General features: G+C 36.8%; 3 protein-coding genes, 4 long non-coding RNA genes and 2 pseudogenes across 54 annotated transcripts; 6 read left to right on the top strand and 3 right to left on the bottom strand.

Annotated features, from left to right (window-relative positions):
• Positions 1–49,351: 49,351 nt before the first annotated feature.
• LOC101013757 lies at positions 49,352–52,009 on the bottom strand (annotated as a pseudogene).
• Positions 52,010–53,653: 1,644 nt separating this feature from the next.
• ZNF80 (zinc finger protein 80) lies at positions 53,654–58,134 on the bottom strand. The gene is given in 4 exon segments (XM_021934073.2): positions 53,654–55,551; positions 55,553–55,598; positions 55,600–56,087; positions 56,089–58,134. Coding segments are annotated over 4 exon segments (879 nt in total). The 5' UTR covers positions 56,173–58,134; the 3' UTR covers positions 53,654–55,290.
• A 45,774-nt stretch (positions 58,135–103,908) lies between these two features.
• Positions 103,909–119,310, top strand: TIGIT (T cell immunoreceptor with Ig and ITIM domains). Of its 4 annotated transcripts, XM_009200019.4 has the most exons (5): positions 103,909–104,113; positions 106,765–106,913; positions 108,344–108,676; positions 110,446–110,552; positions 118,932–119,310. In XM_009200019.4, exons 2-5 carry the CDS (start codon positions 106,853–106,855, stop codon positions 119,166–119,168), a joined length of 738 nt encoding a protein of 245 aa, XP_009198283.1. In that variant the 5' UTR covers positions 103,909–104,113; positions 106,765–106,852; the 3' UTR covers positions 119,169–119,310. The 4 variants fall into 4 exon arrangements, with proteins under 4 accessions (XP_009198283.1, XP_009198282.2, XP_009198281.1 ...); XM_009200018.4 differs by lacking the exon at positions 103,909–104,113 and having other exon boundaries at positions 105,901–106,913; positions 118,917–119,030; XM_009200017.4 differs by lacking the exon at positions 103,909–104,113 and having other exon boundaries at positions 105,909–106,913; positions 118,935–119,310.
• Positions 119,311–143,641: 24,331 nt separating this feature from the next.
• Positions 143,642–960,397, bottom strand: ZBTB20 (zinc finger and BTB domain containing 20). 41 transcript variants are annotated; one of them, XM_021932932.2, is made up of 13 exons: positions 957,856–959,920; positions 789,077–789,127; positions 745,328–745,387; positions 710,931–710,972; positions 691,281–691,371; positions 613,209–613,282; positions 511,193–511,240; positions 316,795–316,834; positions 202,995–203,095; positions 194,753–194,916; positions 194,191–194,378; positions 161,823–163,427; positions 143,642–151,016 (listed from the first exon to the last, which is right to left on the bottom strand). In XM_021932932.2, the coding sequence occupies exons 10-13, from the start codon at positions 194,761–194,763 to the stop codon at positions 150,595–150,597; spliced, it is 2,226 nt and encodes a 741-aa protein (XP_021788624.1). In that variant the 5' UTR covers positions 194,764–194,916; positions 202,995–203,095; positions 316,795–316,834; positions 511,193–511,240; positions 613,209–613,282; positions 691,281–691,371; positions 710,931–710,972; positions 745,328–745,387; positions 789,077–789,127; positions 957,856–959,920; the 3' UTR covers positions 143,642–150,594. The 41 variants fall into 41 exon arrangements, with proteins under 41 accessions (XP_021788624.1, XP_021788607.1, XP_021788579.1 ...); XM_021932915.2 differs by lacking the exons at positions 691,281–691,371; positions 957,856–959,920 and adding an exon at positions 960,237–960,397; XM_021932887.2 differs by lacking the exons at positions 691,281–691,371; positions 745,328–745,387; positions 957,856–959,920 and adding exons at positions 889,654–889,785; positions 960,237–960,397.
• On the top strand, positions 224,408–236,861 carry LOC116273155. Its single transcript, XR_004181622.1, has 5 exons — positions 224,408–224,445; positions 230,897–230,948; positions 231,436–231,515; positions 235,450–235,611; positions 236,360–236,861. It is a non-coding gene; the product is annotated as an uncharacterized LOC116273155 (long non-coding RNA).
• LOC103881845 lies at positions 316,822–368,638 on the top strand. 2 transcript variants are annotated; one of them, XR_004181616.1, is made up of 3 exons: positions 316,822–317,323; positions 360,294–360,402; positions 363,348–364,801. It is a non-coding gene; the product is annotated as an uncharacterized LOC103881845 (long non-coding RNA). The 2 variants fall into 2 exon arrangements; XR_004181619.1 differs by lacking the exon at positions 316,822–317,323 and adding an exon at positions 368,524–368,638 and having other exon boundaries at positions 360,130–360,402; positions 363,348–363,528.
• On the top strand, positions 607,220–611,677 carry LOC116273147. The gene is made up of 2 exons (XR_004181615.1): positions 607,220–607,309; positions 610,231–611,677. It is a non-coding gene; the product is annotated as an uncharacterized LOC116273147 (long non-coding RNA).
• Positions 667,255–747,516, top strand: LOC108583999 (annotated as a pseudogene).
• A 10,017-nt stretch (positions 960,398–970,414) lies between the features above and the next one.
• LOC110742522 lies at positions 970,415–1,084,450 on the top strand. 4 transcript variants are annotated; one of them, XR_002520285.2, is made up of 11 exons: positions 970,415–971,262; positions 971,805–973,044; positions 1,020,646–1,020,722; positions 1,031,629–1,031,758; positions 1,035,842–1,036,029; positions 1,059,209–1,059,654; positions 1,059,978–1,060,045; positions 1,063,362–1,063,462; positions 1,068,154–1,068,283; positions 1,069,214–1,069,268; positions 1,079,855–1,084,450. It is a non-coding gene; the product is annotated as an uncharacterized LOC110742522 (long non-coding RNA). The 4 variants fall into 4 exon arrangements; XR_002520282.2 differs by lacking the exon at positions 1,063,362–1,063,462 and having other exon boundaries at positions 970,415–973,044; XR_002520283.2 differs by lacking the exons at positions 1,059,209–1,059,654; positions 1,063,362–1,063,462 and having other exon boundaries at positions 970,415–973,044.
• The last annotated feature ends 12 nt before the right edge of the window (positions 1,084,451–1,084,462 follow it).

The following is a 1,084,462-nucleotide window of genomic DNA, read 5'->3' on the forward strand; positions in this document are numbered from 1 at the left end:
ATGTAGGAACAAGAGACAGGAAAATTAACTGACATGCCTAAAATCACACATCTAGGCAGTCAACTCTGTTCTGACTTAACTCTCTGTGGTAGATTCCTTGACCCCCACGGTGAATGGGGAGGGATTGGTGTGGAAATAGAAGAGAAGCAGGGTAAATGAGGCAATTCTTTCTCTCTGGACTTCACTATAGGTGAAGATTAGCAGTTGCTCCTTTTATCCGGCACTTTCCATTCATACAACACCAAACAGTTTTATACTTTTAAGTAAATGGAACCCTTATTCATGATTGGCATCGAGATGTGCCGTCTGGGAAGATCTCCAGGACGCCCACAGAACAGATATGGCTGGGCAGAAATCAAGAAAAAGATAATTTTCTTCATCTTCCTTCCAGAAAATCAATCTCAATAGCATGGCTGGAACATTCTCATGTACTAGCCAACAGCCCTTCATCAGGGAAAGTCTTTATGTTTTGAACTTGAAGTGGGAAGTTTACAGCAAAAGAAGAGAGATAGTGGGCTTCTCATACACACAGTTACTCAGTGATTTTGTTTGAAAGGAAATTGATGTGAAGTGTGCGGTGGGAATATTCTCTTCTTGTCTTTGAAATGCTGCTCCAGGGAAAGATACAAGAAACCCTGCCTTGAGTGCCGACCATTGAGTACAACATGAGTTTCTCACACCACTTTAAATGCCCCCTGAGTTTCCACTCATCAGGACAGTATGGAGACTAAATGAAGCAGTATGGCGAGCCAATTTGCAGGACCTATATGAATAGAGGAATATTTTGTCTCCACGTCTTATTATAACTAGCATTCCTTACTGTAAACTAGAAGATTTGATTATCATGATGACCTTAAACTGCATGGATACTGACCTGCTCTGAAGAAGAGCCTCTCAGTCTGTGTTTCACTAGAATCAGACCTCAGGTTGTAAAAGTGTAAATGAAAGTTGGCAAATGCAGTCAGTGGTCCAGTAGTATGGCTATTTCTTCTTAACCTTAGCCCTCATTCCTCTCCAATGAGATCTGGTGATGGATGAGAACCATCTGAGAAAGTCTTAGGTTTTATGTTTGAATTCATTCTGCTGCTGTAATGCAGTTCTTGAAAGAAAAATAGTTCAACTCATTTATTATTGTCTAATACTGAGCACCACCTTCTTCCTTTCTACCAGAGAATGGCAGAAATGACAGAAGGAGGCTTCTCAATCAATCAGATTTGTACCCAATCACTCATTATAGGTAGCAGAGTAATAGTAGGGAAGGAAATAAATAAATGGTATTTGTTTTTATATCTGCATCTACCCTTCTGTGTGCTTGCATTTTACCTCCCTTTTCTACTTCTATCTTAACTTTTCAACCTATTTTCCTTCTGTTTTTTCCTACCCTCCATCATTGTCTAATTGTTTTTTTTTTTTTTTTTTTTTTGAGACAGAGTCTGGCTCTGTTGCCCAGGCTGGAGTGCAGTGGTGTGATCTCAGCTCACTGCAACCTCTCCCTCCCAGGTTCAAGCGATTCCCTGCTTCAGCCTCACGAGTAGCTGGGACTACAGGCATGTGCCACCACGCCTGGCTAAATTTTTTTCGTATTTTTAGTAGAGACGGGGTTTCACCATGTTAGCCAGGATGGTCTCGATCTCCTGATCTCGTGATCCGTCCGCCTCAGTCTCTCAAAGTGCTGGGACCACAGGCATGAGCCACTGCTCCCTAATTTTTTTTTAAAGAGGGTCTCACCCTGTCACCCACGCTGGAGTATAGTGGTATAATCACGCCTCACTGCAGCCTCGACCTCCTGGGCTTAGGCAATCCTCCCCATCTCCACCTCACGAGTAGCTGGGACTATAGACATGCGCCACCACACCTACCTTACTTGATTTTTTTTTTTTTTTTTTGAGACGGAGTCTCGCTCTGTCACCCAAGCTGGAGTGTAGTGGCGCGATCTCGCCTCACTGCAAGCTCCGCCTCCCGGGTTCACGCCATTCTCCGGCCTCAGCCTGCCAAGTAGCTGGGACTACAGGCGCTCGCCACCACGCCCGGCTTGATTTTTTATTCCTCTAACTTTTCCTCAATTTCTTCCAATCTCTTCTATATTTCTTTTCTTTTCCAAAATACATATAACTAGAAGCGATGATCGGTTAGAATTAGAGAGTTCTGAATTTTAATTAATTTATCATTTGTTCAAAAAGGATGTGGGGTTGATAGATTTGGCAGATTGTATTTCCCAAAGATGATGATGATGATATGCCCCATTCCTCATGTTCTTCTAGAACCTTGCCATTCCATCCTCAAGAGGTGGAGCCTTAATTATGTCTCTCTTCTTGAGTCTGGTAGGCCTTCATAACTGTGTCTACCAACAGAGTGTGGTAGAAGTGATGCTAGGTGACTTTTGAGGCCAGCTCATAAAAATGCCATATATTTCTACTTTGTTCTCTTGAGACACTTGCTCTTGGAGCTCGGTCATCATGTTATGAGAAAGCTCAGGCAGCCCATGGAGAAGCCATGTGGAGAAGAACTGAGACCATTGTGCTGACTGAGCTCACTGCTAAAAGCTAGTATTAGCTAGCCAGCCATGAGTGAGTCATTTTGAAAGCAGCTCCTCCAGTGCCCCATTGAGCTGTCCTAGTTGTGCCACATGTGGAACAGAGACAAGCTACCTCTGTAAAGATTTGCCCAAATTTCAGATTCATGGGCAAAATAAATGTTTGATGTTGTCTTAAACCAATAATTTTGTTATGTAGCAATAGATAATAGATAATCTGAGACTCATTTTCTCTAAAACATGGCACATTTAGTATTCAGAAGGAGCACATCTCAAATCCTATTGAGTCCCATCTCATTTTGAGGAAATCACTATTCAATTATTTGGTGTGTTTGTTTGAATCTAGATGCTGTCTATTTCACCTTTACAAATTTTACAAATTTTTTTACTTTTTTCCTCAAAATATGGGCCAAGGACCAGGACCAGCAACATCAACTTCACTTTGGAAATTGTTAGAAATGGAGAATCTTGGCCACCACCCTAGACTTAACTGAATCCAGGATTTTCATCTTAAGGTGCACCACTGTTTATTAAAGATGCAGCAACAAATGGTGTGAAGAACAAGCCTGTAAAACAGATGCATCTCTAGACACTAGACCAATAATTTATTATTTTCCACTTTCTTATATTTTTCAATTTTTTATTGTTTTAAATACACATAACATGAAATCTATAATCTTATGGATTTTAGGTATACATTTCAGTAGTACCAAATGCATTTATAATGTTGTACAACCGTTACCACTGTTCATATTCATGATTCTTTTCATCTTGCAAAACTGAAATTCTTTACCTATTTAACAGTAACTCCCCATTTTCCCCAAACCCTGGCAACCATTATTCTACTGTCTTTTTTTATGATTTTGACAACTCTAAGTACCTCATATAAGTGGAATCCTACTATATTTGTCTTTTTCAGACTGGCTTATTATACTTAGCATAATGTTCTCAAAGGTCATTGATATCGAAGTATATGTCAGAATTTTCTTTCTTTCAAGGCTGAATAATATTCAATTGTACCACATTTTGCTTATCTGTTCATCTATGGATGACGCTTGAATTACTTTCACATTTTAGCTATTGTGCATAACACTGCTATGAACATAGGTGTTCAGATATCTCTTTGAGATCCTGTTTTCAGCTCTTTGGATATATATCCAGAAATGGAATTGCTGGTTCATATGGTAATTCTATTTCTGATTTTTTTGGCTACTACCATACTGTTTTCTACAGCAGTTGTTTCATTTTACATTCCCATCACTAGTGCATGAGTGTTCCAATTTCTCCACATCCTCATGAGCATTATATCTCCATTGTAATTTATTCTTTGATCCACTGGTTGTTTAAAAGTGTGTTGTTTAATTTCTACAAATTTGTGAATTTTCCAGTTTTACTCTGTTATTCATTTCTAATTTCCTCCCATTGTGATCAGGGAAGACTTTGTATGATATCTGTCTTTTAAAATCTATTGAGACACAATTTGTGGCCTAACATATGGTCCATCCTGGAAAATGCCCCATGTGCACTTGAAAAGAATGTGTATATTATTGTCATTTTGGTAGAGTGTTCTGTATATGTCTTTTAGGTCTAGTTGGTTTATTCTGTTGTTTATATCCTCTATTTTCTTACTTATTTTCTGTCTGGTGGTTCTAACCATGATTGAAGGTGGACTGTTAAAGTTTCCAACTATTAATGTAGAATTGTATTTTTCTCCCTTTAATTCTATCAGTTTTTGCTTCGTGTATTTTGATTGTCTGTTATGAGGCATGTTAATGTTTAAAATTGCTCTATTTTCTTGTTGTATTAAATATTTTATTAATATATAATACCCTTTTTTATTTCATAATTTTTTGACTTAAATTCATTTTTGTCTGATATTTGTCTAGCCATTCCTGCTCTCTTTTGGTTACTATTTGCATGGAATATCCTTTTCCATCTTTTCACTTTCAACCTACTTGTATCTTTGTTTTCTTTTTTCTTTTTTTTCTTTTTATTTTTTTGTGTGTGTGTCTTTGGATCTAAAGCTAGTTTCTTGTAGACAGTATATCCAGCAACCATGTGTTTTTTATCCATTCTGCTGATCTCTGTTTTTTGACTGGGTAGTTTAATCCATTTACATTGAAAGAAATTACTGATAAAGAATGACTGACTTCTGTTGTTTGCTATTTGTTTTCTATATGCCTTATAGCTTTCCCACATTTCATTCTGCATGACTCTTTTTTGTGTGTGTTTAGTTGATGTTTTGTGGTGAAATGTTTAAGCTCCTTTTTATTTCCTTTTGTTTATATTCTTTAACTCTTTCTTTTTGGCTACCATGGAGATTACATTTAACATCCTAAAGTTATAATACTCTAATTGGAGTTTATACCAGTCTAACTTCAATAACATATAAAATATCTGGTCCTCTACTATTCTTTCTTCACTCTTTTTGGTTGTTGATGTCATAAAATTATACCTTTATATATTGTGTGACCCCAAACATAAACTAATAATTATTTTAAATGCATTAGTCTCTTAAATAATATAAAAAACAAAACATGGAGCCACAAACCAAATTTATAACAATGTTAGCTTTTAGACTAATGATTGTTTTCTTTTAAATGTATTAGTCTCTTAAATTATGTAGATAGCAAAAAGTAGAGTTACAAACTATTGTGATAATACTACTAGCTTTTATAATGGTTCTTGCATTTATTGAGCTCTTTGTTTCTTCATACAGCTTCAAGTTACTGTCTAATGTCCTTTCATTTCACCTTGTAGGACTCCGTTGAATATTTCTTGCAGGGAAGGTCTAGTGGTAATGTAGTAATGAGCTCCTCAGCTTTTGTTTATCTGGCAATGTTCTCCTTCTTTTCCTGCTTCAGCCCTGCAAGTAGCTGGGACTACAGGGGCATGCCACCATATCTGGTTAATTTTTTGCATTTTTAGTAAAGACAGGGTTTTGCCATGTTGGCCAGGCTGGTCTCAAACTCCTGATTCAAGTGATCTGCCCACCCTGGCCTCCCAAAATGTTGGAATTATAGGTGTGAGCCACTGCACCTGATCTCCTTCACTTTTGAAAGACAATTGTACTGATATAAAATTCTTGGTTGACAGGTATTTTTTTCTTTTGCATTTTGAATACATTGTCCCACTACCTGATGGGCCAAAGTTTCTCATGAGAAATTTGTTAATATTCTTACCAAAGATCCCTTGTATATGATGAATCACTTCTTTTTTGCTGCTTTCAAAACTCTCTCTCTTTGTCCTTGTATTTCAGAAGTTTGATTATAATGTGTCTTGCTGTGGGTTCACCTTGAAGTTCATTGTGCTTCTTGGATGTTTATATTTATGTCTTTCATCAGATTTAGAAACTTTTCAGCCATTATTTCTTCAAATATTCTCCTCACCCTTTATCTAGCCCTTCTCTTTCTGGTACTGTCACAGTGCGTTAGTTGGTTCACTTGATGGTGTCCCATATGTCTTTTAGGCTCTGTTCACTTTTCTTCAATCATTTTTCTTTTTGTTCCTCAGACCGATAATTTTCATTGTATCTGCAAGTTTGCTGATTCTTTCTTGCCTGCTCAAATCTGCCTTTGTATTTCTCTAGTGAAGTTTAAAATTTTAGTTATTACATTTTCAGCTTCAGAATTTCTTTTTAGTGTTTCTGTCTCTTTACTAATATTTCCATTTTATTCATAGGTTGTTTTCTTGACTTTTTCCAAATCTTCTTTTAGTTATTTGAGACTTTAAGTTAGGTGTTTTAAAGTCTTTGTCTAGTAGATCTGCCACTGGGTCTCTTTCAGGAATAGTTTTGGTTGATTAATTTAAAAAATTTTGAATGTGCCATACTTTTTTGTTTCTTCATGTGCCTTGTAATTTTTTTTTTCTTTTAAAGACAAGGGCTTGGTCTGTCACCCAGGCTAGCGTGCAGTGACATGATCATAGCTCACTGTAACCTCAAACTCCTAGGCTCAAGCAATCTTCCCCCCTCAGCCTCCTGAGTAGCTAGGACTACAGGCCTACCATGCCTGGAAAATATTATTTTATTTGTTTATTTATAGAGGTGGAGTCTCACAATGTTGCCCAGGCTGGTGTCTTATAATTTTTTTGTTGAAAAACAGGCATTCGAAGTTAATAATATGGTAACTCTGTAAATCAGATTCTCCCTCTTCCCCAGGGCTTGCACATTTTTTTGTTAGTGTTTTGTTTACTACTTTAAAAAAATGTTATGTATTGTTTCTGTGTCAAGGATTAGCCTGATGTGCAAATTTAAGGTTTCTTTTCTAAACCTGCACCTTTCCCTAGGTAAGTGCAGTCACTTTCTAATTTTCCCTTTATGTGCATTGTTTTTTAATGTCCTAGTCTTTAATGTCTGACTTCTAAAAGGGGGAAATAGAAAAATAAAGGTAGATTTTTAAAAAATGGAAGTGATTCGCCTGCCTCAGCTTCCCAAGTAGCTGGGATTACAGGCATGTGCCACCACGTCTGGTTAATTTTGTATTTTTAGTAGAGACAGGGTTTCTCCATGTTGGTGAGGCTGGTCTTGAACTCCTGACTTCAGTTGATCCACCCACCTTGGCCTCCCAAAGTGTTGGGATTACAGGCATGAGCCACCGCATCTGGTTTTAAATCTTCTTGAAGTTACTATGGCCAGACAGGGAGGGGCTTATAAGAGTGGGGGAGGTGCAACAACTGTGGTAGCATGCTCCTTTGTCTGAGTCTCTGTGATCAGAAGGAGCAATCAATAATCAGACCATAGTTCCCCTCTATTTGGAGGACAAGGTTCTTTTTGCCCACTCTGGCTCCTGCAAGCTGCTCTAAGAATTCAGACACAGCTGTATGCCTCATTGCTGGGAGTGGGGAATGGGTAGTTGCTATTATGCTAAGAGCTGACATGACCAAAATAAACTTAATTTACCATCCAAGCCTTCTCCTGGAAGTTGCCAGCTTTCAATAGATTCCAGAGTTCCAAAATAATTACATCAGGCAGACTCTGGCAGTGCAATTGTTGTCTAGGTGGGGAAACAGATTCCTGGTGCTTCCTACTCCACCATATTTTTGAAAACATCCCCCTTTTCCCATTAGCTTTTATTGCTCCCCCTGGAAATCAGAGAGCTGTGTGTATAGGAGATGGAAAATAAGAGAGATGTGGGAGTGTTATTATGATGGAAGTAGAAACGTCTGAGAAAGTGAAGATCTAGAGGCTCAAAAGTTGCCTGGAGACTCTAGACTGGGTGAGACATGTTTCAACTGTTTTATTCTAGGCATTTAGGGACATGTATCACAGGGAATAAGATGGAGGAGTAGTAGAGGCACTTTAACTTTTTCATAGTTGACAACATTCCATCAAATAACAGGTTGCGTGTTTTCTTTCTTTTCTTTTTTTGCAAATGTCTAAAAAATGTTCTCTAAGATTAGAAACTATCATTATTTTTGTCATAAGTTGGGGTTTGTGTGTTCACACACTCTGCTGCTCTTGGGTAAGTGCCTTTATAATGGTTTGATCTCTGCCCTAAAGCACAAAGGAGCTGCTTTATCTTCATATCTTGTGTTTCAAGATACTCAGCATGTATAAAGTATATCTGCAATCCATTTTCTGTGGGTTACATTGTTTAATCCTCAAAAGTTCAGTTCTCCCCAGCAGATAGGGCTTGTAGAACTTTGTATGTTAATGAAAATAATCTTGAATTCAATGAAGCTTTTGTTGCTTCCACAGCTCCTTTGCAATCTTGTCATTGATGTTCAGATATCCTACTGCATTGCCATGATTGAAATATGGTCATTCCCAGAGTAAAGCAAAATGGCAGACTATTACAAAGTAGTTGGTTTGAAAAGGGACAAATATTACTATCCAAAAAGGGCATTTGGTATCACTAGAACTCTTGGGAGTTCAAAAACTCAGTTTCATTGGAATGGCTTCACTAACCCTGGAAACGCCCATTTTCTCCTCTTGTCTATCTTATTTTCCCTATGTCTCTCTCAAACTGGCTCCAATTGTTACTTATGTTTTAAAGATGCCATATAAAAGTGCTGATGTTCATAACGTTCTAGTCATATTAGGGTATTTAATAGAAACATAGCAGGAAACTCAGGCAAATGGATTGTGCCTCATATTCATTATGACCAAACTTGTGAAATGAGACACTAGATAATTCGACATAATCATGCTCCCTATGCCCTAGGAAGAGCAAAAGAGAAGCAAATATCTGAGCATCTCTCCTCTCTATATAGGTATCCAAGTGCACTTGGAGAATCAAGTTTATTATTTTGGCTAGGGGTTTGGCAAATAACAGAAAACTCCTTCTCAATTGAATGAAATGATAAAGAGTTGATTATCTCACATAAAAAGTCCAGAGGTAGATGGCTTCACACGAATTCATTAGGGATCATTTCAACATTTCTTTTTTTCCTTTTTTTTTTTTTGAGATGGAGTCTCTCTCTGTCATCCATGCTGGAGTGCAATGGTGAGATCTCAGTTCACTGCAACCTCTACCCTGGTTCAAACGATTCTCATGCCTCAGTCCCCCGAGTGGCTGGGACTACAAGCATGTGCCAACACACCCAGCTAATTTTTGTATTTTTAGTAGAGATGGGGTTTCACTATGTTGCCTAGGCTGGCCTCAAACTCCTGACCTCAAGTAATCTGCCCTCCTCAGACCCCTAAAGTGCTGATATTACAGGTGTGAGCCACCGCACCCAGCCTCATTTCAACACTTCAACTTTTATAGATCTTAACCCGGAGCTGACTTGCCTCATGTTCACAACATGGCTGCACCAGCTACATGTATTCATATTCTCAATGCAACATCCTGAGGTGGAGAATGAGAACTGTTTTTAACATTAAGGGAGCTCTTTCCAGAAGTCCCTTGGCAAATTCTCTTTATGTTTCATTTGCCAGATTTACATCACATGTCCATACTTGAATCAATTAGCAGCAAAGGAAATAGGAGCACTGCTGCTGACAGATTTATTAGGACATTCTGGAATCACAAAGGAAAAGAGGGGACACCTGAATAAAACGTGGAATTTTTGCTAGCAAGGAAGAGTGTAGGAAGTGACAAACGTCTACCCTTAAGATTAAAATGAACCCTAAGTAATGTTGTCAAAGGGAATTACCTGAAATACTCCAAAGAATAATATAGCAGCATTACAATGATTTAAAAAAAAAATTAACAACATAATCATGCCAGTTTCATTTTGCAAATTTTATTCTAGTCTTTGTCCACTTGTACATATGTTTTACATAGTTGAAATCTTAATTTTGTAGTCTATCTTTACTGTGTAATTATAAATAATATTTGTACACATTTTATATTATGGTTATCATCTTTCATGACTAAGTTCTCTTTTATTCAGTTGATTTAACATTTTAATCCAGCCTGTATCATTTGATCCTTTTATTACTATTAAAATCAGTGCAATATATCTTTAAAGGGGTTATTTATATTAAGTACACATCAAGAGTAAGGTTATTACCAACACATTAGGGAAAGCAATGGCAAGTAGCTGAAAGATCATCAGACTTGGAGTTGAAGACTAGAGTTTTGTCTCAACTCTGCTATATCCTTGTTGCATTTGCTTTGGCTGGTTTATCAGCCTTTTGAGCCTCAGTTCCCTTATTTGGAAAAGATGAAATTGGAATAAATAAATTCTATAATCATTTCCAGCTCCAATTGTCCATGATTTTATGAATTCTAAGATCCTTTGAAAAGCTTAATTTTTGGGCCGCAGACTAGGAAACTGACTTAATAAAGGCATAGAGATGGAAAATTGGTGGCCACATTATGCCTGTAGAAAACTCATGTTTAGCCAGCCCATTTTTATGTAAAGTGAATGCAAATACTTTTTAGATAGAGCATGCACCATTCAGTTTGGTCACAGTTTTCTCCACTCCCTGTTGTTTGACACTAGGAGGCTTCATACCTTTATAGTACCTGTCTTGCCCCTAAGGGCTTTGAGTTTGCAACCCCTGGAAGAAGGTGACACTGTGGCAATTGAATGACTCCCCAACCTGAACTCCTGAACCTAGCACCTAGGTTTCCATGGAAGTCTTCCTTCAAAGTATTGTTGAAAGGCAGCCTTATTTGTTCGCAAGATCTAGTGATGGTTTCCATGTTATGCACATAAACACCTTGTCAGGCATCAGAGACAGGTTGGAAAGGATGATTGATGGGAGTGGGCTTGTGAAATCACACCTGCTGTCACAGCAGATGGGGAAAAAAGCCGGAGTAACCTGTGGAATTGCTGATTCTTTTTGGAAATTCACTCATAAAAACATAATTTTAGCTCTTTTACATACTTTAGATAGAGCCAGTATCACAAACCAAACTCTAGGGGAGCAACTAATATATGAGTTTGCAGGAGTATAATTTCAATAAAATAGCAAGAAGCCTTCACCAACCAGGTGAACTGGTATTTGAGCACTGGGGTGGTGAAGCAGCTCTTTCATTGCCAAGCAAAAATATGTCATTCAAGCTGCAATTGCTGGCTGGCTGCCCACTGGGCCTATAAGCATGTCCTCAGTGAATGTTATCCCAATCCATGCATAACTATTGCCTTTGGAGCACAGAATGCATCGTAGAGAGGAAAAAGGAGATAAAATAATTTTTATTTTTATTTTTATTTTATTTATTTATTTTTTTACAGAGCAAACCAATAAACAGAAAATGGGAAACATGGGCTTGCCCCAACAGGGAATCCATGTGGACCTGAGGAAGTGCTCTGAGATCTCCTTTGACTTTATTCTGTTGTTGGCTTTGCCCTGAACAGCTTAGCAATAGTTATACTAATTTTACCTGATATGCATTTAAAATTTTATTCAACAATTAGTTAATGAGTTTCCACTATGTTCATGGTACTGTTGTATAGGAAGTACAAAGCAATGTGTTTGGAAGGGTAGAACATGCACATCTGCCTAAGTTAAGAAAAAAGGAAAGAATTCAACAGGACTAGACGAGAGACCCCAAAGTAGGATATGATAAAATCCAAATGAATTTTTTGAACAGTCAGAACTGTGTGTGTGGAAAAGGAAAAGGCAGATCAGCTGAGTAGAAAAGGAGGACTCTCCAGAGAAGCCAAGGATTGATTTGGGCCTCACAGTTTATGGGAGTTAGGGTCAAGCTAGGACATGATAAAGGAGAATAGTTTTACCTACCAGAGTCCAAAGTCTCTGGCAGTTCAATGAGTCATTTATTCATGCACTCCTTTGTTCATTTTTTCAACAAATACTTATTGAGAATTGATTCTATGACAGGTCTGTTTTGGGCCTAGAGAATACAGTGAATAAACATGACCGATAGATCTCTGCTCTGGTAGAGGGAGGTGGAGAATAAAACCAAGGAAAAAGAGAAAGTCTCAGATAATGGTTAACATTATGCAGAGAGGTAGAATTGGGTGACAGTGAATGGGTGACTATGGTAGACCTGGTGCTTTCTTTGCTTCTCTGAAGAGGTGATGGATAAGCTCATATCTGAAAGACAAGGGGCAGCCAACCATTCAAAGGTCAGTGGGAAGAGTATTCCCAGCAGAAGGAACAGCTGTGCAGAGACTCTGAGATGGCAACACGATTAGCAAATTTGAAAAGGCCAGTGTTGCTGGGTGTAGTGGATGACAAGAGAGGTGGAACAAGGTGAGGCTGGGGAGAGAAGATGCCAGATGGCATAGGAGTCTGCATTTTATTCTAAGTGGGATGGAAGCCCTTTGAAGGTTTAAGCAGAGAAATGATGTATTTGATATGCAGGTCCCTCTTTCTTCTGTGTGAGAGTGGATTACAGCAGGAGCAAGCCAGGGTGTGGGGAGGCTGTTATGCTAATTCAGAAGCAAGTTGGCAGCTCCCTGGACTCCAGTGGTAGTACTAGAGATGGGGAACAGTGAATACATTGGGTTATATATGAGGACTTTCAATGGATGGATTGTGGGGCATGAGGGAAAGGGAGCTGCCAAAACAGTGATTGAATTGGATCTAGTTATTAGGAGTGTGCTGGTTTCTCTGAAATGCTTAAGGAAGTTCTATAAGAGCATTGAGGATCAATCAATCAGAGGAAGCATGCTGTAGAAATAAATGAAGACCAACCAAATAAGACAGCGAAGGCTATTTATTTGGAGTTTTGCTATAGTAAGGGAGTTAGCTATCATCACTTGTGTTTTGGCAAAGTCTCAATGGCAGACAGAGGAGGGGGAAGTTTTATAATGGAAAAAAAGGGAAGGCTTCAGGTGTGCCCTGATTGGAGGCTGGTGGCATGGGGAAACTGTGGGTTAACTATTATAGAAGCAGAATATCCTCTGTGATTGGTTAGGGGTACATATTTTGCTTTCTCTGACTGGTCCTAAGTTGGAAGTGAGGACAAAAATTAGGGAAGCTGTCAGTTATTAATCAAGTCTTGGCCATTTGGGACGGATTGCTATGAATAATTATTGTTTTGCTTCTTGGATTGTCACTGAAGATAGCAATCTGGCTCCCTGCAAATCTGATTTATAGCAGGCTGGCTTCCTGGTTGCTTATTATAGATAAGGGGTTGGTTTCCTGGGCAGGTTGCTGTAGGTAGTGGGCCAAAGTTCTGTTTTTATGTATGATCTGGCTAGGGTCTGTATAGTTAATTTCTCAATGCCTTGATAACACTTGTTTTTATTTGTGACGTAGGTCATACATTTTGATACATTTTTTTTTCTCTATGCTCTTCCAAATTCATTTCTCTTCATCTCATTGTTGTCTGTCTTTTTCTTTGCTTCAACCTCAGTTCCACTGGTGATTACACTTGCCTTCAATAGCTCATACAACACTTACCTCTCTCCAAGATGACTATTTTATGACAGATATTCATCGAGCTTCCAATCCTAAAGCTTGAGGTTGACTAATGACATTTTATGTCTACTTCTTCCAAGTCTCCAGAGATCAAAGTGTGGTTTATCAATTGATGCTGTTAAGCAAACTTTGCTATTGGGTCTGAGATAAGGTAGGTACAGAAATTGAGAGTAAGTGTCAGAAACACTTATAGCAATTTGACAAAATACTTTTATTTCTGTGGAACTTAATATTTAAATTTTAGGCTTATACACCCCCTTTTTTCCCACTTCATCTTTCCTATAGGTAGATTGGAAATTTTAAAAAAAACAACAACAGAACTTTCATAACATATAGTTTGAAAAATACTGTGCTAGATTCCTTACAGTTGCCAGCTCTACAACAACTGGAATGAGATGAGAAATGGAGGCAAGCCAACAGTTTAGTGCTTATACATGAGGTCAGAGACAGTGGCTGACCTGACCAAATAAGGGCTGCTCTTCCAGCCTGAAAGGCTCCCTCTCCCTGCTTCTCAGAGCAGTTCCTGAGTCAACTGGGGCTATTAAGCTTTCTGTCCCCAACATCTCTAAGATGTGTTGAGCATGCCAACTTTTCTGATCTCACAAAAATGTGGTACATTCTGTCATTAGTTTTTCATGTGATGAACTTGGACTTGCTACCCCGCCTTTTTCTGTTACTCTGAAGGCAAATGTTCTGTCTTGTCTTGCATCCCTTCCTACCGTTGCTTCCTTCCATGGGAAAGACTGACATGGTCTTGGGCATCTTGCAAAGACTTTTTATTTTTTTCTTTTTTTTGAAACCACTTAAGTAAAACAAAGTCTCTTGCTGTCAAGTCATTTGCCACTAATGTTCAGAGAAAATTCTGCTTTTCTTAGTCATCAACAGTGAAGGAGAAACAACTTTCTCCAGACTTAAGGGAACCTTGTCTGCTCTCAATTCATAGGAAATTCCCCCAGGCAGATATCTCCAATCAGCTCTAATCTACTCATCGGTGATTTTTCTTTCAAAAGGAACCACTTGAGGCTGAGCCAGAGGCTTGTCAAGTACTTTAGGCCTTGTGGGGAACAGGGCGGAATAGAATAAAGGTGGATGAAGAGGGGAGCCATGGAGGAGCTTATAAATCTGCTACTAAATACCAGTAAAACATTTTCTTGAGGTAGAGTACCTGAATTCTAAGGAGGAGAGTGTGATTTCCTGTAAGTTATTTTTGTTTAGTTTTTGTCTTATTTTCAACAACTGGGAGATACTTAAAAAAATCTCCATAAAATGAAGGCTAGGTACATTCAGCCCTAGTGTACGTAAGGGGTGTCTAGCTCACATTGTACTGATTCACTATGCATAGCCAAGGATGACTGACAAACCCTGGCAAAAGCATGAGTATCAAAATGAGAAAATGTTAAAAGTCTGAAATCACATAGTAAAATGTATAAAATTATGAAAATATTTCCATTATTCCCAATTTAGCTAAGCAAAGCAACTAAATCCCATAGCACTCTTTATTATTTATGTAATAACAGAAGATGGCAAATAGAGACAATAAGATATAAATTGACTTTTAAACGTTTTTGGCCTTGTGATTGAACATCTACATAGTTTTATTTTCAGATTTAAATTTCATTCAAAGTGGGGAGGGGTAGCCATGTATTGCCATCTTGAATAGTACAATTAGGATTCCAAAGGGTTAAATATAAAGTATTTATATTTATAATATTATAAGACACTTTAAAATTATAAAGTATCTTATTCACATATAAAACATCCATTTACATAGAAGAAGTTGGGGAGATCCGGCTTGACAACACTGTGGGACTAAGACTTGGGCAGAGAATGGTTGATTGGATCACAAGCTTAAAACCAGCAATCTGGTTAAAATAAAGGAGACATCCACAAAACTTCAAAGCTGTGCAACTTTAGGCTGTAAAAACAGAAGTATATAAAAAACTAGGGAAGGAATATCCCTGTTGTACTCTAGGCTGTCTAGGTAACCTTCGGAATGTCTTTGTGCAACAAGAGCACATTTTGAGCAGGATGGCCATGTTGGCAGAGGGATTGCTAAACATGACATAGGTACTCTGTTTTGTTGTTCACTTGACCTAGTTATTTCCTATTCATGTTGTTTGTATCAATAGCCACTTCTTTTTAAGGCTACGTAGTATCCCATTATTTATCAATTTCCAGTATTTGATTATTACAAATAAAGCAGCTATGAACATACATACACAAATCTTTGCATGAATTTATGCTTCTTTTTATTTTACTTTATTTCTACTTTTTCATTTTTTTTTTTTTTTTTAGAGACAGAGTCTCACTCTGTCACCCAGGCTGGAGTGCAATGGCATGATCATAGCTCACTGAAGCCTTCAGTTCCTGGGCTCAAACAATCCTCCTGCCTCAGCCTCCCTAGGAGCTGGGACCACAGGCTCACATCAACATGCCTGATTGGACATATGCTTCTTTTCTTGTGAATAAATACTGAGGCATGGAATGACTGGGTGCTGTTACAGGTATAAACCAGTATCACACAGTTTTCTAAAGTGGCTGTACTACTTTACATTTCCACCAACAATGCATAAAAGTTCCAGCTCTGCATCCTTGCTGAACCTTGTATGGTTGACAGCTGTATGGCCAGTCTTTTAAATTTTAGTCATACTAATAGATATGACCTGATGTCTTGTGGTTTTAACTTGTGTTTCTCTAATGAATAACAATGCTGGGCATCTTTTCTTGTGCTTGTTTACCATCTCCATGTCTTTGCGTTAGTGTAGTATCTATTCAAATCCTTTCCCCATTTTATATTGGATGTTTGTTTTCTTATTATTGAGTTTTGAGAGTCCATTATACATTCTAAATACAAGTCTTTTATCTAATATATGCTTTGTAAATATATTTTTTCCAGTCTATGTCTGTCTTTTTATGCACTAATAGTCTTTTATTTACTTTTTATTTTTTTCTAAAGTCAAGGTTTGCTCTGTTGTCCAGGTGGAGTGCAGTGGTGTGATCATAACTCACTGTAACTTCAAACTCCTTGGTTTCAGCAATCCTCTGGCCTAAGCACCCTGAGTGGCTAGGACTATAGGTGCACTTGGCTAATTAAAATTTTTTTTTTTTGTAGAGAAGAGGTCTCACCTTGTTGCCCAGGCTGGCCTTGAATTCCTGGCCTCAAGCAATCTCCCCACCTCAGATTCCCGAAATGCTGGGATTATAGGCACAAGCCACCGCATCTGGCCTATAATGTCTGTTAAAGGGCATAAGTATTAAATTTTGATAAAGTACAATTTACTAATACTTTCCTTTTGATGGATTGTGTTTTGGTGTCTCAGATAAGAAATCTTTGTCTAACCCAAGGTCACAAAGATTTTCTTCTAAAAGTTTAGTATTATCAGGTTTTACGCTTAAAACTATTATTTCTTTTGAGTTTGTTTTTGTTTATGGGTACAAGACGTGTATTGAAGTTCATATTTTTGTATGATGACTTTCATGTTTTCTGCCACCTTTTGTTGACAAAGTTATTCTTTCATCATTGAATTGTCTTTGCAACTTCGTGGAAAATGAGTGTCCATATGTATCTAGGTATATTTCTGGACCCCTCTTTTGTTCCATCAATATATTTGTCTATCTTGACACCGATACCAAACAGTCTTGTTTACCTTGGCTATATACATCTTCAAGTCAGGTGATGTTAGACCTCTCTAACTTTGTTCTTGTTTTTCAAAGTTGTTAGGCTATTCTAGGTCCTTAATATTTCCATATGAACTTTAAAACCAGCTATTTTCTACCAAAAAGTCTGCAGAGATTTTGATTGGGATTGCATTTATTCTATAGATCAAGTTATATAGATCTTCTATAGAAATCAGTATTGACTCTTTTAACACATAAACAAAAGTATATCTATTTATTTAGGTCTTAGTTTTTCTCAGCAATATTTTTTAGGTTTTAGGGTACAGATCTTTTATATCTTTTGTCAGATGTATCTTTAAGAAAATCTCATATTCTTAATGCTATTACAAATAATACTGTTTCATAATTTCTGTTTTCTTTCTCCTTTTCTTGGAGATGGAGTCTCACTCTGTCACCCAGGCTGGAGTGCAGTGGTGCAATCATGGGTCACTGTAGCCTCAGCCTCCTGGGTTCAAGTGATCCTCCTGCCTCAGCTTTCCAAGTAGCTGGGACTACAGGCATGTGTCACCATGCCCAGCTAACTTTTCCACTTTTTGTAAAGACGGTGTTTCACCATTGTTGCCCAGGCTGGTCTCGAAGTCCTGAGGTCAAGCTATCTGCCCACCTCAGCCTCCCAAAGTGCTGGGATTACAGGTGTAAGCCACTACACTCAGCCTGGTTTATAATTTCAATTTCCAATTGCTTGTTGCTATATATAGAAATACAATTGCTTTTTATAGATTGATCTTGTATTCTGCACCTTACTTATTTAGTTCTAGTAGGATTTTTTTGCTGTAGATTTTATATATAGATTACCATGTCATCTGAAAATTATGACAGTTTTATTTCTTTCTAGTTGGCTAGCTTTTATTTCTCAATCTCTCTATAGCTATAGATAGATAGATATCTATAGAAAGAGAAATAAATATGCACACACATCTACACTTAATTTATAAAACATATAAATATGTTTTTGTTTTTTTAGAGGCAAGATCTTGCTCTGTTGCTCAGGTTGGAATATAGTGGCACGATCATACCTCATTGCAGCCTTGAACTCCTGGGCTCAAGCGATCCTCCCACCTCAGCCTCTTAAGTAGCTAGGACTATACAGGTGCATACCACCATGCCAAGTTAATTTAAATAAATAAATATATATATAAATATTTTTTTTTTGTAAAGACAGTGTCTCATTGTATTGCCTAAGCTGGCTTGAGCTCCTGGTCTCAAGCGATACTTTCACTTCAACCTCCCAAAGCACTGGGATTATGGGTGTGACCCACCATGCCCAGCAAAAAATTATACCTGTTATATAGAATTTAAAAACTCTTACTGTTTCATTTTTGATAGTTTTTGTTTTCAGGTGAAATTCACTAATCTTTTCTTCCATGATGTCTAACCTGCCATTAATTCCATCCAACAACATTTTCATCTCCCGTATTGTCTTGGTCCATTCTGTGCTGCTATGACAGAATACCTGAGACTGTATAATTTATAATGAACAGAAACATATTTGGCTCTCAGTTCTGGAGTCTGGGAAGTCCAAGAGTGTGGCACAAACATCTGGCAAAGACCTTTGTGCTGTGTCATCTCATGGTGGAAGGTGGAAGGGCAAGAGAGGGCGAAAGCAAGAGGAGGTTGAACTTGCTTTAATAATGAAGCCACTTTCAAGATAGCTAACCCACTCTGGTGATAGAAACATTAATCCATTCATGAGGACAGAGCCCTCATGACCTAATCAGCCCTTAAAAGTCCCACCTCTCAACATCGTTGCACTGGGGATTAAATTTCCAACACACAAACTTTGGGGGACACAGTCACACCATAGCATATACCATGATTTTCATGTCTAAAAATTCAATGTCTTTTTTTTCTTTTGCATGCCTCTATATAACTTTTTAAATATAAAGAATACAGTAACAATAATGATGTCAATGTCCTTACCTGCCTATTTAATATCTGTGTCAGTTCTAAGTCAGTTTTGACTGACTTATTCTTTCCCTCATTATGAGAGTTAATAACTATTGGAACTAATCTCTGAATCAGGTAAAAAGAAATTCTACTGTAACAATTGATTAGAAGGCCTAAAATTAAACAGTTCAGATTATAACATAAAACAAGAAAAGTCATGAAAATTGTCTTCAGAGAGAAGGCAGATAGATGTATTATGAATTGTTAAGAACCTGCAAGTACAAGGTATACTATTGGTGAGAGGAAGGTTAAAACAACAACAACAAATCTCTATAAATGAAAAATATCACCCCTCAGCAACAACAAAGAAATACAATTAGAAACTCAGAGAAAAATGAAAGTGCATATAAGAAATTTATGTTATGAAAATAAAGTAAATTACACTGCATGATATGAGCAATTGATGGAAATGAAAAAGCAGTATTTTCTGAAATAATAAAGCAAAAATTCAGATAACTCAGAAAGATGAAGAGGAACAACTAATGCTTTGTATTCGTGTATACTTTCTTTAGGCTTGTCATAATTACTAAATGTAATTATATTCCTGTGATGTATTTAGTTTTCCCCTTTGAAACTAATGTGTCTTTTTTTATAGGTTATTTTCTTTTTCATAGGAGCTTGTCCCTATTTATCTCCTCCATGGGTTCACACTTAGTGCTTTTTAAAACTAAAAACTTTTCTGTTGTTGTTTAGGCTCAGTAGTATCTTCAGATGCTTAAAGACAGCCGATTAAGTGCTGCCTTTTAGAAACGTAAACTTATGCCCATTAAGCACATGTTGAAAGACTCTTCACACAATCACTTAAACCCCTTCGTGTTTTTTCTTTTTCTTTCTTTTCCTTCTTTTTTTTTTTTTTTTGAAACTCAGTTTCGCTCTTGTCTCCCAGGCTCACCGCAAGCTCCGCCTCCCGGGTTCAAGCGATTCTATCTCAACCTCCCGAGTAGCTGGGATTACAGGCGCCCACCACCACGCCTGGCTAATTTTTTGTATTTTTAGTAGAGTCGTGGTTTCTCCATGTTGGTCAAGGTGGTCTTGAAGTCCCGACCTCAGGTGATCCGCACGCCTCAGCCTCCCAAAGTGCTGGGATTACGGGCGTGAGCCACCTCGCCCCGCCCATGTTTTTTTTTAAATTGTTTTCCTTAACTTCCAAGACAAATTTTTGATGAAACTGTTTTTTTTTTTTTTAAATAAACAATTTTCTGAAGTTCAGTGACACCCAAAGTTTCCTTTTAGTTTAACCGTCAGATTAAAATAAGATTATATTTCATAGCTTTACTTAGAAAGAAATATGTATTCACTGTCTCCGTGTTGGATGAGAAATTTATCCTTCATTTACTTCCTTCATATTTCCTCTCCCAAGTTCTGGATTTCATTAATAAAATCTGAGATTTTATAGACAGATTACTTTTGCTATTACCATTCAGATTATTTGCCATCTTTCTGACTAAACAGTTACCTGCGACATTACTTTTACTTTTAAAAGAGGTGAATAGCAATTATTTTTTATTTTAAGGTATTGTAGGTAGTACTCCCTGTGAAGCAGACAGTGAGATGCATCCATCATAGCTCAATTTGTTCCTCTGCTCAATCCTGCTTTCCAGGATCCTTGTTATTTCTAGGTTAGATTTCTCAGGTTTGTCCTCTTGTACTGTCCCCAGTCCCCTGCAAATGTCACTGCCCTTTCTGTTCTCTCTAATGTCAGTGTTTTTCAGGTTTTTTGTTTTTGTCTTTTTCTGCAGCATTTAATCTGTTGTTATTTGTTTTATGACTTTTTAATTATCACAATAATGATTTGTTTCTTTTAATTCCTCCTGAAGTCTTCTTTTATATTGCTTTCTCTGTATTATTGGTTTTAATTTCAGAGATACAATGCTCTTCCTTGAAAATTACAAAATAAACTAGAACATTTTGGGGAAATTTCTCCTTCAAAGAGGACAATTTTTTCTCTATTAGACTGGTCTCTTTAGTGGATGCTATAGGGTTTATAATATACATCTGTAATTTTTCATTGTCTATTTAGAATTAATATTTTCACATGAAATGTAGAGCTCTTTCAACTATGTAGGTTCGTTTATTCCATCTCTATCCCTTACGTTTTATTTATTATATGTATTACATCTATATACATTATAAACCCTAACAAAATATTATTGTTGTTTTTGCTTTAAGCAGTTATATGTAGTCTAAAGAAATTAAGAGGAATACATAGTCCTATATATTTATCAGATATTTGCCATTTCTGATGTGCTCCGTTCCTTCCTTAAGATTTTGCTTCACAAATCAACAAGCAAAAAACAACCCCATTGAAAAATGGGCAAAGGACATGAACAGACACTTCTCAAAAGAAGACATACAAGTGGCCAAAAAGCGTATGAAAAAATGCTCAATATCACTAATCACTAGGGAAATGCAAATCAGAACCACAGTGAGATACCATCTCATGCCAGTCAGAATGGCTATTACTAAAAGGTCAAAAAGTAACAGATGCTAGAGAGGTTGCAGAGAAAAGAGAATGCTTATATACTGCTGGTGGAAATGTAAATTAGTTCAGTAATCTTATTACTGGGTATATAACCAAAGGAATAGAAATTACTGTACTGTAAAGACATATGTATGAGTATGTTAATTGCAGCACTATTCACAATAGCAAAGACATGGAATCCATCTAGATGCCCATCAGCTGTGGACTGGATAAAGGAAATGTGGTATGTATACACCATGGAATGATATGCAGCCATAAAAAAGAATGAGATTATGTTCTTTGCAGAAACGTGGATGGAGCTGGAGGCCATTATCCTAAGTGAATTAATGCAGGAACAGAAAACCAAATGCTGTATGTTCCTACTTATAAGTGGGAGATAATCATTGACTACACATGGACACAAAGAAGGAAACAATAGACACCAGGACCTACTTAAGGGTGGAGGGCAGGAGGAGGGTGAGGATGAAAAAAATTACCTATTGGATATTATGCTAATTACCGAAGTGACAATTATCTGTACATCAAACTCCTGTGACATACAATTTACCTATGTAACATACCTGCACATGTTCCAACCTAAAATAAAAGTTGGAAAAAAATGAGTTTCTTACGGCTAAAAAAAAAAAAAAAAGATTTGCTTTCATTTTCCTTCAACAGGAAGAACTCCCTTTACACTTTCTTATAGTGCACATCTGATGGCAATGAATTATTTTAATTTTCTTTCTTTTTCTTTCTTTCTTGAAGGATATTTTTGCTGAATATAGAATTCTGAGTTTATGTTTTTCTTTTGGAACTTTAAAATGATTCTCTGTTCATCTTTGGTATTCAGCAGTTTGACTATGATGCTGCTAGGTATGGCTTTGTTTGTATTTATTCTGCTTATAACTGAATTGCCTAAGGTGGAATCTGTGAATTTATTTTTTTCACCAAATTTGGGAAAATTTTGGCCATACTTTTTCAAAATTTTAATGCCTCATTTTCACACTTTTCTCCTTTAAAGATTTCAGTTGCATATATGTTAGGCCATTTGATACTGTCCCATGGGTTTCTGAAAATCTATTCATTTTTTTCAATTTTTATTTGCTTATTTTTATTTTTTCAGATTGGAAAATTTCTATTAACGTATCTCAAGTTAGAGGATTGTTTTATTTGTCATCTCAATTCCATTACATCGAAGGAGTAAATTTTTTAAATGCTTACTTTTTTAGTTCTTGAGTTTACACTTGGTTTTTAAAATATAGTTTCTACTTCTCTGTTGAGATTTATTTTATTCATTGCAATTGTTTTTCTTTACCTCATCAAGTATAGTTATAACAGTTGCTAATCCAACATTTGGGTCATCCTGGAGTTGGTCTCCATTGATTTCTTTTTCTCTTGAGAACAAGTCAACTTTTCTCATTCTTTGTATGTTGAGTAATTTTGCATTTTATTCTGGACATTGTGAATGGTAGGTGTGGATTCTGCCTTATTCTTCTAAAGATTTATTTCACTGGCATTGTTTTATTAGGCAATTGACCTGATTGCACCCTCAAGATGCAAACTTTGCTTTTTACGTAGCAACTCAAATCTCAGTTCATTTCTTTTGTCTTTAGTTGGAATTTGCTCCACAGAGATATGGTTCAGGAGTCAACCAGAGATTTAGGCAGAATATATACACAGCATATAGAGCTTCCCCTTTCTGACTGCTTTTCTGAGATTCATTCCTTAATTTTCAGTGGCTGTGGTTTCCCCAGGACTGTCCTCTCATTCTTCAGACCAGGTGGATTATGATTTTCTAGTAGTTTTAGCTGCTTTGAGCAGCTGCTGACTGCAGCTTGCCTTCAGTTGCTGACTGCAGCTTGCTCAACACCATTTGAAAAATGGGAAATTCATCATGTGCCTATTCCTTTTTTACAAGTTTTAACACTCCTCCAGAATCTACCTGCTCTTGTTCACTCTCCAAGGCTTTCAGATAGTTTACTTCTTATATTTTGTGCAAAGTTTATAGCTGTTATCTGTAGGAGAATCAGTCTGGTTGGACCTTGCTTTGGCATACCAAAATTGGAAGCAAATTCCTTTCTTTTTAATTGCAGAAATTGTATAAAGTTCCAATAATTTTTCTCTGCTTACTCATCTTTAGGTTGTCAACATATGCTTGACAATTATTAGCTTACTGTAAAATATGAGTTGGAATGGGTTCTTTAAGAGACTGTGGTTGTCCCTTTCTCAATACTTCAGTCCAAAACAAAGAAGTATAAACTGTTATGTTTAGTTATATTGGAAATCCATGTTACTAGTGTAGAGATGCTGAAGTCTCAAGGGAGTGGAAAGGCAGCTGGAGCCAGGAGAGAACTGTAGAGAATTGTGCCTCTGTGCCAAAGTATGTCTCTTCTATATATGAATTGGGATAACCTTGGCAATGTCTCTGATTTTTGCCCGACAAGGCAACCTATGCCAGATGTTATATTAGAACTAAGCTTCTTCTATACTCAGCTCAGTGAAGTTACTAGAAATAAGTTGGTAATAAAACCTGTCAATACTGAATTTGAATTCTCATAAATAGTGAGTTGCCTATTACTGGAATCATTCAAGTGGGAGCTTGACGATCATTCCTCCTTTCCTCCTTTATTATTATTACCTCTATACTTATTAAAGAGGGGTGGCAGGAGAATATATCACTGTTTTCTCCTTGGCACTCAATAGCTGTAGGTTGCATAAACAAATAGTTATTGAATTCATTGCATGAATGAATTAGAAGAGAGTTTTCTCTATAGTATGAGAAAGTATATTTTGCATTCTGAGGAGAAGAAAAAAAGTTAGGGTGAATATTGTCAAATGTCTTTAATTCAGAATATTTTGGTGGGAGGAATCATGGATAGTGTGCTAGAATATTTTAAAAGAAAAGCAATGATTTGATTACAATCAGTTAACATGAAACAATAAGCACATGAAACTGGCTACCACAATAGCTGTTTTAGAATAATTTCAAATTATCCCTGTAGGAGAAATTTAAACTAAGATGGAAAGGCTCATGGCAGGGCCTCAGAACCTAGGTGAGTTCATATGTTCATCTTTGCAAATTTCTTTTGCTATTTCTTTATAATCTTAAAGAAAAGGCTACCTGTTGATTTGTCACAAAATTTGAACAGGTATTCCTTTGCCTTCTAGTCTAGCTATCCTAAACAGCACAAACAGATTGTTCTAAACAGCACACAAATGAGTCTTATTTCCTACCCAGGAGTGATTGAACAGTCTTGGTCTTCGTAAGTCTCTAGTCATGACTATGCTTCTTTATTTATTCTCAGGAACCAGTGTGCTCTATTTAAAGATATTGGCACAGTCATATTGGCTTTTCAAAACTATTTGTAATGTAAGGTGAACTGGACACTAGAATGAATCTGGAAAATTTTAATTGCTCTAGGAATTTCATCTAGTTCTCACAGTGACTTCAATCATGGCTATTATCCAGTTCACACCTCCCAATCCTGCCCTCACTTTATCACACGAATGAAGCAAGACTGCATAAGTAGAATGGCATTCACACAGGAAGCATTCATTAAGTGTTTGAATGAAGAAATGGAAAATTATCTATTTTATTCATCAGATACTTGGAAACTAAAGTTAAGTAATTCTTCCCTCATTTAAAGTTTCACAGACAGATATTTATAATCTTCGGCAAGTGACTGATAGTGCTCTGAAATCATATTAGCGGCCATTTATTGCTCACTTTGATATGTACCAGGCCACTTCTAAATCCTTTATATGCATTATTTCATTTATACCTTACAATATCATATGAGCCAGGCATTGTTATCTTTCTCTTACAGAGAAGAAATGGAAGTATAAAGAGGTTGGTTAACCAGCTCATGATCACTCTCTCAGGAAGCTTCAGAGCTGAGATCCAAGCTCCAGGGTACTTGCCTTCAAGTCCAGAGCCACTGGTCTAGAGTGCCATGGGAAACTAGCCATTACAGAACAGCTGAGCATTTTAAAAACACATTGTGAAATCACATCAAAGCTTGAGGGGAGCTAAGGTGAAAAGGAGATGATCTAAAAAGGCAAAATTTGCTTTTGTGTAAGTTTTACCTGAAACTATGAGCATATATCCCCCAAACTATCACAGGAAATATAGTAATCTCTCCCCTGTTCCTTCTCAGATTAGAGCTAGGAATTTATGGAAAATGTGGTATCCTAGAAATGTCAACCAAGGAAGAACCTATTGGTGGAAGAAAATTTGACCTTCCTCATCATCTCCACAATCTCTTTAACATCTCGTATCTGGCAAGGCCACAGAGTTCAAGGCATTCAAACTATTGCCTTCGTGGGTTTCTGCTGATGGTATGATTGTTTGTCGAGCACCTGCTATATTTGTTATTCTTTAAAAATTGTAGTAAAACATATACAATTTAAAATTTGCCATTTTCATCATTTTAAAGTGTACAATTCAATGGCATTAATTACATTCACCATCTTATATAACCATCACAATTTCCAAAATCAGTTCATTGTCTCAAAGAGAAATTCTGTGTCCATTAGGAAATAACTCCTCATTATTCCTCTCTCCCAGTCCATGGTAACCTCTAATATACTTTCAATCTCTGTGAATTTGTCTATTCTAGATATTTCATATAATTGAAATCATGCAAAGTTTGTCCTTTTGTATCTGATTTATTTCACTTAGAGAGGGAAAGGGGTCTTAATTCTTTTTTCAGTAACCCACTCTCTAGATAATTCACTCTGCAAAACAGCATTAATTCATTCATAAAGTCCGAGCCCCATGACCTAATCATCTCTTAAAGATCCCATCTCTCAACATTGTTGCACTGGGGATTATGGACTTTGGGGGACACATTCAAACCATAGCCCCACCTTTGGCTGTTGTGCATAATGCTGCTATCAGCATTGGCTTATAAGTATCTGTGCAGTTGCTGGGTTATAAGGTAATTCTATGTTTAACGTTTTGAGGAACAGACAAATTGTTTTCCACAGGGCTATACAATTTATATCCTCACCAGCAATGCACGAATTTCCATTTTTTCCACATCCTCACAAACATTTGTTATTCCTTATTATTTCCTTTTTAAAAAAATAGTCATCCTAATAGTTATGAAGTGGTATCTCATTGTGGCTTTGATGTGCATTTCCCTAATGACTAATGATGTTGAGCATCTTTTCATGTGCTTATTGGCCATTTGTGTATCTTCTCTGGAGAAATGCTTATTCAAGTGCTTTGACCATTTTTAAATTGAGTTGTCATCTTTTTGTTGTTGAGTTGTAGGAGTTATATTTATTATCTTTAATTTTCATCACAACTCTGCAAATTAGGCATTATTGCTTTACCTTCACAGAGGAGAAAATCAAGGCTGAGAGGCTGTTACTTGTCTGAGGTCCTACAGTAAGTGGCAGAGCCAGGATTTGAATCCACATATGATCGGCCCTCTCTAAGAGGGTGCCCTATAATTCTCCCCTCCTGATACTCACGCCCTCGAGTAATCCCTTCCCGTGGGATGTGAGGTGAATGTTAGTGACTCATTTCTAATGGATATATTATATCAAAAGAGATGGGATGCTGCTTCTGAGATTAGGCAATGAAAGACTGTGACTTGCATCTTGCTTGCTCTTTTTCATTCTCTTGCTTGTTAGCTCTGAGGGCAGCTAGTTGCCACGTTGTGAGCAACATGATAGAGAGACCCATGTGGCGATCAACTGAAGGAGTCCTCTGGCCAGCCAACAGTGAAGAGGTGAGGTGTTCAGTCCAGAAGGCTGTGAGGCACTGAATTTTACCAACTATGTGAGGAGCTTAGAAATGAATCCTCCCTTAGTTAAACCATCACATCAGCACACAGCTCTGGTCAGCACCTTGGTTATAGCCTTGTGAGAGACCTTGGGGTACAGGCATCTGGCTAAGCCATGCCCAGATTCTTGAACTACAAAAATGATAATTAAATAATTAATGTTTGTTGTTTTAAGCTGCTAAGTTTTGAGGTAATTTGTTGTGCAGCAATAGGTAACTAACACTTCATGTCTACTGCTTTTTAAGTAAGAACATTAAATTGGTTTAGATGCCAAGCAAAGACATTTTAACAGGAGATAATGGGGCAAGTACTCTCTCTGGGCCTGTTTGGGCACAGCAGACGTGGGCCAACCTAAAGAAAGAATTAAATTTGGGATGGGAATAGTCAACCTGACTGTGGTTATGAGAAGTTTATTGAAAATAATTTTGTATATTGACCTTTTGGATTGTTCTTGTGAGTCATGGGGTTCAGCCTATACTGTAGTCTCCCTTAGGAGCACAGAAGAGCTATTTTGAGATATGCTTACCTCTTCTCTGAAATCCCTAAGTTCTTCCATTGGACAGAAAGGTACTAGGGAGAGGGACAAATAGGTTATGACTTCTTCCTACTTCAGAATTTTTCTGGATTAAAACCACAATGTTCATTTATCAGGCTTTGGGCACCCATTCACACAAGAAAGCCTATCTATCATCATCAACATCAGTAACAAGTAACAAGTATTGATGGCACATTGTGTTCTGAACCTGTAGTTCTTGAATGGACTATATGGGGCTCAAAGAAGCCTTTGCAATTATAGGCACAGTGAGGTATGTTTGTGCAAATGTGTGCATTTGTCCTGCAGAGAGGGGCCATAACTTTCACAGACTCCCAAAGGGGTATGGAATCTAAAACAGTTAAAGACCATTGCTTGGATTTCTTATTAGCATGCTTACTCCTGGCTATAACTGTACCCTTATTTTGAATCTCAGATCAGGGATGGGCCTTTTCTGCTTGTCCAGAGTCTCCTGTTGTTGTTCTTTAGATCACCAGATTGGACCCTTTCGATACTGACAGCAGCTCAACTTGGGCCCAGGTAACCACAGCCTCTTAAGATACTGTGCCTGAGTTGGCCAGGCAACCTCCCAGTGGGACACTGGTCCATCCACAACAGTCTAACTCCTGTCTGCTGGCTCACTGTGAGGCTTCTCTGTGCTTTTGTTTTTCTATCTCAGGGCAATTTACTCTTATACATACGTGATAATGCCAAGAAGAGACTTTTTGGCTAATAAATCTCTTCTTTAGTGTCAAAATGATAAACAATTAGCACTGAAGGTAAAAGAACTCTAGTCCAAACTATATTATCTTATCACAGTCTTCTTGAAGCTCTCCAGTGTTGAAGAACTTCTATCATCCTGGCAAAGAACCCATTCCATTGCTTGGCAGCCATTCCAATGATTGAAAACAGCTCTCAATTCAAGTTACTTTAAGAGTTGTTTGGCTGGCTGTGGCGGCTCATGTCTGTAATCCCAGCACTTTGGGAGGCCAAGGCAGGTGGATCACCTGAGTTCAGGAGTTTGAGACCAGCCTAGCCAACATGGTAAAACCCCATCTATACTAAAAATACAAAAATTAGCAGGGCTTGGTGGCAGACACCTGTAATCCCAGCTACTCGGGAGACTGAAGCATGAGAATCACTTGAACCCAGGCGGCCCAGGTTGCAGTCAGCGAAGATGGCGTCACTGAACTCCAGCCTGGGCAATAAGAGCAAGACTCCATCTGAGAAAAAAAAAAAACGAGTTGTTCATGTCATGTTTTTGAGCCCCCTCATCTTGCTCAACTTGAGAGCATCTGTTTGTCTACAATAATGGAGAGGGTTTTTCTCCTCCCTCACAAGGTTCTTGAAAGTAGTCCCATGCATTAAGTCTACCTCTCCCCATCAGTTGTACTGTAATCTATAGGTTGGGGGTTCTAGATCTGAAGGAGATGTTGCTAATGTTATGCTTACACATTATGTTTATGTATGTATGTGTATATGTTTTGTATATGTTATGTTTACACCCACACACCCATACATGTCTTTCCCATTCACTGTCTTTACTCTACCATCCTCATCACAGGGATGGTGGTGAGAAGAATAATGAATGTGTATTTTCTAGTCCTGCAGAGCATAATTAATCTGAGAGTATCAGATGGCAATGTCTATGCTTGAAATTGATTGGGAGACCCTCAAACTGATTGAATATGAACTGTTTCCCTTTCAGGCCAATGGAGGCTTAGAATAGATCATATGATTTTTCCAATTCTGTGAAGAAAGTCAGTGGTAGCTTGATGGGGATAGCATTGAATGGAAGACAGTGTGGCAATGCCTCAAGGCTCTAGAACTAGAAATATCATTTGACCCAGCAATCCCATTACTGGTTACGTACCCAAAGGATTATAAATCATTCTACCGTAAAGACACATGCACATGTATGTTTATTGCAGCACTATTCACAATGGTAAGGATTTGGAACCAACTCAAATGCCCATCAATTATAGACTGGGTAAACAAAATGTGGCACATATACACCATGGAATACTATGCAGCCATAAAAAGGATGAGTTCATGTCCTTTGCAGGGACGTGGATGAAACTGGAAACCATCATTCTCAGCAAAGTAACACAAGAAGAGAAAACCAAACACCGCATGTTCTCACTCATAAGTGGGAGTTGAACAATGAGAACACATGGACACAGGGAGGGGAACATCACACACTGGGGCCTGTTGAGGAGTGGAGGGCTGGTGGAGGGATAGCATTAGGAGAAATACCTGATGTAAATGACGAGTTGATGGCTGCAGCAAACCAGCATGGCACATGTACACCTATGCAACAAACCCACACGTTGTGCATATGTACCCCAAAGTATAATAATAATAATAAGAATAGATCATATGATTAAAGAAATAAAGATATATAACATTATTTCACACCTGGGTGCTATGGAGTAAAATTCATACCACTGCTTATAATTATTTAGTAATATCTTGTTTATGGAGGTTATCATAGCAAATTTTCCAATTGCAATTTTAACACCACACCAAGGAACTTGTCAGTTTCAGGTATGTGTCTAAACAGAGATGATCTTTGTGAGAAGGTGTACAAGCTGTATTCCTGCAGCTCTTCCCTGTTTATAAAAACATTATTATTTTTTGTTTCCTGCAGTGGTCTTTTAGGGTAGGCAAGGATCATTACCCTCCATTTTACAGAGGCTCAGAGAGATCTAGGAACTTTCTGAGAGTCAGAGGCTTGGTGGGCCTCAGGCAGGGCTTCAGATGCAGACATTTGGATTCTGAGTTCTGGGTGTGATCAGCCACTGCACACACAGCCAGGAATGGAACTTCCGGGCTGCCCCTTTTCACTTGGTACCAGAAACGTAGGTTGGAGGTGAGGGGGGTCAGAATTGCCCTTCTCTTGGCCTCCTGTATGAGAAATAGAATAGCTTTTTTATAATGAAAGTGTAATTGGCCTACAGTAAAATGCACAGCCACGAAGTGCACAGGCTGATCAGTTTTGATAAATGCAGACATTCATACAACCTACATCTGAACAACATGTAGAACATTTCCACTCTGGAAACATTTCCATCACTTCATATCCCTTCTCAATCACCTACCCCTCCCTCTCTGTTCTGCCAGCAACCTCTGTTCTGATTTCTGTCCATAGATTTGGAGAACTTATTTAAGAGAGTTCTGTTTCGGTCACCTTCGGGAAGAGCCAAGCGAACAGCAGTGACTTTGTCATTCCTTTTGGTTGCCATGGTCAGGCGGGAGCCAGTCTACATGTGAGCCAGTTGGATGGGTCTGCCAACTGTCACTGAACAGAGGCAGAGTCTCTGTGACAACAGCACCCTTCTGCATTCTAACAGGTAGTGAGTGTCATTTAAGCAGCTTTGAGATCTTGCCTGAGGTTCTCGTTCACTTGCACATAGCATACTAATGGAATCAAGTTAATGTTGACATAAAAAAGACGTCAGCTCCATCCCATTCTACCTCTGTGAAGAGCAGGTATAAGCCCATAAACATCTATTCTGGGGGCTCCCCTTAGGAGAGAGACCCTCCCCTGCACACAGGCTTGGGAAGACTGAGTCATGCTTTAGAGCCCATTAGCCAACATCTTCTTCAATAGCAATCACCACTACTCCCTTTTATTAGCAATTACTCTATGGTAACTACGTTGAGATGATGTGCATGTGGGGGCCACTGTCCTTTGTGGAAGGAATTAGGTTTGAGGAATTGGACTATTGATAGAAGGTGGCTGGGCAAGTGATGAGTCAGAGTCAGGAGATGGTTCTGAGGAGAGAGACCTGGCTGCCCAGTACTGTGCCCCATATCTGAGCCCCATTTCTAGTCAGGAAAGGTCTTTCATGGGGTGGGGACAGCCAGGATGGTCCACCCCACTTGTCTCCTCCCCCAACTGGCATTCTGGGCAATTCCTTGAAAGGACATTCCTAGTCTTCTTCTCACACGGCTTGAGTGAGTACACTTTGTGCTTTGGAGCAAGATCCAGCCCATTCCAGGCTGAGATCCCTTTCTATCCTGGTTAGGAACAGGTGCCAAGAGAGGCTGCCATGGGAAACACACGGCTCAGCCTGAGATGAGCACTCTCAGCAGACTCTTACTTCCATTACAAGCAGCAGTAGTAGGAAGCAATGTCTTTGGAGAGCGTCCACTGCACTCTCCTTGGTCTTGCCGGTGAAGGGCAGGGGCGGGGACCAGCTCACCTTCACATTCCTGGCCATGAAGGTGTGAATGGATCCAGACAATAACATGTTTCCATTTGTGGTTGCTTATCTTTTGTCTCCAACTGGCAAGCTACAATGATGTTGGCACCATGAGACAACAGCAGGGAGTCACAGCCTTTTCGTAAATGCGTGGTGAAATGAGGCATCAGCAGGTACAGGTTACAGTGACTCAGGTGGGGCACAGGAATTTCATGATTTTAAAAAAGCATTCCAGATTCTTCTCCTTGCCAATGGATAGTTAATTTTCCCAGTTGCTTCTCTACTGCCCTCATCTTATTCAAAACTGCACAAATTCAAATGACCCCACTTCATCTAGACAAAATCGTAAAAAGAAAAGACAGGCAATCAAGATTCTGCTTGATTAACATCTTGGGAGAAGGCTAACATGAGTCTTCAGGGATGAAAATAAATGGCTCTGAGCCTGGGCTGTGGTCCTAAACATGACCTTGTCACTGCCTAAGCAAGGAAAGCAATGGAGGGAATTAGAGCTCTCGTTCCAGTGTGATTACAATTGTACCCCTAACAGGACATGGCAATGTTTTTTGGCATTCAATTATGTTTTGCTACGCGTGCATGCATAGACTCACATACTCAAACACGCAGAGCTAGAATTGAAATCATCTCAAGTGAGAATTCTTGTGATGCATTTAAGGGGCCTGCATTTGACAGGTTGCTACCTAGTTATGGACTAAAATCTCACCAGGCACCCCCATAGCTTATCGCCTGTCATTTCAAAACAAAGACATCCTGCTTCCCCTTTCTGTGTCACATCTCATCGACTCATTCTCAGCAGACTCTTACTTTCATTGCAAGCTCGGTGCCACCTCCCTGACTTTCATCAGATGAAAACTTGAAAAAAAAAAAAAGAAAAAAGAAAAAAAAAACCCATTCCATGTTTTGACTTGGACTCTAGGTGTTGTTATTCTCTCAGTCCAGCTCGGAAAAAAAAAAAAAAAAAAAGCCTACCCCACGAGGTGGCAGGCCTGCGTTCCTGTCTCCTGCCACCACACAGTCTCTGAAGTGTGTGAAGAAGAGAGGAAGAGACAATTAACACTCAGCACCAATCTGCATTTCCTTTTTAGCTGCCATTTACACGCTGCTCAGGTTTTGAAAACCAGCATTTCATGCTACTCCCTAGAGAGCCAGCACCAGCTTCAGCAGGATCCATCTGCACAGCAGTCACATTGCTGAAATCTTCAGCCAACCCAGAATTCATTTATTTATTTTTTGGAAAAAAAAAAATGAGAGAGAGGAAGTGAGAGAGTGCGAGTGAGTGAGCAAGCGTGCAGGTGAAAATAACAGATTAGAATCTGGTAATATTTAATGCACACGCTTGACCAGTTCCTGCACTGGTCCAGGCAGGGGTGAGTCAGTGGAGTTTTTCTTTGATCATCTTCGAGATTAGTGTGAGCAGTGAGCGAATGAGCAAGAGCTTGTGACAACAGAGGATGACAGGCTGTGAGGTTCGAGGCAGGAAGGACACACTCCATAAGTCTCAGCACTGCTCATCAGCCCGTGTGTCAGCACGCTCTTGCTGATGGGGAGCAGCGGGGAGAAATGCCATACTGGGAAGTCACTGCTGGTGTGGGACAAGTTACAAGATGCTTCTGGGGGAGGAAAATGTGTATCATCAAATCCTCAGGTCTGGCCAACTTGCTTTATTTCCTTTAGCCCCCAAAGGGTGGAGCACTGAAGCATAATCGCTTCAATAAGCTTTGTTATTTTATCATTATTATTTTTTAAACTGAATTCACCACCACAGGAGGTCACAGAGTCAATGGTCACAGCTGGCTTTTAAAAAAGGGTTGAGTCATTTTGTGATTGATAAAACAGACTCAGCCTGAGATGAGGGCAATCAGGTTTCCTGCTTGAAGGCATCAGTTGATCACTACAGGGGTCAGAAAGAAGTGTTTTTCTCATGCAAGTTCTGGCATAATAGTCTAGGTGAATGCAAAAAAAAAAAAAAAGTCTTTTGATTTGTTTGTTTTTGTTTCTAAGAGAGAGCAGAGCTGAAAAGCCCATCCTTACTTTAGTAGACCAACAGTGGTCTGATTCCATCTGGCTCTGCCTGCTCAGATGGCAGTTGTGATGCCAGTGGTGCTGCAGACACATTTACCAACTAAGCAGTGCAAGACAGTACTCTGCATGGGCCCAGACTGACCTGTGAACAAGCACAGGTGTGCTCAGATAAGGAAAATACCTTAGGGCAGGAGGTGGGGTGAGCACATGGTTGTTAAAACAGAATTTAGTGAGTTAAAAAAAAACAACAACAAACCAACACAAGACTCGTAAGTACCCTATAGTATCTGCGGACGCAGTTACATGCCAAGATAAGCCACACCTTCTCAGGATACAGGGATGTTTTGCAGCTCTCACATTAACACAGACATACAACATGGGCTTCTCAGCCTATCAGAGATGGAGCAAGATAGGGTTATAATAAACAGCTTTTGTTTTTTTTGGCTCTGCCTTTACTAGGGGAGACTTCCAACCTTACCGATTCTCAAATAGTTCTTGGAGTCCCTGGTGAGAAGGATGCCCCTCTTCCGCCATTCTGACTTAATGACACTGCAGCCACACTGCATGGGTTCAAATCCCAAACTCATTCCTCCTCTCAAAGTGTATTTAAGGGAGTGCCTACTGTGAAACTGACATTGTTCTAGATGCTGAGGAAAGAGCCATTCCAAGTTCTCCTGTAATTTTGGTTCTAGGGAAGATGTAGAAATGCAAATAAATAAAAAAGTAAATGTATAATATTCCAGATAGAATATTAGAGAGATGCTGTGGAGGGAACAAAAGTCTACTTGAGATGTCTTCAAGAGAAAACAAGAAGAATGAGAGAGAGAGTAAGAACAACCATCTTAAGAAGTTTGCTGCAAGGGGGAAAGAAGTGGAGTAGTTTGACTTAGAAGTGGAATCCAAGGAAATTTGTTGTTGCTGTTGTTGTTTCTGGTTTTGATTGGAGAAATAGCATCACGTTATTCTGATGTTATTCTGATTCATGTTATTAATTATTCTCACATTATTCTAGTTACGATTCAGTAGAGAAGGAAAATAGATGATGCTAAAGCAATGTACTTGGGTGGCATGAGGGGTTGGGATCTGGTGCAAAGTGGAGGTGTTGGCTTTAGGTAGAAAATATACAGTTCATCCAGAGCAGCAGGAGTGAAGGTAAATACATGGACATAGTGTAGAGAGATGTGAGGGTAGAAACTTACGTGAGTTCTTTTTCTAAATGCTCCGGTTTTCTCAGTGAAGTAGGAAGCAAAGTTATCAGCTGAGAGTATGGAGGAAAAGAATGTGTTGGAGATTTGAAGAGAGAGAGGAATATGTGAAATAGTCCTAGAAAAGTGAGTTGACTAGAGAAATACAGTAGGCTGCCAGGCTACACTAATGGCTCACTTGTGGTTTGTGATGATAACTTTAAAGTGAGACCAGTCAGCGTGGTTGTTTTCTTTGGGCATGTTTGGCTGCTTAGGTACAGGCATGGAGAAGTGGAGAGCTGGCCAAGGGTTTTGTCAGCTGAGTGTGACAAAGGAAGAGAGGGTTGAGACAGTTGAAGGTGTGTGCCGTGAATAACACAACATGGTCCATGAAATCTAAACTAGGTGGGAAGAGAAGTAGGAAATGAAGGGAGTGAAGACAATAAAAAGGCTCCAGGAACAATGATTTGTAGGTCTCTGAGTGGTCCACGAGTTGTTGGAGTTGGCAGACTAGAGAAGGTGAGCTGGTAAGAGGAGGTGGAGGTCCGAGAGGGAGATGGTGAAACATGGTGCAGCTGCAGTTGTAGTTGTTGATGATGACTAGGCAGGGGCATGAACTTGGGATGCTAGTGAAGGGAGAGTAGAACCAGCATCACTGGGGGAGAGGAGGTGAGATAGTTGGGGGCCAGCACTCTGGGAGGAGCATCTCCCTGCAGGTCCGGTACATCTCTGGGAGCAGTTTTCTTGTTATATTTTATGTGAGTAATGCCCTGCTGAAGCCCAGCTCCATGAAGTCTAAAAGGATGCTGAAAGCACAAAGCATTACAATATAAGTAGCTTTGGAAGGGGTTCAGCCAAACTGACGTCTTCAAGCAATGGGTCAGAGGAAAGTGAGGTCAGGAGATGACTGCACTAAGGACCCAGGAGGGACAATGGCTTAAAAGTGGTGATGAACAGAAAGGAAGACACTCAACTTACCTCCCAACCTAGGGCTCCAAAGAAAAGAGGAGAAGACATTTGAATGGTTGCAGAGACTCCATTTGTTAATTATGTGACTCAGAAAATTATTTAACCTCTCTATGCCTCAGTTTTCCCAAATGTAAAATGGAGATAATAATTGTATCTCCCTCACAGGGTTGTTCTGAGGATTCAATGAGGCAATGTCTGAAATGCACTTATCACAGTACCCGGTGCAGAGTGAGGATGGATAGATTTGTAATTGAAGCAGTTGATTAGCTATCTAGGTCACCAGAGCCCCAGTATTTCTGAAGGGACAGAATGAGCTCTTGGCAGGTGCTGAGGAGCTTCTCAAGGAGGGTGAGCACAGATGCTGATTTAGCCATGAGAGGCGCAGTTCAGAGAGGAGGGTAAGGAAAACAGGCCCACAGCCAGGACAGAACAATTAAACATGTAGGGAGTTGAGAGGCTTGACAGAAGAAGTGGAAGTAAAACATGTTTCTAATCAGAGCTATGCGGAGGGTTGCCTGGAGGCTCTATTGGTAATTGATGTGCCTCTGACGATAATTAGAAACAATTTCTGGGGACTTATAGGATACAATCACCTAGTGATATTATTTACCACAGAGAGTAGTGTCTGAGGTGAAAATGGATGTTATTGTTTCCTGAGAGCACATTACAAAGTGACTTCATGGTGAATAGACTTTCCAAGATATTTGACATTCACTGACTTTCTATTTAGCTCCTCTTAGTCACAGAGGCCCTTACTGTAATGACAATACCTGGATTTATCTCTGTTAATGGCAGAAGACATGTGAAAGAGAAATCCTCCCTGTGTGGGCCTCCACATCATGAATGCGACAGCTTTGCCTTCCCAAGCCTCTTAGATACCCGAGGGATTCTGAGAGTGTGGAAGGCCCAGGGCACAGCCTCACCCCAGTTCAAGAGATCCTCAACCACAAATGCCAAGGGACAGCACTAGCGCAAATGGTCTTGTCTTTTTCTAATGTGAGCTTTATTTTATGTCACTTGGGAGTAAGTAACATAGTGTATATAAAATAGCACAGAGTCTGGCTCATAGTGAGCACTCAGAAAGTGTTGACTCATGAATTATTATTTTCTTGGGTTCCTCTGATAAGACCTAGGGGGCCTCCCATATTTGGCATACTCCAAGCCCTGGGGATGGGATCAGGGTTGGGGGAGAATCAGTGGCATTTGGGCAATGGTGCTGGTGAGCTGTATTCCCTTGAGGAATCCCAAGGTTCAGTGGCTTGGGTTTTTCCTTGAGTTGGCTTCTCTTTTTGTATAAGCCTGGAGGCAAGATGCCAAATCGCAGCTCCCCTTCAAGGGTATTACGTAGGGGTTTGAAGTCAAAGCTTTATAGATTGAACAGTATCTATTTGCCTTCCACTCCCTCTGCACTGGAAGTCAAATGGGAACGGAGATAGGGTCCAGGGAAGGAGGCAGGAGGGGGCATCTGTGATTGTAACCTAGCCTCCAAGCTAAGGGACGAAAGGAGTCCCAACAGCTTATCCCATGCTCTAGCCCAGCTCGCCAAGATGGGAAGCAATACTTAAGGCTTGTTGAAGTCTAAGCCCTACAGATGGTTTCCCAAAAGAGCGTTTTGGCATTTTGGGAGGAACAATTCTTTACTAGGTGGGACTGCCCCAGGCAGTGCAGGGTTATAGAACACCTGTTGCCTCTGCCCATTACATGTTGATAGAGTCTCCCATACACAGGCACTGTGATAACCAAAACTCTCTACACATTTCATAACTTGCCCAGGTTGAAAAGCTTAGTATGAGTGACAACACACCTGGCATGTCCTCGGTGCAAATAGACCTCTCTGCAAAGGTGACTGCACACCGGCTGGCTGACCAGCTACCTGGCCTCATCTGAGTCACTCCCTCGTCCCAGTCTGAGAATGGGGAAGGCTGGCAGAGCAGTCTCCCGAGACCGAACAAGTATTTAAAGATTGTAGATCCTGGCTGTCCCCTTCACGGAGATGCGACCCTCTGCGCAAGGGCTGTATTAGTCACACTACCTCCAGTCATGCATAAGTGTCCCAGTTCATCACATACCACCTGCAGGGGGCGTGTTTACTCTGAAGCTAATGAAGCTTTAAGATTCGGAGCCTCTTTCAAGGCTCAAGTATGAAAGAAACTTGATAGAATTCCCAAATTTGAAACAATCCTAAAATTTTACATGACATTACCAATAACGCCTCATCTGAGAAATTTGGCTGTGGAATGATATTAATATTAGCTACAAAGTGTTACAAGTCTGCGTGTGTCAGACAGTATATACCAGGTGCTTTCAACCTTCCTGTGAGTTCACTTTTTTATTATCCCTATTTAATAATTGAGGAAATTGAAGAAGAGATAGGTCAGATGCCTTGCCTAAGATCACACAGCCAACAGGGCTAAGCGTCAGGATTTGAATTTCAAACTTTCTGATTCCAAAGCCCCATATGCTCTGCATTAGGTTACACTGCCTCTCAGGCAGGGGTAATCATTAATGCACAGAGATGCTGGTTCAAGGTGTGAAGAGTGGGGCTCCTGGGCTCATCTGACCACAGTGGGTGAAGGACAAGTGCAGGGTCCCTGAGGAGATGTGTGTCTGGCTGACAGGGCAGGGAGTGTGCTAGCAGGCTAACGCGGAAATCCCTCTGGGAGGGATGGCAGTCAGACGCAGGTGGAAAGTTGAAGACTTTGACCAGGAAGAATCAAGTGGTCTGTTTTGAATCTCAGCTCAATCTGGAATGTTCTGCTCCTGAAAAAAGGAGTGACGCTCCCCTCTTCTTTGCTGACTACATAACACAGAGCCCTCAGATTTGCAAGTTAGAGAGCAGAGGTGCAGGGTCAGGCAAGCGAACAGAAAAATCAGCAGCAGCTATTTCCCTGATGGACGGTGCTGGAGGGAGCAGCCATCTGAGGAGAGTTGTTGGTAAGGATTTGGCATTTGAAGTATTTTTGAACAAGTGCAGGTGCTGAGAATGTACATTTTCAAAAAAATAGTAAATAAAATAAAGTCACCTATACAAGAAAGAGACAATGTGAACGAATGCGGGCAAGAACGGCACCCATCTGGCAGAGAGAAAAAGGATGTCACAGTAGGAGAACTCCAGAAGGGCCAGAAGGAGACACATTTTCTTATCCACAACATTTTCTTATCCGCAATAAGCAAAAGTGTTTCTCCAGTTTCTCAGTGAGGAACGGTTCGAAATGTACATGAGAAACCCCTTTTATATCACTGATTCAGTCTTGTGTGCAATAATGCTTAAATAAACTATGTGTAGTATTCATCACAATATAGATTTGTATTATCAACGACTCTCTCTTTTTTTGCCATCATAAAGAGTTTAAGATTCCCTGTGTAATTTGACAATCAGCAAAATGAAAATGCACATCTTACCAGTCACTTGTTGGAATGTATCTTACAGAACTGCCAGCATGGGTATATAAAGATATAGGGACAAATCTATTTATTAGGGCACTTGTTGAATAAATTATAGTTTGGCAGCAGTGGTTTACTACCAATCATTTCACAAGGTTTGAATAGATGTGTTATATTAAGTGAAAAAAGGAATGTGCAAAAATTCTTGTTGTACGGTGTGCAGTCTTATTAAGAAACACTCTACATGTGTGCATACGCCTGTAGGTAATCGTATAAACAGAGGAAAACAGTCTGAGAGGACAGTGGATACTTTTGAGAGCTGAAGTCAGAAATAAGAAAGGATTTTCACTCTTTAATTTATACCCTTCCCAAAAGGTAGAAGAGGTGGGATTGTGGGTGATTTTTACTTATTTATTTTTTGTGCCTTCTTCATGTTTTCCCAAATTTCCTATAGAGAACCTGTGTTCTCTAAATGAAGCTTGTATGATTAAACTTCATTTCTACCTGGGAAGCAGTGCGGTGTAGAGGCTAAGCCTATGGGTTCTGAAGTCAGAATACCTGGTTTCACATTCCAGCTCTACATCTATGCAGGGGATGGTAATTGTGGATGAATGACTTTGCCTCTGTGCGCCATAGTTTCCTCATCTGTAACATAGAGGTACTAACAGTATTCCAGTCCACGAGACTGTTGGGAGTATTGCATGAGACCCTTTGGGTAAAGGGTGTGGTCAGGGTGTGGTCAGGGCCATTATTAGTGGATGTGGAAAGATCAAGCTCAGGGGCACAGGTAGACAGGTTGATGTGAGCAAAGGGCTATGCTTTCCTTGTCTTCCTCTGAGATTGCAGAGAAAGAGCCCAACTGGAGGCAGAAACAAGCTGACGCAGAGGAGAGCAGAGGCCGGACTTGCTCAGGTTGCTTTTCTTCTCTCAATAGAGAGCAGGAGAGAGACCCACAGTGGGAAGGCCTGGAATGACCTTTTGTTTCGGTGACTGCCCACATTTCTCATGGTCCAGCAGCCCTTTCCTCTCTTCTGCAGGCCTTACTCCTGCCCAATTCTCTGGGAATGGAGACTGAGTGTTGTGCAGAGGGCCCATCCTCACCCCTTTCCACTGAGAGGCAGGGACAAGGGATTCCACTTTTCCTTCCAAGTTTTGAAATCCTCTTAGCAAATCCTGTCCAGGCTGAACCCATCACAGTATTTAATCAGCTTCCCCCATTCTGAGGCTTGGACAAATGATTAGACACCAAGAGCTGGGTTCTGCCCACAGCGGAAACTGGTTTCTCAGAATTTACTGTTTGACTCTAAAGCCTCGGTTGCTAAAAATGACTCATGGCTCCATTTGTGATTCCTTTTCAGATAAATCACAGGCCAGACAATCCAGTATGTTTGAAAGCCACAGTGGCTGATTCAGGGTCTCAGCATGTTTAGGCCCTATGACTTGACTGGTTAATGTACCAGAAAAGGCCTGAAGTACGTAAAAAGGGTCACCTGTTGGTCATATAAAGACAACTATACACTGAAAAACAACTGAGCATTATGGGAACTTCGTGTCTGAGAACAGCCCTCCCTCATGTTAGCTTAGATGGCAGCTATGCCAATTTGCTCTTGAGATCAATCACCGCTCTAAGAATTCAGGTACAGACACACATGCATTGTCATTATCCAAGATGCTTCAGAGCATCTTGGCCACATCCAAGGTGCTGTGGCCTCAATCATGACAGATAGCTTCACCTCCCACATATTTCTGTTCCCCTCACCTTTGCCCTCTGCTCCCCGTGTTTGCTTCTCCAAGCCAGGGCCTGCTCTCCCATGGATGGTGCTTTTATATTGCTTTTCTGATTGACTAAATACAAAACATTCTGCATGACCCAATTCAACTGTAATATGCTCTGTAATGTCTTTCTAGAGCCTTCTATGCAGAATTGATTACCTTTACCTTGGTCCTTCCTAACACTGTTCATACTTATCTCTCTTATTTTCTTTTCCCATTTACTTATTATCTATACTCATTTCTCTTATTGTGGTTTGCTATATAGGTGACTAGTAGTCCTCAAACTTTTGTGGGCATACAAAAATTAAAAGCAGCAGAATCAATAAGAATCTGTTAAACACCTATGATGTGCAGGCCGAGGATTGAGAAAATAGTGGACTACTATTCCACCTAGGATTGGGAAAATAGTGGACTACAGTTCCACCTAGAATTGGAAAAATAGTGGGCTACTGTTCCACCTAGGATTGGGAAAATAGTGGGCTACTAACTAGACTGGGTCTCAGCATCTTATGTTATTGTGTCTCCTCCCCAAGATGAGACCTCTGATCTGGTATCTCTACCACGGAGGCTGGGAATCTTCATGAATTATTAATAATAACCCTGCATGATTCTGATTCAGCTGGTTACAGACACATTCTTTGGGTAACAGTGTAGTAGATTCACAGCTTGTATTAATATAATAAATATCATTTATAAAATGCTGTGGCATAAATTTGAATCCAAGTGCTTTGAGCCTAGTATATGAGAACCAGTCAGCTGGCTAGTGAGTTAAGCTAATTAATCACCTAGGATCCTCATTTCAATAATAGTTGTGGCTCTGTATCAATCTTTGAATAAATGGTGTGGCAATTCCTAAACCAGTATGCGGGGCAACTCAATGCGACAGTATATTAATAGGTGAGCCATAGAAAACGTTAAAACTAAATATGTTTTCTTAATGTAGCATTTATCAGAGCTTACAAAGAGCTATGCACATTGTGACTTTCCATGAGGAACCTATTATAGTCACTTCCTGTTCCGTGAAGTGTGTGTGACGCATATAGGCTCTGAACCAAAAGGCCTGAGCTCAGACTGACTTTGGTATTTGTTAGCTACCTACTCAGACCAGGATTTCCCTTTCTGAGTTTCAGGTTTCTATTCCTCATTTCTTATTAATACTGGTTCTAAGTCATAGGACTGCAATGAGAATAAGATGACTTAAATATATGTAATAAATGCTTTATAAATTGTAGAGTTCTGAGCAGACATTAGTTTTGCAATGCATGGGAAAATGTGCTAGGTGCCATAATTGCGGAATAAAGAAAGTACTACTGGGAAATAGAGGAGGGGGAAATAAATTAATTTTGACTATGATAATTAATTTATAGCTAGCAGTTGAATGAAATGCCAAAAGCAAACAAACATACACAGGTGTTCAGGATTGTTTTTCTGACACCATTTGCTATTCATTTGTGTGTTGCTAACTGTGAGCAGGAGCATGGGTGTAACTGGAGATCTGTGAATGTCAATCTTCGAGAGAAGGAACTGCCAAGGAGGACTTTGATATGGTCAAAGAATTTTATTTTGGATTTCAAATATCTCATTATAATTATACCTTAATATACAGTATTGAGATATATTCAATTCTAAGCCCAAGAAAATCATAATATGGGGAAAGAGCTTCATAGAGTTATACAATAACTTTGTAGAATTTTAACATTCCCCAGAGGCAGCACGACATTATGCAATTTTTTATGTGAGTTACCAATTCCAGAATAGTCTATTTGTTCAATTGCTAGTCTTCTGGCAATCCTCTTTCTCTCTGTAGTAGTGTTTTGTTGATTAGTTAGAGGAGTTAGAAAAAGTCTCTGAAATTTTGCAAGAAATACCACATTTATATCATACATTTGTGTATTCATTAAAAAACTCTAGAACTATTTGTTGAGTACCTACTGCATGCAAAGCATAGTACTGAGCACTAGGAAGTCAATACTCCATAAAATAGACCCTGACCTGACCCTCATGTAGACATAGTCTAGTGGAAGCAAGCACATCATGATAATATAATGTGACAAGCTTTACATTTGAGTGTATACAGAGTGCAACAGAGCATATAGAGGGGTAACTATTTATATTTGAAGTGATTGGTAAAAGAAGCCTACAACTTTGGTTCATAGCCCTACAAGTAGGAATGAGGAGTCCCTTGGAAGTCCATTTGCTGACTCACGGACAAATAAGAAAGGAAGTGCAAAGCCAGTAAATAAGGAAAGCAAGAGGCAATTAGAGGCAACAACATAGGGACTGGTTCCTGGGTGAATTGACTCACTCTTCCTGGGAATGATCCTTTAACCTGGTGTTGCTAAAAGCTGGACATCAGTTTGCTGACTTGTGATATCTTAAAGGTGCTGCCAAGGGTCTAATTGTCACAGATGAGAAATGACCTGGCCCTGGGGCAAGATCTCCAAAAAGACTGAGCAAGTCTATGTCTAGTGTCCCAAAGGCCTACAGGTCACTCTTTGGGGCTTGTACTGATGGATTCAACTTCATACAACAGAAATCACTCTAGCTAATTTAAGCAGAACAGGATTTATTAGCAAACATTAAGTGGCTACAAAATTATTTGGGGGGTTGGAAGAGCTGGCTCTAGGATGAGCATCCAGGAACTCCCAACTTTGAGAGATATACAGCCTCATCCATAATCAGAAAAGTTACATTTCTGCTGCAGGAGATCACTGAATTAGAAGGTGCTGACTGCAGAACATGCTGCTTCTGCCTCAGTTCATGCCAGATATGGGCTCTGTGTTCCCTTTCTATTCATTCAGTTTTGAATTCAAATCTCCTTTGAGCATACTGGAGAGTCTTTCTGGAATCCTAGCTGCAAGGGAGTCTGGGAAACATAGTTTTGGGCTTCCTGGCCTCTTCAGCACAGGAAAACATGAGAATGAGGTTATAATAAATTTGAAGCAAGTTGATCATAGTATCTGCCACAGGACCATATCCTTTTTAGATTCTAACCAGATTTGAAGCCCAAAAAACATACTTAACTGCCACTCTTTTAGTTAATATGATGAGAGGCTTGGGGATGGAATATTGGATACTGCTGGCCCCCTGAGGGTTGGTGACTTAGGGGAACTTGGGTATTTATTCAAAGGTTGTGGGAGCTGGAGAAGGACAGCCATGGTGTGCATGAGGATGTGATGGGAAGGGTCAGGCAGAGAGTATGAGGAGTACAGTGGGAGATGTGAGAAGTGTAATGGGCATACAGAGTTCAGACAAGCAGCTGAGTTTCAGTGTCCAGAGAAAGTAATTGACCTTTCAAGAGCAGGAACTCAGGAATGGCCACCTGGTTGTTCCAATTAATTCTGCTAGAAGTCATGATGTTGGCCTGCTGCTGCATTAATCAGGAGGACACTGCACATCACCCACTGTCTTCCTGGCTTCCTGGTCACTTGTTGATTTTAACTGAGACACAGATCACTCCATTTGATTATCTCATTGAACAGCTTTCCTTCTGAGTAGGCCTGGCTTTTGTCTTCCCTGATAGGATTGGGTCATGAGGCCCACCTGCAGGCCCAGGTTGGACCTATATCCAGAGCCAATCATGGCAGAGGCCAAAAGTGAAAGAATTCCAGCCTCATCATTCAGGAGGATATAATATTAAAACTAGGTGCCCACAGACCTGATATGTGGACTACCAGAAATTCATTCCTTTATTCGTTCACTTAACCACATCTACTGAGCCCCTGTCATGCAGCAGGCACATGGGTGCTCTGTGTAGGCAAGGTCATGGTAAGCAGCCTGGAAGACAGGAATGACTCCCTTAGGTGGAGAAGCGATGGCAGAGCTGGTCAGGCAGAGACAACAGGAAGCACACAAGCCCTGGGGCTGAAGTAGAAGTAACAAGGGGCAGAAGCCATGTGGCCGGAAACAAGGGGCAGAGGCCATGTGGCTGGAGGCTTGAGGCAGGGCCTGGACAGGAAAGGCCTTGTTGGCCCTGTTAAGGACTTTCGCTTTTCTCCTGAATGTAAAAGAAAGCAATTGAAAAAGGTGTTAGGCCGGAGGATGGCCATAATGAGGGCTGTGTTTAAAAACTGCTCTGGTGATTTTTAAAACATCCTATGCTTGCTTGCTTTCTTGAAGTATTGATAGGATGGGGTGGCAGGTGTGGGGGGCAGTGGAGGTGGGTGAAAGTGGGTGGAGGCAGATCAGTTAGGAAGCCTTTGCAGTAGTAGTGAAGGTAAGAAATGATATTATATCAGACAGGGGTGATGGTGGTAAAGAGGCAGGACTGAGGTATAGAGAGGAGGAAGAAGACAATTGAAGGAGGAAGAGCAGTGTTGTTCTTTTCACTCTAGTCACTTCAAACTCTACTTTTGCTTTTAGACTTGGTTTTCTTTTTTCATATTTATTTTTTCAACTTATATCCCAGTATAAGAAAATCAAAAGGAATGAGATTTATTTAAGAAAATTCACATCACAATATGAATATGCTTACATACAACCCATGCCAAAGACTTGGAAGTGCTATAAAATCTGTATTTTATATAGTGCCATAGTTAAGAGCATGGATTTTGCAGAGAATCAGCTTTGTGACCTTGGACAAACTATTTCACCTTTCTATGCCACAGATTCACCATCTAGAAAATGGGGATGAAAATAGTAACTACCTTGGGTTTCACTAAGAATGAAGTGAGATAATACATATACAACAGGCATAGAGCCTGGCACAATGAAAATGCTCAGAGAATGTTAATTAGTCTTGTTATTCATAGCTCGTAGCTGACCATCCTCTATACAGTTGATTGATGCTCCCGAAGGTCTTCAGAGCCACCAGTGAGCACCGTACAAGCAGTTACAGCATGACAGACTTGTGCACAGATTGCAAGGACCCTGAAAAGATGGTTCTGCATATTGAATTTAATTCTGCCTGTTTTCTCCCAAAGCCAGGTTCTGCCTCTGGGACTGTGCAGAACTTGTTGGAGAAGAATTGCATGGCGGGGGAAATTGGGAGGTGGGGAGAAGAGGGTTGAAGAGGGTGAAGATTGTGAAGTGGAACACAGGGTTCCCACTCCTGTTGGGTAATTTTGATAGCAGTTTTATTGTGACTCATTTTGTTCTAGGGCTCTGATTTATTTTCTTATTCCTTATTCATCTATGGAACATTTAAATGTGCCAAGCACTGTAATAGGTACTGAGAACTCAGCTATGAACAAAGTTCCAGCTTCCATGGAGTTTAAATTTTGGTGAGGTTATCTCTCTTGCCAGCAAAATTTATTCTCCCAGAGTTCTTAGCTGGCCAAAGTTTGTTCCTCCATGGTAGGAAAGACAGGAACCAGTTGGGCACATTGCCTGTTCTAGAGTCATATCGAAAAGAAAGCCCCACTGTAAATGGTTTGGAGCTTATTCCTTTTGGGGGAAATTTAGTTTGTATTCTATCAAGGAGGGGAATAATAGAGAAGTTATTAACCCCAATGAACTTTCCTATTAGTCCTCAAAATATCCATATGGGTAATGTATTGCTATCCCAGATGAAGAAACTGAGGGTAAGAGGTTGGATGAATTTCCCAAATAGAGGTGAGATTCAGGATTTCGACTTTACCTCCCATGCTTTCTTTCTTTCTTTTGTAAATTGGAAGTTATTTGTTCAATTGCAAGCAAGTAAATGTAATGGCATTAGCTCATCTGGCCGTTGGCTTGATGGTAGTGGTTGGAATCTCTAGTTAATAGAGCCTATAGTGAGTATACGATCAGATAGACTGACCTTCATGGCATGTGACATAGCTCAGTGGTTCCCAAATGCCAGTTCCTGGACCAATGATAGTCTATGACAAAGTTGTCACCAATCTTAGCATTTGGAATAAAGTAAATTTAAATTAAAGGCTACTTCTCTTGTGTCTTCTCAACATTCCATTATGGAATGATGGTAAAAGTAGGAGGGTTTTTTTTTTTTTTTTTTTTTTTTGCTTTTTTTCGCGTTATTGTTATTTTATGAAATAAAAAGTTGGCAAACCTCTCTGTCAATCCTTTCCTGTTAAAGTTTCGCATTTGGTTTAATTCAAAAGGCTAGGGAAACTTGATATAGCTAACTAAATGAAAAATAGAAGTTCTGTTTCTGGCAATATGAATACTAGATATTAAAAAAATCCTTCTGGTGCAAAGCACCTAAAAAAGAAAGTGAAGTTGGAAAAAATTATATATTTTAAAAAATGCATAGTTTTATTGGCAAGAAAGGAAAATTTTTAGAGGCCAAAAATGACAAGAAAGCACAAATACAGAGAAAGCCATATTGGGGACAGAGTAGACAAATCTCAGGTTCTAAGCAAAGTGGAAATAGGATTAAAGATTCGAAGAAAGCTGGCTCTCCTAAAAGGTGACATCTTCTGTGAAAAAAGGAAATAGAGACTAAAGTGCTCCTCAAGAGGAGTCCAGCAAATACAATTACCCTTGGGATGCTGGGAAGGATAAATTTCTCCTGAAAGATTCATAACAGTGAGTCACTCCCACTGGATTTAAGTCTAGAATCCCCATTGCTTATATGAGCTGAGAAATCCTAAGCTGATAATTCAAAATATTCTGGGTTACATTGTGTCTCCAGGTGCCCGGTAAGGGCAAACACAAACTCTTCTGAAGGCATGCACCTTGATTCCAAGTCTCAAAAAAATTCCTAAGATATAATTTCAGTTAACATTTGCTCAAAAATAAAAATCACAAAACAAAGGAGGAAACAAGATGTCATGGGGTGGGGGGATCAAAAGAAACATCAAGAATCAGGCCTGTAGAAACTTCAGGTATTAGTGATGTTTAGTATAAAATATAAAAGAGGTATTGAAAGTATAAGAAACTATCAAGCAGATTTTTTAAAAAGAACCAATTAGAACCTGTAGAAATAAAAAATACAACCACTGGCATTAAAAAATTTCAGTTACACAGGTGAAAAGAGAGCTAATGAACTAGAAGGTAGATATGAAGTAATTACTCTGAATGCATAGAGGAACAAAGAGATTGAAAACATGGAAGGTAAGAGAAAGGGAAGATAAAGTGAGAGGGTATAATACACATCTATAGAGAGTAATAACAGAGATAATGGGAGAGACTCATATTCAAAATTATCAGGTATGAAAAGTTTTCAGAATTGGAGAAATAAAGAAATCTTGAGATTCAGAAATCCTTATGAACACCAAGCAGGATAAATTAGAAAATCACACTTAGACACATCATATTGAAATTCTAGAATATGAAAGATAAATAGATTGTAAAAGAAGCTAGAGAATTACCTATAAAGAAATAACAATAAACTGATAGCTTACTTCTCAACATCATTAATGAAAATTAAAGGAGAGATATACATTCAAAATCCTTCATTGGAAAATATTTAGCAAGCCAAATGTCACAGCTAAAGAATTACATGCCCCAAATGCCTATGTTTTATTAGCTTTAGGAAAACACCTTTTCACCTGCAACTGGAATGAATTGCCCCACAAACTTGGAATTTAAATATGGACATTTTCCCTATTTTTCCAGTTAACTACATAAGAGCTCTCCTATGCCTCCTTATCCTGAAGCTCAGCATCTTCTTATGAGAGTTCCCATGCCCTTTAATTGAATTGTCCAAGAACACTGAACACTTGCTCCAAAGCAGGTTGGTCTCCTTCCAATGTGAGATGTAGAGGGAGATGAAATTTAGTCAGTTTATACCACGCAGTGCAGTTACTTTTTCACTGCCATGTGTATTGCAGTTGCATTCTACCTTGAAAAATTCCATGGATATTTGTTTACTACAAGGGCACTCTAACAAATCCAGATCATTGCATAATCACAGTGAGATCCCACTGGGGGTCTCTTAATTCATAACTTTCTTGAGTGACAATTATAACCTCCTAGGAAGCAGTGGGTCACATCAACTACCTCCACTACCCTCAGATGCAGAAGTACTGTCCCAATGTCTTAGTAGAGGCAGGTTTTCTTTTTTTTTCTTTGATCCCGCCACCCCATGACATCTTGTTTCCTCCTTTGTTTTGTGATTTTTATTTTTGAGCAAATGTTAACTGAAAAATGTTAACTGAAAACTTTCTCAAGTTTCCAAGCAATAATTTAATCTTTCTTTTAAAATCTTTTTTTTTTTTTTTTTCTAAAAAAAAGTACCAGGTAAAATATTTTCCTGTTTTTTTGAGTTTCAACAAATGCTTGTTCCCCTCAGGCCAGCCCCAGGAGTCAGGACTGAGGCTGGGTCAGAGTCTGGAGTGGGGAATGGGACAGTTGGAAACCACATGACTGAGTTTGAGAGTTGCCACTTACCCCAGATGAGGTAGGTGGGTCAGAGTCTGGCCAGGTGAGAGAAGGCACCCCAGTGCTTGGACTTGACTCTGCTCCCTGGACACCTTCCTCAGTCACACCCCAAAGCAAGGAGACACAGGTAGGAGGAAAGGGACAACTGGAGTCTGGAACCATAGGTGAGGGGTGGTTAACCTGTGTGTGTGTGCATACATGCACTCTCTCTCTCTCACACATACCACACAAAGACAAGCTTGTGGACACATGCATATGTATAATTTGACTTTCAGAGCTAGATCAGAGTGTAGGGGAAGTGAAGGGACTAGGGGAAGGACAGGGCAAGCTGAGGCTTTGGCTACTGACTCAGTCCCTCTAGAATAAGCCCTCTTCCCTCAGCTGAGGGAGAGCAGTTCTCCTACTCCCCCCACATAAGCCTCTTCCACTCCTGAGGTTGGAGCAATATCTGAGAGTGGGAAAGGAGGGGGGTGATGCCAATGATCAGGTGTGGGAGGTACTAAGTCAATCCAATTTGAATAAACTATAAATTAAAAATAAATAAAATAATAAGTGGTCCTGTTTCAGGACAGGGAGGCAACACTGGCATGACTTGCCTGGGACCTTGGGATAACCTCAGGGTGGCTCCGGTTCCTCCCTACTACCTAACCTGGCCTGGGAGACCCAAGGGAGGGGACAGGCACATGGAGGACCTGAGGTAGGGCAGGGTGTAGTAAGGATCAGAAGCTTCAAACACCCAAATAATCAATCTGGACATGAGCATGGTGAGGGCTTTAACTCGAGCCTGAAGGGTCTCTTGCCATCTCTTCATCTATGGGATGGGCAAGATGGGCAGAGTTGAACCCACATTGGTTCAGAGTGCTGGCAATCAGGGTAAAGGTGAATAACGTGAGTTAAGAGGGGTCTCAGTCACAGCCTGAAGTTCGTAGCTCCAGGCGCCCGCAGGAAAAAGGCAGGCAGAGATCTCCATTCTGGCTTAAGAGGCCTGAGCGGGAGCTACAGAACCAAAGGTGCAGCAAGCAGCAGAGGAGGCAGTAGGTGGGGTTAGCATTTTTCTGCTCATCCACAGGCACCAAAAAGAGGCAATGGCACAAGAAGGGCATGTGGCAGCAGGCATGTCCAAGAAGTCCAAGGTCACCGAACATCTTCACCATAGTCTGGTTGGGGTTAAATGTTACTTGCATAGTGCCCACTTTGGGCACGCTGTAACTCTTCCTCCCTGGGGAGTTCAGATCCATGAAGCCCAGGAAGGGGGTGGGGACATTTTGCTCAGAAACCTCAAAGAAGGTGACAGTGACAGGCAGTGTGACATGGTGGTGGCAGTAGGACCCACTAGCTCCAGTCTCTGCTTTGAAGCCCTCAATGTGGCCAGATGGTGCAAAGTGTCCTTGCAGCAATGATTCCTCAAAGTTGACCAGCAGGGTACAGCTGACAACAGGGGTGGGAACAGGGGAGGCACTAGGGGGGCCCAGCAGGCCTGGCCCCTTCCAGTGGCTTCAAAGTGGGCTCAGCTTCGGGTGATGGGCACCTCTCAGCCTCCGCTCCATGGGACTGCAGTCTGTTGGGTCCAAAACAGGCTCGTTGGGCCCAGGCAGCAGGTGGCTCCAGAAGGGTGTGGTTTGAGCATCAGAACTGTTGGCAGCAGTGGGGTGGCCCAGGGTTCCCTGGCACCTCCAAAGGGCTGGCCCCTCTTCCTTGAAACTGACATTTGGGGCTTCTCCAGCAGGAAGCAGCCTTTGCTTGGTGGGGCAGGGGCCTGGAGGTCCAGGACTGGGAGTGTGTGTTTGGGACTGTGCCCACTGTCAATGCCAGGGACTCCCTAGGCCAGAGGCTCCCCCCATTGCCCACCCCAGCCACTGGGCTCTTACCCCTTATTTGTGCAAGACTGCAAATCAGTGTCGAGTGTGTGCAGCTGGCCCAGAGTGCTGGCCCTGGGGACTCCCCCGGGGATCCCTGTCCCCCTGAATCTGGGGAAGCTGTCTCTGGTGTGCAAAGCATTTCAGGAAGCATATGATTGGGGCCAGGGGGGACTCCAGTCCCCTGAAGTCCAATAACAGGTAGCACTACTTCCCTGTTCCACAACACAGAGGTCACAGTGGGAGAAATGGTGGCTGGCCACACCTGCTCCCAGCCCCAGTGCCCCTGGGCCCAAGAGCCCCACAGGAGATGGTTCTTCAAGGGGTAATCCCTCTCTGGCCCCCAGCCCAGGGCCTCTCTCCAGTACCTGGGGACCCTCAGTGGGAGAGGCTGATCGCTTCTGGGCCCTATGAGGCTCAGAGGCACCAGCTGGAGGGATACCTGGTAGACCCTGGGGGATGTTGCTGCTCCCCGCCCTCCACTTACTGGGCTGTAGCCCATGAACAGGCCACCCCGGAGGGCTCCCTGCCTGACTGGAGGCTGTGAAGGGCCAGCCTCTGGCTGTGAGGATGGAGACAGCTTTGCCTACATGTAGCACATGAAGCCCCCCTTGGGTCAGGGGGGTCACTCCCACATGGCCTTTATGCTTGGCCTGTGCTGGGGGGTCTGGGGACATCCGGATGAAGAGGGCTCAAGTCTAGCCATGCATCCCCTCTTCCCAACTGATGCCTTGTTCCTCCCCCTAGCTTGCAGTCTGATACATGCCCACTGCACTGTCAAGGTGACTGCCACCATTCCATGCAGCTCCTGGGCTCAGCAGGGCCCTGTAGTTCTGTGGGTCCCATTGCACTTGAGGAGGTGGTAGTAGAGGCAGAGTTTTCAAACCACAGCAAACAACAAAGGTCTTGCATTCACCTCTCCCAGGGCAGTGAAGCCTGCTCAGTCTAGACTCACACTAGAGACTACTCAATGACTCTCACAGAAAAGAGATCTTCCCAAGGAGACATTTTCTCCTCCTAAGCCAATAAGGTCATCTCACTCACAGTCCACTTCCAGGAACTGACCCCAGATGGACAGAATCTACTTATATCATGACACAGCTGCCAACTTCTCTTGCTAAAGAAGAGAATAACGCTCACAAAATTGCCCCAGATGGTGGTGCAACTGTTTTGGGCCAAGTACTACAACTGAAAAGCATGAACGGGGTTTTACCAGTGGGTTACAGGTTAGTTCATATGAAAATTGCACTCCCTGTTTATTCCTAATAGGGAAAATATTTCTGATGGTATATGATTCCTAAATGAAATGATGCTAACAAATGTTCACAAATTTTGTGAGGGAGAACACAGCAAGTTGTAAGATATGATCTGCAGATATCAAACTCATTTTCTTTACTGGAAAACAGGTCTGACTGCCAGGCACGATTATGTTGGGAAAAAAATGCAGCTATAGTTCTCTTCATTTGGAATACGAACGTATATCACAAAGCTAACCAGATCACATTCATTCAGTAGCAAACACAAATCAGCTGTGGCTAGCCAATGTGTGTGCAAAATACATTGACATCAACATCAGTCTGGTGCTTTCTTGTGATCAAATCCAGGGAAATAGAAACTGGCCATCTAAAACCTAACCACATGCAAAAGAGCATTTATGTTACCAGCAATTTAAAGGAAATGAATGTTCACTGAGGAGTAGCCTATGCTGAACTCTCATTTTTACATGTATTCAACTACATATATGCTGGCTCATCATTTTAAAACTATTAACGGCTGGGTGCAGTGACTCACGCCTGTAATCCCAGCACTTTGGGAGGCCAAGGCGTGCGGATCACGAGGTCAGGAGACTGAGACCATCTGGCTAACATGGTGAAACCCCGTCTCTACTAAAACTACAAAAAATTTAGCTGGGCATGGTGGCACCTGCCTGTAGTCCCAGCCACTTGCGAGGCAGAGGTAAGAGAATCACTTGAACTCAGAGGCAGAGGTTGCAGTGAGCCAAGATGCGCTACTGCACTCCAGCCTGGGTGACAGAGTGAGACTCCATCTCAAAAAAAAAAAAAAAAAAAAAAACCCAAAAAACAAAACTATATTATGATTTATTAAATGTGATTAGGTATCTATGGATCCTTGGTCTGTTATTTTTTAAACGCATAATAAGACCAGGACTTTAAAAAAAAAAAAAAAAAACACCCTGTAAAATGTATGTTTTTTAAGAAATAATAGAAGTCACTTTCATTCCAAAAAAATACTATCTTTATAGAAATACTGTAAACATTTGTTGCAAAAACAATAAATGTTTTTTATTTTTCAAATGTAAACAATACTTAAGTATAAAAGTAAAAACTGAACATTGCATATAACCCCGGTCCATTCCATTTCCTGCAGAAAACCACTATTAACAGTTTTAGGCTTATACTTCTAGACGTAGTTTTATTTCCTGAAAGTTTCTCTTTTACTAAATACTGTATCTTAGAGATGTTTTGATATTAGTACAGATAAAGATACCTTATTGCTTCATAGTATTTCATAGAACAGATGTACCATAACTTACTTCCTACTGATAAACATTTAGATTGTTCTCGTTTCACACATAAAAACAAAACTGCAGCGATTAGTCTTCGCAATTAGTCTTCGCACGCACATCTCTGCATAATATAAGAATATTTCTGAAGATTTCTAGAATTGAATTAACATGTTGAAGGAGCTACATATTTTATATTTTAATACATTGTATTCATCAAAACATTTTTTTCTGGGTTTCTCATTAGATTAGATAAGCTATGTTTTGTTTTGTTTGTCTTAGCTCTTGTTTAACCTCTAGAAAACTAGTGGCATGCTCTTGGAGAAGCCCTTCTTACAGAAGGCCAAAGAAGCTGAGAAAGCACAGAGGAAATAATCAAGGCTCACCTGGGAAAGCAACACAGCTTCACCATCATTCTCTTGTCCCTGAGAAAATAAATCAAAACAAACAAGTATATCGAGTGCTGGGTGTTCAAAACCACATGAAGAATTTTTTTTTTAACTTAAAATCTTAAATAGTCTTAAATGATGCAGCAAAATATGCCAATTCAATGTGGATACTTATCTCCTTAGATATGAAATGATTTTATATGGCAGTATTTTTATATTCTACGTTCTTACAAGTTTCACATATTCCATTACTTAAGCATTCATATTTCTCACAAAGACTTACGTTCCTCAGGAGTACAATGTTTTAGAACAAAGAATGCATTCAATAAATCTTTACAGAGTCAGTCTTTACAGAGGACAATTCTCCTGTAGACAGGAGTGAATACATATAAAGGACAAATAATGAGGCAAGGCCCTTGTACCTTTCAGGCATCTGCAAAATGAAGAACTGAATTCAAATTTTGATAGGCATGGCTTTCAGAGAAGTCTGACAGAAGCTGTGCATGAATTTCTTTTTTTCTCTTTTACAGTTCCCTTCTTACTTAAAAGAAAAAAAATTCCTGAGGTGGCTTAGGGATACAAACTATGGAGAGAGATGTGGGTGGTTCTTTCAAGTGCACAAAAACCAATAGTCTCCCTCCTGGAAAAATTCTCAGATGCTGAGGAAGATATTTCCTGTGGCCAAAAGATTTTCTTCACTAGTTTTTGTCACAATGTCTTTTCCCTGTTTAAGTTCTCTGACGTTGACTGATGTGGGCCCACTTGCAAAAGTCCTTCCCACATATCTTATAGAGTTTATCTCTGGAATGAATTCTTCAATGCCAAGTGAGGAAGAGCTGCAGGTCACAGCTTTCCTACTGTCACTGAATTCAGAGTGCTTCTCTTCAGTGTGGCTCCTTACGTATCAAAAAGAAAGAAAGAAAAAAAAAAGAAAGAAAGAAAACCCACAAATTCCCACATCATTTGCACTCAAAGGCTTTTTTCTCCCGAGTGGATCTTACTAAGTCGGGCAAAAGCAGAGTGGTAGCCAAAGGCCTTTGTACGTTCAAGGCACTCGTAAGGTTTCTCTCCATTGTGGCTCCTTGTGTGTAGAGTGAGGGAATAGCCATAGTAAAAACCTTTCCCACGTTCTTTACACTCATAGGGCTTTCCTGCAGGGCGGGCCATACTATGTCGGAAGAAAACAGAGTGGTAGGTGAAAGTCTTCCCGCACTCACTGCACTTTGCAGGGCTTCTCTCCAGTGTGAATCTTCATGTGCCGGGTTAAGGAAGAGTTGCAGAAAAGGTTTCCCCACATTCTTTGCACCGAAGAGTTTTTCTCCAGTGTGGGTCATACGATGCTGGATGAAGACAGAGTGATAGCTGAAGGTCTTTCCACACTCGCTGCACTCATAGGGCTTCTCTCCAGTGTGAATCTGGTGGTGGCACAGGAGGTGCGACCTGCGGTTGAAGACCTTCCCGCACTCCACGCACTTACAGGGCTTCTCCCCTGTGTGAATCCTCATGTGTCGAAAGAAGTCCATCTTTTCACGAAAGGCTTTTCCACACTCCTGGCATTCATAAGGCTTCACCCCAGCATGAATCTGATGATGTCGAACAAGGAGGCTGTTCTTGTTAAACACTTTCCCACATTCCTTGCATTTGTAGGTCTTCCCCTCACGAACCAAAGTGTCTTTACTTGTTCCCTGGGAGTCACATTCACGGGGATTGTCTCCTGTGGAGACCGGCTCCTGTAAAACCCATGAGTGCAGACCATCACCTGTCCCCCAGACCATCGCGTTTAGGACTCACCTTCCTCCAGAAAGTCTCCGTGTGGGAGACGGTAGCCAGACTCAAGCGCCCCTTCTGCATTTCCAACCACTCTTTCCCACACTCACCTCAACCTGGAGGAACTTCTGGCTCCCTGAGTTAGTCTTTCCAGGGACAAGGCTGGCTGGCCTTGGTTTTTACTTTGTCACCTGGACAGTAGTTTTGGCAAAGGTGTCTTCTGCTCTTTTATCGCTGCTTCAGCTGGTAGGTCAACTCCGGTTTGCACGCCCCAGTGACGAGGGGTCTGCAGGTCTCTGGTGTCACCTCCTACTACAGGGTCCTCTGGGGTGGGTCCAGCTGCTCCCACTTCTTACAGGTTAAGATCATGGACATGTCCTGCATCACTGCCTCAGATGTTGCTGCAAGGTAGCAAGACAAAAGGTTCACGTGACAGCCGTATCCGCATGCGCAGAGAGTACTTCCGACTACAGATAGAGAGCTGCGTGCGGCCTCCGCCAGCCGAACTACAAGTCTCAGCGGCTTCAGTTTCATTTTTTAATTCCTGGGAATTTAACCCTCAATTCTTCTAAATTGAAGTTGATGCCGGTTGTGTCAGGGAGGACCTGCGACCTTGCACACAAACATGCACATGAGAACATGCATGTAAGGAACTTGTTCATGCAGGGTGTGGAGAGAGCGTGTCCTACTTATCACTTAGTTTTACCCGCTGACCCGATGATAAACTGTACCGAGGGGCTGGGCATTAAAGTCAATCCAGTCCAAACAGTGTGGAGAAGACATGGAAATTCAGGGTCTCTTTTATGTTGTGGAGGGTTCTGTAATTAGTAAAATCACTTTGGAAAAGTTTGGTCCTATCTCCTAAAGGTCTTTCCAAAACAAAGCTTTCCAAGATGTACCAGGAAATGTGTTCCAGAATGCTCACATTAGCGAACACCTGGAGAGAGTTCAGGAAAGAGGATGGCCACTACACAGAATACAACACTGTTCAGCCGCCTGGGACTGCTGCCGTCCAGTACTGCTCCCCGGGGAGCCAGGGAAGCATCACAGTTTATGTTGCAGAATCCTCAGAAATGAAGGGCACAGCAGTACTAAATCGCTCTGGAGCTGGTAAGGAGTGGAAGCCATCATATGGAGATTGGTGGCAGTGACTTGAGCTTTGAGCAAGACCCTGATCCACGCCCTCCCCTTCCCAAAATGCAGCTGGTTTTTAAAGTGAAGAGAGGATCGTGGAACCAGGGAATGAGAGGCAAATTGGAAGGTTCTGGCCAGTACTGAAGAAGAGAACTGATGGTCACTGACATCTGGACCCCTCACTCCATCACTCTTTGCTCTTCCTAGCAGCTGTTTGGAATGCTCCTCTCTCAGAATCTAATCAGCTCAAGAGGAGAGACCCAAAGACACTGATATTGCAGTTCTCCCAGTGAGGTGGCTTGACAGGTTGACTTTTAGCGAATACTTATACTTTGTTTTATTTTTCTTTCTTCTGTGCTGGCCAGAAACTCTATGTACTATATTGAAAAGAAGAGGTGCTATCAAATGCCATTTTCATTTTGCTGATTAAAAAAAATTCTAATGTTTCATAACTAAGAATGTGTGTAGTGTGAAATTTTGCTGGTATCACCAACTTGATTACTTTTATAAGATGTAAATATTGGGACCAGAGAAATAAAAGAGCAGGCAGATATGCTAACTGGAAAATCCAACAGAGTTTTCTCACCCAAAGTATTTGGAACAAGTCAGTACAGTCACAATACAAGGCAGAAGGCTCAGCTGTGTTGTCCAGACAGCAAGACTCTCCCCAAGATGGGAGGCAATAGTGGATGGCAATAACTTAGGCAGCTATGCATGAGCTCTTCTGAATAGGTTCTTAACTATCTTACCAGGGACAATGTCCCCATCAGTCTCAGGACGCTGCACATTTGATGGTGAAGTTCTCTCCAGCAATGATTCTCAAAGTGTCATTCCTGGTCTCTGTTTTGTTCATTTTTAAGAGTTAAAGAGCTGGGCCTGGTGGCTCACACCTGTAATTCCAGCACTTTGGGAGGCCAAGGCTGGCGGATCACAAGATCAGGAGTTTGAGACCAGCCTGGCCAACATGGTGAAACCCAGTATCTACTAAAAATACAAAAATTGGCTGGGCGTGGTGGTGCGTGCCTGTAATCCCAGCTATTCAGGAGGCTGAGGCAGGAGAATTGCTTGAATTGGGGAGGCAGAGGTTGCAGTGAGCCAAGATGGGGCCACCGCACTCCAGCCTGGGCAACAGAGCAAGACTCTGTCTTGAGAAAAAAAAAAAGAGTTAAAGAAAGGCTGATCACTAAATACATGCGATCTAACCATGATCATGTGGAAGGTTACAAAATGAGTTAGTTTTGTTTCTTGGAAATGTCTATTTTTTTTCTTTAATGAATTTGTCTTTCAGCATATGGTTTTAATGATATAAAACGGCTCCTAAAAATGATAAAAAATTTCTCTCATTTGAGCTGTCAGTAGCAAAGCTTGCAAGTAATGTGAATATCTCAGCAAAAAGTTGGTACAAATTAGATCATATCAATAACAATGCCCAGAGTGTGCTTTCTGGAAATTCTCAGGGGGTTTCTCACAAGGGCTCCTGTGGATGACTTAACCAATGTGACTATAGACTATCACCTGCAATTTTTGATCCTTGGATACATCTATGGACCTCCCCTTCATCACTGTAATCCAGGCATGAACATAATCTCTCTAGCGTTAGACCAAACTGTGGCTTTAACAAGACTTTTCCTAGGACTGGGGATCTCAGAGGGACTTTCACATAAAGAATAACAACTGGCTACTAGATAGGGCTGTTCTTGGAGTCCTCAGTTCCCAGTCCATTCACCTGGCCTCCATACAGCTGCCTTCTACTCAGAGCCCATTCTCTTCACCACCATTTTAGGAAGAGGCCAGGTTTTCTCTAACACCCAGAAACACCTCACACATGCCTCAATTCCACAGTGTCTAGGCCCAAGTCAAAGTCCAAATAGAGGAACTAACCCCAATCCAGGCCTATATTCCCCATTTTCTGTTTCCATCTTTTAGAAAGATGCCTAATCAGTGTATTATCTTCTTCCTTCAGTGGAGAATCCACCTTCATTCACACAATTGTGGCCTTACCCTATGACTCCAATAGTATATCCCTTTAGAACATAGTGTCACATTTCTACAAGATATAGATACTTACCTTTTTGGGTTGAATTGATCCCCCCAAAAAGATGAAATCCTAACCTGCAGTACATAAGCATGTGACCTTATTTGGAAACAGAATCTTTGCCGATGATCATTAAAATGAGGTCATTAGGATAGGCCCAACTAAAATGTCCTTGCCTCTAAAAACATGGATTCTCCTTGATTCTTTTTTTTTTTGAGATGAAGTCTCTCTCTGTCACCCAGGTTGTAGTGCAGTGGTGTGATCTCGGTTCACTGCAACCTCTGCCTCTTGGGTTCAAGTGATTCTCCTCTCTCAGCCTCCTGAGTAGCTGGGACTACAGGTACATGCCACCACGCCCGGCTAGTTTTTGTATTTTTAGTAGAGACGGGGTTTCACCATGTTGGTCAGGCTGGTCTTGAACTCCTGACCTCAGGTGATCTACCTGCCTTGGCCTCCCAAAGTGCTGGGATTACAGGCATGAGCCACCGTGCCTGGCCGTGATTCTTTATGTTAGAAATATATTCTCCCTTGTATCTCCCTAGTCCTTTATCTTTTACTTCATGCCATCACTTTCTTCCTGGTGATACAGCTATTTGTGCGGCCTGACTCTCTCATCAAACTATAAGTTCTCAAGAGCAGAATTCCCATTGAACTCATCTTTATATCTCTCAGAGCAAGAAATAATGTGCCTTGCATGTGGCCAATGAGCAAATCCATGTTTTGCCTAATTTGATTCCTTTTATAACCCTCAGAAAAAGGTGTTTTATACCCTTCAACCAATGAAGAGGAGTGTGGCCAAAGATGAGAATGACCTGTTCACATAGAATTCTTTCACCATTGCTTATTGCTTCAAACAGTATTAAGTCCAAGAAACAACAATCAAAACACAAAACCCAGCACAGCTCATTTATTAATTATCTATTTTGTGAACCAACTCTTTCTTTGTGTGAGACAGCTCTGTTTCTGCCTGGTAAGGGAGCAGTCCACTTCAAATGCGAAAGCAAATTGTTACTGCAGCCTCAGTTTTAGGACCTGTTTCTCCTCCTTTCTGCTTGTGTGAGATGCCCTAGGGTCCTAGAGCCACTGTAGATAAGCTCAACAGCTGCCTCTTGGATGCCCAGGTGGATTCTGAAGTTCTCTCCCCATGGTGGTTGCTGTGGGGAAGAATGAGTTTCTGTTTTGCTCAGAAAATACTCTTTATGACTGGAGGTTTCCCATGTGCGTCTCGTCTGTTCTACTTGTTTACCATTTGCTGAGAAGTTGCTGAGTTCTCAATTATATGTGTGTGTGTGTGTGTGTGTGTGTATATATATTCATTAGCATGTTTTCCATTACCAGACTAATAGCAAATCCTTCAAATGTTATGAAATGTCACCATCTCACGCTGTAATATCCCACTAAAAAGCTTCAGAAATAGGAAACAGAAATATTTATTGTTTCTTAATCTAGAAGGGCTGGTAAATTCAAGGTGGAGAAGCTTAGGCTTAAGATGGGACTTACTTGTTGAATAACCTTGGGAAAATTACTTCACCTTTGAAGGGACAAGTAATGGAAAATAAGGGATAAGACCAGATTCTCCACATCTAGGAATTTTCCCCTTGCCACGTTTAGGTCTCAATTAGTCTGCAGTAAGACTATAGGAGAGAGGCTGTGTAGGCCCAGGTATGATAAATTAATAAATCTCAGGGTAGACGAGGAGTAGTAAAGAGAACATGTTGTCAGAAGCAGAATTTGTGAATTCACAGAGCCGTTATATTTATAACTTCAATTTGAGATTTAAAGGGCAAATTTCAGATGAACCAACATGTTCCGTTTTAATTCAATATATCTTAGGATTCTCTACCTCAAAACTCGTAGGTCCTTTGCTAAAAAGTCAGGTCCAGTCTTATCAGTCTTTGATTATCTAGAAATGGATGATCATGCTGTCTTTAAGAGCTCATTAACTAACTCCTCTAATTTCCATCCTTCCTAATAAGCCACTCCAGCAATAGAGCATGGATTAAGATGTGGAATACGGAACAATAAATACAGTCCACATGAAAGTCTAAGTAGGGGATTTCCCAAGTCACGCCTTCCCATTCTGGGTGTCCTAGCCCTTTCCATAGCTTCTTCTTGTTTTCTTATCTAATTAACGTGTCCTCCATGTTGCTGTTCAGAGTGGTCAATTTGAAGATTCTTCTATTAATGTCTAGACAGGTGTGGCTGTTATTATTTGAGAACTTCAGCTGTCCCTCTGAAGACTTTTTGGCCTTTTTTCCACAAGGGGAATAAACAGAGCTCATCTGGGGGATACCCTAGTATCTTTTCATCTCGGGTAGAGTTAAGACTGATTACTGTGGTGCTGCTTTCTGGAATTTGCCTTATATAAGACAGCTTGATTTATCCCAGCTGATATGGTTTGGATTTGTGTCCCTACTCAAATCTCATGTTCATTTGTAATATCCAGTGTTGGAGATGGGGCCCAGTAGGAGGTGATTTGATCATGGGGGTAGATTCTGCATGAATGGCCTAGCACTATCCTTTTGGTGCTGTTCTCCTGATAGAGTTCTCATGAGATCTACTTGTTTAGAAGTTTGTGGCACCTCCCTTCTCATTCTTTCTTTTCCCCTGCTCTGGCCACGTGAAGTTGTCTGCTCCAGCTTTGCCTTCCACCATGAGTAAAAGCTCCCTGATACCTCCCCCAGAAGCAGATGCTGCTGTGCTTCCTGTACAGCCTGTGGAACCGTAAGCCAATTTAACCTCTTTTGTTTATAAATTACCCAGTCTCAGGCATTTCTGTATAGCAAGATAAGAACGGACTGAGATAGAAAATTGGTATTGAGGTGTGGGGCATTGCTATAAAGATATCTGGAAATTTGGAAGCGACTTTGGATCTGGGTAATGGGCAGAGGTTGGAAGAGTGTGGAGGGCTCAGAAGAAGACAGAAAGATGAGAAAAAATTTGGAACTCTCTAGAGACTTGTTAAGTTGTTGTGACCAAAATGCTGATAGTGATATGGACAATGATATCCAGGCTGAGAAAGTCTCAGATGGAAATGAGGAACTTATTGGGAATTTGAACAAAAGTCACATTTGTTATGCATTAGCAAGGAACCTGGCAGCATTGTGCCCCTGTTCTAGGGATCTGTGGAACTTTGAACTTGAGATTGATGATTTAGGGTATTTAACAGAAAAAAATTCTATGCAGCAAAGTGTTCAGTAAATAACCTGGTTGCTTCTAACAGCTTAAACTCATATGCATAAGCAAAGAAATGACTTATATTTAAAAGGGATGCAGAGCATAAAAGTTTGGAAAATTTACAGCCTGGCCATGTGGTACAAAAGAAAAACCCATTTTCTGGGGAGGAATTCAAGCTGGCTGCAGAAATTTGCATAGGTAAAGAAGAGCAAAATGTTAATGGCCAAGACAATGGGAAAAAGGCCTCCAAGGCATTACAGAGACCTTTGAGGCAGCCTCTCCCATCATAGGCCCAGAGGCATAGGAGGGAAAAATGGTTTCATGAGCCAGGCCCAGGGCCCTGCTTCCCTGTGCAGCCTTGAGACACTGCTCCTTGCATCCCAGCTACTCTAGCTCTAGCTGTGACTCAAAGGAGCCCAGGTACAGCTTGGGCTGCTGCTTCAGAGGGCACAAGCCACAAGCCTTCGTGGCTTCCACATAGTGTTAAGCTTGCAGGTGCACAGAGTGCAAGAGTTGAGGCTTGGGATCTTCTGTCTAGATTTCAGAGGAAGTATGGAAAAGCTGTCCAGGCAGAAACCTGTTGCAGGGGTGGAGCCCTCATGGAGAACCTCTACTAGGGCAATGTGAAGAGGAAATGTGGAGTTGGAGCCTCCACACAGAATCCACACTGGGGACTGCCTAATGTACGTATGAGAAGAGCGCCACTGTCCTCCAGACCCTGGAATGGTAGATACAATGACAGCTTGCACTGTGTGCCTAGAAAAGCTGCAGGGACTCAACACCAGCCCATGAAAGCAGCCAGGGTGCTGTATCCTGCAAAGCCTAAGGGGCAGAGTTGTCCAAGTCCTTGGGAACCCACGTTTGCATCAGTGGGCCCTGGAAGTGAGACATGGAGTCAATGGAGATTATTTTGGAGCTTTAAGACTTAATGACTGTCCTGCTGGGTTTCAGACTTGTGTGGAAATTATATGCCCTTTCTTTCGACCAATTTCTCCCTTTTGTAATGAGAGTACTTACCCAATGCTTGTATCTTGGAAGTAACTAACTTGTTTTTAATTCTACAAGCTCATAGGCAGAAGGGACTAGCCTTGTCTCAGATAAGACTTTGGACTTTTACGTTAATGCTGAAATGAGTTAAGACTTTGTAGACTGTTGAGAAAGGATGATTGTATTTTACAATGTGAGGACGTAAGATTGGGAGGAACCAGGGGCAGAATGATATGGTTTGGATTTGTGCACCCATATCTCATGTTCATTTGTAATGTCCAGTGTTGGAGGAGGGGTCTGGGGGAGGTGATTGGATCATGGGAGTAGATCCTTCATGGATGGTTTAGCACCATCCGTTTGGTGCTATTCTCATGATAGAGTTTTCACAAAATCTGGTTGTTTAAAAGTGTGTGGCACCTCCCTTCTCACTCTCTGTTTCTCCTGTTTTGGTCACGTGAAGATGCCTGCTGCAGCTTTGCCTTCTGACATGAGTAAATGCTCCCTGATACCTCCCCAGAGGCAGATGCTGCCATGCTTCCTGTACAACTTGTGGAAACGTGAGCCAATCAAACCTCTTTTAAAAATAAATTACCCATGGCCAGGTTTAGTGACTCATGTCTGTAATCTCAGCACTTTGGGAGGCTAAGGCAGATCACTTGAGGTCAGGAGTTTGAGACCAGCCAGGCCACCATGGTGAAACCCTGTCTCTACTAAAAATACTAAAAAAACTTAAAAAATTAGCTGGGCATGGAGATGCATATTTGTAATTCTAGCTACTTGGGAGGCTGAGGTGGGAGGATTGCTTGAACCCAGGAGGTGGAGTTTTCAGTGAGCCGAGATCACACCACTACACTCCAACCTGGATAGCAGAGTGTAACTCACCTCAAAATAAATAAATAAATAAAATAATAACTTACCCAGTCTCAGGAATTTCTTTATAGAAGTGCAAGAATGGACTAATATACCAGCCCACTGTCTCTCCACAGACTCTTCATAAAACTGTCCAATTCTATAGGTTTTTGTGTTTCACAATTTGAAACTCCTTCTCCAGAGGTGATAGAGAATAACTCTTCATCACTCTGACATTCAGAGTCTATCCTGTAACTCCAGAGCAGAGCTTCCCTAAGAAACTCACTCTTTAAGGTTCTCTGTAACAGGAGTATACATTCTTCAAAACTACCCAACTGGTCTGGTCCTGTATTTCTCAAACAGCTCTTTTATTTATTAATTAAAGCTTAATTGATATATTCCAGTTCTGGCCAAGATCAAGTAGCCCCATTTCTTACTACTTCTACCTCTTACAAATAAAAAATTCCAGACATAACACAGTAAACACAGGAAGACTGTCAGAGGCAGATGGAAAAAATGTGAACTGCCCTAGAACCTCAGGGCTTGAGGAACAACACAGTGGAGAGCTCCCTAGGTTTTCTTTTGGCCTCTAATCTTTCCTGAACTGCAGGGTGTTAGAGAAACCTGTAACCTGGAATCACCAATAGGCAGAGACAAAAGCAGCTCCAAGAAAATTATATATTTAGCCAAGGACTGGGAAAACAGCAACTTAATAGAACAGAAAATTTTTGGTAACACCTGGCTTGCTTTAACCAAATACCAAAAGAAAAAAATGGCCAATTTGTGGTGACAGATGTATAAAGTGCAAGAGTGAATGAAAAGAGATGAGACTGAAGATATGGATAGAGCCTATGTGTATGCAGGTCCTTGAGTACTAGATAGAGCACCAAGACTATTTGGACTCTACATTGTGGATTTAGGGAAACTACAGACATGGCTTAAGTGACTAACAACAGGTTCAGATTTGATTTTTAGGTGGATCACCCCAAGTGTTATAGGGAGGCAATTGCAGTTCTGAGATATTGTGAAATCTTCCATTTGGCCTAGAACATTGGACTTGTGGGGGAAAGGAAAGATTCCAATTTAAGGCCTTGGTAACTGGATGTTGGAGATAGTGGTGGAGATAAAACAATGTGTTCAGAATGACTTGTGCAGCCAAGTGAGTGAGGAAGAACCCACAATGACAAAGTAGGAGTGTTTGGACCACTAGGAAAGAATCTGAAGGATTTATGAGGTCAGACTGCAGTTGAAGCCTGAAAATGACCATTTGATTCTTATAAACGTGAGCCACTTCCACCAGCCCTCAAGAAGCAGAGAGGAACACAGAGGTTTGAGAACAAGTGTAGTGTTCATTGAGGTCTTTTCATCTGGGTTGAGTTGACTGAGTGGCAGGAAAATCATGGATGATATGGCTAAACTGTAAACAGCTGTGTCAATCTAAAATATGACTGAAAAGTTTTTGAGACTCCTTCTGTTGAGAGGTGTGGTCCATGTTTCCTCACCTTGAATCTGAGAAGATCTGTGACTACCTGGAACAATCAAGCATGGTGCTATGTGAAGTGGTGCTATGTGATTTCTGAGGTTAGGTCATAAAAGGTCATGCCCAGTTTTCTTGGGACATTAACTGCTGTGTAAACTATCTGACTACTTTGAGATGCCCAGGATAGAGAGGCCATGCAAAGACTCTCTAGTCAACAGCTGCAGCTGAGTTCAGGCTTCCAGCCATCCCCACCAAGGTACAGATGTGACTGAAGCCATTTTGGACCCTCCAGACTAGCCCATCTGCCAACTGAGTCCCACTGAATGGCATCAGTGGATGCCACAAGGAGCAAAAATCTCACTGTTATGAGCCAAACTGTATCCTTCCCAAAATTGATATGTTGAAATCCTAGCCCCTAGCACTTCAGAATGTGACTATTTGGAGACAGAGCTTTAAAGATGTCATTAAGGTAAAATTAGGTCATATGGGTGGGCCCAAATTCAATATGACTGGTGTACTTGTAAGAAGAGGAGGTTAGCACACAGACACACACAGAGGGCATGTGGAGACACATGGAAAAGTGGCCACCCACAAGCCAAGGAGAGAGGCCTCAGAAGAAATCAACCCTGCTGCCAACTTGGTCTTGGACTTCTGGCCTCCAGAACTATAAGAAAAAAATATTTCTGTTGTTTATGTTACTTTACTTTGTAACCTGTAATACTTTGTTACACAGCCCTAGCAAACTAATGCACTCACCCAGCTAAGAACTTGTCACTCACAGGAATTCTGAAAGATAATAAAGAATAAAACGGTTACTGTTTTAAGTTACTACATTTTTGGGTAGTTTGTTCCACAGAGATAGGAGTGGGAATGAGTTTGAAACTCTGAAGTTTCTCTTGCTCTGTGGATCTGGTTTTCCATCACCTTGTTGGTTTAGAATGGACTGCAGTGGGCAAACTCAAATAATTGATACCACTCAACAGAGAATGTGGGGTGAAAGACCAGAGCCCACACTTAGGGTTTTTGTGGTACTTGAGAACCAGAATTTTTAAAACAAGTTTAAAAATCTTTTCTCATTAGTTTGAAAAAGAATACTGGAAAAAAACTGCATATAATGCATTTTATATAGCTATTTTGTGAATGTGCCATTTGGTCAGGGGGGATTCCTTGGGAGAGAGAATTGCAGTACCAGATTGCAAGCCGAGGGCCCTGTCTGACCTAGATTCTGATTTTCTAGAAGAGTGATTATAGCTCTGGAGGCAGGGGTTAGGTCTCATGGCCTTCACTAGGAAGCACTTTTCTTAGCCGTGGGGGATATTACATTACAGCTAATTACAGGCTCTCTGCTAAGATTTTCTAATTACTTCATTTGCATTAGTCTTGTTTTCCTAAGGAGCTGTAAGGTTTCTGGAAGCATCTTGAGGACAGGGACATGCTTCTCTGGGGTTTTCTACTCCAGACGGAGCCCACCTCGGTACCAGACATCCTGAAGACATCAGATAGTAGAGACAGGCAGTAGAACATGAGACGTGAGGAACCTAGAGTCAGCCTAGGTGGGTTCAAATCCAAATTTTGCCTCTCACTAGCTCTGTCACCTAGAGTAAGTTGTCTAACCTTTCCAAACCAATTTCGTCATCTGCAAAATTGGAATGTTCATAGCATGCACTTTACAAAGCACTCGGAACTGTGCCTGTTACCTAGCAATTGCTCAATTCACATTAGTGGGTCATGTTAACTAATGTTTTTTTAGATTGACTTAGCTCTAAAAGTTAAAGGGCTCCTACATACTCACTACTGTCAGGTTTGGGATTTGCATGTGGGGAGGGGGTCAGGGAGGTGGGTAGGCAGATGCTGCTGGAGTTAAGAACCTGGGCTTTGGAGGGACCTAAATCCCAGCTCTGCTTTGTATAGGTTTGGTGCATTTGCATTAACCCCTGCCATTGACACAGGGCCAGATGATGAGGATTTTCAAGGTATTGCTGTCACTGCTTCTCTCTCCATCTCTCTCCTCTCCCCTGACAGGTGGACAAACCCCAGGTGAACATCTGGCTCCCAAACCTGGCCAGCTGTCCTGTCAGACCTGGAGATCCCTGCTGAAGCCAGAGAGACTAAGGATCCACCCCACCATAGCAGGGACTTTGAGAAATTAAGAAAGAGCAAGTTAATTAGCAAATAGTTAATTAGAAAACCAGTTCCCTAGAAAAAAGGAAATTAACTGAAAAATAGGCCTTAATCAAGAAAGTGTGGGCACAAGAATCCAGTGCTGGAACTGGCTTGCGCTGGCATGTGAGAGACGGTCATGCACATCTCTTCCTAAGTTCAGCAGCATCAGGTGGGCAGCTTGAAAGCAGCCACAGTGGGAGTGTTTACACCACCAACATTCACTAATGTTTCAAGCCAGGAATTTTTCTCAGTGATTTGGTCATTAAATATTTATTTGGACACCTAGTCAGAGGACCCCTGTATCTCTGGTGCTGGCAGTGTAGTAGGTCTAGAAACTTGTAGTGGAAACTTGACCCTGCAATTTCTTTTCTTTTCTTCTTTTTTTTTTTTTTTTTTTAAGACAGAATTTCACTCTTGTTGCCCAGGCTGGAGTGCAATGGCGTGGTCTCAGCTCACTGCAACCTCTGCTGCCCGGGTTCAAGTGATTCTGCTGCCGCAGCCTCCCAAGTAGCTGGGATTACAGGCACTTGCCACCATGCCCGGCTAATTTTTGTATTTTTAGGAGAGGGGTTTCACCATGTTGGCCAGACTGGTCTTAAACTCCTGACCTCAGGTGCTCTACCCGCCTCGGCCTCCTAAAGTGCTGGGATTATAGGCGTTAGCTACTGCACCTGGCCTGATCCTGCAATTTCTTGATTCCTTCAAAGCTAATGCCCCCGAAGTTATTTGCACGATATGAATCATTGGGATGCATAATGATTCCTCATTTTTTATTTAACAATTTTTTTAACAAATATTTTATTTTTTCTATTCTTAGTTTTTGTTTTAGAATATATAGAGTATATTATTACAGCCATATATGTACATACTTCATATAAATATACATATTTGACAAGTCTCTGTTTAATTTTTTTTAACTTATGAAATGTGAACTAAAAAAAAGATACGGAGATCATTGTTTTAGGGTAAAAGAAAAGAGAATTAGTTCTGAGGAATTCAGACTGGATAATTCAGGGGTTATGTGTGTGTGTGTGTGAGAGAGAGAGAGAGAGAGAGAGAAGGGGGTGGGTATTAGAAGTGAGAGGTGAAGATAAAAGGCAGAAAAGGTGGTTGTTTTGCTATTTTAGGATGGGTTATTTTATTATTTTTTATCGGGGGGTATTTTACTTGCTATCCAAGAAGGGAGGTGGTCACTGTAGTGATCAAGGCAGGAGCATAGGCTGCTCCTTGAAGGTCTTGGAAGGAGAATCCTTGCAGATGCCGTTCGTCAACTAATGAATCTCCTGGAGGGCTTGTTTCAATGTTGATCACTGGGCCCCTCTTCACAGAGATTCACGTTCAGTAGGTTGGAGATGGGGCCTGAGAATTTGTCCTCCTTTTTTTTTTTCAGGCTTCATTAAAAATTATTATTGTATTAATAAGATTTAAAGTCACAGTCAATTTGCTATGTGTTGCTAAACCTTTATTTTCAATTTCCGTACTTGTCTTCCTGTAGACTAGTAACAGATAGTTTGGGTACTGGCACTGGTTCATGACTCCATTTGGAGTAGAAATGGTGTAAAATTCACAGATGACAATGACGTGGTGTTCCTTAGATAAGTAATCACTCACTTCTCTGAATGACTCTACGATTTTTTTTTTTCTATATTGTTTTTTATTCCTAAACAAATTGACATAAAATAACTCCAGATGGTAGTGAAGGGAGAGGTAATAAATTCTCAAATGATGTGATGCTGTTGATCCCAGCCCACACTTTGAAAACCAGTGATTCAAAGAAAAGTTTAAAGATAAAAGAGACTTTGCTGATTGCAAGCCTTGAGACTCAAAGGGCGAAATAGAGAGATTTTGGAGTAGTAGAGAGCTGGGAGGGTGGGAAATTGGGTCAGATTAGAGCCATAAAGGAAGAGGGGTCTAGGTGTTGAGCATTGACCTAGGGAGCTTGTACTTCTGGTGCTGGTTCACATAAACAAAGAAATAGAGGCTAAGCTGGGCTTCGCCCTGCAGACTGTAGTGGTGAGGCAGGAGGTGGTTTGGGTTAGTAGAAGAGAGCGGGTAATGTCTTAATAAGAGTCAAACAGAGCCCTGGAGGTCACATCTGTATTTTGACTCCTCTTTCTGCCTTCTAGAATTCTACATGCTCTTAGTTATTCATACCTCACATCATGCCTCACTTTCCTTTCTGAAGACTTTTCTCAGATTCTCTGGAAGGGTAACTTCAATTCTGTAAGGCAAAGATTCTGTTTTCAGACAGGGTAATTGTGGAATCAGAGCCTGACACTTCCCTTTGCCCTCTAGCCAACCCATGAGAGGAGTCATGGTCTCCTTAACCACCTTAATAGGAGGATCAAATATTTGTGCTTACCACTTGTCTCTGCCTGACCAAGATGGTAAGCTATGGACATGATCTCCTTCTTGACTAGGGAGAAAGTTACAAGTCTTACTGAGATTTTAGCATGGCTTCCCTTGGGCCACAACACAATTTACATCCATCTTTTTTTTTTTTTTTTGTAATGCATTTTCAAACATTCAGTTTAGGCATGCCTGAATGTCCCATCACGTTTCTGAGGTGTCATCTAGGAGCACGCGAGTCTGAATATGTGGATTAGCACTGCCATCACGACTCTGCACAGGGATTGGCTGCATGCCAATGGTTGTTACTACCTCGACATTTACTTTTATATTGTTTAGACATATCTGGTTGCTCTGAGATTAGACATCCTTGCTTCATCCATAAAACTACCTGTTTCTCTGTTTACCTGACACAAATGACAATCCCATAAATATGTCTTTGCTTGTCTGTACCTGTTATTCACTCTTACAGCTTTCTTTCTGTTTTATATTATTTTTGTTTAAGTATATAACATCTAGCCAGATCGTAAACTCCGTAAGTCAACTTTCTTCTTTATATCAACCATAATGCCTAGCATAGCCATTTTGCAAAGGCAGTTCTCAGTGTTTGTTGATTGATTGACATGAAGAAATGTGTTAGGGCTGTTAAATTTGTTATGACAGAGAATCAAGCAGACTTAGCTCAGACTAGTAACTGCCTATCCAGTATAAGGAATTTGGCTAAATACTGAAAAGCTCCTTTAATTATTATGACATTTTAAATTAATTATATATTTCCAGGTGTATTTTCCAGTTGTGTGCATATTGTTATGCTAAACAGTATTTATACTTAAATGTTTAGTAGTTTATGTAAGTGACTGAAATTAGTCACTAAAAAATTAGTGTTTTACAGCCAAACCAAATTCATCGTTAATCGTTGTGTTCTCACAACCTTACCATTGGTAGTTCCTTTGATGCAATGTGTGGTTTAATTATAATCACCCTATATCATGTGAGATGCATTAAATGGCAGAGGCCTTGAATTTAACCCTGAAACAGGCAGGAATTTCCTTTTCAGGGGCTCTTCCTCCTGAGCCCTGAGTCCTTGTGCTCTATCACCATGGCTGTGCATCCCACCTGGTGTTCTCTCCCCCTTTTTTTAATTTTTAATTTTTATGGGTACATAGTGGGTATATATATTTACAGGGTACATGAGATATTTTGATACAGGCATACAATGTATAATAATCACATCAGGGTAAATGAGGTGTCCATCACCTTGCGTATTTATCCTTTCTTTGTGTTACAAACAATTCAATTATACTCTTCGTTATTTTTAAATGTACAATAAATTGTTGACTGTAGTCACTCTGTTGTGCTATCACATATTAGATCTTATTCATTCTATCTAATTATATTTTTGTACCCATCAACCATCCCCATTTCCTCCCCCTACCTGCAGCTACCCTTCCCAGCCTCTGGTAACCATTGTTCTACTCTCTGTCTTCATAAATTCAATTGTTTTAATTTTTAGCTCCCACAAATAAGTGAGAATATGCAAAATTTGTTTTTCTGTGCCTGGCTTGTTTCATTTAACATAATGACTTTCAGTTCCATCCATGTTGTTGCAAATGACAGAATCTCATTTACTTTTAAATGGCTGAATTGTACCCCATTATATATATATACACTACATTTTCTTTTCCTTTTTTTTTTTTTTTGACAGGGTCTTTCTCTCTCCCCCAGGCTAGAGTGCAGTGGTGTGATAAAGGACTACTGCAGTCTTGACCTCCTGGGCTCAGGTGTTCCTCCCTCCTCAGCCTCTTGAGTAGATGGGACTAGAGGTGCATACTACTATGGCTGGCTAATTTTTTCAATTTTTTTTTTTTTGTAGTGGCAAGGTTGTGCTATGTTTCCAGGGCTAGTCTTGAACTCCTGGGCTCAAGTGATCCCCTAGCCTTAGCCCCACATTTGCTTTATCCATCTGTCTGTTGATAGACACTAAGGTTGCTTCCAAATCTTGGCTATTGTGAATAGTGCTGCAATAAACATGGGAGTGCAGATATCTCTTTGATATCCTGATATCCTTTCTGTTGAGTATAACCTAGCAGTGGGATTGCTGGATCGTATGAAAGTTCTATTTTCAGTTTTTTAAAATATCAAAACCATTCTCCCTAGTGGTTATACTAATTAAAAAAGTTTTTAAAATATTGTGGGTACATAGTAGGTGTATGTATTTGTGGGTTACATAAGATATTTGATACAGGCATGCAATGCATGATAATTACATCAGGGTAAATGGGATATCCATCACTTCAAGAATCATTTTTTGTGTTACCAACAATCCAATTATATTATTTTGGCTATTTAAAAATGTACAATTAAATTATTTTTGACTATAGCTACCCTGTTGTGCTAGCAAATACTAGGTCTTACTCATTCTTTCTAGCTATTTTTTTGGTACCCATTAACCATTCCCACTTCCCTCTCACCCGCTCACTACTCTTCCCAGCCTCTGGTAACTATCTTTGTACTGTTTCCATAAGTTCAATTGTTTTAATTTTTAGCTCTCACAAATAAGTCAGAACATGCGATCTTTGTCTTTCTGTGCCTGGCTTATTTCACTTAGCATAATGATCCATACATGTTGTTCCATCCATGTTCTTGCAAATGACAAGATCTCATTCTTTTTTGTGGCTGAATATTATTCCATTGTGTATATGTACCATATTTTACTTATCCACTCATCTGTTGATGGACGCTTAGGTTACTTCTAAATCTTGGCTATGGTGAATAGTGCTGCAAAAAACATGGAGGTGCAGATATCTTTTTGATACACTAATTTCCTTTCCTGGGGGGTATGTAACTAACAGTGGGATTGCTGGATTTTATGGTAGCTCTGGTTTTAGTTTTTCGAGGAACCGCCAAACTGTTCTTCATAGTGGCTGTACTAATTTACATTCCTGCCGACAGTGTATGAGGGTTTCCTTTTCTCCACATCCTCCTCGGGATTTGTTATTGTCTAACTTTTGGATAAAATCCATTTTAACTGGGATGAGATGATATCTCATTGCAGTTTTGAATTGCATTTCTTTGATGCTCAGTGAAGTTGAGCACCTTTTCATATACCTGTTTGCCATTTGTACGTCTTATTTTGAGAAATGTCTATTCAGAACTCTTGCCCTGAGATTACTAGATTTTTTATAAAATCGAATTTTTAAATTAGATTATTAGACTTTTCCCCTATAGAGTTGTTTGAGCTCCTTATGAATTCTGGTTATTAATCCTTTGTCAGATGGATAGTTTGCAAATATTTTCTCTTGTTTGTGGATTGTCTCTTCACTTTGTTGCTTGTTTCTGTTTCTGTGCAGAAGCTTTTTAACTTGATGTGATCCCATTTGTCCATTTTTGTGTGGGTTGCCTGTGCTTGTGGGTTATTACTCAAGAAATCTTTGGCCACACCAATTTCCTGGAGAGTTTCTCCAATGTCTTCTCCGGTCTCTCTCTCTCTCTCTCTCTCTCTTTTTGACCAGCTAGTGCACAGACCACTCTAACCCTGACTCATGGCTGCTGGCCTCCCCAGTGTTTTCTTTTAGTAGTTTCATAGTTTTAGGTCTTAGGTTTAAGTCTTTCATTCATTTTGATTTTATTTTTGTATATGGCAAGAGATAGGGGTCTAGATTAATTCTTTTGCATATGGATATCCAGTTTTCCCATCCTATTTATTGAAGAGACTGTTCTTTCCCCAATATATGCTCTTGGCACCTTTGTTGAAAATGACTTCATTCGCTTTTACACTGTTGGTGGGACTGTAAACTAGTTCAACCATTGTGGAAGACAGTGTGGCGATTCCTCAGGGATCTAGAACTAGCAATACCATTTGACCCAGACATTCCATTACTGGGCATATACCCAAAGGATTATAAATCATGCTGCTATAAAGATACGTGCACACGTATGTTTATTGCAGCACTATTCACAATAGCAAAGACTTGGAACCAACCCAAACATCCATCAATGATAGACTGGATTAAGAAAATGTGGCACATATATACCACAGAATACTATGCAGCCATAAAAAAGATGAGTTCATGTCCTTTGTAGGGACATGGATGCAGCTGGAAACCATCATTCTCAGCAAACTATGGCAAGGATAGAAAGCCAAACACCACATGCTCTCACTCATAGATGGGAATTGAACAATGAGAACACTTGGACACAGGGTGGGGAACATCACCCACTGGGGCATGTCATGGGGCAGGGGGAGGGGGGAGGGATAGCATTGGGAGATCTACTTAATGTAAATGACGAGTTGACAGGTGCAGCACACCACCATGGCACATGTATACATATGTAACAAACCTGCACATTGTGCACCTGTACCCTAGAACTTGAAGTACAATAATTTTTAAAAAATGAATTCATTGTAGGTGTGTGGATTTGTTTCTGGGTTATCTTTTCTCTTCCATTGGTTTATGTGTCTGTTTTTGTGCCATTGCCATGCTGTTTTGGTTACTATAGCTCTGTAGTATAATTTGATGTCAGGTAATGAGATTCCTCCAGCTTTGTTCCTTTTTCTCAGGATGGCTCTGGTTATTCTGGGTCTTTTGTGGTTCCATATAAATTTTATGATTTTTTTTCAATTCCTGCAAAGAATGTCATTGGTATTTTGATGGAAATTGGTATTTTGAATCTGTAGATTGCTTTGGATAGTATGAATATTTTAACAATATTGATTCTTCCATTCCAAGAACATAGAATATATTTCCTTTCTTTGTGTCCTCTTCAATTTTTTTCATCAATGTTTTGTAGCATTCATTGTAGAGATCTTTCACTTATTTGATAAAGTTAATTCCTGGGTATTTCATTTTATTTGTAGCTGTTGTAAATGGGATGACTTTCCTGATTTCTTTTTCATATTGTTTGTTGTTGGGATATAGAAATGCTACTGATTTTTCTTTTCTTTCTTTCTTTTTTTTTTGAGACAGTCTCACTCTGTCACCCAGGCTGGAGTACAGTGGTGTGATCTTGGCTTACTGCAACCTCCACATCCTAGGTTCAAGTGATTCTTCTGCCTCAGGAAGATGGAGTTGCTCTGGTTCAAATGTCTCTTACATTTCCCTCCTCCCCCATATAAGAGAATTGTAATCCTAAGGGTTGTAGGTAGTTGAAGATCCATCTTCTGTAACTTCTTCAGGCTGATTAGGGGTGATGATATTCCTGCCTAACTATTGGGTATCTTGCATTCAGGGTTCAGAGTAGCTCTGTCAGAAAGTGTTGATATGGCAAGGGCCATTCGTAACTCTTGAGTTCCAATAAAATGTGATATCTGAAAGATTAATAAGTATTTAAGAAAATGTTGAGTAAACTTATTCTGCACGCCTACACAAAGAGTACAACAGCAATATATTCCACAACTCTAAAGCAAAATTATTTCAAGTAAACTAAATAAGAAAGTTTTCCATGAACTGGGCAACTGTTGGAACCAAGGTGATATGGGGTTGCTAGCTGATTCTAACATGTGCCCAGAATTAGAATATTGATCCAGAGTTTTTACATTACCCATTCCTCTTGTTTCTTCTGAGCAGCAGCCAGAGATCACTGGCTGGTTCATAGAAATAAGCAGGGTTAGTATAAATTGCAGAAAAAAACCTTAAAAACAACTAATGAGACTAGAATCTAATAACAAGTGTAGTGTTTGAAATATATTTTTGTCTCTCCAGTTGCCTGTTTGTACTAAAGACAAATCATAATAGGACCGATTTGTTTGTAAAAATAAGTTTTAGTCTTATACTTGGCCTGATTATTTGTATAAAGTGCATCAAGAATAATTATTTTTTATTTTATTTATGTATTTTTTTAATGTATTTTATTTTATATTTATTTAGTTTTTATTTATATAGGCTTTTAAGTTGGCTTTGACAGAACTTTGTTCCATACAAAGGAATCTTAGATAAGACTATTTTTTAGCGCTGAGCCCCAATCAGGGTTTGTGCCATCAAATAAATATGAGTTGGGTAAATTACTCTCCTCTTGAGGTACCAATATAACTTGGGGCTCCTGGGCTGTCAGAAAGTGACATTCTTTACTTACCACAGGCCAGGAACCCTGTACAGGGACTGTGTAGACAAGGTATGAGGCCAGTTTTCCCAAGGGGCTTTTACTGGCTCTATAAGTCAAGTTTGATTTGTTAAAGGAAAGCACATCATTCCAGTCAAAGCCTTGGTAAAATAACCAGTTTCTTCAATTGTGTCCTGTTATAAATCAAAACAGATTCTTATTGCACTTACGCAATACTCACAAATAGTCTCCAAATTCTGGAGAAATCAGGTAGAGAGAAACAAATATGCTCCAAATTTTGTCCATGACAGTATACTCTACCCAGTTGTTAAAAGCTGTAAATAGCTGAAATGCTTCCTTGACTCTGAAAAACAAAGGATCAGCAACATTTTGAGCAAAAAGTAAAAAAAAAAAATTACTTCAGTTTTTTATTAGTTCAGTCCATGCAGTTAACTCCTGTTCTGCTTGATATTTATTAACATTCCAGCTCTCTATGAGAGTTTTGAGTTTTTCCTCTATTCTAATATCATAATCTCCAAAGTTATCAGAAATCTGCATTCAAGAGCACCTGTCAAAGTCCTATAGCTTATTAAAAGCCACCTTTAAAAGAGGATTCAAACAAGACAACAATTGTCTGTGGATGACAAAAAGTTTTAGTTAGGACAGCCACTATTAAAGCCACAATTGACTAGGAAATTTTGGTTCCTTCTGTGGCATACAACAATTTTGCATAACAATTATAATTGTTAGTAATATACACTAAGTCATATCAGAATTATAGGAGTTTCCCATAATTTTGGAACACATACCAATAACATATTTATATGAATACAGCCCAAAGAAAGTAAAACAGTATTTTATATTTGACAATGCTTTCTGTATGATTTTTATACCAAATAAGCCAAATTTCATCTTTACATTAGTGTATCATTACTGTTAAACCCAATCCATAATAAAACTTTGTACACAAATCTATCCAATCTTTATCAGTTTGACCATAAGGTAAGATTCTTATAAACATTTTATACCCCTTTACAAATTTTTGTTAAAGAGCAGATCAGTGTTCTAAGAAAAACCTGCTGTGCTTTTATTCCAATGTTCAATTTACAGAAAAACTGTATATTACCCCTTTAACTTTAGCCAATATGTTCACACACAGAATTTCTTTTACAATTAATTTTTTAAATAAACCTTCCACAACTTGTTCAAACCTTTAGATTTTCCCTATCTCACTTAAAACAATCCTTTAACCCTTTAATCTAGGCAAAAATGTCCACACTCCTATGGCTTTTTGTAAGATTTCACCCAAAACATATTTCATTTTTATTACACACTTTGCATGAAAAAGTAGTTTTATTTCCCAAAGATTATTTAAGACATGTGAACTAAAAGGCATTTCACTTTTTACTTTTCTGACAAAATATTTGATTTAAGCTCTTATTATTTTTAAACCAATTAATCAAAGCTCTTTCATATCACATACATAACACATATAAATACACAGACAGATAAAGGACTCATTCCCTAAGTCAGGAACTGAACCCTGAACCCAGGCTGCCATTGGATGGTGGAGACCAAGAGAAAGTACTGCCAGATGGTTACAGGGTCAAGCTCCCAAGGACATGAAATAAGATGAGAGGAAAACTTTATCCAGTTTTTTTTTTTTTTTTTTCTTTTTTGAGAACCCGCAGCAAAGTTTATAACTGAACAGTTTGCTGGGCCATCTTGAACAGCAGGCTTATGGGGTCCTAAGCCTGTGTTCTATCCTAAGGCACCCCTGTCCATTATAGAACACAGAAAGATGCACAAAGCGCACCAAATTGGCTACAACTTAAGACTATCCTCATGAATTCTTGTCCCCATTGATTAAAACTTTGCAAAATATAGTGATGTTTACCATTTCCACAACTAGTTTGCATACACACACACACACACACACATACAGAGAGAGAGAGAGAGAGAGAGAGAGAGAGAGAAGCATTGCCTGAGGCAGGATGGGGGAGGTGAAGAACTCAGGGAGGCCAGTGAAAGACCCACCCATTGCTGGGACATTGTATTAAAAGTTCGGGCAGTCACTTGTTGGTTGCGAATGGATCTTTTCTAGCAGTCTCATCAGCTCTCAAGTTTTCCCCTTTAGGGAGGAGGAAGCTCCCCATGTCCCTCAGTGCTGTACATGCCTAATGCTGTCACCCATAGCTGTCAGCAAAGAATACAAGGCAGATTAATCCAAAGAGAATAACAGTTAACATCCTGTAGTGCCAAACCCATTCTTAGCTGAGAGGGACTTTACTGAGAGAGGCCTCTAACCCCCTAAATCTTAGGAAGGACTCTAACCTTTCTAAGTTGGTCTTTGAACGCTAGTTTAATCAAGTGTTCTTACCTTTTATTAAGGACCTTTAATCCTCTCTGTCTTAGGAGAGACTTTAAGTATCCTAACTTGGGCCCCTAACCCAATCCCATCCTTTACCTGGGTGAATGCCCCCACTTACTCAAAGTCAGCCAATCAGTGCTGCAGTCTATTACTTTTGGGTCAGAAGTCTCCTCAGTATCATCTCTTTGGGGTTCAACAAAAAGATGTTACTGGAAAGGGGTCCTGTCCAGACCCCAAGAGAAGGTTCTTGGATCTTGTGCAAGAAAGAATTCAGGACGAGTCCACAGAGTAAAGTGAGAGCAAGTTTATGACGAAAGTAAAGGGACTGGGCACAGTGGCTTACACCTGTAATCCCAGCACTTTGGGAGGCCAAGGTGGGTGGATCACTTGAGGCCAGGAGTTTGAGACCAGCCTGGCCAACATAGTGAAACCCTGTCTATATTAAAAACACAAAAATTAGCTAGGCATGGTGGCACACACCTGTAATCCCACTAATTGGGAAGCTGAGGCAGGAGAATCACTTGAACCTGAGAGGTGGAGGTTGCAGTGAGCAGAGATGGTGCCACTGTACCTCTAGCCTGGGCCACAGAGGCAGACTCCGTCTCAAAAAAAGAATGAAAGAATGGCTACTCCATAGTCAGAGAAGCCTGATCTTTATTATTTCTTTTCTTCTACTAATTTTGGGTTTGGCTTACTTTGAAGTTTTTCTGCTTTTTCAGTGTAGGCACTTATTGCTATAAACTTTGCTCTTAGTACTGCTTTTGCTATGTCTAACAGGTTTTGGTGTGTTGTATTTCCATTTTCATTTGTTTCAAGAAATTTTCCAATTTTCTTCTTAATTTCTTCATTGACCCACTTGTCATTCAAGAACATATTGTTTAATTTCCATGTGTTTGTATAGTTTCCAAAAGTTCTTTTGTTATTGATTTCTACTTTTATTACACTGTGGTCAGAGAAGATGCTTGATATTATTTCAATGTTTTTGAAATTTTTAAGACTTGTTTTGTGGTCCAATAAGTGGTCTTTCCTTGAGAATGATCCATGTGCTGAGAAGAAGAATGTGTACTCTGCAGCCATTGGATGAAGCATTCTGTGGATAATTATTAGTCCATTTGGTCTACACTTCAGATTAAGTTATCTGTTTATTTGCTAATTTTCTGTCTGGATAATCTGTCCAATTCTAAAATTGCATCAGAGAAATGCAAATCAAAACCTCAATGAGATACCATCTCACACCGTTTAGAATGGCAATCATTAAAAAATCAGAAAACAACAGGTGCTGGAGAGGATGTGGAGAAATAGGAACACTTTTACACTGTTGGTGGGACTGTAAACTAGTTCAACCATTGTGGAAAACAGTGTGACGATTCCTCAAGGATCTAGAACTAGAAATACCATTTGACCCAGCCATCCCATCACTGGGTATATACCCAAAGGATTATAAATCATGCTGCTATAAAGAAACATAAACACATATGTTTATTGCGGCACTATTCACAATAGCAAAGACTTGGAATCAACCCAAACGTCCATCAGTGACAGACTGGATTAAGAAAATGTGGCACATGTACACCATGGAATACTATGCAGCCATAAAAAGGATGAGTTCGTGTCCTTTGTAGGGACATGGATGCAGCTGGACACCATCATTCTCAGCAAACTATCGCAAGAACAGAAAACCAAACACCACATGTTCTCACTCATAGGTGGGAATTGAACAATGAGATCACTTGGACACAGGAAGGGGAACATTACACACCAGGGCCTATTGTGGGGAGTGGGAAGAGGGGAGGGATAGCATTAGGAGATATACCTAATGTAGATGACGAGTTAATGTGTGCAGCACACCAACATGGCACATGTATACATATGTAACAAACCTGCACATTGTGCACATGTACCCTAGAACTTAAAGTATAATAATAAAAATAAATAAATAAATAAATCTCCAGTCATTCTTTTTTTTTTTTTTTGAGATGGAGTTTTGCTCTTGTCGCCCAGGCTGGACTGTAATGGCGCAATCTTGGTTCACTGCAACCTCTGCCTCCTAGTTTCAAGCAATTCTCTTGCCTCAGCTTCCTGAGTAGCTGGGATTACAGGTGTGTGCCACCACACCCAGCTAATTTTTTTGTATTTTTAGTAGAGATGGGGTTTCATCATGTTGGCCAGTCTGGTCTCAAACTCCTGGCCTCAGGTGACCTACCTGCCTCTGCCTCCCAAAGTGCTGGGATTATAAGCAAGAGACACCACATCCAGCTAGCTCTTCTTTTTATTGGGGTTTATCTCTCTTTTTAGCTCTAAAAGTATTTGCTTTACATATCTGGGTGCTCCAGATGTTGGGTGCATATATGTTTACAATTGTTATCCTCTTGCTGAATTGACTCCTTTATTATTATTTAATGACTTTCTTTGTCCCCTTTCATAGTTTTTGTCTTGAAATCTATTTTGTCTGATATAAGTATAGGTACTCCAGCTCTTTTTTTAGTTTCCATTAACATGGAATATCTTCCCATCCCTTTATTTTCAGTCTATGTGTATCTTTATAGGTGAAGTGCATTTCTTGTAGGCAACAGATTGTTGGGTCTTTTTTTTTTTTTTTTTTTAAATCTGTTTAGCCACTCTGTGTCTTTTGATTGGAGAGTTTAATCCATTTATATTCAATGTTATTATTGATAAGTAAGAACTTACTCCTGCCATTTCTTTATTTGTTTTATGGTCTTCTCATCCCTTTTGTTCTTCCTTCCTGTCTTCCTCTTAGTGAAAATGATTTTACCTGGTTGTATGTTTTCATTTTTTTCCTTTGTATTTTTTGTGTAGGTGTTGTATGATTTTTTGATTTGGGGTTACCATGAGGCTTGCAAATAATATCTTATGACTCATTATATAATTTTTTTATTTCAATAGTTTTTGGGGAACAGGTGGTGTCTGGTTACACTGATGAGTTCTTTAGTGGTGATTGCTGAGATTTTGGTGCACCCATCAGCTGAGTAGTGTACACTGCACCCAATGTGTAGCCTTTTATCCCTCATCCTCTCCCACCTGGATTCCTCCCAAGTCCCCAAAGTTCATTGTATCATTCTTATGCCTTTGTGTCCTCATAGCTTAGCTCCCACTTATAAGTGAGAACATAAGATGTTTGTTTTTCAATTCCTGAGTTACTTCACTTAGAATAATGATCTCCAACTCCATATCCAGGTTGCTGCAAATGTCATTGTTTTATTCCCTTTTATGGATGAGTAGTATTTTATAACCTACTACTCATTACCTGCGGGGCATTTGGGTTGGTTCCATATTTTCACAATTGTGAATTATGCCACTATAAACACATGTGTGCAAGTGTCTTTTTTGTGTAATGGCTTCTTTTCCTCTGGGTAGATACCCAGGAGTGGGATTGCTGAATCAAATGGTAGATCTACTTGTAGTTCTTTAAGGAATCTCCATATCATTTTCCATAGTGGTTGTACTAGTTTATATTCCCACTAGCAGTGTAAACATGTTCTCTTTTCACCACATCCATGCCAACATTGATTATCTTTTGATTTTTTAAAATTATGGCCATTCTTGCAGGAGTAAGGAGTATCACACTGTGGTTTCGATTTGAATTTCCCTGTTAATTAGTGATGTGGAGCATATGTTTGTCGGCCATTTGTATATCTTCTTTTGAGAATTGTCTATTCATGTCCTTAGCTCACTTTTTGATAGGATTATTTGTTTTTTTCTTGCTGATTTCTTAGAGCTCCTTGTAGACTCTGGATATTTGTCCTTTGTTGGATGCATAATTTGCAAATATTTTCTCCCACTCTGTGGTTGTCTGTTTGCTCTGCTGATTATTTCTTTTGTGGTGCAGAAGCTTTTTAGTTTAATTAAGTCACATTTATTTATCTTCGTTTTTGTTGCATTTGCTTTTGGGTTCTTGGTCATGAACTCTTTGCCTAAACCAATGTCTAGAAGAGCTTTTCTGATGTTATCTTCTATAATTTTTATAATTTCAGGTCTTAAATTTAAGTCTTTGATCCATCTTGAATTGATTGTTGTATAAAGTGAGAGATAGGGATCCAGTTTCATTCTTCTACATGTGGCTTACCAATTATCCTAGCACCATTTGCTGAATAGGATGTTCTTTCCTCACTTTATGTTTTTGTTTGCTTTGTTGAAGATCAGCTGCTGTAAGCATTTGGCTATGTTTCTGGATTCTCTCTTTTGTTCTCTTGGTCTATGTGCCTATTTTTATACCAGTACCACACTATTTTGGTGATTATAGCCTTGTAGTATAGTTTGAAGTCAGCTAACGTAATGCCTCCAGATTTGTTCTTTTTGCGTAGTCTTGCTTTGGCTATGTGGACCCTTTTTTGGCTCTGTATAAATTTTAGGATGTTTTTCTAGTTCTGTGAAGAATGATAGTGGTATTTTGATGAGAATTGCATTGATTTTGCAGATTGCTTTTGGCAGTATGGTCATTTTCACAATATCTATTCCACCCATTTATGAGCATGGGATGTGTTTCCATTTGTTTGTGTTTTCTATGATATCTTTGAGCAATGTTTTGTAGTTTTCCTTGTAGAGGTCTTTCAACTCCTTGGTTAGGTATATTCCTAAGTATTTAATTTTTTCTGGCAGCTATTGTAAAAGGGGTTGAGTTCTTGATTTGATTCTTAGCTTGGTCGCTGTTGGTGTATAGCAGTGCCACTGATTTGCATACATTGATTTTATATTGTGAAACTTTATTGAATTCATTTATCAGATCTAGGAACTTTATGGATACATCTTTAGGATTTTCTCGGTATATGATTACATCATTGGCAAACAGCAACAGTTTGACTTACCCTTTACCAATCTGGATGCCCTTTATTTCTTTGTCTTTTCTGATTGCTCTGGTTAGGACTTCCAGTATTATTTGGATAGAAGTGGTGAAAGTGGGCATCCTTGTTTTGTTCCAGTTCTTGGGAGTAATGCTTTCAAGTTTTCCCTGATCAGTATAATGCTGGTTTTGCATTTGTCATAGATGGCTTTTATTATTTTAAGGTATGTCCCTTTTATGCCAATTTTGCTGAAGGTTATAATCAAAGGAATGCTGGATTTTGGCAATTGGTTTTTCTGCATCAATTGAGATGATCATATAATTTTTGTTTTTAATTCTGTTTATGTGGTGTATCACATTTATTGACTTGCATATGTTAAACAATCCCTGCATCCCTTGTATGAAATCAACTTCATCATGGTGGATTTTCTTTTTGATATGCTGTTGGATTTAGTTAGCTAGTATTTTGTTGAGGATTTTTGCATCTATGTTAATCAGGGATATGTTTCTGTAGTTTTCTTTTTTTGTTATGTCCCTAATCTATGATTAAATCATAGAATGATTTAGGGAGGATTCCCTCTTTATCTTTTGGAATTGTTCCAGTAGGATTGGTACCAGTTCTTTTTTGAAAGTCTGATAGTATTCAGCTGTGAATCTATCCTTTCTCAGACTTTTTTTGGTGGGAATTTTTAAATTACCATTTCAATCTTGCTGCTCGTTATTAGTCTGTTTGGAGTTTCTATTTTTTTCCTGGTTTAATCTAAGAGGATTGTATATTTCCAGCAATTTATCCATCTCCTCTAGGTTTTCTAGTTTGCACACATAAATGTGTTCATGGTAGCCTTGAATGATGTCTGGATTCCTTTTTTTTTCTTTTTTTGAGATGGAGCCTCGCTCTGTCGCCCAGGCTGGAGTGCGGTGGTGCGATCTCGGCTCACTGCAAGCTCCGCCTCCTGGGTTCACGCCATTCTCCTGTCTCAGCCTTCCGGGTAGCTGGGACTACAGGCGGCCGACACCACGCCCGGCTAATTTTTTTGTATTTTTTAGTAGAGACGAGGTTTCACCGTGTTAGCCAGAATGGTCTCAATCTCCTGACCTTGTGATCTGCCTGCCTGGGCCTCCCAAAGTGCTGGGATTACAGGCGTGAGCCACCTTGCCTGGCCATGATCTTTGGATTTCTGTGGTATGAGTTGTAATATCTCCCGTTTCATTTCTAATTGAGCTTATTTAGATCTTCTATTTTCTTTTCTTGGTTAATCTCACTAATGATCTATACATTTTGTTAATCTTTTCAAAGAACCAACTTTTTGTTTCATTTATCTTTTGTATTTCTGTTGTTGTTTCAATTTCATTTAGTTCCACTCTGATCTTCATTATTTCTTTTCTTCTGATGGGTTTGGGTTTGGTTTGCTCTTGTTTCTCTAGATCCTTGAGGTGTGGCTGCAGGTTGTCTATTTGTGTTCTTTCCGACTTTTCAATGTGGGCATTTAATGCTATAAACTTTCCTCTTAGCACTGCATTTGCTGTATCCCAGAAGTTTTGATAGGATGCATCACTATTATCATTCATTTCAAAGAATTTTTTAGTTTTCATCTTGATTTCATTGTTGACCCAGAGATCATTCAGGAGCAGTTTATTTAATTTCCATGTATTTGCATGGTCTTGAGGGTTCCTTTTGGAGTCAATTTCTAATTTCAGTCCACTGTGGTCTGAGAGCATACTTAATATCATTTCATTTTTTAAAAATTCACTGAGACTTGTTTTGTGGTCTATCATATGGTCTATTTTGGAGAATGTTCCATGTGATGATAAATAGAATGTATATTCTGCAGTTGTTGTGTAGAATGTTCTGTAAGTATCTGTTAAGTCCATTTGTTCTAGGGTATAGTTTAAGTCCATTGTTTCTTTGTTGACTTTCTATCTTGATGACCTGTCTAGTGCTGTCAGTGGAGTACTGAAGTCCTCCACTATTATTATGTTGCCATCTTTCTCATTTCTCAGGTCTAGTAGTAATTGTTTTATAAATTTGGGAGCTCCAGTGTTAGGTGCATATATATTTAGGATTGTGATATTTTCCTGTTGGACTAGTCCTTTTATCATTATATAATATAATAATATATAATATAATAATAATGCCTTTTTAAACTGTTGTTGCCTTCAAGTCTGTTTTGTCTAATATAAGAATAGGTAACTCCTGCTCAGTTTGGTGTCCATTTGCATGGAATATCTTTTTCCAACCCTTTACCTTAAGTTTATGTGAGTCCTTATGTGTTAGGTGAGTCTCTTAAAGACAGTAGATACTTAGTTGGTGAATTCTTATCCATTCTGCAATTCTGTATCTTTTAAGTGGAGCATTTAGGCCATTTGCATTCAACATTAGTATTGACATGTGAGGTATTAATGCTATTCTATTCATCGTGCTAGTTGTTGTCTGAATATCTTGGGTTTTTTAAATTGTATTATTGTGTTATAGGCCCTATAACATTTATGTTTTAAAGAGGTTCTATTTTGGTGTATTTTGAGGTTTTCTTTCAAGATTTAGAACTCCTTTTAGCAGTTCTTATAGTGCTGGCATAGTAGTGGTGAACTCTGTCAGCATTTGTTAGTCTGAAAAAGACTATCTTTCCTTCATTTATAGAGCTTAGTTTTGCTGGATACAAAATTCTTGGCTGATAGTTAGTTTGCTTAAGGAGGCTAAAGATAGGACCCCAATCCCTAACAGCTTGTAGGGTTTCTACTGAGAAATCTGCTGTTAATCTGATAGGTTTTCCTTTATAAGTTACCTGATGTTTTTGCCTTACAGCTCTTAAGATTCTTTCCTTTGACTTGACTTTAGATAACCTGATGGCTATCTGCCTAGGTGATTATCTTTTTGCAATGCGTTTCCCAGGTGTTCTTTGAGCTTCTAGTATTTGGATGTCTAGATCTCTAGCAAGGCCAGGGAAGTTTTCTTTGATTATTCCCTCAAACAAGTTTTCCAAACTTTTAGATTTATCTTCTTCCTCAGGAACAGTAATTATTCCTAGGTTTGGTCATTTAACATACTCCCAAACTTCTTGGAAGCATTGTTTATTTATTTATTTATTTATTTGGTCTTTGTCAGATTGGGTTAATTTGAAAGCTTCATTTTCAAGCTCCGAATTTCTTTCTTCTACTTGTTCAATTCTATTGTTGAAACTTTCCAGTGTATTTTTCGTTTCTCTAAGTGTGTCTTTCCTTTCCAGAAGTTGTGATTGCTTTTTATGATAATATCTATTCATCTGGAGATTTTCTTCACCCACATCCTGCATTTTTTAAAAAAATGTCTTGAAATTGTTTTTCATGTTTGTTTGGTGCCTCCTTGAGTAGCTTAATAATCAACCTTCTGAATTTTTTTTTCTGGCAATTCAGAGATGTTTTCGTGGTTTGAATCCATTGCTGGTGAGCTAGTGTGATCTTCTGGCAGTGTTCTAGATCCTTGTTTTGTCATATTACCAGAAGTGTTTTTTCTGGTTTCTTCTCAGTTGGGCAGACTATATCACAGGGAAGATCTGGGACTCAAAGGTTGCTGTTCGGATTCTTTTTTTCCCATGGTGTGATCCCTTGATGTGGTATTCTCCCCCTTGCCCTAGGGATAGGGCTTCCTGAGAGCTTTACTGCCGTGATTGTCATTGCTTTTCTGGGTCTAGCCATCCAGTGGAGCTACCAGGCTCTAGGTTGGTAGTGGGGAGTGCCTGTAAAGAGTCCTGTGATGTTATCCATCTTCAGGTCTCTCAGCCATGGATACCAGTACCTGCTTTGGTGGAGGTAGCTGGGGAGTGAAGTGGACTCTGTGAGAGTCCTTGGCTGTAGCGTTGTTTAGTGCACTTGTTTTCTCAAGTGTCGATTACACTAGCAATGAAGTTGTCATGTGGACAGACTCAGGACCTCTGATTAGTCAGGATATTAAACATAGTGGAATTAGCTGTTGTTTTCTCCTTCCTTGGAACAGGATTGTTCTGTTATGAGTTGCTGTAATGGCTTAAGTTGGTTGACCTCCAACCAGGAGGTAACATTTTCAAGACAGCATCAGCTGCAGTAGTATAGTAGTAGTAGTATACAAGTAATATAGTAGTAGTATACAAGATTGCCCTAAGGTCACCTAGATAAGTATTCAGATTTCTCAGGCAATGGGTTGGACCATAGAGCTCCTATAAGCTTATGTCTTTTGTCTTTGGCTACCAGGGCGGGTAGAGAAAAACCATCAGGTTGGGGCAGGGTTACACATATCTGAGCTCAGGCTTTTCTTGGGTGGCGATTGCTGTGGGCACTGTGTGGGATATGGGAGAAGTTCTCAGGCCAATGGAGCTATGATCCTAGGGTGATTATGGCTGCCTCTCCTGCTTCATACACATTGCCAGGGAAATCAGGGAAAGCCAGCAGTGACAGGTGATATGGTTTGGCTCTGTGTCTCCACCCATATCTCATCCTGAATTGTACTCCCATAATTCATGCATGTTGTGTGAGGGACCCAGTGGGAGATAATTAGGGTCATGGGAGTAGTTCCCCCATAATGTTCTCATGGTAGTGAATAAGTCTCATGTGATCTGACAGTTTATCAGGGGTTTCCGCTTTTGCATCGTCTTCATTTTTTCCTCTTGCTGCCACCATATAAGAAGTGCCTTTTGCCTCCCACCATGATGCTGAGGCCTCCCCAGCCATGTGGAACTGTAAGTCTAATTAAACCTCTTTTTCTTCCCAGTGTTGGGTGTATCTTTATCAGCAGTGTGAAAACAGACTAACACAACAGGCCTCACCCAGCTCCCATGCAGCCAGCAATGTCAGTCTGACTCCCACCGGCTCTCCCAACAGCCAAGAGAGCTGAATTTATATCCAGGCTTCTGGTGCATAGGGTTGAGGTCCTGCCTCAGTCTACAAGCCTCCCCATTGAGAAAGCAAGCAGGACTTTCAGCTCTTGCCCCTCCCTGCCTGCTGCAGCTTCTGTGCTTATATCTGTACTTCTTGTTCACCCTCTTAACCCAACATTTTTGCCCAGGAAAATTCATGCTCAGTCAAAACTATTACAAAGTTCCTTTGGAAGCCTCCTTTTCCCTGTGATCCTTCCCCAATTCCACTGGCTGCCCTGCCCAAGGACCCCTATGAGATAAAATCAGAAATGGCTTCCCTGAGGACTGGGAGTGCCTACAGGGCTCTTCCTGCTGCTACTTCTACTTTTATATTTTGCTTGGCTCTCTACATTTATTTAAGCTTTAGGTAAGGATAAATCCTTCTCCTATGATCTCGATTTTCAGGTTCCCCAGTGAGGATGTGTGTTCAGAGGCAGGCTTTCCCCCTTCACACTTTTGGAACTGACAGATTTTTGGCTGTCTCATGGAGTTTGCAGTGGAAAGCCACTTCTTTCAAAGGGTCTGTGAATCCTTTTGTTTTTCTTGGTATGTTCCTGCAGTGGTTCTTGGAGCAAAAGTTCACAGCGTGAGTTTTCATGTGCTGTTCTGTCCATCTGAGTGGGAGCTGCAAGTTAGTCCTGCCTCCTATCTGCCATTTTTTTTCTGAGAGCTTTCAGTTTTACTGCTGTAACCTATTATTTTAAACTGATGATAACACTTTGTTTATGTTTATTTATGACATTGCATGAACAAACAAGAAAAAAGAAAACTAATAAAAAATCTACACTTTAACTTCTTCCTCTCATTCTTAAATTTTTTTGTTTCTATTTGTATCTTAATGTGCTATGTCTTAAAAAGTTGTAGTTATTATTTTTGATTGACTTATCTTTTCATTTTTCTACTCAAGATATGAGTAATTTACATACCACAATTACAGTGTTATAATATTGTGCATTTTTCTGTGTATTTACTATTAGCAGTGAGTTTTGTATCTTCAGATGATTTCTTTTTCCTCATTAACATCCTTTTCTTTCAGATTGAAGAACTCTCTTTAGCATTTCTTATAGAACAGGTCTAGTGTTAATAAAATTTCTCAGCTTTTGCTTGTCTAGGAAAGTATTTCTCCTTCAGATTTGAAGAATATTTTTGCTGGATATACTATTCTAGGACATTATAGGATATAAGTTGTTTTCCTTCAGCACTTTAAATATGTCATGCTAGTCTCTTCTGGCCTGTAGGGTTTCCACTGAGAAGTCTGCTTACAAATGTATTTTGTTTCTTTTGTCTTACTGCTTTTAGGATTCTGCTTTTGTTTTTTACCTTTGAGAGTTTGATTATTAAATGTCTTGAGGTCATCTTGCTTTGTGTATTAGTCTGTTTTCATGCTGCTGATAAAGACATACCTGAGACTGGGAAGAAAAACAGATTTAAGGACTTATAGTTTCACGTGGCTGGGGAGGCCTCACAATCATGACAGAAGGTGAAAGGCACTTCTTACATGGTGGCAGCAAGAGAGAATGAGAGCTTGTGCAGGGAAACTCCCCTTTTTAAAACAATCAGATTTCATGAGGCTTATTCACTGTCATGAGAACAACACAGGAAAGACTTGACCCCATGATTCAATTACCTCCCACCAAGTCCCTCCCATAATACATGGGAATTCCAGATGAGATTTGGGTGGGAACACAGCTAAACCATATCGTTCCACCCCTGGCCTCTCCCAAATGTCCCGTCCTCACATTTCCCGTCCTCACAAAACCAATCATGCCTTCCCAACAGTCCCTTAAAGTCTTAACTGATTTCAGCATTAACTCAAATGTCCACATTCCAAAGTCTCATCTGAGACAAGGCAAGTCCCTTCTGCGTATGAGCCTGTAAAATCAAAAGCAAGTTAGTTACTTCCTAGATACAATGGGAGCACAGGCATTGGGTAAATATAGCCATTCCAAATGGGATAAATTGGCCAAAACAAATGGGCTATAGGCCCCACACAAGTCCAAAAATCTAGAAGGACAGTCAAATCTTAGAGCTCCAAAATTATCTCTTTTGACTCCATGTCTTGCATCAATGTCATTCTGATGAAGAAGTGGGTTCCCATGGTCTTGGCAGGTCTGCCTCTGTGGCTTTGCAAGGGACAGCCTCTCTTCAAGCTGCTTTCACAGGCTGGCATTGAATGCCTATGGCATTTCCAGGTGCACAGTGCAAGCTCTCGGTGGATTTGCCATTCTGGGGTCTAGATGGCTGTGGCCCTTTTTCTCATAGCTTCACTAGGTGGTGTTCCAGAAGGGACTCTGTTTGAGGGCTCCCACCCTACATTTCCCTTTCACACTGCCTTAGCAGAAGTTCTCCATAAGGGCCCCACCCCTGCAGCAAACTTCTGCCTGGGCATCCAGGCATTTCCATACATCTTCTGAAATCTAGGCAGAGGTTCCCAAACTTCAATTCTTGACTTCCGTGCCCTTGCAGGCTCAACACCACATGGAAGTTGCCAAGGCTTGGGGCTTGCAGCCTCTGAAGCCATGACTTGAGCTTTATGTTGGTCCCTTTCAGCCATGGCTGGAGCAGCTGGGACTCAGGGCACCAAATCCCTAACCCCACACAGCATGGGGAACCCTGGACCCAGCCCATGAAACCACATTTTCCTCCTAGGTCTCTGGGCCTGTGATGGGAGGGGCAGCTGTGAAGACCTCTGACATGTCCTGGAGACATTTTCCCCATTTTCATGGGGATTAACATTTAGCTCCTCATTACTTATGCAAATTTCTGCAGCCAGCTTGGATTTCTCCTCAGAAAATGGGATTTTCTTTTCTATCGCATCGTCAGGCTGCAAATTTTTCAAACTTTAATGCTCTGTTTCCCTTTTAAAACTGAATGCCTTTAACAGCACCCAAGTCATATCTTGAAGGCTTTGCTGCTTAGAAATTTATTCTGCCAGACACCCTAAATCATCTCTCTTAAGTTCAAAGTTCCACAAATCTCTAGGGAAGAAGCAAAATGTTACCAGTCTGTTTGCTAAAACATAACAAGAATCACCTTTGCTCTAGTTTCCAACAAGTTCATCATCTTCATCTGAGACTACCTCAGCCTGGATTTCATTGTCTATACAATTATCAGCATTTTTGAAAAAGCCATTCAACAAGTCTCTAGGGAGTTCCAAAGTTTCCCACATTTCCCTGTCTTCTTCTGAGCCCTCCAGACTGTTCCAACCTCTGCCTGTTATGCAGTTCCAAAGTCGTTTCCACATTTTTTAGTATATTTTCAACAGCACCCCACTCTACTGATACCAACTTACTGTATTGCTTCGTTTTTATGCTGCTGATAAAGACATACACAAGGCTGCGAAGAAAAATATGTTTAGTGGACTCACAGTTCCACGTGGCTGGGGAGGCCTCACAATCATGGCTGAAGGTGAAAGGCACTTCTCACATGGTGGCAGCAAGACAGAATGAGAGCTTGTGCAGGGAAACTCCCCTTTTTAAAGCCGGGAAACTCCCCTTTTTAAAGCCATCAGATCTTGTGAGACTTATTCACTATCATGAGAACAGCACAAGAAAGAAAATGCCTCACGATTCAATTACCTCCTACTGGGTCCCTCTCACAATACATGGGAATTCAAGATGAGATTTGGGTGGGGACACAGCCAAACCATATATTTGGGTTAAATCTGCTTGGTGTTCTAGAACCTTTTTGTACTTTAATATTGATATCTTTCTCTAGGTTTGGGAAGTTCTCTCTTATTATCCTTTTGAATAAACTTTCTATCCCTGTCTCTCTCTCTCTCTCTCTACCTACTCTTTAAGGCCAATAACTCTTAGATTTGCCCTCTGAGGCTATTTTCTAGATCTTATAGGCATGCTTCATCTTTTTTTATTCTTTCTTCTTTCATCTCCTCTGTGTATTTTCAAATAGCCTGTCTCTAAGCTCACTAATTCTTTCTTCTGCTTGATTCATTCTGTTCATAAGAGACTCGGATGCATTCTTGAGTATGTCAATTGCATTTTTCAACTTCAGAATTGCTGTTTGATTCTTTTTAATTATTTCAATCTCTTTGTTAAATTTCTCTGATAGGATTCTGCATTCTTTCTCCGTGTTATCTTGAATTTCATTGAGTTTCTTCAAAACAGCTATTTTAAGTTCTCTGTGACATATCTCTGCCTCTCCATAATTGGTCACCGGTGTCTTCTTTAGTTCATTTGGTGAGGTCATTTTCCTGGATGGTCTTGATGCTTGTGGATGTTCAGTAGTGCCTGGGCATTGAAAGTTAGGTATTTATTGTTGTCTTTGCAGTCTAGATTTGTTTGCACCTTTCTTTCTTGGGAAGGCTTTCCAGATATTCAAAGGGACTTGGGTATTGTGATCTACATTTTGGTCGCTGCAGCTGTATCTGCATTAGGAGGCACCCCAAGCCCAGTAATGCTGTGGCTCTTGCAGACTCAGAGGTACTGTCTTGGTGGTCTTGGATAAGATCCAGAAGAATTATCTGGATTATCAGGCAGAGACTCTTGTTCTCTTCCCTTACTTTCTCCTGAAAAAATGAAATCTCTCTCTCTCTGTGCTGAGCTTCCTGGAGCTGGGGGTGGGGACACACAAGTGCCCCTCTGGACACTACCACTGGTACTTGCTCTGTGTCAGACCTGAAGCCAGCACAGCACTGCATCTTGCCCAAGGCCTATGTTAACTACTGTCTGGCTACTGCCTGTGTTCACTCTGGCTACTGCCTATGTTCACTCAAGGCTCTACAATCAGCAGGTAGTGAATCCAACTAGGCTTGTGTTTGTCCTTTCAAAGTAGCATGTTTCTCCTGGTCCCAGGTTCAGAGATGCTGTTTGGGAGCCAGGCCCTGGAGTCAGAAACCTTAGGAATCTATCTAGCACTCTACTGCAGCTGAGCTGGCATCCAAGCTGCAAGTCAAATTCCTTCCCATTCTTCCCTCCCCTTTCCACAGGCAGAGGAGTCTTTTCCCATGGCCCCCATGGCCCTAGGCCCTCAGCAAGTACTACCACTGATGTTCATTCAAGGCCCAAGGGTCCTTCAGTCAGTTTGTGGTGAATGTTGCCAGCCCTGAGAGTCTCCCTTTGGGGCAGTGGGCTCCCTTCTGGCTTAAGCCTGGTCTAGAAATGCTTTCCAAGAGCCAAGGCCTGGAATTGGGGACCCTAAGAGCCTGCTTGTTGCTCTACCCGTACACTGTGGCTGAGCTGGTACCTAAGCTGCAAGACAAAGTCCCTTTTACTCTTTCCTCTTCTTTTCTCAAGCAGAAAGATTCTCTTCCCATAGGCACCACAGTTGCAAATGTGCTGGGTCACACCTGAAGCCAGCATGACTCAGAGTCTCACCCAAGGCCCACAGTGAGTACTGCCTGGGTACTGCTACTGATTATTCAGGGCCCAAGGGCTCTTTAGTTAGCAGGTGATGAATCTTGCCAGGACTGGGCCCTTCCCTTCAAGGCAGCAGGTTCTCTTCTGGCACAAGATGTGTCTAGAAATGTCATCCAGAAGCTAGGGCCTGGAAGCACAGTGCCCTATATCCTACTGTGGTTGAGTTGGTGTCCAAGTTGCAAGTCAAAGTCCCCTTTACTCTTCCCTCTCCTGTCCACAAGCAGAGGGACAGAAGTCTCTACTGGAGCAGTGAGCCATGCTGCCTGGGGTTGGGGGAGGAAAGGCACAAGCACTCCCTTAGCCACCTCAGCTGGTATTTTACTAGGTCATGTGCCCCCCAAGTCCACTGGCTCTGAGCCCAGCACAGCACAAAGAGCTGCTCAGGAATTTTAGTACTTGTGGCCTAGACTGCCTTTCAAGTTCATTTAAGACCCTAGAGGACTTTTGCCCACAGTGACAAGGCATGCCAGAACTCAGTTTCAAACCACTGGGATAGACGATTCCCCTCTGGCTAGAACTGGTCTAAATGCTCCCTCCATGGGCACCAGCTGAGTTTTCCCCAGAGTTGCTTTCCACTGTGACAGGCAGCACTGAATTGCAATACAAAGTCTCACAATCTCTGTACTCCTTCCACAAAACACCGAGATTCTCTTTGCACCATGCTATCGCTGTTGGGGGATGGTGAAGGGGTGCCATTGGCAATTCAAGACTTCTTTCCTATCCTCTTTAGTGCCTCTTTCAGAAGTATGAAGTTAAAACAAGGTATTTCCACTGCTTACCTGATTTTTGGTTCTTATGAAGGTGGCGTTTGTGTGGATAGTTGTTGAATTTGGTGTTCCTGTGGGAAGGACACTGGGGGAGCCTTCTGTTCAGCCATCTTGCTCTGTCCCCTCCTCCTGGTGCTCTTTCTCTTTCAGCTGCACTTGAGCATCTCCTTTATTTTCATTTTGACTTTTTACTACGAGTTTTGAAAAGTAGAAGAAAGAGAATTATACCCATGTTACTATCACCTAAACTTAACAATTAACTTTTTTGCCATATTTTCTCCATTTTTAAGGGTTTAAAAATTACAGACATTTCACACCAAAACATTTCAGTAGAAATCTCTTTAAAAATTATCCTACATGGCTGGGCGTGGTGGCTCACGCCTGTAATCCTAGCACTTTGGGAGGCTGAGATGGGCGAATCACGAGGTCAGGAGATCGAGACCATCCTGGTTAACTCAGTGAAACCCCGTCTCTACTAGAAATGCAAAAAACTAGCCCGGTGTGGCGGTGGGTGCCTGTAGTCCCCGCTACTCGGGAGGCTGAGGCAGGAGAATGGCGTGAACCCAGGAGACGGAGCTTGCAGTGAGCCGAGATCCAGTCAGGGCACTCCAGCCTGGGCGACAGAGAGAGACTCTGTCTAAAAAAAAAAAAAAAAAAAAAAAAAATTATCCTACATAACCACCACAATAACAATATTATTATCACACTGTATTAGTTTGCTAGGGGTTGCCACAACAAAATACCACAGACTGGGGGGCTTAAACAACAAAAATTTATTTTCTCACAGCTCTGGAGACAGGAAGTTCAAGGTCAAGGTGTTGGCAGGTTTGGTTTCTTCAAGGAGGCCTTTCTCTTTGGCTTCAGAGGATCAACTTTTTGCTTTGTCCTTATATGGTTTCCCTTCCATCTTTGTGTCTCTGTGTCCAAGTTTTCTCTACCATAAAGACTCTAGTCAGTGTGGTTTAGGACTCATCCTAAAGACTTCCTTTTACTGTAATCACCTTCTTGAAGGCTCTATCTTGAAATATAGTCACATTCTGATGTACCGGGAGTTAAGATTTCAACATTTGAATTTTGGAGAGATAAAACTCAGTCCATAACACACACACTTAACAAAACTAACAGTAGTTTACTAATATAATTTAATTCCGAATCTCTAGTTGCTTTTTTACAATTGTCCACCAAATCTGTTTGTTCAAACTAAGAGCCAAACAAGAACCATAAATTGCATTTGGCCGTCATGTCTTCTAAATTTATTTAAATATGAAATAATCCCCCCTCCCTTCTTTCTTCTCATGAATTGTCTTATTAAAGTGATTGCTCTACATTTTGCATTTTTCTTTTTGCTTAATGGGTGGTAATTCAACTTGATTTATCTGCTGTACTGAGTTTTCTATAAACTAGAAGTTATGCCTAAAGGCCTGATTAGATTCTGGTTAAACATTTTTAGGCAAGAATGTTTCATAGATAATACTGTACATTTCCCATTGGGTCCCATTTGATGGCATAGTGTGTCTAGTTGTCCCCATTTAAGTGTTTAGATTGGTCCTTGGTATAAAGTGGTGACAGCTTGATTTGCCCTTGAGCAATTCCATTTTTCCCTCTTGTGACCAGCAGGCAATCTGTGGGGGCTGCTTTAGCCCTTGGAACATCTGCTTTGCCATCAGGTTTTACCTAATGGTTTATGATCCTTAACTAAATCAACTATCTCATTAGGGTTTACAAATTTATTTTACATTTATTATCTGAAATTATTCTGCAGAGAAGCACTTTCCCTCATCAACTGGGCTATTTAGTTACCCTTAAATAGAATTCCAACTGGAAAGACAGGATAAATTATTTTTACCTTCAATTACCAATTTTCAGAAAAAAAGTTGGCAAAGTATCACTTCCAATGTTGACACATGAAATTTGTTTTGTTTGTAGTTTCTATTTTTGTGTGTCATTTAGATATTTATGGCCTTTAATATATTCTTATTGCCATTTTTTTCATACTCACATTGGCCCAATGTTGGCCAGTTGTGATCCCTTCAGATTGATTGGTCTTTTCAACATGATCCCATTGATCTTTACAAGTTCTCTTATTTTCTACAAGAGTGAGATATTCCAGACTGGCTTTGTATATTCTTTGCCCCACACCTGGGGCGAGTTATTTCTCTAAGAAGACTTGGTTTCTTAAATGTGGAATGATATTTAGAAACCATAATCTGGCTCTAGGGATACCCATTGCTACTTGAATATTACTTTTTTTTTTTTGTCTCTTTCAATGGGCAGAGTTAGACAATACAGGCATACCTTGGAGATACTGCAAGTGTGGTTCCAGAACACTGCAATAAAGTGAATATTGTAATAAAGGGAGTTATACAATTTTTTTGTTTCCTAGTGTATATAAAAGTTATGTTTACACTATACTGTAGTGTATTAAGTGTGCAATAGCATTATTTCTATAAAAAAATAAACATACCTTAATTGAAAATACTTCATTGCTAAAAAATACTAATGATTATCTGAGCCTTCAGCGAGTAGTTATCTTTTTGCTGTTGGAGAGTTTTGCCTCCATGTTTATAGTTGCTAACTGATTAGAGTGGTAGTTGCTGAAGTTTGGGGTGGCTATGGCAATTTCTTAAAATAAGATAGCAATGAAGTTTGCCATATCAATTGACTCCTCTGTTCACAAAAGACTTCTCTGTAGCATGTGATGCTATTTGATAGCATTTTATTCACAGTACTACTTCTTTAAAAATTGGAGTCAATCCTCTTGAATCCTGCTGCTGCTTTATCAAGTTTATGTAAGGTTCTAAATCTTTGTTGTCATTTCAACAATGTTCACAGGATCTTCACCAGGAGTAGATGCCATCCTTGCTCATTCATATGAAGCAACTCTTCATCCATTCAAGTTTGATCATGAGATTGCCAAAAATTAGTCACACCTGTAGAGTCCACTTCTAATTCTAGTTCTCTTCTTATTTTCACCATATCTTCAGTTACTTCCTCCACTGAAGGCTTGTACTCCTTAAAGTCATCAATGAGGGTGAAATCAACTTCTTCCAAAATCCTGTTAATGTCGATATTTTGATCTCCTCTTATAAATCATGAATGTTCCTAATGACAATAAAGGGAGTTATACAATTTCCTATTGTATACAATTGCCATTAGGAACATACAACATTCCTAATGGCAATAAAAGGAGTTATATAATTTTTTGGTTTCCTAGTGTACATAAGAGTTACGTTTACACTATACTGTAATGTATTAAGTGTGCAATAGCATTATGTCTAAAAAAATGATGAATCCTATCCATAAGGTTTTCAATTTACTTTGTCCAGGTCTATGAGAGGAATCACGATCTATGGTAGCTATAGCCTTATGAAATATATTTCCTAAATAATAAGACTTGAAAATTGCTCCTTGATCTAGGGCTGCAGAATGGATGGTGTGTTAGCGGGCATGAAAACAACATTAATCTCCTTGTATATCTCCATTAGTTCTTTTGAGTGAACAGGTGCATTGTTAATGAACAATAACAATTAATGAACAATAATTTTGAAAGGAATCTCTTTTTCTGAGCAGTAGATCTCAACATTGAGTTTAAAATATTCAGTAAACCACGCTGTAAATAGATGTGCTGTCATCCAAGCTTTGTTGTTCCATTTATAGAACTCAGGAAGAGTAGATTTAGCATAATTCTTAAGGGCCCTAGGATTTTCAGAATGGTAAATGAGCATTAGCTTCCACTTAAAGTCACCAGCTGCATTAGCCCCTAATAAGAGAATCAGCCTGTCTTCTGAAGTTGAAGCCAAGTATTGACTTCTCCTCTTTAGCTCTGAAAGTCCTAGATGGCACCTTCCTCCAGAAAATCTGTTATTCTGTGTACCCACCTTCATCAATGGTCTTAGCTAAACCTTTTGGATAACTTGCTGCAGCTTCTACATCAGCACTTGCTGCTTCACCTTATACTTTTATGTTATGGTACAGCTTTTTTCCTTAAACCTCATGAACCAATCTTTGCTGGCTTCAAACATTTCTTCTGAAGTTTCCTCACCTCTCTCAGCCTTGATAGAACTGAAGAGAGTGAGCACCTTGGTCTAGATTAGGCTTTAGCTTAAGGGAGCGTTGTGGCTTGTTGGATCAGCTAGCTATTCAGACCACTAAAACTTTCTCCGTAGTAACAATAAGACTGTTTCACTTTCTTATCATTTGTATGTTAAATCACTAGAATAACACTTTTAATTTCCTTCAAGAAATTTTCCTTTGCATTCACAACTTGGCTAACTGGTACAAGAGGCCAGGCTTTCAGCTTATCTTAACTTTCAATGTGCCTTCTTCACTCAGCTTAATCATATCTAACTTTCGATTTAACGTGAGAGATGCGTGGCTCTTCTTTTCACCTGAACATTTAGAGGCCACTGTAGGGTTATTAATTGACCTAATCTCAATATTGTTGTGCCTCAGGGAATAGGGAGGCTTGAGGAGAGGGAGAGAGATGGGGAAATGTCCAGCTGGTGAAGCAGTTGGAACACACACTTTTATTAAGTTTGCTGTCTTATATGGACCTGGTTTGTGGCACCCCAAAACAATCAGAATAGCAATGTCAAAGATCACTAATTACAGATAACCTTAACAGATACAATAATAATGAAAAAGTTTGAAATATTGTGAAAATTACCAAAATTTGACACAGAGACATGAAGTGAGCACACGCGGTTGGAAAAATGGTGCTGATTAACTTCCTCTATGCAGGGCAGCCACAAACTCACAAACTTTCCATTTGTGAAAAACACAATATCCACAAAGTGCAATAAAGTGAAGAGCAACAAAATGAGACATGCTTGTCTATGTATTCTTTAAAATCATGACTTTGTAATGATAGTTCAAATTCAAATTTAGCATTACAGAGAGTTTTACTTAATTATTTGAGTTATTTTTGTATTATTATTTTGTATTGTTTGAGTTATTTTGTATTGTTATTTCAAAATAACAATACAACTGAATGAATTGATTATATATATTTTTATTTTTTAATCCCAGATTATAGCCCACCAAAGAAATACATAGTGCTAAGTTTCAAACTCAGTTGACATAATTATTTTTTACTGTATGATTGTTATTAATTTTATATATGATTAGAGGAATTGCTTTTTTCCTTTAATTTTAGGAATGGCTTTTCTTTTCCTTTTTTATACTACACATACACACATATATCTCAGTCCATTCTGACTGCTGTAACAAAATATCTTAGATTGGGTAATTTATAAACAACAGAATTATATTGCTCATGGTTCTGGAGGTTGACAAGTGCAAGATCAAGCCACCAGCAGATTCAGTGCCTGATGGGGGCTGGTTCCTCATGGATTGTGTCTTTTAGCTGTGTTTTCACATGGTGGAAGGGGCTAACAAGATCCTTGAGGTTTCTTTAATAAGGGCACTAATTCTATTCATGAGGGCTCTACCCTCATTACTAAATTATTTTCCCAAAGGCCACAACTCTTAATATCGGAACATTGGGAATTAGATTTCAACATGTGCATGTTAGAGGAACACATTCAGACCATACCAATATGTATTTTTTGAAATATGTAAAGGCATCACATGTTTTAGAAGTTAAAAGTTATAATTAAGAAATTCCTCTTCCTTCCCAGTCACCTCTCTCCTCATCTGCTTGTCTTTTAGCTAAATGGAACGAATTATTAAAATTAATTTCTTGTTAATTCTTACAGTTATTCTTATTACAAATATAAGTAAATTTGTAGTCACAGTCTTACACCCCTTCACTCTTTCCCACAAAGGTAGCATACAATACACACTTTTCAGCATCTTGCTATTTCACTTAACAATATCTTCTAGGGATCATTTCATACAAATGCATTGAGATGATCCTCATTATTTTTACGGATACCTAATTCTCCATCATGTGGTGGTACCACAGTTTATTGAACCATTCCTCTATTGGAGAACATTTGAGCTGTTTCCTTTTTTTTTTTCCTAGTACAAATATGCCTCATGAATAACTTTGTGCATGTGTCATGTTGCATTGGTGCAGTTATATCCTTAGATTTCTAGAAGTGGGATTTCTGGGCCAGAGAATAAACACAGCTGTGATCTTGATAGATATTGACATACTCTTCTCCGAGGGAGTTGTATCATTTTGCATTCCTAACAACAATATATGGCAGTACTTGTTTATCTGCAGCCTTACCAATAGAATATATTGTCAAAATTTTGATTTTTGCCTATTTGGTGGGGAGGTATCACGGTGTAGTCTTGATGCTCATCTCTCTATGACTGAAGTTGAGGAGCTTTCCATTTGTTTAAGGAACATTTTTATTTCGTTTTCTATGAACTCTCAGTTCAGGTCGTTGGATATGTTCAGAATTGTTGGTCTTTTTGTTCTTGATTTCTAGGCACTATTTATGTTAAAAAGCTTAATCATTTGGCTGTGAAATAAGTCCCAAAGAATTTTTTCTAGTTTGTCACTTGTATTTTGACTTTTATAACGTTATATGAATGCAAAAGCCTTTGAAAAAAACTTCATGTAATCAAATCAACACAAAATCCTAAGTATTGATTCAAGATTTTGAGTGACAGTTAAAAGACCCTCTACTTCCAGATTTTAAAGGAATTCACTTATGTCATGTTTTCTTTTAGTATTTGTAGAATTTCATTTAAATACATAAAGGACAGCTGATTCATTCAAATTTTCTTCTTATGGCTTTTGTGCATTTCCTATTAAACTTATTCCTAAGTATTCTGTCTATTTTTTGCGTGATTATAGATGGAGGCTGTCTTTCAAAACACTTTCAGATTAATTATTGCTGTGACTATAGAAAGACTGTTCATGTGTATGAATTTTATATCTTGCTAATTTTCAGAGTTCTTTTATTGTTTATGATATTTTCCCCATTGATTCCTTTGGGTTTTCCACACATATATAATAATCTATAACTAGAAATAGTTTTATCTCTTTATTTATAATTCTTATACCTCTAAATGCTTCTCTTAATTAAATTGGTTAATATTTCCAGTAAGTTGTTAACCAGTCCCATTAATAATGGATACCCTTGTCTTATTCCTGACTTTAGTAGAAATACCTCTAGCATTTCTCCATCAAAAGAGATGCTAGTTAGGGGCTAATTTTACGTGTGTGTGTACAATTGTGTGAAAAAATAATTTACAGATTCTTCTTTTACTGAATTAAAAAAAAATCGGTCAGGCTGGGTGCTGTGGTTCATTCCTGTAATCCCAGCACTTTGGGAGGCCAAGGTGGATGGATCACTTGAGGTCAGGAGTTTCTCTGAGGTCATTCCTGTAATCCCAGCACTTTGGGAGGCCAAGGTGGATGGATCACTTGAGGTCCGCAGTTTGAGACCAGCCTGACCAATATGGTGAAACCCCGGCTCTACTAAATACAAAAAATTAGCCTGGCGTGGTGGTGCATGCCTATAATCCCAGCTACTTGGGAGGGCGAGGCAGGAGAATTGCTTGAACTCGGGAGATGGAGGTTGCAGTGAGCCGAGACGGTGCCATTGCACTCCAGCCCGGGCAACAAGAAAATCTGTCTCAAAAAAAAAAAAAAAAAAGATCATGGGGATTGATTTTGTCAGACTGCTTATCAGAATCAAAGGAAATGATTATAGGCTTTGAAAATATAGACCTTATATTTATTAATTAATGAATTTTGCAGCATTGAATCATTCTTGCTACCCTGGAATAAATCCTATCTGATAATTATGTATTTTGCTTAATATATTATTGGACTCTGTGTAACAAAATTTTATTTAGAATTTTTTCCTCAATATTTGGAAGTGAGATTCAAATCTGGCGTTCTTTAATTGTGTGCAATCTTAATCACTTTTATATAAAGTTTGAATTCATATCACAAAACTAATTAAGAAATCTTTGTGTTCTGTGTCTGTATATTTTAAGTAACATTGAAATTATCTGCTCTTCAGAAGTTTGTTATAGTCTCTGTGAAATCTTTTAGGTATGGCATTCATTTGTTGGGGGCAGGAGGAGCTCTTGATGCTTGAGGGAGTCTTGGAATGATATCTTCATGTGTACTTCTATCCCAGTTCTAGTTGTCTTGGATGACTGAGGGCTCTAGGTAGGAGAAAGAAGGAAGGAAGTGTTCAGGGGTAGAGGCTACCTTTCCCAAGGCAAAAAACTGGGGTGGATTGATAGCATAAAGGATTGAGAGTGACAATGATTCTTTGCTTGACCAATCTTTGTCAGGCTCCTGAACATTTTCCTAGGCCCATCCATGCACTTCCTTGTAAAATCCATTTTTAGCCAAGAACAAGGATAAGTCAGTTTCTCAAGAATCCCTGTCCCCCTATATCTGATCACCCTTGATATCTTACCAGGTTTCTCATCCTCCACCATTTCTCAGGTTATGTCTGATCTACCCTGGCCTGTCTTTAGCAAGAATCCCATTAGGTCAGTTTAGTCAGAATCTTCTTTACCCGTGATGTTTCCTCTTAGCACTTTTCCATCCACTGACCTCCACCCTGATTCTTGGTGATAAATTCCCATTGCCCATGCTGTACTCAGAATTGAGCCCAGTCTCTACCCCACTGCAAAATCCCATTGCCTTGGTCTCTATACCTACTGTGATGGTACTGAATAAAGGCTGCCTTACCTTTAACAAGTGTCATTGCTTAACAAGTGTCAAGAATGCTTAACAAGTATCATTGCTTTAACAAGTTTTCTAATTATACAATAGTTTAATTCCATCTAGGATGGAGGAGGAGAAAGAGGGAAGCAATGTGGGTGGGTAGGAGGGCTGTGAAGAGAGGCGGCAGGAGAGGCCTAAGCTGAGAGGATCAGCTGCCTCTTTCCAAAGATTTTTCTTCTGACTCTGCATTCCAACCTATCCTAGGGGACTCTGTCCTATTTTCACAGCTGGGAAGAAGAAATTTCCTATAGTCGGTTGAACTTCTTGGCAGCCTTGGAGGATGGAGGAGATAGATCCTCAGAGTCACCCCACGGGAGGGAGCTTTGACAAACAGAAGTCAGCGGTCCCACCCCAAGTTCTCCTCATTTGTATTTTCCAGTGTCAGCCAAGTCCCACGGCTTAATAAGCCTCAGATCATGGGCAGTCCTTTCGAGTGGAGTCTGATTTTCTGAGGCAGCTCTCTCCACAAGTGGCTTTGGAACTCCATTACTCAGACCGCCCCACTGTGAGGAAGCTTGGCTAAGGCTGCAAGGCAGTTCGGGGTGATGGGACACAGGACGAGCCCTTCCTGGTGCCCCGGGCGGCCAGGTCCCCTTGTCTCCCCTGTGTCAGGGCTCCCGTGCTTCCTCGCCCTTCTCTTCTTACATCTACAGCAGGAGGCAGGGCCTTCTCGCCCCCCGCCATAATACAACCTGCCACCAGGAGACGCTGCTCTACAGAGCGGAGAGTGGGGAGCTTGGAGGAGAGAGCGCGACCCCCTCCTGCTGCAGGATGTTGCCCTTGTTCGAGGCAGAGACAGGAGGCCTCAGACAGCTGTGACAGCCCTGGAGCTCTCCTACCACATCTGAGCCAGAGGGAAGACTTTGGAGAAGCAGAAGCCCAAAGACACTGCCGGGAGATTGGTCTGTGCTCTGGGAGAACCCTAGGTTGTGTTTCCCGTGTACAAGTCACGGATCTTCCGGAAGGTACCACCGCTCCCAGCCCCGCTTGGCTGAGGGCTGAGGGCCACAGGTTTTCAGGACTGTGCCTGTGGTTGGAGGCTGTGGACTCAAGTGCGTCTGGCCCGGGACTTTCACAGGGCTCAGGGCGGGCTGGGGGAAGGCCCAGCTGTGAACTATTATAAGGGGGTTTCACAGTCTAGGCCAGCACTTCTTCCTTTCACAGGCAAACGTGACATTCCTTTTCAGCACCTATACTCACCCAGTTCCATCAAGGCGGACCACACTTGTCCAACTTACAGCCCCAAAAGTCAGGGGAGAATAAAGCACAGTGGCTGATTTTAGCATTTTTAAAATGGAAATGTGAGTCAGCACCTGACGGACCTCACAGATCCCTGCGACTAGCCCTGAAGGCTCAGGGTGGCCCCGGGCGCTCTCAGAGCAGGCCTGCTTCTCACAGCTGAGCCGCTCAGTGCTGGGGGCTGGTGTTGAGTGGGTGGGAACCAGCCAGGTTCCCTGTGGAGTCTCTGCAGGAGGCTCTGGGGGGTCTGGGGTAGATTCCCAGGAAAGAGACTTCTGTCATTTGCTTTCCTCCAAGGCAGCCTCAGAGTCTAGCTGGCAAGTGGTCACTTTCCTGCAGAAACATCCTGTCCTCCTGTTCTATCCGATAAGGAGGGCAGAATGAAGAGGTTGGGTGGAACCCTGGCCTTGGAGTCTGGAGACAAGGATTTTACTCTTGGCAAAGCACATTATATAGATAGGGATATTGTCCTCCGATTTTCCTTTCATTTCCTTAATTAATATGGTTATCAATACTATTATTGATGTATTGAACCCCTGCCATGTTCCAGGCACTGTGCTGAACACTTCACCGAACACTAGTTCATTAAATCCTCACAACCCTATGAAAGAGGTACTCTTATTCCTATATGCAGATGGGGAAACTGAGGCTTCAGGAGGTTGAGAAAGTTTTCCAAGGTCACCAAAAAGGATGATTTTGGACCCAGTCTGTTAATTATTCCCCTGGAGAGCACCATTGATCAAAATGGACCTGACCATGTTCCTCTTTGGACTGGTTACTTAGCAACAAACAGAAAAATTATTTAGCAATTGTTTAAAACCAATTCTAAGTTTCTTTAGATAGCTCATAAGACAGGTCTCACCTCTTTGGCTCCCACCCACCCCCACTATGGAAACACACGTTGTAAATTTTTATAACCCAAATACTAGTGTCCGCCACTTTCTGTGCTCTAGTCCCACTAGCTGCTCTTGGCCCTGCCACTCCTGGCTCCCTGGCCTTAGTGAGTTTGGGAAGCATCCCTCCAGTTCAACCTCAGCACCTTCCCTTGTACACACATTAGGTATGATTGCTCCTTCAGTTGAAGACATGGTAGCTATTGAGAGGCAAGGCATCTCTTGATGTGAGCCTTGAAGGACAGGTTGAATTGGGTAGGCAGAGAGAAGCTGGTAAGGCATATATTGTCTAAGGGTCTGAAGGTGGGGTATAAGGGGTATACAAGTCATAGAGTTGGGAATAGGCAGAACCCAGAGAGGGGAGAAGACTGGCCTGAGATAGAAAACCTTGCAAGGGAGGAGGGCAGGAGCCTGGATGGTGTGAAATGCTAGAGATGCATGGCTGGAATGGAGGGGGCAGGGCACCAGGCTTCAGATGCTTCTGGATGCAGATGCAGATTTTCAGGATGTACAACATGGAGCATCACCAAGGTAACTGTATTGAGAGCCTGCGAGGCAGGTGAACGTGGATCCTCTACCCCCTCTCCTGACTGAGTTCACCAGGGAACAAGCTTTGTAAACTCTTTGAGGGTAGGGGCTGTGATTATTTACTCTCATATCTTCAGAGCCTGGTGTTGAGGTTGGTGCTTTGTAGGCACTCAGGGACTTTCAAATGAATGAAGGGAGGGAGGGAGGAAAGAAGGATGGGTCCATGGTAGGATCTGATGATGGGATGGGAGCTCCAGGCAAAGGTCAACCAATCCCTCTCCTGGGTCAGCCCCCAGGGGCTCACCCTTCTTTGCATTTCTAGCTCTCATGAGGTCAGTGTGCACAGGAAAGCTCACTCCTCTAATCTCCTCTGATCCTACTGCACCAGAGAAACTAAGCCAGAATTCAACGAAGTCTCAGTCTAGATAAACAAGACAAAAGAAATAAGATTCGAGGGGAAGATCTCAAAGAAAAAGTTGCTGTGTTTGTCCAAGACCTTTGTCCCATCCATGTATCATCCCTCAAGTAAATGCTTCTTGTTCACTTGTTCATTAGATTTCAAGTGCAGTCCCTGGCCTATAAGTCCCTACAATTATAAGTTTCTCTTATCATTGCACATTCTTCATCAGGAGGATGCCGGAGGAGCTCAGCCAACAGTTCCTCATCAGTAGCAGATTATTCAGAACTTGGGCACTACACAGATGCCCTTGAGCTCTTTGAATACAGGTTGATTTTTAGAAAATACATTAAGACAGAACTTAAAAACAATAGATTGACTAATTATAGTCCAAAGACGAGTGTACCTCTAACCACAATTTTCATTTATTTTTAAATGTTTCCTTCATGGCCTTTCTTGTGGCTCCCCCTATGCAGTTTGTGTATTTGTTGAAAACTTTATGTGTTTTTAACATGGTTTTTGCCAAACTTGGTTTTTCTGAGACTGTCTTTTCTCATAGGCTCAGTTTTACCGTCCTATCTGCAGTCGGCTACTTTCGGTGGCAGAAGAGGCCACATCTGCTTCCTGTAGGCCCTCTGGGCAGAAGCATGCGGTGGTGTCTCTTCCTGATCTGGGCCCAGGGGCTGAGGCAGGCTCCCCTCGCCTCAGGTAAGGCCTGAAACCCAGCAGAGCAGCGGGGAGGAAAAACAAGGCTAAACTTGGTGTGGAGACTTGGGTGCTTGTGTAGGGAAGACGCCAAGAGCATGCCACAGCTGGTTGAGAGAAAGAAATTGCAGCTTTTAGGGTCCTGTGTACTCTCATGTAAGAAAGGACAATCTCTGAGAATGAGGTGCGGTTCTGTTTTTGGTGGCAGATGAAGGACTCTGTAGACTCTCGGGGTTGGGGGAGCCTGACTGGCCAGTACAAGGAGCAGGAGAAGAAGGAGGGCTGGGCAGGAGGCATTGCCAGTTTGCTTTCAGAAGCTCATTCCTGCTCCGGCTTCTTTTCTGTTGCCTTTGAGGAACTTTCCAGGAAAACATTATAAGTTCTCTGTGAATTGAAAATGTCTTTTTCACAGATTCCAGAGATTCTACCACTAGAGACCGATTTTTTGTTAAATTCATTTCTTCTATATTAAAAATCGGAGTCAACTATTTCTGAGGGAGGGGAACACAAACATTTAAAAACCATGGTATAAAGTAGTTTTTATGTTGCTTTCTGAACTATCTGAGGATGGAGGTGTGCCCAGGGGTGCTGGGGAGAGGTTAAGTGCTGAGAGGGTGGTTGTGCCTGGGAGAAGCAGGGTTTCCTGCTAAGCTTCCTTTTCTAGTGGATTTCTTGGCTTACCTGAAGGTTTTTTCAGGCACTGCAAATGACAATCAGCCAAACAGCAAGGTTTTATGTTTTATTTCAAAGGATAATGCATCCAGCACAGAACTAGGCTGCGGCAAGAAACATAAAAACAAAACAAAATAAAACAAAAACAGAAGAGGTGGTGTCGGCTGACAAGGGCTTATATTCTAAGTGGGTAGACAAAATAGGCCTATGAAAATAACAAGCTAGCCATGAAGCTACACAGCAGAATATGCTGAGGGGGCAACGGCTAAGTTGTGTAGTCATAAGCCAGGCATTTAGTAAGGTGCTAATTGTACAATACAGGCAGTGAATGTGAAAGGAAAAGGGAGATTGAGATGGGCTGGGGTCTTCTAGGAGGCGGGGAGGGAGTTCAGCTTTGACAAGCCTTCCTGTGGGTGGGGCGTAAAGTGGGGCAGAAGTCGGCTCTGGAATCATAGGGCAGTGGGTGGGGAGGAGAGGGACTGGGCTGGGCTGGAGTAGAGATGTGTGGAGAAGGATGAGAAGACTGGAAAGACAACCTGAGGGGGACTGGGAGCCTTCAATAACAGGCATGGAGAGGAGCATCTGTTGAAATGCAAGAAACAGGAAATAATTACAGCCTCTATTGGGGAGCAACAGGATGGACTGGAGAAATTATCATTCCAAAACCCAGTTGTGGCCTCAAAGCCCCTTAGAGTTTTTCTAGGAAGGTTGAAGGCCAGCTGCTGACCCAGGACTCACATGTGCTTTGTCCTCTTCCCTAGGAATGATGACAGGCACAATAGAAACAACGGGGAACATTTCTGCAAAGAAAGGTGGCTCTGTTATCTTACAATGTCACCTCTCCTCCACCATGGCACAAGTGACCCAGGTCAACTGGGAGCAGCATGACCATTCGCTTCTGGCCATTCGTAATGCTGACTTGGGGTGGCACATCTCCCCAGCCTTCAAGGATCGAGTGGCCCCGGGTCCTGGCCTGGGCCTCACCCTCCAGTCGCTGACCATGAATGATACAGGGGAGTACTTCTGCACCTATCACACCTACCCTGATGGGACTTACACAGGGAGAATCTTCCTGGAGGTCCTAGAAAGCTCAGGTATTCCTGCTGGAGCAAGTTGGCGGATAAACCTCTCCCTCTAGCATAGAAAATGCAATCCCGAATCACTGCACAGCAAGACTTCTCAATTCGGGATCACATTTGAATCACCTGAGGTGATTTTAAATCCTACTGATGCCGAGGCCCCACCCAGACCAATTCAGTCAGAATCCCTAATAGCAGAGCTAAACAGGGGTAGGCTCTAAAAGCATTTCCAGGTGATTCTAACAGACAGCCAATACTGAGAGCCACTGTTCTTACATAAGAAGCACATCTTACCTATATTTCCTAGGAAGACCAGTTGATGAGGTCATATGCAAAAGTTCTCATTTACTGATTTAGTATCAACTGTGCAAATTAGAATTAACCCCTAAGTATATAAAGATTAGAGCTGGTTAAAAACAAAGCACAGCCTGTGCTAAGTTTAATTGTACAATAATTTACATTTGTGTGGTACTTCCAAGTTTCCAAAATGCCCTCATATTCATTATCCACCTGCACATTTAAACCAATTCCCAGAGGTTAGAAAAGGATTCTTATCTGAGAGACAGTATAGCACCGTGGTTAAAAGCTCAGACTCTGACCCCAGACAGTCTGGGTGCAAATCCTGGCTCTGCTGTTGCCCTCAGACAGGATTTCTTAGCTTCTCTGTGTATCAGTTTTCTCATCTGTGAAAGGAGGATGAATATAAGACCTTATGCGATGCTAATGTCAGATTAAATTCCCTACCACCCCTTTGCTTTCCATCTGCCCTCTTTCCTCCAGTGCTAACTGTATGGCTGTGGCTAACCAGGAGCTGTCCTGGCCCACTGTGACTGAGTCCCTCAAGGCAGGAGGAACATGTTCTGGGGAATTTGAATTCTGCAGGCACCACCCTTCTCTTATTATGGCTTGGATTCCTAAGCCACCTTTTAGCAACCCAAACCCTTAGTTAGAGGGACGAGATGTCAGGCTTCTGCCACACCCTACTCCTTTGAAGACTCCCCTGGATACCTGAGTGCTGCCTGAGCTCCTGGGGCAGCCTGGAAACCCACCTTCAGCACGGCGTGCATGGGGGTGATGGTGTTCTTTTTCTCACGCTCTTCTGGGATCAGATCTTATTCATCTCTTCAAAACTCCCCTCCTGCATCTTCTTGCTTCCACTTACATGTTATCTCTCAATGAAATTCACTAGTTCTTGATTTCACTTATGCCACAAATATTTACTGAGTGTTCACTATGTGTCAGATGCTCAGAAAACAGCAAAGGATAAGACTCCAGAGCCTCATGTCATCCAGGGTTTCAAGCCTAGCTGGAAATAAGTGTATCTGGAAATAAGTGTTATAGGCTTAAGGGAAAAGGTTACATGCTTTTTTTCATTTTTGTAATTTAATGTTAACTTTAATTTTGAATTAAATATTTTTATTGATGGGATTTCATATTTGAAGTTCAATAAAAGCAAATATTCACTTTCTGAGTTTTTTTCTGGAACTACTATTTGTTTCATTTCATGATTACCAAAAATGATTTTGTCAAATAGAGGAAAGGAGTGTTAAAATGACCTGCTCTGGTGTCAAATATACAAGGTACACCACTGCTCAAAAGATCAGTCATTGATTTCATGATGGGCCAGATGGATACTCTGCTGTTGGGCTTAAAGGCTCTAGTCCCATGGTTACACAAAGGGCCTGATCAAAACTTACCTCTCTGCCGTGAAGCTCAGGCTGCCCTGGGGAAATCAGCTTCACTTCCAGCTTCTGCCACTCATCTCTGTTTTGTCCTCCCTCTAGTGGCTGAGCACAGTGCCAGGTTCCAGATTCCATTGCTTGGAGCCATGGCCATGATGCTGGTGGTCATCTGCATAGCAGTCATCGTGGTGGTCGTGTTGGCTAGAAAGGTAATGGCTCTGGCTGCACATCTCAGTCATGGGCACCCCTACAGCTGCCACCCTGGTCCTTCAGGTTGTCTTTCCACCCAGAGAGAGACCCAGATGTGATCTTCCCCAGTGCTCTTTGTGCCTTTTTTTCCCTAGCACTTGTTCTGCCTATTAGTGCAGTTATTTATGCTCTTCCCTTGTCCCTCTTGTAGGGAGGGACCTCCTGGACAGCTGGACCTGTTTCCTACCCATCTTGCTGTCATCTGTAACTCCTGGTTTCTGCTTATCCCTTCAGCCACTGCTCTGAGAGTTTAATTTATCTACTATGATTTTGATGCATTCTGGGCATCTATATGTGCTAGAGTTTTCTGCACATTTGCTCTTTTGATGTTTACAACTCTCTGGTAGTACTAGGCTACCCAGCATGTCTGTAGAATGAGAAATAAACACTCCAAAAATGTAGGGCTAGGCCAGGAGCTGTGGCTCACACCTGTAATTCCACCCCCTTGGAGACTGTGGCGGGAGAATCACTTAACTTCAGGAGTTTAAGGCTGCAGTAAGCTACGACTGCACTCCAGCGTGGGCAACAGAGCAAGACTCCATCTCTAAAAAAAAAAAAAAAAAAAATTGGTGGTAAAGTGGGCATGGCAAGATCAGCAGGTTGTAAATCCTCTGTGTAGCTTAAGAGTGTATGTGGCTGAGAGTAATGAATGGGGAATTGAAAGATCTAGTTTCTAGTTTTGGCACTGAGTGTATGCTTTTAGAAAGTTACTTAATCTTCCAAGGTCTTCATTTCCTTATATATAAAATGGGGATTTGTCTTAGTCTATTTTCTGCTGCTGTAACAGAATACAATATATTGGGAAATTTATAAAGAAAAAAAGTTTATTTGGCTCGTGGTTCTGGAGGCTGGGAAGTCCAGGAGCATGGTGCATTTGGCAGGGTTCATCCCATGGCAGAAGGCATCATGTAATGAATGAGTGCATATGAGAGAGAGAGAGAAATGAGGCCAAGCTCATCCTTTTAATTAGGAACTTACTCCCATGATACCTAACCCACTCCTGAGATAATGGCGTTAATCCCTTCATGAGGGCAGATCCTTCATGGCCTAATCACCTCTTAAAAGCATTACCACTTAATACTATTACAATGGTAATTAAGTTTCCAGCACATGGACTTTTGGGGGACACATTGAAACCATAGCCGTATTATAATTCGGCTTGCTCTGTATCATAGAGTTGTGATCAATAAGTGGCATATTTCATGTAAAATCTTTATAAAAAATGAAGAATTATATCAGTGAAATTTGTGTCATCAGCTGCCGGTATTGATTGGGAGGAGTGAAAGAATTTCCGCTCCTTGTTTTGTCTGATCTCTTGGGTCATTTAAGTCAGCTCAGCCCAGGTCACCTTAATTCAAGTCATCACATAAATATTTTGGGAAACACAAGTATGTAATTTCTACCTTTACCCTAGACCCACCTCCTGAGATCCTAACCCACTTTTCCTCCAACTCTAATTCCATTCAATTAACAACTCAATTCTGCAGCCTGGTTGAACTGCAGTGGTTGAGATATATGGCTGGTGCTATTGGGAAGGTCAATGATCTATAATATTTTCATTTATGTGTAGGCTATCACAGTAGACATAATGAGGAAATGAACCCTCTAGGGGAAGGTGAGGACAAGAGAAATGATTAAATGGAGGGAGGAGGTGAAGAAGATGAAAGTTGATCTCTTAGCTGGGAATGGAGCTGCTATGGTGGTTGGTGAACAGGTTCTCTGCTGTTAGCAGTGTCCTGATAGTCTGGAATAAAAGAATCAAAGGCCCTTTAGAAGGAGCTGAACAACTTTTTCTGTTGAAGATTCAAGACTGGTTAATTTTCATTCTGGGCACCTGGACTAACTTTGGTCATCTGGAGGGTGGAGAAAGAGAAAAAGGTGAAGAGATCTATTAAGTCCTGTTGCCCCCCTTCTACAGTGTTTGATTTCCCAGCCCTCTCTAACATTTCCACTGCTTACTGTGTAGTACAGGTCCTCTCTGCATCTTTCCTGTACTTTGGCTATAGTTGCCAGTCTTCTCTCTGTCTCTCCTTGCTCAAAGCATTTTATACTTGCATTATTCAGGGTTCCAGCAGGGAACACGTAGTACTCTCAAACTGGGTTGTTTGAAGACAGTTTAATAATAGAATTTCCAGAAGTCTACTAGGATGTAAGGACACCACAAGGAGGAGTAGCAAGGTGTTGTGACCATTCCTAGTTCTTCAAAGGGGACGAAGTGGGAGGGGCTAATTATTGGAGCCTGGAAGAAGAGAGTTATGTGGAGGGGTCTCCTTCAGAAGTGCCGTAGTCTTTGCTGGAGGGTCACAACCAGTCCAAGGTCACCCTTCTGAGAGAACAAAGGGAACAACATACCCTCATCTCGTTCCTCTCTCCATTCCCCTACTGTTGCTCTGCATTGGCTGACCTCAAACTTAGGTTGGAGGACAAGGGGACTCATTGATATAGTACATTTAGTACAGTCTTCATAGGGCACAGAATAGGGTGGAGAAGGTTAGAGAGTAGAGCCAAGAGGCAAATGGATGGTATCCATACCAGCAGTGCTCATAGACATGAAAGCTGGACAAAGGATCTTGACTTTCCATGGGATTGGCTGGCTTCAGCCTTCTCTCTTGTAGTCTTGATCTCTTTTGATTATGTATGTAAGCAATACCCTTCTTGGCTGCCCAGCTGTATATCTCCTGGGCACACCGTGCTCTATTAACCATTTTAATATCCCCACGGATCAGGCTTTCTTGGCTCCCATTGCAGTAATTACATCCATTTTGTTTCTTAAGTGCTGCTACCTGTCCTATACTATTTTGGGATCTCCTCATCCTCATTGCTACTAGGGATCCAGTTCTGTAAAAGCATCTCCTACTTTAGCCCTAGCCTGTAAAGGAGAGATACCACCAAACTTCTCAATGATGCTGGAGCTCCCCTAGCACATGCTTTTACAGCTTAGTAAAAGGGACATTCTTTTTCTTTTTCCTTTTCCTTTTCCCCCTTATTGTTGTTATTATCTTAAGGGATGTTCTCTGGATCTTCCCTAGAAGAGCCAACATAATCAGCTACTGGATTTTGGAAATTATTCAGTACAGGGATTGGCAAAGTGTCTCTGTAAAGGGACAGATAGTATATCTTTTTGGGTCTGTAGGTCATATGGTCTCTGTTGCAACAATTCAACTCTGCCATTGTAGTGTGAAAGTGCGATAGATTATATATAAATGAATGAATATGGCTTTGTTTCAACAAACCTTTATTTATAAACACTAAAAAGTTAATTTCATATAATTTTATGTGTAACAAAATATTAGTTTGTCATTCTATAAATTTTTATTTTTAAATTTTTTTATTTCAATAGGTTTTTTGGGGAATAAATCCTTTAGTGGTGATTTCTGAGATTTTGGTGCACCCATCACCCGAACAGTGTACACTGTATCCAGTGTGTAGTCCTTTATCCCTCACCCCTCTCCCACTCTTTCCCCTGAGTCCCCGAAGTCCATTAGTCCATTGTATCATTCTTTTTTTTTTTTCTTTTTTTGAGACGGAGTCTCGCTCTGTTGCCCAGGCTGGAGTGCAGTGGCCAGATCTCAGCTCACTGCAAGCTCCGCCTCCCAGGTTCACACCATTCTCCTGCCTCAGCCTCCCGAGCAGCTGGGACTACAGGCGCCCGCCACCTCGCCCAGCTAGTTTTTTTGTATTTTTTAGTAGAGATGGGGTTTCACCGGGTTAGCCAGGATGGTCTCGATCTCCTGACCTCGTGATCCGCCTGCCTCAGCCTCCCAAAGTGCTGGGATTACAGGCTTGAGCCACCGCGCCCGGCCATTGTATCATTCTTATGCCTTTGCGTCCTCATAGTTTAGCTCCCACTTATGAGTGAGAACATATGATGTTTGGTTTTTCATTCCTGAGTTACTTCACTTATAGCAGTGGTTTCTAATTCCATCCAGGCTTCTGCAAATGCCATTATTTTGTTCCTTTTATGGCTGAGTAGTATTCCATGGGGTGTGTGTGTGTGTGTGTGTGTATGTGTGTATGTGTGTATATATGAATATATATACATATATATTCATACACACACACACACACGCACACACTACAATTTATCCACTCGTTGATTGATGAGCATTTGGGCTGGTTCCATATTTTTGCAATTGCAAATTGTGCTGCTTTTTGTATAATGACTTCTTTTCCTCTGGGTAGGTACCCAGTAGTGGCATTACTGGATTCAATGGTAGTTCTACTTCTAGTTCTTTAAAGAATCTCCACACTGTTTTCCATAGTCGTTGTACTAGTTTACATTCCCACAAGCAGTGTAAAAGTGTTCCCCTTTCACCACATCCATGCCAACATCTGTTATTTTTTAATTTTTTGATTGAGGCCATTCTTACAAGAGTAAGGTGGTATTGCGTTTTGATTTGCATTTCCCTGATAATTAGTGATGTTGAACATTTTTGCATATGTTTATTGGCCATTTATATATCCTTTTCTGAGAAATGTCTGTTTATGTCCTTAGCTCACTTTTTGATGGGATTTTTTTTAGTTGATTTGTTTGAGTTCCCTGTAGATTCTGGATATCAGTCCTTTGTTGGATATATAGTTTACAAATATTTTCTCCCACTCTGTGGGCTGTCTGTTTACTCTGCTGATTATTTCTTTTGCTGTGCAGAAGATATTACTTTTAAAAACTTTTTTTGCTTTAAAAAAACACTTAAAATATAAAAGCCATCTTTGTTCAAGGGCTGTACAAAAACCATCAGTGGGCCATATTTGACCCACAAAACTGAGTTTGCCAATTTCTGATTTATTAGGTTTATTCTAGCATTCTTGCTTCTCTGAGCCTTTTGTTTCCCTTTTCCATAGTTTGCCAAAGCAGTATCGTCATCTCTATTGACAGCAGTATGTCAGAATCATCTCCTGGGCCCTTGTGAGGGTGTTAAATATTGAGTGTTCCAATATTGATACATTATCCCTCATCCAGTCTTATGTTCTATCTTACACCACAATCCATCACCTTCAGAATTCATGCCTAGGCATCTTCTCCCAGTCCCTGCCAGCATATGTTAGCCAGGTCCTTTAGTATATAACCTTTCTCTTTTCTTAGCAGACCCAGCACTTCCTCCACTAGCGTGGGCTGAGATTTTACCCTAATTACAGGTCTGATGGCCAGTAGGGGAGGTAGAGGCAGGGCCCAGCAGGGATTTTCTTCCATCAAGGGGAAGTGGGCCACTTTTGCAGCCCAGATGGTATAAGAGAAGCAGGTGGTTCATGGCTCTCAAATGCATCTTTCCAGAGATCCTCATTCCAAGTTTCAGGAGACTTCTCCTCTACTATCAAGATGCTAGCTTTGGCACAGAAAATTTACCTCGGCTTAGAATCCAGCCGTCTTTAAAGTCCTGCCCTTCTTACAATTAGCTTACGTACCATACCTGGTCTTCAGCTGTGGAGAGATGAGTGTCTCTTAAATGCTGCCAAGGAGGAGCTTTAACTCTCACACTTTGAGTTGCTGATAGGTCTAAGGCTGTCATTTTCTCACTTTAGTCCATCAGTGCAATTTAGCAAAAGTCAATTTTGAGTCCTAATAGTAACTATTTACCCTATACTGTTTACCCAATTCCAGAGTTCTAACAGTAACTATTTACCCTATGCATCTCAAATATTAGAGTCATTGTACCAGCTCATAGTTCCCATCCATCTGTGTCCCTCTCATTTCATCACCAGTCATGGGGTTTGTGTTGCCATCTAGCAGGCGAGTGATCCCATTCCGCAATCCTGTTCTTACAGGCTGCCTCCTAGGACTGTTCCCAGCAGCAACTGTTTTAGATCAGGTCCCTGGAAATAGAGCCTGACATGCAAATTCTGGTGAGAGTGACTTATTGGGACAGCTCTGAGATGAAAGGAAGTGAAGGAAGCAGTATAGGGAGGGCTAAGGGAAGAAAGCTCAGCATGGATATGGTCTCAGCTGGAGACTTGGCTGAAGCAAGAATTGTACACAGAGTTGGTTGAACCTTTAGGCAGAGAGCTGGCCTTTTCAAAATCCACCTAGGTCAGTCATTACCTCTGGCTGCTCACCAGGGAGGGCCCAAGAACAATTCTGTAGAGAAGGAGCTGCTGTGAGCTCACAGCCTATAGTCCAAGCATCTGGAAAATGGGAGTGCTGGTCAGGTAAAGAGATCTGAGCAGGAACTGTACATTAGTTATGGATCTCCGGAGGGGCAGAACCAATAGGAGAGATGGATGGATGGATGGATAGATTAGATAGATAGATAGACAGACAGACAGACAGACAGACAGACAGACAGACAGATAGATAGATAGATAGATAGATAGATAGATAGATGAGGAGGGATTTATTAGGAGAATTTGTTCGTGTGATTGTAAAGGCTGAGAAGTCTCACCACAGGCTGTCTGCAAGCTGGAGACCTTGGGATGCTGGTAGCATGGCTCAGTTCAAGTCCAACAGCCTCAGAACCACCAAGGCTATTGGTGTAATTCTCAGTCCACGGCTAAAGACCTGAAAACACAGGGTCAGGGGCACTGTTTTAAGTCCTGGAGTCCAAAAGCCAGGCAGCCTGGGGTCCTGATGTCCAAGGACAGGAGGAGAAGAGTGTGTCCCAACTCCAAAGAGAGAAAGACCACTTTTGCCTCTCTTCTGTTTTGGGAGAGGCAGGCCCCCAGGTGACTGGATAGTGCCTGGCTACATTTAGGGTGGCTCTTACCCACGCACTTCACTCAGACTGACATGCCAATCTCCTTTGGAAACACCCTCACAGACACACCCTAAATGGGCTTTACCAGCTCTCTCAGGTCCCTTAATCCGGTTAAGCTGATACCTCAAATTACCTATGACAGGCACAACAGCATTTGCTGCAGACCTTGAGAGCCCGTAGACTGTGTTATTTAGGAGCATGGTCTTTGGAATCAGGCAGTCTTAGGTTTGAGTCCTGACTCAACCTCTTGAGTAGCTATACTACCTAACTTTGATGAAGCTCAGTTTTCTCATCTGTAAAATGCTGATAATTATGGCATTACCTTCATAAGGTCATGAGAAAACTTCAGTCAAATAATAATGTAAGGCATTTAGCATCTTTCCTAGCATGTAAGCTGGAAAGTGAGTGGGACCATCATAAGGGATGTTTTTGGGATCATCACAAGGGATGTTTTGGAGATCGTCACAGTTTCTTGTGGGGTGTGTAGTGGAATTATGGATTTTCTTCTCGGAAGAATGTCCTTTTAGGCAAAATTTTCTATCCAATTTACAAATCTCCTGAAATCCAGCTGTGCATCTCAGGTTAAGCACCCTCCTATACACAGTGGGAGCCATTGAAGAGTTTTAGGCAGAAATATGGACTAACCCAACTGTTGGTTTTGAGAATCACTCCGCTGGTGACCATGCGGAGTTGGACTAGAAGTAAGAGGGAGTCCAGAGACAGTGAGGAGGAAGCCCAGGTGAGAGAGAAGACATGGATATAGAGATGGAAAAGAGGGAGTAGATTTCAGAACTGCCTGGGATTAAAATTGGATAAGGTTTTGTAGATAAATCGAGTTGAACATTAGCCTCCATATTTCTGATCAGCTGGTGCCATAAACCAGGGCAGTGAATATAGGAGCAGGAGTGGTTTGTTGGGGCAGGAATGTGATGGTTTCTTTTGAGACAAGTTGAGTCTGAGCTTGCTGTGGGTCATGAGGTGATGATGCCCAGTGAACAGGTGGACACCTGCGTCTGGAGCTCAGGGCAGAAGCCTGGGCCAGTTTAGATAGAGATTTGGGCATCTTCAGAGGACAGATGGTGGTTGTAGATATAAGAAAGTAGATACTCATGAAGTAACTCAGAGAGCATGTTTAGTGTGAGAGAAAGCAGAGAGCAGAACCCTAGGGGAACCCCATGGTTTCGGGAGCTGATGTGCAAAGAGAAAAGGGGCAGGCCTGGCTGAAGACGAAGGTGGGGGTTTAAAGGAGGAGAAGAGAATCAGGAGAGAGTGATGCCATAGGAGCCAGAGAAAGAAAGCATTTCAGAAAGGAAGAGGTCAACAGAGTCAAGTGCAGTAAAGAGCAAAAGAAAATAGAGAACGGAAAGCTGCTTCACTAAGCTTAGTGAACAGGAAGTAACAAGGTGTGTGGCACGTGGTATATGTAGTAAGTGCAGTTTCCATGGACTAGTTAGCATTGAAATCTAGCTGTAATGCGGTTGAGAAATTAAGGGTTAAGGAACTGGTGTTGGTAAGAACACAAGTTTGCCAGTGTGCATGTGTGTAAGAAAGGATGAGAGAGATCACATTAACTCTCAATATATGTCATACTGGGGAGTAACTTTTGAATAACATCGCCACATACTCACTTTGTAGTTTGTATGATTTTAGAAGAAATCCCTCAGAATCCATTCTGTGGAAAGTGGCCTCCGGAGAAAATCAACTGGACAGGAAGAACAGATTCCCAGTGCTCCCTCACCCCCAGGAAGCTGTGTCCAGGCAGAAGCTGCACCTGCTGGGCTCTGTGGAGAGCAGCAGGGAGATGACTGTGCCGAGCTGCATGACTACTTCAATGTCCTGAGTTACAGAAGCCTGGGGAGCTGCAGCTTCTTCACAGAGACTGGTTAGCAAACAGAGGCATGTTCTGGAAGATACACTTTTGTCTTGACTATTATAGATGTCTTGACTAATATATAAACAGCTGTATTCGCCATCAGTGTGCGCGCGCGTGTGTGTTCAGTTGAGTGAATAAATGTCATCCTCTTCTCTATCTTCATTTCCTTGGCCTTTTTGTTCTATTCCATTATGCATTATGGCAGGCCTAGGGTGAGTAACATGGATCTTGATAATAAATGCAAAATTGAAAAAATATCTTGACCTGATTTTAAATCTGGCAGTTTGAGCAGATCCTATGTCTCTGAGAGACACATTCCTCTTAATGGCATTGGCCAGCATTTTGGGCTACAAGGTTTTGTGGTTGATGATGAGGATGGCATGACTGCAGAGCCATCCTCATCTCATTTTTTTCACTGTCATTTTCAGTAACATTTGCTCATTCAAAGGCATGTCATAAATAAGTCCTGTTATCAGCCTCTATGGGGAGATTTGAGAGTGACTAAATCTTGGTATCTGCCCTCAAGAACCCACAGTTAAACGGGGAGACAACATTGTCATGAAAAGGTATTATAGTAAGGAGAGAAGGAGACATACACAGGCCTTCAGGAAGAGATGACAGTTTGGGGTGAGGTAGTTGGCATAGGCTTTTCTGTGCTGAAGTGGCCTGGGAGCACCAAGGGGATGTGGAGGCTGGTCTGGGAGGAGCAGGAGTTTTGTCTAGGGAACTTGTAGGAACTTCTTGGAGCTGAAAGTCCCACAAAGAAGGCCCTGGCACCAAGGGAGTCAGCAAACTTCAGATTTTATTCTCTGGGCAGGCATTTCAAGTTTCCTTTCGCTGTGATGTACTCATGCATTAGACGGCCTGATACAGAGCACGCTAGGCTCTTCCGGCCATGCGTGCTGGGGAAGCCCCAGGAAACGCACATCCCCACACAGGGAACCAAGTCTTAGCATTTGGGCCTTGATCTACCTTTTCTGCATCAATACACCCTTGAGCCTTTGAAAAAGGAATGTTTCCCACTAAAAAGAAAATGCGGATTTTTAAAATAGAGACTCTTCCTAGAGGAGAAACGGGGGCTGGGGTGATAGAGGGTTTAAAAAATAAATACCCTCAAACTAACTTATTCGAACCCTTTTATTCACACCCTGATGTCTTTGTGCTGGGGTTGGGGTAACTGAACTGCTTATTTCTGTTTAACTGCATTCAGGCTGGATCTTAGAAGACTTTTATCCTTCCACCATCTCTCTCAGAGGAATGAGCAAGGAGATTGGATTTACTGGTGACTGATTTTCTTTCATGAGCCCAGGAACTGAAAGAGAATGTGAAGCAAGGCTGTGTTTTGCCCATGGTTAAAAATAAAGCATTGCCCTGCTTCCTAAGACTTAGACTGGGGTTGACAATTGTCTTAGCAACAAGACAATTCAACTCCTATTTCTCCTTGGATTTTTTTAATTATTATTTTTTCACTTTTCTACCAAATGGGTTACGTAGTTAGGAAGAATGAACTGAAATCTGTCCAGAGCTCCAAGTCCTTTGGAAGAAAGATAGATGAATGTAAAAATGTTGTTTGTTTGCTGTGGCAGTTTACAGCATTTTTCTTGCAAAATTAGTGCAAATCTGTTGGAAATAGAACACAATTCACAAATTGGAAGTGAACTAAAATGTAATCACGAAAAGGGAGTAGTATTTTGATTTGGAGGAGGTGTATATTCGTCAGAGGTTGGACTGAGAGTTAGGTGTTATTTAACATAATTATGGTAATTGGGAAACATTTATAAATACCATTAGGATGGTGATAAAATACAAAAGGGCCTATAGATGTTAGAAATGGGCCAGGTTACTAAAATGGGATTCAATTTGAAAAAAATTTTTTTAAAATAGAACTCACTGAACTAGATTCTCCTCTGAGGACCAGAGAAGACCATCTCATAGCTGGATTCCTGGAGACATGCGCTGTCCACACGTAGCCACTTTCCACGTGTGGCCATCAACCACTTAAGATGGGGTTAGTTTAAATCAAGATGTGCTTTGTAATTGGTATAAGTATAAAATCACACTAGATTTTGTAGATTTAATATGAATAATAAGAATACCATTTCAGTAATTTTGGTATATTGTGTGTCAAAAATGATATTGGAATGTATCAGGTGAAATAAAATATTAACATTAATTTCATGTTTCGTTTTATCTTTTTAACGTGGCTACTGGAAAGTCTAAAATTGCATATGTGGCTCTCACATTTCTATGGGACTGTGCCACTCTAGTAGCTAAACCCAAGCCAAGCTGATACCCAGGGAGGGTGTCTATCTATGTCTATTGGTTTCCATTTCTTTTTCTTTCATTCAAAATAGTGTTTGAGGAAGATTTTCCTGCTTATGATGTCTTTTGGGAAATATGTAGGGAAGCATCACAGAGAAGATTGAGGAAGGGGAACACTCAGTGCTGACAGGAAGCGATGCCAGGCTTTTCCGGCTCCCCTCGTGGATTCCCTAACAGGAGGAGCGAATAGACAAATCTATGAATGAGCATTCAAGGAGGAATACATTACTGATTCCCTGACCACATTCTGAGCCTGGGCATACAAGTCTGATCCGTAATCCTGAGAATTATACTAAAAAAATGTGAGAAACTTTGAGTCATGGAGCTTTGAGACAGATGGTCTTCATGAGTGAACAGGACTTCACTATGCAGTTTTTGTCGTGCCTTTTCCCTTCTCACCCCTGTGAGCCCTGGAAGTGAGTCGTCATACACTCAGGTTCATTCAGATTCCATCAGTGCTGAGCTGGACAGGCAGGAAGGCTGGGTGTGCTGTCCGCCAATGACAGCATTCTGGTGGGCACACCATACCCCACAGAGAGGGGGCAATGGGCAGTGTGGTTGTGGCTGTTATCTGTGGGGTGTGAGTTTTGTTTAGTCTCTTCTTTCAGGTGCTGCTTCATGGCTGTAACTGGTAGTTTCCCACACCTACTCCAAGTCACACCTGTCAAGAGGTACAGGGGGGCTTTTTGTGTGAAAAGAACCTGAGCTTTCTGGAAGTCACAACGGTATACTCAATGTTTGAGATAATTTATTTGCATAAGGTAGCGTAGGACAATGCTATCCAATAGAACTTTCCGCAATTATGGAAATGCTCTCTGTCTGTCCCATCCAGTGTGGTAGTCACTAGCTGCATGCGGCTGTTGAGCACTTGAAATTTGGCTAATGTGACAAAGAAACTGAATTTTAAATTGTATTTTAATTAACAAATTTAAATGTAAATAGCAACATGTGACTGGTAGCTAGTATATTGGACATCACAATTCTAGTAACTGCCTTGCATATAGAGAAAACACAGAGAGCTGTGTTTATAGGCCATTGGATGGCTCTCCAGTTGTTATGCATTTGAAATGGCTACCACCAGGAAGAAACTTGAAGGTTCTCCTCTATTCTCCTGTATCTATCCTCTGATCAAGACAAACCATGAGGTCAAAGCAGGCTATACATTTATTTATTTCAGGTTTTTTTCCATTAAAAAAATCGGAGGTGGTCGGGCTCAGTGGCTCACGCCTGTAACCCCAGCACTTTGGGAGGCCGAGGCGGGCAGATCACGAGGTCAGAAGATCGAGACCATCCCGGCTAACACAGTGAAACCCGTCTCTACTAAGAACACAAAAAATTAGCCGGGCGTGGTGGCGGGCACCTGTAGTCCCAGCTACTCGGGAGGCTGAGGCAGGAGAATGGCGTGAATCCGGGAGGCAGAGCTTGCAGTGAGCCGAGATTGCACCACTGCACTGCACTGCAGTCTGGGTGACAGAGACTCCGTCTCAAAAAAAAAAAAACAAAACTCGGAGGTAGCTAAGTGGCCCTAAGTGGCCCAGTTCACTTAAATAGGGCCAAAACTGTCAAGAAGTTTACGACTCATAGGGATTATGTAGAAATAGATTTTCATCACAGGACTTACCTTGGACTATATTCATTCTGACTTTGTTTAGGCTGTGAAGAGCACCTTCTCTGGGACTAAAACTCTGATGGACTTCACAGAGATTTAAAAAAAAAAAGTAATTATGGAGTGTAGTGGACTGGGAATTGAGAAACTTGGTCCAAGTGCTGAGCTCTGCAATTAGTTTCATGACTTTGGATAAGCCACTTAACCTAGCAAAGACTCACAAATATTTCCTCATTTGTAAAATGGTAACATACTATCTTTCTAAGATTCTTAAGAAGATGAGGCAGGAATGTGGCTGACTGCTTTGTGAGCTGCAAGATGCTGGGTTAATATTATTGTGTTCTGCCCCAGGAGCATGTGCACCAGGCAGTGCTAATGATGCCACAGAAGTTTTCATGGAGGCAACAAAACTGGCTGGGAGCAACCGAGGTATCTGAAATTATCTATCAATGTTCTTAAAAACTGAGATACGAGGAAAGCTGAGAGTAGCAGATACAGCCTTGGGGTCCACAAGTTCTCTGTAAGCATTTAAACATTGTGTGTTTTAAGTGAAATGATAATCTTTAAAGAAGTCAAATATATCTGGATATTGATAGCCTTCTTATAACAGAGTGTTGTCATTGGTTTTAGCCTCTATGTTTGTGTTTATAATCAAGTTTATTTAAAGGCACAGAAGCTTAATTTATAAATGATTCATTTACTCCCAGATGGGTGGAGCAGTGGAAGACTTTGCAGTAGTTGAACTAATAGGAAAGTGAAGTGATAATTTACTTTGCACACTGTAGTGTAGGCATGTTGTATTCAGAAGGATGTGTGCAGTACACTTAACTCTGTGAGCCACGACTTAGATTCAGCAAAGCATCATCCTATGCACTCATTGTTATTGTAGACATTATTAATTCTATAGTTTTACTTGTATTTAATTAGTAACTTTTAGTTTTATAATTCTACAAGGGGTATAAGCATAGTGAGTTCACCTGTCATTGTGTTTGAGCCTATTTAAGAATGTCTATAATAAAATAATTTTGCATATTTTAAATTTATTACTAGATATGAAGAATACTCACAGACTCTCTCCCATTGAAGAGGTCTGTGAAAGTATTTTTTTCCTTCATATCGGCATATACATTACTCAAGTTTGAAAATACTGGTATGGTATAAATATTATTGGATTTCAGAAAACCTGACCTCAGGCACTAGTTTATTGTTTTTTATTGGAAAAACACATATTTCTGAACCTCTGTTTTTATAAATTAGTGCAATCATAGCTACATCATAGTATTCACAGTGTAACTGTGAAGATGAAGGATATTAAGGAGAAACTTCGTAAACTGTGAAGTACCATATGAGAAGCATATGTGTCATTTACAATTATTACAGACTGTATATAAATTGCACCACCATGTTTTTAACAGGTACAGAAGAAAACTCAAGAGTGTATGGATGGTGCAAAGAGAGATCCAAGACTTTGGGTGAAGCTGGCTGGCATTGTTAAGATGTTGGTTCACAGAAATCTTATAGGGACAAATTGTGTATCATGAAAATATTTTCTTCCTCTTTATACTTCTAGAATATCAATCAGGTTAACTTAGAAGTTCAGTGATTGAGTTGCAAGAAATATTTAAATTCATAGAGGTAATATTGAAATCTCAGGAATTTATTGACATCCTTTCAGTCTAGAGGTCTCTTGAAGACTCTCCCCATCCAAAGCTCAGACCTGGATATTTTTGTGCTCCTCACACTGGTGGAAATGTCTATCCACACTCAGCTTCTCCAACTCAAAGCTTAGTGTTCCTGTGAGTCCCCGAACTAGACTGCTTATTCTTTGGACCCTTTCTTGACTCACGCTAGCCATTATCAACTTCCTGTTAGTTTAGAAACTCCCTTGGCGTTGAGAGTCTGAATGGCACAATCTAGCTCTTGATTTTATACAAACCTCTCTTCATGTCTAGTTGTTAGATTTTAAGCCTTCTCATGGCTGAAATAATTTCCTGTTTTTTATTCATACGTTGCACAGTGCTGAATGAAACACAGAAGACATTGTGAATTTAATTGGTGTTGACTTCACCAAGGACAAACAAAATATAAGTTTTCTTCACCATATTAGCAATTTCTGTAAGAATGATGAGATCAGAGAGCTCTTATGGCCAGGGTCACTATAAGAAATAATCTATGGGTCAAATAGGAGTCCTTTATGAGTCTCCAAAGTCATTAAAGAGGGGCATGTTTTGTGCCATGAATTTCCTTTTTTGCACATAGAGCTAAGAAACCCAAGAGTTAAAAAGAAGACTCAGTGATCGATTCATGGATAACAGAGTGGGCAGAAACAAGAATAGGTGGGCATAGTGTTATAACATGGGATTATTTCCACAGCAGGCAGGCAGTGATTTGCATGTGGAAAAGGAAAAAATGTGTATCAATTTGTAGAGCTGTAAGTAAGCCTTGTCATTTTTGAGGTTTGAACATGTATAGGATAATACACCAATTTGCTTTATATTTCCTCAAAGTGACTTCAACATCACCAATCCTGTCTGTCGTTCCTCCTTCTTGTATTGAGAGGACTAATATACTCAGAATATTTCTGGCCTTGTAGGTAGAGTCCTCAGTTTGGATAAATAATCTCAGATTAGACATAGAATACAATGTGCGAAAGAACGTGGAGAACTGCCTAAAACCGAAACTACAATATAAAGAAGACACAATAGGAAACCAAGAGAAGAGTTTTTTTTTTTTTTAATTATTCCTTCATATTCAAACTTCACAAACAGTGTGAACTTGTACAATACCTCGGAAAGTGAAACTTACAAAAAAAGTGCTGGTAACATTTAAAAAAAAAACAACAAAAACCCCAAAAAACAAACATCATTCTTAGCAACATCAATTACTCTTCCACACAAAACAGAAACCTTGTAAAATTTATTTTCGTATTTTTAAGGCGTAATACTTCCGTATAAAGTATATGCAAGAGATAAAACTTCACAGTATTCCAAAATGTCACAATAATAATAATAATAATATAATAGTATAATGAAGCGCTACAGTTAATTTTTCTTTTTTTGAATGTTTTTTTCCTGTTTAAATAACAAATACAAGTCACAGGTAAATATACGTGAGAAAAATACGAGGCTAATATTAAATGGCAGGTAAGGATACTGTCACTGTAAGAAAAAACTGGCAGGATGTGTGTATTTAGTCTATATTTTAAAGCACTTGATAGAAAAGGCGTATGCAAGGTTTTTCCAAACAATTTTTCTGTTTGTTTGTTTGATAACTGACAACAATTTAAGAGTATAATGAGAAAAAAAAAAGGAACAAACTCCTTCTCAAAACTATTGACCTGCTCATCCCAAACCATGTATATGTTGACGGATGGATGTGTGTATTTGTGGATATACGGATTTATATCATGCAGAGAGTGATACAAGCAGTGTTCCATGCCCACCTACAAAGATTGGAGGGTATAGCACTGTAGTCATTCAGCTCAGGTTCCTCTTGGGACATTAATCTTTCAATTTAAAGCTCTCTTTCCTTGCCTCTCCCTCTTTCCAAACTCTTCCTCAATTTCCAGGCCTTTGTTCTGAAAGGACAATCTGGTTAGAAAAGTTGCCCTCCACTCATAATTCACTGGGAAATGGAAACTGCATCAACAGTGACACAGAGACACTGGAAATACCACTTGAATGAATGAATGAATGAATGGGTATGTATGTGTGTGTATTTTCGATCTAAATATACTCTGTGTGTGTGTGTGTGTGTGTGTGTGTGTGTGTACACAGTAGCAATTGCAAAAAAGGGACCATATTCCTTTCCATACTAAGATACAATGTGATAAGAAACATTTCTGTGCAGGGAAAAAGGTTTCTTCGAATCTTATCACAACACTGTGGCGGGAAAATCAGGAAATGGGTTCACCTTTCAGCAGTCACCACAGTAAACTTCATTGAGAACATACATGCCCAGATATCTCTTCTGTGCACATGTATGTGTTAACAGCTAGCCATTCAGCCAACAGGTAACAGAAAGACAGCAGATAGCAAACACATCAATAAGGTGCTCAAAGAAAAAAGTGGCACCCACTTCTCAAATGGATGGCCACGTTAAGGTGCTTCAAAAAAGTTTTTTTTTTTTGTTTTTTTTTTTGTTTTTTTTAGTTTTTATTTCAAACATTAAGAGAGTACTGATTTTCACATGGTAGTTCTGAGTCAGGCCAAGGGTTCTGAGGTTTCTGACATCGTTCACTGAAAAGGGCTTTCACTGTAGTAGTTTTGTTCAGTTTGTTGTGGGCCACTTGAGTTTAAAAGTGTTTTTAATAGCCAGAAACTGAAATCAAATCAACATGACTAAAAGAAATAACTGATAAAATGGTATAGAACATTACTGCATTCGCATTGGATCAAGATGGTTTCGCCCATTTTTCCTCTTTCACTAACACTGTTCCTTTTTTTCCTTGTTACAATCCATTCTTTATGAACATACAGAAATGACCAAAGTCACTGCAAGTAGCTGTTTTTATTTTTTGTGATCTGTTGCAAGAGTCCAACCTTGTTTCCTCTGCTGCTGTTTGTGTAGCATCTGGTTTTGTAATGAGCATCTGGATTTGTAATGAGCATCTGATTTTGTTATGTGCATGTGTGTATATATGCACATATACACACCTATACATGTATAATATATACACTATATATATGTGGATACATATAGGAAGTGTGTATACATTTATACATAATATAGTGTATATTGTTTCAACTGGAGATAAACTGAACTGGGTTCAGACACTAGCACATGCTTAACTTTCCCCTGCTCCCTCTGTATATTTTAAACAGTCTGGAGCTTTAATATTTTTTAAAGTGCATTTTCAATGCAGAAAAACTGTAATCCACTGATTCCTTGGAAAACATTTTTGATGAGAGAAATCTGACAGTTCTCAGCCCCAAGCAAGAGAAACCTGGGTTTTGTCATGCGGGGGGCTGACGTGGCAGTGCCAGGCTTGTGCCTGAGTGATTACTGAACATTCTGGACTCCGGGCACCTTAGCAGCAGCAGCAGCACCTTTATGAGAAGGTGGAAATAGAAAAGGAAGAAGGAAGGAAAGCTCAGATGAGGAAGAATGAAGTATTGTGTTTACGTATCAAAATTGCTAACTTTGACTATAATGGATTTGTGCAGTCCCTGTTGGCCTTGGCTAAGAGATGCCATCTAGCCCCTTCCCCACCAACTGACATCAAACTCCCCATGGCCCCTGCATGCTCAAACATCACCCATATGTCCCCACGCCTAAGGCTGATTTCTGTGTCAGCTTCCTGTGGGTATGTGAGTGCCAGCATCAAGTAGGAATAAGGCACCAGAGAAATCAAAATGTTACAAAAAGATGCAAACCCCATTTCAAAGAGCCTCTCCCATTGCTCCATTAAAATATTGCATGTGATACCATTCGTTTCTGTGTACCTAAAGTGTGTCAAATACAGTCTCTGAAAGGAACTCGAGGCCCTTCAGCACCAGAGATCTTTAGGAATGCACCTTTTTTCTAAACACACCCACACCCCCCCAACCCCCCATGCCCACCCCACACCACAAGCAAAAGCACCAAATTGGGAGAACAAGGCTGCTTGCCATTGCTCACCTCATTTTTGATAAGATCAAAGAAGTCTATGAAATAGAATGTTCAGGAAATGCTCTGAAATCGAATGGATTTAGGCTGTCATGTACATGGTTACTCAATGCTTTAAATGTCCAAAGAGTGCCATGAAGGGGTTGAAATGTTTGTGTTGAATGTTTAGGGAGAATGTGCTAAACAGAAGTTACTTCTCAAACGATGCCCAAATCTTCCACTAACACATCAACCTCCCCTATCATTTTTTAAAAAAAATTGTAAAGAGGAAGAGGTTCATCTAACTATAAAAGGAAAAGATGAAGGCACGTGATATTATTCGGTCCCACAATCCTTAAGAAAAATGGTATTTTGCAAGTTTGTGTGTGTGCTCGCATACATGAAATGGGAGTCCAAGGGGCCATTGGGGCGGTAGTCCAAGGGAAGCTGGAAAAGCGGAACAAGAGAGAGTTTTTAGACAGAAGAAAGGAGAAAGGAAGAAATAGAGGCCTCTCTTCAGCTTTCTGTCATTGACAGTCTCAATATTCGGCTGCTTTAGAGTCCAGAAAGGAATTTGTTTGTCTTGGTCTAGAAAGTGCCCCAGTTAAATATCTCCAGTTCATCATGGTACAGCTTTTGGTGTTTCCCTTTTCCCTTCCCTCCAGCCAAATGATTTTTTTTTTTAAATCACAGTTTTAAAAAATTATTTTTTCAATGTTGAAAAAATATGGAAAAGCTATTGAACAGCCTTAGGGCACTGCCTCTCCATCTTCACAGTGAGCAGATGGATGGACAATCCACAGAGTCAAAGAGGAGGCGGGCAAGATCCCTTGTGCTCAGTGGTCCCTTGCCCCACCTTCCTGAGGGCTGGGGGGCCTTCACACCACCCACAGCCATTTCCCTCCTTTGGGTCCCTGCCCCCCCCACCGCTCCCATCCATGGAATGTGGGCTGCTGAGAAAGGCAGAGCCATGCTAGAGAACGATGATAAGAGTCATAGGAGGGTCTCAGAAGCAGAGGGTGAAGGCGACGGGGAGGTGTGCTCTCCTCAGGCAGTGTTAGCAGTGCGCTCTCTTGGCAGCCTCATCTCGGGATGGGAAAGCGTGGTTGCCTACTGAGAGGATGAAGTCCCACTCACATTCTACTTCATGAGACCTCAACTCTCAGGCTCACCACCTTTATGCCTCTCTTTGCATCAGGTTGGCCCCCAGACCCTAAGAAGGCAATGATCTGAGATAAAGAGGCAGAGCCCGGCTGTGTCATACAAAAAAAGGGCAACGCACAGCAGGATTTCAGAAACAAATTTAACTTTGGTTTTTCCAACTTTTTCAAACCATAAAAATTAAAGCAGGGTTTCGGTGGCTTCGGCCATCTGACAGCTGTTATATTTTTCTCATTTGGCAAGGCTAAGGCGGGGGGTCGGGGGAAGAGAAAAGGGGTTTCCCATAATTGGTTGAAGACACAGGGTGGTAAAATGCTTCCACACTTAAACTCACAGTCCAGTGTTTTTGACATTTCATAAATAGCTTTTTTTTCTCTAAAAAAAGAATAAAACAAGAACAATCCCTTTACTTACTCATCTGAAACAAAATAAACAGCAGTGGGTACAAACTTCTTCTTGTAACAATTACAAAAAACAACAATATAATCCCAACTTTTAACACGCATCTTGAATCAGTTATTTTTTTTTAACCTCAAAACTGCAGCATATCCTTAAGGGCAAACTTTTCGATTAGTTTTTTTCTTTTTTTTTTTTTAAATAATGTCTTCACCAAAAAAACAGTCTTGTACCAATAAAATGCATTCAAAAATAGAAAATATTACACAACAAAAATATGTATCCTTCCTTTCCAAAAAAGATTCTTCACAAAAAAATGTAGAAAAAATTCCAACAATTTTTTTTTCCTCTCCTAAACATTAACTTTCAGTCTAGGGCACAATTATTTATTGATTTAAATGTCTGTTTTTGCATAAAACATGGAAGATGCAAAACATTTACTGTATTAGGATTGTGAAGTTACATCCACTCCCACCCCTGCTCTAAAACAAAACAAAACCAGAAAAAAACCAGCAAACATTAAACAAATGATAGAGTCAGTTGGCTAGGAAAAATATCGCTGTTCTTCCCTTTACTGTGCATTTGTATGGGTAAACAGGCCAGTTCCGTATTGGGGAATGCTGAAGAAGGGAGATCAGGTTTCAAGATTGCATTCAAGAGCTTCTTTAGCATATGCTGATACCAATGAGTCACTGACAGTCCCCAGGTTGTACGACTATCCATTGCAAATCCTCATGAGAAGAGAAACACTTGAGGTAGCACATGGGAAGTCAGAGGACTGAAGTGTGTCCATGTGTGTACTGTACACATATATCTTGACAAACCACTTTCTCAAGCATATATATATATATACACACACATACACACACACACATTTGTTACATAGCAAATTTGTTTTTAAATATTTTTTCTCAAAATGGAGCTCAAGCATAGGTTAAAAGGTAATGTGGAAATCCAGTGGTATGAGGAAGGCTGGGGTTATTTCCTCCATACTGTCTTCCACATTTAACCTGTTTGGGCATTAATTGCAATAATGACAAGATCTCTGATCTCAGAGGAATGCTCTGTTTTCTCTACCCCCATTGAACTACCAGGTTCCTTTTACATTTTCAGCGTTGTTGTTTAAACTATGTATTTTTCTTACTTGATGATATTAATCTTTCATTTGGGGTGTAGTTTGTATGTGTTTTCAGTACAAATATATTTTTTTCATAGCTTCTTTCCCCTGTTGCTTATTTGCTGGTTTTTTCCCTCATGGTTTTTGCTTTGTTTTGTTTCTGATTTTTTAAACAGTGAAATGTGTCCAATTTTATTTCCAGTGCATTAAACAAATTTTAAATTAAAAGAAGAAATAAACGTTTCCCCCCATCTTTCTAAAGGAAATGACTAACAAAAGTACAATATAATAGAATCAGGCATTGCCAAAAATAGCATGATGTGCAACCTTAATTACATCAAAGAAAACAAACAAACAAACAAGAATTATAGAACATAAGCATGAAGGAGCCAAGATTACATAATCCCAACTATGGTATGATTGGCAAGCACTGGTTAAAAAACAGGTAAGGCTACTCTTAGATTTCTAACTCGACATAGTTAACCACTGCTCTTCTGTCTTTTCCTTCAATTTTTAATCTTTTACTCCCTAGTTCTTTATATCTTTAAAATGAACAAATTTGTTTTTATATTTTTGGTCTACAGTAGAATTACATATTAATAATATAATAAAAAGATATTTCATTAATAGGTTGGTACTGCATCCATGTGGGGACAATAGAAAAAAAGTACTCAAATAGACATAGCAAATGGACTCTATTCTTATAAAAATAACCACAAATATAAAGAAATTATAATCAGGGGAACAGATTAAAATGAAAAGGGGTGTAGAAAGATATATTTTAGATAATATAAACTCCTGACAAGCTATGCCCTAGAATTGCAGCCTCCAAACCTTGCCCATGATTTCCACCTTTCCATAGCCTCACTTCAAGTTCAAATGGAAATGGAAACAAAATAAAGTGAACAGGTGGTTGAGCCAGCCAAAGCCTCCAAGTTATATTAGGTGGACAGTAAGACCAGGTGGACAGCATTTGAGAAACTGGCTGGACACGGGGGAGCTGCTAATGGTATTCGTATTTAATTTAGAGGAATTTCCAGCCCACTGATAAAGAGAGAAACCAAGGAACCAAATGACTTTTCTAGTAACATATAATATATGAGATGAAATATAATTCTGTAAGAGAGGACATGGTGGCGAGGTTGGAAAGAAAAGAGAAACAGGCAGACTTCGGGCACCATTTCCCTTTGTTTTCTACAATGCATTGGTTTCCTTCTGTTGTGGAGCATTCTTTAGGATTAACTACAGACCCCAATGTCCTCTGAGTAAATATATGTCAGCTCAGCTCCTGACATGATATCCATGCTTATTGGCCTCCTGGAAGGCTGTGTGGCTCTGGAGGGTCCCTCCCCTGCTACCACTGGCCCTTGCCTTCAATAAAGCAGAGAAGGTGTGCAAAGTTTCAATGGCAGGGGCTCTTTACATTAACTATATCTAACTGATGACTAATTCACACAGATGGTTCCATATGGAAACAAAAAATAAAGAAAAAGAACTGGTAAGAGTTGAACTCGGTAGCCAACAAGTGTGAAGTTTTCTTCCAGGAAAAAAAAAAAAAAACAAAAAGAAGAAGAAAAAGAAATGGTATCTGTCAGAAAATACTGCTTTTGGTTTCTTTTCACTTTGAGCTGTCCTTGGTTTTTCTCTCAGTCAGTTGCTCCAGTTTAAAGGAGAGTTTAGAATCTAGTGCAAATATCATCAAATCACAGCATTCCAGAGCAATATCCTGTCCCTTCATCCTAAGTGGATACTATCCCTTCAAACCTCCTCAGAAGACTGGAGGCAATGGTCCAGAAAAGTGTAACTGAATAAATTATTAATCTAGTACTCACTACGACAAGAAAGGCACTATCACAACAGATCAGCCTCCAAGCATTTTCCTTGCCATGGGCATGGGCGTTTCAACCACTCCAGCAATCATAACAAAATCCAGACTGTGACTTTTTCAATACTTGAATTCATTGGCCAGTTGTCTGACTCTCCCACCAGTCACTGTTGTTGGCTCTGGCCACACAGAACGCTGATCTGCACTGTGTACATGCTGCCCTATGTTTCACCAGTGACCTTTGTTTGGTTCTAAATGGTTTAGCTCACTCTCTTCCATGGAAGTTTCTTTCTCTCCATCAGTCTCCAGGTCATGACTCTATTAGATAATTTACAGTGTCAAGTAGTGTTGCTTATTTTTTTTTTTTTTTGTATTTTTTAAACCTCTGATCAAATCCAAAGTCATAAAGATAGTTCAGTACATCCTCTGATGACAAGGTCTCCTGTAAATACCATTGTGAACAGAAGGAAAACCAAAGGGTAATCCCTTGACCACCAAAGCATATCCCTTGCGCCTGTTGTAGTACTTTTGTCTGGGAGAGAGGAAATTGGGCTCTGAAGATTAAAATCTTTGGTGACAGAACTGGAGTGGATATGCACATTTCAAGGAAGAAGTTTCCCAAAGCCTCATGAGAAGTATCCTAGGACAGTTTATGTGAATATATTTTAAAAAGTCAATCATTTCTTTCTATAGCTTTGGTTTGGTGCAGTCAATGTCCTCTTAGTGATTACCCAATACTCATTTCTAAGTACCTGTTAAACGCTCTGGATTTAGTTTCTTATTTAAAACAGAGATAATGCTTTGAGGGCTTAAGGAATTTCTTATGCTAGTTTGGATGGCTCTAAATGGAGTTTTTCTAACTAACAAGGCTGACAACTTTCTGAACAATGTTTAAACTTGGAATAGTAGACTTGGACGGAGAGTAAAGAGAGAGAAAAAGGTTATCAATGTGGTAATCTTAGGAAAGAGGCCTCAACTGAGAGTTTTTCAAATTGATGCCCCACATGTGATAGTGTTCAGAGAAATTCAACATTAGCCATTTATATGGGTTGTGATCCTTTCCTACTGTGCCAGAACCTTCAAAACTGTCACTTTGGATTCTGAAAGAGTCCTTCAGCATCTTTACTCTTGTGTTATTATTTCCCACACAATCCATTGCTTATCCTGTGATGCAATATTCTTTTATTAACAGTTACTAAAGAGCTGTCAAACTCTGATTACTTCTAAGATTAAAAAAGATAATAAAAATAAATTTAACAAAGAAAAGTTAGGGAAAAAACCAATTTCAAAATTAAACTTTTAGGCACTATTAAGGTCTTCTGCTTAGTAAGGACAGTCTATGATGGAGCAGCTAGCATGGTCTAATCCATCATCCAATCCTTCCTCCAATGTACAAGTTGGCCTAGCTTGTTTCAAAATAAACCTTTCACTTCACTGGTTTTCAGTGTTTATTGCACTGTTCCCTATCTGTCATCTTAAAGGACTTCACCACATGCATGGCCTTCCTCTTTGGTTAGCCTGATCTAGTTTTCACCCAGGGATGGAGAAGCATACTCAGGCTGAAAGGGTAATTCCAATATGGACAAGGCTATGTGTTTTTGAAAGGAGCACATCCTACTGCCCTCTGCCACAGCAAATTGTGCACCAGCAAGGGGCTCTGTGGAGTAGGCCAAGGCAAAGACTTCTACATCATACCACTCAGCTTCTTCACTATTAAAACTCTTACTGAGAGCTCAGTCGGAAACAAGACTGGGTAAACTTTTTCTTAAATGTTCTTAATTTGCTGTACTAACTCAGCTTCTTTACAATAAGAAAACAGATCCTATCAGCATGGCGGTTCCTAGGCCTGATGAAGAGTTGACAGAAATTCCACAGATTCTCACCAACCCTGCTAAGATCAAGCATGATGAAAATAACTCTGCATTTTAGTGATGCTCCTACTTTCATAACTTGCCTTTTTCTTTCCCGTACATAACACACTCTCTCCGAGCACAAGTAAATACATTTCAGTAGTGCAATGCAGTGCAGTCATATTTAGTGCAAAAAAAGCCCTATTATAGACCCAAAGCTCAACTCTAAACAGCTCTTACAAAGGTTACCAGTGCTACACAAGTGGGAAATTCAGTCTCTCTCACACTTATGTGAGTCATCTTTTGTTGCTCGTGTTTGTTTCAGCTCCAAGTAGAGAAACTAGCATGCACCTATGTATTTTTCTGTAAAACATTAAGCCAATAGGCAGAAAATAAAAGGAAGTAGTCTAGTTAAAATCAAGGGTATTATTTAGAAGAGGAAAACAGCTAGTTAATGTAAAGGTCAGTAGTGGTTTTTACTTAATAGTTTTTATCATGTCAGATGGCTCTGATGCTAAGGGGAATGGGTACAGAAAAAGATAAAGCTTTCCTGTTTCTTGAAACACAGTCCTAAATTTAACAGTGCTGGGCTTTTATTTCTGAGTAGTGCAATCAGCTATTCCTCAAGGGCTACAGGCAGCAGCCACCTTACATAACATAAATAGGTACACTAGGAGCACTCACTTTTCTACATTGATCACTTTTTCCCTCACCTCATTAGTCTCCTATTCTCTCTTTTTTTTTTTTCCTGACTACACATAAATACAGATATACATACACATACACAGAAATTCTCAAGGCCCCTCTCAGAATATCAGTTGAAAATTGGTACAAATAGCTCAGTGACACACTCACACAGAAGTACAATTATTAAATACAAAAGTGAGAGTCTGCATTGTACCTCTTGTGTTATTCCGTAAGAAGAAAAAACATTCATAGTAGGATTTCTTAAGGAGCTTGCTTCTTTCTTAAGATTAGTCTAGAATTAGTTTGGGATGTGGCAATATTGAGTGATTCTGCAAAAATGATTTGTATTTGATCATCCTCAGGAATCTGTCTCTTCAGTTTGTCTGGGTCTTCACCCTCCAAAGTAAGTCTGCTTGTCTGCTCATACCCACACACGCATGCTGTAAGTCTCAAGAGAATCAAAGTGTAGTTTAAAATAGATTGTGGGAACAAAGGAATTAAGCATAGTGGGGTCAGCACACTCAAATTATCCTAAAATATCAAGTTACCATAGATTTTCTCTATCACATCAGCTTCTCACCTTTGTTTGCCATGATGAAGATTACTAAGACACCTTGCTTTCATCTACTCTGAAAACCGTAATTCTTTCAACAGTAGTGCAGGAACAATTTTAATTAGATATATGCAAATCACCCTTAATTTATATCTCAATAGGCTCCTCAAGAAAACTGAGGTTCGAATCAATGGGCCCAAGGAAGAAGTTTAGCGGCTGAAAATACCTTTGAGAATTTTCTCCTACAAATCTACAGCTGGTTCCAAATTAAAGTTTGTCCCAAGGAGAGCAAGAGCAGAGTAACTAGCCTTTGTTTCCAAAGATTCCCCTAGCTGTGAACATGCATAAAGCACTTTGAACTACAGGAAAATATTATCTGAAATCTGAACTATTATTTTACTTTCAGTGATCTCTCTGTACACTCCTCTTGTGCCCGGAGAGCACAATAGGTATAGAAGTCAGGAGTTTCTACAATTTCTCTAGATGTGTTTGGCAGCAGGAAGAGAAATCTTTAATTACAAAGAAGTATAGTTACCTCACTAATTCTTTGAATTGTAATGATGAGAGACAGGCAAGAACGACAAGGGGTGCGTAGTGCTAACTTTCTCTGGTAACCATGACAATTGGCTTTAGGAATCCAGACCTGTATGAAATTTGGTCCCATCACATTGTCCTGTTCCCTCTTTGTTTTTCTCTGTTCACTTAATTGAAATTGCAATTATTTTAAAGATTGAGCCAAGAATGTCAATTACAGCACAAAAGACAGGTTACAAAAACGTTGTCAGGCTATCTGTTAATTGAGTTGAGTTGAAAACAGTATGCTTTCAAATGAAGTACTACAATTTCCTTTTTTTTTCTTTTAAAAGTTTCTAATTTGTTTTTTCCTTCTTTTGTGATGGAGGGGTATAGATGGGTGAAGTACTGGCAATGCAGTGCCAATCTCCCTCTGTTACTGTTCCCTCTAGTGCCTGGGGTCAGGGCAGGTGCAGGGGTGTGGGGAAGGAGAGAGAAGCAATGGGGAAACAGATGTTTCTCTACTTAAGACTTCATGAACACAGACAGTCTTGAAATGGTTAGAAAAGCAACAACTACAATGATAAAAATCAACAGATCAATTGATTTTGGCATTTTAGCAGCACCCCTTCTTTTTCTTTCCTGGGTATCTTGCAGTAGATATTAACTAGAAATACCCCAAAAATTTAATTAAACTAATTTATTCCCAGTCTTATTCCAAAAAGGATTTGAGGAGGCAATACGGATTGTAGTACAAAAATGCATGGTCTTCATCTGCAATCAATTAAAAATCTATTCTTTGGCCCCAGACATGTTAGTTTAGGTAAATAGGGTTTCTTTCTCAAGGAACAGGTTTTTGTTTTAACTATTCTATCCTCAAAGTAAAGAGAGAATTTCTCTCTTAAAAGCTCATGAGTGCTATTTGAAACGGAAGATAAAATTTTTGTGGAGGAAAAACTCCTTCATGGTAGGATGGAAGGATTTTCTAAGGGGAAAATAATACAGTAAGGGTGAGCAGTTATTTGACTGTCCATGGACAGTATCAAATTAAGAAATAAAAATCCTTCACTATCTTGAGAAGACAGACAGAAAGGGAAACAAATAAATCAACAAACAAACTTTACTAAAATACACATTCCTCCAGTTTCAGATTTCTAAAAATAACAATTATGCTTAAATCAAGGTTTACAGATAGCAAACAACTGTTTCAATGTGTGAAAGTATTATCCCTTTGCTTTACCATGTTTCACTTTCTTTGAAGGAATTGCATCTATGCACACTTATCCTGAAGTCCAGTGCAGAAAATAAACTTGTTTGCTACCAGCCTCAATCTCAGAACATTTCCTAAGCTATATTTGTAAATTCTAGAGCTACATATCTGTAAAATAAGATGCAGATGTTCCAAAATGCATTGTGTGTGTGTGCGCGCGCGCGCGCGTTGGGGAGGGAGGGGGGAGCGAAGCAAGCTTTTTATGAAGAAGAAAAAAAAATCTCTTCCTATCCTCACAAATATATACTATAGTGTTTCTGTCTATTATTTTGATGCATTAGTTACTGTTAAGGCTATTGATGCTCCTGACAGGTGTCAGCTGGGAAAGACAGGAGGCTCATAAGCAATAATAAATTCACACCCTGGAGTCTCTAGAATATCAAACAGGATTTAGATATTAATCTGAGACTAACACAGAGGTTGTGATGAGAAATTCTGGGTCTTGGGGTTGGAATACTTCTTGGGGAACTAGAAAGAATAGCGTCAAGAAGGCATCCCAGATTAAGAGGACCAAGTAAGATCGATCAGAACCAGAGCCTCTCCTCCTCCATATTATACTTTAAATGATAGCATTTTAGTATTTAAAAGTCTTTCTTCCTTTGTAAGCCAGTGCCTAAGGAGAGGAGTACTTTAGATAAAGAGTACTTTAAGAAAAAAAAAATACCAGGAGTTAGAATGGACAAAGAAAAAGAAGGATATAGGATTGATTGGGAGAACATTCCAAGTGAAGATCACAGTCCTAAGCAATGTAAATATTGCCTTTAAGAGATGTTGTTTTCCTACTAGACGCATGCCTCATGAAGGCTTTCAAAGCTGCTATTTATTTCACTGTTCTCTATGGTGTGAGTTGATGTTATAAACTGGTTTGATTAAGATAAAAGCTGGGTCAAGTCTCAAGTCAAATAAAAATACATTTCTGATATTAAATGTTGATTCTTTTTGTCAAAGGGTAAAGCAAGAACTGAAAGCATCCCGCCTATGCACTCAAAACCACATAGTACTCTAAATGTCATAGGACTTGTCTTCATTAAAGCTGAGAGGCGATGTGATATCATGGCAAGAACATTGGACCAGAAGTCAGGAAAGACTATGCTACAAAGTTGTTGTGAATGTGACATTATAAGCATCCTGAAAGGGATATACCCAGAATGGCATCAGTCAGTCTTTTGGGCAATGCTCTGGTGACCAGACAGTTGTAATCCATTGCAGTGAGATCTAGCATGACAACCAAATTATACGGTGAGTATTTAGGTGCTGGGGAGTGCATTGCATGGCTCTTTAGGTATCCCTTTAGCCCTGTTATTATTTTGTTTAAGCATATATTGTTTATATTTAGGCAATCTCTGGTTGCAAAAACAGACACTTTAAAAACCTTATGGATCTTTTCATCCATTAGTAAGTTACTGCTCAAAGTTATAAACCAAACAATGATTTTTTTTCCAAAAGGTATTAAATAAAAAAATTCTTCCTAATTTTTCCTACAATGTGTTCAAGTGGATGTGGCTTTTCTTGTTTGAGAAGAGCTCACTAAGGCTTGAACAGTTATCAAAATTGCTTTGAAATGTTACTCTTTTCTTTAGATTCCTATAATCTAAAGTCTGGTAAGTAATTTGACTAGTGGAAACAGTCAACATTCATGATTTTTTTTTTCTCCATCATAAGTGGTTTACTCATATCAAGAACTTGAACACTGTGGTATTTAAAAAAAAACCAGAAAATATTTTTCTCTTCATCTTTGGCCAAATGTGAAGGTAAGGGGAATTAATGACCTCAGCTAGTACAGTTGACATTTAAAACTGTGACTCAGGTCCTCCTACTCTCAAAAGAATATTGATAACTTTTAAACTCTGAAGCAAAAATGAAGACATGCTTCACTCTGCCTACGAGTCTCAAGTTTATGAACTCACTCACTTTAGTGTTCTTTCATTAAATAAAGCTTAAAGAAGGATGTTCAGAATGGGATGGACAAAGGAAGAGAAATGAACAGTTAGGGGTCATTATTATTAGAGTTTTGGGGGCAGTGATGAAGACGAATAGGTAATTTGAAATAGTCTTCAAGAGAAAGAAGAAATAAAGGGAAAGGGCTAGGAAAAGTAAAGAGGGAAATAATGAAGCTGATATAATTTGGATATTATGTGATCATTAGAGAAGAAACAGCCTCACTAACAGTCAATTCACAATTATGTTCGTCTAGTAGAAATATATTTGCTTGAACACTTTGGAGAACAGATTGGTGATTTTGCCATTATACTAGACATTAGCCCTTTCAAAGCAGACTGAGAGTACATAGTTCCTTAGTGAATACAAAGGCTTCACAACTGGAAAGTACTGCAGGGAGCCTGGCTAAGGTGAAAAGGGACTTGCTGGAGAGGCACAGCAGAATGGGATGGGATTAGAAAACAACAGTCTATTAGGAAAGATGAAAGGAAGGAATTCCCCAGTGTTCACACTGAGAAGCCTTCATATTGGACCAGTGTGAGAAGGTCTTTTATACTGAGGTTTTAAAAAACTGACTTCCTTTTGTCCTGAATGTAGAAGTAAAGAAGGACATTAGTTTCAGGCACCCCGGATTGGTGGAAAGTTTATTCAACTGAGGCTTTCCATACGTTGGTGTGAATAGTTGAGGGAAGCTGAAGAAACTCTTTTATCTGAAAATATGATCTGAAAATATTTATTGTATAGGAAGACAGGATGCCTGATTTCTGAAGTTTCCTTGATGGCCCAACTAAAGAAGAAAGGCACCAAGTCCTCACTTTAACAGGTAAATGGAGATCCTGAGGGCTGGATACCCAAGAACTACCATTTTATGGATTCTTCAGATTTAAAAATGTCTCAGATAGGTATTTCCAAGTTCTATTTTTTTTTTTTTTTTTTTCTGAGACGGAGTCTGGCTCTGTCGCCCAGGCTGGAGTGCAGTGGCCGGATCTCAACTCACTGCAAGCTCCGCCTCCCGGGTTTACGCCATTCTCCTGCCTCAGCCTCCCGAGTAGCTGGGACTACAGGCGCCCGCCACCTCGCCCGGCTAGTGTTTTGTATTTTTTAGTCGAGACTGGGTTTCACCGTGTTAGCCAGGATGGTCTCAATCTCCTGACCTCGTGATCCACCCGTCTCGGCCTCCCAAAGTGCTGGGATTACAGGCTTGAGCCACCGCGCCCGGCTTCCAAGTTCTGTTTCTATTAGCCTCTGCGGATAAAGAGTTCCTGAAACTCTGGTTTTAGTTTTTTTGGAAAAACAACAACAACAACAACAACAACAAAAAAAACTCCCAGGAAAATGAACACTATATTTCCAAGCTGCCGCCAGGGAAAGGTTGCAGACTAGTTAAAATAATTCTAAGCGTATTGAAAAAAGAAAGTAGTAAAGAACCAGTATTAAAATGAACGTTTGAGAATACAGTGGGGACAACTAGGTAATTCACTGTCTTATGCTTTTCAGAAGACTGGCCCTTTGAAACGCAGCCTGTTATTTTTGGTCAGATCATGTGGCACTTAAGTAGCCCCTTGGTCATACTTTTAAAAGCAAATATAGACAGTGACAGTCCTACAGGGGAAAATCAGATACATTCATATGCACCTCTTTTGTTCTTCAGATATTGAGTGGGTCAGCTAAACAAGATCACTTTGAATGTGAACCTCTTTGTATTAGTCACACCAACAAAAAAGTTTCAAAAACAGTTTTCACTTTCCTACATTTGCTAAGTCTGAGCTTTAACAAATTCTAAAATCCTCTAAAGACAATACTGAAGCTGATAATATAAAAAGCAAATTAGAGCAGTAATGATTATTATTAAATGTACCAGATTAACTGCAGCAGGTTGGTGATGGGTGATATATGCAAAGACATAATATTTCAATCAACTCATGATCATAGGCAGATTCAAAAGTTAAAATGAATATAATGTAATATATATTTCAATATAGAGTTGTTATATATAATGTGTATGTCCTAGGTTTCAGAAATACTGCAATGTAGTGTATTGTACTTAAGTAAGCATACCTAAATAGTAACTCATATTCTTTCAAAGTCACTAGTACTGTTAATTAAAAGAAAAAAAACCAAAACAACGATTTTTTTTTCCAGTAAAAAGAAATACCTATGGTTACAGTCACAGACTTCTTTTGGATATAGAAAGACAATATACATTTTAAAAAGTAATAACGACAAAAAAGTGGCAACTGTAAGTAGCCTTACTTAACAGAGGGAGGGGAAAAGTCACCAGAATAGAAGAGGAAAGAAAATGTCCTCTGACTTCTGTAAAGCAGAAATAATCTACAAGTCATAAAAAATAACAAACCATCTAGTAAAAGAAGGGCATGGAAGTGAGAAAACTGAATCCTGAATTCCAGGCCACCAAGCCTTCAGAGTCCATTCATTCAGTACATTATACTAGAGTGGCATTCTGCTTCAGTGTTTGAGATGGGCAAGAGCTATCAATTCCTAGAGATTAACAAAAAATATTCCGTCCAGTAGTCTATCGGTTTGCTAGACATGGTAAATAACCCACTCCTGGAAAGACTTTGGCAAAGGCCACATTGGTTTCAGGAGACACAGTTTGTGAACTATGATGATATCCTGTGAGTACAGGCAGAATTAGGAAGCTTTAGTTTGAAAACAAAATATATGTGTGTGTGTGTGTGTGTCCGCGCGCGTGCACGCACACTGGGTTGCATAGAGGAAAGGAATGAAGACCTTTGAGCTATGGGATGGCTCAGGCCAAAGTTTGTGTGGGCTTTGCCTGCCTGGCACTGGTGCCCCCAACCCCCCTCCTCCTCCAGGAGACCTGGGGAGATGCCCTGGACTGCTGCTCCTTTTTGTCTGCTCACCAGTTGAAGACTTCTGTTATACCTTATTATGGAGGAAAACAGCCTGTCCCTGTGGGTTTGCTGTGGATTCAACAAGCTGCATTTGTTTCTCCCAATTCTGAAACATTACAAAAAGCAACAGAGTGGGCAGGTGACTGCTTCCTGGGAAGGGAGCCACAAGTCTTAAGCACAATGTTGGGAAGAGGCAACTGTATCTATGCACAAGGACCTCTGCCTATGTGTGCTTCATTTGGGGGACACACACACTTCCAGATGACAATAAGTATATACACAAACACACACGTGCACACACGTCAATAAATCCAATAGAACTGTAGAGTTTGTTAAATGCACTGTACTCCACATAAGCATATTCAAGTTTCTCATGAAAGGGATACATAGAAATTACTGATGGTTGGGCTCCTTCAGAATGCCCTAAAGTCTCATCACAGATACTGATGCACTCAACTAAGGCAACAAAGCAGAAGCAGGTATGTGAGATATGTCAGACCTTTGACTCCTAACCAGAAGTTCAAAAATGTATCTTGTCGTCACTGGACAACATGAATGTGAAAGTTTTATGCTGAGGGAAGCTCACACTGTGTGTGCACATGTATAAATAATGTATACTCATTTATAGACATTTTGGACAGCAGTGGTGACATACTGGATGGGTTAAGACTGTTTCATTACTTGAATCTACATATAAACTGCAATGATTTTGCTGGGTAATAACAACCATTGCAACACTAGTAGAAACAGATGCCCCCAAGGTTTTGTCTTTTTTTTTTTTTTTTTTTCTCTCTCTTGGAGGTATCAAAATCTCATTGAGGCATTCTAAACCAAAGAAACCTCTGAATTTGAAAGAGGATTAGTAGGGACTTTTATACCCTCATTGGGCATCCCAGAAGCTGGGACTCTCAGGACTGTGGCTAGATTTTTGCCTATGATCTGTAGATTATGCTCTTGCACCGAAGACATGAAAGTTATGTGTTTGCATTTAAACAAAGAACCACCAGATAAAAGAGATGCTCTCTAAAACTGAGGGAAAAAAAAGTTGAGATACATGCTATAGATAAAGAAAGCTTTTTGCTGGGATTGTTCTCCTTGTTAAGGAAATGTTTAAACCTAGTACTCCCAGGCACCTGTGATTGCATTTTCTAGGATTCTATTTAGTAGTATGATGTCCATTTTACATTCAGCCCCAACCTATGTCACTGAAATAGAATAGGAAATAGCAGCCACTATCTAAGAGTAGTCAGTTCTAGAGAAGTTTGGTGCCTCCCCAAGAAGTCACTATTTCCATAGTCCTCAATCACGAATAGGGCTTATTTTTGTGATAATGTAACTATTAAACAGCAAGAAATGCCTATAACTTCAGAGCCTTCTCATTTCTATATCTTTTGTTCTCTTCCCAGGGTTTTCTGATTTAAGGCAATAATGCTATACTGTAAGTAGCCTCTTGTGAAAATACCTTAATTGAGGTCACTTAAGATTAGATTTCAGTCTGAAAGTCTACAGTTTATGGAGCAAAAGGTGGAGCCTGAAGAAACCACTGGAATGGCAGGTGTTTTAGTCAGTGGTATAGAAAGATGATGTTTCTTGTTTCAACCCATGGCATTTTTACCCCTCATGCAGTGAGGAGAAAATATATAGTTCTGAAAAAGAACCCACACTACATAGCCCTAATTTTCTACCTCTTCACTCTAAAAAGGATGGAAACAAGCTCTACTATTCTAAAACAATTCCTGGGGATCTGCTAAGGTACACTGCTGACTGCTATAGACTCAGTGTTAAAGGACAAAAAAAAGTCTTCAGAGACTTAGAAAAGTCTTTGGAATATTTTGGTCAGGCTAGATCATCTTGATACTCAGTGCTAGAAACGATGCTTTGGATTAGTAATTTCCACATTCTGAGTTTACAGGAACACTGAGTCACCACAGCCTTTTCTCTTATAAAGGTTTAAGTGACATCAGAAATAGCAACTCTACACAGAAAGCCCTTGGGAATATGAAAATATTCTCTCTCAAGAGCAAGGGCTCTTCCATGCCCCTTTTCTGCCTCTATATGTAGCCTGAGTACCAAGGTACAGATTGCTTCTGAAAGTTCGCCCCATGTAATCTATTTCCTGGGTACCTAAGAGAACAGCCATTTTCTTCATGAAAACACAAAGAGGGGAAAGAGGCTGCTGCTGTTCCAGTAGGAAGTTATGTCTAGCCTCCAAAGCCTGGTGGCTGGGTCAGCTCAAGCACTCTCTTCATGCACTGCAGGCTCAGGAGGCATTGGGTTGCTTTGCTTTTTCTATGGAATTAGGGAGCCTATTGAAATTCTAGTGCACCCTTCCTTTTGTTTGTCACCAAGTCACATGGTTCTGTCTTCAGTGTCCTATTTTTCTTTTTTTTTTTTAAATTTCTTTTTCTGAGGAACAAAATTGGCCATTTAAATAAAGTTCTTTTCCAGTGAGTAAAGAGGTTTCTCAGAGCCAGAAATCACTCAAAAGAGAGTCTGTCGACCCTACCCATGGAAAAGCCCAGAGATTTCTCTAACCACTTCTTGCCAAACTTCCTAGTTTTGTGATTGGATGTTTCTTGGTTTAGCATTGTTTGGTGCTGAATACATTTTGCAATTCTTTTGTTCTCTGTCCTACAGCTTCCATTACCCTGGACTTCAACTCATTACCAAATTAAAGAATTCTTTTAGAAGATTTCTTTTAAGAGTCAGGTCACAAAAGAAAGGGCACCCTCCTGTTCTCCTAAATCTCAAGGGCATCTCGGGTTGTGTCTGCTCTTAGTTGCACCTTCCTTTTGTTCCCTTTTGATGTACCAGCACACTGGCTATAGCAGAGGCAGACCTGATTTGATTATCTGATACCTTTTCCGCAGAAACATATACCCCTGCTCCCAGCCCCAACTAACCAAATAACATCTTCTAGAACAACAGAGGAAAGCTCCAGAATGGGTGTATATCCTGTGACTCCTGGCCAGATCTACCTTGCTCCCTGTTTTCCTAGGGGTCACAAGTGTTGGGAGCATTATGGAGGAGCCCCAACAAGGAAGTGACATAAGCTTTTACTATGTTTTCTCAGGAATCGTAGGGGTTTTATAAGGGGCATACGGCATTTCTGATTTCTGTGCTGAGAGAAAACATTGAGTTTTGGGCACGGGCAGAGCACAGACAGCTGGTGTGCTTGTGTGAGGGAAGTACATATAGCTCAAGGCTTTAGGATTGAATATGAAACAAACATACCTGGAGGAAAATTTTTTCTTTTCATTTTCAGAATTCACAAATTCTTACTGTTCATGGGTTGAAAAAGAGTATTTTTGGACCTTATAGTATATTTTGGTGATGCAAAATAAAACTCTTATGACTTTTAAATACAGCAAACCCAAGTCTTTCTAAGGCCAAGAGCTACTGTGACCTCTAAGATGACTAGGAATGAACTGAGGCTAGAATATGGGCAGGAAACTATCCAGCACACTTAATCATGGCACAAAGATTCAAAGCATTAGGAATTTGGGAAGAGAACAGTCTATAAGACTGTTATTAGGAGCTAAAGTTTACCACTCAATTAAAATATACAGGAAACCATTTTGATACAGAGATTTTCATTTCAGATTTTTTTTTTTTTTTGCTTAGCTTGTTTCTCAGTTTTTCCCCCTGTGTAGAGTTCTATCAGATCCATGTATTCCAATTATTTTCTTTTTCAGGATTATATTTCACACAGTTGGGGGCCTTTTTTGTACAAATGTTGGCATTTAATAAGGAAAAATTGCCCATGATGCTGAGATAATACCAATGTTTTTAGTGCTAGAAAATATTATTTTTTATAACCATATCTAAATATCTTGAGATAAAAATTCCCCTTTGACTTTTTTTCCTTTCCCTTGTTTGGCAAATTCCATTATAAAATTATAAATTGCTAAAAAGTGTCCTTTCCATACTAGTTCTTCTTCCTTGTACTCATCCTAAGAAGTCTTAAATCTGGAACATTTGCTTTTATCTTATCTGTTTCCTTGCTACTAGAAAGAAATTTTTTTTTTTAGCACTGATATCACCCTACCATGAAGTTCCAAATGTAAGATGACTGTAGGACTTGAAACAAAAAAAATTAAAAATATCCACACTCATTCTCTCATTTTGAAGCAAATGTCTTTCCCTATTTCTAAAGATATTTGTGATTGTTTAACTTAAAAGTGAGAACTGACAATCTAAAAGCATCTCCATCCTTTTGAAACAGGTCCAGATTGGTTTATTTCCTAAAATGTCACTTTGGAAAGTGGCCATTTGATGGGCCAGGAACATAGCAATAAACAACTACCTCTTTGCTCCTCCAGATTAGATCTCCCAATCCAATCCAGCTTCTTCCTCTTTCCACAAAATAATTTGTCAACTATTTTACAATGTGACATGTTTGGGAAGGATAAACATACAGTAGGAATATGTCTACTGCTATGCAAACCTGGCTGGTCCATTTTGTCATGGACTACAATGATTATATCACCTCATTAAGAATTCTTTAGGAATCCTCCACCCCCTCTCCCCCCCCACTTTTTTAAAAGAGACACTTCCTTTACAGGGAAAGCATGATAGTCTCCTCAGGGTTTCAAGTCACCTGCAGCTTTTTCTCTACATGTTCTACCAAAAGAAAAGGTGGATTCTAACCCAATTGCTTAGCATTTTACATGGCAAATCAGCATTAAGGCAAATGGGTCTATCTCAGATTTGAGAAACAGAAAGCTACATGTGGCCCATAATGGCACCTAAGATCAACTTTTCAGGAGGTATTAGTGAAAATTCTTCCTAGTTGCTAAATTTTAACAAAGACACTTTCAAGTCTACTACTGTTAAACAGTTAAACATATTTTAAAGTGGCTTTTGGCCTTCTTTCATTTGTAACATGTATTGAGTGATTTCATGTCATTATCTTCTAGCTTTGAGTTTTTTTTCTTAAGGTCAATCTTCTCTTTTTATTTTATGGGTGGAATCACTTGTTTTCCAAAATATCAAAACAATTCCATGACATAGTTAATTAACTAATGCTCCCTCTATTGGTGGTAAGTGGAAATATTAGTTTTACAACACTGATATTTTAAAAAGCAAAATTAGCAATAGAAAAATGAACTTACTTTATTTTGGAAGCTGTTCCTTACTAACTGTTAAAACAGGTCAGTTTTGGACACACAGTTCTTGGTAGGACTCCTCTTAGAAATCACAATAGGTTATACTCAATAGTCAGTTAACCACCCAAGTGCACATTAAAACTTCTAGCAAAATATCCACTGAATTAAGCACTGTGGGACCAAATCAAACTCACAAACACTTCAGTTACACTAACCTTACTAAGCGTCACAAAGAACTTATGAAAAAGATCCAAGTTAACCAAATGTCTGAAATATATGAATAAAACCAATTTAGTCATTACAGAGTTGTTTGTGTTGGAAGATTTTCCCTCGTTTGCTGCACAGTTTTTGTAAATAAAATGCTGACAGGAAAATTAGAAGGAAAATTAAATTAAAATGTAATGTAATTTTGAAACTAAAATACTCTCTCCTTTCTTCTTTTTAAAACTGTAGTTTGGTGTTTTGCTTTGTTTAAAGATTTGCTTTCCCCTAAGTGTGTTAAAATATGCCCAGCAATGAAATCACTTTGGGAGTTTTAGCTAGGTTTAAGAAATCCTAAATTTGAGCTGGAATCCCTTCAGGACACTGTCTATAATGAAAATATCTCTATTATAATACCTTGATCAGGACCGAGGAGAGAAATCCCAACTAGGAAGAGAGAGTGGCATCTGGTATGATGCAATAGATTGGTGGTCTTTTGAGTGGTGGATGTTGGCATCTGGGAATTTTTAAATTTCCCTAAACCCTCTCTAAGAAGCAAGGGTTAATTAGTCATCTGAAGAATGATCATCTTATTTAGCCCTCTTAACCATGGTGGAAATAGTCAGAAGGTGATATTTGAAAGGAAAAAAGTAATTTTGGCATCAATGCATCTTGATCTGTAACAGGCTTCTCATAATGATGCTCTTTGCAGTTGGGAAGGGTGAGGAGCTATGGCAGAGTTTTGTGAACTCCTCTTCCTGGCTGATCACAAAAGAAAAGACCCCATTTATCAAGACTTCTAGACCACTAGTGTTTCACCAAGAAAAAAAGTAAAGTCAATAGAAATTCTAGAATTGTAAGATCTCAATGAAATTTTGGAGAAGCAAGCAATCTCTGAAAGATAAAGTCTCTTCCATGAAAAAGAACAGAATTCTAGATGGATCAGTTGAAAAAAATTATTCAGTGGGGCAACTTAAGCTTGCTAAAGTCAAAGAACTACATATCAAAATACAAAGCAGCAATTCAAATTACAGCAGGGATGGGCTGGCCACAGAGGCCCTCATCAACCCAGGCAATACTTAAAATAATAAAAATTAAGAAAAATTAAAAAAAATATGAAGAAAATATCCTTCCTCTCTTTCAAATATAACTATAGTTGCCTTTTATTCTTTCTATCTGGAAGCAGTATCGCTAACCTTAACAGTCTTGACTTACCAAAAAATATATATATGTGTGTGAAATAAAATAAAAGAGAAGGAATTGGTGGCAGTGTATGCAAAACCAAAATGAAAAAAAATTACTTTTAACAATTTCACTTTTTTTGTTTTTTTTTTTACACAAATACTGTTGTAAATATATTAAAAAAATCAGCATTCTATCTGGTAAACGTCACTTTTGCCCCTCTATAAAATTTTGAATTAAAAAAGCCTCAAGAACTTTTTATTGTTCCCCCCCACCCTCCATTTCTCTTTCTTCTTCTCTTCCACAAGAATATATCCTGACACTTTTTTTTTTTTTTTTGCAAAGATTGTTGGAAATAATCCTTCTCTTGTACCTAGAAACATAGGTGCACATTTCTGATATCTTTGTTTTATCCGCATTCCTGCCTTTCATGAAAGTCCCTCTTGATTGTGCTGAGGCTGTGGCTCAGCGAAGACACTGAATAAATACGATAGCCACTGTTGCTTGTTGCTTGTTGCTTGTCCAAGTCTTCCTGGCTTCTGCTGCAAGAGGGGGATATGGAGAAGGTGGGCCAGGGTGTGTGGACCCGGGCAGAATCTGGGGGAGAAGCCTGCCATTCGTCTTTCTTTCCCACACCACCGAACCCACTGCCCTTCCCACCCCCACAGCCCTTTTATGAAATCAGACAACGTGGTAGGTGGAAAACAGCAGGGCCTTTCCTCTGGGTTTTCAACCAGAAGTGATATTCCACAGTTTTAACTGGTTACTGTGAAGTCCAAGCGGCCAGAATTGTGAAAATGTCCACTGAAACACTGCAAGCGGTGTACTTAAAGACAGTAGGCCTTTTAGATTTTGTTATATATTTTTTGTAGTGCTCTTCACAAGTGGAAATTTTTTTTTTTTTTTTTTTTACTTTTTTTTTAAAAGATTTTTTTGTAAAGAAGGGTTGTATTTAGAGGCCAGTAGCTAGAGATCCAACCAGTGGACCTCTTGAAGCACTACCAGGCCTTAAGGCCACCATCCGAGGGAGACTGGGAAAACTATTATTCACCCAAGCCTCCGGAAATGTAATGTACCAGCAGGCAAAAAACAGTTCTTCATGTAGTACAAAAGGAAACGAAACAAAAACAAAAACAGAAAGTAAAAATGAAACCAAAACATTTCTTAAATTCTAGTGCCATAGCTTTTTTGTTTGTTTGTTTTTTGTTGTTGTTTTGTTTTGTTCATAAGAAAGAGAGAAAGATACTACTTATCCGTCAGACACATGCATCCTCATGTGGTCGTTGAACTGCTCGATTTGGTCAAACTTTGCTGGGCAGACGGAGCAGACGTAAGTGGTCCCCTCCGTGCAGGCCACCACGCCTGGGGGGCCAGCGCGGGCACCTGGGGGTGTGCCTGCAGGGGGGGTCCCATTGCTGGCACTGTGCAGGGCCACGTGTCGCTCCAGGAGGGTCTTGTGAGAGAACTTCTTTTTGCAGATGTAGCACTCGTAGGACTTCTCTCCCCGGTGGAGGCGCATGTGCACGTTGAGGGAGCTCTTCTGGGTGAAGCGCTTGTTGCAGATACTACACTGGTATGCCCTCACTCCTGTGTGTGTCACCATGTGCTTGATAAGGTAATCCTTTAAGGAGAAGGAGCGCCAACAGATGCTGCATTGGTGGGGCTTCTCACCTGTTGATGTAGGAAGAGACAGCAAGCAGGACAGAGCGAGATATAGCAAGGGATGGAGAACGAAGGAGAGAAAAACAAGACAACAAAAAAGAAAAACAAAACAATTAAAAAATAAAATCTGATTGCTTAATGGATCATCCTTGATTGAAAAGTCCAGGCCCTCCTAGCCTCTCATGTGCACAGGAATTTTGCTTTATGGGGATGCCGGGACAGTTTTGCTTTCCATTTCCCTATGCCATAAAACAGCTTTCTTGGAAAGCTACCAGATATTCCCCACTAAAAGTCTTCAAAGTCACTCTGTGGAAAAGGGAGGGCTACTTTTCAAGGGGGTCACTTTCAGGGTCCTGATTAGGGGATTTAGTGTTTCCCATTAACATTATCAAACAATATAAGAAATAAGAGAGAAGAAAGATCTCTGGAGACATGGGGTGCTCTAGAATCCTTGAGAACTAAGGATATTGGTCACTATAGCTTGGTTCCTTGGGGAAAATCCCCACTTCTAGTAGTCTGTCTTATAAATACATCTATGTGTTGATTGTGAGTTTTGAAAATATTTGCCAACATAGGAACAAGTCATTTTGAAGAGTTATACTTTCAGGTTTATCTACTTTAGACAGAAATCTTCCTAACATGTAACTTAAGGGTTAATTGCCTGTTCTCTATTGACTGTACTGAGCTGCAGACTGGCCTCATCGGGTGTAGAGGCTGAGTAGGCAGTGGGCAACATGATGATATCAGACTCAAATGGTCCTATTCAAATCTGGGCACCAACACACTACACACTACTCTGACAAATCACCAAATGCCTCTGAGGTATATAGCCCTACTTACCTCATTGTGCTGGTGTTGACATAAAATACATATGAAATCACTTTGCAGACCACCAAGAGCAGTGTGGGAATACATGCATGGTATTCTTATTACAAGGATACCTCCCACCCCCATTAAATGCTTCCATATGCATTTTGAACTCTTGGGTCAATTTTTAAAATAGTTTTCCTGCATCCTCCTTTGCTCTCAGCCTGTTGGCAGAAACCCTTGTTTCTCCTCAGTTTACTGCTTTGGTTTGGCTTAGAAACCAAATGATCAAGTTTGTTACAAACAGTAAGGTAAGTAATAATACTCAGTCACTTAATGACCACAGGAGGTATTCTTAAAGTCCATGGGCCTGTGGCATCTCTTTAAGATAATTACTTAAAGACTTATTTTCTTTGTGCTGTTTGGTCTGAGCTCTGCTCCTGACAGGTGAGATGAACTGCGTATTTGGTCGATCTCTCACTTCATTCCTGATTGCCCAGTATAGGCCCTTGCCTCAGAGAAAAAAGTCCTTCTTCCATATATTCTTTCATGATCGAAACTAAAACCCAAAGCCTCTGAAACTCCTTAGGATAACACTGCAACATTTGAACTATGCATCAAGGTAAGAAATCTTTTAAAATTTGAGCTAACTTCCATTTAAAATATATGCCTTGGCTGTTTTTCCTTTTTTCCCCATTAAGAAACAGAAGAGCTTTGATGTGTCATGGTAATAGCAGCAATGAAAACAATCGCCATGTATTGAGTGCTGACTATGTAGCAGGGTTGGTATTAAGTGCTGTATGTTCATGATCCATTTTACTAAACTTTTTTTCATCAGGAATTTTTTTTGTTGTTGTGTTTTCAAACATAAACAGATATGTTTTGAAGCACACTGACCAGACAGTATGATGCATAAGATCACAGGATTAGAAGAGAATTCTACTTTTAGATTAGAACAGGAAAGTTTAGGGAAGCCTCATTGCTAATAATCTCAATTTGCTGAAGACTTCAGTCTATGCACAGTGTTTACATTGGTACTTTTTTTTTTTTTTTTTGAAGTAAGACATTCCCTAAGAGAGACAGTCATGCATGTTTTTAGCCGAAACATTTCTGTCAGCTGTAAACATGCTTGGAAGTCAACTGGTCTTTGCTATCCTCCTGCTTTCAGACAATTTATAGAGGCTATGATGGGCTGGTCAACTATCATTTAAAATGTGTCCACCTGTCACCTTTTATGGGAAACATGCCTTAAACTGCAGATGGTATTTTGGCTGCTAGGAAGTTGAAACTTCATCTATGTTAAAATGCTCTGCTGTTTGAAACTTTCACCTTCTGTGTGTTTTTCCTCGAGGCAAGGTCACTGATGAAGCCTTTTTATTTTCACACTCTTCTAATGTGTCTATAAATTGATTCTTCACAGTTGACATGTTTCTCTCCATAGCATATATAGGTATGTTGTTTGTGTGCATGTAGTATTGGCTCTACCATTAATTACCCATGTGATCCGGGGCTTTTTAAGTGTTTTCATCTCTCTGGGTTTGTTTCATTTTCCATATGTGAGGAGTTGGACCAGGCACTTGCCACATGGTCCTTTGTGGATTTAGCGGTCCTCAGTCCATGGTGGACCACAAACCCTGAGAACTCTAGTCCTGGCCTTGTCAGTGAATGACCCGAGGGCAACCTGCTTAGTCACTGAATGCATTACCAGTCCTACATTTTAAATAAGACAAAGTATCCTGTTCCCTTCCCTGCCACAGAACAATGGTATGTTATTTAATAAACAGAAATGTTTGCAAAGCACTTGGGAGCTCCTTAGAGGAAGGTGCTGTCTATAATTATTGAGGTGCTGTGATGGTGGAGTGTAGGTATTTCAGAAACTGTTTTACTAAATGGGGTATATTTTCAGATTAGTGAGGTGCTCACAAGCTTCACTTCTGTATGAATTTGAAACGCAGTCACTCAGCAGGAATGAATGATTGTGTTTTAAGAAAAAATTTTTCCCATGATTTTCTTGTGTATTACTTACAGCAATCCCAAAATGGTTTTAGATATTATACAAAAAATGGATGAGTTCTGTTGATTGTTGCTCTCCAGGTAAAGAAACAAAAAGTGAAGATAAATGGTCAGAGATGGCTTTCCAGGTTTAAGCCTACGGTTAGGAATGAGAAGTCTGATTTGTCAGAAGGGGACACAAAGCAAAAAGTGGATACTTGAATTATAACATCAAGGGGAAGGTCATATAAGTTCCTTCACTTTAAAATGATCCATTTGGGCCTATACAGATGTAAGAGTCAGATATGAATTCCATTTCCTTGGCTGAGTGACTTGGGCCTGTCATTTAACCTCTATAAGCCTCAGTTTCCTTATCTATAACCTGAGAATAATCTAGTAAGTACCTGTTTTGTGAAGGTGTTTTGAAAATGGAAGAGATAAAGCACTTAGTACAGAGCACGTGGTCATTTTAAGAAAAATTAAACTGTTCCATTTATCACAAAGGAACCAAGGATAAATGAAACCAACTGCGAAATGACTTGCATGGCATATGGAAGTCAATCCTGAATTTTTAAAACATTATTTCAGATAATCAATAAAACAAGTGATTATATTGCAGCTATGTAATTCGGAGTTGGGGTATAGTCGACTCTCTCAATTACATATGTGAATGGCAAGAAGTGGCCTATGGATACAATGTCAGCACAGAGCACAGAGGATTTCCTAGGAAAGCCGCAACGGAGCACTGGAGGCACAGAAACCAAACAGCAAGGGAGAAAACTGAGGGGGAGGCAGTGCCCTTTACTGCCTTGCCAATGGTGTTGGGCATGGTAAAAATATACATTTTTCTCAATTTTTCAATGCCTGCTCATCACCTTCTTCTCATGAACCAGCTCTGACACTTAATCTACTATGACTGAAAAGTGAAAAAAAAAGAGGAAGAACAATACTGCTTAGGTTAGAAGATGCAGAACGTTCTGCCTGAAGCTCAGAAAGTTCAGGTAAAAGCCATCCTAATGGGTAAAGACACCCAACTTTGAATAGGAACCTCTTGCACTGGGGGCTCAACAAGAACCCACTTATTCTACTGATTTTTTCCCCCTCATTTTAACCAAGGCTTCTCCTGAGCTGTGAAAAGGACAATGAAGGCTGTTATCAGGAGATTTTTCAGAAGCACTGTTCCTACCTGACTCTCCTGTTCTCTCTGCCTCCCCATCATTTGCCCTAGTACAATGCCTTCCTCTTTCGTGAGTATAGTGACGGGTCAAAAAACCAAGACAGGGTGCTTGATGAGACAGCAGGCAGCAGGAAGGAGAAGAAAGAGGAGAAGGTGGGTAGTGGAAGATGGCCACTGGTGAGGAGAGCAGAAGGAATAATTGAAAGTGCAGGTCCTCTGAATGGGGAACATCGAGACTGGACCAGAAAATGGGGTACGTTCCAGATTAACAATGGAAGTACATTCAGATGGAATCATATGGAGCTTTTACTGGTTGCAGAGTGTAGTCTGCACCAAGAGACGTCTGTTTAAAAGAGGACCCACACAGTCGGGTGCCGTGGCTCACGCCTGTAATCCCTGTACTTTGGGAGGCTGAGGCAGGTGGATCATCTGAGGTCAGGAGGCTGAGACCAGCCTGACCAACATGGTGAAACCCCATCTCTACTAAAAATACAAAAAAAATTAGCTGGGTGTGGTGGTGGGTGCCTGTAATCCCTCCCAGCTACTCAGGAGGCTGAGGCAGGAGAATCACTTGAATCCGGGAGGTGGAGGTTTCAGCGAGCAGAGATGGCACCACCGCACTCCAGCCTGGGGGACAGAGTGAGACTCTGTCTCAAAAAATGGGGGGCCCACACACCTGAGATATCAGTGGTGTGATTGCCTGCCAGCCTTTCTGTTCATTCCCTGGGATGTGATCCTGTTGCCAGCTTGGACTGTGAGGCTAAGAGGGACTGCCCATTGGGAATATGCTGCATTCACAAAATATCTGTGGCTTCAGTGACAACTAAGATATTTTAGTTTTAAGCAGAACTTTGGAGCGTTTCATACATGTTACTTGACTTTTCTTACAATTTTGTGAATAGAATGGATATTAACATCCCCAGAAAATAGCATCTCCAATTAGAGAGTTGTACTAACATCTTGAAGGTCACCTAAGAAGTCAGTAACACCTGAGAGTATAAAATACTAGCCCAACCAGATTATCTTCCTCTCCCCTGTTAACAATTCTTTGTTCTCTGGATTATGCTGCAAAATGTATGATGCTACTATAACACATATTAATGGCTTTGACAGTTTTACAGCATTCATAATTAAGTGTTTTCACATAAATTATGTTATTCAATTCACAGAGCAATCACGTAAAGTACTACAGATCTGAAAAACTGAGGCTCAGCTTGGTTATAGAACTTACCCAAAGTCACTCAGTCAGAAAGTGGTAATATCATGGCTTTCTCACTCCAAACCTTATACTTGTTCCTTTACACCCACTGGCTTGATATAATTAATAGTTCAAGCTCCATATGGGGATTAACACATTATCTTCGTATGACTATTATGGCCCAATCGCCAACATTGTTATGCTACTATTGTTACTATGTCTATTTACATTGAATTCATGGCTGAAATAGCTGATCTTCTCAAAGCAATAAGCAAAATTACCATATGTGCAGAGGATACCAATGGGCTAAAAACAGTCATCAATGAATGGGCTGTTGATAACATGATTCAGAAAACGCCAAAACACTTATCTTTTATGGGTAAAAAACCCCACAAAAGTGTGAAGACAGATATATGTACAATGTATTCTCTAGCAAATAAAAAAAGAGAAAAAACAAATTTAAAAGTCTTGCTATGAAAAGAATGTATCTGTGTATAAGTCCCTTGAATTAAATTCTCCTGGAAAGCATGTTCACATTTTAAAATTTTCTTTTATTTATTTTATTTCAATGGTTTTTGGAGACCAGGTGGTTTTTGGTGAATGTGCAAATTCCCCAAATGAATGGGCATATGAAAGTGTGATATACATGTGTATATACATGTGTGAAATGTATGTCTCTGTGTGTGTGTTTCTGCTGTCACAGAGCTTACATTCTAAGGGGAAAGTGTTAAGCTAATACATGAAGATATAAATAATACAAGTCAGTACTGCTAAATACCAGAAGGGATACATTTGCCCTGTGACCTATGTAATTTGGAAAACTCAACTTATCTCTTACATGTGATTAGTTTCTGTGATATAATTTATCCACTACAAAATCAAGCTTTGATCCACAATTTTGATTTACTTTTTCTAAACAGATTCTTAGTAGTAGAATTTTTAAAAATAATGTTATGTAACAAAAGCAACCTGATGCCATCCTTCTAATTACCCAGGCTCACCTCTCTAGGGGATTGATTCTCAACTTCAGCATGAACCAGGGCTTGTTACAGATTGCTGGGCTCCATCGCCTGAGTTTCTGATTCAGGATGTCTGGGGCGGGGGTGAAGGGTGGGGGAACATAATCTGCATGCTGCTAGTATGGGGATCATGCTGCTCCAGGGTTATCTTTGAATCTTCCCTATTGCTTGCCTTCCATATCCACGTTGACACTAAGGCTTATCCTTCTTATATTCTCTGTCTTTCCCTTTCATTTCCATTCCTTTATTTGACTTCTGCTTTTCTCTCTTGATGGAAGGGGGTAGAGGTGAGCACTGCTTTGTTCCCTGACAGGATGGTTTGTGTTATCTTTGTTTTTTTTTCTCTAATTCTGTTGCTTTCAAACATGCCCTTAACTCTTAGTTTCCTTTCTCACAACTTTTATGCAGCTGCAGTAGGTGAATGAAAGAAACTCCTAGAGACAAGGAAGTCCTCTGTGGTTTTTTTTAGCAGTGGATAAAGACTGGTTAGGTGAGGAATTTTCATTTTTACTGTTATAAAAATTGTTAAGGAATAAGAAAATTCTTTTATGAAGAACATTCAAGAGCAATCTAAGGAGTATAAAGTAGTTCCAGTGTTTACATTCCAAAGAGGAAGGACACATGTCAAGCGTGTATTATTCAGAGACAGGAAACAGAGCAAAGCAACTCAGTGTCTCCTGGGTACTAGGGGCGAAAACTAATAATTGATGAGGATTTTTAATTTTTCTAATTAAGTAACACTTTGCCTCTTCTGAAAAGCTCTCATATGCATCATACATCAGAAGGCAGGAAAAAATCATTTTTATTTTAAAGTCAAAGAAACAGAGGGTTGTGAAATTAACTGACTTGTTGAAGGACACACAGCCATTTAGAGGAAACAAAACTGGATCCAAATCATCTAATTCCAGTACAATCGTCTTTCATTTGTGCCTCTACTTTAAATTTTTGTGTTATAATCACTATGAAATATACTTTACAACTAAAGCTTCCTTGATTCTTAAAGGTAGAGCTTAGCTCCAAAATCAATATGACGGACTACTTCTTTGTCTCAAACACATTTTTTTTTTTTGTTTGAGACAGAGTCCTGCTATGTTGCCCGGGGTGGAGTGCAGTGGTGTGATCTCCGCTCACTGCAACCTCTGCCTCCTGCGCTCAAGTGATCTTTCCACTTCAGCCTCCCAAGTAGCTGGAACTATAGGTATGCAGCACCATGCCTGGCTAATTTTTAAAGATTTTGTAGAGCTGGAGTCTTTCCAAGTTGTCCAGGCTGGTCTCAAACTCCTGGGCTCAAGTGATCCTCCCACCTTTACCTCCCAAAGTGCTGGAATTACAGGCGTGAGCCACCATGCCTGGCCCCAAACACTCTTTCATGAATGTGGATCATTAACATAGAGCAGTACAAGATTTTAACTGAACTCTGAATCTTAGAATTGATTCTCTTCAGTTTTTTTTTTTTTTTTTTAAAGAGATGGGTACCAGGTTGGCCTCGAAACTCCTGGGCTCAAGCAATCTTCCCGCCTCAGCCTCCTGAGTATCTGGGACTATTGGTGTGTACCATCACACACAATTTATCTCTGCAGTTGTGGAAAGCAACTACCATCTATATTAAACTTTGGAGTTACTGAATTGCTAAGACAGTTACTCTGCAGGTCTATTGGTTTGCATAGTAGCTGTGATGGAGGGAACCCAAATGTCTTTCTTTTTAACTTTGTCAAGCTATTCTTTCTTTTTAGGATTCTTTTTAGTTAGAGTATGGGTGGGAACACAGAGTCCAACCCTACTCTTACGAGTATCCCCATGCTCCCTAGAACCTTTTTATATTAACATTTGGACTTTTTGCTTTGAATTTTTATCACTTCCACTGGGCTCTTGTAAAGTTTTGAGGTTCCATTTTTTTATGTTTTCCCCAGAAATTGAAAAGCTCACATTTGGAAATGTGAGCTACAACGAACCCAGGTCTTGAATTATTTCCACATGTTCCGGCTGTCTTGCTTTTTGAAAATCTAGACCAATTGTTCTAAAACTTTGTTAGGTTAGGGGATCCTTCAATTAGACAAAAGTCTTGAAAGACCGATAGGATTTCCAAACTGCCACTGCCAAATAATTCTAGAATGACAGAGAAGAGCATTACTTCTTTTAAATTAGGGGCCTGATTGATATATGCACAGTATTATTTTCAGGTGGGGCTATATTATACATACCATTACAATAACATTCATAATTTACTGAGGATGTTCATAATTTACTAGAAAACTGAAGTTCACACTTTAAGCATAACTCAGATTTATAAAATGACTCTACCTATAGCTTTTGCATCTATAATGTCTGAGTGCACAAATCCTTTGTTGGTTTTCTCATGTCCAAATCTAGTTATCTCAGCTAACCACAGAATCTCTGGTGAATCCATTGGAGAAATGTATTTATACATCAAGAAGATATTTTTTGGTAGTACACTGAAAATTTTATGTTGCAAATTTAAAGACTCACCTTAGTATGTGATCTAACGGGATGTGTGAACTTTGTATCTGATAGGTCTACTTGAAGAGCCATACAGAGGGGAGAGTAGATATGTTTATGGATCCAAGACCAGCAAAGTCAAGTTTGGCTAAGGAGATACTTTCAAATGGTCCTTCCTATACCCCTCCCCCCAAGTTCCTTAATTTAATGGCTTATAAATCAGCTATCCGGGGGAGGAAAGGATATAAACTATGTGATAACACTCTATAAATAATAAGTTGCTACAAAATAAAAACATTACTATTTGATTACTTCACCTAATAATGGTGATACCTAAACCATATGGAAAATTTATTGTGATTGACCTCAGGTCATTAGCACATTCACATTTATCCCTATAAATACACATAGCGACTTACCACTACCCAAATTTCTTCCTAAATTCAGTAGTGAGTCACTTTGTTTATTTGGAAGTGTGAATACTGTGATCTTTAAAAACTGATTCTCATAAAAGTACGCACATTAATTTACATAATGTCCTGACTTACACTGCAAAGAAGGCAAAGTTTGTCTTAAGTAATGTTCTATTTGAGTTGTACAATTCCATGTTAGATGCCTTGTCTCCATCTCTGTTGCTTTCTTTCCCTTCAGTCCCCAATCTAAACTTTGCTGTTTTATGTCCTGTCTCTTGGATTCCTACTAGTTGACCTGAGAAACAAGTTGTTTTGAGAAACTAATTTGTTTTCATGTATCAGAATTCGAGTATGTAACTTTTCCCTGGTAAATTATGTGTCATTTAATAAGGGTATTCTGAGGTCAGGCACAGTGGCTCGTGCCTGTAATCTCAGAACTTTCGGAGGCTGAGGCAGGCAGATGGCTTGAGCTCAGGAGTTTGAGACCAGCTTGGGCAACATGGTGAAACCCTGTCTACAAAAAATAAAAAAGTTAAACGGCCGTGGTGACATGTGCTTGTAGACTCAGCTACTTGGGAAGCTGAAGTGGGAGGACTGCTTCAGTCTAGGAGGTTGAGGCTGCAGTGATCCGAGATCATGCTACTGCACTCCAGCCTAGGTGACAGAGTGAAACCTTGTCTCACCAAAAAAAAAAAAAAAAAAAGAAAGAATTTCAAATATAATGATCATCAATGTTGCAGGTATTCTTAGGTCCAAGAGAATCTAGGTGAAATCAAAATTGTTTAGGTACTCACTTATATGGAGGCACATCCATGGAATGCCCAATTCTATGGGAATTCCATATCTCTGTCCCATTATGGAGCTAAGAAAAAGGACTGGCTGAGAGATCAGGAGATCTTAGCTCTGGAATCACAGAATCCAGGGATGAAACACAATCTTGCCCATCTTGATGACTGAAACCTGTGTACAAAATCCCTAAAAATGTTCATCCATTTTCTCCTTGAATGCCTCTAATTACAGAAACTCACTCCATATAAAGGCAGTCTATCTGATATTAGAACAGGTCTGATTGTTAACAAAATTTTTCTTTTGTTTTGTGGAAAGAATCTCCTGATAGCATCTAATCACTGGTCTAGTTCCACCTTTTGGAGCCAAACTATACAAACTGGACATCTGCTCCTCTTAACCATCTTAATAATAGCTACCACTTATAGAGCACTTATTATGTGCTAGGAACTACCCTAAAGACTTCACATGTAGTAATTTATTCTCAAAACAGCACTATAAGGAAGGTGTATGACGCTTATTCTTATTTTATATGCAAGGAAACGGAAGCACAGAAAAGTTAAGTAATTTTTCCAAGGTGACAAGGTTTAGTAGTGGCTAAGGCCAAATTTAAAGCCAGACCATTTGGCTCTGGAGCTCCAGCTCTTCCTGACTACAATATGCTGCCTCTGAAACAGAAATACTTGAATATGGCTTATATGATGCCCGGAGTCTTCTCTTCTGCCGTCTGGACATCCCTAGGACATCCCTTCTCCATAAAGGATTTCTGTGATGGTGTCTCTTGGTGGCAGGGTGCTTTGTTCTTATGATGGGAGGAACACAGTTGGGGCTTCTAGAAGAGGCTTGTGGTGGGGTCAGTTTAAAATCTGAAAGATGATCCCAGACCTTCCCTTCTACCTGCCCACTTTGCCTTCCCACAGCCCCCTCAGCCCCTGCTGCCAGGCCTCCAGGTGGGGTGGCACTCACCTGTGTGTACGAACATGTGCTTGACGTAGTTCTGTTTGGCGGTGAAAGTCTTGTTGCAGAGAGTGCACTCATAAGGCTTTTTTTCGCCTTGCCCACTGGCTGTGCTGTGGCCTGCGGATGAGGCCAGGGGCTGTGGCGCTGGCAGCTGTGCAGTAAAGGTCGACAGGCCGGGCTGGGACACTGTCACAAACTGGGTCTGCTGGCCTGCCAGGGGCTGTGGCAGGCTGAAGAGGAAAGGCTTGGGGCCACTGCCCGCGGGCTGGGTAGTGAAGAGGGCTGGCAGGTAGGTGTTGCCAGCTGTGCCAATGACCTGTGTGTTGCTGGTCAAGGTCAGAGGCATCCTCAGGTTGCTGGTGAGGGTTTCTGTCTGGCGTAAGTAGAGCTGGGTACTTGGCAATGGCTGCCCGATGGACGTGTTGACCGAAGGCTGTTGCAGGACGCTCTTGTCGGAGCTGTTGCTGACAGTGATAACAGTGTTGTCCATCTCCACTTCATTGCTTCTCTCCGGAGAGGAAGCACCTGTTTCTAGCTGGTTTGGCTGCGGGCCACCCTCGGCAGGAGCTTCTGCAGCCTGCTCAGGTTGGGCGGGTTCAGCCTGGCCGTCCCGCGCCGCCCCAGGCCCAAACTGCTGCTCCACCGAGTCAGGCTCGGTGCCTATGGAGGAGCTGACGCCCGAGTCGAAGCTTTCACCTTTGGGCTCACTCTCGGTGCCCTCGGCCTGGTCTGTGTCTTCCGTGCACTCCTCGGATTCGTTGCGCTCCAGGATCTGCACCCTTTGCTGCCCGTAGTAGTCGTAATCGTCCTCCATCTCCTGCTTGATGTGGATGTTGCCCACTAGGGTCTGGATGCGCACAGGCCGGGGCTGCTTGCGGCAGTGCGTGGTCTCGGGGGTGGTGGACAGGTAGCGCTCCATCTGCTGCGAGCGCTCATGGATGCGTGTGATCCAGCTGGGGTCTTCCATGTGGTGGTCGCGGGGCAGGCCGAGTGCAGTCTCGTGGTGGCTGACCACTGCACCGCTGTAAAAAGAGCGCTCCCCGCTGCCATTCTGCATGGAGCACGCGTAGAGTGCCGAGTAGATCCTGTCCACGCTGTGCTGTGGGTGGCTCTGCAGGTAGCCCGACTCCGTGTCGCTGCTTTGCCCTGACGTGCCTGACTCGGGAGTGCCCCGCGGCGTGTCCTGGCCCGAGTCTTGGATCCCCGGGAACACATCGCCCACGTTCTGTGACACGATGCGCGTGCACTCGTCGATGACTGTTTTGATCTGCAGGATGCTGGCGGCCGTGAGGATCTGCAGAGCTTCCGACTGCGAGACCCGTAGCACGCCGCTGTACATGAAGTCAATGAGCTTTTGCACTGACTGCACTGACACCACCGACGGGATCTCGATGTCGCTGTAGCCAAGCAGCAGTTTGTCCTGGAAGAAAGGGCTGCCGGCTGCCAGCACGCAGCGGTGTGCGCGCAGCATGCTCCCGTGGATGCGCACCGTTACGTCACAGAAGTGGCCACGGTTGCGCTGCTCGTTGAGGGTCTCGAGCACGGAATTGCTGAAGTTGTGAAGGTTGATGCTGTGAATGCGCTCGGTCATCCCCTTGCAACTGATGTCACCTGCAGCATGTCAACGCAGACACAAAACAGGCATGGGTCAGATCTAGCTGGCTGCATTCCTAGCACCTAGGTTTCAGGTGAGTAATGCTCATGGCTCCTAGAAGCACTGCCCTTACATACGCAAGCGGGGAGATGGGCAGGCTGCGGCATACAAGCTGTAGGTACGATGGCCTGAGGGAAAAGGACCTTGAATTTTGCTCCAATTCCGGCCTTAGCGCCGCAGCCATTTTGGGTATCCATGTTAATTGCCCAGAGCTTCGGCTGAGTTAGAGTGGCCTAATAACCAGATGGTTTGCTTGCCTGCTATGCCTATAGCTTCAGCAAAAAACTGAAAGGCAAATGGAAGACTTGTTCTTATGGCACACTATACCTCCACTTTATTTTTATTTATGCATTTATTTACTTGCCTTCACTTTAGACAGGCCTAAGCCCAGATTCTTTGGGAGAGTTTACATTTCCCTCAACTTATCCAAGTCCCTTATTTTATTCATACACAGTGACCATATTCATAGTTAACAAATAAACCTCCTTCCTATTAAGTCACATGGCATATTATCAAAACCCACACCATGTATGCAAAAATTCGTGAAATTCAACCCAGACTAAGACGTCTACCAAACAGTCATGACCATGCTTTCCGGATGATGGATGGGCTACAGAAAGCAATCTGCTTGCTAAAGGGGCACTCCATGGCTGCTTTCTGTATCTACTCATTCTTCTTGTCATCTCTGACAACCTGTCTGAGCACTTTCTAGGGTGGTTGCATGTGATATGGAAGGTTTTCTGAATTTTCTGAGGCTTAATGAAGAAGGAATGTTAAAAAGGTCAGAGATGGCAGTTCTGACCCAGGAGACTAGAGTACATTGGCGATCATATTTATTATTCAAGTGGGGCACTTTCAAGAGTGAAAGGGAGCATTGTTAATAATTAGGCCAGGATAGCAGGACTAAACCAGAAGTGGGATATATGATCTCCTTGGGTAATAGGGTGCTTTATGTACTTGCCACAGCGAAGTATTAAACAGCTCCCAGGAGGCAGGCAACAGCTATGTGGAGGCTGCGGATAGCCTGACCCAGTGCCACCCCTATAACATAGGCTGTATGACAAGGGATAATATTGATAAGATTTGGATTCAGAATGAGAAAGAAAACAGGTGGCCACAGCAGATCTTAGGGCTTTTCTATTTTTCTAGCTCACCTCTCAAATGGCTCTAGAGAATTCCCCTGCAAATAATTCTTCAATCAGATTCCCCACTCTGGCCTTTACAACTGAACAATCAGCTTGAGAAAGTGAAGTAAGTGGGCTTTCAAAACCAAATGGCCCAAGCACTGACTGTGGGCTTGTGACCCAAATCTCTCCATCTTGTGAGAAGCCACCTGAGAGGTAACAGCCTGCAGATAGGAAGAAGGCCTACCTCCTCGAACTCTGACAGAAGACTTGTTCAGGAAACTCAGTTCAATGAGCTTTTCTACCTTGCTTCACTCAATCACCCTCACATGGTATGAGCTTAACTTAATAAATGTTCAATAATACAATTTGCACTAATTTGTGTAAGAGCATTCTTTCTTGTTTTGACTCCATCAGGTCTGCTATGTGCCTAAAATACTGTATTAGGCTACAGATCCCATCGTTTTTAACTTATATAAGACAAGTTCTCTTTGCCAGATTACAGAATTAAGGTGAATCCCCCGTAACCATGTTAATACAAAATACGGCCCCAAAGAAGGGCACAAATAACCCAGGAAGGTCTGTTCAGGAACTCAATCAGCAGACGACCAAATTTCAAGTTCTTGCTGAGTTCAATCTACATGCATACCACGATAGTAATCACAAGAGAACATTTTTTAGGGGTTACGGTTCTAACTGCTTTATGTATATGATTTCATTTAATCTTATAGCAACCATGGGGAGTAGATGATATTATTCCCATTTTACAGATGAGGAAACTGAGGCCAGAGAAACTAAGAAACTTGCTCAAGTACGCACAGGCAATTGCTGGTAGACTGGCATTTAAACCCAGGCTGTCTGGCTCTAGAGTTCACCCTCTTCACTGCTTCATTATATTGCATAGTTTGCCCCGGACTGAGGTCTGGCCCTTAGGGATCCATGGCTCTGTTGTAAAGCTGTATGAAAGGCTTTGTCCACCACTACCTCCAGCTGCTTTTATACCTATCCGTGATTTACTATGGCTTTCATGTTTCTAGGCTGTCATGCTTCGATATAGCCTCAGTTGTCTAACTTAAATAACTTATTTTTTTAGACGTCACAGTGCAAGAAGACAGACAACGAACTAACTGGCACTATGGTGTAGAATTTTCGATATACAATTTTACTATAACCAAGGTCTCTTTCATTTAAGAAAAACAATAGGCAGTAAAACTGGTTGTGTCTGTGATCATCTCTGTGTAGGATGGATTTATTACATTTTTTCTATACAAGTGAAAACACTCTTTAAACACACATTTGCTGATAGCATTGGTTACAACAATAACACTAGAGATGTCATATATGACAGAGTTTTCTTTCAGATAATTCTGGGAAGTAGCTCTATCACAATTATCACAATAATTTGTATCCACGTAGTATCTGACAGTGTATACAACTCTTTTACACGTAACATCTCATTTACCCCTTATAGCAAGCCTATATGTGTTCCGGACATCTTTTTTTTTTTTTTTTTGACAGAGTCTTGCTCTGTTGCCCAGGCTGGAGTGCAGTGGCACAATCTCAGCTCACTGTAACCTTCAACACCCGGGTTTAAGCCATTCTTGTGCCTCAGCCTCTCGAGTAGCTGGGATTACAGGCGTGTGCCACCACAACACCCAGCTAATTTTTGTATTTTTAGTAGATGGGTTTTCACCATGTTGGCCAGGCTGGTCTCGAACTCCTGACCTCAGGTGATCTGCCTGCCTCGGCCTCCCAAAGTGCTGGGATTACAGGCATGAGCCACTGTGCCCAGCCCTTCAGGACAAGTCTTATTATTACTATTTCATATAAGAGAAAGTTGAGGCTCTCAAAATGTCTAAAAGACTTGCCCCAAAGTTTTACACAGTAGCACATGGCAGTGTTGGGATTAGATCCTATGCCTCTTAATGCTTTTTCCACTGCATAACAGTGGATCACTGAGGAATGAAACTTGAAGTGCCCAAAGATCGAGAGTTACCTTAATTCTCAGCAGAAAAAAAAAAGACTCAAAGTAATGATGAAGGTTGCCTTCAGAGATGAGAAATGAACACACATAATCACACACACACACAATTTCATGAGAAAAATGCAAACTGACCAGACTGGATTGCAAATTTAGTTCATTTAAACAATCAAGTTATCTACTAAATAGTCTGAGTTAAGACTTCTGTAATAATATTGCCACCAACTTCATTAAAAACCACAGAGACAAACCTAAACCTGCACACGTACACAACCTGACCTGACATGCCTGGTTGAATTTTATAGACACAATTCTTAAATATCTCCCTGAGTACACTGGCCCCACACTGCAGTGAACAGTCATGAAAAGCTGAATCGTTTTTGCTGATATGAGTACAGATGCGAAGGGGGACCCTGCCTCCCCATTCAAGCGCTCCTCATTCCTCCAGCACACAATGCTGAGGCAATTCCTTTCCCAGGCTTTCTTTTATTTTTAACACTAATACAGTGGGAAAAAGTTTCTGCCACAGCAAGGCAAAGTCCAGGCTTTTGTGAGCATGTCCTTTTCATCCAGTGGACATTAATGTATAGATTCCAATGGAATAAATCTGAAATACTCTACTGTAGAAGATTTGTCCCCCATTGAAAACAAATCTTGATTAGATGGTTATTCAGGGAGTGTATAGGAAGGAATGGTGTGAAAATGCTAACTCTATTCTTTCTTAGATTGGCACTGAATAGGCATTTGGGCTATTCAAAAAAAAAAAAAAAAAAAAAACACCACCACCCAAACCCCAACCCTATCAACTGTACAAAACCACAAAACTTTACATAGATTATGTGATTATGTGTATTTGGGGATTCTTCCCCACCCGAAATAAAAAATGCACAGTGTTATGAACACAAAACTGATGGCAAAATGAAAAAGTGATAAAAATAGTTCTCTGTTTTAAAATAAGAACTCACCTCCTTTTCACTAGAGTAAAAATATAGAGTCAGCCTGTGATGGCATTCCCTAGAAACATGGAAGGAATTGCAGTAATGAACGTCATCATGTATTCTAAGTGACTGTTCTGCAAGAGCACAACACAGACGGGGCTAAAGCAGGGGTGAGTACCGAAGGGAAAATCTGCCTGTGGGGAATTGGGGATAGAGGGCCTGACTCTCTGTTTTGCAGGAACCTTGCTCCTGCCTGTCCCTTAAGCTGCAGGGGTCCAGGGATAGGACTTAGCATGAGAATAAAAAGCTGCCTGCTCACAAGAGAAAATGAGCAAGAAAGGAAACAGCAGGCAATACAATCTCTTTTAATTAGGTGTGAAATCCAGTCCTTTCTCAATCAGGAGAGCAAAAGGATATATAAAATGAGACTAGTGCGAGGGTAAGATGCTATAGAGGGGGATGGGGATTTGAAATCTCTGGACTTGGAAGGAAACACCATCTCTCAAATGAAAACCAATATAAATTTCGGTCCAGTTAATAAGCCTAAGTCAAGTGGCAGGGCCAGAAAGCCTTTGAGCTTTCAATTTGGGGCGCCAGATGAGGTTAGTGGGTCTGCACATGAAACAGGGTGCAGCTTGCCAAGTTAGTCACACTAGGAAAGAGTTAGTCATCTCTGGAGAAAGGGGGGATGTATTTTGGTGACTGAGCTCCCTTATTCTCCAAACCCCCTGCCTGGGGTAAGACCTCAGTTACATCTACTTTACCTCTTCATATATGCCAAGGGAGTCCTGCTGAATCCCTGCACTAGAGGAGGTATCATAGTTTCTCGCTCACAGGTTCCATCCAGAGCAAATGACTCTGAACCACCCTGCTCTCTCTTTCTATCTCACTAGTATCATCACAGTCTTGGGACGGTGGCTGGGAGCACTGGAGAAATCACACGCACATGGAAGGTGGCAAGCAGACAAGATACTGTCTGTTATCCACATACCTGGCATATCCCAGCTGTTATTACCTCAGTAGTGAGACTAGGGAGGGTCATCAGCCTAGGGGAGGGAGAGCTGTACAGTTTTACTTACCCATTCTTGGGTGAAAAGGGGGATGTTTTGGGACATCTCCCAATGAGGGTTCTCCTCTATCTTCCAGATTGTCTAAGCCCAGTCTGGAGGACCCATCAGGGATTTCAGCACATTTTTTAGCCATTGGTAACAGAATTCTTCACATAAAACATACATCAGTTGTTGAAGTTAGAAGAAATTTGACCTTACACTTGCAGAAATTTGACTTTCAAACATATTTGCAGGAATGGCTACCTATGAAAGTTGGGGACTAGCTGGATGTGCTTTTTTAGTCACTACTTATTATTTTATCTAGACAAAGACATTAAAAATTGCTAACTTGTTTACAGTATTTACAACAACACTCTATTTATGATCCCAATACTGTAATTGGGTATGTCTTTAATATTACCTGAATTTTTATTCATTCATAGAACATTTCTAGAGAATACTTACAAGTATTTAAAGGTCCTTGGTTTTATGTTTGGGTTTTAGGGGGTATGTATAGTTTTCATGAATGGACATGTTTATACTTTTATAGGAATAAGACCAGTGGCTTTCATCAAAATCTCAAAGGGGTCTGTGTTTTCCCCAAATTAAGAGCTGTGGATTGAGATTCAGGCATCCCTCTTGAAAATACTTGTAACTACTTTCCATAGTCAAAGCTTCTAAAACTGATACAAACTTTGTGATTGCATTACTCTCTGATGCATAAGGTCTGTTGAACTAATCTTTTCCATTTACTTAAGTTGAGCTGATGCTATTTTGTGTAAGAAAGCAAACAATCTTAGCCACAACGAGAAAAGTTACTTTTCAGAAGAGAAAGATTTTTTAAAAAGATTGAAAGGGAAGACAGAAATATAGATAACTACTAATACTAGTAGAAATCTGGATTAAGGCAGCCATATCGTTTACAACTGTTGAAGCTAACTATTATTTAGCAAACTTTGTCTTACTCAGAGTAAATACCTTTTGACGGTTAAGACAAATCCACAGAAGAATTAGAAAACACCCTTTAACATTTTTTGACTGTTAAAAATTAGATATTGTGGTATAATATGAATAAAAAATAAATATAAACTCAATATACACATCTAATCAGCCAAAAAAATAGTTTACTTGCAAGACTTTTTTCCTCCTTCCCTTTCTTCCTTTTTGCTGTTAAACCACTAAGTTTTACTAAGCCTGAAGTATGGGGAACAAGGAGGCAAAATTGAGAACTACAAAAACATTTGCCCTGTGATTTTCAGGCCCATCCCCAAATCTTGACTTATCTCCCATTCCTGACTTCTTTTTCCTCTCTTCACTCCACCACAAAATAAGAGCTTTGTACTTTATCTAAGGCTGAGAACAGATTTACATTACTAGTGGGATTTTACAGGTCCAAAGGAGAAAGTAATTCCAGAAAAGTCTTTTTATTTGGCCTTAGAGGTCTCACAGTTTCCCTTGGTTAGCCCAGGTCTTCGGCTTGCCTTTTTATGTTAATTCTGCTGTTAATCTCTAAGAAAGGATGAGGGCATGCCTGCCCATACTGTAAAACTGTAAATACAACTGACTTATGAATGAAGTTGCTTTTGGGGTTACTTGAATTTTCACCAATTCATTAGTGAAACATTTACTGAGAATACTCCACTGTAAATGGAACCATAAGGATACAAATGATCTGAAATCTAAATCAATGAAAGAAATTTATCCATAAGGATCTTTGATGTTGGAAACATACATTAATCAATCAACTTCTCCCAGACCTCAGTGCTCACGAAAAGCTGTGTTTTGCTTTTCTTTGTGGAGCCTGTGAATATCATAACTGATCATGTTTCCCTCTTGGCTCTGTTTACTAGGGAGCTCAGAATAAAAATTTAGGCCCCCTTTTAGCAACTATGTAGGACCTCATGGTACGCTTTTCTATATAAAATTTTCACCACCCTCATTATATTATCAATTATTTATTTTACCTCTACTCTGATTTCTTTTTTTTGTAGTTATATAGAAATATATTTCCTACATATTTATTAACAGTTGAATATTATTTTAAGCCACCTTAAATCCCTTACTTATGAGGTGAGGGCATAATCAATCAATCAACAAGTAATTGAGCATCCACTTTATGGAAACCAATTCCATCCATAACTTAAAACTTCAGTCTTGAGTATTATCAGGCTATATGCTTTATGAATTTTTATACTTTGAGCATCCGATTCCAATGATTGTAATGAGGTAAACTGTTGAAGTTTACATTACAGTACAGTTTGTGAAAATTAAGTTTTACTCTGTGAATAAAGGAATTGGATAATTTCAGACAACATTCTGAAAGACACTTATGCCCTCATTCCAAAGTTGAAATGAAATGCGGGGGAGAAGACCTGCTGGGACTAAGGAGAAAAGTCAATGAAATCTGAGGTTGATGCCTTTAAATCCTCTTATATTGTAAACCTTTTGAGATACCTTTTAGGAGTTTCATTTTTTCTATCTCTAAAGTGCTTTTTTTTAACAAATTTAGCTACTGCCCTATTGTAACCTTTTCCTTTGTTCACTAAATCTGGGGAACAAAAATACAGAGATGCTACATCCGTGGGTGGGATACAAAAATGAACCAAGGGATCTACTCACATTCACAAAGTTGTGCTGTTTGAACTTGGCTTTGAATAGACCTTAAAGAAGGATCTGTATATTCAATTGTACAGTTAATAAGTTAGGTCTTTTGCTTAAAAAGAAATCATAAATTTAAAAATTGAATATATGAAAACCAGCATCTTCTTACTTAATAATCTGTTCTTGTGGTCTCTACATCATCATATACTTATTTTATAGAAAAAACCAGATTTATAAATTCAGTGAGTTCAAAGATTCAGTATAACTCCCAGGTATGGCATTTCTTTAAAGAATATCATCACACACTGATGAATTATAGTTAGGTAAGAAACTAATTTTTTGACTTTGGGAAAACTTTCGTCTAGACTTAAATGAGTTACAAAACAGAACTCAATAGTGTCATTTAAAAAAAAGTGTTCTGACAAAAAATATCATCAAGTTCCCAATTCATAGAACTTCCTTTAGTCCTCTGTTGCTGTGGCATTCTGAAACTACTTTTGAAGCAGGTCCTCAAATTCATGCTCAAATGTTCTCCCTGCTTGGGTCTTTCTGAAAAATAAAAAAAGTTGCTTCCAATGAGACCACTGTTTTTCAAAAGTATCTCTGTTTGTTGGTAGGAGGGGAATGCAAGATTTCTCTCTCTCTCTTTTTTTTTTTTTTTTTTGAGACAGAGTCTTCCTCTGTCCCCTAGGCTGGAGTGCAGTGGCACAATCTCAGCTCAATGCAATCTCTGCCTCCCAAGTTCAAGCGATTCTCCTGCTTCAGCCTCTTGAGTAGCTGGGATTACAGGTGCACGCTACCACGCCTGGCCTTTTTTTTTTTTTTTTTTTTTTTAAGTAGAGATGGGGTTTCATTATTTTGGTCAGGCTGGTCTCAAACTCCTTATCTTGTGATCCGCCTGCTCTGGCCTCCCAAAGTGCTGGGATTACAGGCATGAGTCACTGCACCCGGCCGATTTCTCTATGGACTTGAGCCATGATAGATAATTTTACTGAGGAGTAAAGACCTTCTACCCCAAAGCAACAGGGAAAAGCCAAGGAAAAAGGTAAATCTGTTTTGTTGGATGACTGGTTAAAATGGAAGCACTGAAGTGATGTCTGTGGGCTAGGTTCAGAGAGTAGCTGAAATTCATCTGCATACCTCGGGTGATCCATTATAGAACCAGGCACAGGAAATCCTTAAAAAGAAAGAATAGGACATAAGTTCCTTTTTAGCTTATACTGAGATGAAGAATAAGTGGTGTTAGATAGAACTCAAAACCTTGGGTGGTTCTGGTAAATAAGTAAAGTAGAAGGCACACTTTGTAATTATTTTAATCACAAGTAGGCATTTTATTTTTATGGTATCTTTATATATTCTTTTGTATAATATTTATATTATTTACATATTATCAAAAAAGTCATTGAGCTATAGAAGTCACCTATAGCTATATCTAACGTTCAAATTATCTGATCTCACCTCACTGATTTGGTTGGATTTGATTTTCTCTAAAATAAAATCTCTATGCTAATCCAAAAGGTTGGCCATTTTGCTTTCCTTTGTGTGGATTACATTCATTTTTACTTCTCTTCTGCTTCTTCTTCTTCACAGTTCTTCAGTTATTGTGGTTTCTCTCCTCACCAAGTCTTATCATTTCCATGAACCTTATTCAAACTTCTTCCTTCTCTGTGAAGCCTTCTGTGATTACTAGAGTTCATCCTGAATTCTCTTTTCTTGGTTTCCACTGGTTGGTGAGGTAATAAACTGAGACATTAATTTTTGGCTTGTTCTCACCGAACAAGAAAAGTTTCCTAATGAGAAGGTAGCTCCCCCTTCCTCCACCTGTAGGAAAGAACGCCAGGTTTTTGTATACTTTATAGGGTCCTTTGCCTGAGGGAGTTGTGGTTTCAGAGCCCATTAAGCCCTAAAGAAGAAACCTTAAAACAAAGAGTTTTCTTTACTAATCTCTGTTCTCTAAAATGAATTATTAACCTGGGCCCCTTCTGGAGTAAGGAGAGTGAGGTTGATTGATGCTTTGGAGTTTGAGAATTGGATAGCACTACTGGAGAGAAAAACAATCAACTTTCCCTCAAATGGGGAAGGTAGCAAGGTCTCTACTTGCATACAGCTCCAGTTGGGGTAACTGCTTGGCACACTTCTGGAGGCTGGACATAAAAAGGCACTGCTTTGAGAGGAGCAGTGATCATCTGAGGGCTGGGCCAATGGTCAACAGCAAGGACCACTGTGGAGGGCATCTGTAAACCCAGCTAGTGCAGTAGTGCTGGCAGTCAGAAGGACCAGGCTCAATGGCATCTTTGTGGGGTAGTCAAGCAATGTCAATGATGCAGACCATCATGGACTAAGGAATTAGATTTCATTGAGTCTTGTACCAATCTAGGGATGAGAAGGGAGCCCCCAAACTTGGCTGTATTTCTTGCTAATTTGGTGTCAGGGGCCTCAGGTTTAATTTTCTTTAGAAAAATAAGGGAGTTTTTTGTACCTGAATGTTGAGGAGTGTTGGGGAAGTTCACCTGAACTTCCTATACATGTAGTACCTAAGTTACTTCTTACCAATGTATTATTGTCTCTTCTCTTTCTTTTTTCATTTGTGTCTGTCTTATCTCTCTAAGACTCCAAGCCTCCCAAAGGCTAGTATCTTGTCTTGTTGTAACCACAACTACAATGACAACTACAAATATATAACTGGATCGCTCGTTGTGCCCAGCATGTTTCTGTATAATGTGTGGGTTCTATGTGACTGCTTGTTTGGTCAACTCTTTACTACACTTCATAAACATATTGACGATAAGTGGGAATCTCAGGCTGCAGATTTACTCTGAGATATGTCTATGTGATATGGTCCCGAGAGGGCTTTCCCACCCCTGAAGTTCTGTGTAATGCTCTATCTTCTTGTCCTTTATTTCCCTACCTACCCACAGTTCTATTTTCATTATGAATTTAAAGTCCAAGCAATTGTTTTATGTGTTCACTCAGTTGCCCACAAACTCTGCTCATTCATTTATGATTTCTGACACATGCCATGCTGTCTCTATCTCCTTGATTCCATTTCCCCAGAGAGACAGCTCACTGGGTCCCCGTGTCAACAGAGGATTCAGAACCCAAAGCTAAGCCATACTTTGTAACAAAAAATAAGAAGAGATAACCAATCTATGATGTGATAGAAAAATGATCGGGCCAAACTCCGATCACTTTTGCCTAAGTTAGGGAAGCTACCCTGCTTGGTAACAGATGTTACAGAAATACCTATCAATCAGCATTGATAACAGGGTATTTATATGTACGTTAACAGTAGTGTCAAGGATTGTTTAGAATATTTTCTCTTGGTGGCCACTGGGTGTCCTCATTTACAAAGTAAATATGCAATATTTAGTGAAGGTCACTGGAGAGAATAAAAGACACCAGTTTTCTCTTTGGCCCTTCACATACTGGGGATAAATTTATTGCTGAACTCACAACCAGGTTATATATTAGTACAGTTTAAAAACCTTCAGGTCAAACTGTTAAAGTTTATAACCAAGAGTAACTTATTCAGGGTCCAGACATGAATTTAAAAGGCTGTTTCCTCAACAGAGGGGACTGTGATCAGCTATTAGAATGAGCCCTTATTCATTTGAAAATTGGCATGGGATTTTGACTATCTGCCGAGAGAGCCAGCAGAGAGGAGCAAAGAAGGTCTTAATTTATTCTTGAAAGAAAAGAGAACACCAAATATCTCCATGGGATATTTGTTAGATTCTGTTTTTATCTCACCTTTTCTGAAAACTAATTAAAAATAATAATGAGAAAGATAAAATATGTCCTTCGCCTAGGAAACCTGAAATAATGTGAAAAACATTACAATGAGCTGGGTCAGTATACTGATTATCAAACATTTCACATTTGAAGACAAAGAATTAAATTATTCCTTTGTGAACCTGTTATCCCACCTGTAAAGTGAAGGTGTGTATGCTTCACAGGGATGTTGTAGGGACAAACAGAGTATGAGGCACATAAGGTTTCTAGGAAGAGAAACTGTACATGAGATAGATTTAGAGCATTACTAATATCCTAAGTGTGGCTGAGTCACCGTTGTGTATGACTGGTTCCTGCTGGAAGACAGGAGTCAAGGCCAGAGCTCACACAGCCAACAAATATGTACTGATTTGCTGCTCGCAGGCACTGAGTGTGACACACTGCTCAGCAATCACTTAGAGCTCCCTAAAGTGGTATTTTGCATTTCTAGGATTGTCATTGTCTCTTAAATTTATACTTATATACATCATTGATGAGGTTCTTCCCTTGCATGGCAAAAAGAATTTCTGCCTTCCTCCAATTCAAGATACAGGCCTACTATTGAATATATAACAATACAAGGCCTTCAAATGTCATACCTAGCCAATTAGCTAATCCTTTCCCAAAATAAACTTCACTGTAATATTTTTTTCACTAGCATACATCCCCAGCTTAATTATTATTCTCTGGCATGTTATTTCAGTACATAAATTATCAATATGATTTTCTGTTAAAACCAACAATTTGACCAGGCATGGTGGCTCACACCTGTAATCCCAGCACTTTGGGAGGCTGAGGTAGATGAATCACTTAAGTATAGGAGCTTGAGACCAGCCTAGCCAACATGGTGAAACCTCGTCTCTTCTAAAATACAAAATTAGCTGGGCATGGTGGCGCATGCCTGTAATTTGAGCTAGTCAGGAGGCTGAGGCAGGACAATCACTTGAACCCTGGAGGTGAAGGTTGCAGTGAGCTGAGATCACGTCACTGCACTCCAGCCTAGGCAACAGAGTGAGATTCTGTCTCAAACAAACAAAAAACTCCCAACAATTTATACAAACAATACCAGGGAAGCTAGGAAGCTCTATGAGTTATCGCTGCCTTTCAGAGATGTTTGATTGTCTTACTAGCCGAGCTTAACAGCCTTTTCTGTTTTTAAAGGACCACCATGCATGCCTCTAGTACGGCAATCTCTAACACTTAATCAACAGTTAAATCTACAGCAATACACAATAGCCAGGTCACTTTCACCCTGAGATTATACTAAAGGCTCACAATATACTCAGAGTGTATGGAAAAGTGTCTCATTTCTTCTAAAGATCCTTAAATTCCTTGCCTTTATAGTATTATCCAACTCATTAATTAGTAGACTCATTTTTCAATGACTGTAACCCCACAGATACGCATCTGCAGAGCCCTCCTGATTGTATTTTTACCCTTGGCCTTTTCTCCTTTTAGTTTCCTCAGTGTGCACCTGCAATTTCACTTTTAGAACTTCTCCAGGCTCGGTGGCTGAACACCACACAGCACAGGCTTTATCTGATGTGCTGGCGCCTGGTGTGGTCTAAGACACACTGGTGTTTTGTTCTTGAAGTACAGGACTGATGTTCTGAAACCTAGACTCTAACACAAAGGAGATCATTAGCTCATTTTAAGTGTCTCTTTTCTTCCCTCCCAGCCTCCTCCTACCCACCCCAAAACTTCCTTAGTCCTAAGTACTGGGAGCAGATGGCAACCATATTCCAAAGCTGAGTATACACAAAATAGTGCCATGGAGAACAGAGTGGCTTCAAAGTTAGCCTTTCTATTCAAGTGGGATGGCGGGGACTTCTGGAGGAGTGAACTCATCTCTCATTCATTTAATCCTCTATTCATTCAGCCAGGAATTTGTTTTCCTACACATCCTTCTACTGTCCAGCCAGTTGAGGGAGGGTGGGCATGAAGCAACTCTCTTGAGGGCCCTTCCAGCAGGAGGGCACTAAGATTCCTATGCCAAGCTCTTGTTTCCCTGGGCCAGCTCTGCCTGCTGCTGATCAAATCATGCCATTCCCGTAAGAGGAGCTTGGGAACACAGTGTGTGGGGGGTGGATTTCTCAAGAACTGTCTCCTTGCTAGACTGACAGTCACATGCTGTATTCCCTAGACAAAGATGAGACCCAGGAAAAGGATGAAACAAGGAGGAGGATGTGGGGTTGCAGAAAACTGTGCAGGATGTTACAGCAACGGGAGGTGGGAGTGGGAAAACCTTTCCTTTTTGTTGTTTCAAGGTTTGCTAGAGCTTTTGCCTAATCATCTGTTTGAGCATCTTGAAAATAAGTATCTATTTCCATGATATCTATCAAAAACAGGCACCAGATTATACCACAAAGTTGACCTGCCATATTGCTATTAGAATTAAAACATGTAGCAGCCTACATTCAAAAGAAAGCTTTTCTGTTTCTCCAGCATAAAAAGCAGAGGGTATTTGTGATACACTGTTTTGTAGGTCTGCTGAATGAAAAAAAAATCATTCAGTAAAAAATTAGTACCTGTATTTTCACAAACGGGCAGAATGCTTCCAAATGCACTACACCATTCTTTTCGCTTCATTCTCTCTACCACATTCATGTATTCATTCAACAAACATTTGCTAAGCACCTACCCCTACTCTGTGTAAGCACTTTGCTGGGTGCTAGGGATTCAGCAGCGGACAAGGTAAACAAGATTCTGCCCTCCTGAATTCTGTCACCTGGCCAAAACATTTAACAAGTACACTGCTAGAATGTGATTTGAGGAAAAGGAATAATTCATCTTACCTAGTATTTCTTCTGCATCTTTCTTAAACATATTTCTTGAAGGTCCAGACTCCTTTAACTAAGAAGTTCTATCTTAAATCTTTCTCTTTCCATTGTTATATTCATTCCTTTCTTGGCTACAATGTTGAGAGTTCAGATTGCAACTGCTATCATTTCTGGGGGGAATGGGGGTGGGACTGTAACCCTGAGAATCCTTGCTTTTCAAACTACACATATATTTTCTCTGTAAATATTGTACCATCTAATTTGCGTCTTTGGATTTTGTTGATTAGCCATCAACATGTGATTTAAGGAATACTGCATATGAGATGCAGAAATCATGACTCAGTAAGTTATTATTTTAAAGCTCTATTTTGGGATTTATACAGACTTGTGTACAGTCTAGTTTGGCTTTCAATCTAATCTGCAACTATTACTAGGAGGCTTGTAGATCAAGTTCCATACCCATGTGTCTCTGGAATTCTACAGTGAAGCAGAAGTGCTCAGGAGTTAAGAGAAGCAAACGTCCGAAATTATCTCCACGCATTACCAAAAACGGTGGGCACCACGGGACGGGGAAAACTTATCAGGTATAATGAGCCAGTGACTGTTACTGAATTTCTTAAGATTATACTTTTCCCAACTACTGCAGACTGCGTCAGAATAGAAGAAGGTAAGTAAGCAGGGTGATTACAAGCAATCCTCCTCGGAAGTGAAACTCATTTACTCTTCTAAGTTTACCTCTATTTTAAATTATTTCAGACAACTCTCAAGCCATCAAGCCGACCGACTTTCAAAAAAATAAAAGATGCATTTCTTTACTTATAAGTATTTGTCTTTGCAAAGGGCTCTCTGATACGGTAGCACAGAAGTTTGCACATTCTAAGGATCTGATGTTTTGCCCTCTTTGGGCATCCCGGCTGGAAAGAGCCACGGTGAAAGGGCACCTAAGGTGAATGGACAGATTGTAGATGGGTGCAGACAGGAAAATGTGCAGATCCTATAATGTATTCTGAGGTAAGACAGCACACAAATCCATTCCCTCTAATTTGAAAATCTCTCTTCTCTTTTTATTTTTTTTGAGACAAGGTCTCACTCTGTCACCCAGAGTGGAATGCAGTGGGATGATCATGGCTCACTGTAGCCTTGACTTCCTGGGCTCAGGTGATTCTCCCACCTCAACCTACGAAGTAGCTGGACTACAAGTGTACACCAATATGCCCCGCTAATTGTTTTGTAGAGACGGGGTTTCACTATGTTGCTGAGGCTGGTCTTGAACTCCTGGGCTCAAGCAATAAATCCACATTGGCCTCCCAAAGTGTTGGGATTACAGGTGTGATCCAACATGCACAGCCTGAAAATCTCTCATTGACTACAATGCACTTGAAGACAAGAAGGAACTTAATAGGTTAACAGTAGAATGTAATGCTATAATGTTAATAATACTCTAACCCTTCCCTATACCAAGAGGACAACATTCAGAGAGATTTGACACTTCTTTCAGCCCCAGTTTCCTTGTCTGTAAATGGGGTGTTTTGTAAGAATAAGATTATGCATATTAGTCCTCTTTCATTTTTAGAAAAAATAAATACAAATGGGGGAATAAAAGAAGGCAAAAAGATAATGGAGAAGCGTTCCAGTCTACTCAGGCCTGAATCCAAGAAGGGATAAGAAAAGAGGCACTGGCTTTTCTTGAAGTGAAGGAGGTAACTGTTCTACACACAATCTCCTCCCACAGATCTAGGGCTTTTCAGCCTCAGTCACTCTCAGGGGGAAAGGATAGGGACCTGCAACAACTCTCACTTAGGCTGCATCAATTTTAGTTCATATTACTATTTTCAAACACTTAAAACTGCAGCTGACACCCAAATTCCTGGAGTGCTGGCTGTTTTTCTGGTGCTGCTTTAAGGGCTTTACATATAGTTTTCCATCGAATCCTTCTAATAATCCTATGAGATGGATACTATTTTTATTCTCATTATGCAATTATGCACATGAGGAAATGGAAACATAGGGAGGTTAATTAAAGGCACATAAAATGTATTCATAGGCTGAAGTTCATGTTAAAAAGAGCAAATAACTAGACCATGGGGGTGAGAAAATATTTTCTGAATATTGGAAAATAACACATAGCCCCAGTCTTAGTCCATTATCAACATGTTCAAGAAATAGCTTTAGTTCTGTTCTCATACCTGCCCCTGCCCTGAAGGCATGTCGGAGGCCATCAGGAGCCACTCTGCATTGGGTTGTTCACAGGGACCTCTCCTCCTTGCTTCTTAGTTCACTCTGGGGGGCCAGGTTTGAGGATGCGGATTCTGATTAGTATACATTCTGAGGAAGTGGCTTTTTCCTCCTTTTAGTTCTCTGACCCCAGTGTAACAAAATCTTTAAACCTGTGTCCCAGAACAACACACAGGAAAGAATATGAAGCTCTAAAAGAAAGGCCTAGTCATGGTACCAGTGGAGTCCAAGACCTTCACGTCAAGAACTCCTGCTCTGGAGCAGGGCTGGGAGTGGGGGCACGCTTTGCCCATATCACTGCCCAGTGAAACCAGGCCTGCTTTGCGGTGCCTGTTAGCACGTCAACCCAGGATTACTTAGGCCACTTTAGGAATCCCAGGATCTAGTCACCCATCTGGGACCTTTAGGTCAGGAATAAAATGGAATGGGCTAGATTTCTGAGCGTTTTCTAAAAACTGGAAAAATTCCATTCAGGCCTACATGTAAAGACCTATAGTATTTCCCTGAGAAAATGATGTATCCTTTCCCCTGGGGTTAACTTCTAAAAGTTTTAGTTCAGAATTTGCATGTGTCTTCTATTAGACACAGAGTTATCTTTTGTAGTTCAAACTTATATGCACTTTTCTTTCATTATCTCCTTTACATCTAAATATCTGGTTAAGATATGAGGCAAAGAGATAATCAGTGATTATATAGGAAAGAAAGTGATTACAGCAAAAAATTTAATGACAAAGTTAATTCAATTATTGCTTCTTGAAATTCTTTGTGTAGTATTCTACATGCCACACTCAGCTTTCTTAAAAATTCTGTACTCTTTGGTCTAATATCTTTGCATAAAACTGATAACCTAACCAAGCTAAAACCAGTGAGAATAAATAAGTAGGAGGAAACTCATTTTTAGAACTGGAGAGGAAAGGAAAAAACTCCTCAAGGTTGATTTTGACATCAACTATAAATTCATTTGGCCTTGTGAAATTATAAAGACTCATGTGCAAAATTCTTCCATGTGATTGTTTATATAATTTTCAGTAGTGACAAAATAATCTCCTTATTTAGTTTTACAGGTAATTTAATAGTAGAACAAAGTATCATTTGATTCAGTTGGTTCCAGATCACCATTCTAAAGTAAAAGTGTATCAGATACTTTGTGAACAGGTGGGATTGGTCTTTGGAATGTCTTGGACCATCACAGAAAGCAGCATACTTTAAGTAAACAAATTGAAACCTACCCTCCCACCTACAAATAATGAATTTGAGGATGTCTCATGACAATGAAGGAGGACTTGAGAACAACACATAGGTTTGTTATTAGTAATTACAGAGTTATCGGAATTGGGCATATCATGAAAGTAGTACACAGAACATGGCTTTTAAAGAATTACGCTTTGTCACTTTAAAAACCATTGTTTTAAAAAATTATTTTAGGATTCAGCAACACATCAAAAAGCTTATCCACCATGATCAAGTGGGCTTCATCCCTGGGATGCAAGGCTGGTTCAACATTCGCAAATCAATAAACATAATCCAGCATATAAACAGAACCAAAGACAAGAACCACATGATTATCTCAATAGATGCAGAAAAGGCTTTTGACAAAATTCAACAGCCCTTCATGCTTAAAACGCTCAATAAATTCGGTATTGATGGAACGTACCTCAAAATAATAAGAGCTATTTATGACAAACCCACAGCCAATATCATACTGAATGGGCAAAAACTGGAAAAATTCTCTTTGAAAACTGGCACAAGACAGGGATGCCCTCTCTCACCACTCTGATTCAACATAGTGTTGGAAGTTCTGGCTACGGCAATCAGGCAAGAGAAAGAAATCAAGGGTATTCAGTTAGGAAAAGAAGAAATCAAATTGTCCCTCTTTGCAGATGACATGATTGTATATTTAGAAAACCCCATTGTCTCAGCCCAAAATCTCCTTAAGCTGATAAGCAACTTCAGCAAAGTCTCAGGATACAAAATTAATGTGCAAAAATCACAAGCATTCTTATACACCAGTAACAGACAAACAGAGAGCCAAATCAGGAATGAACTTCCATTCACAATTGCTTCAAAGAGAATCAAATACCTAGGAATCCAACTTACAAGGGATGTAAAGGACCTCTTCAAGGAGAACTACAAACCACTGCTCAGTGAAATAAAAGAGGACACAAACAAATGGAAGAACATACCATGCTCATGGATAGGAAGAATTAATATCGTGAAAATGGCCATACTGCCCAAGGTAATTTATAGATTCAATGCCATCCCCATCAAGCTACCAATGAGTTTCTTCACAGAATTGGAAAAAACTGCTTTAAAGTTCATATGGAACCAAAAAAGAGCCCGCATCTCCAAGACAATCCTAAGTCAAAAGAACAAAGCTGGAGGCATCACGCTACCTGACTTCAAACTATACTACAAGGCTACAGTAACCAAAACAGCATGGTACTGGTACCAAAACAGAGATATAGACCAATGGAACAGAACAGAGTCCTCAGAAATAATACCACACATCTACAGCCATCTGATCTTTGACAAACCTGAGAGAAAAAAGAAATGGGGAAAGGATTCCCTGTTTAATAAATGGTGCTGGGAAAATTGGCTAGCCATAAGTAGAAAGCTGAAACTGGATCCTTTCCTTACTCCTTATACGAAAATTAATTCAAGATGGATTAGAGACTTAAATGTTAGACCTAATACCATAAAAACCCTAGAGGAAAACCTAGGTAGTACCATTCAGGACATAGGCATGGGCAAAGACTTCATGTCTAAAACACCAAAAGCAACAGCAGAAAAAGCCAAAATTGACAAATGGGATCTCATTAAACTAAAGAGCTTCTGCACAGCAAAAGAAACTACCATCAGAGTGAACAGGCAACCTACAGAATGGGAGAAAATTTTTGCAATCTACTCATCAGACAAAGGGCTAATATCCAGAACCTACAAAGAACTCCAACAAATTTACAAGAAAAAAACAAACAACCCCATCAAAAAGTGGGCAAAGGATATGAACAGACATTTCTCAAAAGAGGACATTCATACAGCCAACAGACATATGAAAAAATGCTCATCATCACTGGCCATCAGAGAAATGCAAATCAAAACCACAATGAGATACCATCTCACACCAGTTAGAATGGCGATCATTAAAAAGTCAGGAAACAACAGGTGCTGGAGAGGATGTGGAGAAATAGGAACACTTTTACACTGTTGGTGGGATTGTAAACTAGTTCAACCATTATGGAAAACAGTATGGCGATTCCTCAAGGATCTAGAACTAGATGTACCATATGACCCAGCCATCCCATTACTGGGGATATACCCAAAGGATTATAAATTATGCTGCTATAAAGACACATGCACACGTATGTTTATTGCAGCACTATTCACAATAGCAAAGACTTGGAATCAACCCAAATGTCCATCAGTGACAGATTGGATTAAGAAAATGTGGCACATATACACCATGGAATACTATGCAGCCATAAAAAAGGATGAGTTTGTGTCCTTTGTAGGGACATGGATGCAGCTGGAAACCATCATTCTTAGCAAACTATCACAAGAACAGAAAACCAAACACCGCATGTTCTCACTCATAGGTGGGAACTGAACAATGAGATCACTTGGACTCAGGAAGGGGAACATCACACACTGGGGCCTATCATGGGGAGGGGGGAGCGGGGAGGGATTGCATTGGGAGTTATACCTGATGTAAATGACGAGTTGATGGGTGCAGCACACCAACATGGCACAAATATACATATGTAACAAACCTGCACGTTATGCACATGTACCCTACAACTTAAAGTATAATAATAATAAATAAATAAATAAATAAATAAATAAATAAATAAAAATAAGAAAAAATTATTTTAAAAATTGCTAGGATAATTTAAATGTTCAAAGTATATGACATCTATCCTCTGCTTAGTGTTCAGAGATTACTGAGGGTATGGAACTGAGTGAATATTTGTGAAGTAGTAATTCTTGCAAAACATTGTTTCTCAATAAAAAGAAGAGAAAGCAATGTTGAGAAGTAGAGAAAGAACCAGTATAATATAATTACTGCTTCACTGGGCTTGGGTAGTGCCTTCAAATTCCTTTCGCATATATTTACCATTCCAATTGCCCTGTGAAATGGAAGATCTAATTCCCTCTCACTCTGCCTATTTAATTGCAGAGTCTCCCTTAACACTGGGTTTTCTCAGTCTATAATGGGCTAGGAATTCTTGTATCATAAAAATATTCGTTACTCCACTTTTGAGTTACTTATCCATTATTTCTTTTTAAAACATTAAAACTTTTTTAAAAAGTACTTTGTAATAGTTGCTTTCCCATTTATCCTATGTTTGCTCTTGAACCCCTCTTTATGGTATTTTTTGTGACACATCTGATTCTGCTTTCTTGACAACAATCAGGAGGCTAGTAATCCCAAAACCCAAGGTAATCTTTTCCTAGGTCTCTCCTCCTCGCTGGTGTCTGTGCCACCTGATACTGACCGCTGACCCTTCCTCTCTCTGATGGTCTCTCTGCACTATCCTGGTTTTTCTCCCATCTCTTAGACCCCTCTTTTCTTTTCCTCTATTTATGCATTCTTCATTCTCTTGCTTATCACTCATGTAAATATTTCCCAAGGTTTTGCTTTCCCTTTTTCTCTCAACAAAGACCTTTTGATGTTTACTCCCATATCTATGGCTTATAGTGTGGCCTTTTGGCCAAAGGGTTTGCTAGTCCTAATCTCAAGCATTCCTGCTGTGCCCCAGGACCCTGTTTGTAACTCAGTGTTAGTTGTCTCCACTGGGAACACCTATGGTAGCTCATACTCAGCACTATATAAAATGGAACTCTATTTGATTCCTTTAAATGCTTTTCATCTTTCCTTGATATCTTGGAGTTATCTTTGATAACTGCCTTTGTTGTAACTAACACTCAGCTCCCAGAGCTGTCTACCCTCATCCACAAAATGTGTTGCACCTGGATCCTCCCCATTCCTCCTGTTACCGCCCCCTTCAGGTCACCAATAGTATGAAACACTGACAGTGCTGTCTGGACCCTCTCCTTCCTCCAGTTGCTCCTTCTCACAACCAGGCTGCCAAATTAGATCTTCCCAAAGTCTTGCTCATGGCAGGCCCCACTTAATACCCTTCCACAGCTCTGCAGCAGAGTGCAAACCCCTCATACCTAGTCCTAATGCTTCATTTCCAGTCTTTCAAAAGAATTCAAAAGGAGCCATCTCTAATAAACCTAACTAGATATTATTGTTACCTGGATTAAAATATACTTTACAAACTTTCTAAATTCTCAAATGCTCGTGATGTGAGGACATGTATTGTTTTAAGATTCTTGGTGGCGGTGTGTGTTTTTCTCCACCTTTGTGTCCTCACAGAACTCACTGTAGTGACAGGCACAAAAGATATATTCTATACATACTCACTGAGTGAGGGAATCAATGCTCTGGTGGGTCTGTGTGTATGGGGACATATCTTTAACCATTCTGCATGGAAGTTGTTTGTGAATGTTATTTGATCTTCTCTACAAGACTCTAAGTCTCTGAGCCTAGGACTCCAGTTTATAAAACTGCATCCTGCACAATACTTAGCCTGTGGTCCTCCACATTGAAAGCATCCACTATATTGATGGATGAATAGTGCTGACTCTCTTCTGTTCAGAAAACATAAGTTTTTCCAGAAGCAGACTTAGTAACAGGCAGCATAAATGGTGGGAGAAAGAGCAGGGTTCTGTTTCTGACTCTGTCACTCATTATGCTGGGAAACTTTTGTTATGACACTTGCATTATTTGGGCCTCAGTTTTCTCATGTGTACAATAGTGGGTATAGACCAGGTAACCTTTAATCTTGCAGCGCTGATAAAAAGTTACAACTGGTACACATTCCTCAGAGAGAACAAATGATTCAGAGGCAGAAGAAAAGCAAAAAAGAAACTGCCCCCCCCACAAAAAAAAAATTAAAGCATTCTGCTGATGAAGTAATAAGGTACGTGATTATGGTACCTAGTGTGAGGTGACTGGTGGAAAGATCCGACTTGAAATTTCCTTAAAGCAAGAAGTCCTTAAAGAATCCTCACGCCTGCTCTCAATCAATCGTAAATATTCCAACTCGAAGGGCAGTAGTGCATGTGGCCTCTTTTATTGTAACTAAGGATGTGAGAAGTCTTCACAGAGATGGAGAAGCACTAATTTTATATAATGAAATTTGCCCTGAGCAGAGGAAGCACACACGAAACTGTCACTAGCAGCTGTAGACAAGAATTAAAGATGTATTCCTGCATGGGATGAGATGGCAAGATGAAGAACAGAACCCTGAAAATCAGCAGCGGGTCCTAACAATTACATGCAGACAATCATATCTATGCACTGTTTGGGAGAGCAATATGACACAGTGTAACTTGAGCCAATGGGCATTGAGACCAGACCTGCCAAGGGACCTGGGAGGATTTCATAAGAGGATAGACTGTTAGAGTCTGGAGGGGCCACAAGTCGATGACACAGTTCCAGCATGACACCTGTAGGTGACTCTGGCTCCATGAATGAACTTCTCTCAATAATTAGTTATTCTGAGCCAGGTGTGGTGGCTCATGCCTATAATCCCAGCACTTTGGCAGGCCGAGGCAGATGGATCGCTTGAGCTCAGGATTCCAGAGCAACCTGGGCAACATGATAAAACCTCATCTCTACAAAACAAACAAACAAACAAACAAACAAACAAACCCCAAAAAACTAGCTGGATGTGGTGGCGCGCATCTGTGTTCCTAGCTACTCAGGAGGCTGGGTGGGAGGACTGCTTGAGCCCGGGAGGCAGAAGTGGCAGTGAGCTGAGATTGCACCACTGTACTCCAGCCTGGGCAACAGAGCTAGACCTTGTTTAAACAAAAAAGAAAAAGAAAAAGAAAATTTATTTTGTGATTTACAAAATGTGATCAAAATCATCATTAGGACCTTCAGAATACTTTTTTTTTTTCCTTGAGACTGAGTCTTGCTCTGTCACCAGGCTAGAGTGCAGTGGCACGATCTCAGCTCACTGCAACCTCCACCTCCCGGGTTCAAGCAATTCTACCTTAGCCTCCCAAGTAGCTGGGATTAGAGGCATGTGCCACCACACCAAACTAATTTTTCTACTGTTAGTAGAGACAGGGTTTCACCTTTTGGTCAGGATGGTCTCGATCTCTTGACCTCATGATCTGCCCACCTTGGTCTCTCAAAGCGCAGGGATTACAGGTGTGAGCCACCACGCCCGGCCCCCTCGGAATACTTTCTTACTTCGACTGGCTATGTGGAACGAAGGGTGCGCTTTTGCCTATTAGAAAATAAGTAAGTGTCTTGCTTTATTATATATTTGGAAAGCAAATGTCTCTAAAATGGACATAGGATTTAGCTGAGCTGAATTATAACAACAGACAATGTTACCCAAAAACAAATTTTCCCATGATTAATATGAGGCAAAGAATAAGAAGGCCTCAGTGTCATAACTGAACTGTTCTGTTTTCTGAAAACTCTGCGTTCTCTTTATGCCTCTATGGTTTTGCTTCTTTCTGTTCCTTCTGCCTGGAATGCCATTACTTCTGCCTTCTACTTTACAAATGCCCACTCCTTTATGATCCAGTTTAATGTCATTTTTGGTGTGGAGCTCTTTCCACTGCAACAGGCTCTTTCCTCGGGGGCTCTGTAGCATTTTGTGCATACTGGAACACTTTAATTCTGCATTTGTATTTACCCCATTATGTTCCAAAGTGTGGGGATGGGGTCTTATTCCTATCTTCATCCCTAATCTTAGCTGAGGACTTGGTGCAGAAGGAGGATCTGATAATGTTTGATCAATGACTGAATTAATGACTAAAGGAATGAAGGAATGAATGAATGACTACCAGAAATTACTGCATTAAGTGACTATGGGAGAAATCCAATTAAATTGGTATTGTAGGGAAATGACAAGTTTTGTAAAAAGAGGGCCAATTTTAAAGATAGAGGTAGATTTAGATACAAAGTTTGAAGACCTGTGCTTTTAAAAAATAAGTGTGTCCCCAAATATACAAAGTGGAAACTCTGGGAAGTTAGAGCAAATAAAAAAAAAGAACTGGCCTTCCAATGTGTAAGTGCTGAACTAAGCACTAAAATCTCTAAATAAAGGGTATAAAAGGTAACGAAAAAATTCTGAAGAGATTATATATCAATGAACTAAGAGGCAGAAAGGTGACTTTTTAAAAAGGGAAAGACTATCTTTGTATGACATGAAATCCACATTTGACAGATTACTTGGCAATGAAATGGCAGAAAAACAGTTTAAATGAAAAGATAAATCTATAGTTCCTTACAGGACATAGAATAAAGCAGAATGCAGGACACTCTGGGGGCAACGAGAGCACTTAGTTATACCAAAGATGCTCTATTACTGCTTAACTGATACGGAATTTATTAGAAAATTAATAACAAGCCATTGGATAGTGACTGTCTGTGGTTGTTATTCCATTCCATTTTGGCTATATTTTCTCTGCAAATTAGTGTGACCCTAAAATGTTTTCAGGATTGTCCAACTTGTCCTAAATTCCATAAATAAACTCTTTCAGAGGATGCTGTTTTTTGCCATGTCTCTATTACGGTTCTTCACAGATGGACCATTTTTGTCCTTCCAAAGTCTAAGAATAACTCTTTCAGTTATCAAGACATACCAAAATCCAGTTCAGCTGCTCCTGTGGGATTCCAGTTAGTTTAGACACATCTGCTGAGATACATGCATCTGAATCCAAATGAAGCTTTTGTTTGATTATACATTTTGAACATTTATGGAGGTTTTCTAGGGCCAAAATGTTTTTCATTTTTTGGCACACCAAACAGAGATCTTCAGTTATAAACACTGCCTTCTGAGCACCTCCAACAGAAATCCAATCTTTTCATGTGAACAGGTGCCTCAGGAAGTTTTTGGAAGGTTTTACACTGAATCAGCTTTCCGATTGGAAACTTTCTGAACATGCAGTCAAATTTGCCAGAGACCTTCAAACTTGCTTGAGCAGTTTTCACTCATACATACATTCACACATAGAGACAGCCCAAGTAAAAGCAAATCAGAGCCCTGTAAAACTGAAGTATGTTTCTAAAAGGTTAAATATCATAGGCAACCAAACTGAACAAAAAGAAATACACAGCAGGTGACAGAATGAACAGATAGCAAGAGGTTCTTCATTGAGCGTGTCTCCCTTAAAGCCTTACCTAGAGTTTAAGCTATACATCCTTTTAGAAAACTTTTTTATCTCATTTGGTTTCAAATATATACTCAAGCATTTGCATTTTTAAACACGGCACCATAGAGTATTGCTACTAACTCCTTTCACTCACAAACCCGTTCAAACAGTTATTTTGAAACACTTCCTTCTCTAACACAAATGGGTAAACCAGATTTAAACATAAAGGAAGAAACAAAATTACTCTTTAAGTCAGAGGTTCTTTAGCAAAGTCCTCATCTTACCTGATTTCCTATAACTTTTACTTTCCAGTTTGAATACAGCATAGACTAAAAAGTTGTTATAGAGTAAAACAACTTTTTAAGCCTTATGCCTATAAGTTTTTACAGAGTAAAATCACTCCCCCAGTGGGCATGCCTGGAATTCAAGAGGAAATCTGCTTTCAAGTTGTTCTTATGGCCCTGAACCAGATGCTGTAAGGTGGCCAGAAACCTTTGTCTACACCCACTTAGCAGATTTCTGGCTCGTTATCAGGGACTAAAAGGTTTATTCGCAGAAATGAATAATTTCCTTCAAAATATCCCTTACCCTATTTACATGCTCGCATATTCCTTCCATTTTGTTTTCCCCCTACAGCTTTACTAAGGGAATTAATTATCTGGAAGAACGGGAACATACAGTAAGTACATCTGAGTTACAGGATGAGACACAGTATGTCATCTATTAGGCCTGGCTAAGACCAGCAGCTGATGCTAAATGGGAAGGAACATGCACCAAATGTTTTTTAATCACAAAGTTAGTAATTAATTGCTCTTTAAAATACATTTTATGCTTCTTTCTGTCTGTGTACATGAAATGCACATTTATTACATGCCAAAAATTACAACATTATGGTTTAAATGTGACTGGCACGGAAGTCCGGAAATCAGAGCTAATGTTCCCACAGCAACTTTAATTCTGTCCGTGTGCACATGTAGAGCTATAATAGTCTTCCGTTTCAGGATAATACGTATAGATGGTTTTGGGAGGGAAGCTAAAGACCCATATCCTCAACTGTAGTTACAGGAAAAAATCAAAGGATAAAAGCTGTGCTCCTTTCCACATACGTGGATAAAAACAATGTCCCCACACCCAGTGTTGTGTAATCAGGGAATGAAAGAATCTGCTGTGATGCCAGCACTCAAGGGGACAGTTTCTGTTGCTGTGGGAACCTGAACTTTGCATTTCCTGACTTTGGGGTAATTAAAATGTCAGCCTTAATGTGGCATTAATGGAGTTTGCCATAAAAATCCTCTGTTTTGTTCTCTAAAAAATTGCTTAAAAGTTCAAAATGAGCCAAATGTACTAAAAATTTTAATCACAGAGACTGGGGTGGGTGAAGCAAATGGTTGGGAGGGGGAGGCCAAGGAAGGCGGATGGCAAGAGTTGGAAAAGGAAGAGCCCACTGGCCTCTGTGAGTGTCCAGCCCCAGCAGAGTGATGCTACAGAGCTAAAGTTAAACCCACCCACACAACAGTTTGGAAATGTGTAAAGGTTCAATGAAAAATAAATAAAAACTGTTCAAGCGTAAGTGCATCTTGGCAAGGACACAAAAAATGAGACAGTCTGATGAGGCCGGTGTAAAACATGGGAAGGTGAGTCACCACGGATATCAGCTCGCAACAAAAGAAAGACATCAGAATAGGTGGATCTACAGCAGAAGTAGGGAGGACGGCCACAGGGAGGAAAATCACTTCTTTCAATGGGAGCCTTATTTGGGGGAAAACAAAATGGAAGAAATATGCAAGTAAAAGTTCTGGTCGCGTCTATCACATGTATATGACTGTGATGTGCTACAGCTTGATAGCTGTCAAGAAAGGTTTTTCATATGGAGAGCTTCGTCTGCTTTACTGACTTGGTTTAGTTCTGCTTAAGCATTTAAAGGGAGCACTTGGCTCAGCTCATACTCAGCCTGTTTAGTGGGGAACTGCTCTATCAAACACCTAGGGTGTTTTTTACCCTTCAGATTCCATAACTCATCTTAATGCCTTCCATTATCACCATGTGAATTTGCTTACCATTAGATTTTTAGCAATGGTGAAGAGATGATAAGCTAGGGGGTAATGGGGCAATACTGTTAAAAGGAAATTGTGTGAGTAGGTGCACTGCAAAGCAACATACATTTTAGCAGCAATATTAACCTCATCATCTCACAACAGAAAGCATATCTCAACTATATTTCTTCTTGTTTTGAATACTACTGGGATCTTTTGCAAAATTTGAAGAGGCTCAGGAAGTCAAATAGCCAACTGAGAATTTAGGGGGTCAGACTTGTCATCTTTGCTGGAAAACACAGCCCGTGTCCTTCATATGCAAAAAAGATGGTGGGTTACCCAACCATGTCAGTTCACATGCAGAGCTGACTTTTCTTTTGTGGGGATGCTTTATCCATCATGTTTTACAACCCAGTCACCAATATGAGTAGTTGCACATTTTCAAGATGCCTGTTCAGAGCCAGGAATGCCATCTTTGGGCTCAGAACAGAGAATTCCAATAAGAAATGCTCTCACAATGAGAGTAAATCCATAAACACCCCTCAGTACCCAAATGAGTTTAACCACAAGCGAGTCTTTCCTCTACCTGGGTGTCAATTTTCTCAGTTTTCTCATCTGTAAATTGGGAAGGATCATACTGATAGGAAATGGGCATTAAAACATGACTAAGAATAATTTTGCTAAACACATGACAAATAAAAAGGTGCTATAAAAATTCAGGCACTTGTGAAAGCTTGGAACACTACACACTGGTGGAATGTTTCTGAAGTTAAAGAGACTAACAAGTCAAGGGCACTATTTTTAAATGCCCCAAATCTGTTAGTTCTAAATAGGAACTGAATATTTTACCTTAAAGAAATTAGGCTTTTAAATTAATCTATGGTAAGAATGACATTTGAAAGTAAAAAAAAAAAAAAAATCCTCTTGAATGCAAGAAGAGCATCCAAAAATTTTAACAGCTTAAAATAAACCTTTTTCCTGTCTTCTCTCAAGCAATCTCCAAATGGACAGATTTCTGTGAATCTTTCCTAAAAACAATTTTCTTCTAAGTGTAGGCTCAAATCAGGACAAACTACAATCCAAATATATTTGGAGGAAAGTATAATCAATTTAAACAACAGGTTGGAACAGAGAAGACTTACACATCTTAATGGCAAAATCAAACTGTCTAAAAACAGCTGGAGATCAAGTTTCTCCTCCTGGTTTGTTCTTCCAACTGAGCTCACATCCATTGGCTTCCCCAGGGCCACCAAGTAGATGTATGGTGACACCACACTTGCGCTGTTCCTTAAACTTAGTTCATGCCAATGCTAAGGCCTGGCCAGAGGATGCTTATGATAAAGCACAGTGAGTGAAGCCCAGTGCTTTTTCTATTCAGCAAAACATTCATTTTTGCTGCAACAGAAGATTTCTGGGCTAAGGCAATTCTATGTAATCCACACCCATAAGGTGCGGCAGAAAGCCAGGTAATGAAGACTTGCGTGTAGAAACTCCAGGCCCTTCACTACAGGAACAGGCGATTTTCCTGGTGGGAAGGGACAGTGTGCACATGCCTATTGGGCACTGTGCCAGGGTACTTTCCAATTCTTTCTGTCATTACTATTACACTGGAGATTGCCAGGCAAGAAGGTCCAAGGATGTGACGATTAGGACGGTCCTCAGGACACAGTCCCTGCTTCTGCCCCCTGGTTTCTCTACAGAAGCCGCAACTTCGACTGTTCAAATCACATAGGCCACAGAGATTTGGCTCATGTTACTTCCCTTTTCATTTTCTAGTGACAGTTAGAATATGGTCTTAGCCCAACCTTAAGTAGAACAAGCTCTCTTCACCCCAACACTGCCCCCAGGTCATTTCCCTCTCTTTGGAGATTATCATGATGAAGCAAGTGGAGAATGGAATCTCCTGGACCAATCTGTCTCTTGCCTTCTTTGCAGAATGTTATATTTGTTCTGTCAGAAAAATAACAATAAAAGATTTAGAATCTCATTTCCTAATAATTTTTGTCTTTGTGGACAAAATTTTATTTTTGAAATAAACTCTGTGGGTCTTATGTTACTCATTTTAAAGAAGAATATGCCAGTTACTTGCATGTTACCAGACATCCTTTATGGAGATCAGTTCAGAAGAGTTGTTGGGCATCTTAACACTAAAAGGAATATTCTTTTGGATTCGACTCCAAAGTTATTTCATTCCTTTCCATTGTCAACACACATGTTTCTTTTTCTCTGAAGTATTGGGTTACATTTCAGAAAAAGAAAAAAATCTCCTAAACGTGATTTATCAACTTGCTTAAAATAGAACTAGAAGAAGTGACTCCCAGATTAGTGGGAAGATGGCAAAAATAAACAGCAAAGAAGTGATTTCAATAGCGACGATCTCATTAAGCTGCCCATTTCCAAATTTAGCCCTTAGGCAGTTTTTTTAATTAAAAAATATTTTTAACCTGGATTCTCATTGGCTGTGTGAAGTCTGGGTGGCTTCTGAATTCTTGGAAGCCATTCTCTTTTCTTCTGTAAATTTATGCTATCCTTTAACCACTTCAAAATAAATTAAAAACTGGAAAGACAGAAATTCAGCCAAGCTACATGAGACTCCAATAACTAATGCAAATCTGACTTGTGTTATGTAATTTCAAAATGGATGTTTCCTTGTGTCTAACTGGCCTTCTGAGGTCCATGTTTGGCTGTTCAATTTAGTAATTATGGAAGTGCCATTATCCAGATCAAGAATAAATGAATACCAGCAACAAAACTTCTTTTTCTAAGTTAGTGCTATGAAAAGAACGTGGTTTATGTAATTAATTAGCCTTTTAAGGCCAAATGGCATGTCACCTGGCTTTTAAATATACTCTAGCTTTGAAAACATAGAGATGTTGGCTGAATGAAAATGGTGGCACGTTACTTTTGGCTGCCTGAGAAGACCAAATGCAAACGGCTTGCTCTGAAAGTAAAAAAGCCAGAACCCAGGGGAGAAGCACTACTCCGCACTGCGAAGACACCATCACCTTAGTGGTGTACTCACAATCAGATGACCCGGTGTGAGCGTGAGAGTTTGTCAGTGAATGTGTTGAGTGGATGAGGGCTGGGTCTGGAGACAAAACAGCTTCAAAGTTCAGGCAGGGAAGGCCCGGCTTGGCGCTGGATCCACCCGGCTGAGTAATCTCATTCTCCTCAGATGCCTTCTGGTTTTCAGCTGTCTTGGGTTTCTTCCTGAAAATAAACAAAGGGCCCTTTGAAGGAACTGACTGCATATTTGGGAAAAGGCATTTTTAGAATCTGTTAAAGATAACTTGATTTTTTTTTTTCTGAAGGGGGATGGGAGGGAGTCCAGTATGTCCCTTGTTTTAAAACAAGCTGATTCTTGTTTTTTTTTCCCTCCAGTAATGGCCTAACTGGGAACACATGAAAGCATATGGGCCAAGCAAACAGCACCACATTTGGACTCTGTTGGCTGCATAAAAAGACCCTGTCCCAGAACTTTAGACAGCTTGAGCTACGTATGGCTGACATTATCCAAGAAAGCATCCCTCTTCCCCCCTTAGGAGTTTTAACATGGTCTGGAAAAATACTAGTGGAAGTTTTACCGTTCTAGCATTTGTCAGGAAGCTTAGAGACAGGACTCGTGGAGTAATGGGAGGAGCACTGGACTGGGAGTCAGGAGACTTGAGCTACGGTACTAGCTGTGCCTCTAACTTGCTGTGTGGCCTTGGGCACCTCACTTCACCTCTCTGGGCTTCAGTTTCCTCATCTGTAAAATAAAGGGCTTGGATTAGAAGGCCTTAAAGGTTCCTTCCAACTTTAAATTTCTACTCATGGAATACATTATGGAACATTCAACTTTCTTGCTCTTACTTAGATTTTATCTTAAATAAATTTCAAATCACAATTTAAATTTGCAGCCTGTACAGACGAGAGGGTAGTGATGGGAGGTTTCTGTTACAGTAGCAAGTGAAAAGTGAAAAGAAGAGCTTAGATTCTAGTAGCTGAAGAGGGGAAGGTGTCATGCAGAGATTTTTCTACTCCAACTCTTTATTCATCCTACGTCTAAGATTTTTGATTTGGTGCATCGTCCTGGAGTTTAGGGTATGACTGTGTGTTTGGGACACGAGGAAGAGAAGGGTGAAGGGAATTAGAAAGTAATTGTTACTAATTGTTATATGGGGTCAGGAATAGGAAGTAAAACAGCACAGCTATCAGTCAGCTCAGGTCTGCTCTCCCCAGGACAATGCAACTGATATGAAATTAACAAATACTTAGCTTATACTGCTCGTACCCTAGACTACAGCCAAACTGGATTATTATTAATAGTTTCTGAACATTTCTCCAATTCCCTTGGATTTGTGTCTTTTTCTATCATTATGTGGACAGTGACCAGAAAAAGCATTTCTTTTATTTGTAGAAGACTATGTGTGGTACAGAATTTGTTGTAAGTAGATTTGTTTCCATGTTTCCCTTGTTTCTATGAGCATGGTAATGGACTTGTTATGCAGAATATTTTGTATTTAAATTTGTTGTGCTGGGTAGTTAAATCTGCCCTCGCAGAATATGGTGTTATGATTAGTATGCTGTGTTTTCAGTCCAACAGGTTGTGAAATAAAATCTGTTTCTTCAGAGGGCAGGAGGCAGAGATGGCATGATAAAGATTAGAATAGAAGAGAGGCTTTCAGACATCTTTTTCAGTATGGAGGAAGCCAATAGAAGAGAAGCAACAAATTATAAGACCTTATCAATTGTTTTTTGAATGGTGACTATGGGAGTAACCCCCTAATCTTGAGTGTCTACATGGACCCTGAAGGAGCTGGTATTCTGGTTTTCAGTCTAAAGATGTAGCCAAGATCGAAGTTGCTAAAGCCCAACTCCTTTACTATAACCAATGCTTTCTCTGAGGTCCACATCTCTATCACTGTTGTCTACCACCAGGTTGGAAACCTCAGCATCACTATACACCTTCCTCTGCCTTAAAGTCAATTCATCAATAAGTTCTTATAGTTCTGCTTCCTTCGTATTTTTTTTCACATCTGTGTTTCCATTCCAATTTCAATGCAATCACCTTACTGCTTTTTATCTAGTCGATTGTTTACTAACTGGCTCTCCATCCTCCTTCACTCCTCTAGTCCTGTTTCTTTGCATTCACTAAATCTAAGATGACTACATTAGCCTGACACTCAAGGTTGGTTCCGTATCTCCTCTAACTTTTCTCATGTGTCCTATATATTGGCCATACTGGACCCTCAGATTTCTTGAATATCCTCCATAATATCCTGGGAGTCTACATTCTGGGGTCTACATCTTTGCTCAAGTTTTCTCTTGCTTTGAATATCCCGTATTTCATCGCTGCCCTGTTGAAATCATACTTATTATCCTTCATACTTATTAAATGGTGTCTTCATCTTGTAACTGTCTTGATTCCTCTCTGCCAGATAGGACTTCATTCCAAACACTGAATTCCTCCCTAGGTCTTTCTCTGAAACGCCTATGCTCTTTTTTTTTTTCTTAATCTTATTTCACTCACTCAATTTTATTTCAATAATGGCTATTTATGTGCATATCCCTCTTGTGAGACTGTAAGCTCTCTGAAGGTAATCAAATGTCTTAGTTATTTTTGTATTCCTTGTGTTCATCTATTCTTTCCTTCTTCCTTCTCTCCTGTCATGCATTCATTTACATATTCATTTTACAAATATTTATGATCTCCCCATGATGTGCCAACATGGGCTAAAGAATAAAACAGGCTTGGATCCTTCCCTCCCAGAGTTTACTGCCTTGTCTATACTATTAAGCAGTGTAGCTTAGACAAAGCTGTCATTCAATAATTGACTGTGGACAGAATGAAAGGAAGCTGAAATTAAAGTGTATTTTAAGAATAGTCATAGTCTGAATCCCAATGAAGTTTCCTACTTTTTATGCAGCAAGGTAGCAAAACTACCTGACTGGCTGCTTTTGCTTTAAGTCTACGAGGGGCATTTAATAAGAGCAGGACTATTTTGCTCAGTAAGGCTAGGCTGGCCCTCACGATTCATTTAAATATAGCGACAAAACAGTAATGACATATGTCACCTAGCAGAAAAAAATGTTTATTTTTGATATTCGTAGATAGGGCCTAGGATACTTTCAGATGTGTACTTCAGAAAATTAAGAAAGCTTTCTTTCAAACATAAAGACATAGCAAAACCACCAATATATTACTCTTTTATTTTTAACACTGCAAAAATTATATTGTTCTTCATATCAATGCCCTTGTTTCTCTCCCTAGATTCGCTCTTGCTTCCTGACTGACATCTTGTACCATATCCTCCTGTTGCCTCAATGATCACTTTGGGAGAATATTCATAGCACAGAGGCATTGGAGCTACCTCTATAAACAGGAAATGTTTAAAACTCAACCTTTTTGGCTTACCCCCTTATTTGTCTTATGTCACTTTACTTGCCTTTATACCACTGGGCTGTTTCCCAACTGTCCAGATAACAGAGAACTGCTCACCATCCTCAGAGGCAATGCATGTCCTATCTCACCCTTTCTAATGGTTCTCTGGACTCCTTTTTCTGGAGCTGAGAAACCCTAAAATATAGCACTCGTTTATGCCTAGACATGCACAGGTGCTGTGAATTGACCCCATTTTTGCAGTTCATAGTTTATTAAGGAGGAAAGAATAAGTCCTGTCATAATTAGTTGAAAATACATTTTGAGGCTCTGTAAAAAGAATTATAAACATGGCACATCTGAGGGCAAGTCTTTTCAAGCCTCTGTGGCGATGCACTATTCCCTGGAGCCTTTAGAGGGCAGCAGCACACTGGCTGACTCCAGCGGATTTCAGAGAGGCAAACTCCCGACCAGAACCTTCCTCCTGGTCACCATGCCAAAGGTTGATTTGCCAGGCTCTAGCCTCTCAGTCTCTCTTTTCAGTTCTCGTTCTCATTCTCCTCTCTCTCTCTCTTCTCTCTCTCTCCCCTCCCACCCCTTTCCTCCTCTCTCTCTCTATTAAAATTATACACTCTGATGAAGTCGCTCCTCAACCGGAAAATGAAAGCTCCAATGAAAAAGTTAGACAAGCCAACAACAACAAAGAAAGAAACCAGGGAAAAAGGGAAAGGGGGCTGGTGGCAGGGAAGGACTTAAGAATAAGAAAAGGGCAGATGTTTCGTAAATATATGCAAAGTAAAACTGGGTGTACCCTGAACACTTCCACAGAGAAACAGACCAATCATTGTGCACTTCCTCCCGCCACACTGGTGGAGCTCTGCATTCAAAAAAAGAAAAAAAAAAAAAAAAAAAAAAGCGTGGCCGCAGGCACCCGCCTTTCAACGGTCAGTTTTGACATTGTGACTGAACATCTCTCAATTGTCCAAAGAGAACAAAAACATTTTCATCTCCTCACTGCAAACATTTCTGTTATGAGAAAAGGCTGCTTCAAGAACTGGGAGTGTGTTCTAAGGAGAGTGGCGGCTGAGTTAGCCAGCAGAGCCTTCTGGTTTTTAACTCTCATTGTGCTGGCCCCAGTAAGAAGTTTTAGGCTGAAACATAGCAGTGAGTAAGGCTGTGGAGGATGTTGGCTCTTTCCTAACTAGACCATATTGTATGTGGAAAGAAATATGCATTAAAACATATTGATGATATGGTAGGTATTAAGCATGTTAAATGCATGGAAATTAACCAGATCGGCGGCATTTGATGTATATATTTCACACTCTTTTGCACATATTGCACACATACAGTGATGGCAATGCTTTCTGCAACATATGGAAAAATAAATATTTTATCTGTGTGAGCTCTTAGCAGTCTCCAGGGTGTTGAGAGGAGAGCGCTCTCTTCTTTCACCCTATCCCAATTTTCTCTCTTCACTGGGCTTCCACCCTTTCCTGCACGTTAATGTGTCTTTTACTTACCAGCTTGGTCTTTTCCTATCTGATAAGTAATATGTCTGTTACTTATCAGATAGGAAAAAATTAGTTGGAACCTCCTATTGGCTCATGATAATTTAGACCAGTGATGCCTCCCCCAGTCTTGCTGGAGTCGTAACCATTTCCCTACTCTTTTCCCCAGCAATGCATTAAATAGGCTTAGTATCTGGGCAGGAGGGAAAGGGTAGGTGGCAACAAACCACCCCAACAAGGGTGGTAGCGGAACTGTGCTCCACTACCTATTAGCTCTATGCCCTAGGCAGATTACTCCGCATCTCTGAGCCTCATTTTCCTCATCTGTAAGATGGGAATAACAATACCTACCACTTAGGGTTATTGTGAGGAACAAATGAGATAAGCCATGTAAAGTGATTTGCCTTGTGCTGGCACATGGTAAGGGCTCAATAATGGTAGTTCCTCTCATAGGGATTGTTAGTTCTGTGACTTTCATAATGTTAGTTTTAAGAAGACATTTCCGGGCCGGGCGTGGTAGCTCATGCCTGTAATCCCAGCACTTTGGGAAGTCGAGGCGGGCAGATCATGAGGTCAAGTGATTGAGACCATCCTGGCCAATATCGTGAAACCCCGTCTCTACTAAAAATACAAAAATTAGCTGCGCATGGTGGCATGTGCCTGTAGTCCCAACTACTCAGGAGGCTGAGGCAGGAGAATTACATGAACCCGGGAGTGCAGAGGTTGCAGTGAGCCGAGAGCGTGCCACTGCATTCCAGCCTGGTGACAGAGCAAAAAATAAAAAATAAAAAACAAGAAAGAAAAAAACAAGAAGACATTTCCTTCCCTCATTTCAGTAATCTGTTTAGACATCTAGATTTTGGGCAGGGGCAAATGGATTGCTATTGTAGCAAAGGCAGAAACAATGTTAGGACAAGCTATCTCCTCCTCAACACTTTGATCTCACTGTGTACCTCCTGACATCTCCTTTCTGCTCACATGTTTGTCATTGCTGTGGCTATGCTATACCATGAGCTCCTTGAAGCTGAGGGTTGAGCAAGCTGCACTTAGCCTATAGAAGCCCATCAAGCCTGAGCATTGATACCAACCTATGGGACTCTGGCTTATCATGTTTTCTTACAATTTATCATTTCTCTACCTGGTCTGATGTCCTCACATCAATTTAAGATATTTTTGTGATTAAACACATTTTATTTTCTCAATCTTTTTTTTTTTAACCTTGGCAGGGCTGATTTACAATTTTTTTCAGTATAATTTCCTCCTAACTGTATCAGTCAGGATCCTGGCAAAAACAGATGGCACATGCAAAGTTTTTTGCTAAAGAGGGTTTAATGAAAAAACTGTATTTGGAGGTGAAGATGAGGTTCAGGGACCTCAAGGGAGATAGCACCAGGTACTAGCAATAGTGGAGACTGCCAGGTACTAGCAGTAGTGGAAAGCTTTAAACCATTTAAACTGAAGGGGCAAGTAAAATGGTGATGAATTCTGAGTCCAGCCAGAATTGGAGTTGGGAAGGAGGGCTGAACTAATACATTCCTTGACCTATCTCTTCTCCCACTTTCACATCTCCTGCTGATGTTGCCTTTTGGCCAAATTCAAAAGGAAGTCCAAGGACAAGAGAGCCTGAGTAATGGAGTCCAGAAGGCCAGTCTTCTGGGTCACATATCTGGGCAACGAATGGTTCTGCATTATTTTGGGGGGGGGGGTAGAATGGGGTGACAAGACTAATCAACATATGTGTTCTCTCTTATACTTTCAATTATACTTTCTGGAAGAAGGACAGAACAAAATAAAATCAGTTCTCTCTTAGCTTACATGTACCTATTATGTTGAATTGCCATTCATAGATCAAGAAAAGAGAATGTAAGCTCAGCTGAGCAGGGATTTTTGTTTGTTTTGCTTGCTGCCATATACCTAGTTCCTGGAACAGTGTCTGGCACATAGTATATGCTCAGCAAATTTTAGATGACTGAGTAAATATACTCACCTCTGTCAAGACAGACTTTATATATAGACACCATGTCATTGAATTATCACAATGATATGGTTAAGTAGGCAGGGCCACTGAGCATTATTGTGCAGGTGGTATGGGGGGTGGGTAGGTGTTAAAATTTAATATATGCCTCCCCAACCCACTTCCAAGCCTTGAGACTAGGCTCAAAGCATTGTCAACCCACCAGAAGAGATATACTTCTGCAAATGGTTCACATTTTAATTTTTTATCCTCTTTATTGATTTTTGCACCTAGCAAGTCTCTGCAAGTTTTATTATTATTTCCCTTTTATACATTAGAAAGCCAAGTTTCTGAATAGCAAAGACTGCAAAGATTATAACCCAATCTGCCCATTCCCTAGGGCCCATGGGAAGTAAAAGCAGGCACTGGTATTCTGCACAGATGAAATACTTCCTATGACAGAAATAAATGCTCACTTGTAGACTTCTCTGTAATTTGTAGGCAACATCAGGTCCTGATTTCTAGGTCTGGATCTGGGTTCTCTGTAGCACAGGAAGGTAAGAGTGATAAGAACTCTTTTCCCTCTTAAAGGATATAGAAACTTTGAAACCCGTCTGCATCATAGTAAGGCTGTGTTATCTGTACCAGCATAGTTACTCTGTGATGAAGAAAAACTCAGAAAACTATCCAGATGTGGGAATTTCTCAGGTATTCCTTGCACTTGAACTTAAGGATGAATGAAGGCATATATAAGTAAGTTCCTTGTGTGGGTGTGGACTGGAGAAACTACATTTGATCTTTTTTTGTCATGTCTTTAGTCCCCAGTACCCCAGTCCTATTCGCACTACAGAACACATTCCCCTCCTGGAAAGGCAGGCCTGTCTGTCACCTACACATCAGCTACCACCAATTATGATTCAGTTGACCGGAAGCATTAAAGGTAAAAGAGTGACACAAAATAAAACAAAACTCTGGCTTCATCCCTTTGGGTTCGATTTATGCCAGAATAGCTAAAGACATAGAAAGACAAATGTAAACATCCTACCTGAAGCCTAAGAGGGATGTTAGTCTCCCAGCTTTAGCGTTTTCCAGTAACATAGAAGTCTGTAAAACACCATCCCATTACCTGCCTCATAACATATAGGAAAACTTGTGAATATAACAACTAGTTATTGTTTTAAAATGTATAATTAAGTTATTTTGCATGCAGAACTTCTAAATAATTCAAATGTCTGGCTTTTCTAGTGGAAAATAGCATATATTCATCTGTTATTTTAGCAATGATGAATGAATACTTGATATCGATCTTTCATTAGTATTTTCCCATAGGTATCATATCTCCTACCCCAAATTATTTCTGTACCTTTCCTTGCAAGGTCTGTACTTCTCCTACATAAATGCCTTGCATAGCAGGAACTAAATCAACTACACAGACCCATACATCCAGAGAGCAGAGGTGAGCTGGATACAGCAGCTTAGAGATGTGGTAGAAGGAGCCCAGAGCTCCAAGGGAAGGGCAACAAGGAGACAACAGCATGGGCTGCAGCTCAAACAATAGGTAAATCAAAGCAAGCAAAGCTTTGACCAGGGTGGCATGAAATGACAAGCTACCGTGAGATTCAACAGTGGCACAGAAGGATGATGAGAAGCAAACAGATTAGGAGGAGCTGCTACCACCATAGGTAGAGGCACAGATGACCAAGCAGAACAGCACCAGTCCCTGCAAGGTGTGCTCAGATACAGCTTGGCACAGCCATCTGCCCAGGAGGGAATGATGCTGCACATGGTGTGCATTGCAGCTGGGAAGTTGAGAACCACTGTGGGCACCTCAGGACTGAGTCTGGTTACCCTGCTGATCCAAGAAATGAAGCCATGTAAAATTTTGCCTGCTTTCACAATTTTCTCTCTCTCTCTCTCTCTCTCTCTCTGTGTGTGTGTGTGTGTATTTAATTAAACAAAGTGAACTAAGAAGCGTTTTATTGGAGACATAATGTACTCACAGTAGTTTCAAAATAAATGGTGTCACTCTTCAGGTAAATTACTCCAAGGCTTGGGCCTAGTGCAGATGTTCATTGGGGCAGGGAACAGAGAGCGGCTGCATCTAGATCAGACAAAAAACAAAAATAAGGTAGTTAAGTGAACAGGTGATGGTGATGGCAATTATTTATTTTGATAAGAACGAACTTTGGGACTTCAGTGAGAGGTTGGTTGGTTGGTTCTACATCTTTGTACCAGAAAATGGCAAGTTAGGGAAGGGAGAATGGAGAGGATGTTGTCCAGGCTCCATTTTCAGTGCTTTCCCCTAACTGCCTGTGCAGCGTGGGACATCAACAGTACCCCGTCAGTGTGGGCGGAGCTGATTTTGTGGTTCTGACTTAGAAGCTGAGTTGTGGGTGAAAGTGGGGGAAGGAAGTAGAAACAGTGTCCTTCAACCTTGTCACAGTTGATTCTTCTAGTATCCTTTTCTTTTTTTTCATTTACTATATTTATTGTTTATTCACACATAAAAATTGTATATATTCATGGTATAAAACATGATGTTTTGATACATGTATACATAGTGGAATGGCTAAATCAAACTAATTAAAATATGCATTACCGGCTGGGTGTGCTGGCTCACGCCTGTAATCCCAGCACTTTGGGAGGCCGAGGTGGGTGGATCACGAGGTCAGGAGATCGAGACCATCTCGGCCAACATGGTGAAACCCCGTCTCTACTAAAATACAAAACATTAGCCAGGCGTGACGGTGCACGCCTGTAGTCCCAGCTACTCAGGAGGCTGAGGCAGGGGAATCACTTAAAGGGAGGCGGAGGTTGCAGTGAGCCGAGATCGCGCCCCTGCACTCCAGCCTGACAACAGAGCAAGACTCCGTCTCAAAAAAAAAAAAAAAAAAAAAAAATTACCTCATGTATTTATAATTTTTTCACAGTGAGAACACTTCAAAACCTACTCTCAGTAATATATACTACATTCTTATTAATGATAGTCATGAGGATGTACAGTACATCTCTGGAGTTATTCCTCCTAACTGAAATTTTGTGTCCTTTGGCTGATGTCTCCTCAGCCTCTGGCAGCCACCATTCTAATCTTTGCTTCTATAAATTAAGCTTTTTTAGATTCCCCATATAAGTGAGTATTTGTTTTTCTGTGCCTGGCTTTTCTAGTACAAAAAGAGCATATTTTTTCCCCATATATCATGGATGACCTCTAGATTCATCCATGTTCTTGCAAATGACAAGACTTCCTTCTTTTTGAAGGCTGCATAGTGTTCCACTGTATACTTTTACCACATTTCTGATATTCCTGATTCCACTTCGGTCTCTCTCTCTTCATTGCTTAGTTCTTAACCTATTGTAGTGACACCCATTGATCTGGGCATGTTCTGAACATTCCCTCTGTCCTTCACTGCAAATGCTCCATTTTCTTCCACAGCCTCTAACCCTGAGGACACTGAATTACCCTAATTTTTTTCCTACACCTCAGCCTGCTATTCTGCCTTCTTCACTGGCTTCTTTTCTTCCTTCTGTTCTCTAAATGTAGACATTCCTCTAGATTCTCTCCTCAGGCTTTGTCTTCCCCAGCCCTCCCTGACCTCAACAATCACTTTTCCATGGAGAGCATCCACATTGCTATCTTTAGTTCTAGCTTTTCTACAGAGCTGCACACCCACATTCTAAATAACAGCTGGTTATTGGTTCATTTGTTCCTTTGCCCATTCATTCAGTGTTTATATAGAATCTACGAGGCACCCGGATGAATAAAACAGGGTCTCTAACTTGGAGAAGCTCACATCTCCATCAAATACTACACAGGCTTTTCTAATTCAGAAAGTTTAGAACTGAATTCATTGTCTTTCCTTTAAAATCTGTTTCTTCTCTAGATGTCCCATTTCCTGCCATTGGTATTCTCTTCAACCAGTTACGTGGGCCTACAGCTGGGGAGTCATCTTTAATTCTTCTGTTTTTTTTTTCTTCCCATATCCAATTGGCTGCCAAATCCGGTGGATTTTACTCTGATTATGATTCCTGAATCAATACCTGTTTTCTATACTAACCCCTATTTCTCCCTTTGCTAACTACCGTGAGGACATCTATGAAAGACTCCTGACTGGTTTCACTTTTTCCAGTTTTTCTTTACCTCTTATCCATCCTTCACACAAACATTACATTAATTTTTCTAAAGTGCCCTTCTAAACATATCACTTCTTTGCTTACAGTCCTCCTTGCTTATTGGATTAAATTCAAACTTCTCAGTTTGGTATTCAAAGCTGCTACAGTGTAGCCCAATCCAGTTTCTTACTCTTATCTCTACACTCCATTCTACACTCCAGTAGTCCTACTCTTCCCCACCATGTTCATAGTATTTCTTCCCTTCTTTTAAGGTCTACATGTAGCTTCTTCAAGGGCCATCCAAATGCCACCTCACTTATGAAGCATTTCACAAAGGAGATTGCCTTTCTTAAATATTATGAGCACATTCTGTACTACTCCCTTTGCATATTCTACCAATTCGAATGGTTATTTGTGTAATTTGTCTTCCCTCTTCATAAGCTCTTTGAAAGCTGAGGCAATTTTTACTCCGAGTACCCTATAGTGGGCCATGATTTCTTGCATGTTAAGTTTGCACTAGGGCTGATAATCTGCTGAAACGAATTTAAAAAGAATAAACACTCTTGCCTTGAGTCATAGAAATGGGAACTAAATTGAAAAGACCTCAAAACTCATCTACTTCAACCCCCTCATTTTTCAGATGAAGAGATTAAGGGAACTGACTTGCTCAAGGTCACATCCTTGTTAGTGGCTGAGCAAGGATAACAGACATAAAAGGCCACAGACTAATATTTATCAGTGCTTACGTGGCACCAATAGGCCCAGCAGATCATCAATAATGACAAGACCAGAGAGAGGGAGGTTGGGGTGTGTAACCTGCAAAAATACATTGTGTTCCAAAAAATAACAAACTTGCTTCATTTATTTGCTTCAACAAACCGAACTAATAAATAACTTTTATAGTGAAATAATGTCTAAAAAATGATGGTGGATTTAAAAAACAAGGAAGCAAACTTTTCTAACATTACCAGCAGAAATAATAATGACAATACAGTCAACACCACTGGGGAGGAGGTGTGGATGGTTAATGGATACAAAAAATAGAAAGAATGCATACGACCTACTATTTGATAGCACAACAGAGTGACTATAGTCAATAATAACTTAATCGTACATTTTTAAATGACTACCAGAGGGTAATTGGATTGTTTGTAACACAAAAGACAAATGCTTAAGAGGATGGATACCCCATTCTCCATGATGTGATTAGTTCACATGCGTGCCTCTATCAAAACATCTGATGTACCCCGGAAGTATATACACCTACTATGTACCCACAAAAACAAAAAACAAATAAAATGTTAAAAATACCACTGGGGTGATAAACTCAGGCTGAAAATAAGAATAAAGACATTTCTCACGCTTTGGAAAAGCTGTGGGTTCAGCTGGAGTTCTTGGTGAAAACATGCAGTCATTCTATGGTTAAATTCATTACTTTACAGAAACAAACTATCGGCAATCTGCTGTTATGCCACGGTAACACTTCTTTTTCCACCTACCTTAGCCTAGTACTCATTCTCCAGGTTTGTTTAAATGTTTACTTGTTTTTCCTTATATTACTACTTTACTTATAGAAATGCATAGACAATTGCCTCCGAGTCTGTTCAAATTTTCTTGCCTTATTCTCTTGCAGTAGAAGACACATTAGTTGTTTCTCTTCTCTATCCTTATCCTCAAACAGAATCATTTTCTCTCACCCAAAGATGAAAAGCCCAACAAAACATGCTGTGGGGATAATAGTGTTTACCTAGGTGAGGAAAACAGACTTTTCCAGGGAATCTCAGTAATTATTACTTGGCCAGAAAAGCTCAGCTCTTAAATGTTAGCTCCAATACTACAAGACTTCATCTGCATCTCCCAGGTGAGCGCTTGACTCACTGTTACTCACCAGAGGAAAACCTTGGTAGTATTAATCAAACTCTTTTTGGCCAGTATGGTGGAGCCATGCTATGCATTGAGACATCCATTAAACAGCATCACCCCAGCAGCCACACAAACAGCAAAATGGGCTCAAGAGCTCTTCATTGTTCTTTCTAACCCGTCATAAGGCTGGACAGATTATCGACACTTCACCAGATAGAACTTCCTTCTACTTTTGCCCCCTGGCAACTACATTAAAATGATAAAGGAAATCACTCATCAATAGTACATTGCAGTGAAAAATTATCTGGCAAATTTACAAATCCTTTGTGTAATTACATAAATGTACATTTTAAATATATCTAACATTTGATTTAAATTGTGCATTTTATAATTAATACAACCATAATATGTCTGTCCTTTAATTAAATCCTTCTTTCTCAGCCCCACATCCTGCTGCTATAATCTTACTTTCATTTTTTGGCAAATTGTCACCTAGCTCCCTCTTTTTTCCCCTTTTGCCTTAGTACACACCTGAGTGTCTATTAATCAGAACCACTGCATAGTGTGTCATGTTTCATTGCTTAAAAGGTGGTTACACTCTAAAAAAGACTCAGTGAGAATGACTTCATGGGGTTTCACATTTATTCTCTTTTAATGACTTTCACATCCAGTGCACTTGGTTTTTAAGTCAAAAGATAATTCTGAGGGGCTGCTGATGCCACAAATTCTCCCTAGAACCTGAAAATCCAGCTGTTGTCTCTGCTTCTTACATCATCACTGTAATAAAGAATCTGCTCTTGGAACCCAGCTGGCAAGTTTCCTGATGGTGTCAGAGGCGAACAGACAGTAGGTCACTTCTCTTCAGCCCGTTTCATTGTTGACGTTTCTGCAGATCTGTCTTGAAAGCCCTTAGAGAGCAGAGCTGTTATGAAATACACTGCCACATATCACTGTAAGGAACTTTCTGCAGATGTCAACTTTGAGTATGGCCTGTCCCATTCCTAGGAAATCACACCAAATCATTCTAAAATTATAGATGGGAAGTTCATGATTAAAGTTTACAAGAAAGGTAATAGTAACAATAACAACTAGCATTTATTGGATGTCTACATTTTATTAGGGACTACACCAGGCATTGTTATAAATGAGTATGTTCTTGTTTAAGCCTCATAGCAATGCTATGGTGTATGTTTTAGTATACCCATTTTACAGATAAGAAAAAGTGAGATTTAATGAGTTTATGTAACAGGTCCAAGTTTAAAAAGCTACTGGATGGTGAGACCAGAATCCAAACCCAGATCTCTCTCGGATTCTAAATCTGTGCTCTTCTCACTATATAACAACTGTTCCAATGCAGCTTGGACACGGGACACATTGCTAGTTCCCACTGTGATCACAGCACAAGGAAGATGCTTATTTTCATGATGGTTCAGAGCCACTGGAAATATCTGGGAGCACAGACTCCAGGAGAAGGAAATATTTCAGAAAACTATCAATAAGTATAGTCCCTTCCCCGCCCCCCCTTTCTAACTGAAGATGAGAATGTCTTCTATCAGTCTTCTCAAACACTAATGAACAAATGAATCACCCAGGACTTCTGATTCAGCATATCTGGGGTGGAGCTTGCGATCCTGCATTTCTGACAAACTCCCAGGTGATGCTGATGCTACTGGCCTGGGACCGCAGGTCTTTGGCCTGACACTCCGCTTTCTCCTAGGGTTGTTTTTGAAGGAGCAGTTCAAGCCAAATAACTTGGCTAACAGTTCACACAGCCAGCTGACTGGCTTCTGATTCTGGGCCAGTTTGTCAGGTCATCAGGCATTACACAGAATTCAAGGAGTTTCTAGCATAGAGCACATTGTCAAAAAATTGTTTTTAGATCCCCAAGGGGTTTCCTCTCTCTCTGGAACTTCAAAACGATAATGTCTCTAACATGCAAAGTTCCTATTTTTTTACATTATTGTTATTTTTAACAATAATTATCTGGTAATAATTCAAATAACACCTTCCCTCTGAGAAATTCAATGAGCTTTACTAACCTTAATTGTCTAACAGCAATTCCCAGGTGAAGATAAAGCTGTCTCAAATATCATAGTAAATTTAAAATTGTTCCACTTCCCTCGTTTCTTTGCCCCAAATGTAGTGGTGAGTTAGTGGGGATGGGTTACTAACTGGCAAAGGCCCACTATCATAATTTGAGGCACAGCAAATTTCATAAAAAGGATACATCTAAGAAATAATTAGCAGAGAGGTCACTGTGGGGGATACAATGTTAGAAAAAAAAGGAAGAGTTATAAAGTGTAAGATAAGAAAAGAGAAAGTGAAATCAGGACTAGCTGATGACCTCAGATGGGACATTTAACCTCTAGGTGGCTCAGCTTTTCTATCTGTAAAAAGAGGAGGTTGGTTTTATGATTTTTAAGGTCCCTTAAAACTCTAACAGTCCCCTGAGAAGCAAGATGTGGGAATTAAGTAGCTCATCAACCTGTTAAACCATTACACCTGTTAAGGAAGTCTATTTGACTTTTAACTTTTTACCTAATTACCTGAAACAAATTCCCAAGTCTACATCACCAATCCCACCTCTCTGGAAACTCGTGAGAAAACCATTTAATGAATAAGGCACCAAAGACATCATGGCCAGATAAACTAATCAGGAACACCATCTTCAGCTTACTGATGCTGTGATAACTATTTTACTTTTTAGATTTTAGTTCCTTAATTAATCACTAGTTAATACCCATGTCCATAAGAAATACCTCTGATGGCTTGAAGACCCCTGGGATAGCCCTGCCAACACAACATGGAATCACAATCCCACTGTTTGTCACATTAAATCTATGTTAATTTTCTCCATAGAGAAAATAAGTTAATATAAGTTGCACATCCCATGCCATGAGCCTTAGCATTATCAGATACAGTTGATTCTTGTTTAAAATACGAGATCTTCTGGATCACAGTACATGTACATACACACACACACACACACACAAAAAAAAAAATCATGAATTTCTGGTTTTAATGAATCTGGCCTGGTGATGGGAACCCCTCTATTATGTCACTGGATGCTGGAACCTTCTTGTCCAGAAAGCCTGCCACAGGTCATGTCAATAAGATCATTTTAAACTCTGTAATAAGAATTCTAACATGAGCATGATTTATGACACAGTATTTTATTTGGTATTATCAGGTTTCCTATACCTTACCTCTTGCAGTAAGTATGTGTTCTGGATTAACCATTATAGTTTGTGGTAAATGGAAAAAAGGTACAGAGAAACATCACAGTGGCATTACTCCAGATAACACACTCTGTCACTGTTCCCAAAGTGAACATCTTTCCCTTTTCCTGCTCCCATCACTTCAATAGTAACTTTGGCTATTATTGACTAAATACTTACTGTGTGGCAGGCATTGTGCCTTTTCACAGATAACTTTATTTTCTTACAATTACTCTTTGAAGTTGGGGATTATATTCCTATTTTATAGACGAAGGAGGTGAAACTGATACTTAGGAAAGGTACAGTTATTGGCCATCAGTCATGAAGGCAGAGGGTAGCAAAGTTGAGTTAAGGGCCAGGTTCTAGCCACATGTTCTAGAGCTTAACCTACACTGGGCTCACAATCACCAAACCACGGATCTGCCTTCGCTCCACTCCTCTTCATTTGTGGTCCTCACCATTGGCTTAGGCTAGGTTCTTCTTCATGGCCCTCTCATGCCTTCTTGAATGTTTTTTGAAATTTCTCAAAACCTTCTACACTTGATTTATGTTTTCCCTCCCTATGTTAATACTTTAATCCAAAAACTCATTACCACTTCTTTTCAACAGACTTAACCACCCCTTTTCTTAGCTCTCATACTCCTCCTAAATTATTCTTTTGAAGCCTCACATTTGACGTCAAATGTTCCACATCCAGCTAGTGAACTCACTTTCCCAGAAGCCCAAGGAACCTACGTTTTCAGCTGGTCATGTTTAGTAGGCCCCAGGTGGCCCTATCAGATGTATTTGTCCAATTTGATCTGGACAAACTGGCCCCATGATCAACCATTTCAACACTGCCCTCAGTAACCCTGCAGATATCCTTTCTTCTCTAACCTTCTATGTGCAGTGCCTCCTTTTACATTCATCAACCATGAATCCATATCATCCCATTCTCAGAACAAAAGGCTACATATGCATGCCACCTGGATCTATGCTTCTGCCCACTGTTTCCAGGTACAACCTATGGCAGTTTTTCTTAGTTTGTTCTACTTTTATGAAGTCCCATTCTCCATTCTCTTTTTCAGTTGATGAGCTAGCATCCTACTTTAATAAAAGGATCTACGGCATGCAGCGTAGTAAGTGTATTAGCTCTCATCTCCTTTAATATCTCTGAATTTTCATTATTTTATTTCCTCAGGATATATCTTTTCCCATGTTCCCTTCATATCTTGAAGATTATTCCTTCTACTTCTGTTTATCTTCCTTTGGTTTCAATCAAGGATACTTTCTCTGTAGCTGATAGCATATCCATTTCTAACAGTACTAGATTAATCATCACAACATAGTTTTTTTGGTCCTGCATTCAACTCCTGTCCTTCAAAAATATTTTCAGATGGTATATCTTAAAGTGTGCTTCATACTGGAACTTCAAGATGCATCTCAAACAAAGTTCCTTGATCAAATAAGTTTAGGAAACACTGAATCCTATATATTCTATTTTCAAACTCGCAAGTGTACATAGCATATTAAAGGTGCTGGAAGCCTAATCTTTGTCCAGGCTTACTGTGTTACAGACTGCCCCATCCCCCTTTTTAATGGAACACTTACTTAACCTCAGAATATGCTTAGGGAAAAGATGTTTTAAGGGATTTTCCCTGGTTCCAAACTCTTAAGCCTGGGCTCGGAAATTCACTGACTCCCTATCAAATGAGTCCTCTCAGATTTCCTTTCCATCAATACTCCACATGGTCTGAATTAGTTAACTTATAGGGTGTCAGAAAGACTAAGCACATTTGTATCTCTGAGCTACTGTAGATACCAGTTTGACTGCTTGGAATACCTTTATCACCTTTCAAAAAATTATACAGGACTTTCTTCTCCTTCAAGGTCCAAATATAAAAATATATCCTTTATGAAATTTTCCCTTGTGAAGACTGCCTCAGCCCATAATGTTTTCTGCCACTTTTTAAGTACTTCAATAAATGGTTGTGGTTTACTGACTGTCTGCTATATTATTAGCGAGGGTGTAAATCCTCTTGGGCAGGAACCTTGCTTTATACACTACAGAGACCTCAGCATATACTGTAGTTTTGAGCATAGTAGGATGTTATAACCATGTTATCGGTTAACATAAACAGAAATAGATGGCATTAAGGCATGATGGTTTAAAACACAATTTCTGTAGCTATTGGGATAGTTTAAGATGCTAACAGCCCAGGCGAAATGTTCCATCACAATATTGGGAAGAAACACCACCCGCCATCACTGCCATTGCCCTGCAGATGATACCATGTGTATCTAAGGATTTGGATAGAGGCTAGATATAGAAGAGCAAAGACAGCTCTGTTCTTAGGTGAAAGTAAGAATTTGCATTAGTTAACACCAAACGGGGATAAGGTTAAAATAATCTAGGAATATCAAGAGATCCATGAAAGGAATCACTGGAACATGCCAATGGTAGAATTACCATTCATAATCATTAAATCCTGGTAACTTGATGAAAAGAAAAAGGATATTTTCCTACATAAGAAAGTCAGGGTAAGTACTGTCTAAGGTTCCACTGTGTACTGTTGTGCCTGGTATACAGAATGTGTAGCAACTATTTACAGAATCTGCTGCTGCCTTCTAGTCACATTCCAAATTCTATCTCTTTGAATCAGTCTGGAGACACATTACATTGGTGAATTCAAGGCAGCTTGGCAACGACTGGCACAACATAAAACCCTAAACAATGAATTCCATGTTTCCCATAAAGCTCTTTTATTGACACAACACACAACAGCACAGAGCAGGTTGTCTCAGGCTAGTGTGTAATAACTAGATGTTAAGGGGCTCTGAGTTTTTCAGATTAGATGTTATCTGAAGTTGGGACTTAGCAGGTTTCCTAATAGTGAATTTTTAGTGGGTCTAGGACTAGAAATTTGGTCTCTTGATGCTTAGTTGGGGAGTTTTATTATGTGAGAGAAAAAAGTATAGCTTTCTTTCTTAAAACTGCAGGAACGAATGACTTCCATATTTTAGCAGAAGAAAAAATGCAATTTATTGGAGTATAACCTGTGGAATATTTTGCTACCTTCCTGGATATAAAGCGGCATACAAACAAAAAATTTAATAAAAAACTATTTTATAAATAAGAATGTTTACTTATGTTTATCTTAAAATAGATATAGATTGCATTGTGTAACATGTGAAATAGGATAATGGTAAAATTTCATAAACAGAAAATTCTGTGTCAGTCTTTAGTTAAAATTCATAACAGTGTATCAGAGTGTTGATTATTAGCAGTAATCAATAAGTATTTTTAAATTGGAATTTTTATTATTATTATTATTTATTTTTTTTTTTGAGACGGAGTCTCGCTCTGTCACCCAGGCTGGAGTGCTGTGGCCGGATCTCAGCTCACTGCAAGCTCCGCCTCCCGGGTTCCCGCCATTCTCCGGCCTCAGCCTCCCGAGTAGCCGCGACTACAGGCGCCGGCCACCACGCCCGGCTAGTTTTTTTTTTGTATTTTTTAGTAGAGACGGGGTTTCACCGTGTTAGTCAGGATGGTCTCGATCTCCTGACCTCGTGATCCGCCCGTCTCGGCCTCCCAAAGTGCTGGGATTACAGGCTTGAGCCACCGCGCCCGGCTAAATTGGAATTTTTATTGCAGGAGATTATTGGGTGGGTGAAGCTACATGGCCTACATGTTTTCCTGTCATGTCAATACTTAAGAATTGTCTTTCTGGGCAATTTACACATTTGAGAGTGAAAATGAAGGGTGGCCTGCCTACTGGGTGTGTAACAGGTCACTGGGGTAAGACTGCTGTTTTCAGAGAGCCATGGGCAGTTTCTTGGTTTCTGCAATAAAGTATCTGAGTTTCTTCTTTTTGTAGTAAAAATAAATAGTTTACTTTTATGTTCTAGGTGAAGTCTGAGATCTCTGGATCTCTTTGCTGGATTTCACTCTTGGTGGGGGCAGGGAGATACTATTGGCAATGCTTTATATATATTGACTTAGACATGTTAAAGATTATGTGGTACTATCATGAACACTCTAAAAATGACTTCTCCCTATCATGAGTTGCATAGATGAGGAGATTGAGGTGGATGGGGTGAAGAAGAAGGAAAAGGCAGTTTAAGCTGGCTAGCTAATGAGTAGTAGAACTTAATCTAAAACCAAGGTTTTCAGCAGAAAATGCTTTTTTCCCCTCCAAAATGCCATGGTTGCCAACAAGTTTTGTAGCAAATCGGGGGTAGAGCACTAGATGGAGAATCAGAAGATCTACCTTGTCCTCCTGGATCTGGTAAGAACTAGCCGTGTGACCACGGTCAAGTCACTAACTTTTGTGAATCTTAATGTTCTCACTTATAAAGTCATGAGCAAGGAATCAATGAATGGCATGATACTTGTAAGCTATAAAATCTCTCTCTTGCAAAATGGTATTGACAATAACGTATGCTTTGCCTATCTTATAAAGTTGTGAGGCTAAAATAAGCGGATCCATGTGGAAGTGCTTTGTATAGTGTGGAGTATTGAATCAATGTCGTCTGGAAGATTTAGGAAAGGGTCCCGAATGTGTGTGGGAACTGACAGCCAGTCCACTTCCATTCAGGTTTTAGGAGAAGCTATAATAAAGCACTGGCAGCAGCTCAAATCCCACTCCATTCTCTTCTCTCCCAGCACGCTGCAGAGAATCACTTGAGGAAAGTTACTTGAGTGGGTGAGCCAAATGCTCAAGTTCCAACCTTTCTGAGTAGAAGCCACAGTGAGTTCTGAGCCATAGCACAGGTGACAACCACTGTTCCTCCAGGTGTGTCTGAAACACTGGGGGACCCTAGGGAAGGAGGTCAGACGTCACTGCTCCTGAGGACCCATTTTCTCCTGTACACAGCTCCAGCCCACATGATTTCACCTGGCAGCCCCAAGAGACAAAAAAAGATCCAGAATTAGCAGGAGCCTCCTCTCCCGATAACCTAAGTGCTCTGATTGAAAGGCAGAGGGTATCAGGAGAATGGCTGTACCGAGTCGGCATTGATTTCTCCAGCCTTTGTCTGTGTCTGGTTTCTGTCTCGTTTGGAGGTGGTTACTGTTACTACAAGCAGCATGAATCATGTCTCTGTTAAAAAACAGAGCTTCAATTGTCTTACATAACCCCTGGTAACTGAACGTCTAATAATAGCAAGCCATTTCCAGGTAGGGAATCAGTCTACCTCCCAGACACACACACACACACACACACACACACACACACACACACACACACTACTCCCAGTGCTTCACAGCAGAGAGACAGACAGGGAGGAGACAGAAGGAGAAAGGGGACAGCACAATTGAATTTTTTGTATTTTAAAATATATTGAATAATCATGCATCATGGGATCTGATAACCAATATATTTAACTCAGCTAGTTTAATAAACTGTAGAAAACAAGAATTCTTCTTTAAAGTATTTGAAACAGCAAAATATCCCAAACCACACCAGACAGACACCTTCTCTAACACACTTATACTGCATAAAAATCCCAAGCCCTACAAACAGAGTGGGGTGAAAATTTCACTGGATTGTCTACTAGCTTGCATCAACTAGCCTCAATTTTCAAAGGATTTTTTTTTTCCTCTCTTTTTTGTTTGACCAGAGAATGATATTACAAAGGTTCTTGGCTGCAATCATTGCATAAAATTCCAGAGAGTGAAAAGCAACTGAAAACATGGCTGCAATGTTCCACCATGCAGACTATGTAATGTCAGGCACTGTTGCCCGAGCCACTTTCTTTGATGGAGATGACTTTCCATCTGAGGACTTACATTTTTCCCATGAGTACACTCTCTGGCTTGTAATACACGATGAGGTCTTTTTATACCTGGTCCCCACTCAGCTACCCACTAAGGTGACTACTGAAAAAAAATATAATAGGAGAGGCTGAAAAATGACTTTTGAAAAATCATAAAGGTAGGTTTTTCTTTAAACTACCAATTTGAGAAAAATTTGAGAAGAAATTTGAGAAACTACCAATTTGAGAAAAAATATAGATGCTGGATAGTAAGTTTAAAAGTTTGTGAGGAAAAATAATATAAGTGTATAACATATATACGTCCATTTCCTCACTGCTTCACCTGGCCCATCCTAGGAAAAATCACTTAAAGGCTGTATGTTTTGAGTGTGCATTCTCAGAGCGAAGTAGCTGTACATGGCATGTAAATTGGACTGGGGAAGGACTTCACAGAAAATTACAGATGGCGATTACATCCTGCCAGTCATTTGGTCTAGAACCAGAGAAGAAAAACTTTCTTTTCTGTTTTGATCATTCAGTAACATGAAACAGTGGACTAGACTAGTTCAAACCAAAGAATGTCTTAGGGCACACCCACTTTGAGGACCAGCACCTGGCTATTCTACATGCTCTTCAATTGTTTAAGCATATAAAAAGGAATGATGAGATGTTACATGTCAAAACGGCTGTGCTTCCTCCAAACAGGATTTGCTTGGCTTCTTTGCTTTTGGTGTACTCTCCAAATCCATAAACAAAGGAGAATTGAATTGAAGAAGCAAATAGGAGAAAGAAAAAGACTAAAAAGGAAAAGAGAGAGGAAGAGGAAGGAAAAATACTGATTTCCCATTATTCCTATCTGCAAATCTGGCTGGATTTGATAACAAAACTCCTACTACTGTTCTCTAATGGTCTTTGCTGCATGCCATATGGACATAGCTTCTAAAAGGGATGAATTCTAGGTTTTCCTCACAAATATACAAACACACAACAGCAGGGATCTTGATGACTAAATCACCCTAACTCACGACGACGATCACAGAGGTGGAACATGGCTGTGGGGACTAGATTTTTCTGCTTATTTCATGTGCTTTGTGAATTAAATTGTTCTTAGAGTTGGAAAACTGGTGAACTAAATGTTTTAATAAAAACAGCCATGAGACACAACAGTTTTCTTCACAAAGGCTTTTCCCCCTAGCTACTGTGAACATATTGCTGAATGGTTCGGACTTCTGGAAGAGCAGGAGGTTTGCCTCTTTGCCTCAAAACCCAGGCTTATTCTATGCATCTGGGAGATGATTATACTCACCTGAAATCTCAGAGCACTATGTCAGACAGTTCCTTCACAGTGGTGTTTAGCACCTCAGCAAGGACTTGGTGGGCCAAACACATTTAAAATGTAAAAGTGGAAGATTATATTATTTTGCATTGTAACATTGAGAGTATTTCTGGATTGTAGCTGACATGTAGATCATCATAACCATATGTGGCACAATGAACCACACAGCATTGCATCAGAAGCTTGTAGTTAATATTTTCAAATGATTCATTTTTTTTTTTGAAATTAAGAAATGGTGGATGCTTTTTTCGACCCCTTTAGACAACCACTTATTGACTTGTCTATTGTCAGTGAGGGACTCTCTCTTCACAGAAGGGAGCTGGGCTATGCCAGAGTGCCAGAGTCTCACCATGTTCTTTCTCCTCTAACACTGAACAAAATATCAGTAAAACACCAAGTACAGCTGGTTTTGAACCTAATAAGAAATCAGTGTGTAGAAATGGGCCACATTGGTAATAGTTGGAACTGGTGATATCGATGGCAGTGGGAATAACTGGCATAGCAGTTTAGGAACGTCTCAGGGACTCAGAGTGGGTAAATGAGTAAATCTGCTCTCACCTATTTATATGCTCCAACAAATATCTGGAACTCTAGAAACTTCAAGAGTCTCATATGATCAGGCCACGTTTATAGGTATTACAGGATTCATATAAAATAAGGAGGCATACATGTTGATCTAGTGAGCTTCTCCATAGTTGTACAACACTCAGGATATGTCTGAGAACACATTTTAATTTTTAGAATCAGCTATAGAATCTGGCAGTTATTAAAAAGTAAAGTTCACTTCAAAAAAATTGAGAAGCCAGTTGATAATCAAGATATACAAAGCAACATTGGTGGGATAAGTCAAATAATTCTCTAAAATGATTACGGTGAAACTGAAGAAGGGCATGTATCTATCATATGTGGGTCCCCAGGCATGTTTGTAATCTGTTGTGTGATCTTGGGCAAGTCATGAAACTTCTCCTGAGTCTCATTTTTCTTATATATAATGTGGGAGTGTTGGATTAGATGGTTTTTAAGATTCTTTCCAGTAATAATATTTGATGATTCTAAAGTAAGAAGAGATGAAAGAACAATTCCTCTTTCCTCTTGCTTTGGTAAATACTTGCTTTCTCTTGCTCTGTGCCGATGCAGTTTGCAGTATTAGGTTTCTGGACTCAAGAAGTCAAATAGTAAATACTGAAGCTATTTTTCCTTGTACACGTGGAAAAATCATAGGGGAATAATCCTTCCTTTCTTTGTATATCAATGTCTCTTCTCAAATCAGACTTATGCCTAAGGTAATCACGATCATTCTGGTGCTAATAAAGATTTTTCTTCATCCTTCCCACAAGGCCCTCACCCATGCTCATGAAAGCTTATGTGATTGGGTTATTTCTATATTTATGTCCTGGCTATTTTTTCTCTTCCAACTTGTTTATGAAGTCCCTGGTAAGCATAAAGCTGCAAAAACAAAAACAAACAAATAAAACAAAACAGCTCTGTTTGAATAATTTACTTCAGTTGAAGCACTATAAGAAAACATCCTAATGCTGAGGGGAAGAAAACAGGTTTTAAAAATACCCTGGTATCTTAGAAAAGACTAAATAAAATCTTATATCAATGATAGTTTCACGTTATTGCTTTTCATTTTCAAAGACAATGCTACATATTGGCTTTATAGTCTGGTGTACAGACATGGCTACTTTTTCCCATAGCTCTCAGGTCAGTGCATCCTCAAAGCCAAGAAGGCCCAGAGCCTGCCGAGCTAGCTTTACATAAACAAAGGAGCTACACAGAAAACCCAATACCCGGAGCTTATATCATATCCTGACTAGGCACTCTGGTTACCCATGACTCGCTCTTTTCCATCTGTGCCCTGATTCTTTGCTGGTTTAATTCCCTTCACCTAGAATGCCCTCAGTTTGCCTCCCTTTACTGCTCAGAATTCCCTCTGGACACAACTCACAAGTAGCAGAAGCCCCATTTCCAAGAAGCAACTTAGTTTGACCCAGCGATAATTTTCATGGACAGCAAGTGAAAATTAGTCCTTGTGATAACTGGAGTCACTGAGATCACATATCTAGGAAGCACTCAGAGAATACCAGAGAAAAGACTGTCAAGGGTTGCAGTGTCCTCATAGGAGGAAAAAAAATCCTAGCTTTAAGAACAAGCCCAATATAGAAGCTGTGGTATGTAAGAGAAAAGTTGTAGCCATGTACAGGAGGAATTGTGGGAATTGTGTTAAAACAGTCTGACTTCTTTTTTTTTTTTTTTTTTTTTTCCAATAAAGGAGAAGAGATCCTGTTTCTTAAAAGAAGTTTAGTCACTGGATATAGCAACATACAGTATCATAAAGTTTAACTGCATTAATTATGAAGCTAAAATGTCTAAATTTTAGTACAGAGAACATGGGGCATAGATAAATAGGCAAAGACATAGGAATGTGTATACAATTTGAGTTTCACTTCCTCTAAATCTCTCAGTTAGAGGATCCCTCTCAGTCTGATGGTTCTATCATCGACAGCCTCACAAACTCTGACAACACCTGGCTGGGTTTAAGGGATGGGCCATGATGTCTCTTGAGAGTAAAAGATGGAGTGAAACTCAGAAATGCTGAATGCTTTTATATATGTATACAATTTTATTTACGTGTATATTTATATATCAATATATACAAACATATATATTTGTATGATGTTTGGCAACCTCGCTCATGGTATTCCTGTGAAGTAGGCATGTGGTAAACATAATTAGCCCATTAAACAGATGGTAGGGCTCTGGCATATCTCACCATATTCTAAAATGGTGGAGCTGTAAGCAGGGACTAAAGAGAGTGCAGTTTGATACATGGCTAACTGCAAATCTCTGTGAATTGCTACTTTCCTAAAGACAATCTGGGTAGGCTGCATTTGGCTGAGAACTGGGGATAGTTTAGGAAGCTTTAAAAATATACAAAGGGACAACTTTTCACATTCATTCAGATATAGTATCTTCATTTTTACTTACTAGAGGCATTTTTTTTTAAAAAACAGCTTTTTATCTTAACTCATCTGTGTTCCAAGCAAACTTCCAAATTGCTGAGCAGATTAAAAAAAAAAAAAATCCTACATGCCAAGTAGAAACACTGGGTAAATGTTATTTTTTAAAATTGTCTTAACAAAGTGCACTCTTGGAAAGGATAAAGTTGAAAAGACGTTTGGTACTGTAAACACTTAGCTGTCATTGTAGCACAGTGACCAAATATGTCCAAAAGCAGATGTAATGAACTTTTATCTGACTGAGTTATATGACCATGGCATTGCCACTCTATAGTAGAGCAGGCTTCAGAGATCCTGTTATTAAATATTCTAGCCTATTGCTTTATCATTTGAAGTAGGATCTAGCAGAAGTGAAAGAGTTACTGAAATTAAGACTTGAATTTACAAGTGTATTTGAACTGGCTTCAGGAAGACATGAAACATCAATACATCTGGAGAATAGAACTTGCAATTGACTGTTCTTTACCATCTGGTCTCAAGAACATTTTCTGCTTGGAAGTTGCATAAGCAATGAAAAAACACACAAACAACTTCCTGTACCATGTTTTTGGTCACTTATAATGACGCATTACAAAGTAAACCAGCTAAATATGAGCAACTGCGCCTTACTCCAGATGACAACATACATTATATAACTAAGATCAATGAAAAAGAACATCTTTATTTTAAGAGACCTGGACTCAAAATACTCAAGAACAAACATCTTTCCTTCTAAGGTGTTCGTACTGAGTAGTTTTGGCTAGACAGGTTTTTAGAGTCAGTACTACAAAACAATCCCTACATTTTTTCAGACTGAAAAAGGATTAAAAAAAAGCAAGCTATATTGAGGAATAAAATGTTCCATATATTTTAAAATGTTTTTTAATGACATAAACTTGCCTCTTTAAGCAACAAAATATATTCTAAACATGTTTTTCATAGAAAACTTTTATATATCTTTGTTTTCTTAAACACGGTAAGTTGATACAATTTATTTTTTTTCTATGATACAGGGTCATCCTTGTGAATATTCATTGTTCCTGTTTTTCAGTAATACACTTTTCTTACTTGTGGTGAGAACCAGCCTCGTCCCTTGGCTCAGCCTAACGGCCACAGACTGAGCTATAGCCTACTATCCACTGCCATAGCTGACTGGTGTCACTGTTCCAGTTTTTCAGACCCATCTCCTCTAAATCCTCTATGCTAAACGTATTTTCTAATGTGCTTTGGATTAGAAAATCAAATAAATAAGAGCTATAGAGACAATACTGCTTGAATGCAGGGTTTGGTAGGAGACTTGGGGGGAACTCATTTGGACACTTGAAGGTCTTCAGCTACTTCTTTGTTCAGAGTTGTAATTCAGAGATCTGAACTACCAGAAATTGGACTTTCAGGTATTATTGTGTAACACAGAGTGAGACATTTATGCACTTGTATTGCAAGGGTTCTTATTTTAAATGAGATTGTCCAGAAATCCATTCTTGATTACTTTACTTGATAGGTCTCTGATCCATTGTATTTCACTCCCTTGATTTCCTCCGGCAATGTAACTAACATGATGACAACTGGGAAGTAAAGAAATACCACAGTTTTAGGATAAGGTGAGAGAGTCTTGGTAACTGACTTCATCATAGTGATGGAGGTAAAAATATACAGTCAAGTTAGAAAATGTCCCTGGACTGCTAATGGGAACTCTGGCCTGACTAGACACTGGGAAAACATTAACAACTGTGAAGCTATTTACGTTAATTTTCAGTGTTCAGAGAAGTAACGTCTGATCATCTTTTTTCCTTTTCTCCAAAAGGAGAAGTCAAAATAATCCACAATCTGTGATAGGATAAGGATTGTGTTGAAATTTACCTTTTTATTAGCTCTGAAAATAGGATTTCTAAGCAAACTAATAACCTTAAAACTGTTGGGAGGAAGGATGGGGGAAACCAGATGTAACCCATATGAGGGGGGGAAAACGTCTTTAACTACTTTAACATACACACATCCGATAAATTACCGACAATTCTTATTTATTTTGAAGTTAGTGCTGATGAAACTCTACTTGTTAAAACTTAGAAATCTCAGTTCAAACTACATGGAAATATTCCATGATCACGTTTTCAGCTCATTCTAGTTTGTCTGTCTCCCAGTTTATTTGAACTGATGAAGTTTTACAAAATAAACACCTTTAGCTTTCTAGAGTTACGTTTTTACCCATGTAATCAGTTTGTTAATTTCTGTAGTATGCTTACATGATAAAAAATACTATGTAAGTACTGAGTTTGCTTGTTATGGATTATTTCTGGATACAGAGAGTTTGCAAGAAACTTCAGCTTTACAGCAGCCAAGGTTGCTGCAGACTAAAGCAGAAGCTCGGGTATAAACTTGTCTTCTACCAGTTTTCCACAACTTTGCTATCAACAGCATCTGAGGACGTGGCTAATGACTTCTGAAAATCATTCACAACATTGCTAACGTTTTAGGAATCTTATAGCCTTGCCGGACCTTTCCACAATCACGAGAGAAAACCTTTGACGAAATTAGAACCAGTCCTTATACCCTCCCTTCCTTTCTTCTAGTGATTCACTTTTTTTTTTTTTTTTGGATTGGAACAATCGAAAGATTCAATGTTTTTAAATTCCATAGAAGACTAACGATTGAATAATTTTCTCACATCTCTGTTTGTACTTTCGCAGTCTGGTTGCATTGATTTGTGTCTCACAAGTAGACATTTCCTTTGTTGGTCACAAATCAATGCTATAGAACAAACCTGCCAGCATATTCCACCCCTACCCCCAATGTTTTGCAGTTTAAAAACAAAGCACATTTATATACTTTTTCTTTTAAAAATTACTTTCATTGGTTAGCAATACACTAGAAGAAGACAAAGCCTCAGAGTTAAAAATCCCTGGGAAAAGGAGCTCCTCTCTAGCTGGTCTCTGATTCTTTCACACTGCCTGGAGCAGAGAACTGCCTAGTGGGAGAGCAGCGCTCGTCCGCCGTCCGCTCCTGGTGTGCTCTGTTAACCCAATTAAGGTCCTCGCCTTCATACATCACAAAGCTGCCCAAAGCAACACACTGTGATGTCACAGTCAGATATGATTTCACGGCAGGAAAAAACCAAAAAGGCAGAAAAGGTTGAACGTATTCTGCTTTTATTCAAATCTTCTAAGAGGGGGCAAAAGGGAAGATTTTTTTTTTTTTTCCTGAGAGAAAAAGAGCACAAGCTTTCTCACGTCAATGTGAAAACTCAGTTCTGAAGATACCCGGGTGCTTTTACCCCAAGTGGATAAGCATGAATAAAGAAGCACAAAGAAACACCGTCATCAATCAGAATGCTCTTGCCTACCCTTAGCTACAGGTGGAAAGCAAGCAGGCACGATTTGATTTACTTAGATTAAAAGAGCAATTTTCTATCTTCTTTTTTTCCTTTTAAAAATAGCCAATCGATTTTGGCCTAGCTATTGCTGACTGCACCAGGTCCATTTTAATATACCACTGATTAAACGGTATGTTCATGGCTGAAGGCACTACAGCAGGAACAAACAGAAGCGGCTGAAGGAAGAGGGTGGGGGACAGGCGAGAGCTCCAAAAAGCACTCCACGAAGGCCACAACTACTCGGCACTTCCCCTGTAAACAGTTGATATAGCACATTTTAGGCTTGAACCAGCTGAAATATAATTCTGGAGTTTGAAGCCTGGAATTCATTTAGCTTTTTAATTCTGACCTTAAGAATAAATTTTACAACAAATCAAAGCTATGTTTTTCAAAAAACACAAATGAGGAAAATATTCTGTACTAAATTGCAATGACATCTGAAATGAAGATGCGTCTCAGAAAGATGCTTCTTATGAAAAACTTAAAATTTCATAAGTTATAGTTATCTACTGAAAGAGGATCTAGTTGTTTAGAGACTTTGTCTAGTGAAATTGCATTTAAAAGAAACAGAAAGAATATAGGACTTTTATATAGGGTGACTATATGTTGGGATTCATCGGGCAGCTCTCAGAAGAGGGAGAATATCTCTACTAGTTCTAGAAAATAACCATCTTGATTATTATGAGAAAGTATAACCTTTACCAAAGTCTGTGTGGCAGGAAAAATAAATTAGGGAGGGACTTTCTCGGGCAACTCAGAGAGAGATCCAACATCTGGCAGATGTTTCTTCCGAAAAAGACAAGGTCCATCTAACAGGTGAGACATCAGCTGAACAATGGATGCCAGGACATGGGAACTGGCTCTGAGAATCAGCAAACTCCATGTTTAAAACGTCAACCCACTTTTTTTTCCGTTTGCTTACTGATTCCTTGTTCCATTCTCTCCTGTTTTCTCTCTCCAATTATCATTTACTTAATTTGAAATTCTGGCCTTAATGGGGACAGAACCGTATCCAGAGGTACTATTAAGATAAGAAAATTCAGGAAGAAAGATTTAATGAGGGGCTTAGGAGTTTTTGGGTGAGGAAAAGGAAATTAGAGAGAAACAAGGGGAAAACTAAGAAATTAAGTATCAGCCTCAGCACGGTGGCTGTGGAAGAATAGCTTCTGAGAGACACAGATGGTCTGCATTCTCCAGAACAAAAACAAACAGGAAGTAACAGGGCCAGAGTCCCCTCTCCCCTTCATTCCTCTCTCCAGTGTAAATTGGAAAACAACTGAAATGTGTTCACATCAAAAAGTTTTCCGTCAAACTCTAGCAAGTGACCACAGTAAAAGATACAAGAGAGCGCTGGTTCCAGCTGGTAAAATGCTGAAAGGATGTCACATCGTGGGGGTGAGGAAGAAAGCAGGGATTAAATACATACAGTTTGGAGAAAAATCAGGCTCCATAGCTAACTAATGATGAATGGAGCAGACAGGTGGCAGATTTGAGGTCTGGAGGAGAGGAAGGGCTCCATTTTGAGCCGCCCATTTTCTGGAGGAGGGGTGGGGGCTGCTGTGGAAAATGGCTACTCCCGGGGTGCATAGGGAGACAACTGACTTAGTGGAGGGAAGGGAAGAAATAAACTAGGGGGTCATCTGGGGACACACCGAGTTAGTGAGGGTTTTAGTTTGGATGATAACAAGCTCTTAAAACATGGCTTTGACTCATAAAAAATGTAGCTGGGACGGATGGCTACTTACAGGGTTAAAAGCAAATGAAGAGCTCTTCTATTCCCAAATCTGCATGCTGAAGTGCTGCCTAGAACAGCAAACATGTACATGCAAAACACCAAAAATACGCAAAGTCGGGGTGCAGAGGAGGTGCAGGATGCACCAGTCACCTCCTTCCCCACACCCTTCAACGGCACAGAGCTCTGGTAGGGTCATCACCAGTAAAACTGGAGTCTCACAAGCCATCACACAGAGAGAAACCATCCCAGGTCCCCCATAGCTCCAGGCAGCAGTGAGGACAGTTTTCATGTTCCAAAACTAATTGGACAGTAAGGAGTGTCTGTAAGAATAAAAGCGGGTGGGAATGGAGGATGGAAATAAAAGGGAAAAAAAGTGTCCTTGTTGAAAGTTTTAAATTACAGGCTCAGTAAAAAACTGGCATTCCACCACATCCGGTCTAGTTACCAAATGGAAAAATGGGGTCATTAACATGTTTATTTGAATTACATTAGTCCTTCTCTTTCATATTTAATTTATTCTGTTAGAAAAAAACACAACGCTCTGCATGCTGGTGAAAGGCAGGGGTGTAATGGATCAGGGAGCTGAAATACAATGATCTTTACCCATTATCTACCCTGCTAAGGCTTTTCAGAACTTACTAGGATCATTCAGGGATTCTTCCCTCAGGAGGGAGGGAGGGGTACAGAAAGATGTAAGGTACAGAGACGCTACTGAGTTTGTTAAAATAATATTGAAGCACATTTAAATTAAGGAGTGGAAGGATGATTTTAATATGGAAAGAAAGTTTATAAAAAGAAGAAAAGTTGGGGATAAATGACGTCTTCTCAGACTGAATGTCCAGATACAAGGTTGGTGCTAGGCTTACAGAACATTCTCCACATGATATGGAAGTTGTAGAACACTGTGTTATTAGTATTCGGGGTATTAAAAGGCGAAGTCTGCCGGATGATCTCATGAGGCTTGCTGTCATCCACAAGAGGTCAGAGCAACTTCAGTACAAGCAAGTATAATGCAATACATTCAGGGAAAAATGAAAGAAGGTATATTTTTAGGAAGATGTCCAGAAATGGCCTGGCTATCTTTGTGGTGGTGACATGGAAAGCACATAGACTTAGCATCATAAGGCCAGTCCCTGCTCTACAACTTACTAACACCATTTGCACAAGTAATTCAGTCAGTTTTCCTCATCCATAAAATGGGAACATGAACAGTTACCATAGAGTTGTGAGGATCAATTGAGATAATCTATGTGAAAGTGTTCTATAAAGCACTGTACAAATGTAAGACATTTATTTTCTGAAGACAGTGGTGTCAAGTGCGGACCAAGCAGTGTGCCAAATATCCTCAGAAACAGGATTGGAAACAAAGCAGGGAATGCTCTGACAAAGCTGAAGAGGACAAGGATCTCCTGGCTCAGTGTGACTGGGTGTATCGTTCACTCATACCTGAAGGGATTTCTCACCGGGATGCTGACCTTGGGTTCACAGACTGCCTCCACAGTAGGTTGCCACCCACTCATAATGAGTCATTTAAAGTTCAAATCTTACTTCATGCTACCAATGCTAACACAGAGGCAAGCAGTTTTAGGCTTTTTTTGGTCACAGATTTCTGCTGCCATTGTCAAAATAGTAGCCCCAACCTCTAACTGTAACCTAGGGCAGCCAGCCCAACCTAGACTTAGCTCTGGTCACTTTTAGTGGAACAAATTGGCTCGGAAAACATCGCCTTCTACTTCTTCTTTATGATCTCCAAAATGAGCAAAAACTTCAGTCTCTACTTTTTCCTTAAGACAAGTTTCTCACTTTGCTACAAATGGAATCACATCTTTTTTGTTATGATTCCTCCTCTTTGGTCCAGTTTGTTGAACATTTTGCCAGCTGTTTCTAAGCTGAACTTTGGCTTAAATACAATTGCAGTCACATTAAGATCATTCTGTTTTGAGCCCAGAAAAGAGTGTAATTCTGACAGAGGAAGGGGAGAGTTAAATCCAATGAGTTCTAGTAAAAGATAACGGCAACCCATGTGTGGGACACTTTCTGAAGTACTTCAAAAAATAAATAAAAAGGAGAAAGTTCAGTATTAATTAAAACAATCATGATATAAGATGAAGATTTCTATTTATAATGATAAAATCCAGGCAAGGATATGGTAAATGTCTATAAAGAAACAAAAGGCCTAGGAAAGTGACTATGGATTTCTTTTTCAAATTCTAGTATATATGAACTGGAAGTCATCTTACTACTACTACTTTTCAAAAGAAACAATTTATGACAAACTGAAGAACTACTTTACACAGTAGGCAATCAACTTATAAAATTCATTAAAGGTCAATGACATAAATAGTATCACAAAGGTTTAGCTAAATTCATGGATAATAAGTCCATAGTGGGTTATTCAGAGAAACTAGGCTATCTGGAGGAAAATAACTCTAATTCTTGAAGTTAGCAACAAGGACAATTGTGTCTTATATAACAGTTTCCTGTCCCTGTGATCAGAAAATGAATGCTGAGCTGAAAGGACCGTGGGCCTGAACCAGAGGGGCTTTTCTTATAATCATATGCTTGTAAGAAAGTAGGGACTAACTACAGTGCTGATATTAAGCCTGCTGGGGCAAGAATGTGCACTAATTCTTGAACCTGCAGTCACACATGTCATATTACCTAAGTTGTATTATGCCACTCCTTCTCTACAGCAACTGTTATCATCTCCATATTATAGATGAGAGAAGTAAGGATCAGAGAAGTTCAGAGACGAAAAGTAAATTAACAAAGGTCACACAACTGGTAAATGGCGGATTTGGGATTTGAATTTAGGATTACCTGCTTCCAAAGCTCTGCTACCACACTGCTGCTGTTTTCTGCCCAGTAGCCTGATGTATTAACAGCTTAAGATGACTAATTTAACCTGTTAAAGCGATATGAAGTCTTGCTCTTAATTTCCCTTGATATCTAAACTGTGTGTGCAGTAGCTTCTTGTCATCAAATCACGTGCACATCTATGGCTTTACATTAAAGATGTCTCCAGCTCTCATTAAGAGGGAACGAAAGAAGCAAACAGATCACGAGAAGGTAAAAGGCATACGGCTTTTACATATGCTGCTATGGATTATTATAGAGTACCTCAGACTATAATGTACATTAACAGAAACTCTTCTCTATCAACTACTCATTCTTAGTTTTCCTAATCTAAACTCATGTGCTATAATAGAAGTAATATCTAAGAAGTGAATGAATATGATGAATTCCAACAACTTCCTTGCTTTGGTAACTCTAATGTTGAATGGGATATCAAAATGGAAGTTGAGAAACACAAGAAATAGCTGGGTTGGGAGAGAAGCACAATGAGGAGAAGAAACATTAGAGGAGAATCCAGAGTTTACTTTCCCAGACTCTGATTTAATCTGAATGAGCTTTGTTTTTCCACATTTTGAAGAAAATTTAAGTTTAGTAATAGGAGATTGTGTAATGCAAGAGTGTTGCTAGCCTAAAGGCTGTGATAATATATCTTAGGAGCTCTGTGTCCCTCATAACAAAAGTAACAAACCTTTCAAAATTATTTGTGGCCTTGAAATGTAATACAAAATACCTGTATCTTAATTTCTGTCCTTATAAGATGGGAACAGTTATTTTTATATGAAACAACAAATACATAAAATACTACACATTTTATATAAAATTATATAAAATATAATTATGAAATATATAAAATATAAAATGCTATATGATAGTATATAAAATACTACATATTTTATATAAAATTATTATATATGTTTACATGTGAATAGGAGCTATTCATGAGTTTTATTAAAAGTCTAGATAAAAGTAAAGTCATCTATAGTCCTTTCTCTGGGGTTCTCTTCCCTTTCGTTTTGTGTATTTTTGCTCCCCTTTCTCTGCCACCCATCCCCCTGCCCCCGCCCAGGATTTTAGCCACAGATGTAATGGGTTTCTGCAACACTGGCAACTCATAGCTTTTGCAAATGTTCCCTTGGCTAGGAACCACCCAAATAGTGACCAAATAGTGACTCTCACTGGCTAATGAAAAATCAATGTGGTTTGATATCATTAGGACAAGGTCAAAATAATCCTCTAAGCAGAATTTCCTTACATTCCCTCAACACCAGTGTGACAACCTTGCTGCAAACAAGGCATAGGGATGTGGCACTGCTGAACCTGGCAAATCTGTGTCACTGTTTAACTGAACTAAAGGAACTATCAGTGCCAAAGAAGAAAGAGAAAAAGAGAAAAATGTCAGAAATGACTGTCTAGATTCAAAGAAAAACTTGATGAAGGGGCATATAGGGATGGAAGACATCTTCAAGTGATCACCAGCAGTTTTGAACTCTGGTTCTAGCTCTTGATACAAACTTGATGTGTTGAGTGGTGCAAAATCACTACACTGACTAGGCCTAAATGCCTTCACCTGAAAGTGAGGGACTCCTTTCAAATCTAAAGTTCTGATTTCGTGCGTCTTGTTTGGCTGGCTTACTTGGTTAGAACATATATGTTTCATAGGGTTAACATTATAGATTCAGTTCTCATATAAATCAGATGACCTGGTATAATACTTTGCACATAGTACTTGCTCAACAAATATTTGTTCAATGAATAAATGTCTTGGAATACAGAAAAACTCTATTTCATAGTCAAGGATTCTAACTTAGGTTTAAATGGAGTGGGGCCAAGAGAGAGCATAGGGCTTGATAGCAATGCATCTGAACTCCTGGGCGAAATAACTTAAAACATGGGTCTCACTGACTGCTATCACCATATAGTGATTGTGCTACAAGAACAATCTTACTATTCAGACTTTTGGAATCACCTGAGAGTGTTCTTGCCAGTAGCCTGTTCCCAAAAGAGATAACCAATCCTGAGAGAATTCCCTGATTTTAAGATTGCATACATAGCTCATCAAATCCTTACAACATTCAGCTGGGATATGAAAATGACAGATATTTTTTCCTCTCCACTTTTCACATGGAAAAACAGAAGTCTGCTTCCATTGCAGTCACCCCATCTCCTACAGGGGTGGGAAATGACTTAACCAGTATTACAGATTGAGCCACTACCTCTTTGTAAATATTATAGTTGAGCATAGAATTTGCCCACGTGTGGTATACCCAGTGATTTAGATGGCAATCACATGCCAGAATTTTGCTTTAGATAATGAGAATCATGTCATAAAAGAACATATGAAAATATAAATTGAGACACTTAATAACATCAACCACCTGATCATTGTGGTCAGACACATGGTAATTTCAATTCCTTAGCAATACTTAAAAAAAAAAAAAACTAACTAAATAGATTAGAACTTGGAAGATAAAGAATCAAACATTAGAACAAGTAACCTGGGATCATAAATATTCTCTGACATTTTCAATTTGCTTGCAACATACAGAGTTTTGTTTTATTTTGGTTTTGCTTCCATGAGTGCATTGTATCCCCCAGTTTCTCCCCTTCTAGAAGCTGGCTAAGTATAGACGCAGATGGTGAAACTCAATCGCAGAGTGCTGACAGAGTTTCTCTTAGGGCCTACCGAACAGATCTACCGAGTCTCACATCTCCTGGTCAGCAGCGACAGGTAAACACTAGCTTTATTTTAGCGGCTCAGTTGCAGCTCCATGGGCAGCTGTCCTTACTGCACATAATCAGTCCCTTTTTTCAGGGGGTTATAACTCAACCATCAAAATACCAAAATATGCTCTGGTTCGAAACTTGGTGTATAGAGTCCTAAGTCCAGGAATGAATGTGGTTTACTTCCAAATTTAAGAAAATATTGAGTTTTGTAGGTTATTTATTTACTATTTTCAAATATGTTTGAAGAATCTTTTAAACTCCATAGGAAAATGTACTAAAAAGGACACACCATTTTAATACCTTGGGTGATTCATTCTGAATTTCAGCACACCACTGAAAGGACCAAATAGTGGTGGAAAAAAAGAGTTTGTTTTATTTTCTTACCAAATACAGATGTTTTGACCACTTGGGTCCTCATCAGTGTTCAAAATATTAGTGTGTTGTAACATAATAAAATAAAGGCATTAACTTCTTTGTTTTGTTCCTTTCAGTGATGTGCAGAATGGATTAACGAGTTCTTGTTTCTGGCCCTTGTATAACTCAAAAACTCGTTTCAACTTAAATAAATTAAGTAAGTAATTAGTTCATAATATGGCCTAATCACCTCTGGTATTTTGAAACAAACAAAAACACAAAAATGGCTGTTGCACATTTGCATTTAATTACTTCCACATAAAATACTTGTGTGGACTTTATTACAGGTGACATAAATTTCAAATCTAAGCTTTGTGATAGAAAGCCTGGGTTATGGTATTGTGTAGACTTCCATGAAGATTCTGTAACCATCCCTACTATTTTCCTCAAGAAAATGAAACCACAGTCTACGAAACCACATTCTTGTGCTCTTAATTGGCAAAAGAAAGTGCTTTATTTCAAAAACTCTGGAGAATAAGTTACTTCCTACAGAGGCTCAAAGGATGTTAATATAAAAGGCAGTATCATTTCTGGAATTTCTGCAGTGTTCAATTTTTGCTCTTGGAGTCTGAACAGTTCTTGTTTGCATACACGTCTATCTGGGAATTGCTCTTAGTGATCAGGACAGCCTTATGGAAATCCTTCCAGATGAATATACTCAATAGAGCAAAAAATCTTGCTCTGTCTTTAATGTAAAGGAAAAAAGGATTTTTAAACAACTGTGTAATTGTGAGTTCTAGCCTTAAAGGAACTTTCTTGGCTTGGATTTCTTCTACCCTCCCCTTCAGATACTTAATAATCAAAGTATATGCCAAGAAACTAATGATGCAAACCAGAGTATTGCACATGAACTTGGATCGCTTTCCCATTGTGTAGTGTGTGTAGTGACCAAGATTGGACCCAAAAAGTCGATGATAGAAAGTAGACAATGCAACACAATCAAGGTACGCCTACCTTGGGAAATTTACAAACCCATTTCCTATCCTTCATAAATGCATATAACCATTCTCAGTATAGATTCTGAAACTTCTAGGCTAATCTGACCATCAGCTGTGAAAGGAAGAAGGATCAACCTTGATTAGTAAATTTCCAGGTCATTTGCTTGGCAGGAACCCACTGATGTGTTAGCTGCATACCTCACAATTCTTTAGGTGTTATCTGATGTTACCATGCATTCCTGATACCCTTTGAATTTCAATACAGAAATCTAAGTACAACTAAACATTTCCCCAAGCTGTGACAGCCTTAAGGTTATTACTCATTTTAGAACTGAGACCAACTTTTCTTCTGACATTTGACCTGGGAGAGTTTCTCCTTTAGCTTTCTGAGCCATGCAAATTTATTCAAATTCTGTATTACAACCCTTGTCAGTTGTGGCCAGACATTCACTTAGTGATGTCTTACACACAATAGGCTCGCAATAAACATTTGCTTTTCAGAATGAAACTAGCCTTATTATAAGAAAAAAATGGAACAGATTTCAATAGAGTTCTAAATGAACTAGAAGAAAGACTAATAGATCTTGAGTATATTAAAAAAAAAATCAAGCAGGGAGAACAGTTGGGTTTTGATAGAGTTTCCCAAGGGAAGTAGTAGAAGTTTCATTACTCAGGGCATTTTAAAGTAGAATAGACAAAACACTAGTGGGGTATGTTGAAATAAAATATGCGTAGTCCGTCTGTGAATTAGTGTTTACTTTCAATATAATTATAAGTGAAGCAACACTGTAATGGGAATTTTTCATACACACGAAAGCTATGGCTACTATGTTTCCACATCGACCATATGTTGCACATATTGGTTGGTGTGGATGTGTATCCCTACTGCCCTCTAGTGGATGAAATGTAAGACCTACCTGATTAACCAGATCTAACAGGCTACTGGTTTGGGGGTATATCAATCTTTAATCATTTAGGGTAGAAAGAAAATAGCTGTGTTGATGCATTTTCCATCAAATTATAAAATTGAAGGGCATTAAAAACAACAGAATCAAACTCTGTAATTAAGACTGCCATTTAATGTTTGTTCGCACACGGTATTCATTTCTGTGTATCCCTGCCAAAGATCCATTGTGTAATGTTGTCCTCACATGACATTAAAAACACCAGTCCCCTGGAAAATATAAAAAAGAAACTGTGCTGCCTTGAAATACATGGAGTTTACTTTCAGAAACAGAACATTAATACAGACACAGTAAGATAATTTGGAACACAAATAATGGCGACAAGAAACTTGAAAACCAGGACTGCTCCTTAAATCTGAGCAAGCATATTAGCAGTCTATGGGTGTGCTGGCTGGTAGTCAGAAGAGGGCAAACAAAATGGGTTTCAGAACAGGAAAGCAGATTTGAGAAAGGACTGACTAAACACAGAGTAATGGGGCAGGAAAATAACTCTAAACACACATTTGGTACTGTGGGTATATATTTAATGCTATCGCATTGAGGCTGCTTTTCAAGTGTAGAACCCAGATGCTGTACTCCCAATGAAGAAAGATAGGGACTTGTACAGTTCTTTGGCATTTTGTTATTAAGACACAGAACAAATTTGAAGGCCACTCTCTTTGTATAATTTTAATTATTTTACAGGATTTAGACTTTAATCACTAAGTTTCAGTCTCACACTTAGTATATGAAATAATTCTCCTAAAACACCAAGAGAAAACAATTATACAATCTATGTTGCCAAAACAACTGATATACCACAGAGAATAAATGAAATCCGAAAGTAGAGAAACATACCGTGTGCATGCTGAGTGCACCAGGGCAATGGCCCTTACTAGGAACGTGGGAAATAAATTGGATAAATCTTTAAATATCATAAATTGTTAGAAGCTGGTGATATGTGAGTAGATGTACACTTGAGGGGAGGGGAACTGGGTGGCATGGCCCAGATTGGTCTCTTTGAGTTAGTCACAGTTTTTACAGTACATAATTTGGTTAAAAAGTATTGGTTTAGTAATCAAACATAGGTCTCAATGGACTTCTCCTGGTAAACGTAAAAAAAAAAAAAAAAAAAAAAAAAAAAAGCAACAGACTTATCTAGATAGAGGTACAAAGCAACATGAAAACTCTCATTACCTGAGTGATCTAAAGAAAATCTAAGTTGATAAATATCCTGGGACCATTGTGTTCATCTCAACTAGATTTACTGTATAGTAGTTAGCATATCGATAGATAGATACGGGGAAGCCCAGGAGAGCTGGGGGTAAGCAGTATGGACCACAAGGAGGAAATACAGCCAATTTCCTACTTAGCACCACGGACAGAGCTGTCAGCAGAAAGAAACATCCTTGGAGTTATCCTTGGTGTTAAAGAAACACAAAGAAATCAGTGTTGCATTTTAAAGACGCTTCTTATCCCCATTGTGACTGGCAGTCTGGGTTGGAATTATGTTGCACTGCTTCCCTGTAGGGCACCCACTGGAGCTGAACGAATAAAAAGGTGTCTTGCCCACCTGTGCACACACAGGAAGAAAAGGTTGATACAGGAGAATGATGTCTCCTTGACCTTTGTCTGACACTTCTCTGGTTTTTGAAAAATCATAGCACTCTGAAGAATACTATCCAGTCTTTCCCATGTCAAGACAAGTCCCTCTGCATTTCAGCCTTAGGGTCTCTATTGCTCTGGGGCACAACTAGGGAAAGGGAATAAGTAAAGACAACTCTAAAAGGAAGTAAAACGCCTTCTATTCCATCTCATGTTATAGAAGATTGCAAAGAAGACCCTCTTCTTCCTCTCAGTTCTGGCCTTTACTGGGTGGAAGTCACTATTAGATTCCATAACTGAGTAACAGATTCTGGAAAATCAGAACTCTCTCTCTCGCTCTTGAGCAGTGTGGGGGTCTCCTTTTCTGTCCTGCTGAAGCCAGATATAGAGAACTGTAGAGAACCAGTTTTACGAAAGAAAGCACCCTAGCACAAATTATTTGGCATTAAACCATACTATCATTTGCTAAAGACTTGTAGTCAAACCTTTTCTCATTTGATTGTTAATAAGAACCTTATATTTCTAAAAGAACTTGATTACCAGGGAACTTGTGGGTTTCGGCTTTAATCAATTCTGAGGGTTTTTCCTATCTTATGTTTCTTAGACCTTTATGTCCACAGGAGAGTCTAGAGAGTCGAAATTCACTTTTTGCCAGCTCACTACGCATGTTCACCAAATGGTAAAGTTCTCACTTTAAAGCCCAGCAAGACAAGATGAGCTCTGTCTGCCCAGCAGCCTTTCAGAGGCATTAAGGGTAAGAGAGAAGGTAAGTAATTCACTATGCGTTCCCATTTCTATAATGGGGAAGGACGTCTTGATACATTTACAATACTCCTCTGGGGATATTTCATCAGTTATACCTAAACTCTAATGGACAATAATTGATTTGAACTTTCCACTTAGCACAGAGCTGTAAACAGCTTCACTGCAGACGGCAGCAATGAGCCGACGTTTTGTAAAGTGGAGAGAGATTCAGAAAACTTTTGTACTGGGTCATGCCGTAGCCTAACAGCTTTTGAATCCAGGGAAGAAACAGTTTGTCCTCCTGGTTTTAATAGCTGGGCTAATCGAGTTTCAAGCCTGCAGTAGGTATAGGTTATCTTTTGAAGGCATTCCATTTTAACCCCTCGCTATTATGATGAGTTTATAACCTAGCCATAAAAATGTACTACTAATTTAGACATACATCAGGACACATTCAAAAACATAACTTTCCGAATGTTAATTTCCTGGTAAAGGAAAAAAGTAAGACATTAAAGTCATTTTAAGACTACAGTTTTTTTTTTTTTTTTAAACTCTCCGTGGGTGGTGAGCCTTTCAGGGAAAATATTCCCTCTCCTCCAATGTCCCTCATCTGGTTGACATCACCCTGTCTCTCCCTCTCCCTCAACCTCACTTTGTTTCTGGCCGTATCTTAGTGCAATCTCCCATGGAATGGCCCCAAAGACTAATCTGCTACAAGGCATGAACCAAGCACAAGTATAACTCTGTTCTTCCATGACTTTCTTTTATAGCCTCCCTCCAGCCCTGTTGAACACACAAGTAGACGAAGTTTAGAAGAATTCTCACACTATTTAAATCAGCTCTTCTGTCTCACGCAGGCATGACAGAGGGTAACAACGAAGAGAAATGAAAGACTGACTACATTTTACTTAGACCACTACATCGTCTGCTCAGTCTATGGCTTTCCTATTTTGTTCCACACTCCTGGAATTCTCACAATGGGATTCAAAGCTCACCTAGAAGCCACTCTTAGACAACAAAGGACAGAGTCCCCTTTGGAGTTGTTGCTGCCACTTCTCGTGTCAAAGATGTACAAACCTTGTGGCTGTGAAGTAGGACTTTATGAACACACAGCAAGAAAGTATATTTTGTGAATATATTGCAACCGGACATTACCCAGCTTACATGAATTTGACATGGAATATGAATTTTCTCTCAATTCAGCTGATGAGACTGTAAGAGCAAAGGCATACCACTGTCAGAAAATAGATTTACCCGTCACCCCCAACTGTAATTCCCTTTCTAGAAATCTACAGAAAAAATTGGATATAATCCGACAATTTGTAAGATGTTGTCCAGAGTATGAAATGCATTAAAATCAAACTGAACATAACTTGTTCCACTTAGTCCTGAAAATTACATTCTGTAGCTTCTAGACATCAAACTTACTTCTGGTTTTGATGTGACCACTGATTATTTAGGTAACACTAAGCAAGGTACTGAACCTTACAAAGCCTCAATTTTTCCATTTCTCATTTGGGGAGAATGACACCTGTGTGTTCTTATTTATTGATTGATGAGATGAAATTATATCATAAGCTAGTGAAAAAAATGGTGTTATATATATTTGGGGTCAGTCATCTTTACTTTTATTGCAGCATGACCAATGATTGGCAAACTAGTTAAAGTGTACCTCATCCTTCCTGGGTAGAAGGCAACATGGAAAGGATATTTTCCATCATTTGGCAGTAAGGGCCTAGCTCGACCCATGTTCTTCTCCAGGCAAGCCCTTTTCTCCCATAATCAAAGGGCAACATTTTAATATTTAATCTTTAAATCAAATATGGCATTCTCAAATTTGGTTTAACCAACATCTAAACTTCACTGAGCTTTCAGTTGAGCCACGAACTCCCTCTTTCACTGTCAAGCTTCCACGCGACACTCTTTAACCACACGAGTTTGTACAATGGTACCTAGTGAGCTCAAATGATTTTCTCACTGATCAACAATTAGTCTGTAAAGTGTTTATACTGCAGAACATCACTCTGGTGTGTCAGGTTCAGCTCTCACAGACTTAACTAAGCATAAAATGTGCTTTACAAATAAAATGCTTATAAAAGTTAACAAAGAAGTAGATGACTTACATTCACCCTGTGTTTTATATCAACCTTGGAATTCAAAGTTCCATAGTTAATGGAAATGGGAAGAGCTTAGCGAGGGTTCAGAGCAAAGGCCAAAGAACCTTCCTTCCTTGTTTGCCCAAAATATTAAGAGATAATTTGATAATGGTTGTTAGTAAGATGATGTGTTAATAGATGTTCCTTATCTATCACTCAGATTAAACATTTAAAAAGGGGGTTTATGAAGTATGAGGGATTGGGTTTAGTTATAAAATTCTTACATACTTTAGGAGATGTTAAATCCTCATATGAAATACTCTGATGTTCCAGTGTAAGTTTTATGAAATACATTTGATACCTATTTATCTGTGACAATTTAGTTAACATGCTACTAGAAGGCAGGACAGGTGAACCAGAAGAGTTCTAGGCTTTGGCTTTTTATAAAAGTTAAAAATGAACTGTAGAGTTTATCTTGAAATACTCTTTCACAGAAAGTATATGTAGTATATGTATGATACAATGACTGAGACATCCCACATGCTAAGCTGACTACTGTCATAGGGAACCAACCTCATGTGAACTGTTTGATCCCACTATTGACCAGTCTTTATCAATGCTTGGCAGAGGTCAAGGAAGTAAATCTAACACCTAGAAAACAAATAAGTGATTTCCTTGTTTGCTTTTAAAAATGCCATTTACTGATTTTATTTTTCTTTACAGTTGTTAGCTGTACATGGTCATATTATAATTGTCATATAACAACCTTAATTCAGGGACACATCTTTTGACACAATGTATTATTCAGCAACTTTGGGTAAACATGCAATTTAGGAGTGGAAAAGATGCACACAGAGACAAGTAATCATAGATACAAAGCATGGTGAATTTCTGTGCCATGCACTTCACACCCCAACTCATCTCGCAGGGAAACTAGAGAAGGGGCAGAACCATTTCTATTATGATAATTCACAAAGGGAGGCCATATAGATATGCATGCAAAGTCTCTCCCCACCTCTCCATTTACATGCCAGGATTTCAACTCTGCGACACTGAGTCCCTTCATTTAGCCAATTAGTCCTTCCAGCTTCATGTAATGCACGCCAAAAAGAAGGAGAAATAGAAGTGCTGACGTTCACTGCTTTGAAAGTTGCTATTCTAATGCCAAAGCTGCCTCTTGAGCAATTTCCAGAATGTATTAACATGGGAGCAAAGCGCTACTCCTAAAGACAGGGATCACATTATGCAGGGGAGCCCCGTTCAACATGTCACAATTGCACAGAACCTCCATCCCCTGAACGATCTCACAGTTGTAGTTAGCATGGACTCAAGTTTGTGGTCTTTACTTAGGTGAAACTTAGGAGGTCTTCCTAAAGAAAAGAAGCAAATTAAAAAATATCTAGTAAGCAAGGCATGACACATCTTTTGTACCATGGCATTGACCAAGTCCTTTTACTGTCATTCTGAGAAAGCTGGTCAAGGTGCAAAGCAAACCGGCCTCTCAGTTTAGGACAGAGTGAAGGATTCTTCAGTTTCTGTCTTTATTTTTCTTTTTTAATCAATTAAGTCAAGGTTCAATTTTAATTATTTTAATTCGGCAGATACCCCTAGAGTTTTCCCTCCATATTAAGGACCAAGCTGAAAACCATTACATAATTGTGTAGCTGTATATCTGAATGCCCTCTTACGCACGCGATTCTGATACTTAGCAGGCAATAAGGTGTTGCTCTGAAATTCGCAAAACCACTAATTCTTCAGCCTTTCACCCTGTTTACAGCTGAAGCAGTGATAGAGATTTTAATATCACTTTCTCCCTTACTCTTGGCAATGGATTTACAAAAGCCAGTTTGTGTCAGCCAGGCCCTCTACAAATTTAGCTGTTCTTTGCTTAACTCATAAGATTTGCAAGAGATGATTGGACAATTCCCCCACTGAGGCAGCATAGCAGAGGTGAAGGGGCACTTAAAGTCCTATTTCTTCTACACATTGTCTTTGCTTACTTTGACCATGTCTGTCTTCTAGGTCTCCTTTTCCCAATACACAAAATTTGAATATTGGCTGAGACGATCCTGCAGGGTTCCATCTAGTCCTTTTTTGTTTTTTTAACCTAAAAAGCTCAAAATGACTTCTTTCTCTGTCTGGCTTCTATAATTTATAATCTTCGCTCGATCTTCTCCCTTTATTTCTTTCCTCAATATTTTCTTTTGTATCTCCTAAATATGCTGTCCCTCAAAGAACCATCTTAAGGCCATAGATTTTTCTTCTTATACTCCTCATGCATCTGAGGGGTTCATGCACTCATCCATCTTTTCTCATAATCTTCCTCTTTTAGTTAGGGTTAACTAAGTTAACTTAGATAACACTTTCTCTTCAGAACATCTCTAATTAGATGGCTGCTAGCCCCTCAAAACCCATAGAACAAAAAGCATTCTCTCTTTCCTTTTAAATCATTCTGCTATACAAATTCTATATAACCACAGTCTAACATATCCAATGCCTCAATCTTCTGCTAAACATTCACATTTTAATATATTGCTTCTCATATAGAGCCACTTATCAAATCTAGAAATTTTCTTATGATGTTAACTCAAATAAACCTTTTTTCACTAATATTCTTGGCCAGCTCCTAATCACATTGCCCCTAGGATATGAAAATTGCCTCCTCACTCTAAACATATTCTCAATGGTTTGACTGTCACAGCTCCCTCTTTAGTCCTCCAGTGAATTTCTACCCTACTTCAGATCAGTTGTGAATTCTAGACTCCCAGCACTGAAAGCCCCCTGAAGGTTTGCTTGTCTAACCTGTCAGCATCCGGTGCCACTAAGGCCCACCTTAATCCACACACCAAGTCGCTTTTGTCTTCTGGCTTCTTTCCACTGAGAATACACCCTCTCCATCTCTGAACTTTTTCCACATAAGCCTGCATCTATGGAATAATCCTTCGTGCACTGAAGAACAACTTTCCTTCATTCAAATGATAACTTACACCTTACTTATGCCAGAGGGATTTCTAAGATGATTACCAGCCAACTGTTAACCCTCTAAAACAAGGTAAGAACCACTCCACCCACCTTTCCACACATTTCAGAAACAAAAATGTATTTTAAATTGTGTATTGTAGTTGTTTATAAATTATTTTGATGGCAAAATATGGTATTTAATACAGTTTGATTATTTATTGCCTTGCAACTTTTAAGTATTGATTTCAAATTGGTATAAAAAACAAAAATGAAAACAGTCCTGTTTTGTTACTTTAAGATACACAAAGCCATTTAAGTCTCATGCTTTTGGAGAACTGTCAACCGCTATGCACATGATAGTTATCACTAAACACCTGTTGAATTGGATTGAGGAGGAACCATCTTAAACAGTTTACTCACAGAGGAAGGAATCAGAAGACTAGGAACATAAATATTCCATAGCAGCATCTGAGTGTAGTAACAAATAATACTAAAATGAGAGTTCCCCAAATTTCTCTCTCTCTTGTTTAATATTATATTCATAAAACTATATTTTTAAAAACAGCTTTAATTTTAAAACATTAAATTTACACACCAAGAAGTAGACACTAGCAAAGTCTCACAGTCTGATTTATTTCTCTGTAATATATCTGTCTTGAGAACATCAGCAGGAATACACCAAAGAAATATGTCCCTCACGGGATCAACTATATAAAAAGACAGAACACATCATCAGCACAAAAATCATTATCCATCTAATTTCTCCCATTCTAGATGGCTCCGGTGAGCCCCTCGATCATTACTGACTAGGGTTAAGATAGAGCTTAATGGATTAATTAAGCCAAAGCAGGACTGCATTGCAGACCGAAGAAGAGAAGGTCCTGACACAGATGAGGCAACAACTCCGTTCTTCTTTTATTCAAATGTGCAAGACTCACCCACCCCCAAGTGCTACACATTTATACCGTAAATAGTCTCCAAAAATAAGATTTGGTGTCTGCTGTCTGGGTCTTCCCCTCAGCACTCACCAACATCTAATACTTGGGTGTTCATCAAAACTTATCGTGTAATAATAAATTAAATGTTAAGACTTTATTTTTCTTCAGAAACGTGGAGAATGATTGTTAACAGAGGTAAAGCAATAGAGGCAGAGCGCTCGTTTTGGCAATCAAGGAGCACCAACTAAGGGAGAGGTTATTGTTTGAATGTCAATGTGACTCTGAGAGAGGGCCAGGGACACAGAATATTCACAAAGAGCTGAAAGGAAGAAGTGCCCACAGCCACAAAGTCACGGGGACTGGGGGGGTGGGGGGCATGCCCAAAGGCAGCTGTCGTAATGGAAACCTTCAGATTTGTTCATTTAAAGGGGATTTTGAAATTCAAATGTAAAAAGAGAACAAGATAATCCAAAGGGCTCAATTTAGAGCCTTTTTCTTCTTGTAAAAAGAAGAGAAAATAGAGAGAATCTCTCCGCCTCCCCAACAAAGTACTATACCATACTGGCAGTTTACTCTCACTTTTACAAACCAAATCCACATATTAATGACATAAAAACCACGTTCACCATGGGGACAATCAGACGCTATCAGACATAACATTAAATACGCAGGTATTAAAAGAAAAAAAATGCAAACTACCAAGAAATACCTTACTCGGGAAATGGTAAGGCTGATGAAAGCAGACCATGTCATTAAAATCAAGCACACCAGCAAAGCATCTATGGACCTAGACTGGGAGGGACAGGCCTCATTTGCACCAAAGAGGAAGTGCCCTGAAGGGGCCCAGAAGTGGGAAACTGGGTAGATTTTAGTCTTTTTCTGTTATTTATTTATTTTTTTTGGCAGGGGGAGGGGAATGACAGAAACCTGACAGGCTCCTCTGGAGGTCTGGCTGGACCCACCATGTTGAGTCCCAGTGTCTAAGTGAGTAATAGAAATGAAAAGACACCTATCTCAATGGTTGTCCTGAAAGAGTTTTAAGAGCAAGTACAAGTCCCCAACCCCCTAGTAGAATACTAATAATTTCATTTGTGATTCTTGCATTAGGGAAAAAACTTGTGCTAAGTTCAAACAATAGGATACCTCTCAAAAAGATAAGACTTCTCACTAGAGAGAAAGAATCATATTCTGGAGTGGGAAGTGTTTTTTACCTTAGTGATCTTTTAGTCATTTTGTAAAAGAGGAAACTGAGGACTTGTCAATGGTCACAGAAGTTAATTGTGTAGTTGCAATTCTAGCAGTAATGAATTTACAGATAGATTTGGGGCTATGAGGAATCCAGTGGAATTGGGTCCTTCAAGGCCTTTTATTTAAATAATTATATATATCTATATACACACAAAAAAGATACGGGGGGGAGATATCTATAGATATAGATGAGTATGTATAAAATATATTACTGGGTAGTAAAAATAGGACCCAGTGTTGTAGCATTTTCACTACCATGGTCAAGAAGCCGCTGACTAGATTCATTTGTTCAGTGAACAAATGTTTACTGAACTCTCTGTGCAAGTATTATAAAAGTAAAAAATGTAAGATTAGACATAGTTTCTGCTGTTTCAAGAAGAGTTAACAATATAGTTGTTTTACATCTGCAATACAACCTCTTAAATAATCAAGTAGTCAAACTAATTCCCATTGGAATAATCCAAATCATAATCATTAATTTTGAATCTTGAGAGAAGGCATAAACCCTGCATTATATTTTAGTTAGACACTGGAAATAATCTGGAATGTTTCTGGTACTCCACACCTAAAGATTGGATTTCAGCTATTCTGTGCTTTTGGATGTTTTTTTTCCCTTTTAGAATCCATCCTAAATTCAATGCCCTAACTCAGTAGCTAAGAAACAGAATTCTCTAGGCATTGCTCTTCTCCTTCTGCCCCGTCTTGAGAGGGTATTGAGGTCGAGGATGGGGATGAAACTAGGAATAAGGCAGAGAACCTTGCTAAGTAATGCTTCTTTCAGATCTAACACATTTGTAGTCAGCTCCCTGGCCCTCCGTATCCATAGGTTCTATATCCGCAAATTGAAAATATTTGGAAAAAACAGTACCCTCCAATAAAAAAAATTATACAACAATGAAAAATAACACAAAGAAACAATGCAGTATAACAGCTGTTTACATAGACTTTACGTTGCATTAGGTATTATAAGTAATTTAGAGATGATTTAAAGTATATGGAAGCATGTGCATGGGTAACATGCAAACACTATCCCATTTTATATTAGGGACTTGAGCATTTGCTGATTTTGGTATCTGTGGGGTGGGGTGGGGTCGGATGGGGTGTCCTGGAACCAATGCCCTGCTACTGGATATCAAGGGATGACTGTACTTAATCTCCAAGTCATTTCCCTTACAGCTATATTTTAGTATACGGCAAAACACAATGATTTCCTTTGAGATGAACAAAAATCGAGTAGCTAAAACCTAATGAATACAATTAGTTTAAGTAATCTGGTTATGGAGAAAAATCACTAGTAGTAATAGCTTAAGACTAAAGAAGTGATCATATTACCCAAGGATTTCTCTTAAAAAGAAGAAAGAAAAATAACATGTGAGTGCCTACCACATTTCAGTACTATGGTAGGTTCTTTACACAAATTATCTCATTTAATCCTCATAAACATCTCCTAGAGCAGAGATTATGTTTCCATTTCTTCCGGCAAAGAAACTGAGGCACAGCAAGATTGTGCTTTGACCATACACACAAAGCTAGAAAGTAATTTTGGGCACTCATATTTGGATCCAAGTTTGTCCATCTACAAAGCTTAGAAGCCTGCTAAGGGAGAAACCCAAAAATGAAACAACAATGAATGCCGCTGGCAGTCTTTTTAATGAATATCTACTATATGGTGCTAAGTTATGAGCAGAATTAATTCAAATATAAACACACATTTTCTGTCATCTTGATGTTTAAATATACGAGTATGAGCAAACTAACATTTGGATTCACCAAATAGAATATTAATGTAGAAAATTCAAATCACTCATGTATTAAAAAAAATTTAGAAGACAATTTACCTGATGTTGCAAAGTTATCATGCAAAAATTAATGCTAAAAACGTAAAAATATACCCCCTAAACTCTTTCAGTGCCAGGAAAACATCATGCACTGCTCGCTCCTACAAAAACCTGGCACAGTCAATTCCTTGTTAATTGCCAGCAGACAGGGTTTTATCCTTAAAAATATTTAAAGGTGAGCACATAGTCTGCTTCATTTTTACTTCCAGGGTTGGCATTCTCACTGCCTCTACTTACCTTGTTTTCTTTTAAGTGTGGAAAGGAAAACAAATGAATTTTTCTTTCATATATGAAGGCCTAGATGTCGGGAAAAGTTGTTTAAATGAAAACATGGAGTTTCTCTCCTCGTGGTAAGCTGGGGCATTTGGAAAGTCCCCTCCTCCCCGTGCCTCTCCATCCACACAAACACACACCCTAGTTCATGTTCTAGTTTCACACGGGATAAGAAAAGAAAAGGAAAAACAGAAAAAGCAAGAAAAAGTACAGAAGAAGAAGAAGGTGGAAGGATAGAAGAGGGCCTAAGGAAGTAGTGCAGTCCTCCGGAGTGCTCCAGAAAGTGAAACGATGAAAAGGGTGAGCTTCAAGAGCAAGGCACCTCTCAGCTCTCCACGGATGGTTCTCTCCATCAGCTCCAGAACTAAAGCCCTCAGCAGACAGGATGGTGCTAAAAGAAGAAAAACTCTGGAAGGGAGTCAGAGACAGATATTGCAGAGCTTTCTAGTCCCTTCTATATACGTATAAAAACGATTATTCAAGAAATAGTGTAATTTTCCAGAGCATGTTCAAATGCAAATAAAAGGTGCATTCTAAGATTAACTGTACTATGACAGCTATTCATTATGTTAAAGTTATTTATTATTTATAATTATTTTCTATCTATGACATTGTAGTTTTCCACTGACACTTGATATTCAAGAGTTGACAAAATACCATTTGAAATGCTTTGCTAAAGAACAAAAAAGAAGGATTAAGGTACATAGAAAGTGTATCCACCAACAATAAAAAAGGACACACGACTCATATCCCAATATTAATTACAAAAATATCTATAGTGAGATCCTAAGTTCTGGGTATTTGTCTAATTTTTCCACTATCAGAACCAAAGGTAAAAACAGCATTGATGGCTACTGCAGTTTGTTCTGTTTAACAGACCAAATGCTGGGATTCCAAAGATTCACGGCTGGGATTCCAAAGAGTTGTCCATACTGGAAGCAGCATTCGCAGTAGCTTTCCGGTCAAGCGGTACAAAGGAGTGAAAGGGAGAAAAGGAATCATTAGCACCAAAAATCTCTAGTCATCGTTTACCACCTTGACATGGGTTAGCTGAAGGCCATGGAGAATAACGGATGCGCAGTTGTCTCTTTCTTATACAGACAGCAGAGAGAGGGGGAGAAACCACACACTTATATTTTGCTAATGTAAAAGTCCCAGTGGAAACATTAGCACTCAAAGACATTAATGTGGATTTGGGACACTCCCTGAAGGATTTTGATTCCATTAGAAAAAAAAAAAAAGGCCGGTGACAGATATAATCCTGCTTTGATATGTTTAATGCCATTTAAAGAGAAACTGTACCCATTTACCTCAAGCCAGGACACCAAGAGTTCAAAAAGTGAAATATCATTTCTCAGTGCAAAGAAAAAGCTTGGAAAATATTATGTGAAAATTAATTTGGCATGCTTCTTTGAAATTTTAGATTTCTGGGATGAGCAAATGGGTACAGTTTTCTTTTAACTGTTTTTGAACACCATGTGTTGAGAAGAAAACAACAGAATGGCAATTGCTCATCCAAAATGCTAACTTGTGGCATGGCACAGTCAAGATGGCCTGCCACAGCCAAAAAGCAGGTGTGTGCTATGCCTCTCACTTCAGTAGCATGCACGCCACATGTCCCTGCATTCGGCAACCTCTTGCATTTGCTTTTGGAACCTTTCTGAGGGGGACAGTAAACATGACTCAACAGAATGTCTAGCTGAGGAGGGACTGGCTCTCTGAGCCTGCGGTGAGACAGACTTTGTGAGGAAGAACCAAAGGAAAACTGGAATAATGTATTTATTTTGGAATTCTTTGCTATCACTTCCTGTGACCTAACACCAAGGTGACTGGTTCCAGATCATTTTGTGTGGATGAAATTTAGCATCTAATCAGGTTGGAAAGTAATGGTGAAGCTTTTCTGTGACTGGAGAGGACGTATTAAATCAGCTACCTCATTTGGACTGAGGTCACAGTTAATGTAGCTGGTACAGATCATATGAACCTAACCTACAAGCTTAGAGTAATAAACTCCTCAACCCTCAGGTCCATGGATAAGCTTGAAACAGGGTGTACAAAACTATATGGTGTGCTGGGATGCCAAAGCTTCCTCAATCTGACATTATGAATCTGGTATGTTATTCTAGGAATTAAAATATTTTTACATAGATATAGGCCCTTTTCAACTACACAACAGTCCTACAAGGAAGAGGAGGAAACGGAATAAAAAAAAAAGATTTTCCTTCTGCCCTGTAAGAAGCCTGATAAAGAGGCCAAGTTAAAAGTCATGACCACGTCTAAGCTCAAGTCAGGAACCACTTGGAATGAAATCTCAGGATATTTGTATTGTAGGAGTAGACAAGGTCTGAAGATAAAGAAGTAGATGAGAATCAAAATTACTATTTTAGAAGACAGAAGTGGGACACCTCTACTTTATTCTATATCTTTAATTAATACATCAATAACAATTTATTAAAAACTTACTATGTACAAATGTCAAGAGTGGGGAAGAATGAACCCTCTAAGTAATAAACTGGAAAAAAAAAACATCCTTAAGCTTTTCTGATGTAACTGATGTTCTCTGCTTCTGAGTAGAAATTTATGGATTCAGAAAAGGTGATTTATTTCCAAAAACACACATGCTATTGTTAATTTCACTCATTCAAATCACAACATTTACTACTATACCTTTTATTTCTGATGGCACATTCTAGGTGTTGGGGGGGATACAACTGTGTAAGTACAGTCTCTGTATTTATTAAGCTTACTGTGCAGTGGCAGGAGGAATGAGACATATAAACATGCTCTAGTATAAGACAGTAAGTAATCAGTGCCACAGGAGACATACAAATAAGTGCTTTAGCAGTTTAGAAGAAGCAAGTCCTCCTGGCCCTCCTGGCTATAGAAGCACCCTCCATAACATACTGAAACGACTCAATGCACAGAAAGGAAGGATCTGTACAACTCTAAGTCAGCTTACAATCGATGTGCATTAGGGGATTGGAGGGTTAGCGAGGCTGTGAGGGGAGGGATGCGCTCACTGTGTCCCCAGCTCCTCTCACACCGGGTTACTCCATAATTAATGTTTATCAAAAACATGCATGGTTAAAGTGGAAGTCAATTGAATGACAGACCAGGTCAAGGGGTCTGCATTAGTTCTAGATATTTTAGATGATTATTAACACCCTGCTAGAAGTTGGCATTCTAAGAACATCATTTTCTTCCCATACTAGTATAAAAAGTTTAGTTTTTTACCAATTCCAGAGTGATGGGAAGTATAATTCAGGGCTTCATCCTTTCAAATGAGGGAAATACTTGGCCTGTGCAAAATGCTCTTGGTATGGGTATCAAAATGTCTTTCAAAACAGCAACAAAGGCCGGGTGTGGTGGCTCACGCCTGTAATCCCAGCACTTTGGGAGGCCAAGGCGGGTGGATCATGAGGTCAGGAGATTCAGACCATCCTGGCTAACACGGTGAAACCTTGTCTCTATCAAAAAAACAAACAAACAAACAAACAAAAAAACCCCAAATTAGCCAATTAGCCGGGCATGGTGGTGGGCGCCTGTTGTCCCAGCCACTCAGGAGGCTGAGGCAGGAGAATGGAGTGAACCCAGGAGGCAGAGCTTGCAGTGAGCGGAAATTGCGCCACTGCACCCCAGCCTGGGTGACAGAGCAAGACTCCGTCTCAAACAAACAAACAAAAACAAACAAACAAAAAAACCGCAACAAATACATTTCCTGATAGCCCCTCAGGAGTGTGAGTTGGAATCCATGTTCTCTAGATGTGACAGTGGAGTTGGGGAGAGGCAGGTATGCTAGGATCCATATAAGAAGAAAGGGTCCCATGGTAGTGGGAAATAGAATTTGAATGTCCTGGCTTCTAGTCTGGATTCTTCCTACAGAAACATCTTTTTCATTTTGTATTCCTCTTGGACACTCTAGTCCTTTACCTCATGAAGAGTAGCCTTCTGCTGGTGTGCGTGTGTGTGTGTGTGTGTGTGTGTGTGTATCTTTTCTAAGAGAGAGGATAGTCTTACTGATGTGCTTTTGTAAAGGATTCAAGGTTGTCTGGATCCTCAAATAATGCAACTGAAAAAATACTGTTTCTTTGATTCAATGGTGCTTATATTTGGGCAGCGTTTTCTTTTTCCATTCTCACATACAGTATTTGAGACAATCTGCCCACAATAAAAAGGTTTTAGAGCATCAAAAGTGTAGGTGAACCAAATCAGAATTAATCTCTGAAAATGGAGACTCAGGCACATAGAAAAAGTTTAGGAAAAAATCCAGGTGGGAGGCAATCCCATAGAAAGGTGTCTGGCATCTCTCCTGATTCGAAGTGAGGTGGAGTAGGACAGGTACGGAAGAGGGATGAAGGGTTCTGGCTATTCATATGATCCGCTGTCTCACCAAGGCCCATACAACTTGGGGCTGTGTTATCAGGCGGCCATTTTATTTACCATGTAGCCCATGTCTCCTATTGTATGTATGATCCGGAAAGAGGCTAATAAAGGGAAGTCTAAGCTTAACTGGGACTAAAATGAGGTGGCGAACAGTTATTCACTCCAAGAAGACTGACCAGACTGATCTGTGGAGTATCCAGCAGCGTTTCCTTTTATTATCATATTAAAAGCTGTGCATTTTATTGGAAAATAATTTTCTCTTAAAAAAAAACTTGCACACTATAGCAGCAAAAGGGAGGAAGATAACAATGATCAATTCTGAACACCTGGTACATGCTTGGCACTGTTTTTCTTTATGCATGGATTTCTTTACATATATTATCTATTTGATCTTCATACCAACTATGAATGATTGATATTTTGCCCATTTTTTTTTTTTTGGTACGAGAATCCTAAGGTTCAGAGAAGTTACGTGAATATCCTCTGGTCACACAGCTAGTAGGGACTAAGCTGGAATTCAAATTGGAGCAGTAGGACACAAAGCCTGTGCTCCTCACCATGCCTTGCCAGGCCAGACTTCATGTGCTTTTCATGGCATGAAATCAGTGTTGGGGGAATTCTGCCCAGCATCTCTGGTTAGCAGAGTGAATTGCTTTTATCATTTGCCAACATGTCACAGAAAAAAACAAAACAACAAAAAAATTAAAACTCCTGGCTCTAGATTTCCTATCAACCTGAAGTTTGGCTTGGTTACATATTATTTGAATATCTGACAATCTTATAAAAAGTCTAACGAGAATAAAAAAATTCTTCATTTATGCTAGCTCCTATGTTAGCTAAAAATCTCCTATTCCTACATAACAATGTGCCTGGGGAACTCGCTCACTGCCAGAAACTCATCTGAAAATGCTGAAAAGTCAGAATTTGGGGCCTATATACTGACTAATGTTACCAGCTGTGAGTCAGCTTGAACATCAGTAATATGATATTTCCCGCTACAATTTGATTTGGTTAAAATGTGTTTGAAGTTCACCCTTTTATTAACTGGAATTACCACCTCCTGTAACTGGAGGGCCTCTGAGAACAGGCTGCTGGTGCAATCCAACTTCCCACCCGCCATCGGTGCATTTCCAGGCAACAAATACTCTTAAATTGATAACTACAGAAATAGGTCAAAATGTCTTTTCAATAGTTGCTAATATTCCTCTAATGCCCCATAGCCTCTCTGATTCTCGTGCTAACATTTTTTTTCAATGATTGCAGGAGCAACAACTGTTAAAGAGAAATGACCAGAAGAAAGGAAAGCTGGCTGGGGTGGATGGAGGTGCTCTTAGGAGTTCCCCTAATTATCAGACAGAAAAGCCAGATCTCCCTAGAGGCCCAAGGGCCCCAAACTCAGTTCTGCTGTTGAGTTTGGTGACCTAGAAGAAAACCTGTGTCCCATCTGAGCCTCAATATTCTCATCTGTAAAAATAGGAGACTAGAGATGACTGATTATTCAAATTTGTAAAATGCCCAGAGTTCACAGGAGGTAGAAGACCTGACTTATCACAAAACATTTGGGTTTTAAATTTGTGTATAGTACTCTTATAATGTTACCTGTTAGGGCCTTGGCTATCCAAGATAGAAACTTATTTTCATACCAAAAAAGTAACACCGTGTCCTATTTTCATAAGAGAGACCCTTTGTTATCACAGTGGGTTTATTTACTATGTAAACCTATATTCCCTCCCTCTCTTTCCCCCAGGAAGAAAGTTTGCTTCTCTGAGTTCACATCACATGTGTGATTACAGCAAGGACAGAAGTTTGAGGCTGCAGTGAGACCTGATTGTGGCACTATTCTCTAGCCTGGGTGACTCAGCCAGACTTCAACCCTTTAAAAAAAAAAAAAAAAAAAGAAAGAGTTGGGGTGGGTATAGCCACATTGGGAACATAGCTGATTCTGAGCCTGCAAGAAGAAAAGTATCCTTGTTAAAAAAAGTTTTCCAACACCTCTTCTGAGATGCAAACATGCCACAGAGGGGTTAAGCCATTCATGCCTTGATGCTGTAACCACTTCAACACCAAGAGACTTATCTCAGTGTAAAGCAGTTTTGGACTGGAGCTGGAGGGAGGGATAGGGATAATTCTGGAACAAGGGAAGCTGAAGGAAGGAATCAGATTAACTAACACAAGGACCCTAGGCTCTGCTGGCAGAGAAGATGAAGTGACTGACAAGGACTGAAAAGAACCCAGTCTGTATTGCAGATTTTGCCCAGCGCCTTGTCTGGAGCTGGTAAACCACTAAAAAAATCCCTTGAGAGATACCATGGTTTATCAAAAATGCCTTTGGCTCTTCTGTTGCTCCATGGTTGTGCTGTTGCTCACCAGGAGGTCAGCAAACTACAGCCTACTTGGTTGAGGTTAGGGTAGTTTAATCTCCTATAAACTCACAAAGACTATCTCTCCATCAGATCCCTTCTGTTTTCCTTCCTTTCCTAGAGGAGGGAGGAAGAAATGTGTGAAAGTAAGGGCGAAGAAGAAGGAGGAGGAAGAGGTAGAAGAAATTAACCCTTCCTCAGCTTCCAAGTGAGTTAGGCTTTGTGTTAGGTGAGCATCTCCCCAGATCCTTCCAACGGCCCTGAAGATATTATTAGTAATAGGAAATATTTTATAGGCTTTAAGAGGCTAACTAGAGCTCAAGGTGGCCAGTCAGGCTCCTTGTTACACAGCACTCTTTTCTCAGCTCCTACAACATATGTATTTATATGTATATATTTGTCTTCTCCCCCTCCTTTTACTAATGGGTGCTTGAAAACAGGTTTAGGAGCAAGTCATGTGGAATTTATCTTTCAGGAACGTTGAACATCCCTTGAGTTATCCAACGCATACCTGACTAGGAGTCAGGAGGCCTACATGTTTGGGATTAAGGCTTGGTCCTAACAAACTGTCACCATGGACAGGCCCGTCCATCTTTCGGGTCTGCTCCAGGCCTTACAATCCTGTAATTCTCACTCATCAAGGTGGTGGCGGGCATTAGTGTGTATGTGCAAAACTCAGCAAGAAGTAGTCTCCTTAGATGCTATATGTAGACTGAAGCGAAGAACTGCCTCCTGCTAATGCTAGTTGTGTTTTGAGTAAGAAGAATAAAAGGATTGATCTGAACTGAAAGCAGAAGGGAAGATGAGGGGAAGGCCACAGAACACATAGCTAGCAGTGGCATTGGTGGGGGTCTGAGAGAGGCAGAAGCCCAGGGCCAGAGCTGAGAGATCAGCTTGTTTTTAGCACACACAGATGTGTTTGATCACATGATGGTTGGGAGGTACTTAGGCTAAGATAATCTTAACGTTAGGTGCTCATTTTAAAATCTCAATTTAATGACTGAAGTGTATTTTAATGATCCAATAAAGGCTAAAGCCCTCACTACTATGATACAACTATTTTTCCCAAGTATTCACTTCTTGCAAAATAAATAAATAAATAAATAAATAAATAAATAAAAATTAAAAAAAAACTTGACTGAGAGCTATAGCGTTTCTGATTACAAAACAAGATCACTTTGATCATAATCATCTCAAGGTGCTTGGAGGAAAGAAGGAGAGATGAGTTCTTCTGAACCACATTACGTGGACAGAAATCTTCAAGGAGTTTAATGGAGGAATTAACTTTTGAGGAATTGAAAAAGGGATCATTTTCAGTAAAAGAAAAAATGACCGATATGTTCAACTGGTATGCTAGGGAAAGATAAATATAGGCAAGACCAGCTCTATAATTTCTGGGGCTCAAGGCAAAATAAAAAAAATGTAGGGCTCCTTATTCAAAAATTATTAAGAATTTCAGGACAGCAACAGAAGTACATTAAGCCAGGCATAGGGCCCATCCAAACATGGGACCTTGTGCAAGTGAACAGGTTGTATACCCATGAAGCTGGCCCTAGTTTTAGTTATTGTTTTTACCAAGGTATTCCAGTCCCAGAGCTACCAAGACCCAAATGGAAAAGCATGCACCACAACTCTCAAAACTCTCAGTTAACCCTGTCTCCCTACGGTAAGGACACAACTGAATTCTGCAATAAGGATCAGAAAATCCTGGGGTCTGCCAACATATTTGATAGATTGCAACTGCACTGGCTTCTGCGACATTTGTCACAGTCACTAATCCCTGCTTCTGTCACAACCTAAGGATGCCCAGGATATCAATGTCTGGGAATTCAAACATATTTTCTAAAAACACAAATTTATTTAAAAACAACAACAAAACAAGCAGAAGTCACTAAAAAGAAGCTGAGTCCCCTGGATGAAAGTCTGCTCTTAATGTCTTTCTGGGTTTACCTTGAGTAGGTCTTGGGTGTATGCACAGAGGTTCAGAAGTGCAGGTGAATTACCACAATAACTCTTTTCAGTTTGAGAAAAAATAGTGGAAACAGGAGAATCTGGTCATAGTCCAGCAGAAACTCCCTCATTTCACTGACAGTATGCTTGCTCCCTTTCTTATTATGCTAAGTTGAAGTGATGATTTCACTCTCCATGGAAGCTAAGTTTCTCTTTCCTGGATGCTTGGAATGGGCCTGGGGAAAAGCTATTGGAGAGTAACATGATGTCTAAAAAATGTATGTATGTATGAAGAAAGGGGAGATTTAAAGAGCTCAGACCAACATCAAAAGAATAACAGCAGTCCAAAGTGAAATGAATGTGGCCTCTTTTCCAATGATCTTAGGGACTTTATATATACTTAGCCTACTTCTTGAGTGGATAGACCAGTAACTTGGCAGATGCCTAGGATGTTTGTACAGGTTGAAACTTAATTCTGTCCTTTCTAGTTATCTTTGTCCCATTAAAGAAAAATATCTAATATAGAGAACCAGTTCACTCCTACAGCCAGAATTATACTTTGACACTAGACCAATTGCTATATCCTTGATTTAGGATTTTTAAAAAAGATATCTATTGGCAAAGCTAATCTTTTATTTGGCTTAATAGGTTTGTACTGCTCTGAATAAGGCCATTAGGGTCCATAAGTAGATGGAAATGTGTTTGAATCTCTATAATCATGCTTAGATTTCAAAAGCCTTCCATTTCACAGAGGTGACGTAGGCTCAGTCATCATTTTCAAGTGTTTTAACAAATGGTAATTAGCAGAAAAGGTCTTATTTTTTTTTTAAAAAGTGACTGACCTTCACAACAGATGCACACATAAAACTCGGATTCATTTATTTTAAAATCATTCTCCCCTGCTGTAAATAGATAGCTACAATATATACATTAATATATGTGTGCACAATCAACCTTAGCAATACTGCTGTGAAGTAGATGAGGATAGATGGTTTTCTATTTATTTGACAAATACACTATTACACAGATAGGTTAAGCGATTTGTTCTGTAAGGAAGGGTGGAGCTGGGGGAAAAAAAATCCTGCCACATCCGCTCTTACATTATACCACTATGGAATTGGGTATCCTTTATTGTTTTTGAGTGACTTGATCTAAATAATGGGTAATGTAATTTTCCTGAAAAAAATTTCACTATTTCTCTCATTCCCTCTTACTTTCTTCCTCTCTCTGCTTCTCCTCTGAGATTATTATAAACTATTGATAAATGTGGTTGCTCTAAATTTACACTTACTCTTCATGGGCTTTGATGGGTTTCAGCTCCTAAAGAGAGTACAAGGGGAGAAAAAAAGCTCATTTCTGAAAGGCAAAAGGATAGATAACGCTGGGACAGTTTATTTGAATTAATGTCACTATAAAGTTGATACTGGTACGAGTGATGTCTTGGACCCTTCTCTCGCAAGAGCTAGTCCAAAGGCTCTGAAGCGATACCACGGGAAGGTACAGCTTTTTGGAGGCAGAACCTGCTCATCAACACCCTGCTATTCTCCTGGGATCTCAGACAAAAGCCAGAGCTTTCTGTGCACCTTCCTGTTGAACTGCTTTAACTTGGAACTATCCTCAACATTAGGGCTGTCCCCTGTGAGTCCCTGACATTAGATGGTCTTTCTCTATTTTGACACATATTTGCATATCACTTATGGCGACATATTTGATAAAAAATGGGCCTCAGGGTTTTTTGGCCAGGGGAAAACTATTTTGCTATTATTTTAACTCTTTATTATCTCTTTTGTCGATTATTTGTGTGACTAAAAAGATTTCTTGCCTCTTGTCATGCTTCTGGTTACTGTTTCCCAATGTCATCTGGTAAATGCTTAGAAAATACAATTTTATTTTGATAAATTCTAAACAAAACATAATTATGAAGAAAAACCAACAGAGACAAGCATATAATGAATTTTGAAGCTAAATATAATAAATAGTTCTGAATTTTCTGCCACTCTGGCTCACTTAGAATGTAACATTGCTGACAAATTAGTTATTCATGCTGCTTTTTTAAAAATCAGGGGCAAAATTATAAGTTTCATTTCTCCTGATAGGAGCTGTAACCCCTGCAGCATGATAACACTTGAGTAATGTTTGCTATGTGAAACTGGCTTCGGTGATTTCTCCTAAAGGAAACTGCACTATCAAAATCTTCATCAAGGCTGCTTCTGTTTAAGACCCACTGCACTACGAATGTCCCTGTACCCGTCAGAACCTTGGCTGGCTGTCATCCCATCAAGCACCCCGTCTGCAGTTGCCACTCAGACACGTAACGCGTGTGTTTGGGGACAACGCTCAGTGGAATGGGAAGGGATACAGAGCTCTGTTGTACCACTACATTTATTGTAAGGAACTACTTACGTGGCAACTGCTTTGCTCTTTTATATTCTAGGCAACACACTGGTGAATATAATTCATAATGAACATATTCAACATTTTTTCCATCAGTTCAATACATTATTCATAAATATTAGAGACGGAAAGACCTGGAAGATTATTGAGTCCAAACCTCCTTTTTGTAACTCCTTTTCCCCTAACTGTTGATGGTAGCTCAAAAAATCCAAACCAAAACCAAAACAAAAAAACACCACCAACAAAACAAAATAAAACAACCAAACAAATAAAGTATAAACACACAAGGAAAACAACAAATTTACAAATTTTATAAGTAAAGTGAAAAGCTCCAAAGCCTGTGTTTGGTGGGGGTTGTGGAGGGCAGGATTGACACTGATGGAGCTCGCTGAAGACTAGGAGTATGGATGACTCTTTGCTTTGAAGACAGGCCAAGGGAGGGAAATGTCAGTTTCCCCGTTTTAGATAACAATTCAAGGTAAAGCCCAAGAGGCAATACCAAGTTCTTGGCCAAGTGTTAACTATCCAGCTCTATAGCCTGTTGTGAACTCAGGACTCAGGCACTCTTCTTTTCATTTAGAACTTGAGATACTAATGCTAATGATAAAAAGAAAATGTATAAATGAAAAGAGAGTGAAAACTACTAGAGAATGCTCCCTGGGATTATCTGTACTATCAAGATAGGAAAACTTTGCAGATGCTACTGTCTCTCTAGAGGAATAAATGCTTGCATTTTAATATTCTCAGCAGCTGGTTCCTGTTGAATGCCATCAGGATGATTCAGCCACCCACCAGGAACACCAGTAACAGCAAGTGCACACACAGAAATCTGCAAAACTTTCTTCTCTTGATGCCAACACCATTACTCTGGCAAAGTCAAAATCCTTTATTGAATTACCAGTTCTACTAAATGTGACCTTGTTCCCCTCACAAATACCAGCTCATTCTCAAATAAATGGAACTTCTGGCTGATTAAAATGCAACATTCCTCCTGACTTGAGCACACCCTGCTGTCAGTCTCTCCTCTGCCGTGTTCATGTGATCTACCTCCTTTTCGTTTTCTTGCTATTCACTGAAACCTTGAAGGACTGGCAAGATCCATACACACTCAAAGTCCACTTTGTATGTTGCTCTGCTAACAGCTAAACCCATACATTTAATGCTATATCTCTACCCTTTCATGTCTCAAGTTATTTTATCATTTCCATTTTTTAGACATTTTCTATTTCCACAGAATGTGTTTGTACGTCTGGAAAAACAGAAATGTGTAGCTGAACTGCATTTACCATTGACCTCATTAATATAGAATTACGATGCCATATTCAAGCTAGATAAAAATGCTATACTTGCCCCCTTCTTCAAATTTAGACCAGATTACACACTAAAGGGAAGAAAATGCCAAAGATGACAGCTAGCTATCAAAAAGATCTCACTGTCTCATTTTCAGGTCTCCAAAGTAAACTCTAAGGACATTCAACACAGATTCAGGTGCTCTCAACAGTCATGAAAATATATGGCTGAAGAGGGAATCTATAAATGTAATGAATACACAATTGGCTTATAACAGATGCAACCAAAATTAAATTCGATATCTTGACCTGCTCTCCAAAGTGAAAGTTTCTAGTTTAGGCTACAGACAGAGGTATAACAAGCTCATTAATCACATGAACCAGAAAAATAAGCTGACACTTCTGGAGACGCCGCAAAGAGCAACCTTAAGCGGCTGGGGGTCTGTGGGGAACCTGAAAAATCATGTGGCTCCCACAGTCCACAGCAAGGAACACTATTGTATTTTACAATGTACATGGGTCAGGCAATGGCCATGACCACCACTATTTTAAACTTCCAGGACAGGATTATAAGGATCTTTGTAGGGAAATAATAGGTCCAATATGGACTTCTTTTATAAAAAGATTCAATATATTTTTATTAGGTTCCTGTTACGTAAAAATCATTGTGTTCATTGCATGAGGAGATAATGAATTAGGTCAATCTATGACCTTGAGAAGTATATAAATGGGAAGGAACCAGAGGCAGGGGAATATTAATAAGTAATAGTAGCAGGAACACTAACAGCAATGCTGAGTGATAACCTTGTACCAGTCATTCTGCTCAGCACTTTACATACTACATTTCATGGAACTCTTACAGTATCCCAGGAAGGCAGATGTCATTTTTCTCCTTACAGATGTGGAAAGTGAGGCCCCGTAAAATTCAGTACATTGCCTAAATTATGTAGACCTGTTCCTTACATTCCAAATAAATACATAAATGGCTTGCATATAAAATGAAATATGACAGGGGTCATTAAAAGATACAAAGTGTTGTAGAAATAAAGAAGGCAGAATGTGTTTCTATTTGGGAATACTAGAGGAAAAAGAATATGGATGGGAAAATGCGTGTGCTTAGGAAACAAGGATTAGTCCGGTTTGTAATGTTCATAAACCTGTTGAATCATCAATGTCTCATTAGAACTCATACTTTGATAAGACAGTAAAATATACCAATCTGTACAGGAAGATTTCTACAAAGAAATACTTCTTTCCAAAAGATCTTCTGACTACAATTTCTCAGAAGTTTTCTTTTCTTGTTATTTATTTTTTGGTGGGGATAGAGGGAGAAAAAAGGTGAGATACAAGACTATGGAGGTCTGGGCAGCAGTGTTAACTCTAGCGTCTCTAGGGAGTCCATGCATCTGGGTGCATTCTGTTTCATTCCTCAGAATGCCTTATCCTCATCACACATATTTGTCCCTGCCACATCTGAGGTGAGGTTACTGGCACAGAAATAGAAACCCTGAGGGTCTGGTTTCTTCCACTTCTTCAAAGTGGGATATCACTTACTTTTTATTTTTATAAATTAGTTTCAGTGGTCAGTCTTTTGGCATAGGAGTACATCAAGAAAACGTGAGCTACAAAACTTGAGTTCTGGTCCCAGTTTTGCCTTGCTCATCTTGAAAAGATTTTATCTCTTCTCTGTTTAAGTTTTCTTAAGTTCTCTCTTAAGTTTTCTTATTGGCAAAATGAGTAGTTTAAGCCTGAATATCATTTCTTAATCTGTTGGACAACTCCCTCACCAATTTTTTTTTGATAAAAATAAAACCTCGTTTTAATATAAATCTTGCTACTCTTCCCTATTTAAAATTCCTGGTTCACAGAATACAATATACAGTACCATTAGTTCAGATAATTTTGTAGAGATTTACTTTCTCTATTTTGTTAAGTTTTTCTTGTAAATTTTGTTTTCTAAATATAAACCACTGTAATACATATGTATTTTCAAATTCTACATGGTCCTTGACCAGATATTCCAATATTCCTTTCTGAAGAGTTGGTTAACCCACTCACCCATACTGAGATATCTAAAGCTTCTTCAAGCTCCAAGATACAGTGATTATGATTCTATGATGCTGACATTTGCTTTGTCGACACTTAAAGCAGAACTTTTCAACTTCAAACAATAGCATAACAAGTTGCTGTCACAATTACACTTATATAAATCTTTAAGCAGATGTGCATAACAGCTCTTTACAACTACTATCACACTGGACAACCAAAGCTTATGATGATGTTATAAATCCCTGCAGCAGTAAATTCTACAGTTAATTATATCCTATAGGAAAAAGTACTGTCCATTTTTAGAATTGATTGACTCTTACTTTCCATATCTGTTAAATTTGCACCCAGCTATAGGCTTTAAATAGCTCCCATAACTTTACTCATTAGCCCGCACTCTGTCATGACTTCTATGTCTCACCCTTCTGACCTTGCCCATTGAGTTCACTCTTACTGATGTAATCAAACGTGCTTCATTGTAGTTACATTCGTCACAGTGCTCATTAGAATTATCATCATTCCTACAGCACCTCAGTTCAATGAAACTGCTTGCCTGTGCAATTTGTTGTTATTTTAAGTTCTTCAGCTAGAATTTAAAAAATCTAGATGGACAATTTTATTTTATCTGACCAATAAATACCTACCCAGTCAAGTGACTCTGAAAAATTGGTAAGAAATTTATTAGAGCAAAATCTTAAGTCTAGAGAGAATTCTGCAAACTTGGACAGCAGCATTTCACTGACCTTGAATCCACAGGTTCAAAATTTATTAGTGTCAAGTTAGTCTTTTAAAACAATCCATTAAAGCAATAAGCATAAAATATGTATGATTTCTATTTATGTATGTGTTGAATTTAATAAATTAGTCAGGAGTCGAGGTATTTTTAAAGAAATATTAAATCTGTTCCACATTGAGCAATTAACTGACTTTCTAACCTTAAATATTCTTTTGCTGTAGTTAAAACCTTTTCTCTTTTTAAAATAAACAGAGTACGTAAACTGTAAGGTGGCAATGTAGTTCACTGTGACAATCTATATATTCCTTAATGTTTGTTCTTTTTATGGTCATGGTATGTAGAAATAAATAAATGTATAATAGTTTAAAGTCCAGAAATTTTTGCCCAACTAAATTCTAAACACATAGCTTAAATAAAGGGTTGAAAGCTTGGCATCTCATCATTGCTGTTTATATGTTATAAGGTTTGCAGTGCCACCTTATAAAAGATATAGTTGTTTATTTTCATGTTCAATAAGTAGTGTAGGGTTTCAGGACTGAGAATGGATTACAGATTGTTCTCTCCTGGTTATTTTTGGCTTTAAGTATATTGATCATTTTATCATTTTCTTGTTTTAAACTACTTTAAACACAGCACAAATGTTATTCTCATCATGCCAGAAATGGGTTTGGAATTGATTCTGAGTTTCCATCAATTTTATTCTTTGCTCTTTGTGAGAAGTTTTTCACTTGCTTAAATTTGAAAGAATAGTTTTGTTTAAAAGATGTCACAGTACAACATTTAGAGATCCTTAGCTGCCCAGAAAAACTCAGATTTTCTGCTTTACAAAAGAATAAAAATCATTGCATTTATTACCATGGACTTTATTGAAATCAGTGAAGAATATTCATACGAATACAGTTTCACGAACTTCCTCTCTCTCTTTCTTCATGTAAGTGTTTGACAAAAGCATGTATCTTCTGAGAAGCCGGCCTGATTGGTCCAGGTTGGCACTGTTTCAGTATTTGGCCTACGGCGGCTGCTTAGGAATAATTTCGTCTCATCCTCTCTATTTTCCTGGACTGTATCAAACTCAAGACACGTGGTATGCAAAGGAAATCCAAGTCTTTTAAAAATGCTACTTCTTTTGGTACTAAAGCCAAGACCATTTCTACTTTGGCCAAATGATCTTATCAAGATTTAACAAGAGATATTCAGTAATATCTCCAATCTGTGAGAAGACATTCCGCTAAGGAAGATAATTTATTACATACAGTTTACATATATTTCTGCACTTGGTACCAGAAGAGACATGATCAAACTTATTCTATTGGTACCCAAAACAATGTAACACTGACAAAAATTTTGTGGCAATTATTCATTTCAATTAATTTAAAAAGAAATAAACAAGTAGCTCTTCCCCCATTAAAACAGATACTGGAAATCTAATTTCAGTTATTGCTGAAAATATTTTGGCTTCCACAAAGGCACCTTACTAACACACCTACTTTGCCCTCCATTGCGCTGTCACAATTCAGAGCTTGTAACATTTTATTCAGGTTCTCTGGACTAATTAGATGAAACAACTGCATTACAGTATTAAGATGCTTTTGCAGAATCAAATGAAAGGAGTTCTGCACAGTTCGGATAGCGTGGAAGATCTGCAATAAATATCACCAAAATCCTGCATGTGCAATATATTTTTCTACATTTACAAATTAGCTAATGAATAAGTGTATTCCACAATAACTGCTAGGATTTAATTTCACACTTAAGAATATCAACAAACACAGGGAGAAATTTAGATAGGTAAACTCCATTTCCCTTCCCACCCCACCCTTGTGCTCCTCTGCACTGTTTGCATTTCAGAACAAATGCTTCATGTCTCTCGAAAAGCGCCAGGAAATCTCTTCTCTAGCTATGCAGGCCTCAATTTTATGTGTGTAGTATGACACACCTTAAAAGAGAGCCCCACAAACTAGAGTGGGACGTTAATTTAAATACAGACTTAAGGAGAAGAGCTCCATCTACTGAATCAGTTAGATCATAGTGTGTACCCTATAGTTATCCCATTCACTACTTTCAACCACTTAGAGGCTCAGGAGAGAACAGAAAAGTTACAGACCTGAGCAACCACAAAAAACAGCTTTGAGCCTAATGCCATTTTGGATATTTCTCAGATACCCTGAGCCCCTTTCCTTTGCTCTTCCGATTTTCAAAGCTTTCCATGTTGCAATATAAAATAAAAATGGATGTTTTGCTATATGAACCATCTCTTGGAGGTAGAAAGTCATTGGTTGTTGAAGGAAATGCCTCAGACAGTTGAAGAGAAAGCTCCAGAAAGAAAATCTCTACCTGGCAGGTTGGGCAGCCTAGGTAAGAAGTGAAAAGAGTAGCAGCCTACTTACTCCTCCTGCCTTGCACCGCTGCTGGGGAAGCCTGCAGCCACCCAGGATCAGCTCTTCTGGCCTCTCCCCGGCTGCACAGTATTGTTGTGGCATTGGGGATTTGCTGTGGCTTCGTAAGATTATGGGGATGTGCTTCAGCAAGCCAAAAAAGTCACAAACAAAATTCAAGGGGAAAAAAAAGTATAAAAACAGCTGATCTTACTGGAGAAGCTCTTGGCATTTTCCTACATATGCCACAATTTTCTTTGGTATTTCCTGGTTCTGTGATCAGAAAAATTATCATATCATATTTATTACTTTTTTTTTTTTAGGGTTGCTGGTAGTGACGGGCGGTACAGTGAGGGCAAACAGATGGATCGAGGAGAAGCAAAGTAAAGATTACTTCTCCCACTTGTTTGAAAGCTTTCCAAGAGATTGCAGGTTAAAAAGTCTCTTCTTCAGAATACTGAAGACATACAGATATCATATATAGGAAAAGGTGGCCATACTCTTTCTAGATTGGGAAAGAAAAAAACTTCTGACATAGTTAACAGATTTGGAACAAAGCAAACTGTATCAGAAAAAACTTAAACGTTCACATAGGTGCATAAAATTCAGCAGCGTATAAGACTTACAAAAATACTTTATAAATTAAGATAAAATATTTGACTATAAATAGGTGTTAAGTATATATATAACTGGATAAAAGCAATTTCAGTGAATTTTTTTATTATAGAAAAATAAAATATAATGAATTAACAAAAGTTTTACAGTAACGCTAACCTTTTCTCTTGTAGATGAAAATAGAATTAATGTAAGTGTAAAGTGGACTCATGTATCCCTGTGGGTGTGAATGTATATATATACCTGCACAGGTATTACTGACTGACACTGAAAGGTAATATGTTGCAAAGAAATTCAAACTTTGAGAATTATTTTAAATTGGGTGTTTAAAATATCAGCATTAACCTGGCAGGTTTCTTTTTCTTTCTTTTTAACACATTTTCAGGTTCTGTTTTAAAGCACGGAAAGAAAAACAGATTAGAAAAGCATTGCACATCAATAAGTATTTTGTAAAATAATTCATTTGCATTTATTAGAATATTCAGTTTTCAAAAAACGGCTAATTGGATTTTCTTCAAGCCTTTTCAAGACAAGTTCAGTTCTGTGTCAAGGATAACTATGAGAAATTTCACCTCAAAAGGTAATTGGTTTGGGTAGTTATAAAGGCCTGAAAAACAAGATTATCTCCACCATAACTATAACAAAACAGCTAATGAGTAAGTATATTCTGGTAAGAATCGATAAGAATTGCAAAGCCTGAGAGGGTCATCGCAGACTTGAGAAAGGTAACCAAGTGAGGAAACATCAAACAGAGTTAAAGCATTCTGAAAAATGGAAAGTGTTAATAATCACTGACAGGCAAGAATATTCTTCGATAGTGATGACAACAACAAAACAAAACAACTAAAACAACTGGAAATACACATCTCCAGAGACAAAGTATGACTACTTATTAAGCAAGAGGAGAACCTGCTTCTTTGTCATTCCCTTTGGAAGCCTAGCTTTTTTTTAAAAAAAAAAAAAAAAAAAAAAAAAGGTTGCACGAAAGATACATGTGTTCATTTTCTGGTATTATTACAGGCCCACCTAGATTTAGCTTTCGATTCCAGATGAGATCAGGCATGTTCAGACTAGCACATCTTTGCTCTGTAAGCACAGAGCTGCTATCATTTCACTGGCAAATTCTCGTATCCCCAAATTTATGCACAATAGATACCCTTTAAAATCTGCAAATTTTCTATTTCGGTGAAATACCTCATTGAGTTAATTTTTTTTCTTAATTTACGCTGCTAGTATTAAGCTGAAAAGTTAAGGCAGGCAACTCCTATAAAAAGGAAAGTTGAATAGTACTTACCCTAAGTGTAATGTGCAAGCCTTAATGGGGCAATTTGCTTTTGCCTATGATATTTAGAAAGGTGTCCAGGTCTAAACTCAGCTCTCGCCTTTTTCCCTTCTGGAAAACTGAACAGACCCACAGAAAGTGCCTCTGCGAAAGATCACACAAATCAACAGCCTTACCTGTGGCCATTCAGAAGACTGCACTTTGGTGTGTGTTTAAAACTATGAATAAAGTCAGATACAGCGCATGCTCAGCAGGCAATTTAAAAATATTTATAACATTGTTGTTTCAAAAACAAATTTCCTCAAACAAAGCAAAACTCACATTTTTTTATCCATGCCAAGTTTAACGTTCTGAGACAAAGCTGTTTTGGAGTTTTCCGCTGAAGGAAAAAAGGCTTTTAAAATTTTTTGTTGAACGAAAAATAGTTCTCTCTTCCCTTTTGGGTATGCTTAAAGGGGTGGAATAAATTTTTCTCCAAGTTTCAACAAAATTCACCTCTGCCTATGATAAGGCATTGCAAATTTAAGGTCTGTAAAAAACAATTTTAGAGAAACTAACAAGAAACTAAAAACTATGGGTTTAAAGAATGTAATAGTCATCTGAACTTTCAAGGCAGTCTTGCATGTAACTATACAAAAATTATATCCTGATATAAACAGGATATATTATGTATAGATAAGAATAATGTGTATACAACCATATGCATACCTAGGGAAGTTTTATTTTTCTTTTGCTAACTAAAATCAGAACTCTTTAAAACTGAAAAAGAAATACAACAGAAATTTAGGAGAAACCCAGTAATAATATCAGCACAATTCCTCTGTTTTTCATAGCAAGCATGGAAAAGAAGGCAATCATAACAATTGATTAAATTTTGAGATATATAAAATAAAAATTTGATAAAATAAGGTTTTTAAAGTATGAATTGCAGTAGAAATGCCTGTTTGTTTCGTTCCTGGTTGGAAATTTCTTTCTCCTCCTTGAATATCCCTAAGCATTCCATTTTACCATCTATCACTAAACCCTGAACAGCTCGCAGATCTCACAGATCTTATTTAAATCTCGTACTTAATTCTTAAGTCTCTGAATGAATTTCAGCTCCTGCTCTACTTTCCAAGGGTGCTCAGCTGGCCTCACAAAAGCTCCACAGACACATCGTTCACTATCTCTGATGCTTTCAAGCTTAACAGAGGGTGCCAAAAAAAAAAAAAAAAAAAAAAAAAAAAAAAAATCAACGATTAAAAAAAGTTTATTAAAGTGAAACTAGGATTGCAAATTTGAAGAAGTTGCTTCTACTTTTATTTCTCTCTCAACTCAGCACAGGTGTTTCCTAACTTATACTGCCCTGCATGCTGATGAAGGGGAGGGTTAAATTAAGGTGAGGGAGTGGGCCAAGCGCAGACCAACAAGCATTTAGGATCTCCAGCCTCATGTGTTAATGGATGTGTTTAAAAATGGACCCCCCAAAAAGCCTAGAATGAGGTTTCTTTTTGGCAAATAATTAAACCAGTATACTGAAATAATTAAAGCTTTGTCTTTAAATAAAGCATCAGATCAACAGAACAAAAACAAAGATAAAAATTGCACACACATATGCATGCGCGCACACACGCTCTGACACACACAGATACGCAAAACTAGTGGGTGAGGGGAGAAGGAAATTAAATAAAAGAAAACAAACAGAGTCCTAACAGGCCATTCTCCGAAAAGGAATCTAAATAAAAAGTCATATGATATCTGATAGTGCAGGACACGTCGCCAAGAACTGGAGCGGATTGCCTACAGGAAGAAAGGGCCAGTGTATTCCAGCTCAAAGAGCTTTTCTTTCCTCCTCCTCTATTTTTTTCCCCTTTTCTCCTCGACTGTGAATCTGTTACTCTCAGGTCAGATCCACGAAGAATCCCAGAATGACAGCTATCACCTGTCACTGTACTCTTGGCGGCACAACTAGCTGATAGGAGCTGCCTGAGTTGGGATCAAGAAGAGCTAGTGCAGCTTTCAGTAACAGCCTCTTCTCCTAGTCCCTCTGCTCCTTTCAAAGACCCCCTTGGTCACATCAAAAACAGACCAAAAGGAAAAAGAAAAAAGAAAAAAAAGGGGGGGGGGGGGGACCAAATGAAAAATTAAAAATGCAGGGACAACAGCCCACAGCAACAAAAGAATTCGGGGGAAAAAAATAAAATACAAGCAAAAAGGAAAAAAACAAAAACAAAAACAAAACAACTCTTGCCTTCAATATAAAACTTTTTAAAGACTGAGTTTCTCTTATCTGGATGACATTCTTTTTAAAAGTATTTTTCTCCTTAGGAACTATTAAAAGCATTAAAAAATTCTACAAAAATACAGAAAACTCTGAAAGCAATTCAAGAATTTTCCTAAAGAAAACATGTAACTGTAAGAAGTGAGTTACCCTGGAAAATTCTGGATTTGCCAAAAGTTCCCTTAGTTCTAATATCTTTCAGCGAGTTCAAGTGCTAACACTGGCCACCTAGTACTTGTTTTTTCTCTGAGGGTCATGACTGAGGCAACACATACATAGTAAGGTTTCCCGAAAAGACTCCTTGTTATCAAGTTACTTCAAACATAAGGCACTCACACCTCCCAGCCAGGAGGGTTTTTTGATGAAGCATCAAACTCTGCCCTGATATATATTACATCCTTAAGAAGCAGTTACATAAATGCATTCTATAATTATGGAAAATGTATATATCTATATTTTCCCCTACATTTTCCCTCCCCAGGGATATGAATAGATTTTATTTTCAGTTAATAGAAAAAAAAAAGAAAAGAGTTTCTGATTCTTGAAACAACTGTTGTAGCTGTTTTCCACTTAGCAAAACAGTTATCTGTAGTTAGGAACGGTACATAATATATATTTAAGGGTTTTTGTACAGCTTGAGAATTGTTCCCCTTGTTTAGTTTTGTATCTATAATGTACCTTAAAAAGATTTCTAAGTGACAATCAACATATAAATGCATTAAGAGGAGAACTTTCAGAAAGAAAACATTATCCTGGGTTTATAAATCCAGGATATTAGCATAAAGATATAAATGTACAGCATATATAAAAGAAAAATTGTTTACCACATTTTACACATACAGTTCACATATGATTTCTTTTTTCTTTTGTTGGAGCATTAATTTGAAAATGATAAGCATTCTGAAATGTTTGCTACAACACAAATTCATGGTAAAAATATACATGCATAGGCAAAAATTGAAATGGAGAACACAAAGCTACGTGGCAATCAGAATCGTTGACAAAATCTCCATCTAGACTATATTTTGCTTGAACTAGTGTATCATAGATGGGGCAAGTAATCTCTCTGGGGGTTTTGTCATTTACATAATTAGAAACAAGAATAAAATACAAATATCTGCTCCCTTACTATCTTTTCTTAATAACTGACAAGTCACACAAGTGGTACCTTTTAAACAGATGGATGCAAAAACTTGTGAGATCGAATGAACTGATGTACCCCATTGGTATTTTGGGAACCCAAATTCCATAATTAACTTTTTACTCAAGTGGCAAAAGTAGAAGATGTTCTAGTCACCAAATGGATTATTTGATGGACTTTGGTTCTTTCTTCCACAAGATTTTGGCGACCCAGAAAGGGTAAAGAGATGATAACAGAAGATGCATCCTGAACAACTTTTATTGTGAGTAAAAAAAAAAAATAGCATAAAGTGAGCATAAGAACAGTTGGATTTGGAAAGATTAAAAGAGAAGAAAAGAGCAACATATGCAACTTAATTAGTCTTTTTCTTTTTAATTTTTTCATGAACACATATATATATATATATTGGGATGATGGGGAGAAAAGATAACTGGATTTCTTTTGAATGTCTTTGTGTCTTTATAGAGTGAATGTTCTGTTCCTGTCTCTTTCTTTTTAGGCGAAAAACTAATAAAAATAGAAAAACATATATCAGACATTAAGCTCACTCCCCCCCCCCCCCCCCCCCGCACCCTTCCCTTTGTAAAGAACTCTTTGTTCTCTAGTGAAAATGCTGAAAAATCCCCGGGCAGCTACTCCCTGAAACAAGTGCAAAACACTTAGAGGCTTTTGGGCTGGCTGGGAGCCAGAAACCCTCCCGCTGTCTGGTTAGAAGAGGAAAAAAAGAAGAGAGAGGGAGAGGGAGAGAGGGGAAGAGGGAATGGGGGGGGGCAGAGAGAGAGGAAGAGAGAGAGGAAGAGAGAGGAAAAGAGAAGGGAGAGAGAGAGAGAGAGAGAGAGAGAGAGAGAGAGAGAAAGAGAGAGAGAGAAATTGGAGCTTCCTTTAATAGACATAGGAAGCAGCGTTTTTTTCTTTTTCTTTTTTTTTCAAAACTGGCGGTCAAGCGTTAAGTAACTCCCGTCTAAATCCACCTGCTAGAAATGAACTTGGGTAACCCCCCAGGGGTGCACAAAGACAGGGAAGACAGTAACATACTCCATACTCTTTCCCACCCCCCGTTGTACTGCTTCCATTCTTTCTGCTCTCATACACAAATGCCCACAGCTTCTCACGCCGCCCCTCTTACCCCCCAACAACAAACACAGCAAAATACATGCTCCCTCGGTCTCCTAAAAAAAAAAAAGGCTTTTCCATCTCGGTTGCGACACAGTGATAAGGGGTAGCGAACATCTCATACCTGGTGTGAATGCTAATCAGTCAGGAGTTCTCCTTTTCCCAAGACAGGGAACTGTTTCCTTCCAAATTTATTAGAACCTCCTCCACTGCCTCTTTGAAAAACCTTCTTTGTCACCCTCTCCCAAGTCCCGATACTTCTTTAAAAAAAAAATGGCTTCGGAGCTCCTTCTATTCTTGATATTGATTCTCTCTCTCTCCCCCCACCCCTCCTCCTCTCTCCTGTCTGTGTCTCTTCTGAGTGGTCTATTGATAAGTCCCTGGAGGCACTGGGTCAGCCTGCCCGTAGGAAACCAGACACAATGCACAAATCTCCGAGTGCCATTCTGCCATCAGCAAGCAGACCACGTTTAGGAGAGAGAGAGAGGAAAAAAAAACAGTAGAGCAAGAGACAGAGAGAGAGAGAGAGAGAGACACCAACCGAGGGAGGGAGAGAGAGACTGAGAGAGAGAGAGGAAGAGAGAGGGGGAAGAGAGGGAGAGAGGGAGAGAGAGAGGCAGAGAGAGGGAGAGAGAGGAGAGACGGGGAGAGAGAGAGTGTGTGAGAAAAAGACTGATTGGAACAGGAGGGAGAGAGAGAGAAAAGGAGAAGGAGAGAGAGCGCGAGAGGGAGAGCGGCACTGCCAGTCAGGTTAATCATCCCTACTTTAATTAGCTGTTCGGCTTAGACATAAAACAATTGAATTTGAATGATCTGTCAGCAGGCTCGGCTGAACCAAAGGGGAAAAGCGAATATTACAAAAAGACTGTTGGTGTGTTCTGATAAGCAATACTGCTCGTACTGACAAATCCTCAAAGGGGGAACTATTAAAACTTACAACTAAACAAAAAGTGCAAATACAAATGGCACTAGATAGAGATCTTTAAAAAATGGAGTTTTCTCCCCTAGTTTCATGAACCATAGATATTTATGTGCAGGTGCCAGCATATTAGGGGTTTTCGTGTAATGTATGAAAGTTTATTAACGATGGTCTAGGAGTGTAGCAGACAGATGCTGCAGAGAACAAGACAGGTACAGTCGGATGCCGAATCTAGATCTTGGAGGGAGATGGATGCTGGAAGAAGAGGCACCGTGGCAAGAGATCAGCACAGACAAAGTCAGTGGGCAGACAGGCAGACAGATTTTAGGCACGGCACGATCTCATCTAAAAAGGCAAAAGTTCTGATGCAATATTAGGTGCAAAACAATCCATCCATCCTCCTCTCCTGGGTGCACTCCAAGGTACAGTTAAAATGGATTAATCTTTGTGACAAACAGAGCTGGCAAGGCAGACTATGGCAGACACTGAAGGCGATTTGCAGACCCAGAGAATACAGAGCTAGAAAAAGCCCCAGAGATCAATCTCTGCCCCTCCCGGTTTAACAGAGAGGAAACTGAGGCCCAGAGTCGACACTAGACACCAGGACTCCAGAAGCCCACCAGGCCAGTGCTCTTTCCACCACACCAGCTAACCTAGAGTATTCTTTGAAGATGTGGCCCAACAGGTATGAAAATCACCCTTGCCTCCCAAATAAGATTACTCCACCTATATATATAGTTAGTGTACAAACCTCCAATTTTTCAAAATGTTTAAATAGCCAAATGGAAATATAATTACATATATAAATATATTTCCACTTTATATATGTGTTTATGTATGTGTGTGTATATATACACACACGTATATATATACACACACATACATAGAGAGAGAGAGACCATTTTGAATACTAGGAAAAAGGGATTTAAGTCTTTAATTCATTCTTGGAGAAAAGCAGAAAAATATAATATTGTAGAGGCCTTGTCTCAGCAAGATATAACTTGTGTCACATTTTCAAGCTAATGAAGGCTAGTGGATTGATCTACAAAGACCTCACCCTGAATTTACAATTCGCTCTATGAACATCATCTGCTGTATATCACCATGTGAGAAGATGTGGTTTTTCTCATACACCTCACTTCTAAAATACAGGCACATTGTGGGTGAAAGAGATTGAGTCTTTCAGCATACTATGTAGCTTTAAAGCACTGATGAGATTTCCCACCTGGAGAATTAGGTGTGTACAACTCTTCCGATATATTTCAATTGAAAATGAGCTACTAAAAAGGGGAAACTATCTTTCCTGCCCACGAAAGTGATGGTATCTTTTTGAGGACACATACGATCATGTTCGGTAAGGATTCCCTTTTGACAATGGGTAACTGAAGGTGTAGTTTTTAAATGGCGAAAGAGGTGTTTATGAAGAGAACAGTGCCATCAGATGTTACTGGAGAGATTAGGTTTCTTGCCCTAAAACAAGACTCAGGGTGTGTATGAAAGCGAAAACCATCTCTCAGTCATGCTTCAGCAACAACGTTGCTACTTAGGGAGAAAGAAGAAAACCGAAAGAAATGTCAGGCACCTGGGAGCCCACTCAAAGACAAGTAATCTGAGAGAAGTCATAGCCAGAGTAATTTAATTTATTTGCACACCAACCTCTTCAACAATGGCTGCTATGCCATGCCTAAAACACATGGCCTACAGTCGATTGATGTGGAAAGGGGGAAGGAATCAGTGATTTTGATAAAGGCAGATCCTTTGGCAAGCCCCAAAGTACCTGATAGGCAAGAGCCCAGAAGAAAGCGGTGGAGTGCTTAGTAAATGTGCGTTGGTGAACGGAGAAAAAAGAACAAGAGCTTTGGAGCAAACACACATTTATATACAACACTGCAAAAGTCACAGCTACTCTGAGAGCCTCAGTTTTCCTTTCTGTAAAAGGTGATGATATTGGTTCCATAGGGTTGTCTTAAGGATGACATGAGCAAACATATAAAGTACACAGCTAGTCATTACATGGTAGTTATCATGGAGGAAGGCGTATCTTGAGGGTGTAAACAAAACTGTATATTATGGATGTCCTGAGTATGCTATATTCAAAGTATGTAGGTTCACGACATGAAAGCATATAGCAAAGCAAGGATCTAATATACAGACCTCTACTAGAAAGTATTAGCAGTAGAGATTATAAAGTTTAGAACTAAATTCCTAAAATCTAAACTTCAAGGATGTTAGGTCATCTGGGGTTGTGTTATTTCTTTGTTTCCAGATTTTACTATATTTCCTGGCTCATAATAATGACGGCCAACATATTACTAATTGGTTTGCTTTAAGCACTCTGCTAAGCACTTTACATTTTAAAATCATACTTTAGCATCACAAGAACTCTATGAATGAGGTACTACCAATATCTGCATTTCATAGATAAGAAAGCTGAGGTATAGAAAGATTGTATAACTTTCTCAAGATCACATGCCTAGCAAGTGAGGAGCTGGGAATTAAATCCAGGCAATCTGACTTTAAAGCCTGCACTCTCAGCCACAGTACTATACTGGCACACAGTAGGTATTCAGTCAATGTGTGTTGAATGAATGAGCAGATGAAAAAAACACTAGAATTTTTATTTCATTGGAGATCAGTAATAATTTGTGCACAACCACTTGAGAGAATCTTGTTTTCGAATTATAGAATCTGTCCTTCTTCTGTAGCTCACTTCAGGTGTAGTCCTTTGTCAGAAACCAGGGTGAGCCATGTCCCTGCACGGTGTTGAAAATGGATGAAGGGAAGATTGCTGACCATGACCACCCAGGGCATTTAAATATCTGACGGCATTTTCAGCACTTTGAGGGTAGTGTTAGCACAAGGGTTATTAATTGGCTTAATTCCAGTTCGGATAATTACATCGTGTCTCTTTAATTTTCCCCCGACTATGCCATTCTTCACTTCCTGTCACAAATGTGCTCTTTAAAAAAGCATATGAATACACACAAACATATAGTTATATTTAAGGTTTGCATAATCATTTAGGGTGCTTTTTTTTTCTAAATGATCAATGTATAGTAGCTATGTAATAAATGAATGGGCAAAAGAATTAAAGTCATTGCAAAACAAAGATAACTATTTGAAGCTTTTTGTTTGGCAATGAAATAAACAGATTTTTAAAACATTTCCTTGGTGACAGAATTCCAATCACATTTTTTTTCTCATGGGCAGATATTTCCAGAGCTGATGACCTGCTCATAAGCTGATTTTCTTATACTATATAGTTTCCAATATAAAAAAAATACCAATGAAAACTCTGATATTTTGGAGTAGAAAATGAGACTAAGTCCTGAGTGGTAGAGCATATTGAACGTATGGGTTTTCAATGAGTTATTAACCCATTTATTAGCCCTGCCTTATTTGGCAGCTTTTTAAAAAAAATCTCCAAACATATTACTAGAATAATCTTCAAATATAGAAGAAAGGGACAACATATCCTAATTTAATAAGCTTAGGAAAGTTGGACGGTCATAAACAGACACAATCCCCTCTCCTTTTTCCAAAGAATTCTTGGCCTTTGAAATACTGTTTCTACATGATACTAAAGAAACACTCCCAGAAAAATACGCTTAAAACATGTGCACGAACAGGTAAATGCACCCATGGTAGAGCATAGTTTATTAGGCCTTTTTAGTGTACATCTGTATGAATAAGTCATCAAATATAGGGAGTACAGAAAATAAGAGAATAAAGGGTTAATTTATTTACTATGCATGAAGGTTTCTAGATCTTTGCTTCTTCAGCTTTTAGTTCAAAATTCCACGCATACTCTGCACATAATAATAAATGCCATATTTCAATATATCTCATAATTTGATTTACTTTCCAGCATCTTTTCTGGTTCAGCTCTCCAAGACTTCCTCCTTATAAACTTCCTCCAAATTATTTTTTGTGGCCCTCTGTAAAAGATCATTTAAAGCTGGTGTTCTTAAGATGACTCTCAAGCTATAGAGAGATTTGTATCCAACTAGTCCATATTTCCTTTTGAGAACCAGTGGTCAAGTCCTATGCTCTTATCTGAGAACAAGACACAGTACATATATAAAACAGCCCCTTCCCACCTTTCGGACCCCTGTAATAATGATAGCAGTCTCTCAGTGACTGTCCTCCGGTTAGTTACTCATTCCTTGAGACTGAGCTCTTCCAAGACAAGCTCTTTCCACTCTACCTGGTATATTTAATGTATTGTCCAGCATCACACCTGCCATGGTGGTAGATGATCTCCCAGAAAAGCTGGAAGCAACAAATTTTAATTCTCTTCGTTCTTCATGTGTAAATACAAATTTTTCTGTGTGTCAAGTTTTCAACATGTAAAAGGGGCATACTTTATCCTAAGATTAGTGATGTTTGGAAAATAATATCTGAGGGTATAGTATTTAAGAATTAGCTAGTGAAAAGCACTTGTTTTGGTTATTTTCATAGTATCGCCTCTATTTTTATAGCAAGAAGTACTTAGAAAACACGTTCTAAATTCAAAATTTAAGTGAATTTTGAATTCAAAAGAATAGTGGACAAGATTTATCTTGAATATTAGAGATGGTAAGCACTTGGTTTTTACATGCCATTTAGAAACAGCCTGAAAGATTTTATAGATGCAGAAGGTATTTAGGAAACTCTCTGGTTCTCTCAGTTTACAGAGAAGAGCTGAGTGGCAGAGAGATTTTATCTGACAAGCTTAAGGTAAAAAAACTTGGTAGAAGTGAACTAGTGCTGGAACCCAGTCTGTCTGTCCCTGGTTCCACACTCTTCTCACTCATACTTCGAAAGATGGCTTTTATACTCTTGATTCCAGATTCCCTCTCTTTTGGACATATTTTAGTGAAGGAACTCTTAAATCCTGGTGCTGAGAAAGGGGTACAATATTCCTAATGTAGTCTGATAAACACACCACAAAGGAACTATAGTAGGCTGAAGAATGCCCCCCGCAAAAGATATCCATGTCCTAATCCCCAGAACCTTTGAATGGTATCTTACATGGCAAAGGGGTCTTGCAAATATGATTAAATTAAGGCTATTAAAATGAGAAGATTATCCTGGATTTTCTAGGTGGACTCTAACTGTAATCACAAAAGTTCATATAAGAGAGAGGCAGGAGGATCAGAGTAGTAGTAGGAGATGTGATGACAGAAACAAGAGGTTGGAGTTATTTGAAGAAGGGGTCATGCACCAAGGAGTGCAGGGTCCTCCAAAAGATAGAAAAGGCAAAGAAATGGATTATCCTTTATAGCCGCTAAAAGGAACCAGCCCTCCCAACACCTTTACTTTAGTACAGTGAAACTGATTTGAGACTTCTGGTTTCAGAACTGTAAGAGAATACATTTGCATTGTTTTAAACCACCAAGCTTGTGATAATTTGTTATAACAGCCATAAGAAATTAACATAGGGACCGTCAGCTACCTTGATCTGGACATAATCTTTCAACACAGCTGAAGTATTTCTTAGCCCTTTAAAAGAATTATTTTAGCAGATATATTACCTTACTGGTTCAAACTGAGCTTCTGATACAAGAACCCTTACCAGTCTTCAGAAAAATATTGACTAGGATAAGTCAAGGAGAGTCCTTTCTCCTGACACTAAGAGCTTCCTTCTAAGTTGACATAAACCAATCAATCTAATGCTTGTTGGTTAATTGATCAGTTGGCTGCAGATCCATCTAATCACATTTGCCTACGTCCTATCTTATAGTAACTCTTCACTGGTGGTTTGGCAATTGTATCTCCAAGTTAATCTACAACAGTAGCTCTAGTTAGAAGCAAAGAGATGGGTTTCAGTGTCCATTTCTTGAGTGCCAGAGACCTAAACGCATTCAGAAGTGAGTGCGCTCTTGCTAGACCCCCACCCCACACTTTTTTCTAAGCTTTCTTAACAGAGGTCACAAAAAAGAAGCATGAGGCAGCCTAGGCAAAAAAACAAAAACAACCTCCCCCTGCTTTTTTTTTTTTTTTTTTTTGGAGACAGGGTCTTGCTCTGTCACCGAGGCTGGAGTGCAGTGGTGTGATCACAGCTCACTGCAACTTCAACCACCTGGGCTCAAGGGATCCTCCAGCCTCAGCATCTCGAGTAGCTGGGTGTGACCACAGGTGTGTGCCACCATGGCAGGCTAATTTTTACATTTTTGTAGAGATGAGGTTTTGCTATGTTGCTCAGGCTGGTCTCAAACTCCTGACCTCAAATGATCCTCCCACTTGGGCCTCCCAAAGTGCTGGATTACAGGTGTGAGCCACTCCACCCAGCCCCTATTCAAACTTTATTCTAATAAAACTCTTTTGCCTTAGTGTGTCATTGCCATTCAGTTACTGCATACATTCTATAGGATAGTGCTCCTAAAAGAGTAGTCCTTGGGCCAGCAGCATCAGCATTGCCTAGAAACTTGTTAGAAACGTAACTTCTTGTGTCTTATTCTAGACCTACTGAATCAGATGCTCAGAGGTGGATGTCTGAGTGTGTATATTTTAACAAGCCCTTCAGGTAATTCTAAAGCCTAGCTGAGAACAACTGTCATAGGACAAATCTGTGAGGTTCATCAAGGCTAATGAAAAAACACGTTGGACTCTGAGTGAGATCACCTGCTAATCTAGGTGTCATGGTGACTCTGTCATTTGCCAGCTATGTGACTTTAGGTTATGTTCTTAGTCTACTTGTCTCCTCATCTGTAAGACGGAAATAATAATAATTAATAATAATAAATTGCTTTATGTGAAAAGTTAATGTAGGCGTTAACAAGATCATGCATATGAAAACACTTTACAACCTCAGGGTTATTATTATAGAAGAAACATCAATTTGGATTGCAAGGATCCTGGGACCACACTGTTGGTGATATTGCCTTGATATTTAATATTAACTAGGGCTCCCAGGTAGTAATACGGAAAAAAAGTTCAGGAAGCTCCAGATGTCCAATTCTCCAGGCCAAACTAAAGGTTAGAAGTCTGTAGGTGTTTAAAGGGTGTGATACTGAATGGAGGATCTGCTGGCATTATTAGTCTCTAGAACCAAGTGCTAAATTTCTTGATTTGAAAGTCAACCTTTCTATTTATCAGGTAGCAGAATTTAGTGACAGCTTTGAATTCTGTATGCCAGTGAAAGTCTATGGCTTGTGGGATTCAGAACCACAATTCTTTATCAATTTCCACTGACACTCAGTGTAAAGTGGCCATGATCGCTTTCATTTCCATACCATATTCTCAAATAAGTAAGAAGCTCCAGGGAGCTCACTCAACAATTGATTATAGTCACATATTTTTTCAATAGAAAATATATATATCCTGGTAGGTGGGAAGGATGGTCCTGATCTGGACTGAGATCTTTGTAGATGTTCAAGTCCAAACTCTGAGTAGGTTGAAAACAACTCAGATGCAACCAGATTAGACACAACTATGATTTTCATGGAAAATCATCAGAATTTTATCCAATCTCTGAGGAATGAAAATTTGCAGTATTTCTCAACAGCTCTATATACGTGGAGAAAACCACCTCATCAAAGAGAACAATCTCTTTTCCTTCTTTCGTGAAATCATACTGATATATGACTTTTGGCCTGAGGGCCCATCCTTCCTCTGAAGACTCATGTCTGCACATCACCTTTTGGCAACCCCCCTGTGCCTTGCAGGACAGTTGTGTAGCAAAGATTCTGTTTGGGTTGCTGTTTCCTCTGAGCCAGTCACACTGATGCATCAGGAGATGCAGCTGTGCCTTTTAAGAGCTCTGTGTCCTTAAGCAAATCATCTGTCCTTTTAAATTTCATAGATTTTTCCTTTGTAAAATATGAATAATATGTGCCTTACCAATCTTACAAATTGTTCTGAAGATCAAAATGGATGATGTATACAAAATGCTTTATAAACTAATAATCTCATTTGGTTGGTGTTACTGATTTGGTTGGTGTTATTTACTCTTTAGCAGGAGAGTAAAGATATATACAGATATATTGGGTATGGTAGCTTGAGTATTTTTAGACATCTAAGTTGTATATGCCTCCAAGGTTCCCCCTGAACTTACATCCCTTTGTCAGGTTACAGCTAAGGTGCTAACTAAGGATGTTAATTTCCTTTAGGTCCCTATAGGATCTCCATTTTGATCATGATTAGTTTATACATGAAACAGACACTGCTGCAGAATTTACAATGTTTCCATTCTGGCCAACTCAACTTTGAACATATTCCCTAAGTAAGAACAAATTAAGTACTATAAAACTGAAAAAAACACAGCATCCAAAGCTGGTATTGAGGGAGTGAAAATATCTTCAAAGGCTACTTCTTGATTGCTTAATATAAAAAATCTACTTAGAAATGTCCACTAGTTCAACAAGTATTCTTGAAGGAAATCTGTAACAAAGCTACTGCACATCAACATTTAAAAGAACAGGAACATGTAGTCTACCACAAAACAAAGTATTATTGCTTGAATTGCCCAAACTTTGTTTAAACAAAATTGAATTTCACTTAAGTTGAATTCGGTGAAGAGCTCATAATGCATTATTGCTATTTAGATAGTTGTCATAGTACGTGGTACTCAGTAAGTCCTCTAAAATGGAAGGGAAATTAACTATGTGGTATAATTTCAACATAAATCATTAATTGTGGAAAGAATATCTTTGAATATATTGAATTGCTATTTGAATCTTTAATTGTGTATACAATTCTATCTTTTCTGCTATGCATCCTTAACTAGACTATATGCTCCCTGAGGACAATTCCTGATTTACACGTCTCCAAATTTCCTGCTGCCTTCAGTACGGTGGTTTTACAAGTGGCACTTGCTTTCAAACTATCTGCTGTTTAATTATATTCACTTTTTATTGGCTTTTCTTGGGGGCAATGTATGCACATAAAGTGTCCATAGATAAATGCATCATTATCACTGAGGTGAAAGTTGTGATTCTTAATTTTTTTAAAAAAACATATGCATTGGGCCACTTATTTTTCCGATGTGACACTTAACCTAATCATAGAAGTGAATAGAAAAACATGATTCTCTTTTAAAAGGCACACTTTACGTGAAACCATTTTAGGAATTCAGCTAATGTGTCAAGTATAGTCATTCTGCATGATGACTATGTGATGGGGAGGTGATGGGGAGGCTCTATGTACTACAGTTTTGACAGAAAATATTTTAAATTAAAGCAAGCTACCCCAAAAATTACATAAACATAAATATGCACTCTCCCACAAACACATTTGCACATCTTTAAACTTAGACTAATGCAAAGAAAAGATATATTCTTTTGTTCTAGTGGAATACAAATGACGAAGACTAATAAATGAATAAATAAAGCTCTAGGTAACCAAATCAATGTCTGCTCAATTCTGGTCAAGGAGGTGAAGGGAGGTTTCCCTTTGAGTCAGAGAATGTAGTGGATAAAAAGGACGTGAATAGCTGGGGGGATTTCCTGAGGCCATTGCAGACCAGCTCACACACTGTTAGGAGGCTCATTTTCATGAGACTTTTGGTTGCATTTGTAACACTTGCTCTAGGTCCCCTAGAGCATTAAGTGCCACATCACAGCACTACAATAACAGGACTAAATGCGAGAAGGTACATTACAAGGTTCTTTTTCTTTCAGCTCTAAATATCCAGGAGTTTGTAGATGTTCTCAAGACTGTTTTTTCCCCTTCGTTTTTCCTTCTCCCCCAATCCCCACACACTCCCTTCAAATAGAACTAAGTGGAAAGGACTGCTGTTTTTTAGGTAAAAACCTAAATTCTTGTACTTAAAAACAAAACAAAACAAAACAACAACAACAACAACAAAAAAAACACGCCAGTTGTAAAATCTGTAATGTAATTATTTCCATAGGTAGGAGATACTTTATTTTTTATAAAACCTGGTCTGACTGGTAAGTTTGTTCTAGATTAGGGATTTAGCTACAGTTTGGTGAGTGTTTGTTCTCTATTAGGCTTGGTGCATATTAATTGGTACATATTTTAACATTTCACTACTATATTAAATTATTAATAATTTGAAATCATTAGCTTGTACTGACACCATTTTTCTGAAACAGTACCACCTGTTTCTTCTAAGTTTGGTCCAGAACAAAAATCTGAAATCTAATCTGTCAAGAAAACAAATGTGTAGTTCAGGAAAAGGATAGTGGCCAGGTGCGGTGGCTCATGACTGTGATCCCAGCACTTTGGGAGGCCAAGGCGGGTGGATCACCTGAGGTCAGGAACTTGAGATCAGTTTGGCCAACATGATCAAACCCCGTTTCTACTAAAAATACAATAATTAGCCAGGCATGGTGGCACACGCCTGTAATCCCAGCTACTCAGGAGTCTGAGGCAGGAGAATCGCTTGAACCCAGGAACTGGAGGTTGCAGTGAGCCAAGATCACACCATTGCACTCCAGCCTGGGTGACAGAGTGAGATTCTGTCTCAAAAACAAAAACAAAAACAAAAACAAAACAAAAAAGAAAAAGAAAAGAAAAAAAAGGGCTAGGAATCACCAAAAGAAGGAGATCCAATGTCCAATGTTAGGATGATTATGCTGATGACAAGGCCATTTAATCTTTAAAACTAATATAAAAGACAGGTATTTCCTGTAGCAGTGCTGAGCTTTACCTCAGGTCTGTGTGACAAAGCCTCATCTCTCCTCTTATACATTCCCAGTCTTCAGACATTTAAAGTCTCTGACTATCCAGGATTTCCTTTGTGACAATAATTAACAAATATATATATGTACATTTGTGTGTGTGCATTATGTTTTAAGCATATAATATATATATGCAGGAAACCTACATCTGCAGTACCACAGTCCACAGGTCAGGACTAGATACTTAAGATTTCTAAGGAAGTGATCCAAATATCTAGTTGCAGCTACGAGATTTCATGAAACTATCCACAGATTTCAAGAATGCAGTGAGGGGAGAAAGAGTATACTTAATATATGGGTATATATACACTATATATATCCCATATATGTATGCCATATGTAAATAATAATAGTCAACCCTCACTAACACAATGTGCCTCATATTATTGTAAGCACTTTACACCTCCTTACTTTGTTCTCATAACGTCTAAGGTAGGTATCATTATTATTATCGTCTAGTTTTACAGATGAGACAAGCAAGGCACACAACTAATAAGTGGCGCAGTCCAAGTTCCCGTCTGTGATTCTGTCTTTTTCGTGGACCTTTTCCTATCTGCTGCCTCCACGAGAACATATCTGACCTTTGGCCTATTCTTTTTTAGGACTTTGCTCCCTCTTAGGAGATAACAAGTGTAGCTTATCTAGTAGCAGAAGTCACATGTTACCCAGCCAATAGTGTACTTAGCTAGGGAACAAAAGACTAAATTTGTGGAAATTCCTCACATTTGTACAAGAGAAAGTCCCAAAGCAAGATATTCTGGCCTGGAAAATGGAAGAGATAGTTTGGGCAGGTGGATGTTTTGGGTCTCCCAAATCACAACACACGCTCAATGCGCAACCATCAATACATAAATCCAATTTCATTCAATATATATTTAATAAGCACCTGCTGTGAGCAAGGGACTCTGCTAGGACATAAGCTCTAGAAAGTAGCTACAAAGATTAGAAGCAATAATCCTAGTACTTAGAACATGGGAGAAAAGAAATATCACATAACTAAAACACAATGCAAATAAGATAATACCATAAAGGTTGCTAACAAAATTCTGTGGGTTTCAGTGACTTGAGGATATCATTTGATAGTCAGTGGTGGACACTGACAAAGTTACCTGAAGCAGGTAGTGTTTGAGATGGACTTTGGAATATGGGAAAAATTCCAACAATCAGAAATTGGAGAGATAGGTTTTAGGCAAGGGAAACAAAGAATCAAAGCAAGGGATAGGAAAGCACAAAGTGTGTTTGGGGTCAATTTGATTAGCTTCTAGAATACTCAAAGGATAGCAGTAGGAGTTTGAGATGCTGTGGGTGAAACATGTGGAAATGTCCATTGAGCAGCAGGAAACCCACATCTGCAGTACCAGAGTCTACAGGCCAGGACTAGATACTTAGATCTCTAGGGGAGTGGTCCAAATATCTAGCTGCAGCTATGTGGATTTCATGAAGCTGTCCACAGATTTCAAGAATGCAATGAGGGGAGAAAGAAAGACAAACTTACATTTTGTGGGCAAAGGGAGGATGGATGAAAGATCATTCAGATGAACAGGAGAACCATAAAAACAGATGCTATGGAGTGTAAAGGTGAAGAATGCTTCAAATGCTTTAAGAATCAGAGATAGATGGTAAAAATAATCAAATCATCAACCGGATACCTAGGACTGCTGTGAGGAAGAGGTATATTTAAGAGCTGGAGTCCTCATCGCTGTACTCATCTTTGAAAGGACCACCTCTTATTGCTTTCTACCCTTTCCCTAAACTCATGCATGCATACAATCACACACATAAACATTTTTCTTCTAGGAAAAATGTTGGCATTATTAACTCTGAAGCAAACTATATCTGGAAGTTTTTAGAGTAGTTAGCAAGATCCAAACTTTATGGTTTGATTTTAATTCAAAAGATAACTGAATTTTTATATGCAGGTTAATTATTCCTTGGTGGGAATGTGAATTTATTTTTATTTTATTCTGGAAGTATTTTTGAGCATTTCCTAACTGCAAGGTATTGTGCTAAATGCTGGGATCAGAAAAATTTCCATAAATGCTCGGATGGCTTTTACCCGGGAGCACTCCTTCCTATGGTTGGCAAAAAGCTGACACCTTTGTGATGATGAGTTTCAGTCCTAGCCTCTAAGGGTTTTTGTGGTCAAGTTATTAAGTGCAATGTTTATCTGTATTTTTTCTGTTCCAAGATAATTTTTAAAAGCTTTGAATTTTTTTTTTGTGTCATCAAAAGGTGCTTTAGAAGAATAAACTAACTCAAAGCCAACACAGAAACTGATTCCCTTGCTTTGCCAAAGTGGCAGTGTAGCATGTGAGCAAGTAAGAACACTTTTCTCAAGTATTTAAAACAACTACAGAAATCTTATTCTTCATTGTATTCTCTAAAGAATAAAGGTAAGAAGGAAAGTCAGCTTTTGATAGAGAATTAAAAAATAGCTTTAGCATATATTCGAACCATTAGGTCAAAATGGAGTAACAAAGCCCTGTAGAAGGGGACCCACAAAAGCTGCCCTTGGGACTTACTTATTCACTTGTTTATATTTTTTGTATATGTATTTTTTTTTTGATACTGCTGTGACATATCGCTTTAGCTCTTTTTCTGTATGTATGAATATTCTCCTACAACATAAAAATCTTGATGTATACATTGTTTAGTAATCTGCATTCATTCTTTCAAGATAAACGTTTTAATCCTACATGGTATTCTATTCTAAGGATATATCAGCATAAAATACAATTTAAACAATCACCTATTTTTGGACATTTTGGTTACATTCTGACTTTTATTCTTTTCAATAATTCTCTGTCCAGTATCATTGGGCATAGTCTTTGCAATTCATTATTTAATGAAAAGAAATTTTTGGAAACTTTAACAGGTAATACCACAAGCAAGGAAACTTAATACAACTACCACGAGCAATGAAAGAAAAGTCAAATGCCTCAAGGAGCCAGGCTGGAAGAGTAAATGAGTGAAGTAGGTGTGGCATAAAATAGGGACTTTGTCAAATGGGAGAGAACATGGTTTGTCTGAAGCGAGAAGCTGCTACTCAGTTCCAGATATTGGTGCCACGTGTGGATGCAGATCTAATGTTGTCAGATCTCCAAGTTTTCAAGAGAAGCAAGAAAAAAAAATCTAGATTTTTTTTTTTTTGGTGTTAAATCTCTTTAACCTTAAAGTTTGGCTCAAATTATTTGAAATATTCTATGGACCAAACATACATTTAAAAAAAATTCTATCTGCTAGCTAGATGCAGCTCACAGGCCACTGATTTTAATTAAAGAAAGGGCAAGATGGTGTTTGGAAATATATTTCTAGGTAGAGAGTTAAGCAAATACAGTTTTACTTCAAGTTTTCCTAGTCACAAGGAATGTAAAATGTGGAGAAACTGAACCTCAACGTGTAAATCTTGAAAGATGGGTAAATACTGCTCCCCACTTAACACCCATGAAGAATTAAATAGAAGAGGCTTCTAAAATGTTTTTAATTTCCCAAAGAAACATGCTTTAATGATATAAAACTCTAACCCAGTGTACTGTATGATGATATCTAATGATAATTTCCCTTCATTTCCCATCGGAACAAACATTTCCCATTAACATCCACCTGCACTACTTCCTTTCATAAAGAGGAGGTGGTATTTGGCTATGTTCTGGTTCTGATTCATGAGAAATCAGCCCAAGCCCAGCATTTCTGTTCTTAACAGATTTTGGTTTTTAAATCTGTAGAACACAATGTTTCCCTGGGCTGAGTTCTAGCATGCCAAGTTTTGGCTGGCCACAGACTTTGACATCTGAGTGAAAAATCTTTCAACAATGGCATTTAAACTGAAGAATCAACAGACCTTTAATTATAACACTGCTTGTAATTCCCTCCCTCTCTTATCATGATGTTCAAATTGCCTCAAATCACTAACTGCATGGACAGCATGTTATTTCATTTGCCATTGGAAATATCATAATTTAAAAACTTGGGGGCTTGAGATTGTGTATTAATTTTTGAAAAATCAGTATTACTTATTCACCGTAAATTAAAGAGGCATATGGAACGAAGGTCAAAATTACTGATTCATTAGAAATAAAAAACAAAAACCACTCACCACACTATTTCTCAACTTATCTAAAATGCTCAAGATTTAGATAAAAACAATATTGCCGCTTGGAAATTAAGCATTAAAGATACAGAAATATGGAGTCTCTTTTTAGTGAGATTCCACTAAATACCTCTAGTATCTCTCCATAAAATGTTACATGATCATTTCTTAATGGCTTTTTAAAAATGACAAAGTCTCAGATTACCCTGTGTTTCCCTTATATAATAACAAAAGACATTTCTACACTACTAAAGCACACAGGAATCCTTTGAAAGTTTCTGTTTTAGAAACTGATGTTGAAAAAGTACTTAATTTATATTTAACCTGCCTATCTGAATATACTTACTGGAAAAATTAGGGTTAAAAATGTAAATGTGGGAAATGTTTATTTCCATGTTCTATAGTAGTTTTTGTTTACTTTTAAATATAGATCTTGGTTATATGTGGAAGACAGGCATAATTTCAGCTCCTTTTTCATCTTGAAGAGAAACCTGGCTCTCAATTTCCAGGAAATATATTTATTTAGACCCAACAATATGCCAGACTTTTATACATCATTTCTAATCTTCATAATAAGTCTACAAGTTGGGTGTCATTAATCTGTTACTGATAAGGACACTGAAACTCAGGTAAATTTAATAATTTGATCAAGGTGATTTAGTTAGTGTCTTTTTGTCCATGAATTTGAAGTGGTAGAATTTGCATGCAAACACAAATATGACTCCAAAGGCTCTGCTTTCTCCTTTAGGAGAAAAAAACACCTTCCTGAAATACTAACATCTTTTCCTTGTGTAATTGACCATCCTTTCTTAATACAATCGGTTATCAGAGCTATCATATTCTTAATTACCATTAGTATTACCTTACGATTCTAAAATTCATCTCTGCCTAGTGTATAGAATTCACATCCTAAGGTTAGGTATAGAAGCTGTAAGTCTCTGATTTCCTGGAGCAGATCTGGTTTCAAATCTTGTCTTTTATTATCCCCATATATACGCTGTATTTATAAAATTATGTCCTAAGTCTTTGTTCAGAAAATATGTAGTGTCTGACATTATTTTGTGTATACAATGCTAAAAAGGTCACATCCAGGAAACTAGTCCTGACCAGCATACAACACTCAAGAAAGGTTCTCTAAGGTAGAATCAAAGGAGAATCCCAATTGAAGTTGTTGAGGGGAGAAAAGATAATAAATAATATTAACAATAATAACTCCATGCATTGAACTCTTAATATTCTTCATCCTATCTATATTAATTCTTACACTACTCCCATTTTGCATATGAGAAAACAGAGGCTTAGAGATGGTAAATAACTGGTTCAAGGTCACATGACTAGTGGCCTTTTACCCCAGAACTTATACTTTGTCTACTAAACTCTCTCCCAGAATACGGGAACAAAATCTAAAGAGGTAAATTCAAAGATCAATATTAAGATGATAAATACAAGATGCAGCCAGGAATCAGGGATTGGAGTGGGAACAGATTAGGAAACAAGGTGATGGGTCCAGCATGGTTGCACGGCTGAAGTCAGTAAATGTCTGATATATAGGGGTGTCATGTCACATTGAAAGTACAGTTACATCAGGGAGGTAGAGCTGACTGAGAGAGAGAATATATAAAGGGTGACAGATATAGGACTGCTTGGCTGATTTCATGTTTTTCTTTTACAAATGTAAATAAAACACTGTGTGTTGCAGGTTAGAGGGCCAAGGGGATATAACTGAGGGCTCTACTCAGAAAACATCTCGCTTCACATGCCATTAACTGAATAGGGGAAAGAAACTCAGTTGTCTAACAAGGTATTTTTTAAAATACATATTTCTCCAAGAGGGTTAAACCTCATTCACACCTTGGAGTAAATTACTTTAATGAGGTTACCAGATCACCAAACTGAGTGTAATTAAAGTCAAGAAGCTGCAGTTTGAATGGGGAAAGGAAATGGGTAACTGTGGAACTGAAGGGTGGGAGAAGGGGATGACAGTGATACAAACGAGGATAACAAGGATTTCCTTAGGGGACTAGAAGGGCACCAAAAAGAATTTTATGAAAAGACAGTTCAAGACTAAATAAATGTAAAGTACTAACGTCATCATTATCATTAGTTCTACTCTGCACTTATGTCTAGAATTTTGGTAGTAGCCAGTGTACAATCAAAATCACTAAATTGGTTGCTAATTTCTGATTTACAAGCTGAGCAGAATTCCCTACTTAGAGTAACTCCTCAAAACATACTTGTTGAGCAAAATGGGACGTCAAAATTTTGCCTGGAAGTTGGAAACTTTCAGATTTTCATAATTCCAACCTGTTTTTAGTCTAGGTTAATCTGGTCTAACCTATCAAGTTCATCTGAGTCCTCCATGGGAAAAAGGAAGAAAGAGGACATAGGAAGTGAATAAAGAATTGATACCTCATCTGGGTGCAGTGGTTCATGCCTTTAATCTCAGCACTTTGGAAGGCTGAGACAGGTGGATCACCTGAGGTCAGGAGTTCGAGATCAGCCTGACCAACATGGTGAAACTCCATCTCTACTAAATATAAAAAATTAGCTCGGCGTGGTGGCACAGGCCTGTAATCCCAGCTACTTCGAAGGCTGGGGCAGGAGAATCACTTGAACCCGGGAGGCGGAGGTTGCAGTGAGCCGAGATCGCACCATTGCACTCCAGTCTGGACAACAAGAGCAAAACTCCGTCTCAAAAAAAAAAAAAAAAAAAAAGAATTGATACCTCAGTGCTCTCCTTCCCTTCTGTGTGGCCCAATACAGCATGCTCTTGCCTCTGGGGAAGCTTCAGAATGTTTGTTCTAGGAAAACTGAGGCAATGCTGTATAATAGCAAGAGCTATGTGAAAGGTAAAGTATGAAATGTATAATGGAAACCAAACCAAAGAGGTATGTTAAAGATGAGCCCATTAAGGAAGGAAAGAGCTCACCTGTTGGACTGGAATCTCAACTGGCTCTTTTATTCCACTCGAAACCTGTGCTGAGTCTGTACAGATGGACTTCTGAAATGCTTATATATACAACCTGACAGGTACAATCAGAAACAGCACAAGGACTGCGTGCCTCAACAAGAATAGCCAGAGCACTGAAATCAATTGCAGAGCACAGACATACTTCAACTGTGGGTATGCAGACAGTCCCCAGGTATGGCTGGTGAACAGCATGCTTTATATGTGCTATGTCCCAGCCTTCCTGGTTTTCTTCTCTTCCATCCTACCCCTTCAGCACCCACTACGTCTTTCACATTTTATAAAATCACAGGAGATTTCTAAATCATCGTGCCTTTCAAATACTTTAAAAAATATATTGTCCTCCTAATAGAAAGGAGAGAGGTGGAGTATTTGGCTGATGAACCTAATTTGACAGTAGGTTTGCATTTTTGATGTTTCCTCCCTTATGAGTGAGTCATGAAAAATGTATATTTTGTCTAAATATTGATAAAGCTTTAGAATGTAAGAGCTGGAGTGAACCTAAGAGGTTTTGTAGCCCAGCGATTTCCAACCCAGGATGTGTCTCAGAATCACAGAGAGGTTTCAGATTCCCAGCCAGGCACAGTGGAATGTGACTGGGAAGGAAGGCTGAGGCAGGAGGATCACTGGACCCCCCGAGTTTGAGGCCAGCCTGGGGCAACACGGCGAGACCCCTGTCTCTAAAAAATAAAAAAAATAGGTAAAAAATACAAATTACAGATTCCTGAGCCTTGTCCTTCCCCTGCCTTCCTCAGGTGATTCTACTTCTATGTCAGTTTTGGCTGCTTGCAGCCAGTTACGGAGACATCTTGATCAATCTCTTCATCTATCTGATGAGGAATCTGAGACTCAGAGAAGTAAGAGGTACAGTGATTTCTCTAAGGTTACACAGTGCATTAGTCTGTTTTTGCACTGCTGATAAAGACATACCCAAGATTGGGAAGAAAAAGAGGTTTAATGGACTTATAGTTCCATGTGGCTGCAGAGGCCTCACAATCATGGCAGAAAGCAAGAAGCAGCAAGTCACATCTTACATGGTGGCAGAGAAGAGAGAGCTTGTGTAGGGAAACTCCCCTTTTTAAAACCATCAGATCTCTTGAGACTTATTCACTATCATGAGAATAGCACAGGAAAGATACGCCCCCCGGATTCAATTACCTCCCACTGGGTCCTTCCCACATGTGGGAATTGTGGGAGATACAATTCAAGATGAGGTTTGGATGGGGACACAGCCAAACCATATCACACAGGAATATATCACAAGTGAAGATAGTCTATGGATACTGTAAAACTGACCCCATTAGCTATATTCCAAACTAGTTCATTATTTTAGAATCTATTTTGTGTGTTCGTATGCATACAGCAATGCTTCACATATCTGCACACCATTTATGTGGCATTCCAAATATGGTTAAGAATAAACAGAAAGTGAAAAAGACCTGCGAGCAGCCAAAATTGGTATTAAAGAGATCACACATAAACCCTCCAAGTCTCTTTAAAAACCTCTTCTCTTGCTTCTCTATCCAGTGAGGCATAGGTGACTCAAAATCTTTATCTCGAAGCCTGGCCCTTCTGCTGCACTGTAGTCTCATGTCTCCAAAAGCCTAGTGGGCCGCTCACAGATACCCAGTCAGCACCTTCACTCAAGTGTTTTCAAAATTAAACGTGTGCTTTCCCCTCCCAACCCTGCTCCTGCTTTGCTGCCCTGTTTCTGTTTATGACTCTACTCAGGTTCAAAATCATAGAGATGTGTTTGGTGTCTTCCTCTCCCTTACTCCCCCAAATATAATGGATTAATTCTCCTGCCACGTCTCATAAATCAGTTTGCCATCTCTGTTCATTCCCTCTGCCCCTGCCCTAGTTAGGGCCTTCATTGCCTTTCACCTGGACTGTTGTAATAGTCTCCTATCTGATCCTGTGTCCTCTGGTCTCTCCCTACTCCAATCCATTTTACTCACTGTTGCCAGATTAATCTTCCTGAGGCACAGCTCTGATTATGTTACTCTCCTACTAAAAACTTTCAATAGCTCCCCGCTGTCTCCTGAATGAAGTACAAATTCCTTGCCTTAATAATCAAGTCCTTTCACTTTCTGGTCCCAGTATACTTTTACCACTTTATTTCCCACTACTCACCTTCACATACTCCATGCTCAAGTTAAACTCAATTACTTCTTTGCAGAATCTTTACCCTTTGATTCTTCCATGCTTTTCTCATGACAGAATAATGCTCTTTCCTTCTATTTTTGTATGCTCAAATCATCCTTGTTTTTCAAAGCCCAAATCCAGTGTCATCTCTTCTGATGAAGCCCTCAGTTAGCTCTCCTCTGAACTCCAAGAATATCATATCTGTACTACTTTTACAGAGCATTTTACTTTTCACTATTAATTCTAGCGAAGTAGACATATGTCTCAGCTCTGCTGCTAGATTAAAACTTCTAGGGCAAGGTATGTCTTATCTGTGTATCCTCTCCAGTGCTGAGTATACAAGTGCACGACTCACAGTATTTGTCAAGTGAATGAGTTCATGCATGTACTTTATACACAATCAAAACACAGTTTTTTTGTTTTATTGTCTAAAGAAGATTAGAAATAATGCATCAGAGAAGGAATGAGGATCTTTGAGACTTGCACAACAAAAGGTAACTTGATAGCGAAAGAAGAAAAATAAAAACTATGAAAAGAAGGCATGAGAACTAAAGATATAGCAGTCAGAGGGTAAAGAAACACAAAAACAAATAATCTTATAGAATAAGGACCAAATGGTTAATTGAGAAGTTTGGAAACTATAAAATAATATTCAAATATGTAGCATTATTTTTATACTTCCACACCCTCATCAATAGAAACAAATTTGAATTGTAATTCAAGATAATAACTCTGAATCACTTAGAAAAGTTTGAATTGTGGTAAGTATATTCTTTTTTGGGACAGAGTCTCACTCTGTGAGGCTAGGCAAATAAGCTGTCTTTATTAATGAATAGATTCATATTTTTCTGAATATTAGAGAAATATTAATTTTTCCCTAATAAGATATGTTCATGATATAGTTTAGAAAATAAAGTAAAAAAACAAAAAATCTTAAAAATCCTATATTTCCAAGATTCACAATCTATTGTTAAAAAAGGTGTGATTATACCATATGTATTACTATGTATTCTGCCTTTTAACTTAATGTATAGTATAAATAGTTCATACTATTATAGGTTCTTCATAAACATTTAGTGGCTCAAAATTCTATCTAATAGATACGTTATACTATACTTAACCAGTACCAGTACCCTAGAGTTGAACATCTAGCTTATTTCCAGTTTTATAATACAAATAAAAATCTGTATTGTAACAAGATTTACCATGAGCTGATAACTGTTGAAGCAGAGTGAGGAACTCATGAGAGTTCACTATGATATTCTTCCTACTTTTGTATATGTTTGAAATATCTAGAACAAAAAGGTAAAAATGCATGTTTATGTCTTAATTCATTTGTGTTGCTGTAACAGAATATTATAAACTGGCTAATTTAAAAAAAATATTTCTCACAGTTCTGGAGGTTGGGAAGTCTAATATCAAGGTACTGGCATCTGGCGAGGGCCTTCTTGCTAGATCATCGCATGGTGGAAGTCAGAGGGCAAGAGAGCACAAGAGCCAGAGAGCAAGAAGGAGCCAAACTCACTTTTATAATAAATGCACTCTCATGATAACTAATGCACACACTCCTGCAGTGGTGACATTAATTCAATCATGAAGGCAGAGCTCTCATGACCTGATCACCTCTTATTAGGCCTCATCTTTCAACACTTTTCATCAGAGATTAAGTGTCCAACACAAGAAATTTTGGGGACACACTCAAGTCACAGCCATATGATAAATATCTTGTGTATAATGGTTTTTGTTTACTTGTAATTATTTTCTTAGGTTGCAGTTTATGGCTAGACTGCCTGGTTCAAAGTCTTACCCCATCATTACCTAGTTATCTAACTGTGGGCAAGCTGCTGATGCTTTCTCAGCTTCGGTTTTCTCATCTGAAAAATGGATATAATTGTAACTTGTAGGGGCTGTTCTAAGGATCATAAGAGAGTATGTGCTTCTAATCCCTTCCACAGTACCTAGGACACTGTTAGTGTGCAATAAATGTTACCTTGAAAAAGCAAAACACTGGTTGCATAATTATGTGTTGTGCTTATAAAGAAACATCACATATAAACTGAAAACCATGCCTGAAATAACACGCTTAAGTGTGCACCATTTCTATTTCCAGGCTAAATACTTATTTCAAAGATACTACCATTGCTAAAATAATTTAGATCCATAATTACCATTATGAAACATTTTCTATGTGGTTGATATTGGCCTTACTGGGCTACATGTTTGACGTGTATTATCCCATTTAATCGTCACAAGAGTTTTCTGATTATAGACAAAGAAACTGATGCTTAAAGGTGAATTAATGTGCCCAAAAGGACACAGGGTGTTTTCGAACACAGGACTGAACCTCTGGAATTCATTTCTAAGCTTCTGAAAATGACCTCTGTACCCTGCACTCTTTTTTTTTTTTTTTGAGATGGAGTTTTGCTCTTGTTGCCCAGGCTGGAGTGCAATGGCATGATCTCAGCTCACTGCAACCTCTGCCTGCCAGGTTCAAGCAATTCTCCTGCCTCAGCCTCCCGAGTAGCTGGGATTATAGGCGCCCGCTACCACGCCCAGCTAACTTTGTATTTTTAGTAGAGCCGGGGTTCCTCCATGTTGGTCAGGCTGGTCTTGAACTCCCGACCTCAGGTGATCCGCCCACCTCAGCCTCCCAAAGTGCTGGGATTACAGGCGTGAGCCACCGCACCCGGCCTAGACTTCAGTGTTTCTAATCTTTATTCCTCAGAGGCAGATATGAATTTTGGACAAAGTTTCGGTCCAATTTTGGATGTTTAACTGGATCTTTGGGTAAAGTACATTTTTCCTTCCCATTCACTTTAATCAGTATTATTTATTCAACAAATTTTATTCTAGCAAATAATTTTAGAGAAGAAAAAGCAGTACTCAATTAACAAGCTGACCTTAAAAATGCATATTGCATTCTGGAAAAACTAACAGCTATCATGGTTGTTTTTTTTTTTTTTTTGTAGACGGAGCCTCGCTCTGTCACCCAGGCTGGAGTGCAGTGGTGCGATCTCATCTCACTGCAAGCTTCGCCTCCTGGGTTCATGCCATTCTCCTGCCTCAGTCTCCCGAGTAGCTGGGACTACAGGCGCCCGCCACCACGCCCGACTAATTTTTTGCATTTTTAGTAGAGACGGGGTTTCACCGTGTTAGCCATGACGGTCTCGATCTCCTGACCTCGTGATCCGCCTGTCTCAGCCTCTCAAAGTGCTGGTACAGGCATGAGCCACTGTGCCTGGCCTATCATGGTTTTAAACAATAATTTTCCATTGGTTTGATTATCTTATGTCCACTGTGAAACAATTCATTATTAAACAATTCGTTATCACACAAACACATATACACATTTAATAACTTTAAAACAGTCCATATTTACATATTTTACTTTAAATATGTAATCTGAAATGTGTATGCATACGTGCATGTGTGAGAGTAAGACATAGACCCTGGAAGTCTGAATTTGGAAAAATCTCGTGAAAGTCTGAAAAAGGTGGTTTTCTACAAACCTTATAAATTAAGTCACGGAAGGTCACAATTTTAAAAAATAGATACCAAATTAAGTCTTTTATCCTGGGTTTAGGGAGGCTTCTCCTGTGCAACGTACTTTAGACCAAGGCAGTCAAGAAATACTAACGGGGATGCTGCAATTCCTCTGCCTCAGACAGTACATTTATGCATCTGTATTACAAAAAATGTGCCAGCTCTAGCAAGCTCACAGTACTGAGCAAAGTGCTATAGTTACAGCTGGCTCTGTTTACTTTTTTTTTTTTCTGGTCTGTTCCTCCATGGGGGGGCCACAGTGGGGTGTTTTTTTAAGATGGGGGAAGGAGGAAGGAGTTTTTGTGAGTTCTATTTTGGATTTTGGTGAATAAGAAAGCAGAGAATTTGCTAGCCTGTTACTCAGTTACACTGAAACATGATGCAAACTGACTCAATTTGGAGCACAGAAGGTGCTGAAAAATTTTTCTAAGGAGGTCTTGAAATATCTAAGTCTGTCTTCAAGGAAGGACTTATAAAACAAAATCACCATGTAAATAATAGAAATATGTTGCTACTTCTCTTAAACCTGACCTCTTGAGTCAACTACTCACATTAATATACTCTAAAAGTAGCCAGCATGATATTTCAAAAATTACTTTGTGTCCTTTATCCCCAGTAGAGTATTAAGAGGAAGATGCTTGAGTGTACACACACACGTGGGTCTTCTTTACAAAGTCATGTCTACATATGTACACTGTTAGGGGAGTATGGGCTCTAAATGATTGAACAAGCTGTATTTCCATATTTGTATTGTCCAACCTATTTTCCCTTTTCTTATTTTCCTGAATATGCCTGAACATATGTGTTCAGTATAAACATACAATTGTGTGGACGTGTCTATGTGTGTTTCTAATTCCATGCTATCTTGAAAATGGCTCAGCGTTCTAGAAATACAGCCACATAATTTGTTTTGTTTTGAAAAACTGCTCAGCAAATGCATGCAAGGTCATAATGGCAGGTAACAGACCATTTATTGAAGTGCTGAAACAAACAGAAAACAAAGTCCAGGACACCATCACAAAGCAGTGCTTCCCTTGTGAGATACTCTCAGCTAAGTAAGAATTGAGTGAGACAATAATAAAACAAATACCCATAGGCTTTTCAAACAGTAACAACCCGCTCAGGGTTAGCAGCGCTTCTAGACCTTGATGGTACAATGATGTTCTCAACCTTTGCTTTCAGACACTGGATCACTGCTTAAGTAGCCTTTATCTTCCCCCCTAATTTTTGTTGAAGATGACCTTGAAATTAGATTATATTTGTTCCTAACAAAGCTTATGTATATTGTGGCATAACTCTTAAAACCAACAATTGGGCTTAGTTTTACGAAGAAAAAAAAATCCAACAACCTTTCATGCTGAGATTTCTCATGCTAGTTCTCAGCACAGAAGTGATTTTTTTTTTAAAGTTGCATAAAACCTAGCAAGGTTTAAGTTTTCCCAGCAAGGAGAAAGTGTTTTTCAGCTGTTAAATTTTTCAGATGCTTTTTTTGAATTTGGATAAAACTCAAAAACATGTTTGTTTTAAAATGTAAACCTTTTTATGTACAGAGGTTTGCATATAGAGAAATGCTATTACTATATTTTAAAATACTTGCTTTTGAAATAAGGAGGTCACATGCATTGAAATACAACAAACTGCATGTTGCTTTATGAATGTCCTATTAAGCCTGATGTAAATACGATGTTCTGGAGGACCACTGACGCACACGTTTGCTCATAGGATCACTTATAACACTAGTAGTGGATGTATTTCCATGGCAGAGCAAAGGGTGGTCAGGTTTGAACTGAAGAACATCCATATAGTCAGCTAATATGCTTTTAAAAGACCTTTCACCTCAGTTGCAACACACTTCTTTGTCCTAAACTTGCTGGATTACTTAACTTGTTGGCTGGACTAAAGCTGATACAATATATATTTCAAGCACAAAAATGATAAGGAACATATAGGGATGTCGGCAAAGAGGCAAAGATGATGGTAAGTCATCAGAAGGCTAGTTATTATTATTTTTTTTAACAGTTCAATGTCTTTACTGTTTTCTGTAATATTATCATTTTCCGTTTTGCAAACAAGGGAAAGAACAACGATTAGTTTCATTTTAAAATTATTAGATCATAAAGGGCAAGTTTAGGAATATTGTTTCTAGCATAGTAATAGATGAAGTTATTTGTAAATCAATAGTCTTACTTCTCTGTTTAAAAAAATAGCAAAATACAGTATTCTGAGGAAAGTCCTGACAGATTGGAGTGTTACAGGATAATCTGAAATCTGTTTCATTATAGAAGTTTGGCCAATATAGAGAGAATATATTTTAGATGGCTTAAGTATGTATTTTTTGTGGATTGTACATTTTGTAAGACTGTTTGAATGCCTTGAGATCCAAGTCTTTAGGTCAAGACTGAACTCTAGAAATGGCCCCATTGAATCTACAAAAGGATACATTAAAAAAAACAAAAAACCTCATTTCCTGTAAGCTGCTGATAGTACTCAACAGAGTTGAAACTCAGGTCACACGCATCCTACCACTCTAGTGCTGCTCCATTTACTAATCCAAATGAGGATAAACCCTGAGAGATCTGTTATGTTTCTACATAAGGAATGTACAAGCTTCTCTTGAAAATCAGTGCATTGGGAAGGATACAGAGAAATAACAGAGGTGAGAATCCCTCCCCGATTTGCTTGCTAAATCCCTGTTCATTCCTGAAGATTCAGATCAAATATCACCTGACTGATAGGTCTTCTCTGAGAAACTCTATTTTGCAGGCAAGTATTGGGATGACTGTATGCGCATCTCCAGTCCCAATGCATCGTTTAATATAATTTGTTTCCTCTCTGTTTCTTGCTGCATTACAGGTATCTGTGTTAGGTGTTCATCCTTCCCTAACAGTCAGTGGACTCTTTTAGATGAAGGACTGTGTCTCTATGTCCCTATGCTGAAAGGACAATGGAAAGAGATGGTGCTATTGATGCCCAGAGGCCTGGGTCACCAGGGAAGCTGCAGTCACAGCAGGCTTCTTCAGAGGGAGTAAACCACAAAGGAAATGTGGCTGGGATGATGATGACGCAATGAACCGTGGGGGAAACTCTGACCTATGCCTTCTACTGACCCTCTCGCCACTCACAAATGTCTCACAAGCACCAAATCCAACTGGGAATCTAGCTGACATGGGTCAGCCACTCTGTCGTAGAGGAAGGGGAGGGTGAAGCTTGGGTCTAAGGGTAAACACATCCATGATGTGGGAGCAGGAAGATGTCTTTGCAGGGGGCTGTCTAGGGACTATGGACTTAAGATAGCCTCACAGGGTCACCATGCCCCAGCACGACCCAGAAGGGCCCAGAGCAAGGAAGACATGACAAAGGAGCCTGAAGACTTGAGGAGGCCTTGGAGCTGGGACAAGGAAGACACATCAGGATCTACATGGACAGGAAACTAAAGACGAGGTGGGCTCTCAGACATCTCAGTGAATTTGAGCTCAGAAGACAACACTGAGACCAGACACCATAGTGAGTAGACTGTACTGAACTGCTGTCCACCCTCACTTTCATACTGCATTTGGATGGCACTCCAAGGAAGGGGAGAGGAGACCACCTAGAAGAATGGAGGCCAAATCTGAGTTACCTCATAGATACAGAAAGAACGCCTGTCATTTTTAATGGGTCTAGTCACTCTTAAATTTTAAGCAAACTGTAGACTTACTGAATAGAAGATATTATCTTAATCTACACAATTTTTTTTGTTGTTTTTTGGCAGGGTTCCAAATATTTTTGTTCATGACTCACAGTAAAAAGTACATTTTACATTGTGATCTAGTAACTGTTTACACACATACATGGATGTGTGTGTGTTCCGGAGGTAGAAAGTAACCAATCTGCTCCAATTTTAAATATTAAGATTATTCATAATTCTTTAAGTAGTTTATTGTTTGGAAAGTTATAGACCAAGGTTTAGAAATTCAGCAGACCTGTAACTTCTAATCAAGGACTTTAAAAAATTAAGAACAGTACCTGATTTCTGATTTAGTCTTTGAAATGCCAATGCAATTCATTCATAATTATTTATTCATTCTCCAAACATTTATTGAGAGCTTACTGTATGCCTTATACTATAGACCTGCAGCACATATATAGGCCCATTACTTCACAGCTGCTTTAGGATTTATGGCAGTATTGGTCAGATGGTTCCTAAAAAGGGAAAGTTTTCAGAGGAAAACAACCTGTTCACAACATTTCTTATCTAGCACTGAAGAGTCTTGACAGCATCTCTTTTACTTTCTCATTGTGGTTCTAGTTTAATAACATAAGTCTATTTTTACTTTTCATATTTAACCTTAATTAAACATGCTATGAGTACAATCATGAGATTTTAATAAATTAGACTATTTGAAAAAAATTTTCCCATAATGATGTCTTCCTCATATCTTTCATGATACACAAAGAGAATATTTATACAAATATTTTCTTGCTTTGAATATGCAGAAAACTGACCATTATTTATAGTGATTTTGAAAATAAATGAAGTAAAGCACGTGCACTTATAAGGAGAGTAAATAAGCAGCACATCATTACCATCTGAGACAGCATGGCTGCTCCCCTCGTGGTGAGGACAGTATAGATACAGCAAGAAGATAGATCGATCATAAGTATTTACTACCAGACTTTCTTTAAGTAAATATATCCTATTCCAGTAGAAAGTATCATATAAGTATATGGCCTGAATTCAATTCAGTTATTTACATGGCTCTACCAGTAAATGGTTAACAGTGGAGACCAGAAATTTAGAAAATGTAGAAGACTGAACGATATATAAGTGATTGAGAACATGAGTCTCTCTCCTCATCATGTAGGACATGGGTTGAGGTCATAGACTTAATTGGTAGGAGTTGCTGCTTTTGAAGAGTGAAATGCTTTGAGGCTTTTAAGAGAATTTTAAGTTGATTAACTTTTTATTTGTGGAATTATGATGTGGGCTTTATTAAAATATCACAATTCGGCATTGTTTCATAAACATAATTATAGGCCACCTTTTCAAAAATTGCAAGAGTTACTAAGAAGGTCCTTTGAACCTTAGTTCAAAGGACCTTCTTAGTAACTCTTGCAATTTTTATGGGTACAGTTAGTTGTCTGCATAAAGTCATTCCATTTTCCAAAGCTTCTTACTCTCTGCACAAATGACAAATTGGCACATGCACAATGGCACAGGAAAAGAAGTAACTGCTAAGGTCACATATGTGAGGACATGGCAGCCTTTAAGTACTGGAGGCCAAAGGTACCAGAAACATGGGCAGACAGATTAAAATTGTCCCTTCTTATGTTTGTGCATTGTTTCTATATGGAAAATTACATTTTTCTGAGAGTATATGTGTAAATATGCATCTGCTAGTGTTTTGGCAACTCTAAGTTACCTAAATTAGTTTTGATCAACACTGTCGGATTTTTAAACCCACCAACGTAATAAAAGCAAGTTTAAAAAAACACAAACAAACCCTACAGTACATTGTGTGCTCTGCTGTTCCAAGCCTCAGCTTCAAGACAAAAAGAGAGCGAGAGTTTGTCATTCGCTAGCTGTTAATAATCAAGAGAAGATCTGCCAGACAAGCTCTTCGAGGGCTCTGTCTGTCTGGACCAGGTATATACTGCAATACACAAAGGGCTTTGCAGGGGGAGAAAAATGAGTGTTCATGGACAATGATGCAGCTTTCTTAATTAAGATTTTCATTACTGATACATACATTAAGTTCTGCAACTGCAAGAGCCAAAGCACTGTCATGTGCAGGTAGATGTCCCTGATTCCATCTTCAGGCAGTAAAGCTAAAACATATTAAATGTGCACCCAGCAAACGTTGTGGGAGCCAGGAGAGCTCCAGAAATATTTTTGTTGGAATGCAGAGAGGCCCCATTATAGGCAGATTTGTAATGCATCTAATAGGCAGGAGAAAAGCTCGTATCAATAGTGTGTGTGTGTGTGTGAGTGTGTGTGTGTGCGCGCGCGTGCATGAGTGCACGCGTGCAAGCGTATTGAAGTGCTTTGAGGCCCTGGGCCACAGACAAAGGTAACTGTAGCTGATCTAGAAGTAATCCCTGTATAATAATATAATAGCTCAGGCCTTAAAAGGAACTTTGATCTTTTAAATTTGCCAATGCTGATTGTTGAGACAGGAAATAAATGACTGATTTGGTAGCTTTTCGAAGATAGTAAGGACTCCTGCATACAGCCGGTCCTGACTCTGCCCCTCCTGGGGTCACTCAGTCTATTTTCCCTGGATCTGCATGCTGGTCTGAAAGTCAATGCAGTATGCCAAAGGGATATACTATTCCCATGAAATAATCCAACTGTGGTATGGAGAAATCTTTTTTTCTTAGACCAAGTTATTTTTACAAAAATAATTTTTCTAAGAAATGAGAGGAAACTAAAACCCTTCACAATCCTAGAAATGGATTACTATCTAGAGTGCATGTTTTTTATTCCATTTTAAGTAAAGCCTAACTCATTTTAGCGTGGCTGGGGCAGTTAATGTGCAGACATCTCTTGGTTGTTTTTCTGGTGCTTTTACTTGCATGCTTTCCTGTTTCCAAATCTGCATCCATATTGGGGGTTACCCATAGAGAGCTTCTGTCTCCTCTCTGAAGAACATCTCCATCTTTTGGTCACTACTTGAGTAGAGATGAGTGATGCTGAACTTAACGAAATATTATTTTATTACAACAGTCAAAAATTATGCATTCGTTTCTTACTAGATGATAAGCTCTGAATGTTCACCACCCCCCAATTCATATGTTGAAACTTACTTAATTGCCCATGTGATAGTATTAAGAGGTGGAGTCTTTAGGAGGTGATTAAATCATGACAGCAGAGCCCTCATGAATGGATTTGTGCCCTTACATAAAAGTTGTGAAGGAGTTGTCTCTCTCCCTTTTTCTCTTCCACCGTTTGCCATATGAAGAAACAGCAAGAGGCGCCATCTTGGAAGCAGAGAGGCCTTCGCCAGACACCAAATTTCAGGTGCCTCAATCTTGAATTTCCTAGTCTCCATAACTATGAAAAATAAGTTTCTGTGGTTTATAAATTACCCAGCCTCAGGTATTTTGTTATAGCAGCAAAAATGGACTAAGAGATTGAGTACAAGCATTTATTTGACATTTAAAGGTAATCCCACATTTTCTAAGAAGGAATAAGTCAGAATCCACCATCAAAATGTTTCAAAAGGAATACTTCAGTGTTTTAGCTGTAGTTCTTTGTTGATTAAATTAAAAAATTCAAATAATGGTGGTCCATAAGATTTTGTGTGTGTATGTGTGTGTGTATGAATTCCTGCACTAAGATTCAGATCTTTGAAACTGTTTTCTGGAATGTTATCCTACATGTCTAAAAGCTTTTTCTAAGTGTATCAGATATTTGGGATGGAGTGGTAAATCTCTCTCATAGGTTGCTAGGAGGTGGCTTGCCTCTGTACCCATTCTAGATGAGTAATGTTAATGACTGGTGATAATATAATGATGAATAAATTGGTTCTTTTTAAGTAAATAGATAGTATACAGACACCCTGTCAACAGATAGTGCATGGTTACTGAGGTAGCTAAACAGTGTTAGGATTCTTCCTAACCTTTACTGAAAGGTACTGTTATAAAATTGGTAGAGGAGTGTGTGAAAGCTACTGGTGAAGAACCAATGTAGTGAAGATTATTCAAGCATGGTGGTGGTGATGGATAAAAGCATAGAAAAAAAATCCCAGAAAATTATTTTGATTGAAGACTTTTCATTACTTTTCTTATGTGTCCTTGAGTAGCTTATAAGGACCAGGCTGAAGGTTACTATCAAAAGATTTAGGTGTACTTTTCACTCATGTTCTTTCACGAGACACACAGTTCTGTCACTCAAAGTACAAGGTTAATTTTAAATTAGAGGTGAGAATTATTCTCTATGTATCAAAAAGCCTAGAAATTTACAAGGGATTACAGGTAGAACTCATTTTAGCCTATCAGAGTGTGAGAGGTAAAGTGACCTGTTTAGATGAATATCTTGAAATGATTCTCTGGAGCATGCCTGATCTGTTCTCAACACCCACACATTAGAAAAAATGAAGAATAATATAGAGACTACAGAAAGAGACTATGAAAAAGAAGAACCCTGATAAAAGAAAAGAACTTTTAATTTTACAAGTTTCCTAGTAGAATTACTTCTTAAACAAGTAGGCTGTGTGTATGTGGAAGATATATAAATATATAATATATATTTATATTATATATTTAATATATATTAAATATATTTATATATAATGTCTATAATATCTAATGTATATTATAATATACATTAGATATAAATATATAATATACGTAATATATAAATATATAATATATAAATATATGATATACATATAATATATAAATATATATTTTTAAAGCATATATAAACGATATATATTTAAAGGATATATATATTTAAATGATATATATATATATATATATCTTATGTACAATCTCCCTTGAACCCCAGCTTCTGAGTATAAACTATGTTACAGAAGCATGTGGATAATACGTGAAGTCTTCTAGGAGCATCATTAAGAAGGTGAGACATTTGGCACTCTGAACCCTAAGTACACTGATTCAGTGACATGGTCTCCAAGGGCACTGCTGGCAGCACTAAAGCCCAGCTCATAACCATATGTGCACACCTCAAGATGTGTGTGTTTGTTCAGGTAGAGAACAAGCCATTTCCTAGACCTGGTTCCTACCATTCTCCTTAGCTTGCAGTTGGCCTGAAGGGACTTCCTAGACTCTAACATGTTTGCCTCTCTTTTACTTCCTTTCTGGACACTGTCTAAGGATCTAAGACACATGTGACTTTTGTGTCCATTATTTTCTGCTAAAGAGGGGGAAAAATGCCCCAGAGCACGTCATCCCTTACCATCTGCAAATGAACTTCTGTGGTCAAGGAATGCTCTCTAATTACCACCCAGAACAGCTTTGTACTACTCCTGACCCTTGGGAAGACTCGAGGAACTCACTCCCAGAACCCAGATGCTCCCTGTCCCAGAACACAGGGAAGACGCCCTGTCATCACAGTTTGCACTGCAGAGGCGGAGGTGATGCTGTCAGTGTGGCATTTCCAATTCTCTAGCGTCTTTCACTTTCCCTGAAGTTGCTGAAAAATATTCCATTTCATTAAGTATGTAGTAATACACATGGGAATCAGACAGCGGGGGAAGATGGAGGACGTTGGTGATATGGCCTCTAGCATTTTATTTATGAGAACATCCAGAAATCTCCATCTACATCTGGTAGAAGAATAGTGTCAATCTTGCCCTGGAGACATGGATCAGGCAAGGTTGCCAGTGTGCATGTTTCCCTTCCCAATAATTTACTGATTCTGTAGTCTAAGGCATAGCCCTGATGATAATTTTTACATTCCTGTGAGTCAGCCTGGCCCTTTGAGGGCTGGTATTGCCAAATAAACATAAATGTATGTAGCCAGGTGAATACTTACCACCCCCCAACCCGGAAATGTCATCGGTCTCTGATGGTGCTTTGCTTCCCACAACACTCCCCTCAAGGGCGGTGAGGGTAGGTGTTGCCATCAGAGCATAAGCAGCAGAGCTTGAGGTGGCCTTGGAGGACTTCAGGGAGCACTGCCTTTGCAGTAAAGAATGAGACTAAGCAAGCAAACTTGTTAGACTGCTCATCTATCTTTTCCAATTTTTTATTGTGTTATTCATCCTTTCATCATTGATTTATAGCTATCCTTAAAATATTAGGGATATATCACAAATATTTTTCCTAGTTTAAAAAATGATTTTCTACCATAGTAATTTTTATTTTCATGTAATAAAATTTAAAATATATGTATTTTTTTTAAGTTTTCAGGCTTTGGTTTTATGCCTGGAAAATGCATCTCATACCTCCAGTATGAAAATATTCATGTATGTGGCAAAAATTTATCATTGAAAATTACAGAATTAGTGAGGAAGCAGAGAAATGGGCAGTGTCTTTTTTTGTTGGTGAAGATATTAACTGAGGATCTAGAGGATAGTTTAGTAATATATGCATTTTACTTTTGCAGTTCCACTATAATTAATTGATCCCAAGGAAATAATCATGTAAGTGTACAAACATGTGTACACGTGCATGTGCATATAAAGATAGTTATTGTGGCATTGTTTAGTAAGAAGAAAGTTCCAAATTCCCAACTGTCCATCAGTAAGTGATTGAGTCAATAAATTATCTACATATTGAAGTGCAATGTCACTGTCAAAAGATAAGGTAGATCTCTATTTATTAACATGGTAAATGCCTATTACAATGTTAGGTGAAAAGAGTAGAATACAACGCAGCAAGTAACTTTTCCTTTCAGTATGGAAAGAGAAAGAAAAAGAGAAAGATAAACAGGACCTTATGGAAATATATTTCCTAAGTTATTAATAGTGATTATCTCTGGGCTGTGAGATTTTAAAGGAATTTAACCTTGTTCTTTATAAATACTATCAATGCAACAAATTCAAGCAAAACTAAATGTATACTTTTTAGAATTAAAAATTAGAACTTTTACTTTTGGGAGAAAAAGAGTTTACCTAAAACCTGCAATAAGTACTTAAAAATTCCAATATGATTTTCATAGTCATCAGCAATTACTAACTAGCTGTCTTAATAGGGTGACATCAATGTCTGCCTCAAGTTTCCTCCAAGTGTGACAATTGAGATGTACATCATAGTTCTTCCTTTAAAGAATTTTAAAATATAAAATTTCAACTAGTGACTATAAGCCAAATATTTTTATCTAGGGCATGGTTAGGTAAATTCTGGGGGTTATATGTGATAGGATATTATTCAGATGTTATATCGATATTTATAGAGAGTTTTTAATTATATCAGGAATTATTTATTAAATACTATTGAATTAAAATGGGATACAACTGTATACATGCAACGTATGTTCAAGTATGTTAAAATCTAGAGAAGACACTAGAAGGTGATCTAAAAAATTATTAGTAATAGTTGTTTCTGTGTAGTGGAATTATGGATGCTTTCCCCTTACTCTATACTTTCTTAATATTTCACAATGAGTGTGAATTATAGAATCATGAAAAAAGTAAATGTTAAAAAAATAGCTGTTTTTGCTCAACAGCTGCCAAATTTTACCCCAGATGTATCTGCAATTTAGTTTTTAGTCAAATGACCCTAACATCATTTCCTAAAGGGAATCTCACAGAATGGAATGTGCCCAAATAAAGATAAGCCATGACGGCCACTACCTCTTTCTAAGCTATCATTTTATAATGCTTAAAATAAATCTGAGTAAGGGATCTTTCTTCTATTGGAAGTTAGAAACTTCCACCTCCTTGAGACCCTCTCCATATCTTCTCTTGCATCACCAGCACCTGAAATTTATAATTAATCTATAGTACCCTGGTACGTTTCTAGGTCTGGAAACTGTTTTTGGAGGCTGATGGTGTAGATCACCATTAGGGATGGAGGATTATTTATTCATTTTAAATGGGAGTTCCCTTGAATAACAAACAAGGATGAGTTGCTACATAAGATCTTGTGTAGTTAATATGCTTTCTTCCCCTTCTATATTTATATTTATTTATTTTTTGTTTTTTTGAGATGGAGTCTCACACTGTTGCCTGAACTGGTATGCAGTGGTGCGATCTTGGCTTGCTGCAACCTCTGCCTCCCAGGTTCAAGAGATTCTCCTGCCTCAACCTCTCGAGTAGCTAGGTTACAGGCGCCCGCCACGATGCCTGGCTAATTTTTTGTATTTTTAGTAAAGACAGGGTTTCACTGTGTTGGTCAGGCTGGTCTTGAACTCTTGACCTCGTGATCTGCCTGCCTCAGCCTCCCAAAGTGTTGGGATTACAGGCGTGAGCCCCAGCACCCAGCCAGCTTTCTTCCTCTCCTTTCCATCCCTCCTTTCTTTCTTCCCTTGTTCCCTCTCTGACCTATCTACACTTCCTGTCTCCCTCCCTCTTAAATAAACAACTTTTCTGAAGAGTTAGATGCCAGCTCTTAACATTTAGAGACAATTCACACTATACCAACACCACAGTTCAAGTAGGTGATCTAATTTTTTCTAAATGATCATATTTTAGCAAAAAGATAATGGGAGAAATCAGAGTTGCCTCTCACATATGTATGATGCATAGTAGAGGCTTGGTAATAAGGCAGAGAGTAGATATGTTTTTGAGAAAGTAAAAAAACAAAACAAAACAAAAAAAAACAACACACACACAAAAAACTGGGTATTGTCAGGACAGGGCAGAGGGAAGGAGCAGGCATAAGAAAGAAAAGGAATGACATGGGTCTCCTGGTTCTTGCAAAGGTTATTCAATTGCCTGTTCCTGGTGTTTCGGATCAGATGTCAGCCTACAAACCACCTTGGACTGTGAGTTATTTGAAGGCATAGATGGTGTCTTACTCACCTCTGTATTTTCTGTACTAAACACAGTGCCTGATACAATATACTCAACAGATGCTTGGAGAATTTAACTAAGTCCTTTCACTGCCGTTCCTTACTGGCCTCAGCTAGAATCAAAACGAGAAGCTAAAACTCCTAATGTCACAAATGCTAGGTGAAACCCTATCCTAATTAAAACTCATTTCTTCTGATTTTGCACCTTGGTCCCCAAACTGCTGGAGAAAATGTCATGACAGGCAGATAAGTATCAACATCAACCCACCAGACTCACCTGCACCTTCCACACTGCCAAGGAGAGTCCCTCTGTATTTCTCTGGTCAACTTGCTGTCCCATTTGTCTCAAGAATGATTTCAAATCTCTACTTTCCTTAAATGTCTTCCCCACTTATTCTCAGCAGGACCTTGCCCCTTAGTGCCCATCATTTGGGAAACTTCTTAACCTTTCAGTACCAAATCTACATGCGGGCTTGCATCTGGCTCCTTTCCTTTACTCCTCCTTTCTTACAAAAATAGAAGAGGTGTCCCTCCTTCCATTTCTCCACTTATACTCAGGATTCCATCTCTCTAGCCTTATCAGTAATCTTATACTACCAGTCATCCTATGCTCTTCTCTCTCCTGCATATTGGATTTCTCCTCTCTACTGTATTCTTCCCATGAAAATACAAACCAAAAAAAACCAAAAAACAAAAAACAAAAAACTAATGTTTCCATGTTTTTCAAACCTTCTTTTGACCTCACTTCCCTCCTCAAGATATTACACTAGCTCATTTTCCTTTCCTTCACAGCAAAACTTCTGAGTGGCCCACATTTGCTGTTTCTTCACTTCTCACTCTCTCCTCATCCCATTACAAACACATTATTGTTTTGACCACTTCAACAAAACAGCTTTTGTTGAGGTCAACAATAAGCTCAAAATTAATCTATGCAATATATATTTGTTAGTCTTTAACCTACTTCATTGCTCAGTAACACTTCACATCAGTGACCACCACCTTTGAGGCACTCTCTTAGCTTCTGTGCCTATGTTTTCTGATTTTCCTTTCACTTTCTTAGTGGCTCCTTCTGAGGGTATTTTATGGCCTCACTTTTTTCCAACAGCGGATTAAATATTAAGAGCTTTTCAAGTCTCAGTTTAGGGCTTCTTCTCAATATAACCCTGTCCTTAGGCAATGTTCTTCATGCCAACAGATTCATTCACCACTATATGTTGCTTACCGTGAATTCATATCTCTAGCCTTTATGTTACTTCTGAATTCCAGTTTTATGTATATAAATACCTTACAATATGCTCACTATATATCTATCAAAAGCACCTCACACTCAACATCTCAAAAACAGAACTTACAAACTTCTCTCCAGTCCAGTCCTCCTTTGGTGTTTTTATGTAACTGTGAATGACATTATCCTTCATATAGTCTGATAAGCACCAAACCAGGAGTCATTGTTGCCACTTCTCTCTTTTATTTCACATAACCAACCATAAAAAGTCCAGGAATATTTTACTTCTGAAGTATCTCTCAGTTTCATAAATTTCCCCCTATTTCCACTGTCACTACCCTAGTCTACCTCTTGTGTGGTCTACTGGAATAGCTCCCTCACTGATTTCCTCATATCCATTTTTGATTTCTTCCAAATTATTTACCAAAGTTAAGCAACCTTGATATATATTTTTAAATTTTTAATTTCAAGATAACTTTAGATTAACATACAGTTTTAAGAGACAATACAGAGAGATTTGTTATTCTTTTTACCCAATTTTGCCCAAAGGTAACATCTTATATAACTATACTGCAATATCACAATCAGGAAATTAACATTGGTGCAATCCCAGAATTGGAAAAAACTGCTTTAAAGTTCATATGGAACCAAAAAAGACCCTGCATTGCCAAGACAATCCTAAGCCAAAAGAACAAGGCTGGAGGCATCACGCTACCTGACTTCAAACTATACTACAAGGCTACAGTAACCAAAACAGCATGGTACTGGTACCAAAACAGAGATATAGACCAATGGAACAGAACAGAGCCCTCAGAAATACTACTACACATCTACAGCCATCCAATCTTTGACAAACCTGACAAAAACAAGAAATGTGGAAAGGATTCCCTATTTAATAAATGGTGCTGGGAAAATTGGCTAGCCATAAGTAGAAAGCTGAAACTGGATCCTTTCCTTACTCCTTATACAAAAATCAATTCAAGATGAATTAGAGACTTAAATGTTACACCTAAAACCATAAAAACCCTAGAAGAAAACCTAGGTAATACCATTCAGGACATAGGCATGGGCAAGAACTTCATGTCTAAAACACCAAAAGCAACGGCAACAAAAGCCAAAATTGACAAATGAGATCTAATTAAACTAAAGAGCTTCTGCACAGCAAAAGAAACTACCATCAGAGTGAACAGGCAACCTACAGAATGGGAGAAAAGCTTTGCAATCTACTCATCTGACAAAGGGCTAATATCCAGAATCTACAAAGAACTCAAACAAATTTACAAGAAAAAAACAAACAACCCCATCAAAAAGTGGGCAAAGGATATGAATGGACACTTCTCAAAAGAAGACATTCGGCCGGGCGTGGTGGCTCAAGCCTGTAATCCCAGCACTTTGGGAGGCCGAGACGGGCGGATCACGAGGTCAGGAGATCGAGACCATCCTGGCTAACTCGGTGAAACCCCGTCTCTACTAAAAAATACAAGAAACTAGCCAGGCGAGGTGGCGGGCACCTGTAGTCCCAGCTACTCGGGAGGCTGAGGCAGGAGAATGGCGTAAACCTGGGAGGCGGAGCTTGCAGTGAGCTGAGATCCGGCCACTGTACTCCAGCCTGGGCAACAGAGCGAGACTCCGCCTCAAAAAAAAAAGAAGACATTCATACAGCCAACAGACACATGAAGAAATGCTCATCATCACTCGTCATCAGAGAAATGCAAATCAAAACCACAATGAGATACCATCTCACACCAGTTAGAACGGCAATCATTAAAAAATCAGGAAGCAACAGGTGCTGGAGAGGATATGGAGAAATAGGAACACTTTTACACTGTTGGTGGGACTGTAAACTAGTTCAACCATTGCGGAAAACAATGTAGCGATTCCTCAAGGATCTAGAACTAGCAATACCATTTGACCCAGCCATCCCATTACTGGGGATATACCCAAAGGATTATAAATCATACTGCTATAAAGACACATGCACACGTATGTTTATTGCAGCACTATTCACAATAGCAAAGACTTGGAATCAACCCAAATGTGTATCAGTGACAGATTGGATTAAGAAAATGTGGCACATATACACCATGGAAGACTATGCAGCCATAAAAAAGAATGAGTTTGTGTCCTTTGTAGGGACATGGATGCAGCTGGAAACCATAATTCCCAGCAAACTATTGCAAGAACAGAAAACCAAACACCGCATGTTCTCACTCATAAGTGGGAATTGAACAATGAGATCACTTGGACACAGGAAGGGGAACATCACACACCGAGGCCTATTGTGGGGATGGGGGAGAGGGGAGGGATAGCATTAGGAGATATACTTAATGTAAATGACAAGTTAAAGGGTGCAGCACACCAACATGGCACATGTATACATATGTAACAAACCTGCACGTTGTGCACATGTACCCTAGAACTTAAAGTATAATAATAATAATAAAAAAATTGGTGCAATCCATCTGCCTTACTCAGGTTTCACCAGTTTTATATGCACATGAGTATGTGTGTGTATATTTAGTTTTGTGCAATTTTACTACATGCATACTCTCATGAATCTAATTAATTAAACTAAAGAGCTTCCACAGTGAAGCTACTGGACAGTTCCATCACAAAAGATCCCTTGCATTACCCTTTTTATAGCAACGCTCATCTCCATTTCTACCCCAACTCTCTAACTTTGTCAGCCACAAGTATGTTCTCAATCCTTACATTTTTTTTTTCATTTCAAGAGTGCTATAAAAATAAGAATCATAACAGTACACCATCTTGAGATTAGCTTTTTCACTCAATATAATATACCCTTGTGATTAAAACTAGTCATTGTATGTATCAATAATGTGTTCTGTTTAGTGTTGAGAGGTATTCCACGGTATAGATATAACAGTTTGCTTAACCACTGACCCACTGAAGATAATCTGGATTGTTTCCAGTTTTGGGCTATTACAAATAAAGCTGCTATGTACATTGGTGTAACATAACGTACAGATGTTGTACAGTTATGTTTCCATCTCTCTGGGATAAATGCCCCAAAGTTTATCCTTTTGAAAAACAACATTGATCATGCCACACTCCTTCTTAAATTTGCTCCTCTACTGTCCTTAGGATAAACATAAAAATCCTTAAGATGGCCTACGAAGGACCTGGTATCGTTGGGCCCTATGTATCTCTTCAACCTCAACCTGGGCTGCTAGTCACCTCTTTCTCTCTATGCAGCTATCTTCAGGGACTTCATCCATGCTGTTTCCTCTGCCTGGAATCCTCTTCTACCGTCCATCCTTACTTTTTGTTTTTAACCTTCAGGTATTTCAAATGTCAATTTTTCAGAGCAGCTTCTCCTGAATTTCCAGACTCACTTAAATCCTCTTCTTTTATTTGCTCTTAGAGCACATTGTACTTTTATTATGTAGTGGTAAGCACAACTTGTAATTACAAGTTATACTGTGAGACCATTTGCTTAGTATCTGTCTTACATTCCCCAGATTATAAGCTCCAGAAGGAGAGAGATTATGTTAATATTCCTCACCATTATACCTTTAGCATTTAGTAGACACTCAACTTTGTGTCTAGTAAAATTTGGCTGAGGCTTTAAGACATGGTCCTGGAATCAAATTCTATCTCTACCATTTATTAGGTGTTCTTATAAAACAACTCAAACATGCTAAATCTGTTTTCTGATCTGCACAATTAGGATTATAATAGCATCTACTTAATAGGGTAGTTTTGAAGGTTAAATCAGATAGCCATTAAAAGTATTTAGTCCAGTATCTAAAGCAAGGCAAGCACTCAATAGTTATTTCTTATTGTTACTGTTAGTTGAACAAGAAACTAGAGTTTTTGTATTTTTTTCCTAACTAGGCTTTTGTCCATTATCTTCATTACTTGCCTGTTCTCCCAGGTTCTGATTCTTCTAACTTTTGAGACTCTGAAAAGGGGCCCTTAGTTTAGATCTTGAATAACCAGTAGGACTACTGGTTCTTACCACAGGTATAGACAGATGAGAGCCTTGTTTAGCCTCATGGTTCTGGTTCCCATTTTCATCTCATTCAGTACCTCCTCCTCTTGTTTTCCAGTCTATGGATGTCAGTGTGGGTAAGAATGCCTCTTCCCTACTCCTAGTTTCCAGATGTTTTCTAAACACTGCTTTCCTCTTGTCTCATTCCTTATACTTCCCCATGGAGGCAAAGTATCCCATTGGTGGGACAGCCCGTGGTCTATATTTCTCAATTAGGTAGAACTGATCTACCCAAATTTGTAGGCACAGGAATTTAGCCTCTTTGTCCTTCCTTTTCTACTTAGACTAGCGGGAGGTGATGACCTAGAAAAATGTTGCTCATATGCAGATCCACATTTTCCCGTGAGAGGGCTTTTGCAAGGTTTGATTGAAGGGAAGAGAGTCAGCAAACCCATTTCCTCTTTACATTAAGCTACGCTCTTCAACCTTTATAAAAATGCTGGTTCCCTAGCTATCAGTTCTTTTGTCTTATTTTTCAATAGGTTTAGAATTTGAGTGGGGAAGAGTGATGCTATTTATGGGCCCCCTTGAAGATTCCAACACTTTGGTATATGATTTGCTTGGAATATGATTCTTTTTCTCTTCATCTTTTTTACATTTTAGCCAGTTTTCAAGACTCAGCTGAATCAGTTTTACATGAAACTTTCTAGCCTGCAAGACTCTTTCATGAACGAAACCCTACGGTACTTCCTGGACTGTATCATTCCTTTTGGAACTTACTTATTTATTATCTTGGGTGCATACACAACACTCAACAATGTAACTGCTTTTCTTAACTCAATTTTAAATTCCGCAAAAGCAAGAAAGAATCATGTACTTATGCTATATTTATGCTTTAACTATCCAATAAACATGCTTTGTACATAGTTAAGTGTTTAATAAAATCTTACAGGGTGAATGTGGGGGAGGGTGGCCTACTGACCAGGCTTTGATTTGAAGGCCAAGGTACAATGGAAATGGCTTAGTAGCAGGATGGTTCCTGAAGAGGTTGTGGCAGTGCAGTGGTGAAAGAAAGAAAAGGTTACTATGGGTATGTCCCTAAGGTGTGTATCAGTGCAAGTCTGTGTATAGACACACAAACACACACACATACACACACTCTTTCTTTGTCTTACATATACATGTAAACAGAACTTAATTCTGTCTTGTGCTTTGTTTTCACCTTAGTAATATTTAACTTTATTTCTCTTATTAAAAATACATGGAGCTCACAATCTGATAGGTAGAAAGGCTAAGAGAAATGCAACCAGAGGGAGGTAATATTCCTGGCTATGGTCGATTGGTGTTCGGTGTGTTTTGATTCTCTGAATGAGTCAAAAGATTGAAAAAAAAATAGCCACTCTTATCACTAGCCAAAAGAAATGAGAAGGAAGGCTCCTGAAAATGGTGTCTGAGCAATTTAAGACAGGGAGTATTTTAAAGATCACAAAATTTAATTTATTCAACCTAAATGCATAAAAGTACAGGTGGGGACATTATTTATGCAGGTATATGCAAATCACTTTATAAAATAGGCAAAGCCCTTCTGCTTTTTATAAGTTGCCAAGGTGGTTCCTGATATTTTAAAAGCTATGCACCTTTAATGTAGTTTCCTAAGAGTTGGAATCCCTCTGTCGAAATCACAGTCATTGTCAGAGCAAGTTTATTTTATTTTTTTCCTATCCTCTGGGACATTTACAAGGATCTTATAACCATCACAAAAAGAATGGTTTCCACAGAGATGTGACTGGAAAAATCCCTTGGAAATTGCTGAGGAGCAAGTCACAGTGTTCAAAGCAGAGAACATAGGCTTTGAAAACATGAACCCATCTGACCTCTTGAATTTAGTACAGTGAATTCCTGAGCTCTGAAACATGGGGCCCGGCTGTGCATGCCATATTGGTGCTATAAGACTGGCAGTAGGTTGGCTGTGGCATGGTCTATTTCAAACTCCTTCACAGTGCCCAGTGTTGCATGTTCCCAGATGACATTTGGTTGGCAGAAGCTGGGCTTCCAAAGCTGGCAGCCTGGAATGCAGCCCACTGTGTTTTGACAAACACATAATTGACCATCTGATCACCAGCCTACGTTCTGCACTCAGGTCACTGGGGGACCTGGGCTTTCAATAGGTCCCCACTCCTCGTCTTGTTCATCTTCCCAAACCTTTCTCCAGAAAGCAATATAGAGAAGGCTTAAACACACCCACGCATATCCTCCCATTTGCAAAAGAGAACATAGTACATGAAACATAAGCTGTTGAAAATTTCCTTTAAATTGTCCTGGCAGCCCAAAGTGAACAAGAGAAAAGCACACTTATGGTGAACTCTAATTCAGAGAGAAGGAATGAATACACTGAATTGTTTCAACACCCGGCTGTGCATAAGTTGCAATTCAGTTCAATGGTTTGGAAATTTTGCTTAGAAAAAGGGAGCAATGAGAAAATGATAGGAAATTGGGGCATTGATTGACTTTAGGGGGGCATTATTTAGAAACTGTTTCATTTCCAGGTGAAAGAAGAGAAAAGCAGGACACTGGGAATGTCTTCTCCTTATCTGCCGGCTCTTCCCCTACACCCACCACGGGCAGTAGGAGGTATGCGAGCCTGGCGACCAGCGGGCAGTAGCTCAAAGTGAGGTCATATTCAAATTGAGGTCTTTGCTGAAGATCCCATAAGGATGTATTTTGGTCTGAAATTTGACTCCACACAATGTATCAGCCTTTCTCCTAGAAGGCAAAGATTATGTAATAGGCCAAGATATGCTGGAATTACACAAAGGTTAATGTCTATTTTGACACTACCAAATAGCCGCTCCCCTCCATCCTACCCCTACAGCACAGTTCAGGCCTTTGGTTTTTACCTTTGACCTGGCCTCCCTATTCTTAGCCACTCTCTCCACTTTCACCAAGTGCTCTTTCTAAAACATACATCTGTTTATAATTCTTCAAAGCCTCCTTGAGCCTGCAGGATCAAGTCCAAACTCCTCTGCATGACATACAAGGTCCTCCATATGGTAGGCAAGGTCCCTTGCCTACTTTCCAGCCCAATCTCATACTACTCTTTCAACCACCATGTTTCAACCACACCTAACTATTCACTCCTCTGGATCCCGTTGTTACTTAACGCCTCCTGATTTTGTAAATGCTCTTACATTTTTCTCAATTATGATCCGCTTTTCTTTCTGCTCTTTCATATCTACCTGGTAAACTGCAATTTACTCTTCTGACTTTAAGACCCAGCCTGGGCAACTTACCACATGCAAATGGGCACTCCTTCTTCATTCCTCTTACTATGTCTTGTATACACCTGCATTTCAGTGTCTATCATATGCTATAGTCTTTATTCACTTATTTATTTCCCCTATCAGACTGAGATTTCTAACAAAAGAAAGCATTTCTTATTTATCTCAGAATTTCCACAACCAAGCATAGTGACTAGCTTTCCATAAATGTTTGTTGAATGAAAACTAAATAAAGACCTGCGCATGATAATTAATCAAAACGAAGCCAAGTAGCAGTGTTAGCTTTTATAAGCATAGTAGGAGCCCATTAGCAATCTAATGAAGGCAGAAGATCCCAGCAGTAAGGCACTTTCTGATGGGTATGGCAGGGGCTGGTGACTGGCTGGGGTGACAGTAAGAGTGAGGGATAAATTCTGTGATGGAGGAAGGTCTTTTTAACAGAGAATGCCATTAAGGCTGTAAATTAACACCCTTTTCAAGACTTAATATTCAATACAGAAATATATTGCCCTGAGAATACATCTGAATCTGAATTGTAGACAGACCTAACTCATAAGATCCAGGTTTCCCAAATAAGGTAAGTCTGTGCTACCCGCGCTTCAAGGTAGAATGGCAGATTATGGAGGGTTCCTCTTTGTTTCTGCTAAACAGTAATGGAATGGAAAATTCTTGGGAGAACATCTGACAGCTTTTCGGTTCCTACTGAAATCCAGGTCAAATACAGATTGTGATACTGGACTAAATGCACTGCTAAGAAGAGTAGATCAAACAAACAGAATTCGGTACCTGTTTAGAGGAGGCCATTGAAGAGGCACTTGGAGTCAAAGCACTGGGGAGATAATGTTCTGATCTGTTCTCAAGGGACAATGGACATTTCTTTTCCTTTTGTTGGGTCTCTGGGGCACCACCCTGGAGCCATCAACCATCAACTGTGTCTGTGGGGTACTTTAGGACAGTAGGACTGTCATAAGCCCGGTCACCCTGCTGATATGACAGCAGCTTCAAGATTTGGAACAAGCCAAGCAAATATGAAGCCTGGCCCAGGGATGGGACAAGGTCATGGGTATACGAACGGATTATCTTCTCATTACAGGTCACTCCCCCAGCCTTATGTGTAGTTAAAAAATAGTATATTTCTAGAAGCTACGTGACTGATGATTGATGTAGCATAGAATCAGATTTGCATTTTCCTATGAGCCAGAGACAGGCTTTCAACAACACTTTTTATCTCAAAAGTCTCCCCTTTGATTCCTAATTGGTGACACAGGTCCCCTGTACTGCTTGTGTCTGAGGCTCGCCCTATAGCACTGACGTCACAATAGCTGAGCCGTGCGGGCAGGAGTGCACTGTGCTGACTCATCCCGGTGATGTGAGGATTAATGCCTTGTCTAACACAGAGCTATTATGTGAACTGTTTTTACACAAAAGAACTGTAACAAAAATGATTTGCCAGTCAGAGGACTAGAAATATGGAGTGCTAGGTAACTGAGGGGAGGGCTGTGCAGATATAAAGTGGTAACCATAAGCATGCATATTGACATCCTCCAAAGCATTAACAGACCCACTCTATCAACACTGAAATAGAGAATAACAAGACTTGTCAGGGGCAGGTAGGACCCACCCCTGTTGTATAAATGCATTATACACAGCTCCAGTCTTTCCGGAGTTTAATCAATCGCCTTTCTCTGTCAAATAAACTGTCACGTTACACTTTAGCCTTAGCATCCTTTGGAGGATTCTGCCTCCCTAAATACATTTGCCACTATCTTCTAGGAATGTTAGTGGAAGGCATGCACAAACAAAATAGCCATGGGAACCTCCATTCTGTGCAAATGATTACAATACAAGAAATACCTTGAAGTGAGGAGTCAGTGAAGCAATATATAATGTGAATAAGGGACAGTGCTCACCTGAGAGTGGGAAGCAGCCAGAGGATATCGATAACTATTTATCACATTAGGTGACTATCACTACCTCTAGATCTCTTGGGTGGTGTCTCTTATAAGTGACTTTGATTATTTCCATTCACTGGCCTAGAATCTCTTTTAAGCAGTTCAAAATGAAATTTATTTAAACCCATTCAATGCAGCCTGGTTTGAACTTTAAATAATTAACATTCCCTTTTTTTCATATAAAATCAAATGGTCTTTTTTTCCCCCAAATGCCTTTCCATCTTTTCTAAAAAAGAGTGGTACCTTTATAAACCTTCTGGCACATGTGAATCTGGGATTTCTTTTTTTTCCTCCTGTAGACTTCAAAATTTTGCACAAAAGTTTAGCCTATTTACTTTACAGTCTTGTACTTAGTAAAGGGATATTAGAAATTTTGTCAATAAATGAAAGCTCTGATCTAGAAGTTAAAATTAAAAACTACTGGACGTAGGGATGGGTACATAACTGAAGAATACATAATTGCCCAATGATTGACAGGGGAGCAAAAGCCCAACTGTTGCTGGTATTTGGCTGAATAATACAAGCTATACTTTAAAAGAGCAGTGACTTTTGCAAACAGCAGCTGCAGCCAAGTAAAGGGCAGCCTTTATAGAAGTACGGTGTCTGGGCTGCTGGTATTTTCTGCACCCTCATGGTTAGCAACCACCAACAGCATAGACTCCAAACTCAAAAGAAACTAATACACACTACAGAAGCACTAGAAACCACAACAAAATCAACTAGGAAATATGCCAATGAAGACCACAATTTTCTAAACCCAACGCTTTTTTTTTTAAAGGTAAATAAATCACTTTTACTTACGTAAAGAGAAGGGGCAAGTCACAGACTGATGGTCAAAGATCTGAAAACCAAAGAAAAAATAAGGAATTAAAAGCAAATCTATATATTATGCAAAACCAATATATAAAAGCAAAATGATATAGTGAGAAGAAAGCAAGCAAATCTAGGTATAGAAGAGACTGGTTGTTCCTAAAGGAGCCTATTTTGTCACTTCTAGCCTCAAAATAAAGGAGATCCAGCTTCACAAAAACTTTATAAAACACCCCCAGCTATGATGACCAAGACAGTACTTCCCAGCACAAGGAGTGCAAAGACCTTTCTTTGTCAATTTTTTTCCAATTATGTATCATACAGTGTGTCTGGAATTGGTGGGTTCTCGGTCTCACTGACCTCAAGAATGAACCCACAGACCCTGGCGGTGAGTGTTACAGCTCATAAAGGCAGCGCCGACCCAAACAGTGAGCAGCAGCAAAACTTACTACAAAGTGCGAAAGAACAAAGCTACCCCGACATGGAACGGCACTCCAACCGGTTTCCACTGCCGGCTCAGGTAGCCTGCTTTTATTCCCTTATCTGACCCCACCCACATCCTGCTGATTGGTCCATTTTACAGAGAGCTGATTGGTCTATTTTACAGAGAGCTGATTGGTCCGTTTTGACAGAGTGCTGATTGGTGTGTTTACAATCCTTGAGCTGGACAGAGTGCTAAACGGAAAAGTTCTCCAAGTCCCCACTAGGTTAGCTAGATACAGAGTACCTATTGGTGTATTCACAAACCCTGAGCTAGACACAGTGCTGATTGGTGCATTTACAATCCTTGAGCTAGACACAGAACGCTACACGGAAAAGTTCTCCAAGTCCCCATTAGGTTAGCTAGATACAGAGTGCTGATTGGTGCACATACGATCCTCTCGCTAGATAGAAAAGGTCTCCAAGTCCCCATCCAGTTCAGGAGCCCAGCTGGCTTCACCCAGTGGATCCTGCACCAGGGCTGCAGGCGGAGCTGCCCGCCAGTCCCGAGCCGCGCCTGCACTTCTCAGCCCTTGGGCTATCGATGGGACCGGGCGCCACGGAGTGGGGGTCGGCGCCCCTCCGGGAGGCTCAGGCCGCGCGGCAGCCCACCGCAGGGGAGGAGCTCAGACATGGCGGGCTGCAGATCCCAACCCTGCCCCGCAGGGAGGCAGCTAAACCGGGTGAGAATTTGAGTGCAGCGTCCGCGGGCGGGCACTGCTGGGGGACCAGGCGCAACCTCCGCAGCTGCTGGCCCGGGTGCTAAGCCCCTCACTGTTCTGGGCCGGCGACGTCGGCCAGCCGCTCAGTGTGCTAGGCTCGCCGAGCCCGAGCCCGCGCCCGCCGGAACTCACACTGTCCCGCGAGCGCCGCGCGCAGCCCCAGTTCCCGCCGGCGCCTCTCCCTCCACGCCTCCCCGCAAGCAGAAGGAGGCGGCTCCGGCCTCAGCCAGCCCAGAGAGGGGCTCCCACGGTGCTGTGGCGGGCTGAAGGGCTCCTCAAGCGCCCCCGGTGAATGGCGAGGCCGAGGAGGCGCTGAGAGTGAGGGCTGCTAGCACATTGTCACCTCTCAATAGGATTTGGTAGAGCTATGTTACCATATAATACAATAGCACTAGCCACATTTGTCTTTTTAAATTTAAATTATTTAACATTTAATAAAAAGCTAAACATTTAGTTCCTCAGTCTTGGCAGCTGCATTTCAAATGCTCGATACCCACATGTGGCTGGTGCTGCCTTACTGGATAGCAGAGATAGAAAATATTTCTATTATTGTAGACATTTCTATTGGGCAGCACTGATTAGGTAAAAGCTTTACTATATAGTACATGATCAATTTTAGCTAATTTTGACAAAGATGAGTCAAACCCTGATGAACTTTGTCTCTTTTAAGGTATATTTAGTATGTTTAATGTCCAGAAGTTCCTATGAAGAAATTCAATACATTCGTGTGTTGCTAAGAACTCAGTCCTAAGTTTGCCCTGGGCTTGCCTTCTAAAACTGCCTCTACTCCTTATCACCAGCCTAGAAAGTCCCCTCTATGGTTGAAAATAATCTGTAAAGTGATTTTAAACAAATCATCTGTCCCACCAAACACATCACTGTTTGGTGATGAAAATTTCAGATTTTGGAGGAGCTGACCCTAACAGTTTTATTGTTCTATGTTTAAAATCTGATATTTCACTCTTTAAATCACAAGCCAGGCCAGGCGCGGTGGCTCGTGCCTATAAATCCCAGCACTTTGGGAGGCCAGGGGGGTGGATCACTTGAGGTCAGGAGTTCGAGACCAGCCTGGCCAACATGGTGAAACCCTGTTTCTACTAAAACTACAAAAATTAGCCGGGCATGGTGGCGGGTGCCTGTAATCCCAGCTACTCGGAAGGCTGAAGCAGGAGAATTGCTTGAACCTGGGAAGTGGAGGTTGCAGTGAGCCCAGATCGTGCCACTGCACTCCAGCCTGGGTGACAAGAACAAGACTCTGTTAAAAAAAAAAAAAAAAATCACAGGCCAAAAAAAGCTATTGTAGGACCGGTCTGCCCATCATTGTGCTTTTTTGTTGTTGTTGTTAGAGAGGGACTCGCCCTCTGTTACCCAGGCTGGAGTGCAGTGGCACGATCTCAGCTCACTGCAACCTCTGCCTCCTGAGTTTAAGCGATTCTCCTGCTTCAGCCTCCCGAGTAGCTGGAACTACGGGCACGTGCCACCATGCCCAGCTAATTTTTGTATTTTTAGTAGAAATGGGGTTTGCCATATTGACCAGGCTGGTCTCGAACTTCTGAACTCAGGTGATCCACCCACCTTGGCCTCCCAAAGTGCTAGAATTACAGGCGTGAGCCGCCACGCCCGGACCCATCAGTGTTTTGATAACTTCTCTTAGAAGGATAAAACTGAAGTAGGGGGAGACCTATGAGAAATTAATAAACCAAAAAAAGATTCTGAGAAAACAAAGCAGGTCCCTCTACCTCGAGCCCACTAAAACATACCAAGGATTTAATACAGGCTGATTCAATCTTGCCTGTCTGACACCATGATTTTAACAACTTCACATAAGGCCTCCAGAAATATGCAAAACAAACTTCACTAAAGGAGATCAAGTAGAAGGACATGATTAAGTATCTTTGGACTGAAAAGGCTAAAGCAGAAAACCAGCAATTAAAGACATCTCCTTTCCTGGAAAGTTTTTGTGACAATTGCACTATTGTAGAGATTTCTTCAAAGAAATGATTTCCCTTTGTGGTCAATGTGAAACCTCACTCAAGTACATGCAGGTGTGAAGGATGGTGACAAGACGAGCTAAGATGAAAATCTCCAGCCTGGATCATTATACATGCTAACACAAGGGAGGTTGAAGATCTCCAGTGCTTTAAAATTGTTTCACAAAATTGATGAGTTTAATGAAAATTTTAAGCAAGATAATTAGATTATGTATGATTCATTGAAAGTACATACAAATTTGAAATATATATATAAAAGACTGACTAGTCTTCAAAGATTTTAAAGCTCTAGGTTTTGCTATATTCTAGTCTTCTCTACAAGCCAGGATATTAGACTATGGCACTGGGACCTATTTTCTTACGATTTTCCTCCCTCCCTCTCTCCCTTCTTCTTTCCCTTCCCTCTCTCCTTTCCCACAATACTCTCTCTTTCTTTCTTTCCCTCTTCCTTTTTTGGACTTGCTGTCTTTTCTAACCTTTGGGGAGAAGAAGAAAATATTAGCAATTTTCTATGAAATATGTTCAATGATTATTTTTCTGTTGCATGTTATAAACCCAATAACTCTCAACAATATTATGCTCTTTTAAAACTATACCTAGTGTTTGTGTTCTTATATCTAAGCACATAACTTTCTTTTCTAAATTTCAATGAGCATTTATTAATAAAATTAGTCAAAATTAAATTTTTGATGTGCTCAAAAGAGATCATTGTAAATTGTACCCAAATTGGCTAATACATCCAAGGTCTGGAGTGAAAAACTATCTTTCCTGGATGTCAAATGACACACAGGCTGGCTGTCAATGATAGGAATCCAAAATGGAGAGAAAAATCACAGTGTGTATGTCACAGTCCAAAGCAAATTAAAGCCAAGTTAAATGGAAAGTTTTTATTGGATATAATTGTTGTACTTATATGTTAATATAAAATGATAATATTGATCCCAAACTTAACACTATGGCTAAAAATTTAATCTCAGAGTTCTTACACAATTCATAAATGTTCATGGGCATCAAAAGATGCCTACTTCTTGACTGAATTATAATCTGCTATGTAATTCTGAGAATATGTTATAATCTACATAGATTTATATTTGCTCAATTCAAATTGCTATTTCATTGATACATGCTCTTTCCACTTAAGTGATCTTCACCTTATATGTCTATAAGTTGTTTTTATCTGAAATGCAAAGAATTATCTATAATGGTTTCACAGAGGATTAAAAATATTTGCATTAAGCACACTTGGTTCAAAGCATAAATATATCTAGCAGAGTATAAAACTGTAAAGCCCAAGTAATTCAGGACATTAAAACATCAGGGTGGAGGGTGGGGGATGAGCAGAGAGAGGGAGATGATGAGGGGTGAAGTTTAATCTTCATCATATAATTAATGAGTTGAAATTATTATATGGTATCAATCTCAAAGAATCAAAAATATTATTAATTGTAACTTTGAAGTCAATTCTAGTGTAGTTTACATAAAGTTCTACAGCAGTGGTTTTCAACATTTTGAAGTGATACAGATCCCTATGAGAATCTTTCTCCAGATCACTTCTCAAAAACACCAAGTTTCAAGGAACTCCTAGACTCTATGAAGGCCATTCATGAATCCCAGGTTAGGAACCCCTGGCCCAGGCAGAGAGGGGAGAAAACCCTCTTTCAATCCCATAGCTACTCATCTCTAGAGAGTTTTAATGAAACACTATAAACTAAAGCCAGGAGCAAAGAAAATGTATAAAAAAGAGAGTTCTAAGTGGGTAAGGGTATGTGGTTAGAGCCACACAGGCTTCTTTGGAGGCCTGCCAGACTCCTACCTTCCTAGTCCTTTATAATTTCTTTTTTAAAAAAGTCTACAAAGCCTTGGCAACAATGGAGTAGAGGAGTACTGAGCAGAGAGATGATAATGATAATAAGAGTCACTATTTACTGAGTCCTTCAGATACTTTGAAAAATAAATCTTTCTCAAATTTGGATATGAGTATACCCAGGAATGTGAGCAATGTAACGGGAGTAGAAAAAGCCACAAAATAAATAATAAATACATAGCTGTCTTCCTGGAGGGTCAGTATTCCTTGTGGGCAAGTAATTTAAACTCTTATTTGTACACGTATTCATTTATCCAATAACTATTTATTCGATGTTATACAAACAAGAAAACAGATACTGTTCTTGTCCTCATGGAACTTCTGGTTGAGTGAAACAAACAAGAATATATTGAGGCACTGAAAGCAAAATTTGTATATATATTTTTTGGGTGAAACCTGAGACTTCACTGAAAAGTCTTGTTTGTGGCAGACGACTTCAAGCAATGTCCTGGCGGGCACCCTTAGTATTGGATCACTCACTCTAATTTGAGGATCACCCAAGTGGAACAGTTTGAGAAGCATGGTTAACAGCATATCATTTAATCCCCACTACAAGAGAAAATACTGTTACTTCCAATTTACTACAGAAAAAAGGGAAATCTGAGAAATTAGGAAACTTAGCTCAGATCATACAGCTGCTGGCATCTGAATAAGTGTGTGCCATTCCAAAGTCTACATATTTTTAACCACTAAATTACACTACCTTTAGGTGTTTCCCACTTTATGTTTCCCCTTGAATCTGGGCTCATTCAGGATTACGCAGGCTAGTTTAAGCTTCTCTTTGGAAGGAGACAGGTTTGGCTTGATTTGCATTCTAAATATTTCACAGTGGTAAGGGAAAGCTATTATTATACCCATTTTATGGTGAGGAAGCTGAACCACTTGCCAGCTGAGGTATCTGGCTGGGTTAAAAACGGAATCTGGGTCGTCAGACTCTTATTCCTCTTGACTAACTCCAATCCTAGGCACTATTACTGTCCATGGGCTTTTCTGAACATGAGATTCACACTGGGTGATAAAGAGTGAGACAAATTCTGCTAAGAGAAAACAATAATAGTGCAATAAAAAAAGGGAAAATAAGTAATCATAACTCACACAAAAATTGGTTACTTTCAGCACTGTGAATAGAAAAGGGAGAGATTATTCATCACAAATGAGTCAGAAAATTAGAATGTGTCACTGCATTGATGACAGAGCTGAGGAATTTGGATGAACTGAAGTTCAACACTTACCCTTCTAGCTGAAGAGGGTAAATGGTGTGACAACAGGACAGAAATGACCTCTTATTTCCAATCTTAATTAATATTTCCAATCTTTTTTCTTTAACTACTCTGTCTAAAAGTTAGATGGGTGTATATGTTTGTTTTCTCTGTGTAGAGATACTGTTTTAACATCCCTTTAATGTTCCAGAAGTATTGCGTTAATTAATTCTTATGTGGGAGTCATTCCAAATAGTAGGATGATGATTTTTACCTTATTGATTTTCCTAATACCTTTCTGGTTTTCAGTGTTTTCAAAGGATGAGGCACTATTAGATTTTTAGATTTACATGTCTCTCAAAATTAAGTGCCTGTCAACTGATATTCCATCTCTACTCTGGATACATGATTTCCTTTATCTGACAGATTCAAAAAAATTTGTACTAGATTTAATGACATTTCATGCATTCTGAATTTGGAGTTTTTAATTCTCTGTTTTCTATTTGGCAAAAGGTTTACAAGATAAAGCCAGATGCAAGGGTATTTATATGTGCATACAGAACCTGTGCCATCACTCTCTAGATACTTTGGGGTTTCCTGCAGGCCAGATTCTTGATGTATTTTCATTTCTTTTGGTCAGGAAGAAGGAGACTATAAATGCCATAAATGGTCATACATATCTTGGGGTCTGCTTTCCAAAACCCACATTATTTTGGATCCATCTCAAGAAGAACAATAAGAGAATGATGCTGAGGTCTCTTTTTCTTAAGATGCTATGATAACAATCCTAAAAAATGGCCAGTCTTCAAAATTTTGATGATGAAATAAGGTTATAATCAATAAAGAGAGAAGATTTTAAAGTTCAGCAATTAGGTCTGGGACTGCTTCTGCGCCTGAGACATTGCCAAGATACAATGTAACACTCCATCCCACCCCATGTGAGTCTCCCTGTTCCTTCTTGATGCTTTTGGGGATAGGGTCTGAGAGACTAGAATGAAATGAAAGCAGTAGTGCTGGGAGGGGTGGCAAGGACCGAATTTGTTTAATACATTTAGGATGGTTTTTTATTGCTGATAAAATAGATACAATTCCTTAGCATGATGACATTCAGGAACCCTTTACAATCTGATTCCAAAGAACCTTCTCTTCTATATCTTAAACTACTGAAATTGCAGCTCTGTAAATTCCAAATGGATTGACGTACCAGGATCTTTGAATTACAGTAAGCTTATCTCCTTAAGGGATGCTGGAAAGGTGTGGCACTGCTATCATGTGGTCTAATCATTTAGACTTGTCATTACCAACTATTTGTTTAAGAGCCTCCAAGACCTTTCACAGTCTGGCTCGGGCCCACCTCTCTAGTTTTAAGAAAAATTTTCCCACCACTACTTCTTTATATACGGTGACAGACTATTTGCTCCTTTCTGAACATGGCCTGGGACATTTATGTCCCTGAGTCAGCTAACAGTTCACACTTGAATCTCCCAAGCCTAGCATAGTGTGTGAAACACAGCACGACACTCCAATGTTTGTTGAATAAATGCTGTCCATCTATTTTAGGAGGCAGAGATGACAGAAGAAAGTTGTTAAATCAGTAAATAAATAGCACCAGAGAGAGGTCAAGGAAAAGTTAATTTTAGTGCATTTTAGGAGTGGGGGCAAGATGAGCTTGAAGATTAGGAAAACTGATGCTCTTTATTCCTGGGTCTGGCCAATGCTATGAGTCAGTTACTTTTTCGGGAACAAGTTTAAACCTCAAGGTTAAATGAACACAAATGCCTTGTCCATCAGCATATAATGAAAAAGTTGTGGCTGTTTCCACATCAGCACAGTGAAATTAAAATATGCAGTGCCTCTCTAAGAGGCATCATATATGACAGAGCTTTTAAAAATAGTCCCCTTTGCCACTCAGGTATAGAAAGAGCTATAAAAACAAAAGTAAATGTTTAAAAAACTGGGATAATTTAGCTTAGGGAAGAAAGAGCTGAAGTGTGTCTTTATAGTTTTTTGACTATAAGAAAAGTTGTTACAAAGAGGATAATGATCAGCATTTTTGTCCTAGGGCAAAATGACATTAAACCGTCCAGTGCAGAATTTTAGACTTAAAGATGAACATTCTAAATATGCAAGTGGTAAATAATCAAATAGATTGCTAAGAGCAGTTCTGAAATTTCTTTCTTCCTGACTCTCTTAAAATAGGAAAAATCTTCGTCTATTTTGGATAGAATAAATGCAGCTCTGCCTCCAGTCAGGAGAATGAATTCAATAACTTTTCTAGTCTTGTTTAACACTGTATGATTCCATAAAATTCTATAAAATGTTAACCCTAAAAATTATACAGAATCACCATACAGTTGAGTAAAATACATTCTACAGTTTAAAGAGAAATAAGCAATACAGAGAGTTGGTAAGTTATTAAATTCAAAATAGTAATATATGGTTCTTACACTTTTGATTCAATTTGCCAACTGCATGTAACAAATAAAATTGGGAAAAATGTACCCAAATTTACTAAAGTTTTAACATAGTGATTAGCTAGAGTAAAACAGTCTAACAATACTTTAATGTCTAAGAAATTTGCTGAATATTTCATAAACCTCTTATTGAATATGTATATAAACTCAATTTCCAATTAAAGAAAAAGTTTTTTAAAGGTCCGGAAAGTAATATATGAAATCACTATTATTTCCTGGACTATCTTCAAAGACAACGGGAGAATCAATAAACAATTCCTTTAAATGACCAAAATGTGCCCCATATGATTAAAAATGTAAATCTAAAAACAGACTCACAGATAAGGTCTAACAGGGGTGGCAAGTTAGTGGCTTTCTTTGTCTCTTTACCTTGTAGCTTTGGAGCTCAGCAGAAGCGTCCATTACATACAGCACAGGGTTAGATGAACAGCTCCAATGACCTTGTCTGAACCAAATTCATTTAAAGCAGTTTGCCACTTTTCTTAAATAGAAGATGAGTCCATTCTATCTATGGCCCAGATTTGGACTGGATCACTGAACTATTGCCCAACTCTTATAAGCAAAGCACTAACATGTACCAATCAACAGGCGAAGGCATCAGGAAGGTAAAAATACACATACATAAGAAACTGGCAGTACATTATAGAAGAAAGCTATATCTAAAGATGGACTTTGGCTTTTAAAGCCTTTGAGTGTTATTCGAACTTTGTTAAAAAAAACAAAAATAAAATCTTCATTCCAATGTAACTTGCAAAGAAGATCCAGTGAAAAAATGAATTTGAGAGAGAAAGAAATGTAGTTTTATTTTGCAACCCATTATTTCCATAAGAACATGAATCAAAGAGACAAACTATGCCAATTTCTTCATAGCTGACTTGTTACAGGATATTGTTCCAGTCTTCACTAATGACTTCTTGAGGTTGGTTACTACTGTGATCAGGAGTTGGGAGGGCAGAGGTCTAACTAAGACCTTTCAAAAGAAACGTTTTGTTCAGTGTGACTACAGAAAATAAAGTTGGCATTAAGCTAACTTTGACAACCTAACTAGTATAACGGTTAGTGTATGTAGCCATTGCTTATGCTGTTTCATAATGAACGGAATGAACGGAACAGCAAAGGAGTCAAGTTAACCAGCAACTTGAATTTTGAAAAGCTGTGGAATAAGCTGATAACATAGGTTGTTAGAATTAGCAAAACTTACTCTCTGCTTCCCTCACCTTTTAGTCCTATTTATTTCCACATCCACATTCCTGTCATCAGGCAGTTGAAGAAACAGAAATGTGGCTGGGACTGCTTCTTTGGGGATACTCTTAGTGAGCTCTCCATCTCCCCACCCTTGCTCTCAGTTTGCTAAAAATATATTCATTTAATTGTTTTAATACCTCTACTTAGGGGAATATGCATTTTCTTAACCGTTGATAGAAGATCCAAATTCAGTTTTTATCACAGGTAATAAGCAAAGTATTTGGGGTGTGTGTGTGCGCGCGCGTGTGTGTGTGTGGTGGTGGCAAATTCTGTCCTAGATGCTTCGAGTTTTCCAGGTATACTGCTAAAAGGGGTCATTTGCTCCCCACCTCAAGAAGCCAATTGTGCTTATAGTTTTACTTCAAATAAAGATATATACCTGTAAATGCATACATTATACACACACATTCTTCTTCTCAAAAGTCATAAACATTTGGTGACTCTATGTATACTCCATGAAGTGCTGTTACTACTAAAGTCAGAGTAATTTAGGCAGAAACATAAGAAACCCCAAATGGTTTGCACTGAAATTTTATTAACATATTTGTCGGTGTTTTCCTCATGGATAATTTCCATTGGTTCCTGGCTCCTTGTCAGCATATGCTCCAGGAGCCTTTCACAATATCTTTCTGCCCTAGAAATCCTGGCCTGTGAGATTTCCTTGTAAATATCTGCATTCTTGTATTCACCTATTAATGATCCAGGGATCGAGGATGTTTTCTATCTGCTCCTTAACCTCCCACTTCAAGGATTAGATTGTAAACAACCTAGTGGGAACCCTTCAGGCCAAACCACAGCTGAACGAATCTCAGCAGGCAGGGAACCCACAGCAGTCTGTGAAATACCGTGAAACACAATTACGAAAATATGAAGGATTCACCCGTACTTTGGGGAAGAAATTATGTTGTTTCCGAGATGAGACCTCAAAAATAAGGCTAGTATGCTAATTGAGAAAGACATGATTTTAAAAAGTGTCAGCAGAGGTAAATTTTTAAAAGTACCAGATTTGCCAGGTCTCTCTCAAACCATAGATTCATTTTCAGTATACGACAGTGGCCTGAGCCGACACTTCAAGGGAAGTCCCTTCGTCTCTGACCAGTGAAGCCCAAAGTACTCACTGCATGAAAGCGTTCCTTTCTTGTTTCCAAAGGCAATCAATTTTTGTCCTAGAGTCTGAAGGTTCATGGGCTTTCTTTTAATTTTGTCAGTCTGCACATGCATGGTTCCTCCTGCATGATTTGGTTCTGAGGAAGTGACCCACCCACCACGCCACAGAGCTAATTAACCCCATACTGAGCTTTTTTTTTTTTTTTCTCATTTCACACATCCACTCAATGCTTTAAATGACCCAGCAGCAGTATGATCATATGATTTTTTTTACCTCAGTGAGGAAAGCATGGTGTTGGGAGGAGCAGGGTATATCTGCCCTAATTCAAACCAGCAGTGTGATCCTAAAATATTATCTAATTGCATTGCATCTGAGGGTGCAAAGTACTAAAATATCCTCGAACAAATCTCTTTCATGTCATTCATTTAACTTCTTGCAGTGTCCATTTGAAATAGCAAATAATACATAATAAACATGGAGGTAGAGAAGTTTGATCTATACTCAGAATGTTTAAAAAACATCCGGTCTTACTGGGGGTAAAAGACCGAGAGCTCCTTCCCTATCCTGAATAGCTTCAAGAGAAGGGCCTTTTTTCCATTTGAAGGAACAGACTCATGTTTTTCCAGATTTATTTTTTCCAAAGGGAATGCCTTGAAAACTCTAAGATGATCACTGTTTTCTAACTTTTCAAAAAGGAAAAAAAAAAGTGAACATGATGATGGTGGGTGATTTAATGGAATCAGCTTGTCAACATGATGAAACTGAAAAAAGCTTTTACAGACTCTGTCCACATGCTAAAAAAAAAAAAAAAAGAAAAAAAAGCAACCTTTAACGTCTTTAACGTTATGTTTATAGTATAGAGTGGTTTTTGTCATGGCAGAGAAAATAAATATAATTGTCTTATGCAGTAAATGTGAGGCTCTGCTAAGAATCTCATTGGATAAATCATAGAAATACATCCTGGCCAGATAAATGGAGCCAGACAAGTTCTAGGTCTTGTAAGAAGTTTTCAAAAGAATCATCATGTTGTAAGTCTGTCATCTCTGTAAGTGACAAGAAAAATTCTAGGCTATTTCCCTCGGTTCTACTAGTAATATGGCTTCAAAGTTTTAAATATTTAGACATAAATGGACAAGAACATGACTTTTTCTAAATATCCCATCTTTTAGGCAAACTATCAGATTTCTGTCATTCTCACAAGTAAGTGTAGCAAATTGGTTCACCTTGGAAGGACTTGGTTAGAGATCATATATGTCTTATGTGAACTTTTAACATCTCTTTCCTTTGCAAAGTGATTTATGTATATGCTATTAAATACACAGGAATCCTGTAATTCTTAGTTCAGTGAACATTTAGTACAAGGGAACATCTATCTAATATTTAAAATTTTTGTTTAGTGTCTTAAATCCTACACTTTGGAAATGGAGACCTTATAGATGTGTTCTATAAGGTCTTCAGTGTGCTGAAAAACACATTTGTTACTACTCCCTAAGCTTCTCTTAGGTAAGGCTGCCAAATGGGGTAAATTGATGGGTAAAGCTGGCTCAATAGGCAAAGAACAAAGGTCCAGTTAAGCACAGTTTATTTTTATTTATGCTGGTCAGAAATATCACAGTTAACAAATAGCCTAAATCCAGCTCTTATATCTAGGCTTCCAGCCTTTGGCTGAAGTGTCTCATCTGGTCATTCTGAAAAAATAGGGTGGTGGTTGTGATTTCAAAGACTCTCCTACCCATTAGACTTTTTCAGGCTCACTGATGCTTGGGATTCTAAAGCCTTTACTATGGTTTGTTAGACCAATACAGTATGTCCCTTACTACTTGTCTGACTTTATCTCCTAACATTTTCATGCAAAATTGGTCCAATAGACAATAAAATATGCTTACCTATGGGTGTAGACAGGAATAGGAATGTGAATGGGGATTAAAAGTAACTAATTAATAAAAATTAGTTGCTTTGTGACCTTGTTAAATATCAACTCTTCCATGACAGCCTAATAAAATTTCTGAACTTATCTTGAGAGTAGGTTAAGATAGGGGAGAATATACAAATTATTTCCAATACTATGTATTCATTCATTAATTCAACAAATAGTTTTTCAGAATCTATTATTGATTACTCTGCCAATTGGATTCTACTCCTGCCCTCAAGGACCTTCCACTCTAATGTATATTTTGGAGAGTTTCTGTCTCTATTATCACTGAGACGTTATTAGCCCACTTTAGACAAGTTATAAATATAACCACCTGCCCATGATGATTCCTCTCCTCATTCCTTATTTGTTTTTATTCATTTGCCCTGTAATATCACCATTAACCTTTCATGAATGACTTGACCCTTTGTAACCTATATTATCAACTCAGCTAATTTTTATATAGATAAGGAACCCCTTCTCCACTCCCAACTACCTTTTCTTTCTCAAACAGCCATGAAAATATAAAAGTCTATGCAGAATTATTTAAGTTTTTGAAATGAATCCTTACAATCTGATCTGAACTACCATTTTTTTTTTTCCCTTTCTTTTTTGAAAGAGGGAATGCAGCCTCAGCCCCTAAGATACATATCTCAAATTACAGGCAAATTACATACAAGTCACTGGTCTCCCAGACTTAGTACTCACTCCTCTCTAGGGTAGAACAATTTCTGCACTGAACAGAGGACCATAATCTCACTCAAGTAATCTCAATCTCAGAGAACAGTTAACCAAGTGCATGTTTCTGGTCCCTATATTCCTTTATAAGGAATTACCCTCTTCACTATATTTTGCTATTTTCTGAACCTGGCTACCTTAGGTAAATGTCAGTGGACATGGTAAAAAGAACAGTAACTCTTCCTCAATTTGTTAAACTTGTTTTTCCTCCTCATATGCTTTATAAACAAAAATGGGAGAATTTAATGTATGTACAGAGCAGCAAATGTTCTCTCTGTTGCTTTTCAGACATTTTTATCTTATATAAACAGTGGTGATGAAATTATAAATACCATTATTCCACCTCTATGTTAATACTCTTATTATCTTGCATCAACAGAAGTGAACAAATACGTACATGACACCAATCAATCCCTTTTCTAAAAATGCAGTTTTCGTATTTCTAAACAGTGAAGGAAGAATTTAATGAATTTAACATGTAGTTTACCTATTTATATTTTGAATGTTAATAAAGCAAAACCAAACTATTGCTTAAGTTTTTTCACACTTATATCACCCATTAACACTCTCCATGCTGGCATGGAGTAGGGGGTGTGTAGAACTAACAACGGCAATGGGTCCAAGTCCCCTGGGTCAGGTGGTTAGGGGTTTGGCAGGCTAGAGAGGATGTTTAGATGCTGGGGCAGGAGATTTCAACCTGCTTGGCAGGTTAGAGATATTTTCTGGCAGTAAAAGGAATATTTTTTGTAGAAGAAATTGCTAGGAAGAGGTCATTTGGGGGCATTAGGTGAGAGAAATATCAAAACCATACCTAAAAGCAGTCTAAGGGAACTAGGGAAAAGAAAATCACTACTTTTTCAGTCTCCTCATTGGTTTCCCTTATTCCATAGTGTACTTTCTCTTTCCATCTTCTATCACTTCATGTACTTTTCTCCTCCATTCCTTCAGGATTTTTTCCTCCTACCTCTTTATTGTAACAAAAAAGCATTTAGGAAGAATTTTAGGAGACACTGAGACAAAAAAAAGAAGAACTTAGAGAAGACATAATAACATACTGCATATTTATGCATGTATGTATGTGTGTATATATAACATATATTCAATTTACCAAGAAGGATAAACGTATTTTTGAGATTTAAAAAATTTATGGTATGTCTGGTCATATTAATCTCCAAACCAGCTGGTTTTTAGCATTGCTAGAGCGATAATAGAATCAGGAATAGAAAACAAAAGGAAAAAAATAAAATTTTACAAAGGATTTATATTTGCAAAGGAAAGAGGACTTATTTAGAGTTGTTTATTGAAATTCCCCCAAAGCTATTTTTTGAACTTATGTATCGACAACATCAAGAGAAGGAGCTTAGGAATTCTCATAGGGTTTAGGAACTACTAAACCTTGTGTATTATGTTCATCTCAGTCCACTCAAGCAAGTAAAGGATAACTAGAGCATGGTATCTCACAGTGCATAACATGGTTGGTTACTTTGCTAGGCTGACATATGGAGACAGGGCCCATAGGAGCAAGGATTTTCTTATGAATACCAGAGAGAGACACCCAGGTTCATCTAAATGTATAGGGCATGAGGGATTAGTGGTACAGTGTTATCTGCAAAGTACCTAAAAGTGTTTTCTAACCAAGAACTAACTTCTTAGCCCAGTCTTCCTGGGGATTAAAAAAAATCCAATAATAAGTAATGGGAATACTTTATTTGGTCACTGGGTTGGGGACAGTTGCTGAGACATATGACAATATTCAATCCATAAAGATAGGAGGAAATAAGGAGAAAGAGAAAACACAGAAAGGGAGAGCAAGGGCCAAAAGAAGAGTGTCACCTCTGTAGACTCTCTAACAGAATAAATCGATAATCTTAAGAAAAGTAAAAGAACATGCCTTGAGGGAAACCTCAGTACACTTTTGGAATCCAAGGCAAAAAATAAAATAATTTGCCTCTTGTCAAGTTTATTGCCATTGCCCCATGGGAGGTTCCTATTTATTCTGCTCTTACGTGCACAGGTATTTCTTCTAGTCTTACATTCTTTTCCTAAGGATTAGCATTCTGTGATAATGGTGGTAATGACAGCTGCCTTAAATTAATGGCAAGTTAGGAATGAAACACTGACCACCAGGCTATGTTTTTGGATCCAGTCTATGCCCTATAATGTGTTCATTCTACTTTCTGCAGTTTCTCTGAGACTTGTGGCCTAAGACTTGTATTGTAGGGCCGGGCTCCTTACGGGGACACATATGACTCCAGAAAACAAGTACTCTACTTTCTTACCCTGACTTTTTGGTTTTCTTGTTTTTTCCTCTTTTTTCCCAGACTATTATTTTCCAGTTTCTTCTCTACCAGTCTGGATGCCCATTGTTGTTAACTTTAGAGATGTCCACCAGCTCCATCAAATCCCTCATCTACAGTTCTCAACTGTATTTACCTAGTTCTGGAGATCAGATGAACCCACATGCGTGTTCTCCTCAGCTTCCAGGCTGCTGATCCTTGCTGGAGAAAAAGCACAAAACTGTACAGCTTGATTCTCCTGCAGAATTATGGTTTCCAGCATAAGTTTGGGTTTCAGAATTCTTTTTCAATTTTAAAATTTGCTCCTAGTCAGTTTCCTTTTTCACTTCCCAGTTTCATTCATTATTCTATTTAACTAGTTATAACCTATACGCTACTCTTCACTCTCAGCTACTAACCTTGCCTCCTTTTACATAGAGAAAACAGAGGCCATCAAATGGCACTTCCCATCTCTCAACCTCTGCCACCAATGAATCCACCTGTAACATTTCAAAGATCCTTCTGCCTAGCACTGATAACCTCCCCAGGATCTTATTATATCAGTTACTTTTCCTTTCTTTTGTGTTTTCGATTTTCCTACTGCCTGCCAACATGCTTTAGCTGGCTTCATTTAAAGTAACAATAATAACAATGATAATAAACTAATAAACAACAAACCATCTTTTGCAGACCTTATCTTTCTCTCTTTTGTGTCACCTTCAAGCTTCCTAAGCTCCCATTTATTCCTCAAACCATTACAATCTGCTTTCTCTAGCTGTGTTTCTAATTAAACCATTTTTTTTTTTGCCAAAGTCACCAAACACTTCTGAATTGCTAGCCTCCAAAATCCATCCTTCAAACTCATTGTTTTCATTCTTTTAAAGGTCGAGTTCACTGGGGTATAATTTACATACAATAAAATTCATCCTTGCTATACTCATTTACCATTCAATAAGTTTTGCTTATATGCTGGAGGCCTGTGTAATGAAGTCCAAACCCCAAGCCCCTTTGCTTCATATACAAATCCCTTTGGCACCTCTCTGCAGTCTTCCCCACATAACCCATTGTCTGGTGACACCACACTACTCAGAATTCAAGAGTATATGCCATATACCTTCATGCCCCTTGGACTTTCTTTATGTTTCCTCTCTATAAACATATATGTCTTGGTATAACACAGTAAATGCTATTTAATATTACCACATCAATTTCCATATAGAATCATAAATCTAGATGTTATTTTGAGAAGCTGATGTTTTCCAAATAGAAGTCATCCATCAAAATGTTACTACCTGAAGATCTCTATTATTTTAGTATTATGGGTTGATTATGTTCCCTTAAAATTCATATGTTGACATTCTGGCCCCCGATTCTTTAGAATATGAATATATTTGCGAATAGGGTCACTGAAGATGTGATTAAGATGAGGTCATGCTGTAGAGTGGGCCTGTAATCCAATATGACTAGTGTACTTATAAAAAGAAGAAACTTAAACACAGACATGCACACAGGGAGAACATCAGGTGACGATGACGGCGGAGATTGGGGCTGATGCTTCTATAAGCCACGGAACACCAAAGATTGCCAGGAAACCATCAGAAGCTGGGTGAGAGTCATGGAAGAGATTCTCACAGCCTTACAAGGAGCCAACCCTGCTGATACTTTAATCTTGAACATCTAGCTTCTATAACTGTGAGACAAACGATTTCTGTTGTTTAAGCCACTCAGTTTGTGGTAGTTTGTTACAAAGCCCTAGAAAACTAATATACTCAGTAAAAAAGTTCTTCAGTATATTGGAATCAGTTCTTTCACTCATCAAGTACTTATTGAGTGCCTACTATATGCTAGGCACTGCCCTAGGATATTGAATGAATAAGAATTTCATCACGTTATTGCATTTTTTGTTCACTAGTAAGTAATCAATCTATCAATCAATTTATTAATAGATGAAATGCCTATCATTTATTTCTTCAGCAAATATTTGTTGAATATCTACTATGTATCAGACATCATTCTAGGCACAGAGGATAACATTAGTGGTAGATCAAGTTCTCCACCTTATGTAGTTTAAATTCCAGTAGAGGAAACATACATTAAACAAGAAAACAAGTAAATAAGATATGTAATTTTACTCTGTGCCCCACACTGAGAGTCATAGGCTTTGATCCTCTACATCACTAAACAAAGGTTGGAACTACATAATGAACATGTTACTTCACAGTTCACGAAGTAATGAGGAACACAATGAGGTCTCACACTAGAGGCACGTTAATCCACAGGCAATGCACAGGCTTAAATTGTTTGGGAAGGACACCCCAAAAGCTAGGTTTCTCAGTCAGTTTGTCAGTCATTGAACACATATTTCTTTTTTCTTTTTTTTTTTTTTTTGAGACCAAATCTCTCTCTCTGTCGCCCAGGCTGGAGTGCTGTGACACAATCTCGGCTCACTGCAACCTCTGCCTCCTGGGCTCAAGCATTTCTCTGCCCCAGCCTCCCTAGTAGCTGGGATTACAGGCACCTGCCACCATGTCCGGCTAATTTTTGTATTTTTAGTAGAGATAGGATTTCACCATCTTGGCCAGGCTGATCTTGAATTCCTGACCTCGTGATCCACCCGCCTCGGCCTCCCAAAGTGCTCGGATTACAGGTGTGAGCCAATGTGCCCAGCCATTCGACACGTATTTCTTAAGCACTTACTGTGTACCAGGCCCTATGCTGAAGACAGTAGAACTGTGGACAGAGCCAACATGGTACTAATACCCACTGAGCTCACATTCTAAGGGGAAAAATCTGAACAACAAATCTCACAGTCCGTTCTTTATCACATATCTTCATAAGAATACATAAAGGGGGTTCGGAGATCACCTGGGTCAGAGGACTGGCCCATGAGGGGTTTCCAAGGGGCCTTCCTTGAAGATGTGGTGCCCAGACACTGCTTTAGGGCTGGGGTGTGGGTATTTGTTTGAGCAGGGTCATGAAATCTTAGGTTTCTTCTTCCTCATCCCCTTTCAACCATGTACACACATTTCAAATACTTAAAAGCACTCTTCAAATATACTAAGAACACCAAGAACTAAACACAAGAGGAGGACTCTCCAGAGGAAAGGGGCCAAAAATAGAAGAGAAAAAAAAACCCCTAATCTCACCATTTGTTTTGAAAACACCCAAAATGATTAAAACATATTATAAACTAAAACATATGAACTAATCACTTGCCAAGTTTCATTTTTAAATCAAAGCCGTTTTGAGGTTCATAAAATGAAAAAAGAATCTTCAAATATGAACTTGTGTTTTCCTTTTCTTGGCCCTCAGTTGGCTTGAAGCATTTGCTGTTATGCTGTGTGGAGGGAAGGGGAACCTGCTAGTTAGGAACATGTGGCATACATCTACTAGAAGGTAAGCTCCACGAGATCATGACTCTTCACAGTGGTATCCCTGATAAATAGAAGAGCACCTGGAAGATAACAGGGGCTCAATAAATACCTGCTGAATGATCAACTACTGAATATTCTGGGCCTTTTAAGGGATTCTCCAACTCTATTTTCTTACCCAAGCTGCATCTGGCTTTAGGCCAGTGGTTCTCAATCTGGGGCTACTTTTTGCCCCCAATCAGGGGACATTTGTATTTTTTGTTGTCACAGTTAGAAAAGTTCCTACTGGCATTTAGAGGGTAGATGCCAGGGATGCTGCTAAACATCTTATAGTGCATAGGACAGCGCTGTTCCACAAAGATTTATCTGGCCCCAAAGGTTAACAAGGCCAAAGTTATAAAACTCCGATTTACACCCTTTGTTTCTATTGGGCTGTACCTGGGAGTCAGATCCTCTGCATATTTGGAATGAAGTTCAGTCCTAAAGGAAGCACCCCAGAAGAGCCTCATTGCTTAATCCTCATTCCCTTCAAGACCTAATAGAACTGCCTCCACTCTAAAGCAGGCTCAGAGAGAGCCAATTTTGCCTTTTGCCCTCCCTGGGTCAACAATGCAATTGCTAGGGAAATCATCTGACAGTCTGTCTCTACAATGCAAGTGAATAATTTTTACTTTACATTGGTAATTTCCCTGAGCTTACCTAAGCATATATACTAATTTAGTAAAATTCTCTTGTTTACGAACTAGTCATGTATCTGCAGGAAAAAAAAAAAAAATCTCAAGTTCAACCAGTTTATCCATGTCTGCTCAGGATCAGTACATGAATCTAGTTTTATTCATGATAAATAAGATCAACTTCAAGAATTCCATCAAACCCCAATAATGTGCCTTTAGAGAGACTGGGTTTATAGCATTTCCTCTGCCACCTTCCTTGCCCTGTATATTAAAATACAAGTATCTGATCCCAGTTTCAATGGGGCAATTTCTGTGGTACCAAAGGAGGGCATGCGCTGATTTCCCCACTCTGATGGTTGCTCCAGTAATCTTGGTGTTGTGGCATGTGTCCCAGTTACCATAGAGACTGCATACACTAAGAGTGCAGCATTGTGATTGGTGGGAAAGACACATTTTGCAGAAGCTTTTCTGGAGAGATAAAGGTAAGACACAAGAAAGAAAGTGAGACTGCCAATAAAGAGGCAGAGCACAGAGAAGTCCCAAACAACCATACATTCTAGAAAATTGGGACAACAGAGATTACAACTACTACTATAAAACCAACATAAACTGTTCACTCAGTGGCCCCTGTCAGGAAAATTTCAAGTATAGGCAGACAGAACAGACACAAGATATTCTAGAATAAAAAGGTAAGCAAGTAAACCTACTGAGGTATAGGGGTGACAAAAGGGAAATGGCATGAAAAAATTTTAAAATGATTCAATGCTAGAGAAAAAAAGAATATCAGAGAGCGCTAAAATTTAAAGTTACATTTCTGTAGGATGGCTGACTTACAGAAAGGCTGACCTTTGGGAAATTATTTAAGTTCTGAGTACCTCTGCTTCCTTCCCTATGAAAAAGAAAAAGAAAAAAAGAATAAAGATGGAAATAGAAAGAATAAAGATGACTTCTCTCTCACTGTTTTACAGGAGTCTCTTTAAATATCTCAATCATTTGACATTGTATCAGTTGAATATGATGTACCCCCACACAAAAATTGGACAAAAACACTTAAAGGTGGTGATAAATAGGGGGACATCATTAACAATGCAAACTGCCTCATTCCATAGTTTCTTACAGTAATGAGTCAACTGACTATGTGATCTCATGTACATAATTTTGCTCGGCATGTAATTTTGAGGTATACAATTACTACAGAAATCAAGGCATACCTGCAATGTAAAGGGTAAATCATAGGCATTTTAAGGGAAGGCTGAGGATAGGATGTGTGTTGGTTTGAGGGATGAGTAGGAGTGGATTTAAGAGAAAATCAGTCTAGGAAAATATCACATAGGTGTTTGTAAGTTCTTTGATACTCAGCTCTGTATCCTGTAATGCTTTACTAGACATATTTCAGACTAATATGTCCATTGCCTACTGGACATTCATATCTCCCTGTTTTTAAATACCTTTCAAATCTATATCTTGAGCCATTACTTCTTTCTTGATCTGTAATGCTTTATATCAAATGAACTACTAGACAATTACAATTAGATATTCCAAAAGCATCCTAAATTCAACATGTCCAAAGCTGAACTCATCTTTTCCTTCAAACTTTCTCTTCCTCCTATGTTTCCTATGTGAGTAAATATTAATAGTATTACCATTCACCCATCTGCCAAAGTTCCATACCTAGGAGTCATGGTTGGTTTTATCTCACCTTCAAATAATCATCCGTGCATATAGATGTGTAATTCTAATAACCAAAGGAGGCCTTTTTTGAATAGAAAGCAATATTTACAGTTAATTGGGTTTCGAACTAATATTAATTTATTAAACTTACAAATTTTAAAAGGCTAGTTTTCTTTATACTTTTACCTGTGAAAACACATACATATATTTTTCTATGTCTTCATATAGCAATTTTTGCATAAAATAAGAAAAATTACTTTCAGGAAAGGTGAGATTACTAGACAAAAAATTTGGGACCTCAAACTATTTCAACTGTCAGTCAGAAAAAAGAATGAGAGTTAGGGTCTGATCTGGGAACACCTTTCAAATGATTTTGCCAAGGTCACCAGTAGACACATTGAATATTTTTTATAGTCACTCTGACAGTGAGAAATTTTAAGTCTATACCCTACAAAGGAAATTTTACAATCCATGTCCTCTATGTTTAAGTTTCATTCTTATCTAACTCTTTTATAATCACTTTCCACTTCATAGCCTGATAAAGGTAGACAGTATTTTGTGTCTCTACTAACCAGATTTCTTGAATCTAGTGCCCTTTCACTTCATAACGTTTTTCACATTTCTACCTCTCTCATCCCCACTGCACCACATTAGCTCAGAGCATCATTATCTGTCACTTGTAATATTGCAACAGTACATTGTACTATGTTTTCTTAAGTTTCTGAGTCTTTGCACATGTCACTACCTGTGTCTAGAACACCCATATTCCCTGATAAATATTTACTGAATGAAAAAAAAGTTAATAAATGCTGTGGATGTTGCTGCTTTGGGTGCTGAACAGAAATAGTGGCCTATCTAATATTCTGGATAAGCCTGCATAAAGCAGTTTTACTTTCAAAATTAATTTTGAAGAATAATAAAATTTTGCCATGGAGAATCATGGAGCCCATGCCACAACATCATGTTTTGCATTTAATAAAACACCTCTAAATCCAGGGAAAGAATCAGTTATTATTTCCTTCAATTCATACAACGAATATTTACTGAACACTCTCTATGTGTCAGGCTCTGTACTAGGCACTGAGGATTTCTTAGAGCATAGAACAGGCAAAAAAACCAAACCAAACCAAAACAAAACAAAACACAAAACCAAAAAAAACCCCCAAAAAACAAAAAAACCTTACAATCATGGGGCTTATATTCCATGAAAGGGGAAATAAATGTGTAAATAAAATATATATTGTGTCTGAAGGTGGTAGATGCTACGAACCAAAAGGGGTGGAGGGTTAAATGTTAAATACAGTGGTTATGAAAGGTCTTACTTAGAAGTGAAAATTGAGCAAAGACCTGAAGATGATAAGCAAACAAGCCTTATCTGGGGAAAACATTTAAGGCGGCCAGAAAAGCAAGTGCAAAGGTGAAATCATGCATGGTAGGTTTGAGGTTAGGAAGGAGTCAATGAAGGTTGAGGGGAGTGAGCTAGGGTGGAGTGCTAAATGAAGACAGAGAGGTAATGCAGAAATTGAATATGGAAGGTCTTGTGAACTATTGCAAAGGCTTTTCTTCCAAGTGAGATGTTGAGCCATTAGAGAGTTCTGAGCAGAGAAGTGATGTGGTCTGACTGAAATTACATTACACATATTGCAAAGCATCACTCTGGCTATCATTTTGAGAATACACTGTAAGTGGTAAGGCCAGAAGCAGGGAAGACAATTAGGAGGCTATTGTAATAATCCGGGTAAGAAATGGTAGTTGCTTGGATCAGGGTAGTAGTGGTGATGAGGATGAGCAGTGGTAAGATTCTGGATTTATTCTGAAGGTAGAGCTGCAGGATTTGTTCAATGGTTGGGTTTGTGAGAGAAATACAGGTCTGGGAGAGAAGTAAATTTTTGATTTGAGCAACGCTAAAGGTGGAGTGTTATTTACCAATATTGGGGAGGCTATGTATTTGCTTGGTAAAATAAGGAATTCCATTTCTGATATGTCAAGTTTGAGATGCTCATTAGACAGACGGTGGAGATGTTGAATAGGCTGCTAAATATGTGAGCCTAGAATTCTGAGTAAAGGCCTGGACTAGAGATACAAGCTTGCACCATAAGCTTGGGTGCAAATATTAAGAGAGTGAATGGAGCTGAAGAGAAGAGCTTCAAAGATTGAGCTCTAGGGCACTCTAATGTTTACCTGCCTGGGAAATGAGAATATGCTCGCAAAAGAGACTGAGGAGGAGTAGACTGTGAGATAGGAAAAAAATCAGGAGACTGTGATGGACTGAATGCCAAGTGAAGAAAGTGTTTTAATGGAGAATGAATAATGGGCCACATAAAACGATTCTGAGAGATCAGGAAAGACAAAGACTGCTAATTGGTTAATGGATTTAGCAAGATGGAAGTCATTGGTGACCTTAGCATCAACAGTTTTACTAGACTGGTAGGCGCAAAAGCTAACTAGAGGGGCAAAAGAGAACTAGAGCATAGGATTGGAGAGTGTCTACAGTGAGTCTAGGGATTTCTTGAGAAGTTTTGCTGTAATGGAAATCAAAGAAATGGGACAGGAGCTGCTAGGAAGTAGGGTTTATAAAGGTATTTTTAGGATGAGATAAATTACAACATGTTTGTATACTGATAGGAAAGATTTGATAGAAAGAGAAAATTTGATAAAGCAGAAGAAAGATGTGAGCTTTTTCAGGAGCACCATTTACGCATGTGCAAGAGGAGACAGATTCTAATGCACAATGAGGGATGGGCTGAGCCAAGAGTACACAGAGGTTATCCATAGTTGTAGGAGAGAAGGCAAAATACATGGGTACAGATAAAAATGGGAGGGTAGGGGTGCTGGACAGCAAGTATTTGTGAAGTTCTCTTTTGATGGTTTCTATCTTTTCAGTGAAGTAGAAAGAAAGATTCTAAGTTGAGCGTAAGGATGGGGGAGGAGGTGTTAGAAATTTGAGAGAGGGAAAATATGAAATATTCCTGTACAGATATGGAAGAGTAAATGACAAGGAAACATTATATTTGCTGGGCAGCGTTAAGGGCCTCCTTGAGGGATCATGAATTTAAATTGAGAGTCATACATTTGCTTGTGTGTTTTTCTGCAGCCACATTCAGCTGGCACACAGGCATGAAATAGATGGGGAGTTGCATATGACCAGTACAGTTGAGATTTGTCAGGAGAGCAGAGTGAAGCCAGAGAAGGTCAACGGTGTTAAAGGCGCATGCAAGGAAATGATTAAAATCATTGTCCGTGGAATCTATGCTATATAACGAAGTCAGCATATGAGAAGCTATGGGTAAAACCAATGAATTAGGGGTCCTAGTGGGCTTAAGGAATTGGTGTATTAGGGGTAACAAAGGGATTGAACTACTAAGACATTAGGCTGTGGTTGGAAAATGGAATGCTTGAAATTGAGATTGTGGAAGATTATAATTATTAGTAATTAAAAGATCAAAAATGTAGCCATGGGAATGAGCAGCTATGGCAGAGTGGTGTATCGATCATGAGAAGTTCAAAAAATTGAGAGGAGGTATTAGAGGGAGTGTGTATTTACACAGTGAATGACCAATAATTGTAATGGGGTAGAAATGGAAAAAGTGTTAGTGAGTTAGGGGCTAACGTTTTCAAGGAATTGGGAAACTTTCCTGGTAGACAACTGCATCAAGGGGGAGTTATGGGAACACCGAGCTTTTCTACTCCCTCCTCAATGTTTCCTCTCTCTCCATCTTTCCAGCTTATATAACTGGCATTACAAACTTTAATTTCTTAGACTAGATAACTACACATCACCTGTATCTTCCCTTTCTCCTCCCTATCCAAACTATCTCCAAGTCTTAAGAATTTCCAATTTTTTTTTTTTCTGAGATGGAGTCTCACTCTGTTGCCCAGGCTGGAGTGCAGTCATGCCATCTTGGCCTACTACAACTTCCACCTCTCGGGTTCAAGCAGTTCTCCTGCCGCAGCCTCCTAAGTAGCTGAGATTACAGGCATGCACCACCGTCACACCTGGCTAATTTTTGTATTTTAGTAGAGACGAGGTTTCACTATGTTGGCTAGGCTGGTCTCGAACTCCTGACCTCAAACAATACGCCTGCCTTAGCCTCCCAAAGTGTTGGGATTACAGACATGAGCCACTGCGCCTGGCCTCCAATTTTGAATACTCTCCACTCTTCCCCTTTGGGGCCATCTCTACTCTAGCCTGTCATTATTTTATCACTCAGATTAATGTTCTTCATGACACTAATTGCTCTCTAAACTTAACTTGTTCATTTATTTGTTTGCTTTTTTGTTGGGGGGGAGGTGTCTGTTTTCCCTCATTAAATATAAATGTCATAAGGGGAAAAGTTTTGTTTAATTTGTGCCTCCAACATAATATGCCCTCAATAAATACTTTCAGGATGAATTTATAAATACCCCCCATAACATGCTGATGAATCCTTATATTCTCGGGTTCACACAACAGCTTTGCTTTACTATCCTACCACCTTCTCCCTCCTTTCCTGCTCAAACCATCCATTTCACCCAGTAAAGTCATTTCACTACTCCCCCAAAATACCATGTTCATTTCTATCCAGATAATTTCATCATATTTCTCCCTTGTTTATGTCTATTCCCCACATACCAATTCTTTGAGTCCCAGCTTAGGTCTTACTTGTTGGATGGTTTTTCCATGATTATCAAGAGGCCTGCTGATTTCTCCCGCCTCTAAAGTCCTGCTATCCCTAATAACATCAGCTGCTTTATATTTTCTAATTGTTTCATGTAGGTTATTCTTACCTTTTCACTTTAATATAGATTTTTTTGGCCTGAGGATCCTGACTTACATCTATAGTATACTCAGTAAAAACTAACATAGGGTAGGGCAGATAACAGGTATTCAAAGAATACTATGACCTCCTTGGATAGCTCCATAGACTTCCATCTTCCTCAACAAACATTTTCTACCTTTTATCCTGCTGTTAGCTAAATCTAACTGTTCTTCCTGCTCTGCTGATACTGTCTTTGAGACCAGAACCAACCTCTGTGTCCACTACACAGAATTCTACACCCTTGCACTGCAATTCCCACAGCTAAATCGTTGTCATAGCCATTATTGTTCCTGGATTCTCTTGGCAATTTTAGCATATTCAAGGCATAGCTGCCAAGATCATCATCCTCCTTGATTGTTTTGATTCTTTATTTTTTTAAATCCCTGCATTTTTTCCCATCAAACTTTAAGTGTTCCTGTGGGATTTGTTTTTCCTTGGCTCCATCCTTGGCCTGGTTCTTCTCTACTTTCTTATGTTCAGTCACTCGATTTGCCCTTTGTCTCATTTGAGGGTATCAGCTTTCACACCTTCTTTTAAACTACCTTGCATATTTAGAATATTTTCTCAAATAATATAAAATTTATAATATTTATGAATAAATGACACAATGCCAAGATATTCTGTCTCTTCTTTCAAATAACATCTGAAGATGCACCTGCACTAGTGAGTTCTATATTTAAGATATTGAATAAGTATCATTCACCCATCTGCTTTCATTCTGTCCTGCATTTTTTAGGACCTGCTTCAGAGTTGTATTGTGAGGTCTTTTGGACGGGGAACTGTCTGGCATAGTTCACAAAACGGCCTTTGCTCTGTATATTCATGTTCCTTTGACAAATAATAATTAATAATAATAGCCCACTGTGCATTTTTACATTCCACTCATAAATCCCTGGAAAAAGAAAAACTAACAACCAGGGATTATAATAGAAACACAGAAACAAAACTAACCTCTTACCAGGTTTTGCTACAGTTAACATATACTTCCATAGACCTATATTCTAACAAATAATTACCTACTTAAGTCATTTGTAAATTGTTCCTTTGCCAACATTATGTATAATAGCAAATGCCTACGTGGTTTATAGGACAGGGAAAACAACTAGAACATTATAGCTATGTGGGGGATCAGTGCAAAAGCAGCAAAATAAGAGGTTTACTCTGTTGGGTGCACAGTTTGGAAGAATTAGTCTCACAAGTAGAACTACTTGACAGAATATATGCCTGCTCTCCAGCTCCCCCTTCACCCCCCTCCAGATAGTTTTTCAATAATGGAAGAAGACTTACTTTCTTTTTTTCAAATCCAGGTGGGAAGTGTATCATTTTGCGTGAAAAATCTGTTTTTCTTTGAACATAACAAATGGTCTGATTGAAGCTGCTCTATGAAAACGGCAGTGTATCTAACGAGGGAGGGTGGGAACTATAGTTTAATGGGTGGAGCACCTCCACATTTAGCTGCAGATGAGCCACATTTAACTTTAAAAAAAAATTTAAATTTAAAAAATAAAAGAAGGCCAAAATGTAATGAGTGTCTTGTTACTACAGTGGCCACTAGATGGCAGGTCCAAAAAATCTGATTGGAGCCTGACAGGAGGGCAAATTTTAGGAAGCAGATTGTTTCTGGCACTCAATCCAGCGTTGGTTCATCAATAAGCCTTGGCAATTTGCTAAAATATCAGGTGGATAAGACAATATCCACGTTATTTCACAGGACTGAAGGGGGCAGGAAGCCCTTTGGTATCTAGGTTTGTAGAGTACTGTCATCACATACTCACACATGCAGATACTGCTACATCTTTGGACTTCTGTCCACAGACATTCTAGGAGCTGGTTTTTATATATGTTCAGCTGTATTCCATTATCTAATGGTCTGTGCAATACTGAGACATAATCTCAGGAGTGTAAAAGGTAGTTTTCTAATCTGCCTCCATGGAAACAAATGAAGGATGCTGTCAGGCTAGGGTAAGGGTACATATAGCTGTACTATATTTAACAACATATAGTTACCAGTAATTGCAACTTCATGTTAAATATGTGTATTTCCTATACTGGAGGTTGACCATATATTCATGTTTTGAAAAAGAGAATGTTGATATATAAGAGACTTATTATTTAATAGAATAAAATAACTAAGGCCTATGATTAATAATGAAATGAGTAAATTTAGAACAAATTATTTGTTGTACACAATAGAGTTTTCATTTTCTTTTACTGTGATGGGAGACTTCTAGAAGTGGGTCTTATAAGACTATAAATAAGTCATTCTTGGACCAATTATTCTGAAGATAGATTGTGTCTTTCCCTTCATAATTTTTTTTATTTTGGTTACTAGATTATCCTGATAAAAGTGATTTAACTACATGGACACTGCGTACTTTTCTTTATCTTTTAATTAAAGAACTGACCTTATGATTTTTAAAAGTAGAGAATCACATGCTCTGAGATAATTTATCATTCTCAGTAAAGAAAATGTGTTCTAGAGTCAAATTTATTTTTGTACAAGAGCTGTGACATGCATTTTGATATACATTTAAGCATCTATGCCAATTAAAATGTTATAACAATAAAAGCAACAAAAACTCAATTATAGCCACGCAACTCAGTCATCACTCACCTTTTATTCCCTTTTTCTTTGAAAATTTAGATAGAATAATGGTAAACATGTTAATTTCATCTATTCTTGCTCTGTATATTTGGATTGTGAAATGTCTACATGAGACACAGGAAGAAGAGGGCACTGGTCTTCAAGATAAAAAACAAAAAAAAATTTTCCTAAAGAAGAAATATGGGCTATATTGAATTATGATAGAAGATGTTTTAAATCAGTACTGTTTTCCTTTAGTTTAAAGTAAAATTTAAAATGAGATGACTGAAATAATTTACGATAAAATATCATGGTTATTTCTACATATTTAAGGATTAAAAATGCTCAAACTTATACTTTCCTCACAGAAAGAGCACTGAAATGGGAAACTGAGAGGTCTGGGTTCTATTCTGATTTGATAGTGACTCACTGTGTGAGATGCAGAGAGCATGACCTCCCCAGGCTCCTCACTTCTGAAATGGGAGGGTTTTGAGGACAAAGTCTCTCTCTGCTTTAACATTCAATATCCAAGTAAGCAAACTGCTACGTATTGCAGGTTTTGCTTTTCCTCAGAAATAGACTAATTTCCTCAGATGAAAGAAAAATATTGTTAAGAAGCTGATGTTGAAAGCTAACATGTCCCTGCCAACATTGTAGGCTCTACCCATGCAGGTGAAGCTAGAACTGGTTCTTCCTTCAATCCCCCTTTTCCCTATTCTGCAGCACTCTTCCATGTACTCCCCCATCGTCTTTAAGTCTAAATTCTACCTGAGAGGTCCTCTGTGACCCCTAGGTAGTTACTTGCTAATTATTGCTAATTATTTGATAACTGCTTTACTTTTCCTCTTGAGCACATAGCTAAGCTCCATTTCCCAGACTTCTCTGCAGATAGCTATGGCCCTGTGACCCAATTCTGGTGAGTAGGATGTCGGTGGAAGTGACATATGCTGCCCCAAGCCTGGTCTATTAAAAGTTCCTGTGTAATCATTGCTCTTTCTTCACCAGATTTCTGGCTGGATGTCACACCCACAGCAACCTTGGAAGCTATGTACTAGGTCAACCTGGGTCCCTGACCAGTCTTTACATAAGCAAGAGAGAAACTTATGTTGAAACACTGAGATTTGGGAATGTGCATATTATAAAAACTAATGTTACCTTAACTACGACTGTTTCCTAAACCAGAAATTTATTCTCCTTCCAAGACATTATGTTTCTTTTACCACATTTTCCACCCTTAATAATTTATTTACTGATATGTAAGCTGCTTGAGGATAGTACATTTGTTTCACTAGTGTCCCCACAGAACTCTAGGTAGTTGAATGAATTCAGAATAGAACATAGCTAGTTTGGAAATTATAGAAGATACAGAAGGTAGTAAAAGCAGTTTGATTTTTAAAAATTCTAGCTTTGTGTTTTATCCTATAATATTTAGGTAGAAGGTAGGGATGATGGGTTGGGGTTTTGTTAGTTTGGAAATGTATTGTGACAACCATAGCCTTTTAATATATTTTGTGTACTACATCCCCAATAAACATATTTTCCAAATAATGTGTAAACTAAACACAATTATGTGCTATATAATGACGTTTTAGTCAACAGTGGACCACATGTCTGACTGTAGTCCTGTAAGATTATAAGAGAACTGAAAAATTCCTAATGCCTAGTGATGTCATAGCCATCATAACATAATAGCACAATCACTTTTTAAAACATAAATTTAGTGTAGCCTAAATGTACAGTGCTTATAAAGTCTACAGTAGTATACAGTAATGTCCTAGGTATTCACATTCACTGATCACTCACTCGTTCACTCACCCAGAGTAACTTCTATCTCCAAGATCCATTCATTGTAAGTGCCCTATAAAGGCGCACACTTTTGATCTTTTATGCTTTGTTTGTACTATACCTTTTCTATGTTTAGATACATGAAGACTTGCCATTCTGTTATAATTACTTACAGTATTCAGTACAGTAACATGCTGTATAGGTTTGAAGCCTAAAAGCAACAGGCTACATCATATAGCCTAGGTGTGTAGTAAGCTCTATCATCTAGGTTTGTGTAAGTACACTCTATATTGTTCAAACAATGATGAAATTGCCTAATGATGCATTTTTCAGAATGTATTCCCTTTGTTGAGCAATGTGTGACTACATTTTGAAAAGTTAAAATAATACTAAAGGAAGGGACAAGTGAAGAGCCAACTTGAGAAATCTAAGAACTAGGTAAGTTTTAAAAAGCCCTTTTAGTTACATAGGGTTTCTAACATCATTACCACCTATGAAATTACAGGTATTAAATTCTATCTCAAAATGATCACCGCCCTTTTGATACTTTACTCTCAGTGTCATGGTTGACCTATTTTGAGTCAAGTTTATTGGACATTTTCAGTTTCATTTTTAATTCTCCTCATCACTGCCCCTCCCTGAAATACTTCACCCCTGGTTTCCTTAATAATACTGGCCTAATTTCCCTATTCTCTATCTTTAGTTTTCTCTCCTTGTTTGTTTGGCTCCTCTTTCTCATCTATTCTTTAAGTATTAGAATTCCCTAGTGTTCTGCTCTGAGTTTTTCTTTCTCTCATAATTTTTCCTTGAGTCATCTCATCTAGTCTTACAGCTTCACCTACTACTTCCTCACAAATAACTCCCGACTCTTGACCTTTAGTGCAGACCTTTCTTTGGAGCTTCAAACCTATATTGCCTGTAGTATCCTGGGCATTTTAAGAAAATCTAAATATTTTGTGCCACCTTAAATTCAAGTCCCAAACCAAAAGCACTCCTTGCAAGGCAAACATTCTTCCTCCTGTGTTCTGGTTCTTGGTAGATGACATCAATTTAGAAACATTAAACTCTCCTTTTCTTTCTTTCGTGTCCCTTATCTAAATCATCGAATTAAGTTCTAAATCCTATAGTGTTGTTATAGTCCATTTGAGATTTTAGCCTAAGTTTGAGGACTACATAAGTTAAGACAGATGAGAAATAGGACTTCTTTTAACTGTGTGTCAGAGAATTACTACTACAAATTTCTTTACACAAATATGTAAAAAAGGCAAACCATACAGCATTTACAAAAAGACTTTCATACCCTTCCATCATACCAGAGTTCCATTATCAGCCTGAAGAGAACCAGGAGAGCTGTCCTGAGAGGGAGTTTTCTCACAATCAGGACCAGTTTGAAACAAAATACAATCAATGGAAAGAAAGATTTTTGGAGAGGGGAGAGAAGCTTTGCTTCCTGCCAGTACTTTGGTAACCGCTGCAAAAGAAAAGTTTAAAAAATGACCCTGGCTGGCAAGATGGCTGAATAGGAACAGCTCCCATCTGCAGCTCCCAGCAAGATCGATGCAGAAGGCGGGTGATGGCTGCATTTCAAACAGAGGTACCTGAATCTCACTGGGACTGGTTAGACAGTGAGTGCAGCCCACAGAGGGCAAGCCAAAGCAGGGTGGGCCGTTGCCTCACCTGGGAAGCGCAAGGGGTTGGGGAATTCCCTCCCTTAGCCAAGGGAAGCCATGAGGACTGTGCCATGAGGTACGATGCACTCTAGCCCAGATACTATGCTTTTTTCATGGTCTTCACAACCTGCAGACTAGGAGATTCCCTCAGGTGCCTATACCACTGGGGTCCTGGGTTTCAATAACAAAACTGGGCGGCTGTTTGGGCACCGAGCTAGCTGCAGGAGTTATTTTTCATCCCCCAGTGGCACCTGGAATGCTAGTGAGACAGAACTGCTCACTCCCCTGGAAAGGGGGCTGAAGCCAGGGAGCCAAGTGGTCTAGCTCAGCGGATCCCACTCCCACAGAGTCAAGCAAGCTAAGATCCACTGGCTTGTTAAGGGCAGCCAGAGAGAAAGGTCAGGTTACCGACAAAGGGAAACCTATCAGATTAACAGTAGATCTCTCTGCAGAAACCCTACAAACCAGAAGAGAGTGGGGGCCAATATTCAACCTTCTTAAAGAAAAGAATTTTCAACCCAGAATTTCATATCCAGCCAAACTAAGCTTCATAAGCAAAGGAGAATTAAAATCCTTGATGGACAAGAAAATGCTGAGAGATGTTGCCACCACTAGGCCTGCCTTATAACAGCTTCTGAAGGAAGCACTAAATATGGAAAGAAAAAACTGGTACCAGCCACTGCAAAAATATACCAAATTGTAAAGACCATTGACACTATGAAGAAACTGCATCAACTAATGGGCAACATTACCAGCTAGCATCATAATGACAGGCTCAAATTCACACATAACAGTATTAATCTTAAATGTAAATGGGCTAAATGTCCCAATTAAAAGACACAGACTGTGCTGGGCGCAGTGGCTTACACCTGTAATCCCAGCACTTTGGGAGGCCAAGGTGGGCGGATCACAAGGTCAGGAGGTCGAGACCATCCTGGCTAACACAGTGAAACCCTGCCTCTACTAAAAATACAAAAAATTAGCCGGGTGTTGTGGCGGGCGCCTGTAGTCCCAGCTGCTCGGGAGGCTGAGGCGGGAGAATGGTGTGAACCTGGGAGGTGGAGCTTGCAGTGAGCCAAGATCATGCCACTGCACTCAAGCCTGGGCGAAAGAGTGAGACTCCTTCTCAAAAAAAACAAAAAAACAAAAAAAACAAAAACAAAAACAAAAAAACACATGCAGACTGGCACATTGGATAAAGAGTTAAGACCCATCAGTGTGCTGTATTCAGGAGACCTACCTCATGTACAAAGACACACATAGGCTCAAAATAAAGGAACGGAGGAATATTTACCAAGCAAATGGAAAGTAAAATAAAAGCAGGGGTTGCAATCCTAGTCTCTGATAAAACAGACTTTAAACCAACAAAGATCAAAAAAGACAACAAAGGGCATTACATAATAATGGTAAAGGGATCAATGCAACAAGAAGAGCCAACTATCCTAAATATATATGTACCCAATAAAGGGGCACTCAGATTCATAAAGCAAGTTCTTAGAGACCTACAAAGAGACTTAGACTCCCACACAATAATAGTGGGCGACTTTAACACCTCACTGTCAATATTAGACAGATCAACGAGACAGAAAATTAACAAGGCTATTCAGGACTTGAACTCAGCCCTGTGACCAAGCGGACCAAATAGACATCTACAGAACTCTCCACCCCAAATCAACAGAATATACTTTCTTCTCAGCACCACATCGCACTTACTCTAAAATCGACCACATAATTGGAAGCAAAACACTCCTTAGCAAATGCAAAAGAATGGAAATCATAACAAATAGTCTCTCAGACCACAGTGCAATCAAATTAGAAGTCAGGATTAAGAAACTCACTCAAAACTGCACAACTACATGGAAACGGAACCACCTGCTCCTGAATGACTCCTGGGAAAATAGCAAAATTAAGGCAGAAATAAATAAGTTGTTTGAAATCAATGAGAACAAAGACACAATGTACCAGAATCTCTGGGACACAGCTAAAGTAATGTTTAGAGGGAAATTTATAGCACTAAACGCCCACAGGAGAAAGCACAAAAGATCTAAAATTGACACTCTAACATCACAATTAAAAGAACTAGAGAAGCAAGAGCAAACAAATTCAAAAGCTAGCAGAAGAGAAGAAATACCTAAGATCAGAGCAGAACTGAAGGAGACAGACACATGAAAAATCCCTCAAAAAACTGAAGAATCTAGGAGCTGATTTTTTGAAAAGATTAACAAAACAGACCACTAGCCAGACTAATCAAGAAGAAAAAAGAATCAAATAGACACAATAAAAAATGATAAAGGGGATATCACCACTGATCCCACAGAAATACAAACTACCATCAGAGAATACTATAAACACCTCTATGCAAATAAACTAGAAAAGTTAGAAGAAATGGATAAATTCCTGGACACATACACTCTTCCAAGACTAAACCAGGAGTAAGTTGAATCCCTGAATAGACCAATAACAAGTTCTGAAATTGAGGCAGTAATTAATAGCCTACCAACCAAAAAAAGCCCAGGACCAGACAGATTCACAGCTGAATTCTACCAGAGATACAAAGAGGCGCTGGTACCATTCCTTCTGAAACTATTCCAAACCATAGAAAAAGAGGGACTCCTCCCTAACTCATTTTATGAGTTCAGCATCATTCTGATACCAAAACCTGGCAGAGTCACAACAAAAAAAGAGAATTTCAGGCCAATATCCCTGATGAACATCTATGTGAAAATTCTCAATAAAATACTGGCAAACCAAATCCAGCAGCACAGCAAAAACCTTATCCACCATGATCAAGTTGGCTTCATACTTGGGATGCAATGCTGGTTTAACATACACAAATCAATAAATGTAATCCATCACATAAACAGTTTAGAACCAATGACAAAAGCCACATGATTATCTCAATAGATGCAAAAAAGGCCTTTGATAAGATTCTACACCCTTTATGCTAAAAACTCTCAATAAACTAGGTATTGATGGAACATATCTCAAAATAGTAAGAGCTATTTATGACAAACCCACAACCAATGTCATACTGAATGGGCAAATGCTAGAAGCATTCCCTCTGAAAACCAGCACAAGACAAGGATGCCTTCTCTCGTGACTCCTATTCCAACATAATATTGGAAGTTCTGGCCAGGGCAATCAGACAAGAGAAAGAAATAAAGAGTATTCAAATAGGAAAAGAGGAAGTCAAATTGTCTCTGTTTGCAGATGACATGATTGTATATTTAGAAAACTCCAACATTTCAGCTCAAAATCTCCTTAAGCTGATAAGCAACTTCAACAAAGTCTCAGGATACAAAATCAGTGTGCAAAAATCACAAGCATTCCTATACACCAATAATAGACAAACAGAGAGCCAAATCATGAGTGAACTCTCATTCACAATGGCTACAAAGAGAATAAAATACCTAGGAATATAACTTACAAGGGATGTGAAGACCTCTTGAAGGAGAACTACAAACCACTTCTCAAGGAAATAAGAGAGGACACAAACAAATGGAAAAGCATTCCATGCTCATGGATAGGAAGACTCAATATTGTGAAAATGGCCATTCTGCCCAAAGTAATTTATAGATTCAGTGCTATCCCCATCAAGCTATCATTGATTTTCTTCACAGAATTAAAAAAAACCCAACTTTAAATTTCATATGGAACAAAAAAGAGCCTGTATAGCCAAGACAATCCTAAGCAAAAAGAACAAAACTGGAGGCATCACCCTACCTAACTTCAGACTATACTACAAGGCTACAGTTACCAAAACAGCATGGTACTGGTACCAAAACAGATACATAGACCAATGGAACAGAAAGAGGCCTCCAAAATAATGCCACACATCTACAACCATCTGATCTTTGACAAACCTGACAAAAACAAGAAATGGGGAAAGAATTCTCTATTTAATAAATGGTGTTGGGAAAACTGGCTAGCCATATGCAGAAAACGAAACTGGACCCCTTCCTTACACCTTATACAAAAATTAACTCGAGATGGATTGAAGACCTAAATGTAAGACCTAAAACCATAAAAACCCTGTAAGAAAATCAAGGCAATACCATTCAGGACATAGGCATGGGCAAAGACTTCATGACTAAAACACCAAAAGCAATGGCAACAAAAACCCGAAATAGACAAATGGGATCTAATTAAACTAAAGAGCTTCTGCACAGCAAAAGAAACTATCATCAGAGTGAACAGGCAACCTACAGAATGGGAGAAAATTTTTGCAATCTACTCATCTGGCAAAGGGCTAATATCCAGAATCTACAAGGAATTTAAACAAATTTACAAGAAACAAACAACCCCATCAAAAAGTGGATGAAGGATATGAACAGAAACTTCTCAAAAGAAGATATTTATGTGGTCAACACACATATGAAAAAAAGCTCATCATCACTGGTCATTAGAGAAATGCAAATCAAAATCACAATGAGATACCGTCTCACACCAGTTAGAATGGCTGTCATTAAAAAGTCAGGAAACAACAGTTGCTGGAGAGGATGTGGAGAAATAGGAACACTTTCACACTGTTGGTGGGAGTGTAAATTAGTTCAACCATTCTGGGAGAGAGCGTGGTGATTCCTCAAGGATCTAGAACCAAAAATGCCATTTGACCCAGCAATCCCATTACTAGGTATATACCCAAAGGATTAGAAATCATTCTGTTATAAAGACACATGCACATGCATGTTTACTGCAGCACTATTCACAATGGCAAAGACTTGGAACCAACCCATATGCCCATCAATGATAGACTGGATAAAGAAAATGTGGCATATATACACCATGGAATACTATGCAGCCATTAAAAAAGGATGAGTTTATTTCCTTTGCAGGGACATGGATGAAGCTGGAAACCATCATTCTCAGTAAACTAACATAGGAACAGGAAACCAAACATCGCATGTTCTCACTTATAAGTGAGAGTTGAACAATAAGAACTCATGGACACAGGGAGGAGAATGTCACACACTGGGGCCTTTCGGGGGCTGAGGGGCTAGGGGAGGGATAGCATTAGGAGAAATACCTAATGTAGATGACGGGTTGATATGTGCAGCAAACCACCATGGCACATGTACACCTATATAATAAACCTGTACATTCTGCATATATATCCCAGAACTTAAAGTATAATAGTAATTTAAAGAAATGACCCTAATGGCTAAACCTATAGAAACTCTAGCTAGGCCTGTGGCTTCTATTCTTTCATGGGTATAATTACAAAGGCTCAAATTTATTTTAAGTGTTACATTTTTCATTGACATTGAAATGAGACTCTCTTCTTGTCTAATTAGCTGCTTTGATTTCTTTGCCCTAAAAATCATTCTTCAATGTTTTCCACAATTCTCCTACCTTTAACTTACTATATAGTATCTGTGGTCCTTTTTCTTTCCCCAGTGTGATATATTTATCATCTATTACTCAAACCTCCTCTTTTGCTTTCTCCCTTTGCACCACCAGCTCTAACATCTTAAATTTTCATTTGACATACTGCTTACCTAAATTATTTCATGTGTGTTCCCATCCATGGAAATTCATTTTTGTGTGACATAAATCCCTACCCTATTCTATTTCACAGTAATAAAACTTTATACTGAATTGCCAGAGAGATAGGTAACCAACCACGCAGTTTAAATTAAGTGCAAGATACACATGTTTGAATATTCTGCTCTCTGTCTAAGATGTGTAGAGACAGGTCCTGTTTGTGTCTGAGCATTCTGTCATCTTATTCAAACTGTTGGAGTTAAATCACCTAAGAACTGTTTTCTCACTTTGATTCAAAAGTAACTTCTATGCAAAAAAGCACAGTTATGAAATAATATGTGCATTAAAAAATCTCATAAATAATGATTAGAGTTGCATTCAGTCTGTGAAAGGAGTAGCTCCATGACTTGAGTACATGCCAATGAGATTAGAACTCATCCAGGGCTGGCATTCTCATTGATTGTTGTCCCTCTGTACCTTCAATGGTTTTCAGTCCTTGTCCAAGTTAACCTTTGCTAGTTGTTGTAGCCATGGTAAATATCCTGTTTATTGGATTTTATTAGCATTTTAAATTTTGACATTTGGAAAAGCACAATCCTCCTTCTTTTTCATCCTGTCATTTTTAATGTATAAGTGTCCAGGCTCCTTCCAATTTTAAGTTTCTCTTTCCTAGCTTTAGAAGATTATAATTTTGGAAAGTCACAATTATTCTGCTAGTTGGTGGCCAGAACATATCAATTGCATGTAACAAAATTTTAGTCAGATGTGTCATTCATACATTTTAAGTCTCATAGTTTACTTCTTTCATAATTATTTGACATTTTTGGTGAAATGAGTTTAGTTCTGAATCATGCATTTTGTTATGTCGATTCTCCACTATTTTTGGTGATACAATAGTAATAATGTGAGACATTTGTATAGCAGTGTAAAGTTTTTAAAGTGCCTTCACATACACAGCTCTTATTTGCTTCTCGGTATACCTTACGACATAAGCAATGAGGTGTTATACTCATTTTACAGATAAAGAAACACAGGAACAGAGTATTACTTTGGATCACACATGGTAACTCTCAAGGACAGAATGAGCTCCTGTACTAGTATTCTTTCCATTGCATCATATCATTACTAATGTTTACTTACACCTACATACTTACTGCTTTTCAAATATCCAGATGTCATCCCATCTACTGTACTAGTCTATTATCACTCGTGTCATACTCTGTTTTTATCTCTTTACTAAGGTTATACTCATCCTTCCAGTTCCCCACTGCCCTCACTAGATTCTGAGCTGCTTGAGAAAAATGATTCATCCATCTTTGTATCTCTAGACCCAAGTAAGATCCCACAACATTTTTGCCAAGTGTCTCTTGTGCTATAAATGTTCATCTTCTCTTAGTTGTAAATTGCTTTCAACCCATGGTTTTTTTTTTTTTTTTTTCTTTAAACTTTTATTTTAAGTTCAGGGGTATAAGTGCAGGCTTGTTATATAGGTAAACTTGTGTCATGGGGGTTGTACAGATTATTTTAACAATGAAGTTATTAGTTATTTTTCCTGATTCTCTCCCTCTTCCCATCCTCCATGCTCCAAAAGGCCCCAGTTTGTATTGTCCCCCTCTATGTGTCCATGTGTTCTCATCATTTAGCTCCCACTTACAAGTGAGAACATGCGGTATTTGGTTTTCTGTGGTTTTCTTTGGTTGCTGTGTTAGTTTGCAAAGGATAATATTACCACTGACCCCACAGAAATACAAACAACCATCAGAGAATATTATCAACACCTCTGTGCACATAAACTAGAAAATCAACCCATAATTTTTAAGTTTATATTGTAAATATTAGTATTATCTGAGAGGAAGGCATTACTTCCATAAGTAGAAGGGTGGAAAAATAAGGAGAGTGAGTGATTTATTTGAGAGTATCTGGTTTGTTAGTGAAAGAGGTATGAAACAAACCCTGGGCTCCTCCTACCTAGGCTACATCTGCAACACCAAAGTCCAATGTACTGGAACCAAACAGACTGGCTCTTGTGGCTGTGTAAGCAGCATGGACAGTATTCCCCTATCCCCAGTGCAGGCTACAATTGCTTAAAAGAACTGTGGCATACCGGACATTTTGTTCCATTCTAATTTATCTGTGTTCCTGTAGCCATGTCTCCACTTCTAAACGCTAATCACTTCTCTAGGTGAGCTTAAGTACCTAATTATTAAGAGCCCTCCAAATTTCTAGTGTCATCTTCAATATAGTTAGTGTCCTTTCTGTCCCATTTGCCCCCTGTGCTTGGCACTGAATCAGTATAGCAAATATCCCTAATGAAGATCATGGTACAGGGTTAAATTTACAAATTAAGCAATTCCTTTAGTTTTTATGTCAATTCCTTTTATCCTTGTATCCCCACCCTCCATTTGCTTAAAATTCATCCCACTGAGAAGCTAAAAAAACAATGCTACTATGACGATTTAAAGAGAAATACTGAACCCTCTGACTTTTTCCTGAGATTCTTGTTACCTGTAAACGCTTGCATATAGGATCAGATTACCTAGGCTTCCAGGGAACAGTAGGACCATACATTAGCAGATTTAATATTAATCTCTAGAATCCCAGATTTACTTCTTGTCCAGGTTAAATGCCCTTTTGATTATTTTAGCAAAAAATAATACAAAAAATTGATTACAACCATTAATGGAGGCTTAAAATATTAACTCCAATAGCTTTAACCCAGTATCTATAATTAAATGCAAAAAATCTAAGTTAATGCAATGTTCAGGTTGAGCTGCTAATTGCACAAAAGTCATGAAATTTAAAATTAAGGTTTCTAGCGCTACTCTCTGTCATTTCCACAACATTCCTCCAGTGGTTTTCTACAAGATATGTTTCATTTAAATGTGTGTGTTATAGAGTTCCCCGGAAAGAACATAAAGCACAATAGATCAGGATTCAACTTGTGGATGCCTAGTTTTACATAATCAATATTACTGGAAAAGTGTGATTCTTTTTTAAACTACAATGCCCTATTTGAGTGATTATCATATTCCTGTTTACAAATTTGCCCATTTCCTCTATAAATCCTTGAATCTTCACTTCTGATTACACACTAGCCATCCCTTGGAGAAGGAAAGAGCATTTATGTAAGAAACAAACCAAACAACCTGTGGACTGTGATAGTACCTACAGACCTTTTCTTCAACATATGACAAAGCATATTCACGTGGGATTAATGCTGAAAGAGTAACTCAGAATATTTCGGTTTATGGGCGCATCTAGCAGAACAAGTAAAGGTGAATAGGGATTGGAATCCTATTAATGCTATTGACTAGCTAAGGAAACTTTCATCAAATTATTAAACCTCTCTGAATCTTATTATCAGAGTAAGAATACCTGCTTGTAGGACTATTATGAAGAATTAGTGAAGTAATATATGTAACACATGCTCTGTAAACTTTCTTGGCGTTTATAGTAATAGATCAACTATTACTATTAAAGAATGAATAATCATAATTTAATGATCATCTGGATGTCTACAGGTATTTTGGAAATGTGAAACAATGATAATTTAAAATTCACTTTATTGAAAGATACCTAGAATTATTTTTTTCGCAATAGTTTCCTTAAGGTAGGTATTTGTTTATAGCCTACTATGGAATGCCCAGATAACATTTAATACATGATGCACTGAGCTGCATCAGCTAACTCTGAAGGCAGGTGAGTTAAATGAATTCTTGGATATTGGGCTGCCATGCCCAATATTTTCTTCAAATTTTATGAAACATTTGTGTCTAAATAGAAAATGTGCTTGAGAAATTCTAGCCCAACATGCAATTTAAAGAGAAAGTTATAAATCATAAATATAAGAGCTTAGAGCTAAAGTGCCACCTCAACCATAACTATAATAAAAACTCCTAAGTGCATTCTGGCAGGAATAAATAAAAAATGGCAAAGCCTGTTGTGGACGGTGCAGAGCCCCGGAAGGTAACCAAGTGAGTAAACAGCTAAGGCAGGATTATCCTCATTTGGGAGGAATCCATTCCAGACAGGAATTAAAGAGGAGGGGCTGGGGAAGGGAGAATGGAGGTTGTGGGAGAAACCGTTTTTGCATTTGAAAGCAGCTAAGTTACCTTGTGGAATGAAAAGGAAATTTGTTTTTTCCTCTCAACAGTAATCTCATTTGAGGTCTAACAGACTGGTACACAAAAGATACATGTGTTCTACCTACTTGGTTTTTCTCCTCTGGCAGTGAGGTACACAAGAAGGGTTCAGGTGAATCAGAGCCATTCCGAATAACATAGCCAATTTCCTTTCCAAAGGTTTAAATACCTATTCTTTAATAGCTTTCTTCAATAACTTATTGCACTGTTCCTGGCACATTCGCAACCAAAATTTGTTCCCGGGAGTACTACAATACAATGCAGCACATGGGTTTAAATGAAAGCTGGAAAGATCTATACTGAAACTATGAATAACAATTACTGAAAGCAAAAAAATCTCATACACATATAATATCCAGAAAAACATACAGTTGTCCCTTGGTATCCGCGAGGGATTGGTTCCAGGATCCCACTGCAGATACTAAGACTTGTAGATGCTCAAGTCCCTCTTATAAAGTGGCACAGTATTTACATATAACCTATGCACATCCTTCCCTTATACTTCTCGCCATCTTTAGGTTACCTATAATATTTAATACAATAAACGCTAGGTAAATAGTTGTTATAGGGTATTTTTAATTTGTCTTTTTTTGGTGTATTGTTACTTTTTATTGTTTTTTTCCCCAAATATTTTTGATGTGTGGTTGATTAAATCTACAAATGTAGAACCCATAGATATTGAGGGCTGACTGTATAATAATTTCTGAGTCCTTTTGTCTCTCCCTATGTTAAATCAATGGTGTAGATGAGATTTCTTTGAACAGAGGGGAGCAGCTGGACCAATAAGCTGCGTTATCACTTAGAGTTGTCAGGACTATATCAACTGATTCAAGCCTTAGCCCCCATCTCTGACTTCCTGTGATATGCACCAAGTTGCCTTTCTTCCTGGTACTTCTGTTTCTTAACAACAACTAGTAAATTGACTATAAAACCCTTGGCTAATATAAACTCTATTAGAAAATTGGCTGCTTCCAGCATGAGCCAAGGACTCTAGTTTTCTATACTCAAAGATTTATATTTCTCAAGTTTCTTAACAACACCAGCTGTATTTATTACAATACAGTTTATACGTTTAAAATCAAGCAAAAAGTTAAGATTTTAATGGTCATAAAAATGAAGAAGGCATTGGCTATTTTCTGAGTAGTGAAAAAGTTCTCTTTTATAATAGCTTAACTCAAGAACTTTCAAAGTCTTTTTCTTCAAAGATTTTTCAAACGAAAATTACCTTTGAGAGTAAGCATGAAAAAATCTCAGGAAGTAGGTAAGTATTGTTAATTTAAATGCCTCCCTTTTCACTCCAGGAAACATTAAACCAAATGACAAAGTACAGATGATTTATTCCACAACTATTCATTGAGCACCTACTATTCTCTGGCACTGTGGTAGGCAGTGAACAACTCTGCTTTAACGGTGAGAACAACATTCTTATCTCCTGTAACCCTTAAGGAAAGACTAGCTGTAGTTAGACTTACTAGATTTGGTCATAAAGATAAATTAAATATAAAGCAGTAACCATTTCAGTTTAATTATATTAGAGAAATTTTGAAACAATAGCTTATTTAAATCATTTAAGTATTTGTTTACAAATTTTTACCTTCTTTCTAAAATGCCAAGAATTGCTAACCATGAAATTATGAAAAGAAATCAATAAAAAATACAATGATTTGAAGAACAAATCTATTTAATATAAAAAGGCACATAACCTAACACCAATAAAATTACCTGTAGTACTCTTAAAAACTAGATTTCTTTTTTCTTTCTCTCTTTTTTTTTTTTTTTTTGAGAGAAGGTCTCACTCTGTTGCCCAGGCTGGAGTGCAGTGGCATCATCTGGGGTCACTGCAGCCTCTGCTTCCTGAGCCCAAGCGATCATCCTACATCAGCCTCCCGAGTAGCTGGAACTACAGGCATATGCCACCACTCCTGCCTAATTTTTGTATTTTTTTTGTGGAGATGGGATTTTCCCATGTTAACCAGGGTGGTCTCAAACTCCTGAGCTCAAGCAATCCACCTGCCTTGGCCTCCCGAAGTGCTGGAATTACAGGTGTGCACCACAACAAATGGTCCAAAAACTAGGTATTCAAATGTATGGGGGTATCTCTCAACTATGTCAAAAATCCTATGAGTCATTCATTCAGTCTGTATTTAATACCAAAACATGGAAGATAGTATCTCTAGGAACTAATTTTACTCCAACAATAAATCTAGAAGAATGAGTACCTATTTCATGTGGTTATCATGAAAAAACTCTGTCAGAAAACTAAAATGAAATGGCTCATGGAGTTGATGTATATATGAAAATATAAGAATTCTGCTCACACCTCTTCTTTCTTCCTGGGTGTATTATCCATGAGCATCATCTCTGTATACGAAGGAGGGAAAATCTGCTTTGGATATATATGCTTCTGGGTAGTCTAATTAAAAAGGAATATGAACTCTTTTATTTCTGAATGCTTCTAAATACCACAGAAGAATAATTTATGGAGTTCTGTATATGACTAAAAGAGCTGCTAGTACTTTTAGAGTATTCATTCTTTCTTTTTTCCTTCTTCAGGGTGATCTGGAAATTGCCTTTCCCAGGACTTTCTGTCTCTCATATAAACTACCATCTGTACACCACCTTTTAGGTTGCAAAATGCTTTCACATGTATTGTGTAATTTAGTTAGAAGGCAGCAGGGTGCGAGGATCAAGAACACTGGCTTTAATACCAGAGATATCAGTGTTTACCAAAGCTACTTACTAGTGGTACACCATTGTGTGAGCCACCTGATCACTTTAAGCAACAACTTTCTCATTTGTAAATTAGGGATAACAATATCCACCTTGCAATAAGGTAGAGATTAGCAATAGGGTAGTTAAGGTGTTATTATGATTAATAACCCATAGTAGGGACACCAAGGACTTCTCAATAGTCTGTTTCTCTTCATCAGGCTGGAGGAGGGGGTCTTCACAGTTACTTATGAGTACATATTACAAGCTTCTAGTTAAAGTAATGGCCTCTTCAAATCTTAGATCTGAACCATCTTCATAAAACAGTTCTTTAATTCATGGCCAAAAACAGCCTTTCCATATACTCTCAGAGACAGAGTTCTTTTGGAGCAAGACATAAAGTTTAATTCTAAGTCTTTTTTTAACCCTGAAACTATTTTCCCTGAAGCAATCCATGTGCTGCCATCAGATTTTATTAGGTGGGCTAAAATAGAGTCAGAAGGAAATTTCTTTACATAATAGCTGTCCCTACAGACACTTGAGACAGTCAGTTTAAAAATTCTTTTTAATGAAGAATTCTCGAGATCCATAAGTACAGGAAAAAATTTGATGGTCTTTCTCCCTTACTGATTCATTGATAATTCTCAAACACTGGGCTGGCACAACTAGAGTAAATCGGTACATCTTACACAGTGGAAAGTGGTGGGTGTAGATGTTTTTGGAGCCAGTCAGTCTCTGGCAGCGGATTGAGTCACACTTGTGCTTTGTTGCCCATTTACATCTTCAGAAAGCAGCCTGGGTGGGCATGCTTATCAAATGTGTTCATTTAAGGATAAACCCATTTGAATATTATAACAACATTTGGCAAACTTCCTCTACCGAATGGTGGACCTGGCCCGCTGCCTCGGAAAACTATTGCCTGGCCAGGCAACATAGGTCCTTTGACTTTCTTTACATGGTAGAACACATCTGAGACCTTCCAATCAAATACCCAGGAGGAGTCCTGAGTGCTTTACCTGTTCTTCAAGCATTCTGAAGCTCCTAGTCTGGACTAGTGGGTTATGGATATATGGATATGCAGTGAGTCCTTCCTTTTGCAACATACACCTGTTTTTTTTTTTTTTTTTTTTTTAATCCAGACTGGAGAATTCAAATGCCTTGTTAATATCTAGTGGTCACCTATGGCATGAAGAAGTCAGCAAACATTTACTGAAAAAGTTGTATGTGGAGAATTCTGTATCATAATTAAGGAGATGCCCTCCACTCCCTGAAGATGTTTATAATTCTTGCTGGGAATAAGGGAAAAACAAAACCTATACAGGCAAAACTGCACAGCACTTATAGACCAACACAAAAGTGTGTACACACAGTGTACAAAGACTTAAGCATAACAAATAGGGTTAAAAAAGAATTTGGAAGAAAGTAATGGATATATATTTTCCAAGGTGAGAGAGATGAATACCATAGAATGAAGAAAGCATAAACAAAGGCATGGAAATGGGAAGTGGAAAGCCCACCGACTTGGCTAACATAGAGAAAGCAGAGCAGTAGAGTGAGGGGTAACTACCGGGGCATGGGGCTGCATGAGGAACCAGTTCGTAAAGATTACCAATGCTAAGCCAAAGCTCTTGTTCATTCCATTCCAGGAAAACAGAAGTTGATGGAGACCTTGGAGCTGGAAAAGAAGAGGAGGCCAAGAAGGATAACCAGTAGTAGAGTGGCTTTACAGCCAGATGAGGAATATGAATTCTAGTCTTCAGGTAGAAAAGCAGCAGTATAAAATCCAAGGCCAAGAAATGAGACATAGAAAATTATGTGTGGGAGCAGGTATCCTAGATGGTTAAAAAAATTGTTTTGTGAAGATAGTCTGAAGGAAGGGTGGCCTATTCCAGTGGTTCAGGAAGGAGATAAGGGGCCACTTGGTTCACTGTGAGCGCTTGAAAATAAATAAAAGAAAGGGGCCGAATGAAGAGACATTATTGGGTGAGAACTGGCAGAGTTTAGTGACTGACTGACTGGTAATGAAGGGCAAACGAAGAAAAGACTTAAAAATGATCCTAGTGCTGGGGCCTCAGGAAAGGGTCCCATGGACAGTAATTGAAAAAGAAAACTGGTCGGTTGTAGAGCATCCAAATGATTAGGGGTTGTATGCATGTGAATGCATGTGTGTTACTATAGGCACAAGGATTTAGGGGTAATACCTCCTTTGCCCTAATGTTACATAACAGCTTACAATTTTCTTTCATCTGAAATCTTCATTTCAATTTTTATTAAGTGCCTACTAGGTATAAAGTTTACAATAAGACTATGTGCAAGGTTTACAATAATGAAACATAAAAAAGTTCTATAACTGAACAGAAACTAGTTTAAACTTTACTGCAACATTTTACTTAAAGAGTATATTTTCATTTTTATATTAATTTTCTATTATTTGTAATTCTTAGGCCACTGACATAACAGTGCTTTCATTAGTGCTAGATATGCCACCTTGACACAATTTAAAAATCAATAATTTTTCTTAGTGTACTTGGATATCTTCTTTTTCCTAAACAGTGGTTATGCATTTGGATGAAGCCAGTGAATAAGATGGCTTTTGGTTAAATTTCTACTCAGATCAGTCTGGATAGAAGGCCATGTGGTTCTCTGTAAGGCACACATGTGCATGTGCATGTGCATGTGCATATTCTCTGCCTCACTCAGATTAGCCTTATGGCCATGGTATCAGAACTGCAAATAGTTATATTGTGGATTCTCTCTTGTTTGTCAGTGAGAGGAGAAAGGAAAAGTCACACTTATTTTGAACAAAGCACCATGTAGACATCCAACTGAAGTGGGCTCTGTTCATCCTCAATTCAGGTGTGATGAAAACCTGCAGGGAGTTGACCTTCAGTACTGACCTTTTACATTATCTCATTTCTCTCATGTAACTTCTGTCTAACGATCTCAAGATACCTAAGAGATCAATTAGTCTCAGAATTAAGTTCATCTACAGGTGCGCCAAAAGGATATCGAGTTTTAAAACCATGACTGTAATATTTCTTTTGTTTGTTTTTCTTTTTCTTTTCTTTTTTTTTTTTTTGAGACAGAGTCTCACTGTGTCGCCCAGGCTGGAATGCAGTGGCGTGATCTCAGCTCACTGCAACCTCTGCCTCCTGGGTTCAAGTGATTCTTATGCCTCAGTTTCCCAAGTAGCTGTGATTACAGGTGTGCATCAACATGCCCAGCTAATTTTTGTATTTTTATAGAGATGGGGTTTCACCATATTGGCCAGGCTGGTCTCAGATGCCTGGCTTCAAGTGATCCACCTGTCTTGGCCTCCTAAAGTGCTGGGATTATATGTGTGAGCCACTATACTTGGCCTATGACTGGACTATTTCTTAACATTAATATAAAGCAAAGGTTGCAAAAACAATGGATGTAGGAAGTTCATTCCTTCATATTATTAAGAACTGAAAACCTACATTGAAGAAAACTAGTCATGAATAAGAAAATAACTTCTTCACAGTGGTTAAAGAAAAAAGGTACTGAAAGAAGTAAACAAACATATGAAAGCCTCTTAATATACTAAGGTATTACTATATTTATTTCTGACCTTTGGCTACTGGGAAAATGTGAAAGATGACAATTCTATAGCTATTCTATATAACGCCAGATACTCTTCTTATTCCAGGAAACAAAATCCTTTTATGACATTTCACTAAATATGTAATCAAAGAGTATTTTATGTGCTCATTTCAGACAGCCTCATTCACTTGTCCTTATAACTTTAAATGAGTTATTAAGCAGACCACCTTGTGTATTATTTATGATAAAATACTTTCTTTAAGATGGATTCAGTGTTAATTTTGTACTATATGACTTAGTAGAGTGGGATAATTACATATAACACTTCTTCTATCAGCCCTGTGTTTCTGTGTTCTTTACTAAGATATTATCAAAGTAATAGCAAAATCCTGTTAAATGTTCAATGTATATCTTTACTGCTCATTTTTTTTCAGCATGATAATATTACTGGTACCACAGTGACTCTTCATATCTTGAATCTATGCAGTACAATTCATTCTCTACTAGCATCATTTTCTTTCTGTAAACAGAAATTTGGCTTTAACACAACAATTTCCACCAAACTATACAAGTGCTAATGATGTCCAATTTAGGACATAAACAGTTTACTACTGTCCTTCTTTGAGCCTCTCTCTTTTTTCATTTCTCTAATCATCACACTAAGGATTTTTTTCTAGAAAGCTATGGGCAGAGTTGATTTCACAATGGGTTACGAGTTGACTTTTTTTTTTTTTAAACTGATGGTGTTAATAAACGTTTGGTGACTCTATCCGTTAAGAGGTATACCTTGTACCTGACATTTTTCTTGCTTGAGCAACTGGCCCCAACTAACTCATTTTTAATATTTTGCTTTTCTGTTTCCTCAATTTTCCTTCCATAAAATATTTTTTCTACTTCTATATAACTTCTTTTTTCTTTTTTTGAGACGGAGTCTCACTCTGTCGCCCAGGCTGGAGTGCAGTGGTGTGATCTCGGCTCACTGCAAGCTCCACCTCTCAGGTTCACACCATTCTCCTGCCTCAGCTTCCCAGGTAGCTGGGACTACAGGCGCCCGCCACCATGCCCAGCTAATTTTTTTGTTTTTTTAGTAGAGACGGGGTTTCACTGTGTTAGCCAGGATGGTCTCGATCTCCTGACCTTGTGATCCACCTGCCTTGGCCTCCCAAAGTGCTGGGATTACAGGCGTGAGCCACCGTGCCCAGTCTATAACTTCTTTCTTTATTTTTTCTTCCCTTATCAAATTCCATCTCATTTTTCTTATGCAATTAAAATATGTCCTCAGTACATTTTGGGTCAGCAGTCCATCATATTTACATCACTTTTTCCATAGTTTGGATGGTGATGTGCATAGAGTACATACACTAGCCAAACTGATCCACATTCACTGCGGATAGGCTGAAGTCCAAATTGCAAGTTGATTTGTAAACAGCTTTGAGTAAGTCTGATGCCAGACAATATTTTAATTCTTCAGTGATATTTCCTCTTTACTTATGAAGGAAGCCTTGAAAATGCAAGTTAATAAGTGCATTGTTTTAACTCTGTAAATGATGCTTTTTGGGGGGTTGTCTTTAAAGATTCTCATTTATTTTTTATAAAGAAAGTTATAATTTCTTATTTTCTGGTTCCATTCTTGATCTCTTTATTTTCTTTTAGTTTATGGATTTGCTCTACTTTTAAAAACTCATAACTTATGAGTTATTTTACACATCCCAAGATACAGTTTGTTTGTTTTTTGAGACAGGGTCTTACTCTGTCACCCACACTGGAGTGCAGTGGCGCAATCTCTGCTCACTGCAACCTCTGCCTCCTGGGTTCAAGCGATTCTTGTGCCTCAGCCTCCTGGGTAGCTGCGATTACAGGTATGCGCCACCATGCCCATCTAATTTTTGTATTTTCAGTAGAGACGGGGTTTTGCCATGTTGGCCAGGCTGGTCTCGAACTCCTGGCCACATGGGATCGGCCCAGCTCAGCCTCCCAAAGTGCTGGAATTACACACTACAACTGGCCAAAATAAATTTTTTTAAAGAGGATACTGAGCATCTGAAACAAGGGGGGTTTGTAGACTCACAACAATTAAAAATTATTTCGATTGTCTTTCTCATTTTGAATATAGTCTATATATTCATTTATCAGTCTATCATTCTGTAAGTAGTATGAAAAATTCTGGAAAAAAAATTCCTGTTCACAATAAAAGAGATTCAATTTGTATAACGATATTTACTGTGTACCTACTGTGTCCTGTCCTAAGACACAGTATTAAAGTTCTTTCACTTAAACAGTTCATACCTAGCAGAGGGATTAGACAAATTTATAGACAATTATGCAAATTAAGTAATAAGCGTTATAAAAGAAGTACACAAAAGTTTATTGTGGGTGGGTGGTATATAGGAGAAGTCAATGATTTTCCTTGCATGGGAGAGGTAAAGAGAAGTAACCAAGAAGGGCCTCATAAAGGTAGAGGCATTTGGGATGAGCCTTTGAGGACAGATAATATTTGATATATGGAAATGAAGATAGAGATATACATAAACAACAAAGTGAAGAAAAGAATGATAGATTGGAAGTGGGCCATTCAGGAAAAAAATGCTTTTCTTTGGAAACCATGGATAATATTTCAGCTTCTATTCTTATAAATTAGTCTTGGCAAAGTTGCCACTTATCATATGCTCAATATGAAGTATTTTCCTTGCCTATAAGAAACATTACTTTTGAAATCAGAAAGGATGTGAGTAGAGGTGAAACAGAGAGTAGATGTGTCCCAATTGTGCCCCAGATGTCTTTTGTAAACTTCTCAGTATGGTTTCCAAAGAAATAAAGCTCACAGAACTTTTACTAAGAACACTTACATGTCTATAAATAAATGGAAACTCATCTTCAGCTAAAAATATAGTGGCGGCTCACGTCTATAATCCCAGCACTCTGGGAAGCCAATGTGGGAGGATCACTTGAGGCCAGGAGTGTGAGATCAGCCCGGACAGCATAGTAAGACTCCTTCTCTACAAAATATTATTTAAAAATATTATCTGGGCATGGTGGCTTATGTCTGTTGTCCCAGCTACTCAGGGGGTGAGGTGAGAGGATCATTTAAACCCAGAAGGTGGAGGCTGCAGTGAACCATGATTTGTCACTGCACTCCAGCCTGGGTGACGGAGACCCTGTCTCTAAACAAAACCAAACAAAACTTGGAAATTCTAGATATCCAGGTATTTCTTCACTATCACATAGCTTAACTGTATTTCCTTATTATTTTGTCTCTAGCTGAAGTTCTCTGGAATGGTCATGAAAAGAGAAGACATCAAAGATTAGGAAATATACCCCAAAAAGATCACAAAATCAAGGACAGTGACACCTTTTTGAGCTTTTTACTTGACTCTTCCTGGGTTTTTTTTTTTTTTTTTTTTTTTTTTTTTACTTCCGTTTGTCATTCACTAATCAGTTCTCCTTTAGAACCATTAAAATAATAGAAAAGTTACAGAAACTTGGTAAAATGTTTCTCTGGCCTATTTCCAAACCACCCAAAATTAATGGGAAATGGTTAAAGTCAAAAAAGCTTTTTCTCTGACATGGATTTCTAAACAATATAATTATGGTTCACTCCATGGTTATGAGCTTTGGGAGCTCCCACAAAAAAGTCTTTGCTGCAGATGTGGCCACTGGCTGCTATACCAGGCAATTTGATTCATGTTTGTTGTTGTTAAAAAATACATAAAACTCTCTTATGTTGGATTAAGAGGCTTTTAAGAGGAAGCTAGACACAAAGGCCAGGTCTCTCTCTATTTGCTCATTCATGACAAAGGTAGAAGCTTCAAATTTGTGATACATGTGAAGAATGTGTCTGTTACTTTGTGTTACATTTTTGCCTTCAGAATTACTGTTTTCAATCATTCTATTTTATATAAATGCACAAAAAATAAGTCCAAGCTAAACTAGTGATGCTGGGTCACTCCAAGAAGTATCCTCAATATAGCTTCACAAATTTACCCTTTTCTCTCCAAATCCACATTTATTTCTTGAGACAGTTATATGATGTTTTACCAAGAAAGCAACTGGGAGCAATGCCTTATGTTTAACTGGGCTTTTAGATTTGAGAAGCAATCCAATCCAAGACTTCCACAGCAATTGTATATTAGTGACATATAAGGACCTTAAGAACTCCACCATTTTATACTCTATATAAATGTATGATGTGGTACATAAATACTTCATGAGCATAGTAGCTCTGTTTATACCAATTTCTAGCAATGTATATTAAGCAATTTTGTAGAAAAAATATAATAATTGAAAGTATAATTTAGCTTCCACTCCCCAAACACTTAGCCTCTTCATACCATCCTCCTTCAAGCATTTCTTTGGTCCTTGGAAAATCAGTGAAAAATCTGAAACACTGGGATTTTGTGTTTGATTATATGTACTTTTACTACAAGTATACTGGGCTTTCCTTTTCTGATGCTATAGAGATGAACTATAGCTTTCCCAACTCAATCTTATTATTAGCCAGGTCCAGTTTATATTAGTTAAAATGAACATCATAAATTTACAGTATAACTTAGCTGGTACATTCCTTCTATTGTACTTTGAAAATGTGCCATCCAGGACTGAAATGACTCAAACATAATCAGATTTTATTTCTAGAGAAGTAAAGTCTACACTTCTATAATTCTGTGAACCCATCAGCAATTAACTTTGTCCCGGTAGAATTAATATAGTGTTCAAGTTCAGGATTGAGTAGATGAGAAGAGGAAGGAACAATGAAACTCATTCACTCCCATGCTAGGTTCTGCAGAATAGCTTCCATATTCCCATAATGTGATATTTATCTTCCTTATTATAGCACATTTAAAATCAGTAACCTAAAAATCTCCTACATAAAGGTTTGCCTCTTCCCCCTTAAAAATGTACAGATGAGCTTGTGATAAAGAGATGACGTCTCCTGCCAAACTGTAATATCAGATAGACCAGTTACCAGGCAAAGTACTGAAGAAGCAGTCAAAACTTCATATACCTATCTATCCTTGTCAGCCTCACGTATTCATAGATAGGGTCACAGCTTGTCCCTTTATCCTTTTTGGTTAGAAAGTCTTTCCAGATGAAGTCATCATTTTCATTACTCTGTTTCTTCCTCTCTCACTAGAGTGTCTTTCTAAAGGCAACAAAGGACCACTTCAGTGAAATATTGAAGGCAGGGGAGGCCTGAAAAATGATTAAAAGAAACAAAGCTTTCCCATAGCACGTGTCCTTTTCTTTGTAAGGAGATGAGGTAATATATAATCTTCCCATGTTACTACCACAAGGGCAATCTGTGGGAGGGAGAGATGGATTTCTGGGAGTGAAATCCAACTGCATAGCAAGGGCTATTTTCAGAAGGGCTCATCTTCAATATCCTCATTTCAGAATTGGTCTCTTTGCTCAGAGCAATACCTTGGGCAACACTGAGAACTCCCATCTCTAAGGTAAGAACAAAAGTTATTTCCTCACTGACGGAATATCTGATGAAGAAAAAGGAAGACAAAAAACAATAAATTATTCTTATAAAAGCTGATGCATATGAATAAATGTCAAATCCTTCTACTGTTTCTCATGTGGCTTGTACACAAGACTTCTATTTGATCTTTGGCTCTGCAGTTTCTACCACTAGATGACCCACATGTGTAATCTGGATAGGCAGCTAGTTTGCTTACATATAAATTAAACAGCCTCAAGTTTCAGCAGACCTCTGTATCTTTTTAATATCCCCCAAACTGCTTCAAGTAGGAACAGTTACAAAGAATCTTACCAAAGGACATGGAATTCACACTTGCCAAAGAAATCACTGCACGTGTAAATTAGAAACTAATCATCACTTCCTCTCTGGTTACAGTGGCAGCTTTGCCTTATAGTTTATGTTGAAATATACATTTTTATGAAATATTTCCCACTGTAGTCAGCATCAATTTAGGAGTATCAAACACTGATTCCCAGTTCCGGCACACCAGAAAACTAGAGACAGAGAAGTGCAGACAAAGGGAATTGACAAAGGCCTGGACTTTTCTTATACTTGAAGATGCTAATTGTGTTTGTAAATTTCTGGTTAAAAACCTGACTATTATCAGATCTGCCACTGCAAGGCTATTCCTCAATTTCTTCATCATATATTTTTCCCTAAAGTCTCTCAGAGAAGTAAAGGGCTTATAGAGATGAAAATGAACTTGACAATCACTTTGCAACTCAAACTGATCTTGATTCTTTTCGTCACTTTTTAATTCATTGCAGATGGTGTAAATGGGATGTTTACTGGCTGGCAGGTAATGAGTCTTGTTGTAGATAATAGTGATGGACAGAATCTCATGCCTGTTGACATCCCAGCATCTCAGCAGCTATATATGGTTATCATCCATTGCTTTGAAGCACATATAATATTGTGGCAGGATGCACAATATTTCCCCCATAGAAACGACGGTTGGTACACCTGAATCTCACTAGTTCACATATGATTTGTCCTGATTCCATCCTCACTGTCCACATGAGTAGACATTCTAAGATGTGATCTAATGGAAAATGTAATCTGTTTAAACATCCAAACACTCCTCTTCCAAGGTACCACCATTTATCACAACTGTCAGTGCCTCTGTGGAAGAGTAATGACCCTCGGGCATGGGATAATGCTCCATAGGGGCCTTATGAATGCCACTGCCAGGTATAGAAATTGATCGGTTTTCAGTGGGGATGGTATGTGCATCATGAAAGAGCTGCTCTTACTCACTAAATTACAAGTGGCTGTTTACCCCTTATACAACAAAATCTAGGTTAGGAAGTCACAGACCCTGCTGTCTTTAATTGTCCCAAACATGTGAGTACTAGATTTGGACCTGCCTTTAAAATGGACTTAAGCAGCTTGAAACTGGAAATTGGATCAGAGTCATTCAAAAATACATTGAGAGATAACATAGGTATTGTTACCTTCCACTTTTTTGCCTTTTTAAAAATCCTCTCTATCAATGGAAGATAACAACATCCCACCATCCACCATTAGCGATTAAAAAGTAAACAGAGTAGGCATGCCAGTGAAAAGTTAACTATTTGTTTCCTTCTTATAAGCTTCCCTTCATCCAGAAGAAAATCTGGATCTGGATCTGTTCATATATTGTTTCTACAAAGCAGAACAAAGATGAACAGTTATGTGGTATGAACTCATGATTTTCAAGTACCTCCCAATGGGTCTATTTCCTCATTGATGATTTCCTTGAAGTCCTCCCTACCTTCCCAATCTCATCTATATTTTCTATCAAATTGCCTTAGAAAATAGGATCACTTGCACTCTACAAACTGTTTACATCTCAGTAAATGCTCTATCGCTATGAAAGTTTCATCTAAAACATATCTGCTCCTCAGTGCTCAGACATCCTGAAGATAACCTTCAGGATGTAGCATCCATATGAAGTCACAAAATACCAGCTGATCTTCCTGTGGAAATTGTTTTCCAACCTATATGAATTGAATGGCTCAACTAAATAAATGAAGAAAATAAAATCTTTTACTCACAGTGATTCATTCCATATTAAGAAAATATACTAAGTAATGAATGGCCCCTATGAAATCGTAACAGTTATGAGCATCTTTTCTACTTGAGAGATCTCTGTTCCCCTGGCAGTTGAGTTATGCCCAACTTAACTATAATTTTGGTATTCACAATGTTGTGATTATTTGTATCTCCGAAGATGGGACTTAGACACTTTCCTGAGAAGAGAAACTTACAATTAGATACACCTTAATAATTAATAAAATTAATGAGATAATGAAATTGGAAGCTCTCAGTATACTGCTGAGGATGAAGGAATCTTTTTGACAATTTGGAATGTTCTAGAAGACAATAAAAAAGATCAGATTGTGAACTGAGCAAAACGACCTTTGATGTGAAGTGTCAGCTAGAAATGTCAATCCAATTCAAGACTGCATACAAAGGGACATTGTGTCTTTGAGCTGAGAGGTATTAAGTTACCTGATTATCTTCTCTGGAAGAATGCATTATGGTTTAGACACTTTTATTACCTGAATGATGTAGACAAATTAGGGAAGATTAACAACCAGTTTTATTAGGAAGTAGCAGATGAGCTGGTGTGAATGGTACTGGTTGTTATGAGTTCTGTATTCTCTTTTCAGCTTTGATATGCTCTCATGTGGGAATAGTCATCCTTGAAATTTAGATAGGATAATTTATATTCTTTTCTCCAGAGAAAAGACACTTTGGGAATGAAAGGGAGGGGAAGTGTTTAAAACAGCACAAGGACCTGGGGTAACAGAAGGGTCAGAAATTCTATTATAGAATTTTTCAACTCCGATTTAAAAAAAATACAATCAACAATAACCAGTTGTTAAACCTTTATTTGAATAAGCTCAGTACATTTAGTATTTGCAGTATGTTTTTCATATATCATATATAGTACCTAATTGTTTTTGGTACACAGAATAAGGCTATTCCATGATACTATATTATAATGTTCATGTTTCCCTGGAAAAATAATTTGCAAGGTCATTCTAGGAACTCTGATTATGAAATTCAACATCACTTTAAGTCAGTTACCCTGAACTCTAATGCAGTTTCTTGTCTCTTCATACTTACCCTGGAGCTATAACCTATAGTCTTACAGAAATGCCCTTTTGGAAAAGGCTCCCATTCCTTGCCTTCTGAATGACTGTCTAAATATATTTTCATCTGTAATTGCATACTACACCAAATTTGCATTATATATGAATGCCATTGAGAAATGATTAAGATAATTGTTTAGTTTATTAGTGAAAATAAGTGGTACACAAGCTAAAATAAAGTTTTATTTTTACACATGGCATTATTCCTAGTTGTATTTATTACGATTTACCATTTACTAAAGTATTTCAATTGGTTGACAAGGAATAATAGCACTAACCTTCCTTCAAGAAATACTGGTGACTCACTACAGCCCTAATATTAATACATTCCCTCAGACTTAATCTTTTAATTCTATTGGGAAACACCTATAAACACAACATAATTTTTTCCTTTTCTGATGTTCATTCAAATTACATTACCTATTTCCACCATTCAGTGTAGTAATTTCTGGGAACTACCTTGAGGGGTGGATGGTGGTAAAGAAGCAGGACATTTAAACCTATATTAAAAAGGGACAGAAGAAGATTTTAGGTCACCTGTGATCTTAGGCAGCTTTCAGGAAACAGAGGAAGCACATTCGTGATGAACCTTAGTAAAACTGGCCCATATTCCCAATAATTCCCTTACCTATTAAGATTCCTGGTTGCTAAGGGCTTCATCAGTTACTTCAACAATCCTCTCTCCCCGCTAATAACAGTACCTCATTTGCGAACCATACTGGACTGTATCACAATTCCTTCTCCCCTTTCAGAAAGAACACTTTTAGGCCCCTAAATAGTCCTATAAATGGCCAAAGACATAGGACATGCTATACCTCATGAATCAGTTTCTGTCCTCTTGGCTGTTCAACAAAAGACATTGCAAATTCTCCATGAGGCAATGTATTACACTGCCATGAGATTACTTTCTGTCTTCAGCTTTGGACATTTCTTAACTATTAACTGGGATTACTTCCTTTTTGCTCCTCTACAATCCATTCTCTATACAGAAACTATAGTGATTTCTTTCAATGTGACATTAGATTCTACTACGTAAATCACCAGTGGCTGCTTACTGTAACTAGAACAAAATTCAAACTTCTCACTCTGCAGTCTATATAGTCTGGTTCCTGATTCCTTGTCTGAACACATCGCCAATATACTTTTCCTAATTCACTGACCTGTCATAATTCACGTGCCTAGCTCACTTGAGCCTCAAGGCCTTTGAAGCTGCTATTCCAATTTGCCTGAAATGATTTTCCTTCACATCTTCATATGGCTAGTTTCTAACATCATTCAGGTCTCAACCAAATGCCATCTCCTTACATGCCATCTGTATGAGGTTTTACTTTTATTTTCTTCATTTCATTCTTCATTGTGTGTTAGTAAGTTTACATATTTATTAACTATCTCCCCTAACTAGAATGTTCTGGAAGGAAGGAGGGCTTAATGAGTTCTGATCACTACTATATTTCCAGTGTCTGGAATAGTAGGTGTTCAACAAATACTTGCTGAATGAATGAATAAATTAATGACCCAACAGTAAATAAATAAATAGCAAACAAGGCCAATATCAATGCTCTTTATTACAGTAGTTATTTAAATGTACCTCAAAATACTGTAAAAATAAATATGTGCTTTCCCTGAATATTAGGATTAAAAGTACTCATTTTACTAATTAAAAGCTAGGACCTCAATTTACATTAATGACTGGTCCAAGATCATATGGTAAATATGTATTGCATAATTCTGGTCTCAAATCTTGTCAGCCCAGTCAGTCCTGCAGTGATTTTCTTAGAACAGAATTGTGAACCAGGGATAATTAATTTGAGGTCCCCTGATAGGCTTGAGGGGGTTTGTGAATCCTTTGAAAAGGTATTGCATGTTCTTTTGGGAAGAGGGTCCATAGCTTTCATCATATTATCAATGGAAGCCATAGACTAAAAGAGGCTGAGAATCTCTTTAAGCAATACCATTCTCAAACAAATAATTCTGAATCCTCCCTAGGTAGATTGGAAGGCTGCTGGCTTCAACGTTTTCTGTTAGAGAAGGAACACCTGTGAAAAACCTATCACTGGCTGACTAGACATATTCTCCTTTCCAGCACCAACTCTGGGGCATAGCAGGCCTCACAGGCTGGCTAACCCTTCTCAGAGTTCATGGGAAAAAGATGTCTGGTTCAATGAAGATGAGAAGGGAAGTATCATTCTAATCATGTGGAAAGCTCACTGTGCTCTTAGTTTGTGTTTGTAGCATTCTTAGCTTAATTTCAGGGATGTTACTGTAGCTGTGAAGATTAGATAATGATAAGAAAACCAATTCTTAGGCACCAGACAGACAATATGAAAAAAATACATAATTCTAAATGTAGGTCAAATTTTATATTTATCAGCATTGATGTAGTGTTGTGGTCTGTTCTTAAATTTGTTTTTGTTTTATGAAAAACAATGAATGCAATAATCTTCTAATACAGTGATTAAGAAACAGGGTATATTTTTCCACATACTATCAAAGCAGAGTAAAGAGTGAATTTTGCCATGGGAAATACTATATTGCTATAGTAAGTAAGAATATTAAGTTTACCAAGTTTTTCTAGACTGAAGACTTAACACTAAATAAGGCACATTTTCCCTGTTAAGTTTCTCTTGAGTCTGTTACTTTTCAGTAGATGATGATGATGATGATGATGATGATGATGACAGCAACAGCAGCTAACATTTTTTGCTTATTATGTACCAGGTACTGCTCTAAGTGCTTTACATGTATTACTTCACTTAATCCTCCCAGCAACTATGTCCATGAATTAGGTATTATTATTATTTATTCTTAGAGATCAGGAAAGTAAGATGAGGAGTTATTTAACTTGGTAATGAGGGATAAAACCAAGATTCATATCCCACCTGTCTGATGCCATGCCCAAGTCTTTCACCACTATGCTTTCCTGTCTCCCTCTGTGGTAGTGCAGGGATACTCTGGAGATGTAACATATCTTAATTAAAAATACTTTATTGCTGAAAAGTGCTCACCAGCCTCTGAGCTTTCAAGATTACCATCTGAGTGATAATCTTTCTGCTGGTGGAGGGTCTCGCTTTGATGTTCATGGCTTCTGACTGATCAGGGTGGCTGTGGTAATTTCTTAAAATAAGAGAACAATGAAGTTTGCCACATGATTGACTCTTCTTTTCACAAATGATTTCTCTGTAGCATGTGATGCTGTTTGATAGCATTTTACCTACAGTAGAACTTCTTTCAAAATTGGAGTCAATCCTCTCAAACTCTGCCATTGCATTATCAATTGAGTTTATAAAACATTCTAAATATTTTGGTCTTCATTTCAAAAACATTCACAGAATCTTTACCAGGAGTAGATTCCATCTCAAGAAACTCACTGCTTTGCTCATCCATAAGAAACTACTCTTTACCTGTTCAAGTTTGATAATGAAAGTACAACAATTCAGTTATGTCTTCAGGCTTCACTTCTAATTCTAGTTCTCTTGTTATTTTCATCACACTATGTACAGTTACTTCTACTGAAGTCTTAAGTGCCTGAAATTCATCCACGAGGGTTGGAATCAACTTCTTCCAAATGCCTGTTAATATTTATATTTTGACCTTGTCCCATGAATCACAAATTTCTTTATGACATCTAGAATGGGGTGGATACGTTCCAGAAGGTTTTCAATTTACTTTGCCTACATCGATGACAGAAATCACTATCTATGGTAGCTATAGCCTTATGAAATTTATTTCTTAAATATAAGACTTGTAAATCAAAATTACCCCTTGATCCAAGGGCTACTAATAGATGCTGTGTTAGCAGGCATTGAAACAACATCAATGTCTTTGTACATCTCCATCAGAGTTTTTTGATGACCAGGTATTGTCAATGAGCAGTAGTATTTTGAAAGAAATCTCCTTTTTTCTGAGTGGTAGGTCTCAACAGTGGGCTTAAAATATTCAGTAAACCATGCTATAAACAGATATGCTCTTGTTCGGGCTTTGTTATTCCATTTGTAGAGCTCAGGCAGAGTAGATTTAACATAATTCCCAAGAGCCCTAGGATTTTCTAAATGGTAAATAAACATTGGCTTCCAGTTAAAGTTACAAGACAGTCAGCCTATCCTTTGATTCTTTGAAACCAGGCATTGACTTCTCCTCAATAGCTATAAAAGCCCTAAATGGCATTTCCTTCCAAGTAGAAGGCTATTTCACCTAAATTAAGAATCTGCTGTTTAGGTCAGCCACCCTCATCAATTATCTTAGCTAGATCATCCAGATAACTTGCTTCTCTATCAGCACTTGATACTTCACTTTGCACTTTTATATTACAGAGATGGCTTCTTTAATTAAACTTCATGAATCAATCTCCACCGGCTTCAAACTTTGCTTCTAAAGCTTCCTCACCTCTCTCAGTCTTCATAGAATTGAAGAATCAGTGCCTTGCTTTGGATTAGACTTTGTCTTAAGGGAATGTTGTGGCTGGTTTGATTTTTTTTTTTTTTTTTTTTGAGATGGAGTCTTGCTGTGTCGCCAGGCTGGAGTGCAGTGGTGCCATCTCAGCTCACTGCAACCTCCACCTCCTGGGTTCAAGCAATTCTCCTGCCTCAGTCTCTTGAGTAGCTGGAACTACAGACACGTGCCACCGCACCCAGCTAATTTTTGTATTTTCAGTAGAGACAGGGTTTCACCATGTTGGCCAGGATGGTCTTGATTTCTTGACCTCATGATCCACCTGCCTCGGCCTCCCCAAGTGCTGGGATTACAGGTGTGAGCCACTGTACCCGGCCTGGTTTGATCTTTTATCTGCACCACTAAAACTTTCTCTATATCAGTAATAAGCTTGTGTTGCCTTCTTATCATTAGTGTTTTACCTACAGTAGCACTTTTAATTCCCTTAAAGAACATTTTCTTTGCATTTACAACTTCCTTACTGTTTAGTGGAAGGGGCTTAGCTTTCAGCCTAGCTGGGCCCTCCTCACTAAGCTTAATCATTTCTGGCTTTTGATTTAAAGTGAGAGATAATGTGACTGTTCCTTTCACTTGAACACTTAAGAGGTCATTGTAGGGTTATTAACTGGTCTTATTTCAATATTGTGTCTCAGGGAACAGGGAAGTCCCAGGAGATGGAGAGAGATGAGGGAACAGCTAGTTGGTAAGGCTGTTAGAACATATACAACATTTACTGATTAAATTTGTCATCTTATATGGGTGTGGTTTGTGGCACCTCAAAACAATCAGAATAGAAACATCAAAGACCGCTAATCACAGATCCCTCAAACAAATATAATAATGATTAAAAAGTTTAAAATATGGCCAAGAACCACCAAAATGTGACACAGAGACATGAAGTGAGCACATGCTGTTGGAAAAAATGGTGCAATAGACTCACTCAGTGCACGGTTGCCACAAACTTGCAATTTGCAAAACATGTAGTGTCTGGGAAGTGCAATAAAGTAAAGTGCCATACAAAGAGGTATGCTTCTATATCCTCTTTTCAATACAAAGATGCTAGGTAGCCAATTTCTACCACTGTCTTTGTCTGTTTGGGTTATGCTCACTTTCCCCTACAACTTTCCCATGACTTTTATACTGTCAACTTTTTTGAATAGTAGATGAGACACACACTTGTACCCTCAGATCTGCAAAGACTCCTTTGGCCAGTTGGAACTGAATCCCATTTTTAACTGAACTTGATGAAAATAAAGTACATTATTAGCCTGAATTTTGCATAACTCTAAAATGTATTAATCTTGGTAAAAATTTTATTCTTAGTTTTAGAATCCTCATGAAGTACTTAGAATGTTTAAATGAGATAACACTGGGTATATTAAACGTTATGAAATTGCCATTTCTGTAGCTTAAAAATGGTCAATTGTTGCCATTGTCAAGTGGTTAAACCTAAGGTAAGTACTCAAATGTTAATCGCTATTGTTTGTTGTTAAGAGAAATTATTCTCACTCTACAATCCTCCCTCCCTGAAAACTTTCCTAGTTTGGAATGTACTGCTGATAACTGGTGCTAGGGAGACAGGGTTGAACTTGCTCATAATTTTAATTTGTAATACATAGGCTTTTAAAATTCATATCATAGCAGATATACCTCCAAATGATACCACAAAGACAGGCTAGAAAATGGGCCTTAGAAGATTAAGTTAATAAAGGCTTATTATTTTTCCTATACCTGAATGTACTTTTAACTAGATAACTTATCAATAGAAATCAAGTTCATGAAGCAGGTTCATGGGACCTGTATTAGTTTCCTATCACTGCTGTAACAAATTAGCACAAACTTATAGTTCTGGAGGTCAGAAAGCCCTAAAATCAAGGTATCAGCAGAGTTGTTTTTTTCTGGACTCTTTAAGAGAAAATCTCTTTCCTTCAGTTTTCCAGTTATTCATTGGCTCATGGTCTATTCCTCCCTCTTCAAAACCATCAATGCAGCATCTTTGAATCTCTCTCTCTCTGACCTCTGCTTCCATCCCCACATCTCCTCTGTGAGTCCTGCCTGCCTCTTTCCTTTAAAAGGCCCTTATAATCATATTAGGCCCATCCAGATAATCTGGTATAATCTTCCCATCTCAACAATCCTTAGTTTAGTCACATCTGTAAAGTCTCTTTGCCATCTGAGGCAACATATTCACAGGTTCTGAGGATTAGGATGTGAACATCTTTGGTGGGGTGGGGAGGGGGGCATTAATCTGTGTGTCACAGAGACCAAAATATTCTAGGTAGCCAAATTTCAAATAGCAAGCAAGATGGTATCTTATTTCTTTAAACCTCATAGCATGGTAAGCTGCAAAGACATTTTTACATATACCCTCATCATTATTTAAAGAGATTGTGATTTACAACTCTCCAGTCTCTCTTTTGGCACAAGTGTATGGAAATCATGGTCTTAGCTTTGGTTTGTAGAACCAGATTTTACTCCTTTACCCAGTTTTAGTTAATCCCATTTATATTTAAATTTGTCCTTTTTGAGCATTCATACTGCTATGCTTAGCCAAAGAATTATTAGTACAGCAAGTGCTTCCTGCACTTCTTTCTCCTAACTCTAGGAAAAAAAAGGCACATGTGTTTAGCTGAGAACCAACCAGTATAGAATTCTAGCACTTCTCATTACGCCTTTCTTGCGCCCTTCCTTCAGGCACTATGTTGACATCTCAATAAGCAAATAACATCAGCACTGCAGGTGTTAACACCAATGACTATACCATGAGAAATTCCCTTATGTCACTCCTTGCATGGGTAAAGTTAACTCAAATGTCTTCCTTCTCTTACCTAAAATATCTGCTTGCCTGACCTACATCTCCCTTGTCCATTGTTTCCAATGAACACTAGCCCTTAAACACTGAAGCTTCATCAGCACATGCCCATCATAACAGCATAACATCCTTGTCCTGCTGGAAACTATTCAGCATCCAGAGGACCATCTTTATGCTGATAACACTAAAATATAAAATAATGCCAACAGCTGGTGCTACAAATGGCTTTTAAAAACGATGTTCATTCACTAAAATTCCTCTTGCTACTTTTGACATGAAACACGCAGTCTCTAATTATTCTGATCAAGACGGTGAAATACAAAAACAAACTTTAATTGTGTTTAACAGATATTTAATCAGGACTCACTGAACTACAGATTAAAGCTGAAATTCATAAACCATAATTACCCGATTGTCGCAATCTTTTGGTCCACATTCTCCTTCCGTCTGGGCGTCTGGCACCTTGCCCCGAATTTCTTTTACTGTCTTCTCAGCTTCGTTACTGTTCATGTTTTCCAGCAGAGATTTAGCACAGATTACAAAATATCTGTTCTTGGCAACTTTCTTCATTAGCTTTTTTCCCCCTTGCAAAAAAGTTTATTTTTTTTTCTACCAGAGTAGCTGGAACAGGCATACGTTTAGGGTGCTTTGATGACACAAACTAATTATATAGTTATCAGGAGATAATACGGTAGTGATAACTAAAGTTACTATAGTTATCATGTAGGTATCATGCAATTTCTCCAGTATACCATGCGGTGTGTCCCAGTCACCATGTAATTACCTAATGTCGCTACTGCATTGTTTCATGGAAAAAGCTTATCTCACCCCAACAAAACCTTTTCTGCCACATTTAGAGGAAAAATAAAGAAGTGAAATTCTTAGTTCTTATTTCCAGTACTGTTCATTCCCAGTAAGATGTTGTTACACAAATTTAAGGGAAACACCTGTCCTCTCCTGAAAATTTGCTTTTACAGGGAGCAAATGGAGAAATTCCGTTTTTTTTTTTTTTTTTCCTGCCTCACTCTTTCCAGGTAAGAGAAGTAATTACCAACAATACATACATTTTTTCTTTTGTTTTTTTAAAAAAGAAACCAATCACCCCAGCCCCGCCCCGAAAGAAACACCCTATTTACTTAGGATTCGTTTAGTCTGGCACTTCCCCCCTATACTCTTTCCTTTCAAATTTCAGTCACTCACATTTGTTTTTCCTAGAATTATGGTGTAAATCATTCTTAACAAGCTAACTTGAAACTTCTCTCACTCAGTAGAAACACAAAATGCCACTGTAATTGAAACACGGAAGCTTGAAACTCTTTCTAACCAGTTCTTTTGGGCCACTCTTCAGAAGGACATGCCGAGTTTCCCTCACAGTGCGGTAACCCCGGTGTCACACAGCTAGGATAACATCACAGACCAAGGCAAGAGCATAAAGAGAAGGCACTGGCTAAAGAAGAGGTGGGTGGTTCCTTTATTCCTCCCAGTTGGGCAGTCAACCCTATGAAGCAAGGACTGTAGTTGCTACTTATTTATCTCAAGTTGATGGCTTGAAGTCTGACCTCACTAAGACCTTTAGATGTGACATACCACCTGAGAGTTCCAGTTTAAAACAGGATGTAGCAGCTTCCTTTGCAGCACAAGTTGAAAGCTATTTCCATTTCTGCTTTTATTAGTCACCTCCCAATCTGCGAGCTGCCCCTTCAATTGTACACTTAACTCATGTCGGGGTAAAAATCACCTCCAGATTTAGAAGGGCCAGAAAAATTGCTATCCTATCCTAGCACATTGTTCTTCAATCACACAGTTCCTCTAAATACAGCTGACAGCCTTTGAGATGCAAAATGCATCACTTTAATGTAGTAGAGGTCCCCTTCACTGCATTGCCAAATCTATTTAGCAGAATCTTCTTGGAATAATCTGTCCCTAGACCTGAGGATGCACAGTGATTTTAAGCATTTTAAGCTAACGATAATAGTTAGTGCTGAGAACAGATGTACCTGGCTGTGATGTGATCTATTCCAGTAGGCTTTTATGAGCTGTTCATTCCTATTGACTTAGCATTTTATGTCTGTGCTTTTGCCTGGTGTGATGGTTGCATAGGGGTGTCATGTGTGTATTTTCCTGATGTGTGATGGCTGCACAGGGGGCTGTGTGTATTTTCTCAGTGCAATGGCTACACAGGGTGTTATATGTGTGTTTGCCTGGAGTTATAGCTGCACATGTTATTGTGTGACTTTTCTCTCTATTTGATGCTTGCTCGCAGGGTCCTATGTGTATCTTTTTCTTAGTGTGATGGTTGCACTCATTGCTGTGCTAATGATGGACATTTCTAGCAATTATCTATCTACAGGATCCTCAGGAAAAAAAATTGCAGTAAAATCAATAAACAGTGCTAGACAGGCCCTTGTAAATATGAAATGACACCATGCATAAATGCCGTTTCCTACTATAGCATGTTAAAATCCAAATTCTGTTACGTTATTGGCATTGGGATAAAATTTCTATGGTCTCTCCATCTCCTTCATATATTGCAATCTTTTGGGGGAAGTTGAGATTACTGCTGGTTGGAGGGCTTTTACACATGAATCTATGTAATAATACTTTTTGCTACATTGTCCTACACATCATCTCTTATACTCCATTCTGACTTATCCTGGCATAATAGCTGATATTCTAAAAGTGAATATGCCTTTCATTTATTCCTTCAGTCTCACCAAGCCCTCCCCATATGCCCCCTACATCACACATACAAAACCCCCTTGCTTGCCTCCCTCTCTCTAGTCTCTCTGTATCCCTCCTGTGTTCACCAAATGGAACTGACAAAGGAAACAACCAATGAGATTAAAATCTTTTGAAACCCCTGGAATACAGATGAGCTGGGAGGCATCTGGAAACAAAACCAGACACTTGAAATCAAAGAGACAAGTAAATTACTATCCTAATCTAGGAAGAATAACTAAAGGTGTCAGTGGGGTTCCATTGATAGCACTTGGCTCTGGGCCAGAATGCTAAGGGTTCAAACTCCACACCAGCTTTGGGCTCGGGCCCAAGACTTGCTACTGCAGGGGGCAGCAGCATGTGCTGCAGTGTTAAAGGTGTCAGCCTTCTGCAGAGAGGTTAAGTCCAAGTCCTTCTGCCTGTTTGTCATTACACCCCAGAGAGACACAGAGATAACCCTAGCTTTCTCTTTGCTGCCTTTCTCAATAGAACAGACTGAGGAGGAACTAGTGCTCAGCAGCAGTACTTGGTAGTATCCGTATTATACAATTAATTAGTAAAATTCCCCTTTACTGATAAGGCTGCTTGAAGTATGTGCAAGAAAATCCACTGTCCCTCTCCCCGCACGAAAAACCTGATGTTTGTCCTAAAGATTCTTCCATCAATGCAAAGAGCTAAGTTTGGAAACCTAAAACCATGTGTCTAAAAGAAAGAAAATGTTTTCATTGGAACAGCTTACATGTCTGGTACACTTGCATAAAAACTATCGCATAGCATTTTAGAGCTAAAATTGCTATAAAATGCTTAATACAGTAAGAGTAATTATGAGATTTTGCATGCACAGCTGGTATACAACTAAAAGTCTCAGCCACATATTCAATGGAGCATGGGAAAACCATTTATAAAAATTCCTGGTATGCCAGTTTAACTCACCATCAACAGCCTATCAACACTTCATTCTTTAAGTGGATAGGGAAGACATTTACCTACCAAATGCTTTATTTCTTCTCTCATGGATGTTATCAATACTTGATTCAAGGAATTTGAGTTATTACTTAGAGAGTAGAAATATAAGCTGTTGACAGGACATAAATGACCTGAATGCAAGGCTTTTCCACTGAGTGAAGAAGTTACGATAATAGTAGTAAATAATGAACCAAAAGACCTAAATAATGAACCAAAAGACCAAATCATTAAATCTACTTGTATCTTCCCTTTTTAACCTCTGCTTTTGCTATCTTCACATATTCTTATCTCTCTTCATTTCTCTAAGATTCAAATCCTTGGGTGAGTTCCTGGGTACTCTGGACTCCCTTCCATAGCCCACCTGGCCTTGCCTTCCCCTGGGTAACACCCTGAAGACAGAGCTCTTCCTTTACATTTTCCCCCAATCGAATTATAACAGGTGTTTGTTCTCCATTCCCTTTAGTTCCAGCTACATCACTTGAAAAGAAGCTGATTTGGATGAGTTGTTAATGGTTAATAATAATTTAACAAAGTTTATTTCTTGATGAAAACATTGATTTTAAGAGTCAAATGAAGAATCTCTTTATTGTGGTCTTTTAGGCTCTATGGAAAATGCCATAATAGGTGAGATGATTCTAATCAGAAGCATTGATGGATGCTCCATTGCACTTTTCTGGGCATATGAAAAGGAGCCAGTGGATATATGGGAACTCCCAGGTGGACAGGAAGTTTGGGGACACAAAGGCAGCATGACACAATACAAAATGAACTGGAACAGAATCAGGAAACTCAAGTTTTAGGACCAACAAACTTTGCCACGAAGTGTTTGGCAGACATTCAGTTTCTTAACCTGAGAAATGAGGCAGGCCCTGGGATCAGAAACTCTCCATGATCCTTTCTGACTCTTATATTCTGTGACTCTCTGACTGCAGGTCGGTCAGCTCTCCTGGATCAGCTAACACCTCTAGTTAAGAACTAATGGTTCTGAATAAAGATGGCGGTCATTCCACACTGAGCCAACATAACTAAAGAGGTGTTGATGTCCATTGGTGAGTTTTATCTGTTTGCCTACAACCTGCATACATTACTTTTGAGTTGGCTCCTTTATGCTATACAGTATTTCTTAGCATTTTGTTTTCCCTCATTTACTTAATTCGGCAGACATTTAATGAGCACTTTCTATACATGAAACAGAATCAATCACTAAGGACAGGATTGAACAGGGTACTATCTCTGTTGCACAGATGATTTTATTATTATTGTCCATTATCTCTCTCTCTCTCTCTCCCCACCTTTACTTTTATGCATAAACAGATATACTTCTAGAACTATAAAAGTAGTATAGAAAAAATAAGAGGAATTAGACTTATCTGAGCCAGTCTGAAATACTGTTTATTTTAAACAAAGGAATATGATAATAATTTGTGTTGGCAAAATATATGCATTCAATTATGCACTTCAATAGTATGAAGGGTATTTCTCAACATGTATTTTGAGGTCAGTAATTTGCAATAAGGGTAACAATTTAGGGGAAAGAAGATTATAAAGGTAAAACATTCCCTTCTGTAGAATCCTGATAAAGTCCTAGGATAAAATCTGTGACTTGTGTAAATAACCTCTGGGAAAGTGAGATCATAGAATATTTTTGTTTAGTTTTTGTTTTTCCTCTAAGGATTTTGGGTTCTTATCCCTCCAAATTTTATTTCCTGACTTAAAAATAATAACTGCCACTTATTGAGTAAATATTAAATTCCATCCACTTCAAATACATTATTTTTATAAATACAATATTAAATACAGTATATTAATATATTGTTTAATACAATAAGATATAATATATTGTAAATATTAAATACAATATGCTATTAAAGAAACTCTGCAATATAGATATTATTACTCTAACAGACACGAAAACTGTGGGTCAGAGAGGTGAAGTAACTTGTCAAAAGTAATGTAGTGTGCAGAGTTGGAATTTAAACTCAGGTATGTATTTGTCTAGGCAATATGGCTACATAACCATTTCTTGGTTCTGCTGAATCTAACTTTATTTTAAAAATGAATAATCTTGCTTGAATGCTTTGTTAGCAAGTAAGGAAAGCACACTTTATACTGTTTCTTCACATTCATTCATTGCATTACATATAGTTCAATGAAAACAGGAGATGGTTAAGATTTTTTCAGTGTGGATCTGGTTGCCTTTTCATATTGACTTAGACTAAGATAATTAAATTTGGGCTCTCAATCAAAGTGAAAGAATAAGCAATTTGCTATCTGAATAAGTATTTGTTATTAATTGATCAGACACGGATAAGGTGTGTTATTACAACTCTATTTGTAAGGTATGGTTTACGTTGTTCTCCTGCATATTACTCTGTGCTGTTTTTCATTTTCTTGCACTTTGGACTTTTTGTTTTGTTTTTATGAATTTAGTCACAGTTGGTTGTGTTTTGAACTTTGTAAAAATGTAATACTAAGGAAATTAAAAAAAGAAAGAAAATATTTTCAAAATGATGTCAAAATCAAATCTACCGCTCACTAATTTGATTTGTAGGAAATGGAGAACAAAGTATTAGAAGCAGAATGCTTTTAAATAATCCTAATTACTTCAATGTGCAAATGCATCGACTAAATCGAAGCATGCGTTTAACACTTTGCACTTCAATTGTGCTTATTCATCTAAGTTCTATGGATAGCAATTCTATAAAAAACAAGAGATATAGCCAGCTGTTCCAAAGTTATTGGGGGAAAACAATTGTTCTAAAATTCAAGCTTACCCCTCAAGTCAACCCACTTTTGGACTAATGCAGATCATTAGGTCAAATAACACAAAATAACATAATTTACTGTAACTACTCAGGTTTCCCCAATTGACTCTGCCTTCCCTATTCATTTTTTCTGCCTTCAGTGGGGTGGGGTGAGGATGTAGAGGAAGGAAAGCTTTTGTTAGCAAAGCCACAGAGTGGAAACAGCAAGGCTTTTGGTAGTCAAGCCACACAGCATTAAGCAGGGCCAATCTTGAGGAATGATGCCATGGGGTTAGAGTGGTTTGTGATCAAGGCTGAGATGGAGTCATGATGCCAGGGTTACTTAGTGCTTGGTCTAGGACCAGCTGCACCAGAACCACCTGCTGAGCATGTTAAAAAGACACATTTCAGGGTCTCACTCCAGAGCAAACCAACTGAATTAGCATCTCTTGAGGTGGAACTCAGATCTCCATTTTAAATAGGCTCCCCAAGTAGTTTTTACGCTACTGAAGACTGAAAGCACTGGCATATGCACTTAAGCTCTCTCTAATTCTATGTCCAGTGAGAGCCCTGCTGCTACACCTGTACACTCTGTCCCAGTTGTCAAGAGGTATGTGCAAGTCTAACTACTTGTCCTGGGAGGCATTAATGCTAATAATAAAGGCCCAACGGCTTAGCTAGGCATGATACTATTTGACATGCAGTATCTCATCCAATCCCCACAGCAAACTATGAGATAAAGATGATTACTATTCTCATCTTTCAGATGAGAAAAGTGAAATTCAGAAAGACTTAGTAACTCATTGTGGGTGCCAAAATAGTAACTGAAAGAGCTCTTAAGAACTATACTACTGTACTTTAACTCTTAGCCCTGCAGAAAAATATCTTGAAAGATGTTTACTTCCAAAGGTGTTCATAATTTGGTGATATCATCATTCCAAAGAAACTTGCCTAGATGCTAGTAAGATAGATTATGGAATAACACACAAGGTGTAAGCATTTCTATCCAAGGAACTTTTCCTTAGATTATTTCATAGAGACTTAAACTCTCGAAAACTAGGCTAAGAATACTTCATTAGTTTGTTCAACAATTATGCACTTTGCTAGAACCTAAGGTATACAAAGATAAACAGGACACAGTCTCTGCCTTCACTAGACTTACAGTTCTGAAAAAGAGACAAGCTTGTGTACAAATGGTTCTGGGTTAGCTTATATAGTCAGTGGAGGCCTGAAGGAGAGAGAGCAGTTCATTCTGCTGGCAGAAGGAAAAGAGGGTGAGGTCTGTAAAGTTTTAGTTACTCCAGCACTGTGCTATTGGCTAATGTAAGGAATTTAGATTTTAAAGAAGATTATATTTTTACTTGTACAGTTTTGTTACAAAAGGGGCAGACTAAGTTACTTGTATATTTTGAGCCAATAAAACTTTATCTGGTTCATTCTCTCTGGCATCAAACTGGTTTTTTTTTTCTTTGGGTAAATTTCAAGGTACAGAGCCAAGTAAGTTGTTACGTTTATTCATTCTTACACAGAGCAGCTAAGATTCTATTCTTGAAATGACTGCCTAATAAATTTTATCAGTAGTACTTTATTCCACCCAATAAAAGTGGCTCTTCAGTGACATACTGACTGTGTCCTTTATTTTCATTTGTTTCAATGACTCAGAATGCTATTATTAGACTGGCATATTTTTATAAGACAAATTTAGAAATTAAAAACAATTGAAAACATAAAGAACAATCTAGATTCTTTCCTTTGTGATAAAAGAGGATGATCTCATATACATGTAAATGTGGTTTGAGTATGTTAATGTCAGAAATGAATGAAGAAAACAAGATTCTAAAGAAAATGAGGGCCGGGCATGGTGGCTCATGTCTGTAATTCCAGCACTTTGGGAGGTCAAGGCGGGTGGATCCCCCGGGCTCTGGGGTTTGAGACCACCCTAGGCAACATGCTGAAACCCCATCTCTACTAAAATACAGAAAAGTAGCCGGGCTTGGTGGCACGCACCTGTAGTCCCAGCTACTCAGGAAGCTGAGGCACAAGAATTGCTTGAGCCTAGGTTGCAGTGAGCCGAGATCATGACACTGCATTCCAGCTTGGGCTACAGAGGGAGACTCTGTCAAAAAAAAAAAGAAAAAAAAAAAAGAGAAAGACAGAAAGAACGATGAAAGAGAAAGGAAAGATGAAAGAGGAAGAAAGAGGAAAGAAAAGAAAGAGTAAGAGAGAGAAAGAGAAGAGGAAAAGAAAGAGGAAAGAAAGAAAAGAAAAAAGAAAAGAAAGAAAAGAAAATAAAAAAGAAAAGAAAATGAGGTGCTGGAATGTCGAAGTTCAGACTAATCACTTAAGGCAAAGGTACAAGGATCCATAAAAGAAAAAGAAATTATGAAATACGATATGATTCAGTTTGGGGAAACTGAAAATCTATGTATCCCATATTTCAATAACTGAATAAATTGGAATCAGACATGTATTCTTTTCTAAGTTGAATTATTAACAAATTTGAGATTCAGTGTTTAGATTATTTACTGCTTGCTTAAAACTTTTATTTTTCAAATTATTAGAGTAATTTTCAAGCATTAAGAAAGTTCAAGAAAAAGGAAATAGAAATATCAAGTAATTCCACCATACAGAGATAACTGCTCTTTATATTTGAATGTATTCTCTAACATCATTATCAAATACTTTCATTTTTGTATTTGGGATTGTTTTAGGTATATGAATTTATTTGTATCTTTTGGATATGTTATTTTATAAACTTTTTCGAATAAAATATTATTTAAAATAAGTTTAAGAACTATCTAATTTGCATATATATGTGGTGATACATATGGCTATTCTGTAATTTAATACTTTCTTGAATTTTGTAATTTAAGATTTTAAAATCTTTTTTCTCTTTTATAAATGACATTGTGATAAACATCTGTGTACCTAAATCTTTGTCTGAGATTCTATTTCCTCTACATAGATGCCTAGAAGTAAAATTAATGGGTCAGAGGATATATTTTTAAAGCAAGGTTCTTGATAATATAATGCTGTATTACTTTGCAGAATTTTGTGTTAATATATAGATCTCCACTATCACTGTAAGTGTCTATTTTACTGTACCATTACCAGCATTGAGAATTACTATTTTTCATAAATCATGACTTTGAATCCTAGTGAATTATACTTTTTCATGTTTATTAGATATTTGTATTTCCTTTCATAATTTTTCTCTTTATATATTTTTTGCCATTCTATTTGATTGAACATATATCTCAATATCTTCATATCTGTTGCTTCAACTTCATCTCTGATTGTATCACCATAGTCTGAGCTCTCCTTACCTTGCTCTGAATGATGGCATCATGTCTGCCTGGTCTGTATTCCAGGTTTCTTCCATTCTGATTTATTCTGCACACTGATGCCCAACAGTTACTTTGAAAATATGCTTTCATCATGTCAGTCCTGACCAAGAACCTATGACAACTCCTGGTTATTTATCTATCAGCTACATTCACCTGCCTTGTTCAGGGGAAAATTCATACCATTCTTGGATACTCCCTTATGAGTTCTGTTGAATAATTTAGGTTATTGCTATATGGACCCTATATGCACTTATGTTTTTATAAGTGGGTATTTCTATATAAAGACAGAGAGACACAATGCGGAGTACTAGAACACAAGAACTGGAAGGGGCTTTAAAGTACATCAAAACCAACTGTCCACATTCATAAATAAAAAAAAATTGGCCTACAGAGTTTAATGAATTACCCATGGTCATGGAGTCAATTCAGTGACAGAACTAGGACTAGAAACTAAGTTTCGTTATTCTCGTTTAGTGACTTTTAGATAGAGAATAATAAAAGTCATTTTTACAATTTAAAAAATAGAAACAGCTAGGAAGGCAGTTTAATTTCAATCTGTTGTTATGTATAAAAGATTGTTAAAATCATGCCACATAGAAGGCTTGAGGGTTCTTTTAACATGAATAATATGTACTTCTTATAAATCGATCAAATGTGTCATTAGAATTTCCATCAAAATTTGCATATCAGCAAATGACCTAGTTTATTTATACTTTGCTTATTTCCTTGCTAATCTATATTGTTTTATTTAATCTGCTTTGCTACAATAAAAGCACAGTATTTTTTATCCTAGCATATTGCAGATATTCACTAAGTTTCTTAATAATATCAATAAAAAATTCAATTTTCCTAGCAAATTCATATAAAAGATCTCTTTTGACTATAGTTAGGGATTTGAAGAACTACCCTTATAAAATAAAAAAAAAAAAAATAGGAACTACTTCAAAATGCCTCTATTTAAATAGTAAACAACACGAACTATTGTGGAAGAATATGGGCTGTCATCCATTTAATATTATATGATTATTGCTATTTATATTCAAGAATCCCACTGTATTTGCCAAATGAAAACTTGACGGTAGTCACTGGTTTAGAAATGAGAGTTACCAAATATATTTATTATTTGTGGAAGAGGGGTAGGACAGAAGAGGTAAACGTGGAAATAGCCATGAATGGACCTAACTTTGATAGAAGCTCATTGATTTCCAAAGGCTGATTAACAAAGCATGTGTTTGCCTAACAGAATAATTGACAGAAAAGGTATTTATTAAATCACAAGGTGATTCAACTGTTTATAAAATACAAGGTTTAAACAAAACGGTAGTGCATCAGCAGCAATGAGAGCTCAGCTATGTTTTCTTTCCGTGTGCGCACGTGTGTAACCAAACAGGTCCACTGTTCACTTAACACTCAACCAATGTTTATTAAGCACCTGCTTTGTGCTAGAAGCCCTCTACTACCCAAAATAAGTAACCCTGTTATTCTGTTACAGAATACTCGACTATTCTGGACTACTGTAGAATAAAAATTAATAATAATTTATACCTGATATAAGGTGTTATAACAAAAACAATAAATTGAGTGATAAGAGGAGACAGATGAAACAGCACCCTAAATTTCTCATTTCATGTAGTATATTACTTCATTAATGACAATAATTAACCAGTCTTGAATGTTTTTCAGAAAAATAACAGTGATCATTACTAAAAGAATAAACTATACTTTAAAACTTCAAATTGCTAGATTGATAAAAGCTAAAAAGGTAATCATATATGAAAAGAGAGAGAGAGTAAGAAAGTGAGTGAGAATAGACCAAGCAAGCATAAAAACATGGAAAATATAAAAAAGATTTCTGAGATAGGACTAGATATATTTTTTACAAAAGGAATATTAGTTAATTTAATTAACATTAAAATAATAACCATAATAATTATAAAAGATAAAAAAACATAATTTAACCATAGGATAGCAGTTTAAGGACACTAGTTTTGGTAGCAAAAACAGGATTCAAATATTATTCTGCCATTAACTTGTTATAATCTCTTTCCTATTGGTGTATTTAGTCTATTTACCTCAACTTTCTGCTCTAAAAAATGGAAATAAGAATAACTGAATGTAGAAAGTATTGGGAAAAAATAGTATGCAATGCTTAGTGACCAGCACAACTAAACATTCAATAACTGTAATTTGTACTATTATGTGTTTTAAATGATGTATCTAACTATGTACCCATACAAATTAAAAAATAGAAAAATGGTGCTGATTGTCTCAATGCAGAGTTGCCACAAGCCTTCAATTCGTGAAAAAACTCAGTATCTGCGAAGTGCAATAAAGCAAAGCACAATAAAAATAATATAAAAAACATAATAAAGAGAGATAAGAATCAAAGGAGTATTGTCCAAGATATATTGTTACCTTAAAAATTCCATGAAATATAAAATGTGAAAATCATAGAAACACAGTCAGACTTAAAAAGAAGATGATTATTTACAGAAAGCTACTAAAAGCAGCCCATGGTGCTGAAGCCATAGGCCTGCTGAAATCTGGATCCAGAATCACATCGAGATACCTAGAATTCTAGCTCTTTAGAGTAATGAGGTCAAAAAGGCTCCATTTGAAATGGTGGACCTGAACCTGGCTTACTACTTTATCACAAGGCTGCAAAAATTTGGCCAACTGCTGCCTGGGGAAACAGCTTATATAGGGCTGTAGACCTGTGAGGTGGAAGAATAAAGATACAGCATTATGATAAAATATTCATATAAGAATGAAGCTGAAAGCTACCATTGTAAGATCTGGATTGTGACTGAGAAGATCCAGATAAAGGCAACTATGAAAGCACTAGTTAGGTACATGTGAACAAAACAAAACAAACAAAATAAAACCTGTAAAACAAAATTCTAAAACATAAGCAAGTAACCTAATGGTAAGAAAATCAATCAATAATTGTAACATTCACTCCAGATAAATCTGATTTTATAAAATTATCTGACAATGACCTCAACATGAATATGCTTGAGATGCTTAGTGATAAAGTACTCATACCTAAAAAAGAACATGATTAAAGAGAGATAGAAATAAAATGAGAATAGGTGAATAAGAGTAAAAATTAATCAGAAATCTTAAAAAATTAAAAATATTCATTAATATAAAAGTACAATAAATGAAATAAGGCAATTTCAAGGACAGAATTAAGTGAAATGGAAGGTAATGTTAAGGAATTCACTCAGAAAAAAATTGTAGCGAGAAGAATTAATTTTCTGAAAATGAAATAGCAATTGAGATACTAATCAGTAAGTTGATTAGGAAATACCAATGTATATCTTATGCGAATTCCAGGAAAAGAAAATGGAGGTAATGACAAAGAAACAATAAAGAAAAGGATAATAGCTGAGAATTTTCCAAAATTGGAGTCCTGAGATTAATAAGTACATCCTGAGTTCATGACTAATAATTCAAAATAAATCCACATCCAGACACATTTCAGAGAAACTACAAGACATTAAGGATATAGAATAACTTTCAAAAGCTACCAGGAGAAAAAGCAGATTACTTATAAAGAGATAAAAACAGATTGATAGATTTCTCTTAAGAATAGTTGACAGAACAATAGTCTAAGATATAATGGAGTAATGTCTTTAAAATACTCAACAAAAATACCCAGATAAATTGCTATTTAAGATAAAAAACAAAATAAAGACATTTTTAGATATATAAAATATATGTATTACCCAAGATTCTCACTAAATAATTACTAAAAAAATGTAATAAGAAAAGTGAGCCCAGAAAGGAAGCCACAGGATCTAAGAATAATGGTAGGCATAGTAATATCCAAAAAATATTAGTAAATAAAATTAAGCATTGATTATAGAAAATAGTGATCACCACTTTTGAATATGGTTAAAAACAAATAGGTAAAACTAAAACTTCATTACACAATGATAGTAACAAGATTGATACCTAATAGGTAATTAAAAGATGCTATGCTAACCACCTTTTTTATACTAAGAAGAAGGTCAGAAATACTAAAAGGTCGATTTCATATTTTCTTAGAAAAATATATAGTTCAGTATACACAAAAGAATTTTAGAATTAGTGCTAAAGAAACAGATAAACCACCTACAGATTTCAAGCCAGAAGTAAAATCCATGTACCAGATAAAATCACAAAATAAACTAAAAAAATTTTTCAATTAAAACCATATAAAACACATCATTTTATTTTAATGCATTTAAATTCAGAAATAATAAAAATAGAGCAAATATGTTTACAAAGTAAAAACATACCCTTCTAAATACCTCAAGGGTTAAAAATAAAACAGATATTATGAAATATTTAAAATTGAACAAAACGACATATCAAAACATGGTATGCAGCTAATGAGAAACCAGGAGAAAAATTTAGAGTCTGAAATTCATTTTTAAAGATAATAAAAATTATTGAAAGTAAAAGGGTAATAATTCAATTCAAGAATCTAGAAAAAGAAAAATGGCCTAAAAATATAAAAAAAATGGAAGGAAATAATGCTAATGCTGATAAAAGCAGAAAGTAATGACTTAGGCTACAAATAAATAATAAAGTAGATAAGCAGAATCAAAATCCAGTTTTTGTACAAATGTAAATGAAACAGAAAAATGTCTAGGGTCTAAGAAAAGAAAAGACAGAAGTGTCAAATAAATAATATTATGAATAAGAGGAGAACATAACTAAGGACAAAAAATTAAAAATCATAAGAATATATAAATAACTTTATACAAATAAATTGAAGAATAAACTGTGAACTGTACTTAAAAAATAACTTCCCAAAATTGACTAGAGAAGAATCAGAAATTTCCTCTATGATTATTGGTTTATTTAGATATTCTGATATTCAAGTCTGCCTACCTTACAACCTACTGATGAAAATTACCAAGTTCAGATGATTTTAGATGCAAGTTTAACCAAACACTCAGAATAAATAATCCCAATAATATGAAAACTGTTTAAGATATAGAAAAAATGAAAGGTTACTCAACTTATTTTGTGAGGCTAGTATCACTGTCACAGCAAAACTCTACAGTAACAATTAAAAAAATAAGAATTAAAGATTGACCTCCCCATGTAAGCATACTACATATCAGTAAATTAAATAGTAGATTAAAAACTACACCAAGAGCAAGAATATTTTTTTCCAAGAATATAAGAAATGTTTAATATCAGGAAATATATTAATATCATATAAAATATTAACATAGTGGAAAATTTTATCATAGTATTGATGCAGAAAATGCATTAGATAAAATTTAACTAGTATTTCTGATTAAAAACACTTAGAAAACTATAAATAGCTTAGGAATATATTAAGAACTTCCTTAATACAATAATTTCAATTTCTCAAAATCCCAAGCAAATGTTACGTTTCTAAAACATTTCCATTAAAATAAGAAACAGAATAGATATTCTTAATATGACTATCCTATGACCATATATACAGAGGTTTAGTAATGCAATATGACAGGAAAAAATTGAACATTTAAGAATTAGAGTTTAAGAGAATGCCTGTCATTATTTACTGCCTGTCATTATTTACTGCTGACATACATGTTAATGTAGAAAACTTGAGAATTTATCAGTTTAGTAATTCAAAGTACTAAGAGAGCTAAGCAAAGTTGCTGAATATATACCAATAATAACCAATAAACAATGAAATGGAAAACAGATATGAATATAATAGTGTAAGAATCTAAGTTATATGAGGAAAAAATTTACAAAATAGGTTCAAGAAATTTATGATGGAAATTTTAAAACATTATTAAATGATATGAAGATGATCACAAATAGAGGGATATAGTATGTCACTGGGCAGCAAGACACATTATAAAAATGTCAATTCTCCCCAGATTATTTTCTAATGTTAATATAATTACAAATAAAATTCAGCAAGACTTTTGCTAAACTTAACCAACTAGCCCTAAAATTCATATTGAATAGCAAAAGACCAACAGAGCTAAAAGAATTTTAAAGAGGAACAAGGTAGAGAGACTTATCTTACCAAGTAGAAAGAATATTATAAAGCTATGGTAATTAAGGGTTATGGTGTTAGTACAAGGATAGAAAAATAGTGCATTGGATCAAATAAAGATCATATAAACAGATTTGATATAGGCAAAAGATGGCATTACAAATTAGTCAATAAAGAATGACTAATTTTTTAAATAATGCTGGGATGATTGGGTTATCCATATGGAAAAAGAATAAAATAGGGTGCATATAAGGTACCATAACCAAAAATAATTCCAGAAGGATTAGAGATCTAAATGTAAAAGGGAAACTTTTAAAACTGTTAGAAGAAAATACACAAAGGTAAATGACCTTGGCATGTGAAAGGATTTCTTAAATGACATAAAAGCACAAATTATAAAGGAAAATATCAATAAGCCTAACTGAGTTAATATTAAAAGCTTTATAAAAACAAATACTACTGAAGCCACAGTTAAAAGGGAACCTACAAATTGGGAAAAAAATCTTTGTAATCTCTGTGGCCCAAAATATGAAAATCCAGAATATTACAACAACAGCAACAACTAATACCGAAAACCAAATCAAGTCAAACAAAACAAAACTCTTCCAAAATAATAACAGCACAATAACAACACAACAAATAACCCAATAGAAAGATGGACAAAAGATACAAATTAGGCAACATAGAAGAGAAAATCCCAATGGCTTGCAAGTTAAAAAAAAAAAAAAAAAAAATTATTTAATTTCCATCAGACTGACAAAAATTTTAAAAAGTCCGACCATCAAAAATGTTGTGAAGCATGTGGAGAAGCGCTCATAGATTGTTACTGAGAATATAAACTGGTACAAACACATTGGAGAGAGATTTTACAATACCTAGTAAAGTTCAAAATGCATATTTCTTAAAGTTTAGCAATTCTACTTCTATGTATGTACATCTATAAAAATGTTAACTGTGGTCTTGTTTGTGATTGGGAAACATTAAAATAACGTCCAACAATGAGAGAATTGATAAATAAATTTTAGTAATACATATAGAAGAATACATTTCATATAAACCAAAATATATGGCTTATGTAAAACTAATTCATGATGACAGAGGTGACAGTGGTTTTGCTTGTTTTTTACCTTTGTTAAAACTTTGGAAAATTTCACCTTCAAGGGGCACATACAAAGGACTCTTCTTAGGTATTATAAATATTCTGTATCTTGGGTTGGGTGTTGTCACATGTATACTCATCAAGGTAAACACTTAATTTGTCTAGTTTACTGTATGTAACCTATAATAAAATAATAAAAAATAGGTTCAGAAACAAATGTTCCAAATTATTAAACTTTGTTTAACCTGGGTTCTGGATTCTTGTACTTCATATTATCCTTTATACTTTTATGTGATTTAATTTTTTTTTTTTTTTTTTTTTTGAGACAGAGTCTCACTCTGTCCACCAGGCTGGAGTGCAGTGGTGCCATCTCAGCCCACTACAACCTCAGCCTCCTGAGTACAAGCGATTCTCCTGCCTCAGCCTCCTGAGTAGATTACAGGCACGTGCAATCACGTGTGGCTAATTTTTTGTATTTTTAGCAGAGACAGGGTTTCGCCATGTTGGCCAGGCTGGTCTCGAACTCCTAACCTCAAGTGATCCTCCCACCTTGGCCTCCTAAAGTGCCAGGATTATAGGCGTGAGGCACCATGCCCAGCCTGTGTTTTAAATATTTTACATTAGAAAGTGTATAAGGCAAACACCACAGATCTTCCTAACTAGAATTAATCGAGGTAAAGGAAAGCACTAGTGTCATCTTCTCTTTATTATCTCTGATAATAGAGCCCAATATTAATAAGCACTTCACAGTCAAACATGCCTACAAAGTGATCATTTTGTTGAATCAAAAGCAAAAGTTTTCATTCATTTCTTGACTGACTGTAGAATCTCAGGTTTCCTTAAGTGAGTGACCAGAGGGATATATTGTTGATACAGACAGATGCTGCCAATGCATAAAAATCATCCATTTAGGATTTTCAGTTGAGGAAAGGAGGCATGCATTGCTAAAGGCTTTACTTACATGAATTAACAGAACCAACAGGTGACTTTGTATCAATACTGCTATTGGCTGGCGGGTTTCACCTCTGGTTTCAAAAAAGAAAGAGACGATACATACCTTTTCAATGCTGCATTTCAAGTCAACCATATGAAAAGCAAGATTTTATTCCAGTCACTTTTCTTTCTCTCACAATGTGGGAGAAAAGTGCCAGCCACTGCTACTCTCGCCTCTAACCATGGTACAGATGTTTGAAAAATACGAAAACAGAGAAATGAAACAAAAAGGAAACCCTCAAAAATTAAGTTTTGCATAAATGAAAAATACAGTTTTTATGTATTATAACTGCAAAAAGAGCAATGGACTTTTTTCTCCTGTGTTAAACAAAAATAAACACAGACATTGATTTTCTGACTTAGTGTTTTGTTGAAACCAGCAATTACAAGGACCAACTCAAACATGGCTAAAAGTGGGAATAAAAATAAGATTTCTTTTAATCTGATAAAAGACTTTTTTTTTTAATCTCCAAGAACGTTACAGTATGACCTACTTAAGTGAATACTTATTAAAGAAACAGATTCATTTAAAAAACATGTTTTTAGGTAAATAGGAATGGTGCAAGTGTTTCTTTGAAATCTTACAAAAGATAAAAATTAATTGAACTAAATAAGGTTCCTTACCCTAAGCAAATAAGAAATGGCTTAGAAAGAAATGTCTTCAAACTATTGGAATGTATATTCCTTAGTTGGTATAACCAATGTGAGGTCTCAGTTACTCTAATAGCAAATGTCCTATTAGATTTAAGCACCTCAGTGCAAATTATTAAAATGAGGCTGCCTTTGTTTAAAAGAAAGCTTTCAAAAATGTAATGTAATCTCTGAGGGAGTATTGCCTGAAATGAAAGTTTTAGGCCGAGCTCTGCCACAATCCTATTGTGCATCTTCGTTCATCTGATTAAACATCTTTGGGTCTCAACATTCACATACATTCACATTTCTAAGGTGAGTGTGACATAAAGTCATAGCTTGATCATCAAACTCCTTTCTAGCCCTAAAATTCTATGAATCTAATGAGATTAATTTATCATGAGGTGTTTTTCTTCTTTCCTTTGTTAATTTCCTTACATTAAAGAGACTAATAAATGATCAAATAAGCAAATAAATAAATATTAAAAACACATACACACACTGATAGCTATCCCTCTGAATAGGAAGAAAGACCTTTTTTTTTTTGTTTGTTTGCCATTATCTATTCCCTAATGTGTATTTAAAAAGACAGCTCCCACAAAAAGATTTTTATTTTTTTCTAAATCAAAAATAGCATACCATTTGTTTGCCATTTAAGTTCTATTAAGAAAGAAAACACAAAATCATTATGGAAATCCTATTAGGAACTTTAGAAAGAAAAAGCTGATGAAATTCCATTTACAATTCAAATTGTTCATTCACGCATTTTCTTTTGCAGAAACTTTAAATGCTGCCTCAAACAATCTTCACCTCTTTTTCCAGGGACAATATCCCTAATTCTGCAAAAAAAAAAGGGTGTCTTCTCACACCCTTCCACCTGTCCTCTAAGGTAGTTGTTCCACAAAGCTAAGGTATAGATTACAGCAAGAGATCTTTGGGATAGGAGTAAAACATTTCACCCTGGAGACAGTACTGTGTTCAATTTGCCAAGTCTAAAAGAAAGTTAAGCCTCATCATCACTTTGGCAAGAAATTTGGTTCTCACGGATGGACAATGATTATCATTTTTACACAAAACTTTTGAAAATGAAAGTACCTGATCACCAGCCAGAAAATAAGTCCGAGAATGCAAGTTTTTCACGTCAATATTTAAAGCAGACAAAACACTATCAGTGTACCCTTAACAGACCTGAAGCGTCTAGAAAGAATACAAGGCAGCTGACACCTTGGTGAATAAGAGCAGCTCAGTTTTATGAAAAGGCCAAAGTCTTAGGGCAAACTCTCTATTGTTCCAAGTGCTGATATACCTATGGCATCAACAAAGGCAAAACACTGTGGGGGGCAATAGGCAAGGCTTCTATTACAGGCAAGGCTCCTATTAAAGGCTGGGACCCTCTGGACTGCACACTCAAGGAACCCCAAGGGTGGGTCCCTGAGGGGAGGAAGTTTCCTCAAACAGAATGGCGAGAGGCCGAAGTTACACAGCGTAGGAGTACTCCCTGCTGGCAGCTGAGGTTGGAAATGAACTGGTGATGTCCTAGAGAGGGCTGCCTAAATTTTCTGTGAGGAGGCTAATGGAGATACAGTGCTTTTGAGGGGACAAGAGCATGGGTCTGATTAGGTTTAGATAACTCCAGATATTATGCTGAGTGAGGAGGAGGTTAAGGGAAGCTACCGATGGCAGGAACTCCAACAACTGACAAAAGCTATGTGTAGAGCTGGTATATACAACTTTCACTTAAGTTTCCCATCTAGTGTCATTCCATAAAGCATACACAGCTGTATGTGCACGTGTGTGTGGGGTACAGAGGGTGCAGGAAGAAATCTATTTCTGTGCAGTTCATTTTACCCCTGCAAGAACAATCTTTGAAACAGTCTAATGTATTCACAACATGTATGTTTCACAAGGAATCCTATCCATAATTCTGATGAACCTGCCTGGTATGCCCCCTGTACCACTACACCTAAGCCCTAGGCAGGTGGTCTTTGTATAGGCCTGGGGCAACCACACGGGTTTCTCCCCAGTGCTCTGCTCTGTTAGGGTTCTTCTGCATAATAAAATGAAGGTCAAAATGGCAGCCTGCTAAAAGCAGCAGTATTTCAGCTGCAGGAATAACTTGCTTGTCATCAACTTGTTAATGCAATAGTCAAACATTTCTCTGACATGTACAGTATCAGCTAACTTCAGCAGATAAAGGGTCTAGAACAGGAAGATGCTGCAGATGCTTTAGCTCAGAGGAAGGCTTAGCAGAGCCAAAACGTCAGCAGGGCCTGTTTGTTCCATACTTTCCATCGGGCTCTGTGAAAGAAACGTTAGATTACTGCAATGACAAGTTTGTGACAAGCAAGTCATTTGTGCAACTGGTGCGCTCCTGTTTTTATCTGTTTACCATTCAGACTTGTGAATGCCATTTCAAGCACTTAGAGGATTTCTGGCTCCCATTAAGGGGAAATGGTTCCTCCATGTTTAGAATTTTCTACCTCAAAGAGAATTACTAAGCAATTATTCGTTCCTGTGGTCAGTGTCACACAAAAGCACTCTTGAGTTGTATAGTTGGATTCTGAATCATGAAATGAGGTCCTGAAGACTGGATAGCTTGGAGCATCAAAAATTTCCCATCTAGTTTATTGGAATGACTACAAAGCAAGCCTGTGAGAGTCAATAAAATTATGGCCAGCTTGAAATACCTTGCCCTTTTGCTCTGGGATCATATATCAAGGCCATATGCTTCAAGGCACATAAACTCACTTGTAACAAGTAGATCCTGAGAAGCTAAGGCCTGGCGATGTCACACACTGACATGTGATCTAGCATATGATTGCTTTGGTGACAAGGACCACGTTAGCTGCTGAGAAGAGAAATTACACTGACTTCTCTCCATACTTTGTGGGTAACTACAGAGTCATTACTAATCCAGAGAACATTTTAACTGTGGTAAAATAAAGTAACATAATATCAAATTAATAACTAGGGTCATCCTCACTAGGCTGACTTTTTAATAGTGAATGGAGACCCTGGTGGAGTGGAGATCAAGAATTCAAGATCCTCTCATTAGATTCTTCACCTGAAGTTGCTGAGTTTCTTCAAGTCATTTTAAACTCTTGGGAGGAAGGTAGAAAATAACAGCACATGTGCCTTTTCCATCTGACACAAATGGTCTCAGGGTCAGTATTACAAAAGATGAAGAGTGCCTTCAGAACTCAAGAACAAGAATGATACTCTCTAAACATCATTTATTCTTTCTACAATTTTACATTTTTGCCCATTGTTGGTACTGAATTTATACATAACTCTAGGTATAACTCTTATTTATTTATTCATTTATTTATTTATTTATTTATTTATTTGAGACGGAGTCTCGCTCTGTCGTCCAGGCTGGAGTGCAGTGGCGGGATCTCAGCTCACTGCAAGCTCCGCCTCCCGGGTTCACGCCATTCTCCTGCCTCAGCCTCCCGAGTAGCTGGGACTACAGGCGCCCGCCACATCGCCCGGCTAGTTTTTTGTTTTTTTTTTTAGTAGAGACGAGGTTTCACCGTGTTAGCCAGGATAGTCTCGATCTCCTGACCTCGTGATCCGCCCATCTCGGCCTCCCAAAGTGCTGGGATTACAGGCTTGAGCCACTGCGCCCGGCCTTATTTATTTATTTTTGAGATGAAATCTCACTCTTGTCACGCAGGCTGGAGTGCAATGTTGTGATCTAGGCTCACGGCAACCTCCATCTCCTGGGTTCAAGTGATTCTCCTGCCTCAGCCTCCTGAGTAGCTAGGACTACAGGCGCCCACCACCACACCCAGCTAATTTTTGCATTTTTAGTAGAGACGGGGTTTTACCATATTGGACAGGCTGGTCTCGAACTCCTGACCTCAGGCGATCTGCCCACCTTGGCCTCCCAAAGTGCTGGGATTACAGGTGTGAACCACCGTGCCTGGTCCAACTCTAGGTATAACACTTAAAGAACGTAACAGAATGAGGCTTTGAAGCAGACACAGATGTACACTATCTGGGGAAGCAAGTCAAAGCTGGAACAGGGGGAATGTCAAGGACTAGACAAAAGTGGTGATGTAAAGTGAAGCAGAGCTTAGAAAGGGCTACTAGAGAATGTTACAGAAAGCGATAATAGTACTCATTAAATAAAAATTGTATTGTGAATGATCCTTTGCCAGACACTATATGTATTATACAATTTACATGTGTAATTTAATCATTACAACAATTCTATGGTATATGCATGCTCAATATTTTTTCAGATGTGAGAACTAAAATGTAGGGATTTAAGTACTTGACACCATAAACATGTAAGCTGCAGAGATTTGAAACTAGTTTTCCCATATTCCAAAACCCATATACTCTTAACCACAAAAGAACGAAAGTCATTTCCACTGCCTTCAGAAGTCTTCTCTCTCTTGCTTACTGGCAAACATTTCAGTCTGTAAATGTAGGAATTCATTAATTTGATACAAAGGGGCCAGTGAGAAGATTCAAGTTTTATCTGTGTTGCCATCCTTGTTAGGCCTCTGAGAAAGCTGAGTTTCATCAAGATGTCATTCCTTTCTCCAAGCCGACCTATTCCTACTTTAATGCACTAGGGAAGAGGTAAGTGATTCTAACCTAATCACGTATCTCTGTGCTATGAATGGAGGGTGTTTGGCGGCATCTCCTTGTGTCCATGCCAATTCCTTTCTCTCTCTTCATGTGTATAGCCTTTAGTTCATCCTACTCTTTGCTCCCATATTACTTCCAGGGGGCCTTCTTTTGTCACTTGTCTGCTATTCTTTTTTAGGTGGGGGAAGGGGCGGACAGCTTTCTTACCATGACAAGGATCACTGAAACAGTCTCAACTTCAAACTTTGCACAGAATGTATCCTTTGTTCGGTCTTCTGCTTTGTTTCTCTTTAATGATAGCTTTGCCATGAGTCCCATTCGTATGTAACTCAGAGCTATGCAAATCAAGCTGGTAAGCAAGCATTTGCAGTTACTCAATCTTAAAATGAATATGTGTCCAACCAGTGGAAACCTGAGTGAGTAATGTCTCCCGAACATTATGTGTGGAACGGCCGCTTTCCTTGATGGGTGGCAAAGAATAAACTCAGTGAGATCTGCATTATATTCCCAGGTCGCTTTTTAGTGTGTGTTCAGAGTGTGTCACAAGACTGGTTTTAGCTTATGTAAAATTTTTTCTTATAGTAGTTCCACATTTTTTTTTTAACTTCTTGGGGTCTCCAAAACACAGAATTCTTAATAGCTACTGAAAAATCCCCATGCCTGAAGAATCCTAAGATCCCAGGGCAAGAATATGGTAAAGAACATTAAATAACCCATGGTCTGGGTCTTAATCTGGTGCTCACAGTGATCATTCAGTCTCTGCTGCATACCACCAGGGCACGGAACTCTCCACTGGAAGATACTTTGGTCTGATCTGTTCTTCATTATGTTGAATCTTAATCTGTATTAGTCCATTCTCATGCTGCTATGAAGAAATATAATCTGTATTAGTCCGTTCTCATGCTGCTATGAAGAAATATCCAAGACTGGGTAATTTATAAAGAAAAGAAGTTTATATGACTCAGTTTCACATGGCTGGGGGAAGCCTCAGGAAACTTACAATCGTGGCGTAAGGCACCTCTTCACAGGGCAACAGGAGAGAGAATGAGTGCTGAGCAAAGGGGGAAAAGCCCCTTATAAAACCGTCAGATCTCATGAGAACTCACTCACTATCATGAGAAAATCATGGGAGTAATTGCTTCCATGATTCACTTACTTCTCACCAGGTCCCTCCCACGACACATGAAGATTATGGGAACTACAATTTAAGGTGAGATTTGGGTGAGGACACAACCAAACCATATCATAATCTATCTTTCTAAAATCCCCCCTAGTGCATCTAGTTATTTCTCACCCTAACTTTCAGTTCAGAGCTTCAGAAAATTATTAGTTTAATGGTTCATTTAATGACAACCCTTTTGTGTATCACATACCAACAACTGGGTTTAGATTGTCCTGCCTTGTCCCTTTCTCCTCACCCAACACGATTTAAGTTCCCACTCCACCCCTCTGACAAGCCAGGGAGAAATAAAAGCTAGTCACACCCATTTCTCATTTCCATTTGGATGTAGGTAATACATATGGCAAAGCATTCTTAATCTCTTTGATATTCTGTCCTATTCTGTGGAAAAATCTTCCGGGACAACCTCAGGTATCTTTGATTGATATGGCTATTTATAGATTGACCATTTAATTTATTGTCTAAACAGGGACATTTTTGACGGTGAAAGGGCCTTATAAATAATTATACCAAGACTACAGGCTTAAACCGGAACTGTCCCAGGCAAACTTACATAACACCTTGCATATACTTTTACTTCAATACCCATCTTTTTGCATAAAAATTTTCATGTCTGTTTTTCCCACCAACCTGTGAGTACTCTTTAGCAACAGCAACTTTACCTATATAGCTTCAGTTCCTAGAAAAGTACTTAGAAGTATAAAGACCTGGGGGTAAATATGTACTGATGCACATGCATATGCATATATGCATGTGTATGTGTTAGAATTGATGGTGTATTTTTCAATAATTACATTCTGTGGATCTCTCCCCTTATTTCATGGCAAATACCACCAACACATGTTAACTTCTTATTTCTGGAGATGAATCAAAAATGTTTCATTTAATGCCATAGGAAGAAAATGGTTTGAGTATATTGGTAATGGGTTTGCTTTTAATATTGACAGCAACAAACAGAAAATGAAATGTGATAAATTTTCTACTAAAAGTCTACTGCACATTTTTTTTTAACAAAGCACTGAACAATAAGCTCTAATCCCTTTCTTCACAAGTATTATAAATTGTTTCAGGCCGTGCACAGTGGCTCATGCTTGTAATCCCAGCATTTTGGTAGGCCGAGGCAGGCGGATTTTGAGACCAAGAATGGCCAACATGGTGAAACCCCGTCTCTATTAAAAATACAAAAATTAGCTGGGCGTGATGGTGGGTACCTGTAATCCCAGCAGGAGGCTGAGGCACGTGAATCGCTTGAACTTGGGAGGTGGAGGTTGCAGTGAATCCGAGATGGTGCCACTGCACTCCAGCCTGCAGCCTGGGCGACAGATTGAGACTCCATCTCAAAAAATAAAAATAATAAAAAAAAATTTCAGCAGCTGTACCCACAATTTCAAGTTTGTAGTACATCAATTATTATAGGAAATGATGGTAACTTAAGAGTGCTCCTTTAATCTCCACTAAAATATTGGTGGCATTTCTATTGCTTTCACCCTGGTCAAGCACATTTGGAAGTCCTGCTAACTTCTGGCAGTTTTTTGCTTCTGAGTAACAGTGGTTTTAAAAAAAAGAAAGGTAAGGAGAAAGCGCCTGGAAAATGTGAACCACTTAGAGAAGTCATTTCTTCCCTTCTCGCTGACACATGCAGACCACTCCAGAAAGATGTGACTCTACACTGGTTAAAGAGCTTCGTAGAGGATAATCTCACAACTTCCCTTTCAGTGTTTAGCACACACTATGAAGAACCTATCTCATTATCAAACCTTAAGATTTTCTGTTGCAGCATATTTTGTCATTATCAGACCTCAGTGAAGAAAAGAGAGAAAGCCTTGTTTCCCACTTCTCCTTACTTGCTTAATAGCTACTATTAGCTCTCTACTTTAACATTCCTTTTTCCAAGATAAAAAAGTCAATGTTTTTGACTCTTCCTTGAGAATTTTTTTTTCAAAATGTTAAATATAAATTTGTTTGGAGGGGTTTGATAATTCTGTCTCTCTAAGATGTTTGTATTAGTTTTATCTGAAATCAGAACAAGCATGATTAAGTATCTAATCTATGCTCGTAAGAAATAAAAGAAATATCTGTATTCTGCATGCTTCTTATACATTCCACTATTATAGCTATTTAAAATTTCAGTTTGACATTTCGCACTCTTGATTAACTTTCTATAATCTACTTCTAGATGCTATTTTTCCCACAGAGGAAGTCATTCTTTATTTTCAGTCCATCAATGACATTTACCAAACCATCATGGATAATGAAAAATATAAGACTTACAAGATTCAAAAGAAACAAAGTTACATGTCTGTTATTTCAGAGTCTTAAATATGTGGAAAAAAGAAGACAATCTCACACAAAAGAAGAAACATGGATAAGCATGCTCAGGTGTTTGGTGCTAGCTCACCAGCTACTAGTACAGGCAAACTAATACAGCTATATGGAATTCACTACACAAGTGATAAAGAAGCAGTGGATGAAATGCCACTTTTGAGGTCTGCTTTCTCTCCTGAAGAAAACTAACAATAACTTTTATTTAACAACATTTTGTTTATTCCCAGTTTTACTGAGTGTACATTTCAGTCCTCCCTCTGAAGTGGTTAGTTATCCTTATCTCTCAAATTGTTGTTATTTGGACACTGTACATAAAAGCATTGCACTTTGAAAGCATGCATTCCTTGTCTTCAACATCTAAAATAATGATTTGCAACCATTTAGAAGTTCTGGTATCCTGTTGTTAATGTGATTTTTGCATCACTCTTCCCTGCCTATTCCTTAAAACATAATTTTAAATGAAAATTAATTTCATTATGAGACTTTGAAATGTCTCTAACAATAATTTAGAATACGCTGAATTTGCCAATATTGGAAAACATGTATCTAGTCTAGATTATCAAGCCAGAATCCAGGACTGACCTCAATAGCATGTCACTTCTATATCTCTCAATACTGAGTCTCATCCCCTACTAATCATTTCCTGAGAATTCTGAAGTGCTTGCCACAAAATAAATAGGTTAGAATTTTTTATTTTTTGGTCATTTAAGACAGAATTAAAGGCTCTGCTGGTTACGTGGAGTTATATCATAATACTAGCTTTGCCTTAGTTCAGCAAAACTTTCATTGGGCTAAGAAAGAAGACAATATATTATCAAGGCATTGTGTCCTGGTATCATCAAACAATGGGCAAATCAATTTTACCAGGTTTCTCCTAGGATATTTCATTGAATAAAAGTTAGAGTTTCATGTCTATAATTTGCAGGACAGAATTATCAAAAATGGTTGTATTTAAGTGCATTTTCCCAAATAGTGAGTTTCCTTTTGGCAGAAAAGAGACAATGAAGGTAAATGTGAGAGTATCATCAACCACAAACTAGTAAGCTGAACTCAAGTATGATAGCAACCTTCCTGTGTGATCCACCATAGAGCACCATTTGTGCAAGAGTCTGAATTTCTATACTAACTTATTTTTAAAGATAACAATGTTTTTAATAAGTGGCTTATCTATTAAGTTTATAGAGAACCTTCCACTAAAGAGATTACTTATTCTAATTATTCTTTTGTCCAATCTTTTCTCCATTTTTGCCCAGTGTTTTGTTTTGTTTTTATAATATTTTATTCTATAAAAATCTATATTATACATTTTCTACCTGCCTTATCTATTCTTATACATTCACAATCTATTCTACCCTTAGTATACAATTTGAACAGATTCACATACATAAATCAACATTCATTACTTCTGGGCATATAAATGGTTGCTGGGTCCATGACTGCTGGTTAAATAGGTAGCTTCCAGGCCACTATGACATAAGCAAAAACTGAAAAGTGTATGTTTTATAATTATTGAGGAAAAGAGGATTTTCATTATGGAGACATGTACAACTATCTCAAAGGCTTATTTTTCCAAAAGGAACAATGGCAATGTCCCCATTCTGGGATATGTGCATTGAAAATTCAGTATCAACCTCTTCCAAAAAGATAGATATTTTGAGGTATTAAAAAGCATTCTTTTATTAGTGATAACACCTCGTACTTGGGGTCCTTTTGAGTTGAAAGTTGGCAAGTAGATTTTTCAGTAAGGCAGGGGTGGGAATCACTATAAATTCATAAACTAAAAAGAAGAATGACAATTTGTTGGTCCCAAAATAGGGGATGGGGGAGATTTCTTTTGTCTTTTTTTTTTTTGAGATTGAGTCTCGCTCTTGTTGCCCAGGCTGGAGTGCAATGGCGTGATCTTGGCTCACTGCAATCTCTGCCTCCCGGGTTTAAGCGATTCTCCTGCCTCAGCCTCTTGGGTAGCTGGGATTACAGGCCTGCGCCACCATGCATGGCTAATTTTGTATTTTTAGTAGAGACAGGATTTGTCCATGTTGGTCTGGCTGGTCTCGATCTCTCTACCTCAGGCGATCCACCCACCTTGGCCTCCCAAAGTGCTGGGATTACGGGCATGAGCCACTGCACCTGGCCTAGAAGATTTTGGAATAAAGGTGTCCCTGTGACTAAAAACATAGAACTGGTCATAGATAGTCTGTTTACCTCTAGTGTCTTTTGGAGCAAGGGTGTGGGTCTCTGTTGAGTGGTGCCTATCATTAGGCATCACAGCAACATCAACAAAACTCATCTCCATAATATAGTAGATTTTACATCATGTTAAGGTAGACCTTTTAAACAACTCCTTCAAGTGTTCTGTTGATTTCCAGCCAGACAGTCAGACAGCTATTTCTTTTTTAGCAGGAGTAGTCAAGGCTAAAGTCAATACATGTGCCTTCCTTGCTGAGGTAGAATCAGGCATATTCCATCAACACATATGTCCCACTGTTCTCATTTCTCTCACTTTACTCTGTGATCAGTAGACAAAGTATATACTAAAGAAGAAAGAGCTGAGGAAGTTGCTAGGATTTCTAAAGAAGAAGAATCCAAATCTTGCCTACTTTAGGAAAAAACATTCTAGTATTAATTGAAAAGAGATGGTTAAATTGCAACCCATAAATTAAAATGTAGTTCCAAAGTGTGTCTATAGTGATCTACAAGCAAATACAATTTCTCATATTCTTTTTTTTTTTTTTTTTTGAGACAGAATCTTGCTCTGTCACCAGGCTGGAGTGCAGTGGTGCGATCTCAGCTCACTGCAACCTCCACCGCCTGGGTTCAAGGGATTCCTCTGCCTCAGTCTCCCAAGTGGCTGGGATTACAGGCACATGTCACTACACCCGGCTAATTTTTTGTATTTTAGTAGAGACAGGGTTTCACCATGTTGGCCAATATAGTCTCGATCTCCTGACCTTGTAATCCGCCTGCCTCAGTCTCCCAATATATTCTTAAAATATATTCTGCAGGCTAATTCTACGTTCTCATCTCATTCCTGTTTCTTCCTCTGTTCCAGAAAGGATTAGTGTCTAGCATAAAACAAACAGTATATAATAAAGAACAGATAATACATACTCATAAAATTCTGAATCCACAGCAAAAAGAGGGTAAGGTCTTAGTCTAGCAGGTAAGTCTTATCGACAGTAATAAAGGCATATTTCTAAGCCATCCATGGAAAATACCAAAAATGTTCTCCATTATATCTTGAGGTGAAGTTTTGGTGGTATAAAAAATTATGGTTAATGCTGTGTATGTTATGTTTTATTTGGCTTCATTCTGGGACCACAAAAACAGATCTAACTATAGATAGGGGTAGGAGAGCATTTGTGTTTCTTCATTAGAAGCTGTGCATGTTAGTGTAATGTATAAGAATTAGGAAAACAATACCAAATCCCTTGATGCAGGCCACGTCATACATCCATTTATAGTTATATAATATTTTCCTTTTTCTTATTATTTCAACCTTTATGCTTCTTTCTTCATTTAAAAAACTTTGGGGTCAGCCCTCATATTACCAGATGATTTCTGGTAGTTGAAGCCCTTGGGAAATTCATTTGTCCATCCATGTTGCCTAGTTTAGTACAACACTCCAAGGGGAACATCCTTCTACCAAAGGCAATGACTAACTGGATTTAAAAAATAACTTCTATAAATATGACATAATATCTGGAGGCCACATTTATAGCTGGTCAAATGCACTGTTAGCGCTACAAAAGGCTCATGATTATGAGGCAATAACATGTACATTTCTCTTTCTGACGAGAAACTATAGGTCCTGAGTTGTATTAAGACTGCACTAATACTGTTCGTTAAACATTTCTTTTCTGAGTCTCAACAAGTCACCTTAAAATCTATGGTATATAGCAGATCTTGAGCACCTACATGAAAAGCAAGTACTCAAATGTTAGAGATCTGAATTGAAATCAAGATTGAGATCCATCCAACTTAGGAGTTACTGCTGGTTCAATGAGTCCAAGGAAGAGGCCATTTAATGATTCCTCCAAGGAGCATTAAGAGCTCCAGGGTATTCCCTTGGATATCTGGAAACCTGGGTTACTTGATCTGAGCACGACTAAAAACTGGGCAAAGTCTTGCATATTTATCCTAGGTTGGACACAGATCTCTAAGATAAGACTGGTATTTGGTAAGCTCTCATCTTTCCCATTCCTTTCTTTAGAGTTCAGATTCCTGACGTTTTCTTGTCACAAGATATGGTCAAGGTTACACATGGGTTAAGAGCTCACAGTAGTTCAATAACAAACATGTTGCTGTAATACTGGTCTCCCCTGTAGACCTTGAAAGTCCAATATGCTATCTTCTAGGGCAGTTCATGGGAAAGTTGACATAATAATGCTTCAATTATTCAATTTATAAATGGGACATTTAACTGATAGAGTAGGGAGGACAACTGAGAAACGCTTGAAAATGTAAATAGTTTTTGTTTCAGAGAACAACCTTATCTCCCCAATACAGTATATTTCTTCTTTATGTAGCCACATTTCTCTAACACTAGGCTCACACAGAAGCTATGGAGACTTCACCTAGAAGGTCTCAATGGCCTTAGAGCCATATATATTTCTACCATAAAACAGCAACAACAATTTTGGCCTAAATATAACCTAAGCAAAAATACAAACAAAATCAAACAGACGAAAACTACCTAGAATATAATTTTAAAAAGTACTGCCTATAAGACATCACCATGTATGGTATAAAACCCACCAAACTTAGATTGCACAATGATGCCATTTGCTTCAATTTTTATAATACTGCTTTTTGAAGATTCTTATTTTTATATGTAATGGGAAACATGACATCATATAAATGAGGCAGGAAAACAGAAAGGTGTAGAAGGCAAATGCAAGGTGCCTATATATTGTCTGCCCAGTGTTGCCAGTTGTGAAAGGATTTGACATGCTAATATCCATTCATTCAGAGACATTACGGAGACACTAAGAGCATGATGGCTGGCAGGCTCTGCATTTAAGTGCGGTTATCGAGGCCCCCAAATATTGACAGAGTGCCAGATTGTAAGAAACTATTGATGTACACAGCCGGCCACAGCTCCAGACACCTCTCAGACAGAGTCTTTAAATGTCACAGATAAATGAATTTTCATGAAACTGAGAGAGAGAGAGAAAGGAAGAGCAAGAGGAGAGAAAGAACACAGAATGAGAAGCAGGAAAGAAACAAGAAAGAAGAAAATCACTTCCATAAGACTGACATGAAAGCATGTGGCATCTCATCTCTAAAGCTCAATCATAACTCCTTACACAGGATGTGAGATCAAGCCTGCTGAATGCATTGCATTACCAAAGCACTCAAGCACATTTAATCATTTCATTGCATGGTATTTTAAAAGTTAAAGGAGATACATGTTACAGAATAGCTTCAACAAACTATTTCTGAGCAAAATATAGTTCAAATATAAATATTGCCCAACTCAATCCTAAAGCAAATTCAAAATAAAAAAAAATATATATAAAGGCCCACAGGCACAGATAAGTATTGAAGCCTCCTAAGCAGTTCTCCATATGCATAGAAGGTGAAAAGTCAAGGTGTCATGAAATCTATTTTTTGCCAAGACACAAATGTGTCCTCTGACATTTTCTTCTCCATAGTCCTACTGAAAGTAGTGACCCCTAGTGGGTTTATTGCACGATATTGAGGGATGCCTTCTTCCTTCACCTCTCTTTTCCTGCCTTTCCACAGAAAACATCTGCCAGGAAAATATACAAGTCAGTTACCTGACACATGATAACAAAAGTGAGCCATGGTTATAACTAGAACGACCAAGTATTCCTTAGAAATCATGTGTAACTCAATATATTTTAAATGTAAAGGAAGCTTTTTTACTTTGAAAGGTTTCCATCTGCTGAGGGCAGCTTCTCTTGACCTTGATACACTGTGCCATTGAAAGCAGTCACACTTTCAAGGTTCGAATATGGCTTGTTTGTGCATTTACTGTTCTATATTAGAGTTGTGCAATCTCCACGTTTTACATAAAGCGATCACGCCAAGGTCCACAAACAAAATTCTTCTTCTAATTCAAAAGCACATGGGTAAGTTTTTTGTTTTGGTTTTTAACCTGCAGCAACATGGTTTCACAAAGCCCTAGCTGCCTTTTTACTAGCATCACAAAAAGCCTTGGTGTAAGTTATTTTTCTACATCTGGCTCTCTCCGTTTTGGATACATGGGACATTAGCAGGTATATACTTGGAGAAAAAAGTTCCATAGCTCAAATGTTCAATAGAGGTTTTGTTTTTGCATCAACTTTTCAGTAATTTCTTAGTACTTTTCTTTTTTATGTTAGGAGATAAAATGAAAGGATTTAGATTTCCTGCCATGGGAAAAATAATTATTTTCTCTGCCTTTAAAGGCTTTTATTTTGAAGACAAAATCAGTTTTAACTCAAATGGAAATTGCAGTAAAATCTCAGACACTGTAATCAGTGACTGCATTAAAACTCTCAAGAAGTAAGCCAACTTCCATGTGAGGCCACATTTCAGCCAGGATCACAAAGAGACATTATCCACTTTGCCTGTGGCCATTCTGTCATTTTAGACTGTAAAATTTTTATCCTGTAAAATTAAGGTTCAAGGAAATCTCTAACTTTCACGTACATACACATAAATACAATGATTTTCCCCTGTAACCATATAATAAGCAGAGAGGTTTTGGCTTACTTTAGATATAAGTGTAGAAGACACTTAATAAAGATTATTAAAATTTCCTTCATTATATAAGTAATAGTGTTCAAATATTCAGTGATTGGTTAACACAAACTGTTATACATCCTACAGAGAATACTGTAAAGTTGCTAAAAAAAAAATAGACTTAAATGTGCTATATGACAGGATATGACATTATATATGCTAAATCCCTCTTGCATAAAGAAAATTAGTATACATATATACACATATTTATGATAGATAGATAGGCATATACACAAACATTTTCTTCTGGAAGTATATGTAAGATACTTTTGATGTACTCGGGGAAAATAAGATGGAGAATTTTACTTCTAATTATATATTTTTCTATTCTGTTTGAATTCTTCAAACATATGTTTAAAATATAATGCCAATAGGGATATCTGAGTGGCAAGATTATGAGGAATATTTTTCTCTATATTGTAAAATTTAATATATGATATTTCAAAAAGGAAGCACCTTCAAAATAATTACATAATAGTAATTCATGTTAGTTACAAGAAACTTGAAAATACTAAAAAAGCATGAAGTATATCAACAAAAAGCCTTGTAATTCTCTGACGCAACAATAACCACTGTTGAATTTTTGCTGGGTTGTATCCAGTTTGCAAAGTCTCTTCTCCTTTGTACATTGTAAGTAAGAAAGATCCTTTACATTCCCTTAAGGAGGGGGACCCAAAACAACTTTATGTGTCATTTGTTCTGCTATATACCTTCTTAGGTACCTTTACCACTACACTGTTTTTAGTTGCCAGGACATTGTTGAAATAGCATGGGCTATATGTGACACTTCCCTAAATTACACAGGTTCTTTATTAATCTGCTGTTGTCCCCTGAAAAACATGATCTCTGTGCTATTTCATAACAGTACATGGCATTTCATGATGGAAGCCATGGAGTTGAAAGCAACAGTGGCCTCATGCTCCGTAATTATTATAGTATACATACTGAAATAGTTTCTGGAGGACTCAGATATTTCTATGTTCTTCTCTTCTGAATACATAGAGATGCTTCCCTGTAAGGAGCTCTGCCTTAGAACTTCTTTAAAGGCTAATAAAGTTGAAGGAAAAACACAGAAAGGTGATATACTTGGTGTGATATTTTAAGCAATTGACCTAGTAATTATAATACCTTTTAATCTTTTCTTTGCTGAGGATCATTTTCTGAAGAAGGGTATGAACCCTCTCTTTCATGCAAAATACCTTGGTATAACTGTTCGTCTTTTAAGTATCTTATTTGCCTTTTGGCAAATTTAAGAATTTTCCTAACTTTGTTGTTGCTGTTATTGAAAAGAAGATAATAATGACAATAATAATTTTATGGCTAACTCTTATTGGTTGCTTTCTATAGGTTGGGCAGTTTACTTATATTATTTGTATTTAATTCAAAAAATAGCTCTATTATTATTGTTGCTGTTATTCCCATTTTATAGAAATGTTGAAAAACTTGCCCAGTGTCACAAATCTACTAAGAAGTAGATGAAGAAATCTACATCAGACTCATTCCAAATCTTCCTTAAGATTATTATCTAGATTAGGGTTACACGACTATACTGAGAGGTCCAAACCATGTCCAGAGCTTTCTTATTTTTCTAATACTATGGGGGGTGAAGGGGACTGGGAGGAGAAAGAGAGTGAGCCCACATGATTCCAAATAAAATGTTATAAAATTTATCTAAGACTTCATTTTCCTCACTTCCAAAATGGACAGCACCCACCACAGAGGTTTATCTTGAGGACTAATTGAGATAATATAAGTGAAAGCATCTAGTACAACTAAAATAAAACACCATTATTGCCTTACAAGTTTCCTTCCTTTGCATAATGGATGTGTTCTGGATAAGGTGATTATGAAAAGGTATGGCTTAACTTCTGTTATCAAATCAAAGAGCAATTACATTATAACATCTCAGAGAAGGATTCCCAACAAATTGGGATGAAGACCTAATGTAAGGCACGGGTTCAGGTGGAGGCTGGGTCTACAGGAGATTTACTGGGAGCAGTCTGTGGGTTGGTAACACGTTCTAGATCCTCTTAATTCTCTCTCCTCAGGCTCCTTGGTCTGAAAACTCCTGAGTGAACTACAGCAGTTTCCAGAGACGATTTCTTTCTTTTTGTTTTATCTGGTTACAAAGTCTAGTGGAATTTATATGCAATGACAATACTTCACTTGAAGGCCCTATCCCACACATTATGATATATAATAGTTAGAAATTCCTTTAATGTGAGATTCTCAATCAGGTAAATTCATTGTGCTGTATTTACTCTGGATGTTTGGTTACAGGTTTCAGTCATATTATTAATAATACTTGCATTAACTTCATCATATTCATTACATTGAAAGGCTCTGAGTTAGAAAACATGTATTCTACTTTCTTGGAAACCCTACACTCACTAGTGAGACCTATAAATAAAATGAAACTTTAAATAGTGCTAACTTCACCTTCAACTCATAACTAAACCTGACTCTGGGCTTAAAGTACTATTTTCTCCCTCCAGTCTCATCAGATATAAGTATATCATGTTACCAACTGATGCCAAGCTATATACTTACACAATTCACTTCATACTAACAACCTGCTGCATTTTGCTGCTTGCCTTTTCTTGAGGTACTGGGACTTATTCTTAAATTAATGCCTTAGTTTTTTTTTTTTTTTTCTAGGGACATCCTTTTACTTATGGAAAATATTCAGAAAGAATGGAATTTTTAAAATAAGCCATCTGCTGCGCAGACCTCAAGAAAAACAGTTATGTTTGAAAATACCAGATTCAACTAATCAGGGGCACAAAAGCCTTATTAACTGTATTAGCTTTCTTATCTTTAGAGCTCAGGTAGGAAGTAATATCTGACCTCAGCATGCCAACAGGTGTCAAGTGAGAGAGGTCAGCACAGTCTACACCCTTATGATGTAGCTTAAACACATCAGCTCAGAAGCATTCTTCATAAATTCTAAAAAGAGACCTTCTTCCAGATTATCTCACACATGGCAGCAGCCTGGGAAGCCTCAAGACAAAACTCTCTAGTTCTAGAACAATTAGAACAATTCAAACAAGGTGCATTTACATTATATTTAATATTTTGCTATAAGCAGACAATACAATCTACTCAAAACTATCTTTATTTTACTGTTTGCCCATATTCCCTTATCTGTCCTCTATTTCTCAGCTTGTATCTTTCTTGAATTTCTAAAGATAAGAAATCTAATTTATTCATGTATTCATTATACAATAAATATTAAGTATCTCAGAAAAGGGCCAATAAATAGATGATAGATGATTAATAGATAGCTAAATATACAGACAGCTAATAGATAAATAGCTAGCTAAAACAGAGATGAGTTATGACCTGAAGAAATGGCTAAGGAAGAAGACTCCATATTGAGGATGTTTTAAACTAGGTATTGAAGGATACTTGGGATTTGGAAGTATAGAGAGCAAGGAGAACTCATTTCAAGCAGAATAAACTGCATGAACAAAAAGGTCATCACACATTGGGAAAAGCAGATCATTTGGTTTGTGAAAGAGAGTAGTAAAAATAAAACTGGGAAGGTAAATTAGGGTTAGATCACAGGAGAGTTCGAGTGCCAAGCAAGGAATACTACTCTGTCAATAATCTAGGTTTGAAGAAAGCACAGTCAACAACTCTCTAGCTTTCATAATTTCAGTAATGAGTATTATAATCCACCAAACCTCTGGTCTTTAGGCTCCACAGGGGATATGTTAGATCAGTGGTAGAGAAAAGGTCCTCATATCTAATGAGTCCTCCTCCAGCTGAGATTATCAAGATGCATGTATTGAATCATTTAACATGATTTGAACAAGAATTTCACTAGCTCTGAATCACACTAGCACTGGTCCTTCATTCTCAATAACAAGTTCTATAGAGTTACCTAAAGGCTGACACGGAGGCTGGCTGAGACAAGAGAGGTGAGTATTCCAAGCATATGTGAGATGTCTGTCGAAAACTTTGACATAAGCTGTCATTTGATTTTGAATAAAGCCAACATGTTCACAAGTGATTGGTTACTTATATATGTCTAGTTCAGGTTCTCCCTATGATACAGAAAGTCATTGTAGTATACGTGGAACTCTAAGATCTCCTTACACATCTTTTAAGGCTCGCTCCTAACTGTTTAGGATTCTTTTGATAGAAAGTGCTTTCCCAGCACCTGCTATTATGCTCCCTCTTTATTGTTCTCTATTGGATTTACTGACTTCTGATATGCTTTGTTTTTATGTATGTATTTGTTTACTTTCTGCTTCTCCTCTCCAAATGTTAGGTCTTTGAAAACAAGGATTATTTGAATGTGTCTGTTTTGCTCGCTGTTGTATCTCCAGCATCTAGAACAGATACCTACTGAAAGACTGCTTTCGAAACTGAAGACAAAATATAGAGGAAGGTAAGCACATATTAACTGGTATATGGGGGAGAAAAAGGCTTCTGTATAAAACTCCCCCCCAAAACTCATATACTACATAATTTGAAAATATCATCAGCTAATTATGTCATGGATGAATTTGCTATAAAACTCAAAGCACTTTTAAATTAAAAGTATCTACTTTTTTTCTTCCTGTTACTGAAGTAACATCTCATTCTCTCCATTTTATACAAATGGAAATCATGACAGAGAGATACATACTCTAGAGTACAGCAGATGAATTCAGAGCTTCTGACTCCAAGGGCCATCTATATTCTATGCACTATTTAACATTAGTTTGTATTTTGCTATCAGTGAGATTTAAGTGCTGAATTGAATAGAGTCCTAGAATTTGAACGAATAAATAATGTTATTAGCTTACGCTCTTTCTGCTAGCACATGGCCTTCTCACAGAAATAAGCAAACAAATAAATAAAGAGCAACACAGAAAGAGGAAAGGTGAATAACTTAAAGGGGTGAACATGGTTGTTCTTATTTTTAAAATCCAGATTGTTCATTTTCATTGTAATTGTATTGTATTCTGCTGGCAGAGAGAGATGAGATTTAGTGTACTATGCAAATTATAGTAGGCCCACCACAGCTTATCAAGTTCTGAGAACGGTATGGGTTCTTTTTCCTCAGATCCTCTTTTACCCTTAAAATATCTTCTGGATTAAAATTCTCATTCAATGAATCACATCTTTCAATGTAAACAATGAAATTATAAAAGTACTAAAAGAAAACATTGGTAAATTTCTTTATAATCTTGGCATAAGAAAGGACGTTTTACCTATAACTCATTATCTAGAAGCCACATAGAAAAGATTAGTAAATCTGATTATATTTAAAAACAAACTTCAGTATGGCCAAAAAATCCATAAGAAAAGTAATAAAATAAGTGGAAAAAATTTATGCAGCTCAGATAGATAAAAGGATTATCATCTTAATGTATAAATAGCAAGAAATACATAAGAGAAAGACTAACAACCCAATAGAAAGAAAAGGCAAAGGAGATGAACAGACATCCTATAGAAAAATAAATGCTAATGCCATTAAACGTATTTTAAAAAGATGATTGACATCACTTATAATTTTGAAAAGGCAAACTAAAACTATACTAAGATACCATCTTCTACCAATATAATTGGCAAAAATCCAAAAGCTTAACCAAGCACTATTTTGTTGAGGCTTCGGTAAAAGGGTACTTTTGTATATGCTAATGGGACTGCTAATTGATCCAAACCCTGTCGAGATCAATTTGGCAAAATTTTTCAAAATTCAAGATGCATATAACCCTTTGATCAATAATTTTATTTCTGAGAATTTATCCTGCTGATAAACTTGCACATCTATGAAATGATTTGTATACAAGGTTGTTCACTGTAATATTGTTTGAAATGAAAAAAATAGTTTATCAATCAGGACTGAATAAACCATGATGCATTTACATAATGGAATACTGCAAAACTATAAAAGAGATTAAGGTAGTTCTCTATGTATCAATAGCAAAAGACCTCCAAGAGATACTGGAGAATACAAGATTGAGAACAGTGTATAAAGTGGTTCAACTTTTGTGTAAGAAGGTGGAAGGAGGGAATATATATTCACTTTTTTTGCATAAAAAGACCACTGGAAAGTTACACAAAAAATTAACAAATAAAAGTGGTTACTAATGGGAATAGAAAGAGAAAAAGGTAGATGGGGAGAAGTGAAGACATTTTTACATAGTTTTAATTTTTGAACCCTGGAAATACATAGCCCGCCTCTTCGACTGAACAAATATATTTAAAAACTAAATAAAAGATAATCTCATATTAAAGTAAAAATGAGAATGGCATAGCAATGATAAAAATGGTTCCTGAGCTCCATAAATTTCTCCCAACTTTTAGCTACCAGTGCAGCCAATATTTGGGTAAATGTGGTAAAACAACTTGGCAGTTTGGTCCAAATGGCATCCTTGGAGCATAAAATGATTCAGGTTCTTCCCTTTGACTTTGTAGCATTTTTAAGATGTTATTAAACAGTTATTCCTTTCTAAGCTCAATCGAGTTACCAGTAAAATGTAACATGACATTACAGTGTTGCAGCTGTGAACTAGTTGAGATGAATTCCCTTTAAAAGCCTAGGATGATTTCCATGTGTTGAGTAGAGAAGACCTGGATGTTCGCTTGTTGCTATGTAATAAGAAGAAAACACATTTCTTGAGCAATTTAAAGTGTAAAATTATTTTAAAAAATAAGTAAAATCTATTAATTATATACTATTTATCAATCTTCTATAATACTTAGGTGATGTATTCAGTATGCATAAAATTCTTAACAGGAGGCAGAATACAGCATTAGACAGATGATGTATGTTGAGTACTTAGAAGTTCCTAAAGGAGAAGCCTAGAAAGACAGTACATTATAATTAATAACAAATGTAATAGTATATTTTTTTGTAAAATAAGCAACATATTTTTCCACTAGTCAGAAATTATAGCTTCAATTCAATAAGCTGCTTTCTCATATTTTATTTATACTGAGAGTGCTGACTAGAACAATCTAGAAGCTACAGACAAGAGCAGGGGTGAATGCTCCTCAATTTCCCATTTCCTTTGTGCCATGACATTTTGTAAAAAGATAATCAGTGAATTACCCATTTTGTATAAGAATTTCTTCCTCTGGGTTCTGTTACATATTTTAGTCAATGATTTAAAACATGGAGGTAGGTAAGTAGGGAGTATTCATTCAATCATTCATTTGTATTAATTAAATGCCAAGTATGTTCTGTGTGTTTCGCTAACATTAGAAATGCAGAGAAAAAAGACATAATTTTTGTCCCCAAATATTTCAGTCTAGTGGGGAGAAAGGAAAGTAAATACCCAACTAACTACAACAAAGGGTGATAACCTGCCGTAACTGAGTTAAGCATGGCTGTGAGAGAACAGAGGTATGGGACTCTGACTTTTAAGGAGGAGGCTCAGTAACAAGTTTTGAGGAGTTGGTGCCTTAGCTGAAACTTAAATGATGGAAGAAGTTAACAAGCCAAAGATTTGAGAGGATAGAAAGGGATTCTAGGTATAGGTAACAGGAAAAAAAAAAAAAAAAAAGTACAGAGCAAGACAGAGTATGATCCATTCATGAACTGCAGGTGGTTCCAGACAGAGGATAGAGTGATGATTGGGAATGCCAGGAAATGACTTTTCAGGCCCATCCAGATTGTGATGGAAGCACTACTTTAGATAAGGTGATAAGGGAAGGTGGAGATCTGAATGAACAGAAAGAGTCAACCATGAGGGGCTTGGAGAGAACAGTGTTCCCAGCAGAGAACTGCACTTATTGCACGTATATGCCTATTTTAAGGAACGGTTAAAGAGCTAGGGGAACTGATTCTTCGTTGTCGGAGATGAGCAGAACTATTCCAAATACTCTTCCCCTGACAATTATCTAATCTCTTTTGTTGTCTCTGGAAGCATGGTTCTCTCCCATCAATGAATTCATTCAGTCCCTGTAATCAGCTCTGATTAGTGTTGTTTAACATCAATCTTTTCTACTTTTTTTCAAAGAAAGATACCAATCAGTTGCTGCACACCCCTGCTTGTTAAAAGCAGCACCTCTCCTGCTGACTTACCGTTCTTTTAATCAAAAGGGCAGGAGGAAGCAGTTGGGATTCACTTTTCTTTTTTTTTCTTTCAAAGTACACAAATGTCAACTTCCTTAAGGATGTCTGGCATAGCTGAGTTCAGTCATGTAACATACAGAGTCAGCTTGATCAAAAGGTTGCAGGCTGCCCACTGCTAAAATGGAGGAGAAAAGGAAACCATGGGCTTCCCTGAAGTGTGAATGAGAGCATAGGCCACTGCCACGTGTGTATTTATACTGACGACATGCTGGGCTGACAAGGGAGATTAGGAAACGTAAATCCCCACCACTACACTGCTCTATCTTCACCTTTGAACCTCTGGAGCAGCACTTTCTCTCTCTCCTATTTCTTCTGTTGTGCCCAGTGAAGGAGTTACCATATAGCTTTATAGCAACTGCAAGCCATGGCTATTTTCGTATACTTAAAAAAACATTTTTGCAGCCAGGCACTGTGCCTCACTCTTGTAATCCCAGCACTTTAGGAGGTTGAGGCGGGTGGATCACTTGAGGTCAGGAGTTCGAGGTCAGCCTTGCCAACATGCTGAAACCCCGTCTGTATTAAAAAAATACAAAAATTAACTGGGCGTGGTGGTGGGCACCTGTAGTCCCAGTTACTTGGGAGGCTGAGGCAGGAGAATAGCTTGAACCCAGGAGGCACAGGTTGCAGTGAGCCAAGATCACGCCACTGTACTCCAGCCTGGGTGACACAGTGAGACTCAATCTCAAATAAATAAATAAATAAATAAATAAAATAAATTCTTTTTGCTACTAGTGCCCCAACATTTAGCTGAAGGTTATAATTCTTACCTCTATGGACTTCAAAGTGTTAATAACTAGAAAAAGCAAAAGATTGTTCATTCATTCATTCTCTTACTCTTTTTTTTTTTTTTTTTTTTGGAGACAGAGTTTCATTCTTGTTGCCCAGGTTGGAGTGCAATGGCATGATCTCGGCTCACCGCAACCTCTGCCTCCCGGGTTCAAGCGATTCTCCTGCCTCAGGCTCCCGTGTAGCTGGGATTACAGGCATGCACCCCCATGCCTGGTTAATTTTGTATTTTTAGTACAGACAGTGTTTCTCCATATTTGTCAGGCTGGTCTTGAGCTCCCGACCTCAGGTGATCCGCCTGCCTCAGCCTCCCGAAATGCTGAGATTACAGGCATGAGCCAACGCGCCCAGCCACATTCTCTTACTCTTTTAATAAATCAGTATGTATCATGTGACAAACCTGTATCTGCAATATGACAAACCCTTGTCAATAATTCTCCTGGAAGATGCTTCTGGCAACCCAGAACCAGAAAATAATTTTTCCAAAGAGTTGATTATCTTAGACTAAACTATGACTCAAGTTGGTTTTACAAATAGGGAACACTCTGTAAATACTCATGGACATATCTAAACCTGAACATACATTCTCATTAAGCACAAAAATCATCATATATGGTTACAGCCCCCAAACAAGGCTGCAGAAGAATTTAACATTTGTAACAATGTACAGCTAGTATAATTACATTTTGTGCAACCTCATAATTCTTTAAAAGTACAACTGAAGTGATGAGAAGATGCATACTGATATAAGGTAACACAGCTCTGTGATCTAGCCAAAACTAGAACTCAAGGCCCATATTTTTAATCTAGGAACTTTTATGTGATGACCATTTACCAGAAGGAATGGGAGTAAAAAGCATAAGGTAATTGATACAGAGAAACAAGGATGCTTTTATAAAACAAAAACACCAGTCTAAAATAAGACTCTTCTTTACTCACTTGAAATGGCTCTGAATTCCTGGGAAAAGCATAGGAAGAAATGTAACTATAGGATCACTTTTATGTGAGTAAATTGATAAATCATTTCCCCTACGTGCTCTAAGAAATCTTTTAGAACAATATTTCCCAAACTTCCCTAGTCATACCAATTGACTAGTTTCTTGTTTCAGATCCAAATGCCAAGGCCCCTTCAAGCAAATTTCTTATTCTCTAGGTTTATGGTAGACTCAGGAATGTGCATATTTCAAGGGTGACCCTGATGATTCTTAGTTCAGGGATGTTTGGGAAATACTGTTGTGGTGAAACCTTTGTACAATAGCTAAAACATTTCTTCATTCCTAATGAATCATCCCATTTTAATGTTTCTGTGGTGTGTCTTAAGCAGGTGCAGACTCTCATAGCAAACCATAAACTCCTATGTTCCTTTAAAATAGCTTAAGATACATTTACTGACTTTTCAGGATTAGCAAAACGTCAAATAGGGCTGTTAACTAGCCCATTCCCACAGAAGCACCAAACTGTAATTCCCAAGTATCAATTCTAATGTGTTAAAAAATAAAAGCATATGCTCAGTCATGTAACAGAGGGTTTCTTTTTTTACTTTTATTTCGTTGTCTGTGAATCTGGTTGATCAGATTACTAATTTCTACCTACTAGAAGTGATCTTTAGAAAAATATGTCTGCCCTGTTTGCATTACAGATACATTAATAATAATAATGATTTTTAAAAAGTAAACCAAACATAAATAAACAGGAAAAGAAACTGCCATATTTGAGTCCAGTCTTTGTCCTGCCTAGTGAAACATCTGTCTTAAACCTTTTTGACAGGTAGAAATAAGACCTTTCACATCATCTCATCTCTCTGATAAATCAGTCTGTTTCTTTACAAATTTGGTTTGAGATAAAACTCTTCTGTTCTTCCATTTACCACTTAGAAAGGCACAGTCAGGAACACCATCGAAGACGAGCCCACTTCCGGCTGTCTTTCAGTTAGACTTCTATTAAATGGATACCAAGAAAGCTAACCAAGAAACAAAAATATTCCTGTCACTTCTTTTGCAACAATTCAACAAACTTGAGAAAAACTGAATTTTGAAGAAAAGAATGGTCTATGCCATCTTATAAGCATGAGACGGAGGAGCAATGACTATAAAAAATATTCGTTAATTGTGGTTGTACTGTAGTTATGTTACAAATTGCACAATTAATTCCCACTATCAGATTAAACTGGTAAACAGGCCTAGATTAAAAACACAAGCCTGTTCTGCTTGTTTTGCTCTGTTATACACAAAGTAATCTTAAATTCAGTTTATTATCATTAGTATGGTTTCACTTTGGGGGAAAAAAAACTCTTTTTCCTCATAAGGCATATTGCATATTGAGATGATGAAGACCAAAGTCAATGCTGTAGAGAGTTGTAGGGATATAACTGCTGCTAAAATAAGCACTTGGTTTAGCAGACTATTTCCCTTAGTAGCTTGGAGCACAATAATTTTTTCCTGCTGGGAGACAATGTATATCCTGAATGGGGTAGGGCCTGAAAGACAGTGAAACACAGCAGGAAATACACCTGATGGCAGAATCCACCAGGATCAGACAGCATCAGGACAGCATTAAACAAAGTGTTTGAAGATAGCAGAGATATGTGGACTATCAAGGAACACTGAAAGATTACACATTGTAGGTGAGCATGGTTTTGAGAATCCATCTCTGCTGGCCACAAGAATATTGGCAGTCAACATTTGCAAGGTCTGTTTAATTATGTCAGTGACCACAGCTAGCCTCCCAGGTTAAGTGAGAACGAGAACTAACAAGCTGCCCCTAGCCTCCTTCAGGACTTAAATGACAAAGCCATGGCAATCACAGCAGCAGCAGCAGCAGAAGCAGCAACAGCACCAGCCGAAGCAGCAACAGCAGCAGCAAGAACATGGTTTTGACCCGCAGTTCTTGCCGTCAAAGAGCTGTGCCCTGTCTGCTCCCACTGACAGGCAGATAAATACAGAGATCTGTCGGCAGTACATATTTATGTATATCTACAGCTTCCTCACACAGACTTACAGGGAATGCATAACAGCTTCTAGTGGTATAACAAATGCACCCACTAATGGGGTGAGACCCATTACTCACAAATGGGTGAAAAGAAGCATCAATATGCAGGTCTTAACCCCAGTTTGTGGGCAGAAACCTGTCATTCCATTGCAGGCCGATAGGTCTCCTATTCACACAGTCCTTGTTTAATTTTCCAAACACCCTTTCTCTCAATGGTGCTACTCTGAGCTGTGTAGTGCAGACAGACAGGTTTGACAAGCAGAGTTGTCAATTTCACATTTTTTATCCCAACTGCAGGGCAAAATCAGGCTTTGTATGCAACTGGGGTTGACTGGTTGGGAAGGCAGGAGAGGTTGGCATTTAAGAGGTATTTTCCACATTAGAAACTCAGAACTCAAGATAGAAAACTCATAAAGGGTTGTCCCTATTCAAAATCCATGAAATCAGGAGAGTCCAAAGATGTGTACTGGTGGTCTACTGTGGGGCATATACATTTTGCTGAAACGAGAAGATGAAGAGAAAAGTAAGGCTTGGTTCTATCTAGAAGGAGCTCTGGGTACGTAAGCAGTGAAAGACACTCACTCAAATATCATAATATAAAATTGAGGCACTTGCCGTAAGAGAGGAACATAGCAATGTGTACACACAATTCTTGGTTAACCAGGAAGTTGAAGATATAAGTAATATATTAGCCAAATTTTTGTCCTTCGGAAAATGTTGGAATTGTCCAAAGAAAGGCCAACAGGATACATGCTAGGTAATAATGGGTGGATTAGGCGTACAACGAAAGCAAGTTAACGAGCACTGTTTCTAACAACCAAGTCCCAGAATATTCTTGGGATCTCTGGGACTATCTCAAACATATAACAGAGTCTGGGATGGTTTTGAAATCTCTGCTAGCATATGCTCTGCCCTGAGGTTTCTTTTTGGTGCTGATTTGCTTGAACTGAAGAAGGAAGGGAGAACACATAGAAGAAGGGTTCTCTATTTTCAGGAGGCAGTCCTAATTATATCGGTGGTATAGTTAAGAACCTAGAACAAATGCTCCTCCAGAATCCCCTTGTGCAGATTAACACTCTATGGTATATGAGATTTCACAGAGTCTTGCATATCAGAAACTCGCAAACGGGAACACAGAAGAGTCTGTGTGTCCCTGAGTTTATGCTCAACCTGGCAAACATCAAGAGTAATTTTATGTTGTTCAGGAACATACTATAACAAAGCTCTCACAGGTTGAAGGCTTCAGTGAACCTGAGGGCTCACTTCCCAACCTAGACTTACACCATAAAGAGTAATGGACTTTGCTAATATCAAATCAAAAGGCAAAGGAAATCTGGCATTTAGGAGGTATTTTATAGTTACAATTACCCAATCCTAGGTGAGACTAGGATTAGAGTTGGTGGGGAAATAGACATGGAAAGTGCTGTTAAATGTTTTTTGAAATGTCCCTTTTTGATCCCCATAGTCATGAGAGTATTTGAGTCTTGATTGCTCTATACTTAAATTACTGTCATTGCCCCTCAGTTGGCATCTCTGACTAATCTCAACCCTCTCAATCTACTCTGCACACTATAGGCAGGTTAACTTCTAAAACACTCCATTCATTATTTTTGCTTGTCTCTCTAAGTGTTTCAGTTATTCAGCAAATCCTTATTGCATTCTAACTGTATGATAGCTATTGTTCTCATCACCCACAAAAAATAAATCTGAACTCTGCCTGCCTTTTGAAATTTACATCCTAATCTTCAATAACGTGGCTCTCATTTCTAATTTCACTACTTCCTGTATACACCAACTTTATTTCCACTGGTCGATATTTTTATTCATCCTCCCTACTTCTCTGTTTTCCCATATCACACCATTGGCTACCATCTTTGCTTTTTTCCAAAGGACCTTTCATTCCATTGTCTTTCAATGTCTAGCTTTTACATCTACAGCTAAAGTTCTCCCTCTACTACTAATCAAGCCTTCTATACTCCTTTCTCTGCCACCATAATGCAGATTCTTGTAGTACTTACTACCTTTCGTTATTGCTCATGTTGGTGCATAATGGTAGACTGGTAATTTCCAGTTAGTTTTATGATCTCATTACTAGTCTCTGCAATAACAGTATAAAAACCATAAGCTCTCTATGAGCAGGTATCGTGTTTCTGATAGTAACATTACTAACTGTTGTGATAACTGCGAATTAAGTTTAGCATCATACTTGTTTCTAAATTTAAATTGTACCACTTCTAACAATATTTTCTCCATCGTTTTATTTTAAAAAAGTCCAAAAGAGGATGACAATAACGGGATCACAATAAATATATATCCACGTGTAATGGTTAGTGGTCTTTTCCAGCGACAATAATGTCGCATTTTGCTGTTACCTCCTTTCTTTTTTACATGATATTCACTATTAGACATACTACTACACTAATGCCAACATTTTCCAGTTAAAATCGACAGTAATTAAGCTTTGGATGTTGCCAGCACTAGCCTAGGGATAGGGTAGGTATAGGGCCAATGAGACCAAGTTCAGGGTATAAGATCTCTGATATTCATCAAGGAGCTAAGATAAGAAGCATAATGAAAGACAAAACAAATGGTACACCATATAGTATGCCGAATATTTTTAATGCTGATTTTTGTAGACATAACTTGATATCAGCTTTTACTCATTTGTTATTGATATATGTGTATTTTCTTAAAATATAATAAATATAGAAAGGGTTTGTGAATAACATAATATGAAGATCAGAATCAAGATTAGGGCCAAGGGCATCAGATTAAAATGCAGATGAATAATTAATCACCTGTAGGATTAAAGTTCTAATTCTAAATGGAAAGAAAGCATTGGCAAAGGCATAAAAACATGGTTGTAGGGTGGTGTTCACAGTTCCATGAAGGAAAAGATGAAGCAGATAGGAAGGTGGGCCTACTGTATGGACTCAGTACTGGTATTAAGGGTTTCATATTAGGCAAGAATACAAAAATAATTAGGAGAGTTTGGACTGGAAGACTGGGAATGATAACCGGGGATAGTGAATAGGGTGGCCTAGGTGTACAATGAAGTCAGCATTTACCACATCAGGTAGGCAGGACTAGGACCTAACCAAGAAGCTGGAAATAGAAGGAAACTCATTTATTCATTCTCTGACCTTACATTTATTTATTGAATAAAAGTAGTAGACTGATCTATAGACCTAAACCAGTGGACTGATTAACAGACCTAGACTAGACCATGCTTAACAGAATTTACAGTTTGGAGGGAAAACAGACATGAAAGACTTAAGTAATAAGATGAGAGCGGCCAGAGACAATGAGTACATAATAGGAGTGAGGCCCACCAAAGAAGTGATCTCATATCAGCTACTTGAAACCAGTGATGAAAGTAAACTCAGTACCAAGCTCACTTCATCCAAAGCGTGGATTCCTTATATGTTCTCTGCTTGGGATAATATTAAGATCAACCTGTAGGTAGAGCTTACACAGCTAGGACGAGCAAGCATTCCTAGGTCGGAGGAGTGTGCTCATGTGTGATGGTGTCTGTGCATGTAGGTTTTTTTCCTAACAAGTATAAACCACGATCCTATAGCATAAGAATAAGTGATGATGAGAAGAATGATAATGGTAATGATGATAACAGCAGCTGTTTATTGAGTGCTTATGCTATACCAGGTATTGGTTTAAATATTTTACATTTATTAGATTAGTTACTCCCCACAGTAATTTTATAATAAAAACAAATTTATGGTTCCCCTCCTCCTTCTCCTCATCCTTAATTTACAGATGAAGAAACTGAGGCATGAGAATTAAATAGTTTTCCTAAGGTTACAGTGTTGTAGAATCTACATAGTCTTCACTCTTAATCACACTGCTCTACTGCCTAAATTCAGGCAACCAACAAAAGAGTTGCTCTGCCTCATCTTGGAGCTTATATATGTCTACAGAATATATATTATTTACATTCTCATAAATGAGAAATGATTTAAGGATATTCTTACCAGAGCAGTAGCCATTCTCAAAATTATCACAATGGTGTATTATATTGTTTAGACATATAATGAGAGTATTGGGGTAACAGATATCAGAGATTTGGCTCTTATAGATTTTAATTCTTAATTGTACTATTTAAGAGAAAAATTAAGTATTGTGAGGAAGCACTGGAACAATGGAAAAGGTAATATGGAAAATAAAAAGTTGAGTCTCAGCCTGGCAAGTGTGGCTCTCTATTTCTTCAAGTTTCCTTTCTTAACAAGGTGACATAAGGGTTAATAAGATGACTGTAAAATACAGTTACCTTATGAAGAGTGAAAAATTCCATTATTACTGAGATTTTCCAAATCCTGATAATTCTGCTGGGATTTTCTGAACCATGATAATTCTGCTGGGATCTGGTATTAAACAGCATGTAGACAGATTAATCCCAAGCCCAGAAAAAGAGTGAACAAATAAAACCTAAGTAGCATAATGACTGAAGAAAGTTAGATTGTAGTGTCCAATCTCATAGTGGCCACTTTTTGTTTGCTTGTTTGTTTGTTTTGAGACGGAGACTTGCTCTGTTGCCCAGGCTGCAGTGTGCAGTGGTGTGATCTCAGCTCACTGCAACCTCCACCTCCCAGGTTCAAGTGACTCTCCTGCCTCAGCCTCCCGAGTAGCTGGGATTACAGGTGTGCGCCACCACACCCAGCTAATTTTTATATTTTTAGTAGAGACGGGGTTTCACCGTGTTGGCCAGGCTGATCTTGAACTCCTGACCTCAGGTGATCTGCCTGCCTCGGCCTCCCAAAGTGCCCAGAGTGCTTGGGATAACAGGCATGAGCCACCACGCCCGGCCTATAGTGCCCACTTTTGACAAAGTTGATTGTTTGTGTGGGAGCATGAACATGAAAATTTAATTACAAACTAAGGAGAAACATCCTTAACTTTGAATCTTTCCTATTGGTTTACTGGAGTCAATTTTAAAGTATCACTTAATAAATACTATTTGACAATTTGCAAATTTATATAAATGTATTTTCCTTAGAGTATAAGCATTCAACTCCAATATGATGGTTTCCTATTTTCGGTTTGTTATACATCAAGATAGAATGTACCTGTAAGATATTTAGGAAATCACTTTTAGGGGACACTATACAATACCTAACTAAATACCAAGACTACAGTACTATTATTTTCACAAATGAGCATGGGTCAAGGCAAAGAAGGGCAAGTCGGGGTAAGACTATATAGGCTGTTAACCTTGCTGTACAGGTAAATGTAAAAGTTCCTTTTTTTCTAGCCTCAATATGCTGGACGATCCTCACCTTTAACTGAGTAGAGAATGTCTTAAAGCAGAGAAACAAGAACACCTGTACTCTGAACTTTGTTGGGGAGTTCTGGCCCCTTTTATCATTTGACCATCAATGAATAATATAACTGCTTTTAGCCCTTAAGCCTGTGCCAGCTGCAAACGTGACAGATACCTGTCATATTTTAGAACAGCTTATCACCTCAGCCTCTGGAGTGATTGAGTATTTATAGATACAAAGATAGAAACATAAAGCACATATGTATAGGCAGGAGTCCCCTGGAGGTGGCGATTAGGACTAGGCAGTAATTTTAGCTTGAAGCTCCTATGACTTAAATAGCCACTTGAGCTCTGCTCTTGCAGTTTACGATGTCAATAGAACCCCTAAATGAAATTACAGCCTTCTGATACGCAGCAGGATATCCTTTCTTTGCCATGCAATGTACACGGCCAGGAGAAATTGCTCTGTATATGGAGTTTCACTAAAGCAGAATTTATCATAAGGCTGCTCTGCTAAAATATCATTATGCTGTTATTCACTGGATAACACATCTAATGACTCGGGGTGCACTTGATAGCCATGTTTCAGTGAACACAGACGCACGCCCTGATGTGAACTGGGCACTCCAGTGCTTCAAAGCACTATCGATTTCAATTCTACCATAATTTACACCTGGCTTGTTTTGCCAATAGCTTGAACCCATGCTAACACTGGAACATACACATACAAGCTTTAGAAAGATCAGAAATGAGCTGTATAGCAAAAATGCATGCAGCAAACTTTCCAGGATTTTGCCTTTATAATCATCTCCCTTGGTGCCGATCAAATATTTTGCACGATTTTCCTAGCTAAGTTTGGGCATTGCCTCTGTTAGCATTATCCTATGGTTGGTGATGATAGTAATAAGAACCTCTTATATTTGGACAAGCTATGGACACTTCTGCAGCAGGATCTGGGTGCCAGTCATCTTCGTTCTCCCACTATCTAGCACAATGACTGGCATATAATAGTTGCTCATGATAATCTTCTCTGCAGGCTCCTCTTCCTCTCTCCATTCCAGAAATGCACTGTATATAAAAGACCTTCTCCCTTTTGTTATCTTTCGATATATTTTTCCTGAGAAATGTCCACTCCATAATTTTAACTATTACCATGATTCGGATGATTCAGATGACTGCCAAACTCTGTCCCTGACTCATCTCCAGCATTCCGACTAAATCCAACTGCCAGTCTGGATGCTCCCCTAACACCCCCAAATTAAACACATTCAAAAGCAAGTTTGTAATCTTCCCCCATCCTCCAAAATCTGCTCTTCCTCCTCATAGCTTTTCTTGCTTAGTTGTATGAGGTAGAAACCTGGGAGCAATCCAAAATTCCTTCTCTCCATGCCCAGCCCAAGGGTTATTAAATTGTGTCAATTTTGCCTATCTCTTGAACATGTCTCCTCCTCTCTGTCTATTCCCACAGTTATTGTCCTAGTTCAGGGCTTCATTGTTTCCTGTCTGAACACTTTCAGTTGCCTCCTAACTCATTTTCTTGCCTCTATTCTCCCATTCCTATAATCTATCCTCTCCCTGCTGCCAGGGTGATCCTGTATCACACAATTTCATCATTAACCTTCTCTACTTAAAACCTTTTAATGGCTCCCCAAATGCCACAAGATGAAGTTAAAACTTCTTTGCATGGCAATCAGGGTCCAACATGATTGTTCCCTGCCTGCATCTACAGCATCGTTTGTCTGTACTCCCCTACTACACATCAGTGATAGTGTTCCCCAGCTCTGCCATGCTATTTCTAGTTAACTGCCTTTGCCCCTGCTGGCCCCCTTACTGAATGCTCTTCCTCCCTCTGACCATCTGGGAAAATCCTTCAAGTCCCAGCATGGATTTATCAGCTCTTCCGTGAAACTTTCTCTGATCCCCTACTCCAAGATACGTTCAGCTGAACACTCACTATTTTGTGCCTCCAGGGTTCCTTGAACATCCTTCAGTTATGGCACTTAGCATAATGGGATTACCCCAACTTGTTTCCCTATCTGTCTCTCCTCTAGTGAGCAACTTGAGACCATGTTGTATTCATCTTTATATCGTAAATGACAAAGCCAATGCCTTCACAACAGCATATTAGGGTCCATGTGATCAGACACCCTTATCTCCCTTACTTCATCTTCTACTAGTCTTCTGCTTACCCACTCAGAGTCTGCCACACAGACTTCCTTGTTATCACTCAGATTTTCCAGATACATTCATGTCCAAGTCCTTTGCACTTGATGGTTCCACTGCTGAAAATGCTTTTGCTTAGATATCCACAAAACTTGCTTCTTCACTTTCATCGAGGTCTTTTCTCAAATGCTGTCCCCTCGATGAAGACTTCCCTCTCTACCTCTCCATCCTATTTAAAATTGCAAACTTATCCCTGACACCAACACACATGTACACACTCTTTCTCCTCTTTAAATTTTCTCCATAGCATTTATGATAAAATGCCACATATTTTACATAAATATATTTTATCTTCTGTCTCTCCTATCTAGAAAGGAAGTACTAGGAGAACAAAGATTTGTTTTTTAAAAAATCTACTGCAGTATCCCCAGTCCCTGGAATAGTGTTGTACATAATATGAATGCCTCAATAAATATTTATTAATAAATTAATCTTTAGCTTCTAGAATAATAACTGACATAGAGTAGGGATTCAAAAATGTTTCTTTCTTTCTTTTTTTTTTCTTCTTCTTCTTTTTCTTTTTTTGATACACAGTCTTGCTCTGTTGCCCAGGCTGGAGTATGGTGGTGCAATCACAGCCCAGTGCAAGCTCAAACTCCTGGGCTCAAGGGATAAGGGATCCTCCCATCTCAGCCTCCTCACTAGCTGGGACTACAGGCATGTGCCATCATGCCTGGCTACTTTTAAAAAATTTTAGTAGAGATGAGATCTTGCTATGTTACCCCGACTGGTCTAAAACTTCTGGGCTCAAGGGATCCTCCTGCCTCGGCCTTTCAAAGTGCTGGGATTATAGGTGTGAGCCACTGCATCTGGCCCAAAAATGTCTCTTAAACTAAAAAATAAATGGGTGAATGAATGAATTAATGTTAAATCCATGTTTAATGAATATAATGGAGAAACAGTCTGTGTACAGTACAGTCTGTGTACAGTAAGTTTAATAGGTTACTATTATCCTCATTAGACAAATGAAATAGATGAGTCCCAGAAAGGTTAGGAGCCAAAATTAAAGCGACTATACATAGCTTAAACAGGTTTGCTACTCTTTTTCAATTCACTATTGAAAGGAACAGACAATTCTTTGCACTTTGTTCATGATGTACCTCTAACATTTGTTATATAATTTTGCTTCCTCTTGACTAGGACTGCAATTAGCAGGAGGTGGAAGGTGCTAACACTTTTTATTACAATTTATGTCTTTCCATATTAGGTGTTTCTCATAAAAAGATCCCCTTTCTTTCATTTTCACAAGTGGATTAGGCATTCATATAATTTTGTCCCTCAGAGTGGTTTGTACATGACTACCCAAGAGGACATCGTATTACAAATCCTGCCAGAATGAACTGGAACGTGAGTGCAGCATTCATAGCTTAAGGATGAACAGGTTGTTTGGTGCCAGGTTTGTACTAATGGAGATGTTCTCCATTAGTGTTAACTCCCAAAGGAGAATAAATTCAATAACAAAACATTTCAGTTTTTGGCATTTCTATGGAGAGTTAACTTTCCATTGTTCAAGGGTTAATTATCCATTACGTGAATCACTTTTCTTTCTATGGCTGCTTACATCTAGGAATTCAGTTTACCAGAGAGTGAGTAGGGAAAATAAAGAGATGAAAAGAAATATTCTATATATATAAACTCCAGGAAAAAAATTGGTTTAGGGGACAGAATTAGATATAGTTTGGGGATTGCTAAGTTGATTGACAATTGAAAATGGGTAAGATTAAAGCATGCTTTATTATACACAATATTTTGGGGTTTTAAAATTGTTTATTAGGGTCAGTTTGTAGTATGTACAGTTATTCTCTGGATGTGATTTTTGTCAGCAGAATACCATCTAGGGTGCTAGAATGGGAATTTAGCAAATGGTACTTTAGAGGCTAGCTCGACTTGATGCCCCTCTCCTCTGAAGAAGGCTTAGTGTGCTGCAGCTTAATGAATGAAACAGCACTAAGCGATTCCACCAATTTCTCTACTCATTGATGAGAAACAACTGCACTAGGCTATTTTCAGCTATTATTTACCTCAAACAGGGCATTTAATTAGTGCTTGTTAAGACAGTGCAAATGATTTGGCTGCCAGTCTTCTTGCCCCTGCTCTTTATTGTGCTGTATGTCTGCCCCGCCTCTCTCCTGTCTAGTTCACAGGGCATCCATAGCCAGTCTTCATGCCTTTCCATAACTGACATCAGCCTGACCTCCACAGATGTGGAGTCTGAGGAAAGGAAGAACCAGTGAGTAACTATAAGCAAGTATTGACAAGCTGGAGAGACTGTTGGTTAATGTGATGCATTATAGGTAGGTCTGGTACTTTGTGACTACATGAGCTGATCAAGCTGGATATTTAGTCACTCTCATAAGTCCAGGAAAATTAATGGAACTACTGCAAATTCAAGATCCCATGTTCCATCAGAAATTACCCAAGCATTGTGGGGATTAGAGAAGTAACCTTAGCAAATGGTTGGAAATGCTGTCAGATAGTTGGAAGATCTAACACGGGAGTTAGGGAGGCTCAGATATCGAAGACTCTACCAATTTGTGTTCTAGACATGGACCTGTTTCTTTTTTTTCTTTTTCTTTTCTTTTTTTTTTTTTTTTTTTTTTTCGCTCTTGTTTCCCAGGCTGGAGTGCAATGGTGTGATTTTGGCTCACTGCAACCTCCATCTCCTAGGTTCAAGCGATTCTCCTGCCTCAGCCTCCTGAGCAGCTGGGATTACAGGCACGTGCCACCATGCCCAGCTAATTTTGTATTTTTAGTAGAGAGGGGGTTTCTCCGTGTTTGTCAGGCTTATCTCGACTCCAGACCTCAGGTGATCTGCCCGCCTCGGCCTCCCAAAGTGCTGGGATAACAGGCATGAGCCACTGTGTCCGGCCGTTTCTTTCGTCATGATAAGCAAGATGTATTCACTGTCAATGCACTGCCATGTAGATATTCATTCGTTCATCACCTATTCATTGATTCTCCACTCAGACTGAGGCAATCTGACATTGTTTGGGAGAGAAATTAACAAACCTAAAACACAAAACCTGCCCTCTAACCACCTGCAGTTTTATACATAGAAAAACTTCAAATTAAAAACATATATAAATGCTAAATGAAGATAGATTTGTAAAATGCTACCAATGTCAGATCACTTTTAATTTGGGTTTTATAGAAAATTTCAGAGAAAAAGTGTGACTTGTCAAGGATATGATTTGGCTGATCGTGAAAAGGTATCAGAAAAATTATGGTTGCTGATGCTAATATGTAAATACAGCATCAAAATATTTAACATACAGTAAAATAGCTGAGAAAATAGAATAAATGGGATCATTTGTATATGTACTCAGTTTTATAAAATAAAATGAATTCATTAAATGTATGCTCAATTTTAAGATAATATCAATTAATTTCTTTCTACTTAATTTTAAACTGCTTTATATATACAGCAATTAATATTTTGAAGTTGTACATAATAGAATTTAGGTTGATAAGCTAACGTGTATATTTGCTGATGGATAATTACCAAACTTATCAGCTAACTACATCTTTCTTTTTGCAAATACTGTTCATAAATATTTGTGTAAACTTTCGGTGTTGTCAGCATGACAAAAAGTCAACTATACTTCATTTATGGTCATTATGATGAAAACATTTGACTGAAATCAAAGGCAAGTAAGCCTGTCTAGAATTTGGTCATATTTTTAATAGTTGAACATAGATATATGGTTGTGCATATATGTAGGCATTTATAAGCTAACATACATATACAATCATATGATGCAAGCAATCAACTCCTTTTTAAGGTTTTAAAATATATGTCTTTCTTAGGGGAATCACATAAATACTAAAAACCATTTCTATACAAATAAGAAAGAACAACTTCTTATTGGGGTAGTGACAATTCTGTTATTTAGCAATTTCATTTGTGTATATTTGCGACTGCCTAATTAAATGAATATAGCGTATAGGAAGTACTTACAGCCAAAATGTGCACGCAAGGAAATATACATTTCACAACATGCATCCTTACTAATTTAATGAAATTCGAATTTCCAGGTTAGCACTAGGAAACTGAGTTACTGATAGTACATTGTGAAGGCTTATAATCAAGGTATTGAAAAAATAGGTAATATTAATATAGCCATTGAAACACAAAGAAATACATCATTGTCTTGCCTTTGTATCGCAGGTATACTAATCAAATTCTGACTTCTTATATATTTCAATTTAGTCATGAAATTCTTCCACGGCCACTTGGAACTCCAGATCTCAGCCACTATAAGAGAAACCTCTCTGGCAGATTATATTTTTTTAAAATGTCATGTCTTGGGAATACTCTTAAATATGTGTTTTCACCTATTCTCTGCTTAAAGTGGCTTATATAATTTCCTATGCAGTCAATAATAACATGTTTTCAAAGCGTTAGAGATCTAGCTTGCCCTCAGTGCAGTTCTAATAGACATCCCTACCAGAGACTATGAGATAGTTTTCCTGGGAGTCTGCGCAGTTTGAATATTAACTGAGGAATGTTAACCTCCTATGTAGGTCTTGGTGGTTATGGCCTTAGATCTAGTTACATTTTTTATACCATATTGTAAACATTTAACACCATTTCCCTTTAAACTTTTTTTCTTTAGAAAACAAGATAACTAATGAAAATTACCCAAGAAATTCACATAAATAGTGTAGTACTAACTAACATGAGCTAACTACAATAGGCAAACTTTACTATTAATACAACATTAAACTTTTACCATACTAGCCCTAATAAAACTCTGAGACTATTTCCTATCACAATGACAGCTGAGGAATTTAATGTGCCTCACAAACTATAGGAATTGTGATAGGAAGCTGATTCTGTCCTCGAGGCCACTGACAAACCTGATAGGGCTGTAGCAGAGGTCAGTCTCTAAAGGAAACTTGGGATATACGAGCATGTATGAGTTCTATGGTTAAGAATCTGAATCACTCAGTATAGCAGACAAAATTCCAAAGCTGAGTACCAATGTAATATGCTGGATCACTGTACCAGCTTGGACAAGAGTACATGCAACAGGCACATACAATGCACATCTGGTTAAATGTAAAATCATCCATTGCTAAAGTATTTTAAACTTCTAGGAGAAATCTACTGACAATGTGTTAATAGCAAGGACAACTAAAACAATAAAATAGCATCTCTCTCCTAAAATTTAAGAACATCGAGTAAGTGCCCCTTAGGCTGGGTTGTGATTCCTGGAAGTTTCAGCCTATGAGAACCATATTGGGGACATCAAAGACTCCCCCTCTTTCCAAAAAGCAATTCACTTCAGATGCTGCCACACAGTCAAATGCTTTTATGGCCACCATGTTTTTTTTTCTGGTTTTTGTTTCTTCTTTTGTTTTTTCCACACTTAATATTTTAGAACATACCAGATTCTTGAAATTAGAAAGAATATGAGAAAACTCAGTAAGATGGAATACCTCTAGAAAAGAAACTAAGCAGGGACCTGATGGTAAAGGGTAAAAACACATTCCAATAGGAATTCTACTTTTAGGGAGAGTATGAGTTATTAAGAAGGATATGGAAGGCACATTTTGGCTATGAAAGCTGGTCTGTGGACTCCTCTGCTAGTCTCACATCAGACAGGATGCAACCACCCCCACTCCATTCCTTCGACAGCTTCCCAGAGCACTCTCAACCAGTGTCCCTTATATTGAGGACAACACTATATTTGGGTTTAATACTGTGAGGACAGTCATTTAGTTTTCCTGTGGCAGGATGATAAATTTCCCCGGAACCAAATAAGGATTCTCATTGCATTCTTCTGCTTGATACTATGAATGCAGAAGAATAAAGAAGAGGGTGTGACAAATCATATTTTCCAAAGGTCGGGTGTGGGGAGGTTCCCTAACATTTAAAAGCAACCAGTTAGCAAAGTGATCTTTAGAACAGTATTAGCAAGAATGTTTGCTCTACATCCAATATAGATATTCTTTCCTGCTTAGCTGGGTATGTAAGTACTGTGAGCATAATGTAAATACTCAGAACAGAAATGCATGGAAAGCTGGTGGAGTGAGACTCCAAATGAACAATTAATCCCACTTTCACTTCCCCCATCTACCTCCCTGAATACTACCTCCCTGCCCCCACTCACCTATCTTCCTCCCCCCACAAGCATGTTTGCTAGGCATGTCAAGGCTGACATCCATCGGTGGCAGTATGAAACCTATGCCTGCAGGCTGCTCCTGAGCATAGTCTCAAGGCTCTGCCATTGTCCGTAGAGTGCTCTCAGTTGTGCCCGCTAAAAATCTTCATCATTCCATTTGACTGTTTGGTAGTATTTCTTTAATTGTATTTTTTGCTTGTTTGTTTTAAAAACACCCTTTATTTCCTGCTTGCCTTAGAGACACCAAGAATAAAATCCTTGACACATCAAATTCTGGAACCTCACCACTCACCAGGACTGTGGTTCCTGATCCAAGGAGTGACGACTGAGAATCAGCACACAGTCTCTTGAGGGTGTCCAGGCCTGGCTGTTAAGCTCCCTGCTCTGATTAGTTTGTCGAGTTCACAGTGTTCCAGAGTGCTGAAGCACAGAAATTAGGGAGGGGAGGTGGAAGGAAAATCACTGGAGCCTCTTACGATCTAACTTCCACTAACTGGGAGGAAATGTCTTATAAATAAACAACAGTAAGAGAAACAAAAAAAAACCCATCCCGTCCTGCCAGAGGAATGTACATTATTGTCTCCCGACGGAAAACTTTACACCACACCAGAATGCAGCCATGTCTCCTGAAACTACCTCCCTCAAAACAGAAAGAAAAAGAGAATCAAAAAGGAAAGGAGAACAAAACAGAACAAAAAAGATTTCATCCCCTTGAATTCTGTTGGGAAGTTCATGTGAGTTCCCAGTAGACAAACTAAACTAAGCAATTTCAACAGTGTCACTGTTCCAGAATTTTGTGCAGAGGCTGCTTATTAGCCAAATTTCATTTCTGCCCAGATCACTGCTGTACCATCCAGACATTTTCAGAAGGGAAGTTCAGGGAAGGGGGGAAGGGTACGACTGTGGAGAAGAGGAAGAAGAGAGGACAAAGGAAAACTCCTGATGAACCAGAATGCCCTAGCCACGGCCATGATAGAGCGAGCCCCCACCCGCCACCCGACTACTGCTTGTTGAGGACTTGGTGATGCGGTGTGTTTTATCTACTTACTCTTTCTGCTCGGGAGGCTGAGGTTCCTACATTTCCAGCTCATGCTGGACTGTACCGTAAGCAACAAGTGAAATGAGTTCAGTGATCTCATTCTAGTCCTTCGACTCCTGTCCACATCACTAAGCGACTGCACAGCTTGGCACAGGCCAGGATGAGTCAGCAGTCTCTGGTCATGAGAGGCCAGGCCTGGAATAGCAGGGGGGTTTAGGTCAGGAGCAAAATGAAGCAGAAAGACAGTCTAGATGGCAGGGCTCTGTTCTGCAATATCAGAAATCCTGCAGGTCAAAATGAAAGCGCCTCATCAGCTCTGGGGTGAAGATTGTAGGACTGTAAGAAAAGAAGCATCAAGAGAAAAAAAAGCTGCTTACCAAACATAGCAAGGACAAAACAGAGTGCCACAGGCAGAAAAAGAGGGTGCTGGTAGAGCCCTGGAGGATAAAAGATGCTCATTAAGGTTTCTGAAATATCTTATTCCACATGCTCCCAAACGTGATTAAGAAATGGTGATTTCCTATATACTATCCTAGTATTTTCGCACTGTTTTCCCAATTCAGTAAGTAGCAAAACAAATAAAATGCAAAGCACTGCAGTTAAATAGCAAGAAAAGCCTCATATTTCATAAAATAATACAATTATGAGTCTGATACCTCAAGTACATTAGGGTTAACAGTGTCTGTATATAGCCTGTATGAAATGGTTAAAGAGGAGTACTCTTTAAATTGAGCTTGGGAGGGGATAGAGAAGAGCTTAAAGAAAAGAGAGATACCAGTTAATGATAAAACACAGGGGAACTATGACACTGTGACCATATTTCTACTCAATGGGACCAGCATAGACCTCCATTAAACCTCCATCAAGAAGTGATGTTCCCACTAACAGGACTTCAAACACCTCTCCCTCTGCAGTAGTATTGTAATATAGCAAGGGGAGAGGGAAAATAAAATAGACAGAAAACCAAGGTTCAACATAAAAAAAAATAGTGATAGACGTTTTGTTTCAGAGGAGGCAAATTGCTCTATAAGTCAACTGATACAAAAAAGTCTTGGTATCTGAACAGACTTAGAGAAATCATATCTAGATGAAGATACCAAGGTGGAGACTGATAATTGTCAGGAAATGATAGTAATGGCCATAAAGACGGAAGAAAGCAATCTCAAGTCACATGATGTAGAATAAAACAGCATGGAAAACAGAAGGAGAGCAACAGACTTGGGGAACACAACTAAAATATTTCTTTAAAGTCCTTTCAAGAGGAATAATGAGGACCCACCACATAGTTCCTAAATGTTGTCCCTTAGAGATGTACAGATGTATATGGGTAAGAAAATGTAAAATAAACTTTCAGCTTTCATTTCAGAGGGTATTAAGTCATCTCAACACATATTTACTAACTGTTTAACCTTGGGCAAATGAACTTTCTAGTCTCAGTTTCTCCCTCTTTGAATAATATTGTCATCCTCATGGAATCATTGTAAGCACTGAATCAATGTTCATCAACCCTTATCACAGCGGTACCTGTCACATGGCGAACATTCAGTAAATTGCTTATTATTCATATTATTTGATTATCACATCATATCATCTGTATAAGTACCCAGTGAAAGAATCCCCTCCAGCATTGTTCCACTGGATTGAGTGGAATCAATATGAAGACTTTAGTAAAATCAGTTGAGTAACACTGCTGACAATGCTGCTTTAAAAAGATTATTTCTGTCTGGGTACGTTAAACATTATACTTGAAGACACAGGATGTTGGAAATCTATTATGTGAAATCCTTGAATTTGGGTATCTATGTTGTCAAAGCAACTTGGAGCCTAACAGTTGTCCAGTAACTAGAGGCCCAAAAAAGAAAAGAGGAATTTTTAGAAGCTTCTCCAAAAGCAACAGGATAAAAGTGTTATTGGCCTTAACCGCATGATGAGGGCTTTTTACCAAAGGGGAAAACGTAGTCCAGTTGATCATCGCAGCCTAATTGATTAATTGTAGGTCTGACCATCTGGCTGATGAATGCTGACACCCAGCAGTGATTACTGTGTAACACAAATCCGGATGTGCTCTCCCTGATGCCTCCCACAATAATGGCAACTCTGAACTTAAGGTTAGTTTATTCAGGCCTCTTGGCTCAATCTCTTCATGGAATAGCGGTTGTGGCAGGGAATATTTTGCTAGACCTGGTCAAGCATTATCTTCTCTTATTTCAGTTACCCACTCTTTTCCAACTCTACTCCTACCCACTCCTAAGGCCTCTATTGTATATAATCACTTTTCATGCAAAGCATTCCATCTGTAGTTTTCATCATATTATCTGATTCTCTCATTTCTGGTTGCTCTGTTCTGAAAAATATTTGACTAAACTAGAAGATCTATACTGCTACAATGCTATTTCACAGGGGATCCTATTGGGACATTTTTATTGTATCTTATTTGCTACTGGTTTACTTCAAATTACTCTGTGCTTCCAAACAAAGAAAATTATTTCACCTATCTCATTAGCCTGATTAAAAGTCCCACATATGGCCCAAGTTTTCCATGAGGTTAACAATACAAGGGTTAACAGAAGATAATTCTTACATCGTAAGCCTACTTCTGACCCTCAGTTAGGAGTATCCCATGAAGAAGATTCCCCTGGAGCATACTTTACTGCTAGAGAAAGAAAGTCAGACCCATGTAAATGACAAGGTTCAATAGCAATGCCATCCACAAACCAATCTACACCTGGAGATGACTTGTGCATGGAGAATTCGCCAAGCAAATAAAACCTGTACATATAAATATAAACCCTGCGGAATTAGAACCAAATAATTTCACTGTATTTTGTGGGAATGCACAGGGGAGTAACTGACAAAAAACATCTTATACAACCTTGACCAACAAGTCACAATGACAAATCATCCGTTTCCTCTTTTCTTTTCCCAGACTGATTTCCACTCTAAATTCATCTTTTCTTTCACTCCCCACAGATGCTGAATTCTTCTATGTTCCAGGCTGAGTTAGTGTTAATTTTCAGTAGAGGACGGCAGTAGCATGCTGAACTGTACAGTTCCGGGCTGGGAGTTGGGAAATGTTTTTGGCCTGACTGTCAGTAAACAACTATGTGTCTTGGGCAAGTCAAGTCCCTTAACTCCCCATGTCTCAGTCTCTTCATTGAAAAATGATAGGGTAGGACTGCATAAACTCCATAGTCTCTGCCAGCACTAAGATTCTATGGTTCTATAGCTCATTTCCTTTTTTTTCTCCCTTTGGCATCAACTGCTCAACAACTCTGCTTATAGTAATTTCTATGCTCTCAGTTACTAATGGAAAAATATGTCCTTCATTTACTACTTGGTATTTTGTATTTGTAATCTCTCTTTTTTTATTTGATGCTAGATATTTTGAGTCATAAACACCAACATATCCAAATAGATGGCTTTAAATCTGAAGGCGTTTAAGGAAAATAGCTTTCCCATGTAGAATATTTAGTGTAGCTGGGCATGGAGAAAGCCAGCCATCCAAAAGTGGAGCAAAGGGGCCAATTCACAAATGAGAGAAAGCCTTTCATAATAAGAGTCTCCAGACTCTTTAACTTAGATAAAGCTAAAATGCTACCGACTTCCAACTACTTTTCCAATCAATCCCAGACACCATCACAGACACTTAGGACTACAAATCTGAGGACCAGCACTGGCAGCAATGCAGTTCTTATTTCACCTCCACCATCCATTGCCAAGTAGGATTTAGGATGGCATAGTAATAAGAGCCAAGAGGACAATCTGTCATTTATTTTCCTCCAAAGTTTTTGAAATTTCCCATTTGGGCTCTGTTTCCCAGTTTTAATTTGGTAACTGCCATTTTTCAGCATTTCCTTTAACAGGTTACTAATAATTTCGGATACAGGATCTCATATTTCATTTTATGCTGTTAGAACTGCTGTTAATATTTCATCTGCCTTCAATTCAGCTCTGAATAAAGGCTGCTGGGTTTTGATACACTGTTAACACTTTGGTTCTGGGGATTTGATCACCATGTTCATCCAGTTTGTCCATATTTTGTTAAGAAAAAGTAATAGGTTAGCTAACTCAGAAATATCTCAGGGTGTGCTATATACATTCTATGGATATGTCAGAGTTTCTTTTTCTAGATCTTTGATGAAAACCAACAAAAGCAAGTATCCTGCGTTTGTTTTCACAAATGACTTGCCATTTGCTTCAGTGTCAGTATTCTGGAAGCAGGGGGCAGTGGTTAAGATTCAGGGCTCATAGGCAGATCTAGGTTCACATTTTGGCTCTGAAATTATTATATGTACACCTCAGGCCAGTTCCTTAACCTTACCAAGTCTTTCTTTTCCCATTTGTAAAATAGGGATGATAATAATATCCACTTCTATTAATTAATATGAGGATCCAATAAATTAATATAAAGTATTGAGGACTTTCTGAGTTCTCAATAAAGGATGGTTATCATTATCCTAGCATTAATAATATACAAATTTACATTATAGAATTATTATTTTGCAACATCTTTTCAGGGTCAACAAATTATTTTTTAGTCCAACCTTTGTTGTTTGCTTCATTATAGCTTACATTTTTAAAAAGTCTCAGCAAAATCATGTAAAATATTTAAAAATTTGATCTTTAAACTGTATATACAGTTAGACTAATATATAGCACCATATTATTGTAGCACTTTCCAGTGTAGCAGCAAATTCTCAAAACTTTTTGTCCATCTAATAGCCAGCCCTAGATAATGCACATTGTACCAATACTAATCTGTTCTATAAAAAGATGACTTATAATATTTACCTGCTCCTACTCCCAAAGAATATAGATTATTTTAATATTCTTTGGGTATGTGTCAGTCAGGGCCTGTTTGTAGAGAGAGATCATACAGCAATTTGAATAGAAAAATTTAGTTTAAATTATTAATAATAACAGGGGATTAAAGTAATGAGAGTAGCTAGTAAGATGTAAAGAATACTTTAAAGAATGTAAGAATAACATGGGCCAGGCGCAGGGGCTCATGCCTGTAATCCCAGCACTTAGGGCCGAGGTGGGTCTTTAGCCTACGAGCTGAAGACTAGTTTGGTCAAAATAGTGAAATGCTGTTTCTACAAAATATTAGTCGAGCATGATGGTGTGTGCCTGCAGTCCCAGCTACTTGTGGGGCTAAGGTGAGAGGATCGCTTGATTCCAGGAGGTTGGGGCTACAGTGAGCTGTGTTCATGCCACTGCATTCCAGCCTGGGTGACAAAGCAAGACCTTATCTCAAAAAATAAAAAAGAATAGAAGAATAACAAATGTAAGGAACAGCCATTATTTGTAGGGCTAAGATAGCATACCCAAGGAAGAGTCTCCTCCATCCCTGGGCTGAGATCTAGATGGAGGACTCAAGACAAAAATCTTCTGGACCCCTGGACCAGGATCCAGACTTTGTTAGACAACGCACAGTCATAACTCATTGAATGGCGAGAAGTTGCTGGGGAGCTGCATCAGTAGAACCTGCACTCTAGGGTGCCAAAGAAAGCTACTTACAGGGAGGTATCTCATCTGAGGCACTCTGCTATAAATTGCCCAATGTGTGTGTACATGTTTGTGTATGGTGGGTGCCAGGGGTAGCTGCTACCTACCAGGTACTAGAGAAGCTATCTGTGCTTCAGCTGCTGGGTACGGGGTTAGCTGCATTTGCTGCAGGAGCTAGATGCTGTAAAAGTTGCTTACATTGTAGAAGCCAGGCTCTGGAGAAACTGTGCGCATTGCAGGAGGCTGCCAAAGTAGTGCATGACAACCAGGAAGGAAAATTTCTTCTTTCTGCAATGTCTCTCTACTTGCTCTACTGACAAAGCACCCTCATACCAGCTAGCAAAGAAAAAATATTCAAATAATCCAGATACATTTTTGCCGAGCAGGCAAGGAGGACTACATTTGGAAGGAGGCAATGGGAGGTAATATATTGGTAACTGGCACAGACATTATTATTTGCTCACACACTTCATGAAATAACTCACATTAGAGATTATAATTCAATATTTTCAACTGATTGCACTACTGTTCACGTTTACTAATAAACCAACTCGCTGTACATAGTTAAGCAAATACTGTCAGAATTAAGAAAAATAAGAGGCCAGTAAATAAATGCCTATAATAGAATATTTTAAAAAGTTACAGTACCAGTATATGTACAATAACCTTTTCCCCCAAGTGCTGCCCACATACATTTTAATTACATGTTTATAATTTACTTAAGAAAAAAATGTACAGAAATACTAAGCTATTGACCTAAATTTATGCAACAGTGATCTCATGCCAGAATCTCAACTAAGTGGGTAATCAGGAGAGTCATTACAAACAACCAAAAGCTTTGAGGTAAAAATTGCTTCAATTATCATTTTTCCTTTCTCTTTCCTTTTCTTTTTAATTAACTCTAGAACTCATATTTTCTTCTTCTATGACAATTTTGTGGAGGGGTGGCTCTTAAATATAGGGTTTTTTTTTTGGTTTTTTTTTTTTTTTTTTTTGAGATGGAGTCTTGCTCTGTTGCTCAGGCTGGAGTGCAGTGGTGCAGTCTTGGCTCATGGCAATCTCCATCTCCCAGGTTCAAGCGATTCTCCGGCCTCAGCCTACCAAGTAGCTGGGATTACAGGCATGTGCCAGCACACCTGGCTAATTTTTGTATTTTTAGTAGAGACGGGGTTTCACCATATTGGTCAGGCTGGTCTTGAACTCCTGACCTCATGATCCGCCTGCCTCGGCCTCCCAAAGTGCTGGGATTACAGGCATTACCCACATGCCTGGCCAAATATAGGTTACTGTTTTTCAGAAAAATACATATTTAGAAATTTTTCTTATGATTCTTGTCCTATATTGTTCTACCCTTAATATTAAATAGAGAGGCATCAATAAATGACCAACTTGGTAAACTATGACATTGTGATCATTGTTAGAACTAGTTTTACATATAGGGAGAGAGTATATTCCAAATTACCTCCCCTACTTTTACCTAATTCCCTTAAGAAGGGAACAGGTACTTTTGCTCTATAATTAGAGGTAGGGTTTAAAACCACAAACACCTGACATTAGCAAGGAGTACGGCTGTGAGAGGCTGACAGCAGAAAAGCTAATTGGGTGAGGAGAGTTCTATGGAGAGTAGACTATACTGAGGTCAAGGCCACAGAACGCCCTTCTCACCATTCATCTGGCCATCAGCAGTACTATCTGTTCTCACTACTATGGAAGGGGTCTACTTGTTACTTCACAGTTGTGTTTTCTGAAAGCCAGTGGTATCCGCAAAGCAAGCCATGTTGGGTTGTCTCACAATCACACTGTAGGCATCTCTGCCAGCTGCAGGTGGTTATCCTTATGATTTCCTTTTGTTTGTGTTATGTGTGGTACTGAGGATAAACTTAATGACCCTATGTTTAGTTCTCTCCTCCAACACACATACACACCCCCCTCTCCTCTGCAATTCCTGAGTTCAAAAAGAGATGATGACAAAGGAGTGTCATAAGTCCTTGTCAGGCAGGCGACTCCATTTTATTTTAGTTTGCCCTTCTGTTCTGTTGGCTTTTCTGCTATGACCCACTATACTTACCCTGTCGGCTGTTCTTACTAGCAACATGCCTTTTTAATCAGCCTTCCTGGGGTCTGCATTTGATTACAGCATTTGTGTTCTATTTTGATTCTTTTGTACTGTGCCCTGTAGTGTTAGCTTGAAAGGTGTTATTTATAAAATGAAATTCTATTGTATTGCCAGTTGGATTCAAAGAGGACATATAATATTAATGCAGAATGTATTTAATAATATCTTGAATCTATTAAATCAATTTCTTCATGAGAATACAGAATGGAAGCGAGGCACGTGGGCTGATAATCAGGTAATAAGACTTAAGAATCACCTGAACTTTTTCTTCACAAGCTTTCCTGAAAGCTGGCACAAGAATCATTCTCTTAATGTCAGGGTTTCCAAGTGGAGGAGACTACCTTTCTTCAGCCAGACCAGTGCAGTGCGCACCTGTTTAAACATTCAACTGTGCAGGCCAAACATTTTCCTAGGCTTTTAGATGCAAATTTTTTGACTAAGGAAACTATGAGACCAAACACGAATATGGTTTTTTTACTACATAGGAAGATTTAGGTTATGAAGGAAATGTAATCACCTATTTCTAAGGATCTACTTTCAAGATTTGTAAAAAGAAGTATATTTGTTCTCACACTGACTCTTCTCAAAAGCAGGATAGGAAAATTCTAGTGATACCAAGAACTGATGCAAGGTTTCCAAGGTGGCATGTTCAGAATGATGTTCTCAACTAGCAAAAGGGCAGGTTTCATTATGGACTTCTGGGCCTACAGTCAAACGTTTCTAGATTAGATTGATGGAGGAGTCCCCAAGTTTTTTCAACTTCTAATTTTAATTCCAGCTAAAGACTGAAACATTGTACACTGTATCACAGCTTGCACAGCACACTTCTTGCTGCATACATTCCATTCTTTCACCACAATTTTTTTTCCTGTTGATATATCTGAAATCATCAACGGCTATGCTGCTGTTTGGATAGGGAATAAGAAAGAATCTGGTTTGAAGGATGATTTAGGAATCAGGCTCTGCAGAACTTACTAAAAGAAACTGTAACGTACAAAGGAACCTGGCTGGGCAGTCTTGAGAGTTCCTGCATTTTTATCTGTTCTCATTCAGTGGCATATTATATAACTCCAGAAAAATCAGGTCCAGTTTTCTAATTACTAAAAGGGGAATAACTGTCATTTTCTACTCGCACTGGGCTACTTTAGTGATGGATAAGAAAATGATTCCAGAATCTTCTAAATGCTTGGCAATGAAGGTGAAATACAAATGCACAATATTATTAAAATGATAGTTTAGACCCCATTTTTGTTTCTCCAAATCTAGAGATGAAAATAGTAACAAGGAAATAAATTTCTTCCACTTCAAAAAATAAATAATATACCCTTATTTATAAATGACATGTCAAACATAAGGAACTAGGATGTATTGGGGAATACACATCTCAATTTTGAAGGCATCAAATTATAAGCTATTTGCATGAAGGAATCACATTCATCTCTGTATCCACTCAGGTTCTACCTCATTGATTTACATTATGTAAGTATTCCATTCATTAACATATGTTGAATTGAAATGAAAAATGAGATCGCACAAGTTTAGAACTCAAATTAACTAGAGACCATGTTAAATCCTGTTGCCTCTTTTTGCAGATACAACTGAGGCCCAGATAAGTGACTTATCTAAGTCCAATACTAAAAATATAACAAGTTTTACAAGAGTTATTTTAAAGATCCGCCACTGAAAATACATCACTGAATTAAAACAAAATAGATATTCTTCTGTCAAAATAAGAAGCACTATTCAGCTCAAATAATCTGATGTATCCTAACCTAATCAAGAAGGCTGAAGCCTAAAGTAACAAGTAACGTAATCAAATAGCTATAGACCCATAGGCATGTTAGAAATGCCAAGTTACTGAGTGGTGCATATCTTAACACTTTGTCTATCAGCCAGTTCAAATGGCATATTTTTTTTCATGTAAAATTAATGTCTTAACAAATAATAGGGGTGAAGTCAGCAAAATGGCAGAGTGGAAAACTCTACCTTTCGTTCTTCCACAGAAATACTGATAAAACAATGTTGGAACCAAAATACCTTGAAAATATATTCAGATTGTAGCTGAGAAGTAGAGGTACCCTAGAGGATCCCAAACTGAAAGCAGTTGCATTTGCATGGGTTAAAAGTGCAATTTCACCTTAGAATGTCATGTCACTACTTCCCCCAGACTGGCTTAGCGCATCACTGAGAGGATTGCTTCAGCTCATGATTTCTCCTGTGCCGTAGAAAGTGGGATTAGAGTGTGCATCTGGCTTCCTGGCATCTGGCCTCTGGCCTCTGAGAGAACCCTCTGTTGGGTCAGTTCCTATATTACCTCATACTGAGTACTGATGCACCTGTAGAACTTTGTTCCCAGGGATGGGCAGGAACAAAGAAATGAGGAAGGCAACTCCTTACAGTTGGAGCTGCCTTGCAAGACTAGGAATAGGGGCAGAACTGAGGTTATTCTTTGACGAGGGAGGAAAGGGAATGAAGGGGGCCTTATTCTCAGCATTTCAGAGTGCCGTCTGTGAAGCCAGTTTCCATTTCACCTTGTACGACCACTAGAACTTGGTTCTGAGGGCTAGTTAGCAAAAAATAAAAGGAGTAGGCATCCTTTTGCAGCTGGCACTGCTCTGTATAATAAGAAAAAAGCGCAGAACTGAGCCTTTTCCTTGAGAAGGCCAGGAAAGAAGTGTAAAGGGCCTTGCCCCCAGTCTTAGACTGTGCTCCCCAAGGTGTTTGTCTCTATCTTGTCTCATATTAAGCACCATGAACTGGTAAAGGTCTCTACTCATCAAAACTAGTCTATAAAGACTGGGAAGATAGCTGCTACTTCAAATGTACGGATCACAAAGAAAATCTATAAGGAACAGAAACAGTCATCTCCAATAACCATCCTGAAAGAAACAGAGATCCCTGAATTAACTGACAAAGAATGCAAAATAGATGTCTTAAAGAAGCCCAGTGAGTTACAAGAGAACACTGAGAGATAGCTAAATAAAATTAGGAAAAAGATACAAGAATAAAATGAGAAGTTAAATAAAGAGATAGAGACAATAAAAAAGAGCCCAATAGAATTACTGAAGCTGGAGAACACAAAAACTGAACAGAAAGATTCACTAGGGGAGTTCAAAAGCAGACCTAATCAAGCAGAAGAAAGAAACAGTGAACACAAAGACTGATCATTTGAAATTATGCAGTCAGGAATACAAAGAAAAAAGAATGATGAAAAGTGAGGAAGGCCTAAGTGACTTATGGGACTCCAACAAGTGAATCAATAAACACATTAGGGAATTCTTGGGAGAAGAGAGGGAAAGGGGTAGAAAGCCTATTGAAAGAAATAATGGCAAGGAACTTCCCAAATCAGGGGAGAGAAATCAACATCCAGATTCATGAAGTCCAAAGAACTCCAAAGATCTACATTAAATTAAATTATAATCCAATTGTCAAAAGTCAAAGACAGAGAATTTTGAGAGCAACAAGAGCGAAGCAACTCATCACATTCAAGGGAGTCCCCATAAGACTGTCAGCAAATTTCTCAGCAGAATCCTCACAGGCAAAGAGAAAGTAAGATGACATATTCAAAGTACTGAAGATCAAAAAACAACAACAACCTGTCAACCAAGAACAGTATACTCAGAAAAGCTATCCTTCAGAAATAAAGAAGAGGTAAAGACTTTCCTAGACAGACATGTTGAGGGGTGTTCACCATCACTATACCTGCTTTGCATGAAAAGTTCTTTAAGCTGAAAGGATGTTGATCAGCAGCATGAAAAGATGAAAGTATAAAACTTGCCAAAAAAATTAAGTATATAGTCAAATACTAGAAAGCTCTAGTGCTCTAATGATAGTGTGTAAATCACTTTCAACTCTGGTATAAACATTAAAAGACAAAACTATAAAAATAATAACATGATTTGTTAATAGATACACAGTATAAAAAGATGTAAATTGTGACACTAATAACATGAAGTGTGTATACAGGAGAAGTAAAAGAGTAGAGATTTTGTATGTGATCAAATTTAAGTTGCTATCATCTTAAAATAGATGATTATAAGTTGTTTTATGGAAGTCTTATGGTAAATACAAGCAAAACACCGGTAGTAGATATATAAAAGATAAAGAGAAAGGAATCAAAGCATATTGCTACAAAAGATAATCAAATCACAAAAAAGACAGCAACAGAGGGACAAAGGAACTACAAAACAACCAGACAATAATTTAAAAATGGCATAATAAGTTCTCACCTATTAATAATTAAGTGTAAATGGATTAGCTTCCCCAATCAAAAGATACAAACTGACTGAATAGATATAGATTAAGAAGAAGACTAACCATATGCTGCTAAAACAAAACAAAACAAAACAAAACAAAAACACACTTTAGCTTTAGGGACAAACATAGACTCAAAGTAAAAGGTGGGAAAAATATACTCCAAGCAAATGATAACCCGAAGCTAGTAAGAGTGGCTATTCTTACATCATACAAAATAGACTTTCAGCCAAAAACTGTCACAAGAGACAGAGAAATCCCTATAACAAGAAAGGGATTAATTCATTAAAATGATATAATAATCCCCTTGATTAGGATCCTTTTGATTGGAATCTTCTTGACTGGAGTAGAACAAAAACTGAATAACTGTAAACTATTATTCTGCAGTAGAGATCTCCAATACACTACTTTTTATTTTTCCAAAGTTTTCCTGGAGATCACAGAGAACTGAACATGGAGAAAAAGTGAGCAAGAGACAGCAGTAGGCTTGATGCTTTAAATGGCTGGATAGCTAAAGATTATTGTTTGTGTATTTTAAAAAACATGATTCTAGAAATATAATTGGGGTTTCACAGATCAAATTCAAATTATTAACTTAGTATTTCAGCCTCCATTACTCGCCCTGTCTTGCTTAGGCATCCTAGGTTCCAGTACTTCCCAACAAGTGTTCTGTGGTGAATGCAGACTATGTTAGTGTTTCCCTTTATTTTGGTATTCCCACAGGAGACCTAATTTTAAATTTTCTGTTCTACTATCTCCATGATTTCTTAAATTATGTCTAGACTTCTGGATTAGAATATTGTTCATTTACTTACTATGATTCAATAAGCACCTTCTATGTGTGAGACAGTAGGAATAAAATACAAATAAGACTTATTTCCTATCTTCAAAGAATAATGGAATTCACAATATAGTGGCCACTTACCACATATAACATGTGTTCCTGCTTTTAAGCTTTTATTCTTTCTATAATTAGAGTATCCTACCATTATTTTATTGATTGAATTCCTTTATTATAGTCCAGCTTATGTTCTGCTTCTTCCATAAATTAATTTTTACTTTTTATAGCCCATGCTAATTTTCCTTTCCCCCTCACTATTACAGTGGAAGTGGGCACTATTTCCTACCCAAACTCCATTCCCTCATTCTTCCTAGCCGCAGACCTCTATTTTGTGCAGAGTGGCAATGTGCTCAGTGCTGGATGATGAGTTTTGAAATTTATAAGCCAATTATGACAAGTGTATTCTCTAATTTGCTTGCTTCCCTAGCAAAGAAGGGTGGCCTAGGGATTCAATTATAGCCAATAAGATCTATGTGGCAATCCACTTGAGAGGCAAGTTTCTGAGAAAGCTTTTTTTTCCTGTTACAAAGAGGAAGGTAAAAGGCAATCCTTCTGTTTCCTCCTCCTTCCCTCTTTGAACATAGACATGATGCTTGGAGTTGTGGCAGCTATTTTGTGATCATAAAGCGACAAGTAAGAAAGAAAGACAAAAAGAATCCCAGAGATGTCAGCACAGACTTTATCACATACCAGGAATTCCCTACCTCTCAACTTTTGGACTTCCTATTAGGTGAGAAAACTGAATCTCTATTTGTTTAAACCACTCAAGTCAGGATTTGCTACCTGCTGCTGAACACATTTCTAACCAAAGTAATAATAACAACATTCATAATTTGAATTCACCAAATTGTTCTTCCTAACTAGATAACAGACATTGGTCACATTCTTGGCACTTAATAAACATTCATTTGCTTCACATCTTGATTAAATATGCTAGACTTTTATATGTAATGAAATTCTCACATAGAAAGGAAGGGGGGAATTTGGATTAGTATCAGAAAAGAGGATTAAACCAGGTCAAAAAAAGGAAAATTAGAGTCTATAATAAAAAATTATATGACAAGAATTTGTTACAATGTAGCTTATTATACACAATATATAATTATTATATACATATTATATATAATTATAGCTCAATTATTATATACAATAAAAGCAAACTTTTAAATATTTTCCAAAATTAATAGCAACATATTTTAAGTAAGAAATAAGACAGTAGAATAAGCCCCCAAACAATAAATGTTTTAAAGAAGAGATGATATAAACAAGTCTTCTATTAAACATGAAGACAATACTATGCAGTTCTACTTCTATTGAAACTAAGTGAGGAACTAGCATTTGTCAAATACCACTAGCAATAAGACTCCTTCTGTGTCCTTTAGGTTGTATGACTGTGATTCGCCCCAATGCTACAGGCTCATTAGCATGCTAATTATTTCTAAAATTTTTCACCTGAGGTTTGAATCCATGACTTAGGAAACTATTATATCATTTGCTTTTGGAGAAAAGACTACATAAGTTGGGACAGAAGCTATTTTTAAGCCTTCCAAATATTACAAGTAAGTAGTAGGGAACTGTTGAGGAGAGAAATGAATAGCTTTGGGTCGTTTTAGGTTAGTGACCTTGAACATAAGGCGTGATTTAATCAGAAGCCAGAGTAATTATGGCAGGAGGTGGGGAAAAAGACTCAGAGCTGTCTGGAGTTAGGGAGGACTTTGGTGGCAGCTTTCAGCTTGAGCTAAAACTGCAGGATTCTGTCAGAGGCTCCACAAACAAAGGGCTGCATTATGTAACGCATCTTGTATGTCTTTGTGAACTATTCCACAACAAAGTTTCATTAGCTTTTTTTTTCTCTCCTAGAGATTTTACCACTTTCAGCGTGCAAATTGTTGCTCAGAAGGGAAACTTTCTACCTTAAATAAAAGTTTAAATCGTAAGCAAACCGACATTTTTTTCAGGAACAAATCAAATTAATTTGAACTTTATAACAACTGGGAAAATGTTTTTTAAGTTAGGTGGATGATAAGTAACCTTATTTGAAGAATTTCCCAATAATTTAGCAATAGTTAGCAATAATTTAGCAATAGTTAGCAATACTAGTTCATATCTCTCTCCCTCTCTGTCTCTATCATTTTCTGATAGTGTTAGTCTGTTTACACATGTAACACTTTTGGGTCACCTTTCAATGGAGCATTTCACAGGCAGAATTGGAAGACAGCATGTCACATGGATGGCACATAGCAATATGTTCTCATAAACAGTATCTGTTTTCAAAAGATAATATTTATTTTGTTGCCCATTATGAAGATATTCTAAGATTAATTACAGTCCTAATACTGTCAAATTTAGCTTTGATGTACAAAACTCTATTTTTTTAGTAGTTTACTTTTTTTTTTTTTTAAATCAATTACTAACTTAACAGGCTTTCATTTTACAACACTATTTTGGTCAGTTATAAAAATAATTTAACTGCCAAATGGATTTTCCCATTTAACATTTCAAATGTTGGTTTAATGCTTATCACTTAGACCTCTATGAAGGTTGACTAAGGTTTACTGGGGGATATTGCATAGACCATGTCTTCTCGTCCAACAGTCTGGGCTGTGAATAGTCTAAATTTGCATGGAAGCTCCCAACTACCAAGTTATTCAAAAACTACAGGGACAGGGCGGGGGGATTGATTCTCAGCAGGTGGCACTCTTCCTTCTAATTTGGTCTTGAATGAATGCACCAGCATTCTGCTATCTCTTGGGTGGAGTGTGAGATTGAATCATTCAATAATGCTTATAGCGCTTAAGAACCAACTTCAAGGGAACTGTGGAATGAAGGCAAGTTATAGGTAACATACATGGATTTTCATTCTGCTGGACTTTTTCATTCAAAACAGCATCACTGTCAGACTCAGAATTATGGATAACCATGCCTCTCAGTCTACACAGGATAGTTCCAATTTCAGTTCCAATGACCCAGGCACAATTATTAGTAGTGTTCACTTTCACTCTCAAAAGTGTCCTAGTTTGGATGATAAATTATGGGGTTACTCTGTATATAAGCTTTGAAAAAGTTATTCATAACACCATTTACAGTGATAATCATTCTATTTAGGACAAATTAAAATAGACTCTACTGGCCAACTTCTATAAAAAGAAAGAGATAAACTAAAATATCATTAATTTAATCTCAGAACTTTAATCAGAAAGACCCTGCTATCTAAAAAGTTTATTTTACGATGACAACAAAATTTCTATGAATTATTTCGGATTTCTAATTTTAGGTCATTTTTTAAGCTTTATTTTATACAAGCAAGTACATATGCCCTTAAAATTTGTGGTGGAGAAAGAAGTACAATATCTGAAATAAAGTTCTTTGAATCTTAGGTTTGAATTCTAATTCTACTGTTTACTCAGTGTGAAAATTTAAATAATTTCTGTGAACATTATTATTAACCCTTTCTAAAATGTGTTTAAAAATATTTTTAAAACCAGAAGGGAAGAACTACATATGCTATGAAAAGCTGTAAGTTATTAACAGTTACTATTATTTCTTTTTATAAATAATGATAGTTTTTCCCTTTTCAACTTCTATGACACTTTTATAGACTGTAGAAAAATTTGGCCAAGCATGTGGTAGCATAATCACCTTTGACACAGATCCACAATATTTCTGGGTGACATCTCTGCATGGACACTGATGGCCTAAAAGATCTAGAGAAGAAAGACTATAGATCTTGTACACCAAGGCCAAAGACTAAAAGGCTGAAATTTAAAGTACAAAATTCTTGTGAATAGTTTTGTTAGTGGTATCATACATACCACTTATATAGATAATTTTTCTAGTATAGTTATAAGAATAATTTTTCTTATATAGACATAAAATAGGGTTCCTTATATAGATAATTTTTCCTTGGAAGGAAGGGGAAACTTGAGGGGAAAAGTGGCTGGAGTAGAAAGACTAGTTTGTAAGGCAGAAAGAGTTTCTAATTACTAGGTAGATTTTATTTTACTTTGTTCTACTTATTTTTACTAGCTAAATTTTAAAAAGAGATTCCGAGATCTCTATAGACACGTTCCCCTTTCTTTTTGCTGATGTTTTCGTATTTCTTTTCTGAAATCTTAATTTGATTAGGAAAAAAAAATGGCGTTCCGATTCAATTCTCTTAGTTTACATGACATCAAAAAGCATATGGAGGGTATCTTTAGTTTTTTATTTATATGAATGTAATCAAATAATTTAATTTTTTAAAAAAGACTCACTGTCATTGTCTAAAAGACATTTCTTTAAAACTTTGAAGTAGTTATAGAAAATGCTCTCATAAATTATCCCTCCAAATTAACTGGTAGAAAGTGCTAATCCTGTTATGCATGCCATTTTTTTTTTTTGTTTAAATTGACTACTCTGAGAATTAAGTCTGTATTACTTAGTTTGAGGCCTCAAGATTTTCAGGTATACACAAGGTTCTATCAACTAATTCTTTGTCTCACTGATGATCCTTTATTTTAAATATATTCTACTTGCAAAGGTGGTAGGGTAAAAAGAGGAGTGGCTGGCAAGAGACTAAAGAGGGGAAAGGATTCCCAAGGTGGTGGTACTTAATATCTCAGGGCTGAAAAAGAGCATTAGAAATCTTCTCCAATCTCTTGGAGAAAAAAATATCTTTCACACATTCTGCCTATTAGAACTTCATTTGTGTTTAACAAGCCCCTCTTTTAAAATGCAAATTTGCCTTGTGAACCTGTAAACCTCCTTCACACCTTATTGTTAATTACTTTGATGTTCTAGAATATGATCAACACTTAACTGATATTGGCAATCTAGGAATGAACAAATTGTTCAGGGTGAAAAAAGGAAAATTTTGGTGGAGTGGGGCTGTAGGTGGTAGTGTGAGAATTTCATTTGTGAGAAATAGAGCATACTGATATTCTGAAGTTTTGTCTAGGAGAATGGCAGTAGTTAGGGTACCACAAAACGAGCACTTTTCCTGATTGCCGATGTCTAGTTGAGATCAGAAAAAGTCTGGAAGCCTGCAAACCTAAGTTTTAAATATTTAGCCGTAACAAGCTAATCAAGCTTGCTATTTTCTAAAAACCTTTTAAGTTAACTCGTAATAGCTCTACAACTCGGTGACCTTGGGTTCTAAGACTCATTTGTTTCAACCTTCCAGGTTTAAAATTCAACTGATAAATGAATTCCAAGGAAAAAAAGTGAATATGGCCTAGTCCTTTTTTACTGTCTCCCTACTCATTTACTTCAGGGATTTTGGAATGCAATCCTAGAACATACTGTAAGCAATTTCAGAAGAATACACAGGATGCAGTATTTATCTATGTGTCTTAGTAAATGTCACTTGACCTGATATATCAAAAGTTTGCAAAATTTGAATTAGACTTCAGTTGACTTAAGCGACACATCTTAGCTAGGCAGAAATTTAAGGAAAAAATATTTTATGGCCTCTTGTAACATTATTAATCACCCCTCCTTTTATATAAAAAATAAATATGCTAAACTCTTCACTGTTCAGAAAGGGGGTCATCTTTCCTGCCAACATGGCTAATTTTAGTTTTTATGTAGTTGGATACATTTGTAAACTATTACATGAAAACATATGGTTGGAACATGCTTACTCCTTCATGAGTGTTCCTCTTTTGAGGCTGCAAAATTTTCCTTAGTTGCTCCATGTGCTACTTTGTTGTGCTGATGACTTCTTGTTCTAAATAATTTTCTTCCTTTTCCATTGTTAATGAAATGAGTTCTAATAACGAACAAAGAAACCCTCTGATGAAAATCCCTTTCTTGTAGAATGGACTGGGAACTGATATAGGACACAGGGGAACAGCAAATGCTGTGTTGCATGTTCTTCAATCAAATGATCCCTTTGTAGTTTATTCACCTGAATGCATTTTGGCAGAGTGAAGCAATAGTGGGAAAAGGATTGTTTGTGTGGCTAATCTTCAGTTACTCAGAAAGTACTACACATGTTTTCCTCACTATAAAACATAAATCTACACAGTTTGATTGGTGAATCACCATTTTAAGGTATCTAACCCATAAGGAAGAGTGAAAAACTTCCCCAGAGGTATTGAAATTTCACTAAACCTCTTCTTGGAGTTTTGGTGTATGATTCTCAGTTGATCTCTGAGTGTAACAGTCAACTATTAAATTGACATGACTGAAGTACAGTTTTTTCAAATAGAAGAGTATTTTAGAACGAATGAGAATTCTAACTCTTTAATTCAATTTCTAACTTTACATTTTGCCCGTACCTCTCCTTGTAACATTCTTCCCTTTTTCCCTACATATTTTTACCAGTAATCCTTTCATCTGCTCCTTGACAGTGAGAGTCTACTGTTCTGGTACATTATAGGTTCTCTTTAACTATTTTTTGAGTGCACAAATGACCATTTGGACAAATATTATAAAGTGAACCATTAAAAAACCTTAATTATGCAAATTAATAAGTCTATACCTTTGGGAAAAAAGCCATGATAGTAACAAAATGAGTAACAATTCCAAGGATATTTAGGAAGGATAAAGCCTAGAAGATTAAAAATGAGAAATTTTAGAATCATAAAAAACAAAACAAAACCAAATGACTCAATACAACTGAAAGCACATGTATGTGGAAAGAAGCTAATACATTATTGTAAAAAATTAAATGGAAAGAAATTAGAAATCTATTGGTATTATTACATCAAAAGCAGGAAGTTACTTCTTTCTGCTTTGGAGAGAAGAACAAATTTGCCAATGCCACCAAAGGCAGAATAGAGAGAGATGTTTGGAATTTAAGAATTACAGGTTATGTTATGGTTCATTCATATCACTGCCATCACCGCAGTTCATTCATTTTGTGTCTAATTATTGATGTTGCCACTGTTTACATGCTCAGCATTACTAATCATCAGAGAAACGCAAGTCAAAACCACAGTGAAATACCATCTCATACCAGTCAGAATGGCTGTTGTTAAAAAATCAAAAGACAACAGGTGCTGGTCTGGCATGGTTGTGCTGGAAAGGGAATGCTTACACACTGTTGGTGGGAATATAAATTAGTCCTACCTATTAGGTACTGTGCTCATTACCATAGTAATTAGGGTGGGATTCCTATTCCAAACCTCAGCATCACACAATATTCCTATTGACTAAATCTGCATATGTACCCCCTGTATCTAAAATAAAATTTGAAATTTTAATAAAGATGGAACTAATCCCTTATATCACAGAATTATGTAGTTGTGGGTAGTCAGGATAAAGAATATTTAGGATATAATTTAGATGAGTTCACTAGCTCTGGAGATGAAAGAATAAACAGAAAACTAATCTAGAAATTAAAATTTTTTTCTTTCCCTAAGGATAATGAATAGTCCCTAAGGATAATGAATATTCAACAGCATATTATAATAAATCATATACATTTATTGTTAATATAGTTTATTGCACACACATACACACTATGAGTTCCACGATGTTCATTGAACTGAATATTACAAAGTTTAAAGACCTATGAAATTACAGCAAGAGCTATCCATATAAAAATAAAATATTAGTGTTTGGAAGGACCAATTGTAGGAGACTATATTGGTGAGTTAATACAAAAGATCATCTTTTGTTTTAGAGTTCATATATTTTTGTGTAAATTATACTTATTTACAGAAATTTTCTTTACTACCAACTGTTCTCAAACCCATGCACTAATAAATAATTACTATATGTGATTACTTAATATTTACCTCAGACCTTTATGAATATCACTGAAAGCATTATTGGCAAATGTAATTAATTATGTAGGCAAATGGTAAGGATCTCTCAACCTCATCTTTCACCTTCTTCCCAATCACTCAAAGACTGACTATATCCATTTGTCTTGTTATCCAGAAATTGGCTTTATTTGTTAATTCCAGAGATGTTTCAACTGTAGTTTCAGCCAGCTGTTTCCTTATATCTTTCTGGGTGGCATCAGTTTACAATGGATAGTATTGTTGAGGATCAAAGTTATTTTATTTTGGTATTATTATTGGATTTTTCCCCCAGTGCCTCAAAGGGGAATGTTGAGTCATGGAGATGTAATGTGACTCCTTAAACTAAGTAGACTTCTAATACAAGTATACTTTTATTATGGAGAAGCCAAATTAATTTTATCAATTAAATGAGAATTTATTTACCATTTGGCTTTATCAGATATTTCGTTAGACACAACACCATTCTCAGACTTTACACAATTAAAAAAGATGTTGTATAAAAACTATCTATAAAGCAGGGGATATTTCATTCTTAGTATTTTGCCGAACAAATTATGTAGCTTCAAGGAATAGAAGGAAAATAAATATTGATGAAATACAGCCCTCAACTATGGCATAAAGTCCAAAGCACAGAGGTGGTCAGAAAAGAATGCAGCAGTTTCGCAGAATTATTGTGATAGGGAGTACTGATAAAGAAAAGTCAACTTTTTGTCTTTAGTCATTGACTGAGGCCCTTTATTAAAAATAGAGCATAAACATTTTAGATATAATTTTTTCTCATTTTTTTTGTGAAAAAAAAAGCATTATGTGAAAAGTAGCTAAATGGGAGGAAAGTAGGGGTCTGTGGGTGAAACAAGAGGTTACCATTGCAAACCCTGTCCTTGATGCCCTCTCTCAGTAGGACTGGTGGATGGAAGACATTTGAAAAACTTTTATGTAGAGATGAAAAAAAGTAGAAGCCCTAGTTTACAGAGAACGATAGACACATTTTTCTCCTGTGTAGTAGAGTTTGTATTTGGAGAAGGAGGAGACTCCTTTCTTCTGATGAAAACTCCTTTCAAGGAAAAACTCCATTAGGAAACATGGAGCAGCAATGGGTGAGAGAGACCAGGTTTAAGATTTGTTTTGGAGGTTACATTTTTTCTGGAAGTTGACAGAATGTGGTGAAAGCAAGATACATTGTAAAATAAGCCAAAAAAAATCTTTCTTCCAGCCCATTGTATATTGGAGAGTTAGTTGACTTTTCTACTGTAAATGTAAAGAAAACAAAAGTTTCATTCATCCTCCTGTAATGATGCCAATCTAATTTGCTATTAAATTTCTATTCAAAAGCCCTATTTTGTTTAGTTACAAGGGATTTGATCCCCTTAAACTTTCCCAGGCAGTTTGTATGGAAAGGCAGTTGCTAAGGGTATTCCTAAGGGAACTTGCAAACGTTGGAAGATAAATAACCTCAGTACAATATGCAGATTAAGTAGAGGCGATGGTTTAAGAGTTACCTTTTGAAGGAAAAATAAAAGATTCCGAATTCAGGGTTAGAGTTGCTAGTTAATCACTGATTTGAAGGTACTTAATCAAGGCAGTTTTATACTTCCCAAGAAAGTAGAACTTTCACATTGTTCCTCTTGGGAACAAAGGTAAAATTATCATGGAGAGGAAACTGGGGAGAAATGTTCACTATTTCCCCCTTATATTCTTCCTTTCTTTCCTCTCTCTATCTCCTCTCTATCTCTAGAGCTCTTCCTCAAAGATTTAAATAACTAAAAATAGGAAGCCATGGGTGGCAGCTTGGAGTTCTCAAAAATCCAAAGCGAGGTTAAGCTTATGACCAAAACTTTTGGCAATTTCCTTAGGTTGAGTGAAAGAAGCAATGTGAAAAAGCATGAGTTTAGAGTCAGTCAGCCATCAATTTAAAATCAAACTCCACTATTTATTATTGGTGTGATCTTGAATACATTAGCCAACCTCTTTAAATTCCAGTCATTACTAAAGGGATGATTATCTATGAAACCTGTATTACATATACAATGTGTAAGTACTTAGTAAATACTCAGTACTTCTCTAGTATCTCTCTAACTTGGATTTGGCTAGTAATCATGACAGTTGTGGGAGAGAAAGAAAAGATATTTAATCCTGAGGGCACTCAGTCTCTGTAATGATCATCTGATAATTAATCAAGTGATACTTTGTTGATATCTCTTTAATTTTCCAATTGAGAAAACATTAGGAGTAGAAGAAAAATGATTAATCTCTAACTTCTATTGTTGGAAAATAACTAAAGATCAGAGCCATAAAAAGCATAAAACTTTTCTAGATTATTAAAGTTAAGACATTTTCCACAATCATATGGTATGTAAATTTTAACTAAATTATTTCACATTAAATGTATTTTGTGCTATGTTTTGACTAGTTGATTTTACTGTAGTATAGAATGTATTATAACATTCCTTCCATTATCCTCTTATTACTTGTTAATAAAAAATTTGCTGAAAAAACAATTAATTATTATAATTAATATTTATTATTTATTACTAGTAGGCATTGTACTAATTACACTATTATTGGTATTTTAAATATCACTAATAGCTATAAACATGTTATACATAATAATAATATAAACCATTTGAGGAGTGCTTACTGTGTAATACATTTTGCTAAGCATTTTATATACATTCTTAAAGTTAATAATTTCAAAGATTTAATGAGCTAAGTGTCACCAGATAAAGGAGAAGACATAATAATCTTTCTTTATTAAAGGAAAACTTGCCATATCCACACAATCTTCCAAAGCACTGATAGAACAGAATGATGGTATCTTAAATTTAGAAAGTGTCATTCATAAAAGTGTACTGTTAACTACTAATTTGTGCTATCTGCAATAATAATATTATATTACACAAGATTGAAAGGCTACCCGCTAAAAGATAGCATTTGATAAATTGTACATACAAATCTAGAAGAATAAGAGTGTAACAGAGGAGTGAAATTTGATCCTGAAATACAGAAAAAATTAAGAAAAACAAAATATGTTTAGCCCTACTGGAATTTGTCTCAATGTATTTCAAGGTTCAAAATATAGTAGAGGAAGATCATTGACATTGTCAGAGTATTATCATTAAATTTCAACCCAAAGGCAACTAACTCAAGCTATGCAGATATGGAAAGTAGTGTTTCCTAAAATGAAACTAAGGCAAATATTATTTATTCTAGCTTCTACTCTTTTGACTAATCAGCTGACCCAGAAATTAAATATTTAAAGGCTTAAAAATTATATAATTTTAAGCAGTCGACCTATACGTTACTAAATAAAATGATCCTCGTTGTATTTGAAGTAGCTCACCATTTACAAATTTAATCTATGCCCATCCATTTTCTTTCTTCCCAAATAATACAATGATTTAATTACCCCACAGTTTGACAGAGGAGCCAAAAAGATACACCATTCCTTTATTGTTAACTTTAAAGAGAAAAATATACTATAAACTGTATCAGAAATCTTATTTTTTGGATGGCCACCACAATGTTTTCACTACTAAATCCCTTACTGCCTGAATACAAAATGTTACCATTCAATCAGATGAGTCTCCATGAAGTGAGAAACATTCAAGTGAAACTCATAAAATAAAGAAGATATACTCTAAAAATTCCAGTTCTTGAGAAGCTGATTACACACAAAAGGGCTATTAAAAGTGAAAGGGTAAGTAGAAAATCTTCTGGACTCATTTAATAAAAGAATGTAGAGTTCCATGGAATTCTTTTCTAAAGAAACCACTAACAGTGTTGCAGATCTACAAATCCTAAAAGAGTGCATAATGGACTCAAGTCTCTGCTTTGTGACTCATGGGTGTACTTCATCAGGATGTACTTCCTCTTTTAGGGGGTCATATAGGTGAATAAGCTGACAACATCTTCAGAGAGAGAAATTCCACATGTGTCACAGGAATAGAATTTATTTGATCTCAAGCTTTCTATATATAGTAAAAAAACAAATTCTAATCCAAACTTTAATGAATTCAGTACTGTTGTTGTTGGTTTGCCTCTAGAATGTCTTTTCACCAACTCATACTACTTTAAATTTATACTAGGTAAATTATATATTTCCCAAATCTTTTATAAAAGCATAAGCTAAATGAGATAACATCAAAAGGCTGATAGCTTTCCTTTTAAAAGCAGTCATAAGAATAACAGCAATAATAATATAACAAAAATATACACTACGTTTTGGACACCATGCTTCAAGTTTATATACACTAATATTATTAAGGCAATCAGTGCTTTTGAGAAGCTACTCCAGACTAGGCACTACACAAACTCTGCCACACACACAAGAGAGAAACAATTTTAATTACAAAGAGAGCTAGAAAATAAAATGGATAAGAGTATCATTAAAGATTTTTTGTAAAACTGAATAGATCCTTTCATATTTCTCGGTTTTAATCTCTCCAAATATCCCTATTGTCTGCTTTTTAAAAGAAAAAACACTGTAAAAATTCTGAAAAAATTATTCACAAAGAAAACTTCCATTCATTTATGTAAAGCATTCATTCTTAACTTCATAACATGCATAATATCATCTACTATTTCCGAAAAATCATTGAAAAGTAGCCATAAAAACTTAAAAAATTGAAAATAGTCTTTAGAGATCAACAGGCCAGGAAGAGTTCTTAGAATATGCATTGGACTTTACTAACTGTTTTCAATGCCATGCACTTTTGTCTGTCAATAGTTTCTCCTGTTATTTTTCATATCCCTAGATTAAGAAATATTAACATCTATTTACAAAAAATGTCCTAACAGTTGCCCCCACAAAAGCATATTCCCATGAAGACCAAGAAAACAAAAAACATAACAGAGAGTCAGTATCCTGAGAGCCTTTTAGTCTTGTTCCTCTTGTTCCTACTATTATTACTAGGCCTACTGCCTATTACCAGTAGGCTTTTTAAAGGTGTTGGACATAAATATCAGTTGTTAAGTTGCCATTTTCATGGCCATTTAAAATTATTTCAACCATAAATGCTTTTAATTTCCTGAATATCTTAAAGCTGTCTAAGTATAAGTATTCTCCCATTATATTTCTCTATGCTAACACAATAATCTAGTTGGAGTCAAGTTTCATGAAAATAAGAAAACTGGTACATTATAAACATTTTAAACACTGAAAAATATACATGATAGCTGTAGGATGTAAAGTGTAGTCAGGTCTGTAGAACTTCAGATGCATCATTTAAAAATATCATTTATCACTTTGATAAAGCTGAGGTCAAGTTTCTAAAAATACAACTTGTTAAAAGCAGGAATAAATGAATGAGAGATGAGTCAGCTCGTTTGATGGAAAGGGTTTAAAAAATACTTTAGAAGCGTACCACATGACTTGGTAAATATTCAGTGTATCAAAATGTATTTGCCATCTGGCATTGATAGACTGGGCTAGAATATGTGTTAAAAAAGAACAAGGAAGGAATAACTCAGCCAGGTTAATGTGCACTTGTCTACATTTCATGATTCAGGTATTAAGTGCTTTAATAAATACTATGAAAGAAAGGCTGCATTACAGTCAGACTTGGGTAGTATTTGTTGGGGACAGCTAGAAAGAAATGAAAGAAGACAAGACCTGATGGCACTTAAGGAAGCTAAAAACAACAACAAAAAAGTGGTTTAGGTAAACAGAATTCTCAATCATATGGTAATATTGCCAGAACACTAGCATCACAGTTAAATGCAGGGAAGTGGTAAGCTTATATTTGAAAATAAACTGAAATCTTGCTTATTTTTAGCTTTGAATATTTTAATTATTCTTTTCTTTGGCTTTGACAATTTAAAAGTATAGAGAAATCCAGGGAATAAGTAAAACCATTGGTTGGGTAGTAAAAAAAAAAAAAAAAAAAAAAAAAAGGAAAAACGAAAAAGTCCTGACATTCTTTGAAGTTTTAAAGCTAGAGTTTGCTATTAACTTTGCAATACTCAACTAAACAAAAAGTAAATGTGAAGGACTCCTCTTTTCTCCCTCTTGCTCAAGAAATAAAATATATTTAGAAAGCAGTACCATTCACAAAAGAGAAAAGTGAACACGAGCAGTGAACGCTTGCCCAAGCATTCGACTGTCCAAGGCCGTATCTGGGCTTGTTAATTAGATATTTCTTCCTTTAACCTTGAACATTTCCCAGATTTCCAAATCTTGACAATTTATGTTCTACCACATCTTTTGGAATCAGAGCAATAGGCAGAAGAGAAAAGTTTTAAAACAGCTTTAAAGGTTAATTAGGCCAGGTACCAGGGCAGCCATTAGGAAAATAGATGAAGCATTTCAGGTGAGAGGTGATTAGGGTCAACATGAAATTTTTCAGACTTGAGGTATAATTTATATTCAGCAAAATTCATGGACGTCAAAATGTACACAGAAAGAGTTCTGATAAATTGATACACCTATGTGTATATATTTACTACCATAACAGAGACACAGAAAGTTCCTTTGTGGCCCCTTCTAGTTAATTTCCACCTCCCATAAACAATCAACATTCGGATTTTTATCACCATAGAATAGTTTTGCCTTCACATAACTTATGTGTACTCTTGTGTTCTGGCTCTTTTGTATACCACGTTTCTGGGATTCATCTACATTGTTGTATCATACTCTGTTTTGTTTTGTTTTATTTGCTTATTAGTACATTATATGAATATACCACAATTTGTATATCCACTTTCCATATTTGGGTGTTTCCAATTTTAGGCAATTATAAATAAAGTCACCATAAACTTTCCTGTACAAATCTTTTTGAGGGCATTGTTTTCATTGTTTTTTGGTAAATAACTAGGAATGCAATTACCAAATAATATGGTAGGCATATGCTTAATCTTAGAAGACATTGATCCAAGGTTCCAAAGTAGAACTATATATTTACAGAAAGTCTTGAAATTAGGGATGTGAGTCTTTCAACTTTATTCTTTTTCTAAGTTTTCTGCAATCTCATATACATTTTAAAATAAATTTGACAATTTATCTTAATATTAGAAAAACAATCTGTTGATATTTTGACGGTGATTGCATTGAATCTACAGATAATTTGGGGGAAAATGACACCTTAGAAATACTGAGTATTCGTCTATAATGGATTTTTCTCTAAGGCCTTTTAAAAATTTGAGTGGGGAATCTTACATTCCTTTGTTAAACTTTTATCTAAATATTTTATATTTCTAGGCTACTGTAAATTGATTTTAAAACTTCATTTTCAAATTATTTGCCAGTACTATATAAAAATGCAATCAATTTTTGTGTATTGATCCTGTGACCTTCCTAAATGCACTGTTAGCTCTATTAGTTGTTTTGCATATCCTCTAAGAGTTTCTAATGTAAACAATCATGGTATTTGTGAATAAACACAATGTTACTTCTTCCTTTCCTATGCTTATACCTTTAATTTAGTTTCCTCGTCTTATTGCTCTGGCTAGGATCTTTAGAACAATGCTGAACAGAAGTAGTAAGAACATATATCTTTGCCTTCTACTATATCCTAGGAGGAAAGCATTCAGATTTTATCATTAAGGATGATATTAATTATATGTTTTCATAGAGGCCCTTCATCAGATTGAAGAAGCTTCAATCTATTCTAATTTTCTGAGAGTTTTTACTATGAACGCCTGTCAAATTTTTTCAGTTGCTTTTTCTGCATCTATTGAGATCATATTTTTCTTCTTTATTAAGATGAATTTACAGTGATTTATTTTCAAACGTTAAACTAAAGTTGCATTTCTGAGATAAATCCTACTTGATCATGAGGAATTACACTTTTTACTTTTTATTGTTGAACTCTGTTTGCTAATATTTTGTTAAAGATTATTGTGCCTAGAACCATGAGGAATATTGGCCTATACTTTAATTTTCCTGTAATATCTGTCAGGTTTTGTTGTTGGGATTATGCCTGTCTCATAAATCAGGAAGTGCTTTGTTTTTACCTCCTATGTTTTCTGAAAGAGGGTGTGAAGGATTAATATTATTTCCTCCTTAAATGTTTTATAGGATTCTCCAGGGAGACTATCTAAACCTGAGCTTCTTTTTTTAGGAATGCTTTTGACACCAAATTCAATTTCTTTAATCAATAAAGGAATCTTTGACTTCTTTGTGTTTACTATGCCAGTTTTGGTAATATTTTTAAATAAATTTACCTATTTTGTCAAAGTTGTTGAAATTATTGACATGAAGTTTTCATAATATTCCCTTGTTATCCTTTAATATTGCCATCATATGTAATGATAGTCTCTCATTACTGATATTCGTAATTTGTATAATCTTTTTTCTTGATCTTTTCTGTTATAGGTTTATAAATTTTGTTAATGTTTTCAAATACTCATGTTTTGCTTTCATTAATCTTCTTTGTAGTTTGTTTTTATTTCACAGTTTTCTGCCTTTGTTATTTGCTTTCTTTTTTTTTTTTTTTTTTTACTACTTTTGGGTTTAAAATGATTATACTTTCCCACTTTTTTAAAGTGGAAACCTATGCTATTGATCTTAAACCTTTTTCTTCCTTCTAATTTAGGATTAAAAGCTCAAAATTTCTGCTAAGCCCCTCTTTGGCTCATATTATAAATTTCAATATATTGTATTTTCATTTAATCAATTTCATAGCTTTCAATATATTGCATAACTTAACTATTTTAAAATTTCATGACTTTTCAGCCATGAGGTATTAAGTTTGTTGTGTAGTTTCCAACTGGCCTTTTCTAGATATTTTATTGTTTTCTTGTTTTATTTCTAATTTAATTAATTACAACCAAGAAGCATATTTGGTAGTATCTCAATCATTTGAAAATGTTTGAAACTCATTTGATGAACCAGATTAGGGTCTACTTTAATAAACAAAGTAGAACATACATACAGGACACTATTTCCACCTGGTGAATGTGTGTTTTAAAGCACACACATTCACCAGGTGGGAATAGAACACATTCTCCAAGTGGGAATAGTGTTCTGTCAGTGTCAAATAGGTCAAGGCAGTTGATGGTGTTTTAAATTTCTTGTGTATTCTTACTGATTTTCTGTCTATTTGTTCTATCAAGTTCTGGAACAAGGATGTTAAAATCTCCAGTTGTTACTGTAGATTTCAGTATTTCTCTCTAGTTTTCTGTCAGTTTGTGTCTACATGTTTATGACTTATGCGTTCATGATAATTTCACACATATGATTAGGAAATATCCCTCTTTATCTCTAATAGTACTCCTTGGCATAAAGTCTATTCTATGTAATATTAATATAGCCAACCTAGCTTTCTCATGCTTATTGTTTGCATTGTATATGTCTTTCTAGCTTTTCACTCTCAAGATATCCATGTTATTATATTTAAAGTGTATTCCTGTAGACAGCATATAGTTGACTCTTGCCTTTCTATTCAAACTAATACTCTCTGTCTTTTAATTGTAGTATTTAGACCATTTACAGTGAATGCAATTATTGCTATGATTAAGTTTAGGTCTACCATTTATTTTATTATATACTTTCGATTTTTTTCCTTTCCTTTTTTAATGGATTAAACTGATCAATTATTTTTCCATTTAACTGCACAACTGGCTTTTTAGCTGTACCTTTCTGTGTTATTTTTTTAGCAGTTGCTCTATGGATTACAATATGCCTCTTTAACTATCACTGTTTACACAGAGTTAATATTTTACCACTTTATGAAAATGTGAGAATCTTATAAGTATAATTTCATTTACTGCCATCCAGTACTTTGTAGTATTCTTACATACTTTATATCTGCAAGTACTATAGATTCATCAGAAAATATTATAATTTATGCATTAGTCAGTTTTTCTTTTAAAGAAATTAAAAGAATAAAAGGATATTCTTTTACATGGAAATAGATACTTTAAAATTATTAGTGAAAATTTTCTGTGAAACCAAGTTTCTATTTTGGTTGATAGTGTCATTTCTCTTCACCCTGAAGCACTCACTACCTTTCACATTACTTATAGGAGTTCTACCGACACCAGAAAATGCTTTATTTCTTCATTATTGCAAGATCACTTTGCTCTCTATAGAATTCTGGTTTTGCAGTTGTTTTTCTTTTCAATCATTAAGAAATGGTATTACATTTAGTATGAGGAATGAGTTGATGTTTAATTGTTCCCCTATAGGTGATCTATTGTTTCCACCCTTATGGCTGCCTTTGAGATTTTTCTTCGTATCTTTGGTGTACAGAAGTTTGAATACAGTGCCTACATGTGATTTTCCTTGCATATTTTTGTGTTTTTCTCAGCAAATTTTGGACATTTTCAGCTATGATTTCCTCAAATATCATTTCTGTCCCATTTTCTCATCTGCCACCCACAATCTGCTGTTAAGATTCTCCAACAAATCATTTTTTATTTCAGATTCTGTACTTTAACCTTTGGTTCTTTTTAGTAATTTCATTTCTTTTTTCTTCTTCTGAGACATGCAAAGTATAGTGGACTGGTTGATACTGTTGTACAGATCACTCTGCACATTTTTGAATCCTTTTTACTGTCTGTTCTTTATATTAATAATTTCTATTGACCTGTATTCAAGTTTACTGACACTCTCTTCTGCCATCTACAATCTATTGTTAAGCCACATCAATGACTCTTTAAAAAAAATTCAGGTATTACACCTTAACTTTTTACTTATTTTTAATAATTTTCATTTCTCTGCTTATTTTCTCATCTGTTCCCTCATTATGACAACATATATACATATATTTTTTGAGACAGGTCTCGCTCTGTTGCCCAGGCTGGAGTGCAGTGGAGCAATCTCGGCTCACTGCAACCTCCACCTCCTGGGTTCAAGTGATTCTCATGCCTCAGCCTTCCGGGTAACTGGGATTACAAGCATACACCACCAAACCTGGCTAATTTTTGTATTTTTAGTAGAGATAGGGTTTTGCCATGTTGTCTAGGCTAGTTTTCAACTCCTGACCTCAAGTGATCTGCCCTCCTTGGCCTCCGAAAGTGCTGGGATTATAGGCGTGAGCTACCGCTCCGGGCCTGAATTTTTTTTTTTTTAATCCTGAATATATTTATAATTTCTGCTTTAAAATCCTTGTCTACAACTTCTGACTCATTGAGGGATCTATTTCTATGGACTTTTAAAAAAAGTACATGTCACATTTTTCTGTATCCATCACCAGTAATTTTTGAATTACAGTTGAACATTGTGTATGATATGTTATACAAACTCTGGGTTTGGTTATCTTTCTCTAATGCAATGCATTTTTATTCTAGCAGGTTATTAAATTACTGGTTGATCACTTTGATTTGAAGAGGACTGATTTTATGATTTGCTAGAAACTTTCAATACTTTAGTTTTGTCTCTCTATTCTAGAACTAATTTCTTAGTTCTTAGTCATCATCTATATTTCTAACATTTGATCCTTCTGGGATTCATAAAGCCTGAGACATTTACCAAACCCTTCTAACTTTGTAAACTCAAACTCCTAACTTTTTCTCCTCTTCATCTAACATACCTGTTCAGCTCTTTTGGCCTTCTAGTTGTTCCTTTTTTCCAGGCACTTATAGGCTCCCACATACATGCACAGTTTGTATCAGCCAAAATGTTACGGTAACTTACAGGTAGATTTATGGGAGCCTTCCCTGGATGGCTCTATCCTTTCTAACACTTCCTTCCTCAATTTCAGCTACGCTGCCAATGCCAGCTCCATTCTCTAACATCACAAACCAATAAGATTGTGGTTTTCTGCTTGAATTCTAACTTCTCTATACCATACAGATCAGTAAGTTCCTTGAGGGAAGAAGCTGTAACAAATGTGAATTTTACCCGGCACAGTTCACTCCAGATTCTGACTGCTTTTGGTCACTCTCCAGTGCCTTCAAATAACTGTGGTGCGTGTTTTTTTTAAAGTTTTTAATTGGAGTTTAGTTTTATTTTTAACCCTTAACCATGGTTTGGAACTGTTATCTGTGGAAATATTTGTCCTGAAACAGTACAAGTTACTCCTTTATTACCAAAATCAGAACTACCAAAATTGTGGTTTTATGTTAGATAGTACTTGAACTGATATGAAAAACTGCATTAGAATCAAAGCCCTCTTCCTCTCTCAATATTCAGTATTTTTTAAATTGAGACAAGACTATTTTTTAACCTTAAAAAAATCAGTATAGTGCCTAGGGAAGTGCTAGACATTCCACTCAATTTCTAAATATGGTCAATGAGTATTTCTATTATTAAATTTAGCTGAATAATCTATGTGAATAAAATGAAACAGAGCTATACATAAAGAAAACTACTTTAAGGAACTTGCTTGGGAGATTAGTGGTATGTGATATTTCTAATTATGACAGAGAAGTTGAACATGTGGTACAATTGTGTAGGGAAAATGGATAACTCTTATCTTCATTACTTTTTAAGTCTTATTCTAAGAGAGGCATTTGCTAAGTAGTTTATATATATGAACTTATATATTTTCATAACAATTTTTAAAAATAGTATCGTGACATTATTTTGTAGATGACAAAACTACAAAGTATCCCAGGCCATCAGTCTCCAGAGTTAAATTCCACCCATTCCCTCTAACTACCTGCTCAGAACTGAGATCAAACTCATCCACAATAATCATCATTTTTTCTAAGAATATATATCACCTATTAATGTTCTTTCCCATCTCCCATGTCAACAACTTTCTTCCTCTGTCATGTAAACTTGCTCTTTATCATCTCCGTGCCTTTCTTGTTCATTTCATGGCGCAGCCATAAAATAGAGAACAATTGAAGCAGTGAATAGCCAAGAAGTATCTCTGGAATCAATGAACCTGAAACAGCCTGTTCACTTCTGTCCATCATTCTTGTCCTTTAGAACTCAGTTTCAAATTAATCTCTTCTAGACATTCATCTCTTCCCATGTTTAATCTGGAACCACCTACCCTTCCACCAGACCAATTACCCTGGCAAATTAATGTAACAGACCAGTATTAATTATTTGCTTGCATGTCTTAACAACACTCTAGGTGCTGTGCCAAAAACAAATGAAGAGCAACACAAGGTCTTCTGGTTACAAGCACATTACATTTTGGTTGGGGAGATTTTGACCCATCTCACAGTCATAATCTTCATCCAAGTTATCTTGTGAACCTCTATGTATGCATATATTCCAATATGTTGTTTTGCTTTTCTTTCTTCCTTGTAGTAATTTTGCACAGACTATTCACTTCATGAACCTAACTAACTTCCTGTTGGTACCCAATCCTTTAACTCTGGAGGGTCGAATGGAGCCCTGTGGCTCCTGGCAATGTTCCTGAAGATCAGGTCCCTCTGGTGGAACTCAGTGCTCACTGCCTTATCTAACCTTTCTCACTCAGCTTGTAATCAACTTAACTTTTAAAGTCTGTGTACACATTAGGTAATATTTGTTCTCTGAACTCCCAGAGGGGCTGTGGTAACAGCCCAGCTAGGAAGCCCTACCCTTCATTATTCAGCAACAGCTTGAAGAATATTCTAATTCTAACTTTCCGCCCTCTGACAGACCAGCTGCATCAAAGGCTGTGTTCCCCTGTTTGTTTTTTTCCTGAAGCAGAATCACCATTTCAAACTAAGTAATCTATGAGAAAAGCAAGAACTCTGGGTCCAAATTTTTAAAACATGCCTCTTCTGTGAACCATGGCAAATCTAAACTGGATTATGCCTTATGCTGGAGTCAGAACTTAGGTGGTCCCTTTTTCTTTGCCCTCGGGATCCCCGCATGCTGTTCAGGGGAAGTTACTGGCTTTTGCACTGGCAGTTTGAAAATGAAGGCATTTTTCTTTTAGGGAGAATAGTCCTTCAATGATTTAAACAACGAGCCTTGTGATCAAAATAATTCATAAAGGAAAAGATTTATGAAGTGACTTCACTAGCACACAATGCATTTTTAATACTTTGTTTTTTAAATAAATCTGTCAGTACACAAGCCAAGACAACACATCTGAATGCAATATCAGTGGACACACCCTGAATCTCTTCTCCTTTGCTTGTCCAAGACTGTGGTAGAAAAGGGAAATGATTCTCTTTGTCTTTTCTTATTTAATATTATTATTAAAATTTTTTAAAAATTCTAGTTCCATGAAAAGACTTTGAAAAATTGTGCATACTATTGTTTCCTGCAGGAAAATCTGCCTTTAAAAAATGTATTTTCCATTGACCACTTGTGCTTGTTTAAGAAAATAAAAAATAAATAAAGAAGTCCAACTTATAATGAATACCTCTGGCATTAGGGAGCCTGTTCTAATCTCCCTTTATCAAGTTTGAGTGATAGTTCTGCTCAACGAGTATTGACAGGGCCGTCCTGTTTCTCAGGCTTTCGTTTCCCTCGGTTGGAGAAGGATACAGTGCATTTTCACATTCTCAAAGTCTGCAGTTGTTTTTATATAAGAAGCAATTTGCTTGGGTCACGTCAGGTCGAATGGGATGCCTGCCCAGCTCTTGGTTTTAAAGGAAAAACATACAGAAAGACACAAAAACACAGCAGTTTCCTTCATTAAATTCCACTCTACCTGCCATGGGCTTCTAGCCACAATGGAATTTCCCACCCTGGCCTAGCCTAGCCTAACTTTTATTTTTAGGGATTTTTTTTCCCCTTTAAATCTTATGAGTTTTCTTTCAAGTGAACTTTGAGGTAAGGATTATTAAATGATAGAGTAATTGCCTGGTTAAAAAAGAATCAGACATAAAAAACAAATGCCTAGTGACCTTCCATAATATTGCTGGATAACCACCCCCTGGATAACAGCCTTTCAAAAACTGTTCATAATCAGCACAAGAAGACAGGTCATGTAATTCAAAATTAAAACCTGAACCATTTAATGAATAGGGATCAGCATTTTTTTCAATAGTAGCCTCTTCTTACCTAATTGCATTGGATGGAGATAATTTTGGAGAAGAAAATGAATAAATGAAAACACAAGGAACTAGATAAATAGATGGGGCGGGTGGGTGGGGGATGGAGAGAGAGAGCAAGTTAAGAGAGAGGAGCTTTTGGACCTCTCTCTCCAAAAAGCCATTTATGCTTTTCTCCATTGCCTAGGGGCAACTGATTTAATCAGGATTGTTCATGTGGATTATCTAAACTATGAAAAGCAACAGGGAGCACTTCCCAAGAAATCCAGACTGGGTCTGCTGCAGAATACTTGGTTTGGGGCCTGGAGCTAAGTAGACTGTTCACATTGTACTCAGGATCCTAAGAAAAGTGGCTCAGTGTCTCTGTAATTCTTTGTCCCTTTGATCTACCTCAACATTTGGTGTCTCTTGGCATTAGGAAAGCTCACGAAAATGACCCTGCCTAGTTAACAGATTCATAGTCTGGGCACACAAAAAAAGGGTAAGAAAGAAAACAAGCTTTGGTAATGAGGGAGAAAAACATACCTTCTTGCTATCTTTGCTGGGCATAAATAAAAATTGAAAGATGTGATTTTTGGGGATGTGAATCCCGTTCTCCCCACATTTTGTAATAGCCTTTTCAGAACCAATTCAAGACCTTCTATCAACCACCCCTGTTAAACATATCAAGTTGGATTTCTCATTCATTATTTTCAAGCTGGATTTTGCATAATCTTCCTTCAAATGAATAAGTTTACTTTTCAAACATGTCATTTGCTCTTAGCACTGTTGTTCTCCTTCACCCATTTTGGCTTCTTATCCTCAAATCCCTGATTCCTTATTAAAGTTGATTGTTAATACAGCCATTCTGTAGCATCACAGCACATTTATACACCAAAAATTAGTTTACTCTGCCTGGCTTCCAAAACCATTTGCTGCTTGAAACCATTTCATGAGTTTGTCTACTCATGTGAATAAATAAAAGCTTGCCTATAATGTGAATCTGGGAAAGGAAAGAGCAACTACATGAAACAAACTCTACAGAGGCCAAAATTATTTTCACCAGTTTCATGAATTCAGCCCTTGCATGTGCCATTCTACATTAACTTTCTCTCTGATATTGGGATTTTGCTTCTTAAGTAGATGTCATTTTTCTCCAGTAAAACCAATTGGTTTACCCTGGCATTTAATAATAATTTAGTGATTTCAGAGTTCCTTCTAAATCTAAAGTAAATGTTCATGAGACTCATGAACTTGTATCTAGACAATTAATCTGAGCATTTTAACACTTCCCTGAGGCTACATATAATCTCTCACAACTCCTTACAAACCCTGAGATTTTGAACCACTGTCAAGTTTGTGGTTGCCCTGGTAAGCAGTAAAGCAAAATCATTACTTATGGCAACTACCACACAAACATTGTAGTGAACTGGAGTATAAGAAAATCACTACTATACTTTAGACAGAACATTAGGATTAATGCTGGTAACCAAGGAACTAAGAGCCTGTAAATACAACTGGCTTAAGAAGGAGAACAGGATTAAACAATATTGGAGTTTAGAAACAAAAGTAGTACTGTATCAACCAGTCACTATGCAGCCAGTCATTACAATAAAACTAACCAAAGGATGGTGGCAGAAAAAAATAAAAGCATTTTTGTGTATAAATCTTCTTGAAGCATTAATTGAATTGCATCTGTAGGGAACAGGTCTCATAAGTCTGTTATTTGTCCATCTCCCTAACACACACACACACACACACCCACACACACCCACATACTAGCCTAGGCCTGTATCTACTGTGGTAAGTTTGCATCTGTGAGTCACTGAGCAGCTGCTTTATATATGCAGCATAGGATGAAAGTGAGAAAACAAAAACAGGCTTAGAGAAAGTTAAAGGTAAATGGGCAGTGGTACCTATACAGAACAAGTTAGCATTCCCTAGGAACTGGTAATAGGACTAAACTTGTTTAACATCTATCAAAATGACTTACTCACTCCAGGGTCTTGCATATACATAGCAGAAGCTCAATTAATTTTTGCTGAATGAATAATCTGGAATAGGGAATGTAAAATAAATTATCCAAAAATGTTGATGGAGTGAAACTTTTCTGAGCAAGGAAAAGCTAAACTGATGGAACACAATATTTGTCCAGGTGTGCAGAAAGGTGCCAGTGCAAATATAGAAAAACAAAATATTCAAAGACAGTCATGTGCCATGTAATGACATTTTGGTCAACAATGAACCACATATATATATATACCATGGTGGTCCCATAAGATTATAATACTGTATTTTTGCTGTACCTTTTCTATGTTTAGATATGTTTAAATATGTAAATACTTACCATCTACTCTGTTACAATTGCCTAGAGTATTCAGTTCAGTAACATACTGTACAGGTTTATAAGGTTTATAACCTAGGAGCAATAAGTTATACTATATAGCCTATGTGTTAGTAGTATATACCATCTAGGTTTGTTTAAGTACACTCTATGATGTTTCCATGATGATGAAATTGCCTAAGGATGCATTTCTCAGACTGTATCCCCATCATCAAGTGATGCATGATTGTATATGAAAAGTTTAATTGTAAGTCTTACCTAGGAAAGGAACTTGAAGGCCATGAGCTCTTTCAGGCAAAAAGGCCTTCAAAATTTTGGCACTCATTAAGTAAAGTAATGAAAATAAAGTTTATAATTCCCTTACATTAAACCCTCTGAAATTATGCGAAACTATCTGTACTTTGAATGCCATGTTCCTATAACATAACAACTCAGGGTGTCTTACACAGGACAGTCATTAAATAATTTAAGGCTGATTAAAATAATCTGCATTAGTAGAGAACAAATTATTTTGCGGTATTAGAACAATTCATTGAACGTGAGAAAAAGCAAACAAACATGCTTGTTAATAAATGTTACTTAACAGACATCACACTAACATTTCTTAGTGACTGGCTGCCATGGAAGCTTCCTAATAAGTCTAATTTTTCCCACGTTCTGAGTTTATAAGCTAGCAATATTGTAGCTATGGGTGTTTACCTTTGTTTATTTATTGGACGAAGTTTTATTGAGTGCCTCCTCCAGCTGTGCCAGTCTGGTAAGATCAAATGGAATCCTTTAGCTATTGTCACTATCCTAAACGGACCCCATGCTTCCTTTGTCCCTTGCATTCTCTGCTTTTCACTGGGGGTTATCTATCATGGCTTTACATCCAAGTCTCTAATCCTATCTCCTTTCTCATCTGTTTTTCCTGATTTATTTCACTTTTCCCTTTGTATATTTCCCTGTGAGGAGCCAAGAGGCTGTGTAGTTCTCAGTAGCGGTAGTAGTGCTGTCTAGAGTTGATATCCAACAGCACCAGTGTTATAATACACTTTCTACAATCAAGAAATGATTTGATTTCCTTGCCTCAGTAGAAATTTTACAAGTTAACAGTGGTTCGCCTGATATAAACCATAATATTTCTATCATATCATGAAAGAATTCTAAAAAATCTTTTAGACTTTCTTCTACAAGTTTGCCTATTTCCTCTGAATACAGTGAATTCACCTGGCAACAAAGGAGATCAGCTATTTCTTTTTGTATGCAGACAGAAAGAAGTGTGATCTTTCTTTGCCAATAATAACTTCTGGTAAGTGGTGATAGACTTCAAAACCCTTCTTTTGATTTGAAAATCATGGTTCAGTTATCAGGAATTCCAAATTCAGAATCTAAGAACAGTGATCCTATAAAGTCTTGTGATTTTGCACATGCTAGGGATTGGTAAACTGCTGAAGACTTCTTAAATAAGAGAGGAAGCATTGTTCTCTTCATTTGCAAAGAACCAGGAGGTATATTAAAAGAGGTATTAGAGTAAATGGAATGTGTGATAAACTGTTCACTTTCTGTTTTAAAACTGTCCATGAGGTTCCCTTTAGAGATAGGATAGACCACAGAGAACGTGGTGTCTCATTTCTATGGGTAGAAATTCCACAGAACAATGCTTTGCAACGAGTCATACCACCAGTTCCTTTTCCTGTGAGATGCAAATACTAAAAACAGATATGGGCTGGACAAGATTATTTTAAAAATAAATAGAAGGCAATGAAAGCTTTGGTGATATTCTAGATTACATATGAAATGTGTAAAAGGGTAAAATGAAAAGTTCTCCACTTTTCACAAGCTGCATCAAAATTTCCTTCCTACACTGCAATCATGCCCCTCAACACATCTATGCCTGAGGTTGCAATTTTTTGAATTTTTGCAACCAGACCATGGTGATGACCTTGAACAGTAGGATATAAATAACTCCTACATGCTTAGCGTTCCAATAATGGAACACTAGGCATAAATGCGCTAAAACATAAATTGCTAGGTTCATGATAAACAGAGCACAACTGTAAACAAAATAACTTTTAAAAAATGTGTCTACTCCCAAGACTAAACCAGGAAGAAGGTGAATCCTTGAGCAGACCAATAGCAGACTCTGAAATTAAGGCAATAATTAATAGCCTACCAACCAAAAAAAGTCCAGGACCAGATGGATTCACAGCCGAATTCTACCAGAGGTAGGAGGAGGAGTTGGTACCATTCCTTCTGAAACTATTCTAATCAATAGAAAAAGAGGGAATTCTCCCTAACTCATTTTACAAGGCCAACATCATCCTGATACCAAAGCCTGACAGAGATACAAAAAAAAAAAAAAAAAGAGAATTTTAGACCAATATCTGTGATGAACATAGATGCAAAAATCCTCAATAAAATACTGGCAAACTGAATCCAGCAGCACATCAAAAAGCTTATCCACCATGATCAAGTGGGCTTCATCCCTGGGATGCAAGGCTGGTTCAACATACGCAAATCAATCAATGTAATCCAGCATATAAACAGAACCAAAGACAAAAACCACATGATTATCTCCATAGTTGCAGAAAAGGCCTTTGACAAAATTCAACAGCCCTTCATGCTAAAAACTCTCAATAAATTCAGTATTGATGGAACTTATCTCAAAATAATAAGAGTTATTTATGACAAACCCACAGCCAATATCATACTGAATGGGCAAAAGCTGGAAGCATTCCCTTTGAAAACTGGCACAAAACAGGGATGCCCTCTCTCACCACTCCGATTCAACATCGTGTTGGAAGTCCTGGCTAGGGCAATCAGGCAAGAGAAAGAAAAAAAGGGTATTCAGTTAGGAAAAGAAGTCAAATTGTCCCTGTTTGCAGATGACATGATTGTATAGTTAGAAAACCCCATTGTCTCAGCCCAAAATCTCCTTAAGCTGATAAGCAACTTCAGCAAAGTCTCAGGATACAAAATCAATGTGCAAAAATCACAAGCATTCTTATAAACCAGTAACAGAGAAACAGAGAGCCAAACCATGAATGAACTCCCATTCACAATAGCTTCAAAGAAAATAAAATACCTAGGAATCCAGCTTACAAGACATGTAAAGGATCTCTTCACGGATAACTACAAACCATTGCTCAGTGAAATAAAAGAGGACACAAACAAATGGAAGAACATACCATGTTCATGGATAGGAAGAATCAATATTGTGAAAATGGCCATACTGCTCAAGGTAATTTATAGATTCAATGCCATCCCCATCAAGCTACCAATGAGTTTCTTCACAGAATTGGAAAAAACTGCTTTAAAGTTCATATGGAACCAAAAAAGAGCCCGCATCTCCAAGACAATCCTAAGTCAAAAGAACAAAGCTGGAGGCATCACGCTACCTGACTTCAAACTATACTACAAGGCTACAGTAACCAAAACAGCATGGTACTGGTACCAAAACAGAGATATAGACCAATGGAACAGAACAGAGCTCTCAGAAATAATATCACACATCTACAGCCATCTGATCTTTGACAAACCTGACAAAAACAAGAAATGGGGAAAGGATTCCCTATTTAATAAACGGTGCTGGGAAAATTGGCTAGCCATAAGTAGAAAGCTGAAACTGGATCCTTTCCTTACTCCTTATACAAAAATTAATTCAAGATGGATTAGAGACTTAAATGTTAGACCTAAAACCATAAAAACCCTAGAGGAAAACCTAGGTAATACCATTCAGGACATAGGCATGGGCAAGGACTTCATGTCTAAAACACCAAAAGCAACGGCAACAAAAGCCAAAATTGACAAATGGGATCTCATTAAACTAAAGAGCTTCTGCACAGCAAAAGAAACTACCATCAGAGTGAACAGGCAACCTACAGAATGGGAGAAAAGTTTTGCAATCTACTCATCTGACAAAGGGCTAATATCCAGAATGTATAAAGAACTCAATCAAATTTACAAGAAAAAAACAACTCCATCAAAAAGTGGGCAAAGGATATGAACAGACACTTCTCAAAAAAAGACATTCATACAGCCAACAGACACATGAAAAAATGCTCATCATCACTGGCCATCAGAGAAATGCAAATCAAAACCACAATGAGATACCATCTCACACCAGTTAGAATGGCAATCATTAAAAAATCAGGAAACAACTGGTGTTGGAGAGGATGTGGAGAAATAGGAACACTTCTACACTGTTGGTGGGACTGTAAACTAGTTCAACCATTGTGGAAAACAGTGTGGCGATTCCTCAAGGATCTAGAACTAGAAATAGCATTTGACCCAGCCATCCCATTACTGGGGATATACCCAAAGGATTATAAATCATACTGCTATAAAGACACATGCACACGTATGTTTATTGAGGCACTATTCACAGTAGCAAAGACTTGGAATCAACCCAAATGTCCATCAGTGACAGACTGGATTAAGAAAATGTGGCACATATACACCATGGAATACTATGCAGCCATAAAAAAGGATGAGTTCATGTCCTTTGTAGGGACATGGATGCAGCTGGAAACCATCAATCTCAGCAAACTATCTCAAGAACAGAAAATCAAATACCACATGTTCTCACTCATAGGTGGGAACTGAACAATGAGATCACTTGGACACAGGAAGGGGAACATCACACACCGGGTCCTATTGTGGGGGTGGGGCAGAGGGATAGCATTAGGAGATATACCTAATGTAAATGACGAGTTAATGGGTGCAGCACACCAACATGGCATGTGTATACATATGTAACAAACCTGCACGTTGTGCACATGTACCCTAGAACTTAAAGTATAATAAAAAAAATGTGTCTACATACATAATTTTATTACTTCTAGAAACACAAGTGTTATTAGACTTAAAGATAGCCAGTGAATTGAATCAACTTATTTTGATATGAACTGCAATGTGATCTGATTGCAGGTGGCAATGATTAACACATTTTAAAAGAAATGGGTCCATACTATGCTTTCCAAACTGCCCACCCTTCTGTTCTTCTTATGCTACAGATTTATGGCAGCCTAACCTCCAGTCAACAAGTTAGAGAATTGGGTAAGACATCATTTTGGGTTTTTTAAAAAAAATTATGGATAATAAAAAAACATGACACAAAAGATTTAGTGGCTATTATCAGGGTGTAAACTAATAACTAAAGGCATTTATGTGTTAGGTATTCATGATGCTTAGAAAATTATAAACATCAAGATGCTCTTTCAACAACTATATTCCAGATGTAGGAATTTTGTAGGGGATATAGCATAAGAGTGCTAAGAAATGTATATTTTTTTGAAAAGAAAATAATAAAGTCTGTTTTATTTATTATCTAAGTTCTTGTGTTTTCTGGGAAAAAATGTATTAATAAGAGGTAGCATTATCTGATAGTTAGTGGAGAGTAGAAATCATCTGTTACAGGCCCACATGCTCACAAGCAAAATAATATTCTCTCAATCCTCAAATGGAAATGGGGATTTTAAAATGCTTTGAGACTCTGTCAACATTTCTGAGAAATTCTATGAAAATTTTATGTTATATATTTAAAAAACTGTGTATTATGATCATAACATAGTTGACTATTAAATATGTAATCTTTTCTTTCAGATTATTCTTCTTCCTTAAATCTAAAGGGTATATTATTTTCTTGATTTATTCTTTTGGATAAATATCCTGTTCATAGATGCCTGAAATCCAGCCCATCAGTTTCCCTTTAAATTCTAGCATATTTTAACGGGCCTTAAAAGATGACTGTGGAGTACTGCCTGATTTGGAACTTGCCTCTGTCTCTTACAGACTGTATGACGCTGGGCAAGCTACTTAACTTCTCAGTACTTCAGTTTCATCATCCGTGAGAACAGTACAATAATAGTACCTAGCTCCTATGGTTACTATGAGGATTAGTGGTTTTCATACTGTCAATAATAAGTTGCCTTTCTGGGTCTTTGAAGTACTTGAAATCAGGTTACTTAAATTAAGCAGAGCTTTGGTCCCTTTGTTTGACAAGTAATCTCCAATTTTCATTTCCAGGTTCTGATCCCCTAAAATCAGTGGAATAAAACTTTGTGTAACTGCCATCTTCCTGCCCCAAAGCCAAGATGAATTTACCTGTTGGTTTTCGTTTTCACTAGGTCTCTCTTTAGCTAGGTGCTTCTAAGGGTAAAATATCAACTATTAAACTATTTGAGGCAGGTAAATGTTGAAAGGGGAATTTAATTGTTAAGTCAATAGCAGTGTGCCAGCTTAGTCTGACTTTCAGAAAGATCACCACAGTAATAATGAGACCAATAAATAAATAAAAAGTATAAAATATACATCTATGCAGAATCTTAGAACCCTTTCTCTAACACGTAAGTCATTAAAGGAAGCTCTGAGGTCTGCCTATGTGATTCAACATTTACACACATCGTAGTTCTATCGAAGAAATTCGCAGTTGAGAACTTCCAGCCTTCTTCAGATTAGATCAGATTTTTCTATATTCTATTATAAACAACAACAACAAAAACAAACAAGTGAACAACAACAACAAAACTGTAGTTGTGGTTCACTCCAGTAATATATACTACCAATTCAGTGGTTTTTAACTGGGGGACCATTTTGCTACCCCCTTCCCCACCAGGGGAGAACTGGATGTCTGGAGACAATTTTGATAATAATAACTGAGGGGTGCTCCAATGGGCAGAGGTCAGAAATACCACTAAACATCCTACAGTGCACAGAACAGACATCTACCCTACATCCCAGCAAAGAATTATCTACTCCAAAGTATCATAGTGCCACTGTTGAAAAACTCTGTACTAAACTAACATCTGAGAGCCACTGGCCTTAAACCATCAGCCACATCAACACGTAAGACACTCAGCCTATGGGATGGTCTAACAGTTAAGGAAGACACCTTAGAGGGAATTACTTCAAAAATATATAAACTGACATGTGGATACGATACTAAGGAGAAAACTGGTAAAACAAGTAGTTGTTTGAAAGCTTATTATGCCCATTATTATAAACCAATAATTTCAGATTACTGAACCAACCAACTAATATTCCCTTTCAATTCCAGGGGGTATGAAAATATGAAGTCATGGACTATGCAACATTATCCTGTTATGGAGACATTCTGAAACAGTTTATAAAAGCAGTGAACACATTAAAAAAGAACTAGCCCAAATGAGTTATGCAAAGTTAAAGTCATTTTTTCTAGTACCAGTTTTTTTTTCTGTGCATAGTGTTTTCCATATGTACCACAAACATTCATTTGTGTGGAACATAGCACCACACTTCTAATACAACTCCTCTCTGAAGACTAATCAGGCTAAAGCTAAGAGTTTCAGAACCATTTCTGTATGAGTCATTTTTAGCACAACATGAGCCCGAAGGTAGAATAAAATTTATTTTCTAAATAAGTCACAATTATTCTGCAAACATTTAACCTAGCACCACTCAACTGTTAAAGAATGACAATTATATATGAAAGGAAGAACAGATACAAAGGAAATTTGAAAATCAAGAAAATTTTTCTGAGAAAAATTTGTGAGAATTATTATGAATATAGCTAAAATTCAAATATGTGACATCTTCTTTTTTTAAGGGTTTCTCTGTCAAAGACAACACATATTTTTTCTAATGAAAGAGGATGCCTGAAGTTGACATTCATAAGAGCATTTGGATACCACCAATGTGAAGTTGTACAGATTTACTTATCTCTGCAATTACCCTCTTGTGTTTGAATTCTACTTTGGTTAGTGGTAGCAAGCATTAAACTGTATTGAGAGCTTCAGAAAAGTTGGCTTTATTTCTTCACACTTAGAACCCCAAAAAGTTGCTTCCTAGGCAGAAACTAGGGAATCACATCTTAGTGAGGAGGAAATAAGAGGTGGAATAACTGGATTAGCCACACAAAGAATGAAAACTCAGTAATTTCTGAGTTGGCAGTATCTTTTGTCCTCTTTTTCTCAATTTAAATTTCTAGATTTACCTTCAAAACACTTGCCTTTTTCTACCTTAAGTGAAGTTCTAGGATCAGGGAGATGGAGATAGAGAGGATAGAGATAGTTTCAGGTTTTCATAGCAGTTCAATTAAAAACTGCCAAGTACCTCCTACCAAGAGACTACCACGAAAATTTATTTCTAGAACAAGGCACAGGGAGAAGTTTTTAAAAAGGAGAAAAATAAAAGGTAGAAAGCAGCAATGTTCTGGTACTGTAAAATATTTGGGGAAAAAATCTAATTTCTGTTCTTAAAATGCTTACTATCTTGTTCTAGAGGAAAACATAAACTCTCTTAAAATAACAGAAGAACAATAAGAAACAGTATAATTAAGTGTAAAAATGGGTGGTAGAAGCAAAATGCTCTGGGGCAGCCATGTGTCTTACATCTTTCCAACACAGAGAAAAGAGACAATGGGTCAAATGTAGCCTACTCTAGTCTCTGATATTAGTTTCATTATACAGCTATAATCCCATTACAAAGAACTTGAAGGAACTGTTGACATTTTTTGCTGCCCTGGAGTTTATTGTCTCAAGTATTGCTTGAAATACCAGGCTACATGCAGAGATGTCTGCTCTAATGGTATTTGTTGACCTACATTATGTTAGGGTTAGCCTGAATAAATGGAGAGGAATGCTACATGGAATCAGTTAGATTGTTTGTAAGTAGGCGTGCATTATTTTTACCATGTTTTATTTTTAACCTAAAGACGAGGCATTTAAAGTAGGGTATTATCTGTAAGTAATCTTGTTGTTATATGAAACAGCAATATTTATTAAAAGTGCTTTCGTAAAGCCCAAAAAGGGGATCTGCAGAGGCAGATTTACTGCATATTTAATGGAGCTTAAACCTCAGGGACCTTCACTTGCACAGCCCCCATTCCAAGGTCCTGTACTTAATTCTGTAGTCATAATTTTGTATTCTTTTTCTTCAAGAGGATCCCCCAAATAGTTTAAGCTTCTGGCAAAATCTTGATCTAGCCTAGATATAAAATAATCTTGAAGGAATCCAAATTGATAGTTCTAAAAGGCCAATGCTGAGAAAGATACAAAATGTGCTTTTACAAGGATATCATATCAATTATATTTTCCAAATGTATCTCTCTTCTTGTTGTTGCCCCCAGCTTTCCTGCCAATAAATAAATGCCATTTTTTTAACCTCACTGTTAAAAGGTTATTAGACCCTTTTAGATAAGATAGGTCTGTTCAGTGACTGGGAATAACCAGAGTGTTAAAAAAAGATGAAAAATTCAGAGGCAGAAGATAATTTCCAACAATGAAAAGATATCTTAGAGAGACTCACAAAATGTTTCATTAAAACAGCAATAATTATTATCCATAGCTAAGGAGTATATGCATTTGAGAAAAGGAAGGGCATGGAAAGTCTCTCAGTACAATTTACAGTAGTACCTACTGAAAAGTGTGGTGAGTTTACACAGAGTGTGGGAATTTTTACCACCAGTAACACCACGTGTCTGTTTTTCTGGTTTCTGAAAACCCCAAATAAATCCCACAAGCACCTCTAAACTCCACCATGGAATTCTCACACTTCTGAGTAAGAAGTTCAGAACAGAATAAAAACTTTGGATGCAGTATGTCTGTCTACAGTTTTTCCTATAATGCCTTGTCCCAGTTTTTGAAGAAAACTGAACAAAAATTAACTCAAGAAAAAAATGCATGAAATTACCCCAAATGGAATATTAAATTGAAAAATAATAGTCAAATCGTTCATAACCATTTCCTGTTAACTTTTTTTTCTCTTTTAGAAATGGAGTAAGAATGCTTCAAATAAAAAACGTAAAACCCATCCCAACCCATAAAGAGCCCACTCACGTAAACAGGAAGCTTATTAAAAGAGCTTTTCTTGGTTTCCTGGCAAAATCCAGTTTTTATTTTGGTGGCAGCATCTATTAAGCAGGAGACTCATTTTCTGGGCAGGATGAAAAATTAAACATTGCAAATCCATCAGGTACTTGCTGGATTAGAGTTAGCTGACTGACTTGTTGGCTACAGGGAACAAGGTAGTTCTGAAACCAAGGAACAAGCTGCCAAGGAATAGTCCAGCCCTGCCCAAAAGATGATGGTCTTCTCCATCCAGGCAGCACAAATCAACTCGAGGTTCCAAGAGGGCCAGTAGACGCCAGCCCACCTTAGTGTAAAGTGTCTCACATGCATATCTAACTGTTCTCTCCTTTCCTTTACATTGAATCCTGCTTCTCTGCTTTCCCTTTCCTGGAAGCACTGTAGCTTAATTAAAAGAGTATGAGTTTTGGAATTTCAAAACTTGGTTTATAGTCCAGCCTCTGCCAAATACTGTGACATGTTACCTGCTTGAGCCATCATTTTCTGATATGTAGAATGGGACTAACAATTCCTTAATCAGCTCAAATGTCATAAAATATGGGTAAGCATCACGTGACTCAGAATCAGCTGAGGTAAAAATCCAGATGTTAACGGCCCCTTCTTGACTTATTATATTAGAATCTCCATGAGCTAGAAAGTCTTGGAATCTGAATTTTAAACTTGCTCCCAAGTGATTTCTATACACACAAAAGTTTGGGAACCACATCCCACCTTGTCTTGTGTCAGGATTAAATAAAACCATACAGGTGAAACTTATCTGTAAATTGCATGTCAAGACATGCTTAGCTGCTCTCAATAGTGTCATTTTCCAGATAGCCCAAAGCACCAAAGTAAGGACACAGGGCCATTTTCCCAAGATCTTTCTTCCAGCTTTTCCCTGCCATGCCAACAGCATTCTTCTTTATCTTCAGGTAGGCAGGGTAGGTTCACTGGGGGTTGGGGTAGAGCTCAGCGCTGTGACACAGGCAGTACTTCTGTAGAATTTCATTTATGTGACTGTACCTACCCCACAGGGTGATATAAGGATTAATTCCTATTTGGTAATTTACTGTGTGTAAAATGCCTTGAGCCCCTTGGAGGAAAGTGCTATATAAATGTAAAATAATTATTATAATAATAATAACCTCGACTATTTAACTGATCAGTGAATTAGCCAGAAGATTTAGGCTGCCAAGGGACGAGGCTGAAACCATTATAAGTAGAAACACTTTACATCATCATATCTCATAACTGTTATCACAAAAAAGGGAAACAAAGGGTGAAAATTAAGATAAATCCATGTTCTCAACTGATTTAAATGACAGAGGATCACTAGTAATGATTCATGAAAGCCAGGAAATGCAAAAATGACAGCTGCATTGTAATTCTAACTCAGCCACATGTCCTGAGGTTTTATACACTTTGGTCTTTTATTTGTAGGGAAAATATCTCATCAGTGCAGCATCTAAAATTTAGCATTCTGAAGGCACTTGACTATGCTTTTGCTTAGTTGAAATACGGTCATAATGTATCCCCTATTTGTAGGTAATGATTTTTCTACCTAAAAAGTATTGATATTATTCTATAATATTCCAGGTAAATTTTGAATCGGTTGTTTACAATCTGACTCCCCACATACACACCCTAAGAAATACACTCTAAGAAAACAATGGTGCATTTCTAGATCTAAATTTAGGAAATCAAAATGTATAGGAGATACCTTTTCTTCCCAGGAAGAAAATGCTTTGGTACATAAACTCACATGAGCTCAACTGTCTTCAGCTCTTACATTATTTGTTTTATTTATTTATTAGATTCATGAAGATTCTTCTACCAAAAGCTCAAGGGGCTGAACCCAGAACTTTCATATATTGAATGTGAATCACTTCTTAAACCACAGAAAGGAAAATAAAGGGCTATAGAAATCTTAATGGGCAAGCTCCAGATGCTCAAAAGCAATTGTTTAGTTACTCTACTTAGTTATGCATCATTCAAAACACTTTCTAACAATCGGGCAAGAAAGGTTCCTTTGTGAAGAACAGGCTTTGGGGCCTTGGACAAGTTTTAATTCTAGTTGTTTTATAGCTCATACAAAATAGTTGTGGTGCATATGTAAAGAGGTACTGTACTTACATGCAATAAAGTTTGCAGATGAGTATTTTGAAAATCAAAGAAAAGAAAACAAGGGAAGAATAAGCCTGTGGTACCTTGCTCTATTTTAAATTATTAACTTGTAGCCTCAAAGATTTCCATTTAGTAAAAACACGTGTAAACTACAATGAATGAGTACTAGAAAATAAAGTCAATCAGTATAACTCAAATTATTTTGTAAAATGTGAAATTAAGTTTTAACCTGTCTATGTGGGAGGGTGATGAATAAATGAATGAGTGAAGTAAAAAATCAAAGATACAGAGTTGTAACTGATTTTCTTTGCATGAAGTAGTAAATATTAATATTAGAAATATCTTTTGATTTATATAAAACTGGCCTTGGGTACATACTACACAACACTGAAAAACATTTCAAATGTGGTATTTGTTTAAATATATACATACAGAAACACACACACATACACACACAAGTAAAAATACGGGTGTTCTGGTATAGCTTTCTGCCTTCAAAGGGTCTCCGGAAAACTCAGAAGAAAAAGTATCCTATGAACTGTTTTTGCTGAGGTCACTAGTAGAGAGCAAATCTAGGCAAGTGCTGCCCAAAATAATCTCCATTACAAACATTTAAAAAAATCTATCTTTCCTTTATATATATATAAAATATTTTTAATTTTTAATTTTATTTTCTGTATAGCTAACAGCATAGCCAATGCCCTGGTCTTCTAGCCATACTGGAATTTCTTGTCCTTGCATCACTAGCCCAGCTATACTAATCAAAGTGGAAAAACTGACAGCATTGTCTGAAAGACACAGCTTGGGAAAACTTGTAGTTTCCTTGTAGTTCCCCTGTCAATTAATATTATCATATTTTTCTCATGGATAATGTTACTGTACTTTTTTTGCTGGGGGTTGGGTGTGGATTTCTACATATTTAGCTACTAAGCACATTACCATTTTGTTGTGGAATGGACTAAACGTGACAATGCGAGCTGTAGGGTTAGTATTCCCAACATTCTGTTTTAAAGTTTTCGTGTGCATATCTTTAAAAATAATATTTCTTTATGTGTTCAGAAGAAGTAAAATCACAATGATATTTTACTTGACATTACTATTTTCTTAAGGCGGCTAACAGAAAAATCAATGGGTGGGCATAAAGAGAAAGAAATCATATGAGGCTACCAAACATATTCTGTTACTCAATTTCTTCCACCTAAATATACAACGGAATGCTCTGAATTGTATGTTTTCTTTCCCATCATATTATACTCCAGCAAAGTTCTTGGGCTGAAAGCAGAAAAAATTTGCTTTAGTGTTCTGATGACCCACACCTTTCACATATTCACTTCACTTAAAATTCTAGATGCTAACTCAATAAATTCTAGAAAGAAACAAATTCAGAGTATTTCAGTCACCAATAAGAACAGCAGTAATGATAACAATAATATTAATATCAGCTAACATTTATTTAACTCTTAGATATACTGGGTGCCATTGTAATCACATGTATTAACACGCTAAATCTTCACAATAACTCTACCAGATAGTACTGTTATTACTCCAATTTTATTGGTGAGGAAATAGAGGCACAGAGAGATTAGAAACTTACCCAAGATCACACAGTCAGTAAGTAGAGGAGTCAGGATTCAAACCTAGGAAGCCAGACTCTGTCACAGGATGAATATTTTGGTTCCTAAAGGCCCCATCTTCCTTACTTCTGATACTCTTCCCCAACTGATCAGCTTGCAGCATTCATTTTATCTTCTCAACACTTACACATTCATTTGCATACCATCCATTTTGAATAACACAGTAGTTAAAAACTCAGGCTCTGGAGTCTAATATGAGGGTTTACCGCCACATATCAATAGTGCTTAACTTTTCTGTGCCTCAGTTTCCTTCTGTGTAAAGTAGTAATAATAACAGCAATTTCATGTATTTGTTGTGAGGGTTAAATGAGATAATGTATGTTAGAGCTCAACGGAAGGTCAATGTTTTATAAACATTAAGTTCATTATTATTGATTTTTATCTCTTAATAAATAGAATCCCTTTTTCCAATTAGATTGTTTTTCAAAAAATTGTGAAAATGAATCTTTTTTGTCTTGTGTAGGGGTTCCCAAATGTTCAATATGTTGAACTCTTAGATGTCCTAGGTACCACTGAAATCACGTGTATTAACTTTCATAAAACTCTGTCAGGTAATACTTATATTTACCCATAATATTATAAATGATGTAATAATGTCTAAAATTTAGTGAGAACTTACTCACTGGACAAGTGCATTACGGCATTATCTTATTCTCCCTCTAAGCCTCTGAACTAAGGGATTTTTTTTTTCTTTTTTGGAGATGGAGTGTTGCTCTGTCACCAGGCTGGAGTGCAGTGGCACGATCTTGGGTCACTGCAACGTCTGACTCCCTGGTTCCAGCGATTCTCCTGCCTCAGCCTCCTGAGTAGCTGGGATTACAGGTGTGCGATATCACACCCAGCTATTTTTTGTATTTTTAGTAGAGATAGGGGTTCACCCTGTTGGCCAAGATGGTCTTGATCTCCTGACCTCGTGATTTGCCCACCTCGGCCTTCCAAAGTGCTGGGATTACAGGTGTGAGCCACTGTGCCCAGGCAACTAGGGGATTTTTATAATTTCAAGTTTATACAGGAGGCAACAGAAGCTCACCTAGGTCATCAGCTAGTAAATGTTCACAAATGTAAATTCTTAACCACAATATCATACTACCTGCTAAAAAATGAATTTAAGGTAGGTCTTTATTATATATATTTGGTCTTGATGATGAATCAATTGAATTCTTTATTTCTGTTACCAGAAACCTTGCACTTACAACAAACTAATGTGGCCTTGACCAGCAGTCGCCAACACCCAGGCTTCAGACACTGGTACCCGTTAGGAACTTAGCCGTACAGGAGGAGATGAACAGCGGACAAGCGAGCATTACTGCCTGAACTCTGTCTCCTGTCAGATCAGCAGCAGCATTAGATTCTCATTGGAGCACAAACCCTATTGTGAACTGTGCATGTGAGGGACTGAGGCTGCACACTCCTTATGAGAATCTAATGCCTGATGATCTGAGGTGGAACAGTTTCATCCTGAAACCATCCCTGCCGCTGCAGTCCATGGAAACGTTGTCTTCCATGAAAACAGTCCCTGGTGTCAAAAACGTTGGGGGCTGCTGGCCCAGACAATATCATTCATTCTGTTAACTGTTGAAAAGAGATGACTGTGTGTCAGGTACATGCCAAATACTGGAAATTTGGAAAAAAACAAAAAAATATATATATATTTTAAATATATATATAAAATATGGCCGGGCGCGGTGGCTCAAGCCTGTAATCCCAGCACTTTGGGAGGCCGAGGCGGGTGGATCACGAGGTCAGGAGATCGAGACCATCCTGGCTAACATGGTGAAACCCCATCTCTACTAAAAATACAAAAAAAAACTAGCCGGGCGTGGTGGCGGGCGCCTGTAGTCCCAGCTACTCGGAGGCTGAGGCAGGAGAATGGCGTGAACCTGGGAGGCGGAGCTTGCAGTGAGCCGAGATTGCGCCACTGCACTCCAGCCTGGGTGACACAGCGCGAGACTCCGTCTCAAAAAAAATAAAATAATAAAATAAATAAATAAATATATATATAAAATATATATATATTTTAAATATATATATATAAAATATATATAATGGATCTAAAACTGTCTCATTAAAAGTGGCTAATGATTTAATGTCATTTAATTTACTATAATATTCTATGTTTACTCTTATAAAAATCAAACTTCTTCCTCTCCCTTTCCTCTCTCTGCCTACTCTTTCTTATTCCTTCTTTTAAATCAAAGTTTTACAGTATTAACCTTATACAGATTTTTGCCCATAAGCTTATATGTTAACGCAAGGAACCATTTTAATTATATTTACTCTTCATTTTAAGTATATTTCTTTTTCATACCTGACAAAGACTTTTGAAATGACTAAAGAAAGGCAAAGCAATCTGATTCTTTATAAAAAACTTGCATATACAATCTTTTGTCTGTAGTTTTCTCATAATAGCTTAGAAATTTTAAAAGAAGGTTTTAGCTCGTTTTGTTCTTTTCAAATTGGCAGAATTTGATTTTTTTCCCCTTCACATGTGGATTCACTTTAAATATCAACAAATAAGAAAATAAGAACATACTCAGTTTAAAAAATACGCTCTCCATTGGTTCCTTGGCATCATCAACCAATATCAGCATAACTCTGAAAATCATTTTTATTCTTTTTTTAAAAAAAGAGTTTTAAAATGCACACACAAAATGCACTTAAAATTGGTCCTACTGTATTAAGGAGACAGAAAATTTAAGGGCAATGGAGAGCTTTGCTGTAACCAACTCTTCAGTCAACTATAGGATCCTGTTAATACTGCCTTCACCTTCACACTGAAGATGTAGGTACCATTTTGACTGTGCTTTTGAACAATATATATTCAAAGATTTGAAGTGAGTAACTTCAAAGTCAGTGGTTTTCAGGTATACGTCGCAGAATCATTGCATCTTATGTATGACTTTAAGTTGTATTAAGTTGATAATTTCAAAAAGAGAGACTTTCAATGAAAGAAAGTTTCTGAAATTTGGTCATTAAATGGTTTAAATATGCAGAATTACTTAAAATGTAATGCCAAGAAAGGTATTTTGTATTTATCTGGAATGCATGAGCATAAGAACGACCTCAGAAAGTTAGTATATTATTTCATTAAAGATACATTTCTAGTGCATTTATTATGTGCTAGGCCTTATAATAGACAACAAAAATGCAAAGAACAACAAATGTGGTCTGAAAAGCAGTAAAGGTTAGGGAAGATGGAACTAGTAAGAGAGAACAGAGGTGAGAAAATAAAGTGATTATAATTGTAACTGCCATGAGCCGAGGGCATATCATGCATTGAGGCAAGGTCCTAGGTGCTTAATATGAACAAGCCCTGTAAGATAGGTATCATAATCTTTGTCTCATGGGTGGTGTTGGGAAAACTGGCTAGTCATATGCAGAAAACTGAAACTGGACCCCTTCCTTACACCTTATACAAAAATTAACTCAAGATGGATTAAAAACCTAAACGTAAGACCTAAAACCATAAAAACCCTAGAAGAAAACCTAGGCAATACCATTCAGGACACAGGCATGGGCAAATACTTCATGACTAAAACACCAAAAATGGCAACAAAAACCCAAAATTGACAAATGGGATCTAATTAAACTAAAGAGCTTCTGCACAGCAAAAGAAATGATCATCAGAATAAACAGGCAACCTACAAAATGGGAGAAAATTTTTGCAATCTGTCCATCTGACAAAGGGCTAATATCTAGAATCTACAAGGAACTTTAAACAAATTTACAAGAATAAAACAACCCCATCAAAAAGTGGGCAAAGGATATGAACAGACACTTCTCAAAAGAACATATTTATGCAGCCAAAAAAACATGAAAAAAAGCTCATCATCACTGGTCAATAGAGAAATGCAAATCAAAATCACAATGAGATACCATCTCACACCAATTAGAATGGCGATCATTAAAAAGTCAGGAAACAACAGATGCTGGAAAGGATGTGGAGAAACAGGAATGCTTTTACATTGTTTGTGGGAGTGTAAATATAGTTCAATGATTGTGGAAGATAGTGTGGTGATTCCTCAAGGATCTAGAATCAGAAATACCATTTGACCCAGCAATCCCATTACTGGGTATATACCCAAAAGAATTATAAATCATTCTACTATAAAGACACATGCACATGTAAGTTTATTGCAGTGCTATTCACAATAGCAAAAACTTGGAACCGACCCAAATGCCCATCAATGATAGACTGGATAAAGAAAATGTGGCACATATATACCATGGAATACTATGCAGTCATAAAAAAGGATGACTTCATGTCCTTTGCAGGTACATGGATGAAGCTGGAAACCATCATTCTCAGCAAACTAACACAGGAGCAGAAAACCAAACACCGCATGTTCTCACTCATAAGTGGGAGCTGAACAATGAGAACACATGGACACAGGGAGGGGAACATTACACACCGGGGCCTATCTGGGGGTCTGGGGTTAGGAGAGGGATAGCATTAGGAGAAATACCTAATGTAGATGATGGGTTGATGGGTGCAGTAAACCACCATGGCATGTATATACCTATGTAATAAACCTGTATGTTCTGCACATGTACCCCAGAACTTAAAGTACAACGTCAAAAAAAATTTTTTAAAGAGGTGATAAAATAAAAAAAAAGAATTAACCACAGTGCCTTGGCTATTCTTCTATAACAGTATCTACTTCACTCTATTTTATATTGAAGCTATTTATCTCCAATTTTCTTTCTAGAATCTAAACAGTTAACAGCCTGAGGGCATTGACCTTGACTCTCGTCTAAGTTTTACAAACAAAAAAAGATGCACACTGCATTGATATACTTGGCCAAGTAATGATGTCCAAATGCTACAATGTCATAACCAGTGCTCAGTAACTATTAGATGAATAAGATAGAGTCATTCATTCAATCATTCTCTCCTGCCTGTTTCATTCATTTAGTAATCCTGTATGCTTGTTGAAGAAATTAAAAGCCGCTTTATGAAAATGTTTTCTGTTAATTTGAATAAAAACCTTTACACATCAACTAGATACAAAAGAGAAATCTATTGTTTGACAATGATTGTTACTGAATCAAAAAACAGTGGGGACATCTGCAGGGTACAGATCATGCTAGAGTCAGGGAAAACTGGTGATAAACTGCAGAAAGCCAAGAAATATACCAGCTTACTACTTAGCACCACTACCTCCATACAGTCTTTAGATAATTATTGACTGTCTCACACTAATGCATGAGTGCCTGTGGTAATGGTAAAAGTATATAAATTTACCTGCCCAGAGATACTAATTGTTAAAACAAATACAACTATTTAATGGCAATGCAAGAGAAGAAAGACTAACATTTACAAAGCCATTTCTTATTTAGGCAAGATAGTAGACTCTAAACACATATTATCTCATTTAAATTCTCATTTAAAAACCCTTAGCTTGTTAGTATTTACCCATTTTAAATAAAAACATAACTGAGTGTACAATTTTTATTTTATTTTTTATTTTTATTTTCACTCTTTTTGAGACGGAGTCTCACTCCGTCACTCAGACTGGAGTGTGTGGTGCGATCTTGGCTCACGGCAACCTCTGTCTCCTGAACTTAAGTGATTCTTTTGCCTCAGCCTCCCAAGTAGCTGGGACTATGGGCGTGTACCACCAAGCCTAGCTAATTTTTGTATTGTTAGTAGAATCGGGGTTTTGCCATGTTGGCCAGGCTGGTCTCAAACTCCTGACCTCAGGTGATCCACCTGCCTCGGCCTCCCAAAGTGCTGGGATTACAGGTGTGAGCCACTATGCCTAGCCTGTAAACCTTAACTAAATTCCCAGAGGCAAAATTATTAGAAGGCTGGGAGCCAGGATTAAAAATCATAAAGTCCTTGGCTTTTCCATTTATTTTACATCGCTTCTTCTTAGAACACACTTCTACACCAAAAAAGTTAAAATCAATGTGGATTTGTATTTTAATAGAAGGATTTATGGAGTAGTGGGGAAGATAGCAAATAATAACTAATGTTTATTGAATACTACTGTTCCTAACATTTTGAACCTATCCGATCATTTAATCCTACAACAATCTTTTGGAGGTGAGTGCTATTATTATTATTGCCATTTTGTAACAGAGAAACTAAGCCAAAAAGAAGATAAATGTTTGAAAAGTCATAAAGCTAGTTAGCAGCTGTGCAGCTGAACTAGACATCTATAGCCCACAGAGTTTAGCCATCATGCTATATTGCTTCATTAGGTTGAAAGGTTATTAAATGAAATGGGTTAAACAAAGTTCTAGGCACATGGCACGGCAAAGAGTAGGTCTTCATGAAATGTTAGCTTCTTTTTTCCTTCAATCTCTAAAATTCTGTAATAATAATAACAATAATACCTTTATTTTCAAGTTATATTCTGCTTTTTAAAGACTTTATGACATCTGATTTAAATTTCACAAAAAAACTATGGTGAATGTAGAATAAATCTTCACTAAAATGACACTGAAGATTATTTAAAGGCATAGAATGTTACTCACAACACAGATTTAAGAGACAAAAGTAGGAACAGTGTTCAGTGTTTTACCAAAAACAAAAAGGGTATATATACACAGGAAAAAAAAAAGATTATAAAGGTATATCCTCAAAGTTTGAAAACAAATTACTTCTAGATGATTATAGGTGATTTAATTGTCCTCTTGTAATTTGTGCTATGCACAGAATTCTACACTGGCTTTTGTATGCTTTCTATACAAAGAAAAAATAAAAAAGAAGAGTAGTATTCCTTTTTCGAGATCATAATACTGAGGGGGGAAAATCAGTAGAAATGTGTGAGATTTCACCCTCAGTGATAGAGCTGGAATAGAATCCACGCTGCTCCTCTCTATCCTACTGTGTTTTATCTGACCGTTATTGTCTATTCAGTGCTTACCATAATTGATGAATTCAAAAGTAATCTATGATGAAAGCCCCTGAAGGTGATTAGAGAGACTGTGATTGTAAATGTGGTATCAACCACTAACACAAAAGTCCCTTATACCTCATCAGGCTTCTTAAGTTTTTTATTCAAGCCATTTGTTTCTGAGTCCAAACCAATAATACACATGATAGACTGGATTACTTTCTCTAATTCTTCACTCCCTCTCTATAATAGAACTTGACATCCGTAAACTTTACCATAAGACTTTAACGTAACTCTCAGTAGAGTATGTGTTAATGTGGGAGATGGGATATATATCTCTGTCCCTTGGCTTTGAGCTTGGTTAAGTGACTTGCTTTGACTAATGAAATATTAGTAAACATGAAATGAGCAGAGGCTTTAGGTATTTTCTGGGGGAACAAATTCTGTAGTTGTCAATAGTTTATCTTCCTACATTAAATGTTTGATAAACTTTTCTAAAAGTAGGAATTTTTTTTTTTTCTTCAGAGAGAAATATAGCTAACATGGAATATCATATCCTTTTGTACTTACCTGGAGCCAAAGTAAACTACTTGGAAAATTAACGTACCTTTTGCTAGACTATTCCTCATTCTTTAGTTTCTTCAGTCCAGACGGGGACATTTGGTTAAAGAGGAGTAGGCTTGTGATTTTAAGGTGATCATCTTGGTCACCATACCCCAGAAAAAATCTTTACATATCCATGTCTTGGACACTGAGGTACAGAAAGAGAGTTCTGAACTCTCCATTCCATTGTCATTTGCGTTGGGGAGCCTTATTAATCTGTCTCACGGAAGGTGGACTCGTCACCAGTACTCTATGGATAGAGTGGGTCTTACATTTCTGTCTAGGAAACAGACACCAGCAGGACTTCACTATCTCTCATTCTAGGCTGGCTTCGTATTATCACAGCAACAAATATCCTCCAAAAAGAGTCACTTAAAAGCCTGTTGACCTGGAGATCGAGACCACGGTGAAACCCCGTTTCTACTAAAAATACAAAAAATTAGCTGGGCGCGGTGGCGGGCGCCTGTAGCCCGAGCTACTCGGGAGGCTGAGGCAGGAGAATGGCGTGAACCCGGGAGGCGGAGCTTGCAGTGAGCAGAGATCGAGCCAGTGCACTCCAGCCTGGGTGACAGAGCGAGACTCCGTTTAAAAAAAAAAAAAAAAAGCCTGTTGATCTTGAGCAGATACCTCAAATGGTGGCACATACTGCCACCCGGGTTTATATTCCCCCGGGTTTAACCAAGGGTTATTTGCAATTTTTTGGAGTACAAACTAAAATGTCATCTGTTTTCTCCCACTTAATAAAGCATATTAGAAAACATAAGTGTAGAAGTGTGACTTTTTCATAGGAATAATCTTGTGTTTGTTTTAATTAAATTTTTAAAAGAGTAAACCATATACCTATACTTCAGGTCAGGCACAGTGGCCCACGCCTGTAATCCCAGCACTTTGGGAGGCCAAGGTGGGCGGATCACTTGGGGTCAGGAGTTTGAGACCAGCCTGGCCAACATGGAGGAACCCCGTCTCTACTAAAAATATAAAAATTAGCTGGGCATGGTGGCCTGCGCCTGTAATCCCAGCTACTCAGGAGGCTGAAGCAGGAGAATCGCTTGAACCTGGGAGGCAGAGGATGCAGTGAGCTGAGATCGCACCACCTCACTCCAGCCTGGGCGAAAGACTGAGACACAATCTCAAAATAAATAAATAAATACATATTTTTTTCAGAAATTTATTAGTAACATTTATTGTAACACACTTCACACTTAATTGAAACAAACCTAATATCTCTTATTATTGGCAAAACTTATTGGTGTAAACTATGCATTTAGTAGTTCATTCAACAAACATTAATTAAGCACCAGCTATGTTTCTGGGGTGTGCTAGATTCAGGAGGCCACAAGTGAATAAAACAATGTCTCTCCCTTCATGTTTTAATAATATATTGAGGTGAGCAATTGGGCTTCTATCTAGCTTTGGGAATCAGGCTATGAGACAATAAATCATGGGGGGCAGTCAACAGTAGAGAAGAAGTTGATGCAAATTGGTTAATACAAACAAACCAACCTGAGTACCTGGCTCATTTAAGGTTCTCTCCAAAGGCTTGGGTGCAGGCAGTAACTTAGAAGGTAATCTCAGAGGGCAAGACAATAATAAAGAATGGCCAGGATCTCTGAGATTTGTACAAAATGGCTACAGAGGTAGACATTATAAAGAAATAGAGGCTGGAACATCTCTTTTTTTGGTTCTATTCCTCCTTTAGTTGAGAGGTTCCCCAGGGCATTAAGTTCGACTTCTGTAAGCCCCACTCTCCCCATCCTAGACTTTTTGAGATCTCCCAGCATTGGAAAAGGTCCTGGGGCAGAAGGAAAAGCTTCTTGAGGTGGGAGTCCAGGTTAGCAGAGAACGGCTTCAGGTGCAGCTGAAGGGACCATGGCAGTACTGCCTGACATCTCTGAGGGACCTTGACAGGATTTTGACAGACATATCTGCTACAGAAGCCTATAAAGACTTGGGGTGGGGGGCGGTGGTGTATAATATACTGTGTAGTCTGATATTGCATCCTTTAACGTATGGTCTGGGGAAGGTTAGGCTGCCTCTTCTTTACTAAATGATATTCCAAACAAAGTGTCTCCTCTGACTCCTGCATGAAGTCAAACTTTGGGACAGTAAATCCTACACTGTCCACCTAAGAAAAATGACGTGTTGTTAATAGGCTTAACTGATTCTCTTGCTATGATGGCAAGATCAGATTTTTAGCAGAGCTTACGAAAATCCTGACACTCATTCACCAATTATTTTCTTCTAGGAGTCTAATATGTATTCATCTTCCCATATTTCAGGGAAGAAATGGTTGAACGACTTTAGGGAGCTTTTCCCAACATGCTGATGCATTTTTGCAGCGTTTTGCCATAATGGGGCCTATTGAAAATTTTTCTGACATTCTGAATTCATGGCATTAAGATTTGTGTTGTTGTTTTTGTATCTGGTTTGCATTTACTTTTGTTTTTATTAAAGTACAGGAGAAACTGGGAAAGGTTAAGAGTTGCACCTAAATGTATGAAGCTTGAGGTCTTTGAACAAAAATGAGTTAGATATACAGAAAGTTATTAAGACCTTTAAGCATTTGGAAACATTTCATCATTGCTGACAATATCTATCTACTTTAGTTCACCCTGCCTGAGCAGCTCCTGCATTGCTACAAGGATGAAGGTGGAGTTATTTAAAAATGTACCAAGCTGTGAAAGAGTTTTCTGGAGAAAATTGGTTTGGGGGCTCCGAGCATAAGGATAAACAATGGATACTTTTATGGTTGCAGGAGAAGAGTTGATAAACCCCTCATTCCTCTAACATAATGTATAAAGGAAAATATTGTATTCCTGGTCCTCACAAATGGGGTGGTGGCAGGGTAAGTAGGTTATATGAACACACATGTCTTCCCTTTGACAATGAGTGGGCAAGCTTTTAAAAAAAAAGGTCTAAAAAAATAAAGAGCCCTGGGGACCATTTAGGTTCTATCAGTGAGTTCTATCCTGAGATATCAAATCCAGTTGCACAGAATCTAAATGTCAATATTTACAAAGCTCTTTCCATCTTATATCCCGCTTCCTTTTTCTTTTATGCTCTTTCTACCCCTTTTCCTTCCTCCCTATTCCCTTGATCCCCTACATCATTCTGTTTTCCCATTTGCTCTCATTTCCTAACAACCCCCATCCCCATTAGTCAGTCCAAAATCTGTTCATCCCGGTATAGGCTTCAGTGATGGAAAAGAAAGGGCCCCAAACAAAGCCACCATCCAAGACAAGGAGCTCCAGAGGGTGGTGAATTGGTGATTGAGGTAAAGCCTGGGGACTGAGAATGTTCACCGCTCTGGAGGTTCTTAGCCCGAAAAGTGATTAGGCATCAGCAGGCTTGATAGCTGTATCAAGCCTCATGATTTCAAAGCTTTCATGAGCTGACAAGGACTTGCTAATTTCAAACTTTCTAACCAATTACAATCACAAAGAACTCAGGACAACAATCAGTGAGCAAAATGAAACTGCTGGAGTGAAGCAGCCCTCGGCAGGTTTCACTCTTGTAGCTCTGCTACGCAACGTGCAGCTGGGACTCTGCTTCAATAAGTAAATAAAAATACGTTATAAAATACAAACATACACAATGGATCCCACTTGCTGTCTTGTTCCCAGTAAAGGGGTATGTAGGAACCCTGTCTTGCATTCATTCAGTCCATTAATTTCTGATGGTGTTAATTAAAAACTTTTGATGCTGGTTTGAATGGAAAATACCTCAAACAGTGTTTCCTTTATTGAAACACCAAGTTCCAAGTCTGGATTATTAGGTTAAGCTCTGTCAGTAGTGAGACCAACATAAATGCTTTTCATACCATATGCTTTGACAAAAGAGAATAGTAATAATAATAATAAATAAATGAAAAGGAAGAAGAAAAAGTGTTTAGATTGAAAACTCCTTTACTTCACAAACCTGTTTTTTTAAGGACTAAACTGAAAAACCAGGTCCCTGAATGTAGAACATATAATTTAAAAAAAAAATCTTTTTTTCAAATCTTTATAGAACATTCAAATCACCCAATGTTCCAGAACCTGAATTTTTTATATTTTAAAATGAAGAAAGCTGCTTAAAATAAGTGAATCAGCTGCTAAGTGATTTCTCTCTGTCTTTTCCTCTACTCTCTCTTTAAAAAGACTGAAAAATGCTTAAAATGGTATATGCAATTGATATGTGCAGCTTAAGAAGCTTAATATAATTACTGAGGACTCAGACTTTCTATTTAAAAATAAGATATGGTAGGGTAATAGAAACTCTGAGTGGTGAGTATTCATCCCTTGTGACAGTGAGGTGTGGGAAATGTTTCTAAATGTTTAAATCCACTGAGCAAGGTAAGGAGTGAGAAGCAGCTATTCACAGAATTTTCGGTCCTTCTGAAAACCTAGGGAGGCCTAGGAAACTCAGAGAACAACTGAGGAGGATAGTATGAGAGATGCTGCGCAGGAAACAAGCAAATAAAATATCCATCTCTTCAATCCAATGCTTTTGTGAGGTATTCAGCAAACCACCAAAACATTCTGATTGATTTTTAAGACTCTTCTCTAATTTTATTTTTTAATTACTCTTCGAAACCTTTGTGTATTGGGCCTGAAGCCTTGGGCACCTATTCTGAGAGGTCCTATAAATATGTCTCACATATGTCCCTTTCTCTTTTGTTTTCTAATATACCTTTCTCTATCATTTTTCATTTCCCAACCTGTTTATTCGCACTGTCTGCAACGTCATCTGAATCCTTGAAAAACCACAAGACTTTCTCTTTATTCCCCCTGAAGGCCTTCATCACTCTTGTTCTTGTTTTGATCTACATATCTCTAACGAGAATGAAGTTCTCCACAAAGGCTAAGCAGTTTGGCAGAACTTCCTTCCTTCCCTCCCTAACCACAGGCTGTATTGACCTCATCCTCTTGGATCAGTTTGCAGAAATGGTCTCCAGACTTTATGTGATATGATAGTGAACCTTCAACAACAATGACGACAACAACAACAACAACAACAGCAACAGAATAACTTCAGTATAAGGCATGTGAGAAAAATACGTAGAGTAATAGAACTAAAACTCCATAAGGGAAATGGGCCTGAGCAAACCACAACATGGGTCTATTTGTTCACAAAATGTATGATTTTTCCCCAGAGTACATTGATAGAGGATATTGCCTACGAAGGACCAGTAAATGTAAATTAACTAACAGATATGTAGCAAATGAATGCATTTAAAGATGATTTCCAGCTGAAATGATTTTTTTTTTTTTTTTCTGAAGACCAAGTTTTTGTTAAACTTAATCCTTACTCTCTTTCCTTTCCAGCAGCAGAAACATCTGGTCGGTTTTAGATTCCCCTTGGATTTCCAACTTCAAAGGGAATTATAAAGAATAACAAATTCATGTACCGGCACTAAAAAAAATTAGAGCAGCAGGAGAGAATGGTAAAATTGTCCTTATTTGACTGCTAGTGACAGGCGCCACAGGCAGAACTATGAGAAAAGACAAAGGCAAGATCACCAGTTGACAACCAGAGTTCCTGCAAGAGACTGAATCTTTGGCTACATGCAAATATGCACAGGGCCCTTAACAATCCATAAGGAGATTTACTTGCTTAAGGAAAATAAATAGGTAAATAAATAAAAGGAGTTGAAAGGTTAAAAAAAAAAAAAGAAAAAAAATGAGTTCACGTTTGCCTGTCACATAGTTTGTTGAAATAATAACAAATAAACCAATAAATATTTGTTGAAAGAATGACCTGGAAATAATTTTAAAGATCCACTTAGCCCCTTGGGTTTTATTTGATTTAAAGAAAATTGTGAGAGTTCTGATTCTACAAAGGGCTGGATAAGTCATCCAAGAAATAATACAGGCTCTTAAGAGCCACTAGGTTTGGATCTCCAAAGGTCTTAAAAGTAGTTTCTGTTTCTTCTTTGGCTCTGGATCCTTATTATCAAAAGATGTGACCAGAAATCAAAGTCTTCCCAGTGGTCGGGCGTGGTGGCTAACACCTGTAATCCTAGCACTTTGGGAGGCCAAGGCAGGTGGATCACTTGAGGCCAGGAGTTTTGGAGACCAGCCTGGACAACATGGTGAAACCCTGTTTCTACTAAAAATACAAAAATTAGCTGGGTGTGATGGCGCATGTCTGTAATCCCAGCTACTTGGGAGGCTGAGGCACGAGAATCACTTGAACCCAGGGGACGAAGGTTGCAGTGAGCCAAGATCGCACTACTGCAAGCCAGCCTGGGTGACAAAGTGAGACTCCATCTCAAAAAAAACAACAAAACAACAACAAAAAAACCCCAAACTAACTGTTCAGTACATGCTCAGTACTTGGGTGATGGGATCATTCATACCCCAAACCTCAGCATCACACAACATACCCAGGTAACAAGCCTGCACATGTATCCTCTGAATCTAAAATAAAAGTTGAAAAGAAAAAAAAAAAAAAATTTGTAACTGTGTCAAGTTGTGTTTGACATCACTTTATAGAAATGAATTTATTCTTCTCCTCTATCATTTTCTCAGCAAAACTGAAACACACTTCTAGAGTGCAGGTCTTGATATAATCAGACATGAGAAAATGAGAACAGTTAGAGAAAATACAATTTTGCCATTGTAATTACCTCTTACAAACAGCCTTTCCTCTTTCCTGTTTTATGTGCAATGTGTACAGCAACAACAATAAAAATAAACAAAGACATGATTAACCAATCAACTTGTTTCTCCAAAGAGAGAAATAGTTAAGGGCTAAAGTGCCTTTCAATAATTAATTATAAGAGTCTTTAAACTTAGTATTCAGAGGTTACAGATTTCCATACCACAAATACATTAGGTTGATTCACAGAGTGGCCATCAAATACCCAGAAAGCAAATTACTTTTGACCAAAATGTATACATCAACAGTACGGTTAGGAATGTTTTCATAGAGGAGGACAGAACATACAGAACCAGTTCTCTATGGAGCCTAGCATAGTCTCCCGGGGACCAATCCACATAAGATAAGACCATCTACAGAGCACATTCTTCATATCACAGACTCTAGGTAAGAAGAAAGTATTCTCTAGGTAAGAGGAAGAAAAAGGTGAAGATTTCTCTCTTTAACACTTCCACTATGAAAGGAATGAGCTGACTACAGAACCATTTTCTTGAATATTTTTGTCTTGAGTGGGGATTTTATTCTTCCCTCACCACCCTAGGTAGAGCAGAATCACCAAAGTTATCTCATTATGGTAATGCCATAAATCCCATCTTATGGCAGTTGTGCACGATCCTGTGTTATGTGTCCAATAAAGTTTATTCAGAAAATATGTCAGCTTCATTACACAGGGATCTGATGATCTGAACAAACCACTTATCTTGCTTTTGTGTCATATATTGGTATCCTTAGGTCTAAAATGAAAATCTTGGTTGGCGGGGCTATTTGCCAAGGATTCCCTGCCTTATGTAAGCAGAAACATCTAACCACAATTTTGAGCTTAACTGTGGGGAAGGAGGTGGAAGGTATATTGTACTAGTTTTTTCTAAGAAATGTTTTATAGCTTGAGGAGATGTGAGGTCACAAATGTAACAACAATTGAACTAGTACCAACAGCCAAAGAGGCCAAGGATAAGGAAACCTGAAGCAAGAGAAAAAGGTGTATGTGTACATATACCAAGAAGCAAATGCTATCATTAATAATAATTATTGTTATTACAGCTATTAGAATGATGAGGCATTGATGGTTCACTTGGGTGAAATATATAATACATAAGCTAGAAAGAACCGTGGATAAACTTATGGCTCTTTTTAAAAGGCAGTTTATATTCTAGGTTTATGTGATATGAGACACATAATTTAATACCACATGTAAGAACAGGATGCTGAAAGAAGTGGAGAAGAGTTGCAGCTTTAAAATAGTATAGTGGCTAGTTCCAACTGGTCTTTTCTTGTTACACCTGCCTTAGCCAAGCCACCGATATAGTTCTAACCTTTTCTGATATTTTGATAATGATGACAGGCTCAGAGTAAAGGAGACAAAATAATCAGAAGATTCAGAGGGGAAAAAGAAATGGAAAGAAAAAAAAAGAGTTTGTATTGTTTATACCATCTAATCTGACAAATTTTATATATGCTCTCTGTTTGCTTGGGATAGTTTATTGCTGATGTTATGACTTTCTCTTTTTTTTTTTCCATATGCTTTGCTCTACCAGTTTTGGCTGAAAATATTTTGTATATGTCCATACTGTAAACCCTCATATTTTTCTAGAGATTTAGTGTGGTGGAGAAACTTTTTTTTCTTCCCCACGGGTTAGGCACATCAATATTCAAGCTACTCACTTTCGAGGCCAATGGAAAATGTGCTCCTAAGATTAAATAGACCTGAGTAACACATAAATTCAGTTTATACTGATGCAGTATGTTGCATAGTTATAGCCTGAATTTCTGATGAGTGTAATACACCTGTTGGACAACACATCACTACTGAATAGTCACTGACCTACAATTCGAAGACAGCAAAACAGCCCAAGTCTCCAGATACAGGTCCTCTACAGACAGCCTGATTCGTACACAGCATTCCTCATCTGTGGAACTCTGTATGTAAAGGATCTAGGCTAGCTATGGAAAGCTGGCTCATAGAGGGTTCTCTAAAATATTTTTAGAATAAACTAGAGCAATAATACAAGCACAGAGAGTACTCTTTGTTATACAATGCATAATTTCTTTCCCCCCAAACATGGTGTTTAAAAATACGATTCAGATTTTTATTACACAATTCCCCCTTTTACATATTTCTAAATGCCTCCCATACCCATCACATGTTTTCCATGTCTGTCAATAACCTTAATTAAAAATTATAAACTTTTAAAGCCAGTGTTACATTTGATTTAAGTAGATTTGCCATATTTATCTGGTATTGGTTGGCTGCAGCCAGACTGGAGTTCTAAGTAATCAGGCGACTATGCTTTCCTTTCACCTCAGGTAAAGAATTGTATTCAACACATGCTTAAACCCAATAATAAGTATAATTAATGCTGTATAGATCTGGCATGCAAATTATCATCCTAAATTTGAGTCAAGTAAAAAAAGGACCAAAAGAAAATAGTTCCCCCAAGAAACCTAGCCAAATCTGTGAAATATTTCTCTAGGCAACCAAATTGCCCTCTGGCTTAAAGATGTGTCTAAGAATATTAGGGAACTCACTGATGAGATTTTACAATCAATTGTTACATGTTAGAAAATACGATGTCAGGATACTATGAAGAAAAACACTACTATATAGAATAATAAGAACTATTTATCTGAATTGTTTTAACATTAACATGTAAAAAACATCCTGATGGATCTGAAATAATGATGTACTAAATGCTACGATGTCTGGGGTTTGCTTCAAAATAACATTGCGATATAGTGAGAAAATAACAGGCCATCATTGTGCAAGCTGGTGATGAGTACATGGAAGTCCATTATAGTAATTTGTCTATATTCATGAATTTAAGATTTTTATGATAAAAAATTTAACAACATATACTGACTTGAACTTTTATTTGTTTATTATTTGTTGACTGATTCATTTACTGTTTATGCAAGGTATTAAGGAGATATAAAAAATAGATAATAATAATAATGATGCTCTTGTTGGGCATTTAGGTTAAAAGAGCTATTCCTCTGCAGGAATATTATATATTTATTTTAAATGTTTACAAAGCCTATGTAATTACATATTTCTTAGGTTAAATTTTGAAAGCAGGACACAAAATTATATAGAAAGTATGATAACATCATGTTTTAAAAATATATCCTCAGGGGAAAATGAGAGTAAGGAAATATATCAAATGGTTATTAATGATTGGATTTAAATTATAGAAATAATTACTTTAATTTTTCTTCATTTTACTCCTATGTGTTTTTCTAAATTATTTTTAATGAGCATGTATCATTTTAAAATGAAAATAAATATTTATTCATTAGTGGAAAAGATGTGTTGTCCTTTCCCAAGGAGCTTTTCATTTACTGAAACAGAGAAACTGCAAACACACAGCATTGCCCTGATAGCTTAAATCTTCATACCTAGAAGGGAAATACACCCACAGGAAAAGAAACATCAATACAGATTTTATCTGATCATAGAAACATAAAGAGCTTTCTCTGTGTTGGATAGAAATAGGGAAGAAACTAGCTTGTTTGCAAGCCAGCAAAAGTGTGAAATTCAGGCCTTTTTGTGATGAGATCATTTTGTGACAAATGCAAAAGGAGCGACAAATTAAAGTTACCAAATAAGACTTTCCCTTGAGCTCCTGAGGCTTACAATAATATGAGTTTCTTTTGGGGTAGCATAGCAAGTAAAGCATGGGAGTGGGGAGGGAGGCGGAGCTGCAATCCTGAAGGCTCCTGGCCTTCACTGGTAAGATGGATACGCTCTGAGAGACAGAGAGAGATGTGCAACAGAATCAGAAACAACAACACAGTGACAACTATGGATTATGCACAATGGATATGGAAAGTCTCTTTAGAAAACTATCTTTATTACCGCAAGAGATTATTTCCCTCATTTTATGCACATTCATATAAAGCGAAGTCAAGAGTGTAATTTTTAAAGATTTGGATGAATATGATGTTCATGACCAAATAGGCCTAGATGGAGCCAGGCAGAACACAGTTAGATGCCAGGCAAGTCACCCTTTTCCTCCTCCTCCCTCTCCAGTATATTTGCCAGTGTATTTCAGCGCAGGTCAGCCTCTAGTAAAGTCAGTTGTTTCAAGCTCTGATTGGATAATACTTTATCCATACACCCCCAGTCTTGACCTGCACTCTTCTCCCAGTCATGGAAATATCAAGAATTCCAGAAGGCCACAATACCAATCTTTTCGAAACTTTACAAACTTTACAAATTTTCACTAAAAGACACCTAGAAAAATCTTCAAGCCTATGCTCACCTGTAGCCCTGGTCTTGGTCCTCTTACTTAACTGGTAAAAGAGGATAGTCATATTCATGTCTCTAAAGGGTATTTTCCCTTTAGGCTTGTTGGTAAGTACAAGAGCAATCATGCCTGATTTTAAGATTGATCCAAATGAAGCCAATGCATTTCAAATTTACAGAATACCACAGAATACTAATGGGTAGTTCAAAGAATCACCAAATGTGTTTGGAAGGTTTTGAGGTTTTTTCCAAAACATACAGCGTTCCACACAGGAAACATCAGTGCCCAACTTCACCCTATCACCCTTTCTGTCCACTCAGGAGTCTCCTTTGGAAATGTATCTCTCTGGAGGGTCTTCCAAACAAGTCCTTTGAGTACTTCCATCTTGTTTAGCAGAGTCATTCTAAAATATTTGCCAAAATCTGTGATAATAGGTTCGGGAGGTCACGTTTCTTATTCTTCTAAATGCTGGTATTTCAAATGAACAAATAAACAAATAGGATATTAAAGATCTATCCTTTACCAATGTCAAAATATGTTCTGTCAAAATTTAGTATTGCTAAAGTTTAGACCCAAAGACTCACCACAGCCTTTGGATCTCATATTTTCTGAGGTTCATGGAAATATATTTGACTTCTTTGCACCTCAATATTTTGGACTGCCATTTAGAGATAATGAGAGTTACTTACCAGACAGCAATGTCATGAGGAATATCCTGTTAGTAATGATGAAACATTCTGAAATAAAAAGAGTACGGGTAAGTGCTAGGTATTTATTTTAATAAATGTATGACAACATGGTAATCATAGAAAATAACCCATTTATTCCTCACTTTGGGATACTGACTTAGTGGTAGTATACAAAAAGTAAAGGATGTTTCCCTTTGGGAATGGAAATAGAATTGTGCACTAAGAAAGTAGCTTTCGTAACTGCCTGCACGTTTTACTTTAAGGTCTCTAACCAGTTGCAACCAGTTATGAATGACTTGTTGCCCATTTCTGCAATTCACTGTAACTTTGTACTGAGAAGGTTATGTTTTATGGTTAATTATCCATGGTCTGTTTAAAAAAATAAATCAAACCATTGTAAACCACTAGGATTTGCAGCTCCATTTGAACTTTACTGTAATTTTGATCAAACATTTTGTCAACAAAAACAAACTGGTTTCTCTTTGTTTTTAGTTGTTTGTTATTTGTGTTATAAATATTGTGGCAATGGTGGGAGAATAAGCTATGGATTATTTACCCTCGGTTTCATGAGTTGTGAGTTATTGGCCTTATCCTCCTTTATGAGTATAAATAAATGTATAGTATTATATTCCAAGTCCTGTAAGACAAATGGAACGAGTGAACTGAAACCTTTTAGATCCAAAATCTTTTATGCGAAGTCATAGAACAACAAAACAAAACCCAAATTAACATTTAAAAAGCTTCTACTGTGGAGCAACAAAGTCTTTAAATATTATATAATCTGCATTTAAAAAATTGCTCGTCTAACAGGCAGCAGTCTATCAATCATTCTACAAGCTTTTCAATGCCTTTAACATTTAGAAGCTACATGTGGTTTTCCCACAGATCACCCAGCACCCCCAATACCACTACCACAATGAAAGCCTTGAAAATGGCCAGCATGATTACTTTAAGCCAAAATAGATTTAGAAAAATCAGGAATTCATGTAGCTAAAAGTAATGTAACACTATATAAAAGAAGAACCCTATAGAATTTTTTTAATAGTTACCATCCTCAGACCTACATAAACAAAAGAAGTCCAAAAACAATTGTCCAGAGAAAATAAGAAAAGCCAAGATTCAAAGGACCCTGTGGCAGAGTGCATGAGGAGCATATTCGATAGCTAGAATCATAAGCACCTAACACATTTGCATATGAAACTTAATGAGGATCACCAAAGTAGCTTGCCAAAAATTATGTCTGTTAAATGAGCCAACAGTCTATGCAGCACCAACCCCTAAAAAGAACCTCTAGGAAAGACGTAAAATTGTCTTCTGAAATTTGCTTCTTTTATAAAGGCAGAAAGGATAACAAGGGTTTCCTCATAAAATGAAGTGATTGGTCCACTACTAGAACCCGAAGAGTTCTGTATCAGATTTCTTCTTACCCTTTATTACTTGCATGGCTTACTGCTTACCTGCATCAGCACTCTGAAGGGATGGCCATAGCAGGTCCCTTACCAGTTCACTGAAACATGGAAAATATTTATGATGGTACTACTATGTGCTAGACACAACTGGACTGATTCTGCTTGAAAAGGTAAGTCAGTAACTGAGGTTCTTGTTGCTGCATTAAAAGAAAAAATCTATCCCTACTGCCAACAGCAATAAGAAAAGCTAGGATGAAAGAGTTGTTAAAGACTTATGAAAAATTTGAAACTCTTTAAAATTCTCCCTAGCTTCTTTTCTTGCATGTCCACAGAACAGAAAACTTAGGCCTGCCACCTGTCCTAAGCCTGGATCCCATATTAAAAAAATAAAAAAAATAGAAAAATGAGAAACAGCTAATGTGTTCCCAAGGCCTTGGTTACAACAGAAAATGAGAGCCGAGAAGTCTACATTGGCACACATCGAGCTTTGAAAGGTCAGTCCTGCCCTAGCATGGTTCAGAGAGCGTGAAAACCCACCAAGATGAAAATGGAAGCTATTCTGACAACAGGAGGCAGGGAGAAAGTTCAAAGAATTTTCCTCTGCTTCTTTTATAACGAGATACCTTCAACTATTTTTGACAAACAATAAAATGCAAATCTCCCTCACTTTTGTGTTATAAGTTTTTTTTTTTGTTTTTAATCTAAGCAACCCATTTGAAAATTAGGGTACTCAGAATAACTTCTTGTATACAGAACTACACATTTAAAAAAGCTTTGTGCAGATTGTTAATCATATTAAAATTACATCATAAACAATGCACTTTACATAGGGCAAATGTTTTATGTTTTTTTCTTTTGACAATCAGGCACCTACATGCAAAATTGCATATTGGAATCCAAACTCAACTATAACACATGTAGAGGAACCCTTAGAAAAATGCATGTGGGAATATGATTTCCTAGTCAGAGACGAGAATATTCTGACCAATTTTCATTATTGCTCTGCAATAAATTTATCTGAGCTATAGATCCTGTTAAGAAAATAAAGCTAAATGGATGTATTGATAAAATACATTAAATATATATACTAGCTTAGTCATTATTCATATTAAGATCAGAAAAGATTTCCACAAGTCATCATAAATACAGAGATGGGATAATACCAATAATCTTGATCACCCAGTTATTGAAACAGAGAACCACATATGTGGGCAATAAAACTTTTGATTTTTATCTTGTGCACCGGATTTTTCCATACAAAGGAATTCTAAATTACAATAGTTAACATATAAGACAGTGTTAAAATAATTCATAACTTGAGTAAAATCAAATGAACCAATTTCTTATGGCTTTAATATCCAGAAGTAACATATGATCTTAAAGAATGATGCTGATCCGAGATACAAGGAGATCAAGTGCTTCAATAGTTCCTCCTCACACACTAATGATAGCATCCATCCTCTGCCCACCCACCTCCCACCTTTTCTGGTTGTATTAAAAACAATCAAAACTACCTTTCACACACCTGAACTTAATTTCTTCTAAGAGGTGCCTAATAGTGCCTAGGGCTGTACTACCACTTTATATCCATTTTATGATCACTTGATAGGCAGAAACTAAAAAGGAAGACCAAAACAAAACAAAAAATCCCTCCAACCTCCCTTATCAGACGAATGCCTAGTTTCCAGAGGACATCAATCAGTTAAGCAAAACCAAATATTATAACAGGGAAGAAGGACTGATAAATTGCATACGAATCTCACTGTGCTCCCACTTAGGCTGGAAAGGGAGTTATTCCAATGAAAGAAAGGGGGGGGGCGTTGTGGAAAGGGGTGAAGGGCTACAGAAAGAGCGAGAGAGAAAGGGAGAGAAAGACATTAAGAAGGCAGTACAGTGAAACCAAGGGTGTTCCAGGGAGAAATGTGACAGAAAGTTCTAAATGAGAATTACAGAAACTATTCCTTCTTAAATAAAACTGTTGTTTAGATGATGAATTCTATAGAAAGTCTCAATTAACTGTCTCTGTTGTAGCATCTAGATGTTTTCTCTTTCATTAAGACTTTGGGGTTTGAATGTACTTTGTCCAAAAAAAAAGAAAAAAAGAAAAAAAAAAAAAAAACAAAAAGCATTAGAGCTTTATATAGTTCCCAAAGTAAAAAGCAAGAGAAAGATGGGTTTATATAACTGGCTTTTTTACATAAATATTACATCAGGATACATTTCAAGTGAAAACACACAAACACACACACACCCGTCTTCCTTATACTCTTTCTATTTTAAAATTCATTTCATACTTTAAATGTTGTTGGTTTTTCACAAAATAAGTAAAAACGAAGTCAAAACATCTCAAAATAAGTTGCCTTATATCACCTGGAAAATTAACCCACCATACAGGTCACAATGTCTCGTTTAAAGCCAGTTAAGGTGCTGACAATTATGGGACATTTTGCTGCAGCCTAGGGCAACTAGAAAGGGCCATGGATGTTAACTAACTCCCTTCTAAACAGTCTGAGAAAAGGGAAAAAAAAAACTGTAAGTTTCCCCATCTGTTATTTCCCTTTTTTCTTTTTGGCTGTGGAAAAGTAAAATTATGCAAGAGCTTTTGAATGTAAAGGCTGTGTGTGCTTTTTCCCTTTTTGTCTCTGTGTACCGGTTAAGTGATGTTGCGTAACTGAGTACAGAGTAGGCGGTTAGCGTTTACTATTGATTTACACTATGCCATCTAATGAATTCAGAACACTAAAAAGAAAAGAGCAGGAGAGGGAGGGAGGAAAAAGAGAAAGGGAGAAATAGGGAGAGGAATAAAAAGGAACGAAGGAGAGGAAGAAAGAGCTTATTCAGAGAAACAGTTCTAATGACTGGAATAGGTTCATTTTTATTTCTTTTAGCTCTGACTTTTGGTTATTGTTCAGCTCTCACAAAAAAATGGTCTTGGGCTGGTGACCCCAATATTCCAATCCTATTTCTAATAAGGATTAGTGGCAGGTGAATGTCTGAAAGTTCTAATGTGTCAAATTACTTGAAAATCATTTCACTAAACTGTCAGACTCCTCCATATGCATCTATTTATGATTCTCTCTATGCATTTGTGAATCTGTATCTGTGATCACCATTGCTTTGGTCCTACTGGCTTACCCAATCAAAAATGTTATTTGAAATATACCACAGGAATATCATCAGGGCAAAGAGAAATACATTCTATTTTACCCATCTCCTTTAAAAATACATAAAGAACATACTTAGAAATCTTTAAATAGATCACTATTTTACTTTGAAAACAGACATGCCACAAATTGTTTGGCTGAACAAAACAGCCCAGTATAGGACAATAAAAGAGAAATAGGCAAAATGAGGAAGAACACTAAACTGAGGAACAATATTCATAAATAAATTTAAATAATTTCTTATGTCTATGGAGAGCCTTTAACTTTTGTTTGGGTGGATTACAGGCATTCTCAGTCTTTGAATGCTGCTCAGTGCTTCCCATGCCATATAATGAATTCCCAAAGCTTGGACCAGAAAGAAAGGGTGAAGTTGTTTCTGCTGCTAGGTACAGGTCCTTCCTGTACCTGAGTGCCCTCCTATGGCTGAGAATCACCACTAAGGTGAGAAAGAGAAAGAGACGCTCTCTTTAGTAATCAGCTGAAAAGCTGGGCAGGGAACTTGGTTTCTCCATCAATGTGTGTTTGCAAATAATGACTGGGAGAAATCACAGGAGGTTATCCAAAGGAAAGAACAAGAGTTGGGGTTTCTAGTCATCCAGTTGTCTTCTCTTTTCAGCCATCTGAGCTTAGAAAATATTAAACTGATGCCTACTCTATCCACTTCTCAAAGATGCTTTAATGACCAATGGTGGTATGCACACAGTTGTATACCCAGCACTTACCATGGTGCTTGGCACATTTTCTATATTCAGCAAACATTTATTGAAACTGAAAAATGATTATGGGAGAAATATCTCTGTAGAAAGAGTGCACTAGAAAGGCCTCAGAAAAATATATTCCAATGTTTTCAAGAAATCTTAGGCTATATTGCTCTATCATTAATCTGCAGACAGAATAATACTGTAAAAGAAATATCAGGCTGTTATTTAGGGGTCAGTTGACTTCAGTTCCATTTTATTAGGAAAAAGCTTAACAAAAATTATAATACTGATAACATCAGCAAAGTTTTGTGTTCATTTCCACCAGCCCTTTTGGGCTGTCTTTCATTTCAGTCTTGGGCACAGAAAAGTCCATTTTAATTTCCATGGACACATTCTAAAGAAAGTCATGGGATATCAACGTAATTCATATTTTTAAAAATACTGAGACAAATATAGGCATTTAGTAATGGAAGAGAATATGGCTTTTTGTTTAAGGGCAAGGCAGGTTGAGTTTTGATTAGGTTACACAAATTAAAATTACTAGTAGGACAACCAAGAATGTACTGATTTCCATTTTCTTGGTTAAACAGTTTTTTTGTGTGTGTGTGTGTTTTTTTTTAAAGAAAAAAAAATAGGCCGGGCACGGTGGCTCAAGCCTGTAATCCTAGCACTTTGGGAGGCCGAGACGAGCGGATCACGAGGTCAGAAGATCGAGACCATCCTGGCTAACACGGTGAAACCCCGTCTCTACTAAAAAATACAAAAAACTAGCCGGGCGAGGTGGCGGGCGCCTGTAGTCCCAGCTACTCTGGAGGCTGAGGCAGGAGAATGGCGTAAACCCGGGAGGCGGAGCTTGCAGTGAGCTGAGATCCGGCCACTGCAGTCCAGCCCAGGCGACAGAGCCAGACTCCGTCTCAAAAAAAAAAAAGAAAAAAAAAAAAAGAAAAAAAAATTCTGGCTTAGAAAGTCAGAAATGCCATCTTTCAGTTACTTGGAGAATAAGACTTTTAGAAAAATAATTGCAACTACAATTTCTCAAAAATTCCAGTGGAAGATTCAACTTAAAGCATGTTTAGCAATAGTAGCTATATTCTTTTAAAAAATGGGGCTACCATCTTGTTAATTCTGTAGGACTAAGCACGTAGATCTTAGTCAAAACCTTCAGGAAGCTTTCTCTCTCTCTCTCTCTCTCTCTCTCTCTCTCTCTCTCTCTCATTTTGGTCATCTGTTTAATGTAATCGGATTCAGCAACTTCTTTCAATAAGCATCCTGGCAGTATGTCAACAAGATCATTCCATGTACTCTTTCATTTCATGATTCTTAAAAGTGGATGAGAACTTGCCTGTCCTTCTTCATTTTATATATGAAGATTCTGAGGCTCAGAATTAATTTCCTCAAAGGCATATATTTTGAGGCAGAGCTGGGACTAGTATCTAAAGCTCACAGTTCGTTTTTTTCACAGCACAAACTAAATCAAAGTTGTATAAATTCAATCTTATTTTAAATGCCATAGGGGAAGATTTCAAAGGATTCTTTTATAAGACAAGGAATTCTTACATTATGTAAAATGTTCACCTCAAAGCTATCTTATACTTTTTTTTAAAATCTTAAATGTGAGCCTGCTATTCAAATTGTTGCTTCTTCTTTTCCTTGTCTTAATTTTTGACTCTTCAGAGTCTTTGCCTCCTGTCCTCTCACTTCTACTCTGTGTCTAGTTCATATATGGCCCTTCCTGACTTTATATTCTTCCTTCTTTCTCTCTTTTAATCTGTTTATCCAAACTTTTATTTATTCTTGTTCCTCATAGAAATGATTTCCTTGTTAATGTGATATCCTCAGAAATTATAAAGGAAGAAAAAGTGTAAATTTAGTATTATTACAATGAATAGGCCTTTGATTTATATTTAAAACAAAACTGCAGTAAGATATTGACAAACAGAGTAAACTAAAGCTATAGGCTTCCCTATAGAAAGTTAGAGCTGTCTAGACCTCCGTATTATCAATATAGGGGATAGCATTTCAAAGTATCTCATCAAAGACAAAGAGCAAAGGCTCATGATCTCCAGACCACTCATTTCCCACCACACCAGGACACCTTTTGTTTCCCTTTTCTTTCTTTCCTTTCTACATTACAGATATTTGAGACTGATTACGGCACAGCAGGAGGAGATCCAGAGAAATCTCAGTGGCTTGATGTGGTCAAACTCTCTCAATTCCAAAAGAAAGTCAGAAAGACCTGCACACTAAAATTGTACTTACACAGAAAATGAACTCTGAGGAGGTTAAAAGAGTCTTCTGACACAAGAAAGTAGTCTCTGGATAGCAGGGACATTGCTGCCAAAATCATTGTAATTAAGATTGGGTCATTGTTTCCATTATAAACCTTATGCTTATAGGGTTTGTAATTCAGTTAAAATGATCAGCTGTAGGCTGAAATGCAGCTCCAAGTATCTTAGAGTGGGAGGTGTTTCTCCCCTCCTATTCCTTAAAAAAGAAAACACATAGCAACTATTTAATAATTTCAATGAGAGTTGTATTCTGACCCTTCCCCTACAAAAGGTAGTTAATCAATGAGCTTAATCTAGAGTGAGCCAAGGTGAGCAACATCCACTGTGGAATGAAGCACATTAACCTGGCATATGAATGGGCAATAAAAGTATTTCCTATTATTTCATAAGGCTTAATGTACACCACTCTATTCCCCTGTATTGATGTGAACAGGCTTTCAGCAACACTTTGTTGAAAAGTCTTCCACTTCTCTTTGTTAACTTAATATTGTAGGAAACAGTACAATTACAGGAGACAGGAATTTCTGATGGTTTCCTTAGATTTCTTTCCTCCTAAGCTCGTTCTCAGGGTCACTATTAGATAATCAATAATTTCTAAAATCCCTTGCTCCTGTTTCTTTAGCATTGTCTACAATATCTGATAGTTGCAGTATAATGCTATGTGCCACCATGGTGTGGAGGGACTGGGGAGGAAATCATGGCTATATATTAAAATTAACAGGCCGAGGAAACTGGTATTTATTGAGTACATACTATATGACATATATTCCATTAATATTATGTCATTTAATACAAACCTGTGGTGAAGTAGCTGTGGCCCATGTTTTACAGATTAGCAACACAGTTAAAGAGCTGTTAGCTAACCTGCGTAAGGAAACAGAGCGAATTAAAAAAGTGGCGAAGTGAGGTTTGAATCAAGATCTGTTTGACTCCCTGGCCCATATGCACTGCAATGCACTGCAACACCAGAAACAGAATATGAAACCAACTAACTGAAAAAAAAAATTCTCCATGCCAATGATGAGAGAGCTACCTCATGCTCCAAGTAGGAGGTAGAAAGGGTAAATGACTCCTAAAAAGAAATTCTTGCTTTGCTCTTGGCTCTGATAAATCCCTGTTTATTCATATGCAAATATCCAAATGCATATTTGGAAAATGTTTTGTCTTAGATAAGAAAATGCACAATCTCCTAGAAACCTTTAAATGAGACCAGACATTTGAATGTTTACAAAAATTCCTTTAAAGATTTATATTAGGAGAAAGTTTTAAAACATAACACATAAAACAATCAGATGATTGGTTAGGCATGGTGACTATAGTCACCATGGGAGTCGCTTTGGGAGGCTGAGGTGGGTGCATGGCTTGAGCCCAGGAGTTCCAGACCAGCCTAGACAACATGGTGGAACCCCACCTCTACAAAACACAGCAAAAAAAAAAAAAAAAAATTAGCAGGCATGGTGGCATGTGACTGTAGTCCCAGCTACTCTGGAGGCTGAGGCTGAGGCTGAGGCTGAGGCTGAGGATTGATTTAGCCCAGGAGACTGAGGCTGCAGTGAGCCATGATCGTGCTACTGCACTCCAGTCTGAGCGAGAGAACGAGACCCTGTCTCAAATCCCCCACCCCCAAAAATCAGATGATTAATACAACATTAACACTTCAATCTGGATGTGTGTTTTGTGTATGTGTGTGTCTATGTGCATATAAACATACAAATATACACATACACAAATTTTTTTGTCTTTGCCAAAATTTCTGGTAATTATTATAAAGTACTTGACAAAAGCTAAACAGTAAATATGCTACACCAGGAGAAAAGGAAACAGAACAAGAAAAGAGGAGTACGGGTATGTAAATACTTCCCTCAGAAATCTAACCCTAAGACATTTTGTAAGCTAAATGGGACATAGTGCTTTAGTCTAAATTGTGTGTGTGTGTGTGTGTGTGTGTGTGTGTATGTGTGTAAAGATAAAGGAGTTTTAATATGTCATTTTGGCAAGTGATTATTTTTCTGAAATCTTTGCTGAATCGTTTTATGTAGATATACTATAATACCCTTGAATAAATAAACACTTGTTCAAGTTAACATTAGAGCTTATCAGGTAAATAACAGAATTAAAAAAAATCTGTAGTCTGAAACACTGTAAAGTATGCCAACTTTACACATTACATTATTTGTTCAAAATAATTTGTAAATTGAAAAGTACTCCATTTTATTCACACAATGCAATTTTTTAAATGAATCTTACACAAGTTTGTGTGTGTGTGTTAGAGAGAGAGAGAGTGTGCGTGTGTGATCCTCAAGACCACTAAGGCAGTCTTTAAAAATATTTTAAAACCATAATTTGGAGAAGAACTTAACAACAAAGTAACTGAAGCCAGATTTGAGAGAAGAAGAATGAACAGTTCTTCAGGAAGCACCAATACATTCCTTAACATTCAATAAGTCTTTATTGCTTTGCCCTTCCTTCCTTTTTTTCCTCCAGTCTAAACTCTGATGTGGAGCAGAAGTTACGAGGAACACATATTCTGGACCCTCTTCTCTCATCCCTGTAAGGAAAACCAATGGTAGACTAATGGTAGACTAATAGTAGACTAATGACAGAAAAAGCAATTGCAACAACTTTGGCAGTTTTGTGGTACTGGGAAAAAGCAGGCTTTGTATTTGTACATTTCAAGGAATTTCTTCAAATTTTAGCTTCTTTGAATGTTCCTACAACAAAGCTGAGGAGGAGATAAGATCTGTTAGGGAAATAGATGAGGTTTAGAGAGGGAAAAAGGAGGCACTACATTTTTTTTTTTTTTTTTTTCCAAATAGCATTCAAACACATGAGCAAGATATAACTTGCAACATTAAAAAGTAAATTAGCTAGCTAAAAATAACTCACAATACCCTTCTCACTAAAACAAAATAAAATAAAGCAAAAACTCACAACCAATTATTTTGACTGGTAAAAACAGACAGTGATATGAAAGTAACAGATGGAAGCCCAGTTTTACTCACACAACACACTCACTAAAGACAATTGCAAGCATCCCCATGACAATAACTTAACAATGGTCACTTTAGCCTGAGATATCTCCTTTAGGTGAGTTTCCTTAAAGACTTCAGAGGGGCTTGTAGAAAATACTGTAGAATGAAACCAACTCATCTGTCTATACCTAGAAATAGGCGAGAGTTGCAAATCACAGCCTGTGGACAAAAGGGATCCAGGTGTCACATTTGCCAAATCTTTTTGCAAGACTGGAATAGCTTTTCTTATTTATTTTTTGTTGTATGGCAGTATTTTTAGGAGAGGTGACATTTCTGTACTTTGAAAAACACAACACTACACAGCACCTAAAAACTTTCCTAAATCAAATAATTAACAGTAATAAATCTTCCTGCTAATTTCTCCTCAAAGTTGAAAAAAAGGTTATTTTCTTACCTTACACTGTGCCTTCTGATATGACAGTGTCAATCAGTCAATAATTTCAATGTCAGTTACTGATTTCCAACTCTTTTATTACAAAGATTTCAAGCAATAATGAAATGGTGCTGATCTGCTTGCTTTCACTCTATATAACGTCTATATTTATATGCTTATGCTTCTATTTGGATCTATATTTATCTGCTTTATCTGCCTACAGTGCATCTGTTTCTCATACACACAGACATATATTTATATATATACACACATACTGTATATATATATAGGTTATATATAAACACACATACCCACAAAAATGTATGAATGTATGCTAGTGTGCTTACTTCAACAACCATGCAGGTGTATAAATATTCAGGCACACGACAAATATACAAAGAACATAAATGCACATGTAAACATAGTTACACAGGAAAAAGAATATCTTAACAACAGCCCTGTCTGCCATACTTGGCTGTTGGCCTTTTAGACTTACACACTGTTGAATGATATGCCATAGACTACTCTGAGATGGAGAAAAATCTTCTGAAGGCAAAAGTATATAACTAAATCAAGATAATGCATTCTAACTCGCTCATTTTCACAATGAGGAGTTTGAGATACTAAGGTGAAGAGCAAAGATTTTACAGCTTTCTGGAGGCAGAGCTGTAAGTTTTACTCAAGTCTCTGCCTGCTAGACAAATGCTCTCTCTACTACTATGCTTAATTGAAAGGATGAAAACAATTTTTTCAAACTCAATATTATTATTTTCTAATTGCCACTGTTTCCCATTCTTCCCTTTTCTTGCTGCATGAAATGTAAACAACCAACATTCACTGAGGATCAGGCACTGTTCTACATATTCTATATGGACTGTATCATTTAATCTGTATAATACCTCTATATAGTAGGTATTATTATTCAAAATCTTAGTTTAGTGAATTAAATAACTCATTCAAAGCTACACAGCTAGTAAGGAAAAGGGATGAGCTCCCATAATACTCAAGACCCATGTTTTTCCCACTTAACTATGATGCCTTCCTTAATACATATTTGAATGTAATACTAACCCTTCCCTCACCATCACAGCCTGATAGTCTCAGAAATCTAACATTTGATCGTTTCAGAACACATGACAAGTTTAATGCAGAGGTTCTCTCAGCCTGAGGAAAAAAAGTAAAGATAAGTAGAGCAGGTAGAAGTTACATCCCTAGTATGCAGCACATGCCCTCTACTAGAGAACTGAAATATGCAAAATTCCCCCCCAAAAATTATTCCAATGATAGTGTGATGTGATTTAAAGCCTTAATAACTTACAGTCTATGAACATTTTATGTCTTTTGCAAAGGATTATGGCAAATTGGTAATACTGAATCAGATCAGAAATAGGACCACAAGAAGGCAAAGGGAGAATAGCAAAAGGAAGAAAGATCCACACCCACTTCTTCCTCTCTTGGCACAACACTTCCAAAAACAAACACCCATTAAAAACAACAAAGCCAGTATCAAAATTTGGTATTTCCCCCCACTCAAGTGTTAGAGACAAATTCAGAAAACCAAGTCTACATAAGGTAGGTAGTTTTATACAAATCTCTTCAGATAGTAACCAGTTGTGAGCCATCCCAGCACAGATTTTACACTTTGGCCGGCCAACCCAGAACTCAGCACAGGGAGATGTCATGTGGATTTGTGAAACTCCCTGGGGCATACTGCATCCATAAGCCAAAGAACAGAAATTATACTGATCCATACATGCAGTTCTTCATCTGTGACATATTGATAATTACTCTTCATTTGCAAATTAAATCCTAGTTATAAAAACAAGTTTCAGACATTTGTCACAAATGGCACCTTTTACTTGACTCTTTCATAACACTATCTAGCCACGGTCTATAGGAAATTGGGGCTACCATACTCCCATATAGGTTGCGATATTATAGGCAGAATATGACGTGGAGAAAGACAGAGAGAGACAGACTTGAGTTTGAATCCCAGGTTTTCCATTTATTCACAATAAAGCTTTAGGCATATCACTTAAACGGTTCTGAAACCTCATTTTCATCATCTGTGGAATAAAGAATAAAACCATCTATTTTGCAGGAACATTGTGAGGATTGGAGACATCCCAGCACAAAGTCCCCCTCATAAAAAGGGGGCATTAAATATTAATTATTATATGTTTAAGAAGGCTATTTGTATGTGACTTTCTCTTATATAAATGATACATAAATCTGGGAGTAACAGAAGATGTGAGGTACTTTTTATGCTGTTTTAATCAAAGACAAACTTTTTGGTGATCACATGTGTTCCATGTAAAAGTGGAAATAAAAGCATATCACAGTGTAACATTTTCAGTGGACGATTTTAAAGCACTTAATAACCCTTGACTTTTTGTGATTGCTGCATCCTCATTTAACAGTTGGGCAAAATGGGGTTCAGGGATACATCCTCCAAATTAATAATAATAATAAAGAAATCACCAGCAGGGGTTAGTAGAATGCTTGTTTTCAACATGTAAATCCCACAGTGTCCAGCTAAGGAATAATTGCTGCAAGGTCACAGATACAAAGGGCCACACTTTCCCCAAAGCTCTTCGAGATTATTCACTGAGGTCAAAACATTAGGTAATGCTGTGTACATCTGCTGAGATAACAAGGGTGAGTCAGGGTTAGGTCACGGTTTCAGGTTAGAGGGGTGGGGTGAAGAGCGGCTTTCAGATCAAATGATGAGAGTAGTTTAATTTAAGCAAAGAACAAGCCATACAGTATTTTAAGTAAGAGGGGAAAAAGGGGGGTGCAACTACAGCCAAGAGAAGGTGGGTGGGAATACAGACCCTGTGGGGCTCAAATGGGTAACTGTGGCTCAAAGAGGAAACCCACCCACGTTCACACACACTGAGAAGTGAACAAAAAGCCCAGGGTGCAGCATAAATCCTGCTATCCCAATAACACACACAGATGTTCCACCATTGTTTTCTTTTATGCACATTTTAATTAAGAGATCAGAATCAAGCATTACAATGTTATTAAATGGCTTGTTTACATTTTTGCTATATGTCATTTATAATGCATTTTCTAAATGTGTGTATATCTATTCAGAAGGAATATCTGGAATTTTTATATCAGTGCTACAGTTGTCCCACTAACTCACAACCATTTTTGCTAACCAAATACGTGTCAGAAATCCTTTTCAGTTTAAGCTATGGGACAGGAGCTCTCATTCTTTAATTCTCAGTCAAGCAATTCCCTATCCCCAATCACACCTCCTTTAAGCATGACGAAGTCCACCACAGTACTTCAAGACAATAGGAAGGCCAGGTACACTGGCAACCTTTCTGATTTTTCACAAGAGTCCCAATTTCAAATATTCTCCCGTTGTCCTCACAAGAAAACAGTCTTCATATACATGCCAGACCCTTTCCCTAGAGCAGTTTTGAAAATGTCAGGAACTTGAAGCTACCACATGAAGGACCCTGACCTATGAATGTCCCCTGGAGGGGACACAGTGGAAGATGTGGGAACTAGTAGATTTTTTTTTTCCTCCCCACAATCCATCTCCTATTTGCAGTCTACAACTTATCCCTATTTGCCTGGGCAGGAATTTGAGTTCTCTACATTATTCTGGAGTTAAAACAAGTATGCCTTTCCCGTCTCTCAGATTCCACAGATATCAAGACTAATGCACGCAATCCACCTGCACATGTGGATCACAGGTATCCTGTAGTTTGCCTGCATCATATAACTTAATTACTTTTAACCACAGGGCATTGTCCTAGAAGCCCACTATTTATATGGTACTTTATCAATCATAGTTCTTGGAATTGTAAAGTCTCAGAAAGCAGGAATCACATCTCCTCCATGTTCAGTTAAACGCCTAATGCATTGTGAGTGTTCAGTTAGGACAAGTAAGAGAGGTAAAGTTTTTTTCTTTCTATTTGTTTGTTATCCAGGATAAGTAGAATGCTTGTACAGAACATGCATAAGAAAGAAACGCAATCTAATCTCACTGTCAATTTATATTCTGTAAACGGTCTCATTTGCAGCATAAATGTCTACAAAAATGTTTCGGTTACTCTAAGTGTAAACCTTAAGGTAAGAGTTAAATTAAGTCCACTACAACTGGTGGACCAGAAAGGACTCAGAGAAAAGCAACAGCATGGCTTTGAATCGAGTCACTTTTGGAAGAAAACTTTAAGATGTTACCACCGAAAAAATAAAACTGGCAAAATGCTCTGGAGGGCATCTTAGCAATACACATCAAAAACTTAAAAATATATGAAGACTGTTGACCCAGAAATCTCAACTGTAGGAATGTATCTAAAGGAAATATTCAAAGATCTACACAAAGATTTAGAAGCAAGAATATTTATCATGGCATTATTCATAATTGTGAAAGACTGGTAACCTTGTCTGACAATAGAGAGTTGATTAAATAAATGATAGTACATTCCTAGACTTAAATACTATGCAGTTTAAGAAATCATATTTTATATACCACTTAATTATATGAAGAAATAGTTTTGGAATATTGTTAAGTGAAAAGGCATATAACCAACAATATATGTACAGGAAAATACATTGTTTAAGCAAATATTGCTAAGTTAAATATTGTTAACTTAAATATTGTTCAAGAAGTGATAGTTGTGCACACGCAAGGTGGAAAAAGACCAGAAAACACTAGAAGTGCTTGTTTCTGGGTAGAGAAATTATAAATAATTTTTGTTTATTTGAGCTTTTCCATAATAAAAGCACATTTATTTTATAGTAAAATATTACTTAAAATATTCATCTATACCAACCTTCCTTCTCTAAAGGCCTAAAAGTGACTCTCTGTAGGCACTTTTTTGTCTCTAGAAGTCTTCCTTCTCCTGTTTTTATAGATGTATGTGTTGCATTCTAAAATCTTAAGTATTTGGGACTATGTAGTTATAAAAGATACCCTACCTCTTACACAAATACAAAATCTTATTAGCTCTGTGGTTTTAATCTTAGGTTCCTCCATAGAAAAAATACCAATTTCTCTTTAAGTCCTATATTTTGCTTTCAATTCAGCCTCCATAGTATTAATTAGCTACATTATTTAGGCCTGCAGCATAACACTTTCATGGTACTTCTCATTCTCACAGTTCTTTGTAAGAGACACCACCCCTCTCATGGTTCTTACTCATCCCTACACCCACACTTGACCATAGGTAATTGCCTTAAAAGGCCAAGGTAGTTCCAAGTTATAAAACAGGGAAAGGCTGTTTATTAGTACTAAGGGAAAATTTAGGCAGAATTGTGGAGAAAATCCAAGCCGTAATACTTAACAGTGAACTGGAGTAAAGATCCAGGAGCTCCTGGTGCAGGGAGAGACAACTCTACCTATCAATCCAGTACATGCTACTCACATAGGACTATTAATTCTAGTAAATCACCACAGCTTTAGGAGGGGCAAATTGTTCTGGAACAGGCTCCCTGTGGAAAATACAAGTGCTAAAGCCTTTCCATAGCCTATAGTCAGGACTTCCAGAAGTAATATCCAGGCATCTTCATTTTAAGCTCCAAATGTGATTCCGAAGTATACTAGAGGTGAGAACCAATGGGCTACTGGGGAAGTTCAAATCCCTTAGCTCTAGCCAACTTTTATAAACTCATCTCCCTTAACGTCACAAACACATACACTCTGCTCATGCTAGGCCAGTGTCCTTATTCTCTAACCTTGCTCCGTCATAAAGAGAAAGCTAGTTTATGTCTTTGTACAATCTACTTATGACTTTATATCTTGAAAACTCTGACTGCTCCTTACTACCTATTCAAATGTTCACTAATTCCAACAATGGGTTAGAGTTTCACTTCCCTACTAATTCACACTGATTTTTCCCCACGTTAAACTACAGAATCTGTGTCTTCCCTTACTTCTACTGTTATATCATTATGAAACAATAATTTATGTTTGTCTTACATCTCAATATGATCATAAACCATACGTGTCCTTAGAAAGTGTTCATATGGTTTTGCTGGTACCTCTTTGCAAGGTATATCAGGTAATTAAAAAAAAATAGCAGAGTGAATTGACAGCAGTACTTGCATGTTCATCATCAAATAATATGGAACATGTATATTTGTCTCCAAAAATTCTCAGAGTTCATTCCTCATACCCTGTAGGCTTATGCTGTAAAGAAAATACATATGCAGAAATAAAAACAGAGTTTGAATCTCCAGTCCTAATCCTTCCTGTGAAGTCCTGTCTCATGTACCTAACTGCCTACTACATCTCTTTATTTGGAAAAGAATTTCAAATTCAACATGCTCCAATACTAACTCATAATTATCTCTTTCCCAAATCTGCTCATGTCTCCGAATCCCCTATAGCTCCCAACTCCATGGGATATGGCCATTTATCCAGTGACTGAGGTGAAACACCTGAAATTCATCACACCTCATGTCTCTCTCATGTAAAACCACATTGAGACCCTCAGCAGCTTTTGTCAGCCCTATCTTCAAGTTATGCACAGTTGAACCACTTTTCATTCCCTCCTGACTGCCATTGCCCTTCGCATAACTGGGCTACTACAATAACTACTACATGCTCTTCCTCTATCACCCTGGCCCTGTTAGACTGTTCTCCACAGTGTAGCCCTGGAACTCTTTTAATACGTAAATGAGATCATACATGCTTAAAAAAATCCTCTATAACTTTCTGTCAGTCTTTACCATGGCCTACGTGAGCTGGTCCCTACTTATCTACATGATCATTCTGACTTAGGTCCACCTGAGCCACACATTTCTTCTTGCTCTTCCTGGAAAATTCCAAGTTGTTCTTACTTCAAAGTCTTTATAATATCCATCCCCTTTCCCTAAAATGTACTTCCTGCTCATCACCACATGCTTAGGTTCTTCTCATTATTTAAATATTTGCTCAAATATCTTCTGCTCAGTGAGACCTTTCCTACCTACCCTATTTCAAATAACACTTTCTAAATTATATATCCCTATTTTCTACCTCCTTATTATGCATTATTTTCTTCCTAGATCTGATCATTATTTAAAATGATATTTTTTGTTTACATAATTATTGGTTGTCTCTCCTTCCACTATAAAACAAGTTTCATAGGAAACTTTGTTTAATTTCTCACTATATTCCCAGTAATTAGAACAATGTCTGAAACATTATAGGTGCTTGATAGCTATTAAATGACTGAATGAATAAGTAGATGAATAAAGTGTTCCAGTACTTATAAATCTCATCCCAGTCACATAAACTTTAAATAGAAAATCTTTATTCTGCATGGTGCAGCGGCTCCTCTGGATTGTCCCAGAGGCCTCTATTCTTTCCATCTGACTGCACAGGCCAGTCTGGGAAACCACCTACATGCAATAGCTCACATCTTATAATACACTTCTTGGGAGGAGTAAGTCAAATTAGATAGTTAACTAAAAATGATATCGCTGAGTTTATAAAGGAGATGTTTTCCCAGCCCAACTGGTCCTGGTAGGTTAGACTGGTATCAAATGCTGACATAGCAATCTTGTACTTGATGAACTGTCAATCTGGAGAGGAGTGAGCTATACTTTTATACTATTCATTTTGTGAAAATTCCAAGTATAGTTCATCTTTGTACCCACAATGTTAAGAACATTGCTGAGCAGACAGTAGAGCTTCAATAAATGTTTATTCAACAGACGAACAAACTAATCCATGAAGTAAACAACATTCTAAGTGCTACTCTTCTATGTCTAAGCTTTGATGACATATGCTATATAAAATTCATTCTTGCAATTTTCCTTCATAGATTAGATTGAAAAACTCATTGTGAAGGACCATGTCTTATCCATCTTGTATCCCAAGTTCTTAGTACGGTGCTGGATGTAAAAGGAAGAAAAACTCCAAAGAAAAGGATAGAGAAGTTAGAAGTCCTGGCAGCAATCAGTGAGTATTAAAGAATGCCGGTCTGATGTGATTATCAGATGTTAGGTGATGAAAATCATGCCAGCTAACATATGGATTTCTACGCTGTTTCTGTGTAAGACTACAGGGGATCAGAGTTGAAGGTGATTATTTACTATGAAACTGCTACTTTCCAGAGTTACATGATCAAAGTGCTAGAAACTTAATGCATGAAAATCTACACTTCTTTACTCAACCTCTCTTATAGTTATATAAAATTCCTTAGCAAATTAATGCTATAAAAAAGAGTTCAGGCCAGGTGCGGTGGCTCACACCTGTAATCCCAGCACCTTGGGAGGCTGAGGCGGGCTGATTACCTGAGGTCGGGAGTTCGAGACCAGCCTGACCAACATAGAGAAACCTCGTCTCTACCAAAAATTCAAAAAAATCAGCCGAGTGTGGTGGCACATGCCTGTAATCCCAGCTACTCGGGAAGCTGAGGCAGGAGAATCCCTTGAAGCCAGGAGGCAGAGGCTGCGGTGAGCTGAGATCACGCCATTGCACTCCAGCCTGAGCAATAAGAGTGAAACTCCATCTCAAGAAAAAAAAAAAAAAAGAGTTCAGTTTGTTCACTAAAGGGCTCAATTTGTTCACTAAATAAAATGATACAACAGTTTGTTCATGAAATCAAAGCCTTTTCAAATAAATATAAGAAGCAACAGAGATGACAAAATATATAATGTAACTATTAAATCAATATGCCTTGCAAGTATCCATCATGGTTATAGTACTAATTGCCTTGGTTTGTCCAAGACTGAGGATGGATGTGAGCTTTTCCGTGTTCAAACAGAGAAAGCTCCAGGCTAGTCAGGACAAGTTGGTCACCCTAATAATGGTATAACCTGCTAAGCTGAATATCAGTTATTCCGATTTATTTATATGTCAGATCTATAGGTACGTGTAGAATATATCATAGATAACTAGGTATTACTAGCTTATAAGATGATTAAGAATTAGTCTGTACTAGTATACCATATGAAGTGCAAATCCCTTGTTTTATTTTCTCTTCATTTCCCCTCCCAATGTTGGACTTCTTATGTTTTTAAATTGTACACTTATATTGATTTTATTATAGTCAAATACATTAATTTGGGGTGTTAGGACAATTTCTTTTCCTTCAGAAGAAAAGGGAAAGTGAGTAGCAGCAATGGAAATGGGTCTCAATTGACGCACGAGCTCATCTGTTTTTCACAACCCCAAGTGTGGTAATTCCCCGCAGAATTAAAATTTCCTAACACAGAAATTAAAATTTTCCTCACTGAAAATGCCGGCTTTTTACATATTCCAAAACTGAACACATGAAGATTGAACTGCAAAAGTAAGGCAAGATCTACAGAACTATCCCAGCCCTAATTCTGCCTAGATATTTATTATAAGACAAACAGACAGTCCCCTGTGGTCTCCTTACGGTCCTGATGGCCCCCTCAAAGCGTCACCTGGCTTTAAGAGAACTTCAAAATAGTAATTGGTCTTTGGGCACAGAAGAGCCATTGGAATCTGGATTAGAGTCTGAAAAATACTGCATTTTCCAAAGAGATTACAATGCCAGGCTTTGAACACTGAAGGGTAATATCTGCTTTCTAAGTATCTCTGGTCAGTCTCAGTAACTAGACCTACTTTTGAGGCTCCATTTCTGTCTTTTAAATTTAATGATAAAAAAGAAATATCTAAATTTATAATATACGTGAAACAGTGAAATTAGGAGAAAAATTCTATTTGATGTGTGTCTATTTTTTTAAGCTCCCATGACTAAAAAGATCAACAGTTACCTACATTTGTAATATTTATGCCTCCCAGACTCGGTGTAATGAGTTTCATCGCTGATCGAATTTTTATAACTGACTTTCACTTACCTGTGAAATAGGTAATAGGAAGCCTTGGTAGGTGTTTTCCCTAAAGAATCAGATGCAAAAGTTAGACCTACTGCAAAGAATAAAGAGAAAAAAATGTCACTCTAATATACTACTACTGTATTCCTCTGCTTTTTGCAGGAAAGGAAAGCTATCATCCTAGACAGAAATACTGAAATAAGTGAAGTACAGACGAGTGATTGATCAAAATCTGAAAATCATAGTCTTCAGCTTTCTCTTCCATGAAACCATGGTGTGTCCTCTTAACTTTGGCCAAGTGCTCCGCTAAGATAATTCTTCCATGAGATGAACATGTTTCAGAGCAAAACCTTATTTTAACTGATGGTTTTAAAAAGCCCAACTCTACATTCTGCTCAAGGCTTTGGTTACGTAGGTAAGCCAAAACAGAGGAGACATGACTTCCTCCATTAAACTGGCTGGAGCCCAGGTTACACTAATTCAGCCTAAATAGAAAACCTCTGCTTTTCAATCCCTTTGTTCTCTTGGATGTCACAGCTTCCTGCTCTATTCGCTTCCTTTTATAGTCTTCTCTCACCAAGCATTTCAGGAAAAAAAAAAAAAAAAAAGCTAAATAAAGATCACAGCCTGTTCCATTGTGTCCCCTTCTTCTTCATCATCTTCTTTTCCATTTGTGCAATGTTGTGGCACCTATTAACTACCAATGTTTTCAGAATGACATTATACAAGGTGCAGGCTGTACCACTGTGCCCTAAAAATATCAACAACTGCATTAGTCTCACAATAATTAATGGCAGGCATTATGCAAATGACAACTTTTTCGCTGCAAAATAATGACATTTCTTCATTTTGAGCAGAGTTATGCAAAACAATGAATTTAGGATGATAAATCACACAGGAGAATTAAGAAAGCCATAACGTTCCTGCCCAGGCAGGCAGAAAGATAGACAGACCAACAATTTAGAAGACATTGTTTGTTCTCACACCACTATAAAAAATCATAGCCAGTCGGCCATTAATGTGTGTAGGTTTTTTTCCTTCTCCCCTTTAGGCAACAATGCATAAGGGGATGCTAAATTCTAGCAATTGGATCATTACAAGTCACAAGCAAATTTTTCTTTATTAACCTTAATAAGTCATTCACTCAGAGACTATAGTCATCAAGCAAATAAAAAGTATCACATGCCATTCTGCTACACATTAACTAATTCCTTATGCAAACATCACAACATATAGCAATTACTGCCGCTCAAAAAAACAAAGTCATTTTCAATTTATTTTATTGCTTTTATACTTGGCCATTTCCTGTAGCACATTATCGTTTCTTTCCATAACAACCCGAGGTGGAATGAAGAAGAATTTCAGTAGCAATGAGCCCCTTCCTCTAGCCACCTTTGTCATACCTTTTTCCCCTCCTGGGGGCTTTTAAGGAAGGTTAGGGATAAGGTATGTGTGTGCTCCTTGACAGGAAATGTCCATCAAGCTCTGAGAGAAATGGTATATTCAGCTCCTATTCTTGCAGCACAGAGTGTGGGGTAGGCAGAAAGATCCAAGTCTGTCTCCCACATTTGCTACCATAACACTGGCAGCTTTCCTTTATTCAGTAAAACAAGGTAAAAGTGCAGGCTTAGAGCTGTCCCTAACAGGTGAACATTAAAGTCAATATATGCAATGTTGACCTGGATATAGTAATGGTTAATGAGAATTATTAGGCTAGTTCGTCTTGCTTCATTCAGCACATAACTTGTCCCTTCCAGAATGCTGAATGAAGAGCAATAATAAATACTGAACACTACCCCCCAACATGCACAATATTAAATAAGATCTTTGTGTGTGTGTGTATGTTTTTAATTCTATAACATCCTTTATCCAAGACTCCCAGGATGTGAAACAAATGCTAAACAAACCTTACGCATTGCTAGCAGATTCTTTTAGCCCATTTTACAGACTGACAAATGGGTTCTGAGCAACTAGAGGCTTTACACAAAGTTGGACTGGAACAGGTCAGACTATCTTTCTAATGTTCTAACCTCTGAGGCCCGTGGCCTCTTTCTCATAATCATGAGCATTCTTTCCTGCTGATAATTATGCTGTAAACACCCAGTACATGTCCCTTTTCACACAATAGGATGATAATCTCTCTCTGTTCTCCTAAATCCACAATCCATTTCCCCCTTTTTAAGGTAGAACATTTCCAAAATACACACGGGAAAAGCTCCCTTTTCAGTTTCTGCTCCTGAAGGTAATAACATTTTGCAGTTCTCCTTAAATAAAATCCAGCCCATGCTGGATCAATAAGAATGATGCCCATTTCCCTAATGGCAGCCGATTGCCATTTGCTATTCAAATCAGACTAGATAAATTACAGTACATGCCAGGGAACAGGCCAGTGAATTAAGACAGGCCTCCAGAGGACCAGCGATATTATTAATCTTTTAAGACACTATCATATTTCTTCTTGACAGTGTGCGTAGACTCACAGACACACTGCACCCAGATTGAAATATCAGCTGCTGAAAAAAATCAATAGTGTTAGAAACACAATAATTTTTGGTCTGCAGGGCCTACAATAAGCAACACTTGTACCCCTCCTGTGCCATCTCTTCTCCCACTTGCCATTTGCCATATTCGTCTCCTACCTTTTTGCTCTTCCCTTTTCATTCTCTGGCTTTAAAAGCTTGTAAGTCCAAATGACAAGATATTATGAAGAGGTTTCCACTGCTAACATTGCCCATTGTGGTTACAGAGTTGATTTTTCATGGGTTGTTTGAAATGCAATTTTACTAGTCTGGCAAAATGTTTTGGCGTGGGATTGTTTTTCCTATGAACTTAATATAGATCTTCAACTCTTGTGCACTTGATTCTGTAATACAAAGAAATGCAAATATTTAAAGTGGTGGCCATACCTGAAAGTTCTGAGGAAAGTGGAATGGACAGAAAGGAAAGTAATGGAAACCTGGCCCAGAGATGAAAAAAAGTGTGTGTGTGTGTTGGGGGGGGTATTCACTGAAGATCCAGGAGAATAAACAAAACAAAACAAAAGGCTATAGGGGAGGTGTATGTAGAGCAGAACATGGTAGGAAGAATATTCTACTTAGATTCTGAAAACTTGTGGTTGACCTCTGCCTCTGCTGCCTGCACACTGTGTAATTTCGCCAGTTACTTACCCTTGAAGAGCCTTGGTTTCCTTTTCTGCTAAAATAAAACAATATAACCACCTACCTCATAGCATTCTTGTGAGGGTTAACTAACAAGATGTGTGTGTTTTCTAAATAATAAAATGGTGAATGATATAAACTTATTTCTACTAGAGAGAGGTTTATGAAATGTGTCTGCTTTTTTCTTTTTTCATAGATACAGAATACCATAAAGGAACTTTAGATGTTAACAATAAATAAGCAAACTGATAGCCACAGAAAGGTTATTTAGGTTCACATTACCAGTAGCTAGTAGAACTTTAAGTAGACCAAGATCTGTTGGATCTGAGCCAGTCCCTTTTACATTTTACCAGATAGATTTTGCCTTTTCCATGTCTCTTTCTACTAGAGATTTGAGGCTTTGATTCTTGTCCATGTTGCTTTTCCACTGGGGAGTCAGATAAACAAAATGCCAAATAAGAAAACAAAAACAAAAACAGAAACAAAACCTACCATATTTGTGTATATTTATATGCGATTCTTTTGATCCCAAGTCTCTCTCCAGTTTACCCCCATTTTGATTCTTCCTTTCATAACAAACTTTATTAGAAAAATTGTCCATATTAGTTATTACCATATCTTCACTTTCTATTCTTTTCTCAACTTACTCCAATCAGGCTTTTATTCGTTCCACTCTACCATATCTACTGTTGCCAAATGCAATGGTCTCATTTTAATTTTCATCTGACTCAACTTCTTGGCAACAATTTAACACAGATAACCACTTCTTTTCCTTCTTGAAACTGTAATATCTTTTGGGATACCCCTCTTTTCAATTTTCTCTACTATTTTACAGGGCACTTAAGCCTATTTAAGTCTCATCAAATTTGAAATCTGTTACTAGTAATTCATTCTTATTTCTGAATTGGGATAAACACAGTATATTTGGAAAAACAATGGACTCTCAGAAGGTGCTTGTGAGATATCCAGGTTTTGATGGTCTTATTTTGTGACTTTGATATACAAAAAAGAGTAGAAAATTTTATTCTTGGTTTGGCTTGAAGCTTTTTTATTCCACATATCTCATGGCAAAATTTATTAACTACTTTTGAAAATTCATAAGTGATCATTTACCTAGATCCACTTAATCACTCCACCCAGTTTCTTCAAACAATTGTTCTTTGAGGTCTACATGGAAAGAAGTAAATACGAAATCCATTTCCAAGTGAGTTAAAGTAACCTGAATATGTTTTCTGTGTTAGGTTGCTCCCCTTACCCACAGCAAAAGCATGAAGACTTCCTTTAAGAATACAAGACATATTCTAGGTCTACCAGTTACTACCACTCTGTCTTCTGATGTCAGATGGAGCTAACGTTCACTTTCATCCCAAGAGAAAAAACAGTCATTCCTGACTTACAAACATGAGTGGAGGGAAGTACCTGAACACAGGGATTGCTTTCCTCACATCTGGCTCTAAGATACAACCATACTGTAACATATAAAAAAGTCACTGACATGAGAAAATATTGCAAGATATTAAAAGGATAATCAAAGCCAAAAAATATCCAAACCCACTTTTGGAGAGAATCCCAATAACTTCTTTTGAATGTGATAATAAAAATAATATGAATAAAGATCATTTTCTTAAGAAAAAAAAAAGAATGTTTCTATCACTTGCCTGCTACTTGCCACTTAGGAGTAGACTCTGGCTCCCTTTTCTGCTTAAATTCTTCCACAGAGTCAGCTTGCCAGACTCTTAACCAAGGTTTTTCTTTTATCTAGACTATAACAAATATTCCATTTTGGGTCATGAGAACATAGCAGCAAAATTCCCAGAGTTAATACTTTAATTATATACATATGTATTTATTATTTTGTATGTGTGTGAGCTGTTCCACCAAGTTAAACTTTAACCATATTAATCCAGGAAAAAAATCCCTGATTATCAACTAACAATTTTGTAAACAGTTATCTCACAGGTTAAATATTAACTCGAAAAATTTAACTCAAAACTCCACACAAGCAGAAGGAGCCAAAAGGCCAGGAAGAAGGAGTAAAGATTAGCTGCCTTAGGAGGAACACAGTCAGGAAAGTGAGCATTTTGGTGGTAGCTGGATAATGTGGAGGAAGTCCAGGGGGTTGTGCAGGGGGAAAATAGAAGCAAGAAGGGAGCCTGGAAGACACCTGCCGCTTATCATAATATCAAAACATAAAACAACGAGGTGAGACCCCATGGAAAAGAAAATTCATGGAGCTATGAATCCACTGATAATGACCATAGGAGTTCAGGTGCAATAAAGGTTTGAGCCTCAATAATATGGATATAGCTAAAGGTCCAACACAAGGCTTGCTGGAGCTGACTGCCTGCCACTGAACATTACAAGGAACATTCTGGGGTCCCTCTCCCACTAGAAATAATGAGATGAAGGCTGATCTGTCTGTCCTGTTTCTGTTTCCTAACAATAAAACAAAGCTGAAGTGTCTTCCTCCAGTACTGGGTTACTAGGGACACCGATTATAAGTTCTTAGCCTTTATCTAACTGTCCATCAATTCTCTCCCTGATTAACAGAACCATATCACGGGAGAAAAAGTTGGAACTAGGCGGCAGACTAAGTCAGAAAGGCTTTTCTGTACCGGAATTGCTGAACTATAAATATTGTTCTCTGGTTAGGATTTTGACTGAAAAATGTCAAGAAAATCCACATGGTCAGAGAATTTGCACAATCTTGATATCTGAGGTGTAGGGTAAAGTTGATTTATTTTAATGCTGTTTTAGGAAGGTTAGAAACTGTTAAGATTCTTCCTGTCAGTATGTCAAATATCAGATCAGTCCTGCTTGCTGATTTTTAAAGAAGTCATTAAAAAAATCTTCCCAGTGAGTAGCTTTCAAGGAAGACTCCCATTTGCCCTGCAGATCTAAAGAAATAATGAGGCCAAATAATGCAAGTTTCTCAAGAGAGGTGTAGGATTGAATGAAAAAAAGGGAAGATATGCAAATGTAGGAGAAATAATTCTTACATATATAATATATAATGTATATATGTATATATTATGTATATATTGTTTATATTCAAGAAATATGATATAGCTTATCATATATGTTACTTTTGATATTTTTCTTATACATCTAGTACATGAACACATGCTTACTGGAAAAGGACAAGTACAAGATGTAGTCTATATTATCTAAATATGTTATTTAAATATATATCTAAATATGTTATCTAAATATAGATGACACCTCGTACTTGTAAAGCTTTTTGAAGTTTATAAAATATTTTTGCATAAAATATCTTTTGCTTTCCTGACAACCACAAAAAGTAAAAAGGGCGGGTTCTATAATTTCTGTTCTATGGACATGCAAGTATTACTCTACCACTGATGTAACTGGTGCAGAATAAACTTGAATAGTGGAAGTAGAACCCATTAGCAGCCTGGTTATCCATATCCACATGCCAAGTAAGAAAGCAGCATGATAACTATGGAAATGGAAAGGCATTATAAGAGTGATTGTTGGAGAGGATTAAGGAGGGAGACATCAAAATAATTCAAAAGGAATTTTAGAAGGAAGTTTAGAAAATCAGTAGAAATAAAGAGCTAAATTTGGAGTAACTTTTTTGGAAAAAATTGGTTGGAGCAAGGAAAAAACTCCCAATTCAGACCATGTATTCATTTGGCATATACTAATTGTATATCTATGTTTGATTTTCTCTGATAGATGCTATTGGGCAAATAATGATGTGTATGGAGACACTGACCTGTGCCTGATGCATTTAATATCTATTTGTTGTGATAATGCCCAGAAGTAATTATTATGCAATAACATTCAAATGTTCAGAATAGGGGTTTAGAGAGAAAATCGTCACTTATATGTAGGCTGACAAAGGAAAGCTTCAGTATGATGAACAAATCTAGTTAGGCTTTGAAAAACATGTAAGAATTTGGGAGGTGATAAGACAATTCAAGTTGTGTGATGGGCATGAGAGAAAGCAAGGAAGCAGAAAATTGAGATATGTATTTGGGAGCAGCAAATAAACAAGTTAGTTGGAATTGTAATAGGAAATAATGCTGGAAAGATGGGTTGAGTGTGGAATGTGAAAAGGGGTCCTTGAATAATGGGCTGAGTAGTCCACTTTATTCTGTGAACACAAGAGGTCTATTAAAGGCTTGTAAAGTAGGACACTGGCATGGTTGCAGTGATATGCTAGAAAATAAGTAATTGGGAATGGTGGGCAGAAAAAACTGAAACAGGGAGAGCATAAAGGTAATGAGAGAGAAAGAGAGAGAGAGTGCGAGCTTGTGAGAGCTACAGAATAAGTGATCCACTGCAACAACCCAGGTACTATGCGATAAATATCTGACTTCGGTAGTGTCAGCAGAAATGTACAGGAAATAACATGTTCTAGAGACATTGTGGAGGAAAAAATAACAATATTTACTAAAGTTCTACTCTGTGCCAGGCACTGAACTGTGTGCTTTGTGTAGATTAACCCATTAATCTCCATGCTAACCCTAAGAGGTAAGTAACTTTATTGTTTCCATTTTACAGGTAAGGATTAAGCAAATTTTTCAAGGTTATACAGTTAGTAAGTGGTGAAGCCTGGATTCAAACCAAGGTAATCTGACTCCAGAGCCTGTTCTCCTAACCCCTATACTTACTGTTTGTCCTAGGTACAAGGGATCTTTTTGATGGATTATATATGACAAAATTTGATATAATTTGATGACTGACTACATAGGAGCAATAAATTCCTGAGATTCTTGGGATTCTCAATTCCGAGATTTTTGGGTGATACTATGAATAAAAGAAGGAAATAAAGAAGATCTACTTGACTTCACATTGTGCATTTGTTCCCAGCAGTCCAATTGCCTTTTGGACTTAAAGTATCAATTTACAATAAAAGTCACAGAAGCAACTGAACCACCAAACCTGAAAGCTCTTTGAAAATGATTCTTCTTTCTAGTTTCACTAATGTATATCTGGAGTATAGCATAGTTCTTGGCATATAGGGGATGCCCAACAATAACAAGATGAATGAGTCAACTGGAGAAGTATTAATTGTAAGTAAGTGAGAATAAGGGGGTGGACAGTGGAAAAGTAAAAAGAGTATGACCCAGAGTCAGACAAATACTGGTTCAAATCCTGGCTCAGGCCCCTTTCTAACTACATGACATATGGAAAGTTACTTTAAACATTTTGTGTAATACGGGGTAATTATTTGTAGGAAAGCTAGCTACCTTACTGGATTCAGGACTTCTATATAAAGGCAATGGGTGTTTGCAAACCTAGAAAGGAATGCTCCCAAAGGCTGTTATCTCTGACAGAAGAAAATCTGCAACCCCTTTATCTTTCTTTAACTTACAAAACCACACGAAGATCTAAGAAAAAAAAATCTGCCAAATAAATTTCAGTTACAAAAGGAAAATAAATTATTTTGAAAGTAAAAACTATAGTTTCAATTGAAGAAGAGATTTTAATTGCAGGGAGATACATCAGTTGAATGGTTTATCTTGGACTTGAGAAATCAGTAGCAGCCAGTCGGATACATATTAAAGAAAAAGCCAAGTTTAATTAGCTTTAAGATTTTATACAGCTTGACTCTTCCCTCCCACACCTAGTATGATTCCATTGGGTCAGCCTCCTTTTCGATCACACTCTCTTCCATCCTTTTCTCAGTTGCTGTCATGACAAGCCAATGGGAGAATGACATACAGATGAAAACAAGGTTTGAGTCATTACTGCACTGTGGCTGGTTGTTGCTTGGGTATCATTTTATTTCTTCCAATCAAACAGATCCGTGGACTTCACAGCTCTGTTTCAGATGGGGGTGATGCTGATTATATTATGACATTATAGCAAAGACAGGCAGATCAGATGAAGTGAATTTCACTCAGTAATTAAACTGCAGTTTCTTTCGTCTAAAGTCCAGGGCAGGATTAATCGAAAGGTAGCTCTTTATCATTCCGATTAATGCTGGGATTTGAAGAGTGAGCTCTGATTTGATAGCTAGCCCTGAGTCAGGCTGACTGGTGTCCCCAAATCTGTCTAACTTGCAAAAATAATATCAGATCAAGATACATTTGCAAGGTTATACCCTTCCCTTTTATTTTACTTCTTTTTTGATAAGGAAATGCAAATAGATTCAAATATGTTGCCATTTCCACTACCTTGTTTTCTATTACAAAAATGTCTGTGAAAAAAATCAAGTCCTTCCAAACCCATAGCATTTTACAAATGGTTTTCCATAATTCCACTTAACATTATGCTCTAATGGCTTCTAATTTTGTGACTTTTCATTATCTGAGACTCAATATGAATATTTGGATGGCCCAAGCAACAGCTTTTCAGAGGTTCAAAAGTTCTACTTTTATTTTAAAGGACTCATTGTGGTACTTATATAGAGATTTTGCCACATTCAATCACTCTTTTAATGCATATGATATCACCAAATTCTTTAAGAATTATGAGTTGGATCACTGATTCTCAACCTGTGAAGCTTTGTAAACAATCAATCTCCAGTCTCCACTTCAGGCCACACTCACAGATCAGAATCTCTAGGATTTAGACACATGATTTTATATATTCTTAAACTCCATAAGTGATTTGAGTGTGCAGCTAGAGTTGAGAACCACTGAGTCAGCAATATATTAGCTGTATTTGCAAAGTATTTATTAAAACAAGCCATTGTTCAGGGAAATTAGGCCTCATATTATTGTGGGAGATCTCTCAATAAAATGATAAAAAGCTTATTCCAGTAGCCCTTTGCATGGAAAAATATATACTTGGGTTTCTTAAGGGAAGTAGAAGAAAAGGAAGACTGTAAAAACAGGTAAGTGTTGACGGGGCTTCCATTGTTCTCTCTGATAACACTGAAGGTGATGGTTTACTGATTGAGCTCATCACATGATAACACTATAGCTACCAACCATATAATTTAAGATGACGGTTGACTAACATCATAGAATCTCAGAGTTTGGACACAAACTTGGAATTAGCTGTCATCTATTTTAACCCTTTCTCTATTCAGCTGCCTTTTTAGAAAGAGAGGCAGAATTTAGAAGACTTTATTTTGAATTCTGTTTTCAGTTCTATTTCAGAGTTTAAGAATACACATTTTAGAGTCAAACTGAATTCAGCTACTAGTTGGGTGGCCTTAGGTATTTACTTCTCTAAGCCTTAATTATCCCTTCTTTAAAATGCGGCCCAGAATATGTATCTCAAAGAGCTATTTAGGTTTTATATTAATTAATTTAGATAATAAACTAGAATCTGAACTCAAAAGTATCTGAACTCAATAAGCTAAGTTTATTGAAGGAAACTGCAATAGTCACTTTTAAGGTTGTCACTGAGACTCTATGCTTAACAACTATCAGTTTGGTGACTCACAGATCAGTTTTCTGGAGGATTTGATTCACCAAAGAAAAAGAGAATGAGTCCAAATAGGAATGGCTTTCACATTTAATTGAGCCATAAAATAAAATACATTTTATTAAATAAATTTTATTTTAATGATCACCTGAAAATGATCACTAAAAATGCAAATTTCTGGGCTCCAATCCCAGAGATTCTGATTCAGTTTGTAGGAGTGGAATCCAGGAACCATCCAGGTGATTCTGACTCGGGGTCAAGGGTCTTCACTTTAATAAAGGCAGTTATAAAGGAACAGAAGCTAGCCAAGCATTTATCCGCCAAATAACTACAGTGTGGCTTGACTTGGAAGAGACCATGCTTTCTATTCCTTAGGTCAGAATTCGGTTAGATGAATGTAAACCATGTGCAAATACAAAACGTTTATAGAGAATGTTTACGCACACGAAGTTAAAAAAATCTATTTCTCTTCAAACATGCCTTCTCAACAATGATCATTTAGCCACTAACATTGTCTTCATTTCTTTTCATCACTAGAGGGTACATGTAAGTATACAGGCAAGGGTCAGATTTGCTATTGACTCATCCTTTTTCTTCTTACAAAATAATAAACAGGATTTATAAAAATTGGCAAATTCCTTGAATAAACAAAAGCAGTTATTTCCTCCTTTAAATGCATTGTAGAATAAAGTATTTTCAAAATGCATTAATCAAAATTGATAATGAAAGTCAATATATAATTGTGAGTTGAATATTTTAAATGCAATTGATTACTTCGCTAAAATGAATATACTCAACTTACAAATGGAGACTGTTCTGGACCTAAGCAGAAATTTAAACATTTTCATTCTCAATCAGCAAAATCCCAGAAATGTGTTTAGAGTTTCTAATACAATATGCCAACAAATGTGCATTAACTCTCTATATTCTAAAAGTTACTGTGTAAGAAATAACAGGAGAATTATGGTCTCTAATTGCAGTTGAATATAAAATGGATCTGGGGAGAAAATAAGGCATCAACATGAGAAAAGTTTATCAGTATTATAAGACAATATAGGTTAGTGGCCCAGCGTGAGGTTGAAGGAGAATCTTCTTTTTAGTACACACTGTGTGAGGCAGGGTAAGCTACCAAAGATCTGCAAAAGTCAGGCACAGTAATTCACTGAGGGGGTTGTGGTGACCACAGTGGGTAATGAATAAATGTAACCTATTATTTATTGTAACAGTTGACAGTTTATTTTAGTAACACAAGATATATCACAGATAAGACTATGTAACAGGTAAGACTTTAATGGTACAGGCACTGAGACTTACAGGAAGCCAAAACTGAGAGAATGCTGGCATGACTAGTAAGGGTTTTGTAAAGAAGAGGCATTTGAATGGATAATGCAGGATAGAGAGGATTTGGCTAGACAGAGGAACAAAGATCATTTCAGACAGGGTGGGGTGTTTTGTTATGAATTGCAGGTCAAAGTTAAAAACTGTTTAAGGGCTGTTAAATAAACAGTTTAGGATGAAGCCATAAAGATAAATTTGAAGTAGAACAACAGAGGGTTCCGGATTCCAAAAATCACTTGTAGTTTCTGGTAGAATTTTAAATTGTCAAAATAGTTTCTCAGTGGAATTCAGTATCTCTTTAGATCAGTGGTTCTCAAATTTTAGTATGCATCAGAATTACCTGAAGGGCTTGTTCAAATACAAATTGCTGTGTTCCACCTCAAAGTTTCTTATTCAGAAGTGTGAAGTGAGGCCTAAGAATCTGCATTTCTAACATATTCCTAGGTAATGGTAATGCTGCTGGTCACTTGGAGAACCACTGCTTTAGAAGACAGTGAGATAAGCCGTGCGCAGTGGCACACGCCTGTAATCCCAGCACTTTGGGAGGCTGAGGCGGGTGGGTGGATCACGAGGTCAGGAGATCACGATCATCCTGGCTAACACAGTGAAACCTCGTCTCTACTAAAAATACAAAAAATTAGCTGAGCATGGTGGCATGCACCTGTAGTCCCAGCTACTTGGGAGGCTGAGGCAGGAGAACTGCTTGAACCTGGGAGGCAGACGTTGCAGTGAGCCGAGATTGTACCACTGCACTCCAGCCTGGGCAACAGAGACAGACTCCATCTCAAAACAACAACAACAAAACTCAGTGAGATAAGATAAGAGTTGGATGAAGAATTTCATGGATAAGAAAGAGCTGGATGATTATTTCCTAAAGTCACCATATAATGGAATAGCCCTCTTTATTTCCTATAAAATTTCATCCTCCCTTTCACACCAACTCATAGAGGAACCTATGTGGAGATTACCTAGGGATCAAAATTCTTCTTTGGCCTTCTAATCCCTTTATTGGGTTCAGGTCCTTAACTGTGGGAATGAGGAGACCAATGATCAAAAGAGCCCAGGCCCACCAGCCTGGAAACTTGAAGACAACTTACTTACTATTAAGGATATTCAAGAATTCAAAATAACGAGCCAAGAGACTAAAGAAAGAAGGTGGAATTTTTATTCCAAAAAGCCTCTATCAATTCGTGTTGAACATTTTGTACTTGGGCTACACTTAACTGCCAGACCCTTAATCCACAAACTATTATCATCTCATCTTAGTTCACCTTTTTCTTTTCTTCAAGAGGCAGTCAGAAGCGAGCAGGGGCAATGAGACCTTTCTACCTAGGCGTGGGCCACTGTTCAAGCAGCTCCACCTCCTGCTTCAAAATCTTTCTCCAAAACAAACTTCCACTACGTGGTAACTATACTGTAAGAAATAATTTGAAAGGCAGAAAGAGGAAATGAAATGCTCTGAGAGACTATTTTCTCATGCATAACTTCAAGGGCAGTATCTCACAAGTCAGTACTTTATTTTTGACGGCAGACCAAAAAAAAAAAAAGTTGTGTTTGAAGATTCATGTAGAAATCTTCGTGAAAAAAGGTCAAAACTGGATTTAAAATGTTCAAAACTCCAAAAATCTCTAAAGAACAGGAGTTTGTTTATTTCCTAGCAATTTATCTTTCCTTAAAATAAGAAGCTATATAATTACAAAGTATAATTAATAATAATAACAACAATTACCACAAACACAACAGAAATAATGATAGTAAGCACCATGGGCCCATATTCCCATAGTTACAAAGGATAACAATTTGTCTCAGTATATTTGAGAACAGACAGCAGCCCGATAATACAGGAAAAAAAATGGAAAGGAAATAATCTTTCTTGTGCTCCCTGGAAAACACCACAGAAAAATAGACAATAAAATTTAATACCTGTTGTTAAATATCTTCATTGTACAGATTAGGTCAGGCGATTTAAATAGACAACAACATGAGGCTTCTAATGTCTCTTAGGAAACAGTTTCAATGTAAATTCCTAGGTGGTCCCGATTCAATTTCTAGTTAAGCATCCCCATCCACTCATAACACTCATAAGAAGGAAAAATGCATTTGTATGGTGTTTTACAGTTTATAAATTATTCTCACAAACATATTATTTGATTGTCTCAAAAATCCTGTGGGGTAGGTAAGTAGAGAAAGTATTAATAGTATATCCATTAGAAGGTGAAAGAATTAAGGATCAGAGAAAAAAGACATAAATTAATCTTTATTAAATATCTACATTGGGTCAAACTGTGCAGACCTGAAAAGAAGTCCAAATATAGTTTTACATAACATGAAAAGGCTTGGAGAATTTGTTAACTACCCAAAGCAAAAAAAAAAAAAAAAAAAAATGGAAGAGCTATAACTTGAATGCAGATAATGTAGCTCAAGATATCATGCTCTTTCCATCAAACCCATAGACTAAACTCTCAATTGTAAACATCATCTAGTTACAGTAACTTCCCCACTCAAGAGGAGGCTATTCCATTACCGAGAAATAAAACCGCGAATAGTGTTCAGGGTTTTTGTTTTTAGTTAGCCTGAAAAAAAACACATACTCCTTGAGAAGATGTGCATCTTTTTAACATGACTTAGTCTGTCAAAAGAATAAGAGAATGTATTATTTCATTCATGTAGAATACTGACTTTTAAAAGTCACTCAATTTCTCTAATGATCAGTGATGTTGAGCTTTTTCTCTTACGTTTGTTGGCTGCGTGCATGTCTTCTTTTCTTTTGAGAAGTGTCTTTTCATGTCCTCAGGGGAGGACGGTGTGGGGGCAGAGAGAATCAAGAAAAACAGATAATGCATGCGGAGCTTAATACCTAGGTAATGGGTTGATAGGTGCAGCAAACCACCATGGTACATGTTTACCTCTGTCACAAACCTGCACATCCTGCACATGTGCCCCAGAACTTAAAATAAAAAAAATAAAAAATAACAAAACTGACTCTAGCTACCTATGGACACAAGAGACAACACGGTCCCATTTTTCACCAAAATAGACAACACAGTCCCATTTTTCACCGACATACTCTTTGCAAGAAAGATAAACTAAAAGATTATTCAACATCAATGGCTAGATTCTGGCATAGTCTCAGCTTAAACTATTAGTTTCTAAATAAGTGGCAATACATATGCATAATAAAATAGAGAATAACAGCAATGGATGTATTAACAAAATACATTTTCCATTAATTGTTGTGAACTAAAAAGTCTTGAGACTTTGAAACCTCTTGAACAAATTAACATATCTCTTTTTATTTTTACTTTATGCATGCATTTACTTGTGTAGTTGGTGTTGCTATGTTTTCTTAAATTTGTTTTTAAGATAATTATATTCTTCCTCTACTTTTATACATATATCTTCTGAGGCATTTAAAGGTTTGGCAAAGCAATGTCTTCCCACAAGAGACAGAGGTTTCACCTAGAAGCCATCTTGGGAATTTGGGCTGCAGAAATCAAGGGAGGTCTGGTACATAAGTAAATATTAGGGCAATAATATTAAATTTTTGAATACTAAAGGAAAATATTTATTGAAAGAAAATTGCTTTATATCTTTAACAACTACCTTGCTATTGCGGATTTTCAGAGAATTGCAGAATTTCAGAGTTGATGCTATATGGAGGATTTTCTTTTCTTTTAATTTTTTTTTAGAGACAGGGTCTCACTCTGTCACCCATGGAGTGCAGTGGCATGACCATAGCTCACTGCAGCCTTGAACTCCTGGGCTCAAACAGTCCTCCCATCTCAGCCTCATGAGTAGCTGGGATCACACAGCTGGCTAATTTTTTTTATTTTATTTTTTTAAGACAGGGTTTTGCTTGGTGGCCCAGGCTGGTCTCAAACTCCTGTCTTCAAGTGATCCTCCCTCCTTTGCCTCCCAAGGTGCTGGGATTACAGGTGTGAGCTACTGTGTCTGACCCCAAAGATTTTATTTTTATAATGACAGAATATCAGTGTTAGCAGACTCCATTAAAATTATATATGACAGTCATCTGTTTAACCCATTTATGCCAAAGTTTGCAATTGTGTGTGTATGTGTGTATGTGTGAAAGATCAGACCTTGGTGATGACCTTGGGCAACAGGATACACATAACTGCCACAAGCTTAACATTCCAATAGTGGAACACTAGGCATAAATGGGTTATGGCTTCAATATCCTGCAAAATATCCCTGTAAGGTAGTTTTCTATGCTTAAACACCTTGGTCTTAGGAAACTAAGATTTGTGGATATTAGGCAATGTTATGGGCTGATTGTGTCCCCTAAAATACATAGGGTGAAGCCCTAAGCTCCTACACAACTATATTTGGAGATAGGGCCTTTGAAGAAGTAATTAAGGTTTAATGAGGTCATAAGGTTGGCAGTCTACTCCACTAGGACTGGTGTCCTTATAAGGGCAGGAAGAGACATCAGAGGTTCTCTTGAATTCACAAAGAAAAGGCCGTGCAAGGACACAACAGCAGAAGGCTATCTGCAGTCAAATAGAGAGGACTCATGAAAAACCAAACCTGATGACACCTCAATATTGGACTTCTAGCCTCCAGAGTTGTGAGAAACCAATTTCTGTTTGTTAGTCTACCCACCTTGTGGTATTTTGTTATGGTAGGCCTACAGACTGATATGGTGCCTGTATCAGTGCCTATATGGTGCCTATCTCACCACAACCTGCAAGGTAGGAATTGCTTAAAGCCAATTTATAGGTATAGAAACAGACTATGGAGCATTCAAGAAATGTCCCAGGAGACAAGGATTCAATAAGTGGCATAACTGAGATTTAATCTCGGTCTATCCTCCATATTATTTTTTACTCTCCTATTTTTTACCTTTGAGCATAGAAAGCTGCTACAAAGTTAGTGTTTCATATTGACTTGAGTATTTTATTTTTGTAGGTTTCATCACTGGCTCATGGTCATCTTGTTGGAGAAACGGAAAGCAACATGATTTATCTTTTAGATGACTGTTATTCATATACTTGAAGATAGTTATTACATTCCTTCCTCCTGAATTTTCAGTTAATCCCAGTTCCCTTAACCATTGCTCATATCACACATTTCAGTTCCCTACCATTCTGGCCACTTATACCTGAAGATGTCCCTATCTATTTAAATTTCTTGTACTGGGTTGGAAAGTCATATCTCTGCTATGTCATTCATGACTAGTCTTTTTAAAATATAAAGGCAATATCTTGCATTTATCCATTTAGAAAATTTCATCTGTTAGATGTAGCCCATAATTCCAGTCTTTCAATATCTTTGGAACTTGATTACTTCATTCAACAACTTTTCTATGTATCTGGACTCATGTCATCTGCAAATCTAATGAATATGTTTTCATTCCAGTCATTGAAAAAAACTTGTGACCAAGATAAGGCCAAAAATATCCTTGCAATACACCACAGGAATCCCCTATATTATGATATTGAGCCATTTGCTTGTACCTAATAGTGCGGTCAATCAAACAGTTACTAATCTAGCTGTACCCAGATTAGTTACTAATCTGTCTATATATCTAACTCAGGAGAGATCAGATCACATATTGTAGACATCCTTTTACTGAAGTCATTCTAGTATCTAGCAAGCACCACTTCTTTCAGCAGATCATGATACATTATTTTATGCTTCATTGCTGTAATAATCCATTCTAGACTCTTGCTCAGGACTAACAGCAAGTTGCTTCATCATCATAAACTGCCTTTTTATACTTTCTGAAAATCAGAAGATTTCCACATCTCTAGCTATCTAACATTTTTTCTCTTCTCAAACATGGATGGTAGTAATTGATGATCTCACTGACAAATCCTCTCATGAGTATATGGTTCTATATCCCTATTTTTAGGTTCTCCCCCTTTTCCTTTTTTTCTGTTATCTTCCAAGGAAAGAGCCACTCATGTTTAATCATGAATGGTATGTTGGTCAGAGATAGACCTGCAAACTGGAACAGTTGAGAAGATTTAAATAAAGTGTTGTCCTAGAGTTCCTGACTGTGCTGGTAGAGGCAAATGTGCTATGATTAGGTGAGGCTTTGCTCTCATCTCCACACAGGGCTCTGCATGGCTTTTCTATTTCACTTCTGGCAGTACTCCTGGGGAGGGCTACATCCTTTTCCTATTCACTCTAGATGACTTCCTTTGCCAAAGATTCAAGACAGCTTTGTATTTTTCAGTCTTTCACTGAGAAAGGTTGTGATATATAATGCCTTTATTTTCCCATGAAGGCTTTCTCTGAGGCAAGCACATAGCCACGACCTTTACCTAATCAAGAAAAGTTGTTTGGGCAGTGGGGGATGGGGAGGCAAGTTGGACTTTAAATGCACAAATCAGTTCTAATAAAAACACTGAGATTCAGGTGCCTGAGGTTAGAAATACTGGAGGGAATTCAATTACACTAATTAATATTTAAGAAGGGCTAGAGATCACATAGTGAATGTGGGAAACTAGGCCAGTCAGCCATGAGCATATGGGGAGGGCAAGATCAACAGATAAAAGTAACAAACAAATCATACATAAATGCTCCAACAGGAATGAAACAGAGAATATAAAATAAATGTTCCAACAGACACTGAAGAGGAGGTAAATGGTCTACCAGACATAAAAGCAAAATGTTCCAACATACACAGGACGTTTTATTGGTTTTATGTAAACACGTATATTATAAAAATGATTTTTCCAAATAAGTTAGTAGGAAATGTTACCCATTTATAAAAACAGACTTACGGGTTCTATGAATTCACAGCATACTATATTTGCTCTCATTTCCTCACTGGCTCATCATGCAGGAGTCTCACTAAGGCTTGACTTTCATAGCAGGTAGTTCTCCAATGCCTAAGCCTACCTGGATACCCAATGCCTGATAGAAGGCTGAAAAGTTGCAGAGTGTTCCTGCTTCTGCACAACTTTTTCTAGTTCTGATTGTTCTAACGTGATTTGGTTGGTGTCACAGCTAATACCACATTCTCTATTTGATCTGATTTTTCATTTCTGGCCCAGACAGTTGATTCTGATTTTTGGTCATTCTTTTATAGACTTGAAAGTTTTCTAGAGAAGGCACTTGTGGTGCCAGGACTACCTTGCTTCTTTCTGTCCTGTCTACACTAGCATTTAATTACACTTTTCTACCTCTTTTCGACCTCTATGCCCTCTCTCCCTCCTTCATCTTGGGAGTTTCAGAAACTAGAAGCCAAGAGAATTAACTAGGTTGCTTTATAAAAATTGTATATAGGAAGGATAAACAAGACATTTTGATGTATATTGGGTTGCTTTTGCTATCAATGGCATCATGTAGAGGTAGCAATAGACGCATGGAAGGATAGAAGAAAGGACTAAGACTGAGACTTGGATCCCTCTTTCAAATTTTCTGATGTATACATATAATAACTAGATGGCCTGGACTGCCTATGTACATATGGAATTTTAGGCTCCTGGAGAAAACAAATCAAAACAAAAATAAAAACAAAGTCCTTGTCCTTCAGGAGCTTTAGCTTTAGTAGAACAAATGATTCACATATACCAAAACCCACAAGATACGGTATCCCCCAAAAGTTAAATTGTCTCTTACCTAATAGAGGATCGGAGAAAGAAAAGAAAGTTATTTCCTAAAAATTGTTTGAACCAAATTTGTGGGTTTCAAACTATGCTTCATGGTCTCCAATCTTACAAAGAGATGATTATGAAAAGATTATCAAATAGATATAAATAAATAAATAAATAAATAAAAAGAAATAAATACATATATAATAACCTGTGGTAAATACATATATATATATCAATTTCCAATTGTGATGAAAATTACATAGAAATTTAAATGTATTATATAAATTAAAAAAACACTGGAGACTGATGTGTTATTACAAGTTAATTATGTAGAATAAGAATAAGCAGCTTTCATGCAGGCCTCCAATTAAGGCTCTCAGATTGGAATACAAGCTGTTAAAAAAAAAACTGTTACAATATGCAACTACTTATCAGTCTCATGATTTTTTTGATACCATATAGTATAGTACAGAAAGTCTTCACTTAATGCCATCCATGGATTCTTGGAAACTATGATTTTAAGTGAAACAACATGTAATGAAAGCAATTTTAACATAGACTAATTGATATAAATAAGAGTTAAGTTCTTACGGCATATTTCTGGTCACAGAAACATCATCAAGCTTCTAAATAAAGACCAAAACACTTTTGATATTAAACACTGAAATAAATGTGAGCTGTATATACATTTAAGAAAGATTAATAAAAGCAAGAAATAAATGTGAGCTGTACATACATTTAAGGAAGAGTAATAAAAGCAAGTAAGATAATTATTTACTCAATAATTCCAGTTCAGGGTCATGAGTGGATGGAGCCTATCTCAGCAGCTCAGGGAGTAAGGTGGGAACCAAGCCTAGACAGGACGCCATTCCATCTTAGGGGGCACTCACACACAGCCACATTCACTCAGACACACCAATGAGCCTAACATGCACATCCTTCGGGATGTGGGAGAAAACCCAGTACCCAGAGAAAACCTATGCAGATATGGGGAGAAAGTGTAAGCTCCACACACACAGTGGCTCACTGGGAATAGTTCTTTTTTTTTTCTTCCCATCAGCACTATAACACCATGTTATGTGAGTATCTGCTACATTCCCCATACAAGAATACATCGATTTTTGAGCCAATACAATAATGCAATGCTGAGTTTTTATTCCTTTGTATATTTGCCATTATATTCTTACTGGATGACTTTATAATATTCAATATGATAATATGAATTTAAAAATAAGTTTATCTCAATTAAAAATTACTCATTATTCCATATGTTAAGTTTCTAATAAGATTTAGTTTGAAAAGAGGATTCTGCTTGTTTAAAAGAAATATGAAAAATGTCTGGATCAAATAATATATATGTATCTTGTAACTTAAGGCAGTACGAGTCTCATATGGCTCCAGGCTGCTCAGTTTCTGAATTTATCAACTTGCTGGCTTAGACCACTGTATACAGCAGATGTATCGGGCCCAAACTAGATTTTATATATGGGCCACTATTCCTCCAGGCTTAAGAACAGTATTTTTATACTGAGGAATAGCTTATTTATTATGAAACCATCATACATCAAAAGAAGTCACGTTGCCTTAAACTTATCCAGTATATGAACTTTATCACCCTCAAAGTTCTAGATTATCAGAATTTAATATAGTAGTTTAAAATATAACCAGTGATAACCAAGAAATAAGTGAATGGAAACCTCTTCAATTATTTAAGCAGCACATCTTGCTTATAATAATTGTATAACTTACAGATACATACTCATTTATTTTTCACTCAAAATACATTATATTAAAAGACTTCAGAAGATTTTTTTCCTAATATTAATCAACATTACCTATAGTTAGGAACAGAGTGAGCCAAAAAGGATTTTCACCACTACAGAGAATAAAACTAGCAAACCTGAGGAAAGATCCATTTTCCAAAACCTGAACTACACTCTATGATGGTAACGTTTCAAGCATTTATAATACCTAAGTATAAGTCAAGACTTGATTGAAGGAGGCCTTTCATGATCTTTATATACAGTAGTCAAACCAGAATTATTTATGTATTCGTTTATTTTTAAAGGCTCTCATTTGAAAGTTATCACAGTATAAAGGTAAAGGATGCACCTGAGTTTCCATTCTGACTCCACATTCCTGGCTGTGTGACCTTGGATAATTTAGTTAAACTAAACTTCAGTTTTCACTTCTGTAAAATGAAGGAAACAGTAGAGGTTCCATTGTCATGAATTTCTAGCAAGAAATCAATGAATAAATGAAATGATGAATGAATGTTGCTTAGCATGTTGCCCGGCACATAAAAAGCTCTCAGTAAATATTAACTGTAATTAAAAAATATCTAAAGTCCAGTTGCTGTCTTTTTTTAAAATATGACTTGATTTTATTCATAACTTACTGACTATATTTTCATCCCTTCTGGAATGATGTTCTATTGAGGTTTCTTTTTCTTTTATTCCAGAATGTTCTCTGAGCAATCTCTTCATTTCTGCTTCATTCATCAGATAGGATTGCAGACGTTCATTTTGGTAGTTCTGCATTTGGTTTTCTGTCACTGTTTATGCTATTTTCTTGTTCTTACTCAGTGGTTTAAAAAGCAAAATTCAAGGAAGGACTAAACATAAGAGAATTTACTGGGACTAATGGTTATCAAAATTGGGTGTAAAAGGATGTTATTAAAAATAAATCACACAGAGGGAGAACAGCTGATGACAGCAGCTGTGAAATGGATGTACATGGTGGGAATCGGTGAGCCCCAAAGAAACAAACAAACAAAAAACACTGGAGGGCCATGAAACTTACATGATTTACAAGGGAAGCCCAAGCTTTATGAACAGCCTCTGAAGACTACAGAGGCCAAGAAAGTCACTTCTGGATGAAAATTTGGATAAGACAGCAATACTGAAAGGAGTTATGTTCCCTGATCAAATGGGAGCTACAGGTAAGAAAAGAATGAGAAATAAAATGAAAATCTTTACTGAGTTTGATTTCTTTATTGTATCACCTGCACTGAGGGGACACTATCGCTGGGTATACCACTATAGATAAACTTACCTAATGGTTGGTGATTATTGCAATAGTTACAAGAGAATATATTTTAAGAGCCAAAGTTAGAAACCTATGGACAAGATGAATTAAAATTAGAGCCCATGTTGGGAGATATAGGGCCCAGGTAGTCTGTGACACGAAAGTTTGTGTTTTTATTTAAATAGAACTCTAAACACTTAGTTGTTTGAAATATATTTAATGTAGAGAACCATTTTTTTGAAAATGTGGTTTACTGTAAAGATGAATGCAGATATCTAACTTTTTGCCTTTTTTCTAGATATGGACCTACCTCTCCACTTTCATGAGCATTAAATTAAGTTAAAAACTTAAAACAAAAATATTGCCAAGGAGATTGAGATGGTAAAGTAACATCATGCCTGATAGAATAAACTATCAAGACAGCATGAACAAACCCAACTGAAATGGAACAAGCAAGCTTAACACAAGTCAAGGAAGCTCTCTATAGTGGTAAAATGAAAATACGACTAAACAGAACCAAAACTGCTATTTATGGGAATAGAAAATGAAGAATTTTCCTCAGAATCTACATGGATAACTTCTATGAGATTATTCAAAATGTGGAATTTTTTCCAGAATTTTTCTTTGTTTCCAAATGGAATTTAATACTTTTCATGAAACAAATGAAACTTTATCAGAAATAAAACATTTAAATAACCAAAAGGCTAGCCTCCTTAGGAAAAGAAGTTAGTCACAAATGTTGGGCAACTCTGTTTTAGGAAGACATAGTAGAAATATTTTCATCAAAGCCCTGATCATCTTCCCTTTTTGAGACGAAATCACTCTATTCTGCTGGAAACCTATATTCGGTTATTTATAAACCAGTATTAAATGTATATTGTTTCAAATCTCTATGTAGGAAAAATATCTCACATTCATTCCCAATTTAGTATGAACCGTGTAAACTTCTAAAATCATCATGAAAAGAAAAACATCACCCTTTCTGCTAATTAAGTGTTCTTGCTTTTTTCTAGTAATGGGGATTTGAAAAATAACAATATGCAAGAGTATGATCTTACAGTGAATATAGCCACTAGGTCAATATGATAATTTAATGTGAGACTTTAACATTGAGCTTTCCTTTTATGCTACTATTCTATAAATAACTTATTTGCTATGATTAAAATATATTTTCATCAAATTTGATATAAATATATTAGATATGATAAATATATTTAATGACTTAAAATGACAACAATTGAATTGAATAAAGACTATATCATTGCCCAATTTTTATTTTGATAAAATCTTTTTAAGTGATATCATTTCATGTTAGGCTTTTTGTGCTGCTTAATATTATAATTAATAATTCATATTTTTGTCTTTCTCCTCTCTGACAACTTTTATTTTTAATCGGTGGGCATGTGCCAAATTGGTTTGTTATTTATTTATAAAGTAAAATGACAAGGGAATTGAATATGTGAAATAAGATAGATTTTCTTTCATATGACAAAAATTTCTTAGTAATGGGGATGCTTCTTGCTTACCCTTATAGATTCAAGGGTTTTAGAGAGGTTAGATCAAATGTCACACTTCTCATATAACATGTGGTAAGTGCATTAAACAGACTGTTCATTTTTAAAAAATTCATTTTAGTTTTGTGAAGACCTCTGGGCAAATGCATAAAAAACAGGACAAAAGAATATCAAAATTTGTAAAAGACTCCCCATTCTGATAAATCCCATAGTGTCAATCAAGTAAAAATTCTGACCAAACAGATGTATTTGTATTCTTTCCTAAAAACTAAAATAGGCAAATGTAATAGGAACAAACAGAGAACGTTTCAAAGATACAGAATTTCCATTGAAAAAATCAAACGTTCTGTCTGTAGGACTTTATAGAACATTAAATAATCTTTTCAGTACTGTTCATAACCAGAAACCACATAAGCTGGATACTAGAGCACTGACTAGTTATGACCAAAAATTCACAGTTTGATCTCAAGGGCATCAGTGATCCTGGGCTCACGTGATCCTCCTGCCTTGGCTTCCCAAAATGCTGGGATTACAGGTGTGGGCCATCATGCCTGGCCATAGTGCCAACTTATTGAAGTGGAAAGAACTAATGCTGAGCAGAGAATGGGCCATACCTGGGTGGTTTTAAGAGGTGCTGCTATAATGAAGAATCACAGGCTCACCCAAGAACTACTGTGGAATCAGAACCTGTAGGGATATGGCCCTAGAATCTGCATTTGGAGCCAGTTCCCAAGGTGCAATTCAATTTGAGAACTACAGTCTGAATGGCAAAACCTTTCTATCTCACCAGAGCTTCCAACTGTCAGGCCCTTTCAATCCACCCTTTGTGTCAAACCTTAGATAATTCAAGAGACATAACAAATGTGATCATGTTACATGCTTCCTCACAGATTTCAGTGTCTCCCATTTCTTCCATTAGTTTAAAAAACATAGTCCACCATCACTGGGCCCTGCTTAAGCCAGCTCCTCCTCTCAGGCTCTGCCTTTGTGGTCAACCTGTGCAAATCTTTGAGGCTGTGACATCGCCTAGTCAGTCTCCAACATCTGGAACAAGAGAACTTTTTCTAACAATTTGGTCCCAATTCCTATTTTAAGCTTAAGTATTATGACGGCTGTATCTGTATATAATATCGAACACTTCAAAACAATTTTAGATCTTAATTATTTTGTTATTAAAATGTGTGTGGGGGGGTTTAAGTCAACATTGAGTCAGATGTAGGAACTGATACGCAGTGAAGTTAAATCCTTTAACTAGGGTAAACTCATTCAGTGGTAGAGGCTGAACTACAGAGCCTAGGCATTTTGACATTCCACCACTCTGCTTATCAGCTTGCTCCTTGAGCGAACCTTTCCCTACATTTATAAGAATATGCCCATTTTATGGGCTCTGTATCTATGAGATATTTTACGTATGCTTATGTACAAAAGCTGGACTATGGAAAAGACTAATTTTACAAACATGTTAGTAAAAGATTATGTAATCTGGGGTGATTATGTTTAAAATGGCAATGATAATATATGTTAATTCCAGTCCTGTGAGGTACTGTTTCTGATCTGGAAAGAGTAGGTTTTTTTTAACAACTTATTTTTTATTTTCATAATCCATTTTAAGGTTTGGTATTAATATAGACAAGAGAAATAAAATATAACTGTTGCCATGCCAAATGTATATCAAAAAGTTGCTAGTAGCCATGACTACTATTTGGTCAACTGTATTTCACAATTTAAATAAAATAATGGAAAATGATGTGTCGAGGATCTCATTCATAATAACTGTTATATAATGAAAGACAATAGAAACTATTAGCATAGGTATGATGCTAATGAATGGTAAATTTTCAATAGAGCTCCATCTGACCAGATTGTTTGAAAAATGTTTCCTGTGGGTAGGAAAAATGTACACAAACACACACATGCATCAAAATATCCATAATTAAGTTTTTACGGAAAAATACCAATATATGTTGGTGAAGGACTTTCACTTAAATGGCATTATAGACCTTTCAGAAATGAGAGTTGATTTATATTTCAGTATTTTGGTTCCCAAAGGTTGGGACAGTGGGTGGTAGAGGAAAAGTAGAGTAAATGGAAGATACACATGTATGTGTGTGCATATGGGCAACTTTAAGCATGTTGGATTTAATGAACAAAAATGTCATTATTCTGTGTTTATATATTTTTGTGTGAAACAAGTACTTTTCTCTATCACTGGAGTTTACATGGATTTTATCATGATATCTTTTGAGAATCTCTTTAAACACAAAATGCATTTTTCCAAATGAAGTCTCCCACAATTCTGCTTTATTAACATCTGAATGAATACATTCATTGATTTGTCCAGAAGAAGGAACTGAGTACTGTTTAGAGTGTAATCTTTTTCACGAAAATTGGCAGCAATGTTTCCCTACTATCAGGAAGAAAACTATAGAAATACAAAACTTTAGATAAACATGCAGATAAAAATAATATTATAGAATCCAACTGGTATCTTTGAGGTGAGGACAGGCTGAGATGGACTCCTTGGCTTCCTTCTGTCCAAAAATTTCCTGTTTCCCTATTTCCTATGGTTACCACCATGGAACATGTTAAAATCTCAGTAGGGACTCTGTTTCAACTTTTCCTGTCAAAACACAGTGAAAAAGCTTAATGGAAAAAAATGTCCCTCCTATCTCCATGCCAGGCACAGTGTAAGATCCACAAACTTAAAAGCCAGGAAAATATTCTTTTATGTGCCCCAAAGCTGGGCAAGTGACCTAGTACTACAAAAATTCCCAAATAGGCATGTGACCTGACTAATGTGTGCTGTGAGATGAGTCAAGAAAAATGGAACCATCTGTACTTTTATTGGACAGTCAAATAATTTCTTTCTGTCCACCCAAAAACATAATTTCTATGTTAAGAGAGATACAAGGAGACTTTTAAAAAGTCTCATTTTTAAAATCAGAGATATAAAAAGACATGAAAAACATAACCTATTAAACACTGGTGGAGATAAGCAGATGGGCTTATGAAATCATTATTGCTTTAAAAATTTGTTACCTACTCATTGTGTACTAAGGCTTAAGACATACAGAAGAGATTGGGTGTGGTGGCTCACGCCTGTAATCCCAGCATTTCGGGAGGCTAAGGCAGCTGGATCATGAGGTCAGGAGTTCAAGACCAGCCTGGCCAAGATGCTAAAACCCCATCTCTACTGAAAATACAAAAAAAAAAAAATTAGCCAGATGTGGTGGTGGGCACCTGTAATCCCAGCTACTCCAGAGGCTGAGGCAGAGAGTTGCTTGAATCTGGGAAGTGGAGGCTGCAGTGAGCCGAGATTGCGCCACTGCACTCCAGCCTGGGTAACAGAGCAAGACTCTGTCTCACCAAAAAATAAAAATAAAAAAAAGACATACAGAAGGAAATCAGGGAAAATGGGAAAATGAAGGGAATTAACAAATTGCAACAATCTTTAAGAAGTAGAGTATGAACAATTTTCCTTTTCAAGGATGAAAGCTACCAGCAACTGAACTCTTAGAGTGAGTGATGGCAGAAAAAATAGCAATCAAGAATAGGGGCATGTTAGCTTTCAGACATGTTCACAAAGCTCTGCTTTTTATTTCTTAAACCTATAGGTCAACCACCCATCATACCTGCATTATCCCATATAAGAAGGGGATTTGTTGTATGTTTCAAGTTTTTAATCTTGGTGGGAAGGGGGAGGGCAGATAAGTATTTATTGGTAAAATATAATAAAGGTTGAGCCTGTCAAAGACTGTACCTAACAAAAATATGTGTAGCAAATAAGAAAGGCAAAAATGAAGCTGGGTAGGATACTGTGAATATGGTGACAGACATGTATCTATATGAAATCCCAAGATATTTGTCCTCCATTTCATAAATTAAAGTGCCCCTCCTTTGCTTTACAGATAAGGAAACTGAGGTGCATTATAATAGCAACAGTAGCTAATGTGTAGTAGATCCATACCCAAGTCAAGTACTATGTTAAACATTTAAATGTATCATTTAATTTAATTTTCACAGATCTCCTACAAGACAAGTGCTATTATTTTCATTTTACATATGAGAAAACTAAAGCTGACAGAGATTAAATAACTTGTCCAAGGTTGCATAGTAACTAAGCGAAAGAGCCAAGATATGAACTCAGATCCGTCTGATTTCAAAACCCAGGCCCTTAAACACTAGGCCAGTGGTTTTTTAACCCCGATTGCACATTAGAATCACCTGACAAGCTTTTAAATCCTACTGAGACTCAGACCCTACCCCAAAACAGTTAAATCAGAGTTTCTTGTACCTGCGCCCTGATGTGGGTGTTTGCTTCAAAGCTTTTCTGGGTGACTGTAACATATAGCTTGGGTAAAGAAGAATTGTTTTGTGTCTCCCATGGAGGCCAGCAGATCTGTGCAAATATGTGAAGCAGCACAAGACTCAAGTGTCCTCAGTCTCTCTGCAGTGGTTTTTCCCTTGCCCCATCATGTTCACTTTGACACTTTTTTTTTTATTATGACTATTGGAGAAGTAATATACATGTGAAAACTTTTTTACAAAGCATTGTCACAGCAGAATATGGTCATAAGTCCATCAAACAGAAACCTGTTCATACGCACGTACAGGTTATGATGAATGAATACAAAGAAGACTTACATTTATTACTCTCATCCCCAAAAGTGAAGTATAAAGCTGGCCTTAAAAGCTGTTCATACCAAAGCTAATCACTAAAATTTGGAGTGGCTTCCTCCTCTCCTTTCACAAATGCAATAGGGTAGCTACTGGATGTAAGGAGAAAACATCCAATTACCACTCTTTACAATGCTTTTTCACTTAGGATCTCAAGACAACTGACAGTCATTCAAAACATTAAAGTAAAGTGAAAATGTCTCTAGTAGAAATGAAAAGAAAATGTCTGTAGTAGGAAGACAGTAAAATTTGGAGTCAGAAGGCCTAAATTTGTGTCTACACTCTGCCACTTTACCGCAATGACTTGAGGCCAAAAGTAAAGTGGCAGAGTATAGACACAAATTTACTGCCATGACTTGAGCCTTGATTTCTTTTTCTCTATGTATTTAAGCCATCCTTAGGGCAGTGATCCAAAAAATTTGGTCCCCATCAGCATCATCTAGAAACATATCAGAAGTGAAATTATCAGTTCCTACTCTAGATTCTGAATCAGAAACTTGGTGAAGGGGCAGTAATCTGTGTCTTAACAAACATTGCAAATGATTCTGACCACCTCCAGCTGACTCTGATGTATCCACCTCCATGGGGTTTTTATCTAAGGATAAAAGGAGATGGTCCACACAATTGTCAGTTTTTATTACTGTCTACTTAAATCAGAAATTTCAAATTCTCTCACAGAGATATTTTAGAGAAATAATGTTACAGCCTACAGTAGTTAGATAATAACCTCATTTCTGAATTTCACTTTGAATGTGTAGACGAGGCACAAGTCAACCAGAGGTTATGCAATTAGCTTGGAGTCAAAGAGAAAGCAAGGAGTAGAGCTGAGAAGGAAACCCCAGTGTGAACTTGATTTTTATTCAATCAAACTGTTAAGGTACCAACCACGCACTTTCATCTATAATCACAAAGAACCTTTTAATAAACATGTTTCTATCCTCTTAGCTTAAAAAATATAACAGTAGCTTTTTGGATTTTAAAACAGATTGACTTCTATACCTCTGGGCTAAAGGCAGCTCAAGAGTCAATAAGAATCACAAGCTTTCCACAGTGAGAAGAAAGTGCAATTGCCCAGTCCTCTCTATCTATGAAGTGCAGACAGAATTCCTCTTCCTCACCTCACACTTTCGATTACTGCAATGGTGGAAACCATGATAAATAAAAGCGCTTATCTAGTGGTTTGGTTTTCACTTAAATTACAGACTTGTATAACATTATTTGGATACCGTAAAACACAAACCAAATTTTAGGAGATGCTTTAGGGTGTTTTTATCCCCGCCCTCCTGTCAGAAGCACTCTATCTTTTTACTGTAATTTATCTGATATAGCTACCAAGATGCTTGATACTTTTACATGCAAGGTTGCTGAAAAACAAAGAGCGAGGGAATGGGCTGTTAATGAAATTCTCTGATTGTAAAAAGCACTCTGGAATGATCAGGTGGTAAATAATAATAAGAGGAAATAACATAAAGTGCTTAGGTGCTACAGCAATAGTCACCATATAAATGCAGAAGAGATCAGACATGAATAGAATTTGCATTTTATGCAGCTGCTGTGTGTGTATATAGAATATACAGTAGCTAATTTTTCAATAATACTGGTAAAATATTGTTCAAAATCTATTCTTGTTTTCTCACTTTAAAAGGCTTTATATAAAAAAACACCCATCTGTCCTAGTGCAATGGTGAATGTGTGCAAAGAGCCTAGAAAAAGAGTCTCTTTGCATACATTAAAAAAAGAACTCAAATAAAGGAGATAATGAAGAAGAGACAATAGTAACACTATTAGAACAGCTATGCAGACATGCGCAAAGGTGATCTTTGAAAAACATGAGGGATAAATAACTCTGTTAATGTGTGGCAGATAAACTACAATTAAGATATACAGTAATATACCAAAAATATAGACATGCTTTTATTTTGTCTACTGGGCTATTGTGATAGTGATGGTTGTTTTTGAATGGAAAGGAAGAAGAGAGTGGGAAGTATGATTTGTTGTTTGTTGTTACTGTTGCTGCTCAGTTTAGAACAACAACATCAACTACACACCAGATCCTTCCAACAGTTCCACAAACAATGCTTACCGTGAATCTGCTCTCAATTTTCTTGTTGTTATTTTCCCTTAATACTTATTCATAGCCCACTGCCCATTCGTTAGGTATGCTAAATCCTCGTCCATGGTTACTCTTCTTTGGAAGAGACTGAGAAGATGCTAAGAGGGAGTTTCTCTTACACATAAGGGAAGAGTCTTTTTAGGAATCTGAGAAAACAGAGGCCAGGATAAAAAGACCACTAGTCAATCAATATTGAGCACCTAAGATTGAATCACCCAAAGATACAATTCTCTCCCTTCCTTTGTTCTGTCTCTTAGTCAAATAAAGGATTGTTTGTAGAACCTTTTCTGTTCCTGATCTCTAAAAACAGGACTGGACTTGCACATCCAACTATAATTCAAAATATCTCACATTTCCAACTTGAAAGAAGACATAAACTGTTTCAAAGAAACTCAGAGAAAGCAACTGCATATTCACAAAACTTTCACCTATTCCTAAAATAGGAAAATGGAGAGCTAACTAACAACATAAGAAAGGGCTAATAATAATGATAGTAATAATGATGATATTAATACAACACTTTGGATTCTAGATAATGATTTATCACAAAAATTCACCTGTATTAAGGGAGACTCCAGGATAAGGAGGTCATTAAGCTACATTTCCACCTTCAGGATTCAGCCAAACTCAGACTCTCCGGAAAGCTGTAAATGCTCTCAGAACAGACTTTAGTAATGAGATTGGAATGAACACTGGGCCTATGGCATAAAAGCATCTCCCTGCCCCTTGTTCTAAAAGTTAACTATTAAACCATGTGCGGTTCATCCTGATTTGGTTTACTCAATTCTAGAAACGAGGTCGTGCTGATCAGATTGCCCTGGGCAATTGAATATCTACTGAAGCCTTTGGGAAGACAGTGTTCTTCCCATTACCCCTACCTAAAAGGTTTCTATTATCAGACTATCAATTCTGTGTTGCTGGTGGAGGATAGAAAGTATCTTCTTTTGAAGGACAAGTTTTTCCCTCACTGAGTTTTCTGCTTTGGGTATATACTCAACATGTTAAGTGCTTAATCTTTTTTCCCCCATTCCCCTTTTTCTACTGTAGTTTTTTTTTTTTTTTTTTAATTATTTACGGACTCACTTGTCTGGACACTTCGTTCTAGTAGAATTTGGCTGATTTTCTTTCCGACACCTTTTAGTGGAATGCGATAACAGATGCATGGAGAGATAATTGGTCTTAACGGTATTGTTAGGTTTCATCTGTGTGAGATAGAGATCTTTTCCCTTTATTGATTTCTTGCATACACTTTCCACACTACAGCTTGAAATGGCTACAACAGTGTTTGAAAAATTGGTTGTTCCTCACTGTCCAAATCATTTCTCAAAACAGTTGTTACAAGCTTCATTTTACTTTCTGTTATAAGGAGGGTTTTGTTTGGGTTGGTTTCATTTTCTTTGTGGCGTCATGCTAGCAGAGAAACACAGTCAGCAATAGAGCTTTAAAATGTGGTATGATTGGGATTATAACCATATTGGAATCTATATTGAAAATTTATTAGATTGAGCCATGTGCAGCTAAAAAGAAAGAGGTCAGAAGTCTTCAGTATTTTTCGCAAACATGAACATCATCTCATCTCATGCAAACGTTAAAATTCACCAAGCAAATGATACCCCACTGTTGGAAATATTTTCTCATGTCAACAACTCAGGAAGGAGTGGGAAGGGAATGGGACATATATATGTGAATTTTTTCTCTATATATTTGATAATAACTATCTGTGAATATGTCTTACTACCTAGGTAAAGCTTACATTTGTGAAAACAATATAGTATGTCAGAAAGTCAATTTTGAACAAACCTGAGAATAGCAAACTATAATTTTTAAAATACTAATCTTTTAGAACTGTCATGTTCACTTATATTTCCAGGACTCAATATTTTAAAGAGAAGAATAAAAGTTGAAGATCCTTGGGATTAAGTGAAAGAGTGCAAATAGCCAAATATATTCATATTTTTGGCCAGGCACAGTGGCTCATGCCTGTAGTCCCAGCACTTTGGGAAGCTGAGGCGGGCAGATCACCTGAGGTCAGGAGTTCGAGACCAGCTTGGCCAACATGTGAAACCCTGTCTCTACTAAAAATGTAAAAAATTAGCCAGGCGTGGTGGCGTACACCTGTAATCCCAGCTCAGGAGGTTGAGGCAAGAGAATCGCTTGAACCCAGGAGATGGAGGTTGCAGTGAGCCAAGATTGTGCCACTGTATTCCAGCCTGGGTGACAGAGCAAGACTCTGTCTCAAAAAAGTAAAATAAAATAAAAAGACATTCATATTTTTAAAATATAGCAATATTCATTTGTTTAAAAAACAAGATTGGGAACAGACCTATATAGTGACTTTTGATACAGACACAATAAAACTTATTTAATTTTCAAAAAGTGAGAAAAAACTACTCTGCTTTAAATTTAAAGTAATAAATAATAATGAAGACATACCAACATTGGTAACTGTCAGAGTGAGAAAAGGAAATTGAACATTCAATGTGACCAGAGGAAGGGTGAAAATGGGAGATGCTGCCCAGGAAAAGCACTCATCATGAGTACTCCAAAAACCCAGAATCTTAACATAAACTTTTTATAGTTTTTTTTTTCAAGGCAATATTTGAAAAAAGATGGTTTTGGGGTTTTTGTCTCCCTTCCTTCCTTCCTTCCTTCCTTCCTTCCTTCCTTCCTTCCTTCCTTCCTTCCTTCCTTCCTTCCTTCCCTCCCTCCCTCTCTCTCTTTCTTTCTTTCTTTCTTTCTTTCTTTCTTTCTTTCTCTTTCTTTCTTTCTTCCTTCTTTTCTTTCCATCTTTCTTCTTTCCTTCCTTCCTTCCTTCCATTTCCTTCTTGGGTTTCATTTTGCTTTCTCTCTCTCTGTCTCTAATAAAAGTTCCTCAATTTCAGAGTTTTCAGGAGCTCCTTTTAGAGGTTCTGACACAAATCCTGTGGTGGCAAAGTTACAAACTAGTCTACACTAACTCTCAGTCTTTGTTTAAAGCAAAATAATGGAGTTTGGGGTGCAATCTGGTGAACTCAATGGTCCAATTGCATAAAGGCAAAGAGGAAAGCCAGGCTTGGGCACTTCCCTAGACAATGAAGATTACTGGTTTGAAGGCCAGTCTTCCCACTGCTTCACTGTATGTGGCAACTATTGTTAAATTAGATATCCCTATTCTGATGAAAAGGCAATGTGCTATTTTGGGGGTATACATGTTCCAAGCTGTAAACTGCAAAGTGCTGTATAAAAGTAAAGTGGTGTTAATGCCTCATAAGATAAACATATAGATTGATGATGGATGCATTTAAAATGCTTTAATTGCCCACTGTAATAAGGCACTAAATAATTATAACAAAAACAATTCTTCAGGAAATTTGGTGGGAAAAAGGTCTATAGGATATGTTTGCTAAGAATAATTAGATTTTTGTTTTGGAGGAAGAGGTAGGACAAGTCACAGGAGGCACTCGGCGAGAAGTCGGAAATGCCTAGTACATAGGCCACACATTTTAAGTCCTTTAGTTTCTTCAAAATTGACAGTAACGTGTCCTCCAAAACCAAAAGGAAAATCAAAGGATGTCGCCCATACTTATGTACCGTTTGCTACTGGAGATCTAGTGAATCCATAGCCTTGGATTCGTATTTCTATAACATGACAACATAGCAAAATCTCACCATCACTTTGTTTTAAAGAAATTGGCAGCTGGGCGCGGTGGCTCAAGCCTGTAATCCAAGCACTTGGGAGGCCCAGGCGGGCGGATCACGAGGTCAGGAATTTGAGACCAGCCTGATCAACATAGTGAAACCCCACGCTGCTAAAAATACAAAAAAATTAGCTAGGCGTGGCGGTGGGTGCCTGTAATCCCGGCTACTTGGGAGGCAGAGGCAAGAGAATCACTTGAACCCGGGAGGCGGAGCTTGCAGTGAGCCGAGATGGCACCACTGGACTCCAACCCAGGTGACAGTCGGAGACTCAGAGAAAGAAAGAAAGAAAAGAAAGAAAACAAAGAAAAGGAAGGAAGGAAGGAAGGAAGGAAGGAAGGAAAGAAGGAAAGAAGGAAAGAAGGAAAGAAGGAAAGAAGGAAGGAAGGAAAGAAGGAAAGAAAGAAAGAAGGAAAGAAGGAAAGAAGAAAGGAAAGAAGGAAAGAAGAAAAGGAAAGAAGGAATTGGCTATGCCTCCAACTGAATTATACTATAAACTTCTTTCCCATTACCAATAATATAAATATATAACCAGGCACAAGCATGAGGAAATGGAGAAAAGGATGAATGTTAGTCTTAGAAACTTTGGTTTGTATCCCATTTCCACCTTTCAACAAGTCATTTAGCCTCTCTAGGTCAAGATTTTCTTACCTATTAAATGAAGATAATGGTACCCATCTCACAAAATTGTTTTAAGAATTAAATGTAAAATGCTTGGCACAGAGAGGTCACTCAATAAATGGCAGCCAAGTCACCACATGCAGTAAAATCCAGATAAAATATATTCAGCCAGGACTGTTGCTCTGTGAGTAGGTCTGGTATCCATGCTACAAAATCCATTAAGCCTAAATAATTTGGTCATTTTAGCAATACTCTTTAGAGATTTTTTAATGACATTTCCCAAAGGTCAAGCTAGCTTATGGTTATGTGGAACCATAAGAGAGCTTTAGTAGGTTCATAAAATAAGTCTTGCTCCCCAAATCCAGGATCATAAAGACCTTCTATCATAAAGGGTAAGAGTGACATTTAAAAAGCCAGTTTTTAAAAAACGATGGTAGCCAATAAATGCAGATGATCAGGATGACAGCAAGTACCCCAAGTCAAAGCAACACGGAGAAGAAACAGGCCCTAGCCTACAGATGACACTGTAAACACTGAGGAGAAATGGGAGAGTAAAGAGCAACATTGAGCCTCATCAGACTATAGGTGAAAAAAGATTCAAAATCTGACTCTAAAGCAAGAGGTAAAGAAATATTTTAAAATGCATATCTGTAGGAAGAAAAGCAATAAAGCAGAATTCCTAGGAATTGAGAAACACTTAGGAATAAAATGCTTAAGTAGTAGTTTCCAAGGTGAGGCTAGCTGAAGAAAATACAAATATTTATGGGTTAAATCAGGGCTGAGGAAAATATAAAGCCAAATATGGGCAGCTCTGAGGGGGAAAAAATAGGCGGCTTGGTACTCAACTGTCATCACAATTCATTTGTGTTTCACGTCCCACTGTTTGTGACATTAACAGAATTTTGAATTTAGCAATGGACTATTTTTGTATTGTGAATCTCTGCAGCCATTTTCCATATGTAGCTACCACTGTAACTAGCAATAACAGCCTTTTGAGCTTTAAAATGCTTCCAATTAATAAGATTCAAATTAGGGGTCACCTAAGAGTTTTCCAAGTTAATTCTCTTTGTCTGCTCTTTGAAATAGAGTGGTATGCCTGCTATTTATTTGCATTAAGCCCAAATTATTTGACCATTTCAGTAACAAATCCTTAGGTAGCCTTTGCTTTTATTCTCATTTTCCAAAGGATTAAGTTAGTTTTAGATTTTTGAACTGTGTTTTCATTTAACTAAAATAACTAAAGCAATCTTTTAATGAAGGTATTTAAATAGATCAAATTTACACCAAGTTCCTACCGTGTGTCAAACATTAGCAAAGCAATTTAAAATGTTATTATTTATGTATCAATGCATACAAATCATATGTATTATATATTAATGAGCTTATAGCCATTATACACAGGATTTTCATGTGTTATTATTGTTGTGGTTATTTCTGTTGTTAGCAGGTATTATTTATTAAATATCTATTATGTTCCAAGAACTCTACCAAGGACTATACACACTCACCATGTAATGAAGATATTATTGGTTTATTTTCCATTTGAAGAATTAGTCACAAAAAGTAACTTGTCCATGAGCATATAATTTGTGCATTCTCTTAAAATCACTTCCACTTCCACGTAACACCTGGATTGACGTATGCTTTTTCTTATAAAATATACTTCAATTCTTTAGTCACCTACTATGTGGCAGTTGCTAGGATAGTTATCTTTGTTTGCTATTATGCTAAATCACAGATCTGACCACTAGAATCTCTTCCTTCCTGAAGATACCCTCTTTACGTAAAACTGTATTTCTTATCATTTTCCATCACTGATTGAATAAAGAAAGGTGGCACTATCTGGAAAACATCAGAGTGTTGGATTTACAATTTTCTTTTAATAAAACAAACCAAGTTAATCACAAATTGTTGAAACAAGATATGTGACATGAAAGGCATTTAAGGCACTTTTAGGCATTATTTCTATCTAGAAACAGAAATTTAGTCCACATAATGTCATTTATCTACTGAGCTAAATCATATTATAATTTTCATCTATAAAATCCAGATTCTTAATATGTGTTGCAAAGATAATATATCTGACCCACTCTCAGTAAGAAATGTGTCTTGAATTGTTTTGTCAGTAATAATAATGGAGTTGTACTGGACAAAATATATTTTCAGCAAGTTTCTCTGGTAATAAAAATAACTGTAATAGTAGTGATAATACTAGTAATCACCAATAAATAATAGATAGCATTTATTGAACTCTACTATGTGCCAAGTACTGTGAGTAGCACTTTACATGTATTATCTTATTCATTTCTCAAAATATTACATTAGGTAAGTACGTACCGTAAATTCAATTTAACAGAAAAGCACATTGAGATACAGAAATCCAAAAATTTGGTCAAGATCACACAGATAGAAAAGAGGTACAAGTCTGCATTGGAACCCAAGGAATCTGACTCTCATATCTACTCTAGGTGGGGGTTATAGCAGGTGCTATGGTGTTTGTTCAAGAGAGTACTGCATTTGTGTTGTTTTATCTACATCATTAGGGTTGGGGCCCATTTGGTCTGTAAGCCAAATCTGAAGACAGCTGAAATGAGTTAAGGTTTGAGTTGGTGCTATTCACACTATCTGCCAATTAAAATGCTCCCTTCTGAGAAGCTGTAGCCGGTTGGCATAACCTTAGGACATAATACATGCTCAAAAAAGTATCTGAAGAATGTTAACAATGGTTTCTTTAAGTGGTGATTTTATTCTTTAAAAAATACTTTTTCCTATTGTCTGAAATATTTTCATCATGGACACATTACTTAGGTGATCAAGGGGAAATTCAGAACTTTACTTAAAGAATGTTTTTGTTTTGTTTTACAATTAGGTTGTTAGTCTCAGTTAAAACATAAGTCCTGCTGGGAAGCCTTTCCTGTTGCTCTACTCTCTGACCTTTTGAAGGACAGCACTCTTTACTCTGTCTGCCTCAGAACCTTATGAAGGCCATATACTTTTGTTAATTATCAGTCTTCTCTGCTTTATGTAAAGTCCCTTGAAGATTGACCCCATTACTTATCTACCTCTTAGAGCTCTAAGCATCTTGAGTGCCTACCACTCAGTTCAATGAAATAACCCAGAACACACATACACCAGAACAAGCCTAAAAGATGAAAAAAAATTATTTTAGAGTTGACAATGCACACTCTTGGTATTTACAGATGACTTGTTTCTCCCCTTATATTATGTGCAGGTCCCTATGGAAAGAAGTTTCCTACAAGAAGTGTCTTGAATTTACTGGTCTATTCTCTGGAGGATTTTACAAATGCATCAAGGACTCAACATCAAGACTCAACATATGACTTAGTATATAGTAGTTCTTAATAAATGATAACTTAAAAATTAAATAATATTTTTTAAAATGGTGAGATATGGCTTAAGGGTGTTCAAACAAATTCAGAGTTTTTGTCTAGTCTAGGTGTTTCTAGATTTATGAGCAGGCAATCACATATTATTGAGTATTATGTATTAGTTAGTGTTAGTTAGTGTTAACTATTATGTATTAGTTTTATGTATTAGTTAGTTTTAGTTAGTGTTAATAAAGTATAATAAACCCTCACTGATGGTTGTAGAGAAATCCTACTATTTTATGCTCATATACTAGAAATGTTTAAAGTCACAATTTTAAAACAGTGAACTTCAAACTTTATTATGCACAACTTACATAACAACTTTATTATAACTTGGGCAGTTTCCTAAACTGCAGATCCAGGCTACATTCTCAGAGCTTCTTATTTAGAAATTCTGGAATGGGGTTCAGGAATCTCCATTTTAACAGGTGCTCTAGATAATCCTGATATAGGTAATCCCTGGGTAATCCTGATACAGTTGGTCCTTGGACTACTTACCAGGGACTAGGCTACAAGGTAATATAATAATAAATCTATATAGTTCACCTTTTCAATATGAAGAGAAGACTAGCCTATTAAATGTGACTTAACTATCAAAATTACCTGTGAAAAGAATAGGCAATTTGCTAAGACTTCTCAAAATGAACCAAGGGAGGACATAAGGGCAAGAAATATTAAATTTCAAGCCAGAAATGACTCTTTTTAAAACTTCAGCGAGACTGACAATCTGCTTAAAGTAAAAGTCGAAGAAGAATGGCAGCAGTACAGCAGTGTTTTATGAACAACTTAGGAAAACAATGTTGATTTAAGAGGTTCATTTGATAACATGTTTTAATGGTTATTATAAAAGTGAATGCCTTCTAAATCTTTCACTTGCTACTAAAAATATATATGTATTTATTTACATGAAATAATTTTTTAAAATTCCCCCTTTAACTCCCTACTTTCCACAAATTGTTAGCTTACCAACATTACTGCATTAATCGTGTCTTTTTTTTTTCTCTCTAGAAACACATGCCCAGGGATTAAAAGGGGATTACTTTGGTTTACTTCCACATCCATGTCCCAGGGAAGGTACTGCTTCTGCTTCTGACCTGACCTTTAGGTATCTGCAGCCTTAAATTCTGTACAGTGGCAGCTGCTTTAGCATTGACTTCTTTGAAAACTAAGAGCTCTTTTCAAGAGCCATTTTCAAGACAAAAAATGAAAATTATTTTCTTATGCTTACAGATGTTATAAACTGTGTAACAAGCTTTTCTCTTCAACTTTTGCTGCAAGGAAGTTTAAAGGCAAATATACAGCACTTCACTGAATATAGTTTGCATGCTGACCTCACTTCTAACTCCATCTTTATATCCTTTCCTTTATTGTTTTATTTTTCTTACCTACTTCTAATTCATGTATTTTGCTGCATTTATGTATTTGTGTTTATTTTTTCATTGTCAGCCATTTTAATTCCCATATTAGAGCAATAAATAGTAAATAAGACAAATAAACAAAAAAACATATTGTGTATATGTATTTGGTATTTACATCACATGTACTCAATATAAAAAATAAAAACTAACCTCCTAAAATAATTGACATATTTCATTATTCTTTGGGCTATAGATTCACTTGACTGCAGCACTTCCATTTAGGGAGACATAAAATTAAAATCCCACCATGAAAAAATCCAAATGAAATTTGACATAGGTATTTTCAGCCCCAGGTCATTAATTCAGTTCTGACTGACATCTTTCAGGTCTGTTTTAAAATTTTTCTGTTCAGTCTTTAGATTACACACACAAAAAAGTTTTGGCTTAATCAGCCTAACAAAGTGTATATTTCTGAAAACATTTTTTAATTAAACAAATATAGAAGTATACATGATACATACACATACATTTTTTACTTGGAGTCTTCAAACCAAATATTTCAGTCCTTTGCTTCCAATTATTATTTTCTTTTAAGTAAATGCTTTTCATTAAGCAACAAAGTTCATCTCAACAACAAAAACTTATATTCAGGCTAAATTTAGTCTACTTTCTATATTCTCCTCTGAGAATGATACAGCCAGTCTCAGTCTGATTCTAGTAAAACTCAGGTAATGTAGAAGAACTCTAATTGAGCATTAGACATTTTAACAATTATATTCATATTGATATGTCCTTATACGACCAATCTAGGTGAAATATTACTATGCCTGGGACTTAAAGATGATTTTTGTTCTTTTATTAATTTCTGAATGTCATATCCTTCCAGATACCAAAGGAATATAGTACCACCTGGGAATAATGCCAATTTGCACTTAAAAAAATATTTTGTTGCTTTTCCCCCTCAGCATGGGCAACCAATAGCTGATTCATACTTTCATTACATCACAGTTGGATTACAGAAGTTCTCTTTAGTCTGGCCTCCGCATGTCTCTTGCAACTCATTTGTAGACAGTCCAGAAACTAGCAGCTGGACTTCATTTTTGTTCCAGCAGTCACCATTTTATAATGTTTCTCTAAGTCACTGTGAGTTTCACTGACGACAAGTCTAAAACTCCACAAGGTATTCATATGTAGTGGGTTAAATCAGAGAGAAAAGATTACTATTACCTTTCTATAGGTTCATGTCACTCAACTATACTTTGCCATTCATTTCCCATATGTCAAAAAGGTGGAATAATACTATTCTCACATAGAGGACTAATAAGATATACTTAGCAAAAGTAGGTGGTTGCAAAACATATTTTTAAAAATCAGAGTGCTGTATTTTTAAAATTTTGCATAGAACTCTGGTTCAATTTTTGAGTCTTTCCAATTTCTCATAACTCTGCGGTATTCATAATAAAGCAAGCAGATGGTTAAGTCTCTGAACATATGCTTTAAATGCCCCCTTTGCTATTTCTAAATAATGGACCAAATTTTGCCCTCAAATAGTCACAAGAAACTTTAAGGAGGCTGCCTCTTGAAATCTGAGGACAGAATGTGATCCAGTGGGAATTAAACCTTTAAAAAATATATTTTCTAAACTTTCTTATGAGCTTTATTCCCTATACTAAGGATCACATTTTTAAATAAAATAGGATATAGTAAGAGAAAAATCCTAACCAATACAATATTACATGGTTCAAGGAATAGATTAGAAGGCAACATATGTTTTATTTATTTATATTTTAAAATTCTGATTTTCTAAAACATGAGAGTCATATGATTTAATTTCTGTGTCATTACCAGATTTTCCATTTTTATTATTATTCCTATTACTAGTATCATGTAGATGTTATATTGTTAAAGCATCTGGTAATTATTAATTAGTTAATTTAGTCTAAATTATGATTATGCCTTTGTTTTAAATCAATGTTTTTCATAGTTATTAAAAGCCAAAAGCACTATTTTTCCAGTCACTTATTTTCATTTCAAAAACAGTTTGTTGTCGATGAAAGTCGAAAAAGCATTTTCCAGGTTATCACAGAATATGCAATTCATCTTCAATGGATATATATATTCTGGTAATGTTGCTCCCATAACCTAGCTGTACTTGTAAGAGTATCTCTATTTCTTAATGTCTATATTTTACACATGGAATTAACCTTCATTTGCACACTTATATTTCTATGTATTTAAATTTAGTCCTGAAAAACCTCTAAACTAGTCTCTCCTGTCTTACAATGTCCACAAAACTTAGCATCTGATTAACATTACAGATAAAAAGACCACACAATTGACAATAAGGACACTTTAGTTATTATAGAAGTCTGAAGTTTAAGTATTTCCAAACTATAATGTCCCTTTAGGAATTCTCAACAAGGACTAGTTTGGTCCTAATGAAAGCAGTGTTTACTTTTAAAAATAAATGCAATAGTTGTACCCAAATATGTTCGAAACACTGTATGACGTGTCATAATCAACAATGTTGAAAATAACTAAAGATCTTTAAATCAACTGATAATTTTATACATATATCCACAAATACCTGAACAAAATTTATAATTACTATTGGGACAAAACATTAACATATTCTTCTGCTAATGAAGACAAACAACTTTGAGAAAATCCTCTCTCATTCTCACGTCTCTAACTTTCACAATAAATGCAGCACTGAAACTAAATTCCCAACTTAGAAATACGCTGAGCTCCAATAAACAAGTTGATTTTAAAAACTCACCAGACTAACAGTTATGCTTTTTCCCCTATCTTTCCTTTGCTTTCCCTTGTTCTTTCACTTTCCATACACACACAATCACACTTACCTGCACAAGTCTGAAACATCAGTCTATGTATTTTTTTTGAAATGTACTCTGTACCGATGCATTTTTCTGTGTTTCTTTCTAACCCTCGGGAATGTTAAGAATTTAGGAAGAGAGCCACAGCTTAAGAGAGCAATTATTTGCCAGTAAATACTCAATTTGCTTGTCCTGTGATTTTTCTTCTAACTTGCATATTCAATAATCCGTCCCTGACTGCGTCACGAGCACAAAAAGTCTTTTCTCCAAAGGAGAACACTTTCGCCAATCAACCTTCAGCCATGCCAGGGCACAGCTCGTCAGGGTGATTTGTTAGCTTTAATTAATAATTCCTCACACTGGCCATTTTCACAAATAATGCAGTGAGGCTGGGAGGCTAGATCGCTCTGATTCAGACAGATAAAACTACAGTGGAAAGGGGATGGGGAGGGGTGTGGGGGAATTCAGACGCCGTTTATAAACACCTCTAATCATACTCTTTCAGTTTACAATATAGAGGACATCTCAGCTGAATTACCACGTTATGTCCACCACTTTGTATTCAGATGGAAACCGTATGTTCCTCCACTTTATCTGCTAGGGCCTCCCTGGTGCCAACACAGTCATTGGGCAGACAACATTCACAAAAGAGGTCTCTAGGCTCCGGATAGCAAAAGTTTACTGCAGGGTGAAGTTGAGAAATCAGACATATACTGCACTTCTCAGTGAGCTTGTGTAACAGTCTGGAAACACAGAAGTATGAGTTATGAGTGTGAGATTTTCTCTTATCCTGCTGTGTGATACTGGGCATTTCATTTAGCCTTAAAAAAAAAATCTCATACCTCATCCTCAAAACAGTTTGCAGCAATGACTGATTTGTTCATGCATTCCATGAACATTTATTGACTCCCAAATATATGCCACACACTGTATTAAATGCTGAGAATTTTGCTTGAAAGTAAGACTTTTCCATTTAACTGGCATAATCCATGGGCTTGGACAAAGCCACCAAACAGATAGTGTGCAAATTAAAATAAGGATTCCTAACAGTTTCTGTGTGGCTAAACCAAATAATCAGTAATTGACAACACACTTGAGTCCACTGTGCAAAAGTCATGCTCGGGGTAAAAAAGAATACATAGAGATTAAAAAATAACTTTTTTCAAAGATTAAAAAATTTCCCTCAAGGTGACTAGAGCACTAAGAAACATATTAATATGTTCATAAAGAATTTCCAAAGATTCACAATCACTTTAGGAACATGCAAAGAAAAAAATTGTATTAATGTCCCTAATCTTTTATAAGAATATATGCCTGTGTGTGAGACTGCAAATTTATTAATTTATTGGATACGTATTTATTGAGCATCTACTCTATTTCAGGAACTGAATAATATTGGAGATAAGTAAAGCACAGCCTCGTCATGCAGGAAGTTCACAATTTAGTCACCAGACTCTAAAAGAGAAAACACACATCTCAACTGAAAACTGTAATGCAATATAGCCAGAGCAATTACACAAATATATATAAACATATAGGATGGGCCTCCTAGAAGTGATGCATCAACTATTTGTAAAGGTTGAGTAGAAGTACCAGTGGTAAGAACATTCTAGGGAGAGTCAAACCTTTGAACCCTTTCTCAAACTGTTACTAGAAGCAGAACACCAGTTCTAGAAAAGATGGGATTTAATACATGACAATTTCAGATAAATGTTTCAGATGGTAAATATTGCAGGATTTAAAAATAAATTTATTAAGAAACAAATGTCCCCCAAAACTATAACGTCTTGATATCATCAAAAAAGCAAGCAGCATCTCCAGCACTGGCACATAGTAACATACACGTCTTTCTCACTTTGTGTGTTTCAGTTCTCTCAGGCAAATATGAAGCATGCTTGACACACACTGCCTTTCTGTGTTTTCTTGCCCATTTATCTTCTTTTACTATGGGCAGGCTTGTACTGCTTCTGTTTTCACTGTACCGTAAGATAAATCATACCTGCATGACTGTTAAAGGAAGGGGAAAATCTATGCCCATTTTGTGGCCACACATATACCTCTAGTCAGATAGCACATGCTATATGGGACTAAGGGCGCAAATGTTAAATGAGAAAGGAAATAATACTCCTAAACCCCCAAAAAGCTCTTTCATAGCTAGTAAATATTCCTGAAAACTATATAGAAATCTTGGTGTTATTTAACATTTTGCTTTATAGTATATTTAACAGTATAAGGGAATAGCCAGAATACTACATTTACCATAGATCAGTAACATCCAGCCATTTAAAGAACTTACAGTTTACTAATTCATTAAATATGTATGAGTTGAGCTCCTACTATATACTGAGCACTTATCAGTAAATGTTTGATTTTTATTCCCACAATGCTTATACATAATAATAGTTAACATTAACTGAGTGTTAACTATATGCTAGGGACTAATCTAAAGACTCTACATATAATATCTCATTTAATTCTCACAGTAACATTGTGAGGTAGGTACTATTACCATCTCCATTTAATGTATTATGAAACTCACAAGTAGAGAAGCTATATATACACAATGTGAATTCATTCTACCCAATGAGACCAGGGCAACTAATGTCCAACTAAAATCAGATTTATTACTTTATCGTTACATAGTCACACATAATGTTTATGTCGTGAAAATTAAAGAAAATGAGTCTGGGCGCGGTGGCTCACGACTGTAATCCCAGCACTTTGGGAGGCTGAGTTGGGTGGATCACCTGAGATCAGGAGTTCGAGACAAGCCTGGCCAGCATGGTGAAATCCTGTCTCTACTGAAAATACAAAAATTAGCTGGGCATGGTGGCAGAAACCTGTAATCCCATCTACTTGGGGGGCTGAGGCAGGAGAATTGCCTGAACCCGGGAGATGGAGGTTCCAGTGAGCGGAGATCATGCCATTGCACTCCAGCCTGGGTGACAAAGCTAGACTCCAACTCAAAAAAAAAAAAAAAAAGAAAGAAAGAAAAGAAAAGACGATGATATGCTTTATGTGCATAGCACAAAATCTAGCCCAGAATAGGGGTAAAATATATGGCATTTGAAGTATTCAGAGTTAAAGGTTACCACATACAACTAAGACTTACTGTTTCTGGACCAAATGACCATATATTATTGAAGCTTATCTTAGACAATAAATGTAAATAAATCTTAGTTAAAGCAAATTAGCCTTGGTAGTCTGGTAGGTTTTCCTTTGAAGATGTTAATAATATAGTTGAACTGGTTGTGTTTAAGAAAACAGAGCTGACAGACAAAATAGAGATAGATGACACAGGAACTTACCAGTTAATAATGGAAAAAATTCTTGTTTTTCCAAGTGATTAATACAATATCACATTGTATTTAATGTAGATGAAAAAGCTTATTTGGGACTCACTGGGGAAGCTACCACTCAGTATAATCATATGCTCTTTTCAGATAACCCCACGCTGCTAACTTTACGGCTAATTGCCAGCATTTGCCAGCTCCGAGCACTCTGATGCCCTCTCCACATTCTTTCTTTTCTCTTGACATTGACTAAATCCAGCCAACTCTAATTCTTGACCTAAACTATGGTGCAAATATCCATGGAACACAACATTTTGTTACGGTGATAAAGCTGGTTCTAGATGAAATGGTGGTATTTCTTTATGGAGGGGCTACAAGGAGGCTCTTTTCATTTGCTTGTGTGTGTAAGTAAAGTTTCTTCTTTGGGATAAAAGACTGCCTGGACCCTCCATTAATGGTCTTTATTCTGTGGATATTGGCTGAGATGTTTTGTATGGGAAAACCAGCAGATGAGTTCATGAGCATCTGTCTGAGCCATACTAACCTAGTGGCACCTCCTGGGAAGCCAGGGCTTTCTAGAATCTGTTTATTTCTCAATTGAAAATCCTAATTCATAGAAGTTAAAAGTATAGAAGACAACTTCATGTCCTCTTTCTTCATGATACCTGGATTGGTTACAACTTAGTAAAATTTTAGCCTGTTTGGTCCCTCCTTCCTTCCTAGCTATCTGAGTCTCTAGTCTTATATAGGGAAAGCTTGTCTTCTAATTGAAAATGATCACAAACAGAAGTTATGACAGACACATTTCAAAGTAGATGCTATTTTTCCAAAATAAATTCCACATACATTCCAATTTCTGAAATTATGTATTTTCACACACATTATATAAATACCTAACACTTTAAAATGTTTTGGTGAGACCTCGATAATGAAGGAATGAGAAGGTGACTTAATCCCAGTTTTTCTAAACAAGAATTTTAGAACTCACGTATTTTAAACTTGTAAGTGGTGATCAATACAATGGGCTGTATATTTGTTTGAGAGTTAAAAATCAAAAATTTTCTCAGAGTTCTTTAAGGCATTGCTTTCTCGACCTGGGAGAAATCTTCGACCTTCACATTCTCAAAAGGAGAAAAATGTTTCTTGTCAGAAAACTAGTCATGGCTAGTTCATATGAAGAAGTCCAAGACTGTGTCAGCTTCTCTGTGACCTTGCTATGAGATTTGCTACAAGTAATTTAATGCCTTTCTATGTCTCAGGTTACTTTTTATCTATGATACTTCAATGATATTACTAAGATAATGTGGATCAAGTGTTTTGATCATTGCATAGAACATATGCTAAAGCCCTAAATCCCCAAATATCAGAATGACAACTTGAATTTTAGAACGACACTAACACTTCTACAACATTAAATAGCATATTTAGCACCTCAGTATCTCCACTTTTTCAGCTGTAAAATGGGTATAGTCATCTTTACATTTTCCATCAAATAGTATATTGGAATAAATAGAGATTATTACAAAATCTGTTGAAAGATTTCAACAAAATGTCATACACGCAAGCGAGGTGATGAATATATTAACTGGCTTGATTAAATATTTCTACAATGTATACACAGATCAAAATATCACATTGTACCCCATAAAAATATATAATTATTTTTCAATTAAAAATAAATAAATAAAAATTAAAATGTAATCAAACCTCTGAAGCTGATTTTCAAATATATTAGAGGAACTGATTTTAAAATATCAAAGCGTAAGAAGTAAATGTTTTCAAGCATATTTAGATACTTATGAAGGAAGACTATTAAAAGACAGGGAGCAGGACTGCCTTTTCTTTGTGTGGCTGGCTGCATTTTATGATGGATTCAAAACCCCAGTAATGAGAAAACAGAATCAGAAAAAGTGATTTTTAGCAGGCTGTTGAATGACACATAAAATAAAATGTATTCATTAATGAGTCAGCAAAAAATGTTATGCATGAGCTTTTAGAGCCAGAATTTTTAAGCAGCTTTTTCATACTTGGTACAGTCGTGTTCCCGAAGTATCCTCTAACAACCCCCTCCCACGTCTCTCTCTCTCTCTCTCTTTTTTTTTTCTTTGCCTTATACTGCCAGGTTGGAATAATGACTAAAGGGAGGAGCAAAACAAACAGATATGCTCACTGTGGCAGAAGCCACTCCAAAGATCAAAGACCCGATTCAGCCATGGCTGCCAAAATCAGAACCACAGTGGGTGCTCATCAGCATGGTGCCCTGAGAACCACGTGGGCTACCCTTGATAGGTTAGCAACTGGGAGTGCAGGCCCCACATCCTGCTTAGAACCACCTGCTAAGAACTGGATGTGCACATTACCTTACCCACTCACAACATTTGATTTCAACTAAATTCTGTTCTAGTATTATGTTTATTGAATGATGTAAGTCTAATAGACACTGTAAAAATCACACAAAAACATAAGTACTGTCGACTTCAATTTCACATCTTATAGTACCCAAAAGGGAACTCTGATTTTCCTGTATCAGTGAGTAAAATCTTGAGCAATTAGTAAACAAGATCATTTTCTTTTTCGATTTTCTATAGAAGTTGGAGATGGCCTTGTCCACATATCTACAGTAACTGAATTATATCATTAAATATAAGAATTACAGCTTAATTTCACCCATTTTCTGTCTTAAATAATTCATAAATTAATTAGTCATTTTATTTTATTCATTGGAAAAATTGTGTCTTAGGTGATGATATCCAAGTAGGGACCCAAAATGTTAAAAATGAAGATAAGGAATAGATACTACATTTTTTCCCACTGATTTCTATGGATTTTCTATTACAGAAATAACTTCTGCAGAGCACTAGTACTTCTGCAGAACACAGTAGGATATTCTCAAAACTAGGATGGTGATAAAATGAATACAATCAGCATTAAGTGATGAGAAGCAGATGAGTAAAGGAATATGCCACAGCACTAAAATAAAATGGGTCCTTAATTTAAAGAATGCTTGCTTAAATTTTATCTTATGAAGAGAAATATTGAAAAGAAAAAGGAAGAAGGAGAGATGAAGGGAGAAAAGTTGGAAGGACAGAAGAAAGGAAGTGAGGGAGAAAGGAAGGAAGGGAGGAAGGAAACAAATGGGAGGAGGGAGGGAGAAAGGAGAAAAACAGTGAGTAAAAAAGCAAGAAAGAAAGAAAGGGAAAAAAAAGGTAAAGCCATTAGAGACCCACTGGCTGGCCCTCTAATCTTCCTTCTCTGCTTCCCACCCCAGCCCAAATGTCGGGGACACAAGTGGGATAGTTGGGAAAAAGGGGAAAAAAGGAAAATTTCTTTCTCCAGCTGATGCTCACTTTGGTACCAATAGCTCTAACTCAACAGTTCCAAGGGTTTTTAATCTCATGTGGTCCTTTGAGAATAAATTAAACTTATCAACCTTCTCTCCAAGGAAGGAGTGGGGAGAAAGAAAAGGCATATTTACAAATACAAATAAAGTATACATTTAGATAAAATACAAAGTATATTTGCATACATTTTTAAAGGGCTTATATAAACTTTGAGATTCATCTCTGCACCATCTAATTATCCATTAGCTTAATATGAAAAACCATTGGCTCTAGAATCTGGACCAAGCTATAATAAATGGGTAGGGATAGGGATTTGGAGAAACGGAAATGAGATACAAAACAAACCAACCAAAAACACACACACATTAAAAATAAAAAGGTATTCCTTCTCTCCAAGTCAACCCTTAAGCTTCTGGCTCTTCATTGCTTCTGGAATTTAGATCAAGAAAAAGTATGATTTAACCAATAATTATTTAATTAATAAAAATAGATAAAATTATACAGCAAGATATATAATATTATAGCAATTCTTCATGTTTTTAATCATTAATTCTACATTCCTTCCTGTTAACTGTCTTTGATAGTGCACTAATATCTAATACTGCCCTGATTTTGAACATCAGCTCTCATACATACAATAACATTGAAATCCAACACCACTTAATATTGTGATTAGCAACTCATCAGACATATAGAAAATTACAAGGAGACTCTGCAACAGATACAACAAAGCAAATAAACAATAATAAACTAATTTCAAAGTTTTAACTATTATATATAAGAGGACACAGACCTTGCCTTAACTGTACTAATGGGAATTGTCTATATTTGTTTAAAACATAATATAGTTTTGCATAGTAATTCATAATCTTCGAATGCCTTAAAGTATATTTAGCTCATCTGATGTGAATATCAACTCTGGAAAGTAAATAGGACAGATATCATTATCCTTTTTTCATAAGTAAAGGAACAGAGGCTACAAGCTATTAAATGACATTCTTAATATCACAAATCTAACATGTGGCAGAGCAAAGGCTAGAACTCACAGGTTCTGACACCCAGTAATTTTGCTACTATGCTACACAGTACTCAAAAAATATTCGTTATACATAGCTTGTTGAGGCACCTGTGTTGTCTTACTTTGGAAATTAGGACAATAGCATATATCCTCAAATGAGTTTATGCCCATAGCATTTATTCATTCACAATAAAATTTTATTTTGGCACACAGTAAAACAGCAAGTATACTAGCTATTTAAGAGGTGCAAATAGATATATTTGAACGTGTACTGCATGTGTTATGGATGATGTTTGCATGTAGTATGTGTCCGTGTGTGGGGAATAGTGTATGTTTACTCATTTTGTTAGAATTTTGTTAGAAAAACAATACTGTTGAGTTAAGCCTGTGTTTTATTGTTAATCATGCATTTAGTAACAGCACAAGTTGACAAATCACTTATAATTGCTACATATTATAGCAGCACAATTCACAATTGCAAAATCATGGCACCAACCCAAATGTCCATCAATCAATGAGTGGATAAAGAAACTGTGGTGTGTGTGTGTGTATAATATACATATAATACACACATATATATTATATACACACTATCATATATGCTATATGTATACTATTGCAGCATATATATGCATATATATACATATATATGCAAATATACACACACACACATATATATATGTTAGAATACTACGCAGCCATAAAAAGGAATGAATTAACAGCATTTGCAGTGACCTGGATGAGATTGGAGACTATTATTCTAAGTGAAGTAACTCCAGAACAGAAAACCAAACATTATATATTCTCACTGATACATGGGAGCTAAGCTATGAGGGTGCAAAGGCATAGGAATGATTCAATGGGCCAGGTGCGGTGGCTCAGACCTGTAATCCCAGCACTTTGGGAGGATGAGGCAGGTGGATCACTTGAGGTCAGGAGTTTGAGGCCAGCCTGGCCAGCATAGTGAAACCCTGTCTCTAATAAAAATACAAAAATTAGCTGGGTGTGGTGGTCTGCACCTATAATCCTAGCTGCTCCGGAGGCTGAGGCAGGAGAATCACTTTAACCTGGGAGGTGGAGGCTGCAGTGAGCTGAGATCATGACACTGCACTCCAGCCTAGGCAATAGAGCAAGACTCCATCTCAAAAAAACAAGAATGATGCAATGGACTTTGGGGTCTTGGAGGAAAGAGCGGGAAGTGGGCAAAAGATAGAAGACTACAAATATGGTGCAGTGTATACTGCTCGGGTGATGGGTACACCAAAATCTCACAAATCACCAGTAAAGAACTTACTCGTGTAGATCACCTGAGGTCAGGAGCTCAAGACCAGCCTGGCCAACATGGTGAAACCCTGTCTCTACTAAAAATACAAAAAATTAGCTGGATATGGTGGTGGGCACCTGTAATCTCATCTACTCAGGAGGCTGAGACAGGAGAATCGCCTGAACCCAGGAGGTGGTGGTTGCAGTGAGCTGAGATTGTGCCATTGCACTCCAGCCTGGGCAACAAGAGCAAAACTCCATCTCAACAAAAAAAAAAAAAAAAAAAAAAAGGAACTTACTCATGTGCCCAAATACCACCTGCACCCCAATAACTTACGGAAAAAAAAAATCCACTTCACGTAGTAATATACGATAAGCACTTAGTAAATGCCAATTGTTATGTTCTTGCCTGGCAACTTTTGGTTGTCAACTGAGTAGAAAAAAGCACCATTTTTTAGAAACTTGTAATTCCTTCTTATCTGTATGTTACCTTCATTTTCATAAAAGGCAAGCAGGAAAGTGTGTTGTATCATACAGTGATGAATTTTGGAAATTATGCATAACATTTTAATTATAGCTTGAATATCCTTTATTTGAAATATTTGGGAGCAGAAGTATTTAGGAGTTTAGACATTTTTCGGATTTTGGAATATTTTCGTTATATACTTACCAGTTGAGTGCCTCCAGTCTGAGAGTCTGAAATCTGAAATACTCCAATGAGCATTTCCTTTGGGCATCATGTAAGTGTTCAAAACATTTCGGATTTTGGAGCATTTCAGATTCCGGATTTTCAGATTAGGGATGCTCAGCCTGTACTTTAAATATGAAAGACATGCACTTGTTAAGGATTTTTGCAGAGATTTTATTTTGCAAATATGAGTCAGCCCACATATGACTTCTGTTATGCAATTACATATTTCTCAGAACTCCTCTATTTTTTCATTTATATTATTTAAATGTTTACTTAACTGAGAAATAGAAGATTCATTTTTTGTTAAAGTGCAAATAAATGACAAAACAAACTTAAATAAAAATTAGTTTATTTAAATACTCAAAAAAACCCAAAATGCTTCATGAATAGCATAGTAGAACATACTTCGAGAAAAAAATATAAACACACATACATCTGACTTCAACTATCTTCTTTGTTAGTTGATTTGTAATTACGTAATTAAATTTATTAAATAACTAAAAACTGACTCACAAATTTATAAGCATATATTCAGGTTTCTGTTGTAATTAGAGTAAAAAAGTAGTTAAAGAGTTACAATCTTATTGCCCTTATCTTTCCTATTTTTACTTGAGAAATTATCTTTTTACTCAAAAATTTTACTTCCTGTTTTTATCTCTGAAATATATAGTCTAATATGAAAATATACAAGATGGCAGATTGTAGGGGTGAGCTCATTTCTTCCTTAAGGAAATGATATAATAGAAATTATAATCTAGTGGATTTACCTGTACCATATTTCTCTCTTAATATCCAAAGCAACCCTTCCATCCCAACTACCAGAACCAACCTTGAACAGAATTCCAAAGTGCAGATGAAATTTACCTCCAGTTCCTCTTCCTTATCCCCTCTTTGTCCATGTTTCCTTTTGACCTTCTTGGCCCTTCCTTTGACCTTATCTAAAGATGTTATTTCTGGTGTTAGAAAGTGTTAGAACTTTCCTCCTCAATTTCAGCTTAAACTGAAGTCTTTATTTAACTTGGATTCCTAACTATAGCATCCTTAGCCCATATTGCCAACCCATGAATTGAAATGTTGCCATCTATCTGACCAACTTAATAATGTCTTGCATCCTACTCTCACGTAACAGGTCACAGTCTCTTAGATACCAGTGAAATATTTTTCTGTTTCCTGCATTTATCTCAGCCTTCCATGTGAGTCACCTATGTTAAAATTGTAGTAATCCCCACTTTCGGAGGCTGAGGTAGGCAGATCGCCTGAGGTCAGGAGCTCGTGACCAGCCTGGCCAACATGGTGAAACCCCGTCTCTACTAAAAATACAAAAAATTAACTGGGTATGGTGGCATACACCTGCAGTCCCAGCTACCTGGGAGGCTGAGACAGGAGAATCCCTTGAACCTGGGAGGCGGAGATCAGGTCACTGCATCCCAGCTTGGACGACAGAGTGAGACTCCATCTCAAAAAAATAAAACAAAATAAAAAATTAAAAAAATTAATAATCTCATTTCTGATTCACTTGATCTGGGCTTTCTTCCTTTTCCCAGTTGGGCTCCCTCTATGGTTCTAGTATGCTTTGTAGTGATTAAAAGGGTTAGGATAAATAAAACCACTGCCATAAACCAAAAAATTTCCAGTCTACCTCAGGCCCTAATGGTCAACTTGGTTTTCCCTGACCCCTAGTTATTCCGTTTATCAAACAGAAAATAAATATTCTTTACCAAGTTCCATAAGATATATATTTTTAAAATCTGCTAATAGCATTTAGAAGGTGAGTATTCATACTGAATTTTCTACTTCTAGACCAAAAGCACTAGAATACTCAGAGTACTCTAGAAATTTATAATGGAGGTACGTGACTCATTCTTTTAGAATTCATCTGTGGGAGGCAAAATAATTGCATCCCAAAATGCCCACTGCCTAAAGCCCAGAACCTGTGGTACATGGCAAAATGTTATGTTACATGGAAAAGGGACTCTGTGAATGTAATGAAGGTTGCTAACACTAAAACAGGGCGAGTATCCTAGATTATCCAAGCTGGCCCAGTCTAATCACCTTAAAAGCAGAGAACTTTTTTCGGCTGGAATTTGGAAAAGAGGTGTGGTAGTAGGGGAAATTTGAAAGATGTCAAGTGTGATAATGATTCCAGGTGCTGTTGCTGGCTCTGATATAGGGACAGCACATATGCAAGGAGCTAAAGATGGCTCCCAGCTGATAGCAAGGAAATGGAGATCTTAGTCCCACAACCATGAGGAACTGAATGAGCATGAAAGTGGATTTTTTTCAGAGTCTCCTCCAGTTAGGAATCCATCTGACACCTTGATTTTGGCCTTGTAAAGCCTATAGCAGAGAAACTGGTGGAGCCAATCTAAACTTCTGATCTGCAGAACTGTGAAATAATAAATTTGTATTGTCATAAGCTGCTAAGTTTGTGGTTGGTACAACAGCAATAGAACACAAATATATTATCCAACATACTATCCCAGTCTAAAGGCCAATAGACACATAGTTTAAAATCATAGAGTAAAGAATTAGGACAGGAACCACTATTATGAAAACTGAAAGTTCTTAACACTATAAATATATTTTCCCTGATATTCCTTCTTTTAGTCATATCCTCAGAGAAAGTGAAATACCACGGGACTACAGGAAAAAGAACACGGGGAGTATATATTTACTTAAGTGCAAATTGTCCTCACCAAGGAACTTCACAAACGTGCTCTTCCTCACAGGTAAGAACACTATACTAACAGTGCAACATTACTCAAACCAACTAAATCTACTCTCTGCAATAGGAAAAATCTGAAAAGAGCTTAAAAGATTATAAAGGCATGAAGATAATGAACATTTAAGAAACAATGAAAAGAAGAGAAAACAAGGCCAGGCAAATGGACCCAAAATTCACACATCATATGCCTACTGGGGTATGTGTTTCCTACTATACAAGTTTTCTAATAATCATACATTTAAAGGAATTTATCTTCAAAAATTATGATTTATTTTTATATGTCATCACCAAAGCTAGTTTTTAAAATGTATTTTCCAAAATGAATTTTATTTCTTATTCATGTTTTTTACACAGCTAGCTTCTGGTCTTCACTGAACAAAGGAATATTGGGAGAAAGGCAGTTATTTCCAATGATTTTTGGCATGGAAGGTTTAGAAAACTTAACCTTTGAAAATTTACTCAACTTCAGAACCTAAAACTTTTGGAGGTATAGAACCACCAACAACATGCTGAAAACAAATACTTTTACAATCAACTAGAAGTAATTTTCACAGTAAAAGGTAAATTCTCAGCAGGTTGCACATATTCTACTTCATAATTATATCACAGTATGAAACAATATGAAAGAGAATAAGGGAAAAAAACAATATAGCTATTTAAAATTCTTATAGAAACAGGATAAATGAAGTTAATTTTATATTTCTGTTGAGATAGAAAATATACTGAGCTAAAAATTACTAATACCACACTTTGAATCTTCCCTTTTGTCTTCCATGGAGGCCACACATGGAAGGATAGCTCCAATGACCTGGGTAAGAGCACTGCAGGATAGAAATGGCAATGCGAGATAATGTACACATGTTCCTTTCTTTTGAATATCACATTCTGCTTCCTAGAGGTCCCTGTAAACTTATTAAAAACTTCAGTCATTTTGTAAGGAGATACCATAATTTCCAGGGGCTTTGAGGCTCATTTATAGCAAATTAATCCCCATTTTACGTCTGTCCCCATTTGGTATTTCTAAAGGGGGTGGATAATAAATCCCGCCAACTCTCTTTTTAAGGGCTATTCAGATACTAAATAAACCAGGAACATTTAAAAGTACAATCTCACAAAAATCTGCTTTGCTTAACCTTCTCTCCTTCTTTAAAAAAATAAGAAAGGCATGATGTTCTTTTTTTGTTAATTAATTCATTTTAGACAATTCCCTAAATTTTCATTTTAATAAATTTTTGTGTGGGTGCATTAATTACTCTCAAAGATGCTTTACAACTGTTACCTATTAAAAGCCTTTGTTATTGAATAAAAAAAAAAAAAAGAAAAGAAAAGAAAAAACTTCCAGCATGCTCCCTTCCTTCTCTATTCTGAGCAGGTCCTTGCTATCAACTGCTGGAGTATGCTTGCTTTGCACCTAGAGCTATAATTATTTTGCTTGAATTTTACAAAACCTTTTGTTCCATTCCCACGAGCCCACCTGATCCTCATATTACACTCGCTCTATTAAAACACTCATGCAGAACAAAGCATGGCTGTACTGATTCATAAGTAACTTTTTTTTCTCCTCAGTAAAATGCCACTGGCTAGGGTTCGGGACACAGTCCTGGGCTTCACTATCCTTTGCCAATTTTCTTATGTAAGAACAAAAAAAAAAATATGTTGTATCAGAGTGTGTACTCTTCCCCAAGATCCTTCCTTTGCCCCACTTGTTTTTGTGTTTTTAAACATATTTTATCTTATACTTAACTTTACTTTGGGGCAATATACGTGACAGAATGTTGAGGACAGTGGATATATTAAAAGATTGTAATCATGTTGAGATTTCTTTTATTCGTGTGGTTAAAATTCTTAAAAATCACTTCTGTTGCCTTCTTTAATTTTTGTTCTTTCTCCTTACTCCACCTCTTTTCCTTGAGATTGTGCAATATATGTGGGCTTCTGGCAGAAAAAAATTGCAGTGACTCATCAAGAGAACTGTTTGTTTGCTCTGAGGAGCACCCTGAGGACCCTCTGGGCTGCATAGGGAGCCCTTTGATCCTAGGAAATTTATTTCTTCCAGATGTTTTCCCCACAGCCACCTTTCTGCAATGTCCCTCTTCATTATGTAGCATAAGAATAAATACTCAAGACCCACTGCTATGGTATACAGTTTTCCTGAATGTAGTGTGACAGGGAGTTGACATTTGATTGAGCTGTTGGGTTCTTCTTGCCTTAGGCACAATGATGGAGGAAGGTTAAAACTGAGGAAAGCAGAACTGGGTCTGTTCAGGTACAGTGTCTTTAGGATTAGGATGCAAATTATATGAACCAGGCCAAAGAAATTATGTAAAATCTACAAATCTACACACCATTGATCATGGACCTAGTTTTCTCCAACTCTGTAAAGTCTTGATGCCTGGATCTGCCATGTTACTCCTCCAAGTTTTTTTTTTTTTTTTTTTTACCTAAAGTACAAAGTGCGGACAGGAAAGTGAAGCCATTGGACATCTCTTGTTTTTTCTTGGCTTGGCTGACAGTGCTAGTGGAAAGGAGAAGGGAGAACAAGGGAGGAATGCAGAGCAGGTACAAAGGTAAAGATGGTGTGATGGGCTGAATAATGACATCTCAAAATATGTCCATGTTCTAACTCTTGGAGTCTGAATATTAATCTAAATGAAAAAAAAGACTGTGCAGATATAATTAAATTAAGGATTTTGACACATAGAGCTTATCCTGGATTATCGAGATGGGTCCTAACTACAATTCTGTGTATCCTTGTAACAGGAAGATTCCACATAGACAGAAGAGGCCAAGTTAATGTGACCACAGAAGCTGAGATTGCAGTGATGTGGCCACAAGCCAAAAAACAGTGGTGGTCAGCAGAAGCTGGAAAAGGCAAAGAAAAGGATTCTCCCCTAGAGCACCCAGAAGGAATGCAGCCCTGCTGACATCTTGCTTTTGGCCCAGTGATACCGATTTTGGACTTTTGGCTTCCAGAACTGTGAGAGAATAGTTTCCTGATGTTCTAAGTAACCAGGCTTGTGGTAGTTTGTTATAGCAGCCACAGGAAACTAATACAGACGTTAACTATTTCAAAACTCCATTGTTCACAGCATTTGTGGAATCACTGAAGTCTCAGGTTGAAGGCACAGTGTAAAACAGTATGCCAAGGCTTGAAGACAAAATTCTCTGTGGAGATACTGGAGATATTAAGGGCACTTATAATCTACAGCAAGTAGGGAACTAAAACAGGGCAAAGAGAGTGCACAAGGGCATTCAACAGAATGTTATACAGATTATGAATGTAAATGTTCTAATTTTCTAATGCTGGTTTGCATTTTTTATGAAGTAGGACAAATCTATCATATTTTCCATTTAAGTTAATGTTTACATATAATGTATTACCAGCCATTTTTCCCCTAAATCAATTATCAGTATCATTAACTTTAGTGACATTTGATTTGGCAAATATAAACTATATTTAGCATATATATACTGTATTATAAAAATAAAGATCATCTATCTGCACTTGAGGTAACTTTCCTTTAGCTATTCAAAGAAAAATCTATTTTTAAGGTTTAACCCAAAGATAATATGGTACCTAAACCCAAGAATTCTTAAATAGATATATTAAAACAATAACTTGGCTGGGCGTGGTGGCTCATGCCTGTAATCCCAGCACTTTGGGAGGCTGAGGGAGGCCAGGACTTTGAGACCAGCCTGACCAACATGGAGAAATACTGTCTCTACTAAAAACACAGAATTAGCCGGACATGGTGGTACATGCCTGTAATCCCAGCTACTCAGGAGGCTGAGGCAGGAGAATCTCTTGAACCCGGGAGGCACAGGTTGTGGTGAGCCAATATCACACCATTGCACTCCAGCCTGGACAACAAGAGCGAAACTCCGTCTCAAAACAAAACAACAACAACAACAATAACAAAAAACCTCCCAAAAATCCAATAACTTAAATCTGGAAAAGTCCAATAGCAAAATTATTGTGACCAAACCACCCAGTTTATCCCTTTCTCTAGTTCATCATTAAAAACATTTGGCAGCGGCATTATTAATAAAGAACTGAAAATACACCTGAACTCCATGATTCTTCTTAGCTATTTTACTTTTCAACAACCAAACCATTAATCTTCATAATTACCATGAAGCTAATAGATGTAGACCACAGATAAAGATGAAGAAATAAAGTTATGGAAAGCTTAAAGAGATTCTAGATCAATCAGCAAATGAGAACTGAGAAAAAGAAGTAGAAACACTGGCTGCATTCTCTAGTACCTTTGAAAAACTTACTAGAGATAGAATCCTTCTTTTGGAGAAAATAGTCCAGTGACAGAACATGTAAAAGATGAACAGAGTCATTTATTTTTTGCTCCTTTCATATTAACACAGAGTATTCATTTGGCAGTAGGTTTAAAAACAGGTAGAATAGTCTATTTTTAAATAAAAATTTAAAAATTTGTCTATTTTTAAATAAAATTTAAAAAATTAACTGATGATTAACATAACTACTGTACCAAAAGAAAGATATCATAGTACCAGCAGGCTAAAGATATTCTAATAGTTATCCCCATCCACCTTCATGTCAATAAACAGGAAAAATGAGAATATCAATGTGTTATCTTTTCAATTTCCTAATAATACCAGGGGGACCCAAGGCAGTTCAAATCTCAGGACTTCAGAGGCCACTGAGTTCCACTATCTGAGGTGCTGAGCAGTCGATATGAATTCCAACTTCATACTCTCCTTGTCTCCTTATTCTATTTGCTTTAACACTATGTACACCTAACTTTTCTGTAGAAGGACAGGATGCATATCCTTTCTATAAAAAAAAAAAAAAAAAACTATGCAGATTTTCCTAGTGCCATATAATTACAGGTACTCTTTACTTGTTTATGAACCCTTCAAGAGGCAATTGTTAGCATTCCCATTTATCACTATCTCACCTATTTCAGAGTTCCTAGAGGGTTGAAAACATTCTTTTCCTGTTACTATCTTCTCTTAATTCTACCACACCTGGTAAGAAGTTAAGTAGTAACTAGTTGACATAGAACTCATGGCACAGAAGAATGGGTGGCCAGCATCAGTGCAGATTGGTTCATTTGGGTTTGTAACCTTTGTGATAAACTATTGAGTGCTATAGAGATAAAATATAAAATAATTTTTTAAAATCCTAATACAAAACTACCTTAACCCTGTTAGCATAGATTATGATTCTGAAAGCTAATAATCTGTACTGTGCTATAACAAATATAGGAGGATGAATTTAGTATGATAAAGTTTGCTGTGATGAAGAAATCGTTGAGATAAATAGGACTTTAAAATCAAGAGTCAAGGACATTTGGAAAGATATAAGATGTACTTAGGAATCTTACAATTGAACAAGGACTTGTCTCTAGTTTCTTAGTCATAATGTTTCTAAGACACAAATTAATCAAAATCCCAGGTTATCAGTTACTTAATATAAATTTTCCAATAAACACGTCTTGATTATACACGTAGGTCTTCAAAGTAGGTAGATTTATACAGTCCCCTCTACACAGGCAAATTACATACACAAAAATTATGAAGTTATTTTTTTTCTTTGAAGTAGTTTAGTGAATTTTTAAAAATCTGTAATGAATAAAACCAGACTTTAAATCCTCAATAAAAATGTTCTATATCAATGATTGTCATGATATGTGTCTTGGTAATAGATTATTGCATAATGTTTTTTCTTAATAAAATGGTATCTCCATCAAACACGTAGATCATGGAGTCTTCCCACAGGGACTTTTAAGATCATGTAATCCAATCCTTCATTTTACAGATGAAGAAACAATATGTGAGTGTTTTAATAAAGCCTACTGTAAGTTTTGCATTGAGACAAAAATGGTTGTTGTACGAAGAAAAAAGGAGAAAAAGAATTAACAGTAGAAAGTTGGAAGTGAAGAGGGAGGAAAAACAGAAAGGCTTTTTCATTGGTGCAGAGCACTAAGCAGAGATGCATTCTCTAATATATATCCATGTCATTGCTGGAAACTAGCTGAAATACAGTACGAAGTTGGTAGCGTCCTTTTTTTGTTTGTTTGTTTTTGAGACAGAGTGTTGCTCTGTTGCCAGGCCGCAGGCCACAGTACAGTGGCACAATCTCGGTTCACTGCAACCTCCGCCTCCTGGGTTCAGGCGATTCTCTCCTGCCTCAGTCTCCTGAGTAGCTGGGATTACAGGCACGCGCCACCACACCAAGCTAATTTTTGTATTTTTAGTAGAGACGGGGTTTCACCATGTTGGCCAGGCTGGTCCCGATCTCCTGATCTCATGATCAGCCCACCTTGGCCTCCCAAAGTGCTGGGATTACAGGCGTGAGCCACCACGCCTGGCCTGTAGCATCCATTTTTAAAAGAATCACTTAGATTATAAACATATAAACAATTTACACAGGTTTTCCTCTAGGGAATCACATGACTTACTATAAATAAACAAACATATTCTGTATTAACAACATGCTAACTGTTCATTCATTTACACTGTATATTGCCTGTCACTTCCCCAGCATATGTAAGTTGAAGGAAACATAACAACCATTGTTAAACTCTATTTTAAAATAAATATTATTCTATAATACAGAAAAAACATGAATATTTTTAAGAGTCATATAAAGACAAATTTTAATTTGAAGATTTGATACTAAGGAATAAATATATATACCTAATATATATTCACAAAAGTTAAAAACTAATTTTTTAAATGTAGGCTGTGGAATCAGACTCCCTGGGACTCAATCTTGATTTTTGCCCCATCCTTGACCTTGGGCAAACTTTCCCTCTCTGTGCCTCAGTTTCCTCACCAGTAAAATTAGGATAACAATAGTGACTATTTACAAGAGTTGTTGTGAGGATGGAATGCCATAAATTTACATATAAATCTTTTAGAACAGGGACAGGCACATAGTAATTAATAAATGTTAGCTGTTACTTCTAATATGTACAAGTCTGTTAAACATTTTGCAGGGGGGAGACAAGGTGTCTCTCATTAACGGGACTTGTTAAGGCATTTTGTCTTTCAAATATCTGCCTAACTTAATTCATATTGATATTTTATTTCAGTAGGATTAATAAAATAGTATGAGGAAAAGCCTTAGTTTGGTTTGTTTAGACGTGTTTGAGACAGGGATTCTCATCCTTTTAAGGGGAGTAACCTAAAACGTTACACCCATTCCTGGCTTAAAGTAACTGAGAAGTGACTCTCACAAGATGATACGGTTTAGCTGTGTCCCCACCCAGATCTCATCTTGAATTGTAGCTTCTATAATTCCCACGTGTTGTGGGAGGAACCCAGTGGGAGATAACTGAATCATGGGGGCAGTTTTCCCCATACCGTTCTTGTGGTAGTGAATAAGTCTCATGAGATGTGGTGATTTTATAAGGGGTTTCCCCTTTTGCTTGGCTCTTTCATTCTCTCTTTCCTGCTGCCACGTAAGATGTGCCTTTCACCTTCTGCCATGATTGTGAGGTCTCCCCAGCCACGTGAAACTGTGACTCCATTAAACCTTTTTTTCTTTATAAATTACCGAGTCTTGCATGTCTTCATTGTGAGAACAGACTAATACACAAGGTAAAAGAGAAAATGGGTGAGTAGAAGAGGCTTAGCAGGATGCATACATCCCCTGATGTGGAGAACATGAAAGCACTCACAGAGGAAAGTGGAGGTGCTGACTCTTCAGCAAGCAAATACTCCACCTATGTGCTCCCACAGTATCTTATACATGTCTCAAAGCCTTTAACCTGCTGCTTGTAATGATTTGTTTATATATACTTTTTTTTGTTATTATACGGTCTTCTACTTGAAGACAAAAACTGTCCCATTCACTTTTGCTCAGTAGTTGCTCAGTGGCAGATTTATGGATTGAATGACTTAGTTAATTAATAACAGCTACTACAATGGGGGAGGCTATTGATTTTAAAGCGAGAGCTAAGACTCACAGGTTCTATCCCATGGAGGGGCGTGTTGAGGTAGAAGTAACTAGCTATCATGGTACTGACAATGGGTCTCTGATCTCTGTGCTGGGGATAAATGCTCTAAGTGAGCATGAAATATTTTTGAAGTTTATACATGTGTAAGTTTTTTTCCCCTTAACCATAATAACTTTCTTTTTAAAAAATGCATGAATATTTGAGTAACTAAGTGCAATGTTGGGTGCAAATATAATCTGCCTAATAAACCATGGAAAAAGCCTGAAAATAAATTCAATAAAAAGAGTCCTAGATAATGTGTTGTGGGAGAGGACAGAATAAGCAATTAATTATACATGGTGGAATTAAGGTAATTTTAGTAGAGAAGGTAATATCTGAGCAGGATCTTGATGCAAATACTAAATCTAAATCTGTGAAAATAGAGCTTATATCCTTAACGTAGAAATTGGCTGATAAGCAGAAATAAGTGCAAAGTTCTGTGAATGGGTGACATAAACATCAAAGGTATTCCTAATTCCCAATATACTTGAAAATTGGCTATTATTTGATGCATATATCTCTGTATGACAATCAGCCCAGTAAATAAAATAATAATAATGTCCTTTAAAAAATTCATTTATTCATGAATATTCATTCATCCATTCACTCTTTCAACCTAATGTGATAATCTACTGAACGTCAAATTCCGAACTGTGTGCTGAGTACATTGGAAACTGTGGTGGTCAAGACAGAATAAAGTTTCTGCACAAGAAGTAGGTTCAGACAATTAAGTTAATAATTATAATGCGATACATATTATGTTAGGTAAAGTACTAAATGTTATGGAAATATGTAATTATAAGCAGTTTATACTTAAACTCATTACAGAAATACAGCAGAACTACATCTGGATAAATATAAAGTGCTGTTGGTTTTTATTGATGTTGAATTCTTTCTGATTTGGTCCTTTTTACCTACAGAGTAGATTGCCACATGTGGGTCTTACTTATACTGATCTTGCCTCTTGACCTACCTATTTAATTATGGATTCATAAAGCACAAATCAATTTATTTTCTTAAATTCCTTGAGACTAAAGATGGCAACATTTTTTCTACTTCAGTGTTTCTTTTCTGTTAAGATATATCTTTTATTATAAATGACAGCAACCTCAGGAAGATGATGGTGATGATGCATGAAACAGAAAAAAATATGCTTCCTTTTGTGAGATTAGATCTACAGGGTTGAGAAGAGTAAAATCTTGTTTGGACTAGTATGTTGAACAAAAACCACATAGGAGTCACAGTGGAAGCAATTATAGTCTATACCAATTCTTACCATTTTAATGAGGCAAAGTTAAAGTTGGTCTTTTCGTTGTGGTTCTTAAATTCAAGGTATAACCTATAGCCCATAACAAATTTTTTCTTTAGAAATTATCAACCACACAGTGGATTTTCTTTAGAAACCAAAATTCTAGATTTTTTAAAGCAGAAAATGTGCTGTTCTCCTTCATTTTAATTCTTTTGGAGGAAAAGAACTTTTTCTTTTCTTTCCATAAAAAATGTAGTTAACTAGAGTTGCCATAGGTAAGAGGACTAATAGAGTAAAATACTAAATGATCCAATATATACTGCATTTATCTAACTGGATTTCATCTAGCTCAACATCATGGCTTTGTAGTCTAAGCAGTAGATGAACAGAAACAATAAATTGGGCAAGTAATGTTTTGTGTGAATAACAGAAGAGTGAACAGAAATATAACACTTCGCCATTGCACAAAATACAATTAAATATGATTTTTAAAAACCCAGTCACTGATCCACTGCCCAATCATAAAACAAGTGTAATCAGTTCAAGTAGTCTTAAATATACTGAAAATGTCCTCAAGACACACAGCTTGAGAGAATAAAGAGTTTTCACTCTCATCTGCTGGACTCAGGGAAGGTGTGCTATGTGGCTATCATTTGAGTGTTCTGTGTTTAACTTAATCAATATTATAAAATATGCATATATTTTAGAAGTTCATAATTTCTATTAACTTGTAAAGCTTTTGTAAAGAAGGATGAAAAAAACCATACTACAAAAATGAGAATGTGAATAAATGCCAGTTTTTCCTCAGATTACAGATGAGATAACATCGCTCCTATTTTAAGAAAATGAGACTGGATCAGATGTGAACATTTATCCCTTCTCTTTAGGATAGTCTATGAATTCAACACATTGACGCTAATTATTACAATAGTTAACAGTTACTTGAGTACTAACCATGTGCAAAGCACTTTGTAATTATTTCACATATATTATCTCATTTAATGCTCAAAACAATACTATATTATAAATAAGGAAACTGAGGCAAAGGGAATTCATTTACTCTAGATGAATGGCGTAGTAACAGGTGGACGTAGGATTCAAACCAGACATACTCCAGAATCCATACAATATTAGAATAGTCTGACCTGAAAAGACAAAACAACAACAACAACAACAGCAAAACGGATCTAACCAATACCTTGCGAACATCATCTAACTTTTCTGGGCTTTAGATCCTTCAGCTGAAATAGGAATTGACAAACCTTTTCCATAAAGGGCAAAAATCTTAAATATTTTAGGCTTTGTGGGTCAAGAGGCAAAATCAGAGATGTCATGCTGTTTAGGTAATGATATAATTGGAGAGAAAACTTGCTGTATCTCAGCCAGTTAGATGAAAAATACATAATACAACAGGAAAGGATAATCTTCAAACTATTAAATTATAGTTCTCTTTGTACTTCTAATGTGGAGACAAATTATATTAAGGACGTGGTAGCTGAAATAAAATTATTTGAGATTAGCACATCAGGTGTTGAGTGTTATCAGTGGTTATCTTAGGGGGTGACAGAAGAAGATTTTAGGGACAGACGGAAGTTTTTCCACTTCTAGTTAAAATTAATTTTTTAAGTGGTGGAACTGATTGTGATTTATTATTATTATATTTTACTTTGTGTTTTGGGGTAGTTTTCAGTATTTTCTCCTGGTTTTATTGAGGTAAAACTGAAAAAAATTTTACATATTTAATATGTACAATGTGATGGTTATCAAATACATATTACCACAGTCAAGAGTATTAACATATCCATCACTTCATATAGTTACCTGTGTGTGTGTGTGTGTGTGTGTGTGTGTGTGTTGAGAACACCTAAGATCTTACCCTCTGAGCAAATTTAATGGATGCTATTCAGTATTCTTAACTATAGTCACTATGCTGTATATTTGACCACCATAAGTTATTCATCTTATAACTGAAAGTGTATACCCTTTGACGAACTTCTGATATCCCTGTCCCCAGCTCCTGGCAATCACCATTTTATTTCCTACATTTTTGAAATCCACTTTTTTTTTTCTTAATTTAATTTAAAGTTCCGGGATACATGTACAGGACATGCAGGTTTGTTAATAGGTAAATGTGTGCCATGGTAGCAAATAGCCATGTTTTCAATACATCACAAGCCATAGTAGTGAGAAACAGCATTTCTATTTTTTTTCTTTTAAAATTATTATTATACTTTAAGTTCTGGGATACACGCACAGAACTTGAAAGTTTGTTACATAGGTATACACGTGACATGGTGGCTTGCTGCACCCATCAACCCATCATCTACATTAGGTATTTCTCCTAATGCTATCCCTCCCCTAGCCCCCCACTCCCTGACAGGCCCCAGTGTGTGATGTTCCCCTCCCTGTGTCCACGTGTTCTCATTGTTAAACTCCTACTTATAAGTGAGAACATGCGGTGTTTGATTTTCCATTCTTGTGTTAGTTTGCTGAGAATGATGGTTTTCAGCTTCTTTTTAAAAAGATTCCACATAAAAGTGAAATCACACAAGAAAGGAATTTTAGAAAAACTAAAAAATTGAATTAATATACCGTCATAGGAAGAAACAGAATTTCCAAGATGAGTAGGGGAAAATAATAGTGTCAGAAATATAATAATAATAGAGCTTTTTCCTATGGAAAATAGTACATGGAAATAGAATGTACTAAAAAGGAGAATCAGAAAAGATTATGGCTCCAGAATCACATTATCTTCTACAGTTTGAAGAAAAGAAAATGTGGCTAAAAGAAAAAATGTACTTCCATTGCATACCTTTTATAATGACAAGAATAAAGAAATACTAACAATATCAAGTACTGACAAGGATACTGACAAGGATATGGAACTACTGAAACTCTTATCCATTGCTAGTGGGAATGCAAAACTGGAAATTACCGAAATGTCTTTCAGTGAATTAATGGTAAATGATCTTCTGTATATCCATACAAAGGAACACTACTTAGCAATAAAAAAGAAACAAATCATGAAACATGCAGTGACATAAAAGAGTATTTTATTTATTTTTTTTAAAGACAGGGTCTCACTCTATTGCCCAGACTATAGTGCAGTAGCATGATCATGGTTCACTGCAGGCTCAACCTCCCAGGCTGAAGTGATCCTCCTGCCTCAGCCTCCCAAGTAGCTGGAACCCCAGGTGCACATCCCCATGCCTAGTCAATTAAAAAAAAATTTTTTTTTTTTTTTTAGAGATAGGGTCTCTCTGTGTTGCCCAGGCTGGTTTCAAATTCCTGGGCTCAAGCATTCCTCCTCCCTTGGCCTCCCAAAGTGCTGGAACTGCAGGCATGAGCTAACCATACCCGGCCATGAATGAGTCTTAATGCATCAAGCTGAGTGAAATAAGTCAGACTTAAAAGGCTATATATATATATATATATATATTTCTCCATTTATATGACAACTCTTGGAAAGACAAAACTATAATGATAAAGAGGAAATCTGTGGTTGCCCTGAGTTAGTGGTGCGAGGATGGATAAAAGAAGTTCTTCAGTGTGATGGAACTCTTTCATATTCTGATAATGGTGGTGGTGCTTGTTACATAAATCTATATATATGTTAAAATTCACAGAACTGTATACCAAGAAATTTATTAATGTCAGTAAAACTATTCAACATTTTCAGAGGAAAAAAAGGGAGCAACTGATTACGTATTGAATCATTGGAAAATACAGGCTCAAGTAAAGCCATGGTTTCTCCTACCAAGAAGATAATTTGGTAAGATATAACATTGTTGATGAAAAAGAAACCTGCAGTTCTATCTCTCTACCATTAGTTGACCAAAATGAGAATGTCTAACATAGCTACAAATTTAAATAATTCTCTGCTTGTTTAAAATACAGTCTCTAACAGTTCATTACAGTCATTACTGCCTGTGAATCAAGGATAATACCAGTATGTGAATTTTATAAGTATGACAGCAAGGTAAAGACTGTTACTTAAGCCAATAAATTACTATATTTCATAAAACTCTAATGATTCTGTGAACAGACTATGTAGTTCAATTTTTCTTCTAAACCCTGTAACTGCAATGTATTTTCACTGATATTTTTAACAAGTTTTCAAAGGTACATTTTTTATTGTGGCAAAATATATATTAAAAATTTACCATTTTAACCATTTTTAAGTGTACAGTTCAGTGGCATTATGTATACTCACACTGTTATGGAACTATCACAACCATCTCCATCTCTAGAATATTTTAACTTTTCCATATTCAAACTCTGTAACCATTAAATAATAATCCTATTTCCCCTTCCTCCTAGCCCCTCGTAACCTCTATTCTACTTTCTATCTCTAGGAATTTGACTATTCTAGGTACTTACTTAACATAATGTATTAAAGTTTTATCCATGCTATAGCATATGTCAGAATTTGATTTCTTTTGAAGGATGAATAATATTCCATTCTATGTATGGACCACATTTTGTTAATCCACTTGTCTACTGATGGACATTTGGATTGTTTTCACCTTTTGGCTATCAACTGTGCATTCCTTTCGACATTATTGTCAGCCACCAGTTTTTTCCTCACTAGTCAGACTCAAGTCATATTCTGACACTCTTTAGGAATAAAGGACATTTCATTTACAATAGTTAGGTTTAAACAGGATGTATTAGTTTGCTCTCACACTACTAATAAAGATGTACCCAAGACTGGGTAATTATTTTAAAAAGAGGCTTCATGGACTCACAATTCCACATGGCTGGTGAGGCCTCACAACCATGGCAGAAGGTGAAGGAGGAGCAAAGGCATGTCTTATATGGAGGCAGGCAAGATAGTGTGTGTAGGGGAACTACCCCTTTATAAAATCATCAGATCTCATGAGACTTATTCATTATCATGAGAACAGCACAGGAAAAACCGCCCCCATGATTCAAGTACCTCCCCTTGGGTGCTTCACACAACACATGAAGATTATGGGAGCCACACTTCAAGATGAGATTTGGGTAGGGACAGAGCCAAACCATATCAGAGGAATTTTTAAGTTTGGTCACAAGGTCTAATTAATTATTTTCATGCATAGGATCTAAAGACCAATTGTATATTTATCAACTTATGTGTTTAAATTTGGTCATTAGCTTAACATATGTGTCTGTATGCATGTCACATGCATGTCTGTGTGATGATACATAGAGCTGTATTATGCATAATGTTAAAGCTTTACTATTGTCTGGTTAGAGAAGCAGTCATTATCCAGAAAAATGGTTTTCCAGTGTGAAGCAGCATGTTAATTTGACTTCACTGAATTGAAAATTTTAAGATGAAATAGGAGATGGGTTCCTATAAGGGGTTAGTGTGCAACTAGATTTCATCTTTTACCAACCAAAACAGAACATCTCGGTGGGTACAATGTATTAACATTTTAAAAAAACTTTATAAGTTTTAACATGCAGCTAGAATTAGGAAGTTCTGAGATAAAATGATCCTGAGTTGGAGGAGCTAAAAGTAAATAAGTGAAGGTAATTTTAAAAGTCGGTTAGGGCCTGGAGCATACTGAGAGGAAGGGAAGAGAAATTTAATAGCAAAAGATCCACTCAAGCTAGAAAAGATTAAGTATCCTTTTAGAGTTAGGAGTAGAAGAGGGATCAGTTACAAGGATAATTAATATCTAGATTATAAGGATCTGCTATTATAACACTTATACTAGAACAAAAGTCATGAAAATGGTCTGCAGAAGTCATGAGGTGAGAATAAGATAAACAGGGAAATATTTAAGCAGATTATAGAGTTCTGGAAATGTCATCAAGTCTCTTGATTGTGTATATTTTTTGTTCAATTTAAACACTTGTCCTGAGGTTTATAAGTGAAACATGATGTAATTTATCACCTAAGTAACCATTTATCTTATATACAAAAGCATGGTGAATACACACACACACACACACACACACACACACACACAGACATTACATTTTCATTAACAAGAACTAGTACCAACTAGAGCTCAGGAAATACTTGTTGATTAAATGAATCAGTCTACTTAGAGCATGCATTTTCTTTTGTGCTACAGAAGTTGAGGCAATACAAATGAAAATAAAACTTCTGTGTGCTGATTGATTTTCTCAGTCTGCTTATCTTAGAATTAAAGAATTAATAAAATAATAATTTTATTTATTAATTGGCAAACTTCTTTAATAATAGATGTTCATTGTAACTAGTGAAACAACAAAAACTGTTTAAAGAAAAAATTAATAATCTTTCCTGATTCATTTTTTTGTTCCCAACTTTGTGAAATAACCAATGTGAAGAATATTGTATGAATTATTTTCTATAGCTTTCTTCATGTTCATATAAACATAAACAATGTATTTATTCATAAATACTCATTACCATGAAAATTATCGTTATTCTTCCAGGTTAATAGCTATAGATATAATTCATTCTTGTCCTAATGGTTGCATTATCTTCAATAACATGGATGTATCATCCGATATGCATGTAGTCAAATTCATGAAATCAGTATATATATATATATATATATATATATATAATTTTTTTTTTTACAAATTTTACCGAAAGTACAGGATGCTCAAAAAACATTGAAGACCTATCTGGTACCAGCCTTGGTGACTGAGAAAGAAAATTAGTGAGGTACTCCTGGTTTTTTGCCCTCTAGAAAGTCACCGACTATAATAGGAGAGACATAACAGTAAGTTGCTTTTTTTAATTTGAGAGAACCTTCTCAGAGAATTTATAGTAACAAATGCTTTCAAAGCAACAGTTTAAAAGAAGTAATATATCACTAGCAATTCATTCTTCATTGTTTCCAATGTATGATCAGTACTTAGTAACAACAGAAGACCTCCCTAGATGATGACTCAAAAACAAATTTCCAACCACTCAGAGCTCAGATAAAGGACCTTACTCTTGAGACCTCAAAGTGATTTACATTTTCACTAGTACTTCTATTGTAATATATGATATTTATAAACTAGCCTTATTCCATGGAACCCTAAATAATACTCCATATATATCATTTGACTTTTTTGCATATGTCTTTAAGATGGGAGAAAATGTCCCCTACAGATAAGGAAAATGATCTTAAGACAAAACTGACAACACCTGAATCAAGTCTCCAGGTAGCCGCATACTCTTCCCTTTCAATTATACTTGCTGCCTCGCTAGTGGTAAGTGCAATTATAATGTAGACGGTATTATGTCATCAATTAGAGAGTCTCACTTAGCTTGATATAATCAGTTTTTATTTAAAAATGAGAGCTTTCCATGCAAACTGTTTTTCTATCTCCTAAAAGGCTGGTGACTAAAACTTCACTGACAATTTTTTTTTAGATGAGATGAGCGTAAGTTAACTACTGAGCAGCCAGAGTCTAGTCAGGCCCCTCAGACTTTTCAGTGCTACAAAAAGATGAGCAAATATGGGGTTAGATGTGTAACCCAGGTTCATAGCTGTACCTGCCAACCCTAACCTAGAGAAGGGAAGAGAACACTGATGGTAACAATAGCAACAGTAACAATGCTACATATCTATCACTTATTGATTATCTAACAAAGTCTTAAAATATCAAGTAATGTAAGCAAAGAACAATTTAGTGAAATTTTAGCAAAGGTTAGGCAAATTTTATATGGTCAAGATAGTACATTTGCAAACAAGTAGAAGACCTTGTCAAAAATCTGAATCTTCTAATATCCAGTAACTCTCTTGTCTGAGCCAATTTATTTTCTTACATCTTTGAAGACATTTTATTATAAAAGGTTATAACTGAGCATTCGACACTAATCAGAAGAGTGATCTTCATTCTGTATTCAGTGTCTCCTGACCCCCTGAAAGAAACTCAGCTCAGCATGGCCTCCTCCCTTTCCAGTTGACTCAGAGAATGGTGCTTTCAAATTGTCTTTTGGGATACATGAAGGGGTGCATTTAGAGCCAACCTGAAGTGTAACACTCTTTATTGTTCCTGAGAAACGTGTGCCTAATTCCCTAGAAATTTACTGTTTCAAAGAGTCACAAGCTCCTGATTGCTTCTCATCAGTCTTGAAGAGATTAGATAAGCTTCCTCCCTCTTACAAAAGCTTTTTCTTCATTCAAAATTCCTTTGAGAACAAAACATTGAACCAGAATTGGATTTTTAACAAAATATTATAAGATTGTTGAAAACATTTTTTTTCTCCTGAGGAGACCCAGTAATTCAAAAGACATATTAATGCACATTCTGATTTAGGACTACTAGCAACATATTGCAAAGAGCAAGGTAGTAACAAAGAACAAAGTCCCTTCTGCTAAGCAGGAAAGATATTTTTTAACTGGCTTACTTTAGAAGACTTGAATGGACTGCTAAGGGCTTTCACACAGATAATCTCAGAAGTCAAAGCTCAAGAAACAGGGGGAAGAAACAACTACTGGAGGACCCCAACGGGTAGCATTGCCTCTAATTACCGTAAAATTGTTATGTATACTGAAGCCCCACATCCCATTCCCAGACTCAGATTATTATTCTACAGTGAGAGTTGGCTTTAGAACACTTGTTTGAGTGTGTCAGTAATAGAATATGACCTCTTCAGAAATGGGGGTGTTTACATGCAGTGCTCCTAAAGTTGGCACACATGGAAGGTAATTCAGGGTTATGTTTGCAGTGGCACCCGTCATCAGCAATGTTTCAATCCCAGTCCATCTCTCTGTACTGTTTTTTTTTGTTGTTGTTGTTGTTGTTGTTTTTTAATTATACTGTAAGTTCTAGGGTACATGTGCTGTGCAGTACGTGCAGGTTTGTTACATATGTACATTCATTTTCAATGTAGTCCTCAGTGGTCTTTAGAAAATAGTGCTAGCAATTCATAAGCATGTTTGAATTTTCAAAGTTTTGCTTTTTTTTTTTTTTGAGATGGAGTCTTGCTTTTTTTGCCCAGGCTGGAATGCAATGGTGCAATTTCGGCTCACTGCAACCTCTGCCTCCCAGGTTTAAGTGATAATCCTGCCTCAGCCTCCAGAGTAGCTGGGATTTCAGGCGCCCGCCACCATCCCCGGCTAATTTTATTTGTATTTTTTAGTAGAGACGGAGTTTCACCATGTTGGTCAGGCTGGTCTCGAATTCCTAACCTCAGGTGATCCACACGCCTCGGCCTTCCAAAGTGACGGGATTACAGACATGAGCCACCATGCCTGGCCTCAAAGTTTTACATTTTTTATAGTAGCAATAAGGCTGAGTACCTTCATAGGCCTTTACCTCTGATCACACTAAAGGCTTTAATTAAGTTAGTCTTAAGAAGAAAAATGTAAACCAAACTCCAATTATTAAACATTGGAATTATTCCTTCTTATTGGTCTAATAATTACAATTTTTTACTTCTCATTCATTTTTCAAAGGTTTTTTTTCAGTATGATCTAGGTTATTGGAACTATTATATGTGATATGATGGGGTATTGGGCACAGACACACAGTAAATCAAGATGATGCAGAAATGAAAGTCTAACGCTAAAGATTTTACCAATCTTCCCACATCCCCATTTTTCAAAGGAGGAAACATATAGAGGACATTATATTTATTTCCAGCCATGATGATATAATTATAAAGAAACCTCTCAATGCACTCTCTCTTTTTTGGGAAGTCTATGACAGCAGGTATTACAATTCTACTTTGCCAGATGAGGTGTGTAAACCATAGAAAACTAGCATCCAAGAGAAGAACAGACTTGGATGTGGGTAGAATAATAGGAGGAACACTTACAGTCAGATAGATCAGAGTATGAATGCAGGCTCAGGCTTTTTTCCACTAAAATGTATAGAGCAATGTAATCTCACTGAGCCTCAGTTTCTGATACTGTGAACTAAGGATTATGACATCAATCTACAGTCAATGCTGTAAGAATTAAATGTGAAGAGTTTTATGGAGAGGGCATCTGCTAAATGTAACTATTTTTCTTACCCTCCTAAATTTTTTCAGTCTTTTAGACATTTGGGCTATTAGAGAACTAATGACCTCTGTGACCACACTAGCTCAGGCAATAACTAAATGCAACAGTTTTAAAAACACCAAGCAGGAGATAGCACAGAGTTTGAATCAGTTAGGTCTAATAGTAATACACACCTCACTTACTGGCTTTGCAATTTTAGATGCTACTTAATCGTTCTGGGGCTCAGTTTTTTCATTATAAAATGGGAATGGTTCCTACTTTGCTGGGTAGTTGCTGAGTGTGGTAGCAAGGATTACAGACAACTCTTTATAAAGTATTTGGTATATTAGGTAAAAGTATTGTAATATATATTGTTCAGATTTTTTATTAATTAAGGTTTGTACATAGACTCATCTCCTGCACTTAATATTTCTTTTTCTACCCAAGACCTTGAAAGGGTTATGACAGGGGCTTTGATCACATATTAGCTGGTTTGGCTGTGGTAATTTAGCTCCTGAGTATTGGGGTTACAGTACCAGCCCTGCCATTAACTATTTAACTATGACTTGGATAGGAATTCTAGGCCTGAATTTTGTTCGTCTCCAAAATGAAGAGGCTAGAATAAATAATTCCTAAGATTCCATGTCGCTATAATATTTTCTGGTTCCAGGGTCTTTTTACTGAGCTATAGCAGATAAATCCTCATATCTTTAGAGCTTAAGCTACTTCTCTATGGTTCAATTTCCACATTCCCTCTACTCTATTTCTTCTTTAATTGCAAAAGGGGATAATTTCCATTACTTTGCAAACAAACCAATATCTCTATTCTGGCTTAGTGGCATACCAGGTTATTAATGCATCATACTTAAAAAAAAAAAAAGCCTGGATTGTTCTTCAATCCAGAAATCCAGTAATGTTGTAGGTAGTAATAATGAGAATAATGATGATTTATTTTCAAGGTTTTCTATGCCTCCAGGTTCCCAGTCATTGCACATGATAAAATACACCAAAATTAAAAATGAGATTAAGGTTTAACAGATAAAAAATACAGTCTAGGAACAAAACACATTTTTGGTATGCATCTCTACATTACACAACAGCCACTTAAAAAATAAACAAAAATAAGAAATCCATTAACCAACAACAGAATTTAATAATTATTAACTAGAAAGAAAATAAAATTAACTTGACCTTATCTTAGAAGGTTGTCGGAGATCTACTCAGTTTATGCAAGTGAAAAATACGTTTTGAAGTATAAGACCTCAATTTCAGAAGTCCAAGCTCTCCTCAAAGTCAGAGGTAAACCTTCAGGAAGGATTTAAAATAAATGTATGGATTTTATTAGCATGTGTATATTATTTACCTTTGAATTAATTTTGCTCTTGTCCTATTCTTGAGCTATCCTTCAATTGGTATTTTTATGTGTATCTACTATGTGCTTTCCCACTGCATTAGGAATAAAATTTAAATTCCTCACTCTGGCATTTCTCTGACCACAACTCCAGCCATTCTGCTTTGCTCACTTTGCTCTGGCCACTCTGAAGTCCTTTTAGTTCTTTGAATACAGAAAGTCTGTATTTGAATACAGGATTTTGTATATGCAGTTTCTATCTGGAGCTTTCTCCCCTCCCATACTCCCTTCCCTACCCCAAATTCTTCACCTGGGTGATATTAATTTCCATCCTTCAATGCTCAACTCAAAGGACGCTCTCTCTGAGAATTCTGTCCTGAGCACCCAAAGGACAGTATAAGGGATTTCCCCCACTCAATGTTGTCTTGCATACATAACTCTTTACGGGGACCACAGTTTGTAATACTGTAATAATGTCTGCATTTATTTCATGTCTAATTTCCTTAGGAGACTATCAATTTCATGATGAAGGTTGTAATGGATCATTTCTATATTTCTAGTATTAAGCATAGTTGAATAATGAGTTAATGATTCTATTGTGGTAGATTCAGTAGGGCTAAGAAATGTTAATTAAATATGGACTATTCCCTTAAAATTTTATTTTCTAGTAAGGGAATAAGGCATACAGATAAAGTGCTATAAAATGTAGAAAGTAATTTGTGTCTCAATAAAAGTGTAGATGAGTATTGTATTAATTTCTTAGAGCTGCTGTGACAAGTACCACAAATTTGTTATATTTATTATATATTTATTATATTGGGTACTGTCAAAGGCATGATACCAGGAACAAAATTTAACAGTTTTGGAGGCTACAAGTCCAAAATCAAGTTGTCAGCAAGGTCACTACAGGTGGTAAGTAAATTTGGTGGTTAGGGGAGAGTGGATTGTTTCTGTCCAGGTCAAAGAAAGAAGGATTCATGAAATTAATAACATTGGAAAAGAACTTGTTAGGATGGGTTGGTTTTGCATATGAAAAAATTGAATGATGGACATTCCAGATGCTGGAACAATATGAATAAAGGTAAGTGAGAGAACTTGGCCTGAGTATATAGTACATATAACCGGGTAGGTGACAATTAACTAAGAAATGGGATTAGAGTTAGATTTTAGGGTGTCATGTATATTGATTAGGGATTGTTATACATAGAATTATTGAAAGTTTTGTCTGAACAAAGGCGACATAATCTTAGTGCTCCTGTTTTAGAAAAGTTAATGGGGCAGCAGTGTTTAGGATAAACTGATCTTCCTGCTCCATCTCTTCCAATTAGGAGATTTTTGCAAGCAAGAGAAGATAAAATCCTGACTAGAACAGAGATATCAAAGAAAGAGAATGAGACTTGGCCACTTACTGGACATCTAGGAGGAAGAAGAGGAAAGAATGATATATTTTGAATAAAGATGTCCTAGAGAATTGGAGTTAGAAAAGCTAGGATAGTCAAAAGGAGGATGGTTTTTAGGTAGAGGAATAAATTTAGCTTTGATATACTGACTCAGAGAAACTAGAGCGATTTCTAGTTGAAGATTTAAATAAGGATGTTGGAAATATAGGACTAAAGTTTTGAAGACATATCAGGACGGGAGGTATAAATTTCTGAGTTATCCATAGTGAAATAATTGAAGTCATGTAATTCTGAGAAGCTGTGTCAAGTCATGAGAAGAGTATGAATGTGGAGTATGACAGACGTGATCACATTCTGTGTCTACTATTTACCTATTGTATAACCTGGGGCAAATTGCTTAACTCCATCATTTTCTCATATATAAGGAAGAAGATAATTTTATCCCTTAATTAGGATTACATGAGTTAAATACTTAAAAGCTCTGCCATGTTTAAGCTGCTTTTATATTTTGGGGCATAATTCTCAATAAGAAATACACTTATTTTGCCATCTAGTATCTTAAAAATACGTGATGTGCTTTTAAAAATATTTATTTTCCTGTGATTCTAGTACACGTGATCTTTTAAACTTTCATGGCCTACTAATGAGTTACAACCCACACTTTGGAAAACTGATCCTCCCATACATTATGGTTCTCATCCAATTCCTCCTCTAGTCACTGGCCCCAACAAGCATTCTGAAATCACACCAATACTATTCAATGTTCTCTTGACTTTCATTTATTACTCCCTCTTCATAGGCTTCTTGCTAGTATCACATTATTCCTTCATGGCCCAGAAAAAAATGATAACCATTTACTTCCTCTGCTATACCATATAACGTTTTGTCTATAAGAAAGATGTGTTTTTCCCAGATAAATTATGAATTCCTTAATAACAGAAAATATGTGTTATTTATCTGTGTTTCTTGGTAAAATATTTTGTTCATAGGAGGCACAGAATATTAATTCATTATTATAAAGAAAAGGGAGAAGAGGTTTGAAGAGAGAACTTTGCTGGACATCTACATCTAGGACCCTGCTCTGGTATCACCATGTCTCGATTCCTCCATCTTCTCTATATGCCAAAGCTTCCATGGAATTTTTAAAGGGCAGAACTATTGTCTCTTTGTCTTTGAGGCACAAAGACTCAGGCCACTGACTTTCAGTACATGGCGGAGAGAGGGAAGGCCTGGATGGGTTAATTAAGATAATGGAAGAAACTAGAAAATGTACAGAATTTAGCTTTGGGTAAAATAACAGAAAGGTTTTTACCATAGCCTCTTCGGATTGGTAAATGACAGAATCCAATGAAAGCAATGTGAAACAAATGACCAGAGCAAGTAATTCATTTTAAAATATTAAAGCTTATTTCTTTTTTTTTTTCTGACTCTGGAAAACGTGCCTCTGATGGAAATGACCCTGGCAACAGTGACATTCTGACACCATGCATGGTGCACACCCTTGGGAAGTCTGAATTCCACGTCACAACGGCTCTGCTCAGATTACTGGTTTCATCATGCCTGTAAGCCCAATTAAACTACTGGAGGAGTTCTAGTGGTCTTACGTCCCCTTCGTAAATCATCATAAAGAATAATAAGTCTACCAAATAAATTTGCCTCTACAGGACTCGTTGCTCAACCAAAGGCATGATACCAGGAACAAAATTTAAAAAACAAAAACAAAAACAAACAAACAAACAGAAACCTCTTTTGATATCAACCAACGTTTTCAGGATACTCCTTTATATATGAATTTGAGATTTTGATGAAAGGGACTACAGTTCAACAAGTCTCAATAAATGAACCCAAGGCAATTTGCTCCTCAGGAAACATTTCTCAGACCCTGACTGTAGAGAAAAGGTTGAAGCCTCAGATTGTAAATTCAGATAGACTACCACGTCTAGGTCTCTAAGGATGAACCGTGATGGTGGTCAATATGCTTTGTGTAACGTTTGTGCCCTACCCTGTGCCTCAATTTACTTATTTAAAAATGAAGCGATTAGACTTTGTTTCTTACATCCTTTCCCACTATAATGTTTGGCAATGCTCTGCCCTTACATTTGCCTAAACTTTTTAATCTTAAAATATATAAAATGTTTTTTATAAAATTCTTTTATGTCATTAAATGTTATTGAACATGATAACAGTACAATTCACTAAGCCTAAATTTCATCATTTTAGTATTGCCTCAGAGGTCAAGTTTTATGAGAGCCTTAATTTGCATCACCAGAAGCTCATTTAATAAAAATGAAAGAATCCCTTTTGGAAATAAATTTTAAAAAGTGATGGTGGGGAAGAGGGACAGAGAAATGTATGTAAAAAAGAAAACAAACAGGAAACTGAACTTAGAAGGTGTCAAATGGTTCTGAATTCTAAAGAATATTGTGGTCATATTAGTGTTGAAAAGCTGGTCCTAGCATTTTATGCACTAAAAGTACATTCTGTTAATGGTTCCTTCCCAAATCCCTGGCCTCTTGATCCAATATTTATTGTACCACTTGTCCTGTTTCCCTGAAACAAAATCTATCATATGGCAATAAGGCAAACTGAGGTATCAGAGCATCATCTACCCTGGAATTGGGCATATTTATCTGTGGAGTCGACTCTAGCGTGTGGAATATAAAACACACAACTTAAGTGGAAAACTGCTGAAGACCATTTCATAGGTGAAAAGGATGTGGTATGAATGGGCAATTCTCACTTTGGTCAGGAAAAAGAAATGTAAAGTCAATGAGGTAAGGGGCTGGGAGACGGATGCCTCGTATGATATGATAAGCAGAAAGGTTGTGTTTGGCAAATTCCTTGACCACCTTCTTCCTGGCTGTCAAAAACTGTATTCAACCTGTGTTTATAATAAATATTCTCTGATAGCATGAACCCTGGATTTCTGACTTTTAAAAAGTTTTGAAATTAAACTAATAACAGCTGTTTCATGATTACATATTATTGTATCAAGGGTTAGGAATTACAAAAATGAGTAAGAAAGAGCCCCTGCTCTTAGAGACCTTACTGTCTGTGGGTTTGAACTGTTGTAGTTATGACAACAATAACAATAATCATCATTTATTCACTGATATCAGCCAGGCACCATGCTCAGTGGACGACATACACAAACTGCCGAAGTCTCCTTCGTTTCACCGATGCAATGACAGTGAGGTGACCTTGCTCTGTCAATGCATCATCTCTTAACAAAAATGAACTTAGCAGGAATTCACACCATAGGCAGAGACATGTAAGCAACTCCAGAACTGTCTACTCTCAACACACAAGAACTACAGTCAACAAAAATGCAGTGAACTAGAGTGAAAAATGGAAGCAACTGTCTGAATCACCTTTAGTGTACTCTGTTGATTGGGGGCTGTGACACTCTAAAAACCATGATGCAGTAGACTCCACATCTGGCATTCCAACAATGGAAGGTTAAGTGTTTTAAGACTCTTAGTGAAAAAACTTGCAATACATTAACTGTAAAACTGAGGAAGACATCATAAGCTTCTGGATTTTATTACCAAAATGTACATTTTGATCTAAAATTAAAAATAAAAACAGATTGACTTTCCTTGTAGTATTTCACAACCTTTGAGTGCAGCATTAAAAATGCTTTTCTTTTTTTCTTCACCAACTATAAGCTTCTGTTTTCTTACCCTGGGCGTCTGAATCTTTTATATGCTTGGGTTCTATTCACTGCCTGTTATTCAGACGTTGAAATCCCAAATGTTAATTGTTCTTCCAAGTACATTGACAAAACAGCAGCTAAATAAGGGTAGACCAGACTGTGGTAGACTCTGACATGCATTTATGGAACAATGGGGCTCTGAGAGACAGCCTTGTAGCTCACGGGAAGACATAAGATGTGCTATTTTGACTGCTTCGTAGCAGAATGGGGAACACACGCACACAAGGGAATTATGCATTTTACTTAGTTTTGCCCAAAGTCCTCAAGGCAACAGAATCTTGTGATGTCATCATGAACTTTATTTCTCTCCATTTCCATTGACACAAAGGCTAAAAATTTCTAATGACATCACAAAGGAAAAAGAAATCTACTTTGATTCCATAAGAAATCTTTCACCTTCAGTGAGAGTGGTTTAAAAAAAAAAAAAAAGCAAGAATCTTTCCAGACAGGGTGTGTGTCACTGTGCTCATGCACAGTGGGTGACACCCTCTCTAATGAAATTCAAACCAGCCAAAAGAAAGGATTCACAATTTAGGTTGGATAAAAAAGACATCCTGAATATTGAGACCAACAACTTTTTTTTTTTTTTTAAGAAGAAAATCATTTAAACATATATTTCTTCAGGGACATTCACATTTTTACTCGTGTCTGGTTACTATGTTACCAATGTTTTTGTCCTTTTTTGGGTTGGTCACAGAAACAGAGAAGAAGGTACAGGAAGCTTTGACTTACAGGAATACAGTGCAGCTCAATCTTTTGTTTTTAAGGTGCAGTGATTTCAGTCTCTAAATGTAACTTCAGGCAGTCTGAAAAGAAACAGGTTAAAATCTCTTTCAGTTATAATTGGTATTTCAGATTTAATTAAAAATTAAACTTTCATAATGTTTCACCATCCAAAGCAATGCATTATCAGTCAAGCGTGGCTTTTCTTTTTTTCTTTTTTTTTTTTCTGTTAAGGAAAAAAAAAAAAAAAAAAAAAAAAAATCCCTCTTCCCAGAGTAGTTTTTTAATGAAAAGAAAAGGATCTAAAGAGAAGAAAAAAAAGCAATTTTGAAAAACAAAATATGCCTCCATGTTAAGGACTTCATAATGATATGACTAGAAACTCAATGTTTCTGAATTTTAGCTATATTCTGATTAAAAAAAAAAATCCTAAACAATTTTTACAGCCTAAAGATTACAGAAAATATTAAGTTCAGGAAATAAAGAAGAAAATCTATGTATCTGAATACCCATATTAAAGGGAAATTATGACTTCAAATAGAATTGTAAAAAATGCTAGATCTGCTACTTTCCAGTGACTGAATTGCTGGTGAGATAGATGGTGAAGTAGGGCTAAATGAACATATTTAACAACACAAAATGGCCATTGAAATGTACTGTATTATGGGTTTAGCGTGCCCTATTTCACATCATATTGTACATCTTGTCACATGCAGCCACTGCTGTTTGAAGCAGCACAGGAAGACCAAGAGAGTCTGAACAAGACTCCCTGGTTTAAATAACTGTAACCACATTGCTTATTTTTTAAATATGTATTTTTAATTCTAAATTAAGTAAGAGTCCAGGCATTAAGAGCTCCAAGTGTATAATAAATATTGGGCTTAAAATATACTATTTTTTCATCATTTCTTTCTTCAAACAACACCATTTATAAATAAGGTAATAGTATTTTTTAAATTAAAAAAATCACACACTAGAATTAAATCATCCTTACTTTTAGCTTTGAAAAACTGATACAATGGGATTTAGAAAAATTTAGTTTTTAAAATATAAATGAGGTAATATAACTCGCTTTCTTTCATTTCACAGCATGGCAGAATACTTTCTACATATTTGTAACACTAAATGTCATATGTTTATGTCCAATTTCACATTAGTGCAAGGTAATATTTTAATATTTCCCCATAGGAGAGCATAATCACAAATCACCCCTGAAATTGTACTATTATTAGAAAGCATATGTAGTTCTTACTTGTGATTCCTGTTTTCTTTTTCTCTTGAAATGTATAGAGGAATATTTTGGGTAATTGTTCTATTTGATATACATAGATTTTAAGTGTAAACATGCTCAGGTTCACACTAAATTCACTCATGAATGAGATCAGATTTAAAAGAAAAATCACTGACATTGACTACTAAACTTTTCCCCCTCCTCTCACATGCCTGGATTAGGCTAAAAATGAACCAGCGTAAAGGCAGAAATTATGGAGGCGTCACCAGGGACAACTGAATGAGAGGAGGGGAGTGCACATATTTCCTTTTAAGGCAGCAAAACATTCATAAAAGAAACTGACAAAAATAACTTGTGCTTAGGAATTATATGAGATATAATATAAATATATTGAATAACAATAATCTCTGAAAAATGATTCAGAAATGTAAAAACTGCCCACCTCTGGATAAATCTGAACCACCAACTGGCACTGTTCTACTCACCAACAAAATACGGTTAGTGAAACGAATTCACTTTCTAGTTTAGACATGAAAAGGTGATAGAAACTAGGCTGAATATTTACATATAAACATTTAACTGACAACTAGTAATTCAATTCAATCAGTCAGTTTTCCTTTTCCTCAATTTGCCAGATGTTGAATGAATTGAACTATCAGCTCAAAATAATTAAATCAATTATATGAGTAGATGGTCAGTGTACCAATTTTCATTTCCCCCCTCCTCCATGCCATTTTTCCTTCTCCTCTTTGATCTTTTTCTCCTATTTCTGCATGTTTCTTCTCTACTTTCACTTTCTTTCTTACTCTTTTTTCCTTCTTTTTTTTTTTTCTCTTGGTGAGGGTAATGAGGCTCAAAAATAACATCTTGTATCCTGTTGAGGGAAACTTGGTCACAACTATCCTTCCAGATGACAAACTCATTCTTAAATGTCTGTTTCCCAATCCAAAGAAAACAGAGCAGTTGAAAAAATAGAGACTCAACATCACTTACAACTACCAACACCACCCCTCTTAATTCCCATGCTGTATTCATCATGAGGAGAACTGAAATTTATTTACATTATATCTAACCTCAAATAGGACCACAAATAAGACTAATAACAGGACCATTTTGTGGCACTCAGGCAAACGGCTGGGCAAAACAGATGGATCTTACTTTGCGCCAGGACTCAAAAAATATAGTCGCCAACTCACTGTTGGCGACTACATATCTTGGCCCAAAGATGGACCTGGAAGTGGGACCGGTTGTCTTTGATATGAATAGTGCTCCTCTTCTTATCTCCTCATGAACAAATCAGTAACTCTGTCACTATATAGTGAGGTTATCAGGTAGAATTGCTTAAAAGACTGGTCATCAAGGATGTAAAATATTCTGAGGGAATGTCAGGTGAGATGAAGGAACAGAAAGTCAGAAAAAATACCTTATTTTTGGCACTTTTGTCTATTTTCAGCTTTCTGTGTTTTTTAATTCAAATTCACTACTGTACACTGAACCCACCTTTAAAATAGATTTACAGAGTATGTGTCATCAATAAGAAAACTTGCTTCTCGCATTTCAGGTTCCAAAATCTGTTAAAATTTTAAGTCACATAGATCAATCTCAGTCATTATTAAAATTGACAACCAGTGTCAGACTTCTTTAATCAGAACAAAACTATGTAAGGCTTTATAGATTACAGTCAACATCCAATGATGCACTGAGCAACAGCTCAGTAATCAATGCAAATTACAAAATCCGGAAGAATGCTTTTCTGGCAGAGACCCTTTAGCAAAAGAGTTGTACATTCTGTACTCCTTAAAGATTCTGAATGGCTTTCCAGAGAAGTAGCAAATGCATTATATTACAGTAACCTATCTTGTAAGTCACAAGGCCACAAACAAAGCCTCTAGTCAATAAAAAAAAAAACCTGAAGGGGGGTGAGAACTATAGATCTTACCACTGACTACAAACAAAGGGCTGCTTCTGACCACATTCTACTTTTTAAAATCCTCACACAGAAGGAGTTTTAGATATCACCAGGTCACAGAACTTCAAGGAAAGAACAACAAAGCATTCCAGCTTAGGAGGTCTATGTTAATTCAGGCACTTCTCTTATTGCTCTTCCAACTATTCAGTACTGATTGTATCTTGCTCCGATTGCTTTTGAGAGTTCACTCATCTCTCTATGATTTATTTATTCAGACATTGTACAGATTTGATTTTTAAGAGACAGCCCTGTTTGTGGTCAGCATAGAAGGCTAATTATAATACTTTAATTATTTATTTTAGTATTTTTTTCTTTTCAGTATTTAAAAACTTTTTATTATAAAAAAATTCAAATATATGCAAGAGTACAGAACATAGCAAAATGAACTCTCTAGTACCCATCACCCATTGTCAATTGTTTTCCCAATTATACTCTCACTACTTTTTCTTCAACCAGATCATCTAAAAGACAATCCCACATAGCTTATTATTTTATGCATGAATACTTTACTATGTGTTACTGAAAGATGACAATCATAACTAATATCATTCTACATCGAAAATAATAGTAATTCTTTAATGTCATTAAATATCCTGTCCATGTTAAATGATTGACTTTTAAATGGTCTTTACTTTTCATAGCTGGTTAGTTTGAATCAGGATCTAAATAAGATCTACACATTATATTCAAATGATAATTATCCTTTAATCTATAAATTCTCCATTCGCTTTTTAAAATTTTAACTTTGTATTTTGGAACAATTTTAGAATTGTGGAAAAGTTGCAACGATAGTACAGAGAGTTTCCATATTTCCTTCACTAGTTTCTCCTAATGTTAATATCTTACATAACCATGGTAAATTTGACAAAATTAAGTAATCAATATTGATACAATATTATTAACTAAACTACAGACTTTATTCAGATGTCATCGATTTTTCCATTAATATGTTTTTTTTTTTTATCTGTTCCAAAAATCCAATCCAGGGTACCATACTGCATTTTAATTGCCATGTTTCCTTAGTCTCTTCTGATCTGTGATAGTTTCTTAGTCATTCCATGTTTTTCATGACTGATAATTGTGAAGACTAGTGGTCAGATATTTTGTGAAATCTTTTACAACTTTGATTTGTCCAATCCCATAACTAGATTAGGATTATAGGTTTACAGAAGAATACAAAAGAGGTGATGTGCCCTTCTTATAACATAATATCAAAGTATATGTTATCTCTGGGTATGTTAACCTTGGTCGCTTGCTTAAGAGAATGTCTGCCAGGTTTCTCTATACTTCTCTTAGTTTTAATAAGCATAATTTCATTTGTTAACAGTTTATTGAGATATAAATTATATAACATACAATACACTCTTGTTATGTGTACAACTCAATGACATTAAGTAAATTTAGAGTTGTATAACCATCACCACTATTCATTTTTAGAATATTTTTGTCACCCTACGAAGATCCTTCATACCCTTAGGCAGTCAATCCCTAGACCCAGACAACAAATATTTTCTGTCTCTATAAATTTGCCCTTTCTGGATATTTTTATTAATGCAATCAAATAATATGTGATCTCTTTCATGTAGCTTTTTCACTTATCATAATTCATTTTTAAGATTCATTTGTGTTGTGGCATGTAGCAGTAGTCTATTACCTTTTGTTGATGAATACCATTCCATTGTATGGATATAACACATTTTATTTATCCATTCATCAGCCAATGGACATCTGAATTGTTTCCAGTTTTTTACTGGTATGAATAATGCTGCCATGAGCATTCACATAAAATACATCTCTGTGTGGACATACTATTTTTCCCCTCTTGGATACCTTAAAGTGGTATTGCTGGATCATAAGAGTAAGTTTATTTTAACTTTTAAGAAACTTCCAAACCACTTTCCAAAGTGACTATACTCTTACATTTCCCCTGGTAATAATATAGGAGGCTTCTAATTTGTCTTTATCTTCCAACACTTTTTACTATCTGTCTTTATTATAGCTAGTGGTTGTGAAGTAGTATCTTATGGCTTTAATTTACTTTTCCCTGGAAATAATAATGTTGGCCATGTTTTCAAGTGTTTATTAGGCATGACTTCATCTTCTTTGGTGAATCACTTTGGTGAATTGTCAAATATTTTGCCCAATTTTTAGCTGGGTTGCTTGTCTTTTTATTATTGAAGAATTCTTTATATATTATGCATAACAATTTTTATCAGATTATGATTTGCAAATCACAGTCTTGCAAATATTTTCCCCCTGTCTTTGGTTTGTCATTTCATTTCTTTAATGGGTCTTTTGAAGTGCAAAAGTTTTAAATTTTGTTGACATCCTAATCACCAAGAATTTTATTGAATCAAGCTTTTGGTGTGATAGCTAAGAACTTTTTCTAACCCAAAGTCATGAAGATTTTCTCCTGTTTTCTTCTAGAAATTTTATAATTTTAGCTCTTACATTTAGGCCCATGATTTAATTTTTATGCATGATATGAAATAAGAGTCTATGTTTTAACAGTCCTAGGTTCATGAATATTTATTTATATTGTATATAATCCTAGCATCAATTACAAAAGCACTACTTATTGAAAAGACTATCCCTTCCCCTGACAAATTGCCTTGGCACCTTTGTCAAATTTAATTGATCAAAAATATAATGGTTAATTCTGTGAACTTTGAATTCCATTCCGTTGATCTGTATGCCAATATCATACTCTATATAGTAAGTTTTAAAAGCAGAAATTGTACATTATCTAATTTTGTTTTCCTTTTTCAAAATTATTTTCACTATTTTGGGTCTTTTGCATCTTCATGTAAATTTTAGGATTAGCTTGTCAATTTCTGTAAAAACACCTTTATTCTTTTTCACAGGATTGTGAATTGAACTGTTTTCTTAATTTCATTGTTTGTTGCTAGCATACAGAAATATAACTGATTTCTGTACAATATCTCTTCTTATATCCAGTTAACTTGTTGAATTCCTTTATTAGTTCATGTGTGTGTGGTGGGGGAGGTGTATGTACATTGTTTAGAACTTTCTATGTACAGGATTATATTGTTGGCAAAGAATTAGTTTTACTTTTTACTTTCCAATCTGTATGCCATTGATTGTTTCTTTCTCCTGGTGTGTCTGCCTTTCTCTTTCCCTTCTGCTCCCCCTCCCCTGCTTCCTCTTCTTCTTCTTTTTTTTTCCCTCTAATTTGTTTCTCTCTCTCTTTCTTTCTTGTATTTATCATTCTGGACTGGATTGAATCTCCTGTACAATGCTGAATAGAAGACATAAAAACTGACAACCTTGCTTCTTTTCCAATCCTAGGAGTATATCAGTCAGGTTTTCATCATTACATACATTAGTTATAAGTTCTTCATAGATGCCCTTTGTCAGGTTACAGAAGTTCTCTTCTATTCCTTTTGTTGAAAGTTTATATCACAAGAGGATACTGGAGTTTCTCAAATGTTTCTGTGTATCTATTGAAATGGTCATGTTTTTTTTTTTTCTTTTTTCTATTAATCTGGTATATTGCATTAATTAATTATTGGATGTTAAGTGAAACTCGCATTCCTGGGTAAATCCTCTGTGGTCAGACTGTATAATGCATTTCTACTTTGCCACATTTGGTTAGTGAATATTTTGTTGAGTTTTGGTGTCTATATTCATGAGGGAATCTGGTCTACAGTTTTCTTTCATTGTGATGTGTTTGTCTGGCTTTGCTCTCAGTGTAATTTTGTAGAAATAACTGAAAAATGACCTTTCTTGCTCTATTTCTAGAAAAGTTTGTGAAAGATTGGTATTGGATAGAATTCACCAGTGGAGCCATCTACACCTAGGATTTTCTCCTTACTATATATTGTATCTCTTTACTATTATGAGTCTGTTCATATTTTCTATTTCCTCTTGAGTCAGTTTTGGTAATGTGTACATTTTTAGGATTTTATCCAGCTAACTGCTAACAACTGTCCAGTTGCTAACAATTGTCTAATTGTCAAGCAATGACAATTGAGGTCAACAAATGATCAGTCACAGGTTGTATTTCTAACTATCAAGCAATGAAAAGGATTATGAGGTTATAATATTTGTTCACAGTATAGTATGAGATCAGGAATGAGAGAGAAGGTATCACCACCAACCCTATAGAAATGAGAATGATTACGAGGTTATACTATTTGTTTATAGTATAGTGTGAACTATAATTATACTTCATAATCCTTTTCATTTCTGTGGGATTGGGGGTGATATCTTCTATCTGATTCCTCATTTTGGTAATCTGTCATCTTCTCTCCTTTTTCCTTGATCAGTCTAGCAAAAGAAAAACTGTTTTGGTTATCTTTTAAAAAACTAACTTTTGGTTTCATGAATTTTCTCTATTATTTTCATTATCTATTTCATTGATTTCTGTTCTTATCTTTGTTATTTCCTTCCTTCTGTTTAAATAGAATTTAGTTTTATGTTTATATTATATCTATACTTACCTACATAATGACATGATGAGGTCCTTTTGTTTAGGTGAATTTTAGATATGTTTTTGTCATTTCATTTCCACTTAAAGGATTTCCTTCAGTATTTCTTGTAAGGCAGGTCTACTAGCAGCGAATTGTCTCAGTCTTTGTTTATTTGGGATATCTTTATTTTATATTTATGTATGAAGAACATTTTTGCTAAATATAAAATTCCTAAATGACATTTTCCCTTTTTTTTCCTTCAGCACACTGAATACGTTATCCCTCTGCCTTCTGGCTTTGTTTCTAATGAGAAGTAAGCTGTTAATCGTAGTGTTGTTTTCCTGTATCTAATAGTCTTTTTTTTTCTTGTTACTGTCAAAATTTTCTCTTTTTCTTTCAAAAGTTTGACTATAATGTGTCTATTTACAGATCCTTTTTGTGTTTATCCAACACAGAGTTTCTGTGCTTCTCAAATGTGTAGATTAATGTTATTCATCACATTTGGGAAGTTTTTGGCTATTATTTCTTCAAATATTTTTGAGCCCTTTCTTTCTTTCCTCCTCTTCTCTACCATTACAGATATGTTAGTATGCTTGATGGTGTCTCACAGGTCTCCGAAGCTCTGCTCATTTTTTTCATTGTTTTTTTTTTTTCTCTTCAAATCAGACCATTTCTATTAATTGATTTTCAATCTCATTGTTTGTTTATTCTGCCATCTCAAATATTCTGTTGAGACTCTCTTGCAAATTTTTTATTTCTGTTATTATATTTTTTAACTCCAGAATTTTTGTTCCTTTTAAAATAACTTATCTTTATATTGATACTCTCTATTTAAAGAGTAATTACGGTAATACTTTAATTATTTAACATGATATCCTGTTATTTGAACATATCTATAATAGCGCTTTCAACTCTTTGTTTGCTAAGTTTAACATCTGCTGTCTCCACTTCAACCCAGATACAATTTCTAATTTTTCTTCAGACACTTTCTTTTAACCGCTTTTTAAATTGGGTATGAGTCACACTCCTGTTTATTACATGTCTCATTTTTTTCTTGAAAATTGACATTTTATATACTATATTACAGCAACTCTGGCTTCTGACTTTTCCCTGTTGAGGGTTGTTGCTGCTATTGCTGTGTTTGTTTATTTAGGACTTACCTAACGTAACTCTGTGCAGCCTGTCTTCCCCATGCTGTGCCACGGCTGATGTTTCTGCTCAGTTTGTGTAATTTCCATTTTTGTTTTTAAGCTAGGACTTTCCCTGTGTTAACACAGTTTAGTGGTCAGCCAACGATCAGTCACAGGTTGTACTTAAACACCTATGACCACTATGCTAACTAACACCTCTAGTTAATATATATGTGTGTGTGGGGTGGAGAATGCACTCAAAGTTCAGGCAGTTTAGAAGTCTTTTTTTTTAATTTTTACTTTCCATTTGTTCTCTCTTATCTTCTCTCTGTGTGCCCAAAGCCTTAGGTTCAGCTAAGGATAAGTGGACATCTTGGTCCTCCTCTGGTCTTCCCCAGAGTATGTGTGCAGCCTTTCAGACCTCTAGGAATATATGGTAGTTTACCAAGGTTCACTATGATAGTATCCTTTTCCAATTCTCCCTGCTAAATTTCTGACCAATCTGCCAGTTCTTTTCTACTCTGAACTGTAACTTCAGGCTACATATGATGTTTATTCTCCCTGCTTGTTTGCCCCTGAGATTGTCACTGTTTTGACCAAACCTAAGGGCATGGGATTTTTCTCTGTTCTGCTCCATCAAATTATCAAATCACCCACTTTCAGCAGTGAAGTTGTGGGTTTTCATGACTCGTCCTGCCCTGGCAGAACTATTGATCCAACGGAACTGTGGGGAGGGGTAATTGGAGGAAGCAGTCCTGGCTGAAACACTGGGGGCTCCTAATTGTGCTAGTTGTCCCAACGTAACTTTTAATTTGGCCCCTTTCACTCCCAAGTATCCAGCTTCTGTGATATGATTTATGACCTTTTAATCTATAATGGGCATAAACGACTTATGCCATTTCTTCAGCAAATGACCATTGTCTAATTCTTTTCTTAGTAAGGCAGGAATCAGGGGCCTAGCTGCAGGTAGGCATGCATGTGGGGTGGGGGTGGAGGGAGTCTCACTGCCATTGAATGAACATTTTCATAATAATTACATGTGTACAGAAAATCTTCAACTGCCCCTCCTGCTACATCTCTAGAAGGTTTAAAGGTTTGCGGGGGTGTGGGGGGGAATAAGGATTTCTAGGGAAGTGTATGGGATATAGGTATAAGGTTACCAAAATTCTCCCATGGGAGATAAATAATTTCGCCTCACTTTATAGAGTTTGGAGAAACCACTCAGCAAGAAGGACTAGAATTACTTTGGTTAATAATGAGTTGCTATGAACTTTGGAGCTGGACTGAGTTGGAATAAACCTATTCTAAGCAATTGTAAAGAATATGTCATTTAGACTTAATCTTATACAAAACAATAATAGCTCAGAGATCTAAGTAGGTCCAAATACTTACTTGTATCAGGTTAGTATTTGCCAGCTTATTTTCTCACAGATTCCTGTGCTCACTCAGGTTATACTTCCTTGGGAACATACAAAGGGAATAAGCTCCTTTTGGAACTCAAATAACTTGTAAATCAGAAAGTTCCCATATAGATATAGAGAATAATATTTACTATAAAATAATTTTTCCTGTACATGATGATCCACAATAATGCCCCCTTGAGAATAGACTTCCCTAGAGCATTTAAATTATGAACAGATTTACAAAATAACTCCTATCACATGAAAAGAGATAAACATATAGTATCTGCTTCTATGAATTATCTAAGCTTTCATTTTTCTTCAGAGACTGAAATAGAAGAAAAAAAAATCAGCAAACTTTGTTCAGGAGAAATTAAGAATGTATAAAGCATTAATTATGAATATCTTACTGATATTTTTGGATCAACATAATACTTCACTTTTACAAAATATTGAGGAAATCAAAGTATTCACCAAACTTCATCTCATTAAAGTGTCATAACCTTTAATCTAGGAACCTGTAATAGTAAAGATTACTGTTTCTGTTTGGAAAACAAGAAATCTAATCCATGAAACAAAACTTTGAAACATCACACACATTGCTTAAAGATGTAAGTCTGATGATGGAGAATGTGATGAAACTCCATCACCTTGTTGTATAAGGTTATCAATAGGGCAATATCCAGGCTGCAATGAAAAAGAAACTTGAAGCCTCAAACTCCTATTGTGTATACATTCGAGTGGATTCAAAACAAATATTTAAACAGATTTCTGTTCCTGTGGAATGGTATTTTTCCAGCAAACCTCTCCAGTGATTGTTTTTATTAGGCTTTGCAATTTCTATAAAAGGATATCAACCCTATCCCAACTTGATTACTATTTCCGCTATTAATTAACAATAATTAAAAAAATAGGCTGGGCATAGTGGCTCACGTCTGTAATCCTAGCATTTTGGGAGGTTGAGATGGGCAGATCACATGAGTCCAGGAGTTTGAGAACAGGCTGGGCAACACAGCAAAATCCTGTCTCTACAAAAAATGCAAAAATTAGCTGGGCATGGTGGCACACACTCGTAGTCCCAGCTACTTGGGAGGCTGAGGCAGGAGGATCGCTTGAGCCCGGGAGGCGGAGGTTGCAGTGAATCAAGATGGCACCACTGCACTCCAGCCTGGGTGACAGAGTGAAACCCCATCTCAAATAATAATAATAACAAAAATAGTTGTATTTCAAGTAATACAATCCAGATAATCTAATATAATATAATCTAGATAATCTAGACTTCACTGTCATTCAATGAATTATATCTATGAGAAGTGTTGTCTATTTGGGCCAAATCTTTTAAGAATGGGAATACTGAAGTTCACAGTAATAAGATGTTGTCAGTCTACATTGAGGACTACAAAGTAGAATTTCTATAAAATATCCTTTGTTGCTAATGAAAATTAATATTTATCTTGATATTTACATTATAATACAGTGATCCCTATACATACTGAAGAGCATCCTAGGAAGATTTATTTTTCTTAGTATCAGCATTGTATTTCTTTAAAATATATAATCAGAGCCCAATCTGTAAATGTACATAAGATTCTTTATAGGATGCTTTTTAAATGCAGGTCAAATTCTTGCCCCCCTCTCATATTTTTTCCACTGTTTACCTATTTTATTTTTTATTTACTTAATTTATATTATATATTTCATTTACTTTCATTTATATTTATACAAATATATTTCTATATAAATATATTTACATTGTTCATGGATGTATCATTTAAGCTATCTCAATTTCTTTTTGTAACAAAGAAATATCTGTCTCTACTGTATATTTTTCTGTCTACCCTTCCATGTAACAATTCATCTAAATTTACTATATGATACCCCAACATTTCAGATGCAATTTGAAAATATCAACTTTAGATCTTCTATAAACTCATCTATGTTTTTTTGGTGACTTTAGTTTTCTTCTACCTTCGAAGCTATTCAAATCAGAATAGCCTCAAATCTGCCTTAAATTTGTCTGAGACAAAGTAACAGATTTGTATCATCAGAGCTCAATATTAATTTAAAGCTTAGCTAACCACTTCTTTGCTAAGTCACCTGAAGATGATTCTTGCCTTTCTGTGCAAGAATAAAATAATTTGGGACCTATGGAACAACACCAACCATTTTCAAATAACTAATAAGGCATGTAACATAGAGCAGACCCAACTGATTATATAGTTTGTACCCTGCCCAAGGCACCTAGTCCATGAGTGTGTTCCACTCAATAACCCATGGTCCCTAGCCCAAGCTGCATCTGCTTGAGTAAAGCGTTTCTTTTAATAATTTGCACAAAGGTGTCCAAACAGGCAACTTTTTTCTAAGTTGTATTAAACCTCTATGTAAGATAAGACAGGCCCTCTATAATATGTTTCTATAGTACCTCTACAGAATATAAATAATCGTATTAATATTAGCTGGCTCTCTAGCTGTTACATGTAACATAAATATTCAGGTAACCTCCTAGTAATGACTAACCTCATGAACTTAGGTCTACATGACTTGCACTAAAGAATGCTTTAAAAATAGAATGTTAAGTTCTGAGACAATGGATTATTTGTACAATAAAATACTTCTCCTTTAAATTTAGCTTCTGGCTCCCATTCCTTCAGGCAGATTTTATATATTAGTAGTTACATCTTAATGAATTATCTACAGGTAGGCCATATATAACACATTTTTACATTAACTTTTTGTGACTATGACATTAATACATGCCCATGGCAAAAACAAAATAAAACAAAACAGTACACTGAAAATACAGAAAGTATGATGAAAAAATTACGAGCATCGATAGTCTGATGACACAGAGACAATAAACCACTACTGGACCTTCAGGATTTCATTCCAATGTGACACATTTTAATTCCAATTTGGCTTACCCATTTTCCCTTGCACACAATGAATAGCCTCCTATTTTTACTATTTGGTATTGTGCTTAAGCAACTGAAATATTTCAAGTATTTCTATAGCAATTGTTTTCTACAAAATTAATTTAGTAATTGATCAAGTAGTATTATACATTAATAGCCCTGATATTGATCATTATTCATGATAACTACTCATTGTTATTGCTTATTCTTTCATGAATTTGGTTTTATACAACCATGTCTTATGGAGATTTTATACACACACACACACACAAAACACACACACACACAACCTGCTACTAAGTAAGTATTAAGCCATTTCTCTGAAATAATATGGAGGTTAGAAGTAGCTTTTAGATGAACAAAATAAAATGGTAAATTGATGCTTAAAAGTCAAAAATTTCATATCAATGCCAAAGATACATTATTTGAGATAATACTCTTTTTTCTTTATTTTTATTTTTACTATCTTTGCTACAACACTACAATATCAATATGGAGAACTGTGAGTCAGCTACGCCTATAAAGGTAAAGTGCCATAAAAGCCCCAATGCATCTCTCTCAAGAGTCTAATCTTATTCTGTCTGAGGAGCTATCCTCTTTCTGTGAACTCTGTCATGTAGAATTACATCATCTCCCATGGCTCAGATTATCTCCAATTTATAAAATGCTTTAACAAAAACTGTTATGAAGTGGGCTCTGTTATATATTCATATAACTTCCTCTTCACTTTGGTTAATACGGAAATACACAATACATCAATATGCGTTTCATTAAGACAGTTGTTTCGATATAGTAACAAGCTGGGCAAATAGAGGAAGTGTGCTGGGTGCAATTTATTTACATTTTAATAAGACCTCAAACAAATGATACCACACAGGAAGCTCAGAGTTAGGTTAAGGAGAAATGGTGGCTAAAAAATGCCTTGAAGTTTGGAAGCTGTAAGTATTATCTAATCAATAGTATTACTTTTGAATTAAGATAGAATAACCATTCCACAGGGACAGGTATTGTGGTCTGTGACAAACATTATTCAATGCAGACATTAAAAATTTAGGGGAGATATAAATTTTTAAAATTTGATAAATTTTTAAGACTAAACCTTAGAATATATGCCAAATGCTAAATCTTAAAATGGATGGGTCTATGAAATAAAAATCTCATGAAAACCCAAAGTATGGCAGTTTTCTTCCTTAATATACCAAAGCTTACTGCTAAAATCCTCATTTAATAGAGACGATAACTTCACTGTTCACATTTTGGGTTTCTCCTACTATGCATGTTAATTCTTTTTGAATAGTTCTAAAAATCAAGACAAGTATGTACTTTAATGAAATAGGAGATTCAGAAAGCAATGATTTTCAGTCTACAATATAGTAGCCTGCACTATTCCTATTTCCAAACTCTGAGCAGGGTCACCTTTGTTTGAGACAAATTATCACTAGTAATATCTTACAGATTAATGTGCATGACATTCGTCTATCCAGTGTAGTTCCCAAGACAATAAAAAAAAACTTGCAAAAGTAAAATTATTTAAGCTGCCAGTGAAGAAACAATTGTAAAAGTACAATAATGATAGGAAAAGCATGAAGAGGCCAGGGTGAGGTAAGTACACAAAAGGAATCTCGTAAGAACTGACACATTTGCTAAAAGAACAAGAATATGATTCCGTGTGTGTGTGTGTAAATCTCTCTCTATATGTCTATATGAAATACATTTATACAACATATATATACATTTTATATACACACACACACACACACACACACACACATAATAAATCAGGCCTGGCTTAGTAGTTCAAGCCTATAATCCCAGCACTTTGGGAGGCTGAGGCGGGCGGATCACCTGAAGTTGGGAGTTTGAGACCAGCCTGACCAACATGGAGAAACCCCGTCTCTACTAAAAATATAAAATTAGCCGGGAATGGTGGCACATGCCTGTAATCCCAGCTACTCGGGAGGCTGAGGCAGGAGAATCACTAGAACCTGGGAGGCAGAGGTTGTAGTGAGCTGAGATTATGCTATTGCACTCCAGCCTGGGCAACAAGAACGAAACTCTGTCTCAAAATAAAATAAAATAAATAAATAAATAAATAAATAAATAAATATATACACACACACAGAGCCATACATATATGCCTCTATAAAAATAAATATTTCATTAGGAGTTTTGCAATTTGCTTATTTGTATCTATCTATGAACTAGAAAGTAAGTTCCTTGAAAGTATGACATAAAGTAAAACATAAGTTTTCTGTGTTGTAACTGATAAAAACTAGCATGATTCTGAGCAGAAAATTGGTTCACAATAAATATTTGTGTGAAATATAAAAAATCTAATTTCATTTCATGCATACTATGTAAAAGAACAACATTAAAGAATTCCCAAAAATAAGACAAATGATATCATTATATGGGGAAAGCAAGTTAGATTATGCTACACTACACTGAGCCAATAAAATTAAGACCAAAAAAAAAACCCTTCAACTGAAAATAAATCTATGTAAATACACGCTGAAATCCTACAGATGATTCAGACTCCAGAGAAATGAAACCCCAATGACAGCATCATGAAAACGAGTTGCCCCAATATCACATATCATTTCTGTCATGCTGTATAGGAAGTGGTAAAGTGTGATGAGAAATTCCAATTTCCTAATCACACAGAATATAAACAATCTATATTATAGAAGTCTATTAATTTTCTGAGGCATTATAAACTTTTATGGACGTTTTTGATTAGAATCTGAACACGATGGTGTTTCAATATAAAAACTCATAATTTCAATTGTGAATCACCATTTTACATTTAAACAATTTTAAAAATTCACATTGTGGCAAGGAATACCATTAGGTTATTTTAAAAAACTCTGAAACTTTTCTTAATGAGGTCATAAAGTTTTTTTCTAGTTATGCAAGAGCAATTTGATAGTGGGAAATCAATTATGCTATTGCTGAAGTGTCACATTTCAAATTATCCTATAATGTTTTAAAGGGAAAGGGATATGCCTCTTACTCCCAATGCCTAGTGAACAATTTCTGGCATATAGTAAGTGCTGAATAAAATGTATGATGAATTAATTTGACTTGAAAAATACATCTCAAGAAAAGTCTATGTCCATGAATTATAATTGGACAATATTTACCAGAAAAAAAAGATTAATAAAAGTTAACACCCATTCCTAATAATCAAATAAGGATTCAGAAAATAGTCTTTTAATCCACTTTACCAATATATTAAATAATATCTGTCTTAAATCAATAACTAATATTTGCCTTAAATATGGAAAAAAAAAAAAACTAGAGAAAATACCAAATAATAAAGAACAAGAAATGTGCCCTCTATCACAATGATTACTTAACTGTTTTGGAAATTATAGCCAATGAAATAGGATATTAAACAGAAATAAGAAAGGAAATAGACAGTCGTCTTTGTTAGGAGATAATTTAATGACTTTGAAACCCTGAAAGAACTTAAAAGAAATTATTAAAACTATTAAGAGAGCTGAATAAAATAGCTAGATCATAAATACAGACAGTCCTCAACTTACAGTAGTTTACCTTAGGATTTTCCAGTTTTACAATGGGTTTATCAGAATGGAACCCCACGTAAGTTGAGGATCATATGGATTATAAATAGGAAGTGACTTTTCTACCAAAAAATTATAAATGAAATACAGGCAATCGAGGACACTAACAAGAACATAGCATGCCTATACCTAAATATACTAAGGAATTTGGGGATCTATATGAATAAAAAGATACAATCTATTTATGTATGAAAACATACTATGCTTCTGAATGGGAAGACTGAACATTGCAAAGATACTAATACTAATTTATAGATTTAATACAATTCCAACAAATATTCCAATGAAACATTTTTATGAATTTGACAAACTAAACAAATCCTGACTAATAAGTAGGTGACGAAAGTCAAAGCATTTTTGAAAAAAGAAAGATAAGGAAGGATTTGATCTAAAAGATACACAAACTTATTTTGAAGCTGCAATGGAAGCAATATGGAACCGGTGAAAGAACTGAAAAAGCAGATAGTCCAGAACTAGATCCCAATATTGATAAAAATTAGGAGGCAATCAAGATGATATCAAAATCGGTGGGGAAATGATTCTGGAACAATTGATTAACCATTAAGAACAAAAGTAAGTAAGATGTTTACATCATAACATGCTAAAATAAATTCTGGGAGAGACAGACAATTAAAAATATAAAATAGAACCATGATCATACTACAAAAAAAGGGTGAATATTTACTAAATTTCAAGCTATTTAAAAAAGAAGATAAAAGTAATGGACACAGTCACAGAGGAAAAAAAATCAATGAAATTGGCCATACAAATATTTAACATTTTCTCCCATAAAATCTTACAAATCAGTAAAACAACATGAGTAAAGGCCATAAGCAAACAATTTATAAAAATAAGAAAACAATGACAAACAAACATGTAAAAAACATTCTAGTTCCTTATTAATCAAATCAATGCAAATTAAAACAATGTAGACCAGTTATTTTGCCTACAATTTGTCATATATTTATAAAATGCTACTATTCAAAACAGTTAAGAATGTAGTTAGAAAAGCACTTTTACATACAATTGCAGAAGAATTCTCAAAGGAACCTTGAGAATTTTACATCCTCTAGCCCAGAAATCAACCTTCTAAGGATGTAAGCTACAAACACAATCCAAGACGCAGATAAAAATTTATATATAAAAATGATCCTCAGAGTAGGAGAAATAATAGTGGAAAATGACCTAAATGTCAAACATGAAGGAGTTAATCAAAAATTTTGGGTACATAATTAAGATACAATATTACACAGCTGTTGAAAACGAGTATTTTATGACTCGTTTTCATAAAATAAAATTAGGCTAAGTGAAGAGATCACTATACAGACTATACAATCCAAAATGTTATTTAGAAATATACAAACACATATATATAAACACCTGTACACTTTAGAAACGCCCATATACTTGGAAAGAAGCAGAGCAAATACTTAGAATTGTTTATCCATGATTGGTGGTGTCAAGTGATTTAAATTTATTCGCTATATATATTTTCTATTTTGATACGTCCTTTCAATAAGTATACATTGCCTTTTAATCTGGACCAAAAAAGTTATTTTAAGCCTAAGATGAATTTATATGGGTTAGAATTTCACTTAAGGGAAAAAAAAACAGATACTGATAAAAATAACTTTTCATATACATGTGGAATTACTGTGCTCTTTAATCTGTGAACCTCCATACTTTTGTGCATAAAGAACATCTATTGAGATATTGAGGTACTTGCTTTTTTTTAGCGCTGAAAAACACAATAATTTTCCTGAATTAAAACTCAAAGAAAATAAAGTCACTCATAAATACCGTATTTGACAACAGTGTTCACCCAGTGCTCTGATGGCGTTTCCCCTTGTTGACTTATTGATAAAATTTACCTATATTGCTAATATTAATAATTGTTTTGGTATCAATTTCAGGAATAATCAATCTGAGAATGTTTACTTGGCCCATTTAGACAACACCAAGGAAGACACCCCCAAGTAACTGTAACCAGCATTGTGAACAGTGTATTTGCGTTTTCACATTTCTTTTCCCTGGAATACCAACCTTGCCTAGTATTTTGCAAATAACAATGGATGGAACTTAGATTTTCAACAACAGTGCTTAAAAAATAGCTGCCAAAGTCAAGACATGCAATAACCTTCTAAGTAAGTTTGCTGGCTCTATATTGTGTTCGAAGGCACACCCCCTCCAAACGTCTGCACTCACCATCTGCTACTCAACTGCAGAATAATGCACTGAAGTCTGGTGTTGTTTGGCATGGGCAAAGACAGCCAATGTCCAACTCCATTCAGACATGTGCACCATATCAGGAACCTTATGACACAGTCCTCAACATCAATGCAGCACTTTCAAGCCCTGCTGCACATCAATCAAGTATGTATGACAGTCAAGCTGATAGATAAAATCTAAGCCAACTCTAAATACCTACTGTGCATGGATCTCTCTAGTTTGCCTGCAGCTCACCTTCTATTAAGATGATAGCTTTGGCCTAGTCTTCCATGCCAAAATAAGTGCATGGAGTCACTCTGGCAAGAAGAAGGGTCTATATCAATGTCAACAAACAAGTTCCTTGCGCCCGACCCTACCATCTGTCCTCCTGCTTCCCACCTACCATACTTTATGTGGACCTTGATGAATGAGATTCTAATAGTCCAAGATTCTATTCAGCCAGCCTTTGCAGATGGGGTCAACATGACTGCCCTCTGGCCAAATACCCAGGGTGACATAGCTGATGGGTTACCTGGAAAGTGCCTTTTTGCAGATTTAATGTCAGAAATAAAGCAAATGAAGGCGTTCCTGCAGGTTTTGAGTTTCGGGTTTATGGAAAAAAAGTGATACATTCAATGCTTAAAGTGAAGATAATTTTTCTTTTAAATCATTTGAAAATCTTATAATGCTAAAGTATTGATAAATTCCATTTTAACACTATAGGTAAGGGAAATAAAACGAATGAATAAAAATAAAACTGGGGCTATTCTAACGTATTTACAAAGCAGGTTTGAGAGAAAGACTTGAAAAAAATCTCAGAAATATGTAGAAATATGACTTGATATTGTAACATTAATATAGAAGCATATTATTTCATTCTGCATTAGATGCAACAATATTAGAGCATATTACACAAGCTAAATGGGGAATAATAGCTTTCATACCTACTCTACAGAAGTTGTATGGCACTTGCAGATTTCAAGGTAGAGCAGTAAAATTTAATATAATATTAAGTATGAGATATAAATAGTTTCTGGAGAAATCTAATTGTTTTTACCTTAAAAAAGATATTACATGAAATATGATAAATCAGTATTGTCACAAAAGTAGTATATAAAATTACTTTTTTTTTGAACATGTTGACAAACCATTTCAATTAGCTCATTAAAAAAACACTTAAGACTGAACCTGATGGCATATGAAACAAACAGAAATTTCAGGAAATGCCACTAGTTCCTATCCAACTCAATTTAATATGATGATACAATGATAAGACCTTATTTTTCCTTCAAGGAAAGCTAAATATATTCCTAGCATGGTCTCTGGACACACCAAAAATAGAAAAAGCAAAAACACAACAACATTCTACCAAGGAAACAACATCATCTGAAACTGTAGACAATTTAAGTAATAATAATAAAGTGAATCTTCACCAAATGAGTAAATGAATATGAAAATATGTTACATACTATAAAGCACCATACACAGAATTTATTCACAGCATCTAATAAAGTGCTTTGTACATAGTAAGCATTTACTAAATGTTTGTAGAATTGACTAGAATTTAATTGAAAAGAGAAGTATAATGAGACTTCTACAAGTAGAATCAGATCCTTTTAATACCATGGGAAAAAGTTTCAGTCAAATTATATGACTAGGTACATCCATTGTCTTTGATGTTATGAATCAAGATGAGATCCTATTATATCAAAAGAAAAAATATTTTTCAATTTCTCTTTGGAGAAATCACACTAAAATGAAAAGCATGATTATTTTTAATTTCGAAATATCTCCAAATTTTATAGCATTTTTTGGTCAACTAAGATAATGCTATAGAAATCCTACATAAAACTTGAACTTACAATGTCCTGGCCTAATCATCTGGCTAATCTCTTTGAGTTTTCCTGAAATATGCTCACATCCCATTTTCTATGGGAATTCTCCCACTGATTAACACAGAGAATGAGAATTTGGCCTGTGCTCTATAGGCACCATTGAAATGTGGCCACCTGAGGCATGTAGGGAGGGCATCCAGCTGGCACACCACATGTTGCCCTGGAGTAGTGTACAATAAGAGGGATATTTTGGCTAAGAATACCTGGACAATCTCTATTAAGGTCCTGATTACGAAAAGGACTTCAGCATTATCATTGTCTCATGGGCATGATATGAGCCAGGGAAACTTCTGTTTCTAAGTTCATATATTTTCCAAAGAAAGGACTTACAAGAATACAAGAAAAAATCAAAGAGCTCTATGAAAGAGAAATGCTGGGCCATTGATACTAGATTTTATGTACTATCCATATCACTAGAAGAAACTTTTTTGAGAGCTCCATGCATTTTAAAATTATGCTAAAGCACACTATAGACTTGACCATAAAATAAAACATAATGAAATCTGTAAAATAAAGGATGCGAAAACAGCGTGAAAATTTATGTCTGTAGTGCAGTTGTTGTACTATATATTATAAAAATCAATTAAGTTCACATACTACTCACGTAAGAAATATCTGCTGATTTTATTTTTATTTTATGCAACTTGTGAGGAAGAAAATCCATGCATTTGAACTGTAGTGCCAATAAAACAATTTTGTCAATTTTGAGTCTATTTTTTTCAAAACACCATACGTGATTAAAACACATAATGCACTAGTATTTTTGCCAAATTTTGTTTTTAAACCAAAGCTGTTTTTGAATTACATAAGCACAAAATCAGAATTTCAAAACCAGCAAACATATTTAGGGGTGAATTTTAAAATAAGCCCACTTGATTCATTGTTAGACAAACTTTGAGTGCCAGGGACATTTTTGTGAAATTCCACTGGGGTAAATAGGGTAGCTAGGAAACACTCCTCAAAGTGAAAAATAAGTATATGCATTATTTTCAATAAGTTTTGTTAAGCATTTTCACCCTCGTACTAAGTGGTTCTGGTGATATTTACAATACAACATGAGCATAAATCTTAAGGAATTTATGATGTCACCAAATGCTAAGAAACGATTACAGCTGGGTTTTACATTTGTGTTTATGTGTTATTTTGCATATAGATCCCAAAAACCAATGAAGAGAAACTTTGATACAAAACATATCCTGAAACTAAAAGACAGCTTCTATATATCAATACAACCAGTTGATAGCATTTCTAAGACAGAGTTTGACAGTAAGTGAAACAAACAAACATAATGTTTTAAATATGCCATTTCAGCCACTCCAGCTGTCATTCAAGAGGCTTTTTTTAATATCATTAATTCAATGCCACACAAATAGGAATTCGGTCTTTTCAATAAAGTTTGGTGACAACTTGTCGGCAGAAAGGAAACTAATATATATGTGGAAATTTTTATTTTGTCATTATGTATGTTTGTTTGAACTTGCTTAAAATATTGTAATTGTGGGCCTAATTTACACCTTTTTTCCTAAAAGCTCAAACAAATCACAATGATCACAGTGTCCCTAAGACTAAGGGGTCCCAATTTATACCAGAGAAAATAAGCTCAGAGAGCTAAAGAGTACTGGCAGAATATTATACTGCAAGAATAGCAATAGACTAAGTATACTCACTTGAAATCCTAATAAAACCATAAAAACTACCACTTTATATTTTTGATTAGCTTATATTTTTACTTAATTCAAAATATTTTGCAGAAAAGTTTTCTTGCTAGCTTTATTGCTAGGAACAGAATAACTTTTATTAATTGAATTAATTTTTGTAATTTGTGACCAGTGAGGTTTGACTCACGTCATGCGTATTCTTTAGGAACTCAGATATTTCATAGATCTTAATCCCCTGATGAAAATTTAAGTCCTAAAAGGCCAGGAAATACTGAGATTCAAGTTGGCTCCTCCACCATCTTTACTGACAGAAATCCAGAGTGCCAAAAGTCAGCACTGCTGGTTGCTGATCATCATACCTAAATATTGATTCTTCTAAAACGTGTATTTTGAGACTTGCTTGATTTTAGAATTACAGGTGGAAAGTCACTTCTCTTTGATATAAATTGCATGCAATAAAGAAGGAGGCAGTCCTACACAATAAATATGTAAGGAATGGTTTTCCACCTCTGCATGCTGCAGAAAATCCCACTGAGTTAAGTAGGGTTCTACCAAGGCCACTTAAACATATTAGCCTATTATGCTCCACATTTCTTTATTGTTCTCAAAAAGCTAATGAAATGTTCCAGTGTAATGTTTATGCTGGAGCACTTTTAAAGGCATTTTAGAAGTGATGTTTCTCTCCGAACTCCAGAAGGGGGTTCCACTTCCTAAAAACATTTAGTAGGCCATGAGGAGACCATGCAGCCTCTTTACTCAGACTGTTTAGACTCATAGCTGGAGAAGAAAATCCTTAAAGATAATCACTTAAGAGTTTCAGTGTGAGCTTGAGCATCATTGCAAAGCGATAGGAATTAAAACGCTGACAGGCATACACGATGTACTGTACTACTGAACAGATAGGTTTAAAATACTGTGTACTGTCTATTCATAGATAACATTGATTTACATTGGTAAATCTATTGGCTCAGCATATCAGTGCAATATTTAAGCAATCAATTGTTCCTCCAGAGTCAATTATTTTTAGAAAAATAAGGAAATGTGACCTATCACTGAAAGTCAGTATGTAGAATTGAACTTGGCCAGTTTTCTTCTTTGCTGGGGTCTTAATTTTTTCATCTGTAAGATAAATGAATCAGACTTGTCAATATCTGTGATCACTTCTAGCATTAATGTTTTCTAGTTTTAAGATTCTAAATACCAACACTGTATGTTGAGGAATAGCAAAATAGGAAAAGAACTGTGAATAAAACTATCACTGAATTATTAATTTTTCAACAAAATCAAAATTAAGTAATTTTGCCTTTAGTTGCCATAAACAAACACCTCACCTTCTGAATACCTACAATATTTATTGCCATAAACAACCACTTCACCTTCTGAATATTAACAATAATATGAATGAAGGAACGTTTGTATACTAAGGTCATAGGTGGTATGGTTGAGATTAAAGCCAAGACTGAGAGTATAGTAATGAACTGAGGCATGAAAGAATCATACACTTCTGACCTAATATATAATATGCCTTCCCAAATCGTCATTTTATACATTCGTTTTCAATGGAAAACAACAACTTGAATATCTTAGAGGTTTTTTTCCCCCAAGACATCAGGTTGTAATCTCCCCCCACAAAATTTAATACAGTTCATAGCTCATACCCCTACTGGATAATCCCCAAAATGTCTTGCTCCTTTTTCAAATTAGACATCAGCGTTCAGTATAACAATTAATCAATGCCAACAATGTTCCATATGTTTTATTAGCATTCATTCACCTAATCCTTCCATGAACACTAGGAAGTAGGTACTAATAAAAGCAGAAACAGTTTTGAATCTCAGAGGTGGTTATCAGTAATTCTAGAATATCAGTCTGACATATGGGTCCCTCCGCTTTTTTTCAGTGCACAGCGTGAACATTGTGTGGCACAGTATTTCAAGAATTAATGTTTGATGTATATCAAAGCATTATGCTTTTTACTTCATCTTAATAGTAATCACAAGAGTGACTTATTCCTCCATACATGAAAGCAGAGACAGAAAAAAGATGACCTTGGAAGTTACACACTTTCTTTTCCTGTAAGTATGAAGACATGTCCATAAGTTATTAGAACCATAAAAAACAAAAACTAATAAGAATAAAATTGTGAAACAATATTGAAGCCTCCTTAATAAGCAGGTTCTTGTAGGATATTGAATAAGGCATATATGTTGTAGTCCTGATGCTGTATTTGTGTCATATTGAGCAAGCCACTTAACATTTAGGCGCGTAAGGGTTTTTTCCCCTAAAGTGGGAGGATTTAGGTCTCTAAATTCCTTATCAACAATATAATTTTAGAGCAAACTATCTATAAAGTCAATTAATAATTTTCCTTGATTCATTTATTATGTAAGAGTTGCTAATCAAAATGAATAGTGTTATACTCACAGATTTAACTAACTTATAGCTAACATCAGGCTTGCTTTGTAAACATCTCTCTAAAAACTCAGAAAGTCCATAAATACTAAGACTTCGTTACTCCTCCCGTAATTTTTGACCTCTACTTGAAATCTCACCTGCTACCCTTGACCTCAAACACTGCAAGTATTAATACAGTTTCTGTAAATAGTGTACTTAAGTCAAGAGTCAGAGGCACAAGAAAGGTAATGGCAGGGACAAAGGTACTGCAATTCAGCTACACACTTGTAATGCTTCCCATTAGTTCTTTAGTTATATTAGCTGCAGAAACTATTTTAACGCATGACAATAGTGGAGGTCATGTGTGGTAGGCTGATACTGCAAGCAAAAACAAAAATCATGAGAACAATGAAATAGTAGGTCTTAGTGTTTAAGCATATCTACTAGTAGTAATACTTGACAAGTAGCCCATCTTCTTTGTGATCTTGAAATGATTTGATGATAAAGCCAAATACTAGAAATATAACTGCTATCTTTTGGGAGATCAAAGGTCATGCGAGGGGGAGAGCTAAGGTCAAGAGCAAGCCCCTTAAGCCTACTCCAGAAATTTCACTAGAGGGTGCTCTTGGGCTTTTATGACTTCTCAATTCTTCAATAAGAAACAAGTATTGCTTACATAATATATTCTGCCTAGCATAACTTGTACTCCATCATGGATCCCATATCCAACACTTCAATACAGAGTTAAAGATATCTCAAGCAGGCCCTGGGCCTGGTTTTTTATTTCCCCTGTGTAATTTCCCTGTTTCTATTGATAGTATACTTGTGAGTTTCACAAATTTAAGACACATAAGAGATCTTAAGAGGTCTTCAAAAGTCTACATTCTATTAAACAACCACAGGAACTTCCCAATACGTCAAAGTAAGATTAAATGGGGATTAATGATAAAGCTATTTTTGCAAATATATATTTTACAAACATTTTAATCTTATAATACGTTCATAATTTATATATCTATTGAAAGAATTTTTATTATTCCATAAGATCTGTAGAGAGTCTGATTGCCAAATAAAATAAATTTCAATTATTTATACATGTATTATTCATATGTCTCATGACATCAAATATTGAGCACCGAATAAGCACTTAATAAATATTTCTTGACCCTTTATTGCACATACATATTTTTATACCATGTTCCAACAGGATGACATATAATTAAATTTTAATCTCTACACCATATGTTTGAAATTTTTTCTATAAATGCAGTTTCACCTTTCTGGAATTCACATTTAATGACGTATTCTGTTTATTTCTAATGATAGAGCTGCTTTTTACATACTTCCCATTTTTGCTACATTGTTAAGAGAAAATGAAACATGGAAATTATTTTGTTATGTGATTAACTTTTTACTGTTTCCATTTGTTTATTAGAAGATTAAGAAGGTTATTTGTTTCTACATTAAAATATTGGCAATGGCATATATCAATGCATAGTGATTTTCTTAAGAATTGCAATGAGTGACTAAGTAAAATTCTTCTTCACTTTTAGGATGTAAAGAATTATGACCACTAACCATTATGCATGGTGACGTTCTTATCACACATATTTGAAAACTCAATAGCTTTAGCATCTTTAGGGTTGACAGTAAAATTCTGAGGTTGACTATGGAATGCTAAGTCTTTGACTGCATTTCCAATTTGTCTAAACTTAGTTTCGTTATTCCTTAATTGAATTAAGTTTAAGTTTCTCTTAAAATCAGCTTGATGCTTTTGACAAATAAGAAATCTGGGACCTGAATAGTAGCATACAATATATGAATCTGCATAAAAATGTGTTTTAAATGCACATTTGATAAAAAGATAAGCCTGGTCACTTATGAATTCCAGCTCCTTTCAACATCCTGCGTGGATTGCAATCAGTGTGAAAAGTTGGGGAAAACTAAAGTGGTCTCAGATCTCTTATAAAGCAGTCACCTGAGCTCTTAAACTATATGGTGCTTCTCAAAAAGGGCTCCTTAAGTATCCCATCTGATGCATGTTATTCCCCAATTCAACTTGCAAAGGACAGAGTCACGAGCATATATTCAAACTGTATTTCATCCAACTGGGTTGTCAATAAGCTTAAATCACTCTATGAAGAATTGGCAAAATTCCCATGGATACTGTGAAAATAAAGGAAATCAATGAAGAGATATAATTATTTTAGTTTCAAATTTAATTAATTTGTGGGAGAGGTCATTTTCTCTAAAAAATATTCAAGTTTCTTCAAACACAGGTCAATGTTTGCCAGCTGATAGGAAAAAAGAAAACATTTAGTCTGAGTTTCCCACATTTATATTAATCTCTATATCATAGCTAAATAAAATGTTTCATGAATCTTCATACAGGCAAAAGAGAGTTCAAGCTGAGGCAGAGTAACAAGTATTGTCAACAGAAAACAACCTCTTAAGTACTGTTTCCACTATTTCCTGTTCCAATTTTTCTGTTGGAGAGAATGAAACAAAATAATTTCACATCTGGTTTTATGTATCAGATCACTAAAGATTCTAGGTAGAAGTTACACAGGAGATGCAAGTATAACTTGATTATTTTACAATTAGAACACGAAGACAAAGAAAGAATAAAAGTGGCATGCTATCCCATGCCATGCAGTTAGTATATGGCAGATCTTACTCAGAGTCCCCAGTTCCTAATCTAGTGTTCTTTCTACTGCACAAGTTTCCAATGCTGTTTGGTTTTTCATAAAGAATCTGTGTATCATATCAAAATTTCATATTGACTTTCCTTGAAATTTCAGAGAAAAAGGAGGCAGTATGAGAAAAATTACTCTTCATTGTCTAACTCTTCAAGTCAGACAGCATTCCTATGTGCAATGATCCTTGATATAGTCTAGGTCAACTGATCTCCATGAGTTTTCATACTCATTAAAACATATACATCACAAAGTACAATTACTGTTCTCACTGACTTTAGGGACTTTGCATGTTTCATCAGTTACCTAGCCTATGCCATCCTGAATCCAAGAGGCACCCTGTATTTCTCTGGAAGTCCGCCCAGCATGAAAATACTGAAATAAGAGTGCAGGTGTACTCTTTGCTTCAAGAAGACACAATAAGCCAAATTCTGAACTTACCAAACAGACAAATTAGGGGGTGATTATTCACATTTTAAAAGGATTCACCACAGGATGCTTTTAAATCATAAGCTGCTCTATTGCATTTTAAATAAGTTGATTTACAAAGCTTCCTTTACAAGGATTTTTCACCATCCAGGGTTCATGGTTCCTTACCCAAAAGCAATGAGAGATTGGTGAGCATAGTCCTATTACCTGCCAAGCCAAGCTTCCTTTCCCAAATAAGAGAATAATTAGCACGGCAGTTCATTTTTGAAAAATTAAAGAGTCTCTCACTCCTGAAAAGTGTAATATACACTGAGCACTTGCTATGTGCCTGGCACAGTGCTAGGCATTTTAGATAATGATCTCATTTACTCCTCACCACAACTCTAGGAGATTAGTACAATTATCCCAACCATGGATGAGGAAACTGGGACTCAGAGAAGTTAGAGTTAAGTAACTTGACTAAATTCTTGCAGCAAATAAGTGATTGTGCCAGGATTCAAAGTCAGATCTGTCTGGAGCTCTTGCCCTTACATATTTTACAATACAATTTCAGATGAAATTTAATGACATCTCTTACCTCTGACCTAACTAAGCAAAATTGTGCTCCAAATGTACTATTCCCGTGCAGCAATCCTGTCTATAGCAATAGGGACCAGTCACACAGCCTGAATACAGAAAGATAGGGGGCTCACTAACAAGGTTGCCTATTCTGGTCACTGCACTGCCATATTAAGCCCGGATTTATTTCCTGTAATTCCTACCCATTGGATCTAACTTTGCTCTATCGTCATTGAGAACACTGAAAATCCCTTCTCCCTATACCTATCATATTTCTCTCATGGTTTCCTTTAATTTATTTTTCTTTTTAGTATCCAGTGCCTCCAACCTTTTAAAAATATAATGGGTTTGTCTGCTGTTTACATATATTTTATTCTTTCTTGAAACTGCTTCTTCTGGAACACAGAGAACTCATGAATGCTATTTCTAAGCATTTATGCAACTAAAAATTATTGGAACAATACACACCATAGTAGATAAGGGCACAAGCTCAGAAACCCAGACTGCCTGGGTTCAAATCCAAGCTTTACCAATTAATGGCTTGATTTCCTTGGTGAATATATTTAATGTCTCTGTGCCTCAGTTTCCTCCTTCAACTATGAAATGAGGACAACAGTACCTAGTTAATGTGGCTCTTATGAAGATTTAAAAGAGGGGCAATAATAAGCAAAAGGCAATATAAGGAAAATTACTCTACAGTGTCTAACTCTTCACATCAGGCAACATTCATACAGCAATATTCATATAGTGCTTACAGCCTGCTAGGCAGCAATTAGGGTACTGCCTAGGTTGTAAGCACTATATAAATGTTTGTCATTATTATTGATGGTATAGGAGTGAATGAATACTTAACCGCCTTGGAAAAATATAACCTATATCATTGTATGAGATTGATTTTATTATCCAGATATGAAGAAGTCAAGTTCAACTAGAAAAGGCACTTGACTGGAGACCAGAGATGTGCTTCTAGTCCCAACTCTTTCAAACACTCCAACTGAAAGATCTTGGACTTTATCTACTTCATCTTTTTAAATAGAGGAATGGGACTCTACCTCTGCATCTAAAATGATACGTTTTTATTCTAGGATTCTAGGATCCTATTCAACCTGGACTCTGCTTAAATTTCATTACTCATTATGTTTGAAAACTACCATTACATACTAACATTTCATCTGCATGTTTATATTATATCTGTTGACATTTCAATCAGCTTATCTTCATTGTTTTCATGAAACAGAATAAGCCTCTGAGAGTCTATAGACAGGTCTGAAAAAACAAAAGTTGTTGTGATAGCACAGAGAGGAATTTAATGTCACTTTGGAGGAGATAACCTAAAGTCCTACTCTGCCAAGCCAGTAAAATCCTGTCTTCTGTCTGCAACACCTGGCCCAGTCCATGCTATCTTGCTGAATTTCAGTGCAGCCCTTTGGATAAATGCAAATTCGGGTTTGGATGGAATGCCAGGTTGATACAACTGTCATTTTTTTTCAACGAAAGTGCAGATTAGACTACCTTTTACCTACCAAAATCACCTCATTCTTTGATATATATAACATTCAGCTAATTTTACTATGACTTAGTATGCCAGTACTCCTCATATACTTTATTGTCCATCTCCAGATCTAGTAAAGGCATGGTGACTGGTACCAATATCAAGGCAATTGTCTTCAAAGAATGTGGCAATCTATTCTAACAAAGTAAATTCCGCAAGGGAACAAGGGGACAGCCACCCTAAATTAACTAACGACAAAAACTTTGGCATTTTGTAATTAAGCACAATGCATTATTCTACAAATAAAAATGATGTCCTTGTAAATCTAAAAGCTATGCAACGTTATATTTTCTATTTCTAAAATTCTCTAGGCTCAAAGTCAATATGTAAGTCTATTTTTTTTAAATGCACAAAAAGCTATGATATTTCAAATCTTAGATACTAAATTTGTGAACTGAATGAACCTGGCTTCTCCTGCTTAGATGTGAACATTCCTGTTAGTACATAAAAATTAATAAATATTTTAGGCCAAAATTTTGTGTTTGATGATTGACTTACAGAATCAGTCTAAGTAGGTGTAAAGGTGACTAGACTTATTCTGGAACATGTACAATTTCATAACAGTAACATGGCCTTTAAATAATTCTGTGTAAATGATATTTAACTCTCATTTTAACTGTTAGCCCTTGCAATATGAAGCAGCTTGATGCTGAAGTAAAGCTAAGATTTCAGTAAAAAGAATAAAAGCTTTATATTCTACAAGGTAGAAATCCTAGAAAAACCAAAGAAATTAAAATTTTGGAAGTTTTTGATTCATATATTTTAAATAGGATTCTAAAATAACATATCTCTTCTATACATAAGAAAATAGTCTGGTTCACATATATTGATTTATTGAGAAGTTATTACAATACAACTCAGGTTGCCCAATACTAACATTGCTATACCAGCTTTGTTTTGGTAAATGTTTGCATTGTAACTCTGGTGGTATTACAGCAAAACACTCAGAAGAAAGAGAGTCACTTTTACACATATTACATGGCATATGTACAGTCGTCCCTTAAAATGCAACAATACAACTGCAATACTTTAAATAGTTTAAAATACAAATGCCTTTGAAGAACATAATTTATATACTATTTATTAATAGGATTAAATCAACATTTTTATGGCTCTCTAAGCTTATCCCAGAAACTTTTCCATTATTTCACTCAGTAACAAGATAATTTTTTTTAAATTGTTTATATATTTTTTTAGATATGGTTTCACTCTATCACCTAGGCTGGAATGCAATGGTGTGATCTCGGTACACTATAGTCTCTACCTCCTGGACTCAAGTAATCTTCCTGCCCCAGCCTCCTGAGTAGCTGGGACCACAGGTGTGTACCACTACACCTAGTTAATTTTTTTTTTTGAGATATAGGTTCTCACTATGTTGCCAGACTGGTCTTAAACTCCTGAGCTCAAGCAATCCTCTCCTTGGTCTCCCAAGTACTGTGATTACAGGCATGAGCCGCTGCACCTGGCCGAGAGTCTTACAGATAGGTATTATTAACACCATTTTGCAAAATTTTAAAAATAAGGCACAGAAAGGTTAAAATAAATTGTACAAGTTCAACAAGTAGTAAGTGAAATTCAGCCAGACTTTGAACTTAGACATCCTGTTTTAGAATCTTAATGCTCTATTTTTCCCAACGCAACCTCACTAACTAATGTACATATTAGATTGCACTGACATAGTAAGGACAAAGAAAACCCATTTTCTGTGTATATGCTATTGCCTTAGAAAATAGCTACTGAAAATACCTTAGAAAATAGCTACTGAAAAGACCAATGCTATGAAACAGTTTGGTTATACCTATTAAAAATTTTAAATCTCTGCTATACTGTATTAACATTTTATATCTTAAAAAGTTAAAGAATAATAGAGCCTAACTTAGATCCTTCCAAATTTGTAATTCTTCAAAATCTAAAATGAATTTCTAATTAATGACTTATAACTGCTCAAGTAGGAAACTATGACAAAACCAGAGACAAGCCCTTCCAACAGTGCCTATGACATCATAGATACACAAATCTGCCCCATTTTACAGTACACAAAGAAGACCGGAATTCAGCTGTTATCAGACAATAATAAACTTCTTCTGCTAAGTCAGTCTCTTAGTTTTAGATTTACATTCCCACTGTCAGTAAGAATTTTTAAGTTAAACATTTTTGAAAATTAAAAATTCAATAAACAGCATTTATATTATCCACAGAATGTGTTTTCATTGCTTTGGTGCTAAAATATTTTATTTTAGACTGTTCTTTTTTCTCTTTTCCATTCATCTCTTAGCTGCTTCGCTCCAATCCTTGCCCCTTTCCACCCTTGTTCTCTCTCTCCCTGAAGCCTCAGGGAAGAGGGCTGCAAACTATCTGGATGCCTGGACCCTCACGCTCCTGAGATTAAACCCAGACCCGCCCATGGCAGGAGTCCCATTCTTTGTCTGAAGCAAGTGTCTGATTGAGTTAGATATGGAGTTGTTATCACATTGAAAAGAAAACCCGGATTTTTTTTTATCTTTGGTATTAAAAATACGTTATATTTGTATTAAAATATCCATCTAATAAACTCTCCCAAAGAAAATAGTTTCATTATATTTTCACCTTATTTTCTCATTCCATTCTTAAAGCCACATTGAAAGGAAAGTTGTTATGGTCACCTCAAAGTATTATTTTCCACTTCTAATCAAGATCAGGTTTGGACAAAGCTAAACAATAATTTTTATTTTGTATTTAAGGACGCCGGCTACTGTTTACCTACTGATGTTATTTATACCAACAGGGGTTCTCCGAAGTGATACCTAAAGCTTGCCACTTCATTGGCATTATGTCGTAGGTTTCAGGAGGGCTTTTGTAAAGTCAATTTTCTCCCAGTAGCGCTTTATCCCCACGGAGAGTAAGCAGATGGGAGAGTTCTTTTTCCCTCAAAATAAGGCTTATAGCATTGACCAGGGCATTTAAATGTATCTTTACAATTCTCAACTGGATCCCCCAGGAAGAGCTTTTATAGATTTGGATTTTTATTTTTTTGTCATAAAGTATTCTATTTATTTCCCAGCAGCTGGTGTCAAAAAAGTTGTTGTGTTTTTTTTTAATATTCCTTTTAAATAAATAAAATCTGTTTTCATATTGTGTAAAATTAGTTTTGCCTGCTGTGAGTTTGTGGCATTATGCAGTGATCATTTCTTCCCATGAATTATTTAAAGTGAGGATATCAAAATCTGATGGAACAATACAATGAACTATACAATACAATTTAATTTTATAATATGCCAGTTCATACTAGTGTCTCAAAATGCACAGTAGTTGCAATACATTGGTTCAGAATTAGGAGATGAAGTATAAGCCCCTCAGTTTCGTATTTTTGTATCGGAAAATTAGTTCTAAATTTTCTAGTGGGCTAGAGAATCATGCATATTTGGTAATCCATAGATACCTGAAGACCTTTTGCTAATTCCTCATGCCAGGCACTGATGTTTGCCTAGTCTAGATGACTTTTTTTTTTTCTTTTTTTAAATCTTTAAGACATTGAGTTTGACAGCTGTTAACCCTTTCATTACAAAACAATATTGGTATTAATAGCATTTCCTTTGGAGTTCTCTGATCACTTTGTTTTAGGGAACAAATGCACCTATGTAACCATAATTATTCCTACTACTTATTGTCACTAAACAGCTTCTAGAAGAAGGGAAACAATGATCCACTCAAGTGCCCCACTGCACTTATAGGACTTATAGCAAAGCTGCTAAAACTTAAATTTTAAGTTGAGTGAGGTGGAATAAGGGAAATGAATGAGCTACTAATGAATAGGGCAAGACATGATTAGAAGCTATAAGAAAGTCTGAATCAAGGAAAGGTCAAAGGTTACCTTGTATTTGATATTGTGTTTTAATAAATTATAATCACAATACTACACTGATTTTTTTCCTCAGTGGATTTTTTAGCATTCTATAAGAGACATTTTGCCTGATTAACTTGCTATATTGAAAAGTGGGAGTCAGTATATATTACTCACAAATTCTCAAATAGCCTCCAAAAAAATTCCACCACAAAGATTTTTAAAAAATGGAAGTACATGGGAACAAGATCCCACAAGATGTTGGGAGTGGTTTTCCAAAGCAAGAACTGTCTTAAAACATAGAATAGCAATAATGAGCACCTTTCTTGTTAGTTGTACATACTGTAAACTAACTTATGCCCCAAACAAAACTCTGGATTCCATATTACCCACGTTGCCACTTCCTCCTCTAACCTAACTGTATTTCTCTCGTCTCAGTGAAAGGTGACACCATCTACCCAAACAGTTGATCAGGCCAAACATCAGCAACTCTTTCTGCCTCATCCACCACATCTAATCCAACAATAAGCTCCATTAACCCAAACACAAAAGTACATCTAAACCCAACCATTCCTCACTATCTCTATCACCAACCAAAATCACAATTGTCTCTCATCTGGTCTCCTAATTGATTTCTCTGCTTCCACTGTTGTACCTTATAATCCATTACCTAAACAGAAGCTAGAATTCTTGAAATGTAGGAAAGATGGTATCATTCCTTTGCTAAAATTCTACAAGTTATATAGAGTGCAGTAAGAATGAAATTAAAATTCAAAACCATGACCAGTAAGTCTCTCCATTATCTGTTCATGACCATCTTTCTGTTCTCATCTTCTAACATTTTTCCTTTGTTCACAGTGCTTCTTTGTCCATTCTGTCTCTCAAACAAGCCAACCTTATTCCTATTAGCCCTGGTCTAGCTCTATTGCCTCCGCCCAGACTGCTCTGTTGCTACATCTCTGCGTGGCTGATTTCTTCACTCGTAGCTCAAATATTATCTCCACAGAAAGGTCTTTCCTTATGTGGTCAAGATATCCAAAGCATTCCCAATTCATTCTATCCTGCTTTACTTTTCTCTTAGAACTAATTACTAGTATCTTCCTTATTTACATCCTGTATGTATTTGAGTATGCACATGTATGTGTGTGTTCATAATCTCTATTACAGTATAAATTCCATGAGGATGAGGTTCTTGGATGTGTTAGTTGTCTATTACAGCATAACAACTTACCCCCAAACTTAGTAATTTAAAAAAGCAAACACCACTCCATAGTTTCTGTGGGTCAGGAATCTGGACTCAGTATAGGTAGGTGCCTCTGGGTCAAAATTTCTCATGAGGTTGTGATCAAACTGTCAGCTAGAGCTGTGGTTTCATCTGAACTCTCAACTGAAGAGGAGGAGATTTGCCATGTGGGGGTCTTCACACGTGAAGGTCTTCACACAGGCATCTTCACACAGGGCTACTTCATGACTTGACCTTTGCTTTTTCTCAGGGAGAGCAATCCAGGAGAGAGTGATAGAGGGACTCAAGAGGAAAACCACAAGCTTTTTAAAAACTTAACCTTGGAAGTGACATCCTATCACTCCTGTCCTTTATCAGAAATAAGTCACTAATCCAGCCAATACTAAAAGATAGGAAATTATACAAGCACGTGAAAATAGAGGATGTGGAGATCATGTGGGGCCATCTTAGAAGCTGCCTATTACAATTGCTTACCAGTACATTCTTAGTGTTCAGAATAATTTCTGGCTTTCAGTAAACAAATTAATGAAAAAAAAGACTCTCATGAATAAGTTCCATTCGACATTTTTCCAGTGATCAAGAAAAGGTAGTGAATAAAATTTCACTCAAACCAAAAGGGATCAACCCAGTAGTAAGGTTTCATTAGATTGTATAAGCAGAAAGTAGCAGTACAGTCTCAGTTTCTTCATCTGTAAAATATAAACAGTAGTTGTACCATATTGTCGGAGACCTAATGAGGCAATTCGTGAGGGCCTCACGAATCAAAGGCAGTGGATAGATGTTAGCTATTATTTATTCTTAATAAGTACAAATGCAAGGGAAGCATTTTTGGGGAAAATAACACAAATAACGTTTTTACGATGATGGTATTTGATATAGCAGGTATAACTCAAAAAAGAATTTATGAACCACTTTCAATTGTTTCCTAATTATATTAGCTTAAATATGAGCCCATAACCAAAAAGACTAATAAAATTTTGGAACTCATCAAGTGTACTGAAAATAGACTAGAAAGCTTTTCATATATTTATGTAAAGTTTTGACATCTTCGAATGGACATAATGATGCATTTGCAATCTCCACAATCATGAGGGCCTAAATGGAGAGAGATGTGTAGAGCCCTGGAACTGGAAGATCCACAGTGTGACTGGGGGTGAAAGTCTCTGAAAAGTTAAAAGAAGACTGGGCACTGAACCCTGATCTAATATGCAATGGAGTTATGAAATTTAGGCACAGGGTAATCATAGAATTGTTCATGAAATCCTAGAATATTAATACTAGAGGTCAAGCTTCATATTCAGAAAAGTACAATTAGGGTCAGGTAATAAAGCACTATTCCATATTTTTTTTAATGCCTGCCTTGGAAGGTAGAAAAAGGTAAGAAGTTGGAGAAATTCATAGAAGATATACCAATACAGACTGTAGTGGATATATGGATTGGAGGTTGCCATCGGAGAGGCAAACAAGGATGTCTTTAAACTTATTTAATGATGTTTCCATTTACAACCAAATGGGGCAGATGCATCCCAGATTTAAAGAAGCCACTCCAAAAGCATGAACAGCACCCCTGTAAGATGTTATCATTCCTGTTCTATTAATTACAGTGTCACTCGCTCTTTTACTGATAGCCCTGATGGATAATCAGCATGAACCAGCCATTTTCCTCCCTGTATATACATTAGCAAAGCTTTGATTATTAAATAGTTCAAAGATAGGCTTGGCTCGCTGGCTCAGGTCTATAATCCCAGCACTTTGGGGGGCCAAAGTGGGCAGATTGTTTGAGCTCAAGAGTTCGAGACCAGCTTCGGCAATGTGCCAAAACCCCATTTTGACAAAAAATACAAAAATGTGCTTGGTGTGTTGGTGTGTGCCTGTGGTCCCAGCTACTTGGGAGGCTGAAGTGGGAGGATCACTTGAGTGTAGGAGGTCAAGGCTCCAGTGAGCTGAGATCACACCACTGCACTCCAGTCTGCAGGCTGGGTGATGGGGGCGGGAGGGTGGGGGGGAGAGAGAGAGAGAGACAGAAAGAAAGAAAATCTCAGATATATCTATAACAGAGGAATCTCTCAAAACAATTTCTGCAATATCCAGTGTGGTGGATCTAATGGTGACCTTCCAAAAGAAACGCCTACATTCCAACCCTTGAAACCTGAGAATGTGACCTTATTTGGAAAAAGGATCTGTGCAGATGTAATGAGGTTAAGGATTTCTAGATGAGGTAATCCTGGATTATCCAGGGAAGCTGTAAATCCAATAACATTTTCTTGTAAGAGACAGAAGAGGAGAAGACAGAGAGAGCAGAAGGCCATGTGAAGGCAGAGGCACAAACTGGAGCTACATGGCCACAAGCCAAGGAACCTCTGGAGCCACCAGAAGTTGGAAAAGCAAGGAATGATTCTCCCTTACTTAGAGTCTTCTGAGAAATTGTAGCCCTGCCAACACCCTGATTTCAGACTTCTGGCTTCCAATTCTGGAAAAGAATAAATTTAAGCTGTTATAGGCCATCAAGTTTGTGCTAATTTCTAATGGCAACCCTAGTAAATTAATACACCCAGAACAAGTAATTATGTTTTCCAGAGAGGTAATGCAATGTAGTAAAAAGAACATTTTGAGTGAGATAGATTTAGGTTTAGACCTGGGGTTTCTCTATACTAATTGGGTGCCTTTGAACAAGTTACTTTATATATCTATCTTCAGGTTGCTCTTTAGTAAAATGACGGTAAGTCTCCCTTGTAGGGTCGTTGTGTGATATGTTATTTCTGCTCAATATTCAGTACTCAATTAACCTGTTAATGATAAATTCACACATGTGCAACATGTCTACAGACGTTAAAAACTGTTGTTTTCCTTGAAAATCAACATACATTTTAGCAAGGTATTAATTAGAGCATATGGGATTGATTAATGTGGAAACTAGTTGTGCAATACCAAGTGTTTTAACAAACCTTTATTACAACCTGACTATTCATGTCATTTTAAATAACTTTCCTGGTTGTCAGCAGAACCATATTCAGTCTGTTCTTCTACTGTCTCATCCTTAATATCTTCCATAATTTCTCACAGAGAAATAATGAAAAAGCCAGAGTATTAGTAGAAAACATCTGCATCTAGCTTGGCCTTCAGTCAGATATAGAGTCAAACTTGTGATCACAGAATTCTCCTAAATGTTAGTCTCAGAAAATTGACAAGGGCATAATGATTTCTAGGACAGAGTAGTCAAATTCATATCCACCATTGATACTTTCCCATCCTTGATATTAAAGCAGACAAAAGAAGTAGTTCTCACAATAATTTTATAGAAGAAGAATATAGGAATAATGCAGTTTAGGTATTGCTTATTCTGGAATAACTCCTTAATACTAAATTGAGACTCTAGTGAGAGCTATTCAAAATACATAAACAAAAGTAAAATAAATTTTCAAGAAGTGATCTTTCTTACTTTTCTAGGGACAAACTTTTGAAAAAAATTTAAAAATTTTAAAAGTAAAAGATGTAATAAATTAGCTATAATATCATTTGTAGCTATTGTAATTTATTTTTTATTCATTCACTCAACAAGCATTTATTAAATGCCTAGTCAATGTCAGGCATTGCGTTAGGCACTAAAGACACAGCCTTGAACAAGACGTACTATTCCCTACCTTAAGGATGATTTAGGCAAAACAATCAATGATAATAAAGTGCACATCACAGGAATGCAACGTAAGGTGATTATAATTAGGGAATCAGGGAGACATTCCATAGAAAATAAGCTTTAAATTGAGACTTGCAAGATTGGTTTTATGTCAGTGGAGGTGAGAAGATGGGGGAAGAAAAAAGTAATGAAGAGTATTCAAAACAAAGAGTAGAACATATGCAAAGACCAGAAATGAGAGTGAGCGTGGTGCACTGAAGGCATGAAAAACACATTTAGTATGATTGGAGCATGGAATGCTAGGGGGAAAGGGGCATGAATCAGTCCAGAAAATGAGACAGGAGCCAGACTGTAAGATTAATATTAAGGAAGTCAGAATACTATTGCAATAATTTAGGTAAGATAAGATGGTACCCCGGATGAGAGTAGTAGTTCTGATATGAAGAAGACTGAACAGATTAAGGACATTCTTAGGAAGAAGATCAAAAGTACCAGGTGATTGACTGCATGTGGAACAGCAGAGGATGTGGAAAAGGTAATGTCAGGTTTCTAATGTCGGCAATTATGTACCAATATTGGAGGTGAGAGCATGTTTGGGGCAAAGAGCTGAGTTTAGAACATGTTGAGTATGAGGTGTCTGTGAGACATCCAAGAAAAGAGGTCTAGAAGGCAGTGCTCAGAGAGAAACCTGAGCTGGAGAAGGATGTAGTGGTCATTCAGATGCAGATGCTAATGAAACCTATGGGAGAAAATGAGATTGCCTGGGAGGACTGTCCAAAGTGAGGAGAGAGCCTAAGAGAGAGTTCAGAGAACATCAACTTTAGTACTGCAAAGGTTAAGTAAGACTAGCAAGGCTGCCTCTAATGAGACTTTATACAACCCCCTTCATAATAAGGTCTTACTTTCTACAGCAATTAAGGACTCACACTTCTCTTCTCTCTTTTGACTCTCAAACAAAATTGTAAGATAAGCAGGGTAGGCAACAGGACTTCTTGCAGATAAAAATAATCTAGGTTTCAAGAGGTTAGGCTTGAGGTCGTGGATCTCTTTATTTCCAGATTAGTTTTCTTTCCATACCATTACTCTACTCCCAAGGATTAGTTCCTTACAGCTTCTTCTTTGTTGTTAGCCTGGACTGTTGCCTAGGTGTCATTTTAGAGGGGTGAAGCTTTTTTGCATTATATTGTATTAAAAATTTCTCCATCTGGAACTGATGAAAGGACAGAAGGGCTAATCTGAGGCAAACTTCGAGAGTGGGAGAACTGTTTCTTAGAGCTTCCAACCTCCCTCATCTCTACCTTACCCCTTCTTTAAAAACTTTTGTTCATTTACTCAATAATTAGTTATTAAGATAATTTGTGGATATGGAAATAAACAAATCTCTACCTTCACGGAGCTTACACAATAGTAGAATGGCAAACATAACAACCAATGCACTAAAAGTTAAGAAAGGAGTGTGGAACCAGAAGACACCAACGGCATACCTAACCTACACTGAAGAGGGTAAGGAATACTTCTTAGAATAAGTAATATTTCAACCAAGATCTAAAAAATGGTTGAAGTTGACTGTCTTGGCCACTGTTGCAAGGAGAAAACTGATTCAACCAATGAATTTAGAAAATTGCAATGGAAACACATAAGTTAGTGTGCCATCCTTTTGTATTTTTCAAAAAAGAAATGCCAGAATTTGCAAGACTTGATACAAAAAGAATGAATCTCCTCAAACTGTGGAATTCCTGCACTAGTACTGATACAGTTTAGGCTCTGTGTCCCCAACCAAATCTTAGGTTGAATTGTAATCCCAGGGACCTGGTAGAAGGTGATTGGAGCAGGGGGTGATTTTCCCCATGCTCTTCTGGTGATAGTGAGTGAGTTCCTATAAGATCTGATGTTTTAAAAGTATTTGGCAATCTCTCTCTTCTCTCTTCTCTCTCTCTTTCTGTCCTCCTGCCACCATGTAAGACATGCCTTGCTTACCCTTCTGCCATGATTATATGTTTCCTGAGGCCTCCCCAGCTGTGTAGAACTGTGAGTCAATTAAGCCTCTTTTCTTTATAAATTGCCCAGTCTCAGATAGTTCTTTATAGCAGTGTGAAAACAGACTAATACAAGTACTATCCAAGTATAAGAGAGAACATTACTCTCACCTATCTCAACTCATACCATCTAGGCAGGCCCTTAATCTATCTTCTCCTGATTTGAAGGCAAGGAAAGAATGCTACGTATCTTGTCTTATTTATTTTTCAGGACTCTAAGTTATATTATCTCCATTATACAGTAGAGAAAAATCATCTGAAAAATGACACAAATGTGCCTAAGATTTCAAGCCAGTAAATCTTGGAACTAGGTCTTCATTGTGGTCAATTGGCTCCAAAGCATCTATTTATTATACCTTGAATACATATACATACATACGTATATATATGTATATACACACACACACACACACACACACACATATATATATTCGTACAGATGGCGTTTCACTATGCTGCCCAGGTTGGCCTTGAACTCCTGGCCTCAAGTGATCCTCCCACCTCAGCCTCCTAAAACACTAGGATTATAAGGCATAAGTCCCCATGGCCAGCCAAGCAGATGTTTTTATTTTTGTTGTTTGTTTGTTTGTTTTGAGACAGAGTGTCACTCTGTCACCCAGGCTGGAGTGCAGGGGTGCAATCTTGGCTGACCGCAACTTCCGCCTCCCAGGTTCAAGTGATTCTCCTGCCTCAGCCTCCCGAGTAGCTGGGACTACAGGTGCCCGCCATCACACCCAGCTAATTTTTGTTTTGTATTTTGAGTAGAGACAGGGTTTCACCGTGTTAGCCAGGCTGGTCTTGAACTCCTGACCTCAGATGATCCACCCTCCTCGGCCTCCCAAAGTGCTGGGATTACAGGCGTGAGCCACTGAGCCCCACCATGTTTTTATAAAGACTTGTGCACAGATGCTCATTGCTACTTTATTTATATTGTCAAAAATTGTAAACAGTCTAAATGCCCATCCTTAAGTGAATGGATAAACAAATTACAGTATATCTATACAGTGGAATACTATACAGCAATAAAAATGGTGAACTATTGATATGTGCTACAACATAAATGGATCTCAAAGTCAATATACTGAGTGAGAGAAGGACAAAACAAGTACAGAAGATTGTATTTTTATAATAGAATTCAAATTTTTATAAAATTCTAGGAAATGTAAGCTACTGTGTAGTGACAGAAAATAGATCTATGGTTGCATAAGAAAACTACTGGGTAAAAATATATAAATATATATATATATATATATTTATAAATATATATATATTTATAAATATATATAATATCTATTATATATTATATATATTAATAAATATATATATTATTATATATATTATATATATTTATAAATATATATATTTTTATATATATATATAAAAGCTGGGAGTGGTAGTGCATACGTATAGTCCCAGCTACTGGGAAGGCTGAGGCAGGAGGATCACTTGAGCCCAGGAGTTTGAGGTTACAGTGAGCTATGATCATGCCACTGCACTCCAGGCTAGTTGACAGAGTAAGTCCCTGCCTCAAAAAAAAAAAAAAAGAAAAAAAAAAAAAGCTTTCATTTCTCTTGTGTAAACATGTAGGCATGAAATGGCTGGATAACATAGTAAATACATGTTTAACTTTTTAAAAACTGTCAGACTGTCTCCAAAGTGGCTGTACCATTTTACTTTACTGCCAGCAACTTATGAGGCTTCCAGTTTCTCCATATCCTCAAAAATCTTGCTATGCTCAGTCTTTTAAATGTCAGTCATTCTAAAGGATGTGTAATAGTGTCTCATGGTTTTAATTTGCCTTCCCCTAATGATTATTGATATTGCGCATCATTTCACGTGCTCATATACCATCTTTTCCTTTTTTTTTTTTTTTTTTTTGGTGAAGTGCCTGATCAAATCTTTTGCCCATTTAAATAATATGTTGTATATTATGGAGTTTTCAAAGTTCTTTATATTTTCTGGATATAAGTTCTTTATCAGATATATTCTTTGCAAATATTTTCTTAAAGTCTGTGGCTTACCTTTTCATTTTCTTAATAATGTTTTCAAACAGCAGAAGTTTTTAATTTTCATGAAATCGAATTTATCAACTTATTCTTTTATGGGTCATTCATAAATGAATTGTGCACTAATCATCTGCTAACATATACATGAGTTACTTATCTTTTCACTGATGGATCCCAAGTGGCTAGTAAAGTACTAAATACACAGTAGGTACCAATAAACATCTGATGGATAAATTAAAATTTCAAGTAGTGAAAGGAAAATTATAGAAACTTAGTTCATTGGCAGCATAGAAAATAAAATAGCCTCTAGTGCAAAGCCATATTCAATTTTTTGTTATCTGATCTAGTATGAAGTTTGATCAATACAAGGTCCCAAATTTATTAAATCTTGTTAAAGAACCTGATGCTCTCTCTCTAGAGACAATTCTTTCTTCCCCAAAACAGAAATGCGAAATTCTATAGAACTTAAATGTAAAGCAATAAGTCCCCTACCCACCTCTGTGCCTCACCTCACCCCTGACTCAAATGCTATATGAACCCCTGTAAATAAATCAAGGCTGCTGAATTCTCAAAAGCTCTAATTATGCAACTGTAAATAAGCCTCAGGATGAATTTCAACCAGCAGTGTCCCCAAAACCATTACCTGCAACTATAATCCATTATTTTTCTTTTATAATTAATTTTTCTAATAGGTCAGTACTATTTCTTTTGTTTAAGCGCTATTCCAGCAATCCCATTTTAACAACAACCAATGTCTACTGTAACTATATACATATTTTCTATTAAATACAACAAATACATTCTTATGCAAAACGCTAAATCGGGCAGTGAAAGTTTTGCTAATGAGTAATAATTTAATATGCTACATTGGTCCTCAACTGCACTTGTCTTGACCATGTGAATTAAGAGTCTAATGGAAATTTATAAGCACCTTGAAGACTTCCAGGTATGTGGGTGCTTAAATAGGTACTCAAAAGATGCTGCTTATTTTCATAGATTTTAACCTCTGAATCACTGGGAACAATGACAGTTACCAGAGATATAGATAAGGTGGTTAGATAAACACACAAGAGATATGTATGTTAGAGACATACATATTAGAGGGAGTATAATAGGGTTGTATACACACTTACATATACCTATATAATGTGTGTGTGTGAGGGTGTGTATTTGCATGCATGTGTATGAAATCAAAATGCAATTCACTGAACACTGAAGACAGACAAAGCAGTCAAGCAGCTGAAAGAATTCACCACACTGATGAGCTTGCTTCCTCAGAGAGCTTGCTCCTCAGGCCCTCACTCAAAGTCTCTTTATTCTTTTTAGACACAATTCTAAAGAGTTTGGGTATCTACTTTTCCATCCACAACAGACTAAATGCTGAAAACTCGAGAGCGTAGGTGAGCTTGTGTTTGATACTAGCTGCAAGCAGCCTGACTTAGGGAGAAATGAGAACTCTCCTAGAGCCAGTCTGGGGAGTGTCCTGGTGAGGGCACTGAGACCTGCTAGTTAGGAGGAGGTCTAGAGCAAACAGGCAAAATTGCTTGGATGAAGGGTAATCAATCTGAGCATAGTTCTTTAGGATGAAACCTTTGAGAACTCAATGACAAGGGGATATGGATCCAACAGGAGACTATAAAGAATACAAATTCATTATTTTGCTATACAATGCTAGTTGCTTTTTAAACAATTGTTTCTCTATGAATTTTACTCCCAGGCTTTTCTGAACCATTCTGTGTGAATTCAATACTGCCTGGATTTTTAAAACCACTTCTGACACTACAAACCAGACAAATCTTTTTTAAAAGATAATAAGAAGATGGGGCCTTGCATTTCTCATAAAAGGAAAATGACTCCACCAAAAGCGTATTCATTACACACTGTTGAGGCATGAATTCAGGGAAAATTAGACTGAATATGAGATTACCATCCTCACTTTCTGAAACACTCCCGGTGCTGTCACCAGAGTTCTTAATTCAAATATTTACTCTTGATCTAAAAATATCTTAGTCCAAGAAACTGAATGATTACTCCACAGTTAAAGTATATTTAGTGATCTGAGAAAGGAGAAGTTTCATTTCACTCAAGCAAATGGTTTTAGTACCCCAACCAATTAATAGCTTCATCATGTGGGAGCTATGATTATAAAGGAATGGGATTAATTTTTTAAACAAATCTATAGCCTTCTAACAAGGGCTATTTTTCACAATGGTCACCTTGGAAGAAAGTTACTCCAGGGATACTGTCATTACTTCAGAGTTGGGACCTTACCTTTAGAATTGGTTCATGAGAAAAAAAAAAACACTTTATGCTTCACAGTTACCCTCCCCACCTAATACCCCATATCCCTGATTACCAACTTTGAATATTCCTCATTTACACTGATCAACCAAAAGCCTACTCCTGGAGATTGGTATCACGGCCTATTTATCCGAGGCTTTGCTGGGAGGGTGGGGGATGAAGATGGTTTATAGGAATTAAGAGAGTCTATTTTTAATTATTGCATCTGTGAAACATATGAAATTCCTTTGGCCAAAAATGCAATATAAAACTGAGATTATCAAGGGCCATTTCGTGGGACGAGTGAAATGGAGAAAAAAGTCTCCATGACAAAATAGAGGACTTTAAGGAATCCTTTTTTCTTCTGAGGTTTGCATGTGTGTGTTTCCAGCTTGACTCTCACCTGAACTGCTCTTTCATAATCTACTGTAGTCATTCGGTACCTGGAATCTGGGAAAACTCCAACCTTACCCCAGCACTTGTGCAATAACACAGTAAGGCACATGGAGTCAAGTTTAAGCACCTAGTCCAGGGTTCTTTGCACCCTGTGGGCCTTCAGTAAGTACTTGTTGATTGACTGAATGTGTGGCTCACTATCAATGTGAATTAACTATATACATATTGCATTAAAATCAAACAACCCAAATACTTTCTAGCTCTCCGGAAGTAATGCATCTAACTGACAGAACCACTCTTACGCTTCCTAATCCCCACTTCCTCCAAACCAAATCAAAGGAAGAGAGAGAATATGAAGAAGCGAAAACGAACATAAGAAAAACAATTAGCTGATGCACTCTGCAAAGCCTGTAATATTATCTAGAATGACAGCATAGCCATTGTTCGTGCTGCCAGAGCCCTGCGTGTTTGCTAGCTCACCCGAGGTCCTGGGAGAATAATAAACTAAGCAGATTAGATGTAGACTGATGCCTCCATGCCACCACCAACTCACACAACACACACACTGTTCTGAGTGTCTGAACACATGCGGGCAGGTAAACCCAGAAAATGGGCACTCCATGTTGGCAGGAGGAGAAGAGGCTGCCAACAAACAGGGCCTGTTTATTATTTAACAGTTGGTACTGCTAGAGGCCTGGCACCGCTATAGAGCACTCTCTGTTTCAGTGCAAGTCAGCCTGATTATGAGAGCGTGTGAGCCAAATCGTGTTTACCATAGTCTGTGAGAACCTCTGTGCCCCCAACAGACATGGAAATTCTTACAATAGCTCTCGTCCAAACAGAGAAAAATCACTCCTGAGATGGAGGTAAAGGGCCCCACGTGCTTAAATTTTGTCTGATCAGCTGGCTCAGTGTCTCTACATGTAGTTGCTTTTTCCCTGCTCAAGACAAGTCATTCCTCTCTAATGATACAGTTTCTAATCCTCTGCCTTTGGTTACTTTACTTTGGGACCTAAATCAACCAAATAATATGTCAATCACCCATCTACTGATATTGCTTATGCTGTCCTGCACGCTTTGGCTTTTCAGCAAAAGAATCTGCTGCCCAGGACGGCTACCTCCTGCTTCTCCTTCGCCAGGGCTGCCTCTGCAGTAAGTCTCTTCTCTGCCAATGTGGGCCACAGGTGGATGCCTTCCTACAAATCCAATCAGCAGGATAATGTGCTACTATCACAAGAGTGGACCTTAATGACAAAGAGCCCTGCTTAGATGGTCACCCCATTAACTTTGATTTGATTATTCTGCCCCAGCAGAACACTTGGCTTCACAACCACAGATGGCAACAGCCCAACGTAAAACCTGTAGAGAAAGTAGTCATGTTGGGTTCATACATTTTCAAAATATTAAATTTCATGTAAAAATATAAACATGATAAGTATTGAGAGAGTCCCTGGTTCCCTAGGAAAGCAATGTTTTCTTTTCTTTTTTCTTTTTTTTTAATAAACCAAGGTCAGAGCACATAAGACAATTGTGCTAACTAGGCAACAGGGATAATCTAATCATTTCTTTTGAAATTCAACATAAATCAACATTTCTTTTAAGTGTAAGAACCTGGCTTTTATCTTCCATATACAAGCAAGGCAATCTTTGATACTTTATGTGACTCTATACAATACAACTGTTTATAAATTCAAGATAAAATTGGCTCTATATAAGCTAGTTCAATATTTTGAAATTTAATTGTACCTTGGATACACTTCCTCTGTGACCACGAGTAAATCATTAAAATGCTTTCTACCAAAGAGAATAAAGGCATAGCAAACTATAAGTCTTACCTGAAACTGTATGCAGTGATTGTTTTGTGTATTGTTTTCTAATTGACAGTTGATATTTATATGCTAAATTATTAAAATATGATTTGTTTTTAATTAAATCCTCAACTTTGCCACTAAAGGAAAATGATATATGCTTTGTATTGTTAAGTAAATACATAATTTTATACTTTCCATGTTATTATGGTTTTCAAAGAAAGTAGTTGTCCCTAGGTCACAGATTATATACACATACATAGCAAAAAAACTTTACAAGGAAAATATGAAAAAATAATTGCCTAGCTCGGATCAAGTGAACCCCTAGTTTATTTTAATCATCTCCTCTACTGAGGATCTGATAAGAGATGCTTAATAAACAGCTCCAAATTAAGGCAGTAGAATCAGGAAATCTTTTTTTTTTTGAGACGGAGACTTGCTCTGCTGCCCAGGTTGAAGTGCAGTGGCGCGATCTCAGCTCACTACAACCTCCGCCTTCTGGATTCAAGCTGTTTTCCTGCCTCAGCCTCCTGAGTAGCTGGGACTACAGATGCCTGCCACCACGCCTGGCTGATTTTTGTATTTTTAGTAGAGATGAGGTTTCAACATGTTTGCCAGGCTGGTGTTGAATTCCTGACCTCAAGTGATCTGCCTGCCTCAGCCTCCCAAAGTGCTGGGATTACAGGTGTGAGCCACTGCGCCCAGCCGAAATCAGGAAATCTTTCCCCAAACATCCTGCATATAGCAACATTCATAACTACTACTTTATGGCAGAATAATGGACCCGATTATAGGTTCACATGGAAAAAGTTGATATTTCAACCATGACCAAAATATAAACGGGATTTTTCATAGCGAGTAGATAAAAGATAGGTGGTGTGTTTATCTCTGTGCTGAGATACTTCATCATAACTAGTAAGAAACATAGTAATAGCTCACATTCATTATACACACATTTAACCTTCATAACAACCTTTATTTTTTAGTGACTACTATTTACAGTGATTACTATTTTTTTCTCCATTTTACAGATGAGGAAACTAAAGCACAGAGTGGTTAAGTAACTTGCCCAAGGTCCTGCATTATGTAAATAAAGGGGCTAAAATTTGAACTAAGGTGGTCTGGCTCCAGAGTCAAAGTGTAATCACTGTGTTCTGCTTCTCATAATAATGATCATTCTTTCTGAGGCTTGTGTTCAATTTAAAACTGTATGTTCCCTGAGGCTGTCGAATGTTAGAGCTGAAGAAATTTAAAATGATCTAACCCATGACCTAAAGATCCAGGTGGAGAGAGGATGTTTGGGAAGATGGTGTAGCCTCGAAATTCTGTGGATAGGCACACTTATCAGGGAAAAGAAATGAACCAGTGACCTAGTCCAAATGTCTCAGTTGAGAGATTAAAAAAAAATAAGGTCACAAAGCAATGGCTGTAAATGCTGCATAGTTTAAGGGAGCAATATAAGAAGAACAAAGCCCAGAAACCAGGGCTGTTTTCATTATCCTGTCTACCCAAACTCTCTTAGGTGGCTCCCCTAAAGGCAGAAGAAATCTGTGTGAGGGATGCCGAGGCAGCCTGTATCTCTACTTGGCTCCACGTGACTCAGTAAAGCAAATCACTGAGACAAGATAGCTACTGATGGAAGAAAGAACAGAAACTCTAGTGTGATGTTTTCTTGACTATTCAATGCTAATGGAAAAAATTTGGGAACATATTTAAGAGGTAAGAAGAAATAAAATTGTCTCTTTACAAAGTTGACTGATTTTTTCATTTAACAAATACACACACAGGTATATATATACACACACACACACACACACACAAAATTTATTTATTTTAGTGATAGTCCAGAAGTTTTCTGAATTTCTTTTGTATTTCTCTTGAGTCTTTTCTTGTAATTTATATTTACCTAAAATTTATCCCTTATGTTCAAATTTTTCCCATATATATATATACACATATACACACACACACACACACATAAATATATATAAGGTATTCATTATAATCATTTCAATTTCCTCCATTTCTCTGGTTATTTCCCCATTGTATTGTAATTTTGTACATTTGTGGGATTTCTCATTTAGTAATTAAATCATGTGATATTGGTTTGTTTATTGTTCTGTTATTCTCTTTGAAACAACCAACTCTTTGATTTATTAGTGTGTCTCTTTTTTATTTTCTAATTCCTTAACTCCTGACTTTTTTTTTTTTTTTATCAATTCCTTCTTTCTACTTTGCAGATTTGTTTTTTGTTCTTTTAACCAACTTCATGAGATGAATGGTAATACGTTTATAATTATTTTTTTTCCTGTAACAGTCGTGTTTAAAGATATGGATATTCCTCTGAACACTGTTTTATCTATATCTATACATACTTATTTTCTGTAAATTCTGTAATGCCTCTTAAGCAACAAATTAATTTAAAAAGTTGTTAGTCTTTTTTCTTATCAATTCTCATGAGCTCTTACTTTTTGGAGATACTATTTTTGTCTGAGATATGAGTTGCCAATCAAAATGATCACTTTTTCATATCATATAAAAACTGTTTTTAAAATTTTTATTTGCTTGAATTTTCTTATTCACAATTCTGGTAATATCAGTAGAAGTTCTTCTCCTTCCTCTCCCAACTTTTTGCTTCTTATATGGCTTTTGGTCCCATTACAGTTTTATTTTCTTTTTCCATTTCCTTCTTGCTCTCTCACAGACAATTTTATTTCTCCGTATTTGTCTTATCACTTATTTGATCCTGTTTATCTAGTTTTTGACATTTTATTTTATTGTATTTTATTTTATTTTCTGAGACAGAGTCTTGCTCCGTTGCCCTAGCTGGAGTGCAGTGGTGCGATCTCGGCTCACTGCAACCACCACCTCTCAGCTTCAAGCGATTCTTCTGCCTCAGCCTCCCGAGTGGCTGGGATTACAGGCGCCCGCCACCATGCCCGGCTAATTTTTGTATTTTCAGTAGAGACGGGGTTTCACCATGTTGGCCAGGCTGGTCTCGAACTCCTGACCTCAGGTGATCCACCCACCGCAGCCTCCCAAACTGCTGGGATTACAGGTGTGAGCCACCGTGCCTGGCCTTGACCTTTTATTTTAAAGAGGCCATAATGTCTTCTATTTATTTGCTAGTATGGAAAATAGATATTATTTCCTTGTAAAATTCTTCTGGTATATGTTTTGATCTGGTTTCTTTGCATTACTTTTGTTTTTGTTTAATGCTATTAGCTTTGCTTAGCTGATAGCTAAGTATGGGTCCAATATAGGTTCCTTTCTGATTATTTTTCATTTTTCACTGAGTTAATTCTATCAGCTGTTTGCTGCAGGAAAGAGGCTGGCAAAGTAAACTGAGGACGTCAGGGAGTTTCATTTTGGTGCCATATTTCCTGCTATGTTTTACCTTTCTCACCAACTCAATGTGCACATTGTTCAAGAGATATGGCTCTGCTTAGTGTTCTCAGTGTCCTGTTTTCCCCATTTAGATTAGTGGGAGTTCCGAAGGGCTTGCACAAAGTCCTGCCTGTTATACATTTTCCAAATCATGATCTAATATTTCTTTATTTCTCTTCTCCTGAAGGTGATCAACAGTGGCAAAAGCTGGTGTGGTTTATCATCTCCACCTTGCCACCCATGCATCCTGCTTTTGGCACATGTGGCAGGCTGGTGTCATTCCTCATTCACTGCTAGCTCCTCTGTTATCCTCTGTTGTAGAACAAGCCTTAGCAACTCTTCAGCAGACCACCTATAGCCTCACACTTTCCTGTTGCATGTAAGTAACTGGAGCATGTGTCCCTCAGGGTCATTCTATCAACTTTTGGATGTTCTGCCTCCTGCCTATATTTAAAATACTCTAAACACTGTCTCTGTTCTAAATTTCATAATAACCCATGGTTTCTGACTTGAGATTATGCCTGCCTTCTATAAGAAAAGGCTTTTTATATGCATCTCATTTTTTGTTTGTTTGTTTCACAGGCACATACGGGCCAGTATTACATTGCTTTTTCATCCATGGCCTCCTAATTGGCAAAAACAAAACTTCACTTATTAGCTCCTCTCCAACCCTTCTCTCAATCAAGTCCTTGCCCATCCTTGTCCTTAAACCCGGACTAATCCCTTGTAAGGTGTCAACTACAGCATTCACATTCATTGACCATTTGTATTTCCCCTCATAAGCATATTTGCATTTAAATAGGAGATTTTAAAAATCTAAACTAAACTTTAGACTACCAGATGAAGTTATAAATTAAAACTTTGATTGTGGAATGACAAATAACATGGTATATGTGGAAAAGAAGTTAGAGGACCCAATTCGTGTCTGTAAAATGACCTCATGTGAATAATAAAGTTATGTTTGAGTTGCTGTAATCTTTAAAATTAGCTTCTGCAATGTCTCATTGTTTTCTATAATAGAAGAGTAATAGGAAAAGGAGGCATTTGTTGTAAGTACATTTTCTAGTTACCTGTTTAAGCAGTTTACTTTTAAACTTTAAGATGAAAATCTTTACAATGAGTTCCTATTTTCTGAAACAAATAAGTGACTTGACATGGTAAAAATGTACTGGAGTGAGTAGTTCTGGATTCTTAAGCTCTTTCTGTTAGTTATTATTAATAAAATTTCGACACATCATTTAGCCTACCCAAGAGTCAGTTCTCCCATCTATAAAATAGGAATAGCAATACTTCCTTTCTTGCAATATAAGTTTTCTGTGAGTGGAAAATGACATAATACATGTCAAAATACTTTGTATACTAACAACTAGAAAATTATAAGAGCCTTAATATTCAAAGATAATCCAAACAGAATATTACACTACTATCAAAGATAATAGAGGCTCACAGGGCAGGTATATAAATACTTTCATTATTCTTTTGTATGTTTTTTCCTAGTGGTTTAGCCAAAGTACTGACTTCTATTTCAGTTCTCATTGCCATCAGTGAATCTGCCTCTAGAAAAAACACTTTCTGTCTTCCCACCTCCTCTTCTCCAGTACATTTGTATAGTTTCTTTGGTATGTTTTCTGTGGTTTCAAATTGGCTGCAAAAGACTGCATAGAGTAATGAAAAGAGAAAGCAGCTTTGGAGTCAGACAGACCTGGTTTGAATCCTGACTCTGTCTTTGTGCTCACCATTTAACGTCCCAGAATCTGTTTCCTTATCCATAAAATGAATTTAATCACTGATACCCTGCAGGGCTATCTAATATGTGAAGTTCTTGGATTTCATCAAATCTCATTTGCCTTCTTAAAAGTATATTTTGCTTACTTCTATGTTTTTAATTGAAGCGTTATGACATTTGACAATGTATATATTGCTGCACTGTGATCAATAATTATTTTATTCAATGAATCATTTCACTTTTTTTCTAAATGTCACCATAGAATCTAGTTTCCTTAAAATCTACTTTTTGTTAATTTTCTTGACTAATCTTATAGTTCCAATAGGTTCTCTGCTTCAATCAGCTTCCTTTTGTCTAAACTTCTTCTGTTTTCTCTTGTAAAATAATTTATCCTAATTTCATTTTTTACAACAGAGACCATATCTTCTTTGGTCATAATGCATCGAATATTCTGTAAAAACCACATCACTATCAAGCAATAATTATGTATGTGAATGTTATAGATCTCATAGAACTTATCCACTCTGCCTTAGCTTATTCTTAGAAGATCACAGATTACTATCATATAGCATTTGTATAACTCTTTATCATTTGTGAACCTTTCATAATTATTTAAAGGAGGTCTTCAAACTACTAGTATAGATTGATTTTGTTGTTTCTATTTTTGGGAAGGGAAAACAAAGAAGGAATGATGAAAACTTGTCAGATATATCCCATGTCACCAGGAAAAACAGGATTAGTACTCAGTCTTATTCTCTGATCTGCTGACATTGTGTTGAGCTAGCATTTTCTAAGCATGAAAGGAAGAAATATCTATTCATTTCCAATTATTATTTTTTTGGAAAAGGTATTATGGAGATGGTTCTTTTTATGTGGAACTTGGGAGAAAGGGGAAGGTAAACCAAATGCTAGGGCCAGAGAGCAAGAAGGAGGTAAAGGAGATCCAATTCGTGGTGGGTGAATCCTCATCCATCATTACATGACAGAAGTATTTAAAAAGGAAAACTACTATCTCTCCTCATCTGAGGCTTCCTCCAGAACCCTGTAGGAGAGGAAGATACACCGCTGAGTCTTCATTTGGGGAGCAGCAGGAGAAGGCAGTGCCTCCTTAGCCAAATGAACCCTTCCTGACAGCTGTGGGGATATGTGTTTGTGCCACCAGGCCCCTTAGAAAATTATCCCTAAAATAACTAATGTTTAGTCAGTCAAAACAACAACAACAACAACAGAAAAATACCAGCTTCAAAGAGAAAGTTATGTGGAGAGAGTAAATAACCCAAACTTAATGTGACCTTCCTAGCATTATTTTAAGGAGGCATTAGGGTACAAAGAGTGAAAAACACCCTGAGGTGTGATTTACAAGTCTTACGTTTAGTTTCAGCAGTTTCACTGTCTAGCTGTGTGGTATTAGACAAGTGGCTTAACCTCTCTGGACCTCTCTGATCCTTCATATTTAAAATGAGGGGGTTGATTACTAAGTGATGTCTAAGAGCCCTTCTAGAGATAAAAATTCCCCAATCTATGATAATAATAATTAACATTTGATGGTCCTTTACCACCTACAAATGATTTCCACATACATTATCTAATTTGATCTTCATGCCAGTTCTGAGGTAGTATTATTATGATTATGCCCATTTTTAGAAGAGAGATTCAGAAACCACAAAATGGCAGAGTTGGCATTGAACAGATGTTCCCAAGAGGCAAATACCCCTTCAGTAAAAGAAGCAGCTGATGCTAACAAGGATAAGTAAGAGCAGACAATTCAGCCTGTGAGCTCTTGTTTAGGGGTACAACAGAATTTCTGGAAGCTGCACTGGGGTAATGATATTGCACCATGTGGAATGTTATCTGATGATGTATTTATCAAAAAAAACTAATAAAAAGAAAATTAAAAAAAGATACAATAATTGTTACTGCACTACACCCTAATGAATTATTGTGTTCAAGGTTCTTACAAAAAAAAGTAATATTATACTCGGCTTATGTTTTAATTGATTTATTAATATTTTATCACAGGAATGTAATTTAAGCTCCTCATGATTTAGATCTCATAAACCTTTAGCATTTTGCAAATTCAAATTCCAATTTAAAGCCAGGGCGAGCAATTAACTTTTCTATCATCTTGTCAGGGGAGAAGGTTCGTGTTTAATTTGAGACAAAGTGACAGAAATATATATACACTGTATGTATTACTCCAATTTAATTTATGAGTCAGCACCATCCACCTTCAAAATGTAGATTTAATAGAAGAGGAGGAAGAAAAGGCCGTGCTGTCATGATAGGGCTGTAATATCTGCCCTGAATTTCTTACATATTAAAAAAAAAAAAAAGAAGTCACTGGTTTGTTGAGATACCAAGCTAGATTGATTGCAGGCCTATTTCCAGTTCTTTTGTTTCACACTCCACTTCCTGATTCTTTTCTCATACAGCAAATAATCTCATGGATATCACAGGGAGCTCCTACCTCCACTCCACTTCTACCTCTACTCCCACCCCATCCTCCATTTTCATGCATAGCTGCTTCTACAGGTTTATCCTAAATCTTGACAAGTAAGATATACTATGGTAAATATTGCTTTGAGATCACGTCTTCATCACCTTTCTCATCTTTCCAAAGCCACCTTCTAAGTGCTCTTTACCTAAAACAAACAAACACTAAACCTCCTCACAATTTTATATTTTAATGTGCAGGGTGTATCTGGCAAGGTAAAACACTGGCACTTTCCAGTGATCCTTTACAAAATATTTAAGCACAGGATATGAATAAATAAGCTAACACCACAGAAGGTAGTCAGGTGAACTGTAGGGAAGTACTTCCCCTTGGTGGTTATTAAGCACTGGAACAGGGCTGTGGAGAGAGGTTAAGGAATTCTTACTAGCTCCGTTATACTATAATTCACCAAAGGCACACAATGCTCTATGCTGATGAGATGAGTTACATGACATCTCCTCCCTGGTTCAATCAAAGGAAAGCAATTTACATCTCAAACCAGTTCTCTCATCAGTGGGACATAAAAACTGCAGAACAGAGATGCAGCAAATGTGCTTATTTATACAGAATCAACTCAGTTGCCACTGTTCTTTATTATTTTCCTTCTCTCCCACCTCCCCTGTATGGTGGCCATTTTGAATAGGATGCTTTAAATTCTAAAAGTGAGAAAAAGAACCAAGAACAATTCAGGAACAAAATTAACTAAAGATATCTTGTGCTTCTAACAATCAGTATCCCTTGTGGTGTTAGGCCAATCCCTTTGTTCCACTTAGAAATAAAATCAGATTCCTCTTGCTGGCCACAGGAAAAGAATTAGAAGACGATTAATGGAAAATTCTGGAAAGTAGCCTCATAAATGTTTATTCACTTTTCAGGCATACAATGTTGTGGTACATAAGTGAATACAGTGCATTTGTCAAAGAAAGGCTATGTTGAATTAGTGTGAGGTCTTCATTCATAAAACAAGCTTATTTTTACTAATAGTCTCTATTAATCTCAGTTTAATTATATTAGGCATTTTGCACTTGGATACAACGTAAAAATGGCCAAAACTGTATTTACTGCACCTGCTTAAATGTAGTCATATCCCTAAAAACTATTGCAGGGAACAAGCTCCCACAGACATGGCTTTTAGGCAGAATATGGGATTATGGCAGAGGGGTTTAAATACAGGAGGTAAAAATGGTAATCATATTCATCAACAACACAAAGAAGTAAAAACAAGAAGCTCTAGATAATTCTTTTTAGTGGACTCACTAAAATAACAATAACAGCTTGATGAAGAGAAAATGATTGTCGAAAGCTTGTCCATTTTACATTTTCTCTTTACATAGTGCGATAAAAAGGAAGCACCTGCAGTTTCTACTTGTGTGTGTGTTCGTGTGTGTGTGTGTGTGTGCGTGTGTGTGTGTGTGATGTTGAAAGAAATCATGGACATCATATTTGCTTTAGGAGCTACTAGTCTAATCTTAAGTGCACATTTCCTACCATAAAGTTGTATTTGAGCCCTCTAGGAACACCCGTGCAGTGCAGAAACATTCTTCAGCTTAGAAAGTACAGTCTTTGCTTCACACCCTTTTCCTTCATTCAGACACATCAGCATCTTATCACTTTGGACATTAAAGTAAAACAGACTTCTTTGTCATGAATATTTTTAGATAAATTATACAAAATATCGTGTATTTTCCATTTTCTAGTGGAATCTACTTTACTGACATACACCAGCCCACTGTAACATCACTGTTGTGATGTCCTACTACTTATCTAAAAAAGTACTATTAACTACATATTGCAAGTATTTGAAGTACATAAGAAAACCATAAACTGAATTACATTGTATGACTGGTGTGATCTCACATGAAGTTTGAGCTATCATTATTAAAAATAGAAACTGCATTTAGTTAATGCATCTTACAGTAAATCAGTCAACTTTCAAGGTTGTATGATGAGAAATTTTTTTAAAAAAACAAAATGTTTGAAAAATTTCATAAGAGCATTTCACATGACAAGAGAATTCTTCCTCTCTCCCTTCTGCTGCTTTTCTTCCTCCCTCCCTCCCTTCCTTCCTTCCTTCTTTTCTTCCTTTCTCCTTTCCTTTCCTTTCTTTCCTTTTTCCTCTCTCTCCCTCTCTTCATCTTCTTTCCTTCCTTCTTCCTTTTCTTTTCTCATGTTTCCCTCCCTTACTTTCTCTCTTCTTTCCTTCTTTCCTTTAATTTGGTGGAGGAGGTGCTAAAATTTGAGTAAGAAAATAACATTTTTGTTTCAGAATCCACATGCTTTTACGATTCATCATGCTGATTTAGGGAGAAATTTAGGTAACTTCTTATGGCCTTTTTTTTTTTTTTTGAGTCTATAGATATCTTTCGGGGTCAAGCTATTTCCAAACATTCTATTAATGGCCTCCAATACTCCACACTGCAATATATAGCATGCCTTAAGCAAAGGTAGTCTTTTATAAAAGACTGCAATGGCTAGTGAATAAATACTTTTTTCAATTACTTTTATAAAGGCACAGAGCAAATGACAGTATAGTATGTGCATAAATAAAGCAAAGGTTCAAACTGCAGTTTTACAACTACAATGTCACTAATAGACATCATCCCCTCTCTGCTGTTCTATATATCTAGGTTGAAATCTGAGGCTTCAAACAATGTTTTAACAACAAAACAGAATAAAGGACTAACCCAATCTTTCAGGTTCCAAAAACGGGACTGAAGAGTTTTCTACTTTATAGGTGTTCATCACTATGGACATTCAATATATATAATTCTGAAATTATGGCTGGGCACGGTGGCTAACACCTGTAATCCCAGCACTTTGGGAGGCCAAGATGGGTGGATCACGAGGTCAGGAGATCGAGACCATTCTGGCCAACAGGGTGAAACCCCATCTCTACTAAAATACAAAAAATTAGTCGGGCTTGTTGGTGTGCGCCTGTACTCGGGAGGCTGAGGCATGGGAATCGCTTGAACCCGGGAGGTGGCAGTTGCAGTGAGCCAAGATCACACCTCTGCACTCCAGCCTGGCAACAGAGCAAGACTCCAAGAAAAAAAAAAAAAAATCACCAACAACAAAAAATTCTGAAATTACAACAAAATTAGGATTTTAATATGTGTTTTACAAGATGATTTGCCATAGGCCTTCATGGGGGAGATGGCAATCCCTAGTATATCAAACACTGTGGTTTAATATTTTTTCAATATTCATAAAACTCTTCAAGAATGGTTGCCATAATGTAAGAAGTGTCAGCATTATCAGAACAATCTGAGATTTCCATAGGCAGAAGAACATTCGAGATTACGTCATTACAACAGATAGCCCTCATATTCAATGCATCTTACATGGTCAGTTAAACCAAAGGGTAGGAGGCACTATAGGATAATAGTGAGAACAGTTGCTTTCCAAGTGGAAGAAAGGTGAAAATAAAGCACCTGCAGTGCTGTGCTTTCATTTTACTTCCTGCCCTCACAGTCATCCTAGAGATTTTACTGGTGTGCTTTAACTGTCTTGTGGCATTCTCTTTCAAAAGCATCTTCAGGGACTAAGCTTCAGGTTTTATCAGAATAGACATAGTCCTGTGCCACTTGACGGAAGGCACTTTACTCCTTTTTATGGTTTCACTAAAATCAAGGGTATCATAAAAACATCTTAAGATCTGAAACTGGGAATTGTCTCATGAGCATGTCTTCCAGCCCTACAGGTTGTATAAGGCAAGTATGTGTAGATCGAATGGAACCCTCTCTATCTGGTTCTTCAGTATTTTAAAGACTTTCAAAGCTCATTAAATACTTCTTTGCTGGTACACACCAAGCCAAGTCCCACCTCAGGGCCTTAAGACCTTTTGTTACCCATGACAGGAAAGATCTTCCTCTAGGGTTTAGCATGCTTCTCTCTTTATTCTGGTTTCTCCTCAAATGTCAACTCTTCAGGAGACTTACACTGACCATCACATCTGAAATAGCTTGCCAACTTTACCTATTTCACTGTTTTCCATAGTATTTATTTTTTCCTAAAATTATGTACTGCTTATTATCTATCTCCTCTAATAACATTTTACTTCTCTGAACCAAATACTTTGTCTTATTCCTTAGTTTATCGCTAGTATCCAGTACTGTGCCTAATATATGGTAGGTGCTCACTATATATTTGTCAAATAAATAAAACTTAAAATTAATTTACTCTCCTTTAAATTGTACAGTTTAAGCCTCACTTTATTTTCTGCTGATAAGAGGAGGTATCACCTACAATGACCCTTCACATTCCAGACAATTAATGAAGTCTATATGGAAGAAGAACTATTCCAGGAAGAATGTGTTCAGACCTGGTTTGAAATCACAGCCTGTTGCTATAGGGCATTTACTACCTACCATTTAGCTAGATTACTGAATACATGGAGTTAACCAAAATGCTGACAAGACACACACACACACACACACACACACACACCCCCCAAAAAACGAAACCTCACCCATCCAAAACTCTCCTTACTCTTGTAATTGGAGTGCATTGCTACTTTGCTCCAAGCCAAAGAACAGATAAGAAAGAGAAGCAAAAATCAGAAGAACTTTGGAAGCCATTTCACTAGAGCTGCCACCTGTCACTTACGTAAGAAGATGCAATCATCCATCTGTCCAAACTGGTGAATCATAAGGTCTTAAATACTATTTACTTTCCCCAAAATAGTGAGTCCCTTGCAATTTTATACCACCTAATAATAAAAGGACATGATTTTTATTTGTTTTTCCTTTAGATACACATAGAACATTTTCTTTAATGTGGCATACAACTTAAAAAATATAAACATCAATTCACTGAGGTATTTTTTGGTAGAAAAAAGTGTCTATCATAATTTTAGTAGCAATAATAGTTCTGTACATTTCTTTTAGCAATTACAACTTCAGATTTCTAAGCACTGTGCAAACATTAATTTACTAAGTTCTGCTGTGTTCTCTTTGTGAATTAGAATATTATCATATCTTCATTATTTTTAGGTGAGAGTCACATAGCTATGAATTGCCAGGGCCACACGGCAAATAATTTTTTTTTTTAAGTGGTAAGATGCCTCTGTTTTGAAAGTGGATGCCCAGGGAAGATTAATAAAATAGGATAAGAACATATCTAAAATGGTATCTGTTTTTGTTTTGTTTTGTTTTGTTTTTAACCTAGTGCTTCCATTAAAATTTTGTTTTGGGACATGAAGTAAGCTGATAGCTCAGTTCAAAACTCTGAATAAACATCCTTGAAAATAGTAGGGTTATTCTTTTAAAATAGTAGTTATCAATTATTGAGTGTGCACCTTGTGCCAGGCACAGTTCTAAGAGATCTAGTTCTAGGAGGGAAAGTGTACGAGTCCATGTGAACAAGGACTTTGTGTCTTATTCACTACTGTATGCTCCGAGCCTAGACCATACCTGGACAGTAGTGAGGGTTGAGTTGATATTTGTTGCAATAAATGTATAAATAAGGGAAGCTTTCTTGGTTCCAGAAAACTAAACTGTCTGAATTTTGAAATATAACCTATTTGTAAGTTGGGGACATCATTTTAAACATTTTCTTTTGGAAGCACAGGAGAAGGGAAGAGATTTTGTTTGACTGAATATATAACTAAATCTAGGATAATAGTGATCCTCTTTACAATAAAGTTCATTTATTCAACAATTATTTATTGAATACATACTATGCGCCAGGCACAGTTCTGAACCTCTTGGAAGAGGTTCTAGGAATAAAGACAAGGTCCTTGTTTCAGAACTTAAATTACTTTTTATGGGTGTAAGAGGAAAATATCTTCACATACAATGCAGCTATGAGGCAAGATTTTTCTGTAATCTAGTGACTTCTGTTTGTTTTTACCATGTTATCCTCCTAATTTACTAAGGCTTCAACTACTTGGTTTTATTCTGAGGAGCCAGAAGGAAATTATAGCAAAAAGTAAGTATACTGATTAAGTATAACATATATCCATAAAATGGAGGGGATATCTGAAAATCACCTAGAGAATCTGACCAATATCTAATAAATTAATTTAGGTCAAATGATTAGTTCTGAAATGTCTGAGTTATCTACATTAGTTATTCATGTTGCCAATTCTTAACTTGTTCTATACAAACACAATCTGAAGCTTCATCTGGGCTTCTTCAAATTGGAACCTAGTTACAACTCTTAATGGATAAGTTCAAGAATAATGCCACTCCAACAAAAAAGAATAAAGAAGCACACAAAGTATTAGAAGATAAATTATCTAGAAATTAATCAACTCTTTGGTAAGAGTTTGCAACTCTATCACATATGGGCTAAGTGAAAATCATTGCCTCCAGGGCTAATGACCTCATCTGAGGTTACCCTGTGGGACAATAACATGGGCTACCTCTGTCCACCAAACAAATTCTGTCAAAACATAACTTACCAAAGTACAGCTTGTTGAGGAGTATACATATCTGAATTTCTTTTACTCTGATAATCTGCCTGAGAGATTATGTTACTTGAAGACAATATCATGTCTTTTGGCTTCACTTGCAGGAAACAAAATGCAGTTTTTACAAATATTTCTGCTTGTAAACTAATTCTTCAGATATAGTACATAAACTTCACTCTATAAGAAAACCAAAGAGGCCAAGGGACCTTAAGTTTGGTGTTTAATTGCTATAAGCAATTAAACATTGCTAGCAGCCCACTTACATTTTCTTTTTCCCCTAAAAATGAAGCTGAAACATATCTTAGAGCTGAGAGTTCAGTAATGCTGAGAAAACATCCTAAATACATCTTGGCAAAGGAAGAAAAGAAAAAAAAAATGTGATATTGATGTATTTGCTTTTCTAGTATATTGAAATCAAGAACTAGATACAGGTGACAGATCTGCTTCCACCTGCTGGCTCAGTGAATTTGTAAAACTGAAATCTGTTATCTAAAAATCACTAGTATATTCAGAATTACTTAGCATTCCCTTTCTGTTTGTACATGTTCATGACAATGATAAAACAGCCCCAGGCATTCCACTACCAATCTCCATGTGTATGTCCATTGACATTGTCTCCATCAAATTCAATCCAATAAAATTAAATGGAGTTAAATAAAGCAGTCTGCTTGAACCTCAGTATCTCTCATTTCTTAGTGTATTGTACCTCTTATCATTTCTTATTTATTTAGCCAAGGTTAAAAAAAAATGGTTTCTGGACTCAATTATATTTTCCCTCCTGGTCTCCTATTTCTTAAGTTTTTTTTACTTTTTATTTTCATATAATTACAAGGATTTTTTTTTTTTTTTGCAATTGACATGAACAACATTATTCAAAGGAAAAAATACTTAAAGTAATAGCTACTTTAAGATAATAGTAATAGCTATTATCTTACAGCAAAGAGGACATTTCCATCTATGCTTACCATAAAAATTTTCATTGGATTCCAACATTTTCATATAATACTATCTACAGATATTGCCTGCTTTGAGAGGACAACAAATTGTAGGAGGTAGATGGGTGATAGGTAATGCATGGAGGAAGTTGGTAAAGATGAGAAATTTCTAACTATGACTTCAGGAGTTAAATTTTAAAAGAAATTGTGAAGTATACAAAAGTGTTAAGACTGATATACATACAATTGGCTTACAATTTATCCAAACACTTGAGGCAAGAGGGTAACTCCAACTTTTGCCCCTTCATTGCCACACTTCTTCAATCTGCATATGGATTTTATGTTTCCCCTTTACGGCTGCCCTTAATATTAATTTTAACCTCATATGAATTTTTTTTGGAAGGAAGAGTAATATATACATTATGATTTTCTCTGGAGTTTTCTTCCCATAAGCAACAGTCAGATGACAACCAACTTCTCATTAATCTCTTGAAAAACAAATCAGAAAGTTTCTTATGTCCTTCATACAGGATTGCCATCTATTATAAACAGTGCTGGAAGACCCCACACACAGCAAACTGAAGCATGTGGCATTTAATCCATCACACAGAAGGATCAAGAATTGAGTCAACACTTCTAGGGCTTCTACCCCTCAACTATGCATTTCCATGGTATCCATTTCCATGGTTTTTAGAATTTTAAACAAACACATTTGTCTAAAAACAAATACATATGTAGGAAACAGTTCTCCAGGGCTCTCGCCTTTTCAGCTGCTTTTGGTTGACAGATGAGAACCCACATACAGTATTCTGAAATTCTGAGTCTTCTTGTCTTAATTCTAGAGAAAGAAATATTTGGTCCTAGGTGGCAGATCTTACTCATATCACTTCTATTAAATGGGCAAGACAGAGTCACAAAAAGAGGACTTACGGCTTTCACCTTGTAATGGATTCCTTCTTGGCTTCCTTCCACCTCCTATCCATTGATTTGAACTTCATTTTGAAAACACTTAGAATTATTCTGAATCAAAACTATCATTTTTATTCTCCCTCTCAAAAAAGTTTCTGAAGTAATTTGTTGCAAAGCCATGCTATCTGTAACATTATTAATATGTTAGCATATTTTTAGTACTTTGCTAGATTTCATAAATCTTACCCTTATCAATAACAATCAGTATAATTTGAAGGAAAATGGAGAAATCTTGTGTCTTAAATTATATCATTTAAAATTCATGGATGAAGGTAGTATCCCTAGAAATGATCTGATTCTATGTGACTCCGGAAAAGATACTATTTCATTTCTGTTTTAGAGATGAAGAAACTAAAGTACAGATAAGTTAACTAACTTGCCTAAAGCCTTCTGGTGAGTGAGATAGCCAAGATTCGAACCAAGGAGTCCAACTCCAGAGGCTTAACCACTATATTATTATACTTCTGTGTTGAGATTAATAGAGAGGAATTAAATGCATAATTTTGGAGGCAAACAGCTTAAGTTCAAATCCCAGTTTCACCACTTGCCAGCTACGTGGTCTTGGGCAAAGATCTTAACCACTATGAAGCTTTATTTCCTAATGTATTTAAATAATAGCTGTCCTTCACTGAGTACTAAGTTATGTTCCAGTTATTGATGCTGAGTGTTTTACATGCATTATTCCATTTAATTATCATAATAACTCAACAAAGTATGTAGTGTCATCATCCCAGATTTAAAGATGAAGAAACTAAGGTTAAGTAATTTGCCTATTGTTATATAGTAAGGGGTGAAGACAGAATTCTAATAAGGGCAATCTCACTCTAGAAACCATAGTTTTAGTCATTAAATTTGGTGATAATAACCAATAGTGTCAACTTCATGGGGTTTGGGGTTGTATTTTGGTCAGGATTAAATTAGGTAATTCAGGTGTAATGGCTGATTTTATAGGTCAATTTGACTGAGCCACAGGGTGCTCAGACATTTGGTCAAACATTATTTGGTGTAAGTTGGTGAGAATGTTTCTGGATGAGATTAACATTTAAATCAGTAACTGAGTAAAGCAGACTGGCCTCCCTCACCTTCAAACAGTTAGAGGCTGGAACAGAACAAAAAGTCTGACTCTCCCACAGGTAACAGGGAATTTCTCCTGCTTGACAGCCTTTGAGCTGGAACATTATTATTTTTTTTCCAGCCCTCAGACTCAACTGAAACATCAGCTCTCTGCAGGTCTCTGGCCTAAGGAAGTTCAGACGAGAACTATACCATTTGCTTTCCCAGGTCTCAAGCCTTTGGACTCATACTGGGGCTATGGAATTGGCTCTCTGGGGCCTCCACCTTGATGACTGCAGATCTTGGGACTTGTGAGCCTCCACAGCCATGTGAGTCAATTCCTTATAAAACATCTCTTCTATACAGGTATACGTTTTATTAGTTCCATTTCTCTGGAAACGTAGCACACAGTTTCTGACACCCAGAAATAGTTAATGAATGTTTCTTAAACTGCTTTCCCAAGAAAAGCCAACAAAAAAAGAATCATAGGATGAAAAAGCCCCCTTCAGTAAGAGCAAAGATAGGTCCAGATGAGGAGGATAATTTTCTGTGGGCACTGGGCTCTTAAGAGAGGAGCAGCAGTAGGGGCAAATTTTGAAACACAATCTGCAGCTAGGTCAGATGATAATCTTGTTTATGTGAAATAAGAGATGGTAGGAAAACCAGGTTGATCCAGATATCAAGAAGAAAAGCCACTTTCATCTTCCGCTACTCTAACTGGAAGGGAATCTTGGTTCCTTACCATGGTAGCAAGCTGACTAGAAATATAGATGTGATCTTTCCCTTTGAAAAGTAACAGGTTACGGGGAAAGTGAAGGAATTTATAGAAAAGGTCAATTTTGTTTAGTGCCTTACTCTGTACTACTTCAGCCAATTCAACTCTTATCACCCAGGTTGGAGTGCACTGGCACAATCTTGTCTCACTACAACGTCCACCTCCCAGATTCAAGTGATTCTCATGACTCAGCCTCCCGAGTAGCTGGGGTTACAGATGCATGCCACCACGCCTGTATTTTTATTAGAGATGGGGTCTCACAATGTTGGCCAGGCTGGTCTCAAACTCCTGGCCTCAAGTGATCCACCTGCCTCAGCCTCTCAAAGTGCTGGGATTATAGGCGTGAGCCACCACACCTAGCCCCAGTCGAACTCTTACATATATACTTTGTTTCTATAAACCATAGGGGGATAAAAAGACTTCTCTATGGAACAGGTTAGGTCCCTGAAGTTTTCAGGTCTAAACATGCTGGAGATGGCAATTAAGGTGTGCTAATATATGCAAGTTACATTAATATCTTTGAAATGCTCATTCAATTATCCCAGCTCATCACCTAGTAGACACCCTCTCTGTCAAATCTCTTCTGAATAACTTTGTTTAGTTAGGTTTGGGGCCAGTATCGTAACTTCACGTAGTTTGTGCAGGAAGAAAATAAGTGAGCTTTACTCTGGATCTCAGGGAACATGTGTTTCTCCCATAATCTAAGCTAAAAAACAAGGAAGCTGCAACAGCTGGGACAAGAAGGAAAAGCCAATTTGATTTTTAAAGAAAATAGAAAATAAAAGCAATTTGTCCAATTCCAATGTGTGGTATCTATGCTGATTTTTCTCAAGGAAAAATGCTTATCATTGCCAAAATCCCTAAAGTAACCACAGCTGACACACTTCTCAGCATCAGAGCACTTGGCAACTGACAATAAGACCTGCTCCTTCCCCAAGCAGATAAAAAGCCAGGAACTCCCCAAACAAAACCAACAGCTTTTCTGTACGCTTAGTCTCCCTTCATATCTTCTAAGCACAGTATATTGTCCTGCGTAATTGGAGGTTCATGTAGCACGCTGATTTAACTCAAAGCATCAAAACTAATATAATTAATTTATATAATCTGCTAGTTACACTGACTATAGAACTTACCTTCACTACCTACTCAAATGTCTGCTGCTCATGTATACATATGATTGCACAAATGTCTAAGGAGTACTGTCAATAAACAGAAATTTAAGTCTGCTAAAAATGCTTAAATATACAAAGAAATGCAAATATAAGCTCTCTACCACACACAGGATCTTTGTTTATACCAGTTGCACATGATCAATGGAAGAGGACATTCAAAACACTTTTGAATAAAAAACTTATCATCTTGCATTAGCTTGTATCAATAGAATCCTTCAAAGTATTTTTGTTCATAATAAAATGTGTATAGGTTGGTTTGATTACTTTTTACTCTTATCATGGCAACTCAATATAATAATACTGTGCAGGTGGAAGAGGGAAGAGGGGAAAGGAGAGAAGCTGCAAATAACCAGTTTAATTACCCTAACGGTCATTTTTTTGCAGGAAAAAGGTTCCATATGATAAGAATGTTTGTTCTGATCAAGTATCTTTCCTCTATAAAGGCCTTATGAATCTTCCTTCAACGTGAAGCTAAGCTGCTTCTGAGGAGCTACTGGCACCTCCCCATTTTTTCTAGAGGTGTCCATGTTCTAAAAATCTCTAATGATGACAACTTAGGAGGTTACTGAAGCTACATAAATGTCAAAAGAAATGATAGATTTACATTTCTCCAATTTCTGCATTTGTTACACAGCATAAATTCATGATAGAAAAAAAACGATCCTCAAAACTGCTTAGAAGCTAGCTCAAAATCTTGCTTTAAGTCTACTCAACCCAAACCAAGTTCTGCTTTGTGGTAGTTTTTCATTCCCAATATTAAAATAGTCTTTTATTAATTCTCCTTCACATCATATTTTTCCTTGACTACTAAGTCAGGTCTATATTTGTTGCTTCTATGTTTTTGACATCATGGAAGAATCTGGAGCAGCGGTACATTTGGCTATTCAGAGATATTTTATTCATTTAAAATGTGTGATTACTAAGGGGTTTAATCTAGTAATACTAGATTAAGTACTGTCAAATACCATAGGAAAAAATTCATCAGACTTAAGGTGTTTCCTCTTAAGTAGAAACAGAAAGCCAAATTTCAAAGCCTACCATGTTAATAACAAATTTTTACTTTTATATTTTCACCAAAAAACAAGCCTATTTCCTTATCTAAGTTCTGTGCAAGTCTTTCTGATTTTCTCACAATAAACTATATGTGTGAAATCCCATCAGTGCTATCACCAATATTTATTCCTGATGGCCACAGCTTTTCTAATCTTTGTGTAGCCATATGCTTAATGTTACATAACCCACTTGGAATTCCTTTCTTACAAACAAATAGCAGAAATGTAAGTTTATGAAGTATGCATTCCTTTTTTAATGCCAAAAATAAAAACAGAGCAAAATTTCTAAAATGGACATGTGACGATACACAAAATCTATCTGATAAAAAGTGTGTAATTACTGTCACAAAATCTTCACACATCCTTGAAATCTCAGAAGTAGGGTGGTACAAAGTTCCCACACATCAATTAAAGCATGTACATATATGTCATTGGCGATAGGTCAGTCTCACAGAGAATAATTTCATGATGCCAAAGCTATCCTACCTGAACTTTAATTCCTGAATAACAATGTTGGCTAATAGTGTTTTACTGGATATTGTCTTACTTGCTAACATTTCTTATGGGGATCTTGATTAATTGGCTACCTAATACCCAAAGATTAGTCCAGAAAATAATAATGCCTGAAAAGTAGAGATCTTTTCTCTCACCTATGCACAAATTTGTCATAGTTAATATGAAATTACTTTGTTCATCTGACCCCTAACAAGTAAAAACGCATGAACTAAGATCAGCGTGTAGGTGAAATGCACAAGAAATTAGGGCCATCTTGAGAGGACTGTTGTCTGGTATGAATCACATACTAGTTGGCCATTCTCCCTCCACTCCCATATTTTATGGGGTTATACTTAATACCAAGAACAAGTGATTAATGGAGCATTAATCACAGAAGTCTACTGACTATAAAGAACTGAAAATTCTGAGCCTTGCTTCATCATTGTGTTGTATTGGTGATGGTGGTGGGAATGTGCGAACAAAGTTGCAGCACAGGTAATCCCTAGTTGATCCAAAGAAATAGCAGCCAAACAGAAACAGACAGACAGACAGACAGACAGACAGACACACACACACACACACCCCAATATATATTAAAAATTCAGATTTTCTTTCAGTTTCTCAAGAAAATATCAAGAAGAGTAAGAGAGAAAATCTCTGTTCTTAGTCTTGGCCACTTTATTCTCCACATGGACAACCACTGGGCATCAAAAATCTCTCTCTACCCTTACTTTCACCTCTAAGTCTTTTCTCCATCCCATCTACCCCTTATGGGTACTTTTCTTTCCTCCCTCTTCATTTTTCCTTCTATCTCTAGCCCCTTGCTTTTACCCAAGTAAAATTTTGTCACTTTTGAGTCCCCCTCCCCTATGATCACTTTTCCAGTTCTATTTTTCATTCCCCTGATTCCACACTACCCAAGTTTTGACATCTAGCTGGCATGAAGAGAGTTCTTAGAAGAAATGCAAGAGAATGAGAAGAAGAAGTCTCTTCTGTGATAAAAGAAAGGAGAAGGCTATGATTATTGACATGAAATTAATCTTGTCTCAACCACAGACGTGTACACCTCAAAGCTTTGTAAACCACTGGCAAATACCCTCTTATTATCTCCCCTGCCCCATCTCCCCTTTCATTTAATTTTTTGGTTAGTTACCCATCATAGGAGTTAACTTCCAACATACAGGGTAGACAAATCAGGGCAATCTATGATCTCTTTAGGTCCATGGATTGATGTTCACCCCCAAATGCAGAGCTCTGCCAAATACATCTTTCAGTATCTCTGCCTTCTTAGATAGTCTAAGTTATAACTCTACTTTTACTTTTAGAGGCCCCTTTTGCCTTTTTCTGGCCAGAAGAATATTGTTCTTATATGTCTTCCTTTTTATCTTCCCAAATGCCCTAACACCAGCTTAGGCTAAATGTGCTACTGGTATAAAATGTACCTTTTTCCTTAAAAAACACCAATTATTCTCAAGCTCCGGGATCCAAAGCATCTGGAATAGGGGTCCTCTTCAATAATAATCAGTGAGCGAGTAATCTTAAAAGATATGTGGTTTAGGAAGATGAAGTTCACTATTTAAGGTCACAAATCAAGTGTGGAGTAGAGTTGCAACCCATATCCAGACATTCTTTCTGACATGATCTCTCATTGTCTTTTTTCTTATATTTATTGGTTGTTAAGTCTATTTCTTCTTCATAAAAAAAGCTAATGATCATATTATTGCAACACCATACTCTCTATACCACAACCATATATACTTACTTTAGAAAGCTAAGATTATTCATGTAAGACTAAACAACACATAGGCCCTTCATAATACGCTCCTAATCTTCCCTTCTTGTCTTCCTGTCTGTCTCTTGGTCCCAGTTTCTCCCGACTTTATGTATGCCTGAGTCTTTTCATGATCTTCTCTCTGCCTAGAGTTTATTTTCACTTCCTGCCAGGAAAAAAAAAATAAGTACCCTTTTTAAACAAGCAAACTCAAATATTATTTGCTCCATAAAGCCTTCCCAATATCTATTCCATGAGCCTTTTCCAACATCTCCACTTTCCTACTAACAGATCATATATCCTGTTGCTTTAAAATTCCACTGAGAGATCATATATCCTACTGCTTTCAAATTCTTTCTCCTTGCTAGATTGTGAGATGCTTACTGGCAGAATCCATGCTAGATACTGGGAACACAAGGATTAAAACCACAACCCTTGTAGTCAAGAGGTTTCCAGTACACTAGTAAGTAAAAAATATAAACAATTACGGTACAGGTCTGATGTAGAAAACATGTTTCTATTTAACTGACTTGAATTACAGTTGCACACATTTTGTGTTGTAACCAAGATTATGTTACATATGATGAATAATTTAAGTAACCAAAAGTTGACTCAGGTTGAGTAGAGAAGTAAAAGCACATACAAAAGAGAACAGGAAGAAATAAAACTGTAAAGATCGAATGAGAGAGAAGATACTGAGTTAACTAAGTATTGACTTAATGCAGAAAGAAGATGTTTGAGGAAAGGAAGTTGAATTAGTTGAAGACATTTTTGGTAACAAGAGTCACGAAGGTTACAGTTGCCAGAAATGGAAAAAAAAAAAAGACTGACTATGGAGTATTTATTAAATACTCATACTCACTGTTTGAAGTAGAAACTAAGAGGAATCAGAGGATCAAAGCGGTTGGTTATGACTTGCTCAGCTAGTAACTGCAAGTGCCAAAATTCAAACTGTGGAATATTTCAAAGTCCGCCCTTTCTACATTCAATTTTGGCCTAAATCCAAGGAGGCAGTGTCCACAGAATTAGCTAGAAATTACTTATTTCCTAAAAGATCAAAGTCTCACAAAACTCTGTATGATCCCAAGGCTGCTCATATGGTAATAGTGGATAAATTTCACTTTATAGTCTAATCAACTAATCGACTTTAGGACAGCGAATATGAATGACATGAAGGTGCCTTGGGAACCGTCGAGTCCTACCTCTTATTTTGAGACTAATTGAAGACACTGAGGCCCAGCAGTTGAATCATATAGATTGTTAAAAGAAGTTCTGAGAAGAAATGAAATACAAAAGCTTGGTTTCTAAGGCTGAATATCATGAGAAACTATCATGTCGTCCTGTGTCAGTGAGCTCCACGATGCCAGTATCTTATCTCTTTTTTGGTCAATAGTATCTCAGTACCTAGGAGAGTTTATGGTACTATATAACTAGCACATAGTGAACACTTAAAAAAAATAGGTGCTCAAATAACACAGTTTAGTGAAGGAATTAATGGGTTCATATATGGAAATGTGTGTAAAGTGGGTGCAAGCATGCAATTAAATGGAAAACTGGTCATATTTAGTTAGATGTTACTAAATTTATTTTTATTTGCCATTTGGATCACATGATTTTCTCCTTTAAACATCCCAGTGACATTATAAATGTTTTATGTAGCAAGGTCTTTGTCTTCAAATGCCTTCACCAGGAATTAAGAGTTTAGTATACTATCAATGAATAGAATTTACAAAGTACCCTTTGGGCAGAATCATTAAGGAATTAAGAGAAGTTTTTAAACATATTGAGAAATAACTCAAAAGATTCTGAAAATAAAGGACAATATGAATATTTCATCCTTATCTTAGTTTTGGGGGGTGGGGAACACAGAAGCAATATTTCATTTCTAAAACCATGTTCCCATGAAGCTGAGCAGAAGGACTGCTTATAACATAATTTTCCAGCCAAATTCCCAAAGGGCCCCCAACAGGCTTTCTCAATTTGTGGGCGCTGTCCTCTAACAATCTATTTCTTTCCAGACTCTCCTTGGAAACCAAAGATTTATGTCATTCTCTTCATATTTTAAAATGAAATTGTTCCAGGTTAAAGAAATTATGAAAACTGAAAGCCTGTCTTTATCCAAGAACCAACACTGCCTGGACAAATAACTCATGAATACACCCTATTCTGGAGGTATCATCAATGCCTTTGCCTCTGTAGCACTCTTACCATTTTTATTTGGACATTTCCAGAAATCAAGATCACTTCAGGCATTTGTGAAGATGAGCTGTGATTAGACATAGGCTTAAAAAGAAAAGGTAAATAAATACTCTGTCAGGTTATATAGGGGGAAGCAGACCCTCCCTTTTATAAATAACATATACATTTGCTTAAACTCCTGAGTAAAGGAAAAGTCTCATGGACTGAAAACATTTTTTAAAAAATGAATATTCACTAAGCAATCCTGAAATGCTTTCTGCTCTCTGAATACATTCAAACAAGTAGGTACCACAGCATTTCATTGATAGCTTATCAAACCACAGAATAGAACAGGAGGACAGAATACAAAGGGCATTCTTAAGGGAGCACCATCATGATTGTTCTGTAAAAACATATGAACATATTGCTATAAACTCATCTTCACAGGAAGTCACCCAGCTTAATAAGCACAGACCTGCAAGTTAATATTAAAATTCACTTTGATTTCAGCAGCAGCAAAGCTGATCCAACTAGGAGCTATTACATAAAACCCTTATTGTCATATTCGTCATCAGCACTCTCAATAGAGACCACTGCCAGCACCAAGAAGCCAACTCTCAGTTCACCTCAGGAAACAGGCTACACAGACGACCGTCCCAATAACAATGCAGCAGTGAGATGGCCTTGTTTATTTTATCAGAATGGCACTCCCTTAATTTTTCAATTCTCTTTATTGATGTCCTTTTTCATGTATAGGTCTATTAGATTCTACTTCCTTTACTGTCCTCCCAGGAATTGGTGCTTGCCAACTACAATAAGTTGTTTTGACAACTTGTCTAGCTATACAATACTCTGTTTCTTTCCCTCTGCAGTCTTTTTGGCTTCAAATGAGTGCCTTCAAAATATAGCAGAGACTATCCAACCAAACTATGCTACAAGGGAGAAGAGCTTTCTATGTGTAAGCAATGTCCTGCCCAAACTACAATCTTTCATGTGCTCCCAGTCCTCTTTCTTTTCCTATTTATTTTTATGGATAAATCCCCCTTGCTATCTTGTCTACTCCTATCTTAATAAGGAATGACTGCCGTGACTACCCCCATCTAGCTATGCCATTCACCGCCAGCACCTCTGCTCTCCTCATGTGCTTCAAGAAGAACTGATTAGCACTTTGCATAATTAACCTGATTAGCACTGTGCATAATCAAACTGATTAGCACTTTGCATAATTAAAAAGAAATAATAATAATAACAATAATAAGCACTAAGTAATATCAAAAGCTGTTAGTCCCACAGCCCTTTGGTTACCTCCAAGATTAGTTCAGTGCAGCATATTTTGCACCTTCACATTGAAATCTTTTCTTTAACTCAAAAGTCAAGAAAATAAATTAAAATACTTGCAATCCACAGACTCATTATGGTTTTCATATCCATACCAGTTACCAAAATAATCAGTTTCTTACCCATACACATCTCCCTCAGTTTGGGTCTCACATATTTTACCCATGTTAAAATGGAGAAAATTGGCATATAAAACCAAATCAATAAAAAATATTTAGAATAAAATTAGAAAACTAGATATATGATGCTTATAGAAGCATATAGAGAGTTATATAGAACTATATACTATAGAATTATAACTATATATAGAAGTATATATATAGAACTATAACTCTATAGTATATAGTTCTATATAACTCTCTCTTGTGTTGCTTCTGGGTGACAATGAGGCACGTGGAAAGAACTGGACAACCTATCAGGAAAACCTGGCTATGACATTTAATGGTTAAGTGATTTCACTTTTTGGAACCTCAGTTCCCTCATCTGCAAAATTAAAATAATAACACCAGTTCTGCTACCTCAATAGTTGTAATTAAAATAATAATTTAGGAAGGTGCTTTGTGAACTGTAAGACACTTTACATACATGAGGTATTCCATTCTAGGTCCCTAAATCTCCTATCCCCCAAATTTTATTTCACACCATGGACAATATTATACATTATGAATAATAAATTTTAGGCTCGGTGCAGTGGCTCACACCTGTAACCCCAGCACTTTGGGAGGCCAAGGCAGGAAGATCACTTGAGGTCAGGAGTTCAAGACCAGCCTGGGCAAAATAATGAGTTCCCCATCTCTACAAAAATTTTTTAAAAATTAGTGGGGTTTGTTGGCATGCACCTGTAGTTTGTTTGTTTTTTAAATTTTTTATTCTCATAAGTTATTGGGGAACAGGTGGTGTTTGGTTACATGAGTAAGTTCTTTAGTGGTGATTTGTGAGATTTTGGTGCACCCATCACTTGAGCAGTATACACCGCACACAATTTGTAGTCTTTTATCCCTCACACCCTTTCCCCCTGAGTCCCCAAAGTCCATTGTGTCATTCTTATGCCTTTGCATCCTCATACTCAGCAGGCTGCAGCAGAAGGATCGCTTGAGCCCAACGGTACAAGGTTGCAGTAAGCTAAGAAGGTGCCACCATACTCCTGTCTGGGCAACAGAGCAACACCCCATCTCTAAAAAAATAAGATAAAATAAAAATTATATTTATAATGCATTACAATTAAAAAGTTATGAAGTCCTGTTGCATGCTTTGCCTTATGTCTTATTCAGGGCTGAATGTGACTAAAATTTTGACTTGGAGTTAAAACTGGACTCTAGTAATTATTGTTTCCATCACAGCTCTCATTTGTGTTTCTGCGGAGGTTAAAATCAAGCTGTTGCTGGAAATTCACAAGACAGTAGAAGAAAATCTAGTACATTACTATTAATTTGGGACTACAACATAGAGAATTCTGCAACTCTGCTTTTCTCCACCCCACCATAGCCAACCATCTGTTCCTTACCAACTTCGAGGCTTAGTTCAGTTCCACTTTCCTCCAAGAAACCATGTATGATACTCATAGGTTGGAAATTCTTTCTCTCTCATTCTTCCATAATATTTTATCTCATGCTTCCATAGTACAGTGTACTATGTATTAAATATGTGTATATTTATATTTATCTGATACCTTTAGTAGATTAGCTGCTCCTAAAGAGAAACTATGCTGCCTATTCATCTTTGCCCCAGAAATAGCCACCACAATAAATAATATAGTGTTGAACACTCAACACCTTTGTTACAGTTGACTTAAGGAAACTGGATGGTAAAATATTTTTTTCACCAGGCATTTACCGTATAATTGTTAAATGCAAGCCTGAGAAATTGTTTCAATAACTATATGCTAAAGAATAGAAAGGTGTTTGACATACCCATAACTACTTAACCATTAAAACCAATCATTCACTTATTAAAAATAGATATGAGTGCTAGTAAACACTAGGCATCGTGCTAAACACTGAATACAGCATTGATAAGGTTTAAAAGGAACTGTTGGTTCCTCTCAAGGAGCTTATAGTCTAGGTATCTTTTAAGAAGCTCATATTAGAGAGACTGGAGTGGAGTAGTGTGGAAAGGAAACCTTAAAATAGCAAGATGCACACCACGGAGCCACTAAGCCTCTATGAACCTATGGGAAAGGAACCCAAATAAGCAGTCAGTGTTCTTGGGCAAATCATTCATTTTACAATTCATTTAATTCAAGAAGGAAAATGCTGCTGTGGAGATTATTCAAGTCCAAATGTTCCTGGTGAAGGTGCTTCCAGTAATTCTGGGAAAGAAGCCAATCCCCTAGTTTTATATGTAAATATTTTTAAAACACATACATATATATAAGCACAAAGGAAAGGTCAGGAAGACGTAAGTCTTTTAAAAATCTATTTTAATAATTTTTTCTATAACTGTCCACAGAAGTTTGGGCTTTTTTGTAGCCTTACATTTTCTTTTACACAATACACCTGCTTTTTTTTTTTCTAAACTAAATATTTCTTCCATCTAATGACTCTCTTTATTAGACAGCATCTAATTTGCATACATTTACATACAATTTAACTGCTAGCTTGTGAGAACAAAGAAATGGCTCTGTATTGTACTGAAGGACAATACTCAGTAAAGGAAGGTATAAAAACCAACCAGCTTGGTGACTGTGTAAGCTCTTTGTTTCAGATATACCAGGCTCCCTCTCTCTCTTTTAACATACCATTTAAAAGGGGCAAAAATTATTTCATCAAACAACGAAAAAAAGAAACAGCCCTACTTTGTTTAACTGTCCATTTCCTCTCCAGCTTGGTTACTACAATTCAGGGGTCCAAGTTCCCTGAATCTACTACAATTTCCTCTATTATATTTGATAGATTTAATCCCTTTATCTATTTTTGTTTTGTGTCTCATTCCTAAAACAACCTGAGATTCCACTGTGATAAAGCTCTGTTCTGATGCTAATTTGTGCTGCCATCGGCCTTGTCCCCAAGCAGACAGGGTAGAATATGGCATCATGCTCTCCAGTGAACAATGCATACACTTACCCTTAACAGGTTAATAGATTTTATTGAGACTTTGGGTCTTTATCATATGAACCAGCTCTTCAAAAAGAAATGGTTTTCAGCATCTACTGGAGAGATGATGGAAAAGAAGACTTGAATATAGGGAGGGAAATGGTAAGAGATGTTAGGGGTAAAAGAGTACTTGAGTCAAATGTTTCTCCACTCAGCAATGCTATCCCTTTGTAAGTCTCCAAACCTGCATGACTCTTGGAGAATTAAAAAAAAAAAAAAAAAAAGAACTGAAAACCAGGGACCCTTGACTCTCCTTTGAAAGTAAATTCACATACTCTGTGACACAGGGTGAGTCACTATGACTCTTCTCTCTGTAGCTCTCATCCTTGACACATGGAAAAGGAGATTATGGAAAGCAATCTTGAAGAGGTTTGTTCAGCGTTTTGTAAATATTAACTATTGAAAACACACAAAATAACTAATAAAGCTGCGGTCACAACCAACTGAAAATAAACACTAGGTGCATTCAAGTTTCTGAAATGCCATGTCTAAAATATCACACAAATATGGTATACAAAAATGCTTCAAGATTATAACAAGTTATACAAACGTAAAGCAGGACATAAGGGCAAACTGAAAATTTTAAAGCCAGGTACTAATTGGCACCAAAGGCTCAATAGAATTACCATCCATATCTGGGTGCTGCAAACGGTCATGGGAGATGCATTTCCTTGGACATATAATTGACATTATTAATTTGGCCTATTTTCTGCATCTGATAATGCATATTTACAATTTTAGTGACCCAAAGAAGTGTGAACTTGTCAGTGATAAGTGAAGAAATTCTACCACTCTGTGGGGCTGCAGAATGCCCACATAATTTGGAACCTTTAGCAGCCAAACAGATTGCACAATCTCAACTAGCGATCTTGAAGCATGTCTGATTTTCCACCTGGTGAGAAGAAGCCTGAGTTATCGGGACCGTATGAGTGCTGGAGTGCTGGCATAGACCAACTCTGCCAACTTGTTAACCCATAAACAATTATGAATAATGATCAAAAGAGCACTTAAAAGAAATAATTCAACACTGCACTTTAAAAAAACCCTCAGTAGTGACTAAAATCTAGTCACTAGAACGAGTAGTTAGGAAGTTGTTGATCCTCCGAAAACCATGGCTTAGTTCTAAAAACAGCCTTAAATTGCAGAGAACCTGACCCTGACCTTCAAATCCCTTGCTCCATGAGGAAATGAGACTACTGCCTCCTGAGTGCTGTAGTGTCTGTTCTTTCAGAGACTGTTAGTAAGTTTTACAACACAATTCCTGTTTCTAAGGCTCATTAATCTTTCTTGTTTATACAGATTTGAGATAGTACTTGTTTTCGTGTGATAGAATTATCTGTTGGTATCCCACATCAGACCTATTTTCTACACTCTAACATATTAAATTCTGCCTTGTTTGTTTCTAAAGCACCTCTTAATACCAACTCAGCCAACATCACCTGTGCTGGAGGTGGTTAAGATCCACCTCCCCAATGCATGTTACCACGGTGACAAAGTAGTGACCTAATTTACACACACCTGCTGGGTTAATTGGGCCAAAATGAAAGATGATATATATGCTCAAAATCCAAAACTGATTTTTTTCCTCAAAATGAAATATTTGATTTTTTAAAAATTAGCAGTTTCTAAAGCTAAGTAACATACTCCAGGTGTGCATTTGCCAGTTAATGTACCCTGAATGTTTCATGACACTTGAGAGGCAAAATATATGGAGTGATGAATACAAATCTTTCATGTATTTTCTGTGTGCAATGATTAGTATGAGTAAGTGGTCTTGATCACTGAATGTGATTGAAGGGTCAGGCCACTGTCTTAAAGCAAACAAGGACATCTCAACTGTGCCAAGTTAGCACGCAGAGTCTGGGCCGCCTTTGAAAATGCAAGTTTGCTTTGGAGAAAGCTGTTCTCCATAGCCTGAGGCAGCCTGCAACATCTCTTAGACAAAAACATCACTTACCTCTGCTTGACCTCTTCCCACCTCTGTGTATTCATTCTTGCCAGACCACTGAGAGTTTTTCTTTGAACCATATAAAGTTGTATGCCAAGAACTGATGAGGGTATGAACAAATAGATACTTTCAGATACTGCTGGGACAGACACAGCAATGTGTAAATGGTATAGCTAAATGTATCAAAACCTCTAAAATACATATCTCTTTGACTCAATTATTATACTTAAGTATTTACCTGATGACATAATCAGGGATGTTTATAAAAAATATTGTCACAATAATATTCATCGTAATTTATGTTTACTAGAGAAAAATTGGAAGCATGTCCAAAAATAAGAGATTGGCTAGGTAAATTATAATACATCCATTGTATGGAATACTATATAATCAATAAAAAAGTCATGTCACAAAAAATATTGACAGAAACAAATATTCATAATATATTGCTAGTTGAAAAATCTGAATCATAACCTTGCATAATCCTATGTTGTTACATGCATACATACATATATACACCAAAATATTAATAACTTTTTCTTTAAGTGGTAATAGTAATATCAATGGCAATTTTCTTGTCTGCTTTCTGTCCTTTTGTGTTTTCCAAATAGTTTTACATTGATAGTGTACTACTTTTAGAAGGGAAATATAAATATTATATTAAAAATAAAAGGAAGAGTAGGAAAAAAGTTAAATGACATTTCCTAATCCCTCTCTCCAGTTATATTTCACATTTCACCTATACTTACTTCTCTCCTTGTCAACTACAGATATAAATATAATAGATGTTAAACTGGACAATGCTCTTTTATTGCTGAATATTCAACTTTTCTAGCTCAATGGATCTTTCACTTATTTACAAATCTTACAAAGATGTCAGTCAGCACAACCGTTAGAAAGAGTCTCCAATCTGCTTTTCATGCTTACAAAAACCATGTGAAATAATTGACTTTTAATAACAATGATTACTTGAAGTGAACTTTTCAAGGCACAAACAAATCTATTTATCACTAAGCTATTGTGTCCCGCTTAAATTACAACTTTCACATTTTGATTTCATTTGTACAGACATAGGGTCTTACTGATAAGTAAGTGCTTTGCTAAGTAAGTAAAATTAATATTACCATATGAACTGGATTTGCTGTTAAAAGTATCTCACTAGGGGTTTGATTTATTCTATGATGGCTTCACTGATTTAATCATTGCTTAAATTAGCAAAATATAATTATATATTTTTATAAACAAGATGTTTTCTTGGGATTTTCCTATATTACCAAGAATAGACATCAGGGATTGATAAGTAATAAAAAATGTCAAATTTTAAATTACATTTCTCGGTCTAATACACTTTCTTTTTACTTTAGTGATGATCGCTGCCTTCCTAAAAAGTTCACAAAGTTTCAGAAAAATCTAAAATTCACAAGAATTCAAAGAATTAAAAAATTGATGCTCTTATTTCAAGTGATAAAATTAAACTTTATTTTCACTCTCAAAAATAAGTTTTGGTTGAATCGAAGATATAAATATTAAGAGGCTAAATCATAAATGTGCTAGAAGAAAATCTGAGTAATTTTTGGGGTGTAAGAATTTTTCTAAGCCATAAAGGAAATGATTGAAAAATGAGTGGTCGCTTCAGCAGCACATATACTAAAATTGGAAATGATTGAAAAGTGAAACTACATAAAACAATTTTCTACATATACAAAACTCAAAAAGCAAATTAATAACCAAGAAATATGTTTAACACATACTACAGAAAATTTATTTTTCATAATATACAGAGGCTATACAAACCAATAAAATATTTTTAAAAGTCAGTATAAAAATATAGAAAAGTATTACAGCCAATTCACAAAAAAAGTAAAAGTAGCGTAAATGGCCAGTGAAATTTTAATATGTTGTTTACTCTAACTCATAAGTAAAGAAATGTAAATCAAAACAATGGTGAAATAACATTTTCACTTTTCTGATTAGGAAAAATTTGCTACAGCCCAGTACTGATGAGGCTGTGAGAAAGCAGGAATTCTCATATGATGTTGTTACATGTATGTGTCAGAAACATGTTTTTGAAGGCAAATTTTTAACAGGCATCAACATTTTAATTATATAAACATATCTAAGAAAGTATGCTATGTGGATATTAAAATAAAAGCAAGGATATATTTAGAAAGCTGTTTTATAATATTTTTAAACAGCAAAGAACCTGTAAATAACCAAATTTCCATAAATAGGCAGTGGTTAAATACATTTTGTGACATCCATAAAATGGAAATATTAAGTATCTGTTTAAAAAGTGGAAAAGATACCAAAATATAAACAATGTATCTAGAATATATAAAATCTCTAAGACATGGCATTAAGAAAAAAGTACAAATGTATTTGAACAGTATGATTCCCTTTCTGTTTTTAAATTAAAGGTATATAGATATATTTCTCTACACAAATACAGTTGAAACTTTTTATCTCTGGTGAATAGTACTATCAGTTGGTAAAGACATACTTTTCATTTTATATCCTTGTGTACCATTCAAACTTTTTTTTGACCCTGTGACTACATTTTAAAAATACAAATAGCACAAAGATTGTTCAGTGTAATGGTAAATGGTGAAAGGTATATACATGGAAATAAAGAGTACTGGACTGTTAAATTTCTCATTCTACTTGTCTAGTCCCACGGTAAATCATTCAACTTCACTGGGTTTCCATTTCCTCACCATAAAATAATAACTAAATTAGTTCAAAGAATAATCTGTAAGTTACCTTATAGTTCTAACAGTACATAATTTTGTGTGTTAATAATCCAATACAGAATGGTGGAAAAATATGTTTGAGACTTAAATATCCATTTTGAGCACCTATGCCTACTACAATAAACAAATCTCTACTTGGTATTTTGTATGTAGACTGTAGCCATGTCTTTATAACAAAAGCAAACAATATATACACTGAACATTCTGGCTCATTGAATAAACTAAATATTATCTTAACGACTATCCCCATGCACTAGTACCTCTGGGTCTCAATGGTTTAGTTCTATCAAGGTGTTAAAACAAGACTATCAAACAAGACTGATCAGAAATGTATTACTTACATACTTTACTGCCAACTTAAAGCTGCAGCCACCAAGCTGATTTGTTGAATCTACCCTTGATATATGCTCTCATATAAACAAAATGTCAAAATATCAAAATTCATTTATAATTCAGGTATATATTGCCACAAGCACTCTTAATATCTTTTTGATATTGGATAACCTGATAGTGCGTGCTCACAGTTAAAATGGTAATATCTATCTTTTTTTTAATTTGTGATACTTGAGGCTTCAGTATATTAACGGCCTTCTTCCACTGTGACTTAATATTCCTATCATTTGGATACATAGTTTTAAAGCAAAAATCTCTCAATCATTATTGAGATGACAAATTATATGGTCATATCAGTTAGATATAGGAAAGTGTGCACTGTGGTATTTCTAAGAAAGCAAGTAGTCCATTTCTCCATTTCTGGGTTCGATTGCGATAAGGATAGAACCATGGAATTTCCTTGGTAGGATTCAAGGGTATAACTGGCAAGAATAGTTTCGTTTGTAAATTAGGACGCGGCTAAAACCTACTAAAAAGTATATTGATAAATTTTTAGTATCTGTAGTGAAAAATAGTTAGACTCTCACATCGAAAAAGCTAACAATTTCTGAAACTGTTATCTGACTGTATTTTTCAAATGTTCAGAGTAATTCCTTGTGCATTTTTTCACATAATATCAGCCTGGGTCATGGTAATACTATTATCTGGTACAACATCAAGCAATGGGAAAATAATGTGGTGAATGAAAAGTTGATTAGACACATTAAACTCAGGAAAATTCAATCAAAGATAATCCGTTTCAATGATTTACTACCATACATCTTTGCTTAGTTATGAATAAAAAAATTCTGAATGAAGCTTTTGGTGAAATTTCGGTTTCAAGATGAAAGTAGAAATGAGAAAAATAGATTTCCCGTGCTCACCTCAAGTGGAGAGATAACTATATATTCCGAAAAAGTTCTATGTTAAATCTTGGGCTCCTATGAAACTAATCAAAAGAAATCAGTTTAACCCTTCATTTTCAGTTTCAGTCTTGATATACGGAAAAGGAGGAAAAGGGCTGATATTACTACTTGAAGCAGTGATTTACCAAAGGGAGAAATGATGACTCAAAAATCCCTGTAGCTTCTCTAACAAACCCTGGTACCAGAGCAGACAATGAAATTGCCAGGGAGAGCTAAGAGTAGCAATGAATTCAATTCCTCCCTTTGTGGCCAAACTTAGTACAGATTTCAGAAATAACAAAATTTTAGGCGATATGGTTAAAATTTATGGGATATGGCAAAGTTTAAGGAGATATGGTTAAGCATTTTTAATCCATTCCCAAATGCTTACTATGGCTATATTTAATACCAGGATAAAGAGGAGGATCAACTGGTTGCCCCTGAGGAAGCAGACCTCCCAACTGTACATTGTTAATAGTTGACAGAACACTCCTCCCTTGTCACAGTTACTCTAACCCACACACACACCCCCCTTGGATGCACAACCCTGCATAACCTGTAATGATTTAGAGATTGCATTTCTTGTAAGCGAGATCTTCCCTTGAATGGCTCCTTCACGTTATTCAAGTCTTAGAATTCAAATTTTATTTCCTCAAAAAGGCCACCTACACCCTGCCCCCGGATTACCAGCCATTCTTTATCCTTTCTGTTGTAGTTGTGCTTCATGAGCAGCACTTACCACTTCTTGAATGGATCTTATTTATGCATTTGTTAATTTGTTTAGTGTCTCCCTCTGGGTCTTCTAGTTCAGAGCTCTGTCTCTAGTGCCTGGGATCAACTGAATTGTAATCGCTTACTCATGATAGAAGAGTAATCCACACCAGAAAGAAATCTGCTATCTAACAAAAGAATCGTTTCTTCTCTTTGTTATTTTCGGCAACAGGTACAAGACAAACTAAAATAGGTTAATTCAATTAATGTGTTTTGGGTGCAAATCCCAGTCTGGTATTATCAAAGGCATATTTTTACATTTAACTATATTAACATTTCAGGGATTACTTAATTTTCATTTTCATTTATATTTCATCCTTTCTTTTCTGGCAAGGAAGCCTAAGCTCATTTGTAAAATTTTTCTGTCCTATGAGCATACAATTATATTTTATCCAGAACAGAAATGCACCAAAAGGGCTGAAAGCTAGAGAAACTGTTCAGTAGATGAGACCTATAATACTGGTTCTGATTAATTCATATAATCACTCTATTAATTATCTATGTTTAAAATTCAAAGTGTTGGCTTATTGAGCATTCTTAAAGAAAATGTACTTGTAATATCCCAAAACCATGAGGTGGAAAGGGTCAACAAATGCTTCCAATTATATCCCAATTCTTTTAGGAATGGTTTACTTCACCTTCTGCTACCTCTACCCACTCACCCTAAAAGTGGTCTGCTCCTTACTTACAAGGGGAAAAACACAAAGATTTCCTGCAGTTTGAGAATCAACTTGGGAGAAGTAGAAAAAACAGGTGTCTGAGTTGAGCAGAGCTGAGTTTAGTCCTGTCTCAGCCACTTACTGGTTATTTGAAGTTAAAAATTAACCTTCTGAGCCTTGGGCTTGCTGTTTTAATCTAGACCTGGATATTCATAATTCCAGTGTTCATTTAATGGATGTGTATTTGCATGTGTGGCCATATCCATAGTTCTCTAATAAAGACCTGGCCGATGCTAAGTACAGAAATTAGATGGATTATCTCGTGGTCTCAACATGCAATCATCTAGCACAATATTTTTGTCCATCTATGACACAAAATTTCAATTGTATACTTGGCTTATAGAATCTGGAGATCATTATGAAAAACATTTTCTACAACTCATGATTTATTTAGGTCACAAGTAATGTTATGTGAAAGTGCCATGGACTATAAAAGTATATTTGGCATCTCAACACACATGGATTCACAGAAAAGATGGATGATACCAATGTCAGTTTTTCATTCTGCAGTCCATTTGCAGACTTAGTGACTGTTGGTAACCTATTCTATACCTCAACTTTGTCATCTATAATGATAAATTTCAGTAGTTAAAAAAAGTATGACAGAAAATGATTCATAATTCCATGAAATTCACAAAAAATACTAAGGTGCTAACGTAACAAGTATTCTAAAAACAGAGGATAGGATAAGCTTTGTCAACTACCGAGGGGAAAAATAATTAACATGTTAGCATATGTCTTAGTCTCTTTTCTGTCGCTTATAACAGAATACTTGAAACTCAGCAATTTATAAGAAAGGAAATTTATTTCTTACAGTTGGAGGCTGGGAAGTCCAAGGTTGAGGGGGCAAAACTGGTGAAAGCCTTCTTGCTGTGACAACTCTCTAGAGAGTCCTGAGATAATGTAGGACATCACATGGCAAGGGGGCAGACTGTGTTACCGCACGTCTCTCTTTATCCTCCTATAAAGCTACCAGTCCCACCCCCATGATAACCCATTAATTCATTAACTCAAGAAAAGACTCATCCATTCATGGGCCCTCATGACCCACCTCTTAAAGGCCCCAGCCCTCAATACTGCCACACTGGGGCTTAACTTTCAACATGAGTTTTGGAGGGGACAAATATTCAAACCATAGCAGTGTGTAAATAAGACTTCCAAAGATATTCACTACAGAAAAATAAAATTACTCTCTATAGTAGGTTGAATTTTGACTAGAGTCCCCAAAATGTCCTGTTCACCTGGAATCTCAGAATGTAACATTCTTGGGAGACAAGGTCCTTGCAGATGCAACTAATAAGAATCATCAGATAAAATTACCCTGGATTTAAGGTGGGTCCTAAATCCAATAACTGATATGCTTTTAATAGGAGGAGAGGACACAGAGAGATACATACAGAGGGGAAGGTCCTGTAAAGATGAAGGCAGAGTTTGACGTGATAGTGCCAAAAGCCAAAGAATACCTGGGACCATCAGAAGTTGGAAGAGCCAGGGAAAGATTTTCACTGCGAACCTTCAGAGGGAATGTGGCCCTGCTACGTTTTGATTTCTGATTTCTAGCCTCCAGAACTATGAGAGAATAAATTTCTGTTGTTTTTAAGTCACCCAGTTTATCATAATTTACTACAGCAGCCATAGGTAACTAGTACACTTTCCCTGTACTCTCTAGGACTAAAACAGAGGAAGAGGTATAGCAGTTTTGTAAGTGTAAATAGTGATCTCAAAGCCTCCAGTTGATAGAAGCACATAAGGACAAATAAAAATCAATGAGAAAACTTAGAGGTTGCAGTGATGGTTTCTGGTAGTAGTAAGCCTCAAACAAAATGTACTGTCCTCTATTTGGAGTTGTTCCCTCTTAAATCCAATGCAGATGTCCTCCAAAAGTGATACGTCTTCTAATCCAATCCTTTCAAGCAAGCCAGAAACTGATCTTAAAGTGGAATTGGTCATTAAAAAAAAGAAAAGAAAAGAAAATTAATAGGCTGGGTGCAGTGGCTCCTGCCTGTAAATCCAGCACTTTAGGAGGCTGAGGCAGGAGGACTGCTGGAGCCCAGGAGTTTGAGACCAGCATGGGCAACATAGTGAGACCCCCATTTCTACAAAAAAATTTAAAAATCTGCTGAGCATCGTGGTACACACCTGTAGTCCCAGCTACTGGGGAAGCTGAGATGGGAGGATTGCTTGAGCCTGGGAGGTTGAGACTGCAGTGAGCCATGATCATGCCACTGCACTCCAGCCTGGGTGATAAAGTGAGGCCTTTATATTTTTAAGAATTCAAGCGGTATATTGATGTAAATAATTAATATTTGACAATGATATGTGGTCAATAGCAAAAGTATTCTGGACATTACTTAATTGGACATAAATCAGTTCGCAAATAAAAAATTATTTACGTTCCTGAAGAACTTGATTCAGATACTATATATTCTAACTTTTCATCAATAGAAATTTAAATATAATATCAATAACAAATTTACACAGAAGAAAATCAATTTTCTTTTGGTCTAGAGTGTATTACTATAATGACACTTGGCAAAGACCCTAATAAGTATACAGAGCATGGCTTGAGGCATCAGACCAGCATGATTAAAGATTATGTTTGAATTGTCTCCTGATACACAGAATTAACCATTTCTTAAGTAATACTAAACTCAGCTATCCTATTTGCTACACAAATATAAGCCATTATAAAAGCAACATTTTTGTTAATTTTCAATATCTCTATTTATTTTCTGTGCATATCGTTATGTAGTTACACTTAAATCTTAAATTTCAGATAGTCTTACCTTATTTAATTTTTTATCGTTAAAAAGTCATAAACTATGGTATAATCCTCTTTTGATATGCTTAACAAAATATAAGAATGAAATATAGTGTAAAAAGTTCAAATGCTTTTAAAAATTTATTTTTAAATAGTTTAAGAAATATATTTTGAAAATATATTTCACACAAATATGAATGTGTGAAATATCTATTCACACATTTTTACCCTAAATGTAGAGGAATCCTTTTGTTTAGAAAAATATAAATTGTATTAATAATTTCCCTTAAAGACTCTCAAACCATAAGGATGATACATGCAGATATTAACTATTAGATATTACATGCTTAAAAGATGAAAGAATGAAAACATTAACTTCCTAGGAAACTGCAATATCAAATTTTTTTCTTTTGGTTTTTTAACTTAAGAGGTGTGCATTCATTACTTAATTAATTAGTCACCAAATATTCTAAAGGTGGGAACAGAAGGTTCTTACAACTCAGAGATGAATCTATTTATATTTGACTTTTTTTCTCAGACACTGGTCTCCTAACACTTTATAAGTTCAGTGAGATGTGAATATAGATAATTAGGGTATTCCTATATAATCAGGTAGAAAGTGAATGCATTTGTGTCAGTAGCTACAATAATTTGAATTAAATGAATGAATAAATATAAAATAAATCATAAAAAGGCACTGTTTGGGATTGGTATAAAACATTGACTTTTAATACATAAATTATTTATATTAAGCAGTTATATTACAAATGACAGAGAATTGTTATTGAGGTACAAATAGCTCAACAGTAAATATTAGCCATGACTAGGTTATAGGGTGTTTCTGGAATTCTTGCTTCTTTTTAGATTAGTATAATGCTCTACTCAAGATGTAAAGTAAATCTGCAATAGCTAGAGCAAATAATAAGTGGTAGAAAAAAAAGGACCTATACAGAAGACCATATTTCATTACATGGTTTCAGAATAGCATTATGATTATGATGACTAATGAGAGGAGGAAGAAGAAGAGATGTTTAAAATTTTAAAGTGCTTTGGTACGTTGTCATCTCTAATTTACAGATGAGGAAACAGTGTAAAAGCACATGAAGGGCTGCCTATATCTCACAGCCAATAAGTGATAATGGAGAAACTTAAATCCCTCTCTTCTATTTCTAAACCCTGTACTCTTTCTACTCTACTATATTGTGTCTTTATTCCCTGAAACCAGAGATATGTATTAACAGTATAATTCTTAAATACTACAGTTAAAATAGAAATTCCTCCAAGTCAGTTTTGAAAGTGCCACAGTATTTATAAAAATAAAAATCAGCTTCTTAAAAATTATTGTTCTTTCATTTTCTTATATAAATTTAAAAAGAATAAAAACTTCTTTGAGTTCCCCTATATTCCTCATACAGAATTTTGGCAGTGATAATCTGCACCCAAAATTGTGCAGTAAATTGTGTATATGAATGAAAACAATAAGAACCTACAGAAACACATGGGAGATCAAATTCAGATAGGATGGTCTGAGTAGCATAGGGACATGGATGAAGCTAGAAACCATCATTCTGAGCAAACTATCGCAAGGACAGAAAACCAAACACTGCATGTTCTCACTCACAGGTGGGAAATGAACAATGAGAACACTTGGACACAGGAAATGGAACATCACACACTGGGGCCTGTCGTGGGGTGGGGGAAGGGGGGAGGGATAGCATTAGGAGATATACCTAATGTAAATGATGAGTTAACGGGTGCAGCACACTAACATGGCACATATATACATATGTGACAAACCTGCATGTTGTGCACATGTACCCTAGAACTTAAAGTATAATTTAAAAAAAGAAGAAAAAAATATTATCACACTTCACAGTTTACAGTCTAGCAGAGGAGAAAAACATTAAACTAATAATTATATGACCACTTATTTGTTTATACCTGAGGTCTACTCATTATCTTTGACTATGCCATATAATTCCAATCTTAACTCATTTGTACACATTACTCAGCTTGGCAATGCTTGATGTTCTCCTTTCTTATTTCCTCATGTCCTATGTTTCATGCTTTTTTTCAAGGCCCAGCTTAAGTTCAGCCTCTTCCCAGCAGTTCACAGAGATCTCTGCCTCCACTAAATATGTTTGGCACTTAATGATATTTTTTCAACAATGGCAAATGGGTTTCCTATTACATGAAACTTCCAACAATTGGTAATGGTTGTCTAAAGTACTGTCTTCAGAGGGACTCTGAGGTCAAGTTTTGGTGTAGAGACAGAGACAGCCATAACGGATTAGTGTTGTCTCATGGACAGTGAAGGAGAGACAGGGGATGCTGAATTTAGAACACTGACTTCACAACTAGACTGCCTAACTTAAAAAAAAAAAAAATGTTTGTAGCATTCATTTTACAACAAATCCAGGTCTCGAGCATGCAATTTGACATTGAGAGCGCCTTATTTTATTTTTTTAAAAACCTGTATCATATCTCCTCAAATATCATAAGATTCTTGCAGTCAGTACCATAGATACTTCTCTGTGCTCACAGCATGTAGTCATGCCTTGCAACACAGGCATCTGCTGATGACAATAAATTACCATTTTAGAATTCACTCTTATTACCATTATTTGTGAACTCCATTTATGTCATAGCTTCTCTCAAAATATTATCAATATTAAACCCATTTTATAAAAGCTTTGCAACATAAGCTATAAAATGTAAGTAAATATGTTGTCTTTATTATGACCAGATTCAAATTAAACATTAGGATATTGATAACACTTAACGATTAAATATATGCCTGCCAAATAATAAAATGAAACAAAGAGAAGATAAACAACTCCTTTTTAAATGAGTTTAAACATTTTAAAAAAATCCAGTCAGATGTGGTGGCTCACGCCTGTAATCCTAGCACTTTGGGAGACCCAGGCGGGTGGACTGCCTGAGCTCAGGAGTTTGAGACCAGCCTGGGCAACACAGTGAAACCCTATCTCTACTAAAATACAAAAAATTAGCCGAGTGTGGTGGCATGTGCCTGTAGTCCCAGCTACTCAGGAGGCTGAGGCCGGAGAATTGTTTGAAGCCAGGAAGTGGAGGTTGCAGTGAGCTGAGATTGCGCCACTGCACTCCAGCCTGGGCGACAAAGCGAGACTCCATCTCCAAAAAAAAAACCCAAGTCTGTGTATTTCAAAATATATTTTACATACTTATTATGTCCAAAAATTTTTATCTTTTTAGTATACTTCATTTTCCTGCACATAGTAAGTGTTGAAGAAATCCACGGCGGTTAGTTTAGACCTTATATTAGAGAGATAGCTCCATTTTACATTCCCTCTTGCTAAGGAAGTGTATTCATCATATTCCATAACAGCTCACAGTTTGTTATACATTATCTGCTTATTCTCTGTGCCAATAAGACTGTGCTGGAACAGCAAATGAATTTGGTGCATTCATTTAAATGATTCTGCAAACCACAGGCTACCCAGTTGTCTAATGATAAGAGAGGCCCAAAGCCACCTGATCACCATTATACTCCCTTATTTTTTTGGATTTGCATGGTCAGTATGTCAGGATCTGAATACGGAGAAGAATGAGAAGTAAAAGTATACCTCAGACCTAATCATGAAAAGGGATTTTATTAATTTCGGCACCAGTGATGATGTGGCTAGGTTGGAAGGGGAATGGGATATAAGATCTGGAGTGCTTTATCTGCTCCAAGACCAATGCTGGTTTTGGCACTTCTCTCACTCTAGTGAGTTGCAAAAAAACAAGCAGGTGCTAGCAATCTGAGAGACCACATGCCAGCTACAGCTGCCTCAGACTGATTCAATTACATCTGCCTGAATAGTCCCAGGACATCAAACCAGTTGAAGAGATCCATAGGTTGCAAGGAGACTTTGTCTATCCTGATGTACAACTGTCTCTGAGATAATCACCTGCAAATTTCCAGGTTGTGATATAAAGTGATCATTCCATCACCAGGCATGAGAGAAAAGACGGGGGAATGCGATGTTTTATTCACTTGAAAATTAAAAATTGGTTGTAGAAAGCACAAAAGGCCCCTTTGAATTTAAATCTGAAAGTCACTGAGGCCTTATGGATACCTTGAAACAGCCCAATTTTGTGAGAACATTTCCCAAATCATTGGGTACAGCACATTTACAGAACATGCTCTTGGGATCCGGACTTCGCTCCAAACCTTGTTTGTACAAAAAGGGGCCAAGCAGCTGGGAAATTCTGGAGTGGAGTGTGTCCTCATTAGTTCCCATCTGCCACCAGAACTCAGCTCATGGCAAGTTTGGCTAAGTCCTGGTGTACTCAGGTCCAAATGTGGGTCAGTTTTAATTACACTATACAGAATTCAGTGTGCAGTTTTAAAATCCTTATTATACAGCACAGAGGAATGGGCAGCTCTCCAGCTAATCAATTTTTTAAAAGTACATATATAAAAATTTTAAACCAGGCTAGACAGACAGTGGGTGGAAAAAAAATCTTTAAATGAGTACAAGGGTTACTTAAGAGAATTATTAGTGAAATTGGGTCATGAACAAGTTCTGCTTTAAAACTTCAAAGCGAGAAAAAAACTGTTTTCATTGGTAAGATGGAAAACTTATATAAGGTACACAATGTGCCTGGCTCTTTAGTATGAATAACAATAAGCCTGTGGCCAGGGTGTAGTACACACCTACAAGTGAGCTGGCTTTCCTGTAAGCAGAAATGTTGCCAATTTTGTGACTCTTCACTCCATCCCCTTTCAGTGTTTATCACTTACGGCAAAGATTGGATAAAAGAAAAAAAATCACAAGCTACCTGGTAAATAGTGAAAAAACAAAGATGAGGAAGGAGAGTGAGAGAGAGAAAAGGATGGTACAAAGCACATGAGCTGAGTAGCCGACTCTGGGCATGACTTGTCTCTCAGTGTCATCCATACAAATGGGGGCCAGAATCAACCCTTGTAGTCTATGTTCAGATTCCACCCTGTCCAAAAGCTTTATCAGGTTCAGGAGTGCTAAGCACTAAGCCTTCAAAGACAATTGTCAGTAAAACACTCAGGAGTAAACACATCGGCAGTCAATGATTAGGCATTTATGTGCCATTTTTGATAGATAAAATGTCCCTTGGCACAAGTTCTAATGACAACAGCAACAAAAAAACACAAAAACCTCAAATGTTCAAAGTATCTTTGGGCTTTTGACTGAGTTGTTATCAGGTTTATCCATTTAAAAAGCAGCATGGGATGCTAGGTTCAAATACCAGCATTGAATATTTACACGCTATGTGACTTTGGACAAATTGCTTATCCTCTCTGACGTTTTGTTTTCTCACCTGCAAAATGGGGGAAATAACATCTTCCTCATAGGGCTGTTGCAAGGATCATAAAATATATATACACACACATATATTGGATATGTACATATCTATATATACATACATGCATATATATATACACACTCACATAAATGTGCATATACATATATAAAATTTGGAACATGAAAGTCACTCAATAAACTATTATTAACCCAATTATGATGAACTGAATTTTGTTTCCCAACCCCTCCAAAACAAAACATGTGTTGGAGTTCTAACCCTGAGTACTTTCAAAGGTGATCTTACTTGGACATAGGGTCTCTAAAGAGGTAACTGAGTTAAAATAAGGCCATTAGGGTGGGCCTGAATTCAATATGACTGATGTCCTTATAAAAGGAGAGAAACCTAGGGACAGAGACAGATACTTATAGAGGGAAGACAACATGGAGAGACATAGGAAGGAGATGGCCATCTATACGTCAAGGAGAAAGGCTGGAACAGATCCTTCCCTCACAGCCCTTGCAAGAACCAACCTGGCTAATAAACCTTGATTTCAGACTTCTAACTGTGAGAAAACAAATTTCTGTTTAAGTCACCAAGTTTGTGGTCCTTTGTAATATGCTCAACTAAATAAAAATTTCATTAATCATCAATATCTACCTTGATTCATCATGGTCAAAACTATACATTTGATGTTAGGCAGGTCTGTATTACCTGTGGTGAGTATAATCAATTCTATATATTATCTAGTGATTTTTCCATTATTTTAAAAGAATCATTTTCTGATTGCTGTTCAGGAAGATATTGCTGCAATATAAACAGCCTGGCAGAGGAAAATGGTTTACTATAATTAAGATCATCTAGTTTTTATTAAAGATAATTAAGGGAACATCATACATATAAATTCACAAATCCGCTTTTCTACTGTTGAGTTTGCATAGAAAGAAATCAGAAAATCTTACCACACTAATTTCCTTCTCAAGAAAAAATAAAACCTTACACAGCCATTTATACACTGACAACTATGCTCACTAAACCTGGGGCTGCTTAGATTACCAACAAGACCACTTTTAAGTCACTTTGATGCATGTGAAAGTAACTCATCAAGCATAGGTTCTTCATCATTTGCAAGAGACTGCTTTTAAGGATATCTGACTTTCAGAAGAGGGATGAGAGTTGTCTGGGTTGTGTCAATGGGCTTTCTATTGCAAGACACACCTCCATAATCAACAGACATTGAAGTGAATGTGAGCATCCCCATCTTGGTTTTCTTTAAACAGTCTTAGCCTTCTACAGAAATGCAGCATGTATAGTTAGAAATTATGAGTCTAACTATGTGGAACTGAGACAATCAACAGATATCACCAGAGCCATAACTTGACCAAAGTTAACTTTCTTAATGTAAGTGTCCCACACTTCCTTGAAATTCCTATACTACTCATTATAACACTTTATATTTTGACAGGAGGAAAGAAGAAAAAATAATATATAGAGACTACTATGCAATAATATATAGGTGGTAGTGGTGCACAAAATAAAGTATTTTGTATCCCTGACTTACTTTAATCCACATATCCACCATTAAAAAGGTAGGTGTTGTTACCACCATACTGTACATGGGAAAGCTTGAGGCTTAGTAAGCTCAGTCGACCTTAATGAGGTCACACAGCTGCTGAATAATGGAGCTAGACTTTTGGTAAAGGTCAGTGGGAAGAAATTCAGAGCTCCTAAATTCAAACTCAAGCATGAGATTTACAATCCAGATATCCTAAGTGCATCATTGGGTTCCAAGATGCTGATTTATTTAAAGTAGTCACAGGCTTGTTGAAAGCATCTGAACTCACATAAGCAGTAGATGTGTTCTCGATAAACCTAACTCAACTTATTCTCCTTATGAGGAAATCAATGCTATTCACAAACTCAACCTAAAAGGCTTTATTCAATTTAAATGAAATTAATCTTATTATAGGAACACATGAAAATGGAATTACCATACAATCTAGCAATTCCACTTCTGGGTATATACTCAAAAGCACTGAAAGCAGGTTCTCAAAGAGATAGTTGTACACCTATATTCATAGCAGGATTGTTCATAATAATGAAAACATGGAAGCAACCCAAGGGTCCACTGACGAATGTATGGACAGGCAAAATGTGGTATATACATGCAATTAATTATTATTCAGCCATAAAAAAGAAAGAAATCCTGACATGTACTACCACATGGATGAATTCTGAGGACATTATGCTAAGTGAAATAAGCCAAACACGAGAACAGAAATACTATATGATTCCACTTATATGACTACATAGGGAAGTCAAAATGATAGAGACAGACACTAGAATGGTGGCTGCCAGGGGCTGGGGGTGGGAGTGCAGAAAGACATGGGAAGTTATATTTTAATGGGTATAGTATTTTAGTTTTACAATATGAAAGTGTTATATAGAGATGCATTGTGGTGATGGCTGTGCAAGCATTATAAATATATTTAATACCATTGAACTGTACACCAAAAAATAGTTAAGATAGTAAACTTCATGTTATGCGTATTTTTCCCCAATACAAAAATTGGGGAAAAATAATAAAAATATCACATGAAGGTCTTTTAGATTCAGTACACTGCTTCATGATGTTTATAATATCTTCTAAGGCCAGGGAAGCAGAGGTAACTTTGTATAGAACCTTTGAATACAATCTATGTGATAATGCCCAGACCAGGATTCCTGCTCTCAGGCAATTAGGTGTTCTTTTTTCAGAGTGTGAATTCCAGTAGTGGTGATGGTGGTGGAACTGGGAGTTATAGACATGACAGTAGTATAGCTAAGATTTCTTCAGTACTTGCTATGTGCCAACCAGTGTACTAAGAATCTTACATGTAGTGTGTTATTAACTCTCAGACAACAGATACTATTATTTTCCCAGTTTTACAAATGAGGAAACAAAGGAACAGAAAGATTAGGTAATTGATTGAGACCATACTAATAATAAGTGGTGAAGTCAAAAAGAACTCTATTGATATATCTTTGTCTCTCACTAGCCTGTATGCTCTTGAGAACAAAGATTTTGTTGTATTCATCTAGCCTAGCACAATTTCTAGCAAACAGCAGACATCCATTCACCATGCAGAATAAAATGAAATGAGGAAAGGAGAGAAGGAGGGAGAAAAAAAGAAATTATATTTAGGCATGCTATGTTCTCAATAAATGTGGATTTTCTTTCTTTATTTCCTTAACCCTGAAATCACAGGGGAACCTGCAATAATGCTCAGGAATCCTAGGGATTTCTCCCTCCTTCGAGATTCCAGGCTAATTCCCGACACAGGACCCTCAAAAAGCTGCTACTATCTGTCTAGTTTAATGATTAATATTCTAGCAAATATATATTCTTGGCTGATCTCTTCATTTCTAATATTGAGACTAACAGAGAGATAGAGTTTAATCTACCACACTAAGGTTCACCGGAAAAAACTGATGTCCTTGATATTGGACTCTTGCCCACTGGTGTGAACTGAGGCAAAAGAAAAACTGTTCCCAGAGGAAAGGTAGTTCCAAGCCTAAAAGTCCGTATGTCATAAACCAGTGGTACTAAAATTTGAGAAGCCTAAACAAAAGGTTTTAATGCAATAGATACTGGCGTATTATGTAAACTGTGCCAATCTTATGTGACGGGCTTATACCACACAAAATGGAACACTAGAATGATCTATCTAAAGCAAGTCTTAGCTGCTCTCTTTTGACTCTACTCTTGCTTGGCTTTACCTCTATTTATAGTTAAAATTTAGTGAGTCATAGAGACCATAATTATAAATATGTATACAGTAAACACAGGGTCCATTACTTTTGCTTGGAAAAATAATTACAGATTTTTAGTATTCTGATCTTAACTGACCCAAAGGAATTAAACACACATTTTATTTTTGTGTTTTAGTGAGATAGAGATAGGGAGGGAGAGAGAGAGCACAAGCCAGTGCTCAGGAAAGACGAGGCATTAACCATATAACACAGATGATTTATTTATTTATATGCTGCAAAGTATTTCCAAGGTGACAAGTAACTTAGCCATGAATGCCTCAGCCTTATATGTATAATGGAAATAATATACAGACTTCTTGTAGTAAGTAAAACTTAGTTTAAAGCATATTGCAAATAGTGTTATTTCAATTCTTCATTAAAATAGTCAAAGAGGATCAATTCTTACACATTAATTTCTCATTTTAAGGACAGAATTTATCAGTATTCTCATCTCTGTATAACTGGCAGTATGAGAACTAAAGTAAGTCCATCAAGACTCATCCAAACTGTATAACAAGTAATAAGATTTTAGGACACAATCCCTCTATTTCTAGCTCCAGAAATGTTTTATTCATAAATGCATTCATTCAACATTTACTGATCAATTACTATGTACAAGGCATTGTATAAGAGGCTGTGGCAATCCTCTACTTACCTTTGTACTGTGTTTCCTACTTCCAAAGAGGATAGTTAAATTCATACCAAACTGATTTGTTAAAAATACAAAAAAAGGATTCCAAATGGGCCAATAAAAGGAAAAGATAAACCAACTCTAAGACTTCAGATTTATGTTACTAAATACCGACGGACACTCCTCAGCATTTAAAAGAATACATTAAGGAGAGTAATGCAAGTCATTTGAATGTTTTCAATATTAGAAATTTGAGCCTACTGAATAAATTAAATATCTTTAATATTGAGTTGCAGTTTCCTATTGCATTTATAGAACTTTACCTACTAGTAAAATATACAATCTATAATAGCCTATCTATATCAAATATATAGATATCTGTCAGAAAACATACAAAGCCATAACTAAAATAAATTTAATACCATTACCAGTAACATTTATGAAAAATACCAAGCATCTAGCATTTGTTAAATTAAAGAATAATATTCCATAAAATGTACATCTGGATTTTAGCCCCTCTTTTAGAATTACTATTTAATCTTCACTTTTTTTCTCTCTCACTTCTACTCCAACAGCAACAGAAACACATACACGAATTAAGAAATTATCTTACAATATACCCTTAAATTTTCTGAATATGCCCCATGTGTCCACTAATAGCCAAATGCTTTCAAATCTGTTCAGCTAAATGGATCAATAACTACATCCAGCCTCACATAGTGGGGCTGCCAACACGGTGAAATTGAGCCAAGCACAAAATGTCTCTACCAGGACAAAAATTATTATCAACCCAGTTATCTGAAGAGATATACTCTCCCAGGTATTCTTTTGAGAAGTTGGCATACACATTATCTAGGGCAGTCAACAGCTACTAAAAAAATATATTTTGAGTCATAAAACAGAGGATTTAAAGAAAATATTTAGAAGCTAAAACCGGTGAGTTTTAGAATAAACCAATGTAACAGTTCAAGGTCTACATCAAGTAAGAATCTTTCAGAGTCAGTGTACACAAAATACGTAAGAGCACAAGCACACTGCTAACAAGCTTCTCTGTGCTCTCACTCATATGACACAGCTGCAAGCAACAATTGAGCAGGTGCAACCAAGCTTTTGAGAATTCCTGCCTGTTGCCCAGGAACCACAACACCGCATGGTTGAGATTTTAAACAGGTGCAAACATTTTTTTCCCATTCGTCTAGTGCTTGAGACAGTGCAGCAGACAGTACATCTGCAACCACTCCATACCTAAAGCAACCATCACAGAAAATAAACTCAAAAGCAGCAAAAAAAAAAAAAAAAAAAAAGTTTGAATAAAACAATAATGACAAAACTGTGGTTTTGCAATGGTCTGACTCCACATCACCATTCACTTTAATAGTACAATTCCATAAAATAATCTCTTCACCAGATGAATGCTTTGTAATTAAAATTATTCTGCCTCATCAAATCTTAGAAATGTTTACCTGATTCTCACAATAGAATAAAATAAAATATATGTATAAAATGTACTAGCCTTTGAAACTGTCATTATCTGTAAGTAATCAAGAATTAACATGTTTACATTATGAAATCTATAAGCAATTTTAATACATAAAAATATAACTTCTTAGTTAATATATATATTTACATGGTTATAGGTAATTCATATACATACCTGTGCAGCTGTGGGGCACAAACTTGCAATTTATCAGGTATTCTGAAATGTAAAAGAAATATATAAGTAAAAATTAATTTACTAAGTTGAAACCAGTATTTATGTTGCAACAATTCCTGCAGAGAAGTAGGAAAAGTTTCAGTGCATAAAGAGGCAAATTATTTTTTATCAATATTTTCCCCATAGGATATTTCATATATCTGAATACACACACACACACACACGCAGAGTCCCTTAGCAGTGTATCATAAGCACCAGCAAGGGACTCTGACTCACCATGGCCTCTGAAACGCAAATGCTTTCGCTAGAGGACGAGGCAAACACTTTAAAATGATTTTTTTTTTTTTTTTTGGTATTCTTCCAAGACTATTGCCTTCCTAATACAAATATGACTGCTGCTCTCTAAAATGAAACTACTCAGATTCATCTGCACTCAGTTTGGATAGAATGTTGGTGAGGAAGAAAGGCGCTTTTGTAGAGCAGTCCACAAAAAAATGCATGAATAAATAAAAGTAAACTTTGAATGTTCATTAACTTTAAGTTACAACAGCAAATAGAAATGAAATTGATTGCTACAAGAAGGAATGCTAACACCACATCAGATACAATGCAAAATGCCTCAATCCAACACACTTTGACAAAACTGCCAGTGAAGTAGGTATTGATACAGAAGACTATGTAAGTCCACATTAAACAAAAGTAGCAGTTTACAATTAGACCTGAAAAACATTTGGATTTAGGTGGAAACTGTATTGAAATGTGCAGCTTTGGAACTACTAGTACCCTTAAAAATATTTCCTAATTCTAGCCAGGTGCGGTGGCTCACTCCTGTAATCCCAGCACTATGGGAGGCTGAGGTGGGCTGATCACCTGAGGTCAGGAGTTTGAGACTAGCCTGGCCAGCATGGTGAAACCTCATCTCTACTAAAAGTGCAAAAATTAGCTGAGTGTGGTGGTGGGCTGTAACCCCAGTCTGTAATTCCAGCTACTCAGGAGGCTGAGGCAGGAGAATCGCTTGAACCCTGGAGGCAGAGGTTGCAGTGACACGAGATTATGCTATCGCACTCAAGCCTGGGAGACAAGAGCAAGGCTCCATCTCAAAAAAAAATTCTTTTTGAAAGCAAACTGACATGTTTAATTTATATAGTTCTTCTGAGCACAGCTGATGATAGCAACACATTATAGTCAGTAAGTCTACTTTATAATACTTGTTTAAAAGTATATAGAGGTAATAATTTTGATGACGGCTCAATAAAATAGCATCTTCATATACTTCTGATGGAAATGTGGATTACAAAAGGGTTCCTAGAAACCCATTGACTACTATGTATCAAGAACTCAAAGTTCAATATTTTTACTCAGTACTTTTAGTCCCAGGAATCAAACATAACAGAAAACCAACAGAAATTTATGTAAAAAAGATAATTTTTATGACCGTAAAAAACTATAAGCAACCTAAATATCTAATAGAAGAATAATTAAATAAAGCATAGCACATCTATATAAAGGAATATTCGGCAAAATTTAACAAAGTACTTTAAAGAATATTTTAAATTTTATGGAAAAATGCAAATTTATAGTATTATGATGCTAAAATATTATATAAACATATGGTACCAATTACATGAACAGTATGAAATTATATGAATAAGAAAAAGCAAAGAACAAAACACAGTATTAAGAGTGATTATATCTGGATAATAAGATTTTGGGTGATTTTTTCTTTTTACTTTCGTATATAGTTAAATTCTCTACAATAAGCATTACTTTTATAATAGGAAAAGATAACAGTAGGCAGGGTAGGGGTAAAAGGAAAAGGTTATAAAATGCTATATGGAATTCATAAATGTAACCTTCCTAACAGAAATAAATTAATTCAGTCACAAATAAAACCCACTAACTGTGCCTACAGCGAGAAACACCCTCACTGCTTCCTCAAAGGGGCATAGCCAGGGTCTTTTATCCCACTGCTTTGGAATCTACACAAGTAATTCGATAACACATTTTTAATCATCTTAGTAAAACTTCTTTACTTATTATGCAGAGTGAAATGATGGCAAGAATAATTTAGGACTGCAAATCTCTTCAACCTAGTACAGCCTTATTCACTAATTCAGTAACATTCAGTGAGCATATACTACCTTCACGGTGCTGTGTTTGGCATTGCAACGTGCTAAAAGATAAATTAGGACACACCTTACCCTCACTGAGCTAACAATTTAAAAACACTAAAAAATGTCTAGACAGAGCTCACATAAAGATGTAAACACAATACACAAGGCATTTGTGACAGATTTGGTATACTTGAAAGCAAGAAAACATACACTAGGTTTATTCTTCTATATTTCTAAGCAAACACTTATCTTTAGGTAACAATAAAAAGTCATGTGTATTAGTGTCACCTATTAATGCACTAGCAAATTAAATATTTAAGTTTTTTCCTTGTGTGATCTATTTTTTGTTAATGGACAGTTACATAATAGGAGATTAAGTATGAAGGAATAGTGACCCAATCTGGAATGCAGATGTGTAAGATTGTCTCAGTTTATCTGAGGCCACATAAAACACATGCACAATTATTAACAGGCTGCAGTTATTTATTGGAAACCAAAGCAAATAAGTTAGTTACTGGTTAATCCTGCTAAAAGCACTGTTATGACAACACCACCAGGGAAAGAAAAGAAGATAGAGCAAACCACTTTTGTTATGCAGATAAAATGATTCAGCATAGAGATTCTCTCAATAGCAGTTCAGTTTCCTGGTGGCCTGTAAACATAATCAGCATTGCCCTTCTGAGACCAGTGTTGCAGGATGATTCCAACGTTGAGGTCAGTGGGGTCAGCCTGTGTGAACTGGTGATAAACAGTAAGAGAAGCTAAGAAGCTATTTGTGTGATCAATGATCCATAGACTGGGGCTCAGAGTTCTGGGAACCAGTAGAGTTATGAGGTAGGGTGGTAGTTAAGTGCTTAGCTTTTGCCATCAGACAAACCTGGAATCAAATTCCAGCTCCCTGTCTTAGTTTTGTGATCCTACGCAATTTAAATTTTCTGTCTGTAAAATGGTGATCATGTTACTCACCCTATAAGGTCGTCTATGCAGGTTATATGTTTCAGCCATATAAAGGAACTAGCACAGTGCCAGCCATGGAGTAAGCATTTGATAAAAGGGAACTAATAGTGCTATCACAGTTGTATGAAAAGGGAAAGCATGTCTAAGCGAAGGGACTAAGCTAGGCAGGGAGAAAGGTGATAAAGGAGGCTTGTTCAAGACATCACCCTACAGTCCAGCAGCTCATCCAAAAGTCAGTCATATGCACGATGTTCACAGAACATTTCTGAATCAGGAAACGCTGCAACAACAGTAATAGCCACAATAACAATTCTAACCAGCACTTTTAAGCCCCATTCCTATGACCAAAAAGGAAGGCAGTAGAGTCTAAATAATACATGCAGCAATACTGCCGAACTTCTCTGGGTGAAAAAATGAAGGATCATTTTTCCACATTTAACTGAAACAATCAGGGAAAGGAAAATAAGGACAAAATGAATGTAATTACTCAACTGGAATTGGACCAAGGTGCCGTGTGATGGTCTTAGCAATCACATGTACGCACTTATCACCTTTTTATGTATTCTAAGAAGATCCTGCTGATGACCAGAGCCTTATATATGAGGTTTGCAACTCTAAGTTAAAAAAATGTTACAGTCAGTTTTTTCCTTATGGCTGGGAAGACAGAAATGGATGCATACTGATGTTGTTCTAGTCCTTATTTGTGTTTTGATTTAAAGGACAGCACAGATCCTGAGTTGTTAAGTGGTGTGTCTTCAGATTCCCACACAGATCATGTACTTGCTAGAGTTGTTTCAGTCACATTGGGTGAAGTTACTATTAGCACTATTCCAGATGCAGATATACTATAGAGTGTTTGGGGGTTTTTTTACTATTTTTTTTTTATTTTAAAGTTCTTTTTACTTCGTGAATGGCACATCTGTGTTCTCCAGTGGGATAGGTCCAATTCTATGTTACAGAATACAGAAATATTTCATTTTCCCTTCATACTAGTTGGGACTGGCTGGAGATGCTCCTTAAGCCATTAATAAATCTACTAGCTAATTCACTTAGAGTACTAAAAAGGGTCTCACTTGGGCCTAGGGGTACAGTGACTCCATAAAAGAGCTCTAAACCTAAATTTAAACAAAAAGAATTTCACCCATGACTGAGGAAGCATCCACAGGACTATTTTACATGCTTTACATTTAAATTTGATATTTTGAGAGAAGACTATGTAATCCAAAATAATTTTATTTTATTTAATATGTATTTAGTTCTCCTCGACCCACTATAGAGCTGGATGTTGTATCATTATTATACAGTTATTATAAAATGTACACTTTTCTCATCAATAAAGCCAATTTTACTTTTGAAAATTGAGGTGCCTGGCTTCTGTGGGTTCTCTCAACAGAAAGTCCTATGAAGAGTAAGAACTATAAATTGTCAAGTAAGAACTTGAAAAAACTTATGCTTATTTTGTAAAATACTGAGCTAGGTCTGGCCCTTCATTTTGAAAAGCTATATAAGAAAGAGGAAGTATGAGGAGCACAGTTATCTATTTATCAACACTGTGAACTGGAAACAGATAAAGTGCAATAAGGAAGGAAAAGGAAATCATATGATAAACACCGTTAACCCAAGGGCACAGTTGATCTGTCTAGACCTTAGGTCAAATCAGCTGTAATAAAGCTACAAAATCCATGAAAAACTAAAGCTTATTTACAAAAACTGCCAAATTTGAATTTTCTAGTATTAATGGCTACCACTTAAAAATGAAACAATTTAATATCAAATGTCATGTACAAACATGATGAATTTGGACTCTCAAGTAGAAACCTGATCTACAATACACTAAGTGTTGATAATTCTATTTGTCCTATAATCCACACTTCACAGCATATTCTAGAGAAAACAGTTGTTGGGTTTTTATGACTTTATTTAAACTTAACAACTTTTAAAATAAAAGTTTAAGAGCTAATTAAAAAATGTATTTAAGAACCTAAAATTTAGAAAATATTAAAAATTATATTTTCAAAATATTCTCAACTTGAAGTTATGGCTATTGAAATCAAGGATTTATTCTCAGAAAATATGAAAAATTTACTGGCCTGCTTGTATACATCCTTGGGGTCTTAGTTTAGATATTATCTCTTCCAGAATCTGATATCCTGTGTCTAATCCTGTCATAATAATCATTTTATTGCACCGTAATTGTCTTTTACATAAGGCTGTAAGCTTGGGGACAAGCATTTGTGTCTTATTCACCATTACATCTGTAGTTTCTACTTAGCACAGTACATGATATGTGGTAAATATGCCTTAAATATTGGCTAAACGAATGTTGCATGAATTGTGTTAGCCTGCATTATTGATTATTAAGAAAATTCATACTGCATAAAAAATTAAGGAATCTCATTTGTAAACAAGTTATTTCCAATATTTAAAGGACTAATCTTCCAATCTATTTTCTTGTACTTTTTCTACCTAGTTTTCCTCTTAATCAGTACAAACTTAAAATATGAGAATTTGAGTCTCAAATGGTAACACCAGGTTAGAAAGCCTGGTTAGTTTGGCCCCACAGTGGACAAGAGTGAGTCATCCAAATCCTACTTGTTAACAGATACTCGGTATGGGAAAAGCTGATACACAGAGTTCATTGAAAGAGTTCTGCAGTTCCTAACCAATTATGTGGTTCTTATACTTTCTCTAAAAAACTTCCTCTAACTATAGTTCCTGAGACAGATACCTCCACTATTTTATTCTTTTGCGGCATATATGACAGTTTAAATTATTGGTGTGATTATTGGCTTATGGGTTTATTATCTCTTTCTTTCCCACTAGATTGTATACTCCATAGAGGCCACACTACTTTATTCACTACTCTCTACCCAGGGTCTAGTTTAGTGCCTGACACACAGTCAACACTTAATGGTATTTGTCAGATGTATAAGACAAATATGACTTCAAAAATATAAGCAGTAAATTTAGAACAGGAGCTTTCAATCAAAAGAGACTATAAAAGTAGGCAGCTAACAGCTACCCCTAAAAGGTGTTTTCATTTCAACTCTGTGGAAGCCTTGATGATGTAGAAAATCTTGTATTGTAAATTCTATTCAATCAAAGGCAAGGTAGAAAAACTTCAAAAGCAATTCTAGGTAGGATGAAGGTATAATATCTAGAAAAAGCAATGGAATCACAACAGCAACCACTTTCAATTAGAAGTTTTGGGTTTGAAGTAAAGCTTACTAGGTATGTGTCCTAGGTAAACTTACACACCATCTCTAATATTCAGCTTAATCATATTTAAAATAAGGGGATTTTATATAATATAATATTTTTATATTACATAGAAATATAAAAAAATATATTATATTTTTATATTACATAAAATTTTATGTTTTTATGATGACTTAATGGGATTATATGTATACAAGTAGCAATTAGCATTATTTATGGCATTTAGGAGAAGGGGCTCAATATCAATTAGTTCCTTTACCTTGACCAGTCAGTGTCTGCACCAAGATCGAGTTATAACTTCATCAAGTAACCAGGATAGTACATTTTAGGTAGGAAAACATAGATGAAATAAGGGATTAAATGCAGAAAAAAAGTAAGTAGGTATTAGAGTTAATAAATTAAAAAAACATGTGTAAGACAGAGTAGCGAGGATTTCACAGCAGTTAGAAATGGAAAAAGATTTCAACATGATACAAAAACTGCCAAGAAATCTATTAGCTTTTCCCTTAGGTGACGTAGTCTTTCCCTCATATAAATAAAATAATTGCTACTATTATAGTTGGAGAAAAATCAACTGAAATGTACATTAAACACATATTAGAGATTTAACATTCTTCACATCATTTCACATGCTGAAAACTCAACCTTTGTAAATATAGCCATGAACCTTATTATTTACTATAATAAAGTAACAGGATATCCTTTTCTATGTACTACTTGCAGAAGTATAAAAGGCAAATGTGTTCTCGCTTTTTAGGTACAATTACAGGGCAGCAGAATGTAGAGTTAGGCCAATTCTTTGCATTTTGTGCTCATCAGACAGGGGCTACCAACTCTGGAAGAAAAACCTGGTACCAAAAATACTTCACTGGAAATTCTATTTTCATACTTAGTTGCTTTCATTATTCTTACTAATTTGGTCAAACTTACATCAGCTCCCTCATTAAAATTGTTTTCTGTCTAAATCATTATCTTTTCTGTGTACGTATATGTGTGTATGTGTATTATTTGGTCAATATTCAGATAGAACAAGTCTGAGATGCACTGCATATCAAAAGCAATCACCCTATCCCCATACTTCTCAGGGAATATCTACCTGGTACCAATAAGCTCATCAAGAGTTCATTTGAATTCATACCCTTTGTCAATCACAGCTGATAAACTATGATTTTAATAGTCTATGTTCCCTACAAGACCATCGTCTTCATGAGGGCTAGAATCTGGCTTATTTTCTTTCTTTTGTGTCATCACCACCAAGTTCAGGACAAGGCACACAATATACAACCATTGGATACTTCATTCATTTATTCTAAAATGTTTATTGAGTACTTACTGTGACAGGCATTGTCCCAAGTGGTGGTGATTTAGGAATGAACAAAATAGATGGAAATTTCTGATCTCATGGGGATTATATTTGTTGTGGATCCCTGATAATCAATATATAGAATGACAGACAATTATCTGTGCTAAGGAAGTAAAATAAAGCAGGGAAAGGGGAAAGTAAATGATGGGATTGGGAGTTGAGGTTGAAATTTTAGGTAGGGGGACCAGCAAGGAAATTATGGAAAGATCACATTCAAGTGAAGACCCAAAAGAAATGAAGGAGGGAGTTAGCCAGAAATGCCTTAGAGAAAAGGCATTCAAGTCAAAGGAATAGGAACGAGTTTCCTTTAAAATGCCAGGCTATATTCACATAGAAATGTTTTTATTAAAATATAAAGGTATAGGAAAGGCATTCAAGTCAAAGAAATAGGAAAGAGTTTTCTTTAAAATGTCAGGCTATATTCACACAGAAATGTTTCTATTAAAATATAAAGGTCCTAGAGAAACATTTCTGTGTGAATACATAAACACCATATACATAAAAGTTTTAAAATGTTTTATAAGAAAAGAATTTAGAAATCAAGAAGATAGAGCTAGGGTATTTGGCATTACTATGATTCTACCACAAGCCCCCACGGGAATTATTCAACTTAGTAATAACCTGAGAAATTTAGGGGTAGAAATAAAGTTTGCAATAACTGTAATCACTGAGAATGGTAACCTACTAATATGTCTGGAATACCTAGAAGAAACGAATCCACTTTAGCAGGACACCTTCAACAACTCAGGTCACGTGGGAGTCTCACAGAGAAAGCAAAGACCAGTGAAAAAGAGTTCATATATCAAAAATATCAAACCCGAAGAAAGGTTCATTCATAAATGAGTCAGCAGATGAAAAACTGTAAATGAAATATAAGCATTAAGTTCAAAATAGGGCACAGTCTCAGGGAACGAATCTAAGGGCCAAAATAAAAAAAAAAGAAAGAAACTATGAAAAAGGCAGATTTGATAAAAATACAGAGATTTATAGAAATAAAATTGTCGACTGTGTCTCAGGAACAGCTCCAGTCTCCAACTCCCAGTGCGAGCGACACAGAAGACCGGTGACTTCTGCATTTTCAACTGAGGTACTGGGTTCATCTCACTAGGGAGTGCCGGACAATCGGTGCTGGTCAGCTGCTGCAGCCCGACCAGCCAGAGCTGAAGCAGGGCGAGGCATCGCCTCACCTGGGAAGCGCAAGGGGGAAGGGAATCCCTTTTCCTAGCCAGGGGAACTGAGACACACAACACCTGGAAAATCGGGTAACTCCCACCCCAATACTGCGCTTTAAGGAAACGGGCACACCAGGAGATTATATCCCACACCTGGCCGGGAGGGTCCCACGCCCACGGAGCCTCCCTCATTGCTAGCACAGCAGTCTGTGATCTACCAGCAAGGCAGCAGCGAGGCTGGGGGAGGGGCGCCCGCCATTGCTGAGGCTTAAGTAGGTAAACAAAGCCGCTGGGAAGCTCCAACTGGGTGGAGCTCACAGCAGCTCAAGGAAACCTGCCTGTCTCTGTAGACTCCACCTCTGGGGACAGGGCACAGTAAACAATAACAACCGCAGCAGAAACCCCTGCAGACACAAACCACTCTGTCTGACAGCTTTGAAGAGAGCAGTTGATCTCCCAACACAGAGGTTGAGATCTGAGAAGGGACAGACTGCCTGCTCAAGTGGGTCCCTGACCCCTGAGTAGCCTAACTGGGAGACATCCCCCACTAGGGGCAGTCTGACACCCCACACCTCACAGGGTGGAGTACCCCCCTGAGAGGAAGCTTCCAAAGCAAGAATCAGACAGGTACACTCACTGTTCAGCAATATTCTATCCTCTGCAGCCTCTGCTGCTGATACCCAGGCAAACAGGGTCTGGAGTGGACCTCAAGCAATCTCCAACAGACCTACAGCTGAGGGTCCTGACTGCTAAAAGGAAAACTATCAAACAGGAAGGACACCTACACCAAAACCCCATCAGTACATCACCATCATCAAAGACCAGAGGCAGATAAAACCACAAAGATGGGGAAAAAGCAGGGCAGAAAAGCTGGAAATTCAAAAAATAAGAGCACATCTCCCCCGGCAAAGGAGCGCAGCTCATCGCCAGCAACGGATCAAAGCTGGACGGAGAATGACTTTGACGAGATGAGAGAAGAAGGCTTCAGTCCATCAAATTTCTCAGAGCTAAAGGAGGAATTACGTACCCAGCACAAAGAAACTAAAAATCTTGAAAAAAAAGTGGAAGAATTGATGGCTAGAGTAATTAATGCAGAGAAGGTCATAAACGAAATGAAAGAGATGAAAACCATGACACGAGAAATACGTGACAAATGCACAAGCTTCAGTAACCGACTCGATCAACTGGAAGAAAGAGTATCAGCAATTGAGGATCAAATGAAGGAAATGAAGCGAGAAGAGAAACCAAAAGGAAAAAGAAGAAAAAGAAATGAACAAAGCCTGCAAGAAGTATGGGATTATGTAAAAAGACCAAATCTACGTCTGATTGGGGTGCCTGAAAGTGAGGGGGAAAATGGAACCAAGTTGGAAAACACTCTTCAGGATATCCAGGAGAACTTCCCCAACCTAGTAGGGCAGGCCAACATTCAAATTCAGGACCTACAGAGAACGCCACAAATATACTCCTCAAGAAGAGCAACTCCAAGACACATAATTGTCAGATTCACCAAAGTTGAAATGAAGGAAAAAATCTTAAGGGCAGCCAGAGAGAAAGGTCGGGTTACCCACAAAGGGAAGCCCATCAGACTCACAGCAGATCTCTCGGCAGAAACTCTACAAGCCAGAAGAGAGTCGGGGCCAACATTCAACATTCTTAAAGAAAAGAATTTTCAACCCAGAATTTCATATCCAGCCAAACTAAGTTTCATAAGTGAAGGAGAAATAAATTCCTTTACAGACAAGCAAATGCTTAGAGATTTTGTCACCACCAGGCCTGCCTTACAAGAGACCCTGAAGGAAGCATTAAACATGGAAAGGAACAACCGGTACCAGCCACTGCAAAAACATGCCAAAATGTAAAGACCATCGAGGCTAGGAAGAAACTGCATCAACTAACGAGCAAAATAACCAGTTAATATCATAATGGCAGGATCAAGTTCACACATAACAATCTTAACCTTAAATGTAAATGGACTAAATGCTCCAATGAAAAGACACAGACTGGCAAACTGGATAAAGAGTCAAGACCCATCAGTTTGCTGTATTCAGGAGACCCATCTCACATGCAGAGACATACATAGACTGAAAATAAAGGGATAGAGGAAGATCTACCAAGCAAATGGAGAATAAAAAAAAGCAGGGGTTGCAATACTAGTCTCTGATAAAACAGACTTTAAACCATCAAAGATCAAAAGAGACAAAGAAGGCCATTACATAATGGTAAAGGGATCAATTCAACCGGAAGAGCTAACTATCCTAAATATATATGCACCCAATACAGGAGCACACAGATTCATAAAGTAAGTCCTTAGAGACTTACAAAGAGACTTAGACTCCCATCCAATAATAATGGAAGACTTCAACACCCCACTGTCAACATTAGACAGATCAACAAGACAGAAAGTTAACAAGGATATCCAGGAATTGAACTCATCTGCAGCAAGCAGACCTAATAGACATCTACAGAACTCTCCACCCCAAATCAACAGAATATACATTCTACTCAGCACCACATCACACTTATTCCAAAATTGACCACATAATTGGAAGTAAAGCACTCCTCAGCAAATGTACAAGAACAGAAATTATAACAAACTGTCTCTCAGACCACAGTGCAATCAAACTAGAACTCAGGACTAAGAAACTCAATCAAAACTGCTCAACTACATGGAAACTGAACAACCTGCTCCTGAATGACTACTGGGTACATAACGAAATGAAGGCAGAAATAAAGATGTTCTTTGAAACCAATGAGAACAAAGATACAACATACCAGAATCTCTGGGACACATTTAAAGCAGTGTGTAGAGGGAAATTTATAGCACTAAATGCACACAAGAGAAAGCAGGAAAGATCTAAAATTGACACTCTAACATCGCAATTAAAAGAACTAGAGAAGCAAGCGCAAACACATCCGAAAACTAGCAGAAGGCAAGAAATAACTAAGATCAGAGCAGAACTGAAGGAGATAGAAACACAAAAGACCCTCCAAAAAATCAATGAATGCAGGAGTTGGTTTTTTGAAAAGATCAACAAAATTGACAGACCGCTAGCAAGACTAATAAAGAAGAAAAGAGAGAAGAATCAAATCGACGCAATAAAAAATGATAAAGGGGATATCAGCACCGACCCCACAGAAATACAAACTACCATCAGAGAATACTATAAACACCTCTATGCAAATAAACTGGAAAATCTAGAAGAAATGGATAATTTCCTGGACACTTACACTCTTCCAAGACTAAACCAGGAAGAAGTTGAATCCCTGAATAGACCAAGAGCAGGCTCTGAAATTGAGGCAATAATTAATAGCCTACCAACCAAAAAAAGTCCAGGACCAGACGGATTCACAGCTGAATTCTACCAGAGGTACAAGGAGGAGCTGGTACCATTCCTTCTGAAACTATTCCAATCAATAGAAAAAGAGGGAATCCTCCCTAACTCATTTTATGAGGCCAACATCATCCTGATACCAAAGCCTGGCAGAGACACAACAAAAAAAGAGAATTTTAGACCAATATCCCTGATGAACATCGATGCAAAAATCCTCAATAAAATACTGGCAAACCAGATTCAGCAACACATCAAAAAGCTTATCCACCATGATCAAGTGGGCTTCATCCCTGGGATGCAAGGCTGGTTCAACATTCGCAAATCAATAAACATAATCCAGCATATAAACAGAACCAAAGACAAGAACCACATGATTATCTCAATAGATGCAGAAAAGGCTTTTGACAAAATTCAACAGCCCTTCATGCTAAAAACGCTCAATAAATTTGGTATTGATGAAACGTACCTCAAAATAATAAGAGCTATTTATGACAAACCCACAGCCGATATCATACTGAATGGGCAAAAACTGGAAAAATTCCCTTTGAAATCTGGCACAAGACAGGGATGCCCTCTCTCACCACTCCTATTCAACATAGTGTTGGAAGTTCTGGCTAGGGCTATCAAGCAAGAGAAAGAAATCAAGGGTATTCAGTTAGGAAAAGAAGAAGTTAAATTGTCCCTCTTTGCAGATGACATGATTGTATATTTAGAAAACCCCATTGTCTCAGCCCAAAATCTCCTTAAGCTGATAAGCAACTTCAGCAAAGTCTCAGGATACAAAATTAATGTGCAAAAATCACAAGCATTCTTATACACCAGTAACAGACAAACAGAGAGCCAAATCATGAATGAACTTCCATTCACAATTGCTTCAAAGAGAATCAAATACCTAGGAATCCAACTTACAAGGGATGTAAAGGACCTCGTCAAGGAGAACTACAAACCACTGCTCAACAAAATAAAAGAGGACACAAACAAATGGAAGAACATACCATGCTCATGGATAGGAAGAATCAATATCGTGAAAATGGCCATACTGCCCAAGGTTATTTATAGATTCAATGCCATCCCCATCAAGCTACCAATGAGTTTCTTCACAGAATTGGAAAAAACTGCTTTAAAGTTCATATGGAACCGAAAAAGACCCCGCATCTCCAAAACAATCCTAAGTCAAAAGAACAAAGCTGGAGGCATCACGCTACCTGACTTCAAACTATACTACAAGGCTACAGTAACCAAAACAGCATGGTACTGGTACCAAAACAGAGATATAGACCAATGGAACAGAACCGAGTCCTCAGAAATAATACCACACATCTACAGCCATCTGATCTTTGACAAACCTGAGAGAAACAAGAAATGGGGAAAGGATTCCCTATTTAATAAATGGTGCTGGGAAAATTGGCTAGCCATAAGTAGAAAGCTGAAACTGGATCCTTTCCTTACTCCTTATACGAAAATTAATTCACGATGGATTAGAGACTTAAATGTTAGACCTAATACCATAAAAATCCTAGAGGAAAACCTAGGTAGTACCATTCAGGACATAGGCATGGGCAAAGACTTCATGTCTAAAACACCAAAAGCAACGGCAGCAAAAGCCAAAATTGACAAATGGGATCTCATTAAACTAAAGAGTTTCTGCACAGCAAAAGAAACTACCATCAGAGTGAACAGGCAACCTACAGAATGGGAGAAAATTTTTGCAATCTACTCATCTGACAAAGGGCTAATATCCAGAACCTACAAAGAACTCAAACAAATTTACAAGAAAAAAACAAACAACCCCATCAAAAAGTGGGCAAAGGAAATGAACAGACACTTCTCAAAAGAAGACATTCATACAGCCAACAGACACATGAAAAAATGCTCATCATCACTGGCCATCAGAGAAATGCGAATCAAAACCACAATGAGATACTATCTCACACCAGTTAGATTGGCGATCATTAAAAAGTCAGGAAACAACAGGTGCTGGAGAGGATGTGGAGAAACAGGAACACTTTTACACTGTTGGTGGGATTGTAAACTAGTTCAACCATTATGGAAAACAGTATGGCGATTCCTCAAGGATCTAGAAGTATAAGTACCATATGACCCAACCATCCTATTACTGGGTATATACCCAAAGGATTATAAATCATGCTGCTATAAAGACACATGCACACGTATGTTTATTGTGGCACTATTCACAATAGCAAAGACTTGGAATCAACCCAAATGTCCATCAGTGACAGACTGGATTAAGAAAATGTGGCACATATACACCATGGAATACTAGGCAGCCATAAAAAAGGATGAGTTTGTGTCCTTTGTAGGGACATGGATGCAGCTGGAAACCATCATTCTTAGCAAACTATCACAAGAACAGAAAACCAAACACCGCATGTTCTCACTCATAGGTGGGAACTGAACAATGAGATCACTTGGACTAGGGAAGGGGAACATCACACACCGGGGCCTATCATGGGAAGGGGGGAGGGGGGAGGGATTGCATTGGGAGTTATACCTGATGTAAATGACGAGTTGATGGGTGCTGATGAGTTGATGGCTGAAGCACACCAACATGGCACAAGTATACATATGTAATAAACCTGCACATTATGCACATGTACCCTAGAACTCAAAGTATAATAATAATAAAATAAAAGAAATAAAATTGTCATTAAAATTAATATCTGAAGTGAGAATGCATCATATTAAATGGAGCTAAAGGACGGATTACTGAACTGAAAGATAATTCCAAGGAATTTACCCAACACAAAACAGAGATAGAAAATATTTTTTAAAAAAGATTAGGAGATATAAAGGACAAAATAAAAAACTCTCACACATTGCTAATAAGTATTTGAAAATGAAAAAATAAAGACAAAAAGGCAATATCTGAAATGATGATGAATTTTTTCCAGAACTGATAAAACCTCAGATAACTGTAAAACAGCATCAAGTAGGTCCTTCAGGGAATATTCCAGAAGAAGGCATTGTTATAGGAGATGACAGCTCCATGCATGTTATTATGCCAGAAGACCTTCCAGTGGGACAAGATGTAGAGGTGGAGGACAGTGATATTGATGATCCTGACCCTGTGTAGACCTTGGCTAATGTGCACATTTTTGTTAGTTTTTAGCAAAGTTTAAAAAGTAAAAAAAAAAAAAAAAAAAAAAGGAAAAAATATAGAATACAGATGTATGGAAAAAGTATTTTGTACAGCTATACAACGTATGTGAGCTTCAGGCTAAGTGTTATTACAAAAAATTCAAAAAGTTAAAAAATATGTTTATAAAGTAAAACACTTGATAGTAAGCTAGGGTTAATTTATTATTGAAAAAATATAAAACTTTTATAAATTTAGTGTAGCGTAAGTGTCCAGTGTTTATAAAGTCTACAGTAGCATACAGTAATGTCCTAGGCCTTCATTCATTAACCACTCACTCACTAACTTGCTCAGAGCAACTTCCAGTCTTGCAAGCTCCATTCACTGTATTAATGATAACTTAGGAGCAAAAGACTATACCATACAGCATAGGTGTATAATAGGCCATACCATCCACGTTTATCTAAGTACACTCTGTGAGGCCCACACAATGATGAAATCACCTAACAATGCATTTCTCAGAATGTATCCCTGTCATTATGAGATGCATGACTACATACCAAAACTCATGAGATGCAGCTAAACAGTTTTAGGGAGCAAAGTACAACTTTAAGTTAATATGCTAAAAAGACAAGACAAGACTAAAACTATCAAGAAATTAGAAAAGTTACAAAAAGTAAAACCAAAAAATGTGAAAGCTGAAACATAACAATAATACCGAGCATAAGGGAAATGAAAAACAAAAATGTAAAGACAGTCAACAAAATTTAATGTTGCTTTTTTTTAAATGACTAATAAAGTAGAAAAATCTCTGGGAATTTTTATTATAAAAAAGAAGAGATAAACACAATGAAAAAGAAAAAACAAATCTATTTGGACATTTAAAATGATTACTGAATACTATGAAATACTGTATGCTAATTTGACTTAAATATTCAAGTTATTTTACAAGTGAGATAATATCAACAATTTTGTAGAAAAATATAACTTGCCTGAGAAGAACTAGAAACTCTGATTCGACAATTATAAATAAAGATATCCGATATATGGTTAGAAATTTATATAAACACACATGCACACACACACACATATTACCAGGCCCAAATACATTTAAATATAAAATGTAATACACATTAAAACTCTGTTGAGGTCTATGTCATAAAAATTGGACCACAGAAAACAGGAAAGCACCTTAACTCTTGTAGAAGGCCCTTGAACACTGATATCAAATCCAGATAAAGGCATTATGAGAAAGAAAAATTATTTACAATGGTTAGGATTTAGAAGAGGTACAAGCTAGCCAAAAGAAACTCAGAAAAAGAAAAGTAACAATAGCTATTACTTATTTAGCTACTACTAAGTGTTTGGTCAGAGTTTTGCATATATTATTTAATTTGTATATCAGCCATATAAGTAGTTTTATTTTTTTATTATCACAATTCTATAAAGAAATAAAAGAATGCTCAAAGAAAATAAATGGACTCAAAGTCATAAAATTAACAAGCAGCAGAGGTTGATAGAGAGAGACTCTAAAGCCCATGTACTTAAATACTACCTTCCACTACTGACTCATCTTTCTTAATTATGTTCATATAGGATATTATGCTGTCTCCCTAACACTTACCCAATTTTAAATAAAGTATATTTTTTGGTTTTTAGCAGCTTTGCTATGATGTTTCCAAGTATTGTTTCCCTCAAATTTATTGTATTTAGAGTTCACTAAGTTTCATGTCTTTCACAAAATTTGGGAATTTTTAATCTTTCTTCTTAAAGTCTTTAAATATTTTCTCTGTCCTATTCTTGTCCTTCAATACCCTACTTGAGAGAATAGGCAGTCCCTCAGACATATACCCTCACAGCAATAATAATTTTCTAGCTATCCAAGAAAAAAAAGTGCCATAGTTGAAACTTTGGGACTTAAGTAGGGGGTTGTGAACACTAGTGACACCCAAGACCTAAGAAGGCCATTTTGAGAGGGTAGAATCAAGCCCACATGACAGACTTGCCAATGATGGTCCCAGCTCCAGACTTGGAAACGGCTCCATCTTCCTGCTATCAAAAACATCTACAAAGGGGCCTGGAAGAAGTCATGCACACTAATGCCTCAGGTGACACTCATTTGTCTTAGCTGAGGATCATAAAAGGGAGCTGCCACTTAGTTCCAGTTCCTCTTGGATGCTCTCTCAGAGCAGTCCTGCCAGCGCAGGGAAAAATAATTCAAAATAATCATTTTCAATAAGTCCAATGAGATGTAGAAAACACAAATAAACCATAAAATATAATTAGGAAAACAATTCATTAAAAAATTAGTTTAGTTTAAATATTATATTCCGTTAAAAAAAAAAAAAAGGACCAAAGAGATATCCTATAGCTGAAAAGTACGAAGACAGAAGTGAAAAATTCAATACAGGGCTTCAACAGCAGACTCAATCATACAGAAAAAGAATTGGTGAACATGATGACAGGTAATTTAAAATTACCCACCTAGAGGAACAAAAACAAGAAAAAGACTGAAAAAGAGTGATGAAAGTATGAGGAACCAATGGGACAATACCACGTGTACAAACATATGAATTAGGAATTCCCAGAGAAGAAAGAAAGAGTAAGAGGACAAAAACTAATATAAAGAAATATTAGCAGAAAAGTTTCCAAATTCTGGGAGGCATATGGACATTCAGATTCAAGCAGCATAAAGGCTTCCAACAACGCTCTAAGACATACTATAACCAAATTGTCAAAAGTGAAAGACAAACAGCGATCTTTAAAGTAGTGAAAGAAAAGAGCCTTGTCCCATGTAAGTAAACATCCAAAAGACTATCAGTGGATTTCTCAACAAAAACCTTGTAAGCCAGGAGGGAATGGAATAATAGATTCAAAATGCTAAAAGAAAAACACCTGCCAAATAAAAACAGTATATCCACAAAAGCTGTCTTTCAAAAATGAAGGAGGGATAATGACATAACCAGACAAAGGAAAACTGAGGGAGGTCATCATCACAAGACTTAAAAGAAATGCTAAAGAAAGCTCTTGGAGTGGAAATAAAAGGATACTAGATGATAAAATAAAATTATGTGAAACAATAAAACTTACTGGTAAAAATAAATATATAGCCAAATTCAGAATACTCTAATACTGAAATGGTGGTATGCACATCACTTTTTAATTGGGTTATTTATCTCTCTATTATTTGTTATTAGGTATATTTTTTAACTTTTTATTTTAATATTTTTGGATACATAGTAAGTATATATATTTACGGGGTACATGAGATATTTTGATATAGGCATATAATGCCTAATAATCACATAAAGGCAAACGGAGTATCCATCACCTCAAGCATTTATGCTTTGTGTTACAAACAATCCAACTATACTCTTTTAGTTATTTTAAAATACGCAATTAAATTATTTTTGACTAGTCACGCTGTTGGGTGACTTTCTAGCTATCGTTTTGTACTCTTTAACCATCCCCACTTATCCAGCTCCTACTCCCCAGTTACCCTTCCCAACCTCTGGTAACTGTCATTCATTCTACTCTCTATCTCTGTGGGCTCAATTGTTTTAATTTTTAGCTCCCAGAAATATGTGACAAGTTTGTCTTTCTGTGCCTGGTCTGTTGTTACAAATGACAGAACCTCATTCTTTTTTATGGCTGAATAGTACTCCATTGCATATATGGGCCATACTTTCTTTATCCATTCTTCTGTTAATGGACACTTAGGTTGCTACCAAATCTTAGCTATTGTAACTTGTGCTGCAATAAACATGAAAGTGCATATATATCTTCAATAAACTGATTTCCTTTGTTTTGAGTATGTATCTAGCAGTCAGATTGCTGAACCATATGGTAGATCTGTTTTTAGTTTTCTGAAGAACCTCCTGGCTGTTCTCCATAGTACCTATACTCATTTACATTTCCACCAACAGTGTACCAAGATTCTCTTTTCTCCATATCCTCAACATCATCCATTATTGCTTGTCTTTTGGATGAAAGTCATTTTAATGGGGGTTAGATGATATCTCAATGTAATTTTGATTTGCATTTCTCTGATGATCAATGATGTTGAGCACTTTTTCATATACCAGTTTATGATTTGTGTGTCTTCTTGTGGGAAAAGTCTATTCAAATCTTTTTCCTATTTTGTATTTGCATTATTGGATTATTTTGTATATAGTTGTCTGAACTCCTTATATATTCTGGTTGTTAATCACTGTCAGATGGATAGTTCGCAAACACTTTCTCTCATTCTGTGGGTTGTCTCTTCACTTTGTTGATGGTTTCCTTTGCTGTGCAGAAGCTTTTTAGTTTGATGTGATCCCATATGTCCATTTTTGCTTTGGCTGCTTGCACTTATGGAGTATTAATCAAGAAATATTTGCCCAGTCAAATGTCTTGGAAAGTTTCCTCGGTGTTTTTTTCTTTTCCCCCCAGCATTTTCATAGTTTGAGGTATTAGACTTAAGTCTTTAATTCACGTTGACTTGATTTTTGTGTATAATGAGAGAGAAGGGTCTAGTTTCAGTCTTCTGCATGTGGGAACTCAGTTTTCCCAGCACCATTTATTGATGAGACTGCCCTTTGCCCAATGTATGTTCTTGCCACCTGTGTTGAAAATGAGTTCACTGTAAATGTATGAATTTGCTTCTGGGTTCTCTATTTTGTTCCATTGCTATATGCACTGTTTGTATGCCAGTACCATGCTCTTTTGGTTACTATAGCCCTGTAGTATAATTTGAACTCAGGTGATATTCCTAGTTTTGTTCTTTTTGCTCAGGATCGCTTTGGCTATTGTGGGTCTTTTGTGGTTTGCCACAAATTTTATAATTGTATTTTCTATTTCTGTGAAGAATGTAATCGGTATTTTGATAGAGATGCTTTGGGTAGTATGGGCATTTTAACAATATTGATTCTTCCAATCCATGAACATGGAATATCTTTCCATTTTTTTGTGTGTCCCTTTCAATGTCTTGCAACAATCTTTTATAGATTTTATTGTAGAGATCTTTCTCTTCTTCAGTTATTTCCTAGGTATTTAATTTTATCTGTAACTACTATAAATTGAATTACTTTTTAAATTTCTTTTTCAGATTTTCACTATTGGCACATAAAAATGTTACTGATTTTTGTATGTTGATTTTGTATGCTGCAAATTTACTGAATTTATTGATCAGTTCTAATAGTTTTCTGGTGAAGTCTTCAAATATAAGATCATCTCATTTGCCAACACGGAAAATTGGACTTATTGCTTTCCAATTTGGATGAACATTATTTCTTTCTCTTCTCTAATTGTACTAGCTACGACTTCTAGTACTATGTTGAATAACAGTGATGAAAGTGAGCATCCTTGTCATGTTCCAGATCTTAGGGTAAAGACTTTCAGTTTTTCCCCACTCAGCACAATACTAGCTGTGGGTCTGTTGTATGTGGCATTTATTATGTTGAGATACGTTACTTTTATACCCAGTTTTTTGAGAGTTATTTTTTTTAATCATGAGGGGATATTGAATCTTAACAAATGTTTTTTTCCAGCATCATTTGAAACAATCGTATGGTTCTTGTCCTTCAATCAGTTGATATGCGGTATTATATTGATTGATTTGCATGTGCTGAATAATCCTTGAGGTCTGGGATAAATCCCACTTGGTCATGATGATCTTTTTAATGTGTTGTTGAATTTGGGTTACTAGCATTTTGTTGTGGATTTTTACATCAATGTTCATCAGGGATAGGGGCCTGTGTTTTTCTTTTCTTTCTTTCTTTTTTTTTTTTTTTAATGTGTCTTTGGTTTTGCTATCAGGATGATACTGGCCTCACAGAAGGTGGTCACATTCCCTCCTCTTCTATTTTTCAGAATAGATTGAGTAGAATTGGCATTAGTTCTTTAAATGTTTGGTAAAATTCAGCAGTAAAGCCATCAGGTCCTAGGGTTTCCTTTGCTGAAGGACTTTTTATTACAACTACCATCTCATTACTTGTTACTGGTCTGTGCTGGTATTGGAATCATGGTTCAATCCTGATAGGTTGTATATGTCTAGGAATTTGTTCATTTTTTTCTAGGTTTTCCAATTTATTTACATGTATTAATAGTTGCTTATAGTAGCTTCTAAAGGTCTCTTGAATTTTTGCAGTATCAATTGTAAGGTAACATTTTTCAATTTTATTTATTTGGGTTTTCTATCTTTTTTTCTTAGTCTTGCTAAATGTCTGTCGAGTTTATCTTTTCAAAAAACCAACTTTTTATTTCATTGTTCTTTTGTATTATTTTCTTCATTTCCATTGCATTTATTTCGGCACTGATCTTTATTATTTCTTTTCTTCTACTGATTTTGAGTTTGGTTTGCTCTTGCTTCTCTAGTTCTCTAAGATGAATTGTTGGGTTTTTTTTATTGAAAGTTTTTCTACTCTCTTGATGTAGGCACTTATCACTACAAACTTTCCTCTTAGTTTTGATATGTTCTGCTTCCATTATCATTTATTTCAAAAAACTTTTAAAATTTCCTTCATAATTTCTTAATTGACCAACTGATCATTCAGGAGTATACTGTTTAATCTCCATATATCTGTATAGTTTCCACAATTCTTCATTATTAATTTCTAGTTTTATTTCATGGTGATCAGAGAAGATATTTGATATTATTTCAAATTTTTGAATATTTTAAGGCTTATTTTGTAGTCTTAGGTATGATCTATCCTTGAGAATGATCCATGTGCTAAGGAGAAAAATGTGTGTTTTGCAGCCATTGGATGAAATGTTCTGTAAATATATATTTGGTCCATTCAGTCTATAGTGTGGATTAAGTCCAATGTTTCTTTGCTGATTCTCTGTATGGATGATCTGTTCATTGCTGAAAGTGGGATGTTGAAGTTTTCAGCTATTATTGTACTGGGGTCTATCTCTCTATTTAGCTCTGATAATATTTGCTTTATATATCTGGGTGCTTCAGTGTTGGGTGTATATTTACTTACAGTTGTTATATCCTTTTGCTAAATTGACCCCTTTATAATTATATACTGACCTTCTTTATCTCTTCTTATAGTTTTAGTCTTGAAATTGTACTGTATGATATCAGTATATTTCAAGTATACTTACAAATATGATTACATTATTATAATGTTCTGTTTTTCTATGTACATAATATGTACAAAGTGCTAGTACTATTATGCAATAATATTATTACCTTTACTGCGAGTTTTGTGCCTTCAGATGATTTCTTTTTGCTCATTAACATCCCTTCCTTTCTAATTGAGGTACTTCCTTTAGCATTTGTTGTAGAACAGGTCTGATATTGATGAAATTCCTCAGCTTTTATTTGTCTGGGTAAGTCTTTATTTCTCCCTCATGTCTGAAGGATATTTTCACCAGGTATATTATTATAGGGTAAGAGTTTATTCCTTCAGCACTTTAAATATGTCATGCTACTTTTCCCTGGGCTGTAAGGTTTCCACTGAAAAGTCTGATGCCAAATGCTCTGCTGTATGTTATTTATTTCTTTTCTCTTTCTGGTTTTAGGGTTCTTTCCTTATATTTGCTTTTGGGAATTTGACTATTAAATGCTTTGAGACAGTCTTCTTTAGATTAAATGTGCTTGGTGTTCTTTAACCTTCTTTGTGCTTGAATAATTATATCTTTCTCTAGGTTTGTGAAGTTCTCTGATATTGTCCTCAGAACAAACTGTCTACCTCTCTCTCTCTTTGCCTCAATTTTAAGACAAATAACTGTTGCCCTTTTGAGTATCTTGTAGACATGCTTCATTCTTTTTTATTCTGTCCTTCTGTCTCCTAAATATGTTTTCAAACAGCCCATCTTCAAGCTCACTAATTCTTTCTTGTTTGATCAGTTCTCCTGTTAAGAGGCTGCTGCATTCTTCAGTGTGTCAACTTCATTTTTCACCTTCAGAATTTCTGCTTGATTCTTAAAAATTGTGTCAATCTATTTGTTAAATTCATCTGATAGGATTCAAATTCCTTCTCTATGTTATCTTGAATTTTACTGAGTTTCCTCAATAATTCTGTCTAAAAGGTCACATTATCTCTGTCTCTCTGAGATTGATCCTTGGTGCCTTATTTAGATTGCTTGATGAGGTCATGTTTTCCTGGATGGTCTTGATGCTTATGGATGTCCGTTAATGTCTAGACATTGAAGAAGTAGGTATTTATTGTATTCTTGGTGGTCTGGACTTGTTTGTACCCATTCTTCTTGGGAAGGTGTTCTAGGTATGCTAAGGGACTTGTTTATTGTGACTAAATTTTTGGTCAATGCAGCTATGTCTACAATGGGGGCACTCCAGGGTCAGTTACACAGAGGTTCTTATAGACTCATAGAATTACCACATTGGTGGCCTTGTACAAGATCTGGAAGAATTCTCTGGATTACTAGGCAGAGACTTTTGTTCTCTTCCATTACTTTCTCCCAAACAGAGTCTCTGTGTGTGTGTGTGCTTAGCTACCTGGTGCTGAGCTGGGGGAGACATAATACAAGTTCCCCTGTGGCCATCACCACTGAGACTTTGCTGGGTCTGATCTGAGGCCAGCACAGCACTGGATCTTGCAGAAGGCCTGCTATAATCACTATTTGGCTGCTACCTACATTCACTCAAGGCCCTGGGGTTCTACAGTTATCGGTTACCAATACCAGCCAGGCCTGTGTCCTTTTTTGCATGGCACCGAATTCCCCCAGCCCCAGATGGTTCCAGAGGTTCCCTCTAAGATTCAGGGCCTGGAGTAAGAACCTTTAAGAATCTACTTGGTGCTCTATTCTACTGCAGCTGAGCTGGCACCCAAGCCACAAGACAAGTCTTTTCCACAAGCATAGAAGTCTCTTCCCTTGGACACCACTGCCACAGGCCCATGGGGAGTACTAACAGGCTACTGTCAATGTTCATTCAAGACCCAAAGGTTCTTCAGTCAGCTTGTGGTGAATGCTGCCAGGCCTGGGACTCATGCAGGTGGTGAGCTCCCCTCTAGCCTAGGGGAAGTCCCAAAATGCCATTCAAGAACCAAGTCCTGGATTCGGGGACCCCAAGAGCCCACTTCCTGCTCTACAACACTATGGCCAAGCTAGTATCTAAGCTGCAAGACAAAGTCCCCTTTTCTCTCCCATCTGTTTTTCTCAAGCAGAAGTAGTGTCTCCCCGTAGCCACCACAGCTGGGAATGTGCTGGATCACACCGGAAGCCAGCATGTTTCAGAGTCTCACTCAGTGCCCATGACAGGTACTGCCTGGATATTGCTGCTGATTAGGCAAGGCCCAGAGGCTCTTTAGTCAGCAGGTGATGAATCCTGCCAGGGCTGAGTCCTTCTCTTCAAGGCAGCACATTCCATTCTAGCCCAGGGTATGTCTAGAAATGTTATCTGGGAGCTAGTGCCTAAAATGGGTGCTTCAAGACTCTACTTTGTGCCCTATCCTACTGTGGCTGAGTGGGATCCAAGTTGCAAGACAAAGTCCTGTTTACTCTTCACTCCTCTCCTCAAGTAGAAGAAAGGAGTCTCTTTCAGAGCTACCAGTTGCATTGCTTGGGGTGAGAGGAGGGGTGGCAGAAGCCCTCCCTTGGCTACCATGTCTGGTGTCTCACTAGGTCATATGACCCTCACATCCACTGACTCCAAGCCTAGCAGAGCACTAGGACTTGCCTAGGAGTTGCAGTCCTTGTGGCTCAGACTGCCTTAAAGTTTATTTAGGACCCCAGAGAATTTTAGCTCATAGTGGTGAAGTTTGTGGATTCCTGAGTTCCAACCACTGGGATGGACAATTTCTCTCCTGTAAATCACTTTTAAGTCTAGTATAAAAGATAAAATACAACAAGTATCAAAAACAACTACAGCTAGAATATTTATTAATGGATACACAATATAAAAATGTATAAAATGTTATATAAATAAAGTGGGGGGGGGCTGGGGGAAAAGCAAAGTATAGAGGTTTTGTACGCAATGGAAATTAAGTTATCAGTTTACATTTGATGGTTGTCACTATAAGATGTGTTATATATGCCTCAAGGTAACCACAAGGAAAAAACTTCTAGTAGACACAAAAAACATGAATCAAAGCAAAAATTCAATAAAATACAAAAGAAGACAGCAAGATTGGAAGAAAGAAACAAAAGAACTACAAAACAGGCCAGCCGTGGTAGCGCGCGCCTGTAATCCCAGCACTTTGGGAGGCCAAGGTGAGTGCAATATGAGGTCAAGAGTTCAAGACCATCCTGGCCAATATGGTGAAACCCCGTCTCTACTAAAAAATACAAGGTAGCGGTGGCAGAGGCATGCCAATCCCAGCTGGCCCAGGAGGCTAGAGGCAGAGAATCGCTTGAACCTGGAAGGTGGAGGGTTGCAGTGAGCCAAGATCATGCCATTGCACTCAGCCTGGGTAACAGAGTAAGACTCCATCCTCAAAGAACTAAAACAGTCATTGTCGGTTCGGGGTTTGGCCGTTGGTGGGACCGGTAGGAGAGTGGGTGGTCGGCTGATCTCTATCCTAAGAGTTCACTTTAGCCAAAAGGATACATACCCAAAAAGTGAAGACATGAGAAAAGATAATCCATTCAAATGATAACCAAAGGAGAAAAGGAGTGGCTATAGTTAACATTAGACAAAATAGACTCAGTCAAAATCTATCAGAAGACATAAAGAAGGTCATTAAATGATAATGGATTGGGAGGGTTTGGAATCATTTAGCAGAAGAGAGGAAAAATAGACAGCAGTAAAATAATATTAAAAGACTACAATATCCCACTTTCAAAAATGGATAGATCATATAGACAGCAAATAACTAGGGAAACAGTGGTCTTTAAAAGTACTACAGACCAAATAGACCTAACAGACATATATAGAACATTCCATCTAACAGCAGTAGAATATACATTTTTCTCAAGTGCACATGGAACAGTCTCCAAATAGATCAGATGTTGGGCCACAGAACAAATCTTAACAAATTTAGAAAAAACTAAAATTATCTCAAGTATCTTTTCTGACTACAATATAAAATTAGAATTCAATAAAAGAAGAAATTAAAAATGAAAAAATAAAAGTGAAAAAAATCACAAATATGTGGCAATTAAATAATACACTCCTTAATAGTCAATGTGTAAAAGAAGAAATCAAAACCAAAATCCTGAATTTCTTTAAACAAATGAAAATGGGCACACAACAAGAGGGAAGTACATAACAATGAATACCTACATTAATAAAAGAAGAAAAATCTCAAACAACTTAACTTCACACCTCAAAAATTAAAAAAAGAACAAACTAAGTGCGCAAAGTCATCAGCAATAAGGCTATATTAAAAATTAGACCAGAAATAAATGAAATAGAAAATAGAAAAATAATAGAAAAGATCAGTAAACCTAGGAGTTCGTTTTTTTGAAGATAGATAACTCTTTAGCTAGATTACCCAAGAAAAAAAAGAAAGAAGACTCAAATTTAAAATTTTGTAATGGAAAATGGATACATTAAAATGACAGAACAGAAACACATGGAATTATAAAAAGACTATATTGAACAATTATATTCCAACAGATTAGATAGCTTAGTAAAAAAGTAAGTTCCTAGAAACATACAAGATGCCAAGACTGCATCATAAAAAATAAAATTCTGAATAGATCAATAGCAAGTAAGGAGATTGAATCAGTAATAAAATGTGCTCCCATGAAAGAAAAGCCCAGGACTAAATGTCTTATTTTTTGAGACAAAGTCTTGCTCTGTCACCCAGGCTGCAGTGCCATAGTGTCCTTGGCTCACGGCAACCTCCATCTCCCGAGTTCAAGTGATTCTCCTGCCTCAGCTTCCCAAGTAGCTGGGATTACAGGCACCCACCACTACACCCGGTTAGTTTTTGTATTTTTAGTAGAGATGGGGTTTCACTGTGTTGGCAAGGCTGGTCTTGACCTCCAGAATTCAAGTGATCTGCTTATCTAGGCCTCCCAGATTGCTGGGCTTACAGGCGTGAGCCACCGTGCCTGGCAAAAGAACTAGATGTCTTGATGAACAGATTCTACCAAGCTTTAAAAAGTTAATGCCCATCCCTCTCAAACAGTTCCAAAATGTTTACAAGAATGACACACTCCCTAACTCATGTCAAGGCCAGCACTGCCCTCATACCAAAGCTGGACAACAGTGCTACAAGAAAAGAAAGTTACAGAGCAATATCTCAGATGAATATAGATACAAAAGTCTTCAACAAAATACCACCAAATCAAATTCAATAGCACACTAAAAGGATCATACACCATGATCAGGTGGGATTTATCCCTGGGATGCAAGGATGATTCAACATACACAAATCAACAAATGTGATACATCATATTAACAAAATGAAGGATAAAAATCATATGATGATCATCTTAACAGTGTGGAAAAAGTGCTTGACAAAAATTAATGCTTTCTTGATAAAAAGCCTCAAAAAATTTGGTACAGAAGGAACGTACCTCAACATAATAAAGATCATATATGATAATCCCATAGATAACATCATATTCAGTGGTGAAAAGCTGAAAGCATTTCCTCTAAGATTGGGAATGAGAACACATACTCACTCTCACTATTTCTATTAAACATAGTATTGGAACTCTTAGCCAGAGCAATTAGGCAAGAAAAAAATGGGAAAGGAAGAAGTTAAATTGCCTCTGTTTATAGATGACATAATCTTATATGTAGAAAAACCCTAAAGACTCCAGGGGGAAAAAAAAAAAAAACTTTTAAAACTGATATATGAACCCAATAGTTTAGGATAGAATGTAAATATACAAAAAGCAGTTGCAGTCCCATATATTAACAAAGAACTCGCTAAGAAATTAAGAAAACTATCCATCTTAGTCTGTGGGCATTGCTATAAAAGAATACCTAAGGCTGGGTAATTTATAAAGAGAAAAAATTTATTTGGCTCATAGCTTTTCTGGCTGTACAAGAAGCATGGCACAGCTCCTGGTGAGAGCTCAGGCTGCTTCCACTCATGGCAGAAGGTAAAGTGAAGCCAGTGTGTGGAGATTACAAGGCAAGAGAGAAAGAAGAGGCAGTTGACAGGCTCTTTTTAACAATCAGCTCTCATGGGAACCAATAGAGCAAGAAATCACTCAATACATCAAGGAGGACACCAAACCACTTATGAGGAAACTACCTCCCCTTAGGCCTGACCGCTAACACTGGGATCAAATTTCAACATGAGGTGTGTGGGGACAGATATCCAAATTATAAAACAATTCCACTTACAATAGTATCAAATACAATCAAATACTAAGAAATAAATTTAACCAAGTTGATGAAGGATTTATACACCAAAAACTCTAAGACACTGATGAAAGAAACTGAGGACAAAAACAAGTGTAAAAATATTGCATGTTCGTGAATTGAAAGAACTGCTGTTTTTAAAATGCCCATGCTACCTAAAGCATTTTCAGATTCAATGCAATCTATCAATATTAAAATGATATTTTTTACAGAAATAGACAAAATTCTGAAATTTGTTAGCCACAAAAGATCACAGACAGCCGTAGCAATCTTGAAAAAGAACAAAGCTGGAGGCATCACACTCCGTGATTTCAATTTGTCTTATGAAGCTATAGTAATCAAAATAGTTTGGTACTGGCATAAAAACAGACACCTAGGTCAATGGAATAGAATAGAAAGCCTAGAAATAAATGCACACATCTACGGTTAACTAATCTTTGGCAAGGGCTCCAACTATACACCATAAGGAAAGGAAATTCTCTTCAATAAGTGGTTTTTAGGAAACTGGATACTCAAATACAAAAGAATAAAACTGGATCCTTGTCTTGCATTGTACACAAAAATTAACTCAAAATGAATTAAAGATTTAAATGTAAGATCCAAAACTGTAAAACAAAGCTTCTTGACACTGGTTTTGGCAAAGAGTTTTTGGATATTGACACGAAAAGCACAGGTAACAAAAGCAAAAATTAAAAAAGTAGTAACTACAACAAACTAAAAACCTTTTGCACAGCAAAGGAAACAAAAACTGAGAAGGCAACCTACTGAATGGGAGAAGATATTTGCAACTATAGCTGATGAAGAGTTGATACTCAAAATGTATGTAGAACTCACACAACTCAATGGCAAAAAAAAATAACAATAACTCAATTTAAAAATGAGAAAAAGGCCTGAATAGACATTTTCCCAAAGAAGGCATACAAACAAATGGGCAAGAAGTATATTAAAAAGTGCTCAACATCAATAATCATCAGGGAAATGTACATCAAAACTACAGTGAGATATCACGTCATGCCTGTCAGAAGGGCTAAGAGATAAATATCTGCAAGAATGTGGAGAAAAGAAAACACTTGTCCACTGTAGGTAGGAATGTAAATTGGTTTTGCCATTATGGAGAATAGTATGGAGTTTCCTAAAAAAATTCAAAATAGAATAATCATATGATCCAGCAAGCCCACTGCTGGGTTTATATCCAAAGGAAATGAAATCAGTATCTTTAAGAGATATCTGTACCCTCATACTTATTGCAGCATTATTCATAATATCCAAAAGATGGAAACTACCTAAGTATCCATCAATGGGTAAATTGGATAAATGAATAAAGAAAATGTGGTACATATACACAATGAAATATTATTCTGCCATAAAAAAACAAACAAACCTGTCATTTTCAACAACATGGATTAACCTGTAAGACATTATACTAAGTAAAATAAGCAAGATATAGAAAGGCAAATAGTCTGTGATCTCGCTTATATAAAATCATATACAAAGGTGAATCTCATTGCAACAGAAAGAGTGATGATTTCCAGGGAATGGTGGTAGAGAAAATAAGGAGACGTTGATTCAAGGGTGCAACCTTTCAGTTATAAGCTGAACAAGTTCCAGGGATCTAATGTACAGAATGGGTGGTGAAGAATGTGTGAATTAATTTGATTGTGATAATCACTAAGATATGTATGCATAAAAAATCACAATGCACACTTTCCCTATATACAACCTTTGTCAATTAAATATTTTTAAGTAAAAAATAAATAAAATTGTACTTCTGGTTTCTGAGATTCTGCTTATTTTTTATCCACTCTTTTTTTCTCACTCCTTTTTAGATTAAACCCCTCCTCCATTATACTGTTAATCCTACTAATTTATTTATTTAATATAATACATTTCTCTGTTTTAAAATTTCTTTCTTTCTTTCTTTTTTTTTTTTTTTTGATATGGAGTCTCGTTCTGTCGCCAGGCTAGAGTGCACTGGCACCGTCTCGACTCACTGCAACCTCTGCCTCCTGGGTTCAAGCAATTCTCCTGCCTCAGCCTCCCAAGTAGCTGGGACTACAGGTGCCCGCCACCACACCCGGCTAATTTTTGTATTTTTAGTAGAGATGGGGTTTCACCACGTTAGCCAGGATGGTCTCAATCTCTTGACTTTGTGATCCACCCCCTCGGCCTCCCAAAGTGCTGAGATTACAGGTGTGAGTCACCGCGCCTGGCCCATTTGGTTCTTTTAATAATTTCTTATTTCTCTGCTGAGATTTCCTATCTTTTTGTTCATTTCAACCATATTCCCTTTCATCTCTTAAAGTGCAGTTTTAATACCTGCTTTAATTTTCTTGCCTAGTAATTCCAACATGTGGGTGATTTTAAGATTGCCATCTGTTGATTTTCTTTATCCTTAAGAAAGGGTAACATTTTACTGGGTTGAAGTAATTATGGGGTTTTTTGTTTGCTTGTTTTTGTTTTGTTTTGTTTTAAGATGGAGTCTCGCTCTGTTGCCAGGCTGGAGTGCAGTGGCACGATCTCGGTTCACTGCAACCTCTGCCTCCTGGGTTCACACAATTCTCCTGCCTCAGCCTCCCGAGTAGCCGGAACTAAAGGTGCCTGCCACCACATTCGGCTAAATTTTTGTATTTTTAGTAGAGACATGGTTTCACCATGTTAGGCAGGATGGTCTCGATCTCCTGACCTTGTGATCCACCCACCTTGGCCTCCCAAAGTGCTGGGATTACAGGCGTGAGCCATCGCACCCAGCCAATTATGGGTTTTAACTTAGACATTGTCAATGTTAATTGTGGATACTCCAGATAGTGTCACATTGAGCCAAAGAGTGCTACTATCTTTGTTTTCACAGGACATTAATTTGGCTAATCTCATATTGAAAAATTTGTGCTTTTTGGATCTCAGTTTGGATTGATTTCAGTCTGCCCTGTGCATGTGCAGTTCAGGGGTCAGCCAAAGACTTAAGCCAGAATTTATACACACAATTTCTCATCTCTGTCTCTTTACTTTCCTATGTTCTTCCTCATTCTCTGACATCCCTGTTCCTTCCCAGAGTTCCTATAGCCTACAGAGAAAGCAATGGGCTTTCTCTTGGAGTTTAATTGTCCCAAGTTGCCACTACAATTGGAGATGCCCTCAGAAAAAGCCTCAGAAATGTGAAACTCACTTCACCTCATGACATTGGCTTAATACAAAGTTTGAACCTATTTTGAACTATTTCTCTAGTCTCATCCATTCTCCAAAACCTTTAAATAGCTGTATTGTGTTTTGTTATGTTTTGCTTTTATTTTTTGTTTTTGTTCAGAGTTTATAGCTACTATTTGCAGGCCGGTTGTTTGATTGGATGTTTATTTCTCCACACAAGAAGCAAAATTCTTGTATCATTATTAATCCTGAGAACAGAAGGTTACAGAGAAACAGACAACAGAAGAGTCTAAAAAAGTACCAAGAGATACAAATAAAACTTGAATAATAATTAAAAAAAAAAAAAAAACAAGAAACATGTCCCTGGCTTCTGGGAGAGGGCTGAACAAAGGCAGATGAAGAGGCAATAACGTAGGTAGTAAGTACATTTACAGAAATATGTACCATCAAATAGGTAAGAATGCAAGCAAAATTTATATATAACAGAAAGTTTTGGAAGTAGAAAAAATGTTAGTAAATAGTTCGTATTGTCTAACAATCAATCTGTCACCCAGGCTTTGTCACCCAGGCTGGAGTGCAGTGACACGATCATAGCTCACTGCAGTTTCAAACGCTAGCCTCCTGAGTAGCTGGGACTACAGGCATATACCACCACACCTGGCTAATTTTCTATTTTGTTTTTTGTAGACACAGGGTCTCACTGTGTTGCCCAGACTGGTCTTGAACTTCTGGGGGCTCAATCAATCCTCCCTGCTTGGCCTCCCAAAGTGCTGGGATTACAGTGTGAAAGGAAAATAAATCTTGGGGTCCAAAATCACTATGCTAAAGGGAAAACTCAAGCTGGGAACTACTTAGGGCAAACCTGCCTCCCATTCTATTCAAAGTCATCCCGCTGCTCGCGAAGATAAATGCATATCTCATTGCCTCTTTGGCAAGGCTAATCAGAAACTCAAGAATGCAACCATTTGTCTCTAATCTACCAATGGCCTGGAAGCCCCCTCCCACTTGGAGTTGTCCTGGTTTTGCTTCGAGTTGTCCTGCCTTTACGAACCAAACCAGTGTTCATCTTACATATGTTGATTGATGTCTCATGCCTGCCTAAAATGTGTAAAACCAAGCTATGCTCCGATCATCTTGGGCACATGTTATCAGGACCTCCTGAGACTGTGTCACCGGCAGGCGTCCTTAACTTTGACAAAATAAACTTCCTAAATTGACCGAGACCTGTCTCAGATTTTTGCAACAGGCATGAGCCACCATGCCTGGCCTCAAAAGTTTCAAAACCAACACTCTTCATCAGATCCCAGAACCAAAGAAGGAAAAAACAATTGAAGAATTTATGTCCGCAGTTATGCCAAGATTTACACTAACGCATACCACATCTCAAAGATTGAGGAACTCTCTCAAGAACTGCTAATAATTAAGTTCCCAACCAAATTATATTTTCTAAATTAAAAATAAGCACACACCCAAATATAAAATTTTTTAAAAACCCTGAAGCTAAAGCACATTCACGTTATAGAAAAAGTGGAGTCCATATCTCTCTATTTTATAAATGCATTTTCAGACTTGATGCATTATAGGACATGGTAACCTCAAACAGTAAGGAAAAAATCTTATTTAAAACTCAGTAAGAATATAATCTCTGCAAGAAATCTATAATTTTAAACAATTTCATTAAATTGTTTTTTCCTTTGGTATACCCCTGGATGTAACACTATTAGGTTATAGTGAAAAACACCCTCAATTAACTATCAAAAAGTATGGTTCCACCATTAAGCAACTATGAGACTTTGGACAGGTCCCTTCACCTATCTAGGCTTCAGTTTACTCATGTGAAATGTGAGGCTAGAACAGATGGTTTCTGCTTTCGAGATGCAAAATTCTAAAACTACATAACCTTATTTCTAGGCTCTTCAATAATTGAAAGATTCTTGTACAATTTCTAAAAAATAGATTTGGCAAATTCCTCAGATCTCAGGCCCAAAGAAAATATTTCAGGAGAGATATATTATGCCTTTCACACAAGTGCAAAAAAATTAAAAATGTAGACTCCCACATACAATCTCAAGCAAATCATCAACTGACATCTGATGCTGTCTTATCTACAGAGATAAGAAGCTTGTTTACATCTGTACTTCAGGTGAGTGTGATAATTTTGTGAATGGTATGTTAAAAATAATTTCAAATTTGAGGATTAAGCAATGAGAAATGTGCTGTAAATTTCAAGAAAAAGATGGTGCAATATTGTTTAGGATTCTGAGAACTTTAGATCTATCTTCTTATAAAAACTTCTGCTTAGAAACAAAGAAATAAACAAAAACCAGGATAAACAATACAATGCTCTTTCCAACTTGCTGGAAGTACATTCACTCAGAAAAACATTTATTAAGCACCTAATTGGTAAAAGGTGTACTGTCCTCTATGAGACACATACACATAGAAAATAATTTTGTATCTGCTTTAGTGAGTTTGTAATATGCCAGAATAAATACATGCTAAAAGGCATATATACATAAATAATATAATGCATTGCAGTAAGAGGTAAGAGGTAAGTACTATGATAGAGGGACACAAAAAGTCCTGTGCCTCAGGTTTTACTCCCTGCAGGGCACTAAGCTATTTTGAATCAAACTGCAGGAGGTGGCCAACCACACAGCATGCAGTGCATCAGTACTATCCAGGGAAGAAAAGACTACTACATGGTTAAGAGAGCCTGAAAAAACAGAAGCAGAGAGGTGGACCTAGAAAACTAGCAAGTCAGTTGAAAGTCAATATGTGCCTACCTGGAAAATAGGGTCCAATTACTGGGCAGAAGGCTAGGACCCAAGGGTGATTCTGTGCAACTGGGGGAGGTGAGAAAGGAGAGAAAGGAAGTGAGTATTCTGTTGTGGGAAGAAGGGTATTCCAAGATGACAACACACCAAGAGCATAACCATAGATGAAGGAATTCTGAATTTCTTCTAGTTTCCCATCTCATGATCATGTCAATATAAAAGGAAATTACCACAAAATGTAATAATTTCTACTAGTCTACAGATTCTGGCAGGCTAAATTAAACCTGAAGATAAACACAAAATTATATTCCAGTTCCTACTTACAACTTCTGTCACATAAAGGGGTACTTACATAGTTCATATGTGCAAACTGAGTTGCATGCTTTCTAAATCGTTTTATTTAAATGTGAAATGTTTGGAATTGGGTATCACTGGTCTTCATTTTGTTTTGAAAAGGCAATATGAATGAATTAATCTATAATCATGCTAATAACAAAATAAGAATTTTAACTCCTTCCTTTGAAATGAAAAGACACATCCTTTAGCCAAGAGCTTCCAAGTTTAATTTACAATTCACAAAAATCTACAAACATAAATTACATAGTAGAACTTTCCCTTATTCTTACTTGAATATAACTCTAATCATTTGAATATCAGTTTTAACAAAATGAATAAGAGTACAACAGAGTTCAGATGAAGCTCGTTTCTTGCCAAAATCCGTATGAATGCCAAATACCTTCCAAGCACAAATAAATCCTGCCCTCCATTTAAACAAACAAATAAACAAACAACAAACAAAACACCACATTTCCTAAGATTGGGCAATCACTACTAAGTGACTACTAAGTAGTGAGTAAGAGCTAAGGGAAACGGAGTGAACTTTAGGTCACCAGGGCATCCTACACTGAAAAACATGTGCTGCGCTTCTTCAGAAACAAGCTACAACAGCAGAAGGACAAGGTACCTTATATCTTGTTTATAAATCTTACTTTATAAAGGAGAAAAAAGAATGGAAGAAAGGGAAATCATATTCCGTTATATCCTATTTTGTGCTAGGCACTTAGACAACGTTTTATCATTTAATTGAAACTTGAGTTGAATCGTTAGCAGGAGCAGAGAGCGGAACCCAGAGAGCCCTGAGCAGCTCCATCACCGCCCCCGGCCTAGTTACCCTCACCTCAGAAGGAGTCACAATCCTGCAGCCAGCAGGTCACCATCACAGCAACCACAACCCTGAGCAAAGATGCCCAGGCAGCCAACCCCAAGCCGGCACCACCTGCAGAGGCGCAGGTAAGGGCGACCTCACAGGCGGTGCCTGCTGGTGGGGATAAGATCATTGCAAGGAAGATTTGGGAACAGTAAAATGGTTCAATGTAAGAAATAAACGGTTTCATCTATGGGAATGGCACCAACGAAGATGCAGTTGTACAGCAGAATGCCATACAGAAGAATAACGCCAGAAAGTACCTTAGCAGTGTAGGACACGGAAAGACTGTGGAGTTTGATGATGTTGCAGCAGAAAAGGGTGCAGAGGCAGCAAATGTTACAGGCTCCTGTGGAGTCCAGTTCATAGCAGTATATAATGCAGCTGACCGTAACCATCATAGACGCTCTCCATGTAGTCCTCAAGCATTTACCAGCAGAATTACCAGAATAGTGAGAGTGGAGAAAAGAATGAGGGATGGGAGAGTGCTCCCTTAGGCTCGGCCCAACAATGACGGCCCTGCTGCAGGCGAAGGTTCCCGCCTTACTACACGCGGAGACCCTACGGAAATCGACCACCATATTCTAACCCTCCCTTGCAGGGAGCAGCGACAGAGGGTGCTATCAACCGGGGTGCAAAAGCACAAGGTAGGCCAGTGAAGCAGGATATGTGTATGGTTTATAGACCATGATTCTTCAGGGAACCTTCTCGCCAAAGCCATCCTAGAGAGGAGGGCAGTGAAGAGGGTAAAGAAAATCAAGATGAGACCCAGTATCAGCAGCAACCTCAACATTGGTGCTGCTAAAACCCCAGTTATCTATGTAGACGCCCAGAAAACCCTAAACCACAACATGGCAAAGAGACAACAGCAGCCGGTCCAACAGTCAAGAATTCTGTGCCCGAAGCAGAAGAAGGTTGAGTAAATGCCGGTCTACCATCTCCACCATCATCCAGTTTAGTCATCCAACAAGAAGAAATGAATATGAAATTACAGCAATAAGGAATGCAGGAAAGATTGGGGCTGAAGACCTTAAGTGCTTGCATGCTTGCTTTTTGCCCACTGATCAGATAACCAGAACTACCTGCATTATCTATGAAGTATGGGGTTTTTAAAATTATTTTTACCTAAAGACATGTCTTTTTGGTAATAACAAAAGTTGTTGTTGTTGTTGTTGTTGTTTGTTTGGTTCGTTTTTCTCAACATGCCTTTAAAAGCTCTGAAATTGGTTCATATGTTCTCAAGTTGAGATTTTTAAGCACTTCATTTTTAATTTGTAATAAAAGTTTACAACTTGATTTTTCAAAAATGTCAACCAACTGCAAGCATCCATTAATAAAAGTCTTAAATAATAATAAAAAAATTTAAATTAAATCAAACGGGATTTTAACACCATATAATACAAAAAAGAAGTGAGGTTCGAAAATTCCAAGTTCCTTTTGTGATGCCACGTGTCACCTAACTGGTAGCACAACTTGATTGCAATCTGACGCTGAAGCTTTTCTTCATTCCCAGACATCTTATTTTTGTTGAAGTCCTAGATTTTTAAAGTATAAATTTTTTTAGGAATAAAGCTCTGGTAGGCAGGAAATTCTGCTGAAGCTGTTTCTGGGCAACTTGACTTTGCCAGGGCCTTTGCACTGATTGTGTTAATGGCCACCTCCTCTCCAGATCTAGGGTCATGGATCACCTGTAACCACCTGTAACCTGTACAACAAGCTGAAGGAGTATTTGCCTAATACCCAATCCACAGAATTTATTTCAAAAATGGTGAGCTTCACTAAGGTGATAGCAGCAAGCCCGTCCACAGGCTGATCAACAAAATTTTGTCTTTGATCCATGGTTTCTGCTCCTTGGAGTCTCCCAAGGTACATTCTGCCACTGCCGGACCTAGAATCATAGTCTCCTTTCCTGCCAGCCTTCTCACCCTGCCAAACTTATCATATCTAATTATTTGACATCATAGATATTATCAATCCCTAGGCCTCTCTAGCTTTCTGCTCTTGCCACTCCTTTTACATTGTTTTTGTCACCCAGCACAGAACCCATACAGAAGCCATCACTATTCTCTTGGAAATATTTTCAGTTCACTTCTTGGTTTTCCTATCTCACTTACCAAGCTCTCTTAGTACAGATCTAAGATGAGAATTTTAGTACAAATAATTTATGTGGGGAACAACCCCATGGAACACTGGTAAGGAAGAAAGGATGTAAGGTGGAAAAGGGAAATAAGATAGAATGTTTGCAAAGATAACCATCAATAGTTCCTCAAAGCCTTGCTCTAGCATGTTGCTCTTCCCATCAAGAGGCAGAGTTTGTTTCCTGCACTCTTGAATCTGCATTGACCATGTGCCCTTTTTTGAACAATAGATTGCGGCAGAAGTGATGTTACGCTAGTTCTAAGCCAAGGCTAAAAGAGTCCTGGCAGCCTCTTCTTTTGCTTTCCTTGGATGCAGATCCATGTAAAGAAGCTCAGGCTAGATTAGTGAATGATGAGAACCAATGGGAAGAGAGAGGCCCAGACAGACCCCAGACATTCTACACATTGCGCTGAGGCCCAAAACCCATAAGTAAAGCCATCATAGTCATTCCTGATCCAGACAGGCAGGCTTCCAGTCAAGTGCAACTACATGAGTGACCCAAGCTATTACTAATCTAAGCCTGGGCACACCAAAGATTGGTAAAAAAAATAACATATCTTTGTTGTTTTAAGCCCCTTTGTTTCGGGGTAGTTTGTTACATTGCCATAAATGAAATGGGGACAAAGCCAAAAAAGGGTGTAATTACTAAGCAAGTTACTGCTATGGGAAATGAGTTTAGTCCTACTGGGATACTTTGGAAAACAGTATAGAACATGCTTCACAGTTATTCCATGTGAAGGGTAAGGATGCTAGTGTAATCCACTAACTTGCTAATAGTTACTTGCTTAAGTCTTCTTCTAGTGACAGTTACTATTTGGTACTTAAAGCCTGTCCAACACTGTGAGCCAAACTTGCTCAGCAGCCACACACAAAAAAATGCCTTCAGGCAGACAGTCACAGTATCAGCAATAAGCAGTCTTCTGTGACAAGAGATGAACGGTGGAAGGAAACAGGAAGAGCATCAACACAGGTGAAAACCCAGGCCTAGAGCAGTCCAGCTATCTGCTTTCTCCACTCCTGGAACTGCAACAGCTAAAGTGGGTCACATACACTCACAGATTATAACCACTACACATCTATAGCTTCTAAGCTTAGCTGGGCCCCAAATGTTGCTTAATAATCCTTCCATGTTTCCCTAATTATCTGTTTACTTTAGTATATTTTACATCTATTTCAAATTTTCCCACTTTTATTAAATCTCCTATTCCACCTACCCCATCCCCTTCAGTATCAGCAAAGCAATCTGCTCTCTATCCCAATGAGAAAACAAAGGTCATCAGCTCAATTTTTTGCTACCTCACTTGCACTGCATTCATAACCATCCTTCCTTTCTTCCCTACTAATAGCACAGGAAAGGGTCAAGGTAAATGCAGCATTAATCAGGCACCTCTCCATCTCTGAACACCCCACATTAGAATACAAGAACCCCTTATATACTTGCCTTTTTCTGTCTCTCTTATGTCCCTAATGCATGAATCTCGAGTTATTGATCTGTTGAAACCCTACACCTATGGGTCTTTGCACCAAGCACTGTTCCTACTGCCTAAAATGTACCCTTCCCCAACTTTCCCATTTCTAGACTCTTCCCTGGCAGAGTCCTCTTCATCTTTTAGATCTCAACTTAGCTGCGACCTCTTCAGGAAAGCCTTCTTTACTTTGCTGCCCATGATTCCTCAAATCTATGCTTACCTCTGCCACAGCACTTTGCTCTTTTCTGAAATTGCTCATTCCTTTTTCTGATATCCTTTTCCTCCTCCTTTACCTCCCACTGAAAATAAGCTCCTCCAAATCAGGTATTTGCCTTATATATTTTTTAACCATAGTATCTATGCCTAGAACATACTTGGGGATTAACAAATAGCACCAAATTTGAATAAATAAATCAATCATCTCTTTTCCTTAAGTTACTTTCCAGAGTAACTTTAGTGGAAGCTGCAGGCAAGATTTATGTGTACTGTGGCCCTTCCTCTTTCTATCCTCTTTTTACTTTTTAACATTCTAAGAGGTATCATACAGGTCATGATAAACTGAGTCTCTTCTAAATTTGCATATAGTGAAAAATAACAGGTCAAAATGCATTTGCTTAGAAGCTCAGAAATCCATTGTTCAGTTAAAACTTGTTGCCTTGTTATAATGTTATGACAAAATAGGCTTCCATATTGGCTTTTAACATATAATTGTTAATTATCATCACCAAAGTTTCAAAATTTCTTCAGTTTTAAAAAGATTTTCATAGGCAAAAATGCATATAGTACTTGTATACTCACAGTGAGCTTATTTAATAATATGTTTGTAGAAATGTAAAATCGCTTTCTGTTTTATGGTCAGATTTGATATGCCTATAAAAATTAGTTTTTATAGATATGGTTTCTACTTTCATCAAAAAATGAGCCATCAACTTTAAGAGAAATGAAAAAATCAATTTGGGTCATGGTAACTTCTAAGCCCTACTACGTAGTCCTCGAATTTGTTCTTAATAGACCAGACTCTCTGCGAAAGACTTTGAAACAAAGAACATATACTTTGTCTCCTCCCTACCATGTTCTTGGCAACTAGGGAATGTGGGACATTTTAAGTCTTTAAGATAAAATTAATCACACTGATTCAGAATAACTAAAATCTTGTCAAAGTAATTCCTACCTTCTCCCTTCCCCACCACGTTACCTTTAGGAAGAGGAGACACACTTGAGGAAGCTCTTAAAGGCTGGTCTTCAGGGAAATAAAGACATTGAAATTCCACTCCAATTATTTTTTATTTCCTGCCACCTTGAATCCAGAATACATGTTACATTATGAAGTGTTGTATTCTTGACTCAAAACATCCTTCCAATTAAAATTTTCTTTTTTAAAAAAATTATGTTAAAGCAAAAATGCAGAAAAGAAGGGTAAATAAGATTAGTAAACCATCCGAAAATTATTGCATTTTGTAAACTTTGGTAAAATGTATGAAGCAGCATGTTTTCCAGTCTGCTTTCTCGGACTGTAGATACCTGGGACATAATTCAGTTTGCCATCCCCTGTTCCCAGATCAGCTCAGTCTTTGTTCAGCTCCATCTTCAATCTGGCATATAATTACTTCTTCAGCTCCTGTGCTATTTGGTTTTAAGCACCTCTTACCCCCAAGGCCTCATGGCTCTAAGGGCTTGTTGAATTTAAACAAGCACATTTAAATCTTTGTCTTTAAATGAGTAAAATAAAAGTCTTAACACCTAACGCAGAGTACTCTTCTATCCACCTACACTCTAAATGTGCATGTTGTAATTGTCTACCAGATCATAATGAGCATCTATCCATCCTCAAAATCAGAGAAAGGAGGGCTCATTCTAGAGGTAAATTTACAATAAATGGCTTTTTTCTTGATTAGCTATGTGTGTTTGGGGACACAGAGATTGGCACCTGCATAATTTAACTACCTGATAGGAATCAGATGATCAGGGACACCTTGGAAATAAAGGTGGAAAAACGACAGTGGAGGAAAAACAAAAGAAAAAACAAAATTGTTAAAAGAAATTAATAAAATACAACTTAAGGAATTTTAAGCTTTACCTCTCATCCGAAAAACACTGCAAACTCATACACAAACTCATACACACTCACACTGATGCATGCACACATGCATGTGCACACACACATATGCAATATAATCACAGAAATGTTAAAACTATTTGTCTTTCCTGAGAGTCAGGAGATGGTGGATTCTACCACTACTGCTGCTGGTAAATCATAAATACCATCTATGATTTTAGTTTAGCCTGAGTAAATGAGCAATCATTACATTTCTTCCACATACATACTTTACTCCAAACACTGGTAGATAAGTATTGAATGAAACCCTCATTCAAATACACTGTCAAAAATGCCACAAAAAAGTATTATAACTATTAATTATAAGTAAAGTTTTTTAATGAATGAATAAATTAGTAAAACAAATAAATTTTAATAGATAGGAGAATGGCACGAACCTGGGAGGCGGAGCTTGCAGTGAGCCAAGAATGCGCCACTGCACTCCAGCCTGGGCACAGAGTGAGACTCCGTCTCAAAAAAAAAAAAAAAAGAAAGAAAGAAATTAAAATTAAAAATAAAATAAAATAAAAAATTTGTTTAAAGTTCTGTATAGATTCTGGATATTAGCCCTTTGTCAGATGGATAGATTGCAAAATTTTTTTCCCATTCTGTAGGTTGTCTGTTCACTCTGATGACAGTTTCTTTTGCTGTGCAGACTCTTTAGTTTAATTAGATCTCATTTGTCAGTTTGGCTTTTGTTGCCATTGCTTTTAGTGTTTTAGTCATGAAGTCTTTGCCCATACTTACGTCCTGAATGGTATTGCCTAGGTTTTCTTCCAGTGTTTTTATGGTTTTAGGTCTTATGTTTAAATCTTTAACACCCATCAATGATAGACTGGATATAGAAAATGTGGCACATATACACCATGGAATACTATGCAGCCATAAAAAGGATGAGTTCATCTCCTTTGCAGGGACATGGATGAAGCTGGAAACCATCATTCTCAGTGAACTAACACAGGAACAGAAAACCAAACAACACATGTTCTCACTTATAAGTGAGAGTTGAACAATGAGAACACATGGACACAGGGAGGGGAACATCACACCCTGGGGCCTGTCCGGTTGTGGGGGGGGGTATGGGAGGGATAGCATTAGGAGAAATACCTAATGTAGATGACAGGTTGATGCGTGCGGCCAACCACCATGGCACGTGTATACCTATGTAACAAACCTGCACGTTCTGCACATGTACCCCAGAACTTAAAGTATAATAAAAAAATATATTCTAGAAAAAAGAGTTGCATCTGTATTGAATATGTACAGACTTTTTTTCTTCTCATTATTCCTTAAACAATACAAAAAAGAAAGTCTCAGCTAGGTTGGTAGGGAGTCCCTGAACCAGAGTTACGCATTAGAAGAATCTAGTGTTGGGCAGAAATGTCCTGGATCTGGTGTTCCTGACATGTTCAGTCACTGGGTGGAAGCAGCTCCAAAGAAGGATGGTTTCAGTGTGAATGTTGTGGTGGATCCACAGGTATAGCAGTTGGAGGCTGTCAGTTATGCTCTCCACAAAAGCTCCTCTTGAAAACAGAGCTGAGAAAGACACCTGCATGACCACTACATATGACTTTATTCCATTTCTAGGAATCTATCTCAAGGAAGCAATCTAAATACCAAAATAATAATGATAAAAAGCTTTATGAACAAAGATGCTCATCACAGTCTTTTAAAAAATAATTCAAAGGTAGAAACAATTTAAATGTCCAAGCATAAGGATTGGTTAAGTAGCTATAGTATGTCTACTTTACCAAAAATGCTGTGGTTATTACAATGGAAAAATACTTGTATTTTAAGTAAAATTGAAAATAGAGATAAAATATGGTATAACTTTTAAAATTCAAGGCTTTGAAAAGATACATATTTTAAGACTGGCAGAAAGTAGACCAATATGGTAGTAATAGGAAGCTTTTTTTGCATTTTTGAATTTTCCAAATTTTCTTTATTAAAATGTATGACCATTAGCTGAGGGAAGGAAGCATTCAAAATAAAAAGGCAAAAAAGCAAAATAGTTAAAATGATTTAGAATCGAAGTAAGCAGGGAAATATGAAGCTATAGAAGAGAAAACAAAGATGACAATAAAAATATCTGAAGAATACTGTCTTAATAATTATGGGACTAGTTGTGGTGGCTCACTCCTACAATACCATCACTTTGGGAGGCCCAAGCAGGAGGATTACTTGATGAGCCCAGGAGTTCAAGGCCATAGTGAGTGATTATCATGCCACTGCACTCCAGACTGGGTGACACACCAAGACCCAGTCTCTAAAAACAAATTCTGGAAAACAGTTTCATGGCTCCAACATAACACTGAACAAAGCCAAAGATGGGAAAGGAAAAGAGAATGGTTTTATTTTAATTGTTGTATTGGGTTTCTAAATGAAAACTGATGTTTCATATGCTCTTCTATGACTATTCAGTATAGGTGTTTCACCGTCATTGTAAGGAGTATCTTCTGTATATGTAGGTATGTGTGTTCATTAGTGCATTCATTTTTCAACAGGTGATTGAACAGTTTGAGAGTAACCATTTGCCAGGTACTGTGCAAGCAAATCAAAGGTCACAGTGTAAAATGAGAAAGGGTATGTTTTGGCCCTCTATTCTAGAATTGTTTATAGAAAGTGCATAATTTAAGCCCATATGTCCCATATCCTAAAGATACCTGTCCATTAAATACAGTGCATTTCATTGCCTTTTCGGACTCTCTTCATTATGCACGTTAGTGACAATGTAATTGCAATTTGATTAATTCACATAAACTAAGAAAGGAGGAATTATTCATTCATTTCTGATTTCTTTTTTTTGGACCATGGAAAGTATCCTGAGTCCTACTATAGTCTGCCAAACCCTCTCAGGGTAGACCTCTATTTGCTTAAAAGAACTAGTTTCATAGACTGCTGTCATGCACCCTAATTAGACAAATGTGTTTTCCAGGTCTATTTGAAGGACATTCTGATGTAATGCATACCTATCTTCTTAATCTTCTTATTCAGCTTATGCATATTTATTTTCCTTTAAAATCCATCAATAAATGATCTGTGATCTTTAAGTAATTAATTTAATGATTACATGAATTAAAATAATGCACATTGCCTTAAAGGAGTTAGTATTTTCTGTTTATGTTACAATATTGGCCTTGGGTAAATATCATCCATTGCCTGAATTTCATAATGGTTCAAGGATAAACCATTTCCTCTTTGTAATTCAGTAAGTTTGTTCCAGAGGAGCCTATCACTCCTCTACTCAACAATGAATGAAATGCATTCAAGGACCTTACGGGACCTATTCTTAATAAGATGGAATCCTTTCCCAGTTTGTTAAATTCACTGAATTTATAACTCATTGTTACTGATGAAGGAATTAATCCAAGCCTATTACCAAATTGATCTCCTAAAATTCATAGAGTGAATTTGGTGTCATTTTTAAAAAGAAGTAAAATAACAAAAATAAAAATACAAAGGATGTCAGTAAGTTACAGATAGGAGGGCATACCTCATATTCATCACCTGGCAAACTAGAGAAAAGTTTCATCAAAACTGTTTTATGCATCTGTGCAGTGCTAAACTCATCTGCTATCATCAGCACTAATAATGACAGGGATAACAATAATAATCTCTTACATTTACATAACAGTTTTTACTTTGGGAAAAGATTTTCACATACATCTCTTCATTTAGTTCTTATAATGACTTTGAGTATCTAACATAAATGTTTTACAAGTCTCATTTTGTGAAAGAGAAAATTAGAGTACAAAGAAGAGACTGACCTGACAATAACATTTAACTGGAGTTAGACTCCTACTTCAGGTTTTTAAAATGCTTTCAAATCAATAGAATTCATGATTTGCAATGTTTTCCCAAATTCTGTAAAAACACGCTTAGAACCATAAATTTTCATCAACCATAACAGGCAACTGGTAAGCAGGCATGTGATAAACAATTGAGATGTTAGAAAGAAAGATATGTCTCTGATGAGTAGGGCAAAAGTGAATGTAAGTCAAAAGATAACTAAAGACTATAGCTTCTGGAATAATAAATTGGTAGTTTTATTTTTCATTTGTTGTTTCAGAAAGTGTTTAACTTTTGATACTATCACCACTGTAAAATATAATAGATTATTAGTAACAATAAATAAATCTCCATGTTGTTCAAATAGGTGTGCTTATCCAGGTCCACACTGTTCAAGTTTTATTAAAACTGTTTCATTTTAACCAGGTTCCCAGTATTGCATCTCCTAAGACAAACACTGATATTTATCTGCTGATGATTGTTTTACTAACCAAATATTACATTATGCACAGTTTATCACATTATCCAGGGAGGTGACAATATTTCAGGAAAAAAATTAACAAATCAAAATAACTTTGAAAACTGTTTATATCCCATGTACAAAAGTACTGTCTATGCCTAGTTACTCACTACTATCACAAGATATACATAAATCAGTTTTTAAATAATACCGACTTCCCCTTATAAATTCCTTTACCTATTGTGAAAGGAACCTAGCACCATTATGACACAGTTAAGCATTAGTCACAGTTTAATAAATAATTTAGTTATAGCCTCCTAGTCTATTATTATTATTTGGATTCTCAGAATGCATGTAATTACCTAAATTAGAAAATTTCCTTTGTACCAGGGATAACCAACTTTCTTTTATAAATAATGTTATTTTTGGTGATTTTTCAATATCAGAACAGTATAGTTTTAGCTAGGGAAATTACTATAAGCATTCAAATAGAGATTAATCTATTTATATAAGGCAAATAAACTTCTTTTTGTACACTTAAATACTGAAAGAATAATATATACATTCAAATATTTGTAAGAAATTCATATAGAGGGGAGTATAAAATACATACGGAAAAAGAGGTATGTCTGCAGAAGTTACTTTGTAAAGAAACATAGTGGTTAACTACCACCCTCCCTCAACTATCATGTCAATCAAATTAGCATCATAAGAAGAACTCCAGTTCTACTATGATAGAGTAGCTTATATCAAATCACCCCTCTCGTTGAGAAAAACTATTAAAGCTGAATAAAATGAAATTATTTTAAAAACTATTTGAAGGCACCAGGCACCAACCAAAGTAATTTCAACTCAAAACTCAGTCATCCATAAAGGAAGTAAACGCATTAAAGTAAGCCCTATGTTGTTTACTACTTTTCAAATTCAAGGCATTTGCTGTTTCCTAAGTAGAACAAGATGCAAGACGGAGCACAAAGCTCCAGATTAGAACATTAAGAAGTCTTGTAAAGAGAGGAGGGCACAAATTACACTTTGGAGCTGTCAGCATAGTCAAGACATGAGGAATCGAGATCCTGGATAAAATGTAAATGCAATGAGGTGAGGCCTGTATTCTTTTTCCACTTTTAACCCCTAAAACATTTCCAGTTCCTCTTTCTTGGAGTGAGAAAATCAAAAGAGAAACAAGCAGAAAACAGCAACCTGAATACTAGGACATTAAAAAGAATATTCAGTAGTCTTATACCAACGAAGCAAAAAACTGGATTTTAGTGACGACTTGAAAAGCACTCCAGAATTTTATTTGAACCTCTAAATGACTATTTGTAAAACTAAGGGAAAACCATAACTAGAGTAGCCATCACAAAGATGGAAACCCAACTGCGAATTGTCTTAATCCTTGATTAGATTAAGGTAAATTACCTTTATTCTAATAATCTGTGAGGAGAAAATTAAATCCCCATGGAAATATATAATACCATACAAAACACTCTAAATTTTTAATATGTAAAAATCATCAAACACGCTAGGAATTAGGATCAAAGAACCAAACAGAGAAAAAATAATAGACAAAAACATAAATTCAAAAATGATACAGATTAAAGAATTATCAGATACAGTCTTTTAAAAGAAAACAGTGATAAATATGGTTTCAGTGGTAGAGGAAAAACAGTGAGAATAATCAGAGAACTGGGATTTATATTAAAAACCCAAAGATTATTCTAGAACTAACAATAAAACAAAATTAATAACTCAATTGCAGCCAGTTAGACACAACAGAAGATCCGATTTGTAAACTTGAAAATAGGTTAATAGAAAATATCCAGAATAAAACAAAGAAAGAAATAAGGATGATAACAAAAGAAGCAGCATTAGAGATATATAGGAAAAAGGTTAAAAATGTTTAACATACAAATATCTCTAGTCCTAGAAGGAAAGGGTAAGGAGAATAGGCAGAAACAAAATTCAAAGCAATAATGGCCAAGTATTTTCCAAAAGTGGCAAAAGCATCAAGCCACAAATTCAAGGATGTCTACGAACCCCAAGCAGGATAAACACAGAGAAACCAACTACAAAAAAAAAAAAAAAAAAAAAAAGCCTATTTGTAAAACTATTTAAAAATATACAATAATCAAAAAGGCAATCTCAAAATAGCCAGAAAAATAAAAATGCATTACTTTGTAAGGATTAGTAAGTTGGATAACTGATTGCTCATGAAAAACAACTGAAGCCAGAGAACAAAGCCATGATATCTTTAAAATGCTTTCAAAAAGTCACTATCAACCTAAGAAAACCAAACAACAACAAAAACTAAATAACCTGATTAAAAAATGAGTAAAAGATCTGAATAGACATTTCTCAGAAGAAGACATAAAAATGGCCAACAGATAAATGAAAAAATGCTCAACGTTACTAATCATTAAGGAAAAGCAAATTAGAACCACAATGAGATCACCTTGCACCTGTTAGGCTACCTTCAAAAAGTTAAAAGATAGCAAAGGTTGGCAAGAATTTGGAGAAAATGAAACTCTCATACATTGTTGGTAGGAATACAAATTTGGTACAGCCATTATGAAAAACAATATGAAGACTCTTCAAAAACTACAAATATAATTACCATATGATCCAGTAATTTGACTTCAGGACATATATCCTAAGGAACTGACATGAGTATGTTGAAGAGATATCTGCTCTCCCACATTCATCGTAGCGTTATTCACAATATCTAAGATATGGAAGCAACCTAAGTGGCATCAACATACAAATAGATAAAGAAAATGTGTTCAATACACACAACAGAATAATATTCAGCCTTAGAAAATAAAGAAATCCTGTCATTTACAACAACATATGTGGACCTGAAAGATATTATGTTATGTGAAATAAGCCAGACACAGAAAGACAAATACTGCATGATCTCACTTAAGTGTGAAATCCAAAAAGGCAACAGATACAGAGAGCAAAATGGTGGTTACTAGAGGCTGAGTGTTGGATGATGATGAAGAAAGGGGACATGTTATTCAAAAAGCACAAAGTTTCAGCTAGACAAGAAGAATAAGTTTTAGAGATCGATTGCACAGCATGATCACTATAATTTATAATAGTGTATTATATATTTTAAAACTGCTGAAAGTATACTTTAAATGTTCTTACCATAAAAACATGATAAGTATTTGAAGTGATAATGTTAATTAGCTTGATTTAATTCTACAATGTAAACATATATTGAACATCACATTGTACCTCATAAATATATATAATTACTTGTCAATCAAAAGTAAAATAAAAATAAAGCAAAACACATATATACACAAAAAAGTAAATACCAACCTAGAATTCTCTAACCAATGAAAGTATTCTTTTAAAAAGTCAAAATAAAAATATTTTCAGAAAGACAAAACTGCGGAAATATTTCACCTAAAGATTCATACTACAAAAGAACCCTAATAGGCATCTTTCAAGTAAAAGGAAAAGCATCTCAATGATATAGAAATGCAAAATAAAAAAAAGTACACAGACAAGGTTAGTATATGTACAAATATAGAAAAATAATAAAAATAATGTTTTAGGAATTAGAGCACTTGAAGAATTATAATTCAGGACAATGATAAGACAAAAAATGAGAGAGGGACAAATAAAAGTTTTAATCGAAAAGAGATAAAAGGTGTAAGTTACAGAAGAGCTCATTAGGGTAACCACTAAGAAAAATTAAAAATGTATAATTAGCAAGTTAAAAGAGGGGAAATGAAATAAAAAGGCTGATTAATAAAAAGAAGTTAAGAGAGAAGAAATGGGAAACATAAAAGTGGTAGAAAAAATAGAAAAGTACGGTAAGATGATAGAATTAAATCAACAAATATTAGTAGGTGCAGTTAATGTAAATTTAAAAGTTGCATTGAGAGACAATGTCAGACTTCGAATTAAAAATCACCATTAATAATATGCTATTTGCAGGACACATACCTTAAAAATAAGTATACAGAAAATGTGAAAGGAAAAGTACTAAAAATAATTTACCAAACACCAACCAAAAGAAGGCTAATATCACTATACATTATAGTATCAGTCTAAATAGAATGAAAAGAAATAGTACAAGAAGAGCATTACGTAATACTAGTTAATCTACTGGGAGGATATCACAGTTCCAAATCTGTACAAACCAACAACATAAGCTTAAAATGTAAAAATTGACCAAACTAAAAGGTGAAATAAACAAATACACAATCATGTTAGAAATTTTTGACATATTTCTCTCAGTAAATGATAGAACTTGGTAAAAAGTTGGTAGATAAATAAAGGTTTTGAACACCAAGATTTAGCAAATTTGATCAATTTATATGTACAGAATCGTGCACCCAATAGCTACAAAATACACATATTTGCAGGTGCACATAGAACGTGTACCAAAAGTATCCTTAAATTGAGTAACATAGCAAGCCTCAATAAATTTCAAAGTATTTATATCATATAGAATATCTTCTCTGACCATAACTGAATTAAGCTCAAAATTAATAACAAATGGTTATTATAAAATACATCAAATATTTTCAAACAAAGCAATAGATAAACTTGATAAAAGTCAAAAAATGGTGTATTTTTGTAAAGAAAGACAAATATAGTAATAGTCCTCTAGAAACACAAATTTTAAAGATGGAAAAGGACAAATAATCTTAACAGGAATGAAAAAAATGGAGTATTCTTACGGATGCTATAGACATAGTACAAAGACAATAAGATCTGTTGAACAAGTTTACATCAATAAACTTGAAAAATTTGATGAAACGTATAAATCCCTTGAAAAACACATATTACCAAAATGGACACAAGAAGAAATGGAAATCCCTCATAGTACATCTTTTAAAAGACATGAATATTTGATTTGGAAAACTCTTCTGGACACTGGTCTAGAGAAAGAATTCATGAGTAAGACCCCAAAAGCACAAGAAACCAAAACAAAAACAGACAAATGGTACTTAATTAAACTAAAAAGCTTCTGCCCAGAAATAGAAATAATCAAGAGTGAACAGACGACCTGCAGAATGGGAGAAAATATGTACAGACTATCAGTCAGACAGAGGACTAATATCTAGAACTTACAAGGAACTCAAACAACTCAACAACAACAACAAAACAAATAATCCTATCAAAATGTGGGCAAAAGACATGAATAGCCATTTTTCAAAAGAAGTCAGACAGATGGCCAAGAAACGTGTGAAAAAAGGCTCAACATCACTAATCAAAGAAATGCAAATTAAAATCACGATAAGAGATCATCTTAGACTAGTCAGAACAGTTATTACTTAAAAAGACCAAAAATAGCAGATCTTGTCAAAGAACTGCAGAAAAGGAAATGCTTATACACTGTTGGTGGGAATGTAAATTAGTACGATCACTATGGAAAACAATATGGAGATTTCTAAAAGAACCAAAAATAGATCTACTATTTAATCCAACAATCCCACCATTTGGTATCTAGCCCCCAAAAGAAATTATTATACCAAAAATATACCTATACTCATATGTTTATCATAGCTCTAGTCACAATAGCAAAGATACGGAATCAACTTAAATGTCCATCAATGGATGACTGGATTAAAAGTGTGAAATATGTATGCAATAGGATACTATCCAGCCATAAAAAAGAATGGAATCACATCTTTTGCAGCAATAAGAATGGAAGTGGAGGCCATTATTATAAGTGAAATAACTCAAAAACAGAGAGACAAAAGTCCTATGTTCTCACTTATAAGTGGGAGTTACCTAATGTGCACACATTGACATAGAGGGTGGAATGATAAACAGTGGAGACTGGGAAGGGTGAGGAGGAAGGGGGTGGATATGAGAAATTATTTAATGGGTACTATGTGTGTTATTCAGATTATGAATACACTGAAAGCTCTGAATTCACCACTATGCAATATATCTATGTAACAAAATTACAATTGTACACTTAACTTTATACAAATAAAAGATAAACTAAAAAAAAATTTCCACAAAACTTTCTGACTCAAATAGTTTCACAGGTAAATTATTTCAAAAATTTAATGAAAAAAAAATTGCAACAATCATATACAACTCTTCCAAGGGTAGAAATAGAGGGAATACTTCCCAACTCATTTTATGAGAATAATACAACTATGCAGAGAAAACCTGACAAGAACATTAAGAGAAGGTAAAATTACAGGCTAATCTCTCTTTTGAATGCAAATAGAAATATCTTAAAGAAAATAATAAGAAAATCAAATTCTCTATGAAAAGGATAATACAATATCAAGTAGAGTTTATTCTAAGAATGCAAGGGTGGATTAACATTCAAAAATAAATTAATTAAATTTACTAGGTAAACATATTAAGAAAACAAAAATCCTATGATCTCAATAAATCCAGAAATGTATGTGAATATTCCTTGTGATTTATAAAACAACACAAAACAAAATAGACAACACAGAAACACATATATAAAACAACAAGATCAACTCAGCAAACTCACGAGTTGAAGAGAAGTTCTCTAGTGGATAAAGGAAATTTACAATTTTCAAAAAAGCGAAACCCAAACCTAGAACAAATGTTATACTAGTGGTCCTAGCTGTGCACACAGTGGTCCTAGCTAGTGCAACAAGTCAAAAATATTTGTAAGTTAAAGTTATATGGAATGAAAAGGTAGAAATAAAACTGTAGTTATTCACAGAAAACATGATTGTGTTATAAAAAATTCAAAAGAAACCACAAAGTCTAATACAATTAATAAGTAAATTTAGCAAGTTTCCTGGCCAAGGTGAATAGGTGAATCTCTCTCTCTCTCTCTGTCTCTCTTTCTCTCTCTCTCTCTCTCCCCACCCCCGTGTGTGTGTGTGTGTGTGTGTGTGTGTGTGTGTGTGTCATAGACAGATAGGTAGGTAGGTAGATAGATAGATATGAATTGTTTTCCTATATAGTAACAATACACATTTAGAAAATAAAACTTAAAATGCTACCAATTACAAGAGCATTAAAAAATCTAATTGTAGAAATGAATCTAACAAAAAGTATGCAAGTCCACTGTGCAGAAAACTGAAGAAATTAAAGAAGAATAAAATAAGTGGGAATTATAATACATTTATAGATTACATATCAGTATTCCCAAAATACCATCTCAATCAAAATCCCAGCAAATTACATTTTGTAGAGATTAACAAGCAGATTCTAACATTTTTATAGAAATAAAATGGAACAAGACTAACTAAAAGAATCTAAAAAGATGAGCATAGCTAAAAGATTTACACTACCAGATATTAAGATTTCTTCTAAATGTTCACTATTTAGTCATGCATCATTGATGCAAGAGTAAATAAACAGATTCATGGAATAAGAGTCCAGAAATACATCCATGAATATGTAGGCACTACATTTATAATAAAGTTATTGCTGACGTACTCAGGGAAAGGACAATCTTTTCAACAAATGGCACTTGATCAATTTTTTAAAAAGAAAAAATGAATCCTGTCCATCCTTGTCCCCATCTCACACCTAACACCAAAAAAAATGAATTTCAGGTAAAATGCAGACCTAGATTTTAATGGCAAACAATAAAGATTCTAGAATATAACAAAGGAAAATGTCTTTATGATATTGTAGGCAAAAGCTTTTCCATTTTTTTGTTTCGGTTTTAAACAGGATATAAAACACTAACTCCACAAGAAGAAATTGATCATTGAAGTACATTAAAATAGAAAACTTTTGTTACCAAAAGACAACTATAAGGCCAGGCGTGGTGGCTCATGCCTGTAATCCCAGCACTTTGGGAGGCCAAGGTGGCCAGATCACCTGAGGTCGGGAGTTTGAGACCAGCCTGGCCAACACGATAAAACCCCATCTCTACTAAAAATATAAAAATTAGCTGGGCATGGTGGTGTGTGCCTATAATCCCAGCTACTCAGGAAGCTGAGGCAGGAGAATCACTCAAACCCCCCAGGAAGCAAAGGTTTCAGTGAGCCAAGATTGCACCACTGCACTCAGCCTGGGCAACAGAGTAAAACTCTGTCTCAAAAAAGAAAAAATGACAATTATAAGAGAGTAAAAACATAAGCCTCAGAATAAAAGTAGATATCTGTAATAAGTATATCTGACAAAGAAGTATGTATCAGAATATAAAATGAAATCCCAATAACTTAATAATAAAAACAGTAACAAACCCAACTGGAGAATGGGCAATACCTTTCAACATGCAAATCACAAAAGAGGATACCCAAGTGGAAAATAAACATATGAAAAGATGCTTAATTTCACTAATCATTAGAGAAATGCAAACCAAAGCCACCACCGGCTACCATGTCACACATGCCTGAAAAGTTAAAATGAATAAAGACAGATAATACTAAGTGTTTTCAACAAGTAGAACAATAGGACCTCTCTTATACGGTAGTCCCCCTTTATCCATGGGGAATACACTCCAAATCCCTTAGTGGATGCCTGAAACTACAAATAGCACCCAATCCTACATATACTATGTTTTTTTTTTTTTCCTATACATAAATACTTATGCTAAGATTTAATGTATAAATTAGGAACAGTATGAGATTAACAACATAATCATAAAATAGAACAATTATAGCACTATACTCGTTATATGAATGTGGTCTCCCTCCCTTCTCTTCTCTATTTCCCTCTCAAAACATCTTTTTGTACTTAAGGGTGAGCCCTTCTTGTGATGATATGGGATGATAAAATTTGGGCTGCAGTTGAATACGGATAACTGAAACTGTGGAAACTGAAATCATGAATCAAGTGGAGGGGAGGGCATTACTGTGCTGCTACTGATAATGTAAATTGGTACAATAACATTGAAAATTATTTGGCACTATCTACTAAAGCTGAACATAAGCATACCAGCAATATCACTCCTCAGCATATACCCAGTAAGAATGCTTAAATATGTAAAACAAGACGTGTAGTAGAATATGCATGTGGCCACCACAATTCATAATGGCTTCAAACTGGAAATAAGCCAAATGCCCATCTATAGTAGAAGAGCTGAAAATAATAATAATAAAATTGTGATTATATTAATACATGGAAATATTATAAAGCAATAAAATAGTTTTAAAATCTGCAAGCACGTGTAAATGCAACATAATATAAATGAATCTCAGAAATGTGAGCATAAGAAGCCATATACAGAAGAATATATAATCACATGATTCTATTTCTGTATTTTTCAAAAATAAACTAATATTAGAAGTCATGATAGTGGTTATCCTGAGGAAGTAGAGACTGGAAAGATGGATAAAGGGATCTTTGTGGTCTGCTCACTTTTTTTTTATCGGTCTGGTGCTGCTTATATGAATATGTTCACTTTGTGAAAATTCACTTATCTATATTTTTATAATTTCTGAATTTGTAACTATGTTTTCCTGCATTAAAATACTTCGTTTAAAAATTATCTTTAAAAACAGTTATGGCCATAGAATTTCCATTGCTTTTATTTTTTTCTCTGTTTTCCTGCGACTTAGCTTTAAATATGGGCATAGTCACAGAAATGTGCATATGAGGTAAATAAAGCCCCAGCTTGCTGGCTGGAGGACACAAAGGGGAGCTCCAGGAAAACTAAAAAATACTAGTGAAAGAGCACAGAGACAAAGGGACTGCAGAAAGTGACCTTACAGGGTTATAAAATTCTGGGCTCATCTTTAGCTGTACATGCATGGATCTGATTTTAATCAGCATATGAATAAAATTGAGAATGAAATTAACAGATAGACCAATGCCTACATCCAAGATTGTTCACTGGTATACACACAAGACAGACCTGAAAAGCACTGTAAACAAATCTGACATTGAAACCACAGAAGGAATCTTGTATCTTACAACCTGAAACTAACCAGGTCAATTGCCTGTTAAAACAAAAATGTCAACCTTCCCCACAGAATTTAAACATGACTCAGAATCTCATAACATGGTATTAAGAATGTCTAAGAAATAATCCAAAATCACCAGGCACATGGAGAACTAGGAACATGTCAACTCACATGAGAAAACATAATCAATAGACATAAAACCTAAAACGACAAAGATGTTGGAACTGTTTGACAAAAACTTTAAATTTACTATTCTAAAAATGCTGAAACAAGCACTGAGAAACAGGCTTAAAACTGAAAAATAAAAATTTTTAAAAATACAACAAAATATTACTGGATGGTCTCCAACAAAATAAAGATAATACAAAAATTAGTCAATAAACTTTAAGATAGATCAACTGAAATTATCCAATGTGAGCAATAAAGAAAAAAAAAGTGGCTCAGAAACCTGTGGGACAATAACAAGAAGTCTAGCATTCACGTCATTATATTAACAGAAGCAGAAAAGAAAGAGTATGCTATGTGTTGAATGCCCCCTCCAAATCTCATGTTGAAATTTAATTGCCATTGTAACAATGTTGAGGGTCAGGACCTTTAGGAGGTGAGTAAGACAGACTAATGTCATTAATGTGGGAGTTTATTAGTTATCACAGGAGTGAGTTGTTGATAAAAAGAATAAGTTTGGCCCAATTTCCTCTCTGTCATGTGCTTTCTTGCCATATGATGTCTTCCATCATGAGATCACCCTTGTCAGATGCTAGTGTCATGATCTCAGACTTCTCAGCTTTTAGAACTGTGAGCCAAATAATTATGTCTGTTCTGTATTAATTATCCAATTTGTGGTATTCTTTTATAGCAGCAGAAAATTAACTAAGATTATAACTCTGAAAAGGCATTTGACAAAAGAATGGCTAGAAAATTCTCAAATTCTGGGAAATACATAAACCCACAGAGTCAAGAAGTATAGCAAACCCCAAACAGAAAGAAAAACAAAAACAATCAGTCTCTGGACACATTAAAACAGAACTGCTGGAGATTGAAGACAGGGAAAACTGTCTTGAAAGCATCCAGAGAAAATCACGTATTATCTATAAGGAAACAGGATTCAAATGACTGTGGAAGTCTAATCAGAAACCATGAAAACCCGAAGGAAATGGCACCCCTTTTCTAAAGCACTGAGAGAGCACAGAGAATTCTATATCCTGTATAAAAATACCCGCTCTAAAACGTTTGCTAAAAGGAAGTTCTCCAGAAAGAAGGCAAATGATACAACATTGCCATTGATATAAACACTGAACATCAGGAACGAAGGAAGAGGAAAAAAAGTGACAAACCTATGAGTAAATATAAGAAACGATTATTCTCTTGGGTTCTTTAAGACATGTTTGACAATTTAATGCAAAATTACAACATTATCTGATAGGGCTTCCAATGTATGTAGATATAATATATGACACAACAATAATGCAAAACTGGGAGAGTAAAACGACTTATATGGTTTTAAGATTTCTACATTCTATTTAAATCTATAAAATATTGATTCTAAGAAGAGTATAAAAAGATATGTATATTGAACAACTTTAGAACAACCTCTAAAAACAACTATACAAAGAAATATCATCATCAGAACAATAGATAAATTTGAATTGAATGGTAAAAAATGTTCAAATAACCCAAAACAAAACAGAAAATGAAAAACAAAGGAAAACAGAAGAAACAAACAGAAAACAAAATATAAAATGAATGACATTAATTGAAATGTAACAATAATTACATTAAATGTAAATGGCATAAATATACCAATTAAAGACAGAGATTATCAGAATGGATTTTTTAAATGACCCAATTATACAGTTTTCAACAAATTTACTTCAAATATAATGAAAAAGGTAGGTTTGAAGAAAAGTACATGTGCTGCAAACTCTAATTACAATAAAGCTGGAATGGCTATATTAATATTGGACAAAGTAGATCTCAAAGTGAACAAAACTGCTAGTGATACAAGGTGCATCATATAATGTTAAAGAGTTAATCAGGCAGTAATATATAATAATTCTAAATCTGTATGCCCTAACAACAGAGTTTCAAACTACATGGAGACATAAAAACTGACAGAACTGAAAGGTGAAATGGAAAAATCTACAATTATATTTGGAGATATCAACACCCTTTTCTCAGTAATAGACTAGTAGATAATTAGTAAAAACATAGAACTGAAAAAATTAGCTTCATAAGAAAGGGCACATGATCATTCAAAAACTTAATAGCATTTAAGAGATTATATTCCTTACCAAATTTTTAGCTCAACATGAGTAAGGTTTTTTTATATAGCCAACTACAGTTTTGGTAAGAGTAACGGTTAGTTCTCTAGAGAGAAATCGTATCAGCAGAGGCAGAAAGCTGAGAATGGGGGAGGTCAAATCTTTGTAAGATGGAAATTGAAAATAAAGTTATACAGAAATGAATTTCTGCTAATCTCACTGTGAAAGTGCAGTTTTCATACTTTTATGAAACAGGCTTGCTACTTTTTTAAAATATTTGTGTAATCCAAATGGTTTTGACTTCAGTTAAGTTGAATATTCGATTTAAATATTTGTTTTTAAACCCCATTAATCAATTCTTTAGAATGTTATATAAAAGGTAGGTGGTTTCTGCTTAGGAAAATAATCAAAAATCAGACAGTGGGCATTTTAATAATGTGAAATGATTTAACAAACAGAAAACCAATATTTTCTTGTAAAATCAGTAAAGTGGTTGGTAGGTAGCTATAAAAATATGTATATTTTTACTACATATTAATCCTTAAAAGAAATCAGGTAATGAGTCTGAAATAAGTTTAATGTATCCTTCTTGTTTCTATTTTAATTACACACACACACACATATACACACACACTCTTACAGATAGCAAAATACGCTAAATAGGAAGTAAACATGGTACTGTGGTATGGATTAATAAGAAAGTCCTACCTTAGATAGCATTATCTGAGAAAGTGTTTTTGACTTTAAGAAGGATTCGACTAAGCAGTGTGAGTTTAAGTGTTAGTGCCGGTGCCAGCATGCTTCAATGAGAACACTGAGAATAAGTGAAAGTTGAATTGTCACTGGTCTCTTCCAAGCTAAGATAAGGTTTGGGGCACCTAAAGTGCACTCAACTGCAAATACTGTTAGAGGCCACTCATCTTCCAAGGGAAGTATCAGAGGAACATAAAACTTCATTGAGTTCTGGCTAGAACAACATCTTATGAAGCTAGGTAGACACCATGTTGCCCTAGGTGATACCAAGGAACAAAGGTAAACAAAGGTGTCTTCATTTGCAGTTGCCATTGCTGCTGACAAAGCTCATCTACCCACAGAGTGGTGAATAGTAATTCTAAAGGAACCTTCTTGTCTGCCAAGTAGAAGTCTGAAGTTCTGTGCCATCCCATACAATTACCCCATAAAGAGCAGTTGAATCCTGAGGTGAAGGACACTACTGCCCCTACGGTTACCTGAAAGTTGGAGATCAGGCTTTGAGCCCTTCACCAACTCAGGGTAAACCAGCACAATTAGCCCTCCTATAACTATGAAAGAATTCTGATAACTCCAGCTCCAGAGACCCTTAGACAAGTTACTAAATGGCAGTAGACAAAGACAGGATAGCTGCACCTTCAGCTGTATACCTGAACACTCTAGCTGAAAATCAGATATATTTATCCATGCACTAAGTGGTTAAGGATCAATATAAACAAAACACAGTTGCCTGAGTTCTGTTTACAGAGCACATACAAAATTGTCTTTCTTTTTCTCTCCACATTGTTTTGCATCATTCCTAACCACTGAATTGAATTCACTTGTTAGTTGCACTATAGAAGACTATCGTGCAAGTCTTCTGACCTTGCTTTACTGACTTAGTAACAACCACTCTCTAAAGACTGACAAAAATCACACTGATTCTTTTCACCCTGCCCAACACAAGTGGGCCAAGTTCTCATTATCTTAGCTCTAGTACTTAACCTTGAAATCATCCACAGAGATGTCTTCCATACAAGATATTTCTCACTATAAGGGAAAGTTAGGGCACTGGTAAGACATCATCTTCAAATAGAAATGATAGCTCCAAAGGGGAAAAGGAAAAACAACCGTCATTCCATCACCTCTCTGACTCTGGCTTTCTAGGGAATCAGTTCTTCTGGGTAAAGTTAAACCAACCAACAAACAAACAAACAAAAATGGAGGTGGGGGGTATATTTTATTCTGTTTTGTTTTTAAAGAACTGACCTCTTTTCATAGATAGAGTGATGTAAGTGGAAAATAACCAGGAGAGGGTTTTAGTGAAAATGGACAAGGAAAAGGCAAATTTTGTGACATACTAGGTCTAATAATTATTTAAATCTAAAGTTTGGTGCCAAATAGTGTTGGTTTTAATTAATAGTTAGATCTGAAACACCCATATATCATGCTAAAGATTTAGTACTAAATGTGTTCTACTACTGAAAATAATACCAAGGTCTCTAACAACAAGATAAACACATGCTATATGGACAAAAGTATGTAAAAAATGCTAATCAAACTCAGCTCATAGGAGCAGGAGCTGAATGGAATGATCTTGTTCCCCCAAAATATACTTCCAATTCACTACTCAAGTTATTTTCCAATTGTCGCTGGGACAACACAACAAAAGCAGGGGACAAACTTAAACCCTGACCTTTTCAGTCAAACTAGTGGACAAATACTCAAGACAATAACCCATAAACAAGGAAGATGACAACAGAAAATCCCCCATATTCAGTTCACCCCTTTGTGACCAAACCCTGTTCTGCAGGTCTTCTGATGACTCAGACTTTAAGACAGCAAGGTAGACATCCTGGAAATAGGCCAATAACAATCTTCAACTAGGAAGATATACTGAAATCACTAGGGAAGCTTTTTTCAACATAACCTTTCCCTCCCTCAGCTGAGAATCATAGATTAGATTTAATTTGTATAATCACTTCGGTTTGAAGTAGGTGGATGACCTGAAGAAAATTAAGGTATAATGGCAGGCTTCCCATCAGCAAGTATGCTTCTACAAACATTCTGACAAGATATATCTGGAAATATCCTGAGGATCCAAGAATCTTGGTTAACTTTATACAACTATGATAAATTGGGCACTACACCAAAAGGCTACTTGACTCTGCATTTTCCTCAATCAACAACATGTAAGGGAGAGGCCTAATATACCAAATCACCATCGAACAGCTTAAGGATGACTCACTTTGACAGGAAGAGCAAAGTGTTTCACTGTCATCTCAGTGAACCCTGTTCATATTGACATAATGCCACACGGTTCCTAACATGCAACAATGTACACTGTTCCAGCAACATAGAGGCAGATTTGAGCTTTTGGATCCAAATTTTGTGAGTGAGCTGGGCTAGAGTTTTCTGTCTCACTTCCCTCATTATCATGGCAACAGAGGGCAAAGGTGGCAGTTAGGCTTTATGCCTGGAGTGCTGGCATACAGGTCCACACCTCTTCCAAAACAAAATTTGGACAATAGTTACACATGAAAATTTTGGGCTCTGCTTAGGTTATAAGGAAACCAAATCATACTGCAGGCAACTCTTCAGTTATTTTCTCTTTTATCCTATCTTCACTAGGAAATTTAAAGAGCTCTAAAACAGTTTTTCTCAAACTGTAGGTCACAGTGTCAGTGCTCTTGAAATTAAGATAGTGGGCTGTAGACTTTAAAGAAAAGTTAGGATAAGATAAAATAGGATAGGATAAGCTAAGATAGGATGGGATGGGATGAGATACTAGAGGACAGAATGGAAAATGCAACACATAGGAAAGGTAAATATTGTCTTATGAAATTTTGTTTTAATTATATGACTGCATGTAGACAGTGTCATGATTTAAATGTATTTATCTCTGTGGATTATTAGGAAAATGTATGAAAACCACTGCCATAAAGAACATCTATCTTATTGCCCTAATAGCATTTCTCTACAGAAATACTATTGGCTTTGTGACTGGGCAAATCTCTTTTCTAAGTAATTTCAGCTATTCATGGCAGGATTTAACGTCATCTCTTTCCCCTATCCACTAAATTCCAGTAGTGCTTCCTTTTCATCGTGACAATCACATGCTTTAAATGCTACCTAGGAGGAGTTATCACCGTCTAGAGATAAATATGAATCCATAGACAAAAGGGTGCTAGCTCAACTCATATCTGATGAGAAGCAAGTGTTTCCAAGTATCCTTTTGTATCTAGAGTTTGTCCTCCAGGATGAATGGAGGTCAGCTTTGATAGCTCTTATCTGGGTTGTGTACACTGTTCCAGCTACTTATTCTGCAAATTAAGTCTTCCTTTCCTAGCACCCATCAATCTAATACTAAATTCATTAGCAAAATGAAATGAAAAGAACATAACATACATTGCTATTAATGGAATTCCATGCATGTCACTCCCCACACATTGTACTAAAAATGAACTCATCTCTATTTGAGTGTCTCCACACAAATATCTGTGTTTATTAATACATAGCATTTCAGAAGTGACATTTTCCTTAAAGCCGTAAAGACATTTGCTTTGTCAAGCTCACTTTTCAGGGAAAAACTTCAGGAATTTTCACTATCAATTTATGTTGATTATTTACTCTTTGGTGGATCTGCTATTCTGCAGACAAAATCCAATAAGGAGAAATCATGATTTCCGTCTAAATAATTTATTTTGTAATATTTTTTCTTACTTCCTGTAACTTACTTTGTGTGACAGTAATAAACAGTTCATAATGCTCCATCTACTATCCTCATCCATAAAATCTAGGAACAGTTCAACATTTAAAAATTTTTTAATGAAGACAAAAATCAGCTGGTGACTTTCTACTGGAGCACAAAATTAACACTTGCACGGGAGTGGGTGAGGTTTTCTTACTAAGAGCAGAATACAATCTTTATCTTATGGATTTAAAAAACTTAGTTATCTTTCCCTAGCTTGAAATAATGGACATTTTGGGCTGGGCGCAGTGGCTCATGACTGTAATATCAGCATTTTGGGAGGCCAAGGTGGGCAGATCACTTGAGGTCTGGAGTTCGAGATCAGCCTGGCCAACATGGTGAAACCCCATCTCTACTAAAAATACAAAAAATTAGCCAGGGTGGCGGCACACACCTGTAATCCTAGTTACTCAGGAGGCTAAGGCAGGATAATCACTTGAACCTAGGAGGCGGAAGTTGCCATGAGCCGAGATTGCACCACTGCACTCCAGCCTGGAGTGAGACTCTGTCTCAAAAAAAAAAAAAAAAAAAAAAAAAAAAAAAAAGGAAAGCTATAATAGGCATTTTGAAGACATCAGGAGAAAAAGAGAAATAGCTAGAATTCGTAAATTACCCAGAAGTGATAACACTGTACTTAGATTTTTCACATATAAATTTTCCTATTCCTGGATAGCATGGGACCAAACTATGTATAACCAAGTTTTAAGGTGACCAAAAATTAAAATTCATAAATACTCTGAATGTCTCAACTACTTTCCTTCCAGAAACCCAAGAAAAACTGAAGTGATTTCTCACTTCCTCTAATGAGCAATAATGACAATTAGAGATGAACAGCTAACCTTAAACACACTTAAAATAGTGTTTTTAAAACAGAATACCACACAGGTTGTTTAAGGCTTACCTTCAAACATTTCCCTCAATAAAATGTTAATAAACAAAAAAAAATTGACATAAGGGAAAAGAGAATCGGAAGGAAGAATATCCTCCTTTACTTTTAAATGACAAAATGAACAAACATGAGAGAAAATACCATTTTTAAAATGAAAAGATCGCTCAAATGAGAGAAGGCAGATCACATAGTGGAATGTCTAAGGGGTAATCCAGGTGGATTGCCCACTGGAGTATTCATTTAAAAAATACCCAAAGGAAGAAAGAAAAGACATTAGATATTGGGAAAGGTAAGTAAGTAAGTAAATAAATAAATAAGAAAAATGATGACAAATTTGCAAGGGACACCAACACCAAATGCGGGTTTTTGTTTTGGTTCTTTTTGTCTATATATCAAAGAAAATCAGTCAGCTAGTAACAAGTAAGGAAATTCTAACAGTAGTTGTTGTAGGTCAAAAACAAAACATATATATCTACACACACCACACACACACACACACGTCTATATTTATATATATACACACACACATATACACACACACTTGGAGACTCTCATGCCTCAAATATATTTTGAAGCATACAAATTTAGAGGGTCTATATTTAAAACAATGGCAAATACAAAAGTCTTTCTTAATTAAAAAGCTAGCTGCAGATAAGTAACTAGCATCAAACAGGTACCAATCAAAATAAAACTGTGCTCAGAAAGACTAACCTGTTCTTAAAATGGCCATTTTCACAAAGTACCGAAAGATTGGCAATGTGGCCAAATCTCCCCCAAAAAAGGGGGTTTAGAAGCAGCCCCTTTGTAACCAAAGGCAAACAGTGGGAATACGTATAAAACAGGAAGATCCACAAAAAGGTTTTGCCCACTTGGTGAATTGAGTCTCTCTATCTAGGCTTCTTGTGGCATTAAATAAGCATCTGCAAATGCAGTAACTAGAATATATAATCTATTCAGATTTTCAAAAGGCTTTTGAGAAAGTTTCATAGCAAAAACTGTGCAAATAAATTTTGGGTAAACATGGAATTAGAAATACGTATTTTCACAAGCACAAAACTATGTTAGATATAGGAAGAAAATGTGAAGTGGAAATGATGAGAAAATGCTTTTATAAATTTTGACTGTGGAATTCAAAGTGTCAACTGCACATGTTTATATTTCACTATCCTTTTCAAATAGTAAAATATCAAACCACAGCATCATGGAATCCTAAAGAGCTGGGATGACTCCCTACGTACTACAGATTAAGAAACTGAGACACAGAGGATTAATAATTGCCCAAGGTTAAAGCATATAGACATCAAGAAGATTTTATAACACTTACAAATTTAAACAAAAAGTACCACATGAGCTCCCCTAAGGGGATGTGTTGAGTATTATATTTCACTAGTGATAAAGAATACAAAACTGTTCACATAAATATGGCCTTTAAAACATGATCCCTAAACAAGAACCTTAAAAGAATTATAATATATTCCCTGAAAACATTTCAATGTGTTCTGATTAGAAAGATACCCAAAATTCTAGACATCGTCAGAAGTGCTTTGCATCCAGTCTTAGGGAGATCCAATATTTAATAGCTGGATATCAGAAAAAATGCCTGCAAAGGACATAGTGAGGAAATGACAAGGAGCATAGTAAGAAAATCAAGAAAGCATGATGCCATGAAAAATAAGGGAAGAAAGCATTGCAATAAGGAAAGAGTGGTCAGCAAGGTCAAATGCTCACTGAGGTCCCAGTGAGAGCTAATCTGGAGAAGTGATAGAGGTCTCTCAAGCAGACAAGGTGAATTGCTGAATGGATTGGTAAAGAAATGGAAATAGAGAGTAGAAACATTTCTTTGAAGAAATGTGAGTGTCCTTCTGCAGGTAAAAAAAAAAAAAACATACACATGATAACTGGTCAGTCTCTGAAAGTGTGGGCCCAGTGGTTTTAAGAGGAGATTCAGTAGTATCCACCATCAAACTTTTTTTTTTTTAACCATAATTCCTAGTCAAATATGTCATAAGCCCAGGAAAAGGCTCTCGAAAGAACTTAGAACTATCCTCCTTTAGTACAAAAAACAAAAGGCATCTGGTTTGCAGTAGGGTTGTAGACCTTGCAAGACTTCTGCATTTTGGTTTAATCAGAGATTTTCCAGAAGTCTAAAAATAATTATTCATCTTTGAAAAAATAAGGGTACCATACAGCTAGCTAGCTCTGTAATCCAAGGAAAAATCAATTATCTTAAAAGATGCCTTATGAGGTCATTGTTTCACATGATCAAACAAGAACATTAGGAGGACAAGTCTCGGTTAGAAGTCTCAGATCACTCTAATTGTTCTAATTGATGAATCTTCTTCAAGGAAAAAAGTGGGCTCCATTTCTGTTTTTAAAAATCTAGAGTATCTGTAATAGTGCAACTAATGACAACCTTCCCGTTGTTCTTGCCTAAGAGGAAACCCTATAATAAGAGCTTCCCAAAATGTCAAATAATACTTGTCTCATAACAGGGCTTCTTTGTTCATTCACCATGTCTCTTTTGATATGCACAGATAATAAAAGTTCATGTAAAACTAAAGGTAATATAGAGCAGAAGCCAACACTAATTCTGTATAAATATGTCTGATTAATAAGAATGCCATTGTTATGGTTATTTCGTAATGTCACGATTGTTACAAGAACAGAGGATAGAAGTAATCTTACTCTTACTGTTTTCGTTCATCCTCTGTCATCCAACCAGTTTGCAAATTTCTGTTCAATGGGAAAATGAAGGATAGATTTTTGTCCATTAATTATTTCTGCTGCATAAGTTAATCTCATAAATTGTGAAATGAGCATTAGATTCAGGGAAAAATTAGGGGTTTTATTTTAAAACTGAACTCCACATCCACTACAAAAATGAACACATGCTCCAGGCTTACTTTCTATGCTCCCTTTTCCACATGCACAATTGCTATATTCCTCTGGTGCTGATGAGCACATGAAAGATAATATTTGGCATGATAGCACTAAAATCTAGGTAAGAGCCTAGTATATTATACCTAAATTGTGGTTTAATACAACAACCATACACAAGACTGTATATGGGATTTGGTCCCAAACATTAGAACCCCACCCTGGTAAAGTAATAAGAAACCCCACCCAGATGTGAATATCTGGTCCCTTATTGGAAAGGAAATAGAAAACAAGTAATAAGATAGCAGTGTATACTCACTGCAGATGGACAGCCTGATAGATTTTGAAGAAAATTCTAAGGCTGGTAGATAAGTTTGTATTGTCATTATTTTGCTTTTCTCTTTAAATTCTTATCTCCTAGATCCTGGTATTCCCCCTTGGGGCAGCAGTATAATATAAAAGTTTAACAGTCCATCTTAAATTTAGCTGACATTTTTATATCCTTCAAAACATACTTTTTAGATTCCACCCAAGAAGGAGATTATTAAATAGTAGCAGGAGACCAGTTAGTGGACCATTTTGACTGAACAAAAAACAGCACTGTGCCTTCTTTGTTGACAAGCCAAAAAACATTTATATAGTCATTATAATCAATTTCATAAATAAAAGGCTATTAATGACTGAGAAAAAAAGGGAAAAATTATATTTCTTCCAAGTCTCTTCATCCTCTCTTAAACTCCACATTAGTTTAAGAAAGTGGAGGAAGCTATGCATGAAAAAGAGTGTACTTAGTTGAGCTGGAGTCTCTTGTGAAACAGGTTCTGTCAGTCAGAAGGCAAGGGTACATTTCTGTAATTATTTAAGCCTATTTTTTTGCAGTAATTAGCCAGGGCTCCATTTTGCTGGAGCTGGCATCACTCACAGCTCACTATTTTTTTTTCAATTTAGACTTTTCGTTCCTTTTTATAAAATAAATTTACATATTTTCAGTCTCTCAATCCCTCCTATGTTTTATTTATGAATATAGCCCTTCTTGATGGTAACTCTAATGTGAAAGAGGTAGTAATTAATGTCCCAATCTGCTAGGTTAATCCCTTTCCACACTCTCTATAGAGAAGTTTAAGGTAAGTAACAGTTTACAGTCAATATTAGGTTTAATTATGCTTAATGAGAGTTGGTGTCTCTGTTTACTAACTACATTTAGGTGTGTGGATCCTAGATGAATTTTCCCTTGGCCTCATTCTGATTTGTTAATAGTGCCACTGTGTACTGTATACTCAGTGCTTAAATCTATAAAGCTGCTTCTGGAGAACAAAGCAAGTAAGGCACCTGTTTCAGTAGAAACATTATTAAACAAATGAGTGCAGTTTTACCGCAACCACATCTTTCTTTGGGAAGGGTGCTATTATTTTATAATGCTTTCCAAACAGATTCATGTAAAAGGCTAATTGCTGCCTAAATTCAAGATCCTAGGTTAAGTCTATACATATTAAAAAAATGTTTCAAACTAAGCACAATAATCAATGATGAGTATTTTAAAACTATGGAGTATTAAACACTTCTAAGACTTTCTGTATTAATCCTTCAATGTTTTCATTCCAAGTACTATAACTGAAAACTACTTTGACAAGTAGTTTTTTTTTTTTTTGCCTTGAAAATGTCTTTTGTCTTAAAATTATATTTAATTTTGCTGTGTATAAGATAAAACTTTTGTTTCCTTACTGAAACTATAGAAATAAGCATCAAACTCAAACACCCTGGCCTCAAGGAAATCAGAGAGTAAGCCGAGGGAAATTTAGTAAACAAATTTTTAAAGAACCCCTTTTTGCTATATTTCTGTTATGGATAAATTCTGTATACAACTGACAATGTAGTTTCTTTAAGTCCACTCATAGGCTAAACAATTTAGTAAACATTTATTCAGTACATACTTTGAGTTAAGCACAAAAATGAACATGACATACTCCCTTCTCTCAAGAAGTTTACCATCTAGAAAGGAGCCAGGCATGAGTTAAAAACTTTAATAGGCTGGGTGCAGTGACTTACACCTGTAATCTCAGTATTTTGGGAGGCCAAGGTGGGTGGATAACCTGAGGTCAGGAGTTCAAAACCAGCGTAGTCAACATGGTGCAACCCCATCTCTACCAAAAATACAAAAATTAGCCAGGTGTGGTGGCGCACGCCTGTAATTCCAGCTACTTGGGAACCTGAGGCAGGAGAATTGCTTGAACCCAGGACGCAGAAGTTGCAGGGAACCGAGATTAGGCCACTGCACTCCAGCCTAGGCAACAGAGTGCGACTCTGTCTCAAAAAGCAAACAAACAAAACACAAAAACACTATGCTACAATATGGTAAATCATACTCATGTATTAAGGAGACACAGAAAAGATCAGTTGATCTGTAGAGGATAAATAAGGCCTCTGCTGGTGAAATAGCAGTTTTTTCTGGGTCATGTGCAGACTATAGCAGCCTAAATGAACAGTAAGAGCAAAGGCAGAAAGCATGGCAGCCACAGTGTATTTAAAAGACAGCAAACAGTGAAGTGTGTATGGAAAGAACTATGTGCCTGGGTGGAGGAGGTGGGGGTGATGGGAAGAGAGATGGGAGTTTAGAAGTTAGGGGTTCAAAGAGTGGACTGAGACCAAATTAAGAATTTTCAGTGTCATCTTGTGTTAGCTTTTATGTAATATGAGGGATAGGAAAAGGTAAAGAGGTATCACTACTAAACAAGGATAAGGTCTGAGTGAATTCCTTCAAATTAAACTGAATTCTTCTAAGCTTACTGATCTTTGAAAAACATTTTCAAATTTCAACCTCCCATAATGTAATTTGGAAGCCCTTGCATTTAGATCAAATAATTAGTTTGTGCCATGGGGAAAAAATTCCCAAAATGTGTCTATCTGAAAGATGGGATGATAACGTATTAATGGAAGCTAGTAGAAAGAGAAGCTGTTAGGTTTATACCCCAGGGAATCCTGAGAAATCTGCAAATAATAAAATGTACTTCATGACATAAAAATCTGCTTATAATTAATTTCAGAAATTTTCTGCCTTTTGAAAATTCTCCCTTAGTTAATATATCATGACAGTGTTTTTGCTTTTTAAATTTTAATTGACAAGTAAAAGTTGTATATATTTATGATATACGACATGCTATTTTAACACATGCATTACTCCACATATTTTTGTAGTGAGAAGACTTAAGGTATACTCTCATAGCAATTTTTAAGTATAGAGTACATTTTTATTTACATGATATACAATGTATTTCTTCAACTTATTCCTCCTAAGTGAAATTTTGTACTCCTTGACCAGCAGCTCCCTGGTCTTCCATCCCAGCCTCTGGTAATCACCATTCTACTCTCCATTTCTATGAGCTTGACTTTTTTAGATTCCACATATAAGTGAGATCATGCAGCATTTGTCTTTCTGTACCTGGCTTATTTTACTTAACGTCCTCCAGGTTTATCCATGTTGTCACAAACAACAGCATTTTATTTTTTAAAGATGACTTACATTTCATCATGTTTATGTATATTATCCATTCCTCCACTGATGGTTACATGATAATATCCATTCTGACAGGTGTGAGGTGATACTCACTGTGGTTTTAATTTGCATTTCTCCGATGATTAGTGATGTTGAGCATTTTTTCATATACCCATTGACCATTTGTATATCTTCTTTTGAGGTATGTCTATTCAGGCCCTTTGCCTATTTTTCAATTGGGTTATTTGTTTCCTTACTATTGAGTTGTTTGAGTTCCTTATATATTTTGGATATTAACCCCTTATCAGCTATATATTTTGAAAACATATTCTTCCATTCCTTAGGTTGTGTCTTTACTCGGTTAATCGTTTGCTTTTACTTTTGCTTTTAGAAAAATTAAAAAAAAACAGGCAAACATTTCCTTAAAATCCATAATTTTAAAAGAAAAGTTTTAAATCCATAGTTTTAAAAGAAAAGAATGCCATCCAAACTACATAATCAGAAAGACTTTCTAAAGCTTAGATCCTGTTTTTATAGTATTTTAGAAATGTCTAAACACATGGCCTATGATAAATACTTGCCTCTTTTTGGAACATCAATTACTTCTTTGTAACAGTATACTGATTTCCTTTTAAGGCATAATCTCTTTCCCTTCCAGTATAGTATTGGTGAAATGGTAACTCCAGGTTCAAAGATAAACATGGGGAAATCAGGTAGATAAAAATAGAGAACATGCCAAAAAAAATAAATAAAGAAGCACACGAGGTGAATGAAGAAAAACGTAGCAAATTTATCAGAAAGATTGAAATTGTTTAAAAAAGTTTCAATATTTTCTAAATATGGTGAACATTTCTCCAGTTTAAATAATCATCAGTTTTTTAACACTTTCTATGTGCTAGGCATTGAATTCATCAATTTATTAATAATATCTCCAATCCTAATTATAACCCCAATAGATAGATGTTATTTTTTCCATTTTCTTTTATCGGTGTGTAGGCTTAAACTCAGAGAACTAAAGTAATTTGCCCAACTTTCAGTAAATAGTTCAGCCAAGACTGAATCTCAAATCCAATGGAAAATAAAATGGCATTTCCAGTATAGGAAGTACAAAACATATACCTATCAATAAGGAATTCCAAAATTACATCAGTCTGTTAAAAACATAAGCCACTCAAAGCTCTAGAGTTAACTAAGGTAGTAACATAATTCTGAAATTAGAATGAAAATGTTTACATAAAGTTAAATATTTTTTAAATATCTTTAAAAAGTACACTCAGACATCCTGGAAAAATATTTTCATGGGAAACATTTTAGGATAATACTATCTATTCTGTAAGAAAAGAGTCACTTTCCTGAAGAGTTCTTTGCTTTCAGTGCTGTTGCCTAAATTAACTTTCTGTTATGAAACACATCATGCTAGTTTTAACCTAGAGAATAATTTGAACAAAACCAAGTTAACCATTTCCAAAATACTTAAAATACAAAGAGGTGGTTGTGTACCTTTAAGATAATTATTCAGATGTTTTTAAGCATTCATCTCTCCATAGTATTTTAGATTTAATTTTGTGAATTTAGCAACAGAGAACACAGTTTAGCACAAAATGAGAAAACCTGTTCAGAAGTGAAGAAATCATCAAAATATTAATAGATTTTATTAAATAGCAGCAGAAAACGATATACTTGGTGTTATTTTCAGCTATATAAATATCTTATTTTTATCCAATAAAAAACATACTAAATTCCTCCATTTCAAATACTGATGATATCAGCAAAGTGTTCACACATCTGGATATCTTTCTGTGTTTACCTAAACTGACCTTTCTGGTATGTACTGTACTTTCTATCTCAGTACCTTCAGTGTACATTTGCAAAAACTACTTGAACAGTTTACATTTTCCCACACCATGCTACTTCAAATGGTCTTCAAGACTTTCAAATTACTGTCAGACACTGGGCATTTTGTAAGCACATACTTTTGCATTCCTGCTCAAGGGCAAAAAAAGGGAAAAGCCTAGATTCAAATGGTCATAAAGTCTCTTTCACCCTGATAAATACATTTAAAAAGTTGATCTCTGCTGGGCACAGTGGCTCACGCCTGTAATCTCAGCACTTTGGGAGGCCGAAGCGGGCCGATCACCCAAGGTCAGGAGTTTAAGACCAGCCTGGCCAACATGGTGAAACTACGTCTCTACTAAAAATACAAAAATTAGCCAGGCGTGGTGGCAGGCACTTATAATCCTAGCTACTCAGGATGCTGAGGCACGAGAATGGCTTGAACCCAGGAGGCGGAGGTTGCAATGAGCCAAGATCACGCCATTGCACTCCAGTCTAGGTGACAGAGTGAGACTCTGTCTCAAAAAGAAAAAAAAAAAAAAAAAAAAGTTGATCTCATTCTGATGCTAGAGTTGTATAAAATAAGTAAGAGCTTATGGTAACTCACAAGATATTATATAAAAATCTTTATATGTATGTATACCAATGTACTATGCATAAACACATTTGAATGTAGCATGCATATACATGCTATCTATTTAGTATATTTGAATGTATGTATTACAATAGATACATATGCATTTACATTTCCACATTTATTCTGAAAACTTACAGAGAAAATACTTAAACTGTTTTCAAAATACAAATTCTAAATGAAATAAAATGTTCTTTAAAAACTGTAATTAATGGCTGTTATGTCAAACTGTGAACCAGAAGGTCAAACCTTATAATTTACAGTTTGAGAGGTCATAGCTCAAATTATAACTTTAAAAAACTGATTATTTGTAAGTAATTTGACAAATGCATCTAATATAAACTGAATGCATATAAAATATTTTTGAGAGTAAAAAGAATGTATGTCCAAGTGGACAGCTGATGGAGGAAATGTCTTTTACTGAACAAGGCTGAAGTCCAGCATAATGACTTGGAATGCCTTTGAATGAGCATGCAGGCTGGAAGGCCAAACAGTACACACATCCAAAAGGGAGCATAATGAACAATCTGATCAGAAGACAAAAATACTCCACATACACTTCCAATGAGAAAAAAAAGAAACACACTTCCATCACCTCCTCTTTTTTCGTCATTACTATACCCCAATTCACGAATGAACTCTGGGCTATTGATAAATAATCATCAAAAGAAATGATTTTTATAATTTAAAAATACTAGAAATTTCTATAATATTTCAATCTGGGATTTTCAAATGTCTATGGAGATCTTCTATATCATATAAAGTAAGCCAGGTTTACAAAACTGTTTACAACTTATCTTGCATGCAAATATTACCACATCTAGCTTCACCTCAAAGCCACCTGCTCCTTAAAACATAATCTGAAATAGTTTGGCCTCTCCACAATTTTTAAAGTAATCCACTATTAAGAAGGCAGATCATTGAAGATAATTTTCTCCACTGTAGACTCAGTTCCCTAACCCAAGCTAGAATTGAGAAGATTAGCAAAATAAGCCATTTTTTAACACATCTATGTCACTAATATTTATTTATGTGCTTATTATATCTCCCTATTAGACTATAAGCTCCACAAGGATATAGACTAAGTCTCTCTTGTTCAAGTTATCTATAACAACTACAAAGTTTCTGGCACAGAGCTGACATTCCATAAATATTTGCTGGAAAATGGAAAGAAGGGATTGACAGAAGAAATGAGGGAGGCCTGAAGTTAGCTAATCTCCTCTGGTATTATTTGTGCAATTGTGGAGAGAAAAATCCCTAAAAATGTACAGTGTATTTAATCAATGTACCCATCCAACAATTCATTGATACATCTATCCTTGAAACCAAAAAAATTTAAAATGGCTTCCAGAAGTACACAATTATAGAATAAAATAAATTAAAACAGATGAAAAATGAAAGGGATACAAAGTATAGTGGGGAACAGGATATTTCCATATGTATACCGGTAAAGTCAGCTAAATCACTGGAAAGAGAAGGAATTTGCTTTTTAATTTCTCCAATTTAACCTTATTATAACTACTTTTATAATAGTGTTATAAACACTAAGCAAATATTTACTAGTTCCTTGTCTAACCATTACTATGGCAAATACTCTATAACCAGGTACCTTATATCATAAGCCAGGCAATCTGTTGGATGAGACAAATACTCAGTTATAAGAAAGTGTAATATGTATGTTATAACAGTAAAATTATAGATTTTTGTAGGAGAGAAAAGTAGCATTCTCTGAATCAGCAGAAATATTTACATGGTAACTGCTGAACTATGATCCCAATACTTCATGTACCAAGAGATTTTTCTGATACATGTATATATGCATAGTTCTTGATACACAGGGAAATATATGGTCTCAAATGTTACCAGTACAAATGAGACTTGCACATGTAAATCACAATATGATAAGAAAACACATTTGAAAAGCATTTTCTTGTAAGCGAAAGCTTAACTCTGATTCCACTTAGCCTGGTAAGTGTTTCTGTCATTCCGTGGGGCCAGCCCACACATACTGGGCTCTTGATAGGTCCTGGGCTCGACCATCTGGCCCTTTGTGTACTTAATTCTTTTTTAATACTGACGAGTGTATTAGTAACACTTCCTTGATCACTGGTAAATATACAGCCACCATACAACTAAGATTTTCCTTAATTCTGAAATTCACTAATTAGTTGTGGGTACGGGTTAGTATTACAAAGGTATGTTGAGTGGTACTACAATGAGTAATCTAATTCCCAAAAAGAAGTGTGTTAATTTACTTCCCACTTCATTAGAGGAATAAAAAACATCTTATCATCACTAAAGGATACAAAAAGAGACTTGGGTATTTTAGGGAATGGTAGACAGGGAGAAAGCATGAATGCAGCATTGAGGCAAGAAACACAAATCACCTATGTATCTTGGACAATGTTCATGCTTTTTCTTAATACCTTCTGATTGCTTCATTTATTAGTGTGTTTCATGAAAACATTTTATTCAATTTAAAACAGGTTTCCAAAGAAAGCAAATAAGGTAAATGATTCCTATTTTCAAAAACTTACCATTCTACTGGTACTTAAGTTATGCATTAGCCAACTCTGGAAGCTGCATTAATCTTTTCAAGCCAATAAGGTCTCAATCAATTACTTGAGATAGCAGAATAAAATACAGGCTTAAAAGAGATAATGCAGCTGGGCGTGGTGGCTCAAGCCTGTAATCCCAGCGCTTTGGGAGGCCGAGGCGGGCGGATCACAAGGTCAGGAGATCGAGACCATCCTGGCTGACACGGTGAAACCCTGTCTCTACTAAAAATACAAAAAACTAGCCGGGTGTGGTGGCAGGCACCTACAGTCCCAGCTACTTGGGAGGCTGAGGCAGGAGAATGGCGTGAACCCGGGAGGCGAAGTTTGCAGTGAGCCGAGATCATGCCACCGTACTCCAACATGAGCGACAGAGTGAGACTCCGTCTCAAAAAAAAACAAAGATAATGCAATTTCCAAAGGTGCTACCAAGTCATTTAGAGAGAATATATGGTACAATTATAAGTATCAAAACTGGGAATTTATATATTTTAAGCCTTCCATAAAATATATTTACCTTTTTTCTTTTGTTGGATGAGAGATATTCTAATGCTGTTTATTTTTCCAGAAGATTCAGATTATTCAAAGTGTATCAGCTGATTGTTATGTGTGTTAATTCAAGCATTGAGTTTAAATAATCTTAACTCCCTAAAACTAAAGATTCTGTGTAAGGTTAGGCCAGTTGCCCTCATTCTAGAATCAAACCATGTAAGACCAGACAAAGGTCTCTTAGAGATTTTGGGGGGGTCCAGTCTTTCTCCTTTGTCCATAGACATGTTAGGGAAAGGACAACATTTCCTTATAGTACTTACCCCAAATAACTAAAATCTCAATTGAAAATGTATAGAAGTGGGGACCGTAGAATAGGTGTTAATAATTCCTTAATCAAACCTTGTAACTAATGAAAAAACACTAGTTTATATGCAGAAGTAAACTGATGAAAGGATGAACAGAATAAAAAAGGAGGAAAAGACACATTTTTAAATATATGATTTAGAAACTGTCAAAAAAAAGTGGGACATGTCTTATTTAACTGGTGTATGAGAAGAATGGATGCTTTTACAGCCACATAAATGCAGGTACAGAAAGGTAATAGGAGCTTTGTGTTACAGTGGAACTTAAACTCCTCTGGGCAGTGATCAGCTAAGATGGAACAGAGACAGTTACAATGCAATGATTAACTAGTGGACAAAGCTATTATTCATGGCAGGTATGTAAGCAATTGGAGCAGCAATGTTGGAGGCCTCTCCTCATCAAGCAGCTTTGCCAGTACAGACTGGATGCCTGGAACCAGGAAAGACACAAAAGCAATAAAACCTAGAGCCAGCTAAGGGAGATTCAATGCAATCCATCTCCAAATTTTAAATATTACTGGAAATCTACACTGAAGAATGTTTTCCCTTGGGATTGGCATACATTGTAGTTATAGAATGTTGACCAACACTTACCTCTATTTATCTTACTATGCAAAGCAATATGCTTAAAATACCTACATGGAAATTCTCATTATATTACAGAAAAAGGAGATTCTAACATTAGTTGGCAAAACTTTTTGTTGATAGGTATGACCATCAGGTCATTACATGAACAGATGGTTAAAGTGAGTCCATTTCATTGACAGTACATATTGTGGGTCTTTTTCTTCTGAACAACCAAACAAAACAAACACACAAGAGGTCATCGTGCCCTCCCTCATTTGGTTGGCAGCTTTATCTGTAAAATATGAAAATAAAAAACTAACATGGACTACAATCCTGCATGTACCATTGGTACCTGCATAGCACCATTTCTGCATAATATTTAATCAAATATTTTATTCATATTCAGAAATCCTGATATTTGTGAAGATGAAAAAACACGAGATATTTTTAACTTTCAACTTCATGATCTCCAGTAAAAGTAGAAAAATAATTGTATTTCATATTATTTGGTTTTTTGAGCTAGCCAGAAAATTAATAGTATACAAGAAAAAAAGGAAGTTACCACTCTTTATTTGTCTTCAGGTCTTTTAATGTAATCTCAGGAAAAAAATATATTGAACAAAAAAGGAAATTATCATGTTAAAATCTATCCCACTTTGAAAGGCTATATTCTCTCTCCCTCTCAGATAATTTTAAATATAAAAGCTGAAATGTTTATAACCAAATAAATCATCTAGCAGATATCCAATCACCAAACATTAATTTTGCACCATGAGGTTTCTTTAATCTCTCTCTCTTTCTCTCTCTCATAGACACACACACATACAAACACATACACACACACACACATTCACACACACAGGTTGCTAACTTGATTCTTAGTATGGTAACTTAATCTCTATAACCACTCCAAAATATACTTTACCTTGATTTTGTGAATAAAAATAAATAATCTTATGGGGCAAGGCAGGGATAAAAATTAGAAGAATATTTCTAACTATAAGAGCTAATAATAAAAAGAACAGCACTGAAAATTATATTGCTAAAATGTATCTGTACATGTGGCTGTGAAAACTTAGGTGCAAAGAGAATTCTAGTTAACTACCTTCAGAAAGAGCTAATGAAACATGAGGTTTAAGAGTACATCTTTAGTACTTCTGTACCTTAAAATATTGCCGAGTATTAATTTTTCATCAAGTTGTCATTTTCTCTGACATTTGGTTTTATTAATCAAGGCATTTATCATTAATTTGTAGAAAATATCGTAATTAAGCCAAATAAAATAAAATCCTTAAAAGGTTAAAATTAGAAAGCAGGTGAATTAGAACTTTGACATTACCCTGTTGACATACAGGAGCTTTTTGGAAGTATGAGAATGAAGTTTTTTTCAGTGAGTTTGGTGCCTTGATCTTGGGGTTGGCTGGTTTTTAAAAAATGTTATAAAGATTTGATTTAAAGCTCTCTGACAGTTTTGACATTCAGGTGAAAGTACTGCTGCTGCATTTGGAACAATTTGCATATCCCACTGCTAAACGGAATGTTTGAGGTGTGCACTGGTGTAAAGAAATTAAAAACAAGCTATCACACATGCTTAAGTGTATGTATTCACAGAACTGATGGTTGGATCGCACCACCCCATCCCCCTCCAATGTAATCTGTGATTTACTCTTCTATAATAAATTACCCTACCATGTTAGTCTCTCTGGAAAATCTAACCATGCATGTAAGAAGCAAAGTAATTACAGCCCCCTCTTGTCTAAGAAGCCTCCTTCAATCCCTATGAGCTCTTTATACACAATGCAGCCACACGAGTCTATTGTAAACTTCTTGCCTGAAATTCTGGACTTCTGACTATCAGCAGCCACTAAACATCATCTGAACAGTTTCGTTGTCCCCAACAAATACAATTTTATTTCTTATAGTTAGTTGGAAAGCTCTTCCTCAGGAGAAATTGTTACTGACATTTTGACTTTAAGCCATTTGTCTATTTAATGAAAGAACACAGTTTAAAATTTGAGTTCCAAATCAGTAAAAAAAAAAAAAAAAGGAGGACAGAGGGACATAATACATAATGAAATAGAATGAAGAAGAGTTATAGCAATACTTAATTAGACTGAAATATTCAGAAAGAGTATAAAATTTCTACATCTTTTACTTACAATTTCGTATTATTTTTAGGTATACATAGAAAAAGATATTTAATATGTTTAAGGACAATAAAAGAAAAACAATAAAATAAAAGAAAATTTGAGGTAGCAAATCCAAGACCTTAAATATCATAAGACAATTAAAGAAGATAAAGCCCATTCAGGAAAATATTACTGGACATTACCTTCAGCCTTCAGAGTCCCAAAGGCAATTCTTGACACTTCTTTTTATTTGTCTGTAGAAAAAAAGAATACTTAAAATTAGAAATCTTCCAAGGAAAACATTTGCATTTCTATAATATCTTTATGGCTCACATAGCTGAGTTTGTGTATGCCAACTAATATCTAGTTTTAAAAAGAAAACTGAAAGCTAACACATTCATATGTGTACAGGTACTCAGTAAAACATGGCCCAAATATACACTGCATATACATTTTTGAGAAGGGATAGCATGGTGTTTGCTATAGTATCATAAGAATTTATCTTAACTCATAAGGATATTTGCATTTTTATTTTCATATTTTCATATTTTCTTTTAAGAAAAGTAAATCCCAAATTGCTTTTAACCTATTTACTTGCTCATTCTTATTAACAGAGAGTTTGCCAAGATCTGTGATGTATAATGTACTGGTCATCACTGGTGAGTTTAAAAGTATGCAAAGATAAAACACAAGCCCTATTCTCAAAATAGTAGGTAAGGTTAAGAGACATCTGCATAAACACAGATAACCCAAAGAAAATAAAAAGAAAATGGGTGGAAAGAAATAAAGATGCAAAGGGTAACATGTGCAGTACAGTTTAGTACCCAAGGCATTGACATTAAAATGTGACTTAATATTTCCTGTCTTAGCAGAAAGGCTAATAGTAGGGTCCTACCCATATTTAGATGCAAGGATGCCAAACAAATGGATGGGTTGCTTTTAAATTTCTTTAGTATAGAATTGAAGCTGGACAGGGAACAGGCAGGTTGAGGTTACTTTAAAGCCAATTTGGTGACTTTGACTATCGAAAGACTAAAAACAGCTCCCCTATTAAAAACTGAATTCGATGTTGTGTTCCCATTAGAAAATGATCTCTCTAAATTTGCTATGAATTCTCAATGATGACCTTGATGCCATATTTACTAATAATCTCCACAGAGATTTGGCGATTCAAAGTTTCAAAAGCAGTTGTAATAATGGAAATGCAATACATAAACATATGCTGATTCTATAATCTAGTACATCTACAGTAAAATGCCCATTAGAATTTTTAAAATCTGAGGATTTTAATTGACTATATCATTAATATGCATGCACAATATTTTTGCAAACAACAAACCACACTAGTAAACCAAAACAAACGTAAGGTTTGGCTGCACTAATAGACAAATACGTTCCAGAAAGGGAATCTGACAGTCTTGTTATATTTGAGGTACATCAGCATTATTATAGTTATTCTGCATCTGCAAACTAGGAGAGATGCTAAAAGTTAGTAACTGCTAGGAGGAGTGAGACCAGAAGAATTAACGATGAAGACTTAGGATGATTAGGAACAGAAAAGAAAAAATGTTCTGATCATAGAGATAAGGTGGAGGACACCTTTGAGAAAATTAATTTGGCCACTACATGATATATTACCAAAGTTATTTTTGTTAATTGCTTATCTGTCTCTTCCCTCTAGAATGGAAGTAACATAAGGGCAGGCACTTTGTCTTTTTCACTGTAACATCATTTTCTTGAATAGTGCCTGCCATATACTAGGAAATCAATCAGTATGTACTCAACGAATGAATGAACAGCCTAACCAATAAAACAGGCACTAACTCCGTATCTATTCACAGATGAGAAATTCAGGCTTAAAGAAATTACATCACGTATACCAAATTAAACTACAAACTCCTACAATGCATTGTTTATTCCTCCATTCAACATTCATTCTAGCAATAGGAGAAACAGGCAATAAGCAAATAAATAGTTAGATTTATAATGTCATATAATTAGTACTATGAAGTCAGATAAAACAAGATAATGGCACTGAGAGTTACATGACCTGATATTTTAGATAGATTTGGACAGGAAAGCTTCTCAAAGAAGGTAAGAATACAAGTAACCTGAATCAAATAAAGAAAACAGTCAAAACAAAAAAATCTGAAGGACTGGCCAGGTGCGGTGGCTCATGCCTGTAATCTGAGCACTTCGGGAGGCCAAGGCGGGTGGATCACCTGAGGTCAGGAGTTCGAGACCAACCTGCTCAACATGGCAAAACCACATCTCTACTAAAATACAAAAAATTAGCCGGGCGTGGTGGCGGGTGCCTGTAATCCCAGCTACTCGGGAGGCTGAGGCAGGAGAATTGCTTGATTCCCAAGAGGTGGAGGTTGCAATGAGCCAAGATCGCACCACTGCACTTCAGCCTGGGTGACAAGAGCAAAACTCCATCTCAAAAAAAAAAAAAAAAAAAAAAAAAAAAAATGAAGGACCATCTGAATTGTTTTAGGATTAAATAACACGTATTTCCTTGCCTAGTATAATGGCCAGCATATACCAAACAGTGCACTCAATATTTTTTATTATATTGCTAGTATTTTTATAAATTGTGAATTTCCCCACGAGATTACTTTGTCAAAGGCATTTACTGTTGTTTCCCTTAAAGTTCCTTAAATAGTGCCTAGCAAGAGCTCAATAAACATTTAGAGAACAAAAATAGAAAGACACAATTTTCAGTTCATTAATTAGAAAATAAGCAGACTACATGAATATGAAAAAGTCACCATCTTTCATATGCCTGAGTCAATCTAACTCTGTTAAATCAATTTCACAAAATATTTCATCTTTCCTAAATTAAAACAAAAAAGAAAAAGGGGAAAATTTATAAAATGGCTAGGCCCAAGAAGTCATAGATAACAAAAGAATAAGAAAGAATCAGAAGAAAATTAAGTTATTAACATGAGGCCATTTCCATGCTGTCTGACTCCATCAGATTAACACATTTTTCCAGTGCAGGGACATTGCCACACAGAAATCTGATTCATTTATGTATTCCTAATGCAGGCACAAGCCTTGTTATATAACAAACATTCAAAAAAATCTTCGTTGTACTGAAATGAACTAAAATGATTTTTAGTAGTTTTGATGCTTTAAAGCTAGCTCAAAACAATAACAACAAACCAGGGGACTAAGAAACCTAAAAAACAAATTTATACAGAGAAAACATCAAGTATTAGGTTTGAGTCCTGCAGCATAGGAGCAGAGAACAAGGTAGGTTCTTTCCAAAGAGTGAAATATAAGTGACAGTGTGATATTGGCATTGGAAGAGACAGATCAGTAGAAGATGACAGGGGGACTCAGGTATGAGGTAAATATTACAAGTAACATTTCCATGAACAATGTTAAGATAGCTGACTGATTACATGTGGAAAAATAAATTCTGTTCTCTAATTCTTATCAGCACTAAAATATAAATCAGGTCAGTAAAACTCAATATAATATATAAAACAATCAAGGACCTCTAAGAAAATACATATGTATGATTTTCTGAACTCCAACATGGGAAGGACTTTTTAAGTACATACACAGTGGTATATAATATAAGCATAAAGATTTATGATTTTTACTACTTAAAATTAAAAATTTTAGCCTGGGCAACATGGTGAAACCCTGTCTCCACAAAAAGTACAAAAATTAGTTGGGTGTGGTGGTGCACAACTGTAGTCCCAGCTACTCAGGAGGCTGAGGTGGGAGAATCACCTGAGCCTGGAGAGGTCAAGGCTACAGTGAGCCATGATCCTGCCACTGTACTCTGGTTTGGGCAAGAGAACAAGACCCAGTCTCAAAAAAAAAAAAAAAAAAAAGTGTAAGGCAAAAAATATCTTCAACAAAATTCAAAATTAAGAGGCCAACAAAAAATAAATATTTTTAAAGTGTATAATGTTCATTGGGCTAAGAGTCTTTATAAATAAATAAACATATTATTCTACTTTTTAAAATGAGCAAAATACATGAATAGGCAATTCACAATAGAATTGTGAGTTATCTTCTAAACTATGGAATGCATTTATAAATATATTTTAACATATATAAAATATATTTTAAACTATATATAAAATAGTAATACTTATTAATTATTAATACTGAATAATACTATTAATTCTAAATAATACCTATAAGTAATAAGGTGAAATAAGAAGCTAAAATACATATGTAATAATATTAATCTGCAATAGCAATGAAAGAAATGCAAATTAAAAACTAAAATATTCCAGCATAGTGAACTGGTTAGATAAATTATATGTAATAGGATATTAAGTGTTCATTAGGCAAGTGAAAATATATAATACATCATTAAGCTTAGAAAACAGGTTATAAAATGGTAATAATGATAACATACCAATATTTAATAATTTTTCTCTATATAATATAAATACAAACTATGCACAACTTTTGGTCATATGCATATACAAGTATAGATCTGTATGTACCAGGTGTATGTGTGTTTGTGTGTGTGTGTTTGCATGTATATGAGAAAAAGCATGTATGTGACTGTAAAAAACTTAAACTACATTATTCTTTGAATTTATCTTAAGATTATGACAGATTTTCTTCTTCTTAAAATTTATTTCCAAATTTTCTATAATAAAAACAAATTATTTTTATAAACATTAAAAGCACTAAAAGAAGGCACCTAGTTTATGTTTCAGGAAAGAAAAATTTAATGTTATATTATTAGAATTCTTGAATGTTAAGAAAGACATTTGAAAATGTCATTTTTGCTGAAACCTTTTTAACTGCATAGATTTTTTAAAAGAAAAAAATGTAAGGAAGGAAAGGAGAAAGGGCAGGTGTTGTGAGGAAGGGAAGAAAGAGAACAACAAAGAAAGAAAAATAAGATTTATAAAGATAACAGCAACAACCCATAATGGTATCTATTAGGTTCCTAGCAACCAAATGTTAACTGGTAACATCTCTAATTAAATTTTCAAAGAAAAGCACAGACTGTAATGTAGAAAACTTAAGTTGGAGGTTACATTTATACTGTAAACATACTTTTACAAGAGAAAATAGATAAAATGTTCATTGATTTCAATGATAGGACTACTGTATAAAGAGAGACAAAATATGCCATGAGAACATAAGATGCTCCAAATCAGTTTTGGAAGTAGGAGTAGTATAAATTTCAATTAAGTAAAAGTTTAAAGTAAGCAAATTTTAAGTAGCTATAAAATCATGTTCATTCCCATATAAGTAATACTTTTCAATCCATAGTCCTTAACATGTCATTCAAAACATATGACCCTACAACATATGAACTATGACTTCTGGTTAGTTGTTTCAATGGACATTATTTTGTATAAGGCCCTCCCAATGAGTACAAAATGAATAGAAACTGTTAAAGACCATTCTCTATCAATAATTACAGCAAACAAGTCTTCATTAAATAGAAATTTAAACATGAGGTTTAGTTGTATTTTATTTTAAAAGGCAAATGAAAGCCAATTGATGATCCTGAAAGATCATAAAGAACCTGTACAGTTCCATTGTCAAGAAGACAAGATACATTCCTTCAAAGACTTGAAAAGCCTTAATTTCAGTTCATCCATAATCATGCATCCTAAGGTGGAGGTATTCATTTTGGATTTGGATATCTTATTAGAGTTTTTAAAACACCAGGGAAATCTGGTAAGTTCTATGGTATATTCTCAAAGAACCCTTCATAAGATTGGTCTGGCTAAACCCCATACTAAAACCATCTGAAATAAAGTCAAATTCCATGGAGCTGGAGCTCGAGAGCAACAACAAAAGACCATTCACTGACTCAGTTATACTTGCTCTTAGGTATTTCAGATTCGCTTCTAAATAGAGGGAAAAAGTACAGAAAGATTAGGTACTAAATACTGTTTTTAACTCTAAAGTACAATCAAGTTTTTTCTTTACTTTCTATTTAAAAGTAACCCAAGCCCTTCCTTTTATTATGTGAAGCTTCACTCTGTTTATTTTTATTTCCCAAGAGCAGAATGCCTTAAATAAATTCTAAAAACCAACACACCAACAAATAAATAAATTAAAACTCAATGACTATAAAAAGTACACAATCTAACCTGCTTAATTATTAACAGGTAAATAGAATGCACTTCTAAATTATTTACTTAATCCCCTTCAACTAAAAACTTTAAAGTTTTTTGCCTTGAAACGTATATCCTGTCTAAGGATCCATAAAACAATTATTTAAAAATCTTCTATTAAGCCATTTTAGTAAAAGCAATTTTAAAATACCAAAGTACATATGCACTTAAACATCTACATAAGTTCATAAAAAATAGAAGACTTTTTAAAAATTTCACAGGTCAGTAAAATTATTTTTCTTCCAGCTTTCCCTAGTCTTCTGTCAAATATTTTACTCTACCATGAGCAGACATATTCAGTACTAAATTATATTAGATTGATATAATAGTTTTGATGTAAGCATTTATAGAATACTCTTATTCCTAAGCATACCATAAGAAATATATAATTATGAAACTATAAAAATATTAATAATTTTGAAACTTCAAGAAAAAAAGAATGAAAAAATTCAAAATCACCATTTTCTAGATAAGACTGGACTATTTTCACCAGCATAGCTAATCACTGAAGAATGACTGCTGCTTGATGCAAGTAACCATTGATTATCTGAAATGTTGGTTAGTTAAATGTTCTGGTTATCTAAGGGTTCACCGGGGGGAAAGTGTTCTTGTTTTTAGATAGTTTTAACAAAACATGTAAGATGCTCTAGTAGATTTCTCTGCCTTAGCAAATAGGGAACTATAATTTTATCTTTCACTTCAAATGAAAAAATTATGTTGCCTTAGAGGATGGTTCTTGAACTTTTGGGAAGTCAGAAGGGGCTCTGGGATGATGATTAAAAAAAAACAAGAATCTTTTTTCTCTATAAAAGTGCATATGATCACGAAATTTTGTATAAAATTTCCAGGGGTCCAGAGACCCACATAAAAGCCCCTTGGCTTCTAATTTTACAGAATTCTAAGTACTTAAACATATGAGATTGCACCCATACAGTAACCCCCAGGACAAAAGGAGAATGTTTGAAGTTCCTTCTGAAGACATGCCTAACAATGAGCTATTCTGTTATGATTTGTATCCTTTCTTCTAAAAGGGGTGTGTGAAAACAATTCTGGATAATTCAGTCTTGGTTAAAGTTTAAATATGTTTCCTTTAAGGACAATTGCATCACAAGGTATTTGAGCTTTGAAACAAAATAGTGCTGCTTTAAAATCATTCCACATTTTAGAAGTGACAAAAATTTTCTTCCTATATTTTTGAAACAATAGAAGGCAGAGTCGAAGAGAAAGCTATTTAATTTTTATCTTTACTTCTAAAGATTAACAGATAATAGCAAATACATGAGCAGTCCCCATATTCAGGTTCTGTTCAAAGCACTTTTATTTGTATTTACTTATCTAAACCTCACAAAAACTCTAGGAGGTAGGTAATATCATTATATCCACTTTATCGATGTGTAAACTAAGGAACAGTGGGAGTAAGTAATTTGCCAAAGGACACCTTTTTACTAAGTGGCAGAACCAGGATTTATGCCCCCGTCAATCTGGCTGCAGAGTTTTGATTCCTACAGACCATGTTCCACTCCTAGAGACCATGTTCCATTTCCAGCTTCAATCTTTCATGAGTTCTTCAATCTTTCATTAGTTGATGGTTTTTCTTGTGTGTTATTATATTTAACACAAGTCTACCTCTTCACTACCATGCAAGGAACTTTCATAATGATTTTCCCAGAAAAACTCATTTGGTGAATTGTTCATAAGATGCTGACAAAACTGGCCCCACCTCTGTGCAGCTGGCAGTTTTATACCATAGTAAATTTCCCAGAGTCAATGCCCAAAATTGAAAAAATAAGATACCACCAGTTCAGTAAACGTGGAATTATACAATGAAAGCTGACCTCTCATTTCCTTTTTGGAAACAGTTTTCAGGGGATAAATACGTGAATGATTATATATTCTAAAGGCAACCAAGACAACAGTATAAATGGGCAATATTATCATAGTAACTTCTCAAAGGTAGGATTGTCTGCTATTCCTAATTCGTCTGATGAGAGGTACACCAGTCGATACAACTTTTACTTTCTAGTCCTAAATCATTTATATGAAATAACCTGTCAAAGTAAAATGCATACTTAGTGAGGGCCAGCAAGTGGCCAAAATTGCAGTATGAATATTTTCTTGAAATATCCTCTTGGCAGATTGTTACCAAAGACAGCAACCAATTTGTAATGCAGGATTTGCTTTTAGTGTACCAATCTTTATACATTGAGTAATTCCATGAAGAGCAAAGGCTTTAGATATAAATTCATTCAATTTAATTTTTATTGAATTACTCCCTAAAAATAAATGCAAACAGGCAGGTACCAGTGAGACACAAGTATAAAAGGGTGAACTAAAGCAGAATGTTCAAAGTCCTAAAATATGGTTAAAGAGCAGGTATACAGAAAAGAAGGTACAACTCAAGGCAAATGGAAATACAAAAACAAGATAACATAAGGAAGAAGCTTGATAATTAAGGCAGTTTTTTGGTTTTTTTTTGGTTTTTTTTTTAACATTAGACCTATAAACTTTTATGAAGAAACTCATTTCAATGCAGCCAAGCTAGGCTGGGAATGAGAACCTGGTTAATATAAAAGTATGCCTGGAATAAAATATCATCCTTTGCCTCTATCCATCTCTATAACATCCTATACACCATAATAGAACAAATATTTGAAAATCATCTAGTTATTTCCTGTAATAGTTCCTAATCATTTACAGTATCAAGTCTTATACACTTGGTTTTCAAATTCCTCCATAACCTGGTTCCATTATATAACCTCACTTCCAAATAATGCAGAAACTATACTGTCTCACCCAATGAGATAAGATTTTAAATAAATATACATTGTTTCACCAAACAATTATTGGGTCTACAATGTGTCATGCAATGTTCATGTAGCTGAAATATTTTCACATATATATCAGGCTTTTCCTATGCCCTCAACATGTCCTTCATGATGTCCTTCCTATATAGTTCAGCATGAGGTACTTGTCTCTACTCTGTCAATTTCTGTTAAATTCATAGTGAACCCAAATTAATTTTAACTCGAGAAATGCCAGTTAGAGAAATTAAAGTATGATATATAATTGCACTGAGGAACCAGATTTAGAACCTGAGCAGCATTGTTTCTCAAGGCCGTTCTTGTCTTCATATTTCATGGTCAAAGGTCAACGTTGAAAAAGCTGATGAAAGCTAATAGTAAAACTCACAAGTCTGTTACCCAAGCAAAGCACCTGATCAGTGTCTGATCAAGCAAGCCAAAAAAGGAAAGAAGTTTGTGTATAACTTCTGGCTTCAGACTGATATGAAAGGCTTCATCCTTTCAATTAAGGCATAGACTTCCCTATCTGTGATATAAAATATATTAGCAGATATAGACTAGGAATTTTTACATTTAAGCCAAAATACAGCCAACAGAGTTTAAATTTTAAGTATTTTGTTAAACTAAATTAACTGAATTTTCAATTATAGATTTTAAATGCTTATAAATTTTCCAGTTTTGTTATAGACCTCTTGTTATTTTCTAGTTTCAAAAATGTCTCTCTGCATAAACTCATGGTTTTCAGGTTTTTCACAATTGCTTCAATAAGCATTACAGTAATGCTTTTTAAAACAAAACTATTTCCTTTGCTATATTGCTGCCCACTTGACTTTCTTATCCAAAGCCAGTTTTGCTCTCTGAATTTACTTTTTTCTTTCTTCTCCCCAAAGGTGTATTGATATGGTACATACTCCTTCCATTTCCTGGTGCAATTCGAACATGCCATCCTCCCAATCATAATCCAGTCCATCTACCAACAACCTATTTTTCTTCTGTGAGGCTGGCATTGATGATGGAGATCATGGGGTTTAGGATGTGTCTTTTCAGTCATTCAGCCTGGCCCATTCGCAGTCCTAATCTTTTTCTTGTTAAAAATCAATTATATATTTTTAAAAGCTTTGTCCTTTTCTCAAATCCTCCCTCCAACAACAGGAGGCAGCTTTCTATAAATGTTCCTGCTCAGTTACCATTTTCTTTGAACAAGTCTCTGCTCCATCAGGATGCACAAGAACTACCCAGACCCATGTACTGACATTCCAAATAAGCTTCTCTTTGGTCTTGGAGCCAAAGAACCAAGTACTAATTCCCAGTTTCTCCCAAACTTTCGCTATCTTAATGTATTCTCTCTTCTCACTCTTATTCCTATCAAGACACCTATGAATGGCCTTCTCTTTTATTGAACAATGGTTGATTCAAATACAATCAATTCAATAACTCTCATTTTAGATATGAAACATACATTTATGTTTAGAAAATACTAATCAATTGAGTACCTTAGAAAACAAACAAGGAGCTAATTTTGTGTCCTGTTCCCAGGCGCACTCTCACACAGACACAAAAACACACACTCACACTTCCCTACACCCAAATTGTTTTACTAAAATCCAGCCACACTACACTTTTTGTCTTCCTTCAGCAGGCCACACTTGTTTGGGGCTTTTGAACATGCTCTTCTACAAGGCTCTTCCCCCAGATCATTTCATGATGGCTTCCCCTTCTCATCATTCAGTCCTCAACTCAAATGGCACCTTGTTACTGTTCATCCCACCCTATCTGACCCAAGTCACCTTGATCCCACTACCCAGATTTCTTTCCTTCACAGGATATCACTATCTGCAACTATTTGACTTATTTATAAGCTGATTCACTGTCGATTTTCCTACATTAGGGAGGCTATCTGTCTTATTCTCTGCCAAATCACTTGCCCGTAGGTGTCATGCCTGGCACATAGTAAGCATTGAGAGATCTGAATAACGAATAAATGAATTTACAAAAATCATTAGCCATAAATATTTTTCAAGTGCTTACAATGTAGAAGGTAATTTTTTTTTTTTCAGTTGAATCTTAGGCTGAAAAATGCTCTATCCCTCAGCATTAATGGGGCACAGTAAGTCTATTTGAGAGATGGGTCCAAGATCAAGTGGATGACACTTATTTTGAAAAAGTTCTAAACAAAATATATTGCTACCCCATTAGACCTAAAATGTCTTAATACATAAGACTAACAACATTGTTCTTCTCAGCTATTGTTTCCTTCACACTTCCCCATTAAACTTTTGATATGTCATTATGTCCTTTTATGATGTCAAGAACAATTGAATGGAACTGAATGAAAGTAGTTACCATGACACATATCCAATTTGGGACCTTTACTGCCAAAATAGATGGGTCATTCCTGACGAAACATGGGAATATTCAGGGTGAGACCAAACCCTGAATCTTTACATGTTCACTCCCTCCCACATTCATGCAATGTACAAATATTCAGACTATACCTAGCCTTAACAACAATTATAATGCCTTTACAGGTGAAAACATTCATTCATTTAAACAAGGACCTTTATCTATAAAGTGCCAAATAATAAATATTTTAGCCTTTGCAGGTCATACAGTTTCTGTCTCAACTACTCAACTCTGCCACTATAGTCTAAAAGCAGTCATAGGCAATAAACACATAAACAAATGACCATGGCTGTACTCCAATAAAATTTTGTTTACAGAAGGGGGTGGGATGCATTTGGCAAACCCTGATCTAACCCATCAGTGAAGCCTCCAAAATTTATATATGCAGAGATTTAGCAAGAAAATTTGATCAGAAAGTGTGTTGGGAGGACTTATGTTAGCATCTACTTTTCCGTGATACACATTTTTTTTTATATGAAATATATGTGTATGGGGTGGGTTGGAAAAGATTACAGGAAACCTGAAACCCTCAGGTCACTCTTGTCACTGCCACCTAATCCTGCAATCCATTTGAGGGTGTTCTTGGCATTACATTTTGGCCTTCTATAGATTCATCAGCTTTCTCTGCATACTTTATCCATCAGATTATTTATATCGTAATTTTACAATTATTTTTGAAAAGCTATAACAAAGACTTGGTTGAAGTTCAAAATATACATTCCCTTTAACCATGCTAATTCTGCATTCTATTTTAAACATTATTAATTTTGTCAGGCATGATTTGTTTATAATAAACTCATCTTTTTCATCACTCATGATTCCTTTGTCTTCAAGATGTTTATTGATTTCTCTTACAGTGTTTTATGAGAATGTTGTCAGATACCCTGCAAGTCATTTAACATTACATTTACATCTACTGTAACAATTCTTTCTCCCTCACAATCTTTTAGGTCTTCTAAATTTCCCAATTGGAATATACTTTTATCCAAAGTATAATAAATACACCTTTATCTGTTTCTGGTTGACAGCTATTTTCAAAAGGTATTTTAAACACATTATATGTTTTTTAAAATTGTGTTTTAACACCAAAACAGCCACACAATTAAACTAAAATTTAGTAAAGATTCTAAATGATAACACATTGATTTACACAGTCACAAGATACATTACATATTAATTAGTAATGTTATCATTTTCTACTCTCTATCTTATAGTTTCTTTAATAAATTCTACTGCCAATCAGCTTTCATTAAGATATCAGCCCTTCTAATCATGATAACCAATAAATTGTACTCTATGCTTCTGACATCCAATTCTGCTTTATCTATTCTGGCTACATAAATCTCTGAAGTCTATAGTGTCAAAATATTTTTGTAGCTTCAACTAGGGTTTGACAAAAATGCTAAAATTATAAAATCTAAATGTAAAGTTTACCATTAAATTATATCAGCATGTCATACAACCATGATTTCTAAAATAAAATGAAAAAGTACAAAAAGTAAGATTTTAGATAACATGATAAAGTCTGCTTCAATTTGATTCAGTATTCAATAAATAAAACCACTTGAGAATCCTAGTAAAAGTAAACCTTGAGATGGTTGAAATATCCATTTTAAATAATGGGAACTTTTAGGTAATTGTCTGTATAAAACAAGAATCAGGCTTTTGAGGTCATAAAATGCTTGACCTTCCCAGGTACAATGAATGCAGAAAGCTTACTACTAAGTTACACAATAGGGGTAAGATTGTTGAATCTATCTGAAAAACAACATTTTCAAAAGCTCCACAAAGTAACTGATTCATTAAAGAAATAATTGGAAAGATTATTTCTCTTTCCTCATACGAAGGAGAAATCACAAAACATTGCAATATTTTCAAAAGAGGATGAAGTGCTCACATTTCACTTGTGAGGTTTCAATAGCTTTATTACCTATGCTCTTGCTATGTGTTCAGCATGCTGAAGAAAAGTATTTCCAAAATAACATAGGTTTCCTAATCCTTGGTTCCTGATAATATCACATGATAGGATAGGAGCTTTCAAACATAAGCAAGCTGACAGTCACTTGCTCTGTATTCAGAGGGACCAATTTTTCCCTACATACATGAATACAGCACAAATAACAGAGTGCCAAAAGTTGAGTGTAAGTGCAAACCCTTCAACATCACTCAGGTATCAGCAAAATTACCTGTTTAGCTACATATAAAAGAAGTCAGGTACAATATGTTGAAGGCGAGGGAAGATTGGAATTGAAATAATGTATCTGCCTCTGCTAGTTAATCTGCATCACTGAAAAGAATTAAACCAACCTTGCCAAAGATAAGTCTTGTCTAGGTAGAAACTGTCTTATCAATGCCATCTCACCTACTCCCTGTGGTTTTCTTATCTCTCTTTCTCTCCTAAACTATCTTTTTTTTGGTAATAATCTCTCTCTTTGCCTAAACTTTTCAACTTCTCTCTCTTTCTTTTTTACTCCCTCCACTAGACATACACACACTCTCTCTCTCACAAACACACAAATACTGTATGATGCTAACTGCTAACTTAAAGGAGATTCAATTTTACCAATCAGGTATGATTATTGATGTGACAGTACAGGAGTAAATATGTCAGCCACTGAAAAATTAGGGCAACATGATCTAAATCAAGTGCTAAATACATTAATCATATACATACTATGCATTTCTGTAGAACACTTATTAGGCTACAAGCAATCATAGAGATTAGCATAAATATCCTAAAATACCTATTAAAAGTCAAGACAGGCAGATTCAGCTGACATAGTTGTATCTCTCTTTGTTTTCATATAAAGAGATATTCAATATGATTTTGCTAATTAAGAAGTGAAACAAGTTAGAATGAAAGCTATAAAGGGAAATCTCTGGGTGTCAGACAAAAAGAAAGAACTCAAAGCTAGAGCAGGAGGTGGAGCTGAACTCTTGGTGTTCCCCTAGAGTACCACAGCCACATATATCCACATATTTGTCCGCAGTGTGGGGAAACAGACAAAGCCTGAAGCCAATGACAGGAGTGGAACAGAAACTGAGACTCACACTTATTAATGGATGTCCCCTCCTGCATCTGTAAGATTTACACTAGAAAAGTCTATAGACTAGCCTAGAGACAAAGTAATAAAGCTAGACATCTTCTTAGGGTTCTGGGTAATAAATAAATAAATAAATAAACACATAGAAAATGAAACCCAGATATGTGCCATGGATGCACGTAGGACTCAGCACTGCACTAATTGGGAGAGAAAACTGAAAGTCAAAAATTAACACAAAAACCAATGAGGTTTTCCATAGACCACTACAGGCACACATCTTGGGTTACACAATAGAAGGAAATACTAAATTACTTTGGAAGGACCCACAGAACTCACAGAGAAAACAACCTTCTTCAACTGAGAATGAGCTAACCATAGGATCAAAAACTGATACTCTTTTGTTCAATTCAACATCTATCTATTAAATGCTTTTTTAGGCAGATACTATTTTGGACCCCGAAGATACATTAGTGAATAAAACATAATTCCTGTTCTCAGCAAGTTTATATTCTCATGAGGCAGAAAATGAATACAGAAATACAAGATATAATGTTCAGTACCAATAAATGCCACAAGAGAAAAGTAGTACAAAAGAAAATAGATGAAGAGATGGAGAAACAGATATGTAGAAAAAATATTTATAGAAACACTCTAAGAAGGTGATATTTGAGCAGAACCCTGAACAAAGTAAAGGAGTGAGTCATGAGGCAGAAGATACATCAACAGGAAAGAATAAAATTAGAAAAGACATAGAAGGTTTAAACTACATCATTTTGAACTAACTGATGTGTAAAAATTTCCCCCCTCGAACATTGTACATTCTTTCCAACTAATATGTAATATTTATAAAATTCAACCATTATGATCTAAAAAGAGGTATTAACAAATACCAAAGAATTGATATCACAAAATAAGGTATCTGACTGCAATGGAATAAAATAAGAAATTAAGACAAAAAGATAGATTAAAAAGCCCTATATATTTAGACACTAAAAAAAAAATTCATAAATATTCCATGAGTCAAAGAAGAAATCATAATTGAAATAATTATTTAAAATGAACACAATAAAGGCACTACATATCAAAACCTGTGGGATGCAGCTAAAGTGGTTCTTAGTGGAAAATTTATGGGTTTAAATGCACATATTAGATTTTTAAAATATGTAAAATTAATTAGTTAAGGATCTAATTTAGCAAGTTAAAAAATAATAGCAGAATAAATCTATGTAAAAGGAAAGTCAATAATGATTAGAAGAAAAATGAATAACATGAAATAAATGTACAATAGAATCAACAAAACCAAAATTTTGTTCTTTAAGAAGAGGTGTAATATATTAGGGTAAATCCTATTTAGTATTCAGCCCATAGTAAAACTTATGCTGATCAAAAAAATATTAATCATTAAATATTTAAGAAAGAAATAGAGGCACTAATTAGAAACTTTAGGAATGAAGAGAATTTATCTCAAACAATACAGGAAAGATTTAAAACAACCTGAGAATATACTAAACAACTGAACAACTAAATGGCAATCAATTTACAAGTTTTGAGTTTACAAACTCAAATGAAATAGGCAGTTTCCTAGAAAAGTGTAACATAAGATAACTATGTAATTAGAAATAGAAAACCTGAATAAATTTATGATCAATAATTGAGAGAAAAAATAATCTCCTGACAAGTTACATCTCACATGGTTTAACAGTTGAATCCTGCCAAGCCTTTAAGGAATGGATACTCTCAGCCTTTTATAAACTATTACAGAAAGAAAAATAAATATCCAAACTTCATTGTCTTCTTACTTTTTTTTCAGAGTACTTAGTGTCTTAGTAATATTTTCACAACAAACAGCTTAAAAGTATGTAACAGATCCATTAATTTAGTCGTTAGGTCTAAACAACTCAATAAGTATTTTTGTCCCAGCAATACAGCCCTATAGAAACAATAAACATAAATTTTTAAAAATTATTTTTACTTCATTCTTATACAGCCATCTTTAAGTTTATTATTATTGGGATACGTGTGCCTGTCAGGCACTGCACAACTTTTCAAACCTTGAAATCTGACTGGACACTGCCACACTTATTTCCTGTTCTATACTGATTTTCATGCAGTACCTGCTTTCTATGACACCAACCACCAAAAACAAAGCTTCACAAAGACATGACACCATCAGGATGAATTTACTGAAATCCCATGCTAAAACTGAACTATTCAAGCTAGTGTCTGACCTGGTGTCTGACAGATGTTGAATATTGCTACGTTTCTCTTAAAAATTTTAAATAGCTCATGGCCCACCTGTGAGTTCACTGTGGCCCTACAGGAGTGCCTTGGAACAGAGACTGCAAACCATGGCATTATGGTGAGAAATGATTTATGTAAATTTTTAAGTACACAAAACTGCACCGAATGTTCATTGATAAGTGTATGCACATGTGCATGCATGAAATGAAAATATAAAAATAGCAAAAATATGAACTGAAAGCATATGCATTAACTTCAGAAGAGTGGTTACCTCTAGGGACAAAAGGTGGAACTGTAAACACAGGGAACTTCAACTATTTCTGCAATGATTAATTTCTGTAAAAACAAAATTCAAGCAAATATGGCAAACGCTAATTTTTTAAAAATAGGGGTGATGGATATTTGGTATTTATTACATTAATTTTGTTCCTTATTATATTTTTGAAATAGTTCATAAAAGAAAATAAGAAATGATAAGCATCGTGAGTTTTCAAAAGCTTCATATAGGCTGCTACTTTTAGCATGCCATTCTAAATCCCAGGACATCTGGTTACTGTTAAACCTGCTTTTCTAGTTTCCATTTAGAATCATTAAACTATCCATTGGGAGTAGTCTTAACATTTAAAGAAAAAAAATCATATAAAGACCCCTATTTCCTAAGCTTCACCCTAAGTCACAAATGCTGCTTTTATTTAGTAACTTTGAAAAAATCTCAGCAGAAATCAGATACAAGTGCTTTCTATTCACTTCTTTAAAATACACTTATTTTCTCATTTCAGTTATTGAAAATAATACCACAGTATGATAGAACATAACATGTATTCATTTAGTGCTATCAAAAACCCCACAAATCTCTGGTCAATTGCAAGAAACATACTTATTCTCAAATTTAGTATTAATTATCTATTTTGTAGGATACTAACCAAGTCAAAAATGAAACTAAATTGAATTAACAGATGATTATGCCAGATGCACATTAAGTTGGTGTTAGTAATGTATCCCAGTTCCTCACATCCATCTTCCCTTTACCTTCTCCCAATCCCAATTTTTTAAAATAAAATTAATATTATTCATTAGAAGCAGGAAACTATAGAGGGAATGTCAGCAAATGTCAGAAGTTCCATGTATCAATCAAGGATCAAAGAAGTTCCATGAAATAACATGAGTTATAATAATAAATTAAAGAAAATAGCAATTATCCCACCTTACTCTGAAGTGGCCAGATCATGGCATGTATCTTATATTATGAGGACACTGCCTCATCAAAAAGCCTAAAGAGAAAAACATGTAGAGTGGTGAGAAATATTTTTTTTCTTTTCTTTTTTTTAATCATTATGCTTTAAGTTCTGGGGTACACGTGCAGAACGTGCAGGTTTGTTACACAGTTATACACATGCCATGGTGGTTTGCTGCACCCATCAACCTGTCATCTACATGAGGTATTTCTCCTAATGCTATCCCTCCCCTAGCCTCCCAGCCCCTAACAGGCTCCAGTGTGTGATGTTTCCCTCCCTGTGTCCATGTGTTCTCATTGTTCAAATCCCACTGATGAGTGAGAACATGTGGTGTCTGGTTTTCTGTTCCTGTGTTAGTTTGCTGAGAATGATGGTTTCCAGCTTCATCCATGTCCCTGCAAAGGACATGAACTCATCCCTTTTTATGGCTGCATAGTATTCCATGGTGTATATGTGCCACATTTTCTTTATCCAGTCTATCACTGATGGGCATTTATTTGGGTTTGTTCCAAGTGTTTGTTATTGTGAACAATGCCACAATAAACATACATGGACATGTGTCTTTATAGTAGAATGATTTATAATCCTTTGGGTATATACCCAGTAATGGGATTCCTAGATCAAGTGGTATTACTAGTTCTAGACACAAGTTAAAAACAAACAACCCAATCAAAAAGTGGGTGAAGGATATGAACAGACACTTCCCAAAAGAAGACATTTATGCAGCCAACAAACATGCAAAAAAAAAAAAAAAAAAAAGCTCATCATCACTGGTCATTAGAGAAATGCAAATCAAAACCACAGTAAGATGCTATCTCACACCAGTTAGAATGGAGATCATTAAAAAGTCAGGAAACAACAGATGCTGGAGAGGATGTGGAGAAATAGGAATGCTTTTACCCTGTTGGTGGGAGTGTAAATTAGTTCAACCGTTGTGGAAGACAGTGTGGCGATTCCTCAAGAATGGTGAGAAATCTTAAACAGTAGGGGCAGTTGAGGCAACTAGGGAGGGTTAACTTGGAAAGGCAACTAGGGAGGGTTAACTTGGAAAACAGAAGACAAAGAGAGAAATCTCCAGTATCACCATGTTTTTGATAGAGTATTATGTAGAGAGATAATCAGGTAGTTACAAATCACTGGAAGAGAAGAGCATGGATCTCCAGGAATGACTGCTAGATCCACAGTGTAGAATCTTTGGGGTGATTAAAATATACTGGAATTAGATAGTGGTAATGTTTGTACAATGTTGTGAATATGCTGAACTCTATTCTTGAAATGGGTGAAATTTTATGGTATGTGTAAAACAAATTTTTAAGTGTTCATTAGATTCAGTAACATGATTAGTATAATCCAAATAATACATGAAAAGTCAAAAAGCAAACAATAAAAACAATGGTTTCCAAAGAAATGAAGTAATTTTTCAAGGCAGATTGAAATGTTAGGAAAGCGTTTTCTTTTTCTTTTCTTTTTTTAAAAAAATAGTGAAGGGCTTGAACAAGTTTTAATGTTAACATGGAGTTTACAAAGAGACAAAGCATGAAGACATAGAAAAGATAAAATTAATCAGTAGTGCAAAATTTCAAAAAAAGTAGAATTAGTGTTCAGAACATAGGTAAACAGATTAGTCTTTTTAAGTGGTATGTTAATTTCTTTTTACAAAACTTCATGAAAAGTGGATACCACTAGCTAGTCCCTCTCAGCTGACCCCGGATATTTACGGATTTTATCTTGGGATGTTAAGCATGTATTTAGATGAAGGTGTCTACTTTTTTTTGACTAGATGATAACGTAATCTTCTGGGGAGAAGAAGGAGCAAAGGTAGAAAGGGCAAATAATTTGTTCAACATTAGCCAGCTAGAAAATGATAAGATTTTATTTTTAAAACCATTTATTTTTTTAGTATATATTTAAGGTGTTCAGCATGTTTTGCTATAACTATAAATAGTGAAATGATTACTACAGTCAAGCAAATTAACATCTTTTTATTTTGAATCGATTATATATACACATGAAGTTGCAAATTAGTATAGATAGGTCAAATTTACCCATTACCCAGCTTTCCACATTGGCACCATCTTACATAACCATATACATTATGAAAATGAGGAAGTTGACCTAGCACAATAAAATAAACAACAAATTTTATTTGTATTTCATCAGTTTGTGCATGCACTCATTTTTTGTATGTCTTTGTATCACATATATTCATATAATCACCAACAAAATCAACAGAGCTTTTGTGCCATCACAAAAGAATTTGTGACCTCTTTATATGCCTGACCTTCTGAAACCTCTGAAAATAACCGGACTTAATCATAAGATAATGGGAAACTACCGAAGAGTATTAAGTGATAAAGTCACATGGCAGACTGTTTCATGTTTCCCTTTATCTCAAATAAAAACAGGGGTGCATAACTGAAGAAAGAGGCGGCATTAGAATATTATTTCAATAACTAAGGTAAAGCATGATGATGCAGAATAGAATAGTGACTCTAGATATGCAGAAGACTGGATAATTTCAAAGATGTAGATTCAAAAGAATCTGGTAGTTAACTGAATATAGTAGTCAGGAAGGGATCAAGTTGAGCTTATCTGACTTGGGTATCTGGGTTGGTGGTGATACCATTCACAGAGATGTGAAACATGAGGGAAGTGGCTTGGATGTGCTAAGTTTGTTTCTTTATATGTTTAATTACTTACGGGTTATTCAAATGAAGATGTCTAGAAGGTAATTGGTATTGGAGTCTGAGGTTCAGGAAGAGAATCTTGTTGAAGATAAAGATGGGGCTGTTATCAATCCATATATAGTAACTGAAGCCATAAAAATGGGTAAGATCAATCAGAATATGGTATCATCAAAGTCAAGAGAAAAGAATGAGGAGAGGGGAGAGAAAAGGATGGATGGGAAAGGAGGGGAGGGGAGGGGAGGGGAAAAGGAGGAGAAAAGAGAGGAGAGGAGCAGGGAAATGAAAGGAGGGGGGAAAGGAAAGGAAGAGGGAAATCAAAGGAGGAGGGAAAGGAAAGGGAAGTAAAAGGGAAAGGGAAAAGGGAGAGGGAAAGGGAAAGGGAGAGGGAAAGGGAGAAGGAAATGAAAGGCAGAAGGAAAGGAAAGGAGGAAAACGAAAGGAAAGGAAAGGGGGAGCAAAATGAAAAGGGGGAGGGAAATTTTCAGGGGAAAACAGAAACAATGGAAGGACAGAAGGATGGAAGAGAGGAAGGAAGGAACTTGCACAAATTGAGGGTACATGTAAAAACTTCAAATATCATGTAATCACTACACATAATTTGTGCTATATAAAACTTAATGCAAACTTATCAGCTTTTCTTTCTTAAAGAAAGAAATTTTTTCTACATTTTTTTTTCTTACTGTTTTTCCATCAAAATTTCTTTATTCTTAGAAGGAATTTCCTCAAATATTTATATTCGATCCCAATATTTTTTCTAGAATGAAACATCTCTACTTTCTTGGCCCAAGAACTGTGGTAACTAGCTTGAAAACAGTGCTATATATTTGTTATGTCAGGAAAAAATATAGTTGAATGAAGTGTTCTCTTTCCCATAAAGAAAAAAGAGTTCCAAGCTACATTTAAGTTTTGTTTATACTACCACCTCTCCAAGCATTTCAGCTATCATTGTTTTTTAACTGCCTCTACAATATGCAGCCAAATATTCGGAGATATTTTGGTCAAAATATATGTTAGCAACAACAATAAAAATAATAAAACAATTCTCAATGATAACTGAAGCTATTGCATAATTTAAATAAAATGGAAAAAGTCAGCATCAACTTTGAATTCATTGGCCTTTGTTAATTTATGTTGCAATCTTATATTTGTTTAAGGCATAACTCTGAATTCATTTAATGACCTAGACTATTTTGTGTTGGACTTTCATTTTTTTAAAAAATAGCAAAATAAAATGCCATCTTGTAGAGTGCTCTTTACCATATGAGATCCATCTGGCAATACCATGGAATATTTAACTTTGAAGGCACAGTTATCAAACAGTTGCTCTAAAGTGCTTATAAGAGGCAAATTCTTCTGGTTTTTCTTCTAAGGCATATTAAATTACTGATAACTTTAGGATAACAAATCTGAATGTAGATGATTTTAAATGTTGATTATGGCACATTATTTAATATTTTAAATATTAACATTCATTTTCAAATTATTTGTAAATTAGCAGAATATTTCTTTTATAAAATTAAATATTTTGTATTCTCCCACCCCACCGCTAGAAGTCCTAAAACATAAACTTTAAGGGAAATATTATGATTTTAAAATAAAGGATTTAAAGTAACATTTTCCTGTTAGTTTTGTGGCCTGTTTTCTTTTCCAGTAATATATTGAGACCAGTTCACCCTGACTTACCAATATCCTTTCACATTTCCCAAACCCTAGAAACACTTAACATATTTTTCTCTCTATAGGTTGGCTATATTCAAAAGAAACATTGGCCTATCAGGACCTCTCAGTATTGATGTTGTGGACAAGACCAAAGAGAACTTAACACTTTAGCTACTTTAACTTATGTGTGACTCATAACCATTTAACTCAGTGTTACTCAGCGTCATGCTGCCAAAAGTAATTTTCCAGGTTCCAAATGCTATATCCCTGGATACATTGTTCTCCAAAAGCAAACAAACAAAAAACCTCATTATATACATATTTTAAAAAAATATGGTCCCCACTACTAAGTCAGCAGAGAATTCTGAGAATATATAACAAGTCCTATGACTTCAGTCCCAAAAGCTCTGGCACAGGAAAACACTATCAACTTCTTGCAATAACAGAATACCATCAATACTAGCAAGGACATACTTATGTCTACATTTAGGTGAACTAGCAAAATCTTTCATCTGATATGTACTAAATTCTTGATCATTAGAAAGAAAAAAAAGTATATCTGCTGTGGCATATTCTAAACGTGATGAATTTCCCACAAATCAAAAAAACAAATTTCTCACAAGTTAAAAAAAGGAGCCTATATTACAAACTATTACCTGTATTCTAGGCTTCTGAACAATTTTATTATATTCTTCAGTGTTTTCCAGGTTTGTTAAAATAAGCACTTTAAAAACAGGAAAAAATAAGCATCAAAAGATAAATTCTAGCACTCTACTCTTACAAGACAAAAAAGTCAGACTACTCTTTTATATCCAATGGAATACATGAATTGGACTTACAAGATAGTTGGAAACATACCACACCACATTTAATACACATTCCAGAATAAACTTCAAATAAAAACATGAGCTGTTGACCAATAGCAGTATTATAAATTGATAATGGGGAGCTTTTTTAAAATCACATATTAAAAAGAAGAATTGGGAACCATATGGAAGCAAAGAGCAATTTAATATACATACACAAGTTTAGGGATTTTTTTAAACAGAAATTGGGAGTCAGGCAGTAAAGGTATACAAAATTTGTGTTTCAATATATTACCAATTAAATATTGAAATTTAAAATTGAAAGCATAACACCTACACTAAGACCAAAAAATTAAATAAATTCTTCATATAAAATCTAACAAAATATGTATAAGATCTATATGAAGAAAACTACAAAAGTCTGATCAAAGGTATCAAAAAAGAACCAAATAAATTGAGAGATATTCCATGTTCATGGATAGTATGACTCAATACTATCAAAATATTACTTCTTCCCAATTTAATTTTTAGATTCAACATAATCCCAATCAAAATCCCATGAAGCTATTTTGTGGATATTCACAAACAGATTCTAAAGTTTATATGGAGAAGCAAAAATCTAGAATAGAAAACACAATATTGAAGAAAGAGTCAGAATGCTGACACTACCCAACCCCAAGACTTACTATATAGCTACATGAGTCAAGGTAGTGTGGTATTTGCAAACATATAACTAGATCAATGGAACAGAAGAGAGAGGCCAGAAATAGACCCACATAAGTCTATTTGACAAAGAAGTAAAGGCAATACAATGGAGCAAAAGTCTTTTCAACAAATAGTCCAATAACTGAACATCCACATGAAAAAAAATCTAGATATTGACATTAACTTCACAAAAATTAACTCAAAATAAATCATAGACCTAAATGTACAATGCAAAACTGTAAAACTTTCAGAAGAAAATAGGAGAACATCTAGTTGATCTTGGGGTTGGCAATAAGTTCTCAGATATAACACCACAAACCAGATTTATGAAAGAAATAATTGATGTTAGATTTTGTTAAAATTAAAACTTCCATATTTGTGAAAGACAAATCACAGACTAGAAGAGAGTATTTGCTAAACACATTTCTGATTATTGACAATTATCCAAAATACACCAAAAAGTCTTAAAACTCAAGAAGAAAAACAACTTGAATAAAACGTGAGCAAAAGATCTGAACAGACATTTCACCAAAGAAATGCAGATGAAAAACCTGCATAGAAACCGATCAACATAACATGCCATTAGAGAACTGCAAATTAAAGCAATGAGATACCACTAAAAACCTATTAGAATGGCTAAAACTCAAAACACTGGCAACAACAAATGCTGTCAAGGATGTGGAGAATACAAACTCTCACTCATTGCTGGCGGGACTGCAAAATGCTATTTGGCAGTTTCTTACAAAATTAAACGTACACTTACCATATGATCTAGTAATCGTATTCATTGGTATTTTATTGAAAATTATGTTCCACAAAATCCTGCACATAAATGTTTATAGCAGCCCAATTTACAATTGCAAAAAAATTGGAGGCAATGAAGCTGTCTTTAAGTAGGTGAATGCATAAACAAACTTGTACATCCATACAATGGAAGATTATCCAGCATAAAGAGAAGTGAGCTATTAATCATCAAACTATACAGGGAAACCGTAAGTGCATACTGTTAAATGAAATAAACCAGTCCAAACAGCTATATCTTGTATGATTCCAACTATACGACATTCTGGAAAAGGCAAAACTATAGATACAGTAAACAAGATGTCAGGGTTTGGAAATGGGGAGGGATAAAGAGGTAGAGTACAGAGGATTTTGATGGCAGTGAAAGTAATTTGTATGATACTACGATGGTGGGCACATGACATCATGCATTTGTCAAAATCCATTAAATGTACACCCAGTGAACCCTAATGTACTATAGTTATAATAATGTATCAATATTGGTTCATTAGTTGTAGCAAATGTACCACCATAGTTAATAATAGGGAAAAGCGGGGAGGAGAAGGGTGAATGGGCATATAGGAACTCTACTTTCTCCCCAGGTTTTTTTTTCTTTCTTTTTTCTTTTTTTTAAACCTAAAACTGCTACAATAAATAAAGGCTACTGTTTTAGTTAAATCCATTTATTTCTAACATTAAAAACAGGAAACATAAAACAACTAAGTTTAAGAAGCTGAGTGTGGTGATAGGAGCCTATAATCCCAGCAACTTGGGAGGCTGAGGTGGGAAAATTGCTTGAGCTCAGAAGTTTAAGGTGAGCCTGAGAAACATAGTGAGCACGCCCCTACTAAAAAACAAAACAAAACAACAACAAAAACACCAAGTTTCACAAATACTATGTTTTCAAGTGTCAGGTGACAGGCATGTTTCATTTTTTTCAATATTACTTGTCTAGTGAAATCAGAGATAAATATGTAGCTGAATTTTACTTACTGTGAACAATCAGGTGGTTTGAATTTCTCTTTTCAACAGTAGAAACAAATGTTTTGGAAATCAATATGGATTTTAAAAAGCTCCAAAAAACATTAATTCGTATTTATCAATATTATGTCTTCATTATTATATTGTCAGAACAAAAGGATTAAGATTATTTATAAAATTTTTAAAATGTGTGTTTTTATCTAGGAATATAGTCATTTTAAAATTAATGCTACTGTCAGGATGAAGGCAGGGAGCTCCGATACTTTTCAAACAACCTATTCTAGCACTTGAGATCTCTGCAGAATTTGAGCCTATATTGTCATGAGAACTTGGGATTTCAATAGATCTGCTCACGGTTTCAATCTCTAGATGGTCTGCAAAGAAATTAACTCTGTGCTACTGCCCAAAACTATCCTCCAACTTTCAAGGTCTCCTGTCTTGAAAATATGCACATTTTGTCCTCAAAGAGCATAGAAACGTGCGTATAAAATCTGCACTGCTATTGTTTAAAATGACCAAAAAAATGCCTTGCCTATAATCTCTGTATATGCAAGACTGAAGATTACATTATATGGAAGTATTCTGTAACCAAGAGTCTTTGCCTTTAAAACAAAATATTTTTTTTTCCTTAGAGGATAGCTATTTGGGGACTTAGAAAATCTGGACAACTCTCAGAAACAAGTTTTTCTTCCGTAGAACACACACTAGGGTTTGTGCCTCTTTTCTTTGTTCAGTTTTATACATGTATAAAGGAAAGACAAAAAACAAGAGGGTCTTTTCATTTTTCCACAGTTCCCTTTCTTGGGTGCCATTCCTCTCATTGTTCACAGATGAATATTCAGTGTATTCTTCTCACACAGAACACTTGGCCAGTTTTTCTTTTGCTCTATTTTAAAGGGCATAATATTTCTTTAACTGAGGAAGACATATTTATAATATAATTTTGGATTAAGATTTTTATTTACAAATCATTTCATAGAAAGTTTCTCTAAATTTTTAGCAAGAGATATTTGGCTATAATTAGTCAGATTTATCTGTCTTCATTTCAAGGATCTCTATGGTACTGAAATTTCTGTTTAAAGAATTTTAAGTATGTTCATTTATACACAGTTCATGCAACTTATTTACTTATCCCCCTTCTGCATGTCAGCCATTTCTTTCCAAATGTTAAACAGAGTTTCTAAAAGTTATGTGTGTGTATGAGTGTGTGTATGTGTGTGTGTGGGCCTGTTTATGAAGGAGAAGCAGAGACAGAGGGAAAGTGGGCAGTCATTGTACTCAAGCCAACAACCCCATTTCAAAGGAGACGGATTTTTACCCTGAAAATTTGTTTTCAATTCTTCACTTTTAAATTAATACATTTAGAAAAGGTTTAATAGAATGTGGCTGAACCTAACTTAAATAAAAATTTCCACCTCTTGGTTTTATATTTTTTGTTTTAATTAATTAGTCATTGGGTTTACCTTTATATGTTTTATCTGTATTTGTATTTATTTTATCTGTATTTGTATTTATTTGTATAAATTTAACTGTATAAATTTTTCATAACCCCAAATATATCATGAAAACATTTAAATGTTTTCCCTTATCTAGGAAATCATACACACGTTTGAAAACCAAACAGTTTATATCTGACTACATGTTTAGTTACTATTACTATTTTGAACTTGGAATGGACTTATTTTTAAATAAGTTATTTGTAAAGAACTGAGATTTACTGCATCCTACCTTATGTCAGGTACTCATGTCTTGTCTCAAATCATGTTCTGAACATCTCTTTGCATTAATATAATTAACCACAGTTTACAGAAGACAAAATTAAGAAACAGAGAGAGAGACTGGGTAACAACCAAGGTGATTCAGGACTTAACTGACAAATCTATCAACTTCTCTCTACCTCCAGCTGCCTTCTTAGGTGAGGTCACTGTAACTTCCATCCTGGACCACTGGACCACTGTATTCATCTTCTAACTGGATTCCTCACCAACTGCCCTGATAATTCTAATCCATTCTGCAACAGAAGCAGGTTTATTATGGGACTGTGTCATAATTTTCTGGCTTCCCATTTCATTTAGGGTAAAATTCTATAAGGTCTGTCTCTCCATTTCTCTTTAACTTCATTTTAATCTACTCTCTTTTTAGCTCACAGCATTCTACCCACATTAATGTCCCTTTTGTTCCTAGACATTGCCAAATTTTTGTTTTCTTTTTTCTTTTTTGTTACTGCTTTCTGATCTACTATAAAATGCTTTTCTTCTATGGAGGCTTCAAACATACTATTCCTTGCCCTGGATTTCTGCATCACTTGATCCTTCTTATCATTTGAGTCTCAACAGAAACACCACCTCTCAAAATGGTCACCCTCTGCTTCTTGCCCAGACCTTTGTTAGTTACTGTCAGAGAAAAATAACTTCTTTATTTACAACGAACTAGTTTGCTTGTTTGTTTGTTTATCATCTATTCCTCCACTCCCTCTCCATTCCCTCTCCATAGTATACTGATATCTCTATGAGGACAAGAATATTATATTTTATTTACTACCCTCATATAGTTCCTAGCACTTCAGGTGCTGAATACTTGCTGGATGAATGAAGTCTTTGCTTTCTCCACTCTAAAATGTGCTCATATTAATTAAATATACTCACAAAGTTTATTCACTTGGAGATATATATATATATATATCCATTTGTCCTTAGTAAAGCTTGAAATATGTGAAATGATGGCACTTCTTTTTTTCCCCTGAATATTATTTCTTGGTCAGAACATTATCTTCCTCCCTGGCAAAAATATATCGTGCCTTTATGTTTTAGTAAAGTATCTCAAAGAATCATATAACCATAGCATAATGGAGCTGAAGGGCACCTTAGAGCCCACCTACCCCTATCGTGCACCTGGCAGCTGAGCCTATTCTACAGCACCAAGTGGCCACTGAGACATACGAGGCTGGAAGAACTAAGTACCATTTAAGGCAACACATCTAATTCTTAGTGTGTTTTATTTTTATTTATTTATTTTTTTTGTCAATTTTTCTTCTTTCTTTTTATTTTTTATTTTTTTTAAATTTATTTATTATTATTATACTTTAAGTTGTAGGGTACATGTGCATAACGTGCAGGTTTGTTACATATGTATACTTGTGCCATGTTGGTGTGCTGCACCCATCAACTCATCATTTACATCAGGTATAACTCCCAATGCAATCCCTCCCCCCTCCCCCCTCCCCATGATAGGCCCCGGTGTGTGATGTTCCCCTTCAATGAGATCACTTGGACTCTTAGTGTGTTTTAATAGCCTAATATTTATGTTTAGAGTTTTGGTACTAAGACATTCCAAGTTTCTACTGTCCACTGACTTTTCACTATTTGTTCCCTTTGATATTCATTTGAAATCTTTTTAGTTTAACCTGATTTTGTTGTTTCTTTTTATTTAAAAAAAAAAAAAAAAAAAAAACTCGAGGTAACTTCTTTTCTGATTTAATGTAGCAATACCAGAAAATCCTTTTTGGGTTTAGTCTTTCAGATTGTTAGTAAACTTAATGATCAAAATAGGAGTATTTGTTATTTTTCTGCAAAATACTTCCATCTATATTTCTTTCTACTTCTCATTGTGCCAAGTCCGTTCTTTCATTAAGACACTGTAATTACATTATAGTCAGTATGTTTTAAGTAAAATTCTGAGATTCGTTTACTTTTTCTTGAGGCGTCTAAAAAATATTGATAAAATCAAGTGAAATATCCTTTATGACTTGAACTTCTAGAAATTCTTGTCCTCTATAATTATGTCTACTCCTTTTGAATAAGGAGGAAACACCATTTTCTGAAATAAAAAAAGAAAGAGAAAGAGGAAAAAAGGAAATTAGAGAATATTTTAAACAACGTGTTCTGTGCGTTTTTTAAATGTCATCAAACTCATTCTTCAGGACTTTACTAACTCATAATAAGATGTTCAATGAATACTTATTTAACAATTGCTCTGTGTTCTATTACTTATCCCTTTTTCTCACCTATATGCTCAACTTTTTCATTATAAGCCCTTTATTCTTAGCATATAAACATGCAGGATCATCTCCCATCAAATATACACAAAAATAAGCATACAATAAAAAAGAAAGAAAATCCTTTTTTGAATATTTGCTCTGTTACCACTTTCTTCTCTCTTATTTCTAGTCAAATCTTTGAAGAGAGTTTTTACTTCTTTACCTCTCATTCTGTTTACAGTCCACTGAAAACTGACTTCTGCCATTAAAATATAATTTAATTATTCCCACCATGATCACAAATCACAAGACTGTTAAATCCAATTGAATACATTTTGACTTGACCTTACTTTATATCTCAGATGTTTTGACATTCTTGACAACTCCTTTCTTTCGAAAACACTGTCCTCTCACTGGCTTCACACTTTTTGGCTTTTCTCCTGCCCTTCTCTCTTCCTTTGCAGGTTCTTCTGCTTCTTCCTGACCCTGACCCTATATATGGGTTCTTCTTCTGCTTCCCAACAGTCTCTTGCTCTCATATTATCCTTTTCCTTGAGTGATTATATTCACATCTTCAACTTCAAACATCATCTTTATTTTGATGACTCTCAGGTCTGTAGCTCCTGCCCTTATCACAGCTCTTCTATAGCTCTTCAGTTGGATACATACTGCTGACTACGGAGTATCTTTAGCTGAATGCCCCATAGATACTTCAACTTACGACATATCAAACTGCAGTTTTTCAATCTTCACTCCAAAGTGATATTTTTCTGTTCTTCTCATATCTGTTAATGGTACTGTCATCCACCAAGGGTGTTTGGAAGAACCTTGAGTTCAAGCCCTTTCCTTTGTTTCCCTACAGTTGCCCTGTAATCTGTATGCTGAGGGTTAAAGGCAGGGCTAGGAGAAAATATGTTTATATTAGATGAGATGTATCATCAATATTCAACTGGTATTAGAAAAATAACCATAAAAATGCTCCTGATAATAAGCAGCTAAAACATAAAGAACATCTTTTTGTAAGTAACCATGAACAATGTTTGAGAGGTAGAAGGATCATTCAACAATCTAAAAATTCTAAACATAATTTTACATATTAAAAAAACAGTCCTAGACAGGAAAGATAAATGTCCAATATAAAAGTAAGTTAATGAAAAAGTGTGGACTAAAATCTAGACCAATTTCTGTAATTTTTGTATTTCCTTGGTATTAGAAGTAACTTACTCCTCCCTGTCCCTGATCTACGTAATGGCAAACATTTTTTCTTGGTAGGAGATAAATCAGGTCATACAAACATAGAAAGCAAAATTTAAACAAAGTATATCTGTAGTATAAATTTCTGCTAGCAGAATGTACCCTACATTTTAAAAAGTGAGAGTTATTTCTCAGCTGCTGTCTAAATAACTTATACTATTTATGCTCCCACCAATCCTGTATATTTCTTATGTGCTCACAAACCATGAATATTATCTAATTTGTAAAACCTTGTCAATCTGACAAAGAAACTTAGTAGGTGTGTACATAAGATTGAATATTTTTATATGTTATTGGACACATATTTTTATGAATTATGTTTTTATATCTTTGAACATTTTCTATTGGGTTATTTATATTTCTTGTTTTTGAATTTTCTTGTGTTTCTTGGATAAGGTTTTCTTCTGGAATATATTCTTCAGACTTTTTTTAATGGTATATATTTTTGTTCTGTATTATTTTTACAGTTATGTCATCTCATTTGAAATGTACAATCACTATATAGCCCTTAATCTGTATGGTTAAAATTGTGTGAGTAAAAACTCTTTGCCACTCTCCCCCCGCCCCAATCTGAATTCAGATTGACTCTGAGCTTTTATTCCAGGACTAAAATTTTGCTTTAACAGAGCCAATAAGCCCAGGTGCTTACTTTCTCTTACATACCTATTCTCCCAACAATGCTTTCGCATCCCCTTTCAGGCAGTGAGAATAAATCCAGTAAAATAATTACATTCTATCACAATGTTAGTCCAGAGTCGGCAAGTAGAGGTTACATATGTACCTGTGCATATGCCTCTACACCACCTTCCTCTTCCTGAGAGGACTAGGTATTTGCTATGATTTGAATGTATCCCTCAAAGTTCATGTGTTGGAAACTCAATCTCCAATGCAACAGTGTTGAAAGGTGGGACCTTTGAGAGATGATTAGGTCATGAGGGCTCCATCCTCTTGAATGGATTAATGTTCTTATCACAGCAGTAGCTTTGTTATAAAAGAAAGTTTGGCTCTTTCTTGCTCCCCATTTGATGAGCTCTTTCACCATGTGATGCCTTCTACCACGTTGGGATACAGAAAAAAGTCCCTCACCAGATGCCCAACACCCTTTTATAGGACTTCACAGACTCGAGAACTGTGAGCAATAAATTTTTCTTTATACATTACCCAGTCTTTGGTATTCTGTTATGGCAACACAAAATAAACGAAGACAGTATTATTTATTTTTTCTTTTGTTTTACATTTTACTAATTGCCTACTTATTCAAAACGTTAATTAGTTTTGGTTAATTATCAAAGTTTTGTCTTTCCTTTCCTACTTTTCTGCCACTAAGCAAAAAACAAAACAATGAGCATTGACCTTTACCTTTCTCTGGTAAGGGAGTATGGAAGGTTTTCTAGTACTTTGTAAAAATACTACTACTCCCATATTAAAGTTGTCACACTTCTCAGTAATGTTTCTCTAAATTGGGATTAAAGTTGCTTTTTTTTTTTTTTTAGGATTTTATCTAATAAATTAAAAAAAAAATTTCTGGTGGGAAACAATGTTAAAAATTAAGTTATATTAGTTGTCTCTCTCTTTCTCTGGCTGCCACTTTTCAAAGTTATGGAAGAAAGTTGTGTTCCTTCCTTTTGCTAATTATTGTTGGCAAGTTTTGGGGGATGCATGAGAAAAATTTTGTCAAAAGTATTTACTGAGAGAGGGGCCGAGTAAGAAGGCAGAATAGAAGGCTACACCAATCATCCACCCTCTAAGGACACCAATTTAACAATTATCTAAACACAGAAAAGCACTTCATGAGAACCAATCATCAGGTGAGTAGGCACAGTACCTGGTTTTAACTTCATATCACTGAAAGAAAAACTGCAAGAAGGTAGGAAAGACAGTCTTGAATCACCAACACCACTCCTCCCCAACCTCTGGTAGTGACTGTGTGAAGAGGGAATCTGTGTTTGGCAGAGGGAGTGCACAGGGATTGTGAGAGATATCGAACTCAGTGCTGCACTGTCACAGGAGAAAGCAAAATCAGGCTGAACTCAGCTGATCCCAACCCACGGAAAAAATATTTAAACCAACCCTAGGGCAGGGGCAAGATGGCAGAATATTAAGTTCCACCAATCATCCCCTCTGCAAGGCCACCAAATTAACAACTATTTACACAGAAAAAAACACCTTCAAGAGAAACAAAAATCAAGTGACCACTCATAGTACGTGGTTTTAACTTCATATCACTGAAAGCAGCACCGTAGATATAGAAATAATAGTCCTGAATCACCGACACCAGTCTTCCCCAGCCATGGCAGTAGTGGTGTGGTGCTAAGAACTTCTCTGGGCACTGAAGGAGGAACACAGCAATTGTGAGGCAGTGAACTCAGTGCTGTACTGTTAGGGTAGAATGGAAAACCAGACCAAATTCAGCTGATACTCACCCATGGAGGGAACATTTAAAGCAGCACTAGCCAGAGGGGAATCAGGAGGGAAGAGTGGAAAGAGCAGTGTCTTGTGGTTTGAACCCTCGCTCAGTTCACAATACAATAGAATGCAAAATAGATGTCTAAGGTTTTTGACTCTAACCCCTGATTCCCGGATGGTACTTCTGGGTCCATGTGGAACCTGGGGGTCCTTGCTGTCCTGAAGAGAAGTACACAGGCCTGGCTGGCTTTTCCACTTACTGATTGTAGAATCTCAGGCATTGAGCAAATATAGGCAGTAGCCAGGGAGTGGTTACATCAGGCCTTAGGTGAAACCCACTGCTATGCTGGCTTCAGGTTTGACCCAACAGTCTTAGTGGTGATGGCCACAAGAGAGCTTGGGTCACTCTGAACTTTGTATAGCTTACAGCAGAGAAAGAAGGACTCTGTATGCTTCGGAGAAAATAAGGAAAGAGAACAAGAGTCTCTGCCTGGTAATCAAGAGAATTCTCCCAGATCTTAGCCAAGACCATAAAGCTGATACCTCTATAAATCAGCAAGAACCACAGTGTTATTAGGCTTGAGATGTCCCTAAAGTAGATATTGCTTAGATCACAACACTTGGGTCTTTTCAAATATCTGTAACATCTTTCCAAGAAGGGCGGCTACAAATAAACCCAGAAGGTGAAGACTACAATAAACACATAACTCTTCAATGCCTGGACAAACATCTGTAAGCATCAACACCATCCAGGAAAATGACGTGACATCTCCAAATGAACTAAATAAGGCACCAGGGACCAATGCTGGAGAAGCAGAGATATGTGACCTTTTAGACAGAGAATTCAAAATATCTGTGTTGAGGAAACTCAATTAATTTCAAGATAACACAGAGAAGGAATTCAGAATTTTATCAGATACATTTAACAAAGAGATTAAAGTAATTAAAAAGAGGCAAGCAGAAATTCTGGAGCTGTAACATACAATTGGTATACTAAAGAATGTCTCAGAGTACTTTAACAGCAGAATGGATCAAGCAGAAGGAAGAATCAGTGAGCTTGAAGAAAGGCTATTTGAGAATATACAATCAGATGAGACAAAAGAAAAAAGAATAAAAACCAATGAAGCACACCTACAGGATCTAAAAATAGCCTCAAACAGGAAACCTGATTATTGGCCTTAAAGAGGAGGTAGAGAAAGAGACAGGGGTAGAAAGTTCATCCAAAGGAATAATAACAGAGAACTTCCCAACCCTAGAGAAATATATCAATATTCCAAGTACAAGAAGGTTATAGAATGGCAAGCAGATTTAACCCAAAGAAGACTACCTCAGAACATTTAATAATCAAACTCCCAAAGATCAAGGATAAAAAAGGATCTTAAAAGCACCAAAAGAAGTGTAACAAATAACATACAATAGAGCTCCAACACATCTGGCAGCAGAGTTTTCATTGGAAACCTTGTAGGCCAGGAGAGAGTGGCAGGTAATATTTAAAGTACTGAAGGAAAAAATATTTTACCCTAGAATAGTATATCTGGTGAAAATATCCTTCAAACATGAAGGAGAAACGAAGACTTTCTCAGACAAACAAAAGCTGAGGAATTTCATCAACACCAGACCTGTTCTACAAGAAATGCTAAAGAGAGTACTTCAATCAAATAAAAAAAGGATGTTAATGAGCAATAAAAAAAATCATCTGACAGTACAAAACTCACTAGTAATAGTAAATACACAGAACAACACAGAACATTATAATACCATAACTGTAGTGTATAAACTGCTGTCTCTTAAGTACAAAGAGTAAATGAACCAAAAAAAATAAATAAATACAACTTTTTGAGACATAGTACAGTAACATATAAGTACAAACAATAAAAAGTTTAAAAGCCAGTGGACAAGGTTAATGTGTAGAGTTTTTCTTAGTTTTCTTTTTGCCTGTTTGTTTGTTCACGCAAACAGTGTTAAGTTGTTGTCACCTTAAAATGATGAGTTATAAGATAGTAGTTGCAAGCTTTGTGGTAACTTAAAATTTAAAAAAATACAATGAATACACAAAATGTAAAAAGCAAGAAATTAATCATATCACCAGAGAAAATCATCTTCACTAAAAGAAAAGAAGAAGAAAGGAAAGAAGGAAGAGAAGACCACAAAACAACCAGGAAACAAATAACAAAATGGCAGGAATAAGTTCTTACTTATCAATAATACATTGAAGGTAAATGAATTAAACTCTCCAATGAAAAGACACAAAGTGGATGAATGAACAAACAAACAAAAAAGATCCAATGATCTGTTGCCTATAAGAACACATAATACCTATAAAGACACACACAGACTGAAAATAAAAGAATGGGAAAAGATATTCCATGCCAATGGAAACTAAAAAAGAGCAGGAGTTGCTATACTTAGACTAGGCAAAATAGATTCCAAGATGAAAACTATAAGAAGAGACAAAGAAGGTCACCACATAATGATAAAGGGGTTGATTGAGCACAAGGATACAACAACTGTAATATAGGTACCAACACTGGAGTATCCAGATTTATAAAGCAAAAATTTTTATAGCTAAAGAGAGATACAGACCTCAATACTACAATAGCTGGAGACTTTACACCCCACTTTCAGCATTGGACAGATCTTCCAGTCAGAAAATCAATAAAGAAACATCAGATTTAATCTGTGCTATAGACCAAATGGATCTAATAGATATTTACAGAGCACTTCATCCAACAGCTGCAGAATAAACATTCTTTTCCTCAGCATATAGTTCATACTTAAGGATAGACCATATGTCAGGTCACAAAACAAGTCTTAAGACATTCAAAAAATTGAAATATTATAAAGCACCTTTTCTGACCACAGTGGAATAAAGCCAGAAATTAATACCAAGAGGAACTTTGGAAACTACACAAACACATGGAAATTAAACAATATGTTCCAGAATGACAAGTGGTAAATGAGTAAATTAAGAAGGAAATTTAAAGATTTCTTGAAACAAATGATAGTAAAAACACAACATACCAAAATCTATGGGATACAGCAAAAGCAGTACTAAGAGGGAAGTTTACAGCTTTAAGAACTTACATGAAAAAATAGAAAAACTTCAAATAAACAACCCAGTGATGCATATTAAAGAATATCAAAAGCAAGAGCAAATCTAACACAAAATTAGTAGAAGAAAATAAGTAATAAAGATTAGAGATAAATAAGTATAAAATGAAGAAAATAATACAAAAGATCGCTAAATGAAAAGTTGTTTTTTAAAAAAAGGTAAACAAAATTGACAAACTTTTAGACCCAAATAAGTAAAATCAGAGATGTAAAAGGAGACATCACAACTGACACTGCAGAATTTAAAGGATCATTAGTGGCTACTATAAATAGCTATATAGAAAGAAATAGAAAAATCTGGAAGAAATGGATAAATTGCTAGACGCATGCAAGCTACTAAAATTGAACCAGGAACATATGCGAAATCTGAGCAGACCAATAACAAGTAATGAGATCAAAACCATAATAGGAAGTCTCTTAGCAAATAAAAGCCCACTACCCGATGGCTTCACTGCTGAATTTTACCAAACCTTTAAAGAACACCAGTCCTACTCAAATACTCTGAAAAACAGAGGAGGAGGAAATACATTCAAACTCATTCTATGTTTGACAGTATTACCCTAATATTCAAATCAGAAAAGGGCACAACAAAGACATATTTTGGATCAAATGGCTTTGATCCAAAAGATAGTAACAAACGCTGGTGAGGACATGGAGAAAAGGGAACCCTTGTACACTGTTGGTGGAAATGTATATTAGTACAACCACTATGGAGAACAGTTTGGAAGTTCCTTAAAAAACTAAAAACATCTACCATAAGATCCAGTAATCCCTATAAATATATAGGGGTATATATGTATATATATACACACATATATATGTGTGCATGTATAGTATATGTATATATACACACACACTAAAAAGAAATCAGTATATTGAAGATATATCTGCACTCCCATGTTTATTGCAGTGATATTCACAACAGCATCAACAGATGGCTAAAGAAAATGTGGTATTTAAACAGAATGGAGTACTATTCAGCCACAAAACAGAATGAGATCCTGTCATTTAAAACAACATCGATAAACTGGTGATTATTAGGTTAAGTGAAATAAGCTAGGCACAGAAAGACAAACTTCACATGCTTAAACTTATTTGTGGGGGCTAAAAATTAAAATAATTGAACCATAGAGATAAAGAGTAGAAGGATGGCTACCAGAGGTTGGGACAGATAGTTGTTTGGGGTAGTGGGAAAAGTGGGGATAGTTAATGGGTTAAAAATAGCTAGAAAGACTGAATAATACCTAGTATTTGCTAGCACAATGGGATGGCTATAGTCAAAAATAATTTAATTGTAAATTAAAAAAAAACTAAAAGTGTACAATTGGATTGTTTGTAATACAAAGGATAAATGCTTGAGGTGGTGGATACTCCCTTTACTCTTATGTGATTATTACTCATTGTATGCCTCTATCAAAACATCTCATGTACCCCATTAATATATATACCTACTAAGTACCCACAAAAATTAAAAATAAAAATAATAAATAAATATTCATAAATTTTTTTTCTGTGAATTATACGATCTCCTAGGCTCTTAGTCTGCTAGGAGATGTAGCAATGAATCAAAAAGTGTTCTTATGGATCTTAGGGTATACTAGTTAACGCAGAAGGGTTGCTCTAAATTTCAAAGTGTTTGTTTATCAAAGCATCTATGATTCTCAGTGTCTTTTTTGTTTTTTGTTTCCTTATTGTTTGTTTTTCATTTGAGTACTTTTCTCATTAAAACACTAGCTTAAGCAACATGTCAAGGAGTACTGTAAGACAATACAAAAGACAACAAAACAAGCTTTTCATTGCATTGCCTCACCCATAAACTTATAAAGTGGCTGTCACTTTATAAAAGCCTAAGAAAAGCTATTTCGTTGAAAACCTTATTGGCTGTCTTAATGACATCACATTTGTAGTTCTGTTATGAGGTAATAAATCATGGAAGGAGTGAGGAGAAGTTTAGCAACAGTTGTGATGTCTTACCTGCTGTGTGATGGGTCTCAGATGCCCTACATGCTATGCAAGTAGAAATCATTGCTTATTATTTTAATGTAAGATTGACTGGAATGCGACTAATTACATAATAGTTATACAAAAAAACATATTCTAGATCAGCTAATTAAGATGAGCAATATGATATACAATAAGATATGTTCTGTGCACAAATAAAGAAACATAGTTTCTTTATTTATAGTAATAAGATAGGTAAATAAAGTTATTTTGGACTGATAAATATTTTTTTCAACTTTTAAAATTTCCAGGGTACATTTGCAGGATGTGCAGCTTTGTTACATGGGTAAATGTGTGCCATGGTGGTTTGCTGCACATCAACTCACCACCTAGGTATTAAATCCAGCATCCATTAACTATTCTTCCTGATGCTCTCACTTCCCCCAACCTAAACCCCTGAGAGGCCCCAGTATGTGTTGTTCCCCCTCCCCATGTGTCCATGTGTTCTCATTGTTCAGCTCCCACTTCTAAGTAAGAATATGTGGTGTTTGGTTCTCTGTTCCTCTTTTAGCTTGCTGAGGATAATGGCTTCCAGCTCCATCCATGTCCCTGAAAAGGACATGATCTCATTCCTTTTTATGGCTGCATAGTATTCCATGATGTATATTTACCACATTTTCTTTATCCAGTTTATCACTGATGGGCATTTGGGTTGATTCCATGTCTCTGCTACTGTGAATACTGCTGCAATGGGCATACATGTGCATGTATCTTTATAATAAAATTATTTATATTCCTTTGGGTATATACCCAGTAATGGGATTGCTGGGTCAAATGGTATTTCTGCCTCTAGATCTCTGAAGAATTGCCCCACTGTCTTCCACAATGGTTGAACTAATTCACACTCCCACCAACAGTGCAAAAGCATTCCTTTTTCTCTGCAACCTCACCAGCATCTGTTGTTTCTGAACTGTTTAATAATTGCCATTCTGACCGGCATGAGATAGTATCCCATTGTAGTTCTGATTTGCATTTCTCTAATGATCACTGATGTTGAGGTTTTTTTCACATGTTTGTTGGCTGCATAAATGTCTTCCTTTGAGAACTGTCTGTTCATGTGCTTTGCCCACTTTTTAATGGGGTTGTTTGGTTTTTCTTGCAAATTTGTTTAAGTTCCTTGTCAACTCTGGATATTAGACTTTTGTCAGATGGGTAGAAAGGAAAAATTTTCTCTAATTCTGTAGGCTGTTCACTCTGATGATAGTTTCTTTTGCTGAGCAGAAGCGCTTCAGTTTAATTAGATCCCATTTGTCATTTTGCTTTTGTTGCAATTCCTTTTAGCATTTTTGTCATGAAATCCTTCCCCATGCCTACGTTCTGACTGGTATTGGCTAGATTTTCTTCTACGGTTTTTATAGTTTGGGGTTTTACATTTAAGTCCTTAATCCACCTTGGGTTAATTTTTATATGAGGTGTAAGGAAGGGGTTCAGTTTCAATTTTCTGCATATGGGTAGCCAGTTCTCCCAGTACCATTTATTAGAGGGAATCCTTTCCCCATTGCTTGTTTTTGTCAGGTTTGTTGAAGATCAGATGGTTGTAGGCTTGTAGTCTCATTTCTGAGTTCTCTATTCTGTTCCATGGGTCTATGTGTCTGTTTTTGTACCAGTACCATGCTGTTTTGGTTACTGCAGCCTTGTAGTGTAGTTTGAAGTTCAGTAGTATGATGCCTGCAGCTTTGTTCTTTTTGCTTAGGATTGTCTTGGCTATTTGGGCTCTTTTTGAGTTTCATATGAATTTTAAAATTCAACATCCCTTCATGTTGAAAACTCTCAATAAACTAGGTATTGAAGGAACATACCTCAAAATAGTAAGAGCCATATATGACATACCCACAGCCAATATCATACAGAATGGACAAAAGCTGGAAGCATTCTCCTTCAAAACCGGCACAAGACAAGGATGTCATCTCTCACCACTCCTACTCAGTATAGTATTGGAAGTTCTGGCCAGGGCAATTGAGCAAGAGAAAGAAATAAACGTATTCAAATAGGGAGAGAGGAAGTTAAATTATCTTTGTTTGCAGATAACAAGATCCCATGTCTAGAAAAGCCCATCATCTCAGTCCGAAACCTTCTTAAGCTGATAAGCAACTTCAGCAGTCTCAGGATACATAATCAATTGTGCAAAAGTCACTAGCATTCCTATACACCACCAACAGGAAAGCAGAAAGTAAAATCACAAATGAACTCCCATTCACAACTGCTACAAAAAGAATGAGATACCTAGGAATATAGCTGACAAGGGAAGTGAAGGACCTTTTCAAGGAGAACTACAAACCACTCCTTGTGGAAACTAGAAAGGACACAAACAAAAGGAAAAACATTCCATGCTCATGCATGGAAAGAATTAATATCACGAAAATGACCATACTGCCCAAAGTAATTTATAGATTCAACGTTATTTCCATTAAACTATCATTGGTAAATCTTTTTAAGAAAAATTTATAGTATAAATTAATAGTTTAAAGATGGCAATTTTTATTTAGATAGGTCAAGAAAAAAAATGCTGTCACAGAGAAATGTGAATTGTTCTCACAATTTCTTTCATATTCAGGATTTTAAAAAGTTTATGTACAATTTCATTTGTATCACTGCTATAATTTCTTTATCAAATACATGTTGAGTAAATGCTATGTTTCAGACATTGTACTGGAATTGGAGATACAATGGTAATGAAATGAAGGATGGATCATGGATCTTACAGTCTAATTGAGGTAGAAATACAAACACACATACATATATACAACACACATGCACATACTAAATAATCACACAAATATATGAATATTTGCTTCAGAAAATGTTACTAAATTGTGGTTATTTCTGTGCTGGCAAGAAATACCCAGTTCCTTGAAATTTATATTTCAATGACTTCTTCCAAATTTAATCCTGTTTATGCCTAAGGATTTTTGTTGTTGTTTTTTTAATCTCTTAAAGTTTCAATCACACATTGAATCACTGCTGATTTGTATGTATGAAGTTACCAGGACTTCTAATTTTGTACAAAGTTTATATGTGCTAATATTTTCCATTAGTAAAGAAGACTGAAAGATGTCTTGGTTGCCTGGAATTTATGCCACCAAGGAAGAACTGTGATTAGTGTGTTTAAAGAGTTAGATCATTGGGTTAATCATGCTCTGCCATAGTATCATTGCTATCCTTTAAATAAATTTTTAAAAAAGGTTTAGTTAGAAAATTTGTTAACAAGATAAAATTAACCACAGACTATAAAGGAAAGTAATTTCAGCAGGATTATTTATTCTCCCAATGAAAGTTGAAAAAACAACAAACCAAAAAAGGTGTATATGTGACATCTACTTAATTTTTTAAATATGATTCTTTCCATCTTTTGTTCTTTGATCTCCACATGAGCAGAGACACATAAAATGGCAATGGGGCCAAGGGTGCTAGATGTCTTGGCATTCATTAACTATGGCAATTAGCACCATTTAGATTGATATGTTTCCAAGATGAAAGTAAGAATTGGACTAGACAAACAAAAAATGACGATCACACTTGTGAAAGTGGAACAACACTGACCAACAAGAAACAAAGAAGCAAAGCTCACCTTAAAAGACTTGGAATATTTGAAAAATTGATTATATGATAAGATAATTTCAACATAAGTACAATTCCTTGCAGAGTTATTAATGCTTCGGTAGCATTAAAGTAAAATGAAAAGACACCAGGGCAGTCTGCTTTAATAGCTTGCTGGCTTGAACCCTAATACATAATGTTCTTGTAATAGTTTATGGGTGACTGCAGTAAATTGGTAGTGAATGTTTTTCATTTTTTTGGCTCTTCATATCAGATCTTCTCTTGGAGAACATTTTGTTCTGAGAATATTATGAAGGCAGTTGATCTACTTTAGAAGTTGCTTGACAATTTTAATACAGTGTTAACTTTTCTCCCCTCCAGATTTTGTGCTTTTTTGTCCTTTGTACCCGACATCAAATTATAGTTTGAAATTCAGCAATTTGCTCAGTTATACTTTACCTACCCTGACTAAATATTTTGTAAGTGCTGCCACAAGAAAAGAAAAATCTAATTTTTCCTGATGTTATTGTTACCCCTCTCTATTTATATAGCAGTTTAAATCTGCCCTTCATCTTGACAGAGAAAAAAATTTAGACAGATTAATTATGAACCTACATAATTCATTGACAAATAATTTATGATCATATTCAGGGGTTGTTTTGGGGCAAAAAGAAAATTGCATTGAATGAATTATACCAAGTGAAATCATGGTATTTTAAACAAAATGAGGTTTATAATTACCTGGGATTTAGTGAACAAAATTATGTAATACAGGACTCCCTGAAGAATTTAGTGCATGTCCTATGTTTTAGTGCTTCAAGCAGCAAATATTATGTAAATACAATAAAAAAGGAAGTTTCAGACTTAATACATACTGAAATGGTCTCAATGTTAACATTAGACTCATGAAAAATTAGCAGACATCTGAGTACTTTATTCGTTCTTTTAGTCTTTGCTGTACCTAGGAACATTTGTTTCATATAAAAGTTATATTACAAAATTAATGGACTAAGGGTGGAAAGAGAATTTGAAAGAATGTGAAATAAAGTCTGGATATATACTGAATGCAGGTGGAAGATGTCTGAGGAACATTAATGACAATAAAGTGCAGTCTCTTCCTAAGGTACACACATCCAAAACCAAAATAAGAGTCAACATGGTTATATAAAACAGCAAAGAAAATCTTGGTTGGACAGAGAACTCCGAAGAGGTAGTAAAAGGAAAAACTGAGCAAACTAGGGAAGACACACGCAGAGAAGAGTTAGAAATAATTAGAGAAGAAATAAAATGCTTCCACAAAAATAAGAACAACAAAAATCCAGAAGATAAATGCAGAACAGTCCAGCTAACAGAAAAGGATTTTTGAACTGTGTATGCAAGAAGCAGACAGCATGATTGCTCTTTCCTCTAAGACTGGAAGGACAAGACATTCCTGGGCAGCACAACTCTGCCTAGGATTAGTTGCACTTCCTCAAATGTATTTTCAAGCAAAAAGCTGAAACCCAAATGTCTTGAGCCACCAGAAGTACCCAGGCTCTTATGTAATACAGGCTTTAGTGTTTTATTGCTTATTCAAAAAAGACAAATTATATTTTAAAATTGATATATGTGTGAGCATGGTTATGCTATACCTATAGATTACCAAAAATAATACCAATTGCAGCCAACCAACAGTTTAGCCTCAGTATTTTCACAACAGTTCAAATTGTTTTGTTAAATCCCATGAAAGTAGCTTCAGTGACAAAGGTTTCAGATCTTTGCAAATGATAATTAATTCAGAGGCATATAACCGGGAAACACTACAGTCAGGTCTAGACAGGTTTAGATAAACTAATGACCCAACTAGTTATGGCAGCTACAGTTTTTAACTTCAAGTAAAGGAATCTTAAAAGCAGTTCAAGGAAGAAACATTTTCTTTATTTTCCTTTTTAAAATATTTAATTGTCTTTTTCGAGGATGATAAAAGATAAAATCTAGAGACTTTATTGTACTGTACTCATTACATTCTCTCCCCTGCCTCATATGTAAATCCAGTTTGCTTCTTCATGTTTATTCATCTCTACTTTAAATAAACATATTGTACATATACTCTCTCTATACACACATACATATAATACCTATTCTCTTCCATTTATGCTTACATTGTAAGTCTTTTAAACATTTATTGAAATATTTTTGTTGGATTGACTTTACATTGAAGAGCTTTATTATAAATGAAAGACTTCCCTTCTATTAAACGAAACTTTCTTTTAATACCACTATGAGGCAGAACATTATTGCTATGGTATAACTTTGTAAGATCGAATGTCCTACTGGCTAGATCTGTGAGTTAATTTAAATTTTTACAGGCTGTTAGATGGAGTAAAAGGCAGGATACAGCCATGGACTATAGGTTTTTTATCCTTTAGTTACTTCTTTTATTTTTACTTTACATTAATGGACAAGTTTCATCTAGTCTAATTTTATGTACCACTTGAGTCTTTCCTCATATTTTTGGAATGCCATTTTTAATTTAGAGTGTTTTCTAAGTAAAAGTCTTAATTGTTCTTTTCCTGGATAATAGCTTGCATGAATACAAAGAACTTTATGTTTGAATTTTGGATTTAGTCAACTTGATTTTTCACTGAAATCAGGCCTAAACATATGAAGTTCAGCAGCAAAAACAAAATCAAGCTTACTTACTGAAAATGCGTTGTCTTTCTATAACAAGCTTACTGTAAAGATGGGGGTAGTATGTATATTTCCATAGATACATATATATAGTATCTGTGCGTACACATATACCCATGAAGTTAAGAACGTTTGTAAAAAAAACTACACATATGCAACATTAGAAATATTGTTAAATATTTATGTGTAATGAAGCTGTTCTTTTCAATGATGTCCTACATTGTAAAAGTTTTATTTAAAAATTTTTATATAATGAATGCAAACTTGAGTCACTGTTCAAACATGAATATTTTCTCAAATGAACATATTTGCATGTGTTATGCTATATAAACTGAGTTCTGTAAAAAGGATCCTTTTTCTTCTGCTACCAAGAAATTCTACTTTTACAATTCAAACAATCTACTCTCTTCCACGCTCAAAATAAGTCATCATTACTTAAAATATGTGGAGTCTAACAATGGAAATGTTTGTATATTTGTCAAACTAAATATTATGTTAAAATATTTCATACATTTCCACTGAGAATGCTCTTCTTAGTTAAAAATAAATTTTAAAAAAACTTGGAGACATTTTGAAAGTGGCTATTCCAGGTAAGATAAATATTTAATTTACTCCGTAGCATAATAATTTTAGGAATCCCTTCATTTTGAAAAATTATTCTGAATATTAGCAACATTTTGGCCTTTTAAGACACTTTAGTAACAATTTTGAAGAAAAAGTTAAGAGACATTTGTTCAAAAGATTTGAATCTATGGAGATGGAGATAAAGAAACAATGAGACCAGCCCTGACTCATGAACAAATAGTGAGGTAAGGAGATAACCTTCAATGACTACTGTGAGACAGATTTAAGTGTTCTTTTGGAGTTAGAAAGCACTATATAAATACAGAGAGAGAAAAATTCATTTTAACTGGAGCATGACATTTAAATTGTACCTAGAAGGACAGAGATTGAAACCTTAACAGGTCGAAATGGAAGAAAGAACTAGGAGGAGGAAGTAAGTTTTCAACATAGCACAGGGTTTCTATCTTTAAAAAAAAAAAAATGGACAGTTTACTTTCTATTCATAGCTTACACAGTAAAACTGTGCTTGTTTCAACTTTGCTGGCGCTACACGACATGCCTAGATTCAATTCTGTTGAATCCCATAAACTCTATTTTGTTTTGTTTTGTTTTTCATTCTGTCTTTCTATGCCTGTGCCCCATGTGTTCTTTCTCAGCTCTCATGTCTGTGTCTTTTCCAGTTCTGCATCACCTTCTTTTCTTCTACATTCCTTATCTCTGCTATCCCTCTCATAGTTATCTTCCCATCTTGATTGTCATAAGGAATTGAAATATACTGTACTTCTCTTAGACAAATCCAAACTTGAGTAAACTCTTCCACTATGGAGTTTTCAACAAATCCTTACTCTTTGTACTTCTTTCTTTCCTTTTTTAAATTGTTCCTTCCTTTCACTTAATTTCTTTGTAATCTGTCCAAATTTTATATTCTCCCTCCCCCACTTTTCTCCCTTTTCTTTCTCTTCTTTTTGATTCTTACATTACACTACTGGTGTACTCAGAGGGAAAAAATGATGCTAAAGTAAAGAAAATGTTCTTTACAATCAGAATATTTTTAACCAGTACTTCCAAGCATAACTAGTTCAATCATAAAAATTCAATTAAGATTTTAATGATTCCAACTTATATCTCTTTATCTCTATTTGAGTCAAATATTAAATGACTAGTACTTCAAAGTTAAATGTATTTTACTGTATAATTTTGGAAACTGGATATTTATATTTGATATCTATATCTCATTTCATAACTAAACTACATGGGCTAATGTATAACATATGGAAAGTTTTTGTAGTTTACCTCTTCTTGCATGACTAAATGAGAGGACTACTGTTGGGAGAAAGCAAAGTTGGTCAAGGCCAAAAATAGGACTGACAGTGTTTTCTTTAGACTCTCCCTTTTTCTTCCTTGTAATAACCCCTAACTCCTAGATTCAATTTTTTCCTTTATTTATCCAATAAATATTTACTGAATCCTAACTATTTTCCAGGAACTATGGTAAGTGCTATTGATAGATGAATTAGGCATTCTTTGACATGGAAGAGTTTACAACCTAGGTGGAGAGGGAGAAACTGCAATATAAATTGATAAGGCCCATAATGGGACTAAGAACAGTCTACTATCCTGATTATACATCTGGTACTCAGAGACCTCTACTTGATTCCTTGGATTTTCCCCATACTTGCAACCCACCTTTTTATCCTCCTCATTAAAACTTAACTGTTATTGAGTCTCATTTTCCCTTAAGGCACCCCTTTTGGATTGGTGCTTTGGGAAAATAATCTCACAAATTAACTCACACTGGATATTAAAAGAGTAAAGCATATATCTCACATCCCTCTTGCATTTTAACAAGTCACTCCATTTGAAAAGAACTGTTTGCTAGTGATGGGAATTTCAAGAACTGTACAGTAGGCCATTAGAAAAGTAAGACTTTCCTCATACACTTCAATCACAACAGAGAGGGGTTAACTCTACCACATAAAACTTCCCTTTAGATGCCCTAACACTATTATTATTTAAACAACATAGCAGCTACATATTCACTAAGAAAATACAATTGAATTTAATTATTGTTAGTAGTAGTAGCTATCACTGGTAACTACTGTTACTAAAATAGAAATTATGTATCAATTTAAAATTATAAAATTTGCCTTATTCTTTTTTTTAACTTTGTTCATTACAAAGGTAAATTTGTGTCATGGGGGTTTGTTGTACAGATTATTTCATCAACCAGGTATTAAGCCAAGTATCCATTAGTTATTTTTCCTGATCCTCTCCCTCCTCCCACGTTCCATCCTCTGATGGGCCCCAGTGTGTGTTGTTCCCCTCTATGTGTCCATGTGTTCTCATCATTTAGCTCCCACTTATAAATGAGAACATGTGGTATTTGGTTTTTTGTTCCTCTGTTAGTTCGCGAAGGATAACAGCTTTCAGCCCTATCCATCCATGTCCCTGAGAACATGATCGCATTCTTTTTATGGCTGCATAGTATTCCATGGTGTATATGTATCACATTTTCTTTAACCAGTCTATCATTGATGGGCATTTAGGTTGAATCCATGTCTTTGCTATTGTGAATAGTGCTGCCATGAACATACACATGCATGTGTCTTTATAACAGAATGATTTATATTCCTTCGGGTATATTCTTTGATATTATTATGAAGATTCACTTCAGATACCTGAAATAGCAAGAAATGGTTTTCTAGTTGGAAAAGCATGATCCTCACAATAAAAGTAATAAAATATAAGAAATATTTACATATATGAAGAAAAAATGATTCATAGGATCACAAAATAAAAATTATACAAATTGAGGAAAGCCTTATTTAATATAATGTCTTTAGGAAAAAAATTGTATCTGTGGACCTGGGATTCCTCCCCTGTAAAATGAAGGGTTTAAATAAGAATAAACTCCACTTTCCTGCTTCCAGGCTTAATACATATGTGAAGGATTTGCATAAATATTTCTCAATTTTCCTATTACATGAAGGTAATTAGCTTTTATCTTTCTGACACAAGCTTAAAGTGTTTGTTCTTACATTAAGGGAAATTTGTCCATTTAAATTTATACTAAAAATATTGTGTTACTGACAAGGCAAGAAAAGAAATCAATGCTGCTGAATCAGGCACTCTTATGGATATTCTGTCTCTTCCTATTCAACACATTTTCCTTTGGCAATCTCTTTTCATGACCTTATCAACTACCAATGTATTGATAGCTTCAAATTTCTCTTCAGGTATGAATTCTCCTTTGAGCTTGAAACTCCCATGTCCAAAGGTTTCTTGACTATATCCTATGGTGTGTAATGCAGTCCTTTGGATTCTGCATTAATAAAAGTAAAGTATTCTTATTTCACAAAATATTCTGTAAGTAATTACCCAATTTTGTTAATCAAGTAATATGGAAGACAATGCACACACACACAAAATAAAGAATAAGAAATGTACTACAAATATTCATAAAGCATTAAAATATGTCAAAATACTATTACAGATATATATAATAAAATTGAAAATCTCAGGACATAACCTTCTAAGAGAATATAAATTTTCAAAATTGACTCTATAAATGGAAAATTTTAAGAGGCCAATAAATTTAAAAATTAATTACAGAAAGGTTCCAGAAACAGGTGGTTCAAGAGAAAATTCTATTTAATTTCCTTTTTCAAAAATTGATAGATAAAATTCTATGTATTTTCAATGTATACCATGATGTTTTTAAGTATATATACCTTGTAAAACAACTAAATTTAGCTAATTAACACATGTATTACCTCACATAGTTTTTTTTGAGTAAACATCCACTCATCATTTTTCAAGAATACATATATTATTAACTATAGTCATCATGTTGTACAATAGATCTCTTAAACTTATTCCACCTAATTGAAATGTCATATCATTTGACCAATATCTCCTTAAACCCCAGTTTTAACAGAAAATTGAATTTCATTAAGTTTTCAAGGATCAAAATAAACCCATAGCATAGTAACAAAAACAAAATATTTCCAAATTCATTTTCTAAGGCTAGAAAAAGCCTAAAAATGTGACTTCACAGTACAGCAAAGGAGGCTACTGAACACTGTTATTTGACTCCGTTGGATTAGGATCAGATGCAAGTGTAAAGCATCAGATTTTTAGAATTCACTATAAAAAACTCTAAAATAACTCATTACCATTTTCATATTACATATTAAAATGGTAATATCTTGGCTATATCATTTTAAATAAAATACATTATTAAAATTAATTTCACCTGTTTCTTTTTGCTTTTTAAAAATGTAGTCACAAGAAAATTTTAAATTGCATATATGGCTCACATTGTATTCCTATTAGTATTAATATAGATAATTTTGCTTATAAGGATATAAAACTTCTCAGCAAGTAATATATAACAATATATTAAAAATAATTTGTGATGACCAAGAAAGTTGAAATAGTTTTCCATTAGAATATCTACTAATATATTATATGATAAATTTAGATAATAAATATAAGTATGATAAAAACAATAATTTTGATAGTGCTGAAAATGCATGTAATAAAAATCAATCACAATTCTTCATTTTAAAACTCTTAATAAACTATGATGAAACTCTTTAACATAATGAAGAATATCTACCTATAAAATGGTTGACACTACACCTAATGGTGGAAAACATTAGTGGTATTCCCACTGAAGCCAAGAGAAAAACAAACTCTTGCTAGCCCTTATTATTATAATTTGGAAGCTCCAGCAATACCACCTAACATGAACTATAAATATGAGAAAGGAGTAGAATAAAAAAAATTAAGAAATAATTAGAACTTATAAATCAGCAAGCTCCTTGTTTACTATACGCACACACACACACACACAGACACACACACATACCAAAAACAGCCATTTAAAAGTGCAACAGAAAGAACAATCTCTTATTACCAATGATAAAAAATAAAAAATACATAGAAACTAACACTACAAGAAAAATGTTAGACTTATATGGAAAAAATGTTTTTCTAAGTAATGTTAAAAATATCTTGAATATATTAAGACATCTTACAGATAAGAAACCTCTATGTCAATTTTCCCCAAAACAGTTCATAAATTTAATGCAACCATTCTCAGAAGTACAATAAAATTGAAGTGGGGCAGGCAGTGGTAGAGAGGCCTTGATTAAATAATTCTAAACTTCTTATAAAAAATTGGTTAAGAATAGCCACTAACCCTTTAAAATGAAAAATACTAAAAAGAAACTTTCATTAGCAGGTTTAAACCGTATTGTAAAAGCCACAATAAATAGCATAGTCCCAGTAAACCATATAGAAACTGATAGAACTGAAGAGAAAAAATAGGCTGGAAATCAAATAGAAAGGCAAGAAACAAGCCCATTTGTAAATTAAGTATTTAGCATATGATAAATAATGCATTTTAAATCAGTGGGAAAAACATAGATTTTTTCAATTGATGGTGCTGAGACAACTGGTTAAATATTTAGAACAGAGTAAATTTAGAGCCTATCTCACACTGTATATCAAAATAAAATTCCAGATGGTTTGAAGAGTTATATGTAAACAATAAAACCATAAAAGAACTAGAAGCAAATATAGAAGAATTTTTAATCTTATCTTGGGTTGGAGAAGGTCTTCCTAAGCATAAAAGCAAAGGCAGAAGCCATAAAAAATGTAATATGTTTTTTAAAAATAGAATATTTGAACACATAAAAATGAAAGGTCTGTATAGCAAAAACAAATGAAACTAAAAGGCAAACAATAAATTTAGAAAAAACTATTTGCAACATATGACAGAGTATCATACAGCAGCTGAAAACAATGTCCTATGAAAAATAATTAAGGACCTGGGAAAAACAACTAGCATATAGTGTTAAACGGAGAAATTGTTATAAAACAGTACATACATTCTTATAGGAACTTTGTAAAATACACTTATATTTGGGTGTAATGACTTCCCACATATACCATGTTTATAATTTCCATGCTTTTATACATATAGTCCCCTTTGACAGAAGAGATCCTCCTTCCCTCCCTGTCTATACATCTCCTGTTCATCTTTCAAGGGTCATTTCTGACATCCCTTTAGACAACAAGAAGTCTTCTTTGAATTATCAGGCTGGAATATGTGCCCTTCCTTTGTTTGCCCATAGTACATTGTTGCACACCATCAAATTAATGCTATTTAATATTATCTGTTTACATGTATTACTCCACCCCTATGATTAAAGTTCCTCAAGAGAAAGGGTAATATTTTACCTCTTTCTGCTTGCTCATTTCCTAGTATTATATCTGCCAATTAGTACACATTCGAAAATATTAGTTTGAATTATTGCTAAAATATCTTCTAATTAAGATTATTCCAAAATGAAGCTAACGTCAATAGGGAAACAAACAACACAAGAGGCATCAAACTGTGTAAGAAGTGTGAAAGAAAAAACAAAAAAAACGACAACGTAATGAGAGATCATTCTGTCCTCCTTTCGACGTTATACCACAAGCTTCCTTCAGGGTACAGCTCAATGAGTCATCCTAGAGTATTCTAGGTATATATTGATATTCCTAAAATTCTAAACACATGTACCATATACAAACTGTGTCCCACAATTTATCACTTGAAGTTTATTGTTTTTAAATGATTTCTCATTTATGAGTCTTTTCTCTCATTAGATGTTGATTTCTGTTATGTGAAGAGGTCATGCCTTATCTAGGCAGATATCCTACAAAGTGTTTGGCTAAGTACCCTAGTACTTTAATAAAAAGTCAATATGCATAAAATTTCTATATAACTTTAAGTAATTTTCTGTTTTTATTTACATACATCCCTTCATAATTTTCTAAGAATATCAGGATCTACTCCAATTTCCTCATTGCCCGTCATCATCCAGAATGATGAAGAGATGTATATATTAAGAAAATATTTGTGTTTGCTGAGTAAACCTGGTATTATCTAATCAAAAGAACAGCTTAGGCTGTGCTTCTCCTAGCTGTGCTAGTCCACACAGCTTTCCCAGTTTTCATGAATTAGTGGAGGTAATGGTAAACCACTTTTCTAGTAAGAGTGCATAAGGATATTTAAGTGAGCTCATCCCTCTAACAAAGGAAAGAATAATTATCATTAATCATTATTCAACAGTACATCTTCTTGAACTAAATCATGAGAGGAGGAACTTAGGATGTTTTTTATTAGTCAAAACATTTTCTATATAAGCCTAGTATATACAACGTGCCAAAATACAGAATTCTATTTACTGCTAATGTCGATTTACCACCACATTGCTTGATATAATTCAAAGTTTTCCAAGGAGCTATTTGACCTCCTATAGACTGAAGATAAAATCATGAGATTTAAATTATTTAATGCCAAAAAAGAAAGTCATCCTTTTCTCCTTCTTATGTCTTTGTTTCACAAAACTATTATCAGACAGTCCATGCAAACAACTAAAAACAAAAAATTATATGGTGTAGTTAATTGAAAAAATGCTTTTGCTACACACAGAAATTGACACTAAGTGCTGTATTAGAAGGAAATCAGTGATTTTCAATTGACATTGCACAGGAAATCGTTTAGTGTCAATTGATATTAAATGGGTAAAATTGTACTGAATTAGTACAAAATGATTTGGTGGAAAAAATGTGCTTCCATTAGGTGACTTGATATTAAGTGGGCTCAAATGTAATAAGTTTTAGAGGTCACTAGTCAACAAAAATTGGGGCATGCTATCCAACCCTGAGTACATCAGACTGCTTGCTCTTAATACCCTTATCAAAAGATAAGTTAGTGTCATATTATCATGACAAAATTGTCTTCCTTTGGGCTTTCAAGGGAAGTGGGAAAATTCAAATTGTTTAAATGAGCTAAATTAGCCAGTGGTAAGAACCATGACTTCTTAGATATATCTGGTGGTCCTAATCCTTTAAAAATATAATTTTTTCTAGAATTTTTGGCATGAAATGAAAGGCAGTATAACAGCATGTATTTTATTTAATACGGTCCAGATTGAGCTTTCTCTATGAAATGGCTTTGACAGTAAGCACACAATAAACTATATTGTATTAGGGAGTGATATGATTATATATAATGAAGTAACCACTTTATTGATCTTTTAAGAAACCTATGTTTTTAAACCTGAGTAATGAGGAAAGAGAAGTGTGTGACTGCAGGAGACACAAGGAAGGAGAAAAGACAGGAAAAGTTACATTACACAGTCACTACAAGAACAAATTGAATAAAATATTATAGATATTTTCTGGGAACAGAAATGGGGGGTTGTAAGGTACAGAAAACTGTAAAACTAATTTGTTATTAATACAAGGAACAATAACAATAAAACAGACATACTGGGAACACTCCACCCAACAACAACAGAATACACAATCTTCTCAAGTGTACATAAGGCAACTACCAGTGTCCAGGATAGACCACATGTTAGGCCACAAATTAAGTCTCCATATATTTAAATAGACAAATATCATACAAAGTATCCTTTCTGACCACAAAGGGATAAAGTTAGAAATCAGTAACAAAAGGAAAATAGTTAGGCAACATACTCTTAAACAAAGGATCAAAAAAGAAATCACAAGAGAAATTAGAAAACATCTAGAGATGAATGAAAAAGTGTTATCCCATATCAAAACTTAGGAAACACAGCAAAAGGAGTGCTAAGGGGAAAGTTTATAATTATAAATACTTACATTAAAAAACAAACAAGATCTCAAATAAGCAACCTAACTTTACAACCTAAGGAACTAGAAAAAAAAAAAAAAAAAAAAAAGAAATTAAACCCAGAGCTAGCAGGAGGAAAGAAATACATATTAGAGCAGATGAAAAATACAGAATAGAAAAATAAGATAAAACCAATAAAACCAAAAGTTGGTTCTTCAAAAATATTAACAAGATTGACAAACCTTTGGATATACATACTAAGAAAAAAAGAGAAGACTCAAATTACAAAAATCAGAAATGAGAGGGGAAACACTACTACTATTCTACAGAAATACAAATGATTATAAAAGAGCACTATGAGCAATTGCTAGGCCAAGAAATTGGATAACCTAGTTGAAATGTAGAAATTCCTAGAAAAACAAAACCTACTATAACTAAACCACAAAGAAATAGAAAATCTGAATAGACCTATAACTTGTAAGGAGATAGAATCAATATTCAAAAATCTCCCAATAAAGAAAAGTCCTGGACCTGATGGGTTCACTGGTGAGTTCTACCAAATATTTTTAAAAGGGCTAAAATCAACTAGAGGTTCCTCAAAAAAACTAAAAATTGAGCTACCACATGATCCAGTATTCCCACTGCTGGGTATGTACATACCAGCAGAAAGAAAGGAAATCAGTATATCAAACAGATATCTGCACTCTTATGTTTGTTGCAGCACTGTTTAAAATAGCTAAGATTTGGAAGTGTCCATCAACAGATGAACAGATAAGAAGATGTGGCATATATACATAATGAAATATTATTCAGTCATAAAAAAGAATCCCTCTCAAACTTTTCCAAAAAATTCAGAGAAGGAAACACTCCCTGGTTGATTCTTGAGGCCTGTATTACCCTAATGCCAAAACCAGACAAAAACACAATAAATAAGAACAACAGACCAGTATCTCTATGAGCACTGACAAGAATTGAAAATCCTTAACAAAATGTAGCAAACCAAATCCAGTGGCATATTAAAAGGATTTTACCCTATGACCAAGTAGGGTTTGTTGTTGAAATGCAAGGATTTTTAACAGATGTAAACCCATCAACATAATATACCACATTAACAAAATAAAGGGAAAAAACAATAATCTTGATTAATGCAGAAAAACTACTTGACAAAATCTGACATCCTTTTATAATAAAAATCCTCAAAAACTAGGAATAATAAACAACCTCAACATAATAAAATCCATATATTGAAACCCCAAAGCTAAAATAATACTCAAGAGTAGGGACTCTTCCTCTGAGATCAGCAACAAGGCAAGTACTATTCCACATAGTACTGAAAGTCCCATTCAGAGCAGTCAATAGGAAAAAAAGAAATGAAAGGCACCTAAATCAGAAAGAAATAAGTAAAATTTCGTTTTTTATTTGAGTATGACAACAGGTCATAGGCAATGACAACAAAAAACACAAATTAGGCTTCATAAAAATTAAACATTAAATGCACATCGAAAGTCACCATCAACAGAGTAAAAATGCAAACCACTGAATGAGGGAACATATTTGCAAGTTTCATATTGAATAAGGGGCTAATATTCCAAAATATATAGAGAACTCCTAAAAACACAACAACAACAACAACAACAAAAACCTGAATCAAAACTGTGCAAAGAACTTGAACAGACATATTTCCAAGAAAGATATACAAATGGCAAACAAGCACATGAAAAGATGTTCAACATGACTAATCATTTGGGAAATGTCAAAGCTACGATGAAACGGAATCTCACACCAATTAGAATTGCTTCTATCAAACACACACACACACACACAAGTTTTAGTAAGGATGTAGAGAAGTTGGAACCATTTTATGCCTTTGATAGAAATGTGAAAAACAGCATGGCAGTTTCTCAAAAAATTAAAAATAGAACTACCATATGACAGAGCAATTCCACCTCTGGGTATATATTCAAAAGAATTGACAGCAAGGTCTTGAAGAGATATTTGTTCATATGTTCACAGCAGCCATATTCACAACACCCATATTCACAATTACTAAAATGTAGAAGCAATCCAAGTGTCTATTGGATGGAAAAATGGATACACAAATTGTGATATATATACACAATGGAATATTATTCAGTCTTAAAAAGTAAGGAAATTGTGACATATGCTACAACATGAGTCAACTTTGAGGACATTATGCTAAATGAAATAAAGCCAAACACAAAAAGACAAATACTGTATGATCCAGTTTATATGAGGTAGTTAGGGAAATTAAAATCACAGAGACTGAAAGCACAACGGTGGTTGTGGGGAGGAAAAATGGATGCTGGTGGGGAGGAAAAATGAGGAGTTATTCTTTTATGTGTACAGGCTTTAAGTTTGCAAGATGAAAATAATTCTGGAAATACTTGGTGGTATTGGTTTCACAATAATATGAATGTACTTAATGTCACCAAACTGTACAGTTAAAATTGAATAAGGTGGTGAATTTTGTTATGTGTATTTTACTCCAATAAAAAAGTTGAAAAAAATGGGAGAAAAGCTTTTTGACTTTTTTTTCTTTTTTTCTTTTTTCGAGAAGGAGTCTCGCTCTGTCGCCAGGCTGAAGTGTAGTGTCGCGATCTCGGCCCACTGTAACCTCCACTTCCCGGGTTCAAGTGACTCTCCTGCCTCAGCCTCCCGACTAGCTGGGACTACCGTCTTGCTCTGTCTCCAGGCTGGAGAGCAGTTGTGCGATCTCGGCTCACCGCAACTTCTGCCTCCAAGGTTCAAGCGATTCTCCTGCCTCAGCCTCCCGAGTAGCTGGGACTACAGGCGCGTGCCACCACGCCCAGCTAGTTTTTGCATTTTTAGTAGAGACGGCATTTCACCATGTTGGCCAGGATGGTCTCGATCTCTTGATCTTGTGATCTGCCCGCCTCCGCCTCCCAAAGTGCTGGGATTACAGGTGTGCGCCACCGCACCCGGCCACTTTGTGATTTTTTAAAATGTGACCTGCCCCACCCAAAAAATACATATATAGGGAACTTTTCATGGTAATCACTGGGCTTGAAGAGACAGCATTAACTTGTTTTTCTAATATGGCCCTGAGACTGAAAAAAAATACATATCTGTAGGGACTCTAACCCATATAGAACTTACGATGAATGTCCACAAAGTAAACCAAGAACATTCCTCCTAGCATTAGCAGAAAGCATTCTAAAATATAATTTAGTTTCATCATAGAGGAAGCTTACAGTGAAACTGGAGCTACAGTCTTTAAGGTTCAGGAGAATGATTTGCTGATTCAAATGGACAACAGAGAAATCTGATTAAATAATAATATATTTATGATCATTACTGTTTATTGAGCTTTTACTAATACTGAGGATAATCTTGAGCATTCTTCATTAAATATCATAATCATTTTGCTTAACAATCTGGTAAGGTCCACCTATTTCAGAAACAAAGATCGTGAGATTAAGAAAACTGACCAAAGTAACAAGCACAGTAAGGTGTTAAACCCGTATCTATCTGAATCCAAAGTAAAGAATTTTTTTTTGGGCCGGGCGCGGTGGCTCAAGCCTGTAATCCCAGCACTTTGGGAGGCCGAGACGGGTGGATCATGAGGTCAGGAGATCGAGACCATCCTGGCTAACACGGTGAAACCCCGTCTCTACTAAAAAAAATACAAAAAACTAGCCGGGCGTGGTGGCGGACGCCTGTAGTCCCAGCTACTCAGGAGGCTGAGGCAGGAGAATGGCGTAAACCCAGGAGGCGGAGCTTGCAGTGAGCTGAGATCCGGCCAGTGCGCTCCAGCCCAGGTGACAGAGCGAGACTCCGTCTCAAAAAAAAAAAAAAAAAAAAAAGAATTTTTTTTTTTGGTGGAAGGGGCGGAGGGAGGAGGTGGAAACGGAGTCTCACTCCCTCACCCACGTCGGAGTGCAGTGGCACAATCTCGGTTTAGCGCAACCTCCGTCTCCCAGGTTCAGGCGAATCTCCTGTCTCACACTCCTGAGCAGCTGGGATTACAGGCATGCGCCACCATGCCCAGCTGATCTTTTTCCATTCGTTTTTAGTAGAGGCAGGGTTTCACCACATTGGCCAGGCTGGTCTCAAACTCCTGACCTCAAATGATCCACCAGCCTCGACCTCCCAAAGTGCTGGGATTACAGGCGTGAGCCACCATGGTCGGCCCCAAGTAAAGAATTTTTAACTAGATAATTTGGACTTTCAAAACTGGGACAGAGTTGGTAATTTAAAATAAAAATCCTCTTGCAAGAATATCTGAAGCTAAAATGTTCCAAAGCACAACTGAAGCTGTAAACAAGTTAGTAGTCTATAAGGAGAAGTATAAATACATTCTAAGAATTAATCCAGGGGGAGGAATGTGGTTTAAGCAGTAATTGATAGGTGAAGATGAGCACAAAAATCAGGAAACACATAACTGTACCTATAAGTTGCTATTTCTTTAAATCTTGCCTTAAGTGTTATTTTTAAATAAATAAATATGCTAGAAAACATTTATTCTTTGAGGTTTTAGTACACAGAATAATATTTTAATTTCCAAATACCACAAATGAGGTCTAAAACATGATTAAATAACTAACTCCATTATCCTTACAACTATTCAAACAATGAAGTTTCACACGAGTGATGCCACCTCCTACACTGTCACACATTACAAAGTTATAGTCACAGGTTTTTAAAGAAATAACATTGGGAGGCTAAGGCAGGTGGATCACGAGGTCAGAGAATCGAGACCATCCTGGCTAACGCGATGAAACCACGTCTCTACTAAAAATACAAAAAAATAGCTGGGTGTGGTGGCAGGCGCCTGTAGTCCCAGCTACTCCGGAGGCTGAGGCAGCAGAATGGCGTGAACCCGGGAGGCGGAGCTTGCAGTGAGCCGTCGCGCCACTGCACTCCAGCCTGGGCGACAGAGTGAGACTCCATCTCCAAATAAATAAATTAATTAATTAAAATAAAATTTAAAAATAAATAACAGCTTTTCCGGGTTAAACTTCCAATCTCAAGCCTATTCATGATGATAAATGTCACAGGGTCAAAAACCTACAGGGAAAATCTATGTTAGCTCTAAGGTGGGTTAACCAGTACATACTGGTTAATCCAAAATGCATTTATTAGGAACAAGGCAAGTACTACACACCCTTCATTTTGAAGATACTCATAAACTCAATTAACAATTTCCAATAACAACGCTTGTCCCTTTTATGTATAATAACATCACAGAACTCTATGATACAAGCACATACAAAGCAAGGTGAAAACTGACTTGGCCATACAGGTTTACAATCTAACTAGAAAGCGTAAATATCACAAATAAATAGGTGTAAATACAATCAGTACATTGATAAACATACTTTATACACTTATGCAGTAAATACTCAAAAACATAAGCAATGAAAATAACATAGAATACTTGTTGAATGGACCAAACTCATCCCAGTGAAGTTTCCTGAATATATTTTTCCTTCAATTTTTATTGTAAAACCAAAGCTAAATTTTCCCTAAACAAGTTTGTCCCTAAATATAAACAATGCATCCAACATTATAGAAATTATCAATTTTTAAAAATCTGTTGCTCGTAAACTATTAACATCATTATATTCAAAGGAAATGTTAAAATTAAAATTTTAATATTTTAATTCTAAATACTACTATCAACATTTGCTTCACACATCTGCAATATGAAAGTGGTAACATCTAAAGATTTAACATTTGAAAATAATATTTTCACCACCTTTTAGCCATTGTATTACATCTAAGTTATGCAATTTTTTTACCCTTTTATTATTTTTTTTACACTCTCTCCCTTTACTGGAGATTATTGCCTTCTTCTCTGACATCATAACTAGATAATATCTCAATGACCTGTTACTGTATCCTTGGATAAGATGAGATAGCATCTCCAGTAAGGTCAGATATGAGTCAACCATGTGATATGGGTACCGAAAAAATCCAATTAAATGTTAAATTGACCTGACAGAATAACAGTATCTAGAATAAGGGAGATGACATTCCCACTCTCATCAGCAATGGTCAGATGGCATGATCAATACTGTGATACAGATGACCCAGAAGCACAATAATATTCTAAGAAGGGGGAAAAGGAAGGGTGAAAGACTAACATCATAACATATTTGGAATGGCAGAAAGAATCAAGGGTATTACATGTTGACTGTGCGATTAGGAAAACAATCGGGATAGAAAACGTTTCAAATGTTTGAAAACTTCAAATGAGACTACTCTATACGTTCCCAAGGGATATACTCTTAATAAAATGATGGGTTGAGAATACTAGATATAGTTTCAACTCAAAGTAAATAAGAACCTCTCAACATCAGAATTGCTCGCAGATGATGTGTTGCTTGAAATATTAGTCAACATAAAGAGACTGGAGGTGTTTATGCCAAAAGTGGGGAGTTGGCCTAGATTACCCTTAAAAGCAGTTATACAATATGATTCTATCAGTCTTCTCAAAGCTCAGAATTAAAATACTTAATAATGTTGAGCGGTGGATGTTTTTCCAATGTGGCCTGGAATCTGCAGTTATCAACCTACAATTGCCTGATTTTTATCAGCAAAGTATCAAAAAGTTTTTCATTTTCCCAATTTAAGAAGTTTATGCACTGGACATTGCTTTTCAAAAGTTATTTTTTGAATAGCGGTTGTAACCAAAGGTTGTGGCTTGGGGGGTGTGGAGAATGGGGACATGTTGGTCAAAGGGTACAAAATTTCAGTTAGACAGGAGATATAAATTATGGCGATCTATTTTACAGCATGATAACATATAGTTGGTAATAAATAATGCACTACACACCTGAAAATTGCTGAGAGTAGATTTTAAATATTATCACCATATACACACATACACACACACACAAATGATAAGTATGTGAGATGACAGATGATAATTAGCTTGATTATTTCACACTGAGTGTATATATATATATGTTAAAACATCACTTTGCTCACCATAAATATATACAATTTCATTTGTCAATTAAAAATAATAATAAAGTTATACACATAATTTTTTTAATTTCAAGTGGTATGGCTTTATATAATTCTGAATGACTCACTGACTGATTGAATCATTGTCATTCATTCAACAAATATTTATTCAGAGCCTAGTATGTGCCAAAGACTGCCAAGTGGCATACAAAAAGAGAGAATAAGACAAAGCCTATGCTTATAATATGTCAGGGTAAGCAGACACCCAAAAATAATCATTTCCAAAGTGTAAGATCTTATTCTAGAAGCCTGTGCTCTGGGAGCACACTGGAATGGCATTTAATTTTCCCAGGAGAATCAAGGAAGACTTCACTGAGGAGGTGATATTTGAGCTGGGCTTTAAAAGATTAATAGGATTTCACTAGACAGTAAGGGAATGGAATGATATTTCAGGCAGAAGAAGCATTATGTACTCAGAGGCATGAAAGTACATGGTGTGGTTAGTGAAAAAGGCAAGAAATTTGGTAAAGCTGAAATGTGAGGCATACAGTATGGAAAGAGTGAAAAGAAGATTGACAAAGTAGATCATGACTAAATATCTGGGGTCAATATAAGCCATGCTAAGGTGTTTGGGTTTAATCTTGCGCACAAAGAAATGTTTTCAAGTAGAAAGGTGACATGGTCACATTTGCAGTTTAGACAATATATGTGCATCATGTGTGAGAAACTCATTTCTATAAATACTAGTTTTTGCCTTGAAACATTTCAGGGGTAGTGGAATCCTCAAATTACTGGCACCAGCAAGGGTAAATTAATGGGCACTAGATGGCGACATAGAGTGCCCAATTCTTCATAACATCAGTTACTATTTCTGAGCCTGTATTTTTGACTTAAATAATTCCTTTATTCAAAAATCCCATTAAATGAATATGTACTATTTAGACTGATTGGCATGAAGTAATAGACTACTGTAAGGAGAACATGCATTTTTTAAAAGAGGTAAAGCCCATGTTGGTGCATGATGGAAAAGGCAGTTGAGGATTATAAAAATATTTGGAGAAAATTAAAAATACAACCTTGAGTTCAATGGAATCTTAAATTTCTCTTTCAAAAGTTGCCATTTGTTTTTAAATAATAATAATACATACATATGTAAAACACCTAAAATTCATAAAGTAATTTTATATTCACCATCTCTCCTCTTCTTCAATTACCACCATTACAATATGGACAAACATTACAATTCACATTTTACAAGGAATGAAACTGGGGCTCATGTAAATTATTTTCCCAATTTATATGGTACAGTTAATAAATAATAGTACCAAAACCAAAACTCTAGTTTTTGGATTACAAATCCAGTCTTTGGTTCACTTTGTCATGTTTCACAACTGAAAAACAATTGAGAACTAGGACAAGATTAAGACAAGGAAATGATAGAACCAAATGATTCTAATGCCATTCTGTGATAAACAGAGAGGAAGAGAATGCAAATGCTATAAATTGGATTGTATATTCATTAAGCCCATGGTTTCTAACAATTATTTTGGAAGAATTTATATGTCAAAGAAAATTATGACCAATATTTAGTTATACCAAGGAATTTACACTGGAGAAGCTCTATATATTTTTAATGTTTGGTTGATAATATGTTAACATGATTAGTAAGAAACACAAAAATAGTTTGTAACTTAGGATGTAAAATGTTCCAAATAACTATAAATTCCTTATAGAGAAGCAGTTCTGTTTGCCCCATGTCATCACGCCTTTAAAATTAGACACAAAAGTTTGAATACTCAACAGTAGAATTGTTTATTTAGTAGTGTGGAAGGTCTCCCTCTGTCTATTTCCTGAGGGAAAGCGGCTACAATGAGCCTGCTTGAATTATGAGAATAAGGTTTTCCTTTTTTAAAGAGTTTATTCTAACAGATAGGGGGTAACTTTTATTTCTGCCTTCCTCTCTTGCCACTCCATCCCCAGCTAAGAATCCAATCCCTTAACAGCTGTCCTCGTTTTTCTTGTTGTTGATGATACTCTCCACCAAGACAAACTAAACCAGACTGAGACCATGCCATTTTAGCATTATGAAACAAGAAAGAAAGCAAAAGTCATAAGCAGAGCAATACAGGAATTTGAGATGTACAGAGGAATTGAAAAAAGAGGAGCTGATAGGAGCATTCTCTTTCAAAGCTCAATTTAGTGTTCCAACTACTTAAAACCCTATCACAATATACTCTATGCCGTCGGTGAAGAAAAATGCCAGTTTTAAAACATTATGTTCACTTTTTTATAAAAGGTAAAACATGTTAAGGTCCATATGTAAAATCTTTCCAACAGATCAGTTCATCTGCAAATTAGTAGCTGAAGTCTGCTCAAACGCACAGGAAACTTCCATTTAGGTCTTGAAAAAGAATAGAGCTCATTTTAAAACATCTTTATTTATTTGTGCAACAATGAGTTTAGAAACAAAGTATCCAGTATATTTTCCTAGAGTTAAAAAAAGAAATATTTTTATTGAGTACATTCCAAAACAATTAAATTCTCTTACCCCACCCTTTTCCCCAACTGAATAGTTTTCGTTTGACCTTGAATTACCCACTTACTGATTTACAAACTGGTCAAATTCAGCATATATACCCACACTCATACAAAATGCATTCAGGTTTCCCTTTTTGGATTAAAAACTAAAATTTTATTTTACAGTGAAAGTTAATTTGTTAGGTAAGACCCAATTAAATCAAGAAAGAGAAATATAAACTTACTTCTTCCAAATTTGAAAATTGTCCATGAGATCTTCACCAATAAGCCACATCTTTTCCATGCGTTATGATCATACTCCATTTTTTAAACCAAATACAAAAGTATGCAAAGAGAAAGGGGACTACTATCTTTGATCATAAGTATTGATATCCTAAATTAAATCTAAGATTTGGGGCCTTATTAATACAAAGGGAGAAAATAATTAACTGAAGATGTCATTAGTAAAAATTTTCATTAACTTCTATCTCTATAATTTCTGGCCTTTCCAGCTTTTGGTTGCAGCTTTCTAGAAATGCATGTCCTTTTCCTAGCCTTAGCTCTGAAAATATTGCTTCTACCCATAAAGTCATGTTGACAATGCTTTAAATATTGAATTATAAATTTTCTATATAAGAATTAATGAGCCTATTTCATGTTTTAACACTGAAAACATAGTCTAAGAGTTTACAACTTCTTTTAATAATTTGTTTAAAAAGCAGTTGAAGGTCGGGCATGGTGGCTCACACCTGTAATCCCAGCACTTTGGGAGGCCGAGGTAGACTGCTCACTTGAGGTCAGGAGTTTGACACCAGCCTGGCCAACATGGTGAAAACCCGTCTCTACTAAAAATTTTTTTAAAAAATTAGCCCGGGTGTGGTGGCAGCCATCTGTAATCCCAGCTACTCGGGAGGCTGAGGCAAGAGACTCACCTGAACCCAGAGGCGGAGGTTGCAGTGAGCTGAGATTGCACCACTACACTCCAGCCTGGGCAGCAGAGCAAGACTCTGGTCTCAGAAGAAATAATAAAATAAATGAAAGTAGTTGAAACCAGAAAAAAAGAGAGCATTTAACATACAGGAGTAGAATTTTGAGATACAAAGTTTTACTCCACATTTTCTTTGTCACTAATATTCCCCCACTATTCCTTGCATTCATAAGCCCTTATTTTCAGAATTTGTTGTCTCTTATGGTTTGTGTCCCCTCCAAATCTCATGTTGAAATATGGTCTCCAGTGTTGGAGGAGGGCCTGGTGGGAGGTATTTGGATCATGGGGGTAGACACCTCATGAATGGCTTGGCACCATCTCCTTGGTAATAAGTGAGCTCTCACTCTGAGTTCACATGAGATCTGGTTGCTTGAATGCATGTGGCACCTCCTCACCTCCTTGCTCCTGCTTTTGCCATGTGAAGTACCTGCTTCTCCTTTGCCTTCTGCCATTACTGTAAGATTCCTTAGGCCTCCCCAGAAACCAAGCAGATGCCAGCACCATGCTTCCTGTACAGCCTGTAGAACTATGAGCCAATTAAGCCTCTTTTCTTCATAAATTAACCTGTTTCAGGTATTTCTTTATGGCAATACAAGAATGGCCTAACACACTCTCCAAGAAGTTTCAAATCACATAAGACTAAATGTTGGTATTCTTACTGCCAGCCAACCAGTGTAGGTTCACCCTCTTCTATTTTGCAGTGAGAAAAAAAAAAAAAAAAAAACTAAATTCAGACAGCTGATTTTGATTTATAGATACATTCATTTTATTTATAAGTATCAGGCATACTGTTTTCCAAGCTTCAGACCTCCAATGAGAAGGCAAAGCTTAATGTGACTCGGTCTTACTACCTGGCTAGTTTGAAAGGCAAAATAAGTGACAGTAAAGAAATAAAAGACAGCTAAACCAGATGATGTTGGTTTGTAAACTTTAATGACTACTTATTAAGCTTTTGCAAAAAATGAAATTGGTTATTATGTATATCAGTGATTTCCAATGGCGGCTACTGTAAGAATGGCTTGGGAACCTTTTAAAACATACCAGTGCCAAAGACCTGCCTTACACCAATTAAATCATATTTGGCAGTGCCAAGTTTCAAACATACCTGAGATAGTATTTTGTTAAGACTGTTTAACAAAATTATCAAGAACACAAGCTACTTTCAATCTGAACTTCATTTTCCTCATCCCCAAAATGGGCAGAATAACTACATTATGTGGATACTGTGAGAATTAAATGAAATAATGCTTAAGAAGAATCCAGAACAATGACTGGCTCACAGTATGCACTCACTTGTAGGTGGTATTGCCATTAGAGCTCCTGCTGCTCTGCACTGGTAAAACCGGTAGGTGTTACAGAAAGGAAATGGTATGCCTATGAATAAGGAAAAGGAAGAACACTCTTTAAACATCAATCGCAGCCAGCAATGTGCTATACCCATGAGACAGGATATAGAGCAGCAAATCATACTTAGCATTCCTGTGATAGATGTTAACCTTAATGAAGTATCTTCATGCCATACGCAGGACCACAAAAGCCTCTGCGGGACCCAACATACAATTTCCTGTAATAACTCGTGAATCCCATTCATTAAGTTAGTCACATTGAACATTCTTATTCAATTTCTCTATATCTAATGCCAATAAACTACAAAACATGTAGTATATGTTCCTATTTATATCTGCCTGTAAACATAAATACATATTTTTACATATATATGAAACATTAAAAAACAAGTAAATTTTGTCTATATACTTTTCCTGTAGTGGCCGAATTTCCTACAATAAGCATACATCATTTTTATAAGTAAGATTACATAGCTGATTTCATTTTAATTAAACAAATAAAAAGTCATATATATTTAAAACTACTAAGACACTACACCTTTCTTTTTTTTTTTTTTTTTTTTTTTTTGAGACTGAGTCTGGCTCTGTCGCCCAGGCTGGAGTGCAGTGGCCGGATCTCAGCTCACTGCAAGCTCCGCCTCCCGGGTTTACGCCATTCTCCTGCCTCAGCCTCCCGAGCAGCTGGGACCACAGGCGCCCGCCACCTCGCCCGGCTAGTTTCTTGTATTTTTTTTAGTAGAGATGGGGTTTCACCGTGTTAGCCAGGATGGTCTCGATCTCCTGACCTCGTGATCCGCCCGTCTCGGCCTCCCAAAGTGCTGGGATTACAGGCTTGAGCCACCGCGCCCGGCCAACACTACACCTTTCTACAATGAATTTATTAGAAGTTTATTTACAGATATTGTTATTGTCTGCACTAACCTTAAGACTCCTTAAAGAAAAAAAAATGGCAAACAGTAAAATGCAATCAATCCAGTCAAATTCATGGTGTTATAAAGTTCTTCAGAACAGCACTAACATGGAAGAGTTTTATAACAGGAAAAGAAAAACCAAATAAAAGAGAAAGAGAATGTAAATAAATTATTTAGCCCTCCCTTTCAAAAAAGTAAATATTTTCAGAATAGATTATTTCTTTAATTATACTACTGACATATTCTTTCCCTAAATTCTAATTCTGATACAAATCTTTTTCTCTACTTCTTTTTTCTCCTCATATTTTAAGATTATAAGACTGTTCTCAAACTGTTGGCACCTGCTAGATCACTTGATGAGGGTTCAACAAGCATGTGGACCACCAGTTTTAGTTGGAGGAATGCCATTGTTTACAATCTTTCATCAAGGTACCTCTAACTGGCTCAGTGATAAATTGTGTGAGCCATAGATCAGGTGAAATTTTTATCCAGAAAAATAATTTTAAAATCTCTTTGTTTTTTACTGAATCAGAAAATCATGACATACTTCGAGGTCACTGAGATTAATACTGAATTCGAGATGGCTCTGTCAGGTAGTTCTAGATAATTTGCAACAAGCATCAACCCAGAGGTTATGAAAAGGTTTCTCACTGAAGACTACCTTCAATATGTAACAGATGCTAAGTCAAAAATTCTATTACACACAAACCTAAAACGTTGAAGGTTTTAACTTGGAAGATGGAGAAAAAATGGATTCTTAATTCATCTTTTGACAGCACTCAGTCCTATAAAGTTGTTAGAAAAAAAAGCATTTCTTCATGTTTTGCACCCAGAAATTATTTTTAAAAGGGCTTAATAATGTGGCATCAATTATTTCCCCCCCAAATGAGTAAACACATCAAATTTTGGGTAAGAGTCATGTTCTCAGTGATCATTGAGCCATAGGTACCAAAATTTATATTCTAAAGAAATTCTGCCATCTTGTCCTCAACTAAAAATCTTGTTGATCTTAAATTAATAGCTCAAGGCTACTTAAGGATTGATATGTATGACTTAATAAAACTACTTGAAACTATAGGAATAGTTTTTATAGGATTAACAAGTATTATGAAGAAATATTTTTTTATTTTTTCATTCATAGTTGCAAAATGTAGGTTATGAAATAACTTTAAAAAACAACATTTCCATTCATGTAAAAACCTCCCTCTCCTTGCTATGGGCAAGTCTGGTTCTCCATACTGTCACAATGACACGTTCTCAATCAACATCACAGCTCAGGAAATAATTATTAAAAACAAACACACACAAATATCTATTATAGAGTATGGGTTTTCAGTGATAAGAAAAACAAACGTCATCAAGCATTTCTTCACATATTCACAGAACAAATGCCAAGAGCTTATTTAGACCTTCCAACTTAAAATTTAATTATCTGCTACCACATACGTTAGATAGTATCTGTTTTTCCACAATACAGTAATATGTTGATATAATGCAAAATCCAACAATTTGGTATGATAAAGGAATTTTATCAATACTTTCTTCTGCTTTCCCACTGAACATATTTGTCATCATCTTTGAGGCTGATTTACTAGTTTTGAAGCAATCCTGCACATTACTTGTAACTGTTTTTGCTATGAGGAGTACAATTCTGAATGAAGTCTTTGTAGTTTTGATCTTTTCACCTTTAGTAATAAAAGTCACCTATTTTGTACCAGAAAACAGTAAAATGGCAAAAACAAAGTTTCAATAGCTTCCTTTGATTATTTGACAAAGTTTGAGAAAAGACAACATACTTGGAACCAGAGAAACCAGGAAGAAAAAGGACTGCTGGTATTTGTCACTGGGCTTTCTATTTGTGCTTCTTAAGCCGATTGTACGAAATCCTTCCACTTGCATGTTCACTTTTCCCAGCACTTATTAAATGTACATTTTATTGCTCCAGAAAACTATTCACTATTTATACTTATAATCATTATTGTAAATTATTGTTAGAATTTTCATATTTTTATATTTTAATGAATCTACTTTAAACTACTGATACATTTTTGTGAATTGGAAATAGAAAGGTAACAATGAATAATGCAAAATTTAATAAATGTAAACAATCTGCAATTTATGTAAAACATATTAACCCAGACATACTATATATACTGTATCCTCTTAAATGACGGTTGGTTGAGATAAACACAAGCAAATCAGTTTCAGGATCTAATTTGGTGGTGAATAGCTTTCACTATACTAAAGTTAACTTTATGCATAATGAAATTGTTTACAAGGCCTGCATTCCACACAATGACCTGGAATTGTGACAATTCCTCAGTCCCAGAGATGCTATATTCATGATTTTGTAATAAACTAATAATTATTAAGAGCTAAGAAAATTTTCTGGCCGGGCGCGGTGGCTCACGTCTGTAATCCCACCACTTTGGGAGGCCGAGGCAGGTAGAACACGAGGTCAGGAGATCGAGACCATCCTGGCTAAGACGGTGAAACTCCGTCTCTACTAAAAACACACAAAAAATCAGCCGGGCATGATGGTGGGCGCCTATAGTCCCAGCTATTCAGGAGGCTGAGGAGAATGGCGTGAACCTGGGAGGCGGAGCTTGTAGTGAGCCGAGATCGCGCCACTGCACTCCAGTCTGGGCAACAGAGCGAGACTCCCTCTCAAAAAAAAAAAAAAAAAGCTAACAAAATTTTCTAAATTAAATCCTAAATCTTTTCTTAATTGGATCACATCTTCACATACACACAAATCTACTATTTCTATCTCAATTCAGTTAGCTTTATATTCCTGACCTGGTTTGACTCAGATAGAAAAGTTCCCACACAAGCCTATGCAACAACTCATTTTGAGACCATTTCAAGGTCTGCCTATTTAATGTAGTTTAAATCCTATGTCAAAGTCAGGGCCTTGGGTTTATATGATTTATACTGATAAATCATAATGATAATCATAATAGTATCCCAACAGAAATGTCTGTCATTTCAGGTAAGATAAATAATCTTGACTAAATTAAAACAAATGTTGAGGTGATTATCACTATGTACATTTCAAAGCAACCATAAGCTTCACAAAATGAATCAAATTCACAGTCGCTACTCTCACAAAGTTTATGTATTAAGGACTATTGTGAAAGGTCATCCACTAGTCTTTTCTCACACAAATAGGAAGTGAAACCAACAATTTGCCCTTTGTTTATAAAGATGTGACTATTTTTAAATTGTTATTTACATTTAAATTGAGCATTTATTTAGCACTTGTCTTAAAACAGTAATTTTTGGATGATATATAAAACAGTATTTATTAAAGGCTTCTATGTAAAAAAGGATTTATAGCAATCCATGCATGTATTAGCTTGCTTCTACAACCTCACCTTTCACAGGTACACATACTTGAACCTACAAACTTACTCCATTCATACTGAGCTATGTGAACGATATGCAAACCCGTGAACCTGTCATATACTTTTTTTTTTAATGCTAAGCTTGTTAATAAGCTGTTTCTCTTCTTATAAGACACTTAATACTTGTAACTCTGGCTAATTCCTACTCAGCTTTTCAGTGCTCTGTTAGCCATCATGTCCTGTAAGAAGTCTTCCCTGACTTGGGTTAAGTGGCCCTTCTTGTGACTCTATACCTCTCTGGTATATATAGAGAGAAATTATCACTCAACAGCAATTATTATAGGATATTGAAAATGTCCAATGCCCTGCCTGTCTCTCCCACTATACCATACATTCTCAAAGAAAAGGAGTATCTGGTGGTTACTTTTGTATTTCTAGCACCTAGACAAAGAACAAGTATTGACTAAATATATTTCAGAAAACAAGTTGGGTATTCCTTATCCAAAGTGTTTCATATTTCAGATGTTTTCAGAGTTTAGAATATTTGCATACACATAATGAAATATTCTTACAATAGAACCCAAGTCTAAACACAAAATTTATGTTTCACATATATCTTATAAATGTAGCCTGAAAGTAATTTTGTACAATATTTTATAATAATTTTGTGCACCTCTGAAGTAAAGTTAGGTGTGAAATTTTCCACTTCTGGAATCATGGCAGTGCTCAAAAAGTTTTGGGCTTTGGAGTATGTTATTTCAGATTTTCAGATTACGGATGCTCAACCGGTATAAGGCAAACTGTTTAGTCAATGTTATTTCTCAGAAGAAAGACTCTCATATTATGGGCCACACTTCCAATTACTTTCTTATAAACAACAAAGCAGTATTTAGGAAAGATTTATTAGCAAGAAATGACCTCAATTGGTATTGGTTTGTCACGGCTTTACAGGTCAATCGGCTAGAATAGTTAAAAATAGAGGCAAAATAAAATGTAATACAAGTTTAGTTTTTATTTCTGGAATCTTTTTTCACAATTGCAAATGTTAGATGCTGATTTAAATATGCCTCGCAAACATGATATAAAATAGCCAAAAGATTATATCGTTATATAGTAGAGATCATAAATATATGCTTAAAGAACAAGTGTTGAAAAAATTCCCATAGAGTTATGGAAATGGTATTTGTGTCTTCTGATGAAATTTTAAGTGACAGTATCAAAGATGAATTTAAAACATGTTATAACTAAAATAACTTAGGTAAAACCAAAAATGATGTGGTTCAGAAAACACTGAAAAGGTACTAATTTTATAAATGTATGTGAAGAATATGAATAAAACTTTCACAAAGTTAGGATTGAAGATTAATATTAGTAAATTAAAATATTATTTTATATGACTAGTTAAAATTATGCATATTTTATGAAATTATAAGTAAATATTTGTCTCTCATATCTAAAGCTCCCTTCAAAAGAGTTTTTTATGATAAAATATGAAATTCATTAACTTAGAGTTACATTATTTGGGGGCATGTATGACATTTGATAAATATATGATTAAGTGAATGAATTAAGCTCTCTTCATCTTAGAAATCAAAACTAGAATTATATTATCAAACACTTTTATGTTTGTTTATATAAAAACAATTTTAATATATTTTATTAATTATGATACTTTAAGAATATATGCATTCCTATGGGTCCTCTGAATCTCTCAATGATTTCTTAACTTTTATTTCACTTTCTATAATCCCTACCATAAATATGCAGTCACATACCATCTCACGCATACAGGCTAACTGGCATGTAAACTTAGGGAACTTTTTACCAAAACTTTTATGTGCATATGACAGTTCTGATTAAAGGCTATGATCAATATGTCCACTGATATGGACATATGGTTAAAATATCACTGTGTAGTTTTCCCTACAGAAAAGGGTAACAATAAAAGGAGGGTAATAAGATGAAAGCTACTCTACAACTCTATTAGAAACAACAGAAAAACAAAGTCAATCCAAAATCATAAGAAGACAAAATTACAAATTTTTGTTTTTAAAATAATGATCTATCATTTTTTAGCACAATCTTCAATTTCAGGTATAAGCTTCAATTCCAATACTCAGAAATTCCAAAATGCTGTTATTTAAATTATTAATGATTTAACAGAAATTTTACCCCAATACTAAAACTTAAAGCTTAAGGTATCTTGGCTAAATATTTTTGCTAGGTACATTCACTCAATAATTCACTCAGACATTTAGATAATAATTAAATGACTATTAAGGTCCTATTATATTTTGGGTAGTATGTTAGTTCCTATGGTGACAATGAGAAGAAAAAAGCAGACACAATTCTGTTTTCATATTACTAATGCCTTGTGGGAAACAGACATTAATCAATAATCGTAAAATTATTATATAATTATAAATAGATTTTGGACAGAAAAATGAGATTCCACGATAGCATCTGAGAAAAAAAATTGACATGCTTGGGAATATTTCACTGAGAAAGTGATGCTTAAGCTGATATGATAGATGGGCAGGAGTTTAGAGACCAACAAATTAAAGCTAATAGGGGCCAGGATTAATATGAAGAGGTTCTTTTTTAAATGAATACATAGATATTCATAGGAAGTAAGAGCTGTTGATTAGTAAATTGTTGGGACAGGAATTAATGTTGTTACAGTTATACCTTCAAAATAGTTTGTTCTCCTAAACTGGCGAGAAATCATTCTGGAAATGCTGGCCATAGTATCTTTGTGTTTGACAAACCTGTCTTTTGTAAGACAAATTTCAGCAAGTTCTGTTTCCAAAGAATTATCATACATTTAGAATTATACTTTCTGTCTTCATCTAGTTTCACACTGCTATGAAGACCTACCTCCGACTGGGTAATTTATGAAGAAAAGAGGATTAACTGACTTAACAGTCCCACAGGCTGTACAGGAAGCATGGCTGGGAGGCCTCAGAAAACTTACAATCATGGCAGAAGGTGAAGGGGGAGCAAGCATGGCTTACCATGGAAGAGCAGGAGAGAGAAAGTGAAGAGGGAAGTGCTACACACTTTTAACCAACCAGATCTCGGTGAGAACTCACTCACTATCATGAGAACAGCAAGGGGGAAATCTGCACCCATGATCTTATCACCTCCCACCAAGTCCCTCCCCCAACATTAGGGATTACAATACAACATGAGATTTGGGTGGGGACACAGAGCCAAACGATACCAGTGAAATCCTAATTGATGTGACTTTAGCCACAATTTAATGATATATAAAACTTTCTAAAGATAAAAGTGTGGTTAGGCACGGTGGCTCACGCCTGTAATCCTAGCACTTTAGGAGGCCTAGGTGGGTAGATCACGAGGTCTGTCCAGACAATCCTGGCCAACATGGTGAAACCCTGCCTCTAATAAAAATACAAAAATTAGCTGGGCATGGTGGCACATGCCTGTAATCCCAGCTACTCGGGAGGCTGAGGCAGGAGAATCGCTAGAACCAGGGAGTTAGAGGTTGCAGTGAGTGGAAATTGCGCCAGCGCACTACAGCCTAGGTGACAGAGTGAGACTCTTTCTCAAAAAAAAAAAAAAAAAGTGACTAGACCACAGTACTATCTCGTATACTAAAGAAATATGGAGTTAAAGAGATGAGATTATAATTATGCTGTAATAATAAATGGAAATTCATCATCTTCCTGCAAAGTTTAACTAAAAGACAAATACATTGTTCAGGAAGAAGCTTGTCAAGTTTTCATTCCTATCACTGATTATCCTACACACACACACACACACACACAAAAGTGAGCTAATTTAAGAAATCATAAATTTAAATTACTGAGAGTTTTGTTATCATGTTTGAGGTATATCTAATTTTCACTATAAACCATAAATGCTATTATAGGAAACTCAGAAAATGCAAAAAGCTAGAAATTTCAGAAAATAAAATTATTCAGAATCCCATCACTGTAAAATGAGCACTGTAAACATTTTGATGTTTGAGTTGTTTTTATTAATAACAATTTTCTTTAATTGAATTTTTAATTAATTTCAAAAATCTTTATAGCTAATCAATCTCTATGGTCATTCAGTTTTTTGTACTCTTCAGTTTTTTGTACTCTTCACTAAAACCCACAGTAAAGGCTAATCTGAATGCTGACATCACTGCCTATAATTCTCTCTGCTGTGGTTTAGCCATTTTAGCTCCCCTTTCAAGAACAGTAATTCACCCTGAACTAAATATTGTTAACCACAGATAAAGAAGTACAAAACAAAGCCTATGTTGTTTTCCTGTGAAATCCAAACGAGAAATAGTGACTTTAAAATATTTGATCTATCCCTTTAAAAGATGTAACACATTGAAGACTATAAATCTTCTCCCTATGAATCCAACAGAGCTTTTCTTTTCCTTCATCATTGGAACTGTTTCTTGTTTATTTGTTTTGCTTTTATTTCAGTTCAAAACCATATAAAGTAACTGAATTGGTTTTAGGTCAAAGCTATGTATTTTTGGGTGTCATCAAATATTAGAACCATTCAGAACAGCAAGATGCCCACATCCTGAGAAGTAAACAGGGATGGAAGCCAACCATAACTCCAATCTCTCTCAGAGCGGTGAGTTCACTAATCAGCAAGAGCTTATTTAAGTGGAATAGTGAGAGTACTTGCTCAATAATTTGATATAAATTTCTTTTTTAAATGAATGCATATAGTTAAATTTGTGTAAATTAAATATGTGTATATTAACTTACATTTATTGAAGAGATTCTACTGTATTTCATCCTAACTTTCATTAGAATACATATACATTCTATAATTTAAGAATTTCCGTATTGAAACCTGCGAATAATTTGTTCTCTGCTTATATTATTTGAATGCCCTATAAACCAGTCTGATACTTAAATTCTGAATCAAACTTCTAAGAGATTAAGATGATAATATCCAGAAAAATAAAGAGGAAGAAAGGATGAAAACAACAGAATGTATTGGTATTAGGACACGTTGCAAAGATTTTATTGGGTTTAGTTTATGGTTGGTTTATCACTACATTGCAAAAAACTCTCCCATAAACTACTAATGATTGCAATTTCAATTAAATTGGGCTTTCATGTTAAATTGTTTAAATTAGTTCTTTACTCTGTAGGCATAATCGTAGCCGACTGTCTCCCATTAATCAATATCTGCTTTGTAAAATTAAATATTCCAAATTTTAACATGTGAGGCATTGAAAAATACACAATGCTTTTCACACACCCAAGACAGAAAGCCTATGACTCAACTTATGAAGACACAAACTATAGAGAAATAGCTGTGAAAAAATACTTCTTATTATGATAAAAATATCAAATGATCTGTTTATAGGGAGCAATAAAAGCCACCATGTCAACTTTCAACATAGGTTGTTCTTTTTCATTTGTATTTCCGGGAAAGCACTGAATAGTCATCCAGTTTAATTATTCTTTAAACTTTTTAAATTTAAGCTCAACAATTTGAATCATAGCAAGTTTGTAAGCTTCTCAACTAACGTCTTAATATTAAAAATGAAGAACTTAGGCTTAGATAGATGGTATGAATTATCTCACATTTTTGCACTTACTCAGTAGCAGCATTAGAACTCCAACTCAAATCTTTTCCCAGTCAAGTATTCCATTAGAACACTACAGCATGTTCTATTTTGAGTCTCTCTAGGCTAAGACTACATAGTTCAGTGAAAATTAATAATGCATAATTAATTATTTGCCAAACAGGAGGAATATTTAAGGTTAACCATTATCGTGCAAGCAACAATTACTTAGATAATACAAAATCAACTGATTTGACACTCTGATTATTATAAATCATAAAACAAATAAAAAACTAGGAATGGCTCCCAGGTTGGTCCATAGTGGGATGATTAATATCCCTACATGTATTCATAAAAGTAACACAATAATTTTGATTTTTCTTAGCTCTTTATGCTTTTCACACTCAGTATTTTACTCTTATAGTGACTTACAGGCATCAGGAAAATGCAGAAATTAATTATAAGAAGGGTTAGAACTTGCCTCAATTCTCCTGCTAATTCATGTAGAAGGTCTTCAACCTCTGGTCTGAGTTCTTATAGAAATCAAAACTTTTATAGGAGTCCATGTATTCCTGACAGGAGACAAACATTCCAGGGGCTCCTTGAGACAAAGTCATGTACACAATGAAGGTCCCAGTTTGTTGGACTTCTTTCTCTTATCACTAATATATATAGCCACAGAGTAATTTTAATTTACAAACTTTTGCTCCCTCTAACTTACAATATTCTGCTCCCTCCTGGTAACCTCTCTCTCTCACTGACCACTAGCCTTGGGAGAAACCAACTGTCATGTCATAAGGACATTCAAGCAGCCTTACAGAGAGGACTTTGTGGTCAGAAACTGAGACTTCCTACCGAGAACCATAGGATTAAGCCATTTTGGAAACAGATTTCTCTATTCGTTAGATGACCACTGACCTGGCCAATACCTTCACTGCAACCTATAAGAGGCTCTGAGTTAGAAGCACCCAGTAAAGCAGCCCCCAAATTCTTGACCCACAGAAATAGTAAGATTAATGTTTGTTGTTTTAAGCTGCTAAGTCTCTGGTAATTTGTTATATGACAATAGATAGCAAACACCCAGTATGAAAAATCAGGGTTAGCTACTGAATCTGTTTCTTCACCGTTACAATGAGATAATAGAGATACGAATATCTAACATATCACATTGTTGTAAAGATAAAGAATTTTAAAAACACTGTCCCTAGAAGACAATAAAAGCTCAATGAATGTCATTTTTTATTTTTCTAGTAATATTATAACTTTATCATTATCAATCACAGAAGTTTACCATGTTTCATAATCTTTTGCTGGCTCATGTTTACTTCATTAGCTAAGCAAGTGAAATTCATACACTAAAATAAATACAGAGCATTGAAATTAATTATAGAAAACAATACAATAAACGTATTATAAGAAAACACTAAGAATATTTTCATAGCTTTGGGGTAGAAAAATGTTCCTTAGCATAATCCAAGGTAAAGAAACCTCAAAAAGTTGAGAGATATGACTACATAAAAACTGAAAACATCTTTAGAGTAAATAATTCCACATAAAAGTTAGAAGTCAAATGCCAAAGGGTGAAAATATTTTATATATGTCAAAAAGGGAATATCTTTAAAATACAGTCTTACAAAATAATGAGATACATATAAGCATGTGTGGGAGTATGTAAAACATTTTTACAGCAGGATAAAAAACATGCAAGTAAGTGAATAGAAATTTCACAGTAGTTCAAATGACTAGTAAACATATAAAGAGATACTCAAAAAATAAAGGAAATACAAAATGAAAAGGTCATGGGTATCACTTTTTACCTTGGCTTAGACTGAAAATGTTTAGTATCAATGAGGGGGTAGAGAAACTAACACAATCCTGTGAGAGGTAAAGAATTTCTGAAGAGTATTCTGGCAATATGCATCATAACCCTATATGTGCTCACTCATGCCCCTGCAACCTGGCAATGATTTTAGAAATAAGAAATAATCATACAAGTCATGCATGATTTGCAAAGAGTCATGGGCACTGATACACATAAATACTTGAAAAACAAGCATCTTTCATATTTTTGCATTTTAAAAAGTTAGGTTATAGAATAATATGTATTATATGTTGCCATTTTTGCATTTTAAAAAGTGTCTTCTCTTCAAAAGTCATTTTTAAAATACCAAACTATACTAATGGTTGCCTGAGGGTATGTGGATAACATCAGGAGGATATTCTGTTTATATCCAGAAAATAATAAATCATAAAGCTACCTAGATCTTTAGTAGCCAAATCTTACCATCTCAATTTTGTTATACCATTTACGTAAGTGGTTATCCATATTTCATTATAGGGTGTTTGGGCTTAATATGAGAAAAGGAGGAGCAAAGAAGTAGAATAAGAAAGAATTTATTCTCTTTTACTTAGCCAGAAAATTTGGATTGAGACATAGCTACTTAACAATAACAGGTTTGTGTCTAATGAGAGCCTCAAGGAGTTGGAGTCATTCTGTTGCAGCATACTTTGAGCTTATCTATTCCAGAATATATGTGCTTGTATAAATTCTCTGTTTAGAATAAAAATAATCTACATATTCTAATTACTTAAACATATTTTTCAAAATTATTATAGAGTCAAAACAGTCAACACCATTTCATCATCCTTCTGTCTTCTCCAACACCCCGGTGGATGAGCTGCTATTGCAACTGTCATTGCAATTATTGACTGCAATTTTTGTCATTGCATTTATTGATATAGGTTTAAATTCATTAACTTTAACTTCGTATTTCTTTTCTGTCTCATGTGTTCTTTATTTTTTTTTTCTCTTGGTCTGCCTTATTTTGAATTAGTTGAGTATCCAATGTTCCATTTTATCTCTATTTTGGCCTTATCGTTATATCTCTTTATTTTGTAATGATTATTGTAAGGTTTACAATATGTAACTTTAACTTATCAAGGCTACCTTGAAATAATAATATACCACTTCATATATAATATCAGATCATTTCAACAACACATTTCTATTTCCCTGCTCCAATTATTTATGTAATTTATGTCAAACATCTACTATATAACCCACAATACATTGTTAATTATTTTGCTGCAAAGAGTTATCTTTTAAATAAAATTTTAAAAGAAAAAAGTATGTTATATTTACTCATGTATTTACTATTTCTGGTACTCCTCTTTACTTTGTGTTATTATAAATTTCCATCTTATTTGGTTTCATTTTCCTTCTTCCTGAAGAACCTCCATTAACACATCTTGTAGTGCTTGTCTGTGGGTGATGATTTCTCTTTCAACTTTTATGTCCCCAAAAATCTTTATTTTATAGAATTCTAGGTTGACTTTTTATCTTTCAGCATTTTTAAAATGTCTATATTAGTCCATTCTCACACTGCTAATAAAGATATACTCAAGACTGGGTAATTTATAAAGGAAAGAAGTTTAATTGACTCACAGTTCAGCACAACTGGGGTGGCCTCAGGAAATGTACAATCATGACGGAAGAGGAGGCAAACACATCCTTCTTCACATGGCAGCAGCAAGAAGTGCTGAGCAAAAAGGGGAAAAGCCCCTTAAAAACCATCAGAGATCACTCATTATCATGAGAACAGCATGAGGTAACCACTCCCATGATTACATTACCTCCCATGGGTCCCTCCCACAACACGGGGATTATGGGAACTACAATTCATGATGAGATTTGGGTGGGGACATAGCCAAACCATACCAATGAAATTCTAAGTCTTCTAGTTTGTATTGTTTCTAACAAGAAGTATTTAATATTTTTGTCTTCCCCCTGTATGTAATGCCTCCATTTCCTGTCTCTTTTTGGGATTTTCTTGTTATCAATTGTTTTCAACAATTTTAGTATCATGTGTCTTGATGCCATTTCCTTCATTTTTCTCCTCTTACTTATAGTTGAAATCTCTAGATCTTTGTAAATATAGTTTTAGTTAAATCTGAAATATTTTCAGTGGCCAGGCATGATGGGTCATGCCTCTAATCTCAGCACTTTGGGAAGCTGAGGCAGGCAGATCACTTGAGGTCAGGAGTTTGAGACCAGCCTGGCCAACATGGCAAAACCCTGTCTCTACTAAAATTACAAAAATTAGCCAGGCAAGGTGGGGGTTGCCTGTAGTCCCAGGTACTCAGGAGGCTGAGGCAGGAGAAGTGCTTGAACCCAGGAGGCAGAGGTTGCAGTGAGCCAAGATACGCCACTGCACTCCAGCCTGGGCAACAGAGCAAGACTCCATATATATATACACACACATATTTATTTATTTACTATATATATTTTTATTTATTTACCATATATACACACTATATATTATATACTATATATAATATATATACACTATATACACAAATATATGTATATATAAAAGCCTTTCATTATCCAAGTAATTTTTCAGCCTTCCTTCCCCACCTCCTTTTTAGGACTAACATACGTGTTAAACTGCTTCATAGTGTCCCATAAATCTCTGAGGTTATATTTGTGTGTCTGTTTCTATCTTTTTTCTCAGATTGTGTGTGTGCTTCAGATTGGATAGTTTCTATTGCTATGTCTTCACATTCACTAATCCTTTTTCTGTAGTATCTAATATCCTATTATACCAATGTAGTAAACTTTTTCGTTCCAAATATATTTTTCATCTCTAAAAGTTCCATTTAGTTCCCTTTTATGTCACTCATTTCTCTCTTCATCATAGTCAAGTTTTCCTTTAAATCCTTGATCATATTTATAATAGCTGTTACAAAATATTTTTCTTCTAATTCCATCATCTCTGTCATTTTTTAATGTTTTTTCATTGGTAATTTTTTTCCCAGTTACATATCACATTTTCCAGCTTTATCATGTAACGTAAATTTTATTTTGATGTCATTCATCATAAACTTTTTGTTGTTGGACTGCTGAAATTTGTTAAATTCCTTTACAAAGTATTAGACTATTAGACATTTTTCTGGCAGGCTGGTTAATAGCTTGCAATCAGTTTGGTTCTTTTGAGTCTTATTCTTAAGCTCTATTACGGCAGGCTTGTTAGGCCCTACTGAAAAAGAATTATTCTTTTTGGGATCTCTTTTCCCTGGCTATTAACAAAGTCTCTCCGCTTTGGCAGAAAAAAACTCAAACACTTCCCATCCCCGAAAGCTCTAGGAGTGGTTCACCTCTTCAGCTCTCTGGTTGTTCTTTGCCGGCCTTCTGGAGGTTTACCCAAAGTATGCACAGTTTAATATTCAGCATTCAATAGGCTCAAGGCAATCCTTTTGCAGATTTCTGAAGCTCCTTGTCTGTATACCTCCCTTCCTCCAGTATTCTACCTGCAAATTCTACTGCCTCATCTCCCTGAATTTAAATTTCTATCTCCTAATCTCAGTGTGATCACGGTGCTCTGTTTAGGTTTCCCTTCTGTACATTATGATAAGGAAAGTATATCCAAGCTAAAATTTTTTCTATGCAACAGAAGACATTAATTTCAAGTGTATACCTCTCCCTATTATGTCATACAAATTTCAGGGTTTATGTCTTTTATATGGTATAAATATAAATATATACCATATTTATATGGTATATAAATATATGCCATATAAGATACATATTTTTATATATATATAAAAAAGACAACCATGTCTTTTATATGGTATCTGGTTATGTTGTTAATATTTTGAAATAAAATACCAGAATTATATTTATTCAGTGTTTTATCTTTGAACAACCTGAAAATTGTATAGCAATTCCTTATTTTCTCACCCAAACCACTGATATATAAAATACTATTTAAGACAACAAGATCAAACAAGGTCACTTACTATCTTCCTTTGGGCATACCTATATTCTAGCCATGTTGAACTTTGTATCGTTACTCAAACAACCTCTTTAACACCCATTTTCTTGATTCTATTTTTAAGAGAATGAGATCTACGGTAAACTGTCTTAAGTTCAAATCCTGATCCAACTAGTTTATAAAGCAAGTTACACTTAAAGCATCTTTGACTTCATATTACTATGTCCGTGTAGAAATAATAATATAGAATCTACCTCAAAATGATTGTTATGAAGAATAAAGGAAACAATATATTCAATGAATGTGAGCTAATGTTATCACTTACAAACTTTTCCCCTATTTCTTTCTATGCAAACCCTATCCATAATTCAATTTCAGTTAAAATGCCACCTCTACAGGAAGGCTTTCCCCAGATCCATGCTGAGAGGATTCTTTCTTAAGATATTCATCACAGGGCATTTATGTGATTTATATTTTTCTTCTTAGCTTCTATACTAAGCAATTAAGTTCTGGAAAGGAGCTTCCATGTTTTACACTCTCTTTTTTCAAAAAAGGTATCCCACAGTGGATAGTAAATTGCTTTGTATTTAGTAGGCTATTCACAAATACTTGCCTCAGAAAAGAAAATTAAACAAGACTATATGGGTGAAGTTTTTCAAATAACTTATGAATCTCCCTAAATCAACTGCCATCATTTTGTCAAATCCCTTGTTTACACCAAGATATATATGTTTTCAAAATTTTCTTAGCTAACAACCTAGTTACCTTTATCAGAAAAGGAGAAATGAGATTAGTATGACATGACTTGTTCTTGGTAAAATAACACCTTGGTTTCTACATGCTCACAAATAATCTATTCAATATTTCAGAATTTTGCAGGAGATAAAGTTAACTCTATAGGTTAGATAATTCATCTTTATTTTATCTTTAATATTTTATATATTTGCTTGTGTCTATTATTTTATATCTTCCAATTCTCCAAATGTGATCATTTCTGGAAGTTATGATGTTCAGTTAAAAAAAAGTATAGACTTTGGAGCAAAAGTCCATAGGTTTGGATTCCAGTTGCTCTGATAGACAGTAGTATGGCTTGAAAAAAAAATATTTACTTTCAGTTGACACAATATTTTCTTGGGGTATGGTGATTATTAAATGAGAATAAGTGAAAATGTATGACCTACCGCCTACTGCTTAATACTTGCTAGTTGCTTCCTTTTGGTTTCCTCACCTGTAAAATGCAAAGTCATCCCTGTTTACTTTTCAGGATTCCCATAAGGATTCAGTGAATACATACATTGTGATGCTTTGAAAAACACACATTATATAAATATGCAAATTTTTAAAAAAATTATGGTCAATATCATTCTTGAATAAAAGTTACCAAACTGTGGATTTTGATTGTAAATTTGCCAAAATAGTCTCCTATTAACCAATTTATTGATTTCCATTCATTTCTTCTAATTTGAAGATTATTCTTCTTGGCAAAGAAAAATATAGGCAAAATATTTGTTCATCATCTCTCCCTTCTCTGTGTCATCTCTGAACATTACGTCATATTCTCCTAAGTAATGCCTCTATCTATGCAGTCTGGGGTGACTTTTCAAATCTCTTCTAAAAGTTTATGATTCTAAAAGAGTAAATTAGAGTGTTCTTGTACACACACAAAAGAGGGCAAAAAAAAATCAGAACAGATTTTCACAAACAGCTGAAACTATTTAATATGGGTATCCTTAAAAAAATACAATATTATGAGCAGTAAAAGTCAATTATTTATTTTATGACAGAAATATTTCAGTGTGATTATATCTGAGTGCATCTTGAATTTTTTTTTGTTCAGGCTGCAAGCATTGGTCCTTTTTACCAACCACTACAAATTATGCACCCTAAACATTATGCACTCTCTGCTATAAAATGACAATATAAAAATATATTCCAGTCTACATTAATTGAACATAAAGTACATTCTGATACTCAGCTTAGACTAACCATAACACAGAATTTGTCATTAAATGTTCAGTTCACACACATACACTCAAAACTGATCCAACAACTCCTATTATGCCAGTTACCAGCATTGCCAGCCCCTTTGCCCTTCACTGCCTGGAGAACGTCCATCAGAAACAGGGAAGCAGAGCAAACTGCCACAATGCACCATTGATGTTTGAGCAAGGCTGCCCAAGCAGCTGCAATAACAGGGCAACTCTTCAAAGTGTCAGCATTGAAACTTACAATTCTCTCTCCCATACACTATCAATGAAAACCTTTATAAGCTACAATCAATTACAAAATAAATCTTTGAGACAAATCATGTTCTTTCTTCATTTCTTCTCTCCTTCTTTTCCTCCCAAAACCAAACGTCCTTGGTTCAAAGAAAAATTCAAGGAGAAATTTCCCCCCTTTCTATCTTGGTCTCTGCCTCTCTTATGTTCTAAAATTTCTCTCAAGGAGGTTTAAGGATGTCTGCTAAACACTTTTGTTTACAAGACAAGTTCTAGGGTTTTTTGTTTGTTTGCTGTTGGGTTTTTATTGTTGGAATGTTTTTATTTTAAAAATTCAAAAGTCACTTGATATTTTGAGCACACTCATACTAGATTTTTGGCAAAGCATGTTTTTGATTATTAAAAGACAATCTAAATTCTGAAATGCATGCACCAAATCACATAACCTCCATATTTTTGTAAACCACAACAAAAGTGCCTCATATTAGCTACAGATGAATAGCTAATGAGTCAGCAAACAGTTAAAAACATTCCGTGAGCATAGATGCACTAGCCATGCAAAGTTTTTGAGGGGAGAAATATATTAAGTATTTAAAAACTACTTAGAATGAAGGGAAACTATTCTTTGTTTAACAAAGCAACTATGTTTAATTTGTCTAGGATTATACCTACCAAACCAAATGAAAGTTTATCTGTCATTTTTTATTTCTCCTTAGCTATCAATAGTTAATGCCTTTTTAAATTTTGTAACATATATTTAAGGTCTTAGAATTGTAGCAACAACTTTTAGATTCTTCATCATTGCTTTTACCATTCAAACAGCATACGAAAACCCCTTCAAATATAATGTCAAGGTATAACTCTAATTCCTGCAGATAACGAAAATATATACACTTCATCATGAGTTAATCTACTACCTGGAAAATCAAAGTCCAAAATACTTGGTATCTTAGTTCAAGCTGCAATAATAATAAATTACCACACACTTGGTTAAACAACAGAGTTTAACAACAAAAAAAAATGTATTTCTCACAGTTCTGAAGGCTGAGAAGTCTGAGATTAGAATGCCAGCATGACCAGGTTCTGGTGAATGCCCTTGTCCTGGTTTGCATATAGTAGTCTTCTCACTGTGTCCTCACATGATGGAGGGCCAAGAGATGGAGTTGAAGCAAGCTTCTATAAGGGCACTATTCCCATCTTGAGGGCCTCACCTTCATGGCTTAATTATCTACCAAAGGTCCCATGTATAAATGCTGTCACATTAAAGATTAGGTTTTCAATATATGAATTTTGAGGTGACACAAACATTCAGCTCATACCATTTAGAAATCTGTTAGAATTTTTAGTTATTTCTCATTATTGTCAAAGCAACACACACACACACACACACATATAGTTTACCAGTTAAATAGGACCACAAAGTTTATACAAAATACAGCATCCCGTATCCAAAACTTTGACCCTCTGCCAAAACTCATTCTAGTGTTTGCCTCATTTCTAAATAATATGCTTATACTGTTATGTTTATTTATAAATTTTAGACATATTAACTTCCTATCATGGCAGAAGACTTAGTTCTTTGACACTACCTCATTTCCCTTTCTTTCATCCTTCCTGTAATCAGTGTAGTAGTATTTTTGAATATATTTGGTACCTTGAGTAGTAACAATATTTCCTTCCTAGAGTTAATATTGTCACTTTGCCCCCCCATTCCCAATGTTTGCAACAAAAATGTAAAACCTCTACAAATATAATATTTCACACTCTTACACATGAAGAATCCTATTCTAATTTTTTTCCCTTAAGACATCCCTTTCTGGAGTTCTCCATCGTCTAGCTCAAGTAAAGACTGCTTATTTTTAAGATCAATGCACCGAAGTTATCCAGGAACTTCCCTTCACGTTTCTCATCTCATTTTAATCACCTGTTTCCTGAACCTTCTATCTTGGTCTTTCCTCCTCAGTTTTTCCTCATTTGGATGTAGCATATCCTTGAAACGATTCCTGAGAAAGCAAATGTGGGGGGTATATTTGGAGAGCAATGTGTCTAAAAATAAAAAATTTTTTCTACCCTTATACCTAATTGGTAGTTTGGGTGTGGAATTCGAAGTTAAGAGTAATTTTCTCTCTTATTTATTTATTTATTTTTAATGAGACGGAGTTTCGCTCTCGTTTCCCAGGTTGGAGTGCAAGGGCAAAATCTTGGCTCACTGCAACCTCCACCTCCCAGGTTCAAGTGATTCTCCCGCCTCAGCCTCCCAAGTAGCTAGGATTACAGGCATGTGCCACCACACCCAGCTAATTTTAAATTTTTTAGAGATGGGGTTACACCACGTTGGTCAGGCTGGTCTCGAGCTCCTGACCTCAGGTAATCTACCTGCCTCAGCCTCCCAAAGTGTTGGGAATACAGGCATGAGCCACCGTGCCCGGCCTTCTCTCAGAATTTTAAAACCACATCTTCTAGCTTTGAATGTTGTCATTAAGAAATCAAATACCATTCTGGTTCTTGAGCCCAGTGTATGGGGCCTATATTTTCTCTCTGGAACTTTCTATTATCATCTATTGATTACTGCTATTCTGAAATTTTCCAATTATGTATCTTGGCATGGATTTCCTTTCACATTTTTATGGGCACTCAGAAGACCCTTCCAAACTGGAACCTTGTGTCCTTTAGAGCTGAAAAATTTTGCTATATACTTTTATAACAGTTTCTTCCCAATCATTTTCTTTGCTCTCGCCTGCCTTCTGAATTTCCCATTAATCAGATTTGTTGAATCATTTGTCTGATTTTATCTTTACTCTCCTATTTTCCATTTATTTGACTTTTTTTGCTCTATTTTCAGGAAAATTTCAATCATATAAAAGCTATTATTTCAGTTATTATAAGAGTGCTTATTCTCTGGTTATTTCTTCTTTTTATACAATCTTGTCATGTTTCATAGAAGCAGTATCTTCTGCTATCTCTCTGAGTATATTAATTATACTTTATTTTTACTTCAGCTACTGTTTTCCATGGGACATACTGCCTCTAATTCTTAAATAGGTTCTGGAGTATGAACTGTCTTGTTTCTCATTGATCCAACACTCTCCAGTCACATGTATTCAGCTTTCCCAGTTCTGCCAATTCCTCCTTTACATCTTCCAAAAGTTGGGTCTCTTTAATACGTTGCTTCCTCTTCCTTATGCCTGTGGATTTATATATTTTTTAGTCTTTTGCTCAAATTTTTAGTCCCTTACTAGGAAGGAGCAAGGAAAAACATGTGTTCAATCACCAAGTTTAACTGGAAGTCTGCTGTTAAATTTCCTGAAGATGTTAATCCTATAGCTATAATCATGCTATTCACAGGGTCATAAAATCATAGGGCTCTTACTATAAAAAGGTTATCAGAGATCATCTGATTCAACCCTCTTATTTTAAAAGTGGGAAAATGGAAACTCAAAGAGGTTAAGTGGTTTGTGCAAGATTATTTAAATAGCAATCCATACATTTGGTATTTGACTTGCTTTCATTACCATAGTGCCTCCTCAAATAGATACCCCCTTAAAGTAGTGACTCACCAAAGACTCCCAGACACATTCTAAGGTTAACACAGTTGAATAAGCCAGTCTAGCTTTTGGATATGAAATGGAGGAAAGCTGTCATTAAAGAAAATCTGGGAAACAATGTCTCCAAAAATAAATATTTGACTCTGGACATCCTATTTTCTACTAGCAGAAATTCCCTAATCAATACTCTACATGAAACTCATTCCCCTTATTCAGCTTCAGCATAACACACTTATTCTAACTTTTACTCTTTCAGGTTACAGAATCACATCATGTTTTCTCAAAGCAAGGTAAATTTGTGTTTGAAATTCAAATGAATCTTTTATATCTTTCGTAAATTTCTACCCTCACTTCCTTCCTGACCTCTTGCTGCCCACCAAACTCCTACTCCTAAAATAGTCCTTTTTTTTTTCTGCAAATGGCACCACCCAGGCACTCAAGAAAAATATCTTGAGAGTCATCCTAAACTTCTCTGTTTCTTTAACAGCACCCAACTTCCATCCTCCACCGACAGAGTACTCAAATCTTATCAATTCTACTTCCTAAAAATCTCTTGAATCTATTCCTCTTACGTTCCTCATAGCTTCACAGTCGCTGTTTCAGTTCATGCCCTCACTATACTTCACCCTGATTTCCATTAATTGTCTTCTAACAGTCTCACAGGCTCTGGTCTGCTTTCTTTCTACCCCTTCTTCCAGACTCAATTGCTGAAGTGCTTTTTCTCAATAAAATTAAGAGGCCATTTCCTCACTTAAAACCCTTTAGAGGATCCCACCTCATTTCTGGCTTCTTAGTATGGTATATATAAGGCACTTCATGATAGGCACCTACTTATCCCTCCACCTTCATCTCCTGTGGCTCTTCACCTTGCATGTTATGGAACTAGAAATCAGAAAATCAAAAGTCTCCTCTTGGGTTTTGTGGGGAAAAGAAAGAAAGATCAGACTGTTACTCCGTCTATGTAGAAAGAAGTAGACATAAGATACTCCATTTTGTTTTGTATTAAGAAAAATTCTTCTGCCTTGTGACACTGTTAATCTCTAACCCTATCTCCAACCCTGTCCTTGCAAGAGACATGTGCTGTGGTGACTCAAGGATTGATGAATTTGGGGCTGTGCAGGATGTGCTTTGTTAAACAAGTGCCTGAAGGCAGTATGCTTGTTAAAAGTCATCATCATTCTCTTAATCTCTAGTACCCGGGCACACATACACTATGGAATGTCCCAGGGACCTCTGCCTAGGAAAGATAGGTGTTGTCCAAGGTTTCTCCCCATGAGATAGTCTGAAATATGGCCTCGCGGGAAGGGAAAGACCTGATCGTCCCCAAGCCTGACACCCATGAAGGGTCTGTGCTGAGGAAGATTAGTAAAACAGGAAAGAAGGCCTCTTGTAGGTTGAGATAGAGAAAGGCATCTGTCTCCTGCCCATCCCTGGGCAATGGAACGGCTTGGTGTAAAACCCTGTATGCTGAGCGCCAGTGCCCTGGGCCCACTTTCCTTTCTCTATACTTTGTCTCTGTGTCTCTTTCTTTTCTCAAGTCTCTCATTCCACCTGATGAGAAACGCCCACAGGTGTGCAGGGGCATGTCACCCCTTCGTCTGGCGCCCAACGTGGGCTCAGCATACCGAGGACCCGTGCCGGCACCGGTCTCTGAGTTCTCTCAGTATTTATTGATAATTATCTTTACCATCTTTTAGAAAAAGGGCAAGTGGCAGGATAATAGGGTTATAGTAGGGAGAAGGTCAGCAGAAAGACATATGAATAAAGATCTCTGTGACATGAGTAAGTTTAAGGAAAAGTGCTGTGCCTTGATGTACATATGCAAACATTTCCATAAACATTTTCAGTGCATAAAGAGCAGCATTGCCACTAGCACATCCCACCTCCAGCCCTAAGGCGGTTTTCTCCTATCTCAGTAAATAGAACATACAATCGGGTTTTACACCAAGACGTTCCACTGCCCAGGGATGGGCAGGAGACAGATGCCTTTCTCTATCTCAACTGCCAAGAGGCCTTCTTTCCTCTTTTACTAATTCCTCAGCACAGACCCTTCATGGGTGTCGGGCTGGGGGACGATCAGGTCTTTCCCTTCCCACAAGGCCATATTTCAGACTATCACATGGGGAGAAACCTTGGACAATACCTAGCTTTCCCAGGCAGAGGTCCCTGCAACCTTCCGCAGTGTATGTGTCCCTGGGTACTTGAGATTAAGAGAATGGTGATGACTTTTCACAAGCATACTGCCTTCAGGCACTTGTTTAACAAAGCACATCCTGCACAGCCCTATATCCATCAAACCTTGAGTCACCACAGCACATGTCTCTTGTAAGGACAGGGTTGGGGGTAGGGTTAGAGACTAACAGTGTCTCAAGGCAGAAGAATTTTTCTTAGTACAGAACAAAATGGAGTATCTTATGTCTACTTCTTTCTACATAGACACAGTAACAGTCTGATCTCTCTTTCTTTTCCCCACATTTCCCCCTTTTCTTTTGAATAAAACCACCATCGTCATCATGGCTCGTTCTCGATGGTCGCTGTCTCTTTGGAACTTCTGGGTATACATGCAGACTAACAACAGACAGAACAGGCACACAAGGATTAATACGAAATTTACAATAGTAGTACTTCCGATGGTCTTAACCCAAGTGGCAGGGTTAAGATTTGTGAGGCCATCAGCAACTCCTGCAATTGCCTCAGTTTCTGGTACCAACACAGAGATCACATACTTCACAAGGTAATAAAATATCACAAAGCAAGTGGACGCAGGGCGAGATCACAGGACCATAGGATGGTGCGAAATTAAAATTGCTAATGAAGTTTCAGGTACGCACTGTCATTGATAACATCTTATCAGGAAACAGGGTTTGAGAGCAGACAACCTGTCTGACCAAAATTTATTAGGCAAGAATTTCCTTGTCCCAATAAGCCTGGGAGCGCTACAGGAGACCGGGGCTTATTTCATCCCTTCAGCTTCAACCGTAAAAGGCGGTCACCCTCAGGGGGCCGTCTATAGACCTACCCTTAGGGTGCATTCTCTTTCTCAGGGATGTTCCTTACTGAGAAAAAGAATTCAGCGATATTTCTCCTATTTGCATTTGAAAGAAGAGAAATATGGCTCTGTTTCGTCTAGCTCACCAGCGACCAGAAGTCTTATCTCTCTTGTTCCCTAAACATTGCTGTTATCCTGTTCTTTTCTCAAGATGCCCAGATTTCATATTGTTCAAACACACGTGCTCTACAAACAATTTGTGCAGTTAATGCAATCATCACACAGTCCTGAGGCGACATACATCCTCCTCAGCTTACGAAGATGACGGGATTAAGAGATTAAAGTAAAGACAGGCGTAGGAAATCACAAGGGTATTGATTGGGGAAGTGATAAGTGTCCATGAAATCTTCACAATTTATGTTCAGAGACAGCAGTAAAGACAGGCATAAGAAATTATAAAAGTATTAACGTGGGGAACTAATAAATGTCCATGAAATCTTCACAATTTATGTTCTGCCGCAGCTTCAGCCGGTCCCTCTGTTTGGGGTCCCTGACTTCCCGCAACAGGGTTTATATTCACACTGGATTTTCAACACCAAATGCCAACATGCCAACTGTCCCTTCCCCTGTCTTCTCCCAAATAAAGGAATCCAACAAAAGAGAGTGAAAAGATTAAAAACCAGTTAAAACCATTTAAAATTATGAAAGTGTTTTTATCATAATATTTTATATTTATATTTATAATATTTTATCTTTATCTTTCAGGGATTATAGTCTGTTTAAATATATTGGTAGTACATTAAATTCAGTATTCAGAACACTGAAGATGTAAATTAAATATGTGACCATAACAATAATAATTAGAATTTTATCATGTGAAATAATTAAGGAATTAACACATTATTATAGTAAGGGCCAAATCTAAGAAATGTACTATAGCATACCACTAGACTACACATTTTTAGTAGACATGACTGTGTCTTAATCATCTTTACATTCCCCACTATGCCAAATACTATCCCCAGCATAATAGGTGCACAGTGAATTAGTAAATGATTAAATAAAATTATAAATAATATCACACCCACAAATCCAGGAAGCAACTGTTTGTCTACTACTTGATGAGGCCAATAATTCAATGGTATTTATTATTAGTTGGTAGATTTAGTCAAATGTCATGAGTACCTATGAAAAACTTTATATATATATACACATTTTTCAGCAGATCTTCATATGGAACATCAATCTAATCTTTATTTGGGCATATGTTAAATCATTCAATGGATAACATAGTAAAAATTTTCAACATAACAGAAAGACATATGCTATTTGAAAAATCAGTAAAAACAAAAAAAAAGATGATTCTATTGTTGGTATTCTTATCTTCAGATTGTCCTCCACAGCACATCCTTCTGATACAGAGAAATAAAAACTTTCTTACCTAGAACTTTGATCAAGTTACTGCCTTTTATACCACTATAATGATATTCAAACTGCCTTCAAAGCAAACTAGAACAGAAACTTTGCACACACACATGCACTTGAATTGTACATTTCTTCTATCGTACCAACTTCATGTACCATGATATGCTCGCCATTAATATGCGCTAAAGCTAACCTGCTTGCCTGCTGCAATTTTATCGTTGCAGCAAAACAATGGTGGTGGATTAACCCATCACCTCAAGTTAGCAATACATCCTGGACCAGTTACAGATATGCATTAATCCACAACTTAAAATGTAAAATATCAAGGAGCTGGGTCAATACAGGAATATGAGTCAAGAACAGAGTACTTCAAACATATCCAAACTGAAACTGGTTCTTTTCTCTGCCTAGAAAGGTACTTAACAGTGGGTTCTGAATATCATGTTGACTGACAGGTATGTCATATAAAGAAGGAAATCCTCTCAAATCTTACCTCCTTAAAAATATCAGGTTTAACAAAATTGTATGATGTGTAGATCCCTACTGGATAGAAGCCTGAATACCTAACCCATTATATAAATAGTACATACAGTATAGTATGTAAAGGCTGTGATTTTCTGGGCTGCTGCCTACTTTTTATGTTTTACTGTTGTCTTCATGTAAAGTAACTATATGGAAATGGTGTATCTCAGGAAACACAATGGGTGAAATTTAAATCAACAAACTAAGGATAAACAGTATAGGTCAAAAAGAAGGATACATGTTAACAATATGATGACACACAGCAAAATAAAGAAAATATATGAAGAATACACATCTGAGGGCAAAAGGCTGAGGACAGTTGAAATTGATAGAATATGTAATGACTGAAATAAAAGCACAAGAAAGAGTAGAGAAGAAACTTGAACAATAGTTATAGATAGGAATGAACTGTGAGGATTCCAATGCCATGATAAGGCATGATGTAGAACGACTGCATTTCTTTTATCCAACAGCTTCATGACGGGTAAACATAGACTATAATCCGAAGAACAAATAGGCTTAAATTCCATTACAGGCCCAGAAAGTGACCATTAGTGATACTTGTAATATTTAAGAAAGCAAATGAGCACTTAACTTTAGATTATACCATTTAAATTTTTTTTAACTTGGGAAAATGTTTCAAATTCCACTTTGCTGCCTACTGGCTTTATTTTTAAAAAAATTAGAGAAATGTCATGTAAATCACTGTAGAGAGCATTGCCTTGCTTGTTTGAAAAAAAAAAGTTGATAGTTTGATAGTGCATTCATTCTTATGCCACCAGCACTGAATCAACCATTATAACATTCAAACCAAGAGGAAACTTACAGCAGTATTGATGCTGTCTCCTACTCTGAAGCGTGAGTCTCTTTTCTATGAAGAGCACATGCTTAGGGAGGAAAACAGGATATGAAATTATACAAAAATGTGTGTGCTAGCATTCAGAAAGAAAGCAGGTAAAAGCTTAATTCTCCTCCAAAAAAAAGCAGTTTCTAAATGTGGATTCATTAATGAAAACTTACAACCTAGCAGTTAGCAGAAGCATTTAGGAATGGAAAGCATACAGTCAATGCCAACTATTAGAATCAGTGTTCTACTACCACCCAACTATTCCAGCTTAGCTAACAGTCTTTTTTGTCAAGACTTTTGTTTCTTTTTCCTTTGTTTCCTCTGTTTTCAATTGGGAGAGAACTGTGTGCAGCTGAGTGTTCATTTAAGTCAGAAACACACTGGCTAGATCTAGGTTCAGTGTGGGTGAGTATTGCGTAAGCATTCCACACACCTCCACCAATACGCTGCGAACTCTCCATATCCCAAGCTTTCTGATAGGATTCAGCTGAGACTACACATGGTGCTTTTACTTATGTTACACATATGATCTCAGGTCTCAGCACGTACTGACATACGTAGTTACCATCAAACTTGCTCTTCTCATAAATCCTGAGAAAAAAGGGGAGGGTGGAGGTAGAAAATGGACAGAACTTCTCTGCTAACCTAAACAGAACTAGTATGCATTGCTGCTAAAATATTCCAATAGCTGGCAGCACTGATCCATAATATTATATTTGTAACATAAGGATACATAAACTCTACAACAGATTATCTCAGATTGTCATTGATAATGATGACGGCTAATTTTTTTTAGTATGTTACTTGTACCAAGCATCGCTCTAGGTACTATATATCTCATTTAATCCTCATACACACACACACACACACACACAAATTCTTGTTGGGTAAAGTTATTTTCATCTTCATTTTACATAAAAGGACATTGAGATATAGAAAGAAACTGGTTATATTGATTTTAACATATTTAACTTATTTAAAGTTAAAACATGACATTATTTACCAACCTTTTGATGTAGGGCCAATGGCTGTCACTGCCTCTTGATCTGCTATGTAAAGTTTCACGTCTTTCTTCTTGCTTAAACTGCACCATTATGAAAACGCCTATTTAATAGGACTTTTGTAAAAATAAAGAAAATTTTACACATAAAAAAAAAAAAAAAACTGCACCATGATGTATCACCTATGATTTCCTGTTTTGGATTACTTAAACTCAGTGACAGCTTAAAGGTACTTGGAAAGCAAACTGAATGAGGGATCCTTCCAGGCTTTTTACATTTTTTCACCCCTACCTCAGGCAATCTTTCACAGTTGTCTAGCCCACACCTATTTAAACTGCAATTTGTTTTAGCAACTCACCTTTAAAAAGTCTTTCCAAAGCACCAACTTAAATTTTATAAAATCAACAACTCTTTATATTTTTGAACTCATATTTCATCAGTTTGCATAATTAAATTACAATTGCACATTTATTCGGCATAAACAAATTTGAAAACAAACACAAATGACGCTAGATAAGCAGAGCAGCAGGTAAACAGATGAACAGAAACATACCATTTTTTCAGAGTATTCTGTTGGCCAGAAGCAGGAATAACCTAAAAGGGAGTCTACTGTATACCTATCATTTCCTAATTATGAATAGTACTATTTAATAGGTATACTAGCTTTCTGGAAGAATGGATTTACAATGGAAAAATACAAACAAATTTAGCAAAGAGGTTCACAATGATACCAAAATTCTACACTAGAAAAGTAATACATTCCTTCTTATCTTTCTTTAATTAGAAATTGTAGGAGACTTCTTCACTGACAAAAACTAAGCACAAAATTCCACCCAAAACTCAATTCAGCATAAGACTCCTACCCAAAGCATAAATACATACACTCACATACAAAAAGAAAAACAAATTTTAAATTAATAAAGAAATTAAGGTTTTATGAAAGAAACTTTCTCCCTACTAGAGAAAACCATCACCTCTTGGTGGGGAAAACTCTGAATTTAAAGTTCAGGTTCAGGCAATTACTACTTATTTGATGGGGTAAATCACTTCACCTCTCTGAGCTATCATATCCTTTTCTGAAAAAAAAAAAAAAAAAAAAAAAAAGAGAAAATAATAATGGTTCTCTCCTTCTCACAAAACTATAGTCAGAATTATATAAAATAAAATATATAAAGACACTCTGCAAACTATCTATCATCTTATACATATAAATTGTTATTACTGGAAATCCTAACTTATATTTTCGACAGAGAATTTCAGAGTCAAGGGAGGTCATTTCACAAATGACAAGGCTGTGCTTCAAAAGCCTAAATTACTTTCCTACTTACAGTGGCATGGATGATAGAGCAGAAATAGAGAATTCTTGATTAACCAGGAAAAGAATATCATAGGCATGGGTGTGAGATCAACGGGAGATTCAAGGAAGCTAAAGTGCCCAGAATGAACTAATGCTGTAATGTAGACTGTGAGCAGAGATCAAATTCCAGAAGCCAAGGAGTGTTGTACAGTAAGTCCTGGCAGTGAGGATATCCTTTGGTGAGGATAGTAGAGAAGAAATAGAAAAATTAGTCAAAAAAATTTCGGCCATACCAAATAAGTATTCCATCCTGCACAGTAAAATTTTGATGCCTTTACAAACTAAACAAAATAGGGAATTTAAGATAATTCCCGTGTTTATGCTGTTTCTTTCCACTGGTCAGAATAATTAACCATAGGTTAGGAAGTTAGGAAAACAATAGGATAGACGTCAGTGAAGTTCAAGTGCTTTAATTGGATTCCTTTGGGTACAGTTTGTTTCCCTTTTTCTCTGGCCATTAATCCAGCAGAGGAAAGTGATCTAACACAGCACCATGACATGAAGGGACGGACCCTGAGAGCCTGTCTCTCTATGATGACTGTTCTTGTGCATCCAGGCCGCCTATTGAAACTAACAATGCCTGCTGCTGCTGCCGAAGAGGATCATCCAAACTCTGAAAATGAAACACATCACACAAAGGGATGAAAGAATTCTTATTCCACAGGGTTTAGCTTGCAGCTGGTCATGCATGCCAGAGGGATGTGCCACGAGGATGACAAAGAAGCTTCCAAAGAGAATGGAAGGGGCAGCCAGCCGGACATTTTGAAATACTTAGAAAACTATTCTTTTGAAACTAAGGCAATAAACTAGACTTCTTTATGGCAGAACTTGAGAAAGTCAGGGTTTATTTTTTTTTTTTTTATCTCTGCAATTCACCCACATCATTAAACATTCTTGTGAGTAAAAGAAACTTGAATAATTCCTAACTGGTTATACATTTTTGAGGATTTCCCATTTATAATAAGAGATCATATTATATAATTGATTATTTTTTCCTCTGGGTTGGAGCTCAATATCACTCCAGAGTTTAAAACTGTATGGAAGAATAGGTGTTGGACTTTTCTGTAATTGATGTAGATACAATGTATAATAAATACACTTGTTACACAAAGTAGCATGCTGGTTAAGACCACAGACTTTGAGGTCTCAGTGATGAAACTGAGGGAATACTCACTGCATGGCATCAGGTCTCATGGGCTCTAAGGATCCCAAATAGCTGTGCCAGGTAAGAGTTTGCCCACAGGAAGTGCTCCAAATAGAATCAACAGTCATAAGAACCTGCCCTACAGCTGCCATTGCTCTTGGCCCCTCAACTGATCACAGCAAGGCATAATCCAGCTCTTAAGCTGCCTTGGATATCCATGTTTAAAGAGTGTCAAAAGCAGCACCTGAAGTTTTGAAAGACAATGCTGCACTGGGGCATCGGCCTTTTCTGATTAAGTTCACTCATTCATAGCAGTCTAAAAAGAATACTGGCTCTCCCTCCCTGGCCCTTCTCCACTACTGTTCCAAAAAGCTCACCTTCTTCTGTTTACAGGATAAATGCGGAAGGCTCCTTTCATTGCCCTTAATGGTACACACAATAGACTTAGCAATCATTTCTACCAACTATATCACTGACTCATATGAACTCTGCATAACCAGATGTGTGACTTTGTGGACGTTATTTAATCTCATTTAGCCTTAGATTCCTCATTGGTCAAATGAAAATAGTATCTGTCTTATGAGACTGTTGTGAAGAATAATAAGATAATATTTACCTCACAGTTTAGTTATAAGCACAAAGGGTGATTCAATAAATGTCAGTCATTACCAGTGTCATTTTCTATAACAGGAGTAACAAATAGTTCATGTAAGAAACTGAAATGAGAACTGGAACACAGTATCAAAAATATTCCCCTTTCCTGTCAAGATACTATTATTGATTCGAACATTCTGTCATTTATTTCAGGTTAAAACACAGTTTAAGAAAAGCATCGCTTCCTCAAAAGATTATGTCAAAGTGAAAATAACTAATTGGGAGAAATATTTCTTTTCCATGCATTCAGCTTATCCGTTCTAATTAATCTCCTTCAAACTACTGTAAACAAGTTCTTGTTAAAAGGGTTTTAACTTCTCAAATGGCTACTATTATACAATGTTTTATAGATAAATCTTTGGCATTGGAGGGTTTCCCTAATTGTTCTGATATTTCTTATTCCCCATTCCTACCATCCACTTGCTCAGAAGCTCTTGCGACCTCTCTCAAAGAGAGAAAATAATTTGAATGAAAACCAATACTACAAAAGCAACGTTAAAATATATTTGAGAAAAAATGACTGTCACTCTAGGTCATGCTACAGGTGCTGTACCATTCAATGGCACAAAATTAACTTTTAGCCCTAAGTCCACTACCAATGAATTCTAAAGACTAAAGAAAGCACAGGGAAATAAAAAATATTTATAAGTATAAACAAAGATAAGAGATTATAATGAGAAAAAAGTGTACATAAAGAGAATATTTATAATATAATTTTAAATTAACCCTATACAATAAAATTTAACTAATAATAAACCTTTCCCTAAGAATTATATAATATTTTAAATTCAGACTTAATACTAGTAAATAAACTAAGAATTTACATAAATCCCTACCATTAATTACTTCTTTGCATCATGAAACTTTGCTCCCAAAATTTTATGCTAATCTTCCACTTAAGTTCTAAAGACAAAAAAAAAAAAAGAAAACCTTACTATTTCATTCTAAAAGAATTGGTCCATAATTAGTGAAAATCTAAGTCATTTTTCTCACCTTTCCTTTCAGCAATGCCCATCCAATCAATCACTAGATCCTGTCAACTCTTTATTTCCACTATTATAGCCTAGAATCCTAAATAATCTAATTATTTCCAACCTCTTACCTCTTTCATCCATATTTATGCTTCAAGAATTACCTTCTATTAAAAAGAAAGGCTCAAGGAATTTCCCTCACCTCCTCAAAAACCTTAAATTGTTTATAGAATAAAATGTATCACTAAGCATAGCATTCAGTCTTTCACAGTGTGGCACAGAACTACAATTAACAGTAATTAAATAAATGTAAAATGTATTCATTAACTGCCTGATAGGTTCCACACTCCAAACTTGATAGTGGGTTGGTAGTGGTGACAAAGATGAGCTCAACACAGTACCTATTCTCAAAGAAGCCAGTTGAGTAGGGAAGCAGATAAGTAAACTAAAATTTGTAATGCCCTTTAGTGAGTACAAAAAAAGGTAAGTAACTACATGTGCTACTAGAATTAGATGGTAAGTCCCAACTCATTGAGGAGAAAGGTAAAATAGAAATATGTTGGTTTTCTGCTTCTGAAAATGATGAAGTAATAGAAACAGCATATACCTCCTGCCTTAAACGACTAAAAATCTAAACAAAAGATATAAAATATTTGCTTGCAGACATTGCACAACACGCACAGCACAGCAATTGCTGAGAAAAGGTAATTAACGAGGTTATTCCCGCTCTTGCTGTAGCATACTATCTTGAGAAAGTTATCAGACCATGACTCAGGGAGGTAGAATCCTAACAGAGACTGCTTTATCCAGGGCCACACTAATAGCTGGGAGTGGAGCTGGGCCTCTGATAGGAATCTTTCTAACTGCAAAGTCCCCAGAAGTTTTAATTTTTACTCACCTCTACCTTTCTATTTTTTCTTTTACACTATAGAAATCATACTTCAAAATTTAAACACTAATCCATTCAGTGAATCTCCCTAATCCCAACTGTCCCCAGTCACGATGAAAATATTACCATCCTCTAAATATTGTATTACTTTGTGTTTACTGTTATATAACATAAACTTTCCTGCTATATTTAATAATAATTTTAATGTGAACTAACATTTATTGAAGCCTTACTACATTATTTTACGTTGGTAAGAACACTTAAAATGAGATCTACCCTACTAGCAAATTTTAAGAGTACAATATTTTTAAGTGTGCAGTATTGTTGACTACAGGTACAATGCTGTACAGCAGATCTCTAGAACTTATTCATCTTGCTTAACCGAAACTTTATGTCCATTAATTAGTAACTTCCCATTTTCCCTTTCCTTCAGCCCTTGGCAACCACCACCATTCTATTCCTTGATTCTATGAATTTAATTATTTTAGATACTTCATGTAAGTGGAATCATGTAGTATCTGTCTTTCTATGACTGGCTCATTTCAATTAGTACAGTGTCCTCAAGTTTTAGTCATGTTGTCTCATTGCAGTATTTCCTCTTTTTTAAAGACCGAATAATATTCCACTCTATGTATATACCATTTTCCTTATCCATTCATCCATAGAAGAACATTTAGGTTGTTTCCACATCTTGGTCATTGCTAATCTTTTTCAGATCCTGATTTCAATTCCTCTGGATAAACAACAAAGTATCAATAGAAGTGAAGTACATCAACATGATAAGGACATATATGAAAAGGCTACATACCAGTTTTCAATGGAAAAAAAAACTGAAAGCTATTCCTCTAAGATCAGCAACACGGCAAGGATGTTCACTCTTGCCACTTCTATTCTACATAGTACTGGAAGTCTTACCCAGGGCAATAAGCCAAGAAAAAGAAACAAAAGGCATTCAAATTGTAAAGGAAAAAGTAAAACTGTCTAGTTGGTAGAGTCTATGATTTTATGTATAAAAAAATCCTAAAGACTCCATTAAAAAACTGATAGAACTAATAAATGAATTCAGTAGAATTGCAGGACACAAAATCAACATACAAAATCAGCTGCACTTCTATATATTAACAAGGAACCATCTGAAAAAAAATTAGAAAAACATTCCCATCTAAAATAGCACCAAGAAGTATAAAATACTTAGGAAGACAATTAAGGATATTAAAGATTATATACTGAAAACTACAAAACATTGATGAAAGAAATTCAAGATAGAAGATATCCTGTGTTCATGGATTGGCAGACTTTAATATTGTTAAAATGTCCATACCCAAAGTAATCTATAAAGTCAATTCTACATTTCTGTAATTCACATGGAACCACAAATACCATGAATAGCCAAATTGATCTTGAGAAAAAAACAAAGATTGAGGCATCACATTTTATTGCTTCAAAATATATTACAAAACAAAATAATCAAAACAATATGGTGCTGGCATAAAGATAGATATATATACCAATTAAACAAAATATAGGGCCAAGAAATAAATCTACACATAAATGGTCAACAAATTTTTTACAAGGGTGCCAAGAATACACAATGGGAAAAGGATAGTCTTGTCAACAAATGGTGCTAGGAAAAACAGCAAGATAATAAAATTGGATCTTTATCTTACAACATACACAAAAATAAACTCAACATCGATTAAAGACTTAAATATAAAACCTGAAACTCTAAATCTTTTAGAATAAAACATACAGGAAAAGCTTCGTAACATTCATCATAGTAATGATTTCATGGCTGTAACATCAAAAGTACAGGCAACAAAAATAAAAATAAACAGTTAAGACTATACATCAAACTAAAAACCATTTGCACAGCAAACAGCATAGTGAAAAGGCAACCTATGGAATAGGAGAAAATATCTACAAACCATATACCTCAGTGATTCCCAAGCTTTTTGGCACCAGGAACTGGTTTTGTGGAAGATAATTTTTCCAAGGACAGGAGGGTGGTTTTGGGATGAAACTGTTCCATCTCAGATCCTCAAGCATTAGTTAGAGCCTCACTTATGAGGCTCTAGATCCCTTGCGTGCACAGTTCGCAATAGGGTTCACATTCCCATGAGAATCTAATGCCACTGCTGATCTGACAGGATGCAGAGCTCAGGCGGTAATACTCACTGGCCGGACACTCACCTCCTGCTGCGCAGTCCAGTTCCTAACAGGCCAGGGACCATTATTGGTCTGCAGCCCGGGGTGCGGCGGGTGGGGAGGAAAACTCCTGATATGTCTGATAAGGGGTTAATATCCAAAATACATAAAGAACTCCTATAATTTAAGAACAAAAAGAAAAAAAAAACTAATAATCCAACATTTAATAATGGACTATGGAATTTGCTAAGGTCTGAATATTGCCCCTCCACCAAATTCATATGTTGAAACTTAATTGCAATGTGATGGTATTAAGAAGTAGGGCTTTTAGGAGGTGATTAAAGCATGAAGGCAGATCACTCATGAATGGGACTAGCAATTTTAAAAAGGGATGATGAGCTGTTTGCCCTTCCACAATGTGTGGGCAAAGAAGGCACCCTCTATGAAGAACAGGCCCTCACCAGATACAGAAACTGCCAGTGCCTTGACCTTGGACTTTCCAGCCTCTAGAACCATGAGTAATAAATTTCTGATGTTCATAAATTACCCAGTATTTTCTTAGAGCAGCCCAGACTAAGAGAGACTTGAATAAAGATTTCTTTAAAGTAGACATACAAATGGCCAAGAGATACATTTAAAAATATTTAACATCACTTATCATCATCAGAGTAATTCAAATTACAACCACAATGAGGCATTGTCTCACACCTGTCAGGGCTGTTAATAAAACAAAAGGCAAATGTTGGCGAGGATGTAGAGAAATTTGAATCCTTGTACACTGTTGGTAGGAATGCAAAATGGTGAAGCCACTACGGAAGATAGTCTGAAGTTTCCTCAAAAAATTAAAAATAGAACTGTTATACAATTCAGAATTCTTACTTTTAGGTATTTATCAAAAGAAACTAAAATTAGTATCTTGAAAAGAGCTTACCACAGCATTTCTCTAAATGCTGCACTTGTACCAAATCATTTAATCCTCAGGACAACCCAATAGGTACTACTTTTAGCTTCAATTTGTAGATAAGGAAACTGAAACCCAGGCTAAATAACTTGCCTAAAGTGAAATAAGTAGTGAGTTTCAGAGTAGGAATTCAAAACAGAAAATCTGGCTCCAAAGTCCATGCACATAACCTCATTGTTTCCCTATCTGAATCACCTAATAGACTTCTTAAATATAGAGACAATTCATAACTAATCTTGTTATGTGTATATCTCATACTATCTAGAACAATGTGTTATTGCTAATAGCTAGTCTATGTTGTTTTTGATATGAATGAATGAAGAAAAGAGCAATATGAAGCTATGGAGGAATAATCACACTGAGTGCTAAGCCAGAACTCTGGTAAACCATAACTATATATAAAATGTGCTGAAAATTCTTTATGAGAAATTATTTTTCATCCTCACAACTCCTCAGAAATTTTATCCACAAGTAACTAAAGTTTTCACAGGTTTCACTGATAGGATCTTCACTCTTAGCTAATTTCAATATTGGAAAATCATAGACGATTATTTTATATCTATTTTTAATGACTATTATGACACATATTTCATATATTTTAGTCTACATATAGAACATTATCAGTAACAATGTGTGTGTGTGTGTATATATATATATATACATATATATGAAGACTGAGATAGAGAGCGGGGTAGATGATATGGGGGTTGAGGTAGTTGGGAATGAAGAAACCAGCAATGGTAAAAACAAGATAATAGAAATAAAAACAACTAACATTTTCTCAAACACCTACCAATAGCTAGGCACCTTATTAGGTCTTTTAAGTTCATCATCTCACCTAGTCCTCACGACAACCATGAGGTAAAAATAAGTTGAACCCTGAAATTTTGATATTCCTTTTCTTTAACAATAGATTGTATCAAGTGAATTAAAAGAATGTATTTGCAAAGTGAATAACCATTTTATTAAATTAGAGTAGAAGCTTAAAAGTCATTGGACTGCTATAATACATGAACTACGTTTTTTTCAATTAGTGCTTTCACCAACTTTATTAAAAAAGTCATATAAAGGGCTGACAATCACTATTATTCTGTTTATACTGATACCATCATGAGTTCACATATGATTAATATTTATTCCACATAAACTTATTCACAAGTTAGTACACTGTTCACTAAGAAAATATGGTAAAGTTGTCAGATTCTTGAGGTAGGGCACGATAATAAGTGCTAGAATCAATGCACTGTATGAATTGCCTTGAATAATTCTCTAGGTGTTCAAGAAGTTTCCACTTACTCTCCAGGTCTAATGAGTATTACATGCAATAATCATAATTAAAACAGAAGTAATGGAAAAATGTGCACATAGCTACAAAATACCATAATCTCAGAATTAATCTTCAGTCCAAGTCTTTTTTATTTTTTATTTATTATTATTATTATTTTTTGAGATGGAGTCTCCCTCTGTCACCCCGGCTGGAGTGCAGTGGTGCAATCTCAGCTCACTGCATCCTCTGCCTCCTGGGTTCAAGCGATTCTCCTGCCTCAGCCTCCTGAGTAGCTGGAATTATAGTTGCCTGCCACCATGCCCCACTAATTTTTGTATTATTGGTAGAGATGGGGTTTCACCAAGTTGGCCAATCCAGGCTGGTCTCGAACTCCTGACCTCAAGTGATCTACCCACCTCGGCCTCCAAAAGTGCTGGGGTTACGAGTGTGAGCCACCATGCCCTGCCTGTAGAGTCTTAAATCACAAATGTTTATCAAGAAGTTTAAGTTTTGTTCATTAATTTAATTCACTCCATTCTTCGTAAAAACTCTGATATGCTAAACCTTCAATTATTCAATTGCATATTATCCATACTTTAAAAATAATTGCTCAAGTGACATATCACATGACATGACATGACATGACATTATTAATGGATACTAGTAATAGAGTGCCTACTATGTGCTGGGGAAAATATTAGTTGTTTACTATATGATCTTATTTATTCTCCATCATTCTAGTTTGGCTTTCTTATCTGCATTTTACAGATGAGGAAAATAGCTCAGTGTTACAAACCGAATGTTTGTGCCCAAATGTATATGTTGAAACCATACTCCCAATGTAATGCCACTAGCAGATGGGGCTTTTGAGAGGTAACTGGGATTAGATAAAGTCATGAGGTTTATGGGATTAGTGCTCTTATAAAAGAGACCCCCAAGAGCTAGCTTGCTCTCTTTCTACCAGAACCACAATGAAGAGCTAGCAGTCTGCAGCCCAGACGAGGGTCTTCACCAGAACTCAACTATGCTGACACTCTGATCTTGGACTTCCAGCCTCCAGAACTGTGAGGTTACAGCAGCCCAAATTGACTGAGACACTCAGAATAAGCTATCCATGGTCTTACAAAGATCAAGCATTGTATTAGAACAGGAACTCAAATCCACCTCGGGCTACCACAAACAATAAGAAAATTTTGCAGACTAGGAGACTATAAAGTTAACATACAAAAATCAACAGCCTTTCTACACAGAAACAAATGCCAGTTAGAAAATATAGAAGAAAAGAGCCTGTTTAGTATAGTAAGGCTGTAAGAAAGTAAGCAAGTACATAAATAAGTGAATACAATACCAAAAGGTAGACTTAATAATAAATGTTTAAACCTAAAGCCAAAAGGAAAATTAAAACATTTCAGCAACACACAACAGTTACTGGGCAAATGGATATAAAAAACAGATTCTTGGATAGAAAGATTCACCCTCAGAAGAACATTAATTGTTGTGATGTTAATTCATAAATTCCTTAAAATTTCAATAAAAATGCCATCAGGGATTTTCTTTTTCCTCAAGATCTGCTAGTTGATTATAAAGTTCACTTGGAATAACAAATAAGCAAGAAAAGCCAGAAAACATTGAAAAAGAGTAATGGTAGGAGCAGGGAGGGAAGCTAACATTTCAGATATAAAAACACGTTATAAAGCTTCTATAATTAAAATAATGTGATAATTTTCACATGCATAGACAGGTCAATGGCACAGAATAGAAGAATATAGAAATATGTCTGATTATATAGAAAAACTTACTACAGGATATCATGCAAGTACTAGAAGAAACATTGATGAATTCCCTTACAAACTGAGATTGGGAAAACTGTTTCTAATTATGCTTCAATGTGATAATATCCAAGAAAGTCAACTAAACAACGGCGTATTAAAGGCAAATACCTTTTTATCAAATAAACATCATTCTCTCGATTCTATGTAAAGTAATATCTAAAATACCCCTGGGAATCACATAAATCTCAAAATTGTTGAGTAGAACAAACTTTAACAGTTTCTGTTCCTTCATCATCATTGTTAAACCCCAGCAGAAAGATCATAGTAATATCACCAAAACCTAAAAGAGCCTAAAACACACATCTGTAGGGTTTGGTTGGAAATAAACTACACTATCCTACATCCAATTCATATCTAAGACTTTTCCTTGCATTTCAGTACAATGATGCTTATGTTTTAAGAGGGATTACAATCCTTGAATATCTCAATCCATAATTTATATTAAAAAATGTATAAGTAATTTGTATGTGCTAGAGGGCAAGGGCCCTTAATAGATACTTAGATTTATCCTATAATTAAAAAATAATAATAATGCAAATGTATGTCAAAGCTCTGTAAACAATATTTTCAGAAAATTTGTTGTGGAGAAGGACCCCTGGTGTCCAGCTGGATTTAAGCCAGTCTATAATATAGCTGTTGACTGCATTGCCTTCAAGTCTATTATCAGACAAATCTTTACTTACCTTGAAATGTTTGACTTCACCATAAAATATATCAAGTTTCTAAAATTTGTAAAGATTATATTTAGGAATAAAAATATTGGTAGTGTTACATTATTTCCAAATAACACTTTGAGAAGCATGATACAGATTCTTTAGACACGGAATACACCATCACTGACTGGCAGGAATGTATCTCAGACACAATAGTTATGGTGTCTGATTGGTGTCTCTGGAACATATAGATAGTATTTACATTTATAAAAATAAGTACTATATTCACAAGTGGCTTCTGGAAAAGCTTCTTTTAAAAAGCAACATTAAAATAGCACATTGGTAAGAGACATCACAGCCTTGCTATATACTAACATTGCCTTGCAAATGAAAACCCTGTACTATTCCTTATGATCAGGGTTTCACCCATTTATTTGGTTAATCATTCAAATGGCTAAACAGACCTCTAATTTGAAAATAAAAACCAATTGATGCAATCACAAACAAGTTCTAAAATTGCGGTTTATAAAAATTGAAATCTTGTTCTAAGCCAAAACACACACACAGTTACCTTTTCCTAATCAGAGCATTCATTTCTCCTCATTATGATCTCACAAGCACATTAAAATCTTATTAACATTAATTACTTCTGAGCGCCTATGCATGAGCAGTGACAGTCGTGAGTGTGCGCGGGTCTGGATCATATCTACATTTATATACCTTGCTGCACTTTGCTTATAAAACATGTGAAAATATTTCTGCTAACACCAATTAGCTAATTTCACACACACACAGATAGTAAACTGCTGTCTCACTGCACAGCCTATCAGAAACCAGTAAACATATGGACAAACGGACGGGAAAGAAAGCAGAAACACCTCTTGAATGTGAAAACTAAAATGCCTTGTACTTGAGCCTGAATTCTTAAGGTGAAAACAAGTTGGGAGGACAAAATAACAAAAACAGAAAATAATTTAAAATGATGAAACCAAGCATTCTATTTTCTACACAGATGAGTTCAGTGATAAAATGAGAGAGACAAAGAAAAACTGGCAAGCTAACAGCAGCAAACACAGGAGAAATACACAGAAATGAAAATGTCCTTCTTTACATGTGTACATGCACAAACACACACATATCTGCTCCTCTTAAATATACTCATATTGTAATATGAATAAAAACAATATAAACTTTACTCTGACCATAAGGTAATAGCACACTACATTTCAAAGTCAAACAGGTCTATCCTCACAAGCAAATAAATATTCCTGCTCAAACCAAATGCTTTCTGGATTCTACTTATACAAAGAACACTATATACAGGAGCCATTAAAACCTACGATGGAAACTCAAAGTAAATGCAAAAACCTAGGCAGTTATAGCCACAAAGCTACATATAATTCTTATCTCTTTGCTTCACAATCTCCTCTCAGAATACAACTATTTTATCATTCATACATATACTCCATCAATTTGTGTCCTTCTTTGCCTCATCATATGTCCTTCATTAGGAATATTATTAAAGAATAACCATTGATCATCACATTCACATTTTCTTTTTCGATCCATGTGCCCATCTTCTCCTCACAGCCTAGAGTATATAAATCCAAAGTCCTATTAGATACCACTGTATCTATATAGCCTTTCTGCCATCTTTAATTTCTTTGTTGCCATCAAACTATACTGTTTCACAAAGAAAATACCAAAAAAGTCTGTATTCCATAATGAAATTTTCAGTGAGGAAAACACTTAACCTCATTGGATTATGATACCTATGTTTGTAAACAAAAGCGAATAATAAAACTTAAATCTAAGAGTATTATACTTATTACATTATTTTAGAACATTTGACTACAAAATAAATACAGAAGGAATATGATACATTCAGCCATCCAGCACAATTCATGTTCAGTTGATATACGCAGTTAAGCTATAATTATAGCTCATGCTATAATTCCAGTTTTCTACCTATTGTCCAGCAGGCTCACTGGCCTATAGTACAGCGGTCAGTGACCCATGGCAGTACAGGTATGCATCATAGAGACAGGCTACATAACAAAAGCCTAAGTGCTGTTTCTGTAGAGTAGGATATATATTGGAGAAGAAATGGTAGGGAGCAGAGAGAGGGTTTCTAAATATTTTTGAAATAGTATTAAAATATTTGACATTGGTATTAATATAAAATGCAAATGGTAACCAAGAATATACTGTATTTTGTTTTAATTTAGTATTATTCAACGTGCTCATAACTGAACAAAGTTTAGTGGATATTGTCTGTGAAAACTAAAACTTGCTAATATAAGGACTATTAGCTAACAAAGTGTTAAAAATTTTCATAAAGGATAGTAAAATAATGCTAGATGCAATAAAATGGTATTTAAAGATGAGAAAGAGTTATTTCAAGTAATTTCCAGTTTACCATAACAATTTACATATTAAAATTATCATCCTTATGATGTTTACATAGACTTTGTATAGGTAAGTAGCAACCGTCACAGTAATAATATTTACTACTTGTAAACATTCTGACTTAACCAGGCTTAGCATACTGCATGAAGAGTGCCCTAAAACAAAAAAAAGAAGAAAAAAAAAGCCTAGAGAAGTAAGAAAATAAAAAGTTGAAAACCTAATAGAATTAGTGGTTACCTGTATCATAACACAATAGCACTCTATGCTTTAAAAAAAATGGATTTTTAATTAGTAAACACTGAAATATTTGTTTATAGGCCATTTATAGCCCACTAAACAAAATCTTGGCACCAAAAATTAAAGTATTACCAACAATTGCCAAATGAAGGTCAATCCATTTTTTTAATATCTAAATTAACAGATCAGTGGAAAAAATATGGGACTTGTTTTTTTAAAAGTTCAATTTATATTAACATTTTCAAGAATACATTGCATTAAAATAGATCCCAAATGATCAGAAAATTATGGAAAATCAGGAGTGAACAAAGAAACAATCTTGAGTAAATATAAAAAGTATCATCATGTTAATCAGTTAGCTATGCTGCAGAAAGCATCCCAACAATCCACTGACATATGGCCAAGATAGAACTAGCAAAAAGTGCACAAATACATTGAGACTCAGAACCCACCTTCTCTTTCATAAATGCCCCATCACAAACTGCAAAGATTAGGTGGCCAAATTTCAACATCAAAGATTCACTTGGCATTTTGAACCAGATCTAAGAATCATGGTCTTTATTTTCCAGTAAAAGCTAATAAGCTGAGACTTACTTAACTCTTTCCTGTTTTGTTTTGTTGCTGTTGTTGTTGTTGTTGTTGTTTTGAGCTTCTCAAGGAATACTACATGTGAAAACGATAGTTCGTCATTTCCAAAAAAGATACTCATCCAGATTGTCCTCCAATCGGTGAAATCTGAGATGTCTAAAAAGTCTTCTTTGTGAAAGCCTTACAAATATATCCAAAGATGTTGAGTCCCATATGGCTCTGATAAATGAAACCCGTTATTGTGAATTTCAAGCTCTTCCTTAAATCAAAACACTATTGGGTGAATTTGGTGCTCATGAAATAAAGCACTAATTGCGTGGCCTAACAACACTGAATCCTCTGCCTAGCAGACATTTTAAGTTGTGCCAAATTGGTTTTGGGATGTGAACAAATATCCTGGAGCCAGACTCTCTCACATGCACACACTACTCCCTGGAAGTAAGTTGGACACTCTTGGAAACTGCATTAACTCTTTCAGGCCACCAGGAAACCTAACTCTCACTAAAGGAAAGGCCTCTTTTAAGATAAAAACAAGTCATTTCATCTAAAGTTAAACCTAAGAAAGAGGTAAAAGAGCAAAAACTAATTCGTGGCTAGTTAAACACTAAAATGTCCACAGACGTAAAATAGTCCCTATACCCCAATGGATGCTTTTTCAGATGTATACAGAAAACCTTATTTGGGCATAATTTCCAAGACATTAATAAGAGTTGTGTGCATTCAGGAAAAGAGAATTCATTTTAAGCTTAATATGCCACATTTGCCTCAGGCCGAGTGATAAGAAACTTTTGTTTCTTTGGTAATCACTCTCAGCTTATTATATCAGGAAATTTCTTGAGTTTTTATTTCACCACATGAAATATGATTTCCACACTAGAAATTTTTTTTATGGTCTTTTTGTTCTGGTTCAGAAAGATGCCTACAAACATGAAGCTGAGTATTTAAATGGCAATTAATGTAATCCCATCTCCCTTGCTCTCAAATTTAGGAGTTCATAAAAACAATTTTTAAAAGCACCTAAATAAAAGAAAAATGTACAAAAACGGGCTTTGTATTTCTTTCTCTTTTTTTTAGTCTTAATTTCTTCAGCAGTAATTTCTTAGAAATAAGTTGTTTACTTTGGTAGGACATTTTAATTAAGCATTTTATTTACAGTATGATGAAACTACAGCATTTCTTTCCCCTTTTATCTCATTAATAAATATCCTGGATTATATTTGTCCCCAGGATTACCTAAACTAACTACAATTTTACACTTTTAGGTCACTGTCATTTTGTTGCTGTCATTCATCTTTCACCTTAAAGGCTTATGAAGATATAGATTAAGCAAAAACTACTTTTTGTAGATGGAGATACCTAAATGCTTGTGAAAATGGTATTTTTCAGTCATTTCTAGTTTAAGCCTTCTGTATTTCTTAGAGAACCATATTTATTTTGTGTCAATTGGTGTGAATTTAAGAGTATTACTAGAACCCTATGTTCCACCTCCAACAAAGCTTTATATTCTAACAATTAGCCTGCATGTGCTGCTGCCACTGACTTTTAATAATACATAAAAAAAAAAACTACCCTTGTCAGCCAACCCTAAAAGGAAACTAGCTGCTAGTTGCAAGTACACAGGACACAGTTGTAAATCAAATGTGTGTAGCTGCTTCTGGCTTCTATTGGTTCAAACTGCAATTCTTAGAATGGAATACAGGCTATGGGTATGTCTATACGAAGGATCTCTACCTGATTTTCATTGGGGTTTTGGATCTCTGAATAATTCATATATTTCCAAATCAAAATTTAGAGGATCTGTTAGAGCACTGGTCTGTGTTTTTACTATGTCTGATGTGATGGCATCACTTCTAAGTTCTGTTGCATATTTAGTTAGCTGCTGGTAACCAAGTAAAACTCACATTCTAGTAGAACTTGTTTGGTATCTAGAACCTGACTAAGGACACTAAGGGGTAAATGGTAATATTCAACAGATACCACATTAAAAAGTTTTCAGTAATTTTTAAGTCAACTATTTATCATATCAGTGAGAAGTTGGTCCAAAACATATTCACAACTTAGACAGAGTGATACTAGGGCCAAATAGCAACTTTCCCCTGGTGTTCAAGCACAGAGGCTAACTGGGACAGTTATAAACTTTATGGAAGTCTAAAATTCTGATTCATATTTCTACCATGGTCCTCCTTTCCAATCTAAATCCATCTAATGATATCAATTTAGGAGGAAAAGGTATCAAAATTTAGCTTATGTTCATTTCAAATACCTCAGATAACCGTAATTAGGAGGTAAAGATAAAAATGGCCTATCTTTAAATAGGTGTCCATCACGTTTTTCACATTTAGAGCTCTGCCATGAGCTCAGAATTACTTATTCAATGACATTTCCTTTTTTCAGTTCTATCTTCATTACTTACATGATCCAAATAAAATAGAGAAAAAAGGCTTAACATGACGCACACTGTCCTTACAGCTCAGCTAATTCTAAATGGTTTTAATAGTCTAAATATATTTAATAACTAGCCTCTACACCTAAGATTATCAGCAGAATACTTTTTTAGATGTTAAAAGACAGTAGCCAAAGGAGACGAGGAAAGAAGAGGTGAGTAGGGATATTAGGGGAGCATATTTATCAACCAAAAAAGCTGGATTGTCCAATTTACTCACTGGAGCAATGAATAACCTAGTTCCTAGTAACAACCCCAACACTGAAAACTGCTGTGTAACCATGGGCAAGTTATTTAACTTTAACTGGCTTCCACTTCTTAATCTGTGATGCAAGCATAATACAGCTTAAGGCACCAACTGCTTCCTGCATCCCTATACTGGCTAGGATCTTTTAAAAATTATTTCCTGGCCAAAACCTCACCCACATGCCATCAGTTATTTTCCCTCCTTTTTCCTGTCTCCTTTGCCTCTGCAGGGAAATAAAATTAGCAGTCAAAGTTAAACATGCCCAGTGGGCAAGACAGACTTTGGTTTAAGGAAAGGGATGGAGTAAGTTGTGTTAAAGCGCTTATTTGGCCCCAAAAGGTTCATTGTTGGGATACTACCTCCCACAACTAGCTCCACTGGAATTTTTCTCAGGAAAATGGAGAACTGTTTTAAGATAGACATGCCCTGTAAGCTGGTCTCAAATCAAAATAAATTTAGGATATTCAAAAAATGCCCTACAGGATTTTCCCTGTGGAGCCTAAATAAATCACTGACCAAATTTTCCAATTCATGCTCTGCTGCTAAATGGGACTTTCTGCAAAATCATGTTTTAATTTCTACATCTGAAAAAGGACTATAGGTGAAGTTCTTCACTTTGGGTTTTCATTCTTCTCTCTTCTCTGATGGTATTCTGAAAGAATGCCATTTGAGAAAAGACCACTCTTAGAGAAGAAAATTGAAATATAATCCCAAATTTCAAATAAACTTGAAACTTTGCTAAAGACAAGACTATATCCCCGGTTGGTGATTTTGTGGGTCTTCTTTTTTAAAAAATGGACCTTTTAATACATAGAGAGTTGTTAAGAGTATCCCAAAAGTGTACACATATCTAAATTTATAAAATCACTATTTTCACACCTAAAGGATATATTTCAGTCCTCCTTTAAATTGTGACTGCCCTTACTGCATTTTATTGCATGTTAATAATTTGCATATTATTAAATGTATGAAAATATATAAAAATTACATTTTTAACTATTCATACAGGATAAGCGAGAAATTGTACAAGTTTGTATACTATATGGCATACACGTGCTGTCTTTTTATACTATGAGGCATTGTTTTTTTCAGACAAGAACATCAGGAATGCTCAGGAGTCAGTTTTTAGATTTTATGAAGCACTGAGGCATTGATGCTGTTAACACTTTCATTGAAATTAAAATGCAAACCAAATATTTCAAGACCAATAACAATGGATATTCCACGAAATTGTTGTGTTTCACAGTGTGTCATAATAGGTAAAATTGGAATTTTTCTTCAAATAATCTGTCCCATCCAAGAGTTTTAACTCTCAAATAAAAATACAAACAAAAGATTATTCACTTCAACCGATTTCCCTAGAGGATTATGCATTATTAATTCCAAACTTTACAAGATTTAAGAAATTACTGGACTGATTAAGTGTGGCAAAATGGTTTGTTCCCTACAAAGGAAACAAACTTAAATCCCACAAAGTTTAATTAGCATTTAGTGGCTCAACAAATAGAGGAACAGCCTGATTCTGAAGAGTAACTGCAAAGCAGAGTCAGAAATTTTATATACTACTGGTTAACTTTGCTGTGAAAATTAGAGTGAACCGGAATTCAATCCCAGTTCTGCCACTTACTAGATCTGCAATCTTGGGTAAACCACTTAACCGTTCTAAATCTTTCTTTCCTCATCTTTAAATAGGGTTAAGAAATACCTCATAGCAAAGGCATGGTGGTTAAAAGAGATCCCATAGGCAAAGTTCCTTAACAATTCATTAACTATCATTATCACTACAATTTAGACCCCTTCTGACCATTGAGAACACATGAATTCTACATCCAGCTAAAAACCATTCTTCAATAGAAAAATTTTTTCAAAACTCAGTTTACATGGTCTAAGCAACAATTATGATAGCATGTCAGGGGCTAATGTGGTGCCCAAAGTTAGACATTATCATTTAACACAATGGGAACCTGGTAAAGATTTACTGAATGAGGAAAAAATATAATAGGATGTAATAGAAAGAACAGAGACTAAATCTTGGCTTTGACTCTTAGCAGCTGTGTGAATTTGGCAATTTTTTCTGTAAGCTTCAGTTTTTTCATCTAAAAAATAGGCAGAAAACCAGTGTATGCAACAAAGTTGTTGTATGCAAAGATTAAATTAAACAGTTTGTGTGAAAGGTGCTTAGTAATATCTCACTTCCTTAATCTTGGCATCATAGGACAAGAGTTCTAATTGGTTTTCAAGCCTAAACTTTATTCTTATATAGCAGTATCAACTCTGGCCTCCTACATAAAGTAAGATTATGTTTAGTTAAGGCATAATGTGAGAGATGAGGATAAATTCAGGTGTGACAGTAAATATATTTTAACAATATACCCTAGAAACAAGAGTAATGATTCTCAAACCTTGCAATATTGTTAGGATCTTTGGGGTAGTTTTTGCAAAATATAGTTGCCCAAATACCAGTCTAGAGACTCCAATTTTAGATATGTGGGAGTAGAACCTAGGAATCTGTGTATTTTAAAATCCCTTAGCTGATTACGACATATAATAATCAACTAAAGTCGAGTTTTCTCAAGTATGTGGGCTAGCTACAACTCAGGATGCCTGAGTTCCATTAATAATGGAGCCCAGAAATTTGAATTTTAACAAAAATCTGAAGAATATCTTGTGTAAACTAAAGTTTGAGAACCACTGGACTAGAATATAGTACAATAATATTGAAAAGAATTTTTTTCATATTTGGCTATTTAAACATTTTCCTTCTATTTTTAAATAAACATTACTGTCAAAATTTATGAATGATGGGTAAAAATTTTACCTAAAGAAAATATTAGTTTTAGGGTAAGTATTATCATTATTATTACAGGTTTCAAAATCAAAACGGGAAATAGAGATAACATTTTAAGTCATCTACAGAGGGTCTACCAGCACAGAAAAGCATTTCACCTAGGAAATGCCATGCGTTTCAGTGTTTCTTAAATGTGTGTGTTTTGCTTTGACTTAGTTTTTTATTATCCATTCCTTCTTTAATTAGAGCAGTAATGCCAATACATAATATTTGTATACTACTTTACTATTTGTAAAGAAACTTCATATATATTAACTTAATTAATCCCTACAATAACCTTGTGAGGTAGATAGGAAAGGTAATATATATTATCACACATTTCCGCCAATAAGAAAACTCTTAAAAAGTTTATGCAACTTTCCCAATCATAAGTTTGCTGGTATTTCTGGTGATATGTGGACTGAAACCTCTAGATGTAAATTTCATGCAAAACTGTGTGAAATTTAAAACTTAGGATTCATTTCTAAGCGTTGTGAATCAAACTCAAAATAGCATGAGAGTCTCTAAACTGCAAGTAGGCCATAGTCCTCTACCAACCTGTGGGTTCATCTTACTATATAAGTTCATTGTACTTTATTTATTATATGGTTAAAGAATAGAAGGAGGGTGGAGCTCAATTAACCAAAAACAAATGAACAAAAAAGTGAAAAACAAATAAAAAATTGGAATACTCATCCATTATAATACTATTTACCCTGCCTACTTGCAATTCAATCCCCTATAAGCCCCTTTGCCTCAGTTTCCTCTTCTAAAACATGAAATATCAAATAGTACTTTCAAAGGCTAGCAATTTCCTTCTCAGCTATGATGGTACTTTAAAAAGTACAACTAAATACACAGCTAGAATAATACTGACATTTGCCCAGTCCCTACAAAAATCCTGTCAAATCAACTAGTCCAGTCCACTCATTTTATACATAGGAAGTAGACCTAAAAAAAACTTACGTTACCCCAAATAATAGCAAATTTGTTGTAAAGCTAGAATTAAAAAAAAAAAATTATCTTTACATCAAAGTCAATTACAATACACACTTGTGAATAGGCAATGCCTTGTTTTCATAATCAAAAAGAGAAAATGGTCATTTTAATAAAAAAGGAGGAAGGTAATTTATAAAGGGATGTTTAGGCAGGAAGTGGTATCAGAAGCTGTTTTTCCAAAGTAAAAAGGCTCCAAATTTATTTACAACAAAGAAATGTGTAATATATATATATATAAAATATATATATAACATATATATAACACACACATATATACACATGAGAATGTTATAAACCAGCTAGACATAATCATTTGTTTAGACCTCAAATATTTGTATAGCTCTGTGCTGAATGCCAATAGAAGGTTCTGGAGGATGAATAAGACACAGACGCTATCCTCAAGAAGCTCAAGGTTTAGTTGGAAGATGTGCTTACAAACAATGGCAATACAATGTGAGAGCTGATATTGCCAAGTTATGCATATAAACATTGCTGTGGGAATATGAAAGAAGGAGCACCTCAGTGTCTGAAATGACTGAGCTTAAGTGAATATCTCTGACAATCCCTGTCTTCTCCATTTCCAATTCTAAATTAAATGCATCCCTGTTTATGCCTAGAATTGTTAAAGAATTTTTTCTATACACTGGTAGGAGAAAAGTAGTAAAGTGCACACATCCTAACTTTTCCTTGAGTAAAAACAATTTTGGAAAACTAAAATATATTATAGAATTTTGGTACAGCTACTACGAAATCAGGGTCTGAAACAATTTGCCAATTTTTTGCAAATGTCCTGTTCTTTTTTTTTTTTTTTCACTGACTCATGCATCAGTTACTTGCACAGCAACAGGGACACAAGGTGGCACTGTCGTGCTGACATTCATTTCAGGGTCCCTTCTAAATGGACAAATTTGTAAGAGGCAAAATAGACCCTATTGTGACAACTAACACGAGTAGTAATACTGGCCGCCTTCTGGGTCTACCAACATTAACACTGGCCTAAAGAGGAGTATTTTGCATTTCATGAATATCATATCATGCCTATATAGAAATAGGACATATTCTCTGATGACTTCCCCAAAATGTCATGTGTGTATTCATAGAAATGTCCAAAGGCATAGAGTGCAGCTTTGCCATTAGGAAGTCAGAAGTGAACTGCTTGTTATTGGCAAGGCAGTGGACGCGGATCGCCTCTCCATCTAGTGGCCAGTGGAGAGGAATGGAGCCATAGTAACCATGTTGCACTTCATTCCATCAAAAACAGTTCTTTTACCAAATCACCCATAGGCAATTAAGTCCGCTTGTCTGACAAACAACAATTTTTGGTTTATGGCATTCATTCAATCATTAAACACATTCAATAATACATTATGACATGTAGTTAAGCTAAGAAAAATCATCACAAAGTTAAGGTGCCTGTGCTCTCTCAAGCCACATAAATGTCTGTTATTCTTCCCTTATTACCCACTCTAACTTTTCTCCATTTATTTGTGACTTTTAGACAGAAAATGCAAGCAAGATTATCTACATATATAACTACTTAAAATCATACGGTCTTTAAGATGAAAAAATATTTTAAAAAGCTTTCCCCCTCATTTTACAAGAAGGAAACTGAGGGACAGAGAGATGGTGATTTACTCAAAGTCACAAAATCAGAACAAAAAACTAGACCTCCAGATTTAACCACTTTAAATCCTTTTTGGTATTGATTAATACCTCCTGATTCCCCAGGAAATGCTTTTTATACCACACCATAAAGTTTCTTTCAACATACCAGGAAAATAATTTCTTAAAATGTTTTTTATTCATATATTTTCAGGCTAAGGTGATATGAATGAAACTATTGTGTATAGGCCCTACCACATCTTCATATCCATAGGTATATTTTGAATGTGTTATAAGAACACAATTATTTTTATATTAAGGAATTATATTCATTCAACATTTAGAAAGCAAAAAAGCAAGTGGGGTAGGGAATAGGTGGAATGTGCTGGTCAAAATTACTATACAAAAAATGGTTTCAGAAAGCCATTATGTGAAACAAAACCTGAATCCATTCAGACTGCTAGAAGAGTTGTTTTTTGTTTTGTTTCATATAAATTATTTGACTTTATTTTGTTTTTAAAAAGGAAACACACGTACATTTATTCAGCTAATCACTTCATCTATTTTAATTCAGCATGTGATGCAGTTTGGGGGCATGTTTTGGAAATGCTTTGTTGGTAAAGCTTCTTATCAGAACAAATTAAATCTGTCCACCAACTATAAAAATCTTCTCACAACTCCGAATCCAAGAATTAAAGGGCAAAAGGTATGAAGGAAACTTGGCAGTGGATGTTCTAGAAATGTGAGATGTTTTGACTTTCTCTTCTATGATCTTCTTTGGTGGTACCACTGGAATCTGCCTTGGAGTGCAGAGGGAATTTAGATAGATATGCTTTAGAGAGATGCAAAAACCAATGCTGTACAGATAAGTCAAATGCCTTTTAACGGGAGTTAGGGAAAAAGTATTTTTATTTCATTATACTTCTAAGTTTAGAAGCTTCAAAAGCACCAACCCCTCAGCTAACCTCAGCTTTACCCCTGTACCCTCAGCTTTATCCCTTTACATTATCTCAACTTATCTCTACTTGTTTCTTAATCATCTCTAGTTGTCTCCCTTCTAGAAATGAGGTGAGGGGATAAAGATCATTGTTGATTTGGAGAACTAGAGAAAGTAAGAACTAATATAAAAAGTAAGTTATTTTTGCCTTACCTAAAGCTAAGATAATAGGTAAAAGTCACCAAGAAGATGGAGAAATTAGTAAATATGTTCAGAACCAGAGTGTATTTATTGGGCCAAGAAGAATTTTAATGTGTCCAGTATTTAAGAAGAAAAAAACCCAAAAATTTTATAAAGTCACCCTTAAAACGTATTTGTCTAGTCTATTTAAACAATAAAAGAAAGGAACATTTTTCTCACCGTTTAAATGTCCCTAAATAAGGTATTTTTGTTTATTTAAAATGACAGCCACATAGTTTTCACATACACATATATATATCAACCAGAAAAATTACATAGCCTGGAACATTTCTAGTTTTCTGCTAGTAATAGCTTTTTTTTTTCTTTTTTTACAAAGTTTCAAGTTGCTACCTGAAAAAACTGACAACATTAATTTTCTCTTAATTACATTCCATTTATAGGAAAGAAGCTCATACTATAAAAGGAATTGCAACAACAAATCACAATTTAATTACAACAGTAATTCACAGAAAATTTTTGAAAAGGTAAAAATGGCAAATATCTAAGCTAATTCAGTAAAAAACAAAAAAGTAAAGCCTTCTAAAAATTAGAGAAAATTAAAATTTAAATAATTTTAAATGTTTGATTTTAAAAAGTTTAAATTAAGAATTTTCCCCATAACAAAATAGTGCTACTATGTATAAGATTCATAATTATTGCCATTTCTACATTTTTAGTTACAACCAATTGGGCATCTTTTTGATATCCCAAAATCTCAACCTCATACCATAATTTTATATTTATTGAATGTAAATCCTTACATTAGTAATGCAATATAAAAACTTCCAAATAGACTGACCTTTTAAATGCATAATATGAACATTAAATTCATCATATCTCAAGACACAGAAGTATTCAGTGCCAAAATTACTTCCAATACCAAGAAGGTAAACATATTATGCTATAATTACCACATTTTCTATCAGAGTTTCAAAGGTAAGATTGAATATTCAGAATTAATAAAAATATGTTCTTCTTCCCTCTGGAAACTAGATGAATCAATGAACTCATAGTTCTTGTTCCTTGTCTCAGTATTCTCACTTGAAAATCAGTAGCCAGCTTTCCCCAAGTTAAGACAATTACAAAGGTTGCATTGGTTAACTGAACTACAAAACACCAGGGCTAGAGTTTCAACTGAGTGTCAAAAGATTCCAGAAAGGCAAGCTCCGTGTCCTCAAGCTGATTACTTTCAAATGAACTATAGAATTACCAAAAGGCTTGATCCTGGAGTATGAGAGACGTTATGAAGCCAAAGTCAAGCATAATTTTTCCACAGTTTAGTACAGAAATAGCATGCCACTTATTCGTTATTATAGTTGAACAGCTAGAGTGGCGGAAAAAAAAAAAAGCCCTTTTTCTTATAAGCCCTTGAATACTGTTTCTAACATAGGCTGTAGTGGTTACTACATACATGATAGTAATTATAGATAGCATATTTCTTCCCATAGCCTTATCAGCTTGCCTATGCTGAATGAGAACTAAGGGAGCTCAAGGATATTTTGATATATTAAACATAATTGTCATCAACATTATTTGATGATTAATGTGTAATATCTACGTAATAGAAAAAAAAGAATTCAGGCATTCTCGAGAATATCTAGGATATGTGTATTGCCTTCAGGCTTTTGGTAAAGAATAAAATTGATCTTGCTAGTTTATTTGACATTGGCTGTAGTTCCTGGCGATTATGCAAAATGCTAGAATTTATTTAAGCAATGGAAATATATGAAATGGGTTTTTCAAGAAAATTACAAGTTTCAAGTTTTGTAAAATACCTACACACCTATATATGACTTGAAAGCTTGGTGTAAAGTATCAAATGTAAATGCTGACTGTATTAGCATTGCAAATAATCCACAGGAATTGTATAAAATAACAAAAATGGCTTACACAGTATGAAAAAAACTATTTTAAAGGTTTGGTTTCTAATTTAATAATAACTCTGGCAGGTACACAATTGTCCAATTGCTAGTGTTTATTGTCCTTGATGGAGGGTAAACTGTTTCTATATAGGTAATACTTGATTTTTAAAAATGTCCCTGAAATAGTTACATAGCCATGCAAATGAAAATATTTAGAGTTTCTTTTCAGTGCTTTGTGACTTCTCATGGTAACTTAGATCTTCACTGGTTAAGAAAGTAAGGGATGAGGACACTATTTTACTTATGTTGTACAGTAAAATATGTTTCCCACCAAAAACGCAGCCTGTTAAAATATATTTCTAAAGTGACCTCCAAGATAAGCCAGGTTTAACGTCCATTTTCAACATTTAGACTTTTGAGGCCACCCTTGAAGCTGAAGAACCCAGGAGCTAGCAGCATTCAAAGAATATCAACACCAGTTATTCTTTTGCCAGAAAAGATCACTAGTTAGCAATATTAGCCAGGTGCTGCTGCTTCAACATATCTTGCCAGATGTTGGGGTAACACGTTTGCTCAGGGCCCAAATTTGGCTTCCTATGTGGCAGCATGACCGGCCACTACTGAGAGTTGGGCAAGTCCATGAACACATCCACTGATAATTTCTATATTTATAGAAAGCCAGAACATGTGTAGATAATCACACAATTAGATATTTATGTAGTGCCAGATTTTATGAATACGAGAATTTGTTAATTAGCACAAGGACTAATCATTAAAATTCAAAAATAGATAAATAAACAGGAATGCCATTTATTTGTTAACATTTCATGGGGAAAGTATGCAGCTGCTATCCTTTTGATGAATATAGACTTCTGGAGATAAAAATGTGCAGAATAAAAAATATCTGCAATTTTTGAAACCCTAATGAGTAAAATTCAATAAATCACTATATAGCCTTTACATTAAAAATAATCATAGTGATTTAAGTTTTAAAAAAAAAAAAAGTTTAAACTGGCAATGCTTAGCATTTGAATTATATGGTCTGGTATTCCTTTTTTTTTTTTTTTTTTTTTTTGAGACAGAGTCTCACTCTGTCACCAGGCTGGAGTACAGTGGCACGATCTTGGCTCACTCCACCTCCTAGGTCCAAGGGATTCTCCTGCCTCAGCCTCCCCAGTAGCTGGGACTACAGGCGTGTGCCACCATGCCCAGGTAATTTTTTTATTTTCTTTTAGTAGAGATGGGGTTTCACCATGTCGGCCAGGATAGTCTCGATCTCCTGACCTCGTGATCTGCCCGCCTCGGCCTCCCAAAGTGTCCTTTTTTTTTTTTTTTTAAATCTACTGTTTGGTCCTTTTCAAAGAGCCAAAGCTGATTTTCATCAGATAGGAGTTAAAAAGCACACACACGTCACTCAGTACCAAATTGTTTTAGCTACAGGGCATGGCAAAGCATGAAATAACTTCTTTAGAGCACTTCCTCATGTGGGTGTGTTAGATAACTGTCTGCTCCAACATTAAAATGAAACACACTGTGACCTGGCCAAGACTTTGGGGATCTAAACAGGCAGATATCATGTGCTGATAGGAAGAGCCCACTCTAACCAATAAGGCTGATTAATGAATTTTTCTGGCACTCTGTAGTGCTCCTGTGACGCAAGCCTTTCGGCTTTCCAAATCCCTATACAGTAGAGTACAGTGGTTTTAAGTTTATTTATGTATATTTTATAATGTCCTTCTGTATTTAGACTGTGACAGTCCCTTCCAGAAAAGGCCAAGATTATTTTTCATACTAAAAATATTTTAGATCTACTGAAGGTTAAGAATTATAATGCAAAAGAAAACATAGACACATTCTAAAAATTAAACCAAACATTAAAATGACTACATTATTACTTGCTTTTATTCTTGCTAGAAGGTTAAAGGAAATTTTCATTTTCTCTTGAAACTCTCTCCATTTTTTGTTTGCTTGTGGTTAACATAAACATACATGAAGTGAAATTTTTAAAAATATTGTATCTGAAAAGAAGCTGTGATGTATTTATCCACACATGTATGCCTTCGTGTCATACATGTACATGTATGCACAGATATCACTACATATATGTGTGTACAGAAAAAGAGAATGACTGATAAAGACATAGACAAAAGATTTCTATTGATAAAAACAGTAGAATTTTATATGGTCCTCACAAAGCTCACATAGAAAATGACAGGTGCATGAGACATGCACACTTTTAACATACAGTATTAGTTTTGAAACAAATTTTTGGGTCACAGTCGGAAATGGCATAAAGTATATATAAAATTGTATTTGATAAACAAAATTATTGTGTACCATATTAACATAAAAGACTCCCCTAAACTTCCCCTTAGACCTTAGGGAAAAAAAATCTGACGAGACCTGATTGAGCGTACTTAGTATTTGTACTACTCTTGGCCAAAGCCAGCCTATCCAGTTTAAAAAAACAGTTCAGGCAAGATAAGCAAAATGAAAGTCTCAGAATAAATTTTTTAAAAGAAGAGGTAAAAAAGTCTTTCAGCGCAAGAGTTCATCACCTTCCTGAAATAATGGATTTTTAATAAACATTTTACTAGGTTTGAACCTTGAGAATGTGTTTGGGAATCTGCTCTAGCGTCCCAGGTGGGTTAAGAATATTGCTTTATGGACTTCTTTGTGTTGTCAGAGAGGCCTAATGGAATTAAGGGGGGAAAAAGTCTGCCACTTCTATTAAATAAATAATTTATTACAAAAAGATGATTGTTATTATCAAAGATCTCTACAGATCAGCATCCATTTTCTAACATTGCTCTGTATATGCCGAAACATTTGCGTGTCTATGTGACTCAAATTTTATCAAATGAATAGCAGTTTTACTTTGACAAATCTGAAATAAAATTCCATTAAGAAGTCCATTTCAAATGGACCTTATTAAAATAATCCTTTCAATTTTGAAGAACACTATTCTGGGAAAACTCTTCAACAATGTCTGCTAGTTTGAAATGTAACTTTTCCCACTATAAAATGAAAAAAAGAAATAAAGGAAAAGAAAGCACCACAAAACTGTATTTGAAATAAAAAATATATTATTTATGCTCCCCAAAATGTTAAATGAATACTTACAGTTGTTGTGCAAGATGGCCTGATATACTTCATAGCTTCCACTTTGTAAAAAGATGGCCAGCCCCTCACTCCACCCTCCCCAAGCATAAATAAACAGTAACATACTAAAAGGAAACTGTCCTAGGATAAAAACTGGTTGTTAAGAAAGTTCACATTCTTACTAACCAAAGTGATATTCCTATAAATGTAAAAGCCCATCTGCAAAATAAAAGTTAGAAAACAGAATACCTTATTTGTTTAAAAATACATCCCCCAGATGCAATGTTTCTATGTGTGTGATGACAAAAATAATTACTCAATTCTTACCCACCCTCAGCAACTACCCCTCACCTTATGTCCAATGGCATTAAATAAACATGCTGGCAAAAAGTATTCAACCTGCTTCAAGGATTTAAACTGTAAATATGGACTTTAAACTTCAACATAAAACAAAGAACAAGAGTCTCACTTTAGTAATACCCACACTGGCAATGCAGCTAAAACTCATTGGCAAATAACTAACAAAACCGAGTTAGCAATAAATAAGGACAATATGATATATAGACAGACAGATGGAATTGCATAAACAGACAAGAAAAGCAAAGAGACAAACATACGGAAGGGTCTGTTTTAAAAGAGTGAAAGATTCTGATTTATTTGGTACTTTAGTGAGAAAAATAGATTTGTTTGTAATTATTTTTAAAGTAACAAAACTGAATCACAAGGGCACACCCCTAAGTAAGTAGGAAGAAAATTAGTAAAGGGTAGGCCTCCTACAGATGTTCTAAATTTTAAGCTAGCACTAGCTCTGTCAAACTTAAATCTGCAAATTAAAATTCAAGGAGGAAAGAATAAAGGCATTGGGGGCTAAAGGAGATGACAGAGGGGGCATTGAGGAAGCAGGAATATTTTTTTTTTTTTTTTAAGAAAGTTGTCTGCCCTACCTTCTTCCCCAGCGCTGAGTTTCTCTTCTTATAATCGGTGTCTCCCTGGAAGTACAGTGTGAGTGGTAATGACTGCCTGCCTCCCTAATGAGTCCATTTTCCTGCTCTTGATGTTGTGTATATACACACACTGCAACCTACCTTACAAACCACAGAGACGGGAAGAGAGAGAGAGAGCAAGAGAGAGGAGGGAGGGGGGAAGAGAGGGAGAGAGAGACAGAGACAGAGCAAGCGAGTAAGAGAGAGAGAAGAGGAGAGAGAGAGAGAGAAAGAAAAACAGAAAGAAACAGAGAGAAAGGCACAGACAAAGCCCTCCTACCAGACAGCAGACAGCTCTCCTTCCCCTATCCAGCAAAATGCAACTCGTCTAATGCAGCAACAGGTTCAGTATTGCCAGGCTAACAGAGTGAAAAAGGTATATTCTCTATATCATTATTGCTTGCAAATAAACAGTTTAAGAGCAGCTGGCTCCACCTTCTTTATTTATGCTCCATTATGAGGAATGTATTGTTTCAGTTCTAGCAGTACATGTAATTATCATAAATACATTTTTTGCATATAAGCAGGAAATAGTGAAATGCACAGCTTATTTATGCAATCTTTTAAATTTATTTTTTAATGTGAGAAGAATGTGAACAAATCAGCTCTGACAAAAGCCTAGTAATGATTTTAAAGTCAGAGCAGTCTTAAAGGAGGCTCTGTAAGAAACAGACTCCATACAATAGGAAAACTAATCTCAGACGAAACTGATAACTGCAAAGAAGAAATCATGGCTCAGTTAATAAATCAAGACCATATACAAAATTGCAGACTTACAAAATTACAGACCAAAACAGAATTAAGCTTAATTAAGTAACTAATAGGCTAGGACCCTAGAAGAAGGGAGATTGGCTTCTCATTTGAAGCATCTAGCTGTACAAACATCACAATGCAATGTACTCTGTGTGAACAGGTGCAATGCGTATAGTACATAGTGGTACAATGACAGAAATAAATCCCATAAGAAGCTACCATCACAATCAGGACAAGATTTCATAGAATATAGGACTGAAACTACAGCAGTTACCCTTAATCTTTTATTAGGAGGGAAAAATAAAAATAATCAATGCTTCTAAATAAACTTGCCTTAAAAGATTTAAAAAAAAAAAAAAACAGTTTTTCTTTGTCTGATACTTCTAACCAGATTTTTCCTATATTCTAGTTCCAAAGTTACGCTGTTATTATACTCCTCACCCCATCATATGCTTCCCACCCACTTTCCCCATTCCCAGGTGCCCTTTTTCCTGTAAGTGATATATTTGAAGCTATAGAATTACAAACATCAGAAAACAGAACTAGTTTTAAGCCAGTCTCCTCATCCCCCAATTTTTAAAAACTAGACTCTACTTGATGAGTCATATCTCCTTCTAGCACTATATCTATCTAGACACCCATCTCCCTTAATATATTTCTATACAGTTTGGCTATGTGTGATTTAGATGGGACTTAAGAACATTATAATACAGGTAAAATTTTCTAAAGAATATTTACACACAAATAAAAAATGTTAGTGCATTTGACTTATTCAAACCCTGCGTTTTGGCAACAATAATCCTAAGTATATTAATTGTAAAAATCATCCTTTGTATGTGGTTTTGTGTATTAACATGCTTCAAAAATTAGAATATGTCTCTCTGCATAAACAAAACTACCTTGAAACAAAAGCTTCAATTCCTTTGTTTAAAAAACTCAGTTTTCAATTAAAAATTAAATAACTCTTTCAATATATAACTTATAAATCAACTGTATCTTCACCTTATTCACAAAAATCTTTAAGAACATCAAATAAATTTGGGGTCATGTTTAGAATACAGATCAATATTGCTTTAGCTATTTTCAGGGTGGATAACCTACAGCATAGACATTAGAATGCAATAGCTACCTATACATTATACAAACTATCCTGGAAAAATTTCTAGTAAGAAACTAAGAGTCCAGACCACTCTAGTCTCATTGTAATCCACCAGTTCAACCTCTCTAGTGCTGCAGTAGTATATTACCCTCCCGAGGGTGGATGATTAAGTGGAGACAGACACACACTAAAAATGATTTAACAGTCCCCGACTTCAGGTCACTTGTCTGTAGAGAAACTTTTCCAAAATATATTTAGTGTGCCCAAGGTACCAGCATGTATCTCCTCCTCACTATTTGGCCTGGCAGCTCTGCTTTTCTACTATTGCCCTATTGTTTCTCCGAAGATTTATTAAAATGTGTTAAGAAAAATGTCAATTAAAAAACACATAAACCTCAGAGTTTGACAGATGGATTTGAATTAGATATTTGTATTTTCTGAATTTTTAAAATAAGGTTCTAGGTATTTTATTTTGTTTCATTTTGTTTTCATTAAAGGAGAAGACAATATTTGATTTCTACCAGCAGGAATCAAAAGGAACATAAAGGACCATGAAGGCTCTTTTCTAAAAAACAACCTGAGAGCTAAATTTAAAAGGAAAACAAATCTTTTCCCTTAGTAAAAAATGAGACCGGGCACAGTGGCTCACACCTGTAATCCCAGCACTTTGGGAGGCCAAGGCAGGCAGATCACAAGGTTAGGAGTTCGAGACCAGACTGGCCAACATGGTGAAACCCTGTCTCTACTAAAAATACAAAAATTAGCTGGGGGTGGTAGCACGTGCCTCTAGTCCCAGCTACTCGGGAGACTGAGGCAGGAGAATCGCCTGAATCCAGGAGGTGGAGGCTGCAGTGAGCCAAGATCATGCCACTGCACTCCAGTCTGGGCAACAGAGCAAGACTCCGTCTCAAAAAAAAAAAAAAAAAAAGAAAGAAAGAAAGAAGAAGAAGAGGAAGAGGAAGAAGAAAAATGTACAACACCTCAAAACTTTTCCCATGTCTGTACATTTTACTAGATTCAAAGCACAATAAGTGGTACATTGTTAGTACTTACTGGAATTCAAGATATTCTTTCCCTAGTTGGGACTGGAGACAATAAGGACTGAAGAAATCATTGTAATTGACTACCATACTATGGAAGTTATAAAGTTATTAAATTAAATTGCTTCATTTGTTGATATGTCATGGGGCAATTTGGTTCTGTAGAAAGATCCTAAACTGAAAGTTAAAAACTGGTTCTATCCCAACTTGATCTATAGATTCAATTCAATCCCAATCAAAATTCCAGAAAATTATTTTGTGGATAAGAACTCACTGATTCTAAAATTTATATGGAGAGGCAAAAGACTCAAAATAACCAACATAATATTGAAAGAGAAGAACAAAGTTGGACAAATGAAACTACCAAACTTCAGGACTTACTATAAAGCTACAGTAATCAAGAATGTGTGGTACTGGCAAAAGAATAGACACAGCAGATCAATGGAACAAAACAGCCCAGAAGAAGGTCCACATATGTATAGTCAACTGATCTTTGACTTAAAAGGAAAAGCAATACAATGGAGCAAAGACAGTATTTACAAGTGGTGATGGAACGAATGGACATCTACATGAAAAAAAAATAAATCTAGACACAGACTTTACACTCTTCACAAAAATTAACTCAAAATGGATGGATCATAAACCTAAATGTAAAATGCAAAACTCTTAAGACTCCTAAATAGGAAAAAGTCTGGATAACTCTGAGTTTCACAATGACTATTTTAGATACAACACCAAAGACATAATCCATGAAAGAAATAATTGATAAGCTGGATTTCATTAAAATTAAAAAGTTGTGCTCTGCAAAAGACACCGTAAAGGTAATGAAAAGACAAGCCACAGACTAGAAGAAAATATTTGCAAAAGATGTATCTCATAAAGGACTGTTATCTAAAACATGCAAAGAATTCTTAAAGCTCAACAATAAGAAAATATTATAACGTGATTAAAAGTTGGTCAAAGACTTTAACAGTCACCTCACCAAAGAAGATATACAGATGGCAAATAAATATATGAAAGGGGCTCCATATTATATGTCATTGGGGAAATGCATATTAAAAATAACAACGACATCCCACTATACACGTAATAGAATCGCCCAAACTCACAGCAATGACAACATCAAATGATGATGAGGATGTGGAGCAACAGGAACTCTCATTCATTATTGGTAGGAATGAAAAATGGTCCAGTCACTTTGGAAGACAGTTTGGCAGCTTCTTACAAAACTAAATACATATACAGTCCAGCAATTGCACTGGTTGGTATTTATGCAAAGGAATTGAAAACTTATGCCCACACAAAACCTACACACAGATGTTTATAGTAACTTTATTCATAATCGCCAATACTTGGAAGAAATTAATATACCCATTAGTAGATGAATGGGTAAAATATGGTACATCCAGGCAGTGAAATATTATTTAGCGCTAAAAAGAAATGAGATATCAAGCCATGAAAAGACATGTAGGAAACTTAAATATATATTACTAAGTGAAAGAAGTCAATCTGAAAAGATTGCCTTTTATACACTGTATGTATCTATACACTGTATGATTTCAACTATATGACATTCTGAAAAGGCAAAACCACGGAGACAGCAAAAACTCACTGTTTGCAAGCGTTTAGGGTAGAGAGAGGGATGAACAGAAGAACACAGGATTTTCAAGGCACTGAAACTACTTTGTATAATACAATAGTGACAGATACACGTCATTATTTTCAAACCCACAGAAGGCACAACACCCCAAGAGTGAACCTTAATGTAAACTATGGGCCTGGAGTATTAATAATATGTCGAAGATGGCTTATCATATGTAACAAATATACGACTCTGGTGGGGGATATTGATGACAGGGGAGGCTGTGCATGTGTGAAGGCAGGGGGTATATGAGAAATCTCTGTACCTCCCCATCAATTTTACTATGAAACTAAAATTACTCTAAAAAAATAAAGTCTATTAAACAATAAATCAAAAGAAAATTGGTTCTGGTCCCAGCATTGCCACAAATAGCTTGCATACCCTGGGCAAGTCATGCAACCATCCTGAGTTTCAGTTTCTTCCTATGCTAAAAATAATAAATTTAACAGGATGGAATTGAACAGCATATCATAATAATAGTTATTATAGCCAATGCTTAAGTGCTTACTATGTGCCAGGAACTGTTCTAAGTACTTTTTATTTCTTAACTCTTTAAAGCCTAACAATTGCCCTATGATTAGGAATTATTTTTAGTCTCATTTTCAAAACGAAGAAAAAGAGAGATTAAGTGACTTGCCTGAGATCACATAGCATAATAATAATAATAGGATTTGAACCCTGCCTGTCTAGCTTAGAGTTTATGTGCTTAATCCCTATACCATACTGTTTTACCCAATACCTAAAGATAGTTAAGGCCCCATCCAGCCATAAGATTCTGTGGTTGTGAGTCAAATCCAATAAGTCCTGATGATTTCTTACTCTATCTGGCTTACTAACACAGAATAGTGAAAATTTGCTGTTCAATACCCATAGCTCTCAATACATTTGGTTTAATGGTACAGCAACTCCATCTAAAATACATACTCTATCATGCATTCTTAAAGGTTGCATAGTTCAAGATTCAAATATCTGATAGTAATGCAAATAATTGTTTAAAGAACTAAATAATAAACACAATAAAACATTTCCTATTTTCTATAGGCTGAGAAAGGAATGAAAAAAGCAAGAATTCAATTGTAAAGGATTGGTGTATTTTGGGGGTTTTGTTTGTATGTTTGTTTTTTGAGACAAAGTCTCGCTCTGTCGCCCAGGCAAGAGTGCAGTGGTGCAATCTCGGCTCACTGCAATCTTCGCCTCCCCAGTTCAAGTGATTCTTCTGCCTCAGTCTCCTGACTAGCTGGGATTACAGGCGCACGCCATCATGCCCGGCTACTTTTTGTGTTTTTAGTAGAGACGGGATTTCACCATGTTGGTCAGGCTGGTCTCAAACTCCTGACCTCGTGATCCACTCGCCTCAGCCTCCCAAAGCGCTGGGATTACAGGCGTGAGCCACCACTCCCAGAGAGCAAAAGTCTGGGATTAGTGGGTCAAAATGAGTAAGTGCTACACTAAGTAAATGACTGCCACTGAAGACACCACCATAAAGTTAATTGTATGTGGCGTAATTAGACAATAGTTCTTTTTTCTTCTTCTTCTTCTTTTTTTTAGACCAAGTCTCACTTTGTCGCACAGGTTGGAGCGCAGTGGAGCGTCATCTCGGCTCACTGCAAGCTCCGCCTCCCGGGTTCACGCCATTCTCCTGCCTCAGCCTCCCAAGTAGCCGGGACTACAGGCACCCGCCACCACGCCCAGCTAACTTTTTGTATTTTTAGTAGAAACGGGGTTTTACCATGTTAGCCAGGATGGTCTGGATCTCCTGACCTAGTGATCTGCCCGCCTCCGCCTCCCAGAGTGCTGGGATTACAGGCGTGAGCCACTGCACCCGGCCCATTAGGCAATAATACTTAACCTTGGTCATCTGTTTTAAAATTGTATCCCATTGGGCCCAAGGACAATAGTAGGCCAGGAGTACCATCCTTAAATGGGAAAAGATGTATATCTAATTTAAATTCTAATCAACAAATGTTTAAATTTAAAACTAAAATAAAGTATTACATAAAAACTATGTAACTGGAAGTACAGTTATTATGGCTGGAGGATTTTATATGCCTCCCCTCCCTACTAGACTAAGAGACTCCCTCCCCACCATCGCCACCTTCTTCCCTTCTGCCCCCCAGAACAGAGGCCTTACTTATTAAGCTTTGTTGGTCTAGCATCTGGCAGTACACCTGTAATATAACTGAAGCTCAAAAAAGTTTTCTTGAATGAATGAATGACTAAACAAACAACAGTACATAGCATTTATAAACCTTGGTTAATTGAAAACCAATAAATTTGAGATATAAGGATGATATAAACAAGTAAACAGTGCTTTGAAAAATATATTAAGTCACATATTAAACATATCCTTATCTTAAGATCTTGTGACAAAAATAGAAAAAGTAATCTTCAACTTTGCTGTATGTTTGAAAGAATTTCACAATAAAAAGTTTGATAAGGCTGGTTGCAGTGGCTCATGCCTGAAATCTCAGCACTTTGGGAGGCCAAGGTAAAAGGGTCACCTGAATCTAGGAGTTAGAGACCAGCCTGGACAATATACTGAGACCGCATGTCTGTAAAAAAATCATCCGTGTGTGATGGCATGCACCTGTAGTCCTAGCTACTCGGGAGGCTGAGGTGAGAAGGTGAGAGGATTTCTTGAGCCCAGGAGGTCAAAGCAGCAGTGAGTTATGGTTGCACCACTGCACTCCAACCTGGGTGACAGAGTCAGACTGTGTCAAAAAAAAAAAAAAGTTTGATTAAAAAGGTAGTCATATCTCACACCACTCGGAATGGGGATTATTAAAAAGTCAAGAAACAATAGATGCTGGCAAGGCTGTGGAGAAATAGGAACGCTTTTACACTGTTGGTGGGAATGTAAATTAGTTCAACCATTTTGGAAGACAATGTGGTGATTCCTCAAGGATCTAGAACCAGATATGCCCTCTGACCCCATAATCCCATTACTGGGTATATACCCAAAGGAATATAAATCATTCTACTATAAAGATACATGCACACATATGCTTACTGCAGCACTATTTACAATAGCAAAGACATGGAGCCAACCAAAATGCCCACCAATAATAGACTGGATAAAGAAAATGTCATACATATACACCATGGAATACTATGCAGCCATTAAAAGGAATGAGATCATGTGCTTTGCAGGGACATGGATGAATCTGGAAGACATCATCCTCAGCAAACTAACACAGGAATAGAAAACACCGCATGTTCTCACTCACACGTGGGAGCTGAACAATGAGAACACATGGACACAGGGAGGGAAGCAACACACACCAGGGCCTGTCGGAGGGTGGGGGGGCGAGAGGAGGGAGAGCATCAGGACAAATAGCTAATGCATGCAGGGCTTAAAAAGAGATGATGGGTTGATAGATGCAGCAAACCACGATGGCACACGTATACCTATGTAACAAATGTAGAATTTCTCCACATGTATCCTGGAACTTAAAAAAAAAAAAAAAAGATATTCCCATACAACTAGCAGAATTTCAATAAACAGTATTTCTGAGAAGAAAATTCAGCTTCCCTTCATATTTCATTTATCTATTATTTCTTCACATCTATAACATAAGTGTTCGTAAAAACCTGAAGTTGGCTTCAGAGTACTTCATAGCAATGGAATTGTCCTCTTTGAGGAAAACATCTTGATAAGCTGCTGGGGTCAGAGAGTGAGGCATGAATAATTCTTGTGGGGTTAAACTGTACTACATAAAAAAATGAGTAACAATTTGAAGTTAAGGGAGCACAGAGATGAAAGGGAGGAAGAAGAGGAGTAGTGGGAATTTCCAATGTAAACATGGACAGATTTATTTTAAGTAATGCCTAATAATAAATTCTATGAAGCTTATGTTTTGTGATGCAAATATTCTCCTTCTCTCCAAACTTTCAGGAAAAGAAAATATATATTATACAGTCTTATATAGTAGTAGAATGAAGAATCAAAGAATGAAAAAATGAAGTTATTGCCTCACATTCGCCCATATACTGTAGCCTTTATAATCACAGCAGTTTCCTAATAAGACAGAAAATATTCCCACAGTTCCTCGGAGTGACCAGTGGTAGAGTGAACAGTGGCCAGTGAATAGTAAATAGCAAACAGTAGGAAATCAAAAGTATCTTTAATATAGAATGACTCATATCCATATGTGGATGCACATATGGATCATCCTCCATATGTGGATATGAGTCATTCACCCTTTTCCACAATTATAAAGGAGAAATATGACCATGGGGAAAAGTGGCATGGAGTTTAATATCTGAATAAGATTATTATGCTATTATAGCTGTTGTTACTACTCCTATAAGCTGATCTTAAATGATATGAATATCTTCAGAAATTTAGAAGAGGGTACTTTTGTGACACAATCAATAAATGCTAAATCAATGGATTACAAAACATTAAAATGTTATTTGTAATAATTCCCTGGCTCCAGAACAATGTATTAGACACATATACCATATGAACTCTTCCTGCGGACTACTCAATCCTCTCTACTAAACAATCTACAACAACGCCAGCAACTATCTTGAAGTTTCCACATCTACGTAATTTACTTATATGTACAGTTTATATTTAATACAAAAGGAAAGAGAAACTACAGAGTGCATTCTATAGGAAAAATAAGAGTCACTTTCATTTTCTATAGGAAAAATAAAAGATATGAAAGATGCATCTTAATTGCCATAGATGTTTGTCAAGCAGGTTGGTGAGATCCTTACTGTTTGGCCTGGTGAGGCTATACTCAAAAACTCAATAGTCTTCATATCTTTCCAATATACAAAAATTGCTACTATTAATAAGAGTGCTTTCTTAAAAGTTATCTCTACTACATGTGTCAGAAACTCAGCCCAACATACACTTTCTCATTTAATCCCCCAACAGCATTATAAGAAATCTCATTTTCAGATTATACATAAACAAAAAGAGGCCCAAAGACACATACCTAATAAGTAGCAAAGGTCGGGCCTAACATCTATCCAAATGGAATGTGTGAGGAATAGAAGGAGGGGTTTTATAAAACTACTCCAAAAATTATCTAGAATAATACACTGGTAATATTAGGTAGAAAAAGAAGACTAATGATGGGGAACAGATTTGAAGGGATATATGTTCCCTAGATAATTTCAAAACTTAAATTTTATATTTGAGGAAAAGTATATTAGATATCTCAAAGTAAAATTTAAAGACAGGATAATGGAAAAGACTAGTATATTAAAAAATAACTTTCGAAAGTGACGAAAGAAAACATACCATGAACCAGTTTGATTAAAGAGTTGGAAACATTAGGCAGGGCACGGTAGCTCATGCCTGTAATCCCAGCACTTTGGGAGGCCGAGACAGGCAGATCACCTGAGGTCAAGAGTTCACGACCAGCCTGGACAACATGGTGAAACCCCATCTCTACTAAAAATACAAAAAAGTTAGCTGGGCGTGGTAGATATTACAGAATATTTGATAACATAAAATAATTAGATAATTAAATTCTGAACTTTTCCAGGCACTACATTTTTACTATTACCATTATTTTAAGTTACCTTAATAGTGTATAGAAATAAATAATAAATTAGAGAAGTTTTAGGTAGTGGTGAGTAGCAGTCAAAATATTTATAGCTCATAAAGAATGGGCTCAGAAGAAATGTTACCATGACTAATCAAAACAGATGCTAGCTTTAAATACAGTGTGTATTCCCTGAATATCAACTCTAGCTTTAGGTGTCAAATCAAAATCCATCTCTTAAAGCAAATCAAGAAAAGTTATATGTAGTTTTACCACTAAGTTCCTTCCCCTACTCTCAAGAAATTGATTCTCCAATAATTAAAAAGTATACGCTCCATCAGTAAAAAATATTTAAAACTCTACACAGATCACTGTCTGTTCTCAACTCCATTCCTATCTAAATTTTAGATTATTACTAAAATTTTAAGGCTCTTCCTTATTTGGGTGTGTATTTTCTATTACTTTTTTTTGTGTTTAGATTTACCTTTTATTTTTTAATTGACATATAGTATTTATACAAATTTATGGGGTATAGGTGATTTTTGTTACATGCATAAAATGTGTAATGACAACGTCACGGTATTTAGGTTGTCTATCACCCTGAGTATTTATAATTTCTATGTGGCTTTTTTTTTTTAATTTATTTTATTTTATTTTTTTAAGTACACTCTTCTAGCTATTTTGCAATATAGTTTTTTTTTTTTTTTTTTTTGAGACGCATTCTCGCTCCGTCGCCCAGGCTGGAGTGCAGTGGTGCGATCTCGGCTCACTGCAAGCTCCGCCTCCCGGGTCCAGGCCATTCTCCTGCCTCATCCTCCGGAGTAGCTGGGACTACAGGCGCCCGCCACCACGCCTAGCTAATTTTTTTGTATTTTTTTAGTAGAGACGGGGTTTCACCGTGTTAGCCAGGATGGTCTCGATTTCCTGACCTCGTGATCCGCCTGCCTTGGCCTCCCAAAGTGCTGGGATTACAGGCGTGAGCCACCGCGCCCGGCCAGAATATTCTTATTAACTATAGTCACCCTACTCTGCTATTGAACGTTAGAACTTCTTTTGTCTAACTGAACGTTTGTACCCATTAACCAATCTTTCTTCATCCCCAACCCACTCAATCCTCCCAGCCTCTATTATCTATCATTACTTTCTGCCTCCATGAGATCAACATTTTAGCTCCCACATGAGTGAGAACATGAGATATTTGTATTTCTGTGCTTGGCTTATTTCACTCAACATAATGACCTCCAGCTCCATTCACGTTGCTGCAAATGGCATTTCCTTCTATCTTATGGCCAAACAGTATTTCATTGTGTGTATATATGCCACATTTTCTTTATTCATTCATCCATTGATGGACACGTAGGTTTAATTTCATATCTTTGCTAGTATGAATAGTGCTGCAATAAACATGGGAATGCAGGTGTTCCTTTGATATACTGGTTTCTTTTTGAGGGGGATACTCAATAGAGAGATTGCAAGATGATCTGTTTTTCATTTTTTGAGAAATGTCCATACTGTTTTTCATAGTGGCTGTACTGTTGATGGGCTGTATACATTCCCATCAACAGTGTGTAAGAGTTCCCTTTTCTCTGCATCCTTTCCAGCATCTGTTATTTTCTGTCTTTTTAATAGTAGCCATTCTGACCGGCGTAAGATGTTATCTCATTGTGGGTTTTGATTTGCATTTCTCTGATGATTAGTGATGTTGAGCATTTTTCCTATACCTATTGGCCATTTGTATGTCTTCTTTTGAGAAATGTCTATTCATTTCCTTTGCCCACTTTTTAATGTAATGAATTGTTTTTACTGTTGAGTTGTTTGAGTTCCTTATATATTCTGGTTATTAGTCCTTTGTCAGATGAATAGTTTGCAAATGTTTTCTGCTGTTTAAAAGGTTTAATTTTAAAAAACAACAACAACAATGACATCCTACAGCAGTTATGTGTCTATTGACTTCAATTTATTCACTAAAATAGTTTGCATATAAATGATGGGTAAATTCCCCTTCCAGGCACTCTTTCTATAGTAGAAGTTAAAAACTACAATTCTCAGATGGCTTTGCCAGAATATGAAGCATTGGTATAAGATCAAAGGCAAAGACAGACTTCTTCCCCTCTCCTGCTTTTGGCACTGAAAACCTCAGCAATGGTGCTCCAACAGGCTCTGCAGCACAGAACTCGGGATCTGGGCTCTGGACTGCTGATTGCAACACTGGTTATGCAAGTGCAGAACAACAACAGCCACCACAAGTAACTGGAAGCTCCAGCAGCTGTGACAAGCACAACAGAATTCAAGAAATTACATATTATCCTGGATTTTTGAAGTGTCCATAAGAGTGTGGACACACCTGGCTTCCTACAATGCAGTGAGATTGGTGATTCCAACAACCACAGCAAAATGTGGAAGCAGCAGCAGTGGCAGCGTAATACTTATAAGCTCTGGATAACAAAACTATCCCTTGCTTTCTGAAGGAATTTGTTACTAAATAATATTGCCACCTTCTGTTTGCTCCACCAGACTTTCCAACACTTTTGTAATCAATTCCCTGGATTGAAGTTCCTCTGTTCTGAGTCATTTCTGTTTGTCTGGGCATTGATTAATATAAGCCCATACTCCAATATATGCATAATTATTTATAATATACATACATTACTACAATACATACATTACAGAATATGCAGCAATAGACATTTTAAAAGACTGAGGTAAACAAGAAGTAAACATTCTAAATTTGGGGCGCTATTTATAAACAATTTAAAAACATTTTGCTCTTACTGAAGAGCAAACTGCTCTTGATGTTCTTACTGAAAAACATTAAAACAAAAAATTTGAGTAAATATGTGTCATTCTCTATGCCTTGGCTTGGTTTTACACTTTGTAAAACAGTCATTTGAAAATACAGTACTATTTTCAGGTTACTCAGATATAATGGTTGTCATGGGTGCAGAGGAGGGGTGGTGGTAAGTTAAGGGAGAAAACCTCACAAAATAGTAAATTCAAATGGAAGAAGAGTATCAATGGCTTTGCTTACTACATCACAATAATCAATTTTCAAAACTAATGACCAATTATGTAAAATACTTTGTTGAAGTTTGACTAGTAAATTTCCATCTTCACAGATGTAGTAAGTCATTCCTATAAACTAAGAGGTGTAGCATTTTATTTTTTAACAAAAGAATTTTAAAATTAATTTAAAGATTGCATTTGAAAGATCTTAAAATAAGTTATAACATTATGTTCCAAGTTTTAAAAATATGCCAATACATTTTTGTACAATTTTCAATATATATAGAAACTAGTTTTACAATTACATTGGTTTTGGCAAGAAAATCACATTGTAATGAAAAGAATTACAAACATTCAATATGAAATGTTTTCTCCATAACCACAGGTCCTTCAAAAAGCAGTTACCTTCTCAGTCATTATTAGTACTCTACTTTAAAAAGACAGATCGAATATGTTACTTTTCAAAAATACATATTAGAGAGCATAGTACTGACAGTCACCTGTCATAACAGAAAAGGTGAGCAAAATTAGAACCCTTGTCATCCTGTAAAAGAAAAATGCATAACTGCCATAAATTTCTTATTACTCTTCAATACTCTACCTCTGGATAACCAGTGAACCTCAAGTGGTGCCAATGATATTCATGGACCATTCTCCATCTTATTACAAAGTATCATAAAGGTTCCACTAAAATTTTAGGATTCTTTCACATTTGGTAACATTATTTTTGACTACATTTTAAAGCTTTAAATTAAAAAACGAAAACAAAGTGACCACATCAATGATGTCCTACAGCACTTGTGTATACTTCTGACTTGCAATTTATTTGCTAAAATAGCTTGTCTATAAAAGACTGAAGGGATTTCATGTGTAGAAGTAGTTCTGTAACCTGACTCAGCAAGCCTTTTTCTATTCCATTCCAACCAACCACTCCAATGTTCTAAAACTATGTAACTATAGATAACATAGGTTTTCAAGAACATACTGTTTTACTGTAGGAGAGTATTTTGCTGTTTAGTCACAATCTTCTCCAGTGATTATTTTAGTGATTTATAACAACATAGTTCTTCAAATTATTTCAATTGAACCTAGCAAATATCATTGGATGAAACGTTAGAAATATTGGTACTTTCATTTAACTATACAGTAAACATTCCACACTGCATAATTCGTCCAAATACTTGCTTTTGCAAATCTTCAGCAGTTTTCTATATATAGTCTAGCAGTATTTGCTGACAAATGTGATATTGTTTGTTGCTATATTATTTTTCATACATTATTTCAGCCATTATTGCTCTATGTTTCCAATGGTAAATATGTTTGTATTTTAATATTGTTTTTTTAATCCCCAAAAGTCTTCTAAATACTAATTTAATGATTTTGTAAAGTCTATACTGAGACTCATGTGACATTAAACACTGCTTGATTCATGATCTAGATAGATTTTAATGCCTTACCAATGAAATGGTCTTCCACCATCACACACCATACACTGAGGGTGACATTCTTTTTCAATGGCAGTGAATATAAATCCACATTTCAAATAGACTTCTTGATTATTTTTGGTTGATCAATTTTCAAATATTGCTAAATCATCATTGTTCTTACCTCATAATGTAGTTTACCAAGTGTTCATAATATGTTTTAGGGATGCTCTTGTTCAAATGGGCTTGGATTATTAGTATTATCTTTTCTATGCTTTTTTTCAGTCAGTTGTCTGTTTTGTTAGAGTTAGTTTTAGTTAATCTAATCTGTCACTAATCTGTGACTCCACATAACAAGGCATAGATAAAATTTAGTAGCTCCAACTCTTTAACGAACTCCACTCTCTCCCATCAGGATGTTCCATTTAAGCTGCAATGCATGTAAATAATGCTCTGATATTGCCCAGCTCTATCTGGGCATATTAACTACTGGTAACTTTAACTTCTTAGATTTTTTTTAAATAAAAAACAAAAAAAAAAACAATTTTTATTTCTTCTCAAACCCTAATGTATCATCTTGCATATTTCTTGGAATGGACGGACTTTATTTTTGAGGCCACTATTCTACAGTATGGGCTTTGGACTCAGATTTAAAAAATATTTATTGGCTATGTATACTTAAAGCAGGTTACTTATCCATGAATCTCACATAGCTCATCTATAAAATGAGAATCAGAATAACTATATCCCAGAACTGTTTGATAATTACATTAGATTGATAATAAGAGATAACATTTTTTGTGAACATACAAAGTGCAAGGCTCTAGTCAAAGCACATGAAATTTATTAATTCTTGAGTACGGTGTCTATGCACAATGAGCATTTGATAAATATTAGTTTTCTTCCCCAGGAAAGAGAGAGAGAAAAAGAGAGAGTGAGAGAAAGAGAGATTAACTGTTCAAAATAAGCAATATTGATTAGGGCGAATAAAGTTGGTTGTTTACATGCCTATTTCTTCCACAAAACCTCAAGGCTTCTAATCATGCTGTAGTCACCCAAATATTGTTAAGTGAATATACATAGGGTGACACCATAGCTTGCTGTTTATTATCTGTAAAAATTACAGCAAATCCAGCATTGACAGGATGTTCCATTAACTGCACAACCATTGCAAAACATGCTATTGTTTTTGCCAAATTCTATTATACCGTTGCAGAAAGGGTAACACCCTCCAGAGCTTTTGAAAATACAATACTCTTTGATTATTTGTACTAACAGATGGGACATAAGGTATGGATAATCCAAAAATAATTTGTTTGGGTTTTGAAATGTGTTTTCATATTTATATGTAAGCATTGGCATACCTAATATTCTATATGAATGTACTTTGAACAACAAAACTAGAGTATGAAAAGCTGACTTAGAAAAAAGTTTAACACAAATTGGTTTCTCTTATCTTTTTCCTTAATACCTCTGTGTAACGTATACCGCTTTGATTACTCCAACTACAAAGAACTCACCTTTTCCCATACCTTATCAGATTATCTAAATGTTGGTTTCTACAGGAATATTTTGTGTATAAAGCAGGGAATTCTCATCAATAAATATGAAATCAAGTTTGTGTAGGTATTTAAAAAATCAACAGGAATATAAAATATGTCATCTGCTTCACAATCAGGAATTTTTATTTTTAATAAATTATTTTATTCCTTTGTGTATTATAAACCATTAATGTCCTCCACAACTCTTTTTTTTTTTTAGTTAAGAAACAGGAGGTAGAGAAAAACTAGCTTGTGATATACAATATTTAGTTATGTAATCCATCTGATATCTCACAAGTTTTCCTGTCAAATTCATACTGCTCTTCTTTTTTAAAAAGATAAATAAATTATTGTGAAATGTTTAAATATAGTAAAAGGAGGAATAATAAATACAAGGTATCACTGTGTCTCAATAAGAAACTGAAAGATTAGCTTTTCATCTTACTCTTAATTACTCATGGGCCATACACTCTATCTCTAGGTGTATGGGAAGCAGAGTGCTTCGGTAGAAAGAACGTGGGCCTTCAAGTCAAAGCCTGGATTTGAAAGAAGCTTCCACATTCACTACTTGTGACCTTAAACACTATTTTTCCAGAATTTCAGTTTCCTCATAGCAAAGAGAAGGCAAAATTATTAAATGAGAACACAATAAAGTGTTTAACCCTTAGGAAACATTCATTACATAATAATCCAATTTCTACTTTTTTTCCCAAACCAGAAATTCTCAAATTTTGTTGTACTGTAGATCTGTTCTTTTTTTATTTTTATTTTTTAGAGATGGAGTCTCACTCTGTTGCCCATGCTGGAGTGCAGTTGTGTGGTAGTAACTTACTGCAGACTTAAACTCCTGTGCTCAAGCAATCCTCCCACCTCAGCCTCTGCAGAGTGGCTGGAACTACAGGTGTGTGCTACTGTGCCTGGTTTGTATTATAGATCTCTTCTAACTACTAATGATTCACATCAATAACTGATACTTCTCTATCACATAAGTTATAAAATTTCTTCACATAAACTGTTGAATTAAATCCTCACTGTCACTCTGTAATCAGACTTTAACCTAGGCCATCCAGTGCACTCAGCATTCCATCAAGCCTCCTCCCCTATTTAAAAAAAAAAGTTCTCGCCAGAACTAACAGTTTTACATTAAGAAAATGATATCTAACAATAATAAATATTATTAAACTATTTGGCTAGGTCCAAATAAGGACATATTCACATAAATATTACTAGTGGTTCTAGGACCTAAAACTTTATTGGGTAAAAATGTTTTTGTAACACTTTCCTACAAAATAGCTTATGAAACAAATTAAAGAATATATGCTCACATGAAAACTTTTAATAGCTATTATGATTATTTGAGAAGGGGAATGACCCTCAAGTAAAATTTAGTATGTTTTCTATGCTTTAGTAACACATTAAATTTCCTCAATATAATTTATTTCTTTGAAAACGATATTGAAAAAATAGATAATGTCTAAAATATCAGGTGGTTCATCAAAACAAGATCCCCACTTAACCTAACCAATTCTGAGAGAATAGTTGGTTAATCACTTAAATTATCCTAGGGCCACCTCTTAAGACCACACTTTAAAAATCATTTATTAAGCCTTTACCTTCTCTTGAATGTGTTTCTTACTAATTAGAAGGAAACAGAGCACAAAAGTTAAAGGTATGTGGGTTCTGGATTCAGACTGCTTAAGTTGAAATCTTGGCTTTACTTTTAGATGAATTCCTTAACATTATTAAGCCTTTTGTACTCATCATTAAAATGAGGGAAATGAAAGGACCTATATTACAGAGTTTTGGTGATGATTAAATAAGATAATTCAAGTACTGGTAATAAAAGTTGCTAAAATTTATCAGGCATTTTACCATATTCAGACACTGTGCTAAATATTTTACATATATTATTTCATTTAATATTCGCAAAACCCTGTATAACATATCTTACAGATGAGAAATGTGAGATCCAAGGTGCCACAACTCACACACCAGAACCATGATTTAAATCCAGCACACTAATTCTACAGTACAAACACTTAGATGTTAGGTGTATGGGAAGCTCAATGCCTGGCACATAGAAAACATTCAATAAATTTTAGCTTATGTTTCTTTCTATTTTATCTAAATGCCAATTTATTTGAAAGTTCTAAATTGAATAAAGTAATTCTCAAATACTCAATTTCACGATTCTGATTCCTTGCTTTTACCCTATCCAACACCATTGTTCTAAAACAGAGAGAAAAAGAAAGCACACAAGTAAGAGTGTAATACTGTGAATTACTTATATGACAGCTAATAAAAGTCAATAGATGCAGGAGACTTTAATGCATATTACTAAATGAAAGAAGCCAATCTCAAAGGCTACACACTGTATGATTACAACTATATGATATTCTGGAAAACGCAAAAACTATGGAGACAGTTAAAAAAATCAGTGGTTGCCAGGGGCTGGGGGAGAGAGGGATGAACAGGTAGTGGACAGATAATTTTTAAGGCAGAGAAATTACTCTGTATGATTCTTATAATGGCAGGTAAATATTATTATGCATTTATTCAAACCCATAAAATGTATAACACCAAAAGTGAATCCTAACATAAACTATGACTCTGGGTGACAATGATGTATCAGCGTAGTTCATCAATTGTAACAGATGTACCACTATGCTAGAAAATGTTACTAACAGTGGAGGCTATGTATGTGGGGGTAAGACGTATTTTAAAAATCTCTGTATCTTATGCTCAAATTTGCTGTGAACCTACAATTGCTCTAAAAAAAGTCTATTACAAAATTTATCATGTAGTAGATCTTGTATAAAGTCTCAATAATATCAAAGAACATCATACTAACTCTCTGAGCACAAGCAATTTAAGTTAAAAATCAACATAAAAAATTTTTTTGAGTCAATAGGAGTTATTTTGGGAATAAAACACAAAGTAAGGACTTGAAGGGGATGAAAACATCAGGATGAATGTAAAGCCAGATGGGGGCAAATTACAGAATGTCAATGTGCCTTAATCTAGGAAAGACAAATTTCTAAAAATGATACCAAATGGTTAAAAATCACTAAATGAGAAATTGAAGAGAATTTCAGGTTAGAAGGTTTTAAAGGGTGAAATAATTGTCCAAAGTCACCAAACTAGTTCATGGGAAAGCTGGAACTAGAAACTCATGACTCTAAATCCAGCACTCTTTCCACTGTAACAGATTGGCACCATAGAACATGTTTGACTCAAGGTAGTAAATTAAGTACACTGAAGAAAAAGATAAGAAAAAAAGTGATAAAATGTAAAGTCTTTGATTCAGACCCAGGTATTACAGCTGGTATGGCAAAAAAAATAGCCACAATTTCTAAATGACTTTAACCAGGAAAAAAAGAAAGAGATGGGATTTGAAAAGGAATTAAATTTCAAGAATCAAGAAGAAGTGATGACAGACTTCCTTATTTGGTAGTTTCAGGCCTGAACTTTTGTCATTAAGGTAATAATTCAAAGTGCTTTAATGCCTGGACTGACCACACTAAATGACAAAATTATAACCTGTTGAGCTAAGGTCAGTTTTATAAACTGTGCCTAATATTTCTTGAATTCAAATCTGATTATAAATTCATCTGTTCATTGGGCTGATGTATTTTACTTTATTTTCTGGGTGCATTTAAAATATTTTTTATTGTGGAAACTTTCAAACATACAAAAAGAGTACATAATCAATGAATTATCTTGTACTCATCATTCAATTTCAATAACTCACATTTTGCCTTTCATATTTTACTTATTGTCACTACCATCCTTTTTTGTTTTTTCTGGAGTAGCTGAACTGATTTAAGATGAAGAAGGAAAAATAAAGAATGAAAGGAATATTTTCAATCTGTTATTCATTGAGACTCTAGCCAAAAAGATTCCAGATTATGAAGCAAAAAGAAAAAAAAAGACAAGAGTCAAGAAGTCAAGAACAATGAAGTTGAAGTCCATTAGTGAGATGGTCTAGATGCATTACTTCAAAATAAATGTAACTGCTGTCTATGGAGGAGGCGATTTTAACAAATTATTTTCCAATAATTTAAGTTTGACACAAAGAAGAATGGCAGAGAATGTTGTAAAGCTTCATTGATATTATAGTTTATAGAGATGGGCTTATCTTCAAGAACATAATGATTAATCACATCATGTTTAAATTCATATAATCACTAACTTACCATATTCCAATAAGCACCTATAGGAAGAAAAGTTTGTGCTATTTATAAAATTTCAACATAACCAAGTCTTAGTTTATTCTTAAAGCTCAAAGTTCATTTTTATTTTCCATGAAGTCTGTGTTTTTATGTGCTTGAGAAAGATCTCTCCATTTTTAAATTTAGAAATTTTAAATTAAAATTTAAAATGACTTTCGTCAAGTTCAGTGGTCTTTTTTAAGTAATATTAATAAAATTACATATTTCTAGACCTTGAAGGATTCTTCTGAGCATTTAGAATCATACTGCAGTTTCCAGACTAATCACTTTAGCCAGAGACTATTAGAAGCGGGCAATGTGGCAAATACAAGCATATCAAAACTATCTTGATCGAAAAGAAAATGTGGATAATGTTATGCTAAACCATCTCAATTTTTGTCATGAAACAACAGGCAAAACTTGGCAAGTAAAGATGAGAGATGAATTTCTAATGGGAGAAGAGGAGTTAAAACTGAAATAACTAGTGAGGTCTAATTGAGGTTTTAAAGCATGAATCTAGATTACAAGATTTTTTTTCATATTTGGTTCCTCCCTATTGACTTTTGATTGCAAGACCAATGGACAGCACCCGTCGAATTCTCTTCTCTATCTTCCTTAGCAAAATGTTAGCATATAGCTGTCTCCTGCTTCCCATTCTCCCTTAAATGTAAAAACGTTCCTCAATCAAAAACATTACTTCCTACATTTCATATAAATCAAGTCAAATTATGTCTCCATACAATCCTATATCTCTGAGGAGATCCTTGGTTCTCCATGAATTTTAATTCAGTCAAAATGTGTCACAGTCCCTCAGTGCCTTTATTTGTCCTGTTTCTCCAGAAAGTCTAAGCTCTGCCTTTCCATTGAACATTTGTCTATGAAGACTTTCTACATATTAATCCTATACTTCATCTTTCTGACCATACATTCCTAAAATGACTATACATTCTGAGGAATACATTTCTATGCATTACAGATTACCCATTTTAAGTAACTGAGTGTCCACAGATCTTCATCCCCTACTGACAATCACCTTTCCACAAGCCTACATTGACATAGCTAGATCATTTACCAACTACTGCTCACTCCTCCAAGTTCTGCCTTGTCTACAGACTAATTTTCAGGGTCAAACACCCATTCTTGAGGCAAACACATATTAATCAAAAGGTCAGAACCCAGTAAACTGCCTGGAAACTCCAATCACTGTAAAAAACATGCATGATTTTTCATAAAGGTCTAATTATTGCTCTTTTTTCCAAATAATCTGTCATAGGCTAGTTCTGCGTGCCATGCTACAATACACTTCCTTCTATGGTATCCACTTGAGATCAGTGAAGATTCTTCTATTTTCTCAAATTTACATTCCCCGAAGATATTTTGTCAGCAAAGATGGGAACTATTAGGACTCTCATTAAACATTAGCACTTTGCCAGTATCTCTTAATATTTTTGTGGGCACCTATTTTCATTCCATCCCAGAAAACTTCTTTCCCTATAATATTTTCCCTTCACATAATTTAACAATATCTAGAATAGCACATTAATAGTTGAAGATGTTCTAATGTATGAATTATTACTAAAACAATTATTTACCTATCTGATCATATAATTTATTTTAGAAATCAAAATAGACACAGAGAATAGAAAACAAAAGAAATAAGCATTCTAGAAACACAAAAGAATTAAGAATGGAGGCAGATTAAACTGTCAAAAAGTGTTTCTTTACTAGAAACACTGAGTAGAATACTTGTCAATTCTCTGACAAATATACCACTTTATAAGCTCTGGACACCTGAGAAGAGAAAATGGCAATGACTGAGGGAAGTTCCTCCAGCCAAAGCTAAATATGACCTAAGACCTGACATATGTCACATATACAATCAACTTATTGCTCAAAACTAGTAAACACACATCCAATCCATCATTTCCAAGGTACTTGTACGTATTTCTCAATGGTTACGTACTTTATATTCTTTATTCCAAGACTGACTTTGATGCTAATGTTTGACTTCATTCTCCTGAATAAAAATACGTGGCAGTAGTACAGGACTGAGGAAAGGCTGGGGTTTCTAAGCTATCAAAAAGTTAGTTCTGTTTAAGGATAACTCAGTAAAGATTTCACAAGGCAGCATTCCTTAGCACTACCCGAATAAACCCCATATAAACAAGCTACCAAGCCACCTAACCACTCTTGGCCTTTGTTTCCTCATCGATAAAATGAGGATAATAATGTTTACTACCTCATGGTGTTGAAAGGAACAAATGAGTTAAAATACGTTAAGCACTTAAATGTTGTCTGGCATGTAGCAATATTAAAGAACTAAAAATGGTATTAATAGTACCTGAATGGATGTTATTCCATTGAGTAATTTAGATTTATACAAAGCTGCTAAAAAGTAATGTAAGTGAATAGTATATGTTTTATATTTTGTTAAATTAAGAAATTATGATATCAACTTAGAGTCTTAAATACACTGAACTTGTAGTATTCCAATTGAATTAGTTTGAATATTATAAGGCTGCCATTACATTTTGTTGGGGCTTTTTTCCTTTCTATCCCATAGGTTGACATCATCAACAAATGTAAGCCAAACAAAGCAGTTACTGTAAGAAATGCTTTAAATAAATCTAAAGACATTTTTTCAAATACATATGCATTGATAACTAGGTTGTATATATAAAAATTGAAGCATGTACTTTCTAAATTAAAATTTAGCTTGGGGAGGGGTGACTGGCCTTTAATAAAAAGATAAAACTCAAGAAATAAATTGTAAGATACTTGCCCAACCATATATAAGGACTTACTGTAAAGCTCTACTAATTAGTAAAATGTGTTACTGGTATAGAGATAGTCCAATCAACCAAGAGACAGAAAACAGAGCCTATAAACAGGCCCATGCAGATACAGACCCCTGTTAGACAAGAGCTGGCATGGCAAATCACTGAGGAAACACAAGAACATACAGTAAACATAACTGGAAAATCGTGTTTCTCTTTAGAAAATAATTTAAACTTTTATCTCTAATATATAAAAATCAACTCAAATAAACGATTTATTTTAAAAAATTAAAAATCATGAACCATAAAAGAAAATCTGTATGAGCACATAAAAATTAAGATTTTTATGTTTATTAGCATACCCTAAAGATGACAAAATAATCTGCACAACAAACCCTGCGACACGAGTTTACCTATAAACAAACTTGCACATGTACCCCTGAACTTAAAGTTATTTTTTTTTAAAAAAAAAAAAAAAGGAAAATGTGATATACAGGCCCGGCATGCTGGCTCATGCCTCTAATCTCAGTACTTTGGAAGACCAAGGCAGAAGGATTGTTTGAGGTCAAAGTCTGAGACCAGTCTGGGCAACATAGTAAGACCCCACCTCTCCAGAAAAATTTAAAAAATTAACTGAGCATGGCAGCATGTGCCTGTAGTCCCAGCTACTCAGGAGGTTGAGACAGGATGATCCCCTGAGCCCAGGAGGTCAAGACTGCAGTGAACCATGATTGTGTCACTGCACTGCAGCCTGGGCAACAGAGCAAGATCCTGCCTCAAATTAAAAAAAAAAAAGAAAGAAAGAAAGTGTGATACACATATACAACAGAGTACTATCCTTCCTTAAAAAGAAGAAAATTCTGTCATTGTGACATCAATGGACCTGAAAGACACTATACCAAGTGAAATAATCCAGGCACAGAAAGACAAATACAGCATGTTCTCACTTGTGGGAGCTAAAACAATGAAACTCATACAAGCAGAGAGAACGGTGACTACCAGGAGATGGTGGGTGGGGAGATGGAAGAGATGTTGGTTTAAGGATATAAAATTTCAGTTATACAGAATGAATAAGTTCAAGAGATGTACAGTATGGTGACTATAGTTAATAGCAATGTATTGTTTGCTTGAAAATTGCTAAGAGAATAGATTTTAAGTGTTTTCATCACAAAAATGTAAGGTAATGCATGTTAATAAACTTGATTTAGCCATTCCATAATGCATATGTATTCTAAAATAATGTTATACAACGTTAATGTACATAATTTTTCCCAATTAAAAATAAGTTAAATTTTTACATGTAGAAAATAAAGCTAATAACCATTTTTTAAAATAATACACACATACACACAAAAAGAATACCCTAAAGGAAGTGAAAAGACAAGCTACAAGTGAGAAGAGATAGAATTAGTATCTATAATATAAAGAACTCATGCAAACAACAGAAAAAGAATCATACAAATTTTAAAAAAGAAGAAAAATAGGTAAAAGAACCAACATTTCACAGAAGGAAAAGACACATATACATCTTCACAGCCTTGTTTCTTAAGAAACAAGAAAATTCCCATCAAGACTACTATAAGATATTTTTTATTTACTCAGGTGGCAAAAATTAAGAAGTCTGACAATATCATATGTTAAAGAAAATATGGATCAACAGGGATATTTTATACAATGCTGGTGGGAGTGTAAATGGCTAATATCATTTTAGGAAAAGAGTTTGACAATTTCCTGCAAAGTAGACCATTTATACATCTTATAACATAGCAATTCCAATCTCAGAACATACCTAAAAGAATGTCTTCCAAATGTCACCAAGAAACATGTGCAAGAATGTTTATTCTAGCACCATTCACAGCCGCAATAAAAGGGAAACAACTCAAATATCCGTTAGTAGAAGAAAGGATAAATTATACTGTGGTATAGTCACAAATATTATATACAAGTGAAAAGGAACTCTGTATCTCCAGGAGATAAATACAGCAGATTATTAATGAGTTATTGAGCTACAGCTAATAAGTCAATAATTGGTATTATTTGTGACATCTACAGGAGTAATATTAAAAGTAGTTTATAAGTAGTAAAGCTATATATATTATTTATGAAAAAAATGGAACAATAAGCACAAATTTTAGGATGGTGGTTACCTCTGGTTGAGGGAATATAGGTGTAAGTAGGAAATGTGAGTTTTGATGTTCTAATACTTTGGTTAGGTCTTGGACTCATAAGTGTTTCTTTTGATTTAAAATAATGAATGAATGAATGAATAAAAGAAAAAAGGAGAATGCATGGAAAAATGACTATGAACTATGTTATGATTCACCAATTCTGTGTGCTTAAAGTCCAATTCTTTGAAATGATAAATGATTTAGTAATACTTCTCACACTTTCTGTACATATGAATGACTTGGAATTTTGTTAAAATGAATACAATGATTCCTTAGGTCTGAAATGGAGTTTGAGATTCTGCATTTTGAGTTTGTAAGTGATATGAAAGCTGACAGTCCAAAAGAATCTATGTTATCTATCTAGTCATTTCCAAATATGAGGTGCTGGGGAAGATACAAAGATTGAGACTATTCAAGGCAACAATGAACGTCAAGCCTTGTTAATGCAAAAGTTTAAACAAGTAAGCATTTTTATTTGGTCAACTCAAATCTTAGTCTTTTAAAAAAGGAACAGGCCAGGTGTGGTAGCTCACATTTGTAACATCAGCACTTTGGGAGGCTGAGGCAGGCAGATCACTTGAGGTTAAGAGTTCGAGAACATCCTGGCCAACATGAGGAAACCATGTCTCTACTAAAAATACACAAAGTAGCCAGGCACGATGGCACAAACCTATAATCCCAGCTACTGGGGAGGCAGAGGCATAAAAATCACTTGAACCTGGAAGGCAGGGATTGCAGTAAGCTGAGATCATGCCACTACACTCCAGCCTGGGCAATAAAGCAAAACTCTGTCTCAAAAAATAATAAAATAAAAATAAATAAATTTTAAAAAGGAACAGAAAAAAGCAAAACCACCTCCATTGTTTTAAGAGTGAGCATCAGCGATTCAAGAAATTCAGAGACTTGAAAGAGAAATCAAATAAACTGAACTGACCACTGAATAAGATAATAGGTATCATATTTTGGAATGTTTATTACAATGCTAAAAAATAATTATTTGATTTCTGTCTATTCCAAAGAGAAGTAGGTCTTGATAGAAGACACTAGAATTCAGAGTTTATGTTGAAATGAAAGACACTTACTTCTTTCCTAAATTATAAGAAACTGAAATAATAAGAATTAAGAGAAGATGAGTTTGGTTTCTTGAGGATTAAAATAAACAGATCACTTTAATTTCCCATTTCCTTGGTGTTCTCTACAAAACTGCAACTAGCAATTGGGACAGTGATCACTGGTGGTTAGAAATTTTCTTGAACAGAGAAAGAAAAAAACAAATTAAGAAATGACTGGCAATGACATATGAATCCAAGAATGCACACAACATATATTAATAGGTCCTACTACTCGAGTTAACATTAGTGCTATTGAGAAACAGTGAAGAAATATATTTTAAAATATATCCATCTCAATTGCTTTTAATTTCACATTTAATAAAGATAATACACAAGTAGAAGGTGAAAATGGATTTGATTTATTACAATGGTTTCATTACGTGAAAGATATAATATCAAAGAGAATCAATTCAGGTAGTTGTTTCTACTAGCCTTGCCTAAAGTCTATTTACAGAAATGAAAAGCAAAGATTGCTGCATGTGGTGACTCATGCCTGTAATCCCAGCACTTTGGGAGGCTGAAGAAGGCGATTGTTCTGAGGTCAGGAGTTTGAGATCAGCCTGGCAAACATGGTGAAAGCTCGTCTCTACGAAAAACATAAAAATTAGCTGGGCGTGGTGGCGCATGCCTGTAATCCTAGCTACTCGGGAGGTTGAAGCATGAGAATAGCTTGAACCCAGGAGATGGAGGTTGCAGTGAACCAAGATCACGCCACTGCACTCCAGCGTGGGTGACAGTGCAAGAGTCTGTCTCAAAAACAAAGAAAGAGAAAGAGAGAGAGAGAGAGAGAGAGAGAGAGAGAGAGAGAAGGAAGGAAAGGAAGGAAAGGGCAAAGATTGTTGTCCCTTTTAAGATTTACCTTTGGCAGGGCATGGTGGCTCACGCCTGTAATCCCAGCACTTTGGGAGGCCCAGGCAGGCCAATCACGAGGTCAGGAGATTGAGACCATCCTGGCTAACATGGTGAAACCCCATCTCTATTAAAAATAAAAAAATTAGCCCAGCGTGGTGGCAGGTGCCTGTAGTCCCAGCTACTTGGGAGACTGAGGCAGGAGAATGGCGGCGTGGACCCAGGAGGCGGAGCTTGCAGTGAGCCGAGATCACAGCACTGCACGCCAGCCTGGGCGACAGAGCGAAACTCCGTCTCAAAAAAAAAAAAAAGATCTATCTTTTCAGCTTTCTTATAACATCGTGTCCATTACTGGAAGAACAGAGAAACTGAAGAAGATTAAACTAAACATATTTTTTAAGAATATTTATGAAAAAAGTAAAAGTCAAATGATTAGGGAAAGAAAATTTCAAAATGGAGACATACTTTGGAAAAAGAGTCCAGTATCATATATTTAGACTTAGACACATTCATCCATTCAATTTTCTCCAAACCAGAATCTAGGTATCTTTAATAGCACAGTACAGACTCCAGTGTATTAAGATGACACTTACATTTCTTATTATAAAAGAACGTCTAAGTTTTTAGCCTTTTATAGTGGTGTTATCAACCAACTAATGTAGGTATTTCCTAATACTCTCACAACCAAAAAATGGGACAGTGGCAAATTAGGTGTCTGGTAACAAAAAGATGATAAAGATTTTACTATTTCAAAACATTTATGCTAGAGTCACTTTTAACTGCAGCTACAAATTACAAGGAGATAATTTCCAATGAAATATAACAACAGATTACAAAGCTGTATTTAGCTGTCTGTGGCCATTCAATAAGTCAAAACATAATGCAGCACTATCATTATGTCCAGATGTGACAAAGGTCCAGACTTCCCACAAAATATTCCTATCTCTATACTAGAATAAGATATCACCAGGAGATGTACCTGAATAAAATCTCCCCTCAATGACCAGAAAAATAAACGAAGAAATTTTAGAGACCTATCTTAGACTTTAAACAATTAAATGTATTCACACCTTCCATGCATTCCACCCTTTTATCTGTCTGAGGTTTATATAGCTTCATCAGTAATATATTCTATTGCTGACATATCAAAAGGCTTAATATCACACATGCAGCTTCAAATATATATATAAATGTCCACTAGTGTAAAAAATGCCTTCAGATTTTCATTATCATCATTGTATCCACAACGCATCATGCTTTTTAAAGCACTTCAACATTTATTATTTTACTTGACTCTCACAAATACTGTGTAACTGAGGAAAATGTCTCTATTTTAAAGATAAAGATCCTGAGATACAAAAGCCAAGTGATTTGCCTACAATCATATTCTATGCTGACTTCTAGGGTTTTTTTCATCTGATACCTTTAAATTCTTTCATTTCTGCATTCTGTTACTTTGTTGAAATCATTATTGTACCTGTAATCTATTAGGTCAAATCAGCAAATATTTATCAATCAACGTCTATATGTAAGGACTCAATTCATGCATAATTGGCATTATTAACTTATTTGTGACATCAACAGGGGTAATATTAAAATTATTTAACAACTGACCCAAAAGGTACAAACTAAAGAAACTGAACACTGAACAAAGTGAAACATACACTCTAAGTTTTACCAAGGGGTGTCAACTGCACGTCAGCTCTGATGTGGGCATGACCAATAGAGTCTGATTTAATCACAAACTACACATCATTTATAGATGTTTATTTGGCCTGAAATGCTAGAAGAGTATCTAAAGATTTAAGAGAACATGTAGAAAATTCTGGTAACACATGGTCCAAAATTAACTTAAATAAAATGCAAATATAAAGGAAAAAAACCTCCTTGGGTGCCAAGATTCAGAAATATGAACTAATTACTACCAGAAGTAGCCATAATATTTAAAATTATTTTAATTTCTTTTTTTGTTTGTTTTTTGAGACAGTTTCGCTCTTGTTGCCCAGGCTGGAGTGCAATGGCGCCATCTCGGCTCACCACAACCTCCGCCTCCCAGGTTCAAGCGATTCTACTGCCTCAGCCTCCCAAGTAGCTGGGATTACAGGCATGCACCACCATGACCGGCTTATTTTGAATTTTTAGTAGAGACGGTGTTTCTCCATGTTGGTCAGGCTGATCTTGAACTCCCGACCTCAGGTGATCCGCCTGCCTTGGCCTCCCAAAGTGCTGGGATTACAGGAGTGAGCCACCATGCCTGGCCAATTATTTTAATTTCTTTATGCATATATATTCAAATATACCTAATTTTAATAAAATACGTAAGTGGGGTTTTGAACACGTTTTTTGCACAATTTTTCTTTTCCTTTGTTTTTTGGCTATCTGCTCCTCTCATAGTTATCCATTTTTATAACTTAGTATGCATCCTGCTATATTCTTCCTTTAAAAATAACCCTACTATAAGGTAGATGTATACATATGCAGGTATTACCTACAAATATACATAGTCAAGGATTTTTGTCATTATTTTTTAAAGGTTGAATATTATAGACACTTTTCTATACCTTGCTCTTCTCACTCACAAAAAACTCCTGGAAATTCTTCCAGAAGATCTGAGATAGCTTTAATTCACATCATTTAACAACAACATAATATCCCATGGTTGGGTTTCCATTATTTACTAGCATTACCTCGTTAATGGGATTACTGTTTTCTGCAGTTTTACCACTACAATAAAGTTACAACCACCTGGAAACCAAAAACTACACATGTTCTTAAAATACTGCTACCTATATTTCTATGGAATATATTCCCCAAAATGAGACTGCCAGGTTAAAGTACTTGCAAACTATATGCAAATTATAATTTTAATAGGTTTTTGTTAGTCTTACAAGACTGAATTTTATAACAGGTAGAATATATCACATTTCCACCAGTAACAAATAAGTTGCTTTTCCCCATATTACAACTAGCAATAAATGTTAAATCCACAAGACTAACACAACTTTTAAATGCTAAGAGGCAAAACCTCACTGTTAAGGTGGAAAATGGGAATATACTTTCATTTTTTCACACGGAGATCATCAGTTATGCCAGTCCCATTAATTTTTAAAATCCTTCATTTTCCAACTAAGTTGTCATCTTTTTCAGAATTTGCCAATCATTTCCACTGATCTATTATGTATGACCAGGCCATCACCATGTTGTTTTAATTAGCTGACTTCGTAATATGTTCTGGTATGTGTAACGCAAGTTCCTCCTCATTGCTTTTTCATATTTACTTGCCTTTCATTATCATTTAATCTTCCAAGTAGTTTTAAAATAACACTGTTGACTTCAAAAAAGAAAAATAAATCCCCCAAGATTCTAATTGGAATTGCATGATATAATTTATTAACGTTGAAAGAATATTTTTGTTATTGTTTTCCCATCCTAAACCAGTTTGTCCTTCTCTTAATCAGATCCTGTTTTATGCATTTTAATATCTTTGCTTTCATACAGTTCCTGTACCTTTCTTGAAAAACTTATTAATAGGCATTTTGTAATTTGTGTTTCTTTGGAAAATGGAATGATATTTTCCCATTAGGAAAAAACTCTCAGAGATGTCCAAATTCCTCCAGAGTAGAGTTTTTTTTCATCTTATCTTTTATCCAACTACCTTATCAATTTTTCTTACTCATTTTTCTAGATTTTAAAATGTAAGTTTCTAAAACATTTAGATCATATATCATCAGCAAGAGACACTTCACATTCTTCTCTACAAATGTTAATGTTATATCATTTACCTACTGTATATGATAAAGCCTCTAAAATAATGTTAAATAATTGTGATGGTTCCTTGTCTAATTTCTGTTGTTAATTAAAATATTCTTAGGATTTAACAGATTTGGCCATGTGCAGTGACTCATGCCTGTAATCCCAGCACTTTGACTGGAGGCTGAGGTGGCAGGATCACTTGAATCCAGGAGGTCAAGGCTGCAGTGACCCCTGATCGTGTCACTGCACTCCAGCCTGGGCAACAAAGTGAGACCCTGTCTCAAAATAAAAGACAAAAAAAAAAAAAAAAAACTCAAAATTTAGAATACTTTTTGCTATTTATTGATATAAACATGGTTTTTCTCCTTTGATGATGTAATAAATTAAATTGGTATACTTCCTATTATTGAATCATGCTTACATTCCTACTTAAAAATATATTTTAAAATAGCTCCTAGTGAGTTGTTATTTTGATTCACTGTTAATATTTGCTAATGTTTTCCTTAGAATTTTTTAATTTATTTCATAAGTGAAATTATACGTTTACTATATAATCCTTAACAGAATTAGATATTAAATAAAATTATGGAATATTTTGATATTTTTCCATGGCCTAGAATGATTTAATTTACATCGAAATTATGTATTCCTTATGTTTAAGTGACAACATTTGGTCAAATTCTAATCTTTTCTACGCTCAGTAGTATCTGCTTTCTACATCTTCTTAGGTCAATTTTTATAATTTGTATTTGACTAAAAGACCTTTTATTTCTCATGGGTTTTAAATTTGCCACATAGCTACATTCTTATTTATTTTAACACTCTTTTCATCTTCCAGTTTTTTCTTTTTCATTTCTAATTATCTACTTTTGTCATTCTTTATCCTAAAGTTTTATTATTGAATTAAAATTCATATAACATAAACTCACCATTTTAACTGTATTAAAGTATATAATTTAGTGACATTCACAAGGTTATATAAATATCACCAACTACCTCCAGAACATTCTCATCACTCCAAAAGGAAGCCCTATATCCATTAAGCAGTCATTCCCCATTTTTCCTTCTCCCAGCCCCTGGCAACCACTAATCTCCTTTCTGGTTCCACCTATATGCCTACTCTGGACACTTCATATAAATGAAATCACACAATATGTAGCCTTTTGAGTGCGTCCTCTTTCACTCAGCATGTTTTCAAGGTTCATCCATGTTACAGTATGTATCAGTACTTCATTATTTTTTATGGCTAATATTATATTGTATAGATATATGATGGATGAATAATTTTTATTCATTCATTCAGCAGTTAATGGATGTGAGCTGCTTCTGCTTTTTGGCTACTATGAATAATGCTGCCATGAATATTTGAGTATAAATTTTATGTGAACATATGCTATCAGTCCTCTTGAGTATATACCTCAGAGTGGAATTGATAGGCTCATTTTCTTTTTTGCTTTATCATCTTCACAAGGAGTTTATGTATCACACTGATCCTTCCAAAGAACTAGCCTTTTTGGGTTCTTTGGGAAAGAACCCACCTTTTTGGGTTCTTTGGGTTCTTTTGGGTTTTACTATATGGTTTTTCTATTTCATTACTTTCATCTTTCTAACAATCCCCTCATCTTCTATCTTGTATTATTCTTTATACTAACTTCTTAACATTAGGTTATCTTCATTTTCTATCTTCCTTAATAACAAAGGCCTTTAAGGCTATCAGTTTTCCTCTGACAACTGTTTTAGCTAGTTTTCATTGGCTTTTACAGAAAATATTTTCCTTTTCATTGCTTTCTAGGTGATTTCCTCTTTATTCAAAAGATATCTAGGAATGTTTCAATTTCTATGTAGTTTTTTCAACCTTTTAGAAAAACTGTTAAAATGTGATATATGTTATAGTCATAGAAAGTGCCTGCAAAATCTCTGCTCTCTAAAACTCAGTTTTCTTAGCAGCCAAGTGCAGAGATGTTCAAAATATTTAAAGAATGTCAGATTCTATATGTATATCAAATCAAGTTTATGAATTACTCCATTTATCTTATTCATTGTTTGTGTGTAACAGAACTGTCTAGACCTTTCCAATAATTTGTACTCTATGTAATTACTATAAATAAACCTGCCGTATACAGATTTTATGTGGTTATTTTCTTCACAAACTGTGCCTCTTATTATAGTACCCCTTCTTTCTTTTTTAATACTTTTAACCTTAAATTCTATCTTATTTAATAAATGTTGTCATTCATATTTTGCTATTTTTTTTTGTTTGCATTTGCCTGATATCTTTATGCTCCTCATTTTACAAATAACTCTTCTTCATAACTTGGTCTTATTTTTCTAGTAATATAATTTAGCTGGCTTATGTTTTTTAGTGTAGTCTGATATTAACTGTCTTTCAATGGGAGCATTTAGTCCATATACACTCAATGTAGTAATTGATGTGCTTAATGGTATATTTTTCAGTTACTTTATATTCTTATTTTATATTATTGTTTCCTCATTCCCTTCTCTATTTTGTTTCATCAAGTGGCTATGCATTCTATTGTCTCCTTGTTAATATATAAATTCTACGTGCTATTTCATTGCATTAAAGATTATCTTCCCTTTCTATACTCTAATAAACAGATTAATATATGTAAAAGACACTTCCCCTCCACCACCAAGAGATTCTATTCCCCCTTTCCCCTTTTCTTAAATAAATGAGATCTTTAGAATATATTCACTTCCCTCCCTCCTCTTCCTCCTTTCCTCTCATCTCCCACCACCCATTTTCCTCCTTTTACTTTCCAGCTTCCCACCTTCTCTATCTCCCATGTTCCGAAGAGACAGCTTAGTACATTTTAAAATGTTCTAAAGAAATATCCTTTTATTTCAAGAGCCTCAAATTACCTAATATATTTCATATTGCTAGCCACTTATCTCTGTTAGATAAAATTAATACACACACACACTTATATATAAATGCTCATTATTCCTACCATTTTCTTTCCTCTTCATCTTCCTCATCTTAAAGTCTTTGTTCTAGTTCATTTGTTGTTTGCTTATAATCCAGACTGGCATTTTCTCAGAGGGGATATAATCACTACATACAATGAATTATTGCATATTCTTAAATGTATTTCTTTCTCACATTGGCTTGCAAATAACTTTCTGGGCATGCAGATTCTTGAATTATAGTCATTTTCTTTCAGCAGTCTGCAAGTATCATTCCACTATCTTGTAACTTCCAGTGTTACAGATACGCAAATGTGAAGTCCTTATGATACTTTGATATTTTCCCCTTTATAGGAATTTGTTTTTTCTACTTTTGTCTCAATTTTTAGATTTCAGAACTTTTATTAGGATATACTTAAATGTGTCTTTTCTTTCAATCAAGACAATAAATCAGTAAACCCTTTAATCCACAGACTCCAATCTTTCTTAATATCTGATAAATTTTGCTAGTTTGTAAAAATTTTTACTTTGGGAGGCCAAGGCGGGTGGTTCACAAGGTCAGGATATTGAGATTATCCTGGCTAACACGGTGAAACTCCATCTCCACTGAAAATACAAAAAGCCAAGCATGGTGGCATGCACCTGTAGTCTCAGCTACTCGGGAGGCTGAAGTAGGAGAATAGCTTGAAGCTGGAAGGCCGAGGTTGCAGTGAGCTGAGATCATGCCACCGCACTCCAGCCTGGGTGATAGAGCGAGACTCCATCTCAAAACTAAATAAATAAACAAAATTTTACCTCTTCATTATCTATACTAATTTTTCCCACTGTAATTCCTATTATTCACATTTTGATGTCTAGATCTATCCTCCAAATCTCATCTTTTTTATTCAATATTTCACCATGGGCTTTTTTATATGCTTGGATACATTTCTTGCATTTGGTCTTTTCATTCACTAACTCATGTTTCAACAGTGACTATGCTCTCCCACAAATCCTGAGTTGTTCAAATGAGATATATTTAATATCTGAAATTATTTTCTGTTCTTCGAATTTTCTTAAGTGCTCCCAATTTTTGTTTTCAAATTCAGTTTTCATGTTGTTGCCAGTAGTCCTAGTTATCTGGAGTTTGTACTCTGATCTTTCTCTCTCACTTGCTATGGCTCTTCTTAAACGAATTGCTATTTTTCGCTAACTCAATGGAGCTCAGATCTGATTGCCAGATTATCCTAAATGGCAGAAATATCACAGGTGGTGAAAAGCAAAGGTAAATAGCCTGTCAGTTCCCTGCAAAGGCACATGGAGAAACAGCTCTGTTGTCCTATCTTTATTTCTTTTTAGCCTCAAAAGACAGAGAGGACTCCACCAGGACATTCAGCTACTTTAGCTTTTTAGCTAGTTGGAGACACTTTGGTACTTAAAATGGGTAAATACTGATCTTCTCCTACAGGAGTTCACAAACCTCTAAAGCCCAAGTTCCTCCTCCCAATATCTGTTGCTTTCTCATATTTACCCATGGACTCCAGCACCATTCTCCAGTTGCTTGCCCAACTGAAGGCAGAAAAGTTTCAAAGCAGTGTTTCTCTGTCCAAGGTGTCAGGACAGTTGTTTATAGGTCACAGCAGCCATTTGCTTCAGAAGGGCAGGCAGCTTGGAATTGGAAGAAGATAACCATATACAGCTACTTTGTTTTCAAAGTCTTTAATTTTTAAAAAAACCTGGAGTGGAGTAGGGTATGTGGGTGTGACGTATGTCTGGACTGCATTATACTTATTCCTAAGAATCAATAGTTTCCTCAGAAAGCATATTCCTGAATATATAAAATGACAATATGGTCTTCTGCATGCTCTTAGATAGAGATCATGAAATACACTCCAGCTATTAATCACTTTAAGTAAGCTTTAATGCAATCCCAGTTTTAATTATTCCAGGACTTAATTATCTTTTGTTTTGAAAACAACTTCAAATCAATTTGCTGTAGTTTCAGTTAGAAAGACAAATTATGACTTTAGCCAATCACGTTTCCCAATGTCTAACAAGTTTTATAAATACGAAAAAGTATGTCAGTTATTTATACAGGAATTACATATGTCCCACATATGGTTTACATGATTTTACCCTCTGTATTGTTCACAACCCAATTACCTTTTTTGCTTTGTAGAAGAGCTAAGTAATTATATCATATTATCACTAATATTACAGGGTTTAACTGGATGAGACTTCTAAATAACTCAGAATATTAGGTAAAATAATTAAAACTATTTTTTAATTGTGTGAAATTTTATGAACATTCCTTAAGAATTAGAAAGCTCATATAAAAAGTTCAAAATCTCAATTGCAATCTATGAATTACAAAGCATACTGTGCTTTGTTTGTCCCCCTATCCAGATAGGAATCATATAGGATATGAAATATGGGTTTCATCCTTAAATCAGCAGATAATATAATTCTGTGTACTCTATTCAACACAATATCCTGAATTGATTGTAGTAGATTTGCTTTACCACTGATGGGAGATACCTGACATATTTCTTTTCTGAATCACAGTAAATGTAATTTTATTGGAACTTCTGCCATGATAGAATTTCATTAAGTACCTAAAAGGATAGAAAACTGTGAGCATGCACAAACACATTGGGTCTTGGAAAAGTACAGGGAAAGTCTATAATGGGTAATAACAATTTTAACAATGCTAAATTTGAACTCCAATAAGTAAATGGATAGCCTAGTAAGGAAAAAATAATTTTCCTAGGATAAGTACAAAAAAGCCTGATCAACAATTTATTGAATTCCTCCTGTGTGCCAGATATTAGGCTAAGCACTAAGGCTATAAAGATAAATAAAGCATAGTACCTGTCATTAAGGAACTGCAGTTAAGTGTACTAGAATTCTAAATGTTACCTTTCCTAAGTGATGAAGATCAAAGAATTTAAGTTATAAGTTAAACTGCATATAAAACATCACACTGAATCAAATTCACTTTACCCCAGATGTGCCCATTTTTGCATAATAAAACTCATCATTACACATATAAGACAGAAACAGAGTTATGCATACCCCAAAGGACAGAAACCACCATTTATTTGGCTCTTACACACTTTGGTAATTCACTTAACAACAAATGTTGAGACTGTAAGGTAGAATATTTGAATCAGAAGAACCTAGAATTTTGTTCATTTTTCCCATACTGCTTTTCATAGCATACCCCTTTAACATAGTATTGCCTTGTTCTCAATCCCTTTCTAAAACAATAAAGATTATTAAAAGCATGAGTGTTCAAAAGTATTTCTCTGAGGATCAGATATATAAAGGACAGTGAGATACAAACAACATAGCTGTTAAGAACACTAGGTACCACAGGCTATCAAAATTACAAGAACAATAGAGTACCACTGATGATGAACTTGAGGAGAAAGGTGCCATGCACAAACTGAATGCTGATAATTTTTCTAAGTTTAAAATACATTTTTCAGTGATGTATCCATTTGAATTATATAAAATGATTATTATACTATACTTCTTAATGTACTAGAAATAAGAGAATAAAGAAAATATCAGATATTCTCATAAGGAACAGTAAAGACACATAAGGGATGGATAGCAATTTCACTATTCTTTGACTGCATTAGGATGATACAGCTCATATATGTAATATAGCTTAACAATGAATATTATCTTTTGAAAACTTTTTAAGTTTTTAATACCTTGTATACAAAGGGTATATGAGTATGTATGTATACATGACACATGTACTTGGTTGGCGGTCATTTAAATTATTTGAAATAAAAATTTACTTTAAAGGTTACTATAATTCCTTTTAATTCATGCATGCTGACTATACTAAATACAATACAAAGTCATGTGCACTGACTTTACTTGAACTGATTTGAGACTACTACTCTGATAGAAATGCATTTATACTATCACATAAAATTAAATCTTTCTTTCAGTACAGTGACAAATCAAGGAAAAGTTAAAGTACATAATAAAAGTCTAGACTGTATTCCATTCAAAGCATAGTAGAGGCTGTTTTAAAATTCCATGAATACGGGAAGGAGGAGACAAAGGCTAAATTCCATAATAAATAAAATAAAATTAAGGTTATATAATATTTTACCCCTCATATCCATCACATCCTCAAGAAAGTTAACAGATGTGTTCTTGTTTTTGAAAATTGGACAGCAAACAACAATGTAGATTATAAATGCTCCTAGAACAGTGATTTCCAAATTGGGTGGCACACAGTAGGCATTCAATAAATGGCTTACCACATAGACCGTGCTAAATTGCAAATCTTTGTCATGCACTTAAACTTACTGCCTAATTCTAGATTAGGATTGATGATCATGTTTTTGTGCCTAAAGCATAGCAGTCTTTGTATTCCAAACTCTCAGTGACACATATGTAAGCCAGCTATTGGTTTCTGAAACAAATGTTCAGGGCACAAAGAACAAACAAACACAAAAGCCTTCCAAAGTCATAGGATCTGCTACCCTTTGAATATATTGTTTCTGGTCTCTTTCACCCCTATTTCTGTATGATACCTGGTTCTCGGTTATTCAGTTGGGTTTAATTTAGTTTTCCTTTTTGACCTCTACCTTCCCAGAATTTCCAGTAATGCTTCCTTTGTCCTGCTCCTACCCATGATTTCCAAGGCCTGCTTTAACATGGTACCCAGCTCCACTGTTGCAAACAGAACTGAATCAGGCACCAGTTAAAGTTCATTCACTGTACAACCTTTAGACAAATTCTCTATCATCATTTTTAATTCTAGATTGAAGAGTTATATTTTAAAAAGACTATCAGAGCAACCATTGTTCCTACTTACAACTCTTTCACCTTGCACCCTTCTCTAGACCCTTCTCCAAATCTATGCCTTTCTGAAATAAAATTGCCATTATTAATCTGGGCAGGCACTGAGTTAAAATGGTCCCAGAATAGAGGTCTGATGCGGTGGTGATTAAGAGCTTAGGTTCTCCAGAGCTGTACTTGAGTTTAATTTCCCATGTGTTTTATACTTAGCTGTGTGACTTTGAACAAGATACTTACCCTTTCTGGGCCTGCGCATATCTTTAAAATTGGGATAATAAAGGTACCTGTCTCATGGGATTGTGGAATTAACTGAAAAAATGCAGATACAACCAATGACTGCAACAAAGTAAGATCTCAGTAAATGTTGGCTACTATTGGTGTTGGTGGTATAATTAGTATTACTGTTTAATACAAGGATAGAATGCATTTAATTTTCACTGTGCTTCCCACTAATAATTTTGCTAGTCTTTTTGGTACTGATGGCTCTAGAAGAGTTACAGTGATTCTTCAATACGTATACTGGGTTTCAGTTAACACTAAAGCCAGCTTCCTTTAAGCACATTTAGAGTATCTTTTCCATTACTTGCATGCATTGAAGCATCCATTCCACCTTTTGTGTACAACAATTTATCTAAAATTCTTACAATTTCTCCTGATTGGCTAGATGTTTAGTAAGCTAAAATAGCATTATCTAACAAATTAGAGAGTATATTTTGGCTAGGAGGTGACTTATAAAATATTATATGATCAGTACCAAGAACCTCTGGAGCTGTGGGTGGATATGAGGAAATGAGAGGATACAGGACAGCATAGCTTCCTGTAAATTGCTATTTCCATCTGTGAATAGGTAATGTTAGATAGCTTTAAGCCTCTCACTACCATTCATGCTAGCAAAAAGGATGAGTCAATTAAACAGAAACTGAGAGTGAAATTTAAAATGAGAACTTTGAGTTTATCATTAAAGATCAAGTAGACACATATAAATTGTATATAGTTGTTTCTTTCAAGAAACAACTGTTATCTATAACATGACAATATTTGCAAAGTATATTCTAACAGATTATTTCTGCTGTGAAACATCAAAATAGCCAAATTTCTTTGCCTACCTTATCTTCCTTCCTATGTAAATCTATCTGTGCACGGATATAATATAGGATCAAAAACTAAATGCAGTAGTTAAAAATTACCAATTTTATAAGATCTGCATGAGGTGGTTCCTGATTACTCAACGTATACCTATTTTTTGCTTAGAGAAGAGAATCACAAAACCAAATTTATCTTTTATCTTTGAATAAATGTATCTAGCTATAGATTTTATAGAAATAGAAAATGTGAGTTGATTCATTCTGTTGTTACCTGCATCCTCAATTTAACAACTTTATGCTGCATGAAATGCAGAGCCAAGTTTACAAATTCTCTTACCAATATACTTTTCTGAGTTAAGATGAGTTGGCAAAGTATTTATGTAAACTAATAGATTTATTATACTTACCCACTATGAAAGATTGTAAGTACTTAATATCATATATCTATACCTTACTAGTGTGCTGTTAAAAAGCAAGTATCATTAAAATTAAACTTTTATGAAAGACTAAAAGTGGAAAGCAAAGTCAGGTATTTTACATATACTCTTTCTAGGTGTCCTAAGCATCAGTTTCAGTAACATTACCAGAAGCTAAAATAACAATTCAATTGTTGAAGGAAACAAATTCAGATTATTAGAACTGAAAATGACCCTAAAAATGAAAACTCTTAAGGTGCTAAGGTGGAGATCCACATAGATTATGCAACATGCCACGGATCATATAACTAATTACTGGCAGCAGTAGACCTAGAACAACCTCTACTAACTCCACATCTGAGATTTTTGACAATGTATAATAAAGTAAGAGTTAAATTTAATATATGAGATTGAAAAGGTAGATATTGTCCCCAAGTGAAAAATCTTTGGATGTAATTACTTCTACTTACTTAATTTTATATTCCTAAGACAACACATTTAAAATACCATAAAATTGTAAAAACTGGTTAGAAGTAATGAAAACTACAAACGAAATTTATGCTTTATCTTAAATCAAAACCATGGAAAAGGCTTTATATATTCAAGTCTTGTATTTCAAACATTTTCTTATGTCCAAAGGAAGCCAGAGATTTATTGAAAAATGTGTGTGAGTGAGAGAGAGTGTGTATGTGTGTGTGGTGGTGGTAGGAGTTTTGTTTTGTTTTGTTTTGTATATTGCTAGAGATTGTTCTATTAATAGTTTCCTTTTGCAATGATAATCTGTGTTCCAAAATGAGGGCACACTAAAATGAATTTGTTATAATTTATAAAGCAGTGAAATACAAATAAATTTCTACAAACTTACTAGTGACAGTAAGAAAATGGGTACCAAGAGTTTCAAAACTAAAAATCAAAATCTTCTTAACATTATGTTGAATTAGAACATCTTTTTAAAAGCCAAAAGTAATTGAAAAGAGATTAAATTGGTACACTCAACTCCCTAAACTGTGTGTATATTTTTCTTAAAGTGCATATCCACGAGCTGACAGTAAAGACAGGCTGGCTGCTTTGTTTGACTATAGTTCTGTTTACTTCATACTGTCAAGAATGGATTTTGACACAGTATTAATACTGCTATTTTTATTGATATAATTAGCACTGCTATAAATAATTTCTTGGGCTGCCATATGTAAGTATATCATTACAATCAGCAGTATTTAGTGCTTCTTTTTCTTATATGACACCTTGAAAATAGACTGTTGGCCCAAAGAACAAAAGTGACCTCATGATACGGGATTCACTGAAAAAAACATTGCCCTGTCAATAGAAACTACTGTTTTGTGTATGACTTCACTAAACAAACTAGTTTATATTTGTTTGAAACTAAAGTTTCTCACCAATCTGCTGTTTCAATTTCACATCACACCATATTGTACCTAAAACAGGCAATCTGGATTCCTGTTGCTACTTTTTCTTCCCCCAAACAGCTCAGGAATGGGTTTGAAATACAAGGCTTGAATATATAAAGCAAAATAATTAAGACACCCAAAATTTAGAATGGGTGGGTGAAAACAAGTACACTTGAAACCATTTGTGTAACTACTAGTGGGTGGCCCACTGTGAGTTTTTGATTATATGAAAGCAAAATCAAACATATTTTATCTTGCCTCTAGATCACATCAGCTGTGACAATAACCTTATCTGGACCTTGAATAGTTTGTTCATAAAACAAAGTAGGGTGATTGACCCAGTGCATATTCAATACAGAGTATGAAGGCCAAAAGGAAATGACAATACAATTCAAAACAAGTTTGTGGAAATTTTAGACTAGTATATTAAAACCTTTCTTTGTCTCTATCACTTGACAGATGGTTAGTCTTCACACAGCCTAGTATCGCTGGCAAAGAAATGACTGTGTCTAGCCAATAACACCCCAAATTTTGACTTAAAATGCACTGTACACTTGCTTAGACTTACCTTACAAATATGAATATTAATAAACTTAGTCATGCTTACTTTATTACTATAAAAATTTGACAGATGTCAAGATTTCATCTTCTGCCGTTATGAATACCTTCTTGAAACTCAACTATCTTAGGTAGATGTAAGGTTCTATGAACTCTGCACTTCAGATTTCATTCATTTTACAGGTTGGCTGGTAATCATGCTTAAAAAAAATACTTCCAAAATAACATTTCATCCCAAAAATATAATAAAATTTATAGAAATTTAATTAGCTTGTGTTTCTATGCTATCCACAGTAAAGTTTTGGTAACAAAGTGGCTTAAACAAAATCACCAGGGAACCCTGAATACACTCCATGTCAAGGACCACAAGGCAGGACTGGAATTATTTATCCAGTATTGATATATCTTTATTCAAAAACTGCTCATTTATAAATATATACTCACACACATATGCAAACACACATTGATCAACCATCCTTACCAGAAAACAGGAAACGGTCTTACTTTTTAACATTCTATTCGCCATTCTTCCATTTTGCTCTCTAAAAAAATTCAACTGAGGTTGGCGCCGTGGCTCATGCCTGTAATCCCAGCTCTTTGGAAGGCCAAGGCGGGCAGATCACGAGGTCAGGAGATGAAGACCATCCTGGCCAACATGGTGAAACCCCATCTCTACTAAAAATACAAAAAAAAAATAGCAGGGCGTGGCTGCGCGTGCCTGTAGTCCCAGCTACTCAGGAAGCTGAGGCAGGAGAATTGCTTGAATCTGGGAGGCGGAGGCTGCAGTGAGCCAAGATTGTACCACTGCACTCCAGCCTGGTGACAGAGCAAGACTCCAACAACAACAACAAAAAAATCAACTGAAACAATGTATTCCATTAGTTATAAAGTCTGTTTCCTCCTAAATCTTCCTATTTATAGCTTTCAGATGCTAGTAAGTCTGTATACAAATAGCCAGAGGCAATCACAAACTGCTCTAAAGTGCATTAATATGTACCCTTTCTGGAAGAGGCTGATTATGTTCCAAATTAGCATAAATAAAGATCTAATGTAGGTATAGTGCAATAAACCCTCAGCAGAGGATGGGAGGACTGGTGGAGGGAGAATTGTATTAAAAAAAAGTTATTCCACTTAAGAAGTAAACTTGTATTTGGCTAACAAAGTAAGACTCACCATGACAGAGGGGAAAAAAAATTAAAAAGAAGAACTGTTATTTGAGAACTATGAACTAGATTTTGGAAAGGTGAGACACCCACTACTTGAAGTCACAAACTCAGCATTAAATCATATATTCATTTAACCAGGTACCAACTTTCCTTCTGTTAGAAACCCAGGATTTTTACACCTACAGACTAAATGATTAAAGTATTGCTAAAATCTTCTGTAATGTTCCTCTTGCATTGCAAATAAGTCTATTAAAGCAGAAAAGTGCCAATCAAATGCTTTTGAAAAAATGGTTTAAATAACAAAGCATTTTTTGCAGGTCTCTCTTCTTGTCTTTAATGTCGCCTATAAACTAATTACAACAAATTTTCACCTTCTCTTGATAAAATCACAACTGAAACTAGGCATGGTGGCATGCACCTGTAGTCCCAGCTACTGGGAGGCTGAGGCAGGAGGGTGGATCACTTGAGCCCAGGAGTTAAAGTACAGCCTGGGCAATAAAAGAAGATTCCCATCTCAAAAAACTAAAAAGAAACCCAGAACTGAAAAAGATTTTTCAGATAGTTTCCTAAAAATATACCCTAACCAAAAACTAACAAGATATTCTAGCTTTTGTTTTACCACATTTTGCTAACAAGGTAATACTATGTAGGAATTTTATAGTAAATTTCAAGACACAAGATTTTTTTTAATATAAAGCAATATTTTATTTATTTCAAAGACATTATTGAAATCATGAAAAAAAAATCCCTACCTGTTAAAATTACCAACTGAAATATATGGAGAAAGTTTCATGACAGTAACACAAAGTACAAATAAGAAATAAACTAAGATCTTCCTTTCCTATCACTGCCAACTGGTAAACACCTCCTCCTTCTCAAACTTCTGTAAGCTCTCTCAAATTGCAGTTCCTAAAACAAGAAAGCAGCTAGGTTTTAAGTTTCATTCAAAAATCTCCTCCCCTAACAATCTAAAATGCACAAAGTGTATGTGACATTAGAACGTAAGCTCCACAAGGGCAGGCAATTTTCTCTCTTGTTCGTTATTATACTCCAAGTGTGTAGAACAATATGATAAATTTAACCATCCATTTCAGAAAAATATGATTATTTCAGAGACTAAAGCAAAGCACATTAATCTCTACTTCTGTATTCCAAATGTTTTAAAGAAGTCTCTGCTTGCCACTAACTCTCTGAAGTTATTCAGAATAATATGTAATTATTTTAGAAATTATAGATTGCAGGAACTTAGTTTTAGCTTTTATTGCCCTTCTAAAATGACCTAATTATTCAGACTGGCCTTTTTTTCTAGAAAGTCCAATTTACCTAATTATTCAGACTAGCCTTTTTACTAGAAAGTCCAATTTGTCTGAAAAGTCTTTTGAAGACTTTCACTAATGAAACAAAAATAATTCACTTAAAATATTTTTTTCTTAGATTTTCTTCCTATACCAAGTAGTCAAATTCTTATTAACAGGACAACAAGAGGAATTAGATATTTCCGGGTCTCAAAAACTTTCTGATCTAACTATATAAGAAACTGGCATCACATCAACTGGTAGTTCTAAACACCCCCTTCCCCAATTATAGCCCACACATGAAAGTTTCTCTTTCCTCTAGTATTCCATTTAACCTCATATTTTATTTTAGTAGCTAGTCAATGTACACATGACCTATATGTGCATTTTCTTCGTTTTGTAGTAATCTTAAAACACGGGCCTAGCTGGGTAAGCATAAAGACTTCTTCCTGGAAATGGATAAAATTTGACAATTTTTAATCTGATACTTTCTTTAGTTTGTTAAAATTAGGACCTCACCATGACAGGGCATATTGCTGTGGCGGCTGGTAGCCAGCAAACTTGTCACCTGATCTTCATGTGCACAAGGCCTGTATTCCACTGGTCTATAAAATCTGAAATCATAAAACCAAAAATATCCAATTGCCCAACTCACTGAGCAGCTAATACAGTTCTAGAAATCTCACTTTTCTTCTTCTCACCTGTTTACTTCAACACCATGTGTCCCCAAACCTAAGGCCCTCCAAAATTGAGCTCCATAAAAATCACAACCCCAATCTTGAAAATTAAGCCTTGAGTACTGAACATCAGCAATTCTTCAAGGGCAATTCCAAAAGCTTTCCTAGGAGATTACCGGAATGATGGCACAGGAATATCACCATGCACTATGTGTGCAACAACTTTGTTATATTCTAAGAATCACAAAGAACAAAGGCAGGAAAATCAATGTAAACTTTTTTTCTTTCACTAGAAAAATACAGATTCTTCATTTTAAAGCAAAAACGCAGAAAGTAGCCACATCTTGACTAGGCAAACTTACAGCTGACCCTCAGTATCCATGGGAGATTGGTTCTGGAACCTCTCTAGGAAACCAAAATCCACAAATGCTCAAATCCCTTACATAAAATCGTGTAGTATTTGCATTTAACCTAAGCACATTCTCCCATATACTTTAAATCATCTCTAGGTTACTTATAATACCTAATACAAGTAAATGTTATGTATTAATAAATCGTTGTTATACTGTATTGTTTATGGAATTGTGGCAAGAAAAAACGTCTATATATATTCTATTCCATCTATTCCCCCACACCCAAAATATTTGTTGGTTAAATCCACAGATGTAGAACCCAGGGACAGGAAAGGTTGACTGTATGTAACTGGGGGTGGCGGGGGATCTATATAAATATTCCCACAAGATGCAAAGGGTACCTGGGATTGGGAACAGGGGCAGAAATGAAAACAAACCATTATAAACTTAAGGACGACGGGTTATCACTTAAATTTGGTGTCTCTAGCTATATAATTTATGTATAAAATGGTGATTGTGTTTTAAAACTTTGGCAACAAGTTACAACAGTAACATCAGAATCGCGTTCACTTGAAAACACTGGGTGAACGGTCTCTATAATTTTTTTTGCTGAAATTTATACACGGCCACGCAGTGAGAAAACTTGACTTTAGCACCATTTTGGTATTTTTAATAGAAAAAACAGTGGAGATTTTCACATGTCTACAAAGGTAACATGTTCAACTCAGGTTTGGTCAATGCTGATTCTAAGGACAGTACTACACCCGCAAGCTTCCAAACTACTTCCTGATTCATTCAGATTTTTATTGGAGAGCTGTCATCCTGCTACTGACCTCATTCAACCCGGTTCGGAGTGAGAGATCAGAGGATTACCGCGCTAGGTAGCGTAGCTGTACGCCATATTGTGTTTTTCGCTAATGTTTATAGTTTGTGTGCCTAGCATATGTTTGTGCAAGTGTGTTTATCAATAGAACTTTTAGAAAATCCCTGCCTCATGCCTCTTCAGCATCCTTAAAAAGGATAACAGCTGGGGGCGGGGGGTAGGGGGAGGACCCAAAAGCCACACAGACAGGAATGCATTAAACAATGTACGAGAGACGGCATTCGTTTTAAACTTTCAAGAACCTTCCAACCATTTTTATCTCAGGTATCAGAAAGTGTTAACATGTTTTAATGTTTCCAAAGTGGCCCAAAGGAGAAGAGAAAGAAGGAAAGGTGTGTCTTCCCTTCCCAATCCCCCTCCTCTCTAGTCGTAGAAGCGAAGCAGGCGGGGGCCGGGAGCTCCGGCGTCTGGAGAGGCATCCAGCGGCTGTGGGGCCAGGACACCTCCTGCCCCCCAGTTCTCTGAAGACGCTCCAGAGACCGCGAGAGCCACGGCAAGCAGGGGAGGGCGAGGAGGGAGGGGGCAGAAGACAAGCGGGCGCCTCTAGCAGCTCCTGAGCCCCGGCTAGTCCCCCTCAGCTCCTCTTCTTGGAAGCAGCGGCTCCAGGCGCAGGGAGTAGAAAGAAGAAGGCAGAAGACACGTTTCCAGCTGCGGGACGTCCCGCCCGCCCCGCCACCCGCCGACCCTCCCACGCCTCCCTCCCGCCTCCCCGCCGGGTCGGGCGAGGCAGCCTCCGGGCGCTAGGAGGGGCGCCGGGGGAGGGGGCGCGGGCGGGGCCGGGCGCGGGGGCGCGCGCTCTCGGCCAGCTCAGGGCCCGCTGGCTCGCCGCTCTGTAACTCGCTCCCCCAACCCCACCCCGCTCCCCTCCTTCCCAGTCCCGCCGCCCCCCACTCCAGGCGCCTCGCAGACGCCTCATCCCCCTCGGCACGCACACACTCCTCCCTCCCTTCCGCCCGCCCCACAACAAATTAGAGTTTTTGGCGTTACCTCCTCGCGCTCTTTAATCTTCTTTCCTCAACTCCTAAACTTCCCCCCGCCCCTACTTCTTCAGCAGAAGGCATACATTGGACGCCTCACTCCGCGAACCCTCTATCGCTCGCCGCTATAGGATTGCTCTCACGCCACTCTTGGCTTCAGTGAGCCAATGAGAATGGGACGCCCCTCGTGAGGTTGCCGCCCATAAACAAAATACACTCTTCCTTCTTCCCTCCGCCCCCCGTCCCCGCCCCTTTCTTTCTCTTCCCTCATCTCTGTCACCTTCGATTGGGCTAAAAGAGGCCCAATCCGCTATCGCAAACATCCATTGGGACGCGGAAACTTCGCTCAGAGCAGTATTAACAGGCGATTGGTCGACGGTCCTTCCACTTCGCCCATCCCCACACCCCTCTCCCCCCGCGGCACCTTCACCCACTCTGAAGAGGTCAATCGTTTCTCGTTGTTCAATGATCCGGGAGGTGGATGGCTATTGGTTCAGGGAGCCCGTCAGACCGGACTGGAGTGAGCCGTGATTGGTCGACACAGGCGCAATCATGTTCGGTTGCTTACTCCTCCGCTCCTCCCTCCTTTTTCCTCCACGCCCCCGCCCCTCCACCTCCCTACTGCTTTTACTTTCTACGCATTTCTATTTCCTCCTTTATTTATTTATTTGTGATAAACTTAAATGACCCGGCGATGGAGGCGGTACTCTAGGAGAAGGCTGAGGATGACGAGCGGCGGCCCGGGGCCAATTGCCGAGAGGGCTGCGGGGTGAGGGGCAGCGGCGGTGGCCAGTGAGAGGCAGGTGTCTGGAGCGCGCCGGGCCTATGGAGCCGGGATGCCCCAGCGGAGGCGGCGGTTACCCGCTGTCTGGCGCGGCGAGCCGCGCGGGGGGAGCCGCGGGAGCGGAGAGGGGGTGTCGCTGTCGTGGACGGCTGTGGCTGCGGGATGGAGGCTGGATGTCGGGCGGTGGGTGGGAAAGCGGGAGGGAGGGTCTGGCTGGCGGCGGCGCGCAAGGCCGCACCGGGTCACGCCTGATGCCCGCGGAATGGGGCGCGGGTTACCAGACCGGGTCCCCAGGGGCCGCCTGAACAGTGCTAGGGCTCAAGGAAGAATTTGTTCATGCTGAAGATTTAGAAAAATACTAGGTAAAACAGTTTGGAGTAAGCCTCCCTCAATATAAATGAGATTTATTATCCTGCCGGAAAAAGCAGATTGTTTCTTATTTCTGAACGCCTGAAGTACCAATGACCCAACCAGAGCCCGCAGAATTCAATATCCTGGGTAGTAGAAGGAACAAATAAAGTAACACGGAAAATTAAGTGTGATTCAAATGCTTCAATAAAACCTTCGTCCTCAGCCGTTTGTCACTCAACATAGCGCTCCCCAGAGCCAAATTCTTACCAAATATTGGTCCAGTACTCAGGCATTGAAGAAAAAAATGAGGCTGAAGTCCAGCAGGAAGCCCAGGATAGATTCCTAAAAAGGATTTCTTACAAGGGCCAAGATGGGAGGGTTGGGGAAATCGCTTTTCACTATACCAAGAAAAAAATTACTGCCAAAGTAAGTTTTACTTTTTTAGGGAGCTGATATAGCAATAATTTCTCACAAAATCAAAAGTACCATGCATGCAAAGAATATACTATACTTGGGATTTGAAAATGACATTATTTCTAAGACATGGATTTGATGTATAGTTTCCAATAGACTTAAGTCCTCTGGATTTTAACCCAGGCTTCTTTGGAACGTACAGCATGCTTTCACATAAGATGCCTGGTTAGAGGTCTTTGACAGAAACTAAGCAAAATAAATTGGCCCTGGTGAAAAAAAAATTTAAGGGCCTTGACCTCATTAATACTATTAAAACTATCTTATGAGGATTATATGTATGAGGCTCTGAGAATCCAGAAAATTATTGTGTTTGTTGACAAATTTGAAGTCTGGGAATTGCTAGTGAGTTTGGAAACCAAAATGCTTTTAAACTTATATATAAATCTTAGCTAAAAAGTAATATTGACCGGGCGCGTCGGCTCACACCTGTAATCCCAACACTTTAGGAGGCTGAGATGGGCGGATCACTTGAGGTCAGTAGTTTGAGACTAGCATGGCCAACCTGGTGAAACCCCGTCTTTAATAAAAAATACAAAAATTAGCCGGGTGTGGTGGTGCACATCTGTAATCCTAGCCACTAGGGAGACTGAGGCAGGAGAAATGGCTTGAACTCGAGGCAAAGGTTGCGGTGAGCCGAGATCACGCCACTGCACTCCAGCCTGGTGACAGAGCAAGACTGTCTCAAAAAAAAAAAGAAAACAGAAAAAGAGAAAGTGATTTAGTAAGAATAAGTGTTCCATACAGAACAATCAGCAGCAGGTGAGAAAAATCAGTAAAATTTAACATTGGTGTTCAAACAGTTACTCCTGTAACTTCAAGGAGCGGTGGCCACTCCTTCCAAGTCATTCTTAAAACTCGTTGTTTTCAACAAATTTTTAAAGATATTATTCAGCACATTGGCATGAAAGTTAAGATTATGATAGGGCACTCTAGGAAAGCAGTACAAAATATTCTAATTCCAATAATAATGATAAGGTGAAGCCCTAGGGATTACTGCCCCTATTTAAGGTGGTGGTTATGTTCTGTTCTTGTGATACACGCCATATTGTGTTTGTCGCTAATGTTTATACTTGGTGTGTGTGCCTAGCATATGTTTGTGCAACTGTGTTTATCAATAGAACTTTTAGAAAATCCCTGGGGAGGATTTCGGGAGAAACGAATTATAATCTTTCTGTCTCTAAGAAATCCCTCAATTTTCGTATTTACATTACACGTCTACGTACCTTGATCACACAGATACACAAGCACCCCAAAAGATATACCAAGAATTCCACAATTATGTCAAGCGTCAAGAGAGATGTTTTCTTTATTAGCAAATATCAGAATTGAGCAAAAGAATAAAACAAGCAAGATGTGGTAAGAAAGGAAGGGAAGATAATACCAAAAAATAGCTGGGTGTGATGGCGCCTAGTCCCAGCTACTCGGTAGGCTGAAGCAGGAGGATCTTTTGAACCCGGGAGCTGGAGGCTGCAGTGAGCCGAGATTGTGCCACTGCCTCCAGCCTGGCGACAGAGCGAAACTCTGTCTCAAAACAAAACAAAACAAAAGCAGAAAGGAAGGGAGATGTTGAAGGCAAGATTGATAGAAAATGAAAATACAAGTTACTGCTTAGAGAAGAATTTTAACGGACTTTTATACTTCTTTCAGTCCATTAGTCTATTGCCTTCACAGATTATAAATAGTTTACAGTTCCCAAGGCTTCAAAAGAGGCAAACATAATCTATTTATGTTACTAATGAGGACACAGACTTCGAATACTTTATCCAGTGTTACAAGTAGCAGAGCTTGTTTTTAAACTCAAGTCTGTCTGCCTCTTTCCACTATACTGTTTACTCATTCAACAAGTACTAAGTGTGTATATTCATACTAACTATAATTATTGGACATTTAAGATGCCAGGAACTTAGAAACTAAGCATAAGAATTGGCATTTTTCTCCAAAGACTTGACTGTGTCTTGGAAGAAAGAAAGAAAGGAATGAATTATGCTGTGTACACATATGGCGTATACAACACGGGAATACATAGCAAAGAATGCCTAACTCTTAAGAAGTTGAAAATATTTGTAACACACTGAACTGAGAACTATACTGAATTCAAAAGTTAATCAAATGAGATCTTGCTGCCCAGGGACTTAGATTTTAATAAGGGCAAGAATTATATATATACACATATATACACACACCCACACTAGCCAAATGGAAAGAATAGTAGAATAAATAGTACACTTTGAGGAATGGAAGTGCAAAATCAGGGAAGCAGTAACTTTTGAGATGTTTTTTTCTGTATCTGTTAGAGAATTTTCCATCCATACACACACACAACCACATATGAAATACATGTAACTTCATATTTTTTGCCATTTGCCTAAAAACAGGTACTACTTTTCTACACATGAGCTCATTAATAACCTGAGCAGGTAACAGCCAATAAAACAATATTAAAAGAAAAAGTCTTTTTTTCATAATGAAAGAAAATTTAACCATCAAAATTTGTCAGAAAAATGTGCAAAAAATTAAGATTAGACATTTTACATCCAAAGCAACTTAAAAGAGGTTTCTATAAATCCTTGTGTAATACAGATGTGAAACAAGTTATTCTGCACCTGGAAACGTATATAAAATTTGCCTTTGACCTCCAAATCCACAATATGGTAGAAATCTGAGGCCCTTATTTCACTGGATTTGCAGGGGCTTATGCTTTCCTGGTTTTTTGTACACCCACATTTTCATTTCCATTCAGTTTTCTCTTCTACACCAAGCCATTGATTTACATGGGAAATTCACATCAGAACCAAGATTAGTTTCAAACAAACCCTTACTCACATAATAAATATATAATGGAATTGACTGAAGAGTGGGTTGTTATAGAAAGGAGAATAGGAGAAAAGGAAAAAGAAAAGATGAAATTTATTAATGATGAGGTATACTGATTAGATGAACTGAACATGGAAACAGAATAGAACCCAGAAACCAGCTCATGCATAAATGTCAATTTGATTATGTTACAGATTGGCAACACAGATTACTGGGAGAAAAAAGACTATTCAATACGTGGTATTGGGAAAATGGAAGAACAAAGAACTTGGATCTCTATACAGCACACACAAATCAATTTTAGATACTTTAGGAACTAGATTATGTGTTCAATCTGTAAATACAAGGTGGGAACTGTAATTGGAAGTTCTACTGGAATTACCTAAGTGGATTTGGGGAGGAGCAGTCCATGAAAGGAGCACAGGATAAATAAAACAAATGTCCAGTATAACAAAGGCCCATTTACTTTCTTGAGTCCCTAGACCCAGTTGTGCCTAAAGACCAGCTGTAACTCCTGTCATTCCTATTACCACAAACCTATGACATTTCTTTCAATTGGTTAAGATTGTTTAAATTGGGTTTTTATTACTTGGAATTTGACATTTGTAAGTCTTAGTTGATGTCTAAAAATAATTTTACAGTTTTATTTACATAGATGCACAGTGTTTCAAAATCATTATAAATGTTTTACAGTTTTTTTACACAATTGTAAAAAGGAAATTTTTTCTATTACATTTTCTCATATTGCTGCTGTATGAGAAAACTACTTATTTTTACATAACGACTTTTTATCCATACATCTTTATGAACTTTTATTACTTATCATTTTTTAGTTGATTCTCTTGGTTTTGTTATATTGACATCCGTATCCTCTCCTAATAGTGATAGTTTTTTTCTCTCTTTTCGGTGTTTGTTACCTGTTGTTTCCTTTTCTTATTTTGTTGGTGACATGGTTTGGCTGTCTGTCCCCACTCGAATCTCATCTAGTAACTCCCATAGTGCCCACGTGTTATGGGAGGAACCTAGTGGGAGATGATTGAATCAATGGGGCAGGTCTTTTCCATGCTGTTCTCATGATAGTCAGTGGGTCTCACGAGATCTGATGGTTTCAAAAACGGAAGTTTCTCTGTACAAGCTTTCTCTTTGCCTGCTGCCATCCATGTAAGATGTTACTTACTCTTCCTTGCCTTCCACCATGATTGTGAGGCCACCCCAGCAGTGTAGAACTGTAAGTCTCATTAAATCTTTTTCTTTTGTAAATTGCACAGTCTTGGGTGTGTCTTTATCAGCAGCGTGGAAACAGACTAATACAGTTGGCCAGAACTGCCAGCAAAGTATTGACTAGTACTTATGGGAGTATACGTCTTTGTCTTATTTCTGAATTTTTGATATCACATCTTTAAGTAGTTTTTTGCTGAAAATTTGATTAAAAGTTTATATATTCACAGCTTGCATTGTATTTTAAAAATTACCAATAAATATTAAATTTTACCAAATACTTTTTATAAATATATAAAATAAACATAATTATTATTTACTTATTCTGTTAATAAACTGAATTATAGTGATAGATTTACTGATGAACCATCCTTCCATTCCTCGATAAAAACTCTTTAGTTTTATTACTATTTTAATGTGTATGTGTTTAATTTACTAATATTTTTATTTTGGAATTTGCTGACTTTATAAATGACATTGAGATTCCTAAGTGGGATGGACCTGTGCAATCTTCATCCAGTTTTTGGATTTGTATTAGGCTAGCCTCATAGAATTAGTCAGGGGACTATTGTCTTGTACAATGCTCTCAAGATGGTAAAGCTCATCTGTAAAACCATCTTGGCCAGTGGGCTTTTTTTTTTTTTTTTAGGATATGTCTTCTCAATTCTATAGTTTTTGGGCACTGTAATTTTCAATCTCTTTCTGAGTCCTTTTAATCATTTAATTTTTCTTAGAAAAGTATTTCTTTTTTTCTAGATTGTCAAATTTATTTATATAAAATTTACATAGTATTATTGTTTAAATCACTTTTTAAAAAGTGGCCATAATTGGTGTCTATCACATTACTCTTTTTATTTCCTTGTGAGCAGATTATTTTATTTTTGTATTTGTTTATATAATTGTATTTGCAACAATTTTATGTTGTTTGGCTTTTAATGTTTTAGCTACATGCATCTAAATCCTCTTCTTACATTTGGGGAATTTTCACATTTTATACCTTATCTATTGCTGCACTCCAAACCACTTCAAAACAGCAGCCATTTTATATGTTCGTGATTATCTAAGTTAGTAGTTTGGGCTAGGTTCAGCTGAGTGGTCCTTCTACTCTTGCCACTTACGAGTTTGAGCCTTTGTTCCAGATCACACAAGCATCAAAGTTTCACTTGTTCCCTTTATGCTATTGGAGTCCCTCTGTTTGTGGTAAGCCTTACTCTCAGTCCCTGCACAGACTCAACAGATACTCCCAGAGAAAAAAAAGTAGTTGAAAAATTCAGCTTACCCAGGAAAAGTGCTTAACTGTCTGGTGTGTTAGTTCATCCATTTCTTTGACTCTAACCCTCCTGCTTCCCTATTATGAAGATCCTTGTGTTTAGACTAGGCCTACCTGGATAATCCAGGATATTTTCCCCATTTCAGGATCCTTAACTTATTTACATCTGCACAGTCCCTTTTACCATGTAACAGTTTCACAGGTTCCAGGGATTCAAATGTTGACATCTTTTGAGGGAGAGGGCAGTTATTCAGCCTACCACAGAAGGCCTCTTACCACTCTTATTATTATTATTACACTCTCAAAAAGCCCAAGGAATACTGGGCCATCATTTTTTAAATTGGACTTAATTTTCTAGACACAAGTCCCTATGTCTTAACTCTCCTTGGGTATATCTTTCTTATACTGCAATTCTATAACCCAAGAACTGAACTACTGAATTTTTGTAACTGAAGGATTTCTGGACTCTTTCTTAATGTGTACATCTTTGAGGGTTGGTGTGGATGAAGCAGGGATGGCAAATAGTATTTGTACATTACTGTATATTTTTAAGAAAACAGGCCACAATTTTTCAAAGTCATGCTACAAGTTTCAGTGTGAAAAGAGCTCCATTTATCAAATATTTATTACATATTTCTAGCACATGAATGGAAAATTCTGGTCAAAAATTTCAGCCAGGAAGCTAGGGTTAGAGGAAAAGCAATGAACTCCACCAAGGTCCTTCTTTGTCTCCCTGCAGTAAGCCGTTTCTCTAACAAAGAGTTATTTTATTGATTTATTTATTTTTGTTTATTTGTAATTGGCAGAAAGGAGCAAAAAGATCTTTGCTAACTTGTTTTGTTTTTAAGCATGTGGATTTACATTATGACAGAGATCACTAACTTTGCAAGCCATGTCAAAAGCAGATCATGCCTCTAGGTAAAGAGATACTAAACATCACTACCTGGTAGGGGAAAGCATAAAGGAAATTTAAGAGACTAGTTCCTTTTTGCAAATTGTATACCCAAGATGATGTGTACAGAAAATTAATCTGCTCTGTATTAAATCTCCAGAGAAGATTTTTTTAAAATATCTTTTAGTAACTCCAATATTTTTTCAACATCTTAGAATTTCAGTGTTTCCAGGTTTGTGAAATGCACCTGAGTGAATGATATTCTAAATGCCAAGGACACTGAAAGTTTCAAAACAGGTTGCCTTTCTGAGATCCCAATTTAGATAACTGTCATCATAAAAATCTTTGGAAAATACTGAAGCTACAAAGGAAAATAATAATAAACTTTTAAGTTTGAGGATTGGACATTTTGAGAAAATATATGTGATGCCTATTTATGACACCTTTTGCAGGTATACAATAAATTTGTTTGTTTAAGAATAAACAAGTATATTATGTTTAACTTAGTTTTATTGGCATATTTAGAGAGATCATAAACCCCCCAAAATTGAAAAAAGGTTTCCTTCCAGTTTTAAAACAAGTTCACCATGAAAAATATTTTCCTTGCCTTCTAATTTTGCTATTTCCTCCAAGTCTTCATAGGTTATACACTTTGCAAATAATATTCAAAATTGTCAGGCTGCAGTGCTGTCATTTTGAATGAAAAATATTCACTGAATCCATACACATTTGTTATTATGGCCAGTACTGATAAATTATAAGGCAGAAGACTGGTTTTGGAGCCCAGAGCTTTAAAAATGTCCAAGAATTTTATTGAAAAACTAGTATTATTGAAAGTATGTAAGAAGTAATAAGTATGTAAGTAAGAAAGCATGTAAGAAGCAAGCACTTGTACTGGTTATTTTACCAGAAAGGTATCATGATCCAGACCCAAGAGAGGGTTATTGGATTTTATGCAAGAAAGGATTCACTTGAGTTCACAGAATAAAGTGAAAGCAAGTGTATTAAGAAAATAAAGGAATAAAAGAAGGGCTGCTTCGTAGAACATTCCCAGGGGCTACTGGTGGCTATTTTTATGGTTATTTCTTTATTATTTGCTAAACAAGGGGTGGATTATTTATGAGTTTCCCAGGAAAGGGGCAGGGATTTCCTGGAACTGAGGGTTAGAACATATATCATATCTTTCAGACATTACCATGACATTTGTAAAGTGTCATGGCGCTGGCCAGAGTGTTTTTTAGCATGCTAATACATTATAATTAACATAAAGAGCAGTGAGGATGACCGGAGATCATCTTGGATTTGGCGGGTTTTGGCTGGCTTCTTTACTGCATCCTGTTTCATCAATGTGGTCTTTGCGACCTGTATCATTTGCCGGCCTCTTATCTCATCCTGTGACTAAGAATGCCTAACCTGCTGGGAATGCAGCCCAGCACGTCTCAGCCTCATTTTACCCAGCCCCGATTAAAGATGGAGCTGCTCTGGTTCAAAAGCTTCTGACAGTTATATTTTTAGAAAATTGGGATGATTTTGATCTGAGGGACAAGCAAAGGAGTGGTTCCTTACAAAAAACAGATTCAGGAGTATATAAATAATCAGAGCCCTTCCTGCCTCTTCTACTTCTTTTCAGTCCTGAAACATTTTAGTGTCCCCCATCAGTAGTGTAAGACAGGTGATATGGTTTGTCTGTGTCCCCTCCTAAATCTCATCTTGAATTTTAGTTCCCGTAAACCCCTTATGTCATGGGAGGGACCCAGTGGGAGGTAATTGAATCATTGGGCCGGTTACCCCCGTGCTGTTCTTGTGATAGTGAGTTCTCATGAGATCTGTTGGTTTTATAAGGGGCTCTTCCCCCTTTGCTTGGCACTTCACTCTCCTGCTGCCCTGTGAAGAGGTGCCTTCTGCCATGATTCTGAGTTTCCTCAGGCCTCACTAGCCACATGGAACTGTGTGTTAACCTCTTTCCTTTATAAATTACCCAGTCACAGGTATGTCTTTATTAGCAGCGTGAGAATGAATGAATACAGTAAATTTGTACCGAGGTAATGGGGTGCTGCTATAAAGATACCCAAAAATGTGGAAATGACTTTGAAACTGCGTAACAGGCAGAGGTTGGAAGAGTTTGGAGGGCTCAGAAGACAGGAAAATGTGGGAAAGTTTGGAACTTCCTAGAGACGTAGAGGGTTCAGAAGACAGGAAGATGTGGGAAAGTTTGGAATTTCCTGGAGACTTGTTAAATAGCTTTGACCAAAATGCTGATAGTGATACAGACAATAAAGTCCAGGCTGAGGTGGTCTCTGATGGAGATGAGGAACTTGTTGGGAACTGGAGGAAGGTGACTCTTGCTATGCTTTAGCAAAGAGACTGGTAGTCTTTTGCCCCGCCCTGGAGATCTGTGGAACTTTGAACTTGAGAGAGATGATTTAGGGTATCTGGCAGAAGAAATTTCTAAGTGGCAAAGTGTTCAAGAAGAAGCAGAAAGCCTAAAGCAGGATCCTCCCAGGAAGAAAGTATCCAAAGAGAGGAGATTTCTTAAAACAATAACTATAAGGTAAAAAATGAAGCCACAGGGATGCCAAACCCCTTTGCCATATTGGAAGTTTTAGCCCTTAACATTGGAACCCAGCAGTGTTTTTAACCTTGGTCTACATAATCTTTCTTCATTTCATGGTTTTGGTGAAAGAGGAAGCCTCAGGCCTCCTTTGAAGCCTGCAATGTAGTACAAATAATAATCATCCTATGGGAGCATATAGTATAGGCATTAACCAGGTATTAAGGGTGATAGAATTTATTTAAGCCATTTTCAAACTTTTTCTGTATTTTTTAGTCAATACTATCATTTAAAGTAGTGAATTGGTGATTTGGACTGAAAATCAACTTAAATTCAGTTTTTCTGACCGGTGGCTATATTATACTTAATTTAGTTCTGAAAGACCATTATATTTATTTCTTTGTTTTATTTTCAAATCAAGTTCCCATGGTGGTCCCTTTTACTGAAAAAATAATCAGATAATCATTTCAGAGCCACTAAATTGTGCAAACCAGAAACACTACTGAATTAGTCCGTACTCCACATTTGCAAGTAGAAGAAACCCAACTCAGATTAATTTAAATAAGAAAGGATGCTGCATTAATTAACAATGAAGAAGGGACCTCAAGTGATGTCACCAGCAATCAATCTATCCTGCTTTCTTTCCCAGTGCTGCTTTTCTTCACTTCGACTTTATTCTCAGGTGAGCGCTCGCCATGTAATGGCAAAGATGTTAATGAAAACTTTAAGCATACATTACATGATCTTCAGCACAAACTGCTTTAAATAATAAATGTATTGGTTCACATAACTGCTAAGTATCCAGATGTAGTGAAGCTTTGGATGTGGTTTGATGTAACTCTCTGGGATTCTCTTAGCTTTTCTTTATGTGTCAGCTGTAGCTGTAATGGTTCTAGTCATCACAGATGCATACCACATCAGTCAGACCAAGAAACAAATCTTTCCCCTCAGTTATTCACAGAAGTCCTGCATTTCATTCTGTGGGGACCAGTTTAGGTCATTGCCCATCCTGGACTCAATATCTAGGGAAAGAGGGATAAGAGCTTTCTTGACAGATTGGCTTATACTAAACAGGATAAGCCACCTCTGGACTTGAGAGTTGTGTCTGTTCTACTAAGTCAAATGGCTGCCGTATAATGAGTGACAAGTGAGATGGATACTGGATAATGTATTTATTACTCATGATCCCAGAAAGATAGAATGTGTATTTCTCTATTGTTTCAGCAAAAGTCCTGGATGCGCTTCCCATTGGGGGAAGTTCCCACTGGTTGATTCAAGCCTCAAGCTCATCTAGGTCCAGTTGAACTAAAAGCAGGGTGAGTGAGTCTCCATAGGCAGAGAATAGTTTTGGGAGCAAGCCAAATAATATTTGTGTGTGATAATATGCTTGTAGACCACATCTCCACTTGCCCTATTTTATATCCTTGGTGAAAATAAATCTTGTCTACTGCCATGGACACAGAGACTAGAAAAATTACATTTCAGAATTCTTGAACAGTAACAGTTGAACTTTTATTTAGAATATGAAATGATTAGATAATATTTTCTAATGGAAGGGAAAATTGGATATTTCTAGAAATGACATTTCTTACAGAGAATGAAACAATATCTATTTTTCCGGAAATGAAAGGTACAATAGAATAAATCATGTTTTGAAAGAAACTGGTAAAAAACAGTTTCTCTCAATTGTTTCATAAGATGTAAGATTTAGCATGGCTTTCAAAGGACAGAAATGCAGTGGTGACTGATATATGGACTTCAATCTAATAAGACACGCAGGAGAGTCTCTGAGATTAGGAAGGATACTTAGGCAAAATTTTTTAATTAGAAAAAAAATAGCAAGTATTTTGATCCTGAATACATTTGTAAAACATATTGTTGCCTTTCTTGTTTCTGTATTAAATATTTTTTAAGTTAAAGTTGAATTTTTAAAAGTTTGTAAATGTTTCAGATTCAAGTATAGGCTTCCAGAGAAGGATCAAAGTTGTAAGATGGAATTTAAGAATATTGCTATATAAAATACTTCCAAGGTAACCTGCCTTTGATTTATCTTTTCTATTAAAGATTTATAGCTTGAAATGTCAAAATAGCACAGACTTGAGAAAAATTTAAGCCTTATAGAGTTACTCTGTATACTTACCTATAACAAGCCTCTAGCATGCTGGCAGAATGCAGTGTGCAGATGAAGGCTGAGAGATAATATCCTACCTCTTCTGCTTCAGCATCCCAGAGTGGGTGTGGCTAGTGGAGGGGGGTTCATACAGCTGACAGTATGCTTGCCCGATATTTTCTGGCTCACCCTCATTTCTCACAGTGACTCTTTGTAGGTTTTTTTGTTGTTGTTGTTCATTTCACCTCCAGGTATGATTTTTATTTGTGCAAAGAACTGAGGGATGAAAAGTTTTGCCAGCAGACATAGAACTGGTCTAAGGAAGTTACTGGCCTAGACTCTGCTCTAGTGGAGGTAAGTCAAATACTGGAGAAAATAATAAGTTAGTTAAATTATTCTGTTCTTTCTGCTGTCGGGGAAGCCATTATGTAGGTCATCCCACACCTGAAAGAAAAAATTCAACTGTAATTTTTGAAAATAGCACATAACAAATACATTTTGGTATAATTTTAAAACTGATTTTAGAGAGAATTTTGGGACTGCTGTCAATCCAATTTATGTTCTTCCTGAGGATCTCAATGCGTTAGATGTCTGTGTTAGCTTCCTGGAGAAGATATATATTTCTACTGTTAAGGAGCAAATAGTCTCACTAAATAGGAAGACAAGCATACAACATGCAACAAAAGATACAATAGAGCGTGTAATCAATGGTTGTTTTGTTAGTTATTTTAATTTTCAGTAATGGACTTACTGGGGCTTTTTATTAGAATTCATTTAGTGATAAGAGAGATGGGATATCATGGAGCTCCAGGGTAAAAGTTCATGCCACACATGAATAGGAAGATAGGAGCTGGAGACTTGTTCTGGATTCAAGGGAGCTTGAAGGATCCCTGCACCAGTGGTCTACCGTTGACATACTGCAGCTACTCTCTGAGGTTATTTTTCTCTCTGTCTTCTACCCCCACTCCTGTTCTAGAGTTCAAGTTCAAATTTCTGAGGCTAAATCTGTTTGACATAGCTAACTATTCACATCTCATTTAGGCTGAGCTTTCTCACCCAGCCATTGCCTAATGGGTGGATTAGCTGGTGTTGTGTCAGGTGACCGTTCCTGACTTCCTTATCTGTGGCCAGGGGTGTTTCTCAGAGTTGGGGATAGTGGAGTGTGATCTCTGATGAAGGACACAACTCCCTTGGGATGCCCCTTCCACAGTGCTGTGTGTTAGTGTGTGACAGGGGCCCCATAACCAACACAGAAATTTCAGTAAGCATATAGCTAGTAAATTCTCTGGGAGATCAAAGAAGAAAGTATTTGATATGGAATTGATAACCTAATGAGACTTCACACCAAGGAGGGATTGGCACCATGTCCTGAATGATCAACAATAATCTAATTTAAAAGAGTAGGGAGGAGAGAATCTAATATAAAAGTATTGGCCTGGATAATAACTACAAGTAGGCCTTATCTTTACCCATTTTTTAGTATAACTTTAAAAAATTTGATTGTGAGCCCAAAAACACTCATAGCATTTAATTAATCTGAGTAGAACTAATTTTCTGGTTCTGGAGGTGAGGCCAGGAGCAGTTTTTTCTCACCACTGAGTGGGTCTTTACACAAAGATATGTCTCAGGGTAGAGATTAACGTAAGCTGACTTTTGGCCACTTCCTGCCTCACAGAAATTAGACAGGAAGCTCCCTAGCAAAGGGGCGAGTTAAGAAGTACAGTTTCTTACCACTGCAGGAAAGGTACATATTAATTTCCTTTGCTTCTCTGTCCGCTGGTGGAAGCCATATTCACCAACAGCTTTGCACTTCCATGATTTGGTTATTCTAAGCACCTAGGTGGAAACCAAGTTCTCTTATTGGACAGAACTCTTGTATTGGGCTACCTCATAAGTTGATAGCCACAGTAGAAGGTTGCTCTTGGATCAGATACTGATTCCTGACTCAGTCAGTGGTATGAAGGAGTGTAATCCTGTGGTTCACAGCAATGAAAAGCTGTGGCAGTGTGGTAATTTGCATTAATGGAGTTATTTAGTCATTCTGTATCTGTGCCATTTGCCATGGGACTTTGCATTCTTCCTGCTGAAAGGCAGAATATATTTTCTCATTATTTGATTAAGTTTTGTGCTTGGTCATGTGACTTATTTTGGCCAAAAGAATGACACAGAAGTACACAGAAGTGGTAACATGCCAGTAGAGAGTCTCAGTGAAGAGGACTTGTATGTTTCTCCTTATCTTTGTGCATTTCTGCCATTGCCAAGGGAAAAACATGCCTGTACCAGCTTTCTGGGCCAGGAAAAGAATGAGAGACATGTAGGGTATACGTAAGTGTTTCAGCTGGATCACCCCTATGGGCCCACTCTAGATCAGCTAACCTTTAGTGAACCAACTGATGTATGAGCTCAATAAATACCGAGATTTAGGGGTCCTTTGTCACATAGCAACAGTTAACTGACATAGGCAGATTTGCTCAAAATGAGTCTGTAAATTTATTAGCTTTAACCAGAATGGGGATGTGGCCATAACAAGCCCTCAAGCTGCCACAGACTTCACTCCAGCAAACAGGTGATTCCCTTAAAGCGCAAGACAGACTGTAAACAACCCACAAGACTCATCAGACCAAAACCTCTGATGAAGGAGATGGTATATTTTTATGTAAGTACATATACAAAAAATTTCAATCCCTGTTGCTCTAGACTCTGAGTTTAGCTGATAAATCCAATGAAATAGAAAACCAGGGGTTAAAACCACAAGGAAAGGACCCCAGGCATCTATTAGAAGGGCAAGTCTATTTATTGGTAGCTGAGACCTTCTAATGTGTTTCCATAATATCAGGCAGCATTCATGGAAAGCTGTGGGAAATGTAGGACTACATATCTATTTGACAGAATCAGGAAATACAGAGTATGAGGTGTGACCCAGGTCAAAACCCAGAATCCAAGATCAGGACTCCTTTTGGGGAAGAATCTTGGCCTTATGAGATTGGTTGGAAATGTCAGTGTGGCTGTTATCATTTTCTGGAGTAGGTTTAGACTATACAGAGACTTTCATTCTTTCACAGGAAATGAATGGTCACCACGAAGATGCTTAGGGCATTTGTAAGGATGTCAGGCACTTTTGTGATTTGCCTGTCACAAGCTGCTCAGTAATTTTGGCTTAATTTTATGTAAATAGCACTTTCTGTTGGCACTCTATGGATCGCATGTTAGCAAGGAAAAGAGAGGAGTACACATAAAGCTCCTTGAGATGTAGAATAAGATTTTCCCAGTCATAAAGTATAGCTCAGACCTACAAAAGTGTATGATACCTAGAGGTGTAAAGAACAATGTACAACATTTTTTCTCTGTCCTTCATGTGTTTACCCCGTGGTTGAAGAGACAAATTCTCACATAAAAACAGTTATGTAAGTATGGGAAAACATTAACCTACTGAGAAACTTTATAGCAAAGTCTTATTCTATTAAGAATTTTAAGATAATATTTAGCATAACAGAAATAAGATTCTTACAACAGAGCTTATTTTTTCCTCTTTCTACATTGGTAAACAAATATATCAGACAGAGTAAGCAATGTTATAGTCTGGGACAAATTGTACTATTAATTCTTTCAAAGACTTTTAATTTATGAGAAGGTTATGGCAATCTAATCAAATAAATGGAATGGAAATTCATGTAGGTATGAGTCAAATAATCAAACATCATTATTCTTAATCTATTATACTTTTATGACCATAAATGCAATTTTATTTCAAAATATTAAACTCATGATAGTACAGGAAAGACTTCATCCTTAAGATGTTGGAGCTGAAAATTTTAGGCCTTAAGGACTAATCCTGATATTTATGAAATAGATAAGTTTTCTTGGTTTTTATACTAGTAATATATGTGGTATAATATACTACTACAGAAGTACCCCACTTGAGACATATAAATAACAACAAATACTACTATAATAACCACCTTGAAATGAGTTTTTAATTGCTTTGATGACTATAGTAGCAATTCCCAAAATATGCTAGCTCTGTTTACTTTCAATTTTATTCAGCATATGGGCGTAGGAAAGCATTAGCATTTTCCAATTCCAAGGATGAATGTGTTTAATGTTAAAATAACTCAGAACAGTTTTATGTTTTTCATCATGAAGTTCAAGTAAGAAATATAAATACAGAAACTTGGGTCTGCTGCTATTCTGCCTATAAATTTGGTCAATCTGATGAGGATGTGACCATAGAGAGCTTATGGATCAACTATTTGGGCTTCCTTTTACTACCAACTAAAACACATGATGCAAAATTATTTCCATCAATAGAACAACTATTTGGAAACATTAATACTGTGTAGACATGTTTTTAACCTCAAATTTTTCCATCAATTCTGAATATATTTTTAATGGGGGCTGGAGGTTGTAGTGATTGGTGTCATACCTAATAGTGGGGTATCAGAAAGTTATGGGAATTTGGGCTTGAGTGTCAGTCAACACAGGCAGCTTGCAAGAAATATAACTATTATCATGTTTCTCAACTGAACTTAATTTTGATTATGAGACACCATTCTGCTGAGTGTTGGAAACTCAATCATTTTGGAGTTACAGCTGTGTTTTCCCAGTGCAGATTCAGTGACCGTGAGACTTGTAAAATGCCAAGGAATGGGGAATAGGGATGGAGGAAGAATTTGGCATAGGTTGTCATGTGTCAGCCCTGGCATCTTCAGAGACAGCTTTTGTCTCATCTGATCTTTAGTTGTCTATCAACACAAAACACTTCAGAGTTTCTATTTTTCCTGACAATTATATTCTTTCAAGTTTTCTCCATAAACTTATTCCAGTGCCAATCTCAGATATTGTATTTATTTGTGTTATTCTTGCACCATGCACTCTCAGGAGACTTGCCAAGTTTAGTTGAACTCTTCATTTGCATGCTTTGCTTAGGCATTGTATTAGTTCATTTTCACACTGCTATAAAGGTACTACCCAAGACTGGGTAATTTATAAAGAAAAGAGGTTTAATTGACTCACAGTTCTGCATGGCTGGTGAGGCCTCAGGAAACTTACAATCATGGTTGAAGTGAAGGGGAAGCAAAGACTTCATGTGGTGGCAAGAAAGAGAGAGCCAGCAACAGCAGGGAAAACTGCTTTATAAAACCATAAGATCTCATAAGAACTCACTCACTATCACAAGAACAGCATAGAGGAAACTGTCCCATGATCCAATCACCTCCCGCCTGATTCCTCTCTCGACACATGGGGATTATGAGGATTACAATTCAAGATGAGATTTGTGTGGGGACACAAAGACTAACCATATCATGTATGTTAGAATTAACCTACTACCTCCTACATAATGCTGGAACTGACATAAGGGAGAATTCTGAAAAAGCCTCAGGCCAATCTCTTTAGACATACCATGTGACCATTCCAACTCCAGGTTTCATTTGCATGCCCATCCTCATCCAGGCTAAGCAGGTCTCTTCGACAAACATTAGCTAATACCTAATAGTATGGAATTACTCTTCAGTGTCTGATATGAGCCCTAAGAACCCAGAGAAACAGATAGTATCTTTTAGCATTTAGAGCTTAGACTGGGTCTTAAGGGAGAGGATTCCCAAAGGAGGTATTAAGTGAAACAGCCACAGAAGCTTATCTGTGACTTCTTTTTTTTTTTTTTTTTTTTTTTTGAGACAGAGTCTCACTGTGTCACCCAGGCTGGAGTAGAGTGGCGCAATCTCTGCTCACTGCAACCTCCACCTCCCAGGTTCAAGCTATTCTTCTGTGTCAGCCTCCCTAGTAGCTGGGACTACAGGCATGCACCACCATACCTGACTAGTTTTTTTGTGTGTTTTGAGTAGAGACAGGGTTTCTCCATGTTGACCAGCCTGGTCTCGAACTCCTGATCTCAAGTGATCTGCCCACCTCGGCCTCCCAAAGTGCTGGGATTACAGGCATGAGCCACCATGTCCAGCCTGTGGTTTCTTATAGAAGTCATCTTTTTTCCTGTGCTGTTTTGCCTCAAACCAGCAACCATGGTTTAACTCAAGTGGTGCTGTGTGCAGAGGGAGAAGCTACCACAAAGCTGGAGAGCTGCTTTTTGACCATTCTTTGGAGTGCCACATTCTGGTGTGATTTTGCTCCTAGAATAGGTCGTTTGCTCTACACCTTTGCAGAGATGCATACAAATGTTTCTGCAAAGTACTGTAACACCTTAAAGAATGCAGTGTTTTCCCTGAGACCATGTGACTTGCAATTTTTTGTGTGTATGTGTGAATGTGGGGATTTAGGGGAGAGTGATAGGGTGAATAGGTGAATATTTAATTGAATATTCTTTAATTGAATATGCTGATATGAATTTTATTAATGTGGAGGTGCTTTTTTGGAATGTAGAATGACTATCTTTGCCTATTATCATTAATTTGTGTTGTAGAAATAAATATTAAATCAAAGAAAAAAGAATTCTTAAAAATTAGAATAAATCACAAAAGTTTATATAGTGCTATTGGAGACAAAATAAATCTAAAGGGTTCCATCTGCTGGTAGAAATAAAAAATGAATACGAATTAAAATATGCATTGTAAAAATTATCTGGCAAATGAGAAGTGATAGTCACAGAAGTTTAAATTGAAAGAACAATCATCTACTTCCTTTATTTTAAAAACTATCATGGAACATGAAAATAAATATATAGTTGTTTTAAAATAAATTATATAAAGCACACAGATAATAAACATTTTTTTTTTTAACTATAAGCTTTGTGAAGGTAGGGGCCATGTCTATATTGTTCATTAATATATTCCCAACTCTTGGTAAAGTGCTATGCAAATATATGTAAGTAATTTTGTCATATGACTCAGAGTTGCATGAAACCTAAAAAGATGTAACAGAAAGTTTATATTTTAACTCAAGGAACCATAAAGTTATGTTATGAAATTATAGAAAATGCACTTATAATAATTTTACTTCTCAAATAGAGCTCTCCATTGAAGAATTTAACATCAATATGTAATGATACATTTTATTTCTCAGAAAGGTAAGTCTAGCAGTCAGGATAAACTATGTTATGCTAGGGTAAAAAATGATTCCCAAATCTCAATCTCAGTGACTTACAACAACAAATGTTATTTTCTTGTTCACATCCATCATGAGTTTCCTGCACTCTCCTCCTTATGTGTGTTCATTCTGGGACCCAGGCTGTTGAAACACCTCCTATCTGAAACATAACTGATCGTTTAATAACAGTTTTATTGAAGTATAATTTCCATACATTTAGCCATTCTTAGTGTACAATTCAATGTTTGTTAGTAAATTTACAGAATTGTGCAACTGACCACCACAGTCTACTTTTAGAACATGTCCATCACCCCCAAAACATCTCCTGAGTCCATTTGCAGTGAATCTTCATTGCTACACCCAACCCTAGAAAATAATGAATCTGCTTTCCGTCTAAAAATTTGCCTTTTATAGATATTCCATATGAATGAAAACATATATGTAACCTTTTATGTCTGACTTCTTTCACTTAGCATGTTTTTGAGGTTCATCTGTGCTGTGGCATGTCAGTAGTTTTTATGACTTTTTAAGAAACTGTTAAACATTTACAAAGTGACAAGTCATTTTATATTCCTACTAGCAACATATGTGGGTTACAGTTTTTCCATATCTTCACCAACACTAATTTTTGTTTGTCTTTTTTTATAGCCATTTTAATAAGTAGGAAGTGGTTTCTCATTACAGTTTTAATTTGCATTTTCTAATTCAAATGACTTAATGTGATTGAGCCTCTTTTCATGTACTTATCAGCCATGTCTTTGGTGAAATGTCTATTCAAATTCTTTGCCTCCTTTGTGTGTTATCTTCTTATTTAATTATAAGAGTTCTTTATATATTCTGGATAACATTTTTATTAAGTCTGTGATTGGCAGATATCTTCTCCCAGTCGGTGGCTTGTTTTTTCATTTTTCTTAAGTGTCTTTTGAGGGACAAGAATTTTTTAATTTTTATGAAATCCAATTTATCATTTTTTTCTTTTATGCATTAAGCCTTTGATGTTATATCTAAGAAATATTTGCCCAACCCAAGAAATTCCAGGGCCATGAAGATTTTCTATTACGTGTTTCCCTAGAAGTTTTATAGTTTTCATTCCTATGTTTGGGTTTATGATCCATTTTGAGTTAATTTTGTGTTTAGTATAAGGAAAGCTGTCTCATTCTTCATTTTTTCCCATTAAATTTCTGGATAGTCCGCTAATCTGTTGCTTGCTGTAAGCTTAATCACACCCTAAGGCTAGCTGTGATGTCATCCCTCCCCAATTATTTGTCACCAAGATCACTGTTGTTTTTGACAATGTCCTGGACATGGGGACTTCTGACTCTACTCCAAAAAAGTCAGTCCACTTTGGCAGTAAAGATGATGGTTTTCCTGGTCCATCCTGTCCTAAGGTGGTGTGGGCTAAAATGCCATTAAATAACACCATTCTTACCCAAGGTTCAGTAGTTTTCTTAAATATAAGTTTTTGAGTTATTTGTAAGCCTTTGGTTGATTTTGATAGTTGGAAGGTTTTTTTCAAGTGTCCAATTTTATTTTTGCTTTTTGGGGATCAGATTTGCCAATCTCTTCACTCCACCATTCCAGAAGTCTCAGCCTCTCTGAGGTAATTTTTATAATAGGGGCATTTGAATACCTTAAAACATTATAAAATGTGTTATTTTTGTCCAGAGTTCATGAGCTTAAAGCAAGTCACATAGTCATTCCTTTGTTCAATAGAAAGAGATATAGAATCCTCCCATAGGAAGGAGCATCACAGGGATAAAGTGGTAGGCAGTTTATGACATAGTTTCCAATGTCACACCTTGGTGTCATCCCTTTCCCTTGAGTATGGTGTGGACTTAATCACCCTCTTCCAGAATAGATAGAATTCAGTAAAACTGATGGACTGTCATTTCTATAATTAAGTTAGGAAAGACTACTACTTCAGTCTTGCTAGCTTTCTCTTTCTTGCGGGCACTCTCTCATTCCATCTTGCCTTTTTGGGTTGCTCACATTGATGAAGCAAGCTACAACTTTGGAGAAATTCATATGGCTAGGAACTGAAGGTGAACCCCAGCCAATTCCCAGCCAATTCCCAGCAAGGGACTGAGGCTCTCCTATTGAGTTCAATAGCCCACAAGGAACGGAAGCCTGCAAACAAACAGTGAGCTTGGAAGCAGATTCTTCCTCAGTTGAAGCATGAAATGACAATAGCCCTGGCTGACACCGTGATTGTGGCCTTGTGAGAGATCCTGAAGCTGAGGACCCAGTTAAGCCATGTCCACATTCCTGATCCACAGAAACTGTGAGATAATTCATGCTTGATGTGTTAACCACTAAACTGTAGGGATAATTTTTTGTACAATAATATATAACAAATACAGAGAGTAACTAAAATATTTAGCTAAGAGTGAAAAATAATCCACGATAATAGGTATGGAGCTGAACAGAATATTGCTTACCATACATCAACACTTCTAAATGAATCACATTTTAATCAGGGTGACTTTCTGTGGGTCTCATAACCTGGCATTTACTTTGAATAGCAAAGTAAGTATTTTTTTAAGACGAGATTGGAAAAATATATTTTCTTGTGCATTATTAATAGTGGTACTCTAATTTCTCATTGATATTTTGTAATTGGCAACTGTTTTGATGACTGTCTACTCTTTATAATTTAGTGTTACTTAAAATAATTGTAAATACTAAAATCAATAAGCTTCACTTATATAGGAAATAATAAGTTAAAAATGTAAGGGAAAACTCTTCCAAAAACTAGAGTGTTGGAAAAAGAGACCAAAAATGTAACTTGACAGTGGAGAAACCTGACAAATATGACCTTAAGCCAGGTGATTGAGGTTAACATCAATAGTGATAAACCATATTTGATAGTATGTAGCCTTGATGTGATGTGATGTGATGATAATACCACATTTCTTCTATGGTCTTCCTTCCAAAAAATATTAGCCCAGTCTAATTGTTTAAAAAAAATAGGCAAATCTCAATCAAGACAAATTGTGCAAAATACCTGAACAGTAATGTTCAAAACTGCCAAGGTCATCAAAACCAAGGACAGTTTGAAAAACTACCACAACCAAGAGGAGCCTAAGGAGACATGACTACTGAATATAATGTGGTATCCTGGATGTGATCTTGGAACAGAAAAAAAGACATTAGGTAGAAACTAAGGAAATCTGAATAAAGTATTGACATCAATCAATGATAATATATTAGTATTGGTTCATTAATTGTGACAAATGCACCATAATGTTTTGTTGTTGTTGTTGTTGTTTGTTGTTTGTTTTTGATACAGGGTCTTGCTCTGTCTCCTAGGTTGGCATGCAGTGGTGCAATCTTGGCTCACTGCAACCTCCATCTCCCTGGTTCAAGTCATTCTCCTGCCTCAGCCTCCCAAGTAGCTGGGATTACAGGCATACACCACCATGCCTAGCTAATTATTTTGTATTTTTAGTAGAGGCAAGGTTTCACCACGGTGACCAGTCTGGTCTCACTCTCCTGACCTCAGGTGATTCACCCGCCTCAGCCTCCCAAAGTGCTGGGATTACAGGTATGAGCCACTGCTCCTGGCCCACTTTTCTTTATTATTAATATTTTACATCATTATGGTACATTCGGCCAGTTGTGGTGACTCACGCCTGTAATCCCAGCACTTTGGAAGGCCAAGGTGGGTGGATCGTTTGAGTCCAGGAGTTCAAGACCAGCCTGGGCAGCATGGAGAAATCCCATCTCTACTAAAAATACAAAAAATGAACCCGACCTGGTGGCACACTCCTGTAGTCCCAGCTACTCAGGAGGCTGAGACAGGAGAATCTCTTGAACCCCGGGAGGTGAAGGTGGAGGTTGCAGTGAGCCAAGATCATGCCATTGCACTCCAGCCTAGGCAATAGAGTGAGACTTCATCCCCACACCTCCTCGCCCCCCAGAAAAGAAACAGAATAACAGAAAGTAAAATGAAAAGCTTTTATTTTTTCTTTATTGATCTTAAATATAACAGTTTGTTCAAAATAAGAATATCAACAATGTATTCAGTTATGTAATTATGTATGCTTACCTATAAGTGAAATGAATGATACAAGCAATAATACAAGGGATGAAAGGGAAGAATTAGGATTATTTTATTACAAGGTACCCACACTATGCATGAAATTATATAGTGTGATGAAAAATGGACTTAGATTAGTTGTAAATGTAGATTGTAAACTCTGGGGCAATCCCCAGAATTTCTTTAAAGAAATATAGCTGAGAGGTTAAGAAATAACAGAAAATTGAATTCTAGAAAATGCTTAATTAAAACCACAAAAAGCAGAAAAAGACTGGAAGAGCAAAATCAGAACAAAGGACAAGTTCAATGAAATGAAAACAGTAGCAAATATAGTAGATAGTAATCTAGCTGTATTCACAATTGCTTTCAATGTTAATGGCTTAAATATACCAATTAAAATACAGAGATAGAGTGGCTCAAAAAACAAGACCCAATATATGTAGTCTCTAGGAAACTCACTTTAAATATAAAAACACATATAATTTAAATGTCAATGAATGGAGAAAGATATGCCATGGTAAAACTAGTCAAAACATAGTGAGAGTAGCTATATTAATTTCAGACAGAGGAAACTTCAGAGCAAGGAGAGTTATCAGGTATGAAAAGGGTCATTACATAATGATTAAGGGGTCAATTCTCCAAAGACGACATAACAATCTTTAATGCATCTGCATCTAACAACACAAAATCAAAACACATACGTAAAAACTGATACAATTCTGAGGAGAAAAGATTAATTCACTGTTATAATTGGATACTTCAACTCAGCTTTGTCAGAAATTGACTGACTTAGCAAACATAAAATCAGTAAGGATATAGGTGAACTCTACAATACCATCAATCAGCTGAACATAATGGACATCTGTAGACTACTTCATCCAACAACAGAATATTAATTCTTCCCAAACTAACCTGGAACATTCACTAAAGATCACATTCTGGGCCATAAGACACACTATAACAAATTCAAAATAGAAATCATACAATGTCTACTCCCAGACCATGATAGAATTAAACTAGAAGCCAATAACAGAAAGATAGCTGGAAAACCCATTAATACTTGGAAATTAAACAACGCACTTCTTAATAACAAATTGGTCAAGAGGAAATTCAAGAGATATTAAAACTATTTTAAAGAAAATAAAATGAAAACAATTTATTAAAATTCACAGATACTGTAAAAGCAGTGCTTATGGGGAAATTTATATCATTGAATGCATATGTTAGAAAAGAGGAAAAGTCTAAAACATCTAAGCTTCTACTTTAGGAAATTAGAAAAAGAAGAGCAAATTAAAGTAAGCAGAAGAGAAATAAAAATTACACCAGAAATCAATGAAATTGAAAACAGGAAATAATAGAGGAAATCAATGAAAACAAAAGCAAAATCAACAAACCTCTAGCCAGGCTAACTGAAAAAAAAAAAAAAAAAAAGGCACAAACTACTAATATTAGAAATGAAAGAAGGAACATCGTGACAGATCCCATGGAGATTAAAAAGATATTAAAGGAACACTATGAATAGGTCTATGCCCACAAATTTGATGATATAGATGAAATGAACCAATTCCTTGAGAGATAGTTGGCCAAAACTCAGGCAAGAAGAAATAGATAATCTGCATAAGCCTATATCTGGTTTAAAAAAAATCAAATCAATAATTAATTACCTCCCCAAACAGAAAGTATCAGGCCCAAGGGGTTCACTGATTAATTCTACCAAACATTTAGGAAAAAGGATACCAGTTCTTTTTTTTTTTTTCTTTTTATATTATACTTTAAGTTCTGGAATACACGTGCAGAACGTGCAGTTTTGTTACATAGGTATACACGTGCCATGGTGGTTTGCTGCATCCATCAACCCATCATCTACATTCAGTGTTTCTCCTAATGCCGTTCCTCCCCTAGTCCCCACCCCGCCAACAGGCCCCAGTGTGTGATGTTCCCCTCCCTGTGTCCGTGTGTTCTCATTGTTCAACTCCCACTTATGAGTGAGAACATATGGTGTTTGGTTTTCTGTTCCTGTGTTAGTTTGCTGCGAATGATGGTTTGCAGCTTCATCCATGTCTCTGAAAAGGACATGAACTCATCCTTTTTTATGGCTGCATAGTATTCCATGGTGTATGTGTGCCACATTTTCTTTATCCAGTCTATCATTGATGGGCATTTGGGTTGGTTCCAAGTCTTTGCTATTGTGAACAGTGCTGCAGTAAACATACAGTAAACATACATGTGCATGTGTCTTTATAGTAGAATGATTTATAATCTTTTGGGTATATACCCCGTAATGGGATGGCTGGGTCAAATGGTATTTCTGGTTCTAGATCCTTGAGGAATCGCCACACTGTCTTCCACAATGGTTGAACTAATTTACACTCCCACCAACAGTGTGAAAGCATGCCTATTCACATCTTCTCCAGCATCTGTTGTTTCCTGACTTTTTAATGATTGCCATTCTAACTGGCGTGAGATGGTATATCATTGTGGTTTTGATTTGCATTTCTCTGATGACCAGTGATGATGAGCTTTTTTTCATATGTGTGTTGGCCACATAAATGTCTTCTTTTGAGAAGTGTCTGTTCATATCCTTCAGTCACTTGTTGATGGGGTTGTTTTTTTCTTGTAAATTTGTTTAAGTTCCTTGTAGATTCTAGATATTAGTCAGATAGGCTACATTGCAAAAATTTTCTCCCATTCTGTAGGTTGCCTTTTCACTCTGATGATAGTTTCTTTTGCTGTGCAGAAGCTCTTTAGTTTAATTAAATCCCACTTGTCAATTTTGGCTTTTGTTGCCATTGCTTTTGGTGTTTTAGTCATGAAGTCTTTGCCCATGCCTGTGTCCTGAATGGTATTGCCTAGGTTTTCTTCTAGGGTTTTTATGATTTTAGGTCTTATATTTAAATCTCTAATGCATCTTGAGTTAATTTTTGTGTAAGTTGTAAGAAAGGGGTCCAGTTTCAGTTTTCTGCATATGGCTAGCCAGTTTTCCCAACACCATTTATTAAATAGGGAATCCTTTTCCCATTGCTTGTTTTTGTCAGGTTTGTCAAAGATCAGATGGTTGTAAATGTGTGGCATTATTTTTGGGGCCTCTGTTCTGTTCCTTTGGCCTATATATCTGTTTTGGTACCAGTACCATGATGTTTTGGTTACTGTAGCCTTGTAGTATAGTTTGAAGTCAGGTAGCATGATGCCTCCAGCTTTGTTCTTTTTGCTTAGGATTATCTTGGCTATGTGCGCTCTTTTTTGGTTCCATATGAAATTTAAAGTAGTTTTTTCTAATTCTGTGAAGAAAGTCAATGGCAGCTTCATGCAGATAGCATTGAATCTATAAATTACTTTGGACAGTATGGCCATTTTCATGATACTGGGTCTTTATATCCCTGGGATGGAATGTTTTTCCGTTTCAAGGAAATCTCTTATTTCCTTGAGCAGTGGTTTGCAGTTCCCGTTGAAGAGGTCCTTCACATCCCTTGTAAGTTATATTCCTAGGTATTTAATTCTCTTTGTAGCAATTGTGAATGGGAGTTCACTCATAATTTGGCTCTCTGATTGACTATTACTGGTGTATAGGAATGCTTGTGATTTTTGCTCATTGATTTTGTATCCTGAGAGTTTGCTGAAGTTGCTTACCAGCTTAAGACGTTTTTGGGCTGAGATGATGGGGTTTTCTAAATAGAAAATCATGTTGTCAGCAAACAGAGACAATTTAACTTCCTCTTTTTATATTTGAATACCTTTTATTTCTTTCTCTTGCTGATTGCCCTGACCTGAACTTCCAATACTATGTTGAATAGGAGTGGTGAGAGAGGGCATCCTTGTCTTGTGCCGGTTTTCAAAGGGAATGCTTCCAGCTTTTGCCCGTTCAGTATGATATTGGCTGTGGGTTTGTCATAATAGCTCTTATTATTTTCCGATACGTTCCATCATTACCTAGTTTACTGAGAGCTTTTAGCATGAAGGGGTGTTGAATTTTATTGAAGGCCTTTTCTGCATCTATTGAGATAATCATGTGTTTTTTCTCATTGGTTCTGTTTATGTGATGGATTACATTTATTGATTTGCATATGTTGAACCAGACTTGCATCCCAGGAATGAAGCCGACTTGATCGTGGTGGATAAGCTTTTTGATGTGCTACTGGATTCGGTTTGTCAGTATTTTAGTAAGGATATTTGCATCGATGTTCATTGGGGATATTGGCCTGAAATTTTTGGTTTTTTGTACGCATCTCTGCCAGGTTTTGGTATCAGGATGATGCTGGCCTCATACAAAATCAGTTAGGGAGGAGTCCTTCTTTTTCTATTGATTGGAATAGTTTCATAGGGAATAGGACCAGCTCCTGTTTGTATCTCTGGCAGAATTTGACTGTGAATCCGTCTGGTCTTGGACTTTTTTTGGTTGCTAGGCTATTAATTACTGCCTCAATTTCAGAACTTGTTATTGGGTTATTCAGGGATTTGACTTGTTCCTGGTTTAGTCTTAGGAGGGTGGATGTGTCCAGGAATTTGTCCATTTCTTCTAGATTTTCTAGTTTATTTGCGTAGAGGTGTTTATAGTATTCTCTGATGGTAGTTTGTATTTCTGTGGGATCAGTGGTGATATCCCCTTTATCATTTTTATTGTGTCTATTTGATTCTTCTCTCTTTTCTTCTTTATTAGTCTGGCTAGTGGTCTATGTATTTGGTTAATCTTCTTAAAAAACCAGCTCCTGGATTCACTGATTTTTTTGAAAGGTTTTTCATGTCTTTATCTCCTTCAGTTTTGCTCTGATGTTAGTTATTTCTTGTCTTCCGCTAGCTTTTGAATTTGTTTGTTCTTGTTCTCTAGTTCTTTTAATTGTGATTTAGGATGTCGATTTTAGATCTTTCCTGCTTTGTCCTGTGGGCATTTCGTGCTATAAATTTCCATCTAAACACTGCTTTAGCTGTGTCCCAGAGATTCTGGTACATTGTGACTTTTTTCCCAATGGTTTCAAATAACTTATTTATTTCTGCCTTAATTTCATTATTTTCCCAGTAGTCACTCAGGAACAGGTTGTTCAGTTTCCATGTAGTTGTGTGGTTTTGAGTGAGTTTCTTAATACTGAATTCTAATTTGATTGCACTGTGGTCTGAGAGACTGTTATGAATTCTGTTCTTTTGCATTTGCTGAGGAGTGTTTTACTTCCATTTATGTGGTCAAGTTTAGAATAAGTGCGATGTGGTGCTGAGGATAATGTATATTCTGTTGATTTGGGGTGGGGAGTACTGTAGATGTCTATTACGTCCAGTTGGTCCAGAGCTGAGTTCAAGTCCTGAATATCCTTGTTTATTTTCTGTCTCATCGATTTATTTAATATTGATGGTGTGGTGTTAAAGTCTGCCACTATTATTGTGTGGGAGCCTAAATCTCTTCGTAGGTCTCTAAGAACTTGCTTTATGAATCTGGGTACTCCTGTATTGGGCGCATATATATTTAGAATAGTTGGCTCTTCTTGTTGAATTGATCCCTTTACCATTATGTAATGCCCTTCATTGTGCTTTTTGATCTTTGTTGGTTTAAAGTGTGTTTTATCAGACTAGGATTGCAACCCCTGCTTTTTTTTTTTTTCTTTCCATTTGCTTGGTAAATATTCTTCCATGTCTTTATTTTGAGCCTGTGTGTGTCTTTGCATGTGAGATGGGTCTCCTGAATACAGCAGGATGGTTCTTGACTCTTTATCCAATTTTCCAGTCTGTGTATTTTAATTGGGGCATTAGCCTGTTTACATTTAAGGTTAATATTCTTACATGTGAATTTGATCCTGGCATGATGATGTTAGTTGGTTATTTTGCCCATTAGTTGAGGCAGTTTCTTCGTAGTGTTGATGGTCTTTACAATTTGGCATGTTTTTGCAGTGGCTGCTACCGGTTGTTCCTTTCCGTATTTAGTGCTTCTTTCAGGAGCTCTTGTAAGGCAGGTCTGGTGGTGACCAAATCTCTCAGCATTTGCTTGTCAGTAAAGGATTTTATTTCTCCTTTGCTTATGAAACTTAGTTTGGCTGGATATGAAATTCTGGGTTGAAAATTCTTTTCTTTAAGAATGTTGAATATTGGCCCCCACTCTTTTCTGGCTTGTAGGGTTTCTGCAGAGATATCTGCTATTAGTCTCATGGGCTTCCCTTTGTGGGTAACCAAACCTTTCTCTCTGTCTGCCCTTAACATTTTTTCTCTTCATTTCATCCTTGGTGAATCTGATGATTATGTGTCTTGGGGTTGCTCTTCTCAAGGAGTATCTTTGTGGTGTTCTCTGTATTTCCTGAATTTGAATGTCAGCCTGTCTTTCTATGTTGGGGAAGTTCTTCTGGCTAATATCCTGAGGAGTGTTTTCCAACTTGGTTACATTGTCTCTATCACTTTCAGGTACACCAGTCCAACGTAGGTTTGGTCTTTTCACATAGTCCTGTATTACTTGGAGGCTTTGTTCATTCCGTTTTCTTTCTTTGTTCTCTAATCTTGTCTTCATGCTTTATTTCGTTAAGTTGATCTTCAATCTCTGATATCCTCTCTTCCACTTGATCAATTCAGCTATTGATACTTGTGTTTGTTTCATGAAGTTCTCGTGCTGTGTTTTTCAACTCCATCGGGTCATTTATGTTTTTCTCTAAACTGGGTCTTCTAGTTAGCAATTCCTCTAACCTTTTTTCAGGGTTCTTAGTTTCCTTGCATTGGGTTAGAACATGCTCCTTTAGTTCAGAGGAGTTTGTTATTACTCACCTTCTGAAGCCTACTTCTGTCAATTCATCAAATTCATTCTCCATCAAGTTTTCTTCCCTTGCTGACAAGGAGTTGTGATCCCTTGGAGGAGAAGAGGCGTTCTGGTTTTTGGAATGTTCGGCCTTTTTGCGCTGTTTTTTCCTCATCTTCGTGGATTTATCTACCTTTGGTCTTTGATGCTGGTGACCTTTGAATGGGGTTTTGGTGTGGACGTCCTTTTTATTGATGTTGATGCTATTCCTTTCTGTTTGTTAGTTTTTCTTCTAACAGTCAGGCCCCTCTGCTGCAAGTCTGCTGGAGTTTGCTGGAGGTCCACTCCAGACCATGTTTGCCTGGGTATCACCAGTGGAGGCTGCAGAATAGCAAAGATTGCTGCCTGTTCCTTCCTCTGGAAGCTTCATCCCAGAGGAGCACCTGCCAGATAAAAGCCGGAGCTCTCCTATATGAGTTGTCTGTCAACCCCTGCTGGGAAGTGTCTCCCAGTCAGGAGGCATGGGGTCAGGGACCCACTTGAGGAGGCAGTCTGTCCCATAGCAGAGCTAGAGCACTGTGCTGGGAGATCCACTGCTCTCTTCAGAACCAGCAGGCAGGAACGTTTAAGTCTGCTGAATCTGCCCCCACAGCCACCCCTACACCCAGGTGCTCTGTCTGAGGGAGATGGGCGTTGTATCTATAATCCCCTGAGTGGGGCTGCTGCCTTTCTTTCAGAGATGCCCTGCCCGGAGAGGAGGACTCTAGAGAGGCAGTCTGGCTACAGCAGTTGTGCTGAGCTGTGGTGTGCTCCACCCAGTTCGAACATCCCTGTGGCTTTGTTTACACTGTGAGGGGAAAACTGCCTACTCAAGCCTCAGTAATGGCAGATGCCCCTCTCCCCACCAAGCTCCAGCATCCCAGGTTGACTTCAGAATGTGTACTGGCAGCGAGAATTTCAAGCCAGTGGATCTTAGCTTACTGGCCTCCATGGGGTTGGGATCCACTGAGCTAGACCACTTAGCTCCCTGGCTTCAGCCCCCTTTACAGGGGAGTAAATAGTTCTGTCTTGCTGGCATTCCAGGTGCCACTGGGGTATGAAAAAAAAAAAAACTCCTGCAGCTAGCTCAGTGTCTGCCCAAATGGGTGCCCAGTTTTGTGCTTGAAACCCAGGGCCCTGGTGGTATAACCTGAGGGAATCTCCTGGTCTACAGGTTGTGAAGACCATGGGAATAGCATAGTTTCTGGGCCAGAATGCACCATTCATCACGGCACAGTCCCTCACAGCTTCCCTTGGCTAGGGGAGGGAGTTCCCTGACCCCTTGAGTTTCCCGGGTAATATAACACCCCACCCTGCTTCAGCTCACCCTCCATGGGCTGCACCCACTGTCTAACCAGTCCCAATGAGATGAGCTGGGTACCTCAGTTGGAAATGCAGACATCACCCACCTCTGCATTGATCTCACTGGGAACTGCAGACTGGAGCTTTTCCTATTTGACCATCTTGCCAGCCACTGTTACCAGTTCTTTACAATCTCTTTCAGAAGACAGAATGAGAGGGAATACTTGGTAACTCATTGCATAAGGCCAGCTTTACACACACTACCAAAACCAGGCAAAGATACTGTAAGGAAAAAAAAAAAACAACAACAACCAATAAACCAATTTCTCTCATGAACATAGACGCCAAAATCATCAACAAAATTTAACCAATTAAACCCAACAATGTATAAAAATTATTATATACCACATCCAAGTGGGATTTATCCTAGATATGTGAGGCTAATTCACCATTTGAAAATCCATTAATGTAATACATCACACCAACAGGCTAAAGAAGAAAAATAACATGATCATACCCATAGATGCAGAAAAGCATTTGACAAATTCCAATACCCATTTATGATTAAAAAACTCAACAAACTAGATGTAGAGGGAAACTTCTTCAACTTGAGAAAGAATGTCTACAAAAAACTCTACAGTTAATGTTATACTCAATGGTGAGAAACTCAAAGCTTTCCCATTAAGATTATAAATAAAGCAAAAATCTTCCTTCTTGCAATTGCTTTTCAACACCATACTGGAAGTCCTCACTAAAAAAGTTTAAAAATAAAAAGAAGTTATATAGGTTGAGAAAGAAATAAAAAACTGTTTTTGTTCACTGATGATATGATATCTATGTAGAAAATTTGAAAGTATTGGTAAAACCCCTGGAACTAACAGCAATTAAAGCAAGGTTGCAGGATACAAAATTAGCATTAAAAAGTCAGTCATTTTCCTATATGCCAGCAATGAACAAGTAGAATTTGAAATTTAAAACACAGTGCCATTATATTTGCACCCTGAAAAATGAAACACTGAGGCATAAATATAAAAAATGTACAAGATCTATATGAGGAAAATATATAAATATGATGAAAGAAATTAAGGAACTAAATAAGTGGAGAGAGATTTCATTTCATGGATAGGAGGCCGCAAATTTGTCCCAATATTAATTCTTTCTGACTTGATCTGTGGATTCAAGGTAACCCCAATGTGATGGTTAATATTAAGTGTCAACTTGATCGGACTGAAGGATACAAAGTATTGTTCCTGGATGTGTCTGTGAGAGTGTTGCCAAATAGGTTCATATTTGGTCAGTGGACTTGGAAGGCAGACCCACCCTCAATCTGGGCAAGCACAATTTAATCAGCATGGCCAGAATAAAAGCAGGCAGAAGAACGTTAAAGTACTAGACTGGCTTAGTCTCCCAGCCTACATCTTTCTCCTGTGCTGGATGCATCCTGCCCTTGAACATCAGACTCCAAGTTCTTCAGCTTTGGAACTCAGACTGGTTTCCTTGCTCCTCAGCTTGCAGATGGCCTATTGTAGGATGTCACCTTGTGATCATGTCAGTCAATACTCCTTAAGAAACTCCTCTTTATAAATACATCTGTCCTATTAGCTCTGTCCCTCTAGAGAACCTTGACTAATATACCCAATCAAAATCCCATCAAGTAATGTTGTGGATAAGGTCCTTGTTTATAAGGAAAGGCAAAAGGCCCAGAATTGCCAATGCAATACTGAAGAAGAACAAAGGTCAAGGACTGACACTACCCAACTTCAAGCATTACTATAAAGCTGAAGTAGTCAAGACAGTGTGGTATTGGCAAAAGAACAGACAAATAGATCAATAGAATAGAATAGGAAGCTCAGGGATAGACCCACGTAAATACAGACTGCTCATCTGTGATTAAAAAGGAAAAGCAATACAATGGAGCGAGGACAGTCTCTTCAACAAATGGTGCTAGAGCAATTGGACATCTACATATATAAAAAAATGAATCTAGATGCAAACTTTACATCCTTTGCAAAAGTTAACTCAAAACGGCTCAAAGAACTAACTAAAATGCAAAACTCTTAGACTCCTAAAAGTTAACATTGATGAATACCTAGATTACCTTGAGCTTTGCAATCACTTTTTAGATAAACACCAAAGGCACAATTCATAAAAGAAAGAATTAGTAAGTTGGACTTCATTAAAAGTAAAAATTTCTGCTCTGTGAAAGACATTGTCAAGATAAAAAAAACACTGGGAGAAAATATTGTCAAAGATATATCTGATAAATGAGTATTATCCAAGACGTACAAAGAACACTTAAAACCAACAAGAAAACAAACAACATAATCAATGAAGATGCCCATCAATGGTAGATTTGATAAAGGAAATGTGATACATAGACACCATGGAATACTATATAGCCATAAAAAAGAATGAAATCATGTCCTTTCAGCAACATGGATGGAGCTGGAGGTTATTATCCTAAGCAAAGTAATGCAGAAACAGAAAACCTAATACTGTGTGTTCTCACTTATAGATATACAGATGGCAAATAAACATATGAAAAGATGCTGCGTATCATATGTCATCAGGGAAATACAGATGATAAATAAACATGAAAAGATGCTCCACATCATATGTCATTAGGGAAATACAAAATAAAACAATGAGATAGCACAGCATACCAACTAGAATAGCCAAAACATAAAACACAACACCAAATGCTGGTGAGAATGTGGAGGAACAAAGAACTCTCATTCATTGCTGGTGGGAATGCAAAAGGTTATAGCCACTTTGAAAGACAGTTGGGCAGTTTCTTACAAAACTAAATAGACTTTTATGCAATCCAGCAATTGCGCTCCTTGGTGTTTACGTGATGGAGTTGAAAAATGTCCACACAAAAACCTGCATACCGATGTTTATAGCAGCTTTATTCATAATCGCCAAAACTTAGAAGCAACCAAAATATCCCTCAGTAGGTGAATGGATAAACTGTGGAACAGTTTGTTGATTGTCTGTGGAACAGACAATGGAATATTATTCAGTGCTAAAAAGAAATGAGCTATCGAGCCTGGAAAAAACACAGAGGAAACTTAAATGCATATTACCAAGTGAAACAAGCCAATCAAAAAAGACTACATACTGCATGATTCCAACTATGTGACATTTTGGAAAAGGCAAAACTATGTATATAGTAAAAAGATCAGTATATGCCAAAAGTTGGGGGGAGACAGAGATGAACAAGAAGAGCACTGAGGATTTAAAGGCAGTAAAATTAATTTGTATGATACTAAAATAGTGAAAACGTTTCATTAGACATTTGTCAAAACCAAGATTGTACAAAAATGAACCCTAATGTGAGCTATGGACTTTGGGTGATAATGATATGTCAGTGTAAGAGCATCATTTGTAACAAGTGTGTTGCTTTAGTGGAGGATGTTTATAATGGGAGAGGCTACTCGTGAGCAGGGTAGAGGGTTTATGGAAATTTCTGTAATTTCTTCTCAATTATGCTGCAAACCTAAAACTGCTCAAAAAATAAAGTCTGTTAAACATTAAAAAAAATGAAAACAAAAAGTATACAGTGGGTAAAGTAACAGTCAGATACCCCCATTGTATCTTGGAAGTAACTAACTTGTTTTTGAGTTTACAGGCCCATAGAAAGAAGGGACTAGCTGGGAGGCTGAGGCAGGAGAATAGCGTGAACCCGGAAGGCAGAGCTTGCAGTGAGCTGAGATTGCTCCACTGCACTCTAGCCTGGGAGACAGAGCGAGACTCCGTCTCAAAAAAAAAAAAAAGAGAGAAAGAAAGAAGGGACTAGCCTTGTCTCAGATGGGATTTTGGACTTTGGACTCTTGAGTTAATGCTGGAATGAGTTAAAACTTTGGGGGACTGTTGGGAAGGCATGATTGTATTTTGCAATACGAAAAGGACATGAAATTTGGAGGGGCGGGGAGGGGGGCGGAATGATATGGTTTGGTTGTGTCCCAGTCCAAATCTCATGTTGAATTATAATCCCCAGTGTTGGAGGTGGGGCCTGATAGGGGATGATTAGATAATGGGGGCAGTTTCTAATGGTTTAGCACCATCTCCTTGTGAAAGGAAAATAAATCTTGGGACCTCAAAATCACTAAGCTAAAGGGAAAAGTCAAGATGGGAACTGCTTAGGGCAAACCTGCCTCCCATTCTATTTAAAGTCATCCCTCTGCTCACTGAGATAAATGCATATCTGATTGTTTCCTTTGGAAAGGCTAATCAGAAACTCAAAAGAATGGAACAGTTTGGTTTGTCTGTTATCTACCTATGACCTGGAAGCCGCCGCCCCTGCCTCTTCGAGTTGTCCTGCCTTTTTGTGCCAAACCAATGTACATCTTACATAAATTGACTGATGTCTCATATCTCCCTAAAATGTATAAAACTAGCTGTGCCTGGACCACATTGGACACATGTAGTCAGGACCTTGTGAGGCTGTATCATGAGCACATGTCCTTAACTTTGGCAAAATAAACTTCCTGAATTGATAGAGACTTGTCTCAGATATTTGGAGTTCACATTTGGCAATCACAAAGGGATTCTGAGTGGAGGTTCCCGTGACCTTTGACTTATCTCCTGTTGCTGCTTAGTACCAGTTTGAGCTATCTTTATGGCTCAAACCAATGGAATAATTTGCTGAGGCTTGGAAGCATCGCCTTCAGAAAATCCCTGATCCCTCCAAATTTGATCAAGATCTAAAGTTTATTCTGCTGTAAAACTCCTTTTTCTTGGTTCAGGGGAGGGAGAGTTTTACTTGCTTCCAACAAAGGAGGCAACTTTTCCTGCTTCCACAACGATGAAAGGGAGGTCACTCTTTTCTAGAGTTTGAGTTTGCTTCCAGAAGGGAAGGTGAGTTTGAGTTTTTTCCTGTTTCCAGTGTGGAAGAGAGCAGTCTTCAGTATGAGACCCATTCCTAGATAAGTAGGTGAATTGGGGTTTTGTCTTGGCTAAAGTTAAAGATTAACAACCAGTTGATCTTAATTTCGCCTTCCCATTAGAGTGCTCAGTAATCATATTGTTGGTTTTGTTGTTGTTGTTTGTTCTGGTCCTTCTCCTTTCAGATTTGACCAACCCTACCTGACTTGGTCAAATCTTAATGAGAATTTCAAAGCATGGTTAACAAGGCCTCTCTGAATTGGCTAAAATTCCTCACAGCTGTAAAAGAGGAAAAAACAAAAACCCAAAACCATGTATTTGGTTTCTCTGTTTGCTTCCTGTCTAAAAAAAAAAAAGAACTTAAAGTATTTAAAAAAAAAAAAAAAGGAATAGGAGGGAGTTGAGTATAGTCATAAAAGGCCAACAAAAGGGATCCTGTGGTGATAGAAGTGTTCTATATCTTGATTATATATCATTGTCAATGCCCTGGCTGTCATAATAGACTGTAGTTTTGCAAGATTTGGGAGGGAAACTGGGTAAAAGGTACATGGGATATCTCTATTATGTCTTATAACTGAATCTCAATCCACAATTATCTCAAAATAAAGTTTAATAAAAACAATTTTAAGAAACAAAACAAACAAAAAAAAAGAAACAAAACAACAATTGTTCTTCTGTTTACTTTTCTTCCACTCCATACCTCCTTCCCCCTTTGCCATCTTCAGTACCAATAAAAATCTAGAGAGAATGCTTCTAATGACTCAAACTCTTTAGAGAACTCAGAACAAAGGCACCACTCACCCCTTTTGGGGTGTTCTGTTTTGTTTGTGGAGTTTCAAGAGTCATGGGCACTTTCTTCTTGGGTCTAAAGCTCTGCTCTCCTGTATGGCATGACCTGACCTCTTTGGCTTTGGGGCTACCAGAGATTAACTTGTACTGTGAAAGATTTGACCTTGATGTGTGTAATGGTATGCAAGAACTGCAAAGTTAGGGGTGGTTGAAGGTGGTTTACAGGAAGTGGTTTTGGCTGATTTTTTTTTTTTTTTCTTTCTCTCTGAGGAAGTTGTTGTTTAAGGATTCTACTTCTAATTCAGAGAGGCATTCTAAAGGGTCTTCTCAATTGCTTTTTTCTCCCAGAATTAATATCAGTTTGGCTTCTATGTGCGCATTTGTGTGAGAAACTGAACTGTTGTGTTCATAGGTAAATGAGAGATTTAGTTTCCTCAGCTTCAAAGAGAACGAACATTTTGCTCCACCCAGCTGAAAGGCACACGTGGGTGACCAGGAGCCTTGTGGAAGTGTAGAGAGGGTTGACCACCTGTGATTTGCAGCAGCCCTATGGAGAATCCCCATCAAACTTGTTTAAAAAGGGGCTCATCCAGGAAGCACATATGGGAGCTGGTCACTGAGCTTGGAGCACTCCTGGAGGTTCTAGACCTCCAGAGAATGAAACTGAGACATGAAAGAGGGTGGCAACAACTCAGTGGTAACACACTATGGAGTCCCACTCACAATCAGCACACGCCACAAAAACCCTAGGCCATAGCTCAGTTCCTCCTTTTAAGAACAAAAAGGAAAAGAAAAGTGGGAAATAAATAATCTAAAAATGAGGATAAAACAAGGAGAATGACCCCCTTTTGGGAGCTCCATTGGTTTTATGGCACCTCTACTTGTTAGAGTTTGTGTAAAATGGAAATATTATGGTCTTTGTGCACATTTACATGAAAGAAAAGGGGCCCTAAGATCGACCTTCAAACTACAGAGTTCTTAAGTTCTCTTTTTCTCTGTTTTCTTTTCTTCCTGCTTTAAAGCTGCTATTACATTTTGACCAAGATAAAATCCACTGTTAGAATCCAACCATTCCTTTTCTTTACTGTTTTTGTAGACCAATAAGTTTGTATTAATATCTCATGGCTAGAGTTCTGAAGTAACAGCTATAGGATCTTTAGTGTATGAAAATGTATGTGTGTGTTTATGTGTACATACATGTATTTTGCTGTGCTTTGGCCACAAGGTACCAAACTGGCTTAATGGTTACTCATAAATTAAATAATGAACTCCAATGCTTTTCAAGTTCATGTGACTTAAGTAAGCTCTTGAATAAGCTAGCTTTAAAATTATTGGTAAAAAACGGTATAAATGTCTTAAGAATTTTCAGCATGCATGTTTGTTTTCATTTATGGGTCAAGAAATTTCATACTTAATAGGTATCAAAATTTGGCATAAGGGATACAAAACTATAAACCCACCCGAAAATAGAATTATCTTTGCTTGTGTAAATTTTTTTTTTTGGTTTAACTTTTTTTTTATTACACTTCAAGTTCTAGGGTACAAGTGCACAATGTGGAGGTTTGTTACATATGTATACATGTGCCATGTTGGTGTGCTGCACTCATTAACTCATTTACATTAGGTATATCTCCTAATGTTATTCCTCCCCCATCTGCACACCCCACAACAGCCCCATGTGTGATGTTCCCCTTCCTGTGTCCAAGTGTTCTCATTGTTCAATTCCCACCTATGAGTAACAACATGGGGTGTTTGGTGTTTTGTCCTTGCGGTAGTTTGCTGAGAATGATGGTTTCCAGCTTCACCCATGTCCCTACGAAGGACGTGAACTCATCCTGTTTTATGACTGCATAGTATTCCATGGTGTATATGTGCCACATTTTCTTAATCCAGTCTATCATTGAGGGACATTTGGGTTGATTCCAAGTCTTTGCTATTGTGAATAGTGCTGCAGTAAACATACGTGTGCATTTGTCTTTATAGAAGCATGATTTATAATCCTCTGGGTATATACCCAGTAATGGGATGGCTGGGTCAAATGGTATTTCTAGTTCTAGATCCTTGAGGAAACGCCACACTGTCTTCTACAGTGGTTGAACTAGTATACAGTCCCACCAACAGCGTAAAAGTATTCTTATTTCTCTACATCCTCTCCAGCACCTGTTGTTTCCTGATTTTTTTAATCCATATATTATTTTTATTTTTTGCTTCCCATTAGCCAAACATACATATATTATTATTACTTTTTAAAAAACTGCATTAGTATGTTCTAAAGCTTCCTTTTCTTTTTTTTTTTATTATTATACTTTAAGTTCTAGGGTACATGTGCATAACGTGCAGGTTTGTTACATATGTATACTTGTGCCATGTTGGCATGCTGCACCCATCAACTCGTCAGCACCCATCAACTCGTCATTTACATCAGGTATAACTCCCAATGCAACCCCTCCCCACTCCTCCCCCTGCCATGATAGGCCCCGGTGTATGATGTTCCCCTTCCTGAGTCCAAGTAATCTCATTGTTCAGTTCCCACCTATGAGTGAGAACATGCGGTGTTTGGTTTTCTGTTCTTGTGATAGTTTGCTGAGAATGATGGTTTCCAGCTGCATCCATGTCCCTACAAAGGACACAGACTCATCCTTTATTATGGCTGCATAGTATTCCATGGTGTATATGTGCCACATTTTCTTAATTCAGTCTGTCACTGATGGACATTTGGGTTGATTCCAAGTCTTTGCTATTGTGAATAGTGCCGCAATAAACATACGTGTGCATGTGTCTTTATAGCAGCATGATTTATAATCCTTTGGGTATATACCCAGTAATGGGGTGGCTGGCTCATATGGTACTTACACTTCTAGATCCTTGAGGAATCGCCATACTGTTTTCCATAATGGTTGAACTAGTTTACAATCCCACCAACAGTGTAAAAGTGTTCCTATTTCTCCACATCCTCTCCAGCACCTGTTGTATCCTGACTTTTTAATGATTGCCATTCTAACTGGTGTGAGATGGTATCTCATTGTGGTTTTGATTTGCATTTCTCTGATGGCCAGTGATGATGAGCATTTTTTCATGTGTCTGTTGGCTGTATGAATGTCTTCTTTTGAGAAGTGTCTGTTCATATCCTTTGCCCACTTTTCGATGGGGTTGTTTGTTTTTTTCTTGTAAATTTGTTTGAGTTCTTTGTAGGTTCTGGATATAAGCCCTTTGTCTGATGAGTAGATTGCAAAAATGTTCTCCCATTCTGTAGGTTGCCTGTTCACTCTGATGGTAGTTTCTTTTGCTGTGCAGAAGCTCTTTAGTTTAATTAGATCCTATTTGTCAATTTTGGCTTTTGTTGCCATTGCTTTTGGTGTTTTAGACATGAAGTCCTTCCCCATGCCTATGTCCTGAATGGTATTACCTAGGTGTTCTTCTAGGGTTTTTATGGTATTAGGTCTAACATTTAAGTCTCTAATCCATCTTGAATTAATTTTCGTATAAGGAGTAAGGAAAGGATCCAGTTTCAGCTTTCTACTTATGGCTAGCTAATTTTCCCAGCACCATTTATTAAATAGAGAATCCTTTCCCAATTTCTTGTTTTTCTTAGGTTTGTCAAAGATCAGATGGCTGTAGATGGGTGGTATTATTTCTGAGGACTCTGTTCTGTTCCATTGGTCAATATCTGTGTTTTGGTACCAGTACCATGCGTTTTGGTTACTGTAGGCTTGTAGTATAGTTTGAAGTCAGGTAGCGTGATGCCTCCAGCTTTGTTCATTCGACTTAGGATTGGCTTGGCAATGCGGGCTCTTTTTTGGTTCCATATGAACTTTAAAGCAGTTTTTTCCAATTCTGTGAAGAAAGTCATTGGTAGCTTGATGGGGATGGCATTGAATCTATAAATTACCTTGGGCAGTATGGCCATTTTCACGATATTGATTCTTCCTATCCATGAGCATGGTATGTTCTTCCATTTGTTTGTGTCCTCTTTTATTTCACTGAGCTGTGGTTTGTAGTTCTCCTTGAAGAGGTCATTTACATCCCGTGAAAGTTGGATTCCTAGGTATTTGATTCTCTTTGAAGCAATTGTGAATGGAAGTTCATTCATGATTTGGCTCTCTGTTTGTCTGTTACTGGTGTATAAGAATGCTTGTGATTTTTGCACATTAATTTTGTATCCTGAGACTTTGCTGAAGTTGCTTATCAGCTTAAGGAGATTTTGGGCTGAGACAATGGGGTTTTCTAAATATACAATCATGTCATCTGCAAACAGGGACAATTTGACTTCTTCTTTTCCTAACTGAATACCCTTGATTTCTTTCTCTTGCCTGATTGCCCTAGCCAGAACTTCCAACACTGTTGAATAGGAGTGGTGAGAGAGGGCATCCCTGTCTTGTGCCAGTTTTCAAAGGGAATTTTTCCAGTTTTTGCCCATTCAGTATGATATTGGCTGTGGGTTTGTCATAAATAGCTCTTATTATTTTGATATATGTCCCATCCCTACCTAATTTATTGAGAGTTTTCAGCATGAAAGCTGTTGAATTTTGTCAAAGGCCTTTTCTGCATCTATTGAGATAATCATGTGGTTTTTGGTTTTGGTTCTGTTTCTGTGCTGGATTACGTTTATTGATTTGCATACGTTGAACCATCCTTGCATCCCAGGGATGAAGGCCACTTGATCATGGTGGAGAAGCTTTTCGATGTGCTGCTGGATCCGATTTGCCAGTATTTTATTGAGGATTTTTGCATCAGTGTTCATCAGGGATATTGGCCTGAAATTCTCTTTTTTTGTTGTGTCTCTGCCAGGCTTTGGTATCAGGATGATGTTGGCCTCATAAAATGAGTTAGGGAGGATTCCCTCTTTTTCTATTGATTGGAATAGTTTCAGAAGGAATGGTACCAGCTCCTGTTTGTACCTCTGGTGGAATTCGGCTATGAATCTGTCTGGTCCTGGACTTTTTTTAGTTGGTAGGGTATTAATTATTGCCTCAGTTTCAGAGCCTGTTATTGGTCTATTCAGGGATTCAACTTCTTCCTGGTTTAGTCTTGGGAGGGTGTATATGTCCAGGAAATTATCCATTTCTTCTAGATTTTCTAATTTATTTGTGTAGAGGTGTTTATAGTATTCTCTGATGGTAATTTGCATTTCTGTGAGATCAGTGGTGATATCCCCTTTATCATTTTTTATTGTGTCTAATGATTCTTCTCTGTTTTCTTCTGTATTAGTCTTGCTAGCAGTCTATCAATTTTGTTGATCTTTTCAAAACACTGGCTCCTGGATTCATTGATTTTTTGAAGGGCATTTTATGTCTCTATCTCCTTCAGTTCTGCTCTGATCTTAGTTATTTCTTGCCTTCTGCTAGCTTTTGAATGCGATTGCTCTTGCTTCTCTAGTTCTTTTAATTGTGATGTTAGAGTGTCAATTTCAGATCTTTCCAGCTTTCTCTTGTGGGCATTCAGTGCTACAAATTTCCCTCTACACACTGCTTTAAATGTGTCCCAGAGATTCTGGTATGTTGTGTCTTTGTTCTCATTGGTTTCAAAGAACATCTTTATTTCTGCCTTCATTTCATTTTGTACCCAGTAGTCATTCAGGAGCAGGTTGTTCAGTTTCCATGTAGTTGAGTGGTTTTGAGTGAGTTTCTTTATCCTGAGTTCTAGTTTGATTGCACTATGGTCTGAGAGAGTTTGTTATAATTTCTGTTCTTGTACATTTGCTGAGGAGTGCTTTACTTTCAACTATGTGGTCAATTTTGGAGGAAGTGAGATGTGGTGCTGAGAAAAATGTATATATTCTGTTGATTTGGGGTGGAGAGTTCTGTAGATATCTAGTAGATCTGCTTGGTGCAGAACTAAGTTCAATTCCTGGATATCCTTGTTAACTTTCTGTCTCATTGATCTTTCTAAAGTTGACAGTGGAGTGTTAAAGTCTCCCATTATTATTGTGTGTGAGTCTAAGTCTCTTTGTAGGTCTTTAAAGACTTGCTTTTTGAATCTGGGTGCTCCTGATTGGGTGCATATATATTTAGGATAGTTGGTTCTTCTTGTTGAATTGATCACTTTACCATTATGTAATGGCCTTCTTTGTCTCTTTTGATCTTTGTTGGTTTAAAGTCTATTTTATCAGACACTAAGATTGCAACCCTTGCCTTTTTTTTGTTTTCCATTTGCTTAGTAGATCTTCCTCCATTCCTTTATTTTGAGCCTATGTGTGTCTCTGCATGTGAGATGGGTCTCCTGAATACAATACACTGATGGGTCTTGACTCTTTATCCAATTTGCCAGTCTGTGTCTTTTTATTGGAGCATTTGGCCCATTTACATTTAAGGTTAATATTGTTACGTGTGAATTTGATCCTGTCATTATGATGTTAGCTGGTTATTTTGCTTGTTAGTTGATACAGTTTCTTCCTAGCATCAATGGTCTTTACAATTTGGCATGTTTTTGCAGTGGCTGCTACTGGTTTTTCCTTTCCATGTTTAGTGCTTCCTTCAGGAGCTCTTATAGGGAAAACCTGATGGTGACAAAATCTCTAAGCATTTGCTTGTCTGTAAAGGATTTTATTTCACTTTCACTTATGAAGCTTTGTTTGACTGGATATGAAATTCTGGGTTGAAAATTCTTTTCTTTAAGAATGTTGAATGTTGGCCCCCACTCTCTTCTGGCTTGTAGAGTTTCTGCTGAGAGAGCTGCTGTTAGTCTGATGGGCTTCCCTTTGTGGGTAACCCAACCTTTCTCTCTGGCTGCCCTTAAGATTTTTTCCTTCATTTCAACTTTGGTGAATCTGACAATTATGTGTCTTGGAGTTGCTCTTCTCAAGGAGTATCTTTGTGACATTATCTGTATTTCCTGAATTTGAATGTTGGCCTGCCTTGCTAGGTTGGGGAAGTTCTCCTTGATAATATCCTGCAGAGTGTTTTCCAACTTGGTTCCATTCTCCCTGTCACTTTCAGGTACAACAATGAGATGTAGATTTGGTCTTTTCACATAGTTCCATATTTGTTGGAGGCTTTGTTTGTTTCTTTTTACACTTTTTTCTCTAAACTTCTCTTCTCCCTTCATTTTATTCATGTGATCTTCAATCACTTATACCCTTTCTTCCAGTTGATCAAATTGGCTACTGAAGCTTGTGCATTTGTCACATAGTTCTCGTGCCACGGTTTGCAGCTCCATCAGGGCATTTAAGGACATCTCTACACTAGTTATTCTAGTTAGTCATTCATCTAATCTTTTTTCAAGGTGTTTAGCTTCTTTGCACTGGGTTCAAACTTCCTCCTTTCGCTCGGAGAAGTTTGATTGTCTGAAGCCTTCTTCTCTCAACTCATCAAAGTCAATCTCCGTCTAGCTTTGTTCCATTTCTGGTGAGGAGCTGCGTTCCTTTGGAGGGGGAGAGACACTATGATTTTTAGAATTTTCAGCTTTTCTGCTCTGTTTTTTCCCCATCTTTGTGGTTTTGTCTATCTTTGGTCTTTGATGATAGTGATGTATAGATGGGGTTTTGGTGTGGATGTCCTTTCTGTTTGTTAGTTTTCCTTCTAACACTCAGGATCCTAAGCTGCAGGTCTGTTGGCGTTTCCTGGAAGTCCATTCCACACCCTGTTTGCCTGGGTATCAGCAGCAGAGGCTGCAGAACAGTCAATATTGCTGAACAGCAAATGTTGCTGCCTGATCGTTCCTCTGGAAGTTTTGTCTCAGAGGGGTACCCGGCCATGTGAGGTGTCAGTCTGCCCCTACTGGAGGGTGCCTCCTAGTTAGGCTACTCGGGGGTCAGGGACCCACTTGAGGATGCAGTCTGTCCATTCTCAGATCTCAAACTCCATGCTGGGAGAGCCACTACTCTCTTCAAAGCTGTCATATAGGGACATTTAAGTCTGCAAAAGTTTCTGCTACCTTTTGTTTGGCTATTCCCTGTCCCCAGAGATGGAATCTATAGAGGCAGGCAGGTCTCCTTGAGCTGCAGTGGGCTTCCCCCAGTTCGAGCATCCCAGCTGCTTTGTTTACCTACTCAAGCCTCAGCTGACTTGCAGTTCGATCTCAGACTGCTGTGCTAGCAATGAGTGAGACTCCATGGGTGTGGGACATAATCTCCTGGTATGTAGTTTGCTAAGACCATTGGAAAAGCGCAGTATTAGGGTGGGAGTGACCCAAGTTTCCAGGTGCTGTCTGTCACAGCTTTGCTTGGCTAGGAAAGGGAATTCCCTGACTCCTTGTGCTTCCCAGGTGAGGTGATGCCTCGCCCTGCTTTGGCTCACACTCGATGTGCTGCACCCCCTGTTCTGCACTCACTGTCCAACAAGCCCCAGTGAGATGATCCCAGTGCTTCAGTTGGAAATGCAGAAATCACCCATCTTCTGTGTAGCTCATGCTGGGAGCTGTAGACTGGAGCTCTTCCTATTCAGCCATCTTGGAACTGCCCCTCTGCTTGGATAATTTTTGATAAATAAGAGGCTGATATTGATTTAATGAAAATAGCTAAATATTGAATTATTTAGTGAAATAGCGATAACTTCTAATCTATAGCTTTAGGCAGTCAAGTCCCCAGGCAGGAAGGGGGTTTGTTTAGTGAAGGACTGTTATCATCTTTGTTTCAAAACTAAACTATAAACTAAGTTACTCCCAAAGTTAGTTCATCCAATGCCCAGAAAGGAACAAGGACAGCTTGGGGGTTAAAAGCTAGATGGAGTAGGTTGTGTCAGATCTTTTTCATTGTCCCAGTTATAATTTTGCAGTGATAGTTTCATAACTTTAAATGGTGACTATTGCAGATTTCATAAATAATCTAGGCAAACTATTAAAATAATTAGGTAAATGTAATGGGATAAATATTTGTAGACAAACTTACCATAATTTAGAGTCTAAATTAAGTAACAGATATTTTATCAATTGGGTATTTTCAAAAAAAAATTGTAGGCAAACATTCTTTCCAAAAAAGTGTGCCCTTTTTAAAAGGTGAATAATTGTTGTCTAATTCAAAGCCTCTTTAAAGGTTATGTATACAACAACGAAAAAGAAACCAGGAAATAAGAGAGGTGTAAAGAAAGTTATATTAATATAATTAAAAAGGTATTTTTGGTAAAAAAGCTTAAAGAAAAATAACTTTATATGCGAAAGAAGCTTATATGGTAAATTTTGTCCTAGAATAAAATAACTGGTTGTTTTAAAAATGAGGGATGTTCAGGACAAACCAGAATATCCAAGCATGTCATGAATGGTCAGTGTAAGTCGTAATAAGAGGATTTATTAAAAAAGAAAAAAACTTTTATGTGACCAAGCTGTCTATAATTAGAGGAAAGTTATAATGGTCTTTCTAGAGATTGAGTTTTGATTAAAAAAACACACTTATACATGAAAGGATTGGTTCAAACTATGACATTTTCTTAAGGCATTGCTCGACTCTTAATAAATTAAAAGACATTATAATTTTTAATGCAAATTTTAACATTTATTGCATCTTGCTGTTTTCAGGTTTCTCTCCTCTTTTAAGAGACCTGAAATCAAACTCTATATTTTAACTTATTTCCAGTTCCTGTAAGTTTTTTTTTCCTTCAGTTTCTAACTGTTGTGACCTGATGCAAAAGAAAGAAAGAGAGAGAGAGAGAGAGAAAGAAAGAAAGAAAGAAAGAAAAAAGAAAAAGTTTTATCTTAGAAGTCTAAAGGAAATGTTTTCTTGCAACATAATATTCTCCATAGGGAGCAGCAGTTGCACTGCAGAAGGTCTTTTATTTTGCCCTTGAGTAACTTTCCTAATAATTAGATCTTACACTTTATCAAAATAATTCCTATGCCATTATTACTAAGTTTGGTTTGCTTAGAAAAAACTGAGATTAAAAACTTTTCTTAAAATTAAGATTATTACATCTGCGTAACTTTCTGTATGTGGTTTTAAAGTCCTTGTGCCATTAAGTTACAGAGCTTTGACTCCTGGGTCTAAAAAGGACACCGAGTCCTTCTAAATCTTAACACTGACAGTAGTTAAAGTGTCATCTTCAGACCCAGTAGAAGATGCCAATAAAATAAATCTGGTTTGTGAGACACAAGGCCAGAAATTAAAGATATTAAACTCCTAAGGATCAGGGACTATTGTGGAAGAGGTGGGTGATATTGTAAGGGCTAATTTTGAAACATAAAATAAGTTCAGTTTCTCTATAAATTAACCATTAACGTCAAAGGCACACTGATGCAAGACCAGTATATGGGCCCCTATGTCATATTAACAAAGTTTCCTTGAAGCATTAATCCACTCCTTAATAAAGGTTATAAAGGTTATAAAAGGCTTATAGAAATTATATCTTATGGTCAAGATGATTAAAATTTTATAGATTGTTTATAAAAGTTTGAAAAATAAATTTAATTGGACTCATGCTGTTTTTGTTTGGGATTATTATTTGGAAAATTAAGTCTCCTGTCTCAAAGAATAACAGTTTTCACCTTGTTTTTGTAATCTTTGAATTATCACTTTGGTTAAGTTAATGACTTATTTTACAATGACCTGCGACCCTATTTTGTGATATCAAGCATTTTAAACCTTTGATATTTGACAAACTGTCTAAAATCAAATTATAAATTATGTCTTTTTCTGACCTAATTATTCCTTTAAGATATTAGGTTCCCTAAAATCCAAAAATGACATATATGATTTATTTGATATAAAAATCCTACAGGAAGTACTGTCAAATATGAAATGATGGTGTTTGGCTTTCTTTAGAGTGTATTCATATAAATATGTTATTGGTATGTGTTTTAAAGTTGTGGGAAACTCATATTTCTGATACGACTTAGTGTATGTTATTAGTAATAATTACAATTGTTATGTTAAGTTATTGTGTGCCACGGAAGTAATAAATTTCCTTGTCAGTTGTGTCTTTGACTGTGGGTGCACTAAAGCTTTTTGTCATCCATGGACAATTGTTTTCTTGTTTTGGTCCTCTTTAGAAGGTGGTTTTATAATCAGCTTTTATAGCTCTAAAAGTTGTTCTTTAATGCAGGGTTCTGATAACTTTGGAGACTGTGACATTAGAATGTAGGAAAACTTTCAGGACTCTCATGGAAAGATGGAATATTCATGAATGTCAAGCAGAACAGGAGTTAACTGCATGGACTAAACTAATAGAAGACTGAAGCCTTATTTATTTTCCAAATCAAGATAAACCAAAATCAAGACCCAAATATAATCACAGACTGACGTAAAGAGAGATGTAAAGACCGAATACTTCAGAAGAGTGAAGTAATCATTTAAAAAAAGCTTGAAACATTGATTATTCTTTGTTTTCTTTTCCAGAATCAAGAAAACTTTGCTTTTGAGTTATTTACAGCTTGTCGCGATTGAGTAAAGTATGCTCCTGTGGACAAATTTGGATTTCTGTCTCTCAACCTGATTTCTCTAGAATGTGGAAACTATTTGTGAATATTCTTAACTTATGGCAATATGGTTATTTGCATAAGTGCAATAAGAATGTTTTATTTTGCAACAGGACACTATTGGAGAAACTGGTGATTTTACTGGAATGGTGTGACTTCCTTTATAGAATCAAACTTGACTTAAATAGAGCCAATAAAAGCCCCTTGGGAACAATGGTCTCATACCTTGTCTACACAGTCCCTGTGTAGGGTTCCTGACCTGTGGTAAGTAAAGAATGTCACTTTCTGATAGGTCCAGGAGACCCAAATTATCTTGGGATCTCAAGAGGAGAGGAATTTACCCAGCTCACAGGCATTTGATGGTACAAAGCCATGGCTGAGCTTGACTTTAAAAAAGTCTTATCTGAGATTCCTTCTATGAAACAAAGTTCCATTAAAAAAGCCTATGTGAAAAATAATCATTCTTGCCGTATTTTATACAAATAGGCCAAGTGTAAAAAAAAGTAAATCAGTCCTACCATGATTTGCTTTAGTAAAAATAGGAACCTGAAGAGAAAAAAATTATGTTTCAAAAAGTATAGTGCACCTGTCATTAGATTTTAGACTTGCCTAACGTTTTTCAATTTTTATTATTTTCTACAGTTGGACTGAATTCTAAAATTTTTCCTGGTGGTAAGTCTCCAAAATGTTGTTTTCAATTTTTTTCTTTATTTTTCTTTTTTCTCCTATTTTTCCTAATTTGAAATAACTGGAAACTAAGCTGTGCTTTTCTTAAAGTCCTGTGAACTAAAGGTAGACAACTTAAACTTCAGAAGAAAATAACAGCAACCTATTTACATACATAAGCCACTTTCACAACTGCCTACTGATATATGGACTTCAGAGTAATATGACCTACATTGATTTTCTAGGATTGTTCTTTTTTGTTGTTGTTTTTTCTCCCTTCCTCCCCCTATTTTCTCTTCATAGGACATGAGACATCACAACCTTCTAAAAACGAGCTTTTCTAATAATGCAGGACCTACTCTTGTAGAAATAAACCATCCTAGCCATGAGAGATCAGATGAAACCTGAGACCAGAGACTCATTTTCTTCTAAAATGATTTCTCAGAATGATTTTAAAAATAAAAGGGGTAAAATGTGAAAGGAAAATAAATCTTGGGACCCCCAAATCACTAAGCTAAAGGGAAAAGTCAAGATCGAACTGCTTAGGGCAAACCTGCCTCCCATTCTTTCCAAAGTCATCCTTCTTCTCACTAAGATAAATGCATATCTGACTGCTTCCTTTGGAAAGGCTAATCAGAAACTCAGAAGAATGCGACCATTTGGTTTTTCTCTTATCTGCCTACGACCTGGAAGCACCCTTCCCGCTTCAAGTTGTCCTGCCTTTCTGGACTAAACCAATGTACATCTTACATGCATTGATTGATGTCTCATGTCTCCATAAAATGTATAAAACAAAGCTGTGCCCCCAACCCCCTTGGGCACATGTTGTCAGGACCAGGACCTTGTGAGGCTGTATGGGCATGTGTCCTTAAATTTGGCAAAATAAACTTTCTGAATTGACTGAGACCTGTCTTAGATATTTGGGGTTCATACCCCCTTGGTACTGTGTAGTGAATGAGTTCTCACAAGATATGGTTGTTTAAAAGTGTATGGCACCTCCTACCTGTCTCTCTTCTTCCTGCTGTGGTCACGTAAAACGTGTCTGCTTCTCTTTTGCCTTCCACCATGATTGTAAGTTTCCTAAGGCCTCTCCAGAAGCCAAGCAGATGCCAGAATCATGCTTCCTGCACAACCTGTGGAACTGTGAGCCAATTAAACTTCTTTTATTTACAAATTACCCAGCCTCAGGTATTGCTTTATAGCAGTGCAAGAATGGACTAATACAAGTGTTATAGATATTGAGTAGGTAAAAATCAATAGGATTTAGCAATTGGACCTAGAGACACAGGAGTTGGGGAGATTTTTTAAAAGAGGTGATTAGAAGAAGAATATTGTCATCATGGAAATTAGAAAGTTAGGTTTATTGGTGAAAAGTTGCTGAATATTCTTCTAGATATTTTGAGTTTGATGTACTAATGAGGAACAGGTGGAGACCTCCATCATACACTTGGAAATTTAGGACTGGAGCTGGGAGACAAGTGGGGCCAGAAATAAAGGTATGCTCCTTCTGCTGTCAACCCACCATGGCCTTTTAGTGGGATCAGTGGAAGCCCTGCAAGTAAGTGCCTGGAGTTAGCAAAATAGTGTGGAAGGACAAACTGATGCCAGAACCTATGAACTGACAGCATTTAAGGGGTGGGAGGGAAAAAAGAAAAAGCAAATGTGAAAGGAGATCAGGAAACTTAGGCAAGCCAAATAAGAGAAAATTCTTTCAAGTGTGAACTTCCTTATATGACATTTATGATTTAAGTCCAGCTTATATCAAGAAATTAAGAAAGAAAATTGGAAAAATAAATAGGGCTTTATGTGTTTTAGGGCTTATGATGATGATTATGATATAGGATGAAAATAAAGTGTGGGCCGGGAGCAGTGGCTCATGCCTGTAATCCGACCACTTCAGGAGGCCGAGGCGGCGGATCACAGGTCAAGAGATCTAAATCATCCTGGCCAACATGGTGAAACCCACCTCTACTAAAAATACGAAAAGTAGCTGGGCGTAGTGGCACAGGCCTGTAGTCCCAGCTACTCAGAGGCTGAGGCAGAAGAATTGAACCTGGGAGGCGGAGGTTGCAGTGAGCTGAGATCATGCCACTGCACTCCAGCCTGGTGACAGAACGAGACTCCATTTCAAAAGAAATAAAGTGTGGACGGCAGGTATTCTAACAATTGTAATTAAAGAAATGCATTAATAAATAAGCTTTCATATTTTCCTAAAAGTTATTTTCTTAATACTTGTCAATATTGTATGCCATAAAGCTTTTTTTCTAAAATAACAAAAATCATGTTTTGAAAGTATATTTTATAATGCCAAGAGGCAAACATGATGTAAGAGACTAAGAGCAGGCTTATCCAGCAAATATAATTTCATCTGTAAAATGGGGATAATAATATTTCTTACCAGCTTGTCTCAGAGAAGTGTTATATGAGTTAACTGAAGGAATGATATAGCATTTTATGAATGTAAAATCTATAGTAATGTATAATATAATTGATATTTAAGTACTTTTTGTGCTTCTGGTCTTATGCTAGTAAAGTTGTTATTACTTTAAATAAGTAATAAATATCTGATTTTTGCTCTATGTTCAGGAAGCAAATTTTCTCATCTTTTTTACACTTAAAAATTTACTATAATTTTTACTTCTGTGAGATGTTTGTATTTATCTTATTTTGGTCAATTCCTGCTCTGGCAAGTACACACAAAATAAAATGTTAGCATCAACAAACAAACATTTTTGTTGGGTGTGTCCTCACTGTCTAAATGTGTTTGGTTTTTTTTGGCCAGAATTATTTGTTTCAAATACTTTCATGAAACATGCATTTACTTCTGGCCCATCTTAATAGCTCAAATATTCCTGTCTACATTTCCTTAGATCACCTTCTATCCAGTGCTTCTTTCTTAAGAGTTCTTCTGTCGGCCAGGGTTTTTTCTGAGGTTTCAGTAGTTGCCTGGTAGGAATGCTTGTGAAAACATTCGTGGATAGCCCAAACATTTTTTAATAACATTTTCTTGGAAAAAAAAATTTTACTGGCAGTCAGGACACATTATTTAAACATATTTCAAAATATTTACGCATCCTTGCAATACTTTGGCGGCATCTTGTATGGTAAGGCTGAATTGATGATTTTCTAGTTACCTCTTTTTGTTTGCTTGTTTTTGGCCATTCATAATAGTTGATCGATGAGTGTTTGATAGAATTTCCACACTGTTAATAAACTCAGTAATAAGGTGGTTATAACAACCAGAGGTTTTTGAACTTTCTTCTCAGAGACTTGAACTGAAACAAATTAGATGAACTTTACTGTAATCCTGTCAGATGCTTGATTTTCAGTTGCTATTTTGCTTCTTTTTTTTAGTATTCACTTTTTCAAAAAATTTTCAGCTTTTATGTTAGATACAGGGGATATATGTGCAGATTTGGTATATGGTAATATTGTGTGATGCTGAGGTTTGGAGTACATATCCTGTCACCTTGGTAGTGAGCATAGTGCCTGATAGGTAGTTTTTTAACCTCCTTGCCCACCCTCTAGTAGCACACAGCTTCTATTGTTCCCATATTATGTCCGACTTTAGGTAGTTTTTTAACCTCCTTGCCCACCCTCTAGTAGCACACAGCTTCTATTGTTCCCATATTATGTCCGACTTATAAGTGAGAACATGTGGTATTTGGTTTTCTATTCCTGCGTTTATTTGCTTAGGATATGGCCTCCAGCTCTATCCATGTTGCTACAGAAGACACGATTTCATACTTTTTTTATGGCTGCATGGTACTTTTTGATGTATATACATCATATTTTCTTTATCCAATCTACCATTGATGGGCACTCAGGTTGATTCCTTGTCTCTGCTATTGGGAATAGCACATCAATGAACAGATGAGTGCATGTGTCTTTTTGGTAGAATGATTTACTTTCTTTTGTGTATATACCTAGTAATAGGATTGTTGGGTCTAAGATAGCTCTGTTTTAAATTCTTTGAAAAATCTCCAGACTGCTTTCCAACCATCTCATACCAGTTGGAATGGCTATTGTTAAAAAGTCAAGAAACAACACATGCTGATGAAACAGAAGAGAAAAGGAAACACATATACACTATTGATGGGAATGTAAGTTAATTTAGCTGTTGTGTCACTTTTTCCTTTTTCTCCTTCTCAGTGGTAATTCAGAAATTAACAGTTGTTGGTATCATTTTGGCATTAGTATTTGGTGATAGATGTAGCTTTAGTGAGACCTGTGGTTCTCTATATAGGGCTTACACCTTATTTAAAGTTATTTTTCATACTCCACGACTATGTCTAAATAAAAAAAAGACAATAGATAAATTGTTGGTGCATGTATGTTGACTAGCCAAATCAAACTTTGTACTTTTTTTGGCCGGGGACGGGGGGCATAGTGCGGGGGAGCAGTGAGCGTTTTATTAGTAGGGCTCAAATTTTAGTATTTTTTCCAGAATAAAGAGATAAATTTAGGTCTGTGATTATATATGGGTCTTGATTTTGGCTTATCTGATCTGCAGAGGAAGAGCAAGAAATATTACCTTAACTTTTGCTTCTGGGGGTGGCAATGCTACATAATTTAAAAATCGTTAGTACATGTATGTTTAAAAACCATATTTTAAGAATTTTAATTTATGAAAGGTGTCTTCTCTCTGAGTTTTTTATCCCATGTTGCTAAGTCTTTCTGCACATCTTTTCTTGCATCTCTCTCTTTGGTATATTTTTCTTTATGTGTTTGTGCTGTATTTTAAAAATGTGACTTTCTCACTCTATAAAACTGTGTATATACATCTGATTATGTGTCATTTCCTGTATTCTTCTTGTATGTGTGCTTTTTCAACTGTGCTCAATCTATTTTTATTTGGGTGTCTCTGTTTATTTTGATCTCTGTCTATGCCTTTATCAGTGAATATTCCTGTGTGTCTTTGTGTCTGTCTCTCTCTCTTCCTGTGTAGATGTATATGTGCTTTGTGTTCTCTATTTCTGTGTCCATTTTGATGTATCCCTCTGCTTATGTGACTTTGTTCTGGCCTCCCTCACCATCTTTCACTATCTCTGTCTCATTATATATAGTCTTTCTCAATTTTTATTTGATTTCAGTTCTCTGTGTATGTCTTCCTTATTTTGTGGTTATAACATTGAAGTTTTGCTGTAGTGTTATAGTTACTAATTAAAATTTAAAGTTTCCTGTTTTATGTATCAAAACACTGTGTTGTACATCATAAACATATACAATTTCTACTTATTAATTAAAAAATAAATAAGAAATAAGTCAGTTCTGAAAAAAATTTGAAAATAAAGTTTCCTGTTTTATTTCATTAGAAAAATGAGTTAAAATCATAAAAGGCAATTCATAGAAAAATTGTAAGTGTGGTCATAAATATTAAAAAACAGACATGATCTTAATAGAAGTTAAATACAGGTGAGTAAAATAACAAAGTTACATTTGTTGACTATTAGATTGATAAAAATATATGTGTGGGAAAATAGTGAATTATACATTATAATGGCATTGAACAACATTTCAAGAGGACAACATGAATCAAAACTTTAAATATACATTAGCTTTGACTCAGCAATTCTTCTTTAGGAATTTTCCCCCAAATAACCAGATAATTGTACAACTGTTTATTTCAGAATTACCTTTGTAGTATAAAATTGAAAGTAAATGTCCACCAACAGAGGATAGGTTAAATGAATGATGGTACATCTATATAATAGAATATTATAATCTATTGTTATAGAAAAGTTCTGTGGTCTATTGATAAAGGAAAAAAATCAGATTACAAAAGGTGTGTACAATGCACATATTGTATATGCCATTTATTCATTCAAATAATATGTATTTTCTACATGTACTATGTGGTAAGTACACTAGAGCCGCTATAGAGATATCCATATTGTTTTATATGGGGTGTAAGATAATGAAAGAACTTCCACCTTCTCTCTGTTATGGAGTTAATAAGCAAGTATTATGAAAAATAATACAGTTGCATCAATTTTGGAAAGTTTTCTGTTCTTAAATTTTAAAGCAGATGTATTTTTTATTTTGAAATATTAAATTAAATTGATCACTTTTCATGGTTTTCCTTTTCTATTCCCCCCTCCCCCACATGTGAGGGATCTGTGATGCTCTGTAAAAATTGATTCCCCATCCTGACCAAGGCAATTTTCTTAGGTGTTCTGGAAATGTTATGCCTTGGTACATATTGTCTTAATGAGTTGTCAAGAAACAATATTTGTTTAAAGCCTTTGGAAAAATAGAAAAAAAATTAAGCCATGTACTTGTCAAAATGTCATTCCCGTATGAAGCTCAGAGAGTCTGAGTAAATACAACGTGAAACAATAAAGGTGAACGCTTTGCTCAGTCGTTGGAAATTGATGCTAATGTCAGTGGAAAACTAAACTTGAAAATGTAATGTTTAGTACAGTGATTCTATAACTTTAATGTGTATAAGACTTACCTAAAGAACTATTTTTAAATGCAGATTCCTGGACCTCACCCCCTGAGGCTCGAATTTGGTAGGCTGGGATGGGCATAGAATCTATATTTTAATAAGCTTCCAAGGTGATTCTAATAGAAGAGGTTTAAGGGCTACGTTTCACGAAATGATGTTAATGGGTAATTATAATAGCTAATCTACTTTAAGAATTTGACAGATTTCCCTTAAAGCACATCTACTGGATACATTTCTAGGAGGATTCTTTAGACAAGCTTATTTAAGAAATCATGGAAATTTTGTAGGGGGATTATGAGTTCATAGGCGGGTCTACATTCCATTTCAAGACCGATTGGTTTTCTGGACCACAATTCTGAGCCAAAATTTTAATGAGCTGCCAGTGTTTACTTCCATCAAATAAAAATTGGCACTCCTTTTCCTCAAACAATGGCATTAATATTTATAGATGTTCTCTCATACTTATAATTTTATAGTATTGGGTAGATAGTGTGAATTCCCAAGAACCTGGCCATAAAAGTGAGGAAAAGAATATGAAAAAGAGAGCGCTGCAAATGTAGAATTCTGATCAATGAAAGCAGCTATGTAGTATAAATCAGAGACTACTTTAGAGCAATTTGACATAATCAGACTATCAAATCTATGAATCTTAAGTGACTAAATGAATTACAATAAATCTGTCAGTTACCAGAGTAGGTATGCTGCAAAAACAACTCTGAACTTTCTTGAAAAACAGGTCATCAGAGGTGCAAGAAATCTATATGTTGCCATAGTATATTGTTATAACCAAAGTATACACTAAACAATTTAACATTTTGTGATCATTTGATTTAAAAACTGCTTATAATTCTGATTTAAATAAAGTTTATGGGAAGAAATCCAAACAGCCTTCCGTATTTGTAGTTGATTTATTGAGGCATGAAAATATCTGCTCAATTCAGATAATCAGAGTGTTTTTTTTGGCTGGAAAATCATTTAGTTATGAATATCTCAAGCTTTTTTTTCAATATATTTGTTTATTTTTGAGACAGGGTCTTGCCCTTTCTGTCACTTGGGTTGGAGTGCAGTGGCACAATCTTGGCTTGTTGGCAGCCTCCACCACCTGGGCTTAAGCAATCCTCCTGCCTCAGTCTCCTATCTGGGACCACAGGCATAAACCACCAAGCCTGGCTAATATTTCAATTGTTTTATAGAGACTGGGTCTTGCCATGTTGCCCAGGCTGGTGAATTCCTGGGGTTTTGAATTCCTGGGGTCAATTGATCCTTTTGCTTCAGTTTCCCAAAGTACTGGGATTACAGGTGTGAGCCACTGCACCTGGCCATGTTTCTCAAACTTTAATGTGCATATAAATCACTTAGGGATCTTGTTAAAATGAAAATTCTGATTGATGGTCCAGAGTGTACAATCTGAGATTCTACATTCCAAACAAGCTATTGGTCCACCCAAGGACCACATGTTGAGCAGCAAGGATTTATTTCTACTCCTTTGCTTAATAGATGAGGGACAGTCCATGCTTCACCTGGTTTTTTAGGGCATCATCATGACTTGGGGAGACTTGAAGTCATTGGAACTGAATGTTATTAATGTCAGTTTCTCAAACTCTTACCACTGAAGTCTCTGGTGAGGCCTTGGTTGCTACCTTTCCTGAGTTGAGGTTTTCAACTTTTTATTTCATTCAGTGTGAGAACTGAAAGATTACTTTTAATAAATGTTATTTTTCTTTTTTCCTTTTTTTTTTTTTTTACCTGAGTTATTCAGACATGGTTTCTGTTGCTTGCAGTCAGCATAATATAACCTATACAGGGTATGTTTTGGGACTTACATGGCAAAGAAATATACTATAGTTGCATCACAAGGGAATAAATTCTTCTTTCCTCAGAACATAGCACATAAATGTATTTCCTTAAAAGCTTACACAAATCCACTGGTGACTCACAAATGCCTTTCTCCAGCATGATCTTCTTCCTCATCTTCCTGGCTCTATCCAACTTCCAATTTGATACTTCTGTTTGAATATCTAATAGTCATCTCAGACTTAACATATCCCAAATCCAAAATTGAACCTTCCAAAGTTGATGTTTCCATAGCAAATGACACTCTTTTTACACAGTTGCTCAAGTAAAAACCTAAGAATCATGCTTGATTTCTACTTTCCCCTCCCTAAGTTCAATCCATTAGCAAGTTCTATCAGTTCTGCTGTAAACATCTAGCAAAAATCAACCACTTGCCATCTCAACTGCTTGTCCTAGTCTAAACTATATTCATGTCTACCTTACACAACTACAAAAGCCTTCTAGTTCTGCTTTTCGCTCCCACTCTAGCTTTTCCACATGGCAGCCTAAGAAATTCTTTTAAAATGTAAACAAGATCATATTACTTTTATGCTCAAAGCTGTTGAGTAGCTTCTTACCCCACTGAAAATACAATCCAAACTCCCTACCATGGTTTGCAGAGCTTATGTAATCATTGCTTTACTAAACCTCTTTACTTCTTGTAAAGAAATATACCATCTTATGCTGCTCTCCCCCTGGCACTCCCTGCTCCAGCTATGCTGGCCTCCCTCTTCAACTGGAATGAAAGTCCTAAGGGCAGAGATTTTTGTCTGTTACTTACTGTTGTATTCCTCCTACCTAGAATAATGCCTGTCACAAAATAGAGGTCGATTAATAGTTCTTAAATGATTGAATGAAGAATGTGCAATCAATTAGGCAACAGTAAATAGACAGACCCAGTCACTGGGACTCTGGCAGGAAGTGGGGATTGGTCACAGGAGACGAGACCTAGGTTTTTACTACTAACTGTTTATACTACTAACCATTTATATCACAGATCACCCATATGTGATATTACCTTTAATTTTGAAGTTCAAGGCTTGTTCCAATAAACTTAGAGCAAGGCTAGCAGTAAGGTAGATTGGGTAAAATGGCCGTCATCTAAGCTTCTCATTTTTCCCAACCAGAAGAATATAGCATGTAAATGGCCTTCAAATGACCCTAGCTGGGAGTAGTAGAGAGATGCTAAGGTAGGCAGCAAAGCAGGTGATATGTTGCTGTTACTGTAGAGAGTTGCTATGGATAGTTTCTGTAGCTTTAGGAAGAAAATAAAGTAGATATCTTGCAATATATCGATTAACCAAATAAATTGATTGCTATTCATTCTTAAGCCTGCTCTCCCAGAAAGAAAATGGCACAGAATATTCACAAAAGCTTCGTATAAGATAATTGTGGCTTGGAAATCTTATGACTAAAAATAATGATATGACTGTGCTCACAAGGACAAAGGAATAAACAATAAGTAGAGATTTAAAAGATCACTCAACACACCTGTGCCACAGAAAGAAGGTATTCCACTTCCTATGGAACAGTGTCTATGATTATTCCTATTCTAAAGCCATTCAAGTGTCTGCTAGTTCTTTAGCCCTCATTTTCTTACAGATATATGTTACTTAGTTCTTGCTTTTTCCCAATCTTATCCAAACACCAGCACCAACAACCTTTCTCCTATAGGTTAAATTCTGCAACTCCCTGAACCAGTGGAAACCAAACTTGTCAGTACTTTAATTGTTCAAATTTGTAAGTGAATAGAGTCTGGAAATGGTCTGTGGCCTCCACGCTGGATTTTAGTGTCCTGGGCAAAGCCCTTTGCCACCTGCTTCTGCAGTAAGGGGCAATCTGCCCAGCAATATTCAACGTATGTAACTAGTCCACGTGCATGGTTTCTGCTTCCTGTCTGGTGTGCAATCTAACTTCCTGCTCTGACCATACCCTTGATTTAACCTCCTCATCATTGACGTAATACTCTAATCCTCTTTCTTTTTTTCTGTAAATCTGCTTTCTCTGGGGACTGAACTTTCTTTTGGGCCACTTTCAAACTGGACTAACTTAATTGCAGACAAAAGTGTGCCCAGTAAGAAGTTTAGCTACTATCCAGAGACTCTTCCTATAGTGCTCTGCTTTCTTAGGTAGAATCCCCTGAATATCAGCATAAGTCTGGACTATTTATACTCCTCTTTGAAGACCAGACCGACTGCCAAGTTAATTTCCTTAGCCCCAATTTTGCTGGTTCTGGCTGACTCTTCCATTCCTTTTCTACTATTGACAGCATAACATGTCCGAGTACAGGGTCCACACGTGTTGGGACACATTCCTGGAGGTCCGAGAGCAGGAAATAATGAGGATAGTTGTGAATTCCACTGTGTCATGGGGTTTAACTTGTTACACAATCCTGTGTCCTGGGAAGAAGGCAGAACATTGATGGAAGTAAAAGTTACATATGGCTCTGTTGAGGACTCATGAGTCCACGATATTTGCTGTTGGTTTCCTACAACTAGGACAGTCACAATAGAGTTGGATCTCCATTCTCAAATGTGTAGAATAGTAATGCTGATTTATGGAAGGGCTATAAATTCTGTAGTTGAAATAAAACCATTTTTTGTCTCTTGGAGTTAAAAACTCTGGTATTCATAGACGGATGATTACTATTAATATCCAGTTTAGGATTAATAAAAAACTTTGAATCTAGTAAATTCTTTATGTCCTCTATTTAAGACTTTTCTCTCTTGGAGATGGTAGGAATGGAATCCTCTTGCAGTGAACCCAGCCTGACTAATTTACTGTCAACATTAGCAAACATGAACTGATAGAGAGGGCAAGGATAAGGATAAGGCTAGGCCATTTTTAATTTTTAATTTTAATTTTTTGTAGAAACAGACTGCAGATTGAATTCCCACATAGGCAATTCCAGAATTCTTATGAGACATGCATTAGGACATCAGCAACAGGTAAGTTTAATAACACCAATGAAAATAATTGGTTAAGACATTACAGTATTCCTCAGGGGAGTTGTTTGGTTCTAGGGAATGCGCTTCTCCAATTTTGATAGAACGAGTACAATGTTCTTCATAGAGGAAATGATATTTTAATACTGGATTTCAAGAAATCACTGTCATCAGGAAGTATCTATCACTGCTCTTGAAAGAATTAAGAGCAGATTTGAAGGTTATGTGTACTCTTTGGAATAAGAACAAGTGGGAGATGAGGAAAAGGAATCATAGATTAGTATATAATAGATTTTTTTCCACAAGAGTTCCCACAGTTCTGATCAGGTGACTATGACCAACACTTTACAGAAGTGTTAGTTACAAAACAGAAAAGATGGAAATATGTAATCTGGTTACTGACCAGAAGAGTATCTATCCCTAGAATATTGTATTTATATAGATTGGATAATAACATTTTATGGTATTTAGGTCAAAAGGTACACTGTACTATGACTAAGATTTTCTCCCTGCATTATCAGAAAGTAGACATGAGCACAAAAAGAATGATACGCTATCAAGCTACATGACCTTCGATAGTCAAAAAATGTTTTAAGAAGTGTGTTCTTCCATTCATGTATTTATTCAGTCAACAAGTAGAGTACCTAATACTAGAAATTGTGTAAGGCACTATACACAGAGGAAAACAAAATGGTTCCTGACAGTTTACTGATTATAATCTAGTGGTGCATAGAACACACAATAAAATAATAATTATAATAATTAAAACTGTGACTAGTGCTATAAGGGTCAAGACAATAGAGTCTATTTGAAAAGCAATGTGATACTCTTAACTTGATTTTATGAGTAGAGGGAGCCAATGAAAACTTCTTTGAAGAAAAATAGTTATTTAAGCAAGGACCTGAGGGATACTATGTTAACAGGACAAAGAGAAAGCAGCATAAGGAATACAGGCAGAAAGAGCAGCCTAGGTGAAAGCTCTGAGGTGGAGAGAGAAGTTAGCATGTTTGGGGAACTGAAGGTTCATATAGTTAGGACAGAGTGTTAGGGTGATAATGGCTCTAAATACAGTTGCAGAGGTAGGCAGGGACCCTATCTTTGCAGAGCCTTGTGGTTGTGGTAAGAAGTTTATGTTTTAAGCATAATCAAAAGCTAAAAATGAAAGTCTGATATGTGCATGAGGAATCATATAGACATTATCTTTCTACCACAGGTGGTGCCAAAAATAAAAAGCAGATTAATTTTAAATGGGATGATTTTATTGAATTGTAGACTAAAGAACTACATAGACCAATGCGCCATATTCTATCTTGCCTTTTCTTGGCTTCCTTCTAGGAAACTCATTATTTTTGGCTACAGAGTAAGTACTTTCCAAATATACATATTTGTAGTTCATATGTATATACACACAAACACATATATATACACACACGTATATTATATGTGTATATATGTGTGTGTGTATATATATATGTGTATATATATGTTTTTCCAAATAACATTTGGCTCAGCTGAGGGCTCTGTGCAAGGTTACACTCTGGCGAAAACTTTTAGTCATTAAGGCTGCATTGACAATTGAGCAATCCATCATTAGTTGGTGAATTTGTTTCGGATATGTCGAATTTGAAGCCATTACAGGACATCTATATTGAATTGTTCTAGGTTGTTATGGTGGAAAACACATATTCAGGATTAAAATGAAATTATTATTGTTCATAAGGCTGGCATTATAGCAAAGAAGGAATGGGGTATTCATAGCCATACCTGGGGACTAGCATATCCTAGTCCCTTAGAACATCACACTTACATTTTTTTTTAATATACAAAGTATATCCTAAAACTTCTCTGAGAATTGCTTTGTGGCCAGAGGCAGGAAAGGCCTAGTGACTCATATTTAGGTGGGAAATAGGAAAACAAGTGACAACTCAACAAGGAAGGGGAAAAGGATTTTGCTATGGGTGAACAAAGTTCAAAAGTCTTTTTGAAAAGACTTTTAGCAAACATTCAAAAGTGGTCACATATAAATAATAAATATTTTGTTTATATAAAGGAGTTGCAGTAGTTTCCTAGGAGAGTAAAATATTAAAGATTTTTTTAGCTGTGATTTAAATTTTTAGAACATATGACACGAAGATCTATCTAATGACCATGGAAGGACTGATTTCCTCATCAGTAGGCATTTTGGAAATTTGAGTCTGGAATATAGCAAGAGAGGTCAGAGATAGAGATGCAGACTGGAGAATTATTATTACAGAGATGATGATTAAAATCATGTCCATCAATTGATAAGCTGATTCAGGAAAACAGTGATGATCAATGGTTCTCAGTTTAGGCTACCATTAGGATCACCTGGAGAGTTTTTGAAAACCACTGAGGCAGCCCCACCCAAAAGATTCTGCTTTAGTTGATCTCGAGGACTGGGCATCCATTTTTTTAATTACTCTCCAGATAATCATAATAAGCAGTCAGGGTTGAAAACCTTAGCACAGAGAGAGATGGGCTAACAATGGAGTCCAAGGAAGACTTGCAGTGATATAGAATCTGTTAGGCAAAATGTTGGCCTTCATGGTCTTCATTCCTGGGGTTACTCCTATGAGTATGTCAAAAGGTCTTTGAAGATGTAATTTAGGTTGCTAATCAGCTGATTTTAAAATAGGGAGCTTCTCGAGATTGTCTAGGTGGACCTAATCTACTCATATAAGCTCTGGAAAGCAGAGCTCATTTTCTGCCTGATGGTAAAAGAGAAGTCAGATATTTGAAGCCTAAGAAAGATTAGAACTGTCCTCCTTGACTTAGAGACTAAGGGAATCATATGTCAAAGAAACAGGAAAATGAGTTCCTACAATCACAAGGAACTGAATTCTATCAACACTGTAATGGGTTTGGAAGCAGAATCTTCCCCAGAACCCCAATTAAGAGCTAAGCTGATGCCCTGATTCCTGCCTTGTGAGGCCCTTAGCAGAGGATCCAGCTGAGCTATTCTATTCCTAGACTTCTGACCCACTCATGGTGAGATACTAACTGGGTGTTTAGCCTTCTAAATTTGTGATAATTTGTTATGGCAGCAATAGAAAACTAACACACAGAAATAAAACTGTAAGAGCCTAGTATCACAAAAGCCAAGGCAGAAAGAAAAGATGTACTTCGTACTTTTCAGTTAAGACGTCATTTACTTTTTTTTTTTTTTAATGAGACAGGGTCTCATTCTGTCACCCAGACCATAGAGCAGTGGTGCAATCATGCCTCACTGCTGTCTCCACCTCCTGGTTTCAAGCACTCTTCCCACCCTCAACATCCCAAGTAGCTGGGACTACAGGCATGCATGCACCATCATGCCCTGCTAATTTTTTATTTTTTGTAGAGACAAGGTCTCACTATGTTGTCCAGGTTGGTCTCAAACTCCTGGGACCAAGCAATCATTTTGCGTTGGCCTCCCATTGTGCTGGGATTACAGGAGTGAGCCACCATGTCCCATCATCATTGCCTTTTGATAAAGTAGTTCCTCCTTCTTAATGAGTAAGGTGCTTAGGACTAGGGCTTCTTCTAGTAGCCGTATGGCTTATACAGCTTGCATTTGAAGTACGATACTCAGCAAACTTAGCCTGACATTACTCATTTCTTATATATAGCATTTATCTTTTCCAATACATTTAGATAATTTCAGTTGAGTACTGAGTCTTTTCTCAATCGAAAGTAGCACTATCAGTTCTAATAAGAAGAGTTTTGAATGGGATTTTGCTATGCAGGTAAGGTTCCAAGGTAGGAGTCGGAACGGAATCTGGTAATAGAGGGTAGGAAAACATAGATAAAAGTAGAGGCAAATCTTCTGTGGGAGTCAGGATGGGAAGCAAATGAAGACTATGCAAACGGGAGCAAAGTCCTGTGTCAGAAGAGTATGCAAAGGCCCACATGTGCTAGAAGGCAGGGAATCCGCCCACCTTTTACCTAGTGGAGGCTAGTAGGTCTGTTCTGGGATCTCAAAGGAATGGCAGGGAGAACAGCAATGTCTAAAAGCGATTGGAAGAAGGGTTGACTTCTGGGAGAGTAACTGGGATGCCAGTGGAGGGATGAATGTAACTGCAAGTTAATACCGAGTGAGATAGTATTAACAGAGAGGTAAGCAGCCAGTAACAGGAGAGGCCAGGACATGAAGCTGCATGGCCCATATCCACAAATGGTAAGAGCCTCTTCCATGGGATGATATTAATAAGGGCCTGATACAGAAAATAGTTTTTGTTTGCTGCCATGACCTTAAGTTTTTTAAAAAATATCTTTTCAGATCAATGGAGCCTGGGGCAACATCTGTTATGTAGTAATACTTTTTTCTAAATCCATCTCCAAATTGTTCATTGTTTGATGGTTAATTCAGGCTTTCACTATTTCTCCAAGTGCCATAGTTAGTGCTTAAGTAGGCTTTCACCTACTTTGCATATTTAGGACAAAGCTTTTTTTGGTTTAGACTGCAGAATAAAAAATGGAGGCTTCTTTCCATCCCTTCATTTCAAATGCCAAGATAGCATGTGATATTTCTAGCTCTTTTATGTTAAAATTCTAGTTCATTTTATGTATTTTTCTGTTATTATCACCCTCTTGCTCGAAACAGATCATTATATTATAGACTTAAGTTAAAATATATGAACTTCTGTTAACTTGATTTCTGGAGAATAAGCATGGAAACAATCTCCTTTCTTTATTTGGAGGTTTCTTTGTGGAGTACTTCATTTGGACCCTTGGTTTGTACTCTAGCAGCTGGCTTAAACACATATTCCTTAGTCTCACCTCTCTCTCTATTTTGATGGCCACTCATTTACTTCAAACCTTCTTATTTTTTGATAGGACTAGTAAAATACTTTACTCATCTCTGGGCCCAACCACACTCATAGCTCGTACCCTACACCCCATAGGTAAGAATGGCTGTTTATACGCACAAATCCAATTATGTCATCTTTGTTCACTTCAATGGCTTAACATTGCTGATAAGATAATGTTCAAATGCCTCTAGGATAGAGAACCAGAACTTTAGTGGCCTCTATCTACCTCTCCAACCTCATCTTCTTGCCTCTTCTAAATAAATTCTGCACTTAAGCAATACTAAACTATTTCCCTGGCCTCTGTGCTATTTCTTTTTTCTTCCCCTATATTGCTGGCTCACCCCGTCTCTGTGCTCCAGAGCACCATAATCATACGTCTATTGTAGTGCTCAGTCATGTGGACAGCTACAATGTAATGTGTCTTCAAGTAGATGGTGAAATTCTGGAGGTCTGGAATTATATTTAGTTATTTTTTTTAATTAAATGAACAATTCAATCTCTAACTAAAATTAATGATGATTTGGTATATGTTTCATGCTGTTTATGTTTCTTTTCCCTTTTAAAATGTGCATGTTTACTTTGATACAAAAAGTGTGTTATCATCCAGATATAGGCATTACCTGGGTATGGGTGTCACCTAAGAGCTTCTTACAAATGCAGAATCTCGGGCTCTTAGACATAGTAAATCAGAATCTGCATTTAAGAAAAAACCCCAAGCTGATTCATATTTCCAATACAGTTTGAGAAGCGTGGATCTGGGAACTATTTCATCTAATAGTTCTATTGCATTCAGGACATTCAGAAACCCCGTGCCAGTGTCTCACATGTGTACTTTGGTGGAGTATACAGCTTTAAGAGTTCATAAGCTTTTCTCACCAGCCCCAAAATCCTTGCTTTACATGACAAAGTTAATTTCTCTGACAATAATCTTTATCATTTGTTAAAGCAACTTCTGCACCTGAATTGGGTAGTATTCATATGGTGGATTATCCAAAATAAGCTTAAAACAACAACTCTAAGACTGTGAATTAGGCCAGCTCATCCCACCCCTGATTTTTTCTGTGGACAGTTCTAACATTTGCATTGACCTTTCGGCCTTCCCCAGATGAAGATAACTGCGTTTTTGTTACCTATTCTCCACAAGGACACTTATCTTGGGCTGCTTCTCTTTGTTACTTTTATTGTCTTTGAAAGCTAACTCTAATTTCCCATTTTCTTCTCTGTCTCATATTTCTTCTTTGCAATTATATTCATCCATCACTCTGTCTATAACATAGTCTAATCTCAGCTCTTGTCTCAATAATATTAATGAGATAAGTATGAAAGGCTGCATATCAACAATTTCATAGTCTTTTGTTTCTTTAGTTCTATTCAATCATCCCAGAGTCTTGAAAAGTGCATAGAATCTTTATATATCTTCCAATACCTTTTATGTAAGTCTTTTCGTATATGCATTATTACTAAATATTTAAGTATAGGCATCAATATATTTTTTTGGAGTTGTGCCCATCTATCTCTAACAGTGTTCCTCCTCACTTTGAAGTCTTAAGTATTCTCTAAAGGGAGATTTATATTTAAGGTCTAATCTCCTGCTGTTCTGACTAGCCTTTTTCTGCTTAAACTATTCCAAATTTTTCTTAAATAGCATCATCTCCACTTCATTTTTTAATAGCAATTGGTTTGTATTGTTCTACTTTGCTTCTGCAAATGTAATAACTGACGTCCTTTTTTCTAAAATATTCTCTCCATGCTGCACCTTTCAACACAGGCCAACCCATTTTTGTTTGCTCTTACTCCCATAATTTTCATTCAGTGTGTCAGAGGATATGTCCTGTTAGCAGAGCTAACAGGCCACAAAGGACTTAGGGTCTCCTTCGAGTCCTTTTTTTAAAAAAAAAACTTCATGGTCCCACAACACAATGTGGTAAAGCAAGGTAAAAGGAAGGCAAGGAACAAAACAGGAAATTATACTATTACAGGAAATTGTTGTAATAAAGTGAAAAGCCAAGGAAGCAAGTGTCCAGCAAGTCATAAAATTCTAATCATGCAGCTGGGATAAATTGAACCTTTACTCACCAGCTGGCAGAGTTTTGTATTGTTCTTTTTGTCTTTATTTACATCTAAGTGCATACCTTTGTAACTTGAAAGCCACCTGGTCATTTTACAGTTGCGGTAATGAAGACGCAAAAATATTTAGTGACATTCTTAAGTTTTCACCATAGTTACTGGCTGAATCTGGGCTAAAATGTGGATCTTCTGACTCTGAGAGCAGGACATTTTCTCTAAGAATTGAAATTTCTTAAAGATCAACAGTTGTCAGACCCTGTCTTTATCAAATTTTAATGTGGCAAATCTTCCTCACAAGACTTTACAAGGCCATTCTACAGATAAGAAATCTGAGGCTGAGGGACGCAAACATTAAGTTCCTCATTGTGAAAGTGCTCTCTTTTATCCCAAAAGTTAGGTTCACATGCATGAAATCACTTTCCAAAGTAAGCATTAATGTATTAGGGACCTGAGAGGGGCAGAAAGAGGAACATACTTCTTTTCAAGAAGAATAGGTGCCCTGTAGTTGCTATAGCAACTGGGAACTGATGTAAGGCATTCCTGCTAGAACATTTTCACGTATTGAAGGTGTCTTCCTGTCTGACCAGAAGCTGAGTTTGGTTAGCTTTGTTAATTAAAGCAGAGGTATCTAAAATGGGAAGCTTGCACCCCAGGAAATATGCAGTTCAGTCTTCTAGGTTGCCTGTTCTTTGTCCCCTACACTGAAAAAAAAAATTGTGTAATTTTTTTTTTTTTTGGAAACAGAGCCTTGTTCTGTCACCCAGGTTGGAGGGCAGTGGTGCCACTCGGCTCACTGCAACCTCAACCTCCTGGGTTCAAGCAATTCTCGTGCCTCAGCCTCTCGAGTAGCTGGGACTACGGGCTCATATCACCATGCCTGGCTAATTTTTCTATTTTTAGTAGAGGTGGGGTTTCACGATGTTGGCCAGATTGGTCTCAGATTGGTCTCGGATTCCTGACCTCAGGTGATCGCCTGAGGCCTCAGCTTCCCTAAGTGCTAGGATTACAGGTGTGAGCCACCGCGCCTGGCCCACATTTTTAAAGAAGTATAATGTATACAGACAAGTGCACATAAGTGTATAGCTTAATAAGTTTTCACAAACTGAACATACCTGTGCAGCCAACATCAATATCAAGAAATAAAACCTTAGTAGCATTATAGAAGTCATGCTTGTTCTTTCTAATCAATATTCTCAAAGTTAATCACTGTCCTGACTCCTAACTCTACACAGGCATACCTTGTTTTATTACACTTCACTTTATCACACATCACAGATAATGTGTTTTTTACCAATTGAAGGTTTGTGGTAACCCTACATAGAGCAAGTCTATTGGAACCATTTATCTGACAACATGTGCTGTGCTCACTTTGTGTCTCTATGTCACACTTTGGTAATTCTGGCAATATTTCAGACTTTTCCATTATTATATCTATTGTGGTGATCTGTGATCAGTGATCTTTGATGTTACTAGGTTGGAGCAAAAGTAGTAATGGTTTCACCATTACTTTTAATGGCAAAGACCCCAATTACTTTTGCACCAAACTAACACTATTGTAATTGTTTTGAGGCACCACAAACCATGCCCATATCAGACGTCAAGTTAATTAATAAATATTGTGTGTGTTCTGACTGCTCCACCAACAAGTCATTCTTGTCTCTCTCCCTCTCTTCGAACCTTCCCATTCCCTGATACACAACAATGTTGAAATTAAATCAGTAATAACCCTACAGTGTCTACAGTGGCCTCTAAGTGTCCAACCAAAAAAATTAAAAAAAGGAAGGAAGAGTTGTACAACTCTGATTTTAAATCAAATGCTAGAGATGATTAGACTTAATGAGGGAGTCATGTTGAAAGTTGAGACAGACCCAACGGTAGGCCTCTTGAGCCAAACAGTCAACAAAGATGTGCATGCAAAGAAAATTATTTGAAGGAATTAAAAGTGCTACACCAGTGAACATACAAATGATTAAAAAAAAAGAAAGAAAGGAGTGAAACAGCCTTATTGCTGATATGGAGAAAGTTTGAGTGGTCTGTATCAAAGATCAAACCAGCCATAACATTCCTGTAAGCCAAAGCATAATCTAGAGCAAGGCCCTGGATTCAATTCTCTGAAGGTTGAGAGAGGTGAAGAAGCTGCAGAAAAAAAGTTTGAAACTAGTAGGAGTTGGTTCATGAAGTTTAAGGAAAGAAGCTGTCCCCATAATGTAAAAGCTGATAAAGAACCTACAGCATGTTATCCAGAATATCTAGCTAAGATAATTGATGATGGTGGCTACACTAAACAACAGATTTTCAGTGTAGATGAAACAGACTTATAGTGGATGAGCCATCTAGGATTTCATAACTAGAGAGGAGAAATTAATGCCTGACTTCAAAGCTTCAAAGAACAGGCTGACTCTCTGGTTAGAGGCTAATGCAACTGATGACTTTAAGTTGAAGTCACTGTTCATTTATTGTTCTGAAAATCCTAAGACCCTTAATAATTATGCCAGATCTACTATGTCTGTGCTCTACAAATGGAACAACAAAGCCTGGATGATGGCACATCTGTTTATACCATGGTTTACTGAGTATCTTAAGCATACCATTGAAGCCTACTGTTCAGGAAAAAGAAATTCTTTTAAAATATTACTGTTCACTGACAAGGCACCTAACTCAGACCCAAGAGCCCTGATGGAGATGTAGAAGGAGATTAATGTTCTTTTAATGCTGGCTAAAACAGCATGCTTTCTGCAGCCCATGGGTAAAATAGCGATTTTGACTTTCAAGTCTTAATTACCTAAGAAACACAGTTTTAAGGATATCACTACCACAGATAGTGATTCTATTGATGAATATGGGTGAACTACACTGAAAACCTTCTGGAAAGGATTTACCATTCTAGATGTCATTAAGAACCTTCATGATTCGTGGGAAGAGGTCAAAATATCAACATTAACAGGAGTTTGGAAGAAGTTGATTCCTGTCCTCATGGATGATTTTGAGGAGTTCAAGACTTCAGTGGAGGAAGTAGCTGCAGATGTGGCAGAAACAGCAAGAAAAAATAGAATTAAAAGTAGAACCTGAAGATATTTCAGCCAGATTTGCTGTAATCTCATGATCAAACTTGAATGTATGAGCAATTGCTTCTTATGGATGAATAGAGAAAGTGGTTTCCTGAGATAAAATCTACTCCTGGTGATGATGCTGTGAACACTGTTGAAATGACAATAGAAGACTTAGAATATTACATCTACTTAATCAATCAACAAGTGGTAGGGTTTTAAAGGATTAACTCCAATTTTTCAAAGAAGTTCTACTGTGGGTCAAATGCTATGAAACCTTATCTCATGCTGTAGAGAAATCTTTTGTGAAAGGAAGAGTTAATCAGTGTGGCAAATGTCATTGTTGTCTTTTTTTTTTTTTTTGTATTACACTTTAAGTTTTAGGGTACATGTGCACAACATGCAGGTTTGTTACACAGGTATACATGTGCCATGTTGGTTTGCTGCACCCATCAACTTGTCATTTACATTAGGTATTTCTCCTAATGCTGCCCTTCCCCCAGGCCCCCACCCCATGAGAGGCCCCAGTGTGTGATGTTCCTCGCCCTGTGTCCATGTGTTCTCATTGTCCAATTCCCACCTATGAGTGAGAACATGGGGTGCTTGGTTTTCTGTCCATGTGATGGTTTGCTGAGAATGATGTTTCCAGCTTCATCCATGTCCCTGCAAAGGACATGAATTCATCCTTTTTTATAGCTGCATAGTATTCTATGTTGTGTATGTGCCACATTTTCTTAATCATTCTATCATTGATGGACATTTGGGTTGGTTCCAAGTCTTTGCTATTGTGAATAGTGCTGCAATAAACATACCTGTGCATGTGTCTTTATAGTAGCATGATTTATAATCTTTTGGGTATATACCCAGTAATGGCATCACTGGGTCAAATGGTGTTTCTATTTCTAGATCCTTGAGGAATCACCACACTGTCTTCCACAATGTTTGAACTAATTTATACTCCCACCACTGTTGTCTTATTTTAAGAAATTACCACAGCCACCCCAACCCTCAACAACCACCACCCTGATCAGTCAGCAGTCATTAACATCAGGACAAGATCCCCCACCAGCAAAAAGACTACAACTCAGATGATCACTGGCATTTTTTGGTTAAGGTATGTAGATTGTTTTTTAGATGTAATTCCATTGTACACTTAATAGGCTGTAGCATATTGTAAACTAAACTGTTTTTTTTGAGATGGGGTCTCACTCTGCTACCCAGCCCTGGAGTGTGGTGGCATGATCTTGGCTCACAGCAACCTTTGCCTCCTAGGCTCATGCCATCCTCCTACCTTAGCCTCCTGAGTAGCGAGGACCACAGGTGCACACCACCATGCCCAGCTAATTTTTGTATTTTTTGTAGAGACGGGGTTTTGTTATATTGCTCAATCTGGTCTTGAATTCCTGGGCTCAAGCAATCTGCTCACCTTGGCCTTCCAAAGTTCTGGGAATATAGGAGTGAGCCACCATGCCCGGCAGTGTAAATATGAACTTTTATATGCACTGGGAAACAAAAAAATTCATGTGATTGCTTTATTGCAATATTCATCTTTTAAATTTTATTTATTATGGTGGTTTGGAATTAAGCCCACAATATTTCTGAGGTATGCCTATGCATTAGTTTTGCTTGTTTTTGAGTGTTATGTCAATGGAATCATACAGTATGTTCTCTTTTGTGCCTAGTTGCTTTCACTCAATGTTATGTCTTCACATAGTGTGACTAAGTTTTTTTCTTCTTGTTTAATTTTTATGTTTTAACTTACATAAAAGTTCAGTAATAGATGCATATAATTTATAAATAAGCCAGGGATGTGTGCATAAAAGTTTGCAGTTATTGGGTTAAAGTATGGCACCATTTGTGTGAATGTCAACTTTAAACCCCAGATAGACTCATTAGCTTTTTAAAGAGATAACTATTCACAACTACAGACTATGATGACCTCATCTAGATATTTGTATTTAATAAACATTTATTTATGAGAACCCACTATGCACAAGTCTTCGTAGGTACTGTGACAGTTACACAGGCAAAATAAAAAGATGTAGCTCAGTCTTTCAAGGAGTCTCGTTAGTGGGAGAAAAAGTGCAGTAAACTTATGTGATCATTCCAGACAAAATTGAGAATCTACAAAAGAGACACAACTAAAATGATATAGAAGCCTGGATGAAGGATGACCAATCTTCCAGGAAGCTAGAAAAGGCCCCTTGAGACTTTTACTAGATAAACTTTGAACCCCTTTATACTTCCCATTTTCCAATGTTTAATCAGATTTCTCATTACAGAAATAGCATCTTTATTCTCACTGTGCATTGCATTATGTTTCAGGTTTATGGATACACAGCATATATTGCGCTCAGTCAAAAGGGGGCAGCATTCACCCTTTTTCTGAAAATCAGAGACCACTTTGGCCACATCTCTTTCTTTCTAGGAAAAGAATACTTTTACCAGACAGCGTTTCAGAACATAGATATAAATTTTAAGCCCCCTGTTTTAATTGTTTGTTTATAGAGATAGCAACTGATTTCCACCTTCATGTCACTGAGCCCAACATATTGCACAGGTATAAATGAAGTCAGGCTGTCTCTGTGCCCGGAGTTTCCCTTATTTCTGCCTTTGTCCCTTGATTGGGCGTGGCAGTCTTGCTCAGACTCACATTGCTAAAGGGCGGTGGCTGAAATGAACAAAAGGAATCAGACCTTTACTCTTAGCCTGAGAAAAAGATTGCCAGGGGAAGCTTGGGGAGAAAGTGCAATGCTGAGTGGTTGCGTCCTTGTTTTGACTACCTAATGCTTTTTTTCTCTTCTAAATTTTTATACTTTTTAAACTTCCATTTATAAGCATAACAATTATGTGAAAGGTAAATAAGTTACATGCACTACAGGGATGCATGACTGTGCTCTATCTTGGGGCCATTCATCTCTTTATTAGCCAAGTAACCTTTACAGTTTAAGTACTACACAGTTGCTGCAGTCCTTTTCTTGCTGACGCAGTAGTAGAGGGAGTGGTGGTGAAAACTGAGAGAGGTTTAATGCTGAAGGTCTCAGACTGTGTATCTCTATGTCTATGACCTCTAACCACCAGACCAGCAGATAACTGATTTCATTTTGTTAGTGAAACACTGATTTTAATTGCTGACTTATACAGCTTCCATGTTATACTTGATTGGTTTTGAGAAAATCAATGTTGATGGCCAAAATTCCAAATTAATTATTTCTTTCTAGATTTAATCATACTGTATACAGCCCTAAATTGCCCTCTAAGCGATTTAAAAAAAAATTGAGGAGTAGAGCTTTACCAAATGTCTCTGAATGATAAAGGGAAGTTGGCCCACCCTGTAATTAGGTTTTGTAAATAGCAAGTCAAAGGTCAGAGCAAAGGTCATCTGATATCTTCCTTTTGTGAAGAAAACAAGGGATTGTAGTCACTATGGCTGATTTCAGAATAGTAGTAAAGATGAAGTCATTGCTTTCTTTCTAAACAGAAACTGTAAAATGAAATAATTTGGAACAATCACAGAAATAATTACATTAATATGAATAGCAAATAACAAGTGATAATTTGTGTAGTGTTTACAGATACTGTGACCCTTGGTTTTAGATCTTGTGCAGTGTTTTTCTCTGTCACGTACATGATGCTGTGAGGGCAGCTCTCCAGGAGACCTCTGATGACATCATGTCACTGTCCTCTGAGGCCACAACACAGCTGCCATGCCACACACTGGCTCAAAACACACAGTGGGGCATAGGCAAAACATTCACAAAGTAAAGAAATGTCAACTTTCTACCTTTTAGCATTCATTTGCCTGAATTAACCAACATTGTGCAACATATAAAATCTAAAGCCCATGTGAGAGATAAGACAGAATTATTTACATTTCTGCTGAAATTAAGAATGATGAAGTAGAAACTTATTATTTTTAAAACCAAACAATGAATCTAAATATGTGTATATCAATCAAATGATGAGTTAGGACTTTGTCATGGACTGGAGAGGAAAATTGGATGGCCAACTATCCTGGGTTGCTAGGGACTGAGAAGTTCTCCAGGATGTGACACTTTCAATTTTAAAATTGTGACTATCTTAGGCAAACTGGAACAAATTGGTCACCCTAGCTGGAAGAGATCTTTTTGGCCATGTTGTCCAATTATCTTATCTTGCAGCTGAAGAAAATGAAGATTATGGAAATCATAAGATCCCAGCAGGATTGTTTTTCTCCCTAATTCTTGTCAATGTCTTTTCTTTTCCTAGTTTCTCAGGTCATGTATTAAACTTAGACCACAGGATCATGCAAATGGCCCTTATTAGGTGGGCCTAGGGGGTGAGCATGGGGGGTTAAGGGACTCCAAGAGTGGCTGTCCTTCTCAGATCTGAAGGTCACTTGGCTGACTGTGGGAATGCCTGACTGTCTTCCAGGAGAGCAGAGAATGCCTCTATCAATAGTTTGAACACTGTTATGCAACTTTCTGAGTGACACTGCAAAGTACCAAAGATAGAAGCCACACAGGGGGAAAATGGGCGTCTCAGTCTGCTCTGGCAGCTATAACAAAATACCATATACTGGGTGGCTTATAAATAACAGAAATTTATTCCTCACAGTTCTGAGGCTGAGAAGTTCAGATCAGGACATCTGCTGACTCAGGTGAGGGTCCCCATGCTGGTTCATGGATGGCACCTTCTACATGTCCTCAAATTGTGGAAGGAACTAGCTAGCACTCTTTTATAAGGGCACTAATCCCATTCATTGAGGGCTCTGCCATCATATCCTAATCACCTCCCAATGGCCTCACCTCCTAATATCATCAACTTAGGAGTTAGGTTTTAACTTATGAATTTCAGGGGGACACAAATGTGCAGATCATAGCAACTGGGTTCTGAGACTTGAGCATGTCAGGGATTCACAGCGTTTCAAATGTGTGGGCAGGTTGCTGACACCTGTTCTTCTGGGTCCTAAGGAAAACAGAAAACGTGATTAAATAATTCAGCCTGATTTTGGGGCTTTATTTGTAATGACACCTAGAAGGATTTGCCTTTCCAAATAAGGACCATGGAAAGTAATAAGTACTTAAATGAATGAAGAGGCTGAGTGAGAGGTATTTTATAGCTGCGTGTGTTGAGGTGGGCAGGGCACTGAAGGAAGAGTTAGATGGTGAAGTACTATATAGACTGCTTTCAGTGTTTTCCTCAAATTATTCCACAGAGATGGTTGCTTATACCAGAAAGAAAATGAGAACTACTAATAATACTTCATTTTTATTCATCAAAGAGAATAATTACAGAACTGAAGAAGAGAGAGCAAACACGGTAAAAACATAGTACAAACAAGATAAAACATACTCAAAGCAGAACAGATGGAGGCAAGAGTCGTCAAAACTACTAAGAACCCAGGTATGTGGTTATTCTTCATTAAAAAATAGACCTATCTCTGTTATTCCTATTTTGTCTACTGAATGTATTATCCTATCTCAATCCACTGAATTCATCTTTAATTCTCAGCCTGAATGCTGTTCCCTAAGGAAAGTCTTCTCTAACCTCCTGATTCTATTTTAGGTCGCCCTATTAAATGTCTTTAAAACACTGTATACTTTATCATAATGTGATACAAAAATGAAACTTGGCATGAATTAAACTAAATTACACTTATAATAATTTAATGTCTGTATCCCTGCTAGACTATAAATTTATTTATTTTTTTGAGGCAGAGTCTCACTCTATCGCCCAGGCTGGAGTGCAGTGGTGCGATCTCGGCTCACTGCAAGCTTCACCTCCCTGGTTCACGCCATTCTCCTGCCTCAGTCTCCTGAGTAGCTGGGACTACAGATGCCCGCCACCACGCCTGGCTAATTTTTGTATTTTTTAGTTGAGATGGGGTTTCACCGTGTTAGCCAGGATGGTCTACATCTCCTGACCTCGTGATCTGCCCGCCTTAGCCTCCCAAAGTGCTGATTTTACAGGCGTGAGCCACCATGCCCAGCCACTATAAATTTCTTACAGTCAGAGACCATGCCTTTTTTGGTCATTGTTGAAGCTCCTGGTACATAGTAAGCACTTGATAAGTGTTGTTTGTTGAACTAATGAACCAATCATTTGAAATGAGTTCAAGTTTTCAGATTCTGTTGTATAGATCTGTGATATATGGCAAAATCAATAAAATGTATTATACCCCAAAACATTTCCGTGTGTGTACGGTATTCTGTTAGGAGAACCAGTTCTATAAAAAGACTACTGAATCCAAATCTTGGCTCTTATACTATCTCGAAAAGTTACACCTGTAAGCCTCAGTTTTGCCATTTACAAAATGGTATTGTGTCAGCTTCAAAATTTTCCTCTGAAATTTAGTGAAATAACGAGGATGGACATTAAGCATGATATCTGGAACATGATATATTTTCCACAATTATTAGGTTAATTTGAATAATTAAAAATTTAGAAATAGTCAAATGCCCCAAACTTCTCAAGATGGTGAAAAATGTATGTGACTAGAGAATAGAATGTAGTCTTAGTTGTTCTATTGAGTCATTGTGTGATGTTAGGCAAATTACAAGTATCTCTGGGAATTACTTTCTTTATTTACAAAATGAGATAGCTAAACTGTCCTCTTATGATCCATCGTGAGAAAAAGGGTGTGGTGGATGTCCTAAATTTATATAAAATTGAATGTTTATATGGTAATTTTTTCTAGCCATATCTTTTATTAGGTTCTTGAAAGGGATTGAATTGCAAGTCAGGTTACTGGGAAGCAGACTCTGAGATGGAAATTAATGTGCAGGAAGTATACATTACACAGAATAAAATACTCTTAGGGTTAACATCTATTGGAGAAGAGAAAGAAGAAACAGGATTGGGCAAAGAGAGAAGTTGGCTGTAAGCAATCAGCCAAACTTTCTATGTTGAATATTTTGCTAGATTGTTTTTAGGATAAACATGACTAACATGATAACTGTAATTATTTCAGCATGTTATAATTTAACAGAGAGTATGGTGGAAAACTATGTACTATCTTCCCAGTGTCCCTCCCCTGTGAATTGCTCCTTCCTTCATTCAAACGGTGCCATTTATAGGGTAGATGCTGTGTTCTTATAGGCTTTACTATTGGCAAAAACCACAGTTACTTTTGCACCAACCTAATACCTTGTCACAATATTGCTCCAGGGTTGAGTAAAAACATAAATGGTCAGTTTGAATCAGTTTTTAAATTTCCCTGGGAAAGACAGTCAATCTGTTGATAGAAGCCAAAATGTGAAAGTCAGGATCTGGCATTGCTTATTATCTCTGTGAGTGAGGAGGCCTTGATGGAACTCAAAACCTACCTATGCACATTACAAACTGAAAAGGGAATTCAATAACTAAGGAGTCATAGCAATTCCAAATGTATATATGCCTGATAAACTCTAAATAATAGAGTTTCAAATTACATGAAGCAAAATTGATAGAAATAGAAGCAGAAATATATAAATCCACAATCATAGCTGGAGAACTCAATACTCTCTCAATAATTGAGAGAACAAAGAGATATAAAATTAGTAAAGATATAAAAGACATGAACAACACTATCAACCAACTTAAATGAATTGACATTTATAGAATGCTTCACCCAACAATAGAAGAATATATATACTGTTTAAATACACATGGAACATTCATAAAGGTATATCATATTCTTGGCTATAAAAAATTTAAAGAGATTTAAAAGATTTGAAATCATACAGAGTATATTCTCTGACCATAATGGAATTAAGCAAAAAAAAAAAAAAAAAAAAAAAAAAAAAATCCATAACCGAAAGATATGTAGAAAATCAACACATATTTTGGAAGGTAAACAATACATCTCTAAATAATCCATAGGTTAAAGAGGAAGTCACAAGGGCAATTAGAGAGAAAAATATATGTGTAAGTAGATATACTTTTTGTTGTTGTTGTTGTTAAAGAAATGGCATCTTCTCAGGTTGTCCAGGCTGGTCTTGAACTCCTAGGCTCAAGTGACCCTCCCACTTCAGCCTACTGAGTAGCGGGGACTACAGGCATGTGACACTGTGCTCAGCTTAAGAAATATTTTAAGTTGAATGAAAACAAGAACCCAATGTATCAAACGTGGGATGCATCTAATGAAGTACTACATGTGTAATTTATAGAATTAAACACTTACATTAGGAAAGAAGAAAGATATGAAATCCATGATGTAGATGTTAAGAATCTAGTAAAAGAGGATTAAATTAAGTCTCAAAGTAAACAAAGAAAAGAAAAAAAATAAAGATAAAAGTAGAAATCGAAAAAATTAAAAACCAGAGAAAAATAGAGAAAATCAATGAAACCGAAAATAGATTATTTCTTAAGATCAATGAAATTGATAAACCTCTTCCCAGAATGGGCACGGGGCAAAAAAAGAAAACACAAAATTACGAATATCAGAAATGAAGGAAGGAACATTACTATTAATTCTATAAACATTAAAAGGATAAGGGATTATTACAAACAACTCCATATATTCCCACGTATTTGATAATTTAGATGATATGGGTAAGCTCCTTGAACGACAGAAACTATTGAAGCTAACACAAAAATAGATAACCTTAGTAGTCCCGTACCTATTAGAGAAACATAATTTAGAGTTAAAAACCTTTCTATTAAGCATTTAGAAAAGAAATAGCAAGTCTACACAAACTCTTCCAGAAAATAGAAGAGAGAACACTTAACTTATTTTAACTTGATAACAACACCAGACAAAAATATAACAAATAAATAAAACCAAAAGTCAATATCCCTCATGAACAGATGCTCAAATAATCAAGAAAATATTAGAAAATAGAATCCAACAATATGTAAAAAGGATAATATGTTATGACCAAGTGGGGTTTATCCTGGAAATGCAAAACTGTTATAACATTTAAAAATCCATCAGTGTAATTCATCAAATCAGCAGACTAATGCAGAAAAATCATATAATTTTCACAATGGATTTTAAAAAAGCATTTTACAAAATTCAATTTTCATTCATGGCTTAAAACAATAGCAACATTAGCAAAAATTCTCAGTGAACTATGAATACAGTGAGACTTCATCAACCTGATAAAGGTCATTTATGAAAAGCATTACAGCTAATATCATACTTAATAATGAATAGTGAATACTGTTTTCCTGGGATTGGGACAAAAGCAATGATGTCCACTTGCATCACTCCCATTCAACATTATACAAGAGATCCTGATTAGTAGAGTAAGACAAAAACAATAAATTCTGGATGCATGGAATAGAGTGAATAAATCTCAAATGTATTATGCTCAGTGAAAGACGTCAGACTCAACAGGATGCACACTGTATGACTGCATATGACATTCTGAAAAAGTTAAAACTATGGGGAAAGAAAGTAGATTAGTGGTTGCCAGGGCCTGGAGCTGCAGGTAGAGTTTTGCTATAAAAGGGCATAGGAGGGTTTTGAAGGGTGATAGAATTATTTTATATCTTGTTTATGATGGTTACATGACTATATGTGTTTATTATTTTTATATCTTGTTTATGATGGTTACATGACTATATGTGTTTGCCATATAACTAATAGATTGGTACATGAGAAAGGATCTATTTTCCTATATGTAGATTACCCTTGATATGCCTCAGAAAGAAAAGAAAATCCCACTTAAAGAGAAACCAATGTGGGTTTGTCTTTGAAATGAAATTCTGGTGGTGTTTTTGCCTGTGGTTGTGATTTTTTTTCCGGAAATCCGGGTTTCTCTCTGAACTTTTGGAGTTTAGTTATTTAAAAAATGATAATTTTATCTGCTTTTGATAAACCATGGAAGAGGGCTACCTGGATATATTCTATGCCATTACCTGAGTGATTCAGGATCTTTTAAATGTAATCTCTATACTTTTCCCCATGCAAGTTCAAATAATGTTTCTATCACCTGTGACAGTCCTGAGTAATGCATGGAAATAGACACTTGCACAAGTAACTGTATACACGGTTGTGTGAGAAGTGCTATAAGAGCAATAAAAATGATATGGAAGCAGACAGCTGAATGTGATTAAGTCTGACTGGGATCTAGGCAGTAATTGAGTTGGCCTCAGAGACTTTCTGCACTAGAGTCTGGGGAAGCATATCCCAGCTTGAGAAAACACATTTGAGAGCACATTGCAGAGGACAGGAATAAATGGATGCGTGGATGACAGTATGTGATGTCTTCAGGGATAAGAGGTGCAGTGGACCTAAAAAGTGAAGAGACCATCAAACCAGGTAAGTGGTGGAAGATGAACTTAGAAAGGTAGACTTTTACCAGACAGTAGAGAGATCCTTTCTGTGCTCAACATTTTAACTTCATTTCATAAAGAGTTTTATAAATAGCAGGGGAGTGGCATACTCAGATAAGAATTTCTGAAAGACATTTTCAATGTAATCCGAGGAATTATCAGAGAGGCTTCTTGAAATAGGTCAGTTGGGAATCTGTTACATTAGATTAGAAGGTCTGCAGATGACTATGCCCTACACAGACAGAAAGGGTGTAATGATATTGATGCTGTTATGATTATAGCAGTTACCACTTTCCCCACTCCTTATGAGCCAGGCATTGTACTAAAGTACTTCAAATACATTATCTTATTTAATCCTGACAATCATATAAAGTAGGTATTATTATGTCAATGTAGTAGCCAATTATTTTCCACTTAGTCCATGTGGAGGGGCTGACCCCACTGCCTTTCCCACCCTACCAGAGGTGGTGATATTAAGGATAAGCATGTGTCCTGGGCTGTCTAACATGCGTATCCTTTTTTTCCCTTGGTTAGCAAATGGTGAGGGACAGGTATATAGCTCATTTTATACATTTGGATTTAGTCCCATGAATTTGGTGGGAATTATCAATAAGAAGATAAATTGTATCTGCTTTTGATAAGAAATGGATGAAAACTGGCTGGAATCATTTGTTAGTTGAGATTAATTCTACAGCCCTGAATTTCCCAATGAATTTTCCTTGAATATTCATCCTGATAAATACTCTGTGAAAAAGTGTTCTGTTTTATGCATTAACTGGGAAAGCATTGTATACTGTATTATCTCAGAACTTAGTAAAGGGACTAGAAATCCTGCAGTCAAGAAATCTATTTAGTTTTGTTTAATCCAGCTTTCTCAAATGTATGTAAAGAAGTTACTCTTTTTACACATGTATTGACTAGTATCTACCACATTTTGGCAAATACAGTTGTAGGCATTTATCTGCCTAACTATAGTTAAACCATTCAAGATTTTAATAGCAGGATAAAAGGCACCCTTGTCTCTAGTATCTCTTGAGGTTGCATTTCTTAGTCTTTTCCCTGAACACTTACAAAGGTGCAGATCACGATCTGAAAACAAAAGAAAATGTTAAGAGCCAGGGGCATGTGTTGGTCAATTTGGATTTACACGTTTCCATACAACAGTATTCTGCTGCCTTCCAGAGACACTAGAATCCATCACCTGACAGCTGTGGAGAGCACAGTTTCTCATTTGGCTTACCACTGTGCCTGAGACTCCCCACAAAAGAGACCCAAACATATTACCTAAGGAAATGAGGGGTCACTGAATGATAATGTGAAGTAGAAGAATTCACATTCTCATCTGCACAGTCACCCAGGAGTCTCATTTTTGAATCTGGAATGTGAAACGAACTTTGAAAATAATTGAAAAAATGCCCAGTATGCCCAGTACAATGCTGGGTGTGGTAAATACAGCAGTCAAAAGATATGACCACTGTTGTGTCATCTGTGTCTTCATAGAGCTTTCTTATTGTAGCTTCAAGTAATGTCTCTAAGAAGCTTTTTTTTAAGTTATAATTTACCTCAAATTCCCTTCCTTATAATATTTAATGAAATGACACATAAAATGCAAGGAAAGTGAGTAAAAGAAGAGCAACATGGCTTCTAAAAGAGAAAAGTGTTTTATAAGACATAAAAGCAGTTTCATGGGGAAGGTCATCAATGGTGGCATTAGTGACTAACATAGGATCTGAAATAATACCAGTAATAATTAAAAACATTTCTTTCTGAGACCTTTCAAATGCTGAGGAACTCTTCTCTCCTCAGGAAACTTCACTGTGTTTTGTTGATGACAAACTGGTGTAATAAAAACAAAGACACACTGAAATGGAATTTTTACAATTGTGATTCTTAAAAAACTTAATATTGGTTTACATACCCAAGCTATCTTATTTTCGCACTGTTTTGCAAACCATTGAAAAGGCTTAACAATCAATCCATGTTAAAATTAGTTCAAAACATGCATGCTCAGAATGAATTACATTGAAAAGACTCTGGAACTCTAAAACGATTTTAGTTTTCTTAATTTTTCATGTAGAAAAACCCACAACTGGTGTTCCTCATTACCTGGTTTAGCAGCTTTTTATCTATAGAAGTGTTGAAAATTATAATAGAAACTTATAGAAGATTATCTTAGAGGTGATGGTGATTTTGAAACTAGACAATGTGTAGGACAGAAAAGACAACAAGCAATATTTCAGGAGCAGATATAAGCTCTGCTGTGAAAGCGTTTACGCATTACTGGGGAAGGTGGGGGTGAAAAGGATAGACTTATGTATACCTGAATACAATCAAGGGCATCATGGAAGGAGAATGAAAACCATCTACATGGCTTATGCCTATTTTACTACTGATATGGTTTGATTCTGTGTCCCCACCCAAATCCCTCTGGAACTGTAATACCCACATGTCAGAGGAGGGGCTTGGTGGGAGGTAATTGAATCATGGGGGTGAATTTTCCTCTTGCTGTTCTCATGATAGTGAGTGAATTCTCACAAGATCTGATGGTTTTAAAGTGTGTCATTTCCTCCCCTCGTGCTCTCTCTCGCTCTCCTGCTCTGCCGCAGCCATGCTTCCTGTTACGCCTGGGGAACTGTGAGTCAATTAAACCTCTTTTCTTCTAAATTACCCAGTCTCCGGTAGTTCTTTATAGCAGTGGGAAAACAAACTAATACAACTATTCACCGTTGTCATCAATATAACATTACCATTCCAGAATGCTCTTGTCCTAGAAGATAAAAGTTACAAATAACTTTATTGTTCATTTAAGAAACTTTCTGGAAGACCCATTGTATTAGGCTGTTTTTGTGTTGCAATAAAGAAATACCTGGGACTGGGTAATTTACAAAGAAAATAATTGGCTCAGAGCTCTGCAGGCTGTGCAAGCATGGCTGTATAAGCATCTGCTTCTGGTAAGGGCCTCAGGAATCTTACAATCATAGCAGAAGGTGAAGGGGGAGCAGGTGTCACAGGAGAGTGGAAGGAAGAAGAGGAAATGCCATACTCCTTTAAACAACTAGATCGTGCAAGAACTCACTATCGTGAGGACAACACCAAGCCATTCCTGCGGGATCTGTCCCTGTGACCCAAACACTCCCCACCAGGCCCTCCATCTCCAACATTGGGGATTAATTTCAACATGAGATTTGGAGGGAGCAAGCATCCAAACTATATCACATGTCAACTCTATAATGGAAAGTATTAAAGACAGTTTGTACCCCAAGATCCTCAGAACTACTCACTTCAAAATACCTGTTTTGCTGTGGTTACCAATCCTTAATGATCACATGAAGCCTCTCTCTGAATTGTAACCAAGTCCTTACATTGAAAGATCCACTCTAAACCAGACTCTAAAATCTCAATAGATATCCCAACTTTTTCCTTTCCCTTCTGAGATGCTACTAGAACTGTCAAGAGACAGTGTCTCTAAAGAGAGACAGTGTCCTCCTTTACCACAGTTGAGTTTTCTTATCAACAGATTGTTTTGGTAATATTTTGGATATTTTTCAGAGCCAGCATTCAACAGTCTTGGGCCCCAGTGAGATCCAATCAAAATGAGGACTCCTTAATTTTCAGTTTTGACTTGGACACAGCCATTCCCTTGTGACCCTTAGAGCCTCCCCCTGAGTGCTGTATGACCTAATTCTGAGCTAAGTCACATTTTGGGTTGAACTTTGGTTTCTTTTCATTGTGCTCTTCCAATGTTAACTTGTTTTTCCTTCTAGGAGTAAAAAACCCTTTTTAGGATTATCTGATTATATTTGAAAAAACTGATATCCTTGGTGGAAATTTGCCTTATTATCAACAACACTAGTATTTGTCTATCTCTGTCTATGATTTAAGTTTTGTTCTTTCCTCTTTCTTAAGATATTTAGAAATAATTATTACCAGCCTTTTTACTGCAGAGGCTCAGGCTGCTAGTGATAGTGTCTGCAGAGAAAATGTCATAGCAGAGCAAAATACTTCTGGAGCAAGGAGTTGATGAAAATAAAATAAATATGGAATGACCAACTTCATAATTCATTCTTATGTCCTTCTTCCTCCCAGGGGAGATGGTTTTCTTCTCATGCTGTCCTAAGGGTAGAAAGGTGAAAACTTGAAACCCTTTCCTAAGGGAATAACAGAAAATGGTGAACAATAGTTGCTGGGGGTGGTACTGGGAAATATCTGTGTCTTAGTCTACTCAGGCTTCCATTAAAAAATATCATACTGGGTGATTTAAATAACAGTACATTATTTCACATGGCTCTGGAGGCTTGGAAGTTCAAGATCAGATTGTCAGCATGTTTGGGTTTTAGTGAGGGCTCTTTTCATGGATTGCAGATGGCAACCTTCTTGCTATATCCTCCAATGGTGGGCTGGGAGAGGGAAGGAAGATCTCTGGTCTCTTATTACAGGGAAGTAATCCAATCATGAGGACCTCACCCTTATGGCTTTATATAAATAGAGTAAGGGAGATTGAAGAATAAGATGGAGAATTTGTATAAGTTACAGTGATTCAGAACTAAAATAAGTAATTTTAGATAACAGATGGTTTGCTTAAAATTTATTGAAGATTTTAGGCATTTAGAAATAAGGAAATATTTCTAAAATTGATTGCACACTTTGCTGCCCTCTTAATTAGAGACAGCCAAACATCTAACCTGTTTTTGATGACTCAAGGTCATCATTATGCACATTGATGATTATTTTGTAAAGCAATGATGCACTCAAGAGCCATCAGGACATACAAGGCTGCTTACTTCTATATGATTTATCCTATACTGCTATGATTCTTGTGTTTGTATCCGCCATTAATTGTCTTTCATATTGCAGGCATTCTATACACAATAACTTTTTTCATTTTTATACTATCAATGTATAGTGTATTGATTTAAGTAGGTCCTCTCCCTAATAAAATTATGTTGCTTATAGTCTGCTGTGGTCTTGGAACCCATAAAGACAAGGTGTTAGAAGTGTATATAAAGTGAGAGTGATTAAGTTCTGATTGGGTAATGTATTAGTCAGGGTTCTCTGACTGGGTAGTGTATTAGAGGGACAGAACTAATAGAAGATATATATATATATATATTTAATAAACTCCCATATACATATGGGAGTTAGATGTAGAAGATGTAGAACTTGTATAAGTTTCAGTGATTCAGAACTAAAATAAGTGATAAAGCTCCAAAATGATCCATATATATGGGAGTTTATTAAGTATTAACTTATATGATCACTAGGTCTCATAATAGGTTGTCTGCAACCTTGAGGAGCAAGGAGAACCAGTCCAAGTCTCAAAACTGAAGAACTTGGAGTCCAATGTTCCAGGGCAGGAAGCATGCAGCATGGGAGAAAGATGTAGGCTGGGAGGCTAGGCCAGTCTCACCTTTTCACGTTTTTCTGTCTACTTTATATTCGCTGGTAGCTGATGAGATGGTGCTCACCAGATTAAGGGTGGGTCTGCCTTTCCCAGCACACTCACTCAAATGTTACTCCCCTTTGGCAACACCCTTACAGACACACCAGGATCAACACTTTGTGTCCTTCAATCCAATCAAGTTGATACTCGGTATTAACCATCACAGGTAGGTAGATAAATGAGTGCCCTAGCTCACAGGATTTGGTGACTCTGACTTTGGCTACTCTTCTTACCCCTGTGCACACCAATCTTGTTTCAATTAGGTGAAAATTAACTGATAGCATGCTCCTGATAAGTGAGGTGCTATTGAAACAGGAAGAGACAAATTGCACTGTGATTATCCATTTATTAGCAACATCATGGCCATCCTGTAAAGGTGAACAGCTGCCTGCTGCTCCATGCACAGTTTCATGTACCAACTTGGAGATGAGCCTAGTATCCCTTTCCTTGGACCATTAGCCCAAGTTTTCATTTTAGTCTGTGATTTTTTTGTTGTTGTTATTTTAATGATACAAATGATGGTGGCAAATGCATTAATTTGACACCATTATTAAACCTCAATAACAATTTCTCCTTTTTTGAGTCATTTCCCAGTCGCCAGAGTATTTTCCTAGGTATATTTTTCTTGATTCACACCACCACCTTCTGTGGCAGAACTGCCCACAACCCACAACCTGGCATTCAGTCAGGGTCATTTATTTTCCTAGAGGCTGTACAGGTTCTCTCTTAAGCTCAATGTCTCTGAGATCTTTTGTGTCAATGAGGCAGCCATAAAAAACAGCTGTAGCAATTGTCCTACTCAGATGTAACAGATATGCTAATTAAAAAACTGAGGAAAAGGCACACATTTTGAAAGCCTCCATCAAAAATAAACAGCTAACAAAATAAAAAAAAACTTGCTGTACATGCTTGTTTAGAAGCCTCTGGGGAATTCTCAATGAATGTATGTCTATCTCATAGAAGCCTAGCTGCATTCTTCAGTAATATTTTAAATAGTCTCAGCCTAAATGTCCTCCGCAAAAGAAACAATTGTAAGAAGGAAAGCCATTTCTACTTCGGTGTATTTTTCAATTAAAACTCTGAGCCTTCACTTCTGTAATGCAGTGCATCCATTTAGTGCGTGTCTGCTCTCTCTTTTGTGAAGGAATGTTTCTTTTATTATTTTTAAAATCAGTACAAGGGAGAATCAAAGAGGAGTTGTGGATCTTGCTCTAAGATGGTGTATTACTCTGTTTTCACACTGCTAATAAAAACCTACCTGAGACTGGGCAACTTACAAAACAAAGAGATTTAATGGATACAGTTCCAAGTGGCTGTGGAGGCCTCACAATCATGGAAAAAGGTGAAAGGCACATCTCACATGACAGCAGACAAGAGAAGAGAGCTTGTGCAGGGAAACTCCTCTTTATAAAACCATCAGCTCTCATGAGACTTATTAATGATTATGAGAACAGCACAGGAAAGACTTGCCCCCATGATTCAATTACCTCCTACTGGGTCCCTCTCACAACATATAGGAATTCAAGATGAGATTTGGGTAGGGACACAGCCAAACCATATCAGTCTGCCCTGGACCCTCCCAAATCTCATGTCTTCACATTTCAAAACCAATCATGCCTTCCCAACAGTCTCCTAAAGTCTTAACTCATTTCAGAATTAACTCAAAAGTCCATAGTCCAAAGTCTTGTCTGAGACAAGGCAAGTTCCTTCTGCTTATGAGACTGTAAAATGAAAAGCAAGTTAGTTATTTCCTAGATACAATGCGGGTACAGGTGTTGGGTAAATACAACCATTCTAAGTGGGAGAAATTGGTCAAAACAAAGGGGCTACAGGATGCATGCAAGTTCAGAATCCAGTGCGGCAGTCAAATCTTAAAGCTCCAAAATGATCTTTGACTCCATGTCTCACATCCGGGTCATACTGATGCAAGAGGTAGGTTCCCATAGTTTTGGGCAGCTCTGCCCTTGTGACTATGCAGGGTATAGTGACCCTCCTGGCTGCCTTCACGGGCTGGCATTGAATGTCTGTGGCTTTTCCAGGTGCATGGTGCAAGCTGTCGGTAGAGCTACCATTCTGGGGTCTGGAGGACAGTGGCCCTCTTCTCACAGCACCACCAGGTGGTGCTCCAGTAGGGACTTTGTGTAGGGGCTCTGACCCCCACATTTCCCTTCCTCACTGCCCTAGCAGAGGTTCTCCCTAAGGGCCCCCCACTGCAGCAAAATTCTGCCTGGGCATCCAGGCGTTTCTATACATCTCTGAAATCTTGGCAGAGGTTCCCAAACCTAAATTCTTGAATTCTGTGCATCCACAGGCTCAACACCACTTTGTAGCTGCCAAGGCTTGGGGCTTCCACCCTCTGAAACAGCAGCCCAAGCTGTACCTTGGCCCCTTTTAGTCATGGCTGGAGTGGCTGGGACACAGGGCACTAAGTCCCTAGACTTCACACAGCAGAGGGACCCTGGGCCCGGCCCATGAAACCATTTTTTTTCTCCTAAATCTCCAGACTCATGAGGGGAGGGGCTGCCACAAAGGTCTCTGACATGCCCTGGAGACATTTTTCCCTTTGTCTTGGTGATTAATATTTGGCTCCTCATTACTTATGCAAATTTCTGCAGCTGGCTTGAATTTCTCCTCAGAAAATGGGATTTTCTTTTCTATTGCATTGTCAAGCTGCAAATTTTCCAAACTTTTATGCTGTTTCCCTTTTAAAACTGAATGCCTTTAACAGCACCCAAGTCACCTCTTGAATGCTTTGCTTGGAAATTTCTTCTGCCAGATACCCGAAATCATCTCTCTCAAGTTCAAATTCCACAAATCTCTAGGGCAGGGATAAAATGCCACCAGCTTCTTTGCCAAAACATAACAAGAGTCACATTTGCTCCAGTTCCCAACAAGTTCCTCATCTCCATCTGAGACCACCTCAGCCTGGATTTCATTGTCCATATCATTATCAGCATTTTACTCAAAGCCATTCAACAAGTTTCTAGGGAGTTCCTAACTTTCCCACATTTTCCTGTCTTCTTCTGAGCCCTCCAGCTGTTCCAACCTCTGCGTGTTACCCAGTTCCAAAGTCGCTTCCACATTATCAGGTGTCTTTTTGGACGTGCCCCACTCTACTGGTACTATTTACTGTATAAGTCTGCTTTCACGTTGCTGATAAAGATACACCCGAGACTGGGCAATTTACAAAAGGAAGAAGTTTAATGGCCTTACAATTCCATGTGGCTGGGGAGGCCTCACAATCATGGAGGAAGGTGAAAGGCATATCTCACAAGGTGGTAGACAAGAGAAGAGAACTCGTGCAGGGAAACTTTCTAAAACCATTGGATCTCGCAAGACTTATTCACTGTCATAAGAACAGCACAGAAAGACTTGCCCTCGTGATTCAATTACCTCCCACAGGAACCTCCCACAACATGTGGGAATTGAAGATGAGATTTGGGTGGGGACATTGCCAAATCATATTTCATGGCTTGCCCTGTTCGAAATCCCATCCATCTGAAGTAGCTCTACAGAGTCAACATATTTCTTGAGCTCCTACTATGGTCTGGACACTGTTATAGGTGCTGGATCTTCAGCAGCGAATGAGAGAGAGAAAGCATGGTGGCTGGAAAGGCTAACAGATTATCGTAACCTGTGATAGGGTCAGGATATGCTACCCCAAAATATGGTACTTTGGCAGTTGAGAAAGCAGCAGAAGCAGGAAAGTCACTTTCGCCTTCCTTTCTGCCCTTCTCCTTTGAAGCAGGTTACGAAACATAGGACGTATTTTCTTTTCTTTTTGTTTTTTTTTTTTTTTGAGACGGAGTCTCGCTCTGTCACCCAGGCTGGAGTGCAGTGGCGCGATCTCCGCTCACTGCAAGCTCCGCCTCCTGGGTTCACGCCATTCTCCTGCCTCAGCCTCCCAAGTAGCTGGAACTACAGGTGCCCACCACCACGCCTGGCTACTTTTTTTTTTGTATTTTTAGTAGAGATGGGGTTTCGCTGTGTTAGCCAGGATGGTCTTGATCTGGGAAGTATTTTCTGAATTTCCCTAAGCAAAACAAAAATCCTTATGTGAACAGTTCCCTCCCTATATTTGAAGGAAATGAACCGGAGACACAGGGACACAGGAAAGAATCTGAACAAATAGGCTTTGTTAAGTTTCTCCCAGTTTATCACCATTAGATCATATTCCCTTTGTCCAATAATAGTTCTCCCAAACTGTCCGTTCTTCATCAAACCTAGCACAACAAAAACAAAGGTTTACTCATTTCTTTGGGTCTTTTTTTCTTACAAAGGTTCTCATGTAAAACTTACGTCAAATAAATTTGTGTGCTTTTATTTTTATTTTATTGAGACAGACTCTGACTTTGTGCAGGGGAGTGATCTTGGCTCACTGCAACCTCTGCCTCCCGGCTTCAAGCAATTCTGCTGCCTCAGCCACCTGAGTAGCTAGGATTACAAGTGTGTGCCACCACCACTGGCTAATTTTTTGTATTTTTAGAAGAGACAGGGTTTTGCCATGTTGGCCAGGCTGGTCTCGAACTCCCAACCTCAGGTGATCCACCTTCCTCGGCCTCCCAAAGCGCTGGGATTACAGGGGTGAGCTACCGTGCCCAGCCTGTGTGCTTTTATTAATCTGTCTTTTGTTATAGGGGCCTTAGGCATGAACATAGGATAGTTGAGGAAAAGATTTTTCTCCTCCCCTACCCCTATATTGCATAGATAAGTATAAAGATACATTTAGTCATGTGGTAACATTTACAGGCAGGACACCCCAGAATCAAAACATCTTGTTGCTTTTTTTTTTTTTTTTGTCTCCAATTTTACATTGGTATATGAGAGAGAGCCTAGGAGAAGGAAAAGATTCAGATTTTATTGGCATCATATTTTTATGGGCATCAGGGCTTATTTCTTTCTCCTTGAGGATATGCACCAATAAATTTTAAAATGTAGTTTAACTGTGGATTTTGAGATGGGGCTAGGCTGTGGTGGAAAGATCATTAGGGTCAGCGGAGAAGAGTAGAGTTCCAGATTTGGAAGAGTAAATGATTTTGGCCCAAGACCACAGGCTTTGGGATCAGACAGATTCTATTTGTATCCAGGCTTTCTGACTTCCTAGCTGGATGACCACATTTCTTAAACATTCTGAATTTTGATTTCCTCATCTGCAAAACAAGTATTGGTAGAATTTATAATTCTATTAAGTATAAATTAAATGAGATTTCTACAAATAGGTCTAGTACTTAAGTGCTATATTAGTACAATAAATATTAGAGTGGTTTTTTTCTTTTTCTTTTTCTTTTTTTTTTTTTTTTTTTTGAGATGGAGTCTTGCTCTGTCACCCAGGCTGGAGCGCAGTGGCGTGATCTCGGCTCACTGCAACCTCCACCTCCCAAGTTCAAGTTATTCTCGTGGCTCAGCTTCCCAAGTACCTGGGATTACAGGCGTGTGGGACCACACCTGGCTAATTTCTGTATTTTTAGTAGAGACAAAGTTTCACCCACCATTATGGCCAAGCTGGTCTCAAACTTCTTACCTCAAGTGATTTGCTACCTCGGCCTCCCAAAGTGCTGGGATTACAGGCATGAGCCACTGCACTCAGCCTAGTTAATTTTTTGGTTATTAACTAGCTGGGTGATTGTGTGTGTGTGTGAGTGTGCACGTGCATGCATGTGTCAACTTTCAAATTCTCTGGGCATTAAGAGGTAGGCTAGATAATATACTGTCTAATTTCCTTCCAGCATTATTATTCTGTGACTATGGCAGTATAACCTATTATTTACAGAAAGGAGTCATCTGTTATATAAGTCAAGTGGCTTAGGGGTGCAGTCTCAGAATTGATCTGTACCTTGAAAATCCATGTAAATTTGTGCTTTTAGGTTGAGTAAAGATTAGAGGAAGTACAGTATATATTGTTAAGCAATACTTTTTTTTTGATTATGATAAAATTCTGTGCTGGAATTACTCTGTTGTGATTGTTCCTTCTATGTAAAGTGTATGTAAAAGTGGTAAAAATTTAGTGTTCTCAACCGGGATATGAAAATACATATTATATTTCTCATTATTAAACTGAAGCCACATGATTTAGAATACAGAAAAGATAAGTGTAAGTAACACCATGGATTGGACTACTTAAAAATTTTAAATGGTTATAAATAATGGATGGATATATTGTACTTAAGCTTAAGCCAAGAGGGTGCTCACTCAGTGGTTTAAGGCATCAATACTCTAACAGTATTTATTAGGAATAAAAAAGTTCCTCTCACCCTCTTGCTTTACAATATAATCCATGAAAAATCAAGTGATTCTTTTAAGAGAGATGGAAGCACTTATGAAACATTGTAGAGTTATGTGCATAACTATTTTGAAGCAAACACAGAGTAAAATGATAGGAAATACATTGATGTGTAATTCCAGGGGCAATCCTGAAGCAAGGATTCAAAGAAGCATGAGTGGAGAGGGGTAGAAGGAAAGGGGGTAATTCATTTGCTTCTCCCTTTTCCTGGCTGGTTATGCCTGACTAAGAGGAGCTGAGCATGCTCACAGTAATGAGTAAGGAATGGGACTGTGTCAATTAACATTAGAGCAGTGGTCCTCAATATTTTATGCATTCAGCATTGAGAAAGGGAAGGATGCTACAGAGATGTTCTGAATCTGGCTTGTACCGGTTCCTGAGAGCAGATGGTTAAATTTTCAGGAATCTTGTGAGTCAGTTATTAAACAGTCATTATTAAAAAATAGGATGGGTACAGAAGCTCATGCCTGCAGTGCCAGCACTTTGGGAGGCTAAGGCAGGAGTATTGCTTTGATGACAGGAGTTTGAGACCAGCCTGGGCAACATAGTGAGACCCTGTCTCTACAAAAACAAAAATAAAATAAAATAACTTACATTCATATACACTTAAATAAATAATATTAAAACAAAGGCAATACATACTCAAAGCTCATCATTTCTTAATTTTTTACTACATTTTACTTTATGCTATTATTTATATCTACTGTTGCTATAGGTGGTGGAAATACTGCAAAATAGCATGCTACTGCTCCTCTCCTTCCAACTCTTCATTCAGTGGCATTATACTGGCAGCTTGAAATTGACCATGGTAGAAGTATTAAAGCCACAGAAATTGGCAAATGCTACAAATCAGGACTTTCTTTTGCTTTTTTTCTATAGAGCTGGTTGATAAACATTTACTAGCACACCACTGAATATGAATAAGAGTGGAGTTTTAAATTTGACTGAACTGAGTTTAGAAAAAAATGCTTATCAGAAATTCAAATATACACAAAATAGAAATAATTTCATTAATGATACCTATGTACTGTTTCCTCAACTTCAATACTCATTAACGTTTTGCCAATCTTGCTTAATCTGTTGCTCCCACTGGTTTTTTGAAGTATTGTAAACTGAACTTCAAATATTTTCTAATTTTTATCTTAAAATACTTAAGCACACATCTCTAATGCTTTGGCACTTAAAAAAGATATAACCACAGTTTCATTATTATACCAAATAACATTAACACTAATTTCATGATATTCTTTCATACTAGTCCATGTTCAAATGCCCTGATTGTTTCAAAGTGTCTTCTTAGAATTGGTTTGTTTGAATCAGGAGCCAAACATGTGAACTGGTCTTTTTAATAACTGAAAGAGGCTAGAAAGTTATAAGATCTGTCTGTGATGTCATTAAAGAGCAGGAAAGGCAGATTTGACAGAATCTAGTTCAAAGTAAGGATTAGAGAAAAATAAAACTGTTTCATGTTTATGGCCTACTGAGATCAGACTCTTCAATAAGCTGGCTATACAAAGAAGAACACAACATGTTCTATGCCCTAAAAAGTTCACAGTCTAGGGCAGTAGTGGCACTTAACTTTTTTGGGGTCATGGACCCCTTTGAGTGTGGATGAAAACTGCCTGCATGTGCACACCCACACTTGCACACAGAATTTTGCATGCAATGTGAGTTCTGAAACCCACAAAATTCATCCTGAGGCCAATACAACCAGAGTTAAGACCCAGGATTTGGAGGAAAAGCAGGTGTGTAAATAATTACCATCCAAAGCAATATTGTTAGAGCCAAACATACATCCAGACAGTGGCTAATTTTGCCCAGTAACAGGGAAAATGACATTGAAAATGGTGTTGGACATTTTGCTTAAGAGATTTTCAATCAGCGATGGTGATTAGGGCTGCATGCCAAAGATGGGTGTGAGAAGAGATATTGGTAAGAGGTCAAGAGCCACATGAAGAAATTTGTTTTAATTTGCTCCAATTTTTGCAGGGCTTTAAACTGGGCAATGATATGATCAGATTTTCATAGGAGAAAGTTCAATGGAGCAACAGTAAATGGCAAGGAATTTCAAGTGGAGAGACTGGACAGAATGAGGCCTGGCAGCAGCTATTATAATAGTCAAAGTAAAGGATGACAGGGCCTGGACTATGGCATAATCAATGAGGTCAGAGAAGAGGGAAGGATTTTAGGAGGTATATAGGAGGTGAAATGGTATGGTGCATTCATGTAGATGGTAAAGGAAAAAGAGAAATCCATGAGAGTAAAATGTCCTAGCTTTTAAGGCATGGTAGAGAAGAAATGCCATTTACTAAAACTAAAGAATATAGGATGCATAGCAGTGGCCAAGGAGGGAAAGGGGACAGAAAAAGGCTGTGGGTTTTGGGCATGTTGAGTTTGAGGCATCTGTGGAACATACAGGAAGGAATTCCCAGGAGGAGCTAGAAAGCAGAGTCCCTCTAAGAACTGATTCAATACATTAGATGCAGCCAAGTCTAGTTTGGTGTCATTTATAGTTTAAAGTCATTTATGGTCAGAGATAGATCACAATTCAATTCAGAATGCAGTGAACCTTTAGGAATTCTCTATAGCCAAAATTTTATCCTCCAAAACTTTACTCAAAAAAACAGCTAGATTCAAAAATTTCTCCCTCTCTCTGGTCTGATCTCATCTCCAATCTGAGATCTTTCCATACAAATATGATCATATCTCTTTCCTACTTAAAATCTTTTAATAGCTTCTCATTACCCCAGGACAAAGCTCAAACTTTCTTTATCCTCTTCCACTTATCATTATTACTGTTTTTCAATGTGGATGTTAATTCTTCCTAGGACTGTTCCTAACACCTGAGGGCCAGGTCTCAGTGAAGTAGAAAGTATTGTAATCAACTTCTTACTTATTTACATTCCTTTCTACTAAGCACCTTATTTCTGGGTGCTAAGCACCTCATCATTTACTGATTTAGACGATAGTGCTGTGGAGTGGAATTGAAGGCCTACTGTGTGCCAGGCAGTTTGACAGGGGTTGAAGCTACAATGGTGAGAGAATTGAAGTACATATAAGCTCCAAATTACCTTGCTACAATTTTGTATGTTGTCTTAGAAAGATTATAGTGCTAAACATAGGTTTTAGGCTTACGATACTCATGCTCCTGACAGTTTCTCATGGGTTGACTGTACCATTCTTTTTGACTGTAAAATTGCCTCTGTTCACTCCCAACAAGACTACATTTTTAATTTGTCAGCAATATGATATTCTTATCAAAGAATGAGAAATGGGGCTCTAAATCAAGCATCTAAGATGAAGGTGAGAAAGAAAGCATAGAAACTGGGTGAGAAAAAAACAATGTGTAATTTTTACATTGGAAAGGCTGGGCGTGAAATGAGCAAAAGAACAGGCCAATCAAGTCATGTGAAATTCTGTGCTGTGCTGTGTAAACACATCATGAGAAAAGTGCTAATCTAATGCTAGGCATACTATGAAAATCTGTCAGTTCAAAACTATGCTCCATCTTCAAGAGACTAGAGCTTTGCATTTCTTGGAAGCATTGATCAGTGTAAGTGCAAGTCGATCAAGGCTTTTGCATTTGCATTCAAATGTTAATCAATCACAATTTATTAAAAATTTAAGGCAACAGTGAGAATGGAAAAAAGTGTATAAGTCTGTGCTTATGAAAAAAGTCAAGTTGAGATCCATTTTGAAATGACTTGAGAATTGCATAATGTGTGAAATGTCAGAGAGCCATCTGGACAACAGACACTGGTCATGGTAATGATGAGCCGGGGTTTGGGGTGGGACAAATGAACATTTATTGACAAATCTCTGCTTTGCAAGATGAGAAACAAAGTGTCTCCATGATGTCTGGCCGTGTAACAGTGCATCCCAGCTTTCCATTAATCATTCCACAAATAGATATAGTAATAATTATTATCATTTAAATGTTTTAGTAATGCCATTTAAAAGATATATTTCTTTTATTGTGGTAACGAACATATAAGATAAAATTTATCATTTTAACCATTTTTATATGTGCAGATGTGACATTAAGTATATTCACATTGTTCTGCTACCATCACCACTATCCATCTTCAGAATTCTTACATCTTCCTGAACTGAAACTTCATATTACTACACAATAACTTTCTAATTGCCCATTCCTTCCAGTCCCTGGAAACCACTATTTAACTAGCCATCTCAGGTAAACAGAATAATACAAAATTTGTCCTTTGGTAACTGGCTTATTTCATTTAGCATAATTTCTTCAAGTTTTATTTATATTGTAGCATGTATCAAAATTTCTTTTTGTTAAGGCTGAATACTATTCCACTGTACATATTTGCTACATTTTATTTATCTATTTATTCATCGATAGACATTTGGGTTACTTCCACCTTTTGGCTGTTGTGAATAATACTGCTAAGAACATAGGTATACAAATATTTGCTCAAGTCTCCATGTTTACTTCTTTTGGGTGTATATCTAGTAGTGGAATTGTTGGATCACATGATAATTCTATGTTTAATATTTTAAGGAACTGCCATGCTGTTTTCCACATGGGCTACTCTATTTTACATTCCCATTAGCAATGCACGAGCGTTCCAAAAAAGATATTTTAAAAACTGAAAGTTAACAGTAAAACCACTGCAAAATATTGGGAAGGAGAGCTAGGTTACAAAAACCTAAGTGGAAGAAAGTTAACTTGTTTCATTCTTACCTTTTTATTTATCTAAACCAGAAGAGCTTCTCAAGTGATGAGTACTGAATGATTTTTCAGATATGTCCTTCTATGGATCCCCTATGTTTTGTGGAAGGTATGAGTGTGGTATGGAAGGTGGGCTCTGAGGTGAGGGGATCAGGCAGGGACTGGGGCTTACAGCTTGCAGCCTGGAGCAGCCTCCCCCATATACCCAAGTGTGCCTTACAAATACTTTCATTTTCCATATGGGCTAATATATGAAAAAGGCTAGGAAATGCTGCTCTAAACTATAGGGGCAAAGTTAGGATTAAAATCTGTAAGAGATGCAAAAGCATAAAATATTTATTCAACAGAAAAATCTAATGAATGGTTACTCTGTTCTAGGATCTAGGTCTGACTGGGGATAGCTGGCAGATACTGTGGGGTAAATAAGATAAATAATTATACTTTCAAAAAGCTTGGTTTCTTGAAGCTTCACCTTCAAGGACAAGCAAATAAGCAGTTACAGTACAGCATGGAAAGTAATTCATTGGGGGAAGGGGAACCACAAAGTGTTGTATATAGCCACCAGCCCTCACCTATTTCGATCTTGAGATTGAAAGACAGAGCTCTCTGAACTCTTCTCATTTTCACTGTTACAAGAAGCCAAATGGAATATCTGTTTCTCATTTTGTGGGATGTGGATGTTCAGGGTACCTTAGGCATGTCAGGAAAGAAATAAACTGCCTGGACTGAGTAGAGCTGCTTATTTAAATTTTTAGTAGTGTTTGATGGACAAAGTGTCAGGATTTATAAAAAGCATTTGCATTATAATTGAGAAAAGAATTATGAAAACTCAAGGAAGCCATCCCTGAGAACTTCTCATGTCTGAACTCCAGGCTGAGTTGGGCTCTGGTTCTCCGTGCTCTCAGCACCCTAGGTTCATTTCTTACAGAAGCACTTATCACCCCGTACTGTCATTGTCTGGTTACTTACTGTGTCAGTCTGTTTTGTGCTGTTATAACAGAATACCTGAGACTGGGTAATTTATATAGAACAGAAAATTATTTTCTCACAGGTCTGGAGCCTGATAAGTTCAAGATCAAGGCACCAACAACTGGTGTCTGGTGAGGGCCTTCTTGCTGCGTCCTCCCACAGCAGAAAGCAAAAGGGCAAGAAAGCAAGTTAGCTGAACACCTTCTGAAGTCTCTTTTATAAGGGCTTTGATCTATTCATGATGGAGAAGCCCTCACCACCTAAACACCTCCCAAAAGGCCAACTTCCCAACACTGTTGCATTGGAAATTAAACTTCCAACACATGAATTTTGGAGGACATATTCTGACCACAGCACATACCTAAATCTCCCACTTCACTCTATGTGTAATGGAGGCAGGGATCCTACTCAGAAATATTTCTGGGAATAAGTAAGTGGAGCAGTAAGACAGCTATAAAACAACTGGGACCATTTATATGAAGCAGCCAAGATACTCACAATAACTTGGAGAAACGGCTCTGGAAAAGTAGACATTAAGTCTCCATTGTTGCATTGTTGGGGCTTCTGACAGCTGTGGCATGGTGGCATGGTACTACCACAGTTCTTCTACTCTAACACTTTCCAAAATACTCTTTTAGGTTTTTTTCCCTAAATTCTCCCTCTTTCCTTTTTCCCAAATAATCAATAGATGATTAAATGTCTATGTGAATTGCAACTGAGTTCATTTTGTTATTGTATTTTTTGTTAAATGGGTATAAGAAAACAAGACCTAGAAATACTGCCATACTTTATCTGGAGTCATCTTAGAAGATTATTATTATCAGCATAATTATCTACTTTCCATACAATTTGATTGTTCATATTACACATATTTTTGACTTGAGGTAGAAGGATGACAAAAGGGTCTCATTTAACCTTTTCTGTTTTTAAATAGAAGCAAGATTATTTCTAAAAAGTCAATAAAGGATATCCCAGAGGAATTGAGGAAAAATGAGATGAGGACTTCGATAAAGCATACTTTGGTGACAAACATTTTGATATAAAATTTTGTAAAAGCACACACACATCCTGATGAGAAGAGGATGAGTAATTTCTTTTTAATTCAGAGCAAGTGTTCTGATCTGGCTGAAATTCTGGGAAGTGCTGGAAATCCCCAAAGCAAAGTGCCAGATGCCATTTCTGGATCCTGGATACGTGGGCTTGGTTGCTAAGATGATGATGCCTCCTCCCCTTCACCACACTCAGCTGACGCCTGAGCGACAGGGAGTTGATGTACGCAGAGCAGGGATCTAACAATGTCAACTGTGCTGACATCATCCTAGCTGTGCAGGGCTGATGGGAATTCAGAATATCAAACATCATATCAAGGGCAGTGAGCAGGTGTGACTCATTTCCCTGGAGAAGCGGGAGAGAGGAAGGGAGAGGGCAGGATTATCTCACACTGACACACACATAGCCTTTAGACTGAGCTATTTGTGTGGCTTATTTAAAAGCAGCAAAACAATGTTCTGTCTCTCTCTTCATTTTTCTACCGGAAACACTTTATATTCTAGTCCTATGTGTCTCAGCATAGAATTGAGCCTTTCAACATCATAGTATATTAAAATACACATGATTTAGGATCATTACTTTTTATGTTACATAAACCCGACTAGGAGAACAATTCAAACAAAGAAATTTTATGTTCTTTATTTTCTCTTCAGGTATCATCTACTGAACTGGTCAGATGTAACTGAATTGAAAAGGAGCTGAACAAAAGAGCCTGGTATAGGTCTGATGAGACTGCTTTGGTATTACCAAATAAATATAGCATTTCTGTATTCTAGCAGAGTATATTGCTTGGTACGAGAGAAGGGGTGCATGATAAATGCTCAATAATTCCTCCTTGGGTGAATAATACAAAAACCCTGTACATTTGTAAGAATGAGCATTAATATATAGATTCTCCTGTATTTTATGGAATTGATTATTTATCAATTGACTTTAAGGGATAATGGGTAAAAGACTGGATACAATAACAATTGTGATGTTAGTGAAGTTACTGATTTCATAAGTCTCTTATCCATTGAAACATCTTATTAGAATGATTAGGCTAGGACAATTAAATCAGAAAGGAGTGTACATCAAAACAGTAAACAAAACAAAACAAAACCCTTCTGCTTCCAAAGACTTAGTGTTTAATAGCAATGAAAGAGGTACAGTGAACTGACATGCTTGTATTCTCTCCAAAATGACCCCAACGTGTCTTGTCACTCTGAGAAGTACTAATTTATCTATGTCTTGTGTCAGCCATAACACAAGGAACAAAAGGACAAAAATTGTTGTTACCCTGTACTCAGTGCTAAAAAGTACCTCTTATACTTCAATTTACTCTGCATGCTTAGTAAAATGGCATATGTATGACAGATTGTGAAGCATATTGGAATCTATGTGTATTGGTTGTTATTGGTATAGCTTGAACAGCACAGAAACAGAAAGGTGTGTTTCAGATCAATCTATAGGATACTACTTGTACAATACAGATGGTGTTGGATGAAATAGGAGGGAAGAACATGAAAAGAGAGGGGTGACTATAGAATTATATGTGGAATGACATAAAGAACTCCAAGTTCTTGCTATGAGATAATAAGTAAGTTGATAAGAGAGATGAAAGGATGTTAGAATGTTCCTAGAAGGCATCTTAAATTTTGAAGGCAGATGTTGAGATATGTAGAACAAATTTTCATTTCATTTTCTTTGCTTTGAAATTACGTGGTAAGGAATTATTCTATCTCTCTGTCTTCAGTCACAATTCCTAATACAGAGAGATTGAGATTCACACAATGTTTAATGGTGATGTTTGATTGATGATAATGGTGATGATGATGATGTTGACGAAAGTGATAATCTGTAGATCCTAGACTAGTGATCCTCAAACTGGCTTTTAGAGTCCTCTAGAATATTTCAGGGGAATATGTATGTGTACCTGAAGAGTTGCCATCATAATAGTCCCTGGGTCATGACTGCTATAAAAGTCCCCTCATATTTTCTTCTTTCACTTCCAGAAGGACCTGCCCAAAAGTTGTTATGGGTCCCTTTTGAGATGACTTATTTGACATGATATGCTGCTACAGGACTCTCTAGGAAGGAAGTAGAAAGGATAAAGAGGCATGAACTAATTTTTCTTGAGACAGATTATTACTTTGGTTGAGAGTATGTGGTTAGCACTGTTTTATTAACCCATAGAGAGAAAATATCATCCCTTATCACCAATGGAGAGAACAACACTGCCGCTTTCTCCCTTTGGGGGTCAACCTGACTACCCAGCCTGAGATACAAAGGAATAATTTAGAAGCTATGTGGGGATGATTTTCATAACTGTTTGGTAAATTATTCTTCTGATATTTTGTTTGGGGATGACTGGGAGTCATGCCTACATTTCTTTTAATGGAGCCATAGTTATTTTTCTTCAGATAATCACATCTAGTGAAGAAAACTCCTAGATAGTTCTGTTGCCATAGAATAGATATTAAATTTGATAAGATGTAAAAGGAGAATATGGGGTTCTTAAAAACCTCTTGAGTTTGAAATGCAGAGTAGAGATAAAGATAGTTAAAAGCAGTGTTGGCTGTGTCTCTGTTGACCACAGAGGGTTATAAAGCAAAGACTATTGCTATTGTAAAAAGCAAATGTAAAAACTATTGTAAAAAGCAAATGTAAAAAGCAATCTAGATGCCCATCAACAGTGGATTGGGAAAATAAAATATGGTACATGTATACCAAGGAACATTATGCAGCCATGAAAAATAATGAAATTGGATTCTTTGCAGCAACATGGGTGCAGCTGGAGGTTGTTATCCTAAGTGAATTAATGCAGAAACAGCCAAATACTGCATGCTCTAATGTATAAGTGGAAGCTAAATAGTAGGTACACATGGGCGTAAAGATGGAAATCACAGATGGTAGGGACTACCAAAGCGGGGAGACACAATGGTTTAGAAAGCATCTATGGGGCACTATGTTCATTATTTGGTTGATGGGATCAATAGAAGCCCAAACTTCAGCATCACAAAATATACCCATATAAGAAGACTGCACATGTATCCACTGCATCTAAAATTAAAAAAAAAAAAATTTACAGGTGGAGAAAGTGGTACGAGAAAGATACCGGCAATTATATGATTTTCTAGAAAAGGTTAAGTTGATTGTGGGAATATTGTTAGCTAATGTGACCATTTTCTTAGGGGGTCCTACTGTTGTCAAGAAGGCTATTATATGGTCAGGCACGGTGGCTCACGCCTGTAATCCCAGCACTTTGGGAGGTCGAGGTGGGTGGATCACCTGATGTTAGGAGTTTGTGACCAGCCTGGCTAACTGATGAAACCCCATCTCTACTAAAAATAGAAAAAATTAGTTAGGCATGGTGGCAGTTGCCTGTAATCCCAGCTACTTGGGAAGCTGAGGCAGGGGAATTGCTTGAACCTAGGGAGCACAGGTTGCAATGAGCCGAGATTGCACCACTGTACTCCAGCCTGGGCAACAGAGTGGAACTCTGTCTCAATAAATAAATAAATAAACAAACAAACAAAAATAACAATAATAATAAATAAATAAATAAGAAGGCTATCATATATTCTGTACAACTTAAAAAGGTGCAGGATTTGCCACTGTAGTTTTAGTTAAAAATATACTGTGATGCAAAAGTTACAGAGGCTTCACTAACCCCCGGAAGATAAAATTTCATGGCTCCAGACATAAGACATGGTCTGCAGAGTTGGTGGTGGTAGTTGGCAGGGCTGGGTATGGGTAATGCACATAGAACCCACAATTAATCCGGAAGATTCTCCTGGCTCAAGTTGTCCATGAGTCACTCATCCTCAAAAGATAAAGAAAGGTTGGAGGTTACCTTAAGGAGTTCACATTACTTTGAGGATCTGAAAATCCTTATTCTAACTAGATCTTACAAGATCATATTGGAATCAACTTAGGTTGGTAGAGGACATTGGCTCTCCAGAACTTGTGAGGAGTGAATTCTGACTTTGACACTAATATTGACCTCTTGAGCCTGGCCCTTTTCTAAACTGAATGCTGGAATGTTTTTTTTTAAGGTTTCAAGGTTTTAAGCCTCATTGACTTAGCCGAAAAACATCACCCCTGGAAGTCTACCCACTCTGCAAAAGGTATAGAGACAGAGTGATTCTTCATCCAGGTAGAAACTACTTAATACATACCCACTAGTTTCACTGCAAAGACAATAGTAGACTCAACCCACAACTCATAGAGGATTTGTATTGCTCAAATGTTGACAGTGTAGTTTGTACTTTTTGTGGCAGCAGAGTCAGATCAAAATGATAAGCAAGTGGCTATGCCTTTATGCTACTAAAACCAGCATTATGACAGTATTTGGACAAGAGACCAAGATTTTCTACATCCAGATCTTTACTGGCCATTGTCACCTAGAAAGTCCCCAAAAACTTCCACAGAGGAGACAAATCAAGGATAAGTAACATATTGTTATTGCTGGAGCTTTGAACACAAACTCCAAAGACAGATTTGGCTGGATAACTTGTCTTATAAATTTAAGAGAAGTTTTTCAGTTCAACAAAGTATATTGAATGGCCTAAAACCAAAGAGGCTAAAAAGCTCACTCACTTCATTTTCACCTTCCAACTGAAACCTGGGCTTGGATATCACAACTTTGGCCTTACACACCATTGAGAATTAGAGGAAATGCAATGTCATAAGACCTTTGTCTCGATGCCAAAGTAAAATGGATGAGGGTGTGGATATTTGAGTTGTTATCTTATATCTTCAAAATCCTGGAACAATACCTGTCCAAGAGCAAACCTGAAGGCCTTTCCTAATTGCTTCCAAAATGTTCAACTCTTGGAAATGAAGCCATGCGTGTCCTCTGATTTACCAATTTTTTCAGCCCATTTCCTATTTAAGCTGCAGAGGAAAGCAGGCAACAAAGAAGACAAGCCAAGAAGGACTATCCATGTTTCCATCAACCGAGAGCTTCTTAAATAGGCCAATAGTTACCTCATGCTTTCCAGAAACCTCCTGTTGTTCTTGGCATAATGAAAATTTAAGAAATAGGCTCTATCTGTTGGATATCCTCTATTGGTAACTCTCCTATTGAAGTGTTTATGCTTCTGGGCTCATTATGACATAGATTCTATGGATGAATATTGAGAAGGCTTGAAGGACAAATATTTAGGACCCAACAACAGACACAGTGTGTGGCTCAGATCTTCACAGCAATTTCAGTGGCATAATGTGAAACAGAGTCCAGAGCTTTCACCTTTAGGGTTAGTGCCCTGTCTAGATCAAGCTTTTCCCCTTTCTTTGAGGAAATTCTGCACATATGCTTTAAATAGCTTTTGTTTTTGTTTCTTGTTTTTTTTTTTTTTTTTACAGGATCCCTTGCTAAAGTTATTTAGATATTATTGTCCTGATATATATTTCAATCTTGTCTTTCTTATTTTGCAACATTAATTTTGTTTTAAATCCCATATCTCCTGAAACGCGCCTCTTGCCTGGGGATATGGTTTTCCATTTTGATTGAGGGATCGAACAATAAAGGTTCATCTCTGTACAAAGGACCATTTATTATTTATGTGAGTCAGAGAAACGTGTAGCTTTTTGCAGTGTGTGGGAAATGGAAGAACTGAATATCCAACACATCTGATTGATAGTTACATTAAAGGTTGTCGGTTAAATAAGTCTATTTGGATTGATATAAGAGCATTATGTTTTTCTTGAAATATTATTTTAGTAAATATTTGGTATTTTTATTTTATTGCTTATCCTGCTGTATTCTTCAACTGCTGGTCACCAAAGGATCACAAAAAAATGTTGTAAAATGTTAATTGTTTAATATGTTTTGAAAAAGTAATATTAAATAAAACTATGTTTTTGAACATTGTATATTTCCTACAACTAAATATTGACCTTTAAGGTCCTAGGTTATTGCACTGATCTTTTTTCAGGGGCTCTGAAAAATCCCTTAAGGCAATATTATTTACTATAATTGGTTTCTTAGCATACTGGGAGATAAGGCACAATACAGTCTAGTGCTCCAATTTGGAACTGGAATGATGACACAGACCAATGCCAGGCTACGATTTCCTCTATGGCAGGGACTGGCAAATTTTTCCAGGTTGAGATATTTTTCTTCATTGTTTCCTTTTCTTTTGAATACCAATCTATCATTAGCTATTAGAGGGCACTTATTTATTTATTTATTTATTTATTTATTTATTGTTTGAGATGGAGTCTTGCTCTGTCACCCAGGCTGGAGTGTAGTGGCGTGATCTCAGCTCACTGCAACCTCCACCTCCCGGGTTCAAGCAATTCCCCTGCCTCAGCCTCCCAAGTAGCTGGGACTAGAGGCGCACGTCACCATGCCTGGCTAATTTTTTGTATTTTTAGTAGAGACAGGGTTAGAGGGCACTTTAAAAAACAAATAAAATTCTTCTCTAAAAACACACAGTGAAGATAAAAGTTGATAATTCCTTTTCCTTTTTTAAAAATGTCATCAGGTTGCTTTTAACTTTTTTCTCATTTGGTTAGAAGTATTTTATAAGTGAAAAGGGTCAGTTTGAGCAATATCCTGAGCTAGTGACATTAATTCATTGTGTACATGAGCCATAGTGACTCAACTAGTCTTACTACCTTCTACTGAGTAATAGGTAGATACTAAATGTAACTCTCTTATCAACATTTATATCATTTTAGAACTCATGAGTCCCCAAACCACATTGAAATAATGATAAATTGCCTTTAAACCTTAAAATTATTTGTAATATACTTCTTTTTGGAAAGAAAACAAGCCAGAAGAGGTTATCTTTTAAATGATACTGTAATGAGTGGTGTTTGTTTGCCTCCGAATCTAAATCAAGCTCCCACTTGGTGGTCTGTCCCTGGTTAAGACACATGGATAGCTAGATCTGTGTGGCTGCTAAAGAGGCATGAAACCGTTAAGCAAGAAAAAACAAAAACAAAAATAATCTTCACTAGAAGTCACTCACAGAAAGATTCCTAGGTAAGCTCTGTGACAGATGACTTCCACTAAAGTGGATGAAAGAGTTCACAGATGCTTTTGAAAACAAAGATAATAAAACTCAAAGAGATGTGACAAGGTTACAAATAATGCTTTATGAAATTAAAATATTTAAAAAATTGTTGACAAAAAAAGAAAATAGTTACTTATTAAAAGCGAATTTGTGACTTGGAAGAGCCAATGAAGGACATCTCTCTCAACAGAGTGAAAACAGAGAGAAATCATGAATGCAAAGCTCAGAAACGTGGAGCGAACAACCAGAAGGTCAACATGTAACCAATGGGAAGGAGAAGGAGAACAAACTCATGAAGGAGAATTGAAAATTTTAAAATTAATACATTTTAAAAATAAAGTCTATAAATTTAAAAGGCATTGAAGGCCAGGTAGGATTAATGAAAATATATATAAACCTAGATATACATTGGTGGAATTATTGAATTACAAAAATAAATAGAAAAATTTTCACATTTTCAGGCAGTGTAGTTAAAAAGCAATCGCCTCCACACAAACAAACAAACAAACAAACGCACTTCTAGTTTATTTGTAAAGAAAAATAAAACTAGCATGAAACTTCTCATCCCCAATGCTGGATTCCAAAATATAGTAGAACAATATTTCTCTCCATCATACTGAAAAAAGAAGGAATGTGACCCAAGCAAAATGATGAAATATTTAGAAAACTATTGTATAATCTTGAGTTTGCAGGACCTTCTCTCAGAAATCAAACTCAGAAACCATAAGTGAAAAAAATGGATACATTTGACTCATAAAAATAAAAGTGTTTGGCTGGTATTAGATAGACAACATAAGCTAAATAAAAACCAAAAGATTAACTGGACATAATTATTTGCAGCCCAAATGACAGACAGAAAGCTAATTTAATTTCATTGTATATATTGATAGAAAAAGGCCTAAAAGAAAGAAAAATGGAGCAATGATATTATTAAGTAATTATGAGGAGATAAAAATCTAAGTGGTCTGTAAACATGCACAAAAATGCTTTGCCATATTAATAGGAAAATAAAATTAAAACAAGAAGATATAATGTTTTATTCATCAGAGTAGCAAAAACTACAGAATTGAAGATCTAGTCCTAGCAAGGATGTAGGGAAGCTGACATCCTCATGGATTGCTTTGGTGTTTGACAATGTGGAGTATTATAATCTTGCTATAAAAAATAATCTATAAATTTCTATTACAATTTAAAAACACATATCCATGACCCAATGACTCTATTAGCAAGATTCATCCTGCAGAAAGAAAAGTAGAATGTAGGTCATATGTATGTTTAACTCTGGTGCTTTTTGTAGTGGCAAAAGTTTCTACAGAGAAGTTGAATGATCATTAATAGAATAATGGTAGAATAAACTAACATATAGTTGTGTACCATTCCGCAGTTTTTATCAGGACTGAGTTAACTCTTTTATCTATTGATCTAATGGAATATCTATAAAATATATTAGTAAGGATAAATATTCAGTTGAAAGGTAATATATAGTGTTTGAGATCTCATTTTTATAAAACAAATAATGACAGTCACCACAAAACACTCTGTGTGTGTGTGTGTGTATATATATATGTGTGTGTATATATATATAGTACTTCTGTTTGCAAATATTTGTGTGGACATAGGGAAAATATGGAAAGAGACATAAACTGGTTAGCTTAGGAGAGTAGGGATGGAGGGAAGGGGAGGGAAGTATACTCTCTTGGGGACAGGGTCTTATATATTTTCATGTCTTCCTCAAGATTTTGAACAGCATCTCTTGAAAACAGTCTGAATGAAAATATCTCTTAATTTATACTTTTCTTTTTATTTGCCATGTTCCTTCTAGACTTCAACAAAAAAGTAAAATGGATTTTATCATACTTGGAAAACCAACAATTGCAGTCTGGATTCAAGCATCACTGTTTGATGCACCCAACTTGAGTCAAAAAGATGCTTCAAATCCCACTAGGCTGGAGGTAAATATACTCAAGATTTTAAGAGTGTCTCTTGACAGTGTACAGAATAAGACAGCTTCTCAGCTTTCAGTGTTACTTCACGGTTTTAACCATCAAAAGAAGTAAGGTAAAAACATCTTTTGACCAAGTAAGTGTTGCTGGGGCCAATCTATGAATTAGTTATATTCACTGATTTTAAATAGCTATTACAATGATTTTATTTTTTGATACTTTAAATGATTTCTTTGAAATGTTGGCTATAATGCCAATTCTTAAAGGAAGCCTGATGTTTCATGTAGCATAGTGATTCAGAGTGTGGGCTGTAAATCCAGGCTGTGTGCATGCAAAATCAGTCCACCAACTACCACCTCTGAAACCTTGAGCAAGTTAATTAATTGCTGTAGGCCTCAGTAACCTTTTCTGTAAAATGGGAGTAATAGGAGTACCAGTGTTGTAGGGTTGTTGGAAAGGTCTTAGAACAGTTTCTAGCACATAGGAATGCTAAGGAAATGATAATTATTAATACTTATTGTATGCTTGATCATTAAAATTACAAACATACCTAGAGATTCTGACTCACACATCAGAAACATGCAGAGACCTGAAGACTGAAAACAATCTTTCGTAGTCTTCTAGCAACAGGAATACCTTAAATGCACAACTCAGGCATTCAATTTTTTGAAGTGTTTTATTTCTTTATAACGTCTCATTTTTGTTTATATTTTTTTCCCTGAAACCCAATGGTAGTTTTCTGGACTTTTTAATGCTTGTGGTTATAGCTATTACAATGGGCTTCTGTATTAGTTGTTGACTGCTGTGTAACAAATTACCCTAAAATTTAGATTCTTAAAATAATAACAGACATACATTATCTCTGGCAACTTGTAGCTGAGTGATTCTGGCTTAGGGTCTCTCAAAAGACTGTAATAAAGATGTCACCTGTTGTTGCAGCCATCTGAAGATTTGCCTGAGACTGAAGGATTCACTTCTACGATGGCTCCTTCAGGTAACCAAGTTGGTGCTGGCTGTTGGTGGGAGGCCTCAGTTTCCCACCATGTGAACCACTCCATAAGATTGGAGTGCCACAGTATCTTTAATGACTTCACCTTGGAAGTCACATTCTATCATTTTTGCAATATTTTATTGGTTATTCAGTGTGGAAGGAGACTATATAAAAACATGAATATCAGGAGGCTAGAATCCTTGGGGCCATCTTAGATGCTTACTACCATAGCATTTTTACCTATTTATATATTTCATTTACTCAGTTAGTACATCTGTCAGTATCACTTAAACCCAATGCACTAGGCCAGGTGTTGTGTGGGGCATAAAGATATGTAAGTTATAAGTCCTGCTCTTTAAAATTTAATACCTGGTGAAAGGAATTAAACACCCACCCCACAGCTGCAGTACAAGGCAATATAGGATAAATATCAAGGATACAGTGATGTCAGTAAGCTCCTCAGGTGTTCAGAAGAAGAGGAGCAATTTCTCCTTGGGGTTTCAGAACAAATGGAACGTGATCTGGGTCTCTAAGAATAAAATAGGATCACTGTGGGCAAAGACAAGTGAAAATACATCTCACGCTGAGGAAGCAATGTGAACAGGATCATGAAGTTGAGAAAGCAAGCTGAGTTCAGGGACCAGCAACCAGGATACTTTAGAATAGCACATGTAGAAAGTGGAAGGATAAAGGGAGGGAAATGTAGGCAGAGACCAGTTTATGCAAGTCCTTATAAGCTATGTTAAAATTTTTGAGCCTACTCAGCAAATAATAGGAGCAGATAAAATTTCTGAGCTGGTAAGTAATGGGATAAAAAGGAGCTTTGAGCTTACTCTCCAAGGGGAATCAGAGAGTGAGAAATCAGATACAGAGAAACAGGGTAGGAAGAACTTACAATAAGGAGAGAAGGTAATACAATAAATATTGTAAGTAGAATTAGAAAGGAATAATCTTGCAGGAGGAATCTGAAGAAGTTAGCAATTCATTGGATACCACATTTGAGGAAGCTGTCCCAGTAACTTGAGATTCGCTACCTATTTTGGAGGAGAAGTTGGTTTAAAGAGGAAGATGGTTTAAAGAATGTGTTTTAGGACATATCATTTAAAAAGAACTTGAGGATTCCTTGTATGCTCTCTTTTCCTTTTCCCGCACTGAGGTTTAATCTCCCTGGGTAGTTGCTTCCTGAGATGAATCCTGGAGACCTGGGAAGTTGGGGAATCCTGGCACTGAGGTGAGGAAAGAGGGCAGTGTGGGGAAGAACAGGGCCAGAACCTCAGGAAATTGAATTGAGTTAGTTGGCTCCAAAGTCTGTTGAGCTCAATTGGTAATCATGATGGTGGACAAGGGATGGGATTGTGAGAAAATGATGAACTGAAAAATAATATAGTGGCTAAGGTCACGGATTTTGAAGTCATACGGGCATGATTAAAAATCCAGGTCTCTATTTCTAGCTGACCTTGGCGAAATGCTTAATTTGCAGGAAGCTCAGTTGCCTAACCTGTAATAAATAAGATTCATAATAGGGTCTTGTGAGGTTTCAATGAAATGTTTGGCATATCAAGCTCTCAGCATAGTGGCTGGCACATAGAAAACACTCTGTAATGAACAGTAGATTTATTGAGATGGTGGGCTTTATGCTACTACAAAAGGAGATTGATAGTGTCCCAGGATCTTTTAGACCAGATGAGTAGAATTACTGATCTCCTTTGGAATCTGATTAATCCCTTACTGCATACACCTGGGGGGAGGTGAGTACTCACATGTGTTTGTATTCTAAGGAGATGTCAGGTAAAAGGGGTTGAAAAAAACCATTGGCAAATGTGCTAATTAATAAACACACCTTAATGTTCATTCTTATTCTCCATGAACTCTTATCAACAGTTTTACATATAGTGTTCCTTTCACTCTAAATTAACAAATGAATCCACACATTATCTACTTGTGGGTTTCTTCCCAATAGTAAAGCTTATTGAGATAAATTATATGCTCATAAAATCACATATAAAAGTCATAAATGTGATTTCTTAATTATTACAATTTCTGTCAGTTAAGGTTAAAAAGGAAAGTTAGTATCCTTTGGGATAATTCACCAAATAGGATAAGTTTTCCAGGAATCTTTGAGTTGCAAGAGACAATAAATTCAGTTTCAGAATGGGGAACTTACTGGCTCAACTGGGAATTCCAAGGGAAATGACTTCAGGAAAAGCTGGATCTGGAGGGGTGGGGCCAAGATGGCCAACTAGAAACAGCAGTGGTCAGTGGGAATCGAAAAGAACCATAATTAGCATCTGAATCCTTCACCTGCAACAAGGTATCCAGGTTCTCTCGTCAGAACCGACTAGGCGGGTGACGTGATCCATGGAGAGAAAGGAAGAGCAATGTGATGTGGCGGCCCTCCTGAGAGCCACACGGGGTAGAGGAGTCCCCACCCCCCAGCCAAGGTAGGCGTGCTACCCAGCAGGGGAAACCGTGCTTTTTCCAGGGAGCGGTGCAACCCACAGAGCGAAAGATCCCACTCGCGAACCCATGCCACCGGGGCCTGGGGTCCCAACCCCAGAGCCGTGCAGATTCTCAACAGCCTCTCAGCTAGAATCTGCCTAACTCTGCGGAGCCCCCAGGGCGGGGGGCGACCAGTACCACAGCTGCAGCTGCCTGCTGTATAAACTCTTTGAGCTCCTTGTGGGAGGGGCAGCAGCCAGCACTGGAACTCATAACTGCCTAACACGCAGGGGGATTGGTGGGGAGGGGCGGTATCCATCTCTATGGTTCCAGGCTGCGCTTTTCCCCTGCTGGAGCCAGGGAGGCTGGACTACTTGGTCCCCAAGAGGTGTCCTCCACAGCTCAACACGCTGGCTGTGGCAGACTGCTGCAGAGGGGCAGAGCGCCTCTTCAGGCCTGACCCTGACACATCCTTCCTCCCTGGGTGGGGCTTCCCTGCAGGAACTCCAGCAACTCCAGCCAGAGGCTCAGGGACAGGATGCAGATCTCCCTGGGCCAGAGCCTCTAGGGGGAGGAGTGGCCATAGTCTCTGCAGACCAGCAGACTTAGCCTTTCCTCTTGGCAGTTCTGAGGAATCAGGGCAGACCAGATGAGTGGGTTTCCCCCCAGTGAAGCACACCCCCTCCATCAAGGGACAAAGTACTTCCTTAAAAAGGTCCCATTCCCCATGCCACCCAACTCGGTGAGACTCTCCTCTCCCACAGGGGTTGTCAGACACGCTATACAGGAGCGATTATACTGGCATCAGGTTGGTGCCCCTCGAGGTCACAGGTCCGAGAAAAAGGACCACACTACCCATCTTTGCCGTTCTCCAGCCTCCTTTACTGACATCTCCAGGCTCAGGAGCAAAACAGATGAATAAGGCCTGAAGTGAACCCTCGGCAAACCTCAGCAGCCCTACAGAAGAGGGACCTGACCATTGAAAGGAAAACAAACAAAGAAACAGAAAGCAACAACAGCAACAGCATCAACAACAAAAAAAATGCTCCCAAAAACTCCGTCTAAGGGTCAGCAGGCTCAAAGATCGAAATTAGACAAACTCACAAAGATGAGAAAGAATCAACGAAAAAATGCGGAAAACCCAAAAGGCCAGAATGCCTCTTCTCCTCCAAATGATCCCAACGCCTCGCCAGCAAGGGCGCAGAACTGGACGGAGGATGAGATGGACAAACTGACAGAAGTAGTCTTCGGAAGATGGGCAATAAAAAACTGCTGAGCTAAAGGAGCATGTTCAGCAAAGAAGCTAAGAACCTTGATAAAAGGTTAGAGAAGCTGCTAACTAGAATAACCAGCTTAGAGAGGAACATGAATAAACTGATGGTGCTGAAAAACACAGTACAAAAACTTTGTGAAGCGCACACAACTATCAACAGCCAAATAGACCAAGCAGGAGAAAGGATGTCAGAGTTTGAAGACCACCTTTCTGAAATAAGGCACGCAGACAAGATTAGAGACAAAGGAATGAAAAGGAACGAACAAATCCTCAAAGAAATATGGGACTTCATAAAAAGACTGAATCTGTGATTGACTGGAGTAACTGAAGGAGGTGGGGAGAATAGAAACAAGCTGAAAACCACACTTCAGGATATTATCCAGGAGAACTTCTCCAACCTATCAAGACAGGCCAACGTGCAAATTCAGGAAATACAGAGACCACCACTAAGATACTCCACAAGAAGATTGACCCCAAGACACATAATTTTCAGATTCTCCAAGGTCCAAATGAAGGAAAAAAATGTTAAGGGCAGCCGGAGAGAAAGGCCTGGTCACCTACAAAGGGAAGCCCATCAGACTAACAGAGGACCTCTCAGCAGAAAATCTACAAGCCAGAAGAGATTGGGGGCCAATATTCAGCATTCTTAAAGAAAATAATTTTCAACCCAGGGTTTCATATCCAGCTAAACTAAGCTTCATTAGCAAAGGAGAAATAAAATTATTTCCAGACAAGCAAATGCTGAGGGATTTTGTTACCACCAGACCTGCCTTGTAAGAGCTCCTGAAGGAAGCACTAAATATAGAAAACAAAAAAACAAAAAAACAAAACCGAATAAACAAAACCAAACAAAAACAACAGTACCAGCCACTGCAAAAATACACCAAAATGTAAAGACCAATGACACTATGAAGAAACTGCATCAACTAGTGTGCAAAATAACCAGCTACCATCATGATGACAGGATCAAATTCACACATAACAATACTGACCTTAAATGTATATGGACTAAATGTCTCAATTAAAAGATGCAGTCTGGCTAATTGGACAGAGTCAAGACCCATCAGTGGGCTGTATTCAGGAGACCCATATAACCTGCAAAGACACACATAGGCTCAAAATAAAATATTTACCAAGCAAATGCAAAGAAAAAAAAAAGCAGGAGTTGCAATCCTAGTCTCTGACAAAACAGACTTTAAACCAACAGAGATCATAAAGACAAAGAAGGGCATTACATAATGGTAAAGGCATCAATGCAACAAAAAGAATTAACTATTCTAAATATATATGCACCCAATACAGGAGCACCCAGATTCATAAGACAAGTTCTTAGAGACCTACAAGGAGACTTAAACTCTCACACAATAATATAGTGGAAGACTTTAACACCTCACTGTCAATATTAGACAAATCAATGAGACAGAAAATTAACAAGGACATTCAGAACTTGAACTCAGCTCTGGATCAAATGGACCTGATAAACATCTACAGAACTCTCCACCCTAAATCAACAGAATATACATTCTTCTCAGTGCCATCTGGCATTTATTCTAAAATTGACCACATAATTGGAAGTAAAACACTCCTCAGCAAATGCAAAAAAACTGAAATCATAACAAACAGTCTCTTAGACTACAGTGCAATCAAATTAGTACTCAGGATTAAGAAACTCACTCAAAACCACACAATTACATGAAACTTGAACAACCTGCTCCTGAATGACTCCGAGGTAAATAATGAAATTAAGGCAGAAATCAAGAAGTTCTTTGAAACCAATGAGAACAAATACACAATGTACCAGAATTTCTGGGACACAGCTAAAGCAATGTTAAAAGGGAAATTTACAGCACTAAATGCCCACACCAGAAAGCTAGAAAGATCTCAAATTGACAACCTAACATCACAATTAAAAGAGCTAGACAGGCAAGAGCAAACTAATCCAAAAACTAGCAGAAGACAAGATATAACTAAGATCAGAGCAGAACTGAAGGAGGTAGAGACACAAAAACCCCTCCAAAAAATCAGTGAATCCAAGAGCTGGTTTTTTGAAAAACTTAACAGAATAAACATACCACTAGCTAGACTAATAAAGAAGAAAAGAGAGAAGATTCAAATAGATGCAATCAGAAATGATAAATGGGATATCACCACTGACCCCAATGAAATACAAACTACCATCAGAGAATACTGTAAATACCTCTATGCAAATAAACTAGAAAATCTAGAAGAAATGGATAAATTCCAACCAAAAAAAGTCCAGGACCAGATGGATGGACAGCCAGATTCTACAGAGGTACAAAGAGGAGTTCCTTCCTCTGAAACTGTTCCAAACAAATGAAGAGGAGGGTCTCATCCCTAGCTTATTTTATGAAGCCGACATTATCCTGATACCACAACTGGGCAGAGACATAACAAAAAAAGAAATCTTCAGGCCAGTATCCCTGATGAACATCAATGCAAAAATCTTCAATAAAATACTGGCAAACCGAATCCAGCAGCACAGCAAAAAAACTTATCCAGCACAATCGAGTCGGCTTCATCCCTGTGATACAAGGCTGGTTCAACATACGCAAATCAATAAATGTAATCAATCACATAAATAGAACCAAAGACAAAAACCACGTGATTATCTCAATAGATGCAGAAAAGGCCTTTGATAAAATTCAACATCGCTTCATGTTAAAAACTCTCAATTGGGCAGGTGTGGTGGCTCACACCTGTAATTACAGCACTTTGGGAGGCTGAAACTGGTGGATAACTTGAGGTCAGGATTTTGACACCAGCTTGGCAAATGTAGTGAAACCCTGTCTCTACTAAAAATACAAAAATTATCTAGGTGTGGTGGTGCACGCCTGTAACCCCAGCTACTCTGGAGCTGAGGCAGGAGAATTGCTTGAACCCAGGAGGTGGAGGCTGCAGTGAGCTGAGATTGCGCCACTGTACTCCAGCCTGGGCCACAGAATGATACTCCATTTCAAAAAACAAACAAACAGAAAACAAACCCTCTCAATAAACTAAGTATTGCTGGAACATATCTCAAAATAATAGGAGCTATTTATGACAAACCCATAGCCAGTATCATATTGAATGGGCAAAAGGCAGAAACATTCCCCTAGTAAACCAGTACAAGACAAGAATGCCCTTTAACCACTCCTGTTTAACATAGTATTGGAAGTTCTGTCCAAGGCAATCAGGCCTGAGAAAGAAATAAAGGGTATTCAAATAGGAAAAGAGGAAATTAAATTGCCTCTGTTTGCCGATGACATGATTTTATATTTAGAAAATTCCATCATCTCAGCCCCAAAACATCTTAAGCTGATAAGCAACTTCAGCAAAGTCTCAGGATACAAAGTCAATGTGCAAAAATCACAAGCATTCCTTTACACCAACAATAGACAAGCAGAGAGCCAAATCATGAATGAACTCCCATTCACAATTGCTATAAAGAGAATAAAATACCTAGAAATACAGCTAACAAGGGATGTGAAGGACCTCTTCAAGGAGAATTACAAATCACTGCTCAAGGAAATAAGAGAGGACACAAACAAATGGAAAAACATTCCATCCTCATGGGTACGAAGAATCAATATCGTGAAAATGGCCATACTGCCCAAAGTAATTTATAGATTCAATGCTATTTCCATCAAGTTACCATTGATATTCTTCACGGAATTAGAAAATAACTACTTTAAATTTCATATGGAATCAAAGAAGACCCTGGATAGCCAAGACACTCCTAAGCAAAAAGAACAAAACTGGAGGCATCATGCTACCTGACTTCAAACTACACTACAAGGCTACAGTAGCAAAAGCAGCATGTTACTGGTACCAAAACAGACATATAGACCAATGGAACAGAACAGAGATCTCAAAAATAACAGCACCATCCACAACCATCTGATATTTGACAAACCTGACAAAAACAAGCAGTGGGGAATGGATCTCCTATTTAACACATGGTGCTGGGAAAACTGACTAGCAATATGCAGAAAACTGAAACTGGACCCTTTCCTTACATCTTATGCAAAAGTAACTCAAGGTGGAATAAAAACTTAAATGTGAAACCTAAAACCATAAAAACCCTAGAAGAAAACCTAGAGAATACCATTCAGGACACAGGCATGGGCAAAGACTTCATGAAGAAAATGCCAAAAGTAATTGCAATGATAGACAAAATTGAGAAATGGGAGCTAATTAAACTAAAGAGCTTCTGCACAGCAAAAGAAACTATCATCAGAGTGAACAGGCAACCTACAGAATGGGAGAAACTTTTTGCAATCTACCCATCTGACAAAGGTCTGATATCCAGAATTTACAAGGACCTTAAACAAATTTACAAGAAAAAAGCAACCCCATCAAAAAGTGGGTGAAGGATATGAACAGACACTTCTCAAAAGAAAACTTACATGTGACCAACAAACATATGAAAAAAAGCTCAACATTACTGATCATTAGAGAAATGCAAATCAAAATAACAATGAGATACCATCTCATGCCAGTCAGAATGGCAATTATTAAAAAGTCAAGAAACAATAGATGCTGGCAAGGCTGTGTAGAAATATGAATGCTTTTACACTGTTGGTGGGAATGTAAATTAGTTCAACCATTGTGGAAGACAGTGTGGTAATTCCTCAAGGATCTAGAACCAGAAATACCATTTGACCCAGCAATTCCATTACTGGCTATATACCCAAATGAATATAAATCATTCTATTATAAAGACACATGCATACATATGTCTACTGCAACACTATTTATAACAGCAAAGTAATTGAACCAACCCAAATGCCCATCAGTGATAGACTGGATAAAGAAAATGTGGTACATAGATACCATGGAATGCTATACAGTCATAAAAAGGAATGAGATCATGTCCTTTGCAGGGACATGGATGAAGCTGGAAGCCATCATTCTCAACAAACTAACAAAGGAACAGAAAACCAAATACTGCATGTTCTCACTCATAATTGGGAGTTGAACAATGAGAACACATGGACACGGGAAGGGGAATAACACACTCCAGGGCCTGTTGGAGGTGAGGTGGTGAGGGGAGGGAACTTAGAGGATGGGTCAATAGATGCAACAAAACACCATGGCACACACATACCTATGTAACCAACCTGCACATTCTGCATATGTATCCTGGAACTTAAAGTAACATTAAATAAATAAATAAATAAATAAATAATTTTTAAAAGCCTCTTTCTGCCTTCCAAAAAAAAAATACAAAAAGAAAAGTTGGGGGCTAAAACTGTCTTTACAATTTTGTCTTTTGGTACTTGACTTTGCTTGTCTCTGCAGTAAGTCTTTTCTCAGGGAGACTCTTCCTTTTGGTGTCAATATGGTTGCCAGCAGCTTCAGGCCCTTAATCTATACTTTCAGAAACTCTAGCATAGACTGCGTGTCTCTCTTGTGGTGACTCTGGAATGTATTCTCAGGATTAGCTTAGATCAACTCTAGTATCATTATGTGTTCTTCCTGGAACCATTCACTGTAGCGAGAGGAGGATGTTACATTGATCACCTTAGCCTGGGTACACACCTTCCTTTGTTACTGGAGATGGAATCCATTTTATCTGGATGTCATGGATGGAACGTGAGGGGATGTTTCTTGAGGAAAAGCAGTATCCTATTAGAAGGGATGGGGGAATGCATACTGTAAAGTAAAACTCACAAAAACTTCCTCTAATTCATGAGTTAAGTTGTTAGTCAAGATTCAGGTATAACAGCTAACACCAAGTACAACAGACAAAAAAGGCTTTATCAGTTTCCTCTCTGTAGGTTTTCTGCTTTTCAGCCTGATAACCCTGTGATAGCACATCATGGGCAGTCAATCAATAGTTGTTGAATTGAGTTGAACTTGATCCAGACTCACACTTTCTCTCAGGGTTGAATGACTCAGGTTTGCTCCCACAACTCATTCTATTTAATTTTCAGAACAGTTCTACAGATATATGAACAGGAAATAGGGATTATGAAAACAAAACTTATCTTCACATTTTTCACACATGGACTCTATCCTCTCCTCTTTCTCACCCTAAAGCCTCCCAAAGCTTCTTCAGAGAAAGAGAAATGGTTGTCTCAGAATGACCAATGCTTTTTGAAGAGGAAACTCTGGTGGAAAGTTGTAAAAACTGTACCAGATGTAGAAAATTAATAGATGGATGGAAAAACTTAATCTGTTTCTAGATGAGAGAGAAGAAGGCAACGACTCTTTCCAAGTGCTCTGGAGGGGCAGCTCAAAGCACTTTAATCTTTGATGAATGCGATTGAACTCTTTCCGCTACTCAAGGAAAGATAGAAGTGCTCACAAGGGCTCATCCTGTGCTGGCTCTCTGCCACCATCCATCCTGTCTTCTCCATAATTATTAGGCCTTTCACCATTCACTGCTTTTATTACTCTGAAATTCCTCTTTCAAACCAGAAAATCTGGTAGATGAGATACATGTGAAAAATGGAGCCAGGTATTACAGTCAGAGGGCACTCTGACTGGCTCATTCTGGAATATGAGCCAGGAGTTTAGCACAGGTTGCTGCATTAGGGGTTTTTGGGCAGTTGCTAAGAATCCCATGTTTGTTCTACTCTTTTATCTACCACTCCAAGTGTGTCTTTAGCTATACTGTCCAGGTATCATGTAGGATGTTCATGGACAAAGAGGCTGTGGCATTACAGATCCAATTATGTTAGAATGAAAATCAATGGATAAAATACACTTCTGGGTCAATACGCAAGACTTTTGCTTGTTAATTAAAATATCACATCTCCTAATTTGATGATAAAATACTGAGTGCACAGGAAAGGATGAAGACACAAACACACACTGAGACTAATAAACTAATGCTTATGTCTGGGAACACTCTCTATGACTTATAATGCAGATGGAGCCAGATTGAGAAAAACCAACCAACCAACCAACCAACCAACCAACCAACCAACGAACAGCATGATGGCTGAACCAGACAAGAGAAGTCCTGAAGAAAAATACTTATCAATTACCAGAATCTGTGCCTGCCATACATCAAAGGTATTGTATCCATGACAGCATGCTGCTTTTTGTGGTGTTTTGATTGACGTCACAATTTCTTAGCAGTCCTTCCACAGCTATTCTGAGATAGCATCGAGAAATCAATGAAACTTCAGAATAGGAAGTATTTGTGTCTATAGACTAATGTGGCACATTCCATCTTGGAAAATGTAATCCTTATAGGAAGATAGAAAGAATCTTGGTAGCAGTATATGCTAGGAATATACTCAGCGATTTCCCATGTATTTTCTAGATTTAGGAAATCATAAATCAAGAGAAGAATGTGGGAGGTGCTGGCACCTTAGTGGAGGGAAGTTGTCTCAAGCAAACAGCTACACAGAAATGAGGAATTGGGCTTTTTAGCCATGACTTACAGCTGCCAGTCCAAATTGTATAAAATCAGAAAAATATATTAAAAAGTATCAACTCCCATTGAACCTATGCTTTGCAAAAGTATATTTGATATTCATCTATTTTGATTCCTGAAATAATCCTAAACTAGGTATGGTGGATGTTATCCTACAAATGAAGATGCTAAGGCCCAAGGGGGTTAATGTCACGCTTAGTTTTTAAGAAAAGAGTGGAAATCCTGTGTACTTACTCAAGCCCAGTTATCTCTCCACGATGTTTTAAACTGTCAAACCAATAACAAGAAAGATGAACAAAGGGTTAAACTCAAACTCACCAGAAATATTTGGAGTCCAAAACAGAGTGAATGGTGGTGGATGCTATCTTGTAATTGTAATCTGTATGTCAAAATAAGACAATCCTGTTGAAAGAATTAACTTGAAAGTGGAAAGCATGGGCAAAATGAGGAAGTTGTAAAAAATGGTGCTATACAATAGCTTTTGTTGTTGTTGTCACTAGTAGTGGCATTCCTTGTTTTTTGACTTTTCGAAATATATGGGTAACATAACACTTATTCTTGAATTCGTCACATTCTTTTAAAACAATTATTTACTGTCTCTCATTTCTCTTGTGCCTTTAAAAAATTTTATATTTTCCTTGCTTCCAAGGTGTCTCTATATCCGTAATCAGAAACTCCCAAACTTTGCTGTAGGTTTTGATGGGACACCTGTAATTAACTCCCAGCAATGATTGCCTAATTTAAATTATAAACCCCTGGGACAAGCTCTGGGTCTAATTTTTCATTCTGTAGCCTACTTTGAACAAACTTTCAGAACACCAAGCCTGGCTGTGGTCCTCTCTCTCCTGCCTGCCTTTATGTGCTGGTCCTCTTGTCCATAAAACACTCTGAATGGAAATTAAGGCTATAGCAAACCAAGTGAGCATAGAGCCTTATTAACAGAGAACCTGATTTCATCTCTCTGCTTCAACTCCTTAGTCTCTGACTTCTTTATTCCACATGACTCTGCAAACCTATGTCTGAACTTACATTCTCCTGAAACCGGAACGGATGAAACTCATTAGGTAATGCCAGCGCTCTTACTGATCTTCACCTCAAACCTCAGGAAACAAAGCCAGGCATGATATCCTCAGCTTTTATGTTCTTCCTTTTTTTGCTTAGGCCTGAAAGTTGCAGATAGGATGCATCTAAAATTGGAGTTTAGGAGGCATAGTTTTTCAAAGGGTTTTTACTGGGCAGGAAATGCCATATCCTAAAGGGTAGCAGTGTGTTCCTATAGCTGGTACAGACATCTGAAGTAATTTAAAACCAACATGAATGATAACCACATTTTTGGCTTATAAATTTAAAACCAAGAAGAAGGAGTGGGCAATGATCAGGATTCCATATTCATTGTAGGGGAGCAATTAAAACATAGATAATTCAGTATCTTTTGGACTTTATTGGCTAACCAACAGTATAATAAATCACAAAAATTATTATTTCAATGACTTAAATAGATAACTGCAGCTACAACTTCTGAAATGTTGAATGGATAAATGAGGGCCTATGCTTTGGTCAGTACAATGTAAGGCTTTGCAGTTGGCACCCTATGCCCAGCTTCTTTTCCTGGCACAGTGCTAAAATGGCACATACAACTTCCATCAGCACCAGCGTGTTCGTCATTTAGCATTTAGGAACACAGTGAATAGCAATTATCAGCCAAATAGCTGGGAAGTGAAAATGACCTAGTAATCAGAGTAAATATACATTATGTTGTCATAGTATAATGTGTAAATATTGGAGAGGAATAGCAGAACATGGACATGCAGAATCTTTCTTTTAAGGCCTTGTATGAACACAAGTACTATCTTGGCTCTGGCATGTTTTCTGGATGACAGCTACTAAACATGTTGATTTAGTAAGTAGTAGGTCATCTTAATCATTTGCTCACTTACAGGTACCATGACCAGAAAAGGCATTGCCCTGAGTTTTTATAAATCCTAAATTTGGCTCCCAATGACCAGGAGACATATGGAGAGATGAAGCAGCTTGGTGGGAGTTCAGACATTATAAACCTTGCACAGCCAGTTGCTTTAGCTGCTTATTCCAATCCAACTGTATGTTAATTTTACAGAATCCTTCCTTTGTTAAGCTGGGAAAATATGAAAAGCCACCAATGTCATTTTGCTTATATTCATCTTCTCAGCAAATCAGGTGGGGATAGTATCAATGTTGCAAAATGTTGCTAAACTGAGTACCTGGACTACATGCTGTGCTGCACAGAGACAGAGAAGAATAGGCAGAAATTTTATTTTAGAAACTTTTATGGGTGCAATATCCTGGGAAAATTAGGCTAACTGATGCGATAAGTTTATTAGCAAGATTCTAAACAGCAGACACACATAATTTCCCCACTTTTAAAATTAAGGCTTAACAGACTTGGAGAGAATAAATCAATAATGCCTCTATAGTAGAAGGTAAAGGAGAGTGATGGTGGTAGTAAATATTTATTTTTTGTAGGCACTCAATATCCTTTTCCAAATTTCTTGAAGCTTTTTGCTATTTTGTGGGTAGGAGGGAGTGGATCTTCTCCCTGCATTGAGTACAGTCTTGGTTTTGGCAAATTCAGGTACCTGTCTCATCTCTTTGGAAGTATGGGCTTCCCTGAGTTTCTTTCCGTCAGATTATCTTTCTTACTGCTCCATGACAGGCAAGCAATGAGCATGTGCCCTAAACTTAGCTAATCACTCTCCTAAAAAACAAACAAAACAAAAGGCAGAGTCCAATCATTCTAAAAGAGGATGTCCATGGAGATACTGCTGAGACTTTGGAAGCTACCTGGTTTTTGATGGTTTCTTCAGTCTTCTCTATGATCATGTACATTGTCCCGTAGCTTCCTAATAATATGATTCTTGCTCAAATTAAGTAGGCTTGCTTCTGTTGCTAGCAACCAAAGAACCTTAATTAATACAGTTTTTAACTTCTACCTAAAATGCTGCAAATAACTACTTATCACCAGAGCAGAGGGTCAGAGAAACCACCATGTTTGGGGTAGATCTTTGGTGGTAAGAAGGTCAATTGGAATATAGAATTATAATATTCAGACTGTGTAAGTTATATGGGTAATCTTAAGATCTCAAAATAGTTTCTGCCCATGTTTCTAGGTCTTTCTCTACTTCATCTTCTCACAGTTTGATTAATTAGGATGGAGTTGAACCATCTGTACTTTTTGGCCTAAACAAGGTCCAATACATAAGATAAACTCACTAATGGAATCTTGATTTAATGTATACCCAAAATGTAATGTATAATCAGGGAAGTTTGCAAAGAAAACTGCACCTACTGTGCCCAGGGAGAATGGTTTTCCTTGTCAATATCCAAGCAGCAACCAGGGAGTTAGGCTGGTGCAAAAGTAATTGTGTTTTTAAATTTTTTTTGTCTTTCCAGAACTCTAATATCAAAATATTTCTTAATTAGGTTTACAAATTTTTTGTCTTAGCTGCTATAGGGAATCAAACATAAGGTACTGTTTCTGCCTACAGAAGCACATAACTTCTTTGAAGAGATTGCCAGACTAACTAGAAAGTTCTATGAGAAAGAAGATGGGGGCTGGATGTGGTGGCTCATGCCTGTAATCCAGCACTTTGGGAGGCCAAGGTGAGAGGGTCACTTGAGCCTAGGAGTTCGGTACCAGCCTGGGCAACATAGCAAGACCCATCTCTACAAAAAATTTCCTGGTATGGTGGAACATGCTTGTGGATAGCTCACAGTGCTATCTCCCAGCTACCTGGGAGGCTGAGGTGGGGAGATCACTTGAGCACAGGAAGTTGAGGCTGTAGTAAGCCAAGATTGTGCCACTGCACCCTTGCCTCAGCAACAGAGCGAGACATCCTCTTAAAAAAAAAAAAAAAGAAAAGAAGATGGATGAGAAGACTTTGTAGAGAAAATAGAATTGTTTTCTTTGAGAATTACTCTTCACTTTCAGTAACCAGCTGATTTCACAGCTCAGGGTAGACCTAGATGGTGTCACTGCTTCTTAAGGCCAGTGGTCCAGCTGATTTTATCCAGGATGGCCTCTGCCAAAGAGGACTTGGGCTGACTTTAGCCATAGGG

Source organism: Papio anubis, chromosome 2 (assembly GCF_008728515.1).
Source record: "Papio anubis isolate 15944 chromosome 2, Panubis1.0, whole genome shotgun sequence".
Taxonomy (NCBI): Eukaryota; Metazoa; Chordata; class Mammalia; order Primates; family Cercopithecidae; genus Papio; species Papio anubis.

What these genes read in the sequence shown, in the direction of transcription:
- TIGIT (XM_017955172.3), top strand. Translation starts at nt 106,652, where the DNA reads ATGGCCTTTCTTGTGGCTCCCCCTATGCAGTTTGTGTATTTGTTGAAA. An exon ending in GGAGGTCCTAGAAAGCTCAG is followed by an intron (nt 108,677 to 110,445) that starts GTATTCCTGCTG and finishes TCCTCCCTCTAG; the next exon opens with TGGCTGAGCACAGTGCCAGG. An exon ending in TGGTCGTGTTGGCTAGAAAG is followed by an intron (nt 110,553 to 118,931) that starts GTAATGGCTCTG and finishes GTATGATTTTAG; the next exon opens with AAGAAATCCCTCAGAATCCA.
- ZBTB20 (XM_021932880.2), bottom strand. An exon ending in TCACACCGGGTCATCTGATT is followed by an intron (nt 163,428 to 194,190) that starts GTGAGTACACCA and finishes GACATGCTGCAG; the next exon opens with GTGACATCAGTTGCAAGGGG. An exon ending in GCACATGTTCGTACACACAG is followed by an intron (nt 151,017 to 161,822) that starts GTGAGTGCCACC and finishes CTACATCAACAG; the next exon opens with GTGAGAAGCCCCACCAATGC.